Source organism: Manis pentadactyla, chromosome 1 (assembly GCF_030020395.1).
Source record: "Manis pentadactyla isolate mManPen7 chromosome 1, mManPen7.hap1, whole genome shotgun sequence".
In the NCBI taxonomy this organism is placed as follows: domain Eukaryota; kingdom Metazoa; phylum Chordata; class Mammalia; order Pholidota; family Manidae; genus Manis; species Manis pentadactyla.
Window position 1 is genome coordinate 171,426,963 of NC_080019.1, and position 1,153,433 is coordinate 172,580,395.

Consider the following 1,153,433-nt stretch of genomic DNA (forward strand, 5'->3'; position numbering starts at 1 on the left):
ATATTTGCACCATGGAAATTGGTAAATGCTAGAGTCTCCCTCCCCAGCCACTAGAGAGCCAGTTGTTAAATATTTACCAGCACACCACTGAATAGGTTCACAATTCAGTAGGGTATGGTGGTGGGACACACACATACATATGCACAGTTTTTACAGTTCTATGATGTATTGATTGATACTTAACATCTAAAATTATGGCCGTGACTTATTCCTTTCTCACCTCAAGTATAAAAGGAATGCTACACTTTAAAGAATATAGATAAATTATAGTGTGTTGAAAGAAGGTAAGAGAGCAGCATGAAAGAACTCAAAACCTTGTTAAATGAAGAATAGCTCAAGAGACACTTGGTATGCAGAAGACAGGGAGGATGAAGGAGTTGCATTTAAACACTTGCTGGAACAATATGTGAAAGAGATATTGTCCACGGTGACCCCAAGGCATACAAACAGGACTAACAGGTGGGCCTCACAGGGAGACAAATACCAGTTCCTATAAAAATGAATATCCCAACAATTGTCAAAAGTTAAATATGAAAAGTCTTGGAGGTAGCATGCTTTCCTTCAAATGCAGGATGTTTTAACATTTGGTAACATCAAATGGGAACTGGGCCAGGTGACCTTATAGGTGTCATCCAACATCCTGGAACCTTTGAAGTTCAGAGGAGTGCAACACAAATGACTGAAGTCATGCAGGGCCCAATTTCTGTGAGCTGATTATTTGAAGATTTATCAAGAGGGAGCCCATATCTTCATTTCCCTTCAGATCATTAAACACTTCTGATGTTTAGAAGAAGACCCAGAAGATGACAATTTTCAGATGTGAGGGAAAGAGACCCCTAATATATCAGATATTAGGAATGAGGATGACAAAGACTTAATAACAGACTCCTCAACTTAAAGAAAAGTAAACAAAACTTTGAAGTCATTAATTAGGAGCAGAGTGATAGACAAGATGACATTATTGACTCCAATGTCAACAATTCTAACCTCTCAGTGCTGTATAGTCTAAAGAAATGACTTAAAAATATATGTAAATATAAAAATAATATCCCCTTTCAGTAGTCAACATTCATATGTGGGTTAGAGGGTCTATGGACTAAAGTAGAATGCAGTTGTAGAGAGCTTGGGAGAATTAATATGTGCTACTTTTATCTGGGAAATTCAGAGAGGTCTATTTTAATCAAGAATCTTAAGCCTGAATGGTGGAACTTTTTGTTGAATTTTAGAAAAGTTTGGACTTTTGAGCTGAAGGAAGGAATAGAGAACTTAGAAATAGAAAACTAAGTAGGGGAATTTTGGAGGATTAACAGGTACTAGAAAGGACTTAAAGGAATATCAGGTGAAGATTATTGGGAATATGTATCTCAGAGCCTTAAGGACAGAGAATGGGAAAGTCTATTCAAGACAAGGACCATAGACAGAGTATATTAGACACTCAAGGAATGTTTGGATGGCTTCAACTGTGAAGAATTTTGATGTAAAGAAGAGTAGAGTTGGATTTCAGACAAAAAAGAAACGAGGTTGTTAAGCAAAAAAGCTCGGTTCTAAACTTAGCAGAATCTTTGGGGAAAAGGGAAAGGGAACACGGGGAAAAAAATAACACAAAGGATTGGATTACAGGATGACCCTCCCTCCTTGAATGAGGGTTGAAATCAATATCATTTAAGTGAAATCTGTCAATGCATCAGGCCAAGATGAGTAAAGTAATGTGAAGCTATGCGTTTGAAATTTCTTTTACTATCCAACTATAAATTGTATAGTATACAAAACATTCCACTTCTCCAGTCTGTAGAAAACAGTAAAAGAGGTATCATAAGACATGGGAGAAGATCAAAGGTGAAGAGTCCTTGGAGATAGTCTTTGGAGAAGGACTTCTCCCGGACTGATTCTCTACTTAGTAGCAGTTAGCACTGAGTGAAACACAAATGGGGAGTTTCATGTTTGGACCCCCCAGAAAGGCTGCGTATTATCATTTCTTCAAGCCATGTGCATTCCAGAAGGAAGCTGAGAATGGGACTAACTCAGGGTATCTGTAGAGATGGTGGGAAACAGCCAGGTCTGTGTAGAACAAAATAGCAACTGCTGATTGAAACAGCTGGGGATCCCAAAAGTCAATGTTTGAAATCTACTTAAGGCAGCCTTCCTCTCTTCTTTTACCCGTCTTCCTCCTTTTTTCCCTTTCCTTTCTTCCTTTATCTCTCCCTCCTATTCTTCTTTAACAATTATTGTTTGAAGACTTTATGGCTCTGTACTCAATACTAGAAATCAGAAGCAAATGTACCAAGAGTCTAATTCAGCTAAAGTTTCAGGACTCCTGACTTGCTTGGGCCGTGTGCCACATATTTGTACATTTGTATAAAATTTGAAAACGTAGGATGTTGTAATAGCAACCCATTAAGGCACCAATCCCTTTCTACTCCAACATTCCCTCTGTGATATTTCCCCTCATATCTGGTTGGGTTGAAGGGCTGGGAGCAGTTTTGGAAACCAGGTAAGATGAACTTGTATTGGTGTTACATTTAGATTGGGTTTAGTGGGATATGTTTATGTTGTCTTCAGGATTTTTATGGAGAGTGAAGTTATTACTAGTCATTCATAGCTTCAAGCAATACAGTGGGCCAACTCACTGGTGTGACAACCTAAAGTGCAGGACCAGAGATTGAATTACAATACAAACATTTCCTGGCCACAGGACACCTGAGTCATGTGGTAAAGATGAGGAACAAGATTTGACATGAATGAAGCCCAAATATAGTATGTGAGAAATTCTTCCAATCAGCTGGGTAAAATTTTAAGTGGGAGATTCAGTTTTTATCAAAGGCTGACCAAAACTGAAGTTCTTTTCTATCAGGAAAATATTTGATAATGCCATATAACTCACAATTCATAAATCTATCATACACATTTTTTTTCTCTTTCCATAGATTGAGGTAGAATTTCTTGTAATTCCTGCATTTTTGTATTTCTGCTTGTGTTCTATAACCAAAAATACATCTATATATATTTCAAGTTTTAAGCCTCCCAACTATCAATAATAAAAACAAATGCAATTAACTGTGTTAGAGGAAAGACTTGATTATTTTTCCATTCTCCTTTAGACTATTACATTACAAGGCCATTTTATACAAAGAGATGATTGATGGACATGTAGCCAAAAAACATAGGAATTATAGAGATGTGTCATGCAGTTATTTTCAAATATTGCATTTATTTTTCTGAATTTTGTAATGTCTGTGGTATATATCATTTTTTTATATATGACTTGTGATTTCTTATTCCAAATAAATATTGACTTTCAGACTTAGCCTGTATTCTTTTTCTTAAAGAAGGCTTCCCTAAATCATATAAGCTTTAGGTCGCATAAAACCCATATATGCCCTTGTTGGAAATAATAGAAGCAAATAAAAAAAATAACTAAGACATGGTGATTGCCATCCAGAAATGTGTGTTCCAGGGAGGCAGGGGGCTGGTAATCAAACATTTATAATACTTTGAGGGAATAGAAAAGAAGTATGTGAAAACTTATATGGTTCCTTCCAGGACCAAATCAAGTGACAATGCTCTGATTGATAGTATGCTGGTGACGGAGGTTTGTGTAATCAGTGGAAACTTTTCACCTCGGCTTCTTAATACACTCAAGAAGCCACTGAGTTAGACTGGTTCACTCAAGCCATCACAAACTTCCACAGGAGCTGCGTGACTACTGAGTCTTAGCTTCCGGGATACCTGCTCTTCATCTTCTCTTCCTTTACCACCAGCACATGTTTCCACCCTGAGATTTCCGTGTTTGGGGATATTGGCTGCTCAGAGAATCAGATGGCCTCCAAGGTGTGCTGGAAGGAGAAACTCTGAGAGGATTTGAAGCAAGTATGGAAAGATGGATAGAGATTTAGAGCCTCCTAAAAACCATCCAGGTGCCAGCTTAAGACTCTCGTCTGCCTGCAAGGAGCAGGATGAATTCTGGCAGTGAGGCTGTTCTGAAATGCTTTCAGCCTAATTAATATGGTGACATCATATCATAGAGGCTCACCTCTCTCTGGAACCAGATGTAGCCATGTCTGCCTGAAGATCTTTGGCAGGTTCTGACAACTTCTCAGTCTTTTTTCTTACAGTCTGATAATTACACTTGAACATTTCGATGTTTCCATAAAATGAACATTTGCAAAACTGACTCATTTCCTCTCTCACAATACCAGGTCTCTTTTGGACCTTCTCAAGTCTGAGTTTCGTAGTCTCATTCTCAAGGCTTTTTCTTAAAGAAGGCAATATCCAAACTACTTTTGGTTCTTAATTTTATTTTTTCCCCACAAGATACACTTCTGTGAGGTAAATGAAACAACATATGGAATGGAAAAAATATGTGATACTTGGAACACACTAGGCAGTCAACAAGTGACAGGTCACCGTTTCTCCATCTGTCCTCCCTGACCTAGGCCACAGAACCATCCATGTTTCCCTCACTGCGTCTTTCTCTCCATGCTGTGCACATTGCCATGGGCATTCTCTAAATTGTACCCATCCACAAACCTTATGTCTGGTCCACTGTAGTGGGTTGACTTGTGGTCCTCAAAAAGCTGTATCCAAACCTAACACCTAGACCTGTGAATGCAACCTTACTTGAAAAAGGGTCTTTGCAGATGTAATTAATTTAAGGATCTTGAGATGAGATCATCCTGGATTTTGAGTGGGCCACATATTCAATGACAAGTGTACTTACAAGAAAAGAGAAAGATGCAGAGCCATAGAGAGGGGAAAGCAGGGTGGAGATGGATGCAGACATTAGAGGGATGCCTCTCCAAACCAAGGAATTCCAAGGATAGTCCAGAGCCACAGAAAGCTAGGAGACGGGTATGGAAGTGATTCACCTTCGGAGGCTGCAGAAGGAGTTAACCTTGCTAACACTTTGAATTTGGACTTCCAGAAACATGAGAGTATAAATTTCTGTGATTTTTAAGCCTGCAAGTTTGTGGAAATGTGTTATGGCAGCCCTGGGACACCTCTGCACCCTCTTTGCCTGGCCCTTAAGGTCCCTTCTGATCTGGGTGTAATTTTCCTGGGATTCTCTTTCACTCTCCTTTACAACTATCCCTCTTCTGCATATTGACAGTCCCCTCATTATCCAGTGATTATTTGTGCATTTTTGTCTTTTCTAATGTGATCCTTTTCCCTTCTCTTAATTTCACTATGTTTTTCTCTACTTGTTGAAATCCTAATCATGAACTGAAAGGCCACCCAAGTCCATGGTGATTTCCTTCCTATTCTGAACTCTTCTGACACACGTTTGGCATTGAATCACATTTTGAATCATGTTTTGTCCAAACAGCACTTGTTTTGCTTCTTCAAATGTATGTGTATCTCCTTGAGGGCAGGAGGTTTTTTGCTTAGAAAATGCTGAATAAGTGAATGAAGTCAGAAAGTACTGATAGAGAATGGTATTATGGGCTGAACTGTGTCTTCCAAAACATATATGTTGAAGTCCTCACCTCCAGTATCTCAGAATGTGACTGTGTTTGGAGAAAGGGCCTTAATATTGAGGTTAAATGAGGTCACATGTGTGGGCTCTGATGCAATCTGACTGACATCCTTTAAGAAGAGGAAATCTGGACACACAGAGACACCAGAAGCTGTAAGTGCACAGGTTAATGACCATGTGAAGAGACAGTAAGAGGGCAGCCAGCTTCGAGGCAAGGAGAGCAGCCTTAAGTAATACTTCCCTATGGCCCTCAGAGGAAGCCAGTCCTGCCAGCATCTTAATCTTGGACTGTCAACCTCCACAACCGTAAGAAAATAAAATTCTGTTGTTTAAGCCTCCCAGTCTGTGGTACTTTGTTATGGCAGCTTTAGCACACTAATACAGCAGGTAAAAATTTAAGACTAAAAGTAAAAAAAAAAAAACTGAAAGGGGGAGTAGAAAGAGAAACATATTTTCTACCTGAGTAGATAACACTCTTCTCTCAAGTGCCAGTAATATTCCTGAAATGACAGACTATCTGACAGAGCCCTTTGTAGAGCTCAGAAACTTCTGTGTTTATTATGAAAACAATTTCACTTCAGTATGAAGTTCAAAGAGAGCTGAGACTAGAACTGGGACCCGGCCTCCACCACTCTTCAGCATTCTGTCTTCTAGGATGATGTTATTGACCTGTAGTCAAGAAGTTACCTGAGAGTCTCATGAGTTAATCTGCTAATCTCAACGTGTAAAAAATTCAATCATGGGATTTAAGCTTAGGCATTTTCTGGGATTGGTTCCAAAGGTTTATAGGTTAGCAGATCCACTGAATAGTTGCTGGTGACGATCAGGACAATACTCGTTATTTTATTTATGCTTATTTTATATATACTTTTTGCCAAGATCAAATCTGTGTGCTTTTTTCTTCTTTATTCCTTAATTATTCCATGACCTCCATTGCTTTAGAGGAAAAAAATGTGTTAGAATTGATTCTGCAATAGCCAACTAACTTCGGAATCTTGAGCTCCCTTCTGAGAAGTAATTCTTACAGACTCATTGACTGAATGTAGTATGTCCAGAGGGAGGCCTCAAAAATGGTGAGGCACCTGAGGGGGTGGTTGAAGTATCTGCTCAGAAAAAACGGAGGGCTCACTACTGGGTGAGGTTTTCAGCTTTTTCTCGATGGCTCTTGAGCTAAGTAAGGGCTGGGCCCAATAGGTAGAATGCTGATTTCATTTCAATACAAAAACTTCCATAGTCTGATCCCCTAAGGACTGGAAGTAATGAGGTGTACAGGCCCATTGAAAGGTGATGTAGCTTAGCGCTTAAGCGGGTTTTAGAGTCCTAGCTTTACCTGGTATTAGCTGTCTGATCTAGTCTAGGTACTTAATTCACTTAGCTTTAGTAATCCCCATCAAAATGGGGCTAATGATTGTACCTGCCTCATCTTGAGGTAAAATAGTGTATGCAAACTGCTGAGGAAATTAATGCCGAGAGGGGTGGTTTAACATATTTATTCACAAACTTCATCCATGACTGTGCCTACTTTTGAGCTCTAGGCCCTGTCGACTTCATTATGCAAGTTGTTTCTAGGGTTCCTTCCAAAACATTTAAGGAAAAGGACCACATAATTAGGAGGGTGAAGAGGATGTATTGAAAGGGAAAGGAGTTGGCCCTTTTCTGTGGCCAACTATGTTGCCCTGTGTCTAGCCACAGCATCCGGAGGTGATCTTACCAATGAAGTCATGAATCTGTTTAAACAACAAGAGAAGCAATTCCTTCTTCCTTGCCCTCAATCCCCATCCCCTCTGCCTCCTCCCTTCATCACTCTCCAGCCTCCAGCAGGCCATGGAGAGCCACCCTAATCCACAACTGGAATGCCTCCAGTGGAGCCATTTCTTAACCAGTCTCTGTCCTTTTCTCACTTAAACACATAGAAGGCCATTTTTGAAAGCTGGCTCTGATGGGGCTCATTACAGCATTTAAAAAAATATTAAACTCAGAACCTATTTCTGTTTTTTAATCATAAAATATGAAATTAAGGTGCAAACAGAGGAGGAAAAGGGGAAGTAAGGCTGGATTGGATCTTCATGATGTATCTTTTCAGAAAGACCTGTGGGGATGGTTTATAACCATTATCCCCTGGGTATCAGTCCATCTGAGATGGGTGTACCTTGAATTTTGTTAAAATACATTAAGCACCTATTATGCTCAGCGATCCTGATAATTTATATGATGATGAGCTTTCTGGTTGACACCTATTAACTAGGCTTGTGTCTAGGAGGGACCAGAAAGAGTATGAGCTGTTTAATTGGGGATGTTTGTCATCACTGATGAACAAGAAATAGTTTGAAAAGTTCTTTGAGATATGTATTTAAAAATGTCACCAAAATCTTAGAGAAGTAATCTCTGAACTAAAGTTACTATGTATTAAGAAAGGCTCCAAATGGCTTTACATACATTATAGTATATGGTCCTCACAACAGGTTGGCATTATTATTCCTATTGTACAGATTAGAAAATGAGGTGAAGAGAGGTTCATTAACATTCTCAAGATCACACAGTATTATATATGTAGAAATTGTGTTTATACACTTTTTTTTAAGTCATATTATCCTCAATCCAAATTGTGAAAGACCACAGGAGGAACTCAAGTAGACTCCATGATGTCTCTTCTTATAACAGATGAGTTTACTTTTATTCTTCCTGCCTAAACTGTAAAATATCATTTTGGGCACCACTAACATTACACAGACTTGTTCAAATGTGCTCTTCTTCCTTAGTAAAATTAGAAAAAGCCCCAGTTTTCAAACAGGTATATATGCATTAAGGAAAAATTCAACCATGTGATTTTGGATATGGATGCTAATTCCTGACAACTAGTTATTTTTTCTCCACTCAAGTGCTCAGAACATTTTAAATGCTGTATATTCATGAGGATTTGTCAGGGATATTGGAGCATATATAAGATACATTGTTTGTGCATATCTGAGCTTCTATGTGTATATTTTAGCTTATGTGACTACTGAGAATAGTATATATATGGCATATGATGTTTACATATTATTTCATATTTTTGAGAGAACTTAACCCTCAGAATTATTAACTACATAAAATCTAAATAGCAGATATAACTTGTATAAGTCAGACTACTTATTCAGAATAGCTATACTTTGCTTTTATGACATTGGGAAAAGAAAAGAGTTAATAAAGAAATGCAAGCACTCCTCAATTCCCTCTTCCCTAAAACATATTCCATCCAATCTCCTGAACTGGCTGGAATATACTTCTCTACCCCCACCCCTCCACCCTCTCAATGCAGTGGGAAAGCCGGTGGGTAATTGGGTCCAGATTGGAGATGTTTAAATATTCATGAGGCTGGCAGGGGACTGGGAGGGGGGTGACAGTCTGGGATGGGGGTGGGGGTGGGGGTGGGGGGAAGTGATTAGTCACTGAAGCTAGTGAACAATTCTGAGAAAGAGACCGAAAGACAGGGAAGAAAAAGACAGATAGAGAGTGGGTGGTGGAGGGAGAGAAAAGAGGGGAAGAGAGGCAAGAGGAGAGAGAGAGCCAGAGAGAGCGAGCGAGCATGTGCGGTGAGCAATAGCTGTGGACCTTACAGTTGCTGCTAACTGCCCTGGTGTGTGTGAGGGAGAGAGGGAGGGAGGGAGGGAGGGAGCGCGCTAGCGCGAGAAAGCGAGTGAGCAAGCGAGCAGAAAAGAGGTGGAGAGGGGGGAATAAGAAAGAGAGGAGGAAAGGAGAGAAGGCAGGAAGAAGGCGAGGGACGGTACGACCATGCTGTGCTGCATGAGAAGAACCAAACAGGTAGAGCTAAAGATTTTTACTTCTTGCTGTTGTGAAATTACCAGAGTACAGTCTTTCCCTGTAAAGGCAGAGAAAATATTTTAACTGCTTCTGCTCTGGCCATGGTGCTCACGTTTCCTTAGCATATGGTAACTGATGGGTGCATCCCAGCTTGTATTCTCTGCTTTCTCGCTCTGGTTTTGGAATGCTGCTACCAGTTAGGATGAGGTTAGAAAAAAAAAATACTTCTGTTTGGCTAGAAATAAGATTTTTTTTTAATGGCAATTAGTAAATGTTCAGGGATTTCGGTCTCTGGTTTTGACGGTGTGGATACAGAAAGAGGTGTGGGGGGAAAAGATGTGGGTTCTACCTACAAGATGGGGAGGCAATCCTTTATATCATTTACCAAAAAAACTGGGTTGAAGGAATAGTATTCAGTAGTGAGTGTCGCTTGTTCCGTGGTACAATTTTCTCACATGTGCTGCGGAAGAAGCCTTATTTTGTACATGCATGAGCTCCAAATGGGCGCAGGTATTAATGGGAAAAAATGTGAAGGTTTTATTTATTTATTTTCCAATGAATGAATGAATGAATGAATGCAACTGTGGTTGATATTTTTTTTGAAAAAGAGAATCGAAGATAACCGGGGCAGGGGGAGGAATTGCCGGGTGGAAGGGGAAAATCCCCTTCCCCAGCTTTGCGACCGATTGTGCACCAGCTGGTCGGAGGAGAGGATGGACCACGCCCCTAGGAGCTTTGGGCTCAGACGGGATGGGAAAGACGGGCCGAGTATTACCTGTTGGAAATCAGGTCTTTCTCCTCTCCCCTTCCCTTGTATCTTTCCTGGGATTGTCAGTGACCAGAGACGGGCTAACGTTTGGGATGATAAGCATGGTGACTCATTTCTGTCAGGAAGAGGGACACTTAGAAGATAAGCAAGAAACCAAGGCCCGCTCCTGCCTCCCTCCCCCACTGTCCAGGTTTTTCTTCCATTTCAAATTGTTCGCTTATTCCTTGAAAGATATTTTAGAAACTTGATTGGGATGCGGGTGGGGAGGAAGGACGAGAACGGTATTCTGCAGGGACAGGCAGCACTGTGGCATTCTCCAGTGGAGCTTTCAAGCATTTATTGGAACACGTTTGACTGATTTTGGCTAAGGTTAAGGAGAAAAATGGATGTGGGATATGGGTGGGTGTATGTGTGTGTGTGTGTGTGTGTGCGCGCGCGCGCGTGTGTGTGCGCGCGCCGCGCCGGTGGGAAGGGAGGCAGTCTTGGTCAGAAAAACCCTTTGCAGATAGATTGCTTTAGGGGTGGGTGCAAGAGATGGGATTTGGGCATTATTCCTGTGCAGGTATTGGATATGGGGCAATTTGTAATACACTCGCTGAATCCGAAGTGGGTGGCGGGGAGGGGAGAAGAAACAGCTTGCCAGTTTTGCACATTTAGCCAGCGCCCTGGAAAGAAGGGTGGGGAGTGAGGTGAAGGAGAAGGAGGAGAAGGGGAAGGGAGACAGAAACAGAATATCAGAGCAGTGGGTGTGGAGGTTGGAGCGGTGTGGCAAAGATAAATAAATAAATAAAGTAGCAGGCACCTAGGGCTTTTAAAATAAATAAGTCAATAGAGAAATACCAAAGTAGCAGACACGGGGTGGGATAGGTGATGGATTTGCCTGTGGGCTGTGTAGAGGTGTTTGGGGAAGAGCTCTAAAGTCTTACATGCAGCACTTCCCTACACTGCTCTACGGATGCAGAGGTTTGCTCAATTGCCTCATTTTACAAACCAGGACATTCCATATCCTTGTCTCCATTCTGATACATAAATGCAATATATACAGGTGGCTGGGTGAAACACTGTCAAGGAAACGTTCTGAGGGTACCCCACTGCTGAGCTGAAGAAATAAAATCTAGGAGTCAGAGTCTTAAGGAAGCCAATGCTAGTCATTAAAAAAAGGCTTAAATTGTTGAACAGAAAAATATGCTGGTTTACAACTTCTGCCACCCTATGTGTACACACACAAGGAAATACACAGCCACTTCCACAAAGGAATCCAAGCACGATTTTTAGAAAGGAAATTGATGCTAAAGGAATTCCCTTCCCCAAAAGGGGCCAGCTGCCTTTACATGGCTTCTATTTCCCTGACAGCCCAAGGTTCACTCGGAAGTGCAAAGGGATGAAGCTGAAATTGTGTGTTTGGGGAGTTGTAGAAATCTGCATGTAAATGTGTAGAGTATCCACATGCTTCATGTACTCTGTATGTACTCTGTATGGTTTCCACATGCCTCCATGTGTTTTAGCATAATTCATATGAGAGAAAATGAAAGGTATAGAGATTGTCCTATTTTGCCCATATATTTTATATATGTATGTACTTCTGGGTGAAAGGGTCATGTTTTCTATTGACCCTGGTTGGGTATCATTCACATAAGTCAGTATTTGGGATACCATTAAATCAGACTAAAGGAAATGGTGTATCTGGGCGTGGGCTCCACACCACAGACTAGCATCTATATAGCGTGAGTATTTAAGTCTCACACAGGTTTCTCACTTGTGGGTGAAATGATCTTGTATCATTTATGGCAGACTCTGTGTTTATCCTTCTGCCATCTACTCATCATCTTAGTCCTTTAACAGGGAATAAAACAAGGGCAAAAACCTGCAAAGGTCTAAACTCTGCCACACCCATAAAATCCAGCAGAAATGTGGGAGGGGGGATGGAGGGATTGCACTTCCTTCCTCTTCCACTTGAGCTGCATAAAGAAGCAATCTTACATTTCTGAGTTGTAATACATTGCAAGTGGGTGAGAAGAAAGCATAAATGGTCTTTATTAACCATTAATTACCACTAGAGATCATTATAGCAGGAAGAAGAGAATGGGAGCAGGGGGAGATGAGAACATGGTAAAGGAGTGGGCAAAGGAGGAATAAAATCAAAGAACCCCTGAGATTTTATGAGCTTATGATTTCAAATATCCTGGGGCTAACTTTAAATAGCATAATTACCATGCGTGTTGCAGATGATGAAAAACTTGCACGATGTGATCTGGGTCCACAGAGCAAGAAAACTATGAGGTGTTTCCTTTGTTTGAAAAAAAATGACTTTAATTTGTAATTGAAGTGTAAAGAATACCAGTGCAAGCAAGTAGCCCCTCTACTCCTACCCTTCAACCCCACCAACATCTGCCTTTTCCCTCATGCAACAAATGATTCTGATCTTAGAGACTGTGATCTGTGGTTTAGAATTGCAGCCTCCGTACACCTCCCCCTTGCAGTGTTGGAAAGGTGTGGAAGGATGCTGCTTGCTGCTTGGTGCAGACGATTCTTCCTAGTGATGAATTGGATTCCTCCTAAATCTCACTGAGCCACACCCAGTGTTGCCCAGAGACTAAGTGAATTAATTAAATGGAGGCATGCTACTTAATATAATGGAAACTCTTCATTTTTAAAAAAATGGTGATCTCTACCACACATTTCCAAATTTAAACAGAAGAAGAAATCATTTAAAAGGCTCTTTTTTTTCTGCCAAATTATCTAGACTTGCAGAGAACCTTAGAAAATTCATGGTGAATCTAAAAATGTGTTCTTATCTGGTGACTGTAATTCCTTCTCCCCCATATCAGGGTGCATGCACAATGAGCCCTGCTTTCTCATGCTGTCGGTCTGCAACTCCCAGCCCTCCACTCCCTACCCATGCTGAGGCAACTGGGATAAGAAAATGTAGGGTTAATTTTCTCTCTTGCTGAGCTAGCAAAACTACAGAATCCTCCTTTCATGCTTTATGTTAAAAGGCAGTGCTCCTGTTCACTGTGTGGGAGAGTGGCTTAGGTTCTCCTTTGCCTCCACAGCGAAATTGTCAGTGTTATGCCTGGGGTGGATGGCTCCACATACTTCAGTTTTGCCTGGCCCCATGAAGATGGGGGAGGCGTTCTTTTAGGCAATGGTAGAGCATATGTATTAACCAGATGTCCCCTCATACTGATAAAGTAAGGCAAGTATAAAATCTTCCTCTAATATTATAGGAACATTTCAAAGGTTGTGCATCCAGGTTATCTCGAGAGAAGATACAACTTTTAACCACTCACTTCCCTATTTAGTGTCATAGAGACATCATTCAGGCATGCAAGCATGTCTTGTCAATCAAAGAAGAAACTGTGAGCAGAGATTCCCCCTCCTGAATTTCTGGAGTATGGTCAGATTGTCTCTGCACCATTGCGTTTGTTCACACAGTCTTCATCATCTTCCGAGATGCTGGGAAGAGCACTGTGCTGAGAGTCCTTAGTTGATGCCACTTACCGATTCTGTGATCTTGAATGAATCATATGATCTAGGGCTTCAGTTTCCTCCTGTAGACTAAAATATAAAAATCAAAACCAAGCAAAACCCCACTCTACTTGCCTTCAAGGGTTTTGTAAGGATTAAACAAAATCGATGTGAAACCAAACAGCAGTACAAGTGTAAGAAAACTTTCCTTCCAAGTTTTGAAATGTGAAGCATGGCTTAGAATTACGAGTTCCTCAAGAACTCCAGGCTGCCTTTTTCCCACCAGAGTGGTTCCTTCTGGTCCTAGTTGAATCCTCCTCTTCATCACCCCCCATTCACTATTCCATTTACTTTAATAAAGCTTCTGTTCCCATAATTCCATTGAAATATGTTCTGAAAAAGACACCACATCCAGCGACTCCTCTGTTTACGTCTTATTTGCTGCCTCTTTGGCATTTTGTATTGTTGTCCATCCACCTTCCCAAAGCTCCTCTCTGGGCGCCCGTGACGGCTCTCCACCCCCCTCACAGATAGGTCCTTCTCAGGCTTCTCTCGCTCTCTTCCTCCCCCCAAATATATGTATCTCCTGGTGGATGATCTGGATCCATTTCTCTTCTCATTCTACACGCTAATTCTAGGTGACCTCATCCATGTCCGGAGTTTCAACCATCAGTGGGTGTGATTTCCAAATCTGTAGACTGGGTATCTTTCCTGAGCTCCTGATCTGCCATAGAAACCCTCTATCTGTGTATTTCAGAGACGCCTCAGTTTGTTATGTACAAAACCGTACACAGTGTCTTCTGTTTCGTGCCCCTTTGTCTTCCTTCAAATTCCTACCCATATGCTCTAACACCATCTATCCTGCTTCCAAGCCCTTGGAGCATGGGAGCGTTTCTGACTGTAGTCCTTTCCTTCAATCCTGGTATCTACTGACTAAATCCTTTGATGCTAATTTAAAAGATTGTGAATCCATCCTCTGACTTTTCAATCCCATCATAAATAACCTAGTTCTGACTTTCATCTCCTCTCATCTGGACAAGACAATAGCTTCTTACATGGGCTCCATACGTCCATCTTCCTCTCCGTCAGTGCTCCTTGTAAATAACACTGCACTTTAGCTAACACAAAACTGGTTATAATACTTTCCTTGTTAAAATCCACCAGTGGTTCCCTGTTAACTTGTGAGCAAAAATATGACTTCCTTATCAGGGATGCCGTAAGCTACTCTTGCTACCTTTCCAGGGCCATCCTCAGGTGCCCTCCTCCCACCTCCCACCACCACATCAGTACTTCGGGCCCTTGGTGCCTTTGCTCGTTCTACACACTCTGCCCATTTGTACTTCCCTCTCAGCCTGGAAAATTACCATTTCCTCTGTAAGAAAGAGTTAGCTCTTTGAAGCCACTCTTGACCTCTCTGATTCTTTCTCTGCTTACCTGTGACTATGCTATATTTTGTACTATTATATCATTCGTTGCACTATATAGCATATGCTTTTTCACATATTGGTGTCCATACTGTGAGCTGCTTAAGGGGGGGAGTGCTATCTCAATCCTTTTTCTAACTCCAGTGCCTGCCGTACTGCTTGACACATAAAGTAACTGGTTTTAACTGGATAATCTGTTTGCTAAATAAATAGGGAACCAGGTTTACAGACTTTTCACAAATTGTGGTGTATCTTAACTAAATGGAACCAGAGGTAGATTTTTTGATGTAATTTATTGACATCAAATTTTGAAGTAGACCTGATCATCACTGATTCTTATTGGCATACAGACATGACAACCATCAGTTTTTAATAAAAGCAGGCACAAAATGAGTCCATTTATGCTGTGATTCTCCAAAATTCCATAACGGGTACAATCTGGAAACCTCCCATGTTTTCTTCCCCTACCAACCAACACTGAATGCCCCACCCTCTGAGGTTTAGCAGTCCCAGGTTGGACACGTGGTTACCATTGTCTTGAACTTCTCTTGCCCTTCCTTGTGGGCTCCAAATGCTTACACCTGTTGCTTTGCCCCACAACTATTCCCAATAGACCTTGTCTCAATCTCTCACTGCTTTTACTTAATTTATTTCATTGAACACACAAACTTCAAACATGCATGTAGTGTTGGTCTGTGCTCAGGAACCTGTGTTCAATAATTTGTTTTACCTTCATTTGGGCTTCTCTCCTTCCCACTGAAGTATCCACATAATAATAATAATAAACCACAAAGAGAAATTTTGCATGGAGGTAAAGAGAGGTCAGGTGGTAAGTAGTCCCTCAGATGTCTGTTAATGAATTAGGTTCAGATAAACTTTATCTTTCTTAGGTTTGAATAGAGGGATTTGGATTTTGAAGTAGGCCAATTGTGGACGAATACAGGGCAAATTGCAACCACAGCTTTCCATGAAAATACTCTTTGCCAGACTCTAAGTAGTATATTTTCTCTAACTGAATTGGCTTGGCCTTGAGAAGAAGAGCAGTCAGATAAAATGATTTATAGGCAAAGTTTGTCTTCAACTGCTAAAATTGAATAGTGTTTCCTAATCTCCACACCCTGATTCTGTATCTGGTTCATGCGTTCAATTTTTTTCAGTCTTTCTCTTCCAGTTTTCCTATTCTCTTCTCCTCTCCAAGAGGACTTTTTCTGATTAAGCTATACCCGCTCATGCTAGTGTTTAGTGGGTGAGGCTATGAGAGGAGAACTTAAAGAAAAACTGTCCCTTGCAACGTTCCAGTGTAGACAAAACAGGTATTTTAAACCATGTCTGACACATAGTAGCTTATCAATAAAAAATAGTTATTGAGGGAATAAAAGTAGGAAGGGAGAGATCATAACAGGCTATTAGGGGAGATGTTTTGGGGTGGAAGACCATTTCTGTGGACCAGTTCAGACTTGGCTTTGTGTGTAAGTGCACACTCAGCTCTGTTGGTCCTCTTCACCAGGTGGCTGTGGTCAAAGTTACAAGTCACTCTGTGTAGACGGGAGCGGCACAGTTGCAGTGAATTCGGGTTGTAGTATGGGAGTGTGACCCTCCAGATGTCCTATCCTTAATTATTTGTAGATCTTATTTTCTTAGATGTTGTTTGTTTACTGTCCTGTTTCATGTCTTTGTAGTGGAATAAACCCTTCCCCTGGGTTCTAGACCTGGCTCTGCTAATTGCTTGTCGTGTGATGTTAGGTAAGTAATTTAATCTTCCTGAGCCTCAGTTTATTCATCTATGTAGTGGGTACCTAAAAAGAACACTCCAAACCCTGACTTCCCCTTTCTATTAGGTTGGTGTGAGGCTCAAATAATGTGATAAAAATAAAAGTGTTTTGCAAACAGTGTTTTTTTCAAGTGTAAAGTATTATTATTAATTGAGGGGTTTAACAGTGAAACCTAAAATATTTTTAGTTCTATGCAAAGAAGTATCCTTGCTCTCTATATTCCCATCCTTCCTCTGTGTTCTCTACAGAGTAAATATTAGCTATGCTAATAGATGAGAGCATAGCATATCTATTTAAATTGTCATGAGACCTCCCCAAGGATCAGTTCAAATGCATTAGAAATATCCACTATTTTTTTTATCTTTGTCTGTTTTAGTCTTTTCTTCACAATTATATTTCCTCTCTTTATCTGATAAGTTGGCTGCTTCTTCACCATCCCCATCCCCACCCCCACCCCATTTCCAAACTAGGTTCTCAGCACTAAGATTACCAGGCATGCTGTGCTCACATCCATCACATGAAGGCCCAGTCAGGCAGAAGAGTAGAGAGGGAATGTGGGGCTGGTTGGGAGACTGAACATAGAGATGAAGTCTAGTTGGGAGAAGCACAGTTCAAAGATGAAGGTCTGTGCACCATTTTCATACAACTTCAGGTTCTCTCATTGTATCAGGAATTAACCTGGATCAGAAGTGATATACAATCTTGAACCTTTTCCAACTCAACTCTAAATGCCAGAAATAATCTTCTAAGCTCTCAGGATCTCTACAAAGGGCGTTTCAGTTCTCCAGTGTCACTGGTTGATTGGTATGAGTTACCAATTTAATAAGACAAAATTTATCAAATTCTCATAGAAGCAATGGAATTTTTCAACCCAAAGAATCTTATTTCTTAATAGATATTGTTTGAAAATACTTTTAAGTATAATAATTGGATCATGTTTGTCCACGAGAGTGTGTTTTTCCTAGAAGTCAAAGTTCCTATCATGCAAAATTTGAAAAATACTTTCATATAGGGAGTTTATATAGAGTTAAATAGAAAGATATCTTACATAGAAATTTGGAAATAAGCTGATTGCTGGAGGGAAACAATGATTTATTTAATTATAGTTGTAGTTGTTTGTATATACATATATGTATACACAGACACACACATACAAATTGACAGAATATTAGAGAATGAATGAATCTGATTGATCCTTCTTGGATCAGCTAGTTACCAATGGACCAATCATCTCTGACTGAAGGAAGGGACAGGTCACATGGTTTTAGACAAACTTTCTGGAAACCCATACCTATAAATCTAGTGAGAGAGTAAACTGGCTAAGAGCCTCCTGCACCTATATGTGCACAGTAGGGTAGCTACCCAGATCAGGAGGGACTTACATCAAATGTGGGGCATCACTAATTTTTCCCTTAGGTTGTTTTCAGTTTGGCCTGTGTTGCATATTCTTGTTATTTGTAGGGTTATCATCATTGACCACTTGAAAAGGAAGCAGTAACCACACAGACAACTGACCTCATGAGCTTTTATGCCTCAGAAAGAATGGTTAGGGAAAATTTCCACACCTGGACTTGACAAGCTGGGTTGTCACTGTTTTCCAGAAACTGAATTTTGGCAGGTATCATCTATCTAAAGGAAATTCTAGCTACCATAGATTCTTGCTAATTTGACATGGTTGGCTTTGCTCTGACTTTTCTTTTATAGTTTGTGGGGTCCATTTCTGTAAAAGGTTTGGGCAGTAATGGGTGTAAAACATTCCCCTTTGATTTATATCAGAAAAATGCTACCCCTTTATATTAGTCATCTCATTTTGAGTGTCCTTGAATTAATTCCAGCAATAATCATCATATTTATCTATTTTTAGTAAATTGGCACTTTCTAAAATATTGAGCTCTTGTCTCCATATGCACCAGTTTGCTCTAAATGTAGAATTCTGATAATTAGCCTTACATCCATTATTTGTAATCTCAGCTCCAATAACTATTCAAAAATGTTATTTTTAAAAAGAATTTGAAAGACCCTAATGTCTTCTCATTAATGACTATATGAAAGGGCTAGATGAGGCAAATTAAAAAAAAAAAGATCTCCAAAGACTAAGCAAACTCAGAAATTGACTGCTTTTCTAAATGGCTTCAGAACCTCTTAGCACAAGTAGCCTAGAAACTAGCCTAGACAAGGAGCTGTGAGAACACAAATCCTTCTCCCACTCTTACTTAGCTTTGGTTTCAGAACCTATTTACCTGCCTGGAGTATAATCTGAGAAGTAAAAGCTCCTCTCAAGCACCCAACTAGATTCTTGGCAGCTACTCCAAATGGTGCACTGTACAGTTCTACTCAAACTCCAGTAGAGGCAACTGTATCCATTATTTACAAAGAAAAAGAAACAGAAGGAAAGAAAGGAAGGGAGGGATAGAGTGAGGAAGAAAGCAAGGAAGAAAAGAAAGAAAAAACATCAAATCAGAATTTCTTTAAAGAGATAATTTTTGATTTCTCAGTAATTAACTTCCTGCTAGATTTCTGGGTACATATTGTACTGAGGGCAGCCCACTTTTCTATCTAGATTCTTAAAGTTCTAGTGGCCCAAGGGGAACAGGCATTGAGTGTATTTGGGGTGGACATTGCATTTCAAAGTCCTTTCTTTTTAAATCAATGAAAAAAGTAGTATTTTAATTAAGGTGTAAAGGAACACTGAGACTTTATAAGCATCTCATAGTAAACTTCTGTTTCATCTTTACCTCGACATTTGAAGAGAATTTTTCTTCCAAAGTTTTATTTGAGTAACACTTCTAAAAATTTCTGAGATTTTTCAAAAGAAGTAAAGAATGATATTATCTCATTTAAAATATATTGGCTCTTTCTTAGTCAAATCCAAGTTGGGGGTTTGATTTTTTTCAAGCATAATTTTTTCTGAAGAGTGCCATTTGCAATCCCTTAACCTTACATCTCGAGGACTTGTTTGCTCCAATGAAAGAGAAAGCAATTCTGTTTTCTCTATTACCTGGGAATGTTACTCTGCAGAAATCAGGTTGGTATTTAGTATTCATTTGAGTAATTCTTTCATGCTAATCTAAATTCAGTATTCCTTATGGCTTTGATTGCCTTTGATTGAAAGATACAGGGTGATAGCTTTTGATAACTCAGCTAGATTCTGCTCCTCATTGATGGATTGTTACCAGGAGAGCTGTGTACAAACAGTATAACTTAGTTTCTTGCATACTTTCTTCTGTCTTGAATGTCATACCTTACACCTCTGGGGTGAAACCAGTGTACTGGAGGAAATGAAGATTACTGTAATTGAAAAGGAGGAGGAATTATAAAATAGAATCACTTGGTTTGGAATCAGGCCATAACCCTCTAGTAAAAACTGTCATGGGAACATTAATGACCACAGATGGCTCAGACTTCATTTTCCAGTGTCATCTGGAAGATAGAATAAGCTCCAGAAGAAGAGCATTCAGGAAGGGATCCAAGGGTTTCAGGCACTAGTGTACTTAGGTCCAAACTGAGCTTTTATCCTCAGCTAAGTGAGAAGAAACTATTGGTTCTTGGCTAAAAAAAGAAAGGCCAATTTTGTCATCATAGGTATTGTCCCATTTTATGCTAAACTATATCTTTTGGTAATTAAGTGTTTTCCTGTAAGCCTCTATAATTCTCCTACATTATTGTTCCATTGTCATTGGGAACTGACTGAGTCATGTACAAACTGGACTTTATTTTATTAAATATGTCTTATTAAAATTGTTACTTTTACTGAACTTGGGGTATATTGTAAAAACCCCTCCATAAAGAACCAAACTACAAGAACCATCAGAAAACCAATAGAAAAATTAACTTTCCCATAATCCAAGATTCCCAGATATTAAAAATATCGTTTTCCATTTTATTCTTTGTTGTCCCCTCAAAAGGTGTCATGCTAAACTAATTATCTTCCCCCTAGATTAGACCTCTGGCTCCTCTAATATCTTTTGGAGATACCAGCATATTCCATGTCCCAGCTCATAAAGTGGAAATAACAGATTACTCTTTCTTCCTTCATAAAAGCCAAACTGTCAGTTACCAAATTCTATTTCCAGTGTCTTTCAAATTTGTCCTCCCCTTTTTTTCCCATTCTCAATTTACAATCTAAAAGAGAACCAAGCCCTAATGTGCAAAAAGACCCAAAAGCCCGTAACTGTACGAAGTGAATTAACCTCTTTCCGATGCATCTAGACCAGTACCTACCATCCTGTAAGAATGGAAAAAGTAGTCACTCATCATGCTTTGTGTTCCATGGTTCAGGTGAGAAACCCCAGGTGAGGAAGGTTGGCTACTCACCAGAATTCCTTGTTTCTGCCTTCACCTGTGCACACTGCCTGCCAGTCCATCTTACATTTCACTCCCATTTCTCAAAATTTCAATGGTTTTTCTTTGTTTATGGGTGGATTCTAATTTATTTATTGATGATTGCTTTTCAAGGCTTCTCAGAGTCTGGTACAACTTCCCGATCCTCTCCTTGCCTCCTGCTGGCTCTGCCACTGTCTAGGCTTGTGAACTTAAGCAAATTTAATCTCATTGTGCTGTCATTTCGTTTTACACAGAAGTATTGAACTAAGTTTTGCCTAAGGCTTTCTGACTAAAACTAACATGTCCTGTAGCAAAGCTCCTCCACTTTAGCATTCTGTCCCAGCCAGACTTAGTATGAATTTAAGTATTAGTTCCCTGTGCTTTTGTTCATTCTCATTCCCACTACTCGGAAAGCCCCTTTCTGCCTAGCTCAATCTCCCCCAACCTGAGGCCTGAATCAAAAGTTATCTCATTTGTGAAGGCTGTCCTGATGACCACAGTTCTCTGTGCCCTCTTCTTTTCTTAGATCTTCATTAACACATACTTCCTGTCCCTTATCTTTGGCATTCATTAAACAGAGCCTTACTAAATTCTCCATTTGTATTTGTGTGTACCTGATTTTCTCTCTTTGATTTGCAAAGGTGAGGTATTGAGTTCAGTGTCTGGCTCAAGAAACACATATTGAGGACATTATGCTCAGTGAAATATGCCAGGTGGAGAAAGACAAATGCCAAATGATTTCCCTCATTTGTGGAGTCTAACAATGAAGCAAAACTGAAGGAACAAAATAGCAGCAGTCTCGGAGACTCCAAGAATCAACTATTGGTTACCAAAGGGGAGGGGTGTGGGAAGGCGGGTGGGGAGGGTGGGAGAAGGGGATTGAGGGGTATTATGTTTAGTACACATGGTGTGGGGGATCACGGGGAAGACAGTGTAGCACAGAGAAGGCACATAGTGGATCTGTTGCATCTTACTACACTGATGGACAGTGACTGCATTGGGGTATGGGTGGGGACTTGATGATGTGGGTAAATGTAGTGACCACATTGTTTTTCATATGAAACCTTCCTAAGAGTGTTTATCAGTCATACCTTAATAAAAATAAGTGAAAAAAAAAAGAAACACATATTGATTGATCTCTTGATATCTATTACCTGCCCTAACTCTGTATTAGACTCCAAGGAAGTGTACAAGACAAAGAGAAAACTCAGTAAACTCTCAGAAGTGGAGCTATTTTGCATAAGCTCCCTGGGACATCCGAAACCACAGAACCTGCCTTTCCTCTCAAACTTCTGTGCTTTCTTGGCTTCCATGATGCCTATTTCTGCTGGGTTTTCTCTCCTTCATCATTGCTTGTACATTCTTTCTTGTTCTTCTTTTTCGTCTCTTTCTCTATCAATCTCTGAAAAGAGGGTGTTACTTAGGCCTTTGCCTTTATTCTTTCATGTCCTTATTCAACAGAAGCTCCAATTAAAAACCTAATCCAAACCCACAACTCTCACATGGACTAGTGGGTCTTCAATTACCCAGGCTTTCTAACCAAACCTACCTTCTAGGCTCTAGAGAATTATGTCTGTCTACTGGAAATCTTTTCCTGATGACCCACAGGAGCACTGATCTCAACATGTCTTAAGAATAAGTCAGCATTTCTTGTTCCCAAATCTTTCCCCACTTCTCATTCAGTCATCTAAATGGAAATGGAACCCTGATTCATTCCCATCTTCCTTTTATCATTAGGCCTACTACTTTTTCTAGTTTCTGTAAGTAAAAAACAAAGCTCCCTTTCATTTCTCCTTGATCCCCAGTCTCTAGCTCAAAAATATGTCTTGAATCTTTTCACTTCTCTACATCTCCTCTGTCATCTCTAACCCAATCATCTTTCATGGACTTGAAGGCAATAACCATCCCTTCTAATGTCCCTTCTTACACCTTCAACCCCTTACAATCATTCTCCCCTCAGTAGTTAGAGTGCTTCTTTTTAAAAGTGTCTATCAGATCATGTGTCTCCCCTACTCAAAAACTTTTGAGAGCTTCCCATTCCACTTAGAATCAAAACCAAACTCATTATTACCAAGGCTGATAAAATCATACAGGATCCAGGCCTTGCTTCCTTGTCTGACTTATGACTGTACACTCCTGGTCACCAAGTCTACTGGCCTCCTTTTAGTTTTAATTTTTATTTAATTAATTTATTTTTTAGGGTTACAAAGGAAACCCATTTAACGGAAATGCAGTTATCAAAAATGTGAACAAGTAAATTTGTGGTGTAGTAGTAGCTGTGTTTTCTTACTCGCCGTCGATGAGTGAGATGCTCACGGAGGCTACAGTTCTGCTGTCTCCCTGGGGGTGAGCACAGCGTCCCTGACGAGGGCCCCCCGCACAGTCGAGGGGCAGGGAAGTGTTCTCCCTTCCGCAGGTGGCAGAATCTCAGGCACTGCCGCCATTGGTCGCCTCCATCCATAAAGGAAGAAAATGCTAAATTTCTGTTTGTGGTGATGCAACATGGAAATGTATCCTCTTAGTTTTTAAAACACACCATGCACATTCCTTCCTCAAGGACTTTGCAGGTGTCACTCTACCTGGAATGATCTTTTTGTGGCTTTTTTCTTGAGAGGTCTTTGTGACAAATCCATCTGAGTGGTGTCCAGGACACTTTCTAACACATTGTCTGTTTTTTTCTCTTAGGAGTGCTCTCAATCTGATTTTAGTAAAAAATTATTTACTTGTAAATTTTCTGGTCCCAGCCTATCTCTTTAAACTTCAAAATACACTCCTCTTCAAATCCCAGACTCCACAGCAATTGTATAATTTCATGGAGTAACCCATATTATTTTGTCCCTTCTCCCTTTCTAAACGCTGTTGCTTTTGCCCGGAATGTCTTCCCTTCTCTCCTTTTCTAAATGACACATTTCCAATTTTTTTCTCTAAAGTGATTGGAGCTCTTTTCATCTTTGTGGAGACTTCCTGGTCTTCCAATAAGATAGGATGATCCTCTCCTTTGTGCTGTGGTTGTGGTAGTACATACCTCTACTACAACATTCAACAGACTTTATTGTAAGTATTCATTTACATGAATGTCTATCTCTTCAGTGACATTAGGAGCTCCTTAAGAGTAGTAATTGTGTTTCATTTATTGCCTATGTACAGCCCTAGTTCAATGCTTTGTACATCATAGGTGCCTGTTAAATAGGAATTGAGTAAACGGAGCCTGCACAAATGAACAAAGATCAGTGTCTGCTGAGTAGCATGTGATAGCAAAATTGGGTTCTCTCTAAGGCAAAGCTGCCAACTCCCACTGATCAATCGTGGAACCTGCCCACTCTGGCACAGTTTATAACTGGGCACCTAATAGATACCTCACATAGAACTAAGACAACACAGACTTGGATTTTACCCAAATGGTACTAGCTGGTTGCAAATAATAGTTACCATTTTGTAGAGGGATACTTTAATGTAGAAAGATAATCATATTGACTCTATAATCTCATGCTCTGGGCCAAGATGGGTAGCAGTTTAAAATAAATAGCTAGAGTCTTCTTAACGCAGTCATCTATCTCCTAAGCTTGGTGCTAAATCTTCAGCCCTTTCTTACATCTAAAACTGATGTCTTCTTGTACCGCTCTCACAGGAATCTTGGTGAGATTTAATATCCTTCCTCTTTGTTAATGGTATGATTTGTATTTGTATGTACACTCTCTCCCTCTTCTTTTCATTCTCTTATTTCTAGTTAGAAAACTTACGCACTTTGATGTTTAAGTGTGGTTGTATTTCCTGGCCCCTGTATATGTGCCATGGAAGCATTCATCTGTCTGATGTTGTATACATCCCCAAACTGATAAACAAAAGGAAAGATTCTGGTAGATTTTCCTACAGGGGAATGAAGAAACAAATGACCAGCCAATCATTGAATTACCAACATCTAACATATATCTCACACACAAAAATATGATTCCTTCTGGGGTACAGAACCAAGAAGGAATGAGCTCTCCCTTGGAATTCTGGAAAGGCAGAAATATTTTTCAATTTAGTCTGTTACCTTTTTAAGAACACTTTATAAGAATCAAGAATGGAGAGAATGGTCTGTCATCATTAGGTAGTCAGGTCCCTTTGAACTAAAGCTAAGTCACATAGAGATTAAATATATTTTTTTGGTCTGGAAAGCTTAAATACTCTTAGAACATTCCTTAAGGAAATGATATTCTAAGTTTCAAGCTGCTAACTTACAAAACAAACTTTGGAAACACATTTCCTTTATAGGCTGGGTAATGCTCACTCCAAAATCAAATTTGGGAATAACCAAAAGAATATGATTTTCCTGCTTTGGGACTGGATGAGCATAAGAAAAGCAAGATGAAGCAGACTTCGGCTGAAAAAAATGAGTCACTTTTCTCAGTTGTACATTTTTATTTCAGTAATTATGTGGGAGGTGGAGAAGATGCATGAATAGTTTAGGTTACTGAGAAAGTAGATGAGAGAAGCAAGTTTTCATTATGAGAGGTTGGTTTGGTGGGATGTGGTGGAACTTTGAAAGACCCACAGACATGGGTGAACCACTTGGAGGCATTTCTAGCAGATAATTCATTTTTCCATCCCACTGATCTAGCCAAACATTCTTTGCTTCCCTTTCCACAGACTTTTCCATAGGCTGAACCCTATATAGAGTAGAAAACCATTTTCACGTCAAGTCTCTGTGTTTCTCAACTGATAAATACCAAGAGATACTGCAGTGTTAGGGCACTGTATATTTTAAGTTGCCAATAATTTTATCATACTCCAGGAATAGCCAACAGATCTGGGTTTTTCTGATTAAACCAAATTTCAGCCAAATTCTCTGCAACTATGAAGGGAGTTTTCTTTGGATTCCATGGAGGTTCAACAGTTCAGTCCTGTGCTAGTACAAGAAAATTAGAGAATAGACTAGACTAAGGAATAATGAAAATCTTTTAGTCACTTTATATATGTAACAAGCTTTTATTACCTCCTACCTTGAAGTGGTGCCATTTTCTCAACCTGAAATGCTCTCTTTCCTCCATTTTGCCAAACTTTGCTCTGCCTCCAAAACTTCTGTTGAAATATCTCCTTTATAAAATCATTGCAGACATTTTCTCATTCCCCATCTGGTTCTGCACTGCAATCACTATAGCAACCTCCCTCTTCCCCCATATTGCTTGTGTGTGGTGTGTGTATGTTGTATTTATATACATGTACACACATATACAGAGGAAAAAAAGAGAGCATTAGTGTCTTATATTACATGTATTGCCCTTTCCTGTTTCCCTAAGCAGTACTTAAGTTTCATTCTTGAGTTCTCTTTTCAGGTTTCACAAGGCATTACACAATGCTTGCGCATACTGGGTCTCCAGTTTAAGCTACTAACTAACTACCTTTTTATTTAATTGTATTTAACTTAATAAAACCTTTTTATTTAATCACCCAAGGGAAAATTGTCATCCTCTTTCACTATATGCCTCGTAATCATAATTATCATTGATTAGTACAGTTAAAGAGATCTTACAGATTCTCTAGGTTTTTTTTTTAACTTGTCTTTAGCCACAGAAATCTTTTATCCCAGATATTTCTCAGAGTCCAGATATATGAAACAGATAAAAGATGTTGCTGTGACTAAACAGACTCCAGTGGCCCAGAGCTGTTTCTGTTCAACTCTTCCTGTATGCCTATGGCCCCTTGGAGGAAGCCTAAGGGAGCAGAGTTTCAGAAACATTGATCTACTACATCCAACCTTTCATGGTACAGTTACTGGGAAGTTCTCTGCTCGAAGTCATTCAGCATAGAAAGGGCTGTGCTGGAATTTCTTCCTGCATCCGTACTACTTCTTTCAGAAGGGTGAACGGATCATGCTCTCAATTTCTGGATGTAGCTATCTGTAAGTATTCTAAATTTGTGAAATGAGCACTTACTGTGGCTTATCAATGGAAAGGGTTCTTTTACAAATGAAGACTAAAAGGTCCATTTCTGTTTTCCACCTTTTGACTCACCTTATTTTTCAGTTAGTCTTTTTCATTAGGACTAATTTTGGGAGATAACTCTTATTCTCAAATATGATATGGAAGTCATTTATTCATTCAACAAACATTAATCATCTACTGAACTAGAAACCATATTAGTGCTAAAAATACAGAAAAAATTCTTTTTTTTTAAAAAGGAACACTCTCTACTATCCATTACAAGGTGATAGACCTATATGTGTTTATTTGAAAGTCTGTATTCCAAAATGTGCTCGTAGATAATTTTATTAATTTCAGTTGTGTTTTCTTGATTGTTCAGGGATGTTTTCCATCATAGGAATACACTAGGGCTTCTTCTTTGTAGATGTGACTGCCTAACTTGTCTTGGAGGCCTGGAGGGTGAGTTTTGTGAATAAGAGACTATTCATTGGTATTAAGACTTAAATAGTACAACAATAAAGGACTTTTAAAAATAAAATAGACACGTAAAATACTTAGAAATATACCTGGCATACAGTAAACATTTAATGTTAGCTATTCCTTCTTGATGATTTGTGCTTATGTTAAATGAATCATATGTCTAAGTATCTTTTGGTATGACTTCTTCAAGGACTACTTTCTGGACCTTGGATAGCGTGTGTGTGTGCATGTGTGTTTGTGTATACATGTCTGAGGCTTAATGCACATGCAATGTGTAACTGAGAAATGAAATATATTACCTGTTACTGATTAAAGTTTTATACACTCTTTGTTCTGAATGCCCTTTAGGGTTAATATGTATCAGTTCTTGGAGTCTGGAACTCAGAGTTATAATTAGTCTATCTTACACTTGTGGCCAATAAAATATGAATAGAAATTTGAGCCTGCCTCACACTTAATAGCTAAGTGGCTGATCATTTCCAGGCAACTGGAATGTGAACATCTCAAGACCTAGACTCAACCACTTTGAATCTTCAAGGAATGGTACCAAGATGCAGTGACAATTATAAATCATCTCTCAGTGGTGAGAGCCATCTGTGGTCTGGTGGCTGTGGTGCCCACGATTGATGCCCTAACCATTGGTGATCTCACATTGACTGTGCTTCTTGGGTGCAGCCTGCTTTCTTTGTTTCCTACCTATTTTTGGAGCCTCATTTTCTGGCCTTCCCATAAAAAAATATAAGTTCTGATATAATCTGAACCCAGTGTAGTTTCTATTGCTTGCACCAAAAAATCTGACTGATAAGTAAGCCCTACACCCAAGCTAGAAGTAGTTTTCACCTAGAATATTGCAATAGCCTCAGGACATTTGTACTCAGGATTCCTTCTGCCTAAAATGCTTTGTTCGCACCTGTTCTCATGACTTGTTCCCTATTTCCTCAGGGCTCTGCTCAGATCTCACCAGTGTAGAACTCATCAAGGACACTGTTCTTCATCACCCCACATTAAGCAGCACCCCACCCATACCCCCCTTTCCTCCTGTTTTAATCACCTTCATTTTTCTCTCTAATCCTTTTATCTACCCAGGATATTATTTATTATTATCTGCTCACCTCAGTGACATGTAAAGTCCATGAGGGCCCCCTAACTCTTAGTCACTGATACTTCCTGGCACTGAGTAAGTGCCTGGCACATGTTAGATGCTCAATAAATACTTCTTGAATGAGTGAATGAATTTAAATTCTGTTCAGATATAATAATAACAGTAAGCTTACAATACTGTATAGCTAATACATCCATTCCCCCTTCCTCTATGTCCTTCTTGATTTCTGTCCCTTAATCTTGACCAGTAGCATCCCATAAATTTCTTTCCACCCATCTGTCAGTGTAAGACATGGGAGGTAGTGGATTTCCTATGAGTAATGAAAGAGGAATTTAGTCCTGCCCACCACTACAAAATGCTTATTTATTTCTCCTTTTACATGTTAATTGTTTAAATATTTGGGGAGGATTTTCCTGCTGTGGTAAATTTATACTCATTAAATTGTCAAATGTGACGGTATTAGTTATTTATGTATTGCTAGCACTGTAGGGGGAGAGGCTCGCTTTTGCCACTGGCACCATCTGGCTTTGACAGATTATTGTATTTTACCTGGTCGTCTCTGGACAGGACTATCAGGGTGATGGATGGGTGTGAGTTCAAACACTGGTTGAGTTGGGAGGAGTTCAAACACTGGTTGAGGAAGGATGACAAACCTACAGCAGTGAATCAGACACCATGAGGCATTCTAAACACCGAATAAGCTAGAACATCCATCTTGTGTCCTATTTGCATGCCAGGTTAATCTTCAAAGAGTCAACATGGCAAAACATGCCAAGATAAAAATAACAAGATTTTCCAGAAGAGACTTAAGTCACAAGGCAAAAAGAAAAATCCTTTATGGTTATTGAGTATGCCATGGTTGTGGGTGCAGCTAGAATTCTGTGTATATCTTTTCTCAAAATCAACGACTTATATAAATGGAGATTTTTTTTAAATAGCATGAACCTTTTAAAGACATTCCAAGACATTCTATGGGGAATTTTTATTTGTAGGAATTGAAGATTAAAGTGTAAAATAGCAAGTGGCATAATGCCAGGCACTCATTCCGTTCTGTGGTTATAACCTGATCTTGAATCAAAACCTGATCCTCCTGGCATTCCGGAAGCTGAATCTGCATTATTCCAAACAAAAGTGAAGTGATAGCTCTGAAAATGTAGGACATCTTCAGCATGTCTAGATTCATTTGATAGTCTTATTGAGGAGGCTAAATAAGTTATTATTCAATCTTTCATCTTTCCCCAGAGAAAACATCCTTAGAGTACATGTATGACTGGTACCTATATTATTTTAGTTTACCAATAGATCAACTTTTGCTTTCATAGCATCTCAGAGTTTGAAGGGATTTTAGAAGTCACCTGGTCTAGGAGTCTTTCATTTATACAACAGAAAATATTTATTGTGTGCCCACTATAAACTAAACTATATTACTAAAAACATAAATCAGGTATGGTTGTCTCCTCTGCAGGATTCATTAATTCCTTTCTGTGATAACCTTGTTGGATTGGAGTTCAGCCTTTGCTGGAATATCTACAACATTTTGTGTGTTGTGGCTATTCATTTACAGCACTCTTCAGATTAAGGTCACTTAAAAGACTAGAGAGGCCCAACCAAAATTTTGCTTACTTTTCATCATTTAAAGAGTCAGATGCAGAGATCAAAGTAGAAATAGTGATAGGCTGCACATTTAGTGAACTCTTTCACCTCTGTCTTCTTGTCTCAGTCCCTGTCAGACTTCATTCACTGTATCTGACCATTCTCCATGCTCACACAGAGATGGAAGCTACATTTTAAATTTGGATGTTTGTAACCCAATGATTATTAGTCTCTTGTTGCCACAAAGGGTATCCCAAAACCTCTTAATGTATTTCAGAACACTTCCTTTCTTATTGAATAAAGCCTCATCAACTTAGTTTAGGTTTTTTCTTATTATTATTATTTACATAGAAAAATTAAGCTTTAGAATAAATCTGAAGTATTAAAATGGAATTCCTACATTTGTAAAATGCTTAGATATATTCCAAGAAAAGCATTTCTTGAGGTTCTTAGCATTGGCTTTGGCAAGAATTAAGGCATTAAGAATTTTCACAAAATGAAAAGTAAAATGGCATGGAAATACATACATATGTACACAAAACCCAAAGTATGGAATTTTAGGGGATTTTTGAGATTTCTAGTTTGGATCTAAGGTAATGGGGAATTGTCATTTATCAGAACTTTGGCTTAATAATAATTTTAAAAATTAAACATTGGACTAACTTTTAAAATTTAAAATATGATACTAAAATCAAAGCATATTAGATTATGCCTCTTTATAAGATTATTCTTGAAGCGTGATTTCAGATTCTGCTAATATTCCCTCAGTCAGGGTCCAGAAACTCAGGGCCAAGGGTAAGTCAGCCTTAGATAAACAGATTGTCTGGCCTAGGCCATCAATCTGTCCAACATTTGTGACCTATAAAGATTTTCCTGCAAGCAGCTCTGTTTATGCCAACTGTTTATATGCACAGTGGAAACTTCCAAAGCTGTCATCTCCCAGGTTTGCTTTTGCTTATACAACTAATTACTGCTGTGCTGGGTCACTTTTTCTTTCTTCTTCCTGCTATTTATTAAAGCCAAGAAAGGCTCAGTTAACCCATGATTTTGGTCAAGGATAGAGGTCAAAGAAGAAGACCTCAAGATTATTGTGTTCAAGCTTTGGTGATGGAGTGAGGATTTAGGGATGGTTGCTATTGGTGGAGATTCAGAAAGGTCTATTGAAAGAGAAGAAGGGAGACATTAAACTTCAAATCATTTGTAAGAAATGGAAAAAAGAAATATCAAATAATACTAGACAAAGCTGAACAGGTATCCTGAATTAAACATAAGCCCTCAGAAATATTGGTCATACCCTAGATTAGTAGATTATCATTTCTTATAGAGAAGATATAATCAAGAAATTTGCCAACCACAAGAGACCTCTCCATTGAGACTTATTTGCAATTTGGTGTCATATTATGTATCAGAAACACTCTTCTCACCTTGTTTTATATATTAAATATCTCTTTCCAAGAAACCAGACAACCAACTTGTATTTCCCTGAACCCCTGCTATGGACCTGACTCTGTTAGCTATTATGGGCCATCTTGTGATAGGAAGGGGAATGAAAACCCTACTATCAAGGAGGGAAAAGAAAACCGATGTTTAAGAAATATGTGCAAACTGAGGGATGACACTCATGGACATAACCAAATAAGGCAGTCTGTAACTACAGGATGCAGCTGCTGTGAGAGAGCTTGTGGGCTCCTTGGAGGAGGCAGGGGAACATGAAGGCTTTCAGGCTGCGAGAAGTAGGAGAGTGTTCAAGGTAAGAGAGAATAAATGATATTCCAACTAAGTGGGATGACACAGAGTGTGCTTGCGGAGCCTTGAGGGGACCAACCTGAAAGATGTGACAAGTGTTTTATGGTAAGAATCAGGGGGAAAATAGGCATATAGATAATGCCTTAAAAAAAAACTGGCCTACTGTGGTAAGAAATATGAGCCATTAGCAGCTTATGGCTACGGAAGTGACGTGGTGAAAGAGGTATTTAGGGTACAAATGCATGCAGGATTGCATAGGGAGACTGGTGACAGGAAAGCAAGCGCACAGAGGTTTTTGGTTTTTTTAATATGAATGAGGAAATTAAAGCCTCGATGAGGGTATTCACAAGTAGGACTGAAATATTAATCTAATTGCAAACTTTTTAAGGAAAATGGACCATTATCAGTGCCTGTGGGACATGAAGAATAGGCTCTGTTACTACATGTGGTCCATGACCCTTCCAGTTTATCTGACCAGGTGCCCTGTAGTACTGGCAGTGTGACAAGGCAAGTCAAAGAAGCAGTTGTTTTAAGCAACTACTCTGGGCCCATCTGCATATCTACTCGCTTTTCATTTTCATTTCCCTAATTCCTGGATTACTTAGCTTTCTATCCCACCATTATTTTCTGCTTCTGCCGCCTTGAGGTGACTCCATCAGACATTCCTTCCTAGACTCTGAGATTGGGGTCCCCTGCCAAGTTGTCTTTCAACGCTGTTCTCTCCTCTAGCTTGGGACACCATCTCTAGTACTGAATCCCATCACCCAGTTTCAAACCCACTGAAGCCTGCAAGCCATGCCAATGTCCCTAACGCATCTTGTTATGGGTAGAGAAAGGAAATACAATTATAAGATTTCCAGCTTAGATAGTGGAGTGAAAATGCTATTGGCAGAATAGATAAACTTGAAAGGAAAGGCTGGTTTGGTAAGGAGGACAATGGTTTTGATTTCTAGCACACTCAGGATGTGTGAGGCATCCATAGAAGAAATGCCTGATTGAAGATTTAGAAGTAGTGGGAGAGGAGACAGTTGCCAGTGATGCAAAGGGTGGTAGAAAGAGTATTAGTCTCCAGGGGCTTCAGTGGAGGGACAGTTAGAGAAGAGAAGAGCTGAAGGAAGAGCTTACCCTCCTTTCAATGACGGAAGATAATTCATGAAAAGAAACAGAAAGATCCGTTAGTAAAATAAATAGCATGTGGAATGAGAGAAGCCAGTAAGGAGAAAGCACCAAGAAAGAATAGTGAAGACTATGAAAGCAGAGCATTGTGAAGGATGAGCATGGGGAATGGGCCACAGCATGTAGGAGGTCTGTTGATGACTTCCGAGTGGGCAGCTTAATAGAGTGGTGTAGACAAAAGCCAGATTGTAGGGTTGTAGGAGGGGACAGAGGTGGGAGAAATACAGGCAATTGGCAAAGACCACACAGTCAAGAAATCTGGCACTGAACAGAGGGAGAGAAATGGATTGTAGTAAGAGGGTGCTTTTTTCCAGGCTAGTAAGAGACCCATGTTAAAGCAAAGGGAAGAAAGGGAAGGGAGACTGAAAGCTTACAGCAGGAAATAAATGTCACATCAGTGAAGGGATGGGCCACATTCTCTTATTTCTAGAGGGTTCCTTGTGGAGACATGAAACCCTTTAAATTAGGATGCTGTATATTCAGGGAATCCCATCAAGTACTAACCCCCTCCCTTTTTTTTTAAATGAAGAACTTTGGTCAGAGGCTCAGAGGAAAATGGGGAGCATACCTCTTCAGGGGGTTTATTAAGCAACAAGAGTCAAGCAGAATGTTCCCAAGTGGTTTAAGGACCACCTGACTTTGTATCACCTAGAAAGGTATTTAAAAATGAAGTCCCCTGGAGGTGAGAGTTTGTTTGCAAGCTGCCCAGCTGATCTAACACATGCAAATTCAGGAGTCAGTGCCTTATTGGGAGGTGGGACCACCTTAAAACACTGTCGATTTCGGAAGCTAACAAGAAGCTACAGTGTCTCTCACCCTGTGGCCATTTTAATCTGCACACCCCTCAGAGTGCTCCCATCATTCATTAGTTATTTTTCCATGAGAAAGAGAGGGAGACTCATCTCAGCACACACTGGCATGAGCTTTGGTTAAGTCCGTAATATCTGGGAGAGCATTAAGGTATATGTCTAACTAAAAAGAAAACCTCAATACTAATTATGTACACACATGAAGTTTAGAAGATGAGATAAACTACTCATTTTTTACACTGAATTTTCTGTCAGTCCATTAACAGTTGACTTCAGGTAGGCATCTTGGAGTTCCCTTGTCTCTCTGGGATCCCTTTTTTCTTTCCCCTCATCCTCATTTTCTACCCTTTCATCCCTTCTTCCCCACCCCAGTTCCATCCCAGACAAGATGGGACATTTGATCACTATGGCTCTGTGCACTGCCCCGTGCTCTGGGTCACCATTAGGGCTGTGCACTGCCCCGTGCTCTGGGTCAGCATTAGGGCTGTGCACTGCCCCCGTGCTCTGGCCTACAGGGTCAGCATTAGGGCTGTGCACTGCCCCCGTGCTCTGGCCTACAGGGTCAGCATTAGGGCTGTGCACTGCCCCCGTGCTCTGGCCTACAGGGTCAGCATTAGGGCTGTGCACTGCCCCTGTGCTCTGGCCTAGAGGGTCAGCAGTAGAAGCTGCAGACATTTGGTCCCTAGAGCTTTCAAAGCTGCACATGTTGGAGATCATATGACATTTGCTTGCTAACCTTGATCCCCACTCCTAGCATAATTTGGACATATTTTTATATATTTTAAAAGTCACCATTTCTTAATCTAGTCTTATTCCTTACAAAGAGTTAAGGGGAAAGAAAAAATGTATAGAAGAAAGTAAAACCTGACTCTGCCCCACGGGAATATCTTTTATCATGTAGAGCCCATCTGCAGGAGTCCCACAGGAGGGAAGCACAGACCTTAGTGGTGGAGCTCTGTGAGTTGTACATTATGAATTTCCTGCTGAGTGAAGCCAGCCTAGGGCTATCCCTCTCTCTCTCTCATACGTACACACACACACACAAGATCAGTTATTTTACTTTGTTTGAAGAGTTAGGCTTGGTGTTTGAAAATTATCTCATTCGTTTTTTGTTTGTTTGGTTGGTTGACTGGGGTTTTTTGTTTGTCTGACAGAAAAAAATTCACTGCCAGTTACCTAGGATGAGAGGGAGTCAACACTGAATGCCAGACCATTGAATTGGACCCTGTCATCAAAAGTAAACATATCCTAAACTCATTTTATATGTAAATTCTATGTTTTCCTTTCCTCTCTGCATTCCATTTTATTTACCAAGGCAGAAATAGGAGGTTTTAGTTCCTCTATTCCTTCTACTGATAGACCAACATACTCAAGAGTATAGTAATGTCCTCCATTTTCATCTGGCTCATGCTTTTCTTAAACACATGTGATTTGCCCTCTTGTTACCTTCCTCATTGTTCCAAAATTGCTCTATCTGAAGTCCCTAATGGCCTCTTCATTTCCCTTTCCAAAGCTCTTCATTGAACATTTTCACTGCGTTAGACTCTGCTGGACATCCCTTCTTGGGGTTTTCTCTTCTCTTGATTTCTATTCTGGCCCTTTTCAATTTTTACTCTTCTCATCGAGACTGCCTTCCACTGGATCAACTTTCTCATTTTGTCTGCTAACTACAGATATCCCCAGAACACGATCTTAGTCTTTCTGACCTTTATCTTGAATTCTCTTCATCAGAAATCTCATCCACCTTCACAGCTTCAACTATCACCTTTTCCTAAGTGACTGTCAATTTTTTATCTCCTGTATTAAAATGCTTCTTCCTGGATATCTCCAGGTGAATTCTCCTTTCCAAACTTTTATAACTGAGTCTATCATCTTTCTCCAAAATCCGTCTTCCCCATTGACTTCTCCCCTTTCTGTGAATTCTTCCAGTCTCAGTGATATTTTCTCATCTGAATTTATAAAGCACATACTGACTATACTACCCATTTAACACCAACAGTACGCTATTTTGTGTTAATCTAATTCTTCCATTTTATTTATCATTATCCTACCTAAATAGTAAATATTTTGAGGGCAAGAACTGCATTTTCTACATCTGCATATTCCTGATTTTGATCTGGTGTTCTACAAGTGATTTCTATTGTTCAGATGTTTCAACCAAGTTGGTAATATTTTGCATATATCTGTCATTGTGGTCATTTTTGAAAGGTTGACAGATTTTGATAACAATTAGTAGATATGAAGACTTAATTGTGGTTCAGACCACCATCTTTAGACAAAATGGCAGCTAATGCATTTACTGATAGGAGAATTTCCATATCATCATTAGTAGTGGATTCTGTAAAATTTTATACATGTTTGCACTGAACGTTTCCTGCTATTCAGAGCCTCTGGTAGAGGTAAGCTATCAGTCAAAAAATGTATGAGGCACATTGAAGGATTTAGAGTCAGGTTAGGTTAAGCCGATGACCGAATGAGCAGGAAGGCTGAGCTCAGAGACTGGACTTCTATACCTCATTTGGGAGAATTCTGACATCAGGAGATGTGTCTTTTCTTATCTTTTTCTTGCCAGATCATGGGGTAGATTTTCCAGTGTCAAAACAGGCTAGAAAAAGGTATGAGGAATGTTTTCTGCTCTTACTTTGTGTTTTGTCCCATTAGTTTACCAAGGGTAACCTCTAACTCTCAAACTCCTGTTTTTCTCAGGACTAAGTTTAAAGAGTCTTAGAATTAATGTGCTGGAACAGGAATTGACCGTCTAGGTGAAACCCCTTGTTTCCAGATACACAACTTGCTTCCTCTGGGCCTTATCTCTGAAGCTTCAACTTTCTACTGGCCCTAGAGTTTGGGTAATTTCCTACAAATGATAATATTGCTAATATATTTAAATATCTTTAATGTTAAATGCCCTATTTGTGTTTAGTGGATTTTCCATGAAAAGCTGGATTCACTTTTCACTTTTTGGACACTTTCCCATGAAAAAGCAGATTCACTTCTGACTTTTCAGGTACTTATCATTTGAAATTTAAAAATTAGTCCTAAAGAGTATTTCCCAAAATATATCAAAGAACAATAGGAAGGGAAATATGACTCTCTCTCCCCTGTCCATTCCTCCCTTCCCTTACATGCACTGTGTATAAGCACTTATACATTGCTTCTGTGGGAAGATAATTTTGCCATTTTTAAGTCTAGAGAACTTGGCTCAGCTGACTCTCATGGGTTTGAAGTTTTCCTCCCTGGTGTAAAATTTTCTATATTTCAAGTATTCTGTTGTTTTCAGTTTGTGAGTTGACCATATGTAGAAAACAGAATTGGTGCTCAAAGTACCAAGTGATTCAAATATTGACTATTATATTCATTTTTCCTTAAGCAAGTCACATACTTGTCCATTGATCCACCCACAGTGGATGAAACAGCAAATTGCAAGAGTTTATCCAGAAAGTTCTTGGAGAAAGAGATTTAGGAAATACAAACTCTCTCCCCACAAAGATCTGAGGACATGTTGAGCAACCTCTCTTACAGTCCTTTTTCAAAAGCCCTATTTTATTTGAACACTATGTTCCTGAGTCAAAAGAGTGCTTCAGCAAGATCTGCCTTCCTGGGGCAAAAGCAATCTCACACAGTTACACTCGCAGAAAGGCAGATACTGTTGAACGTTGACTGGGCAAAGACAGTGCTTTTTTTTTCCTTCCAGCAAAAATTGCTCAAATTGCTTGAGAAAGAGAGACAATATGATGTTTATCCCTGTTTACAGATGTTTAACCACTGCCCCTTCAGAGGTCATGTGCCTACAAACAGCTTCATGGTAATTATATCCATTGCTGCAAAGAACAGATGTGTAAATTGGTGGTTTCTTGGGGGAAAATAATACCAAGTCCACTTTCCAGAAATGCGCACAAGTGCAGCTGGAACATTCTCTGTGGAGGTCTCTTTAGTGTCTGTAACTGAATGTGCTCCCATTTAAGGAATATGGACGCTCCATGGGGCATCCTGCAGTGAAGTCCAGGGGCATGTGGAAAATTATTCAGATTGTTTGGTGTGTTTAAAAATTCCTAGTGATATTGGACAATCTCTGTATCCAAAGAAGGTAACAAATCTTTGATTCTGAAGTTTTCCAGGCAAGAAGAACTGTATTGAGTTGAGAGTGGAATTAGGAAACCTCTGATGCTCCATACACTTCTGTGCCTCATGGATATATAAACAAGACATCAGTGAGGCCAGTTGCATTGGGGTGATCAGACTTGTGACCAGTAAACACCAGAATATTCCAAAACTCACCACTGTAAGGCCTGGCAGGGATCAGGGTCCCAGATCCTCTTCTAAAAGCTAGAATTCAATGGTTTCTTATTTTACAAGAGTATGTTACCTTGCATTTAACAAGAAGAATTGAATGAAATAATTGCTACTAATGAATTTATTGTAATGAAAATACTGGTTTCCCTTAGGATGTATGTTTATATATGGAATATATGAAAATCAGTATTATCCCTGAAAATTAAAACACTAACCAAACAAGGTAAGCTTATTGTCTTGGAACAGCTTATTGAACAGGTCTGTTTTCACCAATATGTGTACCACTATAAGCTTCACTACCTTCTCTCTGTGTGAATTCTCTTTTCCTCTTAAACTGTGTCAAATATTGTGCACAGAATGTTATACAGTGATCCATTGTGTGCTAAAGGATGCAATTTCTCCTGAATGGGAGTGATCTGCACCTTTACATACACCAAAATTTTGCAGAAGACCAATATGTATCCTATAACTTAGTAAATATGATAAAACATTGGAAGTTAATTTGCATTTACATTACATACTATAATATGCAATGACATTATGCCTAATTTGGGAATTTTGCTTCTGGGGCAGAAAAACATAATCTTTCTTCAGGCTATGCTTTTCTGCTTTCATGGTTCCATACAGGCTGCCTACCCAGCAGCACTGAAGCACTACGATTGAAATGTAATAGAGGAACAATCTCGTCAGCTCATCTGGTTCTTCAGGCTGGAATGGAAGGATTATAAAGAGACCTGCCAGTTGCCTTAGGCCAAAGCATGCCTTTTGACACTAATGATCTAATTCAGCTATCTACTTTGTCCCAAATTCAGCCTTCTCATTCTTTGCAGCCCTGGGGAATCAAATGAAAACACAAGAGGTGACATGGGCTAACCCCAGCTTTATCACCGACTGCCACACCTTCTAGGCCCCAATTTCCATGGCTATGAAAAGACATGGTTTGATAATCTCTTCTAGGTGTGTCTATATTCAGTGTGTCTTTACATGTTGGAATTTGGAATATGAATTCTCAGTCATATGTGTGGAGTAACTCCAATTGTCTCTAAAACTGGGAGGCAGTGGGGTAGGAATAGAAATTTTGGACTATTGCTTGCTATAGACATTTGCAATAAAGTCAAGGAAGCTGTTTGCAAACAGGAGTGTGGCTTGGGTTACATTCCTTATTGTGGTCTAAGAACCGCAGTGGTCCACACCCACTAGGATACTTACTAAAATGCATTTCAGGAGTTCTACAGCTTCACACCAGACTCCCTTAGCACTGAGGGAGAGGTGGGGCCATGAATCTGATCTACACAAGCACCCCTGGTGGTAAATGTATACACTGAGGTTTGAAAACCCCTAATCTGGATGAAAGAGCATTTTTTCTGCTAATCTGAAATTTTGTTGGGAGAAAAATCATCTAATCTACCGTAAACCTCAGTTTTGTAACGATGGAAACATTATCTCCCTTTCTCCATTTCCCAAAAAATAATAGTGATAGTATCTCAGTGGAATGGCCTTTTAGAAAACAGCTTCCTAGAAAAGCAAACAATTTCCTAGTTACAAATGGATTATATTTCAAAAATAAACTGTTAAACTTGAATCTTAAATGTTTTCCCCATTGAAATAGTGTAAAATAGTCATTAGATCTATAGACCTGTCTATAAAATTCAGGTTGATGCAAAATGTAGCTAAACTTCTGTACATTTGTAATGGAAAAATAGGGAAAACAATAATGTTACTGGGTGTGGAAGAGTAATATACCCAATTCTTTATATTTAATTCCTTGGACAAAAATGGACATTTACACAGCTTCTCTTTTCCAGTCAGGTCTTATGCTAGCCCCATTCAATAGTAGTGAGGATGAAAATTATAGCAAAAAACTCTCTTTTTATTAGGTAAGCTTGGATCATAATGAGATTCTCATAAGGAACGAAAAGAGGGGCGATAAAAAGGAAATTTTTTAATGCTGACTGGGCAAAATTTAGAAGAAATACTATGGGGATTGGGGGTGTGAGGTCAAGGCCTGGAGAAAACAGAGGAAAAGAGGATTAAAGAGGAAATGAGTGGTTTATGTGAGCAGGTGATGACCTGAAGTGGTAAGGTAGGAAAGGTGAGTTGTTTCGGCCTAAAGAGAAAAATCCACTGGGTGTATGTGTATGTTCACCCCCCAGGCAGAAGAAAGGAACACTGGGTAAGAGATTTTGTCGATTACCCATGTTTACCACCAGATGGCGAACGTGATCCAGGGCCGCCTTGGTACTGGTCAGTTTAAAGAGGGGAAGAGTACAGTATGTAACCAGGGTAATTCACTAACTTATTCCACAAATACTTGAGTGTCCACTGTGTTCCATGAACTATGTTAGGAAATGATGTAGAAATGGCCAAAGTCCCTTGGTAGCACCCAATGACCTTAGGTAGGGAGTTAACTGGGCACGGGTGCCCTCGAATATCTGCTCATCTTTACTAGTGAGGTACAGGCTTGCTCCTTCGGTGACTTGCTGCAATGTCAGCCCGGACAAGGCCAAAGGTCAGCCCAGTGGTGCATTTCCCCACTCACCCGCCGGTACCTTGGCGCAGTGCCTCCCCAGGCTTCCATTCCACCCCCACACCCAGTCTTCAGTCTTGCCTCAAACAGAAATGTACTAGCCGTGGCCGCTGGCCTTCCAATGTTTTAATCTTGGCTGGGTGAGGCGTTAATGTGAGTAGCCAAAGAGGGGAGGTGTTACAGAATTCCTCACCCCTGGTATTATTTGCATTTTTATGTTTGGCTGATTGGCTGGTGGGTTGGTTTTGTTCTTTCATACAATGCCACAGTCTAGTAACATTGAACCTATTTTGGGTAATGGAGACTTCTTACACTCTTAGTAAAGCTGTGGGCACGCAACAGAAAAATAAGCATATAAACAAAATCGTGTGAACGAACTACATCCCATACGACCTCAGGCCCAGAGACACCCTTAAGCCCATCTTAGACCACCTCAGACTTCTAAAAAATCACGTAATTCAAAGAATCGACACAAATCGTGATGGGGAGCAGCGGAGGGTTTAAGCAAACTTTTTAATTTCTCCTCGGCAGGCCGGTTCTGACCGGTGTCCCCCCCTCCCCCCGTGCCTCCCCAGCGGACGCCTGCCCGCCGGCCTCCCTTCCCCAAGGCGGGCCTTTGTCTTGGCCCGTCCTCCTGCAGTGGGACTGGCGTTTCCGCCCCGCGGGCCCTCTTCGCCTCTCATTTTCTGCCTCCATTAGTTGTTCCCTCCGGCCTCTCTTCGGGTGACTTCATCCCTTTGTCTCCCCGCGGCCACCAGCCAACCGCGCCCTGCGTCCTCACCCGGGACCCCCGCGGCTGCGAGGGGAGCGGGCGGGGACCTCGAGCCCCCCTCCCCTCCCACGCCCGGACCTGCGGGGGCTTCTGGCTCCCCCGGAACACCGGGGAATTTTATTTTAAGTAAGCACCACACTCTTTGGGAGGTAATTGCTCCTTTCAGTGGCCGGAAAAACGAAAGCCGCAGGCGTGTGCGAGGTCGCGGAGCTGCGAGGGGCGCCGCGCGGGCGCGACCTTGGCCGAAGGGCGCTGCCTCTCCCCGCCCGCGGCGCCAGCGGCCCGCTGCCCGGACCCGGGCCCTCCGTGCCGTCAAGCTGACGCGGCGGGTGGGGACGAAGAGGCGAGGAAGCCGGGTCCCTGGAAGTCGCCTTCCTGTCCCTCCCAGTGTTTTCTTGCCCTGGGGCTGCAAAGAGCACGTTACCCTTCCTGGGGCTCTGGGATCCTGTTTGGCCAGCACCGCGCAGGCAGGCGCAGAGCAGCAGTAGGAAGGTGCCATGTCTCAGCGAGGAGAAGACCTTTAGGAAACGAAACAGGAATGCCCGGCCATTAGCCTAGCAGAGGCGAGAAAAACCAGCTAAGGTCAGGGCCAGAGACCATGATACTAACTTACACATTAAAAACAATTTCTCCAGGCTTCATCATTGTCGTTTTCCGTTTCCCACGCCCAAATGCAGGCTCCTTAGATGATTGGAGTAGGAGGGAAAATGAAGCAGGTGAGAAGTGAGTACTTCTGTAGGTGGGCCAAATTGAGACATGGTGTGACACTTTTCTTTTAGCCAGGAAACGGCACCAGCATGTATTCGTTCATGCATTCAATAGTTTGTTTAACAATGATTAATTAGGTGATGCAAACTTTATTTAGCAGTTTGTGAAGCCAGCAGTCTGGTCTCATGGGTCCAGGCCACTGCAACATGAGGCTGAAGGCAGGAGGCTTTTATAGGATAAAGATTAAGGAACAAGGAAGTAAGTATAGAGCCCAGGGTTAAATAGGCTTCTGGGAACTGGCTGACTGGATATACTGCATATCTGATCGAGCAGTGTATTTATAGTGTTAAAGAACAAAATTCATCCAAGTAAATTTGAAAATGTAATTGGCATTATTAAGCAATTCATGAATTGAGTGATACCCCCAAGGAATTAATTGTACAAATGGAAAAGTTTTTATACACAAGAGGGTGGGTGAAACGTTATTAGCAAAAGAAAAGAAGGGATTGTTTCAGGCTAGATCACTTTAGGGGGAAGAGCAGTGGGCTTGCAGTGCAGATGACCTCATCCCGTAGGGCAGATGGAGAGGGCTCATGTGACAGATTATCTTGTCAGTGATGCTGACCAGAAAATTCCTGACTGACTGCATTGATGGGGAAGGATGTAAGTATAATTGGGTTGAAGTATTAAGCCCTGGTTTGGTGACTTGGCCTAGCAGAAGTGACGTCCATGTTGGGCCTGTGTCTTTCTTTCTTTTTAGCAACTAGGACATGAAAATTAGGGAACTCTCTGTTTGCTGGCATGGCACAGTGGGCGGCAGGGGTACCATCTTAGGGCTAGAAATTTATTTCAACAGTATGTGTATGTATTGAACACGGGGCGTGTACTCTCTGACAGACTTTGTCTCTGTATATAAATGACCTCAGATCCACTTGAGAAGATAACCGAAAGGAAACAGAGGTGAGCCAACTCTTCAGGCATTGAGCTACTCTAGGGCCTGGATGGGTCCCCTGCCCTGGAGTCAGGACAGCCACAGACCCTGGGAGGAGCTGCAGAGGAGACCAGCCACACTGGAAGTGATAAGAGTAGGAAGCTGATGGGAGTTAGAGCTTCCTCTCCCTGGTTTCTGACCTCTTTTAACTGCTTAAATAGGTTGAAACCAACTGTGGCAGAGGATGACTTGTGTATCTTATTTATTTTTAGCAGTCTTGTTTTTTAACCCCAAATAGGGCAGTAAATTCCATTCAGATTTTCCACATAGACTGACAACTAGGCTTTAAAAATTATAAAATAAGATGTTCCCTTAGAATGCTTCACTCAAATAAATGCTTTGGAGAAGGAGCAGGTTCTTGCTGACTGATAAATGATGTGTTTCTGCATTCTAAAAGGATTGAAATTAGGCTCCTAAAGGAAGGTGGTGTCTGCATTCCTGATGAGGTGGGTCATTTACTAATTCATGGAATCATGTGAGTGACATCATCCTGAACCATGCAGGCAAGAGTCTTAGTACTTAGGAGGCTATCAGTGGGCAAATGGTGTGCCTGCTTGGGTTGATAATCCCCTCTGGGGAATGGCACATTTGAAAAAGTTCTTAGTCTCTTGATACGTTCAATGTATAGAGCTAATTTTAGAAGTGACAATAGAGGTTAAGTGACAGTATTGGGGAGAGACCCTGTTCATTCCAGATAGGATGAGATGACAGTCAGCTTCTCTGGGGCTTTCTTCTCTGGGGATATAGGAAAATGGGACATATGTATGCATTTGTACATGGTTAGAACTCTGATACTTGGAAAGTTTAAGTCTTAAATCTCATCAACTGCCAAAGTATACAGACACAAAACTGAGGCCCAGAGAAGTGTAGAGACTTCCATGAGGTTTCCATTAGGCTGGGATGTGTCATGTTTACAGCTCTGGTCTTTGATTGTTTATACAGAGCTCAAACCTGCTACTTATTTATCTGAATTTCATAATAGCAGCGACTCTGAAATTACACCTCTGCTGAAAGAGATATTCCAAAGAGCTGTGTGTTTCCTGGGACAGGTGTGTGTGGTTTGAGTGTTACAGACCAGGACACTTCATACCATGATGAGGGAAAGATTGGTTAAAGTGCAGATTCTGATTAGAAGATCTGGGGCGGGGTGAGAGTGCATCACCATCCAGCTCTTGGGGGTACAGATGCCGGTCTGTGTGTTGAGCAGAACAACTGCAGTCTTTCCTCCTTGCCTTGCCTTTCACCCTGATGGACCAGCCCTGGGGATTTAGGAGCCCTTTTTCCTGTTTACCAGGCTTTGTGCTCCCTCAGCTAATCTGGCTGCCTTTCACGGCTGTGTCCTCACTCAGACCTGAGCCTGCTAGAAATAGTCCCTAGAGGCAGGTCTTGAGCTGGAGGGTGTGATCTTTTGTCTAGTGGCTTAGCACCATCTAAGTTGATTCCACAAACCCTTTCACACATAAGCAACTTGCTCAATTCTAACAGTAAAAAAAAAGTCTTTTTTGTCTCACGCAAGTTTCCTCCCAGCTGCAGCTCATTTCTCTCCTTCTGGGGTGCAGCTGGCATGCTGCTAGCTCACAGGCATGGCCCTGCTCTGGAGCTCAGCAAGTCTGCATTTTCCCACCACTCACATCCGCTCTGTGCTTCTAGGGCTGTGTGCCTTTGTGCACCATGTGGGCTGAGCAAGCAGCTAAGTGATAATAAGGCAGAGGCCCTTTGAAGGTAGACATTTTTCAGTTCTCTGGAGCTCACTTGTCTCAGAACGGTTTCTTACTATGGGTCTTTAAGTTGCCCTGTGAGTTTATTTTCAACCTTTCTTACTATATAACCTGTGGCTAGGAAAGAAACAGAACTGAATCCAAGCATGTATTTATTTAGGCCTTACCATGTGAAACAGCGACAGAGAGTCCTCACAGTGGTAGACAGGGTGAGCTCTGGAGTCCGACTGCCTTAAGAGTCAAATCCTAGCTCTACAATTAATGTGGAATCTCCCCCAAGTATTTGTTTCCTCTTTGTAAAAATAATAACAATACTTACCTCATGCATTTGTTATGAGATTTTTTCCCTGCAAAACATTTAGCTCAGTGCTTGGCACAAAGTGATCAGTAAATGTGAGCCTCTAAAAGGATCCTGACCCCAATTTCAGTATTGGGGGACAGAGCTTCCCCACACCAATTCCCTAGAGACCAACTGGATGCCATCCATTCAGCTCAGTTCTGACAGATTAGTGTCAGATGCTACAGGTAAAAGGCCCAGTCCCACAAGACTGCCCCCCGCTTCAGACACCAGTTGCAAGCCCAGGACGTTACCTCTACTTCTGACTGGCTATAAATCAGAGGTCCCCATGACCCACTCCTTGGTGCAGTAAATTTGCTAGAGCACTCACAGAACTGAGAAAACATTTGCTCAGCAGATTACTGGTTCATTATAAAAGGGTATAACTCAGGAGGAGCCAGATGGAAAGGATGCACAGCGCAGCTGTGGGGAAGGGGTGTGGAGCTTCCATGCTCTCCCTGAGTGTATCACTCTGCTTGAAGCTGCACATTTCACCAGCCTGGAAACTCCCCTGTCCTTTTGGGTTCTTATGGCGACTTCATTACGTAGGCACAATTGATTGGCGTTTGAGGATGGGTTTGACCTCCAGTCCCTCTCCTCACCCCTGAGGTCAGTGGGTTGGGACTGAATGTGCCAGCCCTTTATTACCTGGTTGGCTCTCCTGGCAACTGCCCTCCACCCCTAGGTGCAGGCCACCTCATTAGCAACAAAGGACACTCACTGCTCTCAGTACAGGAAATCCCAAGGGTTTTTAGGAGCTCTGTGCCAGAAAAGGGGACAAAGACCAACTATGTGTTTCTTAATATGCCACAATATCTCAGCTTCTATTATCAAGATGACACTACCCCTGCCCTTAAAGGATTTACAGAGTAATAGTGGGAAAATAAATATACCAGTAATTACAATGCAAAAAAAAAAAAATACAACCAAGAATGAGTTTAACATAAAGGTATATACCCTGCTCCAGAAACTGGCAAACTACAACCTGTGGGCTGAGATGGTTTTTACATTTTAAGACGGTTGACAGAAAATTTAAAGAGTAATGATATTTCATAGCACTTAAAATTATGTGAAATTCATTTCCAGGTTCATAAATAGTGTTATTGGAACACAGCCAGGTGCATTCATTTATATACCATCTATAGTTGACTTCACGTTAGAGTGACAGAGTTGAGTAGATGTAGAGATCATGTGGCTCAGAAAACTGAAAATATTTACCATCAGGCCTTTTGCAGAAAAGTCTGTTGACCCCTGCGCTGTCCATTGAGGGCACTCCAAGGAAACACTCCAGCCAAGTTGGTGAGGATTGAGATGAGTCGTGAAGGGTGTGTGGGGTTTCAACAGATGCGTAGGACAGAGAAATGTTTGAGGGGGCCACATCACATAAGTAAAGGTACAGAACTCAGGGGGTGAAGAGTGTGTTCAGTGAGCAGTAGGTGGATTTACTTGGCTAAAGTGAGGGCTGACCTCACAGGAGAAGCTGGAAGGTCAAACTGGGTCCATTCTCAAGTGTTGAAGTAATGCATATCTTTTTAGCTTGATAAGCAATGGGAATATTTAAAGTTTGGTGAGAGGGGATGGTGGATGAGGGGCTTGGGGTACATGGTACTGGGCATGTTCTAAAAACCCGCCATCTATTTTAACTCAATCTGATAAAATGTATAGCAGAGAGTGGAAGACAGACTAATTAACAGAGTGTCTATACTGTTAGCTTTCAGGGTCCATTTTAAACCCTGAAATAAGGGAATAATGATCCAAGGCGGAATTTCAGATTTTTTGGTAAAAGGAGAATATTGGTCTAAGTCTTCCCGGCATACCCTCTCCACCGCCCCTGCTAGCCACACCCATTATTGCCTTGACTCTCCCCAGTGATTTAAACCTCCTGGTGTATGTTTCTGGGGAGCTTCTCTACCATAGCACAGCTGGACTGATGTACACCCAGGGAGACTGCAGAGGTACCAGGCAGCTTTATTTTGTTAAGCTCACTGGGCTTTGATATGGCTTTTATCTGTGGGTTTGGTCTGGGGAAAACTAGGAAATTATTCTAGCATGGAGCCCTCGAGCTGCTCCAACCATTGGGAAAGATGGTGATTGGATTGCCCTGGAAATCTTTACGCCAGTCTTGGGTCTAGTCCTGAGTTGGCTTGACAACTCTGGGGAGCAGTTGCATCATCCTACCTTCCTGCAACTCTGGAGCTCAGGACAGTCTCCAAGGCTTCTCCATGTCCTGACACTTCTGAAAAGCTCCCCATTGTTTGCAGTTTCCCAGTGCTGGGCATGGACTGGGTGTGGCCCTTCAGATCATGTGACATGGCTTACATTATAGCCCATCTCAGGGGTGTCTTTGCATCAAGAAGAAAGGAAAGGAATTTTCATTTCTCCTTATTTTTACCCAATCAGAATCAGATTTCATTTTTCCTTATTTTTACCCAATTCAGCCTAATTATTTTGACTCAAAGATCAGGTTATCATAAATTCCTGAATGGTGAGCTCATGGACACTAATTTAGGAATCAAACCATTTGCCTGCCTAGTTTCAAAAACAGATAAAAGGGAATTTTCTTTTTTTAATGGCTCCAAAGGGTGCAATGTTTTATCTCCCGGCAGAACCACAAAGTGGGAGGTGTGCTGGTTCCCTGCTGGTTTATGAACACTGTCGCTAAATTCCTCCAACAAGATACATGGCATAAATTGTATTACATTTCTTGAGAATATAATTAGAGCAACAGGTATGATGTCCATGGAATAATTCTAGATGGATTTCCCTATCTGCCTAGCTACAATTGTAAAAAAAAAAATAGACATAGTTCAAGGAAAAGGCAATGTTTAATTCAGGAACTCTTGCTGGATTTAAATCCTTAGACTGGGGAATAAATCACAGAACCTGCTCTTTACCACCTGCTCAACCCCTTCGTTCTGATAAGAATGCATAAGGGTGATTTTAGTTTATTCTGCTTTTCTCATTTAATTAAATAGCCTTAATTCCTGACCTGTGGGTGTCTCCACCCACTTCCCCTAGTATTGCTTTTTCTGCTCTCTGACACTTTCTCTGGCTTTCCAAATTAATAGGAAGCCTGGTCTCTGGGCTGCTCTCAGCCTTTCAAGTGTGAATCTTCTCTGTCAAAATCTTCACAAGGAAAGTGAGTCGAGGCAGCACCTGGGTGATGAGGTCATGATACCACAGCCCCTGCTCTGAAAATATATTTGTACTTTTCTGTTGTAAAGAGGTTCTGCATGGGGAAGATGAAATTGCAGTGACAGCTCTGAAGCCTCATCTTTTTTGACACTCGGCCAGCATCGGCAGGCACTGGCCTTGCCAAAGTCCTGCTCCGAACTCATTCACCCTTCACTCCACTTCCCACCTAGCCTGGGAGCCTTGAGGGAAAACCTGCAGAGAGGAAATCAGCCCTGTTTTCTCAGGGAGATTTTATCTCACATGCAACCTGTGCAAGTACTCTGAGTTCAAACCCTGCCTCTGCCACTTCCCAGCCATGAGAGCAGTCACTGAATGAATGTCCCTGTGTTGCAGTCCCCTTATCTGCAAACTAGTAGTACGCATTGCACAGCCTTGTTAGGATTTAATTAGTTAATGTCTATATTTAATAAATATATGTTTGTGTGTGTATATATATATAAAACATGATATCTGAAGCACATAATAAAATGCTTAGAAGAGTACTTGGCACATAGTACAACATAATTTTTCAGTTTATTACTAGTATTACTTCCTCCAAGGACCTGAGGATTTTATACTCTTTACTTTTAAAGGTTTTTTTGGTAGCTGTTATTTTGGAAGGGGAGCATTATTATTTTTGCAAAATGTGCATAACCATGAAAAAAAATCCCTCCATGATCTGTCAAAGAGAGAAAACCAAAAAATTTTTATCAAATAGTGCCCCAAATTCCTAGTTTCCAGAAAGTAGCTATTTTTACTTCATTTGTATTGTCTTCTTCCAAGCAGTTATTTGAGTTCCTAAGCACCAGGAACTTTACAAATAGTATTTTCTTTCATCCTAGAAAAAATTCTGCACAATAGGTATTAGTATTCCAATATGAGGGATGAAGAAACTGTAATTCTAAAGATATTAAGTAATTGACTCCAGGTCGTGCATTTAAGCAGTGGCTGAGCCATAATTTGAACTCAAATGGTTTGACCCCAAAGCCATGCCAGACAGCATGTAATCAATGAGTGTCAGCGACTGATGCCCAAGACAGAACTGGATGCCAAAAACGAAGGGGAGAGAAGGAAAGGAAGAATGAGGAAAATAACATGGAACAAATTTAGACTCAGTTATGATCTACAGATTTTTCTAGGGTCTTGTGGATTTGCCCTTAAACTGTCCAGCAGCTTAGGAAGAGAAATCCAGTTAAAATGGAAGTCCATTTGTCTTCAGACCATATGCCCTTCCCACCCCCAGGCTACCAAAAATATTCCATTGTTTTTCCTACACATGGAAGAATACACTACCACATCTTCTAGCATCAGAGAAAACATCCTTGCACTTTGTGTTCAGATTTCTCAAATACTGTCCTAAATGGGCAATCACTTACTGGTGATTGATATTGAACATTAAGGCATGCGCACATTATTATTGAGAGATAGCAGTGTCCCTGCACAGTCATTCCACCAGCCACCTCATCGAAATCAGCATCCTGTAAAAAGCGGCATGTTTGCTGTACAAGGGCAGCTTCCAGAAACATCACTACTCCCCCTTTCAAACACGTTCCTGCCCCTCATCCTTCTTACACTGAGCTTCTGGAGCACCTCTGTCATAAGATCTGAAATGTACGCCAAGTCTGTTAGTTAAAAGGTATTTCAAATAGTCTTAGTGTGACATTAGGATTGCTAGTTATTTAATGATAACTTCGGAGTCTTTTGTGTTAAAATTTTAGATCAAATTCTCTGTTGGGTTACTTAAAATGTAGGAGATGGGAGGCCTAGGTCTAGACCTATTCTAATATTTGTGGGGCCTTCCACCAGTCTGTTTCAGTTTCCTCATTTTGTGAAGGGGACAGCATACTCGGTCAGCCCAGAGGAACAATTTTATGAAGTTGCAAGTACTTCATAACCTGTAACATAAAATTCGAGGTACTTTTTTTTTTTTAAGCAAATGGAGTTCCAACATCTTTTCCATCTCCCACCAACTAAGCTTATAATGACATGCACCTTGATGACACATGTCATGTACCGTCACTGGATATTGGATACAGTGACATTCGAAGGAGCTTTACTCACTGTTCAATGGAAGTACAGCAGATAGAACTGGAAAACCCAAATCATCTGTCCCTCTCCCCCCAGGGCCAAGTGCGCCTATGCTAATCCCCCACAAAACGTCTGGTGGCTACACACACAGCTCTTTCCAGACATGAGTAAACAGGGTAATTCTCAGAACTTGCACTGACAATTGTTGTAATAGATGTTTAAGGTGTATTACCTACATAAGTGGGGTAGATACATTAAACAGTGGCTGAATGAGGGGTGTGTGTGTGTGTGTGTGTGTGATGGGGGTTGTCAGATGAAGGGCATATATTTTGAGAATGAATAAACTTCTAGTTTAAATGAATTTTCAACACCAAGGTGCTGGAGCATTTGGAGGTTTAAGGACAGATAGAGAGGATTCATCTGCATTAGGTGGTAGAGGTGTGGGATTATGATTTATACCTGAAAATGTGAGCAAATTCTCCCCCTTTCCAAGGATAGAAGGAACTAGTTGAGTGTTGTGGCACATGTTAGACAGTTTTCTGCTTATCTCTTTGAGGACAGATAGCTCTGTACTACTGTAGAGTTAAAGAAATGGACTCTGCCCTCTGGAGCTGAGTGGGATACAAGCAATCAAGGAGATGATTAAGATCTCATGGCCAAACTTCCTTTGGTACTTAGTCTAATGAAAATGTAAAAATTACTCTGAGATGATAGTGATAATAACAATGATTATGATGAGAAAAATAGTCACAGCTATCCCTTTTTGAACATGTACAATGTAACAGGGACTGTTCTAAGAACTTTACCTATATTAACTCATCTAATTGTCAGAACAACCCAGAGATAGCCCTGTTATTCTCCCATTTTACAGATAGGAAGCTGAAGCTGACTAGCCCAATGTCAAGAGCTGGGAATTTAGTGGCAGACATATAAACCTACACATGTCTAACTCTATAGACTATGCTCTTAAGATTCAGGAAATATTGGCTTCCTACATTTTGTTTTAAAAAAGCATTGGATAAAGTGTAGGACCAAGGGTGGGCCCTGTCACTTTGAAACTGGATAACCCTGGGCCCCTCTGCTTCCTCAGTTTCCTGGATTATAAAACAGTCACAGTGATGTGTTCCTCATGGGATTATGATGAGGACTGAAGTGAAATGCTTACTGTGTATCCTGTGTACTCGTTATACATGTAAGAGGAGAGGACTTCTGGAATGTAGCTTGATAAAGACCCCGAGTGTTGGTTTTCCAGATGCAGCAAGGACCCTGAACCAGTTTTCTGGGTGCTGCCCATTTACAAGCTCTCTGATCACCACCACAGTGTGGCACCTAGTCACTTAAGAACTGTGAATAAGTATTTCTGGAGCATCAGCCATGTGCTAGCACTGTTTGAGCTACCAAGGCTCTGAGGATTGACAAGACTGGCAGGGTCCTGCTCTCAGGAAGTTTATAGTCTAAAGGTTAATAATGAAATAAAAATAGATGTCAGGTGATTATAAGCACAAAGAGGGACAAGAAAGGTAAGCAGACCAAGAGTGACAGTATTTAGGGAAAGGTGCATATTACAGTGGGTGAGGAAGGTCTCTCATTCACTAATTCATGGAATGAAATTTACCAAGTACTGCTGACTGAGAATGTAATTTGTGAAAGAGGCCTAATTAAGGAAAAAGTAAATCAGTAATCACTATTCATATAGTACAATAATTCAAAAGAATATAGTAATTTAATTAAGTACTTACCTCATTCTGTCTCATACTCCTGAGCATTCAACAAGAGACATTTTGTGGTATCTTACCTGGAAGGAAGACCTTTTCTATGGGGTTTCCTGGCCCCTGGGGCTTCTGGGCCTACCAGTTGGCTTGGAGCACCTTCTCCCACAGCTCAGGATGGGGTTTGCTCTGGGGAACTCTTAACTGGGAGGAATTTACCTGTGGTGGTCCTAGGAGGGGCTGTCTGCTGGTAGGCTGCTTTTCTGTCTTTTCCCAGATATATTGGCTGCCTGCTGTTCTCCCTCTTGGTCCAATTTTTAGCAGAAAGTAGCTCATGGTCCCTCTCAAGGTCTGGTGTGTGATCCCAGTTTTTCCACAGCCCGATGGGGAGTCCCTCCCTTTGTTTCCAGCTCAGTGGCTGCTATAGGCATAAAGAACCCACGAGGAGCAGGGTTTGGCGTCTCCCTCACCTTGCGCACCTTTTCCTCTTTTGAACATGCCCCTTGGAGAGGGAGTGAACTGCAATGGCTGCAGCTCATCCAGGGGTCTGCTCCCACTGCTCAAGGACTGAGGCCCTTCCTCCCATACCTGACTCTCAGCAGGTGTTTGCTTGGGCATCTGTGACTTTGACCTTTAATTCAGTCAGGTGACTTATACCTAAATCTGCCATACCCAGAGGTTTTCTGAAAGATTTTAATCAAATTATTCTGTCCAGCATTTGCCCTGATGGGTCAGCATAAATATGTGCCTCATCTCAGTCCTGGGCTCTTCGCAGCCCTGGTGTGAAGAAGGGGACTTCCTTCTTTGACTAACTAAGGGACTAGTCATCCCCTGCCTATAACCTTATGCCTGGGGCTCATTATACTTATTAACTATAAATAGAGGGGCAGGGAGAGTCTCCAACAATCCTCCATGAATGTTTTCATTGTTTTACTAATGGAGCAGCAGACATATATTTGAAAACTAATTTGATTTATATGACTCTAGCCGATCCATGGGTAAGATAAATATGTCAGTTGCCTTTATCTTTGGTTTATTGCCAATTTTAAATACTTTTAAAAATTATTATTAACATCATTTCTATAGCTTGGTGACCTCTTCTTGTCTGACCCCTGCTCATTCATTTCCATAGCTGGTTTCTGTGTTCAGCCTCACCATAGGCAGTCAGTTCTTCCACTGGATGTTGGGAAAACATACTTGTCTTAGTCAGATGCTCTTGAAGTCCATACCTGAGAAATGAAGGATTTCAAAAAAAGTCGACAAAATGGAATCCCAGATTCCTTGTCTATCATCATGTTTCTGAAATGGCATGAATTGAGATGTTCAAATTTTAGATTCATTCAACAAATATTAATTGAACATCTACTATCTACCGGACACCATTCTAGAAACTGGAGATTCATCTGTGAACAAAACAGACAAGGTCTTTTGTATGCTAACTTTTGTCTGTTAGAAGCCGTCAATTATAATATGCTCTTTGCCTCTTCTCTGTGTAGGACAAATAGAATTACAAATATACAAAATAAAATAAAAGATAGTTCCTTTGAATGGAAATTGTGTTTTCTTCCAAAAGTGCTTTATACTGTGTAGAATATGCCACCTCATATTCTTTTGGAAGTACATGTTAAATAAATAATATATAAAAGTGAGCTGAAGACCCATATCTTGACCACCAGCCATTATCTGGAAAGTTAACATTATTATTACAGTTTCCAGTAAAGGATATTTGGTTTTCTTATACATTCAATCAAACAATGTGCATTTCTTGCCCACTTACTGTAACTCTGTAGCTGCAGCAATATGCTACACCCTTCATTTGAAGGGAAAAAGACAGATCCCTCACTACTACTCTGCCAGGATTTGCAAGATCACTTGATGTCTTACACTCCCTTGGAGAATTGCTTAGCCAACATAAATTTGTGCTACCCTCTGCCCGGGAACTAAAACAGGATTTTTCACTCAACTGCAGATCAGAGTTTAAAGAAACGATAACAATTGTTGGCAAAAGAACCAATTTCATGGCCTCTGCCTGCATCCTGCTCCCCAACCCCTCACATCTCCAGTTAGATCTTCAAACCAGATTGAGTGTTGAAGGAACCCTGTGTCTGCCAGGTGTGCCTATTCATCTTTTAAATGACACCCTCTTTCCTACAACTGCCAGAAACCTGAAGACATTTCATCTATAGAACTGTAGAAGGTTGACCTATTCTCCTTTTTCTCCTTCCTAAGGCCATTTCCCTGGATTTCTGATCTTTGAATAGGTTCAAAGAAAGTACAGAAGCTCCAGTGTGAATGTTTAAAGTATATGCTATCAACTATGTTTAAAATCAACTCTGCTTAAAAATAGAGTGAAATTTTCTCATGTGAATTTCACCTCAATAAATTATTAATAAAAATATAATGAGCCATAACTAGATGTTTGCCAGATTTTATATATATCATCACTTTATTCTGGTTCTTTTATGGGTCACGTAAGTTCCGGTAGGCCTGAAAAAACTGTAGTGTTAGTTAAAGAAAACAGGATATTTTCAGCCCTTCTCTTTTACCTCTCATAAATATACTTGTTCTCACTCAAATTGAAAATGTTTTGGCCCACTAAAGATGTTCTTAGAAGAATTGCTCTACCTCGATCATTTTTAAAGCATTTAAAATTCTATCCTGTTTAAGAGAAGATTTGAAGCATTATAATAATAGTAGTATTTATAGCTGGCAGAAGTAGATACAGGGCTAAGTCTTTTGGGTGCTTGGACAGTAAAGGTAATCCTATGATAATTTGAAAATGTTAAGTGAATTAAGGGTCTCAGTTGAAAGGATGATATTATTTTTTAATTCTGAAAGTCAGGCATTCATAGAATTTTTGCCTAAAGCTCTCTTATAATAAAAGCAAATGTTTGGATATCATAGAATGAATCCTAAGTTGGCCATTCCCCTTTCCCCCACAGGGGAAAAAAAACTACTAACCAGAGCAACAATAGTAGGATTAAATAACTACTTTTTATATTTGACTTTTGTATCTGTGATTCTTTAATATTGATGAATATTCCACCTTATAGATTTAGAATTACACTAGGTCCCACAAGTTAGTATAATAGTGTCCTTTATCTTCTTCAGACCAATATTTATCCAGAATTTTAGCACTGGTTGAAAAGAAGTGCTTTTACATATCTCAGTTTCCTTTAAGACTTCATAAATTATTCAGCTCTCAAACGAACTGGTCAGTAAAAACACTAAGAAGCTCTAGCAATGAAGATTCCTGAAAAAGTTATTTCAATTTGCAATGAAACTTCCCTCATGGAATGGCCTCCTCAGTTAATTCAGAGATAACAAAAATCCAGTGTAAAAATGAATTCTGAAATTCCCTCAGAAAGCATCAGAGCTCAGCACAAAGCTTTTTTGTGGCAAGGCAGAGTTTAAAAATTAAATGTATCCTAATGAGACTTACAAACTGACTCTTTAGCCATTAAATAACAAGATTCCCTTTTTTTAGACCTCCTCCATATGTTATTCACCACATTGACTATTGACCTTACTTTACCAAATGGGTGTAAAATCAAGTGTCTACTGGGAATTCCTGGGAATATTCATTACTAAAGTACTATGAAGCTATTCAAAAAAAAAAATGACATTTGAAAAAGAATCCTATGAGGGTAGATAAATCCATCTGCTCACTAATATGTCCATAGTGCCTAGCACAGGCACACAGCATTGTTCAGTGAGTAAATGAATGAGGATGTCGACATGATGCTCTCTGGATTATCTGCCACAAGAAAGGCTCAGCTATCCCAGGTCATTGATGCAGTGAAATTGGACTTAGGGTTTGGTGGGAGGGGAGAGGACCTGACTTCAAATACAAGCTGGGCCACTGACTGACTCACTCTATGAATTAATCAAGTCATTTAACTTTTTAGGGCCATTATCATCATTAGAAACTGAAAAGATTGTACTGAATACACTGAGTGATCTCTGGTTTTTTCTCTGGGCTCAAATGTCCTTTATCCTAGGTAAGCTCTTTTCCAGCTGGTTAAAGGTCTATGTGGCCTGACACTTTGGGGTTACCTCACAGAGAGTGTTGGGAAATATTCTCTTCCTCATTTCCTCTCATAACAAAATATTCTCTTAATCCAACTACCTCTAGTACTGTAAAGGGAACTTAACCAGAAAATAGCCTGGGTTTAAGTCACATTAATAGAGTCAACTACAGGTACAAAACAAAGGCATGCACACACCCACAGTCCAGCACTGTTAAGCTTAAGACCCCGTTTTTACTTAAAATATTTTTGTTTCTAGATGTTTCTGTTCCATCACTCAAGTCTAAACTTATCTTAGGCAGGTTTCTTCCCCCTTTTCCTCTCTCCTGTCTTCCCCTTTTTCCTTCCTCTCCCCTTCCCTCTCTGTCTCTGTCTTTCCCTCAGACTATCTGAAAAATATGTATTAGTTAGCTGTCTTTTTCCAGCCATTCTCTACAATCCAGTTCCCCTAACTCTCTAGTGATGTTATGTGGTCCTGCAGTTCCTCTAGGGTGAGCTGTGTGCCCGTGGAGTATTGTGAGCACCTCTTTGGGTGTATCTACCACCTGTCTGGGTACCTAGCTCTTGTAAGGCTGTCCTCACCTTTCTCCCCTAGCTCTGGTCTTTGGTGATTCTTTCTTCCTACTTACCCCTTCCTCCCTTGTCACTTACTCTCCTAGATAGTTCAGGTGAGGCTGGTCCCACAATCTTGTTACGCAAGTTTAACCTGAGCCTTTCTAAAGTCATTTTAATATAGATGCTGTGCACAAAAGCATAAGCCCTGATCATTTGGAAAGTCAAAGTGGCCGATGATCTGAGAAATTGAGAGTTCAGTGTGTGTGTGTTGGGGATGGGGGTGGGGTCAATAGGGAGGAGCTCTTGCTTTGTCCATGTAAAGTCTTTTTCTTTATATCATGCAGACTCAGCTTCCACCTTTTCCTGGTTTCCAGCTTTTGAAGAGTTCCATCCCCTTTGCTTTGCATTCTTAAGGAGAAAAGGGGGCTCTCAAATTGTAAACACATTTTGAGTCACCGGAGGGTCCTCTCTGCAAACTTGCGTACTCAGAAATAATCAGTTCATCTGCTTCCACAGGATCGGTATATGTATTGGCATCAATGCCCAAGTGTAGATGTCCTATTATATAAGATAGTGCCTCATTTAGCAAACTCAAGATAGAGTAAAATAAATTAACATCATCTTGGCTCCATGCTCCATCCACAACTGTTAATTTAACAGGGTTATGCTTCCATCGCTGAGCAGAGAGATCCAGGCAGGGACAGCTACTCCCGTGCCCCAGACTGTGCTGTGTGCACCCCAGGAGCAGTCATCAAGAGCAGCAGGATAGAGGGAAGGTGGTGGCACATCAGAGAATGGAGCAGTGTCTCAGCATGGCACTGGGAAGAGGGGATGGAACCATCCTTTCCAAAGTGCTTTTCATCCACCCCTTCATTCTTTAGATACATGCACAGTTAAGGAAGAGGAAGAAGAAAAACTTGTTTTGAATTTTACTGCAACATTCAGTCTTGCTTTTACTAACACATGTTGCTGATTTTCAAAAATATGATCGTATATCCTCTAGCAGGTTGACAGACCTAAGTAACATATGCTTGTCCAAAGAATGTCAGAGGCCTGAATCATGATTAGCAGGATCTGGGTCACTGGGGCAGAGCTGGTATGACAGGCAGAAAATACATCCTGAGTTGGCCTGCTGTGGCTTACTTCACTGGAGCAAAGGCTAAGAACAGGCCAAGGTCAAGATAGGGGCCAAAAGCAGGACTTGGCACATGATAAAATTCTGTTATCATTGGTCCTTTTTGATGGAAATTTGCTGCATTGTTCACTGCTGTATTTTCCCAGTTGCTAAAGAGCGTTCACAAAAGTTAAATGCTCCAAAATTAAAGGAAAAATGAATGCAGACCTTAAGTAACCACACTGAGGCACCATGGTGAGCAATGGAGCTATACAGAATTGTGTGCATTTGCCTATACATTTCTTTCCATGACTGTATCTTTTACTCCTATCCTCTGATTTAATTTCCTTGTGGAAAAAAGTTATCTGCAGCATATGTTATGCTGTAAATGTTCTGATCAAATGATAAAAATTTTGTATTCTAGTTTCTTGACTTCCATACTAAGGATGGCTCTACTGATGAGCATACAAAACTAATTTTAGGTTTAAATTACTTTGGGAATAAGCAAGTGTGACTGAGTGAACATATGCCATTCTTTCAAAAGTGGAACGAGTGTTTTCCATTCTTTTTTTTAACTCGAGAATAATGGGAATTTTCTGTACTAAAATTTTGAAGGTTCTGTATGTTGATTACTGACTTAAGACCACACACAGGAGAAAGTAGACATCATTTGGTGACCAGCATTCTGAATTGTCAGGAGTTGAACAGACCCCTAAAAGCCCTGGAACTCATTTGTGTTTTGCACTAAGCCCTGATACGATTTATTTAAACCCTTACCATATCCTTTGCCCTGGATCTGTTAATTTCCTGCCCAGACTTGAAATCTTTAGGAAACATGCAGACTTTTCCCTGATATTTTTTAAGTCATAAAGTTTTGCCAGGGTCCCTCTCAGGAACCGTGAAAAACAGTAACTTTCAGGGCTCTTTGATTAAAACCTAGGGTGAATATGATTTGAATTGTCAAGGTGTATTTAAGAAGGCGGGTTTAAGTTTGGCAATGGAGAAACATCGAGCTGGGGAAAGAAATACACATCAAATCATGGCAGCGATTCTGGAAAGTCAAAAGGATATTCGTTTTTCCATAAAGTAATGTGTTCTCCACTCAGTTCTCCACCGTGGGGAAAGAGGCAGCTTGATTTGAATGTCCAGGGTGTGTTGACGCCTTAACCCCGACTATGGTGCCCAGCACAGGACAGATCATTCACTAAGTATTTGGGGAATGCTGGGATTGAAAGGAAAAGAAACACATCATTCCATTCTCTTTTCCTCCCCTGTTCTCCACAAAGGTTGAAAAAAATGATGAGGACCAAAAGATTGAACAAGATGGCATCAAACCAGAAGATAAGGCGCATAAGGCCGCGACCAAAATTCAGGCTAGCTTCCGTGGACACATAACGAGGAAAAAGCTCAAAGGAGAGAAGGGTGACGCCCAGGCTGCCGAGGCTGCCGCGAAGGAGAAGGACGAGGCTCCCGTGGCGGACGGCCTGGAGAAGAAGCAGGGAGAGGGTCCCACCGCGCCCGACGCGGCCCCGGCCTTGGGCCCCAAGTCCGAGGAGGCCAGCAAGGCGGGCGAAACCGCCTCCGGGGAGAAGCAGGCGGAGGGCGCCCCGGATGCCGCCACCGAGCCGGCGGCTCCCCAGGCCCCTGCGCCCTCGGAGGAGAAGGCCGGCTCTGCCGACACAGGAAGCGCCGCTACGGCGCCCGCTGACGCCCCGCCGTCCTCCGAGGCGGAAGACGCCCCAGCCAAGGAGGAGCCCAAACAAGCCGACGTGCCTGCTGCCGCCGCCCCTGCCGCGCAGGACGCTGTTGCCAAGGCAACGGCCCAGCCTCCCGCGGAGCCTGCGGAGAGCAGCCCAGCCGAAGAGAAGATGGGTGAGCGGGTGGCGGGCGCGCTGCCGCGGGTGGGTCGCCCCGGCCCGTTCTGGAGGCTGCCTGGGCCGTCTCGGGAGAGGGAAACGTCTAGAAGGCGTTCCCAGAACTTAGTTCCTGAAAATGGCAGGACTAAGCGTGCACTGGCCGCTTACATTCCCAAATATCCCGAGCCCGGGAGAACTCAGGCCGGTCTGGGGAGCAGCCCGAGCTAAAAAAAAAGAAGCTGGCAATTATGTTGTTAATTAGATCGGCATAAACAGTAAAACTAGATAATCCTGGGCTTAAAAAACTATTCTGTGTGCTGGATAGATTTAGGTTATTAAGTAATTACTGAGACTACGTACATTTTAGGGATGGGAATCAGCTAATGTGATTATTTGGCTCTAGGAAACGCCTAGTATAAATACAGCCAACTCCCTATTGATCCAGATGATCTAGTTCGTGAATTACTGGCAGCAAAACCATAATCTCAGACCACCTTTCCTACTCCACAATGTGTTTCTGGGCATTCTCCCCACCATCAGTTGGTGAGTCGTGTGTGTACACTCTGAGAATGTTAATTGTAACATTAATCGGGGTCAAGCTAATTAGGAAAAGACGTCTATCGACGTTGCCAACAACAAAAAAACCCAAATATAGAACCTGTTGTGAAGTCAAACATAAATCATCATTTTATTATTGAAGACACTACTTTCTTCCATATGTGTAAATAATTGAGGATTGACGATCATAAAAAGGTACTGGATTCTCTTTGGTTTGGAGCTCAAACTTGAGTTGGAGTGTTTTCACTGTTACTGCCCCAAAAGCCTGTGCAGAATTGGAATAGGGCATTTCCCACAGAAAGATAAGTTCAACAGATCTGCACCCCTGGAGACCAGGTACATGTATTGCCTCAGCCCACCCATAATGGTGAAGGAGACCAACAGTCTTCGAGGTCTTTCTCTAGCTTAGTATGACCCGTGAACACCTTTCAGCCCCAAAGACCTAAAAGATAAAGTTGCCTCTGTGCCAGTTTATGTTTGGGTTTACTCCTTTAGAACTTAGTGGATTTAACCCATGATGTGTCCAAAGATCTGAATTTGGACTGGACCACATTGTGCCCTTGGGGATAAGACCTATGCCATGAGAGTTGTCTGAGAACTTGGCATAAGACTACTAGATTGAGAAAATAATCATTGGCTATTTGCCTTGATGCCCATTTCTCCAAATTAGATATGACAGTATGGCAGATGATCATTCCAGGTATTTTCAGGTCTACTTCTTTCATCTCCCCTCCAAAAATTCTGTGAGTAAGAAGCCAGACTATATTAATTATTACTCTTATTAGCATTCTCTTGCTCTAGAGAAATCACATGCCTCTTTCTACCAGTGACTCATTTTAAATCTTTATTATAACTACATACCTGCCCCAGGGGCCAGACCTTGAGGTTAAGAAGATGGGAATATTTCCCTGGAAAAGGTAAGGCATGTGATAAGGAATGGGATGTTGGTTTTAATTTACTCAGCAAACACAAACCTTGTTAACAACTTTTCTTTAGGTATAACGTTCTAGCCTCAGATATGGTGGCTGGAAATCACTTTGCATATGACTGACTATTATATCATTTTCAAAGCTCTTAGCAATTAGTCATGACTTTAAGCACAGAAAATATTTGAAATTGCTCAATCATATTTTTTTTAACTGGAATTTCTAAACTTGTGGGTATAGATCGAAGGACATCATGTGATATTAGGCATATACTCACAATTTGTGTTAATAGTAAGGACAGCTTGAGTCTGAAAAATCTAAAATACTTTAAAGGAATTCAGTTTGATTCCTTCTCAAGTTATGATAATTCCAAATGGGTTAATAAAGTATTTTATGTAGTATATGATCAATAAATAAATTTGAGTGATAAATAAATGAAAATTGACTAGATTTAATTTTAGATAATAATTTGTTCATTCATTCATATTGTCTTCCTGCAACCTGGCTTACTCCATTCACATATTTGCTTAAAAATGTGTCTGGTCAATGAAAGCAAACAGATTGTGTTCTCCCTAAATTTTATGAATTCTGGCTGGAAATGTCTCAGTTGGTCTGATTTTATATGCACATTGAAAATTAATTGAAGATGTCGGTGAAGTTCAACTCGAAGATAATCACAAAGGGTGATTTGTTTTACACTGTTTCTGAGCTTTGGTGAGGTGTTGTCCTCTTAGTAGATCCTGAAATGCTGCCTGTAGCTTCTTTCTGGGCTGATGTATCTATTAGCCTTGCCTGCTGTATGTGACAAGCACCAGTTACCCAGATGTGGTGAGTCTCATGGAATCACAGAAACTAAAGGTGACAAGGAGATCTATCACAGCATGTAAGGCCCCAGTTCCCAGAGGGCCTGTGACAAGTTTTCCTCTATCTCCCATTGGATTTCCTCTCATCCAGGTTAAAACAACAGTATTTCCAGTTGAGCTCTACTGTTTGGAAATGGATGGCTGTCCTGGTTTGCTTTAGGATTCTGTGGCTGCCTGGAGGGTTGCGGAGAGACATCTGAGAGGCAGGATGGGGCTGGAGGCAGAACAAGACAAAACAGAGAATTCAAGACAATAATTTCTGTCAGTAAGAGGGTCAAAAATTTTGAACCAAATCTGATCACTGCTTTGATCACTGCTGGAAATGCTTTGTAAAGTATAAATATGTTGTTTATTTTACTTCTTTTACTACTTATGGGTTATTACAGGTTGGTGCCATTTTCATTAGAACCTTTGGAGTTGGTTAGTTTTTTCCATTGTTTTTAAATCCTCCTACTGTATTTCCCTCTCTTTGCTTTGCCGCTCTACCTGCCCATCCATCTCTTGACATGCCTATAACCTAAAGATTTCCATGCATTACTGATGACAATGCCTTTGAAGGAGATATGTTCAAGGCATCGCTAGGATACTGCCCCTTCAGCCGTGAGGGGAGAACTTTTAAGCCTCCTTTTGTGATAATGTCCCTGGTAACTCCTGCTGAACAGTGCCACTGGGCTCACTGGGCTCTCAGTGAGGAAATTCTCTGCTGTCTCTCCTCCATGATATCCTTTGGCTTGCCCCAGTAGAGGACCCCACAGTTCTGCTGTGGCCATTCAGTGATGCAGTTTTTCCAAGGTGACACATCCAGGTGGCTAGAAATCAGAGATGCTGACTGGGTGGTTGCCACAGGGTACTTGACTGATTCTACTAGGAGGTGTAACTGAGTTACGTTAGATTTTCTGTATGTTGCTCCTGGCTGCATGTTATTTTCATGGTCCCATTACCCTAATTGGGACCATCAATAATAATCTGAGAAAGAGAGGAGTTTTTCTTGTCATTTTCCAAATAGAAAAATTAATTTAGTGTCTCCCTACCTCTCTTCCTCCACCCTTTTCTCCTTCCCTCCCTCCCTCTCTTCCTGTCTACCTTTCCTCCTTCCTTCCATTTTCCCTGTCATTTATATAACTTTCTACTGTGCATGAGGGTCACAAAGATGAGTAAGATATGGTGTGCTGAGCTTAAGGAGTTCTAATTTGGTAGTATGGGTGGGATGAAATTCAGGGAGTGGTGTTGACAAGAGTTACAGTAATAAGCTCAACTCAATTAAATTCTGCAAAAAAAATGTGGAATACTTCTATATGCCAAGGCACCGTAGGACAAATATAAATGAGTCAGAGCTTCATGCAATTTGATTCATGCTAAAAGAAAGTTTTTACATAATATGTGTCTCTATAGCCAAATTACGAGCAAAAAGAAGAGATGCAAAATTTGTAGTTTCTGGAATGATAATTATATGTAAGAAAAATGACATACCCAGCTCATATTTCTGGATTTGGGGACATCCTTTATATTTCTCAGATCAAAAGTTTCCTAAGGCCCAAGGTAACCATCTAGAATATTTTTAGCTCTCCAAAGGATAGATCCACTTCCACCAAGCTCTGTGTTAGATGTGAAATTTCCCAAGGATATTTACACTTATGTGGCAGGGTGCCTCATAAGCGGTTTTGATTTGAAATGTGGTTTCAACCACTTCCCAAATTTATACACAACTCATAAAAAGTGAAAATTTGGGTTGTGAAAGTCATAAATGCTGCCTATAAAACATGGGCACCCTGTCAGACACTTGGTGGCATGCTGCTTAAATACTGTTGATTATTTAGCTTTTATGGAGCACTTTTATATTGCCAGAGTAATCATTTTTATTGGCTTTTCTTGACAACAATCCAGTGGCATTTGGTAATATTTTCCTCTCCGCTTTTACATTCTGAGAATAGGTGCAGAGTAAATGGATATTCTGCCTACAGGCACATTCAGTGACAAAACAGGGTCAAATTGATAGACCCCTAAATCTTCACGTTAGCATTAGCCCTGCAGTTCCTCACCTCTCTTTTAAGGTATGTTTTACCTCAATTCCTGCGTTTCTTCCTTATTTTAGCAGTTGCAACAATTTCTGATTATTGTTGGGAAATACCAAACAGGTCTTTCCTGGGACAGCCTCTGTCCTGCATGCCCAGTAAATAATATGGAGGAGAGAACATTGAACTGGAATAAGGAGACCAGGATTCTAATTTCAATATTTCTACCAACCAGCTGTGAGATTTTAGACAAGTCATTGCTTTTCTCTGGGCTTCAGTTGTCTCATCTTTAAGAGGAGGGCCTAGGCCAGTTGGCTTTCAAGGGTTTTTCAAGGTTTAAAATACATAGTTTCTATAATAGGTAGCATTTAATGAGCATTTATTAACCGTCAGACCCTGTGCTAAGGACTATGCAGGCATTATCCTGTCTAAGCACCATAACCACTCTGTGGGGTAAGTACTGTAATTTCCCCTTCGTTTTTTATAGTTGAGGAATCTGAGGTTTAGAGAGATTGCAGCACCTAATCATTGTCAACAGCTAGCAAGAAATGGAACCAGGAGCTGATCCCTGACAGTCTGATTACAGAGGTCATGTATTGAGCCCTGACAACCCTACAAATACTATTCTGAAAGAAATGAAGAGGCCTAAGATCCCCAAAGTAGTGTCCTAATCTAAGAACACTCTTTTCATATGTATAATTGGATCCTCCAGACTCTTGTCTGGGAATCATCAGTGGTTACATCTGCAGATGAGTAGCCAGTAACTAACCACACTCACTGGTCATATTTCCCTCATATCCCACCACCCCAAAATTAGCATTAAACTAGTTCTCAGTTTTGGGTCCTTATTTGAAAATTCTTCAACTGCTGCTTTATTAGGCCTGAAAGAGTCATAAAGATCAGTTGAAATGGATTGTTCTTAACAGGAATACTACTGACTCCATTACATATGTTGCTAGAACTGAAAATTAGAAATTGAAATTTTCAGATCTTAATCAGATGAAAATGATGATAATGGCCCTAAAAAGTTAAATGACTTGATTAATTCATTTCATATATCCGGGCAATTCCTCCCTTAAATTTGGCTTATCAGAATCGGCATCTTCTAAAATTCTACTATCTTTTTCCTCCCTTTTGGCAAGTGCATTTCCAAAAGACCCTAATAACCTTCACATTTATAACTAAAGTAATATAAGAAACTTAATAGGTGGGACAAATTGGAGAGCAATTGCTCTCTCTTCAATTTTAAAAATGTAAGCAGACAAAAGATAAGAGATGTTTTTAGAGTCAAGAAGCTCATATTGTGAGGCCTTTTATGCACTCTTTCATAGCTCCTATTCAATTATTACTATCACTTTATAAAAGAAGCTAATAAACAGAAAGGTGTGTAAGCAACTCACCCAGTTTTAATGTGGCAAAACAATATTTGGAACTGAAAGTTAAACAGTATTCCTTAAAATATAGAATATTTTTCAGATAATAATGTATATTCATAAAATGTTTTTTCTCTTTTTTCTCTATTTGTGCACACATAGTCCCAGAAGGATTAAAAGGAGGAGGAAGGACCAAGATCAGCAAGGGTTACACATCAGTCCATTTGGCTAAACAAGGAGAGAGACCAGAGCACTCAGTCTAATGGGCTAGAAAGCACTGAGTGGTTATTACTCTTACTTTGTTCTCACAATCATAGCTTCATTAAATAAAGAATGAAAAGCTTTCTATGACCAGATGTAAAAGGAAGGGCAGAAGGAAGCCAATGCTGCTACTTAAAGCCAAAAGACCTGAGCCTTAAAGATCTCCCAAGATTATATGGTTTATACTTTGCATAAAGAGTAGGGAAAGGTTTGAAAGGATGCTAAATTTTGCCAGCCCTCCTAGTCATGTATGTCATAAGAAAATGACCGAATCAGGTGCTGAAGCTCAGGGCAATTCATATCAAGGAAATTTCAATTACTGCCTCCTTCAAAAAAGCTTTAGCCAGTTATTGACCTCACAGTAATAAAGCTTGGCTCTCTAAGCAAATAATTTTTTTATGGGCTTATTTAAAAGAATTGCTCATAAATTGTTTTTATAAGGATGATGAATAGTATCATGTTTTCAACAGATCTATTATAGGAAGTACATAGTGCGATGTTCTGTTTTCAGCATAATGGACATACCGCCTAAAGTCAAGAGACCTGGGTTCTTGTTCAGATGCTACTGATGACTCAGGCTAGCCCTTCTGCCTCTGGGCTTCGTTCCATCATCTGCGAAGTAAGTGTGTTCAACTAGGTCTTCTCTGCCTTCTAGTTCTACATGATGGTAGGCTAAAAAGGTATTTTTGAAGTGTAGGCATAGGATCTCTTACTCAACCATCCTCACTTGCTTATAGACCCTTATTTTCTAAATGATTAGAGTGTGGATTTAAGGGTCAGGGAAGATAGAAGAGAAGTCTGGATAGAGGGACATAGAATCCAGGAAGAGTCAGCTCTAAGAAAGTTTATGATTACACTGGAGCCCCAGGAGACTGCAAGGAAATCTCAATGGAATTTCTAACCCACCTTACACCTGAGATTGAAAATAAAAGGCTGATAGTGATGTTTTCTAATATGGTTAGACTCTTGCTTATAACCCCACTAGCCCTGTCTCTGAGATGGAAAACTACCGCTAGAGTGGCCATAGTTTGCTGTCAATAGTTTCACTTTCATATTAGACTTAATTCATTATTAATTTATTTTTAAATGTATCTTATTTCATTAAAGCAATTAAAGCAACTTCAAGAATACATAAATTCTTGTATATAGCAATGGATGTGCTGACAGACAATTGTGATTGATAAACTTTTAAAAGCTTGTGTCAGTAAACTCTCATTGAAACATAAGAACTATATGGATAGGCCTAATACAACTTTCCTCCAATTCTTTTATTCCCTCTATAGTCACAGTAATTGGATCTTTGACTATTAATAAAATTGGCTAACAGCCCTAAGTGTTTGGCATTGAGCTATCAAACATCTCAAGAAAAGATGATATAGGTGATACTCAAGTTACATGTGATAAGTCAGCGATTCTCACACATATTTCAAATCACAAATAAGGGGATTATGGAAGATGAAATATTTCAGTCTTGCTCATCTCACACAATTTTATTTGGAATGGAAACTGCAGGTATCTTCAGGGGAAAAATAATACCATAGGAAGGCTATTCCTTTCCTTATAAATGATGTTCAATATTAATGTTCTTTCCTGGGTGCACATATGTGGTCAAGTAGGTCCTAAGGCTAGTTTTTTTGTTTTGATTTTTTTCCAATATGAGTTAGCAGAATCTTTTGGATTTTGGAATAGAAACCAGAAACCCTTCACCTAAAATGTTTCCTTCTTGCTGGTGAATGGTAGACATGTGTGTCTCTCGGGTAGCATGGATATGAACATTTTTATAGCCCTGCAAGAATCTTCTCTTTGCCTTGGAGTATGAAAAAGTGAAGAAAATAATTTAGCTATTCTTAAGTACTATATCCATGCCTGTAGCATAGACTTCTGCTAGTTCACAAATGCATATATACACACCAGACACACACATTCAATATGTAGGGAAAGGCTGCCTAAGAGTTCATGATGTCACAGAACAATGAACTACATGTTTTTTCACTCTTCAGGCCAACAAGAAGTGGAGAATGGCTCCCGGAACATGTCTTTGTCTCTTGGAAGGCACATGTGGAGAGTAATGCTCCTTTCTCTGCTGGTTGTGTTACTGGGATGTGTTTGTGAATCCATAATGAGATGACAGGAGCTAGGAGTTAGCACTGAGGCTATCTATGATGAAATTTATAGTGTGTGAAAATTAAAGTCCTCCTTAGGCTAATTAGGGGAAGATAGTCCAAAAGACTTCTTGGTTAACTCAGCTGAACCTTGAAGGACAAGGTGTACCTAATTAAAAGGCACACCTGTTATTTAAAATCTCAGGAAACCACCTTTCATTCAAATTAATGCACAAATATAAATAGTTTAATTCAAGTCATAATTTAACAGTAGTATTGAAGATTAACTCTCAATGGAAAAAGTAGCTCCATGATGTTTTGTTTATTGTTGAACTTTTTTGCACCTGTAACAATGTTTGGGAAATAGAAGGCAATCAATAAGTATTTGCTGAATGAGTTAAGAATGAATGAACAACGTTATTACAGTAGAGAAAGTCCTAAACTATCCTAGGAGACCCAGTTCCAACCTAAACACTTCGAGCAGGCAAATCCCTTGAATTCTTTGGGTGTCAGTTTACCATTTCATTACACAAAAATTTTGGACAGACTATCTCAAAACCACCACCATTTCTAAAATAGCTCAACAATGACCAGGTTATGGCATCCACTTAGATTCTAAGTGACAAGGAGAGGCAGACCCTTGCTCAAATAGAAAGTTATTCTGCTGTCAACTTTCCTGCTATTTTGGAAGCTGAGCGCAGAAACTCACTGAAAAGTTTGCTGTTACTCAGGAGCATATGTCATCTCTGAGGCAGCCAGAATTCAAGCCACTTAGGGCTTCACGGACCCACGTGAGCATTTTGCGTTATGTCCAGAAACATACTGAGAACTAGAGGAAACCAAAGCTGCTCCCTTCGGAAAGTGGATGATTAATTTCATTCCAGCCCTGTGAGTGACCCATGTGTGGCTCTTGCCAGCGTGTGACAGGTACATCCGAAGAAGGAATGATCTGCCAGGTTCCTTGGCTTCTTTTCCTCATTTGACATGTTTAAGTAATCTTTGCAAGGTGTTAAGAGTCTAAGGCTCCTGCTGCGCCACTATAGGATGAATTGTTAATATGTTCCCAAACCAACAGCGTTGGGATGGAGACCAGAAAATACTCTTTCCCCCTCCTGTTGCCTATTCTCCTTTCCCACAGTAGTGTAAACATAATTTGTGTACGGCTTGTGAGCCATTCAGACTACAGACCCTGGGGGACCTTGGAGTGGGAGGCTGAATAGATTTTTCCCCATAGATACTGTAATGAAGCAACTCATGCTTTCGGTAAAAAGGCAGAAAGGGCCCCACTTTGTGAAACTGACTCTAGTCCAATATAAAGGACTAAGAAAGCCCAGAGCTCAGTGGTGTGGTTGCACCATTCGCCCATCGGTGTAATTAGATCCTGCTAGAAAGAAAAGCAGCACTGGAAGAAGTCTGTCTCCCTCTTCCCTACGTTACAATGGCTTTCCTGGAGTAGGGTGAGAGCAAACTTAGCCTCTATTTGAAGACACAAGAGTCAGTCTCCTTTTTCTTGTCAGTTTTTAAAAAAGGAAAAACAGAGGGTGAAAAATGAAGCAAACCCTGTATCTTTCTGATTGGCTTTTTATTTATGCTTTTCACCCCTGCAGAAAAGTTGACATTTAAGATGTACCATTGTATTTATAGTACATCTGGAGTGATCTGGATGCAAGGCTGATGCAATTGTCAAACTACATATTGCTTTTGAACTTCTGTGAGGAGAAACCCTTCTCTATTTCCCTAACATACTGAGAAAGCACATTTTTGCAAGAGTACCACATAATAAATCAAGAAATTGTTTTTCCTATTCAAGATTAAGCTGGAACTCTAGCTGTGTATCCCACAAGTAGTATCCACCATTGGATAAGTTTGAAATATGAATTAGAATGAGCATTTATCACATTTTAGGTGTCACTGAATAATATTTCTCTTTCCCACTGTCTCCCTATATTCATTTTAGTCATTGTATGACCATTTGCCCTGAGTGCATGATGACTGCACATTGATATGTTACAGTGTATGAAAACCCCCAAAGCCATAAATCATTCATGACTGATGGTTTTATCAGATATCTGTAGTGATGTGCTGGTAAATTGGCCCAAAAACAAAACCAAGCAAAAAACCCCCCAAAACACAAAAAACCAAACTCAAAAAGCCCTGATTTGTAGTGTCTGCCAGTTCCTGTGGGGTAAATACTTCCCATCGTGGTTGATTTCAGGACACCAATGTGTTGTCAGTGACCTCCCCACCGGGACATGATGCTAACAGCTCTCTCTCAGGAGCCAGTGTGTGCCAGCCCCATCATATCACACATCAATATATTTCAACAATTTAATAAACTGTGCTTTCAGTAACTCTGAAATACTCAAACAGCAATCGTCATAGTTGCCTCTTAGCCCTTAGGTCTGCACTTGGATGTCACTTGCTCAGTGAAGGCTTTCCTGGCCATGTGATGGGGACAGCACCGCCCTGCCAGCCCCATCGGTTCTACCACATTCCCTGTTTGTTTTCTCCATATCACTTTCAGTGACTAGAGTGACTGTGATTATCTCTCTAAAATGACTTACTTTTCTATCTCTCGGTATCTGTTTCTCAGACTTTCCATTCCTTGAAGGCAGGAACTTGGTCTCCTGCAACACAGTGCTCAGAATGGAGCCCAGCACACAGATAGCCCTCGAGGGACATCGCTGACTGACTAAATGTTAGTCAGTATTATCTTGCCTATAGAGAGATTTCTCTTCATAAGCAGCTTGAGAAAGGGGAAAAAATCATCTCATTTTTCAAGTTTGAAGACCCACACCAAAATCTAAGAATATTTTGGGCAAGAGTCCAATTTTCTTGCTTACAGCACAATTCTTGGAAACTGAATCAGCAACCTGCTTTCCATGACCTGCTTCATCACCCAGGCACCCAGGCATTCTGCATCCCGATGAGGGTGTTCGGCTATGAAGGGAAATTGGTCAGAGTGGAACAACAGTTTAGGCCCCTAGGAGGAACCAGGTGGGGTGTAGGTGGGGAATCTTAATGGAATAAAGAAGGAGGTAGTAGAAAGTAAGAAGAATGGGGAAGAAAATGGGAGAGGAAGAAGAGAACAAGAGGACCTGAAATGGAAGTATCAGGAGAGGCAGAAAGAATACGGAAGGAAGGAGAGAAGAGGAGGTAAAAAGAGAAAGGAGAAAGCCTGAAGCATGAGACCCCGTAGCTCTGCTGCTAACCTGCTCTCTGCAGTGGGATGTTTACCTTCCTTTCTGATAGAAGAATGTGGTTTTTAAGGTGTCTTCCATCTCTATCATTCTCTTCTTGATTTCACAAATAGCAGACCCTAAAGAGCCCCAGGCAAATGGATTTTCTGTCTCTGAGCAGATCTAAGTGACAGATGGGACCAGGCTCCCCAAGGAGAGGCCCCCCCCACCCCTACCCCTGCAGGCTCACTGTTGATAGAGCCCTCGTGCAGCAGCAGTCCCCAGCCAGTGCAGCCTCAAAAACCAAGAGGCACTGCCTCTGCTTGCCTCCAGGCAGGAAAAACAAAGAGTTGAGCTTCATTAACCTGCAAGTTTACTGGAGGGCTCTTTTCATACTAATACATATGGATGCCAAGATATGTTTCAGAAACACTTTTTGCTTAGAGCACCTCATAGAGAAACAGAATTGTAATTGGGTAATCTTGGGCTCAATTCTAGATGTCTCACTGTGTGTGTTTTTCATGATTTGAAAGCCCCTAGTCTCTTCATTTGTAAGATGGGGATAATAACACCACCGTCAGTTGCGAGGGTTTCGTAACCTAACGTGTCTAAACCAGCTGGTACAGAGCAGGTCTTCCATGGGCACTGCCTTAGCTTTCTTCTGATAATCTGAAGGAAGCAGTTCTCACATTGCCCTTCCCCCTGTGGAGGTCCTCTGGGCAGTTCTTGAAAATGGAGAGGGTAAAAACAAGGGTCATCTGTCGTCTTCCCACAGGTAAATTAGTGAAAGAGATTCTTTCACCCGGTCAATAAGGAAATACTTTTTTTTCCTTTTTTGGTGGTGCAAAGTATTTCAAAGCATATAAAATACTCAATGGATATTGCAACAGGAGACAGAGAATTGCAACAGACATGAATTTAGCCAGTTCTTTTCCTTGGAGGCCTGTAGTGCAAGGAAGGATCACAGGTACTGGAACTGGATGGATCTATGCTTCAAGCAGAGGCCCAGCCTCTACCCAGCGTTATGCCCCGAGCTCAACATCATGTTTGATATCTGTGCAAATCATATAGTATCCTCATTGCTGAACTTGGTGGTTTTAGTTTTAAATAGATCACATGTAAAGTACCTATTTGGTATTTTATTGAACATCTAGTAAGTGCCTATTGGAAAGTCACCATTGTTTCCGGTTCCTTTCAGTTGAAGCTATTGGGAAACTTTTTTTTCCCCTTGTCAGTACATTTCTGATGTTAAAAAGGAAATTAATGGGCAAATAGGACATGTTTCATGGCCAAAAAGAGAGACACATAATGATTTGCAGTCTCATCTGGGAGTTAGAGACTATTCTATTTGGCCTACCTGGTAGCTCAGCAAGAGTACCAAGTTCTTAACACTATCCATAATGATTGAGCCTGGAAGTCAGCCAAGGCTGTAATGTGAGGATTAATTTAGGCTGTATATAATTGGTCCCGCAGAAATCGCAATCTAGGGATTCAGTAGAAAATGTTGGGGCCCTTTAAGGGAAATGGTTGATACATGCTTTCTAGGTAACTACCAGCTATAAACTGTCACATCTTGAATTTCAATCTTACAGTCTTACACCTAAAAGGAAGCTTAAAAATCATTCAGACCTAGGAATGAGGTGGACTTCAGGAGGGTCCTTTAATTCCCTGAAGTTATTTGTAATATGTTATACTGTGTGTGTTTATGGATGATATTCTTGTGTCCTTATCTTTCATCAGACACTCAACTGGGACCATGACACAAAAAGATAAAGATCCACCATATTCAAACAGTCTCCAGGAGCGGTTGTGTATTTGTGTGTTTTAGTGAAAGATGAAACATGCTCAGGGATTCAGGTTGCATGGTTTGTCCGTGGTCACACTGTGCGTTCCTATCAGAATAGAGAAGACTAACGCAGTTGCCCCCACACTATTTTCCTGTTACTTAAATAATATTTATTAATCTATATAATTTCCATACTTTCCTAGGCACTTTGAAGGAGAGACATGTATAAAAATGAATATCTTGTCATGAAATTTATAATCTGATTGGGGAAAAAAAGTGTCTTAAAAAAATCCAGGACCAGTAGAGAACAGTGTGAGGAAACGCCTGTCTTGCAAGATGCAGTCTGTAACTGCAAAGAAGGAATTCAGAGATGAGGATGGTGCACAGGGTCCAGTGGAAATTAATGAACATCACTGTGGAGAGCTGGTGAGGATACTAGCCTTGGTAGCTTGTGTCTGTGTCTTGGACTATAAGGAAATACTTTTTTTTCTTTTTTGGTGGTGCAAAGTATTTCAAAGCATATAAAATACTCAATGGATATAAGCCCTTAAAGTGGTCAGAGGACTTCACTCTGTGCAGTAGTGAATAGAGGGTTGTTGAAGTTTTATATTGCTTATATTTTTATATTTAATATATATTATTTTTGCTCTAAGAATGACTAATATTTCTATATCTATACCAAGCACAATCTATGCTTACCAAACTCAGTTCAAAGACTAATAATACTTTATTTGTTAAAGCAGTTTCAATGAACCGTCTTTCGACTGAGTTTTTAATCATTCAGGACTGAAAAATAAAAATTAATTTCAGGACAGCTTAGAAGCAGGACCCATTTGAAATAGGTTGCCCCAAGCCCATTGCAGCGTTCTGTCACTTGCCTGCAGTCCTTTCTTCCCGGAGGAAGATTCCTGCCTTCCTCCCAGTCTCCACAGCTGGAAACGGAATTACACTGGTGCCCTCTGCTGGGCAGAGATGGGAAGTTCATCAGGAAACAGTGTTCTTAAGGGCTGAGTCCCTGATTCTGAGCCGGCAGCAGCCTCCAGGCTGGATTCACTTAGTACCATTTACAGGCTTCCCAGTCAGGTATGCTCTGGCCTCATGCCTGAATTCATTAACTAGAAGGGGTAATCAGATTTTTAATGTAAGTAGGTTGTCAGCTAATTTTTTAAAGTTGTCCACGAAAACTGTCCCCTTTTGCTCTGACAGTTTGAGAGCTGGACACTCCTTTCACTGAACACAATACCGTGACTCATGGTGGGTGGTGGCCATCTTGCGACAGAACAATACCTCTTCAGAGGCCAGTGAGAGACTGGGGCCTTTTTTTAATCCTGTTCAATTATTGTTTTTTTTAATGGTGGGAGAGCACATTGATATTCATTGCAGATTTCCTGGCTCAAGTAATCAGAATTAATGCCATGGTGTTAAATTAGATTTAGAGTGTCTACTCTGGTGTTCCTGCAGTACCCTGCTCAGCTGATTTTTTGCTAAAGGTGAAAAATCATTCAGCTGTAATTAAGAAAGGGGCGGGGGAGTGCTGAGAAGGAACCCAGAAGAGAGAAGAGTTGTGATTCTCTTGTGTGCAAATTGGAGGTGAACTTCTAAAATAAAATTATGTTGGTGGAAGGGAGTGGGATTGAAATCATATCCAACCCTCCACTTTTATTTTATTTCTTTAGGATCAATAGTATGGACATGGAGGTCTGCCTCTAGTTTCCATAACAACCTGGCTTATTGAAAGACAGCAGGCTTCACAAATCCCCAATTATCAGCCTTGTAGGGCTTATTAATGGAGCTGCAGATCCCAGTGAGGCAGGCAGCTCATTGCTGGCACGTGCCTGGTGGGCTGGTGGGAGGGTGGAGGAGATGGGAAGGGTGGAGGAGATGTGTGGTGAGACAGCATCCATTTGTCCCCCTGGCACTTTGTGGGCACAGTCATTCGGGAGACTGTGTGAGCCTCTCTCGAAGCCTTGAGTGACTGAGGCTGCTGTTGCAAGGCAGCCCAGAAATCTAAATGGCAGTTGTTTTTTCTATCTGGAATAAATCCATATGAATATATCACATGCCTCATCTGTTTATTGAGCTCCTGTAATGAATTGAGCCTTCCTCACAAAGACAATGATGAGTCTTTATTTCTAATATTAACTCAAGCCTTAATTAACATGTAAAGCCAATCTAATGCATATCTGATAGCTTTGAATTGCTTTGCCATTAGTGTTCACTTATTTTCTCCGCACCATAGGATAACTGCAACAGTAATACTGAAGACCATAACGATATAGATAACATTTACTGTCTTGTGGCAGACTCTCTGCTCAGTGCTCTACGTAGAGTTTCTTGGTTAAGCCTCACAAAGACCCTGTGATGAGCAGTATCATTGTCCCTTTTATCAATGTAAGAGAACTCAAAAGACTTATCTTAGGTCACATAGCTGGTGAATATATCAGGGGCTCATTTCTTCTCCCTCTTTATATAATTACTTTTATTTTCCCTTTATTATTTAACTTGGGTGTCCTCAAGATAGAAAAGAAATAGTACCTTTACAGTAAATTCTGTTTTCCAATGTGATTAGGAAATGGAGTATTTTGGTTAATAAAATGTTTTGATTAATAATTGCCATCCCTGTCATTGTTGGATTTCCAGTTGGGAAAGGTTTGGGATATAGTGAAATACATGCAACATTAGAGGTACAGCAATCATAGCCATAAAATGCTTCAGGACTATTATACGAATGTCAATTTTTATTGTAGTGCAGAAGTATTCGTTGATAAAGATGTCTGACAGAATGCCAGATGAGCGGTTTTTGTAGCACAGAAGTGTCAAGGTCTTAACACTTTGAATTTTATATATTTCAAAACACTTCTGTGAACCATCACTGAAACTCTAAATGATCAGAAAAAATATCTTTTGGGGTCTTTTCAGAGTTAAAGAATATTAGTTATTAGTGCTTGGAAAACCTAAAATTAATTAAATACTCTGGATCACTGTGTTTTGATTAAACCAGAACCTTTACACTATGTGGAAAATGAAATATGATGCTCCCTTGAGGTAATTCAATCCAAGTCTGTCATAAAGCACTATGAGAGCAGATCGAGGTTGGCAGAATTTTCATCACAGTTGCTCAAACAACATTTTCTATGGTTTTAGTCTCTAGAACCAATAATAGAACTTCACAAGTACTCTATCTTCTTCAGTGATGATAGGGATTATTTTAGTTTATACTTACTGGGCATATCATCTAAGTATTATATATGTCTCATACTCTGCAATGACCCTGTGAGGTAGGTACTATCTCCCCATTTATAGATGGAGAAATCAAGGTACAGAAAGATTATATAACTTGTTCAAGGTATCTCATTTGGGAAGTGGTGGGTTCCAGATTCAAACTCAGGCTGTCTAGCTCCTGAGTCTGTATTTTTTTTTTAAGTAGTTAATATACAATCTTATGTTGGTTTCAAATGTACATCACAGTGGTTCAGCAGTGCCTGTGATCAACTTATGTGATTGTGAATTATTGTGCTCTTTTATCCCCCTCCCTCTTCCCCGATCCCCACACCCACTCCAACCCCATCCCCTTGGTAACCACCAGTCACTTCTCAGTATCTGAGTCTAATGCTGTTTTGTTCCTTTTGTTTTGCTTTATATTTATATTCCAAAAATAAGTGGAATCATGTGGTATTTTTCTTTCTCCACCTGGCTTATTTCATTAAGCCTAATACCCTTTAGATTCATCCATGCTGTTACAAATGGCAGTATTTCTTTTCTATTTATGGCTGAATAATATTCCACTTATTGTATATACCACATTTTCTTTATTCATTCATCTGTTGATGGACATTTAGGTTGCTTCCATATCTTGGCTATTGCAAATAGTGTGGCAGTAAACATAGGGGTGCATATGTCTTTTTGAATCAGGGATTTTTTTTTCTTTGGGTAAATTCCTAGGAGGGGATTACTTGGTCAAATAGTATTTCGATGTTTAGCTTTATGAGGAACCTCCATACTGCTTTCCACAGGGGTTGCACCAATTTGCATTTCTACCAACAGTGTAGGAGGGTTCCCTGTTCTCTGCACCCTCGTCAGAATTTGTTGTTTCTTGTTTTTTGGACAGTGGTCTGTACTGAGTCTGTATTCCTAACCAGCACTGGCTATATTCACTGCCTTCAGTTTGTTTCTTCAATCTTTCTTGAGTCCACACAGTCTTACCCACTCTCCCACCCTCCACTGAAACAACTTTTGCCAAAGTCACCAATGACCTCCACGTTGCAAAAACCCAATGGTCAATTCTAAGGTCTCATCTTCTTTGACCTACCCACTGCGTTTGATAGTTGATCCCCTTCTACTCTTGGAAACATTCTTATTACTGCTCTTACAGCAAATTACCTGCTCCTGATTTTTCTCCTAACACATTGGCTATTCCCTTTCTCTTTCCTTTGCCCTTCCCTCATCTCTGATTTCTAAATGTGGGAGTGCTCCACAGCTCAGTCTTGGACCTCCTCTCCTATATTTACATTTACTCCTTTGATTATCTCTCCTGGTTCATGGCTTTAAATATTGTTTACAACCTAATAAATCTCAGTGTTCCTTCTGCAGTCCAGACCTCTCTCTCCATCCTAGGCAACCACTTACTTTACATTCCAACTTGTGCATCAAAGAGAGATCACACTAAACCTTCTGAGAACCAAACCCCTGTCTTTTCTCCCTGAACCTGCTCCTTCTGGAGTCTTCCCCATCTCAGGAAACAACAAGCCCATCTTTTCCTGAAGCTTAGGCCATATATAATTTTGGGATTATCCCTGATTCTTTTTTCCTTTACAACATTAAATCTGTCAGCAACTCTGGCTGGCTCCACCTTCAGAATATATCTAGAATCTGAGCACATCTCACTTTCTCTCACACCCGTCTCTCTCTCTTCAAAAAAAGCTAAGTTCTTAAAATGGCCTCAGCACCCTCCATGATTAACATCCCCCCAGGTCACCCCTTGGATTACATCTTCTGTTAATCTCCCTTTCTTGCTCCATCTAGCAATACGAACCTCCTGCACAACTCCAACCACCACATGTGCTCATAGCTACGGCATTTGCACCTAGTGTCCCCTCTGCCTGGAAACATCCCTCCTCCAGACGCTCATATTTTTCACTCTCAAATCTTACTCAGCTTCTGTTCACATGTCACCTTCTGCAAGAGACTTGCTCTCTATTTGATATTTTCACTCCATCCCCATCCCAGCCCTCTCTAATTCTCTTTCCCAACGTTATGTTTTGTGTCATTTTTACCACCACCCAACATACTATACATTTTATTTATTTATAGTATAATATAAGTTCCATGAGGACAGGTTGGTATTTGGTTTATTACTATTTTGTACACTGCTGTATGCCCAATACCTAGAACAGGTAATGAATCCCCAATAGATGTGGTTGATTCCACAAGTGAGGAAAAAGATACCAAACTAGAGTAGCTGAGTCAATCTGGAGGGTCAATGCCCAGGTGGCAAAGGTGACCTCAAATCACTTATACCCCCTTGGTAGATGTTCCTCCATCTTCCTTTGCCCCTTCAAGTTCCTTGGTGGTTCATATAGTCATCACATGGAATGCCATCCCTTGAGTAACTGGGAGATATTGGTAGTTGTACAGTGACTGTAATTGGGCTGTGTCAGTGGCACCAGAGGACTAGATCTGTGTTCTAATCTCATTGCATGCAGTCACTCCACAGGTCATAGGGAGGAAAAGAAGGGTCATCTCCCCATGCAAAGGATATGTCTCTAAAAGCAGAGAACCATTTTAGCAATAGGAAACCACGGGGAATTCTGCCCTCACTGGAAATATAACAAAACACCTTTGGCTTAGGGGTGCACTGTCTTTTTCTCCTGTTAGATCAGCAAATCAAAGTCATGGAAGTCTTAATGTCTAATAAAGAGTCTCTGGTGGTTTAAAATGTTATGCTTACCATAAATTATAGTTAATTCAGTGTTTACCTATTAGTAGTCCTTTTTGAGTATGTTGAATTTGCCTACATGTTGATTATAGCTCAATATGATTGGGTTATTTTTTCATACAGGAGCATTTCCTCAGAGGAACCACTGCATAAAAATCCATAGACTTTATATATATGTGTGTGTGTGTGTGTGTGTATGCACACACACATATATATATTAAGCATCTTTGTTGCTTTTGATCAGTCAGAATTCAAGGATTAATTCTCATACCGTTTAGTAGCTTTGCACATTGGAGAACAGTTTTGTGACCCAGATAACTCCAATAAAACCAGCAGGTATTATTGTGTTAGATTCTAACTGTGGTGGGTAGGATTGCCTAAGCGAAGGCAAAACACTGAGAGACAAACAATAAATCTAGTCTGTATAGCTGTAGACAAACTTTGCTGAGAAAGGGCTCTTCTGCATTACCAAAGAGCCTGGAGATGCCTGGGAATATGTCTGTATGTGGTGGCACTTGGTCAAGGAAGAGGAGGAGAGATGTGGTAGGGGGTGGGAATTGGCACAGATTTAGGTGATGAGCGGGGTGGGGGTAGGGATGTTAATGCTAAAATCCCAATCCAAAAGGAAATTGTGGTGGGCAGGAACCAAGATCCCAACAAGCAAGTATAAAGCATAAAAATCTATGGGTTGGAAACCTCTGATGATAGGAATCTGTGTATGAAGAGGAGAAAAAGATACGTTTGTATGATGAATGATTTGGCCCTCAACCAGAAACTTCCTTTCTTACTCATTCCCTCAACATCCCCACCTCCATCCTGCTTTATTTGAACAGCAGCCCTGCCCTTGCATATAAGAAGGAAAAGTGGGCACAGCAGAAAGAGAGCACACTGCAGGGAGGGAGAGCTGTGATTCATCGAAGTGGCAGTGTTCCTGGGGCTGAAATTTCCTGCTCCCGAGACTCAGAGGACAATTGTTGATCTCGTCTGTTTACTGTGGAAGGCTTTAGTTTACTGACTGAGGGAGTACTTTGGCACTGGCGGGAGGTTGATGGGAATATAATCATTCCAGCTCAGCTATTCATCCTCAGCAACCTGTGTCCTGACACCTGCTGGGTATGGCAAATTTTGTACCTTGTCACCACCTGTGTAATGCACATGAGAAAAATGTAACAAGGTTAATGCCATCCTCTCACAAAAAGAGTTTTGTTTTTTCTTGCTCTCTCCCATAGTACTCCAACACTCTCTGTGCCATTAATCCCAACTTCCTTGTTGCATCCCCACTACCATGCTCCCTCCCAGATCCCCCGAGAGTGGTTAATCCTCAGCACCACAGCCAAACTTAGTAGGTTTCCATGGTTACCAGGCAGCTGGTGTCTAGACACTCTGAGAGATGCCTTGCAATTGAGCTGCAAATCCAGCTTCTATCACACAAACCCCTCTCCGCTCCCTCCTCCTCTTCCTTCCCATTTCCTCTTTATTTACAGCAGGCGTTAATGCCAACACAGGGTGGAATTTCCTTTTGACAGGCTATTAAAGGAAGGAGGGGAAGAGAGAGAAGGTGAAAACCCCAAACTTTCTGTCTTGTCATATTAGTGAAGTGAGAAAACCACTGAGGTGACAGACCCCAATCTGGTTGGCTCTTTCCTCTTCATAGAGGATTTTATTTAATTAAAATAATTTAAATTAGAAAACAGTGCCACTAGTCCACTGGGATCCATGAACATTTTTAAGAGCCAGTAAAAGCCTTTCAGGATAGGGCTTCAACCGATGGTACTGGATTGAGGCAGAATCTTTCCACTGTCTCTGAATAATCAATGTAATTTCTCTTTCTGTGATGCTCAAGGGAGTCACACAATTGTAAGTATTACTAGATGGGAAACTTTGGAGTAGAAGGAGGCAAATACAAGGAAGCGTCTTAACAGTGACACCTCAGACCTGGGAAAGTCAAGTTTAATCTCCCCTGTTGGTCCTGAAAGATAAGCAGATCCTAAGAGCCAGCAATTTCATAGAACACCAACATTGGACTTTGTGTGATGGTTCAAGACAAAACAAAACCGCCATAATCACATCTGAACAGACTAAGTATGGACATTGTCTCAACCATGAAATGGCCAAATATTTCCCTAGTCTGGCTAATATGAATTATGGTGCTTACTTCATCTCTCTTTCCTTCTAGATAATATTTATTGAGATGCCCAATCATAAAATGACCCCTATTTCATGACAGCAACCAATCCAGAGCAAGTTCTGCTTCCCTGAACCTACCTCCAGATACCCTAGCACAAGCACAAATAAGCCCTTTCTAATCCTTTTTACCTTGATGGGAACATGGTATATGTTCTCTAGATACAACCTGTCAATAAGCCTAGCTTTGTTCAACTGTGAATGTGGTCCTGGTAGTCTTTGGCTAAAAGGTGTTGACACTCCATAGAATTCCTTCCTAGATTATAATTTATACTCAATTTAATTTTCTCTCAATGTATATTTTTTTCTCATTTTTCTCCCACATGTGAATATTTTTAATTTAATCTCTATGCCCAAATTTGTTATTACATATCCCTGAGTTCACCAGTTCTCCTCCTAAGAGCTCATAAAAATCCAACTTAGAAAACAAAATTAACTCTTGATTTATTTTTCCTATCTCTAGTATTTTCTTGTTTTTGGTTTCAGCCTTAGACAAGATTGCCCAGGTCCTTGGATGAGTTTAAAAGCTTCTCTACTACTCCCCGGGAATTCTGTGACCTGAGTCAGTAGCGCTGACAGAGACACCCAGGTCCAGAAGACAGCAGACCTCAGACACATCCAAGCAAAGTTATAGTGAGGCTATGACAAAAGCATTTTAGTTAGCACACTTTCATTTAAGTCATAAGTAAAGTCATGTTCCCTGCTTCAGACTCAATGATGTCACACAATTTGTTGGACAACAACCATCTCCTTTCCCTTTTCACATTGTCATCTGTTGCCTTTAAATAATGATATTAGCCACAACTATCTGTGACAGAGAAGCAGCATTCAAGAGGGTCGCCATGGAAGCAGAAACACACGCTGAGAGATGACTGCAATGGCTCAGATATTCGTGTCTCCATCACCCCCTGAAATGCCAGCCTGGTGTTCTGCCATATATCTCTCTGGGCCCCACCAGTGAGGTCACCCACCATCTCTCTTCGAGGTTGAGTTCTGTGCCTGGATCTGGCTTCACTGTCATTCTCATTCCTAGACTAGGGAAATCTAAAGAGCCCTACATACAGTTGGCTTAGCATCAATTTAATTTGTGCCCAAACACCAGTAATCGGCCTCTTAATGTGGGGACAGTTTCACCGACTGGATTTCTTCTTGGTTTGCTTTTCCTGATCCTTGTCTCATTCATTTCATTAGTCTCTGGTTTCTCTGAGACTAAGGCCCTGGCTTATTCTCACCCGTCCTCCTAGAGATGGGAATCTCATTTTTGGATCCATGATTTGAGAGCCCTACTGCTGGCTGTCAGACTTCCCCACATGCCCATGGTCTACCTCTACTGGCTTCTTTCCAATTGCTCTGTTCTACCAGCCTCCAGCACTTGTTGATTACCCCTGCTGTTGACCTCCTGTTTGACTACTGCCCTTAACCATCAGATACTGTGATATTCTGAGCCCCTGTACTTCCTTCCAGTGACTGCTACTGGCTCTATGCCCAAGCAGCAGTGGGATGGCTAGTCTCCTTTTCCTTTGAGTTTGCACACTTTACGTCAAGTGTATAGTATAGTTCTTATTTTTCTTTCTATTCAGGGCCTCAATTAGAGAGATGTGTTGCTGAGAAAGAAGAATTAACAAATATAGATAGATGCATACAGAGAGAGAAGGTTTTAAACCTGGATCACTGAGAGAATGGTAAAGCCAGTATGGCTATATTTGTAGTGATCGTGATCGAGGGGTGTCCAGTATAAACTGAGATATACAACTGGAGCCAATAGGAGAGTCAAGGATGTTAGAGAAGTATTTGACAATAGAAACTAGAATTTGATGGGTGTAAAGCCAAGAGTCATAAAGTTTTGTGATAAAGTAATATGTTTACAGTGATATATAGGGATTAACAATATGATGGTGGTATAAATTTGGTGGTTACCTGGTTAGGGTTCATTAGAGAGCAGGGGCTTTCTGATGCAGAGTCTACAAAGAGAATGTGGAGTTAAACCTTGGAATGTGGTTATGTTAGGGTACAGTGAATAAAAACTAGGCCCAGAAAGGCAAAAGAAAAGCTAGGAAATAGCAGAAATAAATCCAGAACATAGTTTTCATTGAAGTTCAGAGAAAAAGGAATATTTTAAGAAGATGTTGAAAACAGAAATGCACCAATGATTAAGATGATTTTTTTTCAGACTATTGCAATAGGGACCCAGCTCCCAAGATCATAGTGTCTTGGCAGGGTGGTTTTCCCTAGAGTTTTGTAGGAAGGAGTAGACAAACTGCAGGCGGGATGATCTACAACTGCAGTTGTTTTGTAATCAGGGGAGGTCCAGTTAGCTGAACAGGATTTGTTTATCTCTGTGTCTAGCTTGTTTCAAAGAGACAAAAGATTCTAATCTCAGCAACTCATTCATGAGATAAAGCATGGGGAGTTGGTGTGTCCGTGTTGGGCTTTGTCAATAGGTTCAGGCAAAGGAGGAGAGGTCTGGGTTTGGCCTTGTTATAGGTAGACAGTTGAGTCACCCATGAGTCTTCTGGGAGTCAGGAAAAAGAGCGGACAGCAAATTATATAGAGAAGGGTGTTCGGCCGTAAGGCATCTCTTGGAGCACAGAAGGGTAGGGAGATTTCAGAAAATGAAGGTTGGGAGAATTTCTTAACTGTCACTGGTTTTGGAGCATAGAGCTTAGGTAAAGGTCGACACTACCTAAAGAAGTAGACAACGAAAACCACTGATAAATGAGAAAATGCCTTACAGTTTGGAATATAAATTTTTTTGGTACATTTGAGGAAGGCACTGTTAGAGAAATGGTAAAGTTGAAATTAGCTTATAGAGAAATAAGGAAGGTAAGATGAAGGAAAGATGACACGATTACAGTTTACTCTCTGATGAGGTTTGTTGATTGAAGAGGAAAAGAACAGGTTTGTAAACATCTTGAAGGAAGAGGCTGTTATCTTTGCACTTTTGGATTGTCTTGTACAAAAGAAACTGTATTTAGGATATATTCTGTTGTGTGTTATTCTAGAAGAAAGAACCCCATGGAAGCTTAGGGGGTGTAGATTTTAGGTGAGTATCAGAAACAGTTTGCAGTTAGCGCTGGAATGGCCTGTTGGAGCAGAGGCTGTGCCTCTGTGGGGACTGACCCAGGAGATCCTGTATGAGGTGAGCTGTTGCTGGAGGGTCTCCAAAGCCCCTTCTCCTCTCAGGTTTCTCTACATAGTCTGATCACTTTCAAATAAAGGGTTTTGAAAGAAGGTAGTAGGAGGTAGATTCTAGACATAAGGTGTGTCTTGGGAAATGGCTTTATTAGAGAAAAAATAACATGGAGAAAATAGAGAAAGACTTTGGTGGGGTGACTTTTAATGGCAGTATTATATCATGGGCAGAACACATGAGTCTGTAGTTCTATCCCAGGTAAACTACAGTCTCACCCTGGATCTTCATTCTTTAACTGTTTATTTGTCCCAATGTCCCCAAATAGCCAAAGCTATTATGTTCTTTGCTACTAAGTAAGGAGCTTTGAGACCTTTGACTAAAAAGAGAAAAATCAATGCAAATACAAATAGTACTTTTTCGATATATTACTTATTGTGTTCTGTGAGTACTAATGCTTCTAAAAGCAATTTTTTACTCAAAGGCTGTGCCATAATTTGACAGCCCCAGGAAGCCAAAATGCACAATGAGTACAAAATGGATTGTCCCAGTAAGAGATGGGGCTTGCATTTATTTACCCACATGCAAACAAATAACACAAACACATTTTATAGGCTTTTCTTCTTATATAATATTTCTAAATTAATTTCAAAATTGAGTTAAACCTTCTCAGTTTTTTTTTATACTCTGCTCTCATTGGGAAGTGAAGGGGGTGGTAGATAGGGGGAATGACATGCATTTTATTTCCTCTTTGTCAGGACATAGTAATGAGCTCTTAAGGATTCCTAGATATGACAGCATTTGTAGTTATTTTAACTACTTCTGGACTTCCTATATCTAGTAACTCTTCAGTCATTTAGCTATGAAACCTAACATTCAATGGTAACTATTCAGCCCAAGTCACTAATTTTATTAGTCCCCATTTTTTCCATCTCTGCATAGAATATCCACTTGACCTTTCACAATCTGTACATAATATGTAAAAGTTTGACACAATGATAATCCTCAACCTTGGCTCCGCAAGCCTGCAGAGCATTGAAAAATCACTGGTAGCTCTTACAGCAAAGATAGGTTGAGTTTACCTTTTATTCCACAAACGAGAAAAAAGGAATGGAGAGAGGGAGAAAGGGAGTGGGGGAGGGAAGAGAGAGAGGGAGGGAAGCTGGGAGGAAGGAAAGAAGAAATACATTTTTACAGTGTATTTAAGACTGTTGGGGAGAGATACAAGTTACAATCAAGCAGTACTATCCACTCATCCCCAAAGGTTGAGAGGCATTTTGGTATTGTGGGAGGATCACTGAATTCTAATTAGCTGTGTGACTTTGGACAAGTCACAGAAACTCTCCATCTTCAGTTTTTTCTCAGAGGGAATAAGGAACTGAGATCAGACAATGTCTAAGATAACCTTCAGCTTCCACTATTCCATTATTCTATGAACAATTACAAGCCAACTTTATGGCAATATACAGATTTGTATTCTGTCCTGAATTATGTGCTTTATCCAGTTGAATTGATAAAATTAGCAAGACAACTGCCAAGTCTATAGTTTTCTTTATGCTGTGTGAATACAGCCATAAGGGAAAACTAAACAACAAAGATAAGTAATTGTCTGGGGTAATCTCCGGTACTGCCCAAATATACCATGGCAAGTTATGGCAAGGCATGAGTTGAATATGACTCATAAATATAGTAGTGCTTTTGTTTGCAAATTTAAATGTTACCCAAGTAGTAGATATTTATAAGTAGGAAAAATTTTAATCAGTCATAGTCACTATTACAGTGATTCTAACAGAGTTAGACTTATGTCTAGTTTTGGTTTCTGTTTTTTAACCCTGGAGTCAGATAATCAAATCATTTAATCAACTATCAGATTGTGGGATTTGACAAACCTACAAGTGCTTTTGCTTTCATAAAGACAAATGTTGAGAAGTACAAACTTTATAGTACGGCATTATTAACTCAACATATGTAGCTCAGTGTATTTCAAACATTGCAAATGATAAATCGACTTTTTAAATGGAAACTGGTATGATCTACAACATTGTTCATTAACTTTCTCAAAGTCTGATAGACACAAATTGCTACACTTTGCTAACTGATCACTAGATAATATCTAGGATGACTATAACAGAAATACTTAAGGAAAAACACATTGAAATGGCTGGTACAATGCCTAAGCAGTCTGTTTCAACATATGTGAAAAACTGCAAGAAAGAAAAGCTCAGAGAGTAGATTTAATGAAAATTGAAGATTCAAGAGACATGATTTGCTTGTTTGGTATTTCCTCATCTCCTAGGGATGGACCTAAATAATTAACATTAAATACCTGAGGTCTGATTTTTTTGAAAATTATTAACTTTCTCCAAAATGCAGCAGGAAAAATTATAGATAATTCTTAGTGGGGGAAATGCTAACTTCAATCATATTTTAACATAATTCCAAAAAATCTGTAGTATTTCTTTGCCTGGAATTCTTTCAAGAGAATGGTCACTTTCTACTCCATCTTTACTCTCTTTATTCTTGTAAGTTTACTGGAATTCCTTGCTTCAGAAGGCCCAGAAATGAGTGTTGTGCATAGGTAGAGAAAATTACCCCATTAGATGAGTTTTCTGCATAGCTCCAGGGATTTCTCCCCCAACATATGCTCTGCCCCAGATGACTGCAAGGCTTCTTGGAAATGTAAATATCTTTTTCATAATGAAATGTGAAAAGTTCACTTTATCTGATTGTTTTCCTTAAGGTTACAGGACAAGACCTCTCTGGTCTCTTTCAAGTCTGGAATTCAGTAACTGTTGAATAAGGACATTTTTCTTAAAATTGGATATAATTTCTTAAGCCTGGAGAATTGCCATACCCTCTGTAACTTGCACTGAATGCAAGATTTACTACACATCTGAGAGCAGGGGTAACTCGCTTCCTGCTCATTCAGTACGGTAAATTTGTGTTGTAAAACTTAGGGAATCAAATAGAACTAAGGCCAAGGATATGGTTATTTCCTTTTGAAATCAACTGGCCGCTATTTTTCTGTATGAAATGGAGATGATTGCTCTGTTAAGTAGAGGCTATAGCAGAGAAGTTCCTGCCTTTTGAAGCATCACTGTTTAGCAGTCTTGATTCTTACATCACAGAATTATGCCAAGTTTGGTCAATGGTCATCTTTGCCCTCTCAGTCATTTCTGGACTTTGGCCTTTTGATTTCAAAGTCTTTTTTCAAAGAATGATTTTTTCCACTCTATAAGCAAAAATTTCATCACAGACTTTTCTCTCCCTTTCTTGAGATATTTGAAAAAAACAAAATTGCTTGTGCACTAAGATTGGATAAGCATGAATTAGTGGAGAGAGGAAGATAACTCATGTATTAGGTACATAGGTAAGCAAGGTAGTGGCACTGTGTTAGGTATTTTTTTTCCTCCCTCATTTAAAGCTCATCACAAATCTATGATTGCTACTATTCCCACTTTACTGATGAAGAAATGGGAAAACAGAGAAGATGTGTATTGAATTCCTATAGTGAAAGCCCTCAGTATAATGCTTGGCACTCAATAGGTATTAAACCAATATTTGTTCCCTTCCAGTCACCAGCAGTAACAGCGAATGCTTAGTGAGCACTTACTGAAATACACCACTCGTTATTAAGTACTTTACATAATTAATGTATTTAATTTCATACCAACCCCATTAAGGTGGGTAACAATATAACCACCAATTACAGGTAAGGAAAATAAGGCAGTAAGAAGTTAAGTAACTTACTCCAAGTCATGGTGGCAGACATAGAATTTAAACGCAAGAAGTCTGGCTCTAGAAAGAGCGTTCTTAACCATTCATCTATGCCATCTAAAAATAGTTATGCTTATAGTAGATGTCTATTTTTTACATTTGGGTTTTTATATCTGAGTAATTTGTTATAAAATTAGAAGATAGACATGAATTAAAATTAGCAAAACAGTGGAGGATGATGGAATAATGCTTTCCTTGGCTATAAATCAGAATAGTGTTAGATATATAATCCAACATTTAAAATGCAGACAAACCTTTGCTGTCTGGTCATGGTAATATTACAGATCCACACTTTTTTATGCTTGAGCTAATTGAAGTTTTACATACATATCATAAAACATTCTTGGGATTTTCCCCTTTTGCCACTACTTTCTTGTGTCCTGTAAATATTAAATGTCTATCTTGTGATAAACGTGATAGTAGGACTTGGGGGGTAATATAGACGAATTGATTCATCTATATTTACCAGGCACTTTTCTAGGCATTTAGAATTCATTTGTGAATAAAATAAAACATCTCTGCCTTTGTGGAGTTTAAATTCTAGCAAATGTATTCTTTGCCTTTGAGAAGTTAGTTCATAGCCAAGAAGACTAAAAACAACCAATATACTTAAAACCGTTCTGTTTTTCACTTTCAGTACAGTTTCCAATACGTTACATGAGATATTCAACACTTTATTATAAAATAGGCTTTGTGTTAGATGATTGTGCCCAACTGTAGGCTCATTTAAGTGTTCTGAGCATGTTTCAAGTAGGCTAGACTAAGATATGTTGTTTAGTAAGTTAGGTGCATTAAATGCATTTTTGACTTACAGTATTTTCAGTTTATTAGGATGTAACCCCATTGTAAATCGAGGAAGATCTGTAATTTAAAATTAGCAAAATGGAAAAGCATTGTTATTCAGGTCTCTTGGTTTGAAGTTAGCTCTTGAAGACATGTATGACTCTCTTATTCTGATTAAAGGGAAGCTCTTCCATTCTGAAGTCAGAGTTCACAAATGTATCTTCCCGGTACAAAGAGAGAGTCTTACACCAGCCATCTGACCACCTTAAAATTTTTTTTTTTTATTAAGGTATCACTGATATACAATCTTATGCTCATGTTTTAAATGAGCAACATGATGGTTACTAGATTTTTCCCCTTATCAACTCTCCACCACATACCCCATTACAGTTACTGTCCATTAGTATAGTAAGATGCTATAGAATCACTACTTGTCTTCTCTGTGTTGTACAGCCTTCCCTGTGCCCCCCTCTCCACATTATGTGTGCTAATCGTAATGCCCCTTTTTCCCCTTATCCCTCCCTTCCCACCCATTCTCCCCAGTCCCTTTCCCTTTGGTAACTGTTAGTCCATTCTTGGATTCTGTGAGTCTGCTGCTGTTATTTTCCTTCAGTTTTTCTTTGCTGTTATACTCCACAAATGAGTGAAATGACTTGGTACTTGTCTTTCTCTGCCTGGCTTATTTCACTGAGCATAATACTCTCTAGCTCCATCCATGTTATTGCAAATGGTAGGATTTGTTTTCTTGTTATAGCTGAATAATATTCCATTATGTTTATGTACCACATCTTCTTTATCCATTCATCTATGGATGGACACTTAGGTTACTCCTATTTCTTGGCTATTGTAAATAGTGCTGCAATAAACATAGGGGTGCATATGTCTTTTTCAATCTGTGATCCTGTTTTCTTAGGGTAAGTTCCTAGGAGTAGAATTCCTGTGTCAAATGGTATTTCTATTTTTAGCTTTTTGAGGAACCTCCGTACTGGTTTCCACAATGGTTGAACTACTTTACATTCCCACCAGCAGTGTAGGAGGGTTCCCCTTCTCCACATCTTCACCAGCATTTGTTGTTGTTTGTCTTTTGGATGTTGGTCATCCTAACTGGTGTGAGGTGATATCTCATTCTACCACCTTTAATTTTTCCAAATTTAAAAAATTTCTGAATACCCTTCCACCCACCATTTTTTTTTACATATGGCCAGATTTTCACATTAATATTATCTGCCTGGCTTCTTAGACAATCAAGTTGTAAACGATAGAGAAATACAACTAAGATTTTTGACTAGCTTGAGTTCTCCTCACTGAGATCCCATAAAGTGAAAAGGGAGGGATGCAGAGTTCAACTCCTGTCAGATGAGACTTCAAACTTTTAAAAAATACACAGTTCTACAGAAATGAGGAAAAAAGCTTAATTCCTAGGCTGAACTGCTTCTGATCATCATCACTGTGATTAGCAAGATTCGATATCATATCAGTTTTCTGTCCTTGACACGCCCCTGCTCAAAATTGCTGTGTTCTGAGAGCCATGGGTGTTTATGCTGACTCCTCCTTCGGTTCCCGCCACTGGCTAACAGAAGCTGGGCCTCAGGGGATGCAAGACTCAGCTGCCAGCTCAGCTTGTCTTTAGCTTTAGAAGGAGGACTGTAAGGCTACAGTGAAAATACCCCCAAATTTTTGTTTGAAGTTTAACCTTTGAAAGTTGACTTATTCATTGTAATAATGGTAAGAAATAATGTTAGCACCATTTAATTTTATATATGTATCCCATATTGTTCCAAAAATGATTTAGGGAGACTATGCAAGCCACATAAATTATGATTTTTGATCTTCCCTTGTGTTTCCAGTCAAGGTACGATACTAACTTTTGATGCTTTGGTAGACATTTTGCATAAAGAATATTTATGAAGTTTTCTAGGCCCATCCACACGTACCTTCTTTGACTTTTGTTTTAATTTAAAACAAATCTCTGGGTCATTTTTATTACAAAAAAAAAAAAAAGAAAAACCACTAAATTTTTTTCCAAAGGCTAGAAATCCTAGATTTTTTCCCAACTTCTACAACTAAGTACCTCTATTAATAAATCACTTAATGTCCTTGTTTTCTGATTAGAGTCGGGGACTTACGGGAATATGCTAGAGAAGATCTTTTACCATCATTTATCTGGGGAAAGTTTTTTTCCCTTTGGGAAATTGCTTTTTTCCTTCTCAGAGAGGACTGTTAAATCTGAGGGGTGTTTTTTACCCAAATCCCACAGGTGGAATTAGAATCTCAACACATTGCATTCTGCACTTTAATTTTTATGAAGTATTTTCACCTACCTTCCTTCAACCTCCTAACAACTTGTGTTTGTGGGGCAGTCATTATTATCCTTATTTTTTATAGGATAGGAATCTGAGTCAAAGAAAGGAAAAATAAGTGCTTGAGATCATTGATCAATAGGTGGAAAAATCAAGGCTAGAATACAGATCAGCTTGATCCTAGCCCTAAACTCTTGAGAGAAAAAGTAGACATGTGTATATGTTTCGGATATCACTGGGACTCCTCCAATGCTGCCTTTTCTCCTTGGTTAAATTCTCGTTTGTTACTCTTCAGAATTCTCAAATGAGCAGTGTTATAAGTAATAGGATTATTCTCTTTCAAAGACTCAGAAAGCAAGGGGTGGGGCATAGGTGATATTTGTACCAGTCTGTTGACATTACAATAGCATATACTGGCTTAGTGCTTTGAAAGGAACTTAAAATGTAAAGCATGGTAAAAAAAAAAAAAAAAAAAAAAAGCAAACTAAAAATGTGTATCCCTGTGACCACCAAAAGCCATGCCCCTGGCCAATTGGCACCTCGTGCACAGGTCCAGAGGAAGACCCTGTAAGTAACAAAGGGACATATGTGAGTTAACTACAGAATGTTGTTTTGTTACTTTCCTTTGAGGTGATGATGCTTAATATTCAACAGAAATGAAAATAAAAAGGGAAGGAAGCAAACACCCCAGCCCAGTGGTGATTGGTAGAGTAATTGTGGGCATGGCCCCAGGATGATGGCAGCTTCTATTTAATCAATGTTGACAAGGCTGGGGAGAGCTGGGCAGGTCCCAAGAGATAATGTTTTACTTGGAAATCCACTCAACCTAATTTCAGTAATGTAGGGCTGTGGAGGGGCCTGGACTGGAGCCAGTAAACAGGGCCATTAGAGCTCAGTGTAGGCGATGGCAGCTGGGAACACCGCCATCCCTCCAGCAACACTGCAGCCGGGCTGCCTGGCTGAGCACTCAGGCAGCCGCTGCCGCATATGCTCCTGGTGTTCGCTCCCCAACACAATGTGCAGACGTGCTATTCTCACCCTTTCGAGGAAATGAATGGAATGCATGAAGTCAAAAGCTGCTTCCAGAATTTATTTCAGCAAGGATCAGAGAGCTGGTTTGTCTTCCATCTTTCAAGGACCACTGTGAAATCATCCACTCAGGTCCCTGTACTCTTTTAAGGCTGCCATCACACTGTGCCCAATGGGTAGAGAAATGACTTCCATCTTCATTGCTGTGTTAATATAGTCTTGATCTTTCTTAGGAATGATGGTTGTGGGTCACAAATGTGAAAACTACTAGGGTTTTCCATATTTTAAAACTATGAGATTCATTAAAGATACTCAATTTTGCACATCTGGAAGTGGCCCAGGAGAAATTATGCCCCTTTGGGCTGAATTCCTATCCAGCTACTGCTTTTTGCTTTACAACTCCTTCTCCAACAAACACTATACATGACGGTAAGTAACATCATATAAATATGCTAGTAATTACTAACATGAAAATTCCAATAAGTTAGAGAGATGTGTTTGGTATTTTCATCACTGTACCACCACTGCTGTAATTGTAATACACAGAACAGTGTGTGGCGTAGTAAGGCCCAGGATCTCTCACTGAATTTTTTTCTTCCCTTTTGAAGCATCATTAACTCTAGAACATTAAGAATACATAACTTTACTGTCTATCATGGTAACTTTACGTTAACGCAGAAATGACCAAGGCTGCTAGTGAAATGATGATTCCTAAGAGGTCTTTGGGTCTGGAAGAAGTAAGACTTGTGTCAAGCCTAAAATGTCAGAGAAGGTTACAGCTCTACCAGATTCTTACATCATCTGTTCAAATTGGCTGAATATAATTCTTGAGAATTTAATTGTGTAATACATTTAATATAATTATAAAAATTGCCAAGTTTCATTGTTTAAAAAGTAGCTTTTTTCCTCTTTTAGACCACACTGCTAAAATGCATCATCAGTTTTTGTTTTTTGGTTTTTTGGTTTGTTTTGGAGGAACACATTTTGTCTCAGTAAAACTGGATTTGGGGGTTGATTTCCCCTCGTGAAGACTATTTTTTGGGGAGAAGCTATTGCTAGGTAAAATAGTAATGACTCTTAGTGAGGGTAATTTCACTTCATATTTATATCATAGGTTATATGATTCATTTAATCTTGCTTTTCCTATAATGTCTTAATTATAGTATTAGGTTTCTATGTTTACTATAAGCAAAAATACTGTTCAGAGCTAACCTGAAAAAAAAAAGTCTCTCTACTCTTGAACTTGCTGAATTACAACTCTCAAATCAGCAACTCTAGGTTTTCCTCATTTGCCAACTCCAGGCCCATTTGCCCCCTCAGTTGCTCTGTGTCACTTGGTACTGAAAAGCTCAATTCAATCTTTGGCTTCTACAGCCTCTTCTTAAGCAGTAACTGTCTCAGAGGGAGGTTGATCCTCTAGACAGGGAATGTGATTATTTACCCTAATTGGATCATGGTAATTGGAGTGACCAGCTGGCCTCAGCCATTCATCTGTCTTTGACAGTCACCAATGATGATCAAAGTTTTTGCAGAAAATACTAAAGATTGCATATTAACTTATCTCTAGCATGTACAAATATGTAATTAGTGCCACTAAGTGCCAAGACCAGATTTCGTATTACTCAAGACTAATCAAGGTTCTTCCCTCCATTCTGAGCTCCATTTACCAAGACCAGTTTTTAGACTTTGCAGGCTCCAGGCTTACACACCCATGGACTTTCTGTTCTTGTGTTCTGAGCCCATGCATCCTTCTTGGGCGAAGGTAAGGGTGGGAGGGCAATCTAAAACCGAAGCTGCACATATGGCTCTACATTAGGCTGAAATTCACTGCTACCATTGACAAGCAGTGTGTCCTTAAGTAAGTTACTTCATCTTACTGTGCCTCTGCTTCTCCAGCTGTAAAATGGGATCATTAAAATAGCTGTGAAGATGAGATGAAATGATACAAGTATGCTTAGAATTGTTGTGAGCATATAGCCAAGAGCTCAAATATGTTAGCTATAGCAAAATGCTTTATATAAGGCATCAGAAAGTCATAATTTGTGGCTTTTTTCTCCAGGCAGTGAGGCATAAGAATATAGCAGATAAGAAAATGTTGATCTACAACTATATGGTCAACATGATTTATTAACTACAGTGACTTGTCTAGAGTTAATATTAGTCAGAGAAAGAACATGTTAGCAATATCCAGAAGTTTTCTTTGGCATTCAGGCTCAATGGACGCATTTATATAACATTTAGATTCTAGTTGCAGTAAGTTCCCCTTTGTCTAAGGTTAAAACTGTTCTCAGTCTCATACAGTCTCCCATCAAAGTGGATCTAGCTAGAGTAGTCATGTAGTCCACATCTGATTACCGTGTCCTTTATTTACATAGGATTTTTTTTTTGTAAAAATAAAATTTTTGCAAATACTATTATGGGTTTTTAGCTTGCCTCACTTTTGTGATTGTGAAAGATCGTTACTTTAGATTATTTCTTCCCTCCACAATTTTTCTTCCCATTATTTCTTGGTGGCCTATAAAAATTCATTGATTCCACAGACTTGACACATTTTATTTCCACTAACTAGTCATCCCTTCATCTAATACAAAGATAATACCCTTGCTCATTATTCAATAATATCAAACAAATAAATTACTTTCATGTAAAATATAATGTTTATATAATTGTACATGTTCAGCTTAATTGAGTTCCAGCTGATTGATATGTTCCCTTTTCTAGGGATCTAATTGAACTTCATCAGTGTTAATTTTATGGTTTTTTATTTTACATTTTGGAGCCAACAATTTGCTTTTAATCTCAGAAATTTTTTAGGTCACTAAAGGCCTGTGGACTTAGCTACTTATTTTCTAGTGCTGAACTGATAACATGGATCGGACCTTGACCTCCTCTGGTTGAAATATACACTGGGAAAGTATATCGGGACTAGTTGAAGACAAAGGTTTTAGTGCTGGCTTCATTGTGAGAAAACCATATGATTCTAGGAAAAATATCCTTATGTACCTGGCCTTCAGTTTTCTCACCTATAAAATGAGGCTGTCCATTCATTCTTTCATTCACTAAATATTTATGGAGAGCCTCCCTTGCACTGGATTCTGTGCTGGACATAGGGGTTCAAAGTTGAGCAGAAACGGATATTGTCACCTTTGAAGAGTTATGATCTAGTGACTGAATAATCTCAGAGAAGTCCTCTCATGCTGACATTCTGTGGTTGTGGATTTCCTTGTCTGTTAAAGGTGTGTCATTAAAAGCCTAATGAGAGTAAGGATGTTTGCTTCAATACCTAGAAGAATGCCTGGTGTGTTGCAGGTGCTCAATAACAATTTATTGAACAAATAGATTAATAAATAATTACATTTCAAATACTTTATAGCATTTGAAGAAACAAATACATAGATATTGAAACTCTTTTAATAGGGACTAGACAGTTGCAACCTCCTGTTACAATAAACAGACGTGGGCCAAGTTTCACCTTTTCTCCTAGGCCCAGGCAAAGGATGACGAGAGAAAGTGGGGGACTTGGGAGGATTTAACCTGAGTTGACTCCAACAGGGAGCAGGAAGTGTGGCTGCTTCCCAGAATTACTGGAATCTTTGTTCTTTTGTTTCTCCTTTTTGAATCTTGTTCCCTTATTCCACAAATAATTTTACCCATCCTACTTACACCTCTTCTTTTGATTTTCCTAAGCTCCCTCTAATCTATATAATAGCTCTCAAGTTTTTATTTTAGAGAGAAAGGTTTGAGGTCTTCTCTTGTTGGTCAACTGATCCTTCTATGTGCTTCTGAGCAGTTTAAATCAATATTGTGACTTTTTTTCTTGCACTTTGAAGAGAGCACTAAGTAAATACATTGTTTCTTGGAGCTGGCCACCTCCAAGAAACAATGTATTGTTTCTTGCATAGCTGTGGTATCCAAAGGTTTGGGCAGGGCTAAGGAACTAAGTAAATTCACTGGAAGAATTCCAAATTGCTGTAATAGGATCTTGTTGAAATAAATCTGAAAGCATTTTTCTGGCAGAAACTTAAATGACTTGTTAGCATATCAAAGTTCTGCAATCCATGAGGAGCAGCCCTGGTGCATAGAGTATCACCATGATCAGAACTGAGTTAATTTTCATCTCCAAATTTTTTCCTGGAATATATGATTGGTGTCCTGGTTCTTCAAGTGTAAATAATGGCAACCTTGAAAGGCTATGGCCTTAAAATACCTCTGTGAGTAGTAGTAGGTGGCTTTACTAGAATAACTGCATCTGGAAATAACTTACAGTTACAAACCCCCCAAATAAATCAAACTTAAAACTTTAGTCAAAAATGAGTCACAGTAAGATAAAATTATCCATCATAGCTGCTACCTTATTTACCAGGCCACCCTCATTTGTTGCTAAAATGCAAATCTATTTTCAAGGAGATAAGCATCTTCTGCTACTGAAGAGACTTAAAAGAATATTATTAGATAGCTGTTCCAAAGAAGGAATCCCACAAATATATTTCCAGCAGTGGATAGAAATATTGAGCTTTATCTGAATATAAATATATAGCTGACTGATTTGAAAGAGGCACATTTATATGAGTTCTTGTAGTGGTCTCCTAAAAGGCCCTCATTTCTCTAGTCTCAGTATCTCTCCATTCTTACAAAGGCAGCTTGTGAAGCCAACCTTTGGCTGGTATCTGAGAACTTGGATTTTGAGAGGGTTCTCACTTTTACCTAACTGAAAGTATTAACTGTGCCTAAACTCTGTTTGCAAATGATGTGGTTTATGCTGGATATCTTTGTTCCTTCTGGGAGTCTGGATTTGGTACCTGCTAGGGAGAGGGTACCTGCATGACCAGCCTCCAAAAACTCTGGACCTGTAAGCTCAGGGGAGCTTCCCTGGTAGATGATATCTCATACATGTCACAACTCACCGCTGGAGGAATTAAGCACATCTTGTATGACTCCATGGGGAGCGGACTCTTGGAAGATTGTGCCTGGTTTCCTCTGAACTTTACCCCATGCGGCTTTTCCCACTGCTGATTTTTCTTTGTATCCTTTCACTGTAGTAAGTCATAGCCATGAATAGAACTATATGCTGAGTCTTACAAGTTTTCCTAGCAAAACACTGAACCAGGGCTTAGACTTCAGAATCCCAGACACAGGGAGTTTAGGTTCATATTACAGGTGATTTCAGGAAAAATGAATCTTCTTTCCATTGGCTGGCAAATTAGTAAACTATCTGTGGTGTGAAATCAGTTGTCTGAGTTCTATCCGGAAACCGGGCAGAGAGTTATTAGAAAAGTCACCTGCTACCTGAAGACTCTTTACAAAGATGCCAAGTCTTCCTTGGTAAGCAAAGCACCTTGTTCATGAATAAGTGTAGTCAGTTGGAGTGTTTCTGAGTGCAAGAAACTAAAAACTATTATGATGGTTTAAAGACATTAGTAATTTTCTCACATAATAAGAAAAAGTCTGAGGAAAAGGTATCCAGGAGTGGTATAGTCACTCAATAGCAGGGTTTTTTCCTCTATTTTTCTGCTCCACCATCCTTAGTGATAGTTCTTGTCCTCATGGTCACAAGATGGGTGCTACCCTACTAGGTGCTGTTTGATGCCTTAGTCATCATCAGGAATAGAAGAAAGTCAGCAGGACCTCCTCTGGAGTCCTCCCCAGGAATCCTGTATCTAATGGGCCATTTCACTGTGTTACATGGATGCCTCTAGCTCCAAGGGGAGCTGAAAATTGAGATATTTCACTTTTTAGTCTTTGTAATACTGGAAATAGGAGGTGAGGGAGTTAGAATGGCTGTTCAATGATCCACATAAAGTCTCTGTCACAACTAGTCTGACATTGATGTAAAAGGTAAGGAGACTGTTGCTGAGTCCCTATAGCAAAAGCCTGCATATGGATACCTTGATTATAAGGCTGAGAGATTAAAGACCATGTGATTTATGTTTAGTGGACTCTTTGCCCCCAGTATTATAACTTTGTTCTTGAGCTCTTCCACTTGTGTTACTGAACAGCCTCCTGGAGGTAAACTCTTCTGAACTTGGAAACTATATCACTGGACTAGCAATAGTACCTCTTAACCTTAAGTCTCTTATGAAGTGGTATGAAAAGATGAAATGCATCTCACAATCATATGAACAGATGAGAGAAAATACTAACTACCTTTCTCCCCCAATCCCCATCTTGTTTTCTTCCTCAGAAGCTGTAGATGAAACCAAACCTAAGGGAAGTGCCCGGCGGGATGAGGGTCAAGGAGAAGAACGGGAGGCTGACCAAGAACATGCCTGAACTCTAAGAAATGGCTTTCCACGTCCCCACCCTTCCCTCTCCTGAGCCCTGTCTCTCCCGCCCTCTTCTCAGCTCCCCTCTGAAGTCTCCCTGCCTGTCCTGCTCACGTCTGTGAGTCCGTCCTCTCCCACCCACCAGCCCTCTTTCTCTCTGTGTGGCAAACATTTAAAAAAAAAAAAAAAAGCAGGAAAGACCCCAAGTCAAACAGTGTGGCTTAAACATTTTTTGTTTCTTGGTGTTGTTATGGCGAGTTTTTGGTAATGATGATCCAATCATTTTGGGAAATTCTTGCACTGTATCCAAGTTTTTTGATCTGGTGCGTGTGGCCCTGTGGGAGTCCACTTTCCTCTCTCTCTGTTCCAAGTGTGTGTGCAATGTTCCATTCATCCGAGGAGTCAAAAATACCGAGTGAATTCAAAACCATTTTTCTTTTCCTCCTTTCAATGTGATGGAATGAACAAAAAGGAAAAAAAAGTCAAAAATCCAGTTTGTTTTGAAAATAAATAAATAAAGCAAATGTGCCAATTAGCGTAACTTGCGGCTTTAAGGCTCCTTTTTCAATCTGAATAATAATAAATCACGAGAGTAATCAACCCCCAATGGCTCTGTGTTTCTGTTCCACCTTCTCATCTGCTGGTTTGACATATTGGGTCTTACATTTCATCATCTTCCTGGCCTTCCAGCCTGACACCAAAGACCCTGACAAGAAAGAAGGGGCCTAAGGCCCCCGATAGGACCAGTGGCCCACCTGGAGGAGGTCGTGGAGTGCTGCGTGAGCTTGCCAGGGCTACTGTAACAAAGTCCCTCACACTGGGTGGCTTACACAACAGATATTTATTTTTTTATGGTTCTGGAGACTTGAAATCCAAGATCAAGGTGTCAACGGTTTGGTTCCTTCTGAGAGGACAGGTTCCAGACCTCTCTCCTTGGCTTATCATGGCCATCTTTTCCCTGCATCTCTCCACATCGTCTATGGTTATCTCTACATCCAAATTCGCCCGTTTCTGCAAGGACACAGTCATACTGGATCAGGACCCGTGCCAATGACCCCATCTTAATTTTATCACCTCTGCCAAGACCCAATCTCCAAGTAAGGTCACGCTCCTAGGTACTGCCGGTTAGGGTTTCAACATACGAATTTGGGGACGAGGGGCAAAATTCAATCCATGACAGGCACTAAGACTTGCTCTTACTAAAAGGTATCTCAGAGTATTTTCATGACTCAGAGGTATCCAATATAAGGTTATTCTAGGTTTTGCTAAGTTCAGTATTATAGAGACATGCATAACTCTTAGAAAAACCCAGGCTTTTGTTTAGATGATTTATTTTAAGCCATGTATTGATATGGTCCATTCTATGTTTTGCAGCTTATGAACTTATTATGCCCATACAAAGCAGCTGTCAGGTTCTTGATTAGTTATAATCATTGTTCCTGCCAATGGCGACTGTATATAAAGAAAAGGCATGCATTTAGCACTTCTATCCTTTTCAAATTTCCTTCAGGTTCCTGTTTTCTAAATGCTATTAGAAAGTAAGTGACTCCTATGAGAAACAGCAATGTCCCTAAGTCTCATAATATCTGGTGCTGTTCTTTTCCCCCTAAATTTCCTAAATGAATTCTGGCACAAATTCTTAGTAAGTCATACTCTACCCTGACCCTGAGTTCCCTCCCATGGACAAGCATGGCCAATGCACTCCCTTCAGCTTCCTACAGTCATCTGCACTCAGAATGTCATACCAAGGAAAAAATTGTGTCAAAGCCTTCACGATAATGAAGGTTATGCATATAACTGATCCTACCCCTTGATAATGCTACTCAACTTGTGTGTTCGAGGGAAAACACAAGAAGAATGAATCCTCACTGGACCAAGGGGTTTTCCTTGTCACTGGTACTACTGAGTAGAAATTTTCATTGGGAGAAACAACCACAAAGAAAAGGGTCAGAAGACATCGCTAACATTAAAACCATTGAAGAGTTTTGACTTCATTCTGAGTTGGTGTGATTTCCACAGCAGACTTCAGAGCAAGTATTTGGGACTCAGTCGTGATCTGATTAGGGTCTCATCAGGCGTGGAATAAAGTATTGGAAGTGGTCATCCATGGTTTGGAGCCATATCGACAGTATATTGCTTTAGGAATTCTGTTTTACCTCACTTTGTTTTGGTAGAATAAATGCTTCCTCTCCCATATCTATACCTCAAAGCAACATACGTATGACTTAGCACAGTTCAACAAGTTCAACATCTTCTTCAAAGTATAATTCTAACCTTCCACTGAATCCATAGTCATATTGAAAACAACAGCACATGATAATTTAAGTCTGTATTAATACAATGGTCTTGCTAGTTATGTCATAATTGGAATTTTGTTTTTTACTTAATATATATTTTTGTTTGGTATATAAAGTCTTGAGGAGTCAGACTCCTAATAATCCTAAAAGACGTATCAAGGATAATTGCAGCCCTCACAATGATACAAAACAATGTGACCCAAACTTATATATAATATACACAAAATCAGGGGTGGTACTGGGAAGCATATATCAAGACACAGAAGCAAATAGATTCCTAATACTATTTGGAAAACAACATAATTTGTTGATTCTAAATTATCTACATCTGGATTACTTTTTTTTTTTTGTTAAAACTAATCTGAGGGTAAGGAAAAGAGGCCTCAATATTGACAGGTGGTTTTTTTTCAAATAGTAATTAGACTGTATTCTAGGCATCAGCCCCAATGTCCCATTGATCACAAAATCGTGGCCCTGTCTGCATAAAGTCTTTTGGTAGTTGTATTATTTGGGTATAAAATGTTCAGTCACAGTGTAATACAATTCCCATAACCCCATTCACACTTTGCTCATCCTTCAATCGTGTCCACCATTATCCACACATGGGCCAAAGTCAGAAATTTAGAAAGCAGCCTGATCCCTCTTTTCTTCCAGATATTTAATTCATGAGCAAATCTGCTAATGTGGTTTCTAGAAGAAAATAATGACAAGCTTGTGTCTGCTGCTCTGACCAATCCTTCACTTTCCTTGGTCAGTTTGAGGGGATTTAATGATCTTTTACAATGGTCGCATTCCATATTCAGTTTACAGGAGAACAGGGAGGGATTACCAAATTCTTGGTTTCAACTCCCTATGGAAGAGGCACTTTTGGGGTATCAAAAATGCATTATTTCCAATATCAGCCAGCCCCAGGAAAGCCTGTTCTGCAGCTGACATGGAAGCCTAAGCAACAGAAAAATCAGATTAATAAATGATTTCCATAGAGCATTATTAAGATCACCACAAATGCCATTAACTTTTTTTTTTTACCTTCCCATACATTATCTGTTGTCATGGAAACACAGCTTCTACTAAGTTGCCTATAAACATAATTTAATGATTGGTGACCCTTCTAGCTAAATGTTAGTTAATGAGCATTAGAAATGTGGGCTTTCTTCATTTAAAAAAAAACTCACTTAACTTTTTTCCTAGGGGATTAAAATTCGTGCCTGCCTATCATGTAGGCAAGGCCTGCATCCACACCCACCACCTCTTTCACTCACATATTTGCTCCTGTATAATTGCAATTTTGTCCTTTCTTCCTGGAAAGAAATTCACAGTCATTGGGGATGAGGATAAGATTATAGCTATGAGAATTATGAGTCGCTAAATGCTCTTGGAGAATTCTCTTAAAGTGGCAAGAACATTTTGAATATACATTTTCCAGCAGATTGGTTACCTGATTTGTTTTTTTAAAGCTATGTGTCACTGTTGGTAATTACAGCATGTTTAGTGTTGCAGATGGTACTTTTTTGATGAAGCGAGATGCCTCCATACAAAGAAAACTGTTTCAAGTTAACCTCACATCGCATATGATCAGGCTAGGACAGCACATGAGATTGTCACAGGAAGCTTAAAATAATTTTATTGTTTAATTACTCAAATAATGCTGTTTCATTGTAGAAAGGTAGATAATATAAATAAAGGTGAAAATAGTCCACAGTTTACCATTCAGAACTGAGCATTTTAACATTTAGAGATACAGCTTGATGTAGTCTGTCTACTTATCTGCCTTCCTTTCCCATATACCACTCACTTAGCTATTTATCTATAGCCATATGTATATATAGCTGTATATTTAAGACAAAAATGGGCCCATGCTGCACATACTATTTCATAAACTGCTTTACATTTTGTAGACATTTTCATACAGATTGCTGAATTAGAAACAGAGGACTTTGAAATTCATGGTTCCCATTGCCAGTCCCCAGGGACTTATTGAAGCCTAAAATAGAAGGAAAAAGTGCAACTCTTTATACAGTTATTAAAATATTATATTCTGAGCTGAGTGGACAAGTTAATAAAAGCTCTACCATCAAAGCCAGGACTCTATAGCCAGCCGCACATTGCCCAGTCTGCTGGCACACCATGCTCAGAAACCCTCCCCCTGTCAGGGTTGTAAAACACACAGCAACCTGTCTCTATTTGAAATGTTGGTGTTTTCCATATCGTAGATATTTTTGCATTAATTTTGATTCTTCAAATATTGCATGAAAATAGTAGTTATCTGAATTATTAATTGTTTTGATGCGGCCTTAAATTTCACACTTGAGGAAAATGCCTGACTTTTCACACCCTAACCCTGGCCCTGAGGCTCCCAAAGGCAATGCTGGAAGCGTCTTTTCCTGGAGAAACATTTTCTGCTGACCTAAGTTAGGCAGCTGTGATGATGAGCTCTTAGCAGTGCCCAGGGACTGTAAGGCCTGAGTGCACGGGCCCATAAAGACCTGGGAATTAAATATCTGACATTCCTAGGAAGTTAATAGGGTTACTTTAATTTCCTTGCTTTGAAGAGAAGGTATAGACACAAAACACCTGCATATAAACAATGTGGTCAAAGCTGGTCAGGGCTGTGGCGGATGGAAGACTTCATGCCCTACCTAAACACTCTGAAAATACATTACACAAGAATAACACTGGACCTGCCAAACCAAACCACGAGTTTCCCATGCCTGGTATGTTTTCGCCACCCCGCATGGCTGCGTTTGTCTAGTAAGAATGTGGCGATGCAATTAGACTCGCTTACTGCAAAACTCCTGGTCTTGAAGGAACCGATCAACTAAGGCTTCTTGTAAACTGGAACTATTACTAAGAATTGCGGAAACTAAGTGCTCATTTATTAACTCATCCTGAGTACAAACTGATATTTAAACTCTAGATTAGACGAAAATGGATATTTAATTTTATACTTGGGAGTAAAAGAAAAGTATCTGTCTCTCTTGGAATTCATTTTTAAGCATGGGAGGAAGAAGTACATTTAAAAAAAATTTTTTCTTCCACCATGTTGGGAAAAAAGAAGCAGGGTGAAAATGAAGGAGGAACTTTTTGTCCACTCCCCTGCGTACTCCCTGCCATTCCTCCTCGAGTGAGTGAGCAGAGCAAAGGAAGATGGAGACCCTGGAGCCCTCATCACGCAGGGGCCATACGGAGGGAGGCAGCTACCAAGTCCCAGCTTCTATAGCAGCAAGAGGCAGGAAGCTCCAATCAGCGCCTCCCGGGGAGGGCACGTCAGCCTCTGCCTTAGCCTGGGAGGTCGCCAACAGTGCTCCACAGAGCCGCCCTGGCCAACTTTCTGACCTCCTGCCAGCCTGGACCTATGAACCCTGCCTTTCTCTCCCTGATGTAGCCCATCTTGTCCACATAGACAATGCCTGCCAAACGGTGAACTGCTAAGGCATGGGATTTTTGTACTGTTCAGTTTTGTACTCTGGATACCTGAGTGTGAAAATAACAGGTGGATACTACATAAATGCTTTAAGAATGCATGCATGAATGAATGAATCAATGAATGAATGGACTTCCATTCTTGCCTATCAGTCTCTACCTTCTTTTCCCTTCCTTTGGTTTTGCAGACATCCAATGGGAGCCCCAAGGTGCAACTCCACCACCTTGTCCAAGATGGAGGAGAAGCATTTCGCTGACAACTCGGCACCCTCACATGTCATACCCAGTGGTGAACCTGGGGCAGCTGGGGCCACATGAAGCTCACAAGTTTTGATTCAGTCACTAGAGTTCAGCCCTAAGAGAGTCCAGACACAGCAGCCTCCTCCTTGCCCTGCCTGCCCCACTCCTGACTTTGTCCAATGTATATTAACATAGCTCCCTCTCTCCCCACATGTTGATCAAATATTTTCAAGATTTAATCACAAACTGAAAATGCTAAGAGATTTTCATAAATGCCATCATGTCTACAGGAGGAAAAAATGATAATATATAGCTAAGGTCAAGTGGGGTTCAGGGATGCCAGTGACCCCCTCCCCACCCCCAAACTCTGGGTGAAAGTCCAAAAACATGTTATATGCTAGGAACAGGATATGGGATGGAATCGCATCTTGAAATCATAGGTATCTCCTTCAAATATAGCACCTTATTTTACATTAGAACAGCATATGGTATGAAAGCAATTATACATCTTAATGAACATGAATCCTTTCCTATTAGCAAACTATGTTGAACAAATATTTTCAAATATTTACTCTGGATATATTACTGTTATGCTACAGTGAGAGTGGGTGTTTAATGAAACAACAATTAGTATAGTTTTGTTGCCCAGAACACACTACATATATATATGTACGCATTTCAAGGTTTTCTTTTAACTTGGATGGAAAATAAAATATTTCTTTACTTTTATGCAAAACATAGTGTTTCAAGAAAAAATAGGGGTCAACTGTATTAAATATAAAATCTATTGATGTATAATATATATGTGTATGTATTTTAACTGTAATGTTCAGTAGGCTTTGATAAGTGTATATGCCTAAATAACCCTTATCACAATGAAGATATAGAACATTTCCATCACCCCCCAAAAGTTTCCTTTTTTACAATGTCCAGTCCAACCCTACCCAAACTCCCTAGCAATCATTGATCCTTTTTTTAGCATTCTGTAAATGAACTGTCTTTTATAGATTATCATATAAACGGAATCATATGTCTGGTTTCTTTCAAACAGCACCTTTTTGAGATTCATCCATGTTGTTTAATGTATCAATAGTGAGATTCATCCATGTTGTTTAATGTACCAATAGATCATGCTTTTCTGTTGCCAAATATTATTCTATTGTATGGATACAGTCTGTTTATACACTAAACTGTTGTTGGATATTTGGACTGTCTCCAATTTAAGGCTACTATAAATTAAATTGATATTAACACTTATGCACAAGTCTTTATGTTAACATGTTTTTATTTCTCTTGGGTAAATTAGAGGGAAATTGCTGGATTATATAGTGAGATATTTTCTAACTTTATAGCTTTAGCCATTTTAATGAATGTATAGAAGTATCTTATTGCATTTTTAATTTGCCTTTCACTGGTGATTAAAATCCTAGCAAGCTTTTCTGGGAAAAACTGACAAGTTGAATTCAAAATTTATTAGGAAAGGCAAAGGACCTAAAATAGGCAACACAATTTTGAAAAAGAAGTAGCTTATACTACCAATTTAAAAATTTACTATAAAGCTACAATGATCAAGACAGTATGGTATTGTCATATCTCAAAGGAAAGGAATAGAGAGTTTGAAAATAGACCACAGTTATTTGTTCAATTAGTTTTTGATAAAGAGCCAAAGTAACAAGGTAAAGATAGTTGTTTCAATCAAAGGCACTAGGACAATGGGTATCTGTGTGGAAAAAATAAACTTCAACTCCTACATCATATCACATACAAAATTTAACTCAAACTGGATCATAGACTTAAATGTAAAAGCTGCAACTATATAATGTTCTAAAAAGTATGAAGAAAATCTTGGTAATCCTGAGACAGGCAAAGATTTCTAATATAGGACACAAAGATGATTTATAAAAGAAAAAATTGATGAAACAAATTTCATCAGATTCTGAGATATCTTGTCTTTGATAGACAGTGTAAAGAAAATGGATAAGCTACAGACTGAAAGAAAATATTTTATATATATTTTACATATTTCTATATATATGTGTGTATATATATATATATATATATATATACTCTTACCTCTGAATTGGAAGAATTCTTTGATATATTCTGGATACACATATATTAATCTGATAAAGGATTATATGCAAAATATATCAAAGAATTCTTCCAACTCAACAGTATCATATTATATTACATTACAATTATATTATATTATATTATATTATATATTATATTGTATTATATTATATTACAATTATATTATACTATAATATAATATGTAAAAATATATATGACACATAAATCCTTTGGCATCTTGTTAGCTAAATTTTCCTCAACATAGATAAACCCCTACCTGAGGGCTTTCTCAAGCTGTGCAGAGTAATAACAAGCTGAATCATGCATCATTGAAAAAATTTCCAGATCATTTCTAATTGGTTGGTCTTTATTTTATATTTTATCATAAGTTAAGAAAAAAAAAGGATAGTTGGCTTTTCTGCTGATGATAAAATTGATAAGTGCTGACCACTGAGAAAAGGAAAGAACATATTCTGATTGGATTGTCTAGGTTGAACAATTAAGAGAGTGAGCAGAGCATAAATCCAGAGTCCAAAAATATATATTAATATTCTATACTTATTCTTTTTTCATCTCTCACTGGCTCATTTAGCAAATGAAAATGGAATTTTTTAAAAAGATGAAACCTTCCTTCACATTTCTGTAAGGAGCTAAAAGAAGGAAACATCTATATGGAAATGCTGAAGCTTCATTATTGTAAGTAGGGTTCTCTTTACTTTTATTCCAGCTTCAGTTTAGCCTTTAGAAACAATCACATTACATTCTTCCTTTTTTCTTTGCCAGCAGTAGCAGAGCTAAACTGGCAGTTGCTAAAGTTGGGTGAGAAAAACAGCTTTGCCCTTCTCCCACGATACTGACTGCAGCTTTGCTGACAATGGGAAAACATTTCTATTTCAGTGACATAGGCAGATAGGAAGTCCATGATTACACCAGGCAACATTCCTCTCCTGCAGACAACTACCCTCTCTGGGATTTGGTCATGTAACGCACTCCTGAGAAATAACATGAGGAAGAATTTATCAGAAGTTGGTGATAGATTGCCAGTGGGATGTAAAGGGTGAAAAAGAGAGAGAAATCTAGGGTGGCTATAGGGTTTTGAATATGAGAATTTAGAAGGATGCTGTGGCAAGGAAGACAGAAATGTGTGATCATAGGGACATTTGACATTAGATAAACGACTTGGCTGTTTGCCTTTTTAAGCCCCATTTATTACTACTTAGACTGAATTGATTTCAGCATGGCAAATATTGACTCATCTTTCAAAAGCCCCAGCAAAAACATCACCTTCAAGGAGAAGCCTTTCAGACACTCCCCAGGCATTTAGTTGCCTCTCCAGGACCCAGAGTATTCAGTGTATACACTACTCATGCTGCTACAATATCTCCCGGGCTGTAATTTGCTGCTCATTCATTTTCTATCTTGCAGGCAGGGATTGAGTGCCTGGGGTCCCTGGCTCTTGGCACAATAAATGCTTTTTGAATTAATGAATTAGTCTACTATCTGCGTCCCTTAGGTGCATGAAATCACCTCTTCTTAGAGTCACTGTGCAGTCTTTATCTGTCCATCTTCACCACACTGTGAGCTACTCAAAGGCAGTGGACCATTAACACTCTGTAGCACAAGAACACTCTGCTGTCCATCAGCTCTTCCCAGCTGTCTCCTGGCCATATGCTAGGATTGTTCTTCTAGTGACTGTGTGTGGGTCATGTGACTAGTTCTAGCCATGAGTTGTAAATAAAAGTGACTTACTGGCAGAAGCAAGTATGTGCCCAAGTGAAACTCTCAAATTCTTTCTTTTTGTCTCTGCAACTGGTAGTACTCAAAATAGTAGTTGGCGGATTGCTTATGTTCCTGAGCGACCACCAGAGCAGAGCTCCCAGGCCCCACTCACAGTCGAGGACAAATTAAACAATTAAGAATATTTTGGTTTAAGTCATTGAGATTTGGGTGATATTCATTATCACAGCCTAAACTCATCTATCCGGACTGATACAGGTAGCAATGGATAGACTGTCTAGCATTATATGCGATAAAAGGCAGGTATCAGGAGGCATGTTCAGTAAACCAGTTTTACAGTATTTTGATGTTTAAGAAGCATTTTAGAAGTATTCTATCACTAACATTACACAATCACACGTGGGGGCAGAAGGAGGGGTATTATACCCATTTTATAGGTGGGGCAGCTAAAACTCGCAATTGCTATCCATGAAAACTTCAGACCATCATGCAAACTTAGAGTCAGGAGTAGAACCCATCGTTTTGCATTCCAGATAGGTGACCTGTAATAAAACCACAAAGGAAATATTGGAAATATAAAATTCACATTAACAATGCCCCTACTTTTAAGAAGCCTACAATTTCACTGGGAATGAAAGGACATGAAGCGCTTGTAAAACAGCAATGAAAGGTTTGGTTTTGTTTAACATCTAAATTATAGGTATAAGCGAATGAGCTATAAAAGATCAAAAACAGGTGATATTAATTTGTAATAGAAGAGGTGGACAGGAGTCTTCAAAAAAAGAAGACATTTGAGATCAAGGACATAGCATTTCATTTGAAAGAACTTGCTCTGAATGAATCTAGACTTTGTGCATTATACCAAACAATTGCTTAATTCTTATGCATATGTAAAGACTCAGTTCAGACCCCCCATCTCTGAGAGTCTTTCCTGACTGCCCCCATCTGTTTAAGGGCTCCTCCTACCTGTATCTAGCCACTGACACTTAACCTCTGTGCTAGTACTCTGGTGTATTGCAGTCACTCATTTACCTAATTAATTGCCTATTGCATGTTAAATTCAGTTGTTTATTGAACTCTAAGACACTAAAAGCGGGGACCAAGTGTTCTTTGCATAGTCAACTTCTACTGACGTTGAAGCAGTCATGAAATACTGTTTGTGTTTAGCCTGAGAGTATGTGCCCCCCTCCACCCCAATTCACGTGCTGAAATCCTACCTCCCAATGTGATGGTATTGGGAGATGGGGACTTTGAGAGGTGCTCAGGTCATGAGGATGGAGCCCCCATGGATGGGATAGGAGCTTTTAGAAAAGAGGCCTCCGCCACACAAGGACAGAGTGAGAAGTCAGCAGTCCACAGCCCAGAAGAGGGTTTTCACCAGAACCTGACTTTGCTGGCACTTTGATCTTGGATTTTTAGCTCCAGAACTGTGAGAAATAAATTTCCCTGTTCATAAGCCACCAGCCTATGGTATTCGTTATAGCAGATGAAACTAAGACAGTTTGGGAGTAGAAATTGTGCTATTTTTCAATGGCTCAGAGAAGATTGTGAAATCTGGAGAATTAGCTGATTCCAAAACATCTTGGTCAGTGCCTATTATTTCTGCCCTCAAGGAGTTTACACAGTAATCAGCAGTGGGAAAATAAAGTCCTCATTTCTCCTGCTCGAGCAAATGACAGAGTCCAAAAGAGATACCCACTTGGGCTCTGAGTTGAAAATGACAAACGTGGCTGGTCTGACCACTCAGAAGTGATTTTTATATTACTTGGAGGTAGCCAAAGAATGGGAATAAAAAGAGGCATATTTTCACACCAGAACAGAAAGCAGAAGGTATCTCCTTAACACACCTACTGACTTAACTGGTCCCCACAGCGCAGGGGCCATTAATACATTAATAGAGGCTTTCTGGCCTGTCGCATGCATGTGTGGGCTTAAAAGCCCTGTTCCCCAGGGCCATTAGAAGGAAGATTGGGTCTGTTACAACATTTGCATCTGCCAGGCAGACCCCAGCTGCTTGCCCCTGGAAATACTGGCCGCCTCCTGACCCATGGGGCAGAGGCCTCACTCAGCTGTGGTTTGGCAAGAAGTTGGGAGGAGAGAATTTAGAATGTAGGGAAAATAAGTGGGAGAGGAATACATAATACAAAGAAGGAACATTTAATAGGCAACAGACAGTCTATGCTTTGAGACTTACGGGCTTTGCCTTATTAAATTTCATCATGCAGTTCTCAAGTGAGTTCTGTGTCACTACCACCCTGGTCCTGAATTTCTTCATCCTGACCTGGAGCTAAAATACCTTCCAAAGGACTACAGCAGGTCAGGGTGAGAAACCAGAAAACCATATTCCAACCCAGACTTTTAGACTAGAAAGGTTTGTCTTTAACCATTGCACTATTTGGCCTCCAGTGGCTTTTTGCTGTTTCAGGCACAAGAATGTTGATGCTGAATGTCTGAAAAGAATTGGCCAAGAAAGAGGCTGGAGAGGAAGTGGAGATTTTGTCGTGGCGAAAAGCATTTTATTTTATACCTGCCTGTTTTGCTCTGAATTGCCTTAGTACCTCTGAGCATTTCATTATTCAGCCTTTTTCTTGGTTAACAGAAGAGTGTACAAGGCTTTACGGAGTCCCTTGCCTTTTCCCTTTGAAATATTCATGGACCTTTAGCTGTGTCTTGCATGCTCACCTTCTCCATTAGGGAAGAGACCTTGGATGAGGGAAATAAGCTGCGGCCAGTTCAGGCGGAGATGAGCAGCATGGTGGGTGCTTCCTCCGGGCTCCAGGAGGGGGAAGAAAATGCTCCCCCGGAGCCTGCCTGCATTCCCCAGATCTGGAAGCAACATAGTGCAAAATGGCACATTCTGGAAAAGGAATCCAACTATGTCATTTCTCTGCCGGTGTCTCCACTTCGAGGAGTGTCTACCAAGGCTCAAAAGAATAAAAAGTTGCCTCCATGGAAGGGCTGGGTGAAGTGTCAGCAAACAAGAATAAAGCATAACCTGACCTCACATTTCTCAAAATAGCAGCTTCACATTGCAGCCTTTGGGCACCTGTCCACCTTCAGACCCACTCACCCAACTCCCTGCCCTGCTACCACCCATCGGTCCCTCCTCCCTCCTCAATCACAGGGGTAACATAGCAATCACACAGAAGCATGTGATTTTAATCTTGGATCACTAAAGCAGAAACAGGAAAAAAAGAAATATATAGTTTTCATTAACAGCTACTGACAAATAAATTCTGTTCTAGAGCAAAGTCTAGCTCTTTTGATTGCTGTTCTTTACAGAGTACCTATTATATGCCAGGTACCATAACAATCTTGTCAAGTAAATATAATTCTCTTTAAGAGGGAAGGTGTGGATAAAATGAGAGTTACTATGGCCAGGATTCTCACCTGGCTGTGGTTGACTAGCTCACTGCACACCTGTGGGCAATACATGGCTGTTGACTCTATAAAAAGAGCTCTGCCCAGCCATCTGGGTGCAACATGGTGGCAGGACTATGAGGCTGCAGGAGAGCAGAGCAGAGGCTGGAGTGGTGGCAGTGCCGAGGACAGAGGCCCAGAGGACGGCTGTGCAGAGGGGCCCAGAGGCAGAGACCGGCTTGCTGCATTCAGACTCGCTCTGAGTGAACAAGATTCTAGTGACTGACCTGCCACCTGGAAATAAAGTTGGGTATAACCCTTTCACCCCAAGAACATTTTGCTGTCATTTTCTTTGGTCACATTGAATCCACAGCGAACTTGCCCAGGGCTGAAACCCATTGGCAAGACAGAAGGAAATTGAAGCTCAGAAAAATCAAATAATTTTAAGCCTTTTTTTGAAGAGCTGAGATTTGAACCCCCCTCCAGTTCCAAAGCCCAAGACCTCTTCATTTTTATGCCTCTCCTGCTAAAGGTAGTTTGAGCATTCCAACCCCTTATCATTTAAAGAAAAACAAACAAAGAAATGTTTTTCAAGCAGAATATAGATATTCTCATTTTAAGCTTGGGGGACTAATGAATAGCCCCAGTTAAATGAATAAGTTAAAAATAAATTTAAAGCATAAATTAAAAATCATAATCATTCATTGAAAGCTTACATAAATATCATGTTATCAGACTATAAATCATGTTAAATGGAGAATACCTATGGGAAGGAAGTAGGAAACTGCATTTATGTCAACAACAACAACAAAAAACCCAGCTAGATAATACTTAGAGATGCAATAAGCAGGCAAGATAGAAAAAAAGCCTAGAAAAAAGAAAACTTTAGGCCCTAAAAATTGTCTTCCCTTCCCTTAGGAATTCTTCCATTGATTATAATCTATAGTTCTATTATATGATACCAATATAACATCTCTTTCTATTCACTGAGTATATATACATTGAGCAATGGTAACTAATATTTGTTAAGTACTTATTTTGTTCTAAGCTCTCATCTAAGTATTTTATATATATTGCCACATTAAATCTTCACAATGATATGAAGCAGACGTTATTTTTATTGCTGTTTAGAGATGAATGCACAACACAGAGAGGTTATGTAACTTGCCCAAAGTCACTGAGCATGTGGCAGAAACAGAAACCACAGAAGTCGGTTTCCAGACCCCAGTCTCTGATCCATTTTCCTACACTACTTCTCAACTAAGTTTCAGGCTCTGCAGTAGGCCACGAGGTTACAAAGGTCCATGTAGCACTCTCCCAAGCAGCTCATAGTCTCATAAGAAACATAGCCTGGGACCAGGCCTCTCAACTATGACTTCTGACCCAGGTGCTCCAAATAACCACTACTCTTTTAATAGCTCAGTGAAGGCAGGCCGCAGAGCCCCAGAAAAACTAAGTTCACTCCCCAATAAGAAGCTAACATGGAGTTGCTACTGAATTAATTGTGTAAGAGATGTCAGGTACGTACAAGTGAGCACTGAATTATTTTACACCATTCTCCTATAACACACTTCCTAAAGCAGAAAAGGAAAAATTGACATGAGGTCTACAAATGAGCTGTGATTTTTATCTGCGAGACCATTTGGCTTACTTGCCCTGATATGCTGAAAAGGCAGTTCTGCCTGGCCCTATAAAAATAGAGCTTTCCCCTCAGTTCTGTAAGGAGGGGGTAGGGCTCCTGTTTTAAGTATTGAGATAAGAGAAGCAGAGATGAGGAACAGCACAGTAGCCTAAACGGGGCTGGTGCAGGGCCAGGAGCATAGTTCTTGTCTCTCATTGCTATCTATTTTTTTTTCCTTTTATAAAAGTTAACTTTTCTTGCAAAGGCTTTAAAACCCAAAATGATATTATATAATCATCCCAGCTGGGCCAGAGGTTTGATAGTCTTCCTGGCAACCTCAGTTAATGAGGTCACTAATTTCTCCCCAAGGGTTAAATGAGTACAACCCTCCAGTTTCCCATCTCCAAGGCCTGAGCTGAACATAAGCACCACCATTGCCCGTCAACTCCCTATGCCCCACTGTATCAGTGATATCAGGAGAACATATATCAGGCTTAGGGTTCAAAAGAGGGCTGGGGGAGCTAAGTGAAACAGAACCTGGAATGCTACCTCTTCTTTCACAAAAGGCCTCCATCTCACAAAATTAGCACATTTACACTGAAATGCAGTCTCACTACCAAGCTGGTAATAACCTCATCGTCTGCTGCTCATTTAAGTTTAAATATTTATCTGCAAACTGTACCTGAAACCTGTCCCTACATATCATTAGCATCTGTTTTATTACCCTCTGGGATCCCTGCTGTCTCTCATTTTCAGTAAAATGTAGTTAATCCTAGATACTTCATCAGATTACTGTGACAACTTCATGAAATAATGTATATGAAAATGTTAAAGAAATAGATGCCTTGGTTTGATCAGTCTCTTGCAAAAATGGCTCCAGTTCTTGACCCCTCCTTGTGTCCATGTTCCTATTTAATATGACCTTGGAGCTCTTCTCTTTAAGAGGTGGAGTCTGTTTCCCAGTCTGGGCATCTGGACTGGCCTTGGTCTTGCCTTGGCCAACAAAACATGGCAGAAGAGCTGGCATATCTTGTCAGCGTTTGCTTTCTTTATCACTCTGCTGCGTTTGGCATGAATAAGCCTAGGCTTGCATGCTAGAGGACTGTAGAAGAAATATGGAGGAGAACCGAGGCTGTCCCAAACAGGACGATAGAAAGCCACCAGCCAGCCAGCCCTCAACATGTGAGGGATTACAGCCAACTTGAGTAAAACCAAAGCCCAGATTACCCACATACTCAGGTGAAGCCAGTTAAGACCAGAAGCACCCATAGACTTCTGAGCAACACTAAATGGTTGCTGTTTCAAGCATTAAGTTTTGGGGTGATTTGTTATGAAGCAAGAACTTGCTGATGTATTAAGCCTTACCTTGATGCTCTGAATCAGAAGACCCAGGGGTGGAGCCCAGGCTTCTGCAACTTTATAATATCCAAACCCCAAACCTGGGATGTTGGTTAAAAAATGCACATTTCTCAGACCAATCTCAGAAATGAATCAGAAATTAGAGGTAAGAGAACCTGGTATTTTCATGTTTAACAAGCTCTTCAGGTGATTCTTAATTACTGGTAAGAATCAATGTTCTAAGGCAGCCCTTTTCAAACTTGAAAGTATATCCCACACTTAGGGTGAATCCATCTCTCTCTAGCCAGGGTTGTAGAACTTAGAATTTCAACCTTCAAAAGACAGTCCCTTATGATTTTATTAGGAAGAAAAGACTTTACTTAAACTCACAAACACACCTTTACATATAAAAATTCATGAATTAGATTTTAGCAAGATTGCGTGGTAAGGTGCAAGATTCTCTGTGATGGTTCAAATGATCCACTCTTCCGGAAGCCTTGTAGCTCAGCTGACATCATTTATCTTGAGCCTGGCTTTACGCTGATATTGATTTAAAACGGAAAAGTCATGGGAGCCAGAAGTCTGGACAGATCCTTCTGAAATTGCTAACACATTAAATTCTCCCCACAGGTTGGGTGATTCAACAGTTGGATATTCTGCACATATTTTTTTGAAATATGCACTTATTTGGTAAGTATTTTTCACAGCACAGGTGCTTAACATTAAGCTTACTGTCAATAACTGACTGGAGCACACATCTGATGACGAATCTTTGAAGAAAGAGCCATGCTGTCACAGCCTTGAGTGGTTTTAGTCTGGGGCGACAGTGGTCCAACTTTACAGATGGCATCATGAATAGATGCCTTGGTTAAAGTATCAACACTCTCGCCAAAGCAATGTGTCCATGTGACGCGTGGGCCTTACCATCCCCTACCCTTATTACGTGAAATCCAAATGAATATACTTCCTCGACATAAGCAAGGATAGGAGGAGAAAGGACATGGCACAAAAGCTGATGCCTGAAATTTTTGCCGACTCATTGGCTGTTAACTAAGCACTTTTAAAGCTATCGTTTTAATTACTCAATCAAGCACAGTCTGAAACAGCTCTTCTTCTACTGCACTGGTTCTTTCCTGCTGAGTCCTGATTGTGAAACAGGAATTTAAAGATGAAAACGCTCATAATGGCCTTATTTGTGATGATTATGATAACATCCCACCAACAAATACAAAACTTCTTGAGCACTCACTGTATTCAAGGGACTGGGCTAAGGTCCCCATTAGTTTATCTAATTTAATTCTTAAAATTGCCTTGTAAGGTAGGAGCTGTTATCTGCATTTTATACATGAGAAAACTAAAGCACAGAGAAGTTAAATATTCTCCATAAGGTCCCTCAACAAATAATAAATGCTGTGGAGTCAGGATTGGATTTTTGGTTGATGGACTCATTACCGACCACTAGCTTGTATTGGAGTAAGTAGCAGGCAAGGTACCGTGATGGCGCTCAGCTGGAATCTGTGTGCAGCGAGTGGGTAGATGCTTAGAGATATTTCCAAACCCTCTGATTGTGTTTTATGGATGGCAAAACAAAATCCCCAAAAGATGAAGTAATTTGTCGCAGGACATTGTGCAAGTTTCTGGCAGAGATTGAATTAGGATCCATGATTTCCCAGGAAATATACTTGTAGTCCCACATTTTAAAAAAATTTGTAAATCTTAAATTATTATCCATAAAACTCAAGTTCAGGGAATGAGTTTCATGTTCCAACACATGACACATGTGCAAAATGATTAGCTCAGTGCCTGGTCCTTAAAAAATAGTATCTCCCTGAGCATTTTCACGAGATGCTTTCTCACTTTATTAATTATTCAGAAGAATAAAAAATATACTTGATCTCTACCCAAAACACCCTCTTAAAACCCTCTCTCTACTAGGCTTCTCCTAATTATGTTCTACCTCTGAAAAGATTACTTGCTTATTTTCTTTCACCTGTCCCTTAATGCTAATGTATTTGGATTTTGCCCTCAGGTCTCGTCTTTTCCCAGTCTGTACATCCTCCCTAGGCAATCTCCTCTTTCTCTATTGCTTCGTCTACGTTCTGTGCACCGGTGAGTTCAAAAACTATCTTGAGGTCAGCTCTCTCTCCTTAGCTAAGTCTTGTAATTTAAACTGCCTACTATACACCTAGATGGCAATCTCTCTGAGGGTTAGGGACAATATGATTCACTGTAGAATATTTGAGGGGATAGGTGGTGGTGGTGGTAGATATTTGGTTGGGACAATACAAGTCTCAATCCAGTTGTCTGAAATGGGTCACTTGTCCTCTTTGACATTTATCAGCGAAGTGGACTAATTCAAATCTACTGAGATGTCCAGTGGGTTAGCCTGCCCTTTTTGCAGGTAGAGTCCAGAACTCATCATTTCAAAGATTTTAAAGCCTCTATTTTAGGATATAAAAATCTTTTCTTCTTTCATTTTTCCTAGGCACAACTATATATTTATGTAATATGTGGAGGTGTGTGTGTATTTATATACACATATATAAATGTATACCTTTATACATACACATACACTTATATACATATACATATACATATACACATACATATGCATATTTCCCCCTCCCTTTCTCTTAGCATGGTTGAAGGTATTGGGTTGGGGATGGGGGCAGAGGCCACAATACTCACATAATTATTTATAGTGTGAAAATATTCATCTGACCACTAACATATTCTCCGAGAGTGAAATATTCTTCAAAGTGTTCATGGACTGTGCCATGCTGCCATGAAATCATCCTAATGTGCCCATAATCATCCCAATACCCAGGTATTCATATGCTTTCTGTGGGTCTTCCTACTGGGGCATGACATTGAATGCGACGTCAGGTTTCTGTCCACTGGTCTTCCACAGACACAGAGCCATCCAGAAGCCAAGTCCCTTGAGCAATTATCCAGCAGAAGGGAAAAGCAGGCAGAAGGATGAGCTTTCCTGGTGAGGCCCTGAGTAAACACCCACCACTGTGGCAGGGCCTTAGTGCACAGGGATGCAAGTGTCCACTTCCAGGTGGCATTTAGCTTGTAGATTTAGTTTTATATTTTATGAGGATATTATTTCTGAGTCAGATTTTAATTTTCACTCTGAGGCAGTGCATATTTCAAAATTCAATTCTATATAGGCACAAAAATACATTACCTTTGTTTTAACCAAATATCCATATCCTCTGGATGTGGAGAAACATGCAAAGGAGGGAGACAATTTTTATTTCTGCTTCCCACCTCAATTTATCAACCAATCATCTCACCCTAAAATAGAATTGTCTTAATATTAGCATTATTTCAAATTCCCCTGAACATGGATCATTGCCTATACAATTGAGTGGTTAATTAGCACTATTATTTTATAAAATTCAGGAAACTACATGTATGAATTCTACAATTAAAGACCTCCACGATTTAGCAATTGTTATATGTATATAATTAAAACTTATCTCTTCATCAGGTTTTCACTTTTTACATGTACAATTTTATGTTAATTTTAAAAGCTTGAAATCAGTGCAGCACAGCAGAAAAGGTATGAGTCACACAGTGTTTGGATCTTAAACTTCTTTTGCATTCAGTAGTTGGGTAACCTTGGCCAAGCTGCTTTCCATTTTTCAACTTTCGTTTTCTTGTCTATAAATTGGCAATAACAATGCCTACATCTCAGGTTGTTTCTAGGATTAAATTAAACACCTCCTAGATATTAGTACAGAGCCCCTGACCTCCTCCAGGACATGGAAGAAAGGGTGAAGTAAATCTTCATCCTGTTCAGCATGGCTGGTTGGATGTTAGAGGCAGGCATTGACTGCACAGGGAGAGAAATGGCCTTTGTGCCCGCGCCGCAGGAACTCTGCTAGTAATAGTAATAGGCATTTGCTTTACCTTTGATTGTTAGGTGCGAGCAGTGTAATCTCTGAAGCTCTCACAGATGCCGCCATCTCTGACCTTGCAGTTCCCCACGCCTCACTGATCCCAGGAGATTACTAATTTTCACGAACTGTTTGGGACAACAGTGCAAAAGCCCTCTTTACTTTCCCCCATCTTCCACTCCAGGAGGGAAAGGTGATGCAGACAAAACCGATGTGTAAGAAACTTTCCAAAGCAGTAAGGTTGTTTTGTTGCAAAGGAATTTTGTTAACATGGACACACTGAAAACAAACATGCTCTTAGACTGTAGCAAGAAAAGAGGGAACAACAGTTTCAGCCGGAGCTGTAAATTCATAACTGAAAAGCTGTCCTGCAGAGACGGAGGCTTTCAGAACCCAGCTCTGAGCTTCCAACTTCTTTCAGATTTTGCTCTTATCAAATAGACTTGGAGGGTGATTTACATGGTAGCAGAACAAAAGTATAAACAGTTCAGCTACCACTTAGCTCATCTTTCCACCTCGCTCACAGGGCACAAAAGCAGGAGATTCTTCAAAGAGTTAGAAAGACCAGAGAAGGAAAATCTGCAAAGGAAAATCTTCAAAAGGGAATTTGGTACAGAGCCCATCTACAAAGCTGATAGTCCCTGGTTTAAAATGTGCTCATAGCACAAGGCATTTTATTCTCGAAGAAGTGGGCTATACAGAAGGTAGCAGATGACTCATCTACCCTGACGAATTGGAGCTGATGACTCGATATCCTGAAGTAAAACAGAAAAGATAAAAAGATGGGAAAGGTAAGGCCATATTACTTTACTGGAGGGGCTCTGGGGGAGGACAGAAGGGGTTAAGATCTCAGTGAATTCTGTTTCTTACAGTAGCCACTTGTACTCTCATTGAGCCCTGAGACGAAGGAGCAGACAAACCAGAAAAGGGATTTCTCATCCCACTCTATTCAGCATTAATGGCATAAAATCCCATTAGTGCACCCCAGGGGTTCATTTCAAAACAGACAATAGCCTCTGAATCAGCCTGCCGTGCATAATCATCCAGCAATAGGGAAACCACACAATCAAAAATTTAGCAGAGGACCACATGAAAGGCAGCTATGTGAGGCCGTGCCCACTCCTTCTTGTGTGTGGAGGAAAGGAATCCCTTTAAGGCCAGCAAAGTAGCTTTGAGCTTCCTAGTCATAGCTGCAGTCTCATGGTGAGGCCAGGAAAGTTATCCTACACTCTTTTGGAAGAGAAAATAAGAGGAAGAAGTCTTATTATTACATTTTTTTTTTATGAATAGGTGAAAATAACTTGATCCCCCCCCAGACATTCCTATGTTCCCTACTGACCTTTTCAAGGGAAACTCTCCCACATTCCTTTTTCTTATGATCAAGTCCAGGATTACTATCCTTTGTCCCTGTCTTCAGCCTGTACTCCCCAGCTCTAGATCTGCTATTCCAATAATTTGTCAGACTTTATCACGTGAATCTCCCTCAGTTGCACATCTGGTATCAAAATATCATCAGTACATCTGGTATCAAAATATCGTCATCCCACTTCTCATCCTTTATTTTCAGATACATTTATTGCTGCACTTATACAGTTCCTTTCTGTTCTTAACATGCATTCATATACATTATCCTCAATAAATTCTCAATTCCTGCAACCAGGGTGTAACAAATTCCATCAGGATTCTCTCAAACCTTTCTTTCTATTCTCACTGTGTTCACCCAACTTAAAATCTTACTATGCCAAGCTAAGATTATTTCCGTCTTTTTTCTGGTGTCTGTATCTTCAGACATCCCCTTGCTCAATTTCTCCTGCTGCTAAAGTAATCGTATAATAGCAATCCTTTAACACTCTTTCACTTAAATGGCTTAAATTACTGGCTTAAATAAATGGCTTAAATTATTTACTATATAAGAATAAAAGCTCTTCATTCTAGCTTTTAAGGCCCTCAGTGAAAAAGGGCCAAATTATGTTTTTTGACCTTCATTTTGTCTATCACTTCCCCCTGCCTCAATACTTCTAAGGTCTTTGAAGAATTCTGTACCCCAGATCTTCCTGAGGTGCCCTGTGGCCCCACCAGTCTGACCACAGATGATTGGCCAAGGGATAGGCAACTGACCCAGCTGGACCAATCACATCCACTGTTAAAGGGGTGTGGATTTGGGACACAACAACTCAGGTGGTTAGCAAATGTTACTGGGCCTGGAGCTTAATGTTGATTTAGGATTGTGTGGCTTTCTTTTTACCACAGCTATTTGGGACCTGTGCATACTGACCGCTGGTCAAAGGGAGCATTCTGTAAAGAGAGGCAGGCACAGGGAAACAAAATCTAGAAAAGAGCAAAAACGAGAGGCCCAGAGAGAGAGACACAGACAGACAGAGAGGAAGAGGGAGAGAGAGAGGGAGTAGATGTCTTCGTTTTTGAAGTCATAACCTCTTAGTTCTACACAAATATGATATGAAGCTTAGTTGGTCTTCCTGCCCTTGGGTTCCATGAAGTGCTCTAGTTCTTAGAATAAATCCCCATCAACTTAAGCTAGTTTGAATGAGTTTCTGTTTCTTGCAACTAAACAGCTCCTGACAAATGAATATCCCTCAGCGGCTTCCAGATCAGGCCTTATTGCCAGGCCTGAAGGGCGTCTTGCCATTTTTCTCACCATCAGTTAGAAAGCCCTGACTCCTCATTTCTTCACATTCTTCAGCATGCACACGAGGGCCATTTCTTTTATCCAAACTTCAATAAACACCCTCCTCTCAAAGACAAACAACTATCAGCAGTTCTGCAATCTGAAAGCACCAAGAGTAGCTCAGGAATTGATCTTTGCTGATCTATTGCTACGGATCTATTGGATCTTTCCGTAAATTGCCTAGGAGAAAAACACCAGGACAATCCTCTTTTGTTTCAGAAGAAAAATATCTCTCTCACTCATAGGTAAAAACAAACCAATTCAACAAATTAGAAGACTTTTGGGGGCATTGAACCAAACCTTCCAGCCTCAGGCCCCACTTGGTTGGTGCCTTGCCTCCAACCACTGCCTCCACCAAAATCTGATTTTCAACTCACTTTAATTATGTAGTCTCATGGCCCCACTTTAGTGGTAGAGCACACTCTCCCAGGGACCACACTGTTCCCTCTCCTCTCATGTATGGAGCCCAACCTGGATAAATTACACTAATTTGCTGCCCCTGACCCCTCAAGGTCTCTTTTTCATCATCATTATTGCATCATATGGTGCTTTGGGTATTTTTCCCAGATGGTTTAGTTAGCATCGATGCAGATTAACACTCATTTCCCCCTCTTTTCTTGGATTCTGTTTAATACTGCAGAATAATTTATTTTTGATTTCACCTTGGGTGTTAGAGAAGCCTGCTAAACGATGGGCTTCAAGTGTTTGGCCCTGACTGCGCAGCAGGTATAATCTGGACCAGTCTGAAACTGGTTGTTGTAGTATTTCTCCTTCATCAGAGGCCTTGATTAAAGAAGTCTCATTTGATAGCAACTGTTATTCTGATATCCATGATATTTGGAACCTTTAAAAAGTCACATAAAGATCTGCTTATTTAGGTTTTATTGTTATCTTTCTCTTTCAGATAAGTCTTTCATTCTGTAAAAATTGTATTACAGTTTTATGATATTATTAAATATTTCTGATATTCCTGATATGATTCCACCCCTCATTCTGCTTTGGGGGCTGTTTCCAGCCGTAGTACATCCTAACCCTTGCCAATGAGTCTAGAGCGGATATATCATTCCTGAATACTGCTTCTTGACTTCCTGGACTTGAGAACCTACCTTTCTAGCCCTCTGGTACCTGCTAGACTTTCCTTTTTTCCAAAGCTTGGTACAGGTGGGGGCAGAAATCCCTGCAGTCCCTTCCTGCAGGGAGATGGGGCAGCAGAGTGCAGGGGAGACAGGAAGGGGATAAGAGGAGCAGCCTGGGGAGAAGCAGCTGGATTGGAAGAAGAAGGAGTGAAGTTTAGAGGCTTCTGTGAGTCTGTAAATTTGAGGAATGGAGAAGAAAACTAAATAGAATATGTGAGAGGGGACCGCATACAGCTAGGATGACCATATATCCAGGTTTGCCTGAGGTAGTCTCGGTTTGTATCTGTTGATTCAGAATGATTTTTATGAGAAATTTCTCTTTCAAAAACATCCCAGTTTGGACAATAGTTTATAAGGTCACCTTACTATATAAAACTCCTTCATTGGGCCCTGTATGGAAAATCACAATAAAAATCGTTTTTCAAGGTTTGTAGAGATAGATTTATGGTTCCACAGAATACCACTCTATGTAAGACTGGACTATTTGGGGCCTTGACTCATATGTGGATTATAAAAGCATTTACTGTGACATTTTAAAACTGGAATTTGCCAGTCTTTATTTGATTTTTTTGGAAATAGCTTATGATCTTCCTGCAGTGGAGTTAAGGTGAAACAGATCTAGAAATAAATACATGCATTTTTATGCTAAACCAAAAGTTGGATATTTAGGGAAAGCTATCACTCTTGCTTTTATCTTAGCCTGGAATATCATGTTAGAAAGAACTGAAGTTCACTCAAATTAGCTTAAGCAGAAGGGAAGACTGTATTGGATTTCATTATATTTCCCTATATTGTCTCAAGGGCAGGATGTATAGTTGAACCTTACATGGATATATAGCAAAAACGACAAACTTGTCAGGAGCCCCAAAGTCTCTGAGTAAGCCCATACTCCAGATCCAACTTCCAGAGTTAACTGACCCACAATTCCATATTGTAAATGTTGAAAAAGCTTGTCTAATTGGCCTGTCTCAGCCTTGATGTTGCCTTCCCCTCTATTAATGTAGATCTATAGCTTGGATGGGGTAAAAATCATATTGGCAGTAGGACTGACACCTGGGACTAAATGTGGTCAATGGGGCCATTTTCCTAAGAAAAAGAGTGTAGGATTAGGGAACAAGTACAACTTCTGTCATTTTAAAAAGCACTAATTTAACATTTACAATCTACATAACATTGTCCTAGTCAGTGTATGTGTGTGTGTGTGCGTGCATGTGTTATTCACATGGTGTGTGTACAGTATGTTTGTGTGTGTGTATGTGTGTGTGTGTTTTGGAAGGGAAGGTTCTAGGATGAGTGGGGCCTATTGAAATGAATAAGATGTATCTATATGGTTTACTAGAAGGAGGGAAAGTAGAAACGTAACTAATACGTATTGAATACCTTCTATGAACCATTGTGCTTTGCTAGACACTTCACATACATTATTTCATTTAATCTCACAAAGCCATATACACATTATACTCATATCCATTTTCATATGTAATCTGAACTCAGGTGAGCTTATCCCCAAAATTTAGGAATAGTATGCAGAATAAGGCCAACTATATGTTAAATGATGTGGTAAATTCAGAAAGTATTATGGAAGCATGGAGGAATGCAGAAATAATAGAAAAAAATGATAAAAAATACCCAATGCTTTTTGAGCTTATCAAATACTATGCTTTGTATTGAGGCACTAATATTTTGTAACTTATTTACTCCTCATAACCATTCAATGAAATTATTATCACCTCTATTTTAAGGATGAGAAAAATCAAGACACAGAAGTGTAAGTTGCCCTAAGGCATACAATGAACAAGTGGTAAACCAGGACTTAAAAACAGGCAGACTGGCTCCAAGCAATGTGCTTTTTTTCTTTAAAAATCTTCAAAAAGCTTTTTAATTAATAAATAACTTTGAACTTACAGAGAGGATGCAAAAATAGTACAGAGGTCCCATATTCCCTTCATTCCACTTATTTTATGTTAAGTTGACATCTTCAATAACCAGAATGCACTTATGAAAATCCAGGACATGAACATTGGTACAATATTTTTAACTAAACTACAAACTATTAGAATTTCACCATTTTTTGCTATAATATCCTTTTTCTGGCCTAGGATTGAATCAAAGATCACATATTACATTTAGTTGTTCGGTCTCTTGAGCCTTCCTTCTCCAGGCTGTGACAGATCCTTGTGCTTTCCTTTATTTTCATGCATGTGACACTTTTGAATACTGGTCAGGTGTGAAATGTCTCTCAGTTTTGGTCTCTCTTGTGTTGTCTCATGACTAAGGTTATACATTCGGACATGAATATTAGAGAAGGGGTGGTGTGTTCCCCTCGGTGCATAGTTTCAGGGGTGCATGACGTCAGTATACCTTGTTTCTGGTGATACTAATTTTGAGCACTTGGTTAAGGTGGTGTCTGCTAGATTTCTCTACTATAAAATTACTACTTTTCCTTTGTAATTGATAAGTGCCTTGGGAGACATACTTTGAGACTGTGTAAATATCCTGTTTCCTCTCAACAGAAGATCTGCTCTTAGCCACCATTCTATAATTCCCCTAATCAGAGTAATCTTATTGGAGAATCAGGGACATGTTCATAGAAAAGAAGGCATTTGATCTGAATCAAAAGCTAGATTTTAATAGGCATAAATGAGAGGGAAGAGTGTTCCTGGCTGAAGGAACAAAATCAGCAAAACTCAGAGGTCTAAACATGCACATTGCATGCAGTGAGACTGGTGTGTATACTGTGCTTTATGTATGGAGAAAATGAGAAATGAGGCTTAAAAAATATAGGGGCATAGGTCATCTATGCTTTAAATTCTCTGCTGAAGAGTTTGGGCTTTTTTTCTACAAGCCTCATATTCCTCGGTTTCCAGCAAATTGTGGTTTGGGGGAGGGAGTCATACTCCTTAGAGCCTATGTCTTCATCAGTAAAAGGATATTAGACAATCTCTAAGGTCCCTCTTACTCAAAAAATTCTATGATTCTATGAATTGGTGATATATTGATTCTTTCCTTGCTGAAGTATATAGAAGATTCCAGAGCTCATAGCTTAGTAGTTTTCAAAAATCTGTCTCACGAGGCCACTTTCTCTTTTTCTCTCATGAAATTATACTCAAATTCTGAGCCACTTCAGCTAAAGAGGATGCAGAAACTTATTAGCCAGACTATCCATCCCTTCCCCTCCATTGTCTGTGATCAAAAATAGGAGATGCAAGGGAAGGGAGTTGGCTTATCAAGGAGAATAAGGGGCTTAAATTTAGACATGGCTGCATTGAATGGACTGTTCTTCAACCAGATGCAAAATATAGGATTAGCTGTCTGGATTCCATCACTTCACTGTACAGCCTGCCTTGGGTAGGTGACAATAAAGCCAGAGACCAGAAACAGCTTCCTTCTCTTTGTATAATCAACTTAAATAATTTGAAGATAGTGGTAGACAAAAAAGAGGAGAAAAATTTACAGAGGGAAAGTGGAAAAGCAGGGAAGATGTGTCAATACATAGGTAAGAAATATAAAAAGCATTGCCTCTGCTATGAATTTAGAGAGACTTCAGAAAGGTCACATTCATCCTTCTCTTAGTCACTGGGGAAAAAAACAAATGGGTGCTCAGATCAGCAGTTAACTGGGCTTCTAAATTCACTCAATTCTATTAACAAGCAGAGCTTTGTAGCCAGACCATATTGATAAAAATAATTTTGCTTCCTTTTTATTACTGAATGCCACTATGCCTTCTAAGAGTGTCCCAGACTGATATTAAAATTCCAGATCAATGAGAAACAAACTAAGATCGATTGTCACTAGGTTCTTGATATTCTCTGTGAGCTTATTCTGTAATAACTGTGTACTGGGTGGTGTTTTGATAGCTCCCTGATGTAGAAATATACAATTCTGAAACCTAGCCAATTCACTGGCCTTGTTACTTTAGAACACTTGTCTTATATTAAATACTAGTTAATAGTTTTGGTGAATTTAACCATTCTAATTTTTTCAAGTGCATGATCATAGATAATGTCACAGTTTTTGGTTTCTGGGTTATCAGTATTGGGGATATTTTATTTTACATCTGCATTACTCCAGAAAAGATTTAAGTTGGCTTCAAGGATACATGCCATACATCAAGATAACATAACTTCGAAGCAATTGAGAGAGAAAAAAGTTAAATAGTACATTAGGACATAAATTAGAATTAGAAATTGAATGCAAAACTAGATTACTATTGTAAGTTTTGTAGCATTCATTTCTATAAATTCTATGACTGTAAGGTCTTAGCAAACAATTTTTTCTCAGCAAAGAATAGGTCTATTTCCTAGACAACAGAGATGTTTTTCCTGAGGGTTTTTATAGAAAGGATACCATGGTATCATGAGCAAAGTCCTCAACAACATTCTTCTGTTAGAGGTAATGCATTTCACAGGACTGCTCCTGAAAGATTCCCTCAAAAAAAGGGCTGGGGGTATCACACTAAACACAGTTTGGAGAAGCTTTTCTACAGGGATTAGGAAGGGGTGAACAGTACAAAACCCATGCATTTAGCAGCTGTCTGCTGGCTTGCTTTAACCCCAAGGCAGATTTTTACAGTTGCTGGAGAATGGATGTGTGGCCAACCCTCAGGCCACACCTTCTCTCCCAGCTGAGCTGACGGCAGGTGCTGGGGAGCAATCCTGCTTTGGGCCCTGGAGGTAACAGAGACCCACAAGTGTTGGTGCAGGAAAAGGATAGAGCGATACAGAGAGAATGCCCATAATTTAAATGAGAAACAGAGAACAGCTGGGATTTGTGGGAAAAACATGTGGGAACTGCAAAGAAACGAAGGCAGCTGATGTCTCTTACCCTCTCTGTGTGTCTCTCTCTCTGGCTTACCCTGCCATCTCGAACTCTCTCTCATTTTCTGTCTGTCATTTTCTCTCTAGGGAGGCCTTGTCACCATGGCAGCCACTCCAGCCCTCAGAGTAGCAGCTCAGCACCTACAGGTAATGAACATCATTCACTGGAATTGCCCCTAAACCCAAATCTGAGGAAAGGAACCTGACCTAGCTCTTCTTTTTGACCGCGCCCAGGCAGCTGTCCAGCGGGGAAAGAATGGCCTCTGAGTCTAGTGTCCTTTAGTCCAGAGTGTGACTAGAGGTGTGGGGACGCTTGGTACAGACCTTAGGGGTGACACGTCAGCATAAGAGCTGTAAGTTAGTGAGGAGCTTCTGGATGTGACCAGGTCATTGTTCCAAACGTGGCAAGTTAACCAAGCTAGCTGTGCCTCCTAAAGAACCCAGCCTACTGCTTGCACATGCAGGATGTCTTCTAGACAGAGCTTGTCGGTCCAAATGCATTCACAATTGTCTCTTGGGGGGAAGAAGAGAGGTAGATTTGTCTGCTGGCTCCTTTCCGTCTTCTGTCTCTCCTTAGTCAAAATTAGTCCCACAGAGTATTAATTACCCACACCTCCAATTCATGTTACGCAGATGGTTGGTGCGGCTGCTAGAAGCCACATCCGTGTTTGGCAGCTTCCCTTCCGCCCAAAAGCTGGGAGTAGCCGCAGTCCTAACTGATGCAAGTGGTTATTCTTACTCAGTTCTTAGCCCGTTTTCTCAGACTGGCCCCTCTTTCCGTTGTCTGGTAAGGGAAAGTACCTGTTCTGAAGGGAATTCGTGTGCAGTCTTTGCTCATATTACCTTTGTGCTGTACTTTATCCCTGTATTCATTGGGGTGGGCAATAAGGGTGGGGCCGGGGAGAAAAGTCATAGATCTATTGTTCCTCTCTCATCCCTTCTCCCTCATCATACCTAAACCCAGCACGATTTGCTTGTTTAATTGCACATTTTGTAACATTTAGGATTAACCTTCCTATCTGTTAGAATATTTAAAAATAAATAGGTCTGTTCATTTAAAAAATGCAGGGGACTCTGAAGTAGGGTATGTGCAAGCTGATTCAATGGAGTACAAAAAGAAAATACTAGAGTTTCTGTTTATGCATTTTTATTTCATTCTTTTAAAATATTTATTAGCATATGCTTTTAATTATATATAATACATTAGTACAGAAGTGCAACCATATAGTTTATAAATAAATAACATGTTTGAGGGTACAAGCTCAAACTACTTTTTCTATGTGGTATTGAAGTCTCAGTGAATAGGCTTTACAGTTTTTATGTCTATAGAAACATAAGTTATTCCCATATAGGCCTTCAACTAATTCTGATTCTACCTTCCTCCTACAGACCTGGGCCCATAGGACATTACATTATTCAGCATGTCATACTTTCCAGCCGCTCACCCTTCATTTAAATATTTATTTTGTATGAAATACTAGGAGACAGATTGGATTATGGCAATTGATGTGTTTAATTTTGAAACACCCAATCCATGATCACCACAGGGTAAGGACCAGCCTCTGAGTATCAGCTTCTATCTGCTTGCGGAGTTCCTTGGGATCCTTGTTAAAATAGTGAAGTTTGAACAGAGGACCAGAAATGCATGTTTCTTGTAACACCTCCTTTGGATAATATTACCCCAGGCCCTGGAATTGTATCAAAGAAGTCCTCTCCAATTCCTAATATATGAGGACAGTGAACCACTGCTGAACTGGGCGAGGCTAGAGATCAAAAGAGAGGACTCAGGGGTTAGAAAGGCCTGCGAGTAGAGAGCCTCAGGGGTGGGGAGAAGGCAGGCTCTGATAATTCAGTGAGCACTTGCCGTTTTATTCTTATAAAGACCCTCTTCGATTGGTGTTACCGTCCACAATAGACAAGTCACTCTTTCTCTAAGAGCCCAGAAATCTCCTCTATGTAAAGTCACACTGCAAGTAAGTGGCAGAGTCGAGCTTTGAGCCTACGACTCTCAAACTCCAAAGCTTTCTCATTCACTTTCTGCTATGGCAGTTTTCCTACCTGATAACTTAGCTCTGCTCCAGAAGCATTATGTTGACACCCAGGATAAGATTAATAATACTGATATTATAAATGTAACGCCTAGTATGACTCGTCTTTTTTACTAGCATTCTGGATGCTGTGTGAAGGAAGTCTGGATTAGAAAAGGAAAAATGGCAGCAGGAAACCAGTTGGCAAGCTGTAGCAGTAGATCAGGCTTGGGGTGAGGGAAGGAGAGAAGTCAGGGTTGACACCTAGATTTCTGCTTTAAGAAACTGGGTAGATGGTGGGTCAATCTCAGAAATGGAGACATCTGGAAGAGGGCAGGCTGTGAGGGATTTGAGTGAAGGGAAGGATTAAAAGTACAATTTTCAACATGTTTAGCATTATCCAGCATCACTGGGAGAGTGGCTGGCCTTTTCTGCATTTGCCGTTTATGCCAGACAGATGGGAATAGGCAGTTTTCCTTCATGCCTTATTTTTCTTTGTAACACTTAAAGCTGCTATTCTACTTCTCTTGTAGGACCTTAGTAAATTCTCTTAATTTCTGTAGAATGACTTGGACTATGTGACTCCATCCAAGCTGGCCTGTCACCTCTGGAGCCCATGCTCTAAAATCCTCTGTGACACTTTCCTTCTTTCTGATCATTCTCCCATTGAATTCCCATTGTCCTGGAATGAGGAAAGTATCTAAAAAGGATATTATTAGGGTCCCTAGGGGTGTGATTTATTTTTGAATATTCAAAATACACTGCTTTCTCCCAAGTAGTACAGTGGCCCTTTTGCTACAATCATAAAGATTCCTAAATGTGTGTGGTGGCTTTGTGCTCTGTCTACTTGACTGAGCTGGAACCCCACATCCAAGAATTCCCTGTGTTTGCAGGTTAGGGCTGGCCACAGAGAAGAGTGTATGAGATTTGGAAGGCAGGAGAGAAGCGCCAGCCATGCATGCTCTGCGGGTGGGTGGGGGACCAGGTGTGGCTGCAGCTCACACAGGTTGCTGACCTGCTGGCTCACTTAGGGGCTTCTGCCAGCTTCTCTGAATGGGCTAAGCATGTGTGCAGCTCTGTTCATCCTGCAAGTCACTCCCAAGGAAGCTGTGAGGAACAGGCAACTGTCCCAGTTAGTCCTTGCTCCCCCCTTTTCACATCCATCTTCTTGACTCAGGTCCAAATACAGATGCAGAGGCAGCGGCCTTACGTTGACTGTGTTTGCCACTCCCATGACTGCATGTATGGGAATAATAATGATAATTACCCCTGTAATAAATCCTGATTCTCATCCACAGTGGTTCTGCTTCTGCACTAGAACCAAACGTACAACTACATGATGCACTATTGCACAGCTACAGCCTCTAAACAGTATAAAAGAGTATTAATTATTTTATACTACCATTTTGATCAGGTCTTTTCTCTTTTGCCTTTATGGCTAAGGCCTAAATTTTTCTATGGATTGAAATAATTGTAAAAAGGGTATTTCTGTTACTTTCTAGTATTTCTCACACCATTCATTTAGTGAATTTTCAATGAACAGAATTTACTGAATATCTGCCTTATGTCCAGATTTAAGAATTTATATGAGGGACTCAAAAGAAATATAAGAGCATTCCTACTCTCATGATTTTAAAATCTATAACTTTTCTTCTTATATGTATTTTTAATTTTAAAGCAGTTTTAAATTTCCAGAAAGTCTGAGAGTTTAGTACAAAAATATTATTCCCCTGAGTCACTGAAAATATGTCACCAACACAATGCTTCATCATCCTTGGGTCCTGTACTGCTTATTAAAAAAATTCTTCTACATAACCACACTACAATCATCAGAATTAAGAATTAACATTGATACTTTACTCCTATTTCCAGACCCCACTCCACTGTCACCAATTATCCCAATAATGGTTTTTATAGCAAAAGAATTTAGTTCAGAAAGTGAGTTGCATTTAGAGGTGTGTCTCCTCAAGTACCCTTCAGTCGGCAATAGTTTCTCGTCTTTCCTGGTCTGTAACCTTGGCAATTCTGAAAATTACAGGCCAGCTATTTTGTAGAACACCCCTAAGTCAGGACTGTGCACATGATAGAAGTAGTGCTGTGCCCTCCTCGCATCCTGTCAGGCGCCCATGATTCGGGTTTGCCCCATTACTGATGGTGTGCGTTTGATCCCGCGGTTAAAGTAGTGTCTTGCAGACTATTCCGCCACACAGCTCCTCTTTTCCCTTTGTACTTCATGAGCATTCATGGTGTGGGTGTGGGCTCGGGAGGAGGAAGAGTGATGTGGGGAGTACTCTGAGACTGTGTAAGTATCTCCTCCTTAAACTTTCAATTTATTCATTCATTCATTTATTTATATCATCATGGAGTCACCTATTTTATTCAATGATTTGTGATCTGTTGCTGTTATGGTTTATTTTAATGTGGAAAGTATCCCAGATTTGGTTAGTGATAACCCTTTCAAGCTCCTTTCCTGTGTATTTTTCATGTCTATCTCATTCTTTGAGCTTTTTTTTTTTTTTTTTACTTTTTGACACAATAATATGTTCCAGGTTTATTTCATACTTTCTGGGCCCCAGTCCTGTAATCCATTGTTTCTCCAAGGACCTGGTTCCCTTTATAGGAGAATGGTATTTAGGAAGCAAGCTCTGGGAACTCAATGAGCTCATTACTTTTGGGGTGTTGCTGCTCTTAGTGAATAGTGTTGGGATTATGTATGTGCACACACACATACATGTGCATACATTTACTTCTGTTTATCTACAATCATCTATCACGTCTATTTGTATCCATTTATATTGAAAATTATGAGTTCACACCCATACCTCTGATTCCATTCTAGCACTATAGAATTCATTCTGTTTTCAGTATTTCTACTTTTCTGACAATGATAAACTTAGCTCCCATTATTCTTAATATATTTATTTATTTGATCAATGCCCCTCTGAGTTACTGCCTTCCCACTGCTTTGCCACAATGTGGCACTAAGTTTCAGGGTCTCTCTCTTGCATGGACCCCTGTGAATGCTGAGAGTTGGTGGTTCCAACATCTTTGATGGGGAAGGAAAGCTAGGTCATAATCAGGACAATTTTGCATGTAAGCATTTTTTGGTAAATTGCCTAAAGAAATCTCTTAAAAAAGAAAACCCTGAATATCCAAGGCTCCTAATTACTTGCTGTGATTTTTTTTCTCATTCTAAATAAGTATTTACTTTCAGTGGCTCGTTCTTTTGTAGCTACTGTGTACCCCTTTTCTTAGATAGGGTCCTCCAAACTGAATTAAGATTTAGGCACTCCAAATCCTAAATATTTGTTTCAGCAGCATTCTTTAATAAAATATTTATATTCTTTTTCCTACTCCTCTAAAATGAATATTTAGGCACCCCAAATTCTGCATTTACCTGTCTGTACTGTGTGTATTTTATGTGTATTGTCTGATCTAATGCCCATAGTTAACCTTTGAGGAAATCATTGTAGTTGATAAATGTAGACACTGAGCCTCTGACAACCTAGGCCATTTGCTGAAAATCACACAGCTTGGGAGTTGAAGCCAGCTTTTCTGCTGTCAAGCCCACTGTTCTAATATTTCATACTCCTTCAAGGAATATGACCTTGAAGTAATGATGGCTTGAGGTTGAAGAGCTACTTTTCTAAAGAGTGGGCAGTTTTTTATACTTGCTGAAATGTGAGTAGGCAAAATGTCCTTATTTTTCTCCACTAGGACTGGCTAGTTTAGTTCCAGAGGCAGGAGGTGCCTATAAAGTACATAGATTAGTGGAGACCCTAGGGCAGCAGTTGACAAACTATAGCCCTGAAGCCCAACCTGATCTGCCACTTCTTTTCTCTTCCTGCTTTTGTACAATCTGCAAGCTAAGCTAAGAATGGCTTTTACATTTTTCTTGAAAAGAAAATTTTAAAGAATAATATTTTATGATAAGTAGAAATTAGAAGAAATTCACATTTCAGCATCCATGAAGTTTTATTGGGACACAGCTAAGCTCATTCATTTGTGGAAGGTTTCATGCAATAACACAGAGTTAAGTAGTTGCAACAGGGACTGTATGGCCTACAAAACCTAAGATATATTTACTATCTGGACCTTTCCAGAAAAAATCTGCTGACCCCTGAACCAGAATCACATACACACTCGCCTTTGAGCCTTGGCTCCACTATTTACTAGTTGTATGATTGTGAACATTTTATCCAAGTTTCTAAACCTTATTTTTCTCAGATATAAAATAGGGATAACAATGGTGTCTACTTCAATGGTTTTTACAAGAGCCAAATTTAGCATAAAAACCTTATGTAACTATGAGTGTTACAAATATGTGGATGCTAAAAAATGACATTTCTTTATTTGTCTAAGGCAAATTAAATGATGGTTCAGCTTCCATATTCAGGAGTGGCTGGTAAACCTACTTCAATCATTTCTCAGGTTGGGGGGCATCCCTTCCACCTGTCTTGAGGTCATGTAAGAATTTCGGGGGTTTGGGAGCATCCCTAAAGAAGTTTCTTGTAGGTGATCCCTGTTTGTCTCCTTGCTGATGCCAGCATGACCCATCCCAAGGCAGAGAGCTGTGCTGGGGATCCCCCTCACTGCTACCAGAAGAGACCACAAGACCTTTATCACAGCTCCCATACCTGGGGGCCAAGGCATCATAACACCCTTCTTTCCCAAGGTTTGACCATTCCTGGGTGCTGTGTGGAAAGCAAAGTGCAGATCTATTGGTGACAGGCTATTTTATCAGGCTTTTCTTTCCAGGCTCCTGAATCCAACTCTTTCCTTAGGTCAGCCAGTCCTTTCCTTTTCAACCTATGGTGACTACTTCTTCTCTGATAGTTTGTTTCTCCATCTCCAGGAGCCCTTAGTACACCAGGAATCTCATGCTCAGATGCCTCACAAGGCACACAGGTGAAAAACTGAGTGTGAGAGAGTAGGGTGAGGTGGGGACTATGCCAAACTTGCCTCTTCTAATGGTAGTAACAGCTCCTTAGCTCTAGCCAGTGGTTGACATTTAGGTACAGTGTCTCTAGATGTTCTACTTATTCAAGAGAATCTGTAAATATGGACAGTTACATGAAAATGTTCATTAAAAAAACATATTGTGGGGGAAAACAGTCTGAAAGATGAATCCTGCCTTAAAGTAGCCAAATAGTCCTAGCTTTCCTAAAAAGAAATAAATGCATAAGGTTTCTTGCTCTTCTGGAGTTAAGGAGACACCAGGCCTAGCAACCTTCTTGGAAGGGAAAAAATACCTCTCATGTTCTCAACCTGAAACCAAGGAAATAAGATGGTTAATATCTCATCAACATTATTTTGGCATATTGCTGTTAATTATTATTGTTTTACTACGGATCATGTAAAAACAATACATGCCTGGCACACAGCATTCAATAACTGTTTATTATTACTCTTTTATAAACGTGATTACCTCTCTCTGCCCTATTTTGGAATATGCTAGAAGGGTGGAATCCCAGCGGGACACCAGGACCCTGTGTATGCGTCCGCGTGCGTGCATGCGTGCGTGTGTGTGCGTGTGCGGGTGCGTGAGTGTGTAGCAGTGGGGGCTGTCCTAGGACAAACAATTCCAGGGACCAGGAGGCTGCAGTTTGAAAGGGAGCCTTACTGCCCCCTGCTGCCCGGTTCTGCATACGGTCACTGCTCACGGCCGCACCCGCAGGGAAGGCCTGCTCCTGCGGCTGCCCCTTCTGGGCAGCAAGCCAATCTTCTCCCCGCATCACACACACACCTTGCGGGCTGGCCCCGTCACTGCCTGTCCCTCCGATGGTCAAATAACCCTGCCTTTTAGATTGCCCCTGCCCTAAGACAGGGTTGACCAGTCCGGCTACTGGCGGAGGACCTGGGAGGCGCGCGAGCGGGCGCGGAGAGCGGCCCTGCGGCGGACCGGGGCGGCCAAGACTGGGGGCAGTGAGCAGAGCGTGCGGAGACGCACCGCAGCGGCGGACCCAGCGGACTCGCGCCGCTTCGCCTCTTTTCCTTTCCTCATCAGAGGCAGCACGATTCGCTCCTTTGTTTCTGGAAAAGATGTGTCCGTACCAGCCCGAGGCGAAGCCACCCCTCCCGCACTCCTCAGGAATCGTTTGTGTATTCGCCGCGCCCCTCCGCGGCCGCTGGGGACGCGGACAGAGTCTGACGCGGCCCGTCACCGCTGTGATGGGTGACAGCGAAGGAGCAGCCTTCCAAGCCCGCCTCCAGACCCCCGGGGGGTGTGCTCTGCCCCTGAGCCCGCCCGCCCTCGCGCTCCTTTGCCCCCTCGTGGCAGGTGCGAGCATCGCAGCAGCGCGCCCGCCCCCGCCCGCCCTCAGCCCCTGCAGCGCCAGTTCTGGAGGATTTTCAGAGAGAAGAGAAAAAGGAATAGGAAAAATGAAGGAAATTAAGAGGCAAGAGAGGCAAAGTGACAGTGATGAGGGAATCGAGTGACAGCAAAGGATGCAGAAAGAATGCAGGGAGCAACAGTTTGATGGGAAAGGGAGGGGGCTGACGCATGAAAGAGAGGAGAGGATTTGACTTCTGTGAGAGGTAAAGTTTCATTTTGGTGAAGTGAACCTTGTGAACATTTCAATATACCTCTCTCCTATTTTACATCCCATTTTGTTTGGCAGCTGCTAGAAATGAGTTTCCATTTTTCTGTCTTGTTTTAATATTCTCATGTCTCCCGCATCACTAGATCATTAGAGGCAGAAACAATTATGCCACGCATTCCCTGTGTCTGACAGAAGCCTGGCTGCGTGGGGGCTGATGAACTCCCGCCCTGCCCAGCCGCCATCAGCAGCATACCCTTTCCTTATCTGATCCAGGCTTTACACACGCTCTTGCTCTCCTGGTGTGTCCTGTGGGAAATAGACTGGTAGCTGCTCTGAATCCAAATGTGTGTGACGAATACTCTCACAAAGGCTTCTGCAACAAGCAAAAAGCACAACAACATACAGCCTCAAAAATGGGTGCCTTGGAATAGCGTCTGTAACTCCCGACCTTAGTCTCTTCCATCTCTCCAAGAACAAAAGAGATTTCATAAGGTCTGTGCTAGCTAGAGCTGGGTAAAGGCATGGAAAAGGTTGAAAGGGCTTTTTCTATCTCCCAGTCTCAGTTACTATTTTGCCAACATTACCCAGTCTTGCTACCGATTTGGGGGAGGGTGGTCACGTTTGGAAAGCCGGAACAAGATGATAAAACTGATTTGGCAGGAGACACATCAATGCATATGGGTGTGGGCAGTAATGCCCAAACTTACCACAACAAATGGTTTCACAAGAATGTTTTGGGCAATAGAGCTTATTTTGCCACTTAAGAAGTGGTTGTCTATCTGTATGACTGAATGGAAGGGATGGGCATCTCCTGGTTCATTCAGAGGGGGCTCGAAGGGGAGTGGCTGTCTGTGGTGTTGGATCCTTATCCTGGGACATACTGGGATATTTGAGGAATGCAGTTTGGAGAGAACTCATTTCCCATTGTGGTTAATGGACTGGGGTGCAGTAGGAAGAGAAGGTCTTCCTATGTGTTAGGTCTTCCAAATGCAAAACCTTTCTGTAACATGTTATTATCAAATGGGGAGAGTTGTTCTTGTCTTATTTAGTTGTTGTGAGGTTCAAAAGAGAATAAATGTGGGTAGGCATTATCAACTCAGAAGATGCTCTCCAGAACCATGGCAAAACAACGCTGTAGAGGAAAATCATGTTTGCCGCAGGTTTTTCAAAACCGATTAATGATCTATCTCCAAATCAATAAATAACTGTTTAATTCACCCTGCAACATTTGAACATTGAGATTTTAGTTTCTCAGTTTCCTTTTCGCTCCTTTTTGATACCTTCCTGCTTGACTCTGTGTACCGTATTTTCTCACGATCCTCCGTCAGGGTTTCAGGCAAGGAACTGCACTTCCGTTGGGCCTTACTGAAGCTGTGGCAGGTCAGTCTGCCACCGCGGCCACTGCTGCTCGGTTCCATGCTCGGCTGCTGTGCCATCAAGAGAGCTCATCCCAAAGGATTCAGATGAACCTGCAAAGCTACACTATGGAGTGGGCTGAGAACCTCTCTAACTGTATTTTCTATTGTTAGAAATTAATTGAAATGCGGTGCTAAAATCTCACAGTACTTAGATGACTGCCGGCTCTCACACACACACACATCTAATTTTTCTTACCCCTACCCCCCTGACACACACATCCACTGATATTTCTTACCCCATCCACAAGATTAACTGTGTACGACTCAGTGGTTTGCCTTCAGATATGCGGTGAGACTAGAAGTACACGTCCACCTATAGTAACTGTCCCCCTAGGGTTGAAAAGTAAGAACATTTAGCCAAACTTCACACAGACGAATGAACTTGCTCTCTGTTTTAGATGGGAATGGCTACCATAAAACATCACATGCAGGGGGCTTGATCAACAGAAATGTATTTTCTTGAAATTCTGGAGGCTGGAGGTCCAAGACCAAGTTGTTGACCATGCTGCTTTCTCCCGAGGCCTCCCTCCTTGGCTTGCAGATCACCACTAAGTAGTGCTCTGGGACCCACTTTCCAACATGTGTGTGTGTTGGAGGGGACAAACAATTCTGGACACTGGATGGGTGTCCTACAATGCAACTCAATTCCAACACTATCTATCTGGAGGAAGTGTCAGACACCACAGGCTAAAGGGCTGAGCTGCACAAGGCTGCCACCCCCCACCCACTTCAGATGCCAGTCATCATCTCCTGACCGGCTGCAGATTGGAGCTTCCCATGACCTCCTCCTGTGTTTGACTGATTTGTTAAAGCAGCTCATAGAAGTCAGAGAAACATTTTACTTACTAGACCACGGATTTATTATAAAAGGAGAAGCAGGAAAGGCCAGATGGAAGCAATATATCTGGCAGGATATGGGGAAGGACACAGAACTGCCATGCCCTCTCCGAGTATGCCACTCTCCCCAAATCTCCACGTGTTCATCAACCTGTAAGCTCCCTGAACCCTGTCCTTGTAGATTTTTATGGAAGTCTCATTACAGAGGCATGAATGATTAAATCACTGGCCACTGGCAATGCAGTTGACCTCCTGCCTCTCTCCCCTTCCTGGAAGTCAGGGGGTGAGACTGAAAGTTCCAACCTCTATTCATGGGGCTCCCCTGCCAACCAGCTCCAATTCTTAGGTGCTTTTCAAAAGTTGCCTTATTAACATAAACCCAGTTGTGGTGGAAAGTGGCTTCTTATAAATAACCAGACACCCATTTTACCTTTATGACTCTAAAGAAGGGGTTCTAGGAACTGAGGACAGACACTAACATGACAACAGATGTTCCTATTGCTCTTATTGCTCAGGAAATTCCAAGAGTTTTGAGAGCTGTGAGCCAGGAACCATAGACAAAGACCAAATATATATAAGAAATGTGTAAGAAAGGTATATTTCATATAAATCACAATATCCCAGCCACCTTCTTGCTGTGTCCTCACATGGTCTTTTCTCTGTGTGTACATCCCTGGTGCCTGTCCCTCTTATAAGGCCACCAGTCATACTGCATTAGGGCCCTACTCTTATGACCTCATTTAACCTTAATTATTTTTAGAGGCCCTATCTCTAAATTCAGTTACATTCTAAGATTTTACAGGTTAAAGGTTCAGCCATGAATTTTGAGGGGACACAATTCAGCCCATAATCCTATCCAAGCCTATTCCCTTGGGACATAGAGGGTCCTCTTCTGGGTATCACAGGAAAAGGGGTCTGTAGTAGAAACCACACTAATATTAGACCCACAGGGCCCAGAGATTGGGTGCTAGGGTTCCATTATTCATCTGGCTGTGTGATCTTGAGCCAAGCAGTTAATTTTTGGAGGCTCAGTATCCCTATCTATGAAACATGGGGTAACTCTTAGTGCTCCACCATTAATTATTATTGCACTTTTTATTATTTGCTGCTTTAATATATAGTATTTTTATAGTGAATCTGCCAACTGGTAACTTCTCTCTGTTCCAGAAGACAGTGTAGTGATCAGGAGCAATGCCTGCAGAGGCATACCCACCTAAATTTGGATTCCATTCTATTTTCTTCCTTTGGTCCATTTAATTTTGAAAGATTCCATCACTTTTCCCTACATAAAATGGGACTAATACTATAAATAGCTACACAGAATTCATACGAAGATCAGTGAATACAGTACATATATAATGTGAGGGGTTGAAAATAGCTTATTTATCACTATTGTTAAAGAAATAAAAGAGACAATAGGCCCCAAATGGAGTCATCTCTGCTAAGTCCTACTCATCTAATTGTAGTTTCAGTGTCTTCCAGGAATGCAGCCTTTAACCATTTAACTTAACCAAGTTTCTCTTTGTTCTGAGCTCTACTCTCTTTGGGTCCAGCTCCTAATCTAAATGGCTTTCCAGTCATTTCCACATTGGGAGATGCTAATAGTTCAGGCTCCCATTCTCGTTTAATTGGAGATTCTGTCCCAAGATCCATGTGGGAACTATTAGTGGCAGTTTGCAGCTCCTCATTTATACGGAGCCCCCCAGGCACACTCCCCTTTTGTTGAGGTCTGCTGGTCAATCTTTTCCCCAGTCCAAGGTTTCATTGTAGGAATTGTTGATGGGCAGCACAGGACCATCTCTTGACCAGGATGCAGAAACATCTCTTGGTTACTGTATATATTAAGATGCACATATTTGTCTTGTTTTGTGTAGATAAAGGCTATCGCTGATGGAATAACAGAAGTCACTGTAAAACTGATGGACACAGGTCACGCTAAATATTTAAGACCTTGTGGATAAAATGAAGGTGCCTGTGGCCAGGATTCTCACCTGGTCCTGGTTGGCTAGCTCACTACACACGTGTGGGCAATGCATCGTTATTGACTCTATATAAAGAGCTCCACCCAGTGCTCTGGGCGACACAGTGGCAAGGCTGCAGGAGAGCAGAGCAGAGGCTAGAGTGGTGGCAGTGCTGAGGACAGAGGCCCAGAGGATGGCTGTGCAGGTAGAGGGGTTCAGAGGCAGAGACCAGCTTGCTGCATGCAAACTCACTCTGAGTGAACAGGATTTTAGTGATTGACCTGCCACTGTGGAAATAAAGTTAGGTATAACCCTTTCACCCCAAGAATGTTTTACTGTCATGTCTTTTATCACATTGAATCCATGGTGAACTTGCCCGGGGCTGAAACCCATTGGTAAGACACACCTGTTACCCGAAGACTCTCAGGTTAAGACCAGCGGTCCTGTATTGTGTTAACTGACCTCAAAAAGTTTCTGTGCAAGAAGGTATGCTGTAAAAAAACACATAATCCCCAACCCAGCAACACATCCCTCTTAGATATTAGTTTGGCTCCAAGAGAACTAAGGGCTTAGCTTAAAAAAAAAAAAGTTAATAGTAATCATAATAATGTGATCCTTAAAATCCAAAGACGAAAACATGCCACCTTCTGGCACAACTGCTTCTGTGATGTCTTTATAATCTAGAAGCTATAAGTATGTACAAAAATGATGAAACCTTACTAAAAAAAACACCTTGAATTAGACAAGATTAGTGTTCTGTGTTGTGAGAACTTGCCTTGGTAACAGTTCAGGTAGGGGCCTCAAAATGTGGCTGGACAGAAATGTGGGTTGAGCTACACTGTGGTTAAGGGCCCCACCAAACTGCGGCAGCCCTCAGGGAAATTACAACAACCACTATGAAGAATGCTTTAATTAGGTAAGATCATGTCAGAAGCACTTGGAAGTAAGGTTCCCAAATTAAACAAACAGAATGGGATACCTATTTTAAATGCCATACAGATGCCTCCAAAAGGCTTGCAGATTCCAAAATAGCTTCATTGTAAGATTCATTGCACAAGGGCTAATGAAAAATTAAGGACCCAAGAGGTACCTAAAACCAAACGTTTCAGACAGACACAATTCCTACTGCTCCCCTCTATCCTCCTTTAAGTGCTCATTCTGGTACTCCTCTGCCTAAATTGTCCTTATACTCTACAAGACCACAAGACTGTAAACAAGTCCACCAAGTCAGGGGCCCTCCAGACTTCCACATCTACCTCCAAAGGAAGGCCCCAGAAGGGCCCTCCCAGAACTGATGAGCAGAATATTCTGGTAAACTGCTATGTTATTCCCTTAAACAGCTAAGGGAAAATAAGATTAAAATCTGGGAAAAACCTTGCCAAATTCTGGTAAATACCAGAGCTACACCCTTTACTTCAAACCCAACTGAGAGCCTGCTGATGAGCTCCTGGGAAAACTAGCAGAAGCCAGCTAAGTGTAGAATTCTTACCAGAGCCAGCTCTCCCAGATCTCTACAGTATGCAATAAAGAGAGGAACAGAAAATATCTTTTGTACTCTCTTTGGGGATGCCTCTTAAGTCCAAGGGATTGTTTAGTAATTCCAGAAATATTTATTGTTTGTCCTGATGGATAACTGACAAGATATTTAAGTCATTTTTTAAGTTGTACTGTGATCAGAAGCTGATCAGAAATTGGAAGCTGGTATTTAGAGCTTGATAGGAATTTTTAGGCCTTCTCCTATAAGATAAGTGTACCCAGAGAGAAAGAAAAATAATCCAGCATAGGTGAATGGATATGTCAATCCTTTGATAAATCCTCTGCCCCTGTTGCTGCCATGGGTGGGGCCACCCCCCAGCTGGCTGGCACAGTGGTAGGTGAACGGGACGGGCTTCTACTCCCTCTCTGCGCTGTTTCTCTCCTGCCCACCTATGGTCTGGGGTGGGGGGAGGGCTTGAGTCCCACCAGCTTATGGCTTTAGTACTTTACCCTTTTCTATGAGGTATTCTCTTTTTCCCCAGATGCAGGCAGTCTGTTCTGCTGTCTTCAGGTTGCTTTTTCAGGATTAGTTGTATTTGTTGTATTTTCAGGTTTTATGTGATTTTGGGAGGAGGTTTCTGCCTCACTTCTCACAATGCCAACTTTTCTCTAAGCCAGTAATTAGGCAATTTGGTATGTTAAATTATATGGGAAGCATTGTCAAATACAACATAATACTAAGCTTCCTTTATGTCGTATTTGTCTAAGTTATAAGTGTTCCAGAAATTGTATGAAATTACTAAAGTGTGAAATGTCCTGACATAAAGTTATCATCACAATTCCAGTCATCTTAAAGTATTGTATGTCACAGAAATCACCAAATTTACTTGTCATTCCACCATAATGAATCTCATCAGAATGTAAACATCATCATCAACAGTTTATTTCTGTAAAGTCTCTCCCTTGGCCTTTTTCACACCACCTTAACTATTACTGGAGACAGGTCCTTGGTCTCATTGCAAGAAATAATTCAAGAACAGATGCAGAAAAGCTCTTGAGCATTGAGTTTATTTGGAGATTTAGAATGGAAAGGAAAGAGAGAGTGCATGCACCTGTGAGAGCTGGGTAGTGGGCAGACCCAAAGGGGGTCCTGCAGAGGAGACAATAGGTAACTTTTTTATATGAAGGGAGATGACTTCATTAAGTGGGGTTAATGTTCAAAGGGAACAGGTGTCATCTTCCTGGAGTTTGGGCTTGCTCCACCCTCATGTCAGGCAGTTGGGGGTTTTGACTATATTTGGTCTTCAGAAGTGTCATGGTACGGGGAGGCTTGAGTTTTACTATGTCAGTAAGCGTATAATGTACTTGAAGGTGAAGTCAAGGCCAACGTCTCCATGTTGGAAGTAGCTGGTCTGGGTCAGTCTGCTTTCTCTATTTGCACTCTACATCCCATGAGAACAGTTCACATGGAATTTGTAGAATATCTCACTGAATGTAAACCCCAGCCCAAGTCCCCCTCTCCCTTTCTTGTTCATGTGTCTGGCTACCTACCTGCTATAACATAACCTCCAAATGGAGTGCAGCCCTCCTCCTTATTTGGGTTCCCTGAACAATCTTGGTGATGTTCCTTTGTGCTAGTGGTGGCAATGTATTCTTTAGGAGGTTCCCTCTCTTCTTCCTTCTTTCCCCAAACCAGCTTCCAGTGGTGTGGAGTTGTGCACCTTTGTGAAGATGGAAAAGGCATCTGTGGATTTTCCTTTCAGACCCAGCATCCCCTCTCTGGTGGGGCAGTCCCTTGACATATCATACACACACAGAGTCACAGCCATTTCTTCCAATGATTTTCTGTGACAGTTTCATCCATTTATCACTCTTTCCAAATATCCTTTTCAATGTGGAGCTTGAGTAAGCAAGTAGAGATGAGGATCCGAAATGGTGTTCATTGCTGAAGTGTGAGGCCACCGATGTTATCATTAGCTCTCCTTTCCTCTCATTGCTACATCACACATGCTGATTTTGAATTAGTCCCATTCTTATTTGTATGATAATATTTTAGGGTATATTTATTTTTAAAAGGATAATGTATTTAGACAATGTTAGATGTATATACAGGAGACTTGAAGTGGGACAAAATGCAGCAATCAATGCTAATGAGCCTGCTGTTAGCATGTAATATTCTTGGTGTTATAACCATGCATCATCGGCCTTGGGGCCTCAGTTTGTTCAACAGATGCCGATCTTAATGGCCACACTGTCTTCCCATGGATAAGTTAGCTTTAGTTAAATGTACCATTACAAATAACCATATAAAATGTTAATGAAAACAGTGACTGTCTCCCCCAGGAATTTTTGCTTTAACCTGTTTTATTACTTCTCATTTTCAAAAGGAGTTTGGGAAAGTGAGGAGCTTACTGCCTATTTAGGGTGTTTTAAATAAGGCAACAAAGCAAGAGCTCGGTTCATTCCTGTGAAGATCTGGCGTGCATAGGCAAGAGCAAGGAGAACTGCCTCACAGAAAGCCAAGGGGGCTCCTGTTCACAGCCGTCCCAGGACCGCCTGCATCGTCCACACCAACCATCCTTGGAAAGTAACTCTCCCGCGCTTTCATCTCTCATTTCTTGTTAATATCCACTGAGGATGTGAGGCTGAATTGGTAACTGGGGTCCTTGGTAGTCCAACTAGTTGATAGCTAAACACATTGTCTTCTAGAAAGTACTGTTATTCTATCACAAATTAGGATTAAAGAGGGAAAAAGCCCAGGGTGTTACTACTTAGGAATAAGGTTCTGATACTTTCAAAACAACAAGAAACCTGATTCGGGCTTTTTTGCTGAAACTGGGGTTTGTAAAGCAAAGGGCTGGTGGATACACCAAGCGAGCTCTGCAACTTTCCACACGTGTCACTCGTCATGCCCTGAGACAGGTTATCCATGTCATAGAACATGCTGCACGGCAAGTGAGGGTGGGGGAATGTCTGGGTCTTGGGTGAGCCCTTGTGTATTAAGTGGTACAACCCAGGCCTCCTCTTGACTCATTTTTTTCTTGGCTGGGCTACATAACTCTTCAGCTGCAGCTAAGTCAGTCCAGAGCAGTGTGGCTGGCCCAGGCTGGGGAAGGGCTAGGTGATGAGCATTTCAAGGGCACAACCCAACACTCTTCCATCTAAGAAGGTTCTCCAACTGGAAGAGGTGCTCAGTCTTTCCCCTGGTGATCCTTTGGCTCCAGGAGGTTTTGCTTTCTTTTTTCTTTCAGAGTTTACTCAAATATTAATGTATCTGGGTGAACCCATGCTCCTTGAATGCTATGCAATCTCATGGTTGCTGGTATAGAGCCTGGGAATCTACATATTAAGAATAAGGCAAAAACTCAGTAGTGTAAATTAGGCTGGCTGTCTAGGAGCCAGGGAATAATAGAGACAAAGAGGTATGTTCATTGCACAAGGATTTGGAGTCAAAGTGTTAATACAGCAGAGGTCATGGGTGGGGCCAGCAGCTGCAGTGGTTGAGAGAGGGCTGCAACACTTTTTCACTGAGTTGCCTCGGAGCTCTCAAGACTCTTAAACTGGAGCTGCTTGGGCCACAGTTGTTTGTGTAACAATTCTGTGTGTGTGAGGGAAGGAGTTGCCTTCTGTTCTGTAGACTTAGATTCAGAAACATTCCACAGCTGTGGTGAGGTTATAGTGATTGCCAGGAAAGAATTCCACATGTAGTAAATGTGCTGGTTGTACTGAACACTATTGTTTTTCGACAAGTGTTTATAAAGCTATTAGCAATGTCTGAAATGCTATGTCTGAATGGATGACAAGGGTGAAAAAGACATGGCCTTTCCTTAGGAGGTTAGAATCACAGACTCCCTCTGACCGTGCCCTATGTGTCTCTCCCTTTGGCTGGTTCTGATTTGCATCCTTTTGATCTAATAAAACTATTAACCATAAATCTAACACTTTCCTGAGTTCTGTGAGTCATCCTAGTAATGATCAGATCTGAGAGGAGAGTGGGAGCCACTTAATTTGTAGCAGCTGGTCTGAAATGAAGGTGGCCTGAGGACCCCACCTTTTGGTTGTGGGGAGCTGTCTTGTTTGAGAACTGTGTCATTGAGTTTGGCAAACTCATTAAGAAGGGCATTTTCAGAATTATATATAAAATTCAAATTTGGGGAGATTGAGCCCTTAAACTGTCCAAGGGGATTAGGGATTGTGCTTCTCTCTGAGACCCTCTGCTCATTACTGAAGCTGACCATGAGTGTCACTCCCCTATGGCCTTCCCCAGACTCCCACCCTGATTTGGAATTGCTTCTCTTGGTTTTTCTGACCCAATTTGGCTCTTAGACCAACTTCAGACCCTCTCAGTCACTGCTGATGTAAGCTTAGTTGACCTTACCCTTTTTGGTGAGCTCTCAGCAAGAACAGAAAAGAAACTTTTTTCATAAGGAAAATAAATAGGTGCCCTTAGAAAGTAGTTTAGTTCCACCTACTGCTTTCAGGTAGGATCTTATTAAAACTAACCCTCAAAGACAACCTCTATTATGGAGACTTTAAAGAAAGAGTATACATCTAATGTTTTCTGATATCACACCCTAACATCTCACTCAGTTTAACAGTCAAGCATTTCTTCATGCTTTTTCTGTAGTTTCCCAGTGGTAGCTCAGTAAGGGTTAATTCCCAGTGCGTATCTCTCAAGCTCCTTTAAGGGAGAGAAAGGAAAACTTTTAGGGAATCTCTTTGTTTAGATGAAGATACTTATCCTAAATACCACATTCTTTTCTGTGAAAAGCCATTGATAAAGAGACTCTAAGTGATTCTTCTTTTCGGTAGTTTGTCCACCCCCCTTCTCACCAGATTTTCATTTTCATTGACTTTATTTCCTATCTTGTTCACAGAAACCTCCAATAAGTAGTGCAGTCAACACAAGATCACTGACTCAGGCCAGTGAAGACACATCTCCTTTTCATGTTTATTTCATTTTGTTTTAAGATCACAGAAGAGCAGAGCATTCATACGTGTAAAGTAACAGAAGAGAGAAACAGAATTTAAATACATTTATAAAGAAAAGGAGAAAAGCTTTTTTTAATTTTGATTTTCTTTTTTTTTTTACACACACTGCGCTTTTTATTTTCCTTCACAGAGCTAGTATCCAGGGAAAAAAAAATCCACCCAGTAAACAAAAATTAAAAACCTTGAACAACAAAAAACCCAAAAACAAAACATGGCCATGTGTCTGCCATCATTAAGGAAAGTTCTGTTTATGTCTACGGGGCTGAAAAAAGGAATATATTTATATATATATATATTTATATGTATATAACACTGTTAATAAGGAGAATTCTAACCAAGAGCAGGATTTATACACCGTTCAGTAGAGCAGTACGAAGGAAGGGGTGAAGCAGAGAGGGGGAAGGAAGTTGGAGGTTTTCCCCTATGCTTCTCCCCCCTGCAATTTCCTCCTTTTAACCTCCTCTCACTCTCAGTAAATACTGAGGGAGCAGGATTTAGCCATGATTCACCAGATGAACCATTTACAGACTCTGGCGAAGAGCAAAGACTTAGGAGAGTGGGTTCACAAAAGGCTTCAGATAGTTTAGAATTACTGCCACGTGCCATGAAGCTAGTAGTTCCGTATGTTTTGTTCATTTGCGAGAAGCAGGTTTTTTACTCTGTGCCTGGCTTTACAGAGAGGGGTGTAGCTGTAGGAGTAGGTTCTGGAGCACCACTCAAAAAGGGGCACCTCTGAGCCCACCATGGGAATGGGACTTGTCCTCTGGGCAGGGCATTCTCCCCTTACAGAGAGCAGCATACCTCCTTGAAGCACAATGTATTTCCTCATCTACACAGAGGGAAGTTAATGCTGGGAACTTACGAATGCTCCTGCTCTTCCCGTACAGGAGACTCAGCTGCCTTCTGCTCTCTTAGGCAATGTACAGAAAGCTGTCGTTGGGCAGCTGCCAAGTGGAGGCTCTCGGATAATGTGGATGGGTTAAGACAAGTGGGCCTGTGCTCAGTCCATCCAGCACACGCCATAAGAGTACTTCTTCATGAACTGCCTGAGAAGCCATCCTTTCTGTTTAGCCTCCCCTCAGAAAACTTAACTTTCACATTTGACTTTGGCATTCACAGCTTGCCACATTCAGCTCCTGAAATCTGTTCTTGTTCTATTTTCAACTTCTCTTGTACTTTTTGCAAATGAGGTTTCTTTTGCTTGAAGTTGTAACTTAGAGGTTAAGTTGAGGGACACTTAAGCCATGAGAAATTCCTTCCAAAACAAAATACATTATCTCACCAGTGTCTCCCAGAGCAGCCTTTAAAAATGCCTGGGACCGCATGTTTACTGCCATCCCACAAGCAAAGAGCCTTCAAGGACATACATTGACCACAGTGAGGCCTTCGACCCAGGATGAGAGAAAGCGGATTTCCATTTCCTTTGCATAACTTTCTCACTTGCTACATGCATAACACTTGATCTGGCCATTTTCCTTCGTCTGAAAGGTTATTAGAATACAGTTCAAGTCAGATTTTATAATATTATAAATAAGGAAGCAGCTCCAGCTATTTCAATGCCCTCAGTATAATCTGATTGTATCCCTTCTCTACATTGCTAAGAAGTTTTGATCAGAAGAGAATTACAGAACCAGTCCAGGGACCCTGTATTCTAGAAAGTTTTGGCTTTAGAAATGGAGATGACTGAATGATGGTTCTGAGAAGTGAAGATTGTACAGAGACCACACTAGTGATGAAAACAGCTACTTGGAATGCTTAAATTCTCTCTCAGAACCAGAGTTTAGAGTTGACAGATGTTTTAGAAATGTTATCCAAATTTCCCTCCCAGGATGAGAAATCCAAGACTCAGGAAGGTTAAATGAGTCACTGAAGGTCACATACTTTTTAAGGGCAGACCCAGGACTAAACCCCAATTCTCCCGATTCCCAATCTAGTACACTTTCCACATCATTTTAAAGTCATCATTTTCCTTGGGTAGATGAGTGTACATTAACCATAATGTTAATTTGAACTACATTTCTTTCTGTAACTGTCCTTGCAGAAACTTCAGGTGGTCCCTGAAGTCATCTCTTTGATGACTATTCATGTACCCATTGTTTAGATTGTAGAAAACCCATGTCATTCTGTTAAACACATCAGATATTTCAAAAAGACTCCAAGAGAATGTGCCTGAGAGAGATATTTCCAGGTAAGATAATTCTGTCCTTATTTGCAATATTCAGGATAGATTTGTAGAAATAATGGTCTACCAGATTAAGTGAAAATAGTTATTTCCTACAGTGACTTAGCAAGATACTTGTCATGAATATAACACATTTTTTATACCCCACAATTTTCAAGGATCAAAATGACAAAGAGGCTTTCCTATGTCTTTGTTGGATGTAAAATAAAAACTGAGTGATGTGTTTGTTGCTCATCAAGGTGTAGGTGAGTTTTTGAAAGCTATTTAAATAAGACATCTTAGATGGTAAGAAGGTAACAAGGAGACACTCGGGAAGTGATGCAAAGACATGTGAGCCCTTAGAACTCCTTTGTCCCTGTCTTCACCTCTCTTGCTTTGGGGTCAGGTGAGAAAACTGGCCACACTGGGAGAAAGTCCACTTGGGTTCTGAAGTAACCAAGAGGGGCCTCCTGTGACGGGAGTAGGATATGAACTCTTAACAGTTCCCGTGGCTCTGCTTCCTTTTGCTGAGGCAACGTCATGTTAGAGAAACTGGTCATTTTTCTTCCCATTCTGACCTGTGAAATGCTCTGGTTTTTATTTATTCTTATCTGATTGTTTTTTCTAAGATCCATAGATTTAGCTGAACTTGGGCCCTGCATGAAAAATGAAGTTTACATAGTTTATATTATGTACATAAACTAGTGATTTACATTGATTTACACATGATTGGTGCCTAATTTATTAATCAGCACACAGTATGTAAATGCACTGAAAGGAAATCAAGATTTTAAAATAAGTTTTCCATAATATCCATAAACATTTGCATTGGTGTAAATGTTAAACCTAAACCTAATGTTAACACTAGCTTCTTTGCCAAGAGGGAAGTGATATTATATTGCTGGGTGAAAAGAAATTCTTTTGTGAATTGTAGTCGGCCACATTTGACAACACAGTCATGCAAATGAGGACAGTTCACTCCTCTTGCACTAGTGTACACATAAACGCAAAGTCCATTTTGCATTTAGTGCCTTGTTTACAGATATTATGCCAACCGTGATGGAAAATTTACATCACTGGGGCAAATGCAATCTTTGGAGAGGAAATATTTTAAATACTTAAGAAAGAAGGAGGCCTCCTAAACTGGGTTTGCATTTCTCAACTCAAGGTTTTATCTTACCATTTTTATGGTATGTTTAACATTTGTCTTCAAAATATTAATAGTTTGTGTAGGTCAAATATAGTACTGCACTTATATTTCTTAAAAACAATGATAGTTTTTGGTAACCAAGACTAAATCCTGTCTAAAGGGTTATGAAGATGAGAAAAATAAGGCCATTGTTAAGCACATGGAACATGGTCCATAAAATATTCCTTTTAAACAAATAATTACAAAGTGGGAAAAAGTGGGGCTCCATGTCATTCTAAATGAAGCATTGCTCTTTTTTTAAACCAATTTCAGCACTCTTCTTTTTAAGCTTAAACCATTATCCTAGATTTGTCTTATAATACATACAATATTGTAAATATAGCATCTGTAAAGATAAGATTAAAAAAAATACATAGATATATATTATTTTTTTCCACAAATAATTCAAGGCCTGCAAAAAAAACAAATGAGGAACTCTGGGAGACAGTGAGTAGAAACAGTCAAACTACAACCAACCTGGGGATGGAATCTGTAACTCTGGAGTCATTAAGAAGCTAACTACTTAGTAGATAATAACTTAGAAACAATTTCATGCTGAGGAGTTTAGTTTTTGTGTGCAAAGGAGGTAAGTCCATTTTGGAGGAGAAACAGATTTTTGTTTCTGTCCTCCAAGAACATGAAAATCACGAGTACTTTTACAAGGTCTCTATGAATAGCCCCAGTTGACTGAATATGTAGTAAAAAAATGCCCATGGCCAGGGAGAAGTCTGTTTGAATCAGAAGAGAAGGCAAAGGCAATCAGACAAGTCTTCCCAACAGAAAACACAACTTTTCCCTAACCCTTAGTTCTTTGAGGGCAGTGGGAGTAAGACTGTTCCCCCAGCAAGGCAAAACCTTCTGATGAACAACTGCACGGAGATAATTCTGCAGTTGCAAAACCTAGCATAGTTCTCATTGTTCAGGAAGTGCCCCTGTCAAGGTCCTTTCTGCTTTGAAAGGTGGGTTTAAGGATTTTGTTTCATGAATGGTAGAGTTTCATTGTACATACAGAGCACATTAAATTTATCAGCCATTGAGATTAATTGATGCATGTCACTCCTCTGAATGTACTATTTGTAACCAATTGGTTCTTTTCCATGTGGGGTTTCAAGCTTTGATTACCAATGGACAAGATTCTTGAAGGCATTTATAGCACTATGATGAACTAAATTCTAAGAAGTCCCATGGTCAGATTCAATCTCTAAGTGTCAGTCCTCTAGCTCTTTTTTCTGCTTTTTTCCTAACCTTTCTCCAAACTATGTTCTTTACTCCTCAGATTGCTTAGAAATATTCTCAAACTTATGAGATTTTGGGAGTCAGTTTGCTCTGAAACAGGAGCCAGGACAAATTTTTTAAAATTCCCAGATTCTGCCAGAGATATATGCAAACAACACAATATTCAGTATATGTTTAATTATGTTTAATATATGGTCCATTATATTAAAACTCAGGGAACAAACGGTGCTGACATGGCAAACACATTCCATTCAATGGAGAATCTCTTTCCATAAAACCAAGACCTTGTCCTTATAATAGGTTGGGATAGTAAGAAATCTAGGTGTATAATTAAAATCTGTGACATGCCATGGGGGTCTGTTCCTGAAGCTGATAGGAAACTCCTGTTGCTTTTTTCTTCTTACATATCTTCAACTAGCATTCATTTCCTCTAAAGCTTCCACTTGAGGATGTAGCTGGCTCTTTGATATATGGGGAACATTTATCATCAAGGATGATAACCTTTTATTCCTGTACTAAGAAGACCAAACTGTTAGAGAAATACTTGATTGTCAATAAATTGATGCTACATAGGGATATAGCTCACCTTCCTTATATGTTTAGTAGCTACCTTCTTGGATAACAATTTCTGTCCTATGCTAGGATCTGCCACAAATACTCTTACCCAAACCCGATTTGTCCTTCTATTTTATGTCTAAACTGCAAAATCATAAAAGAAGGCTAGTGACAAACTTCTAAAACAAATACAATCCCTTAGAAGAGGTTAAAAATGCTGCTCAAGATTATTACCTTCAGAGGCAAGACTCATTGCCAAGAGCCTTCAATTAATAACATCTATCAAGAGAAATTTCAGATCTTCCTTCCCCTTTTCTTCCTTCGTTCCTTCTTCTTTCTCTCTCCCTTTCTTTCTATTCCTTCCCTCCCTCCCTCCATTCCTGTCTTCCTCTTTTGATTTGCAGTTACAAAGTTTTCTTTTTGATATCACATGACGGCTATTTTCCAGATTCCAAAATTTGGTGAGGTACCATATTTGGCTCTACTGAAAGACACTCGATTATGACCTCAATAATAATCCTCCATCTTTTCACACACTGAGCCACTTCCAATGCCTCCCACAGTCTAAGTGATGACAACGGTTGGTTTCCTGACAAAGACACCTACACACAGAAAGCCAGCTCTCTCTGCAAAGCCTAAGAAGATCCTTCTGGTGTTGTGGCGATGCCAAACTTTGGGGTATGCTTACAATTCCTGCCTAAATTATAACAAGTTTCCCAGCTGTTTTGATTAAGGGACTAACTTACATTTCAGTGTTAATGGCAAGATGATTCTTGTATTTGTAAACTTTAAACACCATGGTATCTTTTTCAGGAGACTAGAAGCCAGAAGTGAGCCGGTAAGGGGGAACATAATGTCATTCCTCAAGGCCGAGTTTAGGATAATGATGGGGTACTATGAACAGTGGTACTGTAAACACCATCAGCAGGACAGAAGGGAAATAATGCAGCCAACCAAATGAAGTCTTAGCCTAGAACACCAGGGCAAAAATCTGCAAAGGAGCATGAGGAGCAGATACCTTATTGTTGTGGTCAATGCTTTGCATTAGAGCTCTGACAGTATCTTTACCTTTTGAGTAGGGACCTGGGCATCTGTCTACTTTCCCTGCCTTGTTCACTCTCTGTGTTTTATCTGAAACAGGAAGCAATCTCTGCTCAGGGGAATCCATGGGGCAAATACAGTGTTACGTGAAGATTAGGGAGGGGCAAAACAGGGCTGCGTAGGATCTCCAGGTGGCTCCCATCCTGTCATTGGGGTTAACGCTTGGAGATCTTCCTGTTTCTGAGGATTTACTCAACACATGCTACTCACTCCTACAGCAGAGCAGGGACAAGCCTGCACAAAGCCAGGAAATACATGAATCCCTCAGACCCATAAAATAAGAGTGAAATCAGAAACCTCTCCTAGGTCACTGCATCCCGTCACTGACTTTTTCTTCTTTATGCTCACCCTATCAGTAGTAGGCACTTTCATTTACAGTGATATTCTGAGTGACTCTTGACTGGGTTCTGATGATTGGACTAGGAGAAATATGAGGTTCTGCCCTTAGAAGGGGCACAGTGGTTTGAATACACACTGATGTCATGTGATGACCATGGACAGGGGGAAGGACTGCTCCTTGCCTCCTTCCCCACCATGTCCCCCAGCAACTTGTCACGGCCGCATCTCACAATTACAATGGGGGACAGTATCTACAGCACAATGAATCTATGTACACATGGACCATTCCCTTGGCATGCTTTAGAGAGAGACACACACACTCACACACATGTATACCCACGTGAGAGCGAGACTTGAGCACGCGTGCACAGTGGAGAAAATTAAAATGGCACTTCCTAGCATTTGTGGCATGACTAGTGCTCAGGGGTGGTGGGAGTGAAAAGCGATGGGGATTGGTGGTGGTAAGGATAAAAAGGGAGTATCTGGGATGGATGTGAGGGAGATAGAACACACTGAAGGCCTTGGAGATGGCCTTAAAAGCTAGAGAGATCGTGGAGGCAGGGAAGCCAGATAAAGGCTCAACACAGGACTCCAGCATGGATTCCACTGAGAGTCTGAAATGGCTATGAGTCAGCTCAAATGAACAACAGAATAAAGAGATGATGGAAATAGAAACGCCAAAGGCAAGACCTTATTTTTTCTTCCCCCACAGATGAAAAGGATGAAGGAAGGATAAAGTGTGTGTGTGGATTAATATCCATCTTCGACTTCTTCACTTGTCTTATTTTTACAACATCTGGACATTCTTAGCATGATGGAGTCTTTAGACAGCATACGTTTGCTTAGATAGATCCTGGCAGAACTTTTCCCACCCTGAATTATACTCAGATTTGAACTGATGGACTTCAGAATTGTTTTAAATGTTGTATTTGCTTCTTCGTTTTCTTAGTTTCCCCTTCATTTATAAACACACAAAGTTGTGAAATAAACGGTGTCCCCCCATCTCGCTGGCTCTCTCTCTGTATCCTGTGTGATGCATTTTTGTGTGTTTTTTAAAATTATTTTTAAATTTTTATTCTATTAACATTTGCTGAGAAGGCAGAGTAGAGATGCTGCCAGCAGCCACAGTGGTACGGCCAGACTGATGGATCCGTTTATTCCTCTCACCGACCCAGGTCCTGCAGTGCAAAAGAGAGAGGGAGAGAAAAGAGCAGAGTTACATCCGGCCCACTCTATGTCAGGGCTGACTGCTGGCGGTACCAGAGGCAAGGCAGGGCCGGGTCCCAGTGCCTCAAAGTCCATGGGCTTATGTACAGCCCAAGAAAGGTTCACAATCGTTCCTAAGTCTTTCTCCTTGAGTCAGAAATATCTTAAGGGGTATCATTGGTTGAAACTCTTCTAAATAAAACGCTGTCACTGGAGAAGGCCCAGAATGGGTTGTCACTGATGTGTCTGAGGGTACAGGGGGCCCCCAACATCCAGCCTCCTCCAGGACGCTCTGCGCAGCACAGCCCAGTGATGCCGGCATTCTGCAAGATTCCGGGCCTTCGGGACGGGCCTTCAGCAGCCGCATGTGGGCTCCCTGGCAGATTCATCACAGCTTCTCCAGCAATAAAACATGGAACCAATCTGTGACTCTGATTTCTCCAGGGGAAGCAGTGATTATTTATTTGTTAATGGGGAGGGTATTGTTTCAAAACTAACACTTATGCCTGAGTGGCACCGCAGAAGAAAATGTCAACTCATTCTGGAGCCTTAAGAGGCTCCAAGCTCTGGTCCAAACTCTTCATTTGACACTTTAAACATCGAAAACAAAGACAACAACATCAACAAAAACAAACAAGGGAGGTTAAGAGGCAGGTCCAAACCAGAAGCAGAGCTGAGACTTGAACTTACCCAGAATTCAGCCTGGAGGGTAGTCTTTGTGTCGCAGTGTCCCATGGCCACCCTAGCCTTCTGAATGGACACAGTTTGGGGAATGTGGGTGTGGAACCAAGAGGGAGATTGGAACGGAGAGGAAAGTGGAGAAGGGATTCAGGTGTTGACAGAAAGAGGAGGAGCCGGACGGAAAATGAAGCTCTGAAGAGCTTGTCTCCTATGCTTTGTTCTATTTTCTCCTTTTGGAAAGTTCTGATCCATTAAAAGAAGAAAATTCTAGTATTTTTCACATTAAAAACTTTCAGATTTAAGACTGCATGATAAGACAATGACATTCAAAAGAGAAATTGGTGTGACTGTAATTATGGGTCACTTTGAGGTTTTAAGGGCACTTATGCAGTTTAGTATGTGTGAATGAGTGTGTGTGTGTGTGTGTGTGTGTGTGTGTGTTGGGGGTGGGGGTTTAAACCTATGATGGTTTGCAAATGCAATGGAAACATTTTCTGGTATGTGAATGTTTCCAAAAAATTATCTACAAACACACTAGATCAGAGGTAAAACAACAGGGAAAATGTGGAATTCAATAATGTTCTTCCAATCTGTATTTTATGTAAATAATAATAGCAATAATAACCAAAAAACACCAACATTCACATAGCACTTACTGCAAGGTACTGTTATAAACACTTCAGAAAAACGAGCACACAAGCAGACTATGAAGCAGGTACTACAATGAACCCTGTTTTGCAGCGAGATCACAGAGGCACACAGAGGTTACATCCATTGCATAAATTCACACAACTGGTAAGCAAGGAGCTGGGTTTTTCACCCAGGCAGCTGGCTCCAGAATCTTTGCCGCTCAACACAGCCCAGTGAAGTTACATGGGGAAGGGGTGCCGGTGAGTCTCAGTTTGGGTTTGTTTAAAACAATAGGCAGAACAAATAAAACAACGTGAGTGGCATCTGTTTTCTTTGAAAAAATGATTTTCAACAGAATATATTGATAATATGATTCAACAGAATGACTAGAATGCCTTGAAAATAGTAAATATATTACTTAACATAAAAATATGAATATATACACACTGTGAACAGCATCATTACAGTATAAAATGAGCTTTATTATCTATAAAGCTATGGAAATACAGAACAATTTAAATATTCAATTGGTCAATTCTTTAATTTTCTGAGTGGCTGTAGAACCATATTAATGAAAGGCAGTTTAGCTACTTCAGGTTCCTGCCTTCATGAGGAATTAAGTTTCAAGAAGATTATGTGTCCTGCATAAAGCACCTGATGGCTAGTTGTTGACTAAGCCCTGGAATCCAGGTGTTCTGAATCTTAGCACAGTGTCTTTCCTAATCCACCCACTCTAGGCCCCCACCCTCACTCTTTTTGGCTTTTGGGATCTTAAGCTTTCTTAATGGCAACTCCCCAGGGCCTCTGGCCTGATGGCAATGATCTGTCTACCATTTTAGTTCCTCTATATGCTTTCGATGGCATGAACTCTGTGGCACATTTGTTTGGATTAGTGGGTCAGTGAAGCTTTCAAAACAGAGAAAAACTGTACACAAATTGAGGCCACACAGGGTCAACAAATACGATTTTTGTTTTGCCCTGGGGACAGTATGAAACAGAAGATTTTCAGAAAGAGTCTAATTCTGCGTATTTCCTTAATCTCATTTTTAGTGTGGGGATAGTCTAGATTATCTTTCAGACATTTTAGAGTTGAGTAGTATTCAGGGAAGTCTACAAAACCTAGTCTTATATTTTATTCGAAGGATAGTAAATATTTCAGAAAGCAAAAATTCCCAAGCAAAATGAAAGGAACAAAACAGCAGCAGACTCACAGGCTCCAAGAAGGGACCAGTGGTTACCAAAAGGGAGGGGTTGGGGACGGTGGGCCGGAATGGAGGGAGAAGGGGATTGAGGGGAATTATGATTGGCACACATGGTGTGTGTGGGGTCATGGGGAAGACAGAGTAGCACAGAGAGGACAAGTAGAAACTCTGGCGTCTTACTATGCTGATGGACAGTGACTGCAATGGGGTGTTGGGGGGCCTTGATAATATGGGTGAATGTAGTAACCACAATGTTGTTCATGTGAAACCTTCAAAAGATTATATATCATTGATAACTTAATTTAAAAAAATTCCATCATTGAAAAATATAATATATACATATTTCGATCTAGATAAACTTGTTTACGTATAACACTCTTGCTAATGTATGTACAAACATACATATTCAGATACAAAATGAAGTATATTTATGTTATAGGCATGTTCATAGACATGTGATATACACACATATTTGTCTTTTAGTATACATAATTGAGTATTAACTATTACTTTCACATGAAATTCAATATTATATATAGGAAATCCCAGTATGACTGTGTTAATAATCTTTAATTTTATCCTTAGTAGAATTATTACATATTTGAAATGTATTTTGTGGAACTGTTAAAGGTATCTTCATCTCCATCAATTATTATTTGTTAAGTGCTCTCATATAGCTATTTGATGTGCTTATATGACTTGCTCTTTTCATAATTGATTTTGAGAGTAGTAAATAAATAGGCTTGAGAAACTCCAAGAATAAATGGGTGAAGTTGGGGAATCATCACAAGTGTGTATGCAATTACAGATATATATGACTGCATAGGAGATTACTTCAGTTAATGGCTATTTCAGGGAGGAATAATCAACAAAATAATTAATTATGTTGTAGTTCATAGTTATGAAATTTCTGCTTATTTGTGGAAATGCAAATCATCAATCTTATTTCCCACACCAGATGGCCAGGCTCAGCAAGTGCTTTTATACACTGACAGATATAATGAAAGCAAGAGTCTGCAAACATAAATTAGCCTTAAGAATAGATGGGGAAATAGAACCACAATTCAAAAACTACTACATGTTTTTCATATAACAGACAAAAACTGTCCCTTGGTATTTAGCCATATTCTTTATGTGTATATGTGGGTGTGCACATATTTATATGTGTGATATCTAATAAACATTTGATAAATGGTAGCATCATCATTATTAACTATGGAAGGTATAACAGAAAGGCATGAAATACTCCGAAATCAAAGGCATTGGTCTGTGAATTGGATCAAGGCTTTCAATATTTGACCCAAACAAGCAAATTCAGCTGCAGCAAGTTTGGGATTCTTGAGTCAACATACCAGATCAAGGTTTTCAACTCCAGGACAGTAAGATAAGCTGCCTGCACTTTGCAATGACAATTCTCATAAAAGGGAATTTGTGGTTAAGGGCAAGATGGTAGAACATTCTGAAATTGCAGGATTTGACAATTTTTTGGTAGGTCTCTGTACTACAAATCTGACACAGGATACTGAGCCACTTGATTTGTCTTTCAGTAAAATCTAAAGAAAGGACAAGGTGATATTTATGCAAAATAATCATTAATCACACCCTCAGTGATATTTGGGCACCCCTTTTAGCCACTGAGTAATTGAGGTCAATCATAGTTTTATTTCTGTGAATAGTTCAATCCCACAAGAAAAGGGAGGCCAGGGGAGTTTAAGTTTGAATTCTTCTTAGAATTATTTAGGGCTGACTGAGTGACTGAAAATAAAACAAGAGCTTAAACAATATACAAAGCAATTGTTAAGTGAAGGAGAAAATTAATCTAGATCTCTCTTTGATACGAGCTAGATGCGTAGACGAAGGCTCTCTGTCCTGGGAAGCCATGTTTAAAGGGAAGCCTATTGTGATTGACTCTGGCGCCACCTGCTCCCCACTTTCAGTCAGTACAACTTCCTCTGGGTGAATGAATGGGGATTAGAGCCTGTAATCTCCAGGTTGGAGCAGATAAGAAGAGGGGATATATAGATGTTTTCTTTGAGCAATGTGTCTTCAAAATTAAATTTGGGCTCCTCCTACATAATTATTAATGCATTACCTCCCCTCTCTATAATGTGGGTTTTGGGTAAGGCTGAAATATTCCCACAGTAAAGCTGGAATTATCACATATTTTCCTTCAAAAGAGCACTGAATATTTGGCATGCAAAATTATGAAATTTTAGGCCAGTACTTAGAATTCTTTCGGGGGTCACTAGGAATTTATCTTGATGGTCTTTTAAATTAAACAAACAAGAAAAGACAACCCTATCCCCTATTTCTACATTCACATCCAAAGCCCTGAGGTATCCATTTTACGTTCCACTAACATGATCCACTTAAATTGCAAATGTAATTGACAATCATGGCAGTGGGGAGAGACAAGGGGCTTAGGAGGACAGTGTTTTATACCCTTTTCCCCAAAATGATCTTGGCCCTTTATATATGTTCCTGATTGCCTCTTCCTTGCAGCCTTCAGAGAGGATTTGCTAGAACTGGCCATAAATAAGGTGTTGGCCCTTTCCTGGGAGTAAGCAATGAAGTGTCTATAATCTCTGTGGCTCTTGGTCACTGGTAGGGTCTAAGTCCCACAAGAATAGGTTTTTATTATTGAGAATGATGGTTGTCTTATCCCCTTTAAGGCTCAGAGAAGACGACATCTTCATAGGAGACAATTACCAGTCTAAGTCAGAGGCCCAGAGGACGTAAGCAGGGTGGTACCCAGCCATGCAGGTTTCTCTGTAGATCTAGTCTGGGGACAGGCACTATTAGGGATTTCTGTTGGACTTGGAAAGAGGGCACCATAGAATTGGTAGTTATTTGTGTCTTAGGGTCCATTTCATGAGGCTTTGACCTGATTGATTTGTCTTTGTAGAGAAAAGTATGTGGATCCATCATGTGATGGAGACATGAGGGGCAGTTGGAGAGCACACAGGGGCAACTCCTGGGTGAGCCCCGTACACCAGGTGTATTGCAGCAGAGGGAGGTTAGATGAAGACCTAGGAGAACGCTGAGGCTGGAGGGAATATTAAATGCTAAAGTGCTTCATTTTAGGAGACCCTGCTCTACTTCCTTCAGCAATGCATCTGCTTGAATAGCCAGCCAGGGACAGGAAAGTGGACTCTGTCTCTTCTGAGAGGCCTGTCATTGGGCTGTGAACATTTCTAAAAGTGCAGTTCTGCAAGAACTAACCATGGACACTTAAGGAAAGTGAGAGGGGGGATAACTCGCTCATTTCCAATGAGTTAGAAATGCATAACTGTCACAAGCAATATAAGGGTCCTAGGTTGGATCAAATGGGGCTTTTTGTGAATTAGGAAGTTCACAGTCTGGGAAAAACAGTGGCAAATGTGTTATGGAAATTATTATCACAAATTACTGAGACGAAATAAGCTTAAATATATATGATCCCAGTATAATGCTGTGAAATCTTAGTTTTAACATATAGAGGTAATCAGAAAAAAGAACCATACCTTTTTGCTTGAAGTGCACGGTGGTGCCAATTTCTAAAAAAGAAACATTTAGCAAAACAAAAACAGATAAAAAATTCTTTGTCAGTTGAAAATAAGCACAACGGTAGTCTGGTACTCTCCACTGGAAGGAGACTAGAGAAAAGGGGGAGAGGACATTCTAACAGGAACACATACGGGTGGGAAAGGCACATGGAAAGAGATTGCTTTGTGGGAACAAACGCTGTGCAGGTGGAAGTGGAGAAAGCAATTTGCAGCTACAAATACTTGATATTCCATGTCATGTGTGTAGACAAGTGCAAGACCTCTGAGCACGGCATGGACTGCACTTTAATGGAATGATGGATGTGTCTGGCCCTCAACCCCATCCTGCCATTTGCCCCTGGTTTGCTCCACTCCAGCCAATTGACTTTCTTGTTTTTATTCTAACATGCTAAATCTATTCCAACCTTAAAACCTTTGCACTTGCTGTTCTTCTGCCTGGAACATTCTTCCCCCAGGTTGTTGCATGGCCCATCCAGTCACTTCATTCGGATTTCTGCTGAAATGGCACTAACTCAAAAAGGACTCCCCCAATCACCTCATCAGAAATTGTACCCTCTGTTACCTTCTAACTTACTAATATGAATAGCACTTATCACTACCTGACATCCTGTTCTACACTTCCTATTTGCTTGTTTAGAATCTATCTGCTCCATTAGAAAATATGCTCCATGAGAGCAACACCAGTGTACATCTCGTCAACTGTATTCCTCGTGCCTAGGTTTAGAGCCTGGCATGCAGTAGAAATTCAATAAATATTTGTTGAATGTACAAATGAACTTCAGGGTTGGAAGAGCTCAGGCAGGACACATACTGGGATTTCATTTTAAGTATCCTTATCAGGTAAACCGCAATACTCTTAGATCTTTAGAAGTAAATGTGGAAAATTTCCAAAGGATACCACTTTGAATATCAGGACAAATTTAATGGTTGGTCAGATAGAGGAGCCCAAACAATGGCTGTGGGATGCAAATTTTCTTCTCTGTGAAGATCAGGACGCAGCCTTGCAGTCCCAAATAACATGCTTTCATTAAGGAAGTAAAGTGACTGGACTCTGAAGCCAGAGCAAGCCTTTTGAACTGGGTATTTAATCACCTCACTGTCCTACATGAAACTTGTTCATGCTGTCTTGTGGCTTCCAGGATAAAGGCCAAAATCCTCAGCCTGGCATCTGTGGCCCTACCTCCTCACGCCCCCAACTCATCAATGTTAATCATCTCTGCATTCCAGCCCACAGCCTTCCTTTATTGTCTGTCCATGGTATTACATCTTTGTTGTAGGCCCAATGATATCTCTTGTCAAAACCTCACTCATCCTTCAGAATTCAGTTATACCTTCCACAGGGAAGTTTTCCTTAGCTTCCTTAGTAAAATTAAGTCCCTTTATTATATGCTTTGCCCTCCTTCACAACAATCTTAAATACATTTGTCTGAGGTTTTGATTAATGCTGGTCTTTACTCCTGGACGTGAGTCCCGTGGAAGCAGGAGCGGTGTCTGTTGCTGTTCTCTGCTGTAGCACAGCCAGTGCATGAAGGCACGCTGAATAGACAGTGGGCCAAACTGAAGATCTAGTTCACTGAAACATGAGACAAATAAAATATGCCAAGCATCCTTCCAACAGAGGATCTGAAACTCTGTTAAGCCACACAGAATCTGAGTACTAAATTCTTTACTTTCTGATTGACACAAAAGGGTCAGATCTTCAGAATCAGGTCTGCGAAGTTTCTGAGGTTCAGTGAAATTTATCAATCCCTCTTTCTGGCAGACTTTCCATTTGCCCATCCAAAGGATGTCACAAGGAGAAGCCCTCAAACAGAGTGCTGTTTTCTGGCATCCTTAGGTTGGCTATAAGAAGGACACAATTTCCTAGTGTCTGAAGTCTTGAAAACGTTGGGCTACAATTTAGCATTAGCAAAACTAGTGTCAGGCAGGGTGATTTTTAACAGCAAACTGTGCCTACATCTAAAGACAGCTGGGGGTTGGGGGAGCCCAGTGTGAATGTTCTTTGGTATCACACCTGCTGGGGACCTTCAGGTGCCCTTCTGTCCTTGAAGAGCTAGTCCACTACTTGCAGAAGTAATGGAAGTCCATACAGAAGGATGGAGTAAGAATTCTGCTCCTCTCCTAGCAGAAACCAGCTATGGATGTCTGTCATCCCCGAAGTGAAGGAAAGTTCTATCAAGATATAAAACATCAGTCTCTACAGGTTGATCACACTGATCATGTGAGAACTGGTGCTCAACTGTATATTAAACACACTACCACTTGTTTTCTTCCATAATACCTTCTCTGACAACTTTTATTTGAAATCAATAAATTGCCTTACAAACTGTTGAAAAAGCCCTGCAGAGAATGTACTTTCATAATTCTGGGAAACTGAGGCCCAGAGAGGCTAGTCAGTTACTCAAGGTCACATAGTGAGACGCAGAACTGAGACTGAAATTAAGGGCTCTTGGTTCTCCAGCCAGAACTCTGCCCATTATCCTCCAAATCCCCTGTGGTATTTTTATACAGCAAGGCTATATCCGTATAGCCTATATAAGTCTAGGGTTATCACGGGGACACATAAATGATTCAGTGTCTACCTGGGAGAGTTGGGTTCTGCTCCGGTGTATAATGCAACTTCCCCTCTTTCACCAGTTAAGCCTTTTGGCTTGTCATTCTTTAGAATTTATAAGGACCCCTCAAGGTCACTGTGTGATGCTCTTCACCCAAAGGGGCCTAGACCCCTAATGTGACCACCGTCACGTAAAGAACACCTGGTTTCTGACACTCCATCCCTGGCCCACAGGCCTCTGGAAATAATTCCAAGCAGTTGTTCAGGGTTGCAGGCAGGCAGGAAGACCAATGGTTCTGCCTAAGCTAGAAAATCACTTAACCTCTCTCTGCCTCAGTTTCATCATCTGTAAAATGAGTTTAGTTAAAAATTTGTGTTATAGCTAACAGAAATATTAATTTTCATACTGAGAGTGCTGCCAGACACATAGTAAGTGTCCAGTGAATAAGAGTTCTTGTCAGAGTTGTGGTAAAATCCCTTCTGGAGGGGACTATCAGTGACATTTTGGTGGAAAAAATAAAGTTTTATATCTTAACAAGTAAGCCATGGCCCTGCAGGTCCAGAAAATATTAAACACTTCTGCAGCAATACATGTGAACAAAACAGAGAGATGCCAGCACACTGAAGTGACAGGGAAGCAGACTGATCAGGCAGCATTTTGGTCAGGAGAAAGCAGCAATGCGCCTGGGCTAACCAGTCACGGGCACAGGCTTGTGTAAGACCCTGTGTGTCCCAAATGGGTCCCTTAGGGAACAGAAACCCTCTTAACAAATCAACTAAACAGAGCTCATTAAAATAAAGATTTAAAAACGTTGCCCAGATTTTCTACTCTATGAAGAAAATATCACTAAAATTCAGATAAAAATATATCTCTTTGCTTGAAATATCTTCAAAAAGCAAACTGGCTTAGTTTACCAAACTGGCTTAAATTTTATAAAGTCCTCCTTATTGCAATAAATGAACTGATATGTGAAATACTCATGATCTTAAGAGTTGGAATTCCATTTTGCCTTTAGGAAAAGAGAATGGAATGCTTATTTTGTATTTGTTGCTCATTCTTTTCTGTTAGAATATAGCATTCTCTTTTGAGGATCAAAACCCTGAATTTTTTTGAGCCTGGCTCTGAAAACCTGGTTGTGTGCTGACATCTTGTGGCGATACTAAGACATGTTCCTCGGTGAGGTCTAAAGGAATCACCTTTGTCCACCAGGTGGCAATAGTGGGAAAAATAAAAACTACACGACTTTTTTTTTTCATTCAGAGCAGAAATGAAACGTTACTTTTCATAAAGGAGTCTTTCCTGTTCTTATAGACAAGAAAAAAATTTTTGCTCCTTAATAACTGGAGATTATTCTTCCTTTTCTAATGAGAAGGGGGTCTCAAGTTCTTGAGTAAAACTGCCTTGCCAGGGATTATTTCTGTAGGGAATCCCTGGACATGCTCACTAGAATCTATCTGAAATTAACAATTTTTATGCCTTTCAGGAAAACTTCTTTCCACATATTGATCTTGCTTTTGCAAATAAATTTAACAAACCAGCTTGGCAATGCAGGTGCAAAGAATAAAATAAAAAGATAAACCTACGGAAGCAATACAATGGACAAAACTTTGGGGGAGTTGAGTACAAAGAAAGTTCTAGAGTTCTCTGGAAGCATTATATTCCATAGTTCCTGATGAGGGGTACAAGGCAATGGGGGAGAGTTTAATGTTAGAAAAGGCAACTGCTTTGTCAAATATTTATTTATATCACCTGTCTTTGACTTTCAGATTCTTTACACCCAGCCACGTTAGACAAACCTGTAGCATCCAAGAGAGCTGATTGAACCTCTTGTTGGCATAGACAAGGTCTTCCTTGTTCACTACTGTAGCCTCAGCTCATTATTTCTCTAGCACAGACTAAGTGACCCATAAATATATCTAGTACATATGTGAATGTAAGAATGAGCAAATGAATGACTGAGGGAGTCAATTAATTCCTCAAGAGCTGCCTTAGCTAAGATTCTAGATAGGGGAAGTTTCTATTCTTGTGGAGACACCATACCTTGGTGCAAAGGCAAAATCACTGTTGGGAACTCAGTCGTTTGAAGAGCCATATGAGGCCAGGAGGTCCTTCCATTAGTCCCCAAATCCTGGCAGACAGAACATTTTCTGGAGGGCTGGGCTTTTAAGAATATCTTCATGACTGATGAAAATTTAAACCTTAAAAAATAAAAATCCTTTATGTTCTTTTTTGTTCCAAGCTCAGGAGATATATTCTCTTGCCTCTCATCTCCTGTTATGTGGTTGGTTGGCTTCATCTCTCTCTCTTTATTGCTTTCCAGAAATTAAAGTGAGCTTTGTGAAGGTGAGATGCATCATGGGAAATGCCAGAGTTTACAGCTGGGAACTCCCTTACTGAAAATGTTCATATCTATGTTTATGAACAACTGTGGCATTTTGCCTTCTTTAAATTCTATCTGGGAGAAGAGATGACGATACAACAAATCCATAAGAAGAAAAAGTGGTTTTCCAGGGCTTTGACTCCTCACCTCTAATCCTGTGCTTACAAGCATTCATTCCCATCCACGTGTAGGCTATGTCGAGCATTGGGGTTTGTAATGTTTGCATAGTTGTTCTAATTTTAGGGTGTTTACTTGAACACAAATGACTCACTTTTTAATCTGCCACAACCATGTGAACACGGAAACATGCTCTTTTCTGTTGTGTACGGCATGACTCTTGAAGGCCAGTCTTCTGATGTGCCACAGGGTTTCAAAATGACTTATTAGTTAGAGGACTTAAAAATAATTAGTGGTGTTTCTTTTTTCTGGGCCATAGAGTCAGAGTGTAAATACAGGAGAAAGGGGGAGTCCAATTCAACAGGGATTTAATCCTCCAGTTGCCTGGAAAAAGTGAGAGGGGGTGGGGTTAAAACCACTAAGAAATTTGATGAACGAGACCAAGGAGAAATATTCCACGGGCTGCCTCTTCCTCCCTCACGGATGCCGAGGGCCTGAAGTGTAGCATCGGTAAGGTTTCTCCACGGGAATTTATGTTTTTCATGCTCTGACTTTCATTTTGTCAGGGTTTTGAAAAACAAAACCTTTATTATTATAGTGGCTTAAAAGGGGGAGATTTTTATGAATTCAATTTTCAAAGCCATACTTTGAAAGTTATTAATTTATTTCTCAGAGGTTTCTCCACTCTACTCAAGGCTTTAAGGATTAATTGCTTTTATAGGTAAGTATTTTTAAAATTTTGACACAGAAAAAGGTATTTCTGTGATTTCTGTTTAGATTGTTAGGAGTTTTTGATTTTCTCCCACATACTGTATTCATGTTGTATAAACCCTAATATCTAATATTTGTAGTGTAATGTTCTCTGAGAACCATAGTAATCATTCTGGATCTAGTTTAGGGGGAAAAAGCCAAAATAGAGAAATAGGTCTAAACATCAACATTGTTTATTTCTGTTTCCTTAGTTTATAGGTGGACCATATCCTAACTATGAATGCAATATAGCAAACAGCCTGGGAAAACTAACAAGTCTTTTTATGTCACCAATATTTGAGAAATTAAGTTGTCTCCCCTTACCTCTGTGTGAGTCATGAAAGGAATCCTATACTTTAATTATAGTGTAGGATTTTTCCTCTTAGAGCTGACTATGACCAGAAATGGACTTCAGATGTTGGATGCCATTTAGAAGCCAATCAGAGATGAATGATTTACCAGGATATCTGCTGCCCTGGATATATGGTGATAACTTCTTGTTGTATGAATGAATAGACCCAAACCAAAATTAATGCTGACATAATTTCTCATTACATGATGTGGATTAAAATAATTGAGACTCACTCCAACTATTCTCACCAATGAGTGGACCAACCCTCTATAAAGCAAATGTTCTATATTAAAAAGATTCAGAAAAAAACATTTTTTTAAAAGGTCATCTCCTCAAAAAAAGACAAATGCATAAAAGAGGAAATACAAAATGCCAGTGTAGAGAGAGAATGTAGGTACTCCATCTGAAAGAGGGACTTCCTTGGAAATCCCAGAGGTGACACAAGGGAAGTCGCATGATGAGTAGGTTGCACGGAGGGCTGCTCCTGGCCAGCCTCTGCTACGACCTTGAGCAAGTCACAGAAAGGGCTGCCCAGCCTCAGAAAGGAGAGAAAACGGGACAGTTTTGGTGTTGTAACTTGAATATTTTATAGTACACTGGAGACTCAAACTTTCAGATGAAGCATTTGTTTATATCATATTAGTGGTGTCATCTCTGAGGAGGGAGACTGTACATATGATCCTTATTTTATTCTCTACCATTTCAGGGGTATTTTCAAATTCTTCCATAATAAGAATGCATAACATTTATTATCAGTATAGCACACTATTTATAAAAACAAAATCAATTCATTTTTTAAGACCCTCTAAATTTGGGGAAAAGAAAATAATCACTTTCTGATTATTTGGCTTTGGGTTGACATCACTACAAGAAGACTGAATTCCTGCCCCCCCACCCAACACACACACACTTTTTAGTTGGCTGGTATCATACAGTAAGACTGAAAAGAAGCTGAGATAGGTGAGGTCTAATTTCTGTAAGGAACATAGTCTTAACAGTATGAAATGACAATGCAATAAAAAATGTATTACATGGGTTTATGAGGTCCTTCCAACTGTAGGCTTGATGTAACTGCTCATAGAGTAAGCATAGGTGGATCATTTGACTTTAACGGCTTGGGCTCTGCTCAGTGGCAATATGGAGTGTTACCCAGGAAAGTACAGACTTACTGAGCACTCCCAAAATAAAAGAGGGCTTCATTAAGTCTCATACAGCTAGTCAGCTTTCTCAATAGCCTGAGAAGTTTAATTTTTAATAATCAATGACTTAAAATGTTGGAGAACGCCCAAGGGGCAAAGTTTAATAAAGGGGCTTCCCTGGGCTACTCCACCTGAAACATGTATAAGATTAGGAAAGTTCCAGAGGTAAATGTATATGAACCGGCTCTCAGGAAGGTATTAGGGCAGACATGAGTTTCTGTCTTAAGAAGCAATGTTTCTGCCATTATGTCTAGAATGTGCCATTGCACCTGTGGATACAGTCCTGGCCCTCTGCCCTTGCTAGAATTAAAGATGGCTCATCTCACTTAATAAACAAGTCCCTCCCAGCCTCAATTCTACTTAGTTGTTGGTGCAAAGCAGATTATATTTTCCACATTTAAAAATATACATTTAGTGTGCCTTCACTTATCTGACTTGCTAAAAAGGATTCAAACATAGGTTTGGGTAGGTCTCTAGAGATTTTCATCCTTTCAGGTTTTCATCCTATTTCCCAGCCTTAAATTGTAAATCGTACATTCATTTTAGAATACATTTTAGATTTAAATCCTTGAATCCCTTAGAAGACTGCTGTTAATCCATGTAATGCATCTTTTCATTTTGTTTGTTTCAAAATAAAAAACACTCAGATACCATGAAACAAGGTAACTGGCCTGTGGAATTTGAATGCAGAGATAACAAGTGAATTTGTGAGATTTCCTGAAGTTTGAAGGCTCTTGGAAATAAGATAAGGGATTAAAATAAGGTGCTATGCCCTGAGTTACTCTCGGAGCTATGTCTATGGCACTAACCTGCAGACCTTGGTAAAGGCAGTTCGACTCTGGACCCTTCCCAAGTTACCTGATGCCTCAGGTATTTTCCTGAGTTATGTGTAACTCCTTCTGTGTCCCTGATTCCAGATATAACATCATCTCCAGAATCTGGAGCAGCTTCTGGGAAAAACTGATGGACCTTTACAATCTGACCATTCCTACAATGAAAATAAAAACCTACCAGGAAGCCTCCTTGTGAGAGGCTGTAAGTTTTCTCTAGATGTTCTGTCAGACATTAGGCTCTCAGTACCCCCAGGAAACACATCCTGCATAATGCAACCTACCATCCAGTAGACAGCATCAGAACACATCTGTACAACTAAGCCAACAGGTGCTCTTTCTTGTCCTAAAAGTACAACAGAGGTGGAAATGCTGATTTCATCTAACTCCCTGGCTTATCACCATGCTTTCCTTCTTTAAACAGGCCAGATGAAAATAAGGAGAAGCAAGAAACTATTAGGACAAAAATTGTTGTTTTTTTTCAGATTAAAAAAATTAATTAGACTTAATATTATTCAACTTTCTCTGGATTCTAGATCTTTGTATGTACTGGAATGTTCTGCTCCTCTCTCTGTTCTCTTTTTTCTGCCTTTTTAACATCACTCTCACCTGGAAGCCTTCTCTGACCAACCCAGGCTAAGCCCTGCTCTGTGTCCCTCAAATACTACAGAGATATCCTAAACTTAGCAAAGTTTCTTGTGATTGCTTAATTTATCATCTACTTACCACTCTATCTGGTCTTTAAGCTCAGCACATAGAAAGTACTAGGATAGTATATTTCTGAGTGAATGAATGGTATAATCAAAATATTGTGCATTGTTGAATAAACTTAACTTGGGTCAGAAACTGCATGGCACCTCTCATCGAGAATGAAGGCTTTCTTGAGTTCCTAATGGTTAGAGATACTAAGGTAAAGATGGGGGCTCTGAAAGAAACGCTACAAGGCAAAAGCAAGTGGAGAGTACATCTACATGTGCATGGGGTGTGCCGCTTGGGACTCTGAACAGGAGGATTGACTCCCTAAGTGAAGACCAGCCTCCAGTAAGTGAGATCGTCCAGTCCTTCTCAGTACCAGGCAGCTTTCAGCGATGAACTTACCTGGGTCCTGTGACTCCAGGGAGGAAAACAGAACAAATCTCCTGAGTTACTCTCTAACTTGCGATTCAACAAAGGTAAGTGCAAGCCAATGCTCGGTTTCTTCGTCATTTTTATTTTTTAAGTTACTTCTGGTCTCTAAACATCCTCTGCTTCCAAGGCATACTAAATCCACGCTTATAATTGAAAAAGCATCTTAGAATGGCCAAGCAGCTTTCCAACAAAGCACATGGCTGGGCATGCTTTGTGCCACATAGGCTAAAGAGGGTGGGATGGTACACAGAAGGAACACAAGCCAAGGCATGCTTATTTCTTACTGCTTTAAAAAAACAAAACAAAAACAAACCACAAGATACTACTGTTGCTCCAAACAACATCCTCTCATGTGGTTAAAAAAGTCTTACCGGAACTGCAAGGTTTGAAAGTTGAGCGGTTAAATCAGAATCTTTGTTGTGAATAAGGAGCAGGTAAAGTAGAGTGGACTAATAGCTATGATTTATAGTAAAGATACTCTGTTAGTGGTAATGCCTAGGTGTTAAAACATATGTACGTGTTTCAGAGATGTGGGAAGGTTTTCTTTTACCGTCAGCACAGTGAGAAGCAAACCAGGGTAGTAAACCATGGCGGTGCTCAGCTCCCAGGGGTCCAATTAGGAAGCATGATAAATGACTTGTAAGTCTCTGCCCCCACTGATTTGTGGTGGATATATGCTGACAATTCTCAGTGGCGTCCAAGTGAGTGGTCTGCCAACTCCCATCATACATCTGGGTCCATGAGAACACCTTAAATTGGAATTCCAAACTCATTATGTCACGCTGTGTTCTTACTTGGCAGGTGTGTTTCTTCACAGCAGTAGACAAGCGGAGATGTAAGGTGGGACCACTTAAGCTGATTTCCTTCCCCCTGATGGAAGTGCTTGTTTAATTTAATACCTACAAATGACTTGTGATGATGAAAGACCATTGTGTGGACAGAGTGACTGTACAAGGGAAGCTGTTACTAAGGTTAATTTGTATCTTGCCTCTTCAGAAGTAGATGTTTCCACCAGATAGATGGGATAATGGTTTTGTAGTTCTTGCATGGCTGGTAATGCGTGTTTAGAAGTTAATGCTAATATTATCAAAACCTTTCCTTTGTTTTTTTTTTTTGAAGGATGTCAAAGAGAAAGTGTAAATGTAATGCACACTGAATAGGATGGAAAATGTAGAGAAAAAGAAAATCAGGACATAGAGAGAGCAGGAATAAGAATTTCAAGGGGAAAAAAGAGCCAAGGGCAGACTAAAATTCAAGTTTATACTTGTGGGGGGCTATAATACAACATTTGTCAGGGGCTGAGATGGTATTCATGATTGAATTTTTGGAAGAATATGCATTCTTTCTTTCTTTGTGACTCTAAGTGGTGCCATTTCCTTTAAGGACTCTTGCTCTATACTGTGTCTCCGAACCTTTGTGAAGCTCCCAAACAAAGGCTCTCCTTCCTGGCTATCCCAGCTGTGTTCCTCACAGTGAATTGCTGCCCTCCTGCTAAATGGCACACTGACACCAACACCCAGGCAAGTTCTGCAGGGGCGCACTCTAAAGACTAGAGGGACCAGTAGCAGCCTTTTCTGTCCATCTGAGATCCTGGCCTTCTTACCCTTTGGGGCAGCATGCCAACATATTCTGCTGCCAATCTCATTGAGCTCGTCTTAAGCAGCTTTACTCCTTTTAATTAAAAAGACAAGACTGTCAATTACTTAAACTTAATTCCCAAATGTAATTGTTACTTTGAAAGAATTTTTTTTTTCCATAAAGCTCATAGAAGAGAAATATTTCCATCAAATTAAAATTTAGTGAGAGCTTGGGTTTTCAAAAAAATATTCATCTTCAAATCCCTGCTGGCTCTAGAAATCTAAATAGCACAGCAAGGCAGAGGTGCAGGGAGATCACCAGGAAAGGCTGACTGGTACAGGCAAGAAAAATAGGAAAAGGCATTAGAAAAGAGTCCTAGTATTAAAAATTCTTCTACTTTAATGACTCTATAGCATCTTCTATGCTGATAGGCAGTGACTGCAATGGGGTGGAGGGAGAACTTGGTAATAATATGGGTGAATGTAGAAACCACAATGTTGTTTATGTGAAACCTTCATAAGATTGCATATCCATGATGCCTTAATTAAAAAAAATTCTCCTATTTTGAAATTGATGCTGCAGGATTTTCAGTCATTTAACTTGAAGCTAAGTGTAAATTTTGAGAGAGGGAACACCTCCAAGCTACTGAATTAAAGAGAACAATGCTAGTAATTATTCATGATTAATAGAGGTGTGCATGTAAACCTCCAAGCTGCTGTTGGACATTTAAATAATAGTGTGAATACATTTTATATTTATCATTGCTAGCATGTTTTAATAGGAAGAGAACAAAAACTGTTTAGGAAATGGAGTAGTGAGAAGAGTAAGACACAGGAATGGATTCAATGAAGAGATGTGCCTACTCAGTTGGGTCTAAATCACTGGGTTGGGCCCCTTGTTGCAGGAGGCTCGAAATCAATGGATTGGCAGGTGAAGTATTGATTCTGTGAAGTACTGGCAACACTATCTCACTTGGTTCCTGAACCATTCAAGAAAATCAGGAGGAAGTCAAACTGTTATTCCCAGTGAAGGAATCAGGGGTTGATTATCAGGTATTAATGTCAACTCTTATCTTCATGTATATTATTCAGGGTTCATGGTTTTGCTATATATTTGTGTTGACATGGCTGCCTAAGTTCTTTCAGTAAAAACAAGGCCCTTGTTCCTGCCAGCTACTGGGAAAAGGAGAGATGTATTTAGAAACTTAGGTACATATCTAAAGAACATGAAACTTTCCTAGGACATGCTTTACACCTTTGAACAGAGAAAGGGCAGGTTCTTTAGACTGAGGGCTTTGGATTAGGCCAATCGGCGCTAATGTGCATGATGTGAGTCCACTGCAAGTGTGTGAGTTTATGCATTTGGGCCACAGACTAGGAAACTGTGGCTTCCAGCTCCTCTTAAGTGTAATATTTGATGTTGGTGTAAACTAGCAAAAGATCTTTTTTATCTGGCCTTGGGACACTTCCAGATAGAAACCTGTCAGTAATGTGGGTATTTCAGAGGTCACTAGAATCCATAGTACATTAAGCTATAACAAAGCTACACTGAACTTACATCTAGCTGATATCCAGGTAGCAGGATGCCAATACATGTTTAGATATCAGTGTTTTAAAAAGTGTAAGACATATGTATATCTGAATATGATTGTTTCAAGTTCAATATGCTTTCTTCCTAGGAATTTGAAGCTTTCTTTTATATATTATTTAAAAAACCACTTTGAGCTTGTAGGCATGAAAAACATAATTTCTTTCCCATTTCACAGTTGGAAAAACTGAATTAAAAAGAACAATGCTAGTAATTATTCATGATTAATAGAGGTGTGCATGTAAATCAGTTTGAATAAGTGTGTGAAATTAGATGTGCTGATGCCAGATAGTGCTGCTCATGTTTTTTAAAGATGAGTGCTTTCATATAAATCTATGTGAGTTGAGCATACATTTCTGTGTCTTGAGCACATTTGGAAATGGACTTTGTTAATCTGCATGGATATTAAGGTAACTAAGTATTATGTATCATTAAGTATTATAATGCATAAAATATATTAGATGAGTGTTCAAAATTCAGTAGATACATATCTAATGAACATGAATGCATACATAATAGTTATTTATAATGTACTGTATATATATATATATATACATATATATATATGAGATTATGTATTATATATATGCCTGGTGCAGTGAGAGGTCATTGAAATTTAGGTGTATGTGATGATTATGAAAAAGTGTGGGAGAAGGTGTGTGTTAGTTTCTTTGATTGTGGGGGTTGAGTTAATACATGGAAAAGCCCTTGCAACTCTGTTGGTACATGGGAAGCCCACTGTCTGTGTTAGTCATTGTTGTTATTACCACTGTTGTTAGACAAAGTGAAACTGCTATTGTAATGAAGAGTTGAAAAGAGACATTTTCTCATTGATACCTGGGAGATTATCCTACAAACAATGAATGAAGCTATAGGGATTGTTCAGTCATCTTCACAGCATGGGATATTTTTTAGGATGTTACTTCTAGTTTTCCTTCCATCCCAGTGGAGTCTGATTTTAAGAACCCGTTTCTAGGAGTGCCATGTGAAGGAGGGTATATTTCCTCCTGCTTCTGATAGGAGCAGGTAGGTAGGATCTGGCTGTTCTGATGCCAGGTCTGCCCATAACAACACCAGTCTCCCTTTGGGAGGAAGCATGCCAGATGGACTTGAGATTTCTGTAAGCCTGGTTTGTTTGTGGGTTGGATTTTAAGTTTTTTAAACTTTAATTTTGGAGGGGTGGAGGTATTTTGTTTTCTGAGAAAGATTTAGACAGCTGTATTAATCATGCAGACCGAGCCATGTGCAATGTATTTTAGCAATGGAAAAACAGGAACTGAATGGCAAGCAGCAGTGAACAAACCCAGCGCAATGCTTGAACCTGGAAGATAATCTCAGCATTTCCCAAACCCACTTGCCGCACAGGGTTAGTGAATGGAAAGGCTGTTCACTCGGGATGAATAATCAGATGGAGGCAGACAAGTAAGATACAATCTAGGGTTATTAATTTTTTTCTTAAAGATGCAGTGATCACGGAAGGACGGGCAGACTGTGCCCATAGTGCCTCAAGCTCAAGGGGTTCGTCACCTGAGGGCGATAAAGACAAAACAAGGGTGGCACGTCCTTGCCCTTTTCTCTTCTTTCGCGTCACTTAACTGTCTGAGACTGGCTTTGTCATCTCATTTGGAACCTGCTGTCCTTCTAAATGTGAGAGCATCTCTAGGTACACTTTCCTCACGAAGAGCTCTGCACAAGGAATCTTGTGAGGAGGAGAGAAGAGCTAGGTTATCGTTCCCTAGTATTCAGAGGCCTCCGGAAATGATGTGCGCCTAATAAAGTGAGGGAAGTTCCCTCAGACATATAGAGCAAACTCTTGCCTCATTTTATAATTCACTGAATTTTTTTGCAGCAAGTAGTTATGCAGGGGTAGTTATGCAAATATATGTAATTCAGGACTCACTTCAGAATAAATAAACCTAAATTAAAATTAATTGGAAAACACCTATCAGAAACAGATCAAGGATGGAACACTATTTATTTCACTTATTTATATATTTCTTTTAAAATTGAGGAGCAGGGAAGAAGCATCCTAATTTTTTTTTTTTTGAAGAATAGGAAAGGACGATTGAAAATTTCTGATTGGCCACAGACAATACACGTGATCCTCTGGTATAATTCCAATATTATTAGTATCACTGCAGAAAATCAAGCAATATGATGAAGGAAACCCAAGAGAAATACATTTGATTTATTGAGCCTTGTTTTTGGTTAATCACAGCTTGAAGGGGTTTAGGACTGCCTTCCTGCTGCGACCTGCTGCTTATCCCCAGGCAGTCTGATGAGCCGTGCAGAGTGGGGGGGAGGAGGGGAGACCCTCCAATGAGAGATATTAACAGAGAAGCCGCTGATATGAAACATGTATTTCTGTTCTTGGAAAGTAGGAGGGAAAGTTCTCTTTTTTTATGATAGGAGGACAGAAAAGGACCTTTGGGACTCACTCCTACCTTCAAAATACCTTAAGGAAATTAATTGGTTCAAAATCCTTCAGGCCATGTGTCAAGCAACTGCTTATAGACATCTTAACACTTTAAGGCTGAAATGTACGATTCCACATAGCTGATGACAATATACAGTACTTAATTAAATGAAGGGTGTTTTGTGCTATAGTTGTGACCACAGCAAAGCAGGCATGTTTTTCATAGATATTGCGGTACTTACGGGGCACCATAAAAAAGAGTTGAAGATCCTATATGTTTTATTTTTTTCCCTCAGCAGAAACTGCATTTCACATGGGTTGCCATCTTGTTTTGAATGAAGAGGAGAAAAGGGATTTGATTTCTACAAAGTTAAAGTCCTTGTAAGGACCTGGGAACTTAAGAGAGCACCCTCCTTGTATAGCAACCTCTCACACCAGCTATCCCAAATCTCGATGAACAGCTTTTCAGTTTCTATCAGCAGAAGCCCAAAGTATTAGTAGTAAGATAAACTACATTCTCTAAAACTATTGGATCTAAGGAAGCTATCTACAGTCTATCTACAATGTCAAATCAAACTAGGGTCATTCTCCAATCAACAATTCAGTTTGTGGGAAATATCAAGATCAACAAAATCCCACATGCTCCATCCCTGCTCCAGACTGTTTTTCAGTGTCCAATAGCTGTGCTTTGTGGACAGTGTCTGGCTGCATTTTGTTCAGTTACATATGTCATAACGCATGATCAGATAAAATATTTCAGCTGGTGATTGCAGAACTGCTCTCACAAAGGATATCTGGAGACATAGTGACACTGTACAGAGCTCATCCTGGAAGGAGTGTGACCTCTTTGAAAACGATACCTGCTGGGACAAATGTGTATGCGTGCGTTTGTCCCATCAAGATACTTACAAGATGGCAACATGATAAAATGGTGTCAATCTCTGAACCAGCACAGGAAGATGAATGTCTTAGAATAATTGTAGCATGTCAGAAATTCAAACTGGGATATTTTCTGTGAACACTATTTTTCATGTCGAGTCTAAAAAACAGGCACATTTTAAGTCATTTTTAGTGGCTGGGATAAGAAACAGATTTCATTAATGTTTTAAGGAAGGATTTTATTCAACAGAGTTCTTCTAAACATCATTTGGACTGTACTTAAAATTTAAGAATAACTCTTCTATTAAGCTGTCTAGTTAATCCTTGAAACCTTGCAATCCTCATTGCAAATTAATTAAAATGAGTTGCATTTATGTGAATACATACATATGCAAAACATTGCATTATTGACACACTGAATATCTGCACCCAATTCTGGCCTAATTTTTAGTTTGGACAAATGTTAATGAAACATGATCCATCTTTAAGCTTTCTACCTTTAATTCACAGCACATTTTCTTTATAGTGTCTATAATAATATTGTTTAATTGGATTTATTTTTTCCACACTAGGCCCCGCATGGCCTATTTTCCATTTCTTCTCGGGTCTTTGAGTGTTACTTGCAAATCAGTTTTCTGGAATTTAATTTCAATGGTAGGTTGGTTTCATTTCAGATTTTTTTTTGTATTGTTTTAATTTTATTTGCCAATTTGCCTTTAGATAGCCTTAAGCTAGAAGGCTGGGACTGCAACTTGCATCTAAATGTGGTGTTGGAGGCAAAATTTAATTCAAGTGTGTGGAAAGTTTTATGAAAAGGAATACAGAATGACTACCTTGTTTTTTCATTTGTGTTTTCTAAAATAGTTATATTTAAAGGAAAAGCCCCCAAACTGACCAAGATTTTGAGAAAAAGTAATGTCCAGGTAACCTGGTGGAGTTCAACCTTCGGCAGTAGATAAATTCATTTAACAAGTAGTACCAATGGCTTCAGATTCAGACTGTATAAGCCTCCCATGGTGAGGGTGGTCAGTTAGAGGATTCTTTATTCAGTATTTTTATGGGCTACAGAATTTAACTTGTTGTGTTCCAAATATGTGAGTTCAAAGTCACCTGTAACACATACTAATTGAAGAAAAAATTGCTTTCTGGGTTTAGCATCGCCTCCCCAATGACTGATCAATTTGAAGTTAAGTTGGGTGACAGATGTGTTATATTCCTATCAATTGATTGGTAGGCATCAATTGACTTTGTTTTGAAGGTTTAAGGGGAAAAAATGATTTCTCTTGTATGTAAATTTTGTTAATGTGTTTCCTCCTTTGTGGGTTTTGCACATGATAGGTGATGGAGAATGACCCAGCAACAGAGCTATAGTGATAAAAATCATACTGACCTTGAATGGGGTGGGGGATTGTGGGTAAAACACGCTCTAAAGGGGAAAAAATAGTAAGCATCATGGAGAATTATAAATATACATTTTTAATCTTTCTCATGTTTAGCTACTCAATTTTAAAACCAATGAATGTCTATGCCTATAAGATTCTATCTTCTGCATAGCATTTGTTTGTTCTTCCTGACAAGACTGAAGTATCAGAGAGCTATTAGTAAAATCCAAAGCCTTTTAAAATATTAAGCTAGAGTAGGGGACAACATCTTATTTTGGTAACTCTACAAACAGGATTCTACTCTCTGCTGGAAAAATCCACTACCAAAATTACAGGTTTTTTTGAGGCTTGGGGGATTGAGATGCTTTAATCAGTAGGATCACATTTAGGTCTTGCCATCTAGGTCCAGGTCCTTGTCTCTTTAACTCACAACACCTGGACTATGGTAGCTAAGGACTCCAAACTCTCCCTAAGCCCTCCTGAGGCTGGGAAAGGACATGGGACAAACATCATGATTAACTTTTCCTGCCTATGGTGAAAAATGCCAAGATATAAACAGTATAGTAGGAACAGGAGAAACCCCTTCTTAAGGCTAAGATTCCATTTTAAAAACTAGGGAGTCAGGAAGTAAGATTCCTAACATATTCCTTGGTAATCAGACAAAAACCCACCCTATCTTAAGGCAGGGTAAGAAATCCTAACTGACATATTCCCAGTGCTTGAAGGAAACCACTATTTTGAAGAGGAACTGGATTAATAAATTCCTTGTATTAAGTTTATCTTACAGAAATATCTAGAGGATGGACTGTGGATACTGTCTCTCACCAGAGAGAGACATCATAAGACCACAAGTTAAGCCTACGCCCAACAACTGCCACCCCTGCCCTTTGCACCATTCCTGAAAGCCTCAGGACAGAATCCTAAGCTTAGGTGAGCCTCCTCTCTGAGGTTGTCTGCACTCCCTTTTCTTCAAGTGTGTACTTTTTAAATAAAGCCTCCTCACTTCCCAACTTACTGTGTTTTGTCTCTGTGTTCTGCCAGTGGTGTCTTTGTCACTTTGCTATTTTATTCTATTTTCCAGACTTAAGCACAAGTCTTCACTCTGTCTCTGTTCTACTCCAGATAAGTAGCAAGGGGCTATAAGAGCTCTGATTTGGGCTTGCAAGTTCCCATCACCTGGGTGATCCAGGCAGGACTGCAGGTGCACGATCATGCTTTTTAGTAGCCTGCCTGAAAATTTCCTTTTTTGCCTTTGGGAAGTTCTCAGAACATAAGAGCCCTTTGGGGTGGTAAGGGCTTAGTCCCAATGCCATACAGATCCAAGTGGACACTGGATGCCAGGTGACCTTGGCTTTAGGAGTTGGCAGGGGATCTGCACTATGCCAAGTAGGAGTTCTATGAACTTCCCTTTCCTTCATCTGCTCTTCCTTGCTCTCTGCTGCCTGCAAGGCAGCTGCCATTCCCTGCTACTCTCGCTTTAATGAATTCGTTCCTTACCTACACTCTTCTGACCTGCTCCAGAATTCTTTCTCATTCAGAGTCAAGAACCTTCCCCCGTCCAGGCTGAGGTTTCTCCTAGTGCTTCACCTAGTGCACAGGGAGAGCCCTCCCCAGACACAGCTGCCCAGCAACAACACTATAGTTCATATCAGCTTTAGCCAAGTATCTGGAAAATTTGTTTTGGGAAATACTAATCCAACTTTTCCCTCAGGTTTTTACTTCCATTTACTTCCTCAGATATCAGTGCAAGAGTAATGCCAAGGTAGTAAGTTTTTTGGCATGATATTATTTTATTTCTAGTCTTTTCCTTAATACTACCTTTGTGATGATACAATCTCACCTGAAATGTGATCAACCCATCACGTTTGCATGATGATACACTCTATGGAGTACTAAGAGGTGCTTTTCTGTTGAACATTTGGGTTTTAGCTATGTGCCCCTTACATTCCCATCCCCCAGCTACTGACCATAAATTAAACATGCTCACAGAGTTCAGGCTTTAAGGTATCCTCTATCTCATCAAAACCCCAGGTATCATTCTAAATCCTCTTCTGAGTCTCTTTCAGGAAGGCCAAATGGTGCTTAGGGGTAGGATGCATTACTTGCTATCCCAAACGCTACAGTGTAATGTGATTAGCACGGTTTCCTACATTCCTTCTAGCAGCTTGGTTAGATAAAGGCCAATGATAAATGCAAATCAATAAAAATCCATACCATAAAGAGAAAACATATGTTCATCTTCAGATTTGATCTGCCTGCCATCTTGTACTATCAGCTTAGAAAGAGTAGATTTGCCTGGAATTTGGGCATTCAATAATGTGGATACCAAGAAAACCCAGTCTCCTAGCAGAAGGAGCTTTTCTCTAACTTAGTTGAAAGTTATAGCTTAAATGCCAAAGTTTCCTAAGTGCATTAAGAAGGAACAGGTCCATCATAGTACAATGAACAATTGTGTCAGTTATAGCAGTGTCAAGTAGAAAAATGGTTTGAACTGCCACTAGTTATTTGGAATTAAGTTTCCAGCTTTGAAAATAAATAGCTAAATCGCTTTCAGCATTTATGTAGCAGTTGGAGACAACTGTCCCATATTATACTCTATGTACTGTATTTTATTTTTATTATTACTATTATTATTCAGACTGTTTAAGTGATTCAGCTTAATATTTTCTCATCACACTGTTCACAGCTGGGTAAATGCACTCTGCCCTCATTTTCACAGGACCATTTGTATTACTAAAGCATCTCACCCAGCTTCCTTTCATTGCCTTTTCAACTGTTTTCCAGCTTATCATCATCTTTAGCTCTATTCTGCTCATTAGTTATGCTCATTTTCTTATTCCATTCTACTGATTTATTATTCCTTAGATGCTGCCCCATCCCAGCTTTTTATCCTTATTCTTCCACCACCATTCTGCTGTATTTAATAGTTCAGGCCCGAGTTTGTGAGCTCCTGTAAGAGTGTAAAGTAAATACCACTTAAAATGAAAAATACTCAACTATTGATATGCAAAAGTCGGGAGGGCAGAACCTTGGTGCTCTGTGCTTTGTCTTCTGGCTGCAAATACTGAAGAGGCCAATGTAGCTTAGCAACTGAATGGGAGGTTTTAGGAATGGAACTCTACTGTTGAACCAGTACTTCAGCTGCGGTTCATAGGAAGTCCCCTACCTCTGAGCTTCAGTTTCTTACCTGCTAAATGAGGGGAAGGGGTTGTTACCGGCTGATTCTGCTGAGACAATAGGAGACTCAGTACACTGGACGTGACCACTTCACAAGAAAACCCTCTGAATTAAAAGCACCTAAATGACAAAAGCTGGAGTTGAGGATAGAGTGTATACATGGAGATAATTTATTAAGTCAGATATGTTTTCCTTTTATTTTTCCAATGGGTACTGCAGATGTTCTGTGTCATTCTGGAAGTCAGCATATTCAATGCCTATTCTTCAAACTAAAATGAGTCCCAGTGCCCATCTATTTCTTATTGTATCTACAGAGATCCCCTTATGAAAACTTGGTAGTCAGTCTTTCAAACGACATGTGGGTAGTATTCAAATTACTGTTCAAACTGTTTTATTATGTGACACCCAGAAGTAGCTGGTTAAGAGGCTTTGCCAAGTATTAACTAGCATCATTAAACACTGGGCCCCTAAGATAATAATTTAAAGTGTTTTCTAAAGAAGTGGGAGAGGCCCTTATTTTAAGGGTTCTCTCCAGTGCTGGGTTGCTTAGGTAGTACTTGAAATTTAATCAAGTATAGGTTTGTAAGTTAATAATCTTTCAAAACTGAAAGGAAAATTTAAAAACCTCCTACACACTGATGTATGAAGCCATGTACATTTCTTTATATTTTTATCCTTTTGTACTTGTTGATCTTAAAACACCTTACCAATCCACCCATTTCTCTAAAGTAGAAGGTGCTTGATCAGTAGGACTGTCTTTCTTTAACATGTGTGAATGCTCCCTCCTAGGGCCAAAACACTGACCACTAGGCTGGAATATGAAGTTCTCAATCTCAGTGTACCAAATGAGACAGGGACGGTGGGTTTAGTCAGAGTAGGGTGAGGGCCACCAGAGAAAAAGAAGAACAAGATAATTACAGTCAGAACAATGTAACAATATGCAAAGAAGTCCCTATCAAAACTGTGTTATGCATTATGCAAAGTCAGAGTCACACTAATTCTCTAGGGTAAAGATTTGTATATATGACTAGGAATATAGACATTCTTCAGTGAAATCGCTTAAAGCTCAAAAGGCCAGGAGCAAATTGGCCTGGAATGTTTGAGTGTTCTGCAGATAAAGAAAAGTATCTCAGCATAAACCATCACTTTACTGTATCAATTACATCATGACAATGTAAAATTTACCTTATCCTGCTAAAAGGCCCAGTTTATTTTAATTGTAACTATGTGCAATTTTCCCTTCTCTAATCATAATCAAGTAATCTGCAACCTAGGCAAAAGACTACTTCGTTAAGCAATCTCAACTATAAACAACCCAAGCAAACAGACAACAACCCAGCCCACCTTGGGGGCAGGGCAGTCAGTCTTACAAGTCTACACCCCTAACCCTTTACTCTTATTCCTGAAAATCCTCAATCACGCATAAAACCCCTAGACAATGAGCCAACCATGGGCTCTCTTGTCCCCTCCTGGCATGAGCCAGGAGCTCTATTCTCTCACTTTATCTCTAAATAAAAGCCTGTACCTTGCTCTCCTACCCTGAGTGTTTGTGAAGCTCATTCTTTGGCTTCGTGAACAAGATCCCCGGCATCACAAAGATAAGTCAAGGGTCTAACTAATCCAGGGGACCCAGGCTGGTGGGGGTTAATGGAAATGGATGTGGGAGGTGGTAGAGGCAGTGCTCCTGGGTGGGAAGAATTATGACAATATTTAGTCAGTGGAAATACCTCAAGTGAAAAGATGGTGAAATTAGATGTCTCCTCACTTCCAAACTTTTACAAAAGCTGCATCTCTTAACATTTCCCCCACATGCACAAATCAAGATAATATGTTGGTCTAGAGCCCCTGGGAACAGATCACCTGAATTTAAATCCCAGCGGCCTTACTCAGTTACACTATTTCCTTACCCTCTTTGGGTAATGGAGAAATATGACAACGTAGAGGGCTGTCCTCATGATTAAATGAGATCATGTGTGCCAAGTCTTCAGCACAAGCCCAGAGTACCTTGTCAGCATTCAGTAAGAAGCGATGACATTAAAACCGTTACCCTATTCTTCCTCCCTGTCCATTGCTGCTTTAAAAATAACTCGATGCTAAGCACCAAAACGAGATAGGTTTCCTCTGTGGGTGCACCACAGTCACCAATGTGGATATACAGGTCTGTTATGTTACATGTACTGCCAATGGGGTTTCTTCTTGGCACAGCCTGAGGTCCAAGTCATCATCCTTGTGCTGCGCAGAGGACGGCGCTTGATCTGCAGAGGACGGCGCTCCATCTGCCTATACACAGTGTGCCACTGGATGAATGTGTTCAGAAAAATTACATGACGTAATACCCTGCCCAGGGTGAGGAGAGGGTAAAAGGCATTACTTGGATACAGACTGAGGTGCTATGTATCCTTGACAAACATTAGGCTAGAATGTGTGGAGAGCAAAAGAAATGGGAAAGGAATGCTTCCATGGGCTTAGGAAAACATGGCTCTGAATACAACGTAGGCACTCACATTCACTTATTTAACCCCTTTGGAGATCAATATTGGAATAGAAAGTGGAGAAGTGTACGTATGTACGTGGTGGGGCCCCAGAGGTCCCAGCGACCGCAAATTGACACAGCATAAAGAGTCGGCACGTGTCGCTGTGCGGACGCCGGGAATGTGGAGACGTGCAGTGAAGATGGATAACGGTGAACTCTCCGGGGCTCAGGCTCGCGGCCTCCGCTCGTCGCCGCAGCTCACCCCGGCCTGGCTGGGTCAGCGGGGCGCCCCACTGCCCACACGGTGCTTTCGGTCTGGGCACCGCTGCTTCCCGCCCCCAGTATCTGAACCCTGCTGACCCTGCTCCGTGGAGAAGTACAGCCACTAAATGTCCTCCCTCTTCCCATTAAACCATCCACTCTGAATCTAAGTCACGGGCAGTCTGCTCACACCGGGACTCTTCTTCTTCCTGCTCTCCTTCCCCGCCGCCCACCACCGCCATCCCTTCTCCCTCCCAGTCCTTCCTTCGCTCTCTGCTTCCTGCTCGTGTGAAACAGGCTATTAGACTGTATTCCCAAGGACCCAGCTCTGAAGCCTGGGACAACACACCTCCCAAACCTGAGTGGTGGTGGGTGGGTGCGATGGAGGGGCCACTCTTGTGACATGAAGCAGAAATGTCCATACTGAGGCCTTGAAATAGGGCCTAAGAAATAGGGCAGTGGATTCACTAATTTTGGCTATTTTAATGGCTCCTTTTCACCTTGGAGCCTAATGATCTTTTGCATTCTGTTCATCTGTTAAGTATTTCATCTTGTCACTTTCTCCTAAGGTGGGAAACATCATTCCGACCTGAATGCGGGGGCGTGTGCTGCCGGTCGCAGAGCCTGTGGGGGCTCTTCTGCAGATGGTGGGGTGGGACCCCAGGAAGATGCTCCACACGAATCACACCCTGTGAACTGCTCAAATCTATAACTGAGGGTGGCTTCTGCAAAGTCATCCAGGGTACTCTGATTATGATAAACTTGCCCATTACCTTGATTCTCAGCTTACAAACAAATTCTGTAAGACTCTTGATGTTTCTTAATTTTACTTTAAATTAAATTACTTTAAATTAAACTGAGTCCTTTAAATCGACCTCTGTGAATGCGGCAGTGGTATTACAGGGTTTGAGATGACCTACTGTCAGCACCAACTGACTTGCAGCGTCTCCCGTCTTTGACTTAGCCCGTGCTCCCTGTCCTCCTCAACTCTTCCATCCTTCTGTCCTCCTTCTCCTTAGTCCATAGATATCAATTTACTTATTTGAAATGTATCATTAGCACATTTCTTCTGGGGGGGTTAGGAGGAAAAGATACTTTAAGGTAAATTCATAGTTGCTCACTTTCTCCAATGAATCCAATCGTCCTTTTTCTCTTTTCCAATTGCTATAAAACCTTTTGTTAACCAGGTCACCTTAGAATTTGTCTGACTCTCAAATCAATACTTGAGGCTCTTCCTGTCTCTCCCCCACCCCAATTTATGGAATCCCTAAAGGCAGGGGTGAAACAGGTAACTGTTTCTTAATAAATATCCTCTCAAGTATCTTTGAGATATTGATGTCTCTAAGCTGAAGCAAAGAACACCCATGTTTGGTTTTGTAGACAAGTAAACAGGGATATGAATTTTAAACTTCAAGCATTTGTACAGGTGTATCCCCTCAAACTGTTACAAACTGACGTCAAAGGGAGCTACGAATGAGAGACTCAAGACCCAGTTTAGAATAGTTGCGGTGCTAGAGTTGAATCTTCAGCAGTTTTAAAATGGCTTTAATATTGTATTTTAAGAGCTCTCTCACTTAAGTGGACTTTTCTCCTATTTTTTTTTTTTTTTAGTCTTGAATGCTCATCTGAACTGAATAAAGCAAGACGGAGACATCTCTCTGGCTGAGAATATTTCTAGATTTTTCCAATTGAACCTGTGCAGAAAAAAAAACCTCTTGGGGGCTTGTGCCTCTAAAATAATGACAGTAAATTCTTTGGACTCTGTCCTTTAGTACAGATGAAATTTCTATCCCAGCATGTGCTAACTTTTTTGCTTGATTTACTTATTCTGGTAACCATTTCTCTATTACAAATGTTATTACTTTCCTCCCATCTCACCCATCAAACTTCTGTTTCTCAGGTGGCATTTGCTTCTAGGCTCACAGCCTCTGGGCCAACAAGGCAGGTGGTCACATATCTGTAATAGCGGCTAAATTAGAGCAAGGCTCCGAGGTGGCCTCTCGGACTAACACCAGTAACTTAAAACACCCCTTTAGCCTGCCTTCAGGGTCTTCTTCGGTTTTCAGAAATGTTCCTAGCTCCCACCATTCCATCTCTCTTCCAAAAGTATATCAAGACGAGTAACACTTCCTGCTGTCCGATGGAAACCTTTCTGTGACTATTTTTCCTCCTTTAGATTTTATATTATATTTTAATCATTTATTCCACCTTCTCTCATGTTGTTAAAAATACGCTTTCTTTTTCCAGCTTCTCCCTTTTCCCAGCACCTTATCCCGTCTTACTATTTCTTTCTCAATCATTCTTACCCTTCCATTTTTTAAACTGCCATCCATTTTCTAGGATCTTACCTCACCTCTGGCCCTTAAGGAGACCATCACCAAAGAGATCTTTGTTCTCCAAATATTTAACAGTTTAACCAACCGAAAAAACAAAACTGTGTAAACAAACGAAACAAGGCAGCTATCAAAAGTAAGGGAGGGAATGGTGAGGGAAGTTACTCCATTTGTATATCTCACCTTATGCATAGAAATTGAGAACGTGTGGTTTTCTTTCAGTGACTATATTCTGATTTTTGTGTAAGTTTATGTTTACTAGGCAAGGGAATGATTTCCAAGTTTCCCAAGGGAGAACTCAATCGACTTACTTCCCCCGAGCTGGGCCCTGCTGTGGCATACTTACTGAAAAGGACTAGACTGGCGTTGGTGACGCCCAGGTTGTTGGCAGCCACACAGGTATAGTTTCCATAATGCTCCTCGGTGACATTGGTCACTGTCAGGGAGGACTGGCCCTCCGTGCTCTTAATCTCAAGGCCATTGGCACTGTTTATCCTAAGAGTTCAAAAACAGAAGAGTAAAAAGGAACGCTGATGAGGATCTGGCATAGCAAGCCCTTTTTCATCATTACATTGGGGGAATGGAAGTAGTAAGATAGAGGTGGTTGGTCCCTGCTCAATCCCTCCTGTTAATTGTGCAGTGCCACTTCACCAAATCGCTGTCAGTCACAGAGAGAGAACTGAGGAGTAGGTGTGTTTCACTGGGCTTTGGTTTCTGCTATACGCAAGACAGATATGCAGGTGGGGACTACCCACTGAACCACCTACCTCCTACCTCTTGGCATGCAACCTGACTGCTTTGAGGCTCCAGCTTAAGAGCTGCAGGCCCCAGGGTCTTGAAAACATAGGGCTGGAAAAGGAAGAGCGTAATGGTAGAGTCCTACGTATTTATGGTTTTGCCATGAGGGCTTCAAGGACCCTCAGGTGCCCCAAGGACCACATAGTGGAGCTGTGGGGACATGGCTGGTTTGGCACATACCTGGTGTCATCCCGGTACCACTCAAAGTCAGGAGCAGGCACTGCCGAGGCCTCACATTTGAGCGAAGCTTTTCGCCCTGTGGTGGCTTCGTTGCTCTTGGATTCTGTGATAGTGGGAGGATCTGTAGGAAGGATAGGCCCACAGTTTACAAAGGGCACTCCAGAATTTCCAGGCAAAAAGAAATAGGACAGTCTGATTGGAGAGGGGCAGGAAAGAAATTGTTGTCTTAAAGCTCCATTTACATGAATTATGTGATCTGTTGAATAGGACTGATCACTAGAAAGCTCAGTAAAAATAGGAGATGATTAATGAAACCGTACATTTGGTTTACTTAAATGGGAAACCTAACCAAGCTTTATGGAAATGGTTCTAGGATTTCTGTTCCCCTCCTCCGATACACCATCATTTATTCCATCCAGATTGTAATATTTGCAGAGTCTCTTCCTTTTCATAAACTAAGTGATGATACTAAAGGACTCAGGCTTTGAATGTATATAATTTGAGCATTTTAATTTCTCATCACCATCATTATCATCATTACTATTGTTATGGTTTGAGATGGCAGTAAGAGTCTGATGAAAATAATAGAGGTCTGAAGTTCTCCCAGCCTAAGCTTAGCTTGATATTGTGAGAATTCAGAAAAACAAACTAGTATTAGATGATTACTTTAGCTTTTTTCCTCCTATGTGTTCCCTTATTGTTATGACCCCAGGAAATCTTTATGGATTAAGTCTATCCTGGTGCACAGAAGCCTCCCTGGTATATGTCTTCTACTCTCTGGCAGTGGTAAACTTGACAATTTCTGCTTAGGAGTCGGCCAACAAAACTGTAATAGGCTTCAAATGAGCCCAGAAATGCATCTGAAATTCTAATTTGCCATGATTCTTTCAGAGAGTTCTTAGAGGCTGGAACAAGTGGTTACAGGTTCACATCACTGAGTGAGGATGGTAGACTGGAGTTCCTTGCTTGATGTTGCTGTGATTGTGGGAGTAGTGTTGGAGGGGGAGGTATTTGTACAGGGACGGGCTGCTGGACAGAGGTTAGGAGCTTGGGTTTAAAATTTGATAGACCTGAGCTCAAATCCAGGCTCTGTACCTCACTGTCCTTCCTCATTAGAGAGTTCAGTACTTTGTCTAGTCACACTGTTTCAATTTCTTCGTCTATGAAATATTGGAACCAGAGACAGGGAGATCCACTTGGAGATTACTGAAGAAATCCAGAGATAGCTTGCACTCAGTTTGTGAAAAAGTAGCCAGAAGGGATTGGACAGATTTGAGATGGAGTATGAAACCTCAAGTTGACAAGATTGGATGTGGAGGCTGAGGGAAAGAAAGAGGGGCAGCAAAGTCAACCCTCAAGTTTCTGACTTGGGCATCTAAGTGATGCCATCCACTGAGGTTAGATACATAAGCAGAGAAATAGATGGCCAATAATTCCCTGTCCTCCCCTCTTTATTAGGTTCTTTAGCTGCCGCAAGTCCACAGTCTGTAGCATGTTGGCTGGAAAGGTAATCTTGCTGATGATCATACTGGATTGTTCAATTTCTCAAAATGTAAAGTGAGTTTTAACCAGTGTTTTTGAGTTTCTGGAGCCATGTGGCTATGAGCAACAAATCCTTAATGGTGACTGCCGCTTTGCTAACCCAGCCCTAATAACCTGTGCCAGACCCCACGTTTTCCATCATCGTCCCCTCTGGTGATCATAGCTAAGGCACCTGAACATAATCATGCCATGATGGATGCCTTCCAGCCCTTCCACCACTGGACTGGGAGTGCACGTCCCAGTTGTGCAGTTTTATGGGAGTGCTCTTGCTCATTCAGTTAGTTTCCTTCTCTGTGGCAGGAGCTTATGTAGTATGCCTCCTTGCTCTGGAACCCGGAGCAAGGAATGATCTTTCTGACTGAAAAATTGGGGAAGAATAGATGAGGTTTGTTTAGCTCATCTCATCCCCCTTCTTTCTTTTGGGATGTGCTTCTGGTGGAGGGCAGAGGCAATTATTACAGAAGCAATTATTACAAATTGCTTCTCCACCAATGTCTTACTCGGGCGCTCATCTGGGCAGGCCTACCACTGTCCGGGGTGGCCATGACTGGGAGGCCAATCGACCACACTACTATACCTCTGACCATCTTGTTCTCTAACAATGGGGGCAATTGGGCTTCCCATATATCTCCTTCACTCCTCAATTTGTTCAAAACCTGAATAGCTAAGTATAAGTAGTAAGCTATTTCTTAGCTCCTCAGAGATGCCAGCATAGGAAAGGTAGGAGTGAACTAGGGTTGAACACATTTAAGTGCATTAATCTTGGGCCAGGATGACACTGGTAAATTACAAAGGCCAAACCCTTGCTTCTCTCCTTGAATATCTGTTTCTTGTACCAGGGAAAATTCACAGACAATCATAAATGTATGGAGAACTCATTGTTTCTAGTGTTTCTCAACTGACACAGTTGTGCAGGTCTGTTTGCTCCTGGCTTATTGGAATGAACATTTCAAAATTCATTTGTAATGAATTCTGCATAGGTGAGGCTAAGAAAAATTATTACAAATCATATTGTGGCATGCCTGGTGGAGTTAAAATAATCATGTCCTTGCTCAAAATATGGTTATAATAGAAATGTGGCTTAATAAAAATGCTGCTCAGAGGTCCATTGTTATTCTTTATATGACTTGGGAATAGCTTATGTTAAAGGGCTCTTCCAGTTTTTAGTACTTCAAAATTCTGGGTTCTAAAAATATTAATAAGGGCTTTCTTTTTCATATATCACCAGTAACAAGACTCTTTCAATTAGAATGAATAGGATAATGATGACAGTGGCCTAGCAAACACAGTACCATTCATTTAATCTTCCTAGTATTTGGAATAATAGTATAAAAGAACAATATTCTTAACAAAGGATTCAATTTATAGGTATTTACTATGTATCAGTACTCTGCCAGGCTTTAGATATTCTTTTCACCCAAATAATAGCCCTAAGAGGTGATGATTATTAACCCCATGTTATGAATGAGAAGACAGATTTACAGAGGGTTATTAACACAGCCAGCATTTGATGGAATCTGGATTTGAACCCATGTTCTGAAGCCCATGCTCTGAACCTCTGTGCCTCCATTTGAATGAATTCCTTTAGAGATAAATGAATTATAAATAAGGAAAAATACCACTGAGAGGAGCATGCTGGTAGCTTGACAGGAAAATGTTAATATTTCTGCCATTGCAGAGTACCAGAAATGGTACAACATGCAGAAACACAGTGGAAGTAAACCTGCAGAAATCAGGAGATGTGGGCTCAATTTCTACCTGTGCCACTTAGGTTGCTGTCTCTTTGGGGTGACGTGTTGACCTCCTGAAGCCCTTCACCTATGCATGTAGATGTTGATACCTGCCTGCCTGTCTCACAGGTCTGACATAAAGATTAAATGAAATCACATATATGAAAGCACATTTAATACCTGCAATGATTACATTTGTTATTTCTATTACTACTATTCACATAGTATCTTAAGGAAAGAGGGCTTTGGAGTTAGACCTAGGTTGGAGTCCTAACCTTACCACTCTGATGGTTCTCTGATTTTGTGGCAGAGAATGCTTATATTTTCTGTGCTTTGTTTCTGTCCTCTCTGCATGGGGAGGATTTGATCTCCCAGGGCTAGTGGGCAGTGGTGGACCACTGGGGTAGGAGCAGAGAATGTAGGCAATAAGAAAGGCACTGTATTTAGAGAGTTTAGAAATAATAATAAAAATGACTAACAGTTGTCTTTTTTAAAAAAATAACCATGTATAAGCAATACTAGACCAAACTTACTAAACAATGTCAGTGATAAAGTAAATACTCTTCCTTACTGGGGCAAGCCAGGCCCAATACACCTCCCTCTTGGTTGGCCACTGTCAGTGTGATGATTACAGCAAATCATACATTTGTAGCATAGTCTTGGTACTCTGAAGGTATTCAGAAAATTATGGTTCTTTTTCACATAGCAAAGTTATGACATAGCAAAGGTAGAGAATTGCAGCACCTGGATTCTTAGTGAATATTTCCTTTGAAGATCCCATAATAGATTCATCAATTAGGATATGTCTTTACTGACACCATCCCAAATACAAGAATAAAGTAAAGATTGGCACGAAGAATGGATAGGTGTAGCTATGAATAGCTAGATAAAGGTAGCCCGTGTGGTTCCAAATTGAGCAGATATTTTCCTAAAGTTTCATCACTGGGGGATTTTTGAATCAAAGCACTGAAGGATACAGTTAAAATACATTTATATTATCTGGAAACAACAGGTACTCCAGTCCCAACTGTGGATTCTGTGGTAGTTAACCTCTGCTTCTTCTAAATAAATGGCTATCAAATATAAGGGTGAGATTTAGAAAAGCCAGTGTCCCACATCCCCCAGTATCTATGTTGGGTTGGTTAGCTCTGGACACAAGAGTGGAGGCAGAGTTGAGTTCAAAGGGAGACAAGAATAGGAAAAACAAGTCATAAAGAGTGACAAAGTGACCCTAGTTGGAGAGGTACCTGTAGGAAGGCAGAGGCGGGAATCTTAGACAGTTAGAGGGGTGGGGTCGGGCTTTAGAGCTGGTGTCAGCTTTGGAGAGGAATTTCCCCAGGAATAGGAAGAGAGTCCAGTGGAAGAAGAGTCCAGATAAGATCAATAGTCTGTATTTATTGAATCCTCTGCACTAGATATGACCCTTGGGACACTGAACACTATGGGACACTCCCATAAGCAGCTATTTTTAGGGTACTGTGAGAACTGAAATCGAAGACTTAGAACCTGTAATGAAAGGACATTTGTCCCTAGGGCTGGTATCTGGAAAAAAATCAGCCACTATCCTGTAAGATACAAGAAACCAGAAGTCATGTCTATTGTACAAAATTTTACTAAGCTTATTTAGTTGAACAGATTTCAGGTCAATAATTTAGCTGCTGTAAATGTCGGGACCTCCTACCACTTAGAAAATAGATTTTGCATGTCAAATGGCTATTTGCGATGCTGTAAAGCAGCTGTGGAGAAGAATTTTCTAAGAGAATAAAAAGGAGAGACCATAGAATCCAGCTTGTGAACTAAACAGGAGAAACTGTTATGTCTCTTTTGTTTACTGCTCTAGCTTCTCAGTGCCCTGCAACAAATATCTGTTGGCAACTGAGTAAATGAATCAATGAAATGCTGGTAGGAGAAAATTACTAGCACTGGGATTTTGTTTAGTGGTACCCAGGGTCTGTTTTATTACAATGATCTGCTCGGCAATTAATTTTCTTCACCATCCTGATCCCCTGACCTAATTCCAAGCCCTGTGTTTTGAAAAGGAGGTGGAATCAGTTTAAATAATGGGACAGTTTTTCATTGTAGGCAGGATTAGATGAAGTAACAAAAGTGATACTGGATATTTCTCAGTATGCTTGAGTTTGCTAGCCAGACTTCATCTACTTAATACAACTACATTTAAGTAGGCTGGATTATCTGAACAGGACAATAAGGGCAATAGCTAGTTGTTTTAATACACTGTAAACACAGCTTATGAAGTGTTGATAAAAAGGTGAATCCAAAGAACTTGATTATTAGAATATGCTTCCTGGTTTGTGACCAGTATCATTTGCAAAGTTTACAGATATGTTAAGAGGGCAGAGTTATCTGTGAGTTTTACACCTACATTCAGAAACATTTCCTGAGCAATTTTTATAAGGTCAGGAATGTACTAGGTGCTGCTGATTAGGACATACGGGATATTCGACTAAGGCTGTTACAGATTTCCAAGTAATTTGTTACAAGGTGTCTTTTTAGAATCTCGAGGTTCTATCCATATTCTTCTGTGGTTTGCTCATTACTAGGAAAAGCTCACATTTTTATAAAAGCCTTCTCTTGAAAATTATCAGTATTTTCTTCTGTTGTAAGTTACACTTCGGGGACAGTCAAGATGGCGCAATGTCAGACTAATTGTGCTAATAATAATAGGGCCCAGGCGGCTGGCTTTGATCTCAGGAACCATCTGCAATGCAGACCACTTTGATGTTTCACACAATGGAAGCATAAATATTTTCTATGTACTCCATGATTGAACTTTCAGAAATCTAATTAAGATGAAGGTCAATTAAGAGAAAATGAAATCTTAACTCCTAAAGTCAGAGACAAGGTGCAAGATGATGGCATGGCTGTGTGTACATAAAAGAAGCTAAGTAACCTAATTATAAACTTATATAAACACCCAGAAAAATTGCCTTTCATGTGAAGAAAAGGTCCTAAAGCATTTTATAACTTTGAGATCATTAGTGTGTCTTTGAAACACACCCAGTACTGGAAAAGAATAATAATACTGACATTTCAAAACTCTAATACAAAAAAATCTCAGATAGCTATGGGATAAAAGCACTTCAATGCTCATCAAACATACCCCTTGCTTCTTGGAAATGAGTGTCAGTAATGTCTACGGCAGAGCCATATCTACCATATTCTTCTAAGTATGGTGGGAAGGAGATTCCACTGTCTGCTTCAGAAGGTACAAGGCTGGAGTGAGGTCATAGGATAGACTGCATGACCTTAGGCCAGTGTCCTCAACTCTCTACGCTTCCGTGTCCAGTTATTTAAAGTTGGACTAATGATGTTTATAAGTTTAGTGTGAGGAGTAAATGACAAACGTAAATGTAAAAGTGTAAAATGACGCATATTGTGGTACTAAGAACTGAAAACTCCTCTTCCTCTTTCTCCCAAGAACATGGGCTCCAGAATCAAATGGGCCAAAGTCTGGATCTGTTTCCTCACTCTCGCTTTCTGTGCCGCTTTGGAAAGTCAATTTTACCTCCTCGGGTTCAGTGTCTCAAACTCTAAAATGGAGTCAGTTATATCTGCTTTGCCCTGGAATTCACACAGAGTCACTGGTACATAAGCAGCTGTGGGGCTGGCTGAAGATAACATAAAATAACTCCATATGGTCTAAAGCTTATTTTCAGACATGGATAAGATGTCTATGTGCCTATGTGCATGTGTGTTATGTCTTACATCTGCATACATGTGTATATTTGTGGGTGTGTGTATGTATTTGTTAAATACATAGGGAAGACTTGTCAGGACACGCCTTTGTCTCTGTCACTAGCCACAGCTGTGTGTGTGGGAACTTGAATCTGAATGATGTGATAAGTCAGTCCTAACTGAAGAGGATAAACGAATTCTCTTTATTCCTTTTCAGGGTGACACACTTCATATGGATCTGCTCCCACCCTCTTCTTTTTGAACTACATCTAAGGATCCTTTCATCAGAGAAGTTCAAAGTATGCCCACTTACCTATGCATTTAGTGAAATCTTCTTTTGTAACTCCCTTACTTCTTTGGGAAATATGTAACCAAAGTTAACTCATCAGGTATCCCTGCTAGTCATCGAGGACACATGGTGTCTGACCACAGTGGCTTGAATTTGTTCCTAAGGCCATTTAGTTAAAGGATAACAGGCCATTTAGTTAGAGGATAAAATATGATTTGGGGTTATTCCCTTCTGACAAACAATGCATTAAGGTGAAAATTCCAGTGAAAGCAGATATGAATTGTTGCTTTTCCCCAAGTGTGATGACCTTGGTCCCCACGAAGAACAGAATAGTGATTGTCAGAATGCTGGTGCTCTCTGGTCATGTTTTCTTAATTCTGCCATCTGAGTAAAAGATGGAGTGTATTGTTAAATGCATTAGGAGTTATATTTAGAGTTGGTAGAGTTGATTTATCAAATTTCAAGGCCAACTCCTGCCCTTGGATATGTCCAGTGTATAAATGTGCATCCCTGACCAGAGGAACATCTGCTTGAAATGCAATGTTCTTTTGCTAATGGGATCGTCAGAGCTCGTTGGAGGTGGAGGCAGGCCCCGAGCACATAACACCTGCTGGCTCCTGCCATACTCACAGTTCACAGTGACCTTGACTTGTTTGACATCCGCTGAGGAGACCTCATTGGCAGCTTTACACTCGTATTTGCCAGACTGCTCCCTGGTGATGCCGAGGATCTCCAGATATTCTTCTTCTCCTTCAAATTCTCTTCCTGAAAAACAGGGGTGTACATGATTGTTTTACATAGTTTAAAATATGCAGCTTTTTTTCTTTCTAGAAGCCATAAATCTACATGGCTTTTCAATATTTTGACAATGTGTTTGTCTGAGGTCAGGTTCCACAGAAGCAGACCTGGAGACAAAAAGTCATGTGAAAGTGACTAAGGAGGAGGGGTTCTCAGGAAAAACTGGTAGGGGAGTGAGAAAATGGGAACTGGAAGAGGAAGAAGCCAATCAAGGGGGTGGTGCCAGGCCCTGTCCCAGGGAGGGTAGCTCTGGTCCATTCTCAGGGAGCTCTGGGAACAACAAGTGCCCCTTCAAAGTCATCCTGACCAAGAGTCAAGAAGCTGAAGTGGCTGTACATCCACACCACACTGGCTAACGGCATAGAACAAAGCAGGAGTTGGGAGGAGGTGCACACAAGATGCAAAGGGCTCAGAGGGGCGTCGCTGAAGTGCTGACATCATTGATTACACGAGGCTGCCAAGCACACCTTCAACCAAAGTTGTTATTAGGAGAAGTGGTTTCCTTGAGAAACTGTCACTCTTTTCCCCCAGATGATGTGGCATTCTAGTCACAGAGGTCGTGTCCTAAACTCTGTCCTGCCATTGCAGTTGTCTTATTGGGTGTCAAGTGGCATCACCCTTGAGGCTTTCAGGCTATGGACCAGCTCCCTGAGAATGTGCTGCTAACAGGCACCTTGTGGCAGACTCTGTCCCATGGGGGGAGGGCCCAGGAGCTAAATGTTATTGGCTTAACCAGTTGGGATTTGGGGTCTGTAGTGTCCTTTTTTGGAAAGTTCCACAAATTTGGATGTGCCCATTTAGTAAAGAATTCTCAAGATGGGCCAGCTTGTTTAATTCCCCTTGTGTGGAGTATAGATGATTAGATGAGTTTTTTACTGGAGTGGGGGAGGGGAGGGGAGAGAAAGAGAGCAAGCGAGAGAGGGAGAAGAGAGAGAGAGAGAAAAAAGAGAAAGTGGATGGGGAAGGGAAAGGAAAACAAGAAAGTGCAGGTGAAAAGAACAGGGAGTTGACAGGGGAAGAGCTTGTCCAGAAGGGCCGGTAGACTTCTAGCTAAGCCCAGCTTAGAATGAACCCCCCCTCACCCCAAATTATAAAACTTTACTGCTGTTGGGTTAAGATTGAGCAGCTGGGGATGGTGCTAAAGGACACAGCCTGCCACCCTGAAGAAAACTTGCTCCTGGTCATCCTACACTAAATGGTACCAATTAATAGCTCTGCTCAAATACCACAAGCTGTTTTCCTTTTCTGGAAATTCCCTGATGGCCAAATCAACATAACAGCCAGCCAGCACAGAGACAAATTCACTGTCTAAATATGTCAGCCAAGCCTGTTAACTAGGCTCCCAACAGAACATAGGCCTCTTTGATAACATCCTATAACCTAACTGTTAGGAACACTCCAAGCTTCCTATAATAGGGATATTTACTAGTTTCGAGGAAATTTTACAATCCTAACAACAAAAATGCAGTAGTTGTATAAAATTATTTAGTTCTGGAGTCCTGCACGTAACCTAGCACATGCTTCTACTGAAAATGTTTTAAAATTAGTCTATAAGTATGTAGCGATGTATTATTTGTAAAGCATTAATTTTTTTCCCCTGCGTTTTCTTCTCTATAGTCAGGCAAGTAGTCAGACCTGACTTTACATGTCCCCGAAGTAGAGCGTGGTAGGAAAGAAAAGAAATCTTTGAAGGGTAATAGTCCGTTTTATTGGATTTGCTGGGAAGAATCTAGGCTTGGAGGAAATAAAAGATTTTTCCTGCCTACTTGCAACTATGGACTGAGAATCATGCCAACTAATTGACACTAAGAATCTTCTAGCTAAATATAAATCCTCTGAAGACTAATGGCATCTCTGACAATCGCAGGCCAAAGCAGGTGTAAGCTTATTAAAAATCTGGAGTGCAGCAGTGGGACTGACAGGAAGGCAGTCTTACTGAGTTGGAGAATAATGGCGATTTGTAATGAAAAAGACTAAAGATGATTTCAGAATAGTTTAGGGTTTCTGCTCTGCCCTGCCTCTGCAGACATCACCATTCTTTTTTTTTTTATTTTGGTATCATTAATATATAATTACATGAGCAACATTATGGTTACTAGACTTCCCTCATCATCAAGTCCCCACCACATACCCCATTACAGTCACTGTCCATCAGTGTAGTAAGATACTATAGAACCATTACTTCTTTTCTGTGTATATACTGCCTTTCCCGTGTCTCCCCCGTTACATTATGTGTGCTAATCATAATGCCCCCTTTCTCCCTTATCCCTCCCTTCCCACCCATACATCACCATTATTCCTAAGTAGGTACAGAGTTGTCAGTAGAAGAGGGAACAAGTATAGTCTTCCTAGAGATGCCGCCCAGTACTGAATTCTTTTCAAGTCCCATAAAATATCTTATAGTGGTAACAGATCCCTACTTGCATTTTGAATCTCTTTAAACATATAAAGCAGTTCCAGGAGAGGGAAATATGATTTTTAACAACATCAAGTGAGGCTTTACCAGTTCAGGAAGATGGCATCTATGAGAGTAAATGTCAAGATGAACTAGAGAAAGAAAATAAAGCGATGCCTCCTGAGTTTGGGACCTGGGATGCCAACGTAGGCATTAGTAATCTCATTTTTTTCCTGATGAGCAGATAACAGAACAGATTCTCATGAGAAGAATTTTCAATCCCACACCTCTAAGAAGGCTTCCCCCAGTACCACCTGAGGATGATGGGGGGTCTTCCTCTAGGGGCCTCGCCCACAGGGAAGGTGGTTTTGCTCCTCCCAGGCCGGCTCTCCTCCACCCGGCTGCCTGTCTCCAGCACACAGTGCGTGTGCTTTCTCACTAGATGGAGTCTAACCAAGGAGGAAACCAAATACAGGTGAGAAAACCAAGGTGGTCTTCCCTCATTCAACCAGAGTGACCAGAGTTTAAAATGTTAAACCACACCTTTGGGCTCTTCTTCTTCTTCCTGACTCTTTGGATTCTTCAGCAGAAACTCTTACAATCACTGGCACATCTTGCTAAGCTACTTTTCTTGCACCCACAGGAGACTTTGCTCACAAAAAATTCTCCTCCTGCTTCACCTGAGCTCTTCTGTTGCTAGAAAGCCAAAGCAGCAGATTGTTAATTTCTTAGGGGACCCTGCTTTACTCGCGATATCCCCATGGACCAGCACAGGGTTCGGCCTAGTTACTCAGTGTTTGCCGAGTCAGATGACCTGAATTATGAAACACAAGCAGAAACAACAGTGGGATCCGACAAATCATATAGGTTAAGGGAATGAAGTACTAAAAGGTGGGCGAGGTCTTCTTATAAGCAAAGCTGGTATAGGACTCCGTATCCCCTTTAACAATCCTAACAGAGTAAGTACCCTTTTACTGGGGAAGAAAGGGTGTGCTGAGTACTCTGCTGTGCTCTGAGGCTGTATCTGCCCGCGGAGTTACTGCTTCAAGTAAAGGTATGGAGACACCCATGGAGGCCCCAGCCGAAACAGGCCCAGTGCCATTCCTTTCATACGATCTGCGACGGTTGTCTTGTTTCAAGGCACTAATACACCACGTTCATCTTGAGTCCCAGAATCCTGCAGTGCTCTCAGATTCTCTTGCTTCTTTCTCTCTGCCCCAGTGTGTCTTTTCCCTTCAGGCACCTTTTCTATTCTTCTTTCATATTTATCTGTCCAGCTGCTCTCAGCCCGAAGGTCCTGTCATCATTTTTACTTACTATCTCAAACTTAAGAAGAAGACTCTCAGGCCAGAATGTGATCCTTAACCTGTGACCCTTCAGTTCTCTGGGGGAATACAGCCCTATGGATACAGTGTGCATCCTTTCTCTTGTTCCCATCTCTTATTTTCTGCCCTTGTATAAATGTTTACTTGAAACACGAATTTTAATATTCTGGTATTTTAAATATCTCAACCTATTTCCACAAGCTTGCTCACGTCGCCAAGTGTTATATTTATTCTGGGATCTGGTGTTTAGTTTAAGAGTCCCTTTGCTTAATGTGCTTTTGTGTCTCCTGGCAATATTCAACAACCAGGCTAAATAGCTTCTCGTCCTCCTCAGTGTATGCACCTTTCAAACTCTTGCACATAATTAGCATATCCCCTCTTGGTCACTGTTTACTAAAGTTGTACATATTAGTTCTTTTAATATTTCTTCATAAGTCAGAAAGAAGGGCCTAAAGCTAATGGCAAGAGGAAAGTGTTCTCCTCTGTGTTCCCTAAAACAGAGGCAAATCAGCCAGGAATAACTTCAATTAACGTCTTCCAGGTGTTGCCTTCTGAGTAAGTGCCTTGGTGAAACTTGCAGAGTTCACATCCAAAATATTGATTTCTTTAGATTTCCAAGGACAACCAGGCATTTGTAAGCAAGCAGTCATTTGAAATTAAATACATTTTCATGGTGATTTTCTTTCTTTTTCCCTCTCTCTCCTCTTTCTCTTTCTCCCCTAACTTCCTTCCCCACCACATGCCAACCTATAAACAGCTACTTATTTACATGCAACCATTCACTCTTTTAGGAAACAGCATACATATTCACTTAACACTGAAATATTGGCTCATTAAATACATCAGGCTTATTCTTGAAAATTCCCCAGGATATAATAATCAGTACCCTATTTGGAATTAAAAGGGAAAGACTACATTATCCTAATAATCATTAGAGTATCTGTCATTCTTTTCCTTTATTTGAGATACAGGGAATAAAATTAAGGAAACATTTTAAATTTGAGTGTTTTATGACTTTAAAAAGGAAGAATTCCAAGAATTCTTATGTATTAGGATATGGATGATTTTTTTTTTCCGCATGGTTCTGAGAAGAGTCTCAAAAGCATAACATCTCTGGAAATTATTCTTTCATAGAAGAGAAGACGGGTTTGAAATGCGGTTTACACTCTCTTTACTTGTGGGGATTTGGGTATTCACAAGGAAGGAGCTGTAAACACATTAGCTATAAACACAAACATACACAGATTAATGACACACAAAGAAGCAGAATTTGGTTGTGGAGTATGTGTGTATGGACATGTCTGTTTAGGAGGGTCTGCAGTTGGAAAGGTGGGTAAAGAGGGTTAGCAAAAGCAAGCTATGAACTTCTACCTCGGAAAATAGAAGAAAAAAGGATCGTGAATCAATGATGCTATTTGAAGTTTTCTGTGCGAACTTCAAAAGCTGTAACAAGTTTCTGTCCTTACAGCACGTTTCAGGGTATTTTTTCTTTCTTAAGGACACAGGCACTTGTTCCTGTTTTTGCTTCCTTCCCTACTTAATTTTTGCACACCATATTCTACACAAACATACTAAAAAAAGGAAGAAACATAGAAATCCAGAAAAAAATCCCTGTGACAGAGTTTTGTTTATATTTCTAGCCATGTCTCTCTCTAGACCCTTTGAAGTTCTTGTTTCTTAGCTTCACATTCCACCTGAGAGATCCTGTAGTGTTTGACGGTGCTTCTGTCCAAGGGCTGAAACCACTTCTCATCCCCACCACTCAGCACCATCAAGGGAGGGGTGAAAGATGATCAGTGATCCATGATTGATAGAAGGTGGGGGTGGGGAGGATGCAGTTGACAGAAGCAGCAGTCATAGGAGGATAAGGGGACACAGGCAACCAGAATCCTGCAATGCTCTCAGATTGCATTGTAGTGAAGAGAATGAGGGAGGAAAACATGGAGAAGTGTGGTAACATGTGGGTGATTTTAAGGAAGAGTAAGACGGATGGAAATGAGAGTTCTCTAGAGAAAGAGGTATTTGACTATTAAGATATTTGAGCTACACGGGAGGGAAGGGGTTGGTTACTCTGCTGTAGCAATGTTCCCTATGAATAGTAAAACACAACAGGGTGTGGATTATGCAAATTGGCCCCATGTCTTCTGCAGCCCCAAAGGGTATAGTTAGTACCCAGAAACCAGAGGCAAGCACAATGCCAGGCAAGATTCACAACGGCTTTGGCTGTATGAATGAGCACGGGCCAAATGAAGAAACACACCCTGGCATTATTTTTCTGGCATCCAGAGAGGTCCAATTCATTACAGTTTGCGTTTTTTGTTCTCACATACAAAAAATTCAGCTAGCTGACATAGTTTGAGCTCACCATCCAACCGGAAGCTGCCATCAGCACAGCCTTTTCACTCCTGGGCCATGACATTATGTTATTGCACTCATACTTAATCATTACCCCCTATGTGGTGTCAGTTTTTAGAAACTGTTCTGCTCTTTTAAAAGCTAGACATGAAAGCAGGATCCCCTATGTTTGGTGTTCTGAAGGGGAATTGTACTGATAGCAGCTAATCTTCCATTGGAGGGACCACATCTGGTTTTGCTCATCATTGTACCCTGAGCATGCAGCATGATGCTGGATGCGGGAGTGCTCAGGAAATACTGCGCAGAGACTGCTGGTGGAGCTGCCACTTAATAAACATGGCTAGGCACGGTGCTAGGGGGCTCAGGCATTAGCTTATGTAACTCGTACCACAAAAATTGCTTACATATGAGGAAACATAGGGTCACAGGTTTAGGGAGGACCCTTAAGGGGGGTCCTTGCCTACATTTATAATGTTATTAAGCTGAGGTTCAAAGCAGGTCTGTGAACTTCCAGAGTCCATGTTTCCAATGGGGCATGACTACATTCATCATTAGAGTAGTGGGAGATGCCAGGGGTGGCTGAGTTCTTAGCTCTCCATGTCTACTCTGTCTTCTGAGTATAAAAGGGGAGGTTGAAAATAGGAAATTGGGGCATTTCCAAAGTAATGCCCCTCAGTTATAATTGAAAATAAAGAAAAAGAGCAGCCTTCGGCTTTTATAAGGTTTGTCCATATAATTTGCTTATTGAGAGAAGCAAAGAAAGCAGTAAATGAGAAAACTATTGGCATCTAGAAGTTTAGCCCTGCCCACCTATTTACAGAGGCCCCTCCAAAGCACTACAGTCATTGGTGCCCACCAATGCCAACACCCACAGAGGAGCTACAGGAACCATGTAGAATAGATTCACATTCGGAAGGACTTACTGGGAGAAGTGAGTGTTCAGGAAGCTGAGAAACACAAGTGGAGAGAACCGCAGGCAAACTGTAAAAGGGTGTGTGGCACACTGGTTAGCCTGCCTAAAACAGTTTTCTCCACTCAGGAGAAGTGAGCAGTGTGATGTGATAGCAGGACGTGCACTAGGGTGTGAGGGGTGGCGTGAAGGCTCTGGGTTTGCTGTGTTCCATGCATCTGCATCTCAATGACGATGCAGTGGAGTCCTCTGGCACCCACAAAGTATGGAACAAAATGGCATTTTTAATAATTTGTTCTTTCCTCTGTCATTCCTGTCTCCCTTTCTCCCTCTGCCCCTTCCTTCTCCTCCTCCTCTCTCTCTCTCTCTCTCTCTCTCTTGTTTCTGGAGAAAACAGTGTGTGTAAGCTGAAATGCCTTGGAAATTCTATTTGTTTAAAGTCCTTTATATATCAACACCACTGATGCTTGGTACTGATCTCTTGGCACTGAGTTCTAGTATGTATTGTGATAGGCTGCCCCGTGAATTGCTGTGGAAGTGGAGATGGCTCTTCAAGGATGTTAAATCTAATTGGTAGTGGCTGCCTTGAGCATGATGTTGAAAAGAATTAGGAAGCAGAGTCTGGGCAATGTCTGTGAGGACAAGAGAAGGGAACTTGTGCCACAGTCTTGGACCCTCAATTGCCCTGGGGTCTTCTGTGGTCCACCTGAGTTTCCTGGGGTCTGAAGGAATGTCTTCTAGATGCAGTGTGTAAGTTGAAAGCTACTGACTTCCTGGGTTTGAATGCAGTTGTACTTGGCAAATTAGGCAGGAGTGCTTATTTTGGAGTGAAGATAATGAGCTCCATTCTTGACAGGTGTTTCTGGAACATCCAGAGGGGTAGATTCCATGGGCATCTAGAAATATGCAGTTGCTAAGAAACTGGGGCTGGATGTCTAATATATACATTGGTGGTCATTCAAACCAGTGTAGTAGGAACTGCAGGACATTTGTATGATGTAGAATGTTGTCATAAAGCAAGGACTCACTGTCTTATTTATTTTTATTATCTCAGGGATGTGGGGATAAAGAGCCAAAGAGGTAAAACTGTGAAAAACAAAAAACCCAAATTCATAGAAGAGTTCTTTGGAATGAAACAGAAGCGAAAATGCCTACAGGTGTTGATTGTTTTCCAGACTACTTCCAGAAATGGGGGTGAGGCAGAGATTATAACTGCTGGTCAGAGGTATAGCAAAAACCAAGATCCTTCCCCGTTGTCATTCAGAACTGTCGGAGTGTTACACGGCCTGTCATTAGCGCTTCTGCCATGACTGAGGATTAAATATCAAAAGAGATGAGAGCAGCAGTTACTGTTTTCAAGAGTTCCATAAATCAGTTGGCATTTTGTAAGCGAATGTGTTAAACTCAGCAGGGCAACTGCACTGTGGAAAGATTGCTAGGAAGAGTTTTTTGTGGCTGTCACAGAAGCCTTTGAAAAGTAACTATAAAACAGAGAGGCCAGTACCTCATCTGCCTCCCCCACTTTCATTACAGGCTCTGATGTTGAAGTGACCTCATTTGGGCTCACCCCGAATTCCAGCCTTGCTCACTGCTGAATGAGCTCTTCGATCCACTGCAGAGAACGGTCTTGCTTAAAGTCAGTAAGTAAGTAATGAAGAGAAAAGTGGGGTGAGGGATTGGGACAGACCAGAAAAGGAAATGGTGGAAACATGAACTAAAGTGATGTCTTGGACTGTTCCCATTTAACGTGAGGTGGGCAGCCATCGGTTGCTCAGGGGTCAACACAAATAATAGTAAGGAGTTGAGCACTTTGCTTCTTGCTTTTAGACTAAAAATATCAACTGGGAATCATCCCCACCAGTGCTCAGTTTGGTTTGCAACCCTCCATGTCCCACTGCCCCTCAGTCCTGGCCTCAGTGGGAAGGGTTCCTGGCTGCAGTGTTGGGAGTACACAAAGAAGGACATAGAGGGGCGGAAAGGGACCCACCAGGAGCAAGCTCGTGCCTACTCTGAAAGCAGCTGCTCTCCTGGGCTGGGCCCACATGCTCCTGGAAGGCTGCGAGGCCGGTGGGCCAAAGCTTAATATGAAAACAGCAGCGATTTGTCTCCACTGCTATTTATGTTTCAAGCACATGACAGGCTGTCAGTGCCAGTGAGGGTCGCTAAATTTACCACCTTTCAGATTACTGCCACCGTCTCTGAGTTGACAAGTCACTTCATTTAAAAACCACTGCATTAGGATGTGTCCTACACTTCTTTTTAAATAAAAACAAAGGGAGAGGAAAAGGCCACCACAAAGGTTTAAATGATTGAAATGAAGAAAGCTCACAAGACTGGCTCAGTGTGATGGGAGGGCACCACTTTGACAAAGTCCCCTCTAATTAAAGTGGCAGGTGAGGGAAAGGGATGGCCTCAAAGTTCTTGGTTTGACTGATTTGTAAACTGGATGATGTTTTTGTGGGGGGTGGGTAGTAACAGGAGTATCATACCTGTTGAATCTGAATGCTTATAGAATTGACATTCAAGTGAGAGATTCCTTCTAAACAACTGTATAGAAATGAAGAATAAAACGACTTATTTTTTTTATTTTTTTATTTTAAAGTTTAAAACCCATTTATTGCTTACAAACTGCAGTCCAGGCCAGCTCTCCCCGCTGCTCCAGCAGAAGCAAGCAGGCCAGCCGGCCAGCGCCTCCCTTAAACTCTCAGGTTCAGACACGCCCTCAGTTATCCAGGCAATTACCCGTTGACAGGAAGATGCACTTCTCCCCACCCCTGAGGATATGCAAATGCACTAAAGCCCGGCGAGATACTCCGGAAATGTTGCAATTTTACCTACAGGGAGTTAGAGAGAGAGTGTATCTAGTAACAATCAGTTACTAGAAAGAGTGGCATGGAAAGGCCTCCCTAAGGTGACTTGAAGTGGGAGAATGAACAAGCCCCAGCATTCCAGGGAGCAGCTAGTTGGAAGTCTCAAGGCAGGAAGGACCTTGGCATATTCTAGGACGATGGCTTTCTTTTTTAACCACGATATAGGGGATTCAGAAAAAACACATTTTACACTACAGTACACACATGCATCTAAAACAAAGGTGTCGTGAAATTCTCCTTCATAAATTGCTGAGATGCAAACGACTTATTTTTTTATACTTCATCTTTATCTGTTCATTTATTTTCTGAGGTCTTTATAACCTGAAGAAGATAACTATAGACAAAAGGAAGGAATCTAACCATCTAGGGGATAAAGGGGTAGAGATGGGGTATCTCTAAATGCTGAATAAGATTAGCCATTCAAAATACAAATTTTTTAATAATAATAATAATAATAATAAGGGAGAAATGTGGAATTCACATATAAATCAAGTATAAAAATCAAACGAATAATCATAGTTGACCTGATTGTTTATAGTTCATGATGCGTGATCAAAACCGAAAGTTTCTGTGATGACTGTCCTTGCACTGTTCACCATGTAAGAACTTATTCACTATGTAGGAACTTGTTCACCATGTAAAAACTTGTTCGTTATGCCTCAGAAGATTGGAGACTGTTGAGAATTAGGCTTGGGGTTGTTTAATGATTGTGCATTGAGTCCCCTATACAGAATTTTATTGTTGTTAACAACCATTTGATCAATAAATATGAGAGATGCCCTCTCAAAGGGAAAACAAAATACAAATTTTTATTATAAAAAGGACTAAATATTTAAAAATATAATTGCAAGTGGATTGTGATCTGAAGAGTAGAGCAAGGCTTCTGAGTGCCATTATGAACAGTCACTTGACAAATAATTATTGCTACCATGTGTCAGCCAATAATTTAAACAGGAAGTGCAAGAGATAGAAGTTATTATTCCTAACTTATGGAATATACATTCTCACCAGGGATCAATACAATTAAAATAGCTCTGAGAGGCCTCGACTTCAGTTCACATGAGTGGGAAATGGAGTAAAGGCATCAGGAATTATACCTAAACTAGTTTCTATTGAAAACTATTAATCATATTTTCTTCAATGATTTAACTGCCAGTCTTAATTCCAATTTGGTTTATTTCCTGATTCGGTTCTGTGTCTTGAATCTTTTTGTCTGTTCTTGGGTTAGTCTCCCAGTATTTTAATTACATAGTTTTTAATACATTTTAATTAAAGATATGAATAGTCATTTTTCAGAGTTTTCCCGATTGGTTCTACATTTGTTTTTTAGATGAACTTTAGAATTATTTTCTAAATCAAACAAAAAATAAATATGCAGTCTTTTGATTGCGCTTATATTGAATTAAAGGCATATTTTTACAATCTTGAATCTTTCTATACAGGAATAAGATATCACATTGAACTCTTTTTTTGTTCTTCTATCATTTTCTCCCCATTGCAAGTACTGAGAAGTTTTTGTTAAGCTTATTCTAGCATATTTTATATTTTCTTATTTCTACTGAATAGGGTCCTTTTTGCCATTATTGATTGGTATTAATCATATTTAGAAAAACCATAGTTTTATATGTCTGTACTATTAACTACCTGCTGAATCACCTCTTTCTTTTACTGTTGCTAAAATGGCATTGAAATATTAGGCTGTCCATTTTGAAAAAAATATATCCTCATACTATATTCACCAAAACAAATTCACATAGATCCAATGATTCAAAATTAAAAATTAAACTATAAGACTGTTTTTAACAAGATAATAATTTGACAATATTGAAGAAGGGAATGCCTTCCCAGGCAAGTCATGAAACAAAGAAGCCATTAAAAAAAAAGATGCATTACTTTTTAGGTTGATTACATAAAAAGTAGAAGTATTCCTATAGTACAAGCCTTCATCAACAAAGTTAACATACAAATGACAAGATGAAAAACCTATTTAATATATATATGACCAAAAAAAGGCCAAATTGCTTACAAAGTTGAATTTTCAAAGCTACTGGGTTGGTCTGAGCATCTTGGGAGACAATTTGACAATATCTAGTCAAGCTGAGAATGAACGTATGATCCAGCAATTCCTCTCCCATGGGCAGTGAGGTTCACAGCAGCCTCAGAAGTGGCCACACTGCATAGGCAGTAAAAAAATTGCTGCATATTCATACACTAGAATGTCATACAGAAAAGACAATTAATAGGTGGTAGCTCTAAGTGGCAACATGGACAGTCTCCTAAGCATAATGCCATGTGAAATAAAACAGAATAAATAGAGTATAAATCTCCCTCATATGAAAATTATAGGCAAGCAAAACTAATCATTTTTTCTGGGAATGCTGTATAGTTGTAAAATTATAAAGCAAGGCAAGGGAAGGATTATCACAAAATATTTAGCATTCTTATATCTAATGTTTATTAAGTGCTTAATATATGCCATGCTTTTTATATAACGGTATTCACTTCATTAAGAAAATTTAATTCATGGAATATAATGCTATCTGGTCATAAAAAAGATATATTGTTTATAGGATACTATGGGATAGCATATCTCCTTTGTGTTAGACATATATAAATATTTAAGTGTGTATGTCCATATATATGTATGTGTGTGTGTGTGTGTGTGTGTGTGTGTGTGTGTGTATACACACACACAATGTCCATAAAATATTAGTAGCAGTCTTCTGGATTATGGAATCAGGATTGCCAAAAGTGTGTGGTCATGGAATTTCCCTTCATTTTATGCCTTCCCATACTGCTTGAATTTTTGACATATATCATATATTACTTTCATAATAAAAGTTTTTTAAAAATGGAACTGGATTTAATAATTCAAGTGCAGGGGACAGACATACCCACCCTTGTAGCCATGTCCTTGGGGCAGGTTTCTCATAATGAAAAAGAAAATCTCTGAGATTTCCTATTTCTGGCATGAGGAAAGAAGAATTAATAGGGAAATAAGGCTCCAGTGCCAAATGACAAGAGGAATAGTAGCAAGGAAGTTGATACTATATAAAATCAGAACAATTCTCTAGTTAGTTGGACAATGAGGAGTTTTAATGACTATCTGTGGAGACTGTCTCTTCCACTCTACCTCTTGTACCTTCCAACTGTGGCTGTTAAAGAATTGTCCCTGCAGGGCCTGCCCACCCTGAAGCAGTTGTTGAGCCTGGTGGATGGTTAGATGTCCTTTCCCTGCTCCTGAGAGGGTTCTGGACTTCAGCACTGACTCTGAAAGCGACAGGTACCTGTACGCAGATTCCTTTTCCTCCCCATCTCCACCTTGTGTACCCGTTAGCTTGGTTGCTTCTTGGTCCTTATCCCTGGCACTTGCATGGCGCTCCGGTCTGCAGTTGCGCTGATCCAGGACCTGGACTCACCACTCAGTGGCCAGCATCTCCTTTCTTCCAAGGATGGAAGCTTCTTATGGTATTTCTATCACTAAGAATCTAACAGCCTTGATGCAGAGCCATTACCCAGAATCTCTGTGCCCTGCTATCATCATAGCCCTTGGACCCAAATATTCTGAGAATGACCCCAAGCAGAGTTTCCTTAATGATATGAACTACAAGTTTTCCAGGGAAGTGGAGGAGATCTGAGGTGTGTGGGTAGAAAAAAACCCATCCTTTGTTCCAGTTTGTTTCTTCTTTTATAGTTCTTTAGCCCAAGCAAAAGTTAGTTTATCTTCCTTTCTCACTGGGAAATTCTAAGTTTGCTAGTGGCTAACAGGCAAAATTATTTCCTTAAGAGTATGTAATTTCTAGGATGTATATGAAAACCTTTATTAATGGGGAAAGCAAGTGATAACTAACACTTGCCATACAAAAATATTAGGCTCAGTATTTTTTCCACATTATACTGTACAGAGCATTGCATTTGAACAAAGCACTTAAAATATATTCAATTGCTGATATAATTTGTGTGTACTTATATCAGACAACTTCCCAGCCATTTAGTCTTGTTCTAAGAAACTGATCAGTCTGCTTAGAAAGTTTGCCATGTCATTTCCCATACCTACTTTACAAGGATCTTTCTGCAACCACACAGAATAAGTACGTAGGGATTCAGTAACTAATGGATTTCAAGCTGGGACCTCTAGTGCCTGTTTAAGACACTTGATAATTGCAAGGCATGTTGTTTTGGACAGAATGTTTGTGTCCCCCCTGAAATTTATATGTTGAAATCCTACCCCCAGTGTGATAGTATTAGAATGCGGGGGCTTTAGGAGGTGATTAGGTCATGGGGGTGGAGTTCTCATATATGGGGTCAGTGATGGAATATAAGGGACCCTAGAGAGCTCTCTCGCCCCTTCAGCCCTGTGAGGACATGGGGAGAACACAGCTGCCTATGAACCAAGAAGTGGGCTCTCGCCAGGTACTGAATCTATGGACACCTTGATCTTGGACTTCTCAGCCTCCAGAACTGTGAAAATAAATACTTGTTGTTGATGCCACATGGTGTATGGTAGTTTGCTCTAGCAGCCCTAACTGACTGAAACAGTGTGTCTACTCAGTGCATTACTCACCATTAGGGAAGAGTCTCTGGAGTCTATCCAAGGATCACATATTTAGAAAGCAAGCCACTTGGACCCTGATTATTTATACACTTGCTCAAGATGGCTTCCTGGAGTGAAACTATAGGCTTTTCGATAAAAACTATAAAAAATTACTCTTATGAACATATTTTCTATATATTTCACAAACTTCAGTCAAGTATGCTGTCTAATACATTACTCAATACCCTTTATAAGTGGCCTCCATGCATCAGATATTTGAAGGAAATGATGCTTAAGTGGACTGTTAAACATTTGCAACTGTTCCTGAAATTAAAAAAGTAGCTTTGTGAATGAATATATTTTCTCTTTTGCCTTCACTTTAGAAAAATTATGCAAATATTGTGCCCAGGAATAGTGACAGCTTATCTTAGGTTTCTGTCATGATCGATTCCAGTGTTTCTCAAGGTGTGATCCATGGCCCACCTATACAGCTTATTATACATCTAGCTTGTTATACATCTAACTAGAATTATACATCTAGTTAATAGTACATTATATTATTACATGCAGATCACTGGACCCTTTCACAGACTTACTGAATCATAACTAAAAGAGGTGAGGCCCAGGAATACATGTGTTTATAAAGCTCCCTAGATGATGCCTGGGTACTCCTATGTTTGGGAACCATCCATCTGATTTAAATAGTCTGACATTCAGAGGCACATTCCTTTTCTTCTCTCAAAGGACCTCAGTTAACTCCAGTGACAGGTTTAACTCTGGTCTGGGATCAGGGATCAGTCCAGCTTTTAAGTCAGGGAGATTGAAGGAGAACAGTTAAATTATCATGAGAGGAATCAACATTCTACTTTTGAACTTGACACTCACTGGTCTGACTTTGTGCCACATGGGCTGCTTACATATACTAGTTCATTCATCTATATGGCCACATTCTTTTCTCTTTCTTTACAAATGGAACTACTTAAAGTTAGCAAAGTTAAGGAACTTTCCCAACATCACACAGATAGTAAATAGCAGAGCCAAAATGTCTGTGCTAGTGTTTTTAACAATCATACTATATTTTAAAAGTTTTAGCTCCATTCCTGGAACTGATCTCCATCTTGCCTCCTAGTTCTAGATACTAGGTTCCTACAAAAGCCAATGTTGACTACTTGGTGGCCTGCCTGGAGTTCTAAACAAAGCCTGGGTCCCAATTCCAGCTGTCTGCTATCCTTTACTTTCCTATCTATCCTGCAGGTCATGGTGTTTTGCTTGGCATAGTCAGCAGATTTTCATATTCTAAATACAAACAAGAATAGATGATTTAGATACAAAGTTGGACAGGAAAATGCAAATTTCCTTTCCGACTTCCATTATGCATGAATTTTACTACAAAAGTATCTTCGTTCAGTGGATAAACTATCCATGAACTTGCAGAATGACAGATGGATGGCTGCTGATGTTCTCAAGTATTGGAAGATCCTCTAAGAGTAAATTAATTTGTAAACAGACAAGAAATTTAACTTTTTTGGATCATGTTCTATAGGATGCTGAGCTAGTCCATCCCACATGCTGGTACCTGGGTTGCAGAGTTACAGTGAAATTACATGTGGCCAGCATGAGTTATAGGTAGATAAGGTGATGCAAAGCAGGGGCTGCCTGCATGGTGACATCTGGCAGGTTGCCAGGCAGAATAAATTGCCTCAAAGAACGCAAACTTTAAAGCTTAATTATTTTCCCATTAAGACTCCTTTTGCAATGCAAATATTAATGCAAGTGGTTATACCTTTTATCTAATGTCTTAATTCTCAATTAACACCTACGGGACTGGTCAGCCTGTAGGCAATGAGGATAGGTACTTGTGGGAATAGGTTCCAGGGAATTGGAAGGTCTGAAATGGAAGAAAAGGACACTGCTAGGGAAGAAAGGCTGTGTGTGTGTCACAGTCCAGATGTCACATTTCATACAACTTTGGCTTAGTGTTTGAGGTAACTATGAAATAAGTAGTGAACACTGAGACAGAAAGTCATTTTTGCTAATATCTATGTCTCGATGTGAAATTAGCTGCGGATATGGATAAGATGGTCATGTTTATGATATATATAAATAAGTCAGTCCTGGAATAGGTATAAAATGTACTGAAAGTTTGTGGATCCATTTGAGGTCATGCTAGGTGGTCTTTTAAACTTGCTGATACATATTTTGATGAGAACAATAATACCCGGGTTTTTCAGATGATAATTGGGTAAATTCTGAGCAGGTCTTGGAATGTCTTCAAAAAACCACTAGGCTTTCAGATCTCCTCAGGCTTCCCTTCTGTGAACCATTCTAAAATGCTGTGGTTTCCAGAAAGCTAAACCTGATTATATCACTATCTCAACAAAACATTTACTGATGAAATTTTCAATTCCTGGCCTAAAAAATCTTGCAATTTCAAGTTGAAGAAAGTTAAGTAACACAAATCACGGCCTTGGACAGATGGTGTCACCCGAAGACAAACTGAGCAGTGGCTTTTGGGCAGTGCTCTCCTGACTGCTGTGTTCAGGGGCAGCAGTGATGAGAAAAGCATGAGGGAATTCCTGCAGCAAACAAGAAGGTAATAGGGCAGGACATGGAGAGCACCGGAAGACATCATGCAAATCAGAACAGGGAGAAGAAGAAGAGCAAGAAGAAACCGCCAGCAGAATTGCAACAGCCTAGAGTAGACTCACAGATACCTGTAAAATCAGCCTGTTGGCAGTCAGGGCAGAGGTTGGTTTTGGCTGGGTGAGCCTAAACCTATTCACAAAAAGACTTCATTGGTATGACATAAAGCAGCCATGCTAAGAAGTGGTTATCTGTCATTCTACACTTAGAGCCGATGCAAATAAATAGGCATATTGACTGCAAAGATGTTTTTGTTAGGTAGAAAAAAAGACATGAGCAGTTGGGGAAATGGGAAGATACAGTTCAAGGGAAGAACAGCCCAGACTGCCCAGGTAGGGGCCTCATGTGAAAATAACAAAGGCTTTGCAGGGAGATAATTTCCTCCCCAACCAGATCCCAACAGGGGCACAAGCGAACGGAACTAAGAACTGCCCAGATCACACCTCAGCGTGAGGAAAGGACACACTCACTGAGAGGGAGGCTATATAGAAATAGAAAGACCTGTAAATCAAATACCCCACCTTGTCAGTCAAAGAGGCGCCTGCTAAACAGAATGCAATATATAAGCCTCCCGCCTAACAGATGGAGGCCTTTGAGTACCTTGACTCTGGCCTGCTCCTCCCTGGAGTGCATTCAAATAAAACTTTCCATCTGCTTCGCTACTGTGTCTCTGCCTTTCAGTTCTTTGCTGTGGCGGGACAAGGATCAAAGAGAATGAACTCAACCTGTAGCATTTTGGGAATAGGGAAGTCTGAGTCACAGCAGTTTGGAGTGATCATCCCTGATGACCTAGCGATAACCTTAAAAGACTCGAGGCCCAAACCATTTCTTCTTCTCCTTTTCCTTCTTCTTCTTTCTCCTTCTCCTCCCTCTTTCCCTCATCTTTGTCCTCCTTCTCCTCCTCCTCCCTTTTTTTTTAACCAACATCCCTGGTTCTGATACAGTTCTGGGTGGTCTAAGGACTTCAGGTTTAGGCTTGGGAAGGTTATCTAGGCACTTTCTGTGTATCAGGGGTAATGAAAAAAGTTTTGTCCCTCTGCCCAACTCTTATCTAAGGAAATGGCTGTCTAGAGAGCTGCTGAGTGCTGTCATGGATGAGAGCTAGTGTCTGCTGCCCTGGGAAGTGGGCGTGCTGGCTACCTATGAATTGCCTGGGTTGTGGTAAGGCTAGTTAAACCTTGGTTAGAGCACAGCTAATTGGATCTATGCTAATTAAAATAAGATGTAATTCCCAAACATTCAGATGCTTGACCTTCCCCTCCCTCAATCTGAGTACTGGCCATCGAGAAATCTATCCCTCTTTTCCATCAAGGAGTCAAAGTTGGAATATCATAAAGTGACTTATGAATGATAGACATTTGGAAGACAAAAGGAGTGTGCATGCATGTAACATGTTCAGGGGCATTTGGAGAATGGTAAGTGACTGAATGTAGGCTAGCAGAATGTGGAATTATTTGCTAAACTAGCAAAATAACTTTTCACTGAAGAGTCAAAATAGGACACTTGAGACACACATTTAAAACGAAGTTTGACTGAAGGAAAGTTTAAAGGTAATTTCATTAAATTTAATCACATACAGATTTAACCTCCATTTTTAGAAAAGATATCGGCAACTTTTCCAAATTACAATCCAGGATACGGGTTCTCAAAATTTTTCAGCAGAGCACCTAAAATTCATAGTTCTCTCTGACTACCAATAAATCCAAATATAAGGAGCTAAATATTTGATTATGTGATTTTGTGTTTATCCAACATTGGATTGTTAGATTTTAATTCAGAAAAAAAAGTGCACACATGAAAAAATTTAAGAATGTTATAGTGAGCAACCTTCAATCAACAAAATTCTATTCAGTAGTATTTTCCTTCCATGAATCAGTACAAGAATGCCAACATTCCCTTTTAGCAGTGGAACCCATAAATTCAGTTTCTGGAACACCAGTGTTCCTTAGCACATAGTTTGAAAACCATTGAAAAAGTTTCCAAAGGACAAATCAATGCAATTATGCTGAAGGATAAACTAATATTAAATGATTTAAAGTGATGGTAGATCAACTGTCAATTGTTCAAACTTTGATAGCCATAAGGCAGAATGCTTGGGTTCCTCATAAAGTTGAACTCTCTATCTTTGCTGAGAGAGAGAGAGAGAGAGAGAGAGAGAAAGGTTGAGTGAGAGACTGTGTATGAGTTACCGATTCAGGAAGGATGGAGCTCCCTTTGCAAGGAGTGCCAGCTCCTCAGAATAGAAAGCAGAGCGGAGAATTTGACACTCTTACACATAGAGCACTGTACTGGGAAGATATAATAAGGCATAATAAGACACTGCTAACTTGTAAAGGGGACATAACTATTTCGGAAACCATTATATTAATAACAATTAATTTAAAATAACTTAAATTTGCTTTAATACCGGTATTCATTACCATTGGACGTTCTGGTTTTGAAGGTGATGAGCAGCGCCCAGACCCAGCAGGCTCTCATTTGATGCTCATTTTTCTTAGCCTCTCTCTCTTTCTGCCACAGCCTTCTTTAAGAGTTTTTAACTCTTAGACTTTGAATAATCTGCTCTATACCTGGCAAACCACTTATGAAATATAAGATTGGACATTTAACACAGATGTCTTTCCTGCACAAATACCTTTTATTGTTATGTCCTGCTATCTTATTGATAATCAAAACAATGTCTTAAAATTGTTTTCTGAGAGTGGTTTATTCTTTTTCTAATTTATCTTACATTGGAACTAACAGGTGCAGAGAGGGAGTCAGCACACTATGACCCATGGGCTAAATTTGACCTGCTCCCTGTTTTTGTAAAGCCTATACCTGAGAATGTTATGCATCTTTAAAGAATTAAAATAATTAAAACAAGAACAACATTTTGTGACACATGAAAATTACATGAAATTCAAATTCCAGTATCCATAAATAAAGTTTTATTAGGACACAACCATACTCATGTATTTACTTATTATCTATGATTCCTATCAGCTACAACAGCAGAGTTTAGTTGCAACAGAGACCATACACCCTGCAAAGATTAAAATATTTATGACCTGGTCATTGATGGAAAAATTTTGGCAAACCCTAGTACATACGAACAAACTCTAATATGCAAGTCCAAAGAACTGCATTTTTCACTGGGCTGTTGAGTTTTCCATTTTTAAATTGGGGAATATAGTAGATAACAACAAAATTTTATTTTGGAAATAATTCTATGATTTAGGATCTAGGCAATTATTTTCATATAATTATGGTATCAATACCTTTGAGCCTACATCCATTATCCTAAATATTGTTCTAAAGCAGTGGCTCCCAAATTAAGAAAAATCATCTAGGGAACTCCTTAAGAGGGAAGATTCTTAGGCTCAACTCTAGAAGTTCTATTCCAGTGGATCTGCAGTGAGCCCCAGGAATCTGCATTTTAACACTATTGAGGTGAACCAGATGTACACTTTCACTAGAAAAGCTTCGCAAAGCACCCCAATTCACTGGTTCTTTCATCAAGGCCTCAATAAACTAGCCACGATGTTAAGAAAGCTCTCAAAACTCTGGCTGCAGGCATGAACTGAGCTATTTTAGATTGCATCCTGAGACTTTCTAGGGAAGAGATTGCTGCACTTGATATGGAGTTGTTCCCAGGAGAAATGCAGCAGAAGTTAGAATCAGACTAACAGCCTTATACAGTTTCTAAAATAGCTGAAAAGGCCCCAGGCATTTCTTTTGCCTGCTGGAGAGATGTGATCACAAACTTGTAAGGTGCATAGCATTTTGGTTCCCACAGCATTTTCCATTATATGAAATCACACACAAACACCCAACAATGAGATGAGAAAGAAATGCCAAGAATCAGTCACAGAGCTTTCAAATTTATGAAACTAGAAACCATATTTTCAAGAGTTGAAAAGTGTTCCCCTCTGAGAGTAGTATTATCCCAAATTCACACTAAACCTCTTTCTCATTTTATGTTGCCTGGGCATTCTTAAAATTGATGGACCATAGAAGAAATGGAATGACATTCTCACAGGGACTGGCAGCCTGGAGTGGCCACATGGTTTAGACCTAGAAACACAGAGATATTCATTTTTCCCCCTCCTTTTATATTGTTCTCTTTGCCCTCAGTCAAGTCTCAAGACTAAGATTAAGACTATTCAGCAGGTCAGAGAAAGACATGGCTACAGCGGGCCAGAAAACATCCCAAGAAAGGGGCAGACTCAGGAGATCAAACTCACCATCAAAGACTCCAAAGAACCTAGGTCTCAGGAAAGGCAGAGACTTAAAGGAGAACAGTAGTAGCAATGCAGTGCTGAAATAAAAAAGGTACAAAGACAGGACACGCCTGTTTGAATTGTTCCAGTATATAAGGAGCAACTTCACCCAAAGTAAACCAATGTGAAAACAGTGGAGAGAGAGATTGGTCTCCAACTTTCTACTCCTTTACCTTTTTCTTTGTCTCACCTGAAAATGCCTTACTGCCCAACTTTTTTGGGGTGCCATTGAAGTTTTGTAAGATTTTAGGAAGAATTAAACATTTATGTGCATGAGCAGAGCAGGAGCAGGACTAGTATCTGCTTTATATAAGCTAGATAAAGTATGGCACACACCGTCAATCTTTTTGCCTCAGGACATAAAATGATCATCGGCTGGACTCAGAAACATCCCAACACCATGTAAAAAAAAGGCCTTGTGAGAAAGAAGAGAGAGTTACAAGTTGTTCAGATCAAGTGTACTGGTTGGTTGGTATAGTTATAAGGATGCTGGTTCTGAAAGTATTAAATGTTCATGTCTAGTTGTCATTTATACTTTAGCATCTCCCTTTTTATGTCCTTTTTTCTTTCTTCTTAGACTTACTGATTTACACAGTTAGTTATTTCTGAAGTTCTGAAAATAAGTGAAGAAGAATTAAATATACATACACAGATAAAAAGATTCATGATAATGAGGGAGAGATCACATGCATAATTCTTAGGCTCCTGTTTGTGTGTGTGTGTGTGCACACACAAACGGGGAAGGTAAGGAATCAAGAGGATCTCTACTGTTCAATACATTCTGCTGTCTCCATTCCCCAAACCAAAGATATCTAAATCATTTATCCTTCAAGGCCTGAAACAGCTTGAAAAATGCTCTGGACAGGAGGCATTTTTCTGTCTGCCACCTTTAGGCCTCATCTGGGCTCTACTCTAGTTTTCAAAGAGCTGGCAAAGGCAAGAGGAAAGGCATCAGGGATGAAGAGGGGTAATTACAGAGGGAAGTACAAGAGATAAAAGGAAGTAGAAAGCTAGAAAGGAAGAGGGTTAGTTGTGGTCTGGAGAAAATTAAAAGAAAGAGTTTTACTGCTGTGCAGAATGGAAATAAGAAACAAACTAGGAGGCTCACAAGCATTTAGAGTGAAAACTATGGGCTACGAATTCTCACACGAATCATAATGTTTAACCTTCTTGGAAACTCTGCAATACAAGTATTATCTCTACATGTGAGGAAACTGAAGTTCAGAGTATTTGGCTTAAGATCACACAGACAGTGCAGAGGAGAAAACTTACAATCTTTTACAGACGAAATGCTTATTGAGAGCTTATTGCGAACCAGTCGTGCTGAGCAATTCCATGCATAGTAACTGGTTAATTCAGGAAATATAAAAATATGATATATATTTTAATAAATGTGGGTGAGGTACAGAGATCTGAATTCGTTTTTCAATATTATAAAGCTAAAAGCAGCAGAATTAGGATTTCAATCAGCTCTATCTAGTTCCTAAGTCCATGATTGTTTAACTTGAGAGGAAACTCTTCTTCAGAAATAGGAAAAAGGGACTAGACTGAGAGGAAATCTATGCCTCAAGAAATCTAGAAAATAAAGAAGAAAAGGAGAGGCATGTATCCTAAAATAGGAACTATTTGATTATATTAAAATCTGGTATTAGATTTTCAAACTTTTTGATAGAATAGGAGATTTATAAAATTTACTTTAACATTCACATTTGATTTTTCTGGTCATTCTACCTTATTTTGCTGTTTGTTTCATTTTGTTTTATAAAATAAGGAAGTTTGTATAGTACAGCAGAATCTTTGAATTGGATTGAGTGAACCTGAGTTCATAGTTTTGTCATTAACTTTGGGCAAGTCATTAAAAATCTCCAAAATTCACTTTCTTCATCTGTAAAATAGAGGTTATAATACCTTTCCTGATGACCTTATAAGATGGCTAAGAAGTTCAGACAAGTAATATATGCAAATTACCAAGTACTATATATTTGTAAGTAGATGCACACAGTTAAATTTCCTAGCTCTCTTGTCCTAGGCTGCTGGAGCCCCCAGCTTGCTCCTCCTTTGTCCCCTTTGCAGATCACCCCAGACTTGAACCTTCCACATAGGAATCAGTCCATGAGGATGCATGCCCAGAGGAGCTTACCACTACCCGTGTGGAGGATGCCAGAGCCCCCAGACGCTTAGAAATAATTTACACTCTGAACTTCTGCCATCTTACAGGTTTATTCTTCCTCCTTGGAGCCTTTCCAGAATTTTTATTGTATATTTAAATCTAATCAAGCCTTGACTATTGCCTTTGAATATTGCAAAACATCAATTTGTTTTGTTTGATATAATGGAGTTGGAGCTTTTAGATTTCACTGTACAGATTAATGCGAACAATACATGCTGTCCCTCCTCTTCCAGAAAGACAAACCTCTCCTCTCTTTCTGAACTTTGTCTACTTAACCTTCAAGAACCAGTCCAAGTGACATTTCCTTTATTAAATCTTTCTCAGCATTTTCCCTTCTGCCTCCTCCTCCTAATCCCTGCTTCAAACTATCCCTATTCCCAGCCTCCGCTCTCTGTGCTCTCCTTATACTCTCCAATAAGTGTGTTCATACAATAATGGTGGTCTAGATCAGGTTGCACTGATATCATTTGCATACATTTCTCCAAAACTGGACTATGAGATTTATGAAATTAGGTATCTAGACCTATTTATCTTTATATACCTTCATTCATTAATTGTCTTGTACATTTATTTATATATTCAACTAAATATATTACTGAGTGCCTACTACATGCCAGACACTGTGATAGGTGCTGACACAGCAGTGAATAAAACCAGCCACTTTCACTTTCATGAAGCTTGCCATCTTGCATGTGTGTGTGTGCATGTGTGATTATTTGATTAAGTCTAAGTTACAACCCTGTTCTGTGCTAAGAGGTAAGATCATCTAAGAAAAAGTCACTGAACTGGAGATCTCGAGGACAAATATTTTATTAACAAGTAAGGTGTTCACAAAACATAGTAGGTTCTTAAAAATCAAATCAAACCAAACCAAAAAATGAATGAAGGGCCTCCTCAAATGAAACAGAAGTTCAGTAGAAATAACTATTATTGACTTAAGGCTTTCTACACACACCTATATTATTTCAGGAAATTCTCAAAACAACCATATGAGAGAATATATTTCTCTCATTTTTTTGTAACAGCTTCAAAAGAATGATTAGGAGATTAGACAGTGATGGAAATGTAAAACCAACCGTCTACTATCAGTCCAAATCTCAAATTATTCTGAGAGATCCTCACCCAAATATTTTTCTCAGAAGAGATATTATGTTATCCTTTCCATCAGAGGAAGCATGCCAAGTAACCTTAATCTATCACTTGAATTTATTTGTTCCAATTGCATTCTTTATCATCACTTCCCAAATAAGATTTTCTTTATACCTTCACTCATTTCTGCACTGCAATATTTAATTGGGTGAGATATTAGAGTAGGGATTTTATAAGTAATTGCTGTATTTCATTTTAACAAATGAGATGGGTCATCAAAATTGCACTGTAGCTATCTCTCTCTCTCTAAATATAAATGTATTATTAGAGGGTATAGAATAATTATAATATTATCCCATATACCACTGTGCATGATGCCTGCACGTAATAGATACTCAGTAAGTGATTAGTTAATGATGAATCTGAAAGGATTTTTCTTTGACAAGCTGTTGCTGCTGTGATTGAACATTCATTTGATGGGTCACTACTGGGGTGAAAGACTTTGGTCAAAGGATGCGGCAAAGCCCTCTAGATCATGGAGGCTGTCCAGCTGTTCTTGTGGTTCTGACCACATTAGCATCATTCCTACAGCTCTTGAACTCAATACCAAAAATAGTCCTTTTGAATGCAGTAAGGAAAATCACAGCTCCTTTCTACAGGGGCATAAACATGGAAGAATGCAAATATGAGTGTGGTTTTGAAGTAACTTTACAAAATGTGACCCTGGATGAGCTTTATATAACAGTGTTTTTCTTCTGAAGTTAGGAACAATATTCCTTATTTTTTCAAGTAGCACAACAGCAGGCTGATGGCATATGCATATATAGGGAAAAATCTTTCCCTAGCTTCCACAAACAGGTGATTGATTTTGTTTTCTTTTGTTTTAATTCTTAAAGCACTGAGGAATTCCATTCTGTTCTAAACTATAATGAGGGCTCTGTTGAGGAGCTTTGTCTCTGTAGCTATTTTTTATGTTAATCATAAAACCATTTTTTACGGTTATCTCTACTTAAACACCTCTACTGATCCAGATCTTTTGCATGAATTATCTGCATTAGCCCTGTAGAGGACTTCAAACCTGCTCAGTAACGTCTCAAGTTCCTCATTCACTTTTGCTAAAAGAAATGGTTTTTATAAAGGAAGCGAATTGTTTGTTGAAGTCACAAATGATACCTATAGTTCACATAGCACCCACTAATTTTACCTTGAAGAAGTTTTAATTTCCTTCAGATATTTTGGAATACTGACCAATAATGCATTCAGATTCACCAATCAGTACTGCCAAGAACTGCACATGTTTTAACTGCAAAGGGGGCTAAGAAGCCAAGTGCTTTCTGCCACAGATCATGAAGTTACTATTGATTTCCCTCATACCCCTTTGCTCTGTTGATTTGATTTCTGTTGCAATTCTGCCACAGGTTCATTCTCTGGATCAAGACTCCTTCATCACAACTATGTATAAAATGACTTCATCCAGATTTCTGTCATCACGATCACACTCCTAAGATTCCACTCAGGACCTCCAGTTACCCTGAGCTGCTCATTTCAACCACTCCCAGCAGGTTTATCTGCCCTTTTCCAGTCCATTTACCCCCTTTCCTTTATCTTTCATCCTCCATTGTGATCATAAACATGTGAAGAACAACGTGCTGGGATTCCATAACACTGTGTGTCCCTGAATTGTGATTCTGAGAAGACATGGCTAGTTCCCTATTATCAGGAGAGCGATTTTAATTAGCTTTTTCTTCTTCCAGTTCTTTCTCATTCTATCCACAGTCTTTCCCTTTCCTGACTCACCCCTTCCTTTTTGGAGGCTTTCCAGCAATAAAGCAGAAGGAGGCAATCTGAGAAAGGTTAGGCAAACATAACAATATTACTGGAATAAGTAACATATTGCTCATTAAACATTTAAAATCAACAGTTGCTCGCTTGATCTGCCAATATTTTGAGAAATGCCAGTTTTACTGCTAGGTGCCACTTGGCTTGAGCTGCTTAATTCATGATTTGTGAACTGACATCCGGGATAACAAAACCATATTCCAGTTAGGATTTTGCCATCAAGAGAAAAGCTGAAATATCACAACACAAAGCTCCCTGGCTGTTTCCCTCGTCTTCCTGCCTCCCTCCTACCCTCCCTTCTTCCCACCCTCATTCCTCTGCCTTCATTCCAGAAACAAATGGATGTGTTAAAACAGTGAAATGTGTTTGTGGAAGATAAATAGTTTATCTTAAATATACTGTTGTAGTGTCAAGCCGAGTCTCAAATACATGTACATATTTTATTCACAGACATAACATTTCAAAATGAGTAGTTTTTTTTTCTTTTTCAAACATTTATACATGAATGCAGTGTCTACAAAAAATAAGAAAAGAAATGACAATGTAGCTCTGATCTCATCAGTATTATGTGCCAATCTCATCAAAAACATGAGCCCAGAGTGTAGTATTTTGTTTCATAAAAGGTATCATGTCCCCTGGCAGTATTGGGAAGTCTCTAAATACATCCTTCTCCTTTCTCCCATTTTGGTTTTATTTTTGTTTTGCTGCCATAAACATGTGACTTTATGGTAAGGCTTCCAATCATATGGTCATCCCCTTTGTCTACCTATGCAAGAGAATCTTTTGGTTACTTGAAGCATCAGTAACTATTACCAGGCACTGTGGCCTTTTGGGGAGAAGGTTGCTAAAAAAAGTAAAATGTGCCTTCCACTCATAGGCAGATCACATGCCACTGGAGAGCTGGCTAAGCAAACAAATGATGATGACGATGCAGTAGTAAGTGCTGAAACAGAGGTGTTTGATCTTTGCTACAGTTCATGATTTCTAACGCAGTGGGATAGGATGTGTGCTATCAAGCCAATGAGCTCCATCTCCCTGAGCCATATCCAGAGGCACAATTGTTCTACTATATGTATGAGGTGTGTGACTACCAATGTTGAGGTACTGAAACAACAGTTCTCAACACTCACAGACATGGAGAGAGAATTATGGCTTAGGAGGGAGAATCTCACAGGGAAGCGGGGCTCTTCATGAATGTCCTCTTAAAACAGTAGTGTGAGACAATTTAGAAGGAAGGGGAGCTGAGGAAAGGTGATGGGGGTCACTGGTGCCATTCTTCATGGGATATCACTTTGTTTTAAAAGCACAACAATAAAGCATTTTCATTCTGGTTATAAACAATGACAAAGGAGAGACAAAAGAATGCCTCAGCCTCAGGCGTTATCAACCAGTAGAAGGTTTACTTGGTACTTGGAGGACATGCTATCCTACATGAGAAATGTAATTATGAAAACACATGACAGCACATGTCAACAATTCCAGAAGAGAGAATTACTTGGGAATGGATCTCCGTGTGTGGCAGCTAAAAAGGATTTGGAGAATCCAATTAGCTTTGGTGAGTTAGCAGGTCAAACTGAGTTGTAGGGACTGATGCTCCTGAAGCCTTGGTGTCAGCACCAACCGCAGGTTGAATACATTACTTCAAACCTGCAGGACCCATATCTCAAAATTTTGATGAAAGCTACATGACAGTGAATTTATGATAGGCCCTAAATAACCGCTCTCATGCCTCTGGGGCTGCAAGTTCAGTCAAGTTTGCATCATTATCACCATTCCTTGGGCTTTCAGAGGGCAAATTTTATGATCCAAGAAGAACAAGTCCAGCCAAGCAGGTAAATGGGTTCAGATTTACTGTGAAGCTGCACTATGCTACCCTTCTCTGCTGCCCATGACACAGGGGCACAAGTGTGTGCATTTAAGAAAATTAATGGAAATTGTCAATTTCAAATTACCCAAGCCATTGGATGCTTGGAGTATCATAAATGAGTAAATGAAACTCACAGATAAAGCTCAAATTTTATACTGCTAAAGAATTTCAAATTCCACCTGCATCATTGAAGCATTTATTAGCTACTATCAGGTGGAAAATCTGACTGATCTGCATTTTATATGTCTCCTTAGAGTTTGTACACACTAGTTTATATTGTTAATAATAAAGGTAGGAAGAGGAGATGTAGTCATTCATTCACTCCCCTATTCAACAAACGAGTCTTTAGTGCCTGTAATATGCTCCACTAAGCATTCAGCTGTAGAGATGGAGGGCAGGGTTCCTGGTTTTCAGGGGCTCATATTTGAGTGACAATTTTAAGACTAGACAGCAAGCTCTGAACAACTGAGGACTGACTGATTGGGTAAGCCAATGTGTAGGTGAGATATAATGTTTCGCACTAAGAAACAGCCTAACTTTTCAAAAGGGAAGTCCAAGTAAAATTAAGAACCATGGCCTAAGAGCACTGGAGACCACAAAGCAGACTTTCTTTTCTGGTTCTTCACACAAAATAGTTTTTATGGCAAACCCTGTATCACAGATCAAATGCTTACTCTGACTGCAAAATACTAGCATTAAATAATCTTGGTTCTTGTGAATCTAAATTTATTTAATTCTACATTAAAAAACTCTCATTAAGTGTAAACATTAAGACACATTAAAGAAACACATAAATAAAAATAAACTGAAAAACTCTTACAGATTTGAACACACCGATGACCACAGACATCAAGGGACAACTCTAACTCTTAAGCCGACATAAACTGGAGGGCTGCCTGGAGGATACCAGCGGTTTTTCTGGTGACCATTTCTGTGTCACTAGCCCTGGACAGGCTGACTGATCCCAGGGAAAAAACAACTTGGGCTAGACGAATAAAACTCTCTCCTGGAAATGAAACTTGACTAGAGAGTCTTAGGAGGAGGTGAGTTTCATTAATGGCATCCTGCTACAGAGCAAGTCCCCAAAGATCTCCTGCTTCAGAGTTGTCTTATTTTTGCCTTATTAAGGACAATTGCCTTGCCTTGCTTTACCGCGAACATTTTGGTCAGCTTTTCCTTCACGTCTATGACTTATTCCTGCAAATACCTAATAAATTCTCTGTCTTACCCCATGTTGGGTCAGTTAGTTTCTGTTGCTTGCCATGAAGGACAGTACCAGAGATAAATACTTCACAACCCACTTTTCCTCTTAAGATATGTACGCAGAATCTCTACCAAACAAAGGGCCATACTGAAAATTCAGTCTATTTACCAGATCTTCCAAATCACTGGGAAAATATAAGAACAGGATTATGAATAAAATTTATGCAATCACTTAGTAGCACATGGAGAATATTTTTAACGAGTTAGAAAAGCAGACTAAAAGATTCTAGTTAGACTGAATCTTAAACATTTGAAATCTGCCACGTTAAAATAATGGACAAAGTGCTGTACATGTCATTTCCAGTGAAAGTGTACCATCTTTACACCTAAAGTTATTAATGTTTTACTTGAACAAATAACCTTTTAATAACCTTAGCATTTGCATTCACAGATGTTGCTGCTAAAGGTGGCTGTTATACCTCTGTTCAAGTGGAGTTAATACAGAACCATCACTCTGTCAGCCTCGGCATCCTTGAAAACTTGCCCAGGATCTGTATGTTAAATTGTCACCCCTGTGTCTTCTCCATCTGAGACCCTATATTAGGTCTGTTTGAAAGAACAATCTGTATTTGAGCAACATTTGCCCACCCTGTATTTCCAACTATTCCTTTTGTCCAGGATTATAGAGCCATTCTGCACTGTTCGGGGCCTTACTTTAATGAGCCCTGCTTACCTTGTTATTGTCTCACTTCTCCAGCTGCTTATGAATCTTGTTGCCTTTACCCTGACAATAAGAGCTATATTAAGAGTAAACATTATTTTACTGCTTCTTGACTGGTTGTGTTCTTGGACTTGCTAGTTTATATTCAGTTGCTACTTAAATGGAGGTTCTAAAATGACACTGATTAAGCCAGATGGGACATGTGTAGTATGCTGGATATGATTCATGGCCATAAAGAAAAATTGGAAACTATCTAATTCCTATAAAACGTAAAGTTGGTTTAGAGTTAGATCAGGCCATAGTCACCTCTTCACTCAGTTAATGAATATTGTGTATTGGTTTCTGCAGTAGATGCTTTAGTAGCCAGTTTAGACTCCCTTTCCAGGGCTTGTACCTATATCCTAGCTGCTGTGTTACCCATGGTTATCAGCACATACCTGTGGTCTTCTCTAGAGAGTTTTTGGCAAATGGGAGCCAAGATGTCCAGAAATTCCTGGGTTATAACTTACCTGCTTCCAAGCAATCAATGACAGACTTATTCAGGATTTTAAAAGCCCAGCCCTTCTGTTTCAAGGTGGGACAATACTGCAGTATTATTTAAATCCAGAGTCTTACCATGGATAGGACAAAGTGACAGTTTTCTTAGGCATTGTTCTTTTTTGCCCTTTTCCCCTCCCTATACCACTTCTCTCCTGCTTGCAGGGTTTTCCTGAAGAACACTTCTTAGAAAACCACAAACCTCTATATCCTTGTTTCAGGCTGTGTGCCTAAGGAACTGACCTAAGACAGTCACCTACTTTGGGCCAGGTACTAGAGCTAAAAAGGCACTGTTCCTTCCCCCTGAGGACTTGAGGTTTATTTCTTTTCTGGATTTCTCTAGGCACATTCTGGTCCAATAAATTATTTTCTTGATTTACAATTTCGTGTTTCTCTGAATACATACATTCTTGATATACTTTACTTTATTCGAGAGTCATGCTCCTAAAAAGTTATGTAATAGGGTTTCTGTAAATAGAGTTATATTTGAAATGGCATAGGGGAGTATGCTATTAAAAGTATTATTGTTAATCCTTTCATAAAGTGAATAATCACAATATTACTCTACTTTGAAATCTGAATTCCCATATATCACATTAATATAAAGAAGGTGCTGCTTTACTGGATAATGTATTAAGACCAAAGGAGTTTACTGGTAGCTTTCCCCGACTCTCCTATTTTACTTTTGGTCTCCCATTCCTGTTTTTATGGTTGTGATATTCTAGCCGGTGTTCCCATCTTGCTGAGGTTACTTCATGCTGATCAAATCCAGCTCTTTTGCCTCCTTTAATGTTGGGCATGTGGGTAGAGGGCCATAAGTAAGAATTTATGTATGATATAGGGAGAATAAGGCAGACAGATTGAATGAGAAAGAGAACTAGGAGCCAACTTCTTAACAGGACTCCTTTAATGATTTCTTTAGTGAGAGTATTATGGGGTTCGTCATAGTTTACCAGGATGACTTTGGAATTTACCAAAGATTATTTATATTCTTTTCAGTTTCTAAGATACTCTTCATCAATTGCCATTGGAAATAAGTAGATCACTGGCTGGTGCTTGGGAATATCTTGGTTAAACAGAGGATTTATTAAACTATAGTCTATTAGAGCACATTTAAGTATGAGGAACAGAGAAGTATGAAGGTAAGGAGGTCAAAGGATAAGTAGAAAGTAAATGGTAGAAAAAGTGGGTGGAGGAAGAGTCCAGGTGTGACCATGCTTTGATGGAACTAGGACTGGGAAATATTCAATAACAAGACTGTGTGGCTACTCCATGGGCCAGGGGGATGGGCATATGATTGGGCCCAGTGTGGAGATGGCAAAGGCAGTGGATATGGACACTATATGCATAGAAATCAATCCCAAGTAGAGGTGATTGGGTCCCTGCGCAAGCACTGAGCCCACATATGGGGCTCTGTAGGTATCTTGTAACTAAATCAAGTGTGGGGTAAGTAATAATCCTACCTACTCTCTACTTATTCACTTTTAAGCCACTGCATACATAAAGAAATGGTAAGGTATTGTAACTTAGAAGTGAAAAATGAAGGCTGCAAAAGAAGAATGAGTCAGGGTTCACACAAATGGCTAAAGCTAAAAAGACATAGTTTTAAAACATCATGAGGGTATATGAGGAGGGAAAAAATATCTGAGTGAATAGAATCAAAAATAAATGAGGGACATGACATTAATGATAAGTCCAAATGGCTGAGAGATTCAACTAATTTCTTAAATCTTGCTTTAATAAGAAAACAATTACTGTGTGTGATTAGGATATAATTAAGTTTCTGCAAAAACAGCTCCTAAAAGCAGAGAATGGAGCAATTGGAAAATTTGGACATTAACAAGCCTGTGATATTCTGGGTATAGGATGGCTACAACTGACTTGATAGTTGGGTGTCACAGTGATTCAATTTGATTTTTGTAAAGGTAAGAAGAAAAGGGTTGTATGCATATCCAAAAGATGTAGCAGTAATGGGTGAATGGAAATAATCTTCATAATAGGTAAAGGGAATGATTTTGGAGGCTGAGTTAAGCATTTTTTAAAAGGAACAGATGTTCAGAGAACAATCTTAAACATCAAGATGTCAGGTAAGCAATATTTTCTTGAGAAGAACAAATGATGGGCATCATTTCTGATAGCTTTATGGTAGACATATTATAAGCAAATAATAAAAGTCAACACAGGACAACTCATATAATGACTTTCAATAAATATGAAGTATATTATTAAAGATTCTAATGAGGTTCAAACTCAATCTGAAATAAATACTATTACTTTGTCAATTAATATTTTATCACAAATGACTAGAGAACTAGTTCTACTGGTCTCTTTAGTAGGAGTATTATGAGGTTTATCACTGTTTACCAGAATGACTATGAAGAAGTTGTAGGTGACATTAGATTTAAAGATACTGCAAATATCAGAGAAGAGAAAATAGTGCAAGGAATGCCAACACATTTACAAATCTGAACAGAGAGTGTCTAAAATAAGATTGAACTTGGAAAAAGTAAATGCTCTAAAAGAGGGGGAAACAATCTAACAGACACACATTTTTGATATGAAGATGATCCTGGAAATCAGCAACATTGAAAAAAGAACAAGCATGAATGATTATAAGAAATGCAAATACATTCTGAGTATAGCAAATATGAACAAAAGAGCTGTTCCTTTAGAAGCTGAATGTAAGGAAGCACTCCTCAAAGGTCAGAGAGGTGCCTATAGATAGAAAACAGGTGAATTGAATAAAAAATGTTATTGAACAACTAGTATGTGAAAAATACTAAGACACTCAAAGAAGAAAGTAAATTAAATGTGTAAAATTGAATTGATTATATTTACAGAAGAGAAGGGCAAAAACTAATGAGATGGAGAAACTTTAAGAATGAAGCAGACTTAATTCAACAAGTACACAAATTTAACACCTGCTCTGGTGCAGTGCAATGTGCTCAGTGTTCTGAAAAAATAATGCAGAATTTGCATTCATCTGTTCCTGTCCTCCAGTGTTTTATCCTTATTGGGGGAAAGATTTATATACAACAGAACCTGTTCTTGTATTCAAGAATTTTAAGAGTTGTAAATGTGGTAGAGTGGAAAAGACTGTAGAATGAGCAGAGATCCAAGATCCATTATGATTATGCAATTAAGTGGTTGGGTGAGATGATTTCAAATGCCTTCCATATGTTACAATTCCATCGTTTTCAGTTCTGAAGAAAAGACTAGAAGACTAGCAGAGAAGCAAGGCTATATCAACCAAGAAAAGAATAAGGGTGGATTGAAGGAATTAGGTTTAATATCAACTGTAGGCATGAGTAGCTGGTCAAAATCAAGGCTGGACTCATACAGGAGATAATGCTGAGACCATCACAGGTGAAGTTTGGAGGCAAAACAAAATTTGGTGGCAAGGAAACTATCTACCACATAATGAAAGTACTCCTCTGTCTCCTTTAGATACTTTTTATCAAAAAGGGTATCAAAAGCAACTCAGAAAAGCAAGGATCAAGTTAGAGCTAAGAATTATGCAGGCTGATGCTGCCAGGATCTGAAGCAGTACCATGGAGAGCTCCCACTCTGCCGCTGGGATTGAAGACAAGGCAGCCTGTCACATCATTGCAGTTCCCCATCAACTATGAAGTGAGCACTTGAGTTCTTAAGGTACCCAATAAAGTGTAACTTACAGTTTTCATCTGTAACAGGGCTTTGCCTTCCCAAATATGGTTTTTATTGGAGAAGTGGTTTTTCTAAGTCCTTTGCAGAGATTTATTGTCTTTCAGTCTTTGGAGATTTATTCTTTGAGACCACAGACTCTTAAGTCTCTCCTTTTACTCAGTCCCTCTTGGTGGAAGAGCTATTTAAAGAAGCATGAAGGAGGCAGTACTGAACATGAATTGCAGGGTGAATATTAAGATTTGCCCATTCCTCTATTGTATGTTTTGTAATTTTACTATGCCCATATATTAAAATAAAAATTGTAAGGTAGCTTGTTAATTTCTATCCTATACCACAAAATAAAAGCTAAGGTGGGTGTGTGTGTCTTATTGTAACAAGCACTAGGCAGAATGTTGATGATTCAGATATTTGCTATCTATGATACGATGTTTTGTGATGTCTTGCAGGCATCAGTTTTAAAGGTTAATAAGGATAAATGAATAAGGGAAAGTTAAGATGAAATATCACAAAGTATACTCAAAAGTCAAAAGCTTATTTAATAGAATCATAGAATTTTAATTATAGAAGGGACCTTAGAGATTAAACTTAAGTCCTCATTTTAAATTTGAGGTAACTGAGACCAGAAAGGTGAACTTAGTAGTTGGCAGTGGTTCCAATTAATATTTAAATCTTCTGACACCTATTGCTTTGCAGTCTTTTTCTTAAATTACATGCTAATCATCATTACTATTCAAAATGTGATCTGCAAACTTTTTTACTGGTTCACTAGGTACCTATGCTTATCCTAAGACTTTCAATTTCCATGTCTACACCATATACACATATTTATGTATGGATAATATATATCTATAAACAGTTAACATTTTACCAACTAGCACTGATCTCTGGACCACACTTTGAGTAGCAGTGATGTAAATGACAACATGAACCATTTGAAATGAGAACAGCAAATAATAGTTAACGAATGGAAAGACAATATGTCCAAGGAAATGAAGGCCCAAAATTCAATTCAAAATTCTCCATTTTTTACCTCTAGCTGGAAATACTGGTGGCGTATTGTTCCTGGATTTTCCCTAAACAAAACTGTTAATGTTGTTTTCAATTCTAACTTTTAGTATCTCCAGCTAATCTGTTCCTAATCCCTTTCTGAGTGGTTGCCAGAGACAAACTGGGCAAAGGGGGCTGGCTGAATAAAGCTGGATCTCCACAAACTCACTTCATTTGTGACCCAGGATGAAATGAAGCAGTTGTCTCTGAGGATGGGATGTCATTTGCAGGTTAACAATGTGTTACCCTCTCTTATGTGTTTTGGAAATTGGAAACCACCTTTAAACAGTAAGTCAACTTTTGTGCCCAAATTGCTGAATGTTTCATTGCTGCTAATGTAAACAGAGTTCAGCAATAATGTTCTCTCGGATAAATATGCTCAACTTCAATCATTTTTAAAAAACCATTCTCCCGTGACAGAGGCCTAATACAAATGCCAAGCCAGCATCAGCAATAATTAACATACAAGGAATTTTGTATGTTCTTGATATTAGAACAACAGGTTTTCTGTGAACTGTCTTGACCTTAAAACATAGGGCAAAGTAATAGCCTACCTAAACAGGAATTTACTTTCATAAGAGCCCAAATAATTTTTCTATCAACTTTCAGCAAATTCAATTAGTTCGTAAGTGCTGTTAATACATTCTAATATTAAATAAATGCTCTACGGTAAAGCTAACTTTGGTGAGAAGGATGGGCATATGAAAGTGACTTTCTTCTTTCCATTATGTAGATCATTAGTGTATTTTTATTATGTCTATGCATTTGTGCAAGTATCAGAAACTATAAGAACAGCTTGTTGATTTTCATCTTAGATATGAATCAGAGTAAAGACAGATTTTATTTTAACAAATAGCAAAAAATAAACTTCTGCATGTATTAAGAGCACTTCATTGCTCTTGATAAAATGAATGAAATGCTTTAACAAGTATCTGCCATTCAATAATGTCTTTTAACTCAGGTGTTGCTCTTTTGGTTTTTCATGAAGTAAAACAATTATATTAATGATTCATGTAGGAAGATAAATATTTCAAACATGTTTAACCCATTTCTCCAAATTGCAGTCAGTTTTGTGGGGCAGGGACAGGATATGTTTGCATATTTCAGAGCCATGGGTAGAAGCTGAGGCCACCTTGATATTTAATAAATAATCAGTTCAGCAAGAATTTGGCATCTATACATATCTACAATATTTTTAGTGACAAATGAGAAAATGGGTATTTAGAGAGAGAGTGGGTAGGAATTTAGAGTAGGTGACCTTAGGACTTTTGGTGAGTTATGTAATGTGCTCTTGTGAATCGTAGGTGAACTAAGATCTGCTGCACCTGGTGCAGTGAACTTAATCATGCTCAGAAACCACAGAGTGAAGCAGTGACTGCTATCTCACAAGTAATAAGTACCTTAAAATACCCTTTTGCCACTGAATCTAAAATCGTGACCTGTTTCATGGGCAGTGAAGGAAGTCGCATCCCCCAGGTCTCAAGCGCTTCACTTTACGTGGGAGAAATCATCTGAGGCCACAAGGTCTCATGGATCAGACTTTTTCTGGTTTCCTGTTTGCTTATGGCTGCACCCATCTGGTTCTGAGAGGGCTCTTCATTATTGCTAAAAATTTTATCTGAGATGAAGGGCCATGAATCCTCATGGTTTGTAAGTTGACTGAAGAAACCCAGAGAAAATCAGGACAGCAGACTGAAATTAGAATGCTGGTTATTAGGCAATTTTCTGGATCAAAGAAATTCTGTACAGCTATACTTAGATTGAGAAGAGTAAATATGAAAAAATACAGTCAATCATATTAAGGATTTAATAGTAAGTACCACATACTCATCAAGAGTCCTCATTCTGCTTAATCTATGCTATACAGCACTGCTAGCACCTTTGTTCATGCAGTCTTCATGTATTTCAGCTCAGTCTCCTGGGCACCACTTGCCATGAGAATAACATGTCTTGTTCCTGAGCCTGGGCTCCAGCATGAAAACACATAAAGGCAACCTGAATCCAGACTATAGCCTGAAGCTAAGCCCCACTGACTTGCTGTCTGATGCATAGTCACACTGCAGAGCCTAGCCTAGATCAGTTGAGACACAGTTAACTTGGTGAATAGGAGAGTGAATACTTATTTTTGAAAGTACAGAGTTTGTAAGGTAGTTTGTTATGTAGCACTATTGGGCCAAGAACTGACTGAGAGAAGTATTAAGCCTGAATTGCTTGAAACAGTCATTGGCTAAATATTAGACTTTTTTTAGGAAAGTGCAGTGACATTCATTTATTCATTTGACTGGATTTAGCTCAGGCATTGATTGATAGGAAAGGAAAAATTTATCCTCTCATATTCTCCCTGAAAATACGTATGTGTGGGGATATATGTATGGCTATTTATAGACAATTCTGTTGATTTAGAAAGAGCATAAAATTGTTATTCTGATTTCTTCTTAACCATGAAATACCACAGAAAGACTTAAAATAAGTAAAAGCTCTTAAGTGCCAGTTAATTATCTTATCATTGACTTGAGCTGTACTAAGAGCTACTTCTCCTAAAACATTGGTGTTTATTTTCCATTTAGCACTCCAGAATTTTTCTGCAGCTTCTGGTCTTTCTGTTCTAAAACCTAGCTTTTATTTAGAATATGGTTGTTAATTACCTCATTAACATTTATCTGCTATGCTACACAGCATATGATCCTACATTACACTCAGTGTTTTTTGGTATAAGTTATCCCTTCTGTTTTCAGGATTCCAAATATCCCCATTTTCTCTCTCAAATCACTATCTTCCTAATACATTTAAGAGAAACATGGAATTTACTCAAAATGACCATAGTCTATTCCAATCCATGGTTCACCATTTCACTGACATCTGCTCTCCTTGAGAATCGAAGTCCCATGCTTACTGCCTGGTATTTGAAGCCCACCACCTTTTTTTTTCAGTGTTTCAAAGACTTTGACAAAAAATACATAGGCTGAACAGATTTCTATTTCTTCGCAGTCTCTTCCTCCCTTCCATCCTTATCTTTGACTATTTGCAGGTGTTATAAGTTTAGAAAAGAGGAAAGTCAACTATGTAGCAAAATGGGGTTGTTGACATTATGTAGAACGGCAGTCTTGTCTACATTAAGTGTGGATGGAGGAAGAGAGTTCAGAAGAATAAGAGAGAGCGCCCCATTCTGGCCTCCTGAGTAAAGATCCTGGTCCCTCTCAGGGTCAGGCTTTGCCCACCAGCACACAGAGAATAAACAGGGAGGGAAGGAAGGCAGCAGAACAGCACCATGCCTGTCTGCATCCTTTGCTGGACTCCTGAATGCTCTTCCTGCTAAAGCACTCTTGCAGCGCACGCCCAAGCTGGGCTTTCTCAGTGCCCTCCTCTCCGCTTGGGTTACAGCAGGCTAGTATTGAAAGGTTGAACCTGAGGATGAGTAACGTTCCTTGCATTGAAAACTGATGCAGATAGCATCATCCTACTTAATGGAAATATTTCTCTTTTGTAATTCATTATAAAATCTAAGGTTGAATATCTGTATAACCTAAATATACTAATGCCAGATGTGTTGGTAAATTTCCAGAGTCATGTACACTGCTAGAGGGGTGTGTGTGTGTATGTGTGTATGTTTAGGAGTTCCTGAAGGATGAAACTTGGATTCTGGTGCTCAAACTAGGGTTATATTTAGATGAAATTCTAGGAATTTTGGAGGGAGTCAAACTATATAAAAAAAACTGACATTTCTAATATGAACACATCATTGAATTAAATCTCAGAAGACCTGATTTTTCAGCTATGATTTGGCTTCCAATATGATGTAACTGGTAAAAGGAGAAGGTGGCATTCAAGTATCAGTGAATTGGCCTTAGAGAATGAAACAAGAGAGTGAAAACTGGCAATGGCTTTGGGATTAATATTGTGTAATTCTATATACTTCCATAAGAATAATTTATTTCCTTATTATATGTGAACTGTCTATAAATAATAATACACTAATAATTCTGTTCAGGCATCTCTACCAGGCTATTGCCTATGACATAGTCCTAAAGTTTGAACACTATGAAAGAAACCCGGTCTATGCTTCCATCACTACTAAAACAATGTGAAAAACATACAAATCAAAATAAAAGCATCTTATACTGCATTCAAATATAGTTACAACAGAAGAAATCATCTGAGTCACTCCCCAGAACTGGCAAGAACATCCTCTTTTGAATCTCTTCAATTTGTTATTATCTGCAGACATAGTGTGTACCTAACATATGTTTTATGTAAATAAATAAAAATCTCAATAAACAGTATATTCCTTCATACTCTGTATCAGTAAACTTCCATTTTTATGAGATTTGGATTCAATACAGCAATTTTGATTTCTCATCAAGTTGGTTAAAATAAGATTCTACCTGAATTCCTAAATCTCAAAAGCATTCATAGCTCTACAGAAGCTCAGTAGGGAACATGTTAAAGTGCACTCTCTGGGACATTTTGCAAATAACTTCCTGAACTTGCAGGGAGTGTATGGGAACATTAACCAGCCACAGTTATTAATGATTTTACAGATTAACAGTAATATAGCTCTCTAGGATAATCAAATGGAACAATTTATTTCCTCCTATATTTAAACTTTCAATTATATGATATGACACTAGTAGTTCAGGTCAGGCATCTCTTCCAGGGTAGATTAGTAGTTTTACTTTTCTAGTCAAGGATAAGATGTTTTCACAGGTAGTGGAGGTTGAACCCAAAATACGAGAGAGTTTACTTTCTAAGCTTTCTCACTTCCCACCTACTGTTACTTTTCTGCATTTCCAAAACATACCTCCTGCTCTTTCCCATGTGATGCCTTTCACATGTCTATCTATTCTCTTTCCCAGGAAACAGAACAAGTGAAAATGAAATCTCAGTAAAAGACATAGCGATTAAGCCTTTATACACTCATGTGTAAATGACTGATGAGCCTTATTGTATTACATCCCCTCAGAGGTGCTTTGATATGGGAAGTTTCACACACTGAAGGAGGAGCATCTAGTAGTGAAAGGCTGAGCAGCCTTGGTACTCTAATGAAGACCTTCCCGACAAGTGGTGCTGGATTACACAGATGTGACAGCAATTGGTTGCAGGTGTGTAGAGACAGTGAGTCCCTGAACCCTTAGAGGACTCACCCACTTTGCTGTTCATCATGAGCATCCCAGTCAAACATGCCCTAAAGATTTCATCATTTTCCATGCATTCCTTGACATGAAGGTTTGTGGGAAGCTCAGTTAGGAAGAAGGTAGGCTTTTTGGATAGGGAAGGGATGTTTTCTTTGTGACACAAATTGTATCACAGGTATGCTCTCTGTATACTTTTCTCACCAAATCCTAGCTGACTTTACTCCTAAAGATACTATCAGTTGTGTGTGGTGGGAAGACCAGGAACCAGAGGCAGTTTTTCTGAATACCTAATTGTTATGAAATGTTAGCAGGAATGGCCTCAATTTTCCTCTTTTCATTGATCCATGCTCCTTGCTATGGAATTTTGTAGGCCCCGCCCACTTGTAGGCTCAGCCAGGTGGCTTGTTTTCACCAATGAGATGTTAGCAAACATGATGCAAAGGTTTATAATGAGCTTCACTTTGGGGTTTTTTTCTGTTCATGCTCTCTGCTCCTGCCATGAGAAGAAACATGCTTGGGCTGGCCTGATGGAAGGTGGAGGGGCATGAGAAGAGTGGAGTCATCTCAAATCATCCCGTCAAAACCTTCTTAGATCAGCTGATCTGCCAACATATGAGTGATCTCAGCCAAGATCAGCAGAGCCACCTTGCCAATTACCCCTGACACATGAGCAAAATATGCTTATTGCTGAAAGTCGCTGAGTTTGTGGATGTTAGTTATGTGGCAGTATTCAAGCAACAGAAAATAGATAGTCTAATTAATGAAGCCTAAACTTTAGGGTCCCATACTTGCCAAGGCCCCTTCTCAAGTCCCTTAGCTATTTGTTCAAATTGGCCAGATGTTTTGTAACATTAGCAAAGATATGATATTTTCATCATAACGGGTTATAACTGTTGCCTCCTTCACCCCATGTTATCGTCCATTATATGTCTCCTAGTAGTAGGTGGCTTCAGTTATCTTGGGCTAAGGGAAAACTGAGTTGGTGTTGCATATAATTAGGTTGAATAAGAAACGTTTATGAGCATCACAGTTGATTTCTTGAATAAGTTCCTATCAGCACCCTAGTGTAGGAACGTACCTACATTCCATGGTTCTCATCAGCATTGCAGAGACAAAGGCTGTAATATGATATGAACATATCTTACATCACCCAGTACCAGAATTACATGAGTGGTATAGGACAAACTTTGAAATGTTCAAAGTCAGAAGCTAATCAATGGAAATTCTTCCAAATAGCACATCTATGAGATTTAAGCAGAGTGATTCATCCACTCGTGAAAACTATTTGGCGGCATCTACTAAAGCAGGATGTTTGCCTTTTGTAGGACTCAGGAATCCCACTCCTAAAAAATGTACCCCAAATAAATAGGTTTATATGTTCACTAAATGATCTATATGAGAATGTTTTCAGCAGCACTATTAATAATCGTCCCAAACTGGAAATGCCTGCTGTCCATCAATAGGAGAACAAATCTTCAGAAATTGTGGTGTATTAGCATCCTGGGAAACTCTACAGCATAAGAATAAACTATTTAAACTATGTGCGTGTCACAAACACCCTGAAGGTAAGAAACCAAGCACAAAAAAGACTACGATGGGTATTCCACTTATATAAAGTACAAAAGCCATGTAAATAGTGGCCCATCTTATGGGGGATAGTGAATAGTGACTGGAAGAAGGGAAGAGAGGGGCTTCTGGACTGCTAATAGTGTCCTGTTTCTCCATCTAAATACTTACTTTATGGAAGTTTATTTGTGAAAGTTCACTGAGCCACAGAAATATGAGATGGACACTTCTTCGTATGTATATACTCCAATAAAACATTTGAAAATTAAAAAATTTTTCATAGCTATCATCAAAATGGAAAACCTTTCAGGAATATATTTGATGATGCAGTATATTTAATTATGAATATTATACATAAAAATTATGTATTATATATTACATATTTTTATATAAAGTATATGAAATAACATTAGCATTCTTCCTTTTAGGGAAGTAGTCTATCGTTACCACATATATTGGGTATTGGACTATGAGAAGTTGTATGTAAAATCTCCTCATATTACTGAATCAAGAAATAGTTAAATTTCTTGTCAACTGTATACAAAACACTAAAACCAATGAGGATAATATAAAACTCTTAGTCTCTCCCTAAAATGAGAACATTGGCAACATACTGGTTAAAGATGGTTGTCAACTCAATGAATATTCAAGAATAGTCACAGTAAGAGAAATCTTGGAATGTTCTTGTATCTTATGGCTCAAAGATGAAAGAATCCCAATATAGATTTCTTTTTCACCAAACTGACAAGATTCCTTAACATTTTCATGATATTGCCAACAACAGTTGTGCAACTCAAAATAATTTTAATTTTTTATTTCTTTTTGGAATAAAGTTCATATATGTTATATTGGTTTCAGATGTACAATATAGTGACTTGGTAATCATATACATTAGTAGATGCTTGCCACAATAAATGTATTACTCCACTACCATACTAAGACATTATAAAATTATTGGTTATATTCTCTGTTGTACTTCCATTCCTATGACTAACTTATTTTACAACTTGCTGTTTGTACCTCTTTATCCCCTTCACCTATTTTTCCCATCCCCCTAAACACCCTCCCTATGGTAACCCACAGTCTATTGTCTACATTTGTGTGTCTATTTCTTTTTTGTTTGTTTTGTATTTTAGATTCCACATAAAACTGAACTCATATGGTATTTGTGTTTCTCTGCCTGACTTATTTCACTCAGCATGTTAATCTCTAGGTTCATCCATATTGTCACAAATGGCAAGTTTCCCTTCTTTTTTATGACTGATTAATATTCCATCATTTATTTTTTCCACATCTTCATTATCCATTTATCTATTAGTGGGCATTTAGATTCCTTTTATATCTTTACTATTGTAAATAATGCTGCAATGAACATAGGTTTGCATAGATATTTTCCAATTAGTGATTTTGTTTTCTTTGGGCAAATTCCCAGAAGTGGAACTGCTGGGTCATTATGGTATTTCTATTTTTAGTTTTTTGAGGTGCCTCCATATTGTTTTCCACAGTGGCTGTACCAATTTACATTCCCACCAACAGTGCAGAAGGGTTCCCTTCCCTCTACATCTTTACCAACACTTACTATTCCTTGTTTTTTGGATAGTAGCTATTGTGACTGGTGTGAGGAGATACTTCACTGTGGTTTTGATTTGCACTTCCCTGATGATTAGTGATGTTGAGCATTTTTTCATGTGTCTTTTGGCCATCTGCAGGTCTTCTTTGGAAAAATGTCTATTCAGGTCCTCTGCCCTTTTTTAAATTGGATTATTTCTCTTTTGGTTTTGAGTTGTTATGCATTTTGTGCATTATATCTTTATTCATTTTGGATATTAGCCCTTTATCAGATATATCATTTACAAATATATTCTCTCATAGGGCATGTTGCTTTTTGTTTTGTTCAGGGTTTCCTTTGCTGTGCAGAAGCTTTTCAGTTTGACATAGTCCCGCTTTTGTTTTCCTTGCATGGGGAGACATATCCAGAAAGAAATTTCTCATGCTGATGCTCATGAGATTCTTGCCTATATTTTCTTCTAAGAGTTTTATGGCTTCATGTCTTACCTTTAGGTCTTTAATCCATTTAGAGTTTACTTTTGTGTACAGTGTAAAACAATAATCTAGTTTCATTCACTTACACGTTGTTGTCCAGTTTTTCTAATACCATTTTTTGAAAAGATTGTCTTTTCCACATTGTATATTCATGGTTCCTTTGCCATATATTAGTTGACCATATATGCATGGGTTTGTTTCCAGGCTGTTTATTCTGTTCCACTGATCTATGGGTCTGTTCTTGTGCCAGTGCCATATTATTTTATTCACTGTAGCTTTGTAGTATAGCTTGAAATCAGGGAATGTGACATCATCAGCTTTGTTCTTCTTTCTCAACACTGTCTTGGCTATTTAGGGTCTTTTATGGTTCCATATAAATTTTAGGATTATTTGGTTTAGTTCACTGTAAAACGTCATTGGTATTTTGATAGGGATTGCACTGAATCTATCAATTGCTTTTGGCAGGAAGTCAATTTTGAGAATATTAATTCTTCCTATCCATGAGCATGGGATAAATTTTAATCTATTTGTGTCTTCTTCAATTTCTTTCACCACTGTCTTATTCAAAGGGATTTTTAAAACTATCAATAATATAACAAAAACTTTGATCATCCATCATGCAGGAAAAATTGAATTGTCTTTCTATACATTTTATGGAAAATATTCAGAAGTGTAGTCTTATAAAGAAGCTATCAAAATACATACAACCAAAAACTAAAGTAAAAGTATTAGATTAGCAGTTAACTTATAAAAATGATGATATTTTCTCAATTTTGTTGTTTATGGTATGTACCAGTTTTTACAGTTTTAAAAGTCAATAATTTACCGTGACTTCTATTTTTATTTTAAATAAAATTGTCTTTTATACACAAATTAGTCCTTTTTCCCAAGAGAATCCCCAAATTATAGGTCTTAGGGTCCACAGAACGCAGATGCCTATGCTAGGAATTGCTATGCGCATTCCACAGCTAAGTGTGTATTCTGAACTACAGGGCTGCCTCCTGGCAGACAGGCTGTTATTTTTCACACTCATTCCCAATTTTGACTCCTATACAGTAGGTTAGGTCTTCTTTTCTCCTTTCCTACTTTCACTTTCTCCTTTTTTCTCTTTCTTAACCTTAATTTAGACAGTCCCATTCTGCACTATAATCTGAATTAAAGAAGTATGCATGGATCCTCTTTATTGCAGTGGCCCTAGCCCAAGAATTCAGACATCTCCCTCCTAGCGTAGCTGGACGAAGGCCTGTGACCGCCCTACTTCTTCTTGGGTGATCCTGCCCTGACACGCGATTTGCCCAGCAGAGCCCTAATGCTTTCCTCATGCCCTACAATTCCTTGCCTCTGGACATTGTCTATACCCTAACTCTCCCTTCTATACTTCCACTTTGTCCCTCTTTTCAGATAGCAACTCAAGCAAAGGTGAAAAGCTGAGAGATGCAATATTTGCTAACCACACTTGAACTTGTTCAACACTCTGTGGTTTTGGATAAAGCTATATCCTTACTTTGAAATGCTCTGTGAGTATGAAGGGAGAATGAGCCCATTCAGAGCCTTCTACCTTCTGCTGGAATTTGGTGAGTCAGAGAACACAAAGGTATAAATAAGAGGTTTCTTTGGTAGACCATCTTATTTAAAACTGCCACCTTCTGAGTTAGAACCACTAACTCATCAGAATTCAGATTTAATTCACTGTTCATGACAAATGAAAACCATTGATACATATTTTTTTTTCTACAAGGAGTTCAGAAAAATGTCTCAGGCCATTGAAAGAAGGATTAATTTGCCTGTAATGAAACTGACACACAGGAAAATTTTTAAATCAATCTTATGCTTAAAAGCAGAACAACACTGATGGTGCCTCCATATTTTCTTCCTCTTTCCACTGCTAGCTTGTTTCTAGTGAACACATATTATGCATATTACCCACAAATCTTACCTCTATTTAAATTTTAAAAAGAGACACCATGTTTTTAACCAATCTATTTGCACTTGGCTGTCAAAACTCACAAAGGCACTCTGATTTCCTTTCATTATTCTCAAGAGAGCCAAATGCAGATGAATAAAAAAAGAGAATGAAAAGGAGGGCAGATTAAGGGTTAATGCACCTTGCTAAATTCAGATAAATGTAAATACATGGAGAACTGTGTTTATTCATGGCCTTAAAAAATCTGTGCTATGTTTCCTTCTCAGTGACAATTACCAGAATTATCAGATACACAGATTTTGTTCTTTGACTATCAGATTGTTCTTTCATGCTTCTTTTTTTCTATTTCACAAGCCACAGCTCTTGAGATTATTACAGTCCAATCTCTTGTCTGTGAATTACAAGGTCCCAGAGTCTGGGTCTGACCATCCCTAAAAACTTCAGGGATGTATCATTCTGACATTGTTGTTCAAAGGTCTTCTATGAACAGTTAAGAGACCAAATGTTCACAAAGGGACCAGACAGATGGAGTCGATGACTCCAAGCAAGTTCCAGGTACTGGGAGCAAGGCGTCTCTGCAGGGGTAATAGGAACTCTGCATGTTACGTAAACCAGCTGAACATCAGAACTTCCTGAGTGCAGTTTCTAGATTGAGCAAATAAAAATACTGGATGCCCAGCTAATTTAGAATTTCAGATAAACAACAAATCATTTCTTTAATATAAAAATCTTTTTCTGGGAGTTCATCAAGAAAAGATGCATTTCTTTGAATGGATCTACGGAACATGTGAGGAACAGGTGGGAGTAGTATCAGCAGGGATGCGTGCATTTAAGACATAAGGACATAGGAGGAATTTGTAATTCCCTTTCAGTGTATTTATTCCTGGCAGAATAAAAATATATCTGTAAGACTATATTTATCCAAGATTCTTTGGAAATGATTCATTCTGGAGAGCCAAGTTTTTTGTTTGTTTGTTTCTTAATAGCTGAGGGGTTCCGTCTTTAAGCAGTAAGAGATTTTACATTTTCACTTCTTTGGATGAAATCTTAAATGCGTCACACATACATTCCTGCCATTTTAAATAGAAAACACCACTATTAATTCAGCTTTTTTCCATGAAGAGCCAGGGTTATAATTATGAGCATCTATTATTATAATAGACTTTGGTATCTTTAAAATTCATTGAAGGATCTGTTGGGCTGTTTACCCTTTCACTAAATGTCCTTATTCTGCTCTGGGTTTAAAATTTTTACATCTGTTTTTATTGTTTTCTATCTTCTCCTGGACAGGCTCTTTGCCATTATTTATGCTCTTTTTTGATTTTTCCAAAATTATTTCTCCCTTAAATTTGTTTCTCTTTATCTCCTAATGATGAAAAAAAGAGAGGAAGACATTCAATTTAGTTCTATAACTGTGTGAAATTTAAAATTTTAACGTCCTAATGAAGAAAGTGCACTAGTAGCTTTAAAAAATGACCATAAGCTGTCAGAATAGTTGCCACATATTCTACTCAAGTTGACCACTAGCTAGTTCCAGGTGTGGTTATAAAGTGGGCATGCACTTGTGTATCCTAAGGAGATAAATGAGATGTAATATACTTCCTCTGGATATACACTGTGGTGCTTGAGATACAAATAATCAGGAGGGTAGGAAAAGGTGGGACCAACAGCTAGCTACAAGGTAGATGGTTCTGGGTCCAAGAGACAGTGGGCACTGGGGCTGTCTTGCCTTGTCAGAAACAACATATGGACAGATCACCTGGTCTGCCATTCACTAGCTTATGTGACCTGGTACCACTCATTTTACCACCTTGAGCCTTTGTTTCTCCTTTGCGAAATGATGATGATGAACATCACATTTGGGAGTGAGGAATATATCTGTTGCTCTCCACATGTTTCTGAACTGGTCGTAAAGGATGCAACACCCACTATTTTCCCATGTGATCCATATTTCATTAGCCTCAGTGGAAGGACTTGCTAATTTGATGAAACAGAACCTCAGGTTGTTTATGGTCAGGATTTACAAGGCCAGAGTTTCTATGCCTTGAAGGTAGGTTTCTAAGTTCCACCTGGTACTTCTGTGCTTATGCCTGAGGGACCTTTTGCATTTTCTGGAAACACATCCTGAGCAAGGTGTGTCCTTTGGGGTTGGACCTCCATGTCTGTTTCTATTCGCCTTCATTGTTTTTGCCACTGGTTTGCATAAATGCAGACCTAGACTTTCAGAGTGGAGGGCTGGGCAGGGAGGAAATAAGTTGGAAACTTCACTTGGGATCCCAAGCCTAAGCTTTCTACTGGTTCCTCTTACCAGAGAAACCCCGAAGTGGGTAAGGTTGGGTTATGGTGAATGGTGGAGTGAGGAGGTGGTAAAGCGGTATTGCTCAGATGCTTGTCCAGCTGTTAATAAGGCCAATAATTGGTCCCCTCATCTGGCTAGTGTTATGGCTGCACATAATTTTCCCCCCAGAAAACTTGGAGAGAGGATGGTAGAGCAACATGAATCTAACTAAATTCCATCCATAAATCTTATTACTCTCAGAAGATTGTGGTGATTACATGATAAAAAAGCTTGACACACAGTAGGCTCAGGCTATTTACCTCTCTTTTCCCTCCAGGGAGATAGAGGGGGAGAGACAGAGTTGAGAGGATGAAATGGTAGAAGTGGTAAATCACAGTGTCTACCTAACAGGGAGGATGTGAGGAATAACTAATGTATGATTGTAAAGCCTTTGGAAAGATAAAGCCTATAGAAATGCAAAATAATAATATCAGAGAAGTGGAGATGTCTTTTGAATATAAAAGAGACAGCTTTTATTCCCATACAAATATCTCAGTCCCCATCAGCAGCAGTGGAGAAGAAAACAGAAAGAAGGGTATGTGACAGTTTAATAGTGTTTTGTTAAAAATAGAACACATTTTAAAAGTGTCTGGACTTCCTTTAAAATGAAAAGATGAGCACTGACTCACTGCCTGCTCGAACAGATTCAGAAGTGCCTCTGGTAAAAATGACTGGCTTTTCCACCTCCAATTTTTGATGTTAATTAAACTGAGAGGGCATATTTGATACTTGAGAGGAACAATGACAGGAAGCCATGCTGGTTGCAAAAAGCCACTTCATGTGGGAGCAATCTGTGAATGCCCAGTTCTGAGTAGCTTGGCCTTCCACCCTGGTTTCAAATCTCACTCCAGATTCAAACCTGTGGTTCCTCATATGCCTCCTGAGGATGTCCTAGGAGTTCAGATAAACTCAAGGAAGACTACCAGCTTAAGGACTTAAATCCAGGAGCCCTGGATAAGGGGGAGCTCTTGGCTCTTCCTGCGAGTGTTTAGGGTTGTTCTGAGGCAGCAGCGTTCCAAATTGTGGTTGATGATAAATGCTATGCAAAAAAGTAGTTTCCCTATTAAAATAAATTTGGGAATAAGTGGATTCAACAATATTAACAGATTGATTTTAACTGTGGGAGTTCCTGCAACATTTAATATGCAAACATATAGCGTGAATTTCCGAAAGATAAAGATACCATGTTTCCCAGATTTATCTGACTGTGGAACTGTCTTCCAGAGTGTTCAGCAGGACAAGCCACAAGTTACACTTTGGGAAATACTGCTCTGTGGGCTCCTACAGATTTTTCTCTTGGACTTGGGCTCCCTAAGGGCTTTCTAGAGAAAGCTGGATTCCCACAAGATCCAAGATAGTGGACTTGAAGATTCTGTTGAAGTCTGAGAACCCTATTTAGGTTGCATCTCAGAACACTTTGGTACCAATATGTAGTTCTCTAAATTTGTCCTAGAGTCTGCAGGTTCAGGCACCCAAAAGAGAGTTCTTTGAGCTCCTACTGATCAGCTCACTAATGGTCCGTTCTCCCTTGCTGTGCCTGAATCAGGCAGACCTCATTTAATAGAAAGCTCAAAGACATGGGGAACACAGTATTTCTTTGAAAACTGTGGGGAATCTGCAGTGGTGACTACCCCACTATAAGCAAGACAAGAGAGGAACTAGTGTGTATGAATTTCTCTTTGACCACCCTGAGTGCACTTTGAGTGTGGGCTGCTAAGGTCAAGAGGCTGGTAATAGCCATTTGAAGCTATCATGTACACAGTCATGGACATCTCAGTTGACACCATGGCATAAATATAGACAGATTAGTTCAGTATCTAGACCCCACAGGAGAAAATTGTGCTGAAATCATGGAATACGATAAAAGAAACCTCATTTTAATATGTTAAACACACAGACACACACACACACACACACACACACACACACACACACACACACACACACCCCTAAGGCAGCCAATCTGAAGCAGAAGAATATGTATTCAGGGTACAAAGAATAACATTTTTAGCTAGCTTGGCTTCCTTTCAAACAGGCTTTCTCAACAGTGAGAACTTTTTGAGAAATGTATTTATATAGGTACAAAGCATGTGTCTCTGTGACTAGCAGGAATCCTTATTTGCATCAGATTTACTTTAACACCTGTTTGTTTCGAGGGCACTGCCTTCCTAGGAAACACTCCAGAAAATGAATTACATAAAGGAAGGATGCCTTACTTTGGAAAGAGGCATAGCAGAGTATTCACAGTTCCTATAAATCATTGAGTCTACTTTTCTTGGTGAATAAGAGACAGGTACTTTTTAAAAATGATTATTAGGAGAGCTGTGATTACCCCTGTATGCATAACTGTCTGATGCGTATTTTTAAATCATGTCCTTGGAACACAATGAGTATTCAATAAAAGGTGTAGACTAAACTATTTCAATAACTCAATCCTGTACATACACTAAATCTTATTTGTAAAATTGCCATGAATTCTAAATGTGATGCTGTTTTATTCTGTTGATTAGAATGATTTGGTATCTATCTCTATACATAGACCAAACACCAACTTTGCACAGTCAGCAACAATCTAGATTTTTAAGCATCCTGAAAAGGGAACATAGCATCTGGCTCCACTTTATGTTGTACTTACAACAGAATTCTCTAAAAATGGCATTGGAGTTTATCTTTATAATTTATTTCAGAAGACAGACCCAGTTTCCAAATTGAAATATGCTCTTCGCGATGACCTTACGAATGTCCTGCTTTCTTAAGATATGGCAGGCAGAGAGAAGATAACGGACCTCTACAGATTATAATCCTTTACTTCCTCACAGTGGTGCTCTAAGCATGATAAATAATTTGGATAGAATTATAGTTAACTCTTTACACCTAGGATATCTGTTTCATTACTAGTCTTAACTAAACTCAACAGAGTAGAGAATTTCAGTGTGGGTTGTGACCTTAGAGAGGTTACTTCCTAATCCCAAATTCTACAGATGAGAAAATTTAGGCAGGTCAAGAAGAGTTTCTGCTAAACTCATTGCTATCTGATATCAGAGTCAACTTGTTCCACACACTCTGATCCTAAGACTCAAAGATTAGGAAACTGAGGGTAATTTATACTTGCTAATTTTCTGCATGTGATAGTATGGAAGGGTAAATGAGTAGGTGTACAATTAAAAGGGGAGAAGCTGTCTACCCAGTGATTTGATTTCTGTTGCTTGTCTTCAGCATCAAGGGAAAAACTGAAAGTGAAATAATAATGGTGAACTGGAGAAAAATGTTATTTTCTTGTTGGGTTCCTTCCTGGGCCAGTGGTACTAATATAGTGGATTCTGCAGCAGAATGAAAACAGCACATTTTGGCATATGACTATAGATCCCAGAGTCAAAAATGTCTAGTACTATATACACTACTTTCTTATTTATTTGGAAGAATTCCTCCTCACTGAGATTTAGACTTTCTCCCCTCCCAATTTTGGTAAGGCAAAACTTTTCTGTTTCTCACACTTATGCTATGTATTCTACCCACCCTCTGGGTTCAACTTTGCTTTAGTGGTGAGTAGCTGGCTCCTCTACATGAGGTTTTAGTAACCTTGTAAGCTAATGCAGCAGAAGCACATTTATGGATGCATCCACTGCTATTGCTGCTCTGGACCAACCTTTGGCAGCTCTGCCATGAGAAACATTCTGGGTCTGAGAGTCTGGGCTTAAACTGTCAGTAATGGCAGCCAACAGAAACTTACGTAATCACTGCCTTTTGCCAATTCTGCAGCAGAATACCAGATAGGAAGGCGTTTGCATAATAATACATTTTCATAGGTGTCAAAGTGTATCCTTGGCTGCCTTCTCTTCTTATTCTACTTACTTTACCTGTGCTGCAGTTATCCTTCTGATGTGGATGCCTCCCAAAATAGTGCTTCAAGGCCAGGTCTTTTTGCTGAGCTATGAATACCAATGTCCAACTATCTCCTACACATACTAACCTGGATGTCACACTAGCATTTCAAAAGCAGCCTGTCAAAACCCAACTTTTCATCCCATTCCCACACACCAGCTTATCCCAGACTATTTCCTATCCTGATGAACATCTAAATCCACTCAATAATGTCAATCAGAATATTGTTAAATCATCCTAGATTTTTCAGTTTCCATTAATATCAACATCCAATTAATTACCAAATAAAATCTTCTAAATATATCTATAATACATCCTCTTCCTTTATCCATTATCATGGCCTTAGGTCAACATATTATCTTATCTCAAAGAGGCAATTAAAACTAATTTCTGGGCATATACAAAATATCATACCTAACAAGTAGAGAATATAAATTTTCCTAAACACATATAGATTATTATAAAAGTGACACATTCAGGAAAAAGCAAACCTCAACAAACAGGGAAGCTATCTACAGATCACAATCTCTGGTCAAAATGCAATTAAATTAGAAATCAGTAACAAAATTTAACTAGGTAAAAGAAAACAAACCTGTCTGTTTATAAATTCTCAGCAGATCCAGGGCAACAGCATAAGTCATAATAAAATAAGAATTAACAATAATTAAAAAAACACACAAACCAACTCCAATGGGTTTCAGTTAAAGCAGTTTTTAAGGAGTAACCTATTGTTTATGTTACAAAGAAATGAAAGTTGAAGATTAATGAACTCAGCATATATTTTTAGAATTTACAAAAAGAACAACATAATAAACTGAGAAAATAGGAAGGACATGATAGTATAGATGAGATCCAAGGTTATTAGAAAAGGAAACAACAGGAAATAAATAGAAAAGATCAACAGAAGGAGAAGTTTGGTTTTTAGAAGGATTAAAAATTGTCAAGTCTCTGTCAACAGTGGTCAAAAAGGAAAAAGAAAATAGAGAAGAAAAGAATAAATATTAGGAATAAAAAAGTGGCTATGGTTACAGATGCTAGTTAAAAATTGGATGCAACTATAGATTTAAAAGATGAACTATTATACCTTTTTAATGACTTGGTGGGGAATTAGGAAAAATTATGTTAAATACTTAAAAAAATTTAGATGAAAATTTCAAATTCCTGAAACATTATAACTTAGCAAAACTGACTCAACAATAGAAAATATTTATAGTTTTATAACCACTTTAGAAATTTATGATAGATTCAAATTTTCCCACAAAGAAAACACCAGCCACAGATAAAACTGTAGGAGAGTTCTACTCAACATTTAAGAAAAAAATAAAATAAAAACAATCCTACACCTGGATTGATAAACACAGGAAATACTTTGCAATGCATTTTATTTGACTAACAAAAAATCTTTGAAAAGTACTTCCTAGTCTGTGCCCTAGTCTCCTGCCTTGCTTCTCCAGGTCTACCCTTCACACTGAACCTGATCTTCCTAAAATGCAAATCTGATCCTTCCTTTTTGGGGGACACTCTTTCAGTGGTTCCTCATTATCACCAGGACGTCAAAGCTCCTGCCTCTGGTGTCCTGTCTCCTCACTCATTTCATCTCCTGCCAATCTTGCCAATGGTTTCCCACTCCCCAAATGGTACTGTTGTACTTTTCCAAAGATGCCATGCGTCTGCACTTTGCTGCTGCTTCATTTGCAAGCACTCGACTTGACATCCTTGTCTTTCAAAACTAAATTTAGTGGTTCCCCTTTTGACTTCCAGGACACTTCGTGTATCTTCTTAGAGCACCTGTCCTGCATATTAACCCTGCTTACAATCAGAGTTTGTCTTTCTCATGATAATGTGAATTCCTTGAGGAAATTTATTTGCAGGTCTTCATGGCACAGCACATGCTTGGCACCTGGTGGATACATACTATACCGCTAGCATATCATGAGAGAAATGCTTTTTTCTGTAACTTGTCTGGTAATGTATTCATCAAGTAGAATCTTATCTTTGTGGTAAAATACATTCCAGGATACAAAGAACCACCACAAATGCATTTTTGGGAGACTACCCGTTTCTGGGTTGGGATCTGTCTCTATCAGCTAGGAAAAGTTTCTAAAAGTATGGGAGATGGGGAGACAACAAAAGCATCATTTTTTTCTCTCCTAATTACTTCAAAAGACAGGAAACTCACAGTTGCTCTACTATGAGATAGTGAGGATATTGGGAAGCATTCTTTAGTGCATGGACACATGGCATCCTGAAAAAAAATCAATGTTTTACTGTCCTCCCTGCTGGGTTTCATTTCACAATATGGAGCTATCATTATAAGCCTCCAAAATATACCTGTCCAGTTTTTCATCTGTGAACAACATTATACTGATTTCAATTAAATTCCAAAATAGATACCCAGAGTTCTCCCTAGAATTTTTAATATTTGGCCTTTAATATAAATTGATCCTTTGCTGTTGAGTAAGTAACACAAAAGCAGGAAAAGGCTTTGAAAGTTATTAAAATCAGAGGCTGTGTTGGCTGCACAGGGCATATTTAGGAACGTGTGCTATAGAAAATGCAGCACTACATAGAGAAGTCACATATTCACAAGGCATCAGAGACCCAGAATGGAACCTGGCAGAAGATGCCAAAATGTTCAATCCCCTCACCTACCTTGGCACTTGCAGTTCCCAAGGAAATGGGGGGACTCATCCTGGCTGCCCCCCAGGAGCACTCCTATTCTAGGGTCTTAGGAGTCAGAAGCCTGGAGGATATATTATGAGGGGCTCTGGGAATGGGAAAACACCAGGCATTCTAGGTCTGCAGAATTCTGGGCACGTGGGATGTGGTCACGGAAAGGTACAATGCCCAGGTCCAAGGCTACAGCAGAATTAGAAACAGCAAACATGACTTTTGGCATGCAGTCTGTTTATGTGACCACTGGACCCTGGAAACAGGTGCTGGAACCTTATGGAAAGCAATTAGGGCTCCCATCCAGAGTACAGGCTTTGCCAGTGTCAAAAGGAAGAGAGTTGATGAGGTTACCAGCCCAGGGAATTTCACCCTATGGCTCTCTCCTTCAGCATTACGCCAGAAATGCATGCAATGATGGAGTTTTGCCATTTATAACATGTGTCACTTTGTCTTTGGGAGAGCAGAAGTAACTAAGTGAAGATACTTTTATTTATTCCATTTCATATATCTGAGACCAGCATTTATTAAGCATGGTACTGAGATTACACTTGATTTCCCCTCAGTTTTCTTTTATTGTTTTTGTATGTAAGTCTTAGGGAAAATGATATTGCTTTGGAGAGCAAATGACTTAAATGAATCAGATGTTGTCTGGGTATAGATATTGCTATGAGACCCACATTATTATTAGTTGTTATCATAGTTATTGCAACATGTAGCTGTCTGCAGAGTAAACTTCAAGGAGCAGGCAGTTCACAGCTCTATAACCCAAAGAGGGAGCAGCATGGAAGAGGAGAAAGAGCCTTAACTTCAGAATCCCATTCCTCTCTCCTACTAGCTGCAGATCCAGGAGCAAGTTACTTCAACCATGAAAACCTTAACATATTCATCTGTGAAGTAAAGCTCATAGCTTGTTTGCTGAAGGCTCTAAATAAATTACTATGTATAGAATTTGGCACAGTTTTTTGGCACACAGCAGGCGCTCATTGCATGGGAAGTTTTATTCCTCATTTTAGACATGCTTCTCCAAAAGAGCTCAGAGGTAAGATGTGGTCTGATAATCAGGTATTACATATTAAACTGAATGAGAAGAGGCTAATTACATCTTGGCTAGTTTGATTTCTATGAATGAGCCCAATAACATTTGGGGCTTATTTGAATTCTTAAGTTCTACATAGAAAATCCCAAGTAAAGAGGTAAGCAATACTATTAAAAATAATTTAATGTCAGCTACCATATCAGAATAATTTGAATATTAAAAAAAAAAACCCTTTCCTTCAAAAACCACACCAGGGCTGTACTCAGTCCTGTACTCTTAAACAACTCCACCGCACCGGATCTTATTTGCTACGGTCACCCTTAAGTCTTGTTGCCTGGCTCCTGCTTGCTCCCATTTGGATCTAGTTCCTGCTTAGTTTCTGACATCGGCTCGTGTTTCCATTCCTGATCCTGTTAATCCATCCTCTGACTTTCCGCTAACCCTCAAGCTCACTGCAGTCTACATCCTCAGTCAAATTCACCTGATGGCACATGAAAGAAAATTCACTTAGGAAGAGCAAAAATAGCAAATGCTAGTTCCCAAATAATTGGCAACTGGTTTGTGAGTACAATATAAACTCAACAGTAAAAAGTTTTCCAGTGATGTGACTTAGTTTGTATAATTAAAGCAAAACCACAGATTTGTATCCTAAAAATTCTGCTGAAGGAAAACAAAGGCAAAAGCACCAGTGGAGAAAGATGTGACACCATTTGGGAGCTGCTCAAAGCCTTCTTATCCTGAAGATCACTGTGACACCTTCTGGGCAGTTTTTTCAATCAGATGACATAGGCTTGTCTCATGTCCCTGCTGACTTCAACTGCCTATTGATGGATTTTTTATGTTAAGAGTGCTTGAGACCTGCACGTAATTCATGGGGAGACTTGAGTCCAGCTTATGGAATCTTAGTGATTAACCATAAGGGGAGATAAGAAAACTTTCCTTATTTTTTCATAGGAAAAAGATCACCAAACTATCACTCAAATCCTATCCAACATTTAAATGAATGATTTAAATTCATTCCATACCTTACAAAATTATGTTGTACCAGCCTTATTCAACAGCAGACTTATCATCTTTTATCTTACCATTATCTTGCTAATATGAAATCTCAAGTATAATCAACCTGTAAGGCTCAGGATAAAACATTGCAAATGGCCGGATTTGCAAAAACCTGACCACAGGAACGTACCTTGGTATTTAACACAGTAAAAGATAAAGTATAACTCCTGTTCAAGTCCTCCATAAGGCTTTTTGAAGTTGTTCATAGCCTGACCTTTTTCCTCTGATTTTTCAGGTATGCAGCCTCTGATATTTATATAGAACTTATTTCTACTATGACCAGAGCACAAAAGAGGAAAGTAAGTCAAAGGACAAGGAGTAGAATTATTACTCTGATTGCTGTTGATGCTGTACCTCCTTCAGTGAAAAGCATGATTTTTGAGTCACCTTAGCTGTGGAATTTACAGGGAATAAATCTACATCAGAGTCTTTGCAGTTTTGTTTATGAAGTCTTCTTCACACATGGCTTGCCAGTGTTCTGTCCAAAGTGGGATGAGCAACCTTGCCCCGGGCACTAACTCCCTCCTGCCCTCCATTAAGTGATGTAAGGGGCTTTAGTTCATTCTTTAGGATCCCAAACCAAGTCATTCTTGCTGCATGTTTTGTCCCCGTGACCCTGTACTTAAATTAAAATAGTATAACTTTTGCCTTTTTTTCAAAGTATCAGATCAACATAGACCCTAATTCTGGTAAAACTGGATTCCATGTGTTGTTCCTACATGCTTTCGCTGTCCTAACTGCTTGTCTAGGTGCTCGGTCTGCCTAGGGCCAGGGATTGAACTTATTCCAGAGAGTCTTCTCCCTTCTTATCATCCCTCCTCAGTCCTGGTCTCCCTTTCACTTTCTCTATGACACAGATGTTTGATGAGCCAACTGCATTCTGGAAGTCCAAGTGTTTTGGTTCTAGATTTCTGATTCTCTGTCACCTGTGAGATTTCACCATTTCTGCTGGTTTCGCATACTGGCTTCTCTGAGTCTGCACAATTATGCAAGTGGTCCTTTCTTGCTAGACTCAGTCATGAAGTGTAAATGTAAAAACCAGCTGGAAGGTCTCCAAATGAGGGATTCAAGTGTCAAATGCCCAGGTGGTTATTTTGTTTTCTTGGCATAGTCATTCACCTAGCTTGCTTTAGTACTTTGTTTTCTTGGGGAACAATAAGATTCCTATGCCTCCCCTCTTCCCATAAATACACCTTGGCTTGAAAATTCCTATTCCTAGGTGTTAGCTCCATTTGTAGGTTTCTATTTTCTAACTTTTTTTAAAAATCAAGAAATGCATCACATCTTAGAATGGGAAGTATAAATTCAATAGGTTGAAGACCACCCTCCTTTCTTTGATTTTTGGGAGATGGTGCCACAAAGATAAAACTTAAAATGTTCTAAATGTCTAAAGAGGTATCATCTGAATTTTGAGTGGAAAGTAGTAAGAGACTAGTCAAGATAAATATACCTTAATGAGTAGCTTGCTTAATTAGGACACAATTTTGCTTTCATCAGTTTTTTTCTACCTAAATTTATAGTATTTGAGTTTCATTCTTCTAAAAAGCCAACACACACACATATACATATATCCTTCTGTTTGCACTAATATGTTTAGGTTATTATTATTATTATTTTGCTTGTTTAGACATACCCAAATCTTTGACACAGTATGCTCTTATCAGTGCTTGTCTTGATAATAACAATATTTCTCAGGTTACAAATAGATTTTTCTCTCATTTGAACTTTATAATAACTCTGAGAAGAAAGTAAGAAAACATCTTGGTATTCTCAAGTTTACAGAGAAAGTGACATGCTTAGAGAAATTAAATAAAATATTTAAAGTCTCATTGATAGTAAAAAGTAGAATCCAGGTATTTCCCTAAATTTTCCCTTCTCCCCTCCTAGTGTTCCTCCAGGATTTTCACCCAAACAGAGAGAAACAGAGTTGTGCAAATTTTTGTTCCCAGGGACCTGTAATATAGTTTCAAATGTCTATTGAAAGTGAAATGTCTTTGATATTTCATGTTTTATGAAAAATTTAGGCAAAATTTTCAATCTACCTATAATATATTAATATTATTAATATTTATTTTAATGTCAGTAGTGCCTCTTTTTCACCCTCCCATTAGTTTTTTTAAATTAAATTAAAAATTTTTGAGTTAATTATAAATTTACATGCACTTGTAAGAAATAACACAGAAATTCCTGTGAAAATTCTACATAGTTTCCTCCAGTAATAAAACTATAGCATAATATCATGGTCAGGATATGGACACTGATGTAGTTAAGATATGGAACATTTCTATCAACACAAGGATCCCTCATGCTGCTCTTTTATAGCCATAATACTGCCCTCTTATCTCCACCCCTTCATTGGCCCTGGAAACCACTAGTATGTCTTTCATTTCTATAATTTTGTCCTTTAAAGAGTGTTACAGAAATGAAATTATAGAGTATACAACTTTAGGTATTGTTTTTTTTCACTCAGTCTAAGTCACTCAGTTATAAGTCATACGAGTCTTCCATGTTGCTGTGTGTTTATTTTTTTTAGTTTATTTCTGATTAGTATTCCACGGAATGGATACACCACAGTTTAACTATTCACCTATTGAAGGACATCTGCATTGTTTCTGGTTTTGGGCTATTATGAATAAACTATTAACGTTTTGTATATGTTTTTGCATGAACATTAACTTTTCTCTGGGACAAATGTCCAGGAATATAAGCATACAAGCACTACAGCATATGGTGGTTGTATGTTTCATTTTTTCAGAAGATGTCTAATTTTTTTCCAGAGTGGCTCTACCATTTTACATTCCCACCAGCCATGTATGAGTGATTCAGTTTCTCCACATCCTCACCATAATTTGGTGTTGCAACATTTTTTATTTTAGCTGTTTCAATACATGTGGAGTGATACCTCCTTGTGGCTTTACCTTTCCCTAATGGTTAATGATGTTGAAAAATCTTTTCATGCTTGTTTGCTACCTATATATTCTCTTCAGTGAAATGCCTTTCATTTCTTTTGTCTATTTTCTAATTAAGTTGTTTTTGTTTGCTTTTTTACTGCTGAGTATTGAGAGTTTTTTATACACTCTAGATAACAGTCCTTCCTGCTCTCTCATTTGTCTTTTCATATTTTTCACAGGGTCTTTTACAAAGCAGAAGTTTTAAACTCTGATGAAGTCTAATTTACTGATTTTTTATTTTTATAGGTCATGCTTTTCACGTCGTCTAAAGACATTTGCCTAGACCCTAAGTCACGAAGATTTTTTTTTTCTAAAAGTTTTTTAATTTTACATTTGAGTCAGCAATCCATTTTGAGTTAATTTGTGTAAGATATTAGACTTAGGTTGATGCTCAGTTTTTCTTTTGCCTGTGGAAGTCCAGATGCTATAGCCCCATGTGTCCCATTTGTCTGACACCAGTTCAGCTGTGTGGGTGGGGTTCTCATTACTGATGTGTGTGTGTGGAGGTCCAGGCTCTCCATATGGACTCCACCAACAGCCAGGCGGTAGGATGGAGGCACAGCATGGGCCAGTGGGAATGAACATGTCTGATATTCCCTTGGCAGGAGTACTGTGACACCACACTATGGCCACATGGGTGTAGAAGTCTAGGTTCCGTACTTGACTTTTGCTGGCATGAGTGGGTTGGAGCCATTTTTTTTTCTGTGGTATTTGGCTAGAGTAGAGAAGTTAATTGTCTAAATGTTTTCTGTCTTGCAATTCTGACTTTTTCTTGATCTTTTAGTTAGAGATGATAGTAGGTTTTTGTTGGGGTTTCTTTTGTCTCTGCCCATTGGCATTTCCAGGTTGCCAGTTTCTGCAGCTCTAGTCTAGGATATATAAAACAAACAAACTAGCAAAAAAAACCCAGGAACTTATGATCATGTTGCTCCATGCAGCCTAAGGTCCTGACACAGTCGGCCTCTTCTCTCCAACTCTTGGTCTTCTATGTTTGCTTTATATGTAATATGTAGGATTTTGTAATTGTATTTTTCTGGAATAATACCAATAAATACATATACTTTGTCTTTCCAGAAGTGGATGCTATTCCCTGATTTTATTTTTAAGCAAAACTTGATGGTCTAGAAAATACATCATGTTTATTCTGGCAGACAACCAGTATTATTTTAATATGCTCTTCAAAGTCCATAGCACAGGGATATAGGGAGGACATATGCTTCAATAAATCCCAGGATTTTCATGTTGATTAAACAAAGAGACAAAAAACCCTGATCGTTTCAGTTGTGTAATCTGTCCACTTCATCACCTCTAGGGGAGTGAATATAATAATTGATACCATTTTTTTTCTCTAGCTCATATTCCTCTAGATTTGTAACATCTTGTTTCCCAGTGCGTCCTCTCCACTCCGCTCAGTGGGCTGTGTTGGTATCTCCAGCTCACCTCGCTGTATGACAGAGCCACATCCTTACTGACTGGCAGGCTTCTGACAGTCTACAAATATTCACCGAGTGCCCCCAGGGGGAGAGACTTGTTCTGGGTGATAAGCAGGCTGGCAATGGCCTGTGTCCTTTGATTCAGTCTCCCCAGGGCAAGGACTGTGAGGGGGCTGAAGGGTGCCACAGGTATTTTAGGTTAAAAAAAAAACCCTGGAAATGCCTTTCTTCAACAAAGCTCTTTTGAAGCTGGGTCTGAGTATTATCTTAAGAAGAGGGAAAAAAGTAAACTCCCCTTTCTGTGGATGAGGAATCTCTCTTTGACATGGAAATAGAAAAGAAAATAGAGTAATGTGTCATTTATGTGGGCTCTGCCACAAAGCATCAGTTTTTCAATGAAATTTTTTCATAAAGACAGGAGCTGTATCTTTTTTGTTTATGTCTCTTAGCGTGGTGTTTGGTGCGGAGAAAGGGCTAAAATCCACCTGTGTCACCCTGAGCCACATCATGTGTAGACCCCAAGTGGACCTTGAGAAGAGAATGTCCAGGGAACTAAACTCCATGAATCCAAAAAGATAATTAAACATTTCAAAGAAAGAGAAAGAATAAAGAAAGAAAGAAAAGCTACAGTGACAGAAGGCTTAAATCAGTAAGTTTCGCAAGATCACTGTGTGATGGCAGCTTGGCAAATGTAAGAGGTAGAGTGACTTAAAACAAAGAAGGCCCCCAAAGACATGGGAGATTCAGAGCCTTGAGAAAGACTTGTTACAGAGAAATTATTCATGACACTTGTTAAAGATGGTGAGGCTGACATTATTCAAGACCACCGATAAAGGCATGGGGACCGGGCAGTGCAGCTCTACTGTGGGGGAGAGAGATTGTACTGGACTCTGAATACAACAAGGAAAGGTGGGAATTTATAGCTAAGGTGGGCAGTGGATGGGAAATGACTGAGAGGACTTGCCATGAGCACAGGGGCATGCTGGCCAAACCAACCTAACAGGATTCTTGCTGGAGGCTGGCCAGGGGGCCAGACATCACTGGGGGATGGCAGAGAATGAGGAACTTGATCTATCACATATCAAGGGTGAGGGATTCTAGCTAACTTGCTAAAACTGCACAATGCAGAGATGAACATGAAACTCAAAAGTCAGGGCCTGATCAGAAAGATTTGCTCAGGAGAGCGTGACCATTACTTTAGTCAGGGAGAAAATATGACACGTTTTCCTTGACTAAACCTTAGTCAGGCTCCTCTGAGGCATCTTCTAACCCTTGGCCTCTGTCTTTGCTGGTACTACACAGTCTAGTTTTAGCAAGAATCTAAATCAGTTTAGAGAGAATCCCCCTACTCTGATCACCCTCAGCATCTGATCAATCTCCTTGTCCCCCGTCCCACCCTTGATATCTGATCAACCTGGCCTGCCTTTAGAAAGAATCCTGTTAGGCCAGTTTGTCAAGAAATCCCTCTTAACTCTTGATGTCCCCTCTTAGTCATTTTGATCTGCTGAGCATCCCCACCCAAAGCCCTGCCCCAATCTGATCCTTGGATATAAATCTCCACTTGTATTCAGAATCGAGTTCAATCCCCTTCCCTTTTAGTCTCAACCTGTACTGCAGTAGTTCTGAATAAAGTCTTCCATTCCACTTTAACAAGTATCAGAGTAATTTTTTCTTTTACAGAATCTAAATCTAGAGGACATCCTGAGAGCCAGCTTCTTCTTCCCTCCTCCTCTCTCTTATCATATTTCTTTCTATTACTTTTAAAAGGTAGGGAAACTAAAATGATGAGCATCTCTCTTACAGGCAGACTGAGTTGGTTATTGCTACCCCTGGCTCTGTCCTTTGCAGCTGCATCCCACACAAAACTCCACCTATTGTGTCAGGAAGACACCAAGTATTCTCAGGCACATAGATTTTAGAAACTTCTTCATTCTTCCTACCCTTTAGGATTATTCTGCACTGCTGGGGAGTTGGAACTGGGAAGTTCATTTTTGTAGATGAAAGGCCTGTATCCTGGGTTGGACCCCAAAGGGGAGCAACAGAACAATCACCTTGAGAGGTGCTGGGGGTTGGGGAGGAGTGTGGAAGGGGGGGCTGTTTACTTCTTTTATTTACTGGGAAGTCAGAAGGCAGTGAGAGGCTGGCACCCTGCTGTCTTATAGAAACCGCCTGAAAGGGATGTCTTCTTATCTTTTCCTTGCTGCTACATAAGTGAAGCTGGAACTGGGACACTCAGGATAGGATTTGCTGCAACTTTTCATTCTCTTTGGTTTTCGTCAACTGACTAAACACTTGAGTCAAAGTTTGACGTTCCCAACTTGGCTAAGACAATTCCCGTGCTATTAAACATGGCTAACTCTGCTCCCTTATACTGGTCAATGTCTTATTGATGACTGAAAATATAAGCTTAGAAGTAGAGAAATGGGATGGGGTTTCTCCAGGGTCTGCTTTCCTGGTTGAAAGAGGTTTTGTTGACTACAGAATTTTGTTGCTGGAAAAGATATTGAAGATCACTAGGCCGATGCCTCCTTTATTTCATAGATGAGGAAAAATAATTTTAGAGAGGTGAAACAAAATGGCTTAGAGTGTCCAGCTAATTAATAGCTGGGGTGGATTTTCAATCTGTATTTTCTCATTTCCAGTTTTTCTTCTCTACCACTGTATATAAAACTCAGGAGTTCACACTGCTGACTGCTGCAGCCTTTAAATGTTAATCTTGGGATGTGGCCTGGGAATGATAATACCTTCTAATAGATACAACCCCAGAGGATTATGCTAACTCTAGCTCAGAAGGGAGTATGGTCAACATACAAGTCATCAGAAATGCTGGGGAAGACCACTCTGTTTCCATTCTTATTTGGCAGAGCATGAATGAGGCGTTTTTGTTTTCTTACTTTATAGATGAATGAAGCACAACTGAAATGTAGAATATTAAAGCTTAAGGTCCAGTCATTCAACAGAGAAGCAGATGCAGGAGGCCACAGAGGATGCCTGGCCCTGCTTAAGTGGATACCTCCTCCCTGCCTTTTTTCTTTGGTCCACTGTTTAATCAACTGGGGTATGAACTATGAGGGATTCAAAATGGGAAAAAAAATGGGGAGCTTCAAGGTGCTCAGCAGCTAAGAGACAAAGTAAACAGATTGTTAACATAACGGTTTCTGAAAGCCCAAACATCTGAAATATACAATTAAACAAGCAAAACTTTAACTTTCAATAAGATAGTTGTCAAATATCACCCATTCCCCTACAGTTCAAATTCCCATCACCTAACAGATCTTAATTGTTCTGTACAGCTCAGGTCAAGAACATAAAGGCCACTCGATCTTAATGACATGGTGTGTAACATGCATCCAACTAAGGAAAATCTCCATAGTGTTTAGTGATAGTCTCCTTTACCTTCTCTTAGACAAATTTCTTTTTTTACATGTCTTCTTTTTCTCTCCCAGCTTTTGTGAGTTACAGTTGATATGTGATAATGTGTTAAGTTTAAGATGTACACTGTGATGATCTGATACAAGTATATTGTGAAATGTTTACCACAATAAGGTTAGTTAACACCTCCTTTACGTCACATAATTAATATTTTGTTGTTATGGTGAGAACATTTAAGATTTACTCTCTTGGAAACTTTCATTCTCTTACACTAATTTCTCTCATCTATTCATTCCTTTAAAATCCAACTCTCCAGGCATTTTAGTTGATAGGAGGAGCTTGAAAATATTTCTACAATAGGAAATGGATGAATGCAATTTCATTTATTTCTCATGACCACCCTCTGATGAAACAGATACTATTCTCATATTGCAGATGGGAAAACTAAAGCTCTGAGACTGTAAGTCACTTGTCCAAGGTCAAAAGCTACAACTAAACCTGTCTTTCTGTCATCAAAACATTATGCATGTTCCAGGCATGATTTCATATTTTTGGAGACCTGGGGAGGATAAGGATAGAAAATAGTGGGATAGAAAAGAAGTGGCTTATAAAGGGTAGCTTCAATTCTCTGTGACTGAGATAACTTTTCTATGAACAAGTATATTGTTAAAAAGTCTAAGTAAGAGATCAACAGTTCTACAAAATACTGAGCAGATGAACAAGGGCCTCTGCTAATGATTTCCTGAAATTTGCCTCGGGCTTGCAGCTGGGAAGAAGGAAATTACTGCATCCCAGGACACACAGTAACTTACTGTGGATGGTTTCAGAGATTTCCTACATTGGGTAAGTTAAAGGGAAAATAAAATAGTAGGGTGAGTGTTAAACTAGGACATTAAAAAATGCTGAGTTGTTTTCGGCAATCCCTAGACACTTGCTTCCATACTTCTAACTTGCACCGACCCTTTGGTTCTACCACTTTGCTGATTGTTTCTTATTTGTCTTTGCTCATCAGTTGTTGCTACCTTCTGAAATAAAATGCATCAGTTCAGGGATCACAGACCCTCTGCAGCAACAGGACCAGTCTCTCAGTAATTTCTTTTTATCACTTTTCATAGGTAGCTCCCAGAGGATTGTCATGACCACCCCTCTACCTTCCTGATACTTTAAAACACATTTTCCTTTATTTTTCCCCCATTCTCAAAGATCTGCATAATCCATGCCTCTTTGTTTTGCACCATCCATAAAGGACACAGTTTTCTTTTTTTTTTAACATATCCTCTTATCCATGTATTCCATTCTTCCTCATTCTATTAAACATTGCTCTAAGTTAATCAACATTTTGTTCAAGGTCATCATAACTAACAGATACCTGAAAGCTTGCTTTGGATAAGAATAGTATTCCTGGTAGGAAAACGGGTTAATTTCATGTCTACCAGATATTCAAACTGGAGTGGAGTTTTCTTCACTTTTTCTGTTTTTAAAACTTGCCTGAAAAATTATAAAACACTTTATTTACTTTATTAAGCACAGTACATTAACTTTGCAAGTATGCTAATGACTAAAAATCTGCTGCCTCAACAACTTCCCTGAATATAAAAATCATGTCTGTTCATCAGAGATATTTTAATTATATGTTATTATTTCCTAAGAGCACCTCCTGTCCTCGATTGATGCATCTTCAAAATGCAAGTACTGTTCACTGAATGCTGCAAGAGAAGCAAAGCAGAACCTGAGGTCAGTGCTGTGGCTGCCAGTGGGGCTCAGGTTCCTCTCACATTTCTATCTGCTGACTTCTCCAGCTCTCTGATCATTCAGTGGTCACTGACTCTTAGCAGGGAATTTGGCAGTGGTTTTATTCTTCAAGTGCCATTAAGACCCCAGGTCTATGTGTGGATTCTTATGCAGGGCGATTACTAGCACAGGTCTAGGATAAAAATCACATTATTCCAAGAGATGCAAAGGTTAGGGATTATTCTCCCTGGCTGTGATGTCAAAAAAATTGCCAAGTGAAATCAAATGCTCAAAGATTTCTCCCAAAGTGGAGAAATGAATGATCTTATCTGGTATGATTTTATGTGTTTCTTCAGTAAAACAAATCCAGATTCAATTATTTAAGCTACACTTTCTGAGATCATGATAACCTCTTAGGATAACCTGCTAAGTTTTGATGTGGAAGGGAAGGCTTTTTATTTTATCTCTGGCCAAGACTCCTACCTACATCAGTCTCCTACTGGCTAGCTATGTTGAAAGGCACAGGGACGGCCCCTGCCAGCTCCATTGCTCTGCCCTGACTGCGGCTTTGGCTGGGTGACAGACCATTGCTTTCAGAGGTGCTTTACTTGGAGTGAGCTCCTGGATAGCTTTATTTTTAGATTAGGGAAGAGATTACAAAAGAAGGCATTTTTGTCCCTACTTCCATGATGCTTACAGCTCAAAGAGATGGTGGATACTCCAACTGACTTGAAAGTAATTTGGAATGAGTTAGATCTGACCCCATATTAGAGATCACCTACTAATTATTTAGTGTTTTCTATGTGCCAACCATTATGCTGAACTTTTTACATGCATTATCTCATTTAATCTCATAATCAGCACACTATCTATGCTGTCTCCCAGGTCAGATTCTGCTCTAGAAGAGTTTGTGCTTCCCTACTTCCTGTCGGACAGATCACACAGCATTTGAAACACTCTGCTTTTTTCTTTTCCCCACAGACTGTCCTGCTGTATGCTGGGTTGTCGATAGGACAGTCTAAATTTAGCTTCCTGAATCTAGAAATTAAATGCCAACATGATCCATTCAGAGTCCTGCTTCCATACACCTGGGTTTGTTTAGCCCTCAGGGAATAAGTTGCTGGTGACCTTTCTTTCTTGTGCTTACCAGACTCAAAAATACATATAGTTAAAGTAGCTTGGCCAGACCAGCTAAGAAGGATGTAACTGCCTCATAACAGGCCCTAGTTCTGCTGTCCAGCACTTTTTTCCCACTATAATTCTAGAGGGCTGTTTTGACGTGGGAATGCATGAGGTATGCATGTGAATATGAGTGTGAATTCTAGATGGCCATTTGAGATTCTGTGTGTGTGTGTGTGTATGTACGTGTATCTCTAGGTGGCACATACCTGTAAATGAATGTGAATGGGGTATCTGAGGTGAATAGTTAGCATCTTCTTTGTTTACTTCTTCCTTTCCTGCATCTGAAAATGCTACAAAATAGATTTTGTTATTTTTTTTATTATCACTAAATTTCTACAGAAACCCCAGGCCACAAGAGGCAGACTCTGGTATAGATTGAAGTTGGTGTATTTTCTGGAGTGGTGTAATCTGGGATTAAAAAGCTGAGTGTACTATAATATTTTATTCCTGAAAAAGAAAAATGTCTCTCTTTCATATATATTATGTACAATGTCCTATACTTCAATCTCTATTAGAGGCTACCTCATATATATATATATATATATATATATATATATATATAAAGTTTGCTTCCATCTGAAGAATCAATGATTCTTGAGAAATGTAAATTCCTTAGCAAGAAAACAATATATTTCTTTCAACTCACTTAAGGGAAAGAGAAGAGAATAGTGGTCTAAAGCATCCTGGAGACTGACTGGGTTTAGATACCAACCTGACGAATTACTAGCTGTGAGACCTTTTAAAAATTTGGCCTATACCTCAGAATTCTCATTTGCAAAACTGGATTTGTTTCAATTACTGTGGTAAAAAACATAATATGATATCTACCCTCTTAACATTTTGAGTGTACAGTAAGTATTGTTAGTGGTAAGATCACTGTTGCACCAGATCTCAAGAACATTTTCATCTGGTAAGACTATGACTGAAACCCTTTACTCATTGAACAGCAACTCCCCATTTTTCCTTCCCCCCAACCCATGGCACTCATCATTCTACTTTCTGTATCTGTGGACTTGACTGTATTAGGTACCTCATAGAAGTGGAGTCATGAAGTATTTTGTTCTTCTGTAACTGGCTGACTTTACTTAGCATAATGTCCTCAAGGTTCAACCAAGCTGCAGCAGATGACAAGATTTCCTTCCTTTTTATGTTGAATAATATTCCATTTTATGTATATATCACATTTTCTTTTCTATTCATAGAATGATGGACATTTGCATTATTTCACCTCTTGGCTATTATGAATATTACTGCAATGAACACAAGTATGTAAATATCTCTTAGAGCCCTTGATTTAAATTCTTTTGGATAAATACTCTGAAGTAGGATTATTGGATCATATGGTAATTCGATTTTTAATTTTTTGAGGAATCTCAATACTGTTTTCTATAGTGGCTACACCATTTTACATTCCCACCAATGGTGTACAAGGGTTCCAGTTTCTCCACATCCTCTCTAACACTTGCTATTTCCTGTCTTGTTTTGTTTTGTTTTTAGTAGCCATCCTAAAAAGTGTGGCTTGTTGAGACTTATGTTTCTGGTCTAATATGTGATCTATCCTGGAGAATGTTCCTTGTGTGCATGAAAAGAATGCATGCTCTGCTGCTGTTGGGTGGCATGTTATGTATATGTCTGTTAGGTCTTTTGGTCTATGTTGGCCAATTCTGTTACCCTATTAATTTTTTCCTCTGGATGTTTTATCCATTTTTGAAAGTTGGGTATTGAAATCCCCTAATTTTATTGTATTGCTGTCTATGTCTCTACACAGTTCTGTCAATGTTTGTTTCATATATTTGGGTGCTCTGATGTTGTGCACTTATGTATTGGCAAATTGATCCTTTTATCATTATATAATGTTCTTTATGGCTTTTGATAGTTTTTGACTTATAGTCTATTTTCTCTGATATAACTATAGCCACCCCTGCTCTCTGGTTACCATTTGCATGAAATATCTTTTTCCATCTTTTTACTTTCAGCCTATGGATGTCCTGAAATCTAAAGTGAGTCTCTCTATTTAGTATTTATTCTAAATGGAATATTATTCAACATAGACATCATATAGTTGAATCTTTTTTTTTTAATCCATTCAGCCCTCTCTGACTTTTGACTGGAGAGTTTAATACATTTACACTTAAAATAATTGTTGATAGAGAAGAACTTACTATTGCCATTTTGTTAATTGTTTTCTCTGTTGTAGCTTTTCTGTCTCTCTTTTATTCTCTTACCATCTTCCTTTGTGTTTCACAGATTTTTCTTTTTTTTTTTTTTTTTAGTAATATGCTTTGATTCCCTTTTCTCATTTTCTTCTGAATATCATCTGTAGTTGTTTTCTTTGTGGTTACCAGGGGGCTAACATAAAATATCTTATAGTGATAGCGATCTATTTTAACAGATAACAATTTAAGTTCAATGGCATATAAAGCCTCTACATTTTTGTTTCTCCCCCTCCACACACACTTTATGTAATTGATGTCACAAATTACCTTTCTTTATATTATGCATTCATTAACTTTTAAATACCTTTTAATAGTTAGAATTATTATTTATACTTCTGCATTTTAACTTTATAACAGAAGTAAAAGTGACTTATGTATCATTGTTACAGATTGTTGTAAGTACCTGTATTTATATATTTGCCTGTACCTGCACATTTTTTACTTCTATATGCTTTTGTGCTGCTGTCTATCATCCTTTCACTTCAACTTGAAGGGCTCCTTTTAGCAGTTCTTATAAGTCTAGTGGTGCTGAACTTCCTTGGGTTTTGTTTTCCTGGGAAAGTCTCTATTTCTCCTTCATTTTTTGAAGGATAGTTTTGCCAGGCATAGTATTCTTGGTTGGCAGTTTTTTTCTTTCATGTTTATTGTGAGTCACCAGAGAAAAACTCATAGCATGTTTTTCATTTTTACATTAGAACCCATTCCATACAATATCATATTGTATTATAATAGTTTTCAGAATTACTTATCTCTGAACTTCTTTGGGTGAGGGGCACTACCTAATTCAGACTGTGTATTTATTCCTGACACCTGTTTTTCTGTGTTGTTTTTTTTTTGCCCAGTACATAGCAAGGTGACTGACAAGAAGTGCTTATTAAATGTTTACCAACTGAACTATACAGAGTAGCCATTGTCGTTTTCTAAGAATCCCGGAGAATCTCATTCAGTTTCACATTAGCAAGAGATAATAAAGTTTTTTCCTTTGAATTTTTTTGAACTTGACTGCAATTCTTAGCCAGAATGAAATGCCAATGAAATTGTTCTGTATTGCTGTAGAAAAGTGAATGTATAAACATAGCAAAGACAATGTTGAAATTGAAAGGTACCTCACAAACTGCCCAAATATTGCCCTCTGATTTGCTAGAGGAGTAAAGCAACTTATCTAAAGGCACTTAGCCTTTTAGGAAGAGTGAAGACATTGTCACATTTTGGGTTTGGGTGGAAGGCAATTTTGAAAGATCTTCATTGAATGTCACCTAGGCTGATGAAGTAGGACAAACATATTTTTGTTGTCTTACAGAATTCTTTACTGAATCTTTTGGGAAGGTTCTATAGGGGAATATAATATCCTTTTAAAACTACATTACAAATTATGCATAAATAAATTTTGGGTCAAATTTATGCTAACTAGAAACCCATTTTACTTTAGTCTTTGTAACAAAAATCCTTCTAAAACACAGTCCTACTTCTGTGTTAGTGCTGTACTGGGCTTAGACCCAAGCAAGGGAATCCCCTGACATAGCAGCAGAACAGCTGGCCCTATTCTGGCCTTTTTCTTATTATTATACTCCTTGAAACAAAGAATCCATGGGACCAATGGGACATGCCCTTTCACAGCCAATATCTACCCATAACCTCCCAGACCATGCTCTAGGTATACAGGACCCCCTAATCCCCTGCCCGAATATCTCCTAGTCTGTTCCCAGGCTGTGCCTGTGCTTCCTTACCAATCTGTTCTCTGAAGGGTGGACCAAGTCTCAGGTATGTGTATTCCTAGGCCTAGGGCGGGGGTGGAGGGTGAGCAGAAAACAACTGTTCATGTGGAGTATATAAGAAGCTTGGACACATGGGCCAGAGTGTCCACACATGTGTTCACAAAGAGACAAAGGTAAGTGTGTAAAGAAGAGAAGGATGGGTTATGAACCAGGATCCAGGATTCAGCTCTCATCACCATGTTCTGGCACAGAACTCTGTGGTATTCAAGAATTTTAATTCAAACTTGGCTTCCATGTCATTTTTCAATAATTTTATAAGTTTAGTTGATAGAATTTTTTAAAGGCTTGATTTGTAGCTTTAAAATATGTTATCTATAGGTTATGGGCCTCTATCTGCACTTTTGTCCCAGGACCCACAAATGTCAGGGGAGGGTCTGCCTGCTTTGGTGAGTATTAAGCGTCATGAAAAAGATTACATTTGTTATGATAATATAACATGTACAACAATGTGGATCAGAGACATTGCAAATGTTTTGGAATATAGCTAATATGAACTGAGCCTGAAAGATACCTTGAAAGTTCTTAAATAACTCTTAGCTATTGGTTCATTTATTTAAAATTTCCCTTTTTGCCCTAAAAGTGGAATGCCGTTGACTGAGTGTTCCAGTTAATTGGATCAATCAACATTTTTCTGAATAATGTTACTTGTGAATGGATGGATGTTGACATGCATAGCGCAGGAAAACAGGAAGAAGAGAGGCCAAGTTAATGGGATGGTTTTTCAATGCAAACCAGATACATTTAACCATGATATTTGAGGAAAACTTTAGGTCTGAAGTGCAAAATGGTGAAAGAAAGCTGAATAACATACATGGTAAATACATACAATTACAAAGAGTGTAACAGAAAAGGATTGCTGTTCATTCTAGAATGGATTAAAAAGGAACTTGCAAGGGAGTGTGTTGAAGTACTGTGTGAGATATATGAGGAAATTAGGAAAACAGGTGTCTGGAAATGAGCAGATGCTGCCTCCATGACTACTGACACGGTTGTGTTAATCCTGGGCACTGACCTTAAAAAGGAATGTGGGCACTTGGAGCATGTCTGCATGACAGTGACTGGGATGGTAAAGGGTCAGACATCCATCATACAGAGGATCATACAGAGGGATCAAGGAAACTCACTAGAAAAGTTGCTGCCTTCAAATACCTGAAAGACTGCCACCTGCAAGTGTGAATGAACTTCTTTGCAGTCCTAGAAGACATAGAGGCAAAGGACAGGAAGTCACAGGAAAATGGATTTTGAGGAAATATATACATAAACAAGCTTCTAGCACTGAAAACTCACAATTCCAGTTTCATGGGGAGAGAAAATGTTTGCTGTGTCCCACCTGGATCACTAGTATAGTGGTTCTCAAACTTGGCTGAACATGTGATGGCGTCTTTGGAAAAAATAGGTATACTTAGCTCCCACTACCAGAGATATAAATTTAGGAGGTCTGCACAAACTGTTCCAGAGGGTCTGTGATGTGCATCAGGAGTTGAGAACCTTTGTTCTACTGTGAAGTAAAGGTCTAATACATGCTAAGAGCTTATTCATTTCTTGACTCTGGACCTTGAACTTCCTGTTCTCTCTGCTTGGAACATTACTCTCCAGACTCCTGAAAGTTTTGCTCCCTCACTTCACTCAGATCTAAAATAGATCCATCTCCCATCACTTATCTTTACCTTGCTTTCTTTCTTTTCTTTGTACTTACCCTTATCTGAAATTCTACTCATCTGCTTTTTGGTTTCTTTGTCACTAGAATATATGTTCCATAAAGACAGTGACTGTCTTATTCTCTGCTGCATATCCATTGCTTAGAAGAAAGCTAGGGAAGTTACAAATGCTCAAGAAGTATTTGTTAAATTAATGCATAGATAAATGCATGAGTGAGTACTTACTGATTGGTTGTGGCTTAATTGACAGATTGAATCCCACACCCGTCTTTTTATGTCAAAGATGTTCAAGCATAGACTGACCAACTGTATTTTTCTGAGGCTGCTTTGGGGGAAATCATGCATTGATATCATACATCATATGGAAGGCTGACTTCAAAAGTTTCTTCCTAGCCACAAAGATTAGACAGGAGATAGTGAAGAACATGAGGAGAGAGCTGGCATAAAAGACAGCAGAATTAAGAAGGAACTAGAGAGCATTGGAGTGAAACAGCTTACCGAGAAGCTGGCTATGGCAGCTGACTTGTTGAAATATTCACCACACTCTGAAAGAACAGATGTGCACTGAGGGATCTGTGTGAGCATTTGCAAGCTGCTGCTTTCTATGCCTTTCTCCTCCTACCTGCCTCCCGCACAGAGCAGCTCGCTGCCTGGCCACCTTCTTCCAGAAAGCCCTTCTTTTTTTTTTCAAAGAGAGGACTAGCCCCACCCCTCCTAACCATGGCCATATATTCATTCCTGAAGAAAAGGATCAGCATTCTTCCTTCTCTTAACTCTTTGTCCTCTTCTCTTTCCTCCTTTTCTGCTCTTGCTGTTGCTCACTCTTTTTCAGCCACATTGGCGTTCTTGCTCTTCTTTAAACACAGGGGGCATGCCCCCAACTCAAGGCTTTGCCCTGGCTGTACTCTGTACTCCTCCAGAAGGCCACTTGTCTTTTTCTATTCCTTTCCTTTATCTTTGCTCAAATCTCACTTTCTCAGTGAGTCTGACTTTGGCAACCCTATTTAAAACAGCAACTTTGTCTTCTCTACGTACTCTTGAGACCATTATCTTGTTCCACGTTTTTCATTGTTCTATGTACTTACTACCTGATACTGTGTTTTTTATTTTTATCTATTAGGTTTAATTGATTATGTGCCTTCCCACAACACCTCCTCACACAAGAGTGCTCATGAGATTAGCGAAGAATTTTTGTTTTGTTTGAATTTGTATTTCTCATGAGCAGAAAAGGACCTAGCATATATTACCTGCTTAATAAATACTGACTGAATGACAAAATGAGTGAATCACATATTCAAGTTAAATAAAATTCATGAAGGAGTTCATTAAACAATTCTCATTCTTGTGCAAGAAGCTGCAAATCCCTGGTCTCTTGACTTCAGATTCTACCTTGCATTCACATTTGTTTCTCTTCCTCAATGGTTAATTTATTAAAAAAGTACTTATTTAACACCACTGTTATAAAAACCTTGCTGAGCTCTTGAAGCCTTGAGAGCAAAGGCAAGAGAAGACAGTCCCAAGAAGCTCTCATGGCAGAAATGAAAAGAATATGTTAATAAAAATGTCCTTTGCCCAAAGACTATGGGGTATGAAAAAGGCTTACTACACATTTGCTGTGCTAACATGTAAATGGCAGCAATGTAACAGCTGTAATTGCTTAAGGGAAATCAGGAAGAGGCATATAGGAGAAAGGTGAGAGAAAGAAGAGCATAGTTTCAGAATACTCCAGATACTTGACCCTAGCATGTAGATATTACACTCTGTAACCATGGATCTCAGGTCACAGGTGCAGTGAAATGAAATGGAGAGAAAATGAGAATCCTGGGGAATGTTAAGGTATTTTCATTTGAGATGTTAGAAGCAGAAAGTGAAATAAAAAGGCAAGGATTTACATGGAAAAAGACTAGAGTCATGAATGTTGGGATGTTAATGTGCCTTCTGTTCTCTATATGACTTGTGACTTAGTGTGCAGGGTTTTTGATCTGTGTTTATATACTATAGGAAGCTGAACATGGCTAGTTAGGTATCTCTTTGCTGTAGTAATATTCTGTAAGAATCTTGGCCAATTATTATGGACCCTGAATATCTCTAGATAAAGGGGTGTCCCTAGACCCTACCAGGAAAGCATCCAAATCTTCTAGTGCCTCAAACAGAGAAATAAAGTTGTCAAAAAACCAACAAACTTGAATTCTAAGGAGTCAGGAGGAGGGACACAGACATTTTAAGAGGCAGGAAGGGTCTGTAAGACTTGTTGAGAGCTATAAATCTGGGCAAAGCTAGTGGCCATGGGACTAAACTTGTGACTTATTCAAACCTCAGGCCTCAATCCTCAAATAAGTAGCATTTGAACAAATTATAAATTCTTCACAGAAGTGGAGTGGGTGAGAAAATGAAGAAATCTCCATTAGTTTCTTGGTGGTGGTTCTGAAGAGAAAATTCTGGATCTACTGGGCAGGTAGGAGAAAATGCACACAGAACTATGAGCATGTTATAGTTTATAAACTATCTTGGTGGGGATTCAAAGAATTTGGTGTTTTGCAGAAGCTCAGCCATTAACCAGTATGTAATCTTAGATAAGTAAATTCTACCTGTTAATAGGTGGATTATAAATCCCTTTCCAACTCAAAAATGCTATAACGTTCTGAATTTATTTTATAAAGAAAGGAATGCCATGAAGGCAGATAAGGGCCCCTCTTAAGATGTACAGGGCTAGTCTATGATTTGGTAGTAAAAGCAGAAAAACTTCAAGATAACTTAAAAGGGCTGAATTGTGCCCTTCCAACTCCTGCACCCTCTAGCTCCTTGCAATTCTACCCTGGGTTTCCGTTTTCTGTGATTAAGTATAGTTTTATTGCAGTGGTCATCTTAAAAACACCAGCATTCCTGAAGGGACAATGCCTGGCATGTAATAGGTATAGACAATAAACGTTTATAAACCAGAGCTATAAATTCACCAGATCCTTTTTTGAGTGACACCTAAGATAGGTCTTGTGGACTATCAGGACCTTTGGGTACAGAATTTAGAATGAAGAAAAGAGTTAGTTATATAGGTAGCTACATAATCAGTGGCTTAGGGCAGGACTGCAACACTAACTCCATCCATTTTACAGTTGAGTCTGATAGACGTTTAATTAAGAAAAAGTCTCAAAGTTACAGATTTATTTTTTGAGTCAGAATGCAGCCTTTTAACTTGGGGCTCTTCAACTAAAAAATCAACACCTGAGAAGCATCTATTATGGGTCAGGCACAGTGTTAGGTGTTATGTTTTCACTTTTGTTATTTGAGCACCTCTCCTAGAATAGATACTGGTAGATTTAAGAGTAACAACATGGCTATTATGTGGTTAATTTTTTACCAGGAAAGGGAGAGTTTTCTTAGGTATGACAGGTTCCTAGTCAGTACATTCCTAGGGAGATCTGATTGGGAAACCCAGCCTACAGTAAGTAAAAGGGGAAAGATATGAAGGAAGAAATCCCACTCCAACTGAATAGGATGAACGTTTATTATCTCTATTTCTTAACTGTTATCACTGAACAGGTCCTGTTAGTTCCCAAGACCTATCTTAGTGAATGTTTGTGAATCTTTGGTTTGGAGGGCTTTTAACTGCAGCACAAGTATTTCACTGATGGCCTAGGTGCTAACCGTTGCATTTTCCACTTCAAAAGATGAGAGATTAACCATGAGCTCTGTGTTTGGAAGTTTTTCTCCCTAAATCTCTTGATGCTGTGGGGCTTTTCCTGCCTTGTTTTGGAGAAGTCAGCTTGTCATGCATGTCTGGATACATAGGATAAGGATGTGAGCCTTTGCTGGCATATTCCATTGCATTTTATTATCGTTATTGTTTGACACACTATTTTATAAAGACAACAAGACAAAAAATTATATGAATTGGTTGGAAAGAAATAGTCTTAAATTGAAGCTAGTGCTAGCCTCTTTAATGAGCACTTCTGTTCTTACAGAAATGTGGTAAGGTCAATGTCCGCTACAGACGATGAGCAGTCCAGTTGGGTGTTTATTCTAAATATATCATTGCCAGTATCACCCTTGGCAGCACCCTGCTTCCTCCATGCAACTGGGATTTCCCACCAGAGAGGGAGAGAGCTCATTACCAACCAGGAGGGGAGTGCTGATGTTAACACCCGCAGCAGCGGTTCAGTCAACCCCTTCATTACTCTCCCTTCTGCCCAAATTCCTAGCAGCCTCTCATGAAAACCTTGGCTATGGCACGCTGCAAATCCCAGGGCCCCTCACTAACACTCCTTTTCACAGAGGTCAGGACTAAACCGAGCAAGACTTTCTTTGCCTGCCCCCAGCTGAGTGACCTGCTTTTTCAGCAGCACAATTTCTCTAATTAGATCCACAAAAAGAAGAATGAAATCAAGTGTTGGGGGTTGGATCAAAGTGATTCTTATGCTCTGAGGCACAGGGTCAGACTGCAGGTACAAATGAGCTCTTGGGCCAGAGAGGGTGCTGTTGAAAGCACCGTCCCTCCACCCTATCTCTCCTTTCTCCATGCCATGACCCACCCTTAAAATTGTGGAATGCAATGCAAATACGTGAACTGATTTTAAGAAAGATTCATGGAATAACTCAGTATAGCCATTCTTTTGAGCATGTAACTCATCCTACACACATTCTTGTCATCAGGAATTTATTCACAACAATCCCACAGGGTAGGAACATTATCAGTCCAGGTTTACTAAAGGAGAAACTGAGGCTCAGAAATGTTGAGTGACTTGTCCCAAACAGAGTGCTAGTAGATACCAGACAGGAGATTTTAACCCAATATTATCCATCTTCAAAATTTATGAGCTCAAACCCTAAGACACAGCAAATAATACATACCTAGCAGTGATTTGGACAATATGAGGGTTGTAAAGATGAACCAGACTTGGTTGTAGCTCCAACCAGTTTACAGTGTAGTGGTAGAGACAGACATCATCTGAATTATAGAAAGAAGTTTATATAAGGAAGAATGTGAAAACGGTTGTACCATGACAGGGGTACAAAGGAATATATGTTGGTAACACTAAGGTGGGAATAAGATGATAGTAAAATAGCTGACATCTGATAACAACTTATAAGGAAGATACTATGATTGTTCCTCTATCACAGATAGTGAAACTGCGTCTTAACTTAAATCACTGAAGGAAAGAAATAAAATAATTTGGGCCTGAGTCTTCTGACCACAGTGCCCATACTCTTTTTTTTTTATTAAGGTATCATTGATACACACTCTTCTCTTATGAAGGTTTCACAAGAAAAACAATGTGGTTATTACATTCACCCTTATTATAGAGTTCCCCCCCATACCCCATTGCAGACACTGTCCATCAGTATAGTAAGATGACAGAGTCCCTGCTTGTCTTCTCTGTGCTACACTGTCTTCCCCATGACCCCACATACACCATGTGCACTAATCATGATACCCCACAATCCACTTCTCCCTTCTTCCCCACCCACCCTCCACCACCCCTCCCCATTGGTAACCACTAGTCCCTTCCTGGAGTCTGTGAGCCTGCTGCTATTTTGTTCTTTCAGTTTTTCTTCATTGTTATACTCCACAAGTGAGGGAAATCATTTGGTATTTGTCTTTCTCTGCCTGACTTATTTCACTGAGCATAATACCCTGTAGTTCCATCCATGTTGTTGCAAATGGTAGGATTTGTTGCTTTCTTATGGCTGAGTAGTATTCCATTGTGTATATGTACCACCGCTTCTTTATCCATTCATCTACTGATGGACACTTAGGTTGCTTCCATATCTAGGCTATTGTAAATAGTGCTGCAATAAACATAGGGGTGCATATGTCTTTTTGAATCTGAGAAGTTGTTTTCTTTGGGTAAATCCTAGGAGTGGAATTCCAGGATCAAATGGTATTTTTATTTTTAGTTTTTTGAGGAACCTCCATACTGCTTTCCACAATGGTTGAACTAGTTTACAATTCCACCAGCAGTGTAGGAGGGTTCCACTTTCTCTGCATCCTCAACAGCATTTGTTTTTCTGAGTGTTTTTGATGTTAGCCATCCTAACTGGTGTGAGGCGATATCTCATTGTGGTTTTAATTTGCATTTCCCTGATAATTAGTGATGTGGAGCATCTTTTCATGTACCTGTTGGGCATCTGAATTTCTTCTTTGGCGAAGTGTCTGTTCATATCCTCCACCCATTTTTAATAGGATTATTTGCCTTTTGGGTGTTGAGGCATGTGAGGTCTTTATATATTTTGTATGTTAACCTCTTGCCGGATATGTCATTTACAAACACATTCTCCCATACTGTAGGATGCCTTTTTGTTCTGCTGATGGTGTCCTTTGCTGTACAGAAGCTTTTAAGCATGATGTAGTCCTATTTGTTCATTTTTGATTTTGTTTCCCTTGCCCAAGGAGATGCATTCAGGAAAAAGTTGCTCATGTTCATATTCAAGAGATTTTTGCCTATGTTTTCTTCTTAGAGTTTTATGGTTTCATGACTTATATTCAGCTCTTTGATCCATTTTGAGTTTACTTTTGTGTATGGGGTTAAGCAGTAATCCAGTTTCATTCTCTTGCGTGTAGCTGTCCAGTTTTGCCAACACCAGCTGTTAAAGAGGCTGTCATTTCCCCATTGTGTATGCCCATGGCTCCTTTATCATATATTAATTGACCATATATGCTTGGGTTTATATCTGGGCTCTCTAGTCTGTTCCATTAGTCTATGGGTCTGTTCTTGTACCAGTACCAAATTGTCTTGATTACTGTGGCTTTGTAGTAGAGCTTGAAGTCAGGGAGTGTAATTCCTCCCCGTTTATTCTTCCTTCTCGGGATTGCTTTGGCTATCACAGTGCCCATACTCTAAACTTCTTTGTAATTCTAACTGACTTTATAGAGAAAATTGGAATTTTACAATTTTACAAAATGAATGGACATGTTTTTTATAAGAAGTTTTTTGGAGGGAAGTGTGTGCAAGTCATTCCAGGCAGTGAGAAAAATGTACGCAAAGGCTCAGATGTGGAATAAGATAGCAGGATGGATTCCAGAATCACTGAATAGTCAGTTATGGATAGAGGAGAGATGGTTCATCGCTAAAGCTAAAGCTTAAAAATGATTATCTACATCTTGTTTGCACATATAGTACCACTTATATATTAGAAAAAGCTTAGAGTGGTCAATCTGGAGGAATGGTTCTGTACATCATCTCTAGGTATTCTATTTTTATCAACTCTTAGTCATTTTTAAAAATAATAACTACCTCATTACTTCATTTATTAGAGAAGTACTTATCTAATTAAAAATGTTTTATGATTCCTAACAATGTGCAAGTCACTGGATAAATAACAGACTAATGGCCAAGGAACACACATTAAATTGAAGAGGCACAATTGAATTCCAATAAAAAGGCACCAGCATAAATAACTCTACATGCTGAATAGTGAGCACACAATGGAGATGGGAGGTGACATGGCTAGAGGAAGGAGTTAAAACAGCTAGTCCTTGAGCTTTCCTTCAACTGATAATGATCTGGGGGGGAGGAAGATAAAATAAAGTGGGAGAATTGGAGTGAGCAAAGTGAAAGCTAATAAGCACAGAGAGCTGGAGCACAGAGATCACAAAAGGAGTGTTCTAGGCCTAGATAAGTGTAGGAAGAAGCTCTGTCATGGCTGCACATGTCCAGCTGAGTTTGGACGCTACAAGGAAGGTAATGGGAAACCACTGACGATTGTTCAGTGTTAATGCAGCAGCAGAGTGGCAGAGCATCAGAAAACCTGACTCCTTAGTGGTAATTCTGAATGGTTTGGAGTCAGAGAGATTGGAGGTGGAAAAGACAGTTTGGAACTCTATGCCTCTCACTCAGGTATGTGGAAATGACAGTGACGATGAAAGGATGGGATGAACTGAAAGATGTTACAGAGAAAGATCAATCAAGATAGTGCTAGATAAGTAGAGAAAGAATTATTAACATTAAGAGAACCTAGTTGTCATGGTAAAGGTCATTGGCCTTGTTGAAATTGAGGTAAGACATCCAAATAGATAGGCAGGCAGGAAAATTCAGATCCAGTGCTCAGAATAGCCTGTTTTTAAGCTATGGTCTCTACAGGTATGACAGCAGCCCAGGAAGAGTGCGTGGCAAGAGGTCAATGGCAGAAAAATCGGGGCGGTGTCTCTATTTTCAGGTGGCAAGATGAGCAGCCATACAAAGAGTGAGCAGAATCTTGGTAAAGTGTTATGGGACAAGGAGAGGAAAGTCAACAGTGTCAAAAGGTACAGTGCTGCTGACGAGGATGTATCATGTGGTGTTGGTGATTTCTGGGGAGGAAACAGTGGAGTGTCTGGGACAGAAATCAGCAAGTCGACCTGATATAAGGTAAGGAAGCAGAGGCAATAAAGGTGATCCATTCTTTTCACAATGTTGGCCCTGAGAGGAATGGAGAAAGATGGAGCAATGGCTTGAGGAAGCAGCAGTGTTAAAGGGAAGTTTTCACAATGGAAAACATATATCTATCAATGTTTTTTGGATTTGGCCTTAGAACTCAGCAGCTTAAATTTATTCACCCTAAAATAATTCTTTTAAATGGTTTCTTTTAATGTGAATTTCTTACTGTTTTAAAAGTATTATCAAACTGAATAAAAGTCCTGTGTAAAAAACAAGTATACTATATTTTATTTGAACTTCTGGACCATGAGAAATTAGACACTGTATCATCTAAGACAGCAGTAGTTGATAAACTAATGGTTTGAGCAGATAGAGTATGTGTTTGGACATTAAGGCAAAACATTCTTTTCTGCACAGATCACTTCTATCTGACTCTGCTTCCATGTGTAGAGAACTTGTAGGTAATGGTCTTGGGTGTGCCTCTGCAGCCCGGGGCAAATTAATTGCTTGTCTCAGCTTCTGCCATTTTCTAAAAGTAAAGATTTCAGACTTGACCTTTCAGACAAATTCCAGTTGGAAAATGTTGTATGTCATCCTTTTCTGGCTTAGTGGTATTTTGGGGAGGGTTTTGAAAATATTACATACATGGGATAGACAGGATTGGAAAAATGGATAAACTTAAAGAAAAAGTTTCAAGAACTGAAAATAAGGACAAGGCATGGATGAGACCGGACGTACAAAATTCATCAACGGGGGAAAGAAGGAGAATGACAGTTTCTGGAGTGTTAAATATGATCTGGAAAAAAAAAATAAAGGAAAGGGTAATTTGGCAAATAAAGTGTGGAAGCATCATATTTGTGTGGTCATATTGTACTTCCAGACATGGGTTTCCTTTTGGCTTAATGAATAAAAATCTCTGTGGTGGTCTTCCAACCCATAATTATTTGCCAGACCCTTGACAGTCTTTGGCTGTGTCCTCTTTGGGAAATGAGAAAGAGAAGAGGAGAGGAGAGGAGGAGAAACAGATGAAGTAGAGCTCATTTGGTGAAGACACTTTCGGGCTGTGCTGTTTCGGGTGGAGGATGGTGAGTGAGCTGAGGCATGCGAGGCCCTGAGAGATGACTTCTGCGCTTTCTGAGGAAGTGATGTGGAGTAAAGAGCCTCCTGAGAAAGTGAAGCAGAAAGAAACACCGACACTGGCAACCTGTAATTTGCCTTGGGGTCCTCTGGAGGCAGTGGACAAAGCAGGACTTCACATGTTATGGTGGGCCCAGTACTTCACATGCTGCTGTGCCCAGTAGAGAGCTATTCCAGAGGTGGTGGTTTGGTCTGAATGCTTGTGTCCACTCCCCTCACTTGCAATTCATCTGCTGAAATACTAACCCCCAAGGTGACCGTATTTGGAGATGGGACCTCTGGGAGGTGATTAGGTCACGAATCTGCCCTAATTAATGTGAATAGTACCCTTATAAGAGAGGCCATGGAGAACTCCCCTACCCTTTCTGCTATGTGAGACTGCACTGAAAAGATACCTTATCTAGGAAGTGGGTTCTTGGCAGTCACCAGTTCTGCCAGACCCTTGATCTTGGACTCCACAGCTTTTAGAGCTGTGAGAAATTCTCTTGTTCCTAAGCCACCCAGACGATGGTACTTCATTGTAGCAGCCCAAATGGACTGAAGTTGGTGGCTGTGCTGTTTTCCACCAAGTAACCTCTTCATCCCCTTCTCTACTGCCCTGGGATGTGATTTGAAAAGGACTATCTTATCTGGAGTTGGTTGGGTAGTTGACACTTTGTTTCTTTCTGATTTTGAGACATAGCTCTGCACCTGCTATATTTTATATGAGAAGAGACTACCATCTCAGAGTGGCAGGATGGGGGATGTCTTGGGGGAATAGGAAAGGAAGAGACAAGGATTTTTCACATCATGACAATTTCAAGAAATAGCAAAATGTTTTAGTATCTGTAAAAGCTAGCAAGGTGTCATGACACTTCCTGGCTGTAAATAGCACTCTTCGAGAATCTGAAATGTAATTTGAGGTGTCCTGCCAGCCTCCTCTCTTTTCTTCCACCACTCATGCAGTAATACCTGTACCAGGTGATCCCATTAGCTCTGACTTTGTGATCTGACCAAACCTTCACTATTTTGATATTAAATTGGATTTGAACTTGGGTCTCAATTCAATTCAGTTCAATTAACATTTATTGAACACCCACCAGGCAAGGTCTTTAACCTTTTTTGTAAGTTATATCCAAACCTCTCTAAACAAGCAAATGGAACTGGAAGTCTGAAAGAATCACTTTCTTACAACACTTTCAATATTTTTCAGGGTTTTGCTCTTTAAAATTTGTTTGAGGGAGCAGTATTACTTGGTAGCTGGAATAGCTAAGAGGACAGATTTCATGTGGATCTTTACTGGAGTCAAGAGAATCAGTTCTGCTAAAGATCCTATAGGTCGGATTTAAACTGTAAGCAAAGACTAGCATGGACATAGATTTGAGTTGTTTCTACTGGCACTTCAGAAATCACAACAAAATTAATCCTACAGTTTGAGGGCTTCTTGTTCTTATTAAGTGGGTGATTTTGTTTTCCCTTTTATTATTTATGAATTCATTATGAGGTGTCATAGAAAGAGAATCCTGGATTGGCCATATAATTGTTGTGGGACTCTGGACAAATTTCTTGATTTTACTTTCCATGTTTGAACTAACCATTTAGATTTCCTATTCTATCAGGTTCCTTCTGTAATGAATATCTCACAGAATATTTAGCAAAAAGTTAAGAACAGTATTTTATCAGAGATGACATGTGTTGTTTATTTCAGTAACATCTCTGTCATCTGTCACACAGTACCTGGCATACTAGATAATCAATTCTTCGTCTAATAGTAATAAATTGGTCGGTAAATGATGCCCTTTATATTTATTAAGAGAAAAGCATTAAATGTAAAGACTGGTTTCATTTTCTCTATTCAAATGTGTTTTGAATGTGTAGTTTGCTTGAGACAGTGACAATATTATCACCATAGTAATACTACTGCCAAAATAATTATATTTTCCTGACTGAGGCCAGTGGTCTGAAAAATAACAAGATATGTTTGACAGCCTCCTTTGGATTTTAGTCTTGACAGAGAATTGGAAGTGATAATAGAAGGTCATTTTTGCTCTGACCTTACTGGACATTTAAAAGGCCTATCACCATTCTTAGAGTAAAGAAGGAAAAGTGAGACTTCTAGGTAATGTGGTAAAGCAGCAACATGAAAAACCAGTCTTTGGGGGCCTGGAGGGGGTTTTTAAGCCAGGGAAAAAGTCATGTTCAAAGTTAATTTATTCAACTCATTCATTTAAAATTATTAGATTAAGGTCCCACAATATTCTGGGTATAGTTCTAGATGCAAGAAATACATATAACAGAAGTAACAGCAGAGTTCCCACACTGAAGTTAGCTAAATTAGGGGAATTATGACCTATACAGAAAAATTAATGTGATTGTAAGTTAAGAGACAAAGGTATGAATGTACACTCATTTGTGTACACTGAAATAATGAAATGCTCATGGATATGTATTTTTTGTTTTCCATGTTTGAACTGACCTTTCCAATAACTAACCATACAGATTTCCTATTCTATCAGGTTCCTTCTGTAATGAATATCTCACAAAGTATTTAGCAAAAAGTCAAGAACAGTATTTTGTCAGAGATGACATGTTGGATAAACTATGAACAGTGCTTATGATGTTATAACATAGAGGTACCACTTTAGCTAAGTAAAATATCAATCCACACCATCTTTTGTATAATTAGTTCTGAATTAGTAAGTTTGAATTATTGAGGCTTTTAAGAAATACTTCCATAGAATGCAGGTCTCAATAAGATGCATAACATACAATAACTTAATTGTCTTGATGCATCTTATTAAATGTAGGCATGTCAATATAGGAAGATTAATAGTGATTTTCAGTATGTGAGCAACTGCAGTCATATAAGGCTACCAAAACAATTATTTATACAAACCTCCATGCAAACTGAGATGCATTTTTTGGTTTCTATGAATATCTTCCTTATGAGACTTGAATTCATCCATTTCAGTACCTTGCCTAATTTTTCTCTAATTGCTAGCAAAAATACAGGTATTTGGTAAATATTAATTTATTATTGGAACATAGAACTTAATAGTTTTAGTCTATCTGCCTTATTGGTTTTCAGATTCTTGGTCTATGACTTCTGGTATATATAGAAACAAAATAACAAAGAGAATGCTCTTTGGACTTAAAAGTGGGTATTGGAGGCCACAAAATGACTTGACATCTGTGCAGGATTAGTTTGTTGTATGTGAATAGAGATGTTCCACTAATGACAAGCTGGCTGCTCCAAAATAACAAAATTAATTTAGCATTGAGATATGTTCCAATGAAGCCCCAGTCTTAGTTTCCCTATCTTAAGAAGACAAAACAAAAAGTGAGGGGGAACTATATTACCATTTTAAAATAGAACAAAACAAGTAGGCATTGATTTCATCTCAGGGTCTAGCACCAGGCTCCTTTCAGTATCCCAAACTGCTTCCTGAAGTATGTTTTCTTTCTTTTTAAATATTTTGTTATTTTTCTACTACATTTTCCCTGTTGTGTAATAACTTGGTATTTATTTAATAAATTCTACTAAAATGAATACATTGCAAAAGAGAACCAGTAATCTGGCCAATTGATAAAGGAAGAAATGGTAAATTCAAGCTGTGCAAAGGCAGAAAAGGAAGGATAGGAAAAGGAAAGAAAAGAAAGAAGTAAACAGCTTTGCAAATAAATTAAATGACTCTTGTTTTTGACTTTAATGGGCTGAATCATAAGCTGTTGTCCAGCATCAAGTGGGTGTTACTTTCTCTTTGGTATGAAAAACTGACTCCCTTAAAGAAACTGCAAGTATTTCCCATCACCAAGGGTTTGAATCCTATCAGTTTCTGAAGGAGTAAAAGGGTCTGCTTCTAAAAACTCACACAAAGCTAGACCATGATGATTGAGTCGGCTTCTTCTCTATAAGCTGATAATTATTTCACACTGTTACTGAAACAGTGTTGCAGTGGAGAATATGTACTTCAAGAGAGTGCAACATTCAGAAATGTGTTGGACTCTTTTGTATACAAAATGTGAACAACAGTGCTTCTAGTTTCACTCACATCTTTTGGTTTCATTTCATCTTGTAACTATAAACATGATTCTGTCGTCTCTAGTATGTACTAGAAACTGTTGATGGGCTTGTTAAAATGTATATTTCCAGCTTCCCCTTCTGCAGAGATTCTGACTCAGTAGGTTTCTAGTGAAGCCTAAAAATGACTATTCGTAAAGCTTTTCAGTAAATTTTCATGTACATTATCTGTAGACCACATTTTGAAAGCTTTAGCTAAAGGCCTATCTTGAACCTTTAGAGTTATGTTAAAGGGGAAAATAGAGCCATACTAGCATCCCTGGCTTTAAGAGTCTCCCTGTATATAGTTGTCAACATCAGCGTATTCACAGATTGATTTTTAGTCTTGTGGGAGGGCGTGAGCATTGGCTGAAATAAGTATACTACAATGTGATACCCAGGTGCTCAGTGAATTGCATGGATGAACAACGTAAGTTAAGAAGAGCTCAGTGGAAGAAAAGATCATTTTCAATCGTAAGGCTTAAGAGATGAATTAATTTGAAATAATATTTGAAAGGTGAGCAGTTCTGTGAGGGAGAAGAGCATTTCAGTAATGGAGGAAGTTATGAAAAAAGCATCTGGAAGAAGGTTCCCTGTGGTGCAGTAGGTGGGCCAGGGAGGCAGGAGCACTCTGGACATGTCACAGAGTCCTGGGGAGAGAGGGTGGGGAGGCTGAGCTAAGACTCGGGTCCCAGGTTAATTCTCGCTCTTCCTTGGCTTGGCTCTGACTTCTCTTCAGAATACCTCATCCGGGGTGGTCCTTCCTCGAGGCCTGCCGCACACACCCTTCTTGAGAGTTTGGCAGTTCTTCCCATTTCACTAGGAAGTCAAAATAAGCCACTTTTCCCTCTAATTGAGGTGTCCACCTTCAAGGAAAGTATAAGTTGGGTAACTGCTCTGCTTCTATTGTTAGACTGACTATTATCCACTAAAATCACTTAGCTCCTGATCACAAGACAGGCAGGCTGTCTGCTCTTACTCACTGAAATCTTACTCGCTTAAGCCCCCACTGTGAAGATTTTCCTTAAGTGATAGGCAGCTGCATATCCTGATTAAGCTGTTCTTACCTAACTGGGCACCTACCTGAGAGATGCTACTTTCCGTGCTCAGGTCTAATCTGAAACTGGAACTAAATGATACATAAGGGGATTTAGAGCTACTGTTTTCTTCATGTGCCTCTCACTGCCTCTGGAGAGCCTTCGGCAGGTTCTGGGGTTGTGGGTAGGTCTTAGAGGATCTTACTTTGCCAAGAAGGTCTGAACCAGTCCTCAAACAAGCCTTGGGGGAGATTCCCAACTGCTGCTAACTACTTCTCTCCCTCCCCGAGGGAGAATGCATCTCCTTGTAACAGGCTTATTAGGGAACAGGTTCCCAGAAGCTGTCCTTCTGGTGGCTCAAAATCGAGGGATTCCTAAAGAAGAAAATGATACACAGCTAAATTCATAGATTTCCAGTGCAGTGTTAAAAACAGTCATTAATGCAGTTTTCCCACAGTACTTAATGAGGATGACAGCTGTTGGTAATGATAAATTTCTGACTGTACACTCTTGCCAGGGGCCCTCTGGGGAAGGAAGCTGCGGCTGGCTGAGGCATTTAGGGTTTGTGCCTAACTTTGCAGTAGGAGCGTCCTTGCTGGTGCAGCTGAGGAGAAGAAGGACTGAAGGAGAGGTATTAGATCTCATTGGAAGTAAGAACATATCCACCCTAGGCTATTAAAGACAATCTCTTTGGATATATGCACTGTTATCAACAACAGGACACTTCCGCCTCTTTGAAATGCAGCCTCATGTTTTGCACTGAACCTTTGGGTGACTGTCAGTTCAGAACTTTAAAGAGGATTTCACCAGCTAAGTTTCAGTGCCCTGCAACCCTACCCCCTTATTGTGGAATTGTTTGTGGTAAGTTCCAAGGGCTCTGAGACTCCAGTTATATGCATTGTACTGCCACTAATGAAGTGCCTAGCTAGAACTTACAGGTGCTTAACAATGTGGCAAATACTTTATTAATTGTCTCAGATAATAATTGCAATCACCCTTAGTATTACTGAACTTATCCACATCTTACAAATAAGGAATTTGAGATCCAGAGTTAAGACATTGTTCAAGGTCACTTACAAGTGGCAGAGCCAGAACCTTAGCCCAAACCTATCTGACTCCAAAGCCAGAGCTTTTTAGCATCCATAGCACTGCGTCTCTTTCCAGTCTCCCGGGTGCATCACGTTTCCTCCCACTTTTCATCCGCTCAGATGATTTATGCCCCCCTGAATAGTTCCTCTATCTGCATTCCTTTCCTTTGCCATAGTTGCCTATCAAAACTCTGTATATTTCTTTAATGCTGAACTTGAGTATGATCTCTTTGGAGCCCATCCTAGTTTCTTGCCCTCTTCCCTGCACTTCAGATATGGGCCCCACTTCTGAGGACTCTCAGCAGTTTCCTTACAATTCTTGTAGTTTTTCTCTCATTTTGCCTTGTCTACTTGACTGTTTAACTGTCAACTCTTAAATTATGGCTCACATACATCCCTAAAAGACTTAATCAAATATTTTCCATATGGTGGGTGCTCAATTAATATCTATGAAATGTAATTTGTGGAGAGCATTTCTAGCATTAATGTGGATCAGTACTCAGACTAAGAACTTGTGCTGTTAGATATTCATTTATGGTGCCTGGGATCATGGGTCTCTTCTCTGTCTACCATGCAGAAGATTGAGGGTTGTGATATAAGTTTTAAGGCTTTACCAGGCTTCAGATATTTTAAGAGTGTAGGGGCTAAGAGGCAGGAGAAAGTACTTACCAAAGGTCACACAACTTGGAGGTTCCAGAGCCACTGAACTATGATTCACATTACCTTTATGCCAGTGCAATGTTCTTTTTACTACATCATGAGGACACAAACAAAATGACTAATGACATTTCAAATATCTTGCCACCAGTTTTTCTGGTCCTAGAGTCAAACAACTTTTCCCTTATAACATGACTAGAAACTTTAGAAGACAGCAGACCTCAGCTTTAAGAAAGAGAATTATTCAACAGCTTTTAAAAACAGTTTCAACTTAATAGAGTCTTTGCTGTCATAGAAACTCTTTGCTCAAGTAGACACCTCTCAATTATTCACAGATGGATCATCAAGAGTGAATTTTGCTTTCGAAATCTTATTGACATTATCACCTACTCAGTTCAGTTAAATCCTTTGTAAGGTACTTTAGTGTACTCTTATTCTGAAGTTTTTCAATACAGTAAGAGTTTGAAGGAAAGACTGTTTTAAAGTCAAACTCTTAAATAGAACATTCTCTGAAGACTCTACTTACATATTTAATATATTTTGATTGAACAAAGCATAATAATCAATATAAAAATTAATATAATGAGATTTCTCTAAGTATGACAAATTAATTGGTATTACATCAAGTCTTCTGTTTGGGAAAATTATAAAATGTTGGATTCAAAGAAACCATCACAAAATTCTACAAATTCATCAGAGTACAACTAAGACAACTGGGTTAGGGGTATGAAGATCCCAGAAGGGAGAAGAGCCACTGAGGTAAGTCCCATATTTGCAGCTGTTTCTTCCACCCTGTGGAACATTTGTTGATTCCAAGCATGGGGCAAAGAAGCCAAGAGAAAGCAGTAATCCCTGAGCTGGGGAGACATGCATATACACATACACGCATGCAAGCCTATGCACATAGTGCTACCAAAGTGGCTAGGACATGAAAGGCCAGGATCCTGGGAGCTACAAGAAATTTTTCCTAGAGGCATATGTCAACTTCCAAGATGTATATGTATGGGGTGAGATGCCAAGAAACCAGAAAGAAAACAGCTGCTAAGAGGCTAGGAAATCTAAGAAAGATTATGTCATTCTTGTAGCGATGAGTGATGAAAATTAAACTTGCTAAAAGGCCCAGTTAAACAGCACAGGCTTTCAGATGAAATCTTTGAAAGACTGTTTCCCAAGTGTAATAACGAACCTGAAAGACAATAGCCTTGATTGGGTCAAGCTGGTCTGCCCATACCCTAACTGCCTCAGAGTGGGGAAAACAAATCTTAGAAGAAAAGAGCACCACCCCTGGTCTTTAACTAATATTGTTTAATACAATTTCTGGTATTCAACAAATCATTATCAGACATGCCCAGATACAGGATTCAATGACCGGAGACTAAGAGAAGATAGATACAAAAACTCTGTAAAAAAATAGATACATTAGTGATCCAGGTATTGATGCTGTCAGACACAGACCTTAACATCTTATAATTAATATGTCCAAGAAAACAGAGGAAAACTTGGACAACTTTATCAAAGAAGCAACAACTCTAAAAAGCAATATACTAGATATCACAAGATTTGAAATATTACACAAAAGGTAGATTTAATGGTGAATAGGGACATCAGAAGACAGATTGATCCAGACTTAAGCAAAGAGAACTTTTTAAAATGAAAGGAAGTATAGCAATGGGTATATGAGGTAAATGGAACATGATAGAAAGTTTATGTAATTGGAGTCCTAGGGCAGAGGAGAGAGGGAATATAGTACAGAAAAAATATTTAAAGAGATACTAAGAAATTTCCCAAACTAACAAAAGTTATCAAAATATAAATTCAAGAAGCTCTATAAATATTAAGAAGGGTATATTTAAGAGAATCACACCTAAGCATATCATGCTATAACTACTGAAAACCAAAGGGAAATGGAAAGCTTTAAAATGCCTAGAAGGGAAAGACATATTACATTCACAGGAACAACAATAGGGCTATAGATGAATTCTAAGAAGAAAGCATGGAAGTGAGGACAATGGAACGGCATCTTTGAAATGCTAAAGGAAAAATATCTGTCAATCTATAATTCTATACCAGTGAAATAATCCACTAAAAAAGATGGCAAAATACTTTTTTTTTCAAACTAAACAGAAAATTTATCAGCATGGGAACTATACTAAACACTAAAAGATACACTAACAGGAGTTCTTCGTTAATAAGGCAAATTATTCCACATACAAGCACAGTAATTCAGAAGAAATAAAGAGCACCCTAAAGGATACATGTGTGGTCAACTTAACTGAATATCCACAATTTAAAACAATGATAATATCTTACAGTGTTTAAAATATATGTTATATTAAAATATACTATAGAATAAAGGTGGGTGGTGGGAAGATGGAGTAGAAGGGTTGCTTCATCTGGTAAGAGCTAAAATACTAATTTAAAGTAGACTCCCGTAAGTCAAGGATGTAAGCTGAAATCTTCATGGTAATCATTAAAAGAATAATATTCAAAGTATATAACCAACAAACTAGTAAATGTAGAATAATTTTTAAAATACACAATTAATTAAATGAGGGTATGAGTTAAGAAAAACTAAAAATGAGAAATAAGAAAATAGGACAAAGAGAAAACTAACAATATAAAGGCATAAAAATGTTAATAACAATGAAAACATTAAAAAGAAAATTCACATAGCTATACTAGAATTAAAAAAGAAAAATTAAGGCAGGGATTACTAATATAGGTAAAGAACGGCATTTCAAAATAGTAAAATAATAAGCAGAATACATACAATCCCAAGTTTGGATACACCTAAATCGATAGTCTCAAAGTATATGAAGCACAAATCATCAGAGACACAGGGAGAAAAAAAAAATCCACAGAGTATTTTAACATATCTTTTACAGTAGCTGATAAAACAAGCAGCCAAAAAAAATAAGGATATGGAAGATTTGAATCTGTGAACAGTAACTTAAATAGTGACTTAATTAATCTGTATGAAACACTCTACACAACCAAAGCATGAAACATGTTTCTTTTTTCAGGAGCACCTGGGACATTTACCAACATTTACCATATCCTCAGCCATAAAAGCAAGACTCAATAACTTCCAAAGGACTGAAATCCTTCAGAGAGTATGTTTTCTGGCCACAGTGAAGTTAAGCTAAGAACCAATAATGGAAAAGCAACTAGAAAAGCACCAAATATGTCAAATTATGTGACACCTTTCTAAATAAGCCATTAGTCAATGAAAGAAATTACAGTGGAAATTATAAATATTTTACAGTGAAAGAATGAAAATGAAATATAACAAGACTTGAGAGATGCAGCTAAATTAATATTTGAAGTAAATTTATATATCTTTACATTAGAAAGTTTTTTAAAAGACTAGGAATAGTGATTCTAAGAATCTATTTCAAGAAGCTATAAAGTGAATGACAAATTAAACACATGTAATTAAAGGAAAGAAATAATAAAAAGCAGAACTTAACAAAACAGAAGGCACAGACTTATAAAGAAAATAAACAAAGCCAAGTATTAGTTCTTTGAAAAGACTAATAATATTGTAAACCTCATATGCGATTACCAGCAAAAAGAAACATGCCAAAACTTCTGAAATCAGGAAGGAAAAGATATACAATACTACAGAATTTATAGAAGTTAAAAATATAAAAATAAGATGTAAATAACTTAGTGCCAATACATTTGAAAACTTGGATGAAAATAACATACCTCTTGAAAAGCAATTTATGAAAATTAACACAAAAGGTATCAGAAGATTTAAATAGTCCAAAATCTGTTGAAGAAAATGCATAATTAACATCTTCCCACAGAGTAAACTGCAGGCTCTTCATTCAAATTCAAGAATTTGATGAATTCTTACAAATATTCAAGCAAGGAGGAAAAATCTGAAGAAAAGTTCTTCCAGAGAATAAAGAAAAGGGGAGCCATTTCTAAAATAATTTTTTGGAAGTCATTATAACATTGATAATTCAGCCTGACCAAAAAAGTAAAATAATAAGCTAATTTTTCTTATAAATGTAGAAGCAAAAATAAAATATTATTATATCAAAATAATATTTTATATATATGTACATCTACATATTTATTTTTCAAACATTTCAAACCAAGTTAGATTTTTTTCCTCAGAAACACACAATTGGCTCAATATTTGGAAAAAAATGAAATTCACCATCCTTACAAGGTGAAGAAAACTATGATTTACTCTATAGATGGAGGAAGAGGATTTACTAAAATTTAGTACTGACAGAAACTCTTAGCAATCAAGAATGAAAAGGGAATTTTTTGAATCTGATATAGGAGGCCAACCAAACATACAGTAAATATTATATTTGAAGATGAAAATATTTCATGTTTTCCCTTAGGAATAAGAAGTGACACAAGGATTCCTGCTGGTCCTTCTAATCATACTCTGCTGAAGCTCCCAGGTAATGCAATAAGACAAGAAAAATAATGAAAATTACAGAATTATGAAGTAAAAACTAAAACGGAAATTACTTGCAGAGCCATAATGGTATATATGGCATATATACACAATGCTGAGTGAAAGATGCCAAACATGACAGAGTGAATATTAGTGCATTTATATTTAAAAAGAAAAAGGAAAACCTGCATCTGGTGAGAGAAATAATCATGATAGAGGTTACTTTTGGTAGAGTAACACTGAGAAAAGGCACAAGGGGATTGTCTGGGTTTCTGACATTTTATTTCTTGATATGGAATGTGGTAATCATGAGTATGTTTGCTTTGTGCAAAGCCATCAAATTATAAGATTTTTAATCGCTATTGCATGCACATTATAATTTAATTTAAAAAGTATGTAAAATAATTTTTTAAATAATTGCCTAATAACCTATGCCTATTACAGGTCTAGATTCAAATAGACAAGTTAGCGATTAAGTGTGATACAAGTTTACAAACTGTTTGTGACCTGATGGTAGAATAGAATAAACTGAGAAGGGAATGAACTTGGAGTGAGCCAGCCTAACAGGTAATATATTACTGGCTGGGCTTTTATGCATTCTTGTCATGTAACAGCTTATTTAGGCATTTCTAAGCAGGGAGCTGGCTGATAGGAGGGCCACTTTCAGTGGTCGGTCAGAGGACTGCATATTTAGGAGAATGTTAAGGAGTAAACTTAGAAAGTAAATCTATGTATAGACATATAATTTGATTGAGTTATGCAGAGAGGTGGTATTCATTTTACTGTAACATTTGAGTGTGAAACAGAGAAAATCTTGGGATAGATAGTGAAGTCCAAAAGAATTCTTCTCTTAAATTAGATCTTAAGAATAATGATGCCTTAGTTGAAATGTGAATTTCCAAATATACTTTTCCTCATATGTAACAAATCATATTACAAAGACAAGATTTTATTGTATGGAGATTTCATTTATTTGGTTTCTAGCTGATTCTGCCTCCCTTCTTCCCTGCTTATTCAAAATATCTCTGGCTGAGTAAACTTGTTTAGGGACTGATCTCTTGTGGCCCAGATTTAGGAAGAGGATAAGTTGACATCAAGATGTATAAAGCAAAGAACAAGGGATAAAATTAATTTGAGATATAAAGAAAATTACTGTAATAGTGAAATCCATTACTGAATGCTTTTTGTATACTGTCTGTGTGTAAAGTGATTTATTATTTAATTTTGACAAAAAAAACCACGGAAAAAACACTGTTAATCCCATGTTATAGATAAGAAAACTGAGGTTTAGATAATTGAATTAATTTACCCAAAGTCACAGAGGTAAATGGTAGTTTGGAGAGCTGGGATTTGAATTTCTTTCCATCTGACTCAACCACTGAATCTCATCTGCTCTCCAGTAGAGATGGCCATAGGAGCCTGTCCTTCAGATTCCCTCATTCAATTCCTGACCATTTTTTCCTCATATGCACCTGTTTTGTTTTCTTTTACTTTTGGAGAAGTAGAGCAATCAATTTTGATTACTGAGTTGCTTTTGCATGGCAAATTCTCATCCTGAGCTATTTTCCACACATTCAGTCACACATGTAAACATGAAATGTAATTGCCCCAATGTTAATTAGCAAAACTGATTAGTGATACAAATTAAATGGGATGAAACAATAATGTAGTCTAGTTTTATATATGTGTCTACAATAAGCCAAATATAGATCCCTTTTCTATCAGCAAATTTTGGGTTTTCTGCAATATTACTTCTAGTATTGTTTTCCCTTTCCCCTACTTTTCTTTCATCAGGAAAAACTAACCTCAGTGATTTTGCTAGCAGAACCCTGGTAGCAGGAGAGGAACTACCATAAGCATGACCTAAAGAGAACTTGGAAATTAAATGGGTCAGATTTTAAGGAATCCTAATAAAATAGAAATGCCTTAAAATATGTTAAATTCTTTACCTTGGCCTATAAATCTTCACAGAACCTGGCCTCTGCCCATCTCTCCAATGAATTCTTATGGCAGGGGGCCTTTTCCCACTGTGCCATAGTGTCCAGCTTTCTATTCTTTAGTCCTTGCCTGCTTTAGGGCCTTTGGTCCCCCTGACCCCTCTGCCTGGAATGCTCTTTGCTCAGTTCTTTCCATGGTTGGTTCATTCTTACCTTTTAGGTCTCAGGTCAAGTGTCTCCTGTGACAGGCTGCTCCTGAACTCCTTTTCTCAAGCAATTGCCCCTGAGCCCTTGACCTCTTTTATCATCCTATTTTACTTCTTTGTATCACATATTCATAATCTAAGAATATCTGGTTCATTTGCTTTTTAACTGTTTATTTTCTGCCTTACCCCTCAACACCTCTTCCTCTACCTAGCTGTCATGTTATATTCATTAGGTACTTGATGAAAATTTATTGAAGGTTTTGTTTGTTTAATTTTATTTTCTGAGCTTGCCTGTGTGGAGGTGTGCAACTTTTTCCCATCAGTCTTTGGCATCTAGGCTGCAAGAGAGGAGTACAGTTTAACTGTAGACAGTTTACAGTGGGCCTTTGCTGAAGGACAGAGCCCTGCCTATACTCTCCCACGCTCAGGCATTCATGTACTTAGCTAGATGAGCTCAAACTGATAGGATGACATTAACCTGCCTGATCCTCCATATATACTGGTACATGGAGAGTATCATGGGGAGCAAAGAAAAACACCTTCTGAATATGCAAAAGCAACCAAGTTACTTTTTTAGTATGGGTCCAGAAAAGTTGATATGGACATGAAAAATGCAGAGAGAAGGAGGACTGGGTAAAATGCAAGGATCTGATCCATTCTTCGTGGATGCAACAGCTGCAGCACTGAGAGAGAACACTCAGTTGCATGAAAGCCAAGCTCTTTCCGTGTCAGAGAATACAATGAAACGGCAACGTGTTTTTATTCAAACACAGGATTTTAAGATGGCTGGCAAAGAAAAGGAGTTCTCTTTCCAGAGCCCAGCATTTATTAGGTGCTACCTTTATGATAGTTTCTAGTCAAAGAGGAAGACACTGGGCCAGTCTCTTAAAGTAGCTCATTAATTATTTTCTTTCTAAATGTACCATGTCCTGTTAGCCAATTGGTTTCTGCTCATTCCTGACCCTGTGGGTTCATCTAGTCCTTGGTAATTTATGCCAGGCCTTTGCACTTGACTTTGGTATCGCCCTTCTACCTGTTTGCTTCCTAATGTCTCTGATATTTTACCTTATAGTAGTAACTTGGTACATCTTGACCTCATGCTCAATCCTTGATCCTTAATAGGATTTCTCGGTTTTCTTGCTGCTTCTCTAGAATTATAATTGTTCTACCCGTGCTCTTGGTTTAGTTCCTGGTAACTTCTTTACCAAAATATCTCAGATGACCATGTTCATATTCCATGAAAATAGTGGTGGAATCAGGCTTCATTCATTCCTTTAAAACATTTAAAAATATTTATTAAGCATCTACTCTATGTTAGGCACTGTTCTAAGTGCTAAGAATACAAGAGAAAACAAAATCAGCAAGGTACTTGCCCTCAAGGAACTTACAGTTGGGTCTGGTAGACAGGTATTTTAAAAAGTCATTGTAATACTGCTAATAGGAAAAGAAGGGGTGCTAAGCCAGCATATAGCTCTGTGTGTGTGTGTGTGTGTGTGTGTGTGTGTGTGTGATCAGATAAAAACTTTCTAGAGGAAAATGGTAGCCAAGCTTAGATCTGAGGCATGAGTGTGAATTAGCCGGGTACTTTTTATGAACAATAGCAAAAGACAGTCTCTCTGTTTGCTGCTCATATGACACCTGCATCCTTCCTTCGTGGCTGGTCAGGGAGCTCATGCGACTCTGGAGTTACCTCCCACACAGACCTCCTACATGAATGCTACTGATCCTAAGAAGGTCAGAGGTCTCCTTCACTTCACTATTGGGCAAGTGACAGGAGTGAGGTCCTATGCAGGTATTACCCCAGGACTCTCATTAGGCTATCAGATCTTTTTTCAAGAGTCTTATTAGAAAATTCAAGCTACTGTCAAGGAGAAGAATGTAAACAGAGTCATATAACAGGGTCACCAGTGGCACAGCCCAGTTCAAATGTAGGCTACTGTGATATACCTTCTTTTCCAGAACCTAGCCTGGAGACATACTACCTACATTATCTATTAGCTCTTTGTGACCTCTTTTGTGATTACTATCTCCATATAGCTATCTTAGAAAACTTACAGTCTGCCTGGAGAGGAAGACTTGGTAAAACCCTGGGCTATCAAATCAGGAGATTGGGGCCTGAACCTGCAAATAAGAGTTCTGCAAGACAAATCTCATTAACAGGCCTCCTGTTCTAGAATGAGTGACTCTGCTATTCTGGAAAAAACATCCCTAAAAGAGAGAAGTTTCTATTGCAGTTGAGCTTCCAAATGACCTTGATACACAGAGGACAAATACTCAGGCTTGCCAGGTTGACACAGTTGTGTATCTTCCCCCATTAAATTCACTATTTCTGCATCATGGACTTCAATTGACTCTTGATGTCCAGCTGGTTGCTCCTAGATAGGACCTATTTTTTGGTAGATGATACTCTTTTCTAACGATATCCTTATGAAAGTAGGGTATGTGTCCCTAGACAAGTGTACTTATCACACAAAAAATCATTCACTGAAGATTTGGATTTGGGTCCATGTCAGCTTTCTTTCTTGGTAGAAGAAATCCAAAATTCAAGAAGGAAAAGAAGTTGAAGACTTAGAGTTAAAACCCTTATAATTTTTAAAACTATTTCCTAATAAAGACATCATCTAGATTTAACTCTAGAATATTAAGGATGTTAAAAGGCTTCTTGAATTTAAGATCTCATTCCTTTTAGCTTTAATGTCTGCTTACAGACTTCTTAAAGAAGATGTCAGTCTACTATTTTTTCAGCTGCCATGGGCCTGCTAGAACTTGAAAGCCCACTTTTACTTAGCTCTTTGAGAAACTCAGGCCAAACTCAACAATCACTTATGGTCACAATTAATACTTCAAACATTTAGATTTGTTTGGAGAGCAGCCTGATGCTATCTCTGTTTCTCTTTGTGAATGTCTAATAGAAGTTTAGGCACTGTTAACTGAATAATCTATGTGGGGTAAAGATACCCAGTATAGGCAGGAGAAACCTGACATTTTTAATTGAGGAAGTCCAGTACCCATAAAAGGCCAAAACTTATATGAGACAACAAGGAAGCTCCATGAAGATAGATGTAAGAGTCCACTCCATACCACATCCATTCCCAAGGGGTACAACCAATACACAAGTGGTGGAAAATGGAGCCTGTTTAGGAAACTTTCTCCTTGAGCACTCTGTGGCCATAGACCAGCCTAATATTCAGTGATACTTTGTCATTCTACCTGGCCCCGAACTGCATCCCTGGTTTCCTGCATCCCATCACCAACACACTTTTAATTTTTAATATCTTCTTTGGGAAGACCTAAACACTAATACATCTGTGGCATCTCAATGGAGACACTTGACCCTCAAAGACACATTGGGAACAATAATTAACTCACTAGTTTTCTGGTATGTCACCACTCTGAGTTCTTTGCCAGGACAAAGGAACTGAGGAATTTGTATTTTCCATGTTAGCTTCAAATGCCTGTGTGGTATAGTTGCAGTGAACTTAATGATTCATTTTCTTCTGTTTCAAAGCCCTGGTATTATCCCTGTAGTTTTAATGTATACAGCCAGACCATTTTGCACCATTTTCTCGGAGACATGGAGATCCTCTTATGCAGAAGAGCTTTCAAAAACATGCTCTCCTAAACCATATGATTTCCAAGTGTAACTAATTATCACTCCATTATGGAAGGTCCTTATCTACTACCTCTGTGTCATCTCCATCTTCTGTCTATCATTTTCAGGAGTACAGTACTCAGGTTTCCCAAGGGTAGAGTGAGAGACAGAGGAAGCTCTTCTGGTCCCTTAATGGGAGGGGATAGGAAAAATTCTACTATTGCCAGGAATGTAGTAATAACCATTTCTGAGCCTGTTATATTTTTTGAGATGAAAATGATTACCTTTTTGTTTACACACACACACACACACACACACACACACACACATTTTGGCTCATTTTATGAATGACTTGAGGTGTTGCATAAATACATTGTTAGAGAAGTTATGTGCTGTCTTTCTTAGTCCTTCCTATTATAACTTAAAGAGGAAAAATATCTGTAAGAATTGAGATATTGATTTTAAAAAATCATAGATACACATTTTATTTCCTAGTTAGATTACAAATGATTAAAAAGTAGGAAACCATTTCCTTAAGGATCTTTGACAGGCTCAGAACAGTATTTCTAAACGGTGGGCATTTTAAACCCTCAAAGGTATCTGTGAAATTCTACGTTGACATTGTTAGTATTTCTCTTTGATTTGCTCAGACATTGTAAACCATGTGTGATAAGTGACAAGAAAATGGAGGGCAACGGGAGGTTGATATAACTTCCCTGAAGGTCAGCCAGCAAGCTGGGAGGACAGAATTAGAACTCACACCCCTCCATTTTCCAGGCTGTTGCTTAGCCCACTGAACCCCACTGCCTCTGACTCAGTGCATTAATATAGACTGTGAAACACAGATTGCCTGAACATATGGCAGAGAGGATGAGAAGATAATATTCCACGGCAGGATTCATTCCTGCAGACGAGTGGCTACAAAGGCTGTTTTTCTGCAGAGGATTCAGCAAGTGAAGCGTTAAGTGCTTTTCTTATTTTTGTCTCCAAATGATACAACTTTTCCCCTTGAATGAGATCAATTTCTGGTTGTTCCTATTGTCAGGGGAAGCTAGTGGAAGTGAGGCCAGGAGGTGTAGGCACAGAGGGAATAAATGATAAGGCCCACGCAGAGCACTCAGCAGTATACCTGGAGGGGTGCCTGATAACTGCTGTTCCCTCCCCTTCCGCTGCAAACCACATCTTGTATTTAGGACATAGGTTCTAGAAATGTCTCATGATCAGGATGCTTCTATTCTCTTTGGCAATAATCTACAACATTTTATGCTCTTAATATGGTCTAGCTATTTCTTTATCACTATAAATAACTAGATGCCATTAATAATCTAGTCCGAGGGCTTCAAACTATACATTGGACAAGTTATTGAGGATTTTAGCACCAGATTCTTTCTTGAGCAGGAGATAGAAATATGGGGTTTGTATGGAGGAGAAGGAAATTGGAGCAGATGAGCCAGGGTTCAAGGCTTCCAAGGCAGGTACAGACTAGGCATGATTTAGGGCTGTGAAAACTGCAATTAGAGGAACTGGGGAGACAGCGTGCAGGGCTTTGTATCCCTCTTCTTGACTTGTATCTTGTGTATCTGTGCTATACAAAAGAGTTAAATGTAAGAGTTTGGTTAGAAAAATAGTGGTTTTTATAACTATGAGACAGTTTTAAAAGTCTAAATTCAGAAATGATTGGTTCTATACAATAAAAGGTACTAGTTAAGAGTATGGGCATCTAACTAACCATACAACTTGGACCAGCATTAGCCTCCCTGCTAGACTTCTGAATTGTAATAATGGGGTACTGATTTTGTCTACCTCATAGGTTTGTGATGAACCCTGAATGAAATAATATATGAAGTACTTGGCATGAAGACTGGTACACAGAAAACACTCACTAAAAGGTAGCTGTTGTTATAATTTTATCATTGAAATTACTATTACTTTTGCTATTATTATTAGACCTATTCAAGCAAACTGATCCACTGCCTTTTTCTAGTTTGGAATTTGGGTAGAATGCCATGGGACTCCAATGATCTGACTATGAATGATAGGTTTCCCATTCATGGAGAGGAATCATAAATATTCTTGTGGCAATGGAAAGAGAAGGATTCCAAGGAGAGATGGCATTTCTGGGTCTGGGTCATGCTGACTGAAGAATGCCCCATATAAAACTGAAGATTTATGTTCCTTACTTGTGTCCATTGTTATGGGCTGAATTGTGCCATGTCCCCTGCACCCACCAAATTTATATGTTGAATCCCTAATCCCCAGTGCCTCAGAATGTGATTGTGAGGAAGTTCCTATGGCCAGAAAATGGAAGTTCCTACGGCCAGGAACCTCACCTGATGCTAAACTCTTGATGATGTAACTGGCCTGCTGCTAGGCTACTGCTTCCACACCCTAGGCAATAGCTATTATTGACTGAGTCACTACGTAAAGAGTTCTGCCCAGGGCTCTGGGTGGAGGCAGATATAGAGGTGGATTATGGACCTGCAGACATGAGTCTATTTGTTGACCTACCACCTGAGAATAAAGCCGGGTATAAACACTTTTACCCCAAGAATGTTCCGTTGTCATTTCTCAGTCTCACCGAATTCATAGTGAACCTGCTCAGGAATGAAACCCTCATGTAAGACAGTACTTCAGCCAGCTTTTCATCTGGAATTCGCTACCACCGCTATCCTTTCAGAATCATTGTAATGACATCTCTAGCACGTGGCTAGCATCTCAGCTGCACCCTGGTGCCTGGAGTATTCACTTCCTACAGGAAGGGCTTAAAGAGTTATCAACTGAGGTTTTTATCAGACAATATAATGCCTGCCAGGATAATGCCTCTAGAATACCCTGAAATCAACTATTAACAAAAGGAAAAAAAACAAAAAACAAATCTTTTAATTTATTTCCCCAACCAAGGAAAAAAAATTTATTTTAAACCCAGCTGCACCCAAAATGAAACAGCTATCACTGAAGGCTTCTCCATTAGCTGTCAGCTCAGAGCAACTTCAATCAGCTGGTGTGCCTGCGCCTGCGGTAATATCTCTCCGGCAGCCTCCCACATGCCAAACTTGACTGCTCCGCGCGAGCCGCATTAAACCTGCTTGCCATCAACCCCTGGGTCTTCTTTTCAACAGCAGCCTAACGAGGTGAGGGAGCTGGCATCACCAAGAGGCAAATGCTATTTTAGAAGGACTGAGTGCAGCTGAGCAGTGGTGGAGAAAAGCTAGATACAGGCCATTAAGCAACAGGGTTTTTCTCCTAAGATCTTCTCATATTGTCATTTCTATGCAGATGTGTTGTTTTCGAACTTCCTAATGGCAGAACAGGCAGAGGAAGATGAGTTAGGAAGCATCAAATCACATCAGGCTGGGCATCCTCATGTAATTTTGTCTGGAGAACACTATGCCAGTTTCTTTCCATCCCTTAGAGACTGGAAACCGTTCTCCTCTCAGGATGGACTACATCTTCAGGGTGGGGGCTTCCTTTGAAATTCACAGGGAGAAACACTAAGCAAAGCACAGCTTTCTTTTTGCCCTCTCACACAAGGCTTGAAGCATATTCACTAAGTAGATCACTACGGGGGGAGCTGATCTAGCTTTCTCTCGCTATGCTGCCATCAAAGGGAGGCTTGCCTCTGGCAGTGGGACCAGAATGAGAAATGGACTCAGTAACTAAACAGAGAAACCACTTCATGCCTGCAAGAACATCATGTGGGACAGCTCAGCCTTTTCCCTCACTCCCTCCTAGGGCCAGTTTCACAGATTGCTTAAAGGCCGCAGCAGTGCTGGATCTGGAGGGGCTTCTGGGAATAGAAGCTGAACTTCCATTTGAAATGCCTCCCTCCTGCTGTTCTTAAATAACACTGACAACAATAATAGGCATTTATACCAAGATGGTCCTTCAGAACCTTTATTAAATCCTTCCAAATATACTCTCTGTCTTCTATTCAACAAAGATAATATGCTTTGTGACAGGTGCCCAGAAGATGGCTGCATAGCTTTTGGCTTCTGGAACTATCTGCTGTTTGAAATAACTCCCTTAGTTGTGTCCAGGCTCTGACAAATGCCCAGCAAAGGCACTGGCCTGAAAATGTATTTGACCCAATAATGTAGTGTACTATGTTTCTTTAAAACCACAGAAACTCAGCAAACAGACCTTAATGATCCACTTGCCCCAGTACACAGCTGATACGTGAATTACAATTGCAAGCAGATGCCACCCAGTCCTGAAACCTGGGATGAAAAATATAAAAGTTACTACCTCCTGTGCCTTGGTTCTCATTAAAACTGTTTTTTCCCCTTAGTATGCTTAAACTCTTATTTACTAATTCCATTTAACTTAGCCCTTTCCCCAAGAGCCATGAGTATAATGGTAGTTTATACTGAATATGACCAGTGTTGGAAGAATCACATATTATCCATGTATTTTATTATATAACCTGGGATAATTCTCTAATGATGCAAGATGCCATCCCAAAGATATGAGTACATAGTGACCTTGGAGTAAGAAGATACAGGTGTGAGTCCCGGCTTGATCAGTTACTACCTTGTAAAGTGGGAGGCCTATCAATCTTACTATTTCTAAAATGGGAGTAAAGCTGTAGGTCCTCAAGAGTGTTGTTGAGAGAGAGTTAAATGGGATAATACATGTGAAAGAAATGTGTAAATGACAAATTGCTACATACCCATGAATTGTTTATTCCTTTTTTAAAAAAAATCCTTAGGTTTACTCCTTGGAAAATTGTGCCAAGGTGGGTAAAAAAAAGGAAAAGGGCAAGAATGTAGTGATTTAATTAGATCCATAGGACATTGCCTTGACATGGGTAGATGGAGCCCCTAGCCCTTTGGATTTCAGCACGTGGATATGTGGTAACTTAGTATGCAAATGAAAGACCTCAGAGGGCACCCAGTCTCCACATGTGCCAATTAATCAAAGGAAACAGTATCATTGTCTAATTCCACTAATTAGAGAATCATCCATAAGCTACTAGGTTTCTGAGCTACCGAGGTTTAATAAATTTGCAATAAATTACAAGTAATACATTAACCAGGGACTAAATTGCTACTGAGCAATATGTTGAGAGAAGAGCTCAGGTTATCTCTGTATTACAATTTTTTTTCTTTACTTTCTTATTTCCATCCTAAAAAGTTCTGAATATCTTGGTTGTTTGGAGCCATAGACTCCCATCATTCATTTTAAGAAAGGATCCAGTGATAGCATGTAAGTGCAACTACTAAGTGATGTGATTGGAATTTTAACACAAATATATTTCATTCAAATGGTTGCTTGCTTTAAAACAGTCACTTTGTGAATTGATGCCCTTGTTCTAATGACACCACCATTGCTAAAAATTGGGGAATCCTTTGAGAATTGCTCTCATATGCTCATTTATTCATTGGAAAATCTTTGCGGGGCAACTTGTCATCTGAGGGTAGATTTGAATTTGGAGGCAACTCAAAGACATTTGGATCTAACTCTAGTTATGAAGGTAGGTGATCAAGCAGAATAATCCTGCACTTGAAGGACCCATCTCATCACCCATATGCTTGTGTGAGGGAACAAAACTGTAGCTATTAGATCTACACTCCAGTATCAGATTGGATTTGATGGAGGATATATTGGATATACCTACCTCAAATCTGTTTCAGATGCTTTTAGCTTTCAACTTCACTCACAGTATAGGTTGCAGGCCTTTGTTCATGCTGTCCCTACACCTAGAATATTTCTCCAATTCAAACCCCACTCATTTTTTAATGTTCAGCTTATATGCCACCTCAATTACAAAGGTTCCCTTGAGAGTCTCCATTTGGCAGTTGTTTGTTCTTTGAGCTTTCATTGTATCTTACTTGAACCTCTCTTATGATACCTATTTACTTTATGTGTTTTATTGAGTTTGGTTTCATATAGTTCTCATCACTTCTTGTAGGCAATAAACTTTTTAGGGATAGGATTTGTGTCTAACTCTTCTTTGAATCTTGCTAACTAGATTAAACTTTGGACATTATATTTACTGAATTAATATTAGTAGAATAAATGAGTTATGGAGCAGTCTGGTTTTATATACACATCCACTTACATATATAGCAACAGCCATACATACAGAAGTATGCCCAAGTAATTTACTTACATAAACTACTACTTCCAATGGTGAAGTGTTACAAAAGCATTTCCTTTAAAATCAGAACAATACAAGAATGATTTTTGTCACCATTTCTATTCAGCACTATGATGAGGTCTCAGCCAGTACCACAGAACAAGATGAAAAAATATATGAACTAAAAAGAAAGAAACACAAATGTCTATTATACACAAATGAAAATATTGTTTGTATAGTTAGATCCTCAAGATGGTGAATAGATTGTTCCTAACTTCATTCTCCCTCACATAAAGAGAAGCTAACAACCATTCCAGAATGAGACCCCATGAAAGAGTCCTAGAGCAGGGGGTGAGGTCGAAGGACCCCTGTCCCACAGAGACCAAGACAGACAGCATTAGTAGGAGAAGAGAAGTGCCTACCTGCTGACTACACTGAACCTCCTCCAGGCCACCACCATGTAGAGAGGTCCCCTCTGAGGTTCTGGTGCCCCCAGTGGGAAAAGAGAATCCAGGAAGACAACCAGAACCCCCTTCCCCAGCACTGTGGGAGCAGCTCCTTGATCTTGTACCACAGGTATTTCAGGGGACTCTGTGTGGCCCAGCCACCGGGAATCTGACTGTGATGGAGAAGGGGAAAGGGGCTTGCAACAACCAGTGAATGGATCATGGCAGATGGAGTTCCTACCTGTAGTGCCCAGGTAGTACCACCAGCTTTGCTCACCTGCAAAACTAACTCAGGGGCACATTCTGACCAGGGAACTCATCAGGGTGCAGATCTGCCTGATTTAGATCCTCAAAAAGTCTTGCTGTTCTTAGAGCCTGATTTGCCCACACTCAGGCAACAAACAGAGCCATGGCCCCACCCACTTTGGAGAGTGTCTTCTGGCCCTTGATCACAGAAGTGGGCAAGCCGAGCTGATCTGATCCATACAGTAAAGCCTGGTAGAGTCGTCGGACATTCCTGTGTTATGAATAGGCAGGGTGATTAATTCATAGCTAAGGCTGAGGGTAGTGCTGGTGCCTCCCAACAAGATAGCCTGTTTGGAAAACTGAGAGTAATCTGGAGCAGCCCTCCCCCTCCTTCCCAAGCAAAGGAGTTAAGATATAAACCCACCCACTGCAGAGAGTATCTTCAGGTCCTATCCAATCATAAGGTCTGGCAACCACTCCTGTACACTGTGTGGCTCAGTGGTGCTCAAGTCAACAGAAGGGCAGCCAAGAGTTTGCAAAGTAAAGCCAAGGGCTCTGTTTGGCCAGGGAAGTTGGGGTGCAGTTGGCTTGAGTTAAGATGACAAAGAGATTTACTAGCTTTAGAGATGCTTCCCCTGTTGTACCTAGGCAAGGAATCTAATTTATAGTCCTGCTCATTAGCCCCACTATTATAGCCTTCAGCCTGTTTGACCAAGGAACCTAACCAGAACACACAGGAAGCTGCATGCCAATTCAGCAGCCTTACATAAAGTATCACTTGAACAGGGAACAGCTCATGGCTTCCCCCATCTGCAGAACAAAACTGGTGGACTCACCTGACCAGGGAATTCATTGCACACTCTGACTTGATTTGGATTCATAGACAACAAGCTGTGCAGGCCCTGGGTACTATCCTGCTACCCTACCAAGGCAGGGAAGCTAACTGATAGACCTATATACTACTGAATATAGTAACCAGTCCTGACCATCAACAAAGGCTGACCAGAGAATGTAGGCAACTGCAAAGCCCATCCTACTTGGATAGGGAACCGGGCCAGCAGTCTTATCCAGTTACCCTCAGTCAGAGGCATACCTTCTCTTCATTCCCCATCCTCAGAGCTCAAACAGTTACCTTGCCTAAAAAGAGACCATGAAAGCAGGTCCCACCTGCCCAAGGACATTTCTGGCAGATACACCCAGAAAGCCAAACTGAACCAGCTGGTGAAGAGGTCTCTGCCAAAGGAAACCTGTAAATTCTGGAAGAGGAGTCTGATTACCCAAATATGCAGAAACCAATGTAAGGAATTAAGAGTCATTAAAAAAACAGGTAAAAGTGACACCACCAAAGGAAACTAATAAAACTTCAGTAACTGACCGTAAAGCAATGGAGTCCTATGTCAGATGAAGAATTCAGAATAACCCTCTTAAGGAAGGTTAGTGAACTACAAGGAAACACAGGCAACTAAATGAAATTAGGAAAATAATGCATGAGTAAAATGAGAAGCTCAACAAGGAAACAGTGACCTTCAAAAAAACCCAAACAGAAATCCTAGCATTGTAAAATACAATAACTGAACTGAAGAATTCAAAAGAGAATTTCAAAAGTAAAGTCAACTACACAGAAGGAAGAATCAGTGAACTGGGGGATAGGATATTAGAACTTACACAGTTAGAAGAGTAATAAGAAAAATGAATGAAAAGAGTGAAGAAAGCCTACAGGAATTATAGGATATAATGCAAAAAAACAGTATTCATGTTATGGGAATTCCAGAAGAGAAAGAGAAAGGGACAGAAATATATTTAAAGCAATAATGACTGAAAATTTCCTGAATTTGATAAATGGATATCTAGACCTATAAAGCCCAAAAGACCCCAAATAGGTGGAACTTGAATCCAGTTACACTGAGACACATTATAATTAATCAGAAGTCAAAGACAAAGAAAGAATTTTAAGAGCAGCAAAATAAAAGAGAGAATTACATACACGGGAGCTCTCATAATACTATCAGTGGGTTTCTCATCAGAAACTTAGACCAGGAGAGAACAGGATGTCATACTCAAAATACTGAAAGGAAGTAACTGTCAACAAAGAATTCTATACTGGGTAACGCTGTCCGTCATAAATGAAGGAGGGATAATGACTCCTGAACAAACAAAAGCTGCAGGAGTTCATTACCACCAGACCTACCTTATGGGAAATACTGAAGGAAATTCTTTGAGTGGAAGTAAAAAAATGCTAATTAACATCATAAAAACATAAAAAGCATGAATCTCACTGGTATAGTTATATATGTATAGTTACAGGTATAGATAGATTCCACAATATGGTGATAGTGGTGCATAATTCATTTATAATTCTAGTTTAAGAGTTAAAAAAGATAAGCAAAAGTACTAAAATTACAATAACCTATTAGTTACACAACTAAAAGAAAGTGAATTATAACAGCAAAAACCTACAATGTGAAGGGGAAAAGAAAAATTAACTAGTTTGTAAATTCTATTGAATTTAAGTCATTATGAGTTTAAAATAGGGTGTTACAAGTTTGAGGTATCTTACATAAGCCTCATGATAACCACAGGGTAAAATACTGTAGGAATTACACAAAAGAACATGATAAATAAGTCAAAGCATACTGATACTAAAAGTCATCAAACATAAAAAAACAGCAGGATAAGAAATAAGGAACAAGAAATCTACAAAATAACCAGAAAACAATTATGGTAATAATAAGTCCTTACCTAGCAATAATTATTTTAAACTTAATTGGATTAAATTCTCTAATTAAAAGACACAGAATGGCTGAACAGGTTAAAATAAATGATATCCAACAATATGCTGCCTATAAGAGACTCAGTTTAGACTTAAAGACACACATAGACTGACAATGAAGGGTTGGAAAAATACATTTTAGGCAAATAGGGTAGCTATTATTATATCAGACAAAACATACTTCATAAATGATAAAAAGAGAGAAAAAAGGTCATTATATAATTATAAGGGTATAAATACATATATACAGTACGTATATACAATACAAAGATTTAACAACTGTAAATACTTATGAACCCAACACTGGAGCACTTAAATGTATACAGCAAAAACAAAGTTAAAAGGAGAAATACATAGTAATATAATAATAGTTGGGGACATTAATATCCCATTCTCAACAAGGGATAAATGATCCAGAGAATCAATAAAGAAATAGCAGGTTGTACCACTATAGACCAAATGGGCCTTACAGACACAGATAGAACATTCTATCTAACAACAACAGAATATACATTATTCTCCAGCAAACATGGAACATTTTCTTGGATAGAGCATATGTTAAGCCACAAAGCAAGTATTAGCAAATTCAAGAAAACTGAAATCATATTAAACACCTTTTTATCACAATGGCATGAAACTAGAAATCAGTAAAATGCAAACTGGAAAATTCATGAACATGTGGAAATTAAACAACACTGCTCTGAACAACCAATGGATCAAAAAAGAAATTAAAGGAGAAATAAAAAAGTTTCTTGAGACAAACAAATATGGAAACACAACAAACCAGAACTTATGGGATTTAATAAAAGCAGTTCTAAGAGGGGCATTCATAGCAATTAACACCTACATTAAGAGGTAAGAAAGATTCCAAATAAACAAACCTAACTACACTCCTTAAGGATGTAGAAAAAGAACAAACTAAACCCAAAGTTAGTAGAAGAAAGGAAGTAATAAAGATTAAGGCAGAAATAAATAAAATAGAGAATAGAAAAATAACAGGAGTAACCAAAGTAAGAGTTGGTCCTTTGAGAAGATAAACTGGACAAACCCTTAGTTAGACTAACAAAGAAAAAAAGAGAAAGGATCTGAATCAACAAAATTATAGATAGAGAAGCAGACATTATAAGTGATATGACAGAAATTCAAAGGATTAAGAGGTTCTAGGAACAACGATACACCAACAAACTTGAGAAACTAATGAAATGGAAAAATTCTTAGAAACATACAACTTACCTAGACTAAATCAGAAATAGAAAATATGAATAGATCATATAGTAGTAAAGAGATTGAACTAGTAATAAAAAATATCCCCTAAAATGAAAAGCCTAGGACTGGTGAATTTCACAAAACATTTTAAGATTAACACCAACCCTTCTCAAACTCTTCCCAAAAATCAAAGAGGAGAAAACATTTCCAAACACATTTTATAAGGCCAGAATTATCCTGATACCAAAATCAGAAAAGGACACTACTTGGAAGGAAAACTGCAGGTCAATATCCCTAATGAACACAGATGGAAAAGTTCTCAATAAAATACTAGCAAACTGAATTTAGCATCAATTAAAAAAAATTATTCACCATGAAAGTGGGATTTTTCCCTAGATGCAAAGATGGTTCAACACACACAAATAAATTAATGTGATGCAGCACACTAATAAAATAAGACAATCATATGATGCAGAAAAAACATTTAACAAAATTCAACTCCATTTATGATAAAGACTCTTAACTAACTAGGCACAGAAGGAACATATCTCAATATATGGTGAGCACTAAACTAACATATTCAATGGTGAAAGGTTGAGAGCTTTCCTTCTAAGATCAATAATAAGGCAAGGGTGTCTGCTAGCACCACTCCTATTCAAAATAGTACTGGATGTCCTTGCTAGGGCAATCAGGCAAGAAAAGAAACAAAAGGTCTAATTGGAAAGGAAGAAGTAAAATTGTCTCTATTTACAGATGATATGATTTCATATATAGAAAATCCTAAAGACTCTGACTGTTCTAAACAAGGAATTCAGCAATACTGCAGGATATAAAATTAACATATAAAAATCAGTAGCTTTTCTATACAATAACAATGCATTTTCTGAAAAAGAAATAAAGGAATCCTATTTACAATAGCATCAAAAACAGTAAAATATTTAAGGATAAAATTATTCAAGGAGGTAAGAGATCTTTACTCTAAAAAGTACAAGACACTGATGAAATAATTGAAGAAAACACAAATAAGGAGTTGAAGAAAGTATTTCTTGTTAGTGGAATAGAAGAAATAACATTGTTAAAATGTCAACACTCCCAAAACTCATCTATGGATTCAATGCAATCCCTTTTAAGATTCTGGCAGCACTTTTTATGGAAGTGGAAGAAACAGTCCTAAAGTGTATATGGAACCAGAAAAGACCTTTGATATCTAAAGAACTCCTGAAAAAGAGGAAGAAAGCAGGAGGCAGCACCCTTCCTGATTTCAAGCCATACTATAAAGTTGTAGTCATCAAAACAGTATGGCAGGCATAAAAACAGACTAATGGAACAGAACCAGGAGTCTAGAAAAGAACCCAAGCCTATACGGTCAACTAATATTTGACAAGGGAGCCTAGAAGACTCAGTGAAAAGAAAAGAAAGTGTCTTCAATAAACAGTGCTTGGATAATTGGATAGTCACATGTAATAGAATAAAACTGGACTCACATCTTATACCACTCACAAATATTAACTATAATAGATTAAAAACTTAAATATAAGACCTGAAACCATGAAACTCCTAGAAGAAAAGATAGGAATAAAGCTTGTATCATGGGTCTTGGTAGTAAGTTTTTGGATATGACACTTAAAGCACAAGCATCAAAACCAAAAATAAACAAGTAGGGCTATACCAAACTAAAACATATCTGTGCAACAAAAGAAACAATTAACAAAGTGAAAACACAACCTACAGAAGGGGAGAAATATTTGTAAACCAAGTATCTGATAATAGATTAATATGAAAAATATATAAAGAACACATAATAGCAAAAACACAAATAGCCCAATTTAAAAAATGGGCCAAGGATCTGAGTAGATATTTCTCCAAAGAAGATAATATGAAAGACATTACAACTGATACAACAGAAATTCAAAGGGTCAATAGAGGCTACTATGAACATCAAAATGCCAAAAAGCAACACACTAGAAGAAATGGAAACATTTCCATTTTTCCATTTCTAACAGGTACATGAAAAGATACTCAACATCACTAGTCATTAGGGAAGTACAAATTAAAAGCACAATGAGATATCACCTCATGCCTGTTAGAATGGCCATCATGTAAAAAATAAATAAATAAGAGATAATACATGGTGGTGTGGATGTGGAGAAAAGGGAACTATTAGTAGACACACACACACACACACACACACACACACACACACACACACACACAAAATAGAAAGTTATTTACCCACAAAAAAAGAAGAACTCCTACCATTTGCAACAATGTGGATTGGCCTTAAGGCATTATGATGAGTGGAATAAGTAGGAGAGAGAAACACAAATTCTGTATGATCTTACTTATATCTGGAATCTAAAAACAGCCCCGCCCCACCCCCAAACAAAACAAAGATCATTAACTCATAGAAAAAGAGACAGAATTTGTGTTACCAGACATAGAAAGTAGGGGATGAGTGGGAATTAGAGGAAGTTCAAAAGGAACAAACCTCCAGTTATGAAGTAAATAAGGACTAGGGATATAATGTATGTACAACACGATGACTACAGCTAACACTGCTGTATGATATATAGGAAAGTTGTCAAGAGAGTAAATGCTAAGAGTGCTCATAATAGAGAGACAATTTTTTCCCTTTTTTCCGTTCTTCTTCCTTTTCTTTTTATTGTATAATATATGTGAAGATGGATGTTAGCTGGACCTACTGTGATAATCATTTCATAGTATATAAAAATTCAGCTATGTGCTGTATGCCTTAAATTAATACAGTTATGGATGTTAATTATTTCTCAACAAAACTGGGAGAATGTCTATATATAAGCTTAATAAAATCTATAGATTTTCAGAATTTAGAGAATTTAGAAATTGGATGGATAGAGAATAAAAAAAAAAGTCAACTGTATTTCTCTATACCAACACATAATTGGCTTGAAAAAGGGTATTTCTAAAAAAGATAAATTAAGGATAAATATTATAACAGAGATGAATCAACACATCTTTTGCTGGAACTTTGTGGATAAAATTATAAAACATTATTGAAAGCCATCAAAGACCCCCACAAATGAAAAATACACCATATTCATTCATATTCATATTCATGAATAAGAATATACCCTACATAAAGATGTCAGTTCTTCTCAAACTGACAAATACATTTAATATAAGACTATCAAATATGGACTCTACTTTTTTTGTTGCTGTTGAACTTGACAAACTAGTTCTAAAATTTATGTTTAAGGACATAGAAACTAGAGTAACTTAGAAATCCCTAAAGGTATTTCTAACCTAAACCAAAGGTAAAAAAGTAAAATGTGGAGAGAGTCCTGATTTTTAGATAGCAAGTCTACTTAGAAATATTAGGGAAGTATATGTGTGTGCATATTTTAATATACAGTTATTTTCATACACAGAGAAAGTATAGATTGACATAGGAATAGATAACTAGTTCTCAGAAATAGATCTCTTTAAGGAAACGTATGACTGAGTATTTCATATTAGTGAGATAAGGTTTAACTCTTATAACTGGGTTAAGATTATTTTATTTATCTATAGGGAAATAAGTGAAATTGTAGTCTTATCCATACATAACAATATATAACGATATATACAAAATAACAATTTTAATCCATTGAAATGCATGTATGAAAAGATAAAACATCAAAACTTTCAGAAGAAATTGTAGGAATATCTTATCATTATAAGTTGAGGAAAGATTTCTCAAATAACATATAAAAACCCTAAATCATAATGGAAAAACTGATGAATTCAACTATATTAAAGAATCAAACAACATTTTGAAGAAATAAAAAGCTAAGACAAGAAAAAAATGTCTTTTTCTTTTGTGATTTTCATAAATGATGAGGGGTTATTATTCAGAATGAATATTAAAATTCATAAAATCAGTAAGATAAAGAGTACAAAAATGGGGAAGATGAACAGGCAGTTAGTTCATAGACAAGGAAATCCAAATGACTAATATGAAAAGGTGAAACTTTAGTATTAATGTAATACCAATTTTTTTAAATAGCATGATATTTAATATCATGTTAACACAATTTCAAAAAGTCTGATAATTTCAAGTGTGGCAAATATGGTTTTCAGGTGGGTATAAAAATTAGTACAACCACTGTGGTAGGTGCTGCTAATTATTCTCCAATATTTGTCTTTCTCTTCTTTCTCAGTAGTAAGGACTCTATTTTAGCTGGATCCATGGCCAGTGGGAATAAAGACTTCATTTCCTAATTTCCTTGTATGAGATATGGCTATAGAAGTTCTGGCTAAGGGGATATAAGTAAAAGTGCTGTGTGTAGCTTTGGGGAAAAGGCTTTACACCTCTTGTTTCCTTCTTCTTTAGCCAGCCAAAATATGAATATATTGACTGGAGCTTCAGAAACCATTTTGGACCTTGAGATGAACTTATGGATGAAAACTATACATATGAGGTGACCTACAGAATAGAAGGAGGCTGGGTCTTTGACACTGTGGAGTGCCTTACCATCTCTGGATTGGCCACCTCCAGACTTATTGAACCTGATATTGAAATGTTTAATAGTTAAAGCATAGCTTTAAACTATTGTGCTTCTGGACTTGCTTATTACTTATAGCAGCCTAACCTAATCCTAAATGGTACAACCTCACAAGGAAAATATTTAGCATTATTCCATGAAGTTGATGATGCACCTATCCTACAACCTTAGCAGTTTTTCTCCTATGTATCTCCGTGAAGAATCACATCTTATGTGCATCCGAAAGCATATAAAATATTCATAGTAATGTGGTTCTAAGACTAAATATTGGAAATAACCCTAAAGCCCACACCTGGGAGAACAGATAATTCATTGTAGTGTTTTCACTCAATAAACTACTAATAAATAGCTAGGAATGAACTCAATCTCTAAAGAATCTTATTGGCATGATGTAATTTGCAAAAATTCAATAAGAGGATCGGAATAAAGATGGAGGTATGAGAGGTGAGACAGAGGCTTCCCCCTAAAACTGCTTATAATACAAAAATATAATTAATACAACTAATCCTGAAAGACCAACAGGAAAGAGGGCTGTGCCAAACTGCAGAAACCTGAAGAAAAGAATAAACCTCAAGGAACAGGGTAACGTACAAAAGCCGTGGCTCGGCGGGACCCATACCCTTCTCCCACCCCAGCTCACTGGCAGGAGGAATAGAAATGGAGCGGAGAGGGAGTGGAGGCCTGGGACTGATGAATACCTAACTCCGGAGATCTGCTCTGGGCACAAACTACATTTCATGGTGGATTCATGGTACTCTTGTGATAAGGGGGTTGGAAAGCTAAGACAGGCAGAAGACCTGGAGAGACTGAGATTCCAGACACTTGTGGAAATCAGGGATCCATATCCAGCTGCTCTAGGACAAAAGAAAGGCGGGTAGTCTGCGAGACTTTGTAACAGCAAGAGGGCTATTAAAGGGGCAAGGATTGCACAGAGCTTACTGCCCAGGAGAAAGGACAGGTAGACAAAATTGACTGGGTGTACTCTGCCCAGCAGGTTGGGAACTTCCTTGATTTTCAGGTGCTCCAGCTCTCTGGCTGGATACACAACTCGAAGGCCTCCCTCCGTGATATGCAGCATACTGTGCCTTTCTCCCGGCCAGCCCCACCTGGCTTGCAAACTGGCAAACCCTACCCTGGCATTAGGCCAGTCAGAGGGAAGCCCATCTACAGCAACTACAAACACAAAGCATAGAGGCTTATACCTGCGTATTAGGCCCACTGGTTCTGGCAGTGGAGACAGGCGTAGCAGCTGGGAAGCAGAAATAGCTCTTTCCTCCTCCCCCAGGCACCAATACCACTCCCTTGTGACCCCTGATATTGCTTAAGGGGCTGAGCAGCTCCAGAGAGTAGAGCTTCTGGGCACTAGAGGGTGCCATATACAAATATGAAATGCCAAAGAAACCCAGTTCAACGTAAAATTATGAATACAACATCTGAGAAAGATTCAAATGAAATCGACCTCATAAATATTTCTGAAAGGGATTTCAAAATAAAAATCATTAACATGCTCATGGAGGTACAGAAAAATATTCAAGAACTCATGAATGAATTCCAGTCAGAGATCCAATCATTGAAGAGCACAGTGGAGGATATTAAAAGCAGAATAGATAGGGTGGAGGACAAGATTAATGGAACAGAAATTAGAGAAGTGGAATAGGAAGGAGCTGAGGCACAGAGAGAAAAAAGGATCTCTAGGAATGAAAGAATATTGAGAGAAGGGTGTGAACAATCCAAATGGAACAATATTCACATTACAGGGGTACCAAAAGAAGAAGAGACATAAAAAGGGATAGAAAGGGCTTTGAGGAGGTAAGTGCTCAAAACTTCCCCAATCTGGGAAACGAGGTAAGTCTCTCAGGCCATGGAAGTACACAGATCTCCCAGCTCAAGGGACCCAAGGAAGATAACACCAAGATACATAGTAATTAAAACGGCAAAGATCAAGTATAAGGACAGACTATTAAAAGCAGCCAGAGAGAGAAGTAAGATCACATACAAAGGAACACCCATCAGGCTATCATCAGACGTCTCAGCAGAAATCTTAGAGGCCAGAAGGGAGTGGCATGATGTGTTTAATGCAATGAAGCAGAAGGGCCTGGAACCAAGATTACTTTATCCAGCAAGATAATCACTTAAATTTGAAGGAGAGATTAAACAATTTCAAGATAAGCAAAAGCTGAGAGAATTTACCTCCCACAAACCATCTCTTCAGTCTATTTTGGAGGGACTGCTATAGAATGAAGTGTTCCTAAGGTTTAATAGCTGTCACCAGAGGAAATAAAACTACAGTAAAGAAAGGAGAACAGCTAATTACAAAGCAAATGCAAAATTACATTAACTATCCCCAAAGCCAATCAAGGGATAGACAAAGAATACAGAATATGATACTTAATATATAGAGAATAGAGGGGGAAGAAAAAGGAGGAGAAAAAAAGAACCTTGGATTGTGTTTGTAATAGCATACTAAGTGAGTTAAATTAGACTCTTAGATAATAGGGAAGTTAACCTTGAACCTTTGGTAGCCACAAATCTAAAGCCTGCAATGACAATGAGTACATACCTATTGATAATCACCCAAAATGTAAATGGACTGAATGCATCAATCAAAGGATATAGAGTCACTGAATGGATCAAAAAACAAGACCCATCTATATGCTACCTACAAAAGATTCATTTTAAAACCAAAGACATGCACAAACTAAAAGTGAAGGGATGGAAAAAGATATTTCATGCAACTAATATGGTGAAAAAAGACACTTGTATCAGACAAAAAAGTACTTGTATAAGACAAACTACACTTCAAAACACAGAAAGTCACAAGAGACAAAGAAGGACATTACATAATGATTAAGGATTCAATCCAACAAGAAGATATAACCATTATAAATACCTATGCACCAACTACAGGAGCACCTACATAGGTGAAACAAATACTAACAGAATTAAAAGGGGAAATAGAATGCAATGCAAAGACCCCGAATAGCTAAAGCAATCCTGAGAAGGAAGAATAAAGCTAGGAGACTTCAACACTCCACTTGCTCCAAAGGACAGACCAACAAGACAGAAAATAGATAAGGAGACAGAGGTACTGAGCAACACATAAGAACAGATGGACCTAACAGACATCTACAAAACTCTACACCCAAAAGGAGCAGAATTCACATTCTTCTCAAGTGCACATGGAACATTTTCAAGAACAGATCATATACTAGGCCACAAAAAGAGCCTTGGTAAATTCAAAAAGATTGAAATTGTACCAACTAGCTTCTCAGACCACAAAGGTATGAAACTAGAAATAAATGATGCAAAGAAAATGAAAAATCCCAAACACATGGAGGCTTCACAACACACTCCTAAATAATCAATGGATCAATGGTCAAATAAAAACAGAGGTCAAGCAATATATGGAGATAAATGACAACTATAATTCAACACTGCAAAATCTGTGGGATGCAGTGAAGGCTGTGCTAAGAGGGAAATTTATTGCAATACAGGCCTACCTCAGGAAAGAAGAACAATCCCATAAGAACACTCTAAACTCACAATTAATGAAACTAGAAAAAGAAGAACAAATGAGGTCCAAAGTTAGGACATCATTCACCACATCAAAAAAAAGAAGGACAAAAACCCTCTAGAAGGAGGGACATAATAAAGATAAGAGAAGAAATAAATAAAATAGAGAAGAATAAAACATTAGAAAGATTCAATGAAAGTAAGAGCTTGTTCTTTTAGAAAATAAACAAAATAGATAAACCTCCAGCCAGACTTATCAAGAAAAAAAAGAGAGTCTAAATACAAAAACAGAATCAGAAATGAGAAAGGAAAAATCACTACAGATACCACCGAAATACAAAGAATTATTAGAGAATACTATGAAAAATTATATGCCAACATAACCAAGAAGAAATGAACAACTTTCTAGAAAAATACAACCTTCCAAGGCTGACCCAGAAAGAAACAGAAAAATCTGAACAGATCAATTACCAGCAACAAAATTGAATTGGTAATCAAAAAACTACCAAAGAACAAAACACCTGCACCAGATAGCTTCACTGCTGAATTTTATCAAACATTTAGTGAAGACTTAATACCCATCCTCTTTCAAGTTTTCCAAAGAGCAGAAGAAGAGGGAATACTTCCAAACTCATTCTATGAGGCAAGCATCATGCTAATACCAAACCCAGGCAGACACCACAAAAATAGAAAATTACAGACCAATATCCCTGATGAACATAGATGTAAAAATACTCAATAAAATATTAGCAAACCAAATCCAAAAATACAGCAAAAAGATCATCCATCATGATCAAGTGGGATTCATCCCAGGGATGCAAGGATGGTACAGCATTCAAAAATCCAACATCATCCACCACATCAACAAAAAGAAGGACAAAAACCACATGATCATCTCCATAGATGCTGAAAAAGCATTCGACAAAATTCAACATCCATTCATGATAAAAACTCAATAAAATGGGCATAGAGGGCAAGTACCTCAACATAATAAAGGCCATATGTGACAAACCCACAGCCAACATTATACTTAACAGTGAGAAGCTGAAAGCTTTTCCTTTAAGATTGGGATCAAGACAAGGATGCCCACTCTCCCCACGTCTATTCAACATAGTACCGGAGGTCCTAGCCATGGCAATCAGACAAAACAACAAAATAAAAGGCATCAACATTGGTAAGGAAGAATTTAAACTGTTCCTGTTTGCAGATGACATGATATTGTACATAAAAAAAACCAATGAATCCACTCCAAAACTAAGAGATCTAATATCTGAAATTAGCAAAGTTGCAGGATACCAAATTAATACACATAAATCTGTTGCATTCCTATACACTAACGATGAACTAGTAGAAAGAGAAATCAGGAAAACAATTCCATTCACAGTTGCATCTAAAAGAATAAAATACCTAGGAATAAACCTAACCAAGGAAGTGCAAGACCTATACTCTGAAAACTACAAGACACTCATGAGAGAAATTGGAAGACATACCATGTTCATGGATAGGAAGAATTAATATTGTCAAAATAGTCATCCTGCCTAAAGCAATCTACAGATTCAGTGCAGTTCCTATCAAAATACCAAAAGCATTCTTCAATGAACAGGAGCAAGTCATTCTAAAATTCATATGAAACTACAAAAGACCCCGAATAGCTAAAGCAATCCTGAGAAGGAAGAATAAAGCTGGGGGATTATGTTCCCCAACTTCAAGCTCTACTACAAAGCCACAGTAATCAAGACAATTTGGTACTGGCAGAAAAACAGAACCTTTGACCAGTGGAAAAGCCTGTGAGCCTTGATATAAACCCAACCATATATGGTCAATTAATATATGATAAAGGAACCATGGATATACAATTGGGAAATGACAGCCTCTTCAACAGGTGGTGTTGGCAAAACTGAACAACTACATGCAAGAGAATGAAACTGGATTATTGTTTAACCCCATAAAGAAAAGTAAACTCAAAATGGATCAAAGACCTGAATGTAAGTCATGAAACCATAAAACTCTTAGAAGACAACATAGGCAAAAATCTCCTGAATATAAGCGTGAGCAACTTTTTTATGAACGCATCTCCTCGAGCAAGGGAAAGAAAAGCAAAAATGAACACATGGGACTACATCAAACTAAAAAGCTTCTGTACAGCAAAGGACACCATCAGCAGAACAAAAAGGCATCCTAAAGTATGGGAGAATATATTTGTAAATGACATATCCAACAAGGGTTAACATCCAAAATACATAAAGAACTCACATGCCTCAACACCCAAAAAAGCAAATAACCTGATTAAAAAATTGGCAGAGTATATGAACAGACAATTCTCCAAAGAAGAAATTCAGATGGCCAACAGACACATGAAAAGATGCTCCACATCACTACTCATCAGGGAAATGCAAATTAAAATCACAATGAGATATCACCTCACACCAGTAAGGATGGCCAGCATCGAAAACACTAAGAACAACAAATACTGGCGAGGATGCGGAGAAAGCAGAACCCTCCTACACTGCTGGTGGGAGTGTAAGCTAGTTCAACCATTGTGGAAAGCAATATGGAGGTTCCTCAAAAAACTAAAAATAGAAATACCATTTGACCTGGGAATCCCACTCATTGGAATTTACCCAAAGAATACAACTTCTCAGACTCAAAATGACATATGCACCCCTATGTTTATTGTAGCACTATTTATAATAGCCAAGATATGGAAGCAACATAAGTGTCCATCAGTAGATGAATGGATAAAGATGTAGTACCTATAAACCATGGAATACTACTCAGCCATAAGAAAGAAACAAATCCTACCATTTGTAACAACATGGATGTAACTGGAGGACATTATGCTCAGTGAAATAAGTCAGGTGGAGAAAGACAAGTGCCAAATGATTTTCCTCATTTGTGGAGTATAACAATGGAGCGAAAGTGAAGGAATAAAATAGCAGCAGACTCACAGACTCCAAGAAGGGACTAGTGGTTACCAAAGGAGAGGGTTGTGGGAGGGTAGGTTGGGAGGGAGGGAGATGGGGATTGAGGGGTATTATGTTTAGTACACATGGTGTTGGGGGGTCACGGAGAAAACAGGGTAGCACAGAGAAGGCAAACAGTGAATCTGTGGCATCTTAGTACACTGATGGACAGTGACTGCATTGGGGTATGGGTAGGGACTTAATAATATGGGTAAATGTAGTAACCACATTGTTCTTTCATGTGAAACCTTCATAAGAGTGTATATCAATAATACCTTAATAAAAATTGAAAAAAAATTTCAACAACAAGGAAACTTAAACAATATAGTATTTGGGGTTGTGTACATCTATACAATTTATAAGCTAAAGCAATCGAATGATAAATTCAAATTTAGGCTAGTCATTACCTTTAGTGTGGGAGGGAGAGAGAGGCTACATCAGAGAGGTCCATAGCAGGAGCTTCAAAATATTGATAAGCTTCTATATTTTTTATGCTAGGTGCTAAGTACAAGATATCAATCTTATTATTTTTAATTTTAACTTACATGTTTGTTTTACATATTCTTTTGAAAATGTCAATATTTTTAAAGTAACAGTAAGAAACAGAGTAGGGAGGACAAATAGTGTGTGGATTTTGAGGTATGTGTGCGAAATAAATTTATCTCCAGGGACATGAAGAGATGCAAACATGACCATAACACTTAGGTTTAAGTAAAATTGCTATAGCACAGCATTTCTTTCTCTGCTTTTAAATATCCAAATGATTATCAAGGATTTGTAATTCAGTTTGGTGAACACGACTGTCTCTTCTGGCAAAGAGACTCTGAAAGCCTCTGCCTATAATCACCATCACAACTGTCTCCACCTTCACCAGCATCTTGAGATCATTACTTTGTATTAAGTCTTTTATGTTCCTGGCATTTTACTAAGGGCTTTATATCATTATCTCAACAATCCATTGAGCTAGATATGATTAATTCCTCATAAGATCTGCTCAACATTAAGCTCAGATCAGTTAATGAATTATGTAGCCTTGTCACAGATAGTAAATGGCAGTACCTGGGTTCAAATGCAAACCTGTCTATTTCCCAAATGTGTCCTCTTAACCATCATACTGTTTTCTACCGCCCTTATTTCAAATGTATCTATTTTTACTGTCACTCCTTCCATTAAAATAATGGGTACCATGTTTTCTATGAAGCAATATTCATAGAGATGTTTTAAAGAAGTAGCAAGCAAGAAAGAATACAGTGAAGACATGACTGATTACTGACAACACTTCTGAGAGTTTGGAAGATGAGACACTCAGAGAAAAGAAGCAAGACATTCTGAAAAATTGAGGGCAAAAGGATAGAAATGGAGTAAGACAAATTAAAACCAGGGAAATAGGCAAACAAGAAAAAAACTATCAGGAGAATGAACAGAAAGTAATAAGACTATCCTAAAGAATTTATTTTTTCTTTTCCCCAGAAGAGTCTTTCCTCACTTTGGAATAGGTGTTTCATCTTTTGAAAGGAGTTGGATAAATAAGAAGTAAAGGTTGAAAAGTAATTTCAAGTCCACAAAGCAAACCCTAGGAGAGATTGTTTTTCCCTCACAAGGCCTTCATCCAGAGAGCTTTAAAGTCTCATGATCTTGGCAGTAATTATAGCAGTAACGATAATACTACTACCGAGCTGGTGTTTTTGCTTTGGCAGCATGTGTGTACCAATCAGTTTGTCACAATAATATCTTCAAGTTCACACACTAATTTGCATGAATCCATTTGTTAGTCTACAGAAGTAAGGGCTGTTTCATGCCCTTGGACCTCAGCATATTTGGGGCTGTCTATCACGGACAACTGTGCTAATAAGGTACTTTCAGGTCAGAACAAAGAAGTTCTTGCTTTGACTTATTATGTATATTGGAATATTTTAGCTGTGCATGTATCTATCACAGATATATGTAGAAATTTCTATGGGGTGTGAAAACGCAGATTGTTAGGGTGGGAATGTGACACTTTGTACTTGCAAAAATTCTGTAAAAATAGGATGTATACCTACTTATTAAAAGAGATAATTTTGGTACTGCTGGTTAGTAGATAAAGTAGTATGATAGAACCCTTCCTCCTCTGAACTCTGTGATATATGTGTTGTCATGAGCTCTATTATCTATATGTATTATGTGGTTTTATAGCAATCAGTGTACACTATAATTCATCGAATCTTTCTTTTATTTTTAATGATGTTATGGGAGTTGAAGATGGGAGAGAGGGAGGAGGCAGACATAATAATGCAAACAGTCCATTCGATCTTTCAAAGGCATGCCAGAGCCAGAAAATCCAAAGGCATATTCAGATAATTCTGAGGCATAAGAATTACTCCCGTGGTGGATAGGTACTGTATATGAGCTGGAGGGGAGCTGTGGAGCAGTGGGCCTGGAGTCAGGAAAGGAATGCAAAACAGGTTTGTTACTCGGCATTTTAAAAGTTCAAAATCATATCTGTACAATGTTGATGATATATCTATTATGATGATATCAATATGCCTGTACATGTTTTTGTTTCCTCCAGCATTTCACAATAAACAGAGAGGTCAAACCCAGAGAATTTTCTAAACTAGGATAATGATCTGGTTAGACTATAATGGCAGGAGAAACTGTTGTTAGAATTTCACCGATAAAGCTCTTAAAGGGCTTTATTTTCAAAAGCCCTTAAAGGAATACTTTCTCATTTGCGTTTTTCGGTGTGTATGTCTCATTTGCTTTTATATGTAAATGAGTCTTCTTATTTCTGATGCACTAATTGACTTAAAACTACTGAAACATTGACTATTCTTGGCATCAAGTCTTGTTTTTCTAATTATTAATATTTCATTGCTGCTGAACATGAATAATATGATAGGTATTATCTTCTTAGCTCTTCCTAAAAGTTAATAAAAAACAAAGTTTCTCTACTCTTTTGGTGATTCCAACAATTAGCCATGAACTTTTGTCAGTCACTTTTGCCCTGGGGATTTCCTTTATATACATATACGGAATTAGCCAATTAGGATACCTATTAGATGATAGGCTGATTAAAGAAAAGTTTCATAATTTTTCACATAGAAAGTGCTCAATAAATGGATGCCGAATGAAGGAATGGCTGGTCAATTATTTCGATAGGTTTAGCAGACATATAGCTTTTGAAAAAATGGATTTCATGCTTACATTATCCCCTATGATTCACACTGAACTATCATTTATAATGCAAATTTTCTGGATTTTTTTTCAGTCTATATAACAAATCCTACAAATACTGAACATCTATTAGATAAAATTGAGAAAATAATTTTTAAGAATATAAATTTCGTTACGTTTAAGACACTAATAGGAAAGATCAAATGGGAAAAAAAACTATGAATTCTGCCTATAATTATATACTTAGCTTCTCATCCTGTGAACAAATTCTACTAATTCATAAAGAAAGGTTTGGAGGGTTACTAGAAACAATGTTGACAACATGGAGCATTTCCAAAGAAATGTAGGGTAAAAGTAAGGCCCAAAGTTGTTGAAACTCAATCAAACCACTAAGGAGAACTGCAAAAATAAATCACCTCATTCTAAAGAGAGAAATTCAAAAAAATAAAGGTAGATATGCCAAATTAATAAAGCTATACACTAAAAGTGTACATATATAAGTTAACTATGTGCAAATTATGCTTAGATAAACCAGACTAAGCAAAACGCATTTTTATAAGAATCTGTTATTATTAAAGATTTAGTGAACATGGGACTCATTACTCTACCTGAGGGCCTGATGCTAATAAAAATATTTGGATTAATGTTAAGAGTACTGACTTTGAGGTCTGATAAATATGGAAAGCTGAGCTGTGTTATGTTATTTTGGGCTAACTAAAAATATATATATATATACCAGCTTAATCATTGGTAAAATTTGTAAAAGAGTAAATATGCGATAGGGTTATTGTTAGAATTTAGCATGATAATGTATATAACACACCATATTGCCCAAAACATTTTAATTATATATGTATATGTGTATATAATATATACACACACATATATACACATATGTATGCTATTTAATAATATGCAATTATAAAATTATAATACTAATAAAGCCATCGACAAAGGCTTTACAGAGAAGCAAGGGTAGAGAGGACATTACTGGCAAGGAGGATAGAATGAACTATGGGACTGAAACAGGCAGGTAAAGTACACATTGCAGTTTGAATGAAGGATTTAATCTCTAAAAGGGAGAAATGGAAGCTACCTCTAGAAATGTGGGATATTACCAGATGGTGGTTGGTGTTAACTGTTATTTTAAGGAGTTGGACTTTATTAAATGGGTAATAAAAAGTGATGAAATATTTTGTAGTAGTAGAATGACATGATTTAAATTGTACTTTAGGAAGATTAATTTCACAGCAATCTATAGGGGCAGATTAGAGGTGAGATGGCATGATATGGGAAGTCCATGCAGGAGATTAATGCCACATGGAAGTGACAATGAGGTCTTGAATTAGAATGGTGGTCGGTCATGATGATAGTTAAATACAAAAAATATGGATTTGAAGGGTGTTTTATAGGTAGAATTGATAGGATTTGGCCTTGGAAATGGAGTATAGTAAGGGGTAATATATAGAAATAAATCAAAGCTGTTTTTGAGGCTTACAACCTGGGTACCTTGGAGTGTTCCTGAGCCATTAGGGGGATTTTACTGGAAGATTATGGGTTCTGTTTAGGATAGTTTGTGTTTGAGATATAAACATGAGAGACATCCAGGTGGGCTTTTTGGCCAATGTATTGTAAATACAGGTTTAGAAGTAATGAAAGAGACTAGGATGTAGTTTTGCATTTTCCTTTTTTAAAAAGATGACTGAAGCAGAGAATTTAGGATAGAGCTTGGGGGGATTCTTGCATTTAGAAGATATAAGGAGATACTATGGGACACAGAATATGTTCTGAGAAACCAATGTCAGTAAATGTATAAAGTCAGGAGCCTGATTAATGAAAGGCAAGAGAGTAAGAAAAAGGGGAGACGATGTAGAGATAGTGAATGGAAATGACTTATTCAAGAATAAACATTGTACAGCATGGAGAATATAGCCAAGGATTCTGTAACATCTTCTTATGTTGACAGATAGTAGCTATACTAGTCGGGTTGAGGATTTAATAATATGAGTAATAAATCACTGTGTTGTATACTTGAAACTAAAATAAGATTGTGTATCAATAAATAAATAAACACTGTTCTCTTGGCTTCTGCACTTTTGTGCCTACCTAGTTATTCTCCTACTTTTATGACCATAGATATTTCCAAACCACCAAACAGTTGACATTTTTCTTGGTCATCATCTTTGGTAATCTCTCGGTAATACCCTACATTATTTACTTGTTGGAAGTCCTTGACTAATACCTTCTAGGCAAATAAAGCTCAAATTTATATTTCTAATCCTTCTTTCTTTCCTGAATCCTAGGCTTTCATTTCTAATCATCTATATAGTCATCTTCACATGTCTGCCCACTGGAAACTTAAACTCAGCGTGTACTGATAGTTCCTTCTTTCCTAAACAACTTCTCTTCTGGCTTCATTTCACCATTCTCTCAGTGTAATGGTTATTTTTATGTGTTGATTTGACTGGGCAACATGGTGCCTAACTTTTGGTAAACATTATTCTGGGTGTGTCTGTAAGGGGTGTTTCTGGATGAGATTAACATTGGACTTGGTAGATTGAGTAAAGCAAGTCATCTTTTCTAAAGTGAATGGGTCTCATTCATTTAATTGAAGGCTTCAGTAGAACAAAAAGGTGGAGTAAGGAGGAAGTTGGTCCACCTGAGCTGCGGCATCATCTCCCCCCTCCTCAGACTGACATTTACAACATTGTTTGTCTTGTTTCTCAGGCCTTTGGACTCAAACTGGAACTAAATCCCTGGTTCTCCTGGGTCTCCAGCTTGCTGGCTGCAGATCCTGGGACTTCTCAGGCCTCCATAATTATGTGAGTCAATTCTTTTTATAAATCCAATTCCTTGGTTCTGCTTTTCTGGAAACCATAACTAATATACCCAGTCCTACTGTTTTGAAACCTTCCAAAGAACTTTGATTTTACCTGCTCTTTCACATTGAGGAAGTTCTGCAGCTTCTGTCACCATGCCTATCAGTTTTTACTATTTTCTTTGACACTACACTAGGGGCAATTGAAGTCTTCTCCAAACTGCACTGTCTCCTCATTTCAATCTCTTCTATTTGTGGTTGCTAGATTAGTCTACTTACGTTTCCTTTAAGTAGACTCAAAAAAATTAAGTAGACAATGGCCTCTCTAGGAAATAAGGATCTACTTAATTAAATGCAGATGTATTAGCCTTTTGATATATATTCCCCATAAAATAGTTCCAGTTTATCAGAGGGAATAAAAACTTTTGTTTTGCTTCAAAACAATTAAGTACATGAGGATAAGATATGGGAGATGGTAAGGAAAGGAGGAGAAGGCAGAAAGCTGGTTTAGCAGCTACAAAAACAAGTTAACTAACTTTATTGGAGACATAATATACATGTGACAAAAACTCCATCTGATCATAAGTAGCTAAGCAGAAACAACAAACAAGAAAGGTCATCATCTTTGAAGAGACTTATATTTATTTGATGAAAAAGATTTAAAAAAGATAATAGAACAAGATATCTCTAATTGATGGATAATACAATATTCTTTCATCTTACTGATCAGAAGTCATTGTGAAAATGTCATTTAGTACTGGATATTACCCTAAAAAATGGATATAGAAAAACTAGAGAACATTCTTAGGAGATTAAGCATAAGGATAAGTAAAGGAAATGGACTTGAAAATCCACATTATTTTCATGTTTATGAGATATTATTGAAGGAACTAATGTTTTTAGGTAATATGAGATTTGATTGAACAATTTGTTGTTGAACAAACTGTTGATGTTTTGCTTGGACATGAGAAGATTTAGCAGGACCTGAGATGTCTTTAAATATATATATATACAGAATAATCAAGAAGAAAGTTAATTTAACTTTTATAGCATGGCTTAGACAAGAATATTGGAACCTGTGGGTGAAAAGATGATAGATTTATGCTTAAAGTAGAAAGAAGCTTCTCATAGTCATTGCTGTCAAAAGGTGGATTAGGCTGCTTCAGGAAAATGTTTTTTTTTTGTCATTGTGGGTGTAACTGGGGGGGGGGAAATCCCAGGGTAAAATACTTTTAAAACTGAAATCAGTCAAAGGGAGAAATAAAGTGGGAGAAACCCATTTATTGCTTACAAGCAGTCATCCACTTCTGCTTGCCTTTGTCTCTCACGATTTGGCTGCAGAAAAAGGGACCCCACTGAACCTCTCCAGTCCAAATATGCCTGCTTGCCCTTGTAATTTACCTATTGCTATGGAGATGGCCTACCTCTCTCCACCCCTTGGAAACACCTATTGATATGGAGATGCACTAAGGCCAGGCAAGAGATTCTGGAAATATTGCAATTTTACCCACAGCGGGTTTTAAATTTATTTTGAGTAGCCACTCAGAAGGCATATTATAGGATTAATTTAAATGTCAGAAAGGAGTTTTGAGCTACATGATCTCTAGGGTGTTTTGCAAAGCATGGCATCCAGGATTCTATCTTCCCAAGCCATTCAGCCCAATCCTTTTACCATAGGTTTCTACCCAATATGATTACTCAAAAACCCTTGTGTTGACACTTTTCCAGCTCAATTCCTTTGCTCAGGTTTTGTCCTTTTCCTGAAATGTTCCTAACTGACATACTCCACAGCTGGAATTGCATCTACTACTAAGATCCAACCTAGATTTCTCCTCCTTACTGAATGTCTCGCAACTTAAGTATCTTCTCTTCATTATCCAACTAGATGTGATGCTTCTAAAAAACAAAGCAGGAATGAATATAACAGAACGCTGAAAATGCTTCTTATAATCAGTCTTTCTTTCTTTTCTTTTCTTTGCTTCTCTCTTTCAAGTTTAAATATGAATAGTTGGCTGGGCCAAGTTCCAGTGCTTTTAAATATGAAGTAAGGAAAGAAAGCCAAACTAAAATAGAGAAAAGACATTGTTTTCATAGTCTTGAGGAACTAAATGAATTCAATTCACCTTAGGTTATTTAAGAAATTGGTAGATGTTATGACAGACTCAATAGACATATTTTTGAGTAGCCAAGGAAAGTGAAATACCCAAGGGCACAGTTCTGGGACTTGAAGGAGTTTGAAGGGGCCATCTTCTGTCTTAAGGCAAGGAAGTTAAAGTAATTCCCTTCATATGACAGAGGCAAAACCTACGCCCCCCTAAAAAAGAGGAGAGTAGAGGACAACTTAGGTAATACATGGATCTATTTACAAATGGTTACCAGTAAGAATATATGAAGGGCCAATATAGTGCTTTAACATTTACAAGGTGCTTTTACATACAATGTATCATCTGGTTATCACAACAGTGAGGGAGACAGACATTCTAATCCTCAGTTGGAGATAAAGAAACTCAAAGTCAGTGAAGCTGAATCACCAACATAAATGCTTTAACATTCTAATCCAGTAATTCTCCTTCATACCAAAAATAATTGGTCAGTAATTTACTACAAATTTTTGAAAAACAATAGTGCCAAGCAAGAAATTTTATGTCTTTTTGAATAGTGACAAATTACAAGGAGAAAATAAGCTCAGACATGCAGTATTACTAACCGTATTCCAATTAAGTCAACAAATTACAGTTTTTGAAGATCTCATCCAAGGTAACAAACAAATATCACCCCATTTCACAGACAGAAAATATAAAAAGGAGTCAAGGAAGAAAAAAATGGAGGGATTAGAAAGGAAAAAATAATAATAAAAAAGAAAGAAAAGGGAAGGAAAAAAAAGAGAAAAGAAATAGGGTTTAGGAGTGGCCTTGCTGATGGAGGCTTAAGGTTTTAAGGAGGAAGGGATTGTTGAGAGACTAAGTGAAGGGCCCCCACCCACAAGATGGCGAACCTCCTGCTTCTCTTCCGGGTCCTCGGTTCCCGCTGGCGACACCTGAAGCCCAATCACCCCTCGACCCCCCTAATCCCAGCACCTAGCCAATAGCCACCAGCCCCGTAGAAGTGACACCTCAATCAGCTCATGCCCCTTCCTATATAACCCAGCACCTTTCCCTAATAAAGTGGAATTCTCCGGTGAATTGCTGCTGTGTGTCGCTCCTTTCCTTTCATTGGTGCCGAAACCCGGGAGACGGGACACCCCAACTGGGCCCCGTCTTCCCCCGACACCAGCAGCAGCTTGCCCTCATCCTCTTTTTCCGGCGCTGGCTCCTCACACTCACCACTCCTCTCTGGCCTTTGGGTAAGTTTTCCCCTGAAGTGGGCCACTCTTCCCCGAGCTATCGCAGCGCCATTGACCGTGATCGTCCGGCAAGGCCCTGACGCTCGGGGACGAGGAGGGAACTCTCCCCACCTCAGGCCTTCACGGCTGCGGCGGACCCTCAGGCCCCTCCTCCAACAGCCATGAAGGAGGTGACTCCTTTGCGGGTGAGAATGCTCCCTTCCCCCCCTCCTCCTTCCGCCGAAAATTCCTTCTGCTGAAAATTCCTAGTACTAGGTACCCGTGACTCCGGCACTCTGCCTTCTTAGAGAAGTCTGGGTGACGACCCACACTTTCTAAGAAACTGACTCGTATATGAGTTTCCGCAGACCCCCAGGGATCATTGGGGACGCCCTTTTGTCTCCTTGCGGTCTGCTCCCAGTCCGAGGGTCTCCGTTCGTCTTCCCCCGTTTGTCTCCTTCTCTGTCCTTTAGCCATGGGAGCCTCCTCATCCCTCCCTGAAAGTTCACCTCTTGAATGCCTGCTCAGGCATCTAGCCACCCTCTCCCTGACACCTGATATAAAACCAAAACTTCTCCATAAATACTGCTCCCAAGATTGGCCGACATACCCCCTAGACAATCATAACCAATGGCCCGCAGGGGGAACTCTTGATCCTAACATCACTCGTGATCTTTTAACTACTGCCAGCGCCTGAAAAAATGGAAGGAGATTCCCTATACCGAAGCTTTCCGCCTCCTCCACCCGCCTCCCTCGCCGCCGCCGCCGCCTCCTCCCCTGGCCTACCTCCAAGTTCTCCTAGCCTGCAAGCCCTCTCCCTCCCCTCCACACACTCCCAGTCCCTCCTTGATTACCTTTGACCCAGCCGAGGAACCTCCGCCTTACAGGCTTCCCCCTTCAGCCCCTCCCCCTCTTCCGCTGTCGCTGCCGCCTCCCCCTCCTCTCCTACAACAACCCCTCCCCCTTCCTCCACCACCATCTCCTCCCCCACCTCACCCCCCTTGCAGTTCAAGCCTGAGCCTTTCAGCCCCCCTCCAACTAATTTCCAGGAGCCTCCTCTATCTTTGCCCCCACCACCTGTTTCTCCCCCACAGACTGAGCCAGAACCCTTCAGTCCTCCTCAGACTCGGTCCCGAGGCCTCCCAAAATTATCGCCCCCCTCCGGGAGGTAGCAGGATCCGAAGGCATCGTGCGCGTTCACATCCCTTTCTCCTTAGGAGATTTAGCCCAACTGGAGAAACGCCTTGGTTCCTTTTCCACTGATCCCACGACATATATCAGGGAGTTTCAATGGACCCTCCAGTCATACAGCCTCACACATCATGACATTTTCATGCTCCTGGCCAATAACCTCCTTCCTGAAGAGCGCAGACGAGTTTGGGACTTTGCCCAAATGCACGCCACTGAAACCCACAGGACTGACCCCACCTATCCCCCTGGCCCCACCGCTGTCCCCGAACAAGACCCACACTGGGATTATAACACTGCCATGGGTCTCCGCTCTCGAGATATTTTTGCCTCCTGCTTAATAACAGGTCTTAAAAGGCAGCTCATAAAGTAGTCAATTTTCAAAAGCTCCAAGACATAATTCAAAGGAGGGAGGAGACACCCTCTGAGTTCTTAGACAGACTCACCCAAGCCCTATTACAGTATGCCAGCCTGGACCCAGAAACGCCTGAAGGAAGACATGTCCTTATGACATACTTCCTAGCTCAAAGCTACCCTGACATTAAAGCTAAACTCAAAAAGTTAGAACAGGGCCCCGCTACCCCACAGACTGAGATCCTAACAGTGGCCTTTAAAGTCTTCCATAACTGGGAGGAGGGGAAAGAACGCTGTAAACAAAAGGCTGATCAGGCCAATTTCCAAATGTTGGCCCAGCTGATAAAACCACAACCTGGGCACCCCTCTACAAACAAGTCCCCCCCAGGAGCTTGTTTCAAGTGTGGACAAGAAGGACATTGGTCAAGGGCGTGCCCCTCCCCCAGATCTCCTACCACCCCATGCCCCAGATGCCACAAAAAGGGCCACTGGGGGTCTGATTGCTCAGCAACCCAAAGGGGGGCCTGGACGAACAACCCCCATCCTAAGCCCGCCGTAGTGGGGCTGGCAGAAGAAGACTGACAGGGCCCGGGAGCTTCTCACCCGACCATTTCCATCACCAAAGAGGAGCCCAGGGTTACTTTAACAGTAGAAGGTCGCGCCATCTCCTTCCTCCTAGATACAGGAGCCACCTTCTCAGTCTTGCGGGAATACTGGGGCCCTACCACGCCTGCCATTACTCCTATAGTTGGGGTAGGAGGTAAACAGATTTTCCCATTAAAAGCCCCCCCTTTTATGCACAATCCAGGACAATCCCATACCTTTCTCCCACTCCTTCCTGGTTATGCCCCAGTGTCCCATCCCCTTACTAGGACGGGACATCCTTTCTCTCCTCCATGTTTCCATAACTATATCCACTCCCACAGCCCCCAGTACTCCCTTTCTGATGGCCCTCATAGCCGACGACCCCCCTCTACCCAATGAAAGCTCCAGTTCCGCCCTCATACACCCTGTAAATCCCAGAGTTTGGGACATTACAAGCCCCTCTGTGGCTCTATGTCCTCCTGCCTCTATCAAACTACATGACCCCTCTCAGTATATCTGTCAGGCCCAATACCCCCTAACCACTTCAGCCCTCATAGGCCTCCAACCCATCATTCAAGATCTTTTAAACAAAAATTACCTCAGACCCACTCACTCCCTGTTTAATACCCCCATATTAGCTGTTAAAAAAACCAACGGATCTTTCCACCTCGTCCAAGACCTTTGCCTCATTAACATGGCCATCGTCCCTATTCTTCCCTTAGTCCCAAATCCATACACCCTTTTATCGCAGATCCCTGCCTCGGCCTCCCACTTCTCAGTCCTAGATCTCAATGACGCATTTTTTTTTTCTATCCCTTTGGACCCCTCCTCCCAAGATTTTTTACAGAAAACGGCTCCTCTCTGACCTGCCCATTCCCAAAACCAAGACAGAAATCCTTTCCTTTCTAGGCCTGGCTGGGTATTTTAGAGCGTGGATCCCTAACTTCTCCCTGTTGGCAAGACCCCTATATGACCTCAGCAAGGGCCCCCCTGAAGAACCACTATCCTCCTCACCCCAACACTCCTTCATTAAGCTCCACTGAGCCCTTGTGGAAGCCCCAGCTCTCCGTCTTCCTGATTTGTCAAAGCCCTTCTCATTATACATTCATGAGAGGTCCAGTCAAGCTCTAGGAGTCCTAGGCCAACATTATGGCCCATCCTTTGCCCCAGTAGCTTATCTTTCCAAGCAATTAGACCCCACAGTTCGGGGATGGGCCCCCTGCCTACGGCCATTAGCCGCTGGACAGCTCTTGCAGAAGGAAGCTCATAAACTGACATTCGGGGTGCCCCTTACCATTCTGTCCCCACATCACCTAAAGGATCTCTTAACCTACAAAAGTTTACAGACTCTCCCTCCCTCCAGACTCCTGACCTTACTGTCCTCTTTCCTCCAAAATCCCGTTACCCCCTTTGCCATCCATACCCGAATCATGACTTTTTCCTCCTTTACTGCTCCCTCGCTCTCTCTCACTTTTTTTCCTCATTCCTATTGTCTTCCCCGCCACCCCAGCCTCCTTTGTATGGCGATTCAAAGTCAGACAGACTTACACACAGCATCAAACAAAAGTTATTACCCTCATTGCCACATCAGACTGCCCTCTGAAAGGCTGCTCCAAGCCTTTATACCTCCACTTTCCTCCCTCCACCAAAGTGTTCACTAGCAGCTACCTTTATTCTCCCTACCTCTGCTTCCTCTATGACCAAAAACAAGCCTGTTGCAGGCGATGGCCAGACACCTACGGGGCATGTCCCTACTGGTCTTGCGCCATTCACTACATGGGTAACTCCCGGTACCCACAGTATTACTCCTCCAACCCATTCTCTTCAATACTAACAAACTCCTTCCTCACCTGGCTGTGGCCCATTGCAGGCCCTATAATAATCATTCTTCTCGCCTGTCTCTTCTTATCTTGTATAGTAAAGGTTATCAAATCCCAAGTTGGTAAAATCTCTAATCAAACTTTCAACCAGCTTTTACTCAGGAACTACCAGCTTTTAGCCACAGAAGATCCCTCACCCTCACGTAACCTCCTCACCACACGCTGAGATGGACCCCTCTGTCCGCTGGAAACTGTTCCTGGAAACAATGGCCGCAGATGCCTGGCTTCTGGCACCCGTATCCTCTTGGCACCATTAGAATCAACAAGTTCTCGACCTATGGTTACAGGGAACCTTCATTGATTTCCAACCTGAAGAAGTCCACATCTACTCGTCCTTACTGTGGGGAGTCCTATCAACCCTTTCCTCCCTGTCATCAAGCCCTCACTCCCTTCTCCGCCCCTGTTCAGCAGGAAGCAGTCAGAGAGAAAGCAACGTCCACAACCCCATAGAGGAGAAAGGGGGGAATGAAGGGCCCCCACCCATAAGATGGCGAACCTCCTGCTTCTCTTCTGAGTCCTCGGTTTCCGCTGGCGCCACCTGAAGCCCAATCACCTCTCCCCCCTCCCACTCCCAGCACCTAGCCAATAGCCACCAGCCCCATAGAAGTAACACCACAATCACCCCATGCCCCTTCCTATATAACCCAACACCTTTCCCTAATAAAGCAGAATTCTCTGGTGAATTGCTGCTGTGTGTCGCTCCTTTCCTTTCACTAAGTACTACTGTGAAATGAGGAGAATCAAGATGGTGCTGAGACCATTTGATTTTGTAAATGAAGAAGAAACTGGTGAAGTTAGCTGAAAGCAAATAAGGTGATTAAGGAGGTGGAATCCACTGTTTTCAGAAATTTGGCCTAAAAGAAGAAGAAATTTGTTTATTGGCAGAGAGGGTGACATTGTAAAACAGAATCAGTAAAACTAAGCCTTACGTATTTAAGGCAAAGAGCTAAGAGTGAATAGCGAGACACTGAAAGGCAAAAGAAGTTCACCCCCCTTAAGGGTCAAAGAAGTAGAATATGCAGAAGATGGGGAAAGAAGACACAGATGGATCGGGAGGAAAGACAAAGCTGGGTGGTTGCTCCCATTGTTGCTCCTCCAACCGTAACGCAGTTCAGCTTGTACTAGTACATGCTTTAGGAGAGACGGTGTGAAGAGGAGAGAGGGAAGGAGACAATACTGATGCACAAGGTTTCCCACTTACCTAGCAGAAGGAAGTGAGAAGAAGCCAAGAATATTATTGAGACAGGGACTATGAGCTTAGACAGAATAGGGTGAGGGTCTCTGGATAAACCAAGGCAAGATATTGACAGTCAGAGCAATGTAACTACATGCAAGGAAACCCCCTACCAAAACTCTAAGCTCTAGAGTCATTCTTCAGTGAGATCAGTTGATACTCCCCAGATAAAGGAAAGTAGCCCATGTTTTTATTATCCTAATTGTTTGTAATCATTTGTAAGATTCATTTTAGCATGCTAAAAGGGACTTAATATGTCATCAAGGACAAACATCCTAAGGCCACTTTTAACAAGTCCACACCCTAAGCCACTTATCAGTTCTCCCAAATCCTCAACTGTCTATAAATCCCCTAGACAATGTACCACCCTGGGCTCTCTTGTCCCCTCCTGGTGTGAGCCAGGAGCTCTTTCCTCTCACTTTATTTCTCAATAAAAGCCTCTCCCTGGCTCTCCTACCTTGACTATTTGCTAAGTTCATTCTTCGACTCCTCAAACAAGAACCCCGGCATCATCTTGGGATATACAAGTTTGAAAAGAATGGAAAACTTGTGATATCCATTGGAATGCACATGAAATATTCAGAAAATCTGATACTTCCCAGCAGCTGCAAAAGATTCAGTTGGTAATAGAAAGCATGGCTTCAATGGTTCTATAGTGTTCTTAAGAAGTGCCTTTGGGCCTGGGAATATAAAAGAAATAAGATAGTGGCTATTATCCTGATTGGAGGTTTAGAACATGGTTTCTTGGTATAACCTTGGATGAGCTTCCAAGGGAGATGAACAAATATCCATTCTCTAAAATCTCCAAGAATAGAATAAACAATGAAGTTCCTCTGAGTACTGTGATTCCGTGAATAATAGTTTTGATCACTGTACATCAGATTTCTCTCCCATAGAGGGCACAGAGTATTCCTTTTAATCATGGCATATTTGCCATTAGTCCTAATATTAATCTCTATATTCAATAGGTGTTTAGTAAATGTTTGCTAAATAATTTAAGTACAAATAGGCATTGGAGAGATTGAAGTAACTTCAGGGAGGTGTATGATTTTTCTGCTTAAAGATGCCCTTTCATCATTGGCTTGTTTCATTATTTTCCTTATGTACTCTATTAGGTTAAATTCACATATGTTTTGGCTCTGAAACTAATTGGTATTTCAACTTCATTAAGATTTAGTACCTGCAATTCACAGCCCTTATTTTAATTAAGGTTGTCATACAAAATATATAAGATGCCCTGTTAGACTCCAAGAGTTTATTCTAGAATTAATTGGGAAAGGTTTTTGCTATGTAGAAAACTAATCTTTGAAGTTTTCAGACTATTAATCCCTTGCCAACTAATCTCCTTCTCAATAAATGACCATTTCATTTAAACTGTAAATTTGTTATTATTTGGAGTTTTATAATAATAGTTTAAAAAGTAGGCTATAACTACTTTTCTCCTCTTGAATTTAGCTGCTGAAATCTCTTTGTAATTTGGAAAATTTTCATAGTTCTCTGAACTTCTGAATAGACAGTTTTACAATTCCTCAATTTTTTTCTGTATCAAAGAAAAATAAGCCCTGTAATGATCCCTCAACTTAAGAGTTTGTCTTTCTATTAGTGCAGAAAAAAAATAGTCTCAATTTTTACTTTGAGACTATTGACAGCAGGGAACATTTCATGTTAACTTTCATATACATTCCCTTCAATCCTGGTTTTATAAAAGCATCATGGAAAATACTGGAATACAGCAAGTTTGGTTGACCCATTTTGGAACTCTTAGATACCTTGAATAATTACTGAGACCTTAGGTTATTATCTGTACCAAGTCTTTTGAGGTTCATTCACCTTTATTTTTAATCTAAAGGAGACCTTGGTCCTTATGACTTCAGAAAGGACAAGTCCCCCAAGGCGCCAGCTGCAGTCTCCTTTTATACCCTAATCTGAGTCATCGCACTCACCTCCTAAGGCCATGTATCTCTTGCTGTTCTCTGTTGCATGAAGTAGCCTTTATGCTTCAGAAAATTTAAAGGTCGTTTTCCTTTCTTTGAAACCCCACTACATTTTGTTACTTAACAGTGTCAGTTTCAGTGAAAGAAAACAGAGAGGTGAATTGTTATTTCACTGATGATAACCAGAGCTTTGGGGAGTACCTCTGAGAGCTGTTTTCAACACTGGGTCACAATGTCAGTGTCCCAGACTGAGTGCCTTTCCCATTTAAACTCCGTAAACTATAACCCAACAATAGCATGGTATTCCTGGTGTTAAATGAAAGTAGTTCCATAAGAAATTGCTTCATCATAGAAAATACTTTTAAAGAGGAAAGAAAGTGAACTTACTGATCAAATGGAATGAAAATTAGGATAGGGCTAAAAGATCCTGCCCTCCAACTGAGTTCTTGGAAAGATACTGGGAAATTAACACCCACCATAGCTTTATAGTGATATTCGTTCTCTGACAAGTTGTTGGATATTTATCTAAAGTTGAGCTTTTGCAATAAATATAAAGCAACAAGTATTATGCTATAAATTCCTTTTGGTTTGTTTGTTGGGCTTCTTTTCTACTGTTGATAGTAAAGTCTTACAAAAAAATTGTATCTTTTCTAAGCTGCAAAATACATTTTCCTAGGCTGTTAATTCTGTAGCTTAGTAGAATTGCATTCTGATCCTTTATTTTATGTCATAACATACCTGAATGCTGCCTTGCATCCATTTTCTGACATTAACTGGTTACTAATCACATGAAATGAATGCTGATTGGATGGTATCTGTTTTCTATGAATTCTGATTGGTTGGTTTCTCAGAAGCATGAAGGTCACTTGCTGAATTGTTTTGTACTTTAGTCAATATTGTCCTATGTTCCCTTGCAGACCTGATTTCTGAGAGCATTATTTAACAACAAAAAAAACGCAAATCCACACATCAGAATTCTAACCAAGAGCCCTGTTCCCTCCCAAGCTCCAAAGCAGAGTTCCAGCTATGGAAATTACATTTTTCTTTCTATGGCATTTTCCTTTGAATAGTTAGTCATACAAGAAAACCTTCACATAGATATCTAAAGAAGCCCATCTCCATGTGACTAGGTGTTTAATGATAAAGATGTCAGTAATAATGAAGAGTGTAAAGTGGAGGTCCAAAATGTACCCATCTCAACCACTTGTAGGCTCATGGTAAAATTATTTTCTTTAGAAAATAAAAGGCAATTTGGAAACATCAATGCCTTCACACTGATTTCATCTTTCAAGGAGGGAGGAATACTAGAATAAAACTTATTCATCATTCTTAATCCATTGTGCAGATAAAGGACAGAGTTGAGACATTCTAAGGATTTCATCAACTGCTACTGGTGAACGAGAGTCAATGTCAGCTTATGCAACAGGTGGGTGTGCAAGGATGACCTGTGTATAAAGAAGGAAACATTCAGTCAGAAAGTCGGGGATGAGAGGCAATTGCAGGAGAATCAGACAGTATGACTCTTGTTCAGGAGACACATTTGCCATGTTCTCAAATCTCCTGTTTTAGAAACTGAGCTTCCACATCATCTGGATGCCTATTGCTGGTTCAGCCTGACTTTGAACTTTGTCTTGTAAGATGGAAGTTCCTTTTCTAAATATTTATTTTAAATGAGAGGAGAAAATCCTCCTTATTATCTATGATTCTTCTGGTATAGAAGCTAATGAAACAAAGGAACAGTGAGACCCCAGAGGTTCTTCATGTTTCGAATTCCCATTTTATAGCGTGTGAGTGGTTTCTCAGTTTTTCATTCTTTTCCTGTGTTCCTTTTACCCTTTATTGTATATTCTCTCTTTGCTCTTTTCCCCCACCGAGCTCCATCCCCCATCCCTCCAGCCTCTCCAATTTCTCACAGTGCCGACTATATTTCTCCTTTTTCTCTTTTTATCTCCCTCACTGTCTCAGCCAGGGCTTTTCAGGTACTCAAGATTTTTTATTTTTAACCACTTCCTCCCTACTGTTTATCTGCCTGTCACTGTCTTTGTTTTCCTCAGCCTCCTCCAGGGGCGAACCGTTATCTCTTTTCTGTGTCTTAGCCAAGCATTGCCCGTGGAGGCATTTTTTTTTATCTCATCTAAGGCAAAGTATAGTTGGCCAGAGAGATCATTTGAGATTCTGTTTAAGAATTAAGCCATGGACACACACCTGATCATCTACATTTGCTCTCTTACAACACTAAACTCTGTTTTCTACCTTTATCTCGTATCTACCTACCACTTCAGCATTTTATTAAAAATAATAATAATAGAGAAATGTGGTATCCACATATAAATCAAGTTTAAAAATCAAATGAATATTCATATTTGAACTGACTGTTTATAGTTCATAATGCATGAACAAAACCGAAAGCTTCTGTGATGACTGCCCTTGCACTGTTCACCATGTAACTTATTCACTATGTAAGAATTTGTACTTCATGTAAGAATTTTTTCGTTATGCATCAGAAGATTGGAGACTGATGAAAATTAGGCTTGGGGTGGATTAATGATTGTGCATTGAGTATTGACCCCCCTATACAGAAATTTATTGTGGTTAACAACTATTTGATCAATAAATATGAGAGATGCCCTCACACACACACACACAAAAATATATATATATACACACACATATATATATATATAAACACACTTCCAATTGTAAAATAAATAAGTAACCGGGATGTAATGTATAGCATAAGGAATATAGTCAAAATATTGTAACAACTTGGTATGGTGATAGCTGGTACCTAGAATTATCATGTATATAAATGTTGAATCACTGTGTTGTCCACCTGAAACTAATGTAATGTAATACTGTTGTCAACTACCCTTCAATAAAAAAAAAAAAAAAAAAAGAATTAAGCCATGGAAACACCAAGCTTTTCAGTATCTTTTTCTTGCTGCCCTGACCAATACCAAAATACAACAAAAAACAAAACCCAAACTAAAAACCTGGCTTTCTGAGACACACAAAGGGAAATGGAGATGGATCATCTCAGTCTTTATAAGAGAATCCTAACATCTAAGGTGACATTTTGCAGTATAAATAAGTTAATGGCTAAGTTACAAAAAGTATTCTGTTTATAGGCTTTGTGACCCTCAGTGTTTGGAATTCTGTAATCATGCATTGAGTCAATACCTATTTACAGAGAGGGCTGCCTATCAGAATGCTTTCCAGGGTCAATAGTTAACATTCAACCAGAGAAAGAGCCATGTGGAGGAGAGAGCAGAGTGCATGAGAGGATGGACCTTCTAGGGACTGTAAATTATTACGGTAGTTAAGTATGGCTCCTCACATTTGGGGCCTGCAGAGAGAACAACAGGCAAGAGCTATGCCTCCAAATACGCAAGGGGAGAACCCAGAGTGCTCCTGTGTCAGCACAAAAGGAGGGGTGGTAACATGAGTCAATGGGAAACTACTGATGGTGTTTGTGGGTAAAACTGCAATATTTCCAGAATCTCTCACCTGCCTTTAGTGCATCTCCATATCAACAGGCGTTTCTAAGGGGTGGAGAAGAGTAGTTCATCTCCATGTCAATGGGTAATTACCTGGGCTACCTAGGGCTTATCTGAACCTGAGAGGTTGGGGGCACGATTTGCTTGCCTCTGCCATGACAGGAGAGAGAGAGACACCGGAAGGCTTTTTTGTAAGCAATAAATGGGTTTTAAACTTTATTTCTCCCTTTGACTGATTTTGGTTTCAGCTAGGTAATTTTGTCCTGGGATTTCCTCTCCCCGGAGTTACAATGTTTAAACGTTACTGGCACAATGCTAATTTATGATGTCGAACAATCATTTTACTGCAGTGTGAAAAACATACAGGTGGAATGTCAGACAGAAGGCAGGGATGCCAGTTAGCAGGCTCTTCCAGTACCCTATATAAGACACAATAAGAAGTTGGAAAAAAATAGAGTAATAAGAACAAGTGTTAACTTGTGAGGTAAACTACACGTTGACAGGGCGATCAGGTTGAAATGAAGTTCAAATCTTTGTGTCTGCTATTACTGGCTGCCTGAGGTAACCAGCCTATAAAGTGGCCCCACTTGATCCTCACCTCCTGGTGTTCAAACCTGGCACCCATGTCCTACTTGGGTTGGCATTGTGACTGACAGCATATGCAGAAGTGGTTTTTTGTCACTTCCAAGATTAGGTTATAAAAGACTGACTATAGCTTTAATCTTGTGTTCTTTTTTGTTCACTTACTCTTTCACTTTGGACCACACCTGTGCAAGGAAGCTATGACATGAGTAGCCTGATGAACAGGCCCACTTGTGAAAAACTGAAGCCTCCTGCCAAACAGCGATGTGATTGAACATGCAAGTTGACTCTCTGGACCCAGTCAATTCTTCAGAGACTAGCCTCAGTGGACAGGTTGACTGCAATCCCATGAGAGACCCTGAGAAAGGAGCACATAATGAAGCGGCCCCCAGACTCCTAATCCACAGAAACTATGAGATGCTAAATGTTTCCTATTTTCAACTGATAAAACAACAAATTGACTTGGGGGCAGTATTTTATTCTGCAACAGGTAACTAATACCCCTATCTTTGGAAGAAATGAGCAAAGGAGAGAATGAACAAGTTTGCAAACAGAAACAAAACAGAGCGAGCCCAGAAATGGGGAGCTTTGAAGGGTTACAAAATTCAACTGCTTCTTAATCCCAAATAGTAGGAGCTGAGATTTTAAAAGACTCTGAATAACAAAGGGCAAATAAAACCTCTTAGTTGATTAAAGAGTCTTAGGGCAAAAGTCATTAAAGTTATGGCCTAAAAGCAGCTACCATTATGTTGGTGTGGGAAGGATCTAGAGCTTAGAAAGCAAAAGGACCAAAACGTGTTTGCACATGGGGTCACCAAAAGGGCACTGACCGTAGTTATTAGCCATACAGCTGACTAGAAGCAACCAGATCAGAAACCTACCCAGATGCTGAGGAAACTGTATCACCAAAGAAATCACGAGCCCAGAATAAAAGAGCCAGAATTTCTGGGAAAAAAAAGAGTAATTCTTTAATTTGTATTTAATTTAGAAGTTGGCTGAAGCATGCCATTGTTAAGATTTTTTTTTAGGAACCTTGGGCAACATGAGAAGAAGGTGAGGTGTTAAAGCTGTGCAGTCTCCAAGCAAGCATATTTCTAATTCCCACTGCAGATGTCAAGGAAAGGTGGGTGAGTGATGATCTCCCTTCCCCCCTGCAGAGGGCAGGTCGGGGAGCCACTGAGAAAAAGTGGGAAGAGCACGAAATCAGAGGCTTAACAACTGCCAGGGTGGGGGAGGGGGCTTTTTAATAGAATACCCAGTGAAATTTTAGAGTTGCTTTGAACCAGTGACCAACATCTATCTCCCATTCTTCCCTTCCCCCACTGAAAAAGTGTATTTAAATTATACCATCTCTCTTTCAACATTGTATATCAGGTGTATATGTGATGGGAGAGGGGAGGAGACAGCTAATTTATCTTTTTATTTCCTCATTTGGTGGACTGGGAGAAAAAAATATCTGGACCTTGTGGAGAAGGCTGTGGGTCTTGGTAACAGTGTCTGGGTTGCCTCCTTTAGGGAGAGACTGATGGTATTATGTGTGAAAAAAGAAGTATATGACTGTCTGGAGGCTGGAAATCCTTACTGTGGCAGAGAAAATGCTTTGTGTTTACTGTATCTCATTTCACTTTTCCCCCTTTACCTATTTTACCCCCCACCTCCACCCCATGGCAACCACCAGTTTGTTTTTTGTGTTTCTATTTTTTTGCCTGTTTGTTTTGATCTCACATATAAGTGAAATCATATGGTATTTATCTTTCTCTTGACTTATTTCACTTAGCATAATACTCTATGTCCATCTATGTTGTTGCCAATGGAAATATTTCATTCTTTTTATGGCTGAATAATATTCTATTGTATACATGTACTGGATTGCATTTCATTTATTCTGTCTTGGCACAAATGAGAGTACAGTTGTGAGCTAGTGGCCTCCCCTTTCTTCCTCCTTGTTCCCTTTTCAGTGACTGCAGAGGCCATGTTTTTACGATAGCAGAGTTACAAGGCAGCGAACAATGATAAACATATGACCATCATGTGAGGGAGGAATGCACTTGTATTGTGTTAATCTACTGAGATTTCGTGGACTAGAATGGCAGCTAGGGTTAATTATCCCGACTAATTTAGATTCCTTTCCCTTCTCTGCTCCACCTATACAAGAACAGTAAATAATATACTAAATAAATAATATTACTAGTATCAGCATCCTCTAAGTTTGGGAAACATTCAACAGATAGAATATAGCTTTAAAATATTTCATTTCTAGAATGACTTGAAAGATTTGTAAATTCAAGTTTATGCTATCATATAATTATGTATCAGGACCTATGAATTTTACTTCAGATATGGGATCTTTAATTCAAGTACATTTTGCAGTCAGGAGAAAACGCTTGAACAGCTTTTTTCTACTTAAACAATTGAATGGAATGGCTCCCCTATCATCATATACATAAAAATCTTCAAACTTCTAACTTCTTCCAGCTGACCAGAACTTTTAAGTTGCTTCTAAGCTTTTCTGTACTTGAGGACAGTAAGAAATTGTACATCTGATTTTTCAACATCCATATATGTATTTCTTTGCTTATCACTCTCTACCTGGATGACTTTCTATTCTGATAATATCTACATTGTCCCTTTTCCTCAACAAATACGAGAAGATTCATTTCATCCAAGAGCTTCCTAACTACAAGGAAACCAGATAAATGTGAATCACTACAACAAGTAACTTCTTTATTCCTTAATTCTAGTGATAACAAAATCACATTAATGTCTTCACTTCAAATGTTCCCCAATTATTTTCATTCTGAGCTACTATATGTCACTTAAAATGACATAGTTTATCTTTATGTAGTATTTAATTTGGCTCCAAATGCACGTGGAAACAACAGGCATATACAGTAGTAGTAAGTGACAAGCAATGAATGCTTTCCCACGTTTGCTTCTGAGACAAACGAAACATCGGCAATACAAACAGAGCATAGAATGGCCCATGGTAAGACCCTTTGGTAAATGATTAATTGTGGGTGGATTTAGCATGAATCTTTTAGAATGGGCATAATCTTGAAAATTTAAACTACAAATTTAGATACATATTTGCAGAGAACTACAAATTTAAACACATAATCACTTTTTTATATGCTTTTGTGATTTCCTTCATTTTTTATTAGGAAAATTATGCTTCCAATGATCTACTTGACTGATATTTTATAAACTCTGCATTGATAAGGGTTCTTATTTTGAGTTACCAGAAAGTCATCCAGATGCCCTTGTTTATTTTCATCAACATCATATATTTTGTTTTCTTTCCTATGTTGTTAGGACAGTCTAAAAATGTATTTAAAAACAATTAAAATTCTTTCACCCTTCATAATGTTTTGGTTCCCTTTCTCTTGCTATTTTCTCTCTTTTCCAATAAACTATAGCACTTTTTTAAATAAGAGGAGCACAATGTTATCAAATACTAACAATTCATTTCTTAAGGGGCACTCAATTTTCACACTATATGAGTTGTTCTGAGGGTAAGAGTACAGTTCAAGTTATTTGGAGTAATTTGGTAAATAGAACAGAAGAAAGTGAAAGAAATTCATAGAGGAAAGAAAAAAAAGAGAGGAAGTGAATACCTTATGTTCTGTGTACAATTTAAATAAACCAAGAAAATAAATGCTGGCTACATTCCTGGTGATTTTCTGTTTCAAGGAAATATCAATCACTACAATTACAATTTGCATTATACTTCATACATCATACCTAGAAGGCACTTCTTTCTAAGAAGATATTGGTAATTTGACCAATATTGCTGTTCAGTAAATAGTATTTTTAGTTTGCACTAATGACAAAGCTTACTGCAGATGAAGCTTGATACCAGATACCACATAAGAATATCTGGCTACTGACATCCAAAAGGATGTGTAAATCTTGTTTGAGTTCTTTTTCCATGTTCTCATTGCCCATATGTCAATAACTGAAAAGCATCTGTCAAGAAACCGGATTGATGTGATTTGTCTTCTCTATAGTGCTAAATTAAAAGTCTTTTAATATGTGCTGGAATTTCTGGGTGCAGCCTGACATATCCATATTTTCAGTGACCCAAGCATTTTTTACAAGGGTTTGTAGTATGTCTATTTCTAGGAGGGAACCCTTGTCTTTTTGGCAATGTATTTTGTCACCAGAGTTATTTTCTTCAGTCCTTAGATGTAGAATAGATTGGATAGGACCAGCTTATTTTGCAGTCCTGGTTTTTCGCCATTACTAATAGCAACGATAAGTGCATCAAATATGGTCTGAGGACTTAGCAAGATAGAGTGATTTAGAGGAAATCCAAGATCCTGTTAGAGGTATGTGATTCTTAGCAAAATTATCAAAAAGAGCATTGCATGTCTAAATCAGGGCTATAATACAAATGGAGAGAAGTTGTTGTGGAGGATGGGCATTTAGGATTAATGTTAAGATCTGGAGAAGTATCTGAACTGAGTGTGTTGAGATGACACAGAAAAGTGTTTTACATGAAGATCAAGAGGATCCAGTTGCTAAGCAGCTTCCACACAGCTGACAGGTTTTAGAAACATTCTTTCATTGATTCCTCCTTGAAATGTAATCCAGTCAGTGAGACAGAAATCTCTTTGCACTTGAGTCTTATTTGTCATAATTATGCATCTTTAGGGTTTCATAATGACCAATTTAATCACTTTGCCGTTTTGAGGGCTATAACAGCCAATCATGATAATAGGTTTGGTATTTGGTAGGAACCATTTAACGCCCAAGAGCTCTTATTCTGAGCCTCTCGATGCTACTTCACCCTGACAGGCAGCTTCTAATTAGCAGACGTTGCAAAATCTTTAGTAAAATGCTCCTTTCTTTTAAACAAACTCTGTGACCTAGTTGTCGGCACGCTGGCTTGCAAACAAGGTCACCGAACAAAGAAGAAAACTTGTTCAAAATTCATACTCTCTTCCTAACCACCCATTTTAATACTCTGAAAACACCAATAGGCTTCTACTTCCTCAGGAATTCCAAATGTAGCTTTGATCTAACTGGCTGCTGATAATGCATCAAACCTCCAAAACAAAAAAGAGATAGCTCTGCCACTACCACTAAGTGATGCTGGGGAAGTCACATGCTTTGTCCACTAAAACTTATCATTTTCCTGTCAATGGCATTCCTCCAATAACTTGTCAAACTAAAATGATGAGAAACAACAAAAGATCTTAGAGTAATTATTCTCAATTTTTAGTGGACATAAGAATCACCAGGAAAGGATGATTTAAACATAGATTCCTGGGTCTTATCCTCAACTGTTCTTATTTATTACGTCTTGGGTGACCCCAGGAAACTCCATTTAACAAGCACCCCAGTGATTTTGATATAAGAAGCCTTGGATCACATTTTGAGAGATATTGTATAAGGTCAATTACAAGTAGATTGTCTACTATAGATAAAGGTATCTCAGCATTTTATCTAAATGCATGGATAAAATGGTTTTCCTTGCCTTTTTTTTCCTGCATATGCTTCCATTTCCTCTAAACTAAATGATCACTTTTCCAATGTATTTTGTAAATGAATATTTGAGTGCATTTATTTCCTTGGAAAAAAAGAAGGCAAAAAACACAGAGCTTTCGTGTTTGCTTAGCACGATTTTAAAAATGAAGAGAGACTGGGTTTTGGAAAGCTTTGCCAAGGCCATAACTCTTAGTATAGTGGTTAAGCATGAGATGTGGGTACCATCTATGGCACTGACTAGATTTTTAGTAATTTAACCCTCTAATCTTCAGTATCTTCATTTGTAAAATAGGGATAATATATATTTTATAGCACTCCATAGAAACTAAATACAGTTATATACATGTATATATGTATATATACATGCACACATATGATATACACATATGTCTTAGAAAAGTAGTTGGCTCAGAATAATCTTGTATCTTCACTATAATCATCAAGGGCTTAGAGAGACATCTTAACATCCTCAAATATCCTTATGTATCTGGGAAAAGGAAAAGGTAGCTTCTAGCGACTCTCCCTAACTAGTCTTCCTTATAGGTGGAGTAAAAGTAGCAGTGAACCTGAGAAGGAAAGAGTGCCATTTAAAGACAGGCTGCAACTTTGAAAGGGATGTCATGGGACTGCACTGCAGGGGGCTAAATGTGCTGAGGTTAGCCCATGCCAGCAATACCTTTGCAAGCTTAGATGGCAGGAATAAGGCTGTACCATGCTCTAGGGTAAAGTGGATCATCTGGAACTGCCTCCTTTTCCCCACTCACATTTGTTCTTGCATATGCTACTAGATTTTTTTTTCTCCCGTAAATAGCTAAGTGTCTTGTTCTGAAAGGGGCAGGTAGATGGCATGCATGCAGAAATTAAGTTATTTTCTTTGCCATCTGTATAGGTTGAGAAGAAAATGAGCAGCACACACTTTTGTAATGACATACTCTACAAAGTATGTTAACTGAAGAACAATGTTTCAGGTTGTTTTTCTCAGATTAGACGTCCTCAGCCCCCAACTCCAACTTTGCACCAGCATCATCAGCTAGTGTGACACAGATAATGACCCAATCCAAATGTCTGCAAAGTCCTCATTTACAATGACAGCTCTAGTTAATGAGGGCCAGAGGGTGGGTCAGGGCAATGTAGTGATGACCCACAGAATTACAACTCTCTCCTGAGTCAAAAATCGTTTTTGCTACTGCAGCTGCTGGTCTTCTTGCTTCATAGATTTGAAGATACATGTTTGGGCTTCTACAATTGGTAGCACGATCAAAGTCACCTTCTTCCTCTATTATCAGAATTTTAGTCAGCATGTAAATCAGATGATGCCACTGAGTAGATATGTCCATTTGAAACCTCAGAGATGAGTCTTCTCCTATAATGCAACTAAACATAAAAATAAGAACTATTTTGAAAAATGTTTTATTTATAGCAAACATTTCAAAAATGTATTTATTTTCTTCCTTGGTGGAGGTCTGTGACATGATGCTGACATAGTTCATAAAGATGGATTGAAATGTCATAATGGAATAGATTGACGTAAAAGTGAATTCACTACAAATCAAAGCTATCTTCAAATGGATAATTAAGAAATTGCCTTGATGTGACTACTCAAATTTATCTGCTGCCTGAATAAATGCTATGTGTTGGGATAACACTTACCTTCTTCAGGGGTCTCTGCCTATTCAATCACAGGACTTTGAGAACTTGATAGAACCTTCTTTTCTGCTTCTTTTTTCTCTACATGGCTGATATTTGTTGTATAAATAGTTAACAATTTCTCCAGCACTTGTTTCACATTTCTAAAGTATGACAGAGTATGTAGACACATTGCCTCAAAGCAAAACCTATGTATACCTCAACATTTTATCCAATAAGCAGGGAATAAATTTACATTTTCCCTACACACCACATGGGGTTATTCTTATTATTTATAAGCCAGTGTTTGTAAAGCACAGAGATTATTGAGACAAGTTGACAAATAAATGCTTAGCAAAATAAACAACTAACTACTCCCCTAAATTTTTCCAGCAGCTGTTTGAATATATGACGTAAACCTGAGTTTACCTCCATTGTAAAATCCAACACATTCTTTGCAGCCTTGAAAATGTTAGAAAAATTCATCTTTTATCCCCAACTGCTGAGTTACCTGTGGCCATATTTTCTTCTGATCTGTAGTGTATCTAGGAGATGTAAGGAATTTACTATTCTATAGAGGAATCAATTCCTTAAAATTTCTAGCTATATTCCACAGGTTCAGATAATCTTATTAACATTTAATGATTATGGTAACTGCAAACTCCTCTTCCTCTTTTGAAATTTGTTAATAACTTGTCTCTCAAAACTTTGCTATGTCATGACACTTCATGCTAATTTGATTTTTTTTTCTTTTCATGATTGTTTCCCCTGTGTTCTTAAAGGAACAGACTTTATTTTTTTATTGTAGAGATGAATGTCCATTGTTTACATCTTGCCCTGCAAATTGTGATATTTCTTCCATGGTGGTATTTTTATATTTTTTTACGTAAATATGGAGGTATCTCTATAAAATGTAAATTTATCCCATGTCTCCCACCCTTTTCCCTCTTCTTACTGGTATACAATATTTTTTTCCCTAACCAATGAATTAAGATGTGACTGTTGATTTAGCTCAGCACAGGCAGACTATTCATGAAAAGAATGGTGTGGATGGGTCCTATGAATGCATTGTTTTCCAGGTTTGGGTTTTATTTTGAGTCTAAAAATTAGGAGTTCAGGTCACAGAGCTTCCATATGGTAGAAGTTGGTGCAAATAAACTTCTGTTGTTTTTCTTATGTCCCCACCCCCGTGATCTGAACCTGGCCTCTGAAAATGACAAGTGGCCTCCCAGCACTGTTGCAGTGACAACAGCAATCAGGAGAGTGACTTGTTGGGTGTCAAAGTGACATCAGCTCTCTAGATTTCCTGCTTTTAATGGTGGCATATTCTGAATAAAAGCAATCAGCTTTGGGGCTAGAGAGAGGAATTAGGATGGAATTTCATGAGTATACTTGCTGGGCATTTGTGAGGAGTGACTCTAAAGAGGAGAAAGGATAGTCTCATTATAGGCAAGGGAGCTCTAGCCACTATGATAAAACAACCACCACCATCCAAAACGCAACTTTGTTTGGTAACCTAACTTGGTAAGTGGGTCGTGTCATATTTAATAAAAAGCTCAGGCACTTGTTACTCTTTCATAAGGCTTATTTTCTCTTAATATTTATATATGTTTTTGTCCTTGTCTGTAACTAATGTGTTGTGCTGCTGAGTAATCATTAGGGTGGCCACATTTAACTGCTGAAAGGCAGCTTCATTTCAGCACAGAGAAAGTCATCCCTACATGCTACTAGTGGAGTATCTTGAGATTTCCATGGATAAGAGAAATCATGTCAAAGTAGAGTTATTAAGATTTGAGACTTGTTTTGTACTAGAAAATTTAGGATGAAATTTGACCAGAGGTGACCCCATTCTTCCTTAAGCTTCAATCTGTGGTCCCAGTGGGAACTACAATCAACTTTAGCTATTATTACATCTTTGCATTTCCGATGGAAACTACAGTTAACTTTAGGTATTATAACTTTAGCTACTATATCTTTGACTGAGATTTGGTAAATAAAAGGCATTTGAATGGAGATGCTGGGGGGATAAACTGCTAGAGAAAGTCTTTCTTCCCATCCCTCCCTGAAGCAGATGTACCAAGTGTAATGCAAGTGTAAGTGAGAATTCAGATCCCTGTGCAGAGCATGATGCCCATATGTCCAGAGACAGATCCAAATAAAGTTTTCTGTGAAGCATTCCTTTCAACTTCTCTTGTAGACTTACCATTACTGGTCTTGCTGGTTTAAATTTGTCAACTGTCCCCACATAAAATTCATTAAAGAACTTTTCCACAAATTCTTTTAAAAAGTAAGGGAGAAAGCTTACACTGCCTCCAGGGCTATCCATTTTCTGTGTGATGCCACCATTATTCCCATCAATAGCCAGGTAATTAAGGAAACATATGATCAATAGCTTTCCTCTTCCTCAACTTTGTTATATCTTCACCCAAAAGTGTCTGCTCATGGTGGAGTTCAGTGGTGATCTCAGACAAGGGATCTGTTATTCCTTTTTAGTGCCCTTCCTACCCACAGTATTCAGGACCCAGTTGAATATTTCGCACATAATACTCAGAATATTTGTTGATGATGCTGGTGATAACTGTTGCATATCACAGACCATTAATGTATTCTATGATGAAGAAGAATCAAATTCCTTAAGTGCTGGTTTTATGGTTTTGTCAGTGAATTAAAGGAACCACTATGTACATTCCAGAGGGTGTCCAGAAGATAGTTTTAGAAACAGATTCAGTTTTTTCAATCAGCCACTTAATGACCAGTGTTGTTACTAGGTTTATGGAGGTGAAGAGGAAGCAATAAAATAGGGAAGTGTATGTTTAGGTTCATTTGACATTACACATTACTAATAGGGTAGAATGAAAAACTGAGAAAAGCAATCGGCTTTACGATTGCTTACCAAAGACTTACCCCACAACAAAGTTTCCCATAAAATTAATAAGTATTTATTAGGATCTGTTGAGAACCCTGTAAATTTTTTGAATTTTCCAGAAGGCATCAGTAGTTTGTCTCTGGAGATATATGAATAATCATAAGAAAAATCTTAGCTTGGGCCACAACATACAACAATCAGAGCTCAAGAGTGAATAAATACCTGGGTTCTACTGGTTAAGATTACCAAACAACTGGTTAAAGGAATATTGTATATTAAAACATAAGCAAAAATTTAGAACCTATTCTTGTAAGTACCATGGAGTATGTGAACTGCATTATGGTAAAATGAATTTATAACTGACTGAAAGTTTCCCAAATAATTAAGTAAGGGACTTATACCAATCTGAAGGACCTAGAAAAAATTGATAATCAAATTTACTGATTGTAACTAGTTAAACAGATTAAAATACCTCAACCACAGAAAAACAATAGTAATAATGATCATGCATTGAATTTTTTCACATGTCAGGAGTAGCTAGATGGTAGAATTGTATCCAAAGTGTGAGTTCTACTTCTGAACTGATATACATAGATAATCCCCCATCATGTTTTATTTCAAGGGAAGTCTTCAGGGAATTGATGGTTTGTTTAGACTTTTATAACAAGAATTTCAAGATCATTTCCTTATTTTAATGCTTCAGCACTACAACAAATCTACTAAGATTGCATGTAACAGGGATAAATGTAGTCTCTCCCTTACATTAAAAAATGATGCAAATTCAAGATGGGAAATAGATGGCTCATTAGCCTTGTGCATGAAATCACTCACAAGCTTTTTGGTTGACTGTGATGGCATAGTCGTCGGTATGGCTGTGGGCAAAAAAAGGCACCAAGTTTTTAAATTCCTCATGAAATATTACATTGAGGTTAAATTTATATCATTTTTGCTTATCCTTTATTCATTTTTCACTTTATTACTATTTTCTCAGGAAAGGTAATTTGCTCATCTTCTCTCAGACTCCCTTCAACTTTCAAGAAAAATAAACTAAATCTATTCAACTTCAAGGTAAAGATGGGTTGGTACCTAGTCAGAGTCATGCTCTGGACCTCCCTCCCCATTTCCCACCCTCAGAGATAAAACCAAAGGCAGGATTGGATTTCTGCTTTTTCCCAGCAGGATAGAAGAGAAGATCCACATTCAGGCTGGGGAGTGAGTCCCCCATGAGTTATAGGACTTAGTTATTTGTTTTTATCTAGCTGTCTTTCCTGAGGGTTTTAGACCCAGGCAAGTTCACTATGGATTTGGTGAGATGAAGAAATGACAATGGAACTTTCTTGGAGTAAAAGGGTTTATAACTGGCTTCATTCTTCCAGAGATAGATCAAGCACTAGAATCACATCTGCATCTAGCAGTCTGCAGGTCCATAATCCACCTCCATCTCTTCTTCCACCCAGAGAACAGGGCAGAGCTCTTTGTGACTCAGTCAGTAATAGCTTATTGCCTACGGTGTGGATGTATTAGCCTAGCAGTAGGCCAATACATCAAGTAGTTTAGGGTCAGGTGAGGATACTGGCCATAGGAACTTCCATTTTCCCCACACTAGCCCAGTGGAACTCACACCCCAGTGTGTACAGAAATCACAAGGAAAGCTTGTTAAAATGTAGATCTCTGGACCCTGCATCTAAGAGATTGTGTTTCAGTAAGTCTGGATCAGGGCTTAGAATTCTACATTTTAAAACATATACACCCAAGTAGATTCAGTTGTGTGTTCATTCATTTGCTAATTAATTTAACATATATTTTTCATAATAAATATGCCTTCTTTCTAGGGTACAGCAGTATTACCAAGGACATGGCAGAGAATAAGATGGATAAAGTGCATAATGTCATGGGACTACTGTACTACTATGTGGCTACAGGTTAAAAAATCTTGTAAAAAAGCAAATAATAAGCTTTCAAATAGTGAGAGAGTTACAAGGAAATAAAATAGCACAATGACAAAAAGTAGCAGGGAGTATGTGCTGTTTAACTAAGATTATCAGGAACAGCTTTCCTTAGAATGCTGTATTTGAACTGAGACTTTAATAATAAAAACAAGCATGTGTGTATGTATGCTTGTGTGTGTATACACACACACAAGCACACACACACACACACACACACACACCCATGAGTCTGAGGCATAGGATATACACCAAGTGTAAAGGCCCTGAGGTGAGTTATAGAAAGCAGGATAGTATGGTTAGAGCAGGGTTTCTCAATAGAAGAATTATTGATACTTTGAGCTAAATAATTCTTTGTTGTGTGGGACCTTCCTGTGAATTGTGCTATTTCAGTAGCTTCCCCAGCCTCTACCCACTAGACATTGGTTACACTCATCCAGTTGAGACACCCAGAAATGTCTCCAGCCATTGCCAAACATTGTCCACCGGGCAAAATCACCTGTAGTTGAGAACCATTACACTAGATGTAGTGGAAGAGGGAGAATGGTTGGGGACGGGGATGAGTAGCCCACGCCTGGAGAAACAACATCCTTGACCCTTGCTAATCAAAATAGGATCCACAGACCAGCAACATGGCCATCCCTGGGGAGCTTCGATGTACCAGCCAGGCCCCACCCCAGACATGCAGAATCAGAACTGATATTTTAACAAGATCCCCCAGGTGATTGCTAAGTATGTAAAAGTTTGAGAAACCAGTTGTAGGCCAGTTTCTCATTTTTATTTATAAGGAAAGAGACACTTTAAAAGAAGAATGGTCTGTCTTAGGTCACACAGAGGGTCAAGGACAGTCAGAACCCAGTTCTCCCACTCCTGGTTCTGGGTCCTCTCCAGCAGCCTGCTTGGCAGAATAATGTGTATCTCCTGTCAGAGTACTTCCTTAGCCAGAAACTGCAAGTTTGTCTCTTAATTCTCATAGGACAAGCAAAAGTCACCCTTCAAAAAATAAAAGATTGAAATTCCTCCAGGGAGGAAGAACAAAACACCCATGATATCAATTTAAACCAAAAATGCATTTAAAAGCCAATTACCAAGCTGTGCTGCTGCTCATAGGGCTGGTGTCTCTTCCCTGCTCAGAGTGCTAACATTGCACATACAAAACAAGTCCCTTGCAAAGTGATGCCAGGCTTGGGGTGTGGGCAATGACAAGGAGGCTGCTCGAAGAGCTGCTCAGCTGCATATAGCGACAGGAAGCTATGAGATCACAAGCAGAAGGATTTGCAACTTGAACCATGTTTCTTTTCCATGTAAAGAGGGATTTTGATAAACCAAGTATCAGTCTGTGGTCCCCTTGTCTTCATCATCCTCTTCTCCGTGTAGCCTAGACTTGCCATTTTCTCATCCCCAGGGAAATGGACCATTTATCAAATTCTCTTCTCAAAACCTAAAGTGCAAAAGAGCTACTGTCCCATTTGGCAGCTCCTGCAGAGCTGGTATGTTGTGCTTATCCCAGTATGTGGTGCCCATCATATCATAAATTAGAAAGCTGGCTTCGGGGGGTGAGCTTGAGGGTAAAGAAGGGTAAGAGAGCCATTCAGATCCTCAAGCCTGCCTTTCATTTGACAAGAGCTCTATCTCTAAGCCTTGGAAGTGCGAGGGCAGCCCTGCCTCCTCCGATGCCTGGGAGTGATTTGCATCCACTCCAGCCAAGGGGTTTTTCTGATTTTCTGGAGTTAGTGGATTTATGAAGGGCAGATAGACCAACCACTGTCTGAGCACAGTGGTTGGTGGGCAGGGAGATGGCCACAGGCTCACACGGGAACAGGATAAAGCTGAGAACCTTCTTAGGCTGGGATATGAAACTGCTCCTCTCTGCAGGGGTCTGGACCCTGAAGCACCCAGTTTCTGTTGTTGAACAGCTGTCATCTACCATTAGCAGGTTCCTGACAGGGACATGTGGAGCTCCCCTGTGCTTCTCCCTAGAAACTGAAGCTGGGCAGTGGTGCGCGCGCGCGCGCGCGCGTGTGTGTGTGTGTGTGTGTGTGTGTGTGTGTGTGTGCTCAGAGAGAATGTGTCTGCTGGGAAGAGACAACAAAGAAAAAAGAAGAAATAATGGATTCTGAGCACTTGGATATTTACACAGTATAGAGGGAAGAGAGCAGGATTTGCTCCAGCTTTTTCCATTTTGTTACCAGGGACTTCGGGTAAGTCATTCTGTGTCTTTGGTCTTCATTTTCCTTCTCTACCAACTGAGTATAGCAACAGTCTACGACTTAGAGGATTCTTAGGAAAGGCGAGGCCCTAGGCTAGAGCATGCTTTCACAATATCTCAACAAAACAGGAACTAGTATTACCATTTTTTGCAGATGAGAAAACTGAGGCTTGAGGAGCTTAGGTAAATTTCCTCCGAACCCCAGTCAGGGAGTGATTGCACCCAGACTGTACAACCCTGAAGTCCTCGTACATCAGCACTGTGCCTGCTCAGCTTATGATGCCCACCGCATCACAGGCGCTCCTTGGTGGAAAAGTACATTGTAGCCTGAATGTTGCACCAGTGTTACCTCCTGCTGTTTAAAGAATTTGACACTAACTTACTTGTTCACTGAGTACTTGCTCCAAACCTGGTTCTCTATAGTTAGCTATAACGTACAGTGGAAAAAGGGGGTGAGAAAAAAGATACCGTTTTTCCCTCAAGTGACTTACATTTTATCAAGATTTGGGAAGAAAAATAATGTATCTCTATAGAAGGTATATAACACCAGAAATCAAGGCCATCTCACATGTTCATTAAATGAGACTGAAGTGAAACAACTGCTTAGCTAGCCCCTGCTCGAGCAGAGGTCACTGACCATGAGTTCTAGCCTCAGCATTTTCAAAGTCGCATTTAACAGTGACCATGAGACCTCCTCTTATCTCTCAGTCTATCACTTTCCAGGAACTTTCAAGGCAAATACCTGAAATGAGTGAATTTCAATTCTGAAGCAGTTATGCAGTATTTCCAAAGCTGTCGTTTAACAGACATAGTCTAGGCACTATGTCATAATAAATGATGGTTTATCTAGCGTTCATCACTGGGAAATGCTACTACTAGTGGCTGCTCCTGTGCTTTACTGGTACAATGACAACTGATGTTCACAATGATTACCTGATGGCACTGCAAGTTCCTAAAGTGCTTTGTGGACTATAAAAAGAAAAATGAAAAAAAGAAAGAAAATAAAGTTTCCTTTGGCCTATTTTTGCATTATATTTATCATAATACAATTCTTTGAATACTAGTCACTAGCAATAAAATATGTGCTATCATTGATCAGAGCATCTCAATCCCCCATATGCCAAAATAACTAATTATGTACAGAAATATGTTCAATATCTTCTTTTCCCCCTCAAAAGCTCAAGCCAAATTTTACATCACTGTGTATCTGGCTATAATCAACTCTAAGGGATCACTCTTTTGCATTAGTTTTGAACTGTTGTTATAACAAGTTGCCACAAATCAAGTGGCTTAAAACAACAAGCCATTTAACATTCTGAACGTGAAAAGTCCAAAAAGGTTCTCATTGGGCTTAAAATTAAAGGGTCAGCAGAATTGTCTCCCTTCTGGAGGTTTTTAGGGAGAATCTGTTTCCTTGCCTTCTCCAGTTTCCAGAAGTTGCCTGCAGTCTTTGGCTTGTGGCCTCCTCCTCTATCTCATGCCAGCAGTGTAATAACTCCAAATCTCTCCCTCTCCATCAACCCTAGTTTTGTCATTAAATCTCCTTCACTCAGATCTGATGAGGACCTCTGTGATTACATACCCTATGCAGATAATTGAGAATAATCTTCCTGGCTCAAAATCTTAACTTAATCACATCTACAAAATCCCTTTTGCCATGTAAAGTAACTTATGCACAGGTTCTGGAGATGAGAATGTAAACATCTGGTGGGGGTGGGTGGGTGGCGGGGCTTGTTCTGTCTACACACTCTCCTTAACAATGATGACTCATCCATCATCATGCTCTCTTCTTTTGTTTTTTTTTTGGCTCCAAATTTTTGCAAGCAATAGCCTGGTTCCATACATGATGGGGGTGGGGGCTGATCCTGAAATGAAAATTACTGAAGTCTGTAAGATTGGAGGAAGCCAGTTCATAGAGAACTTCTACTACCATCTGATGGAGGGAATCAAGGCCAGAAAGAAACAGGCAGATCAGGCAACTGCCCACTGCACCATTTACACCCTGAAGATGGGAGTTGCTTTGCCTTCTGTTTCTTAAAGTTTTGACTGAAAGATTAGAAGAACTTAGAGCTAGAGAAAAAAGGGAAGAAAAATGATGGAGAATATTTTCATGGTGCCAGACAGTGCAGAACACAGGAGGAACTTCGGAGAGAGAAACAAGGAGGCAGAGAGCCAGGCTGAAAGTGTGGGTGCCATCTGACCAGCCTCTTGAAATTGTAGGGTTGGCCGCCTGCCCAGCTGCACCATGCACCCTGCAGCCCTCTGAGCTTTGCTAGAGGAACAGAAGAGCATCCCTTGGAGAAAACGTACCAGTGTAGCCAGAGAATAAAGGAAAGTCATGACTGAGGTTATGAGAGAGATACTAGCCAAGGGGAAGCGGAGGTGGCAGCTGTGTGGACAGAATGTTCAGACAGGAAGAAAGTTCACACAGGTGGAGCCTGACATGGCCTCTGTTACTCAGCTGTAGACAAATGTCCTTCAGTTAATCTTTTGGCTTAAAATCACATTGGCTGCTTGCCTCTGAATTATGTTGGAAATTTCTTTTTTACCTCAGATTTGGGTGTTTCATAAGCCTTGATATTTGCAAAACCATTAGGGTTTAAATAGGACACCTGACAGATCTATTATAAGCATTTTTCAAAGGAACAAGATCCATCATTTCACTGTGTTCAAGCCCAGTTAAGAAACAGCAAAATTCCTCTACAGCTAAAGTTCTGGAGTGAAGGGAAGATGAAAATGTGTCATTGTTAGCTGTTTTTTTTTTTTTTTGGTTGGGGAGATGTTTCTTCATAAGGGCATAGCCCCTTGAAGACTGGTGTCTTTGCACAGAGACCACACCTTTCTCCATTAGAAATTTTAATGGAACAAAAATAATAGTACAATTATTTATTAAGAGCTTAACAGGTCAGTTACTGTGGGAAGTGGTGCATGAACATGAAATTCCCACAACCATAATGAGAAAGTCATATTATCCCTCCATTTTGTGGGTCATTAAATGGCTGCAGGAAGTTAGTTTACTGTGGTCACATACTTGCAAACCATCTAAAACTCAAATGCAGGTTAGCCTATTTCCTAATTTCATCTTATTTGCAACAATGCATATTTCCTTCATGTTTTTCTATAAAGACCTTTGTCTTTATGGGTAACTACAGAGAATTGTGTAGTATATAATCTCTCTTCTCAGATTACTTGATAATAAAGGCAAAATCTAATTACATTTGATCTGAACATGGCAATACTTGGAGCTTCCCACACTTTGCCTTTCAAAAGTCATTTGGGTTTGTTCCACTTGAATCTCATTATTTTCTAATTGTTGTCTCTGCAAAGCAGATTATAGTGGGTTGAATGGTGCCACCTGCCCCACCGCCACCCCTCAAAAAGACATATCCAAGTCCTAACCCCCAGAACCAGGGAGTGTGACCTTACTTGGAAAAATGATCTTTGCAGAGGTATTTAATTTAATGATCTTGAGATGAGTTCTTTCTGGATTTAGAGCAGAACCTAAATCCAGGACTGGTGCCCTTATAAGAGAAAGGAGAGGGAGTTCGGAGACACATGTGAAGATACAGAGATTGGAGTTATGATGCCACAAGGCAAGGAATGCCAGGAGCCACCAGAAGCTGGAAGAGACAAGGAAGGACCCTCCTCCAGAGACGTCAGAGAGCATGTGGCCCTGATGACACCTTGATTTTGGGTTCCTGGCCTCTGGCACAGTGAGAGAACAAATTTCTGTTGTTTTAGGCCACCATAATTGTGATAATTTGCCATGGCAGCCCTAGAAAACTAATACACGCACACACACACACACACACACACACACACACACACAGATATTCTGATGATACAGATATCAAGTTAGTTTGACAAACGTTCTAGGGAAAAAACTGATTTGTGACTACAACTGGGCCTCAGGAATGCTGCTTTGTACCTTAGTTTCTTACTGAGGCAAACTGAGTAATCACAAGGTATTGGAATATATATTTAAAAAAAACTAAAAGGTTCAATAATATCAAATTCATACAAATAATATAAGCAAATGTGTGCATATATGTATAAGCAAATGCATATAATGTATAATTTAAATATGTATAATTTATATATTATATATGTATGATATAAAGGCTTATATAATGGATTATATATATAAATGTTTGTAATAGATAATAATAGATTACATATAAAAACCTTTCTATAACATTTGTTACATGTTGAAGTAGTTTCTTATGAAAAGCTAAGAGGGAGAGAAATTCATATAGATACACTTTTAATATCTGGTAGGTTTTGCTTTGTCCCTGATCAAAGCCAGGAACACACCTTGACAATGGCCTCAGGGCCAGTTCTAAGCCCATTAAGTGAGTTCCTACAGAGCTCTGGGTTTGTATTGCGGTGGTTCTGAATAGTCACAGAATCACTCATGGATGATTGGATAGTAGCGCCTATAAAAATTATTAGTTACAAATGTAGAATACCTTGAACTTGGCTGACCTGGAGTCCTGACTGGTTCTCCCTCACTGACAACAGTAGTTGAAACTAATGAGGTTGTTACCAGTGCTGGTACTAGTAGTCATAATGCTAATAGTACTGCTACATGTGGTAAGAAAGACCTGAATAATCACTTAGAGTTGTCCAAATAATCAAATGTCATGGAACTCTCTCATACAAGCTAGAAGCCCCAAAGAAGGGGAACCAGCTCCTTATCTTGGTGTTTGGAAAGATACCGAAAATCTGTTTGGAATAAGAAATGTACCACCTTGGGCAGCTGAGATCAAAAATTGATTTTCTGGATCTGCTAAAATAACTCTTAGTCTATTTCCATAGGAAAACTCTACTTAGGACTAGGTCAAAAGCGAGATGCCGTGCTTCCAAGCTGGCCATGGTAGCAGTATTTTATGAACCCCCCAGCCACCTACAACCCACCCTTACACAGCATTATAGAATAAGATCATGGGTTACTTCTGCCATGACGCTTCCTTGGCAGAATCACACTGTGCACAAGGAACAGCCCTGAGTGAGGATTCACACACACACCTACAGGCGATACTGTGCGCTAGCTTCAGCAGAGCCCCTGAGCCTCTCTGACACCCAGCACGTGAGTCAGCCTGCTGTGGAGACCTTAGAGGGCTTAAATGTTCCCGGGGAATTATCTCCTCTAGCATCAGTCAGTTACAGAACTGCCAAAGATAGAAAGTTATAGCTACTCATATGTATATAAAGCATATTTTCCTTTCAGCCTGCCTTGGTATGATACAGAAATAACTGAATGGGACATGCTCTGGTTCTACTGGTTCTTTGGCATTATGGAGACCACAGCTGGGGTTTCCTTACTGACAGGACATTCCGACTCGGAGAGGAGCAAGCAACAGAGTGGTAATTGCCATTCTCACTTGGTCTCCGGATTATGGTTGCATATTCTGAGTTCAAGAGAGGATTTAACCCCAGGATATATCCAGTCCTAAGAAACTTGAGAACAGAGCCATTGCAAGTCTGTGACCCAGGAGCTCAGAGAAAGACAGATGAGCCAGGAGTCCAGGTGGCCAGTATCATGAGATCAGATACCATAAGCTGTTGAATGAACTGTGTTCCTCCCAAAGTTCATATGTTGAAGCCTTAACCTAGAGACAGGGCCTTTGGGAATTAATTGTGTTTACATGAGGTCACAAGGGGGAGGGCCTCATGGTGGGACTAGTGCCCTTATAGGAAGAAATGCCAGAGAGTCTGCTCGCTCTCCCTCTCCACACGAAGAGGTCTGGTTGGCACACGACGAGATGCTGGCTCTCACCAGGGCCGGACCATGCTACACCTGATCATGGACTTCGAGCATCCAGAATTGTGAGAAAACAAATCTCTGCTGTTTATGCCCCCTATCTATGGTATTTTGTTATGATAACCCAAGCTAATAAACTATAGTGATAGTTTTAAAAAAGTGAGCTTATTTAATTATATATTTAGTTATATTAAATAAATATATATTTCTAATTATATTAAATAAGTGGGCTTACATAAGTCCTTATAGACACAGCACACACAGTTGCTATAATTAATTACTTTGCTAGAAAATAAAAGACGTCTATCTCTTCTCTTTTCAATGGACAAGAGGAATCCACCTATCTTCTCCCATGTGGCTCGAAAAGTAAGTTGTCCAAATTTCAGAGTTACCCAAAGAATTGGCCACTCTTGTGTTCACACCACATGACTAAACTATGGGTGGCCAAGTCCTCAATACCATGTGTTATACTGGAGTGACTTTTGTTGTAAGGTGAAATTCTGGAATTTGCAATTTTTTGTCATTTGAAGAAATTATCCCCAGCTTTATTAACTTATTTCTTTTGGTAGTAGAATTTTTTAAAATGCAAAATGTCTCCTGGATTGCCTGATGAAGAGTAACTTTCAGTAACTCTTTTCCAGTCTGTCTTTCAAATCCCTCCTTCCCTGATCTGGATCTGTCTATCCACAGCCAAAGCAGCATAAAGCCTCAGTTGACCAGGTTGAAAAAAAAAGACTGATGTCATTCAAAGACTGACATTTCAGCTTTTATTACTGAATACCTGGAAGAATTAGATCTGATTTGCATTGATATTTGCCAACTGAGTTATTAAAGTTTTTTTCTTTTCCTTTTTCTCTTCTCTTCATCAGATTTTAACACTTTAGTTAACAGCAAAGTCACAATCTAACAATCATGTGACTTCACAGAGCCTTCTGGGCTTTTGAATTGTTGACCAACTTGAGGAAAAAAAGAAAACCTGACTTGATCCATGGAATGAAGGCAGGTGGTGATACACAAAGGAAACGGTGAGGTGCTTTCCTTAAAGGGGTCTGCTTCTCACAAATGTTTCGCAAGTGACGCGGGTAATTTTGCTGGCATGTCTTTTGTGGGCAGTGGGACTTTATCTGAGTTACCTATTGAGGTTTCTCTGTTTTACTAGAATTAATTGCAGCCTTCATGTACTGGGAGACTTGAAATTGAATTCTCCTGGAGAAGGATGTGGATTTCAGAAATCCACGTTTTAAGTGGTATGTTAGACTCAAACATTGTTAGACTGTAGATGGAAAAAGACAAAGTGGGAATTTCTGAATTTCTGTGCAGTTGTTACTTCTAACCTCTTCATCAAAAGTGATAGAAATTCTAACCATAAAAAGGTGATAGTGCATTTATATACTCTAGTTTTATTACTTATTTTGGTCAGATGGGGTGCTTCATAGTCTTGCAGTTAGTCCTTCCTACTATCTAACCAAAGTGACTATTGTAATGTAAGTCTATATTTTGTGTTGCAGAAGCTAAGGTCATAGTAACAACAAATAACACTTGAATATTTTATCATTCATAAATCATTTTCACATATTTCATCTCACTTGAAATAACACAGGAATCCTGGTAAGTGAGCAGACATTATGTTCATATTTTACAGATGGAAAGTAGAAAGCTTAAAGAGAGCTTAGAGAGCTTATCCAAAACTCTCCCAGAAAAGTACAGGGTGGAGAGCAGATATCTGAACCCTTGCCTTCTGACTGTCCATTCCATATTCTTTCTACCAAGTCATTGTTGTTGTTAACCCCTCACATTGGTAGAGAGCTTTATACTTTTCAAACTACTTCCATATTCATTATCTCATTTGATTCCTCAAAGCAACAGTGTGAGGCACGCAAGGCACATATTATTGTCTCCATTTTGCAGATAAAGCTGTTATAAAAGATGATGAGAAAAGTGGCTACTGTCATTCAGACAGTATTTCTTCATATACAGGGCTAAATTTTTCCTGCAATATTTAGCAGCAGCATCTGATATAGTAGATAAAGCTTAGATGCTCTCCTTTCCAAGTGATAAATATTCAATGGCAGGGTATTGTAGCCCGTCCCCCATCCCTACACCAATTTTTCTTCCTGTGTTCTTGACAGGAATGCATTTTGAGGGAGGGAAGTAGGGATAACATTTAGGATTACTAGTTAGTAGGAAAGTGGGGAAAATTTCTACACTTCAAGTACTTAAGAAAACACCTTTCTCTGCATGCAAAGACTCCTTATTCTAGTTCAGGGCTTTTCAAAATTTAATATGCATATAAATAACCTAGGAATCTTTATTCTGATTCAGTGGGCCTGCAGAGGGGCCCAACATTCTGCATTTCTATAAAGCTCCAAGGTGATGCTGATCCTATTGAACATGGTCCAACCTCTATAGGCAAAGACCAATCCTATTTATCAAAAACCATAAAAACCATAATTATTTTTACTATTCTCTGAATCTCTAGGATGGAACAGAGAAACTATAAAAAACTATAACAATATTTGCTGACTATTGTGTACATTGTGGGGTTTTTCCTAAGTGGTTTCTCTGCTAGGCTATTTATATATCCCATCTTATCTTCCACCTATTTTGATGTCAAGATCCAGGATGATGCTTAAAATGTGGTTCATCGATTCACAGTGCAAATATGATCAAGATGCTTGTTAGAAAGGCAGAATTTCAGGCCCCATCTCAGACTCAATGAATTGGAATTTGCATTTTAACAAGATTCTCCAGATGATTTTCTGGCACAAAAAAGTTGGAGAATTATTCCTTTTGAACTTCTTGCCCTCCTGTGATTACACAGTCATCATTCTGCTCACCTGGCGGGTCATCTGACTCACTGAGAAGCTTCACTCCTGTAGAATCCAGGATTCACCAAATAACATGTTTTAAGTGTGGGATGAGCCAGTAGTCTGTATTTTAAAAAAACTCTGCCTTTAGGTGACTTTAGTAATCAGCTACTTTGATTATCTAATGGTGGAGGATGAAAATTATGCCCCAGGTATAAGGAATGGTTTATAGTTAATCACAGGAGGCATGATAAAACTTACACGTCTGCAGTAGAAGTTCCTTTTGCCAGTGGACTCAACCTGTAAACTGTTCTCTGCTACCCAAACCAGGGTGGGCCTGAACTCCTGCCACCTAACCCTCAACTCCCAACATAGCACTAGGTCATTGGGGTGGCAGTACTGACAGCTTTGTCACTATACATGTCAAAAAGAAAATCTTTCCCAAATTCAGAAAACTACAGTTGACATTTCACAGGGTGTCTTTGCAAAGAAAATGTCCAATATATTTGAGATGTATATGATACAGAAAACTATAGTTTACAAAGATTCTGTTCCTAAAGTCTAAACTTAAGCAGGTTCTAACAGACAGTCTGACATTTATTTATAATAAGTAATTCATTTATTCACTCAATATTTATTGAGTACTTACTCTGTGCCAGGTACTCTAATAAAAACTAAAAACATGTAGGTGCCTGCTTTCATGAGGAAAATAGACAGCAAAAAAGTAAACAAATGATTAAGACAATTATTAAATGTGATAAGTCCTAAGGAGAACAATTATTGATAAGAAATGAGTGATAAGAGTATTAAAGGATACAAGAATGTGAAGATTTCAGAGCATTTGCCATAGATTAGTGAATAATAATGTGAGTCACAAAGAAGCAGATATGCTCATCAGGGCAACACAAGGGAAAAAGGATTGGAGTAGGACCTAGACAGAGAACTTTCCTGAAATTTCCAAAACCTTTAAGTAAGAAATTAATGAACCTATTAGTTGGATACCTTTAGTTCGATAATTCCATTGTGTTATTTGCAGTTTGATTTCTATTCACTCATGCTTTCATTACTTATCAGTGTGTTTTTAACATATCATGATGTGAGTTATTTCCCAACAACCCTATTTTTATAAAGGCCTTGACCAATTCAATTAATTGATAGATTGAGCACTTATACTATGACAAGCAATGTGCTAAGATACATATGAGGAGTGCAGAGTTTCTGTACATTAATAGATCTTAAAAATCTAGAGATTGCCCATAGTTGAAATGCATTTTTTTTTTCTTCTATTATATGGCTTCCTGGAGGAAGTGTTACCTTAAAGGTCTTGCATGAAGAAGTTATTCTGGTAAATTGATGATACAGGTGGAATGAGAAGTCATGTTTCAAGAAGTAAATCAGGATGTCTGAAGGCCCAAAAGCAAGTGAACAGGAATTTTCTTGAAATAAAAGTCATGTAATCTGACTACTGCGTAAAGTAGAGTGGTTAGGGGTTAAGGGATAGGAGAGTTAAATTGAATGAAGGGCTTTAATGCTGTGCTTAGTAGTTTGAACTTATCCCAAAGGCAATGGGATGTAAGGCTGGATGATATTCTGCCCCGGTTAGAAATGAGAAAGCTGACTTCCCTGACAACTGATCCTGCCCTGTGGCAGCAATTACACACTGCATACCAGACCCCAGGGAACCACTCCCTCCTCAATTGGTTGATGTTCACATTTTGTACTGTACGGCCCAATCAGGGTGACTTACTATCCTTCCCCACTAGATGGCAGATGTATGTCGAGCTCCAACAGGTGTTACGGGAGTTGGGCATGAAAATGCCATTTATAACCCATAAAATCATGGCCTGGATGAGGACTGTATACCTCAGGGATGAGGGGTACCATGCTGAAAATCGCTCCCCCATCCTTCTTTGGGCCCATAGTGACCACTGTTGCCCCTCACTTAGGGCAACCCATAAATGAGGTTACTCATAATGGGCAGATTTGGGGGAGGAGAAGCGATGCAGGCATGGAAAGGAATGTGATCTGCTACTGAGCAAAAGAGTTTTAAAGGATCCCATGAAGGTCAGGAGGTCTCAGATATGGACTGATTTGTAAAGGCATGAGAAGACAAAGAGAAACTGGAAGGGAAGTCAAATAAAATCTTACTGGAGCTGTGACAACAACTGAAGCTGGAGCAGTAGTTTTGGCTACTGAGGACCAAGAAATAGAGCTGGAGACAAATTCACAAGTCCAGCCAGTGTGTCTGCAAGTCTTCCTGCTGGGGAGTAAGCCAACCCCACCTGGACCCTCTCAGGAAGACAACTGGGTGATATGGTTTGACTGAGGGGAGAGTCAAGGCACCTGAGTTGGGGGACTGGGTTGGGACCAGAGGTCACATATTGAAATATCAATTCAGGAGTCCCCAGTGAATGTGCAATGTGTCTTGGCTCTGGTGGACAAAGGAGCTGAATGCTCCTCACTGATTTATGGCAACTCTGAGCAGTTTCCTGGAACCTCCCTTGTTGCATGGATACAGCGGTAAGGCCATTAGAGTGAAACAAGCCCAAATCCCATTGGATCTATGATGTTATGCTTACCTCTGATTCTCTGAAAGACAAATATGGCATGATTGCAAGAGGTTTGGGTCTTTCAGGCTACTGGAGAGTGTTTATCCTGCACTTGGAACAAATCCTGAGGTCCTTATACCTTTGGTACGAAAGGGTGTCAGATGGGGCTGGGATGAAACATGTGCATATTTGCCTTTGCCACTGCAGAGCAGGCAGTCAAGGCCATGCAGACCTTGAGGGTGACAGACCCATCAAAGCCCTGTGAGCTGAATGTTCATGTAACTGAATATGGCTATGGCTGGGGTCTCTGGCAGGGGCTTGAATGAACTCATCAACCTATTGGATTCTAGCCACAACTCTGGGAAGGAGCACAGGTCATTTGCTGCTGGCATCACCAGGAAATGATGAAGCAGACAAACTGGCCCAGGTTCATTGGCTAGAAGGAGAGCCTGCCTTGGGGCAGAAGACAATGTGGGGTCTGCCTTTGAACTCTGAAGAAGTCAGCAGAGACCGGGAGGAGTGCATTGTGTGACTGAGTCCCACAGCAACCTGGAGACTCTGCTCAGTGGACGTGGTCTTGGACACAGAGTTCCCTACTGGTTCCACTACTGGCCTTCTGTCGAAAGTGTGAGTCATGGACTCATCTGAGGAGAAGTGGTTTAATACAGATGGAATGACCACTTGGTGGCAGTCGATCCCTTCAGGCTTGAGGATTATTGTAATTTTTGTTGTTACCTGTATGTTGTAGCCTCTGTTGCTGTTTTGGGATCTGTTTACAATGCTCCAGCCTTCTTGTACAGGGACCATCATGGAAGATAAGACATGCACAATTTGAGGCAAGAATTCTGAAGATGTGGAGTGTAGGTAAAAATGGAAATTCCATGGCCAGGATCCTCACCTGATCTTAATCTAATGTACCTATTGTATATATGCAATGATGTAATAGTTAGCCTACTGTGCAGGAGCATTCTTGTATACACATTGGTGGTAAGCCATTATTGCCTGTATTGCTATAAAGAGTTCCCCGGGTGCTAAGAGCAGAGCCTAGAGAAGACAGCAAGAGAAGGAAGTAGGAAAGGATGACAGCAGAGGCTGGATGTAAAGGCAGAGTGTGGAGTGGAGACAGTGCCTGGCGCAGAGGCTGAGACAGAGGCAAACGGGATTCTAGTGCTTGACCTGCCACCATGAGAATAAAGCTTAGTAGAAGCTCTTTTTACCCTCAAACATTCCATTGTCATTTTTTGGTCTCACTGAATCCAGATTGAACTTGACTGGAGCTGAGACTCTCAGGCAAGAAAGTGTCTAATTGGAAAACTGTTGAAATACAGGTGAGAGAAAAAGTTGGCTTACCTACACAGTGATAATGATAATATGCAAAGGGGAGTGATTGATAGTTACTAGGGAGGTAGAATTAAGATGAGTCAAATGAATTATTGTCAGGGAAAAAGAAGAAAGGAGGCCAGGACCACTCTCAAGTTTCTGGCTTACAAAATTTATCTCCTACCCTGTGTATCTCTTGGCACTTGTCCTCTGACCTCTTTGCTTCCCAACACTCTGGGTAAATGTCTTGATTCATGGGACTTAGGATTGGCCCTTTTAGCAAGGACCAAATCCGTCCAAGTCTGACATCTCATGAGGGAACTTAGGAGAGACTCTAGCCACCACCCAAGCCAAGATTTCAAAGTTAATTATGGATGGTCCTTAAGAGTTACAGAACCTTCTCTGACTTTTTCTTGTGTAAGCTGTATCCAATACAATGAGAATCCTATTTTCTCTTCTGTTGTGGTTTGCTTGGTTCCCAGGTAAACCAACCAGCATCTACCTTGATGAGTTACATTGTGCTAATATCTGCTCATTCAACAGTTTTATGATCACTTTGAGCTTTTCAATATTCTCCAAAATGCCTCAAATTGTACTATAATTTACTATTTTATTTTTATTGTGCATCCCCTCTGTTACTGTTAAATGCTCACTCCTGAACAGTACCAGTCATTTTCTTTGATATCATAGAATAATCAGCTCCTGAAACACCAATTTGTAAAAATAAAAAATAACAATAAGTATTGTAATTTACAACCTACAGATTCCATATAGCTACAGTTAGTAAGGTATTTGCTATTACATAGTCAGATTTGGAAAACTGCCCCTCAGGAGAAGAATAGACACATTAAAAAGCCATACTAGAAAATCTCTCCCTAATAAGATGTTTTCATGCTCTTTTGAAAAAGGAACAGCTCAAGCTGGTATGTTGAGATCTGATGCAATATAAGGTATAAAATATTAAAAACATCTTTGATGAGAGAAAACATTAAAAAATATCTCCCTGGTTGTTGTGTTGAAATGGAGAACGGACCTGGATAAAGATGGCATGAGGTTATTTTCAATCACATCAGTCTCCCCAAAAGTTATCACTCTAGAAAGCTGAATATGGATAATAATTAAAAATAATAATAAAAATAATATCAATGATAGTGATGCTTTACTAAGAGCTTTGCCTACATTCCTTTAATTCTCATGATAACGTTAGACAGAGATGCTATTTTTAAATGTATTTAAATATTAGAAAACACAGTCTATTTGGAATAATGGCAAAAAATATTTGAAATGGTGAGATACTGAGATATGTGGGCCCTCCATTTCTGTTCTACTAGATGTGTGCAAAGTTTGTGATTAAGTATTGCATCTCCCTGACTCAAGCTTCCAAAATGTCCTGGAGCACTCCAGTTCAAGCTAGTCCCTAAGGACACATCTAGGATGGTTCATTTCTGTCAGGAAGAGGACTCGGGACCTGATGGCAGATCCAGGTAGGGTAACAGGTGGTGTCTGGGCATTTGTCTAAACTATCAGAATGGCCTGTGCATCTGATTATAGTGGGGACCTACCCATGGTTTCAAGCTTGGCAATGACAGTTCTCATCTCCAGGAGTTTTAAGGTTTGGAGGCCAGTAATCATATGGTTAAATTGTGTAGTCTTTATTTTCTAAATTACCCATTTGTTTTAATAATAGAGTTACTGAAATGGAGTTTGTATTTACTTGATTAGGCTATTATGGAATCATCTGTATGAGGAAAGCATGCATTTTTGACCTAAATTTAAGATATTCACACTCACAAATAACTATAACCCTGCTGCACTGGGAGAGTGTATATACATCGGTGTATACTGTGGTATATACACTAGTATATACTATCTAGTATACTTAAAACCAATATAGAAGTAAGGTGCTGAAAAGAAAATAGAGGAAGATTTTTCTTTATTTCTTTGAAAAGGGAAAATAGAATATTAAAAAGTAAAAAGAAATAATGTGTGCTAAAAAAAAGATTAGCATAACTAAACACTAACATGGTTTTACATAAAGACGCTTGCCTGGACTCTTAAGTTCATTATCATATATGCTCTTTTCTCTGTCTAGGATACTCTTCCCTCCCCCACTTTCTTGGACAGGTCCTATTCATCCTTGAGATCTGAGCATAAGATCCCCTCAGGGGAGCTTTGCTGGCCTGGCAGATTCTGCTATACAGCCCTGTCTTACAGTCTTATTGAATGCTATAATTTTCCTTTATACTGTATAAATCTAATTAAGTGGTTATTCATGCAATTATTAGTTTAACGCTCTGCTTTTCTTGAACTATAAGCTCCATTTGTGCAGGGACCATGTCTATCTCGCTCTGCTTTGTCCTTTTACAGAGTGAGCATTTTATAAATATTTCTTGCCAACAGAACAAATTGTGAGATGAAGATCAAGATTAATATGAATATTATTCTCTATTGATGGCTGACATCTTTTAAAACCAATATACAAGTAAGAGACTGAAAAGAAAACAGCAAGATTTTTCTTTATTTTTCTGTTCTTTGTAAAAGGAAAATGGGAATATTTTTTAAAGTATAAGAAATAAATAAAAGCAACCAATAGAACAGGTTGAACCATATTCTCATTGAAATTATCAGTCTATGGTCGACAGCCTTTGCCTGCAAAATGCACAGGTTTGACATTTCCATACCCCAAAATTACCAAGATTGACTCATAGAACTTTCTGGAAGGGCCATACAAGAAAACCCCAGAGAAAAAAATTTCCTAAAACTTTAAGTACACATCATATATCTCTGTGTGAAATATGAAGTCCTACTAATTCTAACATGCTGACTAAAAAAGCCAATGTTCATTACTTGCAGCATGTACTTCTGGAAATCAACTTGAAGAAGCGAGTTTGCTTTAATATTATATATTTCTCCCAAACCCATGGGAGTAGAGTCTAAGCTAGACATATTAATAGCATATTATAAAACTAGAAGTAAGACAGAAGGATCATAGCATTAATGGAGTTAAAAAGCACCATCAGACAAGGACTCAAACTTGGAAATGAAGTGAAAGAGCATTTTTGACCAAGTGATTAAATTCAACATCCAGTGAGACACTCCAGAGCCCCCTTAGCTCCATCCAGCACACTGTTTTCTCACCCACCCATTCCAAATACAAAATATTTCTTAAGCAAGACTTTTATATTATGAACTGATATCAAAAATATGACTTCTGGCTTGGACAAGAGAATTGTACACACCTGCTAAGTTCTCAGCCTAAAGGGCTAAGTCCTCAGTGTGCCTTTTGGATATAGAAAGCTACTGAGGATGAAAAAACCTTTGTAGAAACAAAATGAATGGCAACTCTTTCTGTAACCCTAAGACAGCCTCGCACCATATGAAGTACAGTTGAGAAAGGCACTTCCTCTGGTTTGTGAGAATAGAGATTTAGAAACAAAGTTAAATGAAGATGGGAGCAGCAGTGCTCACAGAAGGGAGATCAAACACTCCATAGAAAATACATGTTACAGTGCAACTGCCCTCTGGGAATTACAGGATTATGAGAGTCTAACTTAATTAAGGGAGAAAAATAGGTCACATTTAACAACCATATACGTGACATATCATTTTGACTGTATACAATAACTGAAGAGGAGAGAAAAATTAAGAAATCAGAAATACAAGAAAGGCAACCACAGAATGCATCAATCTCCTCTCTAAGTCATATATATTTTGATTTTATATCTATAAAAGATTCACCATTCTTCAAATTTCCCTTTTTAAAAATACCTACAGTATACTGGAAAAGAAATTTCAGGTGGCAAAAGATAGAGAAACAAAAGGGCCCAATGAATTTTTTTTTTTAAAGAACTGAATTAGGGAGTAATAAATATTCTTCTCCTCATGAAAATATACTTTGCACCCTCTTTCCTTTCTCCCCCTCATGTCATCAAATGACAGGTAGTCAGATACTTGTGAACCCTGCATGGAATCTTCCCCCTTTCAGGGCTCAATGCCTCTGTGGGGTCGAGCTAATTACAGGTACATTTTCTCTGCAAGGCAGTCACACTACACTGTGGAAGTCACGATTAATAATTGAACAAAGCGAGCTGGATTTTTTTGTTCACACGGCTATGCAGGCAGCTCTGCAGTCACACAGAGATAAGAGCCTCTTCTTTGGGTGTCTCCAAGAAAGGCTTCACGTTATAGGCTGGAAAGGATCACTCTTTGCTTCCTAGTTTTCAAAATATGGGGAAAAAAATCACAAAAACAAACAGACAAAAAATACCCTACTTTCCTGTATAGAACAGTAAAGGCAAATTCTCTCTCCTGTCACCAGGAATGTGATTATGAAGAGGTAGTTATTTTAGTCAGATGTGAAAAAAAATGAGGGCTTGGGCTTAGGAGTTAATACTGGTTGTAAGGGAGAATTAGAGTTTGCCCTTTAGTCTGTGAATGCTTCCAGGGGCTAGTTTTGCATGTGCCAGAATGGAATTTGACCCACAGTGAGGGCCCAGATAGAGGATTATAGAAGAACAAAGTTCTATCCCTTGAGCTGTCTTGAGGAGCTTAATAGGGAATATCCCCCACAGCCCTACGGGGTCATAGATGAATGCAGGGAATCCTAGTCCTGTGTCCCAAGCCATAGCCTTGAGCAGGAATCTGTAAACTTTCCTGTAAAGGGCCAAAAAGAAAATACTTTAGGCTTTAAGAGACAGCCATCTTTGTTGCAATTATTTGAGTAGGCTCTTTTAGAACAAAAGCAGCTATAGACAATATATAAATGAATAAGTATGGCTGTTTCAATAAAACTTTATTTGTGAGCTCTGAAATTTGAATGTCATAGTTTTTGCATGTCAAAAAGCAAATTCTTCTTTTGATTTTTTCCAAGCATTTAAACCATGTAAAAATCATTCTTAGTTTGCAGGCAGCACAAAAGTGGGGCAGGCTAGTTTTGGCCCATGGGCTGTAGTTTGCTGACCCCTGGCCTGACTATGGGGAATACCTGTGAGTGTGCCCATTTTTCTAGGTGGTTTTGAAATCTTTAGGGTTCTCTGAGTTTATGTAAATGCAAAGGTATGGCTTGCCTTCTGGTCTTTTGTTGACTTGAAACATCATGGATAACTAGGTTATTCAGGGCTCAAATCAGATGATCATTATCATTAAAAATTTTGCTAGAGTTAACCATGAAGATCTAAACTCCTAGTTGAAGTCTGGAAAAACCTTGAAACTCTGGTTCTCATTATTTTTCTGAACTCAAGGGATAAACAAACAAACAAATATATCTTAGGTTTCAGGTCACAAATGCCACTTTTCCCTGAAAACAACTATTTATCAGTCAATAGTGCACCAAAAGAACTAGTCTTTTTATTAACGCAATTAATTCCTTGATTATAACTTGACAATAATCTATCTTCCTTCTTTCTTTCCTTATTTATAATATCTACCACTTGTTCAACAAAAAATTGAGAGATTATAAATATTTATACAGATATTTAAATTAGAAAAGTTTAGACAATATAAAAACCATAGTATGAAAACAAGATGAAAGGGTGTGGTCTACATATGAATTTGATGCCATAAAATCTCACATGTTTTGTTGAAATCTATTTTATTAATGTGTAATTTAAATATGATTTCATATATTCTTTTACAGGTGCACAATTTGACTTTAAATTTGGCAACAGTCAGTACTATGAAGCACTCATGATCATTTATACAAATTCACTGAGTTAATTCACAAAAAAGAAACTATTGTTTAGAAAAAGGACAGTGGAAATACTGAAAACAGAGAGGAATTTCCTTAAAAGGGTCCTTTTAGAAGTATAAGATGTAATAAAATTAACAATCTCTCAGAAACTAAACTTAAAGTAAATGCAATGATTGCAGAGATATTTTTAATAATATCTTTCAAGTGTAGGCCAATAGCTTTTATACTAAATTGTTATTTGGTAAAAGCAATTCTATATAGGATGGAGGAAGGTGGTGTGGGATTGGGGGAATAACATAATTTCAAGGAGAAAGTACCCTGGAGGTTCAATTTAATCCAAGGGAAAGGTGTATGATTCACACTTCAGACAATTCTCTGTATGAATTTCTTTCCATGTCAGGTAGAAAACAGGTCTGAGAGGAAATGAGTTAGAAGCTAATCTTACAAATGAGTATCTCATTTGTTCCTCTTACATACTATCAATAAATGACAAGTTGCATGCTTTAACAATAAGGATGGATTTTTAGTGCCATTCTCTCAAGAAAATAGAAGCCTCTAATAAGAACAGCAGCCCAAACATCCAAAATATATGAAGAACTCACATGCCTCAACACCCAAAAAGCAAATAACCTGATTAAAAAATGGGCGGTGGATATGAACAGGCAATTCTCCAAAGAATAAATTCAGATTGCCAACAGGTACATGAAAAGATGCTCCACTTCACTAATTATCAGGAAAATGCAAATTAAAACTGCAGTGAGATACCACCTCATACCAGTTAGGATGGCCAACATTGAAAAAACTAGGAACAACAAATGCAGGGGAGGATGCAGATGAAGAACCCTCCTACATTGCTGGTGGGAATGTAAGCTAGTTCAACCATTGTGGAAAGCAATATGGAGGTTCCTCAAAAAACTAAAAATAGAAATACCATTTGACCTGGGAATTCCACTCCTAGAAATTTACCCAAAGAAAACAAGTTTTCAGACTCAAAAAGACATATGCACCCATATGTTTATTGCAGCACTATTTACAATAGCCAAGATATGGAAGCAACCTAAGTGTCCATCTGTAGATGAATGGATAAGGAAGATATGGTACATATACACAAAGGAATACTATTTAGCCATAAAAAGAAAATAAATCCTACCATTTGCAACAACATGGATGGAACTACAGGGTATTATGCTCAGTGAAATAAGCCAGGCAGAGAAAGACAAATACCAAATGATTTCCCTCATTTGTGGAGTATAACAATGAAGCAAAACTGAAAGAACAAAACAGCAGGAGAATCATGAACTCCAAGAAGGGACTAGTGGTTACCAAAGGGGAGGGGTGTGGGAGGGCGGGTGGGGAGGGAGGGAGAAGGGGAATGAGGGGTATTATGATTAGTACACATGGTGTTGGGGGGTCATGGGGAAGGCAGTGTAGCACAGAGAAGGCAAGTTGTGAATCTGTGGCATCTTACTACACTGATGGACAGTGACTGCAATGCAGTGGGGGGGGGTAACTTGATAATATGGGTGAATGTAATAACCACATTGTTTTTCTTGTGAAACCTTCATAAGAGTGTATATCAATGATACCTTAAAAAAAGAAAGAATAGCTGCCTAAATAAGTGACTGTTTCATAGGTTGGTTTCAACTTCACCTGAGAAATTAATTTAGGGTTAATATGACATGGAGGCCCATATGCTCACTACAAAATAGAGAGATTTTTACAAATGCTATAACCAAGCACTACACTGGCCTTTTAGAAATATGTCAGGATAGCTTCTGTCATAGGTCTAGCTTTGCCCAATTTTTTTTTGTGGTATTCATTCCAAAATGAATTCTGTTGTAAATTAAATCTCTAGATACTTATATGAAGAAACTTTGAGAGGATATCAGATATAAATATATTAAAAGTTGAGATGTATCTACCAAAATGAATGCCATTTTACAAGAATAATTGATCCAAATATCCTCTTTCTGAAGTTAAATAGGCAAATGCATGGTTTCATATATAAGAAAATATAACCTGTAGAGCAAGGGAATATGCATAGAGTTAATCCTAAATAACTTGATAAGATATTTAAATGAAGTTCATAAAGTAACAGAGCCTCAAAACCCAGTTATGGTGATGGTGGTGGGGAGGGGCAGGGAGTGAAGCAGAAGGCATTCCTGGGAAATGATTTTCTGACTTCTATGGAATTAGCATCAATAGCTGGGGTCCATAATGAGCTCATGCAGTGTAATCCATGCCCGATACCCCTCCACAGAGCCAGATGCTAAGGACAGTACAAGTCACAGACAATTTTGTATTACTCCTGAAAGATTTCCTCACAGGGTGCCATATATTAGGAAATTATAGTTAAAAGCAAGAAAACCAAACCAAAACAAAATAACTTTGTAAATCCAATCCATCTGCACATTGCCGCAAGACACTCAAGCATAAAACTGGCATACATTTTAGATATAATATTAAGTCATTTAATTCCTCCATATTTGTTGCCTTGTAGGGATATTCTATTGAAAATGAAGTAAGATACACATATATACATAAACATATATATGTATATATATATTTTTAGTACTATGATTGCAGACTTTACAGAGATGAACACATTAGCTAAGACCAGGGAAAAGCCTACATAAGCCCTATGTTGCAGTTCTACTAGTGTTCTAATGACAAGATACATGCTTGCCTTTTGCATCTAAAGGAATCTCAGAATCATGAGGATATCTTAAATAAAGTGTGTCTTCTTAAGAGACTGAAGGGTTCCTTACCAGTTGGTGTAAGGTGTCTCCAGGTGATAACAGGTTCAGGACGGCCATTGGCCATGCAGACCAAGGTCACATTGCTGCCCTCATTCACAGTGACATCCGACGAGATGTTAGAGATCTTTGGTGGAACTGTAAAGACAAAAGCCGATTATATGTGTAACCATGTCAGCAGAAGTAGGTTTGCAGCACTGATCCATGCAACAGGAAGTGGTAAACTTGAGCTAAGTGCTTTTATGACTTACTATTTGAATTTTTGTATTAAGAAACCAGGGTGCTTTGGGACCTCTTTAGAGACCTGGCAGATAAAAAGCATGGGTCCTACTATTTGGGTGAGAATCTCCCCACTAAGGCCAATGCTCCCCACTGTGGCCAAATGCAAGTACACAGAGCAGTATAATGAATATATTTCAGCTTTTTATGATTAGAATGGACCTTATTTGGATATCAGAGAACATGCATGTTCATATATATTAAGAATACATTTTTTATCTTAAAATTTTTTTTCCTATGCTGTCCTTTCATCCCCATGACTAATTTATTTTATAATTGGAATTTTGTACCTCTTTATCCCCTTTACCTATTTCACTCACCCCTTCCCCCCTTCCCTATGGCAGCTCAGTGTTCACAAATCTAGAAAAGAATAAATTTTTCTTATCACTGTTTTTATCATTTATTTCCTTATGTATATAAAATGAATATAGTTCAATCTTTCCTCCAAGTGTCAGGAAAAGAAAAACAGTTTCATTTAGTATAAGATTGCATAGTTGTGTTGCTAAGATGTGGGGATATCTGGTTACTTATAATTTAGCCAAATAAAGAAACCATAGGTTAATCACTATAGCAGAAAGCATCTTGACAGCATCTCGGTGTGTGACAGGCTAGATGATGTCCTCAGAGCCTAAAGCTGGATTAATGAGGCCTATGTCACAGAAAGGTAGACATTACAAAAATACTACTATTACTCCTATACAATCACCACCTACTAAATAGGAGTAGTAGTACACTACTAAAAATTTAGTAATAGCTAAATTAAATATTTATTATACCCAAGGCCCTATGTAGAGTATTTAACAAGTATCATCTCAGTAAATCCTCACAGTTAAGGAAATAATATCCTATGAGGATTTTATTAACAGGTGGAAAACTGAAGTACAGAGGGGGCTAGGCGAGGCACAGAAGCAGAAAAAGAGATTTGAATCCAAGCAGACTCCAGGGCCCCCGCTCTTAAGCAATACTTGAATGAAACTTCATCTTCACAATCCAGGCTACCAGATGGCCGAAAATGATGGAAATTACTTTTTGGTGATGTGAGAAATGAGTCCCCAAGGGCTAGCCATACTGCCGTCTGCCTTCCTTCATTAGTGTGCAGGGCAGCAACATTAGGTCTCGTATTGGTAACTTAAGTGGAAAGTGAATTACTCACAAATTTCATCACAGACGTTCTGCACTGATTACAAATAGTAGAATTTACAGTTTGACATACTTTTCCTTTTTTTTTACTCTTAGTTGCTTATGCTGCCCCTGAGAAAGCATGTATCAGGGAGGGAGGAGGACAGCAGAGCATGAAGAGCATGAAATAATCTTATTTTTTCTCACTTTTCCTGCCCATTAGGGACTCTCTGTAGTGACGAATAAAACAAGAAGGTTTTCTGCTTGTAGAGGCAGCTGCCTGACAACCACATGATCCCTTCAGATCCCTGTTAGCAGCTCCTGACAGTATTCGGGCCACAGGCCTGGTTCTAGGCCACAAGGAAGAAGAAGGAGGAGTCGGAGTCCTGTGACCTTAGCATCCCCCTCACAGGCACTCTGGGTAGGAACCTGCGATGCCAAACCAGACCCAATGGCAGAAATAGAGATGTAGTTGATTCTCATAATTTAGTAACTTCCATTTATAGAGTTTCTATTTTCCCTTTTATCTACTGGGATTAAGACTCATTTTCTCATACTAACATACTGATTTGCAATATATTCTCATAGCTTTTTACAATGAAGACCTGAAAGGTTATACCCATTTTATAGGGAATAATATGAGGCACACAGAGGAATAATGGCTTGTCAAGGGTGATCCCATCAGGAAATATGGCTGGGCTTAGACCTCAGAGCTCTTGAATATTAAATTACTCTATTATTTAATATTCACAGTTTCTTTAATTCCCAGCTGAGTAAGCCAGTGTTCTGAACATCTCCAAAAAACTTCAATGACATATACATCAATGATATCTTTCAAGAACAAGATTTAGACATCCTTGGTGCCTTCCTTAACAATCTAAAACCTATAGCAGGAAGCTATATAATAATTATAAGAGGTCAGGTTATTCAACTGTAGTTAATTTTGAATTGCAGACAGGACACAGCAAGAGGAGAAATACAGATGCGTTCTTATTTACAAAAAAAAAGAAACGTATAGAGGGGGAGACTCCATATCCTAATATAAAAACATGTAAGTTCACAAAGCAGAAAAACATCTCAAATGCCCTAACTCCCAGAGAACTATTACCTATGATAAAATTTACTGATATTTACTTCTCTTTTATAAGGGGAATTAATACTAAGGACTTTGCTTTTGCATGGACAGAAAGTTGAGCCACTTGTTTAATGTTACATGGTCAGGTAGTGATAAACTTGGGAATAAAATCTAGAATAATTACAGAGCTATATTGGCAACCAAAAAATATCATTTTTTCGTAATTAAGGATGATATACTCAGGTCCTGGGTCTCAGACTAGAGATACAGAAAGTGGTTGAACAGTCAGAAATGTAATCATGTTGACATTGTATCATACCCTCCTCTAGGTCACTACCAAGAGATTTCACTCCATCATTTATCTTCCTACTTTATTGTACTTCGTATCAGTTTCTTCCCATAAACATTTATATATAATTTAGCTGTTTTGCTCTAGAAAGAAATCCCTCCTGAAATCCCATGTTCCCCTCATTACTCCAACCTCTCCCTCTCCAAATTTCTGAAAGAATTGTTCCTTACGACATCTTCATCTCCCATTCACACTTCAACCTTTAGTGCAGTCTGGAGTCTCTCTTTAACTTCTGAGAAACTGCTCTCAGCAAGCTCACCAATTTGCTCAAACTATATCGTTTCTAGGTCCAATGAATAATTTTGTTATTATCCTGTTTTTCTCTGAAGTATTTGACTTTGTTGACTATAACCTCTTTCTCCCAGTTTTCTTGGTTTCTAAGATTCCAAACGCAACTGCTTTACCTCATTCTCCTCTAGCCAGACTTCACAGTTCAACTTTTGGGCTTATCTTGCCCTATTCTTTAAATATCTGTATTCCTGAGGGTTTTGATCACTGTCTTCTTTCTTCTTATCATTCACTGTGAATGATCTCATCTATGCTCTAGTTTCAGAAGCTAAGGCCATGTGATTGATGACTCCCAATTCAGTATCTTCAGCCTCGATTTTTCTCATAACTTTAATACTTATATTTTCAATCAAGTATTCTATATTTTTGTCGAAGCCTCAGAGATGCCCAAGACTCAGCATACTCAGAACTGGAATCAGCATCTGCCTTCCTACGGATCATGTGCAATATTGTGTTCACCATCTCACTGAATGGTGTCAATATATACAAATATAACAAATACATGTGTATATATAGATAGCTACATAGTTGCCTAAACAAACAAAAAGGTTATCTCCCTTGACTTCTTACTCTCCTTAACTGCGCCCCTACAAAATGATCCCGAAGTTCTATGGCTTATGCCGTCTAAATATCTCTTAGAATCATTTGTTACACTCAATCCCTATTCTCCCAGTCACCACTATTTCTTTTCTTTTCTTTTTGCTGGAATTACTGCAAGAGCGTTATGACCAGTTTCTTTGCCTCTAGCCTTGCTCTCCTCAGGCTCACTGTCATTCATTCACCACACTGCAAGTGAGAGGTTTTTTCCTAAATTGCAAATATGAATGTAACATCTCCTGATTAATCTCATTACCCTTAGGGTAAAAATCCTTATTTCTTAATATGGTTTAATAAGTCATTTGTGATTGGTCCCTGGTTGTCCCGATAGCCTTGTTCCCACTCCCTTTTCATTGTATTATTCAGTCAGATCAAACAGCCTTAGATTCCTGGAATATACAATCTTTATTTACTCCCAGCATTCAACATTCCATTTTTTCCTATATGGAATATTCTTCATGTGGTTAGACCCTTTCCCTCATCAGGTTTCAGCCTGTTGGCCTGTTTTTTCACATTTTCCAGGACGACTATCCTGTCTTTCCTCACCTCTGCCTGTATCCTGCTCCTGACTTCACACCCGGTTGAGCACCTTTGGTGTTCTCACCTTGTGCCCTGTATTCCTCCACCACAGCCCTGAATCATAATTGCTGGATTAGTTACCTGTGCCAGTCACTAAACTGAAAGATGCAGACAGAGGCCTTTGTTTTCTTGACCAACGACTCTTGCAGAGCATGGTACTTGGAACAGATTTTTTGAAAAAATTAATTGACAAACTCCATCCCCTACCCCCAACTCTTTTCTGAGCTTAAGGGAAGTCATCTCCTTGAATTTTTGTCAGAAAGAACAAATTTTCATTTTGATCCAGTAAAACAAAGCTTTTATCAATATTTCTTTAGCTACCCCTCTAGTCACCTATTTCACCATCAATTTCTTTGACTCTTGAAAAAAAATTAACCATGGGGCTGAAAAATGTATGTTTATATATGTATGTATGTATATATACATATAGCTTTTCTTAGTTTAATGGCTTAATAGTTCCTTCCTAGTTGCATGTAGCAATTCATGCAGTCTGTGATTTAAACCATCACTGGTAATATAACACTAAAGTGCAATTCAAAGTTTTTCTTCTATTACTTCATGAGATCTTGATAAAGATTCTGGGAAACCCAGGAATTCCACTCCTAGAAATTTATCTAAAGAAAACAAGATCACAGATTCAAAAAGACATATGCATCCCTATGTTTATTGCAGCACTATTTACAATAACCAAGGTATGGAAACAATCTAAGTGTCCATCAGTAGATGAATGGATAAAGATGTGGTACATATACACAATGGAATATTATTCAGCCATAAGAAGAAAACAAATCCTACCATTTGCAACAACATGGATGGAGCTGGAGGGTATTATGCTCAGTGAAATAAGCCAGGAAGAGAAAGACAAGAACCAAATGATTTCCCTCATTTGTGGAGAATAGCGATGAAGCAAAACTGAAGGAACAAAACCGCAGCAGACTCACAGACTCCAAGAAGAGACTAGTGGTTACCAAAGGGAAGGGGGTGGGGAGAAGGGGATTAGGGGCTTTGTGATTAGCACACATAATGTAGGGGGGGTCACAGAAAAGGTACCATAGCACAGAGAAGACAAGTAGTGACTCTATAGCATCTTACTTATGTACAGTGACTGCAATGGTGGGTGTGGGGGGGAACTTGATAATATGGGTGATTGTAGTTGCTCATATGAAACCTTCATAAGATTGTATATCAATGATACTTCAATAAAAAGAGAAGATCAAAGCAAAAAAAAAGATTCTGGGAAGTACAAAGTATTTTTATCATTACTGCCAATTTACAGATGTAGACATAGGGGACAAATGGGTAAAAAATATCACACAGCTAAGGAACTATAGAAGGATGACTACTTAGAAAATACTGTTTAACATGATAATCTTATTTATATCAGCAAACATAAATTGTTTATCAAAACCACTGAAATATTGATGTATCCTCAATTCTTGGGTCATCACGGTATTCTGGGTAGTTTTTTATTCTTTCTTTCGGGAGTATTCCCTAACAATTTTTATTCACAGGATATTGGTGTGACTTATTCTATTTTCCTAAATGTAATACCATGAACCATTTATTTGATGTTGTCAACCTATTCAGTTTCAGTGATCTCTCCAATTTGTCTGGATTTTTGTTTTTCTTAGCAATTAATGAGAGCTTCTTGTACTATAAGGATCTGACCTTTTGTCATCATGCTTTTTGCAATTTTCTCAATTTATTCCTAACTTCTTAACTTTATGACCATTTTTATTTTGCAGAAGTTTTTAAATTTCTTTGTTGATCTTTCTATTCTGATTTCTTCCATTGCTTCTGTGCATTGAAGGACCTTTTTTAACAGAAGATCAGTTAACTGCTTATCTCTATTTCTTCTTTCTCTTTCAATGATTTGTTTTTTATTATTGTGCTCTTTAAATCATCTGGAATTTATTTATGGTGTGATCTATAACCAGGTTTATTTTCCCCCATGATTTTTTAGTCAATTCCCAAATACCATTTGTTAAATAATGTAAAATGTATACATCATTTTGGTTTTCACATTTACTCTATATAATGCTACCAACCTGGTCAAAGCAATATTTCTGGGAAACATATAAATATAAACCTTACTTACCATGCCGAGTAATTAAAAAAAAAAGTTTTAAAATATAAGTTATTCATCTTTTGGACACTACATTCTAATGTTGCCAGTTTCAAAATTAATTATTTATTGAATTAATACTTAAGATGATGAATGGAAAACATACTTTAGATACCCTTCTTTCAGGACACTATTGATTTCATTATTCAAAGGACTCTTCAGGGTTTCCACTGTAAAAAAAAATTTTCACATGAATATGCCATACCTAAGAGTTCTCATTTTAAAATCTGAACTATTAAGTAGGTGAAATTTTCATTGAAATGTACATAAATTCTGTATTAAACAAATGCACATTTTTTTCATTCAGGACAAATCAAATAGTAGTTCCTATAATAATGCTAACATCTAGGTACCCTGGGATACATGGATTCCTTCAATTGTACAATGAATTAGCATTAAGTAGAATTTTGACACTGTCACTCTGCCTCTGCCACTCAAGATTTTATTGTACCTCCGCACTCTTTCTGTACTTCCTTTACTCACTCTCTCAACCAAATCTGTAGGGTCTTCCCTGATTTTTGTGTACTTAAAGCTACCTGTATATTTTGTTCAGTTCTGTATGTTCCAATTCATTCCTTCTTCTCTTTTACATGACAGTAACATCTCTAATGTTTTACCAGAAGTGGACATGTGGGCAAAGTCAGGGACACAAGCGGGGTAGACATATATAGTTTCACCTGCCCAAAATCTATGCCTTTTTCTGTCTGGTAAGATACTCTGGCTTTCCTTGGAGAAACCACTTCTCATTCAACTGCCATTAGTTTTTCAGGACTGTCAATCAAGTGACCCATTCTCTTTTGGCCAAAGAGTAGGTGTATGACTGAAGCTGGGCCAGTCATACTCTACTCCTGGAACTTGTTTTTTGTATGGAATAACTCAAGAGAGGTTGAAGCCGATTCAACCTCTCTTGGCAGACTGTGTTAAGGGTCCTGATTTTCTAATCCTTCCTGAACCCACATCCTTTGTCATGTCCATGTGCTCCTTTAATGGGTGGCATACACTTCTCCATCTCTGAACCATATTACTTGTTTTGGCCAAGGATACTGGCATAGGGAATACAAGCAAAGTCTTGAAAAATGCTGACACAACTGGACTCACTTGGTCTTGTGCCTCTGCCTTCTCCATGCCAAGAACATGTCTAGCTGTCTGATGGTCCCAGGAGAAGGAGGAAGAGGGATGGCAAATAGGGTTGCCAGATAAAATACCTGGTACCCAGTAAAATACGAATGTCAGATAACAACAAAAATTTTTAAGTATAGTCTGTTTCAAATACTGCATGGTCATGCTTATACTAAGAATTATTTGTTATCTAAAATCCAAATGTAATTAGGTATCCTATATTATTATTTGATAAATCTGACAGCTCCAGGAAAAAAGAGTCACTTGTACTGAAGCCCAGCCTAGATCTGCTGACTTACACACTTGTAAGAAATAATAAAGAATAACTACTGTTTTATGCCCTGCATTGTGGAGCAGTTTGTTTAGCAACGATAGTTAGCTAACACATATAATGAAAGCACAGCCACTTGAAAGGATGATCGTTTTTCACTAGTCTCTGCAACTGGCAATCCTAGAGTATATGACTTCTGTGTTTTCCATGACAAGATCTTTCTGCTTTTCCTTTGATCCTGTGAGCTATTTCATATTATTCCAGTCAATCATTCCCTTTTAACATCAAATTAACCAGTTACTGTTGCTTAAACCAAAGAATCCCAATTCTTGCAAACTGGGAAGCAGCCATAGTAAGGGAAAAATTTGAAGGGGGCCTTTTCATGCAGGTAAATTGTCATCTTAGGTTCTTTGGGTTTCTACAAAACCATTGTAGTTGCCTATTTACCTATGGTTCTTATCTGTCATTACAAGTTGCTTTAAAAATAATCCTAGGTTTGCAAGACCACCTAATTCCAGTCATGAAGGGTTTTAATGCCTTTGTTCTTGGTCCCTGACTGACCAATGTATAGAAGGAAAATAATCAGTTCCAGAGCAAGGGAGAAAAGGGGTCAGTTGGCTCATTTCTCTAACCTCAAACAATTAGCAGTTATTACTTGTATTCAATTCCAAATACCATTCCTAATGGTATAAATTAGCAAAAAAACAGTCTCCTTAGCTATTGTTTATTTGAAGTTGGGGCAAGGTGTATTACTGTATGTGGTAGAAAGGGGTGTTTAAAACACAACACTATCAACTTTCTAATTTCTAACCTTGTGTGTGGCTAGAAAAGCTTAAGCCCTATCTTTTGCATATGTAACAGACTGGAGAGCAGTAGACATGTCTATATAAGAGCTGGGTTCATAAATCTACAGGATGTTTTTAGAGCAGTACTTGGCTTTAATAAGCATGATTCAAGAATTCAATAATAAGAATAAAAATATACAATGTAACACATAAACAACATCTTGTGAAACATGGAACATCCATCCAGCCTGGTGCTTTGCTTCTGAAAATGCCAGTGAGGCATGTTTTGATCTGTGGTGTGGTTTCCAGGATGGATAACAGGACAGGAAGAGGCAGCAGACTGAACTAGATTGAGAGCCAGGGGATTCTGATTCCGCCCTGCCACTAGCTCACAAGGCAACCACATATTCTTTGGTATTTGCTTTTGAATCTTTGTCACCAGGCACTTGTAAGTGCTTAACAAATTTTAAATGAATAAATAAACAAATTAAGAACAAATTATTTAAATCTATGATGCTTACTTTCCTCATCTGATAATTGGAATTAATATATAAAGTTGATATTAGGCAATATTATAGGGTTAGGGTTGCTCTTACATTCAAAAAAAGATCATATATGTGAACTTGTTCTGTAAACTGTATGGAGTTCTGTAAGGTAGCTATTATTTACTACATGCCAACCTAGGTAATAAAATGGTGTTGTCTTAGCTGCTTCTAAGATAACATGATAAAATAGTTCATGCATTTCTATGGCTAACGGGATTCTAGTTACATTTTTGTAGACACCATTATTGCCAAAAGATGTGGGTGGTAACTCATAATTAATCATTAATATTCATATTAACAATAAATCACCCCAAAGATATGCATTGAGATCTTATCTGTTAATGGATGGAGCTATGCCAATATGTTCAGCCCTTTTAGTCAATGTCTAGACATTTTATACCTATAATAAAAAATTACATAAAGATGTGACAGTGTACAGTCATAAGTGAAAAAAGTTGCACTAAAAGTTTTAGAAGCTTAACTTTAAAAAAAAATTTTTATTATGGTATCATTAATATATAATCACATATGCAACACTGTGGTTACTAGATTCCCCCCATTATCAAGTCACCACCACATACCCCATTACAGTCACTGTCCATCAGCATAAGATGCTATAGAGTCACTACTTGTCTTCTCTGTGCTATATTGCCTTCCCTGTACCCCCACTACCTACATTATGTGTGCTAATCATAATGTCCCTTAATCCCCTTATCCCTCCCTTCCCATCCACCCTCCCCAGTCCCTTTCCTTTTGGCAACTGTTAGTCCATTCTTGGGTTCTGTGAGTCTGCTGCTGTTTCGTTCCTTCAGTTTTTGCTTTGTTCTTATACTCTACAGATGAGTGAAATCATTTGGTACTTGTCTTTCTCTGCCTGACTTACTTCACTGAGCATAATACCCTCTAGCTCCATCCATGTTGTTGCAAATGGTAGGATTTGTTTTCTTCTTATGGCTGAATAATATTCTATTGTGTATATATACCACATCTTCTTTATCCATTCATCTACTGATGGACACTTAAGGTGAGAAGCTTAACTCTTGGGCTTCCAAGTAACCACTCTCCAAATAAAACTTTGTCACCATTATATAATTTGTAATATAAAAGGAAGGTCTTTTCTTTTTCTTACAGAAAACGGATGTTGTCAGGCATTTTCTGTCTGTGATTTGAGTCTCTGAAGGCTTAGATCTTGCAGGGCAGTAAAACTAGCAGTGGTCCTTTCTTTTCTACTAGTATTAGTTTCTACTCTTATTAGAAACCATTTATAATGCAAGAAACATAAGCCTCTAAAGTAGGTATTTGAAAGGGAGCATGCTATAGGAACATGATTCCTTATAGACACAAATTTCATGGATGAGTAAGGAAAACATGGGAGCTATGATTCTTTGAGTGACACATGTAGCCAGAGATAGGAGAAGCTCATTGTAACTATCAGTTACTTAAATTTCTCTGCCAGGATTGATTATAAATGTTGCACTTATGTATGCATTCAATGGTGAGCAAAGTAACTTAAGGAAAGAGGGATACTATGTTAAGAATTTAAGGGAAAAGATTAAATGTATGTTTAAAATAAAGCCAAGTGCCACATGAGTGGTAATGTGGTAAAGTCAGGGAAATTGGAATGAGAAAACTCATGAAAATAACATATTAAATCAATGTGCAGTCAAGTAAAACCACCCTCTTTAAGCAGACAAGAGCAGTTTCTGAACTGTACACATAGCTAACAGTTAGTGCCTGAGGCTTAACTCACCAAAAGTCCTCTGAGATGTAGTTGGCATTTTACTGTGTTGGCCAAAGGCATAAGCACCGTGAGACATACTCTTTTGGGCTTTTGAGCCCTAATCATCACATTCTCAAGTAGCCCTATGAGCTCTTGGAGCTCTTCCAAGTAGGCAGATATACACCAAAAGAGTCCCTACAGACTTATCCAGATAGTCGCCACTATCATAAGGGCGGGTTAATTTGGGGCAGACTTCTCTAAATAACTCCAACACTGTAGCCATGAGACAAAGAAATGCTATGAGCTCATTTACAGACCACTCAGAGGTGGATGTGTACTTAAGGTCATAACATGTTGGCATGGCTATCTGCATCTGGTTGAGTCCCCCAGTCTATGCAAAAATAAAGCATATTACATTGGAATTTTTCTATATTTCTTAAATGCTCGGAATTACCTTGGAAACTAAGCATATGGGCTTGCACCATTTACATTCATGACTAGCTAAAGGTGTTCATTATTGCTGCTTCAGCAATAGGTATACTCTGTGGGATGTCAAATGGCTGTTCCTACGTACAGGTCATTGCCTTGCTACATAATAGCAAATGGAACTATCCTGACTGTTCACAGAGGCTGCAGTTACTTAGCAAGTCAGCAGCTTCTCCAAAATCTCAAATTCCCAGACCCTTATTCCAGCTGTTTGGATATTTGTTTTAGATACTCTGGGAAAGCATCCAGAAGCTGACTTCATCAATAAATGGCAGGAATGAATCTGCTGTCTTCCCTTTACCTAGGCAAAAATAGCTTTCTCATTTCTGGCACTTACAGAAGAGTCTTTAGATACTGTCCAACCAGAGCAGATGGTTTTGTGATTTGGCAGTAATGGGGGTATTGAGCAGAGGGAAGCTAAAAAATATCAGGTTACCTAGGGTAGTGGCAAACAGCAACTGGGTGAATTCCAAGGTCTGAGCAGTGGCACCCTGAGACTTCATCAGAGAAAAGAGAAGTACACATTTTTCCTCTCTGCACTCAAAAACACATGCTTTTTTGACGTCAAAGGTAGTTGTTCAATATAATTCTTAGGAGATGAAAAGTCAGACTGTATTCCTGGCATCTACTAAAAACCCACTTCTTATTCCATGAAAAGCCTGTAAGATTTAGCCCTAAACTATGGTGTACCCTTAAAAGGTACAAAATGTGTTATGGGCAACCAAAATATGTATTTTTTTCCATTGTCCCATTAGTTTTCTTAAAAAAAAATTATGAGGAAAACAGTGCCTATACCCCATGAATGAATTCTTTAGCTCTTAAAAGAATATTATAAACAAATCCTCAGATCAAAAGCAAGAGAGGATTTTGAATCAGAGAGAAAGAAGCTGTACATAAATAGAAGTATAAAGCATTCAGAGACCAATCTCTTGTCCACTATGCTTAAGAACAATGCAAACAAACATTTATTGAGAGCCTACAACACATAAAGGCATTGTACTAGGCATGGGAAGGGTAAAGAGGGGATAAAACAATGACAATTATGACCTAAATCAGCCGATTTTTATTATTTCAACAAAAGTGCCCATAAGAAGTTATCACAAAAATAATAAGAATACTTCCTCTAATATTTTCTAAATGGCTCGCTGTTCATCTCATTTCTTCATTTCATTTTGGGAATCAGAAATATGTTGAGATAACTATGGTGCTTATAAGAATCCTTTACACTTAATGATTTCCTGCCCACATTACTAGCCTAGATTCTATTTTTTTAGTTGCTTAAGGCATATAGTGTTCTTTGCATGTAGGGAAAGGTAGATTCTAACAGAAACCAACTAGGGTGAACTAAAGCATACCTAGAATACAATGAAAATCATAAAAGTCATTTCCTGCCACTGCTCAAGGGCCCAAAAGAGAATATTTAGACAAAGGGTAGGATTGAAAGGTTTTTAAATTTTCTTCGTTGGCATTGCCCCTGTTCAAAAATTATTGTGAATCATTACAAACAGCATGTGAAATAGGCACACTATTTCCTCCTAAACAAACAAAATTACCATTGTGAATTAACCCATATATTTGTGCCATTATAACTTCAAAAAATTTATATATAATGGTAGGAAACACAGTAATTGTTGCAAGTGTTAAGTGTAGGTAGGAGAAAGAGACTACTTTCTGCCATTCTAAGTAGGCTTGACAATTCCAGGGAGGTAAGTAGGTGGGTACCATTTGTGGTGGGGGGTTGGGTGAAGGAAACATAAAACACAAAACCTGTAGTTGACAAATTTGAGTTAGATCTCTGTTTTATGCCTGCTTGCCCTCTGTTGGGGGAGCAAAGGAACATTAGATAATGAAAGAAGGCACTAGCAAGTAGAAAAATGTGAAATAATAAAAATAATAAAAATTACTACTACTAATAATACAAAGAATGTCTTAGGTACCCTAACATTACATTTTACTAAACACTGGTATACGCCTTGCCTTATTTGAGCCACACCTTTTCCTGTGTGATGAGGGCTTGAGAAGCATTATCACCACCTCCCGCCTCTGTATTGGTTGGCTATTTGAGACTCACTAAGCTTCATTCTTTTGGCCAACGTCACAAAATTAGAAAGTGGAAGTGCTAAGTTCATAGCCAGCTCTTCCAATTGCATCAAGATCCAGGAAAGCCTTGATATTTCACAGGCTAGACTACCCCCTGCTGAGATGTTTGATGCTGCCATGATGACTGAAGTAAACAGCTGCCAAGGTAACCAGGGAACAACCAGAGATTGCGAAGTCTGGGGAGGTGGCTAGTTGTGCTCAGTACAGGATGGACCTGCCACTGATTGTGCAGGAGCTCTGGAAGTTTGGTTCACTGAAGTTTGTCTCTGCATTATTCAGTTCAATAGTGTTATATGGGTAAGAATCTGGCTTTCAGGCTTTGAGGTATTTTTTTAATAATGCTAATAATATTTATATCTGCTGTGTGAAAAGTTTCCACAGTTTTACAGTGGAAAACTAGAGCCAGGCTCACAGGACTTATTTTCTCTCCCTCAATTTGGCCGATGCAAAATGGGATTTCTCTTATCTTTCTGTTGCCTTCTGAAAACTCAAGATGGGCATTATGGTGGTGGTGAGAATCTGATTCTCAGATTCACGTTCTGGTTCCAATAATGAATTACGTATGGGGCAGATCTCATTAATCTTGAGCTGAATGCAAAGCTAGAAATGGAGATGTCTCAGGTCCCACCTGTTCGTTCAGAGCCCTGGGCATGTTATGGAGAAAATGTCAAAGATTTCTCTTCTTTTGCCTCTGCACTCTGCTGTGATGTTTTATTCAAGCCTCCACGTCCTAAGGAAACAACACTGTTTATTAAAATCTCCCCCACCTGGCTCCCCATCTCACACATAAACATGCACTATACCCGTGTTTAGGAGAGCTGATCAATTCTCCCAAAAAGCAGTCTCCCGGTAACACGCTGAAAGGCCCGGGCGCTCTGGCGAACCATCTGAGGCAGGTGGCCCTCTGTGACTGTGTTGTCTCCATCTCACAGTGCTTATGCTTATGCAACACGTTGTGCCCACTGGTCCTGTCTTCCCACAAAAGATGGCTTTAACTATGAGTGGGACCCTGGGTACATACTAAGAAAAACTGACTATTGGAAAAATAGGGCAGGGTGGAGTGGGGGGAGGTAATGCTGACTGACTGAGGACAGGTGGCAATCAGGAGCAGCGCCAGAAACAGGGTGGAGGACTTGCTACTGCTTGCTCTGGATCAGCTCTGTTCAGCATTGCCTGATGGCAGGTTGTCCTCAGAGTATAGGCCAGAACGCTGCAGAAATGCATTAGGGTTTCTATAGAGACTCTGCAAAGTGTGAGCAATAGAGGGGCAAGTGAGTGGTGCCCATCATCTGTCCATCACCAGCACACCAGGTGGGCTCCGGAGCAGAGATGAGGAGGAGATGCGCATGGTGGTCCTGCAACTGTATACACACTGGCTCCATTAGTCCTCTTGCTCACCACCCTTCAACTGACTGAATGCAGCTGACATGACGGCTGCTTCATTGCCAGTGAGTCATGGAGCACACGAAGCAGAGACACGTGCTGTAGCGGTGAGTGGGATTCTTGTTTTTATCAGTTGCAAACAGCTCCAGATGGACTGCAAACCAGGCATGTTGGCCACCAGAAGTATTCTTGATTCTCAGCCCACATTGCTCCCTTTTCAATCCCTGGGGTAAGAGCAAGGGCTCGCTCTGGCATTCTGTTCGCCCTCCTCTGGCTTCGAACAAGTCACTAACCTCTTGAAAAAGACTGAGAGATTTTGGCCCTGGGAGAGTGTAGCCATTAAGGATCTTTGATTTCCATGAGTCAGACGGTCATACCAGCAGGAAAACACAGGGCCTAGCCTGATGTGGCTTCTCATTAACTGTATGTTAGGGGAGTGAATGAATAACTTAACTGAATCTTTAATACCATGTGTAAAATGACATGGAAACAATTAATAATCAGGGCCATTTGCGATTATTTTGCTCTTAGACTTTTGCTAATGCTTTTTTCCATTAATTATACAGCCATTTGTATATCACGTTTCTCTTGATGATAAAATAGCCTGAGTGGTTCAAGTCCAAACTGCACATTTTCAGCTGCCTTCCTCTAATTATGAGAGGCTTTGTGGCGAAGATAGTATCAGCCTCTTTCTAGGTCCTGGAAATGGAATGTATGCTCATAGTAGTTAAGGTTCACATTTAAAAGAAAATCTCCAACATGTATGTTTTATATGTATATACTGTTACCAAAGAAATATTAAAGAAGTATAATAGAACGTAAAACACCTCTGTTACCTTCTCATGATGCTCCATGCACATTAGGTTTTGCCTTATGCCGGCCCCTGTGATAGCTTTGGGAGTCAGATCAGGTTTCAGCTATAAGCCAGCTGGTGCCATTCATTTAAAGAAAAACAGCTATGTAAGTGAACAAGATTCTAATCACTAAATCTAATTGCAAAGTAGAGTAAATTATTATAAATGTTTTTAGAAGTGTCTTAAAACACTGTAAAAGAGAAAAATTATCCACCAAACAGAAATCTACTAAGCTGGTAGTCGACAGCATCTTTAGGAATTAGGACATTCTCGTGTGTAACTGTTATATGCTCTGGCTATTTCTGACACCTGAATCTGGCATTCGCACATTAAAAACTTTATAACCTTTCTGTCTCATTCAATCAGATGCTAAACTGCTCGACTCAAAAGTACACCTTAGTTTATGGGTCCTAATGGGAGTACTAGAAACATTTCACTTCCATTAGACTGAAGGGAGCTTCAAATTGCTCCATTAAAATGGTAACAATTACTCAAGGGAAGGAAAAGGTGGTGGGAAAAAGAAAGGGACACACTTTACATAGAGGTGTGTTATTTTCCAGTGCAGATCTATCCTCTTCTAGGTAACATCTTTCATGAAAATATTTCAAGTGCTGCGCATTCTTCGCATCACCATGCAAAACCGAAGACAAACACATTAACATTTAATCCTTGGCTTTCCAACTAGCCGCCTGCCCAGACACTTCTTCCATCATCTGTGTCTGAGTGCTGTCGGGGCACCATGGAACTCATCCTTTGGTCCATCTGCTCCCTCGAGGGATGAATGTGTGGGCTCATCACTCTTCAGAATGGTATTCCTGATTCATTGTCTTTTATGTCCTTGATGTTTTGGTGGAGGCTGTTAATGCTCACCAAGCATCTATATGAAAAAGCTCTACATTTTCCAACCTCCCCTAGTTAGATTAGGATTATATAACTGGGCTCTGGTCAGTACAATGTTGAGGAAATGAGATGAGCCCCATCTAGAGCTGGCCCTTAAAAAGAAACAGTTTATCACTCCAGCCTTTTCCTGCTCATCATGTGGGGATACATGATCCAGATGGCATAGCTGCTGGGTAGCAGGGGGCCGCCTGACCTGGATGGGACTTCATAAGCAAGAAATAAGCCATGAGAGTTCAGCAATATCTGCTGTGACAGCTAATGTTTAATTACTATGATCAAAACATTATTAAGAAAAGCAAGCAATACAACTTTTATTTAGAAATGGACTGACCTCCTGCTGGAAACTGGATATGATGTTCTTCTCTCAAGGTCCTTCGTATTTTTAAATTATGACTGGAGAATGAAAATCCTCTTCTCCATTCAGTGAAAGATTTTGGCCCTTGTTAATGATTTCACAATTCATCTTCCAGTCTACTCACCATTTCTTTATTTTCTGGCCAATTTCTGACAGCCTGATATTGACCATCACCTATAAGTGGTATAAAAACCTCCTCTCCTCTTTGGAACCAAAACCCCTGTGCGGAATGAGAGATGGATGTCTTTCCTAAGTCGATGCCTCATTTTTGTCTTTCCTAAGTCGATGCCTCATTTTTGTCTTTCCCACGTGTCAGAGGTTTCCTACCCGCACACTTACCCCTGATTATAAGCCTCTTGGGTAAAGAACTGGGAGGTGTCTGCTTTCAGACCCCTGACCTATGCTATATAGCCTAGAAATCTGGCATTCTCCAGTTTGGATTTTATAACTTTTATATAAGATGCATAGTGTGAAAGCAAATGCTCTGTAAAATCTAAGCAAAGGTAATGTAAAAGAATATTATTTGAATTAGAAAAATGGCGCTTCTCATCACAAGAGTCACTACCTCTATTCATAATAATAGAGTTAATGAAACAGTACCAGATATTTCTAGAAATTGCATGAGGAAATATTGTACTAAAAACGCTTATTTTGTACTCCAGGTACTATAACCAAATTCTTTCCATTTGCATAGGTTTGCTAGTAAATAGCACAGCTGTCCTGGAAATACAAGTTTTTTTGTGGGGGGTTATATTTTTGGCTTTCTCTCTTTCTTGGTATCTGTTGTACCTGCAGCGTTTGCTTTCTTTCTTTCTTTCTTTTTTCCTCCCCTCCCAGCTAGGAGAGGAGGACATTGCCTCAGGAATTATTTAAGGAAACTCTGTTATATAATCAATACAAGGACTCAGAGACCTTTGTATTAGTTTCTCTTACCTAAACACAAAACCGTACTTTATCAGAACAAAAATAAGGTTTCTTACATGGATAGAGTATGTCCTTAGCTTTCCCATAGCAAAATGGTTCTATATTTGGCATTTCAGGCCTCATTATTACACAATCACTTCTTCATAAGAAAAACATAAAGGAATTTTACTGAATATATTTCTAGTACAGGAGTTATTTTTAAGGCCAACCAGGGAGAATTTCAGGAGATTAGTGTGGGGGACATACTGAAAATGTGTGACTCTGAATAGAAAATGAGATCTGACCCACATAGGTTAAACAGTGTTATCTAAGAGCAGCCCATTCACTAAACAGAAGGCTTCAAGGAGACCTAGATTTTGAGCCCCAAACTTTCTCTCACTCTCAGTAGGGCTCCGTCAGGCTACAAAAAGCTCGCCATGCCTCAATATATTCATCTCTAAAAATAACATATGCCAATTTTCTAGATTTCAGGATGGACATAAGTATTAACCAAATCATTTAGGGAAAGAATATTGAGTATATATGCTCAGAATATTATATTTTAAGTATTTATTTTTTCAGGAAACAGAAAAAGAAGGTAAAACTGAGTCAGGATTGCCAGGTCACATGACTGGTCTCACGTGGTGCTATGCAGAATATGTCTTACAGTAGACTGTGGTTAACTTGGCCTAGCACATATGAGAACACTAATTAAAGCCACGGGGATTAACCTTTACAGTTTGTATATAGGTCAACAATACCTTATATAAAAAGATTCAACCCAGCCTCAGTGGTATAAGCTTATTCTATTAAAAAGACAGCTTTAGGAGTCAATCAAGAGGCCTGCTCCTGGAGTTGGACCACACAACTCTACAGCTAATGTCTCCTTTACCCATGGATAGATGAGGTTCAAGGGCTGATGTCAAAGGTGTAGGTGTGGTAAATGCTCTGCCCAAAGGAATGACTCAGAAATGTCTGAAGACATATGAGGGTAGGAACCATCTCTTTCAATATGTATTAATAGAGGATAATTTAGTGGCTAGACACTGAGCTCTGAAGCCAGGCAAAATTCCAATCCAAGTTCCTCAACACACTAGCTGCCAAGTCTTGGGGAAATTGTTTAGTCTTTTTGACTCGGTTTTCTCATCCACAGAATGAGATACTGAACCTATGTCATAGGATTTTCAAGTATTAAATGAGATAATTAATGCATGTGAAATACTTAATCTGATGCTTGGAATATAGTAAGTGTATATAATAAATACTGATGATCTCAGAAAAGGTTAGTGCCACCTGACTGGGATGCTTGAGACACTGGTTTAAAATGTATCTTTGGAACACAAGAGGGAATAAATAAATGAATGAATGAATGAATGAATCAGTGAAAAGTTCTCTCTGGATATATACTTTTGGGAAGCAAAGGATGACCAGTAACTTCTATTTATTTGAATCCGTGATGTCTCTGAAGAGTAACCTAAAGTATCTACAAAGTATTTATTTCTGCAACAGTATGGCACAATGAAACTTTCTTTCTCTAACATCTTTGCTCTCAGATAAGTTGAAGCCCAGCTCCCCTTCTGAGATGTACACTTTTAATTGAAAGCAGGTCTAAAATAAGATAGAGATGTACAAGTGAGGAAGGCAAGGGAGTGAACCAGAATAGAAATGTGGCCCAAATGCTTGTTGCTTTCTCCATATCATAAGACTAATGATTTCTTCCCTTATATCAGGTAAGAGTTACAGTTGATTGGGAAGCTACAATTGAATAATTTCTCTTTTGTGCAAATATGCCAGCCTTAAGGCAGCATTAGAATATTTTGCATAACATTTACTTCACGTTTTCATGAGCAAGGAAAAAAATTCATTTGATGCAGTTCCAAGGTCTTTCTTTCCTTCCTGCCAGGGTTTGAAATTGCCTATATTTAAATGTATAGAGGTATCTTCAGAGAACCACAGGCCTAGAGAATTAGAAGTCTGTACCTGCAGGCATCTTCTGGGGTTGAGAAATGTAAGCTATTGTGAGAGCTCAACAATACATGTTGAAATAATTAAATCCTTTGGAAATGACTGAAGTGGATGTTTTCAAATAAGCAAATCTACATTTGTCATTCTGAATTCTTTTTATGGAAAGATGGTGTTTGTTCCCTCCATTTAGCTAATTAAAATAGTCATCTGATGATCATTCATCATCAAACATTTCTGTACATGATGAAAAATGTTTTGGGGCTCAGGACTTGCTTGCAAAATTTCACCCTTCAAAGAAAGTCCTTCTCCAGAAGCTACTATTCGCTATGGGAGAAGGGGAGTACAGGCATTACTCCATGCTGAAGTGATGTGTTGACAGCAGTGTCTCTCCCTTGCTGGCTAGCGTGCATTTTATGTACGTGCCTTGTGCCATCCTGAAAAGCTGGACAGTTTCCAGTCACATTAGAGTTTGAAGGAAAAGGAGTTGCTCCTTAGAACTTTACTTCTCTTATGAATATTACTGTCTCAATTTATTTTAGTGCAATGAGTGGGCGAGAAGGTGAGAATCAAATGCACACACACAAGCATCTATCTAACCGTCCTGCTGGTTTGAGCCTCACAAAAAGAGGCCTAGGAAAACCTTTGGAGAGTTTGGAGCCTGCTGCGTGAGAGAGATAAAAGTAGAAACAGCAAATTGGCTGCAGTACGAATGGCAGGCGCATTTGTTCACCAGAGGCAAGTTGGCAATTTAGCTTTCAATGACCAGCTTGTCTCTCTAAGGTTCACCTTTCAAAGTACTCCCTTTCACCCTCAACTTACATCGCCAAAGCTCTGCCTCATCTCGAGTCCCTGTGCCCCAGGTAACAGGGACTCTTTACCCTGCTCCTTTTTAGAAAAATTGTCCCGTTCCTCTTCTCTGTTTATTGGGAATGGAATTAAAAAGAAGGAAATGGAAAATTTGCTGAAGCTAGCACAGTGGAACAACATATCCAAGGAGAAAGCAAATGTGTATTATGTGTGGATGGGTTTGTCCTACACGTGTAAACACAAACCGAGGGGAGAGGAACTCTTCAGCAGAACGCTGTGATACTGACCTCACTCCAGCACATCTGCAGATAGCAGAGAATTCAAGGCTTTGTTCCTACTGTCAGGACGGGACTTAAGAAACGCAGATCAGAGAGAAGAATTCAGAATGGAGAGGCTGATGAGAGCAATCTGTCTTCACTGAAAAGAGACAGAGGGAAGTGACAGTTGTCCAAATCCCTGCCTCAGATAAGCAAGGAGAAATGAGTGATTTCTGGGTATAGCTCATCTGGATAAAAAGCCATTCATTTCCCCTTTACATAAAAGTAATATAACCTTGAAATGAACATGACATACATACCAACCCTTATTTAATTTTTGTACCCATGATTCTTATTCGTTGATTCTTCACCTCTGGGTTTCCGTAATTGTTGACTATCTTAGCAATTCCTCAAAAGGCCGTGACAGTGCTCAATCAAAAAATAATACTAGTAATAATAACAATACTCTTTTGAACATATTTGGCAGAGATGGCAAAGATCACAGGAGGATGAGACTTCATGGGACTGCAGGAGACTTCATTTTAAGGACTCTGAAGGGTCTGAACTATAGCACATGATTTTGTAGCCCACTGTGGTCAACGAAATGGCAAACTGATTCTCAGCAACAATAAAAAGAAGAGTGTATAACAAATATGTGATTTCTTAGTTGTATAGTTGTCTGATAATTAATATCAATGTATCAAGCATGTCTGTCCCAGGTTTTGCCAAAAACTGATGAAACACCTTTCTCAAAATCATCTCTCCCCCTCTAGGAAATCAAAGAGCTCTGAGTTTAGGCAGGTGAACATGATTCCTGTTCAAAATTCAGTTGGTTTGCAAATGAACAACTAAACTTTGTCCCCCAGGATAAGGATCACCTGAATCCAGAGCTTGGTTGACCGTGGATGACTAAAACTGTGGAAAGTGAAACTTCAAAGGAGAGACTCCTGCACACAATTTACTTAGGCTGACTGAAGTTAACTGTATGTTAAGTTTATGGACAGTGTAAGGTGATTAACAGGACATTCACTGCCTGACAAGTTAGTCAACCATTCTGAAACATGGATGACCCTATCAAGGTTAGGGTTACCTAGTCTTATGTTCTCATTATGAGAGGATGTGAGGAGATATGATAACAACACTGAACATTTATTGAGGACTTACTGTTTTGCACATATGAATTCACTGAATCCTCTTTACCACTCCAGGATAAGTAACATTAATATTTCCATTTTATAGATAAGGAAACTGTTACCTAGTTAGCCTGGGTTAGAATCCTAGGCAGGTCGGCTACTTTCTGTTTTAAGACCCTGTACACCTAACCCCTAATCAATATTACCTCTCAGCATCTGTGTCTATTAATGTGCTCCAAGTCCAGTAACCTGACTGCAAGTACTTCTCTCTCACCACTCTGCATGTGTCTCTCCCAAAGACGCATGTTTGAGAGCAAAGGATGATCTTAGAGAACAAGAAGGATAGTCCTCCAGTCATGGTTGTATAGATTTCCATGTTTCCCTGCTAGAAGTTCCAGGAGGGTAATGATCCAAAGTCTGTGCCTGATCTGTTTGGGAATTTTACACATTTCTACATATTTTTCTAGTGCAGGGCTTCTCAACCTTGGCACTACTGATATTATGGGACAGATAACTCTTTTTCGTAGGAGTTGTCCTATGTATTTATAGAATGTTAGGTGACATCCTGGCCACTATCTACTAGATACTAGTAGCTCCTCCCCCTCATCCCCTGGCCTGTTGTGACAACCAAAAAAGTCTTTAGACATTGCCCAATATCCCTAGAGAGCAAAACTACCCCTGGTTGAGAATCAGTGCTCTAGAGGGCTGTGTTGGCTACTGGATATGCTAAGGACGGATGGTGATCTACCCACCAGGCTACTGGTAAATGTAGATGGCATGACCCCTCTTCCTCAAAGACAGAGGCAGCTCCCACGACAAATAGCCTGTCCATAAAATCAACTTACTCTGGTGTATCTGGTCCAAAAGTAAAATGAACTATGGAATCAGATTCTTAGTTCTAAAAAAGCATATTAATTTCATCGTTTGGGAAACTGCTCCACTTAATTAAGTGATCAAGGATGACTTCACCTGCTATCATTACTTCTACTTTCTATACATTCATCTCTGGATCCTGCATCTTTCTTAAAAAGTAATGAGTTAATTAAAAACCTTCCAATTCAGGTGCCTGCAGAAGGTTCTAAGACCAGCGTTTCTATTTACCTTCTTCCAGGTAGAACATGAACCACATGGATTCTGGCAGGTCAACACATATTTCAGCCAGTTTAATACTAACAGCCAGGAAAAGGTTGCTTCTGATTCTCTGTTCTGATTGAAGGGGGAGTGATGTCACTATCTCCCTACTTCTGAGCAGATGCCAGCTCAGCAACCAGGCAATAAAACGGCATTTCCTGGGCACTGAAGCTGCATCACAGTGTGAAATACTGTCCAACAAAACTTACGAGGAAGACCACTCTGTCAGCTTACTGCTATGTGAGGAAGACCTGCCAGTAACACCTGCCTGCGTGCAAGTGGCTCCATATGATTGCAGGGAAAGGAAGTGCAGAGAATCCATTCTTACTGTTTCTCCACTTACACTTTATAGGTCCCTCTATTTTACTGATCCCTCTTTACCAGTTTAAGACAGAGGTAATGCCATTCCCCTCATAATTCAAGAATTACCAAGTAAGAATGCTTTGGCTACATGGACAGACAGAATGTTCCCAGGGGAAATGCTCAGGATGGATTACCAGGGAATGTGTTTGTTGTGTACTGAGAGAAATGCTGCTCTGCTCTCTCTGTAGAGAAGAATAATATGTAAATCGATGTATCAGTATTTCTGAAAGCTCAGCATTATTTCCCTTTGCCCAAAGATTTCACCTCGGCTTATTAACTATTCTAACAACCCTGCCTTTTTTTTTGTTTGTTTGTGTAATTCTTGTTTCCTCCCTTTTAGCACATAGAAAAAAGCATTAGTAACACTCATGGTTTTAAATGAACCCAATTAATATTCGCCTCTGCAAAGGACTCTGGGATAATTTTGATAAATGTGGCCATGAAGCTGATTTGACAGAGCTGAGTGTGATGTTTGTGTGCTCATGGGAAACTGCTTCATGCATAAAAGGGGGACAGACTGAGATGTGGAGTCTGGCAGGTATCTATATCTGACTCACAGCTAGCAATCTAAAGCAGAAACATAACTGTACTAAAAAAAACCTCTTAATTTAAAACAAAACAAAAGAAGCAAACCTTACAAAGATAAAATAAACCCCACTACCTTCTGATCAAGAGGTTAGTCATATATCAGAATCCACAGATCTCACAGCATGGTTGGCCAGCCCCAGAAAGCTGTCTGGGAGGGTAATCAGAATGAAGCCTGTGTGTACAGGAGAAGGGGTGGGCATGCGGGTCTCAGGCTGCATTTCTCTATGTTCCTCTCTAGTCATGGAAGTTGCCCCAAAAGACTGGATTCCTTGCAGTGATGATTACACTTCCAGGACAGAAGAAAAAATAAATACAGGCTTCCATTTCTGAAGAAGCTTTATAGTAAATGTTGGAAGTTCTTGGATATAGGATCACTCCATATACTTTGGCTGCCTGAAGAGGGCCTCACAAAGGTTGTTAGCTTTGAAATGGGATACATAAATAAGCAGTGTGGTATTGAAGGATTACGAACAGCATAAAGACAGTTATTAATTATGTAAAGGATTTCTAACCTAAGCAAGATGAAACTCCAACTATGGGCCCATAAAATAAAAAAAAAAGGAAACTTCTTTCTAAAACTGCCTCCAAATGTTTCCCCATATTCTCTTCAGTATTCCTTTATTAATTTTTATTATGAGATATAGTTGTACTTTGGGAACCAATATCCATTTTCTCAACAGAAAAGTACACAGGCGATCACAGTGAGCGGCTTTGAAGAGGACATTAGCAGGAAAAAAGGAGGGTGGAGGTGGTACTAGTAGTGGTTTGGCGATCACGTCTTTGAGAAGAGATGGCAAACCTGGGAGAAGATGATAACAGGCTAAATGCAAAGTTTAAAACCACTGACAGCTCAGAAGACTTGTTCTTGGGGAGGGGTGAGAAAAGGAAAAGTACAAAAAGTGGGAATTCTTCACAAATTGCATATTCCTTAAGTGTTTATGAAAAGCAGACTGGAAAGGTTGATGATCAAATGATTATCATTTATTCAGCATGTACTGTAATAGCAAGAATGTCTTATTTAAGAACAAAAATGTCTTGTTTAATTACTAGATACTACTTGAGATATAGATGTTCTTATATCCACTTTACACATAATTACACTGAGGTTCAGAGAGGTTAACCAAGCTGCAAAGTAAGTGTCATCCCTCTCAGAAGGCAAAAACCAAGGCTCAAATTTTGAGTTCCCCGAAGTCCCACAGGCTACAGGGTCAGAGCCCCGGCCTGCCTAACTTCAGAGTAGCTCCTTTTCACCACTTACTCATTCCCTTAATGACTGGCTCTTGTATTAGGAGATGGGAAATAGAACTCTCTTTTGAGGGCCACAGCACGTTGGTATCCTACTCAAGCCACTCTCCAACTGCTGTCAGTCTTTATATATTTTTCATATAATTGTCAGTTTTTTTCTAAAGAATCAAATAAAGCAGCTCCTCTAACATAATATTTCTTGAATTTACATCATGCACCAACACTGTATTTTTGTAGCTAACATGGCTTATATTCTGGGCTGCAGTGCCTTTGGGGTGAATACAGCCCTCCTGTCCCTAACTTGGTTGCTGGGAGGCTGTACCTGGGAGAGGCATCTTCATCTGGTGGCCCAATCAGAACCCATTAAGCACTGAGGTAGACTGCCTGGATGTGGAAAATATGGAGCAGGAAAGCTCAGCGTAGCCTACATGACTTCACCTTTGGAAAAAAACAAACAGGAAGAAAAAAAGTCCAGCCCAAACATCCTATACAGCAATTGTTTCCGCACAGCAACTCCAGTCTAATTGATTTGGACACCATGACTAATTTTCCCTGAAACATCTGTTAGCACACATTAGTGGATGTCGTTAGGTAGGGAGGTGCAGAGTAGATGGGGAGCAGAGCTCAAGACCTTGGTTTGGGAGATGGAAGCAGACGGAAGCAGACCAAGGCATGACAACAGATAGTCTGCCAGCATCCCAGCCATGCCAGATACTCTGCTGCAGCAACTCTGACAGTACATGGTGGTGGCAGTTGTGCATAATCATCTGATTCTTTCATGCATTTGTCCAAATAATAAGTGTTTTCTGAACTTCCAAGGGCAAAACAAAGGTGCCCCAGACATCAACAGAGCCAAAACACACATGAGATTAAACACAATGTTCCTTCTCTCCTTTCTCCAAGTTTCATTCATTCTTGCATTTCAGACATTAGCATGCAGTGACAATTCCAGGGCTCACTTGTACACCAGTCAGGCAGATGATAAAATGCTGGACAAGTCATCTGGCATTGGAAATCACCTCCCATTGCAAAGGAATGATAAATAAGTCCTGTTTTATTTATGCTTTCTTATGCAGTTCTCAGATCCCTGATACCAGAATGCAGTTTCCATCCTTTGGGACATGTTTTGCAGTTAAGCAAGTCAGGGAAATCATCTGATGCCCTCAAGGAAATCCTCCATGAGCGGTTCTATACTGATGACTACTCTCCCAATGAATACATTTAAAAGATTATGATGCTCTTTCAGAAGCAGTACAATGTTATGCACTGCAAATAAGATGGAGAAAGAAAAGGCTTCATCTCAGTCCAAAACAGGAAAATCTTACGTATAGTCAAATATTTCCATCAATAACATAGACTCAATCTCTCCCTTGCTATTTTTGGCATCCTTAATAAAATATGCCTCGAATCATTTCATTTCCCTCTGAAAAATCTTACTTTACCCTAGTCTGTGAGGTAGAGTCAAATTTCCTTTGCAGGGTGTTCAGACCATCATATTCTGGTGTCAACTAATTATCCCAGCCTAATTATCCTCCAATCTCTTTTACTCCCTTTAAAACAGACTGCCTGCCTTTTCCCGAACATCCCAGCCAGTCCTACACCTCTACATCTATTTCTTTCGTTCCTTTTGACTACTTGGACAACTCTGACTTCTCCTACATGTCTCTGTCCCACATCTCCTCTTCAGGGAAAATGTCTCAATGTTCTAGGAAAATGGCACTCCCTCTCTGTTGCCAACTGGATTTTGCTCATGTTACAATTTTTTGTTTGCATTTCTATTTTTCCTTCTCCTCCACTTCTCTCCTTGGCATCCACACATGTCTAGCCCTTGGGGGCAGGGCTGTTATTAGTCATCTTTGAGTTTCCAAAATCTGGCACAGTGCTTGGCATACAGTAGGCACTTAATAAAGATTTGTCAGAGGGACCAATTTATGAATAAGCTTTGACACCGACTATAACTGCCTCAGTAGCAGAAGGTAGAGTGATTCATTGTTAGATAAGAGCATGGATGATAGGACTTTTGAATCACCAGGTGTCTTTCACTTGGGACAGTTGACAAATGTATCCATCTTGAAGAATTTTGTCATGGCTGCACACTCTTGACCAAAGATGGCAATGAAATAATCATCAAACATAATGTCCTGGAATGTCACTAGTCTACCAAGCAATGAATGTTTTGTGCAGTACAGTTCCGAGGGCATAACTGTACTGCACAAAATATTATGTTAGGGTAAATTACATCCAAGACCTTGAAAAATGATGACTTAGAGTGGGGTGACAAAGGATAACGCATGAAGTACTGACAAAAGCGTATCTCTGAATGGTGTGACTTAGCTATGCCCTATGAATTAGGTCCACCACAAGAAATATAAAATGGAGAGAGTGAGTCACAAACCTTACACTGTGAGAAGATCAAACCAACATAAATGTAACAAGTCTTCCCTGTGAACTGCTTTTGCTTCCACACCACCTTAATGATAGAGAGCGCAGAATTAACATGAAGTATTTATGTAGCACTAATTATATAGTAGACACTGTATTAAGTCCTTTTATGTTATTTTAGACAAGGCATTATCCTCATTTAAAAGGTTAGGAATTGAGGTTTAAGGAAATCATGTAACTCATCCAACTCACAGATCTAAAGCTGTTAGTACCGGAATCAAACAAGTGTTCTGGTTTCAAGGTCACAACTCCTTTCGCTTCGTTATAACTTTGTTTCTTTGCTCCATGATGATATGAGACAAAATAAAATGTGATAAAGAGAAAACACAGGAATTAAATATGGAGAGGGCTAAGGCACAATTGAAATAGAAGAGGCGAATAGAAAGCGGTGTGGGAATGGATGCTGGGGAGTTCTCTGCTGTAACTCTTATGGGAGCTGATGCTACAGTTCAGTTGAGCACAGAACCTCCTCTTGGTTCACCCTCAGACAATGATTAAGGGACAGTAAATACAGTGTCTGCATTACAGAGGATTGCTATGCCCTACAGGAGCTTGAAATCAGCGGTGTCCATCTGTCCTAGCTTTCATGGCATTGATTGGGCTTTGCTATCTCTGCTTTCTGCCAAACGGAATCAGAGGGAATCAGTGTTAGTAATTTGGGAGCAGTTTTGGGCTACCTAAGAGGCTGTTAGTAGAATTTATGGACCATAAAGCTCAATTCAGGGCCAGCCTGTAGCAAAACCAGAGGTAGATAGTTCATCTTCTCTATGTTCTTAAGTGTTCCATTCTTACAGTGACCGTTAGTTGGGCAAGAAAGTATTTGAAACATTCCAGTAGTTTATAGCAAGGTATTGGTGGCATTTGCCACCTCTCCTCTATCAGCTTCCAACCAAAGGTATTTCCCTTTTAAACTCTACCTTAAATTCTGTGAATGTAGAGTAGTTGCAATAGATATTACAACAGGATGTCTACTTATATAACCACTTTTGCTGACTACTCACAAAGCTAGTATTTTTTTCCTTTTGTTGACTGGATTCCTCTAGCTGCCTTATGCATTTCCCACTATCTTCCTGGATCAGTTAACCATTTCTTCTCTTTTTTTTTTTTGCTGAAGAAAGATAATTTTGGATAAATAAAATACATTTTTAATATTAATGATCTGCCTTTGGAAATTAGATTAAAATGTTTTCCCTTTATATTTCTTGTCATATATATTCTAACCAGAATCAATTGCTGAACCAAAACATCAAGGAACAGCTAGGTACTAATATATTTTTTATTTGAGAGAAAGCCAAAGGCCCTGCTTATTTACTCTACGTAATAGAGAATCTGTCTCTTTAAAAGAAAAGACAAAGGGTTCCACAGAGTTCAGGAATTATTTTTTTGCTGGATAGCCTGCATTTGTATACTGCCTCCGGTCTCAGATTCTCCATGCTCCGTGTCCTGGAAGGCTGACCATATGAATTATGTCAATGGTATTTTTTGCCTCTGGCTTCCAGTTGGGATCAGCCAGTGAGGAACATTGCTGAGAGATCTGAAGATTGAAGGACAGTGTGATCGAGTCTTTTATTGTTCTGGCTCCTGCAAGCAGTGTCTCCATGGGCTGGCTGCAGGCTCCTGCTACAAGTCCCAGCTCTTGTCAGAGGCTCTGTGCACACAGCTCTTTCTTTTTACGGCTTCCAGTAACTGCTTCTTCCTATTACAGTCTGTAGACCTACAGGTGATAATGGTTTCCTGAAGTTACTAGCCCCAGGGTGCTGTACTATCTCTTGTGATTTCCTTACCCCCTGCCTCTTGGCCAAATATTACAAAAATATTCTCTATTAAACTCCTTTGAAATTATCCAATTTGAGTGTGCCATCTGTTTTCTGCAGAGACCCTGACTGATAGAGCCCTATAACTCAGATTTACCTTTATTCTGAAGCCTGAATATGGTCCTTGGGGAAAAAAAAAGTATTCACTAACTCAAAGGGTTGAAAATGGGTGGGTTAGCCTAGAACAACACCAGGAAAGTAGATGAATTCCCCATGCCAGAGACTGGCCATTGTAATGTGGCTCACATTCACCCACTGAAGCATCTTCCCAGCCAAGGTTTTAATAGCAGAATAAAAGGTTTGGAGTCATCTTTGCTCTCTTCAGGCCAAGGGCATATTTCCCAGTTACTGCTAAATGACTTCTTTTATAAAAGATCCAAAATATGAGCTGCTATGAAATGCTGTCTTTTTTCCAACATCCATAAAATTCATTTGTATCAGCAGTGTGACTAATGACATCTTGTGAAAGATAAATTGTGTCTTAGAAGGCCACAATGCAGGGCACCCTGGAGTCCAGAATCCTAATGCGACTCCCAGCTACAATTTCAGAAATTCCAGGAAAATATTAAATAATTTTTAAAAGATGCACAAAATGTTTGAAATGGTGATAAAATGAAATCATCTTCCATGACTGTTTCTAACAGAAACCTGGTGCCAGTAGCAGTGAGGGACATATTTGGGAGCCCCATTTTCCCCTCCGGAGGTATGGAATCTGCAACTGAAAGAAAAAAAAGAACTTGGCACCTGGTATAGCTAAGGGCTGTGAATCATCAAGGCCGCCCGGAACAGCAAGGTGAATGACAGTGACCTCCCTTGTCAGGTTTTAGCCTCCTATACATTTGGCACGAGAAATGAGGGTTTAAAATAGCTTTCCTGATGGTTCCATGTGACTCGTCACTGGACCCAGACAGCACAAAAGGGCTGATTAGTGAGGCAAAAAAAGGGGATCTTCTCCCGAGATGACTTCCAAAAGCTGCTTTTTGCAGCACAAACCTCCCTTTGAAAATGCAGAACTTGGAAAGACAGTAACATTCTCCCCTTCAAATGACTGAATTTTGCTTGGGAATCCTTTTTTTTCTTTTCTTTTTAATTTAATGAGGATAACCTTCTAGCTCCAACAGACTTTACTTGAGGAGGAAATCAAAATTCTGAGGATAATCTTTCCCCAAAGCCATTAACCTAGTCTTCTTTTCCACTGGCCTTCAGTGAAGAATCCAGACTCTTCTCAGCCAGCGGTGCGCTTCTAGACCAGTTCTGGTTGCCTGCAGAACTGCGGGGATGTCACTTCCGGTTTGGGTGCCTATGCAGAACACAACGAAGGCGCCATTCATGTGAGGGTGGCCAGGTGAGAAGCCCTGGCAGGTGCTGATCACCAAGAAGGCACAGGGGGCTGGAGAAGGGGGCGATTCACTTCTCTCCTGATGAAGTAAATCCGCCCCCTTGGGGAGTGCAGTGGGACAGCTGTCACTCTCCCACTAACTGCTTCAGAACATCCTTGACCCATTTATGCTTTAAATGTTGAACAAAGCACAGAAAAACAAGAAGTGTTAAGATGTGCAATGAGATAAAACAGAGAAAGGTGGGATTTAAAAGAAGAAAAGGGGGCAGTCAGGGAGAGGAGCCAGGGGTGGAAGGATCGCCAGACCAGGCTGGGCAGTGATCCAAGAATTTCAGGATGGTGGGTGATGGGTCAACAGTGGGTGCTTCCCAGGGATACCCTGATTGAAAGCTCATAATTTTGGACAAGAGGAAGAAAAAGGATGATTAAAGGAGAAAGAGAAGACAAAGAAAAGAAGGAAAGGAGAGAAAGGAGAGTGGTGGAGGCGGGAGAGAGAGAACATACATTCCAATTAAAAACTCAGAAGCGAAAAGAAGAAACATATGTGGCTTTTGTTTCATTTGCCTCTTACTCCATCAAACATCTTGGATTGTAACTTTCACAAATACTTACTTTAAATGAAGGAAACAATCATATAAAATTTATACTTTCTGTATATACTTATTATAAGAATTACTTCCTCCCAAGATTTTGTACAGAAAAGTGGTTGGCTGTATGGGCCTCTATGTCCCTGGTAGGTGGACACTGTGCCAGTGTGAGGCCTAGGAATTCAATGCTGAAGGATGACGTGGCAACAGGACAAGATGTTCTGCAAAGCTGTTCTAGAGTTTCACCTCCCAGTAAGAAATTATTCACCTACTGGTTCCCAGGCATTTGGAGGGAACCATTCCTCAGGACCTTTCTGTCATAGAGGGCATGCACTCCTGCATTCTGATAGCAAACATGTAGATATGGTATCATTCAAGGTGCTTGTTCATGTGCTCCCAAACCTATTTCACATCTCATTGCTTAGCTGGAAGGGATCTGATTGTGCATGCTCATTGCCCTCTCTAACTTGGTGGACAGAAACAACCAGTTCGGAAGCCAAACTCAGTTTCATTAAAGGAAGCAGAGTGGAATGTGGAGTGAAAAGCCTGGAAATGAGATCAGGGTAAAGAATTTCTATTTACAAGTCAGCCTGGCTCTGAGTGGAGAGGAAAGGAAGATATCCAATCTGAAGCCCAGTGGCGCTGCCCATCATCTGTTGCTCAATGTCACCAAAAGTAAAAATTCTTAATTCACAGATTTAAGTATTGATCTCCATATAGTATTTGATCTGAGTCCTAGATCTGCAGCCCTAACCATAAAGATGACGTGTTTAATTCACTTAGATCATGGTTATTGAGCTCCTAAGCTCAAGGCAATGTGTGGAAAACAAACAAACAAAAACAATTTGTTCTTGATTTATTCCTACTCTCAGTGTTTTTGGAGACCAGAAGAGGAGACAGATATACACACAACCATAACACAATGAAATGGTTGCTACTGTGGAATAAAGTCAATGAAATAACAGTGTTGAGGAAGGAGGGGTCATATGTGGATGCTTTGAGGCGATACGCATTTAGGATGAACAGAAACACTGAGGAATATTGAAAGAGTAAGAGTAAGTTCTAGGCAAAGAAACACTTTGTATAAAGGTTAAAAGGTGGTGAAGCTCATGAGTTTTCCAGAGATTGACAAGTAGTGTGATAGGACTGAAACTTAGAGAATGCAAGCAAATTTAACAAAAGGCATGGTTGAAATGTAAGGTTATGGGAAACTCATGGGAAAGACAAATGCCAGGCTGAAGTTTGATACTTTACTAGGAGGTTTTAGAAGGTAAGTGGAGCCATTCAAGTGTTTCTGAGTAGAAGAATAACAGACAGTGGGCTGTTTTTCAAAGGTAGCTCAAATAATGATGTGGGTTGGAGGGGTTTGGATAGTGGTGATTTCTAAATCTGCTCTTCTTTCAATCCTATACACTCAATGTTTCATTTTTGAACATTGTGCTGGTTTCCTGTTGCTGTTATACCAAATTACAGACTTGGTGTTAAGGTGTCAATCCTAACCAAGCTGTTGGTGAGGGTGTGGTCCTTTCAGAAAGTCCAGGAGGGAATCTGTTCTTGCCTTTTTCAGCTTCTACAGGTTGCTGCATTCCTGGGCTCCCGGCCTTCACCCTTGATGCCAGCAGTGGAGCACCATCAAATCCCTCTCTTCCCTCCCAATCTGCTTTCATCGTCACATTGCCCTCTCTGACTCATTTAAGGACCCTTGTGATTAGAGTGGGCTGCCTTGGGTAATACAGGATAATCTCAACTCAAAGTCTTTAATCACATCCAAAGAGTCTTTTTTGTCTTGTAAGATAACACTGTACAGGTTCCCGGGATTAAGATGTGAGCATCTTCAGGCAGAGGCATTATTCTGCCTACCACAGACACATTTAGCTCAGAGTATAAAGTACAAAAGGAGAGGGTGGAGCATGATGCTCCAAGCATGGTGTCCTAAAGACCTGTCCTAGATTCCTGCCAGTGAAACTGGGTTTATTCATGGTTTGTCAAAAGTGAATCAAAATAGTCCAGTAGGAAAGGACTTCAATTAGGACTTTGTTGTCCCACCTACCTATTTAAACCATTTTGCATTAACACTCCTGATCAACACTGAATAAAGATTTGATGAGTATACACAAAAGATTACATTCACTTAATGTCAAGGAACAGTAGGGAAATAATTTTTGTAAAAAACATGGATTAAACATTTGGAAAACTGAGATCATTCTTCTGCCTTTGCTTGAAAAAGTAGCAAAAAGAGTCTGATGTTTACAGTCACATTTACCTCTATGTGGTCATGTCCTGTTGCAAGATCACAGAACAATAGTGCTTTGTATTTGGGTTACTTCTTTCTAGGGTTTGAGGTTTCCAATGATTTAGTTATGTTTTCTTATTCTCTATTTTCTAAGCTCCAGGTTATGTGAAAACATTTTCTGAAGTATAAGTATACATTTCTTTCAGAATGAATTATATTCTGAAGTCTGAGTATTCAAAGTATATTCTGAAATATGAGCATCCTGTATGATTAGAACCAAACTAATAAACACTACCATGCTTCAGTTATCCTCTGTGTTACTGAAGTATTAAAAAAATATTGGCTCTAGGTATGTTATGGAGATGTTGAAGGATGAAAAGAGATAATACAAGTCCTCTGAATAAAGTTCAAAACTAATCGAGGTCACTGTCCATTCACTGACCATATACTGTTTGTCATGCATGGTGCTGTACTGGGGATACAAAAGTGACATGTGGGCAAGAATAACTTGGAAACAAGTACAGGGAGTTGTGATCATGGCCTTAAGAGAGGTAGAGAAATTATATGTTCACTTACTTTATATGGTAGTTGGATATTTAGAGATGGAAGTGATAATTTGAGGAGTTTATTGAGAATGTTGTGGGCCAGCATTCTCTAGATGTCAGGGTTGAGAGATTAAGTCACCCTTCCCAAACTTTGGAAGACACTGACTTATCTACCTCACATACAAAAAAGTGAAAAAGACTATTTGGCAATGCCTTCAACTCACAGGTAATCTAATGCAGAGGGATAAGGCTCTCTGGAGCTCACTGCAGACCATGTTTCTCAGTCCTGGCTTACCTGGGGACATATTCCAGGACCAGTCATATTCGTCATTCTTCACATATATGTGGAAGGAGAAAGAGTGACTGGAGAAAAGTGACAGTGAATTATGTATATGTCTTTTTAAAATCACTTACATAGCAAATCTGCTTAGTCTACATGTCAAGAGAGGATTTTTCAAGCTAAGGTTGCCAATTCCAAGTAGGCTCTGAAATTCTGCTTGTTCTTGTATCATCACTATTTTCAAAGAGTTTTCAGTTGGACTAAAAGATGAAAAAGGGCCTCTATCTATCTATCATCTATCTATCTATCTATCTATCTATCTATCTATCTATCTATCTATCTATCTATCTATCTATCTATCTATCTATCGTCTATCTATATCTATCTATCTATCTATCTATCTATCAATCAATCATTTATCATCATCTGTCTACTTTTCCATGGCTCTTTTGACTTAACAGGACTATTGAGGAAGCAGTTAACAGTAAGCCTGGAGACTTGCCTCTTATAAAATAGTATTTTTCATTCCATAATTGCAAAGAGAGACACTAACTCCCAATCCACACTGATAACAATTCTAGCTATTTATTTTCATTTCTGGGATATACCCCTGCCACAAGATAGAGTATAGACTAGGGGACTGAATTTTCATGTAAGAACAGCATCATATTTTGCATATAACACAAAGATGTTCTTCATGACTGAATGATAGTCATTAGGCCATGTATTTCTCATAGAGGGGATGGAGCACAGTGGATCATCCACATTCTTGTCCATTCTCTTCCATAACCAAACATATATGTTTAACTAGTTTAGACAATAGTGAAATCTGGTACAGAGCTAACCAGTTCATGGAGGAATATGACCCATAACTAAATATATGATTCCAAAAATAAACTGCCCTAAATAACCCAGATATATCATAATTGTACTTATTATTGATGAAGAGCACAGCGTATGCAATATTAGTCAGAAACAAACATTCTTAGAAGACTAGTTCTAATTAACTTTCTGAGCATGAAAATGATGTTTTTGGTAACAAAGTCATCTTCAAGTTCAGACAGGCAATTCTACAAAATAAGATTTCAATACCTCTTGCCTCCACTTTCCATATTTTCTTTGCTCTGTCAGTGTCTCCCTCATCGACCAGAGATCCCAGGTGCTTACAACAAACCTTTCTTTTCTGTTGTTGGAGGAAAAGGTAACCAAGAAACAAATCCTCACCAATGCATTAGGGCACCATCTCAAGAAGTTTTTATTAATTGATTTGTGGATTCACTAAACAAATCTTTAGTGAGTACCTACTATGTACTGAGCAGTATGCCAAATATATATTCATAAAGTGAATGAAAGAGAGCAAGCCTGATGCTCAATAAAAAGAATGCATAGTAGATATACAATACCATATTGGTTTCAAGTATACAATACAGTAATTGAATGGATATGTACATTACTAAATGCTCACCCCTACTAGTATACTTAGTATATATCAACACAGAAAGATGTTACAGAACTACTGACTATATTCTATAGTTATATCTATATCAGCTTTATAGTATATGCACTACATGTATATATATGACTATAAAATATGTAACTATACTTCAATAAAATATATCAATCAATCAATCAAGCCCATGTCATAAAAAATAAATAAAAATTAAATGTATTATTTGCTTAAAAAAGAGAATGTATAGACTGTGAAGACTCCTGGGTACAGCCTCTACAAGTTAGCATGCATCATTCCTACTGAAGTCTAACACTGGTCACAACACTTTTGAGACCTCTTCTGAACAGATTTCTGGCTGAAAGTCAAAAATCCATCAACAGACTACTCTATCTGTAGATGTTTCAGACCCAGTGGTTCCTAAGAACCCTCATTTTGGATACTGTTTGCTTATTGGCACTTTTATCAATTAAGTAAAGATGAAACAAGAAGCTCAAATCAGTCAACCAGGTACTAGATTATAGGTAAGAGATTTCAGAATACAGAAGCCTATTTTGGCATTTTTAACTATACAATCATATGTGATTTATCTTTACGTAAAGTTGTCTTTTACTTTTTATCTGCCCAGCATCTTTCCTTGAAGAGCTGTACCCACCTGGCAGGGTGATCACACAGTGAAAGGCCACCTGACTGAAACTAGCAAATCAGAGCACTGTTCCCCTTAGAAACAGCAGCTGGTTAATGATCGGGCATGTGACAGAAACAGGGCTGACCACAACCTTTCTTTTCAAGGGCTGAAAAGGCTGGAGAAAGAAGGGAGAAGAGTGACAGGGAGGGAATTTAAGAGGGAGGAGGAACGGATTGATTCAGTGAGAGAGAGAGAGGTATTCTCCTTCTGGGTCACTTTTCCCGTTGTATGTAGAGACCCTGACTGAGAATAAAGTTAACATGGGATCACTGCCAAGAGGTACACAGAGAGACAGAATACTTATGATACCACTTGAACCTCTGAATTCAACATTCCTGAAATTTAACCACCCCTGTATTTCCAGTTAGGTAAGCCATACCTTCTCCTCTCTACTTAACCTATTTTGTTTTGAGGTTTCGCTGTTGATTTAGTCACTCCAAAAAATAAAATGACTATGGCTGTGGTTGAACACACACATACATACATATATATTCATATTCATATTCATATACATATATACACACACACACACACATACATACACACACATATGAACTGAATTAAATAAAATAGAATTGATTTGGCAAATTAATTTAGGGAAAAGGGGCACATTGTGTGTATGTAATGTGCCTATGCCTTCCATGTCATGTGTTAACACAGATATTTGAAATTAAATGGCATTTATCCCAGCAAAACTATAATGGAGTAGCATGGTGCAATGGGAAGAACATTCTACTGGGAGTTAGAAGGGACAAACTAATGAATTATCTATAGTGAATATGTTTTACTTTTAAAATTAGAAGAATGAAGGCAGCTCCATTTTGGAAGTGAATCAAGTAATGTCTGGGTTTCATTTCAATAATACCACAAGCTAGCTCTTGGATTTCATTTTCCTCCTTTGTAAAATGAGGGTGGGGGGTGTAGCTGGAGATGTGGCTTTCACACCAAACTCTTGATGATCCCTGTGTGTTTTACCTACACTGTGGGTTGAAATGTGAGATGGGGCAACAAAGGCTCCCACAGCCTCCCACCCTGATGTCTAAACCAAATGACTTGTAAACATCTCTTTCATCTACTAAGCCTGAATGTCCTTTTTTTTTTTTTACTGAGGGTTTCTGTCGTTTAAAATCTGGGGGAAAACAGTTTAAAACCATTGGGCTTGATGATCCCTAAGTCCCTTTTCCTTTTAGCATTCTTTGAAGTTAGGCTCCAAATTAAATTTTCTATCAGAAATGTAGTACAGTCCTCACAGAAAATAGCCATCCTCTGTAATTGTTTTTACTTAATCCAAACCTCCTGGTCACATTTTAAATACTTAGGATCTTTACCTTTGTGAAATAAAGTATATACAATTTAAAAAATAAAACTGTTTGAGAGTTCAAATTAGTTCAAATCTCTAACTGAGAATTTTAGATACTCAGGTTCAGAACACTTTAGGAAGAGAGAAAGCATGAGCTCAATTTTTATCACTATGATAAAACTAAGAAACCTGATAAAGATGAGTAAAGATCAATGACTTCTGTGTTTCTAAGACAAAGAAAAGTCTTCAGCATCTTAGCCACAAGGAAAGAAACTCAACGCAGATGAATGGTGTTCAGAAATTGGAATATGGGTTTTTGTTTACTTGTTTGTTTGATTTCTATCATTACCAACACACACTGGCTCTATATCTACTCTGTCCCAGACACCATGGCAGATGACTGTAATATATAAAGGGCTATGACATGTTCCCCACTTAGTTAAGAACAGACATGAGCTTAAACATAAATACAGCTGCAAACCATAAGTGGCCAGAGATGAAATTTTCTATGTACCAACAAGAGTGTAGCTCATTTAGCACTTGGATAGTGAGATTTCAAATAATTTTTATTTCACCCTGAAATCTTATTCTACTTTTCTTGTGGAGTAAAGAGGTGATTATTTTTAGTAGAGGACATCTAGCATCCTGCAGAGATAAGGTACCCAAAGCCACACTATCTGACTTACTCAACTCTCTCCAGCCAAGGACATAACTGAAGGGACTGAAAGCAAGAAAAATGTAATTAGGAAAAAGATGTGCTCCTCAGGCTCTCCTTTGGATCCCCCTTGATGTTCGGCTTGCCCAAGCGTAAGGTTTGGGGAGAAGATATCTGGTTCCTGAGAATACTGACGTTGACATAATTATCGCTTTTGTCCTACTTTTCTGAGTGACCTTCTCCTTCTAGCATTTCCTGCATGCGACACCACAGTTCACCTGGGGAAAGGCACAGCGTAGTTCCACCAGAGGAGTCAACAGGCTGAGCGAGTGTCTCCTAGCACAGGAGTTTTCATTCAAATCTCAGCTGTGATACCCAAAGGTCTTGCACACACAAGCAGCCAGACAGGCGTAAATGAGGTCTTTTAATTAGGTGTCTGGATTTTCATTGGCTGACTTGGCTGCATGTCAGCTACAAAGGATGAAAATCACCTGAACCCTCTCTGATGACATGCCACTCGCCCTGACATGTGGGTGCTTCTGTGAATCACAAGGAGGGTAATAAGGAGCCCTCACTGATCCACCTGAGCATGCAGCCCTCCTGATGGAGGAATGGCTGGCTCATCACAACCACGTGGAATTTTCCGTGAGTCCCCATTCTTGGCTGAGCACAGCCATTCTGTGATTTATATTACAAAGTGATGCCTCCAGGCAGAAAATGCTGCCAATAATTACACACTATGGGGGCTGGGAAAACGCAAAGGCTTTCTTTGGATTTTCCTCTGCCTCTCTTTTTTCCTTTCTTTTCCCCCTTCCCTCCCTTCGGCTTTTATCACATCCCTGCTTACCCTCTCCCTTCTTTTGCCGAAATCTTTCCAGCAACGCGCTTCTTTACTAGCAGAGTTGTCAAAGCAGCAAAATGAAAGCTGATTGTGAATTCTTCTCTCTTTCTTCTTCTCAGGGTACAAAGTTAGAGAAGCATACACATACATCAGATCTTTAAAAAGATAATGCAAATACTCAGTGAAATGTTAATAGCTAAGGAAACTCAAGTACTAATGAACAGGTTACTTTAAAATCTGAGAGATGAGATCTCCAAAAATGAGGGATTTATAATTTTTAAAAACTCATTTACTCATTTCACAAAATTTAATGCCTTTAATATCCAAGGCACTAGGCTACTAGAGATAGCCAAAAAAAACCCAAACACACAATGAAAAAAAATAAATTTTTAACACTTAAAAGTTCATTTTCCAGTAGATAGGAACATGTAGGAGACATGAGACTACTCACGCAAATGGTAAGGGAAATGTAACCATCAAGAATAGAGTTGTAGCATAGGAGAGGGCCTGGACACTTAACATACTTGATTGCAGTAGTAATGCCTATTATATTCTCATGAGAATGTTTTTAATATCAATATTTCTATTTTGCAATTGAGTAAACAGAAGGTCACCTGTATACTAAGTATGTAGCTAGTAATTAACAAAATCAGGATCTGAATCTAGGTTTCTTTGCTCCAAAGCCTAGGCTCTTTCTAGCATATCACAGAGAAAAGAGAACCATGCATAAATCATTTAATGGAATATGGCTTAAAATGAAAATTATGTAATTAATAATGATAAACTGCTTAGGTCCCTTTTCCTCAGGGGTGAAAGGAGCAGCCTGCCATGGGCAGGCCTTAATTTTCCCCCAAGTGTAGACGTGGTATTTGTGTGATACAGCCCAATCCATGTGATGAGAGGCACAGATGGTGATGATGTGTATATTATTCCCTCATCTCCTTCAGGTTTTTGCTCAGATGTCCCTTAGCAGGAAGGATTTCTCAGTCACACTAATGAAAACTACAAACACTGCCTCTGCCCCACAACCGTCCAACCCCCCTTATACTTTTCTCCATAGCATTCTTATTAACAGATACACTGTGCATTTTTCTTGTTTATCTTCTTTATTGGCTGTATCCTTTTCTGGAATCTCAGTTGTATGTGGGGAGAGTTTTGCCTTTTTATTAACCATTTATAGTCACTGCTTTATCTCCATAGTCTAGAAGGCACATAGCAAATGTTAAACAAATATTTATTAAATGTATTAATCTTCACTAATTTTTAGGCAGCATGGTATAGCAAAAAGAGTTCAAGGATACTATGCCTCTTTCCATAACCTATTTTATTTGTTCTTCTCAGCAAATGATATGGCTATGTGAAATAAGGAAACTGACCCAAATCTGATGATCATAGTTCCTTCTGAGAAGGAAACTGGGGTTGGATATTGTGCTCAAGGGAATAACCAAGTTATCCTTGTTTTTTGAAAATTTTATAAGAAATATACATTCATGAAATACTTATAAAATTAAAAAGTAAAAATAAGGCAGTGAAATGGTATCAGCTTCATTACTATACTGTTACTCCTGTTTTCCCTAATGAAATTTGCATAGAACCTTCCAACATGTTTTACATGATTGTCATTCAACAAATTAATAAATAAAGGGTTTTTCACTCAATAATAACAAAAGAGTAGTGTATGAACCATAGAAACTGTTAGAATTAAAAATATAAGAGCAGTAAATATTGAGATGAGAGATTTGTTGGGGTATAACTTGCTATTCATATTTTTACATCATCATTTCAAAAAATTCAAATGACATTAATACAGTCTTATTTATTCTCCAAAGCCCAAGTATAGGGAAAAACATTGTGTCACTACTTTTCCCTTTCAGAGAGCAATGAAATACTGATAACAATAATAGTGATAATACTAATAGCTAACTCTTATTAGGTGCATATACTATGTAAGGCATTGTATAAATAATATACATATATATAACCTATGTATGTATACATGTGGCTCTATTTATCTACCTATTTGATCTCTAAAATAATTCTAGATTTCTGGGTATCTTAATTTTGGGTATTTTGCTAATTTTGGAAAATCCTTGACCATTTCACTTCAAATATTTCTTATCTTATTCTCTCTTTTCCTTTTGGGATTTTACCATTTTGGTATCTCAAACAGTTCTAGGATGCTTTGTTCCATGTTTTTCAACTCTTTATTTTCTAGATATGTTTATTTGGATAATTCCTATGATCTGTTTTAATGTTAATTGATTCTTTTCTCTCGTGCCAAATCTGTTGATAAGATCATCCAATTAACTGTATCCTGATGTGTTTTCCATTTCTAGTATTTCTTTTTGGATCTTTTTTATAGGTTTCATCTCTCTGTTAAAATTTTGCATTTCTTCATTTATGTGGCTGATCTTTCCCATTAAATTCTTTAACATATTTATCATTGTATTTAATCTTTTTTGATATTTCTAATATTTGGATCATCTCTGGGTTTGTTTCTATTGACTATATTATCTCTTAGTGATAAACTCTATGTTCTTGCTTATATTGTCTCATATTTTATCACATGCCAAAAATTGTGCATAACAAAATAGAGACTGAGATAAATAATGTATTTTCTCTTAGACAAAGGCTCATTTCTTTTACTCCTGGGCTGTTAATATTGAGCTTTGTGCCAATCTGGTCTATAGTTGACTTGAATCTGGACTTGTTGTTTTAGTTACCTGCAGTGCATAGCTAAGTATAAATTCTCCCAATGATAGACTGGCATGCTGTGATCTTAATTTAAGATCTGGAGTGCAAGAGGGATTTTCTAAGTTCTTCTCTGCTCACACTTAGGAAAGATGTGTATTCATTCTCCTTGGAGATGGGGGATGGATCTCAGCTCTCCTGCCCTTCCCTGAATTGTAGATAGACACTGGTTTATAATCAATGTGAAACACAAAAGTGTAAAAGGTTTGGTTGGTTGGCTGGTTGGTTTCTCCATAGACTGCCTCTGTGTACATGAACCTGAATCTTCTGCCACTCCTTCCTTAAGGGTAAACTATAACTGTCTGGTGGATAAAGTATGAAGCCTGAAATGCTCCTCCCAAACATCTCAAGGACCTTAGATTGCTGTAACTAAACATCTTCTCTTTCTTTTATCTTCTTTGATATCATTGTATTGAATTATAACTCCCTCTTATTTTTAATTACCAAATCAGCCATCATTTTAAATGCAATACCTATTTAATAATTGCCAAAATGTTTGCTAACATCTCTGCCCATTATTTCTTTTTGTCTTTTACTCATTCTTTCTACATTTACCTTTTATTTTAACAAAAAAACTTTTTACCCCCAAGGTCTATGAGTGTTTATCCTTATGGTCTTTGTTGGTTTGAAAATATTTTTATTTTGCCCTCAATTTTGAATAGTTTTTTTTACCTGGGTTGATTTCTGGATAGTTGACAGTTATTTTCTCTTAATCCTTTAAAATAATTATTCCATTATTTTCTGGACTCAGCTGTTATTGAAAGATGGTCTTCAATCAACCTGACCATTTTTCCCTTGCAAGAAATTTGTTTTTACTATGGATGTTTCTGGATTTGTAAATATTTTTGTTCTTGGTATTTTCAACTGAAATGATTATGTTTTTTAAGTTCTGAAAAAAAATTTTCAGAGTCAATTCAATTAATACCTCTCCTCAGTTCTTTCTATTGTCTCCTGAAACTCCTACTAAATGTAGTTTGCAATTTATTCAATCTTTTGTATCTCATAACATTATTTTTGTAAGGTGTTCCATATATTTATCAACCTGGGATTCATCCTGTGCAATTTATTTTTATCTATCTTCCAATTCCTTAATGCTTCTTCTGCTGTGTCTAACCTAGAACTTAATAGTTTGAGAAGGTTCCTTTATTTTTTTAATGTACCTGTTCTTTTCTCATGATATACTGTTCTTGGCTAATGGATAATTGTTTAAATAATGTAAGACAATAGTTTTAAAGTTCTTTTTAGATTCCCCTACAATAATCATTTCCTAGAGTTTAATACCCATTTATGTTAGACTTCCACAATATATTTAATGTTATCTAATTTTCTCATGAGTTTTATATATTTTAAATCTGCAAACTCATCTTGAAAATAAATTATCACCTGAAATAAGAAATCTTAGGTTGAAGATATCCCCTGTGGGGTAGTCCTATGATTGATTTGGTCCAAGATATATGATAATCATTGGTATTGAATATATTTTTTTATGTACACTTAAATGGACAATTTAAAAATGCAGTAGACCTGAGCCCAATATCTATTCATTTTTTAAATTATTTCTGAGTTTGAAACTCACAAAGACCTGTGATGGTATTGATAAATTTCTAGTCTCAGATCCATGTTATTCAGAACTAGTTCTATTTTGGTTCCTTGTACAGGAATATGGAATTGCTCTAGTTATCTTAGTTGAAAGCTCTTCCATGGCTCCTAGATTAAAGTGTACAGACCAGTTCCAACCACTCCACTGTGCATAGGGACTCACAACTTACATAGTTTCAGATCCTACTCTGAAATTACAGTTTTATCACTTAAACAGTTCAGTTACTACTGTGGACTTCTATTTTTAACTTCTGTTTACCTCAATGTGTTTCCCTTAATTTTTAGCATTTGGAGATTACCCTGTTAATTATGTCTCTTAACATATTCTTTCCTGATGAATAGCTTGGGTTATCTGAAAAAACTCTATCTTGGACATATGTGTTTAGCTTTGTGCCATTTGTGGAGAACTGTCAAGGCAAAACTATCATTTCTCTAGTTAGCCCAAGGAGGGAGACAGGGTATAGAAATCAAGAATGGCTTTATAGCTTTATTAACAGGTACTATTTTCACTTATCTAATTAAATAGAATGGTAGAAGATCATAAATAATATGTGTTTTTTTAATACAAAGATCATAAAATGGGATTTATTCTATCATGGTACATGGATATAATTTGTGTACATGTGTGTGTGAGTTTACATAGAAATATCTAGTATGCTTACATTATATCAATATAGCTACTCTTGTTTTCTTTCAGGTACTTCTGTTTTTATTTATTTTTTTTTTTGAGAGGGCATCTCTCATATTTATTGATCAAATGGTTGTTAACAACGATAAGATTCTGTATAGGGGACTCAATGCACAGTCATTAATCAACCCCAAGCCTATATCTCAACAGTCTCCAATCTTCTGAAGCATAACAAACAAGTTCTTACATGGTGAACAAGGTCTTACATAGTGAATAAGTTCTTACATGGTGAACAGTGCAAGGGCAGTCATATCACAGAAACTTTTGGTTTTGATCACACATCATGAACTATAAACAGTCAAGTCAGATATGATTATTCGTTTGATTTTTATACTTGATTTATATGTGAGTCCCACATTTCTCCCTTATTATTATTATTATTATTATTTAATAAAATGCTGAAGTGGTAGGTAGATGCAAGATAAAGGTAGAAAACATAATTTAGTGCTGTAAGAGGGCAAATGTAGATGATCAGGTCTGTGCCTATAGACTAAGTATTAATCCAAGCTAGACAAGGGCACAAAACATCCACGGATGCAGAAGATTTCTCTCAAAACAGGGGGGGTGAGGTTCTAAGCCTCCCCTCTGTTGGTCCCCAATTTCTCTCTTGATGGCCCCCCAGCTACTTCTGTTTTTTAAAATATAAGTATAGCATAGTTATCTAAGAGCTTTTCAGAAAATTTATTTTAGAAAAATATATTCTTACTTCAATAATGTAATTGTTGTGCAAATTATTTCTATAAGTTATTTTTGGAAATTACTCCTAAGATCTTGGTACCCTGGTACTAAGGCAACAAATATTTATTCATAGCAATTATGAATCCCAACATGAATAATTAAAGTGTGTGATTGATCTGGGTAATGCTATGTGTAGTAAAGAAGTAAAGCAAAACAAATATTTATATAGTAGTAAAAAGTCTCCCTATTGTTTGTATATTTATTAGTAAACAAAAAGTTCTCCAAAAGGTTGAAGAGATTACAACTTTTGAAGAAAAGACATTCAAACAAAGTAGACTATTTTGAAAAACAAAAATAATTTGAACTTATAAAAATCTCATTTTTTTATAAATTAATTTTATTACTTATTATCACTCTATGTCTTTATGTACATGTTTGTGTGTATGTGTATGTACAAATAACCACCTTGAGATAAAAATAAATTTCTGTAATTTAATTCAAATACTAAATATGGATATTTGTTTATGGTATCCTGATCTTTGGATTTGATAAAAGATTTGATTAAGCATTATTACAACTGAAATTGCTGAACAGTTTCTAGTACTTCTTCTGAAATACACATAGTACAATTCTTGTGGTTTTTCTTTTTTTATCAATTAACTGCTGAAACACTTAAAAGAGGCAGCCTAAGCCTTTTTTTTTAATGGGAAAAAGATTATTTTCATTCATTGTCAAAAGCAACTTAATTCATATCATGTTTCCAAAGGATTGCCTCATCAATTCTATTGGAAAAATAAACAGAATCATTGTGTATCTTGTTCTGTGAGAGCCCAATATTAAATTGAAAATGCAAAATCAAAGATCAATTAGGGAATGAAAATGTTTCAAGTAATATCAGTTTATGTAAAAAAAATCAAAGAAAGTTGATTTTAATATAGACATTCCAGAGGAGTTTATTGCAAAAAAAGTAAGAATAACCTTTTTTCTCCAGAAGACATGGCAGCCTATCAAAACTATTGTTTCTTCCAATCCCCCTTCTCTCCAAGCATTTGATTCCACTACCCCTCCCAACATTTTGGAGCATCCTTTAATCTACTGTTATTTGCTTTGCTTTTTGCTGTTTCTTTGGCCAACTGCTGATGTAGAGGAATAAACCAATGAATTATAGTCATGTTTTCTTCCTTTTTAGGGTTTGGCCTCAGAAGAGGGCTCTAAAGAAAACCAATAATTTGGTAAAGCAAACCTCATTAATAATTCCTAGAGGGATAACCTTTTCTTTTCTACTTCATAAGCATTTGGCAGTTCATATACAAGATAAATATAAAAACTTTCAGAAACATAGGAAACAAATTTGTATCTTTTCTCCCAAATGGAGATCCATGCTGATGAGTTATTTAAAATATTTTTCTTAATGTGAAAAAGAAATAAAGAAGAGCCCAGGTATGGCTAACATGTTTTTAAAGTAAATACAATTTAAAAAGTTAATACCTAATATTAATTGAGGATATACTATATGTCAGGTAATGTGAAAAAGACTTTACATTTTCATTCAATGTCTACATAGGTACATGAACATACACATACAATTATCAGAGTTTTACTGTTACATTCTCTTTTTATAGTAAAGGAAACTTAATCACAGAAGATAACAATCTCTGCCAAACTACACAGCTAGTAAATTAGTCAGATTGAATTATTCACATATTCTGACCCTAGAACCTATGCTCTGAAGTCATTATGTACTAAATACTTATGGCTAAGTTTGGCATTTTGGGTCCTTAGTTTATTATTTTAAATATCAAGTTAAAGATACTATACAATAAGAATAATTTTTAAATAATTTTTTTTACCATGTATATGCTGGTTTTCCAGATAGACATTTATCTGATGCATAAGAACAGGATTTGGCAGAACATTTTGACAGATATTACTTAAGACAACACTCAACAGAAGAAGAAATGTCTTCCATAGATGGATGGATAGCCGTCAGTTTAGAGTTGGTGACTAAGCCAGCAAAGGGTTTTGTGAACAGCTGTTCACTCAGACTATATGACCAGCATGCTGAAAGTGGGCCCAAACTCTGCCCATGCCAAGCCAAAGAAGATGAGAAATAATGATTAGAAAACAATTAGGATAATATAGCATTTATGATATTTATTATTTTATGAGATAGTAACACCTGAAAGAGTTATATCCCTAGTTTTTCTTTTAGAACTCTATGTCCACTTTTGTTTTCTCTTATTGGTTGATATTTGTTATAACTGTTTGCTATAGCTGCTGAGGCAATAAAAATGCTCTTCATAGACCTGTACAGTACTAGTACCTGTTACCTGGGATAAATGCCAACAGGCCATGCAAATCACCATCACTTTGCTCTGTTACTGTGAACTAGTTTTTTTTTTTATCATAACCAAGTCATTTAGCCGTTCCATTATTCAAATAGGGACTGCAGAACCTACCACCACACACTTCACAGGTATGTAGAGAACACGTCCCAGAAGCACTTTGTCTAGGCAACATCTCCAGATGGCCATTTCTCTGCCAACTCAAATTAAATATTCCCAAGACAACTGTTCACTATCTTTTTTTTATATGCCTCCTCTGTGCCTAAGGAAGCAGCATGTAAGGAAAACAAGCAAACAAATAAACAAAAATGACTTCTGGAATCAGACAGACCTGAGTTTGTATCATGGTACTATCAGTACTAGTTGTGTGAACCTGGGGGACTTATTTCATCTTTTCTGTCTCCATTATCTCATCTGTAACAGGGCTCATAATATTAACTCAAGAGGGTTTATATGAAGTTTATAGACAGTGAGTGTGAGTGTCTGACACATATAGTAGGCTTCTCAAAACGGGAGCTATTCCTTTATTACGACACTCCCTGCCACTCTAGTGGGAACATGTTAAGAAGAAACATGAGGCACACTTTTAAACTCCTTATTGTTTTTCTGGTAAAATTTGAATATTTCTGCCAGCTATAACAGTCTTCATCTGTTAAAAAAAAAAGCACATTCTCATCTATTAGAACTGTACTCTGGATATCCTCATTCTGTTACTCCTATTTTCCAGAAACTGCCTTTAAAAATATCCTATTTCAGATTGTGTTTTCTATTGCTGAGGATCCCACCCATCATTTTTTACCAAATTAACACCTTTTGGCCTTAGGAAACTTTTAATTGCACAGGTAGTAAAGACTAGGATTCTCATGAACTACCTTTAAAATTCTTTATATGATACCCCACCCTAATATACTCCTAAGTACCTATTACTCTCTCTGTTCCTAAGATCAGTTTGTGTCCATACATTCATTGTTTTTTCCAACTCCTGTTTCCTTCAAGCCTTTTTAGTCTTTTCCTTCAAAGCCCTTCCATCACCCATTTTTTTCTGCTCAATAAATGTTCTATTTCTGATCTTCCAAACAACTGTGGAAATGCCACCTGTTCCAGGAACCCTGTAATATTACTATTTAAAAAGAGAAGCCTTACCTGAGTTCATATTTGCCTTAGTAGAACAATTCTTACTTTCTTAAACCCTCCTCAGGTTAGGGAAAAGCATCAGTAACTCCCTTCAATGTACAAATCACACAATTCCCTCTTTAGGCTTCAACTTGATGAAATATATTTCTTTAATGTCCTCCTTTCTATCTATGCATGATGCCTTAATATCTGAGCTTGTGCCCCCCTAGAGAGCAGATCATACGTCTGCCTCAAATGGTAGTCCATGCAGAGGGATGCTTCAAAAACATTACTGAAGTTGATGACAAGGGCGATGAACAAAAATGTGGTATTACTGGCTAACCTGCAAAACATAAAACCCTAAAATTTTCATTTTATCCAAACCAATTCTACTATCCCTTGCCCAGAGGCACTCAGGCAGCAAGGCTGTGCAGCTAACACACACTGCTGTGAAATGCAGACCTCATAGAGAAGCTGAGGTATATAAATATGCAAATCATAGATGTATACAGACACAGCTTTCAAAGGAGGATGCCAGCTGCCACAGGCAAGAAAATCACTCCGAGGACTTGGCATTGGTGAATTGGCAAATACCCCTGATGGTTGCTGCCCCATCAATCATAGACCATTTGGCCAGGCTGCATTCTTGAACAGGTTTTAATTCAGTTTAACTCAAATAACTTTTTTTTAAGGTGATGAAATAAGCTCCTATAAAATTTAATCCGAGTCAGATATGAGTTTATGGTTCCCTGGATGTATCTTATCCTATATCTTGCTATGTAAAAAAAATCGACCCTTACTCCTCCATTCTCTGTCAAACAAAACAAAGTTAAAAAACCAAGCTAATGTTTTGTTTCTTTTTGTTAAAGAACTGATAGGAAAGATTCTGCTGGGATATGGGTGATGGGCAATATGCAGAGTTTAATAGTTTGTTCACAGATTTTTTTCCCCCAGAGATTGCTGAAGACTATTGGTCCAGAAAATCTAGACCCTCAAGTTATCACAAGTGATTATAAAATGGAAATGGAATGGGGAGGGCAATGAAATGATAGAGTGATACTGACAAGCCCTTGGTCCCCCAAAGTCTGGAAACCCCAGATAAATGGGGGAACAAAGAAGACATTTACTTCTCAACAAACAAGAAAGGAGGGTTTACAACCAGAGAGGAATTCAAAGAGAAGTAAATATATCATCGATTTTAACTAGCAGTATTATCCAGCAGAGAGCAGATCAATAAAAGTTGCATAGGTTTTTCAGATGCTTCAGGATATTAAAAAACAATCCCATTTCCCTCCTCCATAAACCATTCCATCCAGAAGAGCAATTTAAAATGTACCACAAATCATTATCTGCTCAGCAACCAATCAGCATTCAGGAAAGTTATATCCATCCCTCTTTTCTGCCTTGGGACCATCTGAAATGCTCTCTCTTTTTTAAACTTGTAGGCCTGGTACAGTTCTTCTCACTTGATATTTGGCAAAAATAATAAGTTTTCTTTCAGACTCAATATTTCTCATTGTAGCAAATACTAAAAGAGAAAACCTGTATTTTTCTTTGGAAAATATAAAGTACTCAATAATTATTAGCTGTGTGTTCATTATACTCTTATAAAGGAGCTGATCAGATTTATTGCTATTTCAAAGATAGAGGGAACAGGATATAGATAATTACAAAGATTTTCTCCTTCCACACAAAGGTAGGGTGATGAAGAATCTCAGTGAAAAATAAGATATTCATTAACTGTCAACATGCTTTATATGACTCCATCTTCACAGTGAACCTGGATGTTACTGTTATAAAGTTAAGACTATTAATCCATTATGAAGTACTTTCTGAACCTTCTATTTTCTGAAGTTCCATGTGGTTCCAAAGAGAAACAGGTCAGTGTTCATGTTGAGAGCTTATACTAGTAGAGAAGACATGTATTTCAAAAGCTGTGTTAAAAAGTAGAACGTGATATGTGTTCAGAGAGAGATAAAGTACTTCTAGTGTTAGAGAAGAGAGAGTTGGCTTGTGGTTGGTATAATCATATAAGCATGACAGAGAAACCACTCTACATAGTGTGTGCAAGGTGATTTAAAAAACTTGAATGGGAATCTGTTACACCTCTGCTTAAAATCTTCAACTGATTTCCATCTCTCACTTGGAATACCCAAATACACCTCCAAAAAACAATGCAAAACAAAACCCTAACATACCTGCAAGGCTCTGTGTTCCTTTGCAGCAGACTCCGGTTTCCCATCTCTCCTTGCTCACCAGGTTCCAGCTTAACGGCCACATGCCCTAACTCTGTCTGGAATCCTCTTTTCAGACTCCATGCCTGGTGAACTCTACTTTTACAATTTTAGGAAAGATTTTGATTTATCCACGATATAGATGTGCACAAAAGGAGAAGTTAGTTTGGAACAATACGTTGGGGGAAAACAAATCACTCTGCGCTAGACTATTCTGTGTGCAGGTGTGAGACACTGAGGTTTTGAGATAAAGAATGCTAATATCAGGGCTACATTTCACAAATATCTGGAAGTGATATTCAGGCCAGTTTGCAATGCACAAAGACAGGAGCAAGAGATACCACTTTTCTTGGGAAAAATATGAGAAACAGGCAAGGAGAGCCTAAATTATAAAATGTAAGAAAGCACAAATCACAAAAATGTGTGAATGACCAAATGGAAGAGGTACATGGGGATGGAGAAGTTAGAAATAATGCTTTTTTTTTCTGACGGCGATCAATTGTACCATTGTCAGAAATAAGGAAATTAGAAGGAAGAGGAGGAAATGCTTTGGAGGGAAACACTAATTCTGACTTGAGTGTAATAAACATGAAGTAGCTGGTGGACAGAAAGAAATGTTTATAAGCCATGGTTGGACTAGAATTCCTCCCTGCTCACCCCCAGCCTCCCCACCCCCAAAAAGGGCAAGGCTGGCAGTGGAGACTGGGTATCAAGCTACACAGATGTTACATTAAAGATGAAGTCATCAGTGGACAAAATTTCAAAAAGAAGAAACAAAAGCAGCTCTGACAAAAAATACAGAAATAAGATCATACAACTAAAGGATTTTAAGTTGACATACTCTGAGAGACAGAAAGAGCACTAAGATAGGGCATTACTTCAGGAAATCAGGAGGAAAGGGATTGTAAGAAACCAAGGGAACATTAATAGTATGCCTAAATAGAAATCAAAGAGAATGGCATGAAAAGACTGGCTCATTAAGAAGGAAGGGACAGTGGAAGGCTGTAAACACACAATAAGGAAAAGACTAGGAAAAGCTGTTTCAGGCAACTGAGTTGGAAATCAGCTATTGATGAATGGAGAGAGTTCCAGAAAGCAACTAAGGTTAGCATGACTTTGTAGGGTACTCAACAGAATGTTATGATATCTCATTTCCTACAAATCTTTAAGTGAGAGGGAGGAAAGGAATATCGGAGTTACTCATGTCTAGTAACTGGAGAGGTCAAACAAGATCAGATCAAATAGCCTTGAATTTAGGGTGTCAGTAAGGAGGCCACTGTAATGTCAGACTATGGGCTCCAGCTTGGGTAGACAGGCAAATAAAGTCAGCACTGGTTAAAGCAGCATCCAAAAAATCCGGAAGGAAGGTTTTGTTTTGTTTTGTTTTTGTTTTTGTTTTGAAGTCAGGATGGGAACGTAGAATCTTTTCCTTTATTTTCTGCTTTTAAATCTTTAAGATATCTAGTATTAATTTTCATGAGTGGTTGTTCAGCAAAAATATAATTTTATTTTTTTAAATTATTCAAAACCATTTGTTGAATAATCATGCTGTCTCCATGATTTTAAATAAATCTAAATCACATGTGTTCTAATTATATGTGGTACTGTTTTACATATTTTATTTGTTTCCATCAACTTGGTCATTCTGAAATCAAAAGTGTACTGTTTTAATAATTTTATCTTTACAAAATATATTAGTATCTATCAGTACAGTAGAAGCCTTCCTGCCCCAATATAATAGAAAAAAATTATTGGCTATTTATGCCCAAATATTCTTCATAAGTAATTTGATAAATTTAGTAAACTTTCCATCAAAAAATCCCCCAAATTAATTAGATACATAAAAAATTCTATTTACCTTGGAAAAGTTCTCATCTTTACATTATTTTTGTTGCTTTTCAAGATTTATATTTCCCTTCTATTAAAAACAAATAAATAAAAAACTAGAAAAAAAACTTTCTTTTTATTCTCCTATGTAAAAGTGATACGAATTTCTGAATTTGGGTTCTCCACATTGTTTATTTAATTTATTCTTAAATGTTTTTATATTATCAAAGCTTTGTGAATGTCCATTTTATAATACAGCTTGTAATTATTTCTTATAACCAAATGTAAAAACTATTAATTTTATATATTTCTTCAGATAACTAGACAAGCTATGAAACTATTATTAGCATTAATATCTTTGTCATTAATTTATGTTTTTTAAATTAGTAATCATTTTAGCTTGAAATGTTGTTTCTTTCCTCCTTTCCCATTATCAAATCTTTTGTGCTATTTTCTTATCCCATTGCATTGACTAGAACCTCCTGAATAATGTCAAATAATAATGATTGCTGTTATCCTTGCCTTATTTCTGAATTAATTACTGTTGGGGCTACCCATCTTTTCATGTTAAAAAAGACATCTGCTATACTTAGTTCACTAAGTTTATGAGTATTTTAAAAAATCAAATTGAATTATATCATATACGTTTTTGTTGGTTATTGGGATTATCTCATGATCTTTTCCTTTGATTTTCTGATGTAATATATTTTATTCATATATTTCTTTATAATGGATTAAGCTTGGATAAATCTTGCTTGATTATGCTATATCTAATATATAACATAAATTTTCATTTTATTAATTAGTATTTAAACCTTATATCTACCTTAAGTATAATTGTACATATTTTACTTTTATTTTGAAATAATTTCAAATTTACAGAAAAATTGCATGAGTAATACAACAAACTCCCATATACTCTTCACCGAAAGACTACATTCAGGTTTTGTCAGTCATCCCAATATCTTTTCTAGCAAAATGGTGCAGTGTAAGAACACATATTACACCCAGATATTGTGTCTCTCTAGTCTCCTTCAATCTGGGGCAGTTCCTCTGTCTCTCCTGACTTTCATGACCCTGACATTTATGAAGATTACAAGCCAGTCTTTCATACAATGTCCTTCCATTTGGATGTGCCCAGTATCTTGCCATTAGACTTTGGTTTTGATGGAAATATCACAGAAGTGATGCTGTATTCTGCTCACTGCATCCTATCATTTGGCACAAGAGGACCATTTGTCCCATTACTGTTAACGCTGAATAGTGTCATCTAGATTTATCTACTCTTTTCCCTTTGTACTTGATAGTTTGTAGAGAGCTACTTTGAGATTATGTAAAAATTTCAGTCCTTATGTGACTTTCACCTACTATTTTTAGAATCCAGTGATGTTTCTTGCCTGAATTATTTCTGCAAAGGTGGCCAATGATAATTTCGAAATTCTGTGATTTATTACTTGGCATTCTGTTATAAGGAAAAGTTTTATATCTCTTTATTTAATAATGATTGTATAATTTATGTTAGTTTTGAAATATAATGCTATCATTTATTTCAATACCCAAATTGCCCCAGAATTGGAAGTCCCTTTCAAGCTGCCTTCTGTGTATTTTTGGCATGTCTCATTTTTCTTTGAAGACTTCCTTGCTTTCTGGCATAAAAGATGCTCAACCTCATACTGCTCCTTCCTTGCCCCAGTCCTGGAATCATCTAATTCTCTAAGCAACCCCTGTTCCTTTTAGTGGAAAGTGATATTTTAAGACCATCATCTGGATGCTAGGTATGCTCATTGCTACTGGTGTGTAAGTGCTCCAAGGCCTTCTCAATGGGCAAGACTAAGAAGTACACATACACGCACGTCTGTATTTCTTTCTATCTATCTATCTATCTATCTATCTATCTATCTATCTATCTATCTATCTATCTATCATCTATCTATCTATCATCTATGTATCTATGTATCTATCTATCATCTATCTATCTCATCTATTAAAACTCATGAATATACACTAATAACTCTAATTTATTAATTATTAGAGTTATTATTATTATACAACCCAACATCACAGGGTTCATTTTAGCTTTCCCCTTTCCATATTTTTATTTCTCTTCTCCAACAGTGAGAAACTGTTTTTCATTATCCTCAATATATTTACTAAATTTCTCAGTTTTCTTGAATGTAGCCAAGGTCTTAACCCTCCATGGCTGCCTTCCCACTCACATGCCTTTCTTTCATGGACCTTGGGTCCTGTAGTGGCCACAACCCATTCAGAAACCTTCCTTGGGTAGGCCCTGGCACAGGTTGGGCTGTTTTTTCACTACACTCCAGTGAGCCTGTCAGCTTTTTTACTAAGGAGAAGGAAAGGGGACTTACAGTGTTTTGTATACTTTATTTGTCACTGAAGTAGTCCTGGGATTTGACAAATTTTAAAGACAACCCAAATCATCTTGTTGTCCCCCAATATTTCTCCCTATTTATAAACTTAAAAAAATGAAAGTACCTATACAGTAGAAAAATATATATACATTATCTTTCTTGACTTTTAAATACATGAATTAAAAAAATCACCTTTAATATTTTTAAGAGAACACAGATTCTTGTTTTGTTTTATTTTGTTTTGGAAATGACTAGAAAGCATAAATGTTACAGATGATGGCAATTCATGGTGGCTTATAGTACTATTTAAAAGTATTTGAAAGGATAGCTATCCTTATCTCAATAGGCAAAATGTCTAAGTAAAAATTAGCACACCTGTGAGTAGCCATATACAATATTATAAAAATGGAAAAAAATGTGGCAAAGACTGGATATAGCTAAACTATCTAGAAGATGCAGATGCAATTTTAAATAAATCCCACTTCCAAATTCTTCCTAATCATCATCAAATTCTGACCTTAAGGTATTAAATTCACTGAGATGCTGCAAAGATTCGAGATCTGAATATAGCTAAACATTCACTGCTCCATGTCTTCACATGGCTTTTTCTTCCCTCCACAGAGTCTGGGATTTTACACTGAGTCAACTCGGGGTACTAAAATAATTTTGTCTCTCCTCATTTTTTTGCTTCAGGAAGGTCAAATGGAGGCTAGAGTAGGATGTACATGGATGTGAAAAGTTTACTTGTTTTAATAAACTAAAAGGTAAACTGAAGATACATATAGAGAACTTGGAGATAATATATATTGGATGGGCTTGATTTATATAAAATTTGAAGTCCTTCCTACATGGGGAATATCAAATTGAAACTGCATGAAGTAATTCTCAAGTATTTTAGCCTCAAAATTCCACTTCCTCCCATTCCATTAGCTATATGATTGCTGTTGTGGATAGTGCTATCTTTAAAGTCTGAACCTGATCTATTAACAGCCAATCAAGCCAATTCCACTACTGTCTGAAAAAAATTAAGATGAAGAGTAGGAAAATTGGTAGATGTCAGCATGTGAAATTTAAATGAGAATTCCAGTTAATCATTAGATTCTCAGTAATCAACAGAATTAACTCTCAGATCAAATTTAATGAAAGAAGATTTAAAATTCCTTATTTTATTAAAGTGCTTTAAAACATAAAGAACTCCAGGCCAAGTTCAATTAAAACAGAGTTGTGAACCTTTTGTATGAAATTTTGTATGCACTGTTAAGTTACTGAAAAAAGAATCAGTGTAACATGGTGCTAATTAAGGAAGGGAAATAAGAAGAATGCAAGGAAGAATGAAGTTCAAAGTCTTCCCTTTTCCATGGGGGATATGTTCCAAAACCTCCAGTGAATGCCTGAAACCATGGATAGTACTGAGCTCTATGTATATTATGTTTTTCCTATACATTCACACCTATGATAAAGTTGAATTTATAAATCAGGCACAGGATTAACATCAATAATTAATAATAGAACAATTACAACAATATACAGTAATGAAAGTTATTTCAATGTGGTATCTCTTCTCTCTCTCAAAATAGCTTATTGTACTGTATTCTCCTTTCTTCTGTGATGATGTGAAATGATAAATGCCCACCTGATGAGATGAAGTGAGGTGAATGATGTAGGCATTGTGACATAGCATCAGGTTACTTTAGACCTTCTGACAGTATGTCAGGAGCAGGATCATCTGCTTCTGTACCGCAGCTGACCACAGGTAACTGAAAGGGCAGAAAGTGAAACCAGATACAGGAGGACTACAGTAAAGAAAGGAGAGAGAGCTTAAGAGAGAGAATAAGGATACCCACTTGGAGTTCTTTGAAGTAATATATTTAGGTTAGAATTAGGAATGTTTAATTCGATTATAAAATGCTTCTAAGAATTTAAATCCTAGAAATAATAAATTATAGACTAGTATTCATGAAAAAAATTATATTTATGTTTCCTAATACTTGAGGTTTCAATTATTAAATTAAAAGGGAAGCTACAGACATTACAATTGTAAGTCAATACGGATATTCTAGGATTAATGATATATAGGAGATGTAGCTTGTTAAATGTGTGGTTTTCAAAATGAAGAACAAACATGTTTGCACTTACAGGGAGTCCCTCTTTCATATTTTTTTCCATAATTACATGGGTTTGATTAAAGTAACTATACAATAAATTTCCTTACTAGTAAGGGAGATATTCTCATAATCCATGTATGTGATATAAGTCACAGTGGTGAAAAAAATTTCTGAGATTCTATTTAATATATTTCTTAAAATTTTTTGTTAAGTTATTGATATACACTCTTATAAAGGGTTCACATGAAAAAACAATGTGGTTACTACATTTACCCATTTTATGAAGTCCCCAACCAAACCCCAATGCAGTCACTGCCCATCAGTGTAGTAAGATGCCACAGATTCACTATTGCCTTCTCTGCACTACACTGTTTTCCCCGTGATCCCCACACCATGTGTACTAAACATAATACCCCTCAATCCCCTTCTCCCTCCATCCTGACCCGCCTTCCCACACCACTCTCTTTTGGTAACCACTAGTTCATTCTTGGAGTCTGGGAGTCTACTGCTATTTTGTTCCTTCAGTTTTGCTTCGTTGTTATACTCCACAAATGAGGGAAATCATTTAGCACTTCTTTTTCTCTGCCTGGCTTATTTCACTGAGCATAATGTCCTCCAGCTCCATCCATGTTGTTGCAAATGGTAGGATTTGTTTCTTTCGTATGGCTGAATAGTATTCCACTGTGTATATGTACCACATCTTCTTTATCCATTTATCTACTGATAGACACTTAGTTTGCTTCCATGTCTTGGCTATTGTAAAAAGTGCTGTGATAAACATAGGGGTGCATATGTCTCTTTGAATCTGAGAAGTTGTATTCTTTGGGTAAATCCAAGGAGTGGAATTCCTGGGTCAAATGGTATTTCTATTTTTAGTTTTTCAAAAAACTTCCATATTGCTTGCTTTCCACAATGGTTGAACTAGCTTACATTCCCACCAGTGTAGGAGGGTTCCCCTTTCTCCGCATCCTCACCAGCATTTGTTGTTCTTAGTTTTTTCGATGCTGGCCATCCTTACTGGTGTGAGGTGATATCTCACTGTGGTTCTAATTTGCATTTCCCTGATGATTAGTTATGATGAGCATCTTTTCATGTCTCTGTTGGTCATCTGAATTTCTTCTTTGGAGAAGTGTCTGTTCATACCCTCTGCCCATTTGTTAATCAGGTTATTTGCTTTTTGGGTGTTGAGGTGTGTAAGTTCTTTATATATTTTGGATGTTAACCCACTGTCAGATATGTCATTTACAAATATATTCTCCCATACTGTAGAATGCCTTTGGGTTCTGTTGATGGTGTCCTTTGCCTTACAGAAACTTTTTAGTTTGATGTAGTCCCATGAGTTGATTTTTGCTTTTGTTTCCCTTGCTCAAGGAGATGCATTCAGAAATAAGTTGTTCATGCTTATATTCAGGAGATTTTTGCCTATGTTGTCATCTAAGAGTTTTATGGTTTCATGACTTAGATTCAGGTCTTTGATCCATTTTGAATTTACTTTTGTGTATGGGGTTAAACTATAATCCAGTTTCATTCTCTTGCATGAAGCTGTTCAGTTTTGCCAACACCAGCTGTTGAAGAGGCTGTCATTTCCCCATTGTATATCCATGGCTCCCTTATCATATATTAATTGGCCATATATGCTTGGGTTTATATCTGGGCTCTCTAGTCTATTCCATTGGTCTATGGATCTGTTCTTGTGCCAGTACCAAATTATGTTGATTACTGTGGCTTTGTAGTAGAGTATGAATTTGGGGAGCATAATCCCCCCAGCTTTAGTCTTCCTTCTCAGGATAGCTTTGAATATTCAGGGTCTTTTGTGGTTCCATATGAATTTTAGAACAATTTTCTCTAGTTCTATGAAGAATGCTGTTGGCATTTTGATAGGGATTGCATTGAATCTGTAGATCGCTTTAGGCAGGATGGCCATTTTGACAATATTAATTCTTCCTATCCATGAGCACAGGATGGGTTTCCATTTATTGGTATCTTCTTTAATTTCTCTCATGAGTCTCTTATAGTTTTCAGGGTATAGGTCTTTCACTTCCTTGATTAGGTTTATTCCTAGGTATTTTATTGTTTTTGATGCAACTGTGAATATAATTGTTTTCTTGATTTCTCTCTCTGCTAGTTCATTGTTAGTGTATAGGAATGCCACAGATTTCTGCGTATTAATTCTGTATCCTGCAACTTTGCTGAATTCAGATACTAGTTCTAGTAGTTTTGGAGTGGATTCTTTAGGGTTTTTTATGTGCAATATGATGGCATCTGCAAACAGGGACAGTTAACTTCTTCCTTGCCAATCTGGATGCCTTTTATTTCTTTGTGTTGTCTGATTGCCATGGCTAGGACCTCCAGTACTATGTTGAATAGAAGTGGGAAGAGTGGGCATCCTTGTTTTGTTTCCAATCTTAAAGGAAAAGCTTTCAGCTTCTTGCTGTTAAATATGATGTCGGCTGTGGGTTTGTCATATATGGCCTTTATTATGTTGAGATACTTGCCCTGTATACCCATTTTGTTGAGAGGTTTTATCATGAATGGATATTGAATTTTGTCGAATGCTCTTTCAGCATCTATGGAGATGATCATGTGGTTTTTGTCCTTCTATTTGTTGATGTGCTGGATGATGTTGATGGATTGTACCGCCCTTGCATCCCTGGAATAAATCCTACTTTATCATGATGGATGATCTTTTTGATGTATTTTTTAATTCAGTTTGCTAATATTTTGTTGAGTATTTTTGCATCTATGTTCATCAGGGATATTGGTCTGTAATTGTCTTTTTTTGTGCGTCTTTGCCTGGTTTTGGTATTAGCATGATGCTGGCCTCATACAATGAGTTTGCAAGTATTCCCTCTTCTTCTACTCTTTGGAAAACTTTAAGGAGGATGGTTATTAGCTCTTCACTAAATGTTTGATAAAATTCAGTGGTGAAACCATATGGTCCAGGGATTTTGTTCTTTGGTACATTTTTTTTTTTACCAATTCAATTTTGTTGCTGGTAATTGGTCTGTTCAGATTTTCTGTTTCTTTCTGGGTCAGCCTTGGAAGGTTGTATTTTTCTAGAAAGTTGTCCATTTCTTCGAAGTTATCTAGTTTGTTAGCATATAAATTTTCATAGTATTCTCTAACAATTCTTTGTATTTCTGTGGTGTCCATAGTGATTTTTCCTTTCTCATATCTGATCCTGTTTATATGAGTAGACTCTCTTTTTTTCTTCGTAAGTCTGGCTAAGGGTGTATCTATTTTGTTAATTTTCTTGAAGAACCAGGTACTGCTTTAATTGATTCTATTGTTTTATTCTTCTTGATTTTATTTATTTCTACTCTGATTTTTATTATGTCCCTCCTTCTGCTGACTTTGGACCTCATTTGTTCTTTTTCTTCTAGTTTCATTGATTTTGAATGTAGACTGCTTATATGGGATTGTTCTTCTTTCCTGAGGTAGGCCTGTATTGCTATATACTTTCCTCTCAGCACAGCCTTTGCTCGTCCCACAGATTTCATGGTGTTGAATTATTGGTGTCTCTTGTCTCCACATATTGCTTGATCTCTGTTTTTATTTGGTCATTTAGGTGTATGTTGTGAAGCCTCCATGTGTTTGTGGGATTTTCATTTTCTTTTCATAATTTGTTCTAGTTTCATACCTTTGTTTTCTGAGAAGCTGGTTGGTACAATTTCAATCTTTTTGAATTTACCGAGGCTCTTTTCGTGGCCTAGTATATGATCTCTTCTTGAAAATGTTCCATGTGCATTTGAGAAGAATGTGTATTCTGATGTTTTTGGGTATAGGTTTCTGTAGATGTTTGTTAGGTCCATCTATCCTAATGTGTTGTTCAGTTCCTCTGTCTCCTTACTTATTTTCTGTCTTGTTGATGTGTCCTTCAGAGTGAGTAAAGGGTTGAAGTCTCCTAGAATGAATGCATTGCATTCTATTTCCCCCTTTAATTCTGTTAGTATTTGTTTCACATATGTAGGTGCTCCTGTGTTGGGTGTGTAGATATTTATAATGGTTATATCTTCTTGGTGGATTGACCCTTTTATCATTATGTAATGTCCTTCTTTGTCTCTTGTGACTTTCTGTGTTTTGAAGTCTAGTTTGTCCAATACAAGTACTGCAACTCCTGCTCTTTCCTCCCTATTAGTTGCATGAAATATTTTTCCATCCCTTCACTTTTAGTCTCTGTATGTCTTTGGGGTTGAAAGTGAGTCTCTTGTAGGCAGCATATAGATGGGTCTTGTTTTTTTATGCATTCAGTGACTCTATGTCTTTTGATTGGTATGTTCAGTCCATTTACATTTACGTTGATTATCGATAGGTATGTACTTATTGCCATTGCAGACTTTAGATTCATGGTTACCAAAGGTTCATGGTTAACTTCCTTACTATCTAAGAGTCTAACTTAACTCACTTAATATGCTATTACAAACACAGTCTAAAGGTTCTTTTCTTTTTCTCCTCCTTTTTCTTCCTCCTCCATTCTTTATATATTGAGTATCATATTCTGTACTCTTTGTCTATCCCTTGATTGGCTTTGGGGATAGTTAATTTAATTTTGCATTTGCTTAGTGACTAGCTGTCCTACTTTCTTTACTGTGGTTTTATTACCTCTGGTGACAGCTATTAAACCTTAGGAACACTTCCATCTATAGCAGTCCCTCCAAAATTCACTGTAGAGTTGGTTTGTGGGAGTTAAATTCTCTCAGCTCTTGCTTATCTTGAAATTGTTTAATCTCTCCTCCAAATTTAAGTGATAATCTTGCCAGATAAAGTAATCTTGGTTTGAGGCCCTTCTGCTTCATTGCATTAAATACATCATGCCACACCCTTCTGGCTGCTAAGATTTCAGCTGAGAAGTCTGATGATAGCCTGATGGGCTTTCCTTTGTATGTGACCTTATTTCTCTCTCTGGCTGCTTTTAGTAGTCTGTCGTTATCCTTGATCTTTGCCATTTTAATTACTATATGTTTTGGTATTGTCTTCCTTTGGTCCCTGTGTTGGGAGATCTGTGCACCTCCATGGCCTGAGAGACTAATCTCCTTCCCCAGATTAGGGAAGTTTGCAGCAATTACCTCCTGAAAGACACTTTCTATCCCTTTTTATCTCTCTTCTTCTTCTGGTACCCCTATAATGCAAATATTGTTCCGTTTGGATTGGTCCCACAGTTCTCTCAATATTCTTTCATTCTTAGAGTTCCTTTTTTCTAAAAGGATCTGTGCCTCAGCTTCTTTGTATTCCTCTTCTCTATATTTCATTTATAGTCCCCTCCACCATATCTAATCTGCTTTTAATACCCTCCATTGTGCTCTTCAATGATTGGATCTCTGACCAGAATTCATTTCTGAGTTCTTGAATATCTTTCCATATCTCCATGAGCATATTCATGATTTTTATTTGACTCTCTTTCAGGAAGATTCATGAGGTCAATGTTGTCTTTCTCAGGAGTTGTATTAATAATTTTACTTTCAACCAGGTTCCTTTGGCATTTAATATTTGTATATGGCACCCTCTAGTGTCCAGAAGCTCTACTCTCTGGAGTTGCTCAGCCCCTGAAGCAATGTTGGGGTCTCAGGGGAGTGGAATTGGTGCCTGGGAGGAGGAAAGAGCTGTTTCCTGCTTCCTGGCTGCTCTGCATGTCTCCACACTGCCAGAACCAGTGGGCCAAGCACACAGGTGTAAGCCTCTATGCTTTGCATTTGCAGTTGCTGTAGACAGATCTTCCCTCTGGCTGGCCTAACGGCCAGGGTAGGGTTTGCCAATTTGTGAGCCAGGTGGGGCTGGCTGGGAGAAAGGCACAGTAGGCTGTGTATCATGATGGGGGTCCTTGGAGCTGTGCAGCCAGCCAGGGAGCTGGAGCACCTGAAAATTGTGAAAGCTCCCAACCTGTTGGGCAGAGTGCACCTGGACAATTTTGTCTACCTGTCCTTTCTCCTGAGCAGTAAGCTCTGTGCAATCATTGCCCCTTTAGCAGCCCTCTTGCTAAGGACTTCCTTGTTAGGAAGTCTCTCAGACTGCCCGTCTTTCTTTTGTCCCAGAGAAGCCAGATATGGATCCCTGCTTTCCACAAGTGGCTGGAATCTCAGTCTCTTCAGGAATTCTGCCTGTCTTAGCTTTCCAATCCCCTAGTCACAAGAGTATTATGAAAGCACCAAGAAATGTAGGTTTGTGCTCCCAGAGCAGATCTCCAGAGTCAAGTATTCAACAGTCCCAGTCCTCCACTCCCTCCCTTCTCTGTTTCTCTTCCTCGCACTGGTGAGCTGGCGTGGGGGAAAGGCTTGGGTCCCTCCAGGCCACAGCTTTGGTACGTTACCCTGTTCTGTGAGGTCTGTTCTTTTCTCTAGGTGTGCGCAATCTGGCGAAGTCCTCTTTCCTGTTGCTCTTTCAGGATTAGTTGTATTAATTATATTTTTCTATTATATGTGGTTTTAGGAGGAAGCCTCTGTCTCACCTCACATGCCGCCATCTTTAATCCTTGATTTCTCTATTTAATATTAGAGTGAAATTTGAATATTAACTTAGAAACACAATTCAAAAACTCTAAAATATTTAAAAAATTATTTCTAATTTTAATGTATGCAGATTAGGTCATTTCCATGTTAACTAAATTAGAATACCGGTAGTCTCAACATGGAAATTAAAAAGATAGCAGTAGTCTCAACATGGAAATGACCACTCTTGTATGGGTACTGGACTCAAGAATAATGTAAAATAAATTGAAAATATCATAAATGTTGTACAGTATGGTAAACGAGATATTTAAAAATAAGATTTACATTAAAAATATTATGTCAGGATGTCTTTTGTATTTTACATACACATAAAGACTCTCAACATTACAGTTAAAAAGAACACCTCATTTTTGGAGCCCCTATTCCCAAGGCTCAAGAACATGAGATTAATCTGTTTCTGATGAGTTCACAGATTTATTTTTATTTTTAATTTTTTTATTACAAGGATCCAGTACCTGTTCTGTGGACTTTTAGACCCAATTTGGTGCTGTATCATACAGGAAAATGATCAGGAAGGCAGTGGCAAACACCACTGACTGATTGCTTAGACCCTGGGGCAGTAGTTCTTGGTTTTCCACATATATCAGAATCGTCAACAAAGCATAATGTATTTTCAAATTTTGGCTATATTTCCAGGGATTCTGATTTAATTGTTCAGGGAGTGGTTCTCAGGAATCTGCATTTTGACAAGTATAATAAACCAAAATGTTAACTTTATTGTAGGTTATGCAAGAATCACATAAACATACGCACTGACTTAACACAAGTGCCTCCATCTGTAGCATGATCAGGAAAACCATGAAATCAAAGGAGAATAATCTTTGGAGAAGAAATGGATATTATTAATGGAAGGATGCCAGAGTAGTCTGTTCATTTTATTGAGGTTAAGGGAGATGTTTTCTTAATCTTTGATCTTAGAAGGTGATGGATGGTATGAAAACCAAAATATCTGGCTTTAGATATGGGCCCCACCATTTATTAAGTATCTCAAATGCATGTTTATATTTGGATAGCCTTGACTTCCATTGATGGGACACTTAATACCACTAATCACAAGTGATCCCAAAGGTCATCATTAATTTGTAAAACTGCTGATGCAAAACTTTTGCCTATGTACTTCCTGAGGAAGGTGTATAGAGGTATCATTTACTTAAAGATTAATTTTAGCGAACCATGCAGCATATTTATTTCAACACAGGATATTTTGTGTGTAATGACCCTCATGAACTGATAAAAACTTCTTACTTTGTGAAAGATAATGACCAAAATAATAAGGAAAATATCAGAGATATTGAATAGTCACTAATATGGTGGGAATATATATGAAAGGAAAAAGGGTTTCCAGAGAAAATGGGAGGCAAGAAAAATGTGAGGGAGTACAGACATTTAAAATTTTATGAAGTTTAGATTTTTGAAATCAAGAGCAGTTTTTATGTCTCACCATTTTTTTTTTCAGCTTTGATACCTGAAAATGAACAGTTTAGGAATATAGAAGATTTTCCTTGCATAGAACTAGGCTAGGTAAACATCCTTGATGTTACAACAAAAGTTATAATATCTGTCAATCTACCTGTTCTCTGTCTCATGCCCAACAAGATTAGTTTTAGGAGTATGTGGGGGTGTAACACTATCTGAAACTAAATGAAATTATGCAGGATCATTTCCCCAGATTTCCTTAAGGTCCACACTTCTATTAAAGCAGTAGTTCTCCAAGTGTGGTCCCTGCAGTGGTAACATCAGTGTCTGCTGGCAATCTGTTGCAAATGCAAATTCTCAGGCCTTACCCCGAGAACTACTTAATCAGAAAGCCTGGGGAGGTCCCACCAAATCTAGAACTGAACAAATCTTCTATGTCTTGTGATATATGCTGCCTTTTCTCCTCCAACGTTCTTAACACATGTAGCTAAGAACATCAAAGTGATACTGGTCTGAGAAGCCCTGGAGATACTGAAGAAGACTAAATGCTAAGGAAAAGGACAGCTGAAGAAAATGGCCTGGAGGGACCGAAAATAAAAGCTACAGCAAAGGTAACAAACAGGCAAGGAGTGGATGGAGATGTCAGACTCTGAACAGCACCCAGGACAAAAGTGAGCCTGCTAGAGCAGTGGCAACACTGTGACTCTTGTCCTCATCATCATCTTGGTAGCCTCACTGTCATCATCACCATCATCACCATCACAGCCATCACCACCATCACCATCATCACTGCCACCATCACCATAGCCATCGCCATCACCACCATCACCACCATCATCACCATCATCACCATCACCACCATCATCACCATCACCACCATCACTATAATCACCACCATCATCACCTTATTGGGGAAGAACATGTGGTCTTTAAACACCAGGCCAGGGGCTTACATAGATGACAAAATTCTGTCCTTACAATAAATTAGGAGGATTTAAAAATTTAATTTTATCTCTGTTTCACATATGACAAAACTGAGCCTTCAAGAAATTAAGTGGTTTACTTTCAAATTTATTTAAGTATCAAGAAGGAAAACTGATTTGTAGCAGGCAGTGTAACTGCAAAGCCCGTCTTCCTAACTGCTATTCTTTAGTCATTATCTCATAGCATCTTTGAGCTAAACATGGCAAGGAAAAAACTATTTACTTAATGACTAGATAAGTTGTATTTGTAGAAACCATGGATGGTGAGCAAGTCAGAACTTGAAAAATTCAAAAGACCCTTATATTTGGAAGGAAAGTGCTTTGGGGCTGGAGGAAAGAAGGATGCCAGCCATGCCTAAAAGCCAAATCTCTGATGTGGTAAAAACATAGAGTTGAGGCATGGAGGAGGAAGCAGTGTGGACAAAGAGAGAGAATGGTTGGAACCAGTACCATAGTCACAAAGTTGAATGTCCTAAGGGACGTTGATCAGCCATCTGGTGCCAAATATCAAATGTAAATATCCATTTAATTGTCCAAAAAAATCCCCCTGCGTAACTCAGGCTCAATGAGGAGATGACCCTTTCTTCATCTCCCTTACCAGCATAGACTTTGGGCTCATTTTCTCTTTCAGAGCAATATGGTTAAAAATAAAATACCATAATACGTTGAATCAGACAGACAGAGGTTTGAAACTCTATTGTAACTAAGAGAGAGCTTTGGGCAGGCTCCTTATTATCTATGAATTTTAAGCTTTGCATTTTTATGATAAAGTTATTAACAGCTAGTATTATTGGAATAAACAAGACAATGAACAAACAATACTGGGTGCTTGGTTGGTTCTTCTCCATTCTTTAATATTAAGTTAAATTTAATTTAATTTTACTTTTGGTGACATTGTATGGAGTTGTACACAATATGACCTAATAGTTCTAGTGCTATCCCTCTCAGGATGGTCATGTTTATAGCTAAAATGTACATAGATGAATAAGAAAAAAGGGGAAGGGCTTTAGACATCTGTTGCTCAGAGTTCAGACTTTAATATAAATTCAGTAGTTCATAACAAAAACATTCCATTACAGTAGAAAGTGTTTCAGATTTGATTCCTAGTCTGATTGGCTCCAAACTAGTCCACGAATTCTCTGTGTGACTGTGAGCAAGTAACCCAAATTTAATGAACTGTTTCCTCATCTGGAAACCAAGGAATATGATATTAATATTGCCCAATTTTATTCAGTATAGGATGATACACATTTTGTAGTTGTAGTCTCTAGTGGCTTTCCAATGACATTAAAGGCTGAAGGGCATTAAAACTGTTTAGGAATTTCATAATATAATCTGTTCTACAGGGCCTTCAGCAACTAGTTATATCTTCTCCTTTTGTCATTTGAATGAGGTAGAACTTCTCTTTTTGCTTTGAGGTGTGTGTGTATATGTGTAAACTTGTGATTTAAGGGAGCTGGTAAATTAACCACTTACGTATTTACACATCTCTAATTAGGTTTACACATTTAAATGGGCTGCCTGAAATCCCATCTCTGGTGTCTCTTGTAAGGGAGCTCAAGTATTCTCTACTAAACTACAAGGAAAGCATCCTGTGCTCTGACTGATAGAAACTTTGCAAGTTAGTAGACATGACTTTTACAAGCAATAAAATGAAGCTGTCAGCCATTGCACATGGACCAAGATAGAGGTTACATGACTAAACCACCCTTGCAGCAGGCAGTCTCTGATATATTTCACTCCAGTTTCGATCTATTAATCAGACGAGTTGAGAGAGCAATAATTCAAACACCGCAATAATCAATTCCATAACACATTAATAGAAGCTACAGTCAAACTTTCCCAAACCACTGACTGCATTGGAATCTTGACAGGAGCCCTAGGGCCATGCCTCATTTGCATTAAATTTACATAAAATTGTAAATCAAGAGTACATGAACACAGCCCTAATATTTGTTAGTGCTTAGATCATTCCTGATAGATGGATTGAAATTGCTGGTGGTTTGACTTCATTTGCAATAAAATTGTGCAGCTGATCAGCTTTGTCCTCATTCTGCAATTATAGGAAAGGGGCCCAAGGGAGCCATAGTTTGGGGTGTGTGTATGCCATTTAGGGTTTTCATTCTGGAAAACCATGACTCAGATGTAACCTTGGCAACCTCATTCTGGAAGCAGATTGTCCCCAGGGACTTTGCAGATCCTTGTCACTGGGTTTGCTCACATATGCGCCATGGCATTAAGTGGAGATATAGACTACAATGAAAGCTGGCCAACTGAGAGGATGTCACGCCTCTGGCAGCTTTTTTTTTTCCAAACAACATTTACTATCATAAAAACAGATAATTAGCAACAGGTTTTAGGCTGCAAATAGATAAAATCAAACCTTCAGTAAAGCATCTAATATCTAACAGTGTGATAAAGTGGACTTCACATGGTTCTAAGCATTCTGTGTGTTCTTATGTCCCAGTTTGAACTTATTCCAAAAGCTGTAGGCCTTGCTGTGTGATTTTTTACTCAGGGCTAGGAGAATATATTCTCACCAAGAGAAGTGGCTCACAATACAAGACTCCTATTTATATATTCTCCTTAGTCCTTCTATTATAAGTCTACCCTTAAAGAGAAAAAATAAATACTTAAATGCAATACAGTATTTGCAAGGGTTATTTTTTTTCCAGAAAGGATTTTGAAAATAGTTTGAATATCATGATGACTCTGTGTCTTTCTCCTCTCCCTTACCACCCATCTATGTCACCCATTTCTTACCTTGCACAATCAAGTAAACTTGAGAGGTCTTGGGTTCATGCTGTGTCTGAACCGAGCAAGTGTAGGAACCTTCATCATAGACATCCACCTTCTGGATTCGGAGGCTGTATTCCAGAGAATGGCGTTTCTCCAGCTCAACCCGGGGGTCCAGAGACCACTTGTCATGCCCAGCAAAAATGATGCCAGAACGGTTCAACCAGGCCACCTTTGAGTTCTTGTCTTCTACGATGCACCTGACAGAACAGAAAAGTAACATTAGAGCCTGAGCCATACCTGCACGGGCATTCATTCTTTACCTGATTCTCCACTCAACAAGACTAGCCAAGAAAAATAATTACATGCAGGATGAACCATTGTTGTACCATTTCATAGAGACTGAAGTATTGTCACTATTTCTCCTTTAATATCTAATTATCGTCCAATGGATGGACATCATTATATTAGACTCAACTTGGCAATAAACAATCAGCATGAAAAATGCAGGCTAATAAAGTTAAATAGGTATTGATTTTCCACTGGAAATCTTCTTCTTGTCTAGGAAAAGGTTATGCGCACAGAACTCCATCTGTTTAAGCAACTTGGAGAATTCGTTGATTGATAGTGTAGCACATTTACTCAGTTTAACTGTATTTAATATTTTATAGTATTTCCTAAAGTTGTGTGATGGTAGATTCAAGTTATGCCCCACAGCCATAACAGTTTGACTAGATTTCAGAATTCACTTCCGATCCTTATGAATTTGTAATACCCACACCCTGAAGTGAGAAATGTATGATAAGAGAGAGTTAAAGGGTGAGTGGATAGGTGTTGTGTCAAGGAGATCAAAGCTAGCATCATCTTGCCTAAGTCTGGTTCCAGCTACTGAGGGCAGAAGGTTATTTGCCTGCAAGACAGCTTCCTCCCAGCATTATTGGCTATTGGAATGAATTCAATCTTTTACAGGAGAAGAAGAAACCAATTTGTAGCTCCTATTTCAAGGAAAGTGAAAGAAGAAAATGCTTATTTGAACAATTAGAAACCTAGAAGGCTCTCTTTCTGAAACTTGAAAGGAAAAGGGAAAGAATGCAGACTATTGGAGAAAAGATAAATACTTTGCTGTGAACACAGTTTTCTCCTTCAGTTTCAGCAAGAATCTAGAAATGGAAAAATCAGGCAAACAGAGACCTTCTCTCTGTATCCCTATGACAAGATTGATGTCTGCCTTACAGGGAGATTGTCCCAGACCCTGCTCACAGCTGCAGAGCCAGCTGCTCAGCACTCTGAGGCAGGAGGGATGGACAGGAGGAGCCAAGAGCATGACAGCAGAACAATTAAAACATGCTGTTTCCCTGTATTTTCCAAACTGAGTCAAATCCAGGTTTTCTCTCAGGTCAAAACAGACAGTCATAGGGATTCCACGACCATGCATTGACAGATTGATGCATTACCCAAAGGCTGTCCATGTAGGTTTACAGAGAACAACTCAACTCTCTGAAAAGAAGAAAAGTTGAATCTTTAAAAAATACCTTACCCATAGTGCAAAGGATCTCCTTATCCCATTATATTCAGGTGAATTGTATATTTTATTTAACATGAGAATTTTATTACTTGGGTGCCATGATTTGCAGATTTTTTTTTCTTTTTCACCTATTCATTTTCATTGACATAAGTAGATGAATGTATCATTTAGAACCTTCATTACCCATGTGTGTCTCTCTGCCATGGAGATACTGCTCAGATTAACTATATGTGTTCAATACTTTAGAACTTCTCCATGAGGATGTGCAAAGCTACCTTCATGGATGGTTGTTGCTTTGTTCCAGCTTGATTTTTTTTTTGACTTTTATGTTTCTCATTCTATTTTTTTGTGGCATTGTTTCTCTATCTGTGGTGGTGCTTGTGGCATTTCTCAACTTAGAGTCATTTACAAATTATTTAATAAGCTGTTTATAAGCTGTTTGTTGCCTTCTAGATTAGGAATAAAATTGCTGATATGGACTCTACTTTTCTACTTAGAATAGAAATTTATCTCTGTACCTACATGAGTGGTACTCTGAATGTTTTTTACCCCAGAATATGACCCTAATATATTCATTTTGGAAAACATACTGATATAGTTTTACATAAATATGGCCAAAGATCAAATAAAGACCGATATTTTTGCCTTATTCATTAAAGCATCTCCCAAAATAAGTTTGGTATAAAAGAGACATCTGGTAAATGCTTGTCATGTGAATGAACAGTGTCACACATGCAAACAGAGGAGATGTGGTTACCTATATTCCACACCCCTTTTCCCAGTCCACAAATGAATTGGGCAAATTTACTTGTCAGAACAAGATAAGAGTTTCTAAGTTAGTTCTTTAGGGTCCTTTGGACATTTTAGAAATTTTTGTTCATGAAAAAGTTAAAATTAACACATAGATCATTATTCCAAATTATTCTCTGAGAGTGTTTAGATCTATCTTAGGAAGTAATTGGCTGTTTTAGCAAAATAGCCAGACCCATAAAAATACATCTACAAAAGAATGCATTACGTAGAAATTTTGCTATGACAATCTATGTAACATTTTTACATTGTATTTCATACACATTTATTTTTAAACTTATCTTTTATTTCAAAAATATAAAAGGTATATGAGGGATACACACATACACATACAGTCTCACTTTTTACTAACTCAGTATGGTTAGTCAACTCCAACACCAGAGAACAACATAGTATTTTCAAAAGGGAAAGCACTTCTCCAGTTATTGAAGGATTCTTTCTTACAGAGTCAGTAGATCCAAAATGAATGTATTGACTCCATAAATTAGAAATAATCTTTCTACAGCATGACAAAAACTTTCATGATGAAAAATGAACAGAAGAATAGCACAATTTCAGTACTACTTAAACTAAAAAAAAATTATGCCTTGATTTAAGCTGACAACCATGTCAAATCATAAGTGCACATAAGAAAAAGGATGGTAAGAGTTAATTAATTAGTCACAGCTTACAGAACTTATGTTTGTTAAATAACTATAACCAGTCACACAGAGTACTCATAGAATGCCTAGCTATTTGGAAATGAGGAAATGTTGATCAAATACAGACCCAGTTTCCCAGCATGCACTGATTGGCGAGCAAGCATCTGGAGCTTGCATCTAGTGGGAAGTTGGCTTAATGGTGTATTAGGTACACCTGTAGAATAAATTAAGATTCTCATGACACAGCATCAATAATACAATAATGAAACATTCCACAACCAGAATGCTTCTTCAATATCAGACAATATAGTTCAAAACTGGATACCTAATGACTTTATCTTCAAAACTAGGCTTGGTTAAGACAGGAAAAGTATAAAGAGATATATTATAAAAATATGTAAGCATTATATGTTGTTTGGATTTAAAAATGTTTCCTCCAAGAGCTCATAATGTTGCAAATAATTCCAGGATTTAAAAGGCCTCCACCCTTAAGAGTGCAGGTGTTGGTACCAAGAGGAGAGGGGCAGAGAATGTTCCTCTACTTTGGGTGGGATTTGTGGCAGGCAGCTGAGGATATAAAAATAAAATGGACTTCCACCTCTCCAGAAAATTTTATTACTTAATGATCCATCATTTTACCTGGCTCCTTTTTATGACCTCATCATACTTCACATTGCATTGGCATTACATGTACTCATCTTTACTCATAAGGCTATTAATGACAGTTACCCTCCTGGAATTCACCTTTGGAGGCTTCATAGTGTCTAGCAGCATAAATGCACCTTGTATACACCATACAGTCACTGAAATGCAGAGTAAATTTTTATTTTAACAAATTGCTTTTAGGTCGATTATCAAATATTTGTTACTCATCTAAAGTACAGAATAGGTGGATAATTATTTTAACATTTCTTAATAAATAATTAAAAGTATCACATACCAAGGGACAATTTAAAGAGAATTACTGAGTATGGTATTAACATGAAAAGAAGGAGAGAAAAAAATGTGCTCAATGCTTCTACTATTAGAAAGATCACCCCTGGGAAGTAAATAATCTCTACTATATGTGAAAAAACACCAAAAAAGAAAACTAGAAAACCTTAAATAAACATTAAGTGGCTTGCCCACTTTAACTATGAACCTACAAATATCAGATGGGCTACTTACCTTAACTTGGAACCTATGATTTTAAAAAATCAGCTTTTAAAAGATTATAGGGAAGGAAAGCAAACAAAATTTTATTTTCCCTCTTCAGTATATCTAAATCCATAAAACTCCCCAAAATGCCAGCACACCCATAAAGATTTCAAGCACTGGGCCTCTGCAAACACTTTACACCAAGTGTATTATGCACATTTATACAAACAGGTACATTGACAATTCCACTTATACTGCATAAGTCTGGGGAGTGTGCCTCTAAAACAATGAGTATAACTGAAGCAAAAAGGAGATGCTAAATTTGGTTTGTACCAATAGCTTACTAGCATATTTACATCATTTATATCACTATAAGTGATACATATCTAACAGATATTAAGCCTGTTCAATTGCTACTAGACATGTCTCTTCATATTTAACAAGCATTATTGGTTGGTAAAAAATGTACAAACTTATCATTAGAATTTATCCAAACTTTCATCTACATCTCAAGACTATACTCATGGGTAACAAATAAGAATATTTTACTTAATTTCTCACCAGTTATCTATCCTCATACTTTTTAATTATGAGAATTGGGGGCAGTAGATCTGATTGGGTAAGAGAAATTTGTTTCTAAAATTAAGAAAGAATCTTATTACTTGGATGAGATTAAAGAAGGCAGCATAAGAGGTAAAACAGATAATTCCTCCTAAAACCAAATATTATATTAAATTTAATTAATACAACTAATCCTGCAAGAGCAACAGGAAAGAAGGCTGTGCTGGACAGCATACACCTGGAGAAAAGAACAGACCTCATGGAAAAGGATGATGTACCAAAGCTGTTACCTGGTGGGACCCAAGCCTTTAGTCCACACTAGCTCCTAGGTGGGAGGAAGAGAAATGGAGCAGGGAGGGAGTGGAGGCCTGGGACTGCTGAACACCTAACCCTGGAGATCTGCTCTGTGAGCACGAACCTACATTGCATGGTGTTCTGGTGATTAGTGGGATTGGAAAGCTGAGACAGGCAGAATACCTGGAAAGACTGAGATTCCAGCTGCTTGTGGAAAATGGGGATCCATATCTGACTGCTCCAGGTGGGCAGTCTGAGAGACCTCCTAACAATAAGAGAGCTGCTAAAGGGGCAAGGATTGCACAGAGCTTACTGCTCAGGAGAAAGGACAGGTAGACAAAATTGTCTGGGTGCACTCTGCCCAGCAGGTTGGGTACTTTGAGGATCTTCAGGCACTCCATGCCCCTGGCTGGCTACACAGCTACAATGCTCCCCATCGTGATACGCAGCCTGTTGTTACTTCCTCCCGGTCAGCCTATACCTGACTCACAAATCAGCAACCCTGCCCTGGCATTAGGCTAGCCAGAGGGAAGCCCTGCCTACAGCACCTACAAACGCAAAGCATAGAGACTTATACCTGTCTGTTCTGCCCACTGGTCTGGCAGTGGAGACAGGCATAGGAGCTGGGAAGCAGGAAACAGCTCTTTCCTTCCCCCAGGCACCAGCACCGCTCCCCTGTGACCCCCGACATTACTCCAGGGGCTGAGCAACTCCAGAGAGTAGAGCTTTTGGGCACTAGAGGGCACCATATTCAAATATGAAATGTTAAAGGACCTGGTTCAAACAAAACTACCACAAACACCAGTAAAAGAGTCAAATGAAACTGATTTCATCAAACTTCCTGAAAGACATTTCAAAATAAAAATCATAAACATGCTCATGGAGGTACAGAAAAATATTCAAGAACTCAGGAATGAACTTAGGGCGGAGAACCAATCATAAAGGAACCCAATGGGGGGGTTTAAAAGCAGGTTAGATATGGTGGAGGAGAAGACAAATGAAATAGAAATTAGAGAATAAGAATACAAAGAAGCTGAGGCACAGAGAGAAAAAAGGATCTCTAAGAATGAAACAATATTGAGAGAACTGCATGAACAATTCAAAAGGAACAAGATTCGTATAACAGGGGTACCAAAATAAGAAGAGAGAGAAGAAAGAGATAGAAGGTGTCTTTGAGGAAGTAATTGCTGAACACTTCTCCAATCTGGGGAAGGAGATAGTCTCTCAGGCCATAGAGGTGCACATATCTCCCAACACATGGGAACCAAGGAAGACAAAACAAAGATTTCTAATAATTAAAATGGAAAAGATAAAGGATAAGAACGGGTTATTTTAAAAAGTCAGAGAGAAAGAAAAGATCATATACAAAGGCACACCCATCAGGCTATCATCAGACTTCTTAGCAGAAACCTTACAGGCCAGAAGGGAGTGGCATGATGTATTTAATGCAATGAAGCAGAAGGGCCTTGAACCAAGAATACTTTATCTGGCAAGATTATCATTTTAATTTGAAGGAGGGATTAAACATTTCCCAGATAAGCAAAAGCTGAGAGATTTTACCTCTGACAAACTATCTCTACAGTGTATTTTGGAGGGACTTTTATAGATGGAAATTTTCCTAAGGCTGTCACCATAGGTAATAAAACCACAATAAAGAAAGTAGAACAATTAATTACTAAGCAAATGCAAAATTAAATCAAGTACCCCCAAAGTCAGTGAAGGGATAGACAATAAATACTGAATATGATACTTAATATATAAAGAATGAAGGAGGAAGAAAAAGGTGAAGAAAAAAAAAAGAACCTTTAGATTGCGCTTGTAATTGCATACTAAGTGAGTTAAGTTACAGTCTTAGATAGTAAGGAAGTTAACCTTGAACCTTTGGTAACCATGAATTTAAAGTCTGCAATGGCAATAAGTACATACCTATTGATAACACCCTAAATGTAAATGGTCTGAATGCAACAATCAAAAGACATAAAGTCACTGAATGGATTAAAAAAGAAGATCCAACTGTATGCTGTCTACAAGAGACTCACTTAAAACACAAAGACATAACACAGACTAAAAGTGAAGGGATGGAAAAAAATATTTCATGCAACTAATACAGAGAAAAAGCAGGAGTTGCAGTACTTGTATCAGACAAAATAGACTTCAAAACACAGAAAGTCACAAGAGACAAAGAAGGACATTACATAATGATAAAGGGGTCAATCCAACAAGAGGATATAATCATTATAAATATCTATGCACACAACACAGGAGCACCTACATATGTGAAACAAATACTAACAGGATTAAAAGGGGAAATAGAACGCAATGCATTCATTCTAGAAGACTTCAACACTCCACTCACTCCAAAGGACAGATCAACCAGACAGAAAATAAGTAAAGAGACAGAGGCACTGAATAACACATTAGAACAGATGGACCTAATGGAAATCTACAGAACTTTACACCTAAAAGCAGCAGGATACACATTCTTGTCAAATGCACATGGAACAGTTTCAAGAATAGATCATATACTAAGCCACAAAAAGAGCCTTGGTAAATTAAAAAGATTGAAATTGTACCAACCAGCTTCTCAGACAACAAAGGTATGAAACTAGAAATAAAGTATGTAAAGAAAACAAGAAGTCCACAAACACATGTAGGCTTCACAACATTCTCCTCAATAACCAATAGATCAATGACCAAATAAAACCAGAGATCAAGCAATACATAGAGAGAAAAGAGAACAGTAATTCAACACCACACAATCTGTGGGACACAGTGAAGGCCATGCTAAGAGGGAGGCATATTGGAATACAAACCTACCTCAGGAAAGAAGAACAACCCCATATGAACAGTCTAAACTCACAATTAACAAAAATAGAAAAAGAAGAACAAATGAGGCCGAAAGTCAGTAGAAGGAGGGACGTAATAAAGATTAGAGCATAAATAAACAAAATCAAGAAGAGCAAAACAATAGAAAGAATCAATGAAAGCAGGAGCTGGTTCTTCGAGAAAATAAACAAAATAGATAAACCCATAGCCTGACTTATCAAGAAAAAAAAGTCTAAATACATAAACATAATCAAAAGTGAGAAAGGAAAAATCACTACGGACACCACAGAAATACAAAGAATTATTAGAGAATACTATGAAAATTATATGCTAACAAATTGGATAACCTAGAAGAAATACACAACTTTCTAGAAAAATAAAACTTTCCAAGGCTGACCCAGAAAGAAACAGAAAATCTGAACATACCAATCACTAGCAACAAAATTGAACTGGCAATTAAAAAACTACCTAAGAACAAACTCCCTTGACCAGATGGTTTCACCACTGAATTTTATCAAACAAGACCTAATACCCATTCTCCTTAAAGTTTTCCAAAAAGTAGAGGAGGAGGGAATACTTCCAAAGTCATTCTATGAGGCCAGCATCACCCTAATATCAAAACCAGTCAAAGACACCACCAAAAAAGAAAATTACAGACCAATATCCCTGATGAACATAGATGCAAAAATACTCAACAAAATATTAGCAAACTGAATTCAGAAATACATCAAAAAGATCATCCATCATGATCAAGTAGGATTTATTCCAGGGATGCAAGAATGGCATAATATTAGAAAATCCATAAACGTCATCCATCATATCAACAAAAAAAAAGGACAAAAACTACATATGATCTCCATAGATACTGAAAGAGCATTCGACATAATTCAACATCCATTCATGACAAAAACTTTCAACAAAATGGGTATAGAGGACAAGTACCTCAACTTAATAAACACAAAGAGAAATCAGGAAAACAATTCCATTCACAATTGCATCTAAAAGAATAAAATACCTAGGAATACGAAAAACCCACAGCTAACATCATACTTAACAGCAAGAACCTATAAGCCTTTCCTTTAAGATCAGGAACAAGACAAGGATGCCCATTCTCTCCATTTTTATTCAACATAGTTCTGGAGGTCCTGGCCATGGCAGTCAGACAACACAAAGAAATAAAAGGCATCCAGATTGGTGAGGAAATAGTTAAACTGTCCCTGTTTGCAGATGACATGATATTATACATAAAAAACCCTAAAGAATCCACTCCATAACTACGTAATCTAATTTTAGCAAAGTTGCAGGATACAAAATTAATACACAGAAATCTGTTGCATTCCGATACACTAATGATGAACTAGCAGAAAGAGAAATCAGGAAAACAATTCCATTCACAATTGCATCTAAAAGAATAAAATACCTAGGAATAAACCTAACCAAGGAAGTGAAAGACCTATACTCTGAAAACTCCAAGACACTCATGAGAGAAATTAAAAAAGACACCAATAAATGGAAACACATCCCATGCTTGTCAAAATTGCCATCCTGCCTTAAGTAATCTACAGATTCAATGCAATTCCTATCAAAATGCCAAACATCAACGGGCTAGAGCAAATCATTCTAAAATTCATATGGAACCACAGAAGACCCCAAATAGCCAAAGCTGTCTTGAGAAGGAAGAATAAAGCAGGGGGGATTATGCTCCCCAAATGCAAGCTCTACTACAAAGCCACAATAATCAAGATAATTTGGTACGGGCACAAGAACAGACCCATAGACCAATGGAACAGACTAGAGAGCCCAGATATAAACCCAATTAATACACGATAAAGGAGCCATGGACATACAATGGTAAAATGACAGCCTCTTCAACAGCTGGTGTTGGCACAACTGAATAGCTACACACAAGAGAATGCAACTGGATTACTGTCTATACCAAATCACAAAAGTAAACTCGAAATGGATCAAAGACCTGAATGTAAGTCATGAAACCATAAAACTCTTAGAGGACAACATAGGCAAAAATCTCCTGAATATAAACATGAGCCACTTTTTCCTGAATGCATTTTCTAGACCAAGGGAAACAAAAGCAAAAATGAACACATGGGACTACATCAAACTAAAAAGCTTCTGTGCAGCAAAGAAAACCATCAACAGAACCAAAAGGCATCCTACAATATGGTAGACTGTATTTGAAAATGGCATATCCAACAAGGGGTTAACATTCGAAATATATAAAGAAATCACACACCTCAACACTCCAAAAGCAAATAACCCAATTAAAAAATGGGCAGAGGATATGAACAGACAGTTCTCCAAAGAAGAAATTCAGATAGCCAAGAGGCACATGAAAAGATGCTCCACATCACTAATCATCAGGGAAATGCAAATTAAAACCACAGTGAGATATCACCTCACACCATTTAGGATGGCCAGTATCAAAAAGACTAAGAACAAATGTTGGTGAGGATGTGGAGAAAGGGGAACCCTCCTACACTGCTGGTGGGAATGCAAGCTAGTCCAACCATTGTGGAAAGCAGTATGGAGGTTCCTCGAAAAACTAAAAATAGAAATACCATTTGACCTGGGAATTCCACTCCTAGGAATTTATCCAAAGCATTTAATTTCTCAGATTCCAAACAACATATGCACCCCAATGTTTATCACAGCACTATTTACAATAGCCAGATATGGAAGCAACCTAAGTGTCCATCAGTAGATGAATGGATAAAGAAGAGGCGGTACATATACACAATGGAATACTATTCAGTCATAAGAAAGAAACAAATTCTACGATTTGCAACAACTTGGGTAGAGGTAGAGGGTATTATGCTTAGTGAAATAAGCTTGGAGGAGAAAGACAAGTACCAAAGGATTTCCCTCATTCGTGGAGTATAACGATGAAGCAAAACTGAAGGAACAACATAGCAACAGACTCCCAGACTCCCAGAAGGGACTAGTGGTTACCAAAGGGGAGGGGTGTGAGAGGGTGGGTAGGGAGAGAGAGAGAGAGAAGGGGATTGAGATGTATTGTGATTGGCACACACGGTGTGGGGGGGAATCATGGGGAAGACAGTGTAGCACAGAGAAGGCATCTTACTACACTGATGGGCAGTGACTACAATGGGGTATGGGTGGGTCATAATAATATGGGTGAATGTAATAACCATATTTTTTCATGTGAAACCTTCATAAGAGTGTATATCAATAATACCTTAAAAAAATTAAATTAAATTAAATTAAGAAAGAATGGGTAGATGAATGATTCTTAAGTGGGAGTAATTTGAGCTTCCAGATGATATTTGGCAATATCTGGAGGCATTTTTATTATAACAACAAGAACAGGGAATGTTGCAATGGGCATCTAGTGGGTAGAGGCCCAAAGATGCTGCTAACCACCTTATAATATAAAGGACACTCCACAACAGTGACATATCCCAGCAAAATGGCAGCAGGGCTGAAGTTGAAACATCTTGAGTTGACCTTGGTCTCTTGTTTTATATATCTGGAAGTATAGGAAAAACATCTAAAGTGTAATGGTATTTTTTTCATAAGCATGTGTTTCTTAATTTATAGGCAATTAACTGCCACCAGTACAGTCCTTGAATTATAAGTTCATGACAGAGACACCACAACGAACTATAAAAATGCTCCAGATATAAATGAATAGTTAATGAATTGCCCCCTTTTTTGTTTAATTTTAGTATCATAAGTATATGTCAATATAATCTTGTATGCTTTTGATAGTGAATGAGAAAGCTGTAAATTGGTTGCTTTCTAATTTAATGCTGGAGAAATCATTTAACTTTAGTCTCTTGTGTTTTTTTTCTCTATACATAAATGGGTCTATAACACCTAGGATAGATAAGGGAAAATCAACTCAACTGGGTTAAATTTGATTTTTAAGGAAAAAGTTTGTCTTTATTCTTAGGAAAGCTTTTTTTTTTTAAATTCACTTTTATTATTTTTCCACATTTGTGATTCTCCCTCTTTTGCAAGACATGGGATGATTCAAGATGTGGAAGGCAAGGAAGTTTTCAAGAATGGGTTAGCCCTTTATTTTGACGATCTTTCCTTTGTAACTTTAACCTTACAAGCAAAACCCTTAGTGAATCAGCAAAATTATCATAGAACCTATAAGAAAAGATACTTAGTCTTGGAAGTGATGCTGAATATTCCCCTCATTAAAGTGTGGAATCAGGAAAAGTTCTAAGCAGAGAATGGAATAAAGCATCATGGAAATATCCCAGATTGTCCCGAGTCCAAAGTTCTCAGTCTCCCTTTATCATATTATTTTAAGTATAAATAATTTCAACAACACATATGCAAACACATTTTAGAATGTAAAGAATTTTTAATTATTAATCATTTTGGGTCATCTCAGCTTTATTATCATGTTCTGACATTAAACTCAGTGAAAATAAGAGAATTGTAGGGGTTCACTTCTGACCTTAGGCACTCCTCCTGGTCTTGTCTGCAGCAAGAAGCTTCAGCTCTCCAGCTGCCTTGCTCCCTTAATTTCTAGATTAGACTTCTGGCTTGACCTCTGCTTACTCTCTTGGCCTCATTCTCTTGTCCTTGTGCATGTCTCTTCCCTTAATCTTGATCCTTTTGAACCAGAAACTGGTTTTATTTATTTTGAACTATAAACTGATTTTATTCTAATGATGGTTTACTTTTCTAGATTCATACTGAATTTGAGTCCAGTTAATACCAAGACAGCATCTGTACATCATCTCCCCTCATCCTGGCTCCTTTGCACATTCATGTACAAGTGCCTGCATGCATATGTGTATATGACTACACACAGAAGTAGGGACAGACACTCAAAAGAAGGTAAGAACACTCCAAAGAAGACATGGAGATGGCCAACAGACACATGAAAAGATGTTCAACATCACTAATCATCAGGGTAATGAAAATCAAAACCACAATGAGGTATCACCTCACACCAGTCAGGATTGCTACTATCAAAAAGACAAGAAATAAAGAAGACATGCAGATAGCCAACAGGCACATGAAAAGATGCACCACATCACTAATCATCAGGGAAATGTAGATCAAAACTACAATAAGCTATCACCTCACACCAGTCAGAATGGCCACTACCCAAAATACAAGAATGACAAGTGTTGGCAAGGATGTGAAGAAAAAGGGAACTCTTCCACAATGTTGGTGGAAATGTAAGTTGGTGCAGCTCCTATAGAAAGCAATAAGGAAGTTTGTCAAAAAACTAAAAATAGAAACAACATATGACCCAGTAATTCCACTTCCAGGAATTCACTCAAAGAAAACAAAATTTCTTATTCCAAAAGATAAATGTTACCCCAATGTTTATTGCCACATTATTTACAGTAGCCAAGATATGGAAGCAACCAAAGTGTCCATCAATAGATGAAGAGTAAAGAAGATGTGGTGCATATACACAACGGAATATTATTCATCCATAAATAAGAAAGAAATCCTGCCATTTGTGAAAAATGGATGGACCTCGATGGCATTATGCTAAATGAAATAAACCAGGTGGAAAAAGACACACACCATTGACTTCACTTATATGTGGAATCTAAATATAAAACAAAACAAAATAGCAATAGACTCATAGATGCTGAGAAATGATTGGTGGATATCACAGGGGAGGGGTTGGAGTGGATGGGTAAAACAAGCAAAAAAAAAAAAGGCAAGAAATTACAAGTGTGGCAAAGGTGGCTAGAAAAGGGAACACTCATGCACTGTTGTTGGGGATATGAATTGGTACAGCCACTATGTAGTTTGTAACAATATGTAGTTTCCTCAAAAAATTGAAAATAGAAATATCATATAACCCAGTAAGTCTACTTCTGGGTATTTACCTGAAGGAACAAATTACTAATTTGAAAAGATACATGCACCACTATGTTTACTGCAGCAGTGTTTACAATAGCCAAGATATAGAAGCAACCTAAGTATCCATAGATAGATGAATGGATAAAGAAGATGTGGTACATATACACAACAGACTATAACTCAGCCACAAACAAGAATGAAATACTGACATTTGCAACAACATGGATGGACCCACAGCGTATTATGCTGAATGAAATACCAGACAGAGAAAAACAAATACCATATGATTTCACTTTATGTGGAATCTAAAAGATAAAACAAATGGACAAATGAACAAAAAAAGAAAACAGAAACAGACTCATAAATACAGAAAACAAATGGGTTGCCATAGGGGAGAAGGGTGGGGGGATGGGCAAAATAGATGAGGTGGATAAAGAGGTACAAGTATAATTATATTCCAATTATAAGATAAATAAGTCACTGGGATGAAAAGTACAGCATTGGGGATATAGTCAATAATACTGTAATAACTTTGTATGGTGACTGATGGCAATTACACTTACCAAGGTGAGCATTTTGTAATATATATATAATTGCTGAATCACTGGGTTGTACACTGGAAACTAAGGTAATATTATATATCAACTATACAAATGAAAAAAAGAGTGACAGTGAGAACATAGATGTAGTAAAACACAGAAACCAGATTCATGTGAATCTTTTATCAGTCACAATGATTCAGTAATCTGTACACTGCTGACCAAGTGTTAGCGAGAAAGACATACTGTTTATCTCCCGAAGATAAATTTTAGTTCAGCTTTCAGTCTAATTCTTATTGGGACACAAGTAAGTCACTTTAGCCTTTCAGTATCTTAGTTTTTTCATAAGTAAAATGAGGCTAACAATACTTTACCCAACCTCTTAGAACTACTCTTAGGGTAGATCTATGAATAAAATGGGATGATGGATATGGAAATATTTCATAAGACCTAGAACGATTTCTATGCTAATATTCATGCTTTCTCATGGTAGAGTTTGGTAAATAAAAAGGAATAGTTATATACAGGGATGATTAAAGGAAAAACACTGATTTCCCTCAGTCATTCAAAAAGCTTATTTAGTGGGTGTGATGACACCCACTAAATATGTATTATTGTATTATTACCCAGATCCTCTCACAAATCATGTGTTCCTTTAATTTCTCAATTTGCATTAGCCATTTACATGTGCTTTACTGAACAGCACCCTTTCTGTGATTGGATTACTACCTACTGGAATGATTCATCACTTCTAAGAGTAAAAATGAATCCACAATGGCAAATGGTTAGGCCAGGGCATCATCCCTGTGTCATCCCTGAAGCAATGAAAAGTCCTCCCCTAGACATGCTTTTTCTCTCTTACTCTAACTAGGGAGCACCTTGACCAGCCATACATGCATTCTTATACAAGCAGATATTTGATATATGTATTACTGTAATTTCATCTTCTTGAAGAAGCAAAAATGTATATCCATGCAGATGATAGGGGTGAGGAGAAGGGAAAGTAGGGAAGGAGCAGAACCAACAAATTAAGCACTGAGTATATCTCAACAACCTGTCAATTCTAGGACAGTTTTCGCTCCTCTTGTTGTCACATTGATTGCGCCATCTCTACACTCAGAGAGAAGAAATTAATAGAAATAAGGAGGACAGAAATTGTAAAAAGAGATGAAAATTTAGGCTGAGACCAGGAGAGAACTAATTTCTACCCCAGTCACAGCTGGAGGTAAGATCAACCCCCGGAACATTTATAAGTGATTGAAATGACTTCTAGGTTCTTTCCAAGTCTCAATCAGTTTAGAAAATCTTATTTTTCTTAATCACACCATAACTCAAGATTCTCCATTTTCTTGTCAGTGATGAAGTAGGAAATTAATGGGTTCCATAGTTTAGTAGCTTTGGGCAAGTTACTCAGCAAAGAAAGGCAGCTTGGTGAGTTGCTTATGGGTTCAGGCTGAGGAGCCTGCTTTCTGCTCTGCATTTGAGCTCCGTCACATACTCACTCTGTGATCCTGGGACATCTGCTTAATCTCTCTGTGCCCAAGTTCCTCATCTGTAAAATGAAGACTACAATAGAATCTATTTCAATGGGTAGTTGTAATGACTAAACAGGTTAATTTTAAACTTATAGAGCAGTGTCTGGCACTAAATGTGTTCACTGTTACTGAAGAGCTTCAGTGATTTTTCTTCAACAAAATAGGAATAATAATTACCTTCTCATATGATTGTGATTATTAAATGGACTAAAGTATTTGGAGTACCCAGGGAGTTCTGGAAAAACCTAACTAATTTTTTGTCCCAATTGCTTTTCATAATTTGAACCTTGGACATTCATTCTGTAGAAATCCCATTGTTGGGCTAAATCCAGCAACCTCCAGAAATAGTTCAGTCCAATTCCTTGCATATTAACAGGCTTCTCTAGGGGCCCCTCCTTTCAGGGACCCTGGCGCTCTTGTACCTGGCATCCTTCAGGTACCTCTGGCCAGTGGCTGGACCCTGAAAGCTTTTAAGTATTAAACTGAAAGCAGAGTACAGTGCGACAGTGTAAATGGAGGCTCCTATGCTGTCTCTGGAACATTTTAAAAGTATTTTTTATATCCCTGTGCTTAGGCAGCTCAGGCATTAAACACCTCACCACGTCCAGTCAGATCCAGCTGGAGCCCACACATGGCTCTCTCTCCAGCCTGCACAGGGCACAACCAAGCCCAGGCAAACTCTGTGGTCTAATGAGATCTGCTTGGCAGAATTGGGGTTCCTCCTGGGCTGGATGAGGCATACTGTGCTTTGTGACCCTCAGGTTGCGAGAACTAGGCTTATTCCTTCTCCTTCTCAATGTGTGAGTGGAAATTATCCTCTCACCCAAGTAGAAGCATCTACAAACTTTCCTCTCCTTTCAACTGTGGATTCTCTTCTTTTCTCCCCACTTGACTGAGTGAGGATGAAAAGCAATTTTAAACCTTGCTTTTGTTTTGAATCTCTGTTCTCTGTGAAAAATCTCTCTCATTTAAAAGGGGGGAAAAAACTGCCTTTAGTTGTATCTTTGAAAAAATAAAATTAGTCTTGGAATCCTGGCTCAGATTTCCAGTTAAAAATTCCACTCAGTATGCAATTAAAAACAATTCCACAGCTATGTAAAGAAAATTTTGTTACCTTTTGAGTCATTACAAAGTAAATATCAAAAGAATGCTGTTTCAGAAGGAAAAAATATGCTCTTTAGTATGTAGCTTACTCTTTATCTCATTCCAGCAGTAAGGAAAAATAAAAGTGCTTATAATAAAATTATAATTTACTTAGGATGAGCATTCTGCTATGAAGCATGGCTCTAAAGTCAGGGGACTATTTTCAAGTCTGACTTGAACACCCAGCCTCCTACTTTATTGTCTTATCATATAAAGTATTATGTAAATGTTTTCACTGGAGCAGAACCATATTATAACACAACTCATCATTACATGCATTTAGATATAATTTGGATCAAATTATAACCTCTAAGACATGGCAATTAATAAATACAACATGTACAATATAACAGAGTTAACATAAAGTAAGTATATAAGTAAATAAATAGGGAATAAGACTGTCTATCAGGGCCACCTTTAGACCAGGGCTCTGCTCTCCAGTTTGCCTTCACTGGTAGAGGAAGCAGTAAAATAAATATTGGCAGATAAATATAAAAAGCAAAAGAAGTTTTTATTTTTTCAATGTACTTTGTGGATACAAAGTTGAAATAGGAGACTCTGGCAGCCACAAATTGAAGAAGCACATTATCAAACAGATCTATCTTAAGTGAAGGAAACATAGTAGTCCCCTCCCCCAGCTGACAAGAAGCCGATAGATCACTGAGGGATGCTTATATATCACAGGGACAGTTCTCACAGGGAGAATTGTAATCACAGGGATAATTCTGACTTCTGTGTTTGCCTTTCCATCACCCACATTCCACACCACCTCAGCTCCTGTTTCCTATCTACAGAATTACTTTTTTCTTCAGTACTTGCTTTCAAAGGACAGTGGTGTGAGGAGGCTTTCATCCTTGTGTGACAGCCAATATGTGTGTTTTTTCTTCTTTCTCTACTCATCACTTTTTTTTTTCTCATTTAAACCTTCTCTTGAAAGCCTGTCTGTCTTGTACAGATCATCAATCAGGACGTGAATGGGACTTGGAATCAGGTGATCAAAAAGAGCTTCAGAAGTTACTGAGAGAAGTCAAGAGCTGATGAGCCTGAGATGAAAACCCATCTGGGAGAGCTCTTGAAATGAAATCACTCTGCTCAAACCGAAGGATGATTCCTACGACGAAGAAAATCCCCAAGCTACATAAAGCACTGACCCGGGGAGTGCGATGCAGGTGAGAGGAAGTAACTGGTGTCTGGGCTTTGGAGATGAAGTCAAAGGCCATCACATCTTAAACTACCGCATCCACCATACGTGGTAACTCTCAAACCTCACAGCCAGTCTGAGTGAAAAAGGGCAGCAGATGCAAGGTGAAGGTCACACTCTGAGCTCTAGGAAGAGCCCCGTGATTGAACAGCACTGTCTCAGTAGCCTGAGAGCACTTGCGTTCCATTTTCCCAGCCTCTCTGTCCCTGGGGCATTCCACTTTTGAGATTTTATTAGAGAACAAAGACAAGTTACCTGCATCTGGTTCTATCAAGACCATTTTTAGAAGGATGTTGGTAATCCACTAACAGCCAAATCCAATGGATTTATCTTAAGTATGTATTTTATTTAATGTCTTTATAGCTTTCAACACCATTCACCATCCATTATTCATTTTCTTGTCTCTCCTAATTTCTTGCCATTTCTCAATTTCTATAATCAGCCGCTCTTTCTCCATTCACCTTTTATGTATTGTTCTCCAGGACTGTATTTCTCTTTCATCCTTGCTTCATGGAGAATTCCTCATATAGATCATTAGCTTTTGGGCTTTATAATTTTATTTCATCAGTTTGAAATCTAAAGTGGCATACTCAGCTGTTCCCTATAGATAACTGGTAACTGAAGGCACCTCAAATTCTGCATGTTTCAAATGGAAACTCATTATCTCTCATCTTACTTTTGTCCTCCTTTTAAATGTCTAGTTTCATTTAATAGACTCATAATCCATCAATTAACCCAAGCTAGTAACCAGAGAGTTATCCTTGCTTCCTTCTCCTTCATGTCATCAATGTAATCAATTATTATTTTTACTTCTATTTCCCCCTAATACTGACCCCTACTCTTTATCCTTACTACCACTACCATTGTTCAGGTTCTTCTCATCTATTCTCAACATCAATTCGAGGTGGTGATACAGCCTTCTAACTGATGTTGTGACCTCCAATGTGTATTCCTTAGACAACTATACTATTCATCCTTCATGCAGAAGAGAACATACATGAAGCTGATCATGTAGTCCTCTTGTTTGAATGTACTTGGTCTTTTCACTTGTAAAAATTCAAATAGGTTAGCACAACATGTCAGCTCAACCTACCTTTCCAGCCTGATATCTTGACATTATACTCACTCTCTGCCATGAATCTTATTCTTTATTCACACTCTAATCTCATTCTTCCTAGCCGCTATTTTCTTTTTACTGGAAGCATCTTTTGCAACCTTTTTCATTTGGCAAGCCCCTACTTACTACACAAAATCCATCTCATGAAAGCCTCCCATTGTGAACCATTCTCCAGTTTCCCTAGTTGCCTCTCTGCTTGAGCTAGCATTTTAATTATTTATTTTTCTGCCTCTCATCACTATTTTTAAGAGTGAAACACATTTATTTCTTCTCAATCTATGCATCTCTATTGCCTCACAAAATGCTTGACACATAAAATCCTTCAATAATTGTTCAGGGGATGAATGAATATACCAAGAATCTTTCTCCTCTCATTTCACTTTCTTGGAGAGGTCTCCTTTCTAATATAATCTTGAAGGTATAAGAGTGTTACTCTTCCTAATGGTTTTGGAAGAGAAAAGGACAAGGAAGACCCTTTTGTCTTTTCTTTTTTTTTATTAAGGTATTATTGATATACACTCTTGTGAATATTTCACATGAAAAACATTGTGGTTACTGCATTCACCCATATTATTGTGTTCCCCCCCCAGGCCCCATTGCAGTCACTGCCCATCAATGTAGTAAGATCCTACAAAGTCACTATTTGTCTTTTCTGTGCTACACTGTCTTCCCTGTGACCTGCCCCCCCACACCAAGTATACTAAACATAATACCTCTCAATCCCTTTCTCCCTCACTCCCCACCCACCCTCTCACACTCCTCCTCTTTGGTAACCACTAGTTCCTTCTTGGAGTCTGTGAGTCTGCTACTATTTTGTTCCTTCAGTTTTGTTTCGTTGTTATACTCCACAAATGAGGGAAATCCTTTGACACTTGTCTTTCTCCGCCTGACTTATTTCACTGAGCATAATATCCTCCAGCTCAATCCATGTTGTTGCAAATGGTAGGATTTGTTTCTTTCTTATGGCTGAATAGTATTCCATTGTGTGTATGTACCACCTCTTCTTTATCCATTCATCTACAGATGGACACTTAGGTTGCTTCCATTTCTTGGCTATTGTAAATAGTGCTATGATAAACATAGGGGTGCATATGTCTTTTTGAATCTGAGAATTTGTATTCTTTCAGTAAATTCCTAGGCGTGGGATTCTGCTTTTATCTCTTTTAAACCAGCTATATTATTTCCCTTTACTTGCTACCATTTTCTCTGCATCTCTTTGCCTGGAAGAGATGATAATATCTTTTCAGTGATACATCTGTCATGCACTGCAACAGATGTGTTAAAACAAATTTAAAAAAATATGGCGTGTAGCAGAAACTTGTCAACTCAAAGAATTTCTGAAAGTATGCTGTATACTGAAAACATAAAATGTCTTCAAATACACCAGTGCCCCTCCTCTTATCTAGTGGACTTGAATATGATCTATGATATTATTTTATTGTTGTCTCCTTTCCTAGAAGTTCATATTTAAGGATCCAAAGGAACACTTTCCATTTGTACTTAGATATCTGTGACACTATGGAGTAACCACTTTCAGCAACACAACCTCTGATATCTAGGCATTTATAGAGCATTTGTGACTAAGTCATACCCAAAAATCTCATACTTCATTTAGTGAAATAGGTTAATCTGATCTCACAGATTTAAAAAAAATTTTCTTTTCCCACTACGCTCCACTGTGAAATCAGTAGTTATTTTTTTCTTCAATATAATAATATGACCAAGAAGACAACTAAGGAGAAGTACATTTCCTTCATGATACTTTGTTGTCTAGGAGGCCACTGAATTTAGACATTCTTGAGACTTCTAATCAATACGGAGTGCTACTCATATAAATGGTATGATTCAGAAAAAACTACATTTGCTCTTTAATATTGGTAAATTTTATCCCGCATTTCTTTTCTCTGATTATTAAAAAATATAATCTTTTCATTCAGGATGTCGGTGTCCAGATCAACAGTCAGGACCAAGCAAAACTTCCCCAAAATATGAAATGAGAGAAGAATATGTATTAACAAAATATTTTTAATGATTAGAGCTGACCTTATCTTATTCAAATGGGTAATAATATATTACTGCATCTTATATCTTGGTCTTGTCCTGTAAAGAGAGATTTCCTAAAGTTCCTCTTCTGTTACCCTCAATCACAATATTCTCAAAAATACAGAAACAAAAAAAACCTCAAATAAACCTCTAATAAAGGAAGTAACTACTCTAGCTCATCAAGATAAGCCCTTATATTCAAACTTGAAAAATAAGGGTGTGGATAGGTGGATAGCCTTATTCAGAAACAGAATATTTAGTTACTTTATGGTATTCATCACTATATTTATTCTGTTTTGAGACTAGAACCTAGAGGCATGGTATAAATCATATGTTTTTGTTCATATTTTCCATGTCACTTCCTCACATTCCATCTCTTTTCTGTCACACTCTTTGCATTAAGGGCATGAATCAATATAAGAGAAGAGCTTTATTTATTATGTCTTTCCCTTTTGCTCTTCTGTAATGTGAGTCCCTTAATCTTTATGAACATCATCTGTCTGGATAAGACTTAGTGCCATGTCACATGATGCTTCACATAAAATTATACCTCTGTTAGGCTATAAAATTAAGAAAGTCAGAGTCCCTAATTTCTCTGTTCTAAGTATATCAGTGAAAAAATGATGTGAGTACATGAAAATCCTACAGGTATTCAATAAAAAATTAGCAATACAGGTAATTTCAAATATACAATTTCTAATGGATTACTCTACCTCTGTAAAACACCTGAATCACAGAATACTGTGATTTAGGATAAGAAAACAGGAAATTTAGAAAATCTGTGCTTAGAGGCCAGAATCAGAGTACAAGAGGCAAAAATGTATCATTTTCATTAACTAGATGCTTCCTTTAAGTGAACCTAAGCTGATTTCTTTCCTAATCACTGAGTTCTACACATGACCTCTGTGGTCCCCACAGAACTTAGTGTGAGCACTACCCACTAAGTCCAATCTCATCATTTCAAAACCTTTTGGCGGTTTTCACTTACAGATTTCTCCTAATCAGCAGCTCTTAGCAGCAACAAAATGGCAAGAGGAAAATAAAGAAAGATCAGAAGATATATACTCAGGGCAAAACAGCTCAGCCTGTTAGCCTCAAGCAACAAGTAGAGACCCCTCTCCATTGTGCAGTACAGTGTGCTTCTGGGAGGCTAATGTTAGACTGTAATGTGCCCAAGGCAATGTCAAAAAAATTCACCAAGCCCAGAACAAAAGCAAACAGGCCTGAATTTCTCATTCTCCCTTACAGCTCATCCAGTCTTTGTCTATCATGTAGAAAACCAAATGTTGTCTTACAAGGAAGGTTAGAAGAGGCTAACAATCTTACATCAACTATTAACCCTTTGTAATATATTATTCTTGCCTAAATCTTTCATTTTTAAACAGTGTAGAGGACCAGATACTGGAATAACACAGGACAAAGATGTTATAGAAAAATAACATGTTTGTTACAGTGCAGTACTTTGCAGGGTGTCCACAAATGAACTAGGGCAAATTTCTGTAAAATGGGGAAACACAACTAACTCCCATGTTTCTCTACAATACCAAACCTGTTTGCCCTACCTCTCTAGCAGGTGATGTGGGGTGTGCAAACATGCCAAAATCTCTCCAAAGACCTGATTGTTATACCATTCCTTCTCAATGTCAGATGAAAAGCAAAGGACATACTATAGGCCAGTCATTCCTGACTTAACAACATACTTCTCTGCCATCCTCATGAGACACACCACCACAGCAGTTGCTTAGCTTTAGAAGAACTTTTACTTGGGTATCCCAGGTGCTTTCATATAGGCTCTATGGCTATAAATAGGGCAGGAAAGTGCTTGAGCATCAACAGGCCTACATCTAGAAGAGTAATCCATTCTTTGAAAAACTTTTGAAAGTTTGGGGTGTGAGATAGTTAGCATGTTGAAGTCATTTACAGGATTCTTGGCTAGGGAAGAGTTTTTCAGTTTGCTCAGGGAAACAGTTTTTTGCCACACTTGGGGATACACAAGACAGGATAAACAAATACACATTGGTACCAAGTCAATCCTTTGAGACTATCTTCTGGCCATAGCAGATGCACAATACGAGAGAACTGCTGTGAGGACCTCCTAGCTTTCTGATGCAGTCTACTGACTGCCTGGCATGTCCCTTTCAATAGAACAGTTTAGTAGCCAAGTGTAGGACAGTTGGCTGTGGAATCCTGTATAGCCAAGCAGACACTCCATTGAGAAATGGTTGCACAGGTAGTAATGTCTTCCTTTGATCAATAAGAAGTTTTGTTCCCTCTGAGTGGTGCCTAACAGAAGGCGATTCCTGATATTTGCAGGTTCATGAATTTGCACTGAGACAGAAGTCAATTCTTCATTTTCATCAATGCTTTAAGAGCTTATTTACCATCATTTAATAAATGTTGATTTCAAAATGTCCCTACTTTTAAGCTTGGACCTGTAATACCCCATGCAAAAGTAAATTTTCATCAAGTAATGCAGTTCTTTTTCTTTGCTTTCCTTCTCCTACCCATATCATATTCATTTTTTTTGCCACAGATTATGAAAAATTTGTTTAGTATGTTATTTGCACAGATTTGCAAGACTGTTTATTTTCTGTTTCATTAATTCTGCTCATTTATCAGTTAATTTGGATAATGTCATTTGCTCCCTTTTAAATACTCTCCTGATAAGAGTTTTCTAATGAAAGAGATATATTATCTGGCTATTTTAAAATGTGTTTTCAGTGAGGTTGAGGTGGTCTCTGCAATGGATATTGGTGCAAACTCAAGGAGACTCTAGCAATGAGTTCGCAGCATGTGAAAGCTACTCTACTTCTGTTAACTAGCGTGAGATTTTCAGAGGCAAAGATAGGGAGATGAATAGAGGGGGTTAGATAAGATAAGACAGCTTCTGCTGCACTACGTGAACGATAATTACTCAGTAGGATTTACCTGGACAGAAGCCATGGGCTCTTGACAAGGCCTGCTTTCTTGCAGGGATAAGACTTCCTAGCTGGGTAGCAAAGCAGAAAGATTGCATTCTAACCTGGAATGCTGAATAGCTATGACAGAACAAACCAGAGCTTACAAATGCTTTCAACAAGGAGTCCAAGATCAGGACAGGGATACCCCTTAGAAATATGGATTCTGGGACCAGAACTGATCAAAACCAGTTACTCTTTTAGTGATAGAGAACATGAAAATATGTGCACCCTAACACAAGGGCTCAACTGTATGACAGACAGAGGGCAGGGTTAGAGGAAGAACACAATTCAGCCTGACTACACAGTCCAAAATAGCTAGCAGATCCCCTCCTTAGAATTCAGAGGGATATGGGATTGGGCATGAGCTGTGAAATAACTAAGACAAAAAATTAATTAAAGATCTAGGAATTAGAATGGCTCACAATCTGCAAAACTGTCATTCATTTAACATTTAAATATTCCATCGTCTACTCAACCCTTTAGTATTTTAGTGGATCTTCTGATCTATAGCTCGTTTTTAGAAATATAGGAATCAGTCTAGGAAGTTTGCAGTGAGAAAGACTGGATCTGGTAGAATCCACAAGGCAGGCTTGGGAACTCCTGAGAATTGTGTTAGTACTTAGAGAAGGAAGACAGGAAAGAGTTTTGTTTGAAAAGAGACCCTTCAGGGGAGTTAACTACCCTGTCTTTCCAGGGAATCTTCTTTCAAACCCCTGGGCTAACCCACCCCATAGTATCTACATCAATATTGATATCTATATTTCTCCTCTACGCTACACTAAGTCATTTCAATAAAAGGAATTTATAATATATTGGATTTACAATATATGATTCAGGTGAAATATTCCTTTAATATTTTAATCAATCATTACCTAAACAGCTGCCATGACTTTAACCTATAAGATTTTAAATTTGAGTTTCAGTGTTATACACATATCCTTGATAATTCCGTAGCTCTGAGAAGAGATTCTGAAATATTTTCCTAAGTACTAGTGAGTTCAAGCCTTTGCAATTCCAGTATTTGGATTTTTCTTTTAAAGTGCATTCAGGCAGATAGAGAAAAACAGAAATGTATCTACACACAAAATAAATAAGGGAAGTGTGAGAGAGTATGAGGCAGAAAGATGCACACACAAATGCAGGGTGAGAGATTGAGTAAGAGCAGAGAGAGAGAGAGAGAGAGAGAGAGAGAGAGAGAGAGAGAGAGAGAGAGAGAGAGAGAGAGAGAGAGATGCTGTAGAGAAACTCTTAGAGAATCAGATAAAAAAGCTGATACAAAAAACCAAAGGAAATTCAGAATGGATATACAAAATGACATTTTTAAAAGTCAAAGATAAGAAAGGAGAAATAACAATATTTGTATTCAGAAATGTTAAGTCATGTTCTCTCTCTTCATCTCAACTCCAGCCCTACCTTTCCCTGCCTCTGGAAAACAGCAAACTGGAAGGATCAGTAAGTGATGTAGGGTAGAGAAGTCTAGAAAGTTAGAAATATTCCTACTGTATGCTTTATGATTATACAATAACACCTGTTCTGCATCAAAAATTGAGAGAAGACAGAAATGTATAGATAAAAAATAAAAACAATCGGAATATAACAATGCTTATCTCTGTATATTTAAAGTCATACTTTATATTGATGTATATGTATATATGTATATACAGCACTGATGTATAAAGTCATACTCGCCATCACGCTTATGTTTAACTGGAATCATATTGAACTTACAATTTATATATTTATATAAATGGATATAACTTTGAACTCTTAAAAATGATTATATTAGACCAGTAACTCAGGTTAACCGATGAATAATATAATTTTCCTCTTACCTGCTTGACAGTAGCTCTAGAAGGTGTTCCCTTAATATAGAAATTCTGGGATGACCAACAGGAATGCCAGTGTAATATGTCAGGCCACACTCTGATAGTAACTCACTATGCTCAGTAAAATGAAACTTAACTGGGGGAGTTTTCTGAAGCCAGCAATGGCTCTCCCTCCCCACCACTCTCAGGATTTATGAGTCTTAGGCTGTCCCTAACTGACACTGGGCTGTGTTCCCAGGTGCACTTGCTGCTGTGTGATGTGGGTTCTGAAGTGAGTGCACTGTAATTGGCAAGAGCAGATGGAGGGAGCGCAGATCTCTTAGTTTCACAATATATCAGATTGAATAATTTAAGGAAATATTTTACTTCTCTAAGTCTGTTTCCCCACTGGACTGTTTTTGGGCTTAATAAGTCATTACATATAAAGACCTTAGGGTGGAATCTGGCATATGGGAAGTGGTCAGTAATTGTTACATGTAATCATTGCTATTGTCATTGTTGTTAATTGTTACTATGACTATTGCTATCACTGTTTTTACTAGTCACAATAATGGAATGAGCTAAGATGGAATGTGAGACTTTAAAAAATAAATAAATCTAATGGGTTAATAATTGCAAGATACAAGGGGCAATAAGGGTGTTCCCAGGAATGTCCACTCTGAGGAAAACACTGAGGTAAAATTTAGTGAGCCAAACTTCTAAATGAGAAGAAAGAAAACAGTATTAAACTGTGTTGAAATGTTAAACTTCATCTAAGCCTTGTGGTCTTAGGAAACCAAGAATGCTAAGAAAATTCCCTCTGCTTTGTGTTCCAGGAAATGGCTCACCACAAAGGCCCCCTGTGCCTTCCCATAAAATGAGGTAGGACTCATCTCCATCCTTCCCTATGAGTTCCCTAAGATCCTGATGACCGCCCTCCTCTTCTTACTGCAGAGCCTGACTCATACTACCTCTGTAACCATCTGGTGCATTGTGTATTTCACACGGGTCACAATGTTCTCCGTGATGGGCAACCCTTTAGAAATGGGCTGGGAGCTGTGAGCAGGGCAATCCTTCACAGTGCACAGTATAACAGGAAAAAGGTAGAGATGGGAACTTTTATTCCTATTTGGGTGTTAGCCTGTTCATTAAATGTTCCCTTATTTCACAAAATACATGCATTACAGAAATGCATTTTTTTCCTGGTGCCTTAGGGATTGCTCCTAGAAAACCAGAGATCTCTGGGTATAATAAAATTCTGAGATGTAATAAAATCAGACACTTAAAAAAGCAGCAGTACCAGTTTTTATACTCACATATTTAAGAGAAATAGTAACTTTGCTTTTATAAAACACTAACAGTAATACTCCCAACATTTATAATCATGTGATGCCCATCAAGTAAGTCACAGAATGAAAATACTGAAAGTGAACCCCTCAGGTAGATTTCAGACTCTGATGGTCTGCATACGCTTTGGAAAATTCCTCCATGCAAGTCATAAAGTTAGGAATTTGGCATTCTTTGTCTATTCAGCTTAGTTATTATGTCAGTGGGGTGCAGAGTCCCTACATCTTATTATCTTTTCCTTTTATTTTTTGCCACTGGGTTAACAGTTAAGTATCTAGGATACTTGCTAATGTAGATGCTTTTCAATAATATTTTATGAAGTGGAAGGAAATGTTTTGCTTATTACATATTTCCTTATAATTGTTTTCAGGTTCTGAAGGTTCTTAGAAACACTTTAAATGGAATCTTTAGTTCAGATTTTATGAACTGATAAAATGGAAACAATGTGGCTTGTGTGTGGGGAATTTAGCTTTTCTTAAAATAAGCCGATACATTTATGTTACTTTTATTAGAGACTGAATAAGGACCAAAACCAGAGGGATTTAATAACAAGGATCTACATAAAATAGGTACTTTGATTATCCCCATTTTATAGAAGAGGAAAGTGAGTCACAGATAGGTCAATTACACTGATCAAGGTATTTTAGTTAACAGATGGTAGTGCTGGGAATGGAATTTAGACAGTTCTAAATTGTTTGCTCTCTACAGCTGTTGCTTCTCTCCATGTCCTGCATTCAGTCTCCTATTTTTCCCTAGCCCATATCTTTCTCATTTTCTATTTATTTTGTCATGTGGAAATACATTCTCCAGTAACTTCTTGATTAAGATTTGTGATGCAGACTATTTGATGAATTTTATGTCTATCAACCAAATGTGAGGGTTAAAACAAAAACAAAAATGAAAAACCTTAGTTGAGTAGAGAGCACTAGATTGGAAATCATTTTCCTTCAGAATTTTCAAGATACGTCCCATTGAATTCTAAACCCCAGTTTTGCTATGGAGGGTCCAAAAGCACTTTGATAGCAGATATTTTGATCATCAGCTGCTTTTCCCTTTCTCCTAGTTGGATGTTTCCTGGTTCTTTCCTCTTTGTCCCAGTGTTCTGAAATTTCAAGGTGAAGTTAAAGGGCCCCCACCCATAAGATGGCGAACTTCCTGCTTCTCTTCCAGGTCCTCGGTTCCCGCCAGCGCCACCTGAAGCCCAATCACCCCTCGCCCCCCTAATCCCAGCACCTAGCCAATAGCCACCAGCCCCGTAGAAGTGACACCTCAATCAGCTCATGCCCCTTCCTATATAACCCAGCACCTTTCCCTAATAAAGCGGAATTCTCCGGTGAATTGCTGCTGTGTGTCGCTCCTTCCTTTCATTGGTGCCGAAACCCGGGAGACGGGACACCCCAACTGGGCCCCGTCTTCCCCCGACACCAGCAGCAGCTTGCCCTCGTCCTCTTTTTCCGGCGCTGGCTCCTCACACTCACCACTCCTCCCTGGCCTTTGGGTAAGTTTTCCCCCGGAGCGGGCCACTCTTCCCTGAGCTATCGCAGCGCCATTGACCGTGATCGTCCGGCAAGGCCCTGACGCTCGGGGACGAGGAGGGAACTCTCCCCGCCTCAGGCCTTCACGGCTGCGGCGGACCCTCAGGCCCCCCTCCAACAGCCATAAACAAGGTGACTCCTTTGTGGATGAGAACGCTCCCTTCCCCCCCCTCCTCCTTCCGTTCCTTCCGCCGAAAATTCCTAGTACTAGGTTCCTCGTGACTCCGGCACTCTGCCTTCTTAGAGGAGTCTGGGTGACGACCTACACTTCCTAAGAAACTCCGACTCGTATACGAGTTTCCGCAGACCCCCAAGGATCATCGGGGACGCCCTTTGTCTCCTTGCGGTCTGCTCCCAGTCCGAGGGTCTCCGTTCGTCTTCCCCTGTTTGTCTCCTTCTGTGTCCTTTAGCCATGGGAGCCTCCTCATCCCTCCCTGAAAGTTCACCTCTTGAATGCCTGCTCAGGCATCTAGCCACCCTCTCCCTGACGCCTGATATAAAACCAAAACTTCTCCGTAAATACTGCTCCCAAGATTGGCCGACAAACCCCTAGACAATAACAACCAATGGCCCGCAGGGGAGCTCTTGATCCTAACATCACTCGCGATCTCTTTAACTACTGCCAGCGCCTGAAAAACTGGAAGGAGATTCCCTATATCGAAGCTTTCCCCCTCCTCCCCCCACCTCTCCCCAAGTTCTCCTAGCCTGCAAGCATCTCCCCCACAGGAGCCTCCCTTCCACTCCCTTCCCCCTCCTCTCCTACAACAGCCCCTCCCCCTTCCTCCACCACCATCTCCTCCCCCTTCTCACCCCCCTGCAGATCAAGCCTGAGCCTTTCAGCCCCCCTCTAACTAAGTCCCAGGAGCCTCCTCTGTCTTTGCCCCCATCACCTGTTTCTCCCCCACAGACTGAGCCAGAACCCTTCAGTCCCCCACCGCCGTGGGTCTCCGGTCTCGAGATATCTTCACCTGCTGCTTAATAGCAGGTCTGAAAAAGGCAGCTCGTAAAGTAGTCAATTTTCAAAAGCTCCAAGACATAATTCAAAGGAGGGAGGAAACTCCCTCCGAGTTCTTAGACAGACTCACTCAAGCCCTATTACAGTGTACCAGCCTGGACCCAGAAATGCCTGATGGGAGACATGTCCTTATGACATACTTCCTAGCTCAAAGCTACCCCGACATTAAAGCTAAACTCAAGAAGTTAGAACAGGGCCCCACCACCCCACAGACTGAGATCCTAACAGTGGCCTTTAAAGTCTTCCATAACCGGGAGGAGAAGAAAGAATGCCGTAAACAAAAGGCTGATCAGGCCAATTTCCAAATGTTGGCCCAGCTGATAAAACCACAACCGGGGCACCCCTCTACAAACAAGCCCCCCCCCGGGAGCTTGTTTCAAGTGCGGAAAAGAAGGACATTGGTCAAGGGCGTGCCCCTCCCCCAGATCTCCTACCACCTCACACCCCAGATGGAACAAAAAGGGCCACTGGGGGTCTGATTGCCCAACCACCCGAAGGGGAGGCTGGACAAACAACCCCCATCCTAAGCCCTCCGTAGTGGGGCTGGCAGAAGAAGATTGACAGGGCCTGGGGGCTTCTTGCCCGACCATTTCCATCATCAAACAGGAGCCCAGGGTTACTTTAATAGTAGACGGTCACCCCCATCTCCTTCCTCCTAGATACAGGAGCCACCTTCTCAGTCTTGTGAGAATACCGGGGCCCTACCACGCCTGCCATTACTCCTATAGTCGGGGTAGGAGGTAAACAGATTTTCCCATTAAACACCCCCTCCCCTTTTATGCACAATCCAAGACAATCCCATACCTTTCTCCCACTCCTTCCTGGTTATGCCCCAGTGTCCCATCCCTTTACTAGGACGGGACATCCTTTCTCTCCTCCATGTTTCCATAACTATATCCACTCCCACAGCCCCCAGTACTCCCTTTCTGATGGCCCTCATAGCCGACGAACCCCTCTACCCAATGAAAGCTCCAGCTCTGCCCTCATACACCCTGTAAATCCCAAAGTTTGGGACATTACAAGCCCCTCCGTGGCTCTATGTCCTCCTGCCTCTATCAAATTATGTGACCCCTCTCAGTATATCTGTCAGGCCCAATACCCCCTAACCACTTCAGCGTATTTTAGAGCGTGGATCCCTAACTTCTCCCTGTTGGCAAGACCCCTATATGACCTCAGCAAGGGCCCCTCTGAAGAACCATTATCCTCCTCACCCCAACACTCCTTCATTAAGCTCCGTCGAGTCCTTGTGGAAGCCCCAGCTCTCCATCTTCCTGATTTGTCAAAGCCCTTCTCATTATACATTCATGAGAGGTCCAGTCAAGCTCTAGGAGTCCTAGGCCAACATTATGGCCCATCCTTTGCCCCAGTAGCTTATCTTTCCAAGCAATTAGACCCCACAGTTCGGGGATGGGCCCTGTGCCTATGGGCATTAGCCGCTGGACAGCTCTTGCAGAAGGAAGCTCATAAACTGACATTCGGGGCGCCCCTTACCATTCTGTCCCCACATCACCTAAAGGATCTCTTAACCTACAAAAGTTTACAGACTCTCCCTCCCTCCAGACTCCTGACCTTACTGTCCTCTTTCCTCCAAAATCCCGTTCACCCCCTTTGCCATCCATACCCGAATCATGACTTTTTCCTCCTTTACTGCTCCCTCGCTCTCTCTCGCTTTTTTTCCTCATTCCTATTGTCTTCCCCGCCACCCCAGCCTCCTTTGTATGGCGATTCAAAGTCAGACAGACTTACACACAGCATCAAACAAAAATTACTGCCCTCATTGCCACATCAGACTGCCCTCTGAAAGGCTGCTCCGAGCCTTTATACCTCCACTTTCCTCGCTCCGCTGAAGTGTTCACTAGCAGCTACCTTTATTCTCCCTACCTCTGCTTCCTCTATGACCAAAAACAAGCCTGTTGCAGGCGATGGCCAGACACCTACGGGGGATGTCCCTACTGGTCTTGCGCCATTCACTACATGGGTAACTCCTGGTATCCACAGTATTACTCCTCCAACCGTTTCATAAAATATCCCAACAGCTCATTCTCCTTATCAATCCCAGATCCCTGGGACTCTCGATGGGCCGCCGGAGTCACAGCCTCAGTTTACTAGGGGGGGTCCTTGACCCCCCACGGTACCCTTCATATCTCTCGAGAGTATGTTCCCAGATCTCTCAAGTTGCATCAGATATCAGACATTCCGAAAAAGTCATTATCCAAACTCTTGATGGTGCCTCTTCATCTTCTTATCCCCGCCTCTCTTCCAATTTCTCCTGCTCTTGGTTACAGCTTATTCAGGACACCACCATCTTTCTCAACCACACCCTTAACACCGCCAATTGTTTCTTATGCGCATCACTACAGCGCCCACTGCTGGCCGCCTTGCCCCTTAACATTTCCAATTACTCCTTTCACACAGAAGGACAACCCTTCCGTTCCCCTAGCAGACATACCCCTATGGGATCCAGAATACGCAGAAATCTCACCATCCACCACCGTGTAGGCCCATCTCCACCCCCCTCCAGCGCACTTCACTGCCTCTCTATCTACACCCCTACCTCTGGCTCTAAGACTTTTACGCAACTGGGACACTTCTTTTGGTGTAATGGCAGTCTTTTCAACTCACTGCCTCCCAACTCCAGCACACCCTGCATTCTCATCACCCTAATCCCACAGCTTACACTTTACAGCATGGCAGAATTCCTTGAGCTCTAACCTCCCTTGCCCTTGTGCACAAGAAGGGCTGCTTTCCTTCCCATTATAGTCAGTATTTCCCTAGCCACCTTAGCCATTGGGGCAAGATTTTCAGGGGGAGCCTTGGGTCACTCTCTATGGGCAATTAGAGATCTCAACGCCAAACTTGAGGGAGCCCTGACATCCACTGCCGATTCCCTGGCCTCTCTCCAAAGACAGGTCACTTCGCTAGCTAAGGTCACCCTTCAAAACCGGCAGGCCTTAGATCTGCTTACAGCCGAAAAGGGTGGCACCTGCGTCTTCCTTCGGGAAGAGTGCTGCTATTACATCAATGAATCCGGCATTGTAGAAACTGACATTACCAAACTCACCGACCTTGCCTCCAGCCTCCACTCTGCTTCCAATTCCAACCCATTCTCTTCAATACTAACAAACCCCTTCCTTACCTGGCTGTGGCCCATTGCAGGCCCTATAATAATCATTCTCCTCGCCTGTCTCTTCTTGCCTTGTATAATAAAGTTTATCAAATCCCAAGTTGGTAAAATCTCTAATCAAACTGTCAACCAGCTTTTACTCAGGACCTACCAGCTTTTAGCCACAGAAGATCCCTCACCCGCACGTAACCTCCTCACCACACGCTGAGATGGACCCCTCTCTCTCCTGGAAACTGTTCCTGGAAACAATGGCCGCAGACACCTGGCTTCTGGCACCCGTATCCTCTTGGCACCATTAGAATCAACAAGTCCTCGACCTATGGTTACAGGGAACCTTCATTGATTTCCAACCTGAAGAAGTCCACATCTACTCGTCCTTACTGTGGGGAGTCCTATCAACCCTTTCCTCCCAGTCCTCAAGCCCTCACTCCCTTCTCTGCCCCCATTCAGCAGGAAGCAGTCAGAGAGAAAGCAACATCCACAACCCCATAGAGGAGAAAGGGGGGAATGAAGGGCCCCCACCCATAAAATGGTGAACCTCCTGCTTCTCTTCTGGGTCCTCGGTTCCCGCCGGCGCCACCTGAAGCCCAATCACCCCTCGCCCCCCTAATCCCAGCACCTAGCCAATAGCCACCAGCCCCGTAGAAGTGACACCTCAATCAGCTCATGCCCCTTCCTATATAACCCAGCACCTTTCCCTAATAAAGCAGAATTCTCTGGTGAATTGCTGCTGTGTGTCGCTCCTTTCCTTTCAGAAGTGTCTTGGGATGGGTATACTTTCTGCAATTGTGTTTTCAACCCTTTCAACCTGGAAGTTCATATTCTTCAGGAAGTTTTTATTGAACTATTTCATTGATGGTTTCCTCCCTTTCTTTCTCTCTCTCTCTCTCTCTCTCTCTCTCTCTCTCTCTTTTTATGTAATTACCATTATTTGGATGTAAAGTCTCCTGGACTGGTCCTATAATGTAATCTTTTTTTTCTTTCTATTTTCCATCTTTATATCTTTTGCCTCCACTTCCTGATTTTCTCAGCTTTTAATGTCAATACAATTATTGAATTCTTAATTTCTATCATCACATTTTAAATTTCCAAGACCTCTTGTTTGATAGGTACAATTATGTTCTCTAAGCATAGCAATAATAATTTGAAACTTTCCATGAAAAGATGCTCCACATCACTAATCATCTGGGAAATGCAAATTAAAACCACAGTGAGATAACACCTCACACTAGTTAGTATGTCAACATCCAAGAGGCAAGAAACAGCAAATGCTGGTAAGGATGAAGACAAAGGGGAACCCTCCTACACTGTTGGTGGAAATGTAAATTCATTCAACCATTGTGGAAAGCAATATGGAGGTTCCTCAAAAAACTAAAAATAGAAATACCATTTGACCTAGTCATTCCACTCCAAAGAATTTATTCAAAGAAAACAAGATCCCTGATTCAAAAAGACATATGCACCTCTATGTTTACTGCAGCACTATTTATAATAGATATAGAAGCAACCTAAGTGTCCATCAATAGATAAATGGATAAAGAAGAGGTGGTATGTATACACAATGGAATACTATTCAGCCATAGGATGAAAAGAAATCTTACCATTTGCAACAACATGGATGGATCTAGAGGGTATTATGCTCAGTGAAATAAGCCAGGCAGAGAAAGATAAATACCAAATGACTTCACTCATTTGTGGAGTATAGAAACAAAACAAAACAGAAGGAACAAAATAATAGCACACTCACAGACTCCAAGAAGGGACTAGTGGTTAACAAAGGGGAAGAGTTAGGAGGGTGGGTGGGGAGGGAGGGAGAAGGGGATTAAAGGGCACTATAATTTGCAGTCACAATATAGGTAGGTCACCGGGAAGGCAGTACAGCACTGAGAAGAAAAGTAATGACTCTATAGCGTCTTACTACATTGATGGACAGTGACTGTAATGGGCAGGGGGTGGGGGAGAGGACTTGATAATATGGATGATTGTTGAAACCACAGTGTTCTTTATGTGAAACCAGAAGATTGTATATCAATGATACTTTAATTAAAAAATGTATAATTTGAAGTTTTCTCCTGCTCATACCCTCTCTCTTTTCTCCAAGGTGCTTTTATCTGTTTGTTTATTTTGGTTTCTTTCTTTCATGTTAAAGACATTACTTACATATCTGATAATCTTCATATCCTATTCATGTTTAAAATGGGGAATAAAATGTGAGTTATTGAAAGACTCTCTCTAGGAGACACGTCAGAAGTTTGACTGCTATGAGGCTGGCATGCTAGAGAGTTTACATATATAGGTAGCCTGGCCAAGAATTCTTGCCAAGCCCACCCTTCCAGCCATCCTGGCAGGGTTCCAGACAAGTGAAGCCCACCCACCCAAACCCTCCAGACCCACACAATTGTGGTCTAAGAAGCATGGAGTAACCTCAGTCAACACCACATATAACAAAAGAATCACCTAGCCAATCCTTGTCTAATTTCCTGGTTCTTGAGATAGGATAAGATGGTTGTTTTAAGCCACTAAGATTTGGATAATTTTTAATGTAGTAAGGGATGATAAAAATATTAGATATATATGTACTAACATGGAAGGGTGATATCTAAAATGCTGAAAAGTTAAAATAAATGCAACTTGTATAATGATTTTAAAAATGGTGACTGGAAATTCTGAGTGTGGGGGTGGGACTCTAACTGAAAGCTTCCCTTCAGGATGATTTGGCCATGTTGTTTAGATTTTTAGGTAACAGTTGTAGATTTACAGATTTAGATTTTCTAAAATAGTATTTTAGATAATAGTATTAGATTGACAGAAAAACTGCAAAGATAGCCCAGATCTCCCATGAGCTCTACATCAATTTTCCCCTACAATTAAAATCTTTCATTCTCACAGTAAATTTGCCACAATTAATGGGCTAATATTGATGCATTATTATTATTAACTAAAGTCCATACATTATTCATATTGCTTTCGATTTTGTCAAATATCCTTTTTCTCTTCCAGGATCACAGCAAGAATGCCATATCAGTTGTCATGTCTCCTTTAGGCTCTTAGCTTTGACCTTTTCTCTGACTTCCTTGTTTCTGATGACTTTGATAGTTTTGAAGAATACTGGTCAGGTATTTTGTAGAATGTCCCTCTGTTGGAATTTGTCTGATATTTTTGTCATGATTAGGCTGGGGTTGTGCATTTTGAAGAGGAAACCATAGGAGTAACCTGTCATTTTTATTGTCTTATACTAAAAAAGGTAAATACCATCAACATGACTGATCACTGTTGACATTGAACTTGATCACCTGGCTGAGGCAGTGTTTGTCTGGTTTCACTACTCTGTAACTACTCCTTTTCTCCTCCTTTTCCATACTGTCCTGTTTGGAAGGAAGTCACTCTGAGCAGCCCACACTTAAGGAGTGGGAGTTATGCTCCACCTCCTGGAAGATGCAGTATCTACATAGATTATTTGGAATTCTTCTGCATGGGAGATTTGCCAATTTTCACATTTATTTACTTATTCAATCACTTATTTATATCAGTATGGACTCATAGATGTTTATTTTATCATTCCCCCCCTTTTTTTCTAGACTTTTTCTTTTTGAGTTAATTGTAATTTCCAGAAAAGAATTATAAAATATAATTCACAGAGGGTAAAATCTGGCTGCCAATATTCTGAAGTCTCAGTGAAAAATTAGGGCCAGGGTTGGAGCCTTAGTATTTAATACACAAATGTGATGTACCAGACCCTCAACTGTATCTGATCTCCTCCAGTACAGAGGCCCTGTCTTACTTTCCCCAAAGAATGAACCTAAATTATTTTGCTTAGTTTAGTTAAGAACAGTCAGCTAGGGGCATGGAGCAAGGAACAGATCTAGAGATTTAACTCACTTTTATACATGACTGAAACAATTTTTCTTATTTTGGTTGCTCCCCACACCCAATCTTGACCTTCACCCTACTTGCAGTGGTATATGGTACTGCCAATTCCTGAACAGTCTGTGGGAAGAACTGGTTTGGTGTTCAGCTGTCCTTGTTGCTGGCTTAGGCTTCAGTGTTTTCATGTTCTCCAAATCAGTTTCACTCATCCATCTGCTTTATGGCTTCCCAAATTGCTCTGCTGTGCTCTCCTGTCTTGTTCTCCCCATCTCCCCTTGTATGTTTTTCTTTAGAGAAAAAAAATCCCTTTACAGCAGGTTTAGTAGAGTTTGGAGACAGCAAAATTGGATGTGTGTGCAATCGACCACTTTCTTACAGATTTGCTCAGGATTACAGAATTAGGACTGTGAGAGCAGCAGTTCTGTCTTACTCATCTTTGCATCCTGTCACACACACACAGGCCTGATAAAGAGTAGGAGGTAAAATACTAATTGAGTCTCTATAAATGAAAACAAGAAGCAGAGTCAGGACTCAAATATAAACCTAATTCCAAGTTAATTTTTATTTTTTACATTATACTAAACTTCCACCCTATGTTGATTATAAAGTTTGCATTTTTAACATTTAAAATGGAATTTTTCATCCATAATATCATGCAGATCACAGCTTTTCCAATTTTTATGTGCATATAAATAACCTGGGGATCTCTTAAAATGCAGATGCTAGAAGATTCAGTAAACCTAGGTGGGGATGAGTCTCTGCTGGTCCAAAGACCACAAAGTTGTATAGCAAGGATGTTTAGAAATGGATTATAGCACTATATATCCTGGCATTATAAAATGCCACTTCACATTTTATTTCTATTGTAGAGGTACTATTTGCATAACAATTTTGTCAAAGCCAGAACGTGGATAGCTGCAAGGTGAGTCCTCCTGGGGAAAAGAAGGACAAAGGACAAGGAGCTCCGGGCAATCAACCAATTGAGTAAAGATGCAGGATGTGATATGAAAGTGCACCAGCTTTTAAGAAAAAAAAAAAGTACAATATATACAATATAAATATATTATATCTAATTATGTTTGTGTGAATGTATATGTATATATTCATTCTAGTGGGAACTAGATTTCATCCATAAGATTATTATCTTGGGGAAATATCTTGAACTAGGAATTATTACATGACTACATACATATAGATATTTATATATATTTTTATACCATACCTTATATCTTATACCATACTGATGTTAGATGGCTTAACTATGCATGCAAGTATTATCTACTAAAAGAGCAAAGGGAATCCATGCAATGGGAAATGACAGTAAAAAGGATAAAATAAAACAAAGGTTGAGGTGAGTGCCCAACATATGTGCAGTGCCTTCTGCACACTAATGATAGGCATATTGTAAATATGGCTCTGGGCAGTTAGCAAAACAATGGATAGGTACACAGTTTTTCCATAAGTTACTTTGACAAAAAAGACAATTTCTTTAGTTACTTTTACAAAGAGGAGACCTTGTATTGTTCCATATAACACTGTTAAGGACACACTCAGAGTAATAGTCTTATAAGGCAATGCAGATCAAATAGAAAGTTGTTCAGGCATGAATTTAGGTGCTGGTGATGAAAAGATAAAAAGATACACTTCTTTTTTTTAAGGAACTCACAGTCTTATGGAGAGACTAAGACATTTCAAATAAAATGTGTTATAATAGATATACAAGGTATGCTTAGTTCAAATGAGTCAAAAAGTAACTCAGCAAGGGGAATGGTCAAGGGCTTGGACTGGTTTATGGAGAAGAAATAAAATCATGCTGAGCAAATGTATATTACATGTTGCCAGTTAGGTGGGCTCTGCATTATGATCAGTAGAAGTGAAAATGGGAAGGAAAGGGAGGTGAAGAGAGAGGAAGGGAGGGGAGAGGGGAAGTCAGTGGCACAAGATTCTAGGATTCCAGGGTTAAGGATAATCTCTAAAGCAAAATTCAGGAGGCTGACCCCAGCTTCTGGAACCATCCAGCAGGCGAGATGAGTGGTTCTTAACTGCTTTGGTTCCTAGATACCTTTGAAAATTTGAATAAGGCTATTATTTAACTTTTACTTAGAAGAACTCCAAATACATACACATGCAAAGTTTTGGTTTGGCCTAGGGTTTTAAGAATGTCACAGACCTTTATAAGCTTTCCTTAGACCAACATAAAAAAAAACAACTAAACTTAATGGCTGCATCAGGCTATCATCATAACTGGAGGTTGGGAGCCATCTACATATCCTTGCTAACTCCCTTCACTTTAATTCTGTGCTCATCAAGCGACCTTCTGATTACACAATATCAGCAATTCCAGGTGAGTGACAGACTCCATGAGGCCCATTACGAGAACCTCAGGTTAGGAACACTCAGGCTAGGGGCAACGTGGTGGCCTAGAGAGGGGGAGGTCAGAACATCTTCCATTTTTCCATGCCAATCACATTTCATTTATGTGCACTTCTCTCGTTACTTGAACTCGCTGGTCGGTCTGCAGACCTCTTCAGCCTGTAATAGCTGTTTACTGTAAGACCTAAAGCCACAAACTGAAAAAACTGCATTCTTGCTTAGCGTTGAGACCTCAGTGAGTAAAAGATCAGTATTTTATCAATGTACAAATGGAGGGCCCAGCAACAAGTCTGCAACTTCTCTGACCTTACCAGGAAGCACAACCACAGACCTCACAGGTCATGATGATCTGTTTATTCTTGAGTCAGTTCCTGGTGAGGAGGGTCGGGGTAGGGCGGGTATCATGAACTGTTTTTAAATAATCCACACACAATTTTGACTTTAGCTAAACTTTCTTACAGATTTTTTAAAATGAGTCACAAAGTTCTCTCATGATTAGAATAATTGACAATGTTTGGTTGATACAATATATTTCATTCTCTACCAAGTTCTCTAGAACCTGAAAATGGTAGCTCACAAAATGCTCAAGGGTTACCAGTATTCCTCTGTTCACACTGTAAGTATCGCTCAATGAAATGTTCTACCAGCAATGCTGTGAGGAAGGGACTATTTTTATGCCCATTTTGAAGATGACAAAACTGATAGGTTAAGTAATTCACCTAAGGTCATATAGCTACTCAATGGCAGAGCCAGGCTGAGACTCGGGCAGCCTGGCTTCAGACCCTGCATTTCTCATTATTACTCTGCTCCCTCTCTGTGGCCCCCCGACTGGAAATAAAATCTAGACATCAACACACTGAAGAATAAGATGAATATGGGAATAATCGGGGAAGGTGATTAAATAATAATACTGGAAATGCAGTGGAATTCCATGGTGTCATTTAGATGTAATTTGTAGATACAAATTTATATAGTAGGCTGGTACAGTATTCACAAGATATTGCTGAATGAATAAATAAAATATATTCTATAAATCCATTTATATGTACACACACATACACAGAAACTCATACACACCAATAAAGGTTATATCTTGAAGTGTTAATTATGACAATTACCAAGTGGTGGGTGAACGGGTAGTTTTCATTTGCTTTCTCAAGAATTCTCTTCTGATCTTTGAGCCAGTGGCTCCTTTTTGTTTTCTAGAGCTTAGTTCAAATGTCACCTTATCAGAGAGGTCTTTCCTTAACTTCCAGTCTGTAGTAAACACCTAGATGCTCTCTTTATATCTCTATATGATAACAACTATATCATACTTATCACATTTAAATATTTTTTTTGTTAGTAATTTGCATATATTTTTAAACTTTGTCATCTCCACTATAAGCATCTCCATGAGCATGAAGACCATGTCCCTCTTGTCCTCTTATATGGTCTCATGATTTAGAAAGTTGTATGAGTACTCTGTAAATATTTATTAAATAAATTAGTGAACAAATAAATATGAATAAATGATATACCTATAATTTAACATACTTTTAAACCATATCATTTTACTGTAGTAAGTCTAACCTCAAATTTAATCAAATTAAGCTCATAAATTCTCTCCTTCCACCCATCCCCACCTTCCTTTGGAGTACCACAGGTAACTGGGTAGGTGCTGAGATTTGGTAGCCATGGGAGGCAGGGAGAAGATGCTTTCTTCCCTTGAAAAGGTTACATTTAGTTGATCTGAAAGACTGTCCTACAAGTAACTCTATCATGATTAAAAAAATACATGAGATGTAATATCAACTATAGGTACTCAAAGGAAACACTAACTTTTCCTGAGTTAATTTCCAAATAAGAAGGGCCAAAATAGCTCACTAGTTTTTAAAACTTCCCAAAAAATTGCAAAAGCAATTCTCATGGTAGAATCAATAATAGGAAAGCAGCAGTAAATTCTTAGTGTTTGATCTGATCACCTCCGCCCATTTACAAATTGTTATAATCAACTGTAGGGCAAGTCACCTTCTCATTTGAACAGAAGTGACTGAGTCTGCACAGGAGCTTTGAGAAAGGGGCCTATGACACCTGCCCTTGTTATGGGCTGCAGCTGAAGCATCCTTCTCAGAAACATAGTTTATCCTCTGCATATGTCCTAAGCTTCACTTGTACTTCTGACAATGCATATGGAGAGAAACAGCAAGAGAAGTCTAGGCTTTTAAACTTGATGACACTCCAACAATAAGCAAAGCAAAACACATGGGGAAAATTATGATGTGGAAGAAAGTTGGAAGATTAATAACAGTTATTAATTTACCATGGAACTTGAAGAACATTCTACTTTAATTACTATACCCTCTTCTTTGCCTCTTTCATTAAAACTACTGTGAATCAACAGTGTTTTCTTGGATTATGTTTTTATTTTAAATGAATAAGTATACCCAGCATACTAGGTGTGATACTCTAAACCTTAAAGGGTATGTGTGTGTAGAGGGAAACAATATCTGCCCTGAAACTTTGTTAGCATAGCAAATATTACCTAACCCATCTTTGGAGTATATGCTAAGTGCATCAGCTTTGATGCTGTGCAAAAGACCCATACATTTTGAGATAACATACGTTATTGCATTCCAGATAATGTAAGGCATGATTTGGAGTAAAGGTCTATTCATTAAGGGATTACAGAAATACAACCGTGAAACAAGGAGCCATATGCCTTCCTTACTACCAAGATAGGATTTGGAGAAGAAGATCTATGCCCCAGGAACTACAAGAACACAACTTTGGGGCACAGACTTTCTTACTGCCTGACACAGTTGGATTGTTAGACATAAAAGCAACAAATACAAAATTATTTTAATTTTTCTGTTAGAAGACAAATTTTTCATCTAGAAAGAACAATGGAATCATTCAGCATTGTCCACTGATGTCCAAAAATGAGAAGTAGTTGGGAAACTGGAATGGAGAAAGTCACAAGTAGGTTGTAAATCTCTACCTACTGAAACTTTTGCAGTTTGAATAGAAGACCTACCACTACCATATCCTAAGAGAATCAAGACATCATTGCTTCTCACTCATGAAAACCACCTATGGGCTCTGAGATGTTCTGAGTCATTCCAGAGTTATTCTAGAGTATTACATTTTTGTCTTAAACTAATCCAGTCTTCAGGAAATCATACAGGATGTGGACTTTGTCTCAAACCTTCAAAAGTTTATTTGGATTAAAGCATTTGGCTTCAACTATATATCCTTAACATTTCAACATTTTAACTTAATTAAAATGCAAGTAACTTTGAAAATATTTTAGAGACTGATTTACCACTAACCATATTTAAAAGCAAAATTACAGTGTATACATATTTCTACCCAAGAGAGATTTGAAAACACCAAATGAGAAGGTAAAAACGTGAGAAATAAAAAAGAGAGAGTAAGTAGTCTCCAAGTTGAAAATTACAGAATGCATGGAGTTAGGAGCCAGTTAAAGAAATAAAGTTGTTTCTATTAATTATAGACTGCTGAAGACATGGAGATGGTCATACATATATTCAAAGGAGAAAATACAATCGGGGTCATAAATACTTGAAGTTTTATAAAAATATTCAGTTTACACATGCAAAGGGTTATTGTTTTTATTTGAAAACTCCATTCCTGATCTTGTACGGCAAAAACAAAACAAAACAAACAAAAAAACAAAAAACTGGCTTTGTAATTCGGGGGTAGAGCAGCATCTGGAAAGATGTTGAGATATTGGGTTTTGAAGGGATAGAGAAAAATAAATTCCTCCCTGTGGTGCTTCAGGGTCATTTCTCTCCAAGGACCTCTGGCTTGGCCTGATGTGCTCCCACGGTGTAGGATGACCTGGCCCCTGTTTCTCCCTCCCACTTGAATGCACAGAATAGCTTCTGTTATAGGGAACAAGACAGAGACAAACTCATTTCCATATCTAAAGCCAGTTCTGAAATGTCATCATAACAGAAGCTTTTAAAAGAACAAAATGAGACTTTATCTGTTTCATGTCTATTTTTTCCCAAGAGTAATCAGAGACACCACCTTTTGGGATAGTCTATTTGCTTTCCCTTTCATAGTTAGTTATTAATTGCCGTTCTTTTCCCCTCCTACTTTTTCTCTTCCCTCCAGCAAGATCCCTTACCTCTCCTTCTTGTCTACGATCCTTTCTTGTAATCCTCCATTCACGGTTACAGGTTTCCATCCAGGGGATTCTCTCCTCTACTTCCCAGCTGCCTTCACTGCCTTAGCTCTCTTCTCTATTTTTCCAACACCCTCACCAACCCTTTTCTTTAACTTCCCTCAACTGGATCATCTCAAACTCAACAAAAATTTGATTTCTCACATATTGATTGCATTTATTGTGGCTCTATTTCACTTGAAAAGACAATGACACAGAGGAGCATTTTGTACACTAGTTTCTAGGAGTTTTGCTCTGAACTCATCTTCAATCCACTACTCATAATGGGCTTCACAAACTAGGACAGTCCAATAAATAAAGAGAGAGAAACAAAAACTTGGCAGAGTGTACTTGGGGGCATTTTTTCTGGCAAAATGAAAACTGGAAATGATTTATAATTAATAATCAAAAGAGAAAAGAAAGTAAGGGTTAGGGAATTAGAATCTGTGGTTGTGCCAGAGCTCATTGCTCCTCTATGGTAAATAACATTCCCTTACATACTAAGAAATATTAACTGTATGAACCATGCAGATAATAGAACCTGAACTTTGAGTCTGTAACTCCATATTGCAGACTTTTATATCTATTTGCAGACAGTGTTGTCTGCAAACCCCAAGGGTGTTTTTGTTGGTTTGTTTTAGGAGGATTGGAAGACTGGGAAATTGAGATCAACATGGCTTTGGACTTTGAATATATCAATTAATCATGACAAAAAAAGGGGAGCTCAAACATGCAGCTAACATATCTGGATGTTAGACTGTAATTTCAATAGATGCAATCAATATGTGGGAAAGTGTGTAAACTCAACTTAGATCTCAGCTAGAGCCATATGAGTCCCATTATACTGGTGAGATCTGAGGGTATATGGAGGCAAAAGGGCCAGAAGCTAAATCCCTCTCAAAAGCATTATCAATGAAACATGCCCAAAGGCATCCCTCTGAGAAATTGCTCTTGAAAGTAAGGCAGGGTTAGTTCAACATTTAATGAATGATTGTATATCAACCATATTTCAATAAAAAAATACTAATGAATAATGGGAAATAGTGCCATGGATTATGTCCTTCATTTGTTTGTTAAGCATGTAAGTCCAGAGTCAGATCACTATTTGGGTGCTTGCAGATATGAATAGAATTTTAATTTATCCCTCATAAGAGGTTAAGAATCTAGCTGGGCAGATGGAAAAGTATGTCAATAAATCCTACTACTTGCACATGAAATTTGTCTAAATTCTAATCTTTCTTGCTCTAGGGAAATTTAAGGCATTCTGTGAAATAGAAATCTAGCTAGAATAAGAATTGCTGGTTTTGGTCTTAATCATTTCTGTGCACTTCTCAGATGTCTGGATTCATGCCTTGTGATTTATTTACAGGGAACAAGTCAAATGATACAGTAGGCATATCAAGATTTGCTAGGATTTTGCCTACTAATAAAATGCAAAATTCTTAGGCTTTTATTATTTAGTTTACCATATGAAAGTCTAATTAATTTGGATACTGAATAAGTTTAGCTTATATATTGAATTATCTAGTGGCTGAATTATATAGTGGTTGTTTGAACAATTTTCTTTGGATGTTGATAATCATATCCAAGTGACACATATGTGTATTGGTCAGTAGATAAACCCTCCCCATTCCATTTGCATCTATAGGTTCCACCTTAATCTAATGGGATTCAACTAATGTTCTTTTTCTAATGCAGTAAAGGCATTTTGAGTGAAATAAAAGAATACCCAGCAGGTAGGAGAAAAGGCAGAAAAAGAAGAGAAACACATGTTCAAATTAATACTATCAGAATACATTTGCAAGTCTTAAATCATTTGCAGGAGATGTGCAAATTCACAGGTACAAAAATACTCACATTTAAAAATAAACATTGAGAAAGAAATTTCCTTTATTCTCCAAGTGGGAACTAGTGTCTCTAGAAAGGCTAGAAGCTGAGTAGGCAGATGTTTTCAGTGTAGTAGTGAAGCCCTGTGACTTGCTTTATAATGAAGACATACTAGAAAATGAGACATTTCTGTATTTCTGTTTTTTCTTCATTAGGAGAGTTGATTTTAAGTAACACACCTTTTCTCTAAAACTACTAGTTTTAAAGATGAGCTTCATACATCACACTGCTGAGAATCCCTAATAGGAGTTTTAAAACTTCCCTGTCAATTGTTCAACACGTTCCTCAAGTCTTGGTTTTACCTCCATTATCTCAACTGGGCCAAACAAGGTGACCAAGGGCGTTGGAGTACTCTTATTGGCTTTAGTTTTTCATTTGCATCTCTGGTGTGATTGTGTGCAACTGTCAAATTGTAACGTTCACTCATTCATTCGATAAACTTCTATGGAATGTTTACTGTGTTTTGAGAAATGTCCAAAGTTTGGGGACACCAGGCGTAAGATGTAATCATTGCCCTAAGATCACAGAATAGTGGGAGAAGAGTTATACTGATTGAACAACTTTGATTCATCAGACCCCTTTTTATAGGCATCTGTGTACTTATTTCTCCCAAGGAAATGATGAAGATGCTCAGAGAACTTGGCCAATTTCTTACAGCTGCACAGCAGTTGTTGTGGAATTCAAATACTTGAATTTCTGACTCTAAAAGCCATACTTCTTCCCTACTATAGGATGTTCCTAGAAACAGGTAGAGAAGTTTCTTCCCTTTATGCTTTAGTGAATGCACACATTTCCACCATGTCCACGAGTGAGACATTAGCTGTATTTGCTCATTTTATTCACCCTCCGAACAAATTCTCGCTGCCCTAGCTTCCCTAATTGTACTGTGTTCTGCATCATGTGACAGAAGCGAAAAAGTTCAGGGAACAGCTGTGCTGCTACCTATTCGGGTTGCACAGTGGAAACTACTTCATATTCCAAAGAACAGTATTATTCAAGTGTTCATTGTCACTCTATGTGAGGTCTATCCCATCACTATGATTGAATGACGCATTCCTCTCACTGGTAAGAAAATCTAGAGAAAAGATCCACACTATATGCTTATTCAACTAAGATTCAGAAGTGGAATAAGAACACAATGTAGAAAAAGAGGGAGAATTTTTAATTCTCACTTTTCTGTGACCTCTGCAAAGAAAAAGAACATTAAAACAACATGTCACTAGTGTTTTTGCTCAATGCCATTCATATGTCACCTGAGTTAATTAAGAACCTTTCACAATGTGACAACATTCCTGGTTATTTGCCAAAAACAAAGTTCAAGCTACTGAGATATATAAAATCAAAGATAGGATTCAGTACATTCAAAGATACATATGGTAGTTGAGAGTGTATAAGTCACTATGTGACTATATTTAATATTACATCCATGATATCCCTTAGAAAATTCAGCAAAACATGGATTCATAGTACCTTGATATATGGCAATGGGAAATGCTGATAAAAATTTATTTGGCAATCCCAAGGGATGTCAGATAATAGACTAGCTGCATAACATAATTCAAAATACTAAACTTTTCTTTTGCATACACAACAGCTTGTGGCAGAGCTCTGGGTAAATCATGAACATAAGAGTGGAACTGCATCACACTTCATAGAACATCCTCAGGCCAAAAAAGACAAACAGGAGAGGTTTTGATTAAATATTTGCTCAGAAAATGCCCTCTGATAGTATAGTGCCAATTTCCTACCTTGGGTAAATAGCATTCCCCTCTCCCAAGGTAAGTAGGTGTCTGCTATATTAGCTTGTATTTACAAAAAAAGAACTCTGACCATAAAACACACAGCAGTTAAGTGAAGGGTATGGCCTCGCTTGTCTCAAAACAGAGTCAGTTTGGCAAGGAACCAGGAGAAAATCGCTTTCCCAAAAGGAAACTAACACCCCTTTCCTTATAATACTGAAAGCATGACATGGTATTAATGAAGCAAGACCTGCTTCCAGTGACCATAGCAAAAACTGCCTCATTTGGCTTGGTCAATGGAAGGCCGAATACCAGGTGGGAATGTGCACACATGTACATATTCCAGGTTTCCATGGAAATTCTACCTGTGCTACTTGAACGCCTCAGGGATGCATACAGTCCTGCAGAGATATACCATCTCTTTCTGGAGGTCAGCCTGTGGAAAGTAAAGTCTTAGAAGGCACATTGGACTCTGGATTCTACGTGTTCAACGGGAGGGTGATTAGAGAAATCAGGTTACCAATCTCACTTTCAATATTCACTCTATTTTGGAAAACAACTCTAAAAGCAGCAGCCTGAAATTCTTTTACTGCTGTGTCCAAACATAAAGATGACTAGCTTTCCCAAGTCAGGGAACACTCTCAGTAGTTTCAAAGATAATATATTAAGGAGACAAATGTTCTGAGTAATTGTGCTCAAAGCCATGCTTTCTATCCCACCTTATGGCTGCCTTAAGTAGCCAGCTTTCTCTTTTCCTTCACTTCATCTATCTGCCATGCCCCCCATGTTGCCTGTCTCCCTTATTTACAAAAAAGGTGATTTGGCTGATCAAAAGTCCTACCGGCTAATAGGGTGATTTATTATACAAAAGTCAAGGCTTTTAGCATAGGGATGAAAAGCTTGAGGTGACTACATCTTAACTACACATGCAGGCAGCAGTTCTTACAAGAGCTGGTTTGTGTCCTTTCAAACATAGTTCAGTCATCTAATGCCTGACTGAAAAAAAAAGTATTCAGTACTAAAGCATGGACTACACACATCATATTGCCTTTTCTTTCTCTCTCCTTTCTTCCCTTACTTCTGTATCCTACATCTTCTTACAATAGTTTAGCACTTTTGTTTCTCTTTAACTGGAATAACAATGATGACAAATATTCAAATAATTAATAATTAATGACGTAATGTGATTCAGTGAATTAGGTCATAATTTAGCTTAGCCTTAGGATATTTATCTCCCCAAGTATACTTTCTTAAGTTATCCTTTAATGTTTACCTAAGAGAACTTCCAACCCCTACTATCAATTTCCTATTCCTTCATGACTTGTCCTCTATCATCTCCTCTATCACCTCCACTATAATAAATATAATAATTTATATTATATATAAATAAAATATAGGACAGGGTTTGCTAAAATAGAATGAGATACTGGTCATAAATGGTTCCTCAGATCGCTAAACCAAAGTTTCCTGACATAGTCACACCTCTTCTCTAGGTTTAAATGAGGCCTAGACATTTTTATAACAGAAAGTCTTAGAACAGAGATTCTCAATATTAGCACTTGCCTTCTTGTCCAGTCAACACCATGAGGTGCAGAAGAATACTGAATGAATTCAAATTCTAATTCAGTTGCCAACCTATGAGAATTTGAGCAGTTGGCTTAAACTCAGAAGGTCTCAGTTTCCACATTTAAAGTGAGGACAGTAATATCTACCTAATTAATTAATTCAACATATTTTTTAGCACCAGTCTAGACAGTACTCTAGGTATTCATGACACACTTTGATAAAAACAGTGAAATTTCTATTTTAATGGAATTTATATTTCAATTAACACTATCACTGAATTAACTAAAGGATGTGCTTAAATCCATACAAAGCACAGCCCTGGTAAATGGTAAAACTCAATACATGGTGTCCAAGTGAACAATCTTTCCAGTTAAGGCATCCTCACCTCTTTTTTTCTGTTATGAATTCCTCCGTTTTCTTTTAAGGTTTTTGAAAAAGCTAAGTAAGAAGATTAGGCTTTGGAATGAACCAAAATATGACTTGAATAAGCTAGAATATTCCCTTGAGTAAACCACAAGACTGATTTGGGGATGATTTAGTACTATTTGGTTAAATACTGTTAAGTACTGTATTGGTTAAGTACTGATTAAAAGAGGGGACAATAATGCTTTAAAAAAAGAGAAACATTTTCTAGAATAAATTATTTTCAAACCATCCTTGATTCCTTTTTCAAAAAACCTTCCTTATGATATCAGTAACCCTACTCCTAATATATACTCCATAGACATTTTCCTTCTCTTTATCTCCACTGTCACTGTCCTCCTATATGTTTCTGTGATCCCTGTATAAGCTACTACCATCTCTGTCTTCCCAGCAGCCAGAACTACATTTGAAATGGGAAATCACCATCCTTACCAGCTCTAAAAATCTTCTGATGCCTTTTCAGGGTACTTAGAATAAAGTCCACAATCTTACCGTGATCTACAAACCCCTTACATGATCTTGCCTCTAGCTAACTCTCAGACCTTATATCCTGCCAATCTCTCCCTTGTTCACCATGCTCCAGATATCCTCTTGATCAGGCTTGTTTCTGCTTCAAAGCCTTTGTACTTGAAGTTACCTTTGCTTAAAATGTGTCCCTCCTCATCTCTTATATTTGTATTGCTTCCTCTTCTTAGTTCAAACTGTATTGTTTCAGAGGGGCCCATGCTGACCAATGACCTTTGCCTGTTGCCAGTCACTCTCTTCCACATCACCCTGTATTAGCCACTCTATAAGGGTAGGCCTCATCTTCCCCATCTAGATTATAAGATCCGTGAGCAGAAATTTCACTGTCTTGTTCTCCTCTCTATCCCCGCTGTCTAGCAGTAGGAGGCACTCAATAAATACTTGTTAAGTAAATGTACAAAATCTATGAAATGAATACTTCTGTGGGCATGTGCATAGATACTTTTATCCAAAATTTTTCAAGGCTCTGAATAATCACATAAAATGTTATCAATGGGCTGTTTATTGTGTGTGAGGCACTGCAAGCATACAGGAAGCACTCAACACATATTGACAACATGCATTTGCCATTTGGTCTTCACAAAATAACTTTGACAGGGTGACATTGTGTTCATAACCATTTACAGCTTAGAGAACTAAAACTCAGAGGAAGCAAGTTTATTATCAAGAATTCATGGCTCATAAGTGGCAGAATGAGGATTCAAATAGAACTCTGTGTGGTGCTAAAACTGGTGTTCTTAATTTTACAAACATCACCATCAGTCATATCTTTCTGTACTGGTCCTAGATACCTAACTAGAAGTGAGAACCTGTCAAAACTAATGATATTAATATAGAGCATTTAATGGGTGTTTACTCTGCACAGGACACTATTTGTATTAATTTTCACAGCATCCCTAAGAGGTAGGTCCCCTGTTTTTCACTCGAGAAAAATTCAACTCAAATGGGTCATATGACAATCTTGTCTGACTTCTGACATGGAACTGTTAACTACTATGGGATGGCATTTCCCTGACCCAGGGAAAGAGCACTGTTTGCCAAGTCATGGATGACAGGAGCCACGAGTCTAGGCCTGTGCTATAAGCTGGGTGCAGCCCTACTGCATGGCCAGTACATTTATCTTGGTCAAATGACAGATGCATTGTGTCTCCAACTATGAAAACCAGGAATCACTCTCCTGGCTGACCACCAACTCTCTGTCAAGTAGTAGGGGAAAAACAACCAGAAGCCTAAACTTTCATTATTACATTAGTGGTACCTCCTTCATCTATTTTATAAGCAATAAACTGTGCTCATCCATCTTTTCAATTAGGAGGTTTCAAATGAGATTGAAGATAATACATCCCATAATTTCTCACCCTTTCCTGTTCCACAGGCTCAGGCAGAGCTGATTCCAGGGTGGAATTTGCACTCTCCTGATTGATGAGGCTAATAAAGCACCTTTACTGTGATATAAATAGCCTTAAAAATGTCCTAGAGAGTCAATATCAGTGCTTGATGGCCTCACACAGGCAAGGTCCTTGTCTTAAGTAGCACTAAAGCTTAATGAGTTACGTTTTGAAAAAGTTTGTCATTGAATTTGAACATTGATTTGTGAGGCTACAAGGTGCTAAGGTCCACATTAGTGACACAGATGGAGCGAACTATTTAAAAACCACCTATTTCTTTCATACACCTAATATATCAATAATTTTAACACCCTGGGAGATCGTGCAGCTTTGGCGAGTATTGGAGCATGCTTAGAACAAACCACACAGGCATTCATTCAACCAGACCAATGCCTATTGCCCTAAACACACTCTGGTTGTAAAACGGCACAGCAGACACTTCCCAGGAGGTATCAGTGTGTTTTCGAACCCCACTCAGTCACACATGTGCATGCACACTCAATCACACACACACATGGAGGTCAATTCAGGTGCAACAGCAACAAAATGTTACAACTGTAATGACTTCAAAGCTGTGAGGTTAAACTGCGATAGTTGTACTAGAGGGTAAAAGACATTTATTTACTTCTTTGGGTAATGGGAATATCATAAGCCAAAAGTTATGGCCCTTTATAAACACAATCATTCCAGATCTTTGTTTCTTTTAACCCTCTGCCCTTACAGTTTCAAAAGTTGCTTTAAAGATCTTACTTTGCTTTTATCTTTTCCTGCTAATATTCCCATTCTCAGCAAAATCACCTCTTTTTGTCTACTTGTTGTTTTCTTAATCTTTATCCATGCGTGTACATGCATCTTGCTCTCTGTGAGTATGTGTGTGTGCCTCTACACTTGCAGAAGCAGGGCCAGAGGATGATATATGAAGGAAGCTATGATGTCAGGTAAGGGAGTTATGATCTCAAAGCTACTCATTCAGTTAATACATCACGAAATAATGGATTTATTTAGCCTATTATATCAGTTTCCTAGGGCTGCTATTACAAATTGGTACACACACGATGTCTTAAAACAACAGAAATATATTTTCTCAAAATTTTGGAGGCCAAAAGCCCAAAATCATGGTGTTAGCAAGGCTCCCAAGGCTCCAAGAGAATCTTATCTTGCCTCTTCCAGCGTCTGGTGTCTGCTGGCCATTCTTGATACTTCGGTTCCAAAGACACATCTCTCCAGTCTCTTCTTCCTTCTTGACAAGGCCTCTTCCTTTATCTGTTTTCTCTTTCTCTGCCTTTTATAAATGCACCCCTCACTGGATTTAGGGCCTGCCTTAATCCAAGATGATTTCATTTGAAGATCCTTATCTTAAATATATCAGCAATGGTCCTTATTCCAAATAAGGTTACCTGCTGAGGATTTTGGTAGACATCATCTTTTGGAGGGGTCACCATTCATTCAACTCACTCTGCCCATTTACAGACATTCAATTTAATTAAATAAAATATGCTGAGGGTATCTCTTCTTTAAATAAGTAAGTATACATTTTATTTAGCAATAATATATATCCTGAGACTAACCACAAGTATAGAAGTTTGGCTAATGACACAGAAATAAAAAAAACCATGCTACTTTTCTCTTTATCCTTCCAATGAGGTTACATATAACATATACACCCTTAAAGAAATTGTCAGTCTTCCATGTTGAAAACAAAATATTCAGCAAAGTTTAAACTGATTTTTTTTGTTGTTGTTGCCCCAACTAATCAACATATTTTAGAATTACTGATTGATCTTCAGAACAGTTTGAAACTAGGCAGAAAAAATCTTCAGTACTTATAAAATATTCTACATGCCAGAGAGAAAATCACTATGTTTTATGTTAGAGAAGATCTGACTTATATTAGCATAGAAAGCAATATCCTTATCAAAAGATAATGAAACCCACAAAAGGGGGAGGTTATATTTGTATGTGTAGGCAATAGATATAAACAAATTCTATCTGTCCTTTTCAAAGATAAACCCCATAAGAATCAACCTAAAAACTAACAAATACGTTCATAGGGCAAGAGCTTAGAAAATAAAGACTGATCATCCTAATAAAGGAATAGACGCATAGAGAAGCAATGTCTTCACATACAAAAACTCTAAGGATTTTGTTAAAATGCATATTCCAGTGCATTAGGTCAATGGTAGGTTCTTTCTAACAAGTTCTCAGGTAATGATTAAAGACTGTACTTTGAGTATAAAGGTTGTCGAGGATCAAGCTGCTTTAACAGGGCTGGCAAATAATTATTTGGCAAATAAGTGTAAGAGCTTCAGTCATTCAGCAGACATTTATTGTGCTCCTCTTCTGTGTCAGCCATTTGGGTGAATACAAATATAAATGAAATATAATTCATATCTGCAAGAATTTCTCTCTCAGTCAAGGGGGATTTTATTTTTTTCAGGTATAGCATTCAGCATCTACTGTTTCAAGCAATATTGGGGAAATAATAGAAATGAAATGAAATATTTATAAATAGGCAAAAAGTATACAGTTTCATCAATCTTCTAAAAAGTGATGTAACTGGTCCCTATTCCAAAAGATACAACCCCTCAGCAGTGAGGGCTGCCAATTTCCTAAGGACTGTTCTCATAAAGATAGCATGACAGTATAATTCTTAATCAGATTTTGGGAGTAATAATCAGAATGGAGCTATGGGTCCAGGCTGGAAGCAGATGCAACAATGAGCTGAAATGACTCACCAAAAGATAATAAAAACATCATAGAAGAAAGTATTTAACTTATAGAAAAATCAATAAGTTCTTGTTTTTTATTTAATTTAATTTGTACCTTGCTAAAGAAATACGCTAGAAAGTAATGGCTTGGATGCTGATGTGTAAATATATGCAACTGCCTCTTTTTTCATGTTGGCTTGGGATAAGATTGGGAAATTCACGGGCATATAGCAGCCAAGGCAAATTGTTTATGATTATTTTTGAGTCAGTTTGAATGACAATCCACCAGAGACTATTCTGATCATGACAGTGATGTATTAGATGTTTGAACTATGAACTAAAAATATATCTTGAGCATATATGCACTAATTGCTTTGAACTATTATGCATATATATGTGTGTATATATTATATATATATGTGTAATATACAGGAGGTATAATAAATATCTAGATGTAATAGAAACCAGGAGGGTCTTTAGAGTGCTAGGGAACTTGCCCTATGAGAAATCTGCTCATATTCCTTCTGCTGGGGAAGGTAGCAGAGACTTTTTGATCTTCAGGCCTGAAGACTCAAACAGTTTTAGTATCATGACTTTCACCCAGTAAATTCTCACAAACAAGTAACTATGATCCCCTCCCCATTGCAAATAGGGCCTGGGATCAGGGACCAATTCTGAAATGACTGCTCACATTTAAACATCTTTTGATCAGAAGCATTCAAGACCACAAAATATTCAGTTCTGATATTAGACATGAATCTTCTCCAATTAGTGGACTGAGGGTTCTGAGGCCAACCTGGAGTGCTCCATCATAACATCAAAGAAGATGGGAAATGGCTACTTTAACTGCTATAACCAAATCTCACAGCATAAGGTAAAGGCTAAGCTTGATCTTTAGAAGATTTAACCATTTCTTCACCCCCAAAGCAGACATAGTGGATAGAATGTTTGGTTTTGCTATTTTCATTGATCAAGCAAGCTAGCTAATTGCCAGATACATGCTGCATAATTTTCCCAGATACATGCTGCATGATTTTATACACATGTATATTGCTTAAGTGTGTGTGTGTGTGTGTGTGTGTGTGTGTGTGTGTGTGTGTGTAGTCAACCTATGGGCCTTTATGTCCTCCTTAAAGGCCTATCCAGGCCAATATATTATAGCATGTAAGGGACCTATTTATAGACCTATAATGCTTCTCATGCATTCTGCATTTGAAGAAAAGGGGAAAGATACAGCAGGAAACAATGCATTCTTTTCTGTTCCCCTGCCAGCCAGCCATTGCTTGTATGACTCATTTCAATACTAAGGGGAGTATTGTGCTCGCAGATATATTTTTTCTATTGGATTACAGTATGTTGCCTGTGGTTCTTAAGGGATATATGCTCTACTTTTAACAAACCAGCAATGGGGCATAATAGAAGAGAGATGGTTTCATCAGTCCAAAATGTTACCAAGCATCTGTCAAGGTTTCACAAGTTACAAATACATGTGATGAAAGACACTGGAGGGAAGACAGAAAGGAAACCCAAAGACAAGGGTGGACTTTTCAAACGAAATATGCTCCTAGGTCTCAGAGTCCAGCTCTCGCTCTGAACTACACTTGGTAAATTAAGATGTGTTATTTAATTTCTTAAGGGTTGATTCATTGGACACTGACTAAGGTTAAGGAAAAGCCAAGTGCAATAATTTGAACATACCACCAGGTGACAGTGTTTCTAAAATTAATCTTTGATTCTAGAGCAACCAAACCTGTTTTTGTAGACTGGACCACATTTTTAACAGACAGGTGAATGAATACATGACTGTTTTTAAATAGTAAGTCAAACTACTAACTGAATTCATTTTCTTGATTATAATTATGTAAAAGTGATGAGATCACACCCATGTGACAGTGGTGGAAAGTTACTCTTGTGCTTAATAGGCCAGAATGACTGGATCATCTTAGAAAAGTAATAAGCAGTATGGAAAGGTAATTTTCAGCCATTCCTCTGGAGACCTGGATCAGCTAGACTGAACTAAGGAAAGTAGAAAATCTAATTCCTATTTGTTATATGATGGCAACAAAACAAAAACGTTGAGAATTTAAGGCAATAGACAGTGATTGATTCACAGCAAAATAAACATTCATGTAATTTTGTCCCAAAGACCTATCTGTTCAAGGGCTTGTATTGACTAATTTAGATAAAATGAGTATTTGGGATTAATTTGCTGGATGGTCATAATTTAAAGAAAGTGAAACTATAGAGAGGAAGTGTTTAAATTAACACAAATAAAGAGGGAAATTCAGGTGACTGGAAAAGAAGAGAAGGAAGAAAAGGAGGAAGAAGGAAAAATGATCAGTGGTTTTCTCCATAAGCTTGGTGTTTTGTAACTAAAAGGGGTTCACCTTTGCCTGAATGGAAGAGCCATAAAAATAAAGCCCAGTGGAGCTAGCTGAAGCAATAAGCTATCCCTGTATTTAGGAGCATGCCACTGCCCAACTGTTGAGAGTTGATGGCTTAAGTTCCATTCATTTCTACTAAAATGTCTCAAGTGCCCTGACTGACAAGATAACTGAGATTCTATTTACAGTTTATTTGAAACTATATGTATTTAATATTTAAATTTATTTACAGTAAGTGGCAGAACTGTGATATATATCTAGACCCCCAATTAGAAACAGAATTCTCCCCATTACATACCATTTGATTTCTGTTTACTATGTCTATTTTGGGACAAGTTGAATAGAGATGAATAGAAGGAGATGGGGAGAAGGGGGAGAAGAAATGGAAGGAGGGATGCTTTGGAAAGTGTGCATTAATAAAGAAAGGTGAAAATATAGCTGGAAAAAGAAGTAGCACTTTCTCAGCCTATTTCATTTTCCCTCTTCATCTCCTCCATTTCCATTACACCCTCCAGTCCTCATTATTACTCTGCATCTTCCTAGTCCCAAGTCCACTTCCCCAAATCCCAGGTTACATTACAGAACAAGGCAGGAAAAGGAATGACTCCTTAACACGGTTGAATGTCTGTAGCAATACACATGTCACGTGGGAGTCTTCAAATGGTTATATGGACCAGCTTTGTCTTGCCATAAGAAGGGACACTGAAGACTACAGGAATCATATTATATTATATATCAGGTTCCCCAGGAAACAGGACTGAAATATGCTTGCCAAAGCTCTGGAACTGCAATGGCCTTTCAGAGTTGTATAGCCTTTTTAGACAAAAGAAACTTAATACTTCTCATCAACCCAACACTGAATTTGTACTGTCCTCAGGGACGAAGTCTGACTTGGGCAAGTGTCTTGTCTTTGGTTGAAGGTAATTTTTGGAGAGGGAACCAGAGGAGAGACATAAACCACCAATATCTGTGGTAGCTGAGGAATGAGTTCCTTGTCCCGAGAAGGAGATCTGGGCAGTGCACTGGAACATCTACTATATACCTGGATTCCCTCAGGGAGGAAGATCCCTTGCACTACTGTAGTAGCAGGCTAATTGGCTTACTATGAATGAATAATTCTTTGGGAGTTAAAAAATTACAGCATGGGCCCTAATGACTGTAGGAATTTAGTACATTCATTCCAGACATTCAAAAGGTGTTAATCTCTGAGATTTATTTTATATTTGCTGCGGCAAATCAAGCATATGATGAGTGAAAACACTGCCCAGGTATGTTCTATTTAAGCAAATCTAGAAAGTAGATAGAGTTTTTAAGTTCATAAAATTAAGCCTAGAAGGACATCTTAGGCAATCTTTCACTGATGCTTTTGTCCCCTTTGTCACATCCTCACTTAGTGACTATCCAGTGTGGTTGTATGTACTTCAAAGATAAGAAGGCATGATTTCCAAACAATAAGCCATTCCATGTTCTCACAGATGTACTATTAGATCTTCAGTGGCTTCCACATAAAGACAGCTATCTGCTTATCCATAATTTTCATGCATTGTTTTTAATCCCCTCTTTAGGGAGCAAAGTAAACATATTTAATTCTCCTGCAGCATATTTTCCCTTCAGATAGTTGAAGACAGCTCATGACCCTTATAACATGATTTAAGGTCCCCTATCACCTCAGTCATTCTCCTAAGAAAATGGATAGTCCTCATCACCAAAGTGAATACAATGGTGAAAAAGTAACATCATATTTTATCTTAAATCAGATTTGTCATTTTTTTCTAAAAATGTCCATTTTATCTAAGTTTTCAAGTGTATTTTCATCAAGTTTTATTTGTTGCTCTTAGATTAAAAAATTTCTACCACTTTTTAATAATGCCCCCTTTTATACCTATCACTAGTTTTTCTATCTTTTTCTTGATCAACCATTACAAAATTTTTCTATTTTATTAGGTTTTTCAAAGGAACAGGCTTTTTTCTTGCTTTTTTTTTTTACTGAAATATAGTTGATACACAATATTTTATTGGCTTCAGATGGACAACATAGTGATCAACAATTACATACATTACTAAATGCTCACTATAATTAATGCAGTTACCATCTGTTAACATATACAGACATTTCAATATTTTTGGCTATACTCCCTATGTTGTACTTCAATCCCTGTGACTCATTTATTTTATAATTTTAAGATTATATGTCTTCATCCCCTTCACCTACTTCACCCATCCTTCTACCCTCTTCCCCTATGGCAACCAGCAGTCTGCAAAAGAATCAGCTTTTGAATTTGTTCACCTTCTCTATTATTACCTTATTACCTAATTCATAAACATTTTTGCCCTATCCTTTAAATATTTCCTTCCATTTTCTTTGAGTTAACTTAGTTCTGCCATTCATACCTTGATAATTGGATACTCAGCTCACCAATTTTCAATCTTATTTCTTTAAATTATATTAGAGTATATGCCAAAATTTCCTTCTATAATTAGTTTAGCTGTATTTTAACACATTCGATACATCTGTTTTCATTATCATGAGGTTTTAAATATTATGGACTTCCCATTGTGAATTCTGCTCTGCTACACTATTTATTTAAAAGTGTGTCTTTTCATTTCTCAGCACATCAGATGGGAAAGTGGAGAAGTCCCTGTGTTGTTATCAGAGTTAACTTTTGAAGCTTATTATGTGGTCAGTTTTTTAAATGTCTCATTTGTACTTGAAAAGAATATATATGTTCTCCAGATGCTCTGTACAGGGCTTTATACATGCTCATATTTAAACTCCGTAATTGTTCAGTTCAAATTCTCCGTCTCACTATTTTTGGTCTTTGTCAACTACAGATTTAAGGGAGTGTACATTAAATTTCCTGCTAGGCTTGTATTTGTCAATGATTTTCAGTAATTTGATAAAATTTATCTGGATATAATTAGAAACTTTCATCTGGCTAAATACCAGCTCAGGCTTATTTTCTGTTGATAAAAATGTATTTTGTCAGATAATCACTGTTAATATATAATTTTTTTTAAAATTTCTATTTGACTTTTTTCCCCTCAATGTTTTGCTTCCAACTTCCTAGGTTCCAGATGTGTCCATGGTATACACACACACACACACACACACAAACACAGACATATAAATTTATATATATACACATATATAAATACACAAATTTATAAATTTCAATTTATAAAATTTAATACATGTACACACTCACATATACAAACACAAATGCTCACAGCCAATTGAACTAATAATAGTATACTCGAGTATAGAATTGTAAAAAAAACAATTATTTTCTTTAATCACTTTGAAGACGTTATTCCAGTACCTTCTGGTCTGTATTGTTGCTAATGAGAAGTCTGCTTCAATTAAACTGATGTTTCTTCTTAGGTATTCAGTCATATTTTATTTGTTTGCTTTTAAGATTATAGTTTTTCTTCAGTGCTATTTAATTTCACAACATATATCACTGTTATTCACAATTATTTTAAAGATAGCCTTCATATCTTCCTCAAGCCTTCTTCAGGTAAATATCTCTAGTTCATAAAAAAGTAAAATCTCATATGCCAACTGTCTTAAAAAAATGTTTCAAGAACCACCTGGGCAATTGTCAATGAATATTTTTCCCTGAAATAGTAAAGAGCTAAATAGCGTTTCCTTTTTCTTCTGTATTCTAATACCATTCACTATATACCTCTATTCTAAAACATGTAACATTGCAATGTGATTCTTGGTTTATATACCTCTCTCTACCACTACACTGATGACTTTAAGAGTAGGAGCTATGGCTGCTTGAAGTTTATAAAATTTAAGAAACTTTAATATTACTAGACTGTGAAGCATCTCTTTTTTAGTGGACTTGGAACTGAACTATTTGCATGGGTAGGTTAGGTGAGACATGACTTAGCAGCTGCTATTATTTGCAGAAACAAAAGGGGCCTTAGAGATCTTAGTTGACAAAAAGCCCAATATGAGTCAATAATATGTTGTTGCCTTTTTGACAAAATCCCTCCTTGAGCGCAAAGAAAAAGTCTTATTGTTCTTTCTACCACCAATACCAGCACATCCATTGGAACAGTAACGATGTGTTGTATGAATGAATGGCAAAACTAACAGAGGAGGAGAGGTTGACGTGATAGTGTATATTTCACAGGGAAATACATCTGACAAGGATAATGAAAGAGGTTCTCAGATACCTAAACAGTTGTCAGATGGAAGATGGATTAGGACTTCCTTGTGTGATTCAAGTGAACAGAATTATATCTATTTGGTAAAAGCTGCATGCAAATCAATTTGGGCCTAAAAGAAGACATTTATGACATTTTAACTGTATAAAACTGGAATGGCTTGTTCTTATGTTACTGAAGAAGTCAAAACACAATTTACTAGAATTGTTGCTGAAGAATTCACATGAATTCAGAAAAAATTGAGCAAGATGACTTTTTAGGGTCCTACCAATCTATGGAATTTAGTGTTTCATGATCAAAAGGTAAAGTTGGATCATTTATCTCCCTTGTTTCTAATGTAACCTAAGTTTTCTTTATTTTTGATACAACTTTGTCAAACTGTTGTTTGAATTGAAACTCTGTTCAACTTGACAGCCACATTTTTTTACACATACTCAAATATTAAATTTGACATATATTCTTAAAATCTTATTTTCTGACGTTTGTATCATTATTCTAAATTCCTGAAAAAAAATTTAAAATTCCAGGCCTGCTATTCAACCTGTTATAGGTTCATCCACATTTCTGTTATGCAGCCAATTTCTGTGCTTTACACCCTCATAAAATCCACCAACAGAAACACTGATCCTTACAACGTGCCTTGGGAAATTCCATCCAGGTGAACTCAGCTTTACTAAAATGTTATTAATTTTGCTCCATTCTGTCACTAATAGTATCATGGCATACATACATACGTATATATGTTTTGCTAACATTCTTCTAATCTTCTAACATTCTAATATTCTGACATTCTTCTAATACTCCATTCTAATCAATAGCTTGGTATGAAAGTTAGAAAAGCACATGAGTTCAGTCCGATATAATCTGAGTTTTGCTGACCTTCTACCTCACAGTGATCACCACTTTGTTTTCTCCCAATTAAGTCAGTAACTTGTAATAGTTTTCAAGAATTGGTAACAGCCTTATTTTAGGGTTTAGGACATCCATCTCCTCACTCCTTTTAAGAAACCAGGGCTCATTTTTCCTGTCTCTAGTCTTCTGGTTCCTTATCCCTGATTATTCAAAAATTCAACATCAGTTTTATTGCTTTTATCAGCAGCCTCGGGAACATACCTTATCTGGCCAAGGACAGCTGAACTTACTTCAGTTAGTCAGATACTCTCATTTCTGCATGTTTTGAGCTTGTTTTACAATTTTGAACTCTTTCTCCATTACCCAATAACAATTTCAAAATAGGAAAAAGCAGTTCTGTTCTTTGCTTTTTGTCTGAGCCTAGGTCTTCTCCCTTCTTTCACTTAACTTGAATGAAACTAATATATAATTTTTTGTTTTTACACTTTTTTCCCATACTTCACCTAATTCTAATTTTAAGATCTCCAAACACCATTCTTGGAGGTTTGTAGCATTTTGTGGTAATTTTTACCTTCATCGTGTCCTAATCCTTGATATTTTTTTCTACAAAAACATATGCATCTTTTAGTCATGAGGACCAATGAACCTGCATTTGTACCCTCAAAGCTAGTTCAACAACGACCACCAAAGAAAAAGGAATTGTGTTTGATTCATTGACTATTTAGTCACACAATTAGCCATTTAGTCAATATCCTTTTAAATGAAATAGGGAGTCACTTTGTAGAGCTTGATTAATGTTTACATAATGTCACACAGGTAGTTCCTGCTCTCTCTCTTTTTGGATCATGATTGCTAAGAAGACCTCAAGTTAGTAGAATGAGGAGCAATGCAAGCACTTTACCTTGTTCGCCTATACTGCGAAGCAAAAACCATCTATGTTGCTACAACATAAAGGACTTTGCTCATATTACCTTTATAGTCACACCCAATTCCAGATAAAAGGAGTTGTGGTGCAAACCAGTGTTGAAGAAGTAGATTGAGTCCCTAATAAATTCTAGCCATGTGAGAAATTCATGGATATATAAATCCTAGTGAGTTAATGATACCAGAAGATAATGATAGGTCATCCAACATCTTCGTGCCCTGTAATCTCAGAGACTAAATTTACTTGCCTTTTAAAAATGCATCTGTCAGAGTAATTTAACATGTGATTGGTAAACAGAAAGGGGTCTATTCCAGACTCAGAATAAATGAGTAGCTTCTATTGGACAATAGTTCCCAGTACGTTTCAAAAGAATGTCAGTAGTTTGCAAACTACTGATTTTGGACAACAGCACCTACTCTCTGCCATCTGCAATCATAGACGTCAATAGGGAAAAGGGCACAGGCTGTGAAAGGACTAGTTATAATAGGAGGCCCACTGCTCAGCTGAGGCACAGTCACAGAGCAACTGATTGCATAACATCATCTATTCAGCCCCTAGAGAGCTGTTGTTAGTGCTCCGTTCAACTTTCCACAGGGCACCAATTATGTTTACAGTTAGCAGTTCAAGGACATGTTTACTTCTCTGCAGAGTGGATTTATGTGCAAAATTGTGGTGAATGGATCACAATAGGGCCCTCCTGCCCTCAAAGTGCAGACTCCAGGACACCTTGAAGAAAGGCAAAGAAAAGAGGAAGAGAAAACAGTTTGGCAAAGGGGCTGGAAAGCCGGGTAGGTAGGAGTGGAGGTTGCGCACTGCCTTTGCTGGCCCTAACAGGAAATTACAACAGATCCAAAAGGCTTGGCCTGTGACTAAAGAAGCATTTGTTCCTGACCATTAAACCTGGCCTGCTCACCAGAAGGATTTTACAGTCCCTTTGACCGTGGTGAAAATTTGAGGCTGGAGATAATCCTTTTCACTCTTGTTTTTGTTGGTCTGCAAAACTGTTTGAGAGATTGAACCTTGGGTATTTGTCAGTGAGGACTAATGCCTGTTTTGCTCTCTCTCAATGGCTATTCGGCAGACTTGCGATCTATAAAAATTCGACTTAGTTGTTGCCTACTTTCTGATCTATGGGGGTTGGGCAGCTCACCGCTATCTGAGAGGTGGCAGCTGTCGCTATTACAGACAGCATTCAGTGGTTCATTTATCTGCACATGTACTATTCCTCAGCAAGATATCAGGGAAGGGGACTTTGTTATGATGGTGATGCACTTCTTTTTTGATGGAGCTCTTGAATAAATATCATTTTTTTAAAAAAGGGGCTCTCTGAGTGACTGGAAGCATTTCTTACACACATACTAACTTCAGCTGCTGAGAGATATATGAAAATGCCCAGTATATCCAAAACTCTACCAAAAAATATGTATTGTTGAAACAGCAAATGTGTTTCTAACTACAGCACTGAATATTACTCAGGGTATGTATGAAAAAGCAGTAACTACATTCATTAATCTGATTGCAATTAACATGTTCAATTACTAGATGACTTACAAAATGTTGAACGGAATGTACAAAGTTGATTCAGAAGTATATGGACTTCATTAAAGCCATTTAGTGTGTTTTAATTAGTAAATTACACTTTTCTGACCTTATGAGTGTGTTAGAATTTCACACACTTGCTTTCACAGTAGGGGCCTGAGCTTAGTCATCACTTTCAATTAAACTAACACAATAAATCACAGCCTAGAGTTTATTTAAGTCAACAAATGATTTTTTTAAAATTCCCAATATATAAATAGATCTCTAATTAATAAAATAGCTAATTATTCTCTCTATGGTGAACTCGAAGCCATTGTTTGATAATTGAATCTAATGTCTATACCTATAGTCTTAAATATTTTCAGACATTTGGTTTAAAGCACCATTTAAAAACCTCAAGAATAAGGAAGTGTTTTTTAGCAGGATTGTTATAACACTTTTTTGTTAATGCAAATGGATGCTTTAAGTGAAATGATTCATAACAACTACATGGTACCAAGAAAAAAAGTGAAAATGTTGCTTCTATTATCAATAAAAAGGACTGGCCAAAGAAAAACTACAGATGGAATGAAAGAGTTGAAGACAATATGGGGGCTGAGGTCCAGGAAAAAGAGTGTGAGGATAAGGGAATCATGGTTAGAGAAGCATGATTAAGGATGTGACCAAATAAGGCACATAGTTATCCACCTCAAGGGCTACAGAATGTTCTAAAAAAGAGGACAGTTTTAATTTGACCCAAAATGTTAGAAGCAAGTTTTAAAATATAAAGAAAAAATATGAGGATGTATTAGTATAATAACAACTACTAATTTGGACAGAAAAGAAACCTGCTGAATAAGTAAAAGTTTAAATTGCAAAATATACTAAAGAAAATGTGATTTTATTACTTCGGCATATGTAAAGTAAACAATCTTTGGCTTATATATATTTCCAGTATACAGCAGTTCTACTGGACCTGCTTTATGGCTTAGAAAGGTCATTCCACAGAACTCAGATGAGGGAAGGAATACAGTCCCACTTTCCATCCCTAACTAGTACTCATAGGGCTCCTGCTTGGCCCAGACCATTTTAGACACTGTTATTTCAAAATCCTTCCTTTCATTGATCAAAGTTGGGCCTGGGGAATACCGAACTGAAATTCAAAGTCACTGACATCGAGAATCTTACAATTTGACAAAGATGGAAAAGTAATTGTAAAATTTAGGGATGTTGCATTAGGTGATGAGAGAAGCATGTACTGGATTACAAAGGAGGGCATTTCTTTATCTCAGCCTGAGCTGAAGTGATGAGGACATAGTAAGAAGGGGTTTTCTAGGGATGGATGGCAACTTGTCACCTGAGTTTTTAAGATGTGTAGGAGTTAACCCAGTATAAGCAGCAAGAATGGGTATCCCAAGCAAAGGTATAGCAGTATAATTGGAGGCCTTAGAGATCTGAGGGAGACTGGTATGATTAGGGACCACAAAAAATTCACTATAGCTCTAAATATGGAAGCAACCTTCATCTCCCTCTTTACATACTTCTTTTTTATTTATTGCAGAATTATGTATTATGCCTCTTCTAGACACCAGTTAAGCCTCTTCCCTTAAGTTGTTTAAAGTGAAGTGGGGGGTGGGCAGGGAAATCTGACTTTGTTATTGAATCCCACAGAGGACACCATACCTGGCACGTCTCAGGATTTGCTTGTGGAGATCAAACTCCAGGAACATGATCAATTCTGTGGCAAAGGAGCAGTTCTCCCTATTTTCTTTATTTGTTCATTAATAATGCAGTCTGGAGAACTCCCTTCACCACCACCTATCCCCAACCCCACAAACTAGATGCACGGAGAGGGTTCAAGCGGTGCACATGTCTTTTTAAAAGAAGGGTCACAAGACTCTAACCATGATAAAACCAGCAGTTAGTTGGGGAACAAAAGAATAAGAATTTACTTATACTTTTATTCAAAGTTTTCTTCTTTCCCTTCCAGTTTATCTGACCTCTCTGGAACTGACCTCAGGCCTACCTATGCATCCCTTATCTCCAGTCTAAGAAAATTGTTGGGCTTTGTTCTTCCTCACCAAGCTTGTTAAGATCTGGTCTGATATAATCTCTTGGTGCAAAAGCTATTTTAATTTTATTATGTTTTAAAATGTTTAAATGTTAAGATGTTCTTTGGGCTTATTCTAATTTTCTAGACTTGCAATACAATCTCTGATCAAAATAAATCACTTGAGGGCTTTGCTTTACCATGTGACAGACACCCTTCCAACTGCTTTCCTTGTATGACCTTATTTATTCCTAAAATAATTTATTTTATTAAGGAATAAAATAATTATTCCTTAATAATTCCTAAAAAAAATTATTTATTGCAGAATTATGTATTATGCCTCTTCTAGGCACCAGTTAAGCCTCTTCCCTTCTAATTTTCTAGACTTGCAATACAATCTCTGATCAAAATAAATCACTTGAGGGCTTTGTAAAACCTTTATTTTATTTATTTATTTATTTATTTTATCTGCAGTCACCCACATTCTAAGAGTTAAACAGTAAGTTTAAAACTAAGGCATGTGCAGGAAGTCACAGCTAGAGTTGACGTGTACACCCAGGCTTTCACAGGCTGCCCTTTTAGCCAAGACACTGTACTGCCTCAACCACTTGGCCATATTGTTTCTCGGTTGTACTAAATTAGACTTGGGTAACTTAGAAAGGCTATTGATTGCATCACTACTTAGGTCTTTTATTATAATAATGAAGTGATCAACAAATTCTAAAAGAGCAATACCAATGTGCCAATTCACTGTTTTAGGTAAACAAGCAGAGAATTCTGTGGTCAATGTTCTTAATTAGATTAAATTCTAAAGGTGGTAATTGAAATTACAGAAGATAGTATGAGGAAGATCCTGTAAGAGATCCAGAGATCATCAAGTCCATTTACTTATGGACTTACGGACTTATTTCACCAAAACAGTAGAGTGAAACTCAAAATAAAATTCATTATAAACACACACATACACACACACACACACACACAACTTATCTGAAGTTTTAAACATGTCATTAGAAATGTGTGGACTAAAATCGCCTCTGTATTCCATCCCACTGGTTTTGTCACTTCTACACTATGAAGCACATAAACAATGTCTGTATTAGATAAGAGCCTTTGAGCATGGTCTCAGCTCTACAAATGAATAAATATATGCTTAAAAAAGATTGGAAGTAAATTTGCCAAAATATTATCAGTTTTCCTTTTCCATGATATTATAGATTATTTTTAAAACTACATTTTATACTTCAAAAATAACCTATGTTAAGGATATATGAATAGTCAGAAGAAAATGTTTAAATTGAAAAAAAAAATCCTCCTCTTAAAAAACCCCAAAGACAAAAAACTAAATGTTTAGAACCACTATATGCACTGCTACAAAATTCCCTGGAATTTAGTATCATGCTTTGCCCAAGGTCCTCCAAAGCTGAAGCCCCTCTCTTATCTTTTGGCTACTCCAGACCATTTGAGAACTCAGAGATTCCTCAGACTGTACCTAATGACCTAGCTAATGACTCAACCGACTAAAGGAGAATGAGAGTAGGTCCATATTTAGGAGCTTAGCTCTGCAGGGCTGCTTCTGAATAATGGCTCTAAATTATGCCACATGCTATGGAGGGCTTGCTTTTTCCTAAGAAAAGATGACTTATCAAACTGTGCTATCTTTTCAGTAAATTGACCAGACAAAAGAATTCAACAAGGATGAAAATAGCTTTGGTGCTAGGAAGGCCATACACATTTCCCAATAATGATTCTAGTGTTGAAGGAGAATGAATAATAAGATCAACCTGGAAATCTCAATTCATCCCATTTTATTAAATGGACTACAGTCCATTTCCCCAACTTCAGGAGAGCAATGTGCAAAAAATAATTTTTTTGTTTTTGTACGGAATGATGATGGTACATAAAACTGACAGTGGATTTAATTCAGAACAATAAGGGTTTTATAAGATGGTAACCATAATTTGGTTACAAATTCATAGAAAACTATGGATAAACTCTCACATTGTTTAGAGGATAATTGGCATTGGTAAAATCCAATCATCTATCTCTCAGGTTTTTGCTTAGGACTGAGAACCAGTTTCAGAGGCAAAGGGACATTTGACCTGGCAACTTCTTAATTTAATCTTCTAAGATTGCTTTAAGAGTACTTATAATACTTTGCTTTAATTAAAATCTAGCCTAAATTATAACATTTACAGTAGTTAGCAACTATTTATTCATTCTCTTGGCTAACAAGATCTGATAGATTTGCTCTATAAATAAGAAAAAGGTGAACAAAATAAATTTAACGTACAACTGTCGAATTTTGTTTATAGAGCACCAAAAACAACCAACTAGAGTTCTAGCAAAGTAAGCATTCTAAATCTGTGTTCACTTATTCAAAAAACTAACAAGTCTCCCATTGTATCATGGAATAACCTATAATGATAATTTTTAACATAAGCATCCTAGTGGTTTTCCTGCACCTATGTACCTTATAGTGTGGTCCTGAGGATTAACAGCTATTGCAAGTAAAGGAGTTACTTTCTTTTCTATTACATATTTTTAGACAATAAAGCAATATGTCGAAAGAAATGTGATTCAGAATGATGATGACAGTGGACACTGTCATGATGATTATCAATCACAGATACATACTGGCTTACCTTGAGGAACTACAAGAGCAAAGATTCAATTCTATTTGTTATGCCACTTGGTACATTATGTAGCTTGACTAATTTAGAAAGGCATTTTTAATAACAAAGCTTGGAACATGGAGAGTATTCTCATAAACTTTAATTTATCTTAAACTCAATGGAATTGTCTTACCAGCTCATTAACTTTTCACAGCTTCCCATTGGCCTCTGGTTAATGACCTACAACCTTAGCGAGTTTGACAACACCCTGCCTGGTCTGGAACCTAAGTTATCTTGAGTCTCACCTAACTGCACCCTCTCCTTCCCATCCATACTGGGTTCCCTTCTGCTCTGCAAACATACCTTGCTCCTTCCTTCTTCAAAGCCTTGGTGCATATTCTACCCCCACCCTAACGCATTTTGCTAATTAGTTTAGTGGCATCCTCAAAGAGGTCTCAAAGTAGGGTGTATGGACCCTATGAGGAGTGCAAGACAGTCCTTGAGGGACTGGGAAGGAAAAAAGAGAGCTTTTATTTCTACTTACTTTTATCTAAACTTAGAGGAAAACTGTGCTTGGGAGATACTGAAATCTCCATAGGCAGGCAGTTTATTCATACTAAACACCATTTTGGAGCATATAGTACAAAAAAATGTTTGCAGCCATTGCCTCAGACTTCAGCCCTACTCTTGCCTTATCATGAATGCTTTCCTTTCTCAATCAGACTAGGACAAGAACTCCCAGACAGATCCATAGCACCATACACCTCTGTGAAGCATCATAGTAGTTACAATTCTACATTTATCTCTGAGACTACTTGACTAATGTCTGTTCTCATGAGGGTAGGCCCCGAGGTCTATTTTTGATCATCTTTTTCTTTCATGATGCAAAACCCATTGCCTGTCTTGTAGTAAGTACTTGATAAGTACTTGATGAACAGAGTGGGGAGGGGTGTGTATGAAACATATAATTGAATATACATTTGAAACACATATGTATGTGTTGCATACATATATTAATTAGCTAAAATCACCTCTTCAAAGGGAGAGCTGAATTTTTTTTCCCTCCTCTGTTTGTAACCAATCAACCCTTCCTCCATTTCTCTAGTTCGTTTTTCATTGATTTCAGTGGTCTATCTGTGTCATTTGTTTATTTGTTACAGACATGTCAGGACAAAGCTCAAATATCAGCTGGGTCCATGATGCCCACAGTAATTGCAAAACTGTTTGCTGTAAAACAGATTAAGAGGCCCTACTCAGCAAGCACAGAGCCAAATCCTTCCCTGGCTGCTGCAGGAGCATGTGGCAGGGCTCTGTAATGTGACGGATAACATATGAAGTGCAGAGTGCTGCCCATATGCTGCTGTGATTTTCCTGTACAGGATGTGCTCTTTGGACTTAATAATGGTGATTTAGGACACTGGTGAAAATTCCAGTTCTCTTTAAGTCTCATTCAGAGTTCCCAGGCAGGGGGCAGCAAGCCTATAATCCCACTCTGTAGGGAAGAAAATGAAAGAAGGGCAAAGAAACCTCTAGAACTGCCTTATATAGGAACTGATCAGATCGGTTTGTACTACTTGTCACAGAAAGGGACAGATATTATTGCTGGAATCCTGCAAGTTGAGGAAAAGAATGCATGGGGTCACATAAAACCCTTCTAGTTTGGGTTAGAGTTGGAGGAAGAAATGCTGGTAATCCTTATCTGGGCACTTACATTTATATATTTATATTTATATGGACATACATACATATACACAAAACTAGTGGGGAGATTAGCAAAACACGTATTTGGGGCTTGTGAGGGGTGACAAGATAAACAACAGCAGAGGACATAAAGGGTGCCAGGGTTTCAGTGGGCAGGAAGTATGACATGATAAGGACATGGTATTAAGTATTATGAATTAAGTGAGGCTTTACTGATAGAAAACGTAAAATAGTTCAGAGTGTGTTGTTTGGAAAAAGGCTATAAGCAAACAGGAACTCTTTTAGAAGAGGAGACCAGTATGATGAGATGACACAGTGCCATACCTAAAACAGAATGGTTACAAATGGAAATTATACTCAGGATGTGACCAATGGAAAGGGAAGCTTGGGAGGAATGTGATTAATAGCATCAAGTGGAAAGAAGTATGTTTTGTGAAAGGAGTATTGGGTGGAAAATGAGCCATATCATATACAGCCTTAAAAGGCAGCACTGGGACCTATGGATAGATGCTTCAAAGACACATGAGCCCCCAATCAAGGTGTTCTTAGGACTCTGTGATGGTTGGTAGATGGCCTCAGGAAGGAAGGTGGGTGTGGATCCCTGGGGGTGATTGTTCACAGCCAGATTATTGGTGTCCAAACCTACCAGATTATCAGAAACACCTGGGGAACCTCTTCACCATGCTCAACCCAACACAAGTGATTCTTACAACCACGCAAAGTGTAAGACCCCAGGGCTAGATGATCATTCTAGAATGGTGTAGACATAATTCAAGCAGGATAGGGAAGATGATTCCTAAGAGTTCTATCAATCCTGGGACCTTGATTTTATCTAGTCATAGTAATAAGCAAAGAAATGACGAAAGGAAGAGAGCATATTTGAAGATTTGAAGAACTTTATAATTTATGGGGTTTTCAGTTAGAATTTTTAGTTCCTTCAGATGCTCCTGTGTTCTGTATCTTATTCTCAGGTGCTAATGCAGTCATTGGCAAAGAGAAGAGATAAATATTCTTGCTTGTCTCTTCAACCAAGCCCCTTAATGATTAATTGCTTTTCTGATAGAAATTACTTTATCACCCCAAAATAAATGGGGAAAACATATCTCAATGAAAAAGAAAAAGATAAAGAAATAGAGAGAAAGAAAAGAAAAGACAGAAACAAGCAAGGGAGAACTATTTTGATTAAAATATATTTGGCAACATTTTGGTTATGGCTACATGAATATACAATAAACAAGAGTACATAGTCAGTGAAGAGTTTTCGAGCTTCACTGCAAATAGAGAACAATCGAGAAGTTCCCTACACATGATTTAAAGGCTATACCCCAGAGATTCTGAGTTAGCAGGTCTTGAATGGTGCCAGAAATCTGTTTTTAATAAGTAGAAGGAACAACTGCACAGACCACATCTAGAGAAAGAATACAGTGCTCTCTGGTAGAACTTTCTACAGTGATAGAAATGCTCTATGAATGTTTTTCAATGATGTAGTCCCAGGCCACATGTGGTTGCTGAGTACTTAACATGTAGCCAGTGCAGGTGAGGGACTGAATTTTCAAGTTTAATTTTAATTATTTAAAATTTAAATAGCCACATGTGACTAGTGGCTGCCATAGTGGAGAGTTCAGCTTTAGAATATGCTTTATTTTGGGAGAGGGAACATGCAGTCTTCTTTTGCACTGTACCCACAACAGTGAGGAAGCAAGAGATACTATATCTCAGTAAGAATAGCATAGCACAAAATTACATTTTCTGTAAACTGAAATATCCATTCAGTCCATGAGTGCATATAGCAGTATGATTTTGCATTACCAGTATTAACATAGCAAACATTTAAATCCCTATCCCAGTATGCAAATAGCCAGGAAATAGTCTGTAAAGGCCATGTTCATAGGGTGAACTAAATGAACCATCTGTGGTTATCTGTTTATTTGTACTTAAAATGACAGGACACCAAGCCGAAGGTATTGTTGTTGGACCTTGTGGCAATTCCACCAGTCAGCTTCAGGACTCTTCTGCCTGTGGCTGATCAGGTGGGTCATGTAAACCTCGATAAGGTATTAGAAAGGGCTTCACTATGGGCTTAAGAAGTTCCCCCAAATCTGTAGTTCTCTCCTTCTTAAGCAAACACTGAGAATGCTGACTGCCAAGAAAGTCACAACAGAAGAAACTGAGATTCCAAGCTAACTCACTAGTGGATTCAGTGCCAACAAATATTCTAAATCAAAGGTATCTGGGGGTAATATTCATGTACCAAAAGGAGACGATGCAGCAGATTCTCCTTAAAAAATCAGTTGAACTCTTATGCCAGGCTTACCAGGGATGTGAAACCTTATCTTTACTGGACTTGTTCTGAGAAGCATTTAGAAAAGCAAAAAAAAAAAGCACCACACACACACACACACATATACACAGAGAGACTAACCAGATGGGGTTTGGCCAGCCAGGGTAGGCAACAGTGGATTTGGGTGCTGGAACGGGAGTGCATAATCATGTCAAAATAACTCACCCCCAGGCAGAAAATAAAATAAAGGGGAAGGAGGGCAGAAAGAAAGAACATTAATGGATCCACCTCCTTTGCCCCTAGAGACAAAGGTTCTTTCCAGACATTCTCATTAGCATTTTGGCATAGGAAAATGAATTCTAGTACTAGTCTATAACAAATTACTGCTCTCCTGACTAAAATCTTAAGACAGCTTCATGTGGCTGGCAATAAGTGGTCTTGGAGAATTGTTTTTAGGAGGCCTGTGACTGGCAGCATGTAAGTCCTGTGCGGGTGCTGGTGGGTGGTACTGGCAGTAATCCAAGACCCGCGTAGTCTGCTGAGGCTGCTGGTGTCCGCGGGAGCCTCCCCGGGGGGCACCGGTTCTCACCACACCACTGGGGAGGCACAGGTGCTGAAGCCCACATCTCTACATTTTCCCTAGAGAAGTCAGGATATAGTGAAGGCTCAGTTAGGTCATAAACTCATTCTTTAAGGCCTACTTTGCAGTCAGAGTTGGGTAACTATTCCCTATCATAATATTTTAATAAGCTATCTTTTACATGGCACAGCTCACTTTCCCTTTACGGGCAGCCCTTTGTGGACTCAACTTTGATGATTACAACTTTACAGATGCAAAAGCAGTCACATAATAAGGTCACATAACAAACCAGTGGTTGACTTGGGATTCAAATCTTGGTTTTCTGATGTTACCTCATGTGCGTTTTATGATACTGCACCACCATGCTTTTAAGAATCGAGCAAAAGCAGTATATAGATTTCATTCAAAAGTAACAACATTGGCATTACCTGGCTGTGTATACTACCTTTGCACTCACAACTTTGTCCATGCAGGTGTGTATATATGTACACGTGTGTAAATATACTTTGCATCCCAAGGCTGTGACTTGCAGAACGTGACCTGTTACATTCTGTTAGTAGTTACAGGCTTTGACCCCTCTCCCGGAGCTCCCTGAACAGGCTTCCGTACGGCTGCCATGGCTTAGCTGTCAGTCTGCCTCTCCCCCATCTGTGCACTTCTTGTTCACTGGCCCCCATAGAAACAACAGGTGATTGGAAGTTTCTGTGTCTGTGGAAAAAGGGAGGGAGCTTGGGGGAGAGGAACAATGATGCAAAGAAAAGAAAAGAAAAAGGAAGAATGCCACACATATATAGTTTCCAGTTTTCACATGCTTTCATATTTGGAAATAAGAATCACACATACATGCCAGGAATCTCTTGAGTTATTTAGGCAGAGACATAGCTGATGGTAATTTGCTAGAAAAGGTTTTCTGAGTATTATGACCTTTGTTTTGCATTTTAACATTGTTCCCACTAAATTCTCAGCTTGAGTTTGGTCCTCTGAGTCATGAATATGCTGAGTATTTGTACAAATGTTGGATAACAGTAGTTTTTAACTCAACCACAATCATGCTTCTTAAATCCCTGTCCAATTTACTTACATAAAATTCAGTTAACAAGCATCTGGTTTCCAAAGTCAGATTATTTAACACCCAACAATGCCCTATTAGGATGGCGAGAGCAATAGACAATCCAGTTAAATCCTTTGAAATTCTAGCCCATTCTTCTTCCCTTTCATGGCTGACTCCATCTCCTAAGAGTTGTGCCAGAGAGTAAAGAAAATAAGTGAGGACAAAGAAGGTTTTGAGGTGAAGATCTGGGTATGGAGCTGTTTTATTGTAATTGATCCTGTCTCATTTGAAATCAGCATAGGGTCACTAATTTAACCACTATACATGGAATGCCTTTATCGTTACAGATCTCTTCTCATCTCCTCAGATATAAGCATGCATAGGATGCATTCTCTGCCCTCAAGGAACCTCTAGCTTAGTGAAGGCAATACCAGGAAACAGTATAACTGCCATGAATATGGCATTAGGGGAACACATAGCAGCTGTCCCTAACTAGTGCTGAGGTCAGCGAAGGCTTCCTGTAGGAATAGAACTAAGTTTGACTAATACTTATAAGTGGGTAGCCTTTACAACAATTATCTCTCTGAATCTGACTCCTCACTGGTGAGTTTAAAAAATATCCCATGCAGCTCCAGTATACAAGGGATGGTAGATGTAAACATTTCACTGCATGTTCCCTCCCCATATTCATCACTTAATGTTTTGTCCTGGTATAAAGTTACAATGTCTGAGTTAAAAAATGCCTTAGGTTGAAATTTGGTACGCTTAACAAATAAACCAAGTCTCCCTACTATCACCCTTGGGCTGGGGGCAGGAGCTGGTCTCAGAAGGCCGGGCCTAACTGCTGTCACAGCCGGCCTCTCCTCGGCCAGAGCGCAGTTCCACACTGCAGTTGCGCCCCATCACTGCAGCTTTCTCCTCTTGCGTTAAATCAATAATTTATGACATGTAGAAGGGAAAGCTGTAAATTTAATTTTGTCCCCTGCAGTGTGATTCCTATCTTGTTTGCCGGCAACATAATAAATGTGTTTGCCCTCCAGACCCCCTGCCCAGTGGAGCAATTGGAGGATAAAGAAATAGAAAATAGCAAAGCACAATTACGTAGATGGATTAAAACTGGATTAATCAGAAGCTCAGCTAAAGACAGGAATATGCCTTTTGTGTGTGTATGTGCATACTTTTTTTTCCCTCAGAAATCCACTCAACAGGTGTGATAATTAGGAAAGTTTGGGTTGTATCTGTGCCTTGGAAATTTAAGGGTGGTCCAGATAGGTTATTTTTAATTATGAGGGAAATGTGAGCAGAACAGGTTGGCTCTACTCAACTCCACACCTCTCATCTGCTGTCATCGCCTCCTTTGCTTCTATGCTGAGAAAATCCAAGTTCCTTATCACCAGAGACCCTGCACTGCTGATCCCTTGAAATCTCCCCCTGCTCTATGTGATTGGCTTCCTCCCATTGAGTTCTCAACTGCTTTCCCACCCAACCCAAGCTCTCCTGAACCCTTTAGCCCTGTTGCATAATCGCTAGAGCCTTTATCAGCTGAAAACATCTTGTATATTAATAGGGAGAGAGAGAGAGAGAGAGAGAGAGAGATCAATCTAACTATATGTATGTATGTGTTCATTTCTTTGTTTTTTATTTTCTCCCACTAGAAGGTAAGTTCAGTGGGAGCAGGAAACTTGTCTGTTTTATTCCCTATGCAGTCTCAGTGACTATTATAATACCTTCACATGTCATTGCTCAAGGAGATGATAAATCAATGAATGAATTACATACTGAGGAAATACTTACATAGAAAAAAAAAACTTTTAGCACCCTTTGGTACTCTAACAAAACCCCAATTGATATCTTCACAGCTGCTGTTTATATAGCGCTTGCCATGTGCCAGGCACTGTTCTAAGTTCATTGTATACTAACATATTTAACCCTTAAAAAAAAAAACCTTAGGAGGCAGGCATTATTATTAATTTTTAGAGGAATAAATGGGGACACAGAGAGCACAAAGAGCTTCAGTAATTTCTATGCTCACAAAGTTACCAAGTGACACAGCTAGTATTCTGACTCAGGACATTTGGCTCTGGAGACTATATTCCACACTGTCCCTCAACTCGCATTCTTAAACAATCACAGGCACTCAGCACAGATGAAACAGTGACACCAAATGGCCAAATGTGTGTGTGTGTGTGTGTGTGTGTGTGTGTGTGTGTGTGTGTGTGTGTACATGTATTTTCTATATTGTGTTGGGCCACAGGCTACCAGTAAACAGTCACTGGTACCAGAAGGAAAACAAAACAACTGTTGTAGGTATTCAGACTCCATCTGTAGAGTCCCGTGACCTAAAGTCACGTCATCAGAACTATTCAGCTTAGACCTTAAACAATTATGCAGTTGTATTGCAGAAGATTGAAGACATATTTCTTCACAGCATCATTTGGGTTGAGAGGCTGTTACACAAATTCACTCTTCAAAAAGGGTGGAGAGAAGGATGTGTGTGTGTGTATGCAAAAACTATTAAGGTAAATTGAAATGAGAAAGGCCTCAGGATCTCATAAAGCATGTATAGCCTTTATATACCTGGTCCATTTGTCTTTCCATCCATCCATCCATCCATCCTATGCCTGCTATAAGCCCATCACTGTGTAAGTGATATAAGCAGGGGATATTAGCAGTCACCAAGGCAGATTCTGTTCCTGCCCCATGAGAAACAATCTGTATGCTCTGTTCTCAATACTCCCTGGCTTACATCCCATATATAAAGTTATTATGCAAAGTCACTTTGTAAACAGGACAGAGAGAAATATGCATGTGAGTGTGAAGATGGGAGGCAGAGCAGGAACAAAGGCAGAGCCCCTCAGAGAGGCACTGGGTCATGGGTAAGGAATGATGAGAGGAGAGAACAAGTGTGAAGTCAAGAGATGAAAGTAAGGGGCTTGGGGAAGGGGCATACTCAAGAAGGAAGGACAGCTTTATCCCAACAGACTCAGCAGGCTGATCCCATGTACCAAGGTCAAGAGGGACTGCTCATCTTAAACTAGTTTTAAAAAGTATTTTAAGACACATTAGTGGAAATAAACAGGTTGTTCAAATTGGTCTTCTTTGTAAGGAATACAAAACACTCCACCAACCCATCACCACTGTGTTTGGGGAAGATACTCTGTGAGCTTTTCTTTCTTTATCGACCAATGGGTGTGTTTGGGTACAGGAGATGATCTCCCTGGGAAGGAGCTCACTCTGGGCCATGTTGGGTGGCAGAATTACAGCTACATTCTCCAGGAATCAAAGGACATTAATTTACATTTGAAACGAGAGAGAAAAACACCATCATTTTATTGTCAGTTTTGTTCCAATCAATCCACCCCTCACCATGACTGCCAAGTAGACCTTTGATAGAAATTCATCTCAGAAACAGGATGTAAAATTTTAATGAGATTATTTTGATGTTTACAAGCTCTAAGAACATCCCCCAAACATTGTGTGGAGGGAGACATTTTCTTTGCTTTTTCTTGGCATGTATCTGATCTCTGAACATTTAACTTGCTGAATCCTGAGAAGACTGACTGGAAAATCTCTAGCTATGCAATGTGTGCTCACCCCTGGGTGTGGGTTGACAGGGCACACAGTACAGCCTCGATGACCTGAACATCTCCCCCGCTGATGCCTAAAATTCCACCATTAGTGATTGATGCTGAGGGAAAATCAAGGAGGCATTATGGACTAGATATTTGTAGGTTCAGTTTCTTAATTCCATTACCAAAAAACACAGTATCATTTATTATGTATTTCTAAACACTAAAGGTAATTCTGCTGTCTTACTTGTGTCTTTTTCTAAACTGGAAATTCTCTTAAAAAGGACAGATATAAAGCCTTTTGAGCTAATTTGTTGATTAAATAGTTTCACTTCCTACACCTCTAAGTTGGGAAAAGGCATATGAGGAAAAATGAAAAGTCAAGAAACAAAAAATCTTAAATTGTTTTTTTCCTAAACTGCTTCTAGTGAATCTAGTGATCAAACAGTTGTCCTTGAAGACCCTTCACTATTTTCCAGGTTACCTCCTGACCAGAAAACAAAAGGAGAGAGGTTTAGGCAAGGGCTGACCACAGAGCCTGAGGCATTCATCATAAGTTAAGCTTCCAGAAGCTGCTTTGCTTCCAATTCACACCCCTCTCCCTCTCTGCCCGTCGTTATGAAAGGTGTAGCAGTGAACAACACAGCTCTTTTGAATGTTTTCCTGGAAGTCTGGAGTCCAGCAATACCAGAGAATACTTTCCATGCCCTGCAAAAAACCTCCAGCAATTAAACATCTTTCTATAGCCTTGTTCTTCATTTTAAAAGCACAGTCCCAAATGGTAACTGTTTCTTTAAACTCATTTCATTATTTGTAGAATCAGAAGAAATCACTGATGATTTCAGCTGAAAAGATTTTAGAAATTGGATTTATTTTCTCCCACTCATGCTGTTAATTACTGTCAGTGGGTCTCATGAAACTACCCTTATCTATTTTTAATGTCTGCCACTCAGAACATTTTAAAAATAAATGGGAGTGAATTTCAGTAAAGTTTGGGCCTTATGTTGTAGGGTGTAAATGCCAATGGTGGGCACTGGCAATTTTCTTAGCCAAAGCCCACAGCTATTGATAATTGATGAGTTTAAACCTCATCTCTGTGAAATCATGATCACACACCTAGCTCTCCTGTTAGTCTTTAATCCATTTCTTGTATTTCTTGTGTTTGCCTTTCTTGTACTATAATGTTCAGATCTTTAGGATATCAAAAGTTTTTCAAGTTCCTCTGCAGTAAAAACCACACAAGTATTTAACACTAGTTAAAAGCACATGGATTGGATGGTGGTGTGAATAGGGCAGCGGAAATCTCCTCCCAAAACCAAATATTTTTTTGAAAATAAAATAAAATACAACTATTCCTAAAAGAGAGACCAGAAGATACAGTACAACAGCCAGACTACATCTACAACTGCGAGAATCCAGCACCTAACGAAGGAGGTAAGATACAAGCCGTGGCCCGGCAGGACCCAAGCGCACCTCCCACTCCAGCTTCCAGCGGGAGGAGAGGAGTCAGAGCAGGGAGGGAGAGGGAGCTCAGGACTGCTAAACACCCAGCCCGAGTCATCCGCACCAGGAGCACAGACACACAGTGCGTGGTGTGCTGGATACAAGGAAAACAGAACAGCAAAACCTGCAAGCGGGTCCCCACAGCCGACGTCCCTGGGACAAAAGAAAAGCGAGTGCTTTTTGAAAGTCTTAAAGGGACAGGAGCCTCACAGTTGGATGGAAGCATCCTGGCACACACAGCCCAGCAGCTGGGAATCCCGGGAAATTCCAGATGCCCTAACCCCCTGGGTGGCAGCAAAGCTCTGAGGCCCCTCATGGCAATAAACAGCCTCACTCCTGTTCCCCCTTCAGCGTGGGCCCACCATAGCGGAACAGCAGCCTGAGACCGGACATACCCACAGCAGCTGTGCAGAGCCTCCTCTTCAGCTGCTCAGCCCAGACTCAGAGACCCTGTTGGCATGCAGCTGCCAGGCACAGGCCACCAGAGGTCACTGTTCTCGCAGGAGAGAAAGGCAACGAGCAAGCCAGAACGGACTTTGTTCTCCCAGCTGACACACACGACAACTGCCCACGACTACCTCTATTGCCATGAAAAGGCAGAAGAATTTGATCCAGACCAGAATCACACAGACATTCCCTGAGAGGGAACCTGGGGAGATAGATTTAACCAATCTTCCCAAAAAAGAATTCAAAATAAAGGTCATAACCATGCTGATGGAGCTGCAGAGAAATATGCAAGAGTTAACAGATAAAGTTGGGAAGAAGAATACAGAAATAAAACAATCTCTGGAAGGACTTAAAAGCAGAATGGATGAGGTGCAAGAGAACATTAATGGAATAGAAATCAGAGAACAGGAATACAGACAAGCTGACGCAGAGAGAGATGAAAGGATCTCCAGGAATGAAAGAATATTAAGAGAACTGTGTGACCAATCCAAACAGAACAATATCTGCATTATAGGGGTACCAGAAGAAGAAGAGAGAGAAAAAGGGATAGAAAGTGTCTTTGAAGAAATATTTGCTGAAAACTTCCCCAAACTGGGGGAGGAAATAGTCGCTCAGACCATGGAAGCACACAGAACTCCCAACAGAACAGACCCAAGGAGGACAATACCAAGAAACATCATAATTAAAATGGCAAAGATCAAGAACAAGGACAGAGTATTAAAGGCAGCCACAGAGAGAAAAAAGGTCACCTACAAAGGAAAACCCATCAGTCTATCATCAGACTTCTCAACAGAAACTTTACAGGCCAGAAGAGAATGGCATGATATATTTAATGCAATGAAAGAGAAGGGCCTTGAACCAAGAATACTGTATCCAGCACAATTATCATTTAAATATGAAGGAGGGATTAAACAATTCCCAGACAAGCAAAAGTTGAGGGAATTTACCTCCCACAAACCACCTCCACAGGGTATTTTAGAGGGATGCCCTAGACGGAAGCACTCCAGAGAAAATAAAATCACAGCAAAGAAAGCAGACCAACCAAATACTAACTAAAGGCAAAAAATAAAACCAACTACCCACAAATGCAGTCAAAGGAAACACAAAAGAACACAAAATAAAACACCTAACATATAAAGAATGGAGGAGGATGAATAAGAAGGGAGAGAAATAAAGAATCATCAGACTGTGTATATAATAGCTCAATAAGCAAGTTAAGTTAGACAGGAAGATAGTAAAGAAGATAACCTTGAACCTTTGGTAACCATGAATCTAAAGCCTGCAATGGCAATAAGTACATATCTTTCAATAATCACCCTAAATGCAAATGGACTGAATGCACCAATCAAAAGAAACAGAGTAATAGAATAAATAGAAAAGCAAGACCCATCTATATGCTGCTTACAAGAGACTCACCTCAAACCCAAAGACATGCACAGACTAAAAGTCAAGGGATGGAAAAAGATATTTCATGCAAACAATAGGGAGAAAAAAGCAGGAGTTGCAGTACTTGTATCAGACAAAATAGACTTCAAAATAAAGAAAGTAACAAAAGATAAAGAAGGACATTACATAATGAAAAAGGGCTCAGTCGAACAAGAGGATATAACCATTATAAATATATTGGCACCCAATACAGGAGCACCAACATATGTGAAACAAACACAAACAGAATTAAAGGAGGAAATAGAATGCAATGCATTCATTTTAGGAGACTTTAACACACCATTCACTCCAAAGGATAGATCCACCATACAGAAAATAAGTAAGGACACAGAGGCATTGAACAACACACTAGAACAGATGGACCTAATAGACATCTATAGAACTGTACACCCAAAAGCAGCAGGATACACATTCTTCTCAAGTGCACATGGAACATTCTCCAGAATAGACCACATACTAGGCCACAAAAAGAGCCTCAGTAAATTCCAAACGATTGAAATTCTACCAACCAACTTTTCAGACCACAAAGGTATAAAACTAGAAATATTGTACAAAGCAAAAAGGCTCAAAAACACATGGAGGCTTAACAACATGCTCCTAAATAATCAATGGATCAATGACCAAATTAAAATACAGATCAAGCAATATATGGAAACAAATGACAACAATAACACAAAGACCCAACTTCTGTGAGACACAGCAAAAGCAGTCTTAAGAGGAAAGTATATAGCAATCCAGGCATATTTAAAGAAGGAGGAACAATCCCAAATGAATAGTATAAAGTCACAGTTATTGAAATTGGAAAAAGAAGAACAAATGAGGCCTGAAGTCAGCAGAAGGAGGGACATAATAAAGATCAGAGAAGAAATAAATAAAATTGAGAAAAATAAAAGAAAATAAAAAATCAAAGAAACCAAGAGCTGGTTCTTTGAGAAAATAAACAAAATAGATAAGCTTCTAGCCAGACTTATTAAGAGAAAAATAGAATCAACAAACATAAAAATAATCAGAAACAAGAAAGGAAAAATCATGATGGACCCCACAGAAATACAACAAATTATTAGAGAATACTATGAAAACCTATATGCAAACAAGCTGGAAAACCTAGAAGAAATGGACAACTTCCTAGAAAAATACAACCTTCCAAGACTGACCAAGGAAGAAACAGAAAATCTAAACAGACCAATTAAAAGCAACAAAATTGAAGCAGTAATAGAAAAACTACCCAAGAGCAAAACTCCTGGGCCAGATGGTTTTACCACGGAATTTTATCATACGTACAGAGAAGACATAATACCCATCCTCCTTAAAGTTTTCCAAAAAATAGAAGAGGAGGGAATACTCCCAAACTCATTCTATGAAGCCAGCATCACTCTAAAACCAAAACCAGGCAAAGACACCACAAAAAAAGAAAATTACAGACCAATATCCCTGATGAACATAGATGTAAAAATACTCAACAAAATATTAGCAAACCAAATTCAAAAATACATCAAAAGGATCATACACCATGACCAAGTGGGATTCATCCCAGGGATGCAAGGATGGTACAACATTCAAAAATCCATCAACATCATCCATCACATCAACAAAAAGAAGGACAAAAATCACATGATCATCTCCATAGATACTGAAAAAGCATTTGACAAAATTCAACATCCATTCATTATAAAAACTCTCAACAAAATGTGTATAGAGAGCAAGTACCTCAACATAATAAAGGCCATTTATGATAAACCCATTGCCAACATCATACTGAACAGCGAGAAGCTGAAAACTTTTCCTCTTAGATTGCGAACAAGACAGGGATGCCCACTCTCTCTACTGTTATTCAACATAGTACTGGAGGTCCTAGCCACAGCAATTAGACAAAACAAAGAAATAAAAGGAATCGGGAATGGTAAAGAAGAAGTCAAATTGTCACTATTTGCAGATGACATTATATTGTACATAAAAAACCCTAAAGACTGCACTCCAAAACTACTAGAACTAATATAACAATTCAGCAAAGTTGCAGGATACAAAATTAATAAACAGAAATCTGTGGTTTTCCTATACACTAACAATGAACTAACTGAAAGAGAAATCAGGAAAACAATTCCATTCACAATTGCATCAAAAAGAATAAAATACTTAGGAATAAACCTAACCAAGGAAGTGAATCTACAGGACACTCTTAGGAGAAATTAAAGAGGAAACTAACAAATGGAAACTCATCCCATGCTCTTGGCTAGGAAGAATTAGTATCATCAAAATGGCCATCCTGCCCAGAGTAATCTACAGATTCAATGCAATTCCTATCAAATTACCAAAGGCATTCTTCAACAAACTGGGACAAATAGTTCAAAAATTGATATGGAAACACCAAAGACCCCAAATAGCCAAAGCAATCCTGAGAAAGAAGAATAAAGTGGGGGGTGGGTTCTCACTCCCCTACTTAAAGCTCTATTACAAAGCCACAGTAATCAAGACAATTTGGTACTGGCACAAGAAGAGAGCCACAGACCAGTGGAACAGAATAGAGACTCCAGACATTAACCCAAACACATACGGTCAATTAATATATGATAAAGGAGCCATGGACATACAATGGGGAAATGACAGCCTCTTCAACAGTTGGTGTTGGCAAAACTGGACAGCTACATGTAAGAGAATGAAAATGGATCATTGTCTAACCCTATACACAACAGTAAACTTGAAATGGATCAAAAACCTAATGTAAGTCAAGAAAACTTAAAACTCTTAGAAAAAAACATAGGTGAAAATCTCTGGGACATAAACATTAGTGACTTCTTCATGAACATATCTTCCCGGGCAAGGGAAACAAGAGCAAAAATGAACAAGTGGGACTATATCAAGGTGAAAACCTTCTGTACAGCAAAGGACACCATCGTTAGAACAAAAAGGCATTCTACAGTATGGGAGAATATATTCATAAATGACAGATCCGATAAAGGGTTGATATCCAAAATATATAAAGAGCTCACACACCTCAACAAACAAAAAGCAATAATCAAATTAAAAAATGGGCAGAGGAGCTGAACAGACAGTTCTCTAAAGAAGAAATTCAGATGGCCAACAGACACATGAAAAGATGCTCCACATCGCTAGTCATCAGAGAAATGCAAATTAAAACCACAATGAGATATCACCTCACACCAGTAAGGATGGCCACCATCCAAAAGACAAACAACAACAAATGTTGTCGAGGTTGTGGAGAAAGGGGAACCGTCCTTCACTGCTGGTGGAAATGTAAACTAGTTCAACCATTGTGGAAAGCAGTATGGAGGTTCCTCAAAAAGCTCAAAATAGAAATACCATTTGACCCAGGAATTCCACTTCTAGGAATTTACCCTAAGAATACAGCAGCCCAGTTTGAAAAAGACAGATGTGCCCCTATGTTTATTGCAGCACTATTTACAACAGCCAAGAAATGGAAGCAACCTAAGTGTCCATCAGTAGATGAATGGATAAAGAAGATGTGGTACATATACACAATGGAATATTATTCAGCCATAAGAAGAAAACAAAACCTATGATTTGCAACAACATAGATGTAGCTAGAGGGTATTATGCTCAGTGAAATAAGCCAGGTGGAGAAAGACAAGTACCAAATGATTTCACTCATCTGTGGAGTAGAAGAACAAAGAAATAATTGAAAGAACAAAACAGCAGCAGAATCACAGAACCAAGAATGGACTAACAGTTACCAAAGGGAAAGGGACTGGGGAGGATGGGTGGGAAGGGAGGGATGGGGGGTAAAAAGAAAGGGGCATTACAATTAGCATGTATAATGTGGGGGTAGGCACGGGGAGGGCTGTGCAACACAGAGAAGACAAGTAGTGATTCTACAGCATCTTACTACACTGATGGACAGTGACTGTAATGGGGGTTCTGGGTGGGACTTGGTGAAGGGGGGAACCTAGTAAACATAATGTTCCTCATGTAACTGTAGATTAATGACACCAAAAAAATGCATATGACTAAGTAAAGAAATTCAATTTGGAAATTTTTTCAACTTGGATTCAAAGTAAGAAAAATGTCAAAATTTTAGCTATTAATTGCCCTACCTCATTGTATCAATCCATCCAGTCAGAGGAGACCAGTGTTAATGGTTCAGTCCAAGTGCTTAGTGGCATAAGACGAGATAGTTTAATGCACTTGCTATGTGGCTGCTCTTTGACTAATTTAAGAGGCAGTATAAACATACATATAGGTACAGATATATAGATATATCTATATAACCTCCTTATTTTAAAAAGGAAAACTTGCCTTGCATAACTGGCACTGGATAAGAAGATTGCTGTGAGGGAATCATTTTATGTTTGAGAAAGGCAACTTTTTGCAGGGTGTTGGAGAACGTGGGTTTTGGAGCCCAGCATGCTGGCCTCTGCCTCTTACTTGCTATATGTTTCTAGCAAATTACTTAATCTCTCTAACTCTTAGTCTGGATAGGGGTATATAAAACCTATTTTAGGTTGTGAGGGTTACATAAAATACTCTGTGAAACACACTTGCTGTGTGACAAGGAGAGAGATTAGCATTTACTATAATAGCTGTTTGGATGCTTCTCACTATATAAAAGAGAAACATTGTGACAAAGGATTTAGACAATGAGGATGCTTACTGTCTCACCTAACAAGAAGTGCAGGGGGGCAGGCTCCGGAGTGGCAAGGCAGATCATTGGCTTTGTTTCCCTATGGTTCCCAGCAATTGCCTCTGCTGTGTTAGTTCGATTTTCAAGTGCAAGGAAACTCTCTAAGAAATACCCAACACATTTTGTTTTTTAATATTTCATTGGCCAGAATTGGGTCATGTGCAGAATAAAACAGTGACTAAGAGCATACAAACTGGAATAGATGGCTTGAGCTGGAATATAGCATTACAACTCACAGCTGTTTATATCTGGGAAATTGCTATTATTTCTCTGGGCCTCAGAGTCTTAATCTATAAAATGAGGTTGTCAGTACTAACTTTCTCATTGGATTGATGTCGTGACTGCGTGGGTTAATACCAACTGAGGACTTAGAACACTACCTGGAACATAATGAATGCTTAATAAGTATTTGTTATTTTAAATTCTAAGCCAATCACTGGAAAGAGGAATGGGATTACTAATTGATTTAGATTAATCAGAATTTATTGTCTGGAGAGAGGGTCACTTTTCACTGAATCGTGTGGGAGAATGGAAACTTTTAACAAAATTGAGTTATATTAGGTATGCAACCAAGTCTGAGTACCACACTCAGGGCACTAACCTACTCTTCCTCCTCCTCCTAGTCTTTTAATAACATCACCGCATTACCTTTCTCCCAAAAGAAAATCAATTGACTGAACTGTAGGTGAGCCCTACCTGATGATTTTATTTTTTTATCTATTATTTTAAACATATTTTTGTCAGCAAACTTTTTAAAAAAATATATTTGCACAATGACTTGTCACCCATGATATCACTGAAATAAGACTTTAGTCTGGCCTTGAGTCATTTTATGTCCACTGTAGCATCTGAGCTCGAAGGATACAGAACGTGTGAACCCTCCTGTTTTCTAAGGATCCATGGGCCCTAGTAAGTTAAGGTAACAACAAAAAGGACCTATGGGAAATAGGAGTAAAAGGAGCAGGTGGAGAGGACAAACTCCCAAATGAGAGGGGAAGAGATAATTTGTATCTCTTCAGAGTTCAACCCAGTGTCTAGTGCATTTTGTTTCCTCAAAAACTGTTGCTGAATAAAGGAGAGAGTGACTGGACATGCATGGATTATTTATGAGGTGAGCACGTATTCATTCAAAAGCATCCTATTTTCATACAATAAAATAAATTCATTTGGTATACAATTCTATTAATCTTGACGAATGCATAGTCACGTAACCACCAACACAATAAAGACACAATAGTTTATCACACCCTCCTCCCAAATTTAGTCAATAAGTATCAATTGATCTACTTCCTGTCAGGTACTGGGCAAGTACCTAATTACAGGTTGTTGAATAAAGATCTGCCATTTGACAATGGAGTGATTGTAGCTGGGTGCTTGTATGTTCACAATCTTCCAGTAACTTGGTGGCAAAAAGGGTTAAAATTTCACCAAGCAGAATAGGTGAGAAGTAAAATGGGATTTCTAGCAATTGCATTGTTTTAAGAATTTGTTTTCAAATTTTATTGAAAGCTTTTAAGTTATTCTAACCTTGTTATATGAATGTCTCTGACTCGGGCAAGAGGTAGGAATATCCACAGGAACCAGATACAAATATCTGGAATTGGTTACTGGGGCTTTGAAAACAAGTGATTTTTTCTTTGCTTAAACTTGTAATAGAAAATACAGTGAGGATACAGGCAACTTCAAACATACGTTTAAGAGCATTTGAAAACTCCCAAGGAAGATGATAGCAATACTGTAGAGAGGATATAAGACAGAAATGTAAGCACCTAGTTTCTCTCAATTACTCTCAAGAAGGCCTGCTTCCAGAATCCTTAGTTATCCATGTTGCATGTCATGATTCAAGTTTTGCCCAGTAACCTAAACTGAAGATCAGTTTACTTATATTGGCATTGCTGAATGAGGTGTCTCTTACCCCCCAGCCCCATCCTTATGATAGAAAACATAACAAAGTTTCCACACTTACAATGACTACTGGAAAATAGGGAGAGAAATGACTGAAAGGAAAGAAAAGAGATCTACTTTCTCAAGATACACAGAGTCAAGGTAACTGTCAATAGTACTATCCTCTAAATTCTCAAAAATCTTAATGTCAGTACATTTCAACATACTTGAATTTTGTGTTAGTGAAGAGAGCCAGGTTAGCTATCCTAAACACTGGTTAAGCAGAGGAGGTCCCTATTTGCAGTAAATCCCACTGTATTTCTTTCAATTGCTTCTCCCAAACCTTGGAACAACAGAGCATGATATATACTGTGGCCTTTTCAGTCTATCAATTAAATGGCTAAACACTGATCAACTAATGGATAACAAAGATCTGTTAGAGAAACATTAATAGTAACTCTGGAACTTAGAGTCCAGTGCCACCTTTCTAACAATTCAGGAGTTAAAAGATAGGTAAACTATTTGCCAACACCTTCTGTTACCACTTTCTTTGTATCGGGAATAGAACTACTTAAGCTCGAAGGTACTCTCTCCCTCTCCCTGTCTTTCTATGATGAGTATATACATATTGGATCTGTCATCAGATATTTTGAAAACTAGAAATTTGGATTATTGGATTATAAAAAAATCTTAATGTCAACTGTTTTCATTGAAGGTAAAGACAGGGTTTATTGAACAGTTGATGTTATGTCTGGCATAATACACAAAGAGTGAACAAGACAAAAGAGGGAGAAACATTTTGTTTTCTTAACCACTTGGAAAGCAATCTTTTGTTTCTTTTGCCATATTCCTCTTCTTTCATATTTCCTTGCTGTGAAGATGCATTTCACACAGTTACATTGTTATTGGACAATCTATTTCATACCTCTTTTGAAAAAGTATCTAGCACTTTGATTAAAGTTTTTGGTCCTCACATTCCCATACTTTTCAACTCTGACAGTTTAATTTCCAGACTCAGAACTTTTCCAAATCAGAAAATGCCAGATTTGTGCATTGTCACAGGTAAAAATCAAAGCAGTCTCATCTATTTCCAAAGGCTTGTTTAGCTGCCTTTGGGCTTATTTAATATTATGACTCAAAAGATTATTTCTATGGCTGCAGTATGAGTGAACACTGCAATTAGTTCTAATAAACTTCCCAAGACAAAAATAACAACCAACACTGTTATGACTATTGGTAATGACACCTTGCATTTATATGGTGGCTTTAATTTGAGTGGATCCCTACATATTCTGCAAGCATATTCTTGGGTATCACGTCACCCTTCTTCAGAATGCAGCCACCTTAGGGTAAAAAGTAAAAACTGCTTAGCATAACACTGGCCCATATGGAGATTATTATTCTCCAAATTGTCAAGGAAATTTTATAATAATAGAATCATAATAGCTATATCTTTTATTATGCTCAATTTTTCTCCTACTCATAGACCAGAGGCATTATTCAGTAAAGAAAACAAGATAACTTCACTTAAAAGCTCCAAAAATATTAACCTATAAAATTATTGGTCATCAAATCCAGTCATATCTCATATTTGTCCTCTCTTTACTTCCACGACCATGAGAATGAGCAAGTATTATGTTATAGGGGATTTTTGGGTCCAATTTTCAGATGGCGTACTTACCTTGAGGCTCCTCCTCTACGTCTAGCCAAGTCTATCTCAAACACAAGATTCTCTTAATCCAAATCATGCAGAGTGGCTCTTCGTTACCATCACACCATATAAGCTTTACCAACTTCCTTTCCAAATCATCCATCACCTTGCCCATCTGCTACTCCCTTTTCCACTCTTGCCTTTGAAATTGACTATATGTGTCAACTTCTGCTTTAACCCATTTCCTATCACCTAGCTTATCCTTCTGTATCTCCCCTTTCTGTGCTGGCTTATGCTACCCTCCACTACCCACCTTCACAAATGGCCTCTCCATCTATATAAAAACAAGTCTAGACCCGAAGAATTTGTCCTTAATAAATAAATTCACCTCTATAACCACTCATCTTTTAGCTTAAGTGGCAACCCTTACCTACAATATATCAAACTTGTCCCAGGACATCTGTTATTATCCTTCTGTAATAATATTTTAGGTCTCCCCAACTAGACTATGGTCTTCAATGCCAAGATCATGTCCTCTTATTTCTCTGACTTTACCAAAGCTTCTAGAGTGGTGCTGTGAAGCCAGAAGTACTAAAAAAAATATTGATTAAATGACTTTATGACAGGTATATGCCCAAGGAGTAGGGAGAGGAGACAGATCTGTATCAGTATCCAGAGTCACATATATACCACACATCTCAGAATAATTTCGTTTTTCTGGAAAAAAACAAAACAAAAAAAGGACCTGGTCACGGTGCTGGTCATAGAGGAGGTGCCAGCAGACACCTCTGCAGGATGGCTCACGATGAAGGCATTTCTGTGCTGAGAAGCAGAGTCAAGTTTCTTGATACCTTCAGTACAGTTCAAAGAATGTTGTACTAATGGTTATAGCAACTTAAATGAAAACTCAGATTGAAGGATGCAAAAGGCTAACACCCAAAGGCAAACTTACTTTTCTGTTTATAAAATTGCACTCTTGTGCAATAACACAGAATCATAAAATATTAAAAGGTGGAAGAAACTTTGAATGTCATTCAACTTAACCCTTTCTTTGATACATAATTTCCTGATAGAATATTCCTGCTAACAATAGTTCTCCTCTTTGAGAGAGCCTGGCATTAGGCTCAAAAAACCTGCAATATTTCAATCATTTTCCCCACCAGTACAGTTAGAAATGCAGAACTATAATAACTGGTATTTTCAGACATATTATTGAGTACCCTATATGTGCAACTAATTGCAGTAGGAACAGTAGGGAATGGAGCAATTCAGAGATGGATGAGAAATAATCTGTGCCCTCAAAAGAAGTAGGAAGGTATAAGTTGGCAGAAAAAAATACACAAGAGAAAAATGAAAAGGAAATGCTAAGTATAAGACTCATATAAATGTAAACACTGTATGCTTAACGTTGCAACAAATGCATAGCTGACAAAGACTGTTGAATATCTAAGAACAATTGGTACCATTTCATGATCTTACTTTCAAGTAAGTAGTTTCAACATTGGCAACTACTCCTGTGATCTTACTTGACAAATTAATGAAATGATGCACCAACCAAGCAAATAAAAATCTACCCAATGAACCAAGCAACCAAGCCTCTTTCTTAGTGTCTGAAATGATGGATATCAAAAAGTAATACCCACTAAATGAAAAGGTGCATGTGATTGGGAACTGTCTTAGTCCACTTAGATTCAGATTACTATAACAAGATATCAGATTGGGTGGATTTTGAACAAAATTAATTTATTTCTGAGGTCTGGAGGTTGCAAGTCAGATCAGAGCACCCAGATCTCATGGAATGGTCAGGTGAAGCCCTTTTTCAGGTTGCAGACTTCCTGTATCTTCACATTAAGGAAGGGACAAGGGATCTGTCTGGGGCCTCTTCTGTAAAAGCACTAATCCCATTCCTCAGGGCTCTGCCTCATGACCTAATCACCTTCCAAAGGCCCCAGGTACAAATACCATCACCTTAGTGAGTTAGGATTTCAACATATGAGTGAGTAGGGGTGTGGGAGGGGGACATAAGTATTCAGACTATATGGAGAACCATATCTAATTGCTGTTTGTTTGAAATAGTTATAACTAAGAACATATCTCATTTTCTGGAACATAGAGGGTACAGTAAATACTTAGAATCTGGAACCATGCTATGAGGAGGAAGTGGGTATGAAAGAAATCAGCATTTGGCTTCCATAAGTGATTTGCAGATGGGATGGGCATGAAGAAAAATGAGAAAATGGGCATTAAAAATCTAATAGTTGAAGGATTGTTTAAGGTTAGTATGAGGTTTCCATGCCTTTGTATTTATCCCCTAATAGAGTTTATTTCACTTTACTTTAAGTTTTGGAAATTTTATTGTAGTCTTAGATGCTATTTTCCAAAGGTAAATCTTACTTGGAACCCAAGTTGAACAAAATAGATAAAAGCAAAGTTGGCAAAAGTTGCACCTCTTCTCATAGGAAACATCTTGGCAAGTCTTCAGTGACTGCTAGGAGTCAATGGCATACATTTAAAAACTACTGCACTGAAAAATTCAATAAGTGCATCGCAGTGCTAAGTTGCAGTGTTCCTGGACTTGTGTTGCAGCTCTGTATGCAACATTGACTATAGGCAGGAGAGTAATTCCCAAGGCCAACATTTCTGAATGTAGTATGTCTTGGAGATTTAGGATAAGGAATGTTTAGCTTCCACATTTTGTAAATGGCAAGAGGAAACTAGTCCAGTATCAAAGGAGAGACACCTCAGTCTGATCAAAGTAAACAGGAATCCATGTGCTATAGAGGGTACAGATACTCTTCCATAACAAGTCTCCCACAAGGCAGGCATGCTATAACCCTCTTGAGATTCAGTAATTGTAAAATAGGTCTGGACGTTTTTACAGTGTAGTGAAAGGGCTTTTATGTGCATTCTACAATGTGAAATGCCATAATGTGAACAAGATCAGGAGAGAGTATAAATTTAAAAAAAATAATAATTTAAAAGAAAAATAGTTCCAGAATCATCCAGGAATGGTAAGTATAACAGACCTTGTTGAAGGTTTTTGTAAAAATTCATCTCACAGGGAGAAAAAAGGGGGAGGGGATCATTTTGTTAGATTTTTCTTATGATCTAGATGAGATCACCCTCAAAAGCACTGAAAGCAGTCACACTCATTCAGCAAGAATCTTCTGAGCATCTACTCTGTGACAATCACATCCTAGTTATTAGAGGGATGCAGAAATCAATAAAACGTCTCTGGCTTGTGGGGGTTCACAGTCTAGATAGAGAGGATAATGCCTCCAAGACACAGTTGCTAGGATTATGTTAAGTTCTACCATAGATATTAGACTTAAATCAATAGAGAGTCTTGAAAGTAGGAGAGGAGTTTAGGTTTTAATAAGAAAATGAAAAAACATTGAGTGCAATGTAAATATATAATAATATTTGTCATCCAGGGCAGTCATCCTGAGAGTCCTGTGTATGGGGGTGTTCATACTTGCACAGTCTTGCACACACATACGTAACAAGGAAGAGACTTGAAGCTGGGAGATGAATTAGGTGATTTTAACTTTAGGCCTTATTACCTAAACAGGGAAGTGGCAGAGAGAGGAGGAAAGTCAGGATGCGTTAGGAGGTGCACACTGTGAATGCTAAGAAGGAGCATGATGAATTATGACATGCAGATATTCTGCTCCCTTAAAGAAGGCTACCAACGAAAAAGGAGCCCAAGATAAACCAAATACATTTCTCATCTGACTTTCTCTTTTATCCTCCAATATAGATAATAGCAATACATAACAAAAATTAATTGAATAAATAAAAAGTGCAAATGGGGCATTTTTAGACAAAACTGAAACTTTTTTCTTGATGAAAACTTCCCACCTGAAGCTCTTTTAAGCACTGTCTGGTCTCACTGCCTTTTCTTCCTACTCTCCCTCTCCTGAAGCAGTCCAAATCCTTGCAGTTCTATCAAATTAGGCTTTAACCACTTTATACTCCATGAAAAAAATGCATCCCAGTGCCTTGCTAAGGGTCTCAGCTACCCAGCTTTAAAAAAAAAAAAAATTGCCTCTTGACAGCAGTGGCCTTCTCATATTTCTTGATGAATGACTCCTACGATTGAATCAAAGTTTACATGTTCAGACAGGTTGAAAATAAGGACTTAGAGGCCAAGGCTGCTTGATGCCTGCTCCTGGGGCTCCAGGCTGTAACCTCAGTTCCCACAAACCACATCAATGTATGCAGACATCTCCTGGAAACAGTTTCATCTACAATCACTTCCTCAGCTTGGCAAACAAATGCACTAATAAGATGAGGTGCATCACTTCTGTACTCAATTGCTTCCCATGAGAAACCCTGTCTGTGCTCAATACCTGGGCACTGCAAGATTAATTTCAGTAGATGGGGGTGATTGCAGAGGGAACAATTGATTAGATGAACATGCTTGACAGTCCCCAAGGATACTAATGTCAGAAAAATGTAATAACATTGTACATAACCAATTGCTAGCAAGAAATACTTTTGACCTCCAGTCTCTTCATGGAGTTTGTTTTTTTTTTATAGCAACCTTGTACTTGGCCAAATAATTAGCATTTGTTCACAATATATCTAGCATATTTAGAACAGCACTTTAACATATAGCTTGGGCTCAGGTATGGAGATATCCATTCATTTTCAGTAAATCATTTTTTCTCGTATGTACATATTTTTTAGATCATACCTACATACTTAGTCCCCAGGATATCAGAGAGAATATGTACAATGTACATATATTCATGTACAATGAACAGGTACCATTCTTTGTGTTGGAGACATATCCCTGGATTTGATAGACATGGTCCCTGCCCTTAAAGAACTTAGAGCTCACTTGGGGCATGTCACAGACCCTATACAAATAACTGCTTAAATGAGCACGATTGCAACCATGATAAGGGAAACACAGACAAAATACAAGATGCTATGAGAGTGTGTTACCAGAACCTGAAGATATTTGAGGGTTTGAAGGTTTATATTTCCTGCCCTAGATGCTTTGTGTCATCATATTATTTTTTAAACCAAAGTGTTAGAGATGATGCTAACTAGATAAGTGTCTGTCATAGTGCTAACTAGGTAAGTATCTGTCATAAGTATCTATCATGGACAAGAAAATCGCTGTTCTATAGGGGAAACTTCTGGGAGGGCAAAAACATATGCAGTGTTAACTTGAGACTGTTTTTGGCTATTATAGAAGGGAAATGGTCGCAAAATCCCCTAAGGATGTAAGAAGCTACTTATTCTTATGGTTGAGGAAGTGAAGGAGAAGGAGAAAATATGAGACATGACCGATTTTCATGACCAAAAATTGTATGGGCTAATTCTTTGGTACTTAAAAAAGTTAGCACGGTTTCTGAATGAACCATGTACTCTGGTCTGCATTAGCACAAAGCAACCAGCAACAAAATGCATGGCTATTATAATTGCTATTATTATAAACCTCCTTAAAGATCTGAGGAGGGAATAATGCCTCCATGTGATGTTTGTGGGCCAGCTATATTAAACAGCTATTACTCTTTAACCCATGTGGGGCTGCATCTGAAGGTGGGTGAAGTGATCCCATGGATATGATTTGTAGAGTATTGAGAGATCTACTCAAATACAAGAGAACAAATGGGGGCTGCTGAAAATCAGCCAGGAACAGTCTAACATCATTTTCATAGTGTTTTGTCCTTCAAATAATTATTTAAATCCTTAGTCTGCCATTTATGTAGACGTTTCCCAGGTAACCTACTTCATTCAGTTATAATTTTTCTGTAAAAATTAGAATACTGTCTGATAATTCAAGCAGCCTTATTTGAATTATTATCTTTAAACATTTTTGATTTACTAGAGTTACCCTAAAGTGATAACAAAAGACAGATTTCCAACCCAAAGAGAAGGTACTATTCAATACATAATTCACCAGTTGTCAACTTCAAATATAAAAGTTGATGCAAGGAACCCTGCTAATGAGTTTTGAACTAGTATAACTATTAAAAACATATTTAATTTCATATCAACATAGAAAGTTTATGTCTATAATGACTTAGGGCTTCCCAAATGCCCCTCAGTTGCCTAAACATGCCATCATTCACAGTATCAAAAACCCTTACAAATATTCCATAATGATGACATCAGTAAGACTGATGCAAAGTAAAGATATTAACATACCCCTAAATGGTTGGCATTTGTATGCCCTCTTACTTTCACAAGGTGCTTTGGCTACTCATCACAATATCCTGAGTCAGATAGCCATTTTTGTTCAAACACCTCCAGCCTCACAGCCATGTGCCCAAGACTGTGATTCTCTATCTATGCATCTGTCCTCCTTAGAAGAAGGTTTAAGATTTAGATTTCTATTTTCTAGTACACACTTTCTTAATGAAAAATCTTGTGTGGATCCCTAAATCTGTATTTATGTAGAGTTTCCCAGGTGACTGTGTTTCAATCCATCCAATGATTCCATTTAGAACGATTGTTTCAGAACACTCATAGAAGATTTAAAGTTGATAAGACACAGACTTAATTTAAAATGGGTAGATCATGTTATGTTTCAGCTCCAATGAGAATTGCTAGTCTGTTCTGTATGGGCAAACTCTGAATGCATTATGTTTGAAAGTTCTTTTAAATTAAAGAAGCTGGAAATCATTTTCCTCTGAAAATAGCCTGGTAGGTACTGGTTGACTCCAAGAAGGTTCATGCAATCTCTGTAGCCAATGATTAGCTACATGGCTAAATACCAGTACCATGAGTTACTGTTTCAGTTATTCCTAAGCTCCTTTTCATAAATATGTTTCTACAGGAAAACAGATACCACAGTATGGAAATTTTCTTACTTATTTGTTCACTAAAATAGTCTGTTTTATTAAATATATATTGGACTTCATATGTGTTAGTACTGTGCAGGGCACCAGCAATAAGACATTGAACAAAATGGAAATAATCTCTGCCATCATGTACCTTAGTGTATGATGCAAGAGTCTGCCAATTAAAACAAGCAATTAGTGTAAAGTATCTTAAGTGCTATGACAGGATGCTACAGAAATGCTTATGGAAAAGAAACTCACCTGATTCTCTCAGGGTAGGTGTTTATGTGTATGTGAAGAGGGCATAGAGGAAAGGTTAGAGAAGACAAGGAGACTGTCCAGAGAAATTATACCTAACATAATTTCTAAATAGAATGAGGCTAAAGGTCACTGAAGGGTCAAAATAAAGGTTTTTTTTTATTGCTGTTTGTTTTTTAGTAGTGATACCTGAGCTGCACACTGGTTCCACTACTGATTCACTACTAGATTCATTAGTGAATCTGAGCTTTGACAGAGGGAGTTGAGCCTGGTAATGTATATTTTTGTATATTTTACTTATAAAATATATTTCTTGAATTTTTAATTAAATACCAGGCACTGTGCTATACATGGGTGGTACAAAGAGAGCTCAGACATTATCCTCACAATGACTATTGTCTCTTTATTGAGGGAGAGCTACAGCCAGACAAGGAACATGGAATGGGTTCATAGTCACTGTTAAACACAGGTCTAATTGTTGACCTCTGAATATTTGTAACTGCATAAAATATACCATCACTGTTTATCACTACCTTCCTTGAGTTTCCAAATTTGACTCAAATATGGCTGGACTTCAGACTGAGGTAGATGTGGGCTATTAGTTTTGATACATTTTGGAATTGGGGACTGTTTGTGATCTCCAGGAACAGATGAGGGAAGCAGAGAGGGAGCACTGGTAAGCAGACCTCCTTATAAGTTGGCCCCTTAAATGTAAGACTGAAGAAACACAGGGTAGCATCTCATACCTCCAGCATGTCCGTACACACTTGACTGCACCAGTGACAGTCAATTCAGTTAACCATGACTGCATGCTTGTTGTGCAGAAAGCACAGCATGAGGCACTACAATATTTGTACAGGTAAACAATAAGTTACAGCATAAAGTCATCATCGGCACCGTCATTACAAATAAAGTTAGCAACTAATTTAAACTTGAAAATATCCTATTATGTGGTTTATCACTATATTTCTAGTTTACAGATGAGACAACTTAGGTACAACAGTTTCAGTAACTTGCCCAAGATCACAAATGTAGTAAGTGGGAAAGATCAGGCTCTGAGGGCCCAGGATATGCAGACAGTCAATTCTTGAGCTTGCACTCTTGACCACTACATTATGGGGAGTCTCAGCAGAAAGTGGGAAAGAGATGCAAAGGGTAGTTTAAGCTAAAGAACCAATGTGACAAGGTAAATAAATGGGGTATGGAAACAAGAAAAAAGGGCAGTAAAAAATAACCCAGACATTTTGAACTGAGGTAACTGGAATTTGGGGAACCCTTAAAATATGAGCTTTGGGGCAACAGAGTTATTTACTGGCTAGAGGGTATGAGGAATGTGCCACAGATACCTGCAGGGGCATCCATGTAGAAGTAAATGTACAGCATGTGGAGGCATTTTGAAATATAGATCTATGTGCCAGAAGAGAGGGGTCAGTGAAGGACAGGAATGGGGAGAGAGGCAGGGGAGAAGAGACAGAGATGAATTAATTAGAAATATGCACTACGAACATGCCAATCCAAAAATAATCTTGCAGAGACAAATCAATAGACTTTTGGTTGCCAAATCCTTTTTTTCTGTTAGCCTACCATGTCACCAGGAACACTAACTTTTAACCATGTAACCTTATGATCTATCTATCTATTCATCTTGTATATTCTAGCAAATACATATTGCAATATCACATTTATTAAGTTATGGAAGAAATCATACAATTTTTACATGTTTTATTTGGCTTTACTGTCACTAAACAGCTAGGGAGATACAAAAAAATATTGTCTCATTCTGTACTTTCTTGAATAATTTAAAGGCTAGAGACTGGAGGAGGGACTGCCATAGGACATGAGGAAGTACATAAAACATTTCCATTTGTGAATGAAGTCCCTCATCAGCCTCACCAAATAGGCTACTTGAAGCTTCATAGTCTTGGACATCTGACTTCTTGATAACTTTTCCCTCCTTCTTTGGGATTTCAAGTGCCCAAACAACAAAGACAAATGTAAAATCCTGACACAGTAGAAAATATTCTTCAGTTGACAGAGATGCCAAGGAATCAAATGTGAGGGGGGATGGTTTCCAACCTTATGCTGAAGTTTGAACATTTACATTTTTCCACTCACCACGATAGACCCATTTTGGAACTAGCATCCTTGAATACACATACATTCTATTTTATGCTTTTCATATATTTAGCATCTATCACTTCTAGATTTAGAAGTTCTACAAGTTTAAAATCTACCATGCAAAGTGGAACTCCTTTTTGTTTGTCCTAAAAATTACTCTTTTCAGATTTCCAGGGGTTCCCTATAATGGGGGTATGTCATGCTCTGTTATTAAGTGGTGTCCTCACTAAGCACTTCCTTCATGGTTTGATGTCAGCTCAGCTTTCCCCTGTTTAAACTAGAGTCCCAAACTTTCCAGGCTGTCTCCACACAGCTGGGCGCCAATCCCTTTGGCTCTTTAAATTAGTTACTCTCTTCTTTCTTGTAGTGCTATTTTGTCACATGCAATTCAGCTGAACAAGATCAGGGTTATGTTAAGTTTTGAATTCCCATCGGATGATACCCACATTTGGATAACATTACTGATATCAAATATGGATGTCATCAATACAAATAAGAAATAATAGGCTCCAAAACCCTGTTATACTTTTGTTGACCCCTTACGCTTGCCTACATTAGGTCTAACCTATCCTTTCGCTGACCAACTACAACTTCTTTTAGGAGTTTTTTTCATTTTATTCCCATTGAACTGGGATTTCACAACTGTGGAAAGACTGGCACCATTTGGGAAACTTTACTAATTATTCCCTTTTTGGATTTTTCACAAAAAGTATGATATGTATATTTCTATTGAGGCAGTTATTTTTGAGTGTATTATCTCTATGTTTGATATTCTCTTTTTAAGTAAAATTCTGGTTCACATAAAAGAAACAAAATACTTTTCCAATATCAGTTGTCACAGCTTTTTAAAAATATAAATGTGGTAAATTTAGAGGAGTTCCTGATAGTTGTATTTTATTTATTTATTTAATTTTAGATTTTGTTATTAAGGTATTATTGATATATACTTTTATGAAGGTTTCACATGAAAAAACAATGTGGTTACTACATTTACCCACATTATCAAGTTCCCACCCATACCCCAAAGCAGTCACTGTCCATCAGAGTGGTAAGATGCCACAGATCCACTATGTGCCTTCTCTGTGATACACTGTTCTCCCCGTGATCCCCCACACCATGTGTACTAAACACAATACCCCTCAATCCCCTTCTCCCTCCCTCCCTACCTGCACTCCCAAACCCCACCTCTTTGGTAGCCACTAGTCACTTCTTGGAGTCTGTGAGTCTGCTGCTCTTTTGTTCCTTCAGTTTTCCTTCATTGTTAATACTCCATAAATGAAGTAAATCATTTGACACTTGTCTTTCTCCAGCTGGCATATTTCACCAAGCATAATATCGTCCAGCAGCATCCATGTTGTTGCAAATGGCAGGATTTGTTTCTTTCTTATGGCTGAATAGTATTCCATTGTGTATATGTACCACCTCTTCTTATCCATTCATCTACTGATAGACACTTAGGTTGCTTCCATATCTTGCCTATTTTAAATAGTGCTACAATAAACATTGGGGTGCATATGTCTTTGAGTCTGAGAAGTTGTATTCTTTGGGTAAATTCCAAGGAGTGGGATTATCGGGTCAAATGGTATTTCTACTTATAGTTTTTTGAGGAACCTCCATGTTGCTTTCCAGAACGGTTGAATTAGCTTACATTCCCACCAGCAGTGTAGGAGGGTTCCCCTCTCTCCACAACCTCACCAGCATTTGTTGCTCTTAGTCTTTTCAATGCTGGCCATCCTTACTGGTCTGAGGTGATATCTCATCATGGCTTTAATTTGCATTTCCCTGATGATTAGCGATGTGGAATATCTTTTCATGTGTCTGTTGGCCATCTGAATTTCTTCTTTGGTGAATTGTCTCTTCATATCCTCTGCCCATTTGTTAATCAGGTTATTTGCTTTTTGGGTGTTGAGCTGTGTGAGTTCTTTATATATTTTGGATGTTAACCCCTTGTCAGATATGTCATTTACAAATATATTCTCCGATACTGTAGGATGCCTTTTTGCTGTCCTGATGGTGTCCTTTGCCATACAGAAATTTTTTTGTTTGATGTAGTCCCATGTGTTCATTTTTTATTTTGTTTCCCTAGCTCAAGGACATGCATTCAGGAAGAAGATGCTTATGCTCATATTCAGGAGATTTTTGCCTATGTTGTCTTCTAAGAGTTTTATGGTTTCATGACTTACATTCAGTTCTTCGATCCATTTTGAGTTTATCTTTCTGTATGGGGTTAAACAATAACACAGTTTCATTCTCTTGCATGAAGCTGTTCAGTTTTGTCAACACCAGTTGTTAAAGAGGCTGTCATTTCCCCAATTTATGTCCATGGCTCCTTTATCATATATTAATTGACCATATATGGTTGGGTTTATATCTGGGCTCTCTAGTCTATTCCATTGGTCAACGGTTCTGTCCTTGTGCTAGTACCAAATTGTCTTGATTACTGTGGCTTTGTAGTAGAGCTTAAAGCTGGGGGGCATAATCACCCCAGCTTTATTTTTCCTTCTCAGGATTGCTTTGGCTATTCGGGGTCTTTTGTGGTTTCATATGACTTTGAGAATGATTTGCTCTAGTTCATTGAAGAATGCTGTTGGAATTTTGATAAGAATTGCATTGAATCTGTACATTGCATTAGGCAGGATGGCCATTTTGACAATATTAATTCTTCCTATCCATGAGCACGGGATGTGTTTCCATTTATTGGTATCTTCATTAATTTCTCATGAGTGTCTTATAGTTTTCAGGGTATAGGTCTTTCACTTCCTTGGTTAGGTTTATTCCTAGGTATTTTATTCTTTTTGATGCAACTGTAAATGGACTTGTTTTCCTGATTTTTCTCTCTGCTAGTTCATTGTTAGTGTATAGGAATGCAACAGAATCCTTTTTAATTTTGTATCCTGCAACTTTGGTGAATTCAGATATTAGATCTAGTAGTTTTGGAGTGGATTCTTCAGGGTTTTTCATGTACAATATCATGTCATCTGCAAATAGGGACAGTTTAACTATTTCCTTGACAATCTGGATGCCTTTTATTTCTTTGTGTTGTCTGATTGCCATGGCTAGGACACTCAGTACTATGTTGAATAGAAGTGGGGAAAGTGGATATCCTTGTCTTGTTTGTGATCTTAAAGGAAAAGCTTTCAGATTCTCTCTGTTAATGTAATGTTGGCTGTGGGTTTGTCATATATTGCCTTTATTATGTTGAGGTACTTGACCTCTATACCTATTTTGTTAAGAGTTTTAATCATGAATGGATGTTGAATTTTGTCAAATGCTTTTTCAGCATCTATGGAGATGATCATGTGGTTTTTGTCCTTCTTTTTGTTGATGTGGTGGATGATGTTGATGCATTTTCGAATGTGGTACCATTCTTGCATCCCTGGAATAAATCCTACTTTATCATGATGAATGATCTTTTTGATATATTTTTGAATTCGGTTTGCTAATATTTTGTTGAGTATTTTTGCATCTATGATCCTCAGGGATATTGGTCTGTAACTTTCTTTTTTTGTGGTGTTTTTGCCTTATTTTGGTATAAGAGGGATGCTGGCATCATAGAATGAGTTTGTAAGTACTCCCTCTTCTACTCTTTGGAAAACTTTAAGGAGGATGGGTATTAGATCTTCACTAAATGTTTGATCAGATTCAGTGGTGAAAGCATCTGGTCCTGGGATTTTGTTCTTAGGTAATTTTTTGATTACCAGTTTAATTTCATTGCTGGTAATTGGTCTGTTCAGATTTTCTGTTTCTTTCTGGGTCAGCCTTGGAAGGCTGTATTTTTCTAGAAAGTTGTCCATTTCTTCTAGGTTTTCCAGTTTGTTGGCATATAATTTTTCATATTATTCTCCAACAATTCTTTGTATTTCTGTTTTGTCCATAGTGATTTTTCCTGTCTCGTTTCTGATTTTGTTTATGCATTTAGATTCTCTTTCTTTCTTGGTAAGTCTGGCTGGGGGTTTATCTATTTTGTTTATTTTCTCGAAGAAACAGCTCTTGCTTTCATTGATTCTTTCTATTGTTTTATTCTTCTCAATTTTATTTATTTCTGCTCTAATCTTTATTATGTCCCTCCTTCTACTAGCATTGGACCTCATTTGCTCTTCTTTTTCTAGTTTCATTAATTGTGAGTTTAGAGTGTTCTTATGGGATTGTTCTTCTTTCCTGAGGTAAGCCTCTATTGCAATATACTTTCCTCTTAGCATGGCCTTCGCTGTGTCCCACAGATTTTGGGGTGTTGAATTATTGTTGTCATTTGTCTCCATATATTGCTTGATCTCTGTTTTTATTTGGTCATTGATCCATTGGTTATTTAGGAGCATGTTGTGAAACCTCTATGTGTTTCTGGGATTTTTCATTTTCTTGCCATAATTTATTTCTTGTTTCATACCTTTGTGGTCTGAGAAACTGGTTGGTACAATTTCAATCTTTTTGAATTTACTGAGGCTCTTTTGGTGGCCTAGTATATGATCTATTCTTGAAATTGTTCCACATGCACTTGAAAAGAATGTGTATTCTGCTGCTTTTGGGTGTAGAGTTCTGTAGATGTCTGTTACATCTATCTGTTCTAGTGTGTTGTTCAATGCCTCTGTCTCCCTACTTATTTTCTGTCTGGTAAATCTGTCCTTTGGAGTGAGTGGAGTGTTGAAGTCTCCTAGAATGAATGCATTGCTTTCTGTTTCCCCCTTTTAATTCTGTTAGTATTTGTTTCACATATGTAGGTGCTCCTGTGTTGGGTGCATAGATATTTATAATGTTTATATTCTCTTGTTGGATTGCTTCCTTTATCATTATATATATCCTTTGCCTCTTGTGACATTCTTTGTTTTGAAGTCTATTTTGTCTGATATAAGTACTGTAACTCCTGCTTTTTTTCCCTATTAGTTGCATGAAATATCTTTTTCCATACCTTTACTTTTAGTCTGTGTATGTCTTTGGTTTTAAAGTGAGTGTCTTATAGGCAGCATATAGATGGGTCTTGTTTTTTTATCCACTCAGTGACTCTCTTTCTTTTGATTGGTGCATTCTGTCCATTTACATTTAGGGTGATTATCGATAGGTACGTACTTATTGCCATTGCAGGCTTTAGATTTGTGGTTACCAAAGGTTCAAGGTTAACTTCCTTACTATCTAAGAGTGTAACTTAACTCACTTAGTATGCTATTACAAACACAATGAAAAGTTTTTCTTTCTCCTCCTTTTCTTCCTCCTCCATTCTTTGTATATTAGGTATCATATTCTGTACTCTTTGTCTATCCCTTGATTGACTTTGGGATAGTTGATTTAATTTCACATTTGCTTAGTCATTTGCTGTTCTTCTTTCTTTACTGTTTTTTATTACCTCTGGTGACAGCTATTAAACCTTTGGAACACTTCCATCTATAGCAGTCCCTCCAAAATATAGTGTAGAAATGGTTTGTGAGAGGTAAATTCTCTCAGCTTTTGCGTATCTTGAAATTGTTTAATCCCTCCTTTTTATTTAAATGATAATCCTGCCAGATAAAGTTTTCTTGGTTTGAGTCCCTTCTGTTTCATTTCGTTAAATATATCATGCCACACTGCTTCATTTCATTAAATATATCATGCCACACCCTTCTGGCCTGTAAGGTTTCTGCTGTGAAGTCTGATGGTAGCCTGATGGGCTTTCCTTTGTATGTGATCTTATTTTTCTCTCTTTTAATAGTCTGTCCTTATTCTTGATCTTTTCCATTTTAATTAGTATATGTCTTTGTGTTGTCTTCCTTGGGTCCCTTGTGTTGGGAGATATGTGCATCTCCATGGCCTGAGAAACTGTCTCCTTCCCCAGATTGGGGAAGTTTTCAGCAATTACTTCCTCAAAGACACTTTCTATCCCTTTCCCTCTCTCTTCTTCTTCTGGTACCCCTATAATGCGAATATTGTTCCATTTGGATTGGTCACACATTTCTCTCAATATTCTTTCATACTTAGAGATCCTTTTTTCTCTCTGTGCCTCAGCTTCTTTGTATTCTTCTTCTCTAATTTCTATTTCATTTTTCGTCTCCTCCCCCATATCTAATCTGCTTTTAACACACTCCAATGTGCTCTTCAGCGATTCAATCTCCAACCAGAATTCACTCCTGAGTTCTTGAATATTTTTCTGTACCTCCAAGAGCATATTAATGATTTTTATTTTGAAATCCCTTTTAGGAAGATTTATGAGGTCGATTTCATTTTAATCTTTCTCAGGTGTTTTATTTGTAATTTTACTTTGAACCAGGTTTCCTTGGTATTTCATATTTGTATATGGCACCCTCTAGTGCCCAGATGCTTTGGTCTCTGGAGTTGCTCAGCCCCTGGAGCAATGTCAGGGATTGCAGGGGAGTGGTATTAGTGCCTGGGGAAAGGAAAGAGCTTTTTCCTGCTTCCCAGCTGCTATGCCTGCCTCCACTGCCAGAACCAGTAGGCTGAGCACACAGCTATAAGCCTCTATGCTTTGCATGTGTAGTTGCTGTAGATAGGGCTTCCCTCTGGCTGGCCTAATGCCAGGGTAGGTTTTGCTGGTTTGCAAGCCAGATGAGGCTGGCCAGGAGAAAGGCACAGTAGGCTGTATATCACAGAGGAGGTCCTTCGAGCTGTGTAGCCAGCCAGGGAACTGGAGTGCCTGAAGACTGAGAAAGTTTCCAACCTGCTGGGCAGAGTGCACTGAGACAATTTTGTCTACCTGTCCTTTCAGCTGAGCAGTAAGCTCTGTGAAATCCTTGCCCCTTTAGCAGCCCTCTTGCTGTTAGGAAGTCTCTCAGACTGCCTGCCATTCTTTTGTCCCAGAGCAGCCAGTATAGATCCCTGCTTTCCACAAGTGGCTGGAATTTCAGTCTCTCCAGGTATTCTGCTTGTCTTAGCTTTCCAACTCCCCAATCATGAGAGCACCATGCAAGCACCATGAAATGTAGGTTTGTGCTCCCAGAGAAGATCTCTGGAGTTAGGTATTCAGCAGCTTCAGGCACCCACTCCCTCCATGCTCCATTTCTCTTCCTCCCATGGGTGAGCTGGTGGGGGATTGGGTGAAAAGGACTTGGGTCCAGCTGGGCCACAGCTTTGGTATGTTACCCTGTTCGGTGAGGTTTATTCTTTTCTCCAGGTGTATGCAGTTTGGCACAGCCCTCTTTCCTGTTGCTGTTTCAAAATTAATTGTATTAATTATATTTTCATATTATATGCAGTTTTAGCAGGAAGCCTCTGTCTCACTTCTCAAGCTGCCATCTTTTTCCCTGATAGTTTTATTATAAATTATTTCCACTGAAAGAAACTGGGCTTTTTCTTATCAAAGGAGAATTTGTAAATATTTATTGACTCTTCTTTTCATTACACAGTCAGTGTTTTATCTAATTACTCGAATGGAACATTGGCTATCAGAGATTTATAGACCTATTTAAAAATAAAGGAAGACAACATTTTAATAAATTTCTCTGATTTTTTTTTTCTAAGCTACTATTCATATACTGATCATGAGATGGTGCTTCACATTCCCCAAAGAATTCTATCCCTTGAAGCACAGGCATAGCTGAGTCCCATGCAGCCTCCTACCAAGGATTTGGCTACCTGACTAAAAGACACTTTCAATTTTGTACTTTGAGTGCCTCTTATGAGGTTCTCTCATACTGACTTCTCATATGCTCAGAGCTTACTCTGACTGGTTGATTTTTCCAGTTCTTCTTAGTTGTTTTTCTCTCTCCCAAAGATGTTTCTTTTTGTTTTTTCCACAAGATATCCTTTGGATTTGCTGGTTATTCAGAGAGCTTTATTCTACTTTTATCAGCCATTGGTCTATGTGATCCTCAGAATACGTTTACTCCAAATTTCCAGTGAAATATTTAAAATGTTTCCAGATTTCTTGTGGTATATTTAACTTTGTTGATCTTCTCTTTAATGTTTTTCAATTCCCACATTTTGGCATGGTTTTCCCTCCTGGAGTTTAATAGCTGCATGATAGATTTCTTCATGTTTTTCCCCCTTTCCCTCTAGAATTGGGTGTGTGTGTGCCTGTCTGCATGCAGTTTTGTTTTTATTCACCTACACATATTTCCAGCATCAGTTCTCATTCAGATTTAAGGATCACCTCAAAAGAGTTCCTTTTCATTTGATTTCTAAACACCTGTTATAGAAGTAGTTATTTATCCTACCTGGAAACCACTGTCATCTCCTACTTTTCCCCCATGTGTATATTCAGACACTCAATTTCTAGCCAATTCTTATTGCTTGGTATCACAAGTTGTGTCTTCTCGTACAGATTCTGTGTCCCTCCATATTTTAAGACCAGGCTCATTATTTTGGAGAGACAATATAGCATGCATTGGTATGGTCACATTTCATTATTTAATTATTTTCCCACATTGATATTCTATCATACACTGTTTCCTTTGTACTATAAGATTTTTCATCTTTCTGTTTACACCCTCCTTCACATAATGCTTCAGACATCTCTGTGTGCCCTCCTTATAGATTCCAAAGGCTATAAGCATTATACTCTATTGGTTACCTTTCCTGCTCAGCATTACCTAGTTTTAAAAAATAGCTATCTAAACCCATGTTTAACAGATGTTGAAAATACAGTATAGGGCTTTCAAACACTCTAATTATCTTTTGTCATTGTTTAGTAGTCAATGAATGTCCAGTCTTTCTTATTCACTGTGGTGGTAGCATACATACTTTCCAAGAGACAATAATTTCTCTAGCCCTTTCCTGCACTACACTATTTTTTACTGCTGAAAATAGGAGAGTTGAGCTGAAGGGTGAGAAGGGGGAAAAGGAAGCAGAAAAATCTCTCTAGTTTCTTCTTTAAAGAAAAGTAACGATTTTCTCCGAGAAGGAAATCAAAGGCTGCATGAAATATCTCCCCCTTTAAAAATTTTAAGCTGATTTTTTTTAATGCCAGGCACTTTTATCCTTGTAGCTTAAAGGCAAAGAATGAATGAAATGTAGAAAATGAAGGACATGTGACAGCATCAAAGAAGCAAAGCAAAGCTGGAGAATGTATGCCTGGCTATGTTAGGGCCGGGTGGGCCTTTTTAGGCCGACCATTAAGGCAATCTGGATGCCAGATGAGTCTTTATAAAAGGGCAGAAAAGATGTATAAAGTCTTTTTGATGTTTTAAAGGAACTACTCCTTTATACCTCCGCTCCCTTTTTTCTCTCATCATTGTGTCCACAGCAGTGCCATCCCACTTGCAGGGCAAACCACAACCATTTGTAGAAGTGTTTTATATTTTAAAATATTTGGATCTTGGCTTGATCGGTATCATGAGGGATACTGCAACATTATTCATTCCTGCAGAGACAAAATGGTGAATTGATGGGTAACATGGGTAAAAGCCACCAAGACATTTTGAGAAGCAGTGGTTAATCAGGGTGGAATTAATCAAGTCCTATTTACCTAATCAAGATAAGGATTATATCTTGAATAGACTTAATTACATCATACTGGCACCATTAGGGCATCATGACAAATCCCCTCATTTTATAAAGAGGAAATTGAGCTTTAAGGACTCACAATTAGTCCAATGAAATTACAGGACTGCAATCCATTTCTCCACATTCTTGTTTTGTATACTATATGAACTCTTTAAATCTTTACTCGCAGAAGACTTCACTTACCATCCCTACTCCTGCCTGCTCTTTCTTAGTATTTGACTCCATCCCTCTGTCTGGAAAACTATTTGAGCAGCAGGGTTTGCACCTGGATCTGCCTGTGAGTGTATTCAAGCCTGTGGCTTTGAAAAGATCTGGGTTAGCATAGAAGAAAGGCCCTGACATCCAGGGGGACACTTCTGGTTGGGGTGGGAGGAGAAGACCAGTGTGGTGGGGAGGGCTGTAAGTAATAATGACCATGCGGCAAAAAAGCCATGACAGATTGTGCATCAATTACCCTGAGCTCTCTGATTCTCATAGTTCTTCTAAACATCTTCACTTCTCCTCTCTTATAGATCTACAGCAACTCCTTGGCCCATTTCACATTTTTTCAGTATCTCACTTGGTACATAGGTGGTACCACATTAGTTTAGCTGTTCTGCTTAGTGAGAAACTGAGCAAATGTGGACTGGCTTCATGGGGAAGTAAAGACTTTCTGGATCTAAGCCATAATTGCCAATATCCATCTGTGCAGCTTTGAGCAAATTACAGATGGGAAGCCTAGCCCGGAAAGATGAAGTGAAATGAAGAGGTTAGATTTCAGAACTTTTAAAGTGCTTTTCCATACTTTCTCTAGGAATCAGGAGAAAAAAAAAAAACAGAGAGCAGCCTTTCCTTCCTTAGCTGCCTGACGCCTACCCCCAGTCTTCTTTCTCAATTGCTGTGATCACCCTATTGCTGCAAAATGTCAGCAGTGCATTTTTCAAAGTATCAAGGACTCAGCAGAACTTGAAAGCTTTGTATCCTTCTTATTCCTTTCCCTCTTGAGAGGAAATCTCTTCCTCTGTAGTTGTGAGTCAGTAAGTTATTGAGCTATGAAACTTCCCTCATACTCATTCAGCATCCTGCTTTCCAAGCACTCAGCTTCCCCTCGATACCCACTCACCCACACCAAACGTACATCAACCTGATTTCTCTGACATAGTTACGGAAGGCAGTCTCTTACCTTTGTATGCATCTTTCCATGCAAACCCTTCTAACACAGAAGAACAACAGACTCTGTAAAAGTTTGTTAGCGTTCCTTGCTGATGTCAAACATCTACCTACATGTCCTTAAATGCCCTCCCTGTCCTGAGCACATGCTGTGGAAACTCTCTGACTGATCCAGCTATGTACAAGAAAGCACATGCAGAAAAACCTACTGCCTGTACAAGGCCTCCTATGATGCTCATGCTTTATTCCAGCAGACTCTCCAGGAACAGCTAACTGAGACTATGGTAGGACGCTCAATGGGTTAGAAGCCTAATATGACATCTTATAACATATTTACGAAAGCCTGGCATCTGCACATTTCCTGGGGCTCCCATGGGAGCCACTGATCTGTTCGGCCTCAGAGCTTCCTCTTGCCCTGAGACCCCAGGGATTTTGGCTGCTTCTCACTGGCAGCTGCTAAAACTGATTCCATCCCCTGACATTCTAGTCTTCCTGCAGCCTGTTGGTGGAGCAAACTGTAGTCTCTTTATTGGCTCTCAAGTTCTGGCTGGCCCTGAGAGATGCACACAGTCCCCTTTTATTCTAACTGATAGATATATTGCTAGCCATCCTGAGAGACAGGAAATAAGAAAAATAGAAAATATGGTGAGTTTGTCCTCTTAGTCTACATGTATTTATTGAGCTTCTACTGTATTCCAGATGTAGGGAATTCAAGAGTAAATGAGAAATGATGCTGTCCTCCACGAGGCCCGTATTCTAAGAGACAAGACTTACATATACTCAACAGACTATGAAAGATGAATGGGGAAAGCATAGTAAAGTAAACAATTGCTATTATATTTAAAGTTAAAAATACTCCAGAATTGTAAAAAGTCTTTTCAGTCTTCATCCCATGACTACTGGTTAACCTATATTTTCTTTATTAATTCAACAATTATTTCTGAATATCTACTACATGTCAGCTTTAGTCTAGGTACTAGAAATGCAATAATGAAGAAAACCAACTGATTTTCTATTTTCCAGCTGATTCTAGTGGATGAAAAGAACAATAAACAAGTGAACATATAGTTTCAAATCATGGTAAGTGCTGAAGAAAAAGTAGGTAAAAATGAGAGTGTGGTCAGTGAAGGTCCTTCTGAGGAGGTGACATTATAGTGGAGGCTTGAGTGAAGTAAGGTAGAGAGAGCAAGATGATGGTCTAAGGGAGGAATTTCTTGGCATGAGAAGGAACAATAGCAAAATGTCTGAGGTGACAGTGATGTGGACAGTTTGAGGACTATGACAAAATCCTGAATAGATATAGCACAGCCTCTCAATTGGCTAGAATGGAAATATTTATATGATGGAAACTGGCAATCACTCCAAATCAGGGCTTCCCTGGTTGGGTCACATTCAGGAAATAGTCTGCTGGGCACTGCCACAGATACAGGGAAAAAGCCTACTCCTCCAACCTCCAAAACCATCTGTGTTCCAGAGAAGATCTCCAGCAGAGATGGTCAGTCACAGGGCCACAGCCCTGCAACCTCAGAACCAGGACGCTTCTAAAGCTGCTCAGGTCTAGGGCAGAAGGAACAAACAGGGAAGGTCCTCAGAGGTATTTTGATAAAGGTTTGGGGATGGCCTATATTGTTTTGGAAGGACTCCTGCCCCTTTTTATCAATGCAGAATCTCAGTTTGCCTTTTCTACCTTTGGTTTTATGGGGTTACATTAGCTGTACCACATGTAAATGCTAAATATAAGAGACATTGACCTATATAAGAGAAGGGACATGAAGAAGTTGAACAGGGGTTAAAACAATTCACAATTAAAAAATACTAAGAAGGTTTCCTATAGAGAATGCAAATGAGTATCAAGCAATGTGAGATTCAAAAACCAGACACCAGGATGAGCCTCAGGTGCAGTAGCAGAAGCACACACACACACACATGTATACATACACACACATGCCTGTACACACATACACACACACATGCATGTACATGTGCACACACACACACAAGATGCATTAAGAAATCCTCACCTAATAAATCCTCATAAACCTGTTGGATATTGTTTCTCTACCCCGCCCCCCCAATTTCCTGGACTATGCAACCCTCACACAGAGACTGAAATGATTATATGTGATACTTAATTAAACATCGATACTTCCAATGAGTGACAGATTTACCTTCCTTCCCTGCTCTTTTTGTTAGGGGCATCCCAGAGATAAAACCTTCAAGTTATGAGTAATTATACTCTGCTGAGAAAAGTGATGGAGTGTTACATTCAGAAGGACTTATCAAGCCCTGAAAATGTGGAGTCAACACTTAAGACATTTTTGTTATTATTTGCTCCAACAGTAACAGTTTCCCAGCTTGTTCCCAGAAGGAAATAAACAGTGTGTACCTGCATTTTAATGCGAATAAACAGGACTGGCTTATTCACTTTTTTACTACCCTGGCTTCTTATATCCATATCAGAGAGATATAGTAAACCATGCATGTGTTGTGGGCAGTGAAAAGCTGCAAGGAAGGTAATATTTTCTGTTATAATGGGTAGAGTTTTGGCATAAATGGGATCCTAACATTTTGTAAACAGAATTTAGCAACTTACAATACTCTTTCAGATGGTGCTAGGACCTTAGATGCCTTCTGAGGCTCATGCGAAGTTAGATGCCCTCCTACCTTGGGCAACTTCAGTGGAGAAAACACAAGCCTCAAGAACCACTGGCCTTCCTAGAGGCCGTGTTCATCTTCCCTTCACTATGGGCTACAAGGCTAACATTGTGTAAGGTTGGAACAGGCATGGCTGAGTTTGAGAAGCAGTCTCAAATCAATTGTTCTAAGAGGGCGGTTTTATATGGGCTCCAGAGTTATGGATACTCAAACTTCAGACTGCAGAAGAAACAGCTGTAGGGATTGTTACAAATGCAAATTCCTATCCTCCAAACAGAGGCTGTTTTGATGGTGCTGCGTTGAGAATCAGGAAGGTGCACTTTAAGAAGCAAGCCCCCTAGGGGATTCTGATAAAGTGGTTCAGGGGGTACACACTGAGAAACACAGTTTGCAAACAGGTTTTAGGACATCTATGAATGCCTGATGTTGAATGAAAACAGTCATTGTGTGAGTTCTTACAAATACACATTTTTCTTGGGATATCTAAATGGGTCTGCAGTCCCAAGAAGAATAAGAACCCTGGGGAGAAAAGATGACTTTGAGCAGCTGGGGATTCATTCAACTTTTGGATTCCAACCATCCTCTCTGAATCCTAAGGTGAACCTGGTAGCATAGCTTGAGAAATGGAACTCATTTCCTCTGCTGGTCTGGTTTCTTGGTGTAGCTATTCTGGTCTGAATCTGATTTTCCATGCTGTCTCATTGGCCCAACATTCCTGCATGATTTTCCTGCAGCCAATGTCATATTTCAGGGCTATTTTAAGGGGCCTTTATAAACTACCAAAGCTTTTAGAAATATTGGTGAATGTCAAAAATGCCCAAATGACATCTCTGGATCTTGTTTAACAATATCCTGATTATTTGATTCAGTTATCAGATTTAACTCCTGCATCACTTAGATATACATTATTCACTTGAGGTACAATATCCAATAAGTTATTAATACTTATAGGCCTCAGCTTTTTCATCTGTAAAACAGAGTCAAAAACATCTGTCAATTTCTGAATTACCACAAGGAAAAGTGAGATAACAGACATGAACTAACATAAAAAAAAATTGTTTCAAATATGGTCTTACAGCAACATATTATTTTTTAATAAAAACATTAGCATGGCTTCTGTGGCTTGGTGATTATTAAGTCCATGAGAACAGATGACATTGTATTGGATATTAATACAATAATTCCTGAGCCAAGCAAAGGCTTTAACAGACTTGCTGATTGTTTCTATCAGTGAGAGGGGGCTTGAGAACCACCTTTTGCTGTGGTGGTGACACAGGAATAAACTTGAGTTGGAAGGAAACAGAATAAGGAAATACCAGACATCAGGGCTAAACCTAGCGCTCCAGCTGCTGCTTTGTAATCACTTGCCTCTCTGCCCAGCCATCCTCACCACCTTTCTACATTCCACTGATACCTAAATTTCTCCAAATTCTCTAATAAACTTTTCCTTCCTTTTTTCTTCTCTCTATCTGAGTCTTTTTCTTTCCCAATTTCATTCTCTTTCCCAATATGCTAGGGGACTGGAATTGGAGTGAAGGAGGTGGAGAATAAGAAGGCATATAAACATATTATCAATAAGTGACACCTGGAAAGATGGAAAATTAAAGAGAATTAAATGGATGAGATGGCAAATGTGGGCAAATTGATAGAGCTTCTTCCCCCACTTTCCCCATCACTTCAGCTGCAACTTTGGTACTGGACAGTGCTATGCTGTTCTCCCCTGGTTTTCAGTAGTTTTTCTTATGAGGCAGTTAAGATATCGGAATACGTGATTTCTAAAAAACTTTTCAGGCTCTGAAAGGCTGGCTGATGAACAGGTAGATGTCCAAGCCAGAGACTAAATTTCCAGTCTGATTTCTTTTACCTGCTAAATGTAACTAGATCAAACTGGTACTAGTGAAACTTCCACTACCATTTAAATAAATAACTTTTATAGTGATATGCCAATCACTGCACTGTGACAGAACACCCCCATGGTAGATGATCAGTTTCTTAAGCTATTAGAAACAAAGATGAGGGTGATGTTAATATCCTTTATTTTTATAATGCTTCAGTGTTTATAAAGCATTTTCACACATGAACTAAGTCCTGCCTAAAATCATGAGTTACAGGCACTCTTTCCACATTTTTGCAAATTAGGAGTGCTGAGTTTGCAATCATTTAATTTGTTCAAAGCTGACCAGCAACTATATAAGGCAGTCTTCTATCTCCCATAGGAGAAAGTGAATTGATTCTTGATTGTCTCAATTTTTCCTTTGTTGTTCAGGTAACTGGAATAACTGAAGTCAGACAGTGTCTTCCTCAAAGTTTTCATCTATGGAGTTATTTGCCACAATAGACATGACCCACAGCACTTGGAATCATTAATTCCTGGTGGAGTTCATCAAGATTTCTCTTTGGAAAAGCTGAGTATCATCTGTCATGTAATGTGATGATTTCTCAAATTTAAGTGAAATGCCACTCATCTAAAAGACTTGATAATCCTCATAAAAAGATATATCTGCAAAAACAAAATAATGCTTAGCACAAATCAGGCACTGAGCTAGACAAAGACTGATCCCATTTTGCCACAATATACCGCACTTTGGGATTGCAACTAACTCAAATTCATGTTTAAAACAGAAGCTGAAGAAGATCTGAAAGCCTGGTCACCAGAATATAGGAAAATATACCTAAACTTTCCCACCCTTGGGCCCATCCAACTAAATAAACATTTACGTGAAACCAAAAATACAAAACCATGAAAGCAAAACATTAAAACCCTGGTTAAAACAACAAAATAATAACTAATACTCTTGTGGAACTGAATTAAATGCCACACCAACACTAGCTCCACTGTCTTCTTTTTGCTGACTCCAGTTCAGTCCTATATCCACTGTTGAAGTAGCACACAGTGTTTACTTTTACAGCTAAGTCATGCCGAGTTTCAGACAGAAAGCTGAAAACCTTCGATAGCTGCATTCAAGTTGCAGTTGCAACTGGCCTTTCCTAAAACTTACCAGTCGAAGCAAGTTCCATTCCACAGTAAAGAAAAGTCAATGTAGAAAAAATGCATTGTGTTAGGAAGAAAAGGGGGAAGTGAGACAGGTGAAGGGTAAAAAGTGATGATAAAGCCCGTAGGTAATGGAGAGAAGAGCTTTCTGCCTAAATCAGGATCTATCAAGCTCAAGATGACCAAATGCCCTTGGCCACCACTGAGACCCTAGAGAGACCGCAGTCTAGTCACAATGTTGGCAGTAGAAGAGAGACACAGAGAAAATCTGTTTTTCCTTTTCAACATGTGCGGGTCTCGAGCACAGCACTCCCAAGGAATCAGACTGCAGTGCCAATGTGGGGCATTCTTCAGTGACCCCTCCCGCCCACCCTCCGCCTGGCTTTGTGCTCAACTGAATCACTGTTGAAGGTTCAGGTTTAGTGTAATATAAAAGGGGGCTTAAAAAGAATATCAGAGAAAATAAAAGTTTTGGGCAGAAAGTAGATTTGGGAGAAATCATGAAAGTGAATATGGGGGAATATCAACATCTCTGCCAGTCCTTGGCCCTATTACTCCACTGAATTAATTAAATAAGGGAGCTGTCAGACTGAGGTGGCTTGAATCCAATGGCACTGGAATTCGGTTTGGTGGCAAACCAGAGTCTAAGCCTGTCAATACCTCAAGGTCTCCAAACTGAAACCTAAGAACCAACCACAACCTGCACCTAGCCTTTAAACTCCAGCCAATCAGTACTTTCCTTATTTTGCTTCTGCCTTTTCTCTACATAAGTTTTTTGTTTCCAGCTCTGTTAGCTAAAGCACTTGCAACCACTTCTGGATTTTTGCTGCCCCATTTGCACTGAATTTTGCAAAAATAAATTTTTAAATATTAATGTGCCTCATTTTATCTTTTAATCTCTCTCAGAGCATGCCTCACTATTCCCTTTCTCTTTCTGAATAACTTTGGAATTGATAGGTACATACTGCATTTCACAATTTCTCCTGTCACTGAGTTCATTCACTGGCAGGAAATTAGAGGACAGGAGCATGAGGAAGCCGGAGTATTTCTCTCCCTTTTCTCTGCTTGGTCTCCACCTTTGGCTGTGGCTCTGTCTCCTCTGGAGATCAGTGCCTTGCATCTGGCAGCCCTAATCCCTCGTTTGTCTCCATAGCTGATGTTTATCTCTGGGTTGCTTCTATGCCCTGATTGGCCTCTGACAATTCTTTCACCTGTATAAGTTTTTTTTAAAATATAATTTCTTTCATTTAAATACTTTGAGTGGTTTTATGTTTCCCTGGTTGCACCTTCACTGATTCAATAACTTTTTTCAGACTTCATAGTATTAAAATCTAGTTTGGCATTTCTGATTAAATCCCTTTTCTCATATTAGTATTAATTAATATATTACAATGCAATTAAATTAAGTAGCCAACATACACCATTCAACTATATGTCTAAACTGTATTGCCAAATTTTCTCCCAAATTAGTAGGACAATGAATTAACATCAGTACATCATCTATTGTCTGGAGCGTGAACAAGGAACAAAATAGATTAGCAGAAATAAACGTGAAATAGTATGCCTTTTAGTAGTATTTACTCATTTTTGGTAAAGATGGAGGCTCAAAAATAAATGAATGGATTTTTAAAAATCTATTCCAGGAGAATGTCTTTTAGAAAAAAATGGAGACAACGTTTCAAAGAAAGGTCTCTCCATAAAGCAGTGTTTCTCAAAGTATTGTTCACAGACAAATTATAACAGAATCACTCAGGCTGCTTATGCACAATGTTAGATGGTCTCTGGTCCCTTCCTGTCTCTACTGAACTGGAATCTTTGGTAGTTGGAGTCCAGGAAACTATTTTAAAAGCAAACACACTTAGTGATTTTTATGTGCATTAAATTTTGAAAGCCATTGCCCTGTAAAAAGGAAAAGAGAATGCTACTGGTGATTAGAATAACTGAGCCAGTAATAATTTGATAATCAGAGCAAAGCTCACATTTCAGGAATGTAAAGTTCTTTTTTCTTTCTTTTTTTGGCCCAATAGCTATAGCCATAATGGCCCGTTCCCTTGACCCTGTCTTCTTCCTGATCTTCCCAGGACTGCTGGTGATCTTCAGCTGAATTTTGATATGCAGAGATGTTTGGCTAAATTTTGACTAAGGTTACTAGTAAGTACTTGGGGGCACAAAGGTTGATCCACAGTTACAGTAGTGTTAGGCTTCATCTTATTACAACAACTAGAATAATATCTGGATCTCATAAGGCTTCGTAATATTAGATTATGATATTATCTTATTCATTTTCATATCCACAGAACCTAATATAGTGCCCAACTATCAGTACTTGTTGAAATGGATTGAATGACAATAATTCCACTAAACCCTTCATTTTGTGCAAATTTACCAGTGGGCAGATGGACACACATTTGAGTCCTGTCTCAAGTAGATCATAATTAGTAATAATATTGATTTATTCTTTCCCAAAATCCTACCTAAGTCACCATGTTCATTTGCAGGGATTTTTATTTCCACTACTGTTGCCAGGATAAAATTTCAATTTTCTGTGAAAATTGTATTGGGACAGCAGAAGAATTTAGAAAAAAAAAATAGAATTTTTCCCTTAGAAATCTGCTTTTTCATATGTATTCAAGATACAATGGTGGTACCTACGTTTGGTAAAATTTTTAAGGGGGTGGGGTGCATCTTTCTTCTACAGTCTCAACTTCCTCTCCCTTCTTTCATTCCTTCCTTCCAGCAGTTGTCTCCTTTGGATCACCCTCTCTCCACAAACTCCCTCATTCAAGATCTCACCTCCTTAGTGGGCTTGCACCCCCTTTGTGGCCACTCACTCACTGCTGAAAGCCTTTCATTGCCTGGGTTTTTCAAAGCCATTGTCTCTTATTCTGTTACTCTCTTCACCTGGAGGCCAAGCTGTCCGTGCTTCCTAAAAGGTCCATTGAAATAAAAAGAGTAGACGCTCCCTCTTCCAAATAACAAGTGCTTTTAAGTAGCAGTCTCTGATTAAATAGGGCCCTATAGACAGCCCTAAACAAAAGTAACTTCACACACACATACACAAACTCTCCTTATCCGAGTTCTGCTGCCCAGCCACTGATGCTACCCTGGTCTCTGCCCTTTCCATCCTGGGAAGACCAGGACAGTTTTGGGAGAGATGCAAATGGACTGTAAGAATGCAGGCTCTAGGAATAGGATTTATAACTTTGTCCTTGTCACTCCTCAGGAATGTCTCACCTCCAGTATTCACATAGAGCCAGCTGATTCAAGATGCAGACGATGGCTTTCTTGTTTGACTACAGTGCCAGGCAATCATGGTTTACAAATGAGTATGAAGCATACAAACTCACCTTACTCAGCTAGATCAGGTAAGTTACAACTCTATAGACTCAGCATATTAAGGTGGAGATTGTGTAGAGCACTGTGCCAACTCTTCAAAACCTTCCTTCCTTAGTTCACTTTCTGGCAGGGCAGAAGATTTTGTAACAGAATCATTAGGATTGTTTTCTTTTCCTTCCAGTCCAGTCTTAATTCCTCTATCTAACATTGATCCATCTATTCTGGATTATTCTTAATAATGAGAACCTCTGGTTCTTCAGAAGAGCCTTGGGAAACCGAGTCAGGGAAACCATACTTCAATTCTACAGATGTTTGCTGGGCATCTAAGGAGCAGTAGTGCAAGACCCACTCCTTGTTCTCAAGGAGGCCAGCTTTATTATAACATGGTGCATGCTATTGTTTTAATATATAGATATGGATATATACATAAATGTACATCTATCTATCTACTTACCTATCTGCCTATAAAGTAATAAATTCTTCCTAGAGAATTATAAGGAAATGTAATTTACACTGGGACAAGAATAAGTTAAATTTCCTCGGTCAGAGAATAGGGTGGAGGTCACTGCACGAGAAGGTCACTGTGAGAAATGGCATGAAGGTACAGACAAGATGACTTAGGTAAGCAGGAGCCATCTGGTGTGGGTGAATGCAAGAATAAAAGAAGGAAAAATGATGCTGAAAGGTAAAGGTGGGGGATAAAATGTTTAAAAAAATGTGTGAACTTTCTTTTGTCAGTGTTTCTGTAAGGCTAAATTCAGAGAGATGAGGCAGGAAGTAGTCACTCTTCATAATGGGATATGATGGAGATCACGACCATAGGTCTAAAAAGGAACAAATTGATGTGATATTCCTTTGGAAGGTTGAATCTCCACAGGCTGGTGACCAATGTGTTGTGCAGGTTAAAAGAGAAGGATGAAAACCTCAAAATACCTCCACAGTTTCAAGTTTTAGTGACTGAATGATAGAATTTATCATTAACTAAGATTGAGTACCCTGGCCAAAGGAAGATTTATAGATGGAAGTGACAGTTAAGGGTACTATTTAGAGATGCTTTCACCATCAAGTTAGAAACTCTGGTGGCAATTTCTATTAGGAAATCAAAGCTCTGTATAAAAATTGGAGTTGAGAGGTATGCTAGTTAATCATCAATATTTTTCCAGGATGAAAGCAGAGTAAAACTGGAGCTGAGGGGAAGAAAGCCAGGCTGGAAAGCCTGGGCAGCAGCAACTTTTACAAGACACATGGTTAATTTGTTCTTACAAATTTAAAACTCAGGTCAATTGTCACTGCTTTCAGTATTCCATTCCTGATGCTCAACCTCCCAGTTGCCTGTGCTTTATCTCTGCCTCTGATCATAACCCACTTGTACTAGCATTACACTTAATGTGCTCTATTCTATTAATTCCTTTGGATTTACTTTGCCCTCACTGACATAAAGTTTCCTTAAGGCTGGGACTGTGACTTCACAGTGTTCTGTCCCCGAACATATCACAGTTCTTAGCACAGAGAAGTCTAATGCCTGTCTGCTAGAATAAATGAGCAAATGTGTGAATGACTGAGTAAATAAAATTAAGAACACTGAGAAAGAATGATCAGAATGATGGGTTGAAGGCAAATCAACATTTCAGGAAGACTAACAATGTGAATGCTGTGGAGCAATCAACTAGAGTGAGATCAGAAAGTGGCCTTGATGAGATTAGGCAAACAATGTTTAATGTTTCTTTACTTTTAAGAAAACTATTTCAGGCAGAAGTCAGAATTCAGTCCTCTGATGAATTTACGGAAATGAGGAGGTGGTCCAGCAAACACTGACCATACTCAGAGAAATTCAAAGTTCAGAGAAAGTAAGAGTATAGGAGTTGGTGTTGAGTGTCAGGAATTATACTTCTGGAAGAGGGAAACTTGGCAAGTGATAAAGATTTGAATGTGAGGGAAAGGGAAAGGATGTGTATAAGGAACCAGGAGTGAAGGATATGTAATAATCAAGAATGGGGAGAAAGACATCTTATATTTTAACCATTGTTCACAGTCTCACTTTACATCTCTCCTTTCTCTCCCCCTTTCTTTCTCTCTCTCTGTCACACACACACATACACGCATGTGTGCATGTGCATACACACACACACACATGCAGCTAAATGCATAAAAGGCATTTTCTAACCACTTGTTGATTGATTAATGAGATGTTGCACAGTCAATAAATGCAGGGAGGAGAGAGGGCACCACTTCCTACTGATACTCTGACATTTTGGGAAGCTTCAAACACACTATTGGGAGAAGAGGAATATTCAGTCATATACTGGGATGTCACTAGAAAATATTTTAAAAACTATTCCAAGCAAGCTGTAAGAGGGAGGTTTTCAGCCACATACTCAATTTGAGGGTAGCATCATTCGGGTATTATTTCCATAATTATAAAAATGTGGAATGTGCCATTCCCAATTAAGAGTCTGATGCATCATATCTAGTTTCCTAAAGATAGTGGATTTTTTGGAGGAAGGTAATTGTGATATTCTTATCTACTGCGCAATTTGGTTGATTGAGGACAAAGTCCAGCTTTCTGGCTTTGCTCTCTCTGGCTGCAAGACAATCAGTTTATGATTCCAAACAGGAGACACAGCCTCAGTGGCTTCAAATGTTATTTGTCATAAAATCATCTAGTCCCCTTTAAAATTCTGCCAGAACATTTGATTCCATGTCCTTCCACAGCAGTGAATTCAACAGGTAAAAACTACATCCTGTAAAAAGTGTTCATTTGTTCTAAATTTACCACCCCTGATGCTGTGCAGTGACCCTTTGTTCTCCTACGAAGCAACCGAGGAAAAGCAAGCAAACAGCAGCACAGCTCCAGTAAGCCTGTGCTGCAGTGTTTCCCCTTTGCTTGTTACTCTTCTATTTGTAGGTAAATAAGTATCCAAGCTCTTGTCTGCAGAATTCAGTCCAAGCTCCCACCACCTTGTCAAACTCTTCAAGGGAAACATTATTGCCTTAATTGCTTAAACCCAATTTGCATAATACTGAGTTCTGACAGCCACAAAAACAGGGATGCAAAAAGGAGATTAACAAGTGAGTTGCATGCTCAGCCAAGCCTGTGCAGTCTGGAAACGAGAGCAGAGAAGAATTCAGCGGATGGGTGGGTTTGCTGTTTCATCTGCTCTCTGTCCCTCCCCACTGCACCTCCTTCTTTCCAGCCCACCTTCAGGTTTGTTTGTTTTTCATTTGCATGCATTGGCTCAGAGCATGTGCCTAGACTCTTAATGGCCATTCCATTCCCAGCAAAGCCTCCTCCTTCAGGCCCCAGGAAAACTCAGGTGACAAACATCCAGTGCGGATTTAGAAACAGCCTTGCCTCTTTACACCAAGCTCATCCAAACATTCAAAATGTTAACACTTCTCAGGAAGGCAGGGACTGTGTCTTCCTCATCTTTGTACTGCAGTGTCTTTTCAAAAACTAAATTGATTTCTCTTTGGGAGGGTCATAGACATTCAACTCTCTGTGATTCCCATCAGGACACTCCACCGCATGGCTGCCAGAGTGCCCCCAGCCCCAGGGCACAAGTCTGTCTGCAGCATTCCCTTCCAGGAGCTCCTCCTGGCTTCCTGTTTGCCTACAGGTTAAGGCCCCATAAAATGGCTTCTAATCTATATCCAGTCACTCCACATTATTTTTATAGGAGGAAAATGTTCCGTTTAGGAAGGCACTTGCCCAGGAGACATAGAAACCGCAGGCTGTATCACTACAACTCATCTATATCAGCTGAAGTGGTTAAAGTGCCATGAACTTTGAAGGGCTTCTTCCCCCCGATCCTCAGAATTTTACTAGACAAAACTGAAGACTCTTTCCTGACCAATGAAAAATTGGACTTAGTTTAACCAATTATGTAGACACCAACGGATTCATTCTAGCCTGTCTAGGTTGCTAACTTTTCATTCTTAATTAGCATGAACACCATGAGTTCCCACCTTCCATTACTCCGAAACCTTTACCATTTCCCCTTCAGTGAACCACTCAGTGAATTTCTTCACTGGCTGCCTGGCAAGTTAATAAATTCACCTATCTGCTCATCTTCTCTGTTGCGATCTTTGATTTATTCTCAGACACCTGAAATTCTGTATTTGCCTTAGCCTCCATTTCTTCATTACATGTCACTTCAGCCAAGACTACTGGGATCCCACCCATCTACACCTGTCCTTGACGCATTCCTACCCATACTGAACACTAGTTCCAGTAACTCCTGCTCCAGATAGCCTTTTCTACTCCCAAATAAACTCTCTTAGGATGCTATAAATTTTATTCTGCCCTGGAGGTCCATCTCTTTGCAAGTTAAGCATCCAAGCCCCAAATGTTTTATTAAAACACCACTAAAGTTACTAGAAGAGGATAAATACAGAAATGTGTTCTTTGTTGATGAAATATACAAACAAAATTGATTTTTGTATATTGATTTCATATCCAACCACTTTCCTGAACTATTTTATAGTTCTAAGAGTGTATAAATCCTCTTGTTGTATGTAGCCAATCATAATTTCTACAAACAATAAGAGCTTTATTTCTTGCTTTCCAATCTTCATGCTTTGTATTTTCTTCCTTGTCTTGCTATACTGGCTATAAAGTTTTCAGTATAATCTAGTATCAGACACCTTTGTCTCACTGATTTTCAAGGCAATACTTAATTTCACCATTAAGTATTTTGCTATATTTTTTAGTAGATTTCCTTTATGAAGTAAAAAAAAAAAAAAGTTCCTTTTAATCCTAATTTACAAAATGTCTTTTTTATGAATGTATATAAAATTTTATCAAGTGTTTTTGCTAAGTTACTTTTTATGTAAATACCCTCCCCAATTTCTAATCTTTATTTTGAAGTATGTACTTTTATTTTTTCCTATGCATGTGGTTTGCAAAATTTTTCATACATTTGTGACTATTTAAGCCAGTAAGGTACAAAATGAGGTGTCTTTTGCATACACTGTGGTTTCATTGTGTATATGTTCACATGTGTATGGGAGCAACAGAATTTTGATTTTGGAGAACTGAGAGTTAAAGTAGAGTCCAAAGAAAAGCAAAAAGTGGTCAATGAGCTGGCATTTAGTCCTTAGTCTAGAGTCTCGAATTGAACAAATCCATTTTGGGATTTTATTTTATTTTATTTTTTTGACTGTTCACTTAACAGAAAACTGTTTAGAAATTAGTAGTATTTGTCTGGCTTTAGAGTCCCACATTTTATTTGTGATGTTGATACTGATGATGATGATGGCATAGGCTAGTAGTAGAGAAAATTCTAATAGTGAATGACTGAATGAAAAGTCAGGGAGAGATGATCAAAAGGCAATAACGAAGACTGAATTAAGCTACATACAGACTTTCTACTCTGCCAACTCAGAAATATGGGAAATCCAAGGGCTTTTAGGGTATTTAAAATAAATACTGAGAATCTAAAAAAAAGGATAAGGTGGAATGATCTATTATTCATATGAATATGGGAGTGGGCAGCAATGTGCTGATTTTATGTGTCTGTGACTGAGTTGTTATCAGATGCCCCAGATGTGGGCCCTTTTCCAGTCAATTGAACAAAACAAAGACAAGTGATTTGGGGTCAGAGTTTACCTTGAAAGGAAAGGCCCCTATCACTTATTATTTAATAAGTACTCTACCAGCCCTTATTTACAGACATAAACAAATGTAAGGGATAAGAAGGAGAGAGAGAGAGATTATAGCAGGATACCTTGGTTTTATGGGTTAAAGCTGTGCCAGTATTCTGTGGTGCTTCCTCACATGTAATAGAAGAGAGAAGTCAGGGTATAATTGGATTCTGACTGTGACCAAGACGATGAAAAGAATGCTAAGGAAGGAGGCTTTTATCCATCCCAGCAACACAGGATTTTATTGTTTAACACAGTTTTTTGAGCAGCTTTGAGGTAATGCACAGTCTAGTACTTTTGGAAAATAATGAACCAGGTGTGCTGTGATATCAAATATACAGAAGTTGGAATTGAGAGAATGTTATGATCAGCCAATTGGAAAGATGAACAAGGTTCAGTTCTGGGTGCAAAATGACTCAGTAGCAATGAGCATCTAAAGATGCTAAAGGTGAAGGTTTCTACTGTTTATGGCAGATCAGAGTAAAAGGAAAAGGCATTTTAAACAGCACAGAGAGAGAAGTAAGAAAGAAAACGAATCCACACAGATAGACATTCTTCTGAGCATGTTCACTATCCAATTTCACTTTTACTATTTACTCTATTAAGACGTAGATTTAATTTAGAGAATTCTGTTTAGAGACACAATAAAACTTCAAAGAACCTACAGAAGTAAAATTAACTTAAAGGCACCCTTCTAAGTTGATTAGTTATTACAAATGTGTATTTAAGCATTTAATGGCCATCCAACTAGTTTAAAGCTTATAAAAATCATGGAAAGAGGTTTTGGAATTGCAAGTTTATGTAAGTGCTAGTTCCTTGACATGTTCTTCCCTCTTCATCAAGTGGGTGAGTATAACCCTATGTACATATACTAGGGAGCAGCCTTGCAGTGAACCTAACTTGTTTGCCTCTTTAAGCACCAAGTTCTGCTTTTTTCCTGCACTAAGGTAACAGACGTGAAAAAATGCAAAGATTTTAAGTCTCATCAGTAACTGAGAAATTCTAGTTTATGAGAATTTTCAGTGGATCATTTTGCAATTTGTGTATTTCTAAACTATATTAGAAGATTCTGACATTTCACTACTATCAATTCTCCTTGTAGAAGCTTTGTGAGACACTTATTTTAAAGCATAGAGACTTCATACTGAACAAAGACAATGTGAAAATTACTGACAGATCAAGGGCTACAAGTTTTAACATATGAATTTATTCTGAAACTTTTAACGGAATTTAATGACTAATTATGATTCAAGATAAAGTTGCTTGTTTTCTTAAAAGCAAAATTCACTGTCATAAAAAGGAAAAATAATAATAAAGCAATAAACCCCCAAGTAAATAATTGCTGACAGGTTGCTCTGGTCAACTGTGAAACGTTCTCCAACCTCCATTTTCCTTTTAACCTCTAATTGCATTTTAGCTGGTTCTGGTCACTCAATGAAAACTCTATTACTCAATCTTTCTTCCAGTTGGGTGCAACCATGAGATCACACTCCGGCTAATGCAATGTGAGGGAAGGTAATGTGTGTCACTTCCAAGTTTGTACTTTAAAATATTGAGCATGCACGGCCTTGGCACCTTTCCAGGAGTCTGCTGCTGCAAGAAGGGGGAAAGGGGAAAAACTGGCTGTGTTGGAGAGATACAGAGGCCACTTATTAAAGATGCAAAACTACCTTCATCAGGACCACACAGTTTTGAGCTGTCACCCAAGAGAAAAATGACCTATAGCATTTTTGCCACTATTTGTTGTTTTTTCCATATTTTATTATATATTTCCATGTTTTACTGCATAATTTTTATAGACTCTTAGTCTGAACCCTAACTTATTTAGCTTCCAAGCAACCAGATAGGTGAGTTTAATTAGAGAAGACTCTGAGTTAACTCTGAGGTATATGATGGGCCTGAATTGTCTAGAAGTGGCTGTGCAACTGCTATGGTATAGTGATCAGGATGAACCACAGAGGTGGAGAAAACTATGTTGATTAAAGCAAATGGAATTCATTAAAAAAGTAATAAATAGTAACCAAGATGTCCTTTAGTAGGGGAATGGATAAGTCATACATTCCATGTAGACAATGGAATATTACTCAGCACCAAAAAGAAATGATCCATCAATCCATGGAAATACATGGAGGAAGCTTAAATGACTATTAAGATTTTTACTTAAATTCTACTTAAAAAATTATGCAGTAAAACATGGAAATATATAATAAAATATGGAAAATAAAATATATTATTGATATATACTCTCATATACTCTAAGTGAAGGAAGCCAGTCTGAAAAGGCTACGTACTGTGTGATTCCAACTATACAGTATTCTAGAAAAGGTAAAACTATGAAAACAGTAAAAAGGTCAGCAGTTGCCAGGGTTGGTGGGGGAGAATGGATAGGCAGAGCACAAAGGATTTTTAGGGCAGTGAAAACGCTAGCTAGAAAGACAGACATGAGCTGCCGGGGAAGGGGAAGATAAGATTCAAGGGAAAAAAATCCCTCCCAGTTAGGGGGTCCTACTTGAAGACAACAAAGGAGGTAACTTTCCTGGGAGATAACTTCCTAGTCTACTGTGACCAGGTCGAACTGGTCCCAAGCACATCACAAAGCAGAGGCAACTAAACTAAGAACTGCCCAAACCACACCACATCATAATCTCATTAAAATAAAATTACTGTTTTGCTAACCCCACCCCCCATTGTGCACTTTTGTGCATGCATTCTGGGAAAAGACAAGTGCACTGAGAGGAATGACTATGTAAGTGGACCTGTCAATCAAATGACCTCAACCAGTCAATCAAAGAGGCACTTTCCAGCTAGGACATGATAGATAGACCCTCCCCTAAAAGATCGGTGCCTTTGTCTGCCTTGTTCTGGCCCACTCCTCCCTCGGAGTATATTCAAATAAAATTTTCACTCTGCTTCACTATGCCTCTGCCTTTCAATTCTTTATTTAGGTGGCAACAAGAAATGAGGAGAACAAACTTAACCAGTAACAAAAATACAGGGCTGTATGATACTATAATAATGGATGCATGTCATTATACATTTCTCTAAACCCACAGAGTACACCACCAAGAGTGAACCTAAAGTAAACTATGGACTTCAGGTGATGATGAGTGTCAATATGGATTCTTCGGTTGTAACAAATGGAGCACTTTGGTGGGAGATGCTGATTATGGGTGAGGCTGTGCATGTGTGTGGGGAGAGTTATGTGAGAAATCCCTGTACTTTCCTCTCAATTTTGTTTAGAATCTAAAATGACTCTTTAAAAAAAAGTCTTAAAAAGCTACAGTGTTCCTTTGAATTGGGTGACTTCTGTATGTAAACTACACTTCAATAAAGCTATTTTAAAAAAAGCAAACGGAAAAGAAAGAAAATGGTGACTGACAAGGCTCAAATAATTGATCATTTGAATCATTCAGCAGACAGTCCAAGAGGTCATGTGGTCTGTTTCCCTTCTCTATACATGAATATATCCTCCAGAATTTGGACCAAGTAGCCATGCAACAGGTTCTTTTACAGGGAAGTCACTACCTATTAAAAGTGCCCATCTCTTTTTATATAGGTCAAGCAAAAGAAAATTCTTCCTTAGATAGATCTGAAATCTACCTACCTTAGTCTCCAATCAGTGGTTCAAATTTTAGCCTTACAAGTGACAAAAAATTAGGTTTAATCCTCCCACTGTGTAACATCCTTTAATTGTTTTTTTATTAAGGTATTATTGATACATACTCTCATGAAGGTTTCACACAAATAAACAATGTGGTTACTGCATTTATCAATATTATCAAATCCCCACCCATACGCAATTGTAGCCACTGTCCATCAGAGTAGTAAGATGCCACAGATTCACTGTTTGCCTTCTCTGTGCTACACTATCCTTCCCGTGAACCCCACACCATGTGTACTAAACATAATAACCCTCAATCCCCTGCCTCCTCCCTCCCCACCCACCCTCCCACACCCCTTCCATTTGGTAACCACTAGTCCCTTCTTGGAGTCTGTGAGTCTGCTGCTGTTTTGTTCTTTCAGTTTTGCTTCATTGTTAAAATCCACAAATGAGGGAAATCATTTGTCACTTGTCTTTCTCTGCCTGGCATATTTCACTGAGCATAATATCCTCCATCTCTATCCATGTTGTTGCAAATGGTAGGATTTGTTCCTTTTGTATGGCTGAATAGTATTCCATTGTGTATATGTACCACATCTTCTTTATCCATTCATCTACTGATGGACACTTAGGTTGCTTCCATATCTTGGCTATTGTAAATAGTACTGTGATAAACATAGGGGTGCATATGTCTTTTGAATCTGAGAAGTTGTATTCTTTGGGTAAATTCAAAGCAGTGGGATTCCCGAGTCAAATGGCATTTCTGTTTTTAGATTTTGAGGAACCTCCATATTGCTTTCCACAATGGTTGAACTAGCTTACATTCCCACCAGCAACGTAGGAGGGTTCCCCTTTCTCTGCAACCTCACCAGTATTTGTTGTTCTTAGTCTTTTTGATGCTGGCCATCCTAACTGGTGTGAGGTGATATCTCATTGTGGTTTCAATTTGCATTTCCCTGATGATGAGTGATGTGGAGCATCTTCTCATGTGTCTGTTGGCCATGTGAATTTCTTCTTTGGGGAATTCTCTTCATATCCTCCACCTGCTTTTTAATTGGGTTATTTGATTTTTGGGTGTTTAGATGTGTGAGTTCTTTATATATTTTGGATGTAAATGCCTTGTTGGATATGTCATTTACAAATATATTCTCCCATACTGTAGGATGCCTTTTTGTTCTGCTGATGGTGTCCTTTCCCGTACTGAAGATTTTAGTTTGATGTAGTCCCATGTGTTCATTTTAGCTTTTGTTTCCCTTGCTCAAGGAGATGCATTCAGGAATAAGTTGCTCATGCTTATATTCAGGAGACTTTTGCCTACATTGTCTTCTAAGACTTTTATGGTTTCATGACTTGCATTCAGGTCTTTGATCCATTATGAGTTTACTTTTGTGTATGCGATTAAACAATAATCTAGTTTCATTCTCTTGCATGAAGTTGTTCAGTTTTGCCAACACCAGCTGTTGAAAAGGCTGTCATTTCTTGATTGTATGTCCATGGCTCCTTTATCATATATTAATTGACCATACATGGTTGGGTTTATATCTGGGCTCTCTAGTCTGTTCCATTGGTCTATGGGTCTGTTCTTGTGCCAGTACCAAATTGTCTTGATTACTGTGGCTTTGTAATAGAGCGTGAAGTTGGGGAGCATAATCTCCTCATCTTTATTCTTCCTTCTTAGGATTGCTTTGGCTATTCGGGGTCTTTTGTGGTTCCATATGAATTTTAGAACGATTTTCTCTAGTTCGTTGAAGAATGCTGTTGGTATTTTGATAAGAATTGCATTGAATCCATAGATTGCTTTAGGCAGGATGGCCACTTTGACAATATTAATTCTTCCTATCCATGAGCACAGGATTTGTTTACACTTATTCGTATCTTCTTTAATTTCTCTCGAATGTCTTATAGTTTTCAGTGTGTAGGTCTTTCAGTTCCTTGGTTAGGTTTATTCTTAGGTATTTTATTCTTTTTGATGCAACTGTGAATATAATTGTTTTCCTGATTTTTCTCTCCACTAGTTCATTGTTAGTGTATAGGAATATGACAGATTTCGGTGTATTAATTTTGTATCCTTCAACTTTGCTGAATTAAGATATTAGATCTAGTAGTTTTGGAGTGGATTCTTTAGGGGTTTTTATGTATAATGTTATGTCTTATGTCATTTGCAGTGAAAGTTTAACTTCTTCCTTGCTAATCTGGATGCCTTTTATTTCTTTGTGTTGTCTGATTGCCATGGCTAGGACCTCCAGAACTATGTTGAATAGAAGTGGGGACAGTGGGCATTCTTGTCTTGTTCGTGATCTTAAAGGAAAAGCTTTCAGCTTCTCACTGTTAAGTATGATGTTGGCTGTGGGTCTGTCATATATAGCCTTTATTATGTTGAGGTACTTTCCCTCTATACCAATTTTGTTGAGAGTTTTTATCACGAATGTATGTTGGATTTTGCTGAATGCTTTTTCAGCATCTGTGGAGATGATCATGTGTTTTTTGTCCTTCTCTTTGTTGATGTGAAGGTTGATGTTGATGGATTTTCAAATACTGTACCATCCTTGCATCCCTGGAATAAATCCTACTTGATCATGGTGGATGATCTTCTTGATTTTTTTAAAAATTCGGTTTGCTGATATTTTGTGGAGTATTTTTGCATGTATATTCTTCAGGATATTGGTCTGTAATTTTCTTTTTTTGTGCTGTCTTTGCCTGATTTTGGTATTAGAGTGATGCTGGCATCATAGAATGAACTTGGAAGTATTCCCTCTTCTTCTACTCTTTGGAAAACTTTAAGGAAGATGGGTATTAGGTCTTTACTAAATGTTTGATAAAATTCAGTGGTGAAACCATGTGGTCCAGGGATTTTGTTCTTAGGTACTTTTTTGATTACCAATTCAATTTCATTGCTGGTAATTGGTCTGTCCAGATTTTCTGTTTCTTTCTGGGTCAGCCTTGGAAGGTTGTATTTTTCTAGAAAGTTGTCCATTTCTTCTGGGTTATCCAGTTTGTTAGCATATAATTTTTCATAGTATACTCTAATAATTATTTGTATTTCTGTAGTGTCCGTAGTGATTTTTCCTTTCTCATTTGTGATTCTGTTTATGTGTGTAGACTCTCTTTTTTTCTTGATAAGTTTGGCTAGGGGTTTATCCATTTCTTTAATTTTCTTGAAGAAAAAGCTCCTGCTTTCATTGACTCTATTGTTTTATTCTTCTTGACTTATTTATTTCTGCTTTAATCTTTATTATGTCCCTCCTTCTACTGACTTTGGGCCTCCTTTGTTCTTCTTTTTCTGTTTTTGGTAATTGTGAGTTTAGACTGTTCATATGGGATTGTTCTTCTTTCCTAAGGTAGGCCTATATTGCAATATACTTTCTTCTTAGCACAGCCTTCGCAGCAACCCACAGATTTTGAGGTTTTGAATTACTGTTGTCATTTGTCTCCATATATTGCTTGATCTCTGTTTTTATTTGGTCATTGATCCATTGATTAATTAGGAGCATGTTGTGAAGCCTCCATGTGTTTGTGGGATTTTTCATTTTCTTTGCGTAGTTTATTTCTAGTTTCATACCTTTGTGGTCTGAGAAACTGGTTGGTACAATTTCAATCTTTTTTAATTTACCAAGGCTCTTTTTGTGGCCTAGTATATGATCTTTCCTTGAAAAAGTTCCATGTGCCATTGAGAAGCATGTGTATTCTGCTGCTTTTGGGTATAGAGTTCTATAGATATCTGTTAGGTCCATTTGTTCTAATGTGTTGCTCAGTGCCTCTGTCTCCTTACTTATTTTTTGTGTGGTTGATCTGTGCTTCAGAGTTAGTGGAGTGTTGAATTCTCCTTGAATGAATGCATTGCATTCTATTTCTCCTTTTAATTCTGTTAGTATTTGTTTCACATATGTAGGTGCTCCTGTGTTGGGTGTATAGATATTTATAATGATTATATCTTCTTGTCAGATTGCTCCCTTTATCATTATGTAATGTTCTTCTATGTCTCTTGTGACTTTCTTTGTTTTGAAGTCTATTTTGTCTGATAGAAGTACTGCAACTCCTGCTTTTTTCTCCCTATTAGTTGCATGAAATATCTTTTTCCATCCCTTCAGTTTTAGTCTGTGCACGTCTTTGGGTTTGAAGTGAGTCTATTGTCAGCAGCATATAGATGAGTCTTGTTCTTTTATCCATTCAGTGAATCTAGGTCTTTTGATTGGTGCATTTAGACCATTTACATTTAGGGTGATTATCAATATGTATGTACTTATTGCCATTGCAGGCTTTAGATTAGTGGTTACAAAAGGTTCAAAGTTAACTTCCTTACTAACTATGAGACTAACTTAACTCAGTTAGTATGCTATTACAAACACAATGAAACATTCTTTTTTACTCCTTCTTTTTCTTCCTCCTCCAATCTTTATATATTAAGTATCATGTTCTGTACTCTTTGTTTATCCCTTCACTGACTTTGGGGATAGTTCATTTAATATTATATTTGCTTAGGAATTAACTGTTGCACTTTCTTTACTTTGTTTTTATTACCTGTGGTGACAGCTATTAAACCTTAGGAAAACTTCCATCTATAGCAGTCCCTCCAAAATACAGTGTAGAAATGGTTTATGGGAGGTAAATTCTCTCAGCTTTTGCTTATCTTAAAATTGTTTACTCCCTCCTTCAAATTTAAATGATAATCTGGCCAGATAAAATATTCTTGGTTCGAGTCCCTTCTGCTTCATTGCATTAAATATATCATGCCACTACCTTCTGACCTGTAAGGTTTCTGCTGAGAAGTCTGATGATAGCCTGATGGGCTTTCCTTTATATGTGATCTTATTTCTCTCTCCGGCTGTTTTTAATTGTCCTTATCCTTGATCTTTGCCATTTTAATTACTATATGTCTTGCTGTTGTCTTCCTTAAGTCCCTTGTTTTGGGAGATCTGTGTTCCTCTATGGCCTGAGAGACTGTCTCCTTCCCCAGATTGGGGAAGTTTTCAGCAATTACCTCCTCAAAGACATTTTCTGTCCCTTTTTCTCTCTCTTCTTCCTCTGGTACCCCTATAATGTGAATACTCTTCCGTTTGGATTGGTCACACAGTTCTCTCAATATTCTGTCATTCTTAGAGATCCTTTTTCTCTCTGTGCCTCAGCTTCTTTGTATTCCTCTACTCTAATTTCTATTTCACTTATTGTCTCCTCCACATATCTAATCTACTTTTAAAACCTTCCACTGTATTTATTTCTCATTTCTGATACTGTGTTCTGTAACGATTGGATCTCTGACCGGAATTCATTCCTGAGTTCTGGAATATTTTTCTGTACCTCAATGAGCATGTTTATGATTTTTTATTTTGAACTCTCTTTCAGGAAGATTCATGAGATCAGTTTCATTTGACTCTTTTTCTGGTGTATGTATGATTTTGCTGTGAACCAGATTCCTTTGATGTTTCATATTTGTATGTTGCACCCCCTAGTGCCCAGAAACTCTACTTTATGGAGCTGCTTTGCCCCTGGAGCACTGTTGGGGGTTGCAGGGGAGAGGTGTTGGTGCTTGGTGGGGAAAAGAGCTGTTTCCTGCTTCCCAGCTGCTATGCCTGTCTCTACTGTCAGAACCAGTGGGCCGAACAGACAGGTGTAAGTCTCTATGCTTTGCATTTGTAGCTGCTGTAGGCAGGGCTTCCCTCTGGCTGGCCTGATGCCAGGGCCGGGTTTGCCAGTTTGCGAGCCAGTTGCAGGCTGGCTGGGAGGAAGGCACAGTGGGCTGCATATCATGGAGGGTGGCTTTGGGGCTGTGTAGCCAGCCAGGGGACTGGAGCACCTGAAGATCATTAATGTTCCCAACCTGCTGGGCAGAGTGCACCTGGACAATTTTGTCTACCTGTCCTTTCTCCTGAGCAGTAAGCTCTGTGCAATCCTTGCCCCTTTAACAGCCCTCTCATTGTTAGGAAGTCTCTCAGACTGCCCACCTTTCTTTTGTCCCAGAGCAGCTGGATATGGATCCCTGTTTTTCACAATCAGCTGGAATCTCAGTCTCTCCAGGTATTCTGTCTGTCTTAGCTTTCCAATTCCCCTAATCACCAGAGCACCATGTAATGTAGGTTTGTGATCCCAGGGCAGATCTCCAGAGCTAGGTGTTCAGCAGTCCCAGTGCTCCACTCCCTTCCTGTTCTGTTTCTCTTCCTCCTGTCAGTGAGCTGGGGTGGGGGAAGGACTTGGGTCCCTTCAGGTCATGGCTTTGTTATGTTACCCTGTTCCTTGAGGTCTATTCTTTTCTCCAGGTGTATGCAGTCTAGCGCAGCCTTCTTTCCTGTTGTTCTATCAGGATTAGTTGTATTGATTATATTTTTGTATTATATGCTGTTTTAGGAGGAGGCCTCTATTTCACCTCTCATGCCGCCATCTTTCAGCTCTCAAGTTCATCCATTTAATTCTTACTTTGTCATGTCTCCCTTTAGCCTCTTTATTTTCAAATAATCTTTCTCAGGGCTTTCACCTTGACCCTTACCTCCCATGGCACCCAGGCCCACTGCCATCTGGATCACTCTGTAAGGTCTCTTCTTCAGTTTGTTGATGTTCTTTCTATGTGCCCAGAATTGAATGTGCTACTCTAGGTGTGCCCTGATGAGAACAGAGAAGTGACATTCACCCTTCTTGTTCTGGGCACTGTACTTATTGTAATAAAGAACAGGAACAAATTTGATTTGGGGATGTTTTGTTTTATTTTACTTCTTTCTGGTAGCCATACTTTATTATCTAAAACCAATTACTCTTAACCTCTTATCTGAGATGGTATGGGAATTGGAGAATCTGAAGCAGGGACCCAGAAAAAAAATAATAATTTTTGTAATAACCTAATGCATGAGGTAAAGAGGGCAAGATACTAGAAACTGTTTAGAAAAAAATAGGTATAGTAACGAATTGGATATGAATAGTAAAAACAACTTCACTGAAATAATTATGAGGTTTAAGCAAGAGATTTAGGAAGGAGTATTAGAGAGGAGGTATTAGGAAGACATGGAGATTCTTTCAGTTCTATTGAAATTCTCAAAGCTAGTTTCTTTACTTGATGGGGAAAGAAGAGAAATAAACTACTTTGAAAATAGATCATGTTCAGATGCAAAATGGGACAGGGAGAGGAACGTTTGTTCTTATGTACTGTTCAGAACCATGATGGGAAGAGAACAGATGGTTTCGTGGTTAAGATAAGCACTTAAAGTGAGGCTGTTCTTATCCTAAGCTTATTCCAAATACCCAAGTTTCCTGAATCTGCAATATGACATTGGAAATATCACAATCAGGAAGCTTTCAAATGAGATTTCTGGCACTTCCTCAGGCAGTTACATTCTCCAAAGACTGTTTTAATTAAGGCTCAGGAGATTAATTTTCAGTGCTGGTGGCTGTTGTGGTATGAGCCCACACATTCACCAAATAGCTAAATTCATGCAGGTGATTGAGACAAAATACACTGATACCATGTCCAAAGGATTTATGGCTGTTTTCATCTTCAAGCCTGTAGAACTCAAGGAATCATGTTTGGAAAAGCAAGCATTAACCCTGTATAAAGTAAAGAAACTAAAGTATTTATGCTTCAGAAAACTGACTGGCTGCATATCACAAAATATATCTCACCTCAAATTCAAGCTCTTCTAACAATGGATGATTTGGGGGAAGTTATCTAACCTTCTGAGATCTAGTTTTATGATTTTTGTCAGCAATGAATGCATTCTCACACTCAATTGTTTTCATATTAATTAAGAGCCTACTATTTTCTACACAGATATCAAGACATAGTCTGTGCACCAAAGAGTTTACAGTCTAATGGGAGAAACACATTGGATTACAGATTTCACTTGTCTGAAAGAGCTGCCATGTGCCAAGTACTATGCTAAACATTTTTCATAGTATTTGCTTATGTATTTCACACAAAAAAAGATCTATGAAGATACTGTTTTCTTCATTTGCAAATGAGGAAATTGAGGATTAGAAAGTTTAGGTAATTTTTCCAAGTTAATATTTGAAATCAGGTATTTCAAATCCTGGTGTTTTGTTCCCAACCTCTATACCACAGTACTTATATTTGCCTAAGTGCTGTGGGTGGGGATGAGAGCAGACCATGGGCAGTCCAGAGGGGCTCTCCCCAGGCTGTAATCCAGGCTGTTAGTAATATTTAGTACTTAGGGCTTGGAAGAGGTTTTTATTCCCATAGTGGTTCAGGTGAAAGGATAGAACACTTTAAAACTAGGCCCAAAATATGTCTATTCTGTGACTCTTTCAACATATGAAGATGAGACTGGGTAATCTGACAATGCAAGAATGAGTAGGGGATGTAGATCATGTGGTCCCAGTACTCAGGAGCAGGAGACCAGGGCGTGGAGTTGTGGAGGGAAGATGAGGAGTAGGAATTCTTTCCTCTGTGTAGTCACCTTCCAAGAGCAGTAGGATCTATTACATGCTAGAAAAGAGAGACTTATACACTTGATTTAGAAAAAAGATGTGATGCAGACTAATCATGTAATTGATCCCAGAAGGAAATAATATGGATCAAATGCCCACCTACTACCTATGGAGTGCAAAAGATCATAATAGGTGATCTCTATTGAGCTCTATTTTATAAGAAACACTCGGCCTATTCTGGTTATTTGTTACCAGAATATACTAACAATTTTACTGTTAAACATAAAATCCTTGCCACCGCTGCATCTACCTTATCCCACCTGCCAACAGTTTTGAGATAGATTTGCCAAGCTCGCTTTCCCATGTGACAGCACCGAGGGCTTCTCTGTGCCCAGCAGAACTGTGTGACTTTGCTGTTAACCCCCCCACAACCAGACACTTCTCTCCTAAGTGGGCTGCATCTCTCCTGCTTCTGTTTTCATTTTTAATGCAGTGTAATCAGTCTTTGGCTTTTTAACTTTATTCTGAGTGGGTTCAATTTGTTATTGGTAACAGTTTATGATTCTCCCCCTGAGCTCTGTGAGCAAAAGAACTGCACACATTTTAATGATGCATCTTGCCATTTTGCTCTACCCTTTACATATATGTATGTGTGTATGTGTATGCATATATATGTATATGCAATATGGAGTAGGTGTCTGCTATATATACATACACCCACAAAAGACAGTTCTTAAAATGAACAAAGAAACAGATGGAGAGGGATGATGGCAAGAGAATGGGAACTGACTTTGGAACAGAAGTACATGTGGGAAAATATGTAATAGCAGATAATTTATCAGTCACTGGAAAATAATGCATTGGGACTCAGGGATGTTTTGTGCTGAGAAGCACTAGAGAAGGTGGACAGTCTGAGACTCCAATTCTTATTCCTATCAGGGGTCGGGATTTGCTGTGTTACAGAACAGCCATTATGGATTCTTGGGCATCATACCTTTCGGAGTTTCAGGATGTGTATTTATCAAACTGGAACCAAGGAATGAGATAAGGGATTTGGGGGCCACTTATCTCCTGAGGTAATCAAGTATGTTGGATAGGAAAATAATTCTGACATGGGCAGCATGAGCAGCCACTCTGTAGTCAAAAGAGGATTAAATGGGACTCAGGAAGCATGGTTCCAGTTCTGACCCTGAGACTATGTAAACAGGAGACAACAAAAATAATCCTAACATTTATTTAAAATGCAGAAACTACCTGTCTTCATATACTGCTTCATCTTATCTTAAATATATAAAATGCATATTTTATATAAAAATACTTCTTATATAAAATATAATTGCCCCATTTTTATAAACAAAAGATCCATCTAATAAACTATGGAGGCGAATTTTGGAACAAGAACCTTGGGATTCCAAATTAAGGACTCTTCATATACCCATCTCACCTCCTAGCTAGCTAAGGAGGTTGCTCAGCCATTCCTCCTGTCTGAGCCTCTGTGGGTTTGCCTGTAAAACAAGAGCTCATCTAGATCTGTGGTTTCCAAGTTGTGTGTGTGTGTGTGTGTGTGTGTGTGTGTGTGTGTGTGTGTGTGTGTCTGCACATGTGAGAGAAGCACACCCCTCAAGAGCTCAGATCTCCATGTTTGAAACAGACACTGGTAGAGCCATGCTGGCTGAGGCACCCATAAAGGCCATGCTGTCTCACCCTTCCATCCCCACTGTGACCCTGATGAGATGCCAAGGAACACTTAGAACTCAGCAGAGAACACTTGAAAACCTCTGGGTGACATTGTAAACAGGTATGTATGTGTGCAGCTGAGCGACAGCAAACACACGGGAGCGGCCTTTCTCTTCTGGTCTTCCTCAAAAGACTTCCTGGTCGCAGCTTCACAGTGTGGGAATCCATTCAGGAGACAATTAGGAAGCCGCTACTCTGAGCATGGTCTGAGGAGCTAGCCTCGCCTCACTGGGCTCGCCTCCATCACCTGGAAATACAGGCTGCTTCTCCTTCTGGAAAAAGGTGAGGTTGTACAAACCCAGTGACCTGGATTCTAGTTCTGGCTCCAACATGAGGCTGTGGGATTTCAGGAACCTTGTCATGCTCTGATGTAGTTCCTCATTTATAACATGAGGATGAGACCTAGGACTCCTTCCAGCTCTGATGGTCTATGATGTTATGCCTATTTTATGCCTTCAAAAAAACAATTAGATACTTATTTTATTTCCATAGTGCTATATCCTATGGGCTGACAGTGGCCTACCATGGATGAAATTACTTTTTAATAACTACTTTATTGGTGCTCATTTTACATTTTTTAAATATCCCCTTCAGGGCATACACACATTCCTGTATGTCGCTATTTAAATGTGAGGTAGGAACAGGCTTAAACTCATAATTTTACATTCTAATTCTGTGGATTGGACTTTAGGTCTGAGTGTGAAGTTTGTGCAATAAGAGCTCTGTCTGAGGGCTTTGCACCGTGAGCAGTGTGTACTGGGGCACACGGAAAAGCAGAGAAGAAAGGCTGATGTGCGCCATTTTACAGCAGCCCGCTCTGGGCTCTGTGAGGGAATTTAACTTCTGCTTCACTTCGGCTGTTCTTTGTTCTCACCTTGCATCTTCTCACCAAGTTTTGAATAGACTTTTGTGGGTTTTTTTATAATCCTCTTTTCAAAATGCATAAACTGCACAAAGGATAAAATTCTTTAGTGCAATAGACACAATGTAATGGGTGCAAAGATTCATTTTTAAATGTTTAAAAATTACTGGAGAGATTGAGAGTAAAAGGTATTCAAACAATTTGGTGACACTGTAAAATGCACAACCTTGTGAGTAAGTGATAGGAAGTTCCAAACTCAGAATGACATTCTTGGTAATACTAGCCAAGAAAGGAGAAAAATAACTATTCGTCCCTTCACCAAATATTTATTAAACACTCACCTTATACCAAGAACTGTTTAAATTGGTCAAAAATTTATTGAAACTTATCTATAGTAGTAAAAAATTAGAACCAATCTAAATGCCCAGAAATAGGAGAATAATCTAGTGTGGCATATCGATTGATTCAAATATTATGAGGCCACTTATCATTAAAATATATAAGAACATAAAAACTACTGAAAATATTTTGGCTATCATGTTAAATAAAAACGCCAACCAAAAAAAGGTTTGCACACTAGTATTTTAACTACATTAAATATGGACAGAGACATGTGAAAAGTGAAACTTAGAGTTTTTATTGAAGTGGTGATATTGCACATGACCCTTTAGAAGATGGCATTTAATGTTGATATCATAGTAATTTTGTTTAACAATAAAAACGGGCCTCATTCCCTAATGACTCATTGTGTGAATATGACAGTATTTAACTAGAGGAGAGACTTCCTAAGGTTCACCGAGATCCCATTCCTACACTGTGACTGACCGCCTGAGGTCTGACCCTTTGTGTACACCAACCACGTGGAAGACGGTCCAGCCCTTTGGAAACTGCTGATACTTTCACAGCTCTAATTCCTTCTCTAGAGCAATACTTGAAAGTGGCTCCTTGGCTGATTTCATAAATTTCAGTTTCAAACTTCTCCCCTCAGTCTCTTTCTAATGAACTTCCTTTTAAAAAAAATCCTTCCCGAAGTTTCATGGTGTAGTACAACCTGTGGGTATGATTCCACATGTGAGGATGTCAAATTTAATTAGACGGTGGTCTCTGTTACTTAACTAGGCTCACGAGTCCAAGATCATAACCTCCCTATAAGGCTGCCGAGTTAGCTGCTTCAAGGAACAACTATTCACATTACTCAACCATAATTATTTTAAACCATGCCCAGAAAATAATTTAAAAAAATACTAATGTTCACTTAATTAGGCCCTTCACCTGAGGACACCTAAGCTTTTTGCAAATACACTCTTCACTCAGTCATTTGCATAACATATCCAAGAAACAGGTGAACAATAATAAAAATCATACTTCTAAGGGCTTCTTAAAAATATATAGACTCATTCAGTTTCTTCCTTTCCTTCTTATACTAGCTTTTCAACTCACTGGCAGATTCCAGTGGAATCTGAAGAAAGGATACAGAATCTATAACTAGGTAGCACATTAAACATTTTGGTTTAAAAAAAAACAAAGAAGATATGTTTTTCTGGCTCTAAACATGTTCCTTTTCTTCTGAACATCTTTGCAGCCTGTGCTCTTTCCAGCTCCTCATTGATCATTCTGGTCTATGAAGTAGAACCAATGAAGTAGCATAAGACAAGAATTTTGAGACCCAAGGAAAAAATCTTGTTAACCTTATAGAAGTCAAAAGGCACAAAGGAAAAGGTAACCTTACACATCTGCATGAGAGCCACACTCCTCCACTCCATCGGGCTTCAGGCAACACTCGTGAGGTCATGATGTCCCGGACCAGACCCACAGAATGATCTTCCGAACTGTCTACTTTGTTCACTACCATATACCCAGCATCTAGGACAATATATCTTGACTACAGTAAGTGCTTGGTATTAATCCATATTAATGAAATGAATGAATCTACATTACTTTTGATTTATTGATCAGAAACACATTTTCTCACACTGTAATTTAAATACTTTGCCCAGTAGATGTGCTTTGATAGCAATTTGAATAAACTAGCTGTAAAGAGTATTTTGGGAAACACTGGGGAACAATTTGAATTTGGCCCATATAGTGGATACAATAGTGTCCCTCTCTCCTCACCAAAATACGTTCAAGTCCTAATTCCTGGTACCGGCGAATATGATCTTATATAGAAATAGGTTCTTCACAGATGTAATTAAGTTCAGAATTAAGTTAGGATGAGATCATTCTGGATTTATGGTGGCACCTAAATCCAATTACTATAGGGTCCTTGTAAAAGAAGACACAGACAGAAAAATAAACCACACAGAGATACAGTTAAGAAGGCCATTTGCAGACAGAGACACATCAGAGGCATGCTGCCACTAGCCGAGGGACACCTGGAGGTACCAGGGGCTGGAAGAAGCAAGGAACGAGTCTCCTCAAGAGCCTGCAGACAAGGTACCTTCCTCCTACAGCTTGATTCTGGATTTATGGTCTCAGAAGCATGAGAGAATAAGTTTCTAATGTTTTAAGCCACCTCTGTGATAATTTGTTGTGGCAGCCCTAGGAAACTAACACAGATCTTATAGAAGATGGTATTAAGGAAGAGAAGAATTATTCTTACTGGTGTGAGATGTAATAATGGTTGTGAGGCTATGTAGGAAAATACATTTTTTTAAAATTAAGAACTTCATTATTTAGGAGTGAAATATGATATCTTTATTGACTTTTAAATTTATCATCAAAATATAGATGATGTGGCAAAATGAAATAATTGGGGAATCTAGGAACTGATATATGGATATTTACTCAATTATTCTCTCTATTATTTCTTGTATATTTGAAAAAAATAAAACAAAAGGCTGAAAACAAACATTGCTCAAGCTGTCTTATATTATTCTTTGACTCTCTAAAAGAACAATCAGTCCTCCAAATAGACACTCAGTTCTACAAATCATCTTCCAATGTATGAAAGAAAAGCTCTTTTCTCCATAATTTTTTCTTCTATGCTGTGTAAATGGCTTACTTAATCTTCACAACTATGCACTATGCACCTGGCTGTCCAGCTTTCAAGATCAAATTGAACACCCTTCATGGCACCTCTTCCAATCTGTCTGTTTTTCAGGTTAAAAGCATTGATTTAACCAGTGAACAATCAATAGGCTTCTCCCCAGACTTCATAAGCTGCTGTAACAGAACAGCAACCACAAACCTCCACATCCCCTCCCTCCAGTCTACTGAACATTAGGTGCCAGACTGGTAATCATTCTCACGCTTCACAGTCAAGTCCCCTCCTCAGATGATAGCCTGTCTCCTCAGCTTCTGAAAATAGCTGATTGCCTACCCCAGAGGGACAAGATCAAAGTGTGACAAATTGCCGTTTATTTCACTACTACTAGAAGGTGATCCCAGCAAATGAAATTTTCTTTCTGGTATTTGCTGGTTCTCTCTCATCCCATTGCTGATCTTTGCTGGAGGGACAGAGCAGTCCATTTGCTCTATTTCATCACCAGAAATGTTCTCATAATCGCCTCTCAAAGATACCAACCTCTGGCCAACAGAACGTATCTTTTGGTCACTTGAATATCACTCAAGGCCCATGAGCACTCCCTTGTCTAGTCAGTAGCATCTAGTATTGGCTACTCTTCATCTTTTTATGTCCCATATCCCTATAGAATTATATATTAGATGACTTAATCCCTTTAAGTGTTATTGTTCTCTTTTTTGTGTAATGTAGGCATGTCACAGATGGTCTTTATAAGTGCACAGTTGGCATTATTATAATGGGAAGACTACCTCTTCCAACTTCTTATGCACTGGATTCTGAAGGAACCAGGCTCCACAAATGTCCCCCTCCACCCCATGCTACACACAGCACCACTGAATTGTCTTCTGCAGCCCTGCCTTCCTTCTCCCTCCACTCTGTAGCAAATTTAAATCATGGATTTTGTATTCCCACAAAAACTTAAGCAGTGTTTTATCCTAATTACTTCTATCACTATTGTCAAGGAATTAAAGGGGTACTCCTTGAGAGTGAAACTTGGGCTTGCCAATCTGCTCTGAATTCCTCTAAAACGACCTCCCCTTCCTAGTGAGGTATAAAAATCATCAGAGCCACTTGTTTAGGATTCATGAAATGCCTTTACATTATGAATATTTTCCAGTACACATGCCTATAAATTACACATGTGTAGCTTCTCTTGCATTGCTCTTCCCATAGATAGAACCTTTCCGTCTTTCTAGATTAGCCACTTCCTGGAGTGGTCATACCTAACCACACAATCTAAGGAACATCTCTCACGCTTATATTCATCATAGCACAATCAGAACACACATTGATTTAGTACTTGTGGGTTAACATTTATTCCTCTCACTGGCCTCCAAAGCTTCATGTCCATTTTCTTCATTACTATAAATCTAGAACAGCACAGACCAGTATCAGATAGTTAATAAATATGTGTTAAATGAATGAGTATAGCATGCATTCAAAGCCCAGGTTTACCCTGCTTAACTGATGTCTGATATATAGTTTTAGGACCAAACTCTTAAAATAGGATTTCCCTCTTCTCTATTTTTTTCTCCTTTTTCCCCTCTTATTTCTCTCATTATCATCTTACCTCTCCTTTCCTCTTTTGTCTTCTCTGTCACAATATTTATGAATTTTATGGATAATAGCTCACATATGGAAAAGATAGTCCCATTTGGTGTCTATTAAATAATAAACTATGGAAATGAGTCAATTCACTTTTTAAAGGGTTGTAACTCTCAACCACATAATTTGCCTAGCACCCCAACAGCCGTGATTTTAACTCTAATCAAAATTCAGTCATACCGGTGTGGGTTTAAAGGAAACTAAAGATAAAGCATTCTACATTCTACTGATTCATATTAATCATACATAAGGACATCACTAAACACACTGATATATGCTTGCACATAGTGAGCACAAGAAGGCTTTTTAAGGAAAAGTAGTGCAACTCAGTCCCAAAATATAAAATATGGGATGTGCAAAGTTAGTAGAGCCAGCCTTCAAGAAGGAGAAAACATCATTCCTGTTGGTATCTCTAAATTTAGTTTTTCTTAAAATCCTCCTTATTATATGTGGGCCATAGTTTTTCTTCTATGCTTTAAAATTCTTCTTGAAGAGGTTGCAAAGTATTAGAGAAGGAATGTCTTCAGAAAAGCCTCCTATGATAGTATTTGATGATAAATCAATGTTACCAAGGTTTTGCAATCATTCTTAAAGGATACAAAGTTATGGAAGAGACACACCCAAATGTACAATTTCATCATTAGCATGGTTACATCTTGGTCTCTGGAATCAGACAGACCCAGGTTTGAGTTCAGGTTTCACCCCTACCAGTCATGTCACTTTGGGCAAAGTATTGAACTCCCTGAACCTCATTTTCCTTATATGTAAAATAAGGATGATAATAATGTCTACCTGTTTGGTGATTAAATGGGCCTGAAACTGATTACTGCAATACAGTGGTACTTATATAAAGTAGGTACTCAGTTACATAATAGCTATGACTGTGATTCTCATCAATATTGCTATGCTGTTTTGGTAGCTGTGGTGATCACTTTTTTCTTACTAAATGTGAAAAGAATCTGGCAAAATAAGGGAGGCCAATTTTAAGTGCTGTCCTGTGGAAAACGTGTCAAGCAAATGTGGGTACCATAAGAAAAGTAGCCTGGACTCTCAAAAGGCAATTTACATTAATCTTTACTCATGAAAGAAGAGGGGACCTTATGGCAGGCAGGTAGTTTATTCAATATCTCATCTAGTATTTCCTACAGGCTTTTCCAAAGAATGATTTGAGGAACCACTTGGGAAATATCAGTTCTTTCATTTTGCTCTTGGGATCAGTGAATGAACACACTTGGATGAAAAGAGTAGTAAAAATGTTGGACAAATACAAATTCAAATAAATGTTATGTTTCACAAAAACTGAATAAATTCAGCAATTAATTTTCCCTTTTTTTTTTTGGCTTGTAAGATTTCTCAAGGAAAATTTCACAAACAAAAGATACCAAACCTTCTCTTCAAAGTGTTTTCTTGGGAGGAATGATAGTCTTATCTACTAAATTAAGATAGAGAAAAATGAACAGAAGCATTTGCCTCTTCCTCACATGCTCAAGTAAGAACACCAGATTCATTTATTCACTTAAGGAAAACAAGAGGAAATCCAGAAATTATATTTTCAGAGTAGTTATGAACAAAATCTAAATTCAAATTAATGTTAATACCACAGAATTAAAATTAGCTGGAATTTCCTGCCTATTTTAAATTATGATAGGCTGGAGATAAATTTGTTATGTGGATATCACTGAGTTGCATTCTTGAATACCAACAGCTATAGGCAACTGCCAATACACAAAGCACACATTCCAAAATGTCATTTATAATTCAATCTGGAACTGGCAACATGCTTTTCCCACAGAAACACTTTTATAATTTGTGATTGAGTTCATGCATAAGGCCACAAACGCTGCTTTAATATAAATTCATTATGGAGTATTTCTCATCTACAGAAACTAATGAATATACATATTTTCAATAATAAAATATTAATTGACATAATGAAATCTAAACTGGAATAGAAAGTATTTTTTATATTTATTGGAAATTTTGTGCATTGGAGAAAATGACAGAAAAACTCAAAAGGGAAGAGAGCTGTGATGTCTTTGGTAGAGTTTCTGAAGAAGGCTTAAGGGCATCCTCAAGGCTTTCAGAGATTATTATATCAAATTCTATTTTTTCCTAAATAATTTCAGATCTTACAGATGGTGCAGGTAGGTTTTCAAACCATAGTTAAATATTATAAGTTATTGACCAAAAAATGTAATGGAAAGAGAAAAGAGGATAACTGAACTACAAGGAGAGTTGGGTGAGGGGAGGGGAGGAAGGTTTTAAATAAGCATGTAGAAATGTCTGGAAACAAAGAAGATTTCCTGGGAAGAAATTACTGAGCTGTATGCATAGCAAGAGAGAGGCAGAACTGCATATAATCTTTTGGCAGCAGATTAAGGGAGTGTTGCAGCAGACAGGGGCCTACTTGTTCTATGAGCTGTCTACAAAGTGGCAGAGACGTGTCTTCATGACAGTTTGGTTGCCAAGCAGAGAATGCACACAACTTACAAGAAGATGGACACTAAGAAGGCTGTGCTGTGATGTGCTCATTGAACCTTTCAAGCTTGTGACTAGAATCTTCTGCTTGTCTTTATTTGGATAATATGCAAACCTTGTGATCTTAGAAGCACAGCCGCAGCCAGTCCTCTCTAGCTGTGTATTAGGTGCTGGGTTTCAGCTTCTTAGCACATCCTGAACTTGCTTCTCAATAAATAGAGCAAGAACTAAGGGGGTAGCAAAATGAAGGGCATTTGATATTACATTTAGGCATAGGGTAGAGCTCTGCTCTTGCAGGTGTTTTCATGTACTTAAAATATGTTTGATTTCTGGGTTCTCATCTGATAGTTAGAGCCACTGAGAAGTCCAGAGAATAAACTTCTCCCTGCAATGCAATAGTGCTGTCCTAGTCCATAGGCTATGTCACCTTCAATTAAACAGTGGCTCAGTCAGTGCGAAGACAACTTTCGTATTGTTACCATAGAAAGGTTTCCCTTTGTGATTAAGCCTTTTCCAGCTGTTGAGATGTTCACCGATTGCTGCCTCAGCTCCTTGGGACCCACTCAGCTTGTGTGTGCCGATGCATTTACTGTACTAGTAATTAATGCTGTTAGCTTTGTAATTAAAAAAAAAAACCTTTTTGCCTTTATACTCAGGGTGATAATGCTTCAAGTAAAAATTAATTAAAATGAGATGAACTGCCTTTAGTTAAACGAAACGGAAAGAGAATGGGAGGGAGTACAGGGAGGAGGAACCTCAGGAAGAGTTTGTAGCCTTATTAATGAGGCAAACTGAGGAGGTAGGAGCTTTCAATTTTCTCCTGATTCTTTTTCTTTTCTGTTTCAGTCCGGGTTAACGGAGCCAAACACTATCAGTTGATGAGGGAATAGAGGGAGGCTCCACTTTCCTTGATTTGATCTGGTCACTGAGGAGACCGCAACCATGAATGCCCATGTTTGTTCTAGCCCCCCTTCAATTTTCCCATATTGGTCCGTTTGAAGTAATGGGCTGTGAAATTGCCTTTCATATTATTATTAATTAGATCTGATGCTTGATTTTCTTAACACTTGATGCAGTGAAAAGGTCTGATTCTTTTTATGGGGCAAGTCCTAACAAATTCAATCATTGATTATAATAGCACTTGAGTGAGAAAACCTGACTTCCTATCCTGAACACAGACCTGGTGAGAACCAAGTTCTTCACCTTCCACTCTCCTGACTTTTCTGACTTTAGCCTTCCATTACTATCTGAGAGGCACAGTTTCTTTTAAATTAGCATAATGCACCAGTGCCCTAAATGTCATAAAGGAACAGCAATCAATTAATCCATAAACATGTGCTTAATGAAATCCTAGTGTGTACCTTAGGATTCTGTCAGGTGCTTCAGGGGATACAAACAGTGAAAAACATAACCCTTGTCTGTCTTTAAAGAATTGATACATTCACTAGAAAAACAAAAGCTGAGCTTAAACTACTTAGGGGACAATAAAAGGCTAAAGGATCTGACACTCTGAGTGAAATGAGTCTGTGTACAGAGAAGACATTGTGGTCTGCAGAAGTCAGTAATGACTTCATGGAAAGAATGAATCAAAGGAAAGGAGAAGAAAAAAAAGGACACAATTAAGGAGGAAAGAATTTTCACCACAGATGAGAACTTATAATTTCTATGTATCTCAGTCATCTGCAAAGAGGGGAAAAAAAACTGTCAGCAAGTAAGTAATTGTGGCATTTCTCCAGCACTGGGAGGCTTCTTTAGTACTCTTATAATATCTACAAGACTCCTCTGGATGTGTTCAATGTTCTATAGATTGTCACGCCTTGGACACTCTACCCTTTTAACCCTTGAATCTCTGATATGCCTTTGTTGCATTTTCAGTCACAAAAATATTCCCAACAGTTTATAGATGGGAATCACTATGTGGTTCACCTTTCAAAGTTCATGTCCTAGAGTTAGTTCATGAGCTGATAAGCACATTTAAGAGAAATACCCTGTCTTGCCAATGGTACCAGCCCTGGGCAAGTTTGCTATGGATTCAATGTGACCAAAGAAATTGACAGCAAAACGTTCTTGGGGTGAATGGGTTATACCCAACTTTATTTCCAGGTGGCAGGTCAGTCACTAAATTCCCATTCACTCAGAGCGAGTCTGCATGCAGCAAGCTAGTCACTGCCTCTGGGCCCCACTGTCCGCACAGCCATCCTCTGAGCCTCTCTGCACAGTTGTCCCACACAGCTGTCCTCTGGGCCTCAGTCCTCAGCGTTGCTACCACTCCAGCCTCTGCTCTGCTCTCCTGCAGCCCTGCCACCATGTAGCACTGGGCGGATCTCTTTTTATAGAGTCAACAGACATGTATTGCCCACAGGTGTGCAGTAACCTAGTCAACCAGGGCCAGGTAAGAATCCTGGCCACAAGAACTCTCATTTTATCCACACTCCACCCCTCCAGGACTCTCTCCTCTCAATCTATGTGCCCTTCCTTAGTCCTCTGCAATGGTCCCTGTGCAAGGAAGCTTGAACATTGTTCTCCAGCCTCTCCAGCAAAAAGTCTTGCAGACACATAGGCTGGACTCGTGGCTCTGTCTCTGACCTCTGCCTCTTTGGTTTTAATGGCTTGAACTGCTGCACTGGTTTCAGTTGTTGCCATAGCTCCAGTAAGATCCTATTTGGCTTCCCATCTAATTTCCTTCCATCTACTCCTGCCCGTATTAAATCAACCCACATCTGGGGCCTTGTAACCCTCACGAGGCCCCTCAAATTCCTCCTGTAACAGGTCTTATTTCTTTCTAGGTTCTCATTGCTTCAGCTACTGTACATATCACCTCACATTTTGTAATCGCTGCCTCAAGGCAGGCTGCACTGTCAGGGAAGACAGCTTTCCCATCTCTGATCCCAACAGAACAATTCCATCCACCCCTAAGTCCCACAGCCACCAGCTCAGCCTGAGTATAGGGGTGGACCATAGAGTGCTCCATAACCTGGGGAGGGGGCTTCTCCTCTCCTTGGGGAACTTTCAGCTGCTGGGTCATTATTTTCTTTACAACCACTGGGCATGCTTTCAATAAGGAGGGGCCAATGCCTCCGGCACCACCCCTTCATCCTTCCCCAGCAACTCCATTTCTGGGACTGATGGCACCTTTCTCTCCCCTACCCTGAGTGCCTCCTCTGCTGCAGTGCCTCGCAACAATGCCAGTTCAGTCTTCAGAAGGTCTCTTACCTTCACCTCAATGCTTTGCAGCTGACGTTCTTGTGCCACCTCTGCCTGTGCTTCCCTCAGGAGTTTGTCCTTTTCCTTGATGGCCTCTTCCTCCTTCAGAACACCTGGCAGCACTGCCATCTCATCTCCAATGGTATTGCTACCGGCGCTCTCTTGCTGCCTCCTCTCACATCAAGGCCATCTCCTTCCTCAGGGAATGCACAGAAGTTTGCAGCTCATGTTCTCATGCCGCCATTCCTTGGGTCTCCTCTGTAGACTTTTTTAATATTGTGAGAAGCAGCCAACCCACAGTCCCTGCTGTCTCATGGGCACTCTGCTTCTCAAAGGATCTACTTATTATACCAAGGGCCACCCCTACTTCCTCAGATGTCACCTCCACTTGCCTCCAATCCTGGGGTGGGGCCCAGTCCTCTAGGAGGCAAGCCACCTCAGACCACATACCCATTAGGGAACAATCTACTGTTTCCCCACTCACAGGGGCAGCCCGCAGAAGCACCCCACCCATAAAGACAGCCTATCTTTTTCCTTGGTCAACAATGAATCCTGCCAACTACGCCAATTGTCTTGCCAATGGGTTTCAGCCCCCCAGGCAAGTTTGCTATGGATTCAGTATGACCAAAGAAATTGACAGCAAAACATTCCTGGGGTGAAAGGGTTATGCCCAACTTTATTTCCTGGTGGCAGGTCAGTCACTAAAATCCCATTCACTCAGAGCGAGTCTGCAGGCAGCAAGCTGGTCTCTGCCTCTGGGCCCCTCTGTCTGCACAGCCATCCTGCACAGCCGTCCTCCGGGCCTCTGTCCTCAGCGCTGACACCACTCCTGACTCTGCTCTGCTCTCCTGCAGCCTTGCAGCTGTGCCACCGTGTCGCACCCAGAGCACTGGGAGGAGCTCTTTATAAAGAGTCAACAGCCATGTATTACCCACAGATGTGCAGTGAGCTAGTCAACCAGGGCCAGGTGAGAAACCTGGCCACAGGAACTCTTATTTTATCTACATACCCACTGAACCAACATCTCTCCACATGGGTTCTGAAATTAGTACAAGAATTGATGCTGGAGAGCCTTTAGATAATCTCTTGGAAGTACTAAATATAGTCTTCCAAATTCCACTGTCATCCCATGTTTGGGGCCATTTCTCTAGCATCACCAGGTAACAGCTTTCCAAGAAAATGGTAGTAAGCGTGACCATATGACTTACTTCTTCAACGTCTGTTTCCAGACATTATACAGTATAAAATTAGATTCTTTAAATTTAAGAACAAAGTTGATATTCTCTCCCTGAAGCCATCTGTATTTGTGCAAAGTGAACTTGTAAAAGTCCCTCTAACAGAAGATGTTTCACGAAAAATGTTCACTTGGTCCTTTCAGTATCTAGATGGAAAGCCTGCTGACAGTCTGTTGAGCATTATAGAAGCTGCCCAGATGTTTTATAAAGGCCTTGGCTTGGCCTCAGAGCATCTGCGATTTCCAAGTGAGGAAAATCAATTGTAGCTCCAGCTAGTTCAGCCTGAGAAAGAGAAGGTTCGAGATCGAGGGGCCTTTTTTTTTTTTTTTTTTTTTAGTGCAGGGTAGATTTGCTGCCTGAGGTAAGGAAGTTCCTGAGTGTCAGATGAGCACATGTCTTAACACACAGAGAAAGATGAGTTATTAGGTTATTAAGTTATTAGCCCACCTAGCTGGGCTTTGATGGATGTCAGATGGACTTCTGAGCAGCTGCTGTACTACTCAAACTAGGGAGATGCCTGTACCAACTGGCAGCATCCTTTTGCTACACTAGAAATAAATTAGCAAGCAACAGAAATTTTATTTATTTCTCCAAGCTTGCCTTTATGATGTGCAATGGTGTACTATCAAGTTGTGTGGTACTGATAAAGCTACAGTACACAGCTGATTCTGTTTCTACCTTCCTTTAATCATTCCTTAGAACCTTATAGAGAAGGATACTGCCATTTAGAACATTTGAGAGTTTGCAAGGAAAATGTGCAGCCACACTTTAATAAAGAAATGACAGACTAGATTATACTTAGTGACACAAGAAAAGATGGACCTTGAAGTAATGAAGCAGCATGGGTGGAGAGGAATCTAGTGAGAACAGAAGTGATACTAAATCCCAAGTTTAAGGATAATTACTAATATCCTGTGACCTCTATGAATTCCACATCTCAGTTCAATTTGTAACAGTCACATGGTACTTGATTCTTCCTTCCTAGTTCCAGAAGGCATAGCAACATGCTCTGTGAGCAGCAGAAAGTTCTCCTGCTGACTGGTTCGTAGAATCTCCACTTGAAGTGCCGGACTTACAATCTGGTTCAAGAAAAGAACTGCTGACTGGCTGCTGGCACCGGCACAACTCCTGGCTTGAATACTTTAAGGCTTGGCTCTTAGACACAAATGTAGTGAGATAGGGGATCTTGGAGTTGGCTGCAGCCTATCCCGATGCACGCTCTTCCTGTGACAGTCCAGCCTTCCTCTGCTGAGTATGCTGAATAGGGGCTTTTCTTAGGTTTTACAGGTTTGACCATAGATCCCATGAATTGGAGAATACATACTCATTCATTTTTCATTTTAACTTCTCTTGGGATATGAATGTTAGGAGGAAGAAGAAAGAATGAAAAGGCATGCACAGAGAATAATTCATGAAGTGACCAAATGCTGCCTGATAGATAAAAAGGTGGAACTGTGCAAAAGATAAATACGGTGAAGGACATTTTAGCTGGCTTCAAGACATCATTCATTCACTCATTCATTCATTTATTTAACTAAGGAATCCTATTCTACTGTAGGAAATTTATTTCTTGTTTAAAACTCAACCATAAAATTAGCACTGGAACTGATTGCATTAGTCCTGATAGAGTATGTTATTAGAAAAAAGGAAATTTTATTCTAAATGTGTTAACTGAGAGATAAAAAAAAGTCCTCTTCTGAAAAATTAAATTTATCTTTCTTCCACAATTTTAATTCTCTGCTCTTGAATTGAGGACATGAGTACTTGGATTTCTTGATGTTGAAAATGGAAACAACTATTTTTTACAAACCATTTTTTCTATCACTTTCAATTCTCAAGTGTAATGCACATCCCTACATTATGCTTTATGTGATATGTGGGTTCCTTGGGAAATGTCTAGGATATTTAAGAAAATAATATGCTTTTTGGAAATTCACACCTCATGCAAACATACTAAAGGCTCTGACATGTCCCGTAAGAAAAATAAAGACTTTAAATCAGTATCCACTAAACTTTTTGATCAAGAACATATATTTTTTAATGTAACACTACTGTATTTCTGTAGAACAAATACTCTAAGAGACATGATTTGGGATATACTGTTAAAGTGTAAAGAAAAGAGACACTCAAGTAGACTGACATTAAAATTTTGTCTTCCTGTTAAAGTGTGTCTGTATTATTTAAAAATCACCCATGCACATGAATGAATGCACAGAGAGAAAAGGATGGAAGGAGAAAGGGAGAGAAGGCAGGAAGGGGAAGAGAGGGAACCAGCAAAAGAGAGAAACAGAGACACAAAAAAGAAGAGAGACTGTTGCCCTAAACCTTAATATATAATTTAATCTCCAAACCTTTACTTTATTCTGTGTAACAGTAAAAGTAATGTTATTTGCCAGGAAATGACATCAGAATATTTACTATGTGTCACTCACTTTTTAAAAGTACATTATATATGTTATTTTAAAAAGGTACTGAAATGGGGAACCCTCCTACACTGCTGGTGGGAATGCAAGCTAGTTCGACCGTTGTGGAAAGCAGTATGGAGGTTCCTCAAAAAACTAAAAATAGAAATTCCATTTGACCCAGGAATTCCACTCCTAGGAATTTACCCTAAGAATGCAGGATCCCAATTTCAAAAAGACATATGCACATCACAGCACTATTTACAATAGCCAAGAAATGGAAGCAACTTAAGTGTCCATCAGTAGATGAATGGATAAAGAAGATGTGCAGCACACATCTATGCACACATGCTCTGTGAGCAGCAGAAAGTTCTCCTGCTGACTGGTTCACATCACAGCACTATTTACAATAGCCAAGAAATGGAAGCAACTTAAGTGTCCATCAGTAGATGAATGGATAAAGAAGATGTGGTACATATACACAATGGAATATTATTCAGCCATAAGAAGAAAACAAATCCTACCTTTTGCCACAACATGGATGGAGCTAGAGGGTATTATGCTCAGTGAAATAAGTCAGGTGGAGCAAGACAAGTGCCAAATGATTTCCCTCATTTGTGGTATACAAGAACAAAGCAAAAACTGAAGGAACAAAACAGCAGCAGACTCACAGAACCCAAGAATGGACTAACAGTTGCCAAAGGGAAAGGGACTGGGGGAGTTGAGTGGAAAGGGAGGGAAAAGGGGAATAAGAGGCATTACCATTAGTACACATAATGTAGGGGGGGGCACAGGGAAGGCAGTATAGTACAGAGAAGACAAGTAGTGACTATATAGCATCTTACTACGCTGATGGACAGTGACTGTAATGGGGTATGTGGTGGGGACTTGATAATGGGAGGAATCTAGTAACCATAATGTTGCTCATGTAATTGTATGTTAATGATAGCAAAAAAAAACCCTAAAATAAAAAATGATATTTACAAAGAAAAAAATTACAACTGAAGTTTTCAGCAAAAAAAAAAAAAGAAGCCACCAAAATAATTACTGTTGAAAACATCTTTCTCTGAAGAGATCAGAGTAAATCCAGGATGTAGAGAAAATAGTACATCTCTACATTTCCTGTGATTTCTACATTCTATTCTTATGTTGGATTAAAGAAAGGGTTGAAGGATAAATCTTGTCTGTACTATTTTAATCCAGACACTGTGATGGGATTTAGACTTCAATGAGTCTTACTTTTGAGCTTTCGGATCTCATTTCTAAACATCACTCTTTCACATAGGAGTCAACATATGCGAAAATAGCAACAGGGACATAGCTGGTGTTCAGTTAATGTATGTGGTGCTTTTTATTACTAAAATTATTAGAATGTCTGCACAGTACTTGTTTTTCTCCGCTCTCTACTGATTATCATCACAAAGCCAAGGATAAGACACAATGAAGCCTGATTCACTGGTAACTCGAAAAAAGAAAACATTTTCTTTCTAGTCAAAACTTAACTTTTTTTCATTTTTTTCTCTCTCTAAAAAATAATTTTATTGTTCTAGAGGCATATTTGGCTTAGATTTTTTGAAAGTTATTGATTTGTGATTTTACATTTGCTGTGCATTTTTTGTAAAATACACAAAAATAAAAATTACCCAAATTATACAAGTCAGAAAGTTGGACAAAGGATTCATTTCCAGCCCATTAATGTGTGTATAAAGGTTCAGCTCTATTGTTTCCAATATCTGTGCTTTGAGATTCATATTAAATCTAGAAGAAAAGTATACTAAATATTAAAAGAAAAAATGAAGATGATTCTCCCTTACTCCCAACCCTGATCTTTATCTTGACCCTAACTTTGGTGCTGGCATCCACCTTGATTTCACTTGTGAAATGCTAACCCACGTATCATTGGTCATGGCTTCTTTATAGCCCCAGTTATTAAATGGATGATATAAAAAGTACCCTGCAAGATTATAAGATGATAGCACTTATAACTCTGGGGGAAAAACCTCGGGGCAAAATTCCTTTGAAACCAAAATCAGTCAAAGGGAGAAATCAAGTGGGAGAAACCTGTTTATTGCTTACAAGCAGGCATCCACACCTGGGCTCGCCTGAGTGTCCCGTGACCCGGCTGTAGAAGGAGGGGCCCCACCCAGCCTCTCAGGTTCAGATGTACCCTCCCTTGCCTTTGTAATTACCTATTCATATGGAGGCGGACTACTTCTCTTCACCCCTTGGTAACACCTGTTGACATGGAGATGCACTAAGGCCAGGTGAGAGATTCTGGAAATATTGTAATTGTATCCACAGCACTGAATGATTATAATTGAACAAGTTATTGAATACTATGTAAACACTTAGTTAACACCGTTTGGGCCCATAAACTGCCTTTAATGCTACAGTATCTGGAAAATATTCACTGTTTAAAGTTCTTTTTCCTGAGATATCTAAATGAAAAGCAATATAGGAGTCAAGAAATATTCAGACAGACTCGGAGGTGGAGCCAACATGGCGGCGTGAGTAGGACAGTGGGAATCTCCTCCCAAAAACATATATACTTTTGAAAATACAACAAACACAACTAGCCCTAAAAGAGAGACCAGAAGACGCAGGACAGTGGCCAGACTGCAGCTACACCAGCGAGAACCCAGCGACTGGTGAAAGGGGTAAGATACAAGCCCCGGCCCGGCGGGACCCGAGCGCCCCTCCCCCCAGCTCCCGGCGGGAGAACAATAGGCAGAGCGGGAGGGAGACGGAGCCCAGGACTGCCGAACACCCAGCCCCAGCCATCCAGGCCAGAGCGCAGACACAGTACATGCCCAGGGGGCCCTGGATACTGGGGGAACAGGGAGTAAGACCTCTGAGCGGGTGCCGAAGCTGATGCCCCTGTGACAAAGAAAAGCGGGGGCTTTTTGAAAGTCTTAAAGGGACAGGGACTTAACAGCTTGACGGAAACAACCCAGGTCACAGTACAGCAGCTGGAAATTACAGGGAAAACCGGGTGCACTAACCCCCTGGGCAACAGCTCTGAGACCCCTCACGGAGGCAAACAGTCAAACAGCCCCCCCATCCATTACCCCACCGGGCGCTGCGAAAGCAGAGAAGCAGCCTGAGACAAACTCCGCCCACAGAAAGGGAAATTTCTCCCTTCCGGCCAGGCAAGGCACAAAGACCCACTCTACACGCAATTACCCAACACAAGCCACTAGGGGTCGCAGTTGTCCCAGTAAAGAAAGGCCAGTAACAAGTGAAAATTTTGGCCCTCCCAGATGACAGTGAATAGCACCTGTCAACATGAAAAGGCAAAAAAATATGATCCAGACAAGACTAACCCAGACAGCTTCGGCATCTGCTACATCTTCCCCTGAGAAAGAATCTGGGGAGATAGATTTAGCCAGTCTTCCTGAAAAAGAATTCAAAACAAAAGTCATAACCATGCTGATGGACTTGCAGAGAAATATGCAAGAACTAAGGAAGGAGAATTCAGAAATAAAACAAGCTCTGGAAGACTTCAAAACAGAATGGACGAGATGCAAGAGACCATTAATGGACTAGAAAACAGAGAACAGGAACGCAGAGAAGCTGATGCAGAGAGAGATAAAAGGATCTCCAGGAATGAAAGAATTTTAAGAGAGCTGAGTGACCAATCAAAAAGGAATAATATAAGAATCATAGGTATTCCAGAAGAAGTAGAGAGAGAAAAGGGGATAGAAAATGTCTTTGAAGAAATAATTGCTGAAAATTTCCCCAAACTAGGGGAAGAAATGGCCTCTCAGACCACAGAGATACACAGAACTCCCATGACAAGGGATCCAAGGAGGGCAACACCAAGACACATAATAATTAAAATGGCAAAGATCAAAGACAAGGACAAAGTATTACAGGCAACCAGAGAGAAAAAAAAGGTTACCTAGAAAGGAAAACCCATCAGGCTATCATCAGACTTCTCAACAGAAACCCTACAGGCCAGAAGAGAATGGCATGATATACTTAATGCAATGAAACAGAAGGGCCTCGAACCAAGACTACTGTATCCAGCACGAATATCATTTAAATATGAAGGAGGGATTAAACAATTCCCAGACAAGCAAAAGTTGAGGGAATTTGCCTCCCACAAACAACCTCTACAGGGCATCCTACAGGGACTGCTCTAGATGGGAGCACTCCTAAAAAGAGCACACAACAAAACACCCAACATATGAAGAAGGGAGGAGGAGGAATAAGAAGGGAGAGAAATAAAGAATCATCAGACTGTGTTTATAATAGCTCAACAAGCGAGTTAAGTTAGACAGTAAGACAGTAAAGAAGCTAACCCTAAACCTTTGGTAACCACAAATTTAAAGCCTGCAATGGCAATAAATTCATACCTTTCAATAATCACCCTAAATGTAAATGGACTGAATGCACCAATCAAAAGACACAGAGTAATAGAATGGATAGAAAAGCAAGATCCATCCATATGCTGCTTACAAGAGACTCACCTCAAACCCAAAGACGCGCACAGACTTAAAGTCAAGGGATGGAAAAAGATATTTCAAGCAAACAACAGAGAGAAGAAAGCAGGTGTTGCAATTCTGGTATCAGACAAAACAGACTTCAAAATAAAGAAAGTAACAAAAGACAAAGAAGGACATTACATAATGATAAAGGGCTCAGTCCATCAAGAGGATATAACCATTATAAATATATATGCACCCAATACAGGAGCACCAACATACCTGAAACAAATATTAATAGAACTAAAGGAGGAAATAGAATGCAATGCATTCATTCTAGGAGACTTCAACACACCACTCACTCCAAAGGACAGATCCACAAGACAGAAAATAAGTAAGGACACAGAGGCACTGAACAACACATTAGAACAGATGGACCTAATAGACATCTACAGAACTCTACATCCAAAAGCAACAGGATACACATTCTTCTCAAGTGCACATGGAACATTCTCCAGAATAGACCACATACTAGGACACAAAAAGAGCCTCAGTAAATTCCAAAAGATTGAAACCCTACCAACAAACTTTTCAGACCACAAAGGCATTAAACTAGAAATAAACTGTTCAAAGAAAGGAAAAAGGCTCACAAACACATGGAGGCTAAACAACACGCTCCTAAATAATCAATGGATCAATGACCAAATCAAAATGGAGATCCAGCAATATATGGAAACAAATGACAACAACAACACTAAGCCCCAACTTCTGTGGGACACAGCAAAAGCAGTCTTAAGAGGAAAGTATATAGCAATCCAAGCATATTTAAAAAAGGAAGAGCAATCCCAAATGAATGGTCTAATGTCACAACTATCGAAATTGGAAAAAGAAGAACAAATGAGGCCTAAGGTCAGCAGAAGGAGGGACATAATAAAGATCAGAGAAGAAATAAATAAAATTGAGAAGAATAAAACAATAGCAAAAATCAATGAAACCAAGAGCTGGTTCTTCGAGAAAATAAACAAAATAGATAAGCCTCTAGCCAGACTTATTAAGAGGAAAAGAGAGTCAACACAAATCAACAGTATCAGAAATGAGAAAGGAAAAATCACGACGGACCCCACAGAAATACAAAGAATTATTAGAGACTACTATGAAAACCTATATGCTAACAAGCTGGGAAACCTAGGAGAAATGGACAACTTCCTAGAAAAATACAACCTTCCAAGACTGACCCAGAAAGAAACAGAAAATCTAAACAGACCAATTACCAGCAATGAAATTGAAGCGGTAATCAAAAAACTACCAAAGAACAAAACCCCCAGGCCAGATGGATTTACCTCGGAATTTTATCAGACATACAGGGAAGACATAATACCCATTCTCCTTAAAGTTTTCCAAAAAATAGAGGAGGACGGGATACTCCCAAACTCATTCTATGAAGCTAACATCACCCTAATACCAAAACCAGGCAAAGACCCCACCAAAAAAGAAAACTACAGACCAATATCCCTGATGAACGTAGATGCAAAAATACTCAACAAAATATTAGCAAACCGAATTCAAAAATACATCAAAACCATCGTACACCATGACCAAGTGGGATTCATCCCAGGGATGCAAGGATGGCACAACATTCGAAAGTCCATCAATATCATCCACCACATCAACAAAAAGAAAGACAAAAACCACATGATCATCTCCATAGATGCTGAAAAAGCATTTGACAAAGTTCAACATCCATTCATGATAAAAACTCTCAGCAAAATGGGAATAGAGGGCAAGTACCTCAACATAATAAAGGCCATCTATGAAAAACCCACAGCCAACATTATATTGAATAGCAAGAAGCTGAAAGCATTTCCGCTGAAATCGGGAACTAGACAGGGATGCCCACTCTCCCCACTGTTATTTAACATAGTACTGGAGGTTCTAGCCACGGCAATCAGACAAAACAAAAAAATACAAGGAATCCAGATTGGCAAAGAAGAAGTCAAACTGTCACTATTTGCAGATGACATGATACTGTACATAAAAAACCCTAAAGACTCCACCCCAGAACTACTAGAACTGATATCGGAATACAGCAAAGTTGCAGGATACAAAATCAACACACAGAAATCTGTGGCTTTCCTATATACCAACAATGAACCAACAGAAAGAGAAATCAGGAAAACAACTCCATTCACAATTGCATCAAAAAAAATAAAATACCTAGGAATAAACCTAACCAAAGAAGTGAAAGACTTATATTCTGAAAACTACAAGTCACTCTTAAAAGAAATTAAAGGGGACACTAACAGATGGAAACGCATCCCATGCTCATGGCTAGGAAGAATTAATAAGGTCAAAATGGCCATCCTGCCCAAAGCAATATACAGATTTGATGCAATCCCTATGAAACTACCAGCAACATTCTTCAATGAACTGGAACAAATAATTCAAAAATTCATATGGAAACACCAAAGACCCCGAATAGCCAAAGCAATCCTGAGAAGGAAGAATAAAGTAGGGGGGATCTCACTCCCCAACTTCAAGCTCTATTATAAAGCCATAGTAATCAAGACAATTTGGTACTGGCACAAGAACAGAGCCACAGACCAATGGAACATACTAGACAATCCAGACATTAACTCAGACATATATGGTCAATTAATTTTTGATAAAGGAGCCATGGACATACAATGGCGAAATGACAGTCTCTTCAACAGATGGTGCTGGCAAAACTGGACAGCTACATGTAGGAGAATGAAACTGGACCATCGTCTAACCCCATATACAAAAGTAAACTCAAAATGGATCAAAGACCTGAATGTAAGTCACGAAACCATTAAACTCTTGGAAGAAAACATAGGCAAAAACCTCTTAGACATAAACATGAGTGACCTCTTCTTGAACATATCTCCCCGGGCAAGGAAAACAACAGCAAAAATGAACAAGTGGGACTATATTAAGCTGAAAAGCTTCTGTACAGCAAAAGACACCATCAATAGAACAAAAAGGAACCCTACAGTATGGGAGAATATATTTGAAAATGACACATCCGATAAAGGCTTGACGTCCAGAATATATAAAGAGCTCACACGCCTCAACAAACAAAGAACAAATAACCCAATTAAAATATGGGCAAAGGAACTGAACAGACGGTTCTCCAAAAAAGAAATACAGATGACCAACAGACACATGAAAAGATGCTCCACATCGGTAATTATCAGAGAAATGCAAATTAAAACTACAATGAGGTATCACCTCACACCAGTAAGGATGGCTGCCATCCAAAAGACAAACAACAACAAATGTTGGCGAGGCTGTGGAGAAAGGGGAACCCTCCTACACTGCTGGTGGGAATGTAAACTTGTTCAACCATTGTGGAAAGCAGTATGGAGGTACATCAAAATGCTCAAAACAGACATACCATTTGACCCAGGAATTGCACTCCTAGGAATTTACCCTAAGAATGCAGCAATCAAGTATGAGAAAGACCAATGTACCCCTATGTTTATCGCAGCACTATTTATAATAGCCAAGAATTGGAAGCAACCTAAATGTCCATCGATAGATGAATGGATAAAGAAGACGTGGTACATATACACAATGGAATACTACTCAGCCATAAGAAAAGGGCAAATCCAACCATTTGCAGCAACATGGATGGAGCTGGAGGGTATTTTGCTCAGTGAAACAAGCCAAGCAGAGAAAGAGAAATACCAAATGATTTCACTCATCTGTGGAATATAAGAACAAAGGAAAAACTGAAGGAACAAAACAGCAACAGAATCACAGAACTCAAGAATGGACTAACAGGTACCAAAGGGAAAGGGACTGGGGAGGATGGGTGGGTAGGGAGGGATAAGGGGGGGCAGAAAAAGAGGGGTATTAAGATTAGCATCCATAGCGGGGTGGGAGAAAGGGGAGGGCTGTACAACACAGAGAAGACAAGTAGTGATTCTACAACAGGTTGCTACGCTGATGGACAGTGACTGTAAAGGAGTATATAGGGGGGACCTGGTATAGGGGAGAGCCTAGTAAACAAAGTATTCGTCATGTAAGTGTAGATTAATGATTAAAAAAAAAAAGCAGTTCCTATGTGGTGACCTCTAATGAGTTCTACACAATGATATAAAGGGCATATAAAAGTGTAGGCAAAGGGTCTGTTTGTGTTTATACAGAGGATCAAAGCCTAATTTGGCTACCCCGAAAATGAACTAAGATACGATATGAAAAAGAACTTCCAACATCAGCACTCTCGGGAAGACTCATGACAGAAGATGATCAGCAAAAAAAAAAAAAAAAAAACTCCAACAAAGATCCACGCACTGTCACAGGTGTAGATGCACTCATCCCACTAGTTCCTGGACTTGCCATGGGAATGATGAAGGAGATATCTAAGCTGGCCTGTGCATACAGTAAAACAAAAATTGGACTGGATCTATACTGTTGGAACTCAACCAAGAATTAGGAGAAGTGCAAATTGTAGCACTCCAAAATCTTACAACCACAGACTATTTATCGTTAAAAGAACATACGGGATATGAACAGTCCCCAGGAATGGGTTGTTCTAGTTTATCTGAATTCTCTCAGACTGTTTAAGTTCAGTTGGACAATATCCACCATATCATAGATAAGTTTTCACAAATGCCTAAGGTGCCTAACTGGTTTTCTTGGTTTCACTGGAGATGGCTGGTAATTACAGATATGCTTTGGTTAGGTAACTATATTCCTATTATGTTAATGTGTGTGCACAATTTAATTAGTAGTTTAAAACCTATACATGCTGAAGTTACTCTACAAGAAGATATGTCAAAGAAATAATCAATCTTCCCAGGTTTTCTTCTGCCTGCTACTTCTATAGCTTTTCTTCTTCCTACCTAATCACAACCTTTAAATAGAACTCGTGCCACATGTCGAATTTACCGAGTATCATAATTCTTCCAAGTGGTAAAGACACCTCAAGACAAATGCTGGGCATAGAAGCCACAGGGCATAGATATGCAAAGAAGTAAAAAGCTAACCTTTTCAAACAATAAGGCTTCTCTCTCACTTACCAACTTAACATTTCCCTGTATGGCCCTGGAAGATGACTGGTTAGCCAGAGACGGGTAAGATTCCTCAAGGGAGGAACAACCTAAGACAGGCACAGTCGCAGGGGGCCATCTGGTGAGAAAATGGGGAGCAGCAGAGGTGGGGCTTAGAACTTCCCCCCTCATGTTTTGAGAGAAATCTTCTGCACACATGGATGTTTATTGCCCTTGTCTATCTCGGATTAACACATAGTCTACAGGCACACACCTGATCATCTACATTTGCTCTCTTACAACACTAAACTCTGTTTTCTACCTTTATCTCGTATCTACCTACCACTTCAGCATTTTATTAAAAATAATAATAATAGAGAAATGTGGTATCCACATATAAATCAAGTTTAAAAATCAAATGAATATTCATATTTGAACTGACTGTGTATAGTTCATAACGCATGAACAAAACCGAAAACTTCTGTGATGACTGCCCTTGCACTGTTCACCATGTAACTTATTCACTATGTAAGAATTTGTTCTCCATGTAAGAATTTGTTCGTTATGCATCAGAAGATTGGAGACTGACGAAAATTAGGCTTGGGGTGGATTAATGATTGTGCATTGAGTATTGACCCCCCTATACAGAAATTTATTGTGGTTAACAACTATTTGATCAATAAATATGAGAGATGCCCTCACACACACACACACAAAAATATATATATATATACACACACACATATATATATATATAAACACACTTCCAATTGTAAAATAAATAAGTAACCGGGATGTAATGTATAGCATAAGGAATATAGTCAAAATATTGTAACAACTTGGTATGGTGATACCTGGTACCTAGAATTATCATGTATATAAATGTTGAATCACTGTGTTGTACACCTGAAACTAATGTAATGCAATACTGTTGTCAACTACCCTTCAATAAAAAAAAAAAAAAAATATTCAGACAAATGTTCCATTGACCTAGACTCTAACATTCAAAATTTTGAATTTACTGCACTTATATGGGCCTTAGATTCTTTATTTGTAAAGCAAAAGAGCTATGCTAGATCATTTATAAGGTCATTTTCTAATCCAAAACTGCTGTGCTTCTACAATTTAAACAATGTGTGTATATATATATGTGTGTGTGTGTGTATACATATATATATATACTTAGACATAACATCTGCCATTTGAAATAAGCCATTTCAAATCTGGAATGTAAAACTAAAGATGCAAAGATTTCTTTTACATGGTAAAGTTGAAAACATGCCCACATGAATATAGTTTAGTTGGAAAACAAGGCATAGTCCTACTTAACATGTTACTAAAATCTACATTCGATACTCTCCATTTTTCCTTAGAGAATGGTAAGTAAAAAGGTGAGCCTAACAATCAGTTTCAGTAACAGCACATAGATCCTTACAAGTATTGTGTTCCTCTAATCTTAATATATGTAACTCTTTGTCTACTGTGCTGAAAAGTAAATGCAACATTCAAATCAGTAACAATTTGGTCACTCTTACCCCTTGCTTTCCTCTCTTTTTCTCAGTCTGTGTGGTGGCAACGCTACTGAGTGTTGATAGGCTAGCAGAGCAGAGGAAAAGGGAGAGCAAGAAGCTCTGCTGTTATAGAGAAGGTAATGAAGTATGGAATGAAAAGCCTAGTACATTGGGAGTATCTGAGCTTCACACATGTCTCCTGACCCAATTAATACAGAGGTGATGTAATGACAGGATAGCTATTTCCATCCCCTCATTTATTTTTGTCACCATTTACTAAATACTCACACAGTAGCATTTAGTCCTCACAAGAAGCCGTAGAGACATTGTGGCCCTGTTTTATAAATGAAGAAGCCGAGGTTCAGAGAGGAATGTAAGTGGCCAGAGGCCACACAATGCGATGGCTGGGACTCAGATTGAGGCTGTTAACTCAGAAGCCTTTGCTTTTATCACTGCATAATTCAACAACACACTAAACCAAGTTCCCATGTCTGTCTTAGAAATGAAGGGTTTGCGTATCCGGCTGACATTTAAAGGCCACTCCAAATAAATTCCATGAGCAGGACTTCTCAGCCTTGGCACTATTGACGCTTTAGGGTAAAACTTTGCAGTGAGGGGTGGCTCTGGGTATTGTAGGGTACTTAACAACTCTGGCTTCTACTCATTAGATGTCATTAGAATCCATCCCTTCCCCTCTAAGATGTGACAATAAACACTGTCTCTAAACATCAACAACTGTTTCCTACTGGGCAAAATCACCAGAGGTTGAAAAGCTCTGTTCTAGAGGCATGCAGAATGATGCCTTAATCATGCCTGCCTGCGTCATCATCCTTGTGTGTGTCTGATATTCACCGCTGGCCTCCTGGGTCTTGGAACTTCCTGTTCTCTCCTACCAGGGGTTGGCTCCCTCAGGGGTTCTCTGAACAACAGGATCCCTTTGGTCCTCACTGAGCTAATCAAGCTCTTTTGGTCACTGCAGTATTATTTTGATCCTGCCTCACACTTCTGAAAATTGGTTAAGGTTCCTGCGTAGATGCATAAAATATTGTAATTCTGAAAACATTTTTCTTACCTTTCTTCTTTCCTTGCATAATTGCAAACTGCTTAAGTACAGACAGTCCCTGACTTAGAAATGGTTTTGATTTATAGCTTTTTGGCTTTATGATGGTACAAAAGTGATACACATTTGGTAGAACCCATACTTCAGTTTTTGAGTTGGTCTTTTCCTGGGATAGTGATAATGTGGTAAGATCTCTCATGATGCTGGGCAGCAGCTCCCGGTGGGCCACGCCATCACGGGGCAAACAAGCAACACACTTACCATTCTGTCCCCATTGCCGTTCTGTGCTTCACCTTCAGCACAGTATTCAGTTAAGTTACACGAGATAGTCAACACTTCATTATAAAATAAGATTTGTGTTAGATAATTTTGCCCAACTGTAGGTTCCTGTAAGTGTGAGCATGTTTAAGGTAGGCTAGGCTAAACTAACATGTTCAGTTCATTAGGTGTATTAAATGCATTTTTAGCTTATAATATTTTCCTACTGCACTGGTCCATCATAATCATCCCAAGTCCATAGTTTACCTCAAGGTTCACACTTGGTATTATACCTTCTATGGGTTTGGACAAATGTATAATGACATCTATCCATCATTATAATACCATAAAGAATATTTTCTTTGCCCTGAACATCCTCTGAGTTCTGCCTAGTCAATTCCTCACTCCCTTCTGACAGCTGCTGATCTTTTATCTCCATAGTTTTGCCTTTTGTACAACATCACACAGTTGGAATCATATAGTAGGGTTTTTAGATTGGCTTCTTCCACATAGTTATATGCATTTAAAGTTCCTTCACATAGTTTCATGGCTTTATAGCTAATTTCTTTTTAGCACTGAATAATATTCTATTGTTTGGAGGTAGCAGCTTATTTATTCATTTGCCTGCTGAAGGATATCTTGGTTGCTTTCAACTTTTGACAATTATGAAGAAAGCTGCCATAAAATATCTGTGCAGGTTGTGGTGTGGACAGTGGACAGTGATTTTTGATTCCTGTGGGCAAATACCACTGCACACAAAAGCTGGATCATATGTCTACTTTTGTAAGAAACTGCCAAACTGTCTTCCAAAATGGCTGTACCATTTTGCATTCATACCAGTAACGTTAAAAAGAGTTCCTGTTGCTCTACATCTTCACCAGCATTTGGTGTTGTCAGTGTTCTGAATTTTGTCTATTCTAATAGGTGTATAATGGTATCTCACTGTTATTTTAATTTGCATCTCCCTGATGACATATGTTGTGAAGCACCTTTTCATACATTTATCATCTGTATGTCTTCTTTAGTGAAGTAACTGTTAAGGTCTTTGGGCCATTTTTTAATTAGGTTGGTTGTTTCCTTATTGTTGAGTTTTAACAATTCTTTGTATATACGGATGCAAGTCCCTTACCAGATATGTCTTTTGCAAATATTTTCTCCTAGTCAGTGACCTGTCATCTAATTCTCTTGATTTTATCTTATGCAGAGAAGTTTTATAGTTTTCATTTTGTTCTTATATCTATGATCCATTTTGAGTTAATTTTTGTGAACGGAGTAAGGTCTATGTATAGACTCTTTTTTTTTTTAACATGTGAAAATCCAGTTGTTCCAACACCATTTGTTGAAGGTTCTATCTTTGCTGCATTGTATTGCCTTTGCTCCTTATTCAAAGACCAATTGACCTTATTTATATGGATCTATTTCTGGGCTCTCTGCTCTCTTCCACTGCTCTATTTGTCTATTCTTTTGTCAATATCACACTGCCTTGATTACTGGAGCTTCATAGTGAGTCTTGAGGTCAAGTAGTGTCAGTATTCCAAATCTGCTCTTCTTCTTCAATAGTGTGCTGGATATTCTGGGTTTTTTTTTTGCCTCTCCATATAAACTTTAGAATCAGTTTATTGAAATCTATAAAGTATCTTCCTGGGATTACTCTTTCATGTTTTTACAAAATCTTTGTAAGTTAGAAAATATTCTCAAATTATATAATTGATGACCGTTACAAGGAAGTGTGGTTCTGAGAACAAATCAGTAGGCTTTACAAAAACAAATTTTTCCTTTATAAACAAGACATTCATGATATGAATGCTTGATTGGACAAAAATTTTACCTCTCATGAATAGCATCTATAAGACATGTAGAGGCCAGTCTCTTTGAGCTTTCAAAAGACCCATAAGGTTCCATAAGTTCTGCCATATAAGACTTTATGAGAAAAACCATATCACTGGACCTGGATCTACTGCTTTTGGAGTATCAAACTAAAACCCTGTCACATAATTCAGAGTTAAGAGTCCAGGAGAGCAAACACAGTAGCAAGATTCCAAAGAGCTGGATAGTGGGTCAGAATGCTATAATACTAATTTTCATGGAGTAATACGTCTGCCAGGTAAAGCAAAGTGTTACATTAGATCTGGATAACACAATCTCTCCCTTTAGAAAACACAACTGAAGAAGGAAAATGAAATTAGAAGTTTACTTGATGATCATGAGATTAAAGGCAAAACGAAAAACTATATAGTAGCAGCATCAATTGTAGAAGTTGCATCAAGTATTCTTAACTCATATCCATGGACTCTTGGGTTTTAAGGTTATCTGTGAAACCCAAGGTATTTCAAGGAAAAAAAAAGTGTGTTTATATGCAAATGTTTATTTTTCAGGAGTGAGAAGCAATAGTTTCATCAGATCCTCAAGAGGATTCAAAAAACAATGTTAAACATTGAATAATATGCCATGCCAAGTGAACAGGAAATCTTACACCCTCAGTACAGATATTTATTTTCCTTAAACAACTTGCAGACATACATACTTCTCTTTAACTCGCTTTGTTCCAGGTTTCTTATAGATCACCTTGTCTGTCTGTCAGTATACTCTTTATACAGGCAACTTCTTAATGTATAATTTTCTTTATATTAAAAACTTCTTCCCATAAAAATATATACAGTTATAACACAAATCACACCATTTGGGTTCTAATTTTTTCCCAAGTTCCCTAGTCACAAACTTAAGGACCACCGCTGAGGGGTGAGTGCATCTGCAATCACTGAATATCATACACTCAATATTCTCATCACGTGGAATCTCCCAAATATCCGCTCTAAACACTACCACTATCAGAGAAGGAACATCTCCAAGAGCCTATCTATTGATGCTGGAGATTTAATCCTTTGCAAAGAACAGCAGATTTGGATTTATCACTTTTCACCCTTACATACCACTTTTGGTAACTCATGATCCTGGAAATTTGACACAATTACCATAAAAGTAGGACTCTCTCTTTAGACCCAGCTTAACCACGTGGGTGGGTCTTCCATTCTTTTCTTAAATATTCACACTACACATTCCCTCCCTTGTGTTATTTTGCTCAATAGCTTTTATCTCTGTGAAACATAGGAGCAGAAAACCACCAGAATAAAGGAGAGTAAAATAAAACAAATTGCCAAGGAAACATATCCAAAAATCCATCACAGAGAGAAGGGAAAAATGGAGGTCTCCACAGATGAGTGCTTTTAATTAGGAAGAGGGATGAACGGCAAAGAGCTTATGCTAATAAGCAGCCTCTTTTAATCAGCTTATTAAAAAGAAACATTTTTAACAGCTAAAATAGTTTCAAAAATGGTAATTATTAGAAAAGCATTAGCAGGTTGATGTGGGGGGAAGGAAAGGGCTGGTCATGAACTGAAATTAAAAAGCTTTTTGGATACTTTAGGTAGGCCCGGTGATCCTGAGGCACTGGGGCAGCATCTGTGTGGGCCCGTTCTATGCCAGCTTCATCTCTTTTCTTGTATAAAAAGCTGCCATTTCTTTTCCAGGGCCCCTGGTTTTTTACTTTTCTTTCTTTCTTTTGGATTTTTTTTTTTTCTCTCTCGGCTGTCCCATTATCATTTCTAACATGTTTTCCCAAATACTTTTTCTCTTCCTGCTTTTATTTTTTTGTTCCAAGGCTTTGGTTCCACTTTCTTTCCCCTTATATATATGCTTACCTATATACGGTCTTTGTAGCCCAAACATGTTCCACCTACCTACCTTGAATTATATAACATGATAAAGGAATCTCTTAAGATATGGCTTCTAAGAAATATTTCCAGCACGTTCACTCTGGTCTGCATCATAGTTAGAAAAAAAATTTAAAAACCTCCCAAGTAGTAATTGGATTCTATTCTGAGTTAAAATATCAGGATCTCTTACCCTGATGTGAGCTCCTAATTTTACTGTGTTGGTTAAGGTATAAGCAAAAAACACACAATCATCCATGAGTCTTTAAGAGAAAAGGAAATCAATGTGGGCCCTTGGTAAACAGGTGACGGAGGAGGATGAGAGGTAACCTGGGGAACACTGGGGACAGAAGGTAATGAGAGACAGTGGGAAGCTACTCCCTCCTAGTGGTAAAGACAGAGCAGATGTTATTCCTTAAACTCAGAAGCAAAAACTGGAACTATGTTCTGGGCATTTGGAGTCACAGAAGAGACTCAGAGGTTGTCCAAGATACCAACTGAAGAAGAGAGAGGAAATACTTTGATTGTTCCCTTTCTCCTGCCCTCCAGTTTCCCACCATACTTTCCACCAGCTGAGCCCAGAAGAAGCCAGTTTAACAGAGGGACTTTGCAACCAAAGCCTGTGGAGGTCAGATTCTTGGTACAAGGGTTAGGCCTGAAGAGCAACTGCCCTAAGGAAGCACACTCTAGCTCTTTAGAATAGGAAGAAAATTGATTTTTAAAAAATTTTTCATCTCCCATTAGCAAACTGTAAATGCCTGAATCAAAAAAGAATTCACATATTTGTAAGAGACTCCAAAGCTAAAATATTTGGAAATGTCTTAAGTTCTCAAAGTCTTAACTGCTCAATGCTTGTTTTAGCTTGGAACTAGCTACTCTGAAATACTGAGGGTTCAAGAATTCCTATGTCTGTAGACAAAATTTTCCCTCTATCCATACAGTCTGGAGAAAGTCAGGGCTAGGAAAAAGTAGGGTGTCTGTGCAGTTGCAACTTTGGCTTATTTCAAAAATGCTATGTTGCTACATAACCAAATGTGTACAGGGATGTAGTAATAAGATATGGAGGGGTAAATGGAAATGAAATTTATGACAAATATATTTTATTTAAAGGCCAGACTTACTCTATTATAAATTATCTGAAGATTTACACCTATGAAATTTGTATTTCTATATTATAAATCTGGTGATTGGAAGAAAAGGCAGAACAGGTAGTCTAATTTCAGTGGAATATTTTATGCTGCTTGGTAGTATTTGTCCCCAGTAAATTCTCTTGTGAACTCCCTATGGTAGATTTCCTAAACTTTTACCACTCTGCTTTAAAGCGAAGCCCACACTACAAACATATTCAAAATAAAGTCCCTTAAGTAAGATCTTCCTCAATTTTCCTCCCTGCTTGTAGGTTTATTCATCTTTACTTAATCCCTGTCACAGCATTCTGTCCTCCCTAGAGTCTTGGCAACTATCCTCTCAACTCCTCTGGCAATTGTTTATATCAGTTAGGTTATTTTTTTGAAAATTTCTACTCTATCTCTTTCTCAATCACAATCCTAACTTTGAACTCCCTCTACAATTTGTTTATTCCCAAATTTATGACCATTGATCTAATCTCTTACCATGTAGCAGGTATTTTTCCAACTGCCTACCAGACAAATACATGTTTTCACACCATTGATATAATCTCTTACCATATAGCAGATATTTTTCCAACTGCCTACCAGACAAATACATGTTTTCACACTTACCATGTCCTTGATGAAGTCATTATCTTCCCTTTAGAACTTTCTCCATTCCCTTTATTCCTGTCTATTTAAATTGCAAAATAGGAATCCATATCTGTGTTTGAAACTTTCTTCCTCCTTATCTTTGCATGTCTGGATTTTTCCAGTCATTCTCCTCTTTGCCTTGGTGAGATTTGCCTAACCACGCCAACTTAGAACAGCTGTCTTACTGCCATGACATAGCAGCCTTTGTTAATGATCTGCAGAGCATTACCATTGTTGATAATGTTATTCATCTGTTTGTTCATGTATTGTCTATCCCACCCCATGAGAAATAAGCTCCTAGAAAACAAGGACTCAGTGTTACATATGCTGACACATAATGGGGGTTCAACAAATTTTTAAATGAATGAATAAAATTATTTTCTGATTCCATTTTCATATCCAACCAATAACCAAATTTTGATGATCTTACCTCAGAAATATCTTTCCCCCACCTCTTTTGGATGAGATTCTTAGCATTTTTTTCCCAGGCTATTTCAAGTGGCCTGAGTCTTCAGTCTCTCTCCATGTAAAAGAACATCTAGCTTCCCATCAAAATCAAAACTATTATAAAACAAATACCTGATCATGATACATAGTTTTGCACATAAAAATATCTAGTTTTCAGGCAACCTACTGAATAGGAAAAGATATTCGCAAATGATATCTGAAACAAGGGCTAACAGCCAAAATACATAAAGAATTCATGAAACAATAAAAAGAAAGAAATAATCTGATTAAAAATGGGCATAGAATTTGGATAGACATTTTCCCAAAGAAGACATAAAGATGGCCAAAAGGCACATGAAAAGATGCTCAATGTCACTAACCATCAGATAAAGCAAATCAAAACCACAGTGAGATATCACCTCATACCTCTCAGAATGGCTGTTCTCAAAAAGACAAGAAATAAAAAGTGCTGCTGAGGATGTAGAGAAAAGGAAACACTCATGCACTATTACAAGGAATGTATACTGATGTCGCCAATATGGGGGTATCTCAGAAAAATAAAAATTGAACTAGCATACCATGTAGCAATCCCACTTCTAGGTACTTATCTAGAAAACGAAAACACAAGGAAAGACATATGCACCCCAAATTCACTGAAGCATTGTTAACAATAGCCAAGATATGGAAGCTACCTAGAATGTCCACTTGTGGATGAATGGATAAAGAAGATGTGATGCAAACACACATACAATGGAATATTACTTAGCCATTAAAACGACTGAAATCTTGCCATCTACAACAACATGGATGGACCTAGAGGGGATTATGCTGAGTGAAACACGAGACAGAGAAAGACATTTGGCTAGTTATGTGTGGAATCTAAAAATCAAACAAACAAAACAAAACAGAAACAAACTCACAGATACAGAGAACAAGTTGAGGGCTGTCGGAGGGGAGGAGAGTGGGGATATTGGCAAAAAACAGGTGAAGGGATTAAAAGGTACAATCTCCCATTTCTAAAATAAATAAAACAAGGTACAATCACTCAGTTATAAAATAAATAAGACATGGGAATGCAATGTACAGCATAGGAAATACATTCAATATTACTGTAACAACTTTGTATGCTGACAGATAAGTATACTTAATGTGTTGACCACCTCATAATATATGTAAGTGTGGGATCACTGCATGTAACACTTGAAACTAATACAATATTATATGTCAATTATTGTTCAAAATTTTTCACTCATTTCTTGTTGCTTAAGAGGTGAAATCGAAATATCTAAGACAGGAATACAAAACCCTTCAAAAGCTAGTCCATATTTTCTTCTTAGTCTTTAATTCCTACTTTTTTCAACTGTACTCTTTATTCAAGCCATATAATATTTCTCACTTTTCTACAAACATGTCAGAACTTTTCATGAACCCTAGTTGTAGAACATACTGTTCCCTCTGCATTAAGTCATTTTCCTTTCTTCAATGGAGAAATTATAACAATTCCTCAATAAACTAACCCCAATGTAATCTCTTTTGTGGCATTTTTCCATATCCTTTAACAAAACCGGTTCTGTTCTCTGAATGTTATTTTAGTATTTACTACATAACACTACATGTATGTAGTAGAATACATGTACATAGCATACATGTATGTAGTGTATCTCTCACTGAACTGTCGATTCCTGCAGGACAGGGAACCTATCCTAACCATGACTATATCCCTATAGCATAACACCTGGCTGCAACAATTTGCTGAATCAACGAATACATATATTTGTTAATTCAAACACCTGAGAGACTATAGCCATTTTCTCAATTGTCTATTTTTCCAAAGGAAATAAAAATTGAAGCATAGAAGTTTGATTCTAAGGGAAGAGTAAAGGAAGAAAGGGAAGAAAAAGTGACATTTTGATTGCTCTCTCTTTTTACTCCACAAGGCTTTAACACACACACACACAAGTAGGCCAGAAGTAATAACAAATCAAAGAACATTAGATTGGAAGAAATCTTAGCAATGATGCAGTCCAAACTCTTTATTTTCCCAATGAGAAAAACTGTAAGTCAAGTAGGTTTGATTTGCTTAAAACCACCTAGTTAATAGGAAGTAGAACCTTTATTTGAGTTTTCTAAAGCAAAGATTAATGATTCTTTCATCACATCATATCTTTCTTTCAGACATTTGTTCTCAGAGTTTAAAACACATTCTTATTCTTTCTACCATAATTTTTATTTCTATTTTCAAACAGATTCTACATGCTTAATTGTAATTTTCTAATATATCACTGCCCAAATATATTTATGGGAATACCTAGGGAGATAAATACAAAAAAAAATACTTCACTTACAAGCTTTTGCTTGATAAAGAAATGTCACATGCATGTTGTATACTTACAACATGAGCCTACAACACTTACCTGCATGTAATTTAAAATCTCCATACCTTTTCTGCAAAAGCACTTTATTTTCATAGTTATATTTTGATGTGAATGACTACAGCAGGCAAATGCCAGTATTTTCAGCCCCAGTCCTAGTTTGTCTGAGAAAATTATGCCAAGCATGCAGTGCCATCTGCTCCTGTAGCGATGCCATCCTTCCATTTTTCATCAGGGTGATAAACAACCCAGTGCACATCATTCTCTGCACTCCACAAGAACCTCGGGGCAGGAGAGGGGAGGGAATATGGTCCCCCTATGTCACATCCAAAGTGATGCATATAGTAGCATGGAGGAAGGGTGAGGTAGTAAGTGAGCACTTGGAGCAAAGATCAGGAGGGCAGTCCTAGAACTACTGAAACATCCACCAGACAGAAACATTCTCTCTTACTTTGTGAATGTCCTGGTAGCAGTGGTGAATGATTGGGCAGAATAGAGGTAGAGTAGGGAGGGGACTGATATTCATTTCAAACATTTTGAAATCAGCAAGGCTTATATCAGCTTTTTTATCCTATTTTTTAGAGACTGTGGTCATCTTCTCACTAGTGAAAAAATGGTTCCGAAAGGGATATGTACTTAGAAAACATGCTGGCAAAATTATATAGAATGGTATAATGTTAAGAATTCATGCAGGACTAACACATCATTTTTAGTTTGACATAGAATTGAGGTCATAGAAATCTGACCTGAACAAAATCATGTGAAAGTTGAGAGAATTATGACTGGAGTACCCGTTATCTAATGTTTAAAATGTTTCTGTAATTCCCTTTCCTCTGAATTGAGCTGGCTTCTGTTTGTCATAGGTAACTCATTACCCTATTACCTTATTCTATCAGACCAGGGCCTTTCCATATATATTCTAGACTTTCCAGATCTTTGTTTAAAATGTATCTGTCACATGGTTTCTTAGTTTGTAAATAAAGCAAATTGTTACATGGCATCAATGTTATTCTTAAGATAGTAATACATAGGTTAGAGAAGTATTTTAGAAAGTTAACATGACAAGAGATATTTTGCTGATTTAAGAAAGAAAATCCTACTAAAATGGCATGGTAAAATAAAATTATGGAAATTTTGACAATATTTTCAGACAAATTGTGGAAACAGTGTATAACAACATTTGGGTGCCTTTTATTTCTTTTTCTTGTCTGACTGCTGTGGTTAGGACTTTCAATACTATGTCGAATAAAACTGGTATGAATGAGAATCCTTGTCTTGTTCCTGATCTTAGAGAAAATGCTTTCAGCATTTTATCATTGTGTATGATGTTAATGTGGATTTGATGTGCAAAGCCTTTACTATGTTGAGGCATGTTCCCTCTATACTTCCTTTGCTGAGAGTTTTTACCATGAACGGATGTTGAATTTTCTCAAATTCTTTGTCAACACCTATTGAGATGATTGTATCGTTTTTATTCTTCCTTTTGTTAAAGTGGTTGATTGATTTACAAATAATGTACCATCCTTGCATCCCTGGAATAAATCCCACTTGTTTCCCATGAACTTAAGATAGCATTATTATGAACCTCATTTTTTAAGTAAGGATCATGAGGTCCAAAAAAATAACTGACTTGCCAGTACCACTCAGGTATTTGAGAGCAGTGCCAGAGAAAAGGACAGATCTTCTTCCAACTTCTATGCCTTTTATTGGACCAGAATGACAATCTGTGTAATACAAAATCAAGTTCAATAAAATGAGTGATGGGATTGACAACAAAACGAGCTGTATGTCCTCCCCAATCTTAGCTTAAAAGAGAGACGTCATGATATTATTTTCCCTACAAATTCTTGATTCAAGTGAGGGGACATCTTTGCTGCCTGAAACACAATATCAAATCCAGAGTACCAGGAGTTTCTGGGACTTTCTATGCACTCTAAAAGAATTTACTCTATTATTAACTGTGCATTTGGTAACATCTTCCTAAAATGTTTCCTCTTTCATTCTGACTTCCACTCATTTTCAATTCATCCCACCCAAGAAAATAGCAAAGAAAGAGCCATATCTGTGTAGAAATTAAACATATATTAGTACCAACAGTGGAACATTCATTTCCTACTTTCTCCTTTGGATGCTCAAAGTTGTGGTTGAAAAAAAGCAAAAGAGGAAAAGTACAGAAAGCTAAAAAAAGAAAAGGGAAAGCAAACTCACTGCTGCCCATGTGCCCACCTCTATCTCAGAGGTGGGACAAAGTATTCAAGTAGAGAATGATGACTAGCTCATTCTTTATTTTTTTAAATTTGTTATCATTAATCTACAATTACATGAAGAACATTATGTTTTCTAGGCTCCCCCCTTCATCAAGTCCCCCCCACAAACCCCATTATAGTCACTGTCCATCAGCATAGTAAGATGCTGTAGAATCACTACTTGTGTTCTCTGTGTTGTACAGGACTGGCTCATTCTTTGGGTGGGATTCCATCAGGGGACAGAAGGTTAGCTGCCCACCTCAATCTTGTTGCCATATATTCAAACCCCTCCTTGACAAGGCATGCTACCCCCTTGCAAAGCCATGCCCTAAGTAACAATTCAGAGTTTTATAAAACATGTCCCTGGCATTTACACAGATCAGCTGAAACAATAACTACTGTAACAAATTATTGCTAACTTAAGGTAGAAACCGACTTGAACATATATTTGACTGAGGATTTCTTTGTTGAAATCCTCATTCTAATTTCATAAACTCTAGAATCTAAAATTACGAATTCAGCCACAGAGTTTAATGTTAATTTTTTGAGGAGGGAATAGTTACTATAGAAGGCGGAGATGGGAAAAAGTCAGCAAGCACCTTAATACCAAGAAAACATTTCTAACAAGAGTCAGTCATGGGGGTCAAAGCCACTCAGCAGGGGCTTCACCCATCAGGTTAATCACACTGAAAGCAGGTGAATTCATTAGCACAGGAGAGGTCACAAATACAGATATATGCAAGTGAAATAAGACAGTTCAAGTCTGGTGGAGTATTCCCTTCATCCACAGACTGTAGAGGGCAGTTTCTTTAAGGGAACTCAACTAGGCAAGGCACAGTGTCCAAGCAAGAACAGATGGCTGGCTCATCCCTCAGGAAGGATTCCTGTCAGGGGTAAGAGCTTGGGCTGAACAACATTTAAGACCAATTCCAGTGCTAAGATTCTATGAAAGGTTTCAATTTGCAAATACCTTAATTTCATCTTGCGGGAGCCTCACTTTTTGCAGGCATACCAAAATTCAGTGCTTATCCCTTAAATCATTTTGTATCTTTAAATTTAAATGGATGGTAAATAGCATTATTTGTTAAGCCATAAGTTCTCAAAGCTGAAAAACTCATTCGGCTTCTCATACATTTGACCAATAGTGACAAATCACCAGCTGTAGGCAGCCCAAGCGGCCAATGTTTATTAAATGTCTCACTCAACCCCAAACCTCATGAATTGTTTAACATATGAGAGAGACAAAAAAACGAGTATTTTTCCTTGTGTCAGTTCTCATTAGGAGTGTCCCTGCTCCTCTTGCTGCTGGCTAGGAACAAGATGAACATTCATTGTTCTTAAACACATGGGGGCTTTGGGAGCCTCTATATACACAGGCAATCCTGTGCCAAGCGTCTACAAATGCACACCCACTCTACAAGCACAAAGAGGCAAACGTGAGGGTCATACCAATGGGGCACACTTAGGAGGGCAGGGCAGCTGGCAGCGTGTTTTGCCACTACCAGTGATAATGTAAATGTGCTAGAGAAACAACCCAGCAATCTCACACCAAGAGAAACCTTTATGAAATCAATACAGACAAAATGAGACTTTTCAAGCCATCCATTTAAAGGCAGCCATAAGGGAACTGGCTTTGGGCAACCTGTGACCTGTAAAACAAAGACTCTAATCCAGCCTTTGGAGTAGCTGAAGAATTTGATCACTGTTGCTTTTTTTCCATGCTGCTTCCCTCACTAGTTCTTTGGAGAAAATTGGAAGGCGCACTGTAGGGTGGTAGGTGATTCATTTGGAAAATCTCTAGAGGTACTCACAATCACAAGTTCCTGTGATTCTAAGTAGCTAAACATTTCTAATAAATATCTTGGATTTTTCTCTGAGAAGTAAAGATTTTAGTATTATGAACGTGAATAATTCAAGGAAAAGTTCATTGTAATAAATGTCTACTTAGGCATTCATTGCTACCACTTCTGTAATTAGTGTAGTTTCAGCCATCCCCACAAAAATTAGTATAAAGTTAACCCTAAGGGATTTTTTTCTGCTTTTAATAGTCTCCAGAAAGGCTGATTCTGTGGCAAACATCATTAAGAATTAGTGGACAAAGTAAGTGAACTGGAGACATAAATTGTGATCCACCAAAACAGAGGTCTCTTTAGTCTACAATACCATGATCAAAGTAAAAGGCCCTAAATATTGAATGCTTATCCCTTTCTTGAATCTTTTGATCAATATGACATTGAGGGAAACCCACAGTCCCAGAGCTGCTCCAGGTCTGGAGAATCATCAGAGTTGTGGAGCACAGCACGTGGCTTCACCCTTTCCCTCCTCTTTCTTTCTAAGGAGGGAGCAAGGGATCTTCTTGGTATATAACTATTGCAAAGGGGTCTAAGAAATCAATACATTTGCAAGTTGAATAAATATGAAATAAAACACCCTTCACTATGTGCACATACCAACCAGCCAAATGGTGTTATTTGTGGGAATCAGACATCATCCATAGAAATACAGAAAAGGGGAAGCAGTACTTTGTGTTAGTGACATTCAATCTCCAAATAAAGAGTTTCTCTGGTGGTTGTAAACATCAGCTAAACTCCCTGGAGAAACACATTTTTCTAGAACCTTGCATATATGTGATACATATAGCATGTTTTTATTACTACTGTTTGCCTTTTATCTTTCACATATCTTTGCAGCTGACAATTCACAACAACCCAAAGTAAGACTGCAGAGGGAAGGGCAAAAGAGAGGCATAGATAACATTAAGTGTAATAAACCTTAATAATTCTCTCTTGCTTGTTCATATAGCTGAAGCTAGTCTTCAGGAAGACTTATGTAGGGCCCTTTTGCAAGTATGGGAAATTCTTATTTTTGTTGCACATTGGACATCAGCAGCTGCTGTGCTTCAGGAAACTTGGAAGTTTTAAAGGAGCAGGAAAAAAAAAAACACAAGAAAGTCTGAAATTAAAGAGTGGAGGACAATGCCAGCCAGCGTGGAGTGGTGTGACCCACGCTGCTGTAGGAGTCAGGGTGATGGTAGCTCTTCTCTCAAGTGCCCGGCAAGATCATTCTCATTCTCCAACCATTGTAATATTTTATGATGTGTGTATTCATTTTCAGACCATCAAGTCCTTCCCAATTTAAATGCTATGCGCTTCTACCCATTCCTACCTTTCCCTACAGTTTCATCGTGGTTCTCCATCCTCTACAGTCCATAGCACTGACTGTGTGCATCTGTCATGGGGGACATTTAATATGACAGTCTGTAGAGCAGCTTCTCTGTGAATATACTCTGGATATACATGTAATATTACCAAAAACAGGGACCATGATTATCTCTCAGCATCCTAAACCCCTGTACCATCTAATTCAGAAGAGATAAACAGTTATCTGTTGATGATAGAAGTTTCTGTATGTGTTTTATAACCAGCAGTCTGCCCATAAATTAGATCTGGATTTGATAGTTCTTATACTCATTCATGCAACAAATAGATTTATGTAGACTATCATTCACCACTGCTACTTGCTTTTCAGAAAAGGCAAAGGCATAATGTGGTCTGAGCAAGAACGAGAAAGAATAGACTATTAGAAATAGAGAGATTGCAAGAAAGACGACCAACTTGCCATAGTGAAGATGATTGTTACAGGGTTTCCTCAATTTCTGCCTCTCATAAGTAAACAAGACCAGTTCCTCAATTAACTACTCCTTTCTGTAATGCTACAGACTTATTCTGCTGGGACTCATACTTTAAGCAAATGCCACTTACATCATCAGGACTAGAAAAGAGCTGGCCTGTGGCTTTATATAAACCTCTGACTACAGTCTGTTTAGTTGTGACGTTTCTATCTTTATGGAAGAAACTCTAACGACTGGCACTCTTTCCCAAGGAATTTCCCAGAACCCCCCAAATTGCCCCATAATATACTTTTACATAAGCCTCACTCAATAAATACTTGTAAGTTTTCCAGGAATATTCACTTTTGCATTGGGTATTGACCAGTCTCTCAGACCTCTCCTCTCTGTTTCCCTGTAGAGGATTTCTGGTAGGAATTTACTTTCATTCTTTGATAGATTGGAGGAGATCTTCACCATTGTTGAGATTAGACCTCACCTCTCTCCTGTGCTCATTGGCCTTAATGTGTCTTTCTTTCCATGTACTTCTGTGTGAGACTGCATTTTCTCTACACTTCCATCTCATTGCAAAGAACAGCTCTATGCTAGATTTTTATAGACAAGGCCCTCTGCTCTTGATCCACCCACCATCCCTGGTGGTAATGTTTGTTTCAATGACATGTTTATATACTGAGATGACAATTACAGAACTAGAATGAAAAAACTAAACAACTGAGTGCACTAGATTTTAGAAGAAACTCTACAACTGTAATTATATTTGAGCACATAATTTAAGAAAAGAAAGACTGGCCCCAGAGATGCAAAAAGAGTACAAGAGATTGGAAAAATATAATACTTTAAATATGAATTTATTGAGTTCACTAAGGGTAAAAGTCTTTGGTTGGAGCAGACATAGGTCCATGTGCTAGAACAATCTGATTATGTGCCAGAAGTCTCTTTGAATAACCATTCTGAAAAGTGTATTTATGGACAAAGAGAATGATAAAAACTGCATATGGTCTTCTGACTGGCTGAGCACTTTCACTAAAGAAGTGAAGTGGGAGCCAATTTAATCCTTTTTCTCTCATTTTTTAATACTTTGGTGGCACATATTACACCTACTGTTACAATTTTCCACTCTTAGTTAAATCCCTGAAGGCCATGTTCTGAGATTCCTAAGACTAGAAGCTGCAGGATGTAAGAAGGAGAAGTGTTAAGCTTCCATGACAATTAAATGAGAAGTCCCACTAAGAATCCAAATCAGCTTGGGCTTTAGGGGGAATATTGTAAGCTTTGAGGAAAAAAAAAAGAAATCTGTATTACTACCATAGCCTAGAGGCGAAGCCATACTTAAACAGGAGGTGCTGTTCGAGAGGTTTGTGTGTTTATTTTGTTTATTTCTTAGGTGGCACATTGAGTTATAAAGGAAACAGTCAGACACCAATGACTATTTATTATATCGTGACCATTTTTTTTCTCTCCCAGTTTTCCTTTTTCTGCCGGTGCTTCCCTGTTTATCCGATCTAATGCAATAAAATGCATAATTAATTTCTAAACGCTTCCGTTGAGCGGTGCAATTTGTCAAGTCGAGTTGTTAATAGAATTAAGCTTTTTATCAGCGATTAGCAAAAGAAGGTAAAAAAAAAATTAATTACGGAATTGTATGCCTCCCTGGTTCAAAGCCAGGTTTTGGATTAAATGTTCAATAAAGGTTTCCTGACACGTTATAAAACATTTAGCAAAAGCTGCTTTCCTCTAGTGCATTTAAAATCTGTCTCTGTGCAAAACCAACCAGCAAGGCATGAGAGCATTTGGGCAGACCTCTGTGCACACCAGCATGGGAAGACAGAAAATCACTTTCACGAAACAGTGAGGAACACATTAGTTTTTCTCACAACCTCAAGAGAAGAGACGAGCTATGACCTCACAGGTGTTTTCCATCTTTAATTTTTGATAGCATGATTTTCAGCTTGAGTAGGATTGAAGAATTGGTTGGAGGGAGTTACATAACAGTGCACTGATGACACGATTAATATATAATATGCCTTCACCTGTAATTGCATACAACATACACACAAAGGTTAGTATGTAAAGGCTCAAATATAAGAGTTAAATTTAAAGGCTTCTTGAAATATCTGTCCTACCTAAATCTCTAACATAATTTATCCACTGTTCGTATGCTTGTTCTATCCTTTCTTCTCTCTTTTGTGTCCTCATCACCTCATCACTTTTCCTATAAAGTGGAACAATTCAATCTATTTCATGCCCTCATTTTCTCCAGTCTAAGCAAGGAAGGAGAAAAAGGATGAATCACTGGATCAGATTCTGACATCCACTGTGTCATTTCTTCTGAGTGGCACAAGAAACTGTTCCTCTGTAGTGGAAAAAAAAATCCCACTTTACCTGTTTTCAACTCTTGTACTCACGGGCAGCCAGCACTTCTTGCCTGTTCTTGCTCATCTGGGGCTACTGTGCTTTGGGCCATCTGTTTCCAAATCCCATTGTTGGTGGCACTTTAGGGTAAAGCCCAGGGCATGGTTCCCAGAGGAAGGTAGTACTCTGTCAGTGAGGGCCCACTCAGAGCATAGGTCCTAAGTTCTAACTTTAGGACAGGAGATCAAATGTTGCCCTTGGACCTCGGAGTCATGTTCTCTACTCCCCTTTACAAAGAGAGCCAAGCCCTGGAGCTACAGGGAACTTTTACAGACTAATAAAATCAGTACAAATGGAGTATATCCAATCTATGTATATATAATCCAGCCTTTAGAAACCCTGGAGCAGAAGGAGAGAGTGGTAGCTCCCCAGTGCACGACACATAAATCCTTCTTCTATCATGGACACTGTCTTCGTCTGGGCTACTAGAACAAAAACACTGCAGTTCTGGAGACTGCAAAGTCCAAGATCAAAGCACCAGCAGAAATGGTGCCTGCCCAGAGCACACCTCCTGTTTCACAGACGGCCACCTTCCTGTGTCCTCACATAGCAGAAGGCGCTAGGACCTCTCTGGAGCCTCTACTGTAAAGGCACTGATCTCATTCCTGAGGGCCCCATCCTCATAACCTAACACCTCCGAAAGGCCCCACCTCTTAATCATCACATTGGGGGTTAGATTTCAACATATGAATTTGCAGAAGAAACAAATACTCAGTCCATAACAGATGCTTTCTCCTTTCTTCTGTTTTCTGAGTCCTCTTTCCTTTCATGCTCCTCTATCTTTCTGCTTTTCAATATTCTTTGGATAATTTCCTTGGAAATCATGCAGGATTCAATTTGTAGGCATTGAAGGATTAGTATGGTATGACTATTTTATGTAAAAAATTTGGATTATATATGCAATGATGCTGTTATTGCACTTTCCTAAATAAAATTATACACTTTTGTTCTAAACATTTATAGCTAAGTATAATAAAAACAACAACAGTAACGGAACAGAACATGGAATCAGCTTGGATATCTGGCTGAAAGTTGTAATGAACAATGTAATTTTTCTGTTGTTTGAATTTAAGCTCCATGACCTCTAGGGGCATTTTTAGTCTTGCTTATCATCACTGTAACCTCATTATCTAGAGTTTCTGATACATTGTAGTTGCTTCATACAAATGTTGGTTAAATCAATGAATAATTCATATACATATCAGTTAAATCACTGAATAATTAATCAAATTAGTTAGATCAATGAATAGTTAACTGACACAGCTTCTTTGTGTCTTGTTTCAACTCTTTCATTTAAAATTTTTTAATGTTTCTTTGCTTCCTCAGTAACCACAGAAACATACTTTGACTTTTCTTAATGGCTCAGAATTTTGCAGTATGAGTAATTAAGTATGAGTAATATGAATTGGCACTGTAAAGTTAATAACCTGACAATTATCAGGTAAAATGGGGGGAATTAAAACTGGTCCTCATTGACCCTAACTTGTCACCCAACTTGCTTTTGACTGATTCTTTGAGTCCAGCTTGTTTTGTTCTTTATCTTAATCTCATAAAAGAATGAAAAATGTGCAATTCTATGGCCTCCTGAACTAAATTTAACACAGTTGCCTACAAAATTAATGAGTAAATCTAATGATGAATGCATATTCTCCCAAGTTGTTTTCCAACACTCATTATACTCTCTTACCATTTGTATTGGTCTCCTTTGAATTTTCAGTAGCTTTCAAAATATCTTTTATTGACAATAACTTAGTTAACTATTGAAGCTATAGTTAATTTTATGTCTTTTTTTTTTTTGAGTAAGAATCCTCTCCACTTTTAAATATTAGTATATTTGAGAAGTTTATATTTAAAGTACTAAACAGAGTGACAGGGGCAATTTTTTCAAGCTTTTCTTTTTTATTAAAATGTAACAATTCTAGAAGAAACATTTTAAAACATCTTCTACTATAATTAGGTAATAGAAATCTAGAAATGTTTCATAGAAATGTATCATATTCTCAATAACACATAGGAGCAAAATTTGAATTAAGGAAGCCACAAGTGCCAATAGGAAAATGATGAGAATACAGTCAATGATTCATTAAAATCTTCTTATGCTGACAGATAGTAGCTGTACTAGTGTGTGTGGGGGGGGGTGGTTAATAACATGGATAACTGTCAAAACATTGTGTTGCACACTCGAAACAAATAAAACATTGTATATCAACTATACTTCAATTAAAAAACAACAACAACAACAACAGTATGTCTTAACCCTGCTTCCTGAAGGTGAACACAACTGCCTAAGAGTAAATCAGAGTTGTCACTTTCAGGCCAGCATGTACTTCTAGAGTGATCTCTTTTCGCATGTATAGTAATGCAAAGGGACTACTCAATAGGAAAAAGAGTTATGCATGAATTTGTACTTTCTTAGCAAATCGTTTATTTGTAACACTCTTGAACTACTGGAATTATATTTTCTATCAATAAAATTTTTGTTCAAAACACACATACATACTCTTGAATGTAGTCATTCTGTCCTTACGTCACCTAAGCTCTGGACTTTTGATTTTGGTTTGACCTTGCCAAGGACTGTGTGTTTTAATCGAAACATACCAGCAGTTCACTGGAGCTCTAATGCTAGTCCACATATTTAGTACTTGGGGCAACAGAAATTTGAAATTCTGCACATTTGTTTAGTTGCTATGAATTCAGGTGATCATTTTCACAACATATATTAAGCTCTTCAATAACATGTCAATCTTAAAATGCCAGTGCTATTTACAAATGATACACAGGCCTCAATCAATTGTATTTACTCAAAAACATTTATTTTAGCTTATTCATGACATATGAGGCCACAGATAGCATTTAAAGACACTGAAGTAAAATATGTTTGGTGTATTCTAATATTACTCCATGAGTATTAGACAGTATTCAATGGCTATATTTTGCTCACAGATGGTAGGAATTTAGACTGGTTCATTTTTATTCCTGACACCCTAGAATATAAACTGCAATTGGAAAATTTTGCCAAATCTTTTGCTTATGTTCATTGTTCCTTAAGATTACATGTGTGTTTTTCTATATTAAGGCTTATAACACTTTGATAGTGGACAGCATGACATTAGTTTTTGAGAAAGGACTATGTAAACGTGTGCAGTCATGGTGCTGGTGCACAATGACACAGTGGGGTTGTTGCAAAAGTATGTTTTGCTCCTACTGTGTAGGTGACTGGGGTATTCTTTTAGTAACAAATACTCTCAGATATGAGCATTTGAGTCTTCTACTTCTTTACTCTCTGACATCAAAATGATTAGCCTTATCTTCTGCAATATCATTGCTCTCTCCTTTCTTCCCTTTGTTCTCATTTTGTTTAATCTCAAAAGCATTGCCTTTTGCTAGAGGTTTTCTCCTCAGTCTTCTACCTGCAATTTCCCACATATGGGTTGTTGCATAAGAGGTTATATTTCCAAGTTTAAAATATTTGCCTCACAAATAGAATCACATCTCTGATTTGCATTCAAGAAGATGTTCTTATATGATTGATGATTATTTTTCTCCAAGGAAAGAGATTTTAAACTTTCCTTCCTTCCAATCCTTTCAATAAAGATCCCTTTTTTCATTTGTATAGCACATTTAATTTTCCTTAAGGAAAGGACTTAAATACACTTTCTTATTTGATATTAACTGAGACCCTTACTGGTAGGTAAGCCTCTTTACCCTCTAGGAATCTCGTATCAAACAGATTAAATTTATATATATATACATATATTAAGCACATGACAGCAACATATGTGCATTTATTTATTTTCAAATTATATGCATTGACTGCTTTACTCACATATTATAAATGTAATATACATAAAAATATAAATATAAACAAGTGAGATAAAAAATATAGAGTTTCAATAATTCTTCTCAAGACCTCAGTGTGTAGTCTTAGCACCCTCTTTGAGACCACTCCATGATCTGCCAGGCCATTAGCAACTGCATTTGTACAGCCAGGGGGAGCACAGCTCACCTGGGGGAGGCTCCTGATTGGGAATGGCATGGGACATTTGTATTGCTATAATAGCAAAACTCTTAGGTTCCTAACTCTGTTCCTGTTCTTCTGGCCTGAGCCAGATGAACATTTGTTAGGCTTAGAGAAGTGGAAGCCAATTAGTGTACATCTGTGAATTGGGGCAGGAGAACCTGGGCCCAAGGCCCAAAGTACAAGGCAGCATTTCCTGTGAGAGATTTGGCCTTCAGTGGAGTGTTTCTTGAGTGTTTGTTGATGGGAGTAGAGGTGTAGGCAGAGATAGAGCATCACCTGGGGGAGCATGCAGCTGATTAACATTCCAGGCATGTGAAACAGTTTGTGCACAATTAAGTCTTCTGAAGCATATACCAGAGCTTTCAAATTATGTTTTGCATAGTGTAATTCTATCCTATTACCCTCAGCCACATACACCTTGGTATCACAGTATTGTAAATTCTTCCTTTGCCTCCTTAGCATTTACAACTTTTTTGATAAGGCACTTGTAGATAGTGATCATGCATATTCCTTCCTAGTCATCACAGGGAAACTAGAGCTATTTTATTCTTCTCATCTTTCTTCATGTGTCCTAAAGTTCTTTTAATCGTTTTTGTTGTTGGTTTCTTCTTATATTTCCAGTTATCCTTATCTTTGTGATCCTGGGGTGTTCAGACTTAAAAGAGGAATGCCAAATAGAGTCTCACCTTACCAAATAAACAGGAGCCAGACTACAGCTTTTCTGTCCTGTGACAGTGTGGGTTTATGAAGCCAGTGCTCTTATGCATTTTTATTATCTTAGCATCACATTGAATTACCAGTATGCCACTTTGCTACTTAAAAAGCTGTCATTTGATTCTGTCTTCTTCATGGCATCCTCATAGCTTTGAACTCCCCCCAAACCAATTCAGTTTTGCTTTGCTCAAAGTGATCTGTGATTTGCACCATTTTCTGCTGAGGAAACCACTGCTTAACTAGGAAATTAGCCCAGTGTTTTTCCTGCATCAAATCCTTCTGAAGACTAGGCTTTTCAGAAAATTCTTAGCCAACTGTGGGCAAGTTCCCAAAATGTACTGATCTTGGAAATCTCACTTCCAAACTGCTCTAATTTTGATCAGTTTTTTGCCACTAGAATGTGTTGCTATTCTCCATCTGGGTGAATATATATATACACATATATACGCATTCACATGTTTTTCCTAAATTAAAGTAAAAGAGGGTTGAGCAAATATTTTAATTCTCTATGTGGTCAATGTGTATAACAGAAGAATAATTGATAATGTCATAAATACTAAATTACTTCCCTAATGAACCTAATAGATTCTCTTCCTTACCATTTTCTTATTTTCAGACCCAAACTGAGGTCTGAATTGGGCAACTGAGAAATACTCATATTTTATTTGCCATTTTAGAGATTTCTCACCTACATGTAAGCACTGTTGTGCTATACAAAAAGCCATCTGAGCATTTCTTCCCTTGGCTATGTAAACAAAATCAATAGTTACCACCTGTTTTTACACCTCTGACTTGGTATTCAGACAGTGAATTTGAAATCTGATTTTAACAGGGAAGTAGAAGTCATAAACTATAGATCCTAGATTGTGGTGTGAGAAGATGATTTCAGTCTTACTGGGCTTCTAGATTTAGTGAATAAGTGAAACAAATGTTGATAAATTTCCTCCCTGACTTCATCCAGATGAGGTCTTGAATCCTCCCATAAATGCATCTTTTTGAATTAATATTCTAACCACTTTTGACTCAGCAGAATGTTCAAGATATTCTCTGGGATTCTAAGCTTTGGAGCAAGAGGCAAGTGACTTTGTATTCACTCTTGTGCTCTCTGTGGGCATCAAATAGATGGGAGGAACTTTCTGGTATATGCAAAACAGAGCTACTAAAATTTTTAGAATGTTGTATCTGGAAAGCTACCATTGTACAGAAAAGATTGCAATAAAATCCTAGTGATAAATCGTGTAGCTAAGGGAGCAAGGAAAGAGTTCAAAAGGATATCATGTCCTCAAGAAGGAGGCAAAAAGAAGGAAAAGGACATTTATTGGGAAGCATGAAATCATTAATATCGGAGCAAGCCACATAACTTCCAATTTTCTGTGTTTTGAATCTGTTCCAGGTCATTCATGGGGCAGGTGGCAAGTACTGAAGGGTTCAGATGCACTTAGCAAAACTGGTTTGCTGAGGACCAGGTGAGCAGAAAGCCCAGTGATATTGTTTTGTAGGCACCTAAAAAATGGTTGGGTTAGGAAGATATTCTACATGCTGGGCTCTGTCACTCTACCCATCCTCACTGGGGAAACACATCTGCTCTCTAATAGTCAAAGAGAAAGGAGAGAGGAAAAAAATGGTATGAGCCTGCCTGTTTAATTTATGAATGACAAAGAAAACAAAGAATGTGATCAAGACAGAGAGGGGAAAGAAGGTGATTATAATGAACTACCTTTGTTTCAGGAACTGATTAATATAACTACCACATAAAAGGATGGATGCTTTAATGGTCATGAATATTTGGTAAGAAGCTACATACAGAGGGCTATGTTTAAAAAATATTTCCAGCTTCACTTTTATGACATAAAGCATACTTCCATAAGGCACATATCAAGATAATAAATTTTATATTGCTTCTCTTTAGACTAACAGTTTTATGTTCATAAGTACAGAGTTTTAGAAGTATGACTTTGTTTTATAAGACTTAATCCAAACAATTAATGGCTTGATTCACAAACATCTCTAATATTAATCAACACAGAAAAGTATATTTTCTTTGTTGCAACCTTTGACTTCTAAGAAAATATGGTAGCATGGTTTTGAGGTGAGGATTTTCCTGAAAGTGAAAAAGAGTCATCTGTGGCTTCTTTACTTGGGAGTGGGACACACTCATTTGCTTGAAAGAATGAGAAACAATCGCAGAGAAAAGTACAGATGAGCTCTGAGGGACTGCCACTGAAAATCAAGGTGTATTGCAACCAGACAGCATGGCAGTGGAACATGTCTGCATGCCAGCCTGTACTTGGCTGTTACCATCTGCCTGTCTTATTCAAGGGAAATATCACCTTTCATTAAGTCGTCTGCTATTTTTGCAGAATGGTAGTTAAGTACACTAGCTCAGCTAATTAAGTAGAAGATGCTTAGTATATTCTGCTACCTTCGAGTTCTCTTCCTCCCTGTCTGGTAGAAACCTAAAAATTCACTCTTCTGGGATGAAAACATAAGAAAGTTTTCCTTTTATTCTTCTTTCAGATTACATTCTTAATCTATACTTCACTTAGAACTAAAATGGAGAGTTATCTGGAAGTGACTCTTGCCAAGCTGGGGCAATGAAATGACCTTGTGACTATTTCCCAGACACTGGAAGGGAGTGGCTTCCAAAACACCATATCATTGCTCCAGGGCAGCCCATTTGAATGCTGGCACAGCTCAGCTTCTGAAGTCAGATTCTGGGAAGCTAACAGGAGCTAAGAGAGATTGCTCTGTGGTTCTGTTTTACTGTGAATAACAAGGAAAAAAGAGAGGGAAGAGATCAAGTAGAGTTAAAGAAGATGGTGTTGGGGATGGGCAAACATTAAATTCATCATCCCTACTTCATTTTTAATCCACTCATTTTTTTGGTTTTTATTTTAGTCATCTATATCTTTGACAATCTGTCTTGCGATGTGGTGACTGTTTTCTAATGCCCATGAATTACGTGTGTACTGTCACTCTTTATATGTTGAATTTCAGTTGAAGGAGGTTGGTTGGAGATTAGCCTCTCATTTTAATCAGATTTACAGTGTTGCACTTATTTTGCTGAAAACCATCTTTGGTATGAAAAGGCAATGCTCAAGAGCACCAGAACTGTCAACTTTCCCTTCCTGAGGAAGAATCACCTAGAGAAAGGGTAAAGTTCACATTGGACTTTTTCTGTTTTAATTGGGAATTTGGCACTTGTTTGATGTGGATATAATTTCCAAGACATTGCGGAACTGTAAGATTATTAAGGTCCATTGTGGAATTGCATTTGGTGCTTTATATCTTAATAGGTCCACACGTGTTCTTTTGAGGAGTTGGTAACTTCTCAAACCCATCTGCAGAAGGCTCACAGCCTCACTGTCTGTTCCCCATCATAGGAACCCAGTGGCTTACACTCTGCCAGGATGTGGCTTTAGTTTGTATGTCCTGCTCCTCTGGTCACAGTAATCTAATTGTTCCCAGGTGATGGGGTTCTTAAGAGGGGAAATGTCTTCCCCCAGTGCTTCGCCTCACACTAATGTCACCATGACTAACCAGAGAAATGGTGTAGCATCATCTACCCTCTAGGTGAGAAGAAAGGATAGGATTTCACGGTGTAACTATTTTGGTCATTCTTTGGGGTTTACATATATGCTTCCTCAAATGTTTCTGTGCTAAACAATCAAGGCCCCATTTGGCTAACTCGCCAGCTTATGATTTTGGCAGTTGTCTTCCCCTCATCCTCCTACCCTGACCCGGGCTGGTGGATAATATTGGTCATGCTCTCATGTCAAAATTAAAGGCAACATGTGTTTTTATCTTTAGCTTAAACATTTTTAAAGTTATTTTCCTTCAAATAACTATTAGCAACAGTAGCGAGAAGCAGGTTTTCATCTCTTGATTTTTTTCTAAACATACGGGAAGTGTTTTATTTTCTCCCCTTGAGAGTTTGTCAGCTCTTTTGTCTCCAGGGTCACAATTACTTGAAACTTTATCCCGAGCTTTAACACCCCATTCTATTGCTAACCAACCTCTTCCCTCCCTTTTTTCCCCACACGAGGGGAAATTGCAGAGAAATACTACTTAATTATCACACCACGTAACTAATTAAAAGCAGGATGCTGGTGTATGGTATGCTAATGAGCTATTAGGGATCCAGCATGCTTTAGTGACAAGATATGGGTTCCTAGTTTACCCTTCACCTGGCTGTGGATTTTCAGTTGACAGTTAAAGATGATGAGAAGGGAATTTATTATGCTGCTTTCAAGCAAAGAACTTTGGGAGAGGGCAGAAAGGTCAAGCAACAAAACCACTAAGAGGATGTGACTCCTGAGCTAAAAACCAACTGACAAATCTGAGGATTTGACTTACAGGAAACCAAGGAGTGTGAATGTGTAGGACACATGGCAGAGGGTGTTCAATAAACAGAGAAGTTTCATAATTATTTCTGGCGAGCCCAGTGATGGTAAATGAGCATACTGGAAGTCAACTATTGATCAGCTACTTGTATGTATACCATATGTCCAGATTTGAGTATATCAATTCAGAAGGTCCCCAAGACAGCCTAGAGAGATTGACATTTCATGCAAAGGTGAGGTCAGAGGCATGCAGAGAAGTACAGAGCAAAAAGGGAAAGAAGATACAGGGAGAGAGGAAAAATGGAAAGAGTAAGTACATGTAATGACTTTTGTCTGATTGTGAGAAAAAGATCACAAATGGAATAAACAGAGATATTAGAAAGTAGCAAGAAGATAGCAACACTAATGCTAAAATTAATGACAACCAACAATTACTGGGTGCTTCTTTCCTAGAAGACAGGCACCTGCTAACCACTTCATATGCATTATTTCACATATACTTTATCCTAGAGATACCCCATCCTAACCATATCCCAGCCTAGAGAAGACGATGATAAAACCAATGTAGGGTTCTGAAGCAAAGTGTATGCGACCACTACCCCTAAATAGAGATTCCAAACTCAAGAGCTTTTGCAGTATATCAGGAAGAATGAACTCCCCCAGTGTGCACTGAGCTGGAGTGCGAGACAGGTGCTGCATCATCTGAGTGTCTGTACCCCCAGCATTTGAAATACTATTGTAGAAATAACTGGAATTTAAGTGGAGAGAAATAGTAGAATCTTAACGATGTAAGTGAACTTGGAGGAGATAACATTCCTTTTTGTGTACAAACAGTAATGGAGGTAGGAGAAGGAGAAATGGCTTTCATGAGTAGATGTTGTTGACACAGTGTATTTTGGATCTATTACTTAACTTCTATTCAGGGATGCAATTTTAAGCAATAGAATTAGCATAGTAAGAAACTTTATTGTGTTTTAATATGTTCTGCATAATATTTCCTGATGTGCTTCTGTTCGTGTTTCCCTTAAGTCAGGAAGAACTAACTACTCCCTTTCTCTTTAAGTCTTATTATGAACTGGAAGAAGAAAAGCAACAGTCAGAATTTATAGGAAAGTTCCTTTTTGTAAAGAGGAGAAGATGCTATGCCAGGCCCATCCTTGTCCCTCTGGGAACCCTAGACATAAGTTGGCAGAAATACTGTCATGAGAGCAGCAACGACTGCAATAAACTGTGCATTAGGTTAGGAACCTCTGTTTTCCTGCCCATAATGTATATTTAGATAATAAAAAGCAATCTCTGTGTTCTCCCTAATATTTATTCTTCCTTTCTCCCTCCATAAGAGAACATCTGTCTTATTGGCAGGGAACCCAGCCAAACCCTTCCATTTTGCAGTCCCCGTTGCAGATGGAGTGGCCCACAAGATGCAAGTAAAAGTCAATGGGTAGAAGCTCCAGGGACGTTCTCTGAGGAAAGATGGGAATGTAATGGCGGGATTTCCGAAAGCTTTCTTGTACCTTGTGGATGGGAGCCAGACATTAAAACTGGTAAAGTCAGATAAAAGGCCTAGGGCAGTTCTGATATAACTTCAGCCCTTGATAAGTCTTCTGGACTATTTTACATTAAAGAAAACTAAAGGTGCTCATTTTTTTTAAACCACTTTATTTGGGCTTTCTGTAATATGTAACTAAATCTAACCCTAACTAATACATACTTTTGCTTCCCCCCGATTTCCTCTTACTCCTTTTTCACCATCACCTCTGTCCATTCCTTCCCATATGATAATCACATAGTTCTTTAATACATCTTTCAACTAAATCTAAAAGGTAAAAAGATAGAGGGGGAAGTGCAAAATTTTAACAATGAGTGGTTATACATTTCAACTTCTCCATATATGAGCCATATTGATAAGTAAGATATGAAACCTCTGCCTGCCCACTTCCTCATTTACACAACATGAGCTACACCCTCTCTTATTAAATGTTAAATGAGCTAAGCAACACACATCTTATCTAATTTACCCATTTACAACTCACATTTGGATCTCTGGTACCCTATCACAATTCTCAATACTTCACTCAAAAATATGACAGACACACAGCGCGTTAGCACATAAATATTTGCTGAAGTTTGAATAACAAATAATAAACTAATGAGCAAATGCCCTAATGACAGTACTCTTGAGTCTTGGCTGAATTTTACTTGTGCAATGCCATTTCAGTATTCAAGCTAGCTACGGGTTTATCCCATTGTATAGCAGCCCTATCAATAAGGTGATGATATAATCCAAATTAGGTTATTTTTGAGAAAGAAGGGTGGAGGCATTATTAACAATTACTATAGGACTCCTGGTATAAACTGAGAGTCTCCTGAGCAAATAAGGCCATATATATGATCACCTTTTTAAAAAGCATGTGGCTCTTTGCTTGATCCCATGGTCAGAATCACAGATAGATTTGTAATCACGAAAGTAGCACAGGTTCACTTCCCTCAATGTTAAAGCCAAGAGAACCAAACACTGTACAAGCATGCCTTACTCTGCACAGTGGATTGCTTCCTTAATTACTGTGTTTGTTGGATTTTTAATAAATGAAAATAAATGAGATAATAAATGTATATTCCCACAGGGGTATTCTATTAAAAATCTCAATACTGAACTGGTTTTAAAGTGATACATTTAAAAATGTGAAAACTGAACCCTTCCACTGCAAACACTGGTATCCAATTTATTTGCTTCTAAAATAAAGTTTGTTTTCTTTAGTTTTATACTGAGTTTTCCAAAGCATGACACACCTTTAGGCCAGAGTTTTGCTGACACGTGTCCTAATAACACGTGATTGGACAGTTAGTCACCTAGGACCCTTTCGGTCATACAAGACCTTTATTGTAACGAAAATTGTCACTTTAATGGTGTGACAGAAATGGTAGAGGGCTGTCATTGAGCAATGTGAAAGGGGAATGTCCCTTCAAGTCAGCACCCCATTTCCCTGGATGATAATAGAATTAGTATCATTCTGCCCCATGAAACCCAAGCTGGGTTGTCTGCAATTGAGGTTGTGGGGTGAGATGGGCCACAAAGTTTCTTTATTGTACTTGAGACCTCCAGCATGGTTGTCTTAGCAGCTGAGTTTGTCAGAATGCCAGCAGCAGTCATAGCCCTTCAGGGGCCAACAAGGACTAATCATGATATGAAACATTGGTTAAGTTTCTCTCAATTAGGTCCAAATAATATATTCCTGAAAGCACCCAGGCACTGTAATTGCTGGACCCTGGATAACTTTAACTTATTAAGGGAGTTTTAATGTTTAACATATGTTGGAGGGTTACAGAAAACCTTTCAGCTGTGACTTTTATGGGGGCTCCCTGTTTATCCTGTTTGAGCTGCAAAAACAGAAAATCACTTTGCAGAACACATTAAGTAACATCTTAATATATTAAACCCAGCCCTCCTATTCCCCTCCAAACATTCTACTTGAATGGGAGAATTTGAAGTGAAGTCCTGGTTGTGTTAGTCACTAGCTCTGAGATCTTGACAAAGCCTGTTTGCTTCTCGACTTCAGTTACTTTATATGTAAAATTAGAAATTGGACCATATATACTATATAGATTTCTTTATAACATTGATAACTAATAATTGATTCCTTGAAGTGTTAAATTGAAACCTAGGATGTCACAGGGTGATATAATTATGTTCCATGATTCTCCTGTAAAGAATTGAGGACAAAGACAGAATTAACTCAAGACTTTAGCCAGTAAAGGCAGAAATCAGCTTTTTTTGATATGATAGAGCCTATTTCAGTATACTACTACTCAAATATGCTTTTCAGTTTTAAAATTAATCTCTAATACATAACTTAATTGTATGACAGACCTTACAGAATAGGGAACAGACTCAGGCTGAATTAAATATCTTCCCCCATTAGAAATAGTCCATATTTAATTACTCTCAGGCAGTTTGTTTCATATTTTAAGTTTCTTTAGGTGGAAAAATAACAGCAAAGCTGGATTGTGCTAGTAAACAGTTGGTGCTAGCTGCACTAGGATTATTGAACAAGAACATTCTACTTCACTAACAGTAGGAAACAAATGAAGACATGTTTTTTTAAATCTCCCATTTTATATTACACAAGTATCATCTACTTTGTGCATCTAGCATAGAATGCAATTTGCTGAGGGATAATGAGCAAAGCTATAGTTAGTCTACAAGAGAAACTGGACTTTTATCACTGTTCTGTGGGAAGAGTAATCCAATGATACCCAAACTCATTCTTGGGCTTCTTTCTGCTACAGAGAAGGACAGCTAAAAACTAAGGATAGAAAAAAGTATAATGGAGTATTTTCCTATATATACAATCTGAATTGAGCATGGGGAATGGTAATGGGCTGGGAAACAACTGGAAAGAAGAAAAAAATAAAAAGTAGTAATGAAATAGATACTGCATTTTGGAAAAGCAAGTAGTGTGAAAGAGGAGATGGATGTAAAGAGTAGAAGAGTTACTGATGCCCTTTTTATCTTTGACAGTGCTGATCACTTTTTCATGCATATGTTTTATGAAGTATAGAACCACAAACAAATCCACATATAAAAACACAAATACAGGAACCATATATGTATTAATCGGTGTAATGATGTGTTTGGGCATGAACAGAAACTTAAGAGTCCTGTTATATTATGGAACTGAAGCCACTAATTTAGTACTTGGAGACAGTAATAATAACACTAGAAAGTGAAAACTAAAACCAACAATGCCAAGACTTTGAATTGGCAATCTTTTGCTGGGCAAGTCCCATTGATTGATACAAAGACCATTTGGAATAGTCTTATTGCACTTGTTGAATGTTTATCTCAAGTTACCATTTTAATAATGGCTAGAGGTAATAGTTCAGTACATACACATCAAATTTGTCATATTATAGTCCACTGGCTAATGAAGAGATGCATTTACTTAATGGAGAATTAACCTAATTTGTCTTGGCTTTATATTTTGAAGCAAAGACTTTGAACTACATTGACGTTGTATGCCTATGCTGTCATGGTGTTTTCTTGTGTTTGCGTAGACTCAAAGACAACAGGAATAACTATTCATCGCCTGGTGTACCCACTATTTTCTGCATGATTTTGGCTTCTACTGAAGCAGGGCACATACAAATAATGCCATCATCTATGTGTAGAAATCTCTTCTAAACAGATGGTAGAAAAAGACTAGTAACATGGAAGCACATCCAAACATTTTGGTTTGCTTTCGATTAAAACTTTTTAACTATAATAAACTAACTTTTTGTTGTTTAATTTTCTTCTCTTTCATGGAAGTAGCACTTTAAGTATAAATAATCTCTCAGAATCAGGTAAACTATTTCTAGGGCTTTATGACATGCTAATGTGTTCCCTTGGATTTCCTGAGTTCTTCCGGTGTTATTAAGTGCTGTCATTCATTGTTTGAACACTACTTAGAATTGCTCACTGTTCTCCAAAAGGTCATCACAGCACTTAATAACTTCAAAAAGAGATAGCAGGACAGAAGACCTTATCAGTATATCAAATGTGAGCTCAAGTGTGACCTGTTACACCAGCCTAACTACTGTCCCCATCAATCCTGCCTCCACTTCACCCTATCCTTGACTAGCAGTGCACTGGATAAGGACTCCATTGATTTCCCTTTCTTATCCTGACTTCTAAATTGATTTTCTATGGAACCTCTGACCCCCAGTCACAGATTGAAACCTACCCCTATGTGTTTATATAAAAAGGAAACTGAGGGAAGCAGAATATTCACATAAAGTGCTTTCAAGGAGAGATAACAGGCATTGACTCCAAACATTCTTTTGGGGCTGTAGTTTCAACACCAGATAGAAATTAACTACTGTTCTCTTGAGGCAATCTATTTTAGAAGGTGGGGTTATGACCTTTTTATTTTCAATCACATACATGCATAATGAGCTCACTCCTTCTGTTTGTCTGTCTCAATGTTAGTCTCTCTCTGACTCTTTGCCTCTCATTCCATATGTTTCTCCATTTCTCCTGAAGACCTGGATGACCACCTACCATAGAACTGTAAAAGGTCTTCTACCATGGGCTGAAAGAGCAGCAACAGACAATCAAAGATTACTTCTAAGTTTAAGATTTTCCTCTGGCTCCTCTCTTTTTTCTATCTACTTTATCTCTGTTTTCTCACCAAATTTCACTTTCATTGTGAATAACCTCAAAAAAGTTTTCCCACTTGGTCTGTCTCACATTTTAAAAAATGTTAATATATTATTATTCATTATATTATTCAGTATATATTATATTCATATATATTCAGTATATAATTTTCAAAATTTTCATTTACCTTCCTATCAGTCTGTGGGTTACCCTCTTACGGTTTCCATACTTAGCCCATGCATTAGATTTGGAGACATGAACTTTGTATTCAAAATCTGATTAAAAATAAATTCTTATTCAAAAGATGGCGGCATGAGAGGTGGCACAGAAAACTCCTCCCCAAACCACACATAATATGAAAATACAGTTATTACAACCAATCCTAAAAGAGCAACAGGAAAGAAGGCTGCACCAGACTGCATACACTTAGTGAACAGAGCAGACCACATGAAACAGGGTAACGTACCAAAGCCTTGATCTGGTGGTACCAGCCCTACTCCCACCCCAGCTCACCAGCAGGAGGAAGAGAAATGGAGCAAGAAGGGGTTGGAAGCCTGGGACTGAGGAACACCCAGGCCTGGAGATCTGCTTTGGGAGCACAAACCTGCATTGCATGGTGCTCTGGAGATTAGAGGGGTTGAAAAGCTAAGACAAGAATAATACTTAGAGAGACTGAGATTCTAAACATCTGTGGATGACAGGGATCCACATTCAGCTGCTCTGTGACAAAGGAAAGGTAGGTGGTCTGAGAGACTTCCTAGCAGTGAGAAGGCTGAGGAAGGGTAGGGGATTACAAAGAGCTTGCTGCTCGGGAGAAGGGATAGATGGACAAGATTGTCTGGGTGCACTCTGCCCAGCAGGTTGGGAACATTCAGAAGCTTCAGACGCTCCATTCCCCTTGGTGGCTAGTCACTTCCGAGTCCCCCCACTGTGACACTCAGTCTGCTGTGCCTACCTCCTGGCCTCCTGGCACCCGCTACCAAACTGGCAGTCGCTGCCCTGGTGTCAGAACAGCCAGAGGGAAGCCCCACCTATGGCAGCTACAAAAGCAAAGCACACAGGCTTACATCTGTGTGCTTGCCCCACTGTTTCTGACAGTGGAGACAGGCACCTGCAGCCGGGAAGCAGGAAACAGCTCTTTTCCCTGCCCAGGCACAAACACTGTGCACCTGCAACCCCTGACATCACTTCAGGGGCTGAGTACCTCCAGAGACCAGAGCTTCTTGGCACTAGATGGTGCCATATATAAATATGAAATGTCAAAGAAACCTGGTTCAAACCAAAATCTCACAAACATCAGAAAAAGGGGCAAGCAAAACCAAATTCACAAATCTTCCTGAAAGAGAGTTCAAAATAAAAATTATACAAATGCTCATAGAGGTACATAAAAATATTCAAGAACTCAGGGACAAATTTAGGATGGAGATTCACTCATTAAGAAATTCCATATCTGAAATGAAACATATAATGGAGGGATGTAAAAGCAGATTAGATGTAGTAGAAGAGACAGAAAATGGAACAGAAGTTAGAGAAGAGGAATATGAAGAAGCTGAGGCACAGAGTGAAAAAAGGATCTCTAGGAATGAAAGAATATTGAGAGAATGACATGAACAACCAAATGAAACAATATTCACATTATAGGGGTACCAAAAGAAGAAGAGAAATAAAAAGGGATAGAAAGTGTCTTTGAGAAGGTAACTGCTCAAAAATTCTCCAGTCTGGGAAAGGAGATAAGTCTCTCAGGCCATGGAGGTGCACAGGCCTCCCAACACAAGGGACCCAAGTAAGACAATACATATGATAATTAAAATGGCAAAGATCAAGGATAAGGACAGACTATAAAAAGCAGCTAGAGAGAGAAAAAGATCACATGCAAAGGAAAACCCATCAGGCTACCATTAGACTTCTCAGCAGAAACCTTACAGGCCAGAAGGGAGTGGCATGATATATTTAATCCAATTAAACAGAAGGGTTTAGAACCAAGAATACTCTACCTGGCAAGATTATTATTTAAATTTGAAGAAGGGATTAAACAATTTTCAGATAAGCAAAAGCTGAGAGAATTTAACCCCCACAAACCATTTCTACACTGTATTTTGGAGGGACTGCTATAGGTGGAACTGTTCCTAAGGCTAACCAGGTGTCACCACAGGAAAGAAAATCACCATAAAGAAAGTAGGAAAGTTAATTACTAAGCAGATGCAAAATGAAATCAACCACTACCAAAGTCAATCAAGGGATAGAAAAAGAGTACAGAATATGATACCTAATATATAAAGAAAGACGAAGGAAGAAAAAGGAGAAAAGAAAAGAACATTTAGGTTGTGTTTGTAACAGCATATTAAGTGAGTTAAGTTAGATGCTTAGATAGTAAGGAAGTTACCACTGAACCTTTGGTAACCAGGAATCTAAAGCCTGTAATGGCAATAAGTACATACCTATTGATAATCACTCTAAATATAAATGGTCTGAATTCACCAATCACAAGACATAGAGTCACTAAATGGACAAAAAAGCAAGACCCATCTATATGCTGTCTCCAAGAGACTCAGTTCAAACCCAAAGACATATAAAGACTAAAAGTGAAGGAATGGAAAAAGATATTTTATGCAACTAATAGGGAGAAAAAAGCAGGAGTTACAGTACTTGTATCATACAAAATTGACTTTAAACAAAAAAAGTCACAAGAGACAAAGGAGGACATTATGTAATGATAAAGGGGTCAATCCAACAAGAGGATATAACCATTATAAATGTCTATGCACCCAACACAGGAGCACCTACACATGTGAAACAAATACAAAGAGAAATAAAAGGGGAAATAGAATGCAATGCATTCATTCTAGGAGACTTCAGCACTCCACTCACTCCAAAGGACAGATCAACCAGACAGAAAATAAGTAAAGAGACAAAGGCACTGAACAACACATTAGAGCAGATGGACCTAACAGACATCTACAAAACTCTACACCCAATAGCAGCAGGATACACATTCTTCTCAAGTGCACATGGAACATTTTCAAGAATAGATCATATACTAGGCCACAAAAAGAGCCTCAGTAAATTCAAAAGATTGAAATTGTACCAACCAGTTTCTCAGACCACAAAGGTATGAAACTAGAAATAACTTACACAAAGAAATTAAAAAAACTCAGAAATACATGGAGTTTTAATAACATGCTCCTAAATAATCAATGGATCAATGACCAAATAAAAACAGAAATCAAGCAATATATTGAGACATATGACAACAATAATTCACCAACACAAAATCTGTGGAATGCAGCAAAGGAGGTGCTAAGAGGACAGTACACTACAAATCAGGCCTACCTCAGGAAAGAAGAACTTCATTTGAACAGTCTAAATTCACAATTAATGAAACTACAAAAAGAAGAACAAATGAGGCCCAACATCAGTAAAAGGAGGGAATTTAAAAAGATTGCAGCATAAATAAATAAAATTGAGAAGAATAAAATAATAGGAAGAAAATGAAAGCAGGAGCTGGTTCTTCAAGAAAATAAACAAAATGATAAACACCTAGCCAAACTTACAAAGAGAAAAACAGAGTTGACACACATAAACAGGATGAGAAAGGAAAAGTCAGTACAGACAGCACAGAAATACAAAGAATTATGAGGGAATACTATGAAAAATTATATGCTTACAAACTAGATAAACTAGAAAAAAAATATAACTTTCTAGAAAAATACAACCTTCAAAGACTGACTCAGGAAGAAACAGAAAATCTGGACAGAGCAATTAACAGCAAATAAATTGAACTGGTAAACAAAAAACTACCTAAGAACAAAACCACTGGACCAGACAGTTTCACTGCTGGATTTTATCAAACATTTAGTAAAGACCTAATACCCATACTCTTTAAAGTTTTTCAAAGAGTAGACGAGGAGAGAATACCCCCTAACTCATTTTATGAGGCCAGCATCACTCCAATACCAAAACCAGGTAAAGACACCACAAAAAAAGAAAATTACAGAGCAAATATCCCTGATGAACATAGATGCAAAAATACTCCACAAAATATTAGCAAACCGAATTAAAAAATACATGAAAAGTTCATCCATCATGATCAAGTAGGATTTATTCCAGGGATGCAAGGATGGTATGACATTTGAAAATCCATCAACATCATCCACCATATCAACAAAAAGGACAAAAACAACATGATAATTTCTATAGATGCTGAAAAAGCATTTGACAAAATTCAACACCCATTCTTGATAAAAACTCTCAACAAAATGGGTATAGAGGGAAAGTACCTCAACAAAATAAAGCCCATATATGACAAACCCACAGCCAACATCATACTTAAAAGTGAGAAGCTCAAAGCTTTTCCTTTAAAACTGGGAACAAGACAGGAATGCTCACTCTCCCCAGTTTTATTCAGTATAGTTCTGGAGGCCCTAGCCATGACAATCAGACAACACAAAGATATAAAGTGCATCCAGATTGGCAAGGAAGAAGTCAAACTGTCCCTGTTTGCAGATGACAAGATATTGTACATAAAAACCCTAAAGAATCTACTCTAAAACTCCTAGATCTAATATTTGAATTCAGCAAAGTTGCAGGATACAAAATTAATACACAGAAATCTGTTGCATTCCTATACACTAATAATGAACTAGCAGAAAGAGAAATCAGGAAAACAATCCCATTCACAATTGCATCAAAAAGAATAAAATACTTAGGAATAAACCTAACCAAGGAAGAGAAAGACCTATACTCTGAAAACTACAAGACACTCATGAGAGAAATTAAAGAAGATACCAATAAATGGAAACACATCCAATGCTCATGGATAGGAAAAGTTAATATTGTCAAAATGGCCATCCTGCCTAAAGCAATCTACAGATTCAATGCAATCCCTATCAAAATGTCAACAGCATTCTTCAATGAACTAGAACAAATCATTCTAAAATTCATATGGAACCACAAAAGACCTCGAATAGCCAAAGCAATCCTGAGAAGGAAGCATAAATCAGGGGGATTATGCCTCCCGACTTCAAGCTCTACTACAAAGCCACAGTAATCAAGACAATTTGGTACTGGCACAAGAACAAACCAATAGACCACTGGAACAGACTAGAGAGCTCAGATACAAACTCAAGCATATATGGTCAATTAATATACAATAAAAGATCCATCAATATACAATGGTGAAATGACAGCCTCTTCAACAGCTGGTGTAGGCAATACTGAACAGCTACATGCAAGAGAATGAAACTGGATTATTGTCTAACCCCATACACAAAAGCAAATTCAAAATGGATCAAAGACCTGAATGTAAGTCATGAAACCATAAAATTCTTAGAAAAAACATAGGCAAAAAACTCTTGAATATAAACATGAGCAACTTTTTCCTGAATGCATCTCCTTGGGCAAGGGAAACAAACTCAAAAATGAACAATTGGGACTACATCAAGCTAAAAAGCTTCTGTACAATGAAGGACACCATCAGCAGAACAAAAAGCCATCCTACAGTGTGGAAGAATATATTTGTAAATGACATATTTGACAAGGGGTTAACATCCAAAATATATAAAAAACTCACATGCCTCAACACCCAAAAAGGAAATAATCCTATTAAAAAATGGACAGCAGATATGAACAGACACTTCTCCAAAGAAGAAATTCAGACAGGCACATGAAAAGATTCTCCACATTGCTGATTATCAGGGAAATGCAAATTAAAAGCACAATGAGATATCACCTCACACCAGTAAGGATGGCCAACATAGAAAAGAACCACAAATGCTTGTGAGGATGCGGAGTAAAGGGAATCCTCCTATACTACTGGTGGGAATGTAAACTAGTTCAACCATTGTAGAAAACATTATGGAGGTTCCTCAAAAAACTAAAAATAGAAATACCATTTGACCCGGGAATTCCTCTCCTAGGAATTTACCCAAAGAAAACAACTTCTCAGATTCAAAAAGACATATGCACCCCTATGTTTATAGCAGCACTATTTACAAGAGCCAAGATATGGAAGCAACCTAAGTGTCCATCAGTAGATGAACGGATAAAGAAGAGGTGGTACATATAACAATGGAATACTATTCAGCCATAAGAAAGAAACGAATCCTACCATTTGCAACAACATGGATGGAGCTAGAGGGTATTATGCTCAGTGAAATAAGTCATGCAAATAAAGACAAATATCAAATGATTTCCCTCATTTGTGGAGTACAACAATGAAGCAAAACTGAAGGAATAAAATAGCAGCAGACTCACAGACTCCAAGAATGGACTAGTGGTTACCAAAGGGGAGGGGTGTGGGAAGGCGGGTGGGGAAGGAGGGAGAAAGGAATTGTGGGGTATCACAATTGGTGCACATGCTATGTGTGTGTGGGTTCACGGACAAGACAGTGTAGCTCATAGAAGACAAATAGTGAATCCGTGGCATCTTACTACACTGATGGACTGTAACTGCAATGAGGTATCAGGGGGGGACTCGATAATGAGGGTGAATGCAATAACCACATTGTTTTTCTTGTGAAACCTTTATAAGAGTGTATATCAATACTACCTTAATAAAAATAAATAAATAAGCAAACAAAAAAATAAATAAATTCTTATTGCATTGTGCATTTTGTACTTCTGTTTTCTCCTTACTATCTTGCTTCTCCTGTTACTAGGATTTAGGTAATAGAAGAATAAATAAATGACAGGAGCTGTTAAGAACTGGGAATACAAAGAGAACAGAGTTTATAAAACTGGTACTTTTCTAAATACTTAAATAGTAAATGCTACCTCACTGAAATCTTTACCACTGCATTATCTGTTTACTTTTCAAACGTTTTTTCATGACTTTTTTATGCTTGAAATATTGGTCTACATGCAATAAACATGCTCCACGCATGTGCTATAATTTCAGTAATTAATTCAAAACACACATACTGAGAACTTATTAGGCACTGAACATTATAATAGATTTCCTTAACTCTCACATGGCTTAAAACCATAGCCTACATGAAGTGAAAATTGTTGAAGCAGTGAAACAAAAGATATTTGTCACTAGAGTTGATAAAGAAGTTTTTGTTTACTTGTTGGTTTTTTGTTTGTTTTTGCCATATTCCAATCAGAAATTTCTCAGGAAAAGACGAAATTTATTTGTGTGCTGTAGTTCTGTGCCTCAGTAATTCTCCAGGTCCCAACATCATCACATACATACATACACATTTATATAATATATATTTCCATAAGTGATAGAAATAGCATCGAGTAGAAATATTCAAGAAATTGTTGCCCACAGTGCAGGCTTTTCTATTTGAACTGCTTAAAAAAATGTGTTGGCTCTCTTATAAATATGGCCACAAAGGAATTTTTGTTTCTTCTCTTTTTCATAAAATGGTAAAATGTCTATGTTTAACCACCTCAGTCACTTTTGTGGAAAAATCTGTTGTGCATCTGTAGGTGGTGGTGGTGGAGAGTCTACAAGTTAAAGAAATGCTATTTATCTATTACGCATGACAATAGAAAACACACACACAGAGGATGTATTGCATTTTCTATTTTCTTTTAACCTCCTTATTTTTAGGCTTTCGGACTAATGCAGAAATAACATCGAGGCAAAACAATAGTCTTCCTAGAGTTTTGAAAGAGAGATTGATTGTGGGTAAAAGCTCAAATTCTGCTTCTTGAGAGGATGGAAAGATCAATAGCAATAATGAGGTAGCATGAGATAGCCAACCCTTCCCTCTCACCTCCCCTACATGTACATCTCTTACTCCTCCCCTTCTTCTACTCTGAGACCTACATGCCAATTTAGTTTATTCCCATAATGGACAAACAGGAAGAAACCAAAAGTTGTGGTAGTTCATTCTAAACTTAACTGAATAAAACCTAATTGGCGACAGGCAGAAAGGTGAAATTAGGTGAACTTTAAGTTCTTGAATTATATAGAAGCACACACAGAAGAGGCAACCAGACTTAGGAAGGGCTGTTTTGAATATATTCAAGCTAACTGATTTGATGGATTCACAAAAGCTTTTGCCTTGGAAATATAACTGATAGATACCTCCTGGGAAATATTTACACACACTAAAGGCTCTATAGTTTAGGTCTGTTTTTTTCTTCTTCTCTTAAGAGAAGATGGTACACAAAGAGCATTATCTAATTAGGAAATATTTGGATCAGAAAAGAAAGTAAATGAATCCACCTGCTTCCTTTATGATAGGGTTGGATGCATTTCTTAAAGCTCTTACATGAAACAAAAATATATTAACTAATGCATGATTGGACAACAAGGAACTTAAGGATTACTTCAAGAGTTAATTTAGGCTGAAAATACCTGTAGCTCATAAAATAGTTTAGAAATTTAATTGGCAATAATATACAAGGGATTATTAAGAGAAGAAGGTCTTTGTGGTAGATATTAAACTTAAATAGTAAAGTATTTAAAGAAATCCCGTGAGGAATAGAATATGCATCCAAACACATGGAGCTGGCTCAGTGGAGCAATTCCTAATGAGAACATCCTCAATGACCTGCTGAGTGAGGCAGCCAGGCAAAACATCTGTTACTGAATGAGATGACCACCAAGAGTCACCACGAAGGAAGTCTGGAATGGACGGGACTCCAGAGCACTCACGTTCCTTACATTTGCTCATGGTCATGGTCAGAGTTTGGTGAACGGAAAGGGAAGGCAGTAGTGGTTAGAGGGCTTGCAGTTTTGGAGACTCAGTGGGCACAGCAGTGAACACTTGCAAACAACATGCAACAGAACACAGTCCCTGCTGAGAGGTCAAACAGCATCAGGTCTGTACACAGAAACAGATCATAATACCTCAGTAGGAAGCTGTGTGTGCTTAGCATGTAGTTAATATTCATGTAACTACTATTATCAGTGAATGCTTATTAATTCAGATAATATACTGAGCTTTATAAATATGTAGCATCCTTTATACACAAGAATTTCTGGGGCTATTTTGTCCTGACATTTGCTCCATATTTGCTTTTTGCTTTTAACATAGCAATTCACTTGTTGTTCTTGTGCCAGTTTTTACACATCTGCAAAATGGTGTAACCACAGTCTGTTTCTCCATGTCTACATATGTCAGAGCTATAAAAATCAACTATAGAGGTTACAAATGTCCCAGAATATACCAATTATTTAGAGAGACATGATAGACTCAGCTTATTCTTGTTTTCTTCAAACAAAAGAAGAAACGCATATTTGTTGCTTACCATTAGAAGTCATCCTATCTTGTAGACATCAACCTGACAGTGATATGGTGATCTACAAGATGCCAGGACAATGTTTAATAATCACTGTTAAATTTAATGTTATTTATCTGTATGAGCTATTGTGCTGACAAAACTGTACATTCAGGAGAGGGGCTAAAAGCAATAATCCTATAATAAAAGTGAAGTGTATTAAAGATGGAAAGCACTATTACCACAGGTAAAATCCTTTGAGGGTGCTGAACGTTTCTCTTATTTATAATTTAGTCCCAGCAGGACAACCTTTCTGTGTGCTGATTACCAGAGCAATTCTAGCTTTGGGGAGCAAAAAAGTCACATGCATACCCAGAAGCTGAAATAAGCTTTTCCCTTCATGTGATTTAACAGCTATTGTCACTCTGTGGAACTCTGAAAATTATTCCATTTGAAAATAATTCAGCTCCTAGATTATATATTGTCTAGGTTTCCTCTTCCTGCTCTTTACTACTGAGGACATTTAAATGAAACTATTAGCTGATTTTTTTTACTGCAAATTCTCCACCTGAAGTTATTATCCTCAATTCATGATATCACACTCATCTGCAAAGCAACCAAACAAGACCATGAATTCATTGAGGGGAAATAAACAAGAGGAACGGAGGAACTGGTAAAGCAGAAAGAGCCAGGGAGAGAGGCATATCTGGGGAGAATTACAGGCACATGTATTGCTCTTTTTCACCTCTAAGTTGCTGATTTAACTTTATCTGGGTTTGAATAACAGAGCTGCTTCTATTCTGACATAGTTATGGCTGTGGATAAAGTAAGAAACCCCATTTCTGTTGGACAAATATCCACCTAGGATGACAATGTTGTCCACATTTGATGTGAATCAAGTTACAGCTCAACACCCAACACCTAGCCTCGAACATGTCTGTCAATAAATAGACTTTTGTTGAATAGATACTTTATAAAGGCACTCTTATTGACTCAGGATGTGTATCTCTCAAATTGAATGCTTTGTTAATCCTTTTGTATCAACTCATCTGCCTCAAACAAGATGAGTAGCCATTCTGGACTATGGTCACCCTTTTGGGACAGCTGAGAAAACCTCTATTCTGCTAGGGGCCTGGGAGAGTGTGTGTGAGCCTTCATTCTACAAAACCATCAGCAAGGTTTTGTACCTGGCTTTTGCTTTTGCTGTGGGAGAGTGTTCATTAAGATTCTTTTTGCTAGTGCTTGCCACTTGAATGAAATTCAGGCATGAGTCACAGGAATGCATTCATTTTTTTTAATCCTATGTTTAAAATTATATTAAATTTGACATGTCCTCAGGAAAAGAGAGGCACAGAGGAAATCCTGAGAGAGCATGAGAGCCTTCTGCCTTGACCTCAAACACATACATGTCTCCCCTTAGTAAATTACCAGGCATATGAAGTCTGACTTCCAGAGGAGAAAGTAGAATCACACCGGTGCACTGCCTAAAGCAGAATGGTCTCCTCATTAAAGGTCTGAGTTACAGCTGGGTCCTTCCAAAATGATGACATTCCTGATACTAGCTTTGCTGGCTGCTCTGAAAGTACACTTCTCTCCTCAAATAAATACCTCTTCTTTAGTTGAACTATGGTTTCGGATGAAAATCTGGTATAGAGAAGGAAGCCCATGAGTAATTGTGTCTGTATCAATATGAAAGATTCTTTATGCTTATTTTTGCTTCTGCTAGTCTCAAATCTTGGAAAATGATATAAATTTTCATATGTTTTAAAAGAATTATGTGTTTGCCTAAAGAATAGATATTCTCGGCCATGGTATTTTATTGTTTGTAATTATTGAAGAGATAAAATTATGTTCAATAATACTGTTACTTGTATATTGCTGACTGCTGAGTATATATTAAATGTATTGAATTTTGGAAATCTGTTATACAGTACATGAAAATTTCATCTAAAATGGTAAGCAATTCTGGAGGCACATTTTCCCAAAATTCTATAACTTAATGATTATTGAAGTCTGTTGTGAGTTTTGCATATATTGTGATAGATTAGCTGCATTTACACTTTCTTCCCAGTATCATCTGTTCTGGTCAATGTCAGGAATACATTCCAAACATTTACCATTATTTATGGCCTTTCCTGGTTAGGAAAACAATGATTCAGAAATCTGTGTTTGGGCTAAATATGGAGCCTGTAACACAGGCATTAATAAGGGATTCTTCACACTTTAAGAACTAAGCTCTGGTGGCTTCCATTACTGATGTTCCTTGTAAACTTTTTATTGGCATTACTTAAGACAAAACAGAATCTGGCCAGAAACATTTATACCATAAAAGATAAAACAACAAAAAGCAATAATAGTATTAAGTCTATACCTGAAACCTTTTCAACCTTCACATTTTCACCTAAATCCTGTTGGCTTCCCACCATGACAGCTGAGGAAGCTCAGAGATACTTCCACTGTAGGGCTGAAGAAGACATAAAGGCTCTGGAGAATGAAGCCTCGCAAGTATCATAAGCAGATCTAAAGGGACCTGGACCCAGGCCTCCAAGCCCCAGTCCTCTGCTTTCTCTTTATTCCCTGTGCTAAACTGGGAAGAAGAACTTTTCAGGGACTCGGCTGCTGGAACTCCCAATATATATGTGTAATATTGTTCTCCTTCCCACAGTAGCTTGGCTGTAGGTCAGGATGCAATCAGCTGAAGGAAGAGATCTCATACCGGCATTCATTTCCATGGTGCTGGGCAGGAAGTTTTTTAAATGTTGTGTGACTGCATGATGCTTCAGGCTGGAGCTTCTAGGCAAACTTGTATAGACTTGGAAATAAACATCTTTTGAGAATGTGCCTCACGTACAGGATGGGGCAATGGACAGCAGTTCCCAGGAGACAAGCTCTTGTCCTGTACTCCTCTGTCTTTCCACTAGTCTTGCCTCTCTTCTTCGTGATTCTGTGCGTTCCCCTCCAGCCAGGGGAGGTGATTACACAGCACAAATTTACAGAGTGGATGAGAATGAAATACTGCCTCTTGTGAAAGTGGAAGGCATGATTTTTTTTTTCTCCTGGCAAAATACCCCTCTAATTAGTAAAAGGAACTATTCCATCCTCAAGAAGTTGGAAGATATCAAACAGACAAATGAAAACGAAAAAGGATGGGCTAGGAAGGGAAGGAAGATGCATGTAGTAGAATAAATACGAAAGAAAAACCAGCAGTCACAAGTTTTGAAACAGAACTGAGATAGGATTTCTGAAACAAGGGAGGACGAGAAGTGCAGGAAGACAGACTGAAGAAGCCGTGTGGAGGACGACTCTGGGGGAAAAGGACACTAAAGTTGCATGGAAGTGGGTTAGAGTGCAGGCAGAGGAGGACAACACCTCCTTTGAAACTCTTAAAATATGTTTTCAAGCTTCACATAAGCTGACATCTTGCTGTTTTCAAAAAGAAGTGCCTATTAGGAACCATGGTGAGACAGTCCATTTCCTTTAGTGTTCATGACAATTATCCATTTGTAATCAGGTGAGAAAGAATGGCAGCTATCATAACTGATCAGTGCAAACAGAAGAGTCACACTTTTTTCTCTACAATGGCCAGCTTCACACGTAGCAGTTAGAGTGTGCATTAAGCCATCATTTTAACACAGGAACAACAACGCTATTTTCTAGGACACTTGTGAGGACACATCTGAATATGAAACCATTTTGTAAAATATAAGGTGCTATGCAAATAATAAAATGCTATTATTACTCCTATTACTTTTGGCATGAATACAAGTCCAAGAGCGTATCTCTTCACTTGGGATAGAGGCTCTATTAAATTTAAGACACTAGTTACATCTTTTGAGAGGAATATGATTTCATTTTGAGCACCACAGCAATCCAGAGCATATTTCCTCCCAGCATTTAATGTGGAATCATCTGTGGCTATCGGGTTGTTTCCCCACATTGTCTATGTCAACTTTCAGTACTACTAATCAATAAATGTTAGGTATACTTATATCTTGAGAGGTGTCAATCTGATATGAAAACATCCTTCTTCACATTAACAGCCTTCTTAATTAACCTGCTGACACTGTGAATAAGCAGCTGCTCTGTTGCTACGGAAAAGAGTGCTAATGATTAGGCATGCACTGCTGCTTTATTTTCTGTAAGGAAATCAAGATGCTCTATAAACACATCTTCACTCTCCACTGAAAGTGAAGGTAATTTTGATAAACTTCATGCTCGGAACATAGAGACTAGGCTCGTGCTGGGTAAGACTTCATTGACCACAGTAACAACTTGGTGCGATGACACTAGGGAGAGAGGATAAGATGTACAGGGAAGAGGTTAGAGGTGAGAGAGCCAGCTGTCTCTGGTTTTTCCCACAGCCAATTTTACAAGGGCAAGAACAACGTGTAATATCCAAAATATCTCTTGGGGAATCAGCCTCTAGAAACAACCCTTAGTTTGGGGATTTGTGAAAAAAAGGAAGGAAAGGAAAGGAAGGAAGTCCCAGTGGTAAATAGGTTCTTCTTAAAAGTAATGTAGTCAGCATCAGCCTATCATGGTAGCATTCTGTCTTTTCCTTATGAGTAACTCCTTATAATATAACTTCTTTAAATGGCAAGGAACAGCAGTATAGCAATATATAAGAATGAGGGTTACATGAGGAATTAGCATAGCAGGAATGAGGCTACATTTTATATATACCATACAGTGTGTACACACACACACACACACACACACACTATACGTAGCTGTACGTTGAACACTATTGCTATGCTCTTTATCAAATGTATGCCTCCAGTCTCTGAAACTTACATTTTCTGGCATGTGGATTTTAACTATATGCTAAGCAAACAATAAAGCATGACTACAACAAAATGCTCTGGAAAGTAGTCATGTCAAGGATGTGTGATGCTCTATCTACCTGCCAAACAGAAGATTACTTATTAACTCAGCAATTGCAATGATATTCCTATGAAGGAAATGTGAGAAGCATACACATATGGGCCACTTTGCAGTTCACATTGGGACCTAAACTGAAGCCAACGTCTTTCCTCCAGGTACCGCAAACCTGAGGCAAACTCATGGCTATGTTTGGTTTGGACTCTTCACCAGTTTCCTTTTCAATAGCTCTTGCTTTCTCTTCTCCTTCCTGGCGTCCAACAAGCTGCTCATTGCCCTCCACTTGCTTTTGGCTACTGATGGCCCCATCAGTATTCCAGGATGATCTGCCCTTCCTTGACAGCTGGGCACCTCTGGGTGCATCTCTCTGCTGTCCCCCACAACTGCAGTGTGACAGTAGTAGCTGAAATAGTCATGACAACTCACATTGGATGAATACTTCAAGCTTGTACTGTCCTTAAATGCTCATCATCTTATTTAATCAATATGACATGTCTGTAGGGGACTATTTCTGACCACATTTTACAAATCAGTGAATTAAAATCCAGAGAAGTTATATCTTGCACTATAGGCAAAAATATCCTAAAGACGTTGATGGTAGAATGGAAATGGTTCAAACTCAGGCTTTCTGACTCTCACACACAGCAAATGCTCTCTTATGCTGGACTTTCAAAAATTTTGCAAGTTATTGGTAGAGTAGGGACAGAGGAAGATTGATTAAAAGACATGAAAGTCTTCTGAGCCATTAAATTATGCCACAGAGACAAACTGTCTATTGATAAAGCCATGCATACTCAGGTTATCCATCCAGGTAGATTGGGTGAAATAAAATAAATATTTTGCCAACTTACACTTTAGTAAACTCAAGCCTATATTAGGACATATGTAAGATTCCTCAATAAAGTAAGCAGTAAGATGGACAACTTCCTAGGTGATTTTAAAGAACATACAGCCTGCTATATGTCAAAAATGTTACAGTGTAAAGTTTGGTGGAGAGAGATACCAAATACCAAAGGGAGTTGTGATACTCATTTTAGAAAAAAAAAGTGTCAAGCTAGAAGAATTTTTAACCTCTCACCAACATAAACAAGACATAAAAGGTTTGCAGGCTAAAGGACATGAAAAAGAAGCTCTCTGGAATAAGCTGTGCTATGGGTCCTGTTCCTAGTTGACTTACAGCACCCGAGTTACCTCAAGAGAGGCTTCAACAAGACACCCTGAGAGCTTTATAAGGCAGTGAGGGGTTACAGTGGACTTGTGCTTGACTTACAGCTTAATTTCTGGAAGGGCAAGAGATGGACTGAAAGTGGACCTAAGATGAAGTGAGGATATTTTATGGTCTTCTCTCCCCTATCTGCAAAAATCTTTGGGTATTTCCTATGTACTAGACACATGGCAGAGAGAAGGGTAGACAGCTTTTTCAATAGGGTAACCTGTAGAAGAAAGCAAGATATAGCAAAGATCAATTGAAGTTATACAACTTGAGTTCTAGGGCTTTAGAAGAGCAAGTCACCACCGGGAAAAGGGATGTATTTGGAATGGTTGAAAGAGCTGGAGGTGAGTGCTTTCCAGGGGGGGATGAGTCTCCTATTAATTACTGAAGATATCCATTAGAGAAAGAGTTAGCATAAACTTTTTCCAGGATTAGAGAAAGTAAAACTGTGTTATGATATTACCAATAAGGTAAGATGTTCCCTGTCTTCATTATCCTTTATCCCTCCCTAGGACCCCAATCCCAGAAAAATAAAAATAAAATAAAACTGTTACTGAGTGGGAAGGAAAGAGAAAAGAAACTGGTACCTCCTGCTTTTTTCAATTGAAAGAGACCTTTCTTGAGATGTGAGACTCCTCTGAATAAAGATAAAATCGCTGATTAACTAATAGAGTTTAAGGATTTACTTTTTAATGAAATCTACCCTTTGTACTTAAAGTTACCTTAGGGCTTTGTATTAGCTGAGTGACCAGTAAAGTTCTGGTCAGGGATAGAGGAAAAATATCCAAGTGAATAAATTTTAAAGAGATACTGAGAATCAAAACATAAAGAGAGTTCATGAATAAAACCCATGAGCTTTATTTTTTTCAAAATCCATATAAATGGTGTGATGGTATGACGAATCTACCCAATGGAAAAATCACACTACCCTCCTCCATCTTCTCTAGTTGCTTTTTTGTTTTCTGTTTTTTGTTTTGCTTCTCATTAGAATGGACTCAGGATACTTGAGACATTTATTTATATATAGGTTTGTGACTTTATAAGTGGTCAAGAAAGAAGGTTAGAAAAATGGGACATGTGTTCGGAATACATTTTCCATTATTTGTGTCTTCCAAAAATAAAGATGGAAGGTGATTGGAAGTCTGTGGTTACCAAAAGGAAGGGGTGAGGAGGGTGGGTAGGAGGGAGGGAGAAGGAGATTAAGGGGCATTATGATTACCACACATAATATAGGGGAGTCATGAGGAAGGCAGTATAGCACAGAGAGGACAAGTAGTGACTCTATAGCATCTTACTATGCTGAAGGACAGTGACTGCCATGGGGTATGTGGTGGGGACTTGATAATATGGGTGAATGTAGTACCCACAATGTTGCTCATGAGAAAACTTCATAAGATTGTATATCAATGATACCTTAATTTAAAAAAAAAAGAAGTCTGATTTTAGAATTCCATCACAGTAAAGGTCATTTTGTTTCATGCCTGAAATTGCTTCTCTATTGTTGTGTTGCCTTTTGTGGAGTAATTCACTACCTGGGTCCTTTAATTCAGAGTTCTGTACCCCACCTCTCAAAAAGGTCATTTTTTTATGTATTGATCTTACAAAGCAATCAGTATGGTTTTAAGATTCTTTTACTTTTTTAAATAACTTTTTCTTAGGAAAGAACATCTACATTCTTTGGGACTCAAAATGACCTAGAAGGCATGCAGTTTGCTAACAATGCATTTGCATATTTCTAGTACAACAATTTAAAATTCAGTTTTATCTTCTCCAAGGCTAATATACCACAGAAGCTGTGGACCATTTCTGAGAAATTCAGCCTATCGTCTTTCTTTCCACCAGGTGAGATCTTTATATTCCATTCTTGACTCCAGCACAGGGCACTACCACTTTGGAACAACAGAAAGGATAATTACTGAGCTTGATTCCCTCATGGCTGTCACCCTGCTGTATACAAGGCAGTCGGTCAGCAGCTCTACTTCTATCTCATAGGCTCCCAATCCAAAAAGCCCAGAGGACAGTTTCCAAACTTCAGAATCCCCCTAAAATGAACAATTTCATCTGAAATTAAAATACTTGGTTTCTGAAATGATCGAGTCTATCCATAATAACAAATGATCTGTTCATCAATGTTATTTGAAGAAAATATAAAAAATGACACATTATGAATATATAATAAACCAGGCAAATATATTTCCAAGAATTTCTCACAGTGTAGTAAAGTACCATTGCTTAGTAAACAGTTGAATGATATACCAATTTTCAAGGGCAAATACCAGAAGAAACAAAGAGAGTAAAGTTCTTCATCTCAAAGTTAAGACCAAAATCCTTGATCTCCGAGTACAGCTGATTTGAAGCTTGAGCTTTAGGGATGGCTCAGCCCCAAAATGACTGAGTGGTTTGGGGAACTCCCTTCAATTTCCTGATCCTTAGTTGTACCAGCGGACCATCTAAAATGTGTATCATCTCATGTCAGTCACCTGCAATGCCTTCCCATCACACATGGAATACAATCCCAGCTCTTTATTGATCTACAGGAGGTGATCCTCACCTGCCAACAGCCCCTGCTTTACTCTCCCTCCTCCAGGAGAAGACATATTGGCAATACCGTCAATTCTCAGGCAGCACAAGCTTATTCGTACCATTGCTGTTCCTTCTCCCTAGAATACTTTGCCTCCAGAATTCTGCATTGCTCATTCCTTTTTCTTTTAGGACTCTGCTCTGATGTAACTGTTCTGAGAAATGTGTATTTTTTCAAAATATAGAATATGCTTTCCAAAATATCCTTCATCCCTAAAGCCCTACTCAGCTCCACTTCTCTTCCTAGAATTTATATAAAAATCAGGTGATAGTATTTATTGTCTTCTCTCACTGAAATGTAAGAGTCATGAAAATAGTGGCTACGCTTCTGCACCAGGGCATTCCCTGCACCTGGAGCAGGGCCAGGCACCCAGAGGGTGCTCCTTAGAGGATGATAGAGAGAAAAAATGAATCTCCTCTCTCCTTCCATCACTCCCCTCCCCACACTAATATTTGCTCTAAAACCCTTAAAAGAGAAAAGGCTTGTGCATTTGTGCGAGTCTATCAGTGAGAATTTGGGTGATAGGGAGGGTATGTGCCACTCCAGACTCGTTCCTTTGGGGAAAGAGCTAGAAGGGGTAGAGCTCTTTTAAAGAGGAAAGGAGAGCAGGCTTCATCTCTAGGCCTTAAAAAAAGGAGGGCAAAGACTATGGGGGAGCTGGCTTAGGTCTGAGACACGACCCAGAGGGTGTAACTGTATAAAGTGCCCTGTGGTTCACAGCGGTCCTAGCCTATGCTTTGAAATTCTAAGAGGAGAAAAGGGCACTTGAGGCAATGTCCTCTCCATGTCCTAGGAAACAGGGGAGCTTCACCATGCATACGGAATACACTCTGCAGCCCTGGCAGACATCCTGCCTTGGGAATGACTTTCTTACTTCAGCCAAAGACCTTGAAATGGAGACCTCATGTGTAAATATGTGCAAATGTTGAACTAAATTTATCCCATAAAATTTTTAGGAAACAACCTTGCCATGGATACAAGCTGTTGAATATATTATCTGCTGGGGTTAACAGGGTTTCCTTCTGCAGAAATAAATAAATTAAAAGAAAGCACTGAAGGGTTCACTACTCCAGATTTGTCTTTAATAACATTCCATTAAAAATGACGGAAAGGCACCCGCTCTCACAGTAATTCAGGCTCAGAGCGATGCTGTTCTCTTTCAGGCTCAGGGCCTCAGACGAGGATTCTGTGGTTTTTAATCACTTCTCTTCATCTAATTCACCCCTTTACAGTTTTTTTTTTTTCATTTCATTTTTTGGTCTGTCTTTCCATCCATCTGACTATGGCTCATTTACCTTTATTAGCACAGGAACTGGTATCACATGTTTCAGTAAGGACTAGTGATTTTTAAACTATTTAGACCAAAAGTTACATAAATCATCTGTACCATGCAAAAGCAGATTTGGAACTTTTAGAAAAGGATTTAGCATCTAGCTAATTTTTTATCAGTATAAGGACTTAATGGTGAGAATATCATGCCAGAAACTCTTCCCAGTTCTGCATTTCATATTTTGATACCATGTCTATTATCTCCACATTAAAAAACACAAGGTAACTGGGCCTAAAAAGTCTATTGAAAAACAGTTTCACCATGAGCTGTGACGACCTCGTATGCTCACCTAGATATAAGATGGACTCTCCCCCTTCCGTCTCTCATTGCTTGCCTCCTAATAGCCACATACAGATGTAACCAGAAGTGGCTGACATTTGTAATATCTTCTTAGGTGTTTATGTGCAAATTGTTTTTAAAAAAGTTAACCCATTAACGTTTATGGGTTGGTGATGTGAGTGTGAGAGTGTGTGTATGCATGCACACACACAGGGAGAGCAGAGGGTGGTGTCACATGCAGTGAGCCTTACATTCATCTTTGCAGATAGGATGTTGGTGTGGTATTGTTTGCATTATGGAAGTGAGGTCAGACCTGCTGAGTGCTCCCCTGTGATTTTTCTCACCTATAGCTCTCGCAACATGACCCTATAATAAGAGAAGATTCATTCCTAGGCACGAGGCTTTAATTTACAATTCACATAAATTCCTCTATCAAAGTAGGCTGAGGGCAGAGTCATCAGGCCCTTGTACAGTACCTGAATGCTTGTACACATTGGTGAAGACAGGTTGCCTGTGAAATGCTTTTCTGGGCAATCCTTTTTGTGTGCATTAGATCTGGCTCCATCGCTTACTGCAGATTGATGGATTAACATTTTCCAAAGACAAAAAGGTAAAGATTTAAAATATTAAGGGCTTTGAAAGCAAAATCCTCTAGAAAAAAAACTCTGCAAAAATGAATGTTGGAAAGGAAATAAATTTTATAACATCTCTTCCTTATCAGAAGAAAAAGATGGAAACTGAAAGCAATGGCCATTTATCTAACTGTACTTCTTATCACCAGCAGGTCCCAAAATCCCACCTCCAGTCTCATCATTTCATGCTCCAATCACTAACCCCACAATGCAGATTTTTCTGCTTGCTCTTATAGAGCTCTTAATTTGTCCTCAACCACAAATATTAATGGGCAGCCTCCCAGGCTAAGAACACTGCACAAGCCTCAGACTTTATGTAATTCCAAATCAGCTGGCTTACACTCAGGAAGTGTGATAATTCCTCTTTATTTCTAATAACTTTGACCTTGAAAGAGAACAGACAGTGATGCCTCTCCAGAAGAGAAGCAGAAGATTATGTAGGATGCTATGACCATGTAAAAAGAGGATAGGGTATGCTTCTTTTCTTTATTTTAGGGGGAAGGAGGCAGCCATTATGATCCTGATGTCTTTGGTGGTGCTGTCCATATGAAGTGGAGGGAATGGGGAAAGGAGCAAGAAGGAAAAAAGCAAACAAAAGCTTGTGGGGAAGGTGGCACACAAAGCCCTATTGGGAGTGGATGAAACTACTACTGCCCATCATCTCTATCCTTCCTGCCCTTCTCATCTTCTGCTTTTTCTATTTACTTCTCTGCATGGATTCCCCAAAGACAAGACAGATGAAAGGAGGCATGTTTAAATGTGGGTGCCATAGTACAATCATTGGAGAAATGGCCGAAGTGCCATATAGCCTGTGCCGTCCTTCCCACCAGGACCCTGGCAAGCTGTAAATTAAAATATGCATTCATTAGTGCACATGGTATTACTCTTACATTGTTGATTCTTCACTGGGGACCTGTGGAGTGAAGGAACATGAAATTTCTAACTCTTTAAGCTTTATAAAGCCAATTGAAAACTTTATTCCATTTTGTTGTCCTCTCTCTCACAAAGTCTGAAGGTTTTCTGTGATTAGGCCCTAAAAATACTGAGAGTTTCAATCTGTCCACTTCACTACAACATGCACTAGCTGAATTTTTTTTCAACCTGCTCTGATCTCTAGGGTCTTCAACACACTACTATTCATTTTTCTGGAATAAGGAAGTGAGAAATTTATTTCGCTCCAAAATTACCCCATAGAACATTTTTCATAAGGGCACCTAAACATGAGCTGGGGTTTTGCATTCCCTAGTATTAAAGACATGTCAAGACCAAGAAGAGACAAATAAGCAAACAGTAGGGCGATTCATTTGAGAATAAATGAAGTGGAGTTAAGTTCAATTTTCTATAAATGTTTAAGCCATTTCACACATTGTAAAAGCAGGTCTGTGCTTTTCCAGTCTTAAATCCCATGGGCTTATTAGGTTGGCTTGAAATGATTTACTCTAAAACACAGTGCACACTTAGAGATGGAAACTAAACTCATAGAACTCTGAGTTTTCATTTGTTTATCAGTTTTATAAACTTCTGTAAAAGAAACAATCAGTAACATCTACAGCAATCAGAGGAGGCCTAACACAAAAGGGAACACACCAATTTATGAGAGAGAGAAGCAAATCAAGATTGGTAATCTCCTGAGATATAAATAAACAGTTCTCAAAAATTAAGAGTATGGGCTTTCCTTATCAAACCCTTGAAAACCACTGTATATTGTACCATTTAGTTACCCAAAATGTTCATTAACATAAAGGGGGCTATGCAAAGTCCTGCTTTTCCCAAACCTGTTTCATTTGGTTAACCTCTTTAAACAGCAATTCCTACCTATATTTAACTTAGAACAGAACTTTTTTCTTAGGAAAATAGAATACTCACTAATATTTATGTTGCCTGAGTTTGTCACCACTTACTTAGGGAAAATGGTCTGTTAGGTCAATAACCAAATGATGCAGCAAAGTCTGCTTAAGATCCTTTGACTTTCTTATCAATTTCTCCTACCTTTCTATTCTATTCCTTTTATATATGTCATTTTCCTACTGCAGGGCCAGAGAAATCTATATGACATTTTTTGGATTTGAAGCAGTTCAATGATAATATCCTATAACTCAAATAAAACATCTGGTAGTCACTTGGTAGCGCATTCTAATTTAAATCTTAGTCCACTATCTCCAATACAAATGTTACTTATTAAGTCTTTAATTATCAACTTGGAAATATTAAAAATTAACTCAATATACTTATCAGTTTGCTGCAAAAAATGAAGACTCACTCAGGACACCTTTAGAAAAGAAGATTTATTTAAAGACATGTAGTCTGAAGCTAAACCTGAACTAAACCAGTACAAGGCAGCTGTAGGAACTAGTTACTTGCTCCATTTTTTCCCTTCTTTGGAGTTCTTCTCTCTTCTCTGTTCATTACCTGCTGTTGCATCCTCTTGTATTTCCTAGGACAAATACCAGAGGCAGCTACTTTGATTCATTAGCAAATTATTAATTACACTGTTGTGTAGAGCTCTTTGTATTAATTCATCTCATGGGTTCTAGAATGGCCTCTTTACATCATGTATGCAGTTCCCTTTTACAGTCAAGAAGGCCTGAGTTCTAGCAATCATAGTGACTTTCATGAGAAAGAATTGGATTTGTGGCATTTTAGTTCATAAGAGACATATATAGCTGTTTTCTTAAATGGCATGTCCTTGTACACTGCCCCTTGCTATACTGATGTGCGGGAAATATTAAATTTCACTCTCTGTGCTGAACCACACTCAAGAGTAAGAGGATATTTAAAATTGGCATGTGTTTATTGAAGAATTTAGCCCCATCTTCATCAAGATATATGTAATATAATCTCGACATAAAAATACTTTTTTTTGCCTTTATGCCTCTAAGTCTCCTTGATATAAGCAACCATATTTTCTGCTATTGCTAATGAATCACCCTACTGTTTGCTTATCTGTCTCCTCTTGGTCTTGACATGTCAATTTGCAATAGTTAGGACAAACCACTGTTCTCTTAAATATTTCCAGTATCTCTCCTTGTACCCAAGATCCCATTCAACTGAAATTTCACTGAAGACTCTATACATCTCCACTCTAAACTCTTATCTCTAAACTTATGAACCTGTTTTGTCCAACAGGGACCTGTTAGTCTTTGCACTAGTTGCTAAGGACACTTGACCAAATGTTCATATTTATGTCTTTTCTTAGCTTATTCTTCCTGCTGGGCATGTTCCTCTTTGCCTCCTTACCCTAATCAAACCTGCCTACTCTTCTGTATATACATACTTTAAATTATAAGCCCATGTCCTACTAATTACAGTTGACATATATGGATAGGTCAACTAGAAACAAAATTAAAAAGAAAAAAATTACCAGCTTAGATTTTCTGGGGGCAGAACAAGGTCTTTGAGGACTCTGTTACATGGCTTAGCTATATTGACAGAAAATACTGAATTTGACCAATAGCACCAACATAGGAGTCAGGAGACCTGCACTCTAATCCCAGATATGGTACTAACAAGCTATTTAACCTTGGGCAAGACACTTAACCTCTTTGGGTTTCAGTATCTTCAGCCGCAAAATAAGTCCTTTGCCTAGATGATATCTAGAATGTTTTCAATTCCTCAAGTTCTATTATGCAGTGATGGCTGTTTTCATTCTAATATGATTTGTGTTCCCTGGTTTGCCACAACTAACATTTAGGTTGGGAAATGATCTGGGTTAGAATCAGGGGATAGGGATTTAGCCAAAATCTCATTTCAGATATACAATCAAGATTTGGTGGATTCTTTCTCTCCTCTCCCAAAGCCCAGGTGTTTCTCATGCCCCACTGCAACTTCCTGCACCCACCATGGCTTCAGACACTATGCATTTGAAACTTTGGCAGAGCTCCCCAGTTGTGAAATAGACACATATGCTTACAGATCAGACTTCAGAAGTTGCATTAATCTACACTTTTCTTGGGAAAAATAATTCTTTAAAATGCCTGCATGAAATGCATGAAAATGCCTGGCAGAGCTCCCATCATTATGGAGCAATCTGGCAGGCAACAACTCTGGCTTTTCTCTGTATTTCTCTTCTTACTTTCTTCCCCATCTCTATGAATTTCCCCAGCAATAAGGCTACCACTCAGCAATTTTTTTCAAAGATTTGTTTGTAACTTTCATGAAAACTATGTAGCAGCCACTCTAGTTAAAATAAATAAATCCTGGAAAGACATACAGGTTGTCACCTTTTGAAGCATACCTTTTCTAGGAATACCATACATGTAAAATGATACCCTTCTTTAAAGATGTACAGGAGAAGATATTTTCTTTCCTCATTTGCAGAGCAGTGAGTTAATTGAAAATTTATCTTTAATAATCTCTTTTATTTATTTCATTTCTGCAGTTTAGATGGAATGTACATTCTATAATTAAATGCAACTAGGAAACAATATCACACTAACAAAGCACCTAATCTCCCCCAAGATATTAATAGTCAGTGCATCAAGTCACCTACCTCTAATCCTGAGTTTCACTACACAAAAGCAGCATATAAGAATGAAGAAAAGAGGTCAACCATAACTTCTCAAATGGTGATTATAGGATATTAACTATGTGTATGTGATGGACATAAATTGTGAATATGGATAAAAAATATTGTGTTTCTATGTGTTTCTACCTCAGAGGCTAAATGAGAAAAAACTACTAGGAAAGAGATCAGGTTTCTAATCTCAGCTCAGCCCTTATTTACCTGGAAGATCTTGTACAAATGCACCCAGTTCATGCACCAGGGTTGTCCTGAGAAATCAACAGAATAAGGCAAACATTTGCATTTATAATTTGTAGTGTGCTTTACAGTGTAAGATACTGTTCATAGATCTTTTACTCAACCCCAGTGTACCTTGGTCAAGCCTCTTGATTTCTGATGCACAGTATAAATTTAACACCATATAATGATTTCACAAATGATCTTGTTCTCCCTTCATTTTCCAGAAGAGATAACTGAAGCTCACAAGGTTAAACAGTGTGCTCACATGGTATAGTTTTTCTGTTGACCTGAAAGTGTTTATTTACAAGATAGTGAAGCTATGGGCAAGTAAGGGAAAAGCTCAGAATAATATAAATGTGCAATAACCCAAAGACTACCACATTAACCTTTTTCAAGTCTACATTCAATGGGAGAATTACCTCTTAAGCCTTCTTGTGTCAACTTTAACAAAAGAAAGAGAAAACATTTTCTTCATTTATTTTCTTTCTTTTTCATGAATGAGTATCAACCCAGATTTCTTCATTTGTAATGCCTTCACTCTCTTACACCCACCATCATTTTCTTCAAAGAGCATTCATCTTGTATTTTTGCTGTTTTTCCTGTGAGACTGGAACATCTCCTCTGGATGTTCCTTGTTACTGGCATTGTCACCAAGGTAATTTATCTTTCAAAGGACTCAATACTCAGTACCATCTCTAGAGTATAATCGCATCACAGGAACATAGGTAGGATGTGACTAATATGTATGGATATACATAAATACCCCTTCGCTTTAAATTCTAAGAGAAGCTATCAATAGTCCTGAAGATTACCCCTATGCAAACTATGAAGGGCTATACACATGTAGGATAATAATGTTTTACTGCCTATTTCCATTAAAAGACATTTTTGGCAGGGAGTGGGAAACTAGCTAGAAGGGACAGGCAGAAATTCTCCTGTACTGAACTTACAAGACAGACTTTAAGAAATATTGTCTATAGTTTATGAAACAAAAAAAAAAATGTAGGTTCAAATATGGCTACAAACAGTTCATAAATAAGCGACTAGTAAGAAAACTGAGAATAAATATACAATCATACTGGGTGGAGAAATTAGGGGATGGTTTGAATGAGCCAAATTGTTATTTATTGTAACATGAAATCAATAGATAATATCTAAAATTAATAAATCTATTAATGTCATTACAAGCATTCTAATGTGATATATGGAGTCAATCAACATAATTAAAATGAACTGTAAAAGTAGGAAGTAGGATTGGGGGGTGGGTAAGGCAGGAGATTGTTTTTTATTTTAGTGTTTAAACAGCTATGTACATGTATTATTTTGAATACATATACACACTAGAAAACACACTTTTTCTCCTTCCAGGTGATTTACAACATAAAACCAGTGCTATGCACAATGTCCTCAGTAGATGTTAGTTACTTCATTGTTGTTTAGTTGTTTAACTGAGGGATTAAGATGATGATTTATTGAAAACATGATAGACTAAATCATCATCATCATCATCTTGTATCTATACTCCTGCACCTGTACCTCCTAATCAGAGTGTAAGAATCCAGGCCCAGGGCAGGTAGCTAAAATGCAAACACTTGACCATGACACTGGTTACAATCAGTCCATACAGTATATTCTTTACATAAAGACTAACAACTATTAATGGTGAAATTTCATAAAATAGACTGGAAGGGCAATGTTTTGGGAACCGTATTTCTACACAATTTTGACTACTGATTTTACTGTAACTATTTCAAATGTTGAGTGTGGAGTCTTACTACATTCTACTAAATATTTAAATATTCTAGGATTCAGAAATAAGGCCCAAAACAAATAATCTATTTCAGCAAAGTCATTTTATATATAAAGAAAAAAAGCATGTGGAAATCAATGTGAAGTAAGAAGAAAACCTTTAACAGACTCTTTATAATAAAGAATAAGATTATTATTTGTTTTTTGGTTACCATAGTGGCAGTGATTTTTAAATACTATTCATACAGATTCAGCATTATAGTAATCAGTGTTTCCTATTGTGCTTCAAGGTATTAAAAGCAACATACAATGTAACAAGCTTAGACTGCCACTTGAATTTAAATATTAAGAAATGTTATGAATCAAAGGTTAATTTACATGTTGTGTGGATAATGCCTGATGTGGGATATTATAGGGGAAGCCATTTCACCATTAACATCAAATAACATTAGTAACCTGTACTTAACTTCAAGCCTGCAGTGACTGAACATAGTGGGTAGTGAGGGAGGGTGACAGAGGGTGTAAAAATTCAATTTGTTGCCAACAGAACTTACAGCTTTTATTACTGACAATATAGGCAGGATCAGAAGAGCTGTAACAGTTGCACAATCTTTTCTTACAATCTTTTCCCATAGCTCAATTAAAACTTATTGGCAAGGAACCAGGAAATAAACCAATAGGACACATTTTATTTCCTGGCCTTCGGGGGTATAAGAAGGGCCCCGTGTGAAACACAGAAGACTGATGGAATGCTAGGGGGATGAGGGTGATAAAAATAAGGACATGAAAATTCTACTGCTACAGTTGAGGGAAAAAGAAAAAGTGTTCTGACTGGACATTACACAGGTGTTCTACTCTCAGGGAGTCATACATCTGACCAACACTAAAAGAATTTTAAATTGTGAATAAAATCCTGGGGGCAAACTCTTTTTTTTCCCCCTGGTTTCTATTTTCTGCCTGGAAAGACTTCTAGTAGTAATCCTCAGCCTTCTGACATTCTCAGATTGAATTATTTGAATATCAGGTGACATCCATGGATCCTTGTTTCTTGACTGGATAGAGCTAATCTCCATTTAAAAGTTGCAAGCTACGGGAATTTATTTATTCTTTCTCCATTTTGAAAAGCATAAAGCTGTAATTCTAGATAAGTGTGACCATCTCTAGAATTAAATTCTGTTATGTGGTGAGTCCCAAGGTCCAGACACCAAGAACAGAGGACAATGGAGGGAGACAGAGGGGACAGAAAGAATTAGCACATCCTTTTAGTCACATTTCTATAGCTTCATTCTCCAGTTGGCACTATCAGTAATAAAGAAATCACCATCTCATCATATCAGAGGAGATACTTGTCTTCTGTGTCTTATTTTTTAATTGGATCAGAACTCAGAAGGACAAAAAAGGGGTATTATATATCAACCCCCATAAGGTCCTAAAGGGAAGATCCTATGAGTATTTTGCTATGAAAACAGATGTATGATGAGACACTCTGGGAGGAAACATAACATACTCCTAAAGTTACAAACCTCAGATTAACATGAGGACCAGAGCATTTTTGTGCCTTTAGAATAGCATATTAGGAAACTTACATACTTGCTTTCGTAAATTTGGATGGGACATTAAGATCTAGTTTAGGACAAATAAACCATTCCCACTGAACTTACAAGGTGTGTAGCTATGTGTGCTTGATGCACTGAACCACTCTGGACACACATCAGGCAATGAATGTAAGTATGAGTATGGCTGCTGCAGCCAAATCACACCTAGACAAACCAAATCAAATGCTAAAAAGCCTGAAATGAACAGATATTGCAGTGCTATCTGGCTTAGTTAATTCTAAGTTTTCTTTACCTCTGCATCTTCTCTATGTATCTCACCTCTGTTTTACTCCACCCATTTCCAGTTTAAATGTAAAGAAGACTTTTTTTTCTTAAGTACTGAGCAAAGCAAAAATGCTCTATTTTGTGGATTATTTAAACCATAAAGGCTTTACTTCACTGTAGGAAATATCTAGCAAACAACTAGCACTAAAAGGGACTTGAAAAGAAGAGCCCAGAACTACACTGTTTAACTAAAGCATGTTTGCTTTATCTAAGTGAGGCAGGTTCATGTCCAGAGAGTTCTTCAGGTGTTAACCTTTTCCCATAATAAAAAAAACTTTTTTTTGAAGAAACCCATAAATATCTACTGAGAATCCATTTTCACGGGGTAGCACATTAGACCAAGCATTGTAGGGGTTTCAAAGTTGAAGACATAGCCCTTATGCCATGGAGGCCCTTCTAATCTACATCCATGAATGAAACTGGAAATATCTCAAGTTTCTCATTTTACAGATAAGAAACTCAGATGAAAAGAGTCCAGAGAACTTAAATGACAAGCCCCAGATCACACAGCCAGTAGGAGTAGACTTAAACTGAAAGCCACAGGTCCTGAATGCCCTCATATAATTTTTCCCTCACACCTGCTGCCTCTATCAGTGAAGATAAAAAGCATAGCAAAAAAGATGTCAGGATTCTAAGCAGCATTCTGTATGCTCTTTTCCAATCATCTGAAAAGTGGACAAACAAATAAAATGTTATGACGAGATTTCTTGTGGCTCCTAGTAAAGACACTGAATTCTGTATCTAAACTGGAAATGGGTAGAGTAAAACAGAGGTGAGATATATAGAGAAGATGCAGAGGCAAAGAAAAATGTAAGACTAAAGCCCATGGGAGTTATTAATACTCTTCTAATCAGAACCACTAAAATCTTGGGGAGTCCATTGAACCTTCTCAGGATATAACATTCGTTGGTCAAAGAACTTTGCCCTAGGTTATAAAGGGTAATGAGACCCCTTTGTGACATCAGAGATATGGTATAATATTCTGTTTTCTAAAGAAAATACTGCCAGATAATTTTTTAAAATAAACTTCTTTTGACTCATGAAGCCTTTATGTCCTATTCCTTGGGGGACACAATAAGAATTATCTTGTATAGGTGATGATATACAATATGATTTTGCTTAACAATTTACCTAAAATCTAAATGCTAAATTTGGGTTTGATCATATAGTATGTTATACTTATACCCTTACCTTATTCTTTTCAGCCTTATCCTTGGAAATGTCATTCTGGATTGATTGAGAGTAAAAACCACAGGATTATTATAAGGCACACTAAGCAAATGAATAAAGAAGAATAATAATAAAATAGCTGAAAAAAGTAACTTTATAATTTGAGCTCATAAGGAAGGGGAAGGCATAATTCAGTTTTGCTCATGTTTTTGTAATTATTCATTATTCTTCAGTGATGTCTCTACCGCCACCCTTTCTCGTCTTCCATAATCCACCAAGTTGTAGTCACAATTCCCAGTCGTTTGGCTCTCCTTTATCTTCTTTATGTGTGGCATCTCTGGCAGCCAAATAATTTTTCAGAAGGCATCCTCTGACACAATTCTTCAACATATGTTCTATTTGTCTTTATCATCCATCTAGGTATCTATCTATAAATCCATCTAGCTATCCATTGTGCTTTTGCTGCACACACAGATACCTAAAATATAATGCAACAATTGATAAAATCTCATGGAAACTAAAGAAACCTTCTCTCTTATTCTTCTCTTCTGGTTCCAACAGAAATCCCTGCAGAGCCATGGACAGAAGGGAGACCCCTCTAATTTTCTTCCCAAAATCATGCCTAGTTTTAGCAAGTAAACTATGGATTTAAAACCAGCAGCTTTCTATCTATTGGTTCCAACCTGTCTGAATATGTTTAAAAGACGTGTGTTCAGAAATGAAAAGAACTGTGAGTTAGGAGGCTTTTCTCTGGTTTTAGAGTTTGCTAGAGAACAGGGTAAGTAAGGGGAAGGCACAGAGGTACAAATAAATCTGGGCAGCATTTTTCAATAGAAAACATACTTTAGTGCTCTCTTCTGTAAAGATGCAGTCATTAATCTGTGGCTTTGGGGGAAAAAACAGCTCCATAAAATTATTTCTTTATCAGGAATTAAAATATGTTCTGTATGTTTTCAGAACTAATATTGAGGCACAATTTCACTTTATTTTGCTTTTCATTTTGGAGATGGAAATGATGTTCAAGTCTGATGTTCAAGTCAGGCTTAATTAAGCATTTACAATTTTTAAATCTGCAAGAGCCTGTCTAGTGATACTAGTTTATTTCCTGGTATATTTATAAAGTCTCTCCTCCTGTGCCACATTCTTGGTACAAGAAACAAATACAGTCTGTCTTTAGAGGTTTTCAAAGTTGGGCGGTGCCTACCCTGGTATGTAGTATAAATCTTCCAAACACTTAGGAACTTTGGGGAAAAAATGTGTGGGGCCAGGGGAGAGAATAAAACAAAAACACTTCAAAAATGTTTTAACCAGCAGGAGTGAGGGGGTATGTCACCTTTATGCAGCCTTCTTCAAATGACCCAGAGCATAGGGTCTTGCTAAGTAACAGACTGCAGATTGCCTTTTGTTTTGACCAGCCAAGTATTTTGCCCTTTTTAATATCCTTTGGGAATGACCACCCATAAGGCCTTGAACTAGTGGTCTGGGAGAAGTAGAAATATGATATATGAGTTATTCCAAAACAGCAGCTGTAGGTGGGGAAAGATTACTATTGACTAGCTGAAAGGTCACCAATGTAGAATCTGTGACAGGCAAAGCCTACAGGAGACAGCATGTCAAATGCTGGAAACGGTACTGATGGAGAACAAATTCTTAGCAAATATTATAAAAACTGTAAAAGGACTGGGCCTCACAGTACCATGGTCACTCTTTCAATGTCCATTTGATTGAGAAAGTACATAGTGATGAGAAGTTGCTATAAATTCATAGATATTTTAAATTAATTTGAATTTTACTCACCATAACATGGATTTACATTGGGAAATACATATATAAGTTGGGCCTACACTTTATTCTATGTATAGATGTTTCTTGGTGTGCATAAGGTTTTGAGATTGCAATATTTCCCTGGCACTCCAGGTATCTGAAACCACTGGACCAGCTCAGAACTGGACCCAGCCTTTAGGACAGAGATTCAGAGATGCCCAACTGCGGCTATCTGTGCATGAGGCATGCAGTGTTATGAGGCAGCCTACAGCTCCGAAAATAAACAAATGTTCTCTGAATAAGTCCAACCCTCTTCTAAACAGACAGGCCTGGAGAGACAGGGCCCTTAGCATATCTCAGAAAGCCAAAGCCAGTGGGGACACCTACAGCCTGATGCAACTACAGCCACAAGTCAAGTAAGCACTGAGCCTGACAGCTCAGGAAAATGACCCACTTCTTGCCAACCCAGACAAAAAGGCTTCACTGAGGCCTAGGCAAAGTGTCTCTAATGAGGCTATCCGTTCACTGCATTGCGTGAGTCCCTCTCAGCAATACTTCACTCCCTCCCTTCTCACCTCCCACCCTGGAGCCAGCCATTAATGCAGCAGGGACTGAGGAAAATGAAGCTGTTGGGCTCAGTAAATATTACTGAGCTCTGCAAGGAAACGCAGCTCCATTATTTAGGCTCCTGTGTCTAGGGCACATTTTGATCATATCCATTTAGCAGAGATGTGAAGGAAGAAAGCAGGCTGACTTCACAGCAGCACTCAGTCATCCCTCCCCCTGCTCAGGTGAAGCCACTAACAGGAGCAAAGGAAGAGCTTGGCCACAGTTTCCAAGGATCTGAACCCAGAGCACATAGGACATAAGAAACCACAAGGTGATCACAAGGAGTAGGCCCGAGGCTAGGGCTGAAGAGTCTTGGAATTTATTCTCTGCTCTTCCATTGACTTGAGTTGCATCCTCCGTAGAGTCACTTAAACTTTGTAGTAATGACCTATCACTATCTATAATGGAGACAGCATTTAAAAGGCTACAATGATATTCAAAAGATAAAAGACAAATCTAACCTCTAGAAACAGTATACTCATTTTGGGGAAATGACTTAATCCTTTCAGGTCATCTGTGTCTGTCTCAACAAAAGCAAAAAAGAATAAAACAATAAATAATCTTTTAATACACAGTTACTAATCTAGATAAAAGTTAATATATTGAGTGCACTTTTCACATATTTGGGAAATTAAAAAAACATCTTTAACATTGGAAATGAAGTGGGGGCGGATTTTGCTATCACCCATAACCAGGATCATAGCAGTTTAAATATGTCTCTTAAAATCAAAGTCCAGGAATACAAATATGCAACAAAAAGACATACTCATATGCTTGAGACTTAAAGTATTTCACCAAGGCTGAAACACAGACCATCAAATTACTTATTGGCTGCCACTGAAGATGTGACCCTCTGACAACCAAACCAATTGTTAATGACAGTTGACAATGAACTCAGGAGAAAGATTAACCCAACCCCCTGTACTTGAGGTTGAAACAAACAAAAATAAATGAAATAAAACCAATGAGGGAGACTTTAATAAACAATTAAATCCAGTAATGCAGGCAAGGGAAGATGATAGAAGATTATGTCAATGAGATTTTTTAAGGTGCTCTTACCTTAGAGAGAGGTAAATTGTCTGCTGATTTCTAAGACTATACGTCTTCCCCAAAATGACTTCTTGAGAGAGCTGTCCACTCTGAAGGGACTGAAAGGTATTTCTGAAGCTGGCCTGAGTTCATGCATTTCATTGGATGAGTTACTGAGGATATGACTGGGCCTTGTTTCACATACATAAATATTCCTCATTAAAAAGTATTCCTACCAAACCATGAGATTAAGGCTTTCTAAATTAAATGAAAGAAAAATTAGAATGAAAGTATAAAATTATGATTTTAGAAATTATAAAAGATGGAGAACAAGCACAATGTTTCCTTGACACAAATTTCATGATAGAAATGGCAATTCGATCTTAATTACTGGTTCTTCCCTCTTCCCCAGTGAATCACCCTCCTAAAGAAAAATGGTTGATTTCAGCTGTGTGGACATGGTGAGAATTTGCCCTATTTTCAGTATTCAGAGCAGCTCTGCCTGGCAAGGACAGGTAGATTCACCAGCTCAGGTCTCTTCATTTGTAACAAACACTGATCAATGGTTCCAGAAAACAAGCTATATATACCTAGAGATCATGGCGATCTGTCAAGAAGGAAGAATGTGTTCCAAAATAAAGGCATTGATAATTGTGACCCAATAATACAATAAAAAGGGTCTACTTGTTATGATAACCACTAGTGGCACTCTATGTAATATGTTCATTTTATTTATTGCAGCACATTTTCAGAGAATGCTTTCCAAATAAGCATGCCTAGGGCAGCCCTAAGTAAAATTGTATATAAGTAACTTTCTTCCCCTATAATTCACTATCCCTCTGCAGGTATGCTCACTTTACCTGCTCCTTTTTATTACCTGCTTCTCAGCTTTCATCTTTCTAAGCTTCTAAAATATTTTTTTCCAACGATTATTTGTAACAGCTACCACCTCCATAAGCTCCTCCACAACAACCCATTTTACATAAAGACCACCACCTCCACTCCGCTAACCCTCCCAAATAGGAAGACCAGCAACCAAGGCTTAATGTGCCTGACACAAGGGAAGTCCTCCATAACTGTGTGTGGATTGCTGCATAAATACTTCCCACTAAAAGTAGGAATAGTATCTGATTTATAGTCCTGAATAGCTATCATGTTTTACCATGGGTTTGCTCTGATAAAACATAATAACCATTCAACCTTACAGATCTTTTTTTTTTAAGCAATTCTTCTATAATGCCCTTTGTTAATGGAACACAATAGACCAATACCTAGTTGTGCAGTAAAAATACTAAGATAGCTAGATAGACAGACAGACAGACAGATAGATAGATAGATGTAGAATATTTAGAAGGATGGTGGTTGGATGGTCAAATAATACCTAATAGTCACTTGAATGTTGTAGTGGATAGATTCTCACTCTCAGAAGAAAACTGACATTTCATCATCAGCTATCTAAGAGGATATACAGTGGGAAGGACTCATGTACAGATTAGTCATACATGCCTTTATCATTCTACCAAACAAACATACAGTTTTTGTAAATCAGAGAATCTAGAATTCTAAGCTATTACGACATTTGGCTGCCAGTGTTTAGTTCTAAGTTCTAAATTACACATATCCTGAGATTGTTTTTGTTTTTATTTTTTTCATGAACTCTGGAATTAATGTGTGCCCATGAACACTGGAAAATGAAACAACTGCAGAGACCTTTTCAATCTCTTGCAAATGCCTGGATTCATCTTGAAAGAGGGTAAATAGTAACTGAAATGTCAAGTTGTCTCTGACTTGAATTAAGCAAACTACAGAAGTCTTGTTTTCTGTAGAAGGTATTTGGGAGAAATGAAGATCTTGAGGAAATTGCCATATGTCATTAAAGTTTAGAAAATATACAAAAAATAAGCATCATTTTGCTTATTTCAAAGTAAGAACTTTGAAGAAGCAGACTTTAAAATGATTGGCTAACCTGGCACTAAAGAATGAAATGTGTATGACTACACAAAATTTGGCATGTAGGAATAAAATAAGCAATCTGTAAGGGAGTTTTCCTTTTTCTTCTTTTATGTGTAATTCAATGTCCATTATGTTTGATATAGAAACAAATAAAAACTAGAAAAATATGCTACTTTGACTCTCCTTGAATTGAGGAGCACTGAGTTATTTCACACTGGTAAAAACTATGTCAACAGATATCCAGCAACATCTCAGTGATTCAGGGCATCTTCATGATCTAAACATGGCCCAGAGTAAGTGCTTATGAAGTGTACAGAGAGGTTAATCAAAAATGTTACAGTCACTAACCCTGCGAGCAAATAATCTGTATGTGCAGACTGGCACAGCCTACCAAGAGCACAACAGATTTAACAACTGGATGCACAGAGCACTCTCTCACACAGTGTGTGATATTTGGGAAGTTATCTTTTACATCATTGTGAAAAGCAAGTGTGAAGTGATCAAAAGTGTTAAAACAGCCGAAAGAATTTAAGGGATGGCATCACTTGAAGATGGGTAAAAGGGTATTAAATGACAGGGCTGGGTAGAACCTATGGAGGAGTGACATTAGGGGAGAAAGCTGCTATAAAACATCACCAGAATAAGCATAAATAGGCCATAAATAATTTTTACCTTACTAAATGGGGCATGGCTAATAATACATAAGTACTCTCATTGGCTCTGCTACTTAAGTTGGTCTGCCTATCTAGGAGGATGTTTTAATGCAGTTCAACAAAGACAATGAGCTACTGCTATGCACTTCATCCTGAAGACCTAAGAATCTGTGAGAGACAGTCTTTGCCTCAAAGGACTGAGAGTTAATTGGGAAGAAACAGACATGTCAGTGGTTCAATCCAATATATTTATAATCATAAAAAAAAAGGGTAAGATGCCGGGGTAAGTAATGATGTGGAGCCTGCTATTGAAAGGGATTTCATAATCAGGAAGGCTTCTGTTCATAGGTGAAGGCCAGATGGACACCCAGATATGAAGCTGTTACAGACAACAGAAACGACAGGCACAGCTTTGTGGAACAACATGGAGTCCATGAGGAAACAAGTGAGCCACATTTGCTGAGGTTCAGAGTATGAGGGATGGATGTTGGGGGGAGGGTGAGCAACTGTGGAGAAGAAAAGCAGCAGCTGAGGCAGGTGTCACAGGGCATGCTGAGTCATCCCAACGGAAGACAAAACAAAGGACTTTAAATAGATGAATGAGAACGTCAGGTACAGATTTTAGAAAGAGTTCTCTGATAGCAGTTAGGGGAAATGAATTTGATGTGAGTCTGCGGTATGGAGAATATTAGTGGCCCTTTTATAACAGTCCTGGAGATTGCTGATAAGGACCCAAACTAAGACAATGCTGTGAATGGTTCCCAACAGGGATACGTATGTGATGCTAAAGTACAGTGTACAGAAATGTATGCTAGGCTGTTATGGGTGGGGAAGGTAGATACTGGGAAAGCAAAGTGTAAAATGTCACTTTTCTGCTTCTCATAGAGAAGGGAAAATGTCTCAAGTGAAGTACAGAATCTAGAACACATATCAGGGAAAGAAGTTAAAGCACTCACCTTCGGGTGGTGTTAATACTCCAAGATGGTACCAGATGGGTAAAGTAACCTTGATATCAAGAGGCTTGTCTTTTAAAGAAAGATCAAGACCATCAGTGGAATATTTTTCCTAATTTCTATCATAGGGCCAAAAAATTACAGATGGTGATGCAGCCTTATGTGTAATTATATTATAATTCCTCATAACATATTCCAGTTACAGCTTAAAATAGTTACTGTAACAGCACACCAATTTCATTTCAGGACTAGCTCTTTTACACAAATGAGTCAATAAAACAAAATGGAAATATTAGATTAAGAAAAGAGGTGGGAGCAAGAAGACAGCTCTAAACCTACGGTTCTCAAATCTAGGACCACAGCATTATATGCTCTACCCTCTCTTGCTTCATTCCACCTTGAATAAAGAAGTCTTAGGAAACCTCAAAGCCTGAGCCCAGATACCCTTAAATCAAAGAGAATCTGACTCAAGCACAGTCGACCACCTCTCGTCTCATTTCACATTTCTTTTTATCCTTCATTTCCTTCAGGTAAAAAATAATGTGTAGGCCAGCTCACAAGAAAAACAAAACAAAAGCAAGAGGCAGGGGGTGGAGAAAAACATATTTTAATCAAAGTGCAAACATCAAAACCCAATGAAAACAAATGCTTCTGAATTTCACAAACAAAATTACATTATTTATATTCATCACAGTGCTGCATGTATTCTCAAAGTGTCCTCATAAGATTCATTGTGTAATAGGAAACTGAAAAATGAAATGATCTAACCTAGTAAATATAACAGAAGGAAATGTCTTTCCAGGAAAAACTGAAGTTACAGTAGTTGGAAGTATGATCACAGATGAAAAACCTTTTCCTTCTTAAGGGAGTTTCAACTTCTGAAGAATATTTTCTCTCTCTCTCTCATATTGAACATATTTCTTCAGTTTTTTTTAAATTAATATAATTATTTTTTTCTTCAATTAATATTTTGAGTTTTTATTCTGTACCCAGCACACTTTCTAAGCTTCCATACCAGGCTATTAGCTCCCTGAGAGTAAAATTTATTTATTTGCTTATTTACTCAACAAATATTTATTGCAAGACTGTCATATACCAGGAACTATGTTAGACCCTGAAGAAGCAATGGTATGCAAATACAGGTACAATCCTTAACCTCAAAAGAGTATGAAGAGGTGATGTGAAGGGATTATCCTCAGAGAGATAACGGAGCACAGCACCTTCCCCTCCCACTCGCATTGTAAACAGGACGTGAGAGGTTGAAGAGATGAGTGAAAGTGTAGTCAGATTAGAAGTTTAAAGTCAGGAAGTGAAGGATGTTCCCGTATGCCAAAATATGCAAGACATGATCATCTGCTGAGAGAGTTGGGGAGGGCAGGGTCAGAATCTTCTATTCGTACATATAGGAACACGCATATATTTGTGTGTATTGGCAACATGAAGCACAATTCTTAGCACTTTCCTAGAGATTCTGAAATGCAGATGTATAGATGGTTTTTTGGTGGGAATAAAGGAATGGAGATGAATGAATGATTCTGTTAACACTTAAAGGGCCTGACAGGTCAAAAGTTACTGAGGGCTGATGTGTAACCTGAGAGTCATCCCTTGTCTTAGTGGAAGAGGTGTCCAGAAAATTTCCTGCCCACGCTCCATAGCTGCAGGGAAAAGAGATGAGCTGGCAAAGAGAATTATAAAACAAAAGTTTAACACATGATAATAGGATCATTGTTTTCTGCATGTCTCTTATTCTATTTTCTGAAAGGCATCTTTTGAGTGAAAACAGGTTTTATGTCCCAGCAATAAAGAAGTGTAACTATAAAAATATATGTCATATCAGCAGGCATGTCTCTAAATAGAATGTTTTACCAAGTTTCCCAGGATGTATCTAAGGTCCTTTAAATTACAGGGTATATGAGCTCCCCTGCAGGGTAGCCTTTGAACTACAACTTATTATCAATCTAAGGCAGGAGTGGAAAATGAACCTTTCTGAAATAAAGGATGGGTGTTCTTTGCTCAGAATTTCTAACTCTCTCTTAAAATGGATGCCATCACCAAGCAAGAAAATAGACGCACAATCAGTATGAATCAAGTGAAGCTTAGTAATTTTAATTGCATTCATTTAGGGAAAGAAAAATTCTCACATCTTAGCTTAAACTACCATGTTTCTATCTGCCAAGTTGGACTTAGGGCAAAGCAATCAAAAACTGCCAGCACTAACTTAAATGGACAGATGGATCCAGTAAGTAATTCAAGAGCAGATAATTCAAAGATCATCTCTATTTGGATTTGTAATAACATTTTCAGCTGATTTACTTTCATAATTATATTTTTCTTAGACTAATATTAAAACTAACTTGCAGTCCTCCAGAATATACTAACTGGGTAGCAGAGACCTGGAAATATTCAGGTCTTTAGGAGGAGCCAACTTGGGTTATTCAGTGCACTGGGGATAATTCCCAAAGAGAAATCATCAAGCTGGAGTTAATTTAGTATGTGTTCCAGCCTTCTAGGACTGCTCTCCCTTTGGTGACAGTACCAAGGGAATCTCAGGAGGCTCTCTCCTTTAGTTTGGGACTGTTTACCCTCATTCACAAAAATAGGCATGCACTATTGTAGAAAATAGTAAAAAACTGGGGACAACTTAATGCCCAAAAATAAAAGACTAGTTAAACAAATTATAATACATCAAGAAGATGGGTCTTTGTACTATTAAAATAGCATTTATGTTAAACTTTAATGGCTTGGGAAACAGCTTATGATGTACCATAAAAGGGAAAAAAGCAGGGTATAAAAATGACGATATCATATTATCACCTCTGTGTTAACAGCACAATTGCTAGAATCTAGCTGTGTGCATTTGAGTCCAGATTGTATCATTGAGTAGATATCTGACCTAGAATAAATTATTTTACCTTTCTGAGCCTCAGTTTCTTTTTTTATAAAATGCAGATAATAATAGTACTTATCTAATAATGTCGATAGTGTTGTTATGAGGATGAAGTGATGTTTAGTGTATTTATAAAATATGTTGAACATAGTAAGCACAAAGAATACTGTTGTTATTTGTTTAAAATTAACATAACTTTGCTCATGCTATTCATTCTACTTAGAAATGCTTTCCCTTTTAAAATTTACCTATTAGTTCCCACTTTCCAAGGACCAGTTTACATGTCACCTACACGGAGTATGGAGATTTTTCTCATGACCACCCCCATCTAGACAGAATTAATCACGTGTTCCCTTTCACTGTCAGAGCATTTTATAATAAACTCCATCCTAGCATCTGTGTTACAGGATGGTAATCAATGTATATCTCTTTTCCCATCAGAATATAGGCCCTGCAAGATTAGTAGCTTGGCAGGTTTGTCTCTGTAGCCCCACAGCCTAGCCAGTCAGTACCTGGCACAGAAGGGCTTGGTCCACGTTGGATCAGTGAATAAATAAATGCAAGCTAAGTCCCATGAATGAAGCAGATAGGAAGGAAAGATGAAATAGTGATTTCTTTTCCTGTGACTTTCAAAGGCTCAGATGTACTTCTTTGGCCTGGAGAAAGAATCAGGAATATTTTCAGTCCATATTTCATGACTGCAAATTTTCAGCACTTCTGTTCTCTTTCTATGGTTGTCTTTCCTAAAATATACTACATGCCCTGGTAGCTGAACACAAGGGTAAAACCAAATCAAGTGAACTTTCAGTCAAAAGCCCACGTTCTATTGCTGACACTCAAACCATATAACCTTGAACAAGTAACATTATCTCTTTGAACATGTAAACGGGAATGATAATACATATCCTGCCCCACTACTTCATAGGGTAATTTTAAGTATCAATTAGGAGGGTGTATGTAAGCACATTTTGAAAAGGCAGCATAAAGTATAAGATACAAACATTAGCTCTTGCTGGTAAAGTTTTGTTCATTCAGAAGCTCACATTTAATATCAGACTTGTCTACAAGTGTACAGTAGCCTACAATTCTTCGGCAACATTAAGGACAACTTTTTAGTATTTTCCTTTGCCTCCTTTTGCAGAGAATTTTACACCTGTTGGAAAGATGGAGAGACTTAAAATTGCTGAGAGTTCCTACGGAGCACCCTGAAAATGAGGAATGTGATTCACATTAATATTTAAACATACAAACACTCTTCTTTGTTCTATTTATAAAGCACCAATTAGCAATTACATTAAAATGCCCACATAATTCCCATCTGGTTGACAGCATCCTTCTCCCATTTCATAGACAAACTAAGGTACAGCTAGGCCAAAATATGCCATTGTAGTTTACCAAATATGATCCAGCAAAAATAATTGCAAATTCCTTTCTAACCCAGAGATGCCCAGCAGAACTTTCTGTGATAATGGAAATGGTTTGATTATCTGTATTATTCAGTGTGGTAGCCACTAGCCATGTGTGGCTTTTTAGCACTTTAAATGTGGTTTATATACCTAAGGAATTTATATTTTAATTTAATCTAATTTAATTTAAATTTAAATCGACACATTTAGTTAGTGGCTACTTACACTTTGAACCAGTTGCAGTTTCACCCAGTACTGTATTTAGCATGAGGATTTGCTTATTAGCCAAATGAACACTTAAAAACAGAATGACAGGTTTTTATTTTATAATGTGAAAGAAAACTAACACACAGATTGTCAGCATGGACAGTGTCTTTTCCTCATTGGAAGAATGTGATCAGAGGTTGGTGAAAGGGGCACAGAATCAGAACAAGGAGGTTGGCTGGTTGACCCAAACGTTTAATGGCACCGGTTATAGTAATCTGGCCAACAGAACAAACTAGTCACATTACTAACATATTCAGTCCAGCAGCCAAGGCTTTCCTTGGATTTGCTTTGGCAGGAATTGCTGTCCTTGCTCTGGCTGCTCCCCTTTGACCGGCCAATCCCCTTTGTGCTCAAGTCCTTCCTTCTCTTTTTCTCCAGACTCACACTTGATGTGCATGGCAGAGAGAAAAGTTTCTCCCATCTCTTTGCATTTGCTTCACCATAACTCAGCTCAATACAGATCTTCCCTTTTATCAGCCAGGGAAATGCTGGGAAGGCACAGAAAGGAAAGAATATTTATTTTAACCCTTCTGATAAGGAAAGAACTCAACCTGTCTGGGAGCAGTCATTCCTTCTTTTCCTTCCGACACACCATCAAGAGCATCTTAAGGTCAGACTATAAATCATGTAAAATATTTGTATCTTTCCAAGGCAGTTTTTCGCCTATATTATAATCAAGGACAAGAGAGGTCACAGAATTCTGGTAATACAAGTATAACAGTGGCAGGCCGGAGTTAAACTTTTAGCTACTGAAACTGCTGTCGCAGATCTAAGCCAGGTTGTGGGGGCCTGTTCTCAGCCCAAAGGAGGTCATCAGCTTCTCAATTTGGTGTGTGGGTGATTCTGATATTCATTTAAATGACAAGCTGACAGAGTGAGGCACAGGCAACCATTACCCACTCATCAGCTGTCCAGTCCTGAAATGCTCAGGACTATTTTGATCCTCCAGCCTTTTTGGATATTAGCTTTTCACACACAAGCCTCAAATATGCCTAGCAATATTCCTAGTTATTCCAGAGCTGGCCTTTGAAGTAGTGACTCTGTATTTAGTGAATTATGAATTAGTTTCCCAATTGGAAAAAAAAAATGTCTCTAGATAATCGAGTACTGATGGATGACAGCCCACAATCTTAATTTCATGGGTTTTCACAGCCTGAAGTTTTATCTAATCCACTCCCTCATTGCATAGATGGGAAATGTGGGTCCAGAAAGGTGAAATGATTTGACCAAGAACATAGTGTCTAACCAAAAATATTGACAGTAACTTAAAACGTTGATGGTGATGATTGTGATTTTTTTGTCATTTTCATGGACATGGTAACTAGATTAGTAGAATAGGTAAACTGAAAGGTTAGAAGATCAAATTATGGTAAGTGAAGTACATCAGTTTAAGTGCACTTTAAAACACAAGTCTCTCCATACTGGCATGGGTTAAGGATACACATTTATAGAATCAGTCGGTGATAGTCTAAAGCTACTAACAAATATTTTCTAGAAATCATGATGTGATTTATAAGACTTAGATAACCCTGAAAATTCTGAAGTCTACTAAAAAACTCAAATAAGCCTTCCACAACCTCTACTTCCTCTGGTTAGATCTATTTACGCCTTCTTATAAGAAGGATAATAAGAATTAATAGCAGTTCTCAAAGCTGGCTGGGCTTGGGAGTCAATGGAGATTTTCCCCCTTTTTTTTCTTTCTAAGTTACAGATTCTTTGGTTGCAACCCAGAGTTTCTTGGTTGCAGTCTAGAATCTATATTTTTAATAAGTTCCCCAAGTGATTATGATGTATCGCTTGAAAATCACTGTTTAGAACATTCAATAACATTTATGCTGAATTATAGTTATTTATATCTCTTTTCATTCACTAAATTTTAAAGTAGAAGACAAGGCTCAAAGCTTAATTTTATCTCTATATTTTTTCCTTTTTGAGCTGGACCCACATCTGTTCCATGCATAGTGATCTATACAATGGTTTAAAACCAGACACATATCAGTTTGAATTCCAGTCCCACCACTATTAACTACAAGACCTTGAGCAAATTACAAAACTGGGGCCCTAGATGCTCACAGAAATGTATATATTTTAAAGGTTTGCTGTAAAATATAAATAAAATGATGTGATGAGCAGGTAAACAATAAAAATATGGGTTTTTGATAAATGCTAACCAGTGGCTACAGTAGGAGAGACAGTGGTAGGAGAGTAACAGTAGTAGCTGTGGTAGTATTAATAGTACTTGCTCAATAAATACCTTTCAGCTTTAACTAAGGAAGAAACTAAAACTATCTATTTCAATAAGCTAGAAGAAATAAGGCCCTGAGCAATAACTAATGCCTATGTGAGGGATAAACAGTGCCAAGTCATTTAATTTTCATCTCATATAAGTGGCAAGTCATGTAGAAAAGGGGAAGCAATAGATGCAACCTATCAATCAATAATGTTTTTGATTCAGTTCCATTTAGTGATCACATCAACAAGCAGGTAATACATGGTCTAGACGTTTGCAGCTAAAACCCTTTTGCTATAGTACTCTAAATCACCCTGTATATTCCTATTTCTGTCTCTTTATTCCACCCTCCAAAAAAAAGGAAAAAAAAAAACACAAAAAGCCATTGTGCCAGATGATGAGGATGTGTTTACATGGGGGCTGGATACAGATGACAGTCATGGGTAAGTAGGTGGGGCATAAAGCCCTCCTGAGAAATGCTGGCTTAGCAGGACTGACGGTCTCTGGACTTCCCTCTGATCTCCCCTCTGAGGACATAATAAAGTCTGAGCATTAATAGTCTCAGATCCAGTCTGGGAACGCTTTACAGGATCAGTCACTAGGTAGCACCGAAGACAACTGCTGGTGGCACTTACCCCCGCTGGCCATACTCACCTCCTTCTCTTTCTCTCTTCTCCACTCTGAGTCCTTTATTTTACTCTCTTCTCCTCTTCCTTGCATTTATCCATAATCCATTTTGATTTTCCTTCTCCATGTTTTTCTTCCATTTTTTGTGACTTTCAACCTATTCACAATTCTCACAAGCATTTCTTAGGTGCACTAGAGCACAAAGGGCTTAGTGACACAAAGGATACTTAGCTGGCCTGTGCTTAGCTAGCACGAAGGGCTTAGCTATACTCCTCACAAAAAGAAGTATGGTGCCTGACCTCCCATACACACACCAGAGGACTCCTCTCAAGGACTTGAGGTACACTGGAAGGGTGAAGGAAGTCACAGTAATACCACAGTAAGAGCATAATAAGGTTTTTATTCAAATGATCTTAAAACAAAACAATGTGTGTCTTTGCAAGCATGTGAATGTGTTTGTCTTTCCATCTGTAGGCACACATCTCACTCACAGAATACATGAATTTCCCCCATGTCATTGATCCCCAATAAAATTTTATCTAAAATGTCATTCCCTATCTGATTTCATGGTGATAGTCCTTGTAAATACTAAGGAATCAGTAACAAAAATACACACTCTGAGCTCTTTGGAAGAAAAGCATATTCTAGTGAGGACCCCATAGCTAAAAACAACTTTGGGGTTTTATTTTTTGTTTTCTGACAGTCTCAGGTAAAACTTCCTAATGTTCTGCTTTGCTTAAGCCATGAAGGCCTGGCCATGGGGACAACATATTATTCCATGATTTTCTAACTTGGCCTTCCATTCATCACCACAGCTTTATAAAACTTGGCAGTGCTCTGCTGGAATCCCAGGAAACAAAGGGTGCCCTTCTGCTGATGAAAGTTTACTGTCTGTGGAGATATTTTAGCCTACTGCTTGGATAACTACATGTGTAACTCACATTAAAAATACCAAGTGACTTGAGGCGAGTGCACCCAGCATGGTCGCATGGGGCCCTGCACTGCTGTGACAGCCCCTTGCCATCATTGGTCACTGTGCAGCTACAATCACCTCACCCAGTTCTGCCCTCTCAACAGTCATCTGGTGCTGCCCTTCTTTTCCTTCCTTCAAGTGAGGGCAGGCACTTTCTGGTCCTTAGGGGTTGGACGCAGATTGAGACAGGATGTCATTCCTTAGAAAAGTCAAGGTTGGTTCACAGGCTTCTCAGGGCAAAGAAGGGTAAGAAAGAAAAGAAAACCAACATTTATAAAAACTTACAATGTCCCAGGCCTAGTGCTAAGCACCTTCACATATGTCACATAACTTTATTCTCACAATAACCCAGTAAAGTAAGGCTCAAAGAACTTAAGCTAATTGCCCAAGGTTACCCACCTAGTTTGAAGCAGACCTGGGACTAGACATCAGGTTTCCTAGTTCCCTAATCAATGCTCTTCCTACCAGAACATGCAAAAGAGCATTTGTCCCATTTATTCACGCATTCACTCAACAGATATTTATTTTTGTATGGTGCGGTATTTAAGCACCAGTCTCTGGAATGAGACTGAGCTCAAATTCTAGCTTTAACATCTACTGATTATACAGCCTGGATAGTTTTCTTACACTCTACATGCATGAGTTCCCTATTTATAAAATGGGATCAACAGTAGTATCCACTTCATAGAATTGTTAGAAAAGTAAGTAAATTATCCATGTAAAACCAATAGAACAATGCCTGAAACATGGCAGGAATTTCAAGAAACTCCTGATAGAGTGGATAGGCTTGTGAGGAAGACAGACACTACACAGATAAATTACACCACAACATGCCAAAATCTAATATAAAGGAGAAAGAAAATGTTGTGGAATCCCTACCTAGCACCTCCTATCCCATAACAGGTGAAGTGAGTCCACCTTAATAAAAGGAAAACAAAATTCACAATGGCGACTATGGACTCAGGCTGTGCCGGAAAACAGTTATGGATCTAACTGGTAAAGACACATAAGGTAGTTCCAGAGGCCACTTTCTACTCAGAACACCTCTGCCTGCTCTGGAATACCTCTGGGGTTCCTGTATGGAGAGCTTAGCTTGACCATTAGTACTGCTGTTTTCAGAGTTGTCAACCTTCATATAAAGCTGAACTCACCTCATTCAAACATGCCATACATAAGGCCTAAGAATGAATTATTTTCCCTTTAAAAAGGAAGAGTCCCCAAATTCTCAGAAAGTCAATTTCTAGTGTTTTGTTTAATCTATTAAACACTGATGATGGTTAAGCAATATAAATCAGATAAAAATATCACTGACCCTTAAACTGAATGATCCTAAAGTTCAGTATTTCACCCCAATTTTCTAATTTTCTCTCCAAAGCTACAACAGCTAAACTGGATGATGTGTAATTTTCTTAACACATCTCCACACTCCCCGGCTTCCAGACTTGGCTCATTCCAGCCACTCCATCTGGGTTGATTTTACCCACATCAAATTCTATTTACCAAGCCTCCAAGATTCACCCAGATGCCTACACCTTCTTGAAACCATTTTAAGGAATCACAAATTTCCACTGATGTAACAGGGGCCCAGTTTCATCTACATTTTCTTTTTTCCAGGCCCCCAGTCCTGTACTAACTCTAGATAACTTCTTAACTGAGACCCACAGCATGTAGCATGCATTTTTAAATAGCAGGGAGGGGAAATCTATGCATCTTTGCTGGGAATAAGGACAGAGTCAAATGGGGAAAAAAAACTGTAAATACCTCAGTCAGTTTAACATCCCTTATATGACAAGCACCATAGACAGTTCTCATGGCTACAAAATAAATAAAGCATAGCAACTCTGCCTTTAAATAATTTATGCTTAAAGAAATGAGACACATAAGAGAAGAACAGTTATTTATAAATGTAAATGTACAATAAGAACAGCATCTAACATTTTGCCAATTGTTAATTGTTTCAAGAACTGTTCTAAGTAATGAAATGACCTATCTATCTATCTACCTATAATCTATCTACCTATGTACCTATATACCTCCTCATTTTATCCTCTCCATAAGTCTAGGAGGTGGGTACTACTCTTGTCACCATTTTACTGAGGAGCTAAATTTTGGAATTCCAACCATACATTCAAAATATAATGGCACTCAGAGGGGGAAACAAGTCAGCACATTCAAATAAGAATTTAACAATTCATAGAGCAGGAAAGTGAAGCAGAAAGTACCACAGTGGTAGTTAGAAAAGATCAAGTGTAACATTTGGGATAGAGGGAGAACCTTCAACAAAGTCCCAGAGATGAGAACAACTCTGGCTTGTGTGGAGAGACCTACTGACAAATAAGTACCAACAGGTGAAAAATGATACCCAGTGCAGGGCCTTGACCACTGGGTCAAGAGCAAAGGTGCTATGATTCAAGTGATATGGAGCCATCACAGATCCAGGAAGCTGTTTGGAAGTACTGATCATTCGGAATTACCTATGAATACGGTTTCATGCTGTTATCACACAATTCTGTATTCTCTACAAGATTCTGCCCTTGTTACACTTTGTAAGTTGTTTTAGGAATCATTTGTTATTCATCAGTGTGCACTTCACACCTAGCAAAATCCCTGACAAATGGTAGGTGATCAATGGTTGTTGAATGAAGGAATGTCTGAAAAGAAAGTTGGGAGACAACAGGGCAGGGCAGTATGGAAAGGCAAGAAAAATAAGTGCACTTCAAAACTGAGGCAATAGCTGCAAGAATTAATGGCAAAATGAATTAAAGGAGGATGAAAGCTGAGAAGATACCATTTAATTTGGCTGGAGAGCTATTTGGGTGATTTTCAAGAGTACAGTTCTAGTGATGGAAAGAGCCAGGTCTAGTCTACATGATGTGGATGGAGAAACTGAAGGCAGCAGATGTAGCCCACGATCTGCTTTTAATTAGTAGCAGGAAAAGAGGTTTGTATGTGAATGATGTGATCAAGAACCCATTTATTTTAAGAAGCCAGAAGTCTCTTTATGTAACCTGTTAATGTTTTAATATAGGTTGTATGGAACAGACATTGAGAAATTAAATTATTTGTCTAAAGAACTCATAGCAAGTCACAGGTAGACACAGCATCTGTCTCTACTTAGTCTCTGCACCAGGAGAAGGAAGGCCTAGGCATGGCCATTTCTGAGGCTCTTCCAGCCCGACGTTCTCTAAGTCCATGCAGACTCTATTTCTTCACTGCTATTCTTCACCCAGTAAGCCTCCTGCTTCACCCAAGCTAACTGCTAGCCTGACCTTTCAAATGATCCTTAGTTATCTAATCAGCTCCAAGAGGGGTTGCTACTATCCTGTGGTTACAATTTTAAGTCACTTAAGATGACAAGAAAAGTTAAATAGCAAAAGTAATTAAATGTAATTCAGTTAGCATGCAATGTACATATCTAATTAACACCAATACCCAAATGAAAACAAAACTCAGTGCAGTGTCTTATATTTGGGTACTCTAACAAAGTCTCCCTTAAATATTTTCTCCAAAAGTGAAGCATTTTAGGATAATAAAGATAATTAAATGTTGTAAGAGCAGTGATACATTTGATAGAGAGAATTAAAGCTGTGAAAGATTTCTAACAGGAATGCAAACTCCCAACCTTATTTCTATCAGGTTGACACTCTTTCCACAAGAGGCAGAAGTAGAGAATGGGGACACCAAAAAGAGTGGAAGGTCGTGTCTGAGGCTCAACAGTTTACACCCTAATCTAGTTATAGGTAAATTCTTTCACTGAGACAAAATAGTGCCATATAGAATTAGTGGGGGGGGAGTGCTGGGGAGTAGTGCACAGTAATTTGTAAACTGAATTCCTGGATCATAGCCCATTTTTCTTTAAACAGTAGTATTCATTTAATGCCACAGGAATACACTTGCTTTGCAGAAAAGTCATATGCAAATTAGACTAAATTTACTCTGCTTCCTTTCCTCTATAAAATAGTGAACAGATTAAGGAATGAGATTTCCCAGCAATTTGGGTATACATATTCCCAGTTGCAAACAGTATTTTGTCAGCCATGTTGGAGTGATTAGTTTCACTATGTCAGGCATCACCCAAGATTCCCCATTCATGAGAGTCTTGTAGAGAGATAGGTATGTGATTTCTCTATTCTGTACCATATATGGGGACCATCGCCATTCTTATTATATATGGAAATCTAATCATACCCGCCAGCATAGCACTCGGGCAGCCCTGCATCCACCCAGCCAATTCATGAAACACAAACACTAAGGAACAAAGATTTTTGTAAAAGAATCCAATGATATTTACCATTTAAATAAATACAAAAAGAAGAATATTAGCTGCAGAGTGTGTACATGAGAAAGAAAAGGGATGTGTGTTAAATTCCTCATCTCCCTCTGGATCGGCACCTCTCTAAAGGTCAGCTCACTAGCCTCAGGTTTAATTCCCTTTCTTGCTGTTACTGTTCAGAGGTAAATGCTTGCTTTTTATTAAAAATCAAAAGCACAGGAGTTTGTAATCCTCTCGACTCAAAGTTTCTTTTTTTTTTTTTAATAAAAATGGAAAGTTTAGCTCAAAGCAATAGCAGCTAAAATTAGAGTGAAATCAGCAGCTGCTCCCCAGGGAAGATGGAAAACCAAACAATGGTTTGTTTTTGTTTTTTTTTCTTTGACTACAATTTACAATGTATTTTTTTTTTCTCCTTTATATGTGGAAGACTTTTCAAACATTTGCATATGTCGGCAAAACAATGTATTATGTTTGTAACCCCCTGGCCTCTACTCCTCACAAATGATGTCAGACATCAGCCTTTCAGGTAAAATGTACAAGAAAACTGCTATTGTGTTTTCAATGTCACAGCCCTTGGAAACAATGGCACCAATTAATGGTGTTAGAGGGGCATTAATCCGTACTACCAGTTAAACTTTCCTCCATTTCTCCCTTTGTACAGTCATATCAGCACAACTGATAGTTGGCACAGCCCTATGTACTAGATTTTCTGAGTGTGCTGTGGCATCTAATTGATTGTGTTGCTCAGAAATCATGGTCAGAATGAGTTGGAAATTAAGCATTAAGAAAAGCTTAAATATCATTTTCGTTCACTATGTGCTTCTTTCCACCCTATTTTCTGCTTCATTTGTCCGCTGTTCTCTGGACACTAAATATTAACTAAACTTATTATGGTGATCATTTTCCAGTATAAACATATACCAAATCATTCTGTTGTACACCTAAAACTAATACAATGCTGTAAGTTAATTAAACCACACACAAAAAAGATGGTTTTTCTCTCCCTCTCCCATTTTCTGTCCCAAACCCAACCCTCATTATGGTGGTGCACTAGCACATGGTGGAATATCCTAAGCGAACAGTGAACAGAATCCCCCAGTTGGTAAACTTACTGTCAACATTTTTCCCTTCATCTGCCTTAAGAGTTTTCTCCTTCTGTCTTTAGGATCATTGTGAGTACATCTGGTCCGTGCATTGTTCTTCCAACCTTCTTTCATGCCAGGGCTTTCTGGTCCAAACATGAACCTTCCTCTGTCAATGGCTTATTTGTGATGATCTTTCTATTGGAGGCATTGAAAAAGGAAGCCCTTCTCTCTAATTCCAGGGGCAGTATTAAATCTCTGTAACTACAAAAAGAACAGCTATGGTCAGTAGTAGTAAGAGTTAAAACAGCTGTGTGCTAAATACCATGTGAGGGGCTTTTCAGGTTCCTTCTCACTGATCTCACAATTCCATGAAGAAGGCACTGACATTTTACCTCCAAAGGGACTGAGTGAAGGATTAACTAGCTAAGATCATAAAGCTAGTAAGTGATAGAACCCGGGTTGAAATTTAAATACTTTCATTATTTTTCTTTAACATCAGTGTTAATATGTCAGAGCTCCCGAGCTTCTGTCTTTTTCTCCCTCCTTCCTCTCTTTCTCTCTCATATACACACACACACACATTCTAAAGGCTTGAAGAGAAAAGAAGCTGTTAAACCTCTCCTTTTCCTCCAAAACCAACCAACCCCAGTCAATTCTCAGGCAGTTGGTAAGGCAAGGTTTGGAGTTTGCATTTGGATCCAATTATTTTCAACATCATTTCCTGCTCTGAAGCCTAGGTGAGTTTTAATAGTTTCCAAAATTCATTCATTCTAAATAGGGTCTAGTGATGTTCAATTAATATGTGAAAAGATGACACTAGACAATAACTTGAGGAAGGCACATGATTAATTCAATACTATTTCAAGGGAAGACATAGTATTTATAGGACAATAAAAGAGATCTGTAGTTACATTATCCACTGAAGCAAAACTATGATGTAACAGTCATCAGCCTATATGTTTTATAACATCAGCTGATCAACAGAAACGGTTAGGAGAATATTTCCCTTGGGCATACAATTTGAGATAATTAGATACATTTGAGGGACTTTATACCTTTCTCAGTCACATCCTAGATTAGCTATTTTGAGAACTGATAAACTGTTAGCCACTTCTGGTATAGTAATTTTATGACCCAAATAAAAATAAATTTCATTATATGGTATTATTGAAGTGGCAATAACCATTCCAATGAGTTGTTTATGGAAATATGCCTGCTTCCTTTATGCAAAGGGATACCCAGAACTTTTTCTTTATATCTTTTTGGGCTCTGTAAGTAAGATTATGCTTTTTCATTTTAAAGAATATATTAATAATAGGTCGATTCTTGGTACAAAAGTCACATGCAAAACACCACCCCTGTTATAACACTATTTGAGTATTTTTGTTTTATATTATTCTAGAAGGCATATTGTTTATGCAAAAGATTCAGGCCTTATATACTTGGGTGTGTAAAATTTTTGAAACCGTCTTATTTCTTTTGATAATGGTAACTTTAAAAGACTTACAGGTGAATAGACCTTCTTAAACTCCAAACTCACCTAAGGTAATTTGCTAACCATTTATTGGATCATATTCTTTCTATCCAAATCTTTCAGTGTTTCAATCTTTATTTCTTTCAGTCTTATTTTTTCCTCCTTTTCTCCCTCTTTCTCTCCTTCCCTCCTCTCTGTTTCTCCACCTTCATTCCTCCTTTCTTCTCTCTCCCCTGATAACTGCTCTGTCAACTATATATCTGCCAGTTAAGAGTACAGCATTCATATTTTTCAAACCACAAACAAAACCAACTTTACTAGTTGTATGTGAACAATGGGAAAGAATAACTAAAATTGAGAATGTACCAAGAAAAACTGGCTACTTAGTTATCATGGAGGTTTTAATCTGGACAGTTTGGACATACAGAAGATTTACCACAAAGAATAGGGTCTTATTGTAAAGATAGGTTGTCCAATGAGCAAGAAAAGACTAAAATCTCAACTCTTACTGCTACAGGACTTACCGCAAAGTTGCAGGAAGAGCAGGAATTGTTTAATATTTAATATCTGTCTATCATAAGTATGGCTCGACTACTCTCCACCAATTTCCATCTCTGAATGTCCAATTCTCTTTCTAAGGCCACAGCCAGATGGCAAATTCTCTCCCAATATTTTGCACACTTTTTTTTAACTTCAAAGCTTCTGGTTAATTGCAGCTTCTGTTTTCTCAAAACTCCAACTTCTTATAACAATTAACTCATGGGTTCCCTGGATGACTCAGCTTCAGTTTCCTTTGCTTTCTACACTATTTTATAGTAACAACCCTAATTCAAAATCCAGAGCAAATATCTTTAGCCTAGTTTATCATTTTACATTGGTTATACCATAGGCCAATTCATAGATTCACTTCCCAGTTAGCAGAAACCCATTCTAGTCCAGAGAATAGTGGTGAGGTCAAAATGAGAATATTTGGGCTGGAGACAGGAGGGCAAAGCTTGATTTCTTACACAGTTTCTCAGCAGAGGCTCTAAGTGAAGGGTGAGACAATTTCCTTCAGAGGGGGTAGTGCTCATCATACACACCATGGTGGAAAATCTAATTGAGACATATGGAAGTAAGACATATAAAAATGAATCCCACATCCCCAAAGTCCAGCTACATAAAATAATAAGATGGATTTTTGCTGGGCTTAATTGAGGTCCAAAACAAAAGAGTGTTGCACATCTATGTATTTACACATATTAATACATGTAGGAGGCTGTACACATATTCTGTTTTCTCTGAAAAACTAAAAAATGAAGTCTCTTATCCAAAGCAGGAACAGTTCCTGATATGTTTCTACTACCCCTCCTAAAACAGACAACAGTTGGGTGATCAACCAATCAGCTGTGACTTTCATCAAGCAATCAGAACTAAACAAGCCTACATCTCTCATTTGCATGAACCAACCCAAATGGGTATGCGGTCCCGGACTTTTATTATAAAAACAACCCCTTCTCTTTGTTTCCTTGGAGCTTACTTTTGGTTCACAGTTGAGGGATATGCTTCCCAGTTCACAAAATGGTCTTTGTAATAAATTCTCCTCGATGAAATAACTAAATTATCTTGTTTTACAGAGAATTATGTGGACAGATATTACAAACCAACAGTAGTGAGAAAGCAGTATTTTTTCTACCACCCTATTCCTCAGATTATTTGATCTGAATATTTTTCTACCTGGATAGATTCTCTTCCTCCCTGGTAACTCTCCTTATTTCTACCATCAGTCAAATACAAAGTTGTTTATCTTAGATTCTTAGATTCCTGGAAAAGCAGAATATTTTTTCACCTAAAGTCTAATTACACCATCTTTTTGGGTTGATACCAACACTTCCAACAGGTATGCAAACCCACTTGCAGACTCTCGCATGGCCCTCAGAAATTCTTAGAACATACTGTCCTGCTCTCTGAGCACAGAGACCACTCTGACATGTTTAAAACATGATCTCAGATTCATCAGACTTCTGTACTTACTGCTCATGAAGATGTAGGAACTGAAGATCCAAAACAATTTCAACCCTTCCTCCCAGGGGCTAACACAATTCAACCAAATTATAATTTATCTGCATTGAGGTCACTTGATCCTTATCAAGACCAGGAGAACCCAACTCCTGCAAGTAACCTTTCAGGAGGTGTTTTGGTATTGTTCATTTAATTAAATATTTTGTAGATTTGTCTTGGGGAAACTGCTATTGGTATGTAAGCATAATTGATAATTACTTTTTTGAAGTTCTTGAAGAATGAAAGGGGAAGTTTTCTTTTCGGGGATAGTGTAAGAAGATTCCTTCTAGAAGCAGTAACAAATGTGAGGGTGTCATGATATCTAATTCAGTCTTTAAATTCTTCATTTCTCTGTATATCAATATCACTGGATATAAATCCCAATGACATAATACTATTTCTCACCTCCCTACCTATCTCATATCATCAAGCATAATATTCATTTACTTACTCAGCAAGTACAGTTGACACTTGAATAACATAGGTTTGAATTGTGTGGGTTTACTTATAGGCAGATTTTTTTCAATAAATAGGTTGGATAAAACTTTGGAGATTTGAAACAATTTGAAAAAACATTTTCTCTAGAATTTTGTTTTAAGAATACAGTATACAATACATGTAACATACAAAATATGCATTAATTGACCATTACCATGAGGATTCCGGTCAACAGTAAGCTATTAGTAGTTAAGTTTTGGCGGGAATCAAAAGTAATGGATTTTCAACTGTGTGGGGTCAGCACTCCCCACCCCTGTGTTGTTCAAGGGTCCACTGTATTTGTTGAGTGGCTACTCTTAAGAGTCAGGAATTGCAGATATTGAAAAAGTTCCCATTCCTGCCCTTACAGAATTTAATAGAACAGTCTGCCTGTTTTTGTCTTTGTTTTTAAATATTAATAGTTATCCAGTAGTTATTTTGCCTGATTGTACCACTAATTTCCAATTCCTCCTTGAGAGGTAGTGGGATCTCCATTCCATATGTGAAAAAAAAGTGAGGCTCAATTAACTTTTCAATTAGCTTAAGACCATAGAGAGAGTAAGCTGCAGAGCCAGGATTCAAACCAGTCCGTGGGGCTCTGAACACCACCCTTTTTGCAGTTCACACACAGTCTTCAAGATTAATTAGGAGCTATCATTTGTATGTGTGCTAAGAATTAGGGTTCTAAAGATACATAAATAATTGTCTCCTATCTTAATTTTATTTTACCATCTAATAAAAAAATAACCTATATAAGAAGTATGTTCTTCCTCAATTGTTATTCACCTCATTGTCATTTGAGTGATAGAGACAAAAATGTTGCTTTAAGTCAGATCTCATCTTCAAACTGACTCTATAAATAACTATTCAGGGTTACTACTCTTATTCAGGATTAATACTCTTACAACTAACTTAGGCAAGTAAATGAGGGTTACTTGTGGAATGAATAATAAAGCATTTTGGGTTCTGTGAGAAAGACTCACAAAAGCAGAGTATGATCTCATTAAACTTACTTTCATTCTTTAACCAACAAGTATACATTTAGCAACTACCATCATTAAACAAAATTTCAATCCCAAAGCTAGCTAGTCTTTATTGAGCAGCAGCCATGCCCACAGCAGTATATTAAACTTAGTTACAACTCTTGGAACTTTGACGGGACTGACACCAGTGTTTAAAGGGCTTACAAAACTTCTACTACAGAAGACAGAGACACACGACCTTCATGGGCACATAAGCAAAAGCTTTTGAGAGAAACAGAGAGAGAGAGAGGGAGGGAGAGATTCTTGTCCTCTTAAAAAATTGAAATACTTCACCAGGTTAGTGAATTATTCTTTAATCTCTGATCTTCATATTCTGAAATAAAAGTTAGTACTCTCTATACTTTGCCATATATATATGTATATTGCTAACATAGCCTGGGTGCTCCTTATCATGTGTCTCAATTTAAATGACACCTCAAAGAGGCCTTCCCAGACCACTGTATATAAGCAGTTCTTCTTCATCTTATCTAAGCAATGAACCTCCATAATGCCATCTTATTCTCTTCCTTCATAGTAGTTTTGTTACACAAAATCATCTTGTTTAGCATTTGTTTTTTGTTTTTACCTGTCTTTCTCTACCAGTCAGTAAGTTCCATGAGTGCAGGGATGGGGGTCTATGTAGTGACAATTGTATCCCTAGAATGCAGAACATTCCCTGATCCTTTAGTAGGCATTCACTTTTTACAGAATGAGTGAACATAGGAATGAATGAGTGAATGAATGCAGTAATCAACAAGTTGATACCACAGCTCACATTCCAGGGCTTTTCCTATTTATTCTTTTATTATTTTATGGGGCTTCTCACCACCATACTCTCAGCACTCAGCTGAAGCAGCCTTTCCTACTTAATCATGTCTCTGTGATATTCAGACTATAAAAAGTCTTTCTAAGCCTTGAATTTTGCCTTTGGAATTAAGCAGAATATTCCACAAACTATCCATTTTAATGCTTACTTGGGATTCAGATACCAGAAAATGACAATTTCAGATTATACAGCCAGATCTATACACACATCTACATAGTATATAGTCAATAAAACTTTGAATTAATAATACCAGTGTCATAGTCTTTTCATTCTCGGCTCTTAAAGACCTGAACCACAAGGCTTTGTTTTCCCCTAGAGATGCTCTGCTCTTGATTTCCTTGAATTCATTTTTTGCTTTGTCACATTGGACGCCCAATAGCTCCTGTGTGAACAGCATTTTCCCTTGAGTGGAAAGAAATTATTTTTCTCTTCTACAGTCTGTCCTCTCTAAGCTGCCCCACAAAAATCAATGTGCCTTGGCATTCTCTATAGCATTTATGATTTTACAGTTGATTATATTCCCTTTTAATTGCCTCTTTTTCACAGGCTATATGGATTATAATTTTTTTTAGCCCTTCCAGTGTTAGATTGGGCCTCTCAGCCCCTTGTACCCTATTTTCTATCCTCCTTTGTAGCTTTTCCTGAGAGCAAGGTGTTGATAAACACCTATGCCTTGCTGACAAAGTTGAAGACAGTAACTTCTTTTTTTTTTTAATGTTTCTTGGTCATCCCTATGAGATCTGACCCTAGATGACGCAGTCAGTTACCACATAATCCAGCTAGTTTAAATATTTTTTTAAACAAGGAATCACTATTTCTCTCTTCCAGCTGCCCTCTGCTCTAATCCAATCTCACAGGATGAAAGATGTAATTCCCAAGAGGAGGTAGAATTCCTGAAGATGAAAAAGATATCTAATATACAATAGGAACAGATCTAACCATCATAGTTCTACTTTCTTAACCTCATCTCGCAAATATTATCCTTTTCCTCTGTGATTTCTTCTCTCTGAATTTATCTGTTACATTCTCTTCACATGCATATCACATGCAGAGTTTTAGGATTTAAGCAACACTTTTTGCCTCTGAGTTGGAGGTGCCAATGAATTGAATATAGACCGATTTGGGGCCCTCAATCAGCAAAGTATTACTTGAGTACCACCACAGCAAAGCTATACTTCTATTTTGATGGCGAAAAATTTATGCTTTCTCTCTTAACAACCAAAGAGAGGTTTAAGACCCCAAAACCCTCAAAGGAAACGGAGTGAAGAAAGTTCTGGCAAATCCAAACACATCTGTGACTTTTCCTCAGGCCCTGCATCTCCATTTTCAATTGATAATCAAAGGATGAATAATGGGGAGTGGGAAATTATACTCTACCCACATTTGGACTTGCAGTCATTTCTCAGTAGAGTGTTTATTTTCAACTTCACTATTTAAGTGATGACAGATCTCAATTTAATCAATCACAAGATCTATGTAGAAATTTCAATTCAATTGTGAAGCTGAGTTCTAAACTTCAGACTGTCTTGATTCAGTGTAGGGGTTTTACCTAGTCATGGTCCTTTGTACTCTAGTGAAGAAAACAAGGAAGAAAGGAAGAAAAAGCAAGCCAGTTTTCATCAGGATTTGATCCCTATTCTCGGACAGAATTAATCTATTTCTTTCTCCTGGCTCTTTTCTGCCTCCCTTTGTAACTGCTTAAAGGGTAAAAAGGATCGCAATGCTTTAACATTTCACTGAGTCCCAATTCCTTTGAACGGGTGAGCATGGCCATCCTCTAGTGGAGCCCTGTTCCCCATGTCCTTGGATCCTCTATTCCTAAATGATGCTAGAATCCAACGTAGCAACAGGCACTAGCCAGGCCATGGCTCCATGAGCTCATGACCTAGGAGGGCAACTCAGAGAAGAAAAGGCATTGTACTTTGTACTAGAAAAGCTGAGTTTAGTGTGTATTTTGCTTCTTCCCCAGCTGTGTGACTTTCAACAATTGTTATCACTTGCCTCACTTCTTTCACCTGCAAAATGAGGAAACTGATCATAACCTCACAGGGGCTGAGGTGACCAAAATGTATGTGAAAAACTAACAGCCATCCTACAGTGAAATAATATTAGTTGTTAACATTAGCCTTCAAGATTCTCTATAGTGTCTTTGCAACCTTCCTTTTATTCTCACATACCTGGGTCTTCAGTGGAAGGGAGTAGGGGGTGGGTAGGTGTCACTGAATTCAACCAGCAGAAAGCAGGAGGTCAAGGTCCAAACTAAATAGAAAGTGACTCTGAGGTGTCCCTTCTTAGTGAGGAAAGAAAAGAGTAAAAACAGCCTGAGAAAAACTGGTGCTTCACCTTCAGTTATGTTTTCCTTACATCTCTCCACATCTACTCTGTCAGTACTGTTCATGCCTTATTGTGCCAACAAATTACCTGAGGGTCTTATAAAGACCCAGATTTTGATATAGAAAGTCTGGCCAGAGGAGGTGCATTTCAACAGCTCCAGCTAAGCCCGACACTGAGGGCTTTGGACACCACTTCAAGTAACAAGGTCCTACACGACTTTCCATGGTTCATTGCCACCATATATCTTACCCCTGTTCCTGCACTTTCCCTCCCAGCAAAACCAAACCTATGTTTCAAGAACATGCTAGCAGGATTTTACTCTATACTTTAGATTATCCAAATTTCAATGTTCAGAATACTCTTTTTACATCTCTTTTAGATTCTGCCAAGAGATTACCTTCTCTAGGACTTAGTCCTGTAACCCTCCAATCGCAGTGCTGCCCTGTTCTCTGTGTTCCATGATGCTTCCATATCAAGGGTTCAGTTTATGCGGCTATTTCTTCCCACTAGATCTTGAAGGTATTGAGGATAAGAACTCCATCTGATTTTCTGTATTCCCAGCTTTTAGCTTTATCTGTGTATACTAGAACACTTTGTAAATATTTGTTCAGCTAAGTAGTGTATAAAGAGCACACTGAATTTTAGGCCATATCTGACTGATCAGGCAGTTGAGGATCAGGTAGAACATCAGTCCCTAATACCAGCTTATCACGCTTCTTACTATGAAATAACTCCCAGCCACAAATGAATGTGACTGTGACAGACATTAAGGAAAAAATAAATACATAAATAAACCTTTAAAAAATGTTCACAGGCAGAGTGGTTTAGACTGTGTGATATGTGACTGTGACTTACCTTAAGGACATCAGTGAGTCTCTCTTGTACCCATTCTATTTATATAAAGATATTACAAAGGTCAGGGCACAAAGTAAGGTTACGTAAACAAGCTCCATAAGTTACTCAGTTCTATTCCTTATTTCTGAGGTTACTCTATTCTGTCCCTCACCTCCTTTCCTCTTGTATTTTCCTTTCCAATACTTCTTTACCTATGATCCCCGTGATGCTCATTAGCTGAGAACCCAAGGGTGCAGGCCTGCTCCTCTGCTCTCACCCTCCCCTTCCGAAGCTGGACGAAAGGAAGAGTGGTAATCCATCATGCAAAGGAAGCAGGCTCCCACAGCCACTAAAGAGATGTTAGACCAAGAATATTTCCCTTCGTCACAATCTCTCTCTTTTCATATGAATTCAGCTACTCCTCTCTGGGCCTCAGAGATCTTTCCTGGAAGTCTGACATTGCTAATGGAAAATTAGATTTAGAATTCTTCACTGACTTAAATTAATGGGCATAGGATTGAGAAGAGCTATGGAAGTGCATCTGTGTTCCTGCTGTGACTGCTAAATAGCATATTTTATTCTCAACGTACAAAAGAAACTCAAATTAGAGATTAACATTACAGGTGATATATTTTGGCATTATGTGTTTAACATGCTTCTATAATAATTAATTATTGGAATTGCTATGTAAAATGAGAACCATTTGTTAACATTTAATATGCTGAAAATGGTGGAATCAGGTAGTAATAAATGAAGGTGGTTAGAAGCTAATGAGAAGAGTTGAAGAGTGACGGGGGCATCATTACTCCCTTGTCAACAATGAAGGCCATGTGTACCCTGGCAGACCAGAGCAAACGGGAGAGGAGGTGGTGCTATTACACATGGCCAGGGAAAATAAGTTAATGATGCTTCTCCAAAGGGAGCCCATTTTTATCTAATTGAGATATTTTCTTGAAAATCTCATGTATATGTTTCTATGTTTATTGTAGACAATTTAAAATATTGTTCTTACTATTTAAGATTGAAGTAAACCTCCATGCTGCTGTAACACAGGACTATAGCTTGACATATGTAGAAAGAAAAGCAAAGGAGTTGAATTTTCAGGGCTTCATGGTGCAGAATTTCACTGTCATCAAGATGGTTTCATAATTATGAATAATGTAAAATGTCACACAATTCAGAGTAACGCAGGTAAGGCACTTTTGGCTAACATGCATGAATTACACAGTAGATTTTAATAAGTGTAGACTACAGCATGTAGGTCGAATTTCATACATATTATAAACTTAACAATTTAAATAATTGGAAACACGTGTTGAACTTTAATAAGCTCTATGCTAAGCACTGACTGTACATTTTCTAATTTGGTTCTTACAATAGCCCAATGAACTTGACCCTTCTTTTATCCCTATTTTAGGGTTAAAGAAACTAAAGCATTCACCTAAGGCATATTAGCTGTAAGTGTAGAAATCCACACATAGTGTTTTTTATAGTTCAGTTAAATTTTTTTCCAGGAAAATTATTAAGCCAAAATAATTCTAGGTGTTTGTTTCTGGCTTTATGAGAAATTCTTTGAAATTAAAGTAGGTGGTCCTATTAAGAATAAGACTGAAAACTGTTAGCAGGAAAAAAATTAATAAATATGATTCTTGGACTTTGCCTTCATCTAAAAAGTAAACGTTTTAGCCAAATCTAAAATTCTGTGATGTTATATATGCAAATATTTATCTATCAAAAAAGTCACAAGTAGAGCGATATCCAAATTTTCAAGATTCAACACTAATTATGCCAACACCAGGTGTTCATATACTTTCCAATATTATGGAGGAGGATTTTATGATACAATTTTAAAGACTCGACTAGAACAAAGGTACCATTTAATTTCACTTCAAATGCTAGATGGCAATACATTTAAGTCATGTTTTTCAATCACTTCCATTTTATTTTCAAAGGTTTCTTTTCACAGGGTAGGGGAGTGGGACAATTAGTTATATATATATAGACTACTTGCATTGAAGTAAATGAAATTTTGGATGTCAGTGACCTAACACAATGCCTGGCACATAATAGTCGCTGAATAATTTCTACTTTCCATTTCTCTTTTCTACATCACTCTTCCAAAAGATTTAGTTTAAAGGACAATTAACTCACATGATCTTTGTATAGTGTTTATTTATTAAAGCACATCACACAGTTAATTTGATATCTGTTGGTACTTTACATTGATTAGAATGTTACACAGCTTCTACTAGGCTCTTCGAAGCCTGGGAAAATCTAGTAGTCATTTGGACTAGCAATGACACTTGGTTCAGAAATGGAGAATAATATCTAACTCCTATTCAAAAACCAAAGAGTCATTTTACTTTATTCTGCACTATAGAATATTTGCTGACCTAATGACTAATTAATATCAAAGAAGACTCTACTTCATAAAAGGCAACCACTTAACACCAACAAACTTCAAAAGATCCTCTGAATGCCTGTGGATCCCCTTGAGGGACAAGGACAGAGAAAGATCATGTGCCCGTTAATAGATACCTTTAGCAACACCCTTCCTGGATCCCTGAAGCTGTCAATGGCAGGATCTAGGTTAATGCTTCTTCAACTTAAGTGTATTTCAGAGCCATTGAGCAACCTGTTACTAATTCTGATTCTATGATCCTTCCCCCAGAGTTGCTGACCCAGTAACTCTAAAGTGGGTTCTAGATATTATCACTTATCATAAAACCTATAGGGATTCTGATGCATAATGTTCAAGGAATACACTAAATAGGTGGATTCAGTCTGAAATCACCAAAGAGGAAAGGAAAAAAAATGTTACCCTTCTGTTTCTTGCCCTCCACCACATTACCCCAGGCTTACAAAGAACATGACATGGTTTTCATTGGGTTTTTCTTGTTTTATCTACTTTTTCCAGAGACCCTTCCCTGTGTGGAGGATTTGGAGAACAAGATGCTCACTGATCATCACCTCTTTAGCCTCATCAGATAATAGTTATGAGACTGAGATTTGGGAGACTGGTCGTCTAGCAAGCTTAGCAAGCTGAGTCAGACTCTCCTGCCCAGTGGATGAACACACCTGAGTTCCAATCACACCTTCTCTAACTGAATTGCAGGACAATCTCCTTAGCAACCTGCTCTTTGCTCAAGATTACTGTGAAAGCTCTCCAGCCTCAATGCTCCAGAAAACTCTTCCTGCAAGCACTCTTGCCTCAGATCTCATCTTCCTTGGCTGGCCATTGATAGTCTCTTCTTTCCCACTCCATGCATGGATACCTGATGTGTGAAACTCCTCATAATCTGAGCTGGAAACTAGGCAGGGAAGACAAAAGCATCCTTTTTTCTTTTATTTTAAATGTAAGCAGGGCTCAGATTCTCACTGAGGGGACTGGTTGCTGATGCAGTGAGATATGATGTCTAAGGGGAGAAAGAGTTGATTTTATTAGCCACTCTTACCCAGGTGTGGATTGCCACCCTCCTCTGGTTCTAAACCTCAGAATAAAGCTGAAGGAAGCTGACAAGTCTCTTTGAAGAGGTTTTCATTGGAGTGGAGCTGCTGTGGTGCACCCCAAAGTGGCACTTCTGTGCACACATCAAGTTATAAATATGCAAATTGCATCACCAGGTGCCACTAGCCCAACCATTCACAGCAGAGTGATTACCAACTGATAGCTTTAAGCTGGTACACCCCCTGCAGTGAGAGCTTCCGCAGAGATTTTGCTTAAAGTCCTATCATCCATTCCTGATGCAACTGGAAGGGAGTTCCCAGGATTCCCCTTACAAATGTAGAGGTGGTATTTTGTAAGCTTCAGATGTCCTTCCAAGGCAGGGGGAGGAGGTGAGGAAGACAAGCAAGCAGCCATAATAACAGAGGTCAAGGAGTTTACCAGGTTGGAGCAGCCCTATCAAGGGTGGCCTGGCTGTAGGTTTCAGAGAACATCTTCACTCACAGAGGCAGCATATATAAAACTTGGTGCCTAGGTTAGACAGCTGTCTAAGAATCACCAGGAGCTTGGTGAAACTGCAGATTCCCACATCCCTCTCCTAGGGATTTTGTCCCAAAATATTTGGAGTGGAGTCCAAAATTTGATAGGTTTATCATGCCCCTCAATGATGATGAACTGAAGCCTAGTTGAAAATCATAGTAAATAAACCAAAGCCATAAAAAAGAGAGTTCTTCAAGAACCCACAACAAAACTTGAATTGTAAATGATTTAACATGTCTGAAAATTGATACTTTCCCATGGAGGAATCTGGTCTACATTCCCTACCCTTGAACCTAGGCTCAACATCAGGGAACATATGACCATTACAGCCCAGAGGAAGTAGTGCTGAATGATTTCCAAGTGTAGATAAAAAAGATAAGATAGCTTCTGTGATTCGCTTAGGACACTTGCCTTCAGAACTCTGACCCACAAGGGGAGAAGTCTCAGGCTGCCATGCTCCACACCAAGGTGTCATCGTAGGTGTTCTGGCTGACTGCTCCAACTGAGGAATCAACCAACGGACAGCATCAACAGCCACACATCTAAGTGAAGATGCCTCCAGACATTACTAGCTCCTTACTTTAGAGTTACTGCAAGTCACTGAGTCACTCCCAGCTTTGGGTGCTCCCCCTTGAAATCCTGATATCGTGAAACGGGAATAAGCCATCCTTGGTAGAACCTGCTCAAACGCCTGGCCCACACAGTCTTAAGCATAATGTTTGTTTTACAGTGCCATCTTGTAGGGTAGAACATGCCTCAGGGCCAGAGATCATACAAGGCATTGTGGGTGGAGCAGGGATTATAGAATCTGATAGTCCTGGCATCGTCATTATGCTTGTCATTCAATTAAAAACCTGTGTGACTCCGGGTAATTTACTCATGCTCTCAGAAGATCAGATTACTGATACATAAATTAGAGAGAAATGTGTATCTCAAGATTGTGGTAAAGATTAAAAAAGGAAATGTGTAAGAATGTGCCTGGTGCAGTGCCTATAAAAGGGAGAATTTAAGAATTATCTCTATTACTTTGTTATTGTTGTCCTTGACATTGTCGTAACTAAATATCAAAGTTTCCTGGGTATCTCAGTGGAAATCAAAGCCATTACCCCTTATGGTTAAGCAAAATTAAAGAATGAATCCAAGTCATGGCAAAAAGAAAATCTTATAATGAAAAAGGAGGATTCCAGAATCTGTACTTCCCAACATATTTCTTGTCCAAGTGAGACACTGTGTTGAAATTTTTTACCCATATTAGTGAAATGAACATTTTCCAACATGAAGACTTTTTTTTAATGTTAAAAACAACCACTGGACACTCATATGATAGTAATGTTCACATTAGAAAAAACACATATTTTGTTACTAACCATAACTTCTATATACATATTAAAAATAGCAGTGCATATCTGTCACACATCCTACAGACAATACTCGGTAAATGACAGACCTAAAGCTCTATTACAATAAGTATCTTAACTGTCAGTAAAACTCAGTACCTAGGAATTCCTATGACAAGTCAATGTACCTTTCCCTGTCTCCATGTCTAGACTCTCCAAAAGTTATATTACATTCTCACACCCAACTAGGAACATGCTTTTAGTTTTCCTTGGCTCTTTCAACTTAATAGAAGTGAAATATCTCTGATAAGCTCTATATACATCATCATCACTACCATATACAAGGAGAAGTTAATGTGATTACTCGTGTGGCATATGGAGGAAAGAGAAGCTAAATGATCCTTTTAGGGATCCAGATGGCCTCTAAGTAACTGATATAATGAAATTTAAACACTTCCAAAAGTGATTTTCATTTTAACAACACCAAATCGCACATAGGTAAAAAGGAGTCTTTTTTTTTTGAAAATATGTAAATATTAACAAACTTAACAAAAATCTCCATTAAGAAAATAATCACAATTAATTCACATAATTCAAAATGTAAAGGAGTGGAAAGAATAATCCTGTAATGTATGAAAATAGTGCTATACAGTATTTTTCTTGTTGGGGTATTTTTAGCTTGTATCCTAGTAAATCTCTTTAAAAATGACCTGGAAGAAGTCATTATTTTCATTATGTGAATAATCTCCTTGGTAAGGAAAGAGTGGAAATAGCACATTAATGGAACATGCAGCTGATAAGTTAAAATGTATGGCAGGCACCACTGACACTCCTAAGATGTTATATAAATGGACCCAGAGAGGGTAGTGATATGAATCAAAAATAACAAAGGAAGACTCAGCTTACAAAAATGAAAACCAATACATCTTAAGCAAAATAATTCAATGGACAGGAGAAACCTGGACAGTAGTAACACTGATAGAGACCTGGTGCTGATAATGGAGGACAAATTAGATATCAGTTTGCAGTGTGATATGGCTGCCAAAGGGGCCGATGCTATTTTCAACTCAATATGGTGATCCATTATGTTGGGGCAGAACAAAAATAGAGAATTGATGCTCACCTTTCTTGACTCTGGTTTGGCTAAACTATAGCATCAGGCCTCTTGATTTCTGAAATGCATTGAGAAATTAAACTGAGTACAGAGGATAGCACTGAAGTGATTAAAGAAATGGAATGATGTTATTTATGAGAAAAGATTAAAGAGGCTAAATATGTATTGGCTGGATATGCAATGACAAACAGGGCTAGAGTAGCACTAAGTAACATTTGAAAGGTGTAATTTTCCTCAGGGGAAAGGGCTACAAATGATGTACAGTCAGAGCAACAGTATTAAAATGCTATGAGAAAGTGCCTAAGATGGGGTCATGTAGGCTTAGTATGTGGTTAGTTGTTGAGATCGCCTCGTGACACCAGTAATACCAAGAACAGTCCTTTCTATTGTTACATTGTTGGAAAGCACTGGACTGGTCCTCTTCTCAATCTTATGGTTGAAAAAGCTGAGCTGTTGGGAACTGTTACGGGGAACAATTAAATTTTGTGTACTATGGTTTTAGTGCCTTTCTTAACACTGGTCTCCATTACCCTACTCTTCAGTCAAGATTTAATGTGCTCATCCTTGTTTCCAGAACTCAAATCAAGTCTTGTTTTGGATTATCCATCTCTAGAAACTTTCTCTTTCTAAGCGAAACAACAAAGGAAATAAAATGGAGAATCTGAATCAATTCATGCTAATATTCTAGTCTGTGAGATAAGTTTAATATATTTCTCAAATATAGGCATAGGGGACACTATCTTTTTCCTCACAAAGAAGCCTGTTTAGTAGATGAGGCATATGTTTTGATATGGACCACCACTGAGCTTACTTTAGATCACATTCTCTAAGCTTCAAGTGGCAAATGCTTATATTTGGAAGTGGTCACTGCAATACTTCAAGCTGCTAAAATAGCCACAACATAGTCTTAGAGATTGAATGGACTTAGTTTAATAGATGTTTGGGGTTTTTCATTAAAACCCAAACATCAGAGGTGAAGCCAAGATGGCGGCGTGAGTAGAGCAGCGGAAATTTCCTCCCAAAACCACATATATTTATGAAAATATAACAAAGAGAACTCTTCCTAGAATAGAGACCAGAGGACACAGGAAAACATCCAGACCACATCCACAACAGCGAGAACCCAGCGCCTCGCAAAGGGGGTAAGATACAAGCACTGATCCAGCGGGACCCGAGTGCCCCTCCCCCCAGCTCCCAGTGGGAGGAGGGGAGTCCTAGCGGGGAGGGAGAGGGAGCCCAGGACTGCTGAACACCCAGCCCCAGCCATCCGGACCAGAGCACAGACACAGTGCATGCGTGGGGTCCTGGATACTAGGGAAACAGGGCAGCAACACTGCTGAGCGGGTACCTGAGCCCAGGCCATAGGACAAAGAAAAGTGAGTGGCTTTTTTTTTTTGCTAGGGGCATTTTTTTTTTCTTCTTTTCTTTGATTTTTTTTGGCAAGTGCTTTTTGGAAGTCTTAAAGGGACAGGGACCCCAAAACCAGACAGAAGTGCCAGGGACACTTAGTCCAGAGGCAGGGAAACTGGGGATCTCTGGGCACTCTAACCCTCTGGGCAGCAGGGAGCATGGAGGCCTCTCACAGACATAAATAGCTTCCCGGCCGCTCCCCCTCCAATGCAGCTCCACCATTTTGGAGCAGAGGCTGGAGAAAGGCCACGCCCACAGCAACAGCGGAGATAAACTCGATAGCAGCCGGGCAGGAAACAGAAGCCCTGTCTGCGTGCAGCTTCCCAGCACAAGCCACTAGAGGTCGCTGTTCTCCCAGGAGAGGAGGGCCACAAACCAACAAGAAGGGAAGTTCTTCCAGCTGTCACTCGTCCCAGCTCTGCAAACTATTTCTATCACCATGAAAAGGCAAAATTACAGGCAAACCAAGATCACAGAGACAACAACAGAGAAGGAGGCAGACCTAACCAGTCTTCCTGACAAAGAATTCAAAATAAAAATCATAAACATGCTGACAGAGATGCAGAGAAATATGCAAGAAAAATGGGAGGAAGTCCAGAGGGAGATCACAAATACCAGGAAGGAGATTACAGAAGTGAAACAAACTCTGGGAGGATTTATAAGCAGAATGGATAAGATGCAAGAGGCCATTGATGGAATTGAAACCAGAGAACAGGAACGCATAGAAGCTGACATAGAGAGAGATAAAAGGATCTCCAGGAATGAAACAATATTAAGAGAAATGTGTGACCAATCTAAAAGGAACAATATCCATACTATAGGGGTACCAGAAGAAGAAGAGAGAGAAAAAGGGATAGAAAGTGTCTTTGAAGAAATAATTGCTGAAAACTTCCCCAAACTGGGGGAGGAAATAATCGAACAGACCATGGAAATACACAAAACTCCCAACAGAAAGGACCCAAAGAGGACAACACCAAGACACATAATAATTAAAATGGCAAAGATCAAGGACAAGAAAAGAGTTGAAAAGGCAGCTAGAGAGAAAAAGGTCACCTATAAAGGAAAACCCATCAGGATATCATCAGACTTCTCGACAGAAACCTTACAGGCCAGAAGAGAATGGCATGATATATTTAATGCAAAGAAACAGAAGGGCCTAGAACCAAGGATACTGTATCCAGCACGATTATCATTTAAATATGATGGAGAGATTAAACAATTCCCAGACAAGCAAAAATTGAGGGAATTTGCCTCCCACAAACCACCTCTACAGGGCATCTTACAGTGACTGCTCTAGATGGGAGCACTCCTAAAAAGAGCACAGAACAAAACACCCAACATATGAAGAATGGAGGAGGAGGAATAAGAAGGGAGAGAAGAAAAGAATCTCCAGACAGTGTATATCACAGCTCAATAAGCGAGCTAAGTTAGGCAGCAAGATACTAAAGAGGCTAACCTTGAACCTTTGGTAACCATGAATTTAAAGCCTGCAATGGCAATAATTACATATCCTTCAATAGTCACCCTAAATGTAAATGGACTCAATGCACCAAAAAAAGACAGAGTAATAGAATGGATAAAAAAGCAAGACCCATCTATATGCTGTTTACAAGAAACTCACCTCAAACCCAAAGACATGCACAGACTAAAAGTCAAGGGATGGAAAAACATATTTCAGGCAAACAACAGAGAGAAGAAAGCAGGGGTTGCAGTACTAATATCAGACAAAATAGACTTCAAAACAAAGAAAGTAACAAGAAATAAAGAAGGACACTACATAATGATAAAGGGCTCAGTACAACAAGAGGATATAACCATTCTAAATATATATGCACCCAACACGGGAGCACCAGCATATGTGAAACAAATACTAACAGAACTAAAGGAGGAAATAGACTGCAATGCATTCATTCTAGGAGACTTCAACACGCCACTCACCCCAAAGGATAGATCCACTGGGCAGAAAATAAGGACACGGAGGCACTGAACAACACAGTAGAACAGATGGACCTAATAGACACCTATAGAACTCTACATCCAAAAGCAACAGGATATACATTCTTCTCAAGTGCACATGGAACATTCTCCAGAATAGACCACATACTAGCTCACAAAAACAGCCTCAGTAAATTCCAAAATATTGAAATTCTACCAACCAACTTTTCAGACCACAAAGGTATAAAACTAGAAATAAATTCTACAAAGAAAACAAAAAGGCTCACAAACACATGGAGGCTTAACAACATGCTGCTAAATAATCAATGGATCAATGAACAAATTAAAATAGAGATCAAGGAATATATGGAAACAAATGACAACAACAACACAAAGCCCCAACTTCTGTGGGACGCAGCGAAAGCAGTCTTAAGAGGAAAGTATATAGTGATCCAGGCACACTTGAAGAAGCAAGAACAATCCCAAATGAATAGTCTAACATCACAATTATCGAAATTGGAAAAAGAAGAACAAATGAGGCCTAAAGTCAGCAGAAGGAGGGACATAATAAAGATCAGAGAAGAAATAAACAAAATTGAGAAGAATAAAACAATAACAAAAATCAATGAAACCAAGAGCTGGTTCTTTGAGAAAATAAACAAAATAGATAAGCTTCTAGCCAAACTTATTAAGAGAAAAAGAAAATCAAGACAAATCAACAGAACCAGAAATAAGAACAGAAAAATCATGACAAACTCCACAGAACTACAAAGAATTATTAAAGACTACTATGAAATCCTATATGCCAACAAGCTGGAAAACCTGGAAGAAATGGACAACTTCCTAGAAAAATACAATGTTCCAAGACTGACCAAGGAAGAAATGCAAAAGTTAAACAAACCAATCACGAGCAAAGAAATTGAAACGGTAATGAAAAAACTACCCAAGAACAAAACCCCCGGACCAGACGGATTTATCTTGGAATTTTATCAGACACACAGAGAAGACATAATACCCATTCTCCTTAAAGTTTTCCAAAAAATAGAAGAGAAGGGAATACTCCCAAACTCATTCTATGAAGCCAGCATCACCCTAATACCAAAACCAGGCAAAGACCCCGCCAAAAAATAAAATTACAGACCAATATCCCTGGTGAATGTAGATGTAAAAATACTCAATAAAATATTAGCAAACCAAATTCAACAGTATATCAAAAGGATCATACACCATGACCAAGTGGGATTCATCCCAGGGATGCAAAGATGGTATAACATTCGAAAATCCATCAACATTATCCACCACATCAACAAAAACAAAGACAAAAACCACATGATCATCTCCATAGATGCTGAAAAAGCATTCGACAAAATTCAATATCCATTCATGATAAAAACTCTCAGCAAAATGGGTATAGAGGGAAAGTACCTCAACATAATAAAGGCCATATATGATAAACCCACAGCCAACATCATACTGAACAGTGAGAAGCTGAAAGCTTTTCCTCTGCGATCGGGAACAAGACAGGGATGCCCACTCTCCCCACTGTTATTTAACATAGTACTGGAGGTCCTAGCCACGTCAATCAGACAAAACAAAGAAATACAAGGAATCCAGATTGGTAAATAAGAAGTTAAACTGTCACTATTTGCAGATGACATGATATTCTACATAAAATACCCTAAAGACTCCAATCCAAAACTACTAGAACTATATCGGAATATAGCAAAGTTGCAGGATACAAAATTAACACACAGAAATCTGTGGCTTTCCTATATACTAACAATGAACCAACAGGAAGAGAAATCAGGAAAACAACTCCATTCACAATTGCATCAAAAAGAATAAAATACCTAGGAATAAACCTAACCAAAGAACTGAAAGACCTATACCCTGAAAACTACAAGACACTCTTAAGAGACATTAAAGGGGACACTAACCAATGGAAACGCATCCCATTCTCGTGGCTAGGAAGAATTCATATCGTCAAAATGGCCATCCTGCCCAAAGCAATATACAGATTTGATGCAATCCCTATGAAATTACCAGCAACATTCTTCAACGAACTGGAACAAATAGTTCAAAAATTCATATGGAAACACCGAAGGCCCCGAATAGCCAAAGCAATCCTGAGAAAGAAGAATAAAGTAGGGGGGATCTCACTCCCCAACTTCAAGCTCTCCTACAAAGCCATAGTAATCAAGACAATTTGGTACTGGCACAAGAACAGAACCACCAACCAGTGGAACAGATTAGAGACTCCAGACATTAACCCAAACATATATGGTCAATTAATATTTGAAAAAGGAGCCATGGACATACAATGGGGAAATGACAGTCTCTTCAACAGATGGTGCTGGCAAAACTGGACAGCTACATGTAGGAGAATGAAACTGGACCATTGTCTAACCCCATACACAAAAGTAAATTCAAAATGGATCAAAGTCCTGAATGTAAGTCATGACACCATAAAACTCTTAGATAAAAACATAGGCAAAAACCTCTTAGACATAAACATGAGTGACCTCTTCTTGAACACTCCCTGGGCAAGGAAAACAACAGCAAAAACGAACAAGTGGGACTATATTAAGCTGAAAAGCTTCTGTACAGCAAAAGACACCATCAATAGAACAAAAAGGTACCCTACAGTTTGGCAGAATATGTTTGTAAATGACAGATCCGATAAAGGCTTGACGTCCAACATATATAAAGAGCTCACCCACCTCAATAAACAAAAAACAAATAATCCAATTAAAAAATGGGCAGAAGAACTGAACAGACAGTTCTCCAAAAAAGAAATACAGATGGCCAACAGACACATGAAAAGATGCTCCACATCGCTAATTATCAGAGAAATGCAAATTAAAACCACAATGAGGTATCACCTCACACCAGTAAGGATGGCTACCATCCAAAAAACAAACAACAACAAATGTTGGTGAGGTTGTGGAGAAAGGGGAACCCTCCTACAATGCTGGTAGGAATGTAAATTAGTTCAACCATTGTGGAAGGCAATATGGAGTTTCCTCAAAATGCTCAAAATAGACTTACCATTTGACCCAGGAATTCCACTCCTAGGAATTTACCCTAAGAACACAGCACTCAAGTTTGAAAAAGACAGATGCACCCATATGTTTATTGCAGCACTATTTACAATAGCCAAGAACTGGAAGCAACCTAAGTTTCCATCAGTAGACGAATGGATAAAGAAGATGTGATATACACAATGCAATATTACTCAGCCATTAGACAAAAACAAATCCTACCATTTGCAACAACATGAATGGAGCTAGAGGGTATTATGCTCAGTGAAATAAGCCAAGCGGAGAAAGAGAAATACCAAATGATTTCACTCAAATGTGGAGTATAAGGACAAAGGAAAAACTGAAGGAACAAAACAGCAGCAGAATCACAGAACCCAAGAATGGACTAACAGGTACCAAAGGGAAAGGGACTGAGGAGGATGGGTGGGTAGGGAGGGAAAAGGGGGGGAGAAGAAAGGGGGTATTATGATTAGCATACATAATGGGGGGTGTGGGAGAAAGGGGAGGGCTGTACAACACAGAGAAGACAAGTAGTGATTCTACATTTTGCTATGCTGATGGACAGTGACTGTAAAGGGGTTTGTGGGGGGACCTAGTATAGGGGAGAGCCTAGTAAACATAATATTCTTCATGTAATTGTAGATTAATGATAACAAAAAAAAAGAAAGAAAAGGGGGATTACTCCCTGATAGGATAAAACTAACTGTAAATCAATGATTAATGCATGCTTTAAATATCCTTAATTTTGATCATTTAAAGGGTGTCGGATGATCAGCTATGGAAATACATTTTTCTGATAATATTCCTTTCTCTTAAAAAAAAAAGCAGTTCCTGTGTGGCGATCTCCAATAAGTTCTTCACAGTGGTATAAAGGGCATATCAAAATGTGGGCAAAGGGTTTGTTTGTGTTTATACAGAGGATCAAAGCCTAATTTGGCTACCCAGAAAAAGAATTAAGATATGATATGAAGAAGAACTTCCAACATCAACATTCTCTGGAAGAGTCATTCCAGAAGATGATCATCAAAAAACTTTAACAAAGATCCTGGCGCTGTTGCAGTTGTAGCTGCATTCATCCCACCGGTTCCTGGACTTGCCATTGGAATGAAGAAGGAGATATCTAAGCTGGCCTGTGCATACAGTAAAACAACAAATTTGACTGGATCTATACTGTCGGAACTCAACCAAGAATTAGGAGAAGTGCAAGTTGCACCGCTCCAAAATCTTGCGACTATAGACTATCTACTGTTAAAAGAACATATGGGATGGGAACAGTTCCCAGGAATGTTTTGTTTTAATTTGTCTGATTTTTCTCAAACTATTCAAATTCAGTTAGACAATATCCATCATATCATTGATAAGTTTTCACAAATGCCTAGGGTGCCTAACTGGTTTTCTTGGTTTCACTGGAGATGGCTGGTAATTGTAGGTCTGCTTTGGTTATGTAGGTGTATTCCTATTATGTTAAGGTGTGCACGCAATTTATTTAGTAGTTTAAAACCTATACATGCTTATGTTACACTACAAGAAGATATGTCAAAGAAATAATCAATTTTCCCATGTTTTCTTCTGTCTGCTACTTCTATAGCTTTTCTCCTTCCTTCCTAATTACAACCCTTAAGTAGAATTCGTGCCTCATATCGAAATTACCGAGTATCATAATCCTTCCAAGTGGTAAAGATACCTCAAGACAAATGCAGGACATAGAAGCCACAGGGCATAAATCTGCAAAGAAGTAAAAAGCTAACCTTTTCAAACAATATTGCTTCTCTCTCACTTACCAACTTTACATTTCCCTGTATGGCCCCGGAAGATGACTGGTTAGCCAGAGACGGATAAGATTCCTCAAGGGAGGAACAACCTAAGACAGGCACAGTCGCAGGGGGGCCATCAGGTGAGAAATTGGGGATCAACAGAAGTGAGGCTTAGAACCTCACCGCCCCCTGTTTTGAGAGAAATCTTCTGCATCCGTGGATGTTTTGTTGCCCTTGTCTAGCTTGGATTAATACTTAGTCTAGAGGCACACACCTGATCATCTACATTTCCCCTCTTACAGCACTAAACTATGTTTTCTACCTTTATCTTGCATCTACCTACCACTTCAGCATTTTATTAATAATAATAATAATAATAATAAGGGAGAAATGTGGGATTCACATATAAATCAAGTATAAAAATCAAACGAATATTCATATTTGACCTGATTGTTTATAGTTCATAATGCGTGATCAAAACCGAAAGTTTCTGTGATGACTGCCCTTGTACTATTTCACCATGTTAGAACTTATTCACTATGTAAGAATTTGTTCACCATGTAAGAACTTGTTCATTATGCTTCAGAAGATTGGAGACTGTTGAGAATTAGGCTTGGGTTTGATTAATGATTGTGCATTGAGTCCCCTATACATTATTTTATTGTTGTTAACAACCATTTGATCAATAAATATGAGAGATGCCATCTCAAAAAAAAAAAAACACAAAAGAAAATAAACTCACATATACCGTAAAAATAAATAAATAAATAAAACCCAAACATCAAGAGCATGTGGCACACTTTATAACATATGAAGCTGGGGGTGAAAACTCAGGCTGCTACCATGAGCCAGGACATGTTCTATTGGAAGCATGGGTGTAAGAGAAATAGAACTTAGCTGCCATTCAGCTCTAACATTCTATGACTCTACAATTCAGTGACTATAGAATCATTTTCATGGTTCAACAGTAAATACTAATGGATTCTTTCCAAAGTGGAAATGTGAGAAAGAAAGTAAGAGATGAAAAGTTGTCCCATTATGTGTTAAGTATTTACAATACCAGGGAGATACCATCTGGGGACAAAGTGAGTGACAAAGTATGTAGGGCTGGGAAACAAAGGGGGTATATCAAAAAAAGGAAAAAAAAAAGCACTGCAGTGACCATCCATCACTGACCCCTGAAGTGGAAGTGAACAAAATGGGAAATTCCTGCACCTACTTTTGATGTATATGGAAAGACAGGATATCTTGCTCAGGGGAAACTTTAGAGAATCAGACATCTGCTAGAGAGCAGAGACAGTGAAACATGGGTCACTAAAGAGCCCCTAAGTGACAGAGAGAACAGGTCTGTGGCCCTGTCAGTAGGCAATGAAAGGCAGAGCAAAAACCCACTCAAGATTTGTCACTGACTGGCCTGAAGGGATTGATGGGGAATGTGGAAGCAATGTAATAATCACTAGGGCCCACTTGTTATTTATATTCTAATAATAAAGAAAATAGCTTCTTAGGTTTCAGGTAATTTCCTAATACAAGTACTTTAATGGAAACAAGATAGCCACCTGAGGCAGCCGGTTGAGCCAAACATGGTCAGTAAAATGCATCATGCTGTGTATAAAATGGCCTGTACTGCTGGCCACAGGCAGTCTTTATGATAGATTCAGGTCACCAGGGGTTTACTGATAGTGTGGCTCTCTGTGTTGATTATCAGTGGCCAAGCATAAGAACTATTTTAGCCATGTCTCATAAATTTCTTTAGCTTCCAAGAGGCACAACCTGAGTTAACACAGCAGAAGCCTAAGACAAAATGCAGACCACTCTGAAATACAGAGGTTACGTAGGATAAGCCAGCACGCACAGTCTGTTTTGGTTTCAACCACACCCAGGTGAGGATTCTTCAGACACCTGATTTCTTCAAATAAACCTGAACAGTTTTCAAACACAGCATCATTCTATAGACACTGTGAGAGTGTAAGTTTATTATTTATGAGTAAGAGAGGATTTATATAATATGCAAATGTCTCCTTGCCACAATTTTAAGGAAATAGTTGTATAAAAAGCAACATTTCAAGAAATACAAGATCATTATGTAAGTACCAAAAACAAGCAAACACAAAATCGGCAGGTGATCACATTTGAGGAGTGGTATCACGATGCCTCACTCGGGGCAAGAAATGTTGCCACATGGATTGGCTATAAGTATTAGCTCATGAGTGTGCAGGCCTTTGGCTTTTGCTGCAACTCAGCTGTGACTGCACACCTATAGACAAGAGGCACGCATAAAGATCTGAATGACAGAGAGATTAGAGAAGCATAAAAGTAAAAGGAAACAACCCAGAATTCCCCCAGTTATATATGGTTTGTGGGACAAGATAAGTCCAAATACAAAGTATAATAATGGATTAATAGTCAAAGTGGAGGAGAGGGCAAAGCAATACACAGCAACATCATGCAGACTGTAAAGAGTTCTGAGTAGCCCTGTTCAACAGAGAAGATTTTATTATATCCATAAACTTGCATTAACTGTACTGCCTTTGTAATAGGAAATCTCTACCTCCAGCCTCTTCCATTCCAACTCCTATAATTGTCAACATCTGAAACTTGCCTAATGCCAACATCTAAAAAACCCACCCCAGATGCCTCAACTCTAATTCCCGTGCAAGCTCTGTAACAACTGAATAATGACTATTTATCTAGACACAAAATGTGTCAGGGACCTCATAAGTATACCTAATCCTATACAAAAACCCTTAGAGGTAAGTGTTATTATTTTGACATTGAAGAAGAGGAAACTAGGAGAATAAATATTTATAGTCAGTTTAGCACTCAAGGCTCAAAGTCAGGTCTGGCTAACTCTAAAGTTTCCAGCAGAGAAGCAATGAAATGAGATAAATAGGTTTCCTGAAATTCATTTAGACCCCACTCTCTGAATTTTTATATCATTCACTGCAGGCATTCCTTAAAATCTGTTTTAATTTTATTTTAGGCTATAAGCAAATAGATTGCAATACTTGTGTCTATGTGTGTGCACACACATGCACATATGTATTTTATTTGTTAAATAGATATCTATTGAACAAATATCTGTGCTAGGCACTGTGCCAAGTTCTATGGATAAAACAATAGACATGGTCTTTGCTCTCACAGAGATTGTCTGCCTGCTCCGCTTGATGAGCAAGGTTATTTTAATACCAAGAGCTGCCAATGCACTAAAATATGGAGAACTTTGGAATTTATAAAGGGAAATATGTAGCTAAGTAAGGAATCAACCCTATATGAGATATCAACCTTCTCATACTATTGCTGTCATCATCACCATTACTGTAGTTACAATATAACTTTTGTTATTGTAAAATTGGAGATATTAGAATTCTTCAGGTCTGGCAACCCTCAGAGCAGGGGTCACCTGGAGATTAAGGGAAAACAGACACTGCCCCAAGTTTCAAGACTCAAGGTATGTCAATCTTCCCTTTTCTGTAAACGAAAAGAGAAATAACTACCTTATTGGAATGACAATCATTGAAATGGGGTATCTGCAGTGACTTCCAGGAACAGGCAAATTGGTATAAACAGTTGCATTCAGTAATAAAATCTGTGCTCACAATTTCATTGATTTCCATTAACTTTTTGATTTTTATTTTCGACTAATTTCCAAATAATTTTTTTCTTTGACTGATCTGAGGGAGGAAAAATATGTTTTGCTAATACCTAGATACTCACCCAGGAAAACAGCCAGTGTTTCCTAAAACTCAGTATGGCAATGTCAGTTGCTAGACCAGTTACTAAGCCTGGAGAGGCTGGCATAAAGGTAATGAAAAAATGAAAAACAGAACAAAGCAGAGAAGCAGAGCACAGAACTGGGGATAGTAAGGACTGATTGTGTCCTATTGGAGTATTCCTTTACTTTGGGTGCCATACTTGGGGAGTAAACATGAAATGCATGAACATAATCTAAAGAAAGAATGGATCTTGAAGTGAGACGAAGGAAGAAACCAGAGAGTATTCTATGAATTTAAAGGTCTGAGTGTAAAGTACTAAAATTAACACACTTCCTAAGACAGTTAAACTCTGGAACCTCAGTCAAAACTTATGAAAAAGAAAATTATCTTTTAATTGCAAAAAAACCCATTATCCCCACAGATAAGCATTTCATGGAGACTGGTGCTACTCTGCATTGTTAGATGTTCCTATTAAAAAAATTTTTAAATTGTATGTGCATATGTATGCCCAATGAGTTTTTTCCCCCAAAACCAGACAGATGATTTATTTTCTAAGGATGTTATTATTTTATTATATGGTATTCTAATAACTGTCAATAGTTTGCCTGAGTATATGAGGGCCTTTAGAGATGATTCCTATTATTATTTTCATTATTAATTATTATGAATCACATAATTTTAGAGATTAAATGATCCTTGCAGAGCACTGCCTAACACCTTCATTTTGCAGAGGAAGATTCTGAGAACTAGGGAGGCTACATGTATTGAAACATGTCACACAGGTATTTCAGGCAGGTTTGGGAATTTATTCTTGCAACAAACATTCATGAAGTACCTACTATGTGTTGGTTTTGGCTCCATTCACGTCTTAATATAGTAGTCTCCTGACATGTCTTCAAATGTCCCCTTTTCTCTCCCCAGACTTTTAAATTTGTATGTTCATTTACTCATGGGGGTAAGAGGAACTTGAATAACAAATCCCTCTCTCCCTAAAATCAGTTCCTGAACTTGACAAACTAATGAAAATTATTTATTTATGTACAATTTTGAAAAACATCCAAATGATGCTCTTAATCTATGTTGAAACAATAACACAGAAAATCAACTTTCCACAAAGTTCAGGGAAAGTCCAGAATACTGCTAGAAGAATACAGGGAAAGTGCATTTCTATGGTGCCTTAAAGCTATGCATTGAGCACTAAAATGTTGATAATTTTGTACATACAGGATAGAACACAGTCTTAATAATAATAATCCTTCCTTCCATTCATTCTTCAAGCCTTGATGATGAAGGACAGTCTTGGCTGTTATATATGGAATTGGTCTCTTCTTCTCTATACTCATCCTTAAAGAAGCATTTTCACAAGTAGTAAATCAGTCAAATAATTGCTTCAGAAAACAAATAATTGTTCTCTTTATAAAGGCAAATTCATTTAGGTCTAGTTTGACATGGTCAGGCAGTAACGTGTGTACAGAACTGACATTAACTGCAGTTGAAGGATTTGATCACTTAACCAGGAGAGAATTTCACCCTTTCTTCCTTTTACTAGCTAGTTCAGTCTCTGCTTTTCCCCCCTCTGTTCCTGTGTCTCTGACTTTAAAATATTCAGATATATTTGTTCTCATGTATTGTGAAAACTTCTATTTTAGAATTAACCTATGCACAGATTTTAAGAACAGAAAATAAGATAATGACACAGTGAAAAAGGGCAAACATAGTCAAAATAAAGAGGGTAAGACCATTGTGCTACATCACATCCACTAGATGCTGAGAGGATCCTATGCACCACATTACATCCACTAGACGCTGAGAAACTTGGGGACCTCAGATGGTCTTTTTCTATTTATAACCTTCACAATTAGAAGAAAAGAATGTGTTATTTTGAGAATGGAGGAATATGGAAATATGGGAAAATGACAAAATATCAAATGAGAGAAGAAACAGAGCATGACATGCAAAAAAATGAGACAGAAATTATTACTGTCCATTGCTTATATAATATTTTTTAACAAGAAGCATATATGTGGGGGATGTAGAAAATGTAAGTCTAGGATATGTAGAGTAATCCTATATCTCTGCTTGATTGGAACAGTCTTGGTGTGTACCTGATACCCGAGCATAACTGGTTGTAACACTCCCTTCCCTCTCAAAAGTTCCACAGTTCAAACAAATTATACAATCACCCTAAGGATAGAAATTACTCACAGCAGGTTGGAAAATCTACAAGTGAATAATTTTATCTCATTTCTTATTCATAGTCCACTGTATATAATACAGACCCATTTGCTAAGGGATCCTATTGTCTTGGTGCCTGAATACAATGAATTGATCCTAGTCAGGATAAATCAGCCACAGTTGCATTTTTGGAAACTTCTTGATAGTGGACTAACTGGATCTCTATCTCAGCACCAGCACACCAACAGCCCACATGTACACAGCATTATGTCTTCACTGTCATGTGCTCAACTTCGTTTCTCTTAGCAAATTGCCTGTTATTCAAAGGTTGGTTCATCTTATCCTGTGTAAAGGAAAGGGAAGTGGCAGATAGAAATAATTCCATTGCTAGGAATAGGCACTCCCTAAACCCTGTGCCCTTAATAGTAAATTAAAGGTGCATGCCTGTGTAACTACTAACAACTAACCTTCATTCCAACTTCATTGAAGGTATTTGTTGCAGGAATTTTCACTGTTAAAGCAAAATAACCTCACCGGTATTCATTCTTAACCACAGGATTAATCCTCACTAGAAGATGTTTGGAAACACAGCTTTTCTTTTAACCCATTACTTCTGCAAAACTTGAAAAATTAGTAAAAAATAACATATGAAAACATCAACAATTTCCTGATGAGGAAAAAGGAAACATACTCCTGTTCCTTGCTAGTGATAGTGAATTGGTAATTGATTGGCAGTAGCTATTACATTTAAAACATGTTCCCTTTGACAAGCCAATCCCACTTTTGCAATCAGCATAACAGTTGAGAAAGCAGGCCCTAGGTGCAGACCCCCAGGTTTGAATACTGGCTCAGCTTCTTAGCAAAAGTGTGGCATTAGGCAAGTGTCTTAAACTCCCTACTGTTCCTCAGTTTTCTACACTGTATTCCGCTGTACAGAGATAATAAATAAACCTACTGTACAGAACTGTGGGGAAAATTAAATGAGTTACTGCATATAATATGCTTAAGAAAGTTTCAGCCTAAACAAGAATCTAAGGCTCAGCTATCATTATGTTTCAGAAATAAAAACAACAGCACATAGGATAATATTGAAAGTGTATTATATTTTTTCCCCAATGGAAAAATTACATGTCCATCAATATGAGAATGGTTAAATATACTATATGAGCCATATTTTAGAATTTTATTGATACATAAATTTTTTAATGAATTAGAGATGTATCTATTATCCTTGCTGGGTTTTTCATTATGAAGAACAAACTACAGTCTTATTAGCTCTGTATCATACCACTTAAAAAAAAATAAACATCCCCGGAACACTCATTCTATATATTTATATTCATTCATAAATAACTTTTGAGTACTGACCATCAAGCACTGCTAACACTGAATTATAGCAATGATAAAAACAGACACAAAATTTGGCCTTCAAGGACCTTGTATTCTAGTATGACCCACAAAAAAAACCAAATAGGTAAAATATATAGTATGTCCAACAGTGACAAGCAATACAGTAAAAAAGGATATAGCAGAGTAGTTACACACGGGGAGGCAAGTGGTTGGCCGGATCCCTTTACACAGGGTGGTTAGGATAGATCTCTCAGGAAAAAAAAAGGTAATTGAGCAAAACTCTAAAAAAGGTGAAAGGTAAAGTTTATGTCTTTGGTTTCTGTGTATGTGCTTATATTTGTATATTTTGTATGAACACGAAGGAACCTAAAAATGAGAATACATCAAGGCATTAAATATTTCAGACAGAGAGTAGGAGGGGGCAAACTTGGGAGAGGTTGTAAGTCTTATTTATACAATTTTAATTGGTATTAATACTTTCAACAGTAAAAGTAATTGATTAAAGAGGAGCAGGGAAAGGTGACAACGTAGGAGGATCCTAAGCTCACCCCAACCACGGACACACCGAGGCAACAACGCATGATGCAGCTCACTCTGAACAGGACCTAAGACTGGCAGAATGGATGCTCCACAGCTAAAGACATAAAGAGAAGGCCCACAGAGAATGCAGGGGGTAAGAGACACAGACCAGAACCAAACTCCTGGTGTGGCAATCCACAAGGAGGAGGGGTATCCCAGGAGGGCAGGTCCTCCCCAAGGAGCAAGAGGATGAAGCCCACATCAGGCACCCGCCACCCTGGAGATCTGCACAGGGAAGATGAGCCCCCATAATATCTGGCTTTGAGGCTTACTTACCTCTGAGAAAGCTGGTGGGCTACAGGAAACTGAGACTCCACTCTTAAAGGACCAGTGCAATATAACACTCATTTTAAGACCCAGCACAGAGGCAGCGGTTTGAACAGTGCCTGGGTTATGTGTGAACAAAATGTACTGAATAATTTCAGGGCATGTGCCAGAGGAATAGGAATTTGTAGGAGCTTCTCCAGCAGTGGAAATGTTGATGGACACCATTTTTTCCTGCCCATCTTCGACCTAGCTGGCCAGATGCTTGTACAAGCCAGTTCTGACACTCTCCATCTACCTTGCTAGCATTGCTTCTCCTGACCCCAGCAATACACTGTGAACCGGCCCAGCCCAACCCACTCACCCTGGCAGATGCCCCTCCAAAGCAACTCCTGTGGTGGTGTGGGAAGCAGCACTGCTCACCAGCACACCTGTAGCAACTGTGACTCACCTATCAGCCAACTGAGCTTTGGGCTGACCCTACCCACTACAGCCAGGCCTCTCACCTGGCTACACTGGGGAGCAAGCCCACCCCTAAGCCAGCCCACCGCAGCCAATCAGGGCTTCTCAGCCAGCCGTGCAAGGGGCCAACCCTGCTTACCAGTGCACCCCTAGTGGTAATGGCCAGCCATGACAGCCAGCCAAGTTGGGGGCCATCCACTCTGACCAGCATATCTGCCGTGGCTTGACAAGGGCCCCACCAAGTCTTCCTAACCAGTGTGCCCACAGTAGTCACAGCCAGTTATTACAGACAGCTGGGCTGCTGGCCAGCACTACTCATGAGCAGCCCTGCAGTAGTTGTGATGACCCAGTCACAAAATGAAGGCACACGCAGTCCATATAGGGGACACCCAGGAGCACCTAACATGGGGGATTGCACTAGTGGGTCCAATGGGATGCCTTCTACATAGACTGTTATTTTCAAGATGAAGAGACATAGCTGATCTACCAAATACATAGAAACAAACACAGAAAGACAAAATGAGGAGACCGAGGAATATGTTCAAAAAGAAAAAAATAAGACAAAACCTTATAAAAAGAACTAAATAAAATGGAGATAAACAATTTACCTGATGATGAGTTCACAGTAATGGTCATAAAGATATTCACCAGACTCGAGAGAAGTGTGGATGGACTCAATGAGAAGTTCAACAAAGAACTATAAAAGAAAACCAATCAAAGCTGAAGAATACAATAACTGATAGAAAAATACACTACAAGGAATAAAGAGCTTTTTAGAGGATGCAGAAGAATTGATCAGCTATGTTGAAGGCAAAGTAGTGGAAAGCATCCAAGCTTAACAACCAAAAGAAAAAGTAATTGAAAAAAATTAGTATAGGAATAGAGACCTCTAGGACAATATCAAGCCTACCAATGTTTGGATTATAGGGATCCCAGAAGGAAAGAGAGAATGGAGCAGAAAATGTATTTGAAGAAATAATAGTTGAAAATTTCCCTAATCTGGGGAAGGAAATGGGCATCCACATCCAGGAAGCATAGAGAGTCTCAAACAGATGAACCCATGGAGACCAACACCACAATACATAATAACTAAAATGACAAAAATTAAAGCTAAGTAGTACTAAAAACTGTAAGAGAAAACCAAATAGGCACATATAAGGGAAACCTCATCAGGTTATCAGCAGAGTCTTCAGCAGAAACCTTGCAGACCAGAGGGAATGGCATGATATATTTAAAGTGCTGAAAAGTGGGGGAAGTCAGGGGGGTGGATAATCTATTTAGCAAGTTATCATTCAGACTGAAGGATAAAGTTTCCCAGACAAACAAAAGTTAAAGAAGTTTACTGCTACTTAACTAGACATATAAGAAATGTTAAAAGAACCCTTTAAGCAGAAAAGAAAAGGCCATAATTACAAGTAAGGAAATAATGAAATGAAAAAATATTACTATTAAAATCCTACATAAAGGGAAGGTAGTAGGTTGATTAGTTAGAAAGCTAGTATAAAGTTTGAAAGACAAGAGTACAAAATCAGTTATGCCTATAAAAGTTACTCAAGGGATACACAAAATCAAAGATGTAAACCGTGACATCATATACAAAAACTGTTGAGGGGGCATTAGAAGGAAGTGCTTTCATATTGCATTTGAACTTAGGCAGCCACCTTATTATATTAAGACTGTTATGGACAAAGCATGTAATATATGAACATATGGTAACCAAAAACCAGAAGCCTTTAACAGATACACAAAAAATAAAGGGAAAGGAGTCCAAGCACAGCACTAAAGAAAGTCATCACACACAAGGGAAGAGAGCAAAAGAAGAAGAAGAAAGGAGCCGAGAAGAACTACAAAACCAGCCAGAAAACATTTAACAAATTGCAATAAGTATACACCTATCAATAATTTAAATGTAAATGGACTAAGTGCTCCAATCAAAAATACAGGATGACTGAATAGATTAAGAAAAACAAGGCCTATCTATAAGCTCATAAAAGACCTAAATGCATAAAGACTGAGAGTGAAGGGATGGAAAAAGATATTCCATGCAAATGGAAGGGAGGAAAGCTTTTCCTCTAAGATCAAGAAAAAGACAAGGATGTCCACTGCTATCATTTTTACTCAACATGCTACTTAAAGTCCTAGCCACAGCAATCATACAATGAAAAAGAAAAAAAAGGCATCCAAACTGGTAAGAAAGAAGTGAAACTATTACTATTTGCAGATCACATGATACTATGTATGGGAAACCCTAAAAGACTCCACCCAAAAGTATTACAACTCGTAAATGAATTCAGCACAGTTGCAAGATACAAAAATCAATATACAGAAATCTGTTGCATTTCTATAACAGATAACAAACTAATAAAAAGAGAAGTTAAGAAAATAATCTCATTTGCATCAAAAAGAATAAAATACCTAGGAATAATTCTAATTAAGGAGGTAAAATATGTGTATCCTGAAAACTATAAGACACTGATGAAATAAATCCAATATGACACTAATAAATGCAAAGATATTTCATGCTTATGGGCAGGAAGAATTAATATTGTTAAAATGGCCATACTACCCAAAGCAGTCTACAGATTCAATGCAATCCTTATCAAAACACCAGTAACATTTTTCCCAGAAGTAGAGCATATTATCCAAATTTGTATGGAACCACAAAAGACCCTGAATAGACAAAGCAAACTTGAGGAAGAAGAACAAAGCTGGAAATAGCACATGCCCAGATTTCAAACTATACTACAAAGCTTTAGTAATCAAAACAGGATGGCACTGGCACAAAAACAGACACATAGATCAATGCAACAGAAACACACCCACATTATATGGCCAATTAATATATGACAAGGAGGCAGGATGGACAGTGGGGAAAAGTGGGGAAAAGACAGTCTCTTCAATAATTGGTGTTAGGAAAACTGGACAGTTGCATACAAAAGAATGAAACTGTACTACATTCTTATACCATACACACACACACAAACACACACACACACACACAAACTTGAAATGGTTTAAAGAACTAAATGTAAGACCTGAAACCATAAAATTCCTCAAAGAAAACAGATACATCAACTTTAGCAAGATACATATTTTTGATCTGTATCTGCAGGCAATGGAAACACGAACAAAAATAAACAAATGGGACTAAATCAAACTAAAAAGCTTTTGCACAGCAAAGGAAATAATCAACAAAAGGAAAATGCAGCTTACTGAATGGGAGAGTATATTTGCAAATGATACACCAAACAAGGGGTTATACTCAGGATACAGATGAAAACTCATAAAAAAACAACAAAAAAACAAAAACAACTATTGAATTAAATAATCTGTAGAGGACTTGAAGAGACATTTTTCCAAAGAAGACATACAAATAGCCAACAAACACCATTACTAACCATCAGAAAAATGCAAATTAAAACTATGTGTTGTCACCTTATACCAGTCAGAGGGCTAGTTTCAAAAATACAAGAAATAACACATGTTGGTGAGAATGTGGAGAAAAGGCAGCTCCTGTGCCCTGTTGGTGGGAATGTAAATTGATGTAGACACTGTAGTACAGTATCAATGTTCTTTAAAAACCTCAAAAATTTAAAAGAAGATGTGGTGTATATACACAATGGAGTGTTACTCAACCATAAAAAATGAAATCTTGCTATTTGTGACAACACTGATGGATGTAAAGAGTATTATACTGAGATGAGTCAGAGAAAGACACATACCATTTGATTTCGTTTATATGTAGTATCTAAAAAATAAAAAGCAGACCAAGAAACAAATAAAAATGTTGAAACAGACTCATAAATATACGGAAAAAACTGGTTCTCTATATTTAGATAAGGAAGGGGTGGGGGAATAGGTGGGGAGATATAGTAAATGGGATTTTAAGGTACAAACTTCTAATTATAAAATAAATAAGCAAAGGGTATTAAAAGTACAGCAAGGGAAATATAATAAATAATAATGAAATAAATTTGTATGGTGACAGATGATAATTAGTAATTAAATAATGTGGTAAACATTTAGTAGTGTATATGATTGTCCAATAACTATGTTATATACCTGAAACTAATAATATGGTATGCCAACTATTCTTCAATATAAGCTAAAAAAATAAATAAAACTATGGTGTATTAAGAAAAAATAATTAAGAAAATTAGAGCAAATCAGTAAAAAAGTAAATGGGGGCTAGAAAATGGCCAAAAATCAGATTAATAAATTTCCTGTGAGAGCACATAGCAGGTGCTCAATAAACACTAGTGGAACCGCAATGCAAACATGTCCTTGTATCACTCAAGTACTCTCTAGGATTTGGAAGATAAGGCAACTAAGGTCTACAGAGGTTAAGTGTTGGTTAAGGGAATTACTGACACCATATATTCTATACCAATTTATCTCCAGGGGATTTACATATAGAACATCCTTGTACTTTCTGTAAAGAAGTTTCCCCTTGTAGCCTCGAAGACAGTGAGAGTCCTCTGAAAGAGTTCATATCGAGTGAGAAGGGATGTGGGAGTTTGGGTTTCAGGAAGGAGAATCTAAGGAAGAGCCAGATTACTGACAGTGAAGGCACACAACTGCTGTGTCACCAATTCAACTGATTTGTTCGACTTTTGCCATTGTTTCTTCCTTATACCCTATCTTCCATTGGAGGTGTTGTTAAGTGGAAAATGATCAAAAGTTCAACATCTGAAGGAGGAAATGGAATGAGAACACCTCAGTAACATCAGTACCTGAATAATGGAAAGGTGGCTTCAGCACATGACATAGGAATTACAGAGAAGGTTGGGCTTACTATGTTAGGAAAGGATCCTGAAGAAATTTCCAGAGTCAGCAGCATATTCATATAGGTACACATCCATCTTTAGGTCTCACATTCCATGTAATTATTTCCTTTCTCAACTGGATAGAGTCAGAGCTCATCAGTTGAGACCAAAAAGACTCTTTCTAATGATCAAAAGAATATTCTACTGGAAACCAGAGAATGAATGGAAAGGATAAACTAATTAAATAAAAGCAGAGATTCAAAAGCTGTTATCTGTTTATCTGGATTGCTGCTGAAAATACACAAGGCATTATTTGCTTTACAGTACCATCCCCTTCAGACTGGCTGCTCTGGCTTGTGCATCACTGGGGTAAATACATTTGGATGTCTTGAAATGTTCAAGGACATTATTAAGTAGAAGTCAAACAAAGATACTACTTTTTTCTTCCCAGGGACAAACACCACTAGCTCCTTATTTAAATATCAATATCAGCAACATAAGAATATTACCATTTTTTAGGTAACAGAGTATGAAAATATCAGCAACAATGTAAAATAATTTTAGCTAACCCTTCAGACATGGCAACATGATTTTTCATCAGCTCTGTAATTTGGTTAAAAGGTTAACTGGGCTTCGCCATATGTAGGGATAGAGAAAGCAGACACCTACTCTAGGTATTTAAGCAGAAAGTTCCACCATCTTAAAAATATTTGCTGACTACTCTGACATTGCCATTAAGGTAAACTGTCAACAGAGAGAATCCTTTTAAGTCATATATCAGTCCATCAATAACCACTTAACATTAATGTTGGGCTGGTTATCAAGGTATGAGAAGAAAACAGGGCTCTGAGATGTATATGATTAGAAAACTGGGCAGGAAAGGGGATGAGCCTAATCCAAAGTATGAAATTGACCAGTCAAGATCAACTGGACTGGGAGCTTTTGAGTGGGGACTAGGGACCTCACATGGAGGGCAGTGCAAAGAGAATCAGAAGAGGAACAAAAGAGATGTCATAGGCGAAGAGAGGAGTGGGAGAAGCCAAACCAGCCTTGTTTACTTTACAATGTCAGCTAGAAACAACTCTGAGGCTAATGATGGTCATTAAATATATCTCCTTTGAAGTTCTGTGTTATAATATGGAAATATTTTGTTCGATAAACATGCAGTAATATTTCTTTTAACATCCTCTTTCTAGAGAATATGGTGCATCAAAGTAAAACTTTCAAATAATGTTTTCTCTCTAATCTCTAAAACATGCTTTCATTTTAACAGTTTTTTTGTAACTGATCACAAAACATCAATCACTTACTTCCTTTAATTTACATGTATTCCATTCCAAAAGCATTAACTGTTTTACTGCACTGAATAATGCAGTAAAAGGGCTTTCTTGAGATCTCTTAGTGTAAGTACACAAGTGATTTGCCCCAATGCGGAATGACTCAAACCCTATGCTAAGTTTATAGCTGTTTAATTTCTTCCCTCCATCATGAGTTGCCTGTATATAGAAATGCTTGTATACATTTCAAAGGTGTTTGAATTTCATATCCCACCTGACCAAGATCACAATTACAGTTTATCTTCTAAAACTCATTCAGCTGAGCTGTCCCCTCAGAATGTTTTCTACTTATTCTTGTGTTCAACGCACAGTAGGAATGGTAGTGTTTACCTACAGTCTGACTTCTGGTTGATCTGGTATCAGATTTAAGTAAAAACATAAGGATCATGAGACAAAGGTACAGCTGCAGGCAAACCAAGAGGAAAAGAAGATTAATAATGCCACATGCCTGGAAATGTGACTAAGTTATAAAAAGGGTTGGGTGACGACCTAACTAGGAAAATTCAGGCAAAGATAAATTATATTCTTCTACTCTTGCTGAATTATTAAAAATGATCAATTAACTCTGGCTAGTTCTGTCCATAAGAGTTACAGTTTGAACCATATAATTATGCCACTTGATGATATTTAATTTAGTACTTCATTATAAACTGTCTTGGCATTGTTATTTAATTGCTTCAAGTTCACAAATATTATTTCCTTAACAAAACTGTACATGCCTTGAAGGCAGGGATCAAGTCTTCCCACCTAATTTGGGTTTCTCCACAGCGACCCAAATAATCCAGTGCATATAGAGGATGCTCCATACTTCTGTGATGAATTGAATTGTTATGTATGAATGCATTCCCAAAGGAAATAGAACCAGGGTAGACACTGGGGTCAGCATCAATGGTTTTGCAATTCCATAAGGGAAGATGGAGAAAGTCATCAAAGACTGCTAAAGCTGAAGAAATAGTGCCCTGTATAGTATAGTATGTGTGGTGGTGGTGGTGGTGGTGGTGGTGGTGGTGTGTGTGTGTGTGTGTGTGTGTGTGTGTGTGTGCATGTGTGACATTCTTGCGGAAGAGAGGATTCAGAAGATTGTGTATATGCACACAACACTTAATCTGAATGGCATGATTAATTTTCCGGCATTCCACTACTAATGTTGTTTTTTCTTATATAATAATATACAGTTGGCTTTTCTATTAATTCAAAAAAGTAGCAGATTCTATTAGTTATTGATTATATAAAATGAAGTCTACTACATAAAGATAACTTGGGTTCAGCACACATATTTATTTTCAACATTTATAGGTACATATTTATTCTGAACTCTAAGATTTTATTAGTAACTGCAATAAGGGGGAAAGCAAGCAAATCCACATAGTGAATTTTCTTCAATGATAATTCTTTTTAAAAAATAAACATTTCTGCTGACTGGGAATTACTATATGTAAAAATATTTTAAATTTTTCTCCATAAGAAGTTAATTTCTTATGATTATAGACCTAATCAAGAGTTAGGTCCTTATTTAACCCTACAGCAAGACCATCAAATTGCCAAACAAGATCAGTAGGTCTGACTAACCCAATATTACTTTTTAGAATCAATGTTGAAAACTGTAATTTTATAATAAGATAAAAGCAGACTTCATTCATTTATTTAATCTCTATGTATTAAATGAAAAAAATTGTTATATTTTATTAAAGAATAATTATTTTCCACATTTTCCCTGAGAAGTAACCTGCCAAAATTTTCTTTGACAAATATGAATCTTCTGTGAAATCACTGGAGACATTATGGAATCTAAGTCTCTTCGAGTTCAAAATTGGTGCAGGATACAATTGGTATCCTGCTGAGATTACCCAAATATTGATGAGAAATGACACTGGCAAATTTAAAGAGTAAAGTGGATAATTCAAAACCACACACAGTGATAACTAAGTCATTCCCAGTAGACCGGGTCTAAGAGATCTCAAACCATAATTCACCTAGTGCATTACAAGACGAAAAAAAAAGAAATGTTTATATACAGAGTACAATCCTTAAAGAGATGGTCAAGTATGTATACCTTGCATGGATTTAGGTAAGGTTTACAACCACAGGGCCCAATTATCTTATTCCAATGCTAATGTAAATAAATAATAAATAAACCCTGACAACAAGATATAAAATAAATTTCTATCAGTTCATGTTCTTCGTTGAAAGCAGCAGAAAATTTCCATGAAGGCTAAGATACAGGGAAAAAAAATAAAAGTGGAAATGACTGGCTTCATAAAGCAAGGCACAGAATCAAGACCACCTAGGCCTTAAGAAAGTAAAATATCAGGGAATGTTCTGAGAATGTGATGACAGCAACTCAGGGAGAGTCTCCTTAGGTTTCATCTTCAAGATGCATGAGAGCCAATCACTTTCCATCTTTCCGTGAGCATGCTGCACATATAGATGCTGAGAAGGGCTTTTCAGTCTAGTCCCCTAATCGAGGTGGAGGACTTCATGGCTGACAGCCCAAACAGTAGCAGCTGGCATGCGGGAGTGGCAGGTCCCCAAAGGAAAAGCTAGTTGCTCATACAGGAATAAAGGAAAAGGGATTCCGGCAGGCTAAATCCCTTCTTTCAGCACAGGCCTTCATTCAGTATAGGCATTCTCTGGGACTCAGTGGTGAGCTAATGTGAGGACCTAGGAATATAGGAGAGATGTTGGATGACAACAATCTAGATGCCTTGGGAAAAAGGCACTACCCACAATTGCAAGCACATTCAAGAGGGAAGGGCAAAAAAGCCTAAGACCCCCACATTTGGAAGGAAGGAAAGCTGTTTTGCCAAGTTACATCAGATGGGACAATATTTTAAAAACTGAAGCCCATGAGATATGGTCATTATCAGAATACGACAGTTAATTCATCAGTTGAATGCTTTCTTTTAGCTTTCATATGAGTGATATATTAGATGAAAGACATTCTGTTCTTTGTGTACCTGGTTTTATACAAAAATGATGGCTGAATCAAAGTTCTTACCATGAAATAAAAATGTGAGATGTTCAAAACTTTTATTTTAATGATAGGTACTACTGGTTTTAATGAAATTTTTAAAATAATAATAACATGTACAAGTAAAAAGCTAAGAATTCTTAAGAGAACAAATATGGGTTTGAATAATGTATTCAGTAATTCTTCTCCACCAAAGAGTATTTTTTTGAGTTATATAAAATGTAGATAAATAGTCCCTTTATAAACTTTGCACTACATTTAAGTATCTGCCTATCTGCCTTTGATACCTTCACCATGTATAAAATCTTTTATTAAAATGTGTCTTCCATGAAAGAAATTTTTATTTTTTAAGTCTTTTAATTGTGATTACTATAAAATATCCTATTTCAAATTGTATTTTTGATTTATTAAGAACAGAGACTATGATATATACTACTTTTGAGTTTAGTTTTCTTTTAATATGAGGTACATTTATATTATGTATGTAATTTAATTAATGAATTAATTCATCAACAATGTGTAAAGATTATTTCCACTTCAATCAGTAGGTGCTGGAAGATTAGAATGTTTGGTGCGATACAAATAAATAGGCTCAAGATGCTGAAGCTCTTCAAATAGCAAAAATAATAAAGACATAGACTTGGCCCCTCTTCAGCACAGCACTGCAGAGTCACTGTGTATCAGACTAACCATGTCATCTTGGTAACTTAGAATTGATGTCTGAGGTCACCTAGCTCCAAGTATCTATACTGTATAAACATTGCATAGCCTATGCCTTTCAGCAGATTTTTTGGGGGAATTGAACACTGAGGCCATAGGAAAGCAAAACACTAGGGAAGAATGCTTGAAGGTAGGAACTCAAGGAGAATCTCCTTAGGTTGAATCCTTAGGATGATGAGTTCCAAGGCAATATAATGGACAATAAACTGCAGTTTACTTGAAGTAATTTTTTTTTGTTTTTCTTTTTTTCTAGTAAAATTGGCCAGAAGAGATTAGATTTCCTTGTGGCCATTATCTTCTGTGTCTTTCTAAGACTCATCAGCTTTCCATGAAGGTGAAGACCAAGACTGATAAGTAATGAGAACCAGTGTATTTTTCCACCCATAATGACAAGTTTTTGGCACTACTTATTTGTCTCTTACATCTTTAAAGGGCCATGCATACTTGTCTGCACATAGAACTGTCATTCAGGATCCTCCCCACATATTTTTACGTAAGTGAATAAAATGTTTCAGAGAACAAGGAGGAACGCTTCCAAGGATCAAAGAAGTCCAGGAGTATGGTCCTCACTGAGCTACAGAGGAAGTCCCTGAGCAGCAATGCATTTACTCATTATTGATTCAGAAAATCATTTTTCTGAGCAGCTACTTGTGGTTAAGAGCTAGGAATTCAGAAATGGTAGCTTAATCCTGTGCTGTCCTTTCTGCTCTGACTTACTGATGGTGCCTGGGATTAGGAATGATTCCAGATACCAAAGCCAAAGAGCTATTTATTTTCCCATATCATAATCTTTTTGAATTGTCCTTACCAACCAAACACACACACAAATACAACCTTGTCTTCTTGAGTCACTTCCCAGCCTTTCACATTGCCTAGCCTTTCACAAAATATGAATGTCTAGGAAGGGATGAATTGATTTGATTTGCCAGACTTTAGGAATAAGGTGCTGGCACATCTTGTCCCTGAAGCAACTGTTCTTATGCCTTACCTAAATACTTCCAATTGGCACATTAGACATTAACAACTTGTTCAAGAGAAATCAATTAGATTAATGCTAAGATAATTGGATCATTTCGTTAGAATAGCCTAAGGCATGGACATAGCCCAAGAAGATTCGATGGTTCTCAAGTATGTGTATCTGAGGCCTTAAATAGAGAAATCACAACCACTGGCATCTTCAAAATAGTGCTGCTGATCTATGCCTTAAGCTGGGTATGGATCATGACTACATTAAATACTTCATAAAACATAAAAGGAAATCAAGCAGCCACCCATTACAAAGACAGTAGGAGTTACATATATCTTATGCTTTTGTATCCCTTTTATTTCCTCACTGCCTATCAAATGTACTTCTTTCCCACCTAAGTTTCTTCATCTCTGAATAGGGCACTTCTTTATCTTTTCCACACTTCTTCATTTTCTTGCCTTTCCTTTCATTTCATATGAAACACACTGCTTAAAAGCAAGAGTAATTATTCACTGTTTCTCTTATCTTTGTTTCCACACACGTTCCTTCCAGGCTTAGTGACTGTGGCTATATGCCACCAGAAAACGTGCTGGTCTGCAAGTACAAACAAGTTCTCAACCTAAGGACATGAGTGGCAGGTGAGTGAGTGGGAGTAAAATTGCTTCTGGTAAATGCCGGTGGGCGGAAAATGCTGTAATAATATTTCTCATGTAATTAATAGTGTGCAAAGAGCACTGGTGAAGGTTCAGAAGAATGCCCGTAGTGTTCTTCTGCAGCTGTGCACAGAGGAAGTGGAGAATGTCCCCTGCCAGGTTGACACCATGCTCATATACAGTGAAACAGGACTGACAGCAACCTTGCATTCAGCACTCCAGAAGAGGTCACTGCCAAAAATAGGGCAGAAAAAATGCCGACTCTTCTGTGAATCCCCCAAAACACTTTTGTTAATACCCACGAAGTCCACCTGCACCTCAGAAGACATATTTATTTTTAAATACAGATGAAGAAAAACTGGAAATTTATAACAAATCCCCATAGCTGACAGTGATTACCCAAATTCTAGACAAAATAAGAGACCACATGAAGGAAAAAGAATTTAGATTTGTTCGATAAAATGTATCCAAGGTTAGATGAATAGTATTTGGAGGAGCCTGGCTCTGACTCTACTTTATAAGCTTCTTCTAAAAGACAACTAGTTTGAAGAAGCTGGCTCTAGCCAAACAGCCTTCTTAGCTCCCAAACCCAAAGGAAAAACAATGCCTGCAATTATGTTGGGTACTTTTGATAGGACTTGCTGTCTCTGAATATGACACAGTGAAGAAACAATTAGTGATTGGGAGCTTCATCAGTATAGGCTATAAGAGAGGACAGTACTTCTATTAATCTGGGGGGTTATTTTTCAGAGAAGTGACAAATGCCTTCACAATCATAAATAGAATTCACAATACAAGAACTGAAATTATGCTTGGAAAAATTATTGTATTTATTGTATTTCCAAGACCATATAATATGTACATGTAATTGTATGAATGTATATGCATACATGCATATATACAAATATGTATACACATGTAAGTGTATATATGTGTGTGTGTATCTATCTATATATAAATGAACATATATATGATTTAACTGAAAAATATCATCCAAGGTTGGCTGTGAATCTTCCCTATATAAAATTTCAAACACAGGCACCATTTTAGAAGATGGTACATAAACTCATGGCCAATAAACTAGAATTTTACCTCATCAGAAACAAATGCTTATTTTTGATAAACCAAGGTGGCTATGAGATAAACAAACATTCTAGAACTGGTATGAGGTAATTTGTGCTAAAGTACATAGGTAGAGTTTAAGGAAAAATTCAAGAACAAAGCTTAAACTTAACACCTAATACAGAAAAGTTGAGCCTGGATTTTTAGAGAAGAAATAGTTTTATTATGTGTATAACACTGAAAGAAATTTATCACTTTTCTATGAGCATAAAGAAGAAAGCTAGGAAAAAGAAGATAGATACTATGTTACGGCTTTCAGATAGAAGTTGTGAGGAACACAATAATAACTAAGACATAGCCTCAGCCTACAAAGACCTTACAACCTACAGGTTGAAGCAGACAGATGCAGCAAATAGTTTTTAAAAGGCTGAATGTGATACACAGAGAGCAGTCAGAAGAAAAACGTTATTTACAACACCGGCTACAGTTTGAAACAAAATGACAGAAGCATTCATTCCAAGGAGAGAATTACTCTTACCTTCTGTAAAATACCTTTCTGGAGTTCTCTGGTCATGTTCTCTCTCTCTACACTGGTGGGTCTATCAGAGAGAAGAGAGACCAAGAAGTAACCGTGTGGGCTTATCCCTCTAGCAGCTCTGGAATAAAGAAGTGTTTTACAGAGTGGCAGAGGGATCTGGAGGAGGAAGAGAAGGGCTACCTGAGGAGCATAAAGGAAGTCTGGGGCCTTCGGCGAAATAGATTGTTACTAGTTGAATTATGGCCCCTCAAAAGCCACAGGGTGATATCCTACCCCCTAGTACTTCAGATTGTAATCAGTTTTGGAGATAAGGCCTCTAAAGAGGTGATTATGTCAAAATGAGACTTTAAAGTGAGTTACTAAACCTTATATAGGAAGTATTCTCATACAAGAAGAAATAAGAACAGGTGCACACAGAGGGGTAACAATGTGAAGAGGCAAAAAGAAGGCAGCTGTGTGCAAGCCAACGAGAGAGGCCTCAATAGAACTCAACCCTGACATCTCCTTGATCTTGGACTTCCAGTCTCCAGAACTGTGAGAAAATAAATTTCCATTGCTGAGGCCACCTATGGTATTTGGTTTCTATGTACTTTGCTATGTTAGCTCTAGAAAACTAGTATATACAACTAGTGTGGGCAGGATGACAAATATGAAAATGAAAAAAGGTAATTTTAAATGTTTTCATTATGTGCCATATTATATGTCCCTTTATTATTATTAAGACTTTGAAAAGCTCTATTCACACAATAATTTTGTGGAGGTTGTGTTTTGGGGAATAGAATAGAAGAGGTGTTTGAGAGAACACAGGACAGAGAGAAGACATCAGTTAAAATGAGGGAATTTATACACACAAATTAAAAGTTCAGTAAGAACAGGAATTTAGTATAAAAGTTATCAGAAGACCAGGTGGTTTCTGGGAATATGGTGGAGTAGGGAGCATCAGAAATCTGTCTTCCCCACCTAGACATCAATTTTCCTGGCAGAATCCTGCTGATGTAACTATTTTGGAACTATGAAGTCTACTGAAGGTTTGTAATTTCCAGGAGGAAGGCTTAGATGGTAAATTGAAGTTAACTTTGGTCAATTTCAGCTCTTAACACAGTAGCAGCTACTCCGGCCCACCTCTCAGGCCCCTGGCATGCAGCTGTGTACATATTCCTGGAGCAGATTGCACGCAGTGCGCAGAAGGAACCTGTCCTCCAAATATTGGAGATCTGAGCTCTGATTGCTGCTTCTAAGCACAGACATGAAGAAAAAGAGGAGGAGCTACTGTTCTTGTACCTCCTCCCATTATTGCACACTCTTTCCTCCCTGGCTGAAGTAAATTCCAGAGGATGTAAAAGCTTGACAAATTTTTCCCCATCAGTTTTTCTCTTTTTCTTCTTTGGATGCCAGACATTGAATACTAAAATATTTAAAAGCAAGCATAGTGTATAGGAGAAGATAGTCATTTCCCATGTCCAGAAGATGACACAAGCCCAGAAGAGATCTGAGAACAACTTGTTTACCCCTCAGTTTCATACTTTGTGCAGATACAGTCTACAACAATCATGAGAACTTTCCACTCAGAAATCAGAGATCGGAATAATGAGTTTAGAAAAAACAAAAACAAAAACAAGATCCAACTATATGCTGTCCATAAGAGACTCACGTTAGACTAAAAAACACAAATAGGTCGAAAGTAAAAGGATGGAAAATTATATTCCATGCAAATAGTTACTAAAGGAGAGCAGGGGTGGGTATAGTAACATCAGACAGAATAGATTTTATCTCAAAAAAGGTTAGGAGACAAAAACAATGACATTATATATTAATAAAAGGTTCAATACAGCGGGAAGATGTAACAACTTTAAACATTTACATGTTTAATAACAGACCATCAAACCATATGAAGCAAAAATTGACAGAATTGGAGGATTCTACAATAACAGTTGGAGACTTCAGTATCTCAATCTCAATAGTGTGTAAAAAACACAGAAGATTAGTACTAAAGTATCACTACAAAACTCTTCAAAGAAAAGGTAAGGTAGGAGCTTTACCACATTGGATTTGATAGTGATTTCTTGGCTGTGACAGCAAAGGCACAGGTAAAAGAAAAAACAGACAAATTGAGTTTTATGAAAATTTAGAAGATTGGTACATAAAAAGATACTATCAACAAAGTAAAAAAGCAATTGACAGGATGGGATGAAGTGTTTATAAATCATATATCTGGTAAGGTATTAATATCCAGAATATGTAGAGAACTCCTAAACTTGACAACAAAAATATAAACAACCTGACTAAGAAATAGATAAAGGACCTAAATAGACAATTTTCTGAACAAGCTATATGAATGACCAAGAGGCATATTAAAAGATGCTCAAGATCACTAATCATTATGGAAATGCAAATCAAAAATACAATGAGACACCACCTCATTCCCATTAGAATGACTATTATCAAAAGAAAAGAAAATAACAAGTGTTGGTGAGGATGTGGAGAAATTGGAACACTTGGACCTGTTGGTACAAGTGTAAAATGGTACAGGCACTTTGGAAAACAATATGCAATATGGCGGCTCATCAGCACATTTAAAACAGAATTACCGTATGATCCAACAATTGCACTTTGGGGGATATACCCAAAAGAATTGAAAGCAGGGTCTGGAAGAGGTATTTTTAAACTCATGTTCATACCAGCATTATTCATAATAGGTAAAGTGTGGAAGCAACCCAGGCATTCATCTGTGGATGAATGACTAAGCAAAATGTGATATATACATACAGTATACACAGACATATACATACAATGGAATATTATTCAGCCTTAAAAAGGAAGCAACTTCTGATATGTTCTAAAACTAGATGAACCTTGAGGACATTATGCTAAGTGAGATAAGTCAGGCACCAAAATGACAAATACCGTATGATTCCACTTACATGAGATACTTAGAGTAGTCAGAAATCATAGAGACAGAATGTATAATGCTGGTTGCCAGGAACTGAGAGAGAAGGAATGGGGAGTTATTGTTTAATGGGTATAGAAATTCAATTTTATAAGATAAATAGAATTTGGAGATGGATGATGGTGATGGTTGTACAATAATATGAATGCACTGAATATCACAACTTTAGGCCTAACAATGGTTAAGATAGTAAATTTTATAATGTGTGTATTGTACCACAATAAAAACATTGGGAAAAAAGTTGCCAGAAGTACATAATAATCTCCCTAAACCCCTTCATATCTTCCCCAAACAAGATCCTAGATATACAGGAATGCTTAGGAAGACTTCTCAACATCTTCTATTATATGGAATTGATGCTGAACAATTTTGGATATTGAAGAAAAAGGGATTCCAATAATCTGGATAAATAGGGAGCATGTGAATTAATACATAGTGTAAAGTGGGATTTTATAGCCAATGTTGTGGTCTCCTGAAGTTGTTGGCTTTTAATTGGTTCCTCATCTATCAAATGTGATGAAGAAGAGCATTCTAGGTTGAATACACCAACATGATCCTAGAGGGTATCTAGAAACCTCTTAGGAGGCCCAGAGTCTGGTGACACAAAACAAGCAAGAACTCTTACATTATAGTGAACTATTCAGGGTCCTCTATTTAATCCCTAGTTCAATATTCCATCATTAACCACATATATGAAAGAAAGTATCAACTATATAGTGTTCAAATTACATGGTGAAACAAGTCAGCAATAAAGAGACTGGACTGCAGAATTCATTTATGATCACTTAAAAAAAACATGACGAATGCCTTGTAGAACAATGAAAATTTCAGTATCCTACTAAAGATAGCCATGGTTCCCTAATCACTTTCAATAAAACCATATTAAGTTGCAATAAAATAAGAAGCTGGCCTTGTATTGCATTCAGGAGAGGACTTAATTTTTTGCATGGAGACATTTGGTTTTCATGAAAAGCTTTGCAGAAACTGGTAGTCATTTGTCCTTGCATGGGTATAATGCTTCTAGACATTTGATATCTACCTTCTAAGAGTTTAGTAAGCTTGACAAGTATATTAAATATTAAGTACATTTTACTAGAGATGAATTGAGTTACAAAGAGGTTAAATGTCTAACCCGTGTTAGCTGAAATAACAAACTAACATAAAAAAATGATAGTTGACTGAAAAACAAGTCAACTGTAGAGATAAAAATCATATTTTGGTCACCTGCACCTTAGCTACTGGCTTTCTGGTTATATTTTGCTGTACTACCCCCAAATTGTATGGAATTTCAACAACAAAAACATACAAAATAAAACAGGATGATCAGAAAATCCTTGTCGTTGGCAATCGTTTCTTGCTTTTCAAGGCTGCTCTAACTTAACACTTCATTTATGGATGCATTTTTGGTGTTACCCAAACTATAGTCAGTGTACAAATTTCTCGACAGGCTATGCAACTGACTTGAAACTCAAGAAATGGAAGGTCACAAGCTGGGCTCTTCTAGGACTCCAGAGTATGAACTGCTACCAACAGAGGTTCTAAGAATTAGAAAGTGGTGATGAATATGTTCCCTAGGTCAATCATGGTTCAGCTGTTACATGGGACACCACCCCTGCCAACTACAGCTCCTTTAATCTTTCTCCTGCCTTGAGCCTCGCCACAAAAAAAGGACTGATGCTCTTTGGTAAATAAGTCATTTACTTCAGAGAGTTGGTATCATGAGAAATGAATGAGTAAATCTATGTGAAAATTGCTTTGAAATGTTTTTCAGATACATGTTTTGTCTTCTTGGTCTATCATCACTATTACGATCATCATTGTATTATTATTACTGAGAGAATAAAGGGAAGCTATTTCAACTGCTGGTGGGGAAAAGGACTCTAAACTGAGTTCCACACTGAATGGTTCTGAGCTGCAGTTTTGTTGCTGGGATGGTATTTGAAAAAATAAAATGTAAAAAAAAAAAAAAGCAAAAAACTAAAATAATATATTTTTTAACTCATCATTAAAAAGTTTTTTTAATGTTTTTAAAGAATATGTTATTTAAATTAGGAAATTAATAAAGTGCCTAAACAATAAAAGTAGTAAAAATAAAATCCCTTAGTCCTACCATCTAATGGTAACACCACTAATATTAATGATTTTTCCTACAAGGATTTTTTTTTCTAGGCATGAGTTTTGTTTTCATTTTATACTGTGAATATCAGCATACATAAAATATTGCATTTTCCTTTGTTCTCTTCATTTTTAAACAAAAGTATTTTTGTTATTTACAATAACAATGGTGCTTAATGGTAGTTTTGAATTGTCTTATCTATAAGGCAATTTATAGATGAGGATCATAAGATCATACTGAAATGAAATGTTGAAAAAAAACTGAATCCAATCAACAAATTTACTTTGCGGGCATTTAGTTGAGCACTTTAGTCATTGAATCATCTAGTATTTTCAAGATGAAAAGCCCAATGGACTTTTCTATACACTAAAGTCTCATTTTGCATAAAAACACTTCAAAATGCAGACATTTATGTGAACTGCTTATCATTTATGACTTTCTTTGTAATAGAAATTTTACTATGTATATAATTTACTTTTTATAATTTTTATTTGACTCCAACAATATACTAGGTTCATTAATATTCAGGGAGTTTTGTTACTATTATAGCATGATTTACCTTCAGAATTTTAAAATTAATGCATTAGAACAATGCTTACCAACAAATTTTGGACACAAGCTGTGTCCCATCAATTCCTTATAAGGAATACTCTGAATTCTGACAAATACAATCATAATATGACAAAACACCCACTGGATAGATGGATTCAAACACTGATGATGAGGTATTCTTGCATCTAATTATGTATTTCTCAAATACAAAGACCTTGTGTCTCTCATTTTGAATAAAAACTATTATGAGCAAGAATCCCTTCTTATTAACATAAGAAAATATTTTATTTTTACAGACCACACCAGAGCATGAACAGAGTAAAAACAAAAGACAAAATAAACAATAACACCTCCTCTTACATCAGGGTATTGTGGTGGGATTGGAGCTTTACCCTTGAAACTATACAAACACTTCACAAAAGCCAGTTTAATTTTTGCTGTTAATAGTTCTTTATGTTCATCCAAAGAAAGAACATTTCTGTACTATCAATCTATGTTTCAAGCATTTTTTCCTAGTGCACTTTTTATATTTAACTAACCAGATGCAAGCAGTATTTTGATTTATAGATCCAGATATCTTTAGATTAGGTACTTTTACTGATGCCAAAACAAAATCTAAAGGAAGTTGAAGAAGGAGAACATGTTTCAGAGATGCCCCTGTGGGGCCAATTAGCACCTATAAATATTTATATAACCCATCACTTAATGCCAAATCAATGTTTCTAAAACATTTTTTTTGTCAATCAGCTCCATGTTCAATAACCTCTCCACAGACATTAAATAAAACCCAATGCTTTAGCTCTGTATTTTAAGACAGGCATCAACAGAATTTGTCTCATCTATTTGTACTAGTTCTAAAACAAATTCAAACCTTTTACCTTGTATTTCCTCCTTTCATCACCCAACCAATTCAAATACTATTTCCCCTACCACATATAACCTCACTATTCCATTTACTGACAAATATCCTATATTTTCTTTGAAGTCATAGCCCATTGACCAAGTTTATTTTCATGATTTTCATGACTGCTAATAATATTTAAACTCCATAGAATCCTTCCTTTTTCATAAGAAAATTATGTTTGCCTATGACACAAACACACACAAAAGATTATACAAGAGAGACAGATTATATTACACAAGAGAGATAGTTTAGGAAAACATCACTGGTCCCCTTTAACAAGTAAGGAAACAGAGAATGTGGTTGACTTGAAAATAACCAGTTAATTGGGAGCCAGAATTAAAGCCAGAAAGTCTAGCACACCATTCTGGGGGTACCTTGCCCCAGGTGTCAGGAACACTAGTCTATTCCAGACCCCAGAAAGCAGAGACATGACCTGGTCCCTGTTCCCCAGGGAGGCGAAACTTTGGAATACTTTTCTCAAAATTTATTTTCCTCTAGGACCTTCCTTCTAGCTGTTTCTTCCCTTCACAGTGCCCTCCAAATCTCTACTTTGTGGAGTCACCCAAGTGTCCTAGAGTTCATGAATATGAAATTAACCTGGTGTCCCATGGTGGCCTCATTAGTGGAATATGCCTGCCGTCTGATGAGGTATTTCTTTCAAGGAATCACATGAGATTGGGCTACCAGAATGGTGGTGCTTATACACTAATTTGGGGGATGGGGAAGCTTTTCAAAAATATAGATAGAGAACTCCACAAAAAATATTTGTAGAAAGATACTCACCCTACATGGAGCCTTTTCTCTGTGGGTTTGAAAAAGAATGAGAAGAGTTTCTAGTAATGGAGAAAATGCTTTAATACTATTCATGTGCACTGTATTTTAGAATTCATAAAAGTTACCCCACATATCATCTTATTTGATCTTCATAAGAACTTAAGTACTTAATTCAATGAATATTTATTGATGGTCTTCTATTTTTGGCACTGAATTAAATGATGTAGATTCAGAGACTTACAAGATATATACTATCCCTGATATCAAAAGACTTGCAGGCTAGTAGTAAAGACAGAAATTAACCTACACAAATAATTGTCAGTTACATTTGTAAACATTGCAATAAGGTTGACAAGAGAACCTCCCAACCCCTCATTTAGAGGACCAGCTTACCTAGTCTGTATGATAGGCAGAGCCATAAAATAAGTAGTATTAATTCAACTTCACAATTGATTGAATTGAACTTGACAAAGTTAAATTAACATTGGTCAAGGTCACATAGTGAGTAGGTTGCAGAAGTAACATAAGTAACAGGACTAATACTAGGTCTGTTCTTTTTGTTAACATTAATTCCTTAGACCAAAAAATAGTGAGTCCTACCATGATATAAAAAAGTTAATTCTTAGTGAGAAAATCATTAGTGTGTGCAGAGGCATTCTGAAGGTTGTTATTACTTAAGATACATTATAAAGGCATAAAAGTCGCCATCAGTGAAAAAAAAATTTAATTATATTATTGACTATAAATGTTATTGGTATGGTACTTATAAATAAAGATGATCACTTTTTAATTTATCTAACCAAGGATATAGCCTTATATAATCTCAGTATTATGCTGAGAATCAAGACAATCTGGCTGGTATGGAAAGTGGGTAGCAAGAGCAACCTGTCGGAAAAAGTGGGCAAGACAGAGAAGGACCCAGATGCAGAGATCTGCACTACAACAGGAGTACAGCTAATCTGAGTCATGGAGGGCAGATTACATGTTATTGGAAATTGGAAAAGGCCAGATCATGTGTAGCCTTTGTAGGCTGGGGCAGTAATTTGGACTTTATTTGAAAAGCTATAGGATGACAACGGAGAGTTCTAAGCAGAGAAGTGACATGATATGACTTACATTTTTAGAAGATTGTTCAAATCCAAGCCCCTTGGGATCAAATTGGCATGCAATATAGAAATAAAAGTTGGTTAAACTGGAGATGATATTTAAGAATACTTTATAGAAGTCAGAAGGTATAGAAGGGGTGGGGGAACATATCTGGCCAGAGGAAGAAGCCATAGGTATCAGTACAATCAAAAAGCCTTGTGGTAAACAGAGGAATCAGGATTACGAGAAGTATTTTGATAGGCAAGGAAAATAGTCATACATAGATAACCTGATGCAATGTCATGACAGAAGACACCTACTTGCAGGCAATGTGGAACTGAAGGATGGAAACTTAATCACTGTCATAAACTGCGGGTCTCATTCAGATTCCTTTTGTGTGCAGATTTTCTAATTCAGTGTTCTATAATCACTGGCTTTCCTATGCATAAAACTATATCCTTGGAGCCTTTTCAGGACACTGCCATACACTTAGTGAGATAGCAATATTTTGCTGAGAACAAGAGCTTTTAGATTTAGGCAGACTGGAGTTTAAAATCCAATGCAATCCCTCTCAGGCCAAATGAATTGACGAACTGATTCGACCTCACTAATCCACAGCCCTCTCATTGGTAAATGGGGTTATCAATAGCAGCTACCTCCGAGCGTTGCTGTGGGTGGCAAAAAAGATAATCCATATAAAGTGCTGAGTAAAGTACTTGGACCATACAAAATTAGAGTTAGCTATTAATATTATTACTTGTCAGACTCAAGTTGTAAAATCCATGACTATTAAAATTAAAATATCTTATATTTTGGTTGGCATATTATAGATGTACCCCTCATTAACTGGTATTAGCTAAGATTAATTATTTATTTATGTAATTATGCCCTACCTTTCCTTTATCTATGTGTTTTCCCCTGTCTTTGTTAACCTGATCAGGAAAGAAATGTTTCACAATCTCTTACCCAGTTTTGCCTGCCTCCCCCATTGGGTACCCTCCTAAGACAACTGATTTTAACAGCCTGGATGTATGTTTGATCTCATCTTTTTCTGTGGTCACATAAACATATATACATATTGTGAGGGTAGTGTTTACAAGGTGAGGGCCACACTATATAAATTACTATGTGACTTATCAATGAATCATGGAAATTCTTGGATGTTTATAGATTCAGATCTAACTTATTAAGGACTGCAAAGTATTTCATTAATATGTATATACTATCCTTAAGCATTCATCTCTTGATGGGTATTTGGATTGATTATAGCTTTTTTTTTTTGTCGTTTATAACTATTATAGTAAACACAGTATGGATTTAGATTCTGTGACTGATAGAATTAATTCATCAAAATCAGAATGCTAAATCAAAGCTGCTTCCTACCTTATATTTTTGATTGTACAGAGGTATAATATATGCACATTGAATTGAATTCTGACAAAATGTACTTACCTAGGTTTTCAGTCTTCATTAGCACTTATATGGAAAGGAATGTCTGCTTTATTTTAAAAGAGCTATTTACTCCCTTTTTGTTTGTTACTCCTTTCTGGTTTCATCCAGTCAAATGAGTGAAAGATATTAATAAGTTGGTGGGTTCTTTTCTATAAAGCATTTCCCTTTGTCTCTCTCAGCTAAGGATACTTTGTTGCAGGTATACAAGTTCTGTGAGTCCTTGGGAATGCCACTGACACAGGTATTAACTGTTTGACATATCTAGCACTGTGGGTGCATACATATGCAAGTGTGCATTATATGTATGTGCAAGATCATGCATATTGGTTCTCTCTGGACTTTATTGAGTACTGGATAAAAGAATGAAGTGAATATAAACTGTTCATTGCCAGAAGGAAAGGGAGTATTAGCATCATAAAGGACACACTCTTCATTATGTCTCACAGTAAAATAATTTTCCAGGGAAATCATCACTGAAGTTATGGGAAGGAAAAGGGAAAAAAGATGCATTCCACAAGTTTTCAATTCTAGCATCACTTTTTCAGAAACACATCAGTTGTATAAACTACAGATATTAGCCTGGAAAATACCTTTATCTGTAGCCTGATGAACTTTAGACAGAATTTGGAAATCTGCTCTTCAAGATTTCACGTTGCTTATCACAGAATTTATCCCTTCCAAAAAAACAAGTCTTAATTTTCAATGGTTGTCAAGTTGACTAACGTAGAATCTCCTCTTAAATGTCAACTTAATGCATCTTGATACATTAATGCCCCCTGTTAGGAGCACCTTTATGTGAACATCAGTGTTCCTGCTGGCCTAAGTGTCTCAGAACCACACAATACAGACATAACTCTAAAGAGTGAGTTGGAAAACTATGGCCCCTTTTTTTATACCCCTCCAGAAAAAAAAAAATTTTTCATTTGTAAAGGGTTGCAATAAATTTTTAAAAAGAATATATGACAGAGAATCTTTGTGGCATACAGAATATCAAAGGCTTATTCTTTATCCATTTATAGAAAAAGTTTGCTGACCTCTGCAATAAGGTAATTTTAAATTTATTTTTTTAAATCTTAAAAATCCCCAATTTGTTATTTCTTACAGTTTTTGTCTATTCTGGGAGTAAAAGGTGCAGTTTCTCAATTTGGCTCTCAAGGTGAAAAAGGTCATGGTGACTTACCATGCTGAGCTGAATTTGCTGTAAAATTAAATACACATGTGCACAAGCACACACACATGCACACACACAAATAGTCTTGAGGGAAAGGTTGCTTAGAAAAAGGAAATGTGTAATGCAAATCCACTTTGTCTATAAATGCTGCTAATCTCTCTTTGCTTGTTTCCCATTAACAGAGGATAATTATTATCTACATCAACTATTTCACAGAGATGTTATTAACTGAGATGAGAAGAGATCTGAGCTCTTCATTAGATGCTATATTGATCCAAGGCATTGCTACAATAATTTATTATTTAAGAGATTATTAATGAAAATTTATTCCACAACATTAACTATCTAGGAGAAAGTTTGGAGGTGGCAGTGTCACTTTGCTATGTACTTGGAAGTATGTTTTCGTATCTGAAGGCTCTCACTATTTTCTCCCTCCTCTAAAGCTCTGCAGCAGGTAAACTCCACTGATTAGCAGTAGGCAGCTTTAGCATGGCTCAAAAATGAGGCATCATGGTGATAAATAAACTTGAAAAAATGATACTACGGACATAAATGTAGAACAGACATACAAAAGAAATCCAGAATTCCATCATTTTAAAGCAAAAGGGATATTATGTTTTATCTAGTTCCTTTACTCCTATACTTGAGGAAATAGACTCAGAGGGATGAAATGACTCAGCCTTGAAGCAGAACCGGGATTTGATCTTAGGGCTCCTGAGTTCGCATCCAGCATTGTTTACAATAAAAAGGAAAGGGAGGAAAAGATGAAATGAAGCTTGGAAAACAAGAAAATGAAAGTAAAATGAAGGCTGTAAGCACATATTCAAAAATATGTAAAAAAATGGCAGTACCTCTATGTGAGGAGAAAAAGGAAAAAAGACTCAAAGTGGGTAACAAACCACCAGTGCATATCCTTGTTCACCAATGCCAGGATTACCCCAGTGAACTGGCCAGATTGCCATGACAGTAATTAGCTCTAGTACTTTGACAGGTCATTATGAAAACATTAGCAGAGCATTAGTGAGAATTACCCATTTTTCACACATTGATTACAAGCCCTTGTTGGCTCATTAGTGTATTGGTGTCTAACAGCTGCACTCTAACTAGTATTTTTCTCCATCTGAGATCTAAACTTGCTAGGCTCAAACTAAGCTATGTAAAGTGACTGTTAAATAAGTACAAATCTATTTCAGTTGTTTAGGAAGAAACTCATTAATCAAACCACAGAATTATTTGGCCCATCTCTGCTTGGCAATGCATGGTAATCTGTCATTTTCCTCTGATTAAAATGATGTGTCTTGTGCTTTAGGAAGAATAAAAAAACCCAGCAGCATCCTTCAGACTTGATCTCCAGTTAAATCCTAGGCTACTGCTACCTCAGGTCTCAACTCAGAAAGAGGTTACTGAGAAATGAGAACTTTATTGCCTTTATTCTGAAGGATTTCTTATATTTCATCCATCTCGGTCATCAATCACCTTGGCTTATGGAAGAACTGAATCAGTCTTTATCAACAGTCTGGACATGAGAATCACCTGGAAAGATTTCAAAGAAACACTTATACATGGTCCACATCTCAGCCCAAATGACTGAGAATTTCTGGGAGTGGGACCTGGGCATCTGTGTTGGTTTATTTGGATTAAGGTCACACAAGGTAAGTCTGCTGCACAGTAGGGTTTGAGAGTTACTGCATTTTCAAATATATATTTTGGTTAATTAACCTGGAGTACCAGGTGATACATAGAGAGAGTGATAAAGTTAACACATCGGTTGGATCATTCCCAGTATTGATGACAGATGGTACATTGTTCTCAGTAAATGTGAACAACCTAAAAAATCCTAAGCCAAGAAAAGGGATCTCTGAGGGGGTGTTTTGTGATTTTTTTTTCTCCCCTTTCCTTGCATATCACCACCTGTCCACCTACACAGAAAATACTTTTAATTTTGAGTCATAAATTTTAGAAGGTACAATTCTTTCATACTATTTTGAGTGATTATGTTTTCCTAATTTGAAGAAGTCCGGCATGAATATCTAGGGCAAAGCTTCCTCCACCTTCCCTTCCTTCCCTTTCAGAAGCTGTATGGCACAACAACAATGACTAGAATATGTGAAATGAATTATTGAGGTGCTCAGCGCTAAGCAGTCTCCGAGTCTGGTTGTATTACAGGACACGCAGGGGTGCGTGTAAGTCACTGAGCTCCACTCTGTCACAGGGCCAGAATTTAGGTCTTTTCATTTCCACATGAAACTCAAGGAGGAGGAAGAATAAAAGACAAAACCAAAGTGAAAGAAGGTGAGAGGGAAATACTATGTTTATATGATTGTCTCCCTAGGAATCTAAAAAGGAAGACTGAAACTAGAGAGAATTGGAATTAGCTGCACAACCTTGGCTGAGATATTTCCCATCTTCTGGACTTGGTTTCCATACCCATCACATGAGAAAGCTGATTAAAATCCTTTTAACTCTCAGCAGGCAGTAAAGTGTTATGATTCTATGAGGTAAATTCTCAGTCTCAAATAGTAGGGTACATATAAGCTGACTTCAGCAATGCAACGTAGATCTGCAGCATTCAATGCTTAATTTTTATATTTCACACTACTTGAGAGCACTCCTAAAGGTGCAAGGAATATAATAAAATGTAACTTACCCAGGGCTAAGTTGATTCTCAAGTCCAAGGAGGTTGTGCCATTAGCAAATTTAAGCCTATCCAGTCTGTGCATCAGTGGGGTGTTCCCATTCCTCCTTGTCTTTACAAATTAAGGATTCAGAAGGTCTCACACTATGTCTCTCATGACTGTTAAGGAACTATGTCTCCCTTCATTCAATAAGAATGCCTGTACTTAACGTGGTTGTCTACTTTTAAGTGTCTATGCTGTCTCATTATTATTCAGGGACACTGAAAGGAGCAGGTAACTTAAAAGATGAAAAATGCCTTGGGAACAGTTTGGGGTGTATAATATTTTATTAGGCCAGCTGTAACAACATACCACAGACTGGTTGACTTAAACAGCAGAACTTTTCTTTCTCACAGTTGTGGAGCCTGGAAGTCTGAAATCAAGGCGCCAGCAGGACTGGCTCCTTCCAAAGCTGTGAGGGAAGGACCTGTTCTGGGTCTCTCTCCTTGGCTTATGGAGAGCCGTCTCCTGCCTGCGCCTTCACATGAACTTTTGTACCTGTATCCAAATTTCCTCCTCTAACAAGGACACCACTCATGCTGTATTGGGGCCCACCCTAAAGAAGAAATTTAAACTTGATTACCTCTGTAAAGACCCTATCTCCAAATCAGGTCATATCCTGAAGTACTGGGGATTAGGAATTCAACATACAAAGTGTTTCTTTTTTTTGGTGGGGAGGGAGGGCTACACAATTTGGCACATAACAAGGAGTGTTCCCTTTAAACACAGAGAGGCTGGGCCGTAGCTGATTTTAGTAGATATGTATATATTGGTCTTGTTGAAATGTGAATGACATAAATCAAGCAAGCAATAACTGTCATTATTGATATTAATATTAATTACCTTACATGCATTATTGTACTAATTACCTTACATGTACTATTTCATTTAATACTCAAATAACTGTGAAATTCTTAATATTATTTTCCTCATTTTATATATAGATAAAGAAACTAACTCTAAGAAGGGCCCAGAGTCACATGGTTAGTAAAGCAGTAGAGGCAGGTTTATAATCCAGATCTGTTTGAACACTGTAAAACCCCTAACACAGTAAGTGCAAATAACACAGTGGTTAGCATGGCACACTGGTTATGATAGAATGTGGAATAAAGGAGTATCTGATATCTGAAAGGCTTTTCTCCTATATGTATTATACTCAGCCATGGAGTTAATTTTCCTGAAGTTCTGTTCTGATTAAATAAAAAAAAGAATCTTCATGACTTTGTATCTCTTGCCTCCTAAATTCAACTATCTTAGGCACACATTCAAGGTAACCTACCATCTGGCTAAAAACTACATGGCCACTCTTAATGCCCACTAACCCTACAGAGTTTTCCCAGTACAGTCATATGCCATGTATTTTCATTTACCTAAAATGCCATCTTCCACCCTGGAGTCTTCGGCAAGGTGATCAGAGAAGTTTTACTGAAAGAAGTAACATTTATACTGGATCTTGAAGGATGACTAGAAATTTGAAAGGTGGTGGTTGGACCTTTGAGGAAGAGTGGTGAGCATTTGACAAGAACAGATATGAAAATGAGGATATCATAGCAGAGCAAATGTTGCAGAAGCTTTAGGAAAACAAGTCAGGACACTTGACTCAGAAATTAGGACGCCATTAGGAAGACATGTACTACTTTTCAGGATTTCAAATAACCTTTTGAACAGTTCACCTGAAGGTAAAGGTGAACAGACAGATGTTGAGTATTTTTTTCATTTAGCTTTTGATTCTCAATTGCTCTTGCCATTTTACATTTCTGGACAATTTAAACCAACAGCTATCTCTACTGCCCAAAAAACACATTACTCTGTAATTGATTAAGATTAACAAAAGGACTTTTCTACTTTTGTAAATCTGTTTAAAATGAAAAAAAAGAGTTCTGAGGTATGGAACTACTTTTACTAGATGCTAATGGAAAGCTCTGGAGAAGAGGAAGCAGCTAGAAATACATATACATAAAACATCTCCTTTTTCTCTCTTCCAATCTGGGCAAGATTTTAATTTTTAGCTTCACTGTCTTCTCTCTCTGGTCCTGATCTCCATAAACAAATAAAGAGATCGAAACAGAAAAGTTTCTTTTAAAGATGATGCCAAAGTAAATTGCCAAAAGACAACTGTAGGTCTTTTCATCAGTCCTAATGTACATTGGTAACACAGCTGTGGAAGTTCTAAGCATAAGTGTATTTGAAGGTAAATCAAGGTTGACAGCAGGCATCTTTAAAAAAAAGATGATGAGCCTAATAGAAAACACATTGAAATGAAGAAATAGGAGGCTAGGTCAGAGGAAGAGGAGTTGCTCCAGCAGAGCGTTGCTAGGCAATAGCCAGAGGAACCAGTCAAGGGACCCAAGTTCTAATTGCAGATGTTACATTCCTGTCTTGCAGGGACGGGAGGAGGTTTGCGATAGTCAAGCAGGATGCTGGGAATTCTCTCCTGACCTTGGGCCAAGACAATCTGCTTTTTAACTGGAGGCAACTGTAATCCATTCCGTGAACAGATGGTGTAGAGGAAAAAAATGCAAACACAGGCTCTCTAGTGTCTACTCTAAAAGCTAGCCAACTTCCAGCTGTGGTAGGATAGGCAAGGGATGATAGTGGGGAAGAGCGGTGTAAAGAGCAGAAAAGCTTCCACCTGTGAAGGATAACAGGCAGAGAGGGCCTGCTCCGGTCAGTGATGCTGGATAAACTAGCACTGCAGTCACTTGTCTACCAGTTTTACCTCAGAACTCACCTGGATCACCATGATTTCTGCCTCTAAAACAGGTCTGTGCCTTGTCCAAATTCTACATTTGTTTTGTCACTGATGATAACAAAACACTGTTCAGTTATTATTTATAGTTCACTCCCTCTTCACACTAAACGACTTGAAAGCCATAAAACTCATTGATAAAGTTTGGTCACGTGATTTACAGATGCATGGCAGGGCTACAGGAAATGACAGCAAGGGGAGCCCCTCCCCTTGATATAAGCAGGTGGGGGAGAAAAGGGAGAGTGAATTCCAGTGGTGGGAGAGCGTCAGTTTTAAACATGACATTAATATATCATCTCTGTTGATATTCTTTACTGACTTGTAAACTTAGAAAGTGTTAACTATTAATACAACTATTACTAATTCTTAGCAATTTTATTTAAAATATCAAAAAAGGAATTTCAGACATAGTATAAACTCTAATTTCTAAGAGAAGAGTGTAGAGAGCATAGCGCCAAGAAGCAAGCACACCCACCACTGATTATCACTACCATAACCTGCCTATTTTAAAAAAAGGTGACAGTTTTCAATGGAACAGACTGAATATCCATTGGTTGTGGAGGCAGTAGGTAGAGATTTCAGCACTGTGTGGTAGCTTGGACTTCATTATATCAAAAGGATCCTCCAGGGGGAGAAAATTCAATGTGTCTCTTATATTCCAATTTTTTATTATACAGTTGATTACATTCAGCAACATTCACTGATACTTACCATATTGCAGACATGGATCAAGGGTTCTAAGCTTTCAAAGATAGATAAAAACGTGAACAGCATAAGCAAAGTAAGCAGTCATGTGAATTAAAAAATTGTAATCCAGTGGGCTATGCCTTATATTAGAGACTGAAGGTGCTACAGTTTTATGATCAAACTACTGCCAATTCTTCCAGGTTCAGTTCAGGGAGACTTCACATAGAAGGTAAAGCTTGAGTAGAGGGTAAAGGATGGAGCAAGAGTTATCAGCCAAACAAAGAGCATTCCAGAAAGGGAAAGCCATACACAAAGGCAAGACTACACATAACAATATGGTACATTTGAGATAATGGAAATTGTTTTGTGAAGGTGGAAAGGAATTGGGGAGGGCAGTGGAAAAAAAAGCAAGGACCATACTAAGAAGCAATGACAATATCCCTATTTTTCAGGCGACAGGGAACTTAGGAGTGCCATACTCTCTGCAGAAGGTTCTGTCAGTGCTCTGCCCACATCCCCTTTAATCCATTACCATTTTCAAGTACATTGTCTCCCACTGAGGTTCAGAACAACCAGCAATTGAGACTCTGTTAGCTGGCAGTCCTCAGGCTGCCCAAGTTTGTTTTGCCTAAACATATGGAGCTCCTGAAGTACCCAGACACTTGTGTTCATCCAATAAAACCCTTAACCAGTGATTTCAGGTGCTGGGATATAAACACTCAGGCCCTCTTGCTTCTATTAGGATAACTCTGAAGAAGCCTTACCTAGCGCGGGATTTTTCATGACACTGCACTCTCACTTCTGATCTTTCCCCTCCAATACCCACTTCCCTAGTCCTTACTGGTTTTTCCTGGGAATGTTTCCTGATACATCACTTTGACACAATTCTTCATTTCAGGGTCTACTTTTTGGGGAGTCCAATCTAAGATACCCTTTTAATTTATAGGTGCAAGCTACCAAAGTGAGTCTGTAGAGAAAATGTTCCATTGATAAACTAAATATAAAGCCATGATGAAATAGGAAATATGTTTCTAATTAGCTTTTGGTATAGTGCATGGTTGGGGGCATTAAGAATACATGAGATCATACATTCATACATGTGTGAGGAAGTGAGTGTTAGTTGTTTGATTTGTACTGGATGTATCTTGGGTTGGAAAGGATGATATTATAGCTGGAGGACCAGTGGATCTGGTCCTCTGAGTCTAGGTGCTCAGGGCTGTAGGTATCTAACACAAAGGTTATTCATATTTTTCTTTCCATATTTCTCTGTTTATTTATCTGGGAAAGTTAATTTTAACCCCACATGTGTCAGGTAAGAGGACAGTCAAATAAGGGGGAACCTGTTAATAGCAGCAAATATCCAGGTTCTGCATACATTAGCTGCATCTCCCTGGTCCTAACCTACTCTTTATCTGATAGTTACTTCACTGTAAACCAGAAAAAGTTCAAATTCCTCAGGCATGGGAGGCAACTAAGTGATAATTAGTTTTCTTGATATGTACACATTATCCATGATTATAATAATAACTCTAGGAATAACAATCACAGATTAGTTAATTCACCTAAATCCTGTGCTCCCTCTGCTACTCCTGGCTTACACCCAAGACAGATTCTGTCAATACACCTTGAGCTGTAGTATGCTCTCCCCTGAAAAATGACACCTTGTCCCCCTCCACACACACACACATATACACTCACACACATGCACACACACAAGGACTTCCGTATAATGGATGCCAGCCTGCTATAATTTTGACTCATTAAAGCATGACTCAGACCAGCCCCCTCATTATGCTCACTTTCTAATTATCAGGACTGGGCAATTTTAGACAGAAAGAAAACCACACACTAAGATCTTTGATGCTTGACATTGATTGCTTTTTTATTCTGATCATGACTCTCTCTTGCTCACAACTCCTTCCAACATTTCAGTTCCCCCAATTTTTTGAACAGATATGTGGTTTTCCTCCAAATCCATAGCAAGAGGACACAATCGCTCAACAAGTTTTAATATGTAAAATCTTTCCCCCTCATTCCTCATTCCTCATTCTTTCCTTCATCATAAGCCCAGTGGCTGCCAACATACAGTTGCATTTATATTGACTGACAATGACTTAGCAGAGAGACTTCAAATCCACTCATTTGCAAATATTATTGAGAGTTTTGCACCAGCTTCCTACCAGGCAGGCCATCTCTGTCCTTTGTTCTCATTTCTACAGTTCTTTTCCTTCTTATAATCACTATTCCCCTCTATTTTCTATTCCTTCTTTCATTCTGTTTTTTTTTCCCCTTTATACCCTCATTATCTACCCTGCTTCACATGTAGTGACTTGTATATTCATTTCCTTTTTTGAAAATAAAATAAGAACTTCAGAGAGGCATGAATGATCTCTCCTGTTTTAATAAAGATGAATCCACCACAAAGCTCGCTCTGCTGTTCCCAGTGTTCACATTAGATCAGAAATGGTGTTTTTTAGCCCCAAAAGAAATACATCAGAGTAGTTCCCACCCTGAAATACATGGCATGAAGCCCAGCTTTTCCCCGGACCCAGCATGTTACCAATGGGTCTGTTTCAAAGTAAGTGTAGTCAGAATATGGGAAGAAGGATTTGATAGTGTTTGATAATCCACAATTTAACAGCTAAGGAAAGCCAGCTTATTATTAAATGCAAATAAAATGAAATGAAGTCCGGCTGTCTGGGTGCAGATAGAAATTACACAAAGCCTATAAGCCACTCTGGAGATCTTAACGACTAGACAGAACAGAGCTCCAGGAGCTGCCAGCAAGCACAAATCCCTTCTTTGAAGGGGCTTGCACCCTGTATTATCTCCAGAGAAAGGCTCAGATTTTACAGTCTGCTTGGAAAACTAAGGTGTGATTAGAAACAGGGTAAGCACAGCCACTTCATGGGAAGCAAACATGTTTTGAGTTTTAAAGTATTTCAACCTCTTTAGCTCCTATTGCTACCTTCCTCTTCTGCGGGATGGTTTTTACTGGCCAGTGGAAAATTGCCTATTTCCTTAACAGCGTTGAAAGACAGTCTGCTTGAGCAAGAAGATACATATTGCCCCAGACTACCCAAATTTATAACATTAACATGACTGCTTCCTAATGTTCACAAATACGAATTTGAGAACATGATGATAATTTCATATAAATAATGATTATATTATCTTTGCCAGATCTATTTTTATTTTTAAACAGTCAAATTAGACATTTTCTTTCCTTTCTCAATTAGGCTCCAGGACTCTGATATTTTGGAAGAAGTACTAAAACTGATTTACAAAACTGAATAAATTCAATATGGCCATCTGATTCATTTACTGAAACCAATGCAATTCACATGTTACTCACTAACTCAAAATTCTTTATGGATACATTTTACCTGATCAGGTTTACATCATTTCTTAAACAATTCTATACTCTATAATCTAATTTGGGACTTCGATACCTACATTCCTAGACAGGTAGAAAGGTTTCATCTGTGTTTTAAGAGTTTCAGACCTTCTAGGCCTGGGATACCTCTTCTCTTCGTAACTACTGAAATTCAAAACATGCTTCTGGGCCATTTCAAATACTGTCTTCTCTCTGGACTTTTCCTTGAATATACATCTCCGTTCTCTGAGGTATCATTACACCTATTTTCTCTAGCTCTCATTTTGGTACTTGTATACTTTGTAAATAAACTACATCTACTTCTTGCTAATTACTTTTTTGTGTCTATCATGCCCAACTCTGGAAAACAGAGAAGATATTTCAGAGCTACTTTCTAATTCCTGCAGGATTGCTTATCACATCCAACATATCTCCATCCTGAATATCTCTCTTGAATTCTAGACTTCTTTACCCATCTGTCTACTCAATGTCTCCTTTTTTTAAGTCCAATAGGTAATCAGGCTTACTATATCCAATCAAACCTCTGAAGTATTTTCCCTCTAAAATCTGCCTCTCACCTTGTTTTCTCTATCGCAACTTTTGGAAGCTCCATCCTTCCAATTCTTCATGTCCAAACACCTTGAATCCATCTTTCTGTCATATTCCAAGTCTCATTCATCATGAAATCATCTCATTTTTATCAGCAGAACCAATCCAAAATACGATCACTTCTACATTTTCCCAGTGCCCACTGATACCACTTTTGCCAAGCAATCATCATCTCTCTCTTATTTTAAGACCATAACATTATGCTAATTGGTCTTCTTGCTTCTACCCTGCACCCTGCAATCCATTTTCAACAGAGGAGCCAGGAGGACCTTTGAAAATGTAAGTCAGATCATGTCACTCATCTTCTCAAATCCCTTCAGTGGCCTCTCAGAGGGATTTCAGAGTTAATGCCAAAGTCTTAATGGGTTAAGTATTAAAGTCTTAACAGGGGCCTATAAAACTTTATGACCCTGACTTTCCATCATCTCTTTAACATCATTCCTTCTCTTTCCCCACTCATTCCACTGCAGCACACTGGCCTCCTTGCTATTCCTGGAATACTCCCGGCAAGCTCCTAACTCAGAGCCTTTTCACTTGCTGTTTCTTCAGCCCGGAGGGTTTTTCTCTATTTAAACTGCACCCACATACACCTTTAGTTACCCCTTTCCACTTTTTTTTTCTCCATAGGACTTATGCTACCATACCAAAATGTTTACTTGTTTATTTCTCATTGTCTCTCTCCCTCCATTAGAATATAAACATCTTGTGGGCAGGGATTTCTGTGTATTTTATTTACTACTCTATTACTGCCTACTGCTAAAATATTGCCAGGCAAGTAGTGGATGATCAATACTTATTCTGATGGATACATGAATGAAGGAATAAACAGGCAGGCAATATGATCTTGCAAAGTGCCTAATTTTTATTAAATGAAACAGAGTAAAACAGATGGGAATTGCTCTGAAAAAAATCCTGCAGAAAGGCACTTCTCAAAGAAAAGTGTGTTTCTCCCCTAGCATGGATAGTTGTATGTGTCCCAGCACAGCCAGGAGCGGTAGGCTAGAGACTAAACTCAGCCACTGGAAAGGCATGAAACTCTTCATGCCTTCAACACACATCTGTAAATTTATTATGATATTTGCCTTTGACCTGACTGCTTTATATATTGTTCCATAAATCTTTCTCATGCTGTCTTCTCTGTGCATATTTAACTTCCAAAATACAGTTGAATATCTCTTTCATGAAGCATTCTAAATCTATTAATGGGCTTATGATACGGGATTGCTGAATAAAATAATGTTTACCATCCTGAAGTTTAAACTCTGATGTAGAAAAATAATACCTGTGAACCATAAATTTAAAACACAGAAGACATAATTAGCTTTTGTAATATTACATTATAATCTGAGCTTGCCAGTTATATCCTCAATACAACCACCTAGTTCATGATGTTTGCTCAATAGATAAAAAGATAATAAGAAAAACCCTATATAACTTACCACCACTGACAGTGAGTGCTTATTGAGGAGGTGAAGAAATAAGAAGGAAGATGCGATGAGATGACCAAGTGTGATCAGGGACACTACCTCCCGGATTCAGTTGACTCAGGAGCTCATAAAATTCCATGAAGGAAACAGGTTTTAAGAATTGTTGTTTATTTTAATGAAAAAAAGAAAGAGATGATCCCTAAACCATGTAATTCTTAAACTACACAGGGAAATCACCCAAAGAATGAATGCGTTAGGACAAATTTTAGAAACATACATTTAAAAAGGGTGAAGGATATTTGATAATTGCTAGAATCATAGGCAAGGTCTTCCATTTAGATGGTAATCGTCATGAACATTATCTCAGTATAAAAGGACTATCATGTTTTAAGTATATATATATATATATCTCAGACTCAGACTCTGCACTAGAAATAAAAACATCACTGTTCTGCAGGAGTCAGCAATCTTTGGGAACAATGAAATAAATGAATCCAACAGACAACGTTGGATATATAAGGGTAAGTTAACCAAGAGCACTGGTGGGTCAGGGAAGAATTACCAGAGGGAATAAAAAAAACTAGATAAAAACTGAAGGAAGAGTTGAAATTAGAAGGTAGGGGAAAGAACTGAAAAAGAAAATGTCACATTGTAAGACATGGAAGAAAGTCAGTATAGTTGTATTTCCAATGCATTGGAAAGGAAAAGGAAGGCAGAGATGGGAGGAGAAAGTAGGCAGAAAATAATTTTTAAATGGGATTGGGGAAGTAGGTAAGTAGGGTTGTTTGCCTTTGGAAGAAATTTTATTTTAAGAATAGTGAGACGCAATCAAAGCATTCTGAGAAAAGCAATGACATAATTCATGTAGAATACACATTTAAAAGGTTTTGCTACAATACAGAAATGAGGGGTAATACTGATCATTGAAGCCAGGTGGAGGCTCTTCAATGATACAAGCAAGAGATAGTATTGGCCTGACTATGGGCATTGATAAGAAAGGGGGAGACTGGGAGAGATCTTAAAAAGGTGAAATTGGCAGGAACTCAGGATAGAAAACAATGGGAAAGACAAGAAGGGTAATGAGGCAAAGTGTTTAAGATCAGACAGAGAGGAACAGCCCTAGAAATGGGCAATCCAAGAAAACTGAGGACTTGTGAGGAAAAGGAGGGTTTGTCAATAAGGAGAGGGATAAAATCAGGTAGTAATGAGAAATATGGTCCCTGGGTCTTCCCTTCTGACTGCAGTTTGATGTAATATGCTCTGTGGAGTCATGGAAAGAAACAGTTCCTTTTGATCGACAAGTCCATACCTCACTGAGCAAAAGCTACTGACCAGTAGCCCAAAGTCTATTTGAATTGCCAACTCTGACATCTCATTGTGCTTCTTGTCCAAACTCTGTATCAGGCTCATTTGTGAGGAAATCATTGACAAAATAGGGCAAAAGAGTGTATGTATATAGAATGTTTGGTGTATGTGTTGCTTGATGGCCAGAAGCGAAGAAAAGAAATTGAATAACAAAGAAAAGTCCAAAATATCAGAACTGAACTCTGGCTGAAATCATTTTTCTATGTTTCATTCCTTCTGAAACACTCAGGAAAATCTATGGACTAAAGACTAAGCCCAGACTAATATTTTCTACAAATTTTCAAAAGAGCTTGTGAATTTTTTTGTTTTCTTCATGTATTGTAGAAAAAAACCCACTGCTAATTTATTTTGTTCTTACTTTGGTTTGCTAGCTTGTGATCTTCTGATGAGAAGATTTCCCTTTCTTCTAACAGCCTTAGTTCACCATTGGAGATGGGTCAACATTTGGCATTGGAATTAAACTTCCCAAAAGCCAGGTGCTTTTCAGGCCTGGCTTGTTAACATTAGCACAACTTTCAACTACTTCTGATCTTGTTCCTTTTAGAAACGTATTTTTTTAAATCTGAGTGAGGCTTTTTTTTTTTCATAATCCACTTTTTGCTCCTTCTTTAGTAATTTATTTGCTTTTCTTTAGATCTCTGTAATGGTTTGATCCTACTGCTACAGTCACCTGGGTATATGCATTAAGTGCCATGGGATATACCTACAAACAAACAGTATACTATTGCCTCACCTTCGCTTACAGAAAGGGATTATGTAAGAAAAGATTCCCCCAAGAGATGATGGCAGTGCTGGATGATGGCCTTGTAGTTTTCTGGGCCAGTCCTAACCTCTAGGACATCTAGGATATAAGCAATGTAAGGGCTCATATAATCAATTATCGATCACTTAATATCCCTCTGTACTTTGCCACATGCTGAATATCTCAAAGCTTCCATATAAAATCAAGGAAAGATTGGTTAGGTAAAAACTTGTTGCATTGTACTCTACATCTGGAGTGATTTTTTTACATCACCCTTCACCTTCCCTTGCTGACTTGATCATCCTTTCTAATCCTTCATGACTCATGTGTAATCTTCTCCTGCAAATCATACCTGACCAGATCCTTACTCTTCCTATGTGCAGAATTAGGGTTTTGTTCCTCTGAACAAACTGCACAGTAGTTCATACTAATAATTAATTCACTGTTCATGGCCAATAGATCAAGTAAAGGCTACATATATTCTGCCATATAATATCGTATATATACAAATAAGATATATACACATTTATTATACATTTACTAAGTTGTGCAAGACTGCTCACTCTGCAGATTGTGGTCTTGAGATCAGAAGCTTGGTCTTACTATTTTCGTGTCCTCACTCCCCAAGTATATACCTGACACTTGGTAGGTAGTCAAATATTTTCTGCGAAGAATTTAAAGCACTTGCTACTCCATGAAGAATCTTATTTCATACTTCCATTGGCCAATACAGAAAATCAAAACAGAAAATTCAACCACTGTCATTTTTCAATAACACACTCCACTCTCTCATTATGGAAAGCATTTGGTGATGCATAGCCTAAATATACTGTAAAAACAGCTGATATGCTGCTACTTTAAAGTGATAATTATGTATTTTATTTGTGATTTCACATGTTAGGGCTAAAAAAAAAAATTTAGGCTAATATGTCTAAATAGCAGATAAACATTAGCACATCTACTCATTAGGTACTGTTTGCAATTCTATTATGATGAATAATCATTTTTCATTTAACAAAGATCTTGATTCTTCCTGAAAACTGTGATTCTGTGGAACTGCTGACTGAGGACAGGCCTGGCTAAGAAAAGCAAAATATGGGCAAATTCCTTATACCACCTTAATTTAAAAACAGCCTATCTCAATATCTCAATGACTGGAAGTGAGGACATTTTTTTAAAAGTACAAACAACCCCTGCCCCCCCAATACCTTTGTTTAAACAAAGAAGCCGTAATAGAAATATAATTATGATATTAAATTACTTTTCTAATAATGAGCTCCTATTTATGGATATTATACTAAATTAAGGTTAAGGTTGTATATATGTATAAGTATGCATGTATATTTATGTGTGTGTTCACCCACACATAAATATATATGCATAATTAAACATATATACATATATACTTGTATATATATATATATATATATATATATACACACATACACACAACTAAGTTGATTTACTTATGTATGCATTATGATTATCTTCAGTTTTAAAAGATAAATCTCCTTATATAATACTAGATACTATAAAACTCCATCTAATGCTGATTGTGCCTCTACTCAGCATGCCCCATATATACCTTGCATTCTGTCATTACATAATGTACATATGTGTTTTTCACCTGGGCAGCAGGTATGTATTTATGCTTTTTATCTGGCAGAAACCACTCTTGCCTTTGGGGACTGCTCCTTTTTCATCCACCTGTGTTTCACAGGGAAGATACCAATCCCATTACCCCATGTCTCTGGTCTCAACCATTAGCATGTAATCCAGATATGGCCAATCACTATATCTCATTCCTTTGATCACACTGGTTACTCCTGAGCAGCATGAAACCTAAACTAAGTTAATCAATCTCCTCCAAGGTAGGGTGTTTATATAATTTATTGCCCAAACTGGACTTTCGAGAGTGAAAGAAAATGTTAATAAATAGTGATGCTGGGACAACAGACTTGCAGGCAGTTTCTTGGACAATACACAGAGACTAATAGTAACCTTTTTCCAGAGATTTTCTAGATGGTGTTGGGAAGGAAAGTTTCCTTTCTTTTATGGCTATAAATCTAATTTATGGTGCAAGCCTAAAATTGCAAGCAACCCTGTAGTCCTCTAATATGTGGAAGAAGCTACTGAGTAGCACGGAAAAAAAGCCAGAGATGAGAAAAGGTGGAAATAGGACATGCAGAGAGAAAAAAGAGAATGCACGTAAGTTAGAATATTAGGTTCCATTGCTTCCTGAAGCCATTTCCATGACATTCCTAGAGACAATTATTTTTTCTTAAGCTGGTAAAAGTTGGGCTTTGTCATATGCAAAACTCTGAATAAAAGAGTTATTGTAGAACATTTAGATTCAGTCCCTTAGTTTACAGATATAGCAACTGAGCCTCACACAGGTTAAATCACCTATCCAAGGGTGCAAAAATATCTACAAGTAGGCATATAATTCAGGCTTTTACCTTTCCTTCCATTTCTCTTTATATTTGTAACATCTCTTCTGTATTACTCTAAAATATTATTTTATTTTTTCATATCACACATATATTCATCATTCTAAGAGAAATTTGTGTCTCCTTTAAGGAAAACTTCTTGATACACTTCCTATATCCTTTATCCAGTGAAAATTTTTAAAATACTTTTAGAGTTAATAACAGATAGATGAATGTAATTCATCAATTCTAAAGAGTTTCCATTTAATGACAAAAATGGACAAAACCCAATAATTTCTATACATGTACACCAGCAGGTAAATTTTTATTATAAAATGTTAATGCTTCCAAATACCTATATTTCTACTAGCATTAACTATGTACATATAAGGATGATTGTGAAATTATCACAAGAACAACCAGTCTCCCAGAGGAAATGATGCTTACTTAGGAGATGAAAGACATTTCATCTAAGGGACAGCAATCTATGAAGGTTTTAGAAACATGAAGCATCTAATAGAATATAATTTCCATGAGGATAGACACTATTTCCATCCCAATTATTGCTGTCAGGAAGACGGAAATAAGAACTGGAGAACCTTGCATGGATGGTAACAATAGGAGCAGCTCAATGAGTTAAGAAGGGGAGTACAAATAGAAAAAAAGGAAATCCAAACCTAAAAAAGAGTCAGGGCAGCCAGTCAGAGACAGACGGCAGTGGGAATGGGGTGGGAAATGGATAAAGAAGATGCTGAAGAGTTGAAAACAATGAACAATGGATTTCTAATTCCCTTAAAAATCACTATAAATACATTTAGACACCTAGATATGCACCTAAGTTTGGTTTTATAATTCATATTTATTGATGCTTAAATATCCACCAATGATTCTAGATCGATCTGGGAAATACTCTGTTTATTTTCAAAAGCTTTGGGGAAAAAAAAGATCTTTTGGTACAAATAAAACTGATCTACAATTTGGAGAGCATGTGTTAACCAAGCCTACATTAATAAAATTTAGCTAAAAGTCTAATTGAAATTGTGCATGCTCTTAAAAATTTATAGGTTGAATACATACTGGTTTACTATTTTACATATTTCCTCAACATTGATGCAGTAAATATCTCTCTTACATGATCGATAACAAAATTAAAAGTTCTAAAATTTAACTTGGCTTAGAATTATTTACTTGTTAAAAATAAGAGACCTAAGATAAAAGTGTTCTTTCCCTAACATTTTAATGGAAGGAAAGAAGAGAGGGAAGGAGGGAGTGAAGGAAGGAAGGAAGGAAAGAAGGAAGGAAGAAATAGATGGTAAAAGAATTCATCATTTGCAATGTTACTGTGGATTTTTAATAGCGGGAATGTGTATGAGTATTCTATGTGTTCCATGATTATACTGACTGCAAGTTTTAGATTCAACTCCTACAAAATCACATTTTAAGTGTCTAGTTCTTATGATTTAATGGTGAAAGCTGGAATTCTATTTTTAATGTCTCAGACAATATTAACTTCTGTCTGTACTTTTGGAGTTTCTAATATTGTAAAACATATGCCCAATTATTAATTAGAGTTAACTGGCTTGCATAGACAGTCTTTGTAAATAACTTGAGGGCAGTTCCTGGTTCCTTGTATGTTGCACAGAGTAAATGCACAGAAAACATGTGAATTTACTGGATGGATAATACGTGGATGAGCACAAATAAGATGTCATCCATAATAAGAGACCTAAGATAAAAGTGTTCTTTCCTTAACATTTTAATGGAAGGAAAGAAAGGAGGGAAGGAGGAAGGGAAGGAAGGAAGGAAGAAATAGATGGTAAAAGAATTCATCATTTGTATGCATGTATTGTCAAAGGAAGACATGCTTTCTTTACTACTATGATGATGACGATAATAATGATGGTGATAATACCACTCTTTATTCCTGTAAGTCATACAAAAATACTCTAATTCAGTTGAATAAAATTTACTTTCCTTTTCATCAGTTAACCTCAGACAGATCACATGATTCCAAGGAAGGGGACCAAATTGATTTTGGTGGGTTAAATATCAAAAACCATGAATTTATAGGAGAAACATAGGTCATACTTTTTCCTAGAAAGAGTCTTCCTGTCTTACGTATAGTATTCAAAGATATGGCAATTCTGTTTTTCTCCTCTAAACATCTTGTTCTCTAATATCCAAGGTTGGCAGAATAATGCAACTTAGGATTTCACATATAACATTGTACAAAACAGGGATTTATTGAAGAGAGATGAGTCGGGGAAATAGTAACAAAGAGAGTCCCAAATCACTGTGTTCAGAAGCCAGAAGATTTTATTCAAATTGGACTATCTATGAAATAGGAAGTACAAAATAATGTATTTACTTCCAAAGGTAGGCAGCTTAAAGAGACTGAAAGAACAAGTACAGATGAGTGGTGCTGACCACAATATTTCTGTGCGTAGGACACCAGAGTAATTCACCACTCTTAACAATAGAGCTGTCTGGGTTGCAGTCTGGGAGTGTCTTATATCCTATTATATTACACTACCAAAATTGCAGGAATTGTGGACGCTATGCCATTACCTTCCAGACAGACAAGCTACTAAATTATTTGTATGGGGAAGATGAGCTTCTTACTTACCTTCCTGATATGGGCAGAAGATAGGTGGGGACTGTCTGGGAGACAGACTGCAGAGGGGACTCCTCTGTCTGGGTTGCAAAAATGCCTCTCTGAGATGTTCTATGTGACTGACACACTGATAGTAACAAACACATAAGCAATATGAAATGTTTCCGAAATATAAATAGTTGGAGAGAAGGTGCTGCATCTCAACTTTAAATGAATGGCAAGTAAAGAACATGCAAAACTCCAAATGAACACTTCTTGTGATCAATGAAAGCATCAAGTATAAAAGAAAGAGTAAAACGAAACAGGAAATATTTTTAATGAGTGTTAAATATTTAGAGCTATAAGGCTCATTAGAGGTGGTACAGATTAATCCTTTTCTCCCCCCTCAGGTGATGTTACTGGAATCTGCACATTATCGAGTGATAATTAAGAATTGAAAAGGAGGAGAATCCACCCTCTGATCTGTTGAGAATATGTGAACCACAGTGGCGGAGCAGAAAGAACTGCATGAAGTTGGATAAACTAGAAACAAATAAACCTTGAGTTACAAAACTATCTGGACTGTCAGAAAGAACTTTATGAGACATCTGGGTTTTCCCTACATTCACTTTGCCTCAAATCCAAAGAATATGATTTTCTCATGGCAGTTAAATGTCTATCTCTTTCTAGCACTGTCTTTTAGTTCTGGCTAAAATCTGGAAGTATACATCTGCCAACAAAATGAAAGGTCAACAAACAACACGGTATCCCAAATCCTTTCCTACTTGGAACAATCATGTATTTGAGATCTGTGGGACTCTGGGGACACACTGCATAAAGCAGTACAGGCCATGAATACCAATGCTGAATAAATTAACATATAAAGAGATGTATCCAAACACCCAACTCTTTCTATGTCCTGGAAATTACACTAAATACATATAGGTTAAAATTTGTAAATACAGTCTGAATCAATAAGTGGTATCCAAGAGTTTTTAGCTTTAAATTCTTAAACATATGGCTCTCTTTCAGGAGGAATGGTATCATTTTGAACTCTTTTTTGGCTATTTCCTTCTTGGTTATGCCCCACTGAACCTCCTCTATTACTCTACTGGCATACATTTCTTTTGTGCCATTCCTGTTTTTTTTATGGATATTTATATCAAACAATTTCACTTGAAGTTCCCATTTCTGTGCATCTTCTTCTCATTCTTCGATTAGAAATCAGGTAGAAAATAATAACTAATGCAAGGAAGAGGAAAAATGGGAAATTTGGAAAGCACTCATATTTTTTTCTACTGCTCTCTTTCCACCCTGCACCCTCAGAATAAAAAGCAAAAACTAAATATCTGGTTACTTTTTGACAGGCATTAGGTAGGAAAACAGACAGAAAAACACGGAGAATTGAGAGTAAAGATTAGCAAATAGATCAGTAGAATATATGTGCAAAGAAAATAAAGGCAAAGGCTAGAAAGAGGTTAAAAAAAGGGGAAAGCAAAGTTAGACAAACTTATGAAAAGGCAAGGATAAAGAGAAAGAAAAGAAAAGTGATGGCTCTTTTTAGTAGTCCTTAAGCCACCTGTGTCTGATTATCAAAGCATCTGCTGTGAAAGAGTGAGGAAAATTTAACTTTCTGCTTTCACTAATTGAATGTTTTAAATTTAAATTTTAAGTTCTTTAAGAAGACTGATAAAAAAAAAAAAAACAGCCAGGCATATCTGCCTGTGAAGGGAACACACAGTACATTCCCATCGGCTCAACATCCATTCATGTAACTCTCTATTCATCTTCCACCCACTTGTCTTTATCCCACTGTATTATTTATGTATGTGCCTTTCCAACCATGCATCCATCAAGCACCTATGTGCAGCAGAGACAGAGGGGAGACTATTTTGAGCAAAGCAGAAATAGCATTGCTATTTGACACAGAAACATGAAGGTAATTAAAGTCAAATTTCAAAGACCTTAGTCAACAGAAACTGATGACCTTTGTTGAATCTCAATACTGATTATTGTAAATCTTAAATAATATTGATTCTCAATGGTAGCAGACCTTTGAGGAACAGTTACACCACTTCGTTTTGTTGTGTTTTGTTTTGTTTTGTTTTTTTTGCCTCCAGGAAAGATACAGGACGATTATATTCCCTATCTTCAGGCTTCTGCAATAGATGCTTTTATTATGAGAAAGGTGTGAGAATAGCCTGAGAATCTGCCCACGAGCAAATGGTGACTTATGGAGGCAAGCCTGGGCTTGTTCAGTCTTAGCATATTGTTGTTTATTGTTCATGGAGCACTCCTCATGACTGCGATACATGGGTTGTATGCTTGATTTGCCCTGTCATGAAAAATGAAGAATTAGCATGCTAGGATCTGTAAATTGAGCATGACAGAGCAATGAAGAGGCCAGTGCCTAGTAAGCCCAGATTCCCAACTGGTCACCCATGGTATTTGTTCTTAACTCCAGATCCAACTATCATTATGTGGGGGTCTCATTCCAGTGACACTTTGCGAAGGCTTAAGCTTCTAGGAACACAAGACTCTAGGTAAGTTACATATTATGCAGTATTGAAATATACTCCTATATGAACCATGGTGGAAAAGAAGGTACATATCAGAGCCTGATGCAAATTTACTGAAAAGTAGCTTTTCAGGTAACCATCACAAAAACTTCTTGTCATAATACTTCTAAACTAATTAAGGACAAAAGATGGACTCTTTGAGAAATACATTCTTAGAGGAAATCTTAAAGAAAAGCACTAAATAGTATCAATATTTTCCTTCTTTACACATGTCTGTCTTTAAATTTTATATAATGAGTATATATTGCTTATAGTTGGAAAATGTGACTTATATAAGACATTATACTTGTAAAGTAGTAAAAGTTAGTGTAAATAAATAAATGGATAGGTAAGAAATTAATCAATACTATGTGTTTATTCTACAAGTGCACAAAGAATGCTTTCTTTCTTCCTTTGGTGAAATTCACCAAATTAGAGAATTTATCTGAAATGGACAAAACTACATTACATAACTTCCCAGAATGAAATCTGAATGGCAAAAGATATTTAGCATCCTTCCATATGTGGCATCTTTTATTGAAAAGAAGCAGTAGATATTAAATTGAGTCCTCCTGCCTAGGAACTTAATTGCATCTGAATGACCAGTACAGACTTTACATTTATGTTCAATACATTAGAAACATCCTATCTTGACTGTAGGTATAGCAAAAACAGGCATGTAATCCTCATAGCCATGATGCACGATAGATACTACTTTCCCCATTTTACAGGCTCAGAGAGGTTAGAGAAAGTGCACATCTCACAGTTACTTAAGTGACTGGGTCTATCTGACTTCAAAGTCAATGGTCTTTCCATCACACCGGGGGTATAATAACTGTTTAAAAGCATAATGACTGGCAGTTAGAAAATGAGTTAACATACAGATTCTCAGATACACAATGACAATAAAAGCATAATCCTTCTTTGCTTTAGCTGTAAATACAGCCTTTCTCACAGAGAACCCCTCATTAAGTCTGTGATCCAGTGCATACCCAGAAGGACTGTACTCAGGATACATATATTTCATTCCCAAGACTGCCGCTGAGTCACCGGGCAGAAATGGGGAAAGCATTGTGCCCTTTTCCACACTGGTTTCCCCCTGAAACCAGAGATCAGATCTGCCTCCCGGTGCCCTTGGAGGGATGTTGGGAGCTCTCATGGGATATGTGTAAAGCTCTTAGAGTTTCTTGTAAGACAGTCCTTTAAGTACAAAATGTTAGGTCATAATTGACATTGTTACAAGACACAGTAAAAGCTTAAACACCAGCTGTTTGTTAAAGCATTTTTCCTCTGGATCCCTCAGGCACAATGTAAGACAGGTGTGGACAAAGCATAGTTTTCCAGGACAAACGTAGTGCAAAGACACTTTACAGGGACCTCAGTGTTACCCCTAAAGTGATCTTCGACTTCACTGATGAGGAACATTACAGGGAGATCAAACATCTTTATGTAGTCTTTTTTTTTTCTTTCTTTCTTTCTTTGATGAGCTCCACAGTGCTGCTTTGCATGCTGGGGTCTATCGTTTTCACTCATGACACCTCTCTTTCTATAGAAGAAAATTAAAGTCATTTGCTCCAATATATACCTATGGGGCACTGCCCTGGTAACCTGCAGCAGTAAAAGCAACAGGTAGAATCAGCTCCCTCCATTCTAGTTCCTTTAGAAATATCACCAGTGAAGATTGAAAGGGTGAGCAAAAGATCCATTATTACACTGATGCATTTGGCTGGCTCTGAGGCACTTTTCCTTCCATCTTTTAATTACTGCATATTAATATATAAATACAGAAGGACAACGAAAGATGAGGTGGGTAGAGACGGAGCTGCGCTTATGTAGTTAATTATATATTACTAGGAATTTTAAACAGTGGGACATTAATCGCTTGCCCTTTTAAATGGTAATAAATAGCAGACATATGTCTAAATACCTTGGAGGAGCTGAATGGAAGGAGAAAGACACTTATTTACAGACCTGAACTGAATGAAAGTGAAAGTTATAGCTGAGTTTAAAGCCTGCTCTCACGCAGGTTTCTGCTCAGATTCCCAACTCTGCCTTCTCTGCCAGGGCGTGTCTCACTGAAGCTGGTTCCAAGCTAACGAGGACTTACGGATTCTCTGAATGATCTTTTTCAAGAACAGTCTCTTACTGGACTTCAGGCAAACCTCACTTTCCAATCCTTTCTGAGTTTTCATTGTTAACGTATGATTTTCATCACATTAAGACAATTCTTCTGCTTCTGTTGCTAAATCTCCATATAGCACCAGAACCGTAACTCTTTGTAATAGGATTCTTAGCATTCCTCATAAACTGTTATACTAAATAGGAGGGGCAGGATTTTTTTGTAAAAGATCTTGATTCTTGGCCCCCAGCAATGGAGGGCTTACTTAAATACTACAGTACCAAGAGCATCATAAAAGTGAGTTTCACATAAAGACATCCAATGTCGTGTCATTCCAAGAGACCCTGGTGAAGGTGAAGGACACTACAGAGCAGAAGGATTAGTGTTAAAGGAAGATCTTTGATTCTTCCTCCATCGCCTGCTGGAATTCACCTTGAAAGGTAACTGGTTTGTAAAATCTTCATAGGATTAGCAAATAAGTCAGCTCTGATCTTGGCACAAACTTCCTTTGCTTTCTTCTGTTTATAGCTTTTGTTTTGAAAGGGCTTACTTAACAGCTATTCATATCAAAACTTTTCATTGAAAAATTCAGGTCACACCAAAATGACCCTGGATCAGACAAGGGCACAGTGGTTGTCATTTGGTCCACCCAGGGAATTCTATGCCAACTCCTCATTCACATCAAGTCTTCTCTCTTCACTCCCCATCCGTCAAGCCACCACTTCTCTGGTGTGACTTGTATTCCAGTGTGAGCAGCAAATGTTATACAATGACTTCCTCAATTTATCACAGAGCCTTCCCTCCTGCAGTGGTACCCTCTCCACTCTGGTGGCTCTATCCCTCCAGGCCATAGGTGACTGTCTGTGAGGTTATGTTACTGAGACTGTTATCACCACTAAATCTGCTCCCTTGGAGTAGAGCTATACCTGCAGAGGGACTTGGAGGCACAGAGCTAGAAGTGCTAATTGTTCCTACACGAGCACACTGCCCAAAGCCAGAAGGGAGATGAAAACATAAAATGAACAGCGAGGCAAGATGAGAGATTATATTAAGTTAAAAAGATCCACTCTCCATGAAAAGTCACAAAGAATTCTCTTGGCTTTACCTGCCTGGACCTCCCTAAGCACACACATTACTAATACTGCAGGCTCCCGTATCAAGGACATTGCAAACACACGCAGTACTACTGATGACTGTTTCTACATCTCTGGCAACTCTCTTAAGCTCTCTTCCTCCTTTATAGGAAATGTTTTGAGAAACCAAGGACCTGTCTCAGTGAGACATAACTTAACTTTTAATGAGAACATAACTTACTACAAGCAAGAATTAAACAAGCACTGATAGCAAGTTTCTAGTTTAGTAGCATCATTAGAAATCACTAATTTCACCACAACTGGGGCTTGGATCAAAAGAAGCAGCCATACCATTAAAAATCTAAGGAATAACTAAACCCCAAGTTTTTTAAAAAAGTGAATTGTTTAATATTATCTTTTGTCCAGTTTTATTGAGATACAACTGACATATAACTAACATTATTTAACTCTGTTATAAGTTGGTAACTTTCTAAACAGTATAAACATGAGATAAATCTAATGGAAGTCTTTTATTATTCTCAACAGGACAAATCTGAGAATAATCTGAGATGTAGGCACTTAATAAAATGTTGGCAAAGAAGTAAAAATTCTTTCTTCACGTTAGTAATAAAATCTTCACAATGTACTAGTTAGGCCAAATTACAGTAGGTGAACACATCAGCATCTGACTACAGCAGTGATTCTCCAAATGTGGTTGCCTGGACTAGCCACATCTGCTTCACCTGGTAATTTGTGAGGAATGTAAATTACAGGGCTCCACCCAGAGTTACAGAATCAGAAACACTGGTGGTATCACCCGGGAACAATGTTTGTTTTAACACATTCTCCAGATCATTCTGATATAGGCTAATCTGAGAATCATTGATATATAGTGGTTTTAGTGATCCTAGGACTAAACCATTATAAGCACTAACTACTAAAAAACAACAAATGATCTCAAATGAAACATGCTCTTTTGGGGGGAAAAGCATGCTACTGGTGGCATACACACACACACACACACACACACACACATACACATACACATATCATAACATCAGAGATAGACAAAATATGTTAGAGATATATAAAATTATATTTCTGTATTTAATTTACAATAAGTTATGTTTTTCCAAAGAATAAACATTTACTCAGCCTGAAAACTACTTTAATGCTTAATAAAACATCATTAAAAGACAAAGAAACACTTCCTCACTTATTGAGCACTTACTTTATGTTAGGCACTGTCCTAGTCTTCACAGATATTCTATGTAATCCTTAAAATAGTTTCACAATACTCAAATGTTCTCTCCAGGTGTTTATGAGCCCTCTTAACTGCTTGCCATGAAGGATGGAGAAGTTTAATCTTACTGTTCACAGATCAAGCTTTCATTGAACCAAATTATTCAGTCACCATGAGCAAGGTCACTATACTTTAAATCTGATCAGCCCCAATATCCTGTACTTCTCCCTCCCCTGCTTCCCATACCCATGTAGCATGAAGAGACCGAGACCACTCTGCACCAAAGAATGCTGGTACAAATTATCTACAGAATAGAATAAGTCTCAGATGTCAATTGTGGTTCATGGTATTCTGGGTAAATAAACACAGAAAAACTCAAGAGAAATAATATCCAGTGAAATAATATCCAATGAAAGAGGCAAAGACCTCCCTAGCTAACTGATGGCTCCGGTCAGCCTATGGAAAAGACAGGAAAGCTTCCTGAAAACAGTCACTTGTTAATCTCACAGAAACAGACAGACAAACAAGAACACAGGAAACAGGTTTTGGAAACTACTCTTTTTATTCTGTGTACAGTATGCTATGCATACTATACTATAGTATGCATACTACTTTATACTATGCATGATACTAATATTTAATCAATTCTAAGGAGGTTGAAAGAAAGGATATAAGGAAAGGGGATAAAATGATCACTAAAAGGAAGATACATTATTCTTACTAAAGAGAACTTCCTTCATTTTTTTAAATATAAATCTCTGAAAAAAGTACTTAATTATATTTTTGGTTTGATTTACATATATGGCAAAATGGTTGTCACAATATACTCAGCTAACATCCATCTTCCCATACAAATACAATAAAAAGTAAAGAAAAAAAATATCTTTGTGATGAGAATTCATAGGGTTTGCTCTAAACAACTTTCCCTTTTATCATATAGCAGACTTAGCAATAATTACCATGTCATACATAACATTCCAAATACTTATTTATAAGTGGCAGTTTATACCTTTTGACCAGGGTCTTCCAATATTCCTACCCCCCCATCCTTTGACTCTGTTTATGACCAGTCTGATCTCCTTTTCTATATAATTTTTGAGATGCCACATATAAGTGAGAAAATATAGTATGTCTCGTTCTCAGTCTGACTTATTTCACTTAGCATAATGCCTTCAAGATCCATCCATGTTTCCACAAATGATAGGACTTTCTCATTTTTTATGGCTGAATAATATTCCTGTGTGTGTGTGTGTGTGTGTGTGTTTTCACACATCTATATACCACAACTTCCACTAATGGACACTTAGGTCATATCTATGTATTGGTTATGTAAATAATGCTGCTATGAACATGGGGTGCAAATACCTTTTTGAGTTGTTATTTTCATTTCCTTTGGATGTATCACCAGAAATGTAAATGCTGTGTTAAATGGTAGTTCTACTTTTAATTATTTGAAGATCTTCCATAGTGTTTTCTACACTTGCTTTAACAATTTACAATCCCACCAACAGTGCACCAAGTTCCTTTTTCTCTGCATCCATGCCAGAATTTGCTATCTCTTGTCTTTTTGATGATGATCTTTCTAACAGGCATGAAATTATACCTCAGTGTGGTTTTTATTTGCATTTCCATAAGCACTAGTGATGTTGACCATCTTCTCAAGTACTTGTTGGTCTTTAGTATATCTTCTATGGAGAAATGTATATTCAGATCTATTAACCATTTTTTAATTGGGTTATTTATTTTTGTTTTTGTTTGTTTTTTTGCTATTGAATTGTATGAGTTTTTTATATATTTTAGAGATTAGCACTATCAAATATAAGGTTTACAAGTAAGTTTTGAATTATGCTATATATTGTTGTTTCACCTTGTTGATGGTTTCTTTTGCTGGGCAGAGCTTTTTAGTTTGATGGAATCCCACTTGCTTATTTTTCACTTTGTTGCTTGAGTTTTACTTTTACGCTTCAAGTATCATATCCAAAAAACCATAACCAAGACCCATGATAAGGAGATTTATTCCTGTTTTCTTCCAGGAGTTTTATCATTTGAAAACTTACAATTCTCTAATCATTTTAAGTTATATTTTTGTGAGTGATATAAGATATGGGATTAGTTTCATTTATTTACATGTGAATATCTAATTATCCGGGCACCATTTATTGAAGACACTGTCTTTTCTCCATTGAGTATTCTTGGATCCTTTGTCAAATATTAGTTGACTATATATGTTAGGGCTTATTTCTGAGCTCTTAATTCTGTTTGATTGGTCTGTCTGATTTTATGGCAGTACCATAACTGTTTTGATGACTATAGCTTTACTGTATATCTTAAAAACATTAAGTGTGATGCCTCTTCATTTGTTCTTTCTCAGGATTTCTTTGACTACTTAGGGTCTTGTGGTTCCATGCAAATTTTGAGTGTTTTTTCTACTTCTGTAAAAAATACCATTAGAATATTATAAGGACTTACACTGGATCCACAGATGGCTTTTGGTAGGACTGATACTTTAATGATAATAATTCTTCCACTCCATGAACTTGAGATACCTTTCCATTTTTTGTGTTTTCTTTAATTTATTTCATCATTATCTTGTAGATTTCAGAGTATAAGTATTTCACCTCCTTGATGAATTTATTCCTAAGCATTTTACTGTTTTTGATGCCACTGTAAATAGGTGGTATTTTCATTTTGTATCTTGTGACTTCATTCAATTCATTGGTTAGATCTAACAATTTTCTGGTTTAGTCTTTAAGATTTTCTCTATATAAAATCATGTCATCTGCAAATAGAGATGATTTTGCATCTTATTTTCCAATTAATACTTTTTTTTCTTGCCTAATTGCTCTCACTAGGAATTCAAATACTATATTTGAACATGAGTGGTGAAAGTAGGCACCCCTATCTTTTTCTTGATCTTAGAGAAAAAGTTTTCAACATTTCACCACTGAGTATGTTAGCTGTAGGCTTCTCATATATGACCTTTATTATGTTGAGATATGTTCCTTCTATGACTGATTTGTTAAAGAATTTTTACCAAGAATAGATGATGAATTTTGTCAAATGCTTCCTCTGTGTCTACTGAGATGATCGTGATTCTTTTCTTTCATTCTATTAATGTGATGTATTATAATGTGCATATGTTGAACTATCCTTGCATGTCAGGGATAAAGCACACTTGATCATGTGGAGTATGATCCCTTAAATGTACTGCTGAATTTGGTTGGCTGGTAGTTTATTGAGAATTTTTGCATCTACATTCATCAAAGATATTGGTCTGTAGTTTTCTTTTCTATTAAGGTCCTTTTCTGGTTTTGGTATCAAGATAGTGATGGCTACAAAGATAATTTTGGAAGTGTTCCCTCCTCTTTGACTTTTTGGAAGAATGTGAGAAGGATGGGTGTCAATTCTTCACTATGATTGGTAAAATTCACCAGGGAAGCCATCTGGTCCAGGGATTTTATTCTTTGGGAATTTTTTTTTTTATTACTAGTTTGATGTTCTTACTAGAACTTGGTCTATTAAGATTTCCTATATCTTCCTGATTAACTGTTGGCAATTTGTATGTTTTAAGAATTGTTCCATTTCCTCTAGGTTATTCAGTTATTACTATATACTTATTGACAGTAGCCCCTAATAATCTTTTGAATTTCTGGCAATGTCATAATTTTAATTTTTAATTTTGTTGATGTGGGTCCTTCTACTTTTTTCTTTAGTAAGGCTAGCGAAGGACTTGAAAAGTTTTATCTTAAACAAAGAAAGAACTCTAAGTTTGGTAAATCATTTTTTAAATTTTTTATTTTTGATATAGGCATAGTTCACCTGCAATATTATATTTACCTCAGATATACAACTTAATGATCCCACAATTACATACATTACAAAATGCTCACTATGATAGGTGTAGTTACCATCTGTTACCACACAAAGTTAGTAAATATTATTGACTATGTTCTCTATGCTGTACTTTTCATTGCTATGACTTATTCATTTTATAACTGGAAGTTTATTCCTCTCAATCCCCTTTACCTATTTCACCCATCCCCCCCTCCCCCCCACCTGTAAATTACCAAGTGTTCTCTGTATGTTTAAGTCTGTTTCTGTTCATTTTGTTTGTTTAGATTGCACATATAAATTAAATCACGTGATATTTGTCTTCCTCTGTCTGAATATTTCACAAAGTAGAGTATCTTCTAGGTCTACCCATGTTGTCATGAATAGCATAATTTTATTATTTTTTATGACTAAGTAATATTTCATTGTGTATATATATCACATCTCCTTTATCTATTCATATCAATAGATACCTAGGTTGATTCCACATATTGACTATTGTAAATAATGCTAGAAGGAGGTACAGATATCTTTTTGAATTGGTATTTTTCTTTTCCTTGGAGAAATACTCAGAAGTGGAATTACTGGAATGTATTGTATTTTTACTTTTAATTATTTGAAGACTCTACTTGTGTATTCCACAGTTGCTGCACAGTTTACAGTCCCACCAGTAGTGTACAGGGTTCTTTTGTTCACATCCTAACACTTATTATTTCTTGTTTTTTGATACTAGCCATTCTACTAATGTGAGGTGATATCTCATTGTCATTTGGTCATCTGTATGTTGTCTTCTTTGGAAAAATGTCTATTCAAGTTTTATGCCAATTATTTAATTGGATACGTCACTTCTTTTGGTAATGATGTGTATGAGTTCTTTATATAACTTGAATATTAACCCCTTGTTGGATATATATCCTCTCCCATTCAGTAGGTTGCCTTTTCCCTTTGTTCATGGTTTTCTTCACTGTGCAAAACCTTTTCAGTTTGATGTAGTCCCACCTGTTTATTTTTGCTCATTTTCCTTGCCTGGGGAGACAGATTCAAAAAAGATATTGCTAAAGTTGATATCCAAGAGTTTGCTACCTATGTTTTCTTTTAGGAGTTTTAGGATTTTGGGTCTTACATTTAGGTCTTTACATCATTTTCAAGTTTATTTTTGTGTCTGGCATAAGAAAGTGGTCCAGTTTCATTTTTTGCATGCAACTCTCCATTTTTCCTAACACCACTTATTGAAAAGGTCTTCCTTTTGCCATTGTATATTCTTACCTCCATTGTGATACATTAGTTGAACATGTAAGTGTGGATTTATTTCTGGGCTTTCTATTCAGTTGCATTGTTCTATATGTCTATTCTTATGCTGGTACCATACTGTTTTGATTACTATAGCTTTGTAGTATAGTTTGAAATTAGGGAGTGTAATACTTTCATATTCTTTTTCAAGATTACTTTGTCCATTCAGGATCTTTTGGAGTCCATAAAAATTTTAGGATTATTTCCTCTAGTTCTGGGAAAAATGCCATTGGTATTTTGATAGAGATTGCATTGAATCTATAGATTGCTTTGGGCAGTATAGACATTTTAACAATATTTATTCTTCCAACCCATGAGTGTGGTACATCTTTCCATTTATTTTTCTTGTCCACAAAAATCTGTGATAGCCTTATTATGTATCTTGGACTGAGTGATACAGCCTCCTTGGGTTCATCTTCTTTGGAACTCTTTGCTTCTTGGATCTGGATGTTTGTTTCCATCCACATGTTAGGGAAGTTTTCAGCCATCATTTCTTCAAATCAGCTTTCTGCCCTTGTCTCTCTAACTTCTCCTTCTGAGACTCCTATGACATTTGATGTTAGTATAATTATTTTTTTAGAAATTCCTTAGCCTATGCTCATTTTCTCTTTCGGCTATTGAGCTGGTGATTTCCACTAGTATGAGTTGAAGATAGCTGATCCATTCTTCTAAATCTGCTGTTAATTCACTTTAGTGTATTTTTCATTTCAATTATTGTATTCCTCAGCTCTGATCGGTTCTTTTCATATTTTCTCTCTGTTGAAGTTCTTACTGAGTTCATTCTATCTTCTCTCAAGTCCAGTGAGCATCTTCATAACCATTACTTTGAAATCCTTACCAAGTAGAGTGCCTAACTCCTTTCATTTAGTTATTCTTCGAATTTTTGCCTTGTTCTGTCCTTTTGAACAAATCCCTCTGTCTCCACATTTTGTCTGACTGTATATGTTTGTTTCTGTGTATTAGATAGATGGACAACTATGTCTCTTAGTCTTGAAAGAAGTGGCCTTATATACAAGGCAACATGTGGAACCCTGCAGTGCAATCAATCCCCCATGTCTTAAAGAACCAGGTGCTCCAAGAATGTCCTTTGCCTGGGCTGCATATGTCTTCCTATTGTGACTTGGCTACAACTGTGGGCCCACTGGTGGGCAGGTCTGGTCACTGTCATGGCTGGCTTAGATGCCTGGCTGTAGCTGCTGCAGGTACATGGATGGGCAGGGCTGGTCACATGGACTGGCTACAACTGCTGTGAATGCACTGGTGGTCAGGACTGGCCCCTGATATGGCTGGCTAGAGAGGCTCAACTGTAGCTGAAATAGGCACTTGTGGGCAGGGCTAACTCCCCCAACCCTGGGTCGGGAATCACTTCAGAGGGGCACTGATCCCAGTGAAGGCTGTCCACCACCTTTGGAGGGGCAGGTGCTGCTTTGGAGGGGCCTGCTTTGGAGGGTCCTTGCCAGGGTAGGTGGGTTGGATAAGGATGATCTGCAGGGAAACCCAGGGCCAGGGTGAGCAGTGCTATTGTAGTAGATGGAGAGTGTCAGGATTGGATTCCACAAGCAACCGGCCAGGAGGGCAAGAAAAACAGCACCAGACAGCACTTTGGTTATCAGAAAAAGCACCTGCTGAAACCCTACCCCTCTGGCACATGTCCAAAATTAGTCAATAAACATCCTTCACATATAATCCAGGCATTTTTCACACTGCTGACTCTGTGCTGTGTCTTGGACTGAGTGATACAGCATGCTATCCCTTTAAAAGTAGAGTCTCAGTTTCTTAAAGCCCTCTGCTTCTTCCAGAGTTAAGCCCCATGGGTTTTTAAAGACAGACAATATGAGGGCTCATCTTCTTGGTGCAGGTCCCCAGGGGCGAGTTTCCCAATGTGAGGCTGAGTGCCTTCACTCCTCAGGGAGGACCTCTGTGCCTGTGATACACCTCCCATGCATGGGTTGTCATGCCAGGGCTTTGGTTGCTGACCGTGTCTCTGACCCTTCTCGCCTTCTCAATAGGTTTTTTTCTTTACATCTTTACTGTGGAAGTACCATTCTGCTAGTCTTTGGGTCATTTTCAGACTGAGTTGTACAATGTATAATTGTTACCTCAGTATGTGGGTAGGAGGAGGTGAGCTTAGCATCCTTCTATTTGGCCATCTTCCCCAGGTCCTTATGTCTCATTCTGATTAATCCTTTCTACTGTTTATCTGAACTGTATTTCATTTACTTCTGCTCTGATCTTTATTATTTCCTTTCTTCTGCTAACTTTGGGCTGAGTTTGTTGTTCTTTTTCTAGTTTTTTAAGGTGTAGAGTTAAATTGTTTAGATGGGATCTTTCTTGCTTCCTAATATAGTTTATTGTTATGAACTTCCCCCTTAGAATTGCTTTTGCTGTATCTCATAAGTTCTACTATATTGTATTTCAATTGCTTTTTATCTCAAGAAATATTTTATTTCCCATTTAATGTCTTTTCTGATCTATTGGTTGTTCAGGAAAGTGTTTAATTTCCTTGTGCTCATGAATTTTCCAGTTTCCCTCTTATTAGGATTTCTAGTTTCAGGCTATTGCAGTCAGAGAAGATACTGGGTATAACTTCAATCTCCTTGAATTTTCTAAGACTTGTTTTGTGGAATGGTCTATCCTAAAAAACTTTTCCACGTGTTCTTGAGAAGAATGTGCATTCTACTCTTATTGGATAGAACATTCAGTGTTATGTCTACTAGGTTCATTTGTTCTATAGTGTTGTCCCAATCTGCAGCTTCTTTATTGATTCTCTTTCTGAATGATCTATTCATTGTTGACAGTGGGATATTAAAGCCCCCAACTATTACTGTATTACTGTTTATTTCTTCTTTTAGTTCTGTCAGTTTTTGCTTTATATTTTTGGGTCTGATATTGGATAAATATTCACGATTATATCTTTTTGATGTAGTGACTCCTTTACCATTATACAGTGATCTTATTTGGCTCCTTTTACATTTTTAGTTTAAAGTATATTTTGTCTGCTACAACTATAGCTATCTCCACTTTTTTCTGTTGGTGTCATAACCATTTTCTTTAAATGTCTTTTTCATCTCATTTTTTTACCCATTCAGCCATTCTATGTCTTTTCATTGGATAATTTAATCTGTTTACATTTAAGGTAATTGTTGATATTTACAGACTAACTGTTGCTATTTTGTTAATTGTTTTCTGGTTGTTTTTTAGATCAACTGCTCCTTGTTTTTTATCCAAATGTCTTTTTTTTGCCTTTTAATGCCTTTGGATCAGTATGCTTTGACTTCTTTATTGTGTTCTTTTGCAAAATTACTACAGGATTTCCCCTGGTGGTTAATATGAGGCTTACATAAAATATCTTAAACTTGTAAAACTGTATCTTAAGTAGATAACAAATTAATTTTAATGGAATTCATAAACATTTTTACTTCTCCCCCCCTGTATTTTAGATTACTGCTGTTACATTGCACATGTTTTTAATCTTGTGAGACTAAAACAATTACTGTAGGTATGGTTATTTTTACAACACTCATTTCTTTAAGCTTTTAAACTAGAGCTGAAGGTGAATTATACACTACCATTACCGTACTTCAGAATAATCTAATAATGACTGTATATTTATCAACCAGTCAGATTTATACTTTTTATGTTTTTATCATGTTAATTAACATTCTTTTACTTTCACTCAAAGAAGTCTCTTTAGCATTTCTTATAAGGCAGGTCTATTGATAATGCGCTATCTCAGTTTTAGTTTGTTCAAGAAAGTCCTTATCTCTCCTTATTTCTGAAGGACAACTTCACCAGATATGGACTTCTTAGCTAACAGTTATCTTCTTTCAATATTTTAAATATAACCTCCCGTTCTCTCCTGGCATGCAAAATTCCTGTTGAGAAGTCTTGCAACAGTCTTATGGGGCCTCTTTTGTATGCAGCTGCTCTCTTTTCCCTTGCTGCTCTTAAAATTCTTTCTCTGTCTTTGACTTTTGACAATTTAATTGGAATGTGTCTCTGTGTAGCCTTATTTGGCTTCCATCTATTTGGGGTCCATTTGTCTTCCTAAGTTTTGGAAGTTCAACCATGATTTCTTTAGATACTTACTGTCCCTTTCTCTTCAACCTCTTGTATGTTCTTGAACTGTCTCTTTTCATTGTGTCTCATAATTCCTGTAGGCTTATTTCACTCTTTTTCATTCTTTTTGGTTTTTGTTCCTCTGAGAGATTTCTAAAGTGCTATCATCCAAGTTACTGATTCTTTCTTCTGCATGGTTGAGTCTACATTTGAAACTAATGAATTCTTCAGTTCAGTTATTGTGTATTTAAACACAGTTCAATTAAACACAGTTCAGTGTATCATGTACATAAAACTTGTTTTGTTTTATGATGGTTGCTATTTCTTTGTTAAACTTCTCATTTTGTTCATGCATTGTTTTACTTATTGTGTTTAGTTGTCTGCCTGTGTTTTCTTGTAATTCACTAAACTTCCTTAAGAGGATTATTCTTAACTATTTGACAGTCCAAGGATTGCCATTCCTTTGGAGCTTTATTAGTTTCCTTTGTTGGTATCATATTTACATATTTTGTGATTCTTGGTTCTTTATAACGGTATCTATGTATGTGAGTAATCAGCTTCCTCTTCAACACTATAGGTTTGCTTGGCAGAGACAGTTCTTCACCAGTCATATCAGTTTTGGTTTCTGGATGTTTCTGTTGGTAATATCCTTGGGGAGGTGGGGCCTGCTATTATGTTCTATTTTGGGGTGAGGCAACTGTTTGAGCTCTGAGGAATGGGGTGGATTGGGGTACCACCGGCTGAGAATATTCAGGTAGGACTGTTGGCTTGGTCTCCTATCTAACAGAGGCTGTAGGATCGACTCTGCAGTTGCCTGGATTTTCTGGTCAGGCTTCTAAATGGTCAGAACCAGGTACTATATTCAGTAGTATTTGGGGCTATGAATTAGTTCCCCACTCTGGCAGGGTAGCAGGATGGGATCCAGGGCCTGTATAGCTCATTGTCTGGTGACACAAGTCAGGCCAGAGTATGCACTGAATTCTCTGGTCAGGTGAAGCCACTGGTTTTGTTCTGCAGATAGAAAAAGCCACAGACTGTACTCTCTGTTTATGTGCAACTTTACGAAGGGCTGTTGAATGGGCTGTGTGGTTTCCCATGTGCTCTGGTTAAGTTTTGGTTGTACAGGGTGAAGGTTCCATTCAGCAGTTGAGCTGTGAATTAGATTCCCTGCCCAGGCACAGCAGAAGAAAGAGCTCTAAAGTTGGTAAAAATCTTTCATTTGTTGTCTTAACTCAAACCAACCAGTAACCCCAGTTTCCTTATTGAAGAGAATGACTGGCTTTGTTCTGCAAGCTTTTGGCTCTCCTCACCCACCTCACAGCTTGAGTGCCACTGCGCTGCACGCTTTGAGGAGTGCTCTCCAGCCTTTCTGGCAGAAGGGGCCAAAGACATTCTCCACAGCAAGTGGGACTAAGTCTCAGCTACTTACCTGAGTGCAAGTATGTATAGGGGCCCCTCCAGGCTCAATTTCCCAAATAGGTCTGGTTATAAAGGATAAGGAGCTATCTTTAACCTTGATGAATTAATACCATTCTTTGTTCACAGCACAGAGACATGGAATGTCTCATACTGGCTTTACTCTAGAGGTAATCAACTATGCCTGCCCACCTCTTAGATCAAGTGATGCTGGACCATGAAGTCTTCAGGAGTGTTTGCTAGTCATCCTGGTCAGAGGGGGATGAAAGACACTCTCCACAATGGGTGAGGCTGTGATTCAGCTCCTTGCCTGGGTATGGGCTCTTCAGGCTCAAGGAACAGCAAAACCATCATTTGAGGATCCAAATCAGGGAGCGCTGCACCCCACTGGGTTCCCTGATCAGAGCGTACATCTGAAGATGTGTAAAAGCTGGTGTTTTCAATGACTACTGACTGCAGACAGGTGCTCAGTCTTTCAAGATCCATGTGCTGATTAGTGCAAACCCCTGACCCCTTCTCTGTCATAGTCAGACTCCCAGTGGTTGAGACTTGCAGATTCCCCTATGGCCCATGGGGTGAGATCAGAACAGGGGATCCCACAAAGTGACCGACAATGACTGGGAGCAGCTGGCTGTCCCACCTTGGGTTCTCTTGTTCCACTGCAGGAGCCTGAGGGCTGAGAGGAGACTGCTCTGCATGCAGCCATGCTGGCCTAGGAAAGAGACAACGCAGTCAATCTGTAGTGCTTTTCTTATCCTTCTAATAAAGTTTCTCTTGGTCTCTGCATTGGGGTGGTGCATCAGCTTTACTGCCATGTTCTAGAACCCTCTCAGTGGTGTCTTATTCTTGAGTAGTTGTTAGTTGTCCTTTGGGAGAGTGCAATCAGGAACAACCTATGTCTGCATCTTGGTGGCATCATGCCTCTCTTCATTAAACTGGGTGTTGTTCACTGTCAGATTATCATACCAATTTTCATTTTGTCAGATTCATATTTTTTGGAGGGTGAAGAAGAATTTTATAGCTCATCTGGGGACTGTTATCAGTACTCAATATGGGCACACTGAAAGTAGAAGTGGCAGAAATATTCAGTACAGAAAAAAAAAGTCTCTTTTCCTAAAAATCTTCCTACTCCTTCAGTAGCCAGTTTCTCAAAACATTCTACCCTATAATACAGTAGATTACTATACTGCACCTGTCTTCTGTAGTTTACTGCACAGTTCTTTCAGGATATCACAATGCTGGCTAGTTTGTGTCATCCAGTTAGTTTGTTTGTTCATTCATTTATCAGACTTGTATTATAAACATAGGCCTGACCTCAAAAATCTCCCATTTCAATGATTTTGGAGCAGAGCAATCATCCAGGATCCTTCTCATTTCAGGGGGAATTCCACTAAAATTCATCTAATTCTCAAGAAAGCCTGATAGACTCTTTAATGTACCTTGAAGTGCTAGAAGGAATTGAAGTCTGGGAGGAATCAAGCCAGTATTGTTACATCACGTTTCTACTGGCTCCTGGAACTTCAATGAGTTCTACACTGTGTTCTGCTGCAATCACCACGCTGAACTCTGCACATGCACTGCCGTTTAATTCCCACAATAATCCTCAAGTGTAGTTATCCAGTGTTCTCAGTTCACAACAGCCCATTTCTTACCTTTTGCTTTATGTTTTTCTGACCAAAATGTAGTCAACTTTCTCTCCTTCCTACAGACCCCTGAACTCTGCTTACCTCCTAGCCTAAGCAAGCACTAAAAAGCAGACATTGCCCCCTGATCAGTTTCTGGTGGGAATCAGCTGACCCCAGAGAGATGTTTTCCTGCCAGGCCCAAATGATCATTTCTCTTTGCCTGTTCAGATTCCCCTCCAAAGATTTTGCTTGTCTCTATATTGCCCCTCCTTTACTCTATAAAAGAAAACCTTTCTTCTTTTTACTTTGAGACATCTGCAGATTTCTCATCAGTGTCCTCTCTATTGCAGTAGTCTTGTTTTCTAATTAAAGTCTCCCCCTATGTTAAGTCCAGACTTATTTTTATTTGATAGTAACTATTATTAAACCACTTTACAGATGAAGAAAGTAAGTCTCACAGATGGTGCTTGAGGTCATATCATGGTCATCTGAGGTCACATCATAAATGATATGGATTTAGAATAAGGGATTATAGAGAGATGTGTCCAAAAAATGGTTGCTGGACAAAGTAAAGACAAGTATTCCCTGCTTCATAATATTGCTGAGGGATGGCTACAGATATACTAGCCCAGCCAAATAAAAGTCAGAGTACAGAGTTAAATCTACTGTAGCAAATACAGGTAGGGCAATGGGCTTGAGACCAAGAAACAGGTTCCTTGGTGCCTTTCATTATTCATAACAAAATTATTGAGATAGGGGATTTTTCTCTTTGATACTGTGGCTGTCACCAAATTGTCTTGATTTTCTTCTTCTATTTTGGAGAGACAGCTGACATGCCCTCCAATCATGTGCATAAATGATTACTGCAGACTGGAATGACACAGGCATTTGAAACTTTCCACAGGTAAAGTATAAACTCAAAGCATCACAATAAATAATAATAATGCTTTACCCTTTGTGAGCATTGTAATGGTGTTGATATCAAATTAACATAGGCCCTTGCAGAGAATGCATATGAAAGACTCTAGAGTATATCAAGAGGGCCTTGGGCAAATGATAGGGTGAAAAGCAGCCAGTGGAGGAAGACAGGTGGTTTAGTGGGGGAAGGGGATGAAAGGAGCAGGGCTGGAGTAAATGTATTCTATAAATTTTGCAAATTTTAAAATTAACGTTTATTCTAATTCAAACATTTTCCTCAAAGTGGTGACATTCACAAAGCCTTCATCGTATATTCTTGCAATTCTAAGCATAAAAATTATACATAAATTCAAAGAAGCAGAATTTTAATTCATGTGTGTTTTTTCTATAGATTAAAATATTACTTTATCCTGTAAAACCAAGGTAGTGCAGGAACTGGTTCTGGACCAGTTGCCTTCAGTCAGAATTACTGCAATAAATAATTCAACAAGCACTTCTATGTGCCAGGAACTGTGCTGATGCTAGACGGGATGAGGTCTCAAGGAATTCATATTCCTAATTGTTCTATTTATCTTCTCTACTCTTAATGAGGTAGGGCAGGGACATGGGACAAGCAACATGATTAATTTTTCCTGCATATGGCTAAAAACACTGAGATATAAACCGTATAGTAAGAAGAAAAATGGGGAAAAGAAAATAGCGAGTGCTAAGAAATTCATTAAGTGATTGAATGTATCAATGCAGACTTTGAGACTCTATTTAGTGGAGCTGGAATATAGCTGACACACCATGTTCTTTCTGCACATGCTTACTTCTCTTTGGAATACTCCTCTCCTTGCCTTTTTGGTGAATACCCAGACATCTTTCAAGCTCCAGGACAAACCTGTTCTCTTACATGAAGCCTCCCCTGGTTTCCTCTTGCTCCCATAGGACATGGTACTGTTACGAGTTTCACCCATGGCTGTTTTGTGATTTATCTATTTCCTGGATCCTCTGCTCAGTTAAAGCCATGTCTGTGATGAAAGACATGCTTTCCTCTCTGTGTCCTCAGCATTTAGAAAGTATCTTAATAATAGGTAACACATATTGTTAAACAGAATCCAAGAAGGAGATTAGAAGAAAGGGAGAAGAGGCAGGCAGGAAGGAAAGATGAGAGTGGGGAGGGAACGGCAAAGGGAAGGAAAGGAGAGGATAAGGCAAGAAGAAAACTGAAAAATGAAACAATCTTTTTGTCCTCCCTCACATTTACAAGCAATCTTGTAATTCTCTGCTTTTCTATTTTCACTTCTAAAGATTCTATTCTAACCCCCGTATATTTTTCTTTCTACTACAAAAAAAAAGTGCATCTTTCAATTCACAAAGTTCAAGAAGCAAAGGTCTTTTTTGTATGGGAGGGGTTCTAATAAAAACTCAGAGAAGAGACATCTTTATTCCTTTATTCTGAGCATCATAAACTAAACCCAGAACTTGGCCTTCCACTATAGTGGATTTCAAAACAGAGGAAGGCAAGCTGGGTTTAATTTCCTCTTCCTCTGAAGTAAGGGATTCTATTGCACTCTTTGCAGTAGTGTTCTTCTGAGCCAGCCCCAGCCACATGGAAACTATTTGGGACAGGGCCAAGGGGCTGTTCTGTCCACTCGAGAGGATGGCTATACCGGAGAGCAAAGATTAATCAATCCAAGACAACATCTGTCAGGATATTGAGTTTGGACCTTGTTATCAGCGCGTGCACTTCAGGGTCTGTGTAATATTCAATTTGATTATCTCTCACCTGCAAAGAGTAGGCTTCTTTCTCTGTTTAAAAATCACTGGGACTAGCTGAAGAGGAATCGATCTGTTGGAAAAAGTGCTGACAGGAAAACACAAATCAGAAATAGGACAAGGGGATGAGAAAGGAAGGGAAGGAGAGTTTGGCTTGTATCCTGGCCTCTCGGGGATTTCTTCTTTAATCAACTGGCTTCATTTCCTGTTGCTTTAAGTAATGAGTCTCTTTGTTTTACCTGTCAGTCCTAATTATGATAATGATGAAAAGAGGGCAACACAAATCTTTTCTATTTCTTTAAGATTCCATTAGTAAAAGCAAAAGTTTTGTTCTTTGCCTCTAGGTAGAGGATTTTGTGGATTTCCTGCTGGCAGAGTTAGAACAAAGATCCATAGCAGTTTTGTACACTGGAGAGGAAAACATTACATCCCAGAGACAGAAATGACAGGTTTGGGACTAATCGTTGTGGCTTTAGTACCTAAACTCCCATAATATAACACTGATAGAATCTTGAAAAGTTGTGCCATCTTTAGAGCATGTATTTCATAAATATTTGTTCTCTCTCTCCCCAGCCCACTGGTACCTGGATTTTCACTTGGTCATTTTCCTGTACAAACACAGTGAAGTCAATACATTTTTATGCCATTTATGTTTATTTTAAAGTACTACTCTTTCTTCCATTACACTATAAAACTTCCCAGTCCAATCTTCAGCACTGACCTCACTCGTGAAATTTAGTCATTTATCTTAGTTGGTTAGTAGAAAACTTCCACAGATATTTTAATTTTATCTCAAACTCAACAGGTCTAAAAACCCAATTCATCCCCTTTTCCTGAATATAAATGCTCCCTTAAAATCTTGATATTATTTTTCTATTTTCTATTATTTGCAAGCTGGAAACTTCAGTGACATCTTGACTTCTCACTTATCCTTGTCATGTTAAATCAACCAGACTCAAATCCTTGTTGGTCATTTCTTCAAGATACTTCTCATTAATTTTTACTTATTTTAGTAACACACTCACTACTCCACTAGCTTATTTGCTTATCAAACACATTCTACTATAATATGCTTCTAGATGATGTCCTTGTTGCCAATCTGTCCTCACCTTCACACTATCTCATAGGCCACAGCTATAACAACATGAGTTACCAAATCACTTCCTAGTTCCTGAAAAAAAAGTAAATTAAATTCAGGCTCCTAAACCTGGTACTCAAAAGACTCACAACTGATCCATTTTACATTTCCAAATATATTTAACTTTGATTCCCTTTGCAATATTATACTTGCCCAGCAATGATTCACCATTTCCTAAAGTCACCTTGAGCTTTCCCAGCGTACCCCAATTGCTCATACTCACATGCATACTACTGTTCACCCACACCAATCACCCTCAGTTCCCTAAATTTTCCATACACCTTCAAGTGTCTTTGCCTTTATACATGCTATATCCTCATCCTGAAACATCTTTCTTCTTTCTAACCATTACCATCTAACTCTTACTTTAATGTGGTAAATATTGATTTCATTTTTCTAACAGCATTTCCTCTTGTCTCCCATTATGTGCAGGTGACTCATAAATATTCTCCAAAAGCACCTTATGCTTTCTTTTCCTCTGACATTATATCTGGTGATGACGAATGGATGAGTAAAAATAAGTAAGTGAGAGACTATACCCTCTGGAGTTGCCTACTTTTCTATTCTTCCTACACCTGTAAAAGTTAACCTTACCATTCTTTAAGGATCTTTGTTATGCATCTTTTAAGACTTCCTTGATCAAGCCAGGTAAGTGATTCCTCTCTTCTTAAATTACTAAATGCTTATTCAATAAATCAGTTACTACTTTTATGTACTAATTAGATTATTCCCTATATTTCTGGAAGTTTTAGGGAATAAATTAATGAGATTTTAATATTGGTTTTAGAATTATTAAAATTTCTTTTCTAGAAAATTGATACCCTGGGTTTTAGGTCTAGACAGTGGTATGAAAAAGTAAGAGAAGACTAAAATGGTGCAGAGTAGGTCAAGATTTGGAATATGAAGACAAGTAAGATCTCAAAGACACTTATTTGGGAAGAAAAGAAAAATCTTAAAATAATCTAAAAGAGACACCAAAAGGAACAAAGCAGACTAGTAGAAATCACACGTTGTAAATTAACAGGGTGGGGAAAAACCACATGAAGGCAAAATGAGCCAAATTGGACCAGAGAAAGGTAGGGTAACTTGCTTGTTGTCCAACATGAAGATGGATATAACTCTTAGTATTTATCTCCTTGTATTGGCCATTTAAAAAATTAGAGTAAAACTTTCTGAAGCACAATTAAACAACCAGTGATATATTTATCATAGTGCCTTTTATTAAAATAACTAATATGCCAGCTTTTTTTTACTTAAAAACTCTAACTTTGCTTCATTTTGCTCTTTAAAATACCTAAAAGTGTTTTAAAACATTGTACCTACTCTTGTTGATATGCATTCTAAGGCATATATGCCACTTCTAACTTAAAAACTTTTTGAGAGAAAAAAGAGCCTTATATTTCTTTGAGATTAATTCAGTAGATACTCAATGAAAGGACCATATCTTGTGCATCTTTTAGAAAACCAGGCAGTAACAGGGAAGAAGTACTAAAAATTTCAGAGATTCTATAGCAATGACTGATCCAAGGACAAACTAACAGATTTCAGTCCCATGGGACATTATCCCCTCCTAAAATAGAGCAGTTTAAAAAAAATAATAGATTTGCAAAGGTGATAAGTCAATTCTATAGGGATAGGAGAGTCTTTTCAACAAATGGATCTCAACCAAATGGATAGCCACATTGAAAATAAAATGAATTTAAAATCCTCCCACCATACACAGAAATGAATGAGAAGTGAATCACAAACCTAAATGTAAGAGCTAAAAGTATAACAATTTTGGAAAAAAACAACCAAATCCTTGGAATAAATCTCTGTAACTTTGGGCTAGGCAAAAAGTTCTGAGATCTGTTACCAAAAGCTTGATTCATAAGATTTAAAAAAAAAAATACTTGATAATTTGGACTTTATCAAAATTAAAAGTTTTTTACTTCAAATAAAATGAAAAGAGCCACCAACTTCAAGAAAATGTTTGTTAACTAATTTGTCTTATAAAGGACTTGTGTCCGAAATGTATAAAACATACTTATAATTCAATAAAATGAATATTCCAATTAAAAGTCAGGAAAATATATGAATACCATGTTAATCAAAAAGATATACAAGTGGCTTAAATAAGCACTTGAAAAGATACTCAACATTAAGTATTAAGTATGTACAAATTAAAACCACAGTAAGACGACACTATACATCCACTTGAGTGGCTATACCAAAAAGACAACCATCAATAAATGTTGGCAAAGATGTGGAGGAACTGGAACTGTCATACATTGCAGTTAAAAATGTAAAATAGTATAGCTACATTGAAAAACAGCATAGTGATTTCTTAAAAGCTAAATATAAATTTTCCATACAATCCTGCAATTCCAATTCTAGGTCTCTAGAGTTGATAAACGAAAATGTATGCTAAGATGAATGGTTCACAAATGTTCAGAAATATTGTTCATAATAGCACTAAAGTTTTCATCAACTAGTGAATGATTAAAGGTACATCTATATACAATGAATACTATTCTGCCACGAAAAAGAGTCAACTCCTGATGCATGCTACAATATTGATGAATCTCAAAAACATTTTGCTAAGTCAGAGAAGTCGGATGAAAAAGACCAAATACTGTATAATTTCATTTACATGAAATGTCCGTAAGCAAATATATAGGGACAGAAGGTAGATTGGTTATTGCCCAGAGTCTGAGGTAGGAATGGGGACTTACTAAAATGGGAATGAGGGATCATTTCCAGGTGATGGAAATGCTATAAAACTACATTGTGGTAATGTATGCACAGTGTTACTAATAAATACTAAACTGAGTATTTTAGATGGGTGAATTTTATGATATATGTTATACCTCATTAAAACTGCTGACAATAAATAGTGCTGATAAGCTTGCATAAGCAACTGTTACGTCTCAGATTTAAAATCATACCTTCAGAAGGGCCTTATCTGGAAACTTTACTCAAAGTACCCCCTTCATAGTTTCTATTATCATATCCTGTTGATTTTCAATTATAGCATGACTACAAGCTATAACTCTTATGTATTACTGGAATACTTGTTTATTGTCTTTGTTCTTAATAGAATTTAAGCCCCATGAGGGAAGGGACTTTATTTCTTTCATTTATCATTTTAGTCTCACAGCTTAGGCACAAAGACATGTTTAACAGCCATCTGTCAAATATATGAATAAATAAATGAATGGATAAGTAGATCAATGACTGAGTAAATGGATGGCCCATATTTTCTAAGCAAATCAGTGTTATGTATTTTTAGGACACACAGAAAATAACCTCGCATTTTAAGAAAGGAAAACTGCAACAGAAGGGTAGTGGCATTTCCTCATGATCAAGAAAGTGGAATCCCTTCCCCAGATCAGGCATCTGAGACTTTTATTCCCAAAGAGGACAAGCTGCCGGAACTCTGCACAGCCAACTTCCACCTCTCCTTTTCTTTAACCATCCCATTAACAAAGTGATTTTCTCTAGGGTCTAGATCCAATTAAGAGCAAGGGCAGCAGAGAGGAGAACACTGAGTGAAGCAATGTTAAAGACGTTTGCACACATTCCTCTGGGGGATAGAGAAGGCTTTATTGGCATTCCTCCCCCTCCACTCCTTTTCTCCCTCCATCCCCCACCTCCTAAACCCTTTTGCAGAAGGCATCAGGACAAAGAAGCACCCAGCATTCAGTGCAGGAACAGAAAATAAATACACTGGGAATACTCCATGGGCCCTGGCTGAATACAAAGCAGTGATTCAGCAAAGAAGCTGCAGCCTCAGTGAGAATAGTGAGACTGCACTGAACACAGCATCAGGAACTAAAGGAGAGAGAGGAGAGAAGAGAGGAAGAGAGAGAGAAAGAAGGCATCTTAATGTCTTCACCATCTTTCCCTTTTGTGATGTCTCCCACAAAAATGAGTTTAAATTCAATTGCAAGTGAAAGAAGAAACAGAAAAGGGAATGGACTGATAAGAATACTGCGCAAAGGGGAGAAGAATATAACAAGATGAAAAAGAAACAGTTTTCTTACACATTTAAGATGAGAATGAACTGAACAGGTAATAGAAAACAATGATTCAACCAGGGAAAATAGAGAAAAACAAGTAATTTACTGGTTAGTTCAGAAAGAATCAGGGAGCTGTGTTCCATTCATATCCTGGGGCCAGACTTCAATTACCTTGTTAAAAAATCTGAGCTTTATATCCAGTGTATGTGGTAGGGATAATGTGCATGTTCTGTGCTTCTTCACTTGAGTCTGGTGAGTACTAATTAGGCAAAGTATGTCACATGTCTTTAGAACTTTAGAGTGCTAGATAAATAGAATGCTTTTTTGAAGTGGCACTGAGTAAACACTAAATCAAATTCAAGCTCTGAGGCTGAGCAAGGGAGAATAGTTTATAGTTCATTGGGGAAAGATTTAAATTTCATTCGAGTGTTTCTAAGCTGGTGACAAAACACTCCTAATTTTCTATAACCCCATCTTCTCCAAGGGACAATTATGTATGGGGGGAAATATCAGAGAAAGCTTTTACTAACAAAAGCTGAATGTCTTATAGTCAAACAAGTGTCATAGGATGATGTAGAGTTATGCAGTATATGGGTAAAAGGTGGAACTCAGATAAGCATGAAGCAGTAATTACAAGGAATATCTCCAGGCTTTACACAGAGACTCAGTCTTAAACAGAACCACAAAGGAGATATTATAGTTTAAATACCATGTTATTTACGCAATAAAATCTACAAAACCTAGCAAGTCAAATGCCCTAATAAGAGTCTTGGAAAGCCATTCTCTTGATTGATGGATCTCTGTATGCAGCAAATAAGGCTGGGTGCCAGGTTAATACTCTACATATTAAGAAAACTTTGGGGAGTGTGCCATTTTATTATAATTTTATTTCTCCTGTATGCAAACTTTCATTTTTCTTGCCTTTCAACTAGATTAAATACTGTAAATCACAGTTTTATTGATAGGAAAAAAGGGTATTTGCATGACTCTTGAAAATGCCATCCCCAAGATGCTAACTTCACTAATGAAAAAAAAGAGAGTGGAGTTTGCCAAGTCAAATAAATTACCTACTCTGAGGGGCTTGGGACTTAGATCTGGTGGTGACACTAAATATCTACTAAGTCATAAAGTTTTGCCAAGTCATCAACTCTAGGTATATGAATACCACCCAAAACCAGGATGAAAATAATTTCAAAATAATTGCTCATCTTCAATATTTTCACTGACTTTACTACTTCCACTACCCTGTTTACTTGTGACAAAGGAAAAATAGATGTCCTATTGACACCTCTTACCTTTGCCCATACATGATTCATAGAACGGAACATAGCAACAAATACACTCTACTGTACCTACCAGTAAACCAAATTATTGAGCACCTGCTGCTTACCAGCTCTGTTCCAGGAAATACATGGGTCATAGAAAATAAGCTTCATGGAAATAATAGTGATTTAGACAGGGATCTGCTTATAACTAGTTGTTTAACTATAGAAAAATTATTCATTTTCAATGGAGCATTATTTCCTCTTCTTTAAAATGCCAAAAATGTGATACACTTGAGTAAATATATCAGTACAAGTATTGATGGGGAGGTTACCCAGACCAAGGTACTCATGTAGTCCCCAGCCCTCCTTGATTCTGTAATTTAGGAAGCTTGCATTCTAGTGAAGACACCAAGCAAACACTTACACACTAAAGTGCCTAGAAGTCCCAAAATAAATAAATAAGCAAGCAGTCAAATAAACAAAGAAAAAGAGTAGAGGATGAAAAGGAGGGGCTTAAGGTGAGTATATTTGGGTACGTGGAGGAGGAAAATAAACCATACATCCCAAAGGAAAATGAAACATTAATTCAAAAATGGGAAATATGGGCAAGGGATATTAGGAAATATTCTTGACAAAAAGATAGGAGGGTGATTATTATAGAAAGATACACTAAGGTGTGATGGTGCTTAGACATTGAGGCTGATTGGACAAAGCTTAGAGGCTGATTATAGTTTATTGAGCAAGGAAAGGAACTAATGAAAAGCTCTGTTTGCAAAAGAATCCAAACAGTGGTAAAAATATAGGAAGCTAGACTCTAGTTCCATATGACTTCATTACTCATTGTCAGTACCCAACTGATATAAAGTAAGGTCTCAATATACAGAAAGACTGAAAAGGAGCATAAACTGATAAGGGTCTGGAATAGAGCGACTGCTGTGGGAATAAGGAAGTCCCAGTACTTAGAGATGGCTCATTAAATTTACCAAGTATAAAGAAAAATAAAAGCATGATGATGATGATGGTGGTGGTAATAATCATCATCGTAATTATAAAGCTGTAACAGCACTGCAGCACAACTGGAAAACACAACTGACAGGTGCACATCTTCTGTGACTGTCCTGTGTGTTCTCTCTTCATCCTGAGCCCAGGAGCTGTCATCACCATGCTTCCTAACTCTGAAGCAACACAGAGCTATCAGCAGCATACTAAGGCTGTACCTTGTAGTAAACAATGATGAGTACTGCAGAGTGTGATTACAATCACTAATCTGCCTGGAGGTGAAGCATACTAAGAAGTTCGAAAACAAAGATCTCATGGGATTTTTCTGGTAGCACAATCTGTGATTGATTTACTCTATTTCCTGTGCCCTCTCTTCTTTACTGAAATGCATGACTTTCTATTTTTTCTGCCTGTCACCACTCAAGTTTTGACACAACCCTTCAGATGTAGATTTTTCATTAGAAATGTCCACAGTATCACATCTGCCACCAGAAATATCTGAAGGGCCACCTGAACCACCAATAAGAGTGTGCTACCTCCATAGTTACTTAATTTTTTATATATAGAAGTTTCTTAAGGGACCAGAACATGTATGGATTCTGACTTTTGTGGGGCCTGGCATGTATATGGTGTAGAGTGTCTCTTGAAAAAAATAATAAAATGATAAATTAAAAATCTGAGACAAAGCTATGGAGTATTTGGCCCACACAAGTGAAGAACCCCAAAACACAACTTTTACTATAAATCTTCCATCGGACATTTATTTAATCCCCATAGAATGTCCAGCACCAGGCTGTGCATATTAAGTACCCTTGGCAACTTCACCTAAACTGTACTTTACACTAGCCCGCATTAGGAGAACAGTTGGTGACCCTAAGTAACTCAGATCTTATTCTGAGCACCAGGTCCTCAGATTCACTCTTCAGTGGGCAACTCTACCTAAATACCTGATTGCCCCTGAGACTCAATTTAACCAGCTAAATGAATCTTATTTGGAAAATCTGTTCCATTCCATACATACTTTTGTATTTGTTCCCTATCTTTCTCACATCTGTATTTCCAGTAATACTCTACCTTACTTACTTGCTTACTCTCCATCTTTTTCTGTCATCCTGGCAGCCTTCTCTTCTCCATTTCCTAACTTTATTTGAATGGGACCTATCCTAACCTAGTTTAGAATAGTCTTCAAAATTTCTAAATAAGAGGGTCAATCTATCATAAAACAAATTTTCTTATCTTTTTGTAATTGAGGAAATGTCCAGTAAAATTAAATAACAAAAGCACCACCATAAATTCAGAACAATTTTAATGCATTGTTCATTATAATATTATAATTATAATATAGACATTAGAAGTCTACAGATTTGAAAACAGTAATTAATTTACATGAGACATATAATGCTTACACACAATGCTTAAGGTATATACTGACATTTAGAACCTTTGCAGTAATTCTCTAGCTGCCCAAGAGACTAGTGCTTGGGAGCTGACTGCCTAAACCTTTTCTTTTGGGACTAAGAACAGATGAAACTGACACTTTACCCACAAGGAATTAACTTAACTCTGACATATTTAGGACTTTGTTAGATAACTCTTAGGATCCCTTGTCATTATCTTTTAACAAGTTCCATTTTTATTTTAGCATCCACAGATTTTTCCATTGGGAAACTGTGACATTCTTGGGAATATTTTCAGCTTTACACACAGATAACCCACTTTGGAATGGGACTGTGTCTTAGTGACATCCTGACACCCAATCCTTTCTTAATATGCTTGCTTCCAACCTGTTTCTGTCTTTTCATTTCTCCCTTTAAATCCCCACATTTGCTTGCTTGAACATTCTGAGCTCTTTCAAAACTATCACCCAAAATGCCACATTATGTATTTAAGAGTCACCTCATTTCACAAAGCTATACATCAATGCTTCTTTCACCATAAATATTGCTAGGGAAATGACAAGGTAATTGGCTAACTATTTGTCAGCTCAACAGGAAAGAGACTGGTTTCATACTCTGATAATTGCTGTTGATAAATTTTAACAGTTGAACTTAAGATAAATTAAACTCATTTCACAAAAAGAGATAAAGTAAGGAAACATTCATATAAAAGTAAGAAAACAAAAATGCTTAAGTTGGTGAAAGGGTTTGGGTTCAGCAAGAGAGAAAATAAGTTTACCTACTGATGAATGCCATTTGTTAGTTGACCTCATATTTAGTGGCAGCAGTTTATCTGAATTGTAAGACTGGACAATCAGACATTCAAATTCTTTTGCTTCATTATTTTTGGATATGAAAGCCACTTGATATGAAAAATATGGGAGTAATAAAAACAAAGAACTCAATTTAAGAATAGCAGATTTACCCACAGGCAAATAAAATCCATGGCCATTGTTATCCCACTTCGATTCTACTATGAATAATCTCTGATGATACTGCCAGAGTCAGCAGAGGGAAAGTTCTCATATCAAATAGCTGGATGGTGACTGAGTCCCATCAGGATTAAGAGGAAACCAAGACTGGAGAGGTTCAAGACCTATGAGATCTAATGTTTAGAATAGAAAGAGCCAGCAGGAAGCATGGATTTGGAGTTAGAATCATGTTTTACTCTTTGGAGATTAAACGAGATAACAACTTGAGCCATGTTGACCAAGAGGTTGAGATACAGTGAAGATTTAAGGGTTAACAGAAGTAAACTCATTCTCATAATTTTCAAATTCAGATGGCAGCAAGATGTGTGTGTTCTCATGCATTCAACCGTATTTGAAAACATAATGTCACTTCACCATACTGATATGTTTGTTTAAGAGGTAAGTAGGAATTATACTCATTTTGGAGTTGGAATAAAGGAATTTACTTCTCAACTTTATACAGTCAGTAGTTTTGTGGAACTAAAGCTTGAATCTCTTGGGATTCAATCTCAAATTTAATCTACTGATACAGAGTTCAGGCATTCTCCTTGTTGTGGTGATGATATTAGATATTAGTTACCATACTAGATATTAGTAGACCCTATTAGAGTCATAAAAGAAAAGAATAGGGGTCAGTCAAGAAAAATTCATTCACCTGCTAATTAATGATGCAGCAACATAAAATGTTAAAAATCTGCCCATACAATTACATCATGAGCATACAAAAGATGACAATGCAAAAAATGACAATGATCTTTGGTTATCTCAAGATGAAGATCAGCCACAAATTGGCAACCATATGTGACTCGAACCCCATAAAATAAATACAGTTTGATACAGATGTGCTAGAATGAAGTGTAACCAAGGAAGCACAGAAATCAGAAATCAGGAAACCAATTACTTTGCCCAGTCAGTGTTTTCACATGTAGACATTTGGCTATGCATGACTTAGTGCTGAACTGCACAGCTTTAATTTTTATCTGTTGTTCCTAGCAAGGTAGTGAGACAAAGAGTAACATGACTAAAGCACAGATTTAGAGAGGATATTATTAACTTCAGATAACCTCAAAAATGTATAAATTCAATATAGAAATGTATCATCAAAAATTATAATGAAATAAATAGTAATGCATCATTGTAGAAGAGGCCAGGCTACATTTTTCCTTAGTTATAAGTTTTCCTCTGACCTCATATATATAATGCCCTTGTGCATTATAGCAAGACATACAGAAGGGAATTTGGGATTATTATCAAATCCACTGTACCTTCAAGTCTGAATTCCTTAGGAGTGAGTAATGAACTCTGCAATGAAAAACCCAGGTAGGCATCATTGTTCAGTATGAATAATTGCTTTGAGTCAAATGAGTGCAAAGGATCAGCACCTTGCCTCACTTCAAAAAAAAGTATAATGGATGAACAATGTACCTGTTGCACAACAATCCCACCACCAGAAGCAACTCCCAAATCCCCAATTTAGTTACTGTGAATTCAGAGATACCACTAGAAGGAGAAAGCCTCAACAGCTCCCAGAAGGTATATCCCTCCTCTTACAGCTACCTGAAATCCTGATTTCTTCACAGAAACTGGGCATGCTTCACTTTAGGAGTACTGAGTGACACCCAGTTTTGTCCAAAGCTAATCTATCAGAAAACATAGCATGCTTTGTCTGGACACCTGTGACTGAAGCTTTGGGAGACCCCTTTCCTAATGCCGTCATTTGCCTTTGTCATTCTCTAGAAGCCATGCTTGAAAGGAGTAGCTGCAAAGGCAAGTACTGAAAGTGTTTCTAGCCAGACCCCAACCCCCCAGTCAATGATCAGAAAAGAACCCACCTTTGATTTGACTACTTTACCCTTTTCAACCACACATCTACAGTTTATTCCAGAGTGGCTGATTTTGCCATTAACATATCTTGCTTAAATCCCTATTTCCTTCTAATTTATTTACTCTTTTATAAGCCAAGTTCTGATCAGCTTGATTTATAGTTTGGTTATTTCTCTCTGTTTAATTCTGTGAGTAAATATTTATCTGAGCACCTACAGGAACTAAGCTAAATCCTGGAATGAAAAGGTAAAGTAGATGAGGCACCTGCCTTTGAAGGGATGATAATACATTTGAGGCAAAACAAGAGTGAATATAATTTTTTAAAGTGTAGCAAATGCTAAATTGAGGTATGCATGTGATTCAGCAATCCCACTTCAGGGTATATATCTGAAGGAAATGAAAGCAATAACTCAAAGAGATATCTGTGCTCTTGTGTTTATAGAAGCATTATTCACACAACAGATAAGATATGGAACAACCCAAGCATTAACCAATGGATGAACCGATAAAGAAAACTGAGATACATCTACATCTACATCTATCTACGCACAAAATGGAGTATTATTCAGCGATAAAAAATAAGGAAATCCCACCATTTACAACAACCTGGATGAAACTGTAGGACATTATTCCAAGTGAAAAGAGCTAGAGAAAGGTAAATCTGCATTATTGCTTATATGTGAAATCTAAAAAAGTTGAAGCCATAGAAACAGAGAGTAGAGTGGTAGTTGCCAAGGGCTGGAGGATGGCAGAAGTGAAGAGATGTTGGTCAAAGGGCACAAACTTTTAGTTATAAGGTGAATAGATTCTAGAGTTCTCATGTACAGCCTGGTGACTATGGTTAATAATGGTGTTGTACACTATGGTTAATAAGGTGGTGTATATTTGAAGTTTGCTAGGAGAGTGAATCTCAGGTGTTCTTAACACACACACAAAAAAGGTAGCTATGTGAGGTGATGGATGTGTTAATTAAGTTTATTGTAGTAATCATTCACAATGTTTATGTATATCAAATCATCATAATGTATACCTTAAGTATGTACTATTTTATTTGTCAAATCTATCTTCAATAAAGGTTGGATGGGGGAGGCAAAGATATGCAGAGAGGCTATCAGCAACAATAAAGAGAGTTACTTAGTCAAGTCTGGGAGAATCAGAAGATTACTGAATGAGTTAGTACCAAAACTAATGTTGAGCCTGGAAGCAGCAGCAAGGAGGTAATTCAGCAAAGAATTATGGTGGGGAGGAGTGGAGAGGGGAAAGATGAGGTTCCAGGCCGAGAGACCTTCATGAACAAACGTATGAACTAGCACTGTGTGTATACACACATTCACGTGCTCATGAGCACAGACTATAAGTGGCTCTGAATTAATGGACATAATGAGATAGCAGGTCATGGAGACTTATCCAAGCTAAGGGGCTTTGACTTTATGTTGTGGACAATGAGAAGCCTTTGAAGGATTTGGTGACATTTCTAGATTGATATTGAAAAACAGTATGCGTGGGAGAGTCAGGTGAGCTCAGGTCCATTGTTCTGACAACTACATGGAGTCCGGAAGGTCTAAGTAGATTAAAAACATAATCCAACAAAATTAACTAAGACAGGGAGAAACAAACACTGTCAATTCTTACTTCATTTCAAACCTTTGTCTCCATCTTTTCTGCAACTAGTTGGACCAGATTATATGAACCTCAGTTTATAAAGAATTTTAAAAAGATTGAGCTTAGTGCTCTGAAATGCATCTTCATGTTACCCCTTTGTTACAATAGCTTTGATACAGTGCTTCACTTCTATACTTGACCACGTTACTTATCTTATTCATAGGTCTGGTGTATCACTCCCTTATTCCTTACTTAAGTCAACCCTTGACCCAAGGACTCCATTCCTCCTCTGCACTTCAGCCTTGTGACTACGTCTCCACTACAAGCTGACAGAACTCCCTGTGACATCTTCCTGCCTCCCTGCATGACTCAGAGAGAGTTTATCACTTGTTACTTTCCCCTTACTGTGCTCTGCCCTTTCCATGGTATAACAGGTTGGACCTCCCTTAGCCCCACTGTTCATGTGTTAATAAAGCTTCATGAGACCTTATTCCACATGACACACCAGAAAGAAGTAGGGCTTCTCATACAGCATCTCCACTGGTCTAGATCTGTGTCCATTTCCTCCCAGTGTACCACCATCTACCCCACTGTTAGCTCAAAGTAAATTTTGTAAAAATTACACATTCCCCCAAGAATTTTAACTAGAATCTATAATGATTATACAATGTGTAGAGCACCCCTTGAGTTTGTGCAAAGGATAGCCTGCCAACTGAAAGAGGAGACTCGGACCACAATCTTCCTGAAGCTGTACAAACAGGGTATCTTAAGAGTGACAAGTAGGATGAGACTTAAGGAGGCAGAAATTCCTAAGTAACAATAAGAAGGTAGTAGGGCTAGGAACCCAAGTGAATTCCTGAGGGAAAAGGCTAAGAATTCAAATAAGACTTCTGAGCAAAGGCAGATTACCAGAAACATGAAGGAAGGACATTTTTTTAAAAAGGTTGTATAGGTTCTGCCAATACAAGAATAGCTTTGAGACTGTGATACGATGAAGGCTGCACGTAAAGACAGAAAACCCACTTGGTTAAGACAGAGTGTAGGTATGTGAAAGCTAAATCTTTTCCTGAAAAAAAAAAAAGTCCCCCTCGATCAGCACTAGCTGGATAATCCTCTATAAGTAGGTAGAGCTTTGATTTGCAAGGATGAGAGAAGGAAGAGAAGAGAGAAAGGAGAGGGGAGAGGAGAGAGGACAGTAGAGAAAGGCAGAAAAAGGGAAAAGAGGAAAAGAGGCAAGAAGAGGAGAGGAGGATGGGGAGGGGAGAGACATTTTTAGCATGATTAGGAGTTAAAAAATAATAAAACCCAGCATACCATGGGATAAAAGCAAAACATGAAAACTGAGAAGGTAATTCACAGTGGTACTATGGCGTAAAGGGCTCTGAATGAGAATTAGGAAGCATGAATTCTAGTTGTCAAATGGTCACTCAAATCTTTAGACAACCAAGTAAACTTTTCTCTTCTCAGCTACATCACTTTGAGATGGTTAACTGCCTAATTCCGAGGCCTTTCCCACACTAAATTCCTACAAGTTTATCTTATAGTAATTAACAAAATCTGAAGCAGAGCGTTTTCTTGTGGGATGGTTAATCATTCATTAATTTGAGTTTATGTTTCGATTATAGGTCACTACAAAAAAGTGTTGACTCACTCACCCTGTACTTCTGATAAGAAACTCAACTATATTTGATGATACATGTGACTTTTAAGCATTTGAAATGAAATAATACAAGTATCTTAGAGGAAATGACCTGCTTTGACCATAGAAATAAAAATAAAAAGCTAATTTTATTAAATTTTCTGATTTTCTAGAAGTTATTTCCTACTGTGTATATAATTATAATCCTCTTTAGAAGCTTATATTTTATAACATTTCATATTTTACAAAACACTTGGGCATGTAATATTTCATTTGATCATAAAAATAGCTTGTGTAGTAAGACAAGTAATTGTCAGATATCCTCATTTAATAGGACAGACTATTTCAAGTTATTTAGATCTTGGTCTTCTGACTACTTGTTGAGCATTCTGAACTTACAACCTTGACGAAAAGTCTTTATCTATGACACAAAGATTTGTCCGTAGTTTCAGCTAAAGACTGATCACCATGTAAAGTTGAGATGAATTCTACAAACACATAAACTATTATCCTATAAATCATATATTTGTGTATATAGCAACAGAAGTGCACACATTGCACCAGTTATTAAACAAGTTAAGACTGAAGACATTTTTCTTGCCTACATATTGCCTCTTTTTTCTCTTAGAGATAATGTTTAAAAAAATATTAACTGTTGTGTGTCTTGCCTAATATAAATGGGAGAAAACCTACAAGAAATAAGCTTAAAAATCAAGCTGCAATGCTCTTTCAATAGATATTACATCAGTTGGATCCCTATTAAGATAAAATTGCTCCATTCTCCATGACATCATAGTCATGAGATCATGTAGTAAAGGAATGATCTATCATGATCTTTTTGTCTCTTCAATTAACTCTGTTCAGTTTTGCTGTTGACATGTTCCCCACACCATACAAAATGCTTCTGATTTTTCACTTTATGTCTATCAAGGGCTGACCCCAAAATGGTTTGTAATAGAGATTCTTTGACCAGTAAAGCAGCGGTTCTCAACTCTGGGTACATATCAGAATCGTTTTTTAAAAGTACATATGTCAGGACCTACCCCAAACTAATTAACTCAGAATTTTGGAGAGTGGAGAATACGTAGCTTCAGTATTGTTTTAAAAGGTCCTCAGTTTATTGTAACGTGCAGCCATGGTTGTGACCTGACTAAAGCAGGCTTCTTCAACTTGAATGTGCTTAAGAAGTTTTTGGGGATCTTGTGAAAATGCAAATTCTGATTTGGTAGGTCTGAGACACACCCTGAAATTTGGGATTTTAACGAGCAACTATGTGATACTTAAGATGCATATTTGCAGCACACACCTGCAGTAACAAGAGTCAGTGGTTCTCAAAGTGTGGCCTGGTCCTGCAGCATCAGCAGCTTCTGAGAACTGTTAGAAATGCACATCTCAGACCCACCAGAGACCTACTGAATCAGAAACTCTGAGTGAAGGCAGAGGCCAGCTAACCTGTGTTTGGATAAGCCCTCCAGATAATTCTGATATACCTTCAAGTGTGAGAAACACTGGTCTAAATAAGAAGAGCTCACTAAAGTCTGAACAACTGATTGCATGTGTTGGAAAACCAAAGATACTTGATGCTTATGTAGCAGTTTATCATTCAACAAAATTTCCCACTTTACTTTTTCTAAGCTTCTTAAAACAACCTCACAGAGAGACTAAAATAAGATAGTTACAGCATTTTACAAATGAAACTGAAGCTCCAAATATTTAAGGGATTTGCTCATAATCACACAGCATGCAAGGATAGATCCAAAATTAGAGCCCTGATCTTCTGAGTCTTACAAACTAACAGGCACGACATTCACAGAACAGGGCAAATGGCCATCAGCCATAAGTGACATCCTTCTGGAGAGGGCTCTTAGGGTCCAGGTTATGACAGTATGTATTCAGGCAACCTATCAGGGGAGTCACAGACATTTGTACTTGGAGCTCTCCGAGATGACAGAAAAACGTGCTAATCCTCTTTTGGGGGCCTTAGTTTGCTTTTACATGGCACCAGCTTCGAAAAACATAAATGTTTAATCCTCACCAGCTGATTGAGTGGATGAGTCAGTCACCTTTGGTTGTTTGCTCGACAGCCCTACAAATACTTTATTCAAAGTCAAATTACACAGAACAGAAACATCACCTTAACATGTGGTGTGTGTGTGTGTGTGTGTGTGTGTGTGTGTGTGTGTGTGTGAGTGTGTGTCCACTTGTGTGCTTTGTACTTACAGAAACACAAAGTCTCACAATTTGCATTTGTCACATGAGACTTGTCTGCTGTGTTCCTCAGGCCATAAAGGAGAACAAGTGCATAAACATCCTTTAAAAAATTTATGTCAGATGCCATATTCCTAAGCAATATATAGTATGCTATACTCCATTATTTACCAAATAGATGAGATAAAGGCTTTAATGGGCAATGAAGGATCCTTAAAGTAACAGTAATAACCAATAAATTTTGGTTACCTGTAGTGATTTAGCTACAGAAAAAGAAAACTCCATAATCATCACAAACCCTCCCTATAGACCCATGCCCACAAAATTTGTTTTCAAATAGTGAATTATAAGTGGTAGAAAAATCACATAGTGTGTCAGGAGTTTATTTGAGTGTCAATGCTTGCTTTGTGAATGTAGGCGCTCCAGGTGTCTTACAGAAGAAAAACCGTTATTCCCTTGAAATCTGCACAAAATTTTGATGTCTTACTATCAAATAATCACATTTGTTATGTTGTTTCTTCTTTTTCCCTAGTGTAGGAACAAATAAGGAAATAAAGACCTAGAATTTTGAAATGTTAAGAAAGTAATTACCTTAAAAACTTAACTTAGTTTCTCATACCTAACACTTATCAGGTATGTTTACATTTAAAAAGGAAAATGTTATCACCATAAAAAGTATTATAATATCCTGCAAATGTCAAATAGGGTCAGCATTGTGAAATAAATTAGACTGTAATACCTCAAATGTAAAATATTTAAAATCACAATAATGTAAACCCGCTAATTTCATCATAAAGCCATGTATGCCTTATGTCCACATACATATGTATAGGTAATTTTTACAAAGTTAAGTTATAAACAGATACACTGGGATCAATTATCTTATAATTGTATTTCCAGACATATGCTGCTAACAGGGAAAACACAGTCAATGGGATGCTAAAATGAAATTTTACAGGTTGGATTGGAACACTATTTCCACTTTTCCCTCAATTTATCAAGAGAGCTACATGGTTTCAACCTGCTGAGATGCACCAGGAGGTGAATGTCTATGGAAGCCTGTGTACAACAGGAAAGGATTTGAAGAACCAGTGCTAAAAACTCACCCAGTAATTGATGAACTTCTATACTTCTAGGGGGTGGCAGTGAGGCAGATAGCTCCGTTCAGAAAAAAAAATACCTACAACTTCTACAACAGTGAAGTCTGTGGCTAAGTATGTTTCACACTTTGCTGTGAATTAACACAAATATAAATATACATTTATACACCCCCACACAAATAATTGCAGATGCTGGCTTAGGAGGATCAGGAAGGGGCCCCAAGTGGTCCTACTGCTGTCACTGGTCTGTGGATCATACCCGGATTCTTTGCCTTTGAGATGGAAGGTAGTTTGGTTTCATTCAGCTCTTAAAGGACCTCGTAAAGGACCTCATTAAGATCTAGACTATCATCTGGCCAACAATGTGTTGAGTTGATGTACATGAGAGTACTTTTCTTTCCATTTAGCTTTGTCACCCTTAGCCCTTTTTACCCCCAAAGACAGAAATCACAGAGCAAGATCCCAAGACTAGTATAAGCTCTCCCACCAAGCTGCACATTTGCATCAAAGTTAAACCAAAAGAGTACCAATTCCCAAAAGAAACATTTGTTTAGTGAAAGTAAGGCAGTGAAGCTAAAGGTTTTGGTGACAGTCAGCCAAACTCCTGCCACTGGAGCACCAGCGTTACAAGCCTTCCTTGTCTCCCATTGCCAGGTCAGATCATTCAGGGCCACAGACTCACTGAAGGAGGGTTTTTTCTTTCCCTTTGCCATTTCACTTTCTCAGTGCCAAACATGTACTGTGGCTTCCAATGAATCAAGCTCTCCTTCCTCTCTTCCCCTAGAAGCACATGCTCCCAGTAAAATGTCACAAATAAAGTGGCAGCAAGCCTTTCCCAGGCTGGACTTGTAGACAGAAAGCAAGAGTGCCATTCTTCACCAGGAAACTGACCCACAAAGCTTACTGGACTCAGCTGAACAGACTGAGAAGGTCACCTAAGAAAACAAAGGGAACTCTCTCCATAGTTACTTCTGATCGAGTTCCATCAACCCAGAAATAAAGCATTGTCCAAGGCAAAGGAAATAAAAAAGAGGGCACGTTAGGTGAGGTCTGGGAAGCAATGGACTCACACAGGTAACTTCTCTGCATGCTCTGCCTGTCTGTCTTCTCTTTTCCAAGGAATAACTGCTGCTATTATTTATTCTCCTTTCTCACTACCCCATTCCCACACTGTTTTGTCTTCTAAAGTGCAATGCTTAAAAAAACGCTACTTCTTTCAAGCTGTAGACACACAGAAGCACATATGTATCATATATAGATATTTATATAGTAAGACTGTCTCTCATAGAGACTTCAATGCATATACTGCATGAAAATATCAGAGTACCTTTTTCCTTCTGAATTAACATTTAGATGTTGATCTAACTCTTTGGATAACCATAGCTTAAGACACAGGTGATGCTGACACAGAAATTTCATATACATTTAAATAAAAAGTTACACATCCATGGTATTCGCTTTTCCCATGTTCAGCCATAATCAATGAAAACAAATCTCTCTAAGGATAGCATTTACATAAGAGGGCTTCACTAGTAAAGGGTTAATAATGTTAGAGAGTATGGATGTTAGCAGTTGAGATGGCTTGCTTATGTGTTTGCGAAAACATTTTCTGCTTCATGTCCAAATCCCTTTGCAAAGAGATAAATTACTCTATAAATCTTATTACTCCGTGTGGATAAATCACACATGCAGGTTTTCAGAGCTGGAGAGCTGGAAGGGAAAATCTGCTTTGGATAGTAGGATCTTTGGGAATCCATAATCACCCAATGCTCAGGAAATGAAAAAAGGAATACTTACACGTTAGGATTTTCTTAGTTTTCACAACCTGCCACCACACACACACAACCCACCATGCACAACACACACACACACATTGCTCTCTAACAAGGCTAGAGATCCCAAAGCAGGACACTGTGACAGCCAACCAAATTTATTTCTGAAAAAAAGGAAAGAAAACTTTGCTGCTGTAGGCAGCTCTGCTACTGAACTGCTCCCTGATGCCCCAGGGTTTATGCACTATCAGCTCCTTGCGCACCGATTAGAGGTTTATTTCCTATTGTATACTGTTTTTATTGCCACAACCAGCAATATTAGCTAGATAGACAGACTGACACTGGGTCATTTTATTCGGATGGAATAAGCTCCAAAGAATACATTTTCTTTCATATTTTCTTCTTTCTTTTTCTTTTTTTGTTAGTATCTGATAAAAATTTAAGGAAGGCTAGAAAAAAAGACAAGTGGTATGTGCAGCGGGTAGGGAGAGGGAAGGGAGAAAAGAAATGGGTAAAGAAGCTTAGAATTCTTTTATGAATAGAATTATGTCTAGGTTCCATTTGAGTTTATCCAGCTCACTGTCCCTTATAGGGGTCAAACTCCCAAGGACTTGGGACTCTGTCTTTCCAAATTTCAATCCCAAACTGTATTTCAGAGCTCGGCGGAGCTGCACAAAGATAAGACTTTGAGGTCAATAATCAATTTGAAATATCCATTTTCTGCCAGATTAATTCTTTCCTAACCTCTGTGCTTAATACATCTACTCTTAAATATCAGCTATTTGGAGAGTTCCTTTTCTTTTTCTTCTATTCATTCTTGTGTTGATTTCTACCCACATTTCAGAAAAGGCTCAGTAACCAAACAAAGTTTTAAGATGGATTTATTGCCCCCCAGCCCCCCGTGTCCATTAGGAGATCCTCACAGAAAGTCTCCCCGTCTGAACTGCTGTGGAGCAGAGTGAGAGCCTTGATGTACGTGTTCATACACACACACACACACACACTCTCACATGTAGACACACAGCACCGGAGAATGCAGTACTATGTACGGCTCTCTGAGAGCCACAATTCAACAACTCTTCTTTCCCAATTAAGAAACCCCAGCAAAACTCTGAAGTGCAAAGTATCTACAGTGACAAAAACAAGAATACTGTCCAAATGACCCTAAAACTGCAGGCGAAGTTAGGCTTTCTTGGTAAGAGAAACAAGGTCCGAAGAACAAACAACATTTACCCCATCCTGCTGGCCCTGACAGGGACCAGAATTCCCTCGACATGTGTTGGCAGACACCTCGGCCGGCCAGTAAAAGGCGCACACACACACCACAAGCCTGCAGCACCAGGGGCTGGAGTTCGAGGATGCACGCATGCACACACACACAGGCACACACACACGCACACACACACTCAGGCACAGGAGAAAAGTTGCCCCAAAGCCCTACCTGAGGATGGCCGTGTCCCCCTGCCTCACGGTGATGTTATCCGTGCCTCGGTTAAAGTCCACGCTGCGAACAGGCAGTCCTGTGGGAAGAAGGCAGAGCAATCTCAGTAGGACCAGCGGCAACTGTTTCCGATCGGGCTGAGCTCTGGCGACCATGGTGGCCACGCCGAGGTGCAGGTCCGCGGTGCTCTGGCCGGTGCGCGTGCGGCTCCCGCCGGGGGGGTTCACACACGGAGGGTTGGCATCAGCACGCGGCGGAGGCGCTCGCCACTGTGCGGTCCTTCCCACTTCGCTTCTCTCCCCTTCTCTCAGTCTCTTTTCCCTCTAAGACTTAACAGAGCCCGCACAGAACCCACGCATGGGGGCGAGGGGAGTCAGAGGAACACCGTTTACAGCGGAGGAGAATGCAGACATAAAACCCTCCAGAAAAGGTGATGGGAAGCCTGCAAAAGGAAAGTGCTCTCCTCTGGTCTGCCTGGGGCTGGATGCTCCTTTGCCAGTGTCTGCGCTGAGCTCCTTCCCTCCGTAACCCACTTTCCAAGGCGGGCGGGCTGGCGAGGGAGCCCGCACCCAGCCTGCCAGGGAGTGTAAAGAAACCCACACACCGTGGCACAGCCCGGAGCCTCTCCCCCTCCTCCCTTCCTGTCTCTCTCCCATCCCTCCTCCTCTCAGCTCGCACCGCCCCCGCCCCCTTGGGTTTCAGCAGCCCCTCCACGTCATCCCCGCCGCCCTCCCCTCGGCCTGGCCCCTAGCTTTGCACAACTGTCCCTCCAGCAGCAGCCGGCCTCAAGGAAAGCCTGATGCGCCTGGAGGTTGTCAGGACAACGGCTCCATCTGAGGCCTGGCTGATTTCCTTATGAAGAGGGAAGGGAGCTTGGAGGTTCTGTGCAAGAAAAAGCGAAGAGGGAGAGGGACTCTATAAAACAACAGGAGAAAGGGTCCAGGGAAGAAGAGGGAAAAGGAGATGGGAAGGAGAGACAAAGCAGAGAGAAGGCAAGGCCGGACAGATGAATGGAGTGAAACAGAGAAGGATGTGGGGAGGGGGTGGGTGTAGGGGGTCCTGTGCTGAGAGATGGGATGAGAATATAAAATAGAGAAGAAACTTGACAGTGGAGTCTAAGATTAAAAGCAAAGTTGATTCCAAGACTAAGTATTCCTATCAACTGGCTTTTTCTACTCAGATCTTGTTCATTCATTCTTTCTGCACTTTCTTTTACAGGATTAAAAAGGTTTCTTTTCTCCCCTTCCTTTATCCCCTCCCCCCTTGGAGCCCCCTTATGAAAGATGGATTGGAGACAATGCCGGTATTGAGTGGTCTGGGATGTGAATGCTTGGTTTGTCTTCTCCAAGTGCCAGCCTCAGCAGCTGATCCCTGGGCCCTAAATCAACTTCACTCTCCAGGAAACCCTCACTCACTCCCACACAGGAGGAATGGTATTAAAGAATATTCTTTAAACGTCACATTGCTGCACTACCCAAGTTTCTACTGACATTTACTTCTCAAAATGTTCATATACAAGGAAGGAGATTTGTATATCAGAAAGCAAGTCATTTACAGGGTGACAACGAGGCTGCACACAGCACTTCAGTGAAGGGCAGATAGGTTACCCTCATCTGTCATTCCTTCTGCTCCATGAGTCAAGCCAAGTGATAAGGACCATAAGGGTCTAGTGCTGTTAGTCACTCATGTGAGAGCCCCAACTATTAGCCCTCAGTACTGATGCTGAGATTAACAGCTAGGGTTGGACCAGCCAAGGACTTCTTTTGCTCTTTTCAACTTTTTTAATATAAATAGTTACAACATACACAGGGTACAAAAATCAAGTTGTACAGGGTGCTGTAGGGTGAACTGTAGTTGTCTTTTCCTATTCCTGACTTTAGGCAACCCATTTATGCTGTTAGGGGCAACACATATTTCCACTTTCTTACATCTTTTCCTAAGGATGTCATGTATATACAAGTGAATACACACACACATATACACACACACATGCATATTATGCCCATTCCTCTTATTTAAAGAAATGATTAGCCAAAACATTTAGAAAATAATAATAGAATATGCTTACTTAGTATGCTGACACCTGTTTTGTGTTTTCCAGAATATTCAAGGAATTTATCTGCTGCATTTTATCAGCTTAAAAGGTAGATACATTCTTACAGATTATGTGAGGGAGACCTTTTGCTTTTTAATATAAAAGAATTTGAAGAATTGGAATCTGAACTTAAGTCACACACTTAAGACTGGTATAGTTCAATCACTTGTGTTTGTACTGTGCATTAAACTGATAAAAATCAGGCTATTGTATGTTAGGGTGATAAGCAGTCCCCAGATATTAAGCCAGTGATGTTTTATCACTATTCTGTAATTCAGCTGTTTAAAATATGGAACCTGTTTTGCCACAGGAAAAAAAAATGGTTAAACAGAGTGGTTAGTTGAACTACACAACCCATAATCCTGTGGTCCCCAATATCAATGGGAAAATGAGCTCCGAGTGCCAAAAGGAGACACAAGGATTACATAACTCCTTGCCAAAATTGCACGGAAAAGAGCACCCACCCTGCCCACCACTGCCAACAGGCTTGTCAGTCCCTGGCAAGCTTCTTAAGTGTTTAGAGGTGAAGGGCTGGATTAGACAAAGGCTTAGATGTAACATTTTGGGTGGGTGGTGCTTCTCTAACATCAGGAAGAAGAAAAGACACAAATGACTGGGGCTACTAGAGCATCTGCTTCCTTTGGTGATGCTTGGTTAGTATGTGACCTGCCCAACATTAAGCCTAGACCCTTAAGGGGAAGAATCAGGTATATCAAGAGTAGGAGCATCATCTTTATCAGTGGACAACATTTTGAAAGCAAGAGGTTTTCCTGGGGCAAGGAGGAAGTATGGTGGGGTAGTAGCATATTTGCACAAGATGTTGATATATGGTTGTTGACTAATACCTATACAAATATTCTCAAATTATCAGTAGGGCTTGCCTGGTCCTAGGATGAAGCATAACATTTAACATACCAGAATACAAAATAATTCACACCAAAGTAGTAGAAATGTGGTATTTGTAGCAAATCAATCAGATCTGGAGTTTATCTCTACGATCACTCTGAAAAAAGGGTGTATCAAGTTAATAAGGACTGTAATCAAATTGTAATAGACATGCATCTCCTACCTAAGAGGACAAAATCATAAGTACATATTTCTAAAGAAGAAAACATGATACAATGCAATTAAAGGGTATTTTTTAATACATTCACTAAGCAAAGTCCATTTCATGGCATCTTTGTTAAATTAAGTTGACTTACTGTGTGCACTGTAACTAAAACACACACAAAAGAAGTACATTCAAAAATTCTCTAATTTAGACTGTTTGATAATCCAGACTGGATTTCTGAACAATTTCAAAATCATGAAGTTTATTATGTAAGTTTTTAAAAAATATTTGCATTCATGTTGGCACTTGAAATACAACCTTCTAACCCAGCCCTTAGCCCAGAGGGACCACTCAGTAACTGATAAATATAAGAATAGAAGAATGATTGAATGTTCAAGTCCAATCATGTGGCTTATCTCATCATTTGCAAAATAATAAATTTTTGTGTGTATACTATCAAATTCTGTTTCAACTTCATGTTCTCTCAGAGTTCCTCTCCTTTTCACTCCCTCATGGAATCTTTCTGGTTTTCTCTCCTCCATGGTCTCTCACTGAGATCAATGAGTTCTAATAAATCCATAGTCAATATATTGAGTAACTTATTTAATTCTAATGGTCATTCCCCCAAATCTATTCCAATATTAACTCCATTCCTTGCTTACCTAAGAAATGTAGAGAAGGAAACAAATAGATGAGTTACTTAAATTTATATAAGCTATTTTTCTGCAAACCACTATATACCTTCTTCCACAAGGGCTGGCAAAAATGAACATACTTTCGGGTTATTTGTGAGGCAAGTGTGGCTGTTAGCCATGTGAAACAGCCATCATCACCCAAGTAAGATGATCTTAACTACGACTTTAAAATAACATACTGCCTTTCTAAAAGAGGCTTTAGAAGATTCTGGCACTCTCCAGGGACAAATGCTGTAGGAAAAACAAAAACTGGCTAACATCTGAGCACCCTAAGAAGCACAGAAGCTTTATTCTTCTCCTTAGCTTTGTAAGGTAATAGGCTCACAGGAAATCCAGATGCAGCCTGAAAAGTACAACTAATTTAGCTCCATTGCTTGCATTTTATGCTAAACATGTCTGTAATATTATTAATACACCACTCTACATGTCTACAGTTCTACGGTCTCAATCATAATAATGCCATGCCTGTACTTTACTTCCATAAGTGGAATTAGCATTTCCATATGAACTAGAAATGCAGAATTGTTAATACTTCTCGTTAGAGTTCCTGCTATGACATTCTCAATGATTTCATCATAATTTAGCAATAGTCAAGTATCTCCGTGTATGCTTATAAGCATGGCACTATCTCATGTGAATTTCCTTTGGAATTTGGCTCCTTCGAATACAGTAGCTTCATTCACATGTGTCTGTCTCACTGCCTAACAAGATCAATCAGCTTTAAGTCAGTTAAATACTGTTTAAATCCTTACTATAGAACCCTCAGTGATGTGAAGCACTCAATCCATACTCCACACAATTAAAATTGTTCTTTCATGGTTTACTTTTAGTACATGCCTTTGTGGTCCACTATTATCATACTGTTCTTCTGCTCCTTTGCACACTCATTCTGTTTTGGTAGATATTAGTGCTACGCTATCTCCAAGTGTTCACAAAGTCATTGAGATTCTTGAGCAGCTGCTTAGGTCCTCCCACACCAGCAAATTTTCTCTCCCTTGTATGCTTTATTATTTCACAGACATGTCCTCACTAGCCCTGAACCTTCCTTTTTCTAGATTGCTCACTCTGCCACCCTGTACAAGGGGGTGGTAAATGCCAAGGACTGCTGCAGATGCATTTCTGCTGCTCCTTTTAATCCATCCCTCATGGGTAGAGCATTTCATCATGTGGAATTATGGCATGAGCAGCCTCTTCAGTAGAGCAACTTATCAATAAAAGCAGATAATCAGGAAATTATATCCTCTATTTGTGGCTGCTGTAGTGACTTGGACTCCTACAACCAGAAAATAGGTCAAGGAAAAATGAGGAAGTGGGGAGACAGGTGTACAGTTCTATACTCTGACATGCCCAGTAGGTCTATGATTCATTCATTCACTCAATACACTTTTATTGTTATGGTAGTGAATCAGGACAGCCCATGAGTCTGTTCTCATAGAACTGACATTCTTGATGCAGAAATAGATACTATACAAGTAAGTATATATTGTTATTTTAGAGAATAAATGGGGAGAAATACGTGTGACACTTAGAAAATGGTCTGGAGGTGTGGTGCAGAAAACATATCGTGAAATCTAAAAAGGCAGTCCTGCAAGCATCTACAAGATGATCTTTCCAGATAAAAGAAATGGCATGTGCAAAGACCCTGAAGTAGGAATGGGTATGTCCTACACCAGGATCCAAAGAACAGTAAACCCAATAAATGTAGTTGGAAAAAGCAGATGAAATTAGAAATAAAGAAGGATTATAATGAAGAGATTCCAAGGTAAGTAATTTAGATTTTCTTCCATTGTCTTGAATCATCAGTAAAAGATTTTAAGGGAATGACTGGCATGATCTGATTTTTTTCCATTTTAGAAAGATCGCTCTTAGTAAAATATGGAGAATGACTTGTAGAAGGACAATAGTGAGAGCAAGGAGACAAATAGAAGGTGATCTTAGTCATCCATTGACAATTGGCTTGGACTGGAGGATGGCAGTAGACATGGTAGGAAGACTGAATTAACTAGACTTGCCCATGATAGGAAGACCCTCCACTCATAAGCCAAGTCTACCACAAGTAAGCAGTCTTTTCCACACACCAGCATTTTTCCTCACTGTACAAGTTCAAATCTGGTGTTCCTTGCAGGAAGCTACAACTCATGGAATAAGAACTGACACAGTGCCAAAGAATGCCATTTATACCAGTTAATCAGAAAACAAAAACAAGACAAAACAAAAAAAGCAAAACTGTGTCTCAGTTTGTGCTTGATTTCAGTTATAAACTTTGCTTTGCTTACCATTAAAATGGTTATTACGTGTTAATTAAATGTCAGTATAAGAAAGTGTTTTGCTACAGATTAACAAGTGCCTAACAAAATAAGCAGATGCTACTTAATTGCTAAATTTACTAAATTTTTTTACATATCTGTATTTATTTAGCAAGCAATAGCTATCCTGCTAAATCTAAATGGAATGCCTGGTTAAATATCTTGAGGCTATAAATCATGTAAATAGCTCTAATATGTTTTCTTAAGAGTTTACTGACAAAACTGAGCGGCAGGGCAAGTCTAGAGTTAGGTCATTATATTTTTCAAAGTGTCCCAGAAGTTTGCCTGCTTAAAAGTTTCTCCCTTTCCTATCTGTAAATCACATTCTCAGCCCTCTCTGTCTTTAGTAATGAATGTAGGAGCTCTGCCTATATGAGAGAAAGACTATTCACAAGTGTGTTTCATCAGTCGTCTTGCCATGTGTAAAACAATTCATTAAAATGATAAATATTTTTGAGTCCTAGCATATGATAGTCACTGTTCCAAGCTCTGAGGAAACAAAATGTACAAAGCTGATAACTTGTCTCATGCAATCTAACAAAGGGTATGCCATTCAAAACCCCTCCTAGAGATGGACTAAACATCATCTTTGTACAATTAAAGGCAGGCCTTTCAACCTGCTCTCCATTATAAAGAAGAACCAAAATTAACCAACAGATATACCCAGCCCCTCTGGTGATGAATAGCATTACAAAGTAATAAAATTCAGAGTTCTCATACTCAGGAACCCAGGAATTCTCCCAGGAACAAGATGGAGAAATAAGGTGAACACACATGAAGCCGAATAAGATTGTCCATTAAGTAGCCAAGGACTAACATAGGGCAGCAGAATTAAAACACAATGGTAGCTCAGATAAGGTAATCAAGACAGATGTTTCTTGAGAAAATATGCTTTAAGTAACCCTTGGAAGACACGTAAGAGAAGAAAGGAGGAAGGCAGTCTGTTATGCAAAAAATGGTCACAAGAACCAGTCTGAAACAAAGCATGGAAGTGGAGGAAGACTTACCCAATTACTAGGGGGCTGGAGAGAAAAAAGGGTGGAGAGAGAAGCTATGTAAGGAGAACTCTGAATGCAGATTCACACTTATGTCATCAGCTCATATTCAGGAGGCTACTTACGATTGTGGAGGACTGAGGTGAGACACTGACATCTTAGGGCAATTATTTTAGCAATGGGAAATTAGAAGTTAGAAGGAAGATGAAGTAGAGAACTAGTTAGAAGACTAATAAAGCTGTTGGTGACATGATGAGAAGGATAAACATTATTGATCATATACACTATTGCTTTCTAATAATGATGAATAAACTCCTTCCCTCTAGGACTTCACATTAGTGCAGAAGGTAAATTGTGGGAAAGAATGTGGGAAAAGAGATGGGGAAATGTTCAAATGGAAAATGACTTTGGGGCCACTGAGGGTCTTGACAAGCATGCTAATGAGCCTGGTTTTACTGTGTATGCAAAAGGAAGCCATTAAAAGCTTTCAGTAACATGAGTGACATCATCAGACTCGTGTTTTAAGAAAGTAACTAACTGGCAATGGAGTGGAAGATGGATTGGGACAAATCAGGGAAGAGCAGTTATAAAGTTTCTGAAAAAGAACAGGCGATGACAAAAGCAGGCCACAGGGCAATGACAGTGGAAAGCAAAACAGAGACAAACTTAAAGGAAGTGCAGAGGGACTAACAGGACTTGTCAGGAAATTTTATATGGAAGTTGAGGGAACGGAAAGGACAAAGGATTCCTCTATTACATCATCATCATCATCATCATCATCATCATTTGCTCTAAGGCCAGGCTGCTGATAAAATGGGAAAGTTGAGTTAAGAAGCTTGTTTAGGAGGCAATTTGGAAATTCTACTTTTAGAATTCTGGATTAGTTCCTAAATTGGTCCTCAAATAGCCTATATCTCCAGGTAGACATGCTTAGGAAATTATCACAGGAATATGACATTCTTCATAGGAGGGCTGTCATCTCTGAGTTCTATAATTACCCAAGATCAGAAAGCAAGATTTTCCCCCCATTTTTCCTTGTGTTTTCTCCTTCTGTCATTTGTTTTTGTAGCTTCAAAATGTAAATGTAGAATTGAGACAACTGACATATATGTCAATAATATGAATCTCATTTTCATTTTTAAAAATACATGGCATGTAGCAATTAACTAATTCTGTTTCAAAAGGAAATATCTGAACTTGTCTCCCTCTGCTGGTTGGACGCTGAGGTATCATGGGTCTTTTAAAAGCAGAGTAATAACAGAAATAGAAATATCAGTACTAATTTTTATGTACAAGTATGGGATTTTGCAGTTCACAATGCAAAGTGATACACATAATTTTATATTTTATCTTCACTGAAACCCTGTGAAATAAACAGTGTATTTTACCCTACTTCTCAGAAGATACTTGGAGTCTCCAAACTATCAAGCTCAATGAAATTATACCAAAAACAGGAAGCATATGTAATTAAAAGAACTGTTTAATGTTAAAGATGGAAAAGACCCAGATCTTTCTGTTCAATCCCCACCCCCATTTTACCTGGAAATTTAAGAGTTTTTACAGTCACTTAGGATTATTGAGATTAATATTCAGAGAACACAACTCTCAAAACAGTGCCCTTTCTATTGTACGGTGCTGTCTGCCTAATAATGTCAGGATGTTAATCCTTCACACCAAAGCTCAAACATGTACACAGGTAGGCTGTGTTGTAAATTAGAAACGCCTATTTCTCTAAGGCTAGATCTGCATTTTATTAGAACAATCTTTACCTATGTTAAATTTATAGGCAAATAAGAAACTAAGACATGAGGAATGCATATTAGTTGGACAAAAAGATAATAAGGCAAAGACTAATCCCCAGTTACCTGTTTGAACAGACCTGTGGTCTGTCCAGTCTGGGGCTCTTGAATCATAGGAAAGGCCTGAGATGATTTTTAGGATGCCACAGTATTATAGATTCTGTCAGCAGAGAAACTGGAGTGTAATTCCTTACCCTCTAACTGCCTGGGGCACTCTTTTTTTCTTCCTTGTATGCCTATCAGACAGTCTACTACAGCTCTTTAATTACTCACCTGAGATCTTACTCTCCAAACTTATCTCCATTCTTAAAGGGCATTCCCATTCTCTCTTGGCAGAAAAAAAAGTTGAATAAAATAATTTATACTTGTGTGTGAGTGACTAGTAAATTCCAACCTCTGAAAGATATGACTATTACACAAGGGGAGTTCCCTAAACCTAGCAAATTGCTAATAGGCAAAATATGTAGAGAAGGTTTTTTTTCATGGGATAGTCCTATAGTAAATCTTGTTTCCTACAGGTAAGAAATAAAGACCTTTGGGTCAACAACTGTAGAAGTACCTTAAGATATCTAAAATTAAAATTAAAAGGATCTACATGATCTGTAATATCCCCTCACAGAAGAAAACTTAGGTTTGACCATCAACTCAACATACTGTGCCTATTAAAGTTTTTACACAGGTAACGGATGTTGGTCAGGGACAGAGAAATAATAAAATAGTGAAATTGATATTTTAAGCAATATATAAATACATATATGAACAAATATAGGTAATACAGACAATTACAAAAATATAGACAATTTCCAACATACTTGGTAATATTACCTATACCCATATGCAACAATAATTTATCTTAAAATTTTCATATAGCTTTTTTTTCAGTAACAAAATAAATATTAGAGTCTTTTTTCTTCAGTGGTATTCTCTTTTTCTATTGCAAGAAAGCATGACAGAGTATTGATCTTAGAAAAGAATCAGATTGTAAAGTGGCTTTAACAGTCCTTCGTGATGTTGAGAAACAATGAGAATGAGTTGATACAAGGAATAGTCACAGTTTGGGGAAAAACAGGCTATAGATAGAGATTTAATCTAGGAAGTATCTAGCTTGTATATATGGAACTAGACATTTAGGGGAGGCAGGTGGGTAGAGAAAATGATGGGCGCATATGAAGATTTGGACTGTAACAGCCCTAAGTGAATAAGAGGGAGTCTGAGCCAACATAGGCAGTGAGAGACAGAGACATAAGGAAGTAAATGGAAGAGTAATGTGATCAATTTCTTAGAATATTTTTATTCGTCAGCTACTGAGACAGTCTCATGCTGGTACCTGTTTTAATGCACACAGCAACTTAGGAAATGATTTTTCTTGGGACAAAAGTGACCGCTTTGCCATTAAGGAATAATACAAATGACAATTTGCAACTTCTTTCCACTTCTACCAATTTGGTTTACATGGATTTTGGTTTGTGATATTATTAGCAATAATGTTTGGTTATTTAGTTAAATAACAAGAATTCACTGATCATCTACTGTGTAGAAAGGTAAATAAGAAATTTTCAACTTTGTTAGGAAAAGAAAATCAGTAATTGGTGAACAATTCAAAAACAGTCTACAATTAAGTCTGAAATTTTAGAAAAGTGCCATTAATGCAAATAAATTCAAACATGTGGAGATCACTTCAACCTTCTACATGTCAGTCAGGACACTAGGCACTAAGGTCACAAAGAAGCACGGGGGAGAAGTTGTGCTCTCAAAGTGTGCACAGTCTAGAAAGAGACGCAAATAGCTGGGCAATGAAAATAATTATGAATGGTGCAAGTACCCACCTGGTACTGTGTCCACACAAAGGAAGACTTCTAATCCAGACTGGATGGAAGGTTTTCTGAAGCTCTTCTGAAAACTGAGCGGTGTCCTAAAAAGATGATTTATCAAAATGTAGGACTTGGGGATGGGCTCCTTAAGGGTATGCAGTTTTTTAACAGTTGAAAATGAGGTGAGGTAAAATCCAAGAGGACCAACAAGAGGGATAAATGCCAAATTAGAAGCCAACATCATAGAGCAAAGCAATGAGGCAGGGAAGAAGATGCTACCAACCAGAGAGGACCATGCTGGGGAGTAGTAGGAAACTCAGTTAGATAGGGAAAGTAAAGATGCATTGCAAAGACTGAAAGGAAGAAATCTAAAATTAATGCATTAGTAAACAAAAAGTGTTTTATTTTCATGGACAAGTTCTTGAAAGTGGCATTCAGTGTAGCACTTGTATAAAATGGAAGACCCAGCTAGGATATTGCTTCCCTAACTCAGGCTTAAAAGGTAATGGCTTTACAGTAAAGGTAGAGAAGAAGGATATACATAAGAGATGTAAAGAAGAGTAAAAAATAATTGGTGACTATTAGATATATGAAATGGATAAGAGGAAGGTACCTAAGAAGAATCCTGTGAATCCCCCCAGGTTTTTGGAGAATGGGATCATTACTGATAGAGATGAGGAAGTTGAAAAAGCAGAGTATACTGGTGATGGGGGTGAGGCAAGAGGAGCTGGGGCAGGAGGGTGAGAGACTAATCCCTCCTATGCATCAGGCCTGCCCTTTGTTTAGCTACTGCCACTGGAGGGAGTGTGCTCCTTACTGGATTTAGCTGCATTAGCTCAGTAACAGATATAATGCATGATGAAGAAAAGAAAAAATTCAAAAGAAACCACATGATCTTTTCAGTATTGATGCTTATATTTACAATTACATATAAATAAAATAGCATTAATTAGTCCCTAGTGTCCACTCTTTAAAAATGTGACACACACTTTGGATATTGTTAAAATACTTATAATATCTTGGCTAAAGTAGACCTTCTCACTAAAGGTTGATTATCCTAAATTTTTGTTTAGTATAACCCTAGATTTTTTTTACTAGGTCTCACTAGATCTCATCCTCAGACTTTTAAAGATACCAAAAAATTCCATGTTATGTTCAATGAATTTAATTGTTCATAATCCTCTAGCCTTGAGTTTGTTATACCTTTCTTTATTCCAATCTAACTAGGAACAGGCTATTTTTTTTTTTGCACATTTCAAAATGCATTTTTAATACCAAATAAAGTTATAAAATTGTTTTTCTAATAATAAATAAGTAATGACCTTTATGTTGGGAGTGTTGGATTTGTTTAAATATTAAAGAAGAAGTTTACAAAAGATAGTTGTAAATGTGGAGCAGGGCTTTCTGGAAGGATCCAGTAGTGAAATACAGACTGAGGAGTCACAAGGATAAAGGCGAGAGTTGAAGTGTGTGTGAATGTGTGTGTGTGGTGTGTGTGTGTATAAGAGATTGAGAAAACAACATAGTCTAAGAACTGACATGGGGCAGGATTCGCCATGCTGAAGCAACACAGTAAGAAGCAGCAAGGGAAATTGTTCCTGGAAAGCAGAACTTCCAGAACGAATCTCCTTTCATCTGTGGAGTACAAAGTGCTTTCTCACTCATTTGTCTTCACTTGGCTCCCTATTGCACTCCAGAGAGCTCTTTGGAAGAAAGATCTTATTAATGTCAGGGATTAAGATAATAAACATGAAAAAAATAACATATACTCAAGACCTTTAAATAGAAAGCCAAGGCTGCCTATATTCATCAGTAAGTGGTTTGGATCAATATCAAAGAATAAAGAGAATCTAGGATAGAGAAAGATTAGGAGATCGCTATGTATGTAATGAAGTGACAAAGGCCCTAAAGGAAAGAGGTGCTCTCCTCTCCAAATATGCTCCTCTCCTTATCCAAAGATCCATTAGACCTACCACTAATTCAACAGATGACTGAAGAGGTCCCTCAATAGATCAACAGAGAGACGACTGCTACCTGTACAATAGGACTTCTATGTTCCCAAGAGAAATTTTAACACCACAGGTACTAACTTCATCAACAGCAGATGCTGGCCCTTCATGAAGGGAATGGTTTAAATACATATTTGATGTTTTTGCTAATAAGAGATTGAAATGGAATATATTCCCTAAAATGCCATTTTACAATACTTACTCCAGTTTGCAAATACACCTTGAGATTCTGATGTGATCCAAGCATTTCTAAAATGAAAAAAATTACCTTTGAGAACTTGCACTAAATTATCATTTTTCCAAAGAAACATTTTAATCTAAAACATTCCAATCTAAAAAGATAAAGAACATCACACACCCTCACACACATAAGACATACATACAAAAACACGTCCACCACAAATATGAAAGGAAAACGGTGACTTACTAACCAGTTAGTTATTTGCCTAGCAACTTGTTTTATTAGTTCATCTAAAACCTAACTATGTGGTTGGCAGAGTTTCAGTGTAAAGTTTGCTTCTTAGCTGTTTCCATGTTGCTTCCAGACGGGGCAAAGGAGGTAGCAGAGAACCGAAGACTGAAACCTTAAGCCTCAAATCTTAGAGAGATGTTTGTGGAAGAAAGGGTAATATATCTGGTGTTATCTTTGGTATTATACATAATTTCCGTGCTCAAGTTTTTGTATTTGACAAATGCAAATCCTACAGATATGAGTGGAAGATTTGATACATCTCACTGTATTTTCAGCCATTTGATCCTGTCTTAGGGGCTATGTACTCTTTATCATCTCCACTTGCCTAGGCAGAGGCCAGAGTGTTATAATATACTGTATGCCAATGTCCTGAGACTGAGCAGTGTCTTTCCTTATCTGAAATTTAAGAAAAAAGTATCCTTAATTTTTAAAAGAAAAATGTTGAATTTATACCCTAAGATTTCTGTGTCACCCAATCACCAAGAAATACAGAGCAAATAAATACTTATATTGTTATTATCTTTCCTATTATTTCCCAATTATTTTTCATCAGATGGGGCCCAAGCCATCAAATAATCTAGCCCTTTCATTTTACAAATGGAATATCTGAGATAGAGACTTTAAAGGTCTTGGTCAAGGTCAAACAACAGATCCTAGCACCGCCAGGATGAGAAAGCATTTCTTCTTATTCTTGGTACAAAACTAATTGAAATATGCTATACAGGTAAAGGGGAACAAATTTAAGTGTGTGCACAAGCATGTGTGTGTGTGTGCGTGTGTGTTCTCTATTTAGCCTTTTTTCTTGGGTAAAATATCCCTACCCTCTTCCCCAACTTCTTGTCTCCAACTTTTCTTTATGCAGCAAATTCTTACCCCATCAACTTCCTAGTTCAAACACTATCTCTTTCTGCCTTCATGCTGTATCAGCCTATGCCCACTGCTTTAACCTCCTGGAAAGCACATGTCATTGTGTAGCATGACTGTCAAACACATCAAAGTGCTTTGCATATAATACTTCTGTCTACTTCATTGGAGTAGATTATGAACTCCTGCCACTCATCCTGAATTCCCCAAAGATACGAACCGTAGGAACCATTACTTAAATGCGAGATGCCTAGTGCATTGCTGGTGATGGTGATGCTCCATAGGGGTTTGTAGAAATGACTCAATTTCATTTAGACAAATTGAGCAAAAACCTATTTTTCAGGGTAATCGATCTAAGAATTTATATCCTTATTATAAGCAACACATTGAACTTCATTTTAATTCCTCTGGAATGTTTAAAAAGTGTAAGGACCTAACTTCAATATTTATTTTGTGGATCTAAGGGGTAAGCCAAGTGTTGTTTCAAGAAAACAATACTAGTCTATACCCACATATTTGATAACCAAGATGAAATGGACCACATCCTTGAAAGACAGAAGCACCAATGGCACCTACATTTCCCATTGTCTTACTGTGAAGAAACAATACCTGTAGCCTCTCATCACCTACTGAAATATTCTGCTGTCTCCCTGTGTGAAAATGATACTTCTATTCCATTAATAGCTAATGTGTTAAAGTCATCAGAGACAACCTAAAATTTCAGGCCATATTAAGTGGGTGATGCTTCAGTTAATGATTTGCTCACCAGCCTGAAGATTTGCTACTGGGGAATATCTGAACTATCACATATATTCCTATAAGACAAAAAATAGATTATTTAGAGAGGGCTACAATTTTGGAATGTGTGAATAAGACCTTTGAGGGTATAACAAAGTGGAGCCAGCCATCTACTTCAGTTGTGCCTCCAGTGACAGACTGTGGAAGATCATTTAACTTAAGCTATATATCCAGACTGCCCCAGGCTGAAACATGACAGATTTCAATCACTGGGGAGATGAGTGCTGGGGGGTGGGGTGGCGGTGGTCACTCACAGTGTTTGCCCTGTTTTAGCATGTACTATCTCTGTCTTTGCCCACTGTCTCTGTTTTCACTTTTCTTCTACTCCTCTGATTCATATTCAGTTGAGTTCTCATTCCTAAAAGTTCCCTTCCTTTCAACCCTTCATCTTTTTCAGGACTGTCTCAGTTTTTTCCATTAACCTCACCCTTTACCCCATGTCCCACAATGGATAATTTAAAAAAAGGGAGTTTAAAGTTTAAAAGCTGTCAAATATGTATTCTGAAAACCTTTTCTGTTTTGCTGTTGCTGTGCCTAATTTCCCATTTAGTTCTCAGTTACCAAGCACTCTTGAATAGAAATGTTTGAAAATGAAAACAGTAAACTAACCTGAATATTTACTTTTGACAGAAGAAACAAAAAATGTACCAACTAGTATACAAGTACTGGGGAAAAACTGTGAGAAAGTCAAAATCTTTGTCCCCCAAAATGTCATACTTTAGTGGTAAATACGGACACAGACACAAATTGCTTTTTGCTTATGTGAAACCTTACAGTGAATTTCAAATTTTTGTTCTGTAAGTCTTTGGTTCCTGGAAATGCAAGAATTCTCACTCCTCATTTTGATATATTAAGTGAGACAAAGAGTGGAATATTAAATAGGAATACTAAATTGGGAACATAAGGTAATCCTTCTAGGCCTTTATTAAAACTGGCACAGACTTTGAAGATTTGAGACTTTAGTGAGGAGGAGGAGATCTGGAGAGGCTCTAAAGCAGAGCCCCCAAAATGATTAAAGCAGTTGGAAAAATTAGCAGATGCCCATCAGTTTGGAGCCAAGCAGATATTGTTACTGGATCAAATTAGAATCTGCCCACAGGCCTTAGGAAAATAGTCAAGTAAAGTTAATGTTTTAAAACCATGAATGCTACCACGACTTCATTTTCCTGACTCTGCTAATTAGCATCAGGCAGTTTAATCCTTTCCCAGTCCTCTTCTAGAAATTCAGTCTTCCTTCATTCCTGACACCACCTAAGCAGAGGCAGTTGTGATTAGTGGTCTTTACTACCATTCCTTCATCCTCAAGACTCAGTGGCCCACCCAAACATTCTGGCCTCCTATAAGGTCCTCTCCCCTCCCAGAAGTATCGTTGGCCATCCAGTCCTAAAATCCAGCATATCAGGGGCAGAATCCAAATAATCAGCAAGTATCTAAATGCTCTGTACTTTCTGTCAAGACTGAGGTTTTTCATGCTATTGTGTGTATATACGTATTATAATATTACTATAACATATACAGTTATATACACTATATATTAGGCATATTAATATACATTGTAATACATGTTGCAGTATAAAAATGTAGTACATATATACATACTATAATTATATAGCATATATTATAGGAATAGTATTATAATATTATTAATTATAATAGTAAGCAATATTTCTATAACATTATACAACGTGTGTGTATATAAAACTTCTAGGTGTCAGCTACTTTCTCAGATGCTGGAGATAAAAGGATGAATTAGATATACTCCTACTCCTATTAGAAGAACAGGAAATATCACCCAAATTAACACTTCAGTACACTAGAAATTTGAGATTCTGGGATAGGCATTTGCAAAAGGAAGAGTGAAGGCACAAAGATAGGACTGATTAAGGGCGCTCAAGGTTTCTGAAGAGGGCATGTAATTTCAAGAAAAGCTTTATGATTAAAGGGATGCTGGAGCTAAATATTTTCAAAAATTGAGAAGAAGAAGGAGTGGGAAGAAGTCATACATTGTTTTTCTAAGGTGGTAGGGCAAGGTGTTCAGGATGTCTGAAAGAAGGGTATTAGTAAAAGTGCTAGTGAGATTCACAGAAGTCCAATCCTAAATATTCTTACCAGCAAACAAATAGGAACAAAGTGATGAGGGCAGAGGACAACATATACTTCCTGGGCAATGTATATACATATACACACTGCCTCATCACACGCTCCATACCTCATTTTCTCCTAGATTAGAGAGATATGATATCACTTATTTGTCTAAATTGAACACTCATTTTAGGGTCTGGCTCATAACTGACCATAAGCAAGATTTAAAATAATGAAAAATAGAGTTCAAATTCTTCCTTCTGTTTTCTCCCTAAACTTTTACGCCTAATACCTGTTCTTTTATTTTCCTGCAACTCTTCCTACCACACACATGCACACAAGCAGAGACATACACACAAACACACTTACATGGAGATTTAGGAAGTCAAAGGGAGACCAAGAAAAGGGAGGCCAGAAAAAAAATGGGAAGAGACTAGAAGGAGGTCTTCAACTGATCTTACAGGAAGAAGCTGAAACATATTAGAATTCCAGTTTGATGGTGGCATAGGAAGATCCTGAACTCACATCCTCCCAAGGACCTACCAAATCTACAACTTTATATGGATTAACACCTCTGAAAAAAAGATCTGAAAACTAGATGAACTTCTCCTTCTCCACAAAGAATAAGGATAAAAGGAATACATCGTAGAAGGAAGAAGAGGAAGAGATAGAGTCTTACCAAAAACCCAATCCCTGGCACAAAAACAGAAAATAGAGAGGGGTTTCACTGTCCAGGACTTCTCCTGGAGGTGTGAGGGGTGGGTACTCTACATCATGCACCCAAACCTCTGGGAAATGCTCTGGAGAGAACAGCCCCCAAAATGCCTGCCTTAGAAAACCAACAGACTGATGCCCGAGGGACCAGAGTGCTATAGAAAACTGAGACTCCCCTTACAAAGAATAAGGATAAAAGGACTACATCATAGAAGGAAGAAGAGGAAGAGATAGAGTCTTACCAAAAACCCAATCCCTGGCACAAAAACAGAAAATAGAGAGGGATTTCACTGTCCAGGACTTCTCCTGGAGGTGTGAGGGGTGGGTACTCTACATCATGCACCCAAACCTCTGGGAAATGCTCTGGAGAGAACAGCCCCCAAAATGCCTGCCTTAGAAAACCAACAGACTGGTGCCCGAGGGACCAGAGTGCTATAGAAAACTGAGACTCCCCTTTTAAAGGGCTATTGTGCAGGCTTACTCATCCCAAGACCCAATAAAAGAGCAACAGTTTGAAAAGCACCTACTATATATGAAGGAGGTTAATTTGCTAATCAAAAATCGTATGCTACAGGGACAGGGGACAGTTGAAACTTTATGCAGAGAAAAAAGTGCTGGCAGATGCCATTTTTGAATTCCTCACCTACCCTGCCAAATGCATCACCCTCCTATCACCTTGCTAAGACAGGTGGGGGCAAGTGGTTGGGGCATTAGCCCACTGCCTTGCTAAAGCCAAAGAATATGGGTAGTTGCAGTTTGCTCCTGTTTCCTGGCAGGGGTAGGCAAGCATGAGTAGTCATGACATTCTCCTGCTCCTAGCCTAAAGATGGCATGTGCACACAGACAAGGTACTCTCCTACTGAACTACTGAAGTCTGTAGGCACATGCAACCAAGACATTTTCCTGCTGTCTTTCTGAAACCAGTGATCATGCCACAACCGCTACACTACCCAGCTGCCTAGCTAAAGCCAGCAGGCATGAATAATCCACACAAAGGATGCCCCTTGATCACCTGCTCCTGGTGGCTAATGGAGCTGCCCTCCTGAGCTCCACAGGACAGTAGCATCCGGAACAAAAGTTCTGGGCAGGCCACTACCTCCAGGGCACTGCACAGACAGCAGACTGAAACAAATTTCTGTTCCTGCAAAAAATGCCTGTTAACTTAGCCTAGATCTTCAGCCTGAGTAAAAGATTTCAGGTTTCCCAAACATGTGGAAACTAGAGAGATACTCCCATGGAAGATAAGTACGTAGAGACCATTCTTGTGAACCAATTTAGCTTCACTATAGCTCAGTGAGACCTCCCAGAAAGGTACTTATGCACTTGCTAGGAGACCCAGTTTTTGTAGTTATTGCCCAGGGGACACGTCCAGATCTCCTGGTCTCCAGATCATCAGGGATTATAATTGAAGCCCCACAGGACTAAACATATTGCATACTTTAAAACTTACTGCCTGAGGGTCTGACTTCCAATCAGCCTGAAACCGGGTGCTAAGTGTAGAATTTCAAAATGTGTTCAAATTTAAACTGCTATCAACTTAAAATAGACTGTTATATACATGGGATGATACATGTAAACCTCACAGTTATAAAGCAGAAAATTATAGTTAATGCACAAGCCATCAAACCACAAGGGAAAAGAGAAAAAGAAGAAGGAATGGGAAACTACAGAAACAGCCAGAACACAATTAACAAACTGGCAATAAGTAATAAATGCAATTGGGCTAAATTCTCCAATACAAAGGTATAGAGTGGATGGAAAGATTTAAAACAAAACAAAACAAAAACATCTATACACTGTCTGCAAGAGAGTCACTTCAGAAAGGTCACACAAAGTCTGCAAGTGAAGGGATGGAAAAAGATATTCCATGCAAACTGAAACAAAAAGAAAACTAAAGTAGGTATAGCTAAAGTAGGTACACTCATTTCATCCAAAATACATTTTAAGTCAGACTACAATAAAAGACAAAGAGAGTATTACATAATAATAAAGGGGTCAATCCAGTAAGAAGATATAACATTTTATAAATATATGCAACCAACATAGAGCATCTAAGTATATAAAGCAAATATCAACAACCCAAAAAGGAGAAATGGACAGCAATACAATGATAGTAGGAGACCTTAACATCCCACTTACATCAATGGATAGATCATCCAGAAAGAAAACCATAAAGAACCATCAGCCCTAAATGAAACATTAGGCCAGCTGGACTTAATAACCACATACAAAACATTCCATCCAAAAATGGCAGAAAACACATTTTTGACAATTGCACATGGAAAATACCCCAGGATAGATCACAGTTAGGCCACAAAACAAGTTTCAATAAATTCAAGAGGATTGAAATCACATCAAGCATCTTTTCTGACCACAATGTTATGAGACTGAAAATCAATTACAAGAAGAAAACTGGGGAAAAAAGCTACAGTTACATGGAGATTAAATAACAAATTACTGAACAATTACTGGGTCATAGGAGAAACCAAGGAATAAACCAAAAAATACTTAGAGACAAATGAAAACAGAAATACAACATACCAAAATCTATGGGATATAGCCAAAGCAGTTCTGAGATGGAAGTTTATAGCAATGCAGGCCTACCTCAAGAAAGAAGAGAAATTTCAAATAGACAATTTAACTTTATACCTAGAGGAACTAGAAAAGGAGAGCAAACAAAGCAGAAAGTTAGTAGAAAGAAGAAAGAAAATAATAAATATAACAGCAGAAATAGACTAAACAAAACAATAGGAAAGGACAGTGAAACTAAAAGCTGGTTATTTGAAAAGCTAAACAAAATTGACAAACCTTTTGCTACATTCATCATGAAAAAAGTTTAGAAGACTCAAACAAATAACATCCAAAATGAAAGAGAAGTTAAAATTGATACCACAGAAATTCAAAAGATCATAAGCGACTACTATGAACAATTATGAGCCAACAAATGGGACAACCTAGAAGGTATGTATAAAATCATAGAAACTTACAATCTTCCAAGACAGAATCATGAAGAAATATAAAATGTGAATAGACCAATTACTAGAAAGAGATTGAATCAGTAGTAAAAAAACTTTCCAACAAACAAAAATTCATTACCAGATGGCATCACTGGTGAATTCTATCAAACATTCAAATAGGAGTTAATACTTTTCCTTCTCAAACTTGTCCAAAAAAAATTGAAGAAGGAGCACTTCCGAACATATTTTATGAGGTAAGTATTAACCTAAAATCAAAGTCACTGAAGGACACATACAAAAAAAAAGAGAAAATTATAAGCCAATATCCTTGATGAACATAAATGCAAAAATCCTCAACAAAATATTAGCAATCTGAATTCAACAACACATTAAAAGGATCATATACCATGATCAAGTGGGATTTATTCCAGGGACACAAAAATGGTTTAACATCCTCAAAGCAATTAACATCATATGTGACATTAACAGTATGAAGATCAAAATCATATGATTTCAATAGATGCAGAAAAAGCACTCAATAAAATTTGATAACCATTTATGATAAAAACTTAAGAAATTAGGCATAGAAGGAACATATCTTAATATAATTAAGGACATATATGACAAAAACATAGCTAATATCATACTCGACAGTGAGAAGCTGAAAGTTTTTTCTCTAAGATCAGGAATAAGACAAGGATGACCACTTTCCCCACTCTTATTCAAGAGAAGTCCTAGCCACAGCAATTGGGCAAAAATAAATGAATAAAAATCATACAAATTGGAAAGGAAAAAGTAAAACTCAATTTACAATGACATACTATATATAGAAAACCTTAAAGACCTCACCAAAAAAATATTAGAATAAATGATTTCAGTAGTGGCAGGATACAAAATTAATATACCAAAAATTTGTTGCTTTCATATACACTAATAATGAAGTAGCAGAAAGAAAAATGAAGAAAATTATCCCATCTACAATTGAATCAAAAATAATAAAATACCTAAGAACAAATTTAACTAAGGAGGTGAAAGACCTGTACAGTGATAATTACATGAAATTGGTGAAAGAAATTGAGGATGACATAACTAAATGGAAATACATTCTGTGCTCATAACTGGAAGTATGAATATTGTTTAAATGCCCATACTACCAAAAATAATCTACAGATTCAATGAAATCCCTGTCAAAATTCCAATAGCATTGTTCACAGAATTAGAATAATTCTAAAATGTATATGGAACAACAAAAGACCCCAGAAATGATATTTAGAAAGAACAATGACAGAAGAATCATGCTCCCTGATTTCAAACTATGCCAGAAAGCTATAGTAATCAAAATGTATGCTATTGGTATAAAAACAGACACATAGGTTCAATGGAAAAGCACAGAGAGCCCAGGAATAAATCAACAAATGTATGGTCAATTAATTAATGATAAGGGAGTCAAGGAAATGCAATGGGATAAGGATAGTCTCTTCAATAAATGGTATTGGGAAAAATGGACAGCACCATGCAAAAGAATGAAACTGGACCACTATCATACACAATATAAAAAAATTAACTCAGAAAAGACTAATGATTTGAATGTAAGACCTGAAATCATAAACCCTCTAGTAGAAAACACAGACAGTAGGCTCTTTCCACATCAGTCTGAGTGATGTCCTTTGTGGATCTGATTCCAAAGGAGAGGGAAACAAAAGAAAGAAAGAAAGAAACAGGACTACATCAAACTAAAACCTTCTGCACAGGGAAGGATACCTTCAACAAAATAAAAAGGCAATTTATTTAATGAGAAGATATTTGTATCAATATATTCAATAAGGTGTCAATATCTAAAATATATAAAAGCTCATATAACTCAATAGCAAAAAACAATCAGATTAAAAAATAGGCAGAGGACCTGAATAGACATTTTTTTCCCAAAGAAGACACATAGATGGCCGACAGGCACATGAAATGATGCTCAACATCTAATCATCAGGAAAATACAAATAAAAACCACAATTAGACATCACCTTATACCTGTCAGAATGCTATTATGTAAAATATGGGAAATAACAAGTGTTGGCAGGGATGTGGAGAAAAGGGAGCCCTGCTGCACTGTGGTAAGGATGTAAATTGTTGCAGCCACTATGCAAAATAGTTTGGAGGTTCCACAAATACACTGAAAGTCCAACTACACCATATGAACCAGCAATTTCACTACTGGGTATCTATCCAAAGAAAATGAAAACACTAAATAGAAAAGATATGTACACCCCTTTATTCATTGCAGCATTATTTACAATAGCCAAGATATGGAAACAGCCTAAGTATCCATCAATGTCTGAATGGATAAAGAAAACACACACACATACACACACACACACTGGAATACTACTCAGCCACAAAAAAGAATGAAATCTTGCTATTTGTGACAGCATCAATGGGCCTAGAGAGTATGATGCTAAATGAAATAATTCAGACAAAGACAAAAACCACACGATTTCGGTTATATGTGAAATCTAAAATAATAAAACAAACAAGAAACCAAAACAAAACCCAGACTCATGAATACAGAGAACAGACTGATGAACATCAGAGGGGAGGAGGGTTGGAGTGGGGCAAAAATGGGTGAAGGGAATCAACAATTACCAATTTTCACTTATAGAATAAATAAGTCATAGGGATATAATCCACATGTACACCATGGGTAATACAGTCAATAATATTTTATTAATTTTGTATAGTGACATATGGTAATTAGACTAGTGTGGTGCTTGTTTTGCAATGTACAGAAACGTCTAATTGCTATGTTGCACACCTGAAACTAATATAATATTGTATGTCAATTATACCTTTAAAAAAAGTGAAAATGTCCATTCCTCTTTCCCATCATTTGCCCCTTAAAATATTAGCCATAAAATAAGCTGACTTTCCACAATCATCAGGCATACCAAGTGAGACTTCAGCCAAATGTCTCATTTATGATCCTTAGTGAGAGAGAGCCTCTGATCTGAAAACAACAAATTGGGTATTATAGAAACTTGAAATATTTGTATTAATAGAATTCTAAAATTCAAAATACATGCAATTCCTTTTGAGGTTAAAAAATATTTTAACCTCAAGTTTCAGAGCCTTGTTAATGCATCAACAATATACAGACAAGAGTTGTCAGAAGAATACTGTATTAATGTGTTTTCTCACCTAAAGCTGCATTTCTCCATTTCCTCTATCAACTATGTATCCCATCTGACAGTGCACTGGAAGAATTCAAACTTGGAAATTGAAATTCCAGCCTTAAAGAAAAGTTTAAAATATTCAGGATTTCCCAAAAGCTTTTAAAACCCCAAACAGTAGCAATCCTATTCTGAAACTTAGGAAAGAGTTGTGCTTTTTTGTATAAATCACTGTTGATTAGACTTCTGCAAAAATCTTTGGTAGAAATAATGACTTCATTGGAAAGGCAGGCAGCTCCTTCCCTACCTACCCTCCAATCACTCTTTACTCTTGGTTATAAAAGATTGAATGAACGTGGTAAGATTTTTGTGCAGTTGCCTTGTTAGGAGGGGGCCACTGCATTAAATAATTCTCTATAGAAACTTCACTGAATTATTGGCAGAGGGGAAAATAACGGAACAAAGTAGGCTGAGTGAACAAAAACTGGGTGAGATTATATCCTCGACAAACTTTTGCAGGCATATGTTGGGGAGTTTCACCACTCAGGGTCACAAACATCATCAGATTTCATTAGATATCAATGAATATGCAGAGTTTGGTCTTCTGATCCAGGTAATTTTCATGGAGTATTTTCATGGCTCTTCTTCCTACTCTACTTATACAAATGTTTCTTGGAATAGCATTGCTTTGGGGGACACTGCTTCCCAATGAACTCATTTTTCTTTTATGTGGAGAATTTTCTTTTATGGTGAATACTGTTTCTAGATGTTTATTTTCAGACCAGTCAGTCAATAATAAGCTTAGTCAACAATCAGCTACATTTTCCATCTGAGTCCATCTTTAACATCCATTCTAATTCCATTCTCAAGGAAATTAAAACTTCTCTAGAAGTATTTGAATCTCAAAAGCGAGAATACTGTTAGAAAAATTATTAGATGCCATTGAGTTCCATGATTTCAAACTATGATCCTCCAAAATCTTCTATTTTTAACCTGGTGACCAAAGGCCACAGTGAGGAATGGGAACGAAGAAATGTCAAGAAACGTTTCAACAAAGGCATTAAGACTTTAAGCTGCTTTTATACAGTGAGGTTGTACTTTCAATTTCACTTGATAAAAAATCTTTTTGTTAGTGGATGAGAAATTCTAGTCTGGAAGAAATCCAGTGACTTGTTTCAGATCACTCAGTGACAGAGCCAAGATTAGAACCAGGTCTCCAGAATCTTTATCTGCTAAGTATCATTTCTGCCACTCCTTCTAATTCTTCTCATCCTGTTGGCATCCACTTACTCTCTTTTAAAAAATGTTCCCATTTTCCTTTCTTTTAGCACTATACAGTTGTGTCTAGAGCAGTCTTATTTTAGGTTATGTATTTTATTCATCCTTTTCTCATAAATTCTGAGTATCAGTCTACTTCCAAACGAAAGGAGAGATCATAATCACTAGTAAGATTATTTTCTTCCACATTGACAATGTTTTATTCAGAGACAGCTTTTATAGATTTTCACATTAAGTATATTGGTATAAACTCATACATCCTTATGAAGTACACAGAGTGGGGTACAGTAACTAAGATCCAGAAATGAGAAATGACTTGCCAAATGGTTCACAGCTATTTAGAAGGACAAGCAAGGCTAGAGTCCTGTTTCCCAGTCTCTGTTCTTTCCACTTGACCACTCCAAGTAAAGGGAAGGCTGGGGGAGGGTGGGAGGTGTTAAATTTTCACCTGCATGGGTGATTAGTCTGCTTTCCCTTGACATTTCAAATGGCTTGGGTCCTTATTAAATCAGCCATGCATACACTTATGAATTACTCCTTCACCTTGTCAACCTCACCACCAACCTACCAGAGCAAAACCAAAAGGCTGTAAGTTCCTTCATAAACTTTATTTCTAGACAGTAAAACATTTCTTGGCAAACCTTTCATCTAGGCATTCTTTGCAACCTTTGTATGTTGATGTTTTCAACACAATTGATCTTCTTTTGAAGTCTCATCAGTCCTACATTTTCTCTTGCACTGGATTTTTACCCACATAGGCCCCCCTACCTCTGCCAGAATATTTCATTTTGGGAACCAAAAGCATAATACACTACCTATGACCTTGACCTTATTTTTGCCCCTTGGTAGAGATGAAATCCCTATCTGAACATTCAATCTAGAAAGTATAGGAGATTGGAAGAAGAATTAGCAGGAGCCAAACATGAAGTACTTTCCACAGAAAGTAACAATGGCAGAAGAAGGCCAATTCCCTAGCACAGGCCTATACATAACTCAAAGTTCATACACACACACACACACACACACACACACACACACACACACATCCAGTTAGATATATAAAATATACAGATATACAGATACATATAAAATAAGTCTCATGCAGTTTCTGGACCATTATCCCCTCCATAATGTTTGCAGAAATGAGAGAACTCTCCAAGGTAGAATGAATAATATATCTCCACCACTGGCATAATTTTCTCTAAAGATTTGCAAAGAACTACATTCATTCTGATCTAAAACTTAGGCTCTTTGCTCTACAGTAGGCAATTAGGAGGTTAAAGGTATAGTTTGAATATCTGCTGGAGGGTAAGAAATTTCATTGTAGTATGAGGAATTCAATTTTCTATAGAAAACTAGTATCTTTTGGAAGTCATGGTAAAAGCCTTTTCTGGGTCACTCATGGCAAAATGATTACGATCACATTTCTCTGTTGCTTGATTAGGTCATTGCTCACTCATGTCCTGTAACCACAAGCTTCTTTGAGCTGTCATCTCATACCTGATACCACTTGTGGTGAGCTTTCCTATATCTAGTTTGGAAAACCAGTTGAAGACAGAAGGTGGTTTTCTTTCTCAACTATAAAAAGAGTTTTGGGTCACAGGTGGCTGCCTTCTCACTGTGCTTTTAAAAGAAGAGAGAAAATGCCTTCAGTTTGCTGGGAGCAAAAATATGTTCTTTTTCATCTGAAACCATTCCTTGAATCCCACTAAATATTACTGAGCATTCCACAAGTAGCTTATCATCTCATCTACTTACATCAGCAAACTGAATGTACTAGGAAAACCTCTTCAGACTGGTGGACTCTCACAGCCGAAGATGTTTTGGGGAAAAAAATATCTAAAAGCAGGTGGCCTGGGGAGACCAGCTGTGTGGCTATACATAGGAACTGCCACTTACCAAGTTAGGGCAGCTTGTTTCCATAGCTGTTGGGAGTTGGACACAATTCTATTTCCTTTAGACACTTTGTGCTGCAGCAGGAAAAGCAGGCATTTCATCATGTCCTATGCCTCTTTCATCATGTGATTTTATGTAGTACTAGGACAGGCCAGTTTCATGTGTAGGAGTGAAAAATTCTAGTCCCAGGAGATACTGGACAATTGACCCAGAGTCCGTATGTCAGTAGTCTCCTTCCCCCCCTTAGGACATGGTCAGTTACCATAGTAACTGGCAGCCAAGGCTTATTAGTGCTAGTTCGTGTTTAAAAGGTGATTTATAAGCATATAAATAACTGGCAGCTCATTAACAGGTGGGGCTCCTGAACTCAGCTGCCTTTGGCAATTATCTACAGGATTCCAGAGTTGTGCTCCTGTCCTTTGCAGCTGCCTGCCTGGCGGGCTCCCCGACTATCAACCTTGAAAACAAGGCAAAGAGAAAACAATCTATCAGTGGAGTGGGTGGAGTAGACCTTGTGACCGATGTTGGTTGCTTGCCTAGCAGAATGCACAGGGACAGATGGGAGTACAGGTTGCCCACTTCCAAATTTTCCTTCAACTGTATCCTGAAAATCCCTTGTTCTTGGCAAATTCATTAGGAATAGAGCCAGACTTACATACAAATTGTTGTTTATAGTGGAAGAGCCCCTTGTCTAAAAATTCCTCCCTAAACCAGCAGCCACAGAACCTGAAAGTGCATCAGAATAGATACAGTATTTTCAGCTGTGTGCGTGTGTGTGTGTGTGTGTGTGTTTGTGTGACAGAGAGTGAGAGAGACAGAGACAGACACAGAGAGAGGGAAAGAATGTTAGTTGTGTATGGTTTGGGGTAGGGTTAGTGGAGAATGAGGCTGAGAGGGAAATGGAGTGGTTCGGTACTCACAACACTAGTAAACACAAAACCTTGCTGCTGATCGTACTTTTAATAGCTGGAGAGAACGAAGACAGCCTTAGAAAACCTCAAAAGCAAAGCTGAGAATGTCAGTGACTGCAAGAGTTTGTGGATCAGAGTCATTTTTTCCAGATTGTAATTTTGACAGGATAGACATAACTTAGATGATTATGGGGATCCTATTATTTTTTTATTTGTAAAGACCTTTTTAAATAGCTAATATTTTTCTATAGTTTGGGAGACTTGAGTAATTATTATTAAGAAAATATACTCATTAAGAAATATCATGCATCATCTCTCTGATCTATAAGAACTACTATATGGTGATTGTCATTACTGTCATATGTGAGAAGGGAGAGAATAAATGGGAAGATAATTGGAAGGCACCATGATGTACATAAGAAGAAAAACGACAGACTTTGGAGAAGGGTAAGACTAGAAGCTAAAAAGATGTTCCATCTGGTTTCTGCTGCTATTTTTTTCATTTACAGAGACTCTCAGGAGCCTAAAACCAGGCACAGTCAGCCAGTATTGCTTGAGGAAGGGCATAAAGGAAAGTATCAGCTGTGTATTGTCCCATAGGGAATTCCATCAACTGCAGGAGGTATACACAGACCAGCAATCATGATGTATGTGTATCTTAGTGCCAGAGGGGTTAATTACCCCTTCAATTATTTTAATGTATGTAATAACATATTTTTCTCCCCCACTCAACTTAGCACCTAACTTCACCAATGGAGCACCTAACTTACCAACAACTTGAAAGTATTATTCAAGTTGATTAAACACTATTTATGGATATACCTTTTGTTTTAGTAACTGGGGCTGGTCTTTCATTCTACCATCTACAAACTGGGGAGTAATTTTCTTGATCCTCTATTCTGCTGAGATTTTTTTTAACACATTCTATGCTTTCTGAAGAAAAACTCTATTCCAAATGAAAAATATAAATAAAAAGCACTCATGCATAACTTTTACTATGTTTCAAGCACCATTTTATTGCTTTACATATAACTTCTCATTTAATTATCAAAAAATTTTAAAAATTAGGTATTGCTATTATCCTCTTTTTACATGTGAGAAAACAGATATAGTTAAAAAAATTTGCTCAAGAATATAGCAAAGAATCACAGTGTAAGTTGGTCACAGGATTGGTAGGACAGCATAGAGAATAGAGACAATGATTCTGTAACATCTTACTATGTTGACAGTAGTAACCTCACTAGAGGATTTAAAAATATGGGTAACTGTTGAACCACTGTGTTGTACATTTGAGACCAATATAAGATTATATATCAATGATACCTTAATAAAGAAAAAAAAGAATATAGTAAGGAACAAATCAGAAATAGACCTGGAAATTGAAAATTTAAATCAGGAGAGCTTGCCCTCCTTGTCCCTCCATTCCATCAATAAATGTATTGAGTGATGGTTGCATGTCCAATTATGAAGTAGGAAATTATAAGAGAGTGTATCTCTCACCATAACAAGCAGAACAAATCATATGAGGTACAAAATAAGTTTTTCTGAACCCCTCAGAAAAGTGACATTGGGAGAATGTTTAAATAAATTCCAGTGATGAACACTACACAGGAAAAAAGACATACAAAGCTCCTCTCCTCCCTTGCTGACTAGCAGGAAAAGAAAAATTTCTCCATAGACAGGAAACCAGCAGAATTATATTTAAGGCCTATGTGTGGGCTGCCAAGAAAGATTTGAATTCTGAGTCCCTAGTCACAGAGTAAATCTTCATTTCATTCACCAACTCTATTGCTTGTGTCTTTACTGGGTATTCAGGGGCAGTTTTCCATAGGCCTGAAGGCAGGAGAGTAGAGCAGAAAGGAATTGATTTCAATTCAGGATTTCAGCTTCTAAAAGTTGAGGACAGACAGGAATTCTGAGAGGAGCTGCTCTGAGGCACTGTGGAAGGAGGCAGATATTCCTAGGCATGGAAAGTCTTGGTAGGACAAGAAGAGAGCAAAGAAATCTCCCCAGAAACACAAAAAGCTAGAAGTGATATAAAAGTGGAGATCTTCATATTTTAAAAAGCCAGAACTTGGGCCGAGATCTATGGATCTCACTACACTGCTCAGACCCCAAATATACAGGAGATAAATTCTACTTTCATTTTCAAAACATTTGAAGCCTGTGTTCAAACTAAAGCTGTAACAAAACCCAAAACACATTTCAGTCAGAGATAGATTTATTTAACTCTCCACTCTAGATGTTTTCTAAAAATAAATACTATTTATACCCATTCCTACTGTTTTCCTACTGTTTTCTTTCAGTGCCATAAAATTTACATGACACACAAAGGAACAAAAAATGCACATCACGGCAAAGAGAGAAGATATGAAGAGAAGCAGACAGAGATGGCCCAGATGTTGGAATTATCAGCCAGACACTTTAAATAAAATAAGAAAAAATTTAAAGGAGCTGGTAGAAAAAGTATACAACATGAGTAAAGAGATGGGGAATTAAAGCAGACATAATACTATATTAAATAAAAATCTGTTGAAAAGTCTAGGAAAAAATGCAGTATCATAAATGAAGACTTCATTAGATTGACTTAAAAAGACCAGAATCAGGAAAGAAAAAAGTAAGTATGCTTGAAGACAAGTCAGTAATGCTATGGGTATGGCTTTCTGTGCTAGTTCAGGGAGGATGTGGTATCTCCATTGTGAAGCGGAAGCTGAGAAGAATTCAGCACTTACCATGGCTGATGGAAAGGTCAAGGAAGGGGTCAAGATTGAGAATAGTGATCATATCAGTTTGAAGGTGATGAGGCTGGATGGTTCTGAGGTGCCATTTGGTTATTATGTTAAATGAATAAACCAGGGAGAGAAAGACAAATACCATATGATTTTGATGCCGGGGTTCTTGTTTGTGGAGCCGAAGAATGAGCTTCACAAACAGTCAAGGTAGGAGATCAAGGTACAGGCTTTTATTTAGAAACAAAGTGAAAGAACAGAGCTCCCAGCTCACACCAGGAGGGGACAAGAGAGTCCATAGTGGTGCGTTGTCTAGGGGGTTTTATAGGCAGCTGAAGATTTTTCGAGAACATGAAAAAACTTAGGGATGTGGACTTCTTAAGTGGTCCCTGAATATTTAGAATTAACTTAACACAAGTAACTTCCTCTGATAATTTCTCTCTGAGATACCAGCATCTTGGTCTGGGAGCATATGAAACAAGGCCACCTGCTCAGCCCCCAAGGTGGGCCAAGGTATTGTTTGCTAAAGAGTAAGTTAAGAATTTCTAATGTCTTAACTTCTTGGGTATTAAAATGCAATCTTATCCTTCCTGCCTTTTACTGTGTTGTTTATGCCTGGGCTTACTTGCTAAATTAGTTGCCCAGTTTGCAAAATCACTTCATCAGATCTGAAGGAGGAAAGACAGCACATAGGCCTGGGCCTTTTAGTATGCTAAAGTGAACCTTACACATGATTATAAATGGTTAGCATAATAAAGTATGTGCTACTTTTCTTTATCTGGGGTACATTAACTGATTTCACTGAAGAATGATTCTAGAGCTCAATGTTTAACATAGAGTTTTAGCAGGGGGATTTCCTTGAATGTAGTTACATTGCTCTGACTGTAAATATCCCACCCTGCCCCCTCCAGAGGCCCTCATCCTACTCTGACTACATCCATGGTCCCTGTCTCAATTTCACTTATATATGGAATCTAAAAACAAAACAAAACAAAATGAGCAAAACAGCAGCAGACTTAGAGACACTGAGAAGTGACTGGTGGTTACCATGGAGGTACCATGGGGTGAGTACATGGGGTAGATGGGGGGCATAAAAAGGCACGAAATCGGAATCATAATATAAGCTGGTCACAGGGATAGAAGTGCAGTATGGAGAATACAGTCAATGGTTTTCTGTAACATCTTTCTATGTTGACAGATAGTAACTGCACTAGTTAGGGTGAGGATTTAGCAATATGGGTAACTGCTGAATTGATGTTTTATACTTGAAACCAATATTGTATACCAACTATAATTAAAAAATCACACACAAAAAAGAAACAAATGTAAAGGAAAAGATTAAAAGACACACAGCACTGAAACTAATGAGAACCTACTGTAAATGACAGGTTTGGTCAAAAAGGCAAATCAGAGTCCAGATTGACCAGTAAGCAGTCAATAGCAGAAACACGTGTAGCTGGGAACAGAGGATGCAGATGCAATGGATGTGTTCCAACAGCAGAAGGTAGTGTGAACTAAACAGGAACCTACTACTTTAGAACACTGTTCCTCCACACCAAAAAGAATCCTCAATTAGAAAATCACAATTTGGAACCACCACATCCTGATTACTGCAATATAGTTTTCTCTATTCTTTCATTTTCTCCTTCCCCATTCTTGGGGAATTCCTTTATTGTTCATAAAGTAACTGGTGTATGTACACAAGCATTTCATTTTTTAAACTAAATGGCCAATGGTATGTTGTAATCAACACCAAATGGAGATGGGATGGGGGAAATACTGGTTCTGTAAAAATATCACCTTTCCCCATTACTGGCATGCTCATTAAATTCTTGTCTTTATAACCCAGTAAGTTATTTTGTGCTCACTCTTTAACAACCAATAAAGAACAACATAAATATCTGTATACCTTGTTCAATTGGAGAAATTTAATGCTTTTCATTTATCATAGTAAAACCAAGGACAATTTTATAACTTTTTGTACATAGTTGTTATATACTGGGTAATATATCTTTAAGTAGGGATAAATTACCCGAAAGAAAGGAATCATGAACAGTTTTTCCTTCAAGTCAAGTATCTTGTTGTTTAAATACACTTGTTTAAAATGAAAAAAAAAAAAAAGGAAAAAAAAAGATAAGACAGGATAAGAAAAGACATCTGCACTAAAGCAAAAAAATAATGAAAAAAATAGAGTACTGTTTGAGGTCTGTGGGACAATATCAAACCCACCATGAGTGAAGAAAGAAGGTAGAGAACAGGAGAAAAGAGGGTAGGAAAATAAAATATTTAAAGAAACATGGCAGAGTATGATTCAAAATCATCAAAAGACATTAACACACATATCCAAGATACTCAAAGCCAAACACACCCAAGCTCTTCATAGTCAAATAGCTAAAAACAAAATTAAAAGAAAAAGGTTTAAAAGCAGTCAGTAAAATAGACACATCTGCAGTGAAACAATATTCAGGATGGTTTATTTCCTACTCAAATTAATTAGACAATATATTATTGGACAAAGCAATAGCAGAAAGTACAAAAAAAACCAGTCAACCTGAGAGTGTTATATATAGTTCTATTTATCTGCTTCTCTGTATATCTAATAAGTTATTTCAGAGAACAAAAGCTAAGAGAAATTGCTTCCAGCAGCCCTGTACTATAAGACATGCTAAAAATAGTATTTTAGGCTTAAAAAGTATATTGGATATGCCACAGGGTTTTTAGCATATGTAGAAATAACATATAAGAAACAAAGTGCATGAAGGGCAGAAAGAAGGCAAAAAACAAAAATAGAGAAACAAAAAAACTATACTGTTTGTGAAGTACCACAATACTTGAAGGTAGACTTAAATGAATCCAAAATTCATATTGTAATCTCTAAATCCATACTATCTAACAAGGTAGTCCATAGCTACATGTTGGTATTTAGTTTAGGTAGTATTTAATGAAAATTAAATAAAATTAAAAATTAAGTTCTTAAGTTGCATTACCCACATTTCAACTGCTAAATAACTACACATGTGTAGTGGTTACCATATTGGATTGAAAAGATATAGAATATTTCCGTCACTGGAGAAAGTTATTTTAGATGGCACTGCTCTTGATAAACCATAAAAATGCAACAAAGACATATACCTAATATTAAAAATAGGAGTAAAAATGGAATGCAAAATAAATGTGATTTATCTCAAGAAAGGCAAAAGAAAAACAGAAATAATAAATGAGATGCATAAAATTCAAATATGAAGAAAGATTTAAATAGAACTATATTGATAATTACATGAAATGTTATTGAACTAAATATTCTACAAAAAAAATCAGATTATAAGATTGCATAAAGAAGACATAATTTTCTAGATTTCATGTGCAGACAGAGAAGTTGGGAGTAAACGTGTAAAAAGTTTATACCACTTAAACACTAAGATTAAAAAATCTTAATTTTAAGAAATAATATTTGGTGTGTTAAATATACCATTTAAACACTAAGAATAGGAAGTCAGTGAGGTTATCTTAATATCAGACAAAGTTGACTTTAAAGGAAAGAAAATTACTAGAGAAATAGAGAAACATTTCATAATTATAAAGGGGTTGGTTCATCAGAAAGTCTTAACAATGCTAAACGTGTATGCACTGAATAACAGGATTTCAAAATGCATGAAGCAAAATGAGTTATGGAAAAGAAGAGTAAATGGAAAATTAGATAATTCACATTTGTGCTCAGGGATTTTATATAAGCATCACTCAACTGCATGTATGTAATTCTATTCCAACAACTGGATATGGTTTTGCATGTGCAGATGTACTCAGCAAAACACAATGTATAGTAGGCCTATACTATACTATTAAAAAGACTAAAAAATATGAAAGAATTAAAATGATATGACTATATTCCCTAGACAGAAAGTAGAAATTAATTCTAAAAAACTAACTATATAGGAAATACTACTATGTTTGAGATTTAACAACAAATTCCTAAAAAACCTATGGACCAATGAGGAGACCACAAGGGGAGTAGAAAATATTACAGAATGAATTACAATAAACACACGGTGTATCAAAATCTGTACAATACAGCTAAAGCTGCATTACAAGTACAATTACAGTACAAATGTTTATAGTAGAAAAGAAATTATTTTTAAATAAATGTTAAAAATTTCTACATTAGCTAAACAAAACACAGCAAATTAAACCCAAATTTAATAGAAGAAATAATGAAAACAAAAGTAGAAGTCAACAAAAGATAAAACAACAGATATCAAAATGTTGAAAGTGGAATCATTAAAAAGATTAATGGGGAGTACTTGGAGGCAGAGCCAAGATGGCGGCATGTGCAGAGCAGTGGAAATCTCCTCCCAAAACCACATATATCTATGAAAATATAACAAAGACAACCCTTCCTAGAATAAAGACCAGAGGACACAGGACAACATCCAGACCACATCCACACCTGCCATAACCCAGCGCCTCGCGAAGGGGGTAAGATACAAGCCCCGGCCCGGCGGGACCCGAGCGCCCCTCCCCCCAGCTACCGGCGGGAGAAGAGCAGGCAGAGCGGGAGGGAGACGGAGCCCAGGACTGATGAACACCCAGCCCCAGCCATCCGGACCAGAGCGCAGACACAGTGCATGCGCACGGCCCTGGATACTAGGGAAACAGGGCAGCAAGAACGGTGAGTGGGTACCGGAAGTGTGGTGCTGGAGGACATAAGAAAAGTGAGCGGTAATTTGTTGTTGTTGTTGTTGTTGTTTTGTTTTGGCGAGCGCTTTATGGAGGTCATAAAGGGATAATGATCCCAATACAAGGGAAACAGGGCAGAAAGACCGGTGAGTGGGTGCCTGAGGCTGGCGCTGGAGAATAAAGAAAAACGAGCGGCCATTTTTTATTCTTTATTTTTTTTAATTTTTTTAATTTTGTAATTTTTAAAAAATTAAAAAAAATTTTTTTTTTTTTGTGGTCATTGTTTCATTTTGGCGGGTGCTTTTTGGAAGTCTTAAAGGGGCAGGGCGGGACACTTAATCCAAAGGTAGGGAATCTGGGGATCTCTGGGCACTCTAATCCCCTGGGCTGCAGGGAGCACGGAGGCCACTTAGGGAGATAAATAACCTCCCAGCTGCTCCCCCTCCAACGCGACTCCACCACTTTGGAGCAGAGGCCCGAGCCAGGCCACACCCACAGCAACAGCAGAGATAAACTCCATAGCAGCCGGGTAGGAAGCAGAAGCCCTGTCTCCGCGCAGCTGCCCAGCACAAGCCACTAGAGGCCGCTGTTCTCCCAGGAGAGGAGGGCCACAAACCAACAAGAAGGGAAGTTCTTCCAGCCATCACTCGTCCCAGCTCTGCAAACTATTCCTATCAGAATGAAAAGACAAAATTACAGACAAAACAAGATCACAGAGACACAAGAGAAGGAGACAGACCTAACCAGTCTTCCTGACAAAGAATTCAAAATAAAAATCATAAACATGCTGACAGAGATGCAGAGAAATACGCAAGAGAAATGGGATGAAGTCCGGAGGGAGATCACAGATGCCAGAAAGGAGATTACAGAAATGAAACAAACTCTGGAAGAATTTATCAGCAGAATGGATAAGATGCAAGAGGCCATTGATGGAATTGAAACCAGAGAACAGGAACGCATATAAGCTGACATAGAGAAAGATAAAAGGATCTCCAGTAATGAAACAATATTAAGAGAACTGTGTGACCAATCCAAAAGGAACAATATCCGTATTATAGGGGTTCCAGAAGAAGAAGAGAGAGGAAAAGGGATGGAAAGTATCTTGGAAGAAATAATTTTTGAAAACTTCCCCAAACTGGGGGAGGAAATAATCGAACAGACCATGGAAATACACAGAACCCCAAACAGAAAGGATCCAAGGAGGACAACACCAAGACACATAATAATTAAAATGGCAAAGATCAAGGACAAGGAAAGAGTTTTAAAGGCAGCTAGAGAGAAAAAGGTCACCTACAAAGGAAAACCCATCAGGCTAACATCAGACTTCTCGACAGAAACCCTACAGGCCAGAAGAGAAGAGAATGGCATGATATATTTAATGCAATGAAAGAGAAGGGCCTTGAACCAAGGATACTGTATCCAGCACGACTATCATTTAAATATGATGGCAGGATTAAAAAATTCCCAGATAAGCAAAAGCTGAGGAAATTTGCTTCCCACAAACCAGCTCTACAGGACATCTTACAGGGAATGCTCTTGATGGGAGCACTCTTAGAAAGAGCACAGAACAGAACACCCAACATATGAAGAATGAAGGAGGAGGAATAAGAAGGGAGAGAAGAAAATAATCTCCACACAGTGTATATAACAGCTCAATAAGCGAGCTAAGTTAGGCAGTAAGATACTAAAGAGGCTAACATTGAACCTTTAGTAACCACGAATTTAAACCCTGCAATGGCAATAAGTATATATCTTTCAATAGTCACCCTAAATGTAAATGGACTGAGTGCACCAATCAAAAGACACAGAGTAATAGAATGGATAAGAAAGCAAGATCCATCTACATGCTGCTTACAAGAAATTCACCTCAAACCCAAAGACATGTACAGACTAAAAGTCAAGGGATGGAAAAACATATTTCAGGCAAACAACAGCGAGAAGAAAGCAGGGGTTGCAGTACTAATATCAGACAAAATAGACTTCAAAGCAAAGAAAGTAACAAGAGATAAAGAAGGACACTACATAATGATAAAGGGCTCAGTCCAACAAGAGGATATAACCATTCTAAATATATATGCACCCAACACAGGAGCACCAGCATATGTGAAACAAATACTAACAGAACTAAAGGGGGAAATGGACTGCGGTGCATTCATTCTAGGAGACTTCAACACACCACTCACCCCAAAGGATAGATCCACTGGGCAGAAAATAAGTAAGGACATGGAAGCACTGAACAACACAGTAGAGCAGATGGACATAATAGACATCTATAGAACTCTACATCCAAAAGCAACAGGATATACATTCTTCTCAAGTGCACATGGAACATTCTCCAGAATAGACCACATACTAGCCCACAAAAAGAGCCTCAGCAAAATCCAAAATATTGAAATTCTACCAACCAATTTTTCAGACCACAAAGGTATAAAACTAGAAATAAATTCTACAAAGAAAACAGAAAGGCTCACAAACACATGGAGGCTTAACAACATGGTCCTAAATAATCAATGGATCAATGAACAAATTAATATAGAGATAAAGGAATATATAGAAACAAATGACAACAAAAACACAAAGCCCCAACTTCTGTGGGACGCAGCGAAAGCAGTCTTAAGAGGAAAGTATATAGTGATCCAGGCACACTTGAAGAAGCAAGAACAATCCCAAATGAATAGTCTAACATCACAATTATCGAAATTGGAAAAAGAAGAACAAATGAGGCCTAAAGTCAGCAGAAGGAGGGACATAATAAAGATCAGAGAAGAAATAAACAAAATTGAGAAGAATAAAACAGCAGCAAAAATCAATGAAACCGAGAGCTGGTTCTTTGAGAAAATAAAATAGATAAGCCTGTAGCCAACCTTATTAAGAGAAAAAGAGAATCAACACAAATCAACAGAATCATAAATGAGAATGAAAAAATCACGACAGACTCCACAGAAATACAAAGAATTATTAAAGACTACTATGAAAACCTATATGCCAACAAGCTGGAAAACCTAGAAGAAATGGACAACTTCCTAGAAAAATACAACCTTCAAAGACTGACCAGGGAAGAAACACAAAAGTTAAACAAACCAATTTCGAGCAAAGAAATTGAAACAGTAATCAAAAAACTACCCAAGAACAAAACACCCGGGCCAGAAGGATTTACCTCGGAATTTTATCAGACACACAGAGAAGACATAATACCCATTCTCCTTAGAGTTTTCCAAAAAATAGAAGAGGAGGGAATACTCCCAAACTCATTCTGTGAAGCCAACATCACCCTAATACCAAAACCAGGCAAAGACCCCAACAAAAAAGAAAATTACAGACCAATATCCCTGATGAATGTAGATGCAAAAATACTTAATAAAATATTAGCAAACCGAATACAAAAGTGTATCAGAAGGATCATACACCATGACCAAGCGGGATTCATCCCAGGGATACAAGGATGGTACAACATTCGAAAGTCCATCAACATCATCCACCACATCAACAAAAAGAAAGACAAAAACCACATGATCATCTCCATAGATGCTGAAAAAGCATTTGACAAAATTCAACATCCATTCATGATAAAAACTCTCAGCAAAATGGGAATAGAGGGCAAGTACCTCAACATAATAAAGGCCATATATGTTAAACCCACAGCCAACATTATACTGAACAGCGAGAAGCAGAAAGCTTTTCCTCTGAGATCGGGAACTAGACGGGGATGCCCACTCTCCCCACTGCTATTTAACATAGTACTGGAGGTCCTAGCCATGGCAATCAGACAAAACAAAGAAATACAAGGAATCCAGATTGGTAAAGAAGAAGTTAAACTGTCACTATTTGCAGATGACATGATATTGTACATAAAAAACCCCAAGGACTCCACCCCAAAACTACTAGAACTGATATCAGAATACAGCAAAGTTGCAGGATACAAAATTAACACACAGAATTCTGTAGCTTTCCTATACACTAACAATGAACCAATAGAAAGAGAAATCAGGAAAACAACTCCATTCACAATTGCATCAAAAAGAATAAAATACCTAGGAATAAACCTAACCAAAGAAGTGAATGACCTATACTCTGAAAACTACAAGTCACTCTTAAGAGAAATTAAAGGGGACACTAACAGATGGAAACTCATCCCATGCTTGTGGCTAGGAAGAATTAACATCATCAAAATGGCCATCCTGCCCAAAGCAATATACAGATTTGATGCAACCCCTATCAAATTACCAGCAACATTCTTCAACGAACTGGAACAAATAATTCAAAAATTCATATGGAAACACCAAAGACCCCGAATAGCCAAAGCAATCCTGAGAAAGAAGAATAAAGTAGGGGGGATCTCACTCCCCAATTTCAAGCTCTACTATAAAGCCATATTAATCAAGACAATTTCATACTGACACAAGAACAGCGCCAAAGAACAGTGGAGCAGAGTAGAGACTCCAGACATTAACCCAAACATATATTGTCAATTAATATTTGATAAAGGAGCCATGGACATACAAGGGCAAAATGACAGTCTCTTCAACAAATGGTGTTGGCAAAACTGGACAGCTACATGTACGAGAATGAAACTGGACCATTGTCTAACCCCATATACAAAAGTAAATTCGAAATGGATCAAAGACCTGAATGTAAGCCATGAAACCATTAAACTCGTGGAAAAAAACAAAGGCAAAAATCTCTCAGACATAAACATGAGCGACCTCTTCTTGAACATATCTCCCTGGGCAAGGAAAACAACAGCAAAAATGAACAAGTGGGACTATATTAAGCTGAAAAGCTTCTGTACAGCAAAAGACACCACCAATAGAACAAAAAGGAACCTTACAGTATGGGAGAACATATTTGTAAATGACAGATCTGATAAAGGCTTGATGTCCAAAATATATAAAGAGCTCACATGCCTCAACAAAGTCAAATAACCTAATTAAAAAATGGGCAGAGGAACTGAACAGAGAGTTCTCCAAAAAAGAAATACAGATGGCCAACAGACACATGAAAAGATGCTCCACATCACTAATTATCAGTGAAATGCAAATTAAAACTACAATGAGGTATCACCTCACACCAGTAAGGATGGCTGCAATCCAAAGGACAAACAACAGCAAATGTTAGTGAGGCTGTGGAGAAAGGGGAACCCTCCTACACTGCTGGTGTGAATGTAAACTAGTTCAACCATTGTGGAAAGCAGTATGGAGGTTCATCAAAATGCTCAAAACAGACTTACCATTTGACCCAGGAATTCCACTCCTAGGAATTTACCCTAAGAACGCAGCAATCAAGTTTGAGAAAGATAGATGCACCCCTATGTTTATCGCAGCACTATTTACAATAGCCAAGAATTGGAAACAACCTAAATGTCCATCAGTAGATGAATGGATAAAGAAGATGTGGTACATATACACAATGGAATACTACTCAGCCATAAGAAGAGGGCAAATCCTACCATTTGCAGCAACATGGATGGAGCTGGAGGGTATTATGCTCAGTGAAATAAGCCAAGCAGAGAAAGAGAAATACCAAATGATTTCACTCATCTGTGGAGTATAAGAACAAAGGAAAAACTGAAGGAACAAAACAGCAGCGGAATCACAGAACCCAAGAGTGGACTAACAGGTACTAAAGGGAAAGGGACTGGGGAGGATGGGTGGGTAGGGAAAGTTAAGGGGGGGAGGAAGAAGGGAGGTATTAAGATCAGCATGCATGGGGGTGGTGGAAGAAAGGGGAGGGCTGTACAACACAGAGAAGACAAGTAGTGATTCTACAACATTTAGCTATGCTTATGGACAGTGACTGTAAAGGGGTTTATAGCGGGGACCTGGTATAGGGGAGAGCCTAGTAAACATAATATTCTTCATGTAAGTGTAGATTAAAGATAACAAAAAAAAAAGAAAGAAAAAGGGGATTACTCCACGATAGCATAAAACTAACTGTAAATCAACGATTAATGCATGCTTTAAATATCCTTAATTTTGATCACTTAAAGGGTGTCAGATGATTGGCTATGGATGTACACTTTTCTGATAATATTCCTTTCTCTTAAAAAAAAAAAAAAGCAGTTCCTGTGTGGTGTCCTCCAATGAGTTCTACACAATGGTATAAAGGGCAGATCAAAGTGTGGGTAAAGGGTCTGTTTGTGTTTATACAGAGGATCAAAGCCTAATTTGGCTATCCAGAAAATGAACTAAGATACGATATGAAGAACTTCCAAAATCAGCACTCTCTGGAAGAGTCATACCAGAAGATGATCATCAAAAAACCTCAACAAATATCCAGGCGATACTGCAGTTGTAGCTGCATTCATCCCACTGGTTCCTGGACTTGCCATTGGAATGAAGAAGGAGATATCTAAGCTGGCCTGTGCATACAGTAAAACAACAAATTTGACTGGATCTACACTGTTGGAACTCAGCCAAGAATTAGGAGAAGTGCAAGTTGTAGTGCTCCAAAATCTTACAACTACAGACTATCTACTGCTAAAAGAACATATGGGATGTGAACAGTTCCCAGGAATGGGCTGTTTTAATTTGTCTGATTTCTGTCAGACTGTTCAATGACAGTTGGACTATGTCCATCATATCATAGACAAATTTTCACAAATGCCTAGGTTGCCTAACTGGTTTTCTTGGCTTCACTGGAAATGGCTGGTAATTATATATCTGCTTTGGTTATGTAACTGTATTCCTATTATGTTAATGTGTGTGCACAATTTAATTAGTAGTTTAAAACCTATACATGCTGAAGTTACTCTACAAGAAGATACGTCAAAGAAATAATCAATCTTCCCATGTTTTCTTCCGCCTGCTACTTCTATAGCTTTTCTTCTTCCTTCCTAATTACAACCCTTAAATAGAATTTGTGCCTCATATCAAATTTACCGAGTATTATAATTCCTCCAAGTGGTAAAGATACCTCAAGACAAATGCTGGGCATAGAAGCCACAGGGCATAAATCTGTAAAGAAGTAAAAAGCTAACCTTTTCAAACAATAAGGCTTCTCTCTCACTTACCAACTTTACATTTCCCTGTATGGCCCCGGAAGATGACTGGTTAGCCAGAGACAGATAAGATTCCTCAAGGAAGGAACAACCTAAGACAGGCACAGTCGCAGGGGGGCCATCAGGTGAGAAATTGGGGATCAACAGAGGTGAGGCTTAGAACCTCATCCCCCCTGTTTTGAGAGAAATCTCCTGCATCCGTGGGTGTTTTATTGCCCTTGTCTAGCTTGGATTAACACATAGTCTACAGGCACACACCTGATCATCTACATTTGCTCTCTTACAACACTAAACTAAGTTTTCTACCTTTATCTTACATCTACCTACCACTTCAGCATTTTATTAATAATAATAATAATAATAATAAAGGGAGAAATGTGGGATCCACATACAAATCAAGTATAAATATCAAATGAATATTCATATTTGACCTGATTGTTTATAGTTCATAATGCGTGATCAAAACCGAAAGTTTCTGTCATGACTGCCCTTGTACTGTTCACCATGTGAGAACTTATTCACTATGTAAGAATTTGTTCACTATGTAAGAACTTGTTCGTTATGCTTCAGAAGATTGGAGACTGGTGAGTAGTAGGTTTGGGGTGTATTAATGATTGTGCATTGAGCATTAACTCCCCTATACAGAATTCTATTGTTGTTAACAACCATTTGATCAATAAATATGAGAGATGCCCTCTCAAAAAAAAAAAGATTAATGAACTTGACAAATTTCCAACAATATATATCAAGATAAAGAAAACACAAATTACCAACATCAATAATGAAAAGGGAACATCACTAGATTCTACAGAAAGTAAGACAAACAATTCTGTAAGTTACATGAAATACACAAATTCCTTGAAAAAACTTATGTAAAGTGACATAATAATTAATAACTCCATGAATACAAAAGAAATTGAGTTCATAAACAAAAATTTTCCTACAAAGATCTGCTAGGCTCAGATGGCTTCACAGTAATTTTGTCAAGTACTTGAATACTGACATTTTATATAAATTCTTTAAAAAGTTGAAGGAGGGAGAAATCCTTTTCAATCAAAATAATTTGATGCCAAAATTTGACAATGATATTATAAGAAAAAAATAGACCAATATCTATTATGACCACAGATGCAAAATCCTTAAAACCACAGAAATAAGTTCAATTTGTACACATACACACACACACAGAGTGATACAGCATGGTCAGATGGATTTTATCTAAGGTATTCAATATCATTTTAAAAGTCAATTAATGTAACTCATACTAACAGAATGAAGCAGAAAAACTATATAATCATCTAAACTGATGTAGAAAACTATATTTGGAAAAACTGAATATACATTATGAATAAATACTCAACAAATTAAGAATAGAAAGAAACCTCCTTAACCAGATAAATGGCATCTACAAACTCCTACAGGTAATGTTATCCTTAGCTATGAAATGTATGCCTTCCCTCTACTCTCCCAAAGAAGATAACAATGCCTTCTCTCATCATTTCTATGTAATATTTTCCTAGAGTTTCCCTCCTGTGCAATAAGGTAGGAAAAAGAAATATGAGCTTAAATATCTAAAAGAAAGAACTAAAACTTCTGGAGGCAAAATGTAAAACAAACTTTATAGAATCTATAAAAAGAGACTAGAACTATTAACAAAATTTAGTGACATTACCAGGTTCAAAGTCCACTCACAAAAATCAAGAGTTTTTCTATATACAAACACTTAAAATTAGAAAAAGTTTCGAATATCATCAAACATATTAAATATACAGGGGGAAGTCTATTGAAAAATATGCAAGATCTCCACAATGAAACTATAAACCATTGTTGAAAAAAGTTTGACTCAAATAAATTGGGAGCTGTATTTACGTTCACTGATAGAAGTTAACATTGTAAAGCTTAACATTTAAGAACTTAACATTTTTTTTCTCCCATAATTGATCTCTAAATATAACGTAACACCTATAAAACTTCCAACAGACCATTCTGAAAATACTGGTAAGCTGATTCAAAATTTGGGTAGAAGAAGAAGGATCTCTGATAGTCAAAACAATATTTTAAAGAAAGTTAAAAGACTTAACACTATGTACTTTGAGATTTACTATAAAGCTACAGTAAGCAACACAATGTAATAATTTACTTCAAAGATATAACAGAGATCAATGGAAAAGAAGAAACCATAAATAGTGCCACACATATAAAGTTAAAGGCACTGGATTATTTCAATAAAACAAAGTCTTTGAACAAATGTTCCTGAAACAACACAACCCTTATGCTCTACAAACAAAATATTAATTTGATATGAATCATACACTTAAATTCATAAAGCACAGAAGAAAAATAAGAACAATATCTTTGAACCTTGGGAGTAGGAAAAAGATGTTTTCAACAAGGCACAAAATCAGTAACTCTAAAAGAAAAAAACATGATAAACTAAGTTTCACCAAAATTAAAATTTACATCTCACTAAAAGAAACGTTATTAAGAAAGTTAATAGGCAGAAAAAGATTGGGGGAAGTTTTCATGATACACATATTTGACAAAGAACTAATATCCATAATATATAGAGAACTCCTATAAAGCAGTGATAAAAAGGCAAACCACCCAATTACAAAATAGGTAATGACTTGAATGGATACTTCACAAAGAAGATAGCCAAGTGGCTAATTAGTACATGAAAAAATGTGTTCAAAATGTCCAAAAAAGATTGTAAAAGCATGTTCATGTTGACTTTCATATTGATAATTACACAATTATCCACCAACAGAATAAACAAAACGTGTTAGAGTCATGAGATAAAATGTTACTATGTAATATAAAAGGAAAAACTGTTAACATAAGCAAGGACATAAATTTCAAAAACATTACAAGAAGTAAAAGAAACCAGCCACAAAAATATAGTTTCAATTTTTTTAATATATATATATATATATATATATATATATATATATATATATATATATATAAATACATATATATAACTTCCAAGAACAGACAAAATTAATTTATGGTGATAGAAATCATAAAGTGGTCACCTCTGTGGGTGGGCAGAATGGAGAGATTGACCATAAAATGGCATATGGGAATTTTCTGGGGGTAGTGTAAATGACACATTAAGGAAAAGAATAGGAAGGCCACAGATTGGGAAAAAGTTATAATAGAGATATCTGACAAATGACTCATATACAGAATATTTGTATTCTCTACAAGGTTATATGTATATATAAAATTGTTAAAATTAATCAAATGAATGCTTAAGATCTGTGTATATTACTATACATAAATTAAATCTCCAAATACATATTGACCAACTACCACGTGCTATATTCTGTGCAACTCACTGAAGATATAGCAATGATCAAGGCTCTGCTCTCATAAAAGTATCCAATTAATGGTCTTTTTTCAGGCCATTCAAGGACTTAGATCTCAACTACATCCTTCTCTTTGTTTTTAACATAACTACTTTCTTCTCAGTGCACAATACAGTGAAAATGTGCTACATAAAGAAATCAGGAGTCCTGAATTTTATTCACATTTCTGTTCTTGACTAGCTTTGTGATCTTGAGAAACATATTATCCTTATTTGTAAAACAAGGGTATCAGTCTGAAATCTTTTTAAGCCCAACATCTTTATTGCCTTTTATTTTTATTATATATACAATGCTATCATTATTTACTATGAAACTATAAACTTAGAGGGAAAACTGTTCATAATGGAAGGAGACAGTCCCATCACCTGCCATTCTTTGGTATTTCCACTGAGCCATTTTCTGTGAGTTAAGCCAAGAGTTTGGAGAAACTGAGATCTAACTAGTATTGATTTTATTTTGTTTCCAATTGCTATTTTTTAAAATGGCTTTTCAATTATGTTAATTTTGAGGAAGAGTGACCAACCCAGAACTCTTCAAATCAAAAGACTCCAGATGCAGAAAAGCCTCTAGTATGCCAGCTGTAGAAAGTTGTTTTCTTTTCATTTTAAGTGTATTAGTTAAGATTGAGAGATGGGAAGGAATCTAAAATGTGCATGTCCATAAAAACATATTCTCTTGTAAACATTTAGAGAACATGCAAGAGTGAATTTCTCTTTTATGAGGTCTGCAAAGAAACATAATATACAATTTGCTTTTTTGATTTTTGGGTTTTGACTTTCTCCCAAATTGTTTGAACACTTTATGGTTAGAGATAATAAATCTCAATGTTGCCACACCTTTACACAAAGACCCCTTTCCACACCCTACGCTGCTTTCTCTTAGAATCTCTAACCTCTTTTCATTCACCTTCATGTCCATCCAAGGTCTTTTCTTTCTCTGCACAGTCTTCAATTAATCCTATCAATCCTTTTTTTCTATCAGCCTATATGCATAACTCCTTAAACTTTTGCCTCATTATTAAAACCTCTTTCCAATACCATTCATACATTCATCGACTTATTCCACAGAAATTTACTGAAGCACAGGTAATATATGCAAGATGTTGTCTAGGTGGCAGGGATACAGGGATTAAGAATGTCTCTGAGATCCTGGAGCTGAGAGTCTAAGAGACATAAATAAAATAATAGTTACAAGTGTTCTTGTTCTTTAAGTCCTCTTGCACCCTTTTAATTTAGTCTATAAGTATATACTTAGATTTGGTTTGCAGTGACCCTTGATTCAAGGTATTAAAGTACACCAAGCTTCTCTCTAGGCTGCCAACTACCACTACAGTTTTCTGATTGACATATTTCTTGTTTAAGGAACAGTTTCTCAGCATTCTAAAAATACATTCCCCCAGTATCGCCCTAAGTGGCAAAAAGAAAATAACTGGTAGAAAAGAAAGGACAAAGATGTTCACTGTTCTGTTCCTTTTGTGGTTTTCTGCTTGTTTTTGCCTTTCATTCTCTCATTCATGTATTTACTTATTGACCGATTCATGTATTTAAAAATATTTAGCACTTATTATAAGCCAGGAAGCATGCTGGATGCATACTACCTAATCCTCATGTTGGAGGACCTCACAATCAAAACACTGTCTCAAACTGTTTGGGCACAACAAACTTAACTGCCTTTGCCAATCAAAAAATTAGACTTTTCCCTACTCTGTTCAAATAGGTGCTTTAAAAGTAGATTTTAAAAATATTTAAAGGTAAAAAACTTACATTTTTAGTGGTGAGGTATTCTAGTAAATAGTATTTGATGTATGTGAATGTATGTGTGTATATACATATATGTGTGTGTGTATTTTTAACATTACATTTCTCTTGGTATCTATATTTCTACAGAGGTATTTTCAAACTTCCTTTGATATAAACTGCATTCTAAAACAGCCTTTAAAAATACACAAAAGATGACAGCTTCAGCCTTTTTAAATAATAAATTGCATGACACTTTTAAAGAACATATTTAAAATGTCTTTACTGTGTTCTCAAAAAAAAAACAAATTACAAATGATGCCCACCCACCCCGCCACACACACGCTCAGTGAGAAGAAATTAACAGTATTTTTGGTTTAACTCATGTAAGAAATGATTATATTATTGTTACAATAGTAACAGCCATTCCTCATTCGTCAATGAGTTTTTATTATATATGAAGTTTCTTTAAAATAACAATCCATTTGATTAATACTAATCTAAAATCTAATTACTAGTTTTACTTACACCTTCTTGCTGAAAAAAAATCTAAAGAAAACAGAACTTAAAGAACTTGACTTATTAAATACTGAAGTTATCAAAGAAGAAAATGAAATTTGACAGAAAAGATACAACAGCTTCTGAAAAGGATCTTTAATAATGAACAACAATTACTTTTAAATCATGAATAGTAGTAAAAAGTAATGGAAAGCTCTCTAAGGGACATGAGTTTTTTCCTTACTTAAATGTGCCTTTGGGAAATTTTTATCTCCTTGTCTTCATCTTCCTCTTGGCATTTTACCAATTCTGAATTTCTCCTTGTTTTCTCCCTTCTCTTCTGCTACTGACAAGTTTTAAGTAACTGCTGCACAGCCCATCTGTATCTTTTAAGAAGGATTCAAATACAGCATTTTAAAGAGCGCCTTTACCTCTTAGGAAAAAAGAGAGCACGGTGCATTCATTTGGAAACTGACAAAAAGGGCCATTTATTTACTTTCCTGTAATTATAAACAGTCCTCTGATCTTTTCATTATTAACTGAATGCATAAAAAATTGTTAAATTATAACAATCTCAGCCATTTTTCCACAAAGGCCCATGCTATCTCATCTTACATTCATCTGAGACTTCGGTCCTATCTCATCTCATAGAGATTCCTTCTGCCCTTTGTCATTTTCCCTGTGTCATCCTGTGGAGATTCCCTTTGTCCTTTATCATTTTTCCATGGTGTACTTATCTACTTATGCTATGTACTCCTTTCTCCTAATCCTCTTCTTATACCCATTATTTTTCAATATTATTAGCCTGCTTTCTTTTGACACAAAGGCTTAAAAGCCCCTGCCTATTTCTGTCTGTGTTGCCAACTTTTCATGTCCCTGTCATAGCAAAACTTTAAATCTCTGACAGCAAATGTCAAAAATCTCTCAAACTGCACTGTAGACCAGCTTCAGCTAAATTTAATAAAGTCCTGGGCAACTCTGATGAAAATAGTTGGTACCAGTGAGAATAAATGGCATTGATGCCATCCAAATCCAAGATACTGGCTATTCCAAAATATAGTCTTGACTTTGAATTCCATGTTCAAAACCAGATCATCAGCCCTTAATATTCTGACTCACAATTTTAATGACTGTCTGTAGGTGAATGGGGATAGGCTTGAGTTAGCTCTCCTAGAAGTGTATTTTCAGTAGTTCTATAGCAAATAGAGATGGGATATAAACTGGAAAAGTTTAGAATTTAAAAAACAGTTAAAATGCTACTTAGTCCTGTTCTCTACCAATTACCGACACTTTTGACTTTTACTTTCTAATCTTTATATACTTACCTTGGCAACAAAGTTCTCATTCTTTTCTCTGTTCTTTAAGCCACTGGCATTTAAAAATATTCTTTCTTTTTAATTACTAGTAAATACTGAATGTATTTTCTTTTGGAACAGGGATCACAGCAGATTTGTACAATTTAGCTACAAAACCTCAAAACAATCTTTTAAAATGGTTTCTGAATCTTGGCTCAAAAAAATGGTTTTCTTCTTAACCTTTAAAAATAGTTTGAAATGTAAAAGGACAAAGTGATTCTTAAACACAGTCACAGTGACATCCACCAAAAGCTAAAAATACCTCATTGGTTTAACAGGAAAAATTTGTAGCCCCTATGATGTCCTAATGTTATTGTGAATGCCCTATGATGAGTTATGTGGGCAAAGCAATGTGTTTGGAGAATTACATGGCAACTCAAAGAGACACTGATAAGCTAAATTTTGTATTTTTGTTACAGACATAGGAAGGAAACATTTAATCCATCTGATTTGATCCAGAAAACTGTCTTAATGACATTTGGAAGGATTTAATGACATTTTCCTGGGTTCCAGCTCTACTATTCAGCCACACTTCATCCTATATAGTTAGGCTGTGCCTTTGTAAATATAGTCATAGTGCCCACTGCATCCAGCTCATGATTAAAATGCAAAAAAAAGAAAGAAAGAACTTTGTGTAGTACTCCTTTCTAATTAACAGTGATGAGAAAGTCTCTCTTCCTGAGCGTAGATGGAGGCTACCTGAGTTGACTGCCCTAGGATCTATTCTGTTTTCATCTCCCAAACTCCTACTATGATTCAGAGGTTACCAGATGTTGCATAAAGTAACGAAAGTATTAGAATGTAGGATTCAGTGGTTGCAGGCTAAATCAGAAGGGGTCATAATAGAGCACTGGAAGGATAATGAGGCAGTGCTATGGGTTGAAATATGTCCCCACAAAATTTGTATGCTGAAGTCCTAATTCCCAGTACCTTTGATGGAACCTTGCTTGTGAATAGGGTCATTGTAGAACAGTTAGTTAAGATGGAGTCATTAGAGTGTGCCCTAATACAACATGACCAGTATCCTTACAAAAAAGGGGGATCTGGAGCAGACACACAGGGAGAGTGCCATGTGAAGATGAAGGCAGTGACTGAGGTGAGGCAGAATCTGCAAGCCAAAGAATACCAATGATTTCCAGCAAACCCTTAGAAGCTATAGAGACGCATGGGATAGAGTCTCCCTCGGAGCTCTTAGAAGGAACCAACTATGCTCACACCTTGATCTGAGACTTCTGTCCTTCAGAACTCTATTGTTTAAGCACCCAGCTTGTGGTACTTTGTTACAACAGCCCTAGCAAACTAAGAGCAGCCAACTTGGGGAGATGGCCTGTAGACAAGTGGTGCAGGTACAGATGTCAGAGGACAACTTGATGTAAAAACCAAACAAATGGCAGGTGCCATAGCAGAGACCCAGCTACGCTGACCTTTCTTCTCTGTGGGAGAGGGAAGATTAGATTCCAATCACCCAGAAATCAAGGAGTTTGCAAGGTGGTAGCAAAGATTCAGACACTGGAAAGTTTAATTTATGTGGAGAAATGTCAAAAGGCAGCATAGGCATCTAGTTCCTGTGAGAGTAGGGGTCGGTCAGGCAGCAATGCAGGGCTCTGACTCTGAGGTTTCATACTGGAAAATGTCAGGAAAGAGTTAAATACAGATCAAACCATTTTTTGTTTGTTTGTTTCAAAGCTTCTCCGGCAACTGTGGGCAAAACACATAGAAGTATAAAGAGATTAGGTGCAGAAACTAGGCAACTTTGAGTTTATTACTCAGCTCCAGCTTCCTCATCTGCAAAATGGAACCAAGCATATAATCAACTCAATGGATTTCTGTGAGAATTAAATGAGATAATCCATGCACAGTGCCTGATTCAGTAAGCCCTAGGATAAATGTTAGAGCTGAGTCAGATACGCATACAACTCAAATTCACATATACCTTCAAATAAAATGTGGACAGTAACATTTCTTTGTTCCTTCCTGTCAGCTCCTTGAAAGCAGTACATGTCACTCAGGTTTGATTTTATCCCAGACAACAGTTAGCCAGTTAGTACATATAATGATGAATAGGCATCTGAGACATGGGTAAACTACTAACGATGTGGAAAGAAAGGGTGAATAACATCCCCTTGCCATTCCCCAGCCCCAACCTCTGCCAACCTGCCAACCCCAGGCCTGAGTTCCAGATTGAATCCATCACAAGAGAGTCAAAACATGCTTGTAAATTTGTGCCTGATTTTCTCTAATGAAGTCTTGCTTTTCCTCAATTTCTGGGGGAACATGAAGCACTGAATGACATGATTCAGAGGGCAGATAGTATCTGTTTAATATCTCTCCACCACTGACCTATTTCACTACTGTACATTTTTCAGAATAAGAATCTATGCAAAGACTAGGGGAAAAATACCTGAGAGGTTGCCCCCTCCTGGGAATGTTTCAGCTTTTTAAGATTCTAGGTCATCCCTCTCCCTGATATTTGGAGTTCATTCCCACTGAGAGTGCAATCTGTTCATACAGCTTTTTTAAAAAAAGAACAACCCACAATTATTGTTTATCCACAGTCTGATAGAAACCACATAAAAAAATAAAGCCTCATGTAGAGTTTCTTTTTAAATTTCATCAAGTAGAAAGAGCAAGGTGCATCAATTTAAGGTAATTCAATTAATTTTGAATTAAATACTTGAGACACCTCCCACCAAAGGTATTGTTCAACTGTTTACAAATGGACAAATACAAAAACCGAATGTTGTTGCTGACATTCGTCTGGGATGGGTAAATTCGTTTAGGGACTGAGAGGTATTCTGTGTGGATAGGGAGACTGACCAGAAGCATTCCTGGCCTCTGGTAACTTAGTACCTTCCTGTAATACAGAATGTTGCTCCTGGAAATTACTATAAGGGAATTTCATTGTGAACTGCATTCAAGTGTCAAAGAACCTCCTCTTGATAAACAGATCAGGAAACAGAAAAAGGAAAAGAGGAACCGAGATTCCTTAGGATTAGATGCAGGTTTCTTTTGCAGAGAACAACAGAGAATGTCTTCACGTGAGCTGACGGATTAACCATGTGTAGGTTTCTGAGACAAGAAATTTTTTCCCTAAATAGGCTGTTTTACAGGCATTTCAAGTCATAAGGCCAAGCAAGTTTTTATGGTTCCCAATTCAGCCACAGTTCTGCAGCAAATATGCAAGTTTCTCCAAGCTGTGGCCTCAATGAAAGAAAGGTGCACAATTTTAAAAGTTTATTAGAATGAAGCAGCTCAGGACTACCCACAAAACTCTCTTCTCTACTTAGTTTTCTTTCCCAATTTCTTTCTGACTATAGCATCTGGATATGTGGTGTGTCTTTGCACACAGGTATCTTTGTATCTATGTCTCTATCTGTTGGGTTTTATACATGGTGTGTGCTTGTATACATGTGAGGGTAGGCACCTGTTTTATGAGAATATCATTGGTTCTTTCTGGAGAGACTTTTCTATGAGGATATTCCTTTTTTCTGAACTGCGATGTGACAACAGACTATTCCTGATAACTGCTTGCATCTTGCATTAAAAAAAAAAAAAGAACTCCCTGTTACCCCATCACAAGGGAATATCCAAAGAAACTAATTTAGAAATTTATATTAGTTATGACTCCACCTGTCAGATTTTTCTTTCTTTCTTTCTTTCTTTTCTTTTTTTTAACATTTCAAACAGTTACCACTCCAGCCATTTGGATTTTTGCAGGGCCTAGATTTCTTTAAAGGAGACTTAAGTGCCGTTAACCAAACATGTATCAATTAGCATGTGCAAATGCACACAAATGGGAAAGCTAGTTTGCAACTCCACAGCAATTGCTGTGATCCTGTGTATCTCCACAGCTGTGCAATAGTGGGAGTACATCACTCTTCTTCTGCACAGCTGTACAGATAAGCTTGGCAGAGTTTTCCATTCAAATAGAAAGGCTAACTTACTGAAAAATAAATAGTTCAAGTAACATGGGAAATGGCGACTGGATCAAACTGGAAAACTTACTGCTTCATAAGAGCCTATATTTCTTACAACCACAAAGAGATCTTGAGAAAAAAAGTACCTCAAGGTGAATGAACACTAAAACACACACACTGCACTAGGATTCTCATGAGGTGAAAGGAGACTGGTAAAGCACATTTATGTATAAATGATTCCAAGGAACCCTAGGTATGAAATATCCTGCAAAAAAAGGCAGAGAAGAAAATTTTAAAATAGAAAATGACAACAGAACCTTGATTATGCCTCCCACACGATGTCTGCGCCGCCCAAAGTCATCTACTACATGCAGCTGGAGAGCAAGAGGGCAGCCACACTAAGTTTGGGGAAGAACTGTGCCATGAAGCTGCCCTCAGAGCGCTGGATGATCCGGGAGTTCTCCCAGCTGGGCTTCATTGGGAAGATGTTCAAGTCGCTGCGCCTGAGCCTAATTAAAAGTTCATCCTCCTGTTCTAGCAGGAGAAGCCCATCAACTGGCTCCTCTGGTGTCCTTTGTGGATGAAGGTCTGCAACCCCAAGAAGGACGTGAAGCACGGGGACCGGCTGAGGACTGACTTGAAGATCCACGTCGAGCCGCTGCTTTTTCAGTACATGGTCTCTGCTTGCTGATGGGCAAGATCCAGCACTGGAAGCCAAGTACTGTGGGAAGTAGCTGTAGAAGGAGCAGGAGCCTCAGCAGCGCCACCTCTTCACCTGAGAAGGCCTGGGGGCGTGATCACGCGCTTCCCGCCAGCACCACGCGGCTGGCCTGATGAGCCTGCGCGGCCCCCAGCCGCTGCGCCTGCGCGTGCCTCCGCAGCTGCAACTGGACGCCCGGAGGACTAGCTGTCCACACCGCCGGGGGCTGCTGGCGTTTGACAACCCTCATCGGGCTACAAGGCCCTGAATGAGGGTGGCGCAGCCACGCGGGTGCCCTGGGAGCCCTGAGGGCCCCCTCCGGATTGGCTCGATCAACAAGGGCGAGGTGGCCGGCCCTGCGGCCAGCGGAAGTGCCGCTCACAGCGGTGTGCTGTGGGTCAGTCTGGGTGAGGCCTTCCTGAGGAGGCCCACAAAGTGCTTGATGGGGAGCCTTGCTGGCCCTGAAGCCCTGGAGACCTGGATGTTGTGGCAGCCAGCCCCACTCAGGCGCTGGCCGGGAGCCCCAAGGAGCTGGTGGGACCCCGCCGCACGTGCCTGCTACAGGCGACCCCACTCGGGCCGCACGCTAAAGCCCTGGGCCGGCCGTGGCAGAAGGGCCTTCCGGCAGCCAGCTGTCTCCCCGGAGACATGAGTGCATGTGCTACTTGATGCGATGCATTTTTTTTAATACTTGGATACATTTGATTTCCAGCGAAGTCCACATATAATTTTGTAAGAGCATGACTTGTAATAAGAGGTTAATGAAGGAAAAAAAAAAAAGTTTCCTCGTGGTAAATCAGAGTGTAGATCTGTCTAGCCCGTCTAGGTTCTAAGTTTTGCTTACATCCCTGGGTGGGCCCTGGATGATGTCTTTTCGTGGTCTGTCCTCTAGTTGAAGGAGAAGAGGAGTTGAATTTAAAATCAGAGGTCACATCGTATTAAATCTAAGATTTTCCACAATCATTATCCTGACTTTCTTTTCCTATTTTCCATCTATTCCTGGTGACTTCTCAAATCATTTAAGAAGATAAGGAGAGGAAGAAAAGGAAACTAAGGTGGAGGGGTTTTTTATTTTCCTTTTTTTGAAGTTTGAAGTTTGAGAAGGCAGAATCTATGCCTGCTTTTTAAAAAAGTTTTATTAAAGTATAGTTGATATGCACTATTATATGGGCTTCAAGTGTACAACATAGTGATTCAACAATTACATATATCATAAAAAGCTCACCATAAATGTAGTTACCAATTTCCACCAAATTATTACAGTATTATAGACTATGTTCTCTGTGCTATACTTTTCATCCCTGTGGCTTACTTATGATTGGAAGTTTATTCATCTTTATCCCCTTCATTTATTTTGTCCATCCTTACACCTTCCTCCCCTATGGCAAGCTCCAGTCTGTTTTCCCTGTTTTGAGTTTATTTCTGTTTGTTCACTTGTTTTATTTTTTTTTTTAGATTCCATATATAGGTAAATTAATGTGGTATTTCTCTTTGTCTGACTTATTTCACTTAGCATAATACCTTCTAGGTCCATCCAAGTTACAAATGACAAGATTTCATTCTTTTTTATATCTGAATAATTATCCATTGTGTCTATGTACCATATTTTCTTTATCCATTTATCTATCAATGGACACTTGGGTTGCTTCCACATCTTGGCTAATTCAAATAGCAATAAATATAGCAGTGCATATATCTTTTCAAATTACTGATTTTGTTTTCTTTGAGTAAATTCTCAGAAGCAGAGTTACTGGGCCATATGGTATTCCTATTTTAATTGTTTGAGGACCCTCCATGCTGTTTTTCATATTGGCTGCATCAGTTTACTTTCCCACTGGCAGTGCACAAGGATCCCCTTTTCTCCACATCCTCACCAAAACTTGTTATTTCTTAAGTTTTTAATACTAGGCATTCTGACTGGTGTAAGGTGATATCTCATTTTTGGTTTGATTTGTATTATTGATGTGGAGCACCTTTTCATGTGTCAGTTGGCCATTTGTATGTCTTATTTGGAAAAATGTCAATTTAGATATTCTGCCCTATTTTAATTGGATTATTTGGGTTTTTTTATGTTGAGTTGTATAATTTATTTATATATTTTGGATATTAACCTCTTGTTGGATATGTCATTTGCACATATCTTCTCATACAGTAGATATTTCCTTCTCACTTTGTTGATGGTTTCCTTTGCTGTGCAGAAGCTTTGTAGTTTGATGTAGCCCCGCTTGTTTATTTTTGCTTTTTGTTTTCCTTCATGGGGAGACATCCAGGAAAAAAAGTTACTAATGGTGGTGTTCAAGAGTTTACTGCCTATGTTTTTCTTTAGGAGTTTATGATTTCAGGCCTTATATGTAGGTCTTTAATCCACTTTAAGTTTATTTTTGTGTATGGTGTAAGACAGTGCTCCAGTTTCCTTTTTCTGCATGTAAGTGTCCAGCTTTCCCAGCTTCACTTTCTTGAAGAGACTCTCCTTTTCCCATTATATATTCTTGCCTCCTTTGTTATATATTAATTGACCACATAAGTGTGGGTTTATTTCTGGACTTTTAACTCTGCTCCACTGTGTCTATTTTTGTGCCAGTATCATACTCTTGTAATTATTATAGATTTGTTGTATAATTTGAAATCAGGAAGTGTGATACCCCCAGTTTTGTTCTTTTTCAAGATTGCTGTGGCTATTTGGGGTCTTTTGTGGTTCCATTCAAATTCTAGGATTATTTTCTCTAGTTCTGGGAAAAATGTCATTGGTATGCTTTAATAAGGGATTTACATTATATACTTTTTAAATGTTTTATTTACTATATTATACATGCCTCAAATGCTATAGAATTCCAGTATTTCAGGGACAAAGTTCATCCTTATTCTGAATTTATTTAGTCAGAAAGGTGTGTATGTGTGTCTGCAGGTATGTCTTTTCTCTTTCCTAAAGAGATTGTAGAGGAGGTCAAGAAGATAAGGAAACTTTTAATTGGTGCATTCAGCCAAGCAGTTCAGCAACAGAACATTAATTTTTACTTTAATAATGTAATTTTAATTGAATACTTTGCTGGTGCTACACTAAATTGAGTCTGTTATTTAAAACTGCATTAAGAAATATCACCCCACTTCTACAACTAATGCCACCCACACTCCCAAACAACATGTTATCCATTTGGGAACAGGCAGAATTTAAATTACTCTTCCTCAAGGGATTCTTCAGCAAAATGGTCTAAGTATCAATAGTGTAGCGAGTTACTGTTTTACAGTAACAAAAATACAATTGAAATATGGCTTCTCTTCATTCACTGTGGCATTAATCTCTCACTGTCCACTGAATTCTAATATGTTTTCTCCTCTAGTAATAGGAGTTTAACTAGGCACCTCCCCTTGTAGTTAGGTGTAGTGTATGGCTATGTCTTGCCAATAGTTATGAGCAAATGTGATGTGGGTCACTGTCAGACTAAGGCTATTATGAAATGTGATATGTCTCCTCTGTGATTGTTTTTCACTATTTCTCTGGCTGCATATTTATTATGACATGGCTCTGTGGGATTGGTGGTACAACAAGATGGCAGGAACCTGGTTCTTTAATGACCACTTGGAGTAGAATTTTTCTGTTCACCTGAATATCTATTCAGCCATGCCTATTTTGTTAAACTACTGAGATTCAGGTGTCTGCTTTTACAGTCTAACAGACTGTTCCTCTTACATTATCCCCCTTGAGTTGGATTATATTTCTTAGAACGTATAGAAAGCAGAAAATAGCGATTTGTGGATTGACTATTCTCTCTGATATTTGAAGAGGGGCCTACTTTGTATAGAAAGTGCATAGTAGCAGCCAAACATTCTGGTAGTGACTGAAAGCCTGAGACTTTGAAAATCAGAATATTTTCATGCATATAACCCCATTTTTAAAATGGTAAGTATTGTGACCAAAAAAAAAAAGGCTGAAGAAAAATCAGTGTGATGGAGTTTGGTAAATAGCAAATTGGTCAATAAATGAATGAATGAAAGAGTAGGATGGAAGGATGGGTAGACCTAGAAAAAAGAAAATGAGGAAATCTAGGATTTAGGTGAAGATGCAAGAGGACCAACTCTTTTCTCAACTTAAAGTAAAAATGATGAATAATGGTGCATCTTCCCATGGGATAGCAAGAAGAGTATGGAATTTGACATCAAACAGATGGAATCTGGCATTTGTTGAACAAGTACAATATGTTATGCTCTATGCTACATATTTCTACATACAATCTTGTAATTTCATATGCATGGTTTCAAAAAACCTTGCAAGGGGAAACTATGCTATCAACTTTTTACAGCAAGAGATTACTGAGACTCAGTTTCACCATGCATGGATTATTATTGCAGTTACGTGGCTAAGCCAGAATAAGAGGTAAGTATTTCTAATTTTAAGACCTGTGTTACCCAAATTTTACTCTTATGGAAAATGGTAGTAATCTCTGAACCTTACTGACCTAGAAAGTAAAATTAGTATCTGTGAATGTTAACATAATGCACATGTGTTTATGTATGTTAAAATTCAAAGTGCTTATTGTCAGTACATTCAGTAAATCTTAATGTAATAATTTACAAATATCAGGTCTCCTGTGTTTCCTATTTTGGATCATATTTTGGATTAGGCAATACTATTTGGATTTCAGGAGAAGCAGAGGGAGTAGAAAATAAGAAGGATAGTAAGTCTGTACTCTAGGCACCCTGGCCTTGCTGGATTTCCAGAATTCAATTGCTATACTCTTTCCAAGTTCTTTTCTTTTATAACCTAACTCCATATTTTACATTTTCTATATTCTTCAATCTCATCTTTTTATCAAAATGTTTCTCTGATTTTTGTCATTACATGTAGCTGTAGCCATGTTCAAAAATGAGGTAAAATCAGCTATTCTGTCAAATTAAACCACACAAGTTGGGTGATGTATTAATGTTCAGTGTCTTTCTAGAAGCAGTGTCTTAAGCTAAAGAGTCATTAAGAAGGAGATGTTTCAGGTGGGGACTATGATGTAATTACTAATAAGTATAGTTAGTATGTATTGAACACCTATCATTTACCAAGCCCTGTAGTGTTTTACAAGGATAATCCACTGTAACGTAAATAATAAACGTGAGGAGGTGCTACTGAGGAAGGAACTGGGGGGATCAAGGATCTTGCCCAAGGTCACATATTTTGTAGAGAGTAGTGGTGGGTTTTCAACTGTTCTCCCCAAACCATGCTCTTAATCACCAAGCTTTATTGTATATTCTGTGGGTAAACTAAGAATAATTTTCTAGGTGTTGGGATTAAAAATAGGCCTTTCAAATATTTTGAGCATAGAAAGATATTTGTTATGGGTGGGAAAGGGGGTGGAGGTCATGGCTACAGAATCTTAAATCCAATGAGTGAACCCTAAATAGTAATAAAATGTTGGTGCTAAAGGGTCTGAATATAAGAACGTCTGTGGAATTCATTAAGATGTCCAAAAGGACAACAACAAAAAATGTTTGTGTTGATTCCTTACTGTAACTAAAGACACATTAAATCTTGAAAATGCAGGTGCAAAATGTGGGGGTAATACTATCTTCTGAGCGATGCCACCTTGTGGTTACTTATTGTTAAACATAGAGACTTGGCCTCTGCTTTCTGAAGGAAGAAGCCCTAGGGTACCAAGGACAAAGAAATGTACTTTTCAAGCATCTGCATGTACAGATTGTTTGCAGCAGGGAGCACATGTGAATCAACTTTTGAAAATAAAAACAAACCAAATATTTTGCACATTGTGATTTGATTTGCATAAAAGTTATTGATGTCTTATAACCTCTCAGAATATGTATGGAATGGAAATATAATATTGAAATTAAAAGAGTAAATAAAAGCAGTCCTCAAAAGGATAGGGGAAAGGACTAGTAACCTCTGGACTAGAAATGACAAAAATAAAACTTTCCATATTCTTATGGCTGCTTTGATAGGCAATAAGTGAAGGTTGTGACTGTAGTAGAAAGGGAACAATATTTAAAAATTGTTAGGATTAACAGTGCATTTTTATTATTGGTTCAGTTTCATATAATGACATTTTTCCTTTCTCTCCACTTAGGTGTCTAATATTTACTTTAAAATATAAGCATATTAAAGTTTGGTCAGTAATTCCAGGATTCTCTGTTTTATGAACTTAACTTTCTTTACATGAAAAATTCTGTCTCTCATTATTCCTCTAGGATTTTGAGTCTAGGTATAAAATGGTTTTGATATTGTACATATATGGATGAGAGGCCAGACAGTCATACTAGTAGAGATAATAATTAAGGACAGATTCAGCAAATATAACATGAAGAAGTATTAAGAACTGCTAACCTGAGCCAAAAAAGGCCTAATGATTAAATGGTCAAAAAAATGTCAATTTCTGCTTTGCAAATTAAGAAGGTTATAGGGGCTTTTCAGATAAGGCTCTGAAACATAGTGGTTGGAAAGATAAACTATTGTAAATACACAGGGATTCCTCCCACTAACTTATGGGTGAGCAGAGAGCTGGTATGGGAAAATAAAGATGGATAAAGTCAAGGCCAGGCAAAGCACAAACTTCCACCTAACGTGGAGTGAAAGTGATAACCTTGGAATCTCTGCGTGCAGGTAAATATGTAACATAGGCTGAGAGAGAACCTGAAGACACCTGAACCTTTGAGGCTCTTTAAGTGTCCCAGTGAAACTGTGTATTTCTCTACATTAAATTCTACATATTTGAGGTGAGGGAAATCAACAACTTCCTAAGCCAAGCCCAGCAGAGTCCATTTTTAACTAGCCTTCAGATCAGCAATCTTTATTCTTTAAATCTACTGATTGCCCTTATGTTTTGTGTTTTATTTAAACTTGTTTATTCAGGTAAAGCCTAAACAAATTTATGTAAATGATAAGAAAACTTTATTTTCCACATACTATGTAGGTTATGTAGGAGGATCAACAGGCCCCTAATGGTCAGATATAATAGTATCAGTGGAAAGGAAGGGAGAGAGTGCCTGAAGAATGAAGGAATGGAGGTGTCTGAACATTTCTAAAACTTACTGAAGACAGCTAGAAGTCACCCAAAAGAAGGGCAAAGAATCAGTGGGATAAAGCATGCCAGGGCAGAGGCATTACATTGCTGAGAGCAAGACCCCAGGGAAAAGAACAAACCCTCTTTTTTCCTGCAATTAAAAGGTAGACACCATAGACTGATACTTTATGTTATCCATAAAATGTGTTGGAAATGAACTCTGTGTTTAAGATGGGGGAAAAACTGGATAAGGCTCCAAGGGGGTTAGGTTCATTAAGATTGTAAAGTTGGGATTCATAGACAAACTTCAGCTAGAATTGGGCTGTTTTTATTGAAGAAAAATGTATAGAAAACAAGGCAGATTTGGAAACTACTCAGTGAAAACTTAACACTCCTGTAACAAACACAGATCCATAAACTCTCACTATTTAAAATTGATAGTCAAATCACCACCCATCATAATATGTAGTAAATAATAAATATTAACTAAACACAGTTGGTTACAGAAAAGTCTTTATTTTCCTCAACACTGTTATGGACTAAATGTGTGTGTCCTCCTCAAATTCATATGTAGAAATCCTAAACCCCAGTGTGATGGTATTGAGACTTGGGACCCTAGTGAGGTTATCAGGTCATCAGTGTGGAGCCCTCACAGATGGGATTAGGGCCCCTGTAAAAGGGGCCCCAGAAAGCTCTCTGGCCCTCTTCCTGCCATGTGAGGATACAGGGAAAAGACACTAGTGTGCAGCCCAGAAGAGAGCTCTTCACCAGAACCCAACCATGCAGGCACACTGATGTCGGGACTTCCAGCCTCTAGAACTGTGAGAAATAAATTTCTGTTGTTTAGAAGCTACCCCATCTATGTTATTTTCTTATAGCAATCTAAACAGACTAAGACATTAACTTAACAGAAAAAAATTTACTAATATAGGCACATTTATTAGAATGCAAAATTATCTAAGTGTGCATATATATGGTATATATATATATATATGCATGTGTGTGTATTATATGCCTATAATATGCATTTGTATATACATGGTGATATTAAATTCAACAAACATATCAAAAAGCATTTTAAAAATTAGAAAAATTAGTACTTTTTTTTGGCAAAACATTTTTTAAGTGAAAACATCCCTACCATTCTTCCTTATCTCATAAGTTCTCTTGCCACATTTTCTCCATTGCCCTTCACCCTTGCCAGCACATTTAAGTGACTAGAAAATGGATAAAAATGAGAGTTCTTACAGTCACTTAACTTGAACCAATTAAAAAGAATATTTTTTTAGTATCTTTCACTTCTCTTACTGTCTCTCCACTGTGCTGGCCTAATCTGACTAGCTATGTTTGTTACTGTTCTGTTAATTTGCCAGCCAGTCCTTTGAGTGGAATCTCTTGGCCCCCTACCCTTTCTCCTACCGAAAACTACCACATTATTCTGTGAAATTAAATACATTGCTTACAAATCTTCCGTTAGCTTTCATAACCTCTGGAAGACCAAATGCTTAAGCATGCCATTCAAGATTCTCCCTAATCTGGCCCTACCTTACACTTTTCTCAGTTTAATTTCTTACCTCACCTGTACCCTTTCCCTACATACACGTTGACTTATTTTTAATACACTTTTACTTCTGCCACATTTTCTTTTTTTTTTAGTTTCTTCTAACTTTTATTTTAAAATACTGTTTTATTTACAGAAAAGTTACATACATAATACAGAGTTCCAACACAGATTTCACTGCACTTTCTTGAATGTTAACATCTCACATTAGTGAAAACTACAAATACTCCTAGTTTTTAAAAATTGCTTTATTATGATATAATTCAAATGCCATACATATATATAAAGCATATGATTCACTGGTTACTAATGTATTCAAGAGTTGCACAACCATCACCACAATCAATTTTAGAATATTTATAATTACAAAGAGAAATCCTGTGTTGATTAACAGTCATTCCCCATTTCTCCTCAGCAACCTCCCAGCCCCAAGTAACCATGAATCTATTTTCTGTCTCTATGGATTTTCTTATTCTGGACATTTCATATAAATGAAATCCAAAACCAGGTGGTTTTGTGACTGGCTTCTTTCACTTACTATTTTTGATGTTCACCATGTTGCACCACGTATCAGTACTTCATTCTTTTTTTTTACTACCAATTGTGTGGAATTTTGTTTATTCACTTATCAATTGATGGACATTTGTGATTATACCTACTTCTAGCTATTATAAATAGTGATATGCAAACTCATGAAAAACTTTTTATGTGAATGTTTTTATCTATGTTATGTTTTCATTTTTGGGGTGTATATATACAGAAGCAGAATTGCTGGATAATATAATAACTAACTATATAGCATTATTACATTATTTTTCAAAGCAGCTGCACCATTTTACATTTCCACTTTACATTTATGAGGTTTCCAATATCTCCATATCTTTGTTAACACTTGTTATTACCTATAATTAATATTTAAAAAATAATTTTTCCACCTTCACCTATTTCACCCATCTCCCTATCCCCTTCTCATGGCAACCACCTGACTGTTCCTATGACTATGAGTCTGTATCCATTTTGTTGGTTTTTTCATTTGTTTTGTTTTTTTTTGATTCCACACATATGTGAAATCTTATGGTAATTGTCTTCCTGTGTCTTATTTCACTAGCATAATATGCTTCAGGTCCATCCATGGTGTCACAAATGGCAAGATTCCATTCTTTTTTGTGCCTGAGTAACATACCATTGTATATATGTACTGCATCTTCTTTATCTCTTCATCTGTCAATGGACACTTAGGTTGCTTCCATATTGAACAGTTGTAAATAATACTGCAATAAACATAGGAATGCATGTACATTTTCAAATTAATGATTTTTTTCCTTCTGATAAATTCCTAGAACTGAATTGCTGGATCATATGGTATTAGTTTTTTGAGGAACCTCCATACTGCTTTCCATAATGGCTGCACCAGTTTACATTCCCACTAACAGTGCTCTTCAAGGGTTCCCTCTTATGCACATCCTCACCAACACTTGTTATTTCTTGTTTTTTTGATATTAGCCATTCTGACTGGTATGAGGTGATATCTCACTGTGGTTTTGATTTGCATTTCCCAAATGATTAGTGATGTTAAGCATCCTTTCATGTGTATGTTGGCTGTTGGTATGTCTTCTTTGGAAAAATGTGTATTCAGGTCCTCTGCCTATTTTTTAATCAGGTTATTTGTTTGGTTTGGTGTTGAGTTGTCTGAGTTCTTTAAATATTTTGGATATTAGGCTCTTATCAGGTACATCATTTGCAAAAATGTTCTCCCATACAGTAGGTTGCCTTATCATTTTGTTGATAGTTTCCTTTGCTGTGCAGAAGGTTTCTAGTCTCACTTATTTATTTTGGCTTTAGCTTCCCTTGCTTTGGGAAATACATTCAGAAAAAAATTGGTAATGCTGATGTTTAAGACTTTATTACCTATGTTTTCTTCTAGGTGCTATATGACTTCATGTCTTATGTTTAGGTCTTTAGTCCATTTTGAGGTTATTTTTCTGTGTGATGTAAGACAGTAGTCCAGTTTCCCCAACACCATTTATAAAGAGAAAGTCTTCTCCCCTTTGTATATCCTTGCCTCTTTTGTCATATATTAATTGACCAAACAGCATGGCTTTATTTGGGGGTTCTCCACATTTTCTTAATATAGCTGGTTCTGATAATATGTATGCATGTTCCCTAAGTTCATGTCCGTGCTTGTGTGATTCCCTTTGCCTGGAATGCAAGTTTTCTCTTCCTCACATCTGTATCTTAAATTTGTACACTTTAAAACACAGTTTAAAGGCTACCTCTTTCAGGTCTAACTCCTACAGCTAGAAATGATTTCTTTCAGGTTTTTTAAAGTTTATAAATTATACTTTTCAAATAATGATTATCACATGTTGCCTTGTACCACAATTCTTAATACAGTTCTTTTTATTTTTTCAACTTGGTTTACAAGCTGCTTTAGAGTAGTGACTTTCATTTCTCATGCTTGACCTTGGCAAATTACGTATGAGAGATATTTAATAGACATTTATTGGATGGATAAATGGAACCTTATAATCTTCAATTGTGCCTAAGTCATAGTGTCTGACACCTCGGAGTTATTGAGAATTTAATAGAAAGATGGAAGTGAATTGAGTGGGAGACTCTCCAGAAAACTAAAATATGTTCATTTCTCTAATGTAAGAGTAAGAACTTTGGGAACAGTGCATAAAGCTAATGCTTCCATGGGGTGACTAAAATTGTATATAAGCATGCCATCTATTTATCATGTTGCTCTATTGATGTAACTTTGGATGTCGATGAAAGGTACACTGTATCACTCGTATCAGTGCAGTGAAATATGTTAGACTGGTGACTAAATGGAACTTTATCCTACTACTCTGTAGTAGATATTTATTATAATTTAAAATATATTTTATATTCTTCTTCTTTTGTATTGAGCCCCTGCATAGGGATCAGTGTGTTTTTGTTTTTTACAATATTACTAACTGTAATCCCTATGCTATACTTTCATCCCTGTGACTAATTTATTTTGCAGTTGGAAGTTTATGCTTCTTTATCCCCTACATCAGTAACAATCAGTCCATTTTCTGTGTGAGTCTATTTCTGTTTTGTTTACTTTTATTCTTTAATTTTTTTAGATTCTACATGTAAGTGAAATCATATGGTATTTCTTGTACTCTTATTTCACTTAGCCTAATACCCACTATGTTTTTGCAGATGACAAGACTTCACTCCTTTTTGTGGCTGTATAATATTCTGTGTATATGTACCTCATTTTCTTTATCCATTTGTCTATCAATGGACACTTAAGTTGCTTCCATATTTTGCCTATTGTAGTTAACAATGTTGCAATAAACATAACAGGACATATATATTTTTGAATTACTGCTTTTGTTCTCTTTGGGTAAATTCCCAGAAGTGGAATTACTGAATTGTATGGTATTCTTATTTTTAGTTTTTGAAGACCCTCCTTACTGCTTTCCATAGTGTCTACACCAACTTACATTCCCACCAACAATGCACAAGTTTTCCCTTTTCCATACATCCTCACCAAAACTTGTTTCTTGTCTTACTGATATTGTCCATTCTGACTGGTGTGAGGTGATATCTCATTGTGGAGCATCTTTTCATGTGGCTCTTGGCCACCTGTATTTCTTTTTTGGAAAATGTCTATACAGGTCCTCTGCCCATTTTTGGATTGGATTATTTGTTTATTTTTGTGGTGAGTTTTATGAATTCTTTATGTATTTTGGATATTAGCCCCTTGTTGGTTATATCATTTGAGAATATCTTCTCAAACTCAGTAGGTTGCTTTTTCATTTTGTTGATGGTTTCCTTTGCTGCACAGAAGCTTTTTAGTTTGATGTAGTCCCACTTGTTTATTTTTGTTTTTGTTTCTTTTGCCTGGGGGAGACATTTCTGGAAAAAAGTTACAGATTCAAAAGTTTACTACCTATGTTCTCATTTAGGAGTTATATGGTTTCAGATCTTTTATTTAGGTCTTTGATCCACTTCCATATTTGTAGATCAGTCAATGTGATATACCATATCAACAAAACAAAGGATAAAGACAACATGATTATCTCAGTAGATACTGAAAAAGCATTTGACAAAATTCAACATCCATTCATGACAAAAACTCTCAACAAAATTGGTATAGAGGAAACATACCTCAAAATAATAAAGGCCATATACGACAAACCCACAGCTAACATCATACTCAGTGATGAAATACTATAAGCCTTTCCTCTAAGATCAGGAACAAGACAAGGATGCCCACTCTCACCACTTTTATTCAACAGAGTACTGGAAGTCCTAGCCATGGCAATCAGACAAGATCAAAAGGTAAAGGGCAGCCAAAGTGGCAAGGAAGAAGTAAAACTGTCACTCTTTACAGATGACATGATACTGTATATAGAAAACCCTACAGACTCCACCAAAAAACTAAAGAACTAATAACTGAATTCAGCAAAGTTGCAGGATACAAAATCAACATACATTTCAAGTTTAATTTTGTGTATAGTGTAAAACAGTAGCCCAGTTTCATTCTTTAGCATGCAGCACCATAGCTTAAAGAGACTGTCCTTTTCTCATTGTATATTCTTGCCTTCTTTAATATATATTAGTTGACCATATAAGTGTGAGTTTATTTCTGGGCTTTCAATCTGTTCCACTGATCTATGTGTCTGTTTTCATGCCAGCACAATACTGTTTTTATTACTATAGCTTTGTATTATAGTTTGAAATCAGGGCATGTAATATTTCCAGTTTGTTGTTCTTTTTCAAGATTGCTTTAGCTATTTGGGGTCTTCTGTAGTTCCACACAAATTTTAGGATTATTTGCTCTTGTTCTATGAAAAATACCATTGGTGATTTGATGGGATTATGTTGAATCCATGGATTGCTCTGGATAGTATGGCCAATTTGATAATGTTAATTCTTGCTCTCCAGGAGTATGGAGTATCTTTACATTTATTTGTGTTTTCCTTAATTTCTTTCTCATAGTGTCTTATAGTTTTCAGAATACAGGTCTTTGACCTCTTGGTTAGAATTATTCCTAGGTATTTTATTCTATTTGATGAAATTGTAAGTGACATTGTTTTCTTAATTTCTTTTTGATAGTTTTTTATTTGTTATAGAAATGCAGCATATTTCTGTATGTTGATTTCATATCCTACAACTTTACTAAATTCATTTATCAGTTCTAATAGTATTTTGGTGGAGTCTTTAGGGTTTGCTGTATATAGCATCTTATCATCTATAAGTAGTTACCAGTTTTACTTCTTTGTTACCAATTTGAATGTCTTTTATTTATTTTTCTTGTTTGATTGTTGGGGCTAGGACTTTCAGTACTATGTTGCATAAACATAGTCAGAGTGGGAATCCTTGAATAATTCTTGATTTCAGAGGAAAAGCTTTCAGCTTTTCACAATTATGAAGTTAGCTGTGGGTTTGTCATATATGGCCTTTATTATGTTGAAGTATGTTCCTTCTATACCCATTTTGTTTAGAATTTTTATCATGACTAGATGTTGAATTTTTCAAATGCTTTCTCAGCATCTGTTGAAATGATCATGTTTATTCTTCTCTTTTGTTAATACTGATTGATTTGTAGATGTTGAACAGTCTCTTGCATTCCTAGAATAAATTCCTGATCATAGTGAATGATCCTTTTAATGTATTTTTTAATTCAGTTGGCTAATTTTTTGTTAAGGGTTTTACATTTGTGTTCATCAGGGATATTAGTCTGCTATTGTCTTCTTTTGTTTTGTGTCTTTTTATGATTTTCTTATCAGGGTGATGCTGACTTGAATGATTTTTTAAGCATTACTTCTTATATTTTTTGGAAGAGTTTGAGAATAATAGGTATTAATATTTCATATTCTTATATTTTTCTTGCTACGTAGTGATTTTACCTAAAAATTTACCTAAAATTCTTCTATAAGATGAATATAAGATTGCTCAGTTTCTCTGTTTGTATTACCAAGGATTAGAAAAATCAATGATTAATTAGTTTTTCTTACAATTAAACAGGCAAGGGGATCACAGTGGTGAAAAAGGGAATGAATGAGTGTTCAACAACACTGCAGAGGTCTTAAAATAACACTTTTAATTTTTGTTATTCAGCTACTAAGAAAGACTTAATGTCCTGCAAGATTTCCATCAGTCAGCTCAACATGTATTTCAATCTTTCTGAGTTACTGAAATTAGTTTATTACTAAGGGAATTAGTAGGAATTGATATGTTAGCTGCATTCATTTAAGACACTTATAGTCCTCTATTTGGAACATTTGTAAGCATGTCTCCCTAATTATTGTAATAAATTTTGATTTCTCATTTACCATATACTAGATTCAGCAAGACTTCATTGTAGATGGCTGTTGCCTTCTGAAAAAAAAATCATTCCTCAGCTTATCATTGTGGTCTGACTATCTAGTGACAGGTCAAGTTGGAACTAGCTTCATGTTAATAATGATTGATATAGTGGAAGTGCCCAATGTTGTACTCTATTTTTAGGTCTTTTTCTAATATAAAAAGTTTATTTAAAATACCTAATGAAAGTAAAAATTCTAGAAACCAATTGAGAGAAAAAAATTTCTGAAGTCTAAAAGAACTGCAGGACAAATTGCTCACAGACATAGATTGATATTTTTTATCTCTTTTACTCAAATGGAATTAAGTATGCAAAGGATAAACATCACTGTACCAAGGAAGACTAAGTGTGACATGGAAGAAGAAAGTGGCTGCAAATTGAAGAGAGAAATAAAATAGAAAATGATAGCACATAGTAATAACAGTGAAGTCTTGAATGATAACCTATTAAACTGTCCTGCTAGAGATTAAAAATAGAGATGGTTGGCAGGGTAATTGAAGAGATCAATGCATTAAAAATTAATCAAGAAAATATGTTTTTTATCTTATGTACAATTCCCTTTCTTTTTTTCACACACACACACACACACACACACACACACACACACACACACACACACACACAAACACCCCACAAATAACTTGTTTAAATTCTAGGGCAGGAATAGAGAAGATAATGGAAAAAGCAACTATAAGAAAATGGCATCTTCAAGTAAATGAAGATAAATTCAATTAGTAAATTTTTTTTTTAAGTTGTGTTAGCTGACTGTATAATAATGTTGGATTCAAGAGAGAATACTATTCTACATATATCATGGCCTTTAAAAGTTTGGTTAATACTTCAGATTCTTCTCTATTAGAAAGATCAATAATAACATTTAAAAATTAATTGAAGTATAGTTGATAAAATAATAGTTTCAGATGTATAGTGATTTCTCACCACAATTATAGTCACCATCTGTCACCATCCCTAGTTACTACAGCACTATTTACTATATTCCCCATGCTGTACCTTTCATCCCCATGACTTACTTTATTTTGTAACTGGAAGTTTACACCTCTTAATCCCCTTCACCTATTTCACTTATTCCCCACCCCTATCCATCACATACTGTAGAAAGCCAAAGACTGTGATTTCAAATAATGGCAGATTATTTTGTTAGCTAATTTGTGAAAATGAAATCAGGAAAAATTGAAATTTAAGATATAAGAATTGATGGAAGGGAAGGCTCCTATCTTCAATGGATTTGCAGAATGAAGATAGCTTAGCACTCCAGAGTTGGAAGTGTCCTTAATACAGGAAACTAATACACCTTATCTAGAGTTCTTTTTCTACAACTAGCTCCATCAAAGTTTATTTTATATACAAAAGAGATGGGCCCACCTATGTCCAAGTACTTCCCAGTAACCTGGGAGCAGTAAGGCAGTATGCCTGCTTGATGATACATCAAAGAACTTGCTGCAGTGACCCATAAGGATCCATGGGCATGCTTGGGGAGCTAGGGAGAAAGTTTCTTATTATTTTATAAGAAATAGTTATTACACAGACATGACCTTAAGATTGGCTAAATGTCAGGTAATCTGTTAGGCACTTCAGAAAGCAAGTCAGCCTTAGCTACAAAATGACATAAGCAGATAAAGAAATGGAGACCATTATTTCTTTAGCTAAAACCAGGAAACTTTCTGTTTGGTACAAGATATTGTAAATGCCATTTGATCAATACTAAGGAAAAAAATATCAAGTCATCCTGAGGTTATTCCAAGGCCTCACACACTGATGGTAGTCATGAAATTATAGATATTATTGCATTTATCTTAGCTTATTATGTGTTTTCTAACTACTTTTCAATAGACTTTCAACTTCTTTTCAAAATATCTACTGTGATTGGCCATGCATGCTATAATTGTTGATAAAAAGCTCAGTTTGTTAATCATACCAGACCTGATTTTTTTTTTAATAAGAGTTAGAAATAGTAAGTATGGAAAAAAATAAGCAAATCTTGATAACTTTAGAAGTGTATTTCTACTTGCCCTTCATTTTTCCTCCCTTTTAACACTTCTGAACTTTATAGTCATTTATATTTGATTTATGTTTCTCTTAATAGAGGAAGAACTTTGAGATTTAAGCTAGGGTGGAGGGAAGGGATTGTGATTGATTGAAGATCAGAGAGGGTGATTATAAAATGTATGCCCTGCTATTAATGGGTAGTGTCACCTAAACTGTCTGGGCCCTGGATTCTTTATCTGGAAAATGAAGACTTACACCTCAATGTTACATAAAATACTTTTTATATTGGAATCCCAACAGCCTCACATGGAGTAAAAATGCTGAAGGAAAGCTAAAATAATCTTTCTTTCTGTTCCCCTCTTTCCCCCTCACGTACACACTCAGCCACCTGGATCGTATGGTACAATCTTCCAGAATTCAGTGATCCTGTATCCAAGATAATGCCCAATTTGTTGTGTTCCCAAACTTATATAAATTGTACACACTACTCCAGATATATAGATGATTGTTAGGTATATAAATAGATGGTTGGTAGGTAGGTAGCTAGGTAGGTAAACAGGTGGCAGACAAACTGATGGATACAAAAGTAAATAGAAAACAGGGACGTTGGAAGAGACTGAAAGTTTTTGGGTACTAAAACCTCTTCTACACATGACTTTGCACAAACAGCACCCTTTCCATGCTGACCCTTGTGATTCCAGGAGGCTCTTCTGCTTCAAATTTAATGGTTAAGGATTTATGGAAGACTAGATAGATGGATCTAGAAAGCTAATCTATTACTAAAACTTTAAATATCTCTACTGTACGCCCAGCATATTTTCTGACTATGTTATAGGTACAGGGAGAAGAAGAAAAAGCCTTTTCTGTTGCATCAGTTAATGTCAATGATGAATTGTAGGATAAGCATAATCCTTGGGTACATTTTTCAGATTTTGAGATGTTGGCCTTGACAGTTGGAAAGTAAGATGATACACCAAGAAAACTGAATGGAACTAAAATTGGAACAAGGTACAACAAATACCATAAATATGTATTATTTATTGTTCGTAAGTTCTTAGGGGAACATGGATGCACTAAGTGATGGGGCAGAAACAACCTCCTTAGGAACTCTAGCAAAAAGAATCTTCTTTCAAAGAAGAGAAAACAGAGTTAGAAGAGCTCGTATTTTTAACTAGTAAAACCACATGCAACATGGGTGGGCAACAATGGGAATCTGGCAGAATGAATGTTTCTTCTGCACCTAAATTTCAAAAATTTGCAGTGGATTTAAAGTACCTGAGACCCTCAAGACAGTCCTTGTTTTGGTCATTTCTATTTGTCTCAAGTAATGAAATGCTTCTCCATGATAGAGATCTTTCTTTGACTAGCTATGCTTTTATGATTCCTACTGAAACAGAGCAGCACTGTTACCTCATCAAGGACACACTGTGAGATATCCTACTACATTCTGATTACATTTGCAAGGTTTTAATCCGTAACATTTGCATAGTTTGTGTCCTAAGTGCCTTAGCAACTGTAATTTCATTACTCTTTTATACTGCAACAGCCCTGTTTCCCCCACCAAAAAAAGAGAAAGACTTAGCTAATTGTGTCTAGATTCAGAAGACGAGGGGACAGGTAATTTTCCATAGAAATCTTTATCCTCCTCACCTACTATATAATAAAGAGATAGCTATTTGATTTTCATAACATGAAACAAAGTATATTTGTTTAACTTGGTTTATTCCCTTGTGTACTTTCTTTGCTATGTTTTTTTTTTCCTTCCTTACTCATTTTACCATGCATCTCTCTAACGGTTGTGCAGTCTCCTGGAAAATATGATGAAAGGGGGATAAAGTTTCGGACACATCAAAGGTAAATGAGGTTAAACTTCCCAAGGAAACAAAATAATGAAATCATGTACAAGATGAGAGCTTGGAAGATATTAATTTGGAATGGCCACTGCCCTTCAAGCTGAAGTACACCTAAAACACTTCAAGACTAGAAATATTTGTGATTTTGAAAGACTTGCAGAAAAGAAAAAGGCCTACAACCTCTTCAAATGTTGAACATTTTAGAAAATGATAATATATGTTATCCTGGTAACAACCCTTGTTGTTAGACAGTCTTCCTTATGTTAACTCAATTCTGACAGCCTGTTTTATCATGTTCTTTCTTAGTAAAGCCAGATAATAGTTAGAAATAATATTTTGGGATATATGTGATTTTCATAGGGTCTGCTAACCTGTAAGAACAGTGGGGGAAAGTCAGAAAAGACTTGTCTTTCCTCTTCAAATACAAAAAGAAAGGTATTCATTGGCTTATGAGGAAGAAGATGCAGTGGAGCCTGGGGTTTCTTGACTTTACCAACAATCAAAATTCCTGCATCCTCAGAAACTAAAGAAAAAAGGGCCATGCTCCTCAAACTGAAGCAAATTGACAGGCTGCATTAAGGTCTACCTCATATCTGACTTTGGATCCCATGTCTTCCATATTTCAGCATCTCAAGAAGAACTGATACTTTAGTTAACAATTTTTGGGACTCTGATGCTGGGGTGTGTGGGTGGGGAATGAGAAGGACCATACATAGGCAGAACTTCTAAGGAAATATGTATAGACTAATGGACTGAGTCAGAGCTTGAAAGGGAATGCTGTGTCTTCCTTTGGGAAAAAATTAAATTATTTTATTGATTGTCTTGCTTCCAAAGTTTTGTTTCTCTGGTGTTAACTGATTCTGTTATATAACAATTCTAAAAGTTTCATACTAATTAAGTTTCATCATTCTATGTGTGCTAATTACCCCCTGACCTAGGACCTAGCGTTGCACTACTTCTATTTTCTATCTATTCTTAATCCTCAGGTAATCTCAAATACTATTTAGGCTTTATTTATTTTATTGAGGTACAATACAATAAAATTCACAAAACTTAGTGTACAGTTCAAAGAATGGTGACATATGTATATACTCATAACCATTGTCCAGATCAAGATATCAAACATTCTATTTTTTTTTCCCTTTCACCTATGTCACCCATACCCTAACTCTTCTCCTATGGCAACTATCAGTCTATGCTCTGTGCCTATGAGTCTATCCTGTTTTTGATTTTTGTTTTTGCTTTTTAGATTCCGCATATAAATGAAATAACACAGTATTCATCTTTTTCTATTTTGTCTTTAGGTCTGTCCATATTGTCACATATGGCAATATTTCATTCTTTTTATGGCTGAGTAGTATGCCACTGTATATGTGCACCACATCTTCTTCATGCATTCTTCTATCACTGGACACTTAGGTGGCTGCCATGTCTTGGCTGTTGTAAATAATGCTGCAATGAACATAACAGTGCGTATGTGTTTTCAAATTCATGATTTTGTTTTCTTTGGGTAGACTTCCAGAAGTGGTATTACTGGTTTGTATGGTATTTCTATTTTGAGGTTTTTGAGAAAATTCCATACTGCTTTCCATAGTGTCTGTACCAATTTACATTCCCACCAATGGCACACAGGGTTCCTTTTTCTTCACATCCTCACCAACACTTGTTACTTCTTATTTTGTTGATACTAGCCATTCTGACTGGTGTGAGGTGATATTTCACTATGATTTTGATTTGCATTTCCCTGATGATTAGCAATGTGGGGCATTTTTTCATGTGTCTGTTGGCCGTCTTCTTTGGAAAATTGCATTTCAGGTCCTCTACCCATTTTTAATCAGGTTATTTGTTTGTTTTATGTTGAGTTGTATGAGTTCTTTATATATTTTGGATATAAGCCCTTTGTTGGTTATGTCATTGCAGGTATCTTCTCTCACTCATCACTGTTGATGGTGTCCTTTGCAGTGCAGACATTTTTAGTTTAATGTAGGCCCACTTGTTTCTTTTTGCCTTGTTTCCCTTTCCCAGGGAGACATATCCAGAAAAAGTTACTCATGTTCAAGAGATTCCTACCTGTGTTTTCCTTTAGGAGTTTTATGGTTTCATATCTTATAATTAGGTCTCAAATTAATTTCAAGTTTATTTTTGTGTATGGTGTTAGACAATGGTCCAGTTTCATTCTTTTGCATGTAGTCGTCCAGTTTCCCCAGCACCATTTTTCATAGAACTAGAATAATCCCAAAATTGTATGGAACCACCAAAGGCTTAGAATAGCCAAAGCAATGTTGAAAAAAAAAGAATAAAACTGGAGATATCACACTCCTTGATTTCAGTCGTTAGGCTTTAAATGCTAAGCAATGATTCCCTTGTATGTATGTCCACACAATACCTTTTCCTTTATCCAGAATCCTATATATGCCTAGCTGAAATCTCTGCACAGTTGTCGAAGCCGTTTCAAAAGCAACATGCCCCAAACAGAATTCTTCATTTCAACCGCTGCCATCACTCAACCTGATCTTTCCCTGATTTTTCTCACCTCAGTAATATTTCCATTACTCTAGTTGCTTATGTTAAAAACCATGGAGTAATTCTATAGTTGTATCTTTCACTTACACTTTACAGTCAACTCATGCTCAGGTCATGATGCCTTTTCCCTCAAAATACACCCCAAACTCACCACTTCTAACAAACACCATAGCTATAAACCTGGTCCCAGACATCTTATTTGTCTGGATTACTGTAGTAATCCCAGTTGCTTCCTTCCGTACTGGATTCACCAACTCCGAGTCTCCATTCAACCACCAGAGTAATCCTTTAACAACATGTCAGTTCTTGTCCCTCTGCTTAAAACTATCCACTGGTTTCCCATTTCAGACAAGTCCCACATTATCCACCATTTGCTACTTTTCTCTGACCTCACCTCCTATTACTTTTCTTCCACTTACTCTCTTCCAGACACACTGACCTTTTTGCTAGTCTTTGACTTCTGCCTCAGTACAACTTAACCTACAATTTTCTCTTCCTGGAAAACTTTTCCCAGTTACCTTGAATGGCTTGTTTCTTTCCTTTCTTCAGAAATCAACTCATAATACAACATCAAAAGTCCTTCCCTGAAAAGCTTTAGACATGCCCCTTCACTGTCTCCCTTATTCCATTTTATTCGTAACACTTTTCACACATGATATTTTATTTAAACTCCATAAATTAAGACAGGGGGTTGTTTGTTTACTTCTATATCTACAACACCTAGAACAATGCTTGGATGAAAGAAAATGGTATTTGTGAGATCTTCTGACGCATTGCCTCTGGAACAGAAATGGCTGTTTTCTAGATGAAGTTATGACAGTGTTTCTCAATATCATCACTTTTCTCTTCACCAAGCAGTCCAAGTAACAAATGAATCTCATATCCTAAACTTGTAATTCTGGACATTTGGGGAAGGGTTATTAAAGATGGCCAGGACTCCTTACTACATTCATTGGCTAAATAAGTCATTTATTTATTTATTCATTCATTCATTCATTCAACAAATATTTATTAAATCCCCTCATACAAAATGCCTGGCTCTATAAGAGTGCCAAGTTAATTCAGATTTGTCCTTGGAGAGCTTATATATATATTCCTCTCATGCAAGGGCTGTGTATTGCAATAATCTGATTTCACTGCACAATGGCTACTCATTTTCTAGATATTTCTAACACAACTCAGCACTCCAGAAATAATGAAAACCCAACGCATTTCATTACAAAATAATAACAGCAACAAAATCCACAACCAGATTGAAAATCAAAAGTGCCTCAGAATCCAAACCTTACTATGCTTTTTACTCAAACTCCTAGAATGATGACACTCCTTGAAATTGCTTGGGATTTTCATTTGCCATTTTCTAATTAAAACCTGAGAATTGTGTCAAAATATAATAGAAAATGTTACTGTTGATTACATTTTTTCTAAATGGTCACACTTTAAAATGGGAGTCATAAGTACCACAAAATCACTTTACCTTAAAGGACTTCCAAATCCAGCAACAATGAATGTCCTGTCTGCAATTTGTTATTGCCCTAAAGGGCAGCAATACCAAAATTATGTTACTTAGTAATGATTTAATCATTAAAATGTAGGAATATGTATTTTAAAATTAGAGATCAAAACATCATCTTTATTAAATCTTGCAGAAGTGGACAAAACAAGTTTGAATTATAAAAAGAAGATGTATAGATTAGAAATGGAAATCATATCTATAAATATTGAAGTGAACCATTTAGAGAGATGACACCACTGAAACACTAAATAGTGATTAAAACAGGATAAATATTTATTAAATGAGACTGATTTATTAGGCTGTGTTGGACTTAACTGTAATTTGCTGTCTGAATCATATCTTATTCTGATACAGCTTTCATTAAATCTGAAGTCTCAGATTTGAAGGGATATCACATGTTCCCTTCAGTTTTTAATCTCTTTGAAATATCAGTTTGAATCTTAGGTAGGTTCTGAAAGTCACAGCCTGAAGTCTCTTGATTATCAGTGAGGTTGTTCTGCTCTGCCAGTCCTGGCAAGAGAAGACAAGCCATCACAAGAACATCCACCTGTATAAGGGCAGGACTCTTTGTCATCATCAAGGACCTATGTAGTGCCTGGCACATGGAAGAGACTCAATAAATATTTGTATCTGTATCTATATCAATATTTATCTCTCTACATATGAATTACTTATTAATTTCCTCATACCTAAAATGAAGTGATTTAGCCATAGAAATTTTACCCAAAATGGTATCTAAGGTTCACAGTTAGATATTAAAAGGCATTCTCTGAAAAAATAGATTCTAGGGGTCAAATGTGTTTGAGAAACAGAGTTAAACAACACTCATAGGATTTCTTTCCTGAAGGAATTTTCAGAACTCTTATATAGAAATACATGTTGCAAATATTTAAGAGAAGAAAAGCTCATGTAGCATTTCTTAAACCTTTGATTTTCCTACAAAACATCTGTAAAAATTACAATACATGAGTTTACCTATTTTTTCTCCCATACATTGACTTATTAAAAGGGTCTCTGCTCATTGTTCAATATCACTGCATTCAAAAATACTAATCATGTTCTGCACCTTCTCTACAGCTACTTGGGTTAGGTAGCAAAAGAAAACATTCTGTTATAGTTCTGTTCTTACCAACAAAGACAAATTAAAGTTGAAATTTGAAACATTCTTCACAGTAAATTTAATGCAAAACCCCTTGCTACTCTGTGTTAAGTAAGCATAGACTAGATGGCTACCCCTGCTACTTAGTTTTCTTAACTTCCTCGAAATGAGTCCACAACTCAGAAACAAGCTAGTGTTGAGGAAGACACACCCTTGGTCTCAATAAAGGAGCTGTTCTTAAGTTGCTAATAACATGTGGGAAATCCATTCAGAAGACACCAAACAAGTTTGCACAGATACTACTTTTTGGGTTGATATATAAGGTTTTCTCTACTATCTGACTTCAATGCCTAGTCCAAAGCTATTACTGATCCAATGTTCATCATCCTTAGTTTTCTGGGAAATCTCTTTGGTAATGTTGGACATTCTGAAAGTGCTGAAACTCAGTATCTTTTTTTTTTTTTTTTCTCCTTCAGACCAGCAACGAAAGAGTTCTAGATTCTTCTTGTTCTTCTCTCATTTTGTAATGAGCTATTCATCAGCTATATTCACCTGACTCTGTATTAAGGCTCCTTTGAGACTGTTGGTTCTGGAATCAGTCTATCTCAGTGAAAACTCCAACTCTACCATTTACTTTCTGACATCTAGTCTTTCTGCCTCAGCTCTGTCATTTGTAAAGGAGGGACAGTTATAGCTCTTACCTTAAAATTATATTGAGGGTTAAACAAGGAATGACATAAAGGCTTAGTAGTACATTTAGTACTAAATGAATTTTCAGTGACTGTTTGTTATTTAATAAAATCCTTTATAATAGTCCTCCTGCTCTCCAACTCTGTGCTGAACTCCACCCCCAGGGACCTATATTCTTTCAAAATACTCTTTGCTAAGATCAAGAATGTTATTGCCTTACCTAAATTAGAGGCAACTGTTGTTCCTCCATTAACATTTAGCTATAGTGTTTACCACATATAAACAAACTGACAGTTTTGGTACCTACCAAAGATAGCACATATTCAGAGGTGTGAAAAGGAGGATTGCTGGGGAAAGGAAAGCAGAGAGGGTGGTAGACATTGAGAAATGCTGAATTTTCCACACTGGTGGTTTGCACCAATTAGTCACCACTTAATTATTCAGCAATATATTTCAGTTTGAGTCTATAAACCCAAGTTTTCACTATGACTATATGGCATGTCTAATCTGCAGCAGTATAGTTGATTTTTTCCCCCTTTCCTCCCCTACCATATTAACAAGTGATAGACAAACAATTAATCACAGCTAGACTACAGTGCTCTGAACAAGCTGTCAAAGAAGCTAAAATAACTAGACAAACTATGGCACAATCTGCTTATTTTCAGTTGTCTGAGCATGGCCTGAATCTCTCACTGTATTCAATTTCGTGTTAACTCTAACCTTCCTGAAATTTTGTTTTCTTGTTTTTACTGAATAATTAAGGGATAGTAAAAGGAACAGGGGTATAAAGAAAGTTAAGCACAGTTACTTGCCAGAATTGTGTGGCAGATGTTTAGAACCCATGACAATTAGTTGTGTCCAAGGGCAGCAAACACACAATGGACTAACACTGTCCATCAGACTCCTGATTAAAAAAAACTTGTAGGTATGTTAATGCGGTGTCTGGCTTAAGAATTCAATGTGTCAGCATTTCATCCTGTCCTTTTATTATTTCTTTTATTTCCCCTAGAGAAAAGAAAGGGAAGCCTGGTCATCCCCACAGGGATCATGCATGACAAATTTAATTCTAAAAGGTACATTTACAAAGAAAATGTGTGACACCAAACCTGTGGAGAGACTTGGAAAGTGAGCATTATGTCAGCCAAAACTGTAAGAAAGCAGCTAATGAAAAATAGCCTTCTAATAAGTAAAACCAAAGTGATAGAAGCAGATGTGGAATGGGCTAAATATGGAATGGTAGTCAAGTGACGAAAGAGAATAATCCTAATCCTAATTTATAGAGAATCCAGAATAAAGAGGAGGGAGCTTTCCTTTCAGCTTTCTGCAGATAGACTAAATAATGTCCTTCTTTCCTCAAATTCTTCTCCTAGTGAGAGGCCATTACGACCATAGGAGACAGACTTCCCTGATCAGTGTCATCAAAGATGCTTTCTACATCATCCACTGCCCACTTTAGGAGTGTCCACGAAGAAGCTTTTACCAGAAAAATGTTCTTCTTGTGAATATGGTTCATTTTATCTTTGTCATATTTGGCATCTCACTTTGGTTTATATGTCTGTTGTATTTTGAGTTTTCTAAGAAACACACTCTGACATAAACATTAGAGTAAAGGTAGTTTACTTGGGAAGGACAGGGGACACTGGTAAAGAAGTGGTAAGGTAAAATATAGAATGCAAGGAGATGAAACAGCTACCAGAGTGAGTTACTGAGAGAGACTCAGGGAAATGATAAAAAACACATCCATTAGACTGGTCACTTTCAAGTGGTGGGGAGTAGGGATATTTGTGGACTAGCTATTGCTCTAGTCTCGGAGTAAGCCTGCTCCAGGGTGTTAATTTCTCAGTACTTCCGTATACTTTCTTGAGTTCTGGGGTTAAGAATTCTAGGCACAGATGCAGGAATGGTCATCTGAATACTGGTTAGATCATACTGGAAAGTTTAAGCTATGTGCAGAATAAAAGAGAGTGCCATTTTTAACAACTATGTGAGACCATATTTCATGCATTTTTGTATACTTCTCTTTCTCTTTGTTGCAACTTATGCTTTGTACCCATTTTCCCTTTGCCCCATTTTTATACACATTTCTCTGCTTTTATCCATTTATGTATGGTTCCCCATATCATTTTTAGAATGAGAATGGGTGCAAACCAGCAAAATGGCTCCTTGACTAATTCAACAATTACATATTATATATCTGCTGCATGTTAGGCACTATTGTTGGCATTGAAGATAAAGTAGTTGGTAAAATATAGACAGTACCTACCTTTATTGAGGTTATAGTTTACTTAGTGATTCCCCAAAGAGATCAGAGGAGGTTATGTAATTCAATTCAATTCAATTAAAAAAATCTGTATAATCTTCCCAATATCTTCCAAGAAGGAGAATACTTCCATTACTTTTATTTTCATTTTGATAGCTCTCACTAGTTAAAGTTGTGTAGAAATTTTAAACAAGAAGAACAAATCAGGTGTCTACATCCTATCCAGATGCACTATAGACAGTACTATATCCAGATGCAAATTGGCTAATTGTATCTTTAGTTGTAGACATTGTTTTTGAATTTATTAAAAAAATACGAGGGCCTACTTTGGGACAAACATTAAATTATACTCTGAGAATCCAGAAATGAACAATGCATGAGTTCTACCCTCAAGGAGCATACAGACACACTATCTGGGAGAATGACAAGCAAAGATGAGAATAACAAGAGTAGTGCCAGAGGTAGGATGTGTAGTAAAATGGCATGTGACCTACACTGTTACTTATATAGCATTAGATACTCTAATTTGTCAGCCCAAAATTTGGGGAGGCAATATTTTAAAAGCAAATATTTGCTACCTTAACTGTGGCTGAACTGGGTTAGCTATGACTGTGCCTGAAATGAGATGTACCTGTTAGAACAGTAATTGATAAATCCCTTCCAACATCCATTTGGCTGGCACAGAGATAACAACTTGTCCCTTCCCTGTTTGCACAAAAATGAATTCAAAACTACCACAAGACCTGCAGCCTTACCACAAATCATTATCCCTAACAAGTCTCTGATATGGCACTTAGATGTAGAAAGATTGGGTAAAGCTTTTTGTTACACATTCAGCAACCTACATCATAATCTTCACTTAGAGAGTCTTACCAGGATCCAAGACTGATAATGTCAGGAACTCACATCACAGCATCACATTTTAATTAGAAGAAACTGCTTTACCAGTGTCACTTCTGGGTATCTAGGAAAGGACCACGCCCATCCCACAAAAATAGGGTTTACTGTGTTTCAATAAATTAAATACACATTCCGAAATGATTAGATTTCAAATAGAAGTAGGGTCAGTTTTTAGACCTAATATCTAATTATTAGATATACACATTGGGCGGAACACTTATCCTCAGTTGTCACATTTGTTTAACTACTAGTGTCACATTTGTATAAGATTTAAGAAGAACTCTTAATGTTTTTATAGACGTGAAGTGGAAACAGTTACCTCCCTGTAAGATCTCAAAATAAGTATAAAAATATTAGTTTTCAAAACAGACAAAGGAGTTGAAATAGGAGGAGAAAATAAGCTGGGAGTGATATCCACATCATGGAGCACGAAGCGTTCCCTCTTTCCCTATCCTTTGACTTACAATGAATCAGACATCCATAACTGGAAAAAAGAAAAACCTCTCTGCACAGCATACTAGGATGCCTGAGAGATCCGTCGATCTGTGCACCTGAAAGCAAGTGGATTGGACAGTGGGGGAAGCGACAGAACAAGGGGAGTGGTGGTAGAGATGATGATGGTAGAGATGGTGATGGCAGAGAAGGTGGCTGCTGGTCATGCAGTGAGCCAACATGAGCTTTCTGGCAGAGGAGGTGGAGAGTGAGGGTGACAAATGGAGGTCTCATCAGCCATGCATGTTATACTGAAGAGAGACCACAGTGACTGGGGGAGGGAAAGGGAAGGAGGCAGACAAAGAGAACTGAAGGAAAGTGTCTCCTGCTGTTGGCCATAGAAGGCAAGGTGTCTGCTCGTGGACCTTTCAGACACCCTCCCCCAAATAGAGGATTTCCCCCTTCTAAACTAGACACTCCCAAAGCCCCAGCTTCTAAGTATACACTTCTCCCAATTCAATTCTGACACCAAACTTTGCTTCTGTTATTGGTTTTCAATGCCTATGCTTTGTGGTCCCTCAGCTCCAGTAAGGGAAACAAAAAGGTTGTGCTGTAATACCACCTTCTGGAAAATAAAGTAAAGGCACCTTACTACCAACCTATTGAAACTTAAGCAAAAACTTGTCCAAATAAGAAAGGTGTTGGCTACTTCAAATGTGGCAGCAGAAGCTCTTTTAATCAAACACCATGAAAAACAGTAATATAGTATCAACAAAAGAAAATGACAATTTTACAGCAGTGGAACCCAAGGACATGGGAATATTATACTCTAGCTGATAAAGAATTTAAAATAGCTGTTACAAACAAATGCAGTGAACTCCAAGCAAACCAAGGAGGGCAATACAAAGATCTCAGAAAATTATTGAACAGAGGTACTCTAACAAAGTGATCGAAACTTTAAAACAGAATCAAACAAATTCTGGAGCTGAAGAATTCAATAAATGAAATGAATGATGCTTTGGAAGTAGAGTAGATCATAAAGAAGAGAGAATTATCAAACTCAAGGATATAACTATAGAAAGGACCCAGGTGGAAGAGGAAAGGGAATACATTATTTACAAAGGGAAGAAATCCTATGAGATCTGACTCCATTAGAAAACCCAACATAAGAATAATGGGTATCAAGAAAGAGAAGAGGCAGAATGGAGCAGAAAACCTATTTAAAGAAATAATACCTAAAAACTTCCAAAACATGAAGAAAGAACTGGATATTCACATCTGCAGAGCTCTGTAACAGAATATCTTACTATCTCAATGAAAATGACCTTTCCAAGACACATTATATTAAAACCGTTAAAAGTCAACTATAAAAAAAGAATTTTTAAGGAAGACAGAAAAAAAAAAAAAAAAAAAACCCCAACAGTAACCTACATAGATACCCCCATTAGGCTAGCAGCAGACTTCTCAGCAGAAACTCTAGAGGCCAGGAGAGAGTAGAGTGACATATTCAAAATATTTAAAATTTCCAGCCAAGAATATTCCATCTAAGTTATCCTTCAGATATGGAGAAATAAAGGCTTTCCCAGACAAACAAAAGCTGAAGGGGTTCATGATCACTAGACATGCCTTATAAGATATGTTGAAAGGAGTTCTTCAACCTGAAATGAAAAGATGAAAGTACACAAAAGTTTGATTAAGGTGATAAATAGTTAGAATACTATAACTCATTTTTAGAATGGTATGTTAAACTCTTAACTATATCATAAGGTTAAAGGAAAAAAGCACTAAAAATATCTGTAGCTACTACAACTTGATAACAAAGTCACAGTGTAAAAAGATAACTTATGACATAAAATATAGAAGGCAAAGAGTAAGAGGATGGAACCTTTAGAGGCAAATGAAGATAAATTGCTATCAGCAAGAAAAGGACTACTTTATCTATGAGATGTTTTCTGTAAACCTTATGGTAACCACAAAGCAAAAATCTAGAGCAGAGACACAAGAGATAAAAATGGGGGAGACTGAGCAAATCACCATGGAAAACCAACTTACAAAAGAAAGAAATAAAAGAAAACAATGTAAAGACAAAATAACCAGAAGACAAAAGATAAAATATCATAGTAAATTTCTTACATATCAATAATCACCCTAAATGGAAATGGATTGACTCAAATGGCACAGAATGGCTGGATGGATTTAAAAAATTATGTGCTGCCTATAGGAGACTTATTTCAGTTCTAAAGACACACACATATAGGCTCAAAGTGAAAAAATGGATGATGATATTCTAATCAAATAGAAACCAAAAGGTGAGCATAGCCATATTTATATCAGACAAAATAGACTTCAAGCCAAAAAAGGGACATAAGACACAAATAAGTTCATTATGTAATGATAAAGGGGTTCATACACCCTCTTCATAGATTAAGAAGGTATAAAAATTGTAAATATATATGCTCCCAACACTTGGGAAATTGAATAATTAAGCAATTATAGACCTTAAGGGAGAAATAGATAATAGTACAATCATTGTACGTAACGTCAGTACTCTGTTATTAGCCATTGATCATCTAGACAGACAATCACCAAGGAAAAGTTGGAATTGAACCACACCTTATAACAAATGGACTTAATAGATGTGTGCAGAAATTTCAGTCTAACAGTAAATGATGCACATTCTTCTCAAGTGCACATGGAAAATTCTCCAGCATAAGTCATATAATAGGCCACAAAACAAATCTTACAAAATTTAAGAAGTCTGAAATCACAAACTTTTCTGACTGTAATGGTACAAAACTAGAAATTAACAAGAGGAAAATGAGAAGATCCACAAATATGTAGAAACTAAGCAACATTTTTCTAAACCATTGAGTCAAAGAAGGAATCAAATGGGAAACAAAAATGTATTGTGAAATAAATGAAGATGAAAACACAATATATCAAATATTGTGTGATGCAACAAAAGAAGTTCTGATTGGAAAGTTTATAACAATAAACAAATATGTTAAGAAATTATAAATATCGCAAATAAACTTAATCTTGAATAACTAGAAAAAGAACATATTAAGCCCAAAGTTAGCACAAGAAAGAAAATAATAGGATCAGAAAAGAAATAAAGTAAATAGAGACCAGAGAAACAATAAAAGGATCAATGCAACAGAGCTGTTTCCTTGAAATGTTAAAATTCTAAACCTTTAGATAGACTGAAAGAAAAAAGAAAAGATTCATATAAATAAAATTAAAAATGAAAGCAAAGACATTACAACTGATAGTACTGAAATACATAGAACGATAAGAGAGTACTATGAACAAATATAGGCCAACAAATTACATAATCTAGAAATGGGTATATTTCTAGAAACATACAACCTACAAAGGCTGATCAAAAATAAATAGAAAATTTAAGCAGACCAGTTTTGAGGAGAGATACTGAATCAGTAATCAAAAAACTTGCTTCATAGAAAACCCATAACTAGACAGCTTCACTGGAGAATTCTACTAAACATTTAAAGAAGAATCAATGCCAATTCTTTCCAAACTCTTCCCAAATATTGATAAGGAGGCAATATTTCCAAACTCATTCTGCGAGTCCAGCATTACTTGATACCGAAACCAGATAGGCATACAGCAATAAAACTATAGATCATTATCACTGATGGATATATATGCCAAGATTCTCAACAAAATATTAGCAAACCAAATTCAAGGATGTATTAAAAGTCTTATGCACCATGACTAAGTAAGATTTATCTCTCTGATGTAAGGATAATTCAATAATGCAAATAAATAAATGTAATTCATCACAACAATAAAATGAAGGATAAAAATCACATGATCATCTCAATAAATACAGAAAAAGCACTTGACAATGTACAACATCCTTTTTCTTTATGGTATACACACAGCTTTAATCTATAGTTGACTTGAGTGATAAAAAAATATAAATTCAAAAGTTAAGTTTCATATGAAACTATCTAATTATCCAAACATATATGGTTAATTTCCACAATAGATGATACACACTCCTGAACCACAAAAACTTGCTAATGGCTACAGTGAAATCTGAAACTTGGTTAGGATTCATACCTAGGACTGGTAAAGGCTCTGAAGCTTAAATTAAATAAATAATTTAAACTATTCAAAACGATTACCTCATCAATAAATGAAAATATCCCGACTACCTCATTTGTTTCTTTTATTATTATTTTTTTTAATTTTGGTATCATTAATCTACAATTACATGAGGAACATTATGTTTACTAGACTCCCCCCTTCACCAAGTCCCCCCACATACCCCATTAGTCACTGTCCATCAGCGCAGTAAGACGCTGTAGAATCACTACTTGTCTTCTCTGAATGTACAACATCTTTTTATAATAAAAGCCCTTAACAAACTGTGTATAGAAAGACATATCTCAAAATAATAAAGGTCATATATAACAAACCCACAACTAACATTACACCCAAAGGAGATAAACTGAAAGTGTTCTCCTAAAGATCAGGAACAAAGTAAGGAGGACCATTCTCACCACTCCTATTCAGTATAGTACTGGAAGTCCTAGATAGAGCAACTGGGAAAAACAAAGTAATAAAAAGCATCCAAATATGAAAGGAAAAATTTAAATTATTATTGGTGGTGAAATTGTTATTGGATGTATATATAGAAAATTTCAAAGAATCAGCCAAAAAAACCTGTTGGAATTAATAAAAAATTTTAGTTAAGTGGCAGATACAAAATCAACATATAGAAATCAATTTCATTTCTTTGCACTAATTATGAGGCATTTGAAAAAAAAAAACCATTCACAATAGCATCCAAATCAATAAAATATTTAAAAATAAATTAACCAAGGAGGTGAAAGATCATAGAATGAAAAATATACAACTTTGCTTAAAGGAATCAAAGGCACAAACAAATGGAAAGGTCCCATGTTCATGAACTGGAATAACTAATATTGTTAAAATGGCCATCTACCCAAAGCCATCTCCACATTCAGTGCTGAACGTGTTATTCAAAGAATAGAAGAAACAATCCTAAAATTTGTGTGGAATCATAAAAGACCCCAAACAGCCAAAGCAATTCAGAGGACAAAGAACAAAACCAGAAGTACCACACTTTTGGATTTGAAACTATGTTACAAAGCCATCTAATGCACACAATATGTTACTGAACCAGAAATAGGCACACTGGTCAATGGAAAAAAATAGAGAGCCCATAATTAAACCCCAGCATACAAAGTCAGCTAATATCCGATGAGGAAGTCAAGAATACCCAGGGAAAAAGGTTAGTGTCTTCAATAAGTGGTGCTGGTAAAACTGGAGGAACACACACAGAACAATTAAATTGAACCCCTATCTCCCACCATTCAAAAATTAACGCAAAATTGGTCAAAGATGTAAACATAAGAACTGACACCATAAAATTCCTAGATGAAAATGTAGGTTAAGAAGCCCATTTGTAATGTTCTTGGCAAATTTTTGGGCCTGATACCTAAAGCACAAATAAGAAAAGAAAAAATCAACAAATGGGACTTTATCAAACTCAAAAGTCTCTATAGAGCAAAAAAAACAATTGACAAAATGAAAAGATGACATACAGAAGGGAGAAAATATTTGCAAACTACAGATTGGATAAGGGGTTAATATCCAAAATATCCAAATAACTCAGTCAACTCAGTAACAGCAAAAACAGCAAATGGACAATTAAAACATAAGTAGGACTATATAGACATTTCTCCAAGGAGGACATCAGAATGGCCAATGGACACAAGTAAAGATAGTCATCATGAGTAATCATTAGGCAAATGCAGATCAAAAACACAATGAGATATTGCCTGACACTTGTTAGAATGGCCATCATCAAGAAGATGAGAAAATACCACTGGTGAGTTTTGAGGTCAATAGAGAACCCACACACCTGGTAGGAATGTGAATTGGTCCAACCACTATGGAAAACAACATGGAGTTTCCTTGGAAAATTAAACATCTACCATTCAATCCAGAATGTCCACGTCTGCATATATACCTCATAAATGAAAACAGGATTTTGATGAGATATATGCACTCCCATGTTTATCACAGTATTATTCACAATTTTCAAGATACAGAAATAACCCAAATGCTCATCAACAGATGAGTGGATAAAGAAAATGTGGTACATATGTACAATGGAATGTTATTCAGCCATGGAAAAGGAAGATATCCTTCCATTTGTGAACAATATGGATGGACCTTGAGCACAATATCCTAAGACAAATACTGTATGATATCACTTCTATATAGAATCTTAAAAGTTTAACCTCTAAAAAGCAGAGTGAAATAGTGGTTACCAGGAGATGAAGGGAGGGATGGGGGATAAGACTGATAGTGTTTAAGGGTACAAATTTGCAATGAGTAGTAAATTAGCCATGGAGATATAATATACAGTATAATGAATATAGACAATAATATTATACTATAATTATATATGTGAAAAATGCTACTACATCAGCTATTATAGTACAGTATTTAAATGTATCAAAGTAACACTGTACACCTTAAGCTTACACAACTTTAATGCCATTTATTCAATCTATAAAATGAATAAAAACAAATTTTAAAAGGGAGAAACAAAGCTCTAGATCTGCCTATCAATTTTTTATTTTGGCCAAGTCAAAAAGCCCTTCTGTGAAGACTGTACTAAATGGTTCATAAGATCTCTTCCAACCCTGATATTTCATTTCTTGCTGATATTCAATACAAAGATTTAAAAATTGGGATTAAGTATGTTTATGTTTAAAAGCAGTTTTCCTTTAGTAGAGAGTCCATACCAGATCTGACCTAGAAAAGTGAGGACTGATTGGGAAGGGACATTAGGAATGTCAGTTTAATTCAAGAAAATTACCTTTCACAGGCCTACTAATTAAGGGGAAGAATAAGAAAATGATGTGCCAAATTCTGTGAGGTATTTATGTATAGTATCCCATTTTATCCTGAAAATGGTGAATTTGTTATTTCCACTTTACAAGTGATAAAATCAAGGTTCAAAAAGGTTAATTTATCAAATATCACACACTATTGAATTATAAAAATGATATTCATGACCCCACTCATTACAACTAAATACTTTTGACCTGAAGAACTCATACTACTTGGCAACAATAACAACAAAACAACCCAAATAAAATATGGGCAAAGGACCTGAATAGACATTTCTCCAAAGAAGATATATGAAAAGCCAACAGGGACATGAAAAGATATTCAACATCACAAGTCATTAGAGAAATGCAAATTAAAATCACAATGAGATATAACCTTGTGCCTGTTAGAATGCTATCATCAAAATGACAAAGGTAACAAATGTTGGTGTGGATGCAGAGAAAAAGGGACCTTATTGTACTGTTGGTGGGATTATAAATTGGTGTAACCACTATGGAAGACTGTATGGAGGATCCTTAAAAAATTAAAAATAGAACTGCCATATGGTCCAGCAACTCCACTCCTGGGAATATACCCAAAGGAGACAAAAACTAGCTTGTAAAGATCTGCACCCTCGTGTTCATAGCATTATTTACAAGAGCCAAGATACAGAAACGACCTGAATGTCCACCTGAGGATGAATGGATAAAGAAGTGGCACATATATACAAGGGAATATTATTCAATCATAAAAAAAATGAGGAATTCGTGCCATTTCCAACAACATGGATGGACCTTTAAGGCATTATGCTAAGTGAAATAAGTTAGAGAAAGAAAACTACTGTATGGTTTCCCTTATATGTGGAATCTTAAAGTACACACACACACACACACACACACACACACACACAGAAACTCATAGAAAAAGATATCAGATCTGTGATTACCAGAGGGAGAGGGTAAGGGAAGGAAAAATTGGAGGAAAGTGGTCAAAAGGTACAAAGTTCCAGTACGAGTTAAACAAATACTAAGGATTTAATGTACAATATGATGGCTATAAATAATATTGTTGTATGATATGTAGGGAAGTTGTTAAACAGAGAGTAGATCCTGTGAATTTTCATTGCAAGGAGAAATCATTTTTCCTTTTTTTCTTGTATCTATATGAGAAGATAGATGTTGGCTGACTTCATTGTAGTAATCATTTCACTATATGTAAAACAAACCATCCGGCTCTATGCCTTAAACTTATACAGGGTTGTATGTCAATTATCTGTCAATAAAGCTGGAAAAAAGCAGCAAGCTACAGGAGGAAAAATATATATAATATTTTCTGATGGTGTTTTCAGTGTATATAGATTTAATACATATAAGAAGTATAAGATGGAGGAGGCGGAGCCAACATGGCGGCGTGAGTAGGACAGTGGGAATCTCCTCCCAAAAACATATATACTTTTGAAAATACAACAAACACAACTAGCCCTAAAAGAGAGACCAGAAGACGCAGGACAGTGGCCAGACTGCAGCTACACCAGCGAGAACCCAGCGACTGGTGAAAGGGGTAAGATACAAGCCTCGGCCCGGCGGGACCCGAGCGCCCCTCCGCCCAGCTCCCGGCGGGAGAACAATAGGCAGAGCAGGAGGGAGACGGAGCCCAGGACTGCTGAACACCCAGCCCCAGCCATCCGGGCCAGAGCGCAGACACAGTACGTGCCCAGGGGGCCCTGGATACTGGGGGAACAGGGAGTAAGACCTCTGAGCGGGTGCCGAAGCTGATGCCCCTGTGACAAAGAAAAGCGGGGGCTTTTTGAAAGTCTTAAAGGGACAGAGACTTAACAGCTTGACAGAAACAACCCAGGTCACAGTACAGCAGCTGGAAATTACAGGGAAAACCGGGTGCACTAACCCCCTGGGCAACAGCTCTGAGACCCCTCACGGAGGCAAACAGTCAAACAGCCCCCCCATCCATTACCCCACCGGGCGCTGCGAAAGCAGAGAAGCAGCCTGAGACAAATTCCGCCCACAGAAAGGGAAATTTCTCCCTTCCGGCCAGGCAAGACACAAAGACCCACTCTACACGCAATTACCCAACACAAGCCACTAGGGGTCGCAGTTGCCCCAGTAAAGAAAGGCCAGTAGTAAGTGAAAATTTTGGCCCTCCCAGCTGACAGTCAATAGCACCTGTCAACATGAAAAGGCAAAAAAATATGATCCAGACAAGATTAACCCAGACAGCTTCGGCATCTGCTACATCTTCCCCTAAGAAGGAATCTGGGGAGATAGATTTAGCCAGTCTTCCTGAAAAAGAATTCAAAACAAAAGTCATAACCATGCTGATGGACTTGCAGAGAAATATGCAAGAACTAAGGAGGGAGAATACAGAAATAAAACAAGCTCTGGAAGGACTTCAAAACAGAATGGACGAGATGCAAGAGACCATTAATGGACTAGAAAACAGAGAACAGGAACGCAGAGAAGCTGATGCAGAGAGAGATAAAAGGATCTCCAGGAATGAGAGAATTTTAAGAGAGCTGAGTGACCAAACGAAAAGGAACAATATAAGAATCATAGGTATTCCAGAAGAAGTATAGAGAGAAAAGGGGATAGAAAATGTCTTTGAAGAAATAATTGCTGAAAATTTCCCCAAACTAGGGGAAGAAATGGCCTCTCAGACCACAGAGGTACACAGAACTCCCATGACAAGGGATCCAAGGAGGGCAACACCAAGACACATAATAATTAAAATGGCAAAGATCAAAGACAAGGACAAAGTAATACAGGCAGCCAGAGAGAAAAAAAAGGTTACCTACAAAGGAAAACCTATCAGGCTATCATCAGACTTCTCAACAGAAACCCTACAGGCCAGAAGAGAATGGCATGATATACTTAATGCAATGAAACAGAAGGGCCTCGAACCAAGACTACTGTATCCAGCACGAATATCATTTAAATATGAAGGAGGGATTAAACAATTCCCAGACAAGCAAAAGTTGAGGGAATTTGCCTCCCACAAACCACCTCTACAGGGCATCCTACAGGGACTGCTCTAGATGGGAGCACTCCTAAAAAGAGCACACAACAAAACACCCAACATATGAAGAAGGGAGGAGGAGGAAGAAGAAGGGAGAGAAATAAAGAATCATCAGATTGTGTTTATAATAGCTCAACAAGCGAGTTAAGTTAGACAGTAAGACAGTAAAGAAGCTAACCCTAAACCTTTGGTAACCACAAACTTAAAGCCTGCAATGGCAATAAATTCATACCTTTCAATAATCACCCTAAATGTAAATGGACTGAATGCACCAATCAAAAGACACAGAGTAATAGAATGGATAAAAAAGCAAGATCCATCCATATGCTGCTTACAAGAGACTCACCTCAAACCCAAAGACGCGCACAGACTTAAAGTCAAGGGATAGAAAAAGATATTTCAAGCAAACAACAGAGAGAAGAAAGCAGGTGTTGCAATTCTGGTATCAGACAAAACAGACTTCAAAATAAAGAAAGTAACAAAAGACAAAGAAGGACATTACATAATGATAAAGGGCTCAGTCCATCAAGAGGATATAACCATTATAAATATATATGCACCCAATACAGGAGCACCAACATACCTGAAACAAATATTAACAGAACTAAAGGAGGAAATAGAATGCAATGCATTCATTCTAGGAGACTTCAACACACCACTCACTCCAAAGGACAGATCCACAAGACAGAAAATAAGTAAGGACACAGAGGCACTGAACAACACATTAGAACAGATGGACCTAATACACATCTACAGAACTCTACATCCAAAAGCAACAGGATACACATTCTTCTCAAGTGCACATGGAACATTCTCCAGAATAGACCACATACTAGGACACAAAAAGAGCCTCAGTAAATTCCAAAAGATTGAAACCCTACCAACCAACTTTTCAGACCACAAAGGCATTAAACTAGAAATAAACTGTTCAAAGAAAGCAAAAAGGCTCACAAACACATGGAGGCTAAACAACACGCTCCTAAATAATCAATGGATCAATGACCAAATCAAAATGGAGATCCAGCAATATATGGAAACAAATGACAACAACAACACTAAGCCCCAACTTCTGTGGGACACAGCAAAAGCAGTCTTAAGAGGAAAGTATATAGCAAACCAAGCATATTTAAAAAAGGAAGAGCAGTCCCAAATGAACAGTCTGATGTCACAACTATTGAAATTGGAAAAAGAAGAACAAATGAGGCCTAAGGTCAGCAGTAGGAGGGACATAATAAAGATCAGAGAACAAATAAATAAAATTGAGAAGAATAAAACAATAGCAAAAATCAATGAAACCAAGAGCTGGTTCTTCGAGAAAATAAACAAAATAGATAAGCCTCTAGCCAGACTTATTAAGAGGAAAAGAGAGTCAACACAAATCAACAGTATCAGAAACGAGAAAGGAAAAATCACGACGGACCCCGCAGAAATACAAAGAATTATTAGAGACTACTATGAAAACCTATATGCTAACAAGCTGGGAAACCTAGGAGAAATGGACAACTTCCTAGAAAAATACAACCTTCCAAGACTGACCCAAAAAGAAACAGAAAATCTAAACAGACCAATTACCAGCAACGAAATTGAAGCGGTAATCAAAAAACTACCAAAGAACAAAACCCCCGGGCCAGATGGATTTACCTCGGAATTTTATCAGACATACAGGGAAGACATAATACCCATTCTCCTTAAAGTTTTCCAAGAAATAGAAGAGGAGGGGATACTCCCAAACTCATTCTATGAAGCTAACATCACCCTAATACCAAAACCAGGCAAAGACACCACCAAAAAAGAAAACTACAGACCAATATCCCTGATGAATGTAGACCCAAAAATACTCAACAAAATTTTAGCAAACCGAATTAAAAAATACATCAAAACCATCGTACACCATGATCAAGTGGGATTGATCCCAGGGATGCAAGGATGGCACAACATTCGAAAGTCCATCAATATCATCCACCACATCAACAAAAAGAAAGACAAAAACCACATGATCATCTTCATAGATGCTGAAAAAGCATTTGACAAAGTTCAACATCCATTCATGATAAAAACTCTCAGCAAAATGGGAATAGAGGGCAAGTACCTCAACATAATAAAGGTCATCTATGAAAAACCCACAGCCAACATTATATTGAATAGCGAGAAGCTGAAAGCATTTCCGCTGAGATCGGGAACTAGACAGGGATGCCCACTCTCCCCACTGTTATTTAACATAGTACTGGAGGTCCTAGCCACGGCAATCAGACAAAACAAAAAAATACAAGGAATCCAGATTGGCAAAGAAGAAGTCAAACTGTCACTATTTGCAGATGACATGATACTGTACATAAAAAACCCTAAAGACTCCACCCCAGAACTACTAGAACTGATATCGGAATACAGCAAAGTTGCAGGATACAAAATCAACACACAGAAATCTGTGGCTTTCCTATACACTAACAATGAACCAACAGAAAGAGAAATCAGGAAAACAACTCCATTCACAATTGCATCAAAAAAAATAAAATACCTAGGAATAAACCTAACCAAAGAAGTGAAAGACTTATATTCTGAAAACTACAAGTCACTCTTAAAAGAAATTAAAGGGGACACTAACAGATGGAAACGCATCCCATGCTCATGGCTAGGAAGAATTAATAAGGTCAAAATGGCCATCCTGCCCAAAGCAATATACAGATTTGATGCAATCCCTATGAAACTACCAGCAACATTCTTCAATGAACTGGAACAAATAATTCAAAAATTCATATGGAACCACCAAAGACCCCAAATAGCCAAAGCAATCCTGAGAAAGAAGAATAAAGTAGGGGGGATCTCACTCCCCAACTTCAAGCTCTATTATAAAGCCATAGTAATCAAGACAATTTGGTACTGGCACAAGAACAGAGCCACAGACCAATGGAACAGACTAGACAATCCAGACATTAACCCAGACATATATGGTCAATTAATATTTGATAAAGGAGCCATGGACATACAATGGCGAAATGACAGTCTCTTCAACAGATGGTGCTGGCAAAACTGGACAGCTACATGTAGGAGAATGAAACTGGACCATTGTCTAACCCCATATACAAAAGTAAACTCAAAATGGATCAAAGACCTGAATGTAAGTCACGAAACCATTAAACTCTTGGAAGAAAACATAGGCACAAACCTCTTAGACATAAACATGAGTGACCTCTTCTTGAACATATCTCCCCGGGCAAGGAAAACAACAGCAAAAATGAACAAGTGGGACTATATTAAGTTGAAAAGCTTCTATATAGCAAAAGACACCATCAATAGAACAAAAAGGAACCCTACAGTATGGGAGAATATCTTTGAAAATGACACATCCGATAAAGGCTTGACGTCCAGAATATATAAAGAGCTCACATGCCTCAACAAACAAAAAACAAATAACCCAATTAAAAAATGGGCAAAGGAACTGAACAGACGGTTCTCCAAAAAAGAAATACAGATGGCCAACAGACACATGAAAAGATGCTCCACATCGCTAATTATCAGAGAAATGCAAATTAAAACTACAATGAGGTATCACCTCACACCAGTAAGGATGGCTGCCATCCAAAAGACAAACAACAACAAATGTTGGCGAGGCTGTGGAGAAAGGGGAACCCTCCTACACTGCTGGTGGGAATGTAATCTTGTTCAACCATTGTGGAAAGCAGTATGGAGGTACATCAAAATGCTCAAAACAGACATACCATTTGACCCAGGAATTGCACTCCTAGGAATTTACCCTAAGAATGCAGCAATCAAGTATGAGAAAGACCAATGTACCCCTATGTTTATCGCAGCACTATTTACAATAGCCAAGAATTGGAAGCAACCTAAATGTCCATCTATAGATGAATGGATAAAGAAGAGGTGGTACATATACACAATGGAATACTACTCAGCCATAAGAAAAGGGCAAATCCAACCATTTGCAGCAACATGGATGGAGCTGGAGGGTATTATGCTCAGTGAAACAAGCCAAGCAGAGAAAGAGAAATACCAAATGATTTCACTCATCTGTGGAATATAAGAACAAAGGAAAAACTGAAGGAACAAAACAGCAACAGAATCGCAGAACTCAAGAATGGACTAACAGGTACCAAAGGGAAAGGGACTGGGGAGGATGGGTGGGTAGGGAGGGATAAGGGGGGGCAGAAAAAGAGGGGTATTAAGATTAGCATCCATAGCGGGGTGGGAGAAAGGGGAGGGCTGTACAACACAGAGAAGACAAGTAGTGATTCTACAACAGGTTGCTACGCTGATGGACAGTGACTGTAAAGGAGTATATAGGGGGACCTGGTATAGGGGAGAGCCTAGTAAACAAAGTATTCATCATGTAAGTGTAGATTAATGATAAAAAAAAAAAAAAAAAAAAAGCAGTTCCTATGTGGTGACCTCTAATGAGTTCTACACAATGATATAAAGGGCATATAAAAGTGTAGGCAAAGGGTCTGTTTGTGTTTATACAGAGGATCAAAGCCTAATTTGGCTACCCCGAAAATGAACTAAGATACGATATGAAAAAGTACTTCAAACATCAGCACTCTCGGGAAGACTCATGCCAGAAGATGATCAGCAAAAAAAAAAAAACTCCAACAAAGATCCACGCACTGTCACAGGTGTAGATGCACTCATCCCACCACTTCCTGGACTTGCCATGGGAATGATGAAGGAGATATCTAAGCTGGCCTGTGCATACAGTAAAACAAAAATTGGACTGGATCTATACTGTTGGAACTCAACCAAGAATTAGGAGAAGTGCAAATTGTAGCACTCCAAAATCTTACAACCACAGACTATTTATCGTTAAAAGAACATATGGGATATGAACAGTCCCCAGGAATGGGTTGTTCTAGTTTATCTGAATTCTCTCAGACTGTTTAAGTTCAGTCGGACAATATCCACCATATCATAGATAAGTTTTCACAAATGCCTAAGGTGCCTAACTGGTTTTCTTGGTTTCACTGGAGATGGCTGGTAATTACAGGTATGCTTTGGTTAGGTAACTATATTCCTATTATGTTAATGTGTGTGCACAATTTAATTAGTAGTTTAAAACCTATCCATGCTGAAGTTACTCTACAAGAAGATATGTCAAAGAAATAATCAATCTTCCCAGGTTTTCTTCTGCCTGCTACTTCTATAGCTTTTCTTCTTCCTACCTAATCACAACCTTTAAATAGAACTCGTGCCACATGTCGAATTTACCGAGTATCATAATTCTTCCAAGTGGTAAAGATACCTCAAGATAAATGCTGGGCATAGAAGCCACAGGGCATAAATATGCAAAGAAGTAAAAAGCTAACCTTTTCAAACAATAAGGCTTCTCTCTCACTTACCAACTTAACATTTCCCTGTATGGCCCTGGAAGATGACTGGTTAGCCAGAGACGGGTAAGATTCCTCAAGGGAGGAACAACCTGACAGGCACAGTCGCAGGGGGCCATCTGGTGAGAAAATGGGAAGCAGCAGAGGTGAGGCTTAGAACCTCCCCCCTCATGTTCTGAGAGAAATCTTCTGCATACATGGATGTTTATTGCCCTCGTCTAGCTCGGATTAACACATAGTCTACAGGCACACACCTGATCATCTACATTTGCTCTCTTACAACACTAAACTCTGTTTTCTACCTTTATCTCGTATCTACCTACCACTTCAGCATTTTACTAAAAATAATAATAATAGAGAAATGTGGTATCCACATATAAATCAAGTTTAAAAATCAAATGAATATTCATATTTGAACTGACTGTGTATAGTTCATAATGCATGAACAAAACCGAAAGCTTCTGTGATGACTGCCCTTGCACTGTTCACCATGTAACTTATTCACTATGTAAGAATTTGTTCTCCATGTAAGAATTTGTTCGTTATGCATCAGAAGATTGGAGACTGACGAAAATTAGGCTTGGGGTGGATTAATGATTGTGCATTGAGTATTGACCCCCCTATACAGAAATTTATTGTGGTTAACAACTATTTGATCAATAAATATGAGAGATGCCCTCACAAAATATATATATATATATAAACACACTTCCAATTGTAAAATAAATAAGTAACTGGGATGTAATGTATAGCATAAGGAATATAGTCAAAATATTGTAACAACTTGGTATGGTGATACCTGGTACCTAGAATTATCATGTATCTAAATGTTGAATCACTGTGTTGTACACCTGAAACTAATGTAATGCAATACTGTTCTCAACTACCCTTCAATAAAAAAAAAAAAAAAAGAAGTATAAGATGAAAGATAGTGGGAAAAAACAGGACACTTATTCTTTACAGTTGCAAAATTTCTACATTCTACATGAAGCAGTACAATATTAACTCTAGGAATGACTTTATACATATATTTAATGTGTGTGTGTGTGTGTGTGTGTGTATGAAAGAACTGTCTGGCCCACCAGTTTTGAGTGTTTTAGTCATGTATGTATATGTAGAGAGAGAGAAAGAGAGAGAGACAGACAGACAGACAGACAGACATAGCAAAAAACCAACAATTAAATCATTGTGTAATGGCAAAAATAATTAAACCATCCAGAGAAAGGTAGTGAAGGGAATAGGGAGAAGAAAAGTAGAGAGGATGGGTTAAACAGAAACAAATAAAACGGCAGGTCTGAATTCAACAGTATTAGTTAATGACCTAAGTGCTTCAATTGAAAGGCATAGATTATCAGAGTGAATAAAAATATAATAACCAATTAGATGTCACCTAAAGGAGACATACTTCAAATATATACAGACGACCAGGTTAAAAGAAAATGGTTAAAAAAATATATGCCATATAAATAATAAGCAAATAAGGCACAGTGGTAATACTAATATCAGATTAGCTAGATTTTAATCCAGAGAATATTACAAGATATGAAAAGGGATTTATTATAATCATGAAAGGGGCCATTCATCAAGAAGATATAATAATCTTAAATATATAAATACTTAGTGATAGATTTTCAGAATCAGTTAAGCAAAAATTGGAAGAATTGAAGAATACAATAGATAAAATCACAATCATAGCAAGAGATTTCTAAGCACCCTCTTTCAGTAATTGATAAAACAAGTAATCATAATTAGTAATTGCATGGAAATAAATGCATAAGATGAGAAAATGAATGAAAGAATTGAGCAGTACCACCAACCACCTTTATCCAAGACACATTTATAGAACAGTGCATATAAGAACTTCGGGATATACATATTTTCAAGTTTACTTGTTATGTTCACTAAGATATGCTATATGCTGGACCATAAAACCAAACTCAATACATTTAAAAGGATGAAACACAACCCCAAAATATTATCTAACCACATTTGGAATGAATTTAGAACTCATTAACATATTTAGGAAACCATAACTATCTGTAAGTTAATATCATGGGTTAAAGAAGAAATCACAAGATAAAATAGAAATACCTCTAAAGCAGTACAAAGAGGGAATTACTTTGAATGTCAGCTAAAGCAGTAGACAGAGACTTATAACCTTAAATTCATATTTTGGGGGAAAATGATGTAAAATAAATGACTTACATAGCCACATAAAGAAGTTAGGAAAGAGTAAAATAGCTTCAGGTAAGAAGAACTGATAAAGGAAATAATACAAATGTGACTACCTCTACAGCTATTAAGGAAATTTACTTTGTTATCAAAAGCCTCTCCTGAAAGAAATCTTCAGACTCAAATAGTTCCACTAATTCTATCAACCATTCAAGGAGGAAAACAATGTTATACATGATTATTTTTCAAAGCAGAGAGATGGAATAAACACTGCCAACTTCTTTTATGAGGCCAATATAAACCAAATACCAAAACCTGACAAAGGCGTAATACACAAAATTTAGAGACTGATATTACTCATGTAGACAGGAAATTTTTTAATATAATATAAAAACATTAAATCCACTTTATATATATGAAGATTAAAATATCATGAACAAGTAAGGATTATTCCAGAAGTGTAAAAGTGTGGAAACGTTTAAAACATCAATCAAAGCAATCCAGCGTATTATAGAATAAAACAGAAAGACTGGAAAGAAGAAAGTAACACTATCTCTAGTTGCAATTTGATAGGATTGTTTTCATAAACAAATCCCAAAAAATCTACAGAATAATTTTTGTAACAAATGAATTTAGTGTTACCACAGGGTTCAAGTTAATATAAAAAAATTCAATTGTATTCTTATAAATTAGGGACAGAGAGAAAGTAATTTGATTTTAAAACTCCATTTATGATAATGCCAAAAAAAATTTAGCACACTTAGGAAGGTGTCCAACCTTTCTCTGCACAGAAAAGAATAAAACATTATTATTTAGAGAAATAAAAGATCCAAATAATAGATATATCATGTTAACTGACTGAAAGACTTGATGTTTTTAAGTTGGCAGTTTTCTACAAATTTACCCTTAAAGTCAGCATAATCTCAATCAACATTCCAGCAGATCTTTCTCTAAGAAATTGACAAGTCAGTACTAAAATTTATATGGAAATGCAATGGACCTAGAAAAGCCAGAACAATTTTTGAAAAGGACTTAGCCTACCTAAAGTCAAAACCAGTTTTAAGGTTAATGGTAGTCAACATAGTTTGATATTTTAAAAAAGATAGACATATATATTAATGAAATACAATATTGTCCACAAATGAACTCACAAATATTTGATAAAATGACTTGTCATACTGTTCAAGTTCAGTTGGACAATATCCATCATATCATAGATAAATTTTCACAAATGCCTAGGGTGCCTAACTGGTTTTCTTGGTTTCACTGGAGATGGCTGGTAATTATAGGTCTTCTTTGGTTATGTAACTGTATTCCTATTATGTTAATGTGTGTGTGCAATTTAATTAGTAGTTTGAAACCTATACATGCTTAAGTTACTCTACAAGAAGATATGTCAAAGAAATAATCAATCTTCCCATGTTTTCTTCCACCTGCTACTTCTATAGCTTTTCTTCTTCCTTCCTAATTACAACCCTTAAATAGAATTCATGCCTCATATCGAATTTACCGAGTATCATAATTCCTCCAAGTGGTAAAGATACCTCAAGACAAATGCTGGGCATAGAAGCTACAGGGCATAAATATGCAAAGAAGTAAAAAGCTAACCTTTTCAAACAATATTGCTTCTCTCTCACTTACCAACTTTACATTTCCCTGTATGGCCCCGGAAGATGACTGGTTAGCCAGAGACGGGTAAGATTCCTCAAGGGAGGAACAACCTAAGACAGGCACAGTCGCAGGGGTGCCATCAGGTGAGAAATTGGGGATCAACAGAGGTGAGGCTTAAAACCTAACCCCCCCTGTTTTGAGAGAAATCTTCTGCATACGTGGATGTTTTATTGCCCTTGTCTAGCTTGGATTAACACATAGTCTACAGGCACACACCTGATCATCTACATTTGCTCTCTTACAACACTAAACTATGTTTTCTACCTTTATCTTGCATCTACCTACCACTTCAGCATTTTATTAAAAATAATAATAATAATAATAATAATAATAATGGAGAAATGTGGGATTCACATATAAATCAAGTATAAAAATCAAACAAATATTCATATTTGATCTGATTGTTTATAGTTCATAATGCATGATCAAAACTGAAAGTTTCTGTGATGACTGACCTTGTACTGTTCACCATGTAAGAACTTATTCACTATGTAAGAATTTGTTCACCATGTAAGAACTTGTTCGTTATGCTTCAGAAGATGGGAGACTGACGAGAATTAGGCTTGGGGTGGATTAATGATTGTGCATTGAGCATTGAGTCCCCTATACAGAATTTTATTGTTGTTAACAACCATTTGATCAATAAATATGAGAGATGCCCTCTCAAAAAAAGAAAAGAAAAGAAAAAAAATGACTTGTCATAAAGATGCCAAAGCAGTTCTATAAGGGAAGAAACATCTTTTCAACAAATGATGATGGATCAACTGGATATCTGTGTGGGAAAAAAATTAACTCAGAACCATGCACAACAAGTAACTTGAAATGGATCATAATCTTAAGCTCTAAACCTAAAATCATAACATTTTGAGATGAAAACAAAAGCAATATGCTTTGTGACCTTGGAGTAGTCAAAAGTATCTTAATTACCACACAAAAAGCATAAAACATAAATAATATTTGTTAACCTGGACTTCACTGAAATGAGGAACTTTAATTCTCCAAAAAATTCTATTAAGAGAAAGAAAATGCATGATCATATATCAATGTTACTTTAATAAAAAAAGGAGAAAGAAAATGCAAGCCTCAGACTGGGAGAAAGTATTTGCAACACATAGACCATGTAAAGAACTTGTATATATAAATAAATAAATAATATACCATGAAAGATTTGAACGTGGCTAGTAAGCACATAAAAATTTGCTCAACATCATTGGTAACCAGAGAAATGCAAATTAAATGCACAATGAGATGCTACTGTATACTTATTGGATTGGCCAGGGTGTAGAACAACTAAAATTTGCATACCGTAGGGTGGAAATGTAAAATGGTAAAACCATTTAAAAAAATGCTTTGGTAGTTCCTTATACTCCCCATACGATCCTTCCATTCTACACATACTTATTTTACCCAGGAGAAATGAAAACACATAAAGCCTTGTTCATGAAGGCTCATAACAGCTTTATTTGTAATAGCTTAAAACTAGAAGCAACCCAAGCTTCCATCAATGGGTGAGCAAGTAAACAGATTATAGTATACCTATACATGTCATTCTACTAAACAATAAAAAGGAAGAAGTTATCAGTATACATAAAACATGGATAAATCTTGAAATCATTATGTCAAGTGGAAAAAGACAAGAATACATGCTCGATGAGTCCATTCAAAGAAAATTCTAAAAAAATACAATTAGTGTAGAAGGCAGGTCAGTGGCTGTCTCTGAATGAGGGTGGAGAAAAGAATGCCTTGCAAAGGGTCACGGGGAGACTTCATACGTGATCGAAATGTTAGTTGCCTTAATTGTAATTATGGTTTCGTGGGTGCATATATATGTATAACAACAACAAATTAGACATTTTAAATATCTACAGTTAAAAAATAAATTATACCTCAATAAAGTTGCCCATAGGAATTCAGAATCAATGTCTTCCTGTATCTAATAATTTTTTGCTTGAGTTAAAATATATTTTTACCATTTCTTGAATAAGTTCCATACTCTCAGAAATAATTTCTGCAGAATCTCACCCAAATGTGGTGACATTATTTCCATTTTTAGAAATCAAATATATGTCTTATAAAAGTTTTTAAAAATGGAAGCCAAATTTAAGTTTCCAAGCAAACAATTCTTTATAGCTAACTTTAAAAGAATAATAATACAAGTCTATATACTTTTAAAAACTGATTTTAATAACCTTGGCCATCCATCAATTCATAGACACTGCTGAGAAAACTGTTCTTCACAATTTATCTACAAATGTGAATTCACATCAAGCCATACCTCTCTCAACTTCTGGGCTACAGACATCAAAACCTCAAGTGGCTTCTCTGCTAACTCTTGAGTTTTAGTTTGTTCTTAGAGGGGATTTTTCTGCTTATTCTCTGATCCATTAAGAGCCAGGTAAGAACACCAGTCAGTAAGAAACACAGAAAGAGGATGGAGAAATATGAAGACACTCAGAAAATTATTTAGGTAGAACTGGGAAATGTGAAAGAACTCTAAATCCTAGGTATTTTTGACCTGTGCTTTTGAGGTTTTATGATGTTTTCTTTAGTATACACCAGAGACCCTAGCAGTAGTACCCACCACAGCCAGAAGCTTTAAAAGATTGCCTAGGCCTGGGTTTTTGCTTTCTCCTTTGTGTACTCTGTATTTTTCCATAAATACATATCTATCTTTCAGATTATAAAAGTGATAATGAATATGAGTTTATATGAATATGTTTTATATATATATGTATTTATTATGAAAATGAAGATGATGGAATAGAATTTTCCCCCATAAGCATAATGGGGAAAATTTAAATCTATAAATTCACCGATAACTATTTGGTATATCCTTCTTCATTTTTTTAAATGAAATTTTCTCTGTTTGTAAAAGAGTGTATATACCATACACACATGTACACATATATATTTTTTCAATTTTATAAGATGACAAGACTGTACCTCCTATTCTTGGTTTCCTTTTCCACTTAATAAATAAGGAGATTTGTCTATATCTGAACATAGATCTTATTCTTTATATCAACTGTTTAGTAGTCTATCATATGCATCCAAAATTGATATAATTAATCCCTTACAAATTGAAATTATTTACACTTATTCTTTGGCATTGTAATGAATACTGGAATGAGTATGTTTAAGTGTATGTGTGTGCATGTGTGTACATGTATGTAGATTTGTGTAGTTGTATGACTATTTCTGTGTAAATGTTATATAATAGGAATGGCTGAATCAAAGAAAACTCATTTTAAATTTTAATAAGTATATTTAATTTTCGAAAATTGCACGAATTTACATTTCTACCCATAGTAAAAGAAAATGCCCATTTTTCTTCTTCACTGTCTGAATGTTTAAGTGTATATTGGACAACCAACTAAAGCTAAGTCATTGTCTTCCACTGTGGCTTTTATTCAAAGTTTAATGCAAAGCAAACTCTTTCAACAAATTGTCTATTGCATGGCATACTTACACTCTATAAAATCCACAGATGGTTATGCTAATGTTCAAAGGATGCCAAACATCCTGAGATATAAGTACATCTCCACTGTACAATCAGTTCTAGAAACCAAATGACCTTTAACTTCTTGCTTTTTTTTCTTAAAGTCTATATTACATACCAATATATAGAAGAACCATCAAATTCCATATTTCAAGTAAAAGTACACATGATCATTAAAACTTGCTTTCAACTTTTTCTTCCATCTTTTGGCACACATACAAGAAAGGATTCAAGTAGTGTTATTTCATCAGCTTCTCTGCTGAACAAAGATGTCTTTGCTGATGGAGCAGAAACGCTTTGCCAGCCCATAGTCCATTGTCTTCAGAAACTATTGTGAGTGGAAGTCACTGCTATTATGTAAATAACTCATGCATGATCCCTGGGTATATCATCAGCCCCTTGTGGAAGATTTTTACCAATGATGAAATGTTATTGTTGTCAGTGTCAGACATTCAGTCTTTATCAGTCTTCTTCATGACAGCCCTCATTACTCAGGCAGACTTGGAACAACTTGAAGGTGAGAACTTTCAATACAAGGTCAAATGGACCAAATTTCTTTACTAGCCGCTGCTCAACCATTTCCTTCCCCTTTCATCATGACTCAGAGATCAACTCCTCTTTCTTGGAAGACTGCAGTGGGAGAAGAAACCTCATTCTCCTGGGATCCTAGAGCCATCTAAATAATAGAAATTTACAACTTCTCACTGAATCTTTCCTAAAGACTTAATTATGTCCTTAAATGTTGACATTTATCCGTATCCACAAAATTCCTGTGGAAGTAGTGCTATGCATTAAAAGCACTTGTGGGTTTGGAACCAGAAATACCTTTTTTCAGATTTCAACTATATGAGGTTTGGCCAGCTGCTTAACCTCTCTGGGCCAGAATTCTCATCTACAAAATGGATTAAATACTACCTTTCCTTGCAGAAATATTATGAGATTCAAATATTTTGCTCATTATCTGGATTGTTATAGGAGTCCAACAAATGTTTGCTTCCTGCTTCCTCTCCATTCTTTTTTTTTTCCATTTTTTTAATATCATAAATGTACAATTACTTGAACATTACGGTTATTAGACTCCACCATTATCAAGTCCCCCCAACATACCCCATTACAGTCATTGTCCATCAGTGTAGTAAGATGCTATAGAATCATTACTTGTCTTCTCTATATACTGCCTTTCCCATGTCCCACCCCCACATTTTGTGTGCTAATCGTAATGCCCCATTTTCCCCCTTATCCCTCCCTTCCCAACCACCCTCCCCAGTTCCTTTCCCGTTGATAACTGTTAGTCCATTTTTGGGTTCTGGGAGTCTGCTGCTGTTTTGTTCCTTCAGTTTTTTCTTTGTTCTTATACTCCACAGATAAATGAAATCATTTGATACTTATCTTTTTCTGCCCGACTTATTTAACTGAGCATAATACCCTCTAGCTCCATCCATGTTGTTGCAAATGGTGGGATTTGTTTTCTTCTTATGGCTGAATAATATTCCATTGTGTATATGTACCATATCTTCTTTATCCATTCATATACTGATGGACACTTTGGTTGCTTCCAATTCGTGGCTATTGTAAATAGTGCTGTGATAAACACAGGGGTGCATATGTCTTTTTCAAACGGGGCTCCTGCATTTTTAGGGTAAATTCCTAGTAGTGGAATTTCTGGGTCAAATGGTATTTCTATTTTTAGTTTATTGAGGAACCTCCATACTGCTTTTCACAAAGGTTGAACTAGTTTACATTCCCACCAGCAGTGTAGGAGGGCTCCCCTTTCTCCACATCCTCACCAACACTTGTTGTTGTTTGTCTTTTGGATGTTGGCCATCCTTACTGGTGTGAGGTGATATCTCACTGTGGTTTTAATTAGCATTTCTCTGATGATTAGTGATGTGGAGCATCTTTTCATGTGCCTGCTGGACATCTGAATTTCTTCTTTGGAGAAGTGTCTGTTCAGCTTCTCTATCCATATTTTAATTGACTTATTTGCTTTTGTTTGTTGAGGTGTGTGAACTCTTTATATAATGTGGGTATCAACCCCTTATCAGATATGTCATTTATGAATATATTCTCCCACACTGTAGGATGTCTTTTTATTCTACTGATGGTATCCTATGCTGTACAGAAGCTTTTTAGTTTGATATAGTCCCACTTGTTCATTTTTGCTTCTGTTTCCCTTGCCCAGGGAGATATGTTCATAAAGAAGTTGCTCATGTTTATGTCCAAGAGATTTTTGCCTATATTTTTTTCTAAGAGTTTTATGGTTTCATGACTTACATTCAGGTCTTTGATCCATTTTGAGTTTACTTTTGTGTACTGGGTTAGACAATAATCCAGTTTCATTCTCTTACATGTAGCTGTCCAGTTTTGCCAACACCAGCTGTTGAAGAGACTGTCATTTCCCCATTGTATATCCATGTCTCCCTTATTGTATATTAATTGACCATATATGTTTGAGTTTATATCTGGACTTTCTATTCTGTTCCACTGGTCTCTTGGTCTGTTCTTGTGCCAGTACCAAATTTTCTTGATTACTGTGGCTTTGTAGTAGAGCTTGAAGTCAGGGAGCGTAATTCTGCCTGCTTTATTCTTCCTTCTCAGGATTGCTTTGGCTATTTGGGGTCTTTTGTCATTCCATATGAATTTTAGAACTATTTTCTCTAGTTCATTGAAGAATGCTGTGGGTATTTTGATAGGGATTGCATTGAATCTGCTGATTGCTATAGGCAGGATGGCTATTTTGACAATATTAATTCTTCCTAGCCAAGAGAATGGGATTAATTTCCATTTATTTGTGTCCTCTTTAATTTCTCTCAAGCGTGTCCCATAGTTTTCAGGGTATAGGCTTTTCATTTCCTTGGTTAGGTTTATTCCTAAGTATTTTAGTCTTTCTGATACAATTGTGAATGAAATTGTTTTCCTGATTTTTCTTTCTGGTAGTTCATTGTTAGTGTATAGGAATCAACAGATTTCTGTGTATTAATTTTTTATTCCACAACTTTGCTGAATTCAGATATTAGATCTCATAGTTTTGAAGTGGATTCCTCAGGGTTTTTTAATGTACAATATCATGTCATCTGCAAACAGGGACAGTTTGACTTCTTCCTTGTCTATCTGGATGCTTTTATTTCTTTGTGTTGTCTGATTGCCGTGGCTAGGACCTCCAGAACTATGTTGAATAAAAGTGGGGAGAGTTGACATCCTTGTCTTGTTCCCAATCTTAAAGGAATAGCTTTCAGCTTCTCGCTGTTACATATAAACATATAATGTTGACTGTGGGTTTATCATATATGGCCTTTATTATGTTGAGGTACTTGACCTCTATACCCATTTTGTTGAGAGTTTTTATCATGAATGGATGTTGAATTTTGTCAAATGCTTTTTCAGCATCTATGGAGATGATCATGTGGTTTTTGTCCTTCTTTTTGTTGATGTGGTGGATGATGTTAATGGATTTTTTAATGTTGTACCATCCTTGCATCCCTGAGATGAATCCCACTTGATCATGATGGATGATCTTTTTGATGTATTTTTGAATTAGGATTGCTAATATTTTGTTGAGTACTTTTGCATGTATGTTCATCAGGGATATTGATCTGTAATTTTCTTTCTTTGTGGTGTCTTTGCCTGGTTTTGGTATTAGAGTGATGTTGTCCTCATAGAATGAGTTTGGGAGTATTCCCTCCTCTTCTACTGTTTGGGAAACTTTAAGGAGGATGGGTATTAGGTCTTCACTAAATGTTTGATAAATTCAGCAGTGAAACCATGTGTTTTAGGGGTTTTGTTTTTAGGTAGTTTTTTTTTTTTTTTACCAATTCAATTTCTTTGCTGGTAATTGGTCTATTCAGATTTTCTATTTCTTTCTGTGTCAGCCTTGGAAGGTTGTATTTCTCTAGAAAGTTGTCCATTTCTTCTAGGTTATTCAGTTTGTTGCCATATAATTTTTCAGAGTATTCTCTCATCATTCTTTGTATTTCTGTGGTGTCTGTAGTGATTTTTCCTTTCTCATTTCTGATTCTGTTTATGTGTGTAGACTCCCTTTTTTTCTTGATAAGTCTGGCTACTGGTTTATCTTTTTTCTTTATTTTCTCAAAGAACCAGCTTCTGCTTTCATTAATTCTTTCTATTGTTTTATTCTTCTCAATTTTATTTATTTCTGCTTTAATATTTATTATGTCCCTCCTTCTACTGACTTTGTGTCTCATTTGTTCTTCCTTTTCTAGTTTCATTAATTGTGAGTTTAGACTGTTCATTTCAGATTGTTCTTCTTTCCTGAGGTAGGCCTGTATTGCAGTATATTTCCCTCTTAGCATGGCCTTCACTGCATCCCACAGATTTTTGTGTTGTTGATTCATTGCTGTCATTTGTCTCCATATATTGCTTGATCTCTGTTTTTGTTTGGTCATTGATCCATTGATTATTTAGGAGTGTGTTATTAAGCCTCCATGGGTTTTTAGGCTTTTTCATTTTCTTTGTGTAATTTATTTCTAGTTTCATACCTTTATGATCTGAGAAGCTGGTTGGTACAATTTCAATCTTTTTGAATTTACTGAGGTTTTTTTTGTGGCCTAGTATATGATCTATTCTTGAAAATGTTCCACGTGCACTTGAAAGAATGTGTATCCTGATGCTTTTGGATGGCATGTTCTGTAGATGTCTGTTAGGTCCATCTATTCTAATACATTGTTCAGTGCCTCTGTCTCTTTACTTATTTTCTGTCTGGTTGAACTGTCCTTTGGAGTGAGAGTTGTGTTGAAGTCTTCTAAAATGAATGCATTGCATTCTATTTCCCCCTTTAATTCTGTTAGTATTTGTTTCACATATATAGGTGATCCTGTGTTGGGTGCATAGATATTTATAATGGTTAGATCCTCTTGTTGGACTGACCCCTTTATCATTATGTAATGCCCTTCTTTGTCTCTTGTTACTTTCTTTGTTTTGAAGTCTATTTTGTCTGATACAAGTACTGCAACACATGCTTTTTTCTCCCTGTTAGTTGCATGAAATATCTTTTTCCATCCCTTAACTTTCAGTCTGTGTAAGTCTTTGGGTTTGAAGTGAGTCTCTTGTAGGCAGCATATAGACGGGTCTTGTTTTTTAATCCATTCAGTGACTCTATGTCTTTTGATTGGTGCATTCAGACCATTTACATTTAGGGCAATTATTGATAGGTATGTACTTATTGCCATTGCAGGCTTTAGATTCATGGTTAACAAAGGTTCAAGGGTAATTCCCTTACTATCTAACAGTCTAATTTAACTCTGTGTGCTATTACAAACACAACCTAAAGGTTCTCTCTCTTTTTTTTTTCCCTCCTTTTTCTCCTTCCTCCAGTCTTTGTATGTTATGAATCATATTCTGTACTCTTTGTTTATCCCTTGGGTGACATCTATTTAGCTTTAGGAACACTTCTAGCTATAGGAGTCCCTCCAAAATGCACTGTAGAGGTGGTTTGTGGGAGGTAAATGCCTCAACTTTTTCTTATCTGAAAATTGTTTAATTCCCTCCTTCAAATTTAAATGATAACCTTGCTGGGTATTGTATTCTTGGTTCAAGACCCTTCTGCTTCATTGCATTAAATATATCTTGCCACTCCCTTCTCGCCTGTAAGGTTTCTGTTGAGAAGTCTGATGATAGCCTGATGGGTTTTCCTTTATATGTGTTCTTTTTTCTCTCTCTAGTTGCTTTTAAAAGTCTGTCTTTATCCTTGATCTTTGCCATTTTAATTATTATATGTCTTGATGTTGTCTTCCATGGGTTTCTTGTGTTGGGAGATCTGTGCACGTCCATGACTTGAGAGACTATCTCCTTCCCCAGATTGGGGAAGTTTACAGTAATTACCTTGTCAATGACACTTTCTATCCCTTTTTCTCTCTCTTCTTCCTCTGGTACCCCTATAATATGAATAATGTTCCTTTTGGATTCATCACACAATTCTTTCAATATTCTTTCTTTCTTAGAGTTTCTTTTTTCTTTTTGTGCCTCAGCTTCTTTTTATCCCCATTCTCTAATTTCCATTCCATTTACCATCTCTTCTACTATATCTAATCTGCTTTTAAATCCCTCCATTGTATGTTTCATTTCAGATATAGAATTTCTTAATGATTGAATCCCCAACTTAAATTTGTTCCTGAGTTCTTGAATATTTTTCTGTACCTCCATAAGCATGTTCATGATTTTTGTTTTGAACTCTCTTTCAGGCAGATTGGTGAGTTCAGTTTCATTTGACCCTTTTTCTGGGGTTTGTGAGATTTTGGTCTGAACCATGTTCTTTTGATGTTTCATATTTCTGTGTGGTAGCCACTAGTGCCCAGAAGCTCCAGTCTCTGGAGCTGCTCAGTCCCTAGAGTGGGGTTGGGGGTCATAGGGGAGTGGAGCTGGTGCCTGGGATGAGGAAAGATCTGTTTCCTGATTCCCGTCTGCAGTGCCTGTCTCTGGTGTCAGAGCCAGTGGGCCAAGCACACAAGTATCAGCCTCTGTGCTTTGCATCTATAGCTGTTGCAGGCAGGGCCTCCCTCTAGCTGTCCTGATGCCAGCACAGTGACTTCAGGTTTGTGAACCTTGTTGGCAGGCTAGGAGGAAGGCGCAGCAGGCTGCCTGTCACAGTGGGGGGCCTCGGAGCTGAGTAGGCAGGCAGGGGGATGGGGCACCGGAAGCTCCTCAAAGTTCCCCACCAGCTGGAAAGAGCATGCCCAGACAACCTTGTCCAGCTCTCCCCTCCCCCATGCAGCAAGCTCCATGCAAACCCCGCTCCTTCAGCAGCCCTCTTGCTGCTAGGAAGCCTCTCAGACTGCCTGCCTTTCTCTTCTTCTAGAGTGGCCGGATGTGGATCCCCTCCTCCACAAATGGCCAGAATCTGTCTCTCAAGCACTCCACCTGTCTGAGCTCCCCAACTTCAGAGCACCATACAAGTGTAGGTTTCTTCTCCAAAACAGACCTCCAGAGCTGGGTGTTCAGCAGTCCCAGGCTTCCACCCCCTCCCCCACTCCATTTCTCTTCCTCCCACTGGTTAGCTGGGGTTGGGGAAGGGCTTGGGTCTTGCCTGATTAAGGCTTTCTTATGTTACCCTGTTTCGTGAGGTCTGCTCTGCTCCTGAGGTCTTTGTACAGTCTAATTAAGCCTTCTTTCTTGTTGTTGTTTTAGGGTTAGTTGTATCAATTAACTACATTTTCATACTGTCTGTGGTTTTGGGAGGAATTCTCCATCTCACCTCTCACGCCACCATCTTGAATCCCCTTCCTCTCCATTCTTACAATGCTTTGTGCCAAATGCTGGTTCAACATCTTTGTGATTTTTTTGACCCCAAAACTAGTGATTTATCTTTAGGAATAGAAAAAGTACAGCTTCACCCAGGCATTTCTTGTTTCCTGAAATCTGAAGCCTAAATATCAGAGCTAAGACTCCAGTGTAATTGCTCCTTTGTCTCACGCCCCAACTTTTTTTGCCCACCTAATTCTGACTCCCAGCTCTGTATGGATTACTCAATAGTTGTGTTGAGAGGTGCCCAGAGGGTTTCGAGGACTTGCTGGAATACACACATGAATATGCCAGAATGCCATTTCTTCACATTTAGACTGGCAGATTGGACATGCATTATGTATAATTAGGCAGGTATTAGAATGGTAATAACAGTCCTTCAGTCTCAGAGGAGCAAGGCAGTATGGTGGTGTTCACAAGACAGTGTGGGACTGAATGTGGACACATCTTCCAGGTAAACAGACACTTCATGTGAAAACACAAGACAAAGGAAAACATTTATTTCCCCATCAAGAACCTATGTTTTACCATTTTCTACTCTAAATCATCAAAAATAAGCACATCATAATCCTAATGGTACTTAGAAGTATACTGCCTGCAAGAAGCTTCTGGTCAGTGAACTGATGCATATACCAGCACAAGGCTATATCAGAGAAAATATTTAAGATTAACACTAGGAAAACTTGATTAATAGAAATATACTTTAAGAACATACTTACTATAAGGGAAAAGATTAAGCAACAGTACCTAAAAGCAGTTATTGTTATTATGACTCAAGATAGTAAATATAGTATTAATGTCATGACTACAATGTTTGAGTGGTACATTGAGCACTTTGTATTGATTGTCTCATTTAATTTTCTCTTTGAAGTAGCTGCCGTAACCATTCATGAGGGGAAGATGAGAAAACTGAGCCTTGTGGAAATTGATTATCCACTACTACTCAGCTGGCAGCCATGAGCTTTGAATCTACAACTATCTGATTACAAAGGATCTTTTTAAAACTTTGATAAACTAAGTGTGTGCACAATGACAAAATAATGTTGCAAAAATAGTTACCCAACTATATATGAAAGACCCTAATAGGCATCTCTAAATTAGAGTAAGAAAAAAGAAAATCCAATATTAATAATTACAAAGACCCAAGAGAAGGCAGAATCAGAATATTCTTAACATTCAGATATTTTATTTTTGCCATGTGTTACTCATTAAAAAAATCTGTTATGGCTAATATTATTCTAACTATTACATGATGATAACTGCTTTATACCTGGAAGTCTTGGAAGTTTATTTCACAGAAACATTCCTCCAGGACTTACCAACTTAGCAACAAAGTTAGAAATTGTATTAAGTGACTCTCTTCACTCCTAATGGGAAAAAAAAAAAGAATTTTTGTTATATCATTCAAAGATATCTGTATAAAGAGCACACTTTCAACTCCACCACCAAACTATGAGTGAGAGCAGGTCACCAAAGAGTCATAAGTGCAGGCTCTAAATCTAAACTCTGGGTTTGGATCCTGGATACCATTATGTAGCCATGAGACCCTGGACTACTTTCTGAGTCTCTCTGGGCTTCAGTGAAGTTTGTTGAGAAGATTAAATCATTTTGTATATTTAAAATACTTAGAAAATACTTTAAGTAATGGACGTATAGGTAGCACACAATAGATGCTAGCTGTTATTGTTTTTGTTATTTTTATTTAAATTATTTTCCTTGCTAAGGGTCATATTACTATCCTTCATTCTAAAATATCTCCCCTTGTATTAATTAAAAAGAGAGAGAACTAGACATATCCCAAATGTAGTACCTATTAAGGTGTAGGTGTGTGCTCATTAATTAGCTAAGATTTACAAAAGAAGGTAAATAAACATGATTTTGGAAAAATCAGTAAAAATTACTTCTATAGATTTTCTTAAAGTATCTTATAATAATTGTTAACTGAGGTTGTTAACCAACAACAACGAAAAATGGAACAATGATGAAAAGAGGCAGGCATAGGTAAAGTAAATAACAAACCAATCAATATACATTTGGATGAAACAGTATATGGACTTATCTAGATATCTGTTCTGTCCTGGTTTAACTACTGTTACTATAAATTCTGGAATATGGGGTGAACAATGAAATTACAGATTTACAGTTTAAGTTATTCAATATTAAAATTCAGAATGATCTTAAAAGCTTTTCACACACACACACACACACACACACACACACACACACACACACACTCCCCCCAACACAAAATAGCTGATAAATAACTTCTACTTGACCATGTTCAAATACTTTTCGGAAAGAAACATGTTGAGCAGAAAGCTCAGCTGGCAGCCATGAGCTTTGAATCTACATCTATCTGATTACAAAGGATCTTTTTAAAACTTTGATAAACTAAGTGTGTGCACAATGACAAAATAATGTTGCAAAAATAGTTACCCAACTATATATGAAAGACCCTAATAGGCATCTCTAAATTAGAGTAAGAAAAAAGAAAATCCAAGATTTTTTAAGTATGGGCTTTTAAGTATGGGCCTGACAGGTACAACTTAGGGCTGTAAGAGCCTGCCCTGATTAATCCTTCAGAAATCTGAACTAGTTTTTCAGTAGAATAAATAGATAAGCAGTAGGAGACTGGTCTTCATTAGGAAGGGGATTGGATATAAAATTCAAATCATAATTTTATTTATAGAAAACCATGTTTTTTTCTCACTTAAGATGGCATGCTTAATTTGTCACCTTTTTTTAAAAAATAAACACCCAGCTTTGTGGTTAAAATCGTCATGGGAATGAAAGTGAGTCATGTTACGCATGCAGTGTGATGGCAGACCCAACTCTGAGAGCACTTCACACTGCCAGGATGAGGCTGGTGAGGGATATAAGCCCTAAACCAATGAAAGTTATGGATCGAATGCAAGTGACTTTATCCAAAAAATTCCAATATAATGAAACTCACTATCCCCTTTAAGTCTTGGATTAGTTAATCATTGATGTAGTTAAAGAAAGTGCTATCTTATAAGATAATAGTAAACATTCCAACTTATATCCCTAGAAGACAAAGGTTAGAGAAAAGTAGATAAATCATGAACAACAGACTCAAAAGTGTTTCTAAGATGAAATCACAGGTATTCAGATAATATCCTTCACACTGTGAAACAAACATCTCTTTTTTTTACTATTTTTAACTATCTTTTTTTAGTTCACATTCCAAATAAGCAGTGAGATCATAATAATAATATCCACTGAGATATTTGTTATATTGCATTCCTTTTCACTCTACTCATACACCAACCCATTTTAAATACTTATTATCCATAATCCACCATAGAGATGGCAATGTTAATTGGACAAATCACCTGTTCTTTAGAACTGCATGTATTAGTAGAGAAGAGAAACAGAAAAATATGTTGCAAAATGGTATCAACACAGAAGTATGCAAATATAATATCAAAATACAAAAAATTATATTTTACTTTGTTGTGTTTTTTTGTAAGTTTGGAAGTAGATGTTCACCAAACATAATGTATAATCAAAGTGGGGTTACTGAGGCTGACACATGAAAAGAAGCCTCTAGGAATACCTATGTGCTATACAAGAGATTTGGTGACTGTTGGGCCAAGACTTTGACAAATATTATTACTCAGCATGAGAACTGGAGCAAAATAACTTAGAGTTTCTTTGTAAGGTCTCAGTAGATAGCCTATTTTAAGACTGAAATTGAATTCAGGTGTAAATTACTAGACTATATTTTAATTACAGGGTAAATGACATCCATATTCATGACCAAAAAGTAGAAAGCAAGTGGATGATATAGTACCACATTTGCATTCCACAAGCCCAGGCAATCACAATAATCTCCCCATTTAAAACACAAATATAAACTGAGAAAACTATGAAAAGCCCAACACCAGTAGCATCTTTTCTTCTGTGTTTGCTATTCTCTTTTGGTTGTTATCTGTTTTGGTGTTTTCTGCAATGTCAGTTATTCACACTTTCCTCCAAGTAGAAATCAACTTCTAGTAAGGCTTCATGGCTCAAAAAGGAGTGTGCTTGATAAACGAGCATAGAAAAAGAAAACTTCAAAATTCAAGAGAACAAATCCACTATGCTGAAGAGCAATGAAAAGAGTGAGGAAAATAGAGAAAGCTCAAACTTTATTCAGGTCGATTCATCATTTAAGATAAAATAGCTTTCTATAACAGGTTTACTATATAGTGTTAAATATTAATATTAAGCAAAGAGGGCTTAAATGTATATATGTGTATAGGGCTGATACTCAACAAGAACCTTGCTATACAGTCCTAGTGATTGTTACAATGTCCAGATACATCCATATAGGTGGGTAACTAACCATTGTTCTGAGATTCTCAAACGCCATACCCTAGCACAAGGGTCCTACATTTGTGTGCACTTGCAGTGAGCTATGCTGTTTGTTCATCCCACCTGCTCTCTAGCCCACCAGCTGCTGGGAGCAGCAGGGGGCCCCTGGAGGTGGTTAGTGTCCTGGCAGACTTGTGTTTGATGCTCATATGGTTCATCTCTGAAAGACTGGAGCCCTGGAAAAACCAAGAAAGAAGGGAGAAGAGGTAAAAAAAAAAAAAAAAGAAGAATGGGAGCTACTACAGGTGCTAAGCTGGTGTTTCAGACACTGACAGGCAACACGCCAATGATAGAAAGGAAGCTGACTGGAATAGATGGGACCAATGACAATCTGTTTCACTGGCAACTAGAAAGACTCTTGGGTTAATATCCTTTTTGCCATCCTTATTGAATATAATATTCATTTGATGAATAAAGAAACTGACACAAAGAGAAGTAGTTCAAATTTAAGTAGCATTTTAGACCAAGAATTTTAGACTAAGAAACTTAGCCACAACAAGATCTCAGTTTCAACTGTCCCACTGAATCCCTTCTTGTCTGGACTAAAAGAGCAGGCTCCATCTATTCGAATAAAACTTTTCAATAAATGTTTGTGATTGAGTAAATAATAAAGATATTTACCATATTTTAAAAAGATTAAGCAGTATGTTAAGGACTGGAACATTTTTGTTGTAATTTCTGTTAGTTGAGCAGAGGCTGAAAGCAGATTAAATGTCTTGGAAAATATAACTGATGTTAAGGAAGCTCTCATATTATTGGAACCCCAATAAACTAATGACTATCCCTTTAATAAAAAAAAGTCCCCTGGGAGAATTTAATAGAGTTTCTGTGTCAAGTCGTGATGCAGATTGGAGCACCACTTCGTTGGCAGTGGTATCAAATAAAAGACCACACCTGGAAGAGCAGAGGGAACCAATCATCTCTAAAAGCACACTGATGTGGAAATTATTAGGGGTTTATGAAAAATTTGCATCACAACTGTATGAGATTTGTAATATATACAATTAAATATGTGTAGAAAATAAAGTAGAATTAAAAAAAATTTTGATTTATATACTAATTTATATTATCATAGTGATTGTTAAATTGTATTAATAATACTAATGCATATATGCAAAGAGAATTTAGAAACTATACACCAAAATGTTAAGATCGATTATATCTGGTGTTGAAATTTGATACGTATTTTTACATATGTATCAATGAACATGAATGACTAGGGTAAGCAGAAAAAATATGTATAAGCTATATTTTTAAAGTATTGTTTCTATCTAGCCTATCAATTCTTCTTTTTCCAGTAATTGAAAACTCATTTATGCTTAATATTAAGCTTATTCTTAAGTAAGTTCCAGATACTTAATTTTCTTGAGTTTTCTGTAATCAGATTCTTTACCCGACTATACTTACCATCTTTCTTAACCCAATACTAACCTTAGAGGTCTTAGTATCACCTGGAATTCTAATACAAGCATGGAGCTTGTTTGTAGTAAGGTGACATTTTCAGAACATTTTTCATTGTCCTGTTGATTCCCTTTTCCTACCAGTCCTTACTTTTCCCAAACCACCCGTCCATACACACCAAATAAATGAAGGACACAGAGAAAGGAGTTCTGCTTTAAAGTTGCTCCTTGCCTGGTAGGCACACCAATGTGATACGCCATGGAAAAACAAAATTGCCAGTCTTGGAAGCTCTTTTCAGAAGACTGACACTTAAGAGGTCACCTTGGATTCTGTTTCTTATCTGACCAACAGCATGTTCTCATTCTCTCCAATTAGAATCATAAGACATTCAAATGGCCTGAATTGTCATTTTCCCTAGAAAATTTTGAACTGACCTGAGGAGACAGGAATGGAAAGGCACGGTTATAGCTTATCTCTCCATTCCAGCTTAACAGACCCCAGGGTCCTCCCCTGCCTTTGTCTAATGGTCTCTGCTTATTCCCAGTGGAGAAAATCTAGAAGTCTCAATTTATCCAGGGTAATTAAAATAACTAACACAATAGCATGTACTCTGTGCCAGGCACTGTTTTTAAGTGCCACATAGTTATTCACTCATTTAATCCTCAGCAAACCCATGATATGGTTACTATCATTCTTCCCACCGAAATAGCTTGCTCAAGACCAGTTTCAGTAACGACATAATCGGAACTCGACCACAAGCATCTCATCTCAGAATTTAACCACTATGTTCTACTGAAGTGTGCCCAGGAAGGCATCCAGTCTGCATGGCTGAACTTGGATCCAGCCTGAGCCCATTGAGTAATTGCTAGGTTCTACCCAGAGCCTCTAGTTGAGAAGATTACAATAAAGCATGTGTTAATTCTCAGATAATTGCTGGTTTCAGGGAACCAAAGCCTCACTCTTATCTCAATATTGAGAAATTCCTTAGGAATTCAGCAACCAAACTTTCCCCTACTTTTTTAGCATCTATAAAAATGGAAATACTGATTTTAAAAACCACAAAAACCTCTTCAAGGTATAAGATTCATGAAAGTCTTGTACATAGATACAGAGAGAGAGAGAGAAAGCATGTGCGTGTCATAATAGATGCCTGTAAATGGCTATTCATTGCACACAAACACAAATGAGGATGGATGATGACACAGAATTGAGCATTTAAGGAGCCAAAGAAGGAGAAATATGGTCCCTGCCCTTAAAGAAATTCATAGTCTCACAAATCTGAATAAAGTCAGGCAGAGAACTAGCCTTTTGAAAGCCAGAGAAATGATTGACAAACAGTATCAACACTATAGAGCAGCTATTGTGAGTTCAGGCTACTAACTGCACCTCTATATTATCTTCCTTTTTTGTATTGTTTATAGCCAAGGATTACATTATCCTATTGATACTTCACTAAGTTACAGGGTTATCTAAATGCCATTTTCAGACTTCTCCCATTGGTGGGTGTCCTAACTTAACCATGTGAGAACTTACACCTCTCATATTAGTTCAGATACATTTTTCAGATGGATTCAATACCCCCAACAAGCTGAATATCATTTAATTATGTTTAATTGACAGTTATTTTGAAACTCTCATAGAGTTATATACATGCAATAATTACTACTAGTAGCAATTATAAGTATTGCTTTCAGACAATTCCAAATTGTTTTTATTGGTAAGTTCATTTATATTACAGATATTGGTATTAATACATATGGTATAATATATGTTATATATGGTATAATATATTCTTTGTATTCTAAATATTTTCTATTACTTATTTTTATCATATATTCTTCTTAGATTCATAATATGTTTTCTCTTCCTCTCAAGTGTCTTGCACATATATGAAACGCTGAGATCCTGAGTGAAAAAAATACCTTTCAGTGATTGATGATGAATAATTCCTGATTACTAAGACACTCAAGTTTGGGTGGGTGGAAGCAAAAATAAGACTATATAATTTGGGTTTTGAACACCTAAGGAATTTGCTGGAGAATTAGGTGCTCATCTCATTACTTCCAATGAAAATCTACTTTCTTCCTCCAGGGCTTTTCTGTGGATTTTGCAGAATAGGGGGTTTGTAGTAATCCCCATTTGTGTATTTGAGATACTGTAGTGATAGATTTCCATGATGAATTCTCCCACTTCTGAGTTTTGAGTGATTCTTAACACCCTGATTTGAAACAAAGAAAGCAAGTGAGGAAGAATTTTGAAAAGAAGTTATGGAAATAGCTAGGAGTCTTCCTGCTGAGCCATCCCAGAACTAGAGTTTTGAATAATGCATGTTCCATAAATCTAAGTGTCCCACTATGCCACATTTTAGAACAGGGAGAGAAAATAATAGCTACTGTCCACACTTATCACCAATAATAAATTGCAGGGCTCCTGTGTGTGGTGGCGATTAATGCAAAATGCAACCCAAAACACATAACTAAATAAATAGATTGTTTGACTTTCTTGGGGGTTATCTCTCTTCCTCCTTTCTCTTTCTCTCTCTAAATAGAAAATATGTTTTAAAAAAGTCTCTAGAACACCTACCCTATTCTTTTTGAGATAGACAAAAGGACTCTTTCTACCCAGGCATGGGCAGGTAAGTGTGTTTTGTGTGTGGGTTTATATGAGACAGAAAGAGAAAATAAGGTAAGCAAAGAGACACAGAAAGATACTGAGCACTCAGTGGTAGAAAGTTGCATGCAGTACTGCAGAATTCACATGCACTAACAGTATATAAAGGGAGAGTGGTATTTGGTAGAGTGCCTGTATAACTTTGGGAATCAAATGCAGGTATGCAACAAGCACATTTTCAGAGGATGAATTTGCAAAGGAACACCAGCTCTGATTGCCTTAAGTTAGATTTTGAAATATTTCAAAATATTTTACATAGAAAGCAACTCCCCATATCTATCAGACATTTAAAATATATAGAAATTTACATGAAAATTAGATATTGATCATGCATCTAAGCAATGAAGACCCTTTCAGAAGATGAGAAATTAAACTCCATCTTCAATAACTATTAATACTTTTTATAGGACTCCTTGAATGCTGCTATATCCCCGATGGGGCCATCATTTGAGACCCTTCAGTTTGCATGCATTCTACCATACAGTTCATATTAACTTATTTAACCTACACATCGACTCTACAATAGATTTGTACTATTTCTGTTGTTCAAAGTAGGACAAAGGCTGACAGGCCCAGTAAGTTCCCTAAAGACACAAATCTGCTGGGTAGCAGAGTTGGGATTTGAATTCCCCTTCTGCTAAACAGTAAGGCCTATGGTCTTTCTACTCTGTCGTATAGAGGGTTGCCAGATATAAATACAAGCTATTCCTTTACATTTGAATTTCAGTCGAATAATAAATTTTTTAGCATAAATATGTCCCATGTATTGCATGGGATATAATTATATTAAAAATGCACCATTTTTTACCCAATACTCATACTTCACTGGATATCTTCTCATTTTGTTTGCTAAGCTTCGCAATCCTTGCCATAGATCTTCTCTGGACCCAACTGTCTATCAATGAAAGGGAAAACCATTCTTCACGGATGAAAGGAGGGAGTACTGAAGCACCTCTACCACTCAGTGTCAGCATGTTGTGCTCTTGGGTAGATTATGAGTTTGCAGGATAATGTCTGGCATCAGGGGTGCAAAAGGGTGTCAGTTACACCACAAATTGGGGGATGACGGAAATGACAAGAGTAACCCCGTATTTCAAACCTGCCACTTACCAGAGGGAATCAGATGGTCTCTAAGTACCAACATTTTCTTACCTTCTCTACTACACGTCTAATCAGTCAAGGAAGAAGTCTGTACCCAAATATTTGTTGTTTCCTGCCTGTTACACCTCTTCATAATGTAGATGAAAATCCCAGGTTCCTATTCAAGGCAGAGGAAAAAAATTGCCTCTTTCTTCCTGGAACTGTGTTTCCAAGATAAACACTCCTGGGCATTTGAATGAAACATTTGGCTACAAACAGACTTCAGTGTTGTTTTTGCCTCGGCCCCTGCCCTAGCCATTATTGCTTGTCAGGACCAACTATAACTCCCAAGGCCTGGACCATTCTTCCTGGCTTCCTCCCCCCTTAGAATTTCACCAGTCATAACCCATTTGTCCTTTGCCCCGCTTGCTAGCATTCAAGCTTTTTTGCTCTCTGCTAGGGAAATGATAAACATAATATGAGTTAATATGTTCATGACCATCAAAGGGCTAATCCCTTCCAAGGAACATCTGCTGCCTTAAATGCTATAACACGAAAGCATAAGAAGGCTGGTAGTAGTAATATTTTAGATCAGGTAGGTGTTTTCTTATCCCTTCTAAATAACATCAAATCATTGATTCCCCACTTCACTCTATCTCATGTAATTGATCAACCAGGGTGTCTATTTCCTCTATCACACTATTTGATTTATTTAATCATCGTATGTTAGGAAAAACAATTTTTCCTCTTATTCTTAATTAAAGTTGATTGAATGAAGTAGGCTTATTTAGTAATGTACAGAAACCTTATTTAGTAAAATGAGAAATCATTAACAAAAATGATTCTACCAGGAAAGTAAATCCCTGACTTTTCCCTCACTGCCCCACCCTCCTTCTTACACATTTTTTAAAGAATCAATTCAGGTTTATCTCTCTAGGACACCTTTTCTTCCCTGCAACAACTTCCCTCATTTACATCCCCTGTGTTTTCCTGTGATAGTACTGTGGTTAAAAGTACAAACTCAGGAGGTAAACTGTCTAGGTGCAAATAATTACTCTACCATTTAATAGCTGTGTAACCTTGTACAAATTAACTTAATCACCCTATGCTTAAATTTCTTATCTGTAAAATGGGATAATAACATTGCCTTCCTCATACAGCTGCTCTGAGGATTTAATGAGTAAATACATATATAGAAGGGAGGGAAGAAAGAGATATATACATTATACACACACACACACACACACACACAATACATAATGTGTCTAAAACAGGGTCTGGCACATAGCAAGCATGACATATATGTTTACTGTTATTATTTACTTATGTGTTTTCACATCTGCCCTCTAATACTGTAAGGTTTTGGAGGGAAGTAAATTTGTGCAATTCATGTGTACATGGGTAGCATTCAGCAACTTGCCCATAACAGACACTCAAGAAATGCTTTTGGAACAGATATATCTGCATATATGGTTCTAATGAAAAATATGAAAATAGGCTTGGACTCTTATTCTAAGAATAGAATGCTAAGAAACTGGCAACAGAACTCAAAAATAACATGTTTTTCCTCTGTGAAAGGCTCAAAGTCTAGTGAGACCTCCAGCTCCAAGAGTGAGCGAGAGTGTTTGGCTGATTGATCTGCTTATTCTCCTGTGTTTATCCAGTGTCTGGCCTCAAATGGCTGATTCTGATTGTGAGTCACTTTGCTTCTATACACAAAATCCTTCTCTAATCAAGAATTGTTTCTCTTCACATTATCATTCATTTTCAGTCCGAACTTCACCTATCCAAAGAAAAATATTTTGAACCACTCAATTCCTACGTGTGTGTATATGAATGTGTGTATTCATATATATTCCATGTAAGACATATATGTTATATCCATATTTGCTGTAAAAAAAATTGTAATAAAAGTTTCAAGTTTTCTATATTCCTGAAAACTAAGTCCCAAGGATGCTTGCCTGAGGTATAATTACAAAGTAGGTCACATCTGTTTTCCTGCTCCCTTTGCAGCCAGGTGTTACACCATTGGGCATCCAAAGGCTTCATATTCTCCTTGTCCTTCCCCAACCCTTTTGTCTGCCAGATGCCTCAGCCACCACTGCAGAAGTCCAAGATCATTATTTTTTTTTTGTTCCATTCTTTGAGGGCTTTCTTTTTATCAGATATCTAATCCACTATTGAGAGCTAATGTGTTTATGGCTAACCTACATTAGTATTCCCAGTTAAGGGACACATTAAAGTTTACATAACATCCAATCATATTTCCATCACAAAATGCAATCGAAGTTCACCCTGATATGGGATGAAAAGTCAGGGTAAAGAAGGGAGATGAAAGACCTCTTAATTTTCCTTAAGTTTCCTCTTAAATTTTCCTTAAATTAAAATTTCAAATTTTCTTAAATTTGATTTAAAAAAATCAGCTTAAATTCAACAAACGTATGTTTGTGTTTTGCATGATGGGAAGGCAAAGACAGTTCCCTTCTCTCCAGGAGTTGTACCCCTAGTGGAATCTATGGTCTTGACCTCCTTTAAGGCATGGAATAGTTTAGCCACAACCCAGAGTGAATAACACTATATAAATGTCTGCAACCCAGAAACTCACACACATATCTTCACATTCTACTGTACCTACTACTCTTAATAGGGGAGAGTGGCAAAGTGGAGAGAAGTGTTGGGCAAGCTGTCTTCAATATGAAATCATGGGATATTTTTTTGTGTGAACATCAATATGATCTCTATCAATATTTTGTAGGTTTAATTCTATCCTCCAGGGTCAGACAAATGAATAAAAGACACTTCAGTAGTTACACAGCCATCCTCACCCCCTGCCACCATGAAGGTTCCCCATAAATTTATGAATAAAGTCCTAATTTGTACGCCCAATCTAACAGTGTGATTCATGCCCCCTCTGAGCCTTTCTGGGCCCCAGGACACCGCTCTTTATAGGACAAAATGATGCACAGGGCACTGCTGCTCACCACCACAGAGAAGTATCTTGGTCTGTTATAAAAACACAGCTGAATGTTATATTGTCTTTTCTTTTACAGTGAATGGGAATGAAGAATTAATTCACTCTTTGGGATTTTTGTGAGGAGGAGGGCTTTGGTGAGATAAAATGAATAATTAATTTCTCTAAGTACAAGGGACAAGAAAACACTTTTCTCCTGAAAAAAAAAATCAGCAGTGAATGAGCACAAATATAAATTTCTAAACCTATTAATGAGAAAAAGAGAAAATATACAGTATAAAGGAGAAACCAAACAGCTCTCAGCCTGTTGGCATATATCTCAGTGAGCTGATGATGGAAAAATATCCTGGGTCCTATACACATTTTATGCTCCTGATTTAATCTCAATCTAGGCAAACTTCAACAGTGTTACTAGATTGCAGAAACCTGGTATTCTCTAACCCCTAGCTTGTTCCCAAGCATAGCAGCAAAATTCTATCATTCCTTTTAATACTGAGATACTTTGAGCCATTTTCACGTAAGTGACCAAACCACCCAAGAGTTATCAATGAGATTTTCTTCTCTTCTGCAACAGCCCATTCATCTGTTTTGGTTCATGTGCTCTAATCAAAGACACAACTCCATAGTGCACAGTGTGTGGAGAAGGAGACAGAAGATGGAAGGAGCATGAATGTGAGCACACTTCTGTTTCTTGTTTTCCTTTTTTTTTTTTTTGCAGGAGAAATATATAGTCATTTGCCAGGCCAGCAGTTTTGCACTGTCAACTGGTACGACTGCCAAGAAACACACACATATGCACAACAATATTTCACAGTCGTGTATGTAGAAGTATCAGGAAGGGGTGCAACCGAGTAACTGTGTCTAATCACAAGCATTTGCTAGCATGGCATTTGTATTTATACTAACACATTAGTACATCACATTAAATAAATCAAGAGTGAAGTGGGTGGTGGAAACTTAAGAGATAAAATTGATAGATGTGAAAATCTATACTATGAATGTGTACATATGTGCACATGGCTTTTAAAAATTTATATAAACTGGATTTGTGAGCAGGGCAGTGTTTGGTACCAACTACCCTGTGTATTGTATTTATTTGACCTTATTTTTCATTTAGAAGATGCTGTCCTATACAGATATAATCAGTGCTACTAGAAATAACATTAGTATATAATTCATATAACATATTTTTGTTGCACTATTAAAAATATTTAGTTTTTAACATTGGAAAGGGGAGATGGCATTTTATATATATATAAAGAAAGTTTCCACTAGTGTGCTGATATTTTCACTCTAATTTGGGTGGGTAAAAGAAGGGAACTCATGTCACTTGTGGACTATATTCTACTACAGTCATCAGAAAACTTCATAAGACTTTATATTAACAATAGTATTCATTAAACAATAGTGGGGAATCAACAAAGTAAATCAGAATCTAGAGCTCTTTAGTATCGTCCTTTACTAATTCCTTTAATTAGAAAAAAAGTATAATGTGGAGAACTTGTGTTTTCAGAAAAAGTCTCTTGTGATGGCAGGTAATGATTTGCAGCTGATGACAGGTGATGTTTGCATTTATAATTTCCTTATTATTCATGTTTTGGAATGAAATCAAAGGAAAAAGGATCAGGCAACAGTTGCAACCCCAGGTATCATTTATGGCATCTTTCCTGAACATGTGAAATATACTTGCAGAAATAAATAATCATTCTGCTCATTGGCAAAATGAGAACCTTCAGGGGCAGAAACCAGAGTGGTAACAGCTATAGTGCAATGCCTTGATCCATAGTCCCTGGAACTGACCCACTTGGAGCTCCATCCTCTTAAGGAAATGCTATGTGTCATATAACTTTCTTTGTTGAACATGTTGATTTGTTTATTCTGTGAAATAAACACTGTAAGTTCTAGAAATAAAGCTGGCTTAGTAGAATTTCATAAGGAGGAGATTGAAAATTGCATTAACTTGGAATTTAGGCACTAATGCTCTGTGTTTTTAAATTATCAGTGTGTTTTTTTTTTTTTACCTAGGGTACTATAATGTTCAAAGTCCTGAGCCTCCAGCACCTCTAAATATCTGGTCAACCTCCAAGTGGCGAGGTTGTTTGATACTCATGTGATGTCCTCTGGCAATAAATATACCCTGTTGCTCCTATCAGAAAGGGAGAACTTAGGGTTCCTCTCCATACCACCTGAGGGAAACAGATGCACATTTCCATCATGCTATTGCTACTCTACCTGCCTGGGACCTTACAAACTTCCTCTCTTTCTTCTCACTCGTGGTCAAGGGATATGACTCTCTGAGGACTCTTGTCCTCCTTAACATTAGCATGTGCTGCCCTCGGCTGGATAGAAACCATAGTCCTTACCATCAATTTCAGCAAGGGTTCCTGCACTTCCTTTCCAATGGGACTAGGATGTCAGGAGGCAGCACTGTGACTTGCTTGTGTCTTTTTTTACACCTGCATTAATCCTCCTTGGTGGCTGCACCATTGTGCATTCTCACTATAAACTCCATTTTGAAACTAGTCAGTTAGTCTTATTCATATCAGTGCAGGTAGGTTTAAAATACTGTTTTTTCCTTTTTCCAGTGTAGGCCTTAATAGGCAAATGGTTTCCATGGGTTCTGGTGTCTTCTGTGGCAAGGAAAACATTTATATATTTATCTTTCTATAGAAAGGTTAGGTTATAGGTTTGGGGACCTCGGGAGGGTCTTGCAGGGAATGAAATGGAAAACAGGGCTAGTGTAGTCATGAATGGGAACACAAAGTGATTGAACCAAAGTAATTCACCACCACTATACCTTGAAATGGTCCAGAAATGGAACAAATTAAAGAAATTATAGAAACTGGTAGTTATAAGGGTATGACATGCAGAGTTTAAACATAGGCTCACAATTTATTCAATGATATTACCATTTTTAACAAGAAAACTGTAAGCACAAAAATCCAAAGGAGGAAGAACAGGGTGCAAACACCCAGATTAAGTGTTGATGCAAAAATTATGATTTCCCTTTAAATCCTGAATACATAAAACGTGTACAGTTCTTTAAGACATAAAGCAAATAATGACTTCAATGTCCTGAAATCCTCAAACAAGTCACATAATATTTCTCTATAGTTCTATTTAGGAAAATGTCAATAACCCCCAGAAATTCTTTGATGATGGTAGATTTTTTTTCCCTTTTCAAACCCTTTGGGGATACTTCAGAAAATACTGACATTCCTAGGAGGCTGGAATTTTTCTAGAATGATCACAGTGTCTGGGACCATTCCTCTATTACACACTGTCAGCTTGCACAGTGATATATAAAAGCCTTGTGCACGAATCCACTCCAGCTATGAAGCTAATGAAAGGGCTGTGGTTAAGAAAAAGGATTCAGCACCCAAAAAATGGTTTTAATTAAAAACTGAAAAAATTCCTCATGGGACATTCACTGCCTTCTCTATGGTCTTACTTACACAAGTGCTTTCTATGTATTCTCCCATATATATTCTTTGGCTAGACCAGAAAAAGGGTAATAGGTGTAGGATTCAAGGAAAAAGAAGGGAAAAAAAAATAAAGAGAAATTTTGGAAAGCCTTGGAAAGCATCACAATGGGGAGCCTGATTTCAGCCAGTGTCCTGGTGCAGTGAAGGACTAACCAGGTATAATCTCAGCCTCACTGGAATATCTGACAGGGGGTGAAAGGATGCACTTTTCCCTTTAGCAGTGCCCTGGGAGACTTTTTATTTTCTCTTCTCGTAAAGGACGGAACTGATTTAAATTGATACATTAAACACTCCTGCAGCAGAATCAATAAATCCTTAACACTGGTAATACTAGCTGTGATCACCGAATACCTTGAATTAAGTTTCATAATCTAAGAGGGGCATTGTGAGTGCAATTATAAAATATCAAAGATTTTTTTGTGGTTGTTCTGAATTCAAACTGATTAAAATCTGCACTACTCAATGTATAAAATAATCTGATTTTCTAATTGTATTTTGACTATTTAGGGATTTAGGTAATATTTGCATTACCTTCTATTTCTTTTTCCTTTTAAAAATGTGTTTATAACTGTTAAAACTAACACTGAATAGTGTATCCAACTGAGCATCTGCTCCAAGTGCATATCAAATTAACCTTCTAAGTTAACTCCCATTTGCTTCCTTTTCTACTCCTTTCCCATTCTGTTAGACACCTCTAAGCTAATTAGAAAAAAAAAATCACACATTGTGAAAAAATATGCAATCGCAAACTGTTTTTGGTGAAGGGTATTTTAGCTCTTAAATCTCAACTTGCAAGGTATATGACTGTTTTGTTTCAAGACCGAGGAGAAAGACACCAAGTTGTCAGTCATTCTGGTGTTCTGGACAGCGAGACTCTCAGAAGGGATTCTATGTTGGTGAGGATTTGGCACATTGTCAATGGGGCAAACTGTGCGCCTGTTTTCTTTATCCCTAAATTCTCTGCTGCCTCAGAAATAAAGACTGTTATGAAAACCACCTCAAAATTAACCAGGCTGTTATAAGAACTCTGCCATCTATTGTGGTCAGTCAAGGATATAGAGACACACAATAAGTATGAATTTAAGGGGAGGAATTCCTAAGTTACAGACTTCTTGCTGGAACTGAGTGTGGCTCATGTTGAAACCCATGGTCCACTCAAGCCCCACCCTGAAGGAGCCTGTCTATCCATAACCTCACCTATCATGAAGGTAGTCCTTGTAGCCTTTAGTTTGGGGCATCTCTCACAGATTAAATCCAGGCCTAAACTGTCTAGAGTGTATAACTATTCGAGGCTTTCATGATTTTCCTAGATACTGGAGATAGTGGAACCTTAGTAGATGTCCTTCATAAATTCCCTTGGGAGAATTTATTTTTTGTTTTCAAGAAAGAAAATTGTCTTCGGTTAGCTTTAAAGTGAGATAGTATCAATCTTAAGAAAACCAAATAGGAAAGAGGGGCCAGCTCTAATTCAGAATCCCAGCAGTAATTATCATGTACACTGAAGGTTATGGAGAAAAGGATGGATGAAGAATAGTTAGTGTTTATTTTTTAAATCATTAGACTGCTTTGGATTTTTGGACACTGTACTAGATAGAAATAAAAAATATTACTATGTTACAACATTTTAAGAAAGTTTTATTATTTTTCTGTCAGTGGGAAATTTTAGTTGGAAATCTGAGTTTTTTCTATTCATAAGTGGAAGAGAGATGAGTAAATGCAAATGAAGTATTAATCTACTAAAACACTTATTTATTTATTTTTAGTCTTTTGTATGTACTTTTATTATTTCTTCTGCCAACTGAAAGGACCTCTGCATCAGTGCTATGAGGAGACTGGTAATGATTAATTGATTCAGCAGTCAAACTAAGGCAGTGTGTGTATAAGCAGGAGAATAATATGAGGCACACAGGCTATGTTTTTATGAAGAAACTTTGGAACCCTTTTGTAATAAAGAAAGGGTAGGGGAGATAAATGACTGTACACATGAGTGTGTCCATAAAGAACTACATTATTAAGATGGTCTCAAGCTTCCAAATATCCCCTAATCCTTATATGCATGGGTACAAGTTTTCTTTTCCTTAAAAGACTCTCTCTTAGCTAATCAGTAGAATACTTACTGGAACACTATCCACTGAATCTTTCTCTGCTTTGTTTCTCCTGTGAGTTTGGAAAAGTTGTTAAGTTTGTTATATTCTGATTTTTCTGAAAATGGAAATAAACCTTATCACAGAGGGGTTCTATGAAGAAACATAGAAGCAATAATATGATGCAAAAAATAATATGCAGTCAGGCTAAAGTGTGGGGACAGTGTGAGATTTTATATCCACATTGTGAAGGAAGATCTCTGTAACAAATACAAGCTGTTTTAATTAGGTCTCCATAATACATCAGACTTGGAGTTCAAACTATTTGATTTAGCAGACATTGAAATGATGGCAGATGCAAGGATTTTGCTGTTTTGCTAAATTGCCAGTCCCTTGAGCTTATTAACAGAGTTGCTAATGAAGCCACAATACCAAATTGTCCTCCCTTAAAAAATAACCTTCATATTAAAAGTTGAAATGCAAATTCTGTATTGACTCATAGGCTGAAACTCTGACTTTTCAAAAGAACCACTCTTATTTATTTTCTAGGGGCCAGGGTAAGGAAAGGGAAGGATGCAAACAAATCTTAAATCTAATGTTTTCTAAAGTTATGTTCATAATTCAGGAGTCTTTTGTTTTTTCAACTTAAAGAGGGACATTCAAAATGTTTTCGTTTTCTTTTCCAATTTGTTGTTACATTTTTAAAATAAATACTGGATTTATGCTCTTGCTACTCTCTTTATTTGATTCCCCATTCAACAACTCTACATTTGTGTAAATGACTTTAAATTTTGATAAAATCAATAAACAAAAAAACTTTTGTTTGGAAAGTTAAACTATACTTGAAATTAGGCTGGGAACTTGAAAGGACTTATTAAATCCCAAACCATAAAGTAACTAAGCCAAAAGAAGACGGGCATGTAAATGAATAAATTGCAACATAAGTAATAAATACAAAGTAGGGAAGTGAATAAGTTGTGGAATAAGCTTAGAGAACTGAGTAAATTTTTGGAGGTGCAGGTAGAACTGGAGAGACAAAGAATTGGAAAATGAAATAATATTAGCTGAGTTTTGAAACACGAGTAAGTTTGTCTAGTGGGTTAAGTGGAGACTTAAGATGGTTGTGGGAGGAGAAAGGGGTCCTGGGCTGAGGGCAGATGTATCATGAGTGATCCAGCTACTGAAGGCCTAAGTTCAAATTATAATTTCCCAAGGATGATTCTAAAAAGGCATTTCTCTCCAAAAACATCATGCTGAAAATGCCAGTATCCATTTATATACATCCTTTCCATCAAGAGTTCAAAATAACACAGTGGCAATTTAAACACTAATTGCTCTTGCCCTTTGTAGGTGTATGTTCTGTATATTCTCTGAAGATATTATATGACCTTATTCATTTTGTTATTTCCTGGATCTACTTATATTAACAGGATCAATCATTAATATCAGTCTATAGAAAAAGGATCATAGGACAATGTTAGTACTATGATTTCTTCACAATATTTATTCATAGGAAAAGTTCCAAAGCAAGGATCTAACTATCCTAACTTTAAAGATTAAAGTTATGTTGAAGACTACCAGACTGGACTACTTTCCTCCATAGAAAAGGAGTATGGAAGTTCCTCAAAAATTAAAATTAGAAATACCATATGACTTAGCAATGACCTCTGGGGATTTATCCAAAGAAAACAAAATCACCAGTTTGAAAAGATTCATGCCCGCCTATGTTTATTGCAGCATTATTTGCAATAGCCAAGATACGGAAGTAACCTAAGTGCTGCTTGAAGGCAAGATATAAAGAAAATACCATTTTGCAATTATTACATGCCAAAATTTTCTAGTAAGTGTTTTATAGGCTTAACTCAAATTTTTTTGAAGAATAGTTAATATATGATATTATATTGGTCTCAGGTGTATGACACAGTGATTTGAGAACTGTATACATTTAAAAACATTCAGTGCAGTACCATCTGTCACCATACAAAGATGTTATAATAGTATTGACTATAATCCCTATCGTGTACTTTTCATCCCCATGACTTATTTTATATTTGGAAGTTTGTACTTCTTTATGCCCTTCATGTATTTCATCTCCCCAGGGCAACCACTGGTATGTTCTGTGTTTATGAGTTTATTTGTTTTTTTAGTTTCTTTTACTTTTTAGATTCCACATATAAGTGAAATAACATGGGATTTCTCATTCTCTCTGACTTATTTCACTTACCATAATACTTTCTAGGTCCATTAGCATTGTTGCAAGTGGCAAGATTCCATTCTTTTTTCTGGTTGAATAATATTCCTTTATATATATGTACCACCTTTTCTTTATCCATTCATCCACTGATGGACACTTAGATTCCTTCCGTATCTTGGCTATTGTAAACAATGCTGCAATTAACATAGGAGTGCATTTATTTTTTCAAATTAGTGATTGTGTTTTCGTTGGGTGAATACCCAGATGTCAGATTACCAGGTGATACGGTATTTCTATTTTTAATGTTCTGAAGAACCTCCATACTGTTTTTCATAGTGGCTTCACCAATTTACATTACCACCAATAGTGCATGAGGGTTCTCTTTTCCCCACATCTTCACCAACACATGTTATTTTTTGTCTTGTTGATATTAGCTATTTTGACTGGTGTGAGGTGATTTCTCATTGTGGTTTTGATTTGCATTTCCCTGATGATAAGTGATGCAGAACATCTTTTCATGTGTCTGCTGGCCTCCTGTATGTCTTCATTGGTCAAAATGTCTAGGACCTCTGCCCATCTTTTAATCAGGTTATTTGCGGATTTTTTGGTATTGATTTGTATGAGTTCTTGATATATTTTGGATATTAGCTCCTTACAAGATATATCATTAGTAAATATATTTTCCCATTCAGTAAATTCCCTTTTCATTTTGTGATGGTAGAAGCTTTTTAGTTTGATACAACCCCACTTGTTTATGTTTACTTTATTTCCCATGCCTGGATAGATGTATCCAGGAAAAGAATTACTAAGGCCAATATCCAAGAGTTTACTTCCTATGTTTTCTTTTAGAAGTTATGGTTTCAGGGCTTACACTAAAGTCTTGAATCCATTTTGAGTTTATTTTTGCATATGGCATAAGATAGTGGTCAAGTTTCATTCTTTTGCATGTAGCTGTCCCATTTTCCCAACACCATTTATTGAAGACACTATTTCCCCCAATGTGTATTCTTGCCTTCTGCCATATTTTAATTGACCATATAAATGTGGGTTTATTTCTAAATTATCTATTCTGTCCTATTGGTCTATGCATCTATTCTTAAGCCAGCATCATACTGTTTTGATTACTATACTTTCATAGTATAGCTTGAAATCAGGGAGTATGATACTTTCAGCTTTGTTCTTCTCAAGATTACTTTGGCTATTTTAGAGTCTTTTGTGGTTCCATACCAATTTTAGGATGACTTGCTCTAGTTCTGTAAAAAAGGTAACTGGTATTTTGATAAGCATTGCATTGAATCTATAGATTGCTTTAGATAGTATGGACATCACCACAATATTAATTCTTCCTATCCATAAGCATGTGATAGTTTTCCATTTATTTGTGGCATCTTCAGTTTCTTTCATCAATGTCCTGAGTTTTCACTGTACAAGTTTTTAACCTCTTTGATTAAATTTATTCCTAGGTAGCTTATTCTTTTTGAATTGTGAATGCAATTGTTTCCTTAATTTATCTTCCTGCTAGTCCATTATTAGTATATACAAATGCAACAGATGTCTGCACATTGGTTTTTTATCCTGAGACTTTACTGAATTCATTTATTAGTTCTAATAGTTTGGGTGTGTATGTGTGTGTGTGTTTAGTCTTCAGGGTTTTCTATATATGGTATCATGTACCTGTAAATAGTGACAATTTTACTTCTTCCTTACCAATTTGGATGCCTTTATTTCTTTTTCTTGTCTGATTGCTATGGCTAAGCCTTCTAATACTATGTTGAATAAAAGAGGAGAGTAGGCATCCTTGTCTTGTTTCTGATCTTAGAAGAAAAGTTTTCAGCTTTTCATCATTGGGTATGATGTTAGCTGTGGGTCTGTCATATATGGCCTTTATTATATTAAGGTGTGTGCCCTCTATACCCACTTTGTTGAGAGTTTTTTTTCATGAATGGATGCTGCATCTTGTCAAATTTTTTTTATCTGTATCTATTGAGATGATCATAAGTTTTTTTATCATTCTTTTTGTTAATATACTGTATCACATTGATTGATTTGTGTTGAACCATCCTTGCATCTCTGTAATAAATCCTTTTTTGGTCTTCGTGAATGATCCTTGTAATGTCATTTTTAATACAGTTGGCTGATATTCTGTTGAGGATTTTTGCATCCATGCTCATCAAGGTAGAGTTCTACTGTAAAGCTATCTGATCCTGGGGTTTTGTTTGTAGGGAATTTTTTGATTACCGATTTCATTACAAGTACTTGATCTCTTGAGATTTTCTATTCCTTCCTGGTTCAGTTTTGGAAGATATCATGTTTCTAAGAATTTAACCACTTCTTCTAAATTTTCTAATTCATTGCCATCCATATAATTTTATCCATATAATTTTCATAATAATCTCTTACAATACTTTTTATTTCTTTGGTGTCAATTGTAACTTCTCCTTCATTTCTGATTTCACTCGAGTCCTTTTTCCTTGATGAGTCTCATTGAAGGTTGATCAATTTGTTTATCTTTCTAAGAACCAGCTCTTAGTTTCATTGATCTTTTGAATATTTTTTTTTTAGTCTTTATTTTATTTATTTGCACTCTGATTTTATTCCTTCCTGCTACCAACTTTGGCCTTCCTTTTCTTTTTTTTTCTAGTTCCTCTAGATGTAAGGTTAGATTGTTTGAGTTTTTTTCTTGTTTCTTGAGGTATGCATTTGCTGCTAAAAATTTCCCTCTTAGAGCTGCTTTTGCTGTGTCCCACAGATTTTCAATTGTTATGTTTCTATTTTCATTCATCTCAAGGTATTTTTTATTTTCTCTGATTTCTTCATTGACCCATTGATATTTAGTAGAATGTTGTTAAGCCTCCACACATTTGTGGGTTTTTCCCCCCAGTTTTTTCTTGTAATTGATTTCCAATTTCATACTGTTGTGGTCAGAAAAAATAATTCGTATGATTTCAATCTTCATAAGCTTATTGAGATTTGTATTGTTGCTTTAGGTGTGATGTATCCTCAAGAATGTGTCATGTAGATATGAAAATGTCTATTTTGGTATTTTATATGGAATGTTCTATATAAATATGGTAAATCCATCTGATGTAATGTATCATTCAATATATTATTCCCTAATGATTTTCTCTCTAGATAATATATCCATGATGTAAGTGGAGTGTTAAAGTCTCTTACTATTATTGCACTATCATCAATTTTTTCCTTTTGGCTGTTAATATATGCCTTATGAATTTAGCTGGTTCTCTGTTGGGTGCATAGATATTTATAATTGTTATATATCCTTGCTGGTTTGAACCCTATATCATTGTGTAATATCCTTATTTGCCATCTGTTACATTCTTTGTCTTAAAGTATATTTAGTCTTATATAAGTGAGGCTTCCCCAGCTTTTTCTTTTCTCATTTCTGTTCGCAGGCAATACCTTTTTCCATCCCTTCACTTTCAGTCTGTATGTATCTTTAGGTATGAAGTGAGTGTCTTGTATGCAGCATGTAGATGAGTCTTGTTTTTATCCATTCAGTCACCTTATGCCGTTTGATTGGAGCACTTAGTCCATTTACATTTAAAATAATTGTATAGACATAGGTATATACTTAATGTATTTTGTTAAATGTTTTCTGGTTGTTTTGTGGTTCTCTGGTCCTTTTTTCTTCTCTTGCTCTCTTCTCTTGTGTGTGATGAGGTTCTTTTAATGTTATGGCTGGATTATTTTCTCCTTATTTTTTGTGTATCTAGTATAGTATAGCTATTTGGTTTGTGGTTATCATGAGGTACATATATGACATCAGATGTACATAGCATTCTATGTTAAGTTGATGGTCACTTGAGTTATGAATACAGTCTAACAACACTACATTTTTATGCCCCTGCCTCCATCTTTTATGTATATGGTATCTTCTTTTACACCTTTTTATTTAGTAATTACTTGAGCTAATTTTTTTAGCTATATAATTGATTTAACTACTTTTGTCTTTTAATCTTAATAGTAGTTTTAAGTAATTGCTCTAATACCTTTACTACTTGTTAGCTTACCTGTGAAATTAACTTTTTTCCTTTCAGAATTGTCTTCATCCTAGATCTGGCCTTTTCTTTTCCTGTTAAAGAAGTCCCTTTAACATTTCTTCTAAAGTGAGTTTAGTAGTTATAAATTTCTTTAACTTGTTCATCTGGGAAACTTTTTATATCTCCTGCAAGTCTGAAGGATAACCTTGCAGGCTAGAGTATTCTTGCCTGTAGAATTTTTTTCCTTTCAGCACTTTGAATATGTCATGCCACTTCCTTCTGGCTCATGATGTTTCTGATGAAAAAATCAGCCAATAGCCATATGGGGTTTTCCTTAAAAATATCTGGCTGTATTTTTCTTGCTGCTTTTAAGGTTACGTTTTATTTTAATCTTTGGCATTTTAACTATTATTAGTCTTGGTGTGGACCTCCTTGGGTTCATCTTGTTTGGAGCTCTCTAGACCTGAGAGTCTGTTTTCTTCCCGAAGTTAGGGAACCGTTCAGCTCTTTTTTCTTCAAGTAAGTTTGCTACTCCTTTCATTTCCTCTTCTCCCTCTAGGACTCCTATAATGCTAATGTTAGTGTGTTTGATGTTGTCCCAGAGGTCCCTTAACCTATAGTTATTTTTTGTTTCCTTTTTGCTGTTCAGCTAGAGTGCTTTCCATTACTGTCTTCCAGATCATTGATCCATTCTTCTGCATCCTCCAATCTGCTGTTTATTCCCTCTAGTGTATTTTTCTTTTTCATTTACTATATTCTTCAATTTTTATTGGTTCTTTGTTATATTTTTTATCTCTTTATTAAAGTCCTCCCTGAGTTTATCCACTCTTCTCAAGTCTGGTGGGTATCTTTAAAACTATTACATTAAGCTCTTTATTGTGTAGATTGCTTAACTTTGTTTCAGTTACTTCTTTTCCTGAAATTTTGTCTTATTCTTTTGTTTGGGAAATATTCTTCTACCTCCTCATTTTGTTTGATTTTTTGGTTTGTTTGCTTCTATGTATCAGGTAAAACAGCCACCTTTCCCAGTCTTCAAGGAGAGGCCTTATGCATTAACATAGACTATGTATCTACGTAGACTATGTGACTGGTGGCTTTGGCTGGCTCACTAGAGGTCAGGTGAGCACTGGCTGGGACTGTCCTCATGTTTATCACACCAGGGGTGTGCCACATTGGTACCGCTTTGGTGGGACTGCTGGGACTTGGGTGGGCATGTTTGGGCATGGATGAGGGGGTCTCCTTGGGAGACCATCTGGAGCTGGTATGGATATCTGGACCCTATTCCTATCCATGCTGTCAATGTACAGAAGGAACATAAACAATGGCACCTACCACCACCTCCAATCCTGGTGTTCAAAAAGTTCCCTTGTGATTTGGTGGGTGCCTTAGTTCTTGAAGTCAGCTTCCTTCACTTATAGTATTGTTGCCTTTTTTACTGCAAATTTTTGCCTGTGCCCCAAAGCAGGCGAATGCATGCTCCAGTCCCTTAGTGTATCCTTCAGTACTGCAGGTTGAGCTGGGGATAGGCTTGCAGCCATTACTGTGTCTCTGCCTCTGCTGCTGTTTTTCATGTGGTCCCTCATTGTGCAGCAGCCATTCACTCAGCCCTCAGTTCTTCCTCAAGAGAAATCGGTCTGTATGTAGGTGTAGATTGGTTTTTATTTTGGGGAAGTAAGTTCAGGCCCTTTCTATGCCACTATCTTAGATCTCTGCCTGTATTAACATAATCTTTACAGTATTCCTGTAAGGCACACATCATTTTAATTTTCATATAAACACATTAACTGAGGTGCAGAGAAGTTTAATAGCTTGTCTAAGTTACACAGCTCATAAAAGTAGAGTTCAGATTCAGATTCAAGCAATTTTATTCCAAAGTCCATGTTCCTAACTGCTAGCTATCTTAGGCTGTTTACAGAATAGAACAAGAGTTTTGTGTCTGTTAAGTTCAATCACCAAATTACTACTTAGCACCTATTAACTTTTCACAGTTAACTTTTTCAGTGCTGTGCACTATAAAGACATGGGCATAAGAAGTCAAACCTGCCCTCAAGAGCTTGCACTTTTCCTTTAAAGATAATATTAACAGCCGCAACAATTGAAAGTACAGCAAGATGAATTCTAGAAGCAGTAGCAACAAAGTGATTAACTTTTTATAAATGATGGAAAGAATAATTTTATTATTTTTAACTACCTGACAATTCTGATTACCCATTGAATGGAAACAACAAAAGAGAAAAACCTGTAACTCAGGGGACTTATAATCTAACCAGGGAGTTTTTTTTTTTTACTCCTACATGAAAAGAAGCAATGACACAAAGTATAAATGTTTAACAAAATGATAGAAGAATTAGGTAAGAAGTATTCATCTGGTACCTATTATGTATATAATTTTATAGCAGGCATACCAAAATCCCTTCTCTAAACAAGGTCAGTGATAAGTATTAGTTTATAACTTAACAGGAAAGAAAAATATACATATAGAATTCCTTGAGAAAGACTGCTAGGTAACAGAGCAATAAATGAAAGCTGGTTGCCAGCAATGTTGATACGTAAAGTACAATGACCCAAAGTAGAAGAACACACACACACAGATATATGACATTCTCCAGAGACACTTCCAGGAAGGTGAGAGCTTTGAGGAAACTCTCAAAGGAAATGAAGCCCATGCACTATCTGGGTGCTGACAGGATAATCTGTCTATGTGCTCCAAAACATCATAAAAGAAGTGCATCAATAGTGTGAGGGATCGAGGCAGCTGGATTTGGCTAGAATAAAGGTTAGCCAAAAGCAAGGGTAACAAGTGATGCCATTGGAATGAATGGTGTGGGCAGGTGACAGTCTTGAATTCTGGGCATGGAGCTAAAATGTGACTCATTACTTGTTCAGGAACCATGGGGTGTTGGGGTAGGGAGGGAAAGAAAAGATTGTCTGGAAGCTGTATAAAGGATGAAGTATATGTCGATATGTAGGAGAGCTGAGGTCAACAATTCAAGGTAAATGGATTCCTACACTAAAATAGAGTCTGTAGGATTAGAGATGGATTTGAGAAGGATGGAGAGAGAATTCAAGGAAAGGGCTGATTAGAAGTTATTAAGACCACCCTAAATTTGCTATTTCAAATAACATAAAATAATTATTAAAGGACCAAGGGAAAAGACAGCTATTAGAGAAGAAGTCAGGTTGGACGGAGGAGAAAGGGGATGAAGAGGTAGAAGAGAAGGAGAGTGAGGTAGAAAAGGAAAGAAGAATTGTGATTTTTGTGTGTACGTGTTTGTGTTTTTTGATTGATCTAAAGTAATCATTACACTAGTAAGTAGTATCAGTAAATCCATTCAACATGCTCTTTTATCTTTCAATTACTACAGTAGTCGTAACTAGTACTTATTGTACAGCCACAGTATATTGGGTACTGGTACACAAATCCCTCTTCCTCACTGTTGTCAGTATTATGAAATATATGTTGTATAGGTAAAACCAGTAGGTGCTAATCAACAATTGGGTTTTATGGAACCAGATAACATTTTTACTGTGCATATTTGCTTCCATAATGTCAAAAACATGAAGATTTTTTCCATAGGTACTGCAGAGATCTTTTTTGAAATATGTATTGCCTCCATGTAGCATTTCTCATGAATATTTCTAAAACTCATTCACAATGCATGCAGGTGTTAACTACAGACTAACAAATGCACAGGTGGGTATGAATACACTGTTTGCAAATCCTACCCTTTGTAGAATGTTTGTGTGTTTCAAAGCCCAGTAGCCTTGAATGTGAAGCAGGGCCCACTCTGCTCTATCCATCTCTTGACAGTGCATCCCAGGAAAATAGAAAATGATGGCCTCCCAAGTCTGTACATTAGTGAACACAAACCCACACACAGTGACATCTTTCTCCTTAAAAATAATGATGCAGGCTGTCTTCATTACTTAAGGAAGCCAGAGCTCACACTGAAAGGTGTCAGAAAACACTATTATACCGCATTGCCTGGAGCGGCCTTGCCAGTATCTTTCCTGCCATAAAGAGTGGATTACAGGCAGGGTGGTAATCAGCCAAGAAGTTACTAAAAATAGGTTCTTTTAAGAGCAGGGTGTGAATCTGTGAACATCATAAAAGGAGTTTACCACCACACTGACTAAGGGAACAATTAGCTCCCTGCTGCCTTAAACTAACCGCGAACAGCGTGGCCCCTGCCACAGGTGGGTGAAGTACAGCAGGGAGTTAATTGGTCCTTTGATGAAAACAATGATGAATGCTCTACAAAGCCTACTAAGTAACAACTAGGCTAAGCTCTGAGGATCTCTCTTTGGTGAAAGGTGCCATAGGAATGTGCAGAGATAAACCCATGCGGCGGAAAAGTGAGAGACAAACAGATGGAAAAGGAAAAGAAGAGAGACAAGAGAGGAACTACATGATGCGTCAGGCAGGCAACAGGAGGAGGCAAGAGTCAAAGACAGAACAGGAGAGACACCAGCCTGAATTCAGTTTAGTTCAACAAATTCAGCACAGTCCGATTCAGTAGGACTTCTCTGAAATGTCTGCAGACTGTGCACAATTAGAACAAAGGATGATCCCCGGGTGAGCACTAAAGTGGTCCCCTGAGGGTCCCATAATAGCAGGTGTTTCATTATTTCTCCATGTCTTTCACCTGCTTCCCCCGATTAACTCAGTGACTCTCCCCAGACAGCACTGAGATTCTGATGGGATGCGCAACTCAAGGGAGACCCCGGATGGAGGCGAGACAGTGTTGTAACGTAAGTCACAGTGTGAAAGGAAGAAAACCAAGGCAGGAAAAGAGCCACAATTGTAATGTATCCTCGTCTCTTCTCTTTTGAGTTAGACTTGTCCATCTACAGGCGACCAGGAGATTTCCTCTTGTTTCTCCAGCTGGAAGTGTCTGCTGCCGCCGTATTTGTCTGTAGAGCATTGTGTTTTTCTTTATATTCTCATGTCTTTATGGTGCATGTAATCATGATTGCTATTTATTGAAAGCTTACTATGTGCCGCTCCTTGTGCTAGATGCCAAAACTATGTGACCTCCTTCAATCCTCACAATGATCCTATGAAGAAGGTTTTATTGTTAGTCTTATTTTTCAGAGGTTGGTGTTGAGAATTCAGAGAAGTAAATTTCCCAAGCCCAGGTAAACAAGACATTGGAACCTGACACTCAAGCCCAAGTACACAGACCCCAAAGTAAAATTTGTTTCACTCATTTCCTATTACCCCTCATTTTTCAGTAATAAAAAGTTGGAATAAAAAGCAACATACTCTTTAAAGCGATTATAAAAATAGATAAAAAGATTGATTTGCCAAGCACAGGGTTTCATAAAACAGTGCAGGCTGGGATCATCTTGGCTGATCATAGAATCTCAGGACTTTCCCTTATCCAATTTTAACTGTTCCCTTTTTTTTGTTTTGTTTTGCCAGTACATTCACCACTTAGGCACACAGAGTGTTCTCACTCTCCAAACATTCTTCTTAACCCATAGTTTCAAGCAAGTATGTGTGCCCATGTGGGAATTCCTCTGAGCTTCTCCTCTAGGGGTTTGGGACATCATCTTCAAGTTCCTAGAACTTGCCATCAATTATATCCTTCCTATCTAAAAAATGCCCTTAGATACCAGCACAATTGTATAACAAACATGATTGGCATCCCTAGATAACAGAATAGCCTTTTGAAAATTGGGTTAAATGCAGCTTCTTGCCATCATGGGCTGTAACTTTGAAATACACTAAGAATCTGACTACTGCTCATCAACTTCACTGTAGCAGCCTACGCATTAGTCAGAGCCACTACCGTCTCTTGTATGGATAGTTTCAATGGCGTCCCACTGTGCTGCTCTGCTCTCGCCATCTCCCCGCTACTGTCTTTTCTCCAGAGTGGAGTGAAGCCAGAGTAACGGTTTGACATCTTAAATCAGATTGTGTCCCTCTTCTGCTGAAAACCTCCTCTGGCTTTCCTCCTCACTCAGATTGAGGGTCACTTTTTTTTTTTTAGTTTTAACATCTCTGAGATTTGGATGCATCTTATACTTAATGGCATCTTACAATTACAAGTGGAAGCTTTTCTTTCCCTTTTATTGGTGGATAAATATAGGTGCATGTTTGCAATAGCTCATGTTTTTGGTTTGATGAAATGTAGTAATATATCAGCCTGTGGTATACTATATATTTATGATTATATTATTATTAATTTATTTTCTTTTTCCTTCAACTAGAATATAAACCTCATGAGAGGAGAAGCTTTGTTGTTTTGGGTCACAGTTGTACCCTCATGTCCAGAACTGTATATGGCACATATTAGACACTCCATAAAAATCCTTGTGGAATGAAGGTTGTATCTTCATTCAGATATGAGCCCTGACACTCTGTCTGCTACCACCATATCCGTAGCATTAAGGGATGGTTAATAAAGAGACACCAGATTCCCATAGATGATAACAGGTAGATATAGTCTCTCCTGAAGCCATATGCATTAAATTTGGAAATCACTAACCATCCAGTGAAAAACCATAGGCATCTACTAAAATAATAAAATCTGAAAATATGTCTATAGCCTAAATGGGGAAAAAGTAAACATCTAGCATCCTAGTAACACAATTACCTGCTAAACTTGGACTAGACAAGGAGTTCTGTCAGATCAGGGAAAATGTATCAGAAATCTGACGAACAATTCTCCTTGAATAATTGATTTCCTTTCTCAATGTGTTTTCTGAAGTTTTTCAGAAAGCCTGAAGATTTTCTGACTCAACTCAGAACATCAGCCACAGAGATCAGTTCCTCCTGTGTGTGTGTGTGTGTGTGTGTGTGTGTGTGTGTGTGTGTGTCCATCAAGAGGGAGGAAGAGCTGCTAAAACCCTGAAGGTGCCCAAGTGCATCCATTAGCAGAGAATCAGATTTTTAAAAGGTGTAAAATATTTTACACCATCTATGCTTTTTGGTTTTCTAAGTGTTTTTTTTTTTAGTAATAAGCCTCTGTAAATAAATGATTTACTTGTACAGACTCTGAACTACAAGTTCATTCACTTTGTTTTTGAAACTCAGTGAAAACTTAAAAATTTTGAGTGGGGTCCTAAGGAAGCAGCTCCCAGTTTGTTCAAACAAAGGAATCTATAACAAATTTCATGAACTCATATCCTAACAGTTGCCAAAATTTGATGTTTCATATGTTCTTCTGTGGATGTGAGCATTTGAGTGCTTTGTTGCTTTGAGTGGCAGATGTCCCTGTGAATATATCTCCCTCACTAAGGTTATATTTTCTGACTTCTAACTTAATGGCCAGACCAATTTTAAGGAAAGTTGGGCTAAGAGAAATATTTTGAGACTGAAGCTTCCTAATACTGTACCCTGGGGCCAATTTATACAGCTGGGAGAGAAGGGGCATGGAATATGATGACTGACAGACCCTCGGGAATGAGAATGCTTTTGAGTGTCACAATTGATTTTATACATTTTGTCTTGGCTTCAGAGACCCTTAAATAGAAACTACTTCCACTCAAAATAATATACTCATGGTTATTCCCGAAGACACTGCTCTCTTTGCAAATAAAAACAAAAAACATGCTCCTCATGCTCCTCTCTTTCAACTCTGGGTCCTAGCTTTTCTGGAATTTGCATTTGAAAGTTTTCCAACATCTTTGAAGTGAAAGACTTGAGATTTTTCTGCCTGCCTAGAGTACATGGTTTGGTAGATCTGTGTTCCTAGAACAGTTTTTCTTTTTTTCCTCTGAGCTTCAGTTACAAGAAAAGTTCCTGGATTACAACTCAGTACCGTGTCAGAGACAATGCCCCAATGACCCTTTCCTCCTGTTCATTGGCTGCTCAGAATCTGGTTGAAACTAAAAGGCTTCTTTCATCTCTTGTCTATGATAGTAAATAGGAGGGACACTGAAAAGTTTACCTTTAAAAATAAATATCTCTATATTTATTAAATATTTTTCAGGGAAAATGAAAATAATTTGAAACAAAGTTGCAAGTGAATCGACCAGGCAACCAAATAATGCAGCTAAGTGGAGCAGCTGGATTTGTTGACATTACTGGTGGATTCCAGGAAAAGTGCGATGTAAACCAAGACAAGAAAATGTCATTGGACGCTTGACTAAGAAAAAACCCTTTTGATGAATAGATCATTCTTTATGTTTCACAAATCATCTACTCCTTTATTCACGATGCACATAAACATTTTGAAACTGATGCTACGCACATCCTTGTTGGTTGAACACTTTTCTGAGCAAATTAGCTCTGACACACTTCAAGGGGATATCTATTAATGTATACAATTATCTATATTATAAAGTGGGATCTATAACTAACTGTAAAGCAGTGGGCATCTACCTACAATGTGCTTAAGATTCAAATAAGTATCTAATTAGAGCAACTGAATCAGAACTTCTAAGTGGGGCTTGCAAGTCTGAATTTTGAGCATACATGCTAGATGATTTGGATGCAGACCTTGAGGAGTCCTGGGAAGTCTCCTTGGGAAGTTTATGGAAAAACTCCACTGACTTAAAGGTAACTTCCTCCTTAGGCTTATCATGTTATTTAATAGAAAACAATTTTATTCAGGTATGGGGAGGGCTATCAAGCACTGGCTGTTCAGATATGAATATCTTAACCTGAAAAATAAATATATTTAGTATGTTAGGGGCTATTAATATATTGAGTGTAGAAGACACTTTGCTAGAATTCAACCAGGAGCAGGATTCTGAGAGACTGAAACAGGAAGGAATTAATGGGCAGGCAGAAACATCCAGAATGAGGCACTACAATTGGAGCTCAAACTCACTAGTCAATAGCAGGAGATCAATGAGAAGTAGGAGCAGACACCTAGATTTGACCAAAAATAATGTAGTAGCCATATCTATACAATCTATACATTATCTTCCAGTTACAAAATGTTTTCTTGTACATTTTTAATTTTCTGGCTATGACCACCCTTTGAAAGAAATCAGTAGTATCAGAAGTAGAGTGTAATGATTAGCAAAATGTCTCAAGTCATATTCTCCTGGGTGACAATCCCCGTTTTACCACTTTCGACCCTTGTGAGTTCAGACAAAATTTAGCCTCTCTCTGTCTCAGTGCTCTCATCTGTGTCCTAGGAACACTGATAATGCCTACCTAATGGGGCTGTAACAAAATAAGATGAACACATAAAATTTAGTCATCACAGTGTTTGACACAGCACAAGATCAAATGTGAACTCTTCTTATTTTTCAATTGAAAGGGAAAATAAAACTAAGAAGATCATGTGACTGGGTCATTATACTCAGTGACCTAGTTCACAGGGACTGAATCTGTTTCTGGTTCCTAATTCCACATCCCAACTCCTTCCTCTGCTTATCTCTCTTCAAAAAGATAAGTTAGAGACAAGAAGTGAAGACCTCACTTCACAGCTTCTTTAAACAGTGCATTTACAATTTATACCTGGCTGATTTTGACAGAGACCTCTGTGAAATTGGACTAGTAGATTGTCTGAAATATATTAAAAAAAGTTTAGATAATTATGAGTTAGAGTTTGCAAAACACTCAGATCTGTGGGACTAGCTACCTGTTGTAGTAAATGTAAAATTTCAAGCTAATCCTTTAGCATTACTAGTCACAATGAAATTTTGGAGAAGTTATGAAGATGTCAGATTAGAATTTATTATAAGCAGAGAATGAGTCCCCCTCATACTTCTAGGGCTTAGATCTGTGCTGAGATACCCCATGTCGGCATTGAATCTGACTTTCTGCTTCCTGGGAGCTGCCCTAGAGACAGGGGACACCTCTAGTACAAATGGGGCTGCTCTAAGATTTTCACTGCTTCACCAGTAGAACCATCATCTTCCCTTTGGAAAGAATCACAAGAAAAACAAGGGAGCAAACCTTTACTGATTCAGAGCCAGTCAGGTGATCCCTAAAGCATGAATCTCATTTCAGGTAAAAGTCTACCTGATTTATAGTCTCCTAACTGGCACTCCCAGGTATCTGTGTAGTGTTTTTGCATATATCATGGTTATCAAACAGCATGCTAAAAATCATTGGAACTTAGGCAACCATCAACTTAAGACTGAGTGCTAATATATGTAAGATGTCATATGTAAAACCCATGATAACCACAAACCAAAAGCCTATGACAGATGCACAGAAAACAAAGAGGAAGAAATCCAACCAGAGCACTAAAGGAAGTCATCAGTGCACAGGGATAGAGAGCAAGAGAAGAAAAAAGACAGAGAAGAACACAAAAATAACTAGAAAAAATGCAACAAAATAGCTGTAAGTAATACCTATCAATAGTTAACTTAAATGAAAATGGACTAAATGCTCTAATCAAAACACATAGGATGAGTGAATGGATAAAAAATGAGACCCATCTATATGCTGCCTGTAGGATACCCACTTCAAACCTAAAGACACACAAAGACTAAAAGTAAAGGGATATTCCATACTTCTTCAAAAAACAAGTGGGATTAGCTTATATCAGACAAAACAGACTTTAAAATGGACTGTAACAAGAGAGAAGAAAGGACACTATATAATGATTAAGGCCTCAATCAAGCAAGAAACTAAAATAGCTGAAAATATCTATGCACCCAACAGAGGAGTACCTAAATATACATAAAGCAAATATCAACAGACATAAAGGCAGAAATTGAGAATAATGGAATAGTAGTAGGGGTCTTTAACACCTGTTACATCAATGGATAGACCATACAGACAGAAAATAAATAAATAAATAGTGTCTTTGAAAGCCTCTTTAGATCAAATGGACTTAATAGAATATACAGAACATTACATTGCAAAACAACATAATACCCTTTTTTTTCAAAGTGTACATGAATTCCCTAAGATAGATCACAACTTAGGCCACAAAACAGTCTCAATAAAATTTAAGAAGACTGAAATCATACCAACCATCTTTTCTGACCACCACAGTATGAAACTGAACATCAATTGCTGGCAAAAAAAAAGGAAAAATAGAGGCTAAACACGTGCTACTAAACAACCAAGATCAGAGTAGAAAGGAATGAAATAGAGACAAAAATAGAAAGATTAGTGAAACTAAGAGCTGGTTCTTTGAAAAGAAAAACAAATATGATGAAATTTTGGCTAGACTCATCAGTAAAATAGAGAGGACTCAAATAAATAAAATCTGAAATGAAAGAGAAGTTATAACTGACAACACAGAAATACAAAGTATTGTAAGAGATTATAATGAAAAATTATATGCCAACATATTGGACAACCTAACAAAAAGGATAAACTTCTAGAAACATGCAGTCTTCTAAGACTGAACCAGGAAGGAATAGAATATCTGAAGAGATTGATTACTAGTAACAAACTTAACTGATAATCAAAAAAGTCTACACAAACAAAAGTCCAACACCAGATGGCTTCACAGGACACTTCTACCAACACTTAAAGAAGGGTTAATACGTCTTTCTCAAATTATTACAAAAAATTCAAAAGGAAGGAGAGTTCTCAGATTCATTATACATGGCCAACAGCACATACCAAAAACCAGACAAAAACATTACAAAATAAGAAAATTACACTTTATGAACAATGATAAAACCCATATTCAATAAATTATTAGCAAATCTAATTAAAAATGGCATTAACCTAGACCAAATGGGATTAAGTCCAGGGATATAAGGATGGTTCAAAAACTGTAAATCAATCTAATCAATCTATTTGATACATCACTTTAACAAAAAGAAGGATAAAAACTATATAATCATCTTAACAGATACAGAAAAAGCATTTGACCTAACAGGTATTAACTCATGATAAAAACTCTCAACAAAATAGTTACAGAGGGTACACACCTCAATATAATAAAAGCCATATATAACAGACTTATAGCTAACATCACACCCAATGGTGAAACGCTGAAAGCTTTTCCTCTAGGATCAGGAACATGACAAGTATTCCCACTCTCACCACTTTTATTCAACATAGTATTGAGAGTCTTAGTCACAGCAATCAGACAAGAAAAAGAAATAAGAGGCATCCAAACTGGTAAGGAAGAAGTAAAACAGTCACTGTTTATAGATGACATGATACTATATACAGAAAACCCTAAAGACTCCACACAAAAACACTAGTAAAACTAACAAATGAATTCAGGAAAATCAGTACATAGAAATCTGGTGTATTTCTATATAAAATTAATTAACAGAGAACTTAAGAAAATAATCCCATTTAAATTTGCACCAAAAAGAATAAAATACCTAGGTATAAATCTGATCAAGGAGGTGAAAAAGCAGTATTCTGAAATCTATAAGACATTTATGAAAGCAATTGAAGAAAACACAAATAAATGGAAAGCTATGCTATGCTCATGGATAGGAAAAATTAATATCATTAAGATGGCCATACTACCCAAAGCAATCTACAAACTCAATGCAATCCCTATCAAAATGTCAATGGCATTTTTCACAGAACTAGAGTAAATGATCATAAAATTTGTATGGAACCACAAAAGACCCCACATTACCCAAAGCAATCTTGAGTACAAAGAATAAAGCTGGGTGTGTCATGTTCTCTGTTTTCAAACTACACAACAAAGTCAAGAAAGTATGATACTGTATAAGAATAGATACATCAATCAATGGAACAGAGTAAAGAGCCCATAAATAAACCCCTGCTTACATGGCTAGTTAATATATCACAAAGGAGACAATAGAATACAATGGGGAAAAGAGTGTCTTCTACAAGCCATTGGGAAACTAGACAGCTACATGCAAAAGAATGGAACTGGGCCACTCTCTTACACCATACAGAGAAATAAACTCAAAATAGATTGAAGATCTCAATGTAAGACCAGAAGCCATAATTCCTAAAAAAAAATAGAAAGTAAACTCTTGGACATTGGTCTTAGCAATTTTTTTTTCTGAATACATCTCTCCAGGCAAGAGAAACAAAAGCAAAAATAAATAAGTGGGACTACATCAAACTGAAAATCTTCTGCACAGCAAAAGCAACAATCAACAAAACAAAGGAACTACCTACTGTATTGGAGAATGTATTTGCAAATGATATATCTGATGAGTGGATAATATTCAAAATGTATAAAGAACTATGCAACTCAACACCAGAAAAACAAATAATCCAATTAAAAAAGGGCAGAGGACCAGAATAGACAATTTTTTCTCCCAAGGAAGACATACAGATGGCCAGCAGACACATGAAATGCCATGTCACTGATTATCAGGGAAATACAAATCAAAACCACAATAAGATATCACCTCACACCCATCAGATGGCTAGTATCAAAAAGACAAGAAATCACAAGTTTTGGTGAGGACATGGAAAAAGGGATTCCTCATACACTGCTGGTAGAAATATAGATTGATGCAGCCACTATAGCATATAGCAGTATAACAACAGAGATACCATACAACCCAGCAACTCTGTTTCTGGGAATTTACCCAAAAGAACAGAAAATCACTAATTTGAAAAGATAGATGAAATTGATGTGGTACATATATAATATATAATAAAATATTACTCAGCCATAAAAAAGAATGAAATCTTGCCATTTGCCACAACATGGCTTCACCTAGAGGGTATTATGCTAAATGAAATAAGTCAGAAAGAAAGACAAATACCATATGATTTTACTTTCATGTAGAATCTAAAAAAACAACCAACCAACCAAAACAGACTCACAGACACAGAGAACAAATGGATGGTTGCCATAGTAGAGGGAAATTTAAGGGACATAACATAGGTGAAGGGGAAAATATTAGAAGGCTTGATTTTTGATCTGGCTGATAGTTATGTGAGTGTATACACATGTCAAAATTCATTGAACTGTTTGTGTATTTGGTTGTATGTACCTCAATTTTAACATTTTAAATAAATAAATAGTAAATAGCTTGCTAAATAGTCTATCAAGTCCTTTCTGCTACACATACAGGAGAATGTGTGTGTGCATGTGTGTGCATGTATATGTGTGGGGGGGTGATTAAATTTAAAGAAAAAACAGCAGTGACAGGGTTACCTGTTTATGCTAAATCAGAATATATAGGCTCTAGCAGTTTGTGACTGAGAATGCCACAGACCATCAGGCACCCTCTGTCCTAGTCAACCCCAGCTCCACACCAATCTTGCAGAGTATGACACTTCCTAATGCATTGGCCAGTTACATCTACTATCTTTTCCATGGGGACAAAGCTATAATAGAAATGAATCACCTCTGGCCATTCCTGACAAAGTAAAATCCACCAAAGGTGTGGATCACTGTAAAGCCTTTTATCTAAGTGTTAAACAGCAGTGGTTATAAAGTATAACGTGAGATTTTTCCTTCTCTCACTGTCCTAAGTATTGAACTCCAAATTACCCAGTTAGCACTTGGAGCATGTGCTCTGCATTACGTATGGAGGAGAAATATTGACAGTGAGTGCACTTAACCAAACCCACCCCATGCTCTGAGGCTGAAGTCAGAGAGTATCTGTGATCAATTCCCTCATGGAGCTGTTAAAAAGCCAATCTGTACAAGACTCTTGTCCCCAGATGAGCCCCACAACATGCTTATGAAGTGAAAAAAAAACACTTGACTAATGTACATCAAGTGGTTAGGTACAAAGGGAACCTGATCTGGAAAGGATTTTAACCTCTGATCTGCAGGGTCTCTTTCCTTTTTGTCCTGTGGCTTTTTAGTTAAAAGCTTTGACAGATAAGCACCAAGAGTCATCTTTTTCAACTAAGTAGATAGTTTTGTTTTTCCTTAGGCTTTGTTTTATATTCACAATTCAGATTTCCCATTTATATCATACTATTTCTACATAATTCCTTACATCCAGTACTTCTCATGGTTACATGGTTGGCATAGAGAAGCAACGGTATAAGATTAAACTTTAGGCCCTTAAGTGAACCTCTACAAAGGAGCTACACTCCCCAAACTGCAGTCCTCAGGATAAACATGGGACCATTTCCTGCCTTAAACCAGGAGATATTGGTGCAGCACATATATTGTGAGCATTGAACTTAGGCTCATTGAGTTTTTCTATAACAGAAACTTCAACTCAGTATTTCTAGCAGAAGTAATTGCAGCCTCTAGCTACAGCCGTAGTCCTGTTCACTTCTGCTGAGTATTCACTTGCTACATGTTACCACTATCCTGGGCTCTGAGTTCAAATTGCCTTGTGTTTTCTGGTCAGGTCTCTTGGAGCATGGTGCCAATGAGGTCAAAGGCTGCTGCAGGTGTGACTTGGAATAACAGTGATGAGATCACCTAAAAAGTAAGGTGGGATGATTAGCAGGTCCAAATTCTGTATCCCACTGGCAATACAGCCAGGCCAAAGCTAAGCCAACTTCTGGTTTGGCTTGCTGTAGGATGACAATTTGACTGTATTCTGAACCTTTTAATGGACAAGCTAGTTTCTGGAATTCATTATAATTTCAATTTTGTATATATAACAGTATGCTCAAAATTTCAAGTGAGAGAATTCCAACTCGAACTAGTTTAAGAAAACATAATCTTGGAAGTAAAAGTACAAAGATAGATCTAGGATTAACAACAGTTTGCCCAACTCCTCAAATGATCAGTAGTCATCCTGTCTCTGTCTCTGTTTCTTTCTCTCTCTCTCTTTCTCTCTGTCTTTCTCTTCATCCCACCTTCTATCTCTCAGCTTTGTTTTTCTCTATACTGGTTTCATTTTCAGGCACATTTTCCTTCCACAGAGAGGTAAAGTTTGTTACATGCAGCTCAAGGAAGCATTGTCACACCTGTAGCTTTCATAAATGATCTGGTGAGGACTGAGTCATCAGGCTGGGTCACGCGACCACTCTCAAACCAATGGCAGTGGTTAGGATGGAGGTGAGGTATTCTAATTGGCCAGTTCTGAGTCAGGTATCTTCTCCTGGCCCCATATGGGTATGCAGGATTGTTAGAGAATAGGGCATGATGATGCCTCAAAGAGAAAGATGGTTGACAGATAGAAGGAATATTATATTTCACTTGACTGGGCCATGGTCAATCAATTTATCACTGTCCAGCATTCAGCATGGTTTTGTATCTCAAATAGAAACTATGCCTTGTATTAATTTTCTCTTATGCATATGAACATACAACTTCCATTTTCTTCAGTTCTGCATTGAAGCAGTCTGCTTGTTTTTGTATTATGGCGCATGGACGCTACTAAAGAAGTGTTTTATCTAGACTTGCCTGCAGAAATGTCTTAACGGTTTATAATGCTGTTCAAAATAATCTTATTGAGCTAAAAAAAAAGTTTCCAACTACACAGAGAATGTGTCTTAGTATTGTCTTCCAAGGTTCTTGTGGCTCGCAGCACTGTGGTGTTCTGTATGAGAATGCTAATGGGTCTATTTGTCAGTGTTCCACTTTATTAGTTATGGGGACAGGGCAGGTTGGGCCTCAACAGAGCTCAGTGAAAATCCATCGAATAACCTTGGCAAGCTTGCTGGGGCAACTAAGCTTGTAGAAGAGCCATAGTTTTTCCAAATCTCCTACAAGCTTAGTTTGTCTAAACAAGAAGACAAGCTATAGAAAGTCTCTGAACTTTCTGAAGTTAATTAGCAGAGTGGATCAATCCTTCCATTTTTCTGCAATTGGAATTTGGGAAAAAAATAAACTGCAGCCAAAACAATTCTGTTCCATGGGTTTCTGATTGATGATGCCCTATATAAGTTGAAAAGAATGCTAACCAGGATTCCCCCAATACCCAATATAGGACGCGATTTCCTCAAATGAATGCACTGGACCAAACCAGTTAGATGTTGCTTTGGGGATGCTGATTAAAATGAAAAGCAAAGGTGTTCTAATATTATATGCCCTTAGCTTTCTTTGGGAAAATTCTGACATATTTTCCTATTTATGAATCAAACTGCTAAGAGTGAGTTCAGTTTTTCAGAGAGATGAATATCTAAATATTTTGAGACAAGTAGGGTCATGCATGTCTATGCTCCTTATCAGTCTAACTTCTTTATAATTCAAAAGCCCAAGCTGCTTTCAGTATTACTGCTACCATTCTATACCTGTGTAGATGACTGATGAAGGGAGGTGAAGGAATACGTTCTAGACCTTTGGGAAATATAGATAGATGGTTTTTCCTGTTCCAGATGTCGATTTTTCCCCCAAGTCATCTTCTCCTCTTCCTCAAATTTTATCTTCTAAAGCATGTGACTAGTTCTTCGTCAAAATACTAGCTCTTCCTCAAAAATTATCTTCTAAAGCATGTGACTAGCACAGAAACTTAGGGCACAAGCACTGTATACTGACCACATGGATACTATGGCATTCACCTCTGTGGATGCAGAGAGAAAGTATCAAACTCATGGGTAAATGCAGTGAGTAATAAAGAGCACAACTCTGTTAACCTTCAGCTAACCTAAATGTCCAGAAAGTTTATGCATCAATGTTAGCATGCATCTTTCTCTTCAAACCTGGAAGGAGCATAATTCTTGCCATATTTACAGATGCAACTAAGATCAGCTGCCTGCATGGGAATCACAGTTGCTAATTTGCTGTGTTTTCACCATTTTTAATTCATCCAGATACAACTACTAATTAGCTACTGTTGGTAAACTTAGATGTGTGCACAAGTCAGTGCCTTGCTGATCTGGTTCCTCCTGTTTGCTGATTTCTGTAGTTACAGACATATCAGAAAAAACATGGTTTGGAAGGTTTCTGTTCCAAGAAGCTAAATGTTCCTCAATTAGAGTAACTAATTAGGGAAGCAAGTTTAACACCAAATGCAGTCATCCATCCTGTTTAAGAGCTGGCATATTTGGGCAAATAGAAATGTTTCACACACATGGGATTATTGGTGATTGCAGTCCCAATGTAAAGAAAATACTGGTGACTGACTAGGGAATATAATACAATTTTAAGTTGTTTTATGAAGGTTTTAGTTTTTGGCAGATAGTGTGGATCAACTGTCCAGTTTTCTTTTTCTCTCCCTTCCTTGCTAAAAAGTCCTTATTTGGTTGAGAGGAGCATTGTGCTTAGGTAGAAACATTGTCTTTTCAGTCCCCTTTGCACTAAGAGGTAGCCATAGTACCCTCTTTCTAGTCACTGAGGTGGAAGTGGTTATCTGGTGGAAGTTCTTAGGACAGCTTTTGTTTTACTGATGAAAGAGAGTATTTGTGGCTGGCTTACCTTCTTTCTGTGTTGAATAGAACCCAGTATCTGGAGTTGAGGCCATCATCCTACAATCACAAAGGAAAGCTCGAGAATATTGCAGATAATTAGCCCTGGCAAAAATGAGATATTGAAGTAAAAACAGCCTCCCTTGTCTAGGCTCCTTGATTTATGAGAAAAATAAACCCTTATTTTAACAGTCACCACAAAATGGGCTTTTGTTATTTGCAACTGAACACATTGAACTGACACATGGACTTCACTTTCTCTTACATCTTTCAGGTCTCTAATAACCAGGTGAAAAGGTTTAACATCAGCCAAGAAAGTCACAAAAACAGCCTCTGAATTCCATTCAGCTTAAACCCACTACAATCATATGAACATCTGAGTTGTAGTTTTCAGAGAGTTTTCTGATATATAGTATATACTTACAAGTCATTTAATATTAGAAATCTATAATTAACACCTTTTTCTATGTAAAAGAAACTAAGGGTCAGAGGACAAGTGATATTTTAAAGGACACAGAGCTAATAAATGGCTAAGTCAAGACTAAAGCTCAAGTTTTCTGATTCCAGGTTTGGTTTTTCTCTACAACAAAGGGCACCTGGTCAAAGAGGAATGACCACGAAAACGTAATCCAGACTTGAACTCCAGTAGTGGAAAATTTTGCCTACTCCAAACCTGTAGGTAATATAAACTGCATGAAAGATAGACTGAAATAAGAAGGTTGGACTCTAGGTAGTGGGTGCAGCTGTGTGTATCAGTGGTGGGGGACAAACTTCTTCAGTTTGAGCTCTGGGATGTCGCTATGAGTCCTGGTGGTTTTATGCTACCTCTTTTCAGCATAGTGACCTCCTGTGTGTGTGTGAATCCACTATTCAGTGGAACAGTACAGAAAACTCTACTGACTCTGCATCTCATTTACAACTTGAGCTGAAAAATATGCTCCATCTTTCTCATTTTCTTTTCTTTTTCGACATGTGTTCTTGGGGAGGTTAACTACAATCTTGAATTCTGGGAAGCAGTTTAGGGAGCTAGTTTACATGACTGTATAAATAAGTCAAATTGAGGTACAGCAAATCATGTTAGACTTTTCTAGTATTTGTGACCAAAATCATCAACAGATATTAGAGAACATTAATTTTGAGAAGCAGTAAGGTGCTATAAGCTAGGCAATTCTGTCATGCCCAGAGGGTTTTAAAATCATGAATCTTGATTTAGAATAACCGCACTTAACCCCAGAGGACAAGTAAGCAATGTCTAAGGACGTTTAGTATGATATGTCAACCCAATGGCTCTTCCAAAGACAATTTATTAGAGGTCATGTCATTTAAGGCCTTTTCCTTGTTTCTAGTATGCTCACCTCACTCTTAGGCAGGCTTGGTAGCCTTCAGATGCATACAATTCAGAGAATATCCTCTTATTGTAAACTGGCTCTGCTCAGGTACATGCCAAAAATGATAATACCATTAGCTATTTCAGTCAAAACAGTTTCTTCCGAGACGGACCTTGTCTAACAACACTTTGTATCTTCCATAAACATCCCCACATTGTTTTGGACAGTACAGGTCTTTAAGGAGAAAGCCTAAGCAGATAGGAGAAAAATGAATGGGATCTAGAAAGGAAGAAACCAAATCAACTCTAGACTTCAGCTATTTTACAGTTTTGCCTAAGGTTAAGTCAGGCTGAGAAAAACCACAGGGGAAGATCACTGAGTCATTCCAGTCCTGTATTTTGCCTGAGGCAGAGCAAGATATGGTTCTTCACTTTGTAAGTCAGTGAACTTTGTGTGTCTGGCATTGACCTGAAGACATAACAAGGCTGTCAAGGATGGTGTCTCTCTTGTAGAGTCACGTTCCTTGAATAAAAGAGAGAGGGAATGCCTGAAGGTAGGGTGATGAAAATGAAGACACCGTAGCTGCAACACTCAGGAAAATATGAAGAAATGTCTGCTGCAGACATTTATCAATCCATTTAGTGCCACTCTGGTCCACTTGGTGCAGTTCTTATACTAAGAGAGAAAGCAGGTATCTGGAGAAGGAGTGCTCCAGAGCATTAGCGAAATCCCAGTGTTAATGCTGAATGATTTACAGGGTTTATTAAGAATACTCCATGTACTACACAGAAGCACATTAATTACATATTTCTGCTGGTGATGTCACCCCAAATCTCCATGCCATTAGATACTTCTTCCATTCCTGTGTGAAACATCTGCACAGTTTACCTGTTAGAGAGGGGCCATGTTGTTTCCTAGAACTCGCTGCTTGTCACTAAAATAAGCCTAAAAGAGAATACACCAGATCATCTGTGCCACTTAATGAGCAGTGTGTGAATCTAATTTGGAGCACAATTTGGCTATGAATGTTTAACATGGTAAGAATGAAAGGTATTGTATTAATGACATTTTAATTATATACAATACATTTTAATATACAGAATGGATTGATCATTTTATTGCCCATGCATGAAACATTATATTACAGATTATCTAGAAAAAGGGTCAACTCTCACCTGAATCCCCTTACCACTTAATTGGCCTCTAGGTCATTATTCCTGCCTTCCCTCCTCTCCTTCCCCTTAATAAATGCCTACTCTTTAGGCATAGGTATTTATTTTAAAATCAACTTTGAACACTTAAAGATGCATGGACTTGAGCAAGTATTGTAGCCTCACAGGATTATTGTCAGCATCCAGTAGCACTGTGTGTGTGAAGGCACACATATACCTGAAGGGGTCTTAGAAAATGTAAGCATTATGCAAAAGTGAGTGGTTATTATGACTGCTAACTTCTGTAACTGTGTGGAGTGGTCATTAGGCAACAGGCACTGTGCTGAGTGCTCTGCACGATTATATCATTTAATGCAATTCTTACACCAGTCCGGTCAGGTGAGTACTATTATTACTGTAGTTATACAAAAGAGGAAAATGAGACAAAGAGGTCAAGTACCTTGGCTAGTATGATGCAGCTACTCAATGATAAAGAGGTAAAACCTGATGGCAAACCAATACAATACAGTGAAGGACGAACTATAGATGACATTTTCCGTACTTGCTTTTTGGGAGTATCACTATCACTGTCACCCTCCAAAAGCACAGTGAGTGGAATCTTACTGAAATAAACTCTTTGCTCTGAGGAAGCTTCAGGAAAACCCATCCTGTGCTGTTTAAGAAATGGAGAGTAGCTGTCTTCTGGTGTCTGTGTAAACTGGGAGTCTGCCAGCGACCAGCACACACTGCCTGGGGGAAAGGGCGTGGCGAGCTGCTGGGCCCTAGCTGACTGGATGGCCGTCTACAGCTGGGAATGGTGACACACCTTCCACAGCAGCCCAAACCACCCCCAAGTGACCCAATAATGCCTCACCCAGTGGATCTACAGGTCAGACCTACAGAGCCTGACTAAAAGTACAGATTTCCTGAAGACTAAATGGCACAGCTCAGAGACTCACCTTGCCTTACCCCCTCCATACAATCAATGACTTTCTCTTTTCCAAAGTATATGCTTGTCACAGATTCAAAATAAGCATGAAATCACAAATGTTGGAAGTCCTTATCTCAGTTACCATGTCCAGTACCTGCTGGTCCTACCAACCTGTCTGACATAACCATACCTCTTGTTCACTGTTGCCTTTGGTACCTCAGCCTTCTTTCTGTTCTTCAAATGCACCAAACTCTTTCTGGCTTTAGGATCGTTGTGTCCATACTCTCCATGGTGGGCCCCTCACTATCCAGGCCACAATTTAGATGACACTTCCTCTGAGAGGCCTTCCCTGAATACTCAGTTTAACACTCCTCCAGCACTGCACTTCCTCTGCCCCTCACTTTCTCACACATCTCCTTAGCTTTGTTATCTTTCTTCACAGAATCTATTACTACCTGAAGCTACCCTGTCCATTGTCTGTTCACTAATGCACTGTTTCTCTTTTCCTTTGAGATATATGTTTATTGAGAGCAGTATTTCATGGACCACTGTATCACCCACACCTAGTTTCTCTCTAAAACAATGCTTCTGAATTGTAGTGCTCAATCCATACTTTTCAAAGGAAGTAATAAACTGCTTGACACAACTAGTCCAACCTCTAGTGGGGAAAGATCAATAATTTCCCTGAATTACTGTAGTGTGAGATTGTCTGCATACAATATCACATAATGTAGAGGAGAGTTAAGTGAGGAATTGTACCAAAACCTCTCTGTGATTTTTGCCTACAAAAAACCCAGAGCTCAACTTTTAGCATCACTGGGTAGCAGTGTTCTGCATTAAAGGGAAATTAGCTTTTGAGCACCATCAACAGATGGCCTATAATCACTCCTTCACTACATCTCAGTGCAAAATTTCTGGACTGCAAAAGAAGAAATGAATTCACAACAGAACCTCTAGAGGAAAAAACTGTCTAAGGATTACAGTACGAAAGCCCAGTTGAAAGAACTATTCTTAACAACTTTGGAAATAAAAACCTTGAAGGTACTCTAGGATCACGGCATTCTTCTTATATCTAGTAACTGTTCATTGAGGAAGAAAGACGAGGCCTTAGGGTCAGATTCAAGATTCAGTCTTTAGTCTGAAGGAAGAAAGGCATGTACAGAGGAAAGTACAGAAGGACAATGAAGCCCAAACAATCCTCAAAGGGCTTGGGAGGAGAGCTGTGCAGTGACTGGATTGGTCTGAAGAAAGGGTGAAAGAAGAAAGTGAAGTCAAAGAGGGCAGAGAGAAAATAAACACTATTAAGTTATGAACAGAATGAAAGAATAAACACTTTTGAATTAACAATGCCTGAGACCTATCTGGTGAGAGATATGAAAAAAATGAAGTTTGCTATTACTAAACATATAAAGTGAAATTGGGGATGACTCCCCTTTCTACATTGTGCGCCTCCTGTCTCTTTGATCTCTGTAATAATGGTGAGTATAATCTTCATGTAAGAAAGAATCCTGTTAGAATGAAATATATTTAATGTGGCGGTGCCTCAAGTTTCTTTCTGGGCTACAGTTATGCACCTTTAGAAACATCTACTCTTTGCAAAATCCAAAGGAAAAATGATATATTCTATAATCTTCTTATGTGTCTCAAAGAGTAATCACATTAAAATCACTAGCAGGTCAACTCAAACATGTACATGTGCACAGACAGATGCCATCACACATTTGGATGTCATATGTACACATGAAAACTTAGATCGATGCTATGGTAATCTGAGATGGACACATGGTAATACTTTTGTTTCCTTTTAATTATTATTTTATCTTACAACTTCAAAAGAATTTTTCAAATAAAAACTTTGTTGTCAAACAGGTAACATGATTCTTTTCTGAAGAGAAGGCATCGCCAGGCCTGTGAACAGTGTACATCATAGAACCAGACATCAGTTCTTTCTTTTGAAGTATAGGGTATGTGAGTCTTGCCACTTATCTACCTCTCAAAGCCCATGGGCGAGGACATGACACAATGTCCCTGAAGTTCGGTTAGTGGCTGGCAGCATCACAAATGTGTGGGAATATATAATTTGACCAGTCAGGGTTGTTAATCCTCAACAGCTATACAAGATGTAAAGTGAGTTCCATTACATGGGGTCCCCTTGGAGACTGAGAAAGACATCAGGTTGCATACATTGTGTGAAAAATTGGATTTGGAGCTGAAAGAGGAAAGGGCCACTGGAGGAAGGAATGACCTGGGAATCACCCATCGCTGTGAGGCATTTGTACACCTATCCATGTGTGCTGTTCTGGACTATAACCACGCAAGGCAAGCAAAGGGGAAGCACACCCATTACCTGTGGAAACACTACATAGGAGGAAAGGAGAAATCAAGAGACAGGATCTATGAAAACAGCTGATACGATGTGGAAAGGAAACATTTTAAAGGAGTTTACTTAAAAAAGGGATCTTTAAAGTAATGGAAAAATGAATTCCCTGTCTACCTTGAGAAAGCCAAGACTTTAGGGGTTCATTCCTTGCAGATTTAGCCTTTCCATTTCTTTTAATATTTTTATTTTCAAATAATTTCAGACTTATAAAAAGTTTGTTAAATCAGTATATAGAACTTCTGAACCCTCTGTTGCTCCAGGAGCAGGCAGTTCCCACCCAGGGAAAGTTCCTATTAATTTGATGAGACAAATAAAGACAAGGGCAAGAAGCTGGGGGCTGTAAAAGGGGTACACATTTATTCTCACAGCGAAAGGTCTCAGTCTCTCCTGGCTCCGGCACTGCCCCCTCCCACGGCCCAGCATCGTCTTAATCCTCTCCCAGCACTGGGGCTCCATGACTTTCCTCTGCCAGCTGCTGTTCCCTCCCAGTCCTCCCTCCAGGCTTCCCTTTCTGCTCTCCAAGGCCCCTGCTCCCATGCCTGCACTGCTCTCTCCCTGCTCTGACGGTCCTCTACTACGCTTTGTCTAGCACCAGGAGGAACTCTGTGGGCGGGTCTCTGGTGACTGGCAGATGCCTGACCAGTTATGCACCAGGAACTGAGGGGAGGAGAGCAGGGTGTTTCCTCTTCACCCCTCCCCTGGGCCAGTACCTCCGTGACTGACCAGCCATCATTCTGTCCCCGGTAAATGTCCCATAGATGTGCAAACAGGCTTATATATATATATATATATATATATATATATATATATATATATGTGGTCTTAAGGTCAGGTAGGAAATCCTGGTCAGAAATTTCCATTTTCTCCACACCCCCTTCCCAGTTTTAACAACAAGTACTACTTTGCCACCTTTATTTCCTCTCTCATTAAATTAAATAATTTAATGTTGATATATATCATATATGTATATTAAATATACACACGTATATTTCAAATTTACAAAGTTTAAGAATACAGTGCTTACCTAATCCATAGACTACATTCCAATTCCAATTTCATTAAATGACAGTTGTGCCTTTTATAGCACTCCCCCCATCCCAACATAAGACCTAGCAGTTCGTTATTTACTGCATTTAGTTGTCACATCTGATATTTCCTCTGACTTCCATTCAAGTAATATATGCCCAGTTAGTGATATTACCTTCTTAGTGTGTCATATCTGAAGGCACTTTGTCTGTCTGCCACTCATTGATAATGTTAATTTTGATCACCAGGTGAAAGTGTTCAATTTCTCTGCTGTATAGTAACTATTTTTCCCTTTGCAACTAATAACCAATCCATAAGGAAACAGTTTGGGATTATACAAATATTCTGTTTCTCATCACTTTTTTCTCCCTCTGTTTATTATCCATAAATAATTCTTGCCTAAAACAATCTATTTCATGATGGTTACAAATGAAGTTTTCTCAAATTCATTATTCTCTCCATATTGATCAGTTAGCATCAGTTAAGAAGAGCCGTCCTTTCTTCATCAGTTTACCTTTATTTATCAATATGCATTTATGGATTCCTATTTTCACTGTGTTATAGTCCATTATGCTTCTTAATTTTAGATGCTGAAATTGTCCCAGATGCATGCCATGGGAGTCCCTTCAACATGCCTCTTTTTATTTTTATTTTTTTGAGAACTTCTTAAATAATAGGATGTTCCAGTCTCAACTTTTACCTTCTGTGTCCCAGCCCTTGGACTAAGCTATGTCTTCATTTACCATTGGTTCCTTTTAGTGGAAAATGAGATTGAGAAACTAACATCTAGGTTTGAAGTATGCTCATTATTCCTGAGTTGTCATTGCTTCTTGCACTTTCATTGGACACAGGAAATAGATGTCCCTCCTGATATCTCCAATTTCAGTCTAACTCCACAGGGTTCTTGTTCTTTGCCTTCTCTCATTCCATATTCCCTTTATCACAGTGAAAACCCTGGTCTCCCACCAACCTCACCACATTTAGTTATTTGTGTGCACACAAAGTATTTTCAGAATTGTTACACCCACACTATTACAAAAAAAAAACCAAAAGGGTAAACAAGAGTTTAAGATTTCTTTGAAGTTTTTTCTTCTAGATTAGAGGGTATGTAGTCAAGGCACTATGTTCAAAGAATAGTTGTAGATGCTTAAAACTGGTGAATTTTATTGAATGGAAATTATATTTTGATAACTACAAAACTATTTAAAAATATCTGAATTACTTCTTTGTTTTTTCTTTTAAGCTTTACTACACTCTTAATTTAGAAGATTGTTGGGATTGTTTGCTTCAGGTTGTAGCTAGTTACTGGTTTTCTTCTTTGTATTCTAGTTCACTTAACTTTTCTTTTGAATATGTAGAACATTAGCAAGCTTCCGAAAGTCCAATCTATGCAAAAAATTGTATTCATAGAAGGGTCACATTCTCCCCTACAACTTCCACTTTGCTGCCTCTGCCAATACCTTATAGATATAAATGATTCTTTTAGTTATTTGGTTGATATATACTATATTTCTCTTGTAAAAGTAAGCAGATACATGCATGTTTACTTATTTCCCTTTTTTCTTATATAAAATTTAGCATGTGATATATAAGCTTTTATAGTAACCTATTTGTGAATAATGCAAGAGATCCTTCTGTTAAGTAAGTATTTTATGAGCACCCATTGCCTACATTAGATGAAGGGAGGTAGTACTGATCTATCCTTTACTTCTGGTTCCTCAACTCTAGTATAATGGTAGAGTTTTTTCTTAATAATTAGATAAGCAGACTGTATGTTAGTTGTTAGTTTTTAGTTTCATCTCTAATTACACTTGCTTAGAATCTCCCTAGCTTCATTAAAGCAGTAGTTTTCTCCAATTTCCCCTTCTATTCTTTTTTTAAAACCTCTACCCAAACAATGCAATTCTGGATTGTGCTCTTGAGTTCCTAAAATAGAAAACTCCTCTAACTTCTATAGAATCTTCTCTCCACTCATTACCCCTTTCTCTTTACCAACAGATTTGTGTTACTGTGTCCCACTCTCACTTGGCAGAGGTCACAATATGCAAATTAAGACTTCAGGTCTAAAATCAATAATCCCTCCTCCACTGCCTTACAAAGCTTATATTTTTAAAGGTGTTTTACAGTAACAACTGCTATAAAGTGATTTCATATTCTATTAAATGTTTGGGTAGTGGAGAAACAAAATCTGAAAGAGGAGCCAGGAAATATTTCCCTGATATCCAGTTCTTTCTTCAAAGGTATTTGAACTTTCTTAAATCAAATCAGCAATCTGGATTGTGTTATATGGAGTAAGGTATTTATCCTCACCTAAAAAGAGATCTAACCATTGTCAGAACTCCCAGGAGGCAACCTCTAGACCTATGGAATCTCCCAAGTGATAAGCATGTCTGTTATTGATGGTGGGGTCCTTCACCATACTACCTGATAGTTTATGTTAATAAGGTGACTCTTAGTAGGTCCCTAGATAGTTTATGCTAAGGAGATGACTCAGGATGAGGGTTGACCACTCCAAATAGACCAACCATGTAATTGCAGGGTCAGTGCTTGGGGATAGGGGTGGGAGGCTGGAGACTGAGTTTAACAACATAGGCAATAATTCAATTAAGCATGCCTGTGTAATGAAATCCCAATAAAACTCTGGACACTAGAACTAGGGTTAACTTCCCTGGTTGGCTGTACTCTATGTATTGCTATGCAGTGATGCTCAGAGGATAATATGTCCCCGAGGACAATGAAAACTTCACATCTGAAACTTCCCAGATTGATCCTATTGCATCAATTCCTTTTGTTGGGTCTAATTTATATTCTCTTCCTATAATAAAACTACAGTCATAAGTATAACACTTTCCTGAGTCTTTTGAGCCATTTGAGCAGGTTATCAAACTTGAGGTTGATCATTGGAATCTACGAAGTCGTAGCCAGCTGGTCTGAAATGAGAGGCCCCCAGAACTCTTGAACTCCGGCTGGTACCTTCAGTGGCAGTGGTGCCATGGGAACTGTTCCCTCACATGGGGCAGTTTGTGTGACTCTTTGCAATGCATAAAAAATGAATTAAAATATGATTTTTAAACTTTTACCCTTAAAATTCCAATTCCATGATTCCATGCTACTTTCCATTTAGATTTCCATTTTCCCTATTTTATGATTCATTTGGAATCTGAGGAAAACAACCTATTGGAATATATGCATACCTACGTTAGCTAATAAACAAAATCAACAAAATGCCCTTAAAGTAGAATCCTGTTGATGGAAATGTAAATGCACTTTCAACAATAGGACAAAGAATAAGAAGAAAGAGGCTTTGCTTCCAAATGATGTTGACAGTTTATGAATGATTTAAAGGGGAAAAAACATGTGCTTTTCAAGCATGCACTTCCCTGCAAGTACATGTCTATTAAACAACATCCCCACCATTCCTCCAAGATTATGAGCCGTTAATTATTCCTATCTAAAAGTAAGTGTCCATTTCCTATCTAGTTATGACCTGCCTGTGTTAAACATTGCACAGGACCATACTCTGTTAGGCATAATTACCTCACAGTGATAAGTTAGTAGATGAAAACAGAAAGACCTACTTTTCTCCAAGCAATTCAAAACCTGAAAATTAGATGTCAACGTTCACTCAGACCCAGCTCTGTTTGCTGCAGTACAGTAATTACTAAATGAAAAAAAATTAATACAGTGTATTTTTTTATTCGCTGTCTCATACCTTTTCTAAACTAGTCCATTACCCAGGCAAAGAAATGAAGCGTGAAGTGGGAATATGTACTAGATTGTGGGTACTAGCTATACTAGAAAATTACTCCTTTCTAAATTTCAACCCCTGCTTCAAAGCAAATCTTACGGAGATGCCTCTAAGTGGGCTCCATCAGGAGGGGCACATTTTGGGGTTTCTAGGATGGCAACCACTCCAGGAAATGAGGGTGAGTAAAGGAAGCAGCTGGCTATGGGAGGAACATTACTGAATATTGTAGGAAAGACACCATAAATCCATTTTTCTCTATCAAGGCTATATATAACTACAGCAAGGTTCATGCAAATTAGTGCTAATTACTAACCCATATCAGGTTAATGGCAGTTTAAGGAATAAGGAAGAAAAATGGCCAGCCAACATAAAATCAGTACTTTACTAAAACTTGTTCATTCAGTTTTTTCCTTCCACTTATTCTGCAGCATTTACTGAACATTTACTGTATTCCAGGTCCTGTTTTAGGCACTGTGGATACATAATGTTCAACTAGATAGACATGTTACTATCAACAAACTATAAAACTAGCTGATGGACTACTGAATGCATCAGTACCCCAAAAGTGAACAGTCTAAGGAAAAAAAACCACAAACAGTTGACCTTAAAATTCACACTGGTAATTTTACACATTGGTTTTCTTGCATAGATGTCCTAATTACGTGTGGACATAGTAAAAAAGCTTGAGGAATTTCCTCTACTCTCATTTATTTAAAAAACAAAGTAGCCGTCCCTAAGGCCTCCCAGTAGGAACAATAAAGATGGAAAACAATACTCCTGCTACACGGCTCTGAAAGCAGAAACATGAAAGCAGAGACCAAGTCTATCTTATTCATCGTTTTATGCCAAGTGCCAATAAAATGGCTGGTATGCATTAGGGTACCAATGATATTTTGTGGAATGAATGAATGAGTAAAGGAAATGCAGAGTTTTCTAGAGGAAGGACATGCACAGGCAATGGGGGAAAATTTGTATTACCTAAAATAAAGCCATTATATCTCTATTCCCATACTAGCTGAAAAAGCAGCTGCTTCCCATGAGCCACATTATAGTGAGGATTTATAGGCACTAATAAATTCAAGGCACCTTATCACAGACCTTAGGAGGAAGATGTGAATACAATCACTTATAGAACTGCCTTTATGTAAATTGACAAGGTTGATCGAGAGGTTTACTGTTTCGCCAGAGCACTTATCCAAAGGGTGATGCTGTGACTCCCAAGACTCATCAAACCCACCATTCGCTACCCACTCTGTTGATTCAAGTGGGAACAAATGGTTGAGCCAGAAGAAACCTGGAATGTATCTTCAGCAACTTTGACCTTGGACAAGTCACTATTTCCAGGCTTCATTTACCTTATTTTCAAAATTAGAGCATTGAGGCCAATGTTATTTAGGGTCCCTACAAGAACCTCAATTCTATTTTAGAAACTGGGTAGCAATTATAGGTACAAGTGCAATTCTCATTGACATTTAAATGATCATTTTGGAAAATATTTTTGAACGTAGATATTTAAACCAAAGATAACTCTGGGTGTTTCATAGAAAAAAATACCCAAAAGCAGCTTTTAATACCAAAAGATGCATTTCTAGAAAGCACAAAGTACATATCACAGAGTTGGGGAAAATGCCTGGCAGGAGACACGAAATCTTAAAGAGGATGAAGAGTGCTTATACGCCATCAGAAATCATAATAGAGAATTAAATAGTTGATAGAGAAAGAAGAAAAAAGGGTTGGGAAGCTTTTCAATGTGATTCTCCAAGAATAAAAAGTGACAAAAAGTTCTATGACTTAAGATACTATAAATCAATGCACAAAGTATGGAAAATTAAAGTGTTCTTGGACTTTAAATAGAAATATTTAAATATGATCTTAGTTTTCAGGGAAGGGAATAAGAACTGTGGTGAGAATGTGGAAATGGAAGATAAATTTTTTGATCTGGAAACATGGTGGGAAGTATTTTGGTAAAAACCAAAATTAGGATGATTGATTGCAGTGTTATTATTATGTACACATATTTCTGTTACTGTTCATATTACGTTGCATTGTAGTGACTGGTCAGATATCAGTTCCTTCCACTAGATTCCATTTCATGACGGCTGAAACATATTTCCCAGGACTTACTATGCTTGCTAGAACAGCATAACTCAATTTTTGTGGATTTAATGCTAAGCCAGCATTAACTACATGTCAAATACTTGAATAAAACCACAAACATAGATAAATACAGTATGATTCCACTTACCTGAGGTATCTAGGGTAGTCAAGCTCATGGAAACAGAAAATTGAATGGTGGTTTCTAGGGGATGAAGGCAGGGGGAAATGGGAAGTCATTGTTCAGTGGGTACAGAGTTTGTTTTTCAAGTTGAAAAAATTATGCAGATTCATTGCACAACAATGTGAATATATGTAATGCTACTGAACTGTACACTTTAAAATGGTTAAAATGTTACTTCTATGTGTTTTTACCATAGTTAAAATATTTTAATTATTCTTTTACCACACACAGAACATAATCTATAATAAAGCTATGTGACCAAAAATTTCTACACATGTTAAAGATACAGATGGCTAGCTGGTATTAGATAAAGCCAGGTTAAGAAATCATTTACTACTCAGATATGCCCATACTTTCATACAACCACGAGGGGAGCAATGCTTAAAGAATAAATAGCGTTTGGCTGGCCAGACTCTCTAATGCATCCTGGAAGTCCAGCTCCAGTGTCTCACTGTTCAAGGACTCCTGACATCTGACCCCTTCTAGGGAAGCATGGACAATCTCCATGCATAATGCTCTTCTTATCCTCTACTCCATTGGCCTCCAGAGCCATGAAGGACAATGTATCCATTTATAATTCCCCTGTGACAACTCAATTCCCACGTGTGAAACAAGCTGAAACTCAATTAAAGAGGATGTTGTGCCTGCATTCTTTCATTAAGTCTTTAGGCAGCAAACATGGCTGTAGACATTCTTTCTTCTTCCTGAGAAGCACCTTTTGGATTTTAATTCTAAATGAAGAGAGATGTAGGGGCTTCTCCAGAATTCTGTCCTGAAAAATAACTTCTTGGATTGAAATTCAGAGAATGTCAATAAGCAACCTCCTGCTCTTGCAGGAAGATGAAGAATGGATCTGATTGCATTGCCTGTGGATACTGGAAAGGAGAAGGAAGGACTGAAGGGAGATGATAGGTTTGACAGTAATAGCTTTCTGCAGCTCTGACAAGCCAAGAAACTTATTCATCACACTTCTCCCTCTGCTAATTTTAAATGCAAGCCCCTTACTTCAAGCCTGACTGACTTCTCTCTTGATTCAGAGTAATTGGAATCCTCAGAGGAAACATTTGCTGGTTATATCATCTTTGGGTGTTAACACCAGATAGTGGTTTTGCTCATGTCTAGCATCTTTGGGGATCACATGGGGGACTGAGAGTGTTGGGTTGCTGACACCCGAAAACCCTCAGTGGGGGAAAAAGTCACAATAACAGCTTCTCCTCTCTTCCCTAGATCATCACCCATTTCAAACACATCGTGTTATAGAAACCATGTGCAGGCTGAAATCTTGAGATCAGAGCAGTCTTGAAATATTTCCAACCTCTTCAAACCATGTTACAAGCATGCATGTGTTAATACAAAAAAGCCTGAAGTACACATTGCATTCACATCAATTACTACTTGTCATTATTACAGATGGGTCTAGGATTTTAATGAGCCAGTATGGATTTCATGTTCTAGTTTTGACCTGAGAGACAGCGGTAGCTCCTTTTAGTGGAGATTGATCCCAACAAGTCCGAAATTTTTAAAGTCAGCTTGTTTCCCTTTTGATGGGTTGCTTATCTTGTAAATGAACAAAACACAAGGATCTGATTTTTGGGGTAAAGTAGAAAAGAGAATGATTTTCTAGGGAATCTAATTTATTAGAGAACTAGTATGGATAATTCAGAGCTTTTCAACAACTTCAATATCCAGCTGTTACAGCTCTTCACTTTACCTGTATGAAATATTGGAAGAAAAATTACTTATAATATCCTCCAGTCTCCAAACACATTTTCTTTGAACTTAGTGGAATACTTTTCTTTTTTCTTCACTTACTTGATCACATATTTCAACATTAATATTCATGGATATCATTGTATATATTTGATGGCAGAAAATATTGTAGAAATAAAAACATTATCACTTTTATATTTTCCTAGTAATTCTAAAAGTCAAGACTGCACACTGCCAGCTTGGTGTGATCATACTGTTGTACCACTCCCTCATTTTTTCTTATAAGTACTTCAGTAGAATTGAATAAGAAGTCCTTGTCCCTATAGTATTACTGCAAGCTTGAATCTTGAAAATGTAATCGAGAGGGGAATAAACTCTTGGGTTAAAGATCATGTGAGTACATCAACACAGAATTGTGCATCTTCTCTCAAAAAATGAGTGTACAGATAAGATGGTGTAAATTTCCATTTCTCAGGAGCCTAGGGGAATTTAACTTTGACTGTGAGCCAGTACTCCCCAGTCATTTGCAACTCCATGTCCTTAGCATGTGAGTTGGGAAAAGAAAAGCTTTGTGTTATGGCTGTAACTGTCAGAGCAATCAATCCATCAAGACGCTATTCTTTCTTTTTAGGGGAATAAAGAGGTTATGAAACTTCTGAGTGAACATTAAGAATTTCTGAGACTTGAAAAAAAAAGCCAAAAACCTGTATCAGTCCACGTTGTCCTGCAGCTTCTGGCCAAAGCTTGCATACCTTTCTATTTCAGGTCCTTTGGCTTTCCCAGTCACCATGTGTTCTGATTTTTGCTTCTCCTGCCAAGTCATCTGTCTCTTTCTAAAATTTATTCTCTGACTAAAATGAACTCTTCTTACTATTTCCTTACTCCTTCTCCCATTTTCCAAACACTGTTTTAATTAAGGTGGGGATAGGTAGAAATACATCTTTTATAGAAGCTCTGGAAAGAGCAGATGCAAAATAAAAACCCTCAAGACACAAGCATTCTTGTGCATATGCTTCAGAAACTGTCAGAAAAAAAAATGACTTATTGAAACAGATTGTTTTTATTTCCTATTTCACATTTGATTCAAAATAGGAGACACAGGGTTCCATTTCACAGCAAAAAAGATATTTTCCCTCCTAACTGATGCTCTGGATTTTGAAATAGAGTTTTCTTTTTTAAAAATAATTTTCTTTTTGATTTTGATATCATTAATGTACAATTACTTGAACATTATGGTTACTAAACTCCCCCTATTATCAAGTCCCACCACATACCCCATTACAGTCACTGTCCATCAGTGTAGTAAGATGCTACAGAGTCATTACTTGTCTTCTCTGTATATACTGCCTTTCCCATGTCCCCCCACCACTATATTCTGTGTGCTAATCGTAATGCCCCATTTTCCCTCTTATCCCTCCCTTCCCACCCATTCTCCCCAGTCCCTTTCCCTTAGGTAACTGTTAGTCCATTCTTGGGTTCTGTGAGTCTGCTGCTGTTTTGCTGTTTTGTTCCTTCAGTTTTCCTTTTGTTCTTATACTCCACAGATGAGTGAAATCATTTGGTACTTGTGTTTCTCCACCTGGCTTATTTCACTGAGCATAATACCCTCTAGCTCCATCCATGTTGTTGCAAATGGTAGGATTTGTTTTCCTCTTATGGCTGAATAATATTCCATTTTGTATATGTACCACATCTTCTTTATCCATTCATCTATTGATGGACACTTAGGCTGCTTCCATATCTTGGCTATTGTAAATAGTGCTGCAATAAACATAGCAGTGTATATGTGTTTTTGAATCTGAGATCTTGTTTCCTTTGAGGAAATTCCTAGGAGTGGAATTCCTGGGCCAAATGGTCTTTCTATTTTAGTTTTTTGAGGAACCTCCATACTGCTTTCCACCATGGTTGAACTAGTTTCCCACCAGCAGTGTAGGAAGGTTCCCTTTTCTCCACATTCTCGCCAACATTTGTTGTTGTTTGTCTTTTGGATGTTGGCCATCCTAACTGGTGTGAGGTGATATCTCATTGTGGTTTTAATTTGCTTTTCTCTGATGATTAGTGATGTGGAGCATCTTTTCATGTGCCTTTTGGCCATCTGAATTTCTTCTTTGGAGAAGTGTCTGTTAAGCTCCTCTGTCCATTTTTTAATTGGCTTATTTGCTTTTTGTTTGTTGAGGTGCGTGAGCTCTTTATATAATTTGGATGTCAGCCCCTTGTCAGATATGTCATTTATGAATATATTCTCCCATACTGTAGGATGTCATTTTGTTCTACTGATGGCATCCTTTGCTGTACAGAAAGTTTGATATAGTCCCACTTGTTCATTTTTGCTTTTGTTTCCCTTGCCCAGGGAGATATGTTCATGTTTATGTCCAAGAGATTTTTGCCTATATTTTTTCTAAGAGTTTTATGGTTCCATGACTTACATTCAGGTCTTTGATCCATTTTGAGTTTATGTTTGTGTATGGGGTTAGACAATAATCCAGTTTCATTCTATTACATGTAGCTGTCCAGTTTTGCCAACACCAGCTGTTGAAGAGGCTGTCATTTCCCCATTGTATATCCATGGCTCCTTTATCATATATGAATTGACCATATATACTCAAGTTTATATCTGGACTCTCTATTCTGTTCCACTGGTCTATGGGTCTGTTCTTGTGCCAGTACCAAATTGTCTTGATTACTGTGGGTTTGTAGCAGAGCCTGAAGTCAGGGAGCATAATTACCCCTGCTTTATTATTCCTTCTCAGGATTGCTTTGGCTATGTGGGGTCTTTTGTCATTTCATATGAATTTTTGAACTATTTGCTCTAGTTCATTGAAGAATGCTGTAGGTATTTTGATAGGATTGCACTGAATCTGTAGATTGCTTAAGGCAGGATGGTGAAATAGAGTTTTTAATAAAAGCTCAGCAAAAGAATTAGGGAGAGAGTTAGTGAAAAGATAAGGATAGCAATAATGCTTATTTTATTGTCTCTAACCATGAATGGAAAGAGGATGTGTGTATATCTGGGAATGTGTGTGTCTGGGAGTGTGTACACACTCTCAGTATATGCAGTACATGTGTCAGAGTAACTAAGATGTAGTGAGAGAGATGGATAGAACTGACAGCTGTAAAAACATCTCTCAATAAGTGTTGACTTTATACCATCCATATGTTTGTGATCTGTTCTAAAATGATTTTGAAACTCTGAAGGAGGTGTATTCCTCTTTGGATCATGCTCCTAGCCATGCTAAACTCTCTACAGATTTCTGAACCTTTGCACAAATATTTGCCTTTCCATTGTCTCATGCATGTTGTTCCTGTTTTACAACGTAAGCTTGTCCAAATAAAATAGATTATAAAGTACAAAATATTGCAGGGAAATAAGACAGATCTAGAAGGAATTGCTTAGGCAGTATAGTTTTCACACCTGCCTACATCATCACCAGAATTTCAGATGAAAGACTCTGGAACATGTACTCAACAACAGCACTCTATTCATAAGTTGTGTTGAATACTGTGAATGTACAAATAGGCCAAGAATGTGTCGTGGCTTGCTTGGAAGTGCAATATTACTAATTTGCATATCTTGCAAGTTATCACTGAGATTTGATGATTTGCCCAAGTAAAGTGCTTCAAAATATAAAAGTTTAACGGGTTCATAGTCCATTGCACTTTCTGACATTGCCTGTTGACACATCCTAGTATATCTTATTGCTTTTTCACACTCGACATGGCACTACTGTATAGTAATTAAGTTCCCATAAATATGTTCAGTAATGATTGCTATTTAAACTGATTAGTTATTGGTTCATTCATATCAATTCAATGACAACTCTGCTTCTCAAATTAAACAAGTCAACAAGATTAAGACAGCCTTAACTTACATTACTTAATTTGAAGTTGAAGAATAAGAATATACTATGACAATATGCTGGGCATTTATCCCTGTAAATTCATTTTTATTAACTGTTGAGTTTCATACAATGACTGTACTTAAGTTTTCTTATGTTACAAGGATGAAAAATTAGGTTTCTTATGAAAAGCACCCAATTTACAAGATGTCCCTAGGAATTCAGAAATAAATTGTAGAATAAACCTGAAGGGCTTATCACACAGATTTGCTTCAACTCAGAATGTTTATTTTGCCTAAGCAGATCAGATGACTTTATACTGTTTTACATGCACATAACTCTTAAGATAAAAAAAAGCACTTATTCTCCATGAAAGCATCCCCTTAACTGCTTCCTTTCACTCTGAATTTTTCTGAAAATGTTCCTATTCCTGAAGTTTCTATATAGCCTAGAATGATATCCAAACTATATCATCTGGCATTTGGAGACCCACATAGTTGGTTTTCCAACCTCATCGTCTACTTCTCTCCACCATAAATTCACTTCCAGAGGATCTTTTCTACTTACCCTCTTCCAAACAAAATTTACCAAAATCTCCTGCACAATTCATTAAAGTCACTGATTCATTTGCTTGATCTTTCTGTGAAATAAGTACTTTGGATTTTAAATGGCAACCTAGCAGCCACCCACACATGCATGAGAAACTCCATAGAAATCAGCAGAAGCAGCCTGGACTAGAAAAATCACACGGACATCCACAAAATCATGAACTAAATAACTTAGCTGTTTTAGACCACAAAGTTTTGATAGGGTTTGTTTACATAGCAAAAGTTAGTCAACACTTTGGTTTAGTTGTCCTCTTTTTTATGTCTGTCTTAAATACTCTGGTTCTACGATGTTCTCCTTCTCTCCTTTCTGAGTTCTTATGGCATTTGGACTATATGAGTAGTTCCTGAGAATCCTATTTTCTAATTTTTTTAAATTTGTAAAATTGAAGTATTGTTGACATGTTGTATTGGTTTAAAGTATACAATGTAGTGATTCAACAATTATTTACATAATTAAATGCTCACACCAACTCGTGTAGTTATTATCTGTCAACATAAAATATGTTATTGAACTATTGACTATATTCTCTATGCTGTACTTTTTCATCCCCATGACTAATTTATATTATGATTGAGGTTTTGTGCTTCTTTATCCCCTTCACTTATTTCACTCACCCACCCTAACCCCTCCCCCATGGCAGCCACCAGTCACTTCTCAGTGTTCATGAGTCTATTGTTGTTTTGTTCATTCTGTTTTTGTTTTTTGTTTTAGATTCCACACATAAGTGACATCACATGGTATCTGTCTTACTCTGCCTGGGTTATTTCACTGAGCATAATACCAGTTTAGGTCTGTGCATGTGTTGCCATGGCAGGATTTCTTTCTTTTTTTTACAGCTGAATAATATTTCACTGTAATATATATGTGCCAACCTTCTTTGTCCATTCATCTATTGATGGACACTTTGGTTGCTTCCATATATTGGCTATTTTAAATAATGTGGCAATAAAAAGGGGGTGTATATGTCTTTTCAAATCAAAGATTTTATTTTCTTTGGATAAATTCCTAGAAGTGGAATTACTGGGTTGTATGATATTTCTATTTTTAGTTCTTTGAGGAACTTCTGTACTGTTTTCTACAAAGGCTGCACTAATTTACATTCGCACCAACAGAATAGGAGGGTTCCCTTCTCTTCACATCATCAGTAACACTTGTTATTTCTCATCTTTTTGATAGTGGCCGTCCTTACTGATGTGAGGTGATACCTCACTGTGGTTTTGATTTCCATTTCCCTGATGATTAGTAATGTGGAGCATCTTCTTCATATGTCAGATGGCCATCTGTATTTCTTCTTTGGAAAACCATCTATTCAGGTCCTCTGTCCATTTTGTAATTGAGTTATTTGGTATTTTTTTGGTGTTGAGTTCTGTAAGTTCTTTATATATTTTTGGTGTTAACTTATTATCAGATATATCATTTATGAATATATTCTCCTATATTGTAGGTTGCATTTTTGTTTTGTTGAATCCAAGCATAAAACTAAAGAAAATCATCAAATAACATGCATATAAGAAAGGAAAAAAGGAACTACAAAAATAAGCAGAAAAAAGTAAAATGGCAATAATGCTTTTTGTTATAGTCCCACTTGTTTATTTTTGCTTTTGTTTCCCTTGCCTCGGGAGACATGTCCAAGAAAAAAAAATTACTCATGCTTACATTCAAGACATTTTTGCCTGTTTTCTTCTGTGAGTTGGAGGATTTCATGTACTATATTTAGGTCTTTATTCCATTTCAAGTTTACTTTTGTGTATGGTGTTAGGGAGTAATCCCATTTCATTCTTTTACAGGTAGCTGTCCAGATTTCCCAACACCATTTTTTGAAGACACTGTCTTTTCCCCATTATAAACTCTTGCCTCCTTCATCCTATATTATGCTTGGGTTTATTTCTGGGCTCTCTATTCTGTTCTATTGATTTGTGTGTCTGTTCTTGTATCAGTACCATACCATTTTGATTACTGTAGCTTTGTAGTATAGCTTGAAGTCAGGGAGTATGATACTCCCAATTTTGTTCTTCTTTAAGATTGCTTTACCTATTTGGATCCTTTGTGATTTCATTTGAATTTTAGGATTATTGGACTACTTCTGGGAAAAATACCATTGGTATTTTTACAGGGATTACATTAAATCTGTAAATTGTTTTGGGTAGGATGGCCATTTTGACAATATCTTCCTACTCATAAGCATAGAATAACTTTACATTATTTGTCTCTTCTTCAGTTTCTCTCATGAGTGTCTTACTGTTTTCAGAGTACAGGTCTTTAACCTCTTTGGTTAGGTTTATTTTTAGGTATTTTATTATTTTGCTGCAATTGTAAATGAATGGTTTTCTTGACTTCTCTTTCTGCTAGTTGTTAGTATATAGAAATGCAACAGATATCTGTACATTTGATTTTTTTATCCTGCAAATTTGCTGAAACCAGTTATTAGTTCGAATAGTTTTTTTCTATATATAGTATCATGTTATATTCAAATAGACAATTTTGCTTCTTCCTTACCAGTTTGGAGGTCTTTTATCTCTTTTTCTTATTTGATTGCCATGGCTAGGATCTCAAGTACTATGTTGAATAGTAGTGAGAGTGGATATCCTTATCTTGTTCCTGATTTTAGAGGAAAAGTTTATAGTATTTCACCCACTGAGTATGATGGCAGTTGTGGGTTTATAGTATCTCACCCACTGAATATTATGGCAGTTGTGGGTTTGTCATATGTGGCCTTTATTATACCCATTTTTTTAGAGCCATTATTATGAATGTATGTTGAATTTTGTCAAACGCTTTTTCAGTATTTACTGAGATGATCATATGGTTTTTATCCTTCTTTTTGTTAACATTGTGTATCAAATTGATTCATTTACAAATATTGTACTGTCTTTGCGTCCCTGGAAGAAATCCCACTGGGTTGTGATGTATGATCCTTTTGATGCATTTTTGAATTCATTTTACTAATATTTTGTTGAGGATTTCTGCATCTATGTTCATCAGGGATACTGGTCTGTAATTTTCTCTTTTTTTTGTAGAGTTTTTGTCTAGTTTTGATATTAGTGTGATGCTGGCCTCATAGAATGAGTTTGCAAATATTCCTTCTTTTTCTATTTTTCAGAATACTTAAAGAAGGATGGGTGTAAGTTCACCTTTAAACAGTTGGTAGAATTCACTCATGAAGCCATATGGTCCCAAACTTTTGTTTGTGGGGAGTTTTTTCATTGCCAGTTCAATTTTGTTACTAGTAATTGGTCTGTTCAGATTTTCTGTTTCTTCCTGGGTCAGTCATGGAAGATTGTATGTTTCTAGGAATTCTTCCATTTCCTCTACATTGTACAGCTCATTGGCATATAATTTTTCCTAGAATTCTCTTATAATTCTATCACTTGTAATTTATCCTTTTTTTGTTTCTAATTTTATTTGTTTCCTCTCTAGTGATAAGTCTGGCTAGGAGCTTTCCTATTTTATTTATTTTATTGAAGAACCAGCTCTTGGTTTTGTTGATTTATTTCCTTATTTTTTATCTTCTATTTTATTTATTTCTGCTCTGATCTTTATTATGTCCCTCATTTTACTAACTTTCAGCTTTGTTCTTCCTCTTCTAGTTCCTTCAGTTGTGAGGTTAGATTTTTTTACTTGGGAGTCTTATTTCTTGAGGTAGGTCTATATTGTTTTGTACTTACCTCTTAGAACCACTTTTGCTGCATCCAATATATGTTAAACTATTGTGTTTCTGCTTCCATTTGTCTCCATGTGTTGTTTGATTTCTTCTTTGATTTTTTTCATTGATCTATTGATTATTTAGAAGTATGTTTTTTAGCCTCCATGCATTTTTGTTTATTTTTTTTCATGTAATTGATTTTTAGTGTCATATCATTGTGGTCTGAAAAGATGTTTGATATAATTTCAGTTTTTTTGGATTTACTGATTTGTTTTTTGTGTCCTAATATGTGTATTCTGGAGAATGTTCCATTTGCATTTGAGGAAAATGTGTATTCTGCTTCCTTTGGGTGGAATGTTCTGTTATATACCTGTTACGTCCCTCTGGTCTAATATGTAGTGAAACACCTCTGATTCCTTATTTATTTTCTGTCTGGATGATCTATCCATTGGTGTGAGGTGTTAAAATCCCCTAATGTGATTGAATTGCTATCTGCTTCTCCCTTTCTGTCTATTAGTATGTGTTTTACATATTTAGATGCTGCTATGTTGGGTACATAGACATTTACAATGATTATATTCTCTTTTGAACTGATCCCTGTATCATTATGTAATGTCCTACTTTATGTCTTGTTACTTTCTTTGTTTTGAGTCTATTTTGTCTGATATAAGTACTTCTACTCTTGCTTTTTTTCTCTTATTTTCATGAAATATCTTTTTCCATCCCTTCACTTTCAGTCTATGTATATCTTTAGGTCTGAAATGAGTCTCCAGTTGACAGCATATAGATGGGTCTTATTTTCTTATCCATTCTGCCACCCTGTCTTTTGACTGGTGCATTCAGTCCATTTACATTTAAGGAAATTATCAACATGGATTTATTGCCATTTTATTGTTTTCTGCTTATTTTTGTAGTTCCTTTTTTCCTTTCTTATACACATGTTATTTGATGATTTTCTTTAGTGTTATGCTTGGATTCCTTTTTTTAAAATTTTGTGTGTATCTATTATAAGCTTTAGGTTTGTTCTTACCATAAGGTTCATAGATATTTTTCTAAATATGTAAGTTTATGTTAAGTTGGCAGTTGCTTGATCTTGAACACATTCTAAAAGTACTACCTGTTTATTCTTCTTTCTTCTCCACACTTTATATATGAGGTCATAATTTACATCTTTTGGGCATCCCTTGACTAATTTCATGTGTAGTTGATCTTACTACTTTTGCTTTTTTAGCTTCATAATTGCTTTGTAAGTAATTATCTACTGCTTTTAGTGTAGGTTTATTTTCACTGATGAAAAATATTTGGACTTGAAAACAATTTCCATCTAAAGTAGTCCCTTTAACATATCCAGTAAGGCCAGTTTAGTTGTGGTGAATTCTTTTAAACTTATCTGGAAATATTTAATCTCTCCTTCAATTCTGAATGATAACCTTGCTGTGTAGAGGATTCTTTGTTATAGGTTCTTCCCTTTCAATTGTTTAAATATTTCATGCTACTCCCTTCTAGCCTGTAGAGTTTCTGCTTAGAAATATGCTGTTAGCTTTATGGACTTTCCCTATAGGCAACTGTCTACCTCTCTTTTGCTGCTTTTCAGATTCTCTCTTTGTCTTTAATACGTGCCATTTTAATTACTATGTGTTTTGGTGTTGTCTTCCTGGGGTTTCTCTTGTTAGGGGCTCTCTGTGCTTCTAGGACTTGGATGTTTACTTCCTCCCCAAGACTGGAGAAATTTTCGATTATTTCTTCAAATGGACTTTCTACTCCTTTGTCTCTTCTCCTTCTGGGACACCTATTATGCAAATATTGTTTTGTTTGGAGTTGTCACACAGCTTTCTTAGAATCTTATCATTTTTAGAAATTAGTTTTCCTATGTTCCTCAGCTTGGTTAGTCTGCTGTTCACTACCTTCCATCACACTGATTTTTTTCCTCTGCTTCTAGCAGTCTGCTATTCATTCCCACTATTGTATTTTTCATTTTGGTTATTATATTCTTCAGCTCTGAGTGGCCCTTTTCATGCTTTCTATCTCTTTGTTGAAGTTCTCACTGAGATGATCAATTATTTTCCCCAGTTCAGTGAGCATCTATCTTTATGGCTGTTCCTTTCAACTGTTTATTAAGAAGACTGCTAATTTCCGATTCACTTAGCCCTTTTCCTGGTGTCCTTGTTCTTTTGTTTGGAACATATTCCTCTGCCTTCTCATTTTGTCTGTGTTTCTTCCTTTGTATTAGATAGATTAGTTATGTTTCCTGGTTTTGAAAGCAATGCCCTTATGAAGTTGGCATCCAGTGATACCCAGAAGCTCAAGACTCTCTCTTATCAGTGCCAGTTTTTCTTCTGTGGCTGAGCAGAAGTTGCTGTTGGTGGCCTATGAGGAGGGTCCACCTTTCTACTTTTCCATCAGCAATGGCTGATCCCCACAGCTAGCCTCTCCATGCTGTTTGTTTGATGTGAGGTGCTGCTGCTGAGATTCATTGTGGTCGGGGCCATTCTGTGCCTGCCAGTCAGCAATGACATTCTGCTGCTGGGCCCAGTGTGCTAGGTGACCAGAACACTGTGGGACAATAGGTTGAAACACTATCATAGGTGGAGAGTTTAGAGCTTATTTCCACAAGCCCCTGATCATATGAGCTGAGGGAGGGCTGGGAAAGCTGGGACAGGGTCATTCACCTCTCTATCTGCCAGTTAGGAAAGTTTGACCACAGCTGGACTGAGAGGGTGGGTACACAGGGAAGTGCCTCCAGTGGGTTAAGCCACTATTAAGGAAGATGGAGCATTTTGTCACTGGCTCCCACATTCCTGTTCTCCATAAGCAATAGGAGTCTCAGCCTCCCAGAGTGGTCCAACTCTCCCTGGTGTTCAGCCTGTGAAATGCCAAAGCCCAATGCAGAGTGGACTCATATTCTTGGAGCAGATCTCCAGGACCTGGTGTACTGGATTCCTGAGTGTTTATCCCCACCCCACTCCATTCCTGCCCCTCCTGCTCTGGGGCTGGGATGGGGGAAGAGCTTGGGTCCCACTTGATCATGGCTATGCCCCTTTATCCTTCTCAATGTGGCCCTCCCATCTTCAACAGGTGTAGATGGTCTGTTCTACAGTCTTCAGGGTTAGTTGGATTTCCTGTAGTTTCTTCCTCAGTGTGTATGTGGAAGGATCTTTTTGCCTTGCTGTCCTACTCCACCATCTTTTGACTGCAAATCGGATCCTATTATTTTCTCGTGCATGTCTACCAGTTCCCCTTTCACGGGAACAACTGTTGTATTTCACTAATCAGGCACTTAATCATTTCTTGTCTTATTGTTAACATCTTCTTAGTCTATTGTCTCCAAGTAAGTAATAACTCTGCTCTATCTACTTGGTGTCTTTCCAGAATTATGTGGCCAAAGTAGGCTTTCAATAAATAATTGTGGATCAATGAAAGTTCCTTCCACAATTAATAAAAAAAAACAAATATTAAACCATGTTAATGCAAAAATGTGGGTTGATTATATGACTGAAAATATATATTCAGCCATGTTTTATATCTGAGCACAGTTCTCCTCTTTGTCCTCTTCTGTGTTCATTTCAGAAATTGAACTTAAGAACTCCCTGCCCAGAAAGATACACAAGAGCAGAACAGGAGAATGAGTAAGACCCAGGCTTGCCCTTGATATATATTTCTAGACCCTGGCTTGCCCTTGATATATATTTCTAATCCTACATAATAAGTAGTAAGATGAAAGTGGTTTATCTGATTTATCTTTCAGCTTTATCAAATGCACATTTTGATATTCATCGGATATACAATGAAACTGAGGTTTCTCTTCTGCAGGACCATTAATTTAGAAATATCTAGCTTTTATTTTCTGGAGTGCCTGCAGCATTTTTACTTCACTGCTGAATTAAAATAATTTTTACTTTTAATAGGGAATAAAGGCAAAATTATCTCACAGTGCCCTATCCACAGGTATGTGAGTGAACAGTTGTCTACAGATTATAGCTTGGAAACGAATTCAAAGGAAAGCTAAGAAAGGCAAAACAACTCAATTTGGAATGTGAATCAGCCTTAGAATTGGCATACTTCTGTGTGGATGGTGTGTTTTCTTTTCTGCTTCAGAGATGGTACATGAATGTAACTTCCATTTCCACTATATAAGGGGTGTTGTATTCCAATCCAGAGAGGTTTTGAAGCTCCCTGAACACAGAATTTTTTTAAAAAGCATAGTATATTCATTTTCCATCAATCTATTAGTAAAGATAAATGCTTACATATAATGATTATTTAACTATTTTATGCCTGTCCACCTACCAACTTTCATATCCTAAAGCCCTGGTCCATGAGAGTTCAGAAATGGGGAACTTTAACTGTAGCATCTGAATAAAAATATATTAGTTGTAGTCTTTTTTCATATGTTCATGGTGGTTTTGCGTTTGGTTGTTTGTTCTCTTTTATGTCAGTGGGGTTTGTCCATATATTCTTCATGGCAAAGAGTATAATAATGCAGCCTTCTTTGTTCTTGAATTTCTGATAATTTTAGGCTATATATAGTCTAGTGGAGAAACAGACACATGACTAAACAAATATATTAAAATAAATCAACTTTTTAATGAGCATCTACTATGTGCTAAGCACTAGCCTAGGCAGTGGGAATACACTGGTGAACAAAATTGACTCTACCTTTCCTATGGAGGGTCTAGTCTAAGGTGTAGTCTAATTATGTCTTACCAAATACAGTTACAGACTCTATACCATGGCTTCATAAAATTGATACTATTGACATTCTGAGCTGAACAGTTCTTTGTATATTATAGGATATTTAGCAGTATTCTTGGTCCTTCCACCACTAGATGCCAATAGTACTCCCCTCTCTCCATAACCTGCAGCTGTACAATCAAATATGGTTCCAACATTGCCAAATGCCCCTGGGAGGAATATTGCTCTAGGTTGGGAAACATAACTATAATATGAAGTGTTGAGAAATCATGGAAGCAAGAGGTTTAACCTAATTCCAGGGATGAGCATCAGCTTTCTTGAGGAAGAGACATTTAGGTTGAGAATGGAATGTGAGAGATTTAATTAGGTGAAAGAATAGGGAGTGAGCCTATAAATAGGGAGGGGGCTTATAAACAAGGAATAAGTACCATTATAACTGGCAGTTAGCAAAAGCTTTCATGCTTCTTGAGCCCCAAGTAAAGTGAGCCTGAAATCCTCCCCCAGCATTCCTTTACTCTGCATCTGAGCTTTTCTTTCTGTACATGTTGCTTCTAATCCACATTGAATTGTTCCTGTTGTGGAAATCAGTCCTTCCTTGAGCATACCTGAAGTCCCATCCATCTCCACACACACACACACAATGTCCACAAGATGATGTAGCAAACTTTCTGGAAGATGAAGGCATGAGACAGAGGAGAGGTTCAAAAAATGCTAACACCTTCAAATTGAACACTTAGCAGATCTGTTATTAAATGTCCTTCAGCTTCTCCCACAAAAGTGCAGGCCCACTAGTTCATCACCCATGGAGTCCTTAATCTCACACCAGCTCCTTTTCCTCCCTTTTTGTCAGTATAAAATTTCAAAAACAATCAGTTTTTCAGCAGAGAAGTTTACGTGCCCTTTGTTGCTTAGGTTCCTACCAATATCTAGATACTTAGTGTTCTTCCTTCTAGTGAAGCTGCTTACTGTTCATTTGTTTTCAAATAAGGGTAATAGAAGGGGACAAACTCTGGTGCCAACTCTTAAAACAAAGACTTCATCTTGTTATGCTGTGAAAGCCACAAAAAGGGGAAACATGAAGGAAAGTGTGCCCAAGTTGGTTTGTTATGCAAAGAGAAAGACTTTACAGAATTTCAAAGAAGAGTCTTGAAAAAGAATAGCAGTTCATTAGGAGGAGGAGGTTGGAGAGGCAAACAGTTATTTGTAAGTAGCTGAGTGGAGACTACCTAGCAGTGGGACCTGAACATATCATAGGAAGGAGCAATAGGAAATGAGGTGATCAGGGGATGAATTGAGAATGGGGGAGAGAAGAAAGCAAGATAATGATATAAATGCCACACACACTGAGCACTGGAATTTATCATATAGGTCATGTTGGAGTCAATGGAGGATTTTTATTCAATAGAATGAGTCAAATAGGTTCTTGTTTTGGAGGAAACAAACAGGGAGGTCAGTGAGGAGGGTAGTGTAATGAGTAATCCAAGTGGGAAATGATGAGGCTGAATTTAAAGGGTGGTGATGGCTATGGTTAACCATGAATGGTGGGAATAATAAAAATAAGAAGGGCTAAAGAACTAACATCTATTGACTAAGCTGTGCCAAGAACAAAACACTTTACATTTATTAACTAATTTAATCTATGATACTATTGCCAATGATATATTCACTTTACAAAGACAGTTCCTAATTTATCTGAGGTCATACAGCCAGGAAGAGATAGAACGATGATTCCACGAGGCCTGATTCTAACTTAGGCCACCGAGCATAAGCTGCATTTACTACTATGGAATGGAGCCAGATTTTCTTGGTGAATAAAAACAAGGGGCTAGAAATTTTTATAGAAATTTATTAACATGGTCTCTACACCTTAGACAAGCCCTGTAAAGGAAATACAAATGAGAGTTCATTTGTGTGCATGTGTGTGTACATTTGTAATATATAGGTTCTTAGGGCTTGGCAAATGATAAGACTTAGAATAGTAAGAGAAAGGGAAGCATCTGGAATGAATCAGTTTTCGTCTTGAACGTCATCTAGCCATTAAAAGAATTGTGGAGAGCAAGGGAGGAGTGAGTTGTTAAGTCTAGTTTTAAACATAGCAAGCTTGAGGTACTTGAGGGCAGTCAGGTAAAAATATCTAATAGGCAGTTGTATATAGGAATCTATATATTACCATAAGGGAGTCTATAGATTATCATAAATATCTCTGAAAAAATGTAAAGAAAAAATTACTTTGTGCCAAGTCACAAATGGCTTCCCCCCCCAAAATTGTAATGACTGTGTTCACATTTGTGAACATATCCACTTGGAAACCAAATGGGCATCTGCATATTTCCAGATTTTTCCACTCAAAATTATTTGCACAGTCATCCTCATCTTAGTAAATGACAACTGTAAGTCTCCATCTTTCTACTATTTGTTCAAGCCATAAACTTGGAGCTATCCTTGATGTCAACTCTTCTCCTTCAAGCCACATCCAATCTATTAACAAACCTTGATTTACCTACAAACCTTGTCCAAAATTACACCTGCTGTCACTGTTGTCTAAGCCTATCACTTAGCTAGAGTCCCTTAACAGTTAACTCTGCTTCTTTCCTTCTTGTACCTCCCATGGTTATTGTCAACACAATAAACCTTTGAAATGTAAGGCATATATGGTCAGTTGATGTTCAACCAAGTTAGGGAGCCAGTACAATGAGAAAGGAAAAGTCTTTCTAACATAGATATCTCTGTGTGGGGAGAAATAAAACCCTTAGTACCTACTTCATTTGTATATAGAAATTAATTTTGAGATATATCATAGATCTAATGTAAAGACTAATATTATAAAACTTCTAAAAGAAAACAGAAAATGGTTTTGTAAACTTGTGATAACATAGTAAACAAGGCCCATAAAGTAATGATCTGAAAAGAACAAAAAATATTAATTGGATTTTATTGAAAGTAAACATTTTTGTTCATTGAAAGATTACACTGAGAAAATAAAATAGACAGTTTTGGGGAAAATATTTGCACCACATGTATCTGAAAACAGCACTTTTTATGAATCTATATAAATAATTTCCCTAAGTCAGCAATACAAAGACAAGTGATGATTCATTTACAAAATGGACAAAACACTTGAACCAACACATTGCAAAAATGAGATAGGAGTAGCCAGTAAGTGCAAGAATAGTGTTAGTCATCATTAGCCATCAGAGAAATGCAAATTAACAAAGACAGACCATTTCACACCCACTTGTAGGAGTAAAAATCAGAAAATACAGCAATACTGGTGGAGAGCAACTGCAACATTTATAGAGTGATGGTGGGAGTATAAAATGATACACTTTGGAGAACTGTTTGTCAGTTTACTATAAAGTTGATTACATATTCACTATGACTCAGCTGCACAGCTAGGTCAACAAATAAAAACTTATGTCCTCAAAAAGATATAACAACCTTATTCAAAACAAGCCCAAGCTGGAAACAGCCAAATATCTGTCAATGGAAATGTGGACATATAAACAATATAAACAAATAAACAGAATACTATCCAGCAATAAAAAAAAGGACTATTAATTTATGTAAGAAAAGGGATTAGTCTCATGGACATTATGTTGAGCAAGAGATGCCAGTCATAGAAGAGTAAATACTATATGGTTTCATTTATATAAACTCATGAGTAGAAAAAAGGGGAAATTGAGTGGAAAAGGAGGAAATTTTGGGGTGGGATATAAATATTCTGTATCTTGTTTTGGGTGGTGGTTACATGGGTATATAAAAATATATAATTGTTAAGTCTCTTAGAGCTGAAAATTTATGACTAATGCATTTCATTGTTTATAAATTATACTTCAATAAATTAAAAGAAAGAAAATAAAATGCACAAGGCAAATTACTCAGTCCTGAAAGTCAACAGTTCTCCAAGGCCTGAGAGGTCTGAACGAGATCTTTCCCTCAGCCCATCCTGTTACTTTCAGACCTCTTCTCCTACCACACTCCCTTCCTTCATTCTGTTCCAGTCATTTTAACCTCCTTGCTGGTCCTTGAACATGTCAAGCAAAGTCACTCTTTTGGGCTTTCATGCCTGTTGTTCTCTTCTTCTGAAAAGCCTTTCTCCAGAGCTATAAAATTTGCTCCACTGATTAGTGTCTACCCAGAGGTCAACTTACCATGAAACCTTTCCTGTCAGTTGTTAAAAATAAGTTTACACATGCAAACAAAGCATGCACATGCACACCTACACACACCACTACCTTCGGAAGCCCCATACCTCTGAGTTTTCTCTGCAACACTCAACACCATCCTGTTTACTATAACATATGCTTAGTTTTTACCAAATATCTACCCTAAGTATTTATAATTCTTCATTCCCAGTAATTAAAATCATGCTGCATATAGTAAGTTCTTGATAAATATTTGTTGAGTAAATATTACTTCAATATAAATAATTCTTATAAACCTTAAGTAAGTCATGGAGTCTGAAAAAATAGAATGCAGGGACAAAGAATAGAATGGATAAGTAAAAAATATAACTACATAAATGGGACAGCTAGAGTTGTGCAAAAAGTTGTGATTCAGGCAGAGGTCACAGTCTAAAAGTTTGAATAAGGGAAACTTGTGCATGTTTACAAATATTTTAGTTAGAAAAACACATTACTTCATCATAGCCTTGCATGTGATTATATTCAGTGTTATTAAATCTGTTAATTGTGTCCTAATGAATAAAAAGTGGTAAAGTATGTGAGGCTACTGAGAAAAAGTTTTATTTTTTAATTCATCCAAGTTTATGTTTATAAAATAGTAATATAGTGATGCTAATTTTAGTGAAATAAAACATTTTGGATCTGAATAGAAAGCACACTTAAGTCTATTTAGAGCTTTCCTTTATAAATAATTATGTATGATTTTAATTCTCTAAATTAAATTCTGACTGTTGGAGTGTAGTGAACCCATCTTTTTTCTTTGAGAATTTAGCAAGCAGTGTGTTCTTTTCACCTCAGTTCTCCTTCATAATGGGTAAAACAAATGGGCAAAGATAGAGATTAGAATAAAAGAAAGATGATAGATGCCAAAGATAAAGACACGAATTTGAAATTTGAGAAAGAAGGTAAAGGATATTCTGAAAACATTCTATAGAAATTCTATGAAAGCACTGAAACAAAAGTGATTCTTTCATATCCTTCTAGTTTATAGAAGCAAAAATAGAAGCTAGCCTAGAAGTTGTAAGGATTGAATTAGAATCTCTGTAGATATAATAAGAAGCCAGAAGTAGTCACTGAAGCACACAATTTTGAACAGTTTAAAATCAGAAGGAAGCTTACCAAAAAGAGAACTGGGGTGGGTGACTTTCCAAGCGTTACACTGATGTAAGTTCTATCTGTGACTATCTTGAATTCTAAAATAAAAAAGCATGTAGAAAAAATATCTATGCCTACTAGCTTCTAAGTCAGAATTGTTACTGGAAATTACTGTACAATATAGGACCTGAATGTATGAGACTACTCCCCATTACATATTTCATTATGCAATCTAGGTCACAACGTTCCGATCCTCACTTCTAAGTTTGAAATTCATAAAGCCTTATGTCAAAGACAGGTAATTATCTTCAGATTTCAAAGAAAAATAATATGATTCTTACAAACAAATTCTTAGGTTGATTTTAAGCATATATATGGTCATACACAGAGACAGAGAAAGAGAAAGAGAGAAGAAACTGAGAGTGTAAAAAGGCCACAAATATAAAAACAAGAAGGCAAATTAACATTTACTGGGTGCTTTCTATCTTCCCAGCACAGTTCTCAGCTGTACTTGCATGATTTCATTTGAATAAATATAATGATAAACCTAAGGCTGTCCCTGGTATCTTGGCCATGGTACTTCTTTATAGGTAAGACCATGTTTCCTTAAGTGTTTTTTGATATTTTTGTAAGTACTGTACTTTAGCTAGAGTCATAGATTTGATCTTCAGTGCCAAATGATTTTCACTGTGACCTGTGATGAGGAAAAGTTCTAGCACACACATTACAAGTACCTCAAAAAATGTGCTTGATGGTATCTTCTGATGTGGCGTAATTCTTCTAAGAAGTTCACATTCTTTACAAACCTTTTCTCCTTGGGAACAGTTATGCTCTTTAAAAATGAAAACTCTAACAAAGGATGTACTTTTTTTTCAGCAAGTGAGAAAGTAGAACACGTAAAGTTATCTGGTGTGTGGCTTTTCCCTTTCCCTAGTCTCAAGCCGGAATCAAAGAATTGACCAGTAACACTTGGCTTACAGGTCTGGGAAAGAAGGTAGATGTAGGATTTATAAAGCAGAGGAATTATTGTGAAATCCATGCCTAAAGAAAATTTAATTAGAGTAAATGAGAAAAAGCACAGACATATCTGAAGACAAAGGAATGGGGAAAGATTTGAAATAGGAACTTCTAGACTTGTGGACTTCTTAGTCTTGAGTTTAGATGCCATTGGTCAAATGATAGAGCCCTGGGGGTATTTCAGGAAAGACCTAAAAAAAAGTACAAGAAGAAAATGCATGTCTGGGCATGGGAGAAATAACATGATACTGAATGGAGGGTAAGGGGCTGGTTAAGGAGAGAGAAGTCATGAAAAGTCAGAGCAATATGGTCTGACTGCATTAAAAACAGAGTGTACGTTCAGGATACTGATAAAGATAAGGGAACTCCTGGGCCAAAAATGGAATGTGATTGCAGAACCAAAGCAGCTTAAGCGACATACATAAGAGAATCATAACACCATTGCATAGGGCCATCACTGGTACTCTAAAGAATAATTACTTAATAGAGCTCTTCTATATTCTTATCCTATAATTAAGAACTATAAAAAAGACTATTCTCTGGTCTTCACTTTTCACCTACTTAAAACTGGTAAATTACAAAGTATTGTGGTTTAGCCAATGACTAGGTTTATACTAGATGTGCAATCAAATACCTGTCATTTGATATCTACGTACAGCAAAAGTTTCAAATAGAGTGAGATAATTCTTACTGACATACTTAAAAGGCTCCTTTATTTCAAGTGGGTAGAAAATACTAGAAAAATTACCTAAATTGAAAGAGTGCTAAGGATATTCCAATTAGGGAAGCATTAAGTATTACAGAACTCAAAGATCTCAGAGGTCAGTCCTGCTCTATTTGACTGTCTCTGTAAAGGGTGCTGTGTATATTCTTAGAGACAGAATTGAAAGATTATCTGTCATGTAGGATACAAATCATGCTTCCTCAGGAATGTTGTCTTAATAGTAAATCAGTAGAAATTACTGTCTAGAAGAAGATATTATTCACTTTAAACAAGCTATTATTTGAAGGTGAGAACATATTTATTTATTAATATGTACAGTACAAGTGTAATTCACCTCACCAAAGTGTTTATGTTCAGCTCTAGACAAAATGAGTCTCTTCATAGCTCCCTTTTTCTGTTTAAACTACCATTTTCGTGCCTTGTTCTGTCTTCAGGTCGCCAAACCCACCTATCCCTTGTTCTAACCAACTCTGAGCTTGCATTTCCAAATTCAGGCCTGTCTTCAAGTCTAACACTGTTCATTTGTACTTAAATACATAACTCCTAATCTGTCTTTTCACATGTCAACCCACCAAAGTTTATGTCTCCTGTCTCCTTTGGTAGGAAGGAAACACCAGGTTATGAAGAATAGATCCAGGCTAAGCTTTTAAGACTTGATAATGGAAACTAGTGCCACTCCTCTTAATATTTTGATCAGAGGATAATTCCTTACCTGCAAAGTGGAATTACAGCTACCTGTGGCAAACCAGGGCAGGGACTTTCTGTCGCCGAACTTTATGGGAGAACTTGATCTCTCTCAAAGACAGCTAGGGAGGCATCTTAAAGGAATTTTTTATTTTAAACATTAATGAAGGCAGTGGTAGTTGTGTGTCAAATGTAAAGTTGTATTCTACAACCATTTTGAAAGTATACTCACTGATCATTAGCAGTGTAACCATTTTTGGCCTGAAATTGTTGGTTTCTTCCTATGTCTGTACTGACAAACTTACTAATGCATTAGTCAAAATACTTTTTACAGTTTCTTCATAGACACATACCAAAAATAAAAGTTATTGCAAATGGTATACATAAAGGATATAGCAAGAGTAGAAAATTCACTATAATTCTACTTTGTCATAGGTCTCAGCATTCCTGGCTATTAATTTTCATTCATTCATTCATTCATTTAATTGACACTGAGATCTCATCATATGCCTAACCCTGAGCTTGGTGCTCAATATGGACGTTTTTCTCCTAGAGCTATTTGAAAGACTACCAAGTTCCATTAAGGAATAAATATGTGCATGGGGTAGGAGAAACAATACATAATACATATTCACATGGGAGAGGAACAGTACATGATAGACAAAAAAGGAATCATTTTTAGAAAATAGCAAGAACATGCATTTAAAAATACATAAATAGCGTAGAGCAAGTAAATATTGAATAGGACATGTGTTTCCTGCAGTAACATCTGGATTAAGAGTTCTATTTCAAAATACAGTACAAATTTGGGGAGGATGTATTTTGCCATGATTGATCATAAAATTTCTAAATGTTCTATCAACACAAGGTTTTTTTAGGGGTGATCCAATGACATTTTACTCACTCTGGGCTATTTCCAAGGACATTGTTTATGCTTTGCATCAAATAAAGCATCTTGCTCGATATAACAGCGAATGCACTATTGATGTTCTATATACAAATACAGAAATATTGTTTATTTTGGCTTTAGGGGAGAGAATGAAAGAGAATATGAAGGTGGGTGATAGGATAGTCAGGGTAAATTGACAGCCAGATAGATGAATAAAGCACATTCTGGGGGAAAAAAAATTGATAAAGAGTGATTTCTTAAATATAAATTAAGTCCAAGCTGAAACTGAGGCAGAAAGACAATAGGATTTATAGGTAATGACAAATGATAAGGGATCACCATAACAATTTTCTTGGAATGGGGTTCTGCTAAATCTTTCCTTAAGGCTCTGGCTCTTGGAATGCTTTTTGAAATGACAATGTGTATAAGCACAAGCAAGTGTATTGTCAAAAAGGAATTTTTTTCTCAAGTCTTTAAGAAACCAAAACAACTTTGGTTAGTCATGATTAATTTTTGGAAAGAGGAATGTTTATACTTTCACTGTTATTTTTATTTATGATTCAACAGATGTATTGGATGTGGATAGATTTGTTTGTGCACTGGGGGATTAGGGTGGGGTATATCCAAAATAAGACTGCAAACCACCTTATCTCTGACTCAGAAAAATGTTCCTCTTGAGAGAAAAATCTGTTTCATTACAGATTTTGTAAATACCTTAAAAGAACAACAAAAATATGAATTTAACTGCTAACTGCTTGCTCCTTTTGAAGTCTCTTCCAGAGACAAGAGAGAAACAGTAAATTAATATTTATCAAATTGTTCTAAACAAATGCTTCTCTAATATCAGGTCTCAGCACACACACACCGTTTTGCTGATCTCACTCTTACTAACCAACAAGTTATGGCATGTCAAATATATTTGACTGTGATCACATGTCCTAACTTCCTCTCCTTCCTTTATTCTTTATCATTAAGCAATCAGTTTAAGTCACTCTATAGAGTCAGCTCAAATGCTACCTGCTGCATGAAGCCTTCCTTCTTTGACTCCTCCCTCTCTAGCCAGAATCAATTTCTCCCTACTCAAATTCCCATAATAATTTGCTTTTACTTCTCTTCTTCCTACTCCTATACCTTCACATCCCCAGCAGCTGGCAGACAGAGATGATCCATTATTCTATTATTCTACCCAAAGAGCCTGGAAAGGGGATGGAGAGGTTGAAGAAGGGACTGAGGGGAGAAGAAAGGGCTAAGAAGCAAATATGAGCAATAGCTCAGATAAACTGAGTGCTGATCCATGCCAAAATACTGTATTTTGCATATTTATCTCATTTAATCAGACAACTGAAAACTAGTGCCAAGTACTTCATATATGCCCATGTTTTTAGTACTCACAGAAACTCGTTCAATTACTACAATTATTAATGACTACAGTTATTAGTATCACCATTTTATAGTCAATGAAAGAAAGACTTAGAATGGTTAAATAACCTACTCAAGGTCAACTAATCAGCAAGTTAGAGAAGGATTTTCAAGCTGAGTCAGATTGGTTCCGAAGTCCATGATCTAAACAAGCCAGTAAACACTATTAATTTGTAGAGATCTGAGGAATTTGGCAGCTGTAATCTGACTGCTAACAATACCCACTCTTAGGATAGATGATGATGGTACCAGGTTGGATAAACTGCCTAGCCTGGAGACAGCTGAGATGAACTGCAGTCATGAGAAAAATTAAAGATGCTGCATAGGCAGTGACAAGATGGAGAGGTTATTTCCATGTGTGATAATAGATAATAACCCTGGGCTTGTGGAGTATGACTCATAGTTCATTCTGGTACAAAGCTTACTTCCAAACCAGATGTAATTTCATTTTCTCTGTACACCCATTGGAAGCTGTTGACTTGAGATAGGGGCCCGCTCTCCTGTGGCCCTGCAGCCCTGAGGCAGTACTAGAGTCTGCAGGGCCAGCTTGTGAGAGCCCTCCAGGTCTCATTCAGGCGCAGGCGGAGCACCAGGTGAGAGCCACCGGGTCAGCACCAAATAGCCTGCTCTCTGAATCCTGCCAGACCAAAACCTCATCATCCATGGAAAGTGCTTCTTGAATCATCACCGGAGGGTCATACATGTGTGCCCACCTTCTCTGTGGCCTGCAGCTCGGCCCCAGGGGACAGCATCAGACAGAGCTGTTGATCATGGCGAAGCTGCGCAGAACGGAAGATACCAGGCCTGGCAGTGAGATGCAGCACGACTGCCGTGGTAGAGTTAGTCAGGATGTCTGCTGGTGTGGGATACACCTATCTAAATGCTGCTAATCATGCAGGTTCCCTTCAAATCACGGGTCCTACTTCCCTGGGAAGTTATCATGTCATATAACAACTACAACAGAATGACAAATGAAATAGCAGTGACATCAGAAGCAGCAACAGCTTACAGTCATTGAACAGTTGCCAGGGATCAGGAACTCCTTTATGTGCTTTACATCTATTAACTCATATAACAAAAATACATAGAAAGAGATGTGTATATATAACACAGACATAGCCACACATAGCTCAAACACACATTAAGTCACACATACAACTTATGTCCAAATCACCCAATTACCAGATAGAATTCAGGAAACCTGAACCCTTAAGTCCACAGGTTTGGGGACATCCACACCTGCAATCACATGACAAAACCTCATGCAGAACTGAAGCAAACCTTTTAGGATTTTCTTAACGTTGCACTAGAGCAGGAATTAGTTTGACTTAGAGAATGACATTCTACACCTAGAATTTGAGACTGTAAAATCCAGGAACATCTTTTAATCAAAAGTAAAATTTGATGGCAACTGTTGATAAAGAGACATGAGGTCACAGTCATCACTTGATGCTGGAAAGATTAGTGGGAGGACTAAAAAAACAACTTTAACATTCTAATAAATGGATGTTTATGAATAGAAAATAAATTGTTCTAATTACTAGACAAATAGGAAGAATATTCTGGCAGCTAAATGAGATATTTTATTGGCCTCTCACCCATTCACAACTAATATCTCTTCTACCTGTCCCCCACTTCCAAAGGAGCCACCTAAACACTGATTCACATTCATGTAGGAAAGTGTGTCCTTTGGATTCAGACAAAAGGATCTATGCTCTAGGAAGCAGATCAGGAGGAAATGAGGCAACACTTGCTTGTTGCATTGGTGAAGTTTCTTTGCAATCTCAATAAAAGTTTACTTGTTTCAATGGCAGTTATTTTATTTCTTTATTATACCTTTTAGAACATATTTCATATTCTTAGTCTCACTCTCCAAGTACCTTCTCTCTCCTGATGTCTTATTTATTTACCTCATGTCTATAAAAATCCTAATAGAATTCCAGTCACCTATTGCCTATTCTAAGTTTAGCCTCATTCTTCAGATACACTTTCTGGTCTATCTTTATCTACTTACAAGTTTGGCCTCAGAAGAACCCCTTTATCAATGGTCTCTGAGAGGAAAACATATTAAGGTAGTATAGAGATGAAGTTATACTATGAGCTCCTGGTATAGATGTTATGTCCTCTTGGTTCACCAAAACTCTAAATACACCCAAACCCTTGGAAATAAAAAAGGAATGCTAGAAATATACTGACATATGGTTGTATAACAAATAAGAAACATAAATCTACTTGTTCCTCCCATGAAGACCTTAAATGAGAATAATTTTTATCTTATTTTTTGTGTGTATATTTATGAAATACATATGCATACACATGATGTGTGCAGGTACATGCCTATACATACACACGTGTGTATATGTGTATTTCTATCTTTTTAAACTTAAAAACTGAATCCAGTTGGTAGATACCTAGAAATTGCTAAAAAGCGGAAGGAATAATTTCACTGATTATAGTCCCTGGTTTAAAAAATTACTTCTATAAGAAAGAACTATTTTCAAATTTGACCTGGAAAGATGCCACCACTCTACAATGATATTTTTAGGTGTTATATATTATTTGGAGGAAAAGAGATCTTACATATCTGAATTCACAATGGTAACCTGTCTTCTTACATGTATAATAATTCAGGAAGTATATGGTATTAAAGGAGTTCAAGGACTAGGGGACTGGGCTGACAGCTGTCATTCCCCATTGTTTCAACACAAACCCTATTTAAGTCTCCAAATGCAGCTTAACTTTTCCACATTCTAACTTTTAATTTGTAAATCAGGATTTAAAGTGTTTAACCTCTTTGGGGCATATTTAACAATTTCCAGTGACATTAGATCACAGTAATTAGTATTTGTAAAGAGATTTGGGATTCTGGAAAAAAGCAGTTGTACAAGTGCAGAACACTAGCATTTCTGTGTATCATGAGACAACCTTAAACAAAACAGAAATAGAACAATGCAATAATCTAAGAGGAATCAAGGAATCACAAGTCCATTAAGCCTTTGCCTTAACAGCAACAGTAATATTTTTTCTCTGGTTTTCAAGCAGAGTTTACTTCAGCAAATATAAAAGAAAAAATGTCGAATATATTAAGTCAACATTTTTGTAGATAGATTCATGTGGGCTTTTTCTTTTTCTTCCCTGAAAGATGGGATTAGGCTGAGCAGCAGTAGCTGTTGGAAGCTCAAACTCCCTGCTTCCCAGAATGGGTACTTGTAATTAAAAGCTTAGCTCACCTTATCCTTCCAGTTTCCCAGGCGAAAAGTCAAAGCCTGCATTTAATTGCATATATATGTGTGCATGTTTCTAAAACCAAAGATCCACAGAGAGTCAATACTTAGGAGATGTAAAGGCTACACACAGACAGATATTTGACACAGAATCAAAAATACAGGAAAACAGAAAAAGAGGATGATGGGACCACAGAAAAGTGGTTGTTAGTAGTCCCCCTTTGGTTTGTTAGCAGCTAGAAGAGGGAGTGTTTGCTGTTTGGCATTTCTATTTAGATAAGCGGCAAAAACAAACCAACCCAAGTATGCTGTATTTGCCTGAAGATGTGCCATAAGCATTTTCTATTTTTTGGCTGGCGTATTTAATCAGATTTCTGTCAGCACTGGGATTAGTATGTGGCAGAATCATTCTGTTGTGGAAAGTCAGCACTAAGCATGCCCAGTGGAGCCTGTCTGCAGTATGGAAGGAAGGCTGGGTGGGTAACTGGAAGGCTGGTCATTCAGGGATCAAGACCTTGACCAACCAATGGCAGAAGCAGGGTCCAGAATCTCAGGAACTCTGGGCCAGAGGCTGAAGTGTCCTTTGAAGCAGGAAAAGGACAGCAAGAAAAGTTCCAATAGTAGTGAAAAAGCAGGGTATAGCAGGTAGGGGCACAGTAGTAATGATCATGGTGGGGCTGGAACTTAAATAGAGAAAATCCAGTCTTCAAGAGGGTTGGATACAGAGCCTTGAATACTCATTGTGAAATAAGGCATCTTTTGACTGGATGCAGAGACCATATCATGATCGGCAGCAGCAAGTTGGACTCGGGGACAAGCCCTACCCTGGGCTGGAAGACAAAGCTTGAGGACTTCAGATCAGAAAAGGAGTTCAGGGTTCTTTAGACTCACAGTGCCCAGTACACAGTACATGCTTAGTAAGAATGAATGAATCCTCCTCGTATAAATACAGCCACTTTGCTGCAGATTGGGGAATCAATCCACCGAAGTAAAAGTGTTAGACCGTCCATCATCAGAGCTAGAATCCAGCTCTCTCCTAAGGCTAGGATGGGTATCACTATGTGCTGTGCCTAACTTTGGGGAGATTTCCTGGGGCCGAGGGTTGAGTAGGTCCTGGAGCTGGGGTTAAGAGGAGCCTGTAAGCCCAGGCAGTCTTTTACGAACTGACAGGAAAAGTGTACAAAAGACAACGCAGCAATGCTTTATATCAAGATGATTGTGAAAAATGCTCCATTCATTACTATTTGTATGGAAACAGGGTTTTCCATAGTGTAGTTTTGGAAAAGATGCTATTCAAGAGCCCAAATTAATAAAAAACAGAGTTTTAAAAACATTAGTGATGAGGGGTCACTGAGGCAGAATGTGGAGACAGAGCTGCAGAGCATTAATTCAGTACTGGAGTAAGGGAACAACCCAAATGGGTCTCCTAAATTGGATATTTTTACTTCCTTTTTGACCTCTCAGAGATCATATAATCCTGAGAGGTCTGGCCTGATCAACCTCTAGCAAAATTGCTGATGTAGCTGACCTGTGTCCCCTCTCAGGGTCTCAACTCTGATCCCAACATCCATCTTGCTGAGGCTCCTGTTTGACTATAGCTACTAATGCCTCTAAGGTATTTGCTGATAAGCCTGAAATGTTACCTTTGACCTTGGTCCATCCCTCCCTGCCTTCTTCCCTTCCTTCCTATTGTGCCTAACATGTCACAATCTTTCAACAGTCTCAGAAGGTGCATCTATTATTGAGAAATTCAGGCACAGACAGAAAGAATGAACACCAAAAAACAAGTAGTAGAGTCCTTTTTTTGTTCCTCAAATCACACAGTAAAAGCCAAACCCTAGTTAAGCTTAGCCCTAGAACTAGGGAGCACTAAATGCACACTCTAAGCCCCAGGGGACAACAGTTTATTTTTTGACCAGTGACAGATGAACAAACTTTTGTTGGACTTAAAAATGGGGAAACGGAGGAAAGGTTTTCTGCTAAAATATCAAATGAGACAGAGGCATTCCTCTTTTCACAGCGCCACAATTTTGACTACAAAGCATCGTGAGATACAAACCAAAAATCTCACTTATCCTCTTGTGAAACTTTTATATGGTTTTACAGAAAGCAATTTCCTTCTTTTAATACCAATTTCTTTCTTTTAATCTCATCTTACCTTCTGCATGAAATCCCAGTTTTCTATCTCATCTCAGGAGCCCCTTCTTCAGAAAATCATCTTTGTTATTCTGTTCTCTCATCCTCTGCTAAAAACTGGAAGAACTTGTGTCCGAGTACTTTGCTCAGCAATTGCTGTGTATTCTCTGCTGCACAAGGACACAGTATCCCTGTACTTCCAGGGAACAGAAGAACACATGCATATTGATTTATGTTTGTTTAGCTAGTGTCTCCTAGCAACTGTTTAAGATACAGAAAGAAAGTTTTTTCAAGTCATAGAATGCCTTAGAACACAAAATAATATAGGACTTGAAGTTCTTTCTTTCAGCAAATGAAAAGGAAACATCAGACATTAGAAAGAGGTTGAGGGAAACAGAAAACAAGAGAAGGGACGGCAGGTCTTCCCCCCTAAGTTCTCTGCAGGTTTATCTCTTTCTGTTATAGATGTGTTATACTGACTGTCTTACATAGAAACATGGCTGTTCTTGTGATGTCTGGAGAGAACCAGGGCATTGACTGAGAGCTGAGGTTAGATGCAACTGTTGGGGAGAGGGCCTGAATTCATTTAGTGATACACGTTAGCCTCTCAATCTACTCTTTGGGGAGTCTAGGTGTAGAGGAATATGGTCTGGGTGCTGGCTGCTAAGACGAAGAAAGACTCAGGGAAGAACAGGTTTTTATGAAGAAATCATAGTAACCTAAGAAAGTAAGATATGGTTTTTAAAATCATTTTATCTCCAGTAGAGATTCTAAGATTATTATGTGTGGCCCACATATAGATTCCAGAGAACCATACATTTTATTAATTCACAAATTTTAATGTGACTGTTTATGGGTACCTTAATCAGTGAGAGAATCATGATTAGAGTCTCCAATGTCTGTAGTAGTCCTACTGTTAGGCAGAAGGGCAGACATGAGTGGGGTGGAGAGAGAATAAAGCCAGTAAAGCCCACTAAGAGGGAGTCAAAGAGTTAACCAGACAAAACCAGAGAGTCAGAAAGGACTCATAGAGTTAATTAGTTAACTAATTGAAATTTTAAAGGCCAGCAGTAACTTGGAATGTCCGGATATTCCCCAGACTAAAAACAATTCCCCAGATAAAGAAAAACATCAGAGTGCAGCCCATGTCTTCATTGTACCTTTAGATCAGGTCTCCAAGGCCAAAGATTAGCCATAAAGGACTTCTCTGCCCTACAGAGAAGTAGGTGGGGCAGGGAAATGGGACAAGAGTCATGCCATTGTAAAATCTACTTAGCCTGTGAAAAAGGCCCAGTTTATTGTTTAACTTAATCTATAGGCTGTTCTTGTCTTCTTCCAGCCCCTTAATCAATTAAGTAGCTTTGTGACCAGGACAGGAGATAGACTTCTGAAGTGTAAATGAACCTACGTGAATAAAAATGCCAAAATTTGGACCAACATAGTCACCTAAATAACCATATTCTTAAGACAAAATTTCAAAGGAATTATGAATCACCTGTATACATCATGCCTTAAGCTGATCCCTACCCGAAAGTCCCTATGAAACCCCAAACCCTAACCCTTAAGTGTACCTCCTCTCTGAGGTTGTCCATACTCTCCTTTCTTCAGTTGTGCACTTTTGGCCTTAAATAAAGATTTCTTACTGTTCACCTTATCATGTTCTGTCTCTGCGCTCTTCTAGTGGTAAACTTAATTGCCACTTTGCTATTTCATTCTATTCTCTGGATTTAAGCACAAGTCTTCACTCTGTCTTTGTTCTACTCTAGATAAGTAGGGAGGGGCTGCTGAGATTGCTAATTTGGGCTTGCAAGTTCCCATCTTCTGGGTGACCCGGACAGGACTGCACTTGCACAATCATGCTCCTTAGTAGCCTGTCTGAAAATCTCCTTTCTTTGCCTTTGGGAAGTTCTTAGAACATAATCTCACTCTATCTAGTGCTCTGCGGCAACCCCAAATCCTGGGGTGGTAGGGGCTTAGTCCCCATGCCATGCAGATTCAAGAATACACTGGATGGCAGGCGACCCTAGCTTTAAGAGTTGGCAAGGGATGTGCCCTATGCTGAGCAGGGGTTCAATGAGCTTCTTTCCTCCCTCTGCTCTTCCTTGCTCTCTGCTGCCTGCAAGGTAGCTGCCATTCCCTGCTATTCTTGCTTTAACGAATTCCTTTCTTACCTTTCACTCTGACTTCCCTGAGTCTCCAAACCAAATTCCTTCCCAACAGTACTACAGCAGGACATGCATCCTTTTTTGATTTTCCTTTAATAGTATATTGCTTGAATATGCCAGACTTGTCTCAGCTGTGGTATGGGTATTAAATGAAGGGTTTGTTATCCAGGCTATGACCAGGGTCTTAAAAGAAAAATAAGTTACATGAGTGTTTTTGAAATGCCAGCATTATTAGTAAGAAAATCCATTGAGAAGGTGGCCCTCCAAGGCAGTGGCATTGCATGATTAAGCTACTCTTCCCCAGAAACAAAGTATCTCAACATTGCCAGCCTTAGAGCCCTGAGTGTTACTTTTACTCAAAAACATGTAAGAGGATTTCCACACACAAGGACATCCAAGGAACTAGATGCAAATTATATGCAAATGAAAGGCCAATTGGCACCAGCTATTTTCTTTTAGTAGAGATCACAGATTTCTAAATAATATATCTGAACTATAAATATACTGAACTATCATCCTACCTTCAAGAAGAGATGATAATGAAAGGCAAACTGCAAGCAGCACTTGTGGGACCATTAAGGAAGAGCACGTACTAACTTGCCTCAATTTACTCAACTATGTATTATAGCTCCCTGCCTACCTCACAGGATAGTTATAAGGGCCAAACAATTCAATGAATGTGAAAGCATTTTACAAACACCAAAGGGTGTTTCATTATTACCATGCATATATGCTAGCGCTTGAATCCATTAAACATTTCCCTAGTGGAAAGGAAAAGTGGCTCAAAAATCGGGCAGTCTGGCAAAACAAATTAGAATTCTAAATATGTCCTCTCTTAGACCCCAAAATTCAACTAAAAATGTAATCCAAAATTATACATCAGAGTATAAATCATATTAATATCAAAGTTGTATTTTTTACAGTTCACAACTTATTTACATGAAAGTAAAACTTGGAAGAACCAAAATGCTCATTAATAAAGAAGAGTTCAAACAAAAACTGACATTAACATACAATAGAAGCCATTAGAAATGATTATGTAGGTCCTTCTTTACTGACATAGCACTCTCCATAATATATTTATTGAAAAAGGAGAGAGTAAGGTATGTTATAACCTATAATTCAATTTTTTCCTATATTATTAAAAAAAAAAAGTCAAAGCTATATACAATCCAAAATGTTAAGAGTGGGTATCTCAGACTATGGATTTTATAAGAGATTATTTTACCTTATTTTTTTCTTGTACCTAATTCATGCTGTTATAATGTGTATATGGATTACCTCAATGACCAGAACAATGGAATAAAGTTATTTTCATTTTGAATGAGAAAGTGTATCTCTTTAGAATTTTTAGCTCCTCAAAGGCCCAATGAACTAGACTCAAACTACTCCCACCCATAACTTCAAGATTCAACTATGAAGAGGCAAAGTAGTACAAATCCACAGCACCTGCTTCACAGCTTTGCATGACATCCACAGCATTTATTTTGGCAGGAAAGCATCTCTAACCACCTGTCAAATTTCCAAAGGCAAAATCAAACTTTTTCCTTCTTTCTTTCTTCTACTTTCTCTGCCTATTCACTTTCCTGATCCTAAGCAAATTCTCTTTATATCTGTCTTGTCAATGGGTTTCAGCCCTGGGCAAGTTCGTTATGGATTCAGTGTGACCAAAGAAATTGACAGCAAAACATTCTTTGGGGTGAAAGGGTTATACCCAACTTTATTTCCAGGTGGCAGGTCAGTCACTAGAATCCCATTCACTCAGAGTGAGTCTGTATGCAGTGAGCTAGTCTCTGCTTCTGGGCCCCTGTCTGCACAGCCGTCCTGCACAGCTGTCCTCTGGGCCTCTGTCCTCAGCATTGCCACTACTCCAGCCTCTGCTCTGCTTTCCTGCAGCCTTGCAGCACTGCCACCATGTCACACCCAGAGCACTGGGAAGAGCTCTTTTTATAGAATCCACAGCCATGTATTGCCCACAGGTGTGCAGTGAGCTAGTCAACCATGGCCAGGTGAGAATCCTGGCCACAGGAACTCTCATTTTATCCACACTCCACCCCTCCAGGATTCTCTCCTCTCAATCTATGTGCCCTTAGTCCTCTGCAATGGTCCCTGTGCAAGGAAGCTTGAACATTGTTCTCCAGCCTCTCCAGCAAAGTCTTGCAGACACACAGGCCAGACTTGTGGCTCTGTCTCTGACCTCTGACTCTTTGGTCTTAATGGCTGGAACTGCTGCTCTGGTTTCAGTTGTTGCCATAGCTCCAGTAAGATCCTATTTGGCTTCCCATCTAATTTCCTTCCATCTACTCCTGCCCGTATCAAATCAACCCACATCTGGGTCCTCGTAACCCTCACAAGGCCCCTCAAATTCCTCCTATGAGTAACAGGTCTTATTTCTTTCCGGGTTCTCCTTGCTTCAACTACTTACTGTACATGTCACCTCACATTTTGTAATCCCTGCCTTAAGGCGGGCTGCACTGTCAGGGAAGACAGCTTTCCCATCTCTGACCCTGAAAGAACAATTCCATCCACTCCTAAGTCCCATAGCCACCGGCTCAGCCTGAGTATAGGGGCAGAGCATACAGTGCTCTATGACCTGGAGAGGGGGCTGCTCCTCTCCTTGGGAAACTTTCAGCTGCTGGATCGTTATTTTCTTTACAACCACTGGGCGTGCTTTCAATACAGAAGGGGTTAGTGCCTCTGGCACCACTCCTTCATCCTTCCCCAGCTCCTCCATTTCTGGGACTGAAGGCACTTTTCTCTCCACTCCCCCAAGTGCCTCCTCTGCTACTGTGCCTGGCAACAATGCCAGCTCAGTCTTCAGAAGGTCTCTTACCTTCAGCTCAATGCTTTGCAGCTAACATTCTCACACCACCTCCGCCTGTGCTTCCCTCAGGAGTTCATCTTTTTCCTTGATGGCCTCTTCCTTCTTCAGAACACCTGGCAGTGCTGCCGTCTCATCTCCAAAGGCACCTTGCTGCTGGCACTCTGGTGCCACCTCCTCCTGCATCAATGCCATCTCCTTCCTCAGGGAATCCACAGAGGTTTGCAGCTTGTGTTCTCATGCAGCCATTTCTTGGGTCTCTGTAGACTTTTTAATACTGTGAGAAGCAGCCAACTCACAGTCCCCGCTGCCTCACGGGCACTCTGCTTCTCAAAGGATCTACTTACTATACCAAGAGCCACCACTACAGCCTCAGGTGTCACCTCCGCTTGCCTCCAGTCCTGGGGTGGGGTCCAGTCCTCTAGGAGGCAAGCCACCTCAGACCACATACCCATTGGGGGTGATCCACTGTTTCCCCATTCACAGGGGCAGCCCACTGAAGCACCCCTCCCATAAGGGCAGCCTGTCCTTTTCCTTAGTCAACAATGAATCCTGCCGACTACGCAAATTGTCTTGCCAATGGCTTTCAGTCCTGGGCAAGTTTACTATGGATTCAGTGTGACCAAAGAAAATGACAGCAAAACGTTCTTGGGATGAAAGGGTTACACCCAACTTTATTTCCAGGTGGCAGGTCAGTCACTAGAATCCCATTCACTCAGAGCGAGTCTGCATGCAGCAAGCCGGTCTCTGCCTCTGGGCCCCTGTCCACACAGCCATCCTCTGGGCCCCTCTGTCCATAGAGCCATCCTGCACAGCCATCCTATGGGCCTCTCTGCACAGTCATCCCATACAGCCATCTTCTGGGTCTCTGTCCTCGGTGCTGCCACCACTCCAGCCTCTGCTCTGCTCTCCTGCAGCCTTTCAGCCCTGCCACCATGTCGCATGCAGAGCACTGGGAGGAGCTCTTTTTATAGAGTCAATAGCCATGTATTGCCCACAGGTGTGCAGTGAGCTAGTCAACCAGGGTCAGGTGAGAATCCTGGCCACAGCAACTCTCATTTTATCCACAGTATCTTTATATCAAAGGAAAGAAAGAATCTTTGCTAGAAAGATGGGAGATCCATGTATTAGCAAATTTCTCTCATTTAGATTTGAATCCCAATCCCTATTGTAACAATGGAGAGAGCAGGGAGGGGAGAAAGAAGTCACATGTGTTGAGCCCTGAAAATGTGCCAGTTCTTTAAATGTAAATTATTCTTCCTTAAAGTTGAAAATCACCCTAAGAAGTAAGCCCCCTTTTTTTTTCCAGATGCTAAAACCAATGCACAAAGAAATTGTGTAACTTGCTCAAGGTCATCTGGATCATGTATGGCATAACCTGTGTCTGATCTTAGGTCTGCAGGACTCCAAAGCCAAGAACTTCCATTCTAAATCCCATGATCCTTATTGAATATCCATTGTATTCCAATCACTACATTAGGTGCACAGAATATAGAGCCATAGTCTGCTTTTGAGAACCTGACAGAATAGTAGGAGAGTCCATGAAGATAATGCTATGACATGATAACTTAGCCAGGTTCTTTACACAATTTCTATAATAATATGGGAGTAAGGGTATGTGTGTTATTATCTGATCTTTATTTTAGAAACAAGCAAACTCAGAAAAATCAAAGAATTCCGCACAGATCACAAAACTGGCCCTTGTGTTGAAAGGCCCTACATTATCTTTTGTCTTCAGCTTTATTCCTAGGTAACATAGCCACCCTTTCCATTTCTGTGCCATTTATGAGGAGTATGCAAATTAGTAAATATAAACTCAGATTATTTGAGCAATTTTACATTACATATGGAAATTACGTTGTACCACTTTGTTTTTTATGGTAAATGCAATAAATTTGATAACAATGTTCACTTACCTAAACTGAATCTTGATCTAAGGATATTAGTTTGAAACACATGGCAATTTTTTAAAAAATAAGCAATGTTTAATTAAGGAAAATGTGGAAAGCCAAGGGATGTGTTTTAATTGAGGAAGTAAATGTATTAACCAGCAGTTAGAAACATACAGCGTCATGAAAATATGCATCATACTCTCTACCCTGAATTGTAGATTAATCATAATGTCCTCTTTGCAGATCTGTCTTGAATGTCACAATGTTCATTCATGGCATTACAGAAAAATGCTTTTTATTTATGTGTGGCTTCCTTAAGCATGAAGTAAACTATAAGGAATGAATATTTGTGTCACATTTAGCTTCCTTTTATGTATGGTGCTAATTTCTTTCTTTTAGTCTTGTGATGGCACTTTGCATTTTGTACCTACTATCCTAGCAGGCTTGAGGAGAAGATAGGAGATTTTCAAATGAGAGGAGGACATCCATTCCTATCACTGAAAAAAGAACAACTACACATGGAAGAAGAATGAGAAAAGCAAAGACTGTACCTATCATCATCACTTTTGCAAGGCTTAATATACAGAGACAAAATTCAAATAAAGATGGGGAGCTAGCTGGGTAGCACCCTCCTCTGCCCTACATATCTGTCTGTTATGTTGGCCAGGGGTCCCTGTTGCAAAAGCTCTTGATGGAGTATTAATGATATTCAAAACCCAAGTCCATTTCCTTTTCTTTTCCTTCTTAGTTGTGAATACATTAGCATCTCTGAGGGAGTACCAGGTAGCAATTTCACAATATATTCAAGGTAAAAATTTAAAACATAACAAAAGGTACTTTTGAATTCTAAGTCAACAATGTTGCCCCCGTGGATGGAATGTTAGAAATTGCACCTGGAAGTGCTATTCACTATTTCATTTCCCCCTTAAAAGTATCTGTCAGAATGAAAGTTTTGCTTAGACTTCTTACCCCTTAACTGGGGGCAGCAGAGGGCCTGACATAGAAATCAACACAGACCTAGAAAGCACGAGAAAGAGCAGACTTCACAGTTACTACATGATAAAGTCTTTACCTACTTAACAGCACTTCTTTAACCCAAACTGCTAGTGTGATAACTCTAAGGTGCCACTTGATATCTTTTTAATTTGCAGTTTCTAGTGCTATTTGGGAATTGGAATGCTCTTTACATTTTGTAGACATTTTCCCATTACAACCGAGTTTTAATTTCATGCTAGGGGTATGCAAAGTGTGCATAGGGGAAAGGTGCAGTTTGGTGCTCACAGACGAGGGAGTAACATCTCCCACAGAATGGCAATCATCACTCTCAAATTCAGGATCCTCTCAGGCTTGTGACTTTCCAAGTTCCGATCATCTCTTGGGCTGCACAACTTTTACAAAGGCAGAGAGGAAAGAGGGGTGCATGCTGCAGAATGATTTATTGGAGTTGTAATGCTAGGACAGCATAAAAACTCCATAAATATTCTTCTTAATGTTTTACTTTACATGACAGCCTTCAAGTGATATATTGTCTGACAATTTTCAAGATGACTATATAAACATTTTTTTTTGATACAGCATAATATAAGATGAAGTGTCTGCAGGCTAATATATGGAGTCAGTGTGTGCTCTAGTGTGTACAGATCTGATAATAGAGATTTCTGTACCTCAAAACATCTATCTAGACTTTGTACAGTGGGTTTCGTAGACTCTCAAAAGCAAAAAATAAAATGTGTGAAACCAAAAGAAGAAAATAGTTAATGATACATATACGACATATGCTTCCATTCTTTTTTAACCAACCAGAATATCTGTGATTTTCTGCATAAACAGAAATCACAGCATTAGTATCTCTTTTCTCATTTTATGAGACCCTGTGCCATAACTAAAATTTTGATAGTGTCTTTTAAACCAGATGTTTAAAATTACATAAATGATTAGCTTTTCTTTGTGAGGCAGCCATCAAACACACTAAATGTATAATAACCCTGCAAAAAAAAACCTCCCAGACCCGACTGAAATGAGATAACACAAACAAGTATTTATTATTCTGATTCTGAAAATTGGCCAGAATCATACTTTGCATACCTTCAGCTTGAGGCATGCTGTATCCTTTGCAGCAGAAAAGTGGAAAGGAAGCAGCTATTTGGAAATAAGGAAATCTAGGTATGGAGGAATAATCCTAAGGACCATGTGATTATTCATAGGGAAGAGAGCCTGAAGTCCAAATTGTTAGATCCACAGTTACCCCTCTAGATTCCTCTAGTTTGGGACAGATTTCCAAAAGGTCTTATTTAAAGGTAGACAAACAAGGGAGGCTAAAGGAGGAATTAGCTTGATACCTAGTACTGGGTGACAGAACTGAGCCAAGCTGTCCGGGAGTTCCACTGGGGTTTAAGCAGGGCATCAGCCAGTACCTGATGATGCTAGGAATAGGCTCTAGACCCCAAAGGAAGAGATCTGCAGGAGCCAGGAGGAGGCTCAGAGCCCTAGACAACAGAGTTTGGGCTTGGGGTTTAACACAACGAGTGCAGAAGGGCGATAGCTCTCCAGTAGAATGGAATGGAAATGCAGAGGGTAAAGGGGGAATGTGATTAGAGAAAGAAAACTCAGTTTGGTACTAATGCAGCCCTTGGGAGGAAGAGGACACCTGGCATAGGGCTACAGACTCATTTTCTTATTCCTGCTGATGGAGAGCTAGTTTCCAATATACCACCAGGCCTGAATCTTAATGATTCAGGAATTAGGCAAAGCTGAATAATCTGTTGGGAGCTCTTCAGTAGCCACAGCTGGGAGTACAGTGGGAGGAACTGAAAAAGAAATCCATACACAGTGGGGATCTTTCTTATTTTAGGAAATTTATAATAAATGGGAGAATCCATTTAAAGAGACACATTCTATGCCTCAAGAATACATAAACCCTGACTATTTCGAGGAAGAGAATCTGTGCAGAATGATTTTGCATAGTTGCAAATATATAAGCCACATGCCCAATAAGTATTCTGTAGGATATAGCATGCATTCAGTCTGGTCTGACCACACTTTTATAGAAAATGTGTTTCTAGGGGATGTTCAAAGCAAGTCCTCAATTCTGCCTTCAGTATCAGAGGAAATATAGTATTATGACTACTTCCTCATTTGTAAAGTAAAAACTTGGGAGAGGAGGTTCGAGAAGTGTGAATAAAATGATTTTTAAGATCACTTCCAGCTCTAGTGTTCTGTGATTCTCTGACTCATTCATTCAGGTAACAGAGAGGAACTACCAAGGGCTCTGTCTTGTAGAAAAGGTAGACTTCCCTCTGCACAGAGACTACTGGGAAAGGGGAAACACTCCGATGCTTGTGCTTCCTGAGTGTGGTTATCTGGCTGGGAGGAGCCTTCACTAATCCCTTCACTAATCCAGAACATCCACTTGTCAGGGAGATGGTAGAGTTTACTGAAAAGAGGACAAACAGCCCTAACACGAAATCAGATGAATTCTATATTGATCTATACTCATCAGATCAGAATCTCTTCTGGAAAGGCAGAAGTTGGAAAGCCTTGGGAAGAACAACCAACTCAGATGTAGTCGCAAAGCTTCCTAATCCCATGTACACAGCACAAATGAACCTAGCATAGTTGCCCTTCATGAAGATGCACTCAGTTTTCCAAAAGCCTTTGAAGAGGAGAAAGATGATCTTTCAGCAGCAAAACTGACAAACATTACACAGACATGGCTGATTTTTATTTATTGAATTAATTAAATATTCTTTAAGGAATTTTTTAATGTCCTACAGCTACTCTGATATATGTTTTCATTTAATATAGCTGCAATTCAACAATCATTGAATAAGTAAAAGAGATTAAAAGTTGAGGGAAGTAATACTATCTACTCTCATGGTACTTATCTGTATCTCTGCTGCCAATACAGTAGTCACTGCCCAAATGTGGCTACTGAGCTTGTGAAATGTGACTGGTCTGTATGGAGATTTAATATACTGCTAAATATGCATCAGGTTTCAAAGATTTGGTACAAAAAATGGAATGTGAATCATGTCATTAATTTTCATGCAGATTATGTGTTGAAGGAAAATTTTTTGAAATGGGTTAAATAAAACTGATTATTAACATTAATTCCCCCCTTTTTAACATTTCTTACTGTGGCTACTAGATTTAAATTTTTTTCCAAATGTTAGTGATTTGCACTATGTCTTCTTATTTTTATGGGGGGGGCAGCACTGATCTAAAATCTGGTTGAGTGAGAATAAACTAAAAACCTGTGAGACAATATGGCAAATGCAAAGAGGGACCAGGAGTGAAATATAATGGAAATTTGGAGAGAGTATAAGTCATCATAAAGAGATTTTCCCCAATCCCCTGCCCCCAAACCTGTATGTTACTGGGCAAGCAGACCGCACTATCTATCTTACTTGTTGCTACAAATAATGAACTAGATGTCACTATTTCTTAGAATCCTTTTTTATTGTTCAAGGCTGGGCCAGATTTCTTTCTTATGGGTCCCCATAGACCCTTGCAGTTCTTCCATCATAGCACTCTTTGTACACTGTTGTACTTTTTGTCCTCTCCCTGGGCTTAAGGATCCTAAAGGAGGAAATTTCTGCTGCTAAGTTATTCACAGTTGTATTTCCAGAAACTAATACTTTCCCTAACATCAGTAAAAATCTATTGTCCAAGGAGAGAAGAAAAGAAGTTCATAAGAACAGAATGGTTTTCTGGCAGAAATGGCATTTGCACTGGATCTTGAAAGATGATAAAATTTTATCAATTCAGGAGGTATTTTATTTTAGACAGTGGAAAGAAGAAAATAAAAAAGAGAGGATTAAAGATTGCAGCATGAACTATGAGACAGAGACCTCCTCCTAAAATGACATATAATACAAAACATAATTAATACAACTAATCCTGAAAGAGCAACAGGAAAGAAGGCTGGGCCAGACTGCATAAACCTAGAGGAAAGAACATACCTCATGGAACAGGTTAACGTACCAAAGCCATGATCTGGTGGGACCCAAGCCCTTTCTACACTCCAGCTCACTGGTGTGAGGAAGAAAAAGAGAGCAGGGAGGGAGAGGAGGCCTGGGACTACTGAACACCTAGCCCTGGAGATCTTCTCTGGAAGCATGAACCTACATTGCTTGGTGCTCTGGTGATTAGTGGGGTTGGAAAGCTAAGACAGGCAGAATACCTGGAAAGACTGAGATTCCAGGTGCTTGTGGAAAACAAGGATTCATATCTGGCTAATCTGGGCAGGCAGTCTGAGAGACTTCCTAAAAGCAAGAGGGCTGCTAAAGGGGCAAGGATTGCACAGAGATTACTGCTCAGGAGAAAGGACAGGTAGACAATATTATCCAGGTGCACTCTGCCCAGAAGGTTGGGAACTTTCACAATCTTCAGGTGCTCCATGCCCCTGGGTGTTTACGCAGCTCTAAGGCCCCCCCACTGTGATATGCAGCCTGCTTCAACTTCCTCCCGGCCAGCCTGCACCTGGCCTGAAAGCTGGCAATCCCTTCCCTGGCATCAGGCTAGCCAGAGGGAAGCCCTGCCTACAACAGCTACAAACAAAAAGTATAGAGGCTTACACCTGTGTGTTTGGCCCAGTGGTTCTGGCAGTAGAGACAGGCATAGCAGCAGAGAAGAAGGAAACAGATCTTTCCTCCCCTGCAGGCACCAGTACATGCTCCTAAAACCCTGACATCACTCCAGGGGCTGAGCAGCTCCAGATAGTAGAGCTTCTGGGCACTAGAGGGGGCCACATACAAATATGAAACATCAAAGGAACCTGGTTGAAACCAAAATCTCAACACCAGAAAAAGTGTCGAGTGAGACTGAACTAATAAGTCTTCCTGAAAGAGATTTCAAAATAAAAATCATAAACATGCTCTGGGAGGTAGAGAAAATATTCAAGAACTCAGGAACAAATTTAGGACAGAGAGCCAATCATTAAGGAACACAATGGAGATTAAAAGCAGATTAGATACAGTGGAGGAGATGATAAATGAAACAGAAATTAGAGAAGAGGAATACAAAGAAGTTGAAGCACAGAGAGAGAAAAAGTATCTCTAGGAATGAAACAATACTGAGAGAACTGTGTGACCAATCCAAATGGAACAATATTGTATTATAGGGGTACCAAAAGAAGAAGAAGAGAGAAAAAGGGGTAGAAAGTGTCTTTCAGGAAGTGATTGTGGAAAACTTCCCCAAGCTGGGAAGGAGATAGTCTCTCAGGCCATGGAGGTGCACAGACCTCCCAACACAAGGGACGCAAGGAGGACAACACCAAGACATGCAATAATTAAAATGGCAAATATCAAGGATAAGGACAGACTATTAAAAGCAGACAGAGAGAGAAATGAGATCACAAATAAAGGAAAACCCATCAGACTATCTTCAGACTTCTCAGAAGAAACCTTTACAGGCCAGAAATGAGTGGCATTATATAGTTAATGTAAGGAAGCAAAAGGGCCTTGAACCAAGAATACTCTATCTGGCAAGATTATCATTTAAATTTGAAGGAGGGATTAAACAATTTTGAGATTAGCAAAAGCTGAGAGAATTTACCTACCGCAAACCATCTCTACAGTGTGTTTTGAAGGGACTTCTCCAGATGAAAGTGTGTCTAAGGTTAAATAGCTGTGACAAGAGGTAATTAAAAGGGATAGACAGAGTACAGAATATGATACCTAATATATAAAAAATGGAGAAGGAAGAAAAGGAGGGGAAAAAAAAGAACCTGCAGTTTGTGCTTGTAATAGCATACTAAGTGAGTTAAGTTAGACCCTGAGATAATAATACCTTACCCTTGAACCTTTGGTAACCACAGATCTAAACCTGCAATGCCAATAAGTACATACCTATTGATAATCACCCTAAATGCAAATGGTCTGAATGCACCAATCAAAAGACATAGAGTCACTGAATGGATAGAAAAACAAGCTCCAACTGTATGCTGCCTACAAGAGATTAACTTCAAACCCAAAGTATACACAGACTTAAAGTGAAGGGATGGGAAAATATATTTCATGCAACTAATAGGGAGAAAAAAGAGGTATTGCAGTACTTGTATTAGACAAAATAGACTTTAAAACAAAGAAAGTTACAAGAGACAAAGAAGGACATTACATGAAGATAAAGGGGTCAATCCAACAAGAGAATATAGCCATTATAAACATCTATGCACTCAACACAGGAGCACCTATATATGTGAAACAAATACTAACAGAATTAAAAGGGGAAATAGAATGCAATGCATTAATTCTAGGAGATTTAAACACTCCACTCACTCCAAAGGACAGATAAACCAGAAAAAAAATAAGTAAGGAGACAGAGGCATTGTACAACACATTAGAACAGATAGACCTAAAAGATATCTACAGAACTCTCCACCCAAAAGCAGTTGGATACACATTCTTCTCAAGTGCACATGGAACATTTTTCAGAATAGAGCATATACTAGGCCACAAAAAGAGCCTTGGTAAATTCAAAAAGACTGAAATTTTACAAACCAGCTTCTCAGATCACAAAAGTAGGAAACTAGAAATAAATTACACAAAGAAAATGAAAAAGCTCACAAACACATGGAGGTTTCATAACATGCTCCTAAATAACAAATAGATGAATGACTAAATAAAAAACAAGACCAAGCAATATATGGAGACAAATGACAACAATAATTCAACACTGCAAAAATCTGTGGGATGCAGTGAAGCTCATGCTAAGAGGGAAGTATATTGCAATACAGTCCTACCTCAGGAAAGAACAATCCCATATGAACAGTCTAAACTCACAATTAATGAAACTAGAAAAAGAAGAACAAATGAGGCCCAAAGTCAGTAGAAAGAGGGACACAATAAAGATTAGAGCAGAAATAAAAAAATTGAGATGAATAAAACAATAGAATCAATGAAAGCAGGAGCTGGTTCTTAGAGAAAATTAACAAAACTGATAAATGCCTAGCCAGACTTATCAAGAAAAAAGAGAGTCTACACACACAAAGAGAATAAAAAATGAGAATGGAAAAATCACTACAGACACCACAGAAATACAAAGAATTATTAGAGAATACTATGAAAAAGTATATGCTAACAAACTGGATAACCTAGAAGAAATGGACAACTTTCCAGAAAAATACAACCTTCCAAGGCTGACCCAAAAAAGAAAAAGAAAATCTGAACAGACCAATTACTAGCAATGAAATTGAATTGGTAATAAAAAAACTACCAAGAATAAAACCCTGGACCAGATGGCTTCACCACTGAATTTTATCAAACATTTAGTGAAGACCTAATACCCATTCTCCTTAAAGTTTTCCAAAAAGTAGAAGAGGAGAGAATACTCCCAAACATATTCTATGGGGTCAACATCACCCTAATACCAAAACCAGGCCAAGACACCACAAAAAATGAAAATTACAGACCAATATTCCTGATGAACATAAATGCAAAAATACTCAACAAAATATTAGCAAACCGAATTCAAAAATACATCAAAGAGATCATCCATTATGATCAAGTAGGATTTATTCCAGAGATGCAAGGATGGTACAATATTTGAAAATCCATCAACATCATCCATTATATCAACAAAAAGAAGGACAAAAAGCCCATGATCATCTCCATAGACACTGTAAAAGAATTCAACAAAATTTATCATGTATTTATGATAAAAACTCTCAACAAGATGTGTATAGAGGGCAAGTACCTCAACATAATAAAGGCCATATATGACAAATCCACAGCCGACATCGTACTTAACAGTGAGAAGCTGAGAGCTTTTTCTTTAAGATTGGGAACAAGACAAGTATGCCCACTCTCCCCAGTTTTATTCAACATAGTTCTGGAGTTCCTCCCCATGGCAATCAGACAACACAAAGAAATAAAAGGCACCTAGACTGGTAAAGAAGAAGTGAAACTCTCCCTGTTTGCAGATGACATGATATTGTACATAAAAAACCCTAAAGACTCCTCTCCAAAACTACTAGATCTAATATCTGAATTCAGCAAAGTTGCAGGATACAAAATTAATACACATAAATCTGTGGCATTCCTATACACTAACAATGAACTAGCAGAGAGAGAAATCAGGAAAACAATTCCATTCACAGTTCTATCAAAAAGAATAAAATACCTAGGAATAAACCTAACCAAGGAAGTGGAAGACCTATACCCTGAAAACTACAAGATGCTCTTAAGAGAAATTAAAGAAGATACCAATAAATGGAAACTCATCTCATGCTCATGGATAGGAAGAATTAATATTGTCAAAGTGGCCATCCTACCTAAAGCAATCTATAGATTCAATGCAATCCCTATCAAAATACCAACAGCATTCTTCAACGAACTAGAGAAAATCGTTCTAAAATTCATATGGAACCACAAAAGACCTTGAATAGCCATAGCAATTCTGAGACGGAAGAATAAAGCTGGGGGCATTACACTCCCCAACTTCAAGCTGTACTACAAAGCCACAGTAGTCAAGACAATTTGGTACTGGCACAAGAATAGACCCATAGAACAAAGGAACAGACTAGAGAGCCCTGATATAAACCCATCCATATATGGTCAATTAATATACGATAAAGGAGCAATGGATATACAATGGAGAAACGACAGTCTCTTCAACAGATGGTGTTGGCAGAACAGGACAGCTACATGCAAGAGAATGAAACTGGATTATTATTTAAACCCATATACAGAAGTAAATTTGAAATGGATCAAAGACCTGAATTTAAGTCATGAAACCTTAAAGCTCTTAGAAGACAAGTTAGGTAAAAATCTCCTGAATATAAACATGAGCAACTTTTTTCTGAATGCATCTCCTTGAGCACAGGAAACAAAAGCAAGAATGAACACATGGGACTACATCAAAATAAAAAGCTTCTCTACAGCAAAGGACACCATCAACAGAACAAAATGGCATCCTACAGTATGGGAGAATATATTTGTAAGTGACATATCCAACAATAGGTTAACATCCAAAATATATAAAGAACTCACACACCTCAACACCCAAAAAGCAAATAACCTGATTAAAAAATGGGCAGAGGATATGAACAGACATCCAAAGAAGAAATTCAGATGGCCAGAAGGCACATGAAAAGATGCTCCACATCACTAATTATCAGGGAAATACAAGTAAAAACCACAATGAGATATCACCTCACACCAGTTAGGATGGCCAGTACCAAGAAGACTAAGAACAGCAAATGCTGGTGAGCATGTGGAGAAAGGGGAACCCTCCTACACTGCTGGTGGGAATGTAAGCTAGTTCAACCATTGTGGAAAGCAATATGGCAGTTCCTCAAAAAACTAAAAATAGAAATACCATTTGACCCAGGAATCCCACTCCTAGAATTTACCCAAAGAATATAATTTCTCAGATTCAAGAAGACATATACACCCCTATGTTTATTGCAGCACTATTTACAATAGCCAAGATATGGAAGCAACCTAACTGTCCATCAGTAGATGAATGGATAAAGAAGATGTTGTACATATACCCAATGGAATACTATTTAGCCATAAGAAAGAAACAAATCCTACCATTTGCAGCAACATGGATGGAACTGGAGGATATTATGCTCAGTGAAATAAGCCAGGCAGAGAAAGACAAGTACCAAATGATTTCCCTCATTTGTGGAGTATAACAACGAAGCAAAACTGAAGGAACAAAACAGCAACAGACTCACAGACTCAAAGAAGGGACTAGTGGTTGCCAAGGGGAATGGGTGGAGGAGGGCAGGAGGGGAGGCAGGTAGAAGGGGATTGAGAGGTATTATGATTGGCACACATGGTGTGGGGGGCATTTTGGGGAAAACAGTGTAGCTCAGAGAAGGCAAATAGTGACTCTGTGGCATCCTACTATACTGTAATTGGGCAGTGACTGCAATGGGGTATGGGAGGGACACGATAACATAGGTGAATGTAGTAAGCATATTGTTTTTTTCATGTGAAAACTCCATAATAGTGTATATCAATAATACCTTAATAAAAATGAAAAATAAAAATAAAATAAAATAAAATAAAATAAAAGATATTTCAGAGGGAGGGAAAAAAAAGCAAAATCATTGCTTTGGAAAACATTGACAGCAATCCAGGAAACATTTGATAGGTTCACTTAGAAGCTGGTCAAATATACAGAGAAAGAATAGTATACCATAAGATCAGAGAGAAACATTTTTATGAAAGTCCTTGAATGGCAGGCTAAATTGGTACTTCATTTTAAAGTTAATGAAGGGTAACAGGGGATCATAAAATATCTTTGAGAAGCAATGACATGATGGTGATATTTCTGGAAAAAAAGTAAGTAGCAGGAAGAGGGGTCCAAGATGGTGGCTTGGCAAGATCCCAACCTCACCTCTTCTCATAGACACACCAAATCTATATCAATGTATGGATAATTTCTCTTTGAAAAAGCTCTGAAAGCCAGATGAACTGCTTCTCCATAACACAGGATGAAAGGACCATGTTGAAATAAATAGGGAGGCAGAAACACAGTCTCATAAAAAATCCCACCCCTGGCGAGGTGACACACAATGGGGAGGGATCTTACCAGGCTGGACTTCTCCCAGAAGAGTGAGGGCACACAAGCACCCTGATCCTTGGGATCGTGAGCTCCCTGCCTTAGAAAACCAATGGGTCTGATATTCAAGGGACTCAAGTGCTTTAGGAAATTCTCCTTTTAAAGATTTTCTTTTTATATGGCTTGCATGCATTCTCACATGTCTTGGGATCCAACCCCCAACACCAATTTAAAAAGCACCTGGATTATATGTGAAAAAGTTTCATTTGTTGGTCCAGGGGTACCTCCTGGAGAAACAAGGGCAGTTGGGTTTCTCTCCAGAGATGGAAATGCTAGAAGATGCCATTTGTGCCCTCTCCACCTACTCTGCTAGCACAGGCAGGCATGCTTCAGCGCTGCAACTTCCCACTATTGCTGGGACAGGCAGGGGAAAGAGGCTGTAGCACTGTCCTGCTGCCTTGCTGAGGCTAGAGTACATGGGTGGTTACAGTGATCCCCTTCCTGACTGGGGCAGGTGAATTCAAACAGTCACAGTATTCTCCTGCTTCCTTGCTAAACCTGGTTAGTGCAGGTATTTGTCACAGTCCCTTGCACACTGGCTAGGATTGGTGAGTGCAGGCAGACAAGTTGGTCCCCCACAGGACTGCTTAAGCCCATGGGCATTCACACTCAAGGCATTTTCCTGCTGCCTTTCTGAAGTGAGAGAGTGTGCAGTGTCCTCCATAATTTCCAGCTACCCTGCTAAAGGCAGTAGGCATGCACTTTCTACAAGACACAATTCTTGTTTGTCTATGCCAGTGGCCAAGGGGGCTAATGTTAATGAGCTCCAAGGTACTATGAAAACTGGAAAGAAAATCCTGGGAAGGCCAGTACCCTTAGGGAACTTCAGACAGCAGACTGAAACACATCCCCAGTTTTCCTGTGAAAAATGTCTGTTTACTGAGACTGAAGCTTTACCCTGAGGGACAGGCTTCAGGTTTGCCACAAATCTAGAAGTTACACAGGCACTCTGAGGGAACATAAGGAGACACCATCCTTGCACACTACAACTCGATTAAACCTTCAGGGAAAAAACTAAAAACTCATCAGGAACCCCAAAATTTGCAATTATAACTTAGAGGATCATTCCACATCGCCCCAGCTGGAAGCCAGCAGGGTTTATGATTGCAGCCCCACAAGACTATATGTATTTGAATATTTTTAAAGCTGCTGCCTGAGGGTCTGGCTTCCAATCAACCTGACACTAGGTGTTAAATGAGATTTGTCCCCTTGGTATATTGACAGGTCTTGGCACAACTTCAGCAATGGGACATATCAAGAATAAATTAGGCTATTTAGACAATCACAGAGGTTTAAGAGACAAACAATAACTAGGGCAGGGCAAACAAGAAGGGTCATCACATACACAAGACCACTCCTTCAAGACTGAAAAAGGTAGTTATTTCACCTAATACACAGAAACAAACACAAAGTCAAACAAAATGAGGAAACAGAAATATATGCAAAATGAGAACAAGATGAAAACCTCAGAAAAAGACCTTAAGATGCAGAGATAAGTACTTGATTCAAAGTAATGGACATAAAGATTCCCAGAGAAGTAAGGAGAAGAATGAACACAATGAAAACTCCAAGAAAGAGATTGAAAATATAAGAAAGTATCACACAGAAGTCACAGAGCTGAAGAAAATAATAATTGAACTGAAAAACACACTAGATGGTTCAACAGCAGACTGGATGAAATGAAAGAATGAATTAGGGAGCTGGAGACAATGCACTAGAACTCACCCAGACAGAGCAGCTAAAATCATTTTTTTTTAAATGAAGATATCCTGAGACTCATGGGGCAACGTCAAATGGAATAAGATATTCTAAGGGTCCCAGAAAGAGAAGAGATAGAGAAAAGGGCAGAAAATATTTGAAGAAATGATGGCTGAAAACTTCCCTAACCTGGAAAAGGAAACATATCCAGGTCTGGGAAGCCCAGAGAGATCTACACCAAGACACATTATAATTAAAATATCACAAGTTAAAGATAAACAGAGAATCTTAAAGGCAGCATGACAAAAACAAGTTATTATTTTGTGTAAGAAAAACCCCATAAGGCTATCAGCAGATTTTTCAGCAGACTTTGCAGGCCTGAAGAGAGTGGCATGACATGTTCAAAGTGCTCAAATGGAAAAACAAAACAAAAAATCCTTCCAACCAAGAATACTGTACCTGGCAAGGTTATCATTCAAAACTGAAGGAGAGGTAAAGAGCTTTCCAGATAACCAAAAGCTAAAGAAGTTCACCATAAAATTGGCCTAAAAGAAAGTTTTTTAAGCTGAAAAGAAATGGCACTAATTAAAAAACAAGCCAATATACAAAAGTCAAAATCTCACTGAGAAAGGTAAATATATAAAGTTAAAGTAGCAGATAATCATTTATAATGCTAGTGTGACTATTAAAAGACAAAAGGAGTAAAATAAATGGAAAATACAATAATTAAAGGACACATAAAATAAAAAGGTAAAATGTTACATCAAAAGCATAAAATGGAGAGAGGTGGATAAAAACAAAGAATTTTTGGAATGTGCTAAAGTTTAAGTTATTAACAATCTAAACAGACTATTATATACATAGGATGTTATATATGAATCCCACAGCAACCACAAAGCAAAAAATTACAATAAAGACACAAAATAAAATGAAAAAGGAATCTAGCCATAACATTAAAGAAAAAAATCTTATCAGAAAGGAATATGAAGGGAAGAAAGGGAGAGGAACTACAAAAATCCAGAAAACAATTAACAAATGACAATAAGTAACTATCTATTATAATTACTTTAAATGTAAATAGACTAAGTTCTCCAATCATAAGACACAGAATGGCTGAATGGATGAAAAAATAAGATTCCTCTATATACAGTCTACCAGATTCACTTCAGAAGTTAGGGCAAAAAAATGACTGGAAGTGAAAGGATCAAAAAATATATCGCATGAAAAAGGAAATGAAAAGAAAGCTGGAGTAGCTATACTCATTTTAGACAAAACAGATTTTAAAACAAAGACTATAATAAAAGACAAAGAAGGGCATTAGTTAATGATAAAGGAGTCAAACCAGCAGGAAGATACAGTATTTATGAATATATAGATAAGCTCCAACATAGGAACACCAAAATACATAAAGTAAACATTAACAGACAAAAAGGGGGAAAATTAACAACAATACAGTGATATTAAGGGACTTTAACACTGTTCTTAAATCAATGCATAGATCATTCAGATAAAAAATGAGACGGAAAAACAGTAAGGAAACAGTGACTTTGAGTGATACATTAGACCAAAGAGACTTTATAGACATATACACAGAACATTATATCCAAAAAAGAGCATAATGCTCATTCTTTTCAAGTGCATACAGACTATTTTCCAGGATAGATAACATGTTAGGCCACAGAACAAGTCTTGATGAATTTAGGATAAATTGAAATCATACCCCACAGTTATGAAACTATAAATCAATTACTGGAAAAAAACATGGGTATGTGGAGGCTAAACAGCATGCTGCTAAACAACCAATGGGTAAAAGAGGAAGTAAAAGGGAGATAAAAAAATACTTGGAGAATAATGAAAACAGAAACACAAGAATACAAAATCTTTGGGATACAGAAAAAGCAGTTCTAAGAGGGAAGTTTATAGTGTGAAATGCCTATTCCAAGAAATCAGAAACATGTCAAATTAACAACCAAACCTAAAGCAACTTGAAAAAGAGCAAAGCCCAAAGTTATAAGAAAGAAGGAAATAATAAATATTAGAGCAGAAATAAATGAAAAAATAAAGAGTAAAAAAACGACACAAAGGATCAACAAAACTAAGATCTAGTTCTTTGAAAAGATAAACAAAATGAATACAGTTTTAGCTGGACTCATAAAAAAAAAAGACTCAAATAAAATAAGAAATGAAAGAGAAGTTACAACTTGTACCACAGAAATACAAAGTATTATAAGAGATCACCATGAAAAAAATATATGTCAACAAATTAGACAATTTAGAAAAAATGGATAAATTCCTAGAAATATGCAATCTCCCAAGACTGAACCAGGAAGTAATAGAAAATCTGAATAGACCGATTACTAGTAATGAAATTGAAGTGGTAATAAAAAATCCCCAGCAATGAAAGTAGAGGACCAGATGTAAAGAATTCCACCAAGTGTTAAAGAAGAGTTAATACATGTCTTTCTCACAGTATTCTAAAAAATTAAAAAGGAAAGCTTTCAAATTCATTCCATGAGGCCAGAACCAACTTGATACCAAAACCAAAGGCAATCCTAAAAAAAAGGTAAGTGCAAACCAATATCCTTGATGAACATAGATATAAAAATCCTCAACAAAATAGTAGCAAACCAAATTCAACAATACTTTAAAAGGATCATTCACCATGACCATGTAGGATTTACTCCATGGATGTGAAGATGGTTCAATATCCACAAATCAGTTAGTGTGATACATCACAATAACAAAAAGGACAAATACTCTAAGGTTATCTCAATAGGTGCTTAAAAAGAACTTGAAAAAATTCAGCATCCAGTCCAGAAAAAATCTTTCAACAAAATGGATATACAATGATCATACTAATAAAGGCAATATATGACAAACCCACAACTAACATCATACTGAATGGTGAAAAGCAGAAAACTTTTCCTCTAAGATCAGGAAGAAGGTGAGGATGCTCACTCTCACCACTTTTATTCAACATAGATCTAGAAGTCCTAGCTACAACAGTCAGGCAAGAAAAAGAAATAAAAGATATCCAACTTGGTATGGAAGAAGTAAATTGTCACTATTTGCATGGCCATAATACTAATGACACTATATACAGAAAACCCTAAAAACTTCACCAAAAAACTACTAGAATTAATAAATAAAAACAGTAAAGTTAAAAGATAGAAAATCAATATACAGACTTCTTTTATGTTTCTATATACAAATAATGAACTAACTGAAAGAAAAATTAAGAATTTAATCCCATTTAGAATTACATCAAAAAGAAAAAAAAATACCTAGGAAAAAATTTAACCAAGGACATGAAAGACCTTTACTCTGAAAACTGTAAGATACTGATGAAAATAACTGAAGACACAAATAAATGGAAAGCTCTTCCATGTTCATGAATAGGAAGAATTAATATTGTTAAAATGGCCATCCTGCCCAAAGCAATTTACATACTCAGTACAATCCCTATCGCAATATCAATGGTACTTTTCACTGAACTGAAGCAAATAATCTAAAATTTATATGGAACCACAAAAGAAAAAAAAAACCTGAATAGCCCAAACAATCTCTGAAAGGAGAACAAAGCTGGGGGATATCATACTCCCTGATTTCAAACTATACTACAAAGCTACAATAATCAAAATAGTAGAGTACTACAACAAGAACTGATACATAGAACTATGAAAAAGAATATAGAGACCAGAAATAAACCCATGCTTATACAGTCAATTAATACATGACAAATGAGGCAAGAATATACAATTGAGGAAAGACAGTCTCTTCAATAATTGATGCTGGGAAAACTGGGCAGCTACATGCAAAAGAATGAAATTGGATCAGTCTTACACCATACAGAACAATAAACTCAAAATGAATGAAAAAAATAAATATAAAATGTGAAACCATAAAACTCGTAGAAGAGAAAACAGGCAGTAAACTTGTGAACTTCAGCATTAGTAACTTTTTTCTGGATATGTCTCTCAGTCAAGGGAAACAAAAGGAAAAATATACAAGTAGGACTACATAGAAGTAAAAACCTTCTGCATGGCAAGGAAGTTACCAGAATGAAAAGGCAACCCACTGTATGGGAGGAGATATTTGCAAGCTATATATTTGCAGACTGTATGTATATGTATATGTGTATGTGTGTGTGTATGTATTCCTAATATCCAAAAAAGGAAAAAACTCATACAGCTCAACAGCAAAAAAAAAAAAATTAATAAATGGGCATAGGACATGAATAGACATTTTTCCAAAGAAGACATACATTGGCCAATCAAACACATGAAATGTTCCACATCACTGATCATTAGGAAAATGCAAATCAAAACTACAATGAGATGTCACCTTATAACAGCAGAATGACTAATATCAACAAGACAAAAAATAACAAGTGTTGGCAAGGATATGGAAGAATGGGAACTACTAGTGATATTGCAAATTGGTTCAGTCACTATGGAAAGCAGTATGGAGTTTTCTTGAAAACCTAAAAATAGAAATACCACGTGAGCCAGCAATTGTATTTCTGGGAAATCACCCAAAGAAAACTAAACCACTGATTTGAAAAGATATTTGCACTGCTATGATTATTGCAGAATTATTTATAATAAACAAAATATGTCAACAGTCTAAATGTCCATTGATGTGTAAATGGATAAGGATGTGGTACATACAATGGAATATCAGTCATAAAAAGAATGTAATCTCCCACTTGTGACAACATGGATGGATCTTGAAGGTATTTTGCTAAGTAAAACAAGTCAAGGAAAAATATATATGACTTCACTTATATGTGGAATCTAAAATGAATAAATGAACAAACAAAACTGAAATAGACTCATAAAAATAAAGAACAGACTAATGTTTATCATAGGAGTGGGGGTGGGTGGATGGTGAAATAGGTAAAGGGAGAAAAAAGAAATAAGTAAGGAAACACTGACATTAAGCACTTTAGACTAGATGGACTTAATACACATATACAGAACATTCTTTCCGAAAATGGCAGTATACATATTCTTGCCAAGTGCACATTGAACATTACCCATGATGGGTTATATGTTAGGTGATACAAGTCTCAACAAATTCAAGAAGATTTAAATCATATCAAGTGTGTTAACTTATCACAATGATATGAAATTAGAATTCAAAGTACAAGAAGAAAACTGGAAAAACCACAAATATGTAGCCATTAAACAAATGCTTCTGAACAACAAATGTGTCATTAAAGAAACCAAAGGAGAAATTAAAAAAAAATACCTAGAGACAAATGAAAACAGATACACCAAAACCTACGGGATACAGCAAAAGTGGTTCTGAGAAGGAAGTTCATAGTAATAATACATAGGCCAACATCAAAAAAAAAAAAGGAAAAATAAAGAATAATCTCAAACTTTATTTACACCTTTATAAGGAATTTGAAAAATAGGAAGAAATGAAACCTAATAAAGATCAGGGTAGAAATAAAAATTAAAATGACAGTAGAAAAGAACAATGCAACTAAGAGCTGATTCTTTGAAAAGATAAACAAAATTGACAAATGTTCAGCTAGACTCACAAGGAGCAACAGAGAGGGCTCTGATAAATAAGGTCAGAAATGAAGAAGAGTTAAAAGTAATACCACAGGAATACAAAGGATTATAAGACACTACTATGAAAAATTATACTTCAATAAATTGGACAACCTAGAAGAAACAGATGAATTACTGGAAATGTACAGTGTTCTAAGGATGGAGGGGAAGAAGGAGAAAATTTGAAGATTCTTTAGTAGTAAGGAGAGTGAATCAGTAGTCAAAACTTCACAGCAAACAAGAGTCCAGATGGCTTCACTGGTTAATTATATCAAACATTCAAAGAAGATTTAATACCTATCCTTATCACACTCTCCCAAAGAATTGAAAAGGAGTGAATACTTCTAAACTCATTTTTTGAGGCCAGCGTTATATTGACACTAAAACCAGACAAGGGCACCACACAAAAAAAGGAATATTCCAGGCAAATAGCCTGGGTGAACACAGATGCAAAAACCTTCAACAAAATATTAGCAAATTACATTCAATAAAATGTTTAAGAATCAGGTACCATGATCAAGTGGGATTTATGCTATGGATGCAAGAATGGTTCAACATCTGCAAATCAATCACCATGATATACCACACTAGAAAAATTAAGGATAAAATCATAATATGTCTCAGTAGATGCAGAAAAAGTATTTGACAAAATTCAAACTCCAAGTAGGATAAAAATTCTCAACTAAGTGTACATAGGGGAAACTCTCAAAATAATAAAGGCCATATATAACAAACCCTCAGTTAATAAAACACTCAGTGGCAAAAACATGAAAGCTTTTCCTCTAAGCTCTAAGATCAGGAACAAGACAAGGATGCCATTCTTCCTACTTTTATTCAATAAAGTAATTGAAGTCTTAGCTGCATCAATGAGGCAAGAAAAACAAACAAAAGGTATACACATTTAAAGGGAAGAGCTAAAACTATCACTATTTGCAGAAGACATGATGCTATTATAGAAAATCCCAAAGATTCCACCAAAAAAATGCTGTAACTAATAAATGAATTCAATAAAGTTTCAGGACAGAAAATTAGTATGCAGAAATCAGTTGCATTTTCATACATTAATAATGAAATAATACAGAGGAATCAAGAAAACAATTCCATTTACAATCACATCAAAAAGAATAAACTAACTAAAAATAAATTTAATACAGGTAGTAAAATACCTCTAAACCAAAAACTACAAGACATTGATGAAAAATCAAGCTGACACAAATAAATGAATAGGTATTCTGTGTTCACTGACTGGAAGAATTAATATTGCTAAAATGCTCCTACTATGCAAAGCAATCTGCAGACTCAATATAATTTCTATCAATAGTCCAATGATGTTTTTCACAGAAGTAGAACAAATAATTCTAGAATCTGTATATAACCACAAAGTACCTCAAATGGCCAAAGCAATCTTGAGAAAGAACAATTTAGAAGTATTACACTCCCAGATTTCAAACTATGACACAAATCTATAGATATCAAAATAGTATGAAACTGGCATAAAAACAGACACATAGATCAATGGAATAGAATAGAGAGCCCAGAAATAAACCTACACGTGTATGGGCAATTGATTTACAAAAAAAGAAGAAACTTGGAAGGAATGTACACTGGGATAAGGACCGTCTCTTCAATAAATGTTTTTTTGTGAAAACTGCACAGCTATATGCAAAAGAATGATTCTAGACCAGTATGTTACATCATATAAAAAAATTAACTAAAAATGGATCAAATATTTGAATGTAGGCTCTGAAACCATAAAACTCCTAAAAGACAACATAAAAAGTAAGTTTCCTGACATTGGTCTTAGTTATGTCTTTCCTGGACATGAGTACAAAAGTAAGGGCAATAAAGGCAAAAATAAATAAGCAGGACTACATCAGACTAAACAGCTTCTTCACAGTGATGGAAAATACCAACAAAATGAAACAGCAACCTAGTTAGTGGTAAAAGGTATTTGAAAAGTATATATCCAATAAATGATTAATATTCAATGTATATAAAGAACTCATACAACTTAATAACAGGAAAAGAGTGTGATTAAAACATGAGCAGATGACTTGAATAGACATTTTTCCAAAGAAGACATACAGGTGGTCAATAGACACATGAAAAGATGTTTCACACCACTAATCATCAGGGGAATACAAATCAAAACCACAAGGAGATAGCACGTCATACCAGTTAGAATGGCTATTATAAAAAAAATAAAAACAAGTACTGGCAAAGAAGTAGAGAAAAAGGAATCGTTGTGCACTGTTTTTAGGAATATAAATTGGTTCAGGCACTATGGAAAACAATATGGAGGTTTCCAAAAAAATTACTATTAGAACTTCCATAGGATACAACAATTCTGCTTATCTGAATCTATCTGAAGGAAATGAAAACACAGATTTGAAAAAATATGAGGATCCTAGGTTCACTGCAGCATTACTTAAAATAGCCAAGATATGAAACAACTCAAGTGTCCATCAATGGATGAATGAGCAAAAAATATGTGGTATTTACATATAAATATATATGTAGTGGAATACTATTTAACCATGAAAAAGAATGAAACCTTGCCATTTGCAGCACATGGATGGGCCTGTAGGATATTATCTTAAGTGAAATAAGTCAGGCAGTGAAAGACAAATATCACATTTTCACATATATGTGGAATCTGAAATACAAAACAAAAAAATATCAAAACAGACTCATAGACACAGAACAGATTAGTGGGTGAGGGGAGTGGAGTTGGGAGGTGTGAAATGGGTAAATGACATCAGGAAGTACAAACTTCGAGATATAAAATTAGTAAGTCATGGCGATATAATATTCATCATGGGGGTATATAGTTAATATTGTATTAACTTTGCATTGTGATATAACTACAGTTATTGAATTGATCATTTTGCTGTATACAAAGGTCAGATCACTATGTTATGCACTTGAAACTAATATAATATTGTATGTCAATTATACTTTAATTAAAAAATAACTTACATAGAATAAATAAGTGATGATTTTGATGTTTTAATAATACTAAAAGCTAAACATCTCACTGTACTGTTTATATTTTATTTTTTATTGAAATTCAGTTTATATAAAATATGATATTGGTTTTAGGTGTATATCACAGTGATCCAACAATCATACATACAAAATGCTCACCATCATAAATGTAGTTACCATGTGTCACTTTACAAAGTTATAACAATGCAATGACTATATTCCTGCACTTTTCATTATTGTGGCTTATTTTTTAATAATTGGGGGAAGTTTGTCCCTCTTTTCCTCTTCACCTGTTTAAAGTATCCCCTTGCTATACTTCAAATATCTGGGATGATGGAAAGTAGAAGGAAAAAAATTAAGTGAATGGGTGAGGAAGAAACAAGAAGGCTTAGTATCTGAATGAGGGCAGGCAAGTATAAACAATTGAAATCAAGCCAAATTAAGCCTTGATTATAGCCACAGTTATCTTCAAATCACAAATGTTCACAAGGAGCCACCTAATCCTGCTAATGTGTAAATATGCGCCCATGTGTTTGTGAAAGTAAACACCAAGGCTGGCTCATGTTTCCTGCAGTTGTATCAGCAGAGAACAAGATATTTTTCCTCATTTAAGATGAAAGAGATAAGTACAGAAAGGGCAAGGTAAGTGTAATTTTCATCTAGGCATTTGGATTAAATTGATGGAGTCTCAGAAAATTGAATGTGTTGGTCTTTCTCCCTTGAAGAATGAAGGGAAAGATGAAATGGCTCTGAGCAGTGAGTCATCAGGGACAAAACATTTTCTCTAGATCCTCTTACCTCTTAACCCATTATGTAGGATTTTATGTAGGAATTACTGGTTTGAATAAGAGAACCACATAGTGAAAATGGCAGAAACTGTCAAAGGTCATTCAAAAACAACTTTTCTCAGTAAAAAGTTGGGCTACTCTTTTCTAAAAAACATGCATTACATATGATTCAATAGCTCTGTTCCCCTCAAAATTTTTGCCTTGTAGAAACCATCTTTCCATTTGATGAGTTAAAATGTCTTCTGGCTCTTGCATAGGAAGTTGAGTTACTGTGCTTAATTTCAAATCACTCATTTCAACATGTATGACAGAACCAGGAGAGCATTTTACTGTGAACTAAGGAAATAAGAGATTTGGAGAATAGAGGACATGTTAGGATCCACAAAGCCTAGGTTCTAGTGTTCATTCTATTTCTGAAACACAGGGTTTGTGATCAGAGTGAACTAATACTCTTATAACTGCATGATATTTAAGATCCATCTAGATGTAACACTCTTATGCCTGCACAATATTTAAGATCCATCTAGATCCAATACTGTTGTGCAATAAAATTTTGATCTTTGTTCTGAGTTTCTGGCAGACAGTTTCTAAAACCCTCGGAAGTTCCTAAATAATAAATTCTCTTTGTTATTCAAGAACCCCTTGGATCACACCTGAGATTAAGCTAATGAGACTCATAGTGAGCCCGTAGATAGTTGCAGCATGGGGCCTGGTTACCAAAAGACCAACCACATGACTGGAGAGTTGAGACTTTGAGCCAGCCTCACCTCTGGGGAGGAGAAGGGGTATAGAGACTGAGCTCAGTCATGTGGTCAATGATGTACTCAATTATGCTAATGTAATGAAACCCCAATATAGCCTTTGGACACTGAAGCTCAAAGGAGTTTCTGGTTAGTAGACATGTTGAATGCCAGGAGGGTGACATACCCTGAGTTCATAAGGTGAGGGCACAGAAGCTCTGAGCTTTGGACCCTCCCAAACCTCACTCTATGTGTCTCTTCATTTGGCTGGTCCTGATTTTTATCCTTTACAAGAAAACTAATTTTAAGTACAGTACTATCCTGGGTTCTGTGTGGTGTTATGGCAAATTATTGAATCTGAACCGGTCATAGGAACCCCTAAATTTGAAGCCAGTCGGTCAGAAGTGCCACGGGCCATGAGACTCCCAGTGCGCACCTGGTGTCTGAAGTAATGGGGGTCCTGGTGACATATTATTAAACCTGTGGAGTCTGACACTAATTCTGCACGTTTAGTGCTAGTACACAAGTTGATTTACAATAAACAATATCTGCTTGTGCAATTTCAGAGATAACCACTGCTAAAAGGAGTGGGGAACCATCCTTTGATTTAACTTTTTGCACATATGCTTCAAGAGAGGCATGATGACCTAAGACTGGTAAATCCTAACAAATCTGGGTTAAAGGCATGACTATTTAGACTCTGGTGGGTTATCTGACTTTCAGTGAATTAGAAGGAAAAATAGTACCTGCCACCACACTTTGTAATTTTGTTGCTCTTAGAACTCATTTTAAGTACAAGCATTAGAGATATGCTGAGTAGATTCTGGATCAAGTTTGTTTCTCATTTGTTTCTCACAGAGAATTTAAGGCTTGTAATGTGAAACTACACTTGCTACCTTCCCTTTCCTCTTTCATATGAAACCTGCTGATCATATTCCAGATTCCCAAGGCTTCATTCTCATTCTCCCCACAGTGTTTGGGTGGAGGAAGAGAAAGAGGGAGGTAGGGGTAGGGGTGGACGTGGTATCAGGTTCTTGGTCTCGTGCTCCCTGCCTCTCAAAGGCTCCTACATCAAACAGAGTATGAGAGCCAGAAAAGCACCATCAGGTCTCTCTCTCAGTAAGGGAATTTAGACTTTCAACATGAGGAATTCTCTTTGATAAAGAATAAAGAGATGCTTTGTCCCTAGGGGAAGCTGCTGTGCTTCCCGTGGTGCTCACTTTAGGCCAAGTGCCAGCTATCTGCATCTCCGGACTCTGCCTTGTTTCGAGTCTTCCACGTGGCTAAAATGAAAGACACAACTAAACTACAGAGATAGATTGCTACCTCCCTGCATTTCAAGAATCGAAATTTCGTGAGAAAAGACAGTTTGGTTAGAAGCTGCTAACTAATAGGCCATGAGATATGAACGGGATGTGTGGCCCTTTAAACCTCAGAAGCGTCAGGGCTGTGATCACTCAGCCATTTGCCCGAAGGAGCCAACCCCAGATCCTTCAGCTACACCAGGCTCTTTCTTCCTCCTTCTTTCTCTAAAATTTTAATTAAATATTTAATCTTTAAGTGATATCAGGAGCTTAAGAAAATTTAATCCTGGGTCAGTTAGTATTAGCTTTTCTAGTGAGAAAATGAATTCCCCTGCCTGCTTCTGAATCCAGCAGGGATTGCATGTGACCCGTGCTTCACAGGGATATTGCTTATAACCTGAGGGCTAAACAGTTCTTGGAATCCCAGTGTCACTTTAAGACTAAGTGCATCCTAAAAATGGAAGTTTAGAATTTGAACAGTAAGAGTGTTTTCCACTCAACAAGTATAACTATTATTTGTAAATTTTTACCCATTCCAGTTTTCCAGTTCTTCCTTCAGCTTCTTTTGCATAGAGAAACACACTTCTAGATACATGCAGACAAATTCACACATCACATCCAGCCAAGGTCTGCAGTAAGCTACATTCATACTCTACCCCTCTACCCATTAAGTTTCAAAACATTCACAGCCTTTGTGAAGTCCCAGTTCCTAGATTCTTGTTTATATCAGAAAACCCCAATTCTTGGCCTGTATACATATTAAAACTTGTGATTGCATCAGCTTATTACATGACAAATTAAACTGACTGCAACTCTAAGTATGTCAGAGTATGATTGAAATTCAAAACTCAGACTCAGATTCTATAGAGTGGCCACAGAATCTATATGCATGACAGTTAGAAGTTATCTCTATGTTCTCTCCAGTTTGGGTACAATATTTGTGCATCATCTTCTGGATAGCATCCATGCCAATGATTAGGAGTCATTAAAATAGACATGACAAATGTTTTTAGTGTTCAGCTATTTTCAGACATAAGCTCATACACAGAAACATTAACCATTCCTTACTTTTCACCCTGGGTATAACTATCCCTTTGTGTGGTGACAATAGTGCATAATTTAAAATCAGAAAGAACTCATCCTTCATTTATAACTTTCTAGTGAGTGATCTTGGATATGTGGATGTTGGGTATGTCATATCACCATGTTTTAATTTCTTCACATGTGAAAATGGGGATAATGATGCTTATTTTAGAGGATTATTGTATTGATTAAATGAAAAGTTGTATTTAAAAGCTCAGCATAACGGTTGACCCACAGCAAGTGCTGTAAACATGTTGGAGTCTTCTCCATGCAGAAAAGGTACAAGCCTAAGGCATTATCTGATAAAAAAAGGAAAAATTTAGAATATTTGAGCCAACGTCAGGAATGTTTTTTCCAAGTTGAAGAACTAGTGTGCATTTTGTGTATGATTTTTTCCTTATCCAAGATGTTATAAACTGTTCCCTAGATAGCCATACAGAAAAAAAAACGGTGGGGAAGAATGGGAATAATTATGACCATCCCTCTTCTGCTATACTATCGTTTTGCTTTAAATATCATCATTACATATTTTTTATCTAAAGTAAGAAAGGCCACCTTCTCACACCTAATCACCAGGAAGCAGTATGCAGCAGCCTTGAAAACTTTTATCAATATGCCAATTTTTATTTTAGTTTATAATTTAAATAGAGTGAAGTGACAGAGATGCTATCAATTCAAAGATTTTTTTGAACATACTAAAAAGTGCCCTCACTCACTCACTCACCCTCTCACATGCACCTGCTTGCTTGCTGCTTTTGTGTTTTTTTTTTTTGTGTGTGTGTGTGTGTGTGTGTGTGTGTGTGGTTGTTTTATTTTTATTTTTATTTTTTTGAGATTGAGTGGAAGGAAATAAATGGAAATGAAGTGGAAAAATCAAGTGAGAAATAATCAGGACCCATAAAGTAATAATCAGGACCAGGAAAAAGTAACCATACCACCCACCCCAACTTCCTTCCATATATATACAAACTATCAGAATAGCTAAGGTACATAAGGTTAGATAAACAAGGAAAATAAGGTGGGGGGCATGGATATGAAATGATAGGACAGTATTAACAGTCCCATTGCTTTAGTTAAAATCATCATCTGTGAAATGTTTGTTAAACTTGAGTGCCTATAGACTAAAAGTCAGAAAATTAAACAGGACTGGCTTCAAGCTGCCTTTTTAGAGCAAAAACTTTCAGTGTGAATAATAATAATGATGATGATGATGATGATGATAATATTTCCTTTAATTTTAAAATGTAACAGACAATGTTTATTTCAAAACATAATTTCAGGTAGGTGCATGGAAATTGTATTAGATGGGTTTGTGATAACATCTGTGAGCGCTGCTGCCTATGAATAGCCAGTAGAATAGGCACATCTACCCACAATGTCTATTTCCTCTATCATCTTTCCATGTATGTTCAGAGAAATAAGACAGAATTTTATTTTCCCTTTATTTCCTTTTGTTCTTCCTTCTTCACTCCTTGAGGAGAAAGTGTTTTTGGTAAGATCAAGTAGGGAACAGACATTTTGTTCCAATAATTACTCATCAATATAATACTACATGAGTTGACCACCATTATCAAGATAAAGATGCCTTTATCCATAGATGCACTACTCTGAAGATTAGATCTTTTAGAAACATCCACTGAAGATGCACAATGAAGACTTGACACCACCTTTCAGGACAACTTCATGACCACAGAAACCTTGGGGTATGATTTCTTGTATGAAGCCAGCATTCAGTGGCAGGACTGGGGCTAAAACACATGAAGAAAGAAAGCATGAAAAAGTATTTAAAAAGTGTGTGTTGGGGGGAGATCCAAAAAGACACTGTAGATGCACTTGTTCAATGAAGATATTAAAAGAAAAGAATGGAAGATTTTTTTAGCATCTTTGGTTCTCTACCATATCCAAGGTCACTCTGCATTCTTATCTGGCTCCATAATCTGGCTTGAAGTATCCTACTTCCTGGCTTCCATGACATCACCCTTTCAGGATGTTCTTTCCCTTTAAAAAACAATTTTTTTATTTTGGTATCATTAATCTACAATTACATGAGCAACATTATGGTTACTAGACTCCCCCCATCATCAAGTCCCCACCACATATACCATTACAGTCACTGTCCATCAGCATAGTAAGATGCTATAGAACCACTGCTTGTCTTCTCTGTGTTGGACAGCCTTCCCCGTGCCCGCCCCCGCTATATTATATCTGCTAATCATAATGTCCCTTTTTCCCCTTTATCCCTCCCTTCCCACCCACCCTCCCCACACCATTTCCCTTTGGTAACTGCTAGTCCATTCTTGGGTTCTGTGAGTCTGCTGCTGTTTTGTTCCTTCAGTTTTTGCTTTGTTCTTATACTCCACATATGAGTGAAATCATTTGATACTTGTCTTTTTCCGCCTGGCTTATTTCACTGAGCATAAAACCCTCTAGCTCCATCCATGTTGTTGCAAATGGTAGGATTTGTTTTCTTCTTATAGCTGAATAATATTCCATTGTATATATGTACCACATCTTTATCCATTCATCTACTGATGGACACTTACGTTGCTTCCTTTTCTTGGCTATTGTAAATAGTGCTACGATAAACATAGGGGTGCATATGTCTTTTTCAAACTGGGCTCCTGCATTCTTACGATAAATTCCTAGGAGTGGAATTCCTGGGTCAAATGGTATTTCTATTTTGAGTTTTTTGAGGAACCTCCATACTGCTTTTCATAATGGTTGAACTAATTTACATTCCCACCAGCAGTGTAGGAGGGTTCCCCTTTCTCCACATCCTCGCCAACATTTGTTGTTGTTTGTCTTTTGGATGTTGGCCATCCTAACTGGCATGAGGTGATATCTCATTGTGGTTTTAATTTGCATTTCTCTGATGATTAGTGATGTGGAGCATCTATTCATGTGCCTGTTGGCCATCTGAATTTCTTTGGAGAAGTGTCTCTTTAGATCCTTTGCCCATTTTTTAATTGGATTGTTTGCTTTTTGTTTGTTGAGGTGCATGAGCTCTTTGTATATTTTGGATGTCAACCCCACATCAGATATGTCATATATGAATATATTCTCCCATAGGATTTCTTTTGTTCTATTGACAGTGTCATTTGCTATACAGAAGCTGTTCAGTTTGATATAGTCCTACTTGTTCACTTTTGCTTTTGTTTCCCTTGCCCAGGGAGATATGTACGTGAAGAAGTTGCTCATGTTTATGTCCAAAAGATTTTTGCCTATGTTTTTTTCTAAGAGTTTTATGGTTTCATGACTTACATTCAGGTCTTTGATCCACTTTGAGTTTACTTCTGTTTATGGGGTTAGACAGTGATCCAGTTTCATTCTCTTACATGTATGTGTCCAGTTTTGCCAACACCAGCTGTTGAAGAGGCTATCATTTCCCCAATGTATATCCATGGCTCCTTTGTTGTATATTAATTGACCATATATGGTTGGGTTATTATCTGGACTCTATACTCTGTTCCACTGTGTGGATCTGTTCTTGTGGCAGTACAAAATTGTCTTGATTGTTGTGGCTTTGTAGTAGAGCTTGAAGTTGGGAAATGATATCCCCCCTGCTTTATTCTTCCTTCTAAGGATTGCTTTGGCTCTTCAGGATCTTTTGTGGTTCCATATGAATTTTAGAACTATTTGTTCCAGTTCATAGAAGAATGCTGTTGGTATTTTGATAGGGATTGCATTGAATCTGCAGATTGCTTTAGGCAGGATGGACATTTTGACAACATTAATTCTTCTTACCCAAGAGTATGGGATGAATTTCCATTTGTTAGTGACTTTTTTAATTTCTCTTAAGAGTGTCTTGTAGTTTTCAGGGTATAGGCTTTTCACTTCCTTGGTTAGGTTTATTCCTAGGTATTTTATTCTTTTAGATGCAATTGTGAATGAAACTGTTTTCCTGATTTCTCTTTCTGCTAGTTTATCATTAGTGTATAGGAAAGCAACAGATTTCTGTGTATTCATTTTGTATCCTGCAACTTTTCTGAATTCAGATATTAATTCTAGTAGTTTTGGAGTGGAGTCTTTAGGGCTTTTTATGTACAATACCATGTCATCTGCAAATAGTGAGTTTGGTTTCTTCTTTACTAATCTGGATGCCTTGTATTTCTTTGTTTTGTCAGATTGTCGTGGCTAGGACCTTCAGTTCTATGTTGAATAACAGTGGGGAGAGTGGACATGCCTGTCCTGTTCCTGATCTTAGGTGAAAAGCTTTCAGCTTCTTGCTGCTAAGTATGATGTTGGCTGTGGGTTTGCCATATATGGCTTTTATTGTGTTGAGGTACTTGCCCTCTATACCCATTTTGCTGAGTTTTTATCATGAATGGATGTTGAATTTTATCGAATGCTTTTTCAGCATGTATGGAGATGATCATGTGGTTTTTGTCGTTCTTTTTGTTGATGTGGTGGATGATGTTGATGGATTTTCGAATGTTGTACCATCCTTGCATCCCTGAGATGAATCCCACTTGATCATGGTGTATGATCCTCTTGATGTATTTTTGAATTCCGTTTGCTAATATTTTGTTGAGTATTTTTGCATCTATGTTTATCAGGGATATTGGTCTGTAATATTCTTTCTTTGTGGGTTCTTTGCCTGGTTTTGGTATTAGAGTGATGCTGGCTTCATAGAATGAGTATGGAAGTATTCCCTCCTCTTCTATTTTTTGGAAAACTTTAAGGAGAATGGGTATTATGTCTTCTCTAGGCCACAAAAAGAGCCTCAGTAAATTAAAAATGATTGAATTTCTACCAACCAACTTGTCAGATCACAAAGGTATGAAACTAGAAATAAATTGTACAAAGAAAACAAAAAGACTCACAAACACATGGAGGTTTAACAACATGCTCCTAAATAATACCCAAGGAGAATGAGTATTATGTCTGATAAAATTCAGCAGTGAATCCATCTAGCATGGCAATTTTGTTCTTGGGTAGTTTCTTGATTACTAATTCAATTTTGTTGCTGGTAATTGGTCTGTTTAGATTTTCTGTTTCTTCCTTGGTCAGTCTTGGAAGGTTGTATTTTTCTAGGAAGTTGTCCATTTCTTCTAGGTTATCCAGCTTGTTGGCATATAGATTTTCATAGTATTCTCTAATAATTCTTTGTATTTCTGTGGGGTGTCTTGTGCTTTTTCCTTTCTCATTTCTGATTCTATTTATGTGTGTAGATTCTCTTTTTCTCCTAATAAGTCTTGCTAGGGGTTTATCTATTTTGTTTATTTTCTCAAAGAACAACCTTTGTTTTATTCTTCTCAATTTTATATATTTCTCTCTGATCTTTATTATGTCTCTCCTTCTGCTGACTTTGGTCCTCATTTGTTCTTCTTATTCCTGTTTCAATAATTGCAACTTCAGGCTATTCATTTGGGATTGATCTTCCTGCTTTAAATAGGCCTGGATTGCTACATACTTTCCTCTTAGAACTGCCTTCACTGCATCCCACAGTAGTTGGGGCATTGTGCTGTTGTTATCATTTGTCTCCATATATTGCTTGATCTCAGTTTTAATTTGGTGACTGATCCACTGATTATTTAGGAGCATGTTGTTAAACCTCCATGTGTTTGTGAGCCTTTTTGTTTTCTTTGTACAATTTATTTCTAGTTTCATACCTTTGTGATCTGACAAGTTGGTTGGTAGAAATTCAATCATTTTTAATTTACTGAGGCTCTTTTTGTGGCCTAGTATGTGGTCTATTCTGGAAAATGTTCCATGTGCCCTTGAGAAGAATATGTATCTTGTTGCTTTTGGGTGTAGAGTTCTGTAGATGTCTGTTAGTTCCATCTGTTCTAGTGTGTTGTTCAGTGCCTCTGTGTCCTTACTTATTTTCTGTCTGGTGGATCTGTCCTTTGGAGTGAGTAGTGTGTTGAAGTCTCCTAAAATGAATGCATTGCATTCTATTTCCTCCTTTAATTCTGTTAGTATTTGTTTCACATATGCTGGTGCTCCTGTGTTGGGTGTATATATATTTATAATGTTTATATCCTCTTGTTGGACTGAGCCCTTTATCATTATGTAATGTTCTTCTTTGTCTCTTGTTACTTTCTTTGTTTTGAAGTCTATCTTTTCTAATACAAGTATTGCAACACCTGCTTTTTTCTCCCTATTGTTTGCATGAAACATCTTTTTCTATCCCTTCACTTTTAGTCTGTGTATGTCTTTGGGTTTGAGGTGAGTCTCTTGTAAGCAGCATAAGGATGGGTCTTGCTTTTTTATCCATTTTAGTACTGTGTGTCTTTTGATTGATGCATTCAGTCCGTTTACATTTAGGGTGATTATCCATAGATATGTACTTATTGCCATTGCAAGCTTTGGATTCATGGTTGCCAAAGGTTCAGGGGTAGCTTCTTTACTATCTAACTGACTAACTTAACTCTCTTATTACACTATTATAAATACTGTCTGGTGATTCTTTATTTCTCTCCTTTCTTATTCTTCTTCCTCCCTTCTTTATATGTTAGGTGTTTTATTCTGTCCACTTTTGTGTTTCCTTTGACTGCTTTTGTGAATAGTTGATTTTATTTTTTGCCTTTAGTTAGTATTTGGTTGGACTGCTTTCTTGGTGTGATTTTATTTTCTCTGGTGACATCTATTTAGCCTTAGGAGTGCTTCTGTCTAGAGCATTCCCTTTTAAATATCCTGTAGAGCTGGTTTGTGGGAGGCAAAATCCCTCAACTTTTGCTTTTCTGGGAATTGTTTAATCCCTCCTTCATATTTAAATGATAATCATGCTGGGTACAGTATTCTTGGTTCAAGGCCCTTCTGTTTCATTGCATTAAATATATCATGACATTGTCTTCTGGCCTGTAAGTTTTCTGTTGAGAAGTCTGATGATAGCCTGATGGGTTTTCCTTCGTAGGTGATCTTTTTTCTCTCTTTGACTGCCTTTAATACTCTGTCCTTGTCTTTGATCTTTGACATTTTAATTATTATATGTCTTGGTGTTGTCCTCCTTGGGTCTCTTGTGTTGGGGGATCTGTGAGCTTCCATGATCTGAGAGACTATTTCCTTCCTCAGCTTGGGGAACTTTTCAGCAATTATTTCTTCAAAGACACTTTCTATCCCTTTTTTCTTTCTCTTCTTCTTCTCTTACCCCTATAATGTGAATATTGTTCCATTTGGATTGTTCCCACAGTTCTCCTAATATTCATTCATTCATAGAGATCCTTTTATCTCTCTCTGCCTCAGCTTCTCTGTATTCCTGTTCTCTGATTTCTATTCAATTAACAGTCTCTTGCACCTCGTCCAATCTGCTCTTAAGTCCTTCTATTGATTGTTTCATTTCTGTTATTTCCCTCTGGACTTCATCCCTTAGCTCTTGCATATTTCTCTGCAGGTCCATCAGCATGGTTATGACTTTTATTTGATTTCTTTTTCAGGGATATTTGTTATATCTATCTCACCAGGCCATCTCTCTGGGGTTGTCTGAGTGATTTTTGACTGGACCAGATTCTTCTGCCTTTTTATGGTGATAGAAGTGGTCACCGGCAGGTGGCATGTGTGTCAGCTGGGGGAACGAAGTCCCTTCCTGCTTGCTGGTCACCTTTCCCTTCTCTGTTGCCTGTGTCAGTTACCCACACACAGGGAGCAGTCTCTGGGACAATCTCCTGAGCTGCCATGGGCGGGGCAGCCCTTGGGAAAGTCTAGGGCATTGTGGGGTGTTCAGATGTGCCAGTTGTGTTTTGCTGTGAGAAGGGCACCCCTTTGTGCCTTCCGGACCTTGCTCCAGCTTCCTATGCCTGTGCTGGTCACCTGGGTGCAGGGGTTAGCCTCTGGTTTAATCCCCTGAGCTGCCGTGGGCGGGACAGCCCTCTGGATGCCCTAGGGCATTGCAGGGGGTCGCAGATATGCCACATGTGTTCTCCTGCAAGAATAGCACCCCTTCATGCCTTCCAGGACTTGCTCTGGCTTTGTCTGTGCTGGGCAGCTGCACGCCGGTGGCAGCCCTTGGATTTGTTTTGGTTAGCTGCATGCTGGGGGGGTCTCTCCTGGTTGCTGTGGGCAGGACTGTTCTCTGGCTGCTCCTTAGCTGTGGTGGGTTAGCCAGTTTGTTTGCAGCACTGGCCGGGGGCAATGAATGGCAGGCTGCTTATCACCGTGAGGGGATTCAGAGCTGCATTCCCCCCAAGGGGGTTAGGGTGCCAGAAGTTCCTTAAGATTTCCAGCTTGCTGGGCTGAATGTCCTGGGAAGATTTTGTCTAGCTGTTAAGCCCTTGTCCCTTTAAGACTTTAAAAAAGTGCCCACTTTTCTTTAGCCCCAGGGGAGCTGGCTGTGGTGACCCACTCGCAGTCTCCATCTTGGATATTACTTTTTTGTTTCTCTAATATCTAGTACACCATACAATGTATGTCTGTGCTCTCGGTGCAGATTACTAGGGCTGGTTATTTATTAGTCCTGTGCTTCCACTCCCTCCCCACTCTGATTCTTTTCCTCCTGCCGTGAGCTGGGGTGGGGGCAGTGCTCAGGTTCCTCTGGGTCACGGCTTTGTATCTTACCCTTTTCATGAGATGCTGAGCTCTTGCAGATGTAGATGTAGCCTTGCTGTTGTACTGTATCTTCTGGTCTCTCTTTTAGGAATACTTGTATTTGTTGTATTTTCAAAAATATATATGCTTTTGGGAGGAGAGTTCTGCCACCCTACTCAAGCTGCCATCTTGAGCCTCTCCCCCAGGATGTTCTTTCTTAATCTCTTGTGAAAGCTCTGCTTCCTGTACTTGACCTTCAAATATTGGTGTTTCTCAAAGCTTGGCCTGGTTCTTCTGTTTTTCTCACCCTTAGAAACTTCAGAAGACAGTTCTTTCCACTCCCATGGCATCAAATGCTAAATATATGTAGATGACTAGCACATACAGACATATACACACATACCAGATGTCTCCTGAGCTCCAGGCATGAATTTCCAACTGTGTAATTAAGTGCTTGTACACAGGCACTTCTGAAAATTGGCATGTTGGACAAAGTTAAAATTCTCTCCCATAACAAATTTATTTCTACTTACTAACATTGCAGTAGTTGCTCAAGTTTGATATTTAGTTGGTATCCTTGACTCTGAAGCCCAATCAATAACTGAAGCCTATGAACTAGCTCATAAATCTCTTAAATATTTCTACTTCTCACCATTTTCATTGTCACCACTGTCATTCAAGGCAACATCATTTTTTTCTCAGGGCACTAAAATACTCTACTAATTGGTTTCACCACTGGTATTCCTCTCCTCAAAAACATTTTCTACTTTACAGTCATAGCAGTATTTCAAACACAAATGATTTTACATGGCATTCCTCTTTATAAGTCTCTAGTAGGTTTTCACTTTATTTCAAATATAGTCCAATATCCCTCCCATGCACACACAAACACACACACACACACTACTGCCCTGCTTACTCTTTCAGACCCATCTCTAATTTCTCTCTCAGTAACCAAGTACTCAATAAGTAAAATATGTCTTCCATGTCTTCAAAAACATCATGCAGTCTCTGTCTTTCTGCTTGGAATACTTTTCTTCTCTCAGCATCTGAATATTAATTTCTTTTATAATTAATAAAAAAAATTAAGGTCTGTCCAAAAAAGACACAATTGGCCAACTAGTACTTGAAAAGGTGCTCAACATCATCAATTATTCACAAAATGCAAACCAAAACCACAGTGAGATATTACTTCTCACCTGCTAGAATGGCTACCTACCATCAAAAAGACAAGCTAGAACTAATGTTTGTGGAGATGTGGAGGAAAGGGAACCGCATTGCACTGTTGCTGGTAGTATAGATTGGTTTGGCCACTACGGAAAACAATACGGAGGCTCTTCAAAAAATTAAAAATAGAAATACTATGTAATTCTGCAATCCCACTTCTGAGTATAATCCAAAGGAAATGAAAACAGGATCTTGAAGAAACATCTGCACTTCCCATTTCTTACAGCATTAATTACAAGAGCCTTGGCTATTTCTTACAGCATTAATTCCAATAATGGCTATTACTTCCCATTTCTTACAGCATTAATTACAATAGCCAAGGCATGGGGACTGTTGAAGTGCCCAACAATGGGCAAATGAATAAACAAGATGTTGAACAGGTGTGCGCGTGCGTGCACACACACACACACACACACACACACACACACACGATACAATATAATTCAGCCATGAGAAAGAAGGATTTCCTTCCACTTGGGACAACATGGATGGAACTTGAGGATATTATGCTAAGTGAAACAAGTCAGATGAAGACAAATACCATATGATATCACTTATATGTGGAATCTAAAAAAGCTGATCTCTTGAAAACAGACTAGAACACTGGTTACCAGGTGTTGGGGCTGGTAAAAAGAAGCTATTGCCCAAAGACTACAAACTTTCAGTTACAGGATGAATCAATTTGGAAGACCTAATGTACAACATAGTGAATATAGTTAGAATATTGTATTATATACTTGAAAGTTAATAAGAGTAAATTCTAAATGTTCTCACCAAAAAAGAATGGTAATTATGTTACATGAAGCAGGTGTTGGCTAAAGCCATGGTAGTAGTCATTTTGCAACATAAAAATGTATCAGTTCAACAGGATATATACTTTAAATTTACACAGTGTTATATATCAATATAGCTAGGGAAAAAATATGAGGTTTAGAGATGAGCTCTGGTTCTGTGCCTTGCAAATATGTGATGGCTAGAAATGTACTGGGCTTTTCTGAACCTCAGTTTTCTCATTGGTTCCTTATAATGGTTAATATCTATCTTAGTAACATCTATTTTTGTGGCAAAAATTTACTATTTACTATTACATTGTCCAATTAATTTTGCTAGTTTTTGTACCTGTAAATGAAAGACATTTTAAAAGAATAGCTGATGATTAAAACACATATGTAAAAGTGTTTCATAAACTTCACTTATTATTACAGTGACTCTTGAACAACTCAGGAGCTAGAGGTGCCAACCGATGCAATAAAAAATCTGCTTATAGCTTTTGGCTTCCCCCAGATTAACTGCTAATAGCCTACTGTTTGACCACAAGCCTTAATGATAACATAAATAGTTGATTAACATATTTTGCATGATATATATATACACATACATATGTACTGTATTCTTACAATAAAGTAAGCTAAATAAAAGAAAATGTTTTTTCAAATTTTCACAAATCTCCAAAAATTTTTCCAGTATATTTTTTGAAGAAAATTTGCTTGTAAGTGTACTCATGCAGTTCAAACCCATGATGGTCAAGGATCAACTGTATTAAAAAAACTGTATATACCTTTCTTATTAGGAAAAGAAATCTGAATAAAATACTTGTATAATTTTATTATTGTTTTTATCAGTTGAGATGTGTGCTTCCTGTATATCTTATTTTTTTCTATATTGAGGTAAAATTCACATAACATAAAATTTGCTATTTTATCCATTTTAAAATACACAATTCAGTGACATTTAGTACATTAACAATGTTATGCAGTGAGTGATAACCAAAATATTTTTATCACCCCCAGAAAGACCCTGTGCCTATTAATCAGTCACTCCTCATTTCCCCATTCTGGCCTCCAGTAATCATTAATCTGCTGTCTGTCTCTATAGATTTGCCTGTTCTGGGTTTTGTATAAATGGAATCATACAATATATGACCCTTTGTGTCTGACTTCTTTCATCTAGCATAATGTTTTCAAGGTTCATCCATGTGGTAGTATGTGTATACTTCATTCCTTTTTATGGCTGAATAATATTCTATTGCATGGATATGCCACCTGTGTTTATCCATTTATCAGTTGGTAGATATTTGTGTTGTTTTTATTTGGCTATTTAAGAACTGTTACTATAAATATCACGTACAAGGTTTTGTTTAAATAATCATTTGTGTTAGTCTACAAAGACTACCATAACAAAAATACCACAGGTTGGGTGGCATAAACAACTGAATTTTATTTCCTCACAGTTCTGGAAGTTGGAAGACCAAGATCAAGGTGCCAATGTGGTTGGTTTTTCCTGAGGTTTCTCTCTGTGGTTTGGAGATGACTGCCTTTTTGCTGTGTCCTCATGTGGCCTTTTCTCTGTGGGCATATCCTGCTAGCATCTCTCTCTTCTTCTGAGGACATTGGTCATATTGAATTAGGGCCATATCTGATGAACTCATTTAGAATCTTAATTACCTCTTTAAAGTCCCTATCTCCACATGTAGTCACAATGGGCATTTGGGCACTTGAGTGGGGGTGGGGACAGAACTCAGTCTATGACAACATCTTAAGGTTGAGGTATATATGTAGGAGTAGAATTGCTGGGGCATATGGTAATTCTATATTTAACTTTTTGAGGAATGGTCACCAAATTGTTTTCCAGACGGCTACACAATTTTACATTCCTACCAGCAATTTGTAAGGGTTCCAATTTCTGCATCACCAATACTTCTTATTTTCCATTAAAAATAATTATAGCCATCCTAGTGAGTGTGAAGCACTATCTCTTTGTGGTTCTGTTTTGCATTTCCCTGATGACTATAGTAATGTTGAGCATCTTTTAATGTGCTTTTAGCCATTTGTGTTTCCTCTTTGGAGAAATGTCTATTCAAGTTTTCTGCCCATTTTTAAGTTGGGTGGTTTGTCTTTTATTTGTTGAGTTGTCAAAAGTTGGATTCCTGTTAATACTGTATTTTATATATGCATATAGCTCATATATAATAAACACACATAGTGAGAGATTTCTAACTAAAATGTCAAACTAAAAGCCAGCATCATGTTTAGATGTGAAACATTCAAATGTATTTCCGCTAAAGTTTACCATGAAAAGAATACACAGTATCACAAATATTTAGTGTTCTGTAATTATTGATCATTATAAATAGACAAATAAGTAAGGCATGTACTAATAGTAAAATGGAAGCCACATTGTCATTATTTAGAGATGCTGTATTTATATGCCTACAAAATCAGAAAAAATGAAAAAGCATCAGATCATTAAGAGAAGCTTGACACAACTATGAGTGCAAAGTTATCATATAAAACCAGTAGCTTTTCAACACATAAGCAAATGCCAGTAAAAATATAAAGAAAATATCCCATTTACAACAGCATGGCACTACAGACAACAGTGCAATAGAATTATACTTGCAAAGCCATTAATTTCACTGGACAGACTCACATGCGTTTGATCCTTTTCAAAGTCTTCAGAAGCTCCTGACAGGAGACATTCTGAACTCTGATTTGTCTCATCAATGAAAATGCTCTTATTTCCTTACAAGGTGGCGGTGTAGTTATCCAAAAGAAGTAAAGGTAGGAATTTCTATGACAAGATTTAAAATAGCTGGAAATTTTAATAATTCTTACAAAAGAAAGGAAAGTGTCATGTAGATACAACTTAAGTAAGAGTATTGATTGTTGTATGTATGAAAAGAAGGTAAAAATGTCTTCAAGGAAACTTAGCATGTTTGCATGGTTATGAATTTTTAGGCTAGGTGTAATTGGTCTGCATGTTTAAGGCACTGTCTTATCTTCTCTAAGGCTAATACTGTAAAATATGAAATAGTGATACTCATCCTTGAGTCACTGGAGGCAGGAATTCCATGAGTATACTCGGTTCTGACTATGGACTAGGATCACCTAAGAAGCTATTTTAAAATATCCATGCTCAGGCCCCACATCCAGAGATTCTCATTTAAATGGTATGACTGTGACCAGAGTATTGGTCTTTTTTAAAGGATTGCAAGCAATTCTAACAGGCTGTCATGGATGAGAGCCTTATAGTCAATGGATCTAAATAGAATACCCCATCTACCCCTTTTCTATCCATTTGACTTCCTCCTTATATAAAGGCTATTTTTTTCTTCTTCAAGCAAACTATGAAATGCTGGACTTTTATACCATCTTTCAATTAAGTGACTCAAATGACTTTGTTTATTTATTTTTTTCAGAGTATGAATTACCTAAGTCTCATAGAACTGTTGAGATCAGTGAGTAATGGTTAAGGTCCATTCACTCACCCCTCAGATAGGCTCTAGCAGATGTTTAATAGCAGTAACAGAACCACCACTCAGCAACAGGGAAAAGTGCTGTATCCAGGTGAAACTGTTTGAGGAAATTTAGAGAAACAGGTAATAATTAACTTGCATTTGGACTTGGCTAAGAGGCCATAAGTTGAAGACCTGAAAGTTATATGCCTAAAATAGATCATTAATACTGGAGAGCCATCTGGATCTTGACTTTATGTGTTATCCAAAAATCATTGCACCCTTAGTTGACCAAATAGTCCTGTAAATGAAGGGAGTACTCATTTCTTCACATATGGTACAGCCTCAAGCATACTGCTTATGGTGGGTAAGCAATAAGAACGATTCATTCAGTGAGCTGTTCGGTATTGGCACTGATTGCTCTCAAGTCAGATATTCTCCAGTCATCTCCCAAAAACCACATTCAGAAGAATTCCAACTCACTGTAATCACAAACCAGGACCAAAGCCACCACATACATGTACAAACACACATATACACACACACCTGTGTTTTTTCCAAAAAAATAAACCAACCCAGAATTTACACCTTACCTTCAGAAAATTATATTCATAATAAATGCTTAAAAAATTGCTCTTGGGAAATACCAAATGATTTCACTCATCTGTGGAATATAAGAACAAAGGAAAAACTGCAGGAACAAAACAGCAACAGAATCACAGAACTCAAGAATGGACTAACAGGTACCAAAGGGAAAGGGACTGGGGAGGATGGGTGGGTAGGGAGGGATAAGGGGGTGCAGAAAAAGAGGGGTATTAAGATTAGCATCCATAGCGGGGTGGGAAAAAGGGGAGGGCTGTACAACACAGAGAAGACAAGTAGTGATTCTACAACAGTTTGCTACGCTGATGGACAGTGACTGTAAAGGAGTATATAGGGGGGACCTGGTATAGGGGAGAGCCTAGTAAACAAAGTATTCGTCATGTAAGTGTAGATTAATGAATAAAAAAAAAAATTGCTCTTGGGGCAAACTGTGATAAAGAGAAATGACAAATTCCCAAGAGAATATTTTCATCTTTCTTCCCTGTTTTACTCAGTGGCTGCAGTTTGCTGCTCTTGAAGGGTAGAAATTAGGGGCATTAGTCACACATCTGCATTAACTGTTGTGTTACAAGGTGAGATTCTTTACCTCTGCCAACTCAGACTTGTCTGACAATAGTAAGTCATGTATCTCTATTTTTACTCATCAACAAATGTAGCCCTGGTAAGGATCAAAGTGGCTTTCAGTTGTAATCTATCTCAGAATTTACATTGTTTGGGGGGGAGGGGAGGCTCCCTGCACATGGCCATTCAGTGAAGCTAGGAAAACTCAACATCTAGAGCTGTCCCTCAATATCTACTCCAGGTTTGAGTTACCTCTAGTCCCAGCATTCTCACTAGTAAAGCTTTATGACCAACCTAGGAATGCCAGGCCACAGGAAGAGGACAGAATATGATACCTCCAGGATCCAACGCTGTACTACAGGAGACAACCATATGTTCTCACAAACAAACTCCTTGATTATTATCTACTCAATTTAGCTATTTTGGCCGAGTTGTAGCTACCTTGAATCTTGGCTTAATTAAATCCCACGGGAATCAGATTCCTGGGGAATTGTAAATTGGGTGTTGTATTAGTTAGATTTCCTGGGTTGTAAACAAAAAAACCTGACTTTGGTACACTTTGGGGGTGGGGGGGGGAAGCTAACTTTAGAAAAACATATTGAGTGGTTTATAAAACATACCTTAGGAGTAACAGGGACCCATGCATCCCTCCGGACCTGATTGGCAGAAACTTCCAGAAGCTCTTATTAGGGCCCTTCTATCCAAGCTATTCATTTTCACTCGTTTTATGCCTTTGGATCAATCAGATGGCCATGGGACCTCTAAGTAGTCTCATTTTAAACTTCCCACAACCCCAAGATACTGTGGGTATTTAAAGTCATTTTACACTTAAAATTTCACTGAGAAGAATTTCCTTAGTCACCTGACTAGTTGGTGCCAGAACTATGCTCAAAACTGTATCTCCTAAATCCAAATTTTATCTTCTCATATTGTTTTCATTTCTTAGAGAAAATTACTAGAAAGACACTGAAGTGCATATTGTAGTTCTGTTCTCCTCCCAAAAGAGCTTGCTGTGATATTGAGAATACTAGACTGAGGTTTAGAAGAATTAAGGGAAATGCATGGCTTCCTTAAGAAGGGGTATTGGATTATAAAAGAGTACGGCCTTTGGAATCCTATAATCACAAGCTGAACGCTGGTCTTTGCTCCTGTTCCCCGCATGACCTTGGATCTTCTTGCATCCATAATACAGGAATAGAAATACATACTTATAGAGTCTTGAAAAAATTAAATGTGATGATGTAAGTAAATCTCCCAGCAGAGTGAACCTAAGCAATTCTAATAGAATAGGGGAAGAAGGAGAAGATAAAATAATAGAAACTAATAAAAGAAGAATAGAAATAGGGAAAAGCCAGATGGCAAAACAACAAATTCATCTAGAGTGTATATTTCACTAAACCAGAGTCTGGTATAGTGGGAAGATGATACACAGAATAGATAGTCAATGAGGCCATTCGTGTTTGATTGCAATGCCATCTTTTGACTGGCCTTCTATGAAGCAGAGGATACATAACTTAGAGACCGTTGCAAGGAGCAAAAGAAACCTAGCTGATGGGGATTCGGCACTGTGATTAGTCACCAAGAAGGAGATGAGATTCCATGCTATGCCAGAGATGGAAATATCACCTTAACAAGCATGAACAGCCCCCAATGGACTATAAAATTCATTTGGTAGCTGTGATAATTCAAAAGAGCTAGGTGGCATATCAGTAACAGGGAAGACATAAATTTTAATTCATGAGGCTCATCAGTGTCCTGGTCAGAAAGGGACAAGCCCTCCACTCTCCGGCTCAGTAATGCGATCTAATGGGAAGAGAAAGCATTTTTAAGTGATGCTCATCAATACTAGAGAACCGTTTTTAAAAGCTACTTTGTGTGTGTGTGTGTGTGTGTGTGTGTTTACATGTGTGTGGAACTATTGGTTAAATTCTGGACTGGCATTGTGGGTGGGAAACAGTAGATTTTTGAATTACATACAAGCTAACACTTCTCATCCTCAAGGCAATTGTTTCTCTACTGAAAGTCTGATGGCTTTATTATTACCTTCAGTAAAAGTAGGGATGACAATGCTCTGTGTCCTGCAGGACGTGCTTGCATAATACAAAAATGACTCTAAAATAAAAATACGTTTTCCTGTACTAAAACACTCTAAAATGTAATCATCTTTTTTTGAAAAGACACATAAAATATGACAGGCACAATTCATGAATTTGCTAAGAATTCTCTGTAGCAGGTACAGTCTTTGTTATTTCATACATAACAGACCTCCCTACATAAAATACTGTGCACCTATACTGTGTGTCTAAGTGTCCAGTATATTGTTCAAATTAAGCAGCTACTCATCAAAGATTTAAAGAATGACTGAATCCTGTCTAGTCTACTTTTTTAACTTGGTATGTACGCACTCTCCCTCTAGCTTTTCTAATGAATATATAAGATATATTGATCTATACACATACATGTATATGATATATAAATATGCACACATATACACGCATATATTCATATATACATATGTAGATCTATCTAGTTACTTATACTCCTCTTTACTCACTGCGACCCCCTTATCACAGCCATCACCGTCTCTGCCCTGTACATTTACAATGATAGCCAACCACCAACCCCCCTCTCACCACCATCCAAACTGACCCTGACCTTTGCCACCAGAGCTTTCTCAAGTACAAAACCACCCCTAAAACTTATATTGCCATTTATTTTATCTGAGATTCTTCATAATCTCACCCCTTGCTCTATTACTCTAACCGGGATTTATTTTCCACTGTAGCACTTGCCAGCATCTGACTGTATTTGTGTGTTTTTGTTTTATTTGCTTGCTTATTGTCATTCTTTGTTGTTATTATGTGAGCTTAGCAGAAGCAGGGACCTTTATTTATTCACTTCTCTATCATGAGTTCTTAAAATGGGGTCTGGCACTAGTAGGGGCTCATAATATATTTTTTCATTAATGAATAAATCCCTATATTACCTAGGCAGGGCACAGTGCCTGGTAGGGAGGAGGCAATCAGAAAAAAAATGTCGGAAAAATGAATAAACACATGAACATAACAAAACTGAAAATATTTTAAGAGTTTTCAGATTTGTGAAGAAGTCAAAACCAGTCTTTGATCAAAGACTAAATCTCCTTCTCTTTTTTCTTTCTTCTTCCCTCATTCAGCCTTGTGGTTTTGCAATTAATGATAAAATAAAGTCTGCCTGAATTCTCAGGTTGAACAGGGTGCAGAAGAGCTGAATTGGGAGGACACAGGGCTTCTTCTGCCTAGTTAAGCAGGCCACACTGTTCACAGCATGCCTTTACTCTCCACTCCTTAAAGAACTGGCATGGACCAGGAATTATTACATTGACATTATTCTGCTTATACGTGTAATCAATTAACACTCTGACTACTCGTTCATTTCTTTCTGGGCTTCCTCTAAAAGCTCTAAAGCTAACAGACAGTGGAGAAACAACTGTGAGACTATCATCCAAACAAGTCAAATGGGAATAAAAAGCTTCCAAAAACAGGAGCGAAATATTCACAATAAACCCCTAAGCCATTATATGTATATTTCCAGAACATACTTCACAAGAAATCTAAAGAATCTTTTGAAAATCCTTTAAAATTCTATTTTTCTAAAGCCAAGAATCTGAAAGTTACCTTAAATCTATCCTGTTTAAAACAGATTTCTCTCTTAAAAAAAAAAGAGACCCCCTAGGATGAACTGCCTAAAATATTTTTCATCTTTTTTACTCTTAACAACCCTTCTGTTCACACTTTTATGGTTATACTATAATGTCAGCACATTGTTTTAAATGTAAGAAAAAATGATGATGATTAATTTTCTCAAAAAAAAATTGTTGAGATGAAAATAGCTCTAAAATAACTGACCACTCGCTCTTTCAACAAATATTTATTGCATGTCAACCATGGGTCAAGTGCTGTTCTAGAGGCTGTAGATACAACAGTGAGCAAACGGGACGCACCTCCATGCCTTAAGGAACCTACATTCTAGTTGGGTAGGGGAAGATGAACATAAAATTTTAAAAAAAGTGAAATATGTAGTTTGTTAAATAGATTTAAGTACTATGGAGTCGAACAAAGCAAGGAATGGAAACGGGGAGTGTTGAATGGGTTAGTGAGCCATTTTTAAATAAAGTGGTCAGGACAACCTTGCTAAGAAGGTATTATCTAAGTAAAGACCTCATGGAGGTAAGGGGGGAATCCAAGTGGTTATCTGGAGAAGAGACTGAGATACCACATCCCATCTTTGATTTCATAGGCACACTTGGGAACTGCACATCTGCGCATGCAATGGAATGTAGGGCGGGGGTGGGGAGGTGCTGGCCAAGGGGCAAAATGATCCATCTAGAGAAGTTAGGTTGCATTTTGGTTTACCTTCTCTTCCTAAACTTGTAGCATCCCTATTTGCTTTCTAGACAATTCACTTCTCATTTTTTTTATTATGAGGCAATTTAGGTCTATCATGGGAATGACTCCAGTGTGTAATGACAAAGGCAATTGCTGTGTAATTATTAGAAAACCATGATTTTTAGCAGAGTTCAAAGTGCTGAGATTGCTCATGACCAAGAAGCAGGTGGTGAGTCTGAGCATTAGCTGCTCATTCTGCCCCAAGGCTCACTGTGTTCCTTCTCCTAATCTTTTCTAAGGAAAGACTTAGGGAGAACTGGGAGTTAAGTTATTAGCTTTGGGCAACTTGTTCCAGCTTTAATCAACTTCCTGTACTGACCAAGGCATATCAAATCATTTGCAAAGGGAAGGTCTGTGATGGGTAAGCTGCATTAAAAACTGGAGGTTCATGGAATAAGAGACTGAGTTGGAAGAGTCTGCAGGCGAATCTCAAATGCTAAAATGTAGCCTTGTAACGTACACAGGTAAGACAAGAGAGGTGAGTGGCATGCCAAATTTGCACTGCGAAGGGAAGTAAAAGATTGCAAAGAAGGGGAAAATGTGGTAAGAGGTTGAATCAAAAGGGACAGAACAGAAAAAGGCATGAGAGTTGATAATGTCAATATGGTATATAGCTAAAGCATTTTTCACTTATAAAGAATTGAAAGGTATAGGCTGTGAAAAGAAAAAGGCAATGAAATGTTCAAGAACATCTTATTTATATTACTGTGTGACATCCTAACTTCAATGGCATCCCTCTTCTCTTACTCCTTTTCTTCCTCTAAGCACTACTTTCCACATTTCTTTTCTTGGCAAATAGCTTTGACATCCACCCAGTTGCTCAAGCTATAAATGAGAGTAATTCTTGACTTTTGCCCTTTTTTTTCATCCCACATTCCTACCTTGCCTTTTCTAGTCTAGGCAGTGATCTTCTGTTTTCTGAGCTGTCTCTTATTGGTCTCTCTGCTTCCAGTTTTGCAGTATTCCCCAAGACCAATCTATTTCCATAGTGTGTCAGTCATCTGTCGAAAACCCAAATCATGTGTTTTGCTCTTCATAAAACTTTTTAACAGCTGCCTGTGAATTCCAAGTTAGAACTCAAACTACCAGTGTATTATAACCTGTTTTTACAACAGTGCTTGCTCTCTCTTAAACCTATCTCTTGCCACTCTTGTTCCACACACTAAAAACTCCATTCCTATTAAATGTTCCCACTTCTTAGAATGCTCACCCTCTAATACCCAGTGCATGCTTTACCTACCTCCTCCTCCAGTTCAAAACTCAGGCATCATCTCTTCTAGAAAATCTTTTGTCATTCTCCAGGCTCAGTATAGTGACTGTCCTGCATTGTCCCACAACTCTTTCTAAATATCTCACCTTAAAAGAGGGAACTATGATATTTATTTCTGTACCTCCAGGTCCTAGAATAGTCCTGGTATATAACAGGCATGAATTAATGTCTGTTAAATGCATAAGTAAATGCACACTGCATAATCTACTGTGGACTCCTGAATAACAAAGAAAAATAAAATGGAGCGACTACCTTCAAAGACCTAGCAGTTCATTATATTTGCTTGTGGATTTCTGTAATACTTAATATAATGATTTAGGTTCCTTGAATAAAGATGTTTTTGAGTTATGATTTGAACAGCACTAATGCTTCATTTGTACTTAAATTTGAAGGAGCTTATTTATTTCTGAGTTGGATTTGAACTTCATTTGATACCATATTACCAAATTCAAACGATCCACCCCACCTTTCAATTAAGTGAAAGGAGCAGTGACTTACAGGAACTGTAAATGTATTAAAAATGTCACAACCACTTTATTTATAGAGCAACATAAAAATGTAATTCAGGTACTTAAAAAAAAAAATGGACACAGACTAAGCAGAGAGGATGAGCCAGAGGGGATTACTCAGTGATCTGAAACTCGGCTTTGCTATATCTCGAACCTCAGCTTCCAATCTCGCCTGGGTCATGACAAACTCTCCTCCAGAGACCGAGCATTTGCCTGTCTTGCAGTTCATTGTGTGTGTGTGTGTGTGTGTGTGTGTGTTTCATATTGCCTGAGGACTCCATGTACTTAAAAATCCTCCTAGAATTTTCTCATAAATGATAATGCTATCCCTAATAAGCTTAGCCAAATTCAGAGAACTCCTTGATATGTAACTTACAGCTCTGGATAATGCCCTTGGGTTGTTAGACATTCTACAAAAATCAAATTCAGTCAACACTTCAGAACCTGAATTAGCCAGAAAGCTATCTCATGCCACTTCCCCGCACATCCAATGCCCCATAATAAAGTGAGTGTCTAACTACCATTAACTGATTTTGTATGAGTAACAGTCTGCTTCCTAAAACTGGTGAGACACATGTCTTTGCCTTTTCAAGTATATGGGGGCAGTGACCTGATCAGATTCTCACTTGTATGCTTCTAAGTCCTTTTTTGCACCATCCACAAATGATTACACAAACGGTATAGAAGGAGACATGTACATAACTTGGGAATTTGATGATGGATAAGGCATTATCTTGTCAGTTGAGGACATCTGCATGACAAGTATTTATGATATAAGGAGGTTCGGAGTTATAGAGAAATAGACTTTAGTCTGATAAAGGACTTTCAAGATGCCAAACACCATTCATTTCAGGGGAAGAGGATTAGCACTGATATTTCAGAACATAGGTTTATTCTGCGTCCAGCTATTAAGTGGGGAAAGGAGAGACATTTGGTTCTTAACATACCAACATGCTCACACACACACACACACACACACACACACACACACACAAGTAGGCACACACACATGTAGAGAATTTAGAGTGAAGGTATAGAGAAGGCTGAAAAACAGGGACAAGGAGCACCATCAGGTCTCAAGAGAAAAGCAGCAGAGAATCCAAACAGTTGTGTGACTGACTCACATTTGTGTCAGCCAAAAAGATGCAGGTGTGCAACAGCGTTGGCAGTTCAGCCATGGACCAACAAGGCTGTATTTAAAGCCAAGCCAAACAGCCTGTGATGTTAGAGGAGTGATGGAGAATCTTAAAGATAGGCACGCATCAACGAGCAGATTGAATTTCAGGCCTTGAAGATGCTTGGAATTATCTGACAGAGTTTTCCTGAGGCTCTTAGGACAAATAAAAAGCAAGCAACTCTTTGGAAAATCACAACCATCTCAAACCAAAGATATTCACATTCATATTCTTTCCTCAAGTGGTCCAACTGATTTCTGGAGGTGCTTTTGAATAGTAGCTATCTGAGAGTCCTTTGCCATGTCAAAACTGAAGGGATCTTACAGAAATAGAACCTTTTACTCACCTGAGGCCTTTTTAGGTGGGAGGCAGCCAAGTGAATGAAATCAAGCTAAGGTTCATTTTTTAGGAAAAGTTTCAGAGAAAGTACACAGACAATGGTGGTGTCCAGGGAGCACAGTGGATTTGGAGTTGTGTGAGTGATTGCAGACATGTGTACATGCTCACTGTAGGCATGTGTATCTGCCTGTACCATTAAGTTTGAACCTCAGGTGGTGTTTGATTTTTGTTTGTTTTTCTAATTTCTTTAGTACTGGCCATCTCCTCCCTGCAAGGTAACTTTCTATCTGCCTGTCAATGTAATGTCCCTGGAAAGTGTTTCAATAACCAAAAAATGGCTCCCTCGTGGGTGTGGTAGGCAGCATAACGGCCCTCCAAATATGTCTACATCCCAATCCCTGGAATCTATGAATATATTAGTTTATATGACAATGAGAATTGTGCAGCTGTGATTAATTAAGGACCTTGAGCTGGGGAGCTTATCATGAATTACATTGCTGGGCCCAGTGTAATCAGAAGGTCCATACACGATGGAAGGGGGTGGTACAAAAGTCAGAGAAGAGATGGAACGGCAGAAGTGGAGGTCACTGGGATGTGAGGCACAAGCTGGAAAAGGCAAGGAAACTAGAGGCTCGAGAAAGGATGCATCCTTGTTGACTAATTGTAGACTTCTGACCTCCAGAAGTGTAAGGTAATGTATTCACATTGTTTTAAGCTACAGAGTTTGTGGTAACTTGTTAGAGCAGAAATAAGAAAAATATACTGGGTGATCCTCTTCTTGGATCTCTTCCATAAGAGTATCACATGTAGCTATTCATTTTCTTAGCCCTCACTTGTCATTTATTCTTCCATGTGCCTTGTAATGATACCTGCTCTATTCTACTCAGTCTTCTAGAAGCTGGTGAGACAATATCTGGATCCTGTATTTAGGATCTGACTATCACATGGGTAGAGACAGTAGGACAAGGATAGAAGTGGCCCAGCCTACAGGGTGAGACCCAGGAGAGAGAAGGTCTGCTCTGCTCAGGGAGATGCTTGGAAGGTACCTTCTTAAATGGAAATTTGAAAGGTGTTCTGTTGGTTGTCAAGTGGAGGAAAGATGAAGAAAGGTCATTCCAGGCAGGGGAGGAGGGTGGGAAAAACTCCAGATAACAAACAGTTAGATATGTTCTACTAGGAATGTAGGGTGTAAGTATCTTTGTCAGTAGAGATAAAACTCTAGGTCTCAGTCTAAAGTATAGGGTCTGAACTTTACCTTTGGAGTGACAGAGAATATTAATAAGAGAAGCATCAATTCTAGATTACATTTTAAGAAACTGCTTAGGTGGAAAGACAGAGTCAGAGAACCCAGCTAAAAAGTTAAAAGAGCATTGCAATGATCCAAGCCAAAGGTACAGCAGGGAAATCCTAGCAGCCTAAGAAATGGTGAGAACAATATTGAATCAAGAGATGTTAAAAAGGTAGAATAAACCAGACTGATGATCGGTTGGATAGAGTGGGAAAAGAAAGGGAGGTCTTAAGGATGAAATCTTGAGTTTGAGACTTGGGTAGCTAGTACGCTGCTTCCTAAAACAGGGCTTGCAGGAGAGGACAGAACCAGCTTGGTGAAAACAGAAAATGTCCATCTCTATATGCAAGTCTCTGTTTTAAGTATTCTTTGAGTTCTCTCTAATTATTTCATGAAATAATATATATGTTGTATAGAAAGGAGTGACCCTATTTGCTATCTCTTAGCATTTCCCTTGCCTACCATAATGCTGAGCACATGATAAATTCTTGCTGAATTGAAAAGAATATCGTGCTCAGCAAGAAAGATGTGTGTTTTGATTCCAATTCAGATGTAGCACTTGGGGTTTAAAATTACCCTGAAGGTCAATCAACATAGCTCTAGGCAAAGGCATCTCTCTTAGAAATGGATTAAAGCACTATTGATGTTAGAATTTTTCTTCTAGCATGATGCATTATCTTCAATACTAAGGAAAAGAAACAATTCCCCTTGCATTCTGTTTCTTTGATTTTAGGCATAACTACTGAACAGGGTGGAATTTGAATATTTTTATAAGTGACCTAAGAAATAGAGGAAGGATTTTTGGATACCTACTGACTGTGTTCATGAAAGTCTTCTGATATAAAGGGGTAATTTTTTCAATTCTCTTTCAAATTTCTGCAAGGTTGATTTCTGCTATGCAATTAATGACTAAAAGTTGAAAATATCAAATTAGCGAGATCACAGCTAATTCAGTCACAGTGGTAGACATGACAGAGTGAAAGAAATTTTATATTCCCTGAGTGTTGAGTCTATTCAGCCAAAATGGATTTTTGTTTTTATTTGAAACATACGCTATTCCAGTTCTACAGTTAATATACTTTAGCTCTGTAGTTAACCACAGAGGAAAATGCATCCAAAGTTTTTCCTATTCTAATATCAAATGGGTGTAAGCCCATCAACAAACAAGACCTTGTAACTGACTATTAAGTATAACATGCTAGAAAGATTTCAACAACACAGCAACACACTCAGGTGGAAAACAGATGAATCTTACTTATACGGTATTGTGCAGAACAAACCTGGTATTGTGGCACTTGGGGGAATAGCTGCTGAGAATTTTCTGGATGCTTTCATTGTGTTTCCTTGGCATAAAGCAATAAATAGGTCAGGTTGTAGGAATTCATTATTAAACCATAATAACTGGCAAAGAAAATGGTGATATTTCCCAGTGAAGAATGTGTAAGCAAATATCATCTCAAAGGTTTAATCTTGTGACCAGAGTTAGTAATTGCTTCACCTTCCTTGAGCATGAAGAACTCAGAGAGCAAATGATTTATTGTTCTGACAACATAGAACTAATTTTAATATCTTGAAAAAAAAAACAGACCTATTAATCCTGGCGTGTGCTACTCTTAAACCCAAGGAAATAAAGAAACATTGATCTAATTTTTGCCTTTCAAGAATGAAATTATTTATTAACCACAAAGTACCCAGCTGTATCTACGACCAGCACCCCTAGAGACACCCTGACAACAGAACTGTGTTTCGCTAGCTAAATACTGATTCCTTCAATGGTATTATGCAACTTATTACAAACAGGCTACCTGATCCAGCATCCAAGAAGTCGGATGGGAATCCTCAATAAGGCCATGCTGAAATAAAAGGCAGGTGGAGGCGAAGGGGTCAGGCACAAAAAGGAAGAAAGTCAGAAAGAAAGGAAGAGTACCAACTGTCTTCAGCCACACTCAATAGCTTCCTGGATTTCTTGTCAAATGCAGATTCTAATTCAGTACTTCTCAAGTGGGGCTGGAGATTCTGCATTTCTAACAAGCTCCAGGGAGGTGCTGTGTGTCCTAGGAACCCACTCTGAGTGCCAAGAGTAGCACTTTCCTGTGTTTAAGAAATTCACATCACCGAAATAATACCAGCATTACATTTGTGTCTCCAGTTTTTCCTTCATATGTTTTATGGGATATAGGTTTGTTTATTTCTAATGTCATTTCATTTGTTATATTTTTAGTCCCTTATTATATGCACTACATTACACACTGATGTGGTTTTTGGACAAAGAATAAACTTATTGTCCTGAAAGCTGCCTTCCTTTACCCCAGCCCTCCAGTGAGACTATGAAGCAGGCATTGCATCTTTTTGCCACCTGCATGATAACCTAGAGTTCCTACCTTCCTACCTACCCCTGCAAAAGAGGAAAGTGAGTATAAATGACAGAATTCTGCAAAACTGAAGCTAATGAAGAGAAAAAACTAAGAGTGCCAGGCTCCGAGGACAGTGCTCTGATTATTAACAAATAATTTTTAAACTTTTGAAAAACACCATTCATGCTTCAGTTCTCTTCTATGAGAGACTGGATCATACCAGAAACTGAAGTCTGTTTCTGTTGCTGTCTAAATATTTCTGAAGAAGAAACATTTCCTGTAAATCTTATGCATGAAAGCCAGACTTTCTTGCCAACTAGGAAGACAGAGGAAAAATAAGGGTAAGGAAGTGAAGAAACACTTCAACACCTGTTTCCTCTTTTAAGAGGTACTCTTCTACATCCAAGCCAGCTCTTTGCTTTCTCCTTTTACCATTTCTGCCAGAAAAAAAAAAAGTTTTCTTTTAAAAAGTAAAGGAATGAAAATCAGTATGTTCCACAGAAGCAAGAATAGTGTAACACAATGGAATGAAGCTTACCCGGATTTGTAAAGTGATGTCCTAAACGTTGGACTTCGGCCAGAAAAATCTTATTTACTCTTAGGGAAATATTGCTATGGCTTAAATGTGGATGTCCACATTTACAAAACAGAGTGCAACAGGCAGCCCCAGGGTGTCCATCTTCACTCACTTTGACCCAGGGCGGCCTAGTAGGGGTGGTTTGCCAACGCCTGCTTCAGGCCAGCATCTGGAAAACGCCGATCCTGACAGTGAAAGCATCCATGGTTCTCACGTTAAGAAGTAAGATGATGGCGTTTATGAACAATAAGTGCTGTCACCATCATCATTACAATCACCACCTATCTAGAGAGAGAACAGCAGGCTAGGAAAAGAGGAAGAGTGTAAGAAAAAGCACAAAGGGAAATAAGCACTGGGCATAAGAAAGAGGCCTGGGGAGGAGGGCATTAAAACCACAGGCAGTTGACTTCATTTTCAAAGAAGAGTAAATAAATGCATTTCATTTAAGAGGGAGAAGGCAGGTGGTAGGCATGAATACCACAGCCGGCTCCTCCGTGCTCGCCCAGCCCTCTGCGGCTTTCCTGCTTTCCTGTCACCTGGCTCGCTCTTCATACGTCCCTGGTTCTCAGTCTTCCGCAAATAAAACAAGGCAAGAGAAAGAAAACTGGGGAAAAAAAGATTACCTGACTCCCAGTACTTTAATACAAGATAAAACAGAGGATGGGCACAGGGGATAATTAGGAAATATATTAAATTCTTCCCTCGCCTCAGGTATGGCGTTTCTGCACATTTCTAGACCCTCTTCTGAGCAAGAGAATGTGGTTTACCCCATGGCCCCAGCCAGGTGGGCTGGGTAATAAGGATATTACTGGATAGCAATTCTGTAGATGTGGAAGGTACAAATTTAAAGGAAAGAATAAGAGAAAATACAGGAGTGGAGAATAAAATAAAGGATTAGCAAGAGCCAGAGAAAGATACAAGAAAGTACAAGAAGAAAATGATTCATTAGTAGAACTAATACATTAGGTCAAACTCTAAAACACTGTCCCAGGTTTTAAAGACTTCAAGGGGATTTTAAAAGAGGACAACCCCACTGGGGACCTAGTAGATTATATAATATGCAAAGCTGACTGGTAGAGTAAGAATAAGAAGATCCACTGTTTGTTAAACTCCTACTGTGTGCCAGGCATTCTGCTAGGGATTTACGTGCATTAAGACCGTTAATGTTGGTTGTAGTCATCTGTCAGATATGGGGGTGGGGAGGTGGCCCTGTCAGAAAGCTCAGATTCCCTGAAATTACTTCCCCCTCCCCCACAACAATCCTCACTTCTGTTATCACCTGAAACCCCAGTGGAAGGTTAGCCCTTGATACTGAAGAACAGGCACATTCTTGTAATACAGGATCCTGAGTTCTGAACCAAGAGATGCATGACCACAGGTACCTGTTTCCTGTTTCCTATACCATCACCTTGTCTGGAGCAGGTGCCAATGACAGGTGTGTATGGGAGGATTTTAAAATTAAGGATAAATATGTATCTCTCAAGAGAGATCAGAATCCTACTTTTGCGATAACGGAATACTTCCAGTAATCTCAAAGAGGACCAGTCAGAGATCTTAAAGTAAAACTAATTTAAACACACATTAACCCCTGACGACTGGGTTTTTTTTAAAGTAGAACTAATTTAAACACACATACCCCCTGAACTGCAAGAGGGTTATTGGTACTCTAGTCTAACTTCTCACCTTTACCAGGGGAGGGAACCAAGGCCCAGCAAGATCAATCCATGTCCCATCCATGCCATGCAGCCAGTTAGTGGCAGGCCTGAAATGGATGTCTGATAATAGTCACCAGGTATCTTCTACATTATCCCACGATGTTATCTTAGGTAAACATCACCACATCAAACAGCTATACGTATTACTAAAGAAAGTTTACTTTGGACTGAAATGCAGCAGAACTCAGGCAAGTTAGACCTGTATCAGAATGGCTAATGAGGTACCATGAATCTCTTGTCCCATACAGTGCAAGAATATGGGCTTCCTAATCAAACAGCTACAAAATATGCATAGTGCAAAATCATACTTCAATTGTGTGTGTCTTGCCAACTGTATATTATTTGTATTTTATGTTACTGGATTGCATGTTGTGAGGATAAAATTAAATAACATATATAAGAGGTCCAGCAAAGTGCTGATTCTCATTTCTCCCCCCAGTTATGAAAAGATCATTCACTTTGGGGAAAATAAATAAGTGATTATCTTGTTAGTCTTCCTGAAAGCCTTTAAGATCTCCTCCTAGCAGCCTAATTCTGTTTCAATTATATTCTCTTTTTCAGAGATGATGATCAAAAGAAGGTACAAGACTTTTCTCTTGATTAGTCACCCACCCAACTTCACCACCCCTAGTGTGTAGGAAATTAGAGGTGTGAAAAGCTTACACTGCCTTACCATTGTTATGTGAAAAAATAATGGCAAAGCAAAATATCGATCTGTGATGACACATCTCCAAGAGCTGTAGAAGAATTCTGAAGTGCAAGTAATGTTGGGGTTTCCTTCTGTACTTTCTAAGGAAGAGATTCTGAGGTAGGCGATGTTGTCAGTGGTGCTTGTCCACTTATCCACATTGTTTTACATCACCTACCTCCTTCTGGCTGCCACATGGGAAAAACTTTATTTTGGATTTTGGCTGGTTATTTAAAAATTCACAAGTTCTTGGCCATCTATATGCTTTTATTTTCTCAGTCTACACTGAAACTTGGGAACAAAAATTCTCCTGATTTTAGGGCTTGGTTTGGGAAAAAACATGGTAGATAATGGACAATGAGTATTCCTGAGTATTATTGGCCTTCTGTGCCAGGAACCATTGCATATATTTATTTAATCCTTATACCTATCTTGCCCCCAGGAAGGTAAGGTAGAGCATTTGATTTTCTGGCTCTCTACTAACATTAAGAAGAACATCTGGCCCACAGTAGGGGCTTTATATGTATTTGATCAATGAGTAAATGAACAGTCCACCAAAGATGCATTGCATTCTTGTTGCTGTACAGATAAAGTAGCTGAAATTCAGAAAGATTAATGTTGCCTTGGTCAAAAGAGCAATGGATTAAATTCAGTTCATTAGTTCTTATGATAGCTTAACAGGTACAAAGCTGAAGCATTCTACAGTAATGGGAACTACATTTATTTATTTATTTATTTCTAGTTCATGATGTGACCATCTTTCCTGCCTTCTGACCAACTTGTCTTATTGAAAGACAAAAAAAGATATATCTTATAGCCTGCAGACATACAATATTGGTGTAAAGGTATGTGCTGAAATTCTAATGATCAAGGGCAGCACTATCTTTTATCCAATTATTCTGTGTTCCAAACCTTGCAAAAGATGAATATATAGTGTGACTATGGACCAGTCATTTGGTATTTTTGATTTTCAATTTCTTCATATGTAAGTGTTGAGGTGTGGGAGAAGATAAATGTTAGTAAAGGTCATTCCATTTCTAATATTCTGTGATTCCCTCTCCCTCAACCACAACCAGGCAGCTTACATTTTAAGGATGGAGGAAATATGAATCCAGCCTTGCTTTCTCTCTCCTCAAGGAATCCCATTTCATTTCTATTGTTACATACTTGTTCATAGAGTCTACTCGGGGACATAATTAATTATGGAAACAATGGAATATGTTTGTCCTTGCCAAGGTTTATGAACAGTTAAAATTGCTTTCAGTGGTCTTCTAGCCACAGATATATCTTTCTATATCTTCTTTACTTTGGAAATTATTATTTTGATCAGGTAGATTTTTATAGTTTTATTCCTTATTTACTCCTTATGACCCAAAAATGTAAGGTCATTGTGGACACAAGTTTGATATGGATGAAAACATGACAAATTTGAACTGTGGTTACTGTCACAGAACAGGTTTAGTCAGGAATTAGTATATTTTATTGATTTTCAGTAACTCAGAATTATGGATTTTGACCATGGTCTATAGTGAGGAGGTAGAAAATGTCAATAAATGAAGTGGATCAGGAATTTAAAACACACACACACACACACAAAAAAATAGTGGAATGAAGAATAACAAGTAGCATGACCTCCATATTGGGGGAGTAATAGGGACTGGCAGAGTCTGCGACTGAATGAAGAACACAGGTCTTCTCTAAGGGAGGCAGCCCCTTGTGAGTTCAGCCAAATTGTGCAATGTAGGATTGTGGTGTAGTGTATCTAAATGTTTAAGAAAAGCTCTAAATCTGGATTTTTATATGAAATGTGCTAGTTCTTAATATGGTTCATTTCTAAAAATAAACAAAAACTGTTTAGGTCAAATAAGATACATTTGTTAGTGAATTTGGATACAGGATTACTAGTTTGAGATTTCTCACTGAGAAAGATCTTTCTCTGAGAATGTTTCCTTCTTGAGCAAGCAGAGCATATATCTGTCCGTATATGTTTGCATATATCCGATTTAGCAATGAACTGCTAAAGACTCAAATTTTAAAAAAGGAGCATATTGATGAAATAATCTGTGACCTCATGGAAAACACAAATAGACTTCCCATGGTGCCCTAGATTGTTCTGTCAGACAAAAGCTATCAAAGTGCACCCTGGGCTGTCTCTCTGGAAACAAGTTCCACAATAAAGATGGAGAAATACCCTGCTGGGGGAAAAGATGGCCAAGATTAACACCAATGGGTAGAAGCTGAAATGTCCTGAAATGTGTGTGGAGATATGTCTGACTGTGGTTTAAACAAGAAAGTCCCCTTCTAAAGATGGAGAGATCAAGAAACAAGAGAGTGATGTTACAAACCAGGCTGCACCCATAGATATATATCCCATGCCAACTCAATTTTCTTGAGCATGTCTCTTAACCAATGAGCACTCTATTTAGTATACAAGTTAAAGTTTTCTACATGTTTTAATTTTAAAATAGTTTTACCGTGTTTCAGTGGTATGATATATATGATTATATAAATTTTTGGAGTACTGTTGTAGAGGAAAATAATTGGCAAGGGCACAACAAAAGAAGATCTACCCTACATTTTCCTCCCTCTCTGTGGAGGCCACACTGAGTGTCTCAGCTTTACCCAAACGCCCTGCCATGCCTGCAGGCACCAGCTACAAGTGTGCAGTAGACCCCACAAAGTATGAAAGAAGAGAGGAAATGCCACTCAGAGGAGACAACCGAGATAGAGAAGTGGGAGAGGAGGTGGCACAGAAACCTCCTCATCCCAAATACATTAAGGAGAAGTGATCAGCAAAGGGATGGTAACCATTTACCTGGGTTACAACTGTCTAGTGAGGTAACAGAGCCCCAGCTGGGGCTGGAATAGTTTTTTATCCCTTATTTCTCTACTAAAATTGAATACATTCTAAATATTGTATCTACAATGAAAGGAGATTCTGAATATAAGTACTACTTTTTGTGTACTACTGTTTTCTCATTCTTTACTCTGAAACTTACTAGCAGCTTGTTTGTAGAGTTGAATCCTTTTCTAAACTAACATATTTCAAGAATGAACCTTGAAGTGAAGATGAAAGAAATGTAAGGAGATGTGTTTACCTTTACCACACACAAAAAAAAACAAGAAAGCATGGTCTTGACCCTTATCCCATGGCAAAACCCCCTTGGACATCCCCAGCTGCCCTGGTGGTTAAAGAGAGCATGGCTATCCATTCACAGACTCAAAGGCACATTTTCCCCAGGTCACATTGCTGGGTGAACTGAACCCCAACCTTGATTCCTATGAATCCAATTACAGAACTTTGTCAATTTGTCTCTAATTCTTGACTGTACATTTCCTTTCTTAAACCCTTAATTTAGGATAAAGGTATCAAAGGGAAGATGCTAATTAATAATTAAACACAGCACTTTGACTAGGCATGTATCTAAGAATCACCATCAGTATCAATGTGGGTAGTATGTAGTTCAGGACAAGCTCAGAAATATCCAGGGTTCTCAGAAGTACGACATGCACACTTATTTTGTTTGGCAGCTTTAATGCTAAACAACGCACGTGCTCTGGAGTAACCACCTATCTCTTCCTTCTCCTTACAACACAGTGTAACAGATGGGCTATCTCAGCTAAAAATGTCAGCACTCTATTGACCAAGCTTCTACTAGATTTTGAAATAGCGATATGTGGTTTCTGTGTTCTCCTTTCAGGGACTAAGGGGGCATAATTATTATTCAGGAAAACCTGTTTTTTTTCATTCTCCCATTTCAAATGTTATTCCATTTTTATGATGCTTGTATTTTCCTCTTTCTACAATACAGTCCTATATAAGAAGTATTTCCTTTCTGACACATAATTCAATGCTCAGACTATTAGACCATACCACCTGCTGTAGGGTGACGTGCATCTCATTAAAGATAGCTGCCATTATTAATGATCAAGCACAGTTCAATGAGTACAGTAAAACTTTAACATGAGCATAAAGCAAAACACTAAAGATAAATTAGGGCTGCAATGAAATTCAGCTTCAATAAAGCATCTGGCTGAAATATCTATACGCAGCTTCAGACAAAAACACTAGAAAATACTGGCTGTTTAGTATTAACTATGGACATTCTACACAACAGAAATTCATACTTCAATCTCTTATTCATTCTAAATCTTAAAATATAACCTAAAAACATTTAATGGAAACCCTACATAAATTTACATAATTTATCTCTTTTTTGGGGCTTATTTTATGAATTGGGTATTATCTGCATTAGCATGGTGTTAAATGTTTTGAATTACTTGACTCAAATTTCCCTTCTGCTTTATTTTTTATAATGAGTAAAATAACAGAAAGTATTTCTCAAGATAATATTGTTCTCATTTACCAAGGTTTCCCCAAATGTGAGAAAGGGTCTAGTTTATGGCATTATGCAACTGCGTGTCCTTATCTTATTAAGTAATGCCATTTTTCTGCCTTTTTCAACCGAATAGCATCTGCTAGTCACAAAACTAGAAACACATCTTTTAATTAAATGCTTATTTTATTTTCCCTAGGGACAATGAAGTGTAGAATTACTTTCTCAAGATTTACTGTTTGCTTTCCCTTTATCTCAGGCTCAATATACATTCAGCATGTCCTCTGAAGTAACAACCACCCCATCTGGCTGAGGAGTGATGGACACAGTTCCTTAATCACACTGTACACTCTGTTCTTGGCACCTCAATACCCGAAAGTTATCAACAAATTGGATGGAATTCAAAGAACAGCAAGAAAAATGATTAAAGAAATGGAGGCCCTGACTTAAGAGGAAAGATGAAAGAACAAAATCTGCATAGCTTGGCAAACAACAGAGGTGGTGCATGATAACTGTCTACAAGTGTTTGAAGAATGTGAAGGGAAGAGGGGGAACTTTTTAGAATGGTCTAGGGGACTGGAACAAGAAAACAGAATTGAAGAAATGGGAGAGATTTGCTAAGAGGGAGTGTTTGCTCATCAGTTGTGGAATCCGATAAATTACAAAGTGAAGTCTAAAGAAAAAGACTTGTATCTTCCGCTTTTACAATCAGGGTTTACGTACATTGAGAAAATGTCAAGTGAGAGAATAAATAGTATCTGTTATATGTGTATCTATAATATTTGTGCCTCTTCCAGTTCACCAAGTGCTCCCGCATGCATTGTTTCATCAAATCGTTGCAATGACTTATGTCATTATTAATTCATCTGCAATAAGAAAAAGGCTGAAGCTTACTTTTGCCTAAAGTATTGAGGCAACTAGGAAAAAACCCAAGTAAGACGTAGATGACCTTGAGTTTATAAACATTTGCTCTCATGACACTCCATATTCCAGCATTCCAAAACAATTTAGACTATGTTCACTCACAATGTAGACAAAGAATTTAAACAATGTTTTTCATCAACAGTCTATTCTCAAGTCTCCCTGTTCTCTTGCTAATTGGTCCAGGAACAGGTTAGATATTGGGCAAAATTTTGTGGTGAGTAATCTCTTCATGCTGTAGATGACTCAGTGCAAAAATGATTCCTGCTTCAATTGTCTGGTTACCCTTTTCCCTTGGGCGACGGGTCCTCTCATGCTTTCACTCCTTAATTCTGTTAACTAAAGCCCTCAGATCAGTTGTTAACACAAAGTGTTTAGAGCCACTTAATATGAAACTCCACCCCTTGAAAGGATATTAATTGTTTTACCCTGAATCAAATTCTTGAAGACATGGAGCTCAAATGTGTTAAGGGATGTCATTTGTGTTTTATTGACAGGTTTCAGATTGTGAATCCTTTCAACCACCTACACATTCTAGGTCTCCAATGGGGATTGAGTTGCAGCCTAATCCAGTAAATACTACTGTTTCTAACCAGAGTGTTGGGTGCAAATTCACTGAAGGCTAACAATATTGATGAACTGACCTGGAATATGTATGAGCTGTGAAAATAACTTTTGCAAAAATAAGAGTCTTGACTATATTCTCCATTGCTTGCCTCCTTTCCCTGACACACACAGTCATTTCCTATTAGTCCTCTCTAACATTGCTGGAAAGGAAAGAACATTCTTCTTACCCATTAGGAAACCCCAAAGGACCTATTCCATAATTGCCATGGGGGAGATGTGAAGGAATTGATCCCAAAATAAATAAACTAATCAACAAAATATCCTCCCACCCCCAAATCAGGAAAATCTGCTTTGTAGAATTAAAAAGTATTTAGAATTTTTGCTCTTCAACCCGAAATTTGTAAATCTGTGCACAAAATGTGTGTCCTGATCTAGAACATATAAAACCCAGATTCAGGGAATATAAGGATGTTGGAAATGGGGAAACACTGGCCTTCACTCTAAAAACTACAGGATTTTTCCTAAATACATGAGATTGTTTAGCAAGTGATGGTTTCGACATGCCAGCTCTTACAAAATGCTATCATGCAAATAGTGACATCTACACTAGAGCCAACTCTGCCTGTTAGATTTTAGATGACTGCAAGTTTTTGAGCATATTTGCTCTAGAGCAGCATGTCTCAAACTTTGATGTATATATGAATCACTGGGGAATCTTGGTGGTAAAGTGCAGGTTTCGATATAATGAGTCTGGGCTAGGGCCTGAGATGTTGAATTCCTAAGTTCCCATATGATGTTGATGCTGTTAGTTCCTGTACTCTATTTGGAAGAACAACACTCTACAAGGCACTTTTATTCTGGCTGTAGGATATAATGAAAAATGGCTACCAACCAGCCATATGCATCTAGGGGAAATTTACATTTGATTTCAATTTCAACACATTTCATAGGGTATTATCAGAATGCATTCATATAATAAAAGAGGAACACATATTTGTAGTTTTCTTTATAGTAAGATTTTATGCCATTTTTTTTCTTTTAGTTGAAGCTCAATTTTTATTTCTGTGTTTCCAAATCTACGCTCTTATGATAAACCTATTTTGGAAAAGGGCCCTTAGAAGAATACCCTGAAGGGTCAATCTGCCATGAGCCTAATGGCAAAGGCCTGAAATGCAGATCGCTGATGTTTTTACCAAATAGGGTTAATATAGACTTGCTATATTTATCTCTGAGGAAAGCATTAATTGCTAAAATGTGAAGTGACAATATTTAGCATTTCCTCCTTTTTCATAGAGAACTTAGCTCCAAAGAAAGAAAGGAAAAGGAAAAGGATAAAGAACTAGTTTCTGGCCTATCTGACCTCTGAAAGATATCTTGACCTCTGAGAGATACTTTAAACAAGGAATTTTTAAGTTTGGGTCCAAAAAGGGATCTTCTGTCCTTCCTCCTGGAGGCTAAAATGCAAACGAAGATGAAGAGCCATCAGCGGCTGTTTGGATGGGTGCAGGGGGCCATCCAGACCCTGAATCACCAAGGAAACATGAGGCTTATTTTTCTGTGAAGCTGAACTTCAAAAAACAAGCCAAAAGATACAAAGGGAGAAGCATGACTGTTCCAACAACAAAAACAAGCAAGTATCTCCAGAGGGGATTAGTCCCTCTGCTTCAAAGTAACCAAAACAAAGAGAGCTGAGCCAGCTTCCCTGGGAACACCACCTGTCCATCAGACAAGGATGAGCTAATCAAACAGCAAACAGAGCTTGTGTGTGCACTCACCAGCCTGGATGGCTAATAACAAGTGACACACTTTCACTATCAAGATGTAACTTGCTAAATCCAATATCCTCTCATGGAATCATAGGGACAATAGAGGTCATCCACATTCAGGCCAGTGTGCTCTTTCTGTCCAGCCCACCAGCCCATATTCCAGGCTGTGTTCTAGCAGCAGGTTCCCTGTTTCACACAACACCTTTAATTCTCCAACAGCTCTGTGGTTGAATGCTGGAAAATATTTCCTTACATCGGAGCCACAATTTAAGTCTAATTTATGAAGAAAGTTTTGGCCTTTGGAGAACATGTCTTATTTTACTTCCATGCAGCACCCTTCAAATAAAAGGATGGCTATCATATCCCCATGAACTACCCCTTCTCCCAGTTTAGTCATCTGCTATGGTGGCATATGTATTTTTTTTATCATGCAATTACTACCTAATTTTCAGTGGCTCTTTAAAATAAATTAAAGTAAAAAAGTTGTATCATTGGAGTAAGGGAATGAGAAAATCAGATGGTGAGGGAGGGAGATAAGGGAGCTAAGTGTGATTATAATGATGACCCGTAGGATTCAAGATAGATTACTAGCAGAGCCAATCATAAAACTTCTCTTCCCAATCTAATAGTCTTTTTATTTGCATTTTTAGCCTACAATTGTCTTTTAATATTTTCATAACTTTTTCATAACTTTAATACATTTCTTCAACACAAGTCTTCCCTGAGGAAAGATCCTACACCTGCTTTTACTTACGCTTCATCCTAAGACTACAGACACTGTCAGTGCTCAGTGTACTGAATCAGTGAATCGAGGAGGGGGATGGGGGCTGAACTCATCAGAAGTTTCACATTAAAATTATTATCCCATTGCCAGAAACTTATCCCAAGAAATGTTTGTTTAGTGTGGGTATGTACAGATACAGTACAGTAATTTTAGGGGGATTTTAATTTAGGTTTCATATAGTATTCCCAATCCATCTGTTAATTGCACTGATTACATCCTCTGACTGATTACACTGAAAATTGCTATCCATGTCTCAGGTCAGGCAATGAGATACTTGTGAGGGAGGATAAATCGGTGTGAATTGAAGTAACAAGCAACTGAAAATAAAGGCAGGGGATGTTTGGAGAGAGTGCTGATTAGTTACCATGCTGAGCATTCTGCCTTCAACAAAATCTAACTCAGTGGGCACACTGAAAGTCTAAATTGCTGACTTACGGCAATACCACATTGTCCCATGTAGTAAAGTTGACAACTCTCCGAATATTATTTTATTTTTAGTTTAAGGAACACACCTCTAATTCCATAGATATGAAGAATATTTCTTACTACAATAGCTGGTCTCAAATCATCATTTAATTCCCAAATGAGAGTCACTTGACTCTCTGATCTAACCTCCTTGAATATCCAGTGGAATCCTCTATACACTGGGAAGACTTACAGGGTGTAGAGCAAGTCCTACTTAGGCTTGAGTCTTATTTTACTTGAGTATTTTCCCTAGAAAAGAGGAAACAGGAAGGAAGGGTGGGAAACCAGAGTCAAAGGGAGGATTCTTCTAGGTGTTCTCCCAAATACAGGAGCCTTGTGTAATACCAGTCAATGGAAGAGTGGAACAGAGTTGAGCAAATCTGTATTTGGCTGACAAAATATACCAAAAGTCTTTATCAACCTTCATTTATATCTGCTTCAGGCCTTTTTCCATTTGGTATTTTTAGCAATGACTTAGATAACAAAATAGAGGGTCTGCTTATCAAATTTTCAAAAGTCTAATTTGTGAGGGATGTTTAATATTCTAAATAAAAAAAATAAAAACTCAAAAGACTATCAGCTTAAATAGTGTGCTAACGCTAACAAGCTGGGAATCACTGATAACTGTGAGGTCCCACACTTACGTTTAAACTTATATTGCACAAGACAGGTTGAGAGAAATGTAAATTATTATCAGCTTATGCAAAAACAGACATTGATCATTGACATGATTTATGATACAGAGCAGAGTGATTTTATAGTGAGTTAATAGGAATATAGACTTTAGATTATGGGAGGTAAAAATCCAAACTTACTCTGCAGTGAGTCAATTATACCTGGAGTCTCATATGTAATCAAATATTTTAAAATAGCTGTTGAAAATTAGATGGCAGTTGCATGGTTAAATACACACACACACACACACACTACCATATGAGAATATGAGGTGACTAAACTGAGAAGGGATAGTTCATGGGGATATATAGCCATCTTTTTATTTGAAGGGTCCTGCACAGAAGTAAAATTAGACATGTTTTCCAAAGGCCAAAACTTTCTGCATAAATTAGACTTAATTTGTGCTTCCAACGTAAGAAAGTATTTTCCAGCATTCAACCACAGAGCTGTTGGGGAATTAGAGGTATTGTGTGAAACAGGGAACATCATGCTAGAACGGAGCCTGGGAGATGGGCTGGTGGGCTGGATGTGCAGGGCACACTGGCATTAAGTGAGGGATCCAGCCTGAATGTAGATGATCTTGAATGTCCCTGTGATTCCATAAGAGGATATTGGGTTGAGGGATTTTAGCTGTGGTTATGGTTGAAAAATGGGATTTTGAAGTTTGATATGTAAGAAATGAACATTTTAGGAGATGACAAAGTTGGATCCACTATTAGTGTGACTCTTGAGAACTGAAAATTGAGTTAAAACTTACAAGGGTCAAAGAGGCCCAAATACTAGAAATCAGAATGTTGCACTGGTCTTCCACATGGGACCTGAAATCACATAAGATGATGACAGAATTTGGGTGGAGCAATGGAAAAGAAAGTAGCTGGAAGCATAGAGACCAAGAATGATAGAAAATAGATGTCATGAGAATTAAGAGATCTATTTTTGCTTTAGTTTGTTTGGTTTTTATGAGATCAGAGATTATTAGCTGAGAATAACCAATGTGATTATGAATGATCTGAATCCATTGGCAAAATCCATTCTCCACTTCTTGAAGGGTTTCCTGGGTAAAGAGTATTCTTGGGAGTGAATCAGGCTTCAGTTAAGGCAAGTGATGGAGGATATGTGAGAGTTAAATTATCACTGGTCATTCCAAAATGCACACAGGAAAAATTTGAGTGATAGAAAGATAAATTAGGCAAGAAGAATTAGATTACCAGAAAGTAATAAAAGTGTGGAAGTGAGCAGATGACATAAGGAATTGACCAGAAATGATTAAAGATGGCAAAGATATGAAACAAAGTGCATAAAATTCACTTAAAGTTTACAAATGGAATTTCATGGTTATTGTTTCCTCTGCTGCAAGTACAAAACTTTTCAATGGTTGTTTGAGATTCTTGGACCTCAGTAATGAAAATTATATTGTTAACCTATTTTCTTACTGAACTTTTGAAAAGATTTTAAACCATAAACACATGGTATGGATAAATATGGTAGATTCCATTCTCACTTATTTTTCTTAGTGAACAAGATATCTCCCATGATACCAGTGGTTGAATAAATTCATGGAAGCGATAGATGGAATAGATACACATAGGACGTGTGACACTCTATTATTTGTCATCTAGAGTAACTTCAAACTGGTTTGCTAGATGCATATAATAGTTCCAAGATATCCTCATTCCTATGCCTAGATTACTTCCGTTTAATTAATTAGTGTAAAAGCACAATTAAATTTTATGAGTGCAATTGGTTTGGAACATACAAAATACCCTTTCAAATGAAAAGCTGAAAATCTTTAGAATTTATTCTAGAATTTAATTTCAATGAAGACTAAATTGAGTTAATACTTCTAAGTATATCTGATGAGTTAATTATTTCTAGAATGTCATGAAAGAGGTGAAATACTCTTATACAATTTATTGGTAGGTGATTTCTGAAATTTCTTCCTGGATGTTATTTCTTAACTTTCTTTTGCCATCTCACAGACTAAAACAACCAGATTAAATGAGGTCTAAATTCAGCTCTCTAGCATAGAATCCTCCATTCGCCTGGTATCTCAGCTCTTTTCCCAAATAGAGATCCCTGCTCTCCAAGATCTTTAGAAGACTGAGTTGTCTTTGAATGATTAATTTCTTTATTATGTTCTCTCTCACCACAGATTTATTTTTCCTATTTCTGAACATTACATAAGTGAAATCATGTGGGTTTTATGTACATTATTGAGCATTTACTTAGAACTATGCTGACAAATATAAATTTGAAATGCAAGAATCTAGCCAAATTTTACTACAGAAAATGCCAAAAAAATGCTCATTTCATTTTCTTGCAATGACAGCTTTTTCAACTGAAAACTGGTATGAGTATGCTAGGAAGAGAGACATATCATATAATGAGGATATTGTTAGGTGGCTATAACAAAGATAGAAATACAGTGATGCACACAGCAAAGAAGCTTATTTGTCTCTTGCATAAACGTTCAGGTAGATGATTTGGCACGGTATGGTAGTTTGATGCTTTAGGTCTTGTCAGCCTGCCATTCTCAACATGTGTTTCCCATCTCATGGTCCAAGATGTTCTTTAGGTCTCACCATAATGAACACATTTCAGGCAGAAGGAGAGAGGAAGGGTACGTCATTTCCTCTTAAGAAAATAGCCCAAAACTTGAACACAACATTCCTTCTCATATTCTATTTTCCACAACTTAGGCCCTGAACCATACTTTTTGCAAGAGAAGGTTGGAAATTTATTCACTGGTCATGTGCCCAGTGAAAAGCTTTATTACTGAAAATGAAGGGGATTCTAGACATGAAAAACAACTATCAGTTAATGCCACATAGATCCATTTTTTTGCTCTCAAATGGAATGGCTGGATTTGTCCTATAGTATCTTAGAAAAATGGTATTATTGTGTAACTGATACAAATGTATCTTTTGTACAGTTAATATAATGGATAATTATATACTTATTTTATGTGTTGGGTTTGCTTAATGTCTCTTTCATTAGATCCTAAGCTCCAAGAGGATTGGGATAATGTCTATTTTCTTAACCATTTTGTAATCTTGTATCACAAATAATTATTTGTTGAATAAATTAATACATGGAGGATTCCATATTGAACAGTGTTGACCCTTAGCTCCTTCACCAGATTCCATGGACTCCCAAAGTTGATAGTTATTAAAAGAGATTAAAACAGTGAAGTTAGTATCATGAGAAAGTTTTTAACTTCCAAGATCTACAGTTGAACCTTCAACAGCAGAAGTTCAAAATGTGCAGGTCTACTTACACATGGATTTTTTTCAACAAATATGTTGGGATGTTTTTTTTGAGATTTGTGACAATTGGAAAAAGTTTGTTTTCTCTACCTTTATTGTAAAAATACAGCACCTAATAAATAAAGCATACAAAATATATGTTAATCAACTATTTACGTTATCAGTAAGTCTTCCTGTCAATAGTAGGCTACTGGGGAGTCAAAAGTTTTGTGTGGATTTTCAGTTGTGTGGGGGTCAATGCCTCTGACCTCTGCATTGTTCAGGGGTCAACTGTATGGCTAATTAAGAGTTCCAGGCTCATAGGGCTCTCAGAAGAAAACCAGGTTCAGTCAGATCACAAGAAAGCTGTGACTTAGTCTGTCCCCTCATATGTGAAACTTGGTTCCTGTGTCCTGTTCCTAATGCACAACTTATTTCTACCAATTTCAATCTTTTTCAACGGAATATACCTATTTTCTCATGTGCATCTACTCTGAAAATGGAAATACTTCTGCCTGCATTTGCAAGCCACAATGTTTAATGAGTTCTCCTTTAAAGCAGAAAGTAAGCCAATAGTTTTGTGTACTTTGTAATTTTAGCTTTAAAAAAGCCTTAAAAACAGTCAAGCACCTAGCTCAGAGTGAGTAATCTAAGTGGTGTCATCTTTTTGTTATAAATTTGTTTTAATTTTCCAGGAGGTATTTCAAGTGTCCTCAGAATGGGGGGGAAACAGATGAGAATTCTGCCTAGTGTGTTCACTTTCATTGCTTCCAGTCACAGGACTCTCTGGTTTTGCCTAGAAGTCGCCCTTGCATCGTCATTCAGGCAGAGAGTGAAGCATGCTGACTGGAAGAGAGGGAGAGAGAGCTCTGTCTTGCTACGTGCTATTGGCTAGGGTGAGACTATGGCCGTTTACATTCGGAGGGTCCATGCTTATTCATCGGCCATTTCAGTGCTATGTGACTTGCAGGGGTGAAGCAGCAGGACTCTAGGAAGCTACAGTTGGGCAGAGTTTAAACCACTGTTTTTTTTTTTTGATCCAGATATCCCTGTTCCCTGTGTATGAAACTGCATATATTTCCCAGTCGCTAGCATCCATGTGCTCCCCCTCTGAGAGCACAGGTAAGATGACGGAAGCACTGACATCCACAGCCACAGCTGGCAGCTTGGTTTCTGGACCCATAATCATGCCAATCAGTGCTTTCTACATAAAACCTTTTCAACAACCCCAAAGCCAAAGGCCTCAGTTGATGCCTCCAGATTTCTCTTTCAACTCAAGTCTTACAATTAGGCAGCTTTGTGTTTTTTCACACTTATGCATTGTGATGGCTATTTAGGCTCTACACAATAGTCTCCAAGAATATGCTTCCCCAATCCATGCCTTCCTCCTACTCAGCAATGTTGCTAAAAAATGCAGATATTCAATGAAGGTCACAGGCAATGCTGGTCGTTAAGGCAACAGGCAACGTTTTGTTTTGTTTTCCTCTACTAGAAGGAATAGCTCTCCACTGGAAAAAGCACAATACAGAAACCTCCACGCAGCTTCAGGTGCTGCCCTGCCATTACAGCCTTGCCTCTCAGCCTAATGCACAAAGAAAACTAACAATTTTGCTCATGTAGCAGTGTCTTCAGAAAAACTGTGAGACCAAACCCACCCATAACGAGGCACATACTCCACCCACCTCGTATGGTCAAAACAACATATCACTAAAAGACAGTGGTCATTTCTGTTGCAACTGTGAAAACAAGTTCTACTGTAGTATCTGACAACTATATAATGCATGGGTAAGACTGTTTTACACATACGGAAAAGCTGTGATCATCTTTTTTTCCCTATACAAAGCAGTTCTCAAAAGCACCAAACACCCAGTAGTCAAAGTGAAAATGAAAACCCAAAATTGAGCATGAAATTATAAATCTCTCACTCTTGATGGAAGAATGACTCTTAAAGATTTAACAAAGGAAGTATAGCATCCACATTTCTACTCTGTGGAGGTGAGACAGAAGGGACACGGGAAGCATTTGTACTTGTTTCACACTTCAATTAAGAAATGAAAGGTTTTTCATTTTATTGTAACAAGGTAGAAACACAGATAAGAAGGCATGAAAAAGTTGCTATGGATCCTTAAGGAAAAGTAAGCAACACCACAATATTTTTATGATATTAGGCAATACAGACAATATTTTGCAGAATATTGGAGGGTGCAAGCATGCATAAGAATCAATAGAAAACAATTCTACTTAAAATGCACTTATAGTATTTGAAGACACAGTGGTTAAGAATTTTGTTTAAATCATTAAAAGAACCCCAGAAGAGGAATAAGTCCACCCCAATATATAAAGACCAGGTCTTGAACAATATGGAATGTCCAGGAGGGTATGGGAGGAGTTGACACAGGGCTAGAATAGACTGTTCTTTTGGATATGCTAGTGAAGTCTTTAGTTTTACTCTGGAAAACTCCACTGCCTAATTTTCATAGTTTGTTGTTCAGATGGTCCAGTATTGAATTTGCAGTCCAAATAATGGCTCAGAATCCATCTTATCATGTGAGGAGAGTTCCATGGACCGTTTGTTGTCACGAGGAGTCTTGTTCATGCATTCTGCTCTCTCTGTCTCATGCTCAGCTTGCTTCCTTTGACTCTTTTTGTCTCTGTGTCCCACATAAACTCCCACGTGGAACACAGATCCTTTTCCACGATACCCCAGATATCACTTCCACAAGAAGGCAAGACACTAGATCCTGGGGTAGCAGCTGAGGTGGAAGAAGATGTCACTTTGCTGCACATTATAGCATATGACTTAACTCTTCCTAAAATGCCTCTTAGGTAATAGCCACTACATTTAATTTCTCACTGGGTGATTTTCATCCTAAACTTATTTGACTCCACCAGGAGGCTGAATTCCTAAACCCGCCATTCAAATTCTCCTCACATATTCCCGTTTCACGCCCAGAGAGAAGTAAAATAGGAATGTAATGAGTTCCAAGTGTCACTGATGTCTGTCTGGGTGGCCATGTGGTGCCAGCACATCCTGGGGTTTTCATTCTCAGCCACACCTGCTGCAGACAAGGGTAACCTGACAGGAATGGAGGCCGAAATTGTCCACATCAGCCCTTATACCCACACGGGTAGTTCAAGTTGTCTTTCGGCAACCTGCATCTGTTCTGTCTTAGAAATTTGGCCCTGAGATTTAAGAGTATCAATGAACTTTTAAAACAACTCTTTCCCTTCCTTCTGGAGTAGATAATAAAAGGCCAATTCTGACTATACTAGTATGTACTACCATGGACTCAGACAATAAATAAACTATCTTCAAAAATTCTTCAGACAGCAGTGATCTCTCAAGAGTTTAGTGAGTAGGTAGAGGCAACTGTAAAGTGCCTCCAAGAATATGGAAATCATTTTGCCCATTAAGAGCGGAATTGCAAGAAGCAACCCAGAGTACAAGAGATTAGTCATCTCTAGAGGTGCCAAAGAGAGTTTATAAAATGTGGAGTTTAGCAGATTTGGAAAAACCCACATTTAAGTAAGATGATGTGGGTAAAAGCTTACAGAAGCAGGACTGGAAAATGAAACCCAATCACATTATTTTAAGCAACCCGAAAAAAGAGAGGAGAATGGTTTGCATAGGTTCATAAAGTAAACCAAAGGGTGAGGAGATGATGTCGTGATTCAGCATAATCCCTGTTGAGCAAATGTGGATCTCTGGTTGCCATACTTATGTCTATTGATGGAATGGAGTGCAGATTATACCATTCTATCTTGAATTACTTCACCACCACTGTTGCTCTTGCTCTGTGCTCACCAAGCAATCTGCTGATTAAAATAACTGGCTTACCATGTAGATTTTCTAACACAGGAAGGAATGCACTGGCAATCTGACATGAATTTTTGGTCAGCCTGAGACTTCCATTAACATCTCTGTGCTTTAGTTTTCACTTCTGTAAAATGGAGTCAATAATAGTGTGAGTTAAATTAATTAAAGTATATAAGGTAGTGCTAGTTATACATCTAATTTTGATTAAATGTTAAATCTCATCACTGTTGTTGCAAATTATTAGGCTGACAAGAAGCTGAGTTAGGGAGTTAGGGAGGTAGGAGTTAATCCCCAAGATTTGAATATCTTTAGTAGAGTAGCAAAGCCAGTGTGTATAACGCTGGGGACCTAAGGTAGCCACCTTTGCAAGGTACTTCCGCTTCGTGAAGGCTGAGCCAAGCTATCTCCTTATATCTGTTTCTGTTCTACATCCCTGTAAAAGAGTGTGTAGTTTGTAGGGTGCCATTTTGTTCTTAAACATGGAGTGGGAGGCATTTCATCTACAGCCAGGCTTGGTACTCATAGAATATTCATTATCCTGAATAACTTTACATTTCAAATGAGGTGAAAATGAGTTGGAGGAAACCACATATTAAGTGTCAGCAATTTTTTTCACAGATAGTGAATATTTTTTTCGTTATAGGTGATGGGGGACACAACCTTGGTCCCAACTACCCAACACTGAAGTTGTATCATGAAAGCAGCCATAGAAACATGTAAATTGATACACGGGACTGCATTTCAATAAGACTTTATTTCCAAAAGCAGGTTTTAAGCTGTTTGATCCATAGGCGATCATTTGCTGATCCCTACTATTGATTAAAAGAAACTGAAGAGATATTATTAAACAATCACAATGGAAATTAGAATGATTTAGATCTTGTTTCAGACAAACTGTATCTATCTCCCTACCTGCTTGTATACTTTCTATGAATTAGGGAAATGAAAATACTGACTATTTGATATTAAGAATTATTCTTAATTTACAGAGAGATGATGGATTAAAGTTACGCTTTAAAAAATTTCTATATTTTGGAGACATGTGCTGAAATGTTTTCAGATGAAATGACTGGGATCAAATGACTGGGAGAGAGATGGGGGGACTACAGATGAAACAAAAGTACTCATGAACTGATATTCATTAAAATTTGTTAATTAATACATTGTTTATACCATTCTACTTTTTAATTTGCTACAATAAAATGTTTATTTGAGGTATAAAAATACATAATGTAGTCTCACACACACAGACACACACACACACACACACACACACACACACACACATACTCTGACACAATGAGATACAAGCTAACAGATGGAAGAAAGGAGGCCAAGAAAAGTTCAAGATCGAGCTAAATGGATGGAGTATATGACATTGGATGCCTAATGTTGACTTCAAAATTACTGATTTAAGTAATGTAAAACTATAGTTTAATGAGAGATGCAAAGGAATACCATTCTGCTTCTAATTTAGGGCAAAAGGGATCAATAGAAGATGGGAGGAATGGGCATAATTTTCCCTCCGAGACCTTCACTGCTAGAATCCAACCCATGGAAGGAACACCAACAATGGCTGCTGGGCATGGGGTGTGGGATCCACATCTGGTTAGGGTTTACAAAGCAAAACTCCAGGCTTTTCTCCATGCTCTTCTCTCACCCTGGAACAGTTTCCTTCGCCTGCCAAACTCCCCCTCATCAGTTTAAACCTTGCTCATATGTCACCTCTAGGCAGAGTTTTATCCCCAATGTTCTGACTACCTTTATCAGACATACTGGTTGCATCACAGTTTATCTATTGACTGGTCTATTGTTTCACCCCAACTATGCTCAGACCCTTTAAAACAGAGACAGCATCTTCTTGCTGTCCTGAGTAGCCTACACAGGGCCTAATCCATTATTGGTCATCAAAGAATGCCTTGAATGACTTCATGTTTATTAACAGAAGGGAAGTGGTAGTAGGTACTGTAGATCCTGTGTGTATCACAGGGTCACACGTCGTCCTCAGCAGGTTGTATTGGACTCTTCCCTTTCTCCCTGTACAATTATTCCTTCCTAGGCCACAATGTTACCTCTACTATCGAATCTTTCCCAACCATCTTTTATCCTCCCTCTGCAGCATCCCCTTGGCATTGTATCTGTGTGTGTTCTAACACAGCAGTTCTAGAGCACTGTAGCTGGGGATATTTCTCTTGCCTTCGCTGAATTCTGATCTTCGGAGGAGAGGGGCTGTGTACTTAGCACAGTATCTTATGGAGCGTCAATTCCCAATAAATTTGTATGAGTGAATGAATGAATGATTTGCATTGCTTTACCTATACACTTCAAATTGGTGTCAAGAGTTTCCTAGAAAAACTTTTAATCGATTTATCAAATCTATTTTCTAGGACCTGCCTGACCTGAAAAAAGTCCCATAAGAGGCTTCTTACCACTTTGAAGACATTTTCAATCTACCTGTCTGTTGGTAGCTAATTTTTTCTCTCCTGCTATCTCAATAATAATAAAATAATGCCAACATCTCTTCCCAAGTTTCCTATTCTTCCTAACTTTCTGCTTTTCTAAATAACTACTACTTTTTCAATTCCTTCTCTCTGCTTTTGCCTCCGGAGCACACCTCTTTACCTATCACCTCAGCCTTGGGTAAAGCCAGTCCACTGTGACCCAGTGAATATATTTATGGTCCTAAAATGAAATGTGCTTTATTATTACCCTTGCCAAAAGCAGACTTACAAGAGCAAATTCACTTGAAAAAAGAAAGCTTTTCTTTTCCTTGTGCTGTTGAAGTGTTTTTTTTTGTTGTTTAATTTTGTTTTCTAGCACCTCCTTCACCACAGTTTACCTTCCTTCTCTCCATTAGTTATTTTTATGATCTAGGGTTTCTGCAACACCCTCACAACAAATTTATTTTTATACCTTTTCAAATAGTTTGTACCTTTTCACTTTTGGATTCCTGCCTTTTTAAGGCTGGGGAAGGACATTCCTAATGTCTGGAGTTCAACTTTCTGCTTTTAATAGTCTAATGATGATCTTTTCTCTTGATTAGAAAAAAAAAGGAAAAAGAAAAAGAACACGAAGCAGGCAATTGATAGATTCAGTTGCATTGAGTCATTCTGCCAGTAAATTACCAATGAGTTGCACCGCCAGTTATTTATCCCCTGGTCTGGTCTGTCACAGCACACAACAGTGCTAGCTGCATTCAAACCACTATGTAATAAAACTTAGGGGGTCTGAGACACTCCTGCATGGTTGCAGAAATGAGAGCTGCGCAAAAGCTTTCACAGGAATAAAATTGAGGTGCAAGACACCACTAAATCCAGGGATGTAACTGCACACAGGACTCATTGTAGACTTTAAGGAGAGACTTCTACAGCTTAGTGTTTAGAAGCACAGACTGAGACGCCAGGCTGCCAGCTCTGCCACTTAGTAGGCATGAGCCAGTTATTTAAAAGATCCGTGTTCAGTTTCCTCATCTATGAGATGGGGTGACGATAATATGTATCTCATGAACTTATTGTGAAGCTCAACCGAGTTAATGTAAGTAAAACAGGGTAGCGCCTGCCACATTGTAACTGTTAGCTATTGTTCCATTATAATATAAACATGAGCAGATCCACATATTCAGATCATGTGCAAAGCAAGGGTATCAGGTAGCTCATTGCCTAAGGAGGCTTCCATATGAGATGCTGAGGGGTGCCTGCTGCAATCAGTAAATTGTTACTTGCATGTCTTGTGATCAAATTATTCCTTCCAGGTTAAGACTTTGCATAATTTACTGTAATTCAGTTGCATGACTGTTCTCTCCCTAGCCAGCTATTGTTCTCAAATTATTCTCCTATTGGTGTAGAATAATCCGATTTGACCCTTACTGTTGCCAGGAAGATTAAACTAAAGTCTTTGGCAGCCAAAAATGCAAGAGTTCAGACCAATAGTCCTGGACTAATCCCTGCCATTCAGGGCCTTAGGGCAGATCTGTACCTTGCCCAAGGAACACCTTGGTAGGCACTTGGCCCAGTTCCTTGAATGCTCCGTGACTATGCTGTCAAAAGTCACACACAGGAGGACAGAAGCTGAATGCACCACTAGAGCATCAGTCTAAAACAAGTACTTGGCAAAATGAGTTTATTTCTGGTTTAACCCCTGAAGTACGTGCACGTTAAGGCTTTGAAAACTGTGTTTATTAAAACAAAGCTTTTTGACCATTAAAATCTATATAAGGTATATTCCTAAATGTCTCCAAAGCAAGCATATAGCCATGATAGATCAAGAAAAATGTGAAATTATAGAAATTGTGCAAAAATGGGGAAAATAAAATGTTAGCAACTTTGCAGTTTGATACTTTAGGGCAAGCATTTGAAAAGCAGGCACACCTGTGAACTCTGAAACATTCCATACTGCATGTAATGTTTGATTAGTCACCAAAATGATTATGCTAAGTGGCAGACACAGTAATTTAAACAGATATATAAATGGTCTGTAATTACAGGATATTGGACTCTATAATTCATTGCTTAGCAAAGAGGTATTTGTTGTGTAATTACTGTATCTTTGTGAGCACTGGCTGTGCATTTATGGTGTAGTTTATCCTGAGCTTGCAGGCTATAGACCATCTTTGGTTCCCTCATGTCTAAACTTAAGAAATATTTAATAAAGGCTAATGCCACAATTAACTTGGCAGACAGAATACTCTGTATTACTTGAGAAGGCTGAGAATGTGGAGATTGATAAGATAACAATATTCAAAAAGCAAATACAGTTAACACTTGTTAACTGAAGGGTATCACTGGTGTGGCTAATAGTGTAGCTCAAACACTATGTGCAGTTTAACTCAAGTCATGGCCCACAATGGACTCATTCTGTGAACTCCAGGAGAGGACATCTAATATGGCTTGGTAGCAGAAACTATGCCAAATGTATACTGGAAAATGCATACATACACCCCACATAGATGATGATATGGAGTTGAGCTGAAGTGAAAAGCTGACAGGGAAACATCAAGAAGTTTTAAAAAAAATAATCCAACATTTCCCTATATCTTCAGTGTATAATGAATAGATTTATTCATGCCTTTGAAACTGGCTGCTGTGTAAGTGTGTCTTACTGTCCACCATTGACACTAAGTTGAGAGAAAAAATAAATCAGTGCTTTGAGAGAGAGGGAGGGAGAGAGAGAGAGAGCAAAGGAAATTTAGGTTAAACATAAGGACAGCTTCAGATGAGTATTTGAGAATGCTTTTTTAAAAATAATGAACAATAACAGAGCTACATACACAAATAATTCAGTTAACAGAAAGCAATAAACAGTTAGGTAAGAGATTACACTTGATAGTAAATGGAAAATTTGAGATTTCTGGATTTCCATAATAATGCCAGTCCTACAGAAGGAGAAAAACCAAAGTGGGTGGAAGAGTCCTGGGCTTAAGGCACTACATTTGTCCTGGAGCTACTTGGGAATATTTGGTCCTGTCTGGGAGTGATAAAGATGATAAGCAGTCATTCTATATAAGAGAATGTGTGAGATGCATAACTGTGCTTATATTCAAAGTTTTGCATTGATTACATCAAATACTTCGAGGAAACTATGGCCCCCAAATGAAAAATAATAAATATCTATATATTAGTAAGAGAGGAATGTAGTCAATAGAAATAAATAACATATCATGAATATTTTCGGCCAAGAAAGACAAAGATACCTTACAAAAAAAAGTCTCTTACATCAATAAATTAGCGTATCTGGTTAGAACAGGAGATACAGTATTATCTGGGCATACTAAAATAATGCCATGCTGAGCATTCATAATCTTATTGTTTTAATTAGATACATGCAAAAAAAATCATCTAAATAAATAATAAATGTTAACAATTTCTGGGAGCTCTGTGGAAATTAATCACAAATGACCATAAATTCTATTCTTCGTTACTAGGAAGGAAATGCTAATCTGTGTCTGCACAGTTTTTGATAAATTTAATATCTAAAAGAGAGGTTTATGATAAAAAGACACACAGAAAACATTAAGGAGTTGGAGATGGCATATTTTAGAAGTTTCTAGTCATCTCATCTATAATCTTTCCATCTTAGCTTTTGTGGAGTACACAGCTCCCTAATATTACAGCTTGACCACAGTCAAGGACCATTCTAGACTGGTTTACAGACCAAGAGTATGAACTTAAAAACATAGTCCAAAGTTACTTGAAGATATACTCAGAAAGATAAATACTTAGATATATAAAGAGAAGTTACATGGTAGAATGGTTTTCTGAAATACCTCAATTTCAAATGTTCTTTCTCACTATTCAAGTAAACCTCTTAAATTCATAGCAATTTACATTTTTCCAGCAATTATTTTATACTTAAGGCATAAAAATGTTTTTCAGATGACATTTTACTTTAAACTTAAAAATATCACCAAACATAAATTGCAAATACATCAAAAATTTTTTTGAACATTTTTAAGCTCAAAAGAGATTTGAAAACTTAAATCATCAGGCTGTCCCCACTCACAGTTTCAACCACACCCTTTCTACCCGTGACTATGGCAGCTATTGTATCTAGTTTTGTCTTTGCTTAAATGCCACCATTTCGGTGAGGTCTTCCTTGACTGCCCTTTCAGAAACTGCACACCTTTCCATAATTACCACCCCTGCACTCAGTGCCCTTCTTCCATGCTCTATTTATGGATATAGTATACATTTTAGCTATTTACTATTGTCTGGTTAACTTTGTAAAAATACAAGTTCTGCAAGATGCTGGACTTGTTTTGAATTTTGTTTACAGCTAAACCCTCAGCATCTAGAAGACTCTATGGCCTATAATTGGCTTCCATTAAATATTTGTTGACTAAATGAATCCATTCCCATCACTCCAATTGCAATTCTCATATGGTTTCCAAATTTGTTTCTCTAGCCTAGGACTTCTTCCTAGGATTAAAATCCATATATTGAACTGACTGCTTGAATCACCTCTAAACATCTCGAACTCATCATAGCCAAGACTAAACTCATTATCTTGCCTCCCCATATCTCTGAATCACCCCCTCTGTCTCCTAGAATCATACATAATCTCTTCTGTGGTGAATATCAACTGTCCATCCTATACCAAGTGAAGTTTTTTGAAATTATGCCGCAAATTCTTGTTGCTAAATCCTTTCCTCCTCTTCTATCAGTCTCCTACCTTTACTAACTTGTCTTAGTATCTTTTTGGGTTACTGTATCCAGATACATGGTCTTGTTTCTGGTCTCATTTATCAATGCTCTCTACTCCACACTGTCAAAAAATCCCAGTCTGGTCAACAGAAATATACAGTGGAGGTCAGTGGCAACAAACTTCTCAGCGTGATAAAGAGACTGTGCCATGATTTAACCTGTACTCATCTCCACAGTCTATTGTTCTCCATGTATTCTGGGCTCAATCTCAATGCCAACCTCTCTTCCAGTTCAGAGATTGCTTCATTTATTCATGCTCTTCTAATGTTCACCTCTTAACAGGGTAAGTTTTTCTTTAGTTTGCAAGCTCGGCTACTTTTTAAGATTTTAACTGTGCCTCTTTTATTAGTTTTATTCTACTTTGCTCAGAGAGACCTCACAACTTCCTTATTTCCTTTTATTGTGTCCTGTGCACACTCTATCATAGCATTGTGCATTTACTATATTCATTTTTTGTATGTTTCTACTCCATATTACCAGACCATAATATGGTCTTAGTGAAGAGGGTCCATATCTGACTCCTCTTTGCAACCTCAGTACCCCTCACTGCAGGGATTGGGGGCAAAACAAATATCCTAGTTAAATACATAAATGAATGGAGAACTGAGTTTCAGTAGAAGTATGAGACAGTGAGAATGTGGAAGGAACTTACCAGTTTAGAATATATGGTCCTTTGGTAGTACAGCATGAAGACTACAGTTAATGACTTCCTACAACATCTTACTACATTGATAGACATTGACCGCAATGGATGGGGTAAGGACTTGATAATATGGATGAATGTTGAACGACTGTGTTGTGTATGTGAAACCATCATAAGATTGTATATCAATGATACTTTAATAATAAAAAAAAAGAATATACGGTCCTTAAGCATCAGCTTAGTGTCATATGAATACATAAGAGAATGTAGTCATTGTAACTTCCTAAACAAGGAAATGACAAAATAAAATTCATTTTAAAAAGCATTTGAATCTTTTATCAGCATTAAGATGCTTCAAGTGGAATGAAGGTAAGGTCTAACAATTATGAAACCACTGAAGGTATCTAGAAATATGAGTGAAGATACACACAGTGTCCCAATCCACCATTCTGAAGTACTGGTACCATTGCAAATCTCCACGTCAATTATGCTTAAAATGCTTGAAGAGCTTCTATTCACTTCTCCACCTCTCCCATCACAGTGTAAGCCTCCAAGGTTAGGACTTTGTATTATTTTAACCATGATTCACATATTTGATACAATGTCTGCCAAATGGCAGATACATAAAATTTTGCATTAGTGAGTTAAGAAGAGTCATAAGAGCCCAGATTAGAGAAATGGCAGCGGGAAGCAAAGAAAGACTGTGCAAAATTTCAGTGGAAGTTTCTCTCCCAAGGAGGCTCAGTCTTGCCTCTTGGTGGTGTAGGCAGTTGCTCAGGGCTCATGCACTACACACTGTCTCTCCATTTCATCAGGATGTCTTCCTTCTCATTCTCAATTGCTAAATGTCTACTTTAGTGCTTGGCTGGCTTTTTAGTAAATTAGCACTCAATAAATCCTGACTGAACTATACTGTGAGTCTAGGATTTTGACTTCCTAGCAGCCACCCTTCCTGCTAATCCATCCAAATCATATTCTTAAAGTCTATACTTATCTTCTACCATATCCATGTACACTACAGTGCTTCCTCAGCTCATCTCTAGCCCAGCCGCTTAGACGTGTTTTGCTATGAACACCCACTACCACATCCTTCCTCTCTACATGCTCTCAGTGCCCTTTCATTCAAGTTATGAATATATGTCCAACCTCTTCCTGGTCCCTTTCTACTCAGCCTTCTCTAAAGTATAATGTCTTGAAAATTTGGGCCTTAAATCTATGGTGCCTGGATACCCACCCAAGTGGCCTTAGGTAGGATTCTCTTTTTATTTGAAGTCAATCAGCTGTCATGGCCTGGTCAGAAATCAAAAGCTCAACTGTTGAACTGTATGAGCTTTGACCACATCAGCGTCTATGTTGCTGTGTATTTGCTCTGGTATAGTGACAGGCATTAAATTAAGCATGTATTTCTATCTATAACTTTTTAAAGTGACTTAAATAATTATCTGATCATGAAAGTGATATACAGTTATTGGAAAAAACTCAAACTGAGCAGACTAAAGCATGAGAAAAATAAATATATCTAGAATTCCACCATCCAGAGGTAATCATTGCCAACATTTTATAGACATCTTTCCAGGCATTATTTTTTCAAGTTCTATACAAATGTGAGCATGTGCATAAGATTATATATATATCCAGATTCCCAAATTAGATGTTATCTATTGAGGCTTTGAAATTTGTATGTCTCATTTAACAATGTATTATGTATTATGAAACTTTTCTCATGACAAATTATATATGTATATTACATATAAATTATCATTGTTAAGTGCTGCTTGTTATAGTGTTGTGTTAATATTAACTAGTCTTTGTTGTAGGGTATTTTGTTCATTTCTTTTTTTTTTAACATTGCAGTCTATGCTACGACACTTACTTCTGCACATATATCTTGGTGGTGCCCTTGTCCAATTAGATGCTTTGGACAAATTCTATGAAGCAGAACTTCTAATCCAATGATCCATAAGACTTGTAGATTCTAAGTACCTGATGATTTTAGTAACTTTCATCCCCTGTGGATGTAAAGAGACAATGGCCAGGTGTCCCTGTGGACTGGTCTCTAACACTAAAGAACAATTTAGAATAATAACATTAAAAACTGAATTACATGGATTTATATAGTGACTAATCCTGTTTATTATGGTCCATTTTTGTTTTGTTTTTGCTTTTAATTACATGAAGTAAAGAGAGATTAGAGGGGTTGAAAGTATATCTTAAAGTTATTCAGTAGCAAAATGTCTAATCTTGTCTGCCTTTCTTAATCAAGCATTAGGATTAGACACGGGCTGTAAATATTAATGATAGCAAACTTCAGGGTGAGTTCCTCAAAATGCCACTTTCAAACAGAAAAACTGTTGACTGTGGCATTGAACTTCATCAGTGTTGATTGATGGATTTTAGGACCAAGTAGGAAGTTGCAAAGTACAGGACCTGAGTATTGAACATAAATTTTCAATTAGAGAGCACAAAATTGGGTTTTGCACATAGTACGACCCCATTTCATGCACAATAGCAATTAATTATTGTAGCCTTTCTGACATATCTATTGAATCATATACAGAAGTTCAAGGCTGAAGGCATTGACACCATTTTCAATATTTCAAGAGGATTCTTAAAAAATTTATATATATATATATAAAACAAAAATAAGAAGAATAAAGAAAAATACCAATGAACTTAAATTCTCAAGTCCACAAATGTCAAGAATTTCACATTTCTGGTGCCCAAGGTGACTGTGATTTGGCCCCATTGTGCATATATAATAATTTAGAGTTAAGTGCATGTTTGGTAACATGAAATGTTCATATGCTCAAGGGGAGAAAAGTTATAGTTGCTGTGGGAAACACAACTCTGAATTTCCTGGTTTTTGTGTTATGAAATCTCAGCCATCAGGTTGCATTAGCATCATTTTCTACATTTAATAATAGATCACCCCATTGTTGCTTTCAAGAGAGAAAGGCTTTCCCCCCATCTCCTAATATATTTAAAGTAATGGAATCTATTCTAAATTGAATTAGCCAGAAAACACAGGGTCTTTATCAGATATAAGTGACAAGCAGTAAGCCTGAATTCTGCGTCCAATTAAACAATTTAATCAAAATAGTAGTTAAAAGGGTTCTTAATTTTTTAAATGTGAAATTTACATTAACTGGGTTGGCAGACATAATACCTATAAATTATATTATTCAAAAGATATTTAAGCATATTATTAAAAAAAATGTTCACCCCAAACCTTTCCCCTCATGGCTACCCATAATACCAAACCATAGTAATAAGCCAGCATTGTCCGATCTCCTGTACGAGGCACTCTGCTGTCACTGGGACTGCATTTCAGATCATCAACATCGCCCTGTTTTTCCTCAAAATAGTTTTTCTATGTTGAGGAAACGGCTTACAAAGGTTAAGTAAATCATTCACAGTCAGAGAAAAAGCTGAGATTGAACGCAGTGAGGTCTGAGGGATCCTAAAATCCATCACCCTTTATTACGTCCTGTAGCTACTGCCTGCTCTCCTGTACTTGACCTGACTCAGATACCCATACCTGCTAAGGAGAGACAACGTGATGATGGCGATCACATGCAGAAGTCATAGTGACATTGATCACAGAGAAGCAGTCACGGCACCACTAGGCAAGAAGGTAGGAAGTTCTGGGTGTCATACCTAGGCTGCAGTAGAGTGGGACTGAGGAAGGCCTAGTCTATTTTGCATTGTATTGCAGCAATGACATGGCGTGACATGGGCATAGTTAAACCACAGAGGGTTACTGTGTGCCTGGAGTTATTTCATGCACTTTACAATATTAGCTCATCTAATAATTCTCATGACATCACTAGGATGCAGTCATTATAATTATTGCAAGCTTACAGATTAGAACTCTGAGGCACAGAGAGGTTATGTCACTTGCCTAAATTCCCACAGTTATGAAGCTGTAGAACCAGATGTGGATCAGGCTGCCTGGCTTCCGAGTCGATGCTCTTCCCCTCAGTGGAAGAAAACAAGAGTGCTGTGAAGTACAGGGAGGCCTGCACGTGGGCATATGTATGTCTTTCCCTGGTGCTTGCTGAGTCATATATACCTCCTCCAAAAATACTTCTGTTGCACCTCAAGATAGCATAAGATCTTGAAGAAAAAAAGGAAAAAAGTCCCAAACTAATTTTGATCACCATTCCCACCTATAAAGATCAGTTTTTAAAATATCAATTTTAAGTCCATCTGTTGATAGTGATTCCATAAACTACTCTCCGATCACTTTTATAAAACACTTGCTTTTAGAAGTGTCTAAGAGCTCATCTATTTCTCTCACAATGAACTTTACTACATGGTGTCCTATTCTGCCTTCCTAAAAACTGTGACCATCTTGTCAACATTTCCTTAAAATAACATATTACATGCCTTAACTGGAATACTTCAGGGTGCCTCAGCCTTCTCTTCTGCAAGTTTAAATGCCTGTATGGATTTTTTGCTTCCTCAGTGAGACATATATTACAGAGATGTTCCTCACTATTAGAAAAAGATACTGGTGAATCAAACAATATACTCTAATTCATATTGTGATCGTAACACTACAGAAGAACTTCTCCTGCCAACAACCACACAACTTAAATATACAAATTCATCAAATCCAAGAAAGCAGGAAGGGAAGAATAAGACTTCATTTTATTTTTTAATCTTAATTCTTAAAATCCTGAACAACAGCTGCTATCCTCTATCTTCCACCCTCCCAATTTTGTCAATTCATGAGTTGAATTAACCTTCTAAGCACTGAAGCCATCAGATAGCGGTGGCACTATCTGGTCCATCAGTGGAGCTCAGCTGTCCAGAGAGGTGGGGATGAGCCGTGAGCACAGGGCCCTGGCTGTGTGAGCTTTGATAAGCAGAGCAGAGCCTCCTGCAGACACTGCAAAGCAATTAAAACTGCAAACGGGCCTCTCTTCCCCCCATACCCCCTTTTCCTATTTTTTATTCCTCCAAAGTTGAATAAAAATGATTTGATAAATTATTCTTTTCAGCGCTAACCACTCGAGGGGAAAAAAAGGTGGGGAGGAGAAAAGTTGCTCTTGAGAACTCATTATTAGCATGAATTCCCAGCACTCCAGCAATCATTACACAGATCCACACAAGAGGGAAAGCAATGGGATAAAAGGACAGAGGGAGTTTTATCTCAAGGCGTGCAGGAAAGAGAGAAATGTTCTCCATAGGCTCAGAGCATGGTCAGCACTGGAGGTCCTGTTGAAAGGCAAACCTCAAATCCTAAAGGTTAACTCACATCTTGAATGGAAGGAATAAGCCTCTGAATTCCCTACTAAGATATGGGTGTGCCCTAAAGCCTGACTAGGACAGTACCTTCCAGGAGGGTAGAGCTGTAGGTAGAAGTAAAAAATCAAGACCCCTCTTCATGAGTAAAAGGAAAGAGGGCTCTAGAGAGTTTAGAAGGGACTCTGAGGAGGGCTAGGAACTGCTAGACAAGAATGCAAAATCAAACATACACAAAAAACAGGGAAATTGGGAAGAGGGAAAAACAAGAACTTAAGACATCAGTCAAGATAAAAATTTAGAAATTGCTCAATAAATACATTTCACATGAATGAATGACTTTCTTGCTAAAATGTATGTACAGGGAAGTTAAATTTGGGCAGTCTCTATTGTGAGACAATGAAGCAGAAATGCCTCAGATTCCAAAACTACATTCAAGGTGATGAAAGACTAACTATTAAATTTCCCTGGCCTTGGCATGGGAACCACTACACATGGTGATGACCTTGACCTGGAGACATCACTTCCATTCATTATCCCACTCCCTTGAGCTTAGTCAAAGGGCCCGGGATAGCTTCATAGCTTAAAGAAGTGCTGAGAAATGAAGTGTGCTTAACAGTCAGTGTTCCAGCAACAAGTGAAGGATGTATATGCAGAGCATGACTGGCAGCCTACAACATATTTAACACATTGAGTAGAGAGAGCTACTGAAGGATCTGCCCATAGAAATGTCATCACTGTATCTGAAACCCAGAAAAAGGGTTTGTGTAGAAATGTAAGGAACACATTCTGCACTATAACGGAATCAGAGAAACTGGTTAGCAGAGTGGCTGAGGTGCTGATGGAACTCTGATGACAAGGGCAAGACTGGAGCCTAGAGCTGAGATTGAATTCATTTGATGAAAGAAAAGGAGGAATTGTTTTGTATGCTTTGTAAGATTCACCCTTGACATACAGGTCTCCATCAGATCAAATTCGTTTGCCAAATGAAATTCACTTGGCATTATGAGTGAGGATTCTAGGCAAAGTCAACACCTTATGTAAAGACCAAGATTGGAGAAAGAGAGAGAATGGGTGGTATCAAAGAACTAAGTATTTTTTATAGCTTGTGCAGATAGGTTTGGGTGAGAACAGATCCAGGAGTGGAAGGCAGCCTGCAGGTTTTTTCAGCCTCTCTTAGGCCGTACTAAGGATCTAGGACTCTTTGGGTGATGGAGAACCACTGCCCGGAAGAAACAAAGACGTTGCATCACAACAATTTTGCTGTTGAAAGATCACCTGCACGTAGAGTAGGAATTGGATTGGAGGTGAGTGGGGCAGACTTGAAGCAGGGAGACTCGTTGGGCATGAGAAGATGAGGACTATCCTTAAGAGGACACATGAGAAAATTCTCTCCTCAAACTGAAAACGGGCAGGATTATAGCTCCTGTAAGTAAATTTACAGCAGAGGTAGGGAGGCAGACAGAAGTTCACTAAAGAAAGCAGATGTCCTGCACTGACTCAGGAGGCAGCAAAAGGGAGATTATCAGAATACTGCACAGAGGGAGTAGTTAAGAAGAGGCGAGCCAAGGGTACTGTTTTAAAGACAGGCTCTGAAGGGTCATCCATCAAAAGTAGCTCAGCCTTTCAGTTCCACTGCTAACAGGTGATGAAAACTGATCCATAAAACATTCCCAGGGTGTCATTGAATTGAAGCATTAGAGGGTTTTACTCTCCCTGAATAAGAAATTACTTCTGGTGCTTGAATTTTAGCAGATCATCTTCTTCTCCCACTTGTCTAACACACACACACACATGCACACACACACACACACACACACATCTTTTTAAGTATATAGATGCATCAACTATAGACAAGGTGGGAACAGTGAGAGACCACTTACATTTGCTGCTGTTACTAATTTACTCATTCCATCATTCATGTATTCATACCTTCATTTTCAGTATTCCTAGAGCTCATTTAGGTAGTTTAGATACTGTATTGGAAACAAAAACAGTAGGTGATACAGGATCTCCTTACAATGATTATTGGGCTTAAAAGCATAAAATGCCCAGTTTGGAAAGGAACCTTAGAGATCATCAAATTCAACTCTAAATTATGCATGACATTCCACCAAAATATTCAGTTGTGTGGTATACCAGCCTCAGAAGAATTCTTGTGATAACAGATTTTCTACCACCAGGTAGCTTTCCAGTAGTTCTTTAGTTCTTGAATCAAAATCTAGTCTCTAAATTTTACCTGGCAAACAAATTTTTGTCATTTAGAATTAAAAAAAAATACATTCAGTGTCTCTTTCATACTATATCACACTTGAAGATTTTGAAGACTTTCTCATCTCTCACCTCAATTCTAAGTTAAATAAGCAAGAGTTATTTTTGTATTTCCTCATAGGTCATGAATTTCAGACAATCCTCCCAATTTGCTTTTATCAGTGTGCATTCTACATTTGTTAATGTGTCTTTTAATTATGTAAAACTGAACTAAATAAAATACTTCCCGTGTGTTCACAGTAGCTGGAATAGAGCTATTTTCTCTTGCCTCAATTGCTCAAGAATTTTACTTCAAGGACTTCCATTTGGGGCAGTATGACAAACCAGGGATTTTGAGAGATCTCCCTACTAAATATAACTATGTTCCCCATAAACCACAAGGGTACTTTTAAAAATGTGAGCTAAATGCCAAGCTCAAAGTATAGAAAAATACCATGAAGGAAAAATCCAAGGAAAATAGAGAAAAAGACTTAAGAATATAGAATAACTTAATAAAATAGAAAATAATGATAAGATAAAGATATTCAACAAAGGCAAAACATATTCCTATAGAAAGACTATAAATTAGACAAAACCTTATCAGTACTGAACAAGAAGAAGAGAAAAAATAGGTATACAATCCCTTGTATAGTCTTTATAATAAATATAGATAAATAGGTTTAAAGAGGGACAAACAGACAAATACTTGAGTAATAAATATTGGTTCTGTTTCTCTGGAGAGCCTTGACTAGATACACTGATGAAGCCTGTGGAAATTGATAGGTATGGAGATGTGACAGTTGCAGGGCAGCAATAAGAAAATAATTTAAAAGGAACTTGTATAAATTAGAACTTAATAATATGTTTAGAATGTCAAATGTTCTATTTTTCTGTAAAGCTTTTTCAAACACTAATTTCCTATGTATATTAGAACCTCCTTCTTACCATAATAGACAAATAAGCATTTTATCCTGGGATGACTGTTTTACTTTTTGGTAAATGGATGGTCTTATTTTGGGGAAAAATGTAGAAACAAGAGAATAAAAGTGATACCATGTGAACTGTCTACAGTTCATGTTGTCTTCAAGTTTATATATGACAGCCTTGGAATGCACTAAAGAGTTCACGTATACTAAAGAGTACAAGCCATCTTTCAAATCCCCCATCTCTGATGCTGGCATATCTGTCTTTCAGATCTTCTGGACTCAAAATCCTGTGCTGGAAATCTTTTTCTTCCCCTATGTGCACCACATTCAATCAGTAAACAAATCCTTCCAGATCTTGTGTCCACTCTTTTCATTTCCACAGCCCTCCCACATTTTTCAACTCATTGTCTGCATTCCTGCAGCTATGTCCTGGTTTGCTCTCTCCTTGGGGTCTCTCTCCATCCCATCCATGGATAACAGATGGCCAACTGGAGCACATTGTTCAATTTGCTTTTCCAAAAACAGATCTGCAAGCCTTCCTATGGACTCGGATCCAAAGCCTTCTAGCAAATGATTCCTTCTTATCCATCCAGAATCAGCACTGCCTTATTCCTCAAAAGAGTTCTTCCATTTCAGGAAAGAAAATCCAATCTGCTTGGTGCTTTTGACTTGTTAACTCTCACATCTGTGCCTTCTTCCTTCAGAACAACACCTTCTTTACTTTCTGCCAATACATTTTTATCTTCCTTCAAAACCCATCTCCAGGGTGACTTTCCTGTATCCTTCTGTCAGCTACACACTCTTATACTCTACACCCCGTGTGTGTGTATAAGCATGTATGTGCACAAACAGACTTCTACTCACGTTCTGCTACTACCAGTGCTACATAGCACCACTCATGCTACATTATAGTGTCTCTCTACTTGCTTCATTCAGTTCTCCGGGATTAAAAAAAAAATTTTGTTAATATTTTTATTAACAGTTTCATTCAGTGAAAATTCAAAGATGAGATGGATACTTATAATAGATGGAGAGCTCATGATCGAACATAATTTCAATAGGATACAAAAATAGTGAGGCTTTTAAGAGATTAAATTAATGGGAGGAGATGGAAGCAGTGCACTTGGAAAGTAGTGGGAAGAACATTGGTGTTTTCACTAAACACTGTGACAGCTTGACGGGTCCATTTACTAACTGAACGCCAACTTTTCTTACCTGGAAAATAAAGATAGTGGACCAGGTGGTCCCTGGTACTCTTTTCAATTCTAATCTCCTATGTAAAAGGTGGAACATGCATTTTCAGTGATTTTTTTTGTAGGAAATATTATGGACCCCCAAAAGAATCCACATCCTAATCCCCAAGGTTATGAATATGTTGTCTTACATGGCAAAGGTGACTCGGAAAATGTAATAAAAATCACTAATGGACCTTAAAAGAGGGCAGTTAGCTGATTGGCCCCATGAAGTCACATGAACCTTTAAACACAGAGAAGGAAATCAGAGAGATTAGAGGTATGGGAAGAATTCTACCCACCATCGCTAGTTTGATGCTGCAGAAGGCCACAGGAGACCGCAGAAGGAAATGAATTTTTCCTTAACAAGCGAACTTGGAAGAAGCCCATGAGCCCCAGACAAGAACCACTGCACATCAGATACCCTGATTATAGTCTGGTGAGACTCCGAGCAGAGAATCTATCCATGCTGTGATGAATTTCTTACCGACAGAACTGGGAGATAATAAATTTGGGTAGTTTTAAGCTGCTTAGTTTGTCACAGCAGCAATGGAAAAATAAGGCACTCTCTAAGACCTGGGTAATGTATTTGTTGTTTTTAAAGCTCTATTGTAACCAGTATAGAGTAATCTTGAACTGTCCAGCGAGCAGCTGGATGTAAAAAACTGGAGCTCATAAGAAAGAACAAAGCTGGAGATATTGACTTAAGTCATCTAGACAAAAACAGTCGTTGACTCTAAAAAAATGGATGCACTTAAATAAAACATTTTTGGAAAGCTAGGAGAATAGAAGCACTTATGAGTGAGTCTTTAGGAATATCTACATTTTAGTGAAGGGAAAATCAAGGAGACAAAGAAGAAATGGTCAGATATTAGGTTGCAAACAGAAATATATATATATATATATATATATATATCACAAAGATGGAGAATTTTGAAAAAGAAGGTGGTCATACCAGATTGCCTCCATCATATCAGTGAAGCAGGAAGCTAAATCAGTTAACAGTGGTGCTTATTAGAATGCTGACAAGAAAATAGTCTTTGCCATGAGGGCTCTAGAACATCTGTTAGAGATAAAGTAAGGGTGCCTTATTTTCAGTAGAGCCAGAATTATTCTATAGTGACCCAGGAGTATAATAGGGTGTGCATTTTCTTCCAGGAATCACTGTGATTTAGAACCAGGAGAGCCAGTTGTGACAGGTGATTGTGTTGCAAGCTTGGACATTGGCACATTGTGTGCAGTGGAAGATCAATGTAGGAACATTTAACTAGAACAGGAGCAGTACAGAGACTAGATTTGGGAGAGCTCTCGATACAGTAAGGAGCAGGTTGTGTGCCTGGTTGCAGTAACTGAGATCCCTAAGGGAGGGTGGAAAGGCTTCGTGGAGAATGAAGAGGTGGCGAGCAGCCTGCCTCTCTGACTGCAACACTTTCCCACATACATCATCATATTCAATCTTGTTGACTTTAAGGTAGGTACAATTTATGATCATTTCCAGATACAGAAATAGGAACTCAGAAGTTTTATGTGGCTTATCCAAGATCACATAGCAGGTAAGAAGCAGAACTTGGTTTTGAAGCCTTTGCATCTGCCTCTAAGTTCCGTCAGAGTTATGTGTCTGAGAAGCTTGGGAGGAATCAGAAGCTCTGGCAGCAAAGCCTAGGCCCTCTCTTCATTACCGCACCATCTTTCAGAGCCACATTCTTAGCTAGAGCCAAGCTTCTTAATGAGCTTTTTTATATGCATTGTTCACCTTATTCTCATGGCATAACTGGCAAGTGGAAACTCTTTTTTACCTAGGAATAAGAAAACTTAAAGAAAATGCAAAAGAGACCTGGACAAATAACATAGCTAGTCAAAGAGTTAGCATTCTTATAATATCCAGAAATGTTTTTTTTTTTTCACTAAATACAACTAGTCAAAGAGAGAGTTTGAATTCTTATAATAGCCAGAAATTTTTGTTGTTACTGTTTTTTCCTCTAAATACCAGATACTTAAATTCTTTCATCTGTCCCATTTATTTTAGCCTCTCCTTCTGTCCTGGCTCACCTTTGTAAAATCCCACCACCATTGTGGTTATTTCCCACGTTGCCCAATCAAAGGCAAGACAAGTGACTCAGACATCATTCTGGTCTCCTTGAGCTCAAAAAACAATACTCTATCCTAAAGATCATCTCTCCCTTTGCAGTGACAAGTGGAATTTGAGCATGTCTCCCCTTGCCCTACGTCAAATCTTATGGAGCCAATGCAGTACAGTGGGGACACTTCCGAAATGGTAGAATGCCATGAGAACATGAAGTGGGCAGGAAATAAAACAAGAAACAGTAGATGTCTTAGAAGAAGGACTTGCACTGTCCCGGTGCTTTTGTTCTTCTATGCTCTCCATTCCCTTATCACAGAATGAATTAGATAAAATGCAACTAAAGTGAATGAACTAAGGTTTGCTTTTCTACATCACTTTAGGATATTTCCTTACTCCTCAGTTTCCACATGATAGAGATATAACTACATAAGTGTGGATATTTAATATTTATCGTATCCTTTTTTCTGATCTATCTCACTCTCTCCTTGAGGGATCTGATGAAGTGAGAATATGGGAGGGGGAAAGCCACTGAGGGTTAGTCGGTATCATTAGTCCCTACATTAATGAGGCCACGCAATGACACATCACTGTCTGTGAGAATAAGATGCCTCAATAATTAGACCAGGAAAACACTGGCCATTTTCTAGCCTTTGAAAAATATAATGAATCAGAAGCAACATCTAACACTCCGTGGATTTCAATCACTTTAATTTAGGTAATAAACGTATAATTTTATGCATTCCTCTGCATCTAGGCAGTGAATTGCTTTAAAATAGGAGCAATTCTTCCCACAAATATACTCAAAGATAATTTATTTTCTTGGACTTTTCAAGCTCCCCACAGAAAACGATTTTGCACCTTCTGTGGTAGGAAATTCAATTGTGAGATGGAGGCTCCCTCTACTGGACATACCGTTAGTTGCAGATGTGAGTTTAACCTGCTTGGAGTTGCTAATTGATTGTGTTGTGACTAGTCTATGCTAATGGCTAATGAAGTGAGCACCAAGGTAGAATCTAATTAGCACACACACCCCATTCTTATCTGGAACTCTAGAATATAGCAATCTATTATGAATAACTTAGCATTTTTTCTCTACTTCTTTGTGCTTGCTCTCTGTTTATATCTTTTTTTTCTTTTTTTCTTATTTCTGTAACTAGAGTATGATTTCATGGCTGAGTTTTTTTATTACACTAACCCAAGTTAAGTTACAATTTTCCACCTACTGGATCAAAAGCATGATTTGTACACTTATATTTGCATTATCTTGGATAAGTTAATTAACTTCTCAGATTCTTGAATTCTTTCTTAATGTTGGGAAATAAAGAAAATCACAGGTTTTCCTAGGCTTGTGAGAATTAGAAAGAAATATATGTCAAAATAGACATACATTTCTTGACACAGTAGAACATGATTCTCTAAGTAGTTAATAGATGCTAATTTCATGTCCATTCTCTGATCCCCTCTTGTGGTTAGGTGAATGAATTTACTAGAAACATGTGACTCATAGTAACTAAGAGTTAATATTGATAAATTCTACCCAAGTGAACAAATATATCGTATTTCTTCTTTGACCAGGAAATATGCTAGGAGCACAGGGTATAAAAATGACAGATGTGACATTACATGTTTCTTCTCTCATTGCCTCCAGGAACACGTGGAGAAGAAAAAGGCCCATTTCCTGCCTCTGTCAGTTGCTGCTCTGAGGCATCTCTAGTGAGGCTCATTGTAAGTGCTCAATAGTTGTTTATTGAAATAATCCTCAGCCATCCATCTTGATCTCCACCTTCCCCTTTGTATGCACTTCCCACCTAGGACAGCTGCCACTAAGCCTAAGCTTTTCTACTCATCTCTTGTTCTCTCCGCCGTTCTCCCACCCTTTGAATGCACTGTAACTGTGCTTTCTCACCATTTACCTTTCAAGCTGGAGTTCACCATAAATTCCATTGTTAATATACATTCTCTATTGTTAATTTTCTCCCTTTTGTAGTATTTTATTCCTCAACAAAGACCATTACATGCAAACACAAAGAAATAAATGTGAGAACAAGACTCACTCAAACCTAGACAATGCAGTTCATTCTCTTAACCTACCTCAAACAATAGCACCAAATACAAGTAAATCCATGAAAAAGAAACAAGAAATCTCTGGTTTAGTGTGTTGCCACTGGGACTCAGGAGTCTGTAATGTTAGGACATCCAAAAACATGGTGTGCAAGTCTGATACACATTTCATTCCTACTCACTTTCTTTAACATATAACCTGAGCTGCACCTTAGCAATGCACCCTATACTAAGTGCTATCAAAACAAAACAAGAGAAACTAAAAATAATAATAATAATAAATAAGTAAATAAATAAATAAAAAGCAGACTCTGAAGAACTTTTTATCTACAAAATCCTATAACAAATCAAATACATTTCTGCTGCATGCTGAATATTTGTGTCTCCCAAAATCCATACGTTGAAATCCTAGCCCCTGATGCCATGGTATTAGGAGGTGGGGTCTGTGAGATGTGACTGGATCACAGTGGTGGAGCTTTCAGGAATGGGATCAGTGCCCTAATAAAAGAGACCTCACAGAGCTCTCACACTCCTTTTAACATGTGAGGACACAGCAAGAACACAGCCTTGTGAGCCAGAACTGAGTCCTTACCAGACACTAAATTTGTCAGCACCTTGATTTTGGACTCCCCAGCCTCCAGAACTGTGAGAAATGAACTTTGGTTGCTTAATCTACCCAGCCTATGATAGCTTCATCAGAGTATGCTTGATGAACTCAGTTTCTTTCCTTAGAGCTTTAAACATTATAATATGAATTATGGTCCTCCAGAAAAGTTCAAGGTATATAATAGTTATTAATTTAATAAATCCCAGAGCCATTTTTATTTTATAGTTCATCTCACTTGTGTTGAATTATCCCCTTTGCTAACATAAATCTCTCCAGAAATTGCATCTTAAATGCTGTCTTACAGTTTGGAACACTAGCTTCATGAGGACAGGGGTAGAGTCAGTCTTGATTTCTGAGAGATCAATGCCTATGCACAGCAGGCACACAATCCATTTTTTAATTCATTTCTGAACAAACTATAAGAAGCCCCTAAGGCTTCAAGATAATTTGAAGCTATGAAAGTTACTAAGGCTTGGTTTAAAAGTGGTGGTAGGAGATGCAGGGTTGAGGAAAGAATATGCTATTATAATGTTTTTTTTGCCATTTCTTTCCTAATGGTCTTTCTCCATGCAGCTCTTTGAGTTTTTGTATTTGTTTTTCTAAATCACATGTAGTAACTAAAACAGAACAATTGAGTCAGCCATCCTCTGCCGCAGTTAGAACTTCAGCACAGACATGCTTTATATATGGATCCCAGTGAAGAGGAAAATGATTCAAGCCCATAACACTCTTAACATCCATTCAAGTCTTCATCTGGCTGTACTTCTGTAGATTGACTATGTGTCGGTTCTAATGTATCTGCCTAGTAACCTTGCTCGGCTAGAAACCATTATGTTCTCTGGCATTTTATCACTGTATTGAAGGCACAAAGTATCTTCCTTATTTCCTCCTTACCCTAACAAAGATAAGATTTGGGACCAGAATAATCAGGTCTCTCAAGAATATCTGTCATGAGAAATTGTGAATAAACTTAAAGATCTGGGCAGGATGAGAAACATCTCTGGTATAGCAAAGGTCAGAGCCTGGAGTCAGTCTAAGAGTCATGCCAAGACCCAAGGTTAGTATTAACAAGGCAGCAAGCAGTGCCCTCTGCACAGCAATAAATTTGAAAAGACTAGCTCTAAGCTGAGGCACAGAGACTTAAATTAAGAGGATGGCATCTCAGATCCATTTTTGACTCACATTGATGTCCCGTTGGTCTTTCTACTGACAGGCAGCCTTTCATTCTCTGGGTTTTGACCCCTCTACTTGATACAATTTCTTTATTGCATGCATCCCTTCCTTCTCCCCACCCCCTTCTCTCTTTCTCTTATGCATGCGTGTCATGTGTATGTCTGCGTAAGCCTGTGTTTTGTAGGGGATGCCTTTATTCTCAACTTTCCCAATGTATTTTCCATCATGCCACAATCACTGTCAGAAATATCATGCCAATCTTAGAGAACAACCCCTGCTAACTAGAAAAGGAAAGTTGTGAACCTACAAGAGGCACTATTATCAGTTGGTCCATTATCTAAAAATGCCATCAGCATCATAGCTAAATAGTACAAAAAGGAAGAAGGAAAATGGTAGGGTTGCCACCACAGAGAAAAATATTCTCCTTTTAGTCTCTATCAAAGTCTGTTGTTATTTTTAACAATAAAAATATTGTTATTTACTCTCAGATTTACCCTTTCAGGTCTTCTAGATCTTCTGTCATCAACCAGTTCTGAGCACTGAAACTCAGGTAGTTCATAAGGTTGGTGATGGACGTAGATATTAAAGAAATTTTTATTGTAATCTATAGCCGAGCCCCTGTCTCCAAGCACACATGTCACATAAAAAAGTGGGAGTACAAATTCTGAGTGTGGAAGGGAACTGAAGGAGAAAATGCAATTTCTTGGCTTATGCGTGGTCTCTAAAACCAGCCGAGTGGGTGAGATGACTTGACGAGATCATGGAGTATGGAGAGGAAAGAGGCTCCTGACCTGAGGTCGGAGGCATTCCAGCCCTTAGAAGTTAGGAGACACGGAGCTGAGGAAACTGAGGTTCAGACAGAAAGATGGAGATAAAACCTTGAGAACACTGTGCCATGGGGAACCCCAATGAAGACAATGTTGCAAGAATAAAGCCAAAAGAAACTGCTGGAAACTGCTTAGATGTAAAATAAAATGAGGACTGAAAATTGTTTCCTGAATTGGTGACATGTCGGTCACTGGTGCATTCAGCAAGAAACATGGCAATGGAATGGTGCTGAGTATAAGCCAGAGAGGGAAAGGAATGCAAGGGAAAGAGAGAAATCCATCTTGATTCAAATTTAAAATAATTTAGGAGGGGATTAAAGATGGTGGTGTGAGAGGAGAGACAGAGGCTTCCTCCTAAAACCGTACACAATTAGAAAACATAGTTGGTGCAACTAATCCTGAGAGAGCAACAGGAAAGAGGTTGGCACCAGACTGCACACACCTGGAGAAAAGAGCAGACCTCAGCGAACGGGGTCACGTACCAGAGATGTGGCCCAGCGGGACCCCAGCCCTTCCTCCACCCCAGCTCACCGGAGGGAGGAAGAGAGAGAAAATAATTTAAAACAGAACATTGACAAGAGTGAATGGGAAATGAGAGAGTGGGGGACAATAAGGACTTTTTGTAGAGAATAAAGAGGACTTTCTGTAGCTTGTGTGCATGGCATTGTGATATCAAGCATTGTGCTTGCTTGCTTTGAGTTTACTTAAATGCTGAGGGCAAGAATATAGTAAAAGGAGTGAAGATTTAGGAGACTGTGTGTGTGTGATCACTGATGTAACTACCTCTCAGAAAGAGGGAAAGGTTAAGATTCAGAAAATTTGGAGAGATATAATACTGGTAGGAAGACGGATACTTTCTCCATAGTAACTACAGGGGAGAGAAATAATTTAATTCTAGATGAAGGCAGTTTTGTAGTTCAGGTAATGGGAAAAACTAGGAGAGGCATGTCATTTGCTAACTTACATTTTCCCTGTGGAGAAAGCTGCTTGGAAGAGCACTGTATTTCCCCACGAAAGTGCTTGTACATGCTCCAGCACAGGGTACAATGCCATGTGAATAAGCAAAACAAACACACTAGACATTGTAAGTGGCTGGGATGTGTGTAATTTCAGAATTTTAGCTTTAGCATGTTATTAAAAGATGAAGCACTTAAAAAAGAGAAATATAATAAATGTTAAGAAATATTTAATAGCTACACTGCAGGGAAATTTTTGAGCTTTTCAGAATCTTTATCTTTGAGCCAGGTCTATCCATGGAACAGTTTCCCAGCACTATGTCAGGGAGTCTTTTGGCAGAATGGCCAGATGCTATCCTGGTTCGTGCTAGTTAACCATCCTGCCCCTTGGTTTAAGCAAAGTAATTAGTACATAGTGTGTGAGCATGTGCATGCATGTGTTTTTAAATCATGTGCTGATACGTCATCAAAAAACAAATTCAGTACTGGAAACTGTGATCACAGTGCAATAATTTCTGCTCTACAGAGTGTACTCATGGATAGACAAATAACATTTTTTTTTCAGGTTTGTTCAATTTACCTTCATGTGATTACCATCAATTCACTCAAAAAGAACAAAGTCATGCTATCCTACTGCTTTTAACACTTAGAATGTGGACGCAGAGTTAGTCATTTTACATTTTTTAGGTTTGATGATATCATCTGCTTAAATTTATCAGGGGACCAAGGTATTCTTCAAAGTATCTAATATTTTTTGTAAATAGTGCAAGTGTTATGATATCATTAAAGGTTCAACTTTGAGTGTTGCTTAATGTCTAGAGTTCTAGTTAAAGTTGGACATTAAGGATTGTTAGAGACTCTAACATAGCCTAACTCACCCCATTTTGAAACAAGCTAAGAAGTTAGACCTCTCCCTCCATGATGCCCTCTCACTAGCCCTTTCTGAGTTTCAGCTTGTAGAATATTCACACAATAAAATACTAGACATTGATGAGAAATAAACATAATGCTGAGTGAAAGAAAAAGTCCCAGAAAACCACATATATTCAGTATTATTTTATAATACTTAAGAACAAGTAAAACAAAGTAATTTATTATTTCAGCATATGCATATACATATATGTGTTTATGATATATACACATGTATACACATGCATGCATACAGATCATGTATATATGTTATTTTTACATAACTACTAAATATAGATTAGCTTTTTTATCAAAAAGTAAATGAATATTAAATGCAACCTAAAAATAGGAAATAAATGGTAAAGAAAGTTAATGAAGAGTAAATACAAGTTAGGAATGGTAATTACAAGTTCAGATAAACTGGACTCTGCTGTTAAGCTGTGTCTCAGGAATTTCAGCAGCTCCTGATTACACCAAGGGATGCTAAACAAATGGGCATTTTTCAACGCCTCCTGACCACCACCAAAATACTCTTTCTCTAAAATTTTATGGAATGTTGCTCAAACTCTGCTGGGAGAGTCTCAATAATTACTACTGCTTCTGCAGAAGTACTAATTTACCACACTGATTTCAGCCAAAAGATGTCTCAAAAAAATTTCTTTTCTATGTAAAGCCATAAGCTAATTATCCAGGAAGATTGGGTTTCCCTAGGTTTGACATTAGGTACTAAAGAAACTACTTCAACACTGTCAGGCTCTTAATGCAATCGCTGTTAAAAAATTGGGGGTTTCATCCCTTTGAGAATATGCTATATTTATCTTCATAATAAAGTGTACATATCCGCATGCATCAAATGTGTTTGCATCTTCAGGGGCTCATGTGTTCCTGAAGCTCATTCATAGACTAGGAATTTGTTTATTGTTGTGGATCATATGCTTGATGCCCAAATTTTCTCTGGGTCCACCCGAGTAATAAGGGTGAGATTTGGATTGAGTGGTTATCATAACTTGCTTGAATTACTTCAACAAGTCATATACAGTCTCTCTGCCTGCAGTCCCATCAACCTCCACCTTCTGCATCGCTACAGTGATGTTCTTTTTTAAATGAAGATGTGATCATTTAACACACGTATAACCCCACAACTCCCTACTGAACAATTGTAAAAAGCTCTTTGTCACTGTTAGGATAAAACCCAGAACTGCTTTGTAAAGCATCCAAGACTCTTGATGATCTAGTCCCTGAGACAGGGAAAAGACAGAGGCAGCCCCTGTCTAGTCAGAACAGGGTAAGGGGCTTCAGAAAAGAGCAAGAGCAGGAAGCTCCTCGAGGGCCTCAGGCATATATGAGAACTGGATGCCTGGGGTGGGATCGCCCTTGTTTGCTTGCTTGTTTGTTTTGCTAGCAGTAAGGGTCTCATGAGCATGCCAAATTTGGAAATACACACAAGCTTTCAATAAGATTGGTCAAAACAAGGGACAGAATTCCAGCAGGAACCCATAGAAATTAGACAACTCAGATAAGTCTGAGATACGCAACCCTAGCCCCAGCCCAGACATCGGCACTCTCGCCCCCTGCCAGCTTGCGCTGGGAGTTCTGTACTATATAATAAATATAAAGCTTCTTTTTTTTCCTGCTTGCCTTGCCTTCGAGTGTTTGTGAAGTTCATTCTCCCACTCCATTAACAAGAACCCTGGTATCACCCCCACCTGCCTTTTGAGTTTGATGGTTCACTGTGTTGAGTTTTATCATGTCCATCAGATCCTATGTTCTGTACACATCGCCATGCAATCTCATACTCTGACTATGACTTTATCCTTATGTAAATAATTATTATTTATCTACTTTTTCTAGGATCCAGACTGGGCTTCCCTTCCCTGAGGGAGTCTTCTCTAGCCCTCCCACCATGCACCATCCACGCTCTTCTCTTTTGCTGCCCTATAAACCTAGGCAATCTTCTATTATAACATTTATCTAACTGCCCTAGGACAGGCAGTCTCCCTCTCCAGGCTGTGAGTGCTCAGTGGTACTAACTGGATTTTTGTTATTTTATCCACAGTGACTACAAAAAGTATACTAGACATGGTAGAAAAAACAAACAAACAAGGTTTGTCTGGAATGAATAAATGAAAAAAAATAGCTGTCAGGAACAATGTAGGTTAGAGGTAGATGCGCTGAATTGGTTATCTGAAGACTTTTCTGGTCTAGCATTTGCTACTTTACTGCAAATCCTTGAGAAAGTCATTTTCTATCTGAATTTTCTTTCCCTTTATGGAAACATGGCTGTGGTTGGACTGGATACTCTCAAAAGTCCCTCTCAACTCTAAATTTCAATTTTTACAAACCTTTCTGCTTTGTTTCTACCTCTGTGCAGGATGCATGTTGCTTCTGTGTTATGTGATTAGAAGAAAAGGAGGGTGAAGAAAGTTTGAATGACATGTGCTCAGTCAGAAGATACCTAGGAACACCCTCTGGTAACATTGATGAGAAGCTTCCTTTTGAGTTATTTTTTCCTGGTGTTAAGCAAAAGTGAATATAAACTATTATTACACATTCTCAGTTATTTTTTAAGTTACAAGGAAGGAAGCAGAGGATGGAAAAGTTGCTAACGTTCACTGAATTCTTTCTTAACAATTATGTAGATTCCTAAAATGGTCTTTCTGACAGAAAATAAAAATAGAAAGGCATACTCCTACTACAAAGCTTAAAGATGAGGACCAGGACCTTGTCTGTTTTGCTAACTATCATTTCCCTGGTGACAGACACAAATTGGTTGCTCAGTAAATATTTATTGAATGACACATATCTCACCTGATTGTGTTTGAATGTATCGAGGAGGTGACAGTTCAGATGGGACAATAATGCAGAAGAATGTTATTACTTTGTTCTCTAATATTTCAAAATAAGTGTTTGGATGTAGGCTGGGTGAAATGTTTCTAAAAAAGGATTTGTTAAGCTTACTTAACCATTCTTGGTAAGTTCCAGAATAATGCAAGTTTTAAAATAACCAAGGAAAGAAAATTCCAACTGTGATTTTTTAGAAGTATCTATTTATATAAGTGATCAACAGGTTAACTACATTTGAGTTTAGCCTGTTCACTGAAGCAATCACCCTAAACATTTGCTTTACAATACTCTTCAGTCTGTTTCTCTATAAACTGTTATGTTTTTTTCCAGCAGGTATTTCACTGAAACTCTTGATTTATTTAAGGGATAAATTAAAGTACAAGTATTTTCTCAATAAGTGCATTTTTCCTAAAAATATATATGTTCAAATCACCAACAGAAATAGTTATTTAATACTTATAGAGCACTGTATTTGCATATAGAATATAAGGATGAATGAGTCATCATATCAGGCCTCAAGTAGCATACAACTTGGGAAAATAAATGAGAGATCCTCAAAGGAAAAAATGTTCCATAGATATGGTATGGCAAATGCTACCCCCCTCTTTTTTTATTAGAAGCTTGGATTAAGAGAGCACAGGATCATTTTCTTGACATAGTACTCTCTGAAGTTATCAGAAAAGATGGTGTAAGCTTGTCTTGCAATATGGATATCATCTCAGTACGTGAAAGGGAAGAAGGCACTTCTGGTAGTGAGAATTGCATGGCAAAAGCCTGGAATTTAGTGATAAGGAAAAGTTCTGAAATGTCCTAAATTAAGTGACATAAGGACCAGAGAATAAGAGAGAGAGAGAGAGAGAGAGAGAGAGAGAGAGAGAGAGAGAGGCAAGAGAAGGTGATCAGTCCACAGCTATGGGTTGTAGCTAAGCAGAAACTCCACATTCCTGAACAAAGTCATTTCAGCAATCATCTAGGAGGTCCCCAGAACTACCACATCCCCCTTGCATGTGAACAGTTCCTGACCATCATCAATAACCAATCCATGAGCCTTCTTTATGAACTAACTGTTACTGACAGTGTAGGTCCCCAAAAGATGTCATCTTTCCCTATGTGGTGTCACAAAGCCAATATACAAACCATAAAGTGAGTGCCAAGCAGTGTAGGCTATATTCAGTGGCCACAGAATAGAGAAGCAGGAGCATGGCTCATGAATCAACTTCTTGGCTTGTGAGAGATAGGGCACTGTAGATATAGGGCAAATTTAATGAAGGAATTTGGCATTAAACGTAAAGAGAAAAATATTCATTTTTTTTAAAAAAATTGGAATGGGTGGAAAACATCTTGAAACCAGAATACCACTTTTCTTTTATCCTCTTATGGTATCTTTCAGTCATTGTCATGGTAATTGCCGATTGTCACTATGCTGGGGGAGTGTATTTAGTATGGAAAGTATATCACAATGAATGTAGAGATTCTCTTGAGGTCAAGTGAGCCACCATCCTGGATCCCCAGTGTCAGCTGGTCTGCTCTGAAAGGGGTCTTCTGACTGTAGTTTTCCTATTTCTTAGTCAAAGCAGGGTGAGAGTTCAGATAGGATATCTCGGCATTTAGGCAGAGTTAAAGCTGGGTGAAAGTTCAGGTAGGACACACATACCTTACCCTGGGTAATATAACCACCTATCCCCAGTGTTTCTCTACTTCGCATTAGCCCACCTTTTTATCTTTAGCCAATGTGAATTTAAAGAATTTTCTTTCCTTGGGACCCATCATAAATGTGTCCTGTTTCTTGAGTCCAGTGAACAAGTTGTTTCTGTTAAGTGGCCCTGCTATTGGTGAAGCAGAAACTACCTGTCCAGCTGAACAGGTGGCTAAACTGGGGAAGCACCCAGACAATGTAGTCACCAACAGTCTAAACTGGCCAGTTCCAGTATGGAGGACAGTTCAATCCTCAAGTCACCCCAAAGCTCATTACATGATCATTAAAATACTACAGCCCCTCTCCTATGGTAGTTGTTACCAGTCACTTCTCAGTGTCTCTGGGTCTACTGCTGTTTTATTCATTCTGTTTTGCTTTTTATTTATATTCCACAAGTGAAATCACATGGTACTTGTCTTTCTCCACCTGGCTTATTTCACCTGAGCATAATACCCTCTACATCCATCTATGCTGTTGCAAATGGCAGGATTTCTTTTCTTTTTATGGATGAATAATATTCCATTACGTATCTTTATCCATTCATCTATTGATGTACACTTAGGTTGCTTCCATATCTTGGCTATTGTAAATAATGTAGTGAGAAAAGTAGGGGTGCATATATCTTTTTGAATCAGGAATTTTATTTTCTTCTGGTAAATTCTTAAAAGTGGAATAACTGAGTTGAATGATATTTCTATTTTTAGTTTTTTGGGGACCCTGCATCCTGCTGCACAGTGGCTACATGGACTGACATTCCCACCAACGGTGCAGGAGGGTTCCCTTTTCTCCACATCCTCCCCAATCCTTACTATTTTTCCTGTTAATCTGTCTCATGTCAGTTTGATTTTTGACCAGCTAGAAGAACCTTGAAGGACACAGAAAAATTCTTTCCCCCCAACACTGGTTATACCAATTATTCAGAGACTTCCAACAACACATCATCACAGCCTCAGACCAGTTACATATTGCAATGTAAGTATTTGTCTTACTAGGAGAACAACTCTAATTGAGGACCTATCCCCTCTTACAGTTAGTATCACATTTCTCCCATTGATTACCAGGTCATTGCCTGAATACTGGAAAACATTATCCACTCAATTCGTCATAATTCAGCATTTGAATTAGGGTATAAGTGCAACATTTGAAAGGCAATTTGAGTGGCTTTTTGAAAAAAAAAAGGTGATAGATTGATTACTTGACGTGAATAACTAAGACCGAATGTCTGGTTGTCCTCATGACAGCCCATTTACACCCAGTTAGCTGGTAAAGACAGTGCCCATAGGCACTCTTCCAAGGCGACCTGAGGCCACTGTTAACTACCCATTTTGAATCCTCTGGGAATAACGCTGCTCTTCTCAGTGGAAGGTTCTGGCTTGATTGCTTGAGGTCCCTCAAGCCGCAGGGGAGACCCCTAGCCTCCCACCTCCATTCACAGTGTGCCCAGTGTAGTGTAACTCATTTCCTTTCTTCCCATTCCCTCTGGAGCTGTCAGGAAGCATCAACATGCTTATTTCCATTTTTAGACTTCGAAAGTACTAAATCAGTTTAATGTGGATTTCCTCCTAAAAAGCAGACAGGTGAATTAGAAAGACAAATGAAAAATAGTTATGAACCATTTGCTTATCCTTTCTAGAGATTTATCACGCGTCTTCATCATGCCCATGAAGAACTTAAACCTTTGTTGACTCCATTTAGCTGGCAGTTTGGAAAATGCCAGTGATAATAAGCAGTATTCCTTAAGGAGCTTGGAGTGTATTTTCTTCCTTGATAATCCCAGAAATACCAAGGAATAGGTAATAATACTTACAGCAATGAGTGCACCTTGGGGAATTGCTGAACTTTAGGATTCACAAGAAAGTACATTTTCGTATCTCAAAATACATTCTCACTTTTAGTTTCTGCTGTGCACAAGTGCCAGGAATCTCAAAATGTAATCACTTCTCTGGCCAGCTGAGGGCGCAATTGCCCCGCTTTCCCAGTACATCCCTTCTAATGCCTTAGGGAAAGAGGAGGCCACCACGCCATCTGCGGAGAGGGGGCACAGGGATAAAAAGGGGGCCTGAAGGCAGGGGAGAGTGGGCAGGAAATCTAAATGCTACAACAAAGAGCAGCTCCAAACAGTTTTGAGAGCCACGGAAAAACATTGTATCTCATGCATAAAATTCAAGAGCTTTTGTGTGATGAAGTATATATTAGGTTTACAGAACAAATAGGCTGACTTTTCCATTTTGTCAATGTGTGTGGGTACGTTCAATAAACATTTATTTTCTGTGATTTTTATGTTTACCTAAATTCCACATATCTGCATCAATTTAAACACAAGAAAACAGAACTAGAAGGCTGACTTTGAGTTTTCCTGCCTAGCAATACATTGATGGGAGCCATATTGGGTTTATAATTAATTTCTCACTTTAGCTTAGGTACAAAATAACGTGCAAGAAAAATCATAGTGTTTTCTGGGAGTACATGTTTTCTCTTGCTTTAACTGTATACCCTGGCTATTCATAATTCATTAGTGCAAAGCTAAAACCAGATCTCATCAAATAACTTCATAATATAAGACAACTAAAATATTTATTTGCTGGACTCCTTCCCTGTTGGAGAGTTGAAGGTCATTTGCAGGAAGTCAATATTTACCTATTGACATAAGCATACTTCCTCCATTCTCAGACTCAATTCCAGGCTACAATCTGGAGCAATTTGGGCTTGATAAAAATCACCTGTGCCACTGGAAACTATGTATTGCTGCAGAATGCCAACACCTCTCGACTTTTCTCTTTCAGTACTTTTTAAAAGTCCATGGTACACCTCTTGAGTCATAAAGCATGCACGTAAATGGGTCATAGTCTTTTTCCCAGGAGGTTTCTCGATTTAATCTATTCTGTAACCCTCCAGACAAATCCTTTCATTAGGTGCTGGTGGGTCCCAGGGCCCTCTCTCAGGGGAATGCAATACTGCCCAGGAAATTCCTACAAGACTCAGGGTCCAGGAGGGGTAAGGTCCATAAACAGACCAATTCATCAAAATCATAGATGTGAGGCCAGAAGTGAGATTATAGACAATTAGATTAATACTCTATTGCCAGACTAATCATGTTAAAGCACAGATCAATTTATTTGACTTCCCTTCCCATTATGTATAGCATAGCCCTGTTCTCCTGAGCCTAACATGGACCTTCCTCTGTGAACTGGCCCCAGCCTAGTCTTCCAGCCTTCTTCCTGATGCCCCCTGGGCTCCAGTCATACTGAACAAAGGGGTTTCCACACCACATTCATATCTCTTTGCCTGACTCCTGTCATGTCCTCTCTGTAGAATTCAACTGGGGAGAGGAGTAACCAGGTTTAGCAAAGGCAGCTTATCTCCCTAACTCCACCCATCTAGAGGCATCATTGCTGACCCACCCCAAAGACAGCTCCTGCCATAAAGTTTCCCAGAATGTCCTATAGAGAGTCTGTACTCTTCTTCAACGTGCATCATGTCTATCCTCTCTCACGACACTTAATTCTTGCTACCTCAAAATGTAGGTCTTTATGGACATGTCTTTTCCACCTGCCATAAACTGATCGAAAGTAGGATCCATATATGATACATATTTTCATCCTCTGAAACATTTAGTACATTTCTCAGCACACAGGCACATAATAAATGTTTACAGAATGACTTGGCATATGAGTTAATTCCCAGTTTCTGCAAAGCCAAAATTACTTCATAGAGAGGTATCTGATAAACATAATGGGGTTCAAGTAATTCTCTTCAATACAAACCTAACTACAAGCCAAAACCTAAATGCAGAAGAGTTAGCACCTTGCTGAAGAGTAGTTACTTCATCCAAGGGATGATTGCTTGCATGGCTCCTTTGAAAAGAGAGGGTTCAAAACATGAGAAAAAGCCCAAGAAGCTCCCTTACTAGAAACCCTCAGTCTTGTTGACAAAAATATGGAGAACTTTATGAAGTTCTGAAATATTGCTTGGTGTCCAGAAATCCTACTAGTACTTTAATCTCCAGTCATGGAAGAAGCAATAGTTGCCTTCTTGAAACACCTTTCTCCAGGTCCATTGCTTGATTTTGATAGTGAGGCACAGAGATAGAACTCCAGGGAAGCAAAAAGAGCCTCTGTAACATTTAAGTCATATATATGTAAATGTGTGTACATGTGTGTGCACCACCAATATTGCATACAATATGTATTTATATTAAAAGCTTATAATGGAGTTAAAAGGTTCAGTTATGTAGAAGGATTTGAAAACAGTACAAGTTTACAATATGAAATCAAAAGATTTTAATTTGGCCATGGAGTTGGATTTTGAAGGTTTGTTTTAGTCTCCCTTTAGTACTTTAAGAGAAATTGAACTCTTACATACTCTCATCCTCTACCCTTTTATTAACTAAATGTAGTTTTGCAATTTTCTCTACAACCTTCAAAACAGGTGCATATTTGAACACATAAGAGCAAATACTCCATCCTGTTCATTCAATAGTCATTTTGGGCACTGTATTGGGTAGGCATAGCTGTGCAAGGTATGGCCTCCACCCTCCTCATTTAGATGGAAAAGCAATTTTACCAAAGAAACAAATTAGTACCAATATATGCCAATATAAAATACAAAATTAAATAGATGGTATGGATTAATATGAATTCAGGAAAGAGTGATGACTTCAAAGTTTTTAAGAAAATTGACTGGGATTTTATCTGAGCCAAGTAGGTGAAGATTGGGTAAAAATAGCCTGTTTATAAAGTGTGGGTAACCAGACAGGGTTGAAAATGGCAAATTTACTAAAGAATAAGGACGGTGAACTGATGTGTAGTAAGCATTTACAGAGTATTTTAAATGTGTCCCACCCAAGAATGACTTAATCAGAAATTCTGTAGTTGGGGCCTAGAAATCTGCATTTTAACAGACCTTCTGGGTGATTCTGATGATCACTAATGTTTGAGAATTGCTGTATTAGAGGGAAGGAGGAAATAATCCTCACCAGGTGGTATTTAAGACCTAGATTTCCAAGCAGATTTGTGTTAGATGTATTAGAAAAAGGAGATCATAGACAGATTTTAATAAGACCAGTGATGTTTATCAAGTAAGTGATATTTATTTTGTTCAGGTCACTCAGAAGAATTACTAGGAGATGCTGAAGGTCTGAAAAGAATTATTATTGGGACATCTGAAATCTTTATAAAAGTTCCCTTAAGCCATATGGCTTCTAGAAAACAGGAGACAAATTTAATGAAGCAATTCTATCTTTTGAGAAAAATCACTCACTCTTTTCAAAGAAGTTTCAATAAGATACCTATCTAATATCTCCTCTATGACTTTGTGTTCTCTCTACCTCCTATAAAGCCTAGCTCAGCGAAGTCAAGAAGAACTATGAACTTGACCAAGAATTGCTGGGGGGAACTGCCAGTCTGTTATCTTTTTTAGTGTTCTTGATTTTTTTTACGTCGACTTGAGCTGCAAACACAAGGAGAAAGAACTTACATTACACTACCTGAGTTTTACATGTTTTTATTTTTAAATTAAATACTGAAATAAATCCATATCCCACAGGTATTTATTACAAATATAATTCCCCTCTTTATTATATAGGCTTAGGTGCTAAGAGTACTGGGGCTGGGGAGGGAGTGCGCCACAAAGAATAGGGTGCCAATGAATAATATCAGGTAGGAAGCAAGTTTAAAATAAAACTTGAAGCCTAGGCAAAGACTGAAATGCAATGGTAAGCAAGATTTTAGACAGTTTACTAGGAAACAAGAATTTTAAAAAGCCAGAAGCTAAATGTTATAAGAATTAGGTCAAATCAAAGGCATCCACAAGAAGATAGTTCCAGATACACTGCTGCCTTCAATACCTGAACTTTCTTTCCTAGCCCACAGCTGTTTGGAGAAGCCTCTGCCCCTTGGAAGGATTTTCTGGGAGGCAAAGGAGATTGGCCAGATCATGGATGTCTATGGGGTGGGAATGGGCTATTCTCTAAAAGCCTGTTGTCTAGCACTTCTGTCGAAATTATAAATTACAGTTGATCTTCATTATTTGGGTTTCCGTTATTTGTGAATAGGCCTATTCCAAGAATTTATTTGTAATCGCCAAGCCAATACTTGCTGTACTGTTTTGATCATTTGTGGACATGTAAAGAACAGCAAAAGATTTGCAATGGCCAGGACACATTTCCTGAGACTGAGCTGCCGTCTCGATTCAGCACTCATATTACCATTAAGGTCCTTGCTGTGGTCAACCTAGTGCCACAGCTCCTGACTATGAGTAACTGCAATAGCCAGAGACAGGCTCAGCCTGGTTGAGCATCACACATACAGAATGACCTCCTGAGTTTGGTCCTGATCAGAGCAAGGGCGAGGGGAACAGGCCCAGACCCTGCAGCCCAGGCACTGCCTGCAATTTGAAGGCTTCTCTAGGCAGAGACCAAAGTAAGGGGACCGAAAGGCTTGAGGGCAATAGGGAAAATAAATGAAACATAATAAAACTATAACCTGTGTCTGTGATACAGGCCAATCTCCCATCCATGACAGGTAAGAGATTATCAAAGGTAATTTTACCTTGCTTCCTGTCTTGCATTTTTGCCCCCAGGTGAACATTTCAAATAAGTGACAGTATTAAAACTCAAATCAATTTCCAGTAATGCCTTTGTATCTAAATCTCCAGACTTCCTAAAGCTTTGATGAATGAAAAGTTGGTGACACAGATCTCTGTTGCATGTATAGTGTGGGCATCTCTGTCTCTGTCTCTCCATCCCTCCATTCTCCTCTGCCTCCTCCTCCTATTCCTCCACTTCCTCTCTGTAACACGTGCACACACACACACACACACACACACACACACACACACACACACACATCACACCACTTTTGCAATCAGAGCTCTGCAGACTAGCCTAGTGGCATTAAGAATCTGGCTCAATTACTACTGTGATTTAAACATATGAGAGAGATAGTGCTTCCTTTTCTGATTTACCAATGAAAAGAAACTTATGAAATAAATTAAGCCATGCATCAGAGGCCTCCTTCCCATTAGGGGCATTACAGGATGGTGGCAAGGGGAAGGCAGGGTTAATGACTCCTGCCTCTTGTCCCAGCCTTCCACAGTGAGGCTATGGAAACAGAAGGACCTTGGGGCTCATCCCAGCAATTGTGACCCACTGTTGGGGGCTTAGAGGAATGACATGGATAGGTGTACAGGGATTTGGGTGTTTATTTAGTCTGCTAGGTCATTTTGTGTGGGGATAAAACTCCTAGGATGAAAATACACTTTTTGAAATGATTCCCTATTGAGAAAGTGTCTTCTCACGGCATTGCCAGACTGTGTTGCCCAACCAACTCACACCTGACGTGCCAGTGAGAATTTCCAGGGACAGGAAGTTAACCTGCCAGTAAGTAGTACGACAAGAGGAGTGATTCCTGACTTTATCAGAGGTAGTGACACCCAGCATGGATTCCAATCTCTCAGGAATAGCTGCTACTCTTGAGATGCAGAAAGGGAGCCGTAGAAACTGACGCTGCAGTGCACAGAGTGATTTGCTCCATGGGAGGCAGAGGGATCCCCTCATTGGAAAAAAACTATAGCAAGAAAGCCATTCCCCACTGTGGCCCAGGGGGAGTGAGGCCTTTGAGGTGTCCCAGATAAAGGGAAGAGTCAGCTCATTAGAGGGGGGGGGGAGAGACTAGGATCTGCTGGAGCCTGTGCAGAAGCACCTGGTCCCCTGGAGAGGAGGCTGAGGAGGCCGAGGAGCTCGGGGGGCCCCCCTGGCTTATTAATAGGGATGTGCCACATCGGAGGACTTTGTTTCAGAACACAGGCCAGTGTTTTTCAAGTACAGAAAAAAGGTCAGGATTTGGAGTAAGAAAGTAGAGAAAAGTGTCCTTGAGACATATATTCTTTTTTAAATCTTGCAGGCTTTCATCAATGACAGAAGAAGAAAGGAAAGAAGTGGGTTTTCCTTCTGCTCCACAAACTACTCCTCCTTCTCCAGGAAGTCATCCCTATACAGAGGGGGCTTCTTTTAAAAACACATCACTGGTATTCACAAAATTATAAGTGTTCTTCCTTTATGGGAAAGAAATATAATAGACAAGAACTATGAAGCCTCTGTTTGAGAATACTTTTTAAATTATATTTTATTTTCAAAGCATCTCTTATTCCAAACCAGGAATCCACCACCTTTTGTAGTTTAAATCTGAGTCCTTATAGACACAGAAAGCTATACATGCACATATTCATGTTAGTGTTTCATATATACCTTACCTAGTAGTTAAAACAGACACACATTCAGCCCTTAAGGAGCTTGCAGTCTCTGATCAATATGATCTGCATAAAAAGAAATTTTTCCATAAAAAGTAAAAGCTAATGATATACACACACACACACACACACATATATATATATATATATATATATATATATATATATTTGAGAGGGCATCTCTCATATTTATTGATCAAATGGTTATTAACAACAATAAAATTCTGTATAGGGGACTCAATGCACAATCATTATTCAACCCCAAGCCTAATTCTCAACAGTCCCAGTCTTCTGAAGCATAACGAACGAGTTCTTACATAGTGAATAAGTTCTTACATGGTGAACAGTACAAGGGCAGTCATCACAGAAACTTTCGGTTTTGATCACGCATCATGAACTATAAATAATCAGGTCAACTATGATTATTCTTTTGATTTTTATACTTGATTTATATGTGGATCCCACATTTCTCCCTTATTATTATTATTATTATTATTAATAAAATGCTGAAGTGGTAGGTAGATGCAAGATAAAGGTAGAAAACATAATTTAGTGCTGTAAGAGGGCAAATGCAGATGATCGGGTCTGTGCCTATAGACTAAGTATTAATCCAAGCTAGACAAGGGCAACAAAACATCCATGGATGCAGAAGATTTCTCTCAAAACAGGGGGGGTGAGGTTCTAAGCCTCACCTCTGTTGATCCCCAATTTCTCACCTGATGGCCCCCCTGCGACTGTGCCTGTCTTAGGTTGTTCCTCCCTTGAGGAATCTTACCCGTCTCTGGCTAACCAGTCATCTTCCGGGGCCATACAGGGAAATGTAAAGTTGGTAAGTGAGAGAGAAGCCTTATTGTTTGAAAAGGTTAGCTTTTTACTTACAGATTTATGCCCTGTGGCTTCTATGCCCAGCATTTGTCTTGAGGTATCTTTACCACTTGGAAGAATTATGATACTCGGTAATTTCGATATGAAGCATGAATTCTACTAAAGGGTTGTAATTAGGAAGGAAGAAGAAAAGCTATAGAAGTAGCAGACGGGAGAAAACATGGGAAGATTGATTATTTCTTTGACATATCTTCTTGTAGAGTAACTTCAGCATGTATAGGTTTTAAACTACTAATTAAATTGTGCACACACATTAACATAATAGGAATACAGCTACATAACAAAAGCAAATGATATATATTTTTATGTTAATAATATCTATCATGATAGGGTATTTTGGCCTATGAGTAAACAAAAATGAATAAATGTTCACTGAGTCAGATAGATCTGATTTCATGGACCATTCCTACATGGTAGAGTGTTTTAAAATGAAAATATTGTAAAAACAAAGAATCTCCAGATCTAGGGGAGCAAATAACAAAAGAAAGGGGGTATGAGTAGCTGAATATAAATGTGAGGGGTGGGTACACAAGAAGGCCAAGGAGATAAAAGGTTTGGCCAGTGCAGAGCCCCATTTTAGAGGTTTTGAAGGTGAACTAGAAAACTGCTCTTAATGCATTCATTAGACGCTGGATGCTAATAGAGACTTTTTAACAGGATAGTGAGATTACAGGGTTCTATAATAGAAATGGCGAATAAAAAAGGAAATTTTAATTGCTGTGTCCAGAACAAGAGGTTTAGATTTTAGGTGTAACCCATGGATATAAACAGAGACATTGCTCTAGATCTACAAGGAACTGTGGCCTCATCTAGTCCAAAGGATTCAACTCACAGATTAAGATACTGGGCCTCGTGGAAGTAAATGGCTAGTGTGAGGTCACGAAGCTCACTAAAGGCACACACAGGACTAGAACCCACATTTCCTGATGGAGATCTGGGCTTTTTTCTCTTTTAAAGACTGTTAAACATTTTAGAACCACAGGACTCTTTCTATTTAGAAAAAAAAGAAAAGCTTACATAGAAATCCAAGATTCAAGAAAGATGACTCCTTGTTTTGTTTAAAGAGGTGAGGTAAGACTGAGGGGATGAGTGGTACCTGGAAGTTTAGTAAAGTCCCCAGACCCTCTGCCTCTTTCAAGTCCCCTCAGAGGCCCCCTGGTCCCTACGACCATTGAAAACCCCTGAAACAGAAGACATTTTTCTGTCTTCTCTTTAAAAGGCAAAAAAGTCAGATGTCTTTAAGTAAAAGTTTCTAAAACATATAAAGTCTCTGAGACTTTATATTATTTTTATATAATTTTCTAAAGAAGAAATAAACAAAACTTATCTTTTTATTTCATTTTTTGCATTTTCAATTAATTTGTTGTATTCAGTCTTTCATTCTTTCAACTGATTGAGCAAACATGTTTACCACTTATGTGGCGGACATTGGGCCAAGTATTTGGGAACCAAAGCCACGTAAGAGGTAGTCTTGCCACCAAGAGTCTTACAGTGAAACACGACTAAAGTGCAGGGTGCTAACTGCTGGGTTGGAAGTCAGAAAAGGGTGTTCTGGGAGCACAGAGGAGAAGAATGCAAGTCAGGGAAGTCTTCCTGGAGAAGAGGATGCTTGGACAAGGATTTGAAGGATAAGGAGAAATTAGCTGACTGGGCAAGGAGGGGCCCCATTCCAGACAACTAAGACAGCAAATGCCAAGATGTGTGGGTACAGAAGACACAGTGCATTTGGGGAGCTTGTGAATGGTGGGGGATATCAAAGCCCACATGGTTCAGTATTGAACACAGCACTGAATATACTAAGTAAGCATTGAACTGTCCTTAGATAAACTGATTAATGATAGAGGCTTAAAGAATTAAGCTAGAGAAGCTAGAGACTGTCTTGACTCAGTTTCCTCCCTATAAAGGGCTGAATAATAGGTGCTCCTTCTCCCAGTTGTTCTGGAAGACCATTGGCAAGGTTCCCCATTGATTCAACCTCTCTCAGGTAATGAGAAACAAATTAAGCCTGCAAGGTGATGCTATTTTTCATTTACCAGAGTGGCAAAAATCTAGAAGTTTATGTGGACAAGGAGATGAGTAAAGTGCACTTGCCCATCACAGGTGTGTGAATATAAATTGTACAAGTTCTATGGAGGTAATCTGGTGATATTTCTGATTTATAAAATCATAGAAACCCTTTGAATGAGCAATTTGTCTTAAGAAATTATCCCACAGATAGACTCAGATATGTGATGAGTCTCAGCCTGTTACATGGATGATAATCTTTATGTTGTTTAGTACTGCTTTGGATTGAAATTAAAAAGATACTAGAACACAATTTGATTTATTTCTGTCTCCTGACATGCTGAATCATAGCACTCACTCCTTATATTAAAGGATGCAAATTAGTCCTAACACTTAAAAGAAGGCAATGGTGAGGATTCAATGGGCGGATCCATCTGAAAATATCTAGCATGGTGTTCACTACTAGGTTAGGCTCAATAAAGGCTATCATTGTTAGCTGCTAGAGATTAGCTAAAGCTATTAGGAGCCCCTGTGTGATTTCAAGCAGAAAGTGATTCAGCAATACCTGGGCTTTAGAGTATTCACTTGGGCAGTAGAGGGATAAAATGGAGAGAGGTGACACAAGTGGTCAGGAAATTAGTTAGAAAGCTATTAAAATTGTCTAGATAAGAAACTTCAGACACTGAGAGAAGGCAACAGATTGGAAGATGTTAATGATAAAATTCTTCAATATGTGGACCCAAGTGAATAGAAGAGAAGTACATATAAGAGACTTTTGTATATATCTTATAAATATTTTGTATGCAACTTGAAAAATGTGGGGAACATGAATAAAACTGAATGAAAAAAATGGAGGGACATCCTTTTCTAGCACTTTCTTGCCTGAGCAGGAGTTTTAGTTAGACGTTTCCTCAGACTCTTTCCAGCTACCACAAAACACACACCCACACCCTCACCCATACACACACCTACATACACACGCTCACTCACTCACTCACAGAACGTGTTCTCTCCTTTGAGCCAGGAAGACCCTAGTGCTGTAGCACCACAGGGTCAGTATGCTTGCCAAGAAATGTCATCTCCCCTCCACTTACATCAGCAGTGGCAGGGAGCCCTCTGCCTGCAGGAAGTGATACACTTGTGATTTTCAGCTATCAGTCCTGAATCCCAAAGACCAGCAATTCAGGAAGGTGTGTCCTGCCGATCTCTCCAGGGAATCTTAAGCAATCATTTTTATGTTGAGTCTTTCCTAATCCTGCTCTACTTCCAATGGCAGCCATCAGCTATATCCACTCACTGTGAGAAGAACGATTCCATAACATTTGAAAAAATATAAAACAGGTGACTCTGAACGTGGTCATCCACCCCCAAACCATTCCACATAGTCCGGATATGGTATTGACAATTTTATGAGGAAAAAAGAGACTGATTCGTATTTATTTCTATCCCCAATCATGATTTTAACACTATTCTCAGAAAATGTTGCCTTGATTGCTTTCTACCGCTTCGATTTCCGTATGCCTCCGCAAGCAATTTTCTCTGTCTTTAACTGGCTCCAGATAGAGGATGTGTGACGAGAAGGCAATGCTGGTCTCCCACCAACCCACCCTGGGGACACTTAAATAAGCTTCTAACTCATAAACATTTGCATTCAAAATGAAAACCTCCCAGAGCTAAAGTCCTCTCAGGGTAAGTATGGCTTGGAAAAATACAGAAGCTGCATCCATACCGGGCCTCAAGAGGGCAATGCGCTCCAGGGTGTTTAATAAATACGTGCTGGTTGACTGACTGCTGGCCTGTTTCCAGGGCTGAGGGGCTGCTGTCATCTCTGAGCACAATAAACAAGAGGAGAAAACAAACCATCCAGACCCCTGAGCAGCAGGGCTGGCCTCCCAGGCATTGGAGCAGCCATTTGGCTCTGTGTTCTGATTAGAGAAGGGCTGCTCCAAAAACTGCTGCCCCCAAAGAACACTCTCCTCAGCCTGTTCCTGAGACATTTCAGCAGCAGAAATTTGTATTTCTTGGGTTAAAGATCTGGGCTCTAGGAGTCCTCTTTCATAATGCAGAATCCCTAGAGGAGTCACATTTTAGGCTGCAAATACTCCTTAGTGCTTTAAAATGGGCTTTATCAGGTGGCTTTCTAATAGGACTACCACTATCATGTTGGAGGTGGGTAGAGGTGAAGTCTGGACCACAGGCAATTGTCTGAGACATGCAAACCAGTTTGAGACCCCAGAAGAAGCAGGGAATATACTATCCCAAGACTTGTCACATCTGCTTCATCATTTTGCTTTGATGGTAGAGTTCCGCCGAGTGCACCTCATAGCAAACACATCTAGCGCACCAATGTTTATATTTAAGTTGGAGAAGCTGTTACAGTCGCCTCTCACCTTACTTTTCCTACAAGAGTATGGTAACTCCTGTTCTATTTTCTAGGTTAAGATTCTGTGGTGGGAGAAATCAGGGGCTTTCTCTTGTTTTGCTTTTAAAAATCATCTAATGTCATACAGTTCAGGAGTAGTGGTTATAAAGAAATAGTCACAGGGCAAATTAATATCCAAACCTGTTTCCTCTAACCCTATCGCTGATACTTATGTACAAGTATTTTTTCTGGAAAAAAAATAGTCAAGGCTGTCTTTAAGGGAAAGGAAGTCACCAAGGGTACATGCAGCCAGAAGGATCTAGGTGATAAGCAGCCACAAACTCTGTCCTGGTGAAGGTGGGGTCTACTCCATCACAGGCCAGCCTTGGGGTGATGAGCGTAGTCCTAGATATTTTCTCCCTCTCCAGGTAGAAGTGATAGGAATTGCCTCCTCTCACATTAATTGATGATTAGCTCTTCAGTCATTTCCATTTGCCTTGCCTACCACACAATATAGCCAAATAAGGTGTTGTGTCTGGATACTGCACTATAACAGACTGTTTACTGATGTTCATGTTGCCTCTCTCTCCAACTTCCATGAGCCACGACAATCCTCTAAATACATAAAGCAGACCTTGCTATTCTTAGGCCAAAGCCCTTTTCAGGATCCCCCTTGGCTCTCAGATAAGATCCCGTGTGTTTCATGGGGCTGACCGTGGCCTGCCCACCTGCGGTGGCCTTCCTGGAATCTCCAGTGTCTCTTGGCTACTCTCTCCTTGCCCACAGACATTTTGGTCTCTTTCCCTCAAATGTGCCAAGCCTGTTTGTTCCTCAGACCCAACTTGTTCCTTTAGGCTTCAGCCCATATTCCTTCTTTTCTTATAGTCAAGTGCTCAGAATGAATGTTGACTTTGCTTAAGTGGCTTGCACCATCCCCATCCTTATTCTCTAGTAGGGCACCCTGATTTTTTCATTAACTATTTGTCAAAATTGCAAGTAGGTATTTATCAGTGTGATTCTGGTTTAATTTGTGTGTCTGTTTAATTTGACCTAGACTATAAATCTTTGAGGGTAGGGGTTCTTGTCTAATCAATATACTTCTGCTTAGCCAGGGTCTAGCATAAGCCTGGCATCTCTTAGCTACTTACCAATTATTTGGCGAATGAATGATCAACTCCATTTTGCTAAACAGCAATGCTTTAGATGTTTGGTGAGGATACAGAGTTGAGGAAAAAAAAAAAAGCACATTGTTAAGCCCCCACAGACTGAGCAACAAACAGAGATGATCTGGATTATTTGTCCCAAATTTTGCATGTTATAATCAATCTAAGACAGATTATTATTAGCTTAGATCTCACACCCAATCACAGTAATTTATATTCTGCTCCTTTGTTCTGAGTTTTGATCTGTGACAGTTTTAAAGGAAGAATAAATGAGGAGAATAGAAGAGGCTTGGGGAGACCATCAAAAATCATTTTTCCTTGCCAGTGAGCAGTTCATAGATACCTTGAAAATATATGGTTTTTGAAAGTTCTTCATTTAAAAAGTACAAACAATACAAGCTAATGTAAATTTTTCTAAATAAATGTGATGTAATTCATAACTATATATTTATGCTAATATTTTGAGATTTAATGTTTATATGATGTAATTCATAACTATATATTTATGCTAATCTTTTGAGATTTAATGTTTATACAATGTCTTGCTTTGCATAAAAGTGTTTTCATGCATTGTATTTGTATAAAATGGAATATAACCATGACCAAAAACAAAATAAGACTTAGGATTTTACTGAAGCATATTTGGCCTTGGCTCTTTACCCCTCTGCCGCTTGACAGTTGCACAGTCATGAACAAATAAATCTTAAGTATCTGTGTAGAGCTTCTTGGGCTATAAAAAGGTGAGAGTTTCCATCTGCCTCACAGTTATTGTGAAATTTAGAAACATGATAATGTAAAAACATGCAGACCAATATCTGGTGTATAGTGGGTGCTTAATAAACGCTAATTCAATTTCAATCTAAATCTCTTCCCACTTTCTAGGAGATTTTAATTGGTCCCTCTGCTAAAGATCATCTCGGTCTCTCAGTAAATGTAGTCATGTGTTTGGATTCCTTTAAGCTTTTCTCCTCTTAATTGGCTAGTTCAGCTCAAGGTTTATTCTAAGAGCCTGGATTCTACAATCAAATCACAGAATCAATCAACAATTACAAGAAAAGCAATTAATGGTCAGCATTGGTTTTGATTATCCAAAGTCAGCCTTGCCTGCTCTGCTTTCTCTGACATCAGATTTTCCCTGATGTCAGATTTTCCCAACTGAGAGCTCAGAAGAATCTGGCTAATTTCCCCTCTTGACTACATCGACCCACTGTGGATGTTCACCAATGAGACTCTTTCGCAATACATCATCTATCGTAATACATCATCTACCAGATGAGTAGGAGGGAAAGACCTCAGTTTTTACCGTTTGGTATCCTGGATAAAAGGATAGCTGCAATGATACATTGTGATGCTATAGAGCATATATTCTCATCAGGGCAAAGCTGACCCCAAGCAGGTGAAAATGATCTTAGCCATTACAATGATTTGTGGTCTCCCAAAGGGCTACAGTACAAACAAAACAAAACAAAAACAAAAACAAAAACAAACAAAAAAAACTGTAAAATTGTAACAAAATTTCAAGGGATGGGGGATGATTAGGAAAAAGAAATTGCTTAAAAAGGAGACTGGGTATGATAATATTGGAAAAGGTTGGGAAACACTGCCTTGGAGGCTGACCCTCTTCTCTTGGGATTCTCCTTTTCTTAGACATACGCGTTTAGATACAGGTACTTACAGAAAATAGAAAGACATCAAAGACCAATGGGTTGGTTCCCTTTTCCTTTTGAGTCGTGGCAAGCTCAGGATTTGAGTCAAACTGACCTGTGTATGAATCCTGCGTCCGCCAACCCCTCCCTGTGTGACCTTGGACATTGCAATTTAATGTCTGTACAATGACCCTGATGGTCATCGTACTGACTTTGCAGGGCTAAGGAAGGGTTTAGAGGGAATAGTTAGGAATGCAGGAAACGGTTGCCATTGTTATTTTCATGACTGCTGTGGTCAAGAGTCACGACTGTTGTTAAGAACTAGCAGCTCAACATCCTGTAGGGGGAGCAGCCTTGGGCAACACTAGATGAGAAAATGTACTAAGAACTGGGGTTGGCTTTCCTCCTTGATTTTCTCTTGTGACTTGGTCTTAGCATAATGTGACAGCTTTAAGCTATGGAATTACTTTGTTACAAATAATTCTACTTTAACCATTCTTTTCTCTGGGCCTGTAACCTTGCCACTGTGCTAGTGTTATAATTGTGATGTTGCTGCATGAGGAAATTATTTGAAGCACTTTTTCCCATACAAGGCTGTAGGAAAACAGCATTTGATTAGGGGAAAGGCCATCCCAGTAAACAAGGGGGCTGCTGCTAGCGCTTTTCAGGTAGTCACCTGAGGATTGGAGCAGTGCCGATCGCACAGACTTCTTCCATAGAATGATTTATGGAGGACATGCATAGCATAGCAAAGAGATATATTTCATGCTTAAAAGGTTAATTCTTGATTTGCTTTGCTTTAGAAGTCCCGGAGATTCAGTGGAGGACAAGAAAGACAAAGAGAGGAATTACAGGGCATATGCTCTCAAAGAGAAAAATGAGCAGAGGTGAGAAAATTCATGGAGAGAATTATTTGGTGTTTCTATAAATCTGTTATTAAATATGTTTGATTTCCTCATAATCCTCCTCCAATATGGTTTCCCTTTTGCATATTCTTCCTTCTCAGGTACTGGATATCCTTTCTTTCCATTGTCATTTCTCTAATTTTTCTTAAAATACACCTATTTGCACAAATATATCTTACTGAAAGATGAAAGAAGAGGAAGACAAGAAAAGGAAAGTCAAGAAAAGTAGAATTTTTATATGCAACATATGGAATATATCCCACAAAAATAGCCAAATACGATTCAAATGGGTTAAGTCTCAATAAAGACTGGTGAATAGAGATATCCTGAAGAAAGAGATGTGCACAGGTGTCTTTGGTGAGTGTCAGAAAGCTGTGTTCAAGTTACTAAAAAAAAAAGAACATGCTGTTACAATCACCACTAACATTTTATTGATGTGTTTACTTCCTTGTATTGGGCATAATGGCCCCACTGGATGTTTGGACTGTAGAAAGGCCACTTTTTTTTTTTCCCTTAAAAGGTCAGAGGTTGGGCTATAAATTTTCACAGTAATACAGCAGTAACCTCACATCTCTACAGAACTTTTCAACATGCTGGCTGTCAAATATATTTCTCAGCAAGTGCATGATTCCAAATGAAGATGACAGGAAAAGGCATTCACACTTTCCTAAAGTAGAGAAGAAAGAAGAATTTCATACCTAACTGAAACTGTTAGAGAAGTTCATTTTGGAAGCCTAATAGAATTTCCTGACTTGGATTTAAGCCACGATATTGGACCATGTTCCTTTTCTTACCATAAGTCTTAGAGAAAGAACCACCTATAAAGACAAGCTATGTACAGTTTAACATCATACCTGAAAGCTCACTGTCAAGTATGCCTTAAACAGGGGGAGGGTGTTCTTTTAAAAATTTAATTTCAACTATTGGTAAAACCAAGATGCCAAAAATTAAATATGTATCATATGTGTATGTACATTTCACTGCCTTTGCCATCCTTTCATAGAAGCAGGAACCATCCCACAGTTCTCCTCAGAGAGCAGAGCTAACGCAGCAGTCTACAGCCAGCTTTTCTGGGCACCAGGATGTCAGTGGCAGAGCCACGGGCACCAGCCTAGTGGCCACTTTGGTTTATCTCCAGTGAGCAAAGACAGCTCCTTAGGAGAAGCCCCTGCAGAATCATCCGAGCTGTTTTCTTAAGGATTGCTTCAAGGGTGCTCTACCCTCTAAGCCACTAATGCATATTCTCCTTCCATAACCTGTGGTGGAAATAACAAAATACACTCCAGTCAGATGGTAGTTTTTGAAGTGTTTATAGACTACACAAATTTCTTGTGTTCTCTCTCTGTATATATCTATTAAATTCTCAATGCAAATACTCACTGGCCTAATAAATTTAGACTTAAAGAAAAAATATGAGAAGGAAAAAAAAAAAGCCTTTTTTTTTTGGTTTGGAAGCTTCCTGATGACAGTCTGGCATATGCTCTCTTGGGCTATTATTGATGTAGAAGTCAGCCCCACACACCTACCCTTCAGCTTTTCTTACCAAGCCTGGGTCTAAATCCTACTTTATGCTACTTGCTAGCCTTTTAAGGGTTACAACGCCATAGTTCTTACTACTATTCTTACTACTCCCTCAGGTATACACATTGCTTATTCACACCAAACTGTTTACCTTGGACAGGACATGCTCCTTCACCAGGCATCTGTGCATTTGTGTATCCTGCTGTCTAGAAAGACTCCTCTTCCTGAATCTACCTCATGAGTTCATTCCTGGAGCCTATCCTGGTGTCTCCCCCTCTGGGGAAGCTTCCAGCACTCCTCAGGGATAGTCAGCACCCCCTCGCCTCTGCCTTTGACACACCTGAACTGCCATCCGTCATTACAGAGTTCATTATCTTACGGCTTATATGTCTCTCATGAAAATCTGAGTTACTAGAAGGATTTAAAGTTCTACGATTTTTTGTTTATATTGTATGGTGTTCAGTATTTGTTTAATAAAATAAAGATGGAATGGAACAAGGCATGACCCTCTCTTTCCTGATGATTCCTCTCACATGGTGTTGCCTTCTCCACATATCATTCTGATGAGGGACACATATGACCAGCTCAAACACAAATAAACAGAGCTCTTGTGTGGCTACAACCCAATCTGCCTGAATTACTGCTTAACAGGAAGGAAAGACAGTGGGACAAGTTAAGTGGCCAAAGGACAGAACTGAGAAGGACCCTCAGATGGGTTAAGTTCAACCTTCTGCTTCCATCAAGACAAACAAGAAGAAAGTTTCAGCGTCTTTCAGCCTTATAAGTAGCACTCATATCTACTTAAAGTCCTATTTTTTACTGCCTCGGGGAGATGTGATGAAGAACAAATCCAATGCCTCCACCAGCTGATGGTGTTTATCTCATTTTACAGAAAACAGATAAAGTATTTGTTGCAGTAAATGGAAAAATACAGTGAATTAAGCTTGAAAAATAGAAAAATTGGCTGAAGTGATCCAAACTGAATGGCAACTGATATTTCTCCTAGTGTGTGTGTGTCTGGAGACTGATGAAGGAAAAAAAAGAGCAGGTCTGAAAACACTTCGCTTAGCTATTAAACACTTGTGGCATTTTCCTCTTTCCTTTCGTTATGGCAGTAAATTGCAGCAAGGTGGGAGCCCATTCTCAGTCTCACAGATCGACTTCCTGCCACCACCCCAGTCACAGCCATCCCAATTAGTCACCAGCTGAATGGCTACATAACCACAGATTTAGATTAAATAGCAGTTTTTATCTCAAGAGTAATTCACAGTAAGAACTGCTCCTCCCCTTACCCATGACCTTTCAGAATTCCATTGCTACACTAAGAATAACATAGGATGGCACTTGCTCTGAGCATTCATTTTACTCTGATGTCAGGGCAAAATCTGGAGGAAGATGAGGTCAGGGGTGGGGTGGCAATGATCTTTCCAGGTTCCAGTCTCACTCCAGGTCTTCAGCCAGTGCGTTTGGGCATTGCAACATTGTGCTTTGTGGATGCAGGAGTGATTGAGTAGATGTGAGAGTACAAGAGGGATGATGAAAAAGAAGGTGAATCTTTAAAAGTGTGTTTAAATGGTTCCCATCAAAAATAGAAACATGATGACCATATATGACACAAAATGAGGGGAAGCAGAGTCAGAAAAATAAGGTATGAGTTTCAGCTTTCCAACTCTCTATGCATATGACCTTGAGAAAGTCATTTAACTTCTCTGATACTCAATGTTTTCCCACATATAAATTGAAGACAATTGCACCTCCCCTGTCTTCCTCATTGGGTTACTATGAGTATTAAAAGAGAATATGCATAATAATAGTCCACTTAAACTCTAAAGAGCTGTGTGAGTGTCAAGAACTGTCATGATCTTTCACTACATTGTCTAACCACCTACTACTACACTGACTGCTAGAGCTGCAGGATACCCCAGAAAGATCTAGCAACTTTCCCTCTCCCAGAACAGCCATTCACAGTCCCTGCCCTCACACAGAGGAGCAATGGATATTAGCCTCTGTACAGACCTCCCAGTGAGAGTAACCCACCACTTCATGATATATCACCTTCACTATTAGACACCTTGAATATTGGAAAGTGGTTCAATGCAACTTAATTAATGAAGAAATGCTTTCATTTTTCTTATACTTACTATATACTAGGGAAGACTCTGCTAAGCAGTTTACAAATTGGATCTAATGCAGTCCTGTCAACAATCCTGATAGAGAATATCATTTCCACTATTTTACATTGAGGAAAATGAGGTTTGGAGACTTAAAATCATTCACCTGACATCACATATTATGAGAGTTAACAGAGGAGCTGGGTAAGCTTTTCAGATTGTGACAAGGTCCAAGGAAGAAGTAATGCCGTAGCTCTAGGAGTCCGAGGAGATATTAAAAATATCTAATTGTTCCTTTATTCTTCCTGTCTCCCTCTTTTCTTTGTGAACTTACAAAAATGTGCCTGAGTTTCTCTTTCTCCCTTTATAAACCACGAAAAACAATACTTACCAGGAGCCCCAAAGGGATGCCTGAACAATTTAACAAGTTAATATTTGTGAAGAGTGTTGTGACTCTTTAATAAAAGTGTATCTTAACTGAGAACCAAAGTATTCCATTACCTGAGTGGGTAGGCAGATAGCTCAATAGTAACACTATAGCCTGGTTTTAAGTTTGGCTTTAATAACAGCACTGCATTAGGTTAAGAGAACAGAGTACCCACAGGAGCAAAATCAAGGTGATTAGTTAACATAGATCTTAGGAAAACTGAAATAGAATCGCAGGATGTTCTGTGTGATCTGTGTTGTTCACAGGCTCTGTGGATGCTTAAACCCTACATGTCTTTTCAGACTTTCAATACCTCAGATTGTATTCTAACTTGGAGTCGGTAGAGGAACGCACGTAAACATATGTGCTGCTTGGCCTTTCCATACAGACTAGACCAAATGCTTCTACCTGCTTTGGCTCCCCAGCTTCCCATGGCCTCTGGAGATGTCACGAGGCCAGCCCAATTCAGCCATGGAGTCAGTAGGCTCAAAAATGTGTGGATAGCTGGGACACAATCTATATTCAAGAACTGGGCTTATATTTCATGTTCATCTGAGATTAGACTGTCTTCTATCTTTTAACATCTAGGGGGAAAGAAGTCACTGTATCATTTCCTTTCTTCCTGCTATAGCCTTAAAAGTCAGAATTCTTATCAATTTCAACAATGACAAAAACTACATTAAGGGGGATCATCTCATATGTAGTGCACCGTGATTCCTGATACTTTTCTGTCCAATTATTCCTAAACCTGAGTATAGAAAAATCATTCTAAGGTCATGCCTTCCTTTCTTCAGGAAAACACAGAATTAAGGACTTACCTATTTGGATAAAGTAACACCAAAGCAATTTTGGCTTCATATTCAGATTTGATTGTCCTCATCTGATTTTTCCTCATATTTTGAAATTTTCAAGGCATGGTAATAATAATAGAAGTATCGTAGTACTAGTAGTAATGATAACAAGAAGAATAAGAAAGTGATGATCACCGTCAAATAAGAGTTGTATAAGGAATAAATATAGTAATAAGTTTGAGACAGAGTGGAAACAGAGATATTTAAGTAAGAATATGCAAAATGTGGAAAATACCTTATCTTCTTTGCTTCTTTAATTTTATGCCTTTTTCTCAATATTATTTAGAATCCTGGATATTAAAAGTTAGGTGAAATATAAAATACAAGAAAATCAGAAATGACACATTTTTAGGAGGCACTAGAAAGTAACAAGTTCTTTTAAATTGGAATCAAGAAGCTGATTAAGCATCTATTATTTGCCCACCAAATAGTAGAAACTGTAAACATTTAGACTGAGAGAAACAAGCAGGAGGCTACAAATAAATTATTTAGAAAAAAAGGGAATAGGAAAGAAGAACATTACTCAATTTGTAATGTTTTACTTATAATATCAATTAGAAGTAAATATGACAATGTTAATATTTATTAATTCTGCCTGGTGGTAGAAATTTGTCATATAAACTTGAAAATATCTCAGACATAACTGGAGGTACAGAACTAGAGCTCAGTTGGAAATTAGGATGAGAAACTTACTTTGGAGATACCCATCTAGTCCCTGTTATCCTAATTTCTCTAACAACATGGTATTCACCAGTATAAAAATCCTAGAATTTTTCAAGCCAGTGAAATGGCCTTTTATAATTAAAAGTCACATATTTTGCCTATCCTTGAATTTCGTCAAACCACACACAATAGTTGTATAATCAGTTTATTTATATTGATTGAACTAAATACACCTCCATCTAGTATCCTTGATCTTTTCTCTAATGGGTAATAAAAGGGCAATATTTCTCCCAGCAAGCATTGCAACAAAGGACCAGATTTATTAGTCTTCTTCTATTCTATGCATTGTTCTTTTGCTATGTAATTTTCAAAGTTTCCATGTAAGAGGGTATAACAACATATAGATCAGCAAGATTTGGGATAAATGGAAGTAGAATGAGTAGTCTTTTTTTTCTGTGTTTGCAATTAAGAGAAATGAATTTTACTGACTCATCCCCTAGTTTGCTGAGGATGACAGACACATAACTTTATTTAGGCTATAGTTTTTTCTTCTTTTATAATGAAGATGTTGGACTAAAGAGCTGCTAGAATTTTTTTCAGCTCTGATATTATTTGATTTCCATAATGTTCAAGTAATATTTAGTTGAACAGAGTGAGCCTGGTTTTCAAGACAAGTGTTGCCTCAGTAAATGCTATTTTCCAGGGCTTCATCTGGCTTCAATTAACCAAATAAAACAAATTGACTAACCCACTTTAATCACATTACCAATTTTTTTAGTTAGAAGTCATGTCCTCTTTTCTATCTCCTGCAACAGAACCTAGTCCATACTTTTTGTATCACAGATACTAATTTAAAAAAAGACAAACTTTAGTATTGATGTATTCAAGTAAGATCTTTGAAGCATTTTCATCTACAAAATTTACTGATCTATTCCACTAAAATTTAAAAAGTATTTTCACCTACAATATTTATTTAGTCATCTAGCAATCCTATAAAGTAGAGAATACTTTACATACTTTGCATATGAGGAATCTTAGGTTCCCAAAAGTCATGACAATCTTAAAGTTCCACAGTGGATAAATGAAACTGCTGGATGGGAGTACAGAATTTATTTTTGTTAGGGTTAAAATGTTTGAACTTCTATTAGAAGGCAATTTTCTGTTGTATGAAGGAAGAAACATACAGAAGGATGAGATAACCCCAAACATCTATCACTTGTAGACAGTCTAGCCTCCAAACTAATAGCTTGAAGGTTAAGTTAAAGAAGCCAAATGTAATGGAGTTGGAAAAAGATGGTGACATGAGAAGTGAGACAGAAATCTCCTCCCAAAACCATATAAAACACAAAAATACAGCAAATACAATTAATCCTGAAGAAATGACTTGAAGACTGCAGAATAGACTACCTGCAGAAGACCTCAGAGAAAACAGTAAAGTAGCAACGCTGTGATCCAGTGAGACCTAAGCCTCCCACAACCACAGCCCACAAATAGGAGGAAGGGAAATGGAGCAGGGAAGAAGTAGAACCCAAGACTGATAAATACCCAGGCCTGGATATCTGCTCCAGGAGCATGAACCCACATTACATGGTGCTCTGGAGATTAGTGGGTTTGGAAAGCAAAGATGGGTAGAATACTGGGAGAGACTGAGACTCCAGATGCTTGTGGAAAACAGGTATGCACAACTAGCCCCCCTGGGACAAAAGAAAGGTGGGCAGTTTGGAAGACTTCCAGGAGCAAGAGGGGCACTAGAGGGGCAAAAATTACCCAGAGCTCGCTACTCAGGAGAAAGGGCAAGTGGACAAAATCATCCCACCACACTCAGCCCAGCAGGTTGGGAACTCTCAGGAGCTTCAGACACTCCATTCCCTTGACTGACAATGCAACCCCAAGGCCCCTTATTGCTGAACACAGCCTGCCGTTCCTTCCTCCCAGCAAATACCAGTCCCACACACCTGTTGCCCCCACCACCATCACTTCAGGCCAGCCAGAGGGTGACCCCACCTATGGCAGCTACACGGTCATAGCATAGAGGCTCTTCCCTGTGCACTTGGCCCACAGGACCTGGCAGTGGAGGTAGGTGCTAGAGCCAGGCAGGAAGGATAGAGCTCTTTCCTCCCAGCAGGAGCCACTTCTGCTCACCTGCAACCTCCACCATTGCTGCAGAGTTTGGCAGCTACAGTGATTAGAATTTCTGGGCACTAGAAGGCAATACCTACACAAAGTTATTATTTCATAAGAAACACTGCAAAAAAATGAAATGGCAAAACAATTCAGTCCAAATAAAACTTCAGGAAAAATTTCAGAAAGAGGGCTAAGTGAAACTAAAATCACAAATCTTCTGGAAAAAGATTTCAAAATAAAAATCATAAACATGCTTACAGATCTACAAAAATATTCAAGATCTCAGGGAGAAAGTCAAGAAAGAGAAACTTTGAAAAGTACAGTATCTGAAATGAAACCTACAATGGATGGATTTAAAAGTAGATTAACTGAGGTAGAGGAAATGATAAATGACATAGCAATTAGAGAACAGGAAAACAAAGAAGCTGAGGCACAGAGAGAAAACAGTATCTCTAGGAATGAAAGAATAATAAGAGAGTTGTGCAATCATTCCAAATGGAACAATATTCACATTATGGGGGTAACAGAAGAAGAAAAGAGAGACAAGGGAAAGAATCCTTTAGAGGAAATAATTGCTGAAAACTTCGCCAATCTGCGGAAGAAATAGTCTCTCAGGTCATAGAAGTACAGAGATCTCCCAACACAAGGAACCCTAGGATGACACCAAGATATGTAATAATTAAAATGGCAAAGATCAAGGACAAGGAAAGAGTGTTGAAAACATCCAGAGTGAAAAAAAAGATAACTTATAAAGGAAACTGCATCAGGCTATTAGCAGACATCTCAGCAGAAACCTTACAGGCCAGAAGGGAGCAGCATGATATATTTAGTGCAATGAAACAGAAGGGCTTCCAAACAAGAGTAGTCTACCCAGCAAGATTATAATTTAAATTTGAAGCAGGGATTACACAATTTCCAGATAAGCAAAAGTTGAAGGAATTTACCTCCCAACAACCATCCCTACAGTGTATTTTAAAGGGACTTCTCTAGATGGAAGTGCTCCTAAGGCTAAATAGCTGTCACCAGAGAAAAATAAAACCACAGTAAAGTAAGTAGACCAATTAATTACTAAGCAAATACAAAATAAATCAACTACCTACAAATTTAGTCAAGGGATACACAAAAAGTACAGAATATAACACCTAATATATAAAGACTGGAAGAGGAGGAAGAATAAGAAAGGGAAAAAAAAACAAACAAAAAAGAACATGTAGATTGTGTTTGAAATAGCATAATATGTGAGTTAATTTAGATTGTTGGCTAGTAAAAAAGCTACCCTTGAACTTTTGGTAACCACAAATCTAAAACCTGCAATGGCAATAAGTACATATCTATTGGGAATCACCCTAAATATAAATGGTCTGAATGCACCAATCAAAAGACAAAGAGTTCCAGAATGGTTAAAAAACAAGACCTATCTATATGCTGCCTACAAGATACTCTCTTCAAACCCAAAGACATACATAGACTTAACATGAAGGTATGGAAAAAGATATTTGATGCAAATAATAGGGAGAAAAAAAGAATTGTGGTACCTGTATCAGACAAAGTAGATTTCAAACAAAGAAAGTAACAAGAGACAAAGAAAGACATTACATAATAATAAAGGGGTCAGTCCAACAAGAGGATAGAACCATTATAAGTATCTATGCACCCAATATAGGAGCATCTAAATATGTGAAACAAATACTAACAGAATTAAAGGGGGAAATAGAATGCAATAGATTCATTTTAGGAGACTTTAACACACCACTCACACCAAAAGACAGATCATACAGACAGAAAATAAGCAAGGAGATGGAGCTGCTGAACAATACATTAGAATAGATGGACTTAACAGACATCTACAGAACACTCCACCCAAAAGCAGCAGGATACACATTATCTTAAGTCTACATGGAACATTTTTAAGAATAGATCACATACTAGTCCACAAAAATAGCCTGAGTAAATTCAGAAAGATTGAAATTGTACCAACCAACTTCTCAGACCACAAAGTTATGAAGCTAGAAATAAATTATGCAAAGAAAACAAAACCCCCCAAACACATGGAGGCTTAACAACATGCTCATAAATAATCAATGGATCAATGACTAAATTAAAACAGAGATCAAGCAATATAGAGAGACAAAAGGAAACAACAACTCAACAGCCCAAAACCTGTGAGATATTGTGAAGGCAGTTCTAAGAGTTAAGTAAATAGCAATACAGGCTTACCTCAAGAGAAAAGAACAGTGACAAATGAACAGTCTAAACTGAGAATTAATTAAACTAGAAAAAGAAGAAAAATGACACCCAAAGTCAGTAGAAGGAGGTACATAATAAAGATCAGAGCAGAAATAAATAAAATTGAGAGGAATAAAACAATAGAAAGAATCAATGAAACCAGGAGCTGGTTCTTTGAGAAAATAAACAAAATAGATAAACCCCTAGCCAGACTTATCAAGAAAAAAAGAGAGTCTACACACAAACAAAATCAGAAATGAGAAAGGAAAAATCACAACAGACACCATAGAAATACAAAGAATTATTAGAGAATACTATTAAAATTATATGCTAACAATTTGGGTAACCTAGAAGAAATGGACAACTTCCTAGAAAAATACAAGCTTCCAATACTGACCCAGAAAGAAAAAGAAATGTGCACAGAACAATTTCAGCAACAAAATTGAATTGGTAATCAAAAAACCACCTAAGAACAAAATCCCTGGACTAGATGGCTTTAGTGCTAAATTTTATCAAACATTTAAAGAAGACATACTACCCATCTTCCTTAAAATTTTCCAAAAAGTAGAAGAGTAGGGAATACTTCCAAAGTCATTCTATGAGGACAGCATCACTCTAATACCAAAACCAGACAAGAACATCACAAAAAAAGACAATTACAGGCCAATATCCCTGATGAACATAAATGCAAAAGAACTCAATAAAATAGTAGCAAACTGAATTAAAAATACATCAAAAAGACCATCTAGTATGACCAAGTGGGATTTATTCCAGGTATACAAAGATTGTACAATATTGGAATATCAATCAATATCATACACTACATCAATGAAAAGGACAAAAATCACATGATGATCTTAATGCTGAAAAGCATCTGACAAAACTCAACATTCATTCATGATAAAAACTCTCAACAAAATGGATATAGAAGGCAAGTAACTCCACATAATAAAGGGCATATATAACAAACCCACAGCCAACATCAAACTTAACAGTAAAAAGCTGATAGCTTTTTCTCTAAGATTGGGAACAAGATAATGATGCCCACTCTAATCACTTTTATTCAAGTACTATAAGTCCTAGCCATGGCAATCAGAAAAAAAAGAAATAAAAGGCATCCAGTTTGGTAAAGAAGAAGTTAAACTGTCACTGTTTGCAGATTAAATGATATTATACATAAAAAACCCTAAAGAATCCATATAAAACTACTAGAACTAATAACTGAATTCAGCAAAGTTGCAGGGTACAAAATTAATACACATAAATCTGTTGCATTCCTATATATTACCGATGAATATGTAGAAAGAGAAATTAAGAAAACAATTCTATTTACAATTGCATCAAAAGAATAAAATACCTAGGAATAAACCTAACCAAGGAGGTGAAAGACCTATACTCTGAAAACTACAAGACACTCATGAGAGAAATAAAATAAGATACTAATAAATGGAAATACATCCCATGTTCATACATAGGAAGAATTAATATTGTCAAATGGCTATCTTGCCTAAAGCATCTACAGATTCAGTGCAATCCCTATCAAAATAACAATAGCATTCTTCATCGAACTAGAACAAATAGTTTCAAGAACATATGTAACCATAAAAGACCCCAGAAAGTCAAAGCAATCCTGAGAAGAAAGGGCAAAGCTGTAGATATTACATTCCCCAACTTCAAGCTCTACTACAGAGCCACAGTAATCAAAATAATTTGGTACTGTCACAAGAACAGACCCATAGATCAATGGAACAGCACAGAGAGCCCAGACATATACCCACATATGTACAGCCAATTAATATATGATAAAGGAGCCATGGACATACAATGAGAAAAAGACAGCCTATTCAATAAATGGTATTGGCAAAACTGGACAGCTACATGTAAGAGAATGAAACTGGATTATTGTCTAAGTCAATACTCAACAGTCAACTGGAAATGGATCAAAGACTGGAATGTAAGTCATGAAACCATAAAACTCATAGAAGAAAACATAAGCAAAAATCTCTTGAATATAAGCATGAACAACTTTTTCCTGAAGGCATCTCTTAGGCAAGAGAACCAAAATAAAAAATGAACAAATAGGACTACATCAAACTAAAAAGCTTCTGTACAGCAGAGGACACCATCAGCAGAACAAAAAGGCATCCTATAATATGGGAGATTAAATTCATAAATGACTTATCTGATAAGGGGTTAACATTGAAAATACATAAAGAACACAAATGCTTCAATATCGAAAAAACAAATAATCCAATTAAAAAACAGGCAGAAGATCTGAACAGATTCTTCTCCAAAGGAGAAATTCAGATGGCCAATAGGCACATGAAAAAATGTTCCACATTGCTAATCATTAGGGAAATGCAAATTAAAGCCACAACGAGATATCACCTTACACAGTTAGGATGGCCAACATCCAAAAGACTAGGAACAACAAATGCCGGCGAGGATGCGGAGAAAGGGGAACCCTCCTACACTGCTGGTGGGAATGTAATCTAGTTCAACCATTGTGGAAAGCAATATGGAGGTTCCTCAAAAAACTAAAAATAGATATACCATTTGAACTGGGAATTCCACTCCTAGGAATTTACCTAAGAAAAAAATTCTCAGACTCAAAAAGACATATGTATCCTTATGTTTATTGCAGCACTCTTTACAATAGCTAAGATATGGAAGCAACCTAAGTGTCTATCAATGGATTAATGCATAAAGAAGAGGCAGTACATATACACAATGGAATATTATTCAGCCATAGAGCCATAGAAAGAAAAGAAATCCTACCATTTGCAACAACATGGATGAAGTTAGAGGGTATTATGCTCAGTGAAATAAGCCAGGCAATGAAAACAAGTACCAAGTGACTTCACTCATTTGCAGAATATAACAACAAAGCAAAATTGAAGGAACAAAACAGCAGCAGACTCACAGACTCTGAGAAGGGACAAGTGGTTACCAAAGGGAATGGGTTGGGGACTGTGGGTGGGAAGGGATGGAGAAAAGGATTAAGGGGCACTATAATTTTCAATCACAATATCAGTATGTCACAGGGAAGGCAGGCATTATAGCATGGAGAAAACAAGTAATGACTATAACATCTTACTATGCTGATATACAGTGACCGCAATGGGTGGGTGAGGACTTGATAATATGAGTGAATGTTGAAACCACAATGTTGTTCATGGGAAACCTTCATAAGATTGCATATCAATGATTAATTAAAATAAATTGACAAATTAATAAATTAATAAATTAATATAATCTGGGAAAAAAGAGGCCAAATGGAGTAATGGAGACCATAGAGGCATAAACATAATATTTTTGAAATGGCTTAACAAATTTCAGCAAAAGCCCTGGCATCTAAACTTAAATAATTTAACAATAAGAAAATCCTTAAAAGAATTTAACCCTTCACTTGGCTTTTAAGATTTATTGTAAATTTCAAAGGGTAATGAATATATTAATCCTGATATTAGCTTGTTAACTTTGCTAAATTTTAGTGTGTACTCTAATTTGAAAATAAAACACATTTGGTCCGTTACTGCTCATTTAAAATTTGAATTTATCTTGTATTATTATCCTAAATTGATCAGAAGTATTAGGTTCGTGCAAATATTTTCAGTCTTGACTAAATTCATTCAAGTACATCTACCAAGTATTATTCCATAGTCAGAGACCCCAAAGAGACAGAGTGTTTATAGGCAAAATAATTTTTAAGGTAAATCACACCAGAAATGGCTTTTATTCAGTAAAAACTATGACCCCTATCATTGATTGTTCAGTGTCTAAACTGATGCTTTGGAACTAGAGAATTATGCTTTATCCAAAATGAACCACGTATATGGTGTGTTATGTCAAAAATTTGAAAAAAAAAAAAAAGAAAGAATGCTGTTGGTTCATCTTTTAATAGAATTAATGTGACACTGAGCCCATTTTCCAAACCCTGTATTAGGTCCTATGGTGTGAACATGTGTGTAAGATATCATACAGTACTTCAAAGAGTGACTTTTAAAGGAAAATACAGTCTATTTGGCTCAACAGAGGTTAATTCTGACCATCCTCACCATGCCTTTTAAGATGGTGATTCTATGGTTCATCACCTAATGATCACCCATCCCCTAAGCAGTAACTGAAAACTTACTCTTCTTTCCATGAGTTTTCCATTACTCTATATTCCAGCCATTTTCACTTCCTCTGAACTTCACCTCTACTTTTTCATATGGAAGTTGGAAGTCAATGATTTCTAGTTCTCCTGTATACAGTTCACAGAGCTTATCTCAGTTAGCACCTTTACCTCCCTAAGCTTCCCACACTCCCAGTCTGCTCTAATCAGTATACCCATGGTCTCATGACTCTTTCTATGTAGTAGGACATTTCCCATCAAGGCTCTACCAACTCTTCAGGTGTAACTAGGGCTTCTCTATTTAAAAAGTCATGCAAAATTCTTTCTTTCAACTCCATCTTCTCCTCTTTAAACTCCTATTGGGTTTTAAGTTTATAGCATAATGTTTAGAACCTTTTCTTTATTTAATTGCTTAAAGCATGTTAGCAATTTGCTTCTCCAATCAAGTTGGTCTTTGCAGTGGGGAATAATAGAACAAAGGCATTACTGGGTGGGCTTAAAAAGGTTCAAGGATGATGTAGGTGTATGAGAGGTGAGGATATACCTAGTGATTGAAGTTCTAGGCAAGTTGAGATGGACATGTGGGTGTTCATATGATAGCTTAATATCCATTTAAAATGTGGAATGGCTATGGAATACACTTACACAGAGTCTAAATTATAAGTCCAACCTATAGAATCAGTGCAAGTATAGTCAGGAAAACAGAACCCATGGCTGCTATCTTATTATAGAAAATTTAATCCAGGGAAGAATGTTGATGATAGAAGAGCTGGAAACTCAACAGGGGACAATAAAGCAAACTGGGGATGACAATCCTTCTATTAACAATGGAAGAAAGATGCTGCCATTCTTAGAATCCAAGGTAGGAGGAGGTGTTACCAGGGCCCGGGAGTCAGGCCATGCAGAGGGAATGGAAATCACAGCAGAGGCTGCCCCTTGAGAGCTGCGACTGTACAAGAGAAGCAGAAGCACAGCCAGATGGAGACAGAGAACCTGGCTCATTTGTTCTCACTGTCAATGTCCCACCAGTGCCTCCACTGGCTAAACCTAGCAGAAACCAGTTAGCAACCAAATCCTAAAAAGAAATGTAGTTTGTAGTATCAGGTACCAGAGATACAGAGCAAATCAGGGGCAAGTGTGGGCAATGAATCTGAGAAAAACAAAGCAATTTATTTATATACTTTCTATATATCTATCTACCTAACTTCTGTCTGCTATAAATATCCCCCTCCACACACATATACATACCATACATTTTGACATATAGTCGGGGTGTTGTCTGCAAAGGATGTAACATGTCATGAATTAAAAATCTTTGGTGAATGTCACTATCAAATTCAAACAACAAACTGTACAAAGCATTTTTATGTATGTATGCATAATTCTTTATAGCTCAGAAAGGTTTTTATAGCTATTTCTCTTGAGAGAATAAATTGCAAGTTTGGAGTATCATAATGAAACTCTACACACTCCTCAATTAGGAACTCTGGAAAAAAATTGACTTCTATATTTATTATTTCTTATACTGCCTCTCTGCCAGTGGTCATCTCATCTGTACTGACATCCAGCATTCTTCTACGCTAACCCTTATTCTTGGTTCTAAATTATATTCTCCATTTTACTAACTCACTTCTATAAACAAATTCTGCTCCAAGAACATTCTTCCCTCACTTTCCCAAGAAAAGGGAAACACAAGGGAACTTCATTAAATGCAACCACTGCATATTTTTACCTCTAGTTCAGCTTTTGATTTTCTGCATCCTGAACTTTAAGTGAAAGTGATTATGCCATTTTTGACATATTCACATTTTTCTGGCAAAACCCAAAGACTAAAATTAATACTATTTACAAAAATAATAACAGTTCTGATAAAATTGCTTATAAAATATATGAACCTTTACTTAATTGTATTATTCAATGTTTTCCTGCTATTCTGTAATGAACAGGGAAACAATATCAATATTGAGAACATTCCCATTGGGTCCTTGCTTCTTCTGGAAAAGCTTGTTCTACAAGAAAACTCACACCTCCATGTTCTTTTATTGAATCACTGCCTGCTGATCAGCCTTTCCTTCTCACTCGTGTTGCCTACTGCACAGCTTAACCAAGAGTACTGTCAAGGTTTGGGTTATTAAATTACAATAGATGACATTAAAAATAGCACTTGAAACAAATGGAAACAGCAATACCTGCTATTACCAAATATACTTTTCAGTTATCATTGCAGAATGAGGTACTAAAAAAAAATGTGTGACACAGGATTGTTTGTTAAGGATAGTGATGCAAGTATAACTTAGAGGCATCAGAAGAAAATTAAAAAGGGCAAGTCTGACCTCCTTAATACAATTTCTGGTCAGGAGAACAAATAGGTAGCACATTAACGAAGAATAAAACACTGAGCTATAGGCAAAGGCATGCTACATAAGGTCCAGCATCTAAAATTTCTCCAGCTTCTGTTTTACTCTTTGAAAACTACTTCAGACTCAATTCTACATAAAATGAAATGTTTTCCGTTGTACATATGCTCAGTGGTGGTTAAGACATGAACATGGTATATCTTATAAATTTCATTTATTAACTAATTCCAAGGAAGTATTATAATACCCATTTAATTATATTTAATGTTATAGAAGACCCTCACTTATATCTGAACGAAAGCTGTTCAAATACTTCAGCATTCAAAGAGAAAAACAGCACTTACGCAGCTAATATGAGCCAGGCATATTTCTATCTATTGAGATATGCTAATTTGTTCCATTTTCAACTCAACTCTGAATTTTGCATCCCCATTGTATATATGAGGAAACTGAAGCACAAAGATATATAGGAACATGCCCTAAATTACACAGCTGGGTAGTGGTGAGTAGATTCAGTCATGGGCAGACCAATTTCAGTTCCTACTCTGAAGCACCACGGGCCTGGGTTAGATATTTTTAAGGGCCAGGTGTTCTGTTCTAGGACACGTGTTCAAATATCATCCCAGCGAGGAATGATAAGGTATGGTTTGGTGGAATAGGGAGTCAAGACAATGAAAAAAAAAAGGTTTAATGAGACAATGAAACATTTGTTTAAGGTAAATTGTATACAAAGAATGTAGCTAATAACTAGATATAGAAAGATGAATGAATTTCCCCATAAATTTACAATATCTTATTCAATGAATTTGTAAACTAATGGAGGAACATATATTCTAGGAGAACAATTAATGTGTTGTCAAATGTGTCTTTCTATAGCCTTATAAAGGATGCAGTATTAAATTATAAAGAGGGTAATGTCATGAAAACAAGATTCTTATAAGGCCCTATACATATACAAAAATACCTAATAAATATATCACAGGGATGAAAAGTACAGCATTGAGAATATTGCAATATCTTTATATGGTGACTTGAAAATATGACAACATCTTCTTTGGTAACTACTGTTACTGTGGTGAGCATTTCATTGTGTATATAATTGTTGAATCATTATGTTGTACACCTAAAACCCATATAATATTGAATATCAACTATACTTAAATGAAACAAATTAATCCTAGAGACTTAAGAATTACTTAATCTATGTATTTTTTAATAGATAATTATATGTCCTAACAGTCTCTTTTTAAAACTCACTGGGTTCCCCAAAAATGTCCTTTCCTCTTCCAGGTCTTGCTCATGGGTTTTTCTATCCACATTCTGAACCACTTTCATCAAATTTCCATCCATCTTCCAATCTTGACTCACAAGTAATATTTTCATAAAGTTTTCTCTTATTTCCAAGTCCAAAATATCATTTTTCTCTTGCTTATCCTGTTCATATATATTTATGTATTCTACATAATATTATATTTATATGTAGACCTTGCTGATCTTTACCATTTTATTAAGGGCTACATGGGAACAACTTCTTTATTTTGCTCATCTATGTATTTTCAAGAATATTTAGCATAATTGCCTATTATAAACAGATGTTTATTAAATCATTGTTGAAATGGACATTTCTGATAATAATATGGTCTACAGAAAAAAATTATTTTTAATGTGTAATTTCTCCAGTACTATATAATGAGGAATAATAATTATATTTGTTTATATAACAGTTGAGATAATGTTAACCATTGACTATTTTAGCTATTCTACCACATAGGTATATATATATATGTCATTGTATACATAAATAGACAAAGCTATAGATATATTTTATTCTTATCTCAAGTTATCTTATATTGAGGAATTACTTAATTTCTATGGTTTTAGATTTGCTACTCAAGAGTGCCTTATTATTGAGTTTTTCATTTGTTTATAAAATGAGATGCAAAAATATGCTAATGTATCATTAAGACTGAAATTATAATTACATAGGAGTCAGAAAACTCTGTTAAAGTTCCCACAGAAACTATAATTCTTCTTTTATTTAATAGCAATTAAAGTATACATTTTTAGAATTAGTTCTCCTGTGGTGTTAAAAGCCTAAATACAAAGGAAACTTGAAGTAGTATTGGAAAAACAGAGAATAAAGTGAAAAAATCTAAACATGGAGAAATCCCACTATCTTAAATAAAAACTTCATAAAAGAAAAATTATGTAGTTGATGAAAAGCCCAACTGAATATAAAATACCTTAAAGTTTCAATAAGGCAAGGTGTTTATAACTAAGGAATTTCTAAGATACATAATTTGGGTCTTGCCTGAGACCCTCCAGCTATAGAGTTTCTATAGCAATGCTATTAAAGAAAATTAATGTTTGTAATTAGACCAAAGATTTAATACCATAAATCCCACTACAGCTATTTATTTTCAAACTGTTTAGGATCTGTGGCTATTTTTGGGACTGAGTGATTTACATTTGCATTTCCTCCATTTCAGACCCACTATTTTAGCAATCTAGAAATTGCTCAGTTAACACCATTTAAAATTCTGATTTGATTGAATCCAGTGACAATAAATACACACACACAGACCACTAATGAAAGGCATTCAAGGACTGTGTACTTAGAAAAACTGCAGTGAATAGTTTAGTTTGTATAGGCTATGACACATCAGATTTTTATAAATCTCTATCATTTACTCTGTGATTTTATGTAATACTTTAGTAATAGCCACAGTTTTATTCTTTAATAGTTATTCAAGTAAATATGTGTTATTTCTCTCTCTCTGTCAGTAACTGCATCTTATGTTTATATGAACAGTGAAATAACAAAAAGGAATCTATAAGATAATTTAAGAATTGCAAAGAAAAGGCAAGATAATTTCTAAAATGTGTCATCCATATTTGTTCCAGACCATAATCATACAAAGAACTCCTGCTCAGTCAACATGAATCTAACATTATTGCGATAAATGCAAATCACAGTGATAATATGGTTGTGTAACTTAGGTATAGATAAATGAATTATATTGTTCCACTGTAAAATCTGAATTACCACCATTTACATGGCTGTTAGGAGAAGAAATGTCATTTGGTTTTTGTGACCCCATCAAGGTTTGTTAGACAACACCAGTAAAAAACTCACAAGAAAACTGGAGAGTAAACATATGCGTTCAAACAAACATTATACTTCTTGTATAACAGCCTACAAATGACCATTTGGCTTATATAAAGACTATGCCATCATACCTCTAGACTCTTAAGGAAGTGAAAACTCTGAACTCTGTGCAATTAAGACTCTATATAAGAAAAAATAGACAAAGAGAAATAGTTACCTGAAAATGGAGAGTAGAGAAGTCATAATATAGTATTTACCTGTTTCATGTATGTATTTTTCTGGGACAGTAATGTTTTAAAAGCAGGAACAGCAACTTACCTAAGGAGAGAAGAAGATAAAAAAAAAGGTTACTCTAAGCGAATTTTAAAAGTATCTTAAGAGAAGCCTGGTATCGGCTGGCAGGCAGAGCTGGGTCTGTATACACAGAGAAATAAGTAAATCTACTATATACTTCCAATATAATTTCCTATTTCCTAAATCCTTCTAAATGTTTCTTCTCCTCCTATCCTGCCCTGCTTTCTCCTATCCACACCAACTTCACATCAATATTTGTAGGCATCTCTCAGGCTGGCTTAACTCCATTGATACTTAAATTTTCCTCAAAAATAGGTAATTTCACCTAAAAATAAAGATTTGAGAAATTTAGATGAGATTCCACACTTTACCTCTTACCAGGATGCAAAATAGCTCTGAACTGAAGGTGATTATTTCATTAAATTCAAGTCTGCTTCTAGCTTCAGAATTGTAAGTTGTTAAGAAAAGACAACCAGAATGACCAAAATAAATAATTTCTAAATAAAATATTGGATTGAACAGCTCTCAGTTGGGATAAAATTTGGCAGTGGTGGGAACAGGCCCTTACCCCATGCCCCTTGCTCTATTTTAGTCCCAGAGATGAGCTGAGTGTATGCGTGTACAAGGCTGACTTGGCAGCCAAAGCTCTCAGCTTACAGAAAACTACAAACTGGGATTTATACAATTGCAAGATCATTCATGAAAGATAAAAGAGTGGGACTGGATGTGAAAGATATAGGATTGTGGGAATGAACTGAGATGACTTGGCAAAATGGATCTAGCTGCCAGAAGATAACTTTAAAACTTCTAAGTTCAAAAGCCATTATGGCACAGTACACTTGTCAGATGGAATAGATATCAGTATTTTGTGCGCCCACAAGAACATGTAATCAGGCAAACAATAGTGCCAGGAGCAGGAATAGGACTGACATTCCCAGGCAGGTGCCATAGTACTTGCAATGGCACCTAGTGCAACCTCCATTTCCTTGAGAACCAGCTTGGAAAATTCTCTAGGTGCACAACCTTAACATTTCTCCTGCTGGAAGCTGAAGTGTTCATTTTATGCATTGACTAATTTATGAGTTCAGTGAAAAATTCTCTGTAAAATAAATTCTAGAAAAGAGAGAGAACCTGAAAATGAATTCCCTCTGCACAACATGTATGTATGGTCCCATTAGCAGTAGCACAGTGGGCAATCGATTAGGGAGGGAAAAATGGCTTTTTTTATGGTAATGGATTTTGAGCCTCCCGGTGATAATTTATTTACTAGAAATTTTGCAGAGCTAGCTAGCACACTGATGAAAACCCTCTAAACATGTTCATTTAAAAAGAGGAAAAAAAAGTGGCTTGGCTTATTTCTTAGAAATATTGTTATTAAATCATTGGAAACATATTGATAAAATATGCCTGAAAGCTATAGTCCTGCAATTTATAATACAAATTACACTGCTATTGACAAACGGCAATTTAATCTTGCAATTAACTTTAACAATTTGAATTTCTCTGTTGTATTTTTTAAAAGAAAAACCCTGAAAGACATTCAATAAAGCTGTACTAGGTTAGTCTGCAGTGCTGGCTTCGTTTAAAAGCAGTCCCATCTCCTTTGTATTCATTTGTTTAGGGTTATCCTATCCATCCAGAGACCAAAGTGTAAAACCAGGGTCTTCTCACTCTGACTTCTAACCCCTCAAGAATCCTGAGATAAAAGGAACTCCACTACTTCACATTTCCTTGATGACAGGAGGAGAGAATGGCAGTTTGGCCTAGTTCAAAGAATGTGAACTTCAGAATCAGAATGACTTATGTTTTTATTTCACTTTCATCACTTACTGGCTCTGTGGCATTGGGTCAAAGCAGTTTCTTCACTGAACCTCAGTTCCTTTATTTTTAAAATGGAGAAAAATAAAACTTGTTTTGGAAAAGGTGTGGAAGAAATTAAATAACGTGTATGTGCCGTATTCTTATAGCTGAACTTCATATTCATCAACCCATGTTCTATTTCCCTCTTCAATGAGAAATTCCAGGAGCAAGCATCTTTTTCCATTTTTTACTGAGGGAAGCCTCTCTTTTCTACTCTACTCAGAATGTGGGAGTGAGTTGCTCATTAGCAGAGGTAGTTCAATAGTCATTTATTTATACACATATGCAAAACTTACTCCCTGACTTAGGAAGCACATGCATGCTGGGCAGTAGGAAGAAAAAAGTAAGAAATACTCATTTAGAAAGGTGCTTTTCTTGTTGATCTTGTTAATAGCTGGCTATGAAACTGATGGTACAACTGAGCTAGGAAAGGACAAAATTATAATAAAGGCTCCTTACTTTGGAGATTCAGGGATTTCATGCAAATGAATATATGGGTCAATCAAAAATAAAATTAAGAAAAAAAAGGAATATTACATAAAATATATTAAGAGTTAAAACGAGCATGAACATATATGTACCTAAGCATATACAAAATACATTAAACCAACAACAAACTAAACTAAGAGAAAAATTACCTAAATCAAGCATTTATCTATCTAGATATTTAGAACACACTTCCCAGAAGCCACCAGATTAAGGAAACCAAGGGAAGGGGTGGGGAGAGAGGAAAGATATGGACTATATTAACAAAATGATTTGAATATTTTGATTTAATAAACAAATACAGAACTTCATATCTTATAACAAGTGTAGGGAAAATGGAAATTTGATGGTGAGGATTCTCATCTCCCCTGATTCTAATATAACCCATCGCATACATTCAAGCCTGCTTGCATACCTGTTGGGCAACGAGCTGTTTACCAGCTAACAGAGTGCCTGTAGTGAACTGTCAGTTGTGGAAGTGTCAGCCCAAGGGAGAAGTGGAGAAGAAACACACAAATGCCTGGGTGTAGTTGGGCTTGGAAGCAGTCAGTCACCATAAACTAGCCCACAGAGTTCCACTGGAAGGTGAAGCAGAGAACTGAGGGAGCCTAGGGGGGGCAGGAAGCAGAGGTAGCACCCAGCTCCATGCTGGGAAGCAGGATGAAGCAGGTATGGAAGCAGCAGTGCAGGAAGCTCCTGGGGAGCAGAAGCTGTAGCTGGACCAGAGATGGGAATGGGCTTGGCACTGATAGATAGGTGGGTAACTGCCATGAGAATAAAGCTTGGTATGAGCCACCCCTTTTTACCCCCAGTGTTCTGTTGTCATTTTTTGGCCTCATTGAATTCATAGAGAACTTGCCCAGAACAGGAAATTCCCTCTTCCTGGAGCAACAACCAGTAAATACATATTATTTTCAAGTACATACCGAACATTCATAAAAACTGAATATAGTCTAACCAAATGCATTATAAATAAATTTAAAAGATTCATCAACATTCAGAAAATATTGTCTGAAAAAAATAGAATAGGATCAGAAATTATTCATAAAAGGAAAGCTAAGTTTGTTAATTGGTCTGGAAATAACAACCACTACAATAAAAAAACAAACAAAACTTGTTTCTAAACAGCTCTTCGGCTAAAAAGAAAATCTTAAAACAAAATAGAAAATACTAAGTGGCATTTAAAATAGTACATTAAAAAATGGGTGGCCACAGATTACTTGTAAAATAGACAGAAATTTGTAGCTTTAAGTGTTTTTATCTAAAACAAAATATTGGAAAGCAAATGACCTAAACATTTGAATTTAATAATTTAGTAAATCCAAAAATATAAAAATGAAGAACATAATAAAGTTCAGAAATTATTGAAGTGAAAAGTGATATAATTAATAAAAACAAAAAACTGGTTTTCTGAGAAAATTAATAAAATAGAGTAACACTTCACAAATAGGCAAAAGAGAGAGAACAGATTAGCATGGATGATTATGTCTGGGGAGAATATGAGAACTGAGTGAAAAAAGAAGGAAGAGAGACTGGCCATGCACAAATCAAGGTTGAAGGTGGACCACAGCATGACATATATAATTAACTCAATATTCTGTTTTAATGTTAAAGAAGAATTAAAAGAAAACCCAAAATGGATTCCACAGTTTGAATATACTTAAGAAAAATACTAAATCAAGAAACCAAAATTTAAAACTGCCCTGATTTCCAGGAAATACTGACTGACTTTAAACAAAATGTAAGCTTTCTTCATGCCACAATGAGTTTACAGCCTCTTAGCTGATCAGCTACGAACAAGTAAGCAATTAAAAGGAATTTAAGTTTCTAATAACAAATCACATGCACACAGATGAAAATAAACGGAGGTGTTGCTATTGAGAGCTGAGCTCCTTAACCATTTTGAAAGTTTCCCTATTTATATCAAATAAAGATCTCTGAATTTTCTTTTGACAAAAGAAAAACAAGGATTGGAGGAAGAGAGAAAAGGAGGAAGGTAGGGTGAAAGAATGAGAGAAAGTGAAGAAATAGTTGGCAGTCATGGAAAAAGAGCTCAAACATGATTAGACAAATAAAAATATTATGTATACATATGATGTGCTGGTTAAACATAAGGCCCAACAGTCTCAGCAAACTCAGGATTCCTAATGAGCGTCATTGTGGTCAGATGACAGGGTCCTTGACTTTCTGGAATCCAGGCTGACCTTTGTCTGAATCCCAGAGAGCCAGTGTGTAACCAACATCACAGTTTCATGTGTTTTCACCCCAGAGGCTTCTCAGGTTTGGTGAAGAGTCAGAGACACTCCTGGTTTCTTCACTGCTCCACTGGAAGTAGGTGTTGAGAAGAATTCTGAAACTCTATGCCTGAAGGGTCCTCTATATTCACCTATTTTGATGATTCCCAATCCTGGCGCTGCCTCAGATATATCTGAAAAGAGTGTTTTAACTATACATGTCAAAACCCTCATCAGCTCTACTGAGAGACAATGTTAAACAATGGAGACTGTGCATCTGTGTTTGAGTGAACTCCTCAAGTGATTCTAAGGTGTCCAGACTGGCTTAGTCTTTGGAAACTACTATTTATTTTACCTTTCACTCAATGCAGAGAATCCTCCCAACAGCTGTCCAGCTCCTTAAAGAGAGATTCAAACAATAGTGAAAGAATAAGATGTCCACAATCTGAGAGGAGGATATATTATATCCTCCTCGCTAAATACCTTTCTTTAAGACCTTCTATGGTTAGGTTCCCAGTAACAAAATACTAACTACCTCTTTTCTATGTTATTGAGCTTGTCTGAAGCAGGAGAGGTATAGTTTTGCTAGTTCATTGCAATGTTGTATTCATTACAAGTGTAAGGAACAACCATTAGGAAGAGGAGTAAATAGCCCTTTAGGGGCATCTGAATATGAATAAATAGGTTGTAGGTTTGTCCCTTCCTGTGCTTAGCCTGGGTATTGGCTAATAAGGGTATTGGCTCCTTTAAAGGACATTGATAATAGAATTAGAATATTTAAGATGCACGTGAAAAATGAAACTATTTTGACAGATTTACTCAAATTGTATGCAAATATAATGCATATTTAATGCGAATATACATGTGGTTCTCTTAACTATTTCCTATGCTTCACTGTGCCCCTCAGTAAAATGCTAATGGATCATCTGTGCTTCTTTATTCTATTCAGCAATTAGTTGTTAA

At 38.1% G+C, this 1,153,433-nt stretch overlaps 2 protein-coding genes across 6 annotated transcripts; one reads left to right on the forward strand and one right to left on the reverse strand.

Moving 5' to 3' along the window:
- The first annotated feature begins 9,119 nt into the window (after nt 1-9,119).
- Nucleotides 9,120-98,713, forward strand: GAP43 (growth associated protein 43). 2 transcript variants are annotated; one of them, XM_036883469.2, is made up of 3 exons: nt 9,120-9,274; nt 59,083-59,697; nt 98,032-98,713. In XM_036883469.2, exons 1-3 carry the CDS (start codon nt 9,245-9,247, stop codon nt 98,038-98,040), a joined length of 654 nt encoding a protein of 217 aa, XP_036739364.2. In that variant the 5' UTR covers nt 9,120-9,244; the 3' UTR covers nt 98,041-98,713. The 2 variants fall into 2 exon arrangements, with proteins under 2 accessions (XP_036739364.2, XP_036739363.2); XM_036883468.2 differs by having other exon boundaries at nt 59,083-59,668.
- A 52,044-nt stretch (nt 98,714-150,757) lies between these two features.
- On the reverse strand, nt 150,758-971,750 carry LSAMP (limbic system associated membrane protein). 4 transcript variants are annotated; one of them, XM_036883394.2, is made up of 10 exons: nt 971,701-971,750; nt 804,617-804,695; nt 440,336-440,568; nt 371,479-371,604; nt 194,110-194,244; nt 186,223-186,343; nt 185,591-185,739; nt 177,009-177,044; nt 159,806-159,838; nt 150,758-153,761 (listed from the first exon to the last, which is right to left on the reverse strand). In XM_036883394.2, the coding sequence occupies exons 1-10, from the start codon at nt 971,726-971,728 to the stop codon at nt 153,664-153,666; spliced, it is 1,038 nt and encodes a 345-aa protein (XP_036739289.2). In that variant the 5' UTR covers nt 971,729-971,750; the 3' UTR covers nt 150,758-153,663. The 4 variants fall into 4 exon arrangements, with proteins under 4 accessions (XP_036739289.2, XP_036739286.2, XP_036739287.2 ...); XM_036883391.2 differs by lacking the exon at nt 971,701-971,750 and having other exon boundaries at nt 804,617-805,254; XM_036883392.2 differs by lacking the exons at nt 159,806-159,838; nt 971,701-971,750 and having other exon boundaries at nt 804,617-805,254.
- Between the last annotated feature and the right edge of the window lie 181,683 nt (nt 971,751-1,153,433).

Excerpts from the sequence above, each read along its gene's own strand:
- GAP43 (XM_036883468.2), top strand. The coding sequence starts at position 9,245 with ATGCTGTGCTGCATGAGAAGAACCAAACAG. Across the intron at positions 9,275-59,082 it reads GCATGAGAAGAACCAAACAG|GTTGAAAAAAATGATGAGGA; the intron begins GTAGAGCTAAAG and ends TTCTCCACAAAG. Across the intron at positions 59,669-98,031 it reads CCCAGCCGAAGAGAAGATGG|AAGCTGTAGATGAAACCAAA; the intron begins GTGAGCGGGTGG and ends TTTCTTCCTCAG.
- LSAMP (XM_036883391.2), bottom strand. The coding sequence starts at position 804,771 with ATGGTCGCCAGAGCTCAGCCCGATCGGAAACAGTTGCCGCTGGTCCTA. Across the intron at positions 194,245-371,478 it reads GAGACACCTTACACCAACTG|GAAGAGAATTTGAAGGAGAA; the intron begins GTAAGGAACCCT and ends CCTGTTTTTCAG. Across the intron at positions 186,344-194,109 it reads AGTCAAGGTCACTGTGAACT|ATCCTCCCACTATCACAGAA; the intron begins GTGAGTATGGCA and ends TCCTTCCTACAG.